The sequence below is a fragment of the Ictidomys tridecemlineatus genome, chromosome 9 (assembly GCF_052094955.1).
Source record: "Ictidomys tridecemlineatus isolate mIctTri1 chromosome 9, mIctTri1.hap1, whole genome shotgun sequence".
NCBI classification, from domain to species: Eukaryota; Metazoa; Chordata; class Mammalia; order Rodentia; family Sciuridae; genus Ictidomys; species Ictidomys tridecemlineatus.
Window position 1 is genome coordinate 113,749,345 of NC_135485.1, and position 1,153,433 is coordinate 114,902,777.

The 1,153,433-nt window shown below is 32.0% G+C and overlaps 1 protein-coding gene, 1 long non-coding RNA gene, 1 other non-coding gene and 4 pseudogenes across 6 annotated transcripts; 3 read left to right on the top strand and 4 right to left on the bottom strand.

The window, feature by feature from the left end:
- Positions 1-3,474: 3,474 nt before the first annotated feature.
- Positions 3,475-22,205, bottom strand: LOC101961041 (cofilin-1 pseudogene; annotated as a pseudogene).
- Positions 22,206-68,821: 46,616 nt separating this feature from the next.
- Positions 68,822-70,726, top strand: LOC101961328 (long-chain-fatty-acid--CoA ligase 6 pseudogene; annotated as a pseudogene).
- Positions 70,727-78,593: 7,867 nt separating this feature from the next.
- On the top strand, positions 78,594-836,103 carry Fstl5 (follistatin like 5). Of its 4 annotated transcripts, none has more exons than XM_040293117.2 (16): positions 78,594-79,319; positions 122,756-122,897; positions 198,969-198,999; positions 327,156-327,404; positions 461,670-461,866; positions 484,735-484,855; positions 591,996-592,162; positions 651,531-651,651; positions 695,994-696,155; positions 700,399-700,533; positions 723,668-723,694; positions 732,198-732,316; positions 746,876-747,025; positions 762,340-762,447; positions 766,207-766,331; positions 833,506-836,103. In XM_040293117.2, exons 2-16 carry the CDS (start codon positions 122,772-122,774, stop codon positions 834,206-834,208), a joined length of 2,541 nt encoding a protein of 846 aa, XP_040149051.1. In that variant the 5' UTR covers positions 78,594-79,319; positions 122,756-122,771; the 3' UTR covers positions 834,209-836,103. The 4 variants fall into 4 exon arrangements, with proteins under 4 accessions (XP_040149051.1, XP_040149053.1, XP_040149054.1 ...); XM_040293116.2 differs by having other exon boundaries at positions 78,595-79,319; positions 198,966-198,999; XM_040293119.2 differs by lacking the exon at positions 723,668-723,694 and having other exon boundaries at positions 198,966-198,999.
- On the bottom strand, positions 315,008-318,080 carry LOC120892553 (thioredoxin-dependent peroxide reductase, mitochondrial pseudogene; annotated as a pseudogene).
- LOC101960463 (small ribosomal subunit protein RACK1 pseudogene) lies at positions 516,876-557,984 on the top strand (annotated as a pseudogene).
- Trnai-uau (transfer RNA isoleucine (anticodon UAU)) lies at positions 656,285-656,357 on the bottom strand. The gene has a single exon. It is a non-coding gene; the product is annotated as a tRNA-Ile (tRNA).
- A 154,193-nt stretch (positions 836,104-990,296) lies between the features above and the next one.
- On the bottom strand, positions 990,297-1,017,126 carry LOC144366538 (uncharacterized). Its single transcript, XR_013425591.1, has 2 exons — positions 1,016,915-1,017,126; positions 990,297-990,628 (listed from the first exon to the last, which is right to left on the bottom strand). It is a non-coding gene; the product is annotated as an uncharacterized LOC144366538 (long non-coding RNA).
- Between the last annotated feature and the right edge of the window lie 136,307 nt (positions 1,017,127-1,153,433).

Below are 1,153,433 nucleotides of genomic sequence, written 5' to 3' on the forward strand. Positions count from 1 at the left end.
CGCCTGGCATGCGTGCAGCCTGGGTTTGATCCTCAGCACCACATACAAAGATGTTGTGTCTGCCGATAACTAAAAAATAAATATTAAAATTCTCTCTTTCTCTCTCTTCTCTCTCTCTCTCTCTCTCTCTCTCTAAAAAAAAAAAATTCCTTCTTAAGTGTTCTGTAGTTTTCATTGTAGAGGTCTTTCACCTCTTTAATTAGATTGATTCTCAAATATTTTATATTTTGATAATATTGTGCAGGGGTACTTTTCCTAATTTTTCTTTCATTGGAGGCATCACTGATATATAGGAACCAATTTGATTTATGGGTATTGCTACTTTGCTGAATTCTTTTGTGAGATTCAGAATTTTCCTGGTAGAATTTTTAGGATTTTCTAAATATAGAATCATATTATTAGCAAGCAGTGATAGTTGAATTTTTCTTTTCCTATTGGTCTCTTTATTTCTCCTGTGCAATTGCTGGGGGTAGAGATTCAATAAAAGTGGTGAAAGAGGGCATTTTCTTTTTCTTTTTCCAGTTATTAGAGGAAATTCTTTCATTTTTTTTCCATTCAGAATGATGATAGGCTTGGGATTAGAGAGATAGCTTTTACAATGTTTAGGTATATTCCTTACTATTATTAATTTTTCTAGTGTTTTGAACATGAAGGGGTGTTGTATTTTGTAAAATGCTTTTTCTTCATCTATTGAAATGATGTCTTGTTTTTAAGGCTATTCATGTGATGCATTACTTTTATTGTGTATGTTGAACCAACCTTACATCCTGGGATGCACTTCACTTTATTGAGGAGTTTTTCTTTTTAGTATGCTTTGGTATGCACTTTGTATGAATTGTTAAGACTTTTTGCATATATATTTATCAGGGATATTGATCTGAAGTTTTTGTTTTCCTTGTTGTATCTTTTTTATGATTTGGTATCACAGTGATACTAGCTTCATACAATGATTTTGGAAGGGCTATCTTCTCTTTCATGGAACAATTTGAGGAATAGTGGGGATAATTATTCCTTCAAGGTCTTGTAGAACTTGGCTGAGAATCCATATGGACCTGGGCTTTTACTAATTCATAAGCTTTTGATAGTCTTTATTTTAATTGCTTAAATTTGATCTGTTTAAATTGTGTATGTCCACTTCAGTCAGTTTGGGTAAGTCATATGTCTCTAGCAATTATTTGATGTCTTTGAGATTTTCTATTTTTGTATGTGGAGAGGGTAGCAGAGATTGGATTCAGGGGCACTAGAACACTGAGCCACATTCCCAGCCCTATTTTGTATTTGATTTGGAGACTGGGTTTCACTGAATTGCTTAACACCTTGCTGTTACTTAGGCTGGCTTTGAACTCATGATCTTCCTGTCATAGCCTCCTGAGCTGCTGGAATTATAGGTATGTGTCACCACATCCAGTGAGATTTTCTATTTTATTAGAGTATAAATTTTCAAAATAGTTTCTGATTATCTTCTGTAATTCAATAGTGTCTGTCATGATATTTCCTTTTTCATCACAAATTTTAGTAATTTGAGTTTTTTCTCTCTTCATTAGGATGGGTAAGGGTTTATCAATTTTATTTATTTTTTTTAAAGAACCAATATTTTTTTTCAATTTTTTTGAAATGTTTCTTTTGTTTCAATGTTATTGATTTCAGCTCTGATTTTAATTACTTTCTGTCTTCTACTGCTCTTGGTGTTAATTTGTTTATCTTTTACTAGGGCTTTTGGATGTAGTATTAGGTCATTTATTTATTGCATTTCTATTATTTTAATAAATGAGTTCAAGGCAGTAAACATCCATCTTAGCACTGCCTTAATAGTGTTCCAGAAATTTTGGTATATTTTATTCAAATTCTCATTTACCTCTAAGAAATTATTTTTATCTCCTCTCTGATGTCTTCTGCTATCCACATATCATTCAATAGCATAATATTTAGTCTCCAGGTGTTTAAATAGCTTCTATTTTTTAAAATTTTATCAGCAATTTCAAATTCCAATTCATTATATTCTGATAGAATGTATAGTATTATCTCTATATTTTTTTATTTGCTAAGAGTTGTTTTGTGGCCTAAGATATGGTCTAATTTCCAGAAGGATCTATGTGTTACTGAGAAGAAAGTGTATTCACTTGTTGATGGACGGAATATTCTATATATGTCTGTTAAGTCTAAATTATAGATTGTATTATTTAGTTCTATAGTTTCTTTGTATAGAAGATCTATCTAGTACTGAGAGCAGTGTGTTAAAGTCAGTATTATTGTGTTGTGGTCTAATTGTTTCTTGAAATGAGAAGGGTTTGTTCAATATATGTAGATGTTCCACTGTTTGGGACATAAATATTTATAATTATTATGTCTTGTTAATGTATAGTTCCCTTAAACAGCATGAAATGTCTTTCTTTGTCACTTCTGGTTAATTGTGGCTTAAAGTCCACTTTGTATGTTACTAGGATAGACACCCCTGCTTATTTATATGATCCATGTGGGTTTTTTTTCATCCTTCCATCTTTTATCTTTGGATATCTTTGCCTAAGGTGAATCTCTTTGAGACAACATATTGTTGGGTCTTTCTTTTTATCAATCCAATCTTCTAGTCTATGTCTTTTAATCAGTTTAAGCCATTAATGTTCAAATGTATATTGAAATATGATTTGTATTCCCAGTCATTTTTTTTTTCTGGTTTATACTTTGAATTAGTTTCTCCTTTGATTGAATATTTCTTTGTTATAGCTCCTTCCTTTGCTGGTTCTCTCTCTCTCACTCTCTCTCTTTTTTTTCATTTCATCTTCTAGGAATATTTTGCTGCGAATATTCTATAGTGCAGGCTCTCTAGTTGTGAATTCTTTTAACTTTTGTTCATCATAGAAGGTTTTATTTTATCTTCAAATCTGTAGCTTAATTTTGCTGGACTTAAAATTCTTTTTTTTTTTTTTTAAAGACTTTTATTGTTGTCTTTTGTTTGTTTGGTTGGTTGGTTTTTGTTTTTTAATTGAAGTTTGCTTACTGGTCCTGCTTCCATGAGTGGTCAAGACCAAGAGAAAAGGGAGGGGAACCAGCTGGCACAGGGATGGATCATCTCCACAATATTCCATTTATACACAGAACTAAACAGACAAGCATAGAGTCACCACTGCAGTTAGAAGTTGACAGCCTGGGATGGGGGGGGGACAGGTGGGAAATAGGGGTTTCATTAAAAAAAATACAGGCCTTCCCCCAAACTGGGTGCCTGGGGGAAGACTTGGTCTGTTTCAACCCAAGAGGAAACAGAAGATCAAAAGCAGTTTGGGAAGGCCAGAACTGTCAGGGATGGAGGGAGGAGGGGGTCCAGGGGGTGGGGGGGCTGTTTGGCAACTGGGGTGAAGGGAATGCCCTCCCTCTGTGGGGATCCCTCCAGCCCCTCTGATCTGGCAGGAAGGGGGCAGCCTGAACCCCCTAGGGCAGGTCTGGGGCTGCCAGATGCTCCAGTTAGGGGGCTGAGGGGGCTCACAAAGGCTTGCCCTCCAGAGAGATGACAGCAGTGCCCCCCATTTTTTCAGCCAGGGTGCAGTGGTGCTTGACCTCCTCATAGCAGTTTGCTTGTAATTTGTGCTTGATTCTTTTTGATGGTGTCCTTGGAACTGGCATAGATCATTTTGCTCTTAAGGGGTGCGGATTCAGGGGCCCAGAAAATAGACACTAGGTCCTCCTTCTTGCTCTCCTTGGTCTTGTAGGTCACGTCATAGAGGGCATAGCAGCAGTCCTTGTCTGGCAGCATCTCGACAAAGGTGGCCTAGTGATCATCCACAGTCTGGCCCACATCACCTACAAGGATCTCCTTGCCCTCCTCCAAGATGATGTTCTTCTTGTCCTCACTCAGGCAGAAGAGCACTTAGGTTTCTTCACTATCTCTGGTGTTAAAGACATGGTACCTTCATATCATTGAATACCTTGATGACGCCATCAGAGACAGTTACACCAGAAGCCAAGTTTCTAGAAGTGAAAGGAAGACTGCAAGAAGATCCTGTGAAGATGAGAGCTGCCACAGCTGCTTCCAGGATCCAACTGAACCTGGATTTAAAATTCTTGATTGGCACCTATTTTCTTTCTGAGCTCGAAATTCTTAGCTTTGAGGGTCTGGGTTGAGTTATCATCAGAGATCTAAATTGATTTCCCACTAAACACAATATAATATTTTTCTCTCTCAGCTTTTAAAATTCTATTCTTATCTTACATACTAGGCATTTTCATTATAATGTGCCTTGGTGTGGGTCTGGTAATTTTGTACACTTTAGGTACTACAAGCTTCTTATATTTGATTTTCCATTTATTCTTTAGGTTGGGAATTTTTCTGATAGTTCATTGAAAAGATTGTTCATTTCCTTGGTTTGTATCTCTCTGCCTTTATCTATCCTGAAAAATCTTAACTTTGTTTTTCTTTCATGTTGTACCCTAATTCTTAGAAATTCTGTTCATAATCTTTTACCATATTCTCTGCATGGTTGACTTTATTTTCAAGATTATATATTTTATCTTTGTTGCTTAGGGGTCTGTATTTCAAGGGTTCTGGTCTGTTGGTGATGCTTTCCCTTGAATTTTTTGTTTGGTTTATTGATTCCTTCATTTTGAGCATTATTATTTTTTTCTTTTTTAGAATCTATCTCATTATTGAAGTGACATTTTACCTTCTGATTTTACTCCTTGCATCATACTGTATGTCACAGATAAGTTTAACTATGTACATTTTAAACTTCTTCTCTTACATGTCTTCTACTGTGTTGTCAATGGATCCTATTATTGGAACATCTTGGTTTATTTGTGGCAATTTATTCCCTTGTTTGTTCATCTTGTTTTTATGTCTGTCCATTTAGCCTTGTGGATCTGAATCAGTATAGCTTCTACCTTGTGGACTCACAGTGTCCCTGAAGGTTTCCAGTATCTCATGTTTAAGGGTGAGAAAAATAATAAGAATACCTGATGCAAATAATACACAGCCTTAAACATAATAGCTCCTATTTAGATGTTTATAGTTTGTCAAATTAAATAGAAATTATGTGTTCAATTATTGTCTGCAAATGTTTATAAGGAAGGAGGAGAGAAGATAGAAGTAAAAAATTATAGGAAGAAGGAAAGAGGAGTTAATAGAGATTGACTGTTAATAGGAGAAAAAAAAGAAGGAGAATCCAGGGAAACAGATAAGAAAGAAGACAAAATATTTTATATATATATATTATATATACATATATATATATATATGAAATATATAAAAATAAAAGAATACACAACAAAACTATAATACATTATTCAGACATCCCATTCCTCACTAAACTGATGCATGAAAAATACTTGATTTCAAAAATAATAAAAAATATGAAAGAAGAAAAGGAAAAGAAAAGAAAAAAGAAAGGGGGAGATATCAATGCACACTTGAACAATTTTTCCACTAGAGTTCAAAAGTTTTTCAGCTTCCCTTCTCAACATTTAGGTGCTGTTGTCTGAAGTTTGATGTTAGTTCCACCCTCAAGACGGTTGGTGTTCTTAGGTTGAGAGTGTTAGTTCTGGAAGCAGAACTTGTAGAGGTGGGGTGTAGGCTTAGTTGTGCTCCAGTCTTTTTTATTCATTGTTCAAGACAATACAATGATCTTGACATATCATACATTTGTGCTAAAAGCATGCAATGGAGAAAGGATAGCATCTTCAACAAATGGTGCTGGGAAAATTGGAAATCCATATGCAACAAAATGAAATTGAATCCCTTTCTCTCACCGTGCACAAAAGTTAACTCAAAATGGATCAAAGAACTAGGAATCGAACCAGAGATTCTGCATCTAATAGAAGAAAAATTTGGCCCTAATCTCCATCTCGTGGGATTGGGTTCTAAATTCCTTAATAGGACACCTATAGCACAAGAGTTAAAATCAAGAATCAACAAATGGGACATATTCAAACTAAAAAGTTTTTTCTCAGCAAGAGAAATGATAAATGAGGTAAATAGGGTGCTCCAGTCTCTTCACTGGGATCCTATTGTTCTAGAGATTTTAAGTCAGCCCACTTCCAAAGCCCAAAACTTGCTTGTCTATTTTGGAAGACTGCACTCAGGAATTTCCTTTGGTTTCCACTCATGTGGTATAGGAGCCTGTTCTTAGCCCACTGCTCCACCTGCAGGCCCTGTGATTCCTGGTCTCTGATTCAGTATCCAATCTCTCTCACCCCTGTCCCTTTAAAGTTCCAGTCAGGCACTACTCTTCCAGCTGGTCCTGCAAAGAGCCAGACTGGAGGGGGAGAGTTAAGCCAGGTGGGTTTCTAAAACCAGTATTCCCCTGTGTAAACCTGTCTCCATGCTTGATTTTCTTCTGGTCACTTAGGCACACTCTCTGTCACGCAGAGTGGGTTTGACCAGCTCATTTTTCAGTCCATACTCAGGTTTGCCAGAAATTGGTACTTGAACTGCCAGCCCCCATGCCATGGCTACTGTCCTCCTTGCATGCCACTAAGAGGAATGGTGGCTTTCCTCCTGTATATGGATACAGTGTAGCACAACACACTGTAATTTCAAGAATTGTCTTTTATCTGTAAGCTCTCTGTACCCTGACATGTCTCAGTCTTTCTGAGAATGGGGGTTCTTTTAATTCCTTTTTTTCTTTACTGTGCTCACATAGGGAATGTTCTGTTTTGTGAGTTTAGCTGCTGCTGCTGCTGCTGCTGCTGGGGGCAGGGCTGGGCATCTTTCCCCTTATTTTTTTATACAAGATCTCCTGAGCCCCTGATTTGTTTTAATGTCCAGTATTAAATTCCATTAAAGTTCTCCCTATTCTTGATCATTCACCCACCTTGTTGAAAAGATGCCTCTCTGCTTTTCTTGGTTCATGCCACAGGCCCACCTGGGAAGTGACCCCTCTATTCCTTTATCTTCCTGTTATCTCTCTAATATTTCTTTTTTCCTGTAGTTTACACAAATAAAAGGAACAGCTATGCAGGAGAGTGCCAATTATTTTTTTATGGTCTTTTTCTTATGCATCCTACTTTTAGACTACAGGGAAAACAACTGGATCTGCAAACATCAAACTCACATTAGAGTTCTGCATTTTCTTCCAATTACTGTTTATTTGCCTAAAACTCTGGTGATTCATATTTCAATTTATGCATTGTTTACCAGCCTTTCTCTCATCATTCTAATTTATTCTCTAACCAACATCAATTGTTTTCATTCAGTTTACTTACTCCAGGTGCTAGGGATTGTTCCCCTTTTTGCTTTATTGGACATAGAATGAAATAACAAACTTAAAGATATTTTCCAGTTCGCAGTTATTTCCCCTCACATGAGAGAGAGACTTGTACATGTCTGAACAATTGTGAGATCTAATTTGTATTCCTCTTGTGCTGAGCAATTCCCTGCAGAGTCCTGAACAATCAGTTGTATATCACAGCACCAAGACTAGCAATACTCCACCCATATCTGACATTTATTTGATTATTTCAAAAATGTCCTTGTATCTCTTTCTATTCTTCTTGATGAAGAATAGACACAATTTGATGAATTGTGCTTCTGTTCTATGTGTTTGTTTTTCTCATTATTGTTTAGATTAGAAACAGAAGATGACTTAAATTTTACTCATCATTTTCTCTTGATTTTTCCTTTTGTGTGTGACATTCCTAAATATATTTAGATTCTGTCTAAACTTGTAACTTGTTGTGCCATTGATGAAATCATATATGTAAATAAAGTTAGTCATATGCATTATTAATATTTTGGGTAATATTCTCATAGGATAATTATCTCCTCCTTTAAATCAATAAAGATTATTAAATTGATAACAAAGTATAAATATATTTTTGTGGCTTTTTGGACTTCTGTTTCTAGTTACGTGTTAATAAATTTATTTAGCAGGAAAGATGTTTATTTCCCTTAAGAATTCAAAAAAACTTCAATATTTTTCTTACAAACATATTTCAATATTTAAACTGAAAAAATATGAACTTTACAATATAAGACCAATTAGTATTTATGAGGTGAATATGATTAATGTTATTTCACTGATTTAGCATATACTCTTAGAATATATACTAAATTAATACTCTAAAAATTATACATGAGTGTTTACTTCAAAATGCTAATTGTCCCTATATGTGGTCAGTTCATATAATGAAAATACATGGAAAATACAACTTAGTCATTTAATAAAATCTATTGGGCAGTTATTTTGTGTCTGATACTTGATGAAGTATTTGGAATGAGAAGATGTTATAACAATGAAAAATATGAACAAGTAAATATTTTTCAACTATTATAATAAATGGTTTTATATATTTCCAAAGAAACACATATATGAGCAAATAATTCTGCCTAACTAGAGTCATGGAAATTTGACCAGGGTTAAAATCTGAGGTATGCTGTAGAGAATATAAAGGATGACATTTTTAGTAAGGTGACCAGAAACAAAGACATGTAAGTCATCCAGCATAACTTATGTATTAGCTTCCTTGAGCCACCATAACAAAACATAACAAACCAGGTGGTGTAAAACAACAGAAACTGCACACAGAACATTTTGCTGGAAATATCAGCCTGAACTTTAAGAGACGGAAACAGGCTGAAGTGATGGCATCAGATATAAATGATGGATGTGTCCTTTGGGTTAGCTGACATTGCTTACTATGTAACATAGTAGCCACTGATCAACTTTTCCTTCTCTCTTCTTCCACTGTGGTCTCCCCAGCTTCTGGCAACTGAGCTATATCTAAAACAAAATAAACTTGAAAAACCAACCTCCTCAGAAACAAACAAACAAAAATTTATTTTTCCATTTTTGAAATCAAGGCAAGGACATAACTCATTTGAAGCATCTAGAGGCGATGCCTTGCTTGTTTCATCTAGCATTAAATATTTCTGGGAGTCCTTGATGTGCTTTGCCTTTAGGTTGTACTATACCAATGTCCTTCATGGGGTTTCTTCCCTCATGTACTTTGTTTATTCCAATCGTCCTAATCTTTTGAGAGTACTGCAAATTGGATCTAAAACGTACTCTAATCCAGTTCATTAGAACTTGATTACATCTTCAAAGTTTTAATTTCCAAATAAAATTGTGTTCTTAGATCCTGGGATTAGGATTTGAACATATTTCCAAATGATATAATTTAACTCACAACAAAGTTCTACCAATGGGTCTTTGGAAGCAAATTTAAAGCAATTGCCAAGACATACAAATAAGGAGGAAAATTATGAAATCATAATTATGTCAGTAGAGAAGAACTACCAAAGACTGGCAAGAGAAGAGAGAAGGGGAAAAGAGAAAAAAAATAAATAAAAAAGATGTGCTTTTAGTGACAAAAAAAGATTGTATGGAGGGAGAAGAGGGGAGAAAGTGAACTTGATGCAAATATTGGTGGGCAGGTGATTCAGTGAAAAGTAATTTCACACACAGTAAGAGAAAATAAGAGAAGTCTTGGGACAGTGAATCAGGAAGAAGAAAGCTCATTATGTTTCAGTTTTCTAAAAGTAAACCTTGAAACTTGGGGAAGATATTAATGAAAATATGTTCCACGGGTAGCTGGCAATACTAGCCTGAATTTGAGAAACGGAGAGAGGCTAAAGTGATGGCATCAAATATAAATGATGGACGTGTCCTTTGGGTTAGATGACATTGCTTAGATTTATTCAAACAAGAAAAGGAGAAAACACTGTGTCAAATAAGGCATTAGTATAATTTTCATGAAGAAAGCTGTATTTAAACTATTTTACAGTTTAAACTAGTTAAACTGTAAAAATTTAAATCACTTAAAACTAGGCAGGAATTAAAAGTATCTCAATAAATGTTATCATTATAATCATCATCATCATTATTTTTCAGATAAAATATACTTAACTTTCTATAAGTCTGTCAGGAAATTGGGTTGCTAGACCATAATAATTTTAATGAAGCTTGTATTGTAAAGATACTTTAGATTTACAGAAAAGTGTGAAGATAGTATACAAAGTTTCTATATATTTTCTATTCAGTCTTTATAAAGTCTAACATTCATATGGTACATCTGTTATAATTTGTGAAACAATATTGTTACTAATTATAGTCCATATTTTTTATTTTATAGTTTCTTAGGTTTTTACCTAATATATTTTATAATTCCAGAATCCCATCCAGAATACCAAGTTATATTTAATAGCTATACCCCTGGGTTCCTCTTCACTGCAACAGTTTCAGACTTCCTTTGTTCTTGATGACCTCCTTGGCCATTAGGAAAAATACTTGTCAGATATTTTGTACACCAATGTTCAGTTGGGATTTTTCTCTTGTATTTCTTATGGATTATGGGGAAGAAGACCACAGAAGCAACTTGCCATCTTCAGTGCATCACACCAAAGATACATATTATAAACATGATTTTCACCTTTATTATTGACTTTGCCTGACTAGATAGTATTGTCAAAATTTCTCCCCTGCAAAGTTAAACTTGCACCATCACCATGAACATTCTGAAAGAAAGTCACAATGCACATCCCACAGTGAAGGAGTGGAGAATTTTGCTCCCCTCTTGATAACGGAGTATTCATAAAGAATTATTTGGAGTTCTGTGTGGGACATTTATCTTTTTTCCCATGCTTACTTATTTATCTAATCATCCTTGATATCAGTATGGAATCAATTATAGGGATTTTTTTTAGCAAGTTCTTTTGAAAAGCTCAGGGAACTGGTTGCTCTTCTTGTATGATTCATTTTTATTGTTGTTGTTGTTCTAAAATCAACCATTTGCCAAGGATCCCTGATTCCTTCTATTTAAAACTGGCAATAAAAACAGATTCTAGTAGGTAAATAAGATTATTGCGATGGAGTGCCATTGTTTCTGAACCTTCTTCATATGATAAGCAAAAAACATATATATTTGTGTACATTTTTCTGTATTTATGCATATGCTTATAATATTTTCTACATAAACTTTATATAAAGCTAAGCATGAGTATTTGTTGATTTCTTTATCTTTAAACCATTACCACATGTATTATTCTAGCTTCTCTTTTCCCAAACCTCCTAATCCAACAGCAAAACATTCACCTCCCATTATCCCTCATCCATTTATTTGTTTGTTAAATTCCAGGATTAATAAATGTACAATAGTATTAGAATTGTTAACCGATATCCCTGTGAAAAACCATTGTTACCCACTAGAGGGCAGAATTTATGTAAGTTCCTTTTGCTTTTACTGTAAAATTCTTCAATCATGTCAAATATTTTTTAGGTTAATACCTTTCACATTTTCAGTAAGATCACTTCATATATTCATATAGAGTTTAATATTTTAGCAAGAAAATTTAAAATAATTATTAAATCCACCCACAGTTTATATTTTATAAAGAAAAGGAAAAGAGAAAACATCATTCATCAATAGTTTTGAATAATAGTGGCTCTAAAATGAACCTCTTTGCAACAGCAAAACACAGTTTTTAATGGTCTTATGAGATGTTCATTTAGTATTGTTTTAAAATTGTCTTTGTTGTGGTGAGAACATAGTTTTATTATTGCTTTACTTAAATAGGATTATTCACATCATTTTTCAGAAATTTTAAGAAGACAATAGTGACATATTTATTTAAAAATTTCTGTGCAACTATATTTCTAACGTTATAATAGTTAAAAATAAACTAACAACTTGGAATAAAGCAAACCAATTTGTAATGTCTTTTGGCAAATTTAATTTATCCTTCTGTTTATATTACCAGTCAATATTTCAGAAAACTCAACAGACTGAATCTCCTGAGTTTACAGTACCAAAACACATTACACAACAACCCAATATGTAGGAAAATCTGTCCTAAATAACAGTTTATGTAGTCCTAAAATGGAAATATGCTCTGTCATTTTATTATTTTTAATACATTTCATATATCTTTTCTGTATGTTTGTTTTTTTGGCACCAGGGATTAAACTCAGGCTCACTTTACCACTGAGCTACACTTCTGGTCCTTTTTACTCTTTATTTTAAGACAGAGTGTCATTAAGTTGCTGAGGTTGGCCTGGAACCTGCAACCCTCCTACCTCAGCTCCTAATTACAGGTGGTAAGAGCTACCATGCCTGGCTCAAATATTTTTTTAAAAGAATAATTTGAAATTAACTATAATAACAACTGAGGATTTGGGGCATACCATGAAATGTGTTGTGGGGCAGGGACAGTTATAGTCCCCAAGGCCACGCCCCCAGTAACCTACTTCTTCTTTTCTCTCTAAATTATCTTATTTTTATTGAGCTCCTATTATTTATCAGGCACAATATTAAATTTTAGAAATACTATAAGTAAGACAAAATCTTGTTCTCATGGAATTTATATTCTAGTGATAGAGACAGACAATATAGAGGAAAAAACTCAAGTACCATCTCTTTATTTTTCTTGACAATGCATCTCAATCATTTTTTTTTCTTCTGTACTTCTATATTGATGATTTGTCTCAAAAAATTTCAACGTTACTTATACATTTTTTAAAAAAGAGAATTGTTGAAGGGATATAGCACTTTATTTTTGAACAAACAAAGAACAAAAGCTTTGATGATTTTGATCTAAATTTTCAGTTAAAAAATCCAACTATTTTCTACGGTTTATTTTGTGACATAATACTATGTATTTTAATCATTCCTAATGCAGATAATTTGTCACAATATATCCACAATGACTCTACTGGTATTATATTTTTGCTAATTTTTCACTTTTAAATAGAATTCAATTCAATTTGAATCCATGTCTGGCATATAAATTTGATAAGAATTTTCAGTATCATGAGTATGAAGGCAGCGATTAGTGATCTCAAGGAGAATTTGGTGGTTATTCCAGGAAAGCAGATTTGGATGCCATCTAAGCAACTGCTTTATTTAGTCAGCTATCTGAATACCTAGATTATAACTTCCCTATTGATATGGGTAGTCAGACAAGTTTCAAGGAACTTCTGGACTGGTATAGTACAGGAATATTAAACTATCAAAATGTTTTATAAAGGTCTTCAAGGTTCTAAGAATCAATGATTTTTGTGTTTTGTTCTGTATTTTTATGTATAAGTCATTCCCCCATTAGACTAGAAGCTAATTGTAAGAAGGATCCAACCTCCATTCCCCTCTTGTGTTTAGATTTTGACACCTCCCAGTAAGTACATTCAAATTATTAATCCATCAAATGGATTAAACCAAGGATTAGGTCAGGACCCTTATGATCCAATCCTTGCCTAAAAGCCCCAGCTCTGAACTTTTGTGCACAGCATGCTTTCAACAATGAGCTTTGTGGGGCATTACAGATCCAAACCCTAACAGTGACATAGAAAATATAAGTATATGTGTATAATCCCTTGCTGGACACCCAACCTCTTGATCATCTGACTTGTCTTTATCTTCAGCCTCATAGTTAACTCTTCCTTCTAGTTGCACATACTTTAGTCCTCAAAAACTGCTCACAGTTGTCCAAATGCTTCCAATGCACCTTCCCCCATGCTTATCTTTCTGAAAGTTGTGCTCTGTTTTCCATTTTTATCTGACTGGTTTCTAGGCATTTGACAGACTCATACATTCTATTTATCTTTCCACTGCTTTGAAGTTTAACTTAGGTGTCTCTGTTCTGATTTCAAAGTAAAATTACATGTACACCTTTGTGAACTGCATTTTGTGCTGTTGAGCTGGTAGGTTTTTCTTCCTTGTACTGTATTTTCATTAAGATCAAGGACAACATTTTATTTTATTTTATTTGATATCATAAGCAGTTAATAAAATTGAGTAATCAATCTGAAAACTACCTCCTCGATGAATTTGTTAAAAGCCAGCTTTGTAAATGATATGTATTTTTTAGAAAATCATCTTAGGTTTACAAATACAGTCATTGGCAATTCATCTAATTTTTAAATGTTAAAACAGATCTATTAATAGAAGGTAAAGGCAGTTAACTTCTGATAAAGCTGGTTTTGAGTTAAATATTTGTTGTGACTTTTATTAGTAGCTTGATATTAAACAAATTGCTTACATTTTATGAATCCAATTTCCTTTTTAAAATAATCAAGTGAAAACCAATATATATTCATAAAATTAAAAATTATAAAAGAAATAAAAATTGATGACTATTATTCCCACTATAAGCCAGGTATACTGTGACTACTAATTCTATTCTTCATAAGATTAATCTGAAGCTTAAATTCTAAAATATTTAATTCACTTATGAGACTTTACTCTTATAAGTTACACGTCCTATAAACATGTAAAAATATTAGGCAAACAGATCATTAGCTATTAATTTGCTTTCATTTATTTCAAAAGTAGATACATCAATACTTCTGCATGTTAGGGAAATATCATTTAAGGACACTTCATGTGGCCCTAATATATATAAAAGTATTTGAGTAAATTATTAAAAAAAAATAGGAGTATTAGGTGTACTTGCCACTCCAAAAGTATATAATGTGGATAGTCACTACTGATACCCAGTGTAAATTATTGTCATTCAACCATTTTACTGTGTTCCAGTTTGTTCTTATCAAATTTATATGCCAGATATGGATTCAAATTGAATTGGATTCTATTTAAGTGAAAAATTAGCAAAAATATAATACCAGTAGAGTCATTGTGAATATATTTTGACAAATTATCTGCAGTAGGAATGATTAAAATACATAGTATTATGTCACAAAATAAACCATTGAAAATAGTTGGATTTTTTAACTGAAAATTTAGATCAAAATACTACATTTTGAAACTGAATTATTTTTCTCCCATCCTGTATATCCAGTGATAGCCCTAATACAATTTGTTTGAATATCTAACTTCAGAATAATATATACAATTAAACACTAAGAGAAAAATAGGTGATAAGACATTCTGAAATTGCTCTTTGTGGTCTTTTTGACTTTTATAAAAATTTAAACTCTGGACATGTAAAAGGAATTTCAAGACATTGATAAATATAAGACACTCTGAAAACCAAGATCTCCTACAGAGGTTGAAAGATCTACCGGAAACGGAAACAAAAACAAATCTGACCAAAGGTTTAACAGCAAATCTACTTGGAAAATATTGACACAAAAAAATAGTGTTAATGTATCATTGATCTTTACCATTCTTTTTTTTTTCAAATAAGTTAAATTTAATTTTTTTCTGTCATTCTTTTTTTTTGATAGTTTTTTTTTATTGGTTGTTCACAACATTACAAAGCTCTTGACATATCATATTTCATACATTAGATTGAAGTGGGTTATGAACTCCCAATTTTACCCCAAATGCAGATTGCAGAATCACGTCGGTTATACATCCACAATTTTACATAATGCCCAATTAGTAATTGTTGTATTTTTCTATCATTCTTATAGGTATAAATAACATCTATTCTGGGAAGACCAATATAAGCTCAAATTATCCCCTGAACTCTATATTCATATATGCAATTGCTTATTTAATATCTTCAACAGGATACTACCTTAAATTTAATAAGTCCAAACAGAACTCTACTCAGGCCTCTTTATATTATAATCATATTGATTTACATGAACATCAATATTGTACCTCAAGAAGCATAGCCAAATCTTCAGAGTCCTCTTTTTCTCTTCTCTCTTATAAAACCCATAAGAAAATTCAGTCGGCTTTGTCGTCAGATACATCCACTATCTAACACTGTCTCTACTCATTTTTATAAACATCATGTTTGCAGCCATATGATCTTTCTCTGAACTTTGGTTTATGGTTTGTCATTCTTCTTCCTATATATCTTCAGTCTACAATCAACATAATGGCCTGGCTGATACTGGACAGTGTAAATTATAATGTTATTACTTTTTGCTCCAAACTATCTAGTCCCACCAGTAACACACTTGCAGTCAAAGCTAGGTTTGTTTAGCTTACTGCAAGCAAGAGAAGGTGTACATAAAAAGAAACCTGGGGAGTCTCAGTAAGACAGCACTTATAGGGAGGTACTCATTAGAAAATTATAAAGATTGGGGAAAGCAATGTCTGTTCTAGGTTAGGTATTGTCAAAAAAGAGGGCAGTTCAGCAACTGGGCATCTCATTGTCTTTGTTCAAAAGACAAGAATGGTGTGAGGGTGATAAGGAAGCAGCAATCACAAATAAGAAACTAAAATAACTGATTTTTTTTTTACTTTAATGACAACATTTGTGATCATTTAAATAGTAATGGACTTTTTCAGGATTACATTAATCCTAAATTGAGAATGTAAAAAAAAAAATCAAACAAGGCAAATGCAGAATATTTAAAAGTTGTACAAAATTATGCCACAGTCTTATAAAATTATTTTGGATACAGGCATGCAAGTGGAGAAATGGAAATTGTACAGTGTCTATGTAAGTATGTTTAGTGAAATTTTCTTATTTAAGAGAACAAATAAATCTAGGTATCTAAGCTTTAATTTTGAAAATATTAACATAAGATAGTATCCATTCATTCAATATAATTATTGTTTGCTATGAAAATAGCAAAAATCTAGTATTTTAAATATCTATATTTTTATATTGTAAAATAAACAACTTAGGTGGTCTTTTTCAGGGTTCCTAGGATAGAGTTTTCAATCTTTTTGAATGCTTCTATTTTTGCTAATGAGGGGACTTATGGTGAGTACCTCATAGTTTTGAGGTGTTTTCTAGCTGTGTTGGCAAAAAAAAAAAAATGTGGCTATGGTGTTTGGGTCTCAAGCCAGATGATATGAGCTTGACATCTGGGGAAGAAATGATGAATATTGATTCAACTGTCATGGGAGAAGAAGTATTTCTGAAGAAGGGTCTGAGAAGTTTCAGAAATCAACTCAAGACCAACAGGGTTCTTGGCTAACATGAACAAGAATTTCAGGAGGCACCAGTCAGAGACACGGACAGAGGTTTCTTCAGGAAAGTAGATAGACATTCAGGGGGAATGAGAGTCATATTGAGAGTGAGGAACGTATCCTAGGGGTTCCCAGCTCTTTTTTTTTAAAGGAAACTTGGTGAGGTTGGGCATGGGAAGGTAAACAGGAATAAATATCAGTCCATTCATCTCAAGAGAGTATCTGATGGTCTGGTAAATCTCAGGATCCTTAGGACGACATGATCAATAGTGATGGAAACTCTTAATTTATATATTTCTCAAGATATTGTATCTCTCCTTGAATAATTTATTTATTTGGGTTGTTACTTAAGAGTGAAAAGGTAGATTTACAGATTTGCCAGGAATTTGGGAGTAAATGGTCTGGAAAAAGAAACTGGTCTATGGGATAACAGATCTACAAAATGCAAGAAATTTTTGAATTAAAACATTATTTTCTTGTCCATCTTTTATGTCTCTTTTCTACTTGCTTCTTATTTCTCCTATACTATCTCAAAATAACATGGAATATTTCAATCCATCAAAGTTACATAATGAAACTTCACTAAAAGCATTGGAAACTTAAGTTCAGTTAACTTTTCTGGTTGGTGAACACTTTGATGTGCCAAGATAAATACATCCTGATTCTATGAATATTTATTACATTATATAATTTAGCCACAGGATATGTCCAAACATTGTTACTGCTTTGTATTAAAAAATACATATGTATTTTTTCATGTACTACATAATCCATTATCATGTGTTAACTTTTTAAGTACCTGAAAGTAAAAAAAAAAAAAAAAACTTTAAATCATAAGAGCTTAAATGATTATTCATGCACATTTGAACCACTGATTTTAGTTCTTCATAATTACTAATTTAATGTGTGTGTTTTAATAAATGACTAACCTCATTTTTAATCTTTACTTAATTCTAACGCACTAAAATTGGTAGACTAATGCTATATACATTTGCAATCCATTAATAAGTGTAACTCACAGAATTATCAGACAAAGAAAAGGGAAAAATAACAGATTCATAAAAGATGTTTGCATTACAATAAACCTAGGAGCATGAGGAGCTGAAATAAGGCCTTTAACATGTCAAATAAAACACCATCTCAGAAAGATCAATATGAGCAAAACACTCATTAGCTGAAATAAAATCCTTGTGTAAACAACTTTAAATAAAAGAGAATGGCATTAAAAAACAAAGAAAGAAAAGTTCAATCACTTTCCTACATACATCACCACGATTCAGTTTTCCTCCTGATCAAAATAAATATATTGTTTTCAACTTTATTTTTTCCACTCTGAAGAATTTATTTATATAAGCAGTTAAAACTTACTTCATTTCTCGGAGCCACTTCATTTTCCAGAGTCAACAGTTCTTAGATTATATTTTTGTTTTTTCCTTACGGCTTTATTAAGACACAATTTACATATGATAAAATGCTTCATTTTAAAGTATACAGTTAAAGTGGTTTTGAGTATGTATATTCAGAGCTGTGCAACCATCATCACACTCCAATTTTAGATATTGTCTCCAGTCTAAAAAGAAATTTTGTATGTAAGAGCAGTCTGTCCTTATTTTCCCCTATCCTAATACTTGGCAACCACTAATATATTTTCTATCTCTGCAGACTTTCCTATTCTATGGTATATATTTGTGCTTTTAGTATATGTAGCATATAATTGTATATGCTCTTTGGCTATTAGTTGCTTTCACTTAGCATTCTTTCAACATTGTAGCAAACTCTCAAATCTTAATTCTTTTGTTATTGGAAATAATATTCTATTAGAAGGATGTACTGTATTTTCTTTATCTATTAATAAGTTATGAACAATTGTTTTGATACCATTTTCAGATTATTATAAAAATAAATAATGCTTATTTAAACAGTTGTGTATGAATGTTTACCTGTGCATATTTTAATTAGCTTGTTTAAATACTTAGGAGTAAAATTGATGGATCATTTGGTGACATCATATTGAACTTTTTGAGTAATTGTTAAACCATTGTTCCAAGTGATTGAGCATATTATTTTCTCATCAGCAATATATGAGGCTTCTACTTTCTTCACAAAGTTGCAACACTTGTGGTATAGTTTTTTAGAAACAAATAGCTCATCCTATTATGTAGAAAGTGGTACGTTAGGTAACTTAGTGGTACCTAGTAACTAATTATATTGAGCGCCTTTTTATGTGCCTAAATGTTATCTTCTGTTTTGGAGAAATGTCTACTTATATGTTTTGCCCATTTGTTTTAGCTGGATTGTCTTTAATTTTTGAGCTGTAAATTTTTTTTCAAATATTTAAGGTTTGAAATTCATAATAGATATATGATGTACGAATATTTTTTCCACTATGTGGGTTGTGTATTTATTTAATTTCATCTTTTAAAAGCAATTTCTTTTAAATTTGATGAAGTTAAATTGACCTATGTATTTGTCACTTACATTTTGGTTTCTTAACTAAGATCAAATTGTTTTAGCTTCTAAATTTTAATTTAATTTTTTAAAATATGACAGAAAATATGGGTCCAGCTTCATTTTTCACATATAAATATATAGTTGCTGAGCATTATTTCTTAAAAGGAATAATATTCCCATTATGAATTACCCAACTACCCCAGCTGAAAATCAACAGATGTTAATTGTAAAAATTTAATTATTGATTTTCAATAGTGTTTCACTGATTTATATTTGAGTTCTTAATCCACAGTTACATTGTCTTGACTACTATGACTTTGCACTGAACTTTGTCATCAAGAAATACAAAAGAGTTATGTTTCTAAAAAGAAGAAAATATAGGGCCAACACTCCATCTTGTCAGCTTAGGAACCAAATTCCACAACAAGACTTCTAAAGCACAAGAAGTAAAATTAAGAATCAATAAGTGATGAGGGCCACAACCAAGTTAAGATGGCACCTGGCAGTATGCTAGGAGGAGTAGTTTCTGAGTCAACACCAATGAGCCATTAAGATGATGAGGACTCTTTAATGACTGACTACTGTGTCTAGGTGATATCAATTAAGTTAAGCTGTGTGTAATTAGTTGGGGATATGTACCTCTGCAGTCTGGCAGAGAAGCAGCTCCTGCCATCTCGGGTGCCCGCTACTTTTAGTTCTCACTCAGTTCCTGCTGAGTTCACTTCAATAAAGTAGTTCCCGATTCAACCTTCAAGTTGCTTGTCACCTCTCGGTTATTTAACCCAGCTGGACTATGGCAAATAAACAGGATATTATCAAACTAAAAGCTTCTTCAGTTGAAGGAACAATCAAGAGAATAAAGATAGAACCTGCAGCATAGGAGAAAATCTTTCACTTGTACCTCAGATAGAGCATTAATCTCCAGGACATATGAAGAATTTTAAAAAAACTTAACACCAAAAAACAAATAACTTCATCAATCAATGGGAAAAGGAACTGAACAGACACTTCAAAGAAGAAGAAATACAAATGGTCAACAAAGACATGAAAAAAATGTCCAATATATCTAGGAATTAAAGAAATTCAAATTGAAACTATATTGAAATTTATCTCACTCCAGTCAAAATGGCAACAATCAAGAATATAAGCAACAATAAATGTTGGTGAAGATAGACATTTAAAATTTCTAGTAATCTGATGTAATTTTAAGAATGATACATGTACATTTGGGAAAAAAATTTTTTCTGTTCCTTCTAGGTATAATGTTCCAGAGATTTCTGTTAAGTCTAATTCATTTGTTGCTCGAGTTTTCTATTTCACTGGTGAATTTACTCGGTTATACTATGTATTATTGAAAGTTAAGTATTAATGCAAATAAGTATTATTACTAAATTGTGTTTTTCTTCCTTAAATAATGTATAAATTAACTGAAGGTAATGCTTTACGATGGATCAGAATAATAAGCAATCATTGACATGAAGATATTACTACATTTCTTTTGAAGGACCAAGTAACTCTTTAAAAGATTTTCTTTATTCATCTAAAAAGGAAGTCATCTGTATAGCATCTATTCTGGTCTTCTGTTTTAACCTTATGTAGATTGGTTACCTGACATATTGAAAATCAAAATCTATATCTTCTATGCTATAAACATCAAGTTTATATAAATAACATACCTATTTTTTTTACAACCAGGTGAATATAAAAACAAACAGACAATCTAACAATTAATAAGTGTAACCATGTTGATTAACTATATTAAAACTTGTATTCCTGATATTTGCTGGAATGTATTAATCATACAATGATGCTTTCATTTTCCCAATGAAGCAATGTTTCTCAGTTCCCACAGAAGTACTCCTAAATTGTCACTTGATTTTTAAATACTTAGATTTATGACAATACAAATTCTTCTTAAGTCCTGTTTGAGAATGTATCTTAGTTATATGCCATATTTTTTCTTCTACCTCTCCTCATTGCCTCAAAAATAATAAGTGTATATTAAGTCATAAAAATAACTTGCAGCTTCTTTTTTATATTATAGTACAATTATTTTGTGACACCAGAAATTTGATCTTACATAGCATAGGATAATTATTTTTCTCTTCTCACCAACTTATAATTATACTCTTTAATTTCTATTCACTAATGTTAATTATACACATCTGGACCTGTGTGTCATTCTTTTATGTTGAAAATAAAGCCTAAGAGTTTGGGAAGTGTGGAAATACTGAAATAGGTGTGTAGTATGAAAATTTAAAATGCTGTTCTTTAAATTTTCCCTCCTGGTTACATTGGTGGAAATATTTTCAGTGACAAATGAAAAAGGAAGAAAAATAGTTTCATTGTTCTGCCAACAAATAAGATAGCTCATAAAAATGACCTGAAAAAAGTTTACCTTTTTAGCATTTTATACTTTTAACAACACACAGGCGTGTGAGAGTTACAATTACTTCTAAAGAACTGATAATGTTTGTACACCATTTTTATTAAATTACAATTTTCCCTGTACACAATCAAAAGAAAAAAACTGTTTTATGTTTTTGATACATCTCTAAAAATACTTTTTCATTATTTGGCAGATAATTAATGTTTGGTGTTTAGAAATTAGAATGATAATATATTTGAGAAATTTTCCTGAAAGCTGTTTAGTAGAATTTTTCAAATATATATATCAGTATTTTTAAAAAATTACAGTAACTCATGCTCACCGGCAACAGCCCACCCGCTGCCCGCACGACTGGGCGGCTGGAGTTCGCGCCCCCCTCTCCCCCCCAGACAACAGATAGCCCGCTGGCTGCCCGCGTGACTGGGCAGCTGGAGGCCACCCACCGCCAGCGACAGCCGGCCCATTGCTCCTGCGACTGGGCAGCTGAATACTGCATGCTCACCGGCAACTGATCGCCGCCCGCTGCCTGAACGACTGGGTGGCTGGAGACCGCCCGTCCACTGGCGACTGGGAGCTGAAACCAACCAGAGACAGTCCAGTTCCACCCCCTCATTCGGACACCCCAGCAAGGAGCCTGGGGCCCACCATAGCAGAGAGATGACGTCACTGGAGCTCAGCCATTGGAATTCCTTCCCAGCGGAATCCACTTTAGCAGGCATAGTCTACCAACACAAAAGAGAGACAACAGAGATATTCAAAACCAAAACAAATCTATAGAAGAGAGCAGAAACACAGCAATCAAATAGAGCTGGAAAGTAATGTGAACATCATGAAAAAACAAGAGAAAAAAAGGAGTACAAACAATGCAGGACAACTTAAATCTACAGGAGGACTTAGAAGCATCAGAAACATGGGTAGGGAAAAAACTCAAGGCATACCTAACTCAGATGGAAAGGAATATTAGAGAAGACATGAGACAGCAAGTCCAAGTAATAAAAGTATATTTTGAAAATGAATTAAACAAATTCAAATGGCAAAGAAGGAGCTTTACCAGGAAATAGAGATCTTAAAAAATCAAACAGTAATCCTAGAAATGCAGAAAACTATAAACCAAATTAAAAACTCAAATGAGAATATTACAAATAGACTAGATCAAGTAGAAGTCAGAACATCAGATAATGAAGACAAAGTTTATCAACTTGAAAAGAATATAGTCAACACAGAAAAGATGCTTAAATCCCACGAGCAATCTATTCAAGAGATATGGGATGTCATAAAAAAAACAAACTTGAGAGTCATCAGGATAGAAGAAGGCATAGAGAATCAAACCAAAGAAATGGATAACCTATTAAATGAAATAATTCTAGAAAACTTCCCAGAGATGAAAGATGGAATGGATTGCCAAATCCTGGAAACCTACAGGACCCCAAACATTCAAAACCGTAATATACCAACTCCAAGACATATAATTATGAAGATAGCCAACATACAGAACAAGGAGAGAATATTAAAAGCTACCAGAGAAAGGAGGAAGATTACATTCAGGGGTAAACCAATTAGGTTAACGACTGATTTTTCATCACAGACTTTGAAAGCAAAAAGATCCTGGAACAAGGTATTTCAAATGCTGAAAAATAATGGATTCCAACCAAGAATACTGTATCCAGCAAAATTAAGCTTCAGATTTAACAATGAAATTAAAATCTTCCATGATAAACAAAAGCTAAAAGAATTCACAGCCAGAAAACCAGCACTGCAAAGCATTTTGAGCAAAATACTACAAGAAGAGGAATTGAAAAATAGTGCCCCAAACTAACAACGGGAGATATCTCAGTAAAGGGGGAGGAAAATAACCAAAAAGTAAAAACTAGTCAAACTAAAACAAATAAATAAATAAACATGATGGAAGTACAAATCATATTTCAATTGTAACCTTAAATGTTAATGGCCTAAACTCACCAATCAAGAGACATAGGCTAGTAAACTGGGTCAAAAAAAAAAAAAAAACAAATCCAACAATATGCTGCCTTCAAGAGACTCATATGATAGGAAAAGACATACACAGGATGAAGGTAAAAGGTTGGGAAAAATGATACCACTCACATGGCCCTCAGAAGCAAGCAGGAGTGGCCATACTCATATCAAATAAAATCAACTTCAAACCTAAGTTAATTAAGAAGGATAAAGAAGGACACTATATACTGTTAAAAGGAACCATCCACTAACAAGACATAACAATTATCAATTTGTATGCACCAAACAATGGTGCTGCAATGATCATAAAACAACTCTCCTCAAGTTCAAGAGTCAAATAGACTACAACACAATAAATATGGGTGACTTCAACACACCGCTCTCGCCATTGGACAGATCCTCTAGACAAAAGCTGAATAAAGAAACTATAGAACTCAATAGCACAATCAATAACCTAGACTTAACTGACATATATAGAATATATCAACCATCATCAAGTGGATACACGTTCTTCTCAGCAGCACATGGATCCTACTCAAAGACAGACCATATATTATGCCATAAGGCAACTCTTAGTAAATATAAAGGCATGGAGATAATACCATATACCATATCAGTTCATAATGGAATGAAACTGGAAATCAATGATAAAAGAAGGAAGGAAAAATCCTACATCACATGGAAAATGAACAATGTTACTGAATGATCAAAGGGTTACAGAAGACATAAAGGAGGAGATAAAAAAAATTCATAGAGACAAATGACAATACACATACAATGTACCAGAATCTATGGGACACAATGAAAGCAGTTTTAAGAGGCAAATTCATTTCTTGGAGTTCTTTTCTCAAAAAAAGAAAAAACCAACAAATAAATGAACTCACACTACACCTCAAAAACCTAGAAAAGGAAGAGCAAAATAACAGCAACTGTAGTAGAAGACAAGAAATAATTAAAATTAGAGCGGAAATCAACAAAATTGAAACAAAAAAACTGAAAAAACTAAAAGTTGGTTCTTTGAAAAAATAAATAAGATCGACAGGCCCTTAGCCATGCTAACAAAGAGAAGGAGAGCGAGAACTCAAATTACTAACATATGGGATGAAAAAGGCAATATCACAACAGACACTACAGAAATACAGAAGATAATTAGAAAGTATTTTGAAATGCTATATTCCAATAAAATAGAAGGTAGTGAAGATATCAATAAATTTTTTAAGTAATACGATCTGCCCAGATTGAGTCAGGAAGACACATACAATTTAAACAGACCAATAACAAAGGAAGAAATAGAAGAAGCCATCAAAAGACTACAAACCAAAAAAAGCCCTGGACCGGATGGGTATACAGCGGAATTCTACAAAACCTTCAAAGAAGAATTAATACCAATACTTTTCAAGCTATTTCAAGAAACAGAAAAAGAAGGATCTCTTCCAAATTCATTCTATGAGGCCAAAATCACCCTGATCCCAAAAACCAGACAAAGACACTTCAAAGAAAGAAAACTACAGACCAATATCTCTAACGAACTTGGATGCAAAAATTCTCAATAAAATCCTGGCAAATCGAATACAAAAGCATATCAAAAAAATTGTGCATCATGATCAAGTAAGATTCATCCCTGGGATGCAAGGCTGGTTCATTATACAGAAATCAATAAATGCTATTCACCACATCAATAGACTTAAAGATAAGAACCATATGATCATCTCAATAGATGCAGAAAAAGCATTCGACAAAGTACAGCATCCCTTTAGGTTCAAAACACTAGGAAAACTAGGGATAACAGGAACTTACTTCAACATGGTAAAAGCTATATATGCTAAACCTTAGGCTAGCATCATCCTAAATGGAGAAAAACTGAAGGCATTCCCTCTAAAATCTGGAACAAGACAGGGATGCCCTCTATCACCACTTCTATTCAATTTAGTTCTTGAAATACTAGCCAGAGCAATTAGACAGACAAAAGAAATTAAAGGCATAAAAATAGGAAAAAAAGAACTTAAATTATTGATATTTGCAGATGACATGATAATATATCTAACAGACCCAAAAGGGTCTACAAAGAAACCACTAGAGCTAATAAATGAATTCAGCAAAGTGGCAAGATATAAAATCAACACGCATAAATCAAAGGCATTCCTGTATATCAGCAACAAAGCTTCTGAAATGGAAATGAGGATAACTACTCCATTCACAATATTCTCAAAGAAAATAAGATACTTGGGAATCAACCTAAAAAAATAGGTGAAAGATTTATACAATGAAAACTACAGAACCCTAAAGAGAGAGATAGAAGAAGATCTTAGAAGATAGAAAAATGTACCCTGTTCATGGATAGGCAGAACTAACATCATCAAAATGGCGATATTACCCAAAGTTCTCTACAGGTTTAATGTTATGCCAATCAAAATCCCAAGGGCATTTCTTGTAGAAATAGATAAAGCAATCATGAAATTCATATGGAAAAACAAAAGACCCAGAATAGCAAAAGCAATTCTAAGTAGGAAGTGTGAATCTGGAGGTATATTGATACCAGAGTTCAAACTGTACTACAAAGCAATAGTAACAAAAACTGCGTGGTACTGGTACCAAAACAGGCAGGTGGACCAATGGTACAGAATAGAGGACACAGAAACCAATCCACAAAAGTACAACTTTCTTATATTTGATAAAGGGGCTAAAAGCATGAAATGGAGAAGGATAGCATCTTCAACAAATGGTGCTGGGAAAATTGGAAATCCATATGCAACAAAATGAAACTGAATCCCTTTCTCTCGCCATGCACAAAAGTTAACTCAAAATGGATTAAGGAGCTAGATATCAAATCAGAGATATTGAGTCTAATAGAAGAAAAAGTTGGCTATGATCTACATACTGTGGGGTTGGGCTCCAAATTCCTTAATAGGACGCCCAAGAGTTAATAAAAAGAATAAACAAATGGGACTTACTTAAACTAAAAAGTTTTTTTCTCCGCAAGAGAAACAATAAGAAAGGTAAATAGAGAGCCTACATCCTGGGAACGAATTTTTACCCCTCACTTTTCAGATAGAGCCCTAATATCCAGAATATACAAAGAACTTAAAAAATCAAACAATAAGATAACAAATAACCCAATCAACAAATGGGCCAAGGACCTGAACAGACATTTCACAGAGGAGGACATACAATCAATCAACAAGTACATGAAAAAATGCTCACCATTTCTAGCACTCAGAGAAATGCAAATCAAAACCACCCTAAGATACCATCTCACTCCAGTGAGATTGGCAGCCATTATGAAGTCAAACAACAATAAGTGCTGGCGAGGATGTGGAGAAAAGGGTACACTTGTACACTGTTGGTGGGACTGCAAATTGGTGAAGACAATTTGGAAAGCAGTATGGAGATTCCTGGGAAAGCTGGGAATGGATCCACCATTTGACCCAGGTTTTGCCCTTCTCAGACTATTCCCTGAGGATCTTAAAAGAGCACACTATAGGGATACTGCCACATCAATGATCATAGCACACAATTCACAATAGCTAGACTGTGGAACCAACCTAGATGCCCTTCAATAGATGAATGGATTAAAAAATGTGGCATCTATACACAATGGAGTATTACACAGCACTAAAAAATGACAAAATCATAGAATTTGCAGGGAAATGGATGGTATTAGAATGGATTATGCTAAGCGAAGCTAGCCAATCCTTAAAAAAACAAATGCCAAATGTCTTCTTTGATATAAAGAGAGCAACTAAGAATAGAACAGGGAGGAAGAGCATGAGGAAAATATTAACATTAAACAGAGACGAGTCGGGGGAGAGAAAGGGAGAGAGAAGGGAAAGCATATGGAAATGGTAGGAGACCCTCAATGTTACACAAAATTACATATAAGAGGTTGTGAAAGGAATGGGGAGGAACAAGGAAGAGAATTGAACAACAGCAGATCAGGTAGAGAAGGAAGATGGGAGGGGAGGGGAGGGGGGATAGTAGGGGATATGAAATGTAGCAGAATACAACAGTCACTAATATGCCATTATGTAAAAACGTGAGTGTGTAACCGATGTGATTCTGCAATTTGTATTTGGGATAAAAATGGGAGTTCATAACCCAATTGAGTCAAATATATGAAAGATGATATATCATGCATGAGCTATGTAATGTTTTGAACAACCAATAAAAAAATTACAGTAAAGCTTTAATTCATCTCAGTATGATACCTTTCATATCCAGAAAAAAAGAAAAAAGAAAAAACCTTGTACACAGTGCTTTTAAAATGGTGCATTACTTTTTTTTTTTTTTTAAAGAGAGAGAGAGAGAGAGTTTTATTATTTATTTTTAGTTTTCGGCAGACACAACTTTGTTTGTATGTTGTGCTGAGAATTAAAGCCAGGTCTACTGCTTGAGCCACATCCCCAGCCTGGTGCCTTACTTTTTGACACACTAATTCTATTTCTATCAGTAGTATAAATATATCCCTCTAAAATTACAAAAATGGTGACAGGCGTGATTATTGCTTTGCAACATTGTATGGAATTGCAAAATATGGAAAGCAATCTAAATGCCCATTCATAGGAAATGGTTGAGTAAGCTTTTCTACATGCTCACACTAAGCACTGTGCAGTTTGAAATGGAGTGAGAAATATTTCTGTGATGTGACATCCAGTGATTTCCAGGACATGTTGTTAAGTGAAAAAATAAAATCAGAATATACAGTCTACTCTTTCATATTAGAATAAATTAAATGTAAAAACAAATGTTGGTGAACATTTAGGTTGTTTTGAGGCTTTGGCTATTGTAAATAATGCTGCAATAAATTTGGGTGTGGAGATATCTCTTCAAGATCCTGATTCAAATTACTTTGTTTCAAATTATGTTCAGGTATATGATTAGTAAATCTTATGCTAATTCAATTTTTAATTTTTTGAGAAACTATCATACTTATTTATCCTGGCTGTACTACTTTTCATTCTCACCAGTGAAATAAAAGGGTTCCAAATCTTCTCATATCCTTGCTAATATTTGCTATCTCTTAAAAATATAACAGCTAATCTAATTGATGTGAAATGATAAAGTATTCATTATAACTTTAATTTTCATTTCCATGGTGAGTCATAAGATCAAGTAATTTTTATGCATATGTCATAATTTCTATATTTTATTTGGGAAATGTCTGTTCATGTCTTTTACTCATTCCGATATTTTATTCATTTTTCTATTAATTTATGAAGTGCCTTATATATTTGGTATACTATTTCCTTTGATTTGTAAATACTTTCTCCCATCTCATAGATTACTTTACACTCTGTTGATTGTTTCTTTTGTTGTGAAGAAGCATTTAAGTTTTATGTGGTTTCACTTTTCTAATTTTGCTTTTATTGCTCAAATTTTGATATCATGTCCAAGAATTCAGTTTACAAAAGACAAGATATAGAAACAATCTAAAAGTATACCAACAAGTGAATGGATTAATCAATTGTAATATGGACATATAGTGGAATATTATGCCACCTTAAAGAAAGAAGACATTTTTTCCATGTTTGGAAATGTGGATAAACCTGAGGACGTCATGTTGATTGCATAATCAGCTAGTCAAACATACACGAATACTTAATGTTTGCACTTGCATAAAGGACTTAAAGTAGTCATACTCATAGGAACAGCAGAATATGGAATGCTGGGACCTGAGGGAGACAATAAATGGAGATTTACTGTTCAGTGAATATAAGATTTTGGCGCTGCTAAAAGTTCTAGAGATCTGCTGTACAATATTGTTTCTATAGATGACAAACACCATAGTGTGCACTTAAAAATTTGAAAAATAAGTGAATCTAATTTAAATGTTTTTATCACAATTAAAAAAACATTTTTACTCAATTGTGAAAAATTAATAAAGGAAAATATAAATGAGAAACTAAGAATTTTTATCCATAAAGGATTGTTAAAAAATGGAAAGAGGGACAAATGGCAACACAGTAGCAAAGATGAGGAAAAAGCAACATTTTTCTCATTATATCTTTTTTGTAGAGTTCTGCCTCAGAATCATAGTAAGGTCTTATACATGTTTCAAATACTCCAAATAAAAGCCATTCAAACCCACCACAATATGGAAAGATTTTTTAAAATGGGATACAATCCCTCACAAATGAATCTAACCTTAAAATAAATAAGCAACATGACCACAATAAAGGTGTTGGGAAAAGGAAGGAACTAAAACTAAAGATAGTATTTTGAAGACTCTATAGTAAAGCTTAAACACAACCTAATTGTAAATATTGCAACTTCATTGGTAAAGATATTCATAGTTCTAAAACAATCATGTACACAATAGAATTGAGCAAATAACTAAAAATACTGAATATAACAGGCTCACAATATTAGGGAAATTACAGATCAAAAAAAGGCAGGAAGTGGGGTAAAATTAACCCTGTGGAGTTGAATTGGTATCCAAGATGTCACCATGTGTGCATAGATCTGGATAGATAGATAATAGCTAGATAAAGAAAATAATAAATATGTATATGAACAAACAATTGTAGAATTATAGATGTGTGGATATGTGTAGGTTAATATATATGATAAATTTCCTCGTCTGAACAGTGAGAGGAAATTGAAGTGAAATTTCTCATAGCAAAAGTCATGTTTAAAGCCTATTCTTGGTTTATAAATTGTGTTCTTAAAAAAAAGAAGAAGAAAAGAAAATCTTACAAATCTTTCAGAACACATTGATTATAAAGCTGGGTAGAACAACTGTCACATGAACATGAAACTTATTTTGGTGTCACAGGAAAGGAAGTACTAGAGAGGGAGGGAGAGAGAGAGGGAAGAAGGAAATTATGAAAGATGGAAGAAAGGAAGAAGTATGGAAAGAATTAAGGGGAAGAAATAAAAATTATTAAAAGAACACAGGAGCTAATTTGAAAGAGTCTTTATTGGCTAATGGTGGAAGAGTTTGTCACTGTAACATAATTAAATACTAATGGTTTCAGATTATAATGGATACAATAAAATACATATGCATATATCCATATTGACAGTAAATAAATGCACAGGGAGAAAGCTCTCACTTATACTAGAATTATAGTTAACAAATGTAGAACAAAAAAGGATTAAAAAATCATGATGAGACCAAAATTTCAGTTACAACTAAAGACAAGATCCAATTATGGATAGTACTATTAATAATTAATACTTTAAAGACAAATTCAAATTCATAATGGCAAAGTATCTCCCTCAAGAAGTTTATTAAATAAACAGGGAGTCACTTCAGAACAAATAAACAAAACAAAACCACCTTAGCACAGTGATTGAAGTCAATTTACCAGTAATAGTATGAACAGGATTCTTGACTTATAATCGTTCCACTTAATGATAGAAACTGAACTCTTAATTCTGAATTTTGAGTTTTTCTCATAGTAACAGTTTGCAGTATGATTCTTATGATACTGCACAGAAGCAGCAAGCTACCAAGAGATCAGGAAGTGATCAATGGATACACTACAGTATAGAATGCTGCTAAGTTATGGTAGATTAAGTGTAGTAAATGTATTTTTGACTTACAGTAATTTAACTCTCTATGGGATTATTAGAATATAATCCTATCACAAATAAATAACATCTCTAGGGACATCTTAAACCTCATAATATGGTGCATAGAGATGATGCCGTATATTCCTGGTGTTCATATCCAAAATGCATAACCTCACTGCATCATGGAAAAAATATCAAACAAACCCAAATCAAAGAACATTGATTAAAATAATACACTGTTCAAAAGTTTAAAAAAGGAAAGACAACGGGAGACTAGGAAATATTATAGACTACAGGAAGCACAGGAATGTGTGGTTCTGATAGAATTCTAGAATGGAAAAAAGAATGGTAAATAAACTAATGAAATACAAACAATGTTTTTGTTTTGTTATTAACTCTAATGTCTAATGTTAATGAACTCTAATGTTAGTTATTTACTTCTAATAATTGTACTATAATTATTTCAATGTTAGTAGATAGTTGGTAAAGTATATATGAAAACTTTTTCACTATTACATTCTTCTTCCATAAGTATAAAATTAATTCAAAATGTCAAGTTAAAAAATAAAATCAATTGGGGCTGGGGATGTGGCTCAAGCAGTAATGTGCTCACCTGGCATGCACGGGGCACTGGGTTCAATCCTCAACACCACATAAAATAAAGATGTTGTGTCCACCGAAAACTGAAAAATAAATATTAAAAAATTCTCTCTCTCTCTCTCTCTCTCTCTCTCTCTCTCTCTCTCTCTCTCTCTCTCTCTCCCCTCTGTCTCTCTCTTTAAAAAAAAAGAAAAGAAAAAATAAAATCACTAGACTAAATTACATGGCTAGACAAATGATAGATTAGTGGATATCTGTAGAGTTTAGAACAAAGAAAACACAAATCTAGGAAGGAAATTGCATTTACCGTGATGTTATTTGCTGTCTCCAGGTAGCCTAAAGCCATGTCTTTAATGAAGTCTTACTTAAATGGCACAGAATAGCCTGAGTAAACCTCCAAAACAGGGAAAAGATCAGACATTATATCTTTATTCAAAGGTTACACATCTAGTGGGAATAGTGGGAATGCTAGATAATTTCTCAGAATGTATCTGGGACACTGGAATGCTCTAACTTTGTTTTGGGGTGGTTGAAAAGTAGAAAAAACACAAAATGAAAATATAAATAACACTAAAAAAAAAAGGAAAAAACAGACTTTTCACAATTGACCTCATAATTAATAGAAATGTGATCCTGGGTTGATGGTATTGAAAGCTTATGGCACAACCAGATACTTTTTTAGAAAATGGGCCTGAAAGAACTACCAATGATCAATATATATAGACCACACCAAAAAACAAAGCCCCCCCAAAAAAAAACTTACATATAAACAGAATTGAATAAAAGTCAGCAGATAAACTCACAGAATATATCTTAAAAATGTATTTGATTTGTTTTAAAGACATTAAATAGAAATAGATATAAAAAGTGACAAGAGTATTTTGAAAAAACTAACCAAATAGAACTGTATGAAACTATAATATAAATGAAAATAAATACTTGAGACATGAATCCAGAATATTAGAGGAAGTGAAAACTAATAAACTGGAAGAAATTGCACAAAAATAAAGATGATGTGATTTATGCATAACCAAAAATGAGTTTAAGCAAAGCCACCAAAATATTGCATAGTTTATAAAAAATAATGATTAAAAAGTGAAGTACAGCTGTGGCATGTGGTTGGAATGAAGAACTATGAAACTGAAAGGATTCCTATTTATATGGACTACTACATAACTCAAAAATGAAGAAAATCATCACAGTAGTAACCAGAGAAGTGGGATGGATGGACAGAGTATAAAAGTTATTTTGAAAAAGCATATGAGAGCTTGATGGTGTATTAGTGAGGTTTTTGTAGCATTTTTTTTCTGATTTTTTTAGTTTTAATGAAACTATAAAAATTGGTGGGCACTTTTAAAATTAAAAAGTATTTAAAATTATACTAGATTATCTTCTTTTTGGAAACTACTAAGTTAGTATTAAGTGTCAGAAACCTTACAATAATTTTTAGCAATTAAAATATTTGGATAGAATAAACAACAAGGGCATAACAATCACAGTACATTAATTGGTGAAAAAGACTACAAAATATCAGAAAAGAGAAACTAATTATTAGTTCTCATGTCATGTCTTATATGCCACATAACTAGATGTTAGCCACTGACTAAGGTACTAAGGATAAAATATGAATAAGATAAATTCCCCATCCTCAGAAAACTATGGAACTTAAATGGGAAAGTTTACACATAGAATAAATACATAACAAAACATATGAATACTGTGTAACTCTTAACAAAATGCAAACCTAGTATGACGCATTTTGGCATGCATCTCTCATCTTTCTAGCATTCAGCTGTGATCAAATCACTGATACAGAGGTGTCAGTGTTCTAATACATGTGTTTTATACATATTCACTCTGGAAATAAGGAACTTTTAATGTGTCTTCACTGAGAAAATTTGTTTATAAATTCACTAAAAATATTTTGAATGTGAAAAAAACAATCTTATGCACTTCCTCGACAGCAATTCATATACTTTATCATCTTGATATGTTCTGGTATACGCTATTCAAATCTGTACTTTCCTTTTACATTACTAAATAATATTGGAAATAGGCATTTTTATTTCATATACTCTTGAAACAACTCATTGCTAAAATCACTCACTAAAGAAAAGAACCAGAGATTTTTTATTATATGAGTACCATATTGTTTCTGGACCAAATGTGTAGAGATTAATCCATCTTAAAATATTTATTTAGAAAAATCAAACTTTTAAGCTGGACATAGTGGTGAAGACTGTAATTTCAGCAACTTGTGAGGCTAAAATAGGAGAATCTCAAGTTTAAGCAAAGCCTCAGCAACTTACAGAGGTCCCCTGCAACTTAGTGAGACCCTTTCTCAAAATAAAAAAAGGGGTGGGTATTTAATTCACTGGTAAAGTATCCCTGCATTCAATTCTGAATTCAAAAAAATACAGTACAATAAAATAAAATAATATTTGAGAAATATTTAATATAGTCAGACCCTATTTTGTATAGTATCAAGGGATCCTAAAAATGACCATTTACATGGCATATACTTTTCATCACTCAATTTCAGCATACAAATGTCCTTGGAGGTAAAGTGAATCCATTTTAGGTGGCACAGAGTTGGATCATGTTATTTTATTTAGTCATGTTATTACCTTTTCGGGCTGGGAATGTGGCTCAAGTGGTAGTGCGCTTGCCTGGCATGCGTGCGGCCAGGTTTGATTCTCAGCACCACATACAAACAAAAATGTTGTGTCTGCCAAAAAACTCTCTCTCTTTCTCTCTTTAAAAAAATATATTTTCATTACAGAATATACTACAAATACATTTAACATAATTATGGATAGGGACTTACTTGTACCATTTTATCAATTGTTTTATGGTTATTTTATAGATATTTTTTCCTTTGTTCCCACTGTCCTCTCTTGCTTTTTTCCTATTATTTATTTATCTATTTATTTATTTTTAATTCTTTTTAAGTTCTTGGGATTAGATCCAGAGCCTTTGCATGAGAGATGAATGCTCTAGCATGGAGCTATATTCCAAGCCATTTTTAAAATTTTGAGACAGGTTCTCTTTAAATTGCTCAGGTTGGCCTCAAACTTGCTATTCTCCTGTCTCAGCCTCTTGAGTAGCTGTGATTTCTGACTTGCACCACCACACCTGCCTCTTTCAGCATGTTCTATGCCTACATAACACACATAAACACATAACCTTGTTTTAAAAACAAAATTGGGATTATAAAATACTGGACATAGTACTTGTCTTTAAGCAGTTTATAGATAGTTTTCCAAGTCAATTAAATCAAAGTCAGTCATTTTGTTGCTGCACAAATCTTCATTTAATTGATATTCTTACAGGCTGAATTATGTGCTTCAAAACATTCATTGAGCCCTAACCTCCAATAAGACTGTATTTGGCCTTTAAGGAGGTAATTATGGTTAAATGAGATCAAACATGGGGCCCTATTAGTTGGAGTAGTATCCTTTATAAGAAAGGGAAGGTCCAGGTATGGTAGCATATGCCTGTAATCCCAGCTATGTGGGAGGCTGGCAAGTTGGAAGCCAACATGGGCAACATAGAGACCCTGTCACTTATAAGAGAAACTCTAGGAGTATACCTCAGCAGTAATGCACATGGATGAGGCCCTTAAATTGATCCCCAGTATTCAAAAAATTAAAAAAAAAACCTTATTAAGATCTTATTCCTGACTCTATTTTTTTCTGTTCTAGGTTCTCTGAAGTCTTCACGTTAATCTAATCCTTTGGTGACACTGGAGTACTTTGTGTATCCTAAAGATTTTATTATTTATTTCACCTGGATGCCCTTGCTCACAGGGTTCTTTGATTTTATCATCTAGTAGTAGCCACTCAATTCCCTGAACCCCTGTAGTAATTTATGCCTTCTCTTCATCAATTCATTCTTTTGACTTCATGAAATTTTGTCTGACATCATCTCTACTAGATGCTAAGTAAACCACTTGAGGGCAAGTCTTTAATACCTGCTTAGCAAATGACAAAGAGCATGCTCAAATATCTGCTCAGGGATCTCTTTATATCTCACATAAAACAGAGCCAGGTTCTATTTCAAGTGGTAATAACAATTTGAATAAATAAATTATGTTCCACTTCTAACCATATCCCTCTGACAATGTAGAGAAAAAGAGAAGCATAAATACACTATTTTTTTTCTTTTTCTATGAGATGGGGTCTCACTACTTTGCCCAGATGGCCTCAAACCATTTGCAATACTCCTGCCTCAACCTCTCCAGAAGCTCAATTATAGAGACATACTACAGTGACTGGAAAAGAAACACATATAAAGGGGCAAAAGAACTGAAAAGACAGTTCTCAAAAGAAGATACATAAAGGGTTAAAAATGTGTGAAAAAAATGTTCAACATCTGCAGCAATTACAGAAATGCAAATTAAAATTACATTGAGATTTCATCTCACTGAAGTCAAAATGGCAATTATCAAGAATACAAAATAATAATAAATATTGGTGAGGATATGGGGGAAAGGGTGTACTCATACATTGTTGGTGGGACTGCAAACTAGTACAACCACTCTGGAAAACAGTATGGAAATTACTAAAAAACAAAACAAACAAACAAAAAAAAACTAGGAATGGAACCTACATATGACCTATCTGCCTCATTCCTTGGGATATATTCAAAAGATTTAAAATCAGCATACTATAGTAATACAGGCACATAAATGTTTATAGCAGCACAATTTACAATAGCCAAGCTACGGGATAAATCTAGGTGTCCTTCAACAGATGAATGATTAAGAATAAATGTGGCATATATAAATAAAGATGGACAGCACATACATTAAAAAATACTCAAAATCTCCAAGTATCAGAACAATGCAAATTAAAATCACAGTGACATTTCACTTTAAACCTGTTAGATTGGCTATTATCAAAGAATGAATGATAATAAGTGTTGGCAATGATATGGAAAAAAAGAGGAATCTTGTATACTATTTCTGGTATTGCAGATTGATATAGACCTTTTGGAGAACGGTATAGCGATTCCTCAAAATAATAGCAATAGAATTAACAAACAATGTATAATTTCTACTTTGAACATACATCCAAGGTAATTGAAACCTGCATATAGCAGAAATGTTGGCACTCATGTTCATTTAATCCTCATTCACCTATGTCTTAGAATTAGAAACAGCTGAGCTATTATCAATGGATACATAGATTTTTTAAATGTGGCATGTACACACACACACACACACACACACACACACACACACACAATGTAATACTAGTTAGCCTTTTAAAAGAGGAAATTCTGTTATTTGCCATAACATATATGAACCTAGAGACATGATGCTGAATGAAAGACCTTAGGCATAGAGAGATAAATACCACATAACTGCACTTACATGTGAATTCCAAAGAAAGTCAAACTCATTAGAAGTAGAAAATAAAATGGTAATTACAAGAGGTTGTGTCAGAGGTTTTAGCTCCCCCCCCCCCCCGTTTTCTCCTGACCTTTGGGAGAAATGGGGAAATCATGCCTGACCAGGACGAACCAAGAAAGGCAAAGGTCAACTGACCACCTGAACCCAGCCCTCCCTCTCTGGAGAACAATCAGAAGGGCCCGGGAGACCAGTCAAAGCAGGATCTTGTTTATTGAGAAAACGCACACAGCTAATATAATGCACAGGAGCCAATCAGGATAAAAGTCAGCAGGGTGGGAAGAGTGCACGTGTACATCCATCCTACCGGTGGCCGTAATGGGAGACATGAGCTGTCCACAAGGGCGGAAGGGTTCTGAGCCTATCCTAGAGCTCATCTGATTTTTTTTTGTCACCATCCACAGCACTGACTCCTGGCTGATCGCCAGGTGCTATCTTAACCACATGTGGCCACAGGACCAGGAAGCAGGTAGCAAGTTAGGTTTCCTCTTTTCTGATGCAACATGCCCCACATGTTACATCATGCCCTACATGGTTAGGGGGTGAGGAGATGAATGTGGAATGAAGAAAATTTGGTCAAAGTGTACAAAGTTTCAGTTAGGAGGGAGGAATATGTTCTGATGACCCATCACACAGCATGGTAACTATAGTAAAAATGTATATTTGAAAATGGCTTAAACAGTGGATCTTAAATACTATCACAACAGAGAAATGATAAGTATTTGTCTTAGTTCATTTTCTGTTGCCTTAAAACCTAAGATAGTATAATATATAGAAGAGATACTTATTCAGCTCATAGTTTGAAGGTTCGAAAGTATAAGATCAGGTGACCCCAACAGTTCAGCCTCTGTTAAAGACCTCGTGGTCAATGGCATCAAAAAATGGTAACATCTTTGGAAGAAACCGCATGGTGAGACAGGAAGCCAGGCTTGCTCTTTTTATAACAATACACTCTGTGTGTGTGTGTGTGTTGTTGTTGTTGCTGTTGTTGATATAACCTATCACCTTTCACAGGGAAGGCAAGTATTTTACTGCTAAACTACAACCCAGCCCCAACAGTTGACTCTTGGAGGAACTAATCCAGGTCCCAGGAAACTTATATCAATCTCTTCCAAATGTGGTACCCCAAAAGACTTAAGCATCTTCTGTTAGGCCCCCATGTCTTAAAGATTCCACCACCTTTAACATCAGCATAGTGAGGATCTATCTTTCATCAAATGAACTCTTGAGGAACAAACCATAACAAAACCATAGCAGTATGTAAAATGATAGCTATGTTAATCAGTCTGATTTAATCACTTCATATCATACAATAAATATACAAAATTATTTATTTATGCTATTTTCAATCAAAATAGCATAAAACTTACATGAATTAAGACTACAATTGTAACTGCTTGCCAATTATTAATTAACCAGAAAATATTGGTGACAGCATCTAGTTCTTTAAGTCAGAGAACATTGACACTAGGATATTAATGTCTTTCAATTTGATATACTTTATTAAATAAATCACATGGCTTATACTAGAAAATTCAGTTTAATTCATTGGCCATATAGGTTTTTGTTGCTGTTATATGAAAACTTACAACAGCTGTTAGGTATTCCTAATTAAATTTTCTTGTTTACCTCTCAAAAATACTCTGCTCTAAGAACATTGGCATAACATTGATAAATCTTCACATATTTATCTTTAATATTAAAAAATCTTTATATCTGTCTCCTACAAAATAATACAGAGAAATGTTCAATAAAAATATTTATTTCAGTTTAAATGCAGTAGAATCAGGCATATAAAATTATGGAATGGGACTTGGCTTAATCTCAAGATGACATATGATCGCATACTATTTATTTGTAAAAGAAAAAAATAAAAGGAAATCAAGATCAAGAAGAAAATGTAAAGTGTTTTATTTTATTTTATTTTATTATTTTTTTTAAATTTTACTATTATATCACAAAAGATGTGACATAATCAGGGACTGCTGTTAGATGGCCACTCACTGATTGGCATTAATTTAACTCATTTGGTCTACATTTTAATTTATGAAATTTTCAGGTGGCTATAACTAGAATACTTGTGTTACATAGTCATGCTTCAGGTGCTATCTCTTCAGAGGTGCTACCTCTTTCTAAATTCCCTTTAGAAGGATTCACAGCTTCCCTATTTCTTTTGTTTATGGGAGAAACTACAGCCTTTGTGGCCGGTGGGAGTGAACCAGTGTTACTGCAGTAGAATGACTGCAGGTCGTTCTGGCAGGTGGATGAGGCAGGGTGGTCTAACAATTTTTATAAATAGAGACACAAAGAAAACTGAAGGTAGAGGAAAGAAAAGAAGCACCTCTTGCTTTTTCTTATGTTCTGCTTTCTTTAGCATCAACCCAGCATCACCACTTTACCCCACTTCCATCATCATTTAGAGTACCAAATTCTAGGGTTTCCAAAACATTTTTAGTAGACAATTCAGTTGTTTCATGCTCCCTTTTCAGGTGTCTAAATTCCAGATTCAAGAGTATTCTCTGAAATTCTGAATTACCTAAAGATGACCTAATCACTGAACTTCAATCTAATTAATACTATACTTAAAATATATTGAGAGAATGAAAACTGTATTTTTGATGTTGAGTAATGGCAAAATATTGTATGATTAAAAACATAGACAAAATAAAAAGCAAAAAGTAAAAAATAAAGACAAAATCTAAAATGGAGAGAAATTCAACAATAGCAGTATTGGTATATGTAGAGTTACATAAGTAAATACTAAAGCATCTGATAAAAGAGCAGAAATAAAATTCTTAGAGCATTTATAAAGGGAAAGGAGAAAAGTGGGCATATTTTAACAAACCTTACCTAGTTATTTAATGGTTTAAAGTAAAATGTACTCTATACTTTGATAAAAATAAAAACTAAAATATCAAGGCAGGACACTAAGTCTATAACATAAAGTATACTTACCCTAAAAAAGAGAAAACTTGATATTAAATTGGAACTTTAAATTTATTTCCACAGTAATCAAGACATAAATATTTATAGGAAATTTTATTAATATTTTCAATGCTAGGGGCTGGAGATGTGGTTCAAGCAGTAATGCGCTCGCCTGGCATGCGTGGGGCCCTGGGTTATAGCCTCAGCACCACATAAAAATAAAATAAAGATGTTATGTCCACCGAAAACTGAATAAATAAATATTAAAAAAAATTCTCTCTCTCTTCTCTTCTCTCTCTCTCTTAAAAATATTTTCAATGCTATTTTAGCTAATATTATAAGAAAATTTAAAATGTGTATAGGTTGTGCATTACAATAATGGGCTCAGAATCATGGTCAATTAAACAGCATTCATAATGCAATTTCAAATTCATATCCTGGTCAGAGCTATTAATTCTAGTAAAGTTTACTTTAATTGAGTGACATGTATTTTTGTAATTACATACTGAGCTGAATTTTCACATATTGTCCTTAAAGAAAATTACTATGTTTGACATTGACATGAATCCTCTATTTTGTGCACAGAGATCCTGGAAAAAGTAGTGAAAGAAGTGCATTTGATGTAGATAAGTAAAACAAATTATGTGTTGTTTGAGAAATGTCTAAAAATTTCATGTTTTCTTTTAAGAAAATAGCAAAATGATATATAAGACTTGAGAAAATAAGAAACACAGAAGTATTTAAAACTATGTAATATTTGGTCATTTGTGATCAAATGAGTAAAATTGTTTCCTATTACAAGTTGTTCAACTGAGAGAAATTGCCAACTCTTTAGATAATAAAATCTCAAAATAATGAGACATGGATTTGACCAATTTATGATTTGTGTATTACTCTCATCAAAGAAAGAAATATTTTTTTTAATTCTGCTAATTTTTAAAAGATAATACTTAACTTTCAGCAATACATGGTCAATGTGAGAAAAAAATAGAACTTTGATTTAGTCAAAAATGAAATGCTGTGATTGTGTTTTAGATCTGGAATGAACTATATAAAGTTCATGTTGGAAGCATGATCTAAAGTGCACAGAGGGGTTTGGGGTTGTAGCTCAGTAGTAGAGAGCTTCCCTAGCATGTGTGAGGCACTGGGCTCAATCCTCAGTATCACATAAAAATATATACAACTTAAAATTTTTAAAAAGTGCAGAAAGGTCCAGTGATGGGAATCGTAGGCAATCACCTAAGCTGTGAGAATGGATTGATAGCTAAATAATAGACTAGTGGAAGGCAGCTGTAGGTAGGTGGCACTTGGCTAGAAGAAGTAGGTTACTGGGGCAATGGCTTGGGGGATTATATATGTTGTTTCTGCTTCTTTTTTTTCCCTCTCTGCTTCATGTCTATCATGAGCTGGGCACTTTTCCTCCAACGTGCCCTCCCACTATGATTTTATAACTCATCTCTGACCCAGAGATAAGGGGAGTCCTGAGATTTCTGAAACCACGAGTCCAAAATAAACCTTTTCTCCTCTAAATTGTTTTTTGTAAGACAGTTTGTTCACAGTGAAGAAAAATTAGCAAAACTAATAAAACATCAGTGCACTTCAACATGCCTAAAAATTATATAGTCAGTCCTAAAGCTGCTAAGAAAGTCAACAGAGACAATCTGAGCTGGTTTTTGTTTGTTTGTTTGTTTTTTCTTGTTTGTATCCTTTTAACTTCCTTCTCTTGCTTGGTGCTATGGCTAGAGTTGCAAGGACTATGATGAATAGGAGTGGTGAAGGGGGCATTCTTGCTTGCTCCTGTTTTTAGAGGAAATAGTTTCAGTTTTTCTCCATACAATATGGTATTGACCTTGGGTTTGTTATGTATATATTTTACAATGTTGGGGTGAGTTTTTTCTTTCTCTAGTGTTTCTGGTGTTTTAACATGAAGGAGTACTGTACTTTTTAAAATGTTTTTTTTTTCCTGCATGTTTTGAGACAATCAAGTGATCCTTGTCCTTTAGTCTATTTATGTTGTGAAATACATTTATTGATTTCCATGTGTTGAACCAAACTTGCAAACCTTGGTGTGAAACACACTTGATCATGGTACACTTTCATTTTAATGTGTTTTTATATGATTTTTCTCCAATATTTTATAAAGAATTTTTCTATCTATGGATATTGGTCTGAAGTTTTCTATCCTTGATGTGTTTTTGTGTATCAGGGTGATACTGGTTTCATAGATTGAGTTTGGCAAAGTTTCCCCCTTTTCTATTTCATCAAATAATTTTAGGAAGATTGATATTTGTTCTTTTTCAAATATGTGGTAGAACTTGGAGGAGAATGTAGTCTACCCAGTCCTGAGCTTTTCTTTGTTGGAAAACTTTTGATAGCTGCTTGATCAGTTTAAGTTTTCTATGTCCTCATGATTCAATTTGAGTAGGTCATGTCTCTGGGAATTTGTTAATGTCTTCAAGATTTTCTAGCTTATTGTAGTACAAATTTCAACATAGTTTATGATGAACCTCTGGATTTCAGTAATGTCTGTGGTGATATTTCCTTTTTCATCTCAAATTTTGTTAATTTGAGTTTTATTCTTTCTTTTGGTTAATTTGATTAAGGTTTTATCCAAAAATCAACCCTTTACTTTTTAATATTTTGTATTATTTTATACTCTCAATTTCTTTAACTTTGGCTCTAATTTTAATTATTCAATTATTTCCTGTTTTAGATAACTATGTCATCTATTGAGTTTGGTGTTGTTTTTCTATTCTTTTTCTAGGATCTTGAGATGTGATATTAGATTATTTATCTGGTATCTTTCTATTTTTTAATATATGAGCTCAATGCTATGAATTTTTCTCTTAGAATTGCCTCATACTTTCTAGAGATTCTGTTATGTTGTATTGATATTCTCATTTATGTGAATTAAAAAAATTTCCCCTGATTTCTTCTTCTATCCATTAAATCATTAACAGTTTATTATTTAATCTCCAGTTGTTAGAGTGGTTTCTATTTTTTATCTTAACATTGATTTCTAATTTTATTCCATTATCATCTGAGAGAATACAAGGTATTCTCTCTGATGTTTGTTTATTTGCTACGATTTGCTTTGTGACCTAAAATATGGTCTATTTTAGAAAATTTCCCATGTGCTTTTGAGAAATAATTGAATTCATTCATGGATGCATGAAATATTCTATGGATGTCTGTTATATCCTATATTTAGAAGATACAAACACCTCCAACATAAGACTTCTAGAACTCATAAATAAATTTAGCAAAGTAGCAGGATACAAGATCAACATTCATAAATCAATCATGTTCCTAAACTCCAGCGATAATTCTACTAAAAAGGAAATTAGGAAAACTATCCCATTCACAGTAGCCTCAAAAAAAAAAAAAAAGAATACTTGGGAATCTATCTAACAAAGAGATGAAGAAGGTACAATGAAAACCATTGAATACTAACGAAATTGGAGAAGACTTTAGAAGATGTAAAAATCTCCCATGTTGGATAGGAAGAATTAATATTGTCAAAATGGCCAAACTTTCAAAAGCACTATACAGATTCAAATGCAATTCTCATCAAAATTTCAATAACATTTTTCATAGAGGTAGAAAAAGCAATAATGAAACTTTTTTTCTAAAAATAAGAGACCCAGATTAGCTCAAACAATCCTTAGAAAAGTGAAGCAGGAGGCATAACAATACTGGATCTATTGTTATACCCCTGAGGTATATTAACAAAAATAGCAGGCACTGGCACTAATAAAGACATGATGACCAATAGAGTAGAGTAAAAGATACAGAGACAAACCTACATAAATACATTTATCTCACACTAGACAAAGGAGCAAACCATACATTGGAGAAAAGATAGCCCTTTCAACAAATGGTGCTGGGAAAACTGGAAATCCATATGTAGAAGAAGGAAATTTAACCCCTATCTCTCACCCTGTACAAAACTCAACTCAAAGTGGATCAAAGACTTGGGAACCTAGGATTTACAGAGAGAAATCCTACAACTGGAAGATGAAAATGTAATTTCAACACTCCAACATATTGCCACAATAATCAATTAGCTTAAGAATATTCCTAAATTGCAAGAAATAAAATAAAATATCAATAAGGGGATGGCATGATATTAAACATATTCTGAACTGCAAAGGAAACAAGAATGTGAAGACAGAGCCTACAGAATGAGAGAAAACCTTTGCCACCTGTTCCTCAGATAAGAAATTAATATCCATAATATACAAAGTCCAAAAATTTGATACCAAAAAATAATAATAACAACCAAATCAAAACATGGGGAAAAGAATTAAACAGGCATTTCTCAAAAGAAGCAATATGGATGGTCAACAAATATATGGAAAAATGGTGAACATCTCTAGTAATTAGGGAAATACAAATCAAATCTACACTGAGATTTTATTTCACTCTGGTCAGAATGGCAATTATCAAAAATGCAAATAATAATAAATATTGGCAAAGATGTGGAGGAAAGCATACACTCAAATGTTATTGGTGGAACTGCAAATTAGTGCAAAAACTCTGGAAAGCAGTATGGAGATTCCTCAAAAAACTAGGAATGGAAACTTCATATGACCCAGCTACCCCATTTCTTGGTATATATCCAAAAGATTTAAAACCAGCATATTGTAGTGATGCAGCCACATAAATGTTTATAGTAGCACAATTCACAATAGCCATACTATGAAACCAGCCTAGGTGCACATCAACAGATGAATGGATAAAGAATAAAGAAAATATGATACACACACAAACACACACACACACACACACACATCACATATACAAAGTAGTTAGTATTACTCAGCCATAAAGAAGAATGGCATTTTGGCATTTGCTCATGAATAGATAGAACTGGAGAGCTTGCTTTAAAAAAAAAAAAAAAAGAGTCAATTTGATCAGCTTTAGTTGCAAAACCATGCTTCATTGTGACTCTATTACCTTGTTTAATTTTAAATTGCAGCATGAGAAGGATGATTACACCATGAAGAGAAAATATTAGTATAATAACTGAAAAGAAACATTAGGGTAGGTAGATAAATATAATTAAGAGCAGGCCTATACAATGTTACTAGAACCATACTTACTTCATAGTTGAATTTGTACTCAAAGTTCTTCCTGGATGAAAATGTTTCCATTGCTGATTTTTGCTCAAAAATTAATAATAAAAATTATCCTTAGACAGACTCATCAAGTAGAGGGTAAAACAGTATTAATAATTCCTAATGGGAAACCAGTATCACCCTCTCAAAGCTGGAAAAAGCATTACCAAAAAAAAAAAAAAAAAAAAAAGATAACATAGAATTTTTCACCACATAATAGTAAATCTAATTCAGCAATACTCAAACATGTGGGAAAGTAGGGCAAATGAAATTGAGTGTTATATCAACACTTAAATCTTATTAAATATTTTAAGAAAAATCTACAAATCTTGTGAAAAATGCACAAAATCTTGTGAAAAATCCCATATTCATTTTTTATTTTAAAAAAGTTTCAACAAAGTTGAAATAGAAGGTAGTTACCTTAATTTTCAAAAGGACACCTACAAATAATGATAATGAACATGTCTAGTGGTACAATGTCACATACTTTCCACATACAATCAGGAAAATAAATAATTCTGTGATGCATATCTGCCCATCTTCTATTTCCAAATTTACCAGAATTAACTCAAAAAAAAGAAAAATAAATTGAGTGCCTAAAAAGCATAGAGAAATTATACATGAGATGGTAGTTTATACAGAAAATTCTAAATTTGTGTATATTTTGTTGCAACATCAAAGGGAATTGCTCAATTTCTTAGAATTCTGAGATATAAAAATATCAGTTGCATTTCTATGTATTATCGACAAATATTTGAATAATGAAAGAGAATTAAGGTTCTATTTTAATAATACAGCTAAATGCATCTCTATTTAGCAAAAATTTAATACATTATATGCATGATTTTATACTGAGAACTACAATATATTATAAGACATTTAAAAGTACATAAGTAAATGAAGAAATAAACAAAAAGTGTATCACTTCACATTGCTTGAATAATTGTAAAATTGAAACCCTCATTCATTCTTTTTCATGGGATTTGGAGTATAAAATGAACAACTGGCTATCTGTTTAAGTTATAGACATGAACACCCCTGATCTGACCCACCTCTCTGTGGGTTATCTGTTGTAGGTTGAATTGTGTTATTTCAAAGCAGACACATTAAGGTGCTAAACCCCAGTACCTGAGAGTTTTACTATATTTGGAAATACAATTGTTTAAGTAGTTAGTCAAATCTAGATGTGGTCACATTGGAGGACAGTGGGCACTGAATCCAATGTAACTGAAATCCTTATAAGAAGATGGATTTTAAATATCAATTCAGGAGAGATATCATGCGATCATAAAGGCAGACATTGGAGTTGTAGTTCTGAAAACCAAGTAATACCAAAAATTGACAGTGAAGTATCAAAAACTAGGAAGAAGCAAACAGGGATTAAAAGTAGCCTGGCCTAGGTGACAGAACCCTGATTTCAAATGTGTAGCCTCTAGAACTGTGGCACAATAATTTAGTGTTTTAAGCCAACTGGTTATTGTGCTTTGCTACAACAGCCATAGGAAACTAATACAGTGCTTGAGAAATAAAAATAGAAATATATGTCCACAAACAGACTTGAAGAAGAATGTTGTTCACTTTTTTTAATGGCCAACCTATGAGAAACAATTAGGAAAAATCATAAACAGAAGAATGGAAAACAAATCATGATGCAATGCTACAATAGAACATACCAGTCAAGATAAGATAACCTCAAAAACATTATGGTAAAAAAAAAAAATCCAGATGAAGAAATGAAATGTTTTATGATCCCGTTGATATGAACTTTAATGTCGGATGCATGGGAACTTTCTTAGTTGGGAAAAATGTTCTGTGTCTTGAATTGTCTACATAGACACCCACCAATTGTCTACATGTACACCCACCCCACTTCCTAGTATTCACATCACAGTTTTTGTCACCTTCATTTTGCTCACTCCCTGCATTCCTGTCATAATAACCTCTTCTGCTTCTAGAATTTATTGGGCTGCTTCTACATCACAACCTCTGCTCTCACTACTCTTTCTGGAGCCCTGTATTTTATTGTATTTTATTTAATTAGAGACACCCTAAATTATTAAGGCTGGCCTGTGAACTCACAATTCTGCTGCCTAGGCCTCCCAAACTGCTGGGATTACAGGCATGCACCACCCTGCAAAACCAGACATATTAATTTATAAACAATTTATTTTGGTGGTTTCTTTTAGAAAAAATTTAAGACAGTTATTGGTAGCTTTATAAAGAAAAATAGTCATAGGCTTAAAAAAAAAGGTTAACAAGTCTTTAATAGTGCTGGCTAATATATGATTGCATACTTTTTAAAATTACTGCCTTGAACTTGCCTAGTATATAATTTTAACAAATTATCGTTGACAAAAGGAAGCTACTACTATTTATTTCATATTCTTAATATTATAATACTGCTAGTAGAAAAGTTGAATAAAATATTATTTAATATTTATAACTACAACACAAAGATACAGAAAAAAATGATTTCTTATTTAAAATACTCATATTAGTAGTGTTAATAGTGCATTGTAACCATATGTAGGAATTTGGTTACAATTAAAAAAAATAATAAAAATTATTTTTTTTAAAGCAACAACTATGACCATTAAGAACACAGTGAATAGTGACTAATATTTAAATTTATAACCATCTAAGGGGAATATTTTCTCTTTTAATAATTTAGTGTTTGTTTCTATTTTGTGTGTGAGTGTGTGTGTGTTGTGTTGCTGGGGATTGAACCCAGAGCTTTACACGCATGTGCACCTATGCCTTGTTAAAATTAAATAATGACCCTAAAGCCAAAATTAGACAGGCAGTCAGTATAGATAGGTAAATTCAGATCAAGGAGGCCAATTTGAGAGAGTCCTGGAAGTTGGAGACTTCCTGCTGAGATTGAAATGCCTTGAGAGCCCTTCCTCCACTCTATCAAGACAAACTACCCTTGCTCCAAACTGTTGCTAAGGTAATCAGTCTCAGGAAATGCCCTCCCTACATTGAGCTGTAAAAGTTGTTAATTAATGTGTCCTGGGTTGCTTCATCCACCTGTTTCCCACTTTTTGGTCATCTCATGGAGCATTCCTGGGCCTACACACCTGTGCAGAAAAGAGAAAGATAAGGAGAGAGAGCAAGAGAACAAAGAAAACCTAAGACACATAAAAAGACATAACACGTCACTTCTTGGAATACCAGGATACTAGCTATGGCCCCCTTCTCCCTCTTGGGAGAAGTCTATATTACCCCCCTTTTAAATAAACCCTGCTTTATATGCTTGCCTTGGTGTGCTTCTCTGATGTACTTCAACATGTGAGAGAGCAGAGAATTTGTCACCAGTAACCTGTGGCACCAGTAACCTATGGTATCAATCCCACTCATGTCTCCTTCCATTGTGCACACTCCTTTCATTACAAACTGTCCTCTTCTGCTTCTTTAGACACACACACAACCACACACCCACTCATTTAGAGAATTAAAAATTACATTTCCTACTGGCTTTATAAGTCAAAATATATTGTTTTGAAATTTGTATTTTATTGTGTTTACATTCATTTAGGTTAAATAGACAACCACACACATTTATCAGGGATTTTATATCTACCAGTTTTGAGGTTCCTTTTCAGTTTAGGAAAAAAAAAAACATAAGGAATTTAATTCATGGAAAATGGGCTTACAACTCTGCTCCACATTGTGGCATGGCCTTGGCAAAGTTAAATCATTCCCATGACTCAGCTTCTGCATTGGTATAATTTACATATGTGAGTCCCCACACTTACACATTGAAGTCCTAAATAAACTTAAGTATTTTTAGGTTTCAACATATGCCTCTATTGTTTAATAAATAAGTTGTTGTTATGGTTTTCTTTTCTGACTGAGGGGGAAAAAGTATCTTCTTGCTTAGAAAAGAAAATACCTTTGTTAAATGTCAAATAAAAGGTTTATCAATTCTTCCGGGTGTATTTGTTCTCACTACACAGAAGATAACAAGATTTGGGTTCTGGATATTAGATAACAGGGATAATCACACCAGCGACAATCACCTCAGGAGATTTTGAATTTTAATATTGAGCTAATGTCTAAATGCAAGGTCTGATCTCCTTACTCAGTACAGCTCCTTAGTGTCAAGCTGGCAGGTATGGGTCCACTTACATCACAAAGTATACTCAGCCTGACACATTTTCTAAGTAAACCTTAAGTTAAAAGAGTAGGGGAGGGCTTATGGGGTGGTGGAAGACCATGGAATGAGATGTGCATTATTACCCTATATATGGGTATGATTGCACAAATGATGTGATGCTATATTATGTACAACAAAAGAAATGAAAAGTTATGTTCCATTTGTGTAAAATAATTAAAAATTAAAAGAGTATTATAACAGAAGCCAAGAAGAGAAGCACTGTCATAGGTCTCTGTTCTTCAAAATTCAGAAGTATAAATAATCACTTTGCTAGATACATCATTTAGATTTATATACATTTCAATAATTCACCAAGAGATCTCCAAAGTAAATAAAATAATCATATAACAGACATCAAAATAAGTTGAAATACTATTTTTTGACATTTAAATGAAAAAAGGAAGCCTATAATAACATATATCACAATTACCAGTAATAGAATGAACATGTTTATAGAAAAAGTATCACTACATTCCTCAAATTTTACTGACTTATTTAAGGTATTAATTACTTTTCAGATATTCAGTATATATAAGATCCTTATATCCTGAATTATGATTCAGTAGACTATACATATTTTGTGCAATTAGTGCTGTTTTATGTATAAAATTGAGAATGAAAAAATGATATGCTAAATGTGACTTTTTATATTCATTAAAAATATCAGTAGCTACTAATTTTGATGATAACCTCAACAACAGATTTTTACATGCTGATTCTTTCTCAAATTGGTTATGACTGATAAATTAATATAGGAAAAAGTCATCGGCAACATAAAATTCTTAGTAAATACCTTTCTCTTTACTTACTAATGGAAAAATGTCTTAGTACGACAATTACAAAGGTTTACTGCAATTTAGTATATAAATTTATGCATAACACTCCAAATTATCCACCTCTATCCACACAGATTATTGTCTATCCAATGCTGAGTCTCCTAAATTTCATCTTCTTTGAAAAGTATCATTACATTTATTTTCTGAATATAAACTATTGAAAACTAATAATATTACCTCTCTAGATCAGTTTTTAAAAATATGAAAGTCTATTTTTATTCATCATTATGTAAAAAGTTAGTAACAAATCAAATATATTACCAATTTCCAAGAGGGAATTTTTGATGCCCTTTACCAGGAAATGCCTGATGAAGTAGTTAAGGTTAATCCATTTGTGAATACTGTGTTGTTTCTTATCAGATTCTGGGCTCTTTGAAGAATGGAATTAAATGCCAAAATTACTTACAAAAAAATGTTTGAGGTGGAGCATGATGATGTATACAAAATTCCATTGGAAGTGTTGTGGAGACAGACAAGAGACATCCAACTGCCCTTTGAAAATAAAAGGAGTATTTTTCTAAAAAAGACAAAATAGAAGCAGTCTAATTGATGTGGTTTTCACAAGGTCAATAATAATGTTTTTATTTTTAAAATTTTTTTAATATTTATTTTTTAGTTATAACTGGACACAATATCTTTATTTAATTTTTATGTAGTGCTGAGTATCAAACCCAGGGCCTCACACATGCTGGATGAGCGCTCTACCACTGAGCTACAACCCCAGGCCCAATAATAATATTTTTCTATCTTTTATTATCATACACTTTTGTAAAATTTCTGATTGTTATGGGGAGTTGATCTATTTGAGTGATCAGAATGAAATAGACCAATACACATGACACAAAGTTTATCTCTAAGAAAGTATGTCCATGTTCTCAACATTCTAAGCATCCAAAAGTTATCTTCAGGTTCCAAGTCATTTGAATTACTTTTTACAGTTACTTCAGTAATAACATTTAGATGGTTTAATCCAAAATCAAACCATCTTGGGTAATGATTCCTTAGTTACGTCTGTAGAATTTTGGGTGGCCATACATCAAGCCTGTGGGGTAGGAAATGCTATTCTACCATGATCTCAAATACTGTCATCACTACTCCTAATAACAAATCAGGAATTCTACAATTACATAAAATTGAAAGTATTAGGATGAAACCTTACTTTCATAGTTATTATTATGTACCTGTTTATCATAATAATTATTAACATTGATTCTGATTTTGTGTCAATAATTCTTAACCTGAAAAGACATAACAGTAGAATTCTCATAGAGCATACTGATTAATAAATTTTCAAGTTGTAGACATTATTTTTATACTTATTCAGGTTTTTATGCTAAGTTAAACCATTACTTAAAGAAGATAAAATTTCAAGATTACAGTTTGAGCTGAGGGACTTTAGGGTTTTAAAATATGACTAGAAGGGTAAGATTGATAATTAAGCATTATTAATTTGGAATTTGTGATAATGCAGAGATGAATAGGTTAAAGCTTCTTTGCCAGTAAAAGATGGTTCAGAATAAACAAAATGTATTTTAAAATGGCTGGATACAGTGATCAACTGACTTTACTGCACAGTGTTAAAATCCTTCCAATATTTTAAAATATTAGTTACAAAAACAGCTTTTCATGCATATGTGTAGGGCATGATGTAACATGTGGGGCATGTTGCATCAGAAAGGAGGAAACCTAACTTGATGTAGGGCATGCAACATGTGGGGCATGTTGCATCAGAAAAGAGGAAACCTAACTTGCTACACACTTCCAGGTCCTGGGGCCACATGTGGCTAAGAGAGCACCTGGAGATCAGCCTAAGGTGTTGCCTGGGTTGTGACAAAAAATTAGACCACCTCTAGGATAGGCTCAGAACCCTCCCGCCCTCATGGACAGCTCCTGTCTCCTATTTCTACCTGTAGGATGGATGTACATGAACTCTCCCCACCCTGCTGACCTTTATCCTGATTGGCTCCTGTACATTATATTAGCTGTGTGTATTTTCTCAATAAACTGAGATCCTGCTTTGACTGGTCTCCCTGACTCATCTGATTGTCCTCCTGTGGAGGAGGGCTGGGTGCAGGCAGTCAGTCCCTCCAGGTCAGGGCATGCTCTTCCAATCTCCTGCAGATCAGGAGGGAGAGGTGTGTGTGTGTGTGTGTGTGTGTGTGTGTGTGTGTGTGTGTGTGTGTATGTGTGTGTGTGTATACACACGTATGTATATGAGTATATATAAATATATGTATTAGTGGTGGCATTTGGTGTACCCTTCCATCACTTATTATATACATGTTTAATCTTTATTAGGAAGTAAAAAATGATACCCTTGTTTACTGATATAGGTAAAGATATATATCAACAATATGTCTGGTATATGTTTTACATATGTATATGTAAAAGTCATGTATATAAATTTATCCATATTGACTGTGGCAATTTGACAGGGAAATATAATAGATTGTACATTTTTTTAGGAGGCAAAAATTATTTTTGAGCGAAAGTTTAATTACTACATATAAAATATATTGTTTGCAATTTTGAATGGATATCTGTGAGAGAATAAACATTATGAGAATAACAGTGATAAATTCCACTAAATTAAACACTTTATTGAATTATTAAACCACAAAACAAAGATTGTTTAGATAAACATAATAAAATAAAGAAATGCAATGTGATAGGAAATTAATAATCTATTCACATGTATATTGTAAGGTAAAAATTTAAAAAAAGGAAAACAAGATGCTAGAAATAAATTTTATTCTGCTGGATCAAATGTCTAAGGAAACAAAACAAAATTAACATTACTACCATCAAATGGAATTTGATAATTTTAAATACAGGAAACAGACTCTTGCTGTGTTGATTTTAAACTGTGGAAAATGGTATCTAAATATAAGCTAGATTCATTTCACATTAATAATATTATTCAAATTAGATATTTTTTCAATGTAAACTATTTCAATAAATTCATTTATGAAAAAATGAATTGATTTTAGCTTAAGTAGTAGAATATCCTTTTAATATATGCCAGAGATATTCCTGTAGGCAACAATTCACATTTTACTTCCTAATCAAGATGTAATTTAATGTGTCTGTAATCTTTTGATGAAGAACACATCAAGTGCCACCTCTAATTACAAAGCAAGTCTTCAAAACCCCCAAATTCTTAATTCTTAAGGAAAACATGATGATATGGAAATTTAAATGAAAAATTAGTTTTACTTTATGTGCATAGCACTTAAAAATAATGTTGTTGTGTGTTTTCCAAAGTTGTAACAAAAAATCCCCACTAAATTATAATAATTTTATATGCATATCCATCTGAAAGTTCCTATTTTATTGATTCAATATTATATTCAAAATTGTTAAATAGGAGAAGCAAAAATTGAAAATTTCCATGGAGAGTTATGCAAACAATTTTAAGTGACATGTTGATTAACTATTGTGTGTCAAAGAGAATAAAACTACTACATTGTATTGATTGCCAGTTTTGCAGGTTGATAGCAGATATTTTGTTCAATGACCTTGACAGGACAAGAAGGTCAGCAGCATTATTTGATAGTTTAATATATACCATGTATCTGTATTTCCTCTCATTTTTTTCTCACAAAACTTGAAAGCAACAATCCATAATTTACTGATGTGAAAACTGTGGTGAGTAGTCAGTACATAAAATAATTCAGTTTTTATGAAAAGGATCATTGGAAATTTTAAAAGAAATAATGGAAGGTTCATGTCAATGCATGGAATGACCATACTTTTCACATTCAGCAAAGGCAATGCTGGCTGACACTAGTTGCCTGAGAGTAATTAGTCATACTTCTTTCATTCTTAATTCTTTTTTGATGGCAAATTTTATGGTCACTGGAGTATGGGGCAAGATTTTTAGTGGATAATTACATGATATGTGTAAAACTTTAGATAAATTCACCTGAAGGAGATTGTAGAAAGGAGTGAAGAGAAGAAAGAACTAAAGCAGAGAGATCAATTTTCTACTTCAATCTTCAAAAGAAATACACTGAAAATTTGAACTAGGACTGGGACATGGAAGAGAAAGGAGGATATATGTGTCAAACTTTTCAAAGCAATGTTACAGATATGGATAATAGAAAATGGACACAAAACAGTTCTTAAGAGAAAGTTTGAGAAGTTAATGGCGATTTTAAGGTTTGGATCCTGAGTGACTGATGATATCACATTGCCACTTTATAAAAAGGCTTTTTCATTATGTTTTGGAACATTTTTAAAGTAAACCATTTTAATTATTATGAGTTCTATAACAGTACTTCTCTATAAATTTTTCCCCTTCAAGTATTAGGATGCCAATTTCATGAATTTCTAGCATGTAAATCACTTTTGTGTATGGTTAATTTTAAAGACTGTATTAGCATAGATATCCAGATTCTCTAATATTTTAACAATTGATAATTGTTTCCTCTTTGCTTATATTCTTCTGTACAACACTCCTTCCAGAATAAGCAGTATTTTACAGTGTTAAAGTGGTGGATTACCATAGTGTCTGTCACATCTTCCCATAGCATCAGCATTATAGAAGTCCTAGGTTACTATGATCAAATCTATTCAACATAAACAGTGCTGATGTACATTGCATTTCATGGGAAAATCAGAAAAATAATACTAACAAGTAAATATCAGTGAAAGACTAAAATTTTCATAAAATAATTTTAATGTAACTTTGAGAATAAATCATTGTATTGTATTTTTATGAATAAAATGTTTAAAAATTTTACCTGGAAAGTTAATACTTGAAGAAAATTACACATAATTAGACAGTAATAGTAGGGTCAATGAAGAAAATAGGTGGGATGTAAAATAAAGGGAACTTATCAGTGCCTTCAAGGGATTGGCACTGTTCTTTTATTTGGAGATTCAGAATGGATATGTAACATTTGGGATTTTATAAGTCTATCACTAGCTCTACTTATATTCTCCAATTGTGATTAGGGATTTATATTTTAGCTTAAAAATGGAATAAAATGTGATACCAAGGATAAAGCCATTGGGTATTTTCTTGAGTTATCTGTGCAGAGGACAAAGGCAGAGGGAGTGATTAAAAAGAATACCTTTATCTCCAGGAAAGAAAATATCTATAGTGGGTCCCAGTAAGGTGTGAACAAGAAAAATACTATCAATAGTTATCCTAAAATCCTATGTATAAGAAAAAGAAAAAAAACTATGGGGAAACTCAATCAAAATAACAGGTGGTATCATCATTTTAAAACAGCTTAGCTACAATTGCTCATAGGTTTATGAAATGAGTGGGAGAGAGTACACAAAAGAGATTTATAAATCCAATGTTTAGGAGCAGCCCAAGTCATAGGTAAAAATAATTGCACTACCACCATTATTATAGCTGTTGTTACTAGCATTTTAATGTACCAGATTACCTGCTAAGCAATTTGCTGCATCACAATGACACTAATAATAGTAATAAATTTTCCATTTTACAGATAAGTGAAGTGAGATTTGTAGGATGACACACCTTGCTGAAGTCAACTTTGCTCAAGGAAAGTTGGATAGGCTATTCTATGGTTTCAGACAATTAATATTATATTTTAAAGATACATCACATTCTGAACCCACATGTTCTCTAAAATCAGTTAAAAATTCTGCATCTTGAACTCCAGAGAATCTCTAAACTTTAATAATTGAGTATTTAATAAATAAATATTTTATCAGACATGTCTTGCTTATACTTCGAAAGGCCTGGATTGATAAGCCAATATCCACTCTCATCTTTATCTTTGGATAATTAAAGGCCTTTGTTCCCCCAGCTATGATCAAATCTATTTAACATAAACAGTGTTGATGTACTTTGCATTTCATGGGGAAAATCAGAAAAATTATAGTAACAAGTAAATATCAGTGAAAGACTAAAATTTTCATAAAATAATTTTAGTGTGATTTTGAAAATAAACCATTGTATTCCTCTGAATAAAAATGTTTAAAAATTTTACCTTTTAATTATAAAATTGGAATTTTATAAGGTGAAACACAAAAACAAAACAAATAAGCACATATTTCAAGGAAAGCATCTTCTGGTGGTAACAAACTGATGCACTTTTGTTTATATATATTTTAAACTGCAAGTCCTATTTGTTTATTTAATTTTTAACTTTTAAAACTTTTCATCTTTTAATTGATACTTGAATTATTCTTGATTAATATATAATATTTGTACATATTTGTGAGGTTCAATGTGATGATTTTGATTGATAGGTACATTGGATAATGATCAGTGCAGTGTTGTCTCATAATTTAATTTTATCTTTCAAATGAAACAAATATTCTCTAAGTATTTATATAAAAACTACTTAAATGACAAACACCTTTCTTTGCAATTTCTTAATAGTATATTCCTTAAAAACACTCTATCTTCTATCTCGTTATGTTTTCAGATCAAAATTTTCTGTGGAAAACTTTGGTAGGGAAATGGAATTTGACTAATCAAAGTTTAAAAAAATACCTTTTAATAAAAATCACTTTAAATAAAGCTCTATCATAGAAATTTAATAGTAAAGCATACTTTAAAAGTTGCTAAGGATATAGAGTATCTTTTCCTTTGACACTTCACATGTGTCTCTGCACATTTTTACTTGTTCTGTGTCTCCTGGAGGCTGAGACGTGAGTTGTATTAATGGGCTTTTCAGTTGAGTTCAGCAATTGTGGTACCCTGAAAGGACAATCTAAAAATGGGAACTGGCAATGCCAATTTAGTCTGAGAGATTTCCTTGACGGGGCTGCATACACCTAAGGTCTCATCTCCCTAATTCTCTTATATGTGGGAAGTTACTCTTCTCCATCTCATCTACCTCTTCTGCACCATGAGAGTCAATGGGTAAGAAAAGACACGGGACATTAGTTCATTTCAATACCATTAGTACTAAGGTTACACTAACAAAGTACTATGTGTGAAGTGGCTTAAACAACAAAGATGTATTGTCTCATGGTTCTGAAGGTTCGAGGTCTAGGATAAAGTTATCAATGGGGTTGCTTCCTTCGGATGCTATGAAGAAGAAACTGCTCTGTTTCTAGCAATCACTAACATTCCTTGACGTGTAAACATGTTACTCCTCTCACTGCCTTCTTGTTTTCATGGCTTTCTCCTTAGGTATGTGCATAGCTCAATGTACCATCTTCTTTTCAAAGTCATACTGGACTGGGTTCTACCTGATAACATCATTTTTACTCCATTATCTCTGTAAAGAACCATTCACCAAATAAGATTATATTCTGAGGTACTGGGTATAAGAACTCCAACATACAGCTTTTAGAGATTAAAATTTAACTCCTAATACTTTTTCCTCAACTTTATAAACAATCCTTTTATTAATCCCTTCTCATTTATGAAACTTTAGTATACTACTGATTCCCTAAAACAGAGTCCTTATTGAAGTAAAATTAATGATTTAATTTCTTGAACATTCTTTAAGTATAAAAAATTCCTATTCTAAGATCTGGGAATTTTAAGACTACATATTTATTTCCTATGGGCAAATATGTGTGTAGAACATAGATCATAATATTTTAATTACAGAAATCCAAGTATAAGATATCAACATTGATTCCCCTTGACTTAAAGTTTAAACTCCTTTAAGAAATTATATGAATTTTCGTAGCAAAGCTTCTGGAATTTTGAAGTAGACAAACAAGTATAGTTCAAATCATACTATGAAAATTCTTATATTTTAAAAATATTAGTATTAAATAAACAATTAGTTATTTTTGCATAACCAAAGACTAATGAAGTAATGTGATTTATTTATGCTACATCAATTTATAATTTTTATCACCTTTATCATTATCAAGACATTTATTGAAAATACAGTAAATAGAGAATTAATCAGTTAGCAAATATAAAACAAGTTTCATCATACAATACTCACACTACAGTAGTCAAACAAATGTGAGAAAGGTGGCAATACAAAGAGTTTCATTGGAATATAATTATTATCAAATAGTGAGAAAGTGTTCTAATCAAAAACAGAAAAACTTGATCACAGAATAGGAAGGTAAAAAAAATTATATGATGGAAATGCTTGTAAAGTGGAAGTGAAAATGAGGATTATTCCAATGTAAATAAATGAAAGCAAGCCAACTGGCTCACTGAATGCTTTGATACACTTTTCAACTTTTTAACAGTCAGATGTCTTGGAGGATGTATGTATGGTAAAAACATTATGTATTAGGTAATGTTATTCTTCTAAGACATTCCACATCATAAAAAATAAAGATAAGTTACATTCTAAGTGCATATTTGTGAGTAAAAAAAGAAGAAAAAGGAAAGAAGAATTACCTTTATATCCTATATTGCCTGGAAGCATAGAAAAAGAATCAGTACGTAGACTAAATGTTTGCAATAAGAAGAATATTTTAATTCTTAGAGGACCTTACTATCCCTTCTATGTTTGTTTCAGTGCCATGCTTCTGGGAAACAGGAAGTCAGCATGTGTGAAAGCAAGGTTGGGGAGAAGGCAAGCTTGCATTATCAAGGAAGGGATAATGAAAGAGCATTCAGAATTTTTGAAGGTTATGGTTGAATCAGAAGAGACGCAAAGGTTTAATTTCATTTTGTTGCATATAGATTTCCAGTTTTTCCAGCAGCATTTGTTAAAGAGGCTATTTTTCTCCAATACATATTTTTGACACCTTTGTCTAATGTAAGATAATTGTAATTTTGTGGGTTAATCTCTGTGTCCTCTATTCTGTACTATTGGTCTACCACACTGTTTTGGTGCCAATACCATGCTGTTTTTGTAGTAACAAAATAGCTCTGTAGTGTAGTTTAAGGTCTGGAATAGTGATGCTACCTGCTTCACTCTTCCTATTAAGGATTCTTTAGCTATTCTGAGTCTTATGAAACAAAATTAAATTAAACCCCTATCTATAACCATGCACAAAACTCAACTCAAAGTGGATCAAGGGCCTAGGAATTAAACCAGAGACTCTGCATCTAATAGAAGAAAAAGTAGGTGCTAATTTTCATCATATGGGATTAGGCCCCAATTTCCTTAATAAGCACAAGAATTAAAATCAAGAATCAATAAATAGGATGGATTCAAACTAAAAAGTTTCTACTCGGCAAAAGAAACAATCTGAGGTGAATAGAGAGTCTACATCTTGGGAGCAAATCTTTACGTAAAGCCCTCACACCTGATAGAGTACTAATCTCCAGGATATATAAGGAACTCAAAAAGCTAAAACATAAAAAAAAAAGACACTTATCAGAAAAGGATATTCAATCAATCTAGAAATATATGAAAAAATGTTCATCATCTCTAGCAATTAGAGAAATTCAAATCAAAACTACTCTAAAATACCACCTCATTCCAGTCAGAATGACAGCTGTTATGAAGACAAACAACAGTAAGTGTTGTCGAGGATGTGGGGAAAGGCACACTCATATATTGCTGGTGGGACTGAAAATTGGTACAGTCAATATGGAAACCATAATGGAGATTCCTTGGAAAACTTGGAATGGAACCACCAGGTGACCCAGCTATCCCTCTCCTAGGTCTATACTGAAAGGACTTAAAAACAGCATACTACAGGGAAACAGTCACATCAATGTTTATAGCAGCACAATTCACAATAGCTAAAGTGTGGAATCAACCTAAATGCCCTTCAAGTAGATTAATGGATTTAAAAATGTGGCATACATACACTATGGAATTTTACTCAGCAATAAAAGAGAATAAAATCATCACATTTGCAGGTAAATGGATGCAGTTGGAGAAGATAATGCTAAGTGAAGTTAGCCAATCCCAAAAAACAAATGGCAAATGTTTTCTCTGATATAAGGTGACTGACTCATAGTGGGGTGGGGAAAGGGAGCATGGGAGGAATGGACAAACTCTGGATAGGGCAGAGGGGTGGAAAGGGAAGGGAGGGGATAGGGGGTTAACAATGATGGTGGAATGTGATGGACATCATTATCCAAAGTACATGTATGAAGACATGAATTGGTGTGAAATACTTTATATACAAACAGAGATATGACAAATTGTGTTCTATATGTATAATAAGAATTGTGATGCATTCCACTGTCATGTATTTAAAAAATAAAAGCAATTTTTAAATTTTTTTTAAAAAGAAAATTATGAGTTATTACATTGAAAACACATGGCTGTGACATGAATGGGAATCATCAAGAAAATTAATGTAGTTGAAGCAAATAATTAATGTTTTAATTAAAATACTTATTTTACTTTAAAAAAAAGAAGAGACACAGGAATCTGCAGTAGTACAGACTAAGGGAAACATAACTTTAAAGGTACAAAGAAAAAGGAAGCCTGAATAAATGAAGATAAAAAAGTTGAAAAGCAAAAACATTGTATAGTAAATTTCAATGGAGGGAATAAATTGGGACCAAGTGAAGAAAAGGAAGCAAATTAGGGAAGCATGCCTTTTTATTTCCCAGTCATTCAAATAAGGAGTTGCCCTCATTTTATAGTTGAGGTTGACTAGATTCCAAGTCTTAGAAGGAAAGCATAATAGGTAAAAGAAGTATTTATTAATTGAGGTGATTATTAATAATTATTGAGATTACCAAAAACTCAAGCAATAAGTTTGGTCTCACTGGTCACCTGTGAACTTTGCTTCATGGCTTCTCTTTCCTTTAAGTCCTCCCAGGTGAACTCAAACGTATGTCACATCTACCCACCTCTCTTTGGGAACCAGTTCTCACCAGAGCACAGAATATAGCAATAATATTGACCTCTTCCACTGATGACATGGAAAATCAATCTGTATTATCTAGAAATAGTTTCTGGAAAATCTCTTCTGCAGCATAGCTACCTATAAACCTTAGGAACCACATTACTCAAGCCAATGTTTCCATTCTTTTCTCTAGAAAGAAACAAACTAAACAAACAAACAAAAAGGCATTGGTCTAGGATAGAAACCTAGCCTTTTGCCTTAGAGAGACATCTGCTGGCAACCACCTTTTTGTTTTCTGCTTCTGAATTTGGATACTGAAGATACTTCGCATAAATAGATTCTTATGTTTCAATCTTTCTGTGATTGGCTTACTTCACCGAGTGTAATGTCCTTAGGTTCATCCATGTCATAATATTTTACATAATTTTTTTCTTAAGGCTGAATAATATTTTTTTGAACAATCCATAGTTATTTGATCATCTCTAGATCAACATTTAGTTTGTTTCCACCACTTAGCTATAGTTAATCATGCTGCAATAAACATGAAAAGAGTGTGCAAATATTTTCTTTAGATCCTGCTTTTAATACTTTTGAGAATATATCTTAAAATGTAATTGATGGATCATTAAATTATTTTATTTTTAATTTTTTGAGGAGCTAACATACTGCTTTCCACAGTTGTTAGTCCATTTTGTGTTCCCATCCAAGCCAGCATTTGAAATGTGTGTGTATATATGTATATATATTATCCTCAGTGTCTATTATAGCACCCTGCCAAAAGAAAATGATCAGTGAGTATTTCTGCAATGATTACACTAATAAATAAATCAAAAATAAAGTTTTTCCTTTGTTTTTCATAACAATATTTTCCTCTAAAATCTGCAAGTGGTTTATTTCAGGTACATTTACATGACAATGATAATCTAATTCAGACACATAATTTATGTACATATGCAAATGTAATCTGAAAGCAAGTCCTGTTTTGGTGAAATATTATTTTTTCATATTTGGAGAATGGACATGAAACATGGTTAAAGTTGATTCACTATGCAGTAATCCATCTTTGTCAAAGTATTTTATGAAAGTGTGGAGTTAAAGCAAATGCAATGGGACTTTTTTAGAAAAAAAAATGAACTTTTGTAATAGATGAGTTGGAAAACATTGAGAATCTTCAACTCTTCTTTAATTAGGATTGATTAAATGTTAAAATGATAATGAAACAAAAGAATTGGGACCATGAATTGAAGATAAATATAGGTAAGAAGGCAGGTTATCTGTGAACTGAAATTGAAGGAACAGCCCTTCTGAAGTCATCTGAGACTGTCATGGGGTATATTATTCAGCTGAGTGAACCTTGTCATTTGCATGAAGTCAATATATAAAACAGTGTACCAGATAGGGCCTGATTTTATGTAAATATTTATAAATAACCAAACAAAACATTGCATTATGTGTGCACTGAATTGTTACACTAAGTCTAAGGCATCTGATCACTTAAATGTTTTTCATAAATTTTCTATACTGGTTTGTCTTGATATTTTATGCTGAAATAGTAAACATAGCAAGTACAACATATAAATCTTCAAGAACTATTTTAAAATGTGTTATTTCTCTTTGTTTATAACTTTTAATTTCTTTCTTATATTTTTCTGGCTAACAGAACATTTTTATTTATTCAGTATAAAATGTCCTCATAGAACTATTTTCAGTAATTTAAGCAGCATTCTGTAAAATAAGTGATGCTATAAAACTCTTTGGGCTAACATTTTATAAAATAACTTAGTAACATTGCATTTTTATTCATAATTGCTATGCACCATTGAGGATAATTTAAAATCTAATTGATTTAATGTATGACACCTATATTATATTTGTTCTACATTTCTTCTTCTACAGTGATTACATTACCTTAATCTCTGTTTTTATGTAAAATAACTGGACCCTGTATGTAATATTTAAATCTTATAGTACAGAAATATTTATCCTATTGCCGCAGATTTTCTCCTGTTTATAAGTTACAAAGGTCATATATATGTCATTGTATTTGATTATTGTTATTTAAAAAGATATACTATTTTAACGTTTTGTTTATTAATTTACTTTTTTGTGGTGCTGAGGATCAAACCAAGGCCTTTTCACATTATAAGCACACACTTTACCACTGAGGTGCCACAGAAGGGCTATCACATTGATAGCAGCTAATCAATTTCTTTACAGTTTGGGCCTTTTAACAAATATCTTAAATAAAATTTAAAATTATTAATTTTTATATGTTTGTCAAACCATTCCACCCAAACATTACTATTTAGTTATTTGACCTGAGTCTATATGTTGTCAATTTGTAATAGACATGTATTCTACATCAGTTTGAAAACTCACGCAGGCACTATCCCACATTTTTTATTTTATAAATTGATAAACATTTGTCCCAGTAACAACATATTGCTAAAAAGGAACTGAATTTGGGTCTATACAAGGCTAACAAGTATTGTTTCTTCAGTGTTTTCAACTTACACTATGTAACTTTCCATTTAATTTAAAAGTTCTATACCTCTAAGTTTCACATATAAATATCTAATTTATCCTCATTTATTGCCCTCTCTCCCCCCTATCATTTACCAAGGATAAGCATACACTACGACCCAATAGACATCTTTATAGAGTAAGCTGAGACAACTAAGTTCTTGCCAAAAATTTGAAACTTATTAATCAGAGGGAATATTCTTTCTCTTAGGTAATAAAGTTTCCATCAACACTACTTCTGAAACCTGGTGTCTCTTTTTCTCCAAAACATTCATAAAATATTAATTTAATAATTTAGATATAATTGATTATAAAGTTCCAGTAATATTAATGCACTGATTAATAAAAAGTCAAATGATTAACTAAAATATATCAAGCTTAAAATATATTTAGCAAATGATGATGATACTATTACTCTCACTGACAACAAGAATATTGAATTCAGAGGAACAAATATTGAGATATTCATGCTTTCTGAAGTTATTGATTGGACTTGTATTTGACAATTGCAGTGTAGGAAATGAAAATATAGCCCTGAGGAAAAAAAAGTCAAATTCTCGTTCAGTAATTAAAAACAAATAAATTTATATATTTCTAGATTTATGTTTACTGTGAGCCAGAACTTCATAAGTTACATATATCAAACTTTATGAGGGGCTAGGGTTATGATTCAGTGGTAGAGTGCTCACCTTGCATGTGCAAGGCCTGGGCTCGATCCTCAGCACCACATAAAATAAATAAATAAATAAAATAAAGTTATAAAACAAACAAAAAAACTCATAAAAAATCTTATGAATGTAGTTATTTTCTCTGAAGTGATCACTGTGTAGTGATTAGACAAAGGGAGTTTCAAAGAATTCCAATAATGTAATAATAGGCATCTTGAAAGAATTCAGAAATGGTTCAAAGGAAAGAAGTTTCACAATCAGTTGTCAAATTAGATTAAGTTCCATGAAAGAAATGACATTTGATTATTTGATTGTTATTCTAGCTTCTTTCTGATTCAAGTACTTTAAGTTATAAATGTTCATCTGAGTATTGTTTCATCCCAGAGAGCCTTACATTTTACACTGTTATTATCGCTTAGTTCTCAAATCTTCATCATGTCGGCTTGGGGCCTGACTTCCTTAACAAGACTTCTAAAGTACAAGAAATAAAATAAAATAATCAATAAGTGGGATGGATTCAAACTAAAAAGTTTCTTCTCAGCAAAGGAAACAGTAGATAATGTGAAGATAGAGCCTATAGACGGGGAGAAAATGTTTACCACATGCACATCAGATAGAGCATTAATCTTCAGGATATAAAAAGAAATCAAAAAACTTAATGCAAAGAACAAATAACCAAATGAATAAATTGGCTAAGGAACTGAGCAGACACTTCATGGAAGTTATACAATCATCAAATATTTGAATAAATGTTCATCATCTCTAGAAATTAGAGAAATGGAAATCAAAACTACTCTAAGATTTCATTTCACTCCAGTCAGAATGGCAAGTATCCAGAATACAAGCAAAAGTATGCGTTGGCAAGAATGTGAGGAAAAAGATTCACTCATACATTGCTGGTGGGAATACAAATTGGTGCAACCACTACGGAAAGCAGTATGGAGATTCCTTAGAAAACTTGGAAAGGAAACACCATTTGACCTAGCTATCCTACTCCTTGGATTATACCCAAAGGACTTAAAATTAGCATACTGCAGTGACACAACCACGTCAATGTTTATAACAGCACAATTCACCATAGCTAAACATGAAACCAATATAAGTACCCTTCAACAGGTGTATGAATAAATAATGAAAGAATATTATGCTAAGTGAAATAAGTCAATCCCAAAAAAACAAAGGCCACATGTATTCTCTGATGTGTGGATGCTGATCCATAATGTGGGGTTAGGGGCCTAAGAAAGTTTGGATTGGGCATAGGGGAGTAAGGGGTTTTGGCTGGGAAAAATGGTGGAATGAGATGGACATTATTTCCCTATATACATGTATGATTGCACAAATGGTGTGACTCAGCATCATGGACAGTAGGAGAATTAGAAGCTGTGCTCCATTTGTGTACAATAAGTCAAAATGCATTCTGCTGTCATGGATAACTTATTAGAATATATATATATATATATATATATATATATATATATATATATATATATGTTTCTTGAATGATCCATATATAGGACAGCCAACTTAGGGGAAAACCCACCCCAAATATGGGCAATAGGTTGGAGGCCTGATAGAACAAAAAGATAAAAAAAAAAAAAAACCAAGGAAGCAGAAGCAGATCCAAATTCTATTATTCTGATGCTGTTACTACCTGGGAATGTCTGACTCCATCCCTTCAGTCTTCAAAGTGGACTTGACTCTCCAGAGAGTTTCTTGGCCTTTGGTCCTGGACTAGGGCTGCATCATTGGTCCCACTTGTTCTGAGGGTCCAGCTTCTTGGACTGAGCAGCAACTGGTTCCTCCAACTCTCTAGCCTGCTGTGGAACTATCCAGCTGCTGATCATGTAAGCCAATTTAATAGACCATTTTTATAATTGTTTGTGTATGTTTGTGTTCTGATGGCTCTAGTGCTTGCTTAATATGACAAGTTAGGTCTTAAGAACTCAGTGAACTTACATTTTGGTGGGAGAAGCCATGATATTTATGAGTGAATGGATGGATGAATAAATAATATTTTAAGATAATGATATACAGTGCCTAAAGTAAAAGAGAAAATAGAATGATTAAGAATTGAAGACATGTTGTATTAGTAGTCAAGAAAAGTCACTTCAGAGAATGAAATGTCAAAGCATCATCCCATAGAAAATCTAGGGGAAGAGTATGTGTGATAAGGAGGATTAAGTATCAAATGTTAAAATAGATATCAGCTTCACATGTTCCAAAAACAACAAGGCCCCAATTACTAAATCAGTGAAAAGAAGAGAAAGAATTAAAGATATGACTCCCTCATAATGGACATGTGAATAAGAGTAAATAGATATTTTTAAAAAACGGAATGTAAAATTTTAGGTTAAGAAAGAATATAATCTGATATATTTAAAATAAGTTGGCTGATGTGTGTGAAATGTCCCTTAATGATGAGAAAGGAGGTAACAATAGTTAAGTAATATAGTAGAGAAGGCCATACATGATAGATTAGAAATAAAATTTTAATAAGGTTGAACTAAGATACCTGGGAGAAAAAATTACAAAGTTCAGCAAAATTTGTACTGTGTATTCTTAATCACGTGTGAAGTTAATGAATAATCAGGGCAAAACATGTCTTTTTCACTTAGTAGACAATAGGATCTTCTTAAGGGTGTTTTGTTGTTGTTGTTTGTTTGGTGAAGTGGATAGTAGTAATTTTACTTCTCCTTCTACTTTCTTCTCTTTCATTTTTGTTCCTCCTCCTCTTTCTCAGTTTTCTTCCTTTTTCTCCTACTCCTTTTCTTCCCTCTCCTCCATTTCCTTTCTCTTCCTTCTAATGGTCCTTCTCCTCTTGCTGCTATTGCTTTTGTTTCTGCTTCTTTTTTCTTCCTCTTCCTCCTTTTTTCTCGTCCACCTCATCACCAGAATGTTTGCCATTCCCCTTGTTCTTCCTTTATCCCTGCCTACCTCTCTCCCTGCCCTTGTCCTATTATTTTTACTTACTCTGATCTTCACTACACAATACCCTAGTGGACAGGAGGCTGATCAATGGGTACTGAGTTACCTTTAATTAGGAACAAGAAGCCCTGGTGAGCTTCTGACAATAGGTAACAATGAGGTAATGTGCATTTCAAAAAGCTGGAAGAAATTTTCACCGTAACAAATGATAAGTGTTTCAAGAGATATAATTGATTAATCTCATTTAAACATTACAAAATGTGTAAAACATCATGTTATCTTGTTAATATGTGTAATTTTTGTTTGTATTAGTTAAAAACAAATGTTATAAAAATATTGATGATGTTCTTACATTATTTTGAATATATTTATCACTATGATTTTTCTATTTGCTCTATACTATGACAACTGTAGAATTTGAACAACTTTTCTAATATTGAGATTAATAACTTCTGTACTTTAATACCTAGTAATCAGTCATTAATTCTGGTTCCACTATTTCTGACATTAGTTCAGGACTATTCTTTGGAACTATGTTTGCTCTTATATATGTCACTAGTCCCAAGTTGTATTCACATCTCTTATATAATTGTATTTTCAGAACAATTTAACAGCCAAAAGATCCGTAGAGTAGAGGGGAGTAATGTGGAGGAAAAGTGAAAGGGAAAAAAGAAGTACTGGAGACTGAATTAAAACAAATTATATTCCATGCTTTTAAAATTATATAAGAATGAATGTTAATGTTATGTATAACTAAAAATAATCAATAAAAAAGAACAATTTATTTTTTTCTCAATTTTAGTTTCCATCCATATTTACCTTGATTCTGAAATGTTTCTCCAGTTTGTTAATTTCTTATTTAAAATATATTTTCCATTCTTGAGCATGAAATTCAAAAGATAAATAATAATTGATTTTATGTGCATTTATTCTACAATTGGAAATATTCTCTTAAAAATGTAACTTATAAAATGGTATAAGTCTTGGGAATGTATTTCATCTTACTTCTTCATATCAACTTTACTATAAAGTTAAAGACAAAATATTTTCAATAAAACCATGTTAAGTGAGAAAGATATATTTTCATTCAATTTAAGTATATACTTATAATTATTATTATTATTTTTTAATTGGTTTTCAAATAATTTTTGCATATTGATAGTCTCTCAGATTTATCTCTTTTTTGCTTGGGTGATAGGTGGCGTTAGTAATATTTCTTCTACCCTAATAGAAAGTCATATACAGAATTGTAGAACCAGTCAAAAGGTTTGCATTTTAATTTTTCCTCAAGAATCCTTCCAGTATTTTCTCTTGCCATAGTAACTTCACATTTCAATACAAAGCCTATCACATAAAGGAGTCAGTAGAATAACTCTTGATCCTCCAAAGGAAATTTTCATGAACATTTTTGTTAATATCTATTGAAATTAAGTTTCATGAAATTTATGCAATTATTTTGATGTTATTTTCTCTGAATTTTTCTTAGTGTAGACATACTTATGATAATCAATTTCTTTGCCATTTCCCTTATTATCTTTGTGTTAACTATCATTTGATTTTTCTAAGTTCCATACCTTTTGTTTCATCCTATTCCCCTCTGGCCTGTCCTCAACCTACATGTCACTCACCTATAAAATGTCATCATTCGGAAACTCAAATTTTTATTTTTATTTTTTGTAATTCATAATACTCAAATTAACTTCCATTAACTGCTAATTCTGTTACTATAAAACAAATTAGGATTAATATTTGTTGAGATTAAATCCCTGAGAAATACCATGTCAGAAATGCAGAGGCAGAGGAGTCATAGAAGGATGGAAGGAAGAAAAGGGGGAGGGAGGGAGGAAAAAGAAAAGGAAAAGTAACATAAAAGAATAGATAAAGGAACAGACTGAAAATGACCAGGCAATTTGATTATGACAGTAGGATGTGTGCCAGAGGCACCGAAAGAAGAATGTCTTTCAAGTCAGAAGTATTCAACAGCATTAAGTGGCTCTCTTGTGTGTGTGTCTCCTTCTGTCCCTCTTCCTCTCTGTCTCTTCCCAACCACCAGAAGCATTTGTCTTCTCACCGCTGGAGAAGATTTCCCACTTTTGGAGAAGAAGCACAGGGGATCCTGCATACACTGCAGCTTCCTAAGCTGCGTGACTTGGGCTGGTTTTTCCGCAGCCTCTCAGCCACCACCCTCAGCATAGGTACACTGGCTGCCATCCTTGCCACTGGTTCACTCACAGACCAAAGGCCCTGCAACCACCATGCAACCTCCTGATGCAGTCAGAAGAACTGGAGGACAGTGGCAGGGCCCAGTGAACTGTGATTGGAGGAAACTATCTTACCCACTTAACTACTACTATGATGATGCCAGGATCATGTACCAGGTGTTAGGCTGTAGGCTTTGTATCTCAGGGAATGAGCCCTGACTTGGCTTCAGGAAACCTGAGCATCTGTATCAGTGGCTATACTACAGGAGGTGGCCAATAGAACTGAAATTCTGAAGTCCTGACTTCTCCAGCACAACTGTAAAGCAAGTACAGATCAGTTTATTAAGTTTTTTTTTGCACAAAATAAACCAGAATGGATCATTGCAGAATTGTCTCATTATAAGTATTCCACGGTGGTGCTGTAACTTTATGACACCTTGGGCCTTGGAGCTATTCCTGCATCACCAATACCCTGGACATAACACCATGATTTTATGGATAATACCATGATTTTATAGATAAACCTCAGAAAAATATGCTTCTCCTAGAGCATGTGGAGAACAAGGAGACTCTAGGGCTCAAGATGATTGCTCCCATGGAGTCATTTGTGGATACCCTGAAAGGAAAGAGTGCAGAAGGTCAAGGTGGTCATCAAGTCTGTTCAAGCTGTGGAGGACTGTGATGGAGTGAATCACCATGCTCCTGTGATCCCATAGCCTGATGACCTCTCCTTAGTGTGTTTCACAAATGGTGCAACAGGGAACCCTGAAGGTGTGATTCGCATCCATTGGAACAGGGTAGCTGATTTCTCAGGCTTTCTAAAAACAACAAAGTGATTTTTCTGAGGTAGGATGATGTGCTCATGTCCTTCCTGCCTCTGGCTCACATATTTAGAGCGTAATCCAGTCCATTCTCTACTGCCAGGGAAGGTGTGTTGACTTCTTCCAGGGAGACATCTACCTCTGATGAAATGAAGGCTCTATACTTTACCATCTTCCTGGTTGTCCCACAACTGCTGAACTTGATGTACAACAAGATCTTCAGCCAGGCAGACACTTCATTAAAGCACTGGTGTTGGAGTTTGCAGCAAAATGCAAGCTGGCTGAAGTTCAGAGTGGAATCATCAGGAACAATACTAACTGGGATGAACTATTCTTTCATAAGATTCAGACCAGTCTTGGTGGTTGGGTGTGGAGGATTGTTACTGGAGCAGCTCCTCAGGTAACTACATCAACTACCTCACGAGCAGCCCTGGGATTTCTTCTGGCAGCTCTGGGGTGCCAGGTTTTTGAAAGTCACGGACAAAACAAGTATACTGCTAGATGAGCCTTCACCACACCTGGGGACTAGACTCAGGGTATGTGGGGGCACCTCTGCCCTGCAATCATATCAAGCTTGATGTGGAGAAGCTGAACTACTGCAACTGCAAAGGAGAGGGAGAGACCTGTGTGAGAGGACCAAATATGTTCAAAGGCTATGTAAAAAATCAGGACAGAACAAAGAAAACTCTAGACACTGACAGCTGGCTTCCTATTGGAAACATTGGAGAGCCCAGGATAGGAAAAGATTTATTGAGAGACAATCATTTTGACCCCGACTAGAGCAGTTTTTGAACAATATTTGGAGTGGACATGTTAAGCAGAAACGATTTATGAAATGAAGGGAAAAGGGGAAAATGAAAGTAATTGGAAACATGACTCTCTTCTATTAACATTATGAACATTATGCTTTTCTAGACTAGATTACTTTATGAACAATAAAACAAGAACATTTATGCCCCATTATGACTTATTTTCTATTGCCTAGAATGCCTTTTTCTTTTCTGCCAAGTTATCCTTTGTTTGTTTGGATAGAATTGGTTATCCCTATACTCCTTGTTGTGATTTGGATAAGTGTATTGCAAAGACCTGTATGTTGAAGGCTTAGTCCCCACGCTGTGGCACTGCTGGCATGAGGTAGAACCTTTAGGAGGTTGGACCTAATGAGAGCTCTATAAAATAAATAAGCCTATATTAGAAAATCAGTATACTTTGAGAAATCAGCAAACATGTAACTAAATTGCTTATGGAGGACTAATGCCTATACAACTATTTCAAAATCAATTACATAGCTTGAGATGTAGCAGTTAACAACTATTTATGCTATGGTAACAGAACAAACACCTAAGCTCAAATCTCAGCTTCCTAAAACTAATTTCAAATCACAGTGCCATAAAACAACTAAAATGTTTTTCTTGCTTGTGATCCTTGACCATCATGGGTCTGCAAAGGTCTCTTGGTTTCTGGTTGTTCTTTAAGTGCCCAGTCTGATTGAGCAGCCATATTCCCAAATACTATATTCTTTTTTCTTTTCTTTTCTTTTTTTTTTTTTTGCAAAGAGGGAGGAATCAATTAAAGTTGACTTTTATGTTTACCCATAATTCTTTCCACAGAAGTGGGCACATGACTCTACTCATCGGAGACTACAGAGTATGATGCAAACACATTCCAGAAGAGGAGCTGGTATTATTTGTTGATCAGCAGTAACAAATACCAAAAGTGTATCCTGTGTGAGACTCCAATATATTGGAACTGTTTTCAAGTTTCTTCCTTGGCAGTTTTTGCTCTTTCCAGTTCAAGTAATTTCTGTGTAATATCAACAAACAAAAATAGACACTGAAGAATGAAACTTCAGGAAAAGCAGCAGAAACATATTCGTTTTATCCCTTAGCACATTTCCTCTCAGATAGTTCTCTTGCCATTCTTGTTCCAAAAGTGGGACAGCTGCTTAAAGCCATATGCTTTGGAAGGATCTTCTATACAGGAAAAGCTAAAAAGAATAAAGAAAAATCAGTACTATTTGCTCACTTCGCTAAACAGTTTTCACTAATTGCTTTCATAATTATTTGTTTTGTACATGGAATTTTACTAGTTTACAACTCATATTTTTATTATGAATTTTTATTTTAACATTATATTAGAATTTTAGGGATAGAACTACTGATATATAATATTTGATGCACTATATATATGTATACATGTACACATGCATCTATGTATAATATATTAGAATATATAATATATTACATGCTTCTATGTATAATATATATTAGAAAAAAAATGCTAACAAACTCCAGGTCCTTTCTCATCCTTTATATTTCTTGTGTCTTTTTTTCTAGCAATTAAATATCATACTTTGTGCAAAATTATCTGTCTAGCCAAATATACAGATTAATTCCAATTTTAACATTATTTTTCCTTGTCTGTTATCTTTCTGAACTCAAGACATAGAGGTATATTCTTCATATCCTTGTACATTCTGCTCTCAAAAATTATAATGTAAAATATTACTATGTGCTGTTTTTGAGATCCTAAAGATCAATTATTTTGTTTCTCATAAAAATTAAAAAGTTCAAATAAGATATTGATGGCAACTAGTTTGAATGTATCAGATTCTAAAACAATTAACATAGATTTGTAAAATGTTAAAATGATTAATATTACATTACAAACATTTTGTAAGATCTATTTCTATACTATATTTGTTTTAATGTACTTGCTTAATACTTTAAATCCAATAATAAACATGAGAGATTTCCATTATAAATCTCTTCAGCAGCATGCATATTAATCATCATTTCTTGGAAATACATAACTGTAGAGTTGTGTGAAGTCAAATTTTCATGTGTAATACTAACATTGGCCAATAGATGCCCTAAGAGTTCTAAACACAAGAACTCTCAGAATTAAAATTGCGTATTTGAACATCAGCAATTTCATATGCTCTGTTTTCATAGTTCAGTTACACTTGTGAAATGGCACCATATTTTTAGATTTTAAAGACTCTTAAGATTACCAAACCCCAAATTACTTCCCCAAATTTATTAACGTAATAGAAGAAAGAACAGGAGACTTTTACAGAATTGATTTTAAAAACTAAATGAAGGCACCAATGCATCTGATCCATTTAAATTGTTACTTCTGATTTCATTAATGCAGCCAACACTATTGTTACTGTGCTGCAGTATGACTCTAAGGTTAATTTAATCACAGAAGCTGATCAGGTGGAGTTGTGAAATATTTCTTGAATTATCTCATACTTTTTTTTCTGATTTCAGTATAATTTTAAGCATTTTATATAACAGCTAGTAGCAGAGTAGACATGGAGCTTAATAATAGATGTCATTTTAATTATAGGTTTCAACTTCTGGATTATTTTAAGATTAAAATTTGTTCATAAAGAATAAAGGTTACTCAAACATATTTATTATATAATTCTAGCAAAATAGAACTATGTTTTTCTCTCTCTACTTTTAGTTCATGAAAATTTACTCTCATGTGGTTTTCTCTGTTAAGCCAATGACTAAATATTTTTTTCTGTTCTTATCTCCATGTCTAACATCCTCCTAATGAGGCTATCTAAAATTACGAAGATACATGCCGTATAATAATTTGAACCATTACTTAATTATATTTACTATAAAAATATTTCCTTAATTCATCATTTCAATTAACATTTCATTTTATAAAGCAGCATATTTTGAAACTACACAAGCCTAAGAATTCTGTTCATGAACAAATTAATAGATGCCAGCTGTTATTGAAACTTATTCCCATTGTTTACAAACTAGTATAAAAAAAGAAAATATTATTTACCAAGACAAAACAGAAACACAGAATATAACTTTAGAGGGAAACTCAGAGCAGTATCACTTGGAAGGTAGGAGAGTGTGCCTGTGAAAGAGATGATTAAGTGAGGAAGATAAAAAGTTTTACATGAAATCTAGAAAAGGTAATTTAAGCCTGAGTCAGTCTGCTAAATCTGTCTGTACATTTTCTTTTCTCATGATATGGTTATCTAATAAGCAGGTTTATTTTTCCCTCGAATTTAGAAGATAGACACACTTTATCATACAGAAAATGTTAGGCTTATCATGAAGAAAATATTAGGCACACCCACCACCCATAGTACAAACCTTTGATTACAATCTGTAGTGGTCTTTTGCATGGTCCATCACTATGTTTAATTATGAATTTGCTTTAGTCCCTTATTATTGCTGATAATGAGCAAAGTTATTCCTTAAAGCTTAATCTACATATTTTTATCCAATGTGGTAGGTTTTATCTTTCTGATTGAACAGTATTTCTTAAAGCATATTTAATTTTTTTTCTATTTAATATCACCTCAATGAAGATTAACATCAATGAATTCCTTGAACATCTATATTCATACTATGCATTTGTCCATGTGCTTGTAAAGTTTGAAAAGTCTATTTACACAATGGAAATTAAAGTTCATATGTGCATTGATCTGAGAATTTGAATGACAGAATAGAGTTATATCTAACATTTAGCATGGTATTTTTGTGGAGTACCTCAACACTTTTATGAAATGAACCATTTAATGGTGAATTCAGATTTACAAATCAAAAGTTTTTTTTAAAGTGTATGATCCTATGTGCTAAGGTAAATATTAGTGAAAAAAGAACTGTATTCCCCATGATTTAATTTAGCAATCTCTTATATAAAATCAATGCAAATGTCTGGACTATGATAGAAAATAGATACAATTTAAAAAAAAAGACTCAAATTGCAACATGTTTTGAGAGTTTTACAACTCAAACTAATATAATCTCAAAATAGATTTAATTATTGCAAATATTGTTTAGATCACATATGTCTAATTGTAATGAAAGTATTCTCTATATCATTAGTATTGGAGTTTTAATTCTGAAATCCTACACTTTATGTCCAAATTTTGAAGAAAATGCATTTGAAAATTCTCATTAGAATATGCTACCCCTACGCACACATTTGTACAAAGATATGTTTAAGATCACAATTCTAGGTTAGCTAAGAAACTCAGACATGATATGTATCCACGTTGTACCAAAAGAATTATAACATATTTAAATATTCTATGAAACAACAGATAGCTAGTAAACTGTTAAAATAGAACATTAAGATAAAATAAAATAGATAAAATGCATGAATGAAAATGAAGTATCAAGAGATGAAAGAAGGGAAAGAAGAAATAGAAGGAAAAAATAAGAGGAAATAAGAATTGGAAAATGTATATTTTCAAATGTCAAATATAGAATTTATATTTAACATTGTATATTCAACATTAGGAATCTCTACAAAAAGGCTAAAAGGTGAAAGCATAAATTAAATTTCATCCATTTTTTCTTAATAAAATTAATCTTTAAATGCTCTAACTATTCTTTAAAAACATTATATACATATATATTATCAGGGGAGAGCACCAGAAGTTAGATTGCAAACAACTTGGGATTTCTAAGAATCATATTTATACTTATGTTACAATCATTTTGCTCTCGTTAATTAGATAAGATTTGGGGGATTTAATGCTATGAATTTTTTTCTGGATTTGCTTTATTTTGAGCCCTCAAAATTACCTAGCAAAAGTATTGCATCTTAAAAGCCAGGCTCTGTGCACATGCCTGTAATCTCAATGGCTGGGGAGGCTGAGAAAGGAGGATTGTGAATTCAAAGCCAGCCTCAGCAATGTGGAGGCACTAAAAATCTCAGTGAGACCCTGTTTGTAAATAAAATACAGGTCAAATGCCCCTGAGTTCAAGTTCAGGTACTAAAATAATAATAATAACAACAACAATAATAATAATAATAACAATTATATATATATATATACTTCATCTTTGCTTTTAAAAATAAACATGTTCTTTGCAACAAACCTCATAATTGACTCAAAAAATTAAATATACACTTATTATCTTTACAATATAATTCTAATATACTACAAATACATAAAATAATTGTAATTTAAAAAGAAGTTTATAGAGTCTGGTAGCACTATAGAAGTCCAAAAAATATGCACACTCAGAAAGCCACAATACAATGAGTTTCATAATTTCTAAGTGTTACAGCCTAATATGTTCATGTAAATTATCCAAGTTAAAATCCTTATGTATATATTGGTTTTGTAGCTTTTAAAATATTTTCCCTGAGTATATTTACTCAATATTTTAGTCATCTTTGCAATGATCATTTACAACTAAAAAGCCACTGTCTTTTTTGCATTCCTTAAATTTTATTGTTACTTTACAACTATTTTAAATATCTGAACAGTAATTAAATGCACGACTGCCTATGAAATATTGTAGTATTGCTTATATAGTACATGACTACTTACAGAGACCCATTCTGACTTCTTTTAATTTCAAACGTTGCAAGTGAAATTTACTTGGTACCTCTCTTAGCCTCCTATTGGCTCCTAGTCACCCCTCCTCTCTTCCAAACTAATTACCTTAAGATAATTTTTTCCACAGTCAGAGTAACCAGTAACTAAACACCAATTTATTTTTCTTAAGAGGAAAGTTCTTAAGATTTTGAATTTTAATAGAATTTTCAATTGTAATATAGAAATTTGATAAGTTTTTAAAATTCTAATATGGGTTCACAGAATGACAGATTATATAGAGAACTGTAGAGTTAATTTGATATAATCCTCATATTCTACAAAATCATGAACGTGATGAAACAGTATAAAAAAATAAATTGTCCTTAGTCACATTGCCATTTAGGACAGAACAAAACCCAGATTCCCTTAGGGCAGGGTACAATGAGAGCTCTCAATGCTTTATCTGCATTTATGTATGTTTATGCATGCTTCCACAAATAGTTTATTTCTTTAAATTTTTATTTCTTTTCCTTCTTTTTAAAGATGGTCTGAAAGTGATCTCATTTCCCTTTCATGTTTGGAAGGTAGTTTTCTGTTCCAGTTTCATCCCCAAGGCTTTTGAATAATAGTATGACTGCTTTGATTGAATTCATTGCCCCAAACAGCCTCATCACTGGAGTAAATGGAAAGATAGTGTCCACTAAACAAATGATAGAGATTTTGGCAGAATTTTTTAATGAATGTGTAATATACTCTACATATCTCTACAGTATATTTTCAAGTCTTCTCTGACATTTTGGCATAATGAAAACGAACCAGATAAAAGTACATGTGTTCTTTCCTAAAGAAACATACCATGTGTGCCATAGACTGCCTACTGAATCACTCAGTATGTGTGATGTGTGTGTGTGTGTGTGTGTGTGTAATGAGCAAGATAAAAATGCATGACACTTGTCAATTATATATTAATATGAAATAAGTAGCTGTCAGAGGAAAATAAAGAATTGCAGATTATCCAGAAGGTAAGAATTATGATCTAACATTATTAAAGTGACATTCCTAGAAATTTGTGTATTTGACAAACAAATGGGCAAGTTCTCAAATAAAACTTCAAAGAATGGGTTATGTAGGTGCAAAGCAGAAAAAAATGAAAGTTCCCTTAGAAGTAAAATTACTCCAATTTTTTCCCATTTAGTAATGATAAAGTAAGAATTTGGGGCTATACGACCATAAAGTAAGTTGATTAAAGTCCCTGAATACATCAATGAGCAGGTACAGTGTGACATTATGTTAGACTTCTGAAATATCATGACTCATATCAGTATGTGCGCCTTCTGATGGAAAACAATGTGTTAAATGCTGTTTTTTTCTTTTTTGAATAAACAACTTTATTTTGAAAAAATGCATTATCGAATTTAAGACAAATTAGACTTACATTTATATGCCCATTGCTTTGTACAAGTAAGTCATGTTAGCTGTAGTTGAATTGTGTGGACGGTATGTGAATAATGACCCTTCTGGATGATTGATTGCTTCAGTTCACTAAAAGTGTTTGTTTACAAGTTTAAGCAGTCTGTGGAATCTGGCATGGCAGGCACCCTTTCTCTTGCTGTCAAAGCTCTTAGAGCTTCACTGGGACAAGAAACATCACATATACTGAGAGAATTGCTAAAGGCTCTGAAATGCTTCCAGCATATCCCATTTTTCATAGAACAATTGATACATTAGACATAATAAATATTGCATAACCTTCAGAATTTTGGCAGTGGAAGTTGAAGCTGAGAACTTTTTTTCCCTCGTTATTAAAATGCTTTTTTATAACCCCGGAATCGCCAACTGTATACTGTTTCATAATAGATATATATATATATATATATATATATATATATATATATATCATAAAAATAAATAAGGACGGCTCTACGGGTTTTATAGAAACGTATATGAAGTCTGATAGGTAACATTCATGTTAATTTCTTTTTAAAATTCTCTTTTCAAACGGTGGTAAACATTGCAAGTGTTCACGTCTTCTCCTTGGGTTCGGAAATGTTTTTTGTTTTTTTTTTTTCTCCATACAAGTTTCTGCAGCAGCTCCCCACAGCAGCTCCGTGAACCAAGAAGAGAGCAGGAACCCAAATAAAGATTCTTTCCGCTAATCCATGATAGGAAGAAAAAGCAAAGTTTGACCAGGAAGATCAAAAAGGATCAGGGATTCGGAGAGGGACAGATTAAAGAATTCATACCAATTTTCAGTCTCCTCCCACCGCCTTACCCCCTCCTCTTCCACCCTCTCCTCCACTGCCCTCTCTCTCCGCCCTGTCTTCCTGCTAGAGCTGTGCCAGCAGCGATCCTCGGAGTGCACCGAAACGGCGGTCCCAGGGAAGGCAAAGACTTCAGCGACGCGGAAAGCATTTAGTTTCTGCTGGACAGATTGTGAATGCATCTCGAAGTCCAAGGATGCCCATGCTGATTTTAAGCTTGGATTTTGTGGCCTTGATTGCCGCAGCTGACCCCAGCAGAAGCCCAGTCAAAGGGGCGGCCCCTCACCTCTCAGCGAGTTGATATGCAAAATAGTTACGTCAGAAGGTGGGGGCGGGGCTCCCCGGGCTTGAGTGGCAGCAGCTTTTGCCTGGGAGGAGGCGCGAGAATCAGCCTGGTTCAGTGACTGAGACAAACTGGAGGTGAGCGGAGCTGGTGCTGTCCACTGTGCTGTCGGTGCTGAACCTGGGACGCGACGCGAGCGGACCGGTTGCTCCAGCACCTGGAGGCAACGCCCTCTTGCACCCTCTGTGTCCTGTGGGACCTGCTTTACCAGCAGGACCCATATCAACTTGACAAAGGAGTGTATCGGACGTGGGAGAGAGTCCTCGGTTTTGCAACCTGGGCGCCCATTCAGGCGTGACTTTAGAGATTTCTATAGTTTTACAACAAACTATTTTGATTTTTTCCAAGCTAAGACGATCTTTTTAATCTTTTTTTTTTTCTTAACTGTGATTCACACATCCACATCCTTTAGGAATCTTTCTGGGGGACTTTTTTATTACTTAAAATAAGGTAAGAAAAGAATATTGCTATAAATGTTTACAAGTGGGTTAGAAATGCAGATTGTTATAATATTAAAAACAAGTTATGCTTATTTTTATAGTTTACATTAGGACTTTGGAAATGATTGCAAAATATATTTCAATAATGCTATTTTCATTATTATTAGGAGAGCATCCGTTGATGGTTATGTACCAAATTCTAGAGGGGAAGTTGAGAGCTTTGCTTTCTGTGAAGTTCTTATCATCATGTTATATCTTTCTTTATGAATACAAATATTTTAGAGCAACACTCCCAGTGTGGCTCAAAGGACAGAGAACATTTAATGCAAGTTCCCCAAAATGTAAGCAAATGACATTAAATCCTCTAACAATTTGTTCAATTTGAATGCACTGATATCTGTTTAATAAATATTACTTCCTGTATTTGAAGCTGGAACTGCAAAGTACAGAGCTCTCTTCAGATTTTTCTTAGAGGGGAGGAGGTAGAGATAAGAACATTTATACTACTGCTGGGTTCATTTAGATGTGTTGTTATGCAGTAGATCCAAATAAAACTTGCGAAACAGTCTGTGAGAATTCAACACCCAAGGTCATGTGTATTTTCAAGTTGGGGGCTGTTTTTTTCTGCTATTGACTAGTAAATGTCATCCCCTCCCCACCCCCTCAGGTTAGAGGTGGATGTAAATGGGAAGCTCTGATTTAATAATACAGTATTAGCTTGTATTATAGTCTCTACTGCTGTTGGTAATTGAATGGAACTGGGAAGCGTGGGTTGAGAAAATGTCTCGCTATTTCAGCAATGTTTAACCTCTTGGATGCTTAACAGAGAGCTTTTCTCTACTTAAGAGATTTTTCTTTTGAAGCTATGTTGCTTTTGTCAATGGGCAGTATGTTCTGAATGTGTATGGAGAAAGAATTCAGTGTGAATAACCACTTAACAGTATTTCTCATAGTGAGCAATTATTAAATGATAGAAGTTATCTTATTCCTTGTGTTTGTTATTATTATTCATGACTTAATTTAACAGGCATAATAAACAGAATTCTGATCTTTCATTTAGGTCATTCCATGGCATTAGATTAATTGATGGCTGGAAAAACATGAGGATTGTGTGACTATACAGTCCATGGATAGAGTTCAGGTTGCAATTAGATGTCCTATATTAATAGGAATGGGTTAAATATCACTCTGTTCCATGTTTAAGTGTCTCTAAACTATGTTTTTCAGCAACTAGAGAATAGAGTAAGTTTAAATATTTTTGTATTTTAAATAGCATAAAAATTTTATTCTACTTACATAGAGTTACTAGAATGGACTCTAGTTTTAGTGTTTTTTATTTTAAATAATTATCTATTTGGGTAGATATTTTTTAAATTTTATTTATAACACAGTCCTACATGACAGAGATTGTTATAAGAAATAGATAGTGTGTTGTAAACACTAGTGGTCAAGGGTAATTTCCTAAGTTGTTCCCATATTTTACCCTAAACTAATACTCTTTGTGGGATTCATGTTGGTCATGTGATCTGTGTTTAAGTATTAATACAAATTATTAACGTTCATCAAGAGAGAATAAATAAATAAATAAATAAACAAACAAATAAATAAATAAATAAATAAAAGAGGGGAGGCTTATAAAGCACTCAGCTACAGAGTTCATATCAAACAATCTCCTGTAAGTATATATAGAATCATTCCGTACTACTCTTCATTTTTAACTTTTCTTATAAAACATTATAGTGAAATAAATATTCAGAGTGTAGTATTTTGAACAGAATTATTGTTTTTTTAATTTAATTTTATCTATCTTGAATATTAATGTTATCTTAATTTTATAACTTACTTGTAAAGCAGTAACATATGTCCACATTGTGTTGTTTTAAATGTACATTGTCTTCTGTTTGTACAAAGTTTTTCAAGATATATGCATAAACTGTTACCTTGAACTATCAGTATCTGAGATTTGTTCACATGAAATTTAATGCTATAGTAAAACATTAAAACATTTGAATGTTTTAATTAAACCATTAACATTAAAAACAAAGTATGTTATTGACAACAATAATGGTATACATTTACTCAATGACATTGAAGAACTATAAGATTACATAAAATTTTTTCTGATTTTCCTACACATTTAGCTTTGTATCTTTTTGAAGTAGATAAAATTTGGTTCCCATAATAAGCCAAATTACTATGTAAGAACATTATTTAGATAGAGAATAAAGTGCCAACTCTATACTATTAAATTACCAACTTTGAAACATTTATTGAAGATAGTCAAATGTAATAATTCCTTAATTATTTCAGAAAATGACCAAATTTTGAATACATAACTTCTTAATGTAAAATAAAAAGGAATATTCACTAACACAATACTGGGTAGCTTGTTGAAACATTAGTTTATTCCAGTGACTCTATAAATGTAGCACTGTTTGCTTCAAAATGATGAACTTTGACAAAGTGTGGTTAGAAAATCATTGATATAGTTTAATTATATGTCACATGAAATACTCAAGTTGTTTTTTGTAGTTGTTTCTCAATTTTAAACTCAAAAATGAAATTTCTGGGTAGATTTATATTTTTTCCTTACAAATAAGATAAATTCTTACATATGTTTTGTAAATTTAAGATAATGATAAATCAATTTACATTTTCTGTTTTCAAGACTATGTTTTGCTTTATCTTTTTCTGCTTACTACCATGGCCAATGGAAAAATGCAACAAGTAATAATAAATGAAAATACTCTAAAAAGTTTGTAAGATATTTTGAAGAAATTTTAAAGTGATGTATATGAGATAGTGACTATAGTTTATTGAGAATTTTCTTTGAATAATGGATATTTATTATGTTTAAGTTACATTTACCAAGGAGACCCAAAGGCTTTAAATGATATATCCTATCAATCTTTAATTTCTTTGCCCAATTGCTGTACTAACTCTAGTACTTTTTGTTATTCAATATATTGTAAAGCTCAAAAGACTATTGAACTAATAGGATTGGAAAACATTTCCTGTTGTTAGCATCATTTTAACAGCCAGGTGACCAATTACCCTTTACCAAACAGACTTAATCACCTTCTGCTTCAATGCTTCCAATACCCTTTGGGTGTAGTCTACTTAAGGTGAGCTATAAAATCCCTTGTGGAAATACCTCAGTGTTCCAATTAAATTGCTAACACACAACCAAGCAATTGGTCCCTTTGTGCTTTAAATCCCATTAGTATTGAGGAATTAATATTATTACAATGGATACACAGTGTTTTGGTTTACTCAGTGTTCCAATGAGGTTTAATGTATATTTTCTAAAAGAGGAAGAATTAGATATTATAAATAGTCAATGAGAAACTGTGTGTGTGTCTATGTGTATGTGCATTTTGGGTAGATTTTTACAGCTTTGGGAATGATCTAAAACATACAAGTTCAAGAAATGTTATATAAGCCATAATACAGAATAATTTTTAGTGGCAAACATGTTTTCTAATTATTTTTTTAAAATTTAGATTAGTATGCTTAATGAGATATCAGTTTGTTTGGTTTTGCATAAAAATGCCATTGAGAAGCTATCAAACTCAGTGGCAAGGGAAGGGACTGTGGAAATGAAAATTTGCAGGAAAAAGAAGATAAAGTGTATGTGTGCACAATGAAAAGTGTAGAGTACCATGTAAATACTGAGGAAAATATGAGTTTCAATAAAGGATTTGAAGATTTTTGCCTATAAAAGAAAGACCTGTAAAAGAGATGGGGTGGTTCCTACATATCTTCTGGTAATAATCCATACATTTCTTAGGAACAGATCTTGGATATGTCCTACACATAAAATATTTTTATTCCTTCTATATCAATGTTTTGATACATAGATGTAAAACATGGGAAGAAAAGCAACTTAACATTGAACTTTCTTTCTTTAAAACCAAGTAATTAATATTACTTTAATGTGGCTTTTGGTATCAAATTATGTAAATCTCTAAAGCAAAGTGGTTGCTTAGTGAGTTCATTTGCATGTCAATACACAGAATATTATTCTCATTCCTAACCGGTTCACAGCACTGTTTGCAATTCTAAATCCAATGCAAAAGATTTAGAAATACTTTTTTTTATTCATTTTTATTTAAATCTATTCATCATAATTGACCATTAAAAGAAACTATCTTTAGCATTATATTTCCTTTGTAAAGTAGCAGCAAGTTACCAATTAAAATATATACATCTAAATGATGGTCCCCAAAGATAATGATGAAATGGAAATATTTATCTTTCATCATTGGACCACTTATTCAAAACTTGACCACTGAGTCATAACCCCAGCCCTCCTCCCCTACTTTCTCTCTCTTGCTTTAGAAATATGGTCTCTCTAATTTGCTTAAGACCTTGCTAAATTGCTGAGACTGGCTTTGAACTCACAATCCTCCTGCCTCAGCCTCAGGAGCTGTTTGGATTATAGGCTTGCTCTATTGCACCTGGCTAGATAGTGTTTTAATGACAATAAAATTTTATTTTTTATAAGTTCCTTAAGCCCTAAAAGTAAAGGTCCTTACATAATACTTGAAGAAACAAGTTCCTATGTGTCCTCTGTGATTATATGTCTATTTTTCTCAAATCCTCAGAAATTAACATATTCCTGATGTAGTCAGCCTGAACTGCCTTGTTCAGGAATAAGGAGGATAGAGCCTTTCATATTTCTAAAGACAAGGGTCATCAAGTTGCTACCAGTGAAATATATACTGCATAATACCAGAAAACCTACTCATATTTGAATATTTGATCTTTTAGTCTAGATTTGCTTGTTCATCTGTGAATAGAAAGCAGACAGAAATAGAAAACATTCTAAGTATTAATAGTATGTGGAATATATTTTATTCATGTTAGGTCATTTTATTCATATTAAGACATTTAACATTTACAGAACTGTGTAAAGTTGTTATTCATATCAGAGCTCATATCAAACATTTGTACCTCTCCATCTATGTTCACACAACTAGGATTAGGTGGACCAAAAAATCAAAACAAGCTCACCAGTCTGTACAGACCTTCTGTCTCCGTTTAAGTTAGATATTCAACTGGGTCTGTCTTGCTCAAAACTATTTTTCCCCTTATGTTTCTCTCTTTGTAAATGTCTCCTATTACTTCTGCAAGACGTTTTCTCAATCATTAACTTATACTAAAGTTATTTATTGCATATATTGTTTAGTATGTATGCTTTCAAATATATGATGTCAGAAGTCTAAGGATTTTCATATTTATATATTGTTATAGGAGAGCTGCATTGTTTGATCTCATAGGCCATTCAAAATATTAGTAGCAGCCAATGTTTTTCTTTGTACCTCAAACAGAACAAGCAACAGTAGAATAGAGAGGTTAGTTCCTAAGAGTTCAAGTTTTATTTTTCCCCTAACTGAACACCACTTTCAAGAACAATAAATACATGGTTAACTTAAGCCCACTTCAAGCAATCAGTACTTGTGTTACCAACTGCTACTCAAATTGAAAACTTCAGATCAGATAGCTGCTAAAGTATTGAATAGACTGTGAAATTAAATAAAAGAAGCAAAATAAAATCACAAGCCTTGAAGCCCAATACCAAAAGAGGTGGTTTAAGGTGAGTACTTGACTCTTTAGGAAACATAAAGTACTTCACTTTACTGCTTCTAGTTCTATTTGAGGTAAAAAGAAATATTAACCACTGGTTGCTGGTCTTCATTTTCATCTATCATTTAGGCTGACTGAGAAGAGGTGACCACACATGGTGGTAATTATAATGTAGCTCCCAAGGGAACTGCAGAGTTGCATCAGATTCCGGAGTGAATCCCCATTATACAAGTTTTTTGTTGTCTTACAAAATGGATCCCAAAGGAGATAGAAAAGTTTGATTTTCTGGAGAAACTTTAAAGTGGAGTGTTGATGGGGACTTTTGTTTAATATATTACCTGGTTAACAATACCCACAGTTATCACTTTTAAAATGTAGTTTGATATAAAAAGTTGATACTTCTGAAATTTTTGCACCATTCTGTCTTCTGCATTCATTTTCCTTATTCTCTGTAGAATCCTCCAGGAAGTCCTTTCAGGCATAAGCCAGAATTATGTTCTATTCACAGATATTTTCCTAATTTATAGCTCTGGATGAGACTGGAACTCCATTAATGTATTTACAAAGATGTTTTGGATATTTAACTCTGATTTCATCATGATAAATTCCATGAATTCATCATTTCATCTCTAACATGATCCCCCATCCTATTTTTTTTGTGTGTCAAAGACACATTCTTTTTTCATTTACCTGTTTCTGAAAACTCAGAGATATCTTAAACTTACAACTTTTTTTTTCTATACTACATGAAGCAAAGTCTCCTAACTTTTGACATCCATTCCTTTGTAATATAGTTTTATACAGTTTTACATTCTGTATTCTTTCATCTTATCACTTTTACCTTGGCTAAGACTGTACAAACTCAAATGGAATCATTTTGACATTCTACATTGACCTCTCTTATTCTTGTTTCTTCCTGATGGAAAATTAATTAATAGTAATAATAACAGTTAAAATTTTTGATTATTCTAAATATACCATGTATACTGTCGATTATCTACAAACATGAATTTATTTTATGTGTACAATATCCTAGATGTGGCTATTGAAAAACCAAGGCTCGAAGAGTTATGTTGTCAACACAGCTGGGACTCAGATCAAATTTTGTCTAAAACCAGCTGCATGATCAGATCATAATCATATTCTTTGTTGATAGAGATGTCATACCTCTTCTATATTTCTTCTGATTAAAGTAAGCTTTCATATACCTCTGTGTTCCAAGATCATCAGTATATCTGTAATTTTTATTACATTGAGTCGAGATCTCTGCTGGCTTTTAATTTATTTCTGATTGGTTTTATATGTTGGGAGTAGTCAGTTTGATTTTTAGTTGATTGACTCATATGTTCTAGAAACCTCTGTAAAACAAAGATAAATCAAAACTATAACAGAATTTCCTACCACCATATATATTCAATTTCCTGTTTGAACTGATTGTATTTTTAGTAATTCTCACTTAGAACACACTCCTTTATATCCAGTCAACTTTTTTTTAGAGTTATAAGAACAGATTGTGTTCACATGTGCTTTTGAGAATCTCTGAAGTTGTTATGGAAGTAAATGTCATGTCAGTGTCATGGTATCACCAAGACATTCATTTTTGAACAAACATTTGTTTTCCATTGTTAAAATAAAAATTACTGCAAGCTTAATGGCTTAAATGTGCAGTATCTGATGGTTCCTCTCATGTATATCAGGAATTTGTCATGATTTAGGGTATCTGTAAAGTGGGTTCTCAGTTCAGCATCTTAACAATCTAAGTTTCAACCAGGGCAGGGTTCTTTTGTGGATCTCAAGTTTCTCCTCCAAGATCATCTGTTGTTATCAAGATTTATTTCTTAGATCCAAGAAATTCATGAAAGCTTGTTTCTTCAAGGGTAGCAGAAGATTTCCCTATATTCAGTTTCTGATCTCTAGAACCACTTTTAAAGGGCTGGATCAACTAGCATAATATTCCCTCTAGTACACAGAGTCCACTCATTTGAGACTTCACATCTTTAAAATTTCTTTCTCTTGGATTCAGAGATATATTTCATCATCTTTACAGAATACTGTAGTTAAAAATCAAGTTATTGGTCCTCCCTACTCATAAGGTGAGGTAACTATAAGAATATGGATTGTCAGAATTCCTGTTACAATTCTACCTACAGTATCTGGTGAGAGTTCTACTTGAACTGCAGAGTCTTTTTTTCATTGCTATAATATTGTGAATTCTTCTTTCTGGGCCCAAGATTTGTGACCTGCACTATGCAAAGTAGAGTCTGGACTTGCTTTTGTATTTTAAAACATATCTAACACTATTCTTCCTAGTTAATCCCTTTATAAGAAAAAGTTTGAGTGTTCTTGTCATGTTTAAAAATTGTGCAATTTAAAATTATTGCATATACACATATATGCATATATATTTATACATAATTTAATGTTCATTTGACTTTATTCTTTTTTTGTTTTTTTTTTTTACAATGTAGTATATTGAAAATGTAAGATCATACTGCATTTGTATGATGCTTTGTGCATGGTTGACTATAATAGATTTATGCTGTGGGATTTTTGTTAATGTTTTTAGATCTTAGATTTTGGTAGTGTACCATTTCCCTATTCTTGACTTTGGTATCTAACTGAAAACCACACAAAAAGTGTTTTATTATTACCTTATTTCATGAAACATAGAATCATTTCATGTATATCAGGAATTTGTCATTAATAACATGCTTTATAGATAATACAGAACATTAAATAAAAGATAAAATGATATCTTACTTTTGGTATTTTGAGAAAGTACAAGAAATTTATTTTATATTTACTTTGAAAGAAAAACTTCACATTTCAAAAGAACATCATCTTCAAAAGAATATTACATGTATGATAATAATAATTTTCCTTGTTTATTTAGTCTAAAAATTGGTAAGTAATTAGACTATTATATTTATGAACATTGAGTAGAAAGGAAAATGTCACTATACTGGCATCTTTTATAACTTATACATAATTAAGTAACAATATTACATAAGCAAAAGAAGATTAGTTCAAATTCAGTTTTTAATTTTCATATAAATAATAACTTACTTTAAATAATTAACATCATATTAATTGTAAGATTGTAATAAAAATAAATTTAATAAATATTATGTATACATGCTCTTTCAGGTGCTGGGATTGAACACTAATGAGAGAGGTAGAGAACTGGTGTATTCTTTCTGCCGAAAGACACATTAAGCAAACAAAAAAGATCACGTGTAATGCCTGATATTCTCAATCTTTTTTTTTTTTCTCTCTCTTACTGGGTATTAAATCCAGGTGCGCTTAGCCACTGAGCCACATCTCCAGCTCTTTTTTATTTTTTATTTTGAGACGGGGTCTCCCTAAAGTGCTTAGGGCCACACTATATTGCTGAGGCTGGTTTTGAACTTGCATTCTTACTGCCTCAGCCTCCTGAGCTGCTGGGAGTAAAGGTCTGTGCCACCTCACCCAGCTAACACTGTTAATTCTTTTTTTTTTTTTTTCTTTTTTTGGAGGGGGGTAACAGAGATTGAACTCAGGGGCACTCAACCACTGAGCTACATCCCCAGCCCTATTTTGTATTTTATTTAGAGACAGGGTCTCATTGAATTTGTTTAGTACCTCACTTTTGCTTAGGCTGACTTTGAACTAATGATCTCCTGCCTCAGTCTCCTGGGCCACTGGGATTACATGCATGCACCACTGCACCTGGATGACACTGTAATTCTTAATGTGAAAACTAAAACAGGTAAAGATTACTGAGGGATAAGAGAGCTACCTAAGATAGTGATTATCTTAGGTATGATTTTGTGCCATTCTAAATTAACATTACTTATGGGTTTTGGTTTGGTTTGGTTTGCTTGGATTTTGTGTTGCTGGGAGTCAAAGTCAGGGCCTCCAGCATGCTAAGTATGCACTCTACCACAGAATTGCATTCTTAATGTTATTCTAAAAAGTATCAATACTTTTGTTCATAATTGTAACACTGAGAAAAAAGGATATTAGTACACCCCAGGGATTTCATAAAAGAACTTATCATTCATTTAGCAATCAGTAATTTTAGGTTGGAAGAATGTTAAACACTAAATATTCATTCATGGAAAAAATATTATGATTATCATATCTGGATTTGATCTGATACCTTAAAGTCCTCCAGAATGAGCTTTAATTTGTAAAATAGCACTCATTCTTAAGTGTCAAATTGTTGGCAAAACCCACAAGACTTATATCCTGAAAAAAATAATTATTTTCTGAAATTTGTAATTTTCTCAATGAAATTAGCTTCCATCTTTGGCAATATAGTATATTTAAAATAGGTTTATGAGGTCATATTCTTTTCACTTTTAAACACACTATTCAGGGCATTTTGCAACTAAATCTGTTAGTTAAAGCCAATTTCTGAGAATAAGTTTGTACTCTTTGTGAGTAGTACAGTTTACTTGTTCAGACCTTTATATTTTTTTCATAGAAAGTTTAAGTGCTCTAAAATCTATGTTTCTTCAAGGCAGTGATTGAGTGAGCTGGTATTTTTTTCAAATGATTCACTATCCAGACAGTATGTCATTATTAGGGAAAGAGAAATGCATAGAATGCTTTTTGAGTCTGTAGATGCTTGAGAAACCCCAGTGTTTATCATTTTTATGCGATTGTGTTCTTTTTCCAAAACGTATCATAGGACCATGTAAGGCAACAGCAAAAGAAAATAATGGCAACAAAAATGCATCTACAACTTTACAAAAAAAAGTAACAATTAAATCCATAATATCTCAATCTTTTGGCAGAATATCAAAAGTTAGTGCATTTACAGAAAAGTAAGGCTTTATAGAATTTGTACAAATTGTGCCAAAGACTTGTATAAATTGTTTCTTTTGGTAAGATTTTTTTATACTGCTATAATTAATTGAGCTAAAAAATAAAAGAGAAAAAAAAACAAAGGGAATAATTTCTACAAAAGACTTTGCATTTTAAGTCTGTATCTTTTCAATTCGTGATAACAACAATTTCAAATAAATAATCTTTTTCAGTTATTTATTTGCTTTTTGGCAAGTGTTGTATTTCTTCATGGTTCCTGAGGCCCAAAGAAGTTGAAAGAATTTTACTGAGTGTGTTTGCCTGTCTATGCACAAATAGTACGACTTAACTGAGAATACTGAGAGGAGGACTGTGTGCCCAGCTGTGAAAACTGCTCTAGATGCTAGCACTCTACCAGACATCTCATTAGTTATATGTGTTTTGCTGAACATCTCAGTAACAACTGGCTAAATATCAGTAGAGGGAGCTCAAGAAGGCATAAAGAATATTTTGAAACTGGTTTTTGAATGCCACTGTGTTTTTCCTCAAAAATAGTCTTCAGGTATAGAAAAAAATTATGGTTTTTACATGCAAAATAACCCTTGTGGAGTTGTGAAATTCACAATTATGTATATATTTGCAGAAGCTACATCATCTTTCTTGAAACGTCTGTGTCCTACTTGTTATTGACTGCAAATGGGTTTGATTTATAAATTTTTTAATCACTGTAAAAACCCTACTCTGTGATTGAGACTTTTATTCTCCTAGTTTTTCTTACAAGTGAGTTCTTGATACAGAAAATAGAATTTGAAAAGAAGGAAAAGAAGTCTCCTGTCCTGAAATACAGGAGACATCTTTAAAACTTTAAGAGATTTAAATCTGTGATAATCATGACAGGTCAGATTCTAAAACTTTGCTGTTTAGCTTAACTGTACTGGACTTAAACATTGGTTTTGTTTTATATTAGTACCTTCTAAATTTTTTAAAGTAGCACAAGGCTAAGTACATCAATCTTCAGAAATTGGTAAACAGATCTGATGTTTTCAGTTAGCAACAACTTATCAACAGCTATATCTCAATTTAGATAGCTTAGAAATTTGAATATATGGCTGGAGATGCGGCTTAAGTGGTATCGGGCTCGCCTGGCATGCGTGCAGCCCGGGTTTGATCCTCAGCACCACATACAAAGATGTTGTGTCCGCCGAAAACTAAAAAATAAATATTAAAAATTCTCTTTCTCTCTCTCTCTCTTTAAAAAAAAGAAAGAAATTTGAATATAGTAGCTATCTCAGATTATTTATGATTGGGACTATGCCACATAATTTTTACAATCTTGCTCAAAATGTAAAACTTGTTAATTTAGACTACCTTTTCAACTAAAATTATTATTTATTTCTATTTATCAGAAAGTATGAAATTATATTGTAAGAGTTCAGTTGAAAATGAACAATGCTGTAGAATGAGCTATTTAATAGCATTTTTTTAAAAAAGGTAAAAAAATATTTCTAATATTTTAACATAGCTTCATTGTGATAGTATAATTTACTCCTGATTTTGTAACCAATTAATAGATCTATTTTTGCATAATGATGTTTTTTAAATTAATTAACTTTTTCAATATGATATTTAAATTTAATAAAACCATGTTTATTGAGATTAAATAACAAATGTAACAAAATTTTTATATTAATTACTATTATTTACCATGAGGTTTTTATTTGAATGGCTGGAGATCTATAACTTTCGGGGGTTGGGGGTTACCAGAGATTGAGCGTAGGGGCACTCAATCACTGAGCCACATCCTCAAACATATTGTGTATTTTATTTGGAGACAGGGTCTCATTAAGTTGCTTAGGGCCTCACTTTTGCAGAGGCTGACTTTGAACTCGTGATCCTCCTGCTTCAGCCTCCTGAGCCATTGGGATTACAGGTGTGTGCCTCCTCACCCGGTTTGAGATCTATAATTTTATAAAATGTGTCTCTGAAATTCATTTATACTTCTATTCTTGTTATAACATTTACCCAGAAGTTGAATTACTTGGTAAAAATCACACGGCAACTTTTTTAAAAATAGAAATAACAATTGTTGCATTATTTTCTAAAACGATTACATCAATACATTTAGATTAGTTATTGTTGAGATATTTGACAATATTGTTGTATGCTATGATTTTATTCGTTCAACAGTGCAAATGCCCTTTCTAGATTTTATTTATATTTGCTGATTAGTAGATATGATGTTTTAACATTTTTCATGGAAGTCATTTTTCTGTTGTAATATTTCATTTTATGACTTTGTCCATTAATCCAAGGGAAACTTAATCTGATTGTGCAGAATCTATGGAAATGGATTATATGAAATAATAACAATTTTATTTAGAATTATTGTGCCTTAAGTACATTTCTAGACATCACATGCTGTTTCATTAAAACTTTAGAAGAACTTTTTAGGATAGAAGCACAGTTCAGCCCAAGACTTCCAGGAGATTATAGGAGACAATATTACAGATAAGATACACCTGGGTCTCTTGGAATCTGAAGGCCCCAAACTTGCTGTGTATGTACATATTAAGAACCTTGCAACTGTAGTGGCATGTAGTCCATGAAAGGTTTTTTTTTTTTAAATATCTAAAGTCTTCATTAAAAATACATTAGGTCCAATAAATTTTTCTAGAAAATACTTGGGTTTTCAAAATTACAAGTAATTTTATTGTGGAGTAATTTTACCTCTTACATGTCTGATTCTAAGCAATATATTTTTCTGATATGATACTGATAATTCAATGTTCCTTAAGTATAAGGTTGTAAGTTGTTAGCAAAAACCAAAAACACCATGTTGTAAAACTTTCCCTAGAGGGAAAATAAAATTAATTTTATTAATTTAATTAAATATCTTTGCTTTATTCACTCAGGTATTTTAAAAATAACCTTTCCATATAAATAAATACAAATATATAAGCTAATTTCCATAAAGTTTTTTAAATTGATACATAATAATTGTACACATTCATCGACTATAGTGTGATAATTTGATACATGCATGCAATACATAAAGATCCAACAAGTATAATTTAAATTTTCTCTCCTTAAACGTTTACTATTTTTTTGTGTGTGTTGATGACCTTTAAATACCTCTCTTCTGGTTCTTTATAAAATATATAATAGATTGTCATGAACTGTAGTCACCCTACTGTGCTGTACCATTTGAGTTTATCACCAAATGGTGAAATATCAGAACTACTCTTTCTGACATATTGAAATGTTTTATCTTAATAACAGATGCCAAATTGAGCATAATATTTAAACTAATTTATTACTTTTAGTAAATATTTACTTATACCTAATACTATAAACTTAATAATACAATACAGTAGCATTTTTACAAAGAACCAAAATATTATTAAAACTATCTTTATATATATATATGCACATGTATACACACACATACATATATATATATATATTTACATGAAAGCTGACTAAATGGACAATATAAATAAATACAAATATACAAGCTAATTGAATGTACATTGACTCATAATTAGGAAGAAATCTGTTACTGTGTAATTCAGTAATAAGATAGCTCAGATGAAGCTATTTATTTTTACTTGAAATTATAGTCAATTATATGTGGACCTCATTTTAATTACTACACACTTTCATATTTATACACAATCTTAAACAGATATGTTCAGTCATTTCATTTTGGGGGTGTATTTTTATATTAACTTTTGAATATTTGAACTCTATTTCCAAGCCACAGTGCAATGACCACAAGGTGAATGATAAAAATCAAAAGTTTCTGGTTCTGAATTTCTAGTATTTTTTCTCAAGTAATCTCGAGTAGAGTAACCACTATCCTTGTTTACTTGCTTGCTGTATGCTTTTGAGAATACCTACAAAACGTGGTTCTTCTTTCAAGAATTTACCTCATTGTTATCATTACAGCAGTTAAAATGCATTTTACATTATATAAACTACATTCATTTGTAAAGTGGTTTGACAGACCATTCCTGTTTTGAAATGCAGGTTAATAACCTGACTCAGACAGCAAAAGTATAGTCATAAATCATACAGACTTCAATAAATTCCATATCTTATTTTGAGCTACAGTATAAAATACTTTTACATGTTTAAGATGAACATCAAAATCTTAATTACTGTAGTGAAATTGTGAAATATTTTAGTTTACTTATTGAATATACCTCCATTTTAAGGTATGGTCCAAAAATTTTTTTAAATAAATATTCTACTTAAATAAATTGATTGGTAAAAATTTCAGAAAATTCAACCTAATCTCAGCACTGGCCTTAGAGAGTATCTATTAGTATATTCTAAGCTGCACAAAATTATAAATTTTGAAGATAGTTTTGACTCTTCTCATTATAAGAACATACAGAAAGATTTTACTGTCAGGTTCTCTTGAAATTAGGTGTGGTTCTGCGACTTTGACCAGAGGAAAAATAACAGAAGACAGGGTTACCTTGATCTGGAAATAAAGAGCTGATTCATTACTCTGTTTCTTCCCTTACTATGATGTATTCTGCTACCCAAATTGAAATGAGCCTGTTGAATTTGGATACTGTTTATTAGATTTTTGTTTTAAAAATAGCTCCATTTAAAGAATTTTTCCCAATTAAAGCTCAGTAGATGTCTAATACCAGCAAAAGCACAATTTAAAAAATTTTAATATTCCTGAGATTTTGAAATTGCTCTGTAACGCAGTCAGTCCATACATACTGAATAGGAAACTCTATAAACTTTCATTTTATAAATATTTTAAAAATAAAGAATTTTTTAAATAGAGTTTAAATTGTTTCTTACTAGTAATATTCTGAGTATCTGTGCTGTTTTTAAATATGCATCTGATTCTTATTTTTTAGTAGTTGATAATTAAAATATTTCCCTTTTACTATTTGTTAAAAATAAGCTCTCACATTATTTATGCTTACCTTTCAAATAAATATGTCTGTCTATATAGATTTACATTGTGTATATGGGTATGTGTGTACTGGTAGGGAATGTGTGTTTACTCAGGAATATATTATATATCATGGAAACTTTAAAAGATTATTGAGAATTTTCACTTTTTAATCTAATGCCATGAGGAAAAATTTGTGTGACTGTTTACCATTTAGAAATAGCTTTTAATTCTAAAGGATACATTTTTATAAGGAAATTCCAAAATAAAAAATAGATTTCGAAAATAACAATTAAGCCTACTAATTAAGAGGCCCTAGATTCAGTCTCCAATACAAGAAAAAATAAATTAACTAAATAAAAATTGAAGTAGGTTCAATTAATATGTATATACTACACTTTACTTAATTCATTTTTGCTTTTCTATATTGATTCATTTCTGGAATAATGCATTCACTTTTTTTTCTTGTTGCTAGTTATACTTGTTCTCTTCATTTTATTTTTACTATATAGTGAGAAATTAACTTTGTATTTATGAGGTACAATGTGGTATTATGCCTTTGAACACACTGTGGAAAGATTAAATTAGTTAACATATCTATTGTCTTAAATATTTAAAATTTTATGATGAAAACATTAGAAATTTACCATACTAGCAATATTGAAATGTATAGAACTCAATTATTAGCTATATTTACCATGCTGGACAATTGATATTAGACATATCAAATTTATCCCTTCTAACTGAGGCTTTGTACTGATCAATTTTTCAAAAGAAACTTGATGTCCTTGATGTTTACAATCTCATTGTTAAGAAGCACAGCTTTTGCATTTGGTTTCATCCCACAGCATTGTTTAAAAAATTAAGTTGAGGTTGATTTCATACTAATCATGCACTCTGGTTTTGAGTGATTGTATACAACATAGACTATTCTGACATATTTGATTGTAATGAATGGAATATAGCTCAAATAGTAACTTAGAAATAAATTCCATTTAGAATAGCCTCGTGGGAGAAAAGTTCAAATTAAATCCTCTTAGTGCATTAAAATGCAAATATAAGAAGGCAATCCAATTGAGTTACATCGATAATAGAACATATAACACAAATGGAAATTCCTCCCAAATAATTAAGTTATAGCTATATAAATCACTGATGTGTGCATTTGAATTTTATTCCTTTTGTGCATGCTTGAGAGTTCATTAACTTTGGATCACATTCGAATGTTTTGTTTATCTCTCACAGACCATTCTCCTGGCAAGTCCTTTTCCCAAATGAGGCCAGTGAAGACCCTAGACTTGCATTCACATACTACTAAAGCTTTAAACTCTTCCAGCTGGTTTTGTTTTAGACATACTTATGGAAGCTCTGAAATTGGACATCACCCTGGAATAATTAATATCTTAACTTTTTCCAGTAAATAATTTTAACTGTAAAGTACACAATATCATGAGAATAGTAACATTCATACTTTAATACTGTAAGGAAACAAAAACTTTACAGAAATTTTTGTTTAGAAACTCTGCAAAAGCATGCTTCTCCTGGTGTGTGTGTGTGTGTGTGTGTGTGTGTGTGTGTGTGTGTGTGTGTGTCCATCCGCGCGCTCCTGTTGTCAGGTATGATGTCATCTTTGTTGTTCAGATTTGAGATTAAAAACCTTAGTATTTTAAGATGCATATAATGATATAAAAATCCAGACACATATTTTTACTTATATTTTTTATTTTATATTTTATATTTTTGTTGTAGGTGGACACAATGCTTTTATTTTATTTTTATGTGGTGCTATGGATCGAACCCAGTGCCTCACACATAGGCAAGCACTCTACAATTGAGCCACAACTCCAGCTCCTTGGACACATATTTTTAAATGTAAAACCTAGGCAATTTCAAAGCTAAGCTACTGTCACTGAGAAAAATAGGAAATACTGTGCTTTGAACATTTAAATTGGCAATGATAACAATTATAGAAGCAATTTTCATGGAGCATTAATAATTGTGTTGACCACTAAACCTGAAAGATCTTTAGTACACTTACTGATCTTGAAAAACAATCATGTGATCCCTGACTTAACTTATGTAAAGGACACTGGGGACAAAATAAATTCATACAATATTAACAAAATGAAATTGAAATATAAAAAGTTAAAAATAAGAAAGTGAATAATTTTTCAAAGTCATTTTTTATCAGTGACATAAAAAACTAAATAACCCACCATAAGGAAATGACAAATGTTTAAGGAGATAATTTTACCCTAATTTGAACACAACACAAAGTACACATGTATTAAAACATCGTATAGTATAATGTACAGCTTTCGTGTATCAGTTAAATTTTTTAAGTAAATATAAATTGCAGATTGTTAACGCTGAAGTGATTTTTCTAATGTTATTTTTAATGAGATATCAGCATTTTTTAGCAATGTCTTATTTTAAGAAATTGCTAAACAATGATAGACATTACCTATGAAGCTTTAAGTGATTATATCAGAAAACTATTTCAAAGATACAAGCGTTTCATTTTCTCATTCAACAGTCACAATAGTAATACTGTAGCTATCACTTGAGAGACCAATGTGTGTTGAGACAATGTCTTAGGTGTTATTCCTACATGTAATGGTTTGGATATGAAATGTTCCCAAAAGATCTTATGTTGATACAGGAATATTCAGAGGTGAAATGATAGGTTATGAGAGGTGTAACCTAATCAATCCATCCTTGTTTGCATGGATTAACTAGGTGGTAACTTATAGTTGATGACTGGAAAAGGTAGGTCACTGAGGGCATGCCCTGGAAGGTTTTTCTTCACTGCAGCCCTTTCCTCATTCTCTCTCTCTCTCTCTCTCTCTCTCTCTCTCTCTCTCTCTCTCTCTCTCTCTTTCTTCTTCTTCTTCTTCTTCTTCTTCTTCTTCTTCTTCTTCTTCTTCTTTCTTCTTTCTTCTTTCTTCTTTCTTCTTTCTTCTTCTTCTTCCTACTGTGGGTGGAGCAGAGCTCCTCTGCCATGCCCTTTAACATAATGTTACGCTCAATGAGGCTGAGAGAGCAATTGAGTCTGATGACTGTGGACTGAACTTCTGAAACCACGGACCTCAAACAAATTTTTCCTCCTCTAATTTGTTCTGGTCAGGTACAATGAAAAGTGGACTAACACAATACATAAACTTATTTGGTTCTTGAGATAGTTTCTTACGAAGGAATGATAACAGAAAAAAAGCTGAAGTAGAGCTTAAATAATTTGAGTAAAATCTGATAACTAATAATTGAGAATCAAAATAATATTTGTGCAAGTATGCAAACGTATCTAAACAATGCTTATTCTTTGATCTTTTACTTTTTAAAAAGTTTTAGAATATATTAATTACTGTCACACATCTTCTCGTAATACTCAAGGGGATTGCTCCCAGAGTTCTCTGCTCTGTTTTCTGCCTCATCAATTTGTTCAGCTCTGCTGGATCATTTTCATAAGCATGAAAGAATAGGGTGATTTTTTTTCTATCCTTAAGTGCAACAAATAAGAAAACTCTCTTGATAATGATAATTCTTCAGCTATCATTTCATTTCTCTTCCTTATTTCATAGCAAACTTTCTTGAAAAACTGTCTCTGTACACTCTTTCAAATTTCTCTTTATGCATTCTCTCTTGAAACTACCCTACCATTCTCTGAAATATTTTCCTTTCAAGGTCAGAAATGACCTACACATTAGTGAATATCTTGGTTAATTTTTAGTTCTCAATTTGCTTCAACTATTAAGTGATTTACTGTGGTTGATTATTTTCTCACCCTTCAAATATTTGCTTCCTCACCTTTTAGGACATTGCAATTTCATTTTCTTCCTAACTTGAAAATCACATTTTCTATTTCAGTTGTAGCGTATTGTTTGGCCTGTACTCCAAAGCAGGATTTCTAAATAGAGTTTCCTAAATTTGATATTTTTTAATTTATTCTGATTAGAAGATTACATGACAATAAACTGCATTTGACACATCACATATAAATGGAGTTTAACTTCTCATTCTTTTTGTGTATATGATGTAGAGTTACACGGGTCATGTAATCACATATGCACATAGGATAATAATGTCCCATTCATTCTACTGTCCTTCCTATTCCTATACCCCCTTCCCTCCTTTCACTCCCCTTTGTCTAATCCAAAGTATCTCTGTTCTTCACTATCTACCCACTTCATGTGAATTAGCATTCACATATCAGAGAAAACATTCAGCCTTTAAAGATTCAGTAATTCTTCATTCTAGAGTTGTCCTATACATTGTAGATGTTCAGTAAAATATCTGTCCTCTACTCACTAGATACAATAGTATCTATATGTAGATAGTATATTTGTATATATATCTGTATAGTATATTTTCCATTGTGACAAAGAAAAATGTCTACAGATATTGGTAAATGTTCCATAGAGGACAAAATTGCTCTGGGTAGAAAACCACTAAATAGTGGAATATTGTCAAAGTACTACTGGAAATTCTTTCTTTTTTTTTTTTTATCTGCATGAATATGCTTCCTTGATACTCACATTAGAATTCATGACTTTGAAAGTCTGCTGCATAATTGGGGCTGGACTTTTCTCTTTACCTCCAGACTTACATATCCAATTACCTCCCCAGATCTACATTAAAATACCTACGAGTCCCCTTCATCTTCATGTTTCAATAACGGAGCTGCTGATCTATGTTCCCTCCCCCTACTATCATAAAAATTTGCTTTTGTTCAGCTCTTGCTTTCTGTTCAGTCTTACAGAATTTTTCATTTTTCTAAATAATTATGCCAACACAGCATCTTGAGATAATGCCAATCATCTCTTTTTCTGCTAGTCTTTCTATCAAATTAATAATTCTTTTAGGTTAATTGCTCTGTGTGTGTATAAATATATGAATATATATATATATATACGCTTTATGCTTTAGATATATATTTGTGTGTATATATATATATATATTATTTTGTCATATATATATATACATATATATATATATATATGAACAGAACATTATTTTGTCATCTCCACTGATGTTTTCCTCTTCCTCTCCCTGGATTGTTACTCTTAATACTAATTGCTTTGGTTTTATCTCTTCTCTCAATGTCTCATCAATATGGTAGTCTGGGTAATCTTATAAAATTGTAAGGCCATGTCCCTCCTGGGCCAGATCCTCAAGAAACTTCCTATTTCACTCAGAGTAAAAGTCAATGTCATTAAAATGACCTGCAGTGGCTTACCTTACTAGTTGTACTAAATAGTTTTCTAAAGCAAATGCATCGATTTATTTTACATCAATAGTGTTTGATTTTCTGGTAGCTTCATATTCTGACAATATATGATATAGTTTCAGACTTTTTAACGAAATCACCAACAGCTTGGAGTATAATGATATATCACTAATGTTACTTTACATTTATATACAATAGTAAAATGAATGCATTTTAAAATATCAACTGAGCTTTTTTATTTTATTTATTTTATTAATTTATTTTGGTACCAGGGATTGAACTCAGGGGACTCAATCACTGAGCCACATCCCCAGCCCTATTTTCTAGTTTATTTAGAGACAGGTTCTCACTGAGTTGCTTAGTGTTTCACAGTTGCTGTGGCTAGTTTTGAACTTATGATCCTCCTGCCTCAGTCTCCTGAACCTCTGGGATTACAGGCGTGTGATGGTGCTTTAGCTCGGGTGGACTTTTATATATTATTTTCTATAAAATTCTTATTCATGTCTGTTAGTTGTTTTAATAAAATTTTTGATGTCATGCTCTGTATAGACATCTTTTGCTATTGACACACAAAGCAAACAATCTTTCAGTTATAATTTGTTCATCTTCTGTTAGTGCCATTCTTTCATTTAGTAAAAGTCTTATTTGATTTATAATTGAAATTTATCATCTTTTACTTTATAATGCAAACTTCTTTCTATTTGGTTTAAAAATTTTCTCCTTACAAAAAGTCATAAAGAAAATTTCCTCTTTTACCTTTTAAGATTTTTTTCACTGTTTACAATTGATGGGTGTAGATTAGATGTTGTACATTGTGGTGGAGCAGGAATGAACATAGTTTTTTATGTTGCTATTGAATTTTTCTACTGCAATTTGTCAAGGAAGTAATACAACTTATGTACAAAGTCTGGTCTGAAAAAGAAAGTTCTGTGTACAGTGCATTTGTCTTTGTCGATGGTGTATATGTTTGTGTGGTATACACACACACAACAATTTCTTCATTGATATATCTTAAAATCTGATTGAGAATATCTCCTTACTGATGCATAATTTTCTTAAATGAATTGTACATGTGTATGCTGAGATGAACTCCAATATCAGTGTCATTTTAATCAATAAATGTCAGTTATAATCAAATCAGTGAATTTCAATAACTACTTAAAGTTCTAAAACGCTGAAACATTCTTTCCACTATTCTATGCTTTCTCAATAAAAGTTTTTTCAAAAAAAATTATTTTAGAAAACTGCTCCAAAATCATATCAGAGGTAGATTTTTGAAATTTATACATTACTTAATACATCAAAGAAAAGAAATTCCTTTGTCATTTTATATCTATGGTATATCGGTGTATATAGTATACATATATATTTATATTCCATTTTCTTATCATTTCTGTTTTCATATGCTGCTTCTTGGCAATCAAGGAGTTAAACAAAATCAAGGAGTTTGGAATTTTCTGTGGCCTTGTCTTTTGCTTCCCTTTCTCAGACCCCCTACTTCCCATGGCCCTAGAATAAGTGGCAGTTAGGATTAAGAAGCCAGGATACTGTGGTCATGGACAAATGCTCAAACTTCCATTATCCCTAAATCTAATCTTTATCCCACTAGAAAGTTTATATTGATTGATTTTACTGATTTACAAATATATTAGTTTATGATAAATTATCTATTATCTACAAAAATATACTAGTATTATTTACTAAAAACTAGGGATATCATTGGAAAACAAAAGCTGTTTTTCTTGTAAGTTTTTACCTCATTAGTAAGCATGCTAATTATCTAATAAATGCTATCTGTTCAAGAGTTTTTATTGTAAATTTGTAAATAAAATCAATAACTACTGCCGAAGGGTAATTCACTTTCTACATTAATTATAAAACACTTATTGTTACAAATTCTGAACTAGTCATTGAGGAAAAAAAAACAAACTACCTTACAAAGATATCCTAATGTAGAAAGTACACAAATTTAAGATATGATTCCAGATATAATGAAAAGTTAAGGTACAATGCATCTCTGGTATATGATCACTAGCCATTTTAGTTGTCCATGTTTTGCTGAAATTTCTTGCTCCCAAACTAGAATTATGTTCTAACAAATATTTTTGTGATCTTGGCATATTTAATCCCTGGATATTTTGGAATTTTACTTTTTAATTTATTTAAATTGAATTTAATTTTAACTGAAACAAATATAAAAATTATACATGTCAATGGGGTGTAATGGAATGTTTTGATATATATATGCAATATACAATGTTTAAGTCAGGTTAAACATATCAGTATCCTGAAATATTTATCATTTTCTTATTGTGAGAACATTACAAATTTCTTTTTCTAGCTTCTGCTGTACAATAGCACACCAGAACTTCTTAATCTAACTGCAACTTACTACTCATTGATGAATCTTTTCCTCTTCCTCCCTACTCCAACCATCCCCAACCTCTGGTAGTCATCATTCTGTGCTCACCTTCTATCATCTTTTTAGAATTACACATATGAGTAAAATCATTCAGTAATTGCTTTTCTGTGCCTGTTTTATTTTACTTAATGTAAGGATCTCCAGATCCATTCATGCTGTTGCAAATGACATGTGTTCATTCCTTTTTATGGATAGACAGTATTCTACAATGTTTATGGACCACATTCTTGAAGAATTAACTATACATTAAATATGCATTTTATTATTAATTGGACCATAAAACAAGTATTTTTGGAGAAAAGTTAAGTGCATATTAAATAAACTTTCTTCTTTGTTTGGTATACTGCATATTTTTTTAAGTTTTATTTTACTTAGTGCTTATTGTCTGTAACTGGGCTCCTTGCATTTATTTATAGCAGCCTATTTCAAACTTTAATCACAGGTCTATTTATCATTAATGTGTTCTTTTATAAAACAGAAATTGTTGTTAAATATATTTATGAAACCCTGCATTCTATGACTTTCGCTTGGTATTTCCAACACCTTATCATAGTGAGGTCTCTAAGAACTCTTCTCAGAGAACTTTTGTTCTCTCAGTTTTCCTAAATTTTATTTGACTAAGTCTGTTTCTTCCTATATGAATCAAGTTATTATTTACTGCTCTGAAGAATGCAGTTTGGAAGATATAGTTTTAGGAAAGAAATGTATAATTTTGCAATAATACTGGAAATTGAATGACTTCCCTTTGGTATATACATGTCTATATTTACAAGAAAATAGGGTTTTCTTGTAGAGAGTTACAGTTTTTCTAACTTATTTGAACATTGATCTAGCCTACTGCTATGAGTCCTATTTAGGCTTATTGGTTAATACTCTAACTAATGCTCTAAACCCCTTCCTTATCTCAACCCACTTTTCAGGAAACTTATGTCCTCATTCCCCAATTGTAAAATGAACACTTTTAATATATAATATTTTGGGGTGCGTTTTCCTTAAAATTAAACATTATAGCTTTGTTAGTTCTCTGAAATAGACTTCAGTTCCTCTCCTTTTCCATTAATTAGTGGGATATCATCAGTTTTCACAGTCAAACTCAACCATCTCAGAGATGTGGTATCTCATTTCTTTCTTTTCTATTCCTTCCTCCCTCACCCCCTCCTCTCCTTTCTTTTTCTTTCAGCTTATAACATGCTGTTTCTGATATACTATGTTTGTATCAAAGTAGAAAACAATAGTAGGTGGTCACATTTACAAATCTGGGAAGAGAAGATCTATGAAGAATTCTGATTGTGGAAAGATTAGCATATGTATATCAAAGTCAATAGTGCATGGATATTCAGGTAGAATGCAAAAGATGAAGATCTGGAATAGAAAATCATTAGCAATAGAGAAATAGAATAGCAATAAAAGAGAAGGAGAGAAACTTTAAACACCACTCTGATAGTAGTGAATCATGAATATGAATCCTTTTTATAATGAGAAAAATGAAATTTATTATGTAACAATAAATAATTGTTTTAAATATAAATAAAATTGAGGTATTCTATTTATAGATTATTGGTATGATAAGCATAAAATGTTAAACAAAATCGTTCAAACAAATAATAACAAAACCTGAGTAAACCCCCTTTGAGGGCTTCATTATTCTGATTGGCACCATAATGTTACTAATTAAGTACATAATTGTCAAAACTCCACTTGTACTCTGCTGACAATACACATCCACCAAGCTAAGAGCTCATAGAAGTTTTAAAAAGTAGAAAGCAAAGCATTAATTTATGTAGCTTCTAAGTTGGCACATGCTAATGCTTTCAAAATGTAGAATAGCTTCAATTCCCACCAGTTTAGCAGCTGACATGATTATGTTCATGAATCCTCTAGGAAATTGAGGAAACAGTAATAACAAGCCTAGTTAACAAGAGAAGAAAAAGACTGCCTGGCTGGCTGTGTAAGTTTCTCGTGTTAACACTGATTATAAACATCAGTGGTGGTAAACACAGCCATTCCATGAGATTGAGCTCTGAACATTTTTATAGGAAAATGAGATCAGCAGCCATGATTCCATTTTATTAAAACAACTCTTCTGAGAACTCTGTAGCATAATACTTTTGTTCTCCCTTCCTCTAGCATGTGAATGAGACTATGGAATTACAATCTCCAAGAGCTAAATGGGAAAAATTAAGTTGCTCATCTTTTCCCTCAATGTTATTTAATTGTTTAAAAAAATACACTTTGGAAACTGTGAACTACTAGGTTGTTTTTTTTTCTTTTCTCCTAGATCCATTTCGTACACACATTACATCATTTTAAAATATTCTCAGGTGGTCCCCTATGTCATTTAAGAGAAAATAGTGTGTAATTGCTAGCCTGAAGGCCATCAACCAATTTCAGATTAATCTCCATCTTCTAACATGTGAAACTTCAGGAGAAATGAAATCACATATTTTAAAACTGATGACTTTGAGTTACTGAGCATATCTCTAGGCCCCTCTAACCAAAATTATTCTTCCTCACTATATTTCCACCAAGTCTCTATAACTTAACATGCCATCATGCTTGAAATTTTCAGGATTATTCTTATTTCTCAACGTTTTGAAAAATTTTTGTACTAGGGGGTTGAACCCAGGAGGGCTTAATCACTGAGGCAAACCCCAAGGGTCCCCCGTGGTTTTTTTGTTTTTGTTTTTGTTTTTTTTGAGACAGGGTCTTGCTAAGCTACCTAGAACCTCTCTAAATTGCTGAGGCTAGCTTTGAACTTTCATCCTCCTGACTCAGCCTCCCAAGCCTCGGGAATTACAGGTTTGCACCACCTGTTTGCTGCAATAGTTATAAAGAGTCTACCATATGACTAGTCCTAGTTGAAACACTGACCCAAACTATTGTTTGCAGCAATAGTTATAAAGAGTCTATCATATGACTAGTCCCAGTTGAAACACTGACCCAGTCAGAAAAAGGGCTAAATTTTAAAGTCCCTAAGTATTACCAATATGTATTTAAAATAAAATGTTGTGTATAATGCCCCCCCCACACACACCAAAAAAAAAAAAAAGAGCAGAAAACAGGGTGAGAAGAAGAGAAAGGATCTGAGGAAGAGTTAATTAAAAGCTGCCAGTAAAGACTGGTATAAGTCTATCTCATCTTATGGATGTGCTGTAGAAAACTATTAGTAAGAACCATAGAGCTGAGTTTACAGAGTGTCCTTGTAACACACTCTGTGACCATGAGACAGACCTGCTTCAGTCTCACTTCCTTGATGTGTAATGTTAACCAGACTTTAACTCCTCTCTTATTTTCTATGTCAATTAAAATCACATACATCATGAAAAAGCTCAAATGCCCATGAAAATACTAAGATTAAATTCAACACTATCAGCTTCTGAATAACTAGAATCCCATTACTACCACTTTTTCTCTGTTACACTTTGAAATGGATTTGAATTATTTCTAATAATAAACAAAATTTAGATTTTACAAAACATAACTGTAACCAATTAACACATGCAAGAGTTTATTGGTTGATAATCTTAAGAATCACCTTCCTCTTCTAGAAGATGGAAAAAGCTCCTCTGAGAAAGTAGACAGCAAACCACTCAAAGAAATTTAAATTCCTGGAATTTTCTTGAGTTCATCTTCTTATTTATGTCTCTGAAGATTATTTCAAATCTCACCAATAGCAAATATACCCTATTGCCAAACTATAAAGAACCACTTACAGAGTAACTATTTTAATGCCACTTACAATTTCATCTCCATTGGAAAGACTAGAATTTTAAAATTCTGAAGTGTACAGAACTTTGCATCTGATGGAGCAATGCACTCTCTACAATTTTTTTCTGACCCTTAACATTGTAAATGAGGGTACTTCCATCGTTAAAATTCTGCCACCCCCTGTTTAAGTAGAGAGGGTAAAACAGAATATAGACACTGAAATTCCATTATTTCTTAGATTATATTTAGTCTACAATGTAATTACTCACAAATATTTTTCCAGAACTTGGTATTCAGGTTTTAGTTCATGTGAGCTGAGTTTAATCACCCCTATCCCACCCCCAGGAGTTTAGATACTACAGATCAATGTTTCCAGTGGGGGCTTGCTTCCTCTGTGTTGTAATCACCTGTAGTCCCTGTTTAAAATGCAGATTCTTAAATTCATCTAAGACCCCTGAAATCAGACTCTCTTTTTTTGAGCCTAAGGACTGTTTGTTAATAAGTAGTCTCTGTACCTTTAATTCTCTTACTCACCAAAATCTGAAAATGTAAGTAATGTTCTAAAATCCACTAGTCCAAGAGCACAGAAAAAGGAACAGAGAAGACTGAGAAAGACAAGAAGGTGAGAGCTGGCATAAAATAGTGACAGTGTCTGTGCTGTCACCACTGCCCCCCCCCCCATTTGTGCCTTCATAAAGCTTCTGAATTTAATTCTGCTTGTAACCTTCCGGCCCAGGGAATCTTCTCTCAGTGAGACATCCCTGCTATTGTAGGTACTATCCAATTCCATGGAATAATTTTATATCATTGTGACATTTGATTACTATAATCTCTGAACACAGAGTTGAAACATTTATCTACAATCTCCAGAGAACCAAAGTTTATCTTTGAAAACGTGTATGCACTTTGAAATGATGCCACCAGATGGCCAATTTTAGAAAAGATCAATGAACTTGTTTCTAAGTGGTCAAAGGTTTCCAACATTTTGAAACTCACTGGTTTTTCTATAATTAAGACTATTTTTTTATTGTTGTTTTAACTACAATCCATGTATTTTTACTGGGTAAGTGTAAACAAAATTTTTAATTGACTACTGCACTTAATACAAAATATGCAGAGATCTTTAATAGCACCTCTCAAGTAACAGGGCACGCTACTCTCTCCAATGAGAAACTATTATCTTAGAACCACTGAAGTGAATGAGATGATACCCAAGATTCAAATTCTATTCCATTTGAGTGGTGACTGTTTTGTAATGTGTTCCTCTTTAAGTCTCAAGTTTTCTAAAATGTATTTAAACATCTTGGTTAACACAGCAGAGAATGGTATACACTGGACCACCACATTTGCAATGAGCATAATGCAAATGCATTATTAATTAACATGTTATTTACATAGTCTATAAGATTTTGGGGTAGAAAATGTGCCTTTAAAATAATATGTGCTTAAAAGAAAGTTTTCTTTTAAATTTAATATATCTAATGAACAATGAGGTCTAAAGTTACTGTTATTAGAACTGGAATGAACATATTAATGAAGAGTATCTTACATCATAATCATAATGTAATACATGTTCAATTCAGAATAATTAGTTATATTCAGTATTTAATACCAGGTCTTTATTATGGAAATACAAATCAGGTAGATATTTTTAAAGACATACAGCTAATAATATTTTTCTTAGTGAACTGATAATTAATTAGAAAATCTTTATTTTTGGTCATCATGTATAACAAGGATCCAAATTCCTTGTGAACATGGTCATCTTGGGCAAATCACTGACATTCTAGGTCTCAGTTTGAGATTTTTGCGGGGATAATATTAAATTTAATTATTCATATAAAGTATTTAATATGAAGCCTGAAATAAAGCAATCATTTACTAGTACTTTGCTATTTCTGTTAGTATACTATGTTAACCATTACAAGACTTGATATATGTGTAATTTTCAATACCAAAAGCAAGAATTATAAGAAAACCATACTCATATAGATTTTTTCTTATTTAAGGTAAACTATTAGTCATTTGGAAAAAAACTTATTTTTATTGTAAGAATAAAAAGGTTTTGTTTGTATAGGTCATAAATATTTGTTTCATGTATTTTTTCTAATCAGTTACATAGAAAGTGATTACAATATTTGAACTCAAAGAAGCTTTTAAAGATTTATACTTTGCAAATCCATGAATCTAGTTATGCAGTTGATGAGGGGTTAATTTATAGTTATAATAAACATTTTATATAGATAATGCTAAACCTATGAATTTGGGAAGGCCATTTCAAAATATGGACTTAAATAAGTAGTGAGAACAAAGAACAAAAGGAAGATTTTTCAACTGTCAGATACAGATGAGTTTTTCCTAAACTCTTTGTCAAGTGCTCAGGGACAGCGGAATACAATCATTTTACAAGACCTTCAGTTTGTTGCTTAAAATGGCAGTGATTTCAGGAAATGAAAAATGCTCAGTATCTGCAGACTATCCCTTTAGCTTCCTTAGAATTTTCTTGCTTTTTATTTGTAATCTCACCATGATGTCTTCCTAAAATATATTTATAGTACTAGCATGTTTCCTCTTTTGAAAAGAACACATTTTCAATCTTGTGAGGAGTTAACTATCAAAGGATTTGATGGCTTTGTCTGATTAAGCTCTTCCTCTCCTCTCTTCAGAGCATATAAATATCTGAATAGTATCTCTAAAACTATAAATTTTGGAAAACTTTGTTTTATTATTTATTTAGGTTTAAGCATAATATGCTCACTCACTCAATACAATGGATTATGACTTAATTTATACCAAGTTAATATGTAAGACACATATAAGAAACTATTTTCTTCTTCTATTCCCCATTTTATTCTGTTTTCAACATGGAGTTATATGATATCTTGCCTTACCAAAACATTTTTATGGTAATTTCAAACTATTTTACATTTACCTGATGCCACATTTGAGCTCTTGTTCTAGTTAATCCCTGAGTGTAAACACTTAATTGTAATATTTAGAGTTGAGAGCTTTGGAGGTGAATAAGATTAGAGAGGTAATGAGATTGGAGTCCCCATGATTGAACCTGGGAAGTTTATAAGAAGAGAGAGAGAGAGAGACCAAAAGATTCAAATGTGTGCTTCCTTCTCTTATTATGCAATGTGCTATGCTTCCTGGAGGTGTTGCCACCAAGGTAGCCATCCCCAGATTCAGTCTCTCAATTTTGAGCCAAACCATAAATAAGAGCCAAAATAAATCTCTTTTCTCTATAACTCACCCAGTCTGTACAATTGTGTTATTAACAATAGAAAATGAATTAGTACATAGCAATTTTTAAATATCTTCTCTGGGATAGAAGGTAAACAGTATTATATTGATAATTTTGATTAATATGTGTTTACTGATTGCTGTGCTTTAAAAATATGCAATGTAATACCAAGAATACTGTTTAAAAGTTTTTTTGCCCCCAATTATTACTTATGTAAGGAGTCCAGCAGAAATTTATTTGAAAATATCAAATCTCCAATGAGTTATCTCAGAATTGTTTTAAAATTTTAAAAGACATTGAGAATTGCAGAATTACAAGGGTAATGAATCAGGTCTTGCTTGGGTTGCATGTTGTTGCTGGATTGTCATTATTTGGCTTTTAGTTTAGAAAACAGCATCTTGATGCAGTTACCTGCAAACTCTAATTCTATGTAGTTAAATTTTGTGTCAAGTCTATCTCTAAACTTGACTAGAGAAAATAATCCCCAAAATATCTTCTGCAACATTCTTGGAAATCAATTTGTTACCCATGTTTTGCTTTTATTAGGCTTTAGGAGCATCTATTTAAAAAATTTATATTAGTCATATATGAAATACTTAAGGCAACTCATTTATTAAAGATGAATGGTTTATTTAGCCCATGTTTTTGGAGGCTCATGTCCATAGTTGGGTAGTTCATAACCTTGAGTTAAAATGTCTGCTGCTTCCTCCACCAGAGGCAGGCTGAACTAGCAAGTCTCAGCCTTTTCTCTATTTCTGTGCCTGCCCTTTTTCCTAATCTCCTCATTGACAGGTTTAGTTACCCCTGAATAAAAGTGTTGTGCAGGGTGTGACAAGAGAGATCCTACAATCCCTTTGGAGGGCAAAATGACCTGAGGATTTACCACTAGGCTTTACATCTTAGAAGTCCACAGCACCTTGAGGTACTGCCACACTGGGGACTAAGGCTGTACAAATATGGACTTTGATGGAACACTCAACCAAACCATAGCAATCCACAATTTAGACTGAGCTGGCATGTATAATGTACCTAAATGAAAGTATTTGGAGTTGATTGTTATCAAGAATGTGAAAGCACATCTATCTATAACTGCGTGTGAAAGCTGTAAATATCCAGTAAATACTTTTGTTATAAAAACATATATCAGATTTTTTATGTTTTGTTTTTTCTTTCATATGATATAAAATATCATATCATATGAAAATATGATAGAATTTGGTTAAAGTGTGACCTTATCTGTGGTTCATGTTTTTAAATTTGAAACATTGGTACAAAATAAAATTTAAATTCTCTTATGTTGCTTGCTGAGAATTAACTGTACTTTTCTTGTGTTAGTTGTTCCTGAATTGTATATGACAGTTGGCCACCACTGACCACATAACAGCACAGAGCAATTCCGACAGCTTTAGCTGTTCTTGTTAAGTTTCAACAACTCTTGTCTGCTTTGGTTCAAACTTACTAAAAATGTGCTCAAGTCCTCAGTTGACTGACCTAAATGAAGTTTATCTGGAGGGCTGGTTTACAGAAAATGCATTTTCTGTCTTTTTTGTGATAACATGGAGGTTTTCATCTGAGAAACTGTGAAAATCCTCATTGTGGAACTAGGTAATATTAAATTTTCTTCCCTATTTGGCCTGCACACCATCATGGACAGCTCTCTTCTTTTGAGATACTTCTGGGCAATTTCTTGGGTCACAATGACTTCTACCAACTGTGGACTCCATTAGATTCTCTGCCCGGTTTTCTGAGAATGAACTAGAATACCTCTGGGACCCAGCTAACCCTAATGAATGGACAAATTTTTCCCATGACATTTCAGTTTTAAATACAGAGGAAATTAAGTTCTTCCCTGTGTAGCACTTCATTGTTAAACAGTGACAGATTTTTTTTTTTCCTTGTACAATAAACGTAGTCCCAGATATAAGGAGCACAAGCTGCTAGAGACCTTTATATGGAATAGGTTGAATTTAAAATCTTCCTGACATTGACAAAATCGTAATGATTTTTTTTAATAGCAAATAAAATTTGTAACATAGTACCTTTGGGATTTTAGGCAAAGTCAGTTCTAAGAGCTCCATTCTTCCTTAATTTACATTTTAAGTGCTCGTCAAGGTAGAAGGCAATGAATTCAGGAGACAGATCCTATAATAATTTCTTATCTCTTGGATCAGGGAAGGATCTTCAAGGTCATGTAATATATTATAATTTTAAAAGTATTAAGACAATATTTTTCTCATTATATCAAACACACAGTTTAGATACAGACTATGGCAATAGTCTTTTATGTACAATAAATATGACATTATAGTGAGCTACGTCCATAATGTCTAGTAGAAAACAATTAATCAAGAGTCAACATGATTGATTAATTTTAGTTTGCATGATAACATTCACTTTGTACTTAGTCTGAAAAGAAATACAAATTTTTTTTCTCACAATTTTCAGTATATACATATATTCCTTAAACACTTATGGAAAATAATGAGAATATTGTGTGTTTGAAGCTAAAGTGAGGAAAGGTCAAGTAATGTGAAAACTCCTAAGCAAGCAAATTGTTTCAATGAATTTTTTGGTGGTAGAACCTGTATTACCCTGGGATGAGAATAACAATGCAATGCAAGTGTCAAGATAATCTATTTTTAAGCAGAGCCAGAAACAAAATTATATCTTTAAACTTTTAACCTATTGTTCTTCTTACTATATCATGTTGGTGTTCAACATTAAAAATATTTGTCCTGAATTGGTGTAACATTTAGAAATAAATATTTTCAGTTTACCAAGCCTAAGAAGAAAGAGTCTGTTGTCAGACTTCTGTGAAAATAAATTAAAACTTGAAAATTTAATACATAAAATAAACTTCAAATAAAGATACAGAAACAATATTGAAGTCACTTTTTTCATAATGTCACACATAAGACAGGTTAGTATATAGCAGAGAAAAGCTAACTGCACCATAATAAGTTATAACACAATTTTGGTCACATTAAGGCATGATTTTAACCAGTCATTGTACAACATGTTGCAGACCTTAGCATTTAACACATGGGAGATTGGTGATCCATAAAATAAATGTACCAATTTACATAATCTAGAATATTTATTTTAAAATAACTCAGAGTGCTCCTTGTGAAGAGAAAGACAATAGCAGATGAATTGATCCATCTAAAGAACTGAATAAAATTTGATCTCATCTTAAAATAGTCATTCAGAATTAATTTCACTTGAGGCTACCCATGATGCATATTTTGACCCTTGAAGCCCACAGACCTATTCTTAGAGATGGAAAATGAGTCACTGTGTGTTGTGTTGTTTTTTTCTGCCGAATCTTGAAACACGAGTGTATATAGTTTGAAGTCCAAAATTACTGCAAAATTGGACAACTTTAAGAAATTGGTTGGTTGAGTCAGCTAAACACAGTTTCACTTTGTTTCACAGTTGTTAAAGGTATTTTAGAAAAATCCAATCAGCACTATGTATTATCTATATGTACTCTAAGCATCTACATGATTATGGAACTATATTTATCTACCTAAATATCAGTAGTTATAGATATATTCATAAACAATTTTATATATTTATAAGAGGTAGTTAGGTAACTATAACTATAAACATCCATCTATAACTTTAACAATAAACGTATATGATTACATTCTCAGTGAAGATCATTATAATGAAATAATGTACCAAAAGTATCTTTCCAAAATTTGTACTTAAAGACTGTGTGATTCTCTGAAAATGTTTACCTATCCTTTCAGATGGATTCGAAAACTCAAATGAATAGTAAAGGAAAAAAAAGTCAGAAATTTAACATTTAAAATAAATTTCATACAAAAATATTGAATATCCAAACCTCTTGTGGCTCAAAGAGATTTAGCATCTAAATAATGCCTTAGAAACAAAGGTAACTGTACATGCGCTTCCTTATCACAGTGAGTAGGTTCTAGCTAAGTGAAAGGGATCTAGTGTTGTAGTGTATAAATGATACAGTACTGGGAATCAGGATTGCTCTATTGTATACCTGCTTGTTATCATGGGGACACCATGATAATTTTACTGATTGTTATTTCCCTCACTTAGCAAAAGCAGTGGTTAATTTTTTTTTCTGTTGTTATCTTGTGTACTGTGTTGTACTATGGTTCTACATTTCATTTAGATATTTGCCTTTACAAACCTTTTGAGTGTCCCAGAGAATTTACTAAACTGCAACATAGTTTTGTAAGCAAAGATAGTATTGAAAAACAATACTAAAGAAACCCAGGTTAAAACCTAACCTGGTTTTAATAATGTGGCATTTTCATTAATACCATTTGTATAAAATAAAGTACACATAGCTTTTAAAAACAAGCAGAATTCAGCATGAAGTTTCTTTTAGTGAAAACTGAAATTATTACACATTTTACATTTCAGTCCTCTAAAATGGCAATGAATATATTGTATCTATATTTAGCTTCGTTTTTCAGATTCAAATTAAAATGGTTATTGAAAGATGTAATTGATTATAATCTATAACAGTTTTGTTCAACCATATTAATGAGTGAATTTCATTGAAATAAAAGTTCCTTCTTCTTTGAAAAAGTGGAATTAAATCAATGGTCATAATTCCTTTTACCTAACATTTAAAGTTCTCTTCTGATCCCATATTCTAAGAAAAATGTGTACTGAAGATATAGTAATTTTTCAACATACATCATTAGAAAGAAAAAGTTTTGGACAACTTCACCATGTGAAATAGGCCATAGAATTAAGAATTAAATACACTTCAATGTTTGTTTGCATACATATAGATTTGAAAGTCTTCCCTGTATGATCTGAACACTCGAGTCCCAAAGCTATTACACTCTTTTTATCCTAGCATGTTTATCATTCCTTTATTTTTTTACCTTTATTTACACTTGCAAGATAATTATTGTCTACTGCAGTACTATTCCATAAGAGTACTTATTTGTTTTTCTCTACAGCTACCTCTTAAATAGGAGATCTTATACCTGTGTTATCATAGGTGTCTCTTAAGAAAGGAGATATATAGAATGGAACTGTGAGTCAAATTTGTCAGCTTGGGTCAGATGAATACTTTTCCTCTTTAAGCAACACACACACACACACACACACACACACACACATACATGTTGTATTATATATGAGCACTAATACCTATAAAAACATATTTGGAGAATAAAATACCATATGGCATTTTCCAAGTATGTTTAGTATTATATTTGTAGTCTGTTTTTCCTTTCCTGCTTTGTCCCATGGCTATACAAAATGGAAAAAATATATATTAGTTTTGTTCTTGTTATTTTTAAATAATGCTTGTTAGAATGAGGAACTGAAGTTCGTAAATAATAGAGTGTCTCCATTGTTCTGACAAGGAGAATCTGCTTGACTAATGAGAAGAAACTACTGTCTTTTGTAAGGTTGGGTTCTTTGGAAGTCATTTTAGCATCTTTAGACAGTTAATCAGAACTCAACTACAGAATTCAGAGTAGTATGTGTGAAGTTAAAGTGGGTCAAAAGATAAGAGGAACTGTTATAGTAGACTTGAGATAAGTGAATATGAGATAAGTCTCTCTGGTCCTTCCAATTTTAGGTAAGCCAAGGAATGAATGGTTTGTCTGGATTGACATGTGAGGCTTTTTCAAAGAAATTTCTCACTGAAACCTCAGTTTTGATCCAGGCATAAAATAAAAGTGTTTTGTGAGAACTGCAATTTAATTTGTAAGCTTATTTCACAGTTGATTTGAACAAGAGTTTCCAGTGAAAGAGAATAATGATAATTTCCTAATGTATACCTACTATTTCAAGTTGATCACTTATCACCATTTGTTTATTCATTCATTTATTAATCCAAAAATATTTATTGAGCTCATACTATGTGACAAATACTGCTCTAATTTACAAAACTTGTGAACAAAATTCTGTCATTATGGAATTAACATTATAGTGGGATACAGAGAATTTAAAAAATTAACCAATTAACATGTAGCGTGTTAATAAGTTTTATGGTTTATAACAATAAGTTTTGTGGTTTATAGTCATGACATCCCAATGAAAATTTCTGTGTATCATTTTTCTAAAATTACCATTTTACCAACATCATTTTCTCTATCTCTTAGAAATATTCAACTTTACATTTCAACTTAACCTTCCTGGGAGCTTCATCTTTGGACCCCTTGCCTCTCTAACCACATCCTGTATCTCATACCTGGAATAGGTGATTTATAAGTGCTAAGAACACTAGATGACTCTTTCCTGAACTTTAGGTTCCTATGTCCCAATGCCTTATTAATATCTCCATTAGGACTGCTACAAGACATAACAAAAAAACAAATTATAACTTGCTCCTTAAACTTGTCCTTCCACATACCTTTGGCAATTTTATGAATCTGCTCAGAAGTCCTGACAAGAAAAGGATTGAAATAATCTCTTAAAACATCTACTGCTATTTGGCATCAGTTTTCCAAAATAGAGTGAGCAGTTTTCCAGGATGGAATGAGATGGTATCCAAAGTATTCCAGGAAAAATCCTTCTAACACTTGACTTCTCAAAAACATTTGTTTATATGTTAGAGATACTGCTTCATCTTGCTACTCTTTTCTTTCATAGTCATGACACAACCATTTCTTTTACCATCTCAGATGCTGCATTTTGTCCTTAAGACAATACTCTAACACTTCTTTTACACATTCAAATCCAAATCTTCCAAATTTGAATCTAATAAATAATTCAACTTCTCTAAATCCTACCACCACTAGCAATGTGGCATGTTATAACATGTGGTGAAAAGAAAACATAGTTTTATTCTGAAAAAATAATGCTAGTTTTTGAGAAATAGAAACCATTTTTTGATGTTCTGCGTCATTTTAAAGTCTGACTTTGTTTACCCAAAGTTAGGCAAATACTTTTTTGATTCATGCACTTTTGTTTTCTCTAAGTTAATAATGAGAATGTTTTCTGACGGTTCATATAATTGTGGAGGTTATAAGGAGAAGGCAAAGGATCATCATTTTTCCAGCGGTTCTGGCTAGTTTGTTTTACTCATATGCTTTTCAGTGTTCTCAGTGAGTGGTCAGCAAACTGACAATTAATTATGAAAACCTAACAGGTAGTCAGAGGTTACTATACCAAGAAAGTGAGATCATGAATCTGTTCATCATGAAATCGATTACTGCTAAGCTACAAGAAATTTCCAAAACAATTCTGTGGATGAGCTAACTTCTTAAAGTATGATAATGACCTTCTTAGATCCTATAGATGGAGAGAAATAAGATGAAGAAATTTATTTTCTGAGTATCCATTAAGAGGAGCTTTTTGTTCAGCATACTATTTGATAAATATTTAATTGGATTTAGCTATTTTTTAGTGATATTTCAATGAAAAATGCATTCAAAGAACCTTTTCACAAAAGATAAACACAGAAACTAGTCTGGTTCTCTGCCTCATCTTTTAACTGTTCTGTCTACACCACTGAGCTCAAATGACTATCTTTAATACAAATCAGAGTTCTTCTAAGGAAGGACATGTTATCTGATTTTTAAAAAATTTTTAGTTGTATATGGACTCAATGACTTTACTTGTTTTTATGTGGTGCTAGTATCAAACTCAGTGCCTCACACTTGTGAGGCAGTACTCTACCATTGAGCTACAATTCAAGCTGCTGTTTTTTCATACTAGTTCTAGTTAGCTTTATTTGTGATAGTGAGTAAAATAACTTCAATTATATAACTTGCTGAGATCAAGCATATGTATTATTTTTACATAACTTTTTATTATTTCATTTTGTTTTTATATAACTATTTGTTATTTTTAGACTTGAAAATCATAGGAATATCAATGAAGATAATCATGATAAATAATATAATAAATAAGAAATAGATTAAAATAATACAAATAGGTTGTATGTACATTCATCCAAAACTTAACCATTGAGATTCTGAGAAATGCATCATGTTATATTTTCATGCATGTTATATTTTCATGTTATATTTTATGTTATAATAATACATGCTGTATTTTCATCATGTAAACATCATAGAGTGTGCTTACACAAAACTAGACAATGCAGCTTACTATATTACTGGTTATATGGGGCCTATTGTTTCCATGTTACAAACCTATATGCATGTAACTGTATTGAATACTGTAAGCAATTATAACACAGTGGTAAACATTTTTGTATCTAAACATAAATGAGCATAGAAAAGTACAGTAAAAATAAGGTATAAAAGATTTTAAAGTGGTACACTAATATAGAGTCCTTACCATAAATGGATCCTGCAGTACAGGATGTTATTCTGGGTAAGTCAGAAAGTGAATGATGAATGAATGTAAAGACTGAGGACATTACTGTGCACTAGTGCAGACTTTTTTTTTAAAGTGGTAACTTTTTATATAGCTTTATTTTATTCATTTATGTTTTATGTGATGCTGAGAATTGAACCCAGTGCTTCAATGTGCTGGACAAACACACTGTACCACTGAGCCAAAACCCCGCCCTAGTGAAAACTTTTTAAGTACTGTGCACTCAGGTTACACTAAATGTTTAAATTTGTTTTCTTTTTTCAATAATAAGTTAACCTTAGCATAACATAACTTTTTTTAACTTTATAAGCTTAGTTTTTTTTAAATTGACTCTTTTATAATACTTCGCTTATAACATGCTCATTGCACAGATGTACAAGCATATTTTCTTTCTTGGTATTCTTAGTCTATGACATTTATTTAATTGTTTGTTTACAAAAGTTTTTGTTAAAATACTCAGAAACACACTTTAGCGTAGGCCTCATCAGTGTCAGTATTATCAATATTACTGTCTTTCATTTCCACATCCTGTTTCATTGGAATGTCATTGTATGTGTTCTATTTTGATAAGAATGGCAGCAAAGTAGATATACTTACACAAGAATCACCATGGGCATGTGAGGAATGCATTTCACAAGATCTCATCACTAGGCAATGAAAGTCTTCTGGTTCCATTAGGATCTTGAAGGAACACCATGGTGTGTAAAGTCCATCCTCGACTGAAACACTGTTAGCGAGTGTCTGACTGTACACACCGACGACATTTAATCAACTTTTAATGAGACTTAAGGCATACTGCTTTTTGGTAGAAAAAAATATTATTGAGGAAAATATTACAAGAGAATGTTTTTCTAATTATTAATGTATGAAAGTTTACTCACCGAAGATTAATGATGTCTTTGGTAACCTGTTAAAATTAATTAATTATTAATTTGCTTTGTGTTTTATTGTGGGTGAAATATTTGTAATATATGTATGGATGAAAGAAAAAGAGGACAGGAAAAGAGAGGACAGAGAAAAAGAAATCTTTAAATGAACACTTTTTGTAAGTTTATGATCTCATCTGTAACCCAGAATCATGCTGTGATAGGATTGGTTTCTGCCTCTTGCTTACTCTCCTGGTGGTTGACAGAAATTGTAAATGTATTCAGAGTCCTGTAGAAACTATTTCTTTTCTTGAGCAGGTCCTTTTTGTTTTTTTCCTTGGGCTCTATCTTCAATTTAATATATTCTACTCAATTGTCTTCTAAATAAATATTTACCTCTGAGAGAAAGATTAGACTATACATCAAAATGACAGAAAAGAGATGGATTGCAAATGAAAATATTTCGTTTTCTCAGGTTAGTTTTCAGATGCTTTGTAGCAGTAGTGCAAATAGGAATTGCATTCAACATTGTCCCACTGCAAAGATACATGATCTTAACTCTTGCCCTCCAATACCAGATGACATTCTCTATGCATTCATTTCTTGAGTGTCTAGTAAGTGCCAGGCTCTCTGATAGGTCCAGAAGATATAATGTTGAAAAAAAATAGAATTTCTGTATTCATAAAATTTGAAGAAGACATATACATAATATAGTAAAGATGAACATTGTTAAAATAATTATATTAATTAGATGTAGTAAATGCTCTCAAATGAATGAAAATTGCTCTAAAGAATGAATAGTAACTCAGTCCTGGTGTTATGCAAAGAATTCCAGAGGGAGTTGTTTGCTTTGTGAGGCTTTCGAGTAATAAACAGGAAAAGAAAGATATATTCCAAGTGAAGTAAATAGCTTATAAAAGCCTTATAACAGAAATAGCCAGAATGACTTCAAAAAACTGAGTAAAGGATATTATGATCAGGAAATATATTGAGAGAGCGAGAAAGATACACATGGAGAGAGCCCAAACTCTGGGGGAAAGATCAGGTCCATTATTTATTTATTTATTTCATCTTAAGAATATATGGGATCCCAGTGACATTTTTCATAAAAATAGAAAAAAAATCACTAAATTTATTTGGAAAAATAAGAAACCTAGAAGAGCCAAAGCAATACTTAGCAAGAAAAGTAAAGCAGGAGTTGTCAGAATACCAGACCTTAAACTATACTACAGAGCTATAGTAACAAAAATGGCATGGTATTGGCACCCAAATAGACTTGTAAACCAATGGTTCAAAGTAGAGGACACAGAGAGAAACCCATATAAATACGGTTATGTTATATTAGACAAAGGTGCCCAAAACTTTCACTGCAGAAAAGATAGCCTGTTCCACAGATGGTGCTAGAAGAACTGGAAATCCATATGTAGCAAAATGAAATTAAATCTCTATTTCTCACCCTGCACAAAAATTAACTTAAAGTGGATAAAAAAATAGGATAAAATACTTAGGCACTAGAACAGACACCCTGAACCTAATAGAAGAAAAAATAGGCTCAAATCTTCACCGTGTTGGCCTAGGATCTGACTTCCATAACAAGACTCCTAAAGCTCAAGAAATCAAATCAAAAATCAATAAATGGATGAATTAAAATTAAGAAGCTACTTCTCAACAAAAGAAACAATCAATAATGTGAGGAGAGAGCCTAAAAATTGGGAGAAAATCTTTATCACATACACCTCCGATAAAGCATCAATCTCCAGGTCATATACATATAAAGAACTCAAAAAACCTAACACCAAAAAAACCAAATAACCCAATCAATAAATGGGCTAAGGAAATGAGCAGACACTTCACAGAAGAAGAAATATAATCAATCAACAAATATATGAAAAAGCGTTCAACATCACTAGCAATAAAAGAAATGCAAATCAAAACTAAGATTTGTCCAAATGGCAAAGATCAAGAATACAGGAAACAATAAATTTTGGTGAGCATGTGGGGAAAAAGGCACAATCATACATTGTTTGTGGGACTGCAAATTGGTGAAACCACTATGGAAAGCAGTATGGAGATTCTTTGGAAAACCGGGAATGGAACCACCATTTGACCCAGCTATCACACTCCTTGTTTTATACCCAAAGGACTTAAAATCAGCATATTACCGTAATGCATCCATATCAATGTTTATAGTGGCTCAATTCACAATAGCTAAACTATGGAACCAACTCAGATGTCCCTCAATAAATGAATGGATAAAGAAAATGTGGTATATATACTCAATGGAATATTACTCAGCTTTAAAGAAGAATGAAAATATGGCATTTGCCAGTAAATGAATGGAATTGGAAAATATTGTGCTAAGCAAAATAAGCCAATGCAAAAAATTCAAAGGCCAAATGTTTTATCCGATATGTGAAGGCTAATTCACAATAAGAGAGGGGGCACTAGAGAAGAATAGTCTTACCTTAGATTAGGTAGAGGGAGTTTATGAGAGTGAAGGGGAGGGGATATGGGGGTAGTAAAGATAGTAGAATGAAATATATATATATGTGACTACATGACCAACATGATTTTGCAACATGTACACTCAGAAAAATGAGAAGTTATATCCCATGTATGTATAATATATCAAAGTGCATACATTCTTTCTATTTTCATGTATAACTAATTAGAACAAATTAAAAATTTAAAAAATATGGGAATGTGCTGTTTATTCATGGTCACTTGGACTTTTGTGGAGGATGTATTTAAGATACCAGAGTGCATATGGAGTGCTAATAAGTGTACGGTTGGAAAGTTTAGGTGAGACATGCCCAGATGTCTTGCCTACAATACATTTGGGAGGGACTAAAGATGGGAGATATGTTTAGAAAGGACATCTAACAGAACTCAGTGATAATTTTAATATAAAGAATAAGGGAGAGGAAAAGGTCCAAGATGACCCCTCCTTTTTTCCTGACTTGGGTAAGTAGATGAATGACAATTAGGGAATGCATGACTTCATGTGAGGGTGTGCATACAATGAGGAGTTGTTTTCACACATAATACTTAACTTTTGAACAGACTACTTATGCCCATCTAGAGACTGAACAAGAAGCTATATATACAATTAAAACCATATACTATGTTGAGATAACCTATGCTGAGAGAATGGAGTAGCATGAGTGATTAGCAGTGAGATTTGGTAAACCACAATACTTAACAAGAAAGAAGAAGGATAGAACAGCAGAAGGACAGAAGGAGTTTCATGAAATCTACAGAAACACAAAGGATCAAAGGCTAACAGGTGTCTAACAAGAAAGGGATTAAGAATGCCCACGAGTTTTTGTAATATTAATGGTATTGGTTATCTATGTGAGAATTAAAAGGTAACTTTATGAAGTTATGGGAGCAGAAGCAAAACTGAATTGGACTAAGTGAAGAAAATAAGAATAATACTTACATGGCTTTCAGAAATCTTGGAAAGAGGAGAGAAATAATCTTGAATGATTTCAGTATGTTTAAAAGTAGAAGAAAATAATTGAGACAGAGTTTAGGAAACAGTTAAGAGCAGTATTAGTCAATTGGTTTAGTTTCTCAAGAAGTTAGTCTTATACTATGACTTAGGTAGAAAAAAAGAAAAAAAAAAAGAAGAACTTTTCTACTGTCCTCACAGGAAACTAGGTATCTTGATGAAAAGTGGTAAAGTAAAAGACAATTGAACTCAGAGCATAAACTTGGGGGTTGCTTAGTATTTGGATGATAAGATTATATCATTTTACAACTCTTCTGAAACATATGATTTTTAGTTTAAAGCATTTATAGAGGGATATTTTAAGAAATTTCCTTTTAAATACTACTAGGAAAAATTCAAATTCATTAATAACTAAATATAACCAGTATAAAAATTCTGTTGTACTAACTTTATTTATTAAATACCTATCATAGCAGTCTAATTTATTAACTTTCAGTATTTATCTGTAAATTCTAATAACTAAAACTTTTTGAGATCTATTCATCAAATACATTCAAAGAAGAGATTAAGATTTATAAGTAACATTGATGATTGTATTAGTATTATGTAGAGATACTTGGAAAATTAATCATAGCTTAATATCTTTTTCCTTTTCTTTCAATTGTTTATTAACAGTGGATTTTTATTAGGTACTGTATTTCTTCTTATTTCATGTTCTGTAAGGCTTAATGAAAACATAAACAGCACTTGTTGTTATCCAAGATATAACCTTATAGAGATGCTTATCTATTATGAATTCAGCTGGTAACTTCCAGAAAGTTTTGATTAGATCTATGGAGATTTCTACATTATACTGAATATTTCTTAATATACTTCTTCACTATATAATAAATTTTCTCTGATTATTGCAATTCTAATTTTGACAGGTGAAAGTCAATAAGAATGTTTAAGCACTGGTCAGCTGTTTTTGTTCTTGGATGCATTTTTCTGGAGTCAGAAGGAAGACCAACAAAAGAAGCAGGATATGGCCTTAAATCCTATCAACCTTTAATAAGATTGCGACATAAGGTACTGTCAACATTCTGAATCTGCTTGTTGTGCTTACCAATTATGAGCTAAGTTATTAGTTGTTAGGTTTAATTTTCATTTAGGACCATTTATTTCAGAAATTTACCATTGGGGAATTAAGTACTTCTTCTCTCTCTCTTTTTTTTTTTGAGAGAGAGAGAGAGAGAGAGAGAGAGAGAGAGAGATATTTTTTTTAATATTTATTTTTTAGTTATTGGCGGACACAACATCTTTTGTTTATATGTGGTGCTGAGGATGGAACCCAGGCCGCACGCATGCCAGGCGAGCAGGCTACTGCTTGAGCCACATCCCCAGCCGTAAATACTTCTTAATGAAGACTAGAAATAGGCCCTTTAAAAATATATTATTGAAATTTTTATGAAGTAAGAGTAATGAATTAATAAAAATAGGTAAATGTCTTAACGCCTAAACAACCAGATAATATTTTTATTCTTTTAATAACAATTTTAAGTTTAAAACATTTTTAGAATAAAAATATAGTGTTATGGTCTAGAATTTATCAAAAAGATAAGATATGATGTGTAAACCACCTTCAGAAATACAGGTTGGCAAAATTTTAGCATTCATAGAAAATATTAGATATTTTAATTTAATAAAAAATCACAATATTAACTTGTTTAATTTAAAATTAAAGTTAAAAGTATTCTATGGGCAAATGCTGCTTTATGTGATACATTTTCAACACTGAAAAAAACTATATTTAGGTATACTATAAATTCTATAAATACAATAAAATAAAATACAGCTTTTTTTTTTTTTTTTTCTGGTACTGAAGATTGAACTCAGGGGCACTTAACCACTGGGCCACATTCCCAGCCATTTTTGTATTTTATTTAGAGACAGGGTCTCACTGAGTTGCTTAGCATCTCATTAAGTTGCTGAGGCTAGCTTTAAACTCATGATCCTCCTGCCTCAGTCTCCAGATCCTCTAGGATTACAGGCATGTACCACCATGCCCAGCCAAAATACTAATTTTGTTTTAATAATTGCCCATGATACTGCAAATAACAGACTAAAGCGATTTCTTTATTAACTCAAAGAAAAGTTTATATTATACTTGTTTAGTTTTCACAGAAAGTAGAAAAGATCAAGAAATGTCATACTAATTATGGGAGAAATTTTTCTATTTTTGAAAAATTTGTTATGTCATTGTCTTTATATGAGACTTTTGAAAGAAACAAATATAGATTTTCTTCCTTATATTCAATGATATTATCATTTTATGTTGTATACAATTTGTTGTAGTTTTTTCATAATTATCAAAATGTTTTGTTAAAATGGCTTCTACAATGATTATTATGTTCCAAACACCAAGTTAGGCTCCTAAATATATTATTTTAATTAATCTTCAAAACAATCTGTAAAAGATAAAACATACTTATTTTTATTTTGTAGGCAAGACATTAAAAATCTTAGACTAAGGGATTTTCGGGATGCACACTCTATTAGATATACAAATTGACTATCTATACCATGAAGGATAGATTTGATGACCATAGAAGTAAGTAAAATGTAAAAATATAATTCAGTATCACAAATTATTGTGACCATTTATGTGAAAGTAAATATGTCTTAGTCTCTAGTGTGGATAGGTAATTGGCTATATTCTACTGTTTTTAATTATCCATGCTATCCCCTACCTCATGAACTTTTTATTAGACTTATGTTCATCCAAACTTTAAAACAAAATTACCCCTTTCTGAAATCTTCCAGAACACATTACTGATAACAACAGTTTGGATGATACTATTACATAAACACTGAATAAATATTTATTCTGTGCTATTTATCCATCCTGAGTTTTGTCTCTTGAGGTTAGGAATTACACCTCTTTCATCCTTTAGTTTCTGGTATCTTGACCATATACTATTGAATTAAATTATTGACCAAAAATGGAGAGGTAGTATGAATAACTACACTTTTCTGATTGTTTCTCTACAACATAATACCACAGGTTTTTATGCATCTGTAAAATTTATACATTTATAAACAAATTATTTTAATTTAAATTGACATGTGAAAATATCAACATGCTGTGCTATATAACCCCACACATTTTTAAAAAGAAACAGCACACTGAATTAAACTTATTTGAAAAGCACTGATACCCACCAAAAATGATCTAAGTTACCTTTCAGTGTTTTTCAATCTGTGTGTCTTTATTTCTAAACAGTACTTAAAATATAAAATCGTTGAAAGTTAAAAACACAGAGGCAGAAATTGTCATGGTAATATCTTACTTTCAAAGAACTTTGGATAGAAGTGAGATTAAGCTACAAAAGGCAACATGTCTGTATGTGTGTGTGTGTGTGTGTGTGTGTGTGTGTGTGTGTGTGTGTGGTGTGAATGTGTGTGTTTATGTGTGCAGGAAAGAGAGAGAGAGAAAGAACGAGAAAGTCAAACAGAAAGTGGATATTCAACTGGAGTAAAGAGGATCCCTGAGATATACAAATCCCTGTAATCCCTACCAGATTTCTTCCGTTCATCATCAACACACCTTCTTGCTCTGCTAGAACTACCTTTACTTTTCAGAGACTTTGAAGATTACAATATAACCTTTATTTTTGTTTGTGTCAATCACTATTAGGAGTCTGGGACTTCCCAGTGATTGTTTTACCACTGCATTCCCATTCCCACTAGTCTTAAGTCACTTTATCAGTGAGGCTTTCCCCAACCATGACTGAAAATAGAGCAGTCATAAATATTCCCTATCTCACATTTATGATTCATGTACATTCAGAAAGTTTATCACCATTTGTCAACACATACATTTTATTTATTTTTAGTTTGTGGGATGCTGTTATGGTTTGGATCTGAAATGTCCCCCCCAAAGATTATGTATTGAATGATTGGTCTTGGTGCAGTTATTGCAAAGTGATGGAAACTTCAGGCAGTGGGATCTAGTTGGAAGAGTAAGATCATTGCAGCCATGTTCTTTTATTTATTTTTTAAAGATTTTTTTTGTACAATACCTTTTTTTATTCATTTATTTTTATATGATACTTAGGCTCAAACCCAGTGCCTCACATGCTCTAGGCAAGCGCTCTACCACTGAGCTGCAGCCCTAGTACTGGAGGTATGTTCTTTAAGTGCATATCTTGTCCTTGACCTTTGCTTTCTCTCTCTGTTTTATGGCTTTCATGCCATATGCTCCCTGTTATAATTTTCTATGTTATCATGGACCTAAAGCAGTGGTCTATGGAATAAAACCTTTGAAACTGTGAGTCAAAATAAATCTTTCTTCCTTTAAGTTATTTTCTCAGGTATTTTGTCACAGTGAATAAATGTGAAATTACTAACTCTGATAACTAGCATAATGCTGAGAATAAGATCATATATTTATTGTATATTCATATTTGTATTGATGGAATTAATAAATTCTTTTCTAATATGTATCAGAATAAAATCAATAGAGTGATATTTGAAATTCTAAAAATCAATGATTTTAATAGTTTTGTATAAATTAATTTCCTTCAATCTTTAAATTTTGTACAGTTTTATTTTAATTGCAACAGATACAAATATCTATAATTTTGTAAGACTGAGAGAATACATAAAGAGATTTTCCATTTAGCTTAAATTTCTTTAATTTTAAATTTAGTTATTAACTAGAAAAGCATAAAATAAATAATAGACACAGCTAAAACTTTAAGTCTGATTAGTCATTTTCCAATTTTTTGCTAAAACTGTCAGTACTTGAATCTGAAAAAGTATATATATAGAACTAATTTCCACAAGATATTTATGTGCCACTTATATAATAAATTCTATTTTGAGAGTAGAATGAAATGTGGGACTTATTTGTCAGATTACATTGAAATACTGCAGACTTAAATGTAAACATATGCATATATATTTACATCATTTACAATGATATGTACACAAAAATGTGATTAAAATTTATTTGTCTATATCTTGCTAGACAAATGATTAACACATGAATCTGTCATATTAATTATAGAGATCTTAATTATTATCCACAGATATATGTCTGGGGGAATTAAAACACATGTATTTTACCCAATATGTTTATCCAACATCATTTATAGAACATGATATGGGGTAATTCATTAGCACTCTAGAATTATAAGATGCAATCATGATTCCAAATCCCCAACGTGATTCCTTTTCTTATTATTATGTTAATTTAAACATTGCATACTTATAGAGTGCAAGGTGTTTTCACATACATTAATTATTTTAATTTAATCTTGAATAATATTTCTGGGATGCGGGAAATACTATTCCAGTTTATTCAAATGACATCATTAAAACTCAGGGAGGTAAAGTAACTTTCCAAGGACAAGAGAGGTCAATAGCTAGAACCACTGAGATAAGGAAGAGGTAGGTAACAGCAAACGTAGGTCAGAGGTGGGGGGCGAAAGACCAGAAAACATAAAGATGATGATAGTAAAGCTGTCTGACAGTTGTCTCAAGAAGAATTATCTAATGTTCTTACAGATTGTGTTTCTCTTACCCCTTCATGAGCAAGCTAAACTGTTCTCATATTCATTTCTGAAATATCTTCTCTTATTGGTTGCTATAGCCCTTTATCAGGCCAATTTTCCTGTGAGATCTCATTAGGAAACTCTAGTGACCACCTTATTTACTGACTTGTGACCAGGGATCTGGCTGTTGAATAAGGTGTAGTAACTCTTACTGCCCTGTGCATTTGGGAGAAAGATTCCCAAAATCTTCCCAAATTTGATCTATCTCTAGAATTGATGTAGTCAGAGTAGTTGATATTTAACTATACTTAACTGTGTCACCAGGCACTGCTAGCTTTATTATACACATTAGGTCCTTTAATTATATTGATATTCTCATAGGGAATCTCCCTATAGCAAAGAGAGGCAAAACAAGGCTTGAGTTCTGGGACTTTTATGGGGCAGGCTCAGAAATCAGAGCCTGGCAGGTCCTAATGCAGGTGGTTAGGGGTTGGGGTGGTTTGAGAGAGTGGTGAGCCTTTCTCAGAAACACCCGTGTGCGGGAAAGCGAAACTTTTTCCTTAAAATGGTAGTTGTCACTTAAGATGACCATCCAGATTCTAAGCAAGGACCTTATAGTTATCTTAAAATATCCCCAGTTTATCTTCATAATTAAATATAGCACTAGTATTTAAGCCAATATCACCACAATTCCTGTGTTGTTTTTATGTACATTGTTTGTTCCCCATTTCATTTACTTTGTTACGCTTTTCTTACCTTTACTTCGCTCTTCTTTTTTTTTTTTTCTTTTCATTTCTTGCCTGGTTGTAATTTCCCAACACATTTTAACTCCCTGTTGTATTTATAGTACTGCAGCATGTAGGCACTAATATTTCAGCTTGCCAACATGCACCCTAATTGGATGATGGTAAATCCTCCTCTCAGGATCAGTACCTTATCTTACAACTCTTTTCTTACCTACAGCACCAATCACACTGCTACATTGTTTGCTGATGAAGACTTATCAAAGTCAGGCTTGGGGGAAGATCTTATGAGGGCAGAAGGAATGTTCTTTGAATATACCCAATGGAACCACTTAAAGTCTTTTAAATTCTTCTATGTCTATTTGCCCAGAGAACATTGTGTCCAACTTTATAGTGTAGAGCTCTTCTGCACATGTAAATTGATCTATGATTCTTTTACTTCATCAATCAAAATGTCTGCCAGTGAGGGTAGTTAGTATGTAAATGGGGCAAAGATTATGCATAGTTTAGTAACTCCAGAAAGCATTGCTTTTCACAGTATACCACAAAAAATGATTTGTGGGATATGATTTTTTTTTCTTTTACTTTTGGTAGTCAAAGAGTGGTAGATATGGCTTAGTGAAGAATAGTAGGAGAGAACTCTAGGGAAAGAGACAGACATTAAAGGAAACATCAAACTCTCACTGCTCAGAGGCTATGTACTTTCAGGGAAACAAAGGAACATTATTTCCTGAGAAAAAGTTGTCATATCCTTTTTGAAATAGCTGACTGCTTGTAGTGTGTTCCAGGGAAGGGCCTTTAAAATGTTAATGCATTTTGCTGAGGTCAGGAAGCAATTTGGACCACCATCTGAGAGTGAAACTATAGAGATTGATAGGAGTTAAAAGTAATAGTTAGGGGCTGAGGTTGTGGCTCAGTGGTGGAGTGCTCCTCAAGCATGCTTGAGGCACTGAGTATGATCCTCAGCATCACATAAATGTAAAATAAAGATATTGTGTCCGCTTAAAATTAAAAAAGAATAAATATTTTTTTAAAAATAAAAGTAATAGTTAAAAAAATTTAATGAATTAAATGTTAAGGGATATTCCAACTAATCTATATTGATAGGTTCATTCTTTATTCTAAACAACTAAATTGCTTTTGAAAATAAGAATGTTTTTAAATTTTTTAATAATTAAAATCCCAGTTCTCATACTTTTGATTGTGTAACAAGTATTAAAAAACAATTTAAAAATCTGAGTCTGTGACAAATAAAATCAAAGTACAGATAATAATTCCATATTCTTTATAAATGAGAAGAAATCTAAGAAATCTCATGAATTTTTGCAAAAATGTTCTCTTAGTCACTCAAGAGGTCTACATGATAAACAAAAGGCAGATGAGTGCAAAAGTCTTAAATACACAAGACGAATCACTCTGCATATCTAATGCACAGCATGGTGACTACAATTAAGGATACAATAGTGTGTGTTTAAATTTTTAAGGGGTTAGACACACTGAAAAAGAAATGATAAATATGTGAGGTATATTTTAACTAGATTGATGGTGATGATATTTTCACTATGTATATGGATATCAAAACATCAAGTCCTACAACTTAAATGCATACAATTGTTGTCAATTATACTTAATTAAAACTGAAAACAACAACAACATTAAAAAGAGAAACTCTTTTGACTAAAAATGGCCTTTATTTGAACTTCACTTGATAGGCAAGATGTTTTCTTAATGCTGTACTTCTTATGCTAAAAGCCTGAAAAGAACTATTGTAATGAGAACTCTGTTGACAAAGGACCCTTTTTTTCTGAGCTCCTCTGCCTTCTCTGTCTTCCAAACACTGGTAGGATAGGAAAAGATACACTAGTGAATAACTTTGGCAAGAATTTGTGGGTCTGAGATTTTATCCTCTTTGTAACTAATAAATTCCCCTGATACATGTCAACTGGACAGTGACAGAAGATACAATACTGCTGGTTCAGAGACAAAGGATATTATATTGTTCACAACAATGGCAGAGTTCAATATTTGAACCAGTCATCTGTGCACAATTTTCAGGGGATAATGTAAAGAGAGTAATTTTTCCAGCAGGCACCCTCATATATGTTAAACAAGAAGATGCATAAGTTGAAAAACACTACATCTATTTTGGGGCCATAAACCCATATCTGTCCTCTCAAAAAGAGAGACTTTATCTCTGTTATACTGGACAGTATTCATTCTTGTCCTTTGCCCTAAATAAGTATACAATCTTGGTAATATAAGAATATATACATAGTGTACAACCAGAGATATGAAAAATTGTGCTCTATATGTGTAATATGAATTACAATGCATTCTATTGTCATACGTAACAAATTAAATTTTTTAAAAAATGAGATAATAGTTAAAAAATAAAAAGTCATACACCCATTTGCATTCTGCTCCAGAGAGAAGCATTTTCTCAATGTTCCAATACTATTTGTTATATAAAAATTCTTGAACTGGTAGTCTGGAACAAACATCAGTGTCTCTGCTCATCAGATGTGCATAAACACCAGAGACCCATGGTTGAATTATCTTCCAGTACATACTGAGAGTATCATCTGTAGCAAAAGAAGTCAGAACTGCCATTAGGTAAATCTGAGTTCCAAACTAAACGCTGTGTGGGGAAAGTTGATTTTAACACTAAGTACATGGTTATAATCTCATTCTCCATACTACCTTTTTGACATGGTAACTTTGTTCTTTTTTAAAAATAAAAAGTTTTATTGACTTTTAGGTTTCTTGTTTATATTTTTTTTCTTTCAAACCAAGCTATATTTTCTCATTCAGGAGAAAACTGGCATTTTGCTTAAATAAAACAAGTAAATAAGGGATATACCTGGGTTCTAACATATTCAGGGTAAGAACCTACTGGAGAAAATTGTCTTTTAGTCCCTTTGATAATTAAAATTCACTGCAGTAGTCTTATTACAGTTCTGTTCATGGATTAAGAAAAGGATGCTCCTTTATAATCTCTGTGACCCTACATTAAAAATTTTTGCTTAAAGCTTTAAAAGTAGTCCTAATTTTAAAAAATTAAAGTTGCTTTCCTTTGAACAATTTTAGTTTTAAATGCTAAAATGTGATAATTTATCACTCTGTTTATAATATTTCAACACAAATGTACCAAAGTATTTAAATAAAGTCAAATTTATATAGTACATTAGAGGCAAGCTTCTCAGATTCCAGAACACTGCAATAACACTAAAATATGGATTTTCTGGTGAGATGAGGTAGAGTGCTTTCTCTTACCCCATTTCTCTCTCTCTCTCTCTCTCTCTCTCTCTCTCTCTCTCACACACACACACACACACACACACACAAACACACACCATCTTTGTAGTTACAAAATATATGGCTTTTCCTCTATTTCCATAAACAATCAGTCATGCCTTTTCTGATAAATCAGTACCCAAATACTAGGTTGTAATTACCATTCATTTCTCTCTGGTTGACTTTTAAACCTTCTTATCATTAAATCTATTTGTCAGTTCCCACACTTTTTGTAGAAAAGATCATGTGCATATTGGTTTTTTAAGAAAAAAAACACTATTAATTCACCTAGATCTACATAGATTAAGTACATTTTCATAACTCCTATTTAAAAAATAAAATAGAGGTGTTGTTGTTTGTAATAGGTTTCAGTGTCAATACTCTAAACATGTACTTGTAAAAATAAAAAGTTTAAGAGTTAAGAACAAGTGAGAAAGATACATTTATCTAATCTTTAAAATTACATATTGGCAAGCTGCTATATTCATTACTATTTCAATGTGTAAATTAATTATAAGTTGTTTTGCACATCTTAAATTATTAAAAATTCTATCATGAATTCAATTAGCAATGCTCTGTGTTACAAATGAAAGGAAGTATCCTGATTCATGAGCTTGACATTCAACATGTTTAGTGATTAAATCCCTGTGGTATATAAACCACAATAGAAAAGGATGGTATTATTTTTAGATACTATTATTCACTGATATATTTCTTGCAGGTAGGCTGAGTTAAGGTTTTTAGATCTACAAGATAATATAAAATATTCAGTCCACTTAATACACACACACACACACACACACACACACACACACACACACAAAGTTACAAATAAGAAGATTGAGGACCTAAAAGTAAAGATTTTTGTTAAATGTTACACAGCCAGGTGCTGTTCAGCTGAAATTAGAAGCAGGTTTTCTTTCTTCCAGAGGAGTTATTTGTTTTCTACAATCTGTACTCAAATTGACAAAGGTACAGTTTTTATCAACAAAAATATACATTCAACAACTATTTATTATATATCTACTATACACAGAATGTTGAACAAAACATCAAATTGAATTCTACTTAAATACACAACTTAATTTGCACTATGACTATTGGTGAAGCAAACATTTCAAATACATTGATTAAAAACACAGTTCAAATACTTACAGGGCTGGGAATGTGGCTCAAGAGGTAGCTCGCCTGGCGTGGGTGCGGCCCGGGTTCGATCCTCAACACCACATACAAACAACAATGTTGTGTCCCTCGAAAAATGAAAAATAAATATTAAAAAATTCTCTCTCTCCCCTCCCCCCCTTCTTTAAAAAAAAAAAAACAAATACTTACTTACATATCTAACAAGAAGACTGTCCAGAGAGAGCCAGTGCAAAATTTGTATTAGAGGACATAGTCCATAGGAAAATATTTAGAGAGTAACTAATTATATTTGCTATACTAAGTATGTAAGGGACCATCGAAGCATTGGAGGAAGAGACCACCAAGAGACCACTCATGCAATTGGCAGAAGGGGATTTATATGCTGGGGCTCCGTGCCCACTCAAGGAGAGAGAGAGCAGCTCAGAGCCCCAAGCAGGGGTTGAGCAGTGCTTAAGTACACTTTTGGGGGAGGGCGGGGACTTTACACACATCACAGTCTCCTTTAACAAATCACCATACACCGAGGGAAAATCAAACAACAATTCTTAGACTTGATTAGTACATTCATTGGCGGGAACAGGGCGGGCGGGGTGATTGGTCACTCCTGAGCGGGGTACACATTCAAACTGATTGGTTTTGGGCCCTGAATGCCTACATGCTGGGTTACACAGGGTCCTAAGTTATTAAACAACCAAATGGCCAGTAGGGCATTGTCTTAACTGCCTCAGGAATTTAACCCAGGCTTTGCAGTTTAGAAGCAGGTTTACAATGCCTGGTCCTTTACATTTTAACTCAGGCTTTGCAGCTTAGAAACTTTACCCCTTCAAGTACAAGAAAAACTTAGTTTAAGAAGTTTAACTAGCCACCAGGCTCTTTGAATGGGATATACACAGGGTCCCCTTTAAAGAAATGAAGAAAAAGATAGACATTATTACCCCATATACATGTATGATTACACTACTGGAGTGACTCTGAACCATGTACAGTCAAAGGAATGAGAAGTTGTGCTTCATTTGTGTATTATATGTCAAAATGTATTCTATTATAAAATAAATGAATTAATTAATTTTAAAAACCCAAAGAAAGAAAAATATATTCAAAGATACATCTGTCAATCATTATACAACCAGTTGGTGGAAACAGTCAACAATAAATGTCTATTTTCTACACACAGTATGAAGTTTGCTGCTACCAGAAATCCTGGAAGTGATGTTTTCTTCTCAGTTGGGGCCCTCTTTTCTCTTTTTTTTTTTAATTATTAAAAAACAGATTTCAAAGTTTACAACTATTCAAAGAGTGTAAAAAAGAGTTCCCATATACAAAGACACTTCATAATTAATATCCCATACCAGAATGGTACTTTTTTCCTATAATCAGTGAACCTAAATTGACACATTATTATTGCCCAAAGTCCAGAGTTTGCAATAGGGTTTATTTTTATATTTTACACTATATCATGTTAGGTAAACATATGATGACATTAATCTGCCATTATAATATCACAGAGCTAATTTCACTGTCCTGAAAATCTGTGCTCTGTTCATTTCTACCACTTAAAAACTCAGGCAACCACTTATCTTATTAGTTGTTTTGCTTTTACAAGAATGTCAAGATAGCTGGAATCCTATAGTATTTAGCCTTTGCAGATAAGCATCTTTCACATAATAATATGTATTTAAGATTCCTCTGTGTGTTTTCATGGCCCTGCAGTTTATTTATACATTCATGTACTGAAGGACATTTAGTTGCTTCCATGTTTGGGCAATTACAAACATGCTATAAACATGCATGTATAGCTCTTTCTGTGTATATGTTTTCAGCTCACTTGGATAAATATCAAGGAATTTTGAAAGAAATTGTTAAACAGTCTTCTGAATTTTGCATTCCCACCTGCAACAAATGACAATTCCTGTTATTGTACATCCTCATTGATATTTGATATTGTCAGTGTTTTTTATTTTGCTGTGTTAAACCTGGATATTTTGTTTATACCTGGACATAAGTATAAATGTGTGCCAATATTAATACTCACAATTTAAAACTATAACAACCTTAAGATGGTATGACACAATAATATTTTACTAAAATACAACTGAATATTGTTTCATATATGAATATAAACGTAAACATACCCATATGTAAGCACATATCTCTCTATATATCATATTAATTTCACTAGTGCTCCACTGTTAAAAAAATTTAGGAATTTCTATTTTCCAGTGTAGTCAATTGCTGAGCTATAAAAGATAATCAGTTACACTTAATTTAAGATCTAAAATGGTATTTCCCTAGTATGTCATCTCTGTTACTCATTTCCTCAAGAAAATTAATTATATACAAACCAGAAATACAGAAACAGCATTGCAAGAGGATTAAGTCTCCAAATAGACAAAGAATTAGTAAACAAATATAACTACTTTAATGACAAAATATCTCTTATTTTTTATCTAAAATTTTAGAGTCTTAACAACTTTTAAAAATGTGTAACTATTTCACTTTGAAGAATATGACAGTAAAATGTATTTGATGCTAAGTTCTAGCTTCCTATTAGTACTGTTAAATACAAACAGATACTAATAGAGTTTCAACAATAAATCATTCATTTGTTGATTCTATTTTATCATTTGAATATTATTAACTTTTTATGATTTCTATATTTATCTAAATTTTATTTTGGATTTATGGATATGTGAGTTATATGTGAATAAATTTTATAAGTCAGATTATTTCTTCTTATTTAAGCAATGATAAAAAATATTTAAGGCTGTCTTTTACTTGTCTTAAATGCTATTCCATGACTTTTAATGAGCATGTTTTTCGACTTAAAAGGAAAGGGAAAGTAGACATCTCAGTCAGAGCTATAGATTAATATTTTCCATACCATTCTGTGCATACCTGTAAAGTCATTTGGTTATGACCAAGAGACAATGTTGAAAATGGAAAACAACCAGAAGTTGAACAGAAAAACCTACTTGATTCCCTGCTCTTATTGCACTTAAGTACATTTCTGACTATAAGTGATTCATTGATATTTTTTTCTGACTAAATATTTCTGTGTTTAAGTAAAATTAAATCATTGGAGGAATGTTCTTAAATCCCCTACCAATATTTTAAAATTTGAAAATAAGTGACTGGGGTTATAACTCAGTGGTAGAAAACTTGCCTAGCATGTGAGAGGCCCAATCCTCAGCAATGCAAAAATAAAAAAAAAAAAATAAGGATGATTGTGAAACTCTATTCCTGGAGAGAAAATTAAATATTTGGAAGCCCAATTACATGCACTAATATTACAAAATCATCAAAGAGAATTAAAATTGAAATATGACTTATCTGTATGAGGTTACTAACATTTTACCTATGAGACACTTATATCCTAATTTTCATGTGGCCAACTTACTAAGATCAAATAGGATAAACTTGGAAACAAAACTCTGATCTTTAAGCAAAAAAGACAATTTCCAAAAAACAAAGGCTGAAAGTTTTCTCTGATAAGGGGATACTGATCCATAATGGTGTTGGGGGACTAGGGAAGAATGGAAGAATTTTGAACTGGGCAGATGGCAGTGAGAGAAGGTGAGGAGGTGGGGGATGGGAAGGTTGGTGGAATACGATAGACATTATTACCATATATATATATATATATGTATGATTGTGGGACCAGCGTGACTCTGCATCATGTACAATGAAGAGGAATGAGAAGTTGTGCTCCATTTGTGTGCACAATGTGTTAAAAAGCATTCTGTTGTCATGTATGGATAATTAGAACAAATAATAATAATAGTAAACCCTCTGGTCTTCTCACAAAGAAAAGGCAATCATTTCACATATTAAGGATAACTTTTCTAATACATTTGTTTAAAGCACTTTCATATTATTTGCACACATGTGCTTTATGTTTGCATTTTATATATAAATATATCCACCACAAGCCTATTTACATTAATTGTACTAAATTTTCAGGTATTATATAGAAATGATTTCTTCAAAATTCTTAGTTACATAGAAGTGTGTTCTCAAAAAATAAGGCACATTGAGTAGAGTCACACCATTTGTGTCTTCATACATGTACTTAGAGTAATGATGACCATCTCGTTCCATCATCTTTCCTATATTCATGTCCCCTCCCTCCACTTTGCCCTATATGAAGTTCATCTATTCCTCCCATGCTCCACCCCATCCCCATAATGAATTAACATCCTTATATCAGAAAAAACATTTGGCATTTGTTTTTTGGGAGATTGGATTACTTCATTTAGCATCATATTCTCCAACTCCATCAATTTACCTGGAAATGCCTTGATGTTATTCTCTTTCAATGCTGAATAATATTCCATTGTGTGTGTGTATGTATGTGTGTGTATATATATATCACATCTTCTTTATCCATTCATCTACGAAAGGGCATCTAGGTTGATTCCACAATTTAGCTATTGTGAATTGTGCTGCCATAAACATTGATATGGCTGCATTCCTATAGTATGCTGTTTTTAAGCCCTTTGGGTGTAAACTGATGATTGAGATATCTGGGTCAAATGGTAGTTCTATTCCAGTTTTCCAAGGAATCTCCATACTGCTTTCCATATTGGCTACTTCAATTTGCAGTCCCACCAGCAATGTATGAGTGTACCTTTTCCCTCACATCATTGCCAACACTCATTGTTACTTCTATTCTTGATAATTGCCATTCTGACTGGAGTGAGATGAAATCTTAGAGTGGTTTTTATTTGCAATTCTCTAATTGCTAGAAATGATGAACATTTTTTCATATTTGTTTATTGATCATACATTTTCTTCTGAGAAGTGTCTGTTCATGTCCTTGGCCCATTAATTGATTTGGTTATTTGTTTTTATGGTGTTAAGATTTTTGAGTTCTTTACCCTAGAGATTAGTGCTCTCTCTGATGTGTGTGTGGTAAAAATTTGCTCTCATTCTGTAGGCTTTCTATTCACCTCACTGATTGTTTCTTTTGCAGAGAAGAAGCTTTTTAGCTTGAATCCATCCCATTTATTGATTCGTGGTTTTAATTCTTGTCCTCTAGGAATCTTATTAAGGAATTTGGGGCCTAATCTGACATGATGGAGATTTGGGCCTACTTTTTATTCTATTAGGTTCAGGGTCTCTGGTCTAATTCGTAGGTCCTTGATCCACTTTGAGTTGAGTTTTCTGCATGGTGAGAGAAAGGGGCTTAATTTCATTATGTTGCATATGGATTTCCAGGTTTCCCAGCACCATTTGTTGAAGAGGTTATCCTTTCTCCACTATATGTTTTTGACACCTTTGTCAGATATAAGATAACTGAATTTATGTGTAAAATGAATTGAATTGCATTCTGCTTTCATACATAACAAATTAGAAAAAAAATAACAGGATCCTTGTGATAATAACTCAAATGTGTATGGAGATACCAAGGGGTGGGTGTTGTTCTCAGACCTTATTTAATCCTAACATTAGTGCTATCAAGCAGATGCTATTATCATCTCCACCTTATAGATAAGGAAACAGAGAGGTCAAGTGACCTCCCCAAGGTCACAGAAGTTAAATTAAAGTGACACAGCTGGGATTTGAACCCAGGTAGTCTGACTACTGAGTTCAGGCTGTTAATCTAAACACACAGATGAGTATTTTAGTATCAGGAACTTGTTAAATGGTTCTATGAAGGAAAATGTTGTTTCCCTCCCATGACTCATTGAAGCCTGGATCCTGGGCAAACTCATCCTGGCCTGTCTCCCCTCAGAATCCTTTGCCGTCCAAAGGTGATGGTCTGAGTCCCTGACCCACCCTTTACTTGGCAATATTTTTCCATGTTTCCCTAGAGGCCTGTGCTGGGGACACTGCCATGGCTCCTCTGGGCCAGTTGTCAACTGGGCATCTGGAGACCTGGGCACAATTCCCAGATGCTTCATTAGCGGCTCCTCTGCTCATTGGAGCTCATAGAAAGAAAGAACCTATGGGCATCTTCTTCTTGAAGGGGCCTCCAGTTCCAGGGTAGAGTTTTCTGTTGCTAAGATTAGCTGGACCACCCCTAGGTTTTTTACACAAACCCTTTCTCCTCTTCCACTGAGCCCTGTGGAGCCTAAGGTGGAAGACAGCTCAGTGAAGGGAAAGACATTGACCTGGATGAGATGACGTGGGAGGTCCTTGTTACCTACCTGGGCCTGGGCCTGTACCTGGGAGGATGAGCTCCTCAAATGCAGAAATATGTCCCCCATCCTTGCCATGCTGTGTGATGGCCTCCTGCTGCTACAAATCCTTTGAAAAAAGGAGGACCTTCATAAAATCATGTTTGGAAGAGATTCAAAATTTAGAAACATATGTATATATGTGTGTGTGTGTGTGTCTATAATAAATGCATATATGTGTATGAAATATGTGTTTATACACATGTGCATATATAATATAAGCAAATATTTGTATTCTAAAAATACGTCTTTTATCTCTCACTGTTTGAGTCCATCGTCACAGTAAACAACAAGCCCTTAAGGAACATACATTGAATTAGTTTATGTGCGATAAATACCCATTATTGTGCCCGATATCCTTCTCTTTGGAAAACTTTTCCTTGAGATCTAAGGATTTATCCATTTGATTGACATAATAAAGCCTCTTTATTGTCCTCCCAGAAATCTATATTCATTTCCCTTGAGAACATTATTTTTGTGAAAAACTAATGATCAAGTCACTGGGAGAAAACTGCCTATGATACTTCTGTGGAAACTTGAATGCACAAGAGCACATTAAAGTCTGAGGGAAATTCTAAACTTAACCTAGAATTTCCTAACTAAGGGGACTATACAAATTTTTGAATAGCACCTTATATTCTGAGAAACAAAATTTGGGAAAATACACTCCAGTGGCTTGAGTATTAATCACTGTTACATATATTAGCGTGATGCCTTCTCTTGAAACTGACTGTGTTAAAGATATGTCTTAATATTATTTTATATTTTTAAATAATAAAATACAATAAGTGCATTGTTCATTTATAGAAGTTCATATTTAAGGGTTTTTGTTTTCCTAAAAAGAAAATATTCACATTATATACCAAGAATTATAGTACAGATTTGAAACATGTGCTAGCCATGTGGAGAATGCCATTCCTAAAAATATTGTTATTAGTACCCAGTATGTATGTCATAGAAAAAAATTGAAATACGTGAATTTTTAAATGGTAATTAAATTATCTTAGGTATAGTTAAGTACATAGCTTATCACAGTACATTTTAATAAATTTTTACATATGTATGGCCTAACATTGCCACCACTCAGATTATAACACAAAACATTTCCTACAATTCATTTTTTGCCACTTTTGACCAATATCATTTTGATCAATATCATTTTCTGGATATCACCACTGATCTGGATTTTTTTCACCATAAATTTGTTTTGCCTTTGCACTTTTTGTAACTACAGTCCTACAGAATGAATTCCAACATGTTTAGCCTTTATTTATTTGTTTTCCTAAATGCTGAGGTATTTTTTTCACAGTGTCAAAAGTAGCAGAAGTGTATTATTTTCATTACTCCTCAGTGCTTCATTATACTAAATTTACAATTTCTTATCCCTTTTCACTTGAACATAAATTTGAGTAGCTTCCAGTTTGGGGCTATTCTGATATCCTTGAATATGCATTTGTTGGACATATGGCCTCATTTCACTTGGAGTGAAATTGTTAAGTCATCGAACCAGCATTATTTATTTGGTGGATAATTTTAAATAATTTTTCAAAGTGTTTGTGTCAGCATATTTGTTTTTATAAAATATTTCAAAATGGATTTTTTTAAAACTTTAGCACTTTCTTTTGTTTATTTAAAAAGAGAAAAATGAGATACATAGGGAGAATTGTTACTGCTGCCAAATGTTGAGCAAGCCAAATTAGAGCATGATTAAATGACTTAATACCTATTAGTCAAGTGAAAATATGCTGAAATTAAGGCTCTGGAATTCTTTTTTATTGTGTCTGTTTTTGAAAGTACAGTGAAATAAAAACTTAATGCATATTTTCTATGTGATATTTGACTCATAAAAAAGTTATTCCTCAGTTGTAAATTTACTTGAAATTATAAGCAAATCAAAGTGCTTCATAGTTCAAAATTTTCTTTAAAATATTGTGTCTTGTATTGGCAAAAACATGGCCTCTTCAACAATGGTGCTGGTAAAACTGAAAATCCATTTTCAGCAAATTAAAATTAAACCACTATCTCTCATGTTACACAAAACTCAACTTAAAGTGGATCAGGGACCTAGGAACTAGGAAATAGACCAGACACTCTGTGCCTAATAGAAGAGAAAGTAGGCCCAAATTTTCATCTTTTGGATTAAGTTGTGACTTCCTTAACAAGACTCCTAAAGTGCAAGAAATAAATTAAAGAATCAATAAGTGGGATGGATTCAAACTAAAAAGCTTCTTCTCAGCATAGGAAACAATCAACAATGTGAAGAGAGAGCCTGAAGAGTAGAAGAACATCTTTACTACATGCACATCAGACTGAGCACTAATTTCCAGAATATATAAAATACTCAAAAACCTCAACATCAAAAGAACAAATAACCCAATTAATAAATGGTCTAAGGAAATGAATAGACACTTCACAGAAGAAGATAAACAATTAATCAACAAATACATTAAAAAATTTTATATCCATAGGAATAAGAGAAATGCAAATCAAAACTACTCTAAGATTTCATGTCTCTGCAGTCAGAATGGCAATTATCAAGAATACAAGCAACAACGAGTGTTGGCAAGGTTGTGAGGAAAAAGGTATACTCCTACATTGCTGCTGGGAATGCAAATTGGTGTAACCACTATGGAAAGCAGTATGGAGATTCTTTGGAAAACGGGAATGAAACCACCATTTGACCAAGCTATTCCACTCCTTGGTCTATATCCAAAAGACTTAAAAATGACATACTACAAGAACACAGCCACATCTATGTTTACAGAAGCATAATTCACAATAGCTAAATTATGGAACCAACCTAAATGCCCTTCAATAGATGAATGAAAAAAGAAACTGTAGTATATATACACAATTGGATATTACTCAGTCTTACTCTGGCATTTGCAGGTAAATGCATCAAGGTAGAGAATATCATGCTAAGCCAAGTAAGCCAATCCCCCAAAACTGAAGACTGAATGTTCTCCCTGATAAGAGGATTCAGATCCATAATGCTGTTGGGCATGAGAAGAAAAGAGAAAGTTGAGAAAAGAGGAGTGTGGAGAGGGGAGGGGATATGGGGTAGGAAAGATGATGGATGAGATGGACATCATTACCCTAGGTACATGCATGACTATATGTATGGTGCAACTCTATATATTATACTACCAGAGAAATGAAGAGATGTGCTCCTTTTCTGTACAATGAACCAAAATGCATTCAGCTGTCATGTATAACTAATTAGAACAAATAAAAAATAATATTCCTGTCTTTTAACATGGAAGAAACTTAGTGGTTATTTATTTAAATCTTACAAATTTTTGTACATAATACAAACACTGAAGTTCTTAACATTATTTATTTAATTATTTCACATAAAATTATCTTTTGGGTATGAAGCTTCATAAATATAAAGTATAAATAACTTTTTAAAAGAAGGAATATGAAGTTGCTGTCACCTTTCCTCAATTCCTACCTGTATTACCTCCAGTATTATATTTTTGAAATATTTGCTGATAATTCCATAATTTAATTAAATTCTATAATTTAATTTTATAAAAGTGTTGTGATTTTTCAGCAGATCTTTAACTTGTCAACATATTAGTTCTTAAACTATTTCAAATGTTAAGAATCTGATAACAGTGAAGCAATTACTAAATCAACAAAGCTAAAATAAACACATATAAAAATGTGCACTGTCATATCTTGATGATTTTCTTTTCTTTTTTAATCAGAACACCAAAATCTTATGGCTACTGTCATAATTTATACCTATATTTCTAGTCATTCACATTTTGAATGAAACTTGATACTCAATTTGCCAATTATTTCTCTCATAGTATTCATAATGTTACTAATGAAGACATCTGAATGTAGCAGTCATGGAACCTATCTTAGTTTATAAAGCATAATCCCCTACACCACTAAAAGACTTAAAATCAGCTTTCTTTTGAATTATGAGCCAGATTCCAGAGCTTTTAAATAAAGCTAACTTTTATTTCTTTCTTATTTACCAGACATAGGAAAACTACTTCTAAATCACTTACTTCCATTTTTGTATTATTGCTGTTATGAGGAATATAAGTCAGGAGAAATTATTTCTAGCAAGAAAATGAACATCTATTGGGAATTTTTCTACTTATATTATAAATGATAATAAATACTCCTGACTATGGACAGAAAATTTTTGTTTAGTATCCTCAAGATTACATATTATGTAAACATGTAGAAAGATATTTTGTATTTATGTTCAATTTGTTTCTTTTTAATGATTTAAGGGTATTTAGGAAAAAATTCCAAGAGTATAACAATTGTACGGACCACCAAATAGGTTGTTTTCAATTTTGACTGCATGTTAGTATCGCATTGGTACATAGAAACATACAGATGCATGGGTCTTTTAGAAATTTAAATCACAGTTTCTAAGTCTGGACCTGGACATTTATATTTATATAAAGCTTCCTGAGTCATTCTATAGTGCAGCCAGAGTAGAAAAGCCATTGTAATAATGACCCCAAATCAGTATCAAAGGGTGGAATGCAAAAAAAGCTTTAAGAATACTGATTTGTGTTTAAGTATTAAATTTAATATAATTATAAGTATTAAATTTAGAAATATTGATAATTCTGTTTTATATATATGTACATATTCTATATATAAACTTATAGATGATTATGAGAATAGAATTAATAACAAAAATGGTGTCATGTGAAAGTAAATCCACTCTGATGAAAACATTGTGCTGGTTATAAACACCTTCCTTCCTTCCTTCCTTCCTTCATTCCCTCCACTTTCTTCCTGTCCATTCCCCTCCTCTCCCCTTTCCTGCTTTCTTCCTACCATTTTTCCTTCCTTTCTTGTTCTGTTTTGTTTTTATTGCTACAGTTGTTGACAGACCAAATAAAATAATGGCACAACAATACTGAGCAGATAGAATGTGAATATATGGTACATAGATCAGGGTGGCTATAATATGTACATTATATAAGTAAATGGCCATAAAACCTCTAATCTATCAGGCTACATGTAAGCCTGAGATAATGAACCCCAAGCAATAATAAGAACAGGATTTCCAGAGGGAATGGCTGTATAATCTCTCCAATTAGTGCAACTATTTTCCAGGTTGGCTGGGGACAAAGTCCAGGAAACATTTAATGACAATCTATGGTGAAAGAGATCCCAAAGGAGCCTAACACCCGTGGGTCTATTTATAACTGAGTGAAAATACACAGGTTTATGTTATAGCTCATAGCAGTTGGAGATTTTGCAAAAGATGCCTATTTGAGGCTTATTTAACATCTTTCACTATTAATATAACTTTCTAAAGTATGTATTGGTGTAGATATTTCAACAGTAGGTAGTAATAATACAGTGATGGAGATGAAGCAGAAAACCTGAGGTAATTGCAGAATGCAATGCATTACATAAGATGGTCAATTAACCTGGTTTTGAGGGCAGGGTAAATGAAGGAACAACTTAGTTGAAACATGAAAGTGAGATATTGGAGTCACTGAATAAGATGAAAAATAAAAGTGTTTTAAATAGAAGAGGAGACAGACCCTGAGAATCAGGTCAATATCTTCAAAGAATAAAACTATATGTACTTTCATATTGACATGTGGAAAAGAACAAGTATTTATACTTTTTAACTAAAATATATATAATTTTTTGTATGCTATGTAATTAAAAAATGTAAATTCCTTATTTCAAAATGCAGAGGGAAAAGGCAGAAACAGAGACTCAGTTTAAAGACAAGGGAGGCAGATAGATAATGGGCCATATATTAATCAATAGTACAAGATATATTGAAATGTCACAAGAAAATGACATTCAAGGGACTGGGGTTGTGGCTCAGTGGTTGAGTGCTCACCTAGTACTTGTGAGGCCCTAGGTTCAATCCTCAGCACCACATAGAAATTGATAGATGAAATAAAGATATTGTGTCCAACTACAACTAATATATATATAATATATATACATACATATTATATATATATATACAAAAGAATATTTATAATTTGTCAACTAATTTTTAAAAATCATTAAAAGTGAAGAGTTTGACTAAAATTCTATAAAATTACCTGTAAAGGAAATGAATTGAGGCATACAGTTAAGCTAATATTTATTAAATACTCCATAAACCTTAGATTTTAACAAAATATATATTGATTCACAACTTGTCACATCTGTTTTATTTTGAGTTTATACTTGTCATGATATTTGAATATCTTAACTTGCATAATTTATGAAAGATGGAGGAGGAGGAGAAAAATAAGCTAGAGGTTAACTAATACTACTAGTCATGTTTTGGAGACATTTGTAAAAATTAAATATTATCTTGGGAGTATTTCCCTATTCCATTGACAGGGAAGAAACTTTGGTATATTATATCGTAGTCCAATAACAACATCAACAATAACAAGTGTAGGGAGCTGCAACTGAACGGTTCTGAACTGTCCTGTGGCAAAGGTGAAGGTCCTTGTGGAGAACACCTGGGGCTAAGACACCAGAAGGGGGTGGTCCAGTTGCTATGGTGACGCCCTGTTCAATAGGTGATTCTGTGCTACAGAGCTATTCAATTCTTGACCTGGAGTTCCAGATGCCAGCTGCTGGGGATACAAAGTTGTGGGCACAAGCGGACACTCATAATTGGGCTGCTCGTACTCATGACCCTGGCTCTGCTTGCTTTGAAGAAACTTTTCCACAACAACCCTTTTAATGATAAAACTGCTATAATAAACGTGCTGAGCTTGCTGTTGTCCGTCTCCCTCCAACAGAGGCAGGCTGAACCACCAAGCCCCAGCCTTCTTCTCTATTTCTGTGTCTATTTGTCTCAATCCCTCTCATAGCCAGGTTCATGTAGCCCTGAATAAACTGTCCCACTGGTCACTACAAACAATTATTTCTTGGCTAATTATTGATTGATTGATTGATTGATGATGCTTCCGAGGATTGAATCCAGGGCCTTGTGCATGCTAGGCAAGGGCTGTACCACTGAGCATCATCCCCCGGAATCTTAGCCTTTTAATGGTTGTAAACTTAGCTGAATATATTTCAATGCCATAGAAATTTTAATAGTGATGCTAAGTACACATACTTTGATTTAATGAGAGATATGGGATTGTGGATTTAAACTATCCAATACTATTTTGACACCTACAATGCAGCACACTAATAGGAAGATTCATAGCAACTCTGAAAGGTTTTTATTAAGGAATATGTTGACGTGTCTACAAAGCAAAATGACAATGGAATATTTAACTTATGTCTACACATAAATGTTCCAAAATTCTAGTGGCTCTAATGTTTTCTGCAATATTTGAGAATAGAAGTTTAATCAACTTTATTCAGAGTGCTATAGAGCCTCTGGCTTTGTTTCTATCTTATATTTTCATTTTCTAAATCCCTTCACATTTCCTCCTCATTCCTCCTCATTCCCTTTGTCACTATAAAAATGTAGAATTATTTGATCAGACATACTAATCATAATTAATGTTTCAATGTTCTATAGGTCAATACAGAACATTATAAACCAATAAAAATGGCTGAACATGTTTAGGTATAATTTTCATTTACTGGATAATCTTATATAAGACACATTCATAGAAAATGCCTCTGTGGTGTTTCATGTGGGCAGATTTTGAATTTCATTTTTATTGCTTTACTCAAAGACAAAAAAAATTGGTTTGTTTCCTTTGGGTAGAAATAAAGTAGTCATGATGGTGAAGAACATAATAAATCTGGAATCAAGTTCTGGAATCTGAGTGGCTGCATTTTACACATTAGCATTACAACATTTCTGCACATATTTTCTCAAATTTGATGCATTGGTAAATTAAATTTTTATGGATAAAAATAAAACAATTTTTCCATCAGAAAAAGTTATCACTTTCAAATACTCAAATATTCCAGTTGATATTCAGAGAATAATGTGTATCTTTATATTATTTACAAGCTTGTATTTAACTGACCCACTAGATATATTGCATTCTATTTGCCTTAAATATTGAACACTGCTAAGGTATTAACTTCATACTTATAAATCTAAAATTATGTTATTATTTTCCTAAATGGAATTTTGTTGAGTACATAGGAATGACATTTCAGCTCATTGAAAAAAATATAAAAATCTATAGCTCTCATAATGATAAACAGTTGGGAAATCAAAAGAGAAAAATAAACCCTCAGGCCAACTGCACTTGGAATAAAACATAAAAACTACCACAATTCAACATTAAAAAGGTAATAAACAGGAAGCACATTTCAGATGGTGTTGATTTTCTCAATCATCCCACAGAGATATGAGCCTTAATACTAAAATAATAAAAATAGCATACCACATTCTCATTACACCAGAACTGAGAATTTTACAAATGTTACACATATTGTTAATATTGTCATGGATTACAGACTCAGAAAAAAACTGAGTAAATAACACCCATTATCAAAACTGAAATTTGAGAAAATAACAGCAAAATAAGAGGATGGTGAGAGATGAGAGAAGGATGGGATAAGAAAGAAAGAGAGAGAAAAAAGATATTATAAAAATAACAGCAGTGATATAGGGGATGGAAATTATGTAAAGAAAAAACTGAAGTATATATTATATGCAGCCTGAGTTACAACAATTTTGGATTTAGCCTGGATTCTTAAAAAAATTAGTATTTAAATGTATACTTTAAATGGACTCTGATGATTGTGTAAAAACCACTTTAAGTTTATTAACTATGAAGGAAGAGAGGGAAACAAATATTAAATATTACATTCAGCTCCTACCTTGACAAAGCTATATTGCTAATAACAGAGTCAACTTTAGAGACCTCCTATTTAACACACTACCCATTTTTAAAAACACTGCTTATTTTTGCAGTTTGTTTTGCATTGCTTTAGGACTTCCTATTTACTGTAGCTACATGTACAACTTTGTGATGTAAATTACATAGTGACATTCATAGAACAAAATCACGTAGCATGAGTCTGATATCTCAATGGTACCACATCCAAATCCCTGTATTTCAGTATTCTAGAGAGTGCATCCTTGGAGATATGGTGAATTATCACCCAAGTGACAGAACTACTCAGTGGCAGGCCACCACATCACAGTAGGAGTTAGGAGTGCACTAGTCCACACTATCACAAGAATCATTATCTTTCTTTTCCACACTACTCTTCATAACATTTCCTTTTAAAGAGCCTGGTGCTTTATTGTGTGGATAATTATCTACATGGATGTACTGAATATGCAGTGGATACTGCAGACAAATATATATTTTACATAAACTTACATATATATTTAAGTTATAAATTTTATACATGAATTATCAAAGACTTGAAAGCATACTTGTAAGCAATTGAGAAATGTTAAATATTTTATTTTTTCAAAAATTATTATACAAAAATATTATCTTGCTGAAATCTTATTATCTTGAAGCTAAAATACCCTTGTTATTAAATATCATTTAATTTTAGTGAATTTAAGAAATTTTTAAAGCTTATTAGATATTCAGATTTTTACAAGTATATAAGGAATAATTAATATGCTAAAGACATTAACACTTTGGTCCTACTTTTAAAGAAATCTTCCAGTCTGTTAGATAACCTCAAAAATTATTAGTGAATAGTACTAGTGTTTTCAGGGGTGAAAACTTAAGTTATTTGGCTGGGGTTGAGTCTCAGTGGTAGAGTGCTCACCTAGCATGCATGAGGCACTGGGTTTGATCCTCAGAACCACATTTAAAAAAAAAAGATATTGTGTCTACCTAAAAAAAATTAAAAATAAAAAAGAAAGAAAATCGAAGTTACTGAGTCAAAATAAATTTCTCCATTTTATTGGCCTTTACAATCACTATTATTTTTTAAGAAAACTTCTCTCTCTCTCTCTCTTCCCAGTGACAAGCCAGTTTTTCAAATGTTATTTAAAAAATTTTCAACTTCTTTAAATGCTTTTGAATAAGTTAAGTGGCAATGTAAAAATATAAATGAATCTAGGAGGTAATACTCTAAATGTTTAAGAATAACTATTCCATGGGCATTGACCAAATTGAAGGACTGTTGCTGTGTCCATATCAGCTAACAATTAATCCAGTAAAATTCTGTGTGTGTAATTTATATTGGTGATATATCTATTTATTTCAGTATACATAATAAAATTTTATTGAATATTGTTTTATGATAGTCTTTAATACTTAATACATTTCACATTCTAATTACTCAGAATTCATTTGTTATAATACTTTTCCACAAATACACTGAAAAGTGTATCTAAATTATAGAATGATTTATTGCATTAAAATTATCATATCAAAAGTTTGTTGTCATATATACCAGTCAATTTTGCCTTGATATAAACTTATAAAATATCTGTCAATTAATTTTCCCCTGTATCTCTCAACTATTCATAGTTCTTCTGATATTGATTTCCATGTTTTCTTAGGTTGATTCCTAAGACTTTTGCATGTTATGTTATTATAAATTGTAGTTTTTACAATATTGAAAATTCTTCCTTGTAGGTATATAAAAATATTCCAGATTTTAAAAATTAATTTTGCAACTAGCCCAATTAATGGATTCTCCTCTAGGCCCTCATATATTTCCAATTTATGATCCTGTGTTTTCCAGTGAGAAAACTTCTAAGATTATTTTTTCTTCATAATTTAATTATCTCCTTTAAACAAAACTCTATAGTCTGGCATAAGCTATTTGAATGAGAACATATGTTTGGTTGTATTCTTAGAAAGGGGCAATATTTTGTCCAGAAGTTGAACTATCTCAGTTTTTGTCATGCCTTGAATAAAGTGATGTATATATCATTTATCTTTGTGGGAATTAGAAGGTGTCAATGATGATTGTTTACTGGCTTTGATAATTTTATCATTTGAAGATTTGCATTATACTTGCTAACTCATGAAAACACCAGGCAGTCATCATGTGTTACCCTACATGTGTTCTCTATATTTTTCCAATTAGTCTATATTAAATCAATATTGTAAAAGATTATGTCCGGCTATATTGTTTGAAATATAAAAAGTGGTAAAGTAGTGTTTTATCTCTATAATGAATATCCTCTTTTTGAAACAAATGTCTCTCTAAGCTTTTGGCATTGTGTAAACACTAAACACTGTCAGCTGCTTTAACTGATAATTCCTGTTTAGCAAACTGATAAAATTTCACTATGAGCTGGCTTTAAAATTACCATTTACTTTGTACTTCATAGTGATTTATTTTGTGTTATCCACTGAGGCATTTTTTGAGGTTTTTTTTTTTGGTGGTTAGTTTCTGAGTGTGTGTTTGGATGCTAGACAAGATTTAACAAGAGTACATATACAGAAAGAAGAAAGAAAAGAAGGATGGAAGGAAGAAAGGGAGGGAGGGAGAGAGAGAGAGAAAGAGAGAGAGAGAGGGAGGGAGGCAAAAGTTTTACTCCCTGACTTAAGTAGCTAAGGTTTACATTTAAGACAATCCTGCTGTGCCCCAAGTTCCTACCATTGCTGTGTTGAAATTTAGAGATTCAAATGATTCTGGAAACCAAAGAAGTAACATAAATGAATTAATTTGTCTTAGTGAGTAATGCAAAAAACTGTGATATTTAGAGAAAAAGATAAATGCTTAAATGCTTTCATCATTAAGGAATTTGAAGAAGTGATAAGCTAAACCAACTCGTTTATCATAAAATTGAACAAAAGATAAATCAGATAAAAGCAAGAATAAGAAAAGAGTAAAATATAAGTAAGCCATAAAATTAGCAGAACAAGTAAATATATCCTAAAGCTATTACTTTAAGTTAATAATAAATAATAATAATAAATAATCCTCTTTTTAACCTGACCAAAAACATATCTGAACAACAGGAAAAACAACATTTCTCTGACAGGAGAGATGACAAGAATCATAAGCAATTTTTGCAGCAAATCAATAGCACCAATTTAAAAATTTAGACAAAATAGATGATTTCCTAGAAAAATGCAAAGTCTGAAAATCAATCCAAATGAAAGTGGAAATCTCATTCTACAAACAGTGTAGAGAAGATTGGAGAGGAGATTAAAGATCAACACTGATAAAGGCACCTAAACCAGATGGCTCTCGAGCTGAGTGTTATCTGACATTTAAAAAACTAGATAAGTCCAAAGGTATTACAATTCAAAAAAGAAGGCCACATTTTCGCACTGGTATAAAATAATTCAATCTATATATAATATTGGTATTAGTTAAAGTTTTATAAAATACTCGAAAGCAAAATATTTTTTGCAGAATATATTGTCTACTTGTATGAAGTGTCATTAGGACTAAAGGTAGCCTGGGGAGTGGTGGTGTTTATTGTTTACTAAACTCTAGAATTCTCTGAAATATCCATTCTTATACACCCAAGAAGTTGGTGTGTGTTCGTGTGTGTGTGTGTGTGTGTGTGTGTGTATGTGTGTGTGTGTGTATTATGTGTGTATGTAAGTGGAAGGGAGGGAAAGGGAGTTAGACTAATTTTCTATCTCTATTTTCATATTATGTATTTTCTTCAGTTTACACTATCTGTGAACAAGGTGCCATTCTATAGATGAGATCTTATTATATCAACTACATGGTGTTGTTAAATAACAAGTAGTATGCTTTTTTTCAGTGACCTCCACAGAAACAAAGGAAGAGTTTAATCAGTTTTCTAATGTCTGACTACAATGCTAAAAGCATCTGCTCTTGTTTCCCACCTATGTGTATTTGCCTTGGAAAGGCAAAGACAAATGATTATCTGTGTCTCGTTTTCCATACATTGTTTGATTTATCTGTGTTCTGTTCAATGATGGAGAGAATCACTTTGCAAATTGGCCTTTGACTAGGCAAATACCAGGCCAAAAATAAATGGGAATTAAATCTTTCTGACTGAATTTTTGCCTCTGATCCACTTCATTAGCAGAGGGTCCTCCCCAAGTGGCCCCTTGAACTTCTGCTTTCACTGTGATCCATTATATCATGTCAGTTTTGATCTACGTTACTAGTTAAGAGCATTCGGTACTGCTGACCCAGGAAAACTTCAATTTTGTGTAAAGCCCAGCATCACTAGTCATTCGTCAGCTGGCAATAGATGAAGTGTGATTAAATATTCATTATTAAATAATTATAATGCTTCCTAAAGTGAAATTTATTTTGAGGGCAGGGTGAAAACTATGCCCTAAAATGAACTTTACAACTCAATCAACCTAATGGCGTATTTCAATCTCAGAATTTTCAATTCTCATTTTGGAAAAAATAAAATAAAACCCCACGGATATGATTTGCACAAAATAATAATGTTTAAGAGCAACAAGTCTTATTAATATTTAGTTAAAAATCTTTAAATTTGGGAAATTTAAATATACCAGAGTCCATTTAATTTATGTAGGACTTATTGATTAACAAAATTGTGCTTTAGAAGCCATGATATTTAATCTACTGTACAAAGTTTTTTTTTTTTTTTGTCAACTTCACATCAAAATCCTTAACAAGAAACATAACACGTGAGCAAACATGATAGCATGGGAGTTTTGGCCAGAATCAGTTTCAAATTCTTGACACTCAAGTTAAACTAAAAATGCCATTTTCTAAAATAATGAAACAAAAAACTATATTATCGAAGAAAACAATAAAATGTTGAAACCTGATTGTCTTATAGATAATTTTGGAAAAATTACCAACCTAATGTGTATAGTTAACATTAAATGTACTATTTTCCAGGGCAGTCTTCATTTGATACCTGCAGAGTACAGAGTACAGAATCCCTATATCTCTCTCTCCCTCTGTCTCTTTCTCTCTCACTTTCTCTCTCTGGGTACTTTAATTTTTCATTGAAGTTTTGTACACAGAAAGAACATACTTCCTTAAAACCCTCTAGCAATCAGCTTATGCCCTGCAGCATGAGATTTAATTATTCATGTCAGTGTGAGGACCCACATTAAATATATTAAATCAGAATAAATCCTAGCACAATTTACCATAGAAAAATAAATATTATAAAAATGTAAGGAAAATTATCCCTAAAGGTGATTGAAATAAACTGTATCTGAAGATACACAGGGAATCCATCAAATAAAATATTCTCTCAGCACAATGTTGTTTGAAGAGATGTTTCTTGGAGCATGATGGACAATGTAGAATATTTAAAAGTTCATGTGGAGCAACAAAGAAATACCGTGCATGGGAAAGTAGCTTAGTTTTCCTGAATGTAATTTATATTATATTAGTTTTTGAAGATTTGTAATACCTTCAGTTATGCACACATCGCTTTTTTTGCCACTTTAATCTTTTAATTTTTTCTCTGAAGTGCATATCATGCAATGATCTCCTTGACCAATAATGATGTGTTCCTAAAACCAATAATAGTATCTTGCCCCTCAAACCACACTCTAGTATTACATCAAATCCAAAGGACAGTTAAACATTCTAAAAGATCTTAATAATTTGGTAGTTTAAATAATCTTATATAATTTTTTCTTCTGTTATATCATTATTACAAATGAATTGGACATTCTAAATGTATTCATTTTCTCATTTACATGAGTTTTCCTTTTGGGAATTAAAGTGTCTTGAGGATGCCCTTGTTCTACTCTGAAGAAGAGGTGATCGAATTATAGCTCAATAAATTAAAGATTATTTTTTACAATAACTAAAAATTTGCACATGTAGGTAAAATAAAATCAAACATGAATCTTTACTTAATATATTTATTTTATTGAGTTTTAAAGACCCTTAGTATCTATAATAGTAATATATATATAATAAAAACCCATGTGCTCATAGCCATTTACAGAAACATTAACAATTTTCTATTCCAGAGTTCTATTAATAGTTCTATTTATAAAAATGAAAAAACAAAAAGAAATAGCAAAGATCTTATGTCTACTTCTTCCTTCTTTCTACTTTGTCTCCAGAAATCAATTTCCTTATTTATAATTTTTTTTTAGTTGTAGATGGACACAATACTTTTAATTTGTTTAATTTGTTTTTTATGTGGTACTGAGGATTGCACCCAGTGCCTCACATGTGCGAGGCAAGCACTCTACCACTGAGCCACAACCTCAGCCCCAGAGTCATTTTCTTTGTAGTTGATATGCCCAGAATTATACACACTGAACTATGTTAGTCATGGGATGTTTCTTGGAAAGATGTTAATTGCACCAATTGAGTTATACAGTCTCAACTGGATATGCCCTTACCTGAAAGTTAAATTAGGAAATTAACCACCACCTTTATGCCTTATGTAAAACTATAGAAGAAAAGTAAATTAATATGAGAAAATTTATTAATTGTTTTTTATAAGAATAGAATATAGAAAGGAATGCATAAAACACAGTTTCTATGATTTAAAATTCTCAACTGATGACATTATAGTTAATGTTTAAAATATTCTTTCTCCACTAATCACTTAAGTTTTTGGAATCCTTAGGTAATATCTAAGTCATTTGAATTTTGTTGTTACTATTTGTCGTCATTGTTGTTGAGTTTTCTTCAGTAGTACATACACAAATTTCTTTCCTGAAGTTCCTAAGTTCCTAAGTGATTTTGTTGAGTTAGACTGCTATAACCTTTCATCAATATTTACCAATGCATGTTGAAAGATTATGAATTACTTCTGAGAATCTTCTGAGTTCCAGACAGCCACATGTACCTTAATTCTCTTTCTTTGCTAATCACAATCAGTATCCCTACTTGCTTCTTTCTGCAATTGCACAAAGGTATAAAATTATCAAGTGGCAATTTAAACATCGGTACAGCAGAAGCTCTCTTTGTGGCCTAGTGAGAGCATTCCTCTCCTGAATACTAAAGTAACATAATTCGAAGTCAGAAAAAAAGGTTAGCAAAACTTGAGAATAGATTATTAAATGTAATAGTGAGAACACTTCTCCCAATTATTCCTTTTGTTCCCTGGTCTTATGGGATATAGAAAAACAATTTATTGGTTACCTATTTATAGTATCTATCTCACTGAATACCATGAAATCACAAGAATTATTTCCTGATGGCTGGTGATATAACTGAGTACTTAGTAAAATAAACCATTACATATCTCTGTAAAGCCAGCTGCATTTAGATATTGGGGTTCATGATAAAACCAGAGAATTTTATTGTCACATTGATCACTTCAATAAGCAAAAACATTGCTTACTGAAAATATAAATCCACATCCATATTATTCTCTAATCCAGAGTGGCAAAATCTTACCAATTCCATTACAAAATATAATCAATATAATTAACCAACAATAAGTAGTTAGCTAGTCCCTGTATATACAGGTGCTATATCAAGAATATAGAGTTGGGCTGGGGATGTGGCTCAAGCAGTAGCGTGATCTCCTGGCATGCGTGCGGCCCTGGTTGGATCCTCAGCACCACATACAAAAAAAAATGTTGTGTCCGCTGAAAAACTAAAAAATAAATATTAAAATTCTCTCTCTCTCTCTCTCTCTTTAAAAAAAAAAGGAATATAGAGTTGGCACTAAGCAATTCAGTGAAATCCTATCTCTAAATAAAATATAAAATAAGGCTGGGTTGTGGCTCCGTGGTCGAGTGATTCTGAGTTCAATCTCCACAATGCCCCCCCCCCAGAGAATATAGAGTTAATTTATGCTATTAGCATAATTGCCATGTGTTTCAAGAATGCTAGTGATCAACTCACCAATGCCTTTATAAAGATTTTGTGGCCTAGTAGTGCAAGGGACATGATTAAACACCTTGGAGTGTAGCTAAAAGGAATTCTCTTTACTATCACCTTGAGTCTTGTATTTAATCTTTCACACTATATCACAGAAGTTTAGGATACGCATTATTCAATTTAAGGCACTGTTGATTGTAGTACTGTTGTTCAGTAAATCAAGTAAAAGAATCAACAGTCATATTCAGAAACTAGCCTAATAAATCCAGAATACTCATAATTATGTCCATATTGATAAATATGGTCTAATCTAAAGTTATTTTTCTTCCTTTCTAACCCATTATTTTTACTATCATGCCCACATAAGTCTTCTGGGTTTTTACTGATATAAATCACCAATAGTTTACAGTATTAGTGATTTCTGTTTCTGTCCGATTTTGTATTTTTTCCTACTAGGCCATGCTGGATCTGATACTAAAGGGTCAAAAAATATACTGTTTTATGAGATTTTAATGCAGTTACCTTGAGTGAGGTTATTACAATATGTTTAAGCAAGGTCAGAAGTAGTTTGGTTAGACATGTTGCTATGTTCATGTGTTGGAAATTTGATCCCTAATGCAGTAGTGTTAGGAGGTATTTGAGTAATGAGGGCAGTACTACCATGAATGGATTAATGATATTATCAAGAAATAGAGAGAACCAGTTGGACACTCTAATGGTCTCTCACCCATTCTTGTTCTTCTGCTAGGAGATGATACAGCAAGAATGGCTTCTTGGATTCTAGTCTTTTAATATTGAAGTTACTAACCTCCAGATCCATGAGACAATAAATTTCTATTCATCATAAAATGCTCAGATTCATACATTCTATTACAGTAGCATGAGAAGACTAAGACAAATAGAGAGCTGATTTGAAGGGAGATTCTGTAGGCTATATCTGAAGGTATATTAAATGGGTCCTTCATAATTTTCAAAGCCTTCTCCCCAACAAACACATTAATTCAGGAAGGAACAAGTATAAGTAATAAATTCACTTTGCAATTTAATCACCTGTAAATTAGATTCAATAACTGATTTTTGACCACATCAACCCTATGTCTACAAAATATATTATTTTAGAGCAGTTTATAGCCCTATAGTTTCTCTCACATGAACAAATGAAGGCCTTGTGTTTTATATTTTTATTTTTTTTTCTGTAGCAAGAAGCAACCAGTGTTACAAATATATATGAGCATTCTTCCTTTCCACCACACATTATATTCCAATGGTCACTTCACCTGCTGAAGATTTGCCTTCACTGTCATATTTCATTGTGTGATCTCAGGTGATAATATATATAACCGTTTGCTATGGAATATTTGTGCTTCTCACAGCTGAAGAGGCAGAGCTTAAGATTTCATATGTTTTTGAAATAGCCTACACTAAACCTGTTGAATATTTTTTTCTTAAAGGAAATTAATGCCATCTTTATTAATACTGAAAATCAAACAAACCTGCTCTCTATTCCAAATGTAAAAATTATCTTCATCTTCCAAAACTGTGTACTTTATAAAAATCTGTCCATATTATCTGGAAAAAGGCAATGAGTTCTTTGCTCAAAAAGAAAAAAAATGTCACAAACATCAGATATTCATAGAGAAATATATCCCCAACAAAAGATTTTGAGATTTTAGTTATAGCATCTTGTTTCTGAATTTAGTAGTCTAGTTGAAACTTCAATTTTTTTTGGTCAGTCCACCCAGTGAGTTTGTAAGTATGTATGTAAAATCTGTCTTCAAGTAAAGAAGGTCCCTGGATCCCTGACATAGGATTTTTTTCTTTACCATAGTGCAAAAGTGATACATGTTCAGTAGAAATTCTTTAATTTTATTTTTTTTAACTTTTAATGGGCTAGTGATATGTAATATGAATACTGTCTTATGGTGCTGGGCAGCAATGGGGTATCACAGTTTTCAGATAGGTGATAAGAATTCTAAACAACTGATTAAATTTCAGCATAATGTGTTGCAAGGCTATGATGTTTGGTGGGTAAATGTGTAAAATGCGTTTTCACAACAAATTTTTAAGTTAAAGTGGTTTTCCTGTGATGGAAAAACATCTTTAAGTCAAGGAGCAATGTGTTTGTGATTATACTACCAAGAATCATTTTTTTCCTTCCTGCTATAGTGTATGTTTTAAGTTGATTTCCCAGAAATAAATGTTGGGTAGAGATTTGCATGCTGTTGGTCATTTTGAGGAAGCCATTTAAATAATGAGGAAAACAAATCTGTTTAGAGAATGAAGTTTAGTTAAATGAAATTGCAACAGAGACCATAATCATTCCTGTAGACAGTCATGGAGTTGTGACTGTCTTCAAAGATGGCCCAATGTTTAGAAAAAAGGTGATAGCCACTGTAATTCTCTTATTAACCACTAGTCACTTTTTGCTACATATACATAAAAGATATGTAATAGCATCTGCATGGATGTCTTATCACTGCATTAGTGAAGTGGTACAATATGATCACAAAAAGAAAAGCCTGAGTCTTAAGTTTTTGTTCTGGTATTAATAATAAAGTTATGATCTAGGAGACTATTGTCTTCTACCAACATCAGTGAAACTGTGGAAGACTAACTCATTAGTATGCTAGTAGATTTTCATAGACATCGGGAAACTATTAGAGCTTGCTACCACAGGAGATGCTCTCCTCCCCCTGGGACATGGCTGTTTGGATTCCCTGACTCAGATCCTCAGAGAGTTGATATCTGAACATTGGAATGAGCATCCTGGCCCCTTGGCTGTATTTAACAGTGTTCTCACATGAATTTTATGCATCAATAACCTCAAGAAAATGGTCCATCTCAACTACTTGACATCTCATGTGAGTTCATCTAATAGGAAAAATCCAATGCATATTTAATCTCTGCTGGAAAGAAACTCAAGAATTGTAAATTTCACTTTTTCAGTCTATTGAACCAACAGTATGGACAGGAGGTGAAGAGATCAGAAGGGTGAAAGATACAAGCTGTTGAGAAGGATGTTTCCCTTTGGAAAGCTTTTGCTTTTGATTCTACTTGAGCCCTCACAATATATTTACCCAGAGTCAAGTTGTATGTTTTCATCCTGGTTTTCCTAAGGCACAGATATTGTATATTTGAAGCCATCTTTGTGAGCACAAGATTATGGGTATATGCTTTCAGAGAGCTGCCCAACCCTCAGAACTAAATCAGATTGTCTTATTTTCTTCCTTCTCAGATGAAAAAAAAAAAAAAATATATATATATATATATATATATATATTGTTTATTTTTTTTGCTTTTTTTTAAAAATTTTCCTAGTGTAGACCTTCACTAAGTATACAGCCCATTTAAAGTACAATTTACAATTTCTTTCTATTTTCTTTTTTGGCAGTAGGTACAGATATAAACCAGTTTTTTGGAAACCCAACTCTCCTGCTTTTATGTGAAAAATATATCTCAAATCCCAGAATGGCATCCCAGCAGTTTATAGAATATAAAATGTTGTTTTTTATTTTTTGCAAATTTTTAGATATTTTTCTTTTTTTTCTTTTTCTAGCAAGTTTTGTTTCTTTCTTTCTTGAATGTTCAGATATGCATGTAAGTATAGATTTATTATTTTTCCAGAATTTCTAGGTGGTTTTGGAGGGCATTTAATGCATAGTTTTGTCAGATTTCTGAATCAAGTCTTAAAATTATCTTTATTCCAGTCATTTAACCTCACTAACTATAGCCTGGTATAAATCTTTACAGTTTATTTATAGGTAATTGATTTTTCCCAATGAGGAATTGGCAACCCCCCTTAGATTTTTACTTTAAAATATTTTCTTGATGTTATTACTAGATTATTTCATACAAAAATACTGTTGATCAGTTTCAGAATATTTTAACATGGATATAGAAAAATTTAAAGGAATTAAATGAAGTACACTGAGAAATCTCACTTGGAATACAAATTCCTTTAGAAATATTCTGCAGATTTAATTTCTCATATATTCAACAATGAAAATAATGATTTTCTATTACTGAATCAATATTTGGTGTTTACCTTCATCCTCATCATTTAAAAATGAATACAAAGTTCATGACAACATGGCTCAACCTTAATGTTAAGTGAAGTAATCCAGTAACAAAATGACAAATATATGTGTGATCTTACTTATATGTGGAACCTGAAAAAGTAAACCTAATAGAAGCAGGAAACCAGGGTGGGGTAATGGGCAAGTTGACCAAAGGATGCAAAATTACAATTAGGAAAATTAAGTTCAAGAGTTTATTTTATATCAGTCTGACTACAGTTGCTAACAATATGTTTAATATTTGCATATTATTGAAAGTAAATTTCAGTAATATTACCACAATTAAATGTCCATTAGCTTGACTTAGCCATTCCATGATGTTTGTGTGTAAACATCATGTTGCACACCCAAAACACATAAAATTTTCATGAATTAAAAATAAAAAACAAATTAAAAAAGATAAATACAAGAAAATTAGAGGAACTTGCTTACATGAAATTTATATTGAGTATATATAAATTAGACTACTAAATTAGATAAAATAATTGTGTAATGAGTGCAGAGTAGAAGAAACTATTAGATCTATTATTTTTATGGACCTTAATATGCTAATAGAGTAATGTATTCATTAATGTTAATTTAATAGTTCCTCATTAAGTTCTTGGTATAGTATCATTGGTATTCCATATTGACACTTAAAATCTATACTGAAAACAGTTATAAAATTTAGACTGATGCATTTAGGAAGGTCAAAAAACAAAAATAAAATTTAGCAAATATTCCTGCTAACAGCATAATTTAAACAATATTAAATATTCTGAGAAGCTTGCATAATAACTATTATAAAATTTAGCAGATACAATGATTTTAAAATCTCCTTAGGAAAGAGGGAAATGATAAATCTATAAAACAGTAAGTAGTAAACAAAATACTTGGCCTTGGTAAATCTTGGTCACTAAAGGAATAATTTATAATCACCTACAATTGAAAAAATGGTTGTACATAATCAAATATGATTTATATACTTTTCAACCAGAAGCATGTTTTTAAAATATTATTTCTAAGATCCTGCATTCTCCTCCTTCTTGAGATGTCTGTTGATATAATATTTCCCTTTTTTTCCATTGCTTAAAAACTATCAGGGTTATGATGTAGATCAGTGGTTGAGCACTTTCCTAGAATTCATGAGGCCCTGGATTCAATTCCTAGCACTGCAAAGAAACAAAAATCATTTAAAAACTTACATCATAGTTTATCATTTTATAAACAGCTTAACTATTATATCTATAATTTATCAATTGGATACTTTATTCTAAGAAATATGGCAACAACAATACATCTGACTTTTCTTAACTGGCCATCTTAAAAGAAGTTATTAAAAATAAAAATTGTATTATTATATTGGGTTCATATTTACAAACACACACACAAATGATACTATATTGTGGAACAGCCATGTATTAAAATTTATTCTTGTACATTGTCTATTATTAGAAAGTTTCTCGAGATAAAAGAAATAGGATGGTGATATCCAATTATCTATGTGAATACATGTGTTCATAGATCTATCTATCTATCTATCTATCTATCTATCTATCTATCTATCTATCATCTATCTATAGGCATATAAAGAAGTTTATTATAAGGATTTAGCTCATGCAAATGTGGAGGCTGACAATTTCCAAGACATATAGGTGAGTCACCCAACAGGAGACTCAGTATTGCTGGTGAACTTCAGTTCAAGCCCAAGGACAGAAAATAGCTAATGTCCTATTTTGAAGGCTTGAGGAATTCTCTCATTCTTGGAGGAGAGTCAACAGTTTTTGTTCTATTCTTACCTTCAAGTGATTTGATGAGTTCTATCCCATCAGGAAGAGCAATCTGGTGTACTAAGTTTACCAATTTAAAAGTTAAATACCTCCCAAGTATCTTCATAGAGACACCTAGAATAAAATTTGACTAAATGTCTGAGCATCAGTGTGATTCAGTCAAAAGGACACATAAAGTTAATCAATGTTCATTCTAATCCTAAAAATGTTGATTAATTGGGCATAATGGCACATACTCGTTATCCTAGTAGCTCTGGATATTAAGACAGGAGGATCATAAGTTCAAGACCAGTCTCAGCAACTTAGTGAGGCCCAAAGTAACTTAGTGAGACCCTATCTCAAAATAGAAAACAACTACAAAAACAAAAAAGGGCTCAGGATGTATATAGCTCAATGGTAAACTACCCCTGGGTTACATTTCCAGTAACTGCCCCCCCCCAAATATTAACTAGGTTATAATTGAATATATATTACATTTTAATTGTTTGCTATTGTGTCAATAATTAGACGATAACTCCATTATTTAAAATGTTTCTACTGAGAGGTACCTGTATTTATCATGACTTAAAACTTGGTTTTCTCCAAAGAACTGCTTCCACATTTTGAAACAAATTCAAGTAATATTTTCATTTATTTAAGTGCTAGTAGATAATTACTTTTGAATTCATTTGTTGATGATTTTTCCTTATACTATTTCTAACAGATTTTAGAGCAATGCTATCTTTCTTTATGATTGCTTCCTATGATTTATTTCAACCCTATGTTTTTAATAAATTCATAATTGAATTTCTGTTGATAACATTTTATTATTGTTCTATGTCTGTGGTGGTGGCAAAGAGAAGTTATACTTAAATTAAAAAAGCACTTGGACTTGGACTTTGCACATATGAAGAAATATTATAAGCTATGATTGGATTTTTTGTACTGTTATATACTGTTTGTTGAACTAATGTCAATTAAACTGACATTCATGATTGAAAAACAACAAGAATACCTGCTGTGTCATTTATTTCTGATAGGACACTTTTGTTTCAAAGTTCCTTATATCAATTTCTATAGATATTCATATCATTTCGATATCACATAAATTAGGGCAACCATGCCAATCTATGATAAATGAGGCCAATCTGCATTCAATATTTGTGTCATGAATATTTTATTGGTCTCTTTCCATTTTGGTATATTATAAGAATATTATATATAAAAGGTGTAATGAAATTAATGCACAGGGAAAGGAGTTCCAGTACTGACACCCTTCTTAAGTGATTATTTCTTATTTACCATTGTTATATGGGACTAATCATGTGCATGAAAGCCTTTTTTTTCATTCTTGAAATAGCCTTTCTAATATCACATTGCTTTTTCACCAAGTTCAAACAGAGTATTGTGTTCTTTCTCAGTGTATTATGCATGTGATTCTGTCGGAGGAACAGTAAAAGTGAACATTTCCAAGGATTCTAACTCAGTGTTTATTTCCCCAATATTCCTCTTATCTTATGCAACTCTGGGAAAAATGCCTCCTTTTTGAAAACAGAAAACACTGTTAAAAACTGATAAATATTTACACATGCAGTAACCATTCCTTTATTTCCAAGAGGAATAATTTTCTTTCTGCTGACAAAAGACTTAGATTAATATTTCTGATAATGGATTTCAGTATAAAGATTAGGAGAAAAATACAATGACATTGAACAAATCTTGTCTTTGTTTTCTGTTCCTATAACTGAATGTCTCATGATGGGCACTTTATAAAAATGAAAGTCCACAGTCTGGAAGCTGCAAAGTCCAAGTTGAAGTGGTACACCTGGTGAAGGCCTTCTTGCTGTTAGGAATCATCCACAGTATCACAAAGAGGAACAGGACATCACATGATGAGAAGTGTGCCTGTGAGAAAATGAGACCAAATGAATTTTATTAAGATTCTCCCTCAAGATAGCTCATTGACCTGTTAAACCATTGTTTCATGAAAGGATAATCAACTTATAAAGAAAGAGTTCTTAAGATCTAATCACCCTTTAACAGCCTCCCTTGGTTATAACTCTTAATGCTTTACAATGGAGATTGAATTTCAACATGAATTTTGATAGAGATATACTAAGAACAACAATTCTCTCATATAAGATGAGATACAATATGATTTGGTGGTGGACACAGAGAAGTTAAAATTGTGTTATTGTAACCCTCAAAGAAACAAATAATAATTTTTATGAGGTGAAAGTGTTGTAGCTAGTAGTAAAAAAAAATCTGAAAATGGACCACAGATTTAAATAAATGTAATGTAACAAACTTTCAAAACCTATGAAATTCCTAGGAGATAACATAAGAGAAAATCTGGATATACTTTGGGTGGTTGAAATATATTGCAGTTGTATTTTTTATTTTTTTGAATATCCTCCATGAATTCTTTCATAGTAGCCAGACCAATTTACAGTTTTACATATCGCCAACAGTGTACAAAGATTCAACATTTATTATCTCTTATCTTTTACATAATAAGCATGCTATCAAGAATGGGTTGTTCTCTCATTGTAATTTTGATTGAAGTTTCTCTAAAAAATAGTAATATTGAACACTGTTTCCTGTTGTTATTTGTATTTCCTCTTTGAAAAAATAAAATGTCTGTTCAGGTCCTTTGCCCATATTTTAGAAGTAAATTATATTGTGTGTATATGATACAATACTGTGGGAAAAATATAGATAACACAGTATTTATTAGAGTGAATTAGATTAGCACAAATACCTTCTCTTTCACTTTTTTCATAAGAAAAGCAGATAAAAATATACTTATTCAACAAAAAATTCTAAATGCAATTTTATTAACTTTAACTTTTGTGTACTTCTTTAGATCTCTACACTTATTCATCCTAACCTTTCTGCTAGTTTTAATCAACCGCTATTTCCTTACCTCTGTATAATTGAGGCTTTTTCAAAAAATTACACATATAAGTGAGATTTTTCTTTCGTTTTCTGAGTTATTTCACTTAGCAAAATGTCCTCCAGGAACCCCTCTCCCCATGTTGCTTCAAATAGTACGGTCCACTGTCCTTTTTTTTTTTTAGGCTGAATAATAATTGTAGGTATACACATAATCACATCACATTTTCTTTATCTATTCATAAATCTATGGGCATTTAGGTTGTTTCTATTTCTTGGCTGTTATCAATAATGATGCCCTGAACATGGGGCTACAGATACCTTTATGAAGTAGTGATTTCTTATCCCTTGTGCATATGTCCCAAATAGGCCACAAGGTCACATGATAGTTTTATTTTTAATTCCTTTAAGAGCCTCCATACTCTTTTCTATAATGGATGTTCAATCTACATTCCCACCAATGATGTCTGGGGTTCCTTTTTCTCCATATCCTCATCCATGTTTGTTTTCTCTTGACATTTCTATAACATCCATGTTTATTAGTGTGAGGTGATTTGTCATAGTGTTTAATTTGCATTTCTCTGATGATTATAAGGTATTGAGTAATTTTTCATACACTGTTAGTGATTTTTATAATTTCTTTAAAGAAATGTCCATGTCTATTGTCCACATTGTTTCACCTTAGGAAAAAACCCTTAAATTGTTACTTGTTTTTCTGCTTTTGTGATTTTTGCTACTGAGTTTTTGGGCTTTCAATATATTTTGGATACTAAACCCTTGTCAGACATGCAGTTTGCAAACATTGTCTCACATTCTTAGTTATAATTTTATGGATTGTTTTCTTTGCTGTGCAGAATCTTTTCAGATTGATGTGGTTTTACTTGTTTTTTGTTTGTTTGTTTGTTTTGTTTTGTTGCCAGTGAATTTGGTGTCACATTCAAAATAATATAAATGAATGAATGAATGAATGAATGAATAAAGAAAGAAAGAGAGAGAGAGAAAGAAAGAAAGAAAGAAAGAAAGAGAGAAAGAAAGAAAGAAAAGAAAAACTGTCAGGACCAACACTAAAGAGAATGTTTCCTACATTTTTCTTTGAGGAATTTTATTTTTTAGAGCTTACACTAAAATTTTGTGGTTAATGTGAAAGTCTAATTTGATTCTATTCCATGTAGATATTTAGCTTTCCCAGGACCATTTGGTGAGAAGTCTTTCTTCCCCCCTTTTTATATTCTTAATTCCCTTAAGATTAATTGAAAATATATGTAGGGGCTTATTTTGAAACTCTGTATTTGAGACTTTCTTTTAGTCTATGTATCTGTATTTATGACAGGACCATACCATTTTGATTTCTATAAAATCAGAGAGTTAAAAAAAAGTATACATGGAACATCTAATGATAGAATATTTTGAATCATAAAAACATTCTTATAAAAAATGTCATTCTATTATAAAAATGTGCAAAGGAGACTCAGTGGAGAAAGGATAGTGTTTTTAACAAAGAGTTTTAGAAAATTGTTATTCTCACAAAGTGGAGAGGTTTGAGGTAGAAAGTGATCTTTTTCACATTTTTTTCTAAAGGGTGGATAGCTCATGGTATTTCTTGTATGCTACATTGGTCAAGATTCTCCAGAAAATTAGGACCATATATGTGAATGCTAAGGAGAAGCTAAACACCATGTATGTATATATGAAATTGGCTTACACAATTCTAGAGTCTAAGAAGTCCCAAAATTACAGTTGGCAAATTGGAGACACAGAGTTGATGCACATCTGCAGTCTGAGAGTTGGTGGACTCCAGATCAAAGATAGCAAATGTTTCAGTGCAAAACTACAGGCAGCAAAAGACCTATGTTTGAATTCAATCTGGAAGACTTCTTTATTCCTTTCTTTTTATTATTCTCAGTTCTTTATTTCATTGGATGAGAATTTAATTCATTGGATTCATTCACACAAGAGAGATAAATCTGGCTTACTCAGACTACCAATTCAAATGTTATTTGAATTAGAATCCAGAAAACATCAGAGACACAAAGAAAAATATTTGAACAAATGTCTGGGCACTCTGTGACTCAATCAAGATGACATATAATTTTAAACATTGCATATGTCCTCTTTGATAAAACTTCACACTCTTAGAGTAATGAGCTCCAGGTGCATTCAGCAAACTTCATAGAGGTATTCAAAGGCATCTTTGGTAAATAAATAAATAAATAAATAAATAAATAAATAAATAAATGAATCTGTGTAAGATCATTATCTCAAGGAGAAAACAAGAGGTGTAAATATGAGTAGGAATATATATGATTACAGTAAAAGCTGTTGAACAAATTCAAACAGGGTTACCAAATGAAAATAGAGTGGAATAAAATACTAAGGAAAGTGTATTTATTTTTCTTTTTTCTTTTCTTTGGCAGGGGGTAGGAGGGGAATGCTGGGGATTCAATCCAGGGCCACTTAACCTAGACACATCCCTAGCCCATATATATTTAGCTCAATATATATATTGAGACAAGGTCTCACTAAGTTGCTTAGGGTCTTGCTGAATTGCTCAGGCTGGCTTTGAAGTCATGATCCTACTGCCTTGGCCTCTCTTGTCAGTGGGATTACAGGCATGCACCACCGTGCCTGACTGAAAAGTGTTTTATTTTGTTTGTCTATCTTTCATTAAATTTATATGAAGATAGATTTAGGATGTTTTCACAAGTCTCTGATAGGGGGAACACAGGAATGAAAAAAAATCACTTAAAGTTGAGAATTAGCTTCATAAATAGTAAGAATAGTTGACTAGAAAAGAATCATGACATGGATACCTTTATTAACATGAGAAAAATTCATTAAAGGAGCATAACTCTTCTAACTCAAATCTCTCAAAATAAACTGTTTGTTTTATAATAAAGGAGCACAGAAATTAATTTTTTTAAAGTGCCCACAGTTAGTTTTCGTCAAATAAAAATCAGATTTTAGAGAAGAGATTTTTCTATTATTTAACTATTTAGGTCAAATTTAACTTAGCTTTTTCTCACATATAATGATATATATTGTTTTTCTTTTAAAAATTATCATATGGATTTGGAATTTTCAGTAAGATTTAAGAGGAGTGTAGTTTTTATCATGATTTTCATTCCAGGACAAAGAATTCTAGTTGAAGTGCACATTAATCAATATAGGCTATCAGCAAAATGCAGGATGTCATTAAAATAGGTGTTTTGAAATTAAAATGCAATCACCAGAAAATAGGAATGTAAATGTTTTTTATAGGTGGAAAACAGGAATATAAATGTTCTCTTGTATAAGGAAAGTTTATAAAAACTGCAATGGAAGGGGACTTTCCAAAAGTGTGTATATTTGAGGATGAAAACTGAAGGGAAACAAGTTCTTAAAAATAGTTCAGAATTTCCTAGATGAGAAAAATTAAAGAATGATGGATGGTTGGGTAGGGGACAGCACTAATGAAGTAAAATAACAACAAATAATAATAATAAACACATGATAATTAAAAGACTCTCTCCAGAAGAATTTAGGACATATGAATCATTAAGTGATTTTAAGAAGTAACAAGAGCCAGTTATGTGGTGCAGACCTCTAGTTCCAGCAACTGGGGAGACTAAGGTAGGAGGATTGCAAATTGGATATCAGTCTCAGCAACATTGTGAGGCCCTAAGCAACTTAATGAGACCCTATCTCAAAAAACAAACAAACAAACAAACAAACAAACAAAAAACCCAAAAAACCAAAAAAACCAAAAAGAAATTCAAAAAGGTTTAGGATGTGGCTCAGTGGTTAACCACCCCTAAGTTCAATTACCAGCGCCCCCCCCCCCCAATTTTTTTTATTTTTAACATATATAACATAAAGGAGAATTTTGAAAGTTTTGCTTAAAGTGAGTAAAAAACTCAGTTAAATTAATGTGAGTATTTATATGTATGTCATATATATATATACTTGTTTTTTAAAATATTTTAAACTAAGTTCATTCTACCCTTTAATTTCAAAGAGCAATAGGAGAAAGATAACAAATTATTGTTAAATAATTGATTAAATTATTAATCAATCCAACATTGGCTTTTTATTTATAATATAATGACTAAAAAATAAGTTTGGAAAATATCAGGTTTGTGAATGCAAGCTGTTCTAAAAGTAAAAGTATAAGGAAAAATAAAGAAAGTGTGTATTATCTACATTTATGTAAGTAAGGCTGGTACTGTGCTTCATAGAAAAGACAAGCTTTTACTTACTTTTTAGGACATTCTAGCCACAATTGTTAACCAAAGGCAACATATTAAAAATTAAAAATTAAAATTAAAGTTAGAAATTCCTATTTCTGTATACACTGTCTGCCTTATGAGTATATGCTCACACTTAAAATGAAATTTCTTAATTGCTACTTAGAAATTCATGCCATTGAACAGAAAATTCATAATAGGTGAAATCTTGTTTTTTTATTTGTTTGTCTATAATAAAAATACACCACTTGTATAAATGTTGCTAATCAAAAAATAATATTTCCTATGTGTAAATTAAAATTTTGATATCATTGATATAATTGAGGTACTTTGGAAAATATTCCTTGATTCATTTTAAAATTGAAAATAAAAAATAAGCTCTCACAATTGTTAGCCATTTATTAGATTATTAGAATATTAGAATGCTTAATATTCTAATATGTAGGAATATTAGAATATTTAGTCATATATATTTAAAAAGATGCTTTTAATAATTCACCATTTGAAATTTTTAAATAGAAGGCAGTCAAAAAAGAAAAATAAATTACAGAATTTCAATATCAATCATACTAAATTGAGGAATTATAGGAAACCCATTGCATATTTAACCATAATCTCATTGTGTTGATTATACTATTGCATATTAGTCTTTACCTCTATGTGTTTGTGCACTAATCACCTCCAGGTAGGGCTGCCTTCATGGTCAAGTAGCATAATCTTTTGCATACAGTCTAGTGTTTAGAAAGCTTCAAACTTGGATTTAAAACTCTGCTGTTACCATTTTGAACTTCTCAGTTTTTGAACAAGGTGCCCTGTATTTTCATGTTGCACTAAGACCTACAAATTATGTAACTGGTTCTATCTCTAATCAATAAATATTTCCTTTAGTTATTTCTGGAGTTCTTAGGGTGGTAGTCCTTCCTGTGTGCTTTTGCCATTCCGTGCAAGCATAATGGCAGCACTAAGTTCTGATTGCTTGCTGTTCTTAACATCATCTCCCAACACTCTGGATGCCTGAGGCATTTTTATTCACTGACCTAGAATGGAGAGAATGAATCATTGCACATGTCACCTGTATTCCAAAAAGCAGTAGAATCTCAAAAAAAAAAAAAAAAATCCTTCAGCAAAGCAGTTTTTTGAGATTCATGATTTTCTTTGTGACTACCAGGAAGACTGGACAGGGAAGTGACCTCCTTCAATTCTCCCCCATCACTCAGTGACTATTCATTTGACTCCTGTTGTTTATCATACTTTACTTCTTTACCCCCCTCATTGTGTTTCTTTTATTTTTTTCTTTCTACTCTTTGTATTCTAGAATCTTCTTGCTTTTTATCTTCTATCAAAGTCCTTGATTTTATTTTAAGCACACAAATAGTAAGCAAACAAAGATCATTTTTAAATGACCAAAACATGAAATAATAAATGGTGAAATACCTATTTAGAAGTGGAGGAATGTTGCTGATTTAATTTTCAAATAGTCTCAGTTTAGGCAAATAAATGTTACTTTGTTACAGAGGCTTAGGTGGAATTTTACATGATTCCCTACATACATATAAATCAATAGTTGGCTTATAGGTATTTAAAGGGGAGAATTGATCAATTCTCAGTAATATATTTTATATCAGGCACAATGTTGATTTTTTTACTTGAGAATTTATTGGTATCAAGTAACAGATACCATGCAAACAAACTCAAGTCCTAAAAATTTTCACTTGTTATCTAATTTAGCTAGGACTGCTCTAACAAAGTACAATAAACTAGCAGCTAGAGCAAGAGGTATTTACTGGCTTGTAGAGTCTAGACATCTGAGATCAGCAGGTTTGGTTCCTTCTGAAGGCTATGATTAAAGATTTATTCTAGGACTATCTTCTGGTTCCTAGTAGCTTGTTTACAATCTTTGGAGTTATTGTAGATGTTTTTTGCTCTTTGTCTTCATACTATATTCTGTCTGTATGTATCTTTGTCTAATTTTCCCCTGTTAAAAGGACACCAGTCTACTTGGATTAGGGCTCATCCTAATGATGTCATTTTAAATTTATTACCTCTTTAAAGACTATCTCCAATTCTGGTTAGATTCTGAGGTACTAGGGTAGCCCTCTTACCTATTTTTGAAGTGACACAATTCAACCTGCAACACATGTCTAAACAAACAAGGAAAGGAACCCAGAAAAAAAAATTGTAGAAAAGACATTTCATACCTTATTATTGGGTGGATTGTCACTCATTTAAAAAGAATAACTAATTGAAAGAATAGAGATTTTCAAACATGAAGTGAATTATTTCATATTCTTGGTATCTGATTCATAATTTTCATTCTGAAGAATTGAATATGGCTATTTTGAGGCATGAGAACCTTTTTTAGAAATTTCATTTTATTATAACAGTTATTAATAAAAGAATACATTTTTAAATTTTTCATGGCATAAAAGCATGTGATACATTAAAAATGTTCTCAAATAAATCTGTTCCAGAATATATGTAAAAGGTTATTATCAGGATATGTGATATAATTCTTGAATACATAGTTTCTCTTGGGTTGCAAAAACAGGCAAAGAGTTAAAAAGGCAAAAAATGATAAAGATCAATCCAGCATTGTAATACCCAGCTACTTGACAGGCTGAAGTAGGAGAACTACAAGTTTGAGGCCAGCCTGTGGAACTTAGCAGGATCTTGTCTAAAAATAAAATTAGAAAGGGCTAGGGATATATAGCTCAGTGTGAGTGTGCTTCTCTAGCATGTGCAAGGCCTTGGGTCTAAAAAAAAAAAAAAATGCAATACAGAGAAATTCAACCATGCAATGGGTGGCAGGCTAGAATGAAACAGAATAAAAGTGAGCAATACTAAAATATAACATATACAATATATTATATGAAATCAACATCAAAATATGAAAACTGAAGTTGATGAGACAGTTTTTGTAAAACAAAAGTAAAAATAGACTATTTACTAGCATATATATCCAGAGATACCCAATCGTTTGTGTTAGGTTTTCCTCTTTGTAACAAAATTACCGACTTACACAAATTATAAGGAGGAAAATTTTATTTTGGCTTACAGTTTCAGAGGTTTTATGGTTTCTGGACCTACTTTGGCCTGTGGCAGCATAGTACATCATAGTGAAGCACATAGCAAAAAAAAAAAAGAAAGAAAAAAAAAAAGAAAAGAAAGAAAGAAAAAAGAAAAGGGAAGGAACTGGGGTCCCAATTTTCCTTTCAGGGTTGTGCCTGCCATGACCTAACTTTCTTCCATTGGACCCCATCTCTTAAAGGTTCTGTCAGTTCCCAACAGTGCCACACGCTTGGTATTAAACCTTCAAACCATGGCCTTTATGGAACACTTAAGATCCAAACAATAATAGTAATATTTATCTAATTTTATTCTTATAAGAAAATAGCAGAATGCTCTAAATTTGAATGAGAGACATAAAATCACAATTCTATAATTCAAAGATTCTGTGAATTATAAAGTTTCTAGTATGCTATGATGCTTATAGTCTGACCATTAATCTGCTGATTTGACTATAGATACAATGTAAGGCCATTATTAATTTTAAACTTTATAATGAAATATCTCAGCTACAGTTTTTAAAAAAGTAATATATCAGGTTATAGAAAGTAAAAATTTAAGGATTAAAATTAACAAAACTAAAAATACAAAATTAACTTAATCCCAATAAACACAATTCAACTGACTGAAACTTTCATTTGTGATTTTATTATTTATATTTACTAATATAGATTGATTTATATTTGCTAATATGCTTTTGAGAGAAATGATAAAGAATGGCTCCCTTGAGGAATTTATTTGAGAGATACTTTAGATGAAATATATTGACTCAATTCATTCTCTTTCTGTAGATTCCAAGAAAGTCTTCATTTTAATGAGTTCCCCTGTGATTCTTAAGCACAGTAAAATTTGAGAATTTCTGTAAGATGTTTTCAAAATTTGACCTCTATCCAGAAATCAGACATCTGTGAATAAGTTTCTGATCTTTTAACCTTGATCTTCTTTGCAACCCATCTTTCTCTCTGGACTCCACTTAAAATTTGAGTGTGATCTTGTCCTGTCTTCCCCACGTTTATATTAAATGTTTCTTTTTTGTTGGAGTTCTAGATTGTGCTACTTATAAACTATTATTAGCCTTTCTATTTCATTCTGATTCTTGACTTTTTCTGACCTTTGTTATTGTTTGTGCACATGCCTGGAAAACTAATATTACAGTGTTTTTAAATGGAATGTGAGTTTCACATTGTACTTGAAAAATACTGCTGAATATATAGAGCTAATAAATAAATAATAACTTATTTTTCTCTCCATTTTCTTTTTGGTTTTCAATACGATGATGTAATTTAGAGCTCTGAAACTCATTATTAGATTGCAATTTAATTTTTATTTGACTCTGAACTAGCTTTAAAATTTAAATGTTTTTACATAACTGTAGTACTAATATGTAAGAATGTGTATGTACACCACAATGCTTGATGTTTTAAGAGAATTTTTGAATGTTAGTGAGTATAAAAGCTCGTACATGTCTCCTGATTCTTTTCTTCTCTTAATTCTGTTTTATTACATAAGTCATTTGACACCTTTTGGGATTGAAATATCAAATAATTTCAGATTTCCTGAGTTCTTTTGACATTTTCTCAGGTTTTTAGAAATTTGTACTGATACAGTTTTCTAGCTATTAATCATTTTAAATATTATGAGATTTCTAACTTATTTTTACAAGTTTTCCATTATTTAAAAATATTATTTCTTTTCTTATATTTGAAATTGAATCATACCTGTTCAAAAATCAAAGGATTATTGAATTTTCATTTCTGATACGAGTATGCCATTAGTTTGGATGTAATAATGCATTATATTATTAAAAACCGTTAGGTGTACTGACTTTCTTTCCTAATTATATGAATACTGTAAATGGTCCTTACTTTCTTTTGCCTATGTTTTTTTGACTCAAAACAAGTACTGTCTCCTCTTTGCATTAGGTTACAAATCATATTCTATGTAATCTCTATGTCAACATGATAAATGTTCTAATTGAGCAGATAACAAATTGAAAATGTAAAGCTGATCATGTTATGCTCACTTTTTGAAAATTGATATCAGGTTCTGATCTACTTTTCTATTATTTGATATTCTTGCTTTCTTATGGGAAACGATTCAGATGAAACCTCTGTATTCCCTACTTAGATTTGTTTCTATCTTCTGGAAAATGAACTTTTGCTTCCTTAACATAATTATCAGAGAATATAAGTTCCTCATCTACCATCATCTCCATCTTCACCTACCTCATTACCTGCACTCAACCTCAAAACCCTTGTTTTATACCTTATCTAGACTATAGTTACAACTGGAATCAATTAAATATCCACACACATGTATAACAGATAGATAATAAATTTTTAAATATATCACACTATTCCAGATGTATTTATGGCATATTACCTTGCTATTGTCCCATATCTTCCAGCATTACATCTTTCAAACAGAAAAAAAATGTATTGCTATATAATAAAATTAATGCTGATTTTAAAGAGCAATTGTAGGAATGTATAATAAATTCACAGGTGCATTTTTACTGTCTCTTTAAGCAAAGTAGTTGAAGTAGTTGTAAATATATTTAATTTTTATACTGTTATACATTATGTGGAATGCAAGAACATTATAATTAATGAAAAATATGAATGCATAAATCTGTTGAAATAGCTTTTACCCATATGAATGATTACTAAATTATCCTTAGATTTTTTTTTGTTTTAATTTTAGCTCAGGGGATTTTATTTTCAATATTGTAATGGCAGGGAATATGGAGAGTTTATCATAAGAGTAGCCCTCTATAACTAAAGCTCTGGAGAGAAACCCAGATTAAAAAGGAATAAACAGAGGGAAAGCTTTTGCAATCATAATAGAAGCTCTGATTTAGTGAAATGAGGTTCTTGGAATTTAAAGATTAGATAAAAATAGAAGCTGCTTGTCAGCTCCTTTCAGCCGTGGTGCTAATCGGGCAGATGGGCTACACACTCCAGCTGGGATGTTCTATCCCCTCAGGACCTATTTGCAACCTGCTGCACACAGGTCTATTTATGTGAAGCAGCAGTTTAAATCATATCCTGTGAAGATGAACAAAATCAAATGTCTCCATGTATCAACATATTTGCTTCTGTGATAATGAAATTAACAACAGACGTTTGAAGTTAAATAATTCCTTTTATTGATTTAAGAGATGGAATTTTGTTTTTAGACACATGTCTTTTCTTCTTCAGTTTATTGGAAAATATTTCAGATACCGAATAAAATACAAAAATGAATTAATTAAGCCCTGTGAGTCCAACACAAAAATAAGAAATAACATATTAACAATAAGGTTCAATTTGCTTTGTACTTCTCTCCAATTACATTCTTTACTGGTACACCTCTGCAAAACAAAAATATTTTGTTTTGGGTTAAACATTCCCACTTACATTCTTTGATGTATGTCATATTAAATCAATAAACAATGAATATGATTTTGCATGTTATAAAATGTTATGTAATATTTTCTTTATCCATACTGATTTCCATAGCTTTTACCCATTTATTTCCTCTATAATTAATGTCACAGATGCAAATATGCTACAATGGTCATGTGAAAAACAGGTAGTTTCAAATTTTGATTACTACAAACAGTGCTGATAAAAACACTCCTATTCCTTTTTTTCCCAAAGTACATATTTAGAGATCTATAGGATACTTACTCAAATGGGATTTGATATCTCATAGGATATGAGCATATTCAAATGTAGTTGATATTCACAAGTGATTCAAAAAATATGTTAACAATTTTTTTCCAACAACAATGTAACTGACCATCCGGTGAAAAATCATCCGCATTGATTCTAATTTCTTTATTGATCCTGTTTATATATTTAGCTGGTTTTTGTTACCATTGGATTCTTTATCTCTCTATCCATGTTGATTTTTTAGTGCTTTCTGTATGTCACTTTTTATGTCACTTTTTGTAAGTGATATTCATTGCAAATGTTTTTTTTTTCCACTGTAGGCCATGGTTTTCACATTATTTTATTTTTTTGAATGTTTATTTTTTGTAGTTGTAATTGGACACAATGACTTTATTTTATTTACTTATATATGGTTTTGAGGATTGAACCGAGGACCTTGCATGTGCGAGGCAAGCACTTTACCACTGAGCCATAACCCCAGTCCCTGTTTTCACATTATTAATGGGTATTTTTATGGACATATTTAAAAATTTGATAATTATAACCAATATTTTTACATGATTTTGTTTTTCATATTTGTTTTTCATTATTTCTTCTCCTTACCTCATGGGGAAGCTTACACATCTTTTAAAAGTTTCAGTTTTGCTTCCTATATTTTGATATTTAAACTAAATGTAATTGTATTACTTGTATTATTTGAAGCACATTTCGATCCTTATCTTTAGCTACACGATTATCCAGAAGCCCAGCCACTATTTGTTGTGTAATCCTTTCCTACTGATTTGCAGGGTCACATTTTTCACATGCATACACCTTGCTGTATTTCTTGTCTCTTTATAGTTTCATTAGTGTAATTTTCTATCCCTATTCCTGGTCATGAAAATTTTACAAAGTTTTGACACACATTAAAGTAGCTCTGTCCATCATTTTTTTCCAAAAAATTCTTAGTAATTCTTGAACATAACATTTCTAAATCTTTCAGTAAAAATCCAGCATTTAATTGAAATAGATTTAATGAAAATTAAGAAGTTTACAATGTTGACTTTCTATCACTTGACATATATGTATGTATTCAAATGTTTTTCAATTGAGATTATTATGCTTTCCATAAGGTATATTTATATAATAATATTACAGGTAACTTGCTAATTTTATTTCCATATACATTATAACAATTAAAATGTTATTATTTTATAGCTATCTATTCCTTATATGAAATAATGCAATTTATATTTTTATATTAATTACACCGTCCTTTGAGTGTCTTATTAATTGTGATAATTGTGAGGAAATAAAATTCTCAAAACTCTTATAACACAAAAAACTTCTATACGAAAAAGTAGAAGAAAACTATTAGTCTTATTATTGAATATGAACTAAACTACAATTGATACATTTTATAATCCATTAAGAGATTTCAAAAACAGAAAGAAATTTTATCCTTTTATATAGCCAAGAGGATATAACCATATAAAACCTCTGTTTTCCTGAAGATACACAATAACTAGTTTCCAAGAAGATTTGACAGCACTGTTTTTCACATAGTTTATCCACAATTCAAGAGGTAATTAGGTGTCTATCTGTGTTAGCTAATTGGTTTTACCAACAAATAAATAATGATTTCTATATAAATGCTAAGAAGTAGTTTTGCCAACTTGTAGGTAGTTTAGAACTTGTGGCTGAAATTAGGCTCCTATTCTCCCAATAGAACCCCCAATATAGGATTTTCTCAGCTTTGATGATCTTATTTCAAAGAGATGGTGCTCAGGTCCTTAAGAGAGATTACTGAGTCTTAAAGTTGGATTATTTAGGTTTTTAAAGATTTATATACATTTCAAAGATACAGAGAAAGGAACTTATAATTAAAAGTTTTCTAAAGTAAATGCTCTAAGAAAAGGGTGTGATGGGTAATCTGTTCCCCCTTATCCTCAGCAGGAAGAAGTAAGACTTGTATTTTACATTTTTACTTCCTATTATATTTCCATTTTAGTTCTATTTTGTATATTGAAAACTTCATAGTTATTCAAATAATGGTAGTCTGAATCAATTTTGCTACTATTTATTTATTTTTCTTTTATCATTTTAATATTCACACCTGCCAATAAATTAATAGAAAAGCAGATTGTGAATATCATGGCTAGATTCTAGATTTTAAGTAGAATTCACCTAATATTTCATGATAAAGTGACATGATTCTTCCAAGCTTCTAATTACTAGATGGCAGATATTCTCAATAGAATGACACTAGTTTTGCTGTATACTCAAATTTTATAATAAAGTAGATATATTCTATAGAATGACACTTGTTTTGCTGTATACTCAAATTTTATAATAAAGTAGATATATTCTATCTATATTATTTCACATATATTGATAAGATCGAATTTTCTATGGCCTATTGAACAGTATTATTAAATTTTCTAATGTATATTCACCCTGAATACTTTTAATTAACCCAATAACAGCTTGATGTTGACGTGTGTGTGTGTGTGTGTGTGTGTGTGTAATCAAATGTACTCATCAATGACTTGATTTTGCTAAATATTTTATCAATTTTGTATCTATTTTTTAATTAAAGTTGATCCGTATTTTTATGTTGAGGTCTGTTAATACATCAAGATTAGATAAAGCTGTACCTCACTGGTTTATGTATAGCATTATTATATTATAAGTTAGTGCTATATTTCCCATTAATTTTCATTGGAAAATGTTTCCCTTTCCCTATGAGTTAGAAATGAGTGTAAAACATGTTTACTTTGATAAAAATTACCAGTTATTTCAAATTAATTGTACTGTACCTACAGATTAATTCTATATGTCACTTATTCTTTGTTATCAAATGAAAATTATCTTTGGTCTATGACAGAGTATGTTTACAAATTTTTATCTGCACTTCAGAACAATGCTAATTTGTGCAACATTTTTTCATGTTTATTAAACATGTTTTAAATTATAGTTTTCTAGACATCTTTGTTTTTATATATGAACATTGATTTATATACCAGTAATCTGTTAATTAGATGCAGAATGTCTTATGATTCAAAACACAAAAAATGGTTTGCCTTTGATTTCCAAGCCACAATTTTTTTGAGAAATTTCAACACAACTGTTTCTAAAACTGATAGAAACTATAGAAACAGTTGTGTTGAAATTTCTCAAAAAAATTGTGGCTTGGAATTTTGTTTACTTAGATGTGCACGTCTAGTCAACATTTTTATTTGCACAGCTTGAAATAAGTTGATTGAATGCATTTTAAAATATTTCAAAAAATGTAATTGTTTTTAGATTATTCTGCCTAGCATATTTTCCCCCCTGAAGTCTATTTTTGCTGCTGTGTATTGGGGTTTGATTAGTCAAACTTCTGTGTTTACTATTTGTGTATGCTCTGGTCTCTTAGTTTAATTACATATTTAATGTTTTGATCAGTTTAAGGTTAACTTTTCAAAATTCATTATGAAAATCTCTATTAATCTACAAAATTTAATACAGTAGAAAAAAAGCTTAGTTATATAGAGAATGACTTTTCTTTCTTTTTCAGTATTTTTTTCTTTATTAATGCAGTAGTAATTCTAACTTTTGTTTAAAGGCTCTAAACATTATTTTTCTGTTTCCAAAATTTGAAATTACACTCTATTTCTATTACTGAAATAATTTAGCTCAGATATTTAAATGTGTACTTTTATTTCAATTTTATTACATTCTCCACTCTCTTCTGTAGCATAAAAAGGAACTTAAAATATTTTATCCCCTCCAAATATTCTGTTTTTGAATTATTGTTGTGAGTTTGGGTCATTCCAAAATATTGCTTTTGCTTTATTCCTTTATATTACTCTTATTTGTTTTGTCTGCTTTTCAGATTATCTGCATTAATTTGTGTGTGTGTGTGAGTGTGTGTGTGTGTCTGTGCGTGAGTGTATGCACTTATATTTCCTTTCCTACCCAAGCTTTTCTTCTTAGATTATTTTTCTTTTTCTGAAGTTCTCAGAAGTTCCTCTCTTTAACTTTTGCCCATTTTCTCTTTTAGTTTTTCTGAAAATATTTTCATTTATTTATATTTTTTCTTTATCACTTAAAATAATAGGTCAAATGGGGAAATATTTTAGTATTTAAAGTTCATTTCTCATAGAATACTCTTTTGGTACAATATCCCAGCTCACAACATTATCATTTGAAAGTCCCCAAATTTCTCATGCATATAAGTTGTTTTTTGCATCCTCTGGTTATTTTTAAAATCTTCTATTTATATTTAATTTTGGAAGTTTCTGCACAATGTGTTTAGTAGTGTGTATCTGTTTTCATGTTCTTGGCATTCTTTTTGCTTTCTAAATTAAAATGGTATTTTTTGTCAATAATTCAAAATTTTCGCTATTACATCTTTAAATATTTCATGACACTCAACTACATAATTTCAAAACATGATTTTATTAAATAATTTTTAATCTTGTATCTATGAGGTTTAAAATACCTTCCATCTTCTATGCTTTTTACATTTTTTTATAGGTCATTCAGAATTGTGTTACACTTCTCTATTTTCCTTAGTTTAATCTGTCATTTTTCAGGAAATTTTCAAGCTACCCTAGTTATATGTATGATAGGGTTTCATGTTTCATGCATGATTTTGTAATTCTCTGTCTCCTTCAACATTTTAACCTCTTTAATTTTTATTTTATATCCAATAATCCTTATGTTTGAAATTTGGGAAACATTTTTGTGTTGCTTCCACTAATATTCCAGTATTTTTTTTTTTTGAGCACAAGTATTTTTTTGTTTGTTTGAACTCTTAAGTGGTGTTTCATTCATGTCTGTCTTTGGAAATCCTGTGAGGCATGAGACCAGGTCGCAAATTCCCACAGATGAAGTGCTTCTCTACTGCAAAGGATTTTACGGTACTATTAAAATTAAAAAAAATTAACTGATTTCTTAGGTTTTTATGAATGTCAGTAATATCAATTTGTATTCCAATTATTATGAAGATGTGCCTGTGAATACAAATATGAAAATATTTTTCCTACACGTAGAAAATAGATTAAAAATGACACCTTCTCTTGTTACCCCCAATTATATGTCTTTGGTTTGACATACAAATTGGTCCAGACCTAGTTGACTGAAACATATTTTTAGTACCTAATATCATCAGCCTGCAAAATGAATTATACACTTTCTTTTAATCTATTTAACTAATCAATCTATCTTATCTATCATTCTACCATCTATCTACCTTATTATCTCACTGTTCTTGCTCCATTTATTAATTTTATCGTCATTCTCTATGTAACTCTTCTCCTCCATTGCCAAGCATTTTAATGTTTGATGACCAATTTTTATTTGTATTATTACAAGTCATATGTTTCTTTATGTATGTGTTTGATACCAGTTAGAATGAGGAAGTTCAAGAGTTTGTGGATACCTTCTTCATGTTCACTATACTTAGTAACGTACTTGAAAAATAGAAAGTAGATTTTAGGCGTATTTACCACAAAAATTACATATATTGGGCTGGGGATGTGGCTCAAGTGGTAACGCGCTCTCCTGGAATGCGCGAGGTGCTGGGTTCATCCTCAGCACCACATAAAAATAAGATGTTGTGTCCACTGAAAACTAAAAAATAAATACTAAATACTCTCTCTCTCTCTCTCTCTCTCTCTCTCTCTCTCTCTTAAAAAATTACATATATCATGTGTGTGTTAATTTACATAAATAACATTTTTTTATCTTTATGTCATTGCTTAATATTTCCCTCAGCATTTTAGTTTGAAGTCTTTCCATGTTTGATGATTGTTTCCAATTACTGTATCTTCCTATATGAAACCACTGCTCATATGATTAGTACTTCTGTTGCCACCTAAATCTGTTATCACACATTGGTAGTTTGTTTATCCTCTCACCTAAGCACTGATGGACTTATGAGAATTTCTCAGCTTTTATAATACAAGGCTTGTTGGAGGTTGTTCCTACTCAATTGCTCTAGTCCAATTGCACCAGTCTCACACAAGCAGTAGCCTACCTTTTGCTTTTCTATATTTTCTTGAAAAAATTGTAATCTAGAAATCATTTATTTCCTGTCTAAAATAATTGATCTATGAAAGCAATTGGGTATAGGTATTTTGAAAACAAAGATGTTTTATAGTGACTTTAGGCATTTTTTTGTGTGTGTGTGTGTTTCAAATTTTATTCACCTCTGTAAGCTTTCTTTTTCTTTTCATGCAATTTTGGTATTTTATTCTTTTCCAGAAATGCATCATTGGCTTCTAGTTTTCTTAAATAGTTTTATTAGAAAGTAATGTTTAATTATATTTTACACTAAATTTCTATTGTCTGCGTTTTCAATTCATATTTGGTTTAAATTTATTTTATATATTTATTAAAATATATAAAATATATTTTATTTTTCCATTCAATCTCAAAAAAGTTTATTGATATTAATTAACATAAACCCCAGTTCAAATTTTGTTCATATTCATTTTTGTTCTCTGTTTCCATGATGTTTCTCTTGCTTCTTATTGTTTATATTTTTACTTTCAGCCTCTTAATTTGAATCCATACTTCCTATTTTATGACCTTTCTATTTTCCAGGTAATTAAAGCTGTAAATTCCCTCACAGATGTTGCTTTGTCTGTTTCCATGAATTTTGTCATATGGTACTTTCTTTGGATCAAACTAAATATTTTATAGATAATTTATGATGCCCTTTTAAATCAAAGGTTTATTTAGTAATGTTGGGTTTCAAGGGGAGCTCTTATCTGCTGCAGCCATGGTAGAAGGGACTTTCCCCTCCAGGAGGGAGACCCCTCCAACCTGGGTGTCCTGGGGAGCTCCAATAGCGCTGAAGCCAGTGTAAATGTGACTCACACCAGTAGGCAGGAGACCCCTCCCACCTGGGTGTCGGGGAGTTCCTATACCACTGCAACCAGGGTAGAGCCCTCCCACCTGGGTGTCTGGGTGAGCTCCTATACCTCCTAGCCAGGGTAGAGGGGACTGGCCACTATAGGCGGGAGACCCCTCCCACCTGGTGTGGGGGAGTTTGTATACTGCCAAAGCCAGAGTAGAGGTTGTTCATTGCTCCAGGGAAGAGACCCCTCCCACCTGGGTGTCGGCGGGAGCTCTTATACCCCAGCAGCCATTGTAGAGGGGACTCACCCCTCAAGTCAGTAGACCTCATAACCTGTGTGTCTGGGAAGCTCCTATACTGCCAGAGCCAGGGAGAGGGGACTCCACTCTCCAGGCTGAAGATCCCGTCTACCTGGTTGTCAGGGGAGTTTACGTAGTGCAAGAAGCAGGGTAGAGAGGACTCCCTACTCCAGGCGGGAGACTCCTTCCACCTGGGTGTAGGGGGAACTTCCTATACCACTGCAGCCAGTGTAGAGGGGACTTGCCTCTCCAGGCCGGAGACCCTCCCACCTGGGTGTCAGGGGAAGATCCTTTACTTATGCAGCCAGGGTAGAGGGGATTCACCCTTCCAGGCGAGAGACCCATCCAACCTGGGGGTCAGGGAAAGCTAGTAAACCGCTGCAGCCAAGGTAGAGAGGACTCACCCCTTCAGGCGGGAGACCCTTCCAATCTGAGTGTGGGGTGGGAACTCCTATACCACAGCAGCCAGAATAGAGGGGACTCACCCCTCCAAGCAGGAGAGCCCTCCGGCCTAGGTGTCTGGGAGAGCTGGTACACCCTCCAGCATCCTTTTGGTATTTATTCTAATATTAATGATATTTCATAAAAGGTATAGTAACAGGGATTGAATTCAGGGGTGCTTAAATATTGAGCTATATCACAGCCTTTTTGATTTTGAGACAGGGTCTTGGTAAGTTGCTGAGGACCTCACTAGTTTGCTAAAGCTGGCCTTGAACTCAAGGTTCTCCTGCCTGAGGCTCCTGAGCCACTGGAATTACAGGCATGCACAACCACACCAGGATTTTTCCATTGGTTTTCAAGAAGCTTCCCTTATTGTCTAATAATACACAATTTTTGTAAATTTGTGCTTTAAAAAAGAATGTTATGTTTTCTCTATTCTTTATTTACCAAAAATGATTTTAAGATGGTTCTTTCTCTCTCTCTTTGTATGTCTAATAGCATGATCTGATTCTTTTTTGTTTGTTTTATAATATTTCTGGTTATTCTTCTCTTGAACTTTTTAATTTCTATAAAGGATGCCAAAATCTAAAAAATAATTTGTTGACACTATCATCATTATTAGTATTTGGTGCTGGAAATTAAATCCATGGCCTGACACATGCTGAGCATACTTTCTGATGAGCTACACTGAGTATACCTCCAGCTGTAGTATTTTTGTATATCTAGCTGTCTTTTTTAATAATTAATTTTCTGGGGGTGGGGGTAATGAAAATTGAACTTAGGGGCACTTGACCACTGAGCCACATCCCCGAGCCTATTTTGTATTTTATTTAAAGACAGAGTCTCACTGAGTTGTTTAGCATTGCCTTGCTTTTGCTGAGGCTGTCTTTGAACTTGCAATACTCCTGTCTCAGCCTCCTGCCAGCTGGGATTATAGGAATGTGCCACCATCCCCCCCCCTTTTATTTTAAATAACTCTTTTTTATATATTAAGTGTTCAAACTCTTATTAGGTGAATGGATGTTGACGACATATCTTTTTTTTCTTTTATTCTTATTAGAGCTATATCTTTTCTATATTTTCTTTACAACATTTTTAAGCTGATTCCTATGTTGGCCAACCACCTACACTTATGTACAACTTGGTACTTTGTTTTAAGTGTTTCTTAAACACCATGTATTGCTAGTTCCTGTTTTTTGAGCCATTAATGTGTTTTAAAAGGTCAATTTAAGCCATTTGTAGTTCTTATTACTTCTGTCACACTAGTTTTTATTTCTGCCATCTGCCATATATGTTTCTAAACTACTCCAATGTTCCATTTTTCTTCTTCTCTGCTTTCATTTTAAGAATTGATTTCCTTTTTTTGGTCTGAAAATCAAGTTTTTGTAACATTATTTTCATTTTTTATTGTAACATAACTATTGAAAATTCATATTTATATTTTATTGATTAAATTCATTAACATTTATGCCATTCTATTCAATGACAATTATTTTAGAATAAACTAAAACTCTCTTTGTTTTCTACTTTCCTCAACCTCAAACTCACCAAGTTGATATTATATACATCTTTCTCATTACCTTAACATGAAACTAGTTTCTCTGTTCTTATTCTATTTTGTTCTGATTATTTAAGTAGTAATACAATTGAAATCACATAGTTGTTTTCTTATCAAACTCTCCTCGAACTTTGTTTGTCTTTTTAAAATATTTTATACAAGAATGATTTTCAAAGTGCACCTCCACCACCAACAACAAATCATACTGATAATAGTGAAGAGCTCTGCTGAGGTATGAAAATCCAAAATATTAAAACTATGTCCGTTCCTCTAAGGACATCTATATTATTAACTACAATATACATTTTAATGTATTTTATGTACTAATTATAAAATAATATTCCATTTTGTTGTTGTAGTCATGTTGCTGTGAGAAGACTAATGTCAAAATAATTGTTGTTCCGTTATGAGTACTGATCTTTTTTGGAGTTTAATACACGCACACACACACACACACACACACACACACACGCATACACACACACACATATATGTGTGTAAATACATATATATTAATATATTTCAATATTAATTGTGTATATTATATATATTTCTATATTTATAGTTGAGCTTTCTAAATTTAATTCTATGAATATAATTGTGATTTTTTAATGATTTCTTAGGTGACATTTAAAAAACTCTTTCAGCTGGGCATCTTGAGTGCATGCCTATAATCTCAGCAATTTCAGAAGTTGAGGTAGAAGAATTGCAGGTTCAAGACAAACTCAGCAACTTAGAGAGACTCTGTCTCAAAATAGAATATAAAATAAAATAAACAAATAAAAAGGGCTCAGGGATGTGTCTCAGGGTAAAAATTCCTGGGTTCAATTCCCATGTCCACCACAAAAAAATTAAATTTAAAAAATTTAAAAATAAAAACCTGTTTCAATTTTAGGTTTATATTTACTTGTGGAAAATTTGGTTTCACAAGTTCTTTAACTCTTTCCTAATTTCCATAGTTAGGCTTCTTATTTGTCTGGAATTTTTCTTAACAGTTGATTTTTTTTCTGTTTGTTTTTGCTACATAAAACCACCCTAATGTCCTTTAGCTGTTCTTATATAAACTCTTGCTTTCTTTCTAGAATTCTTTGCCATGAGTCAGTTTTCAAATTTACTGACAATGTAGCTTCATTTAGTTTGTTGTTTAATTCATTTATCATATTCATTAAACTATGATATTTAATGACTGATATTTTCACTTAGTTTTTCTTCATTTTTCTTGTTCTAACTTCATATTACTAAAATATTTTGGAGTCACCATGCTTATTTTCAAATTATATTTTTTCCATGTAGTTTATGGTAGTCATTTTGCCTTTCATTTCTATAGAAATTTTACTTCTGAGTTCTTTATAGTTATTTTCACCTGCACCATCTTGTTCCAAGTGGAAGATGAGCTATTTAAATTGGGAAGGATGAATAATCAGCCACTGTTGCTATTAAAACTTGATTTCATTTAAGGGAAAGGAAGAGTCAACTGATTTGAGATTCAGGTTCATCAAAAATTCACTTAGATAGAACCCCACTTGATGAAACTCTTTCATGAGCTTCTTTGTTCTGTAAAGTTTACATTTGATTTCTTTTAAAAGCATAGCATTTTATTTATGTTATGCCTTTCTTTAGTTTGTTATTCATTAATCATGGCTAATTTGAAAACTTCTTATTATTAAACACATTTTCCTTATTTAATATTTTAAATAGTACATTTTTAATACCTGATATTTACTTAGTCTTTATTTTTCCTATTCTAATTTCATGTTGTCAGAATGTCTTGAGTATACTCATTATGCTTATTTAAAAATCTTAATTGCTTTAAATAATTAGTAGGTAAGTGTAGGAATACAACAAGTAAATAAAATTTGCTAATTTATCCTACCTGGGGGTTTGATTTTTCAATGAAATAATCCTACTGACATTAGGCTTTGTAGTTTCTATATAAAACATGATGTGTTACATTGCCAATGGTGACAGTTTTCCATCACTATGACCAAAATATCTGACAATGACTATTTAGAGGAAGTAAAGTTTATTGGGCTTCACAGTTTCAATTTGAGCCATGGTGAGCCAGCTCCCTGCTCTGGGCTTGTGGTAAGACAGAAAATCATATCAGAAGTGGTGGTGGAGGAAAGCTAATCAGATAGTAAGCAGAAAAATAAGTCACAGATAAATGTATTATTTCCAAATCATATCTTCCTACTATTACCACCCTGTACAGTAGACCTTTCAAATTATTAAGCCAACAAGTGGATTGATTTATTTTTATGTTATAGCTCTTAAAATCTAATCATTTCAGCTGTGACCATTCGTTCATTAGTACATGAGACTTTTATGATTATACTTCATACACAAACCGTGCCACAAATGGAAGGGGAATTTATAAGTTATTTGGAGTTGAATAGATGTAGAGTTAAGAATAAATATTAAAAGTGTTCTTTTATTCTAATGTCCAACGATTTATCATTGGTTACCCATACCAATTACAAAAGCCTTTGATATTCTCATGGATTTATGACAATTTTATGGTAGTACTACAGTTGCATGTTTTTACCTGGCTTTTTGTAGATTTTTAAAAAATTGGTTAAGTTAATTAAGTTCAGTCTTTTTTCTCAGACCAACTCAATGGTTTAGTGTTATAAGCCATTTCTTTTCCAAATCTTCATTTTGAACAGTTTCAATACCTTTTCTTCCCTTTCCATAGGATATACTAAGTGAAACACATTTCTACAGTTTCAGCATCAGTAAAAGACTTTTACTTTCAGCTATCTCTTTTAATTATGGAAACCACAAATCTTTGAAGATGGCATTTAAGAATATCTAGTTTATAATGTTACCATAAATTAATAGCTGAAATATCTTTCCATTATTCATTACTGTTATTTATGTTTATTTATTTTCTTGGTGATTTTAAATACTTGAAACCAGTTAAAGCTTTGGGGAGATATATCATGGATATTAAATGTACTTGTAAAATAAATCTGTCTGCATTTTCCTAAAGAGGAAGAAATTAATAATGACAGGGGAGGAGAATTCAGATGAATACTTGACACATAATTGTATCTTTGTCTCTAAGATGTTATTGAGTGTCATGCAGATAATTTATTCTGAGATTTTCCTTTTCAATAAATCTTTCACATATTTTAGTCCTTCAAGTTGATTATATATTTTTGAGACAGAAGCTTTAACATGAACAATTATAAGTATAATGATCTAGGTCTCATTCGCCTTTCCATTAAAATTAGACTGATTTTATGATAGCCATTTCTACCTACCTGCCAAAATAGAATTGGAAATCCTGTCAAACATTTCTCTACTTATTTTAAGAAGATCCCAGATACAGGGTTCATGATTTTTAAATGGTAGTTAAACTCACATTTTGTTCTGATATCATGAAATCATATTTTCTGGAAAGTGCTACCGTATATGCCACAGTCAGGGTTCCCTTAAATCTCCCTGTACATTTGAGTTGTAAGGATTTAAGTTGGGAAAACTACAGCATGACATTTGGGCACCTAAAATGAGCTAATGTATGTAAAGAATTTAAAAATTGGGCTGGGGATGTGGCTCAAGCTGTAGTGCGCTCGCCTGGCATGCTAGGGGCGCTGGGTTCGATCCTCAGCACCACATAAAAATAAAAAAGATGTTGTGTCCACCGAAAACTAAAAATAAATATTAAAATATTCTCTCTCTCTTTAAAAAAAAGAATTTAAAAATTTCCTTCTGCTTTGTAAGATGATATGTCTTATTGTTACCTTTATTATTCTACAGGTCTTAATTTTATTTTATTAGAGATATGCAATCTATTCCTCTGCCTTCTGAAATGGGCAGTGGGGATATTTGTACTTAGACTCTATTATAATGATTTCCATTGGGTTGATCTTTCCCATTAAGACCCTTGGTTGCCTGAGAACAGAGTATCTTATATTAGTTGAGGATTAACTGAGATATCTGGCAATAAATCTCTTTTCTACATTACAGAGTGCATGTCTTTTTGTTAGTGATTTATTGATAGCCTCTGTAAATTATATTACTAGATAAGACACATTCTACTTCAAATCACTATAAAATCAAATATAAATCATTATATGGCCATAAAAATTATTATCCATAGGTCCTTTAGGAGATAATAAGTTACAAATGTAAATCTAGTAATCGATAAATAAGGTTTAGAAGGAAATATAATATAAATGTCTTCACTCAAATCATGAAACATCACTAATTTCCATAACAAAATTATTAAGTATTAGTGACTTATATTTTAATTCATTAAAAATCCCTTTATTAGTGATTTGTGTTGAAAAATCATTATTATTTTTCACACTTCATTGTTAAACTAATATAATATTTGACAGGTTTATTTCTGTAGATTTTTAATAAATAGTTTCAGCTATACTACTTAACTGGGCATACATTTTTTTTAGGAAATAGAAGAAAATTATTTTATCACTATATATTAATATTATATTTCCTCATATTTCAATTCAAAGTTAAATGCTGCTTACCCCTTTAAGACCCAGAGTATTCATTACTTTCATGAGTCCATCAAGGATAAATGTCCTTACTGATACTTTGAACAAATCCTTTTTTATTGCATTTGACACATGTACTGATTGTTTATTCATATGTCTCATTCATTTACTTAGACATACATGATCTTTGTAATAAAATACAAATTTCTGATGTTTACATTTAATTTAAATGAGAATGATTATTTATTTCTTATAATGAATATTTATTTTATACTAAATTTACATGAACATAAATTTCCATCTCATAGGACTTCTAAAATTAATATTTAAACTTAGAATATATATAATACAACCACAATACAATTATTATTGAGTATTAAAGATATTTGGTGGATAAATTTAGTTATACTTTGTTTTTTGAACAACAGCCCAAGATTTTTGACAATGTGCTTTTTTTTAAGAGAAAGAGAGAGAGAGAGAGAGAGAGAGAGAGAGAGAGAGAGAGAGAGAATTTCAATATTTATTTTTCAGTTTTCAGCGAACACAACATCTTTGTTTGTATGTGGTGCTAAGGATCGAACCCAGGCCACAGGCCTGCCAGGCGAGCGAGCTACCGCTTGAGCCACATCCCCAGGCCCTTGACAATGTGCTCTTGATCTTCAAAATCTGACTTTCTTTTTCAAGTTTTAATTTGAATGAACACACACACACACACACACACACACACACACACACACATATGCACAACATACAAATTGTAGAAAATATTCTTATTACTTTTGTGTCTGCTAAGTATTAGATAATTAATAAATCTAGTGATCTTCCTTGTAAGTATAAAAATTATTTCTTTATGAATCATTGAAACATACTAGTTTTGAAACCCTATTTAATAACTACTATTTCCTATTCTGCTCTAGTAACCTGTATCTTTAACATTATAATGTTCTTTCCTCTGTATAGAATGAATTTCTTCCCTTTTCTGTGGAGATAAAATATTTTTCTCTTACCAATCACATCTTCTCTTGTAGATTTCTCAGTTTCTCCCTTACCTCACAAATTCCCTTCATCTGCCCCAGTTAAAAACGACTGAATTTCTCTCCTGATTGCATATTCTAGATTCAATCCATTATTTTACTATTAAAAGTCACTTCTTATGTAAATATTTTGAATCTCCTTCCACTAGACTATTATATTCTAGAGTTCAGAGACTGTCAGGAAAAGTGCCCACTCTGGCAGATGTTCTTTCTGGACACTGAGGCTATTTGAATAAAGACTGTAAATTTCTATTGCTCATGGAGTATCCACTTCAATGAACAAAACAGACAATGCATACCTAAATATATATTATTACAGGAAGTGGTAACTTCTGTGAAGAATGGACAAATCTTAAAGAAAATCAAATAGTAATAAAGGTATATTTGAAAAATAATATCCAGGAGGGTCCTCATTGAGAAGGTAACACTGGGTCAGGAACATGACTCAAATTCCAATACAAGTATTTTAAATAAAATATGAGAAAACTGTGATTAAACCAAATAAAACTGAAAATTCAGCAATACCATTTATTGACAATATATCTGTGTCCCCAAGATTGAGTAGGCTGGATACACTGCAAGTGTTTGCCTATAACTTTCATTTTGCAGGCATTTCTATAATGAAATTGCCACCAGGAAAATAGATTTTCTGAGAAAATGTGTGGGTGGGGGCTGGGGGGTACTCACATATTCACTGGTATTTATGGGTCAGAATGGCATGGAAGACATTTGTTATGAGATTATAATAAGGTGATTCTACTCAACCAGTCTCCTATTCCCAACTTTCATGAATGTAAAATCCATATTACTTAAGACCTCTAATAAATACTTTAAAAACTCTTCAATATTTTATATTTTCTCCATTTAGTACAGGGGCACAAATATAGATGAAATTGAGTATTCTACTGCTAATTAGCACTCATTTTTACCACTTTGAGTTGAATGCATTTGTCTGGGAAATAATAATTACATCAAAGGAAAGAGTTAAGAGTAAGGTAGACAGCCTGCTCTGTTAATAATTGTCATGCCATAAATTCGAACTTGGGATAAAAGTTTTAATAATACTACCTACTCCAAAATGCTCAGTACTAGCAACTTCTGTATTGTCCTTATTTGTCTACACTCTAGTTTACTGATATGTTTTAGGAGTGCTTCCCGTTATTTATAAAATTACTGTGCATCCCAACTTTACTTGGTTTTATACTTAGCTACATTAAATTACTATATAATTTTTAAAAATAAAGAGACCATTTTATATACTCCTGTATCTTTTCTGAATCTAACTTCTGCCCAAATTACCTTTGCTAGTCTTTATCATACTGTCTGCAAAGTCAATTAGTCCTCTTTAACCATGGGGCTGTATTTCATAAAGTCTATTAGTATAATTAATATGTAGTATTTGGGAAGTTTTCCAAGAAATATTGTAGTACAAAGTAAAACAAGAATGGCTGCTATTATTTAGTTTTGATACATGGCCAAAATATATTTCTTATTTTAAGACACGATTATGATATCATAAAATCTTAGGAAATAATATTAAAATTGAGTTATATCATGAAATATTGATGTTCTTCTATTAGAAAAGACATAAGTTTTGCTATTGTAAAATGTTTTTCAAATATATCATGTGGACAAGATACAAATCTTTCTGATTTTTTATGACTCTCACATAATTAAATAGTCACAACTTTCTACATAACCTGTCCTCATTTTCAAAATTAACATTTTATTTTATTTTATTTTTTTCAAGGTTGAATGGGACTTTTATTCTTTAAAGTACTGAAATAACAATTAATCCAAATCTTCTTGATTGTCATGTAGTTTGTTTTTTTAAATTTTTTTATTATTATTTGTTCAAAACATTACAAAGCTCTTGATATATCATATTTCATACATTTGATTCATTTTAAAAATTAAGTATTAGTTCATAAAATAAAACAATGGAAAATATACATTGTTAGTGGAATAATGCATTATTTTAGTGATCAAAGCAAAGCAAGTAGAAATAGTTAATACTTGAAAATTTTAAATAAGTCTCCACTAAAGGGATCTATGCAAGGTTGCAGTGAATGAAGTAGTTTATGTTTAAGTCCCTCCTCACTTGTCAAGTCTGCTACCATTCTTCCCAGTACACTAAATCAATGGCTAAGTTCTCTTCCCTGAATTCATGCTTTGTAAACCTTTCTTATTTATGGAGTATTTAAGCATTAGTAATTTATAATTACATACAATTGTACAGAAATGGGTTTTAACATTTACAATAAATTATAATATCAGTGAATTTCAGATTACTTATCTATAGCTAAACTAATGTTAATATCATTTTTATAAACTTATTATGGCACAACTTGCTGAAAAAGACTTCACAATATCAAGATTTATTATGTGAGATTCCACCTACTTATAAATCATAACGGATTGAACATGCTTAATTTTATCAGACTTATATACACTTTGTGTTGTTACCTTTCTATGCCCAACTCTACTGTTAAAAGAACTGGTTATCCTATGAAATGTCTCTTTTTGTATATCATGTCCACCTTTTCAATAACCTTATAAAATCCGTTACATTATCTCTTCTCTTTATCTTAATCCTATTTCTAATATGTATTCATCAACATTTAAATGTTCTGAAATCTCATCAAATTATGGCAAGTCCACTGATATAAATTTCTAGCATATTTAGAAGATGACCCATACATATTTGGTGAAACAACAACAACAAAAAGCCCAAATGAGCTAAAACAAACACCATATCTTTATGAACTTGACTTTACATACCATCTCAAGGCTATCTTTTCTAGCTGTGTTTTTATATTCATTTTTTTACTGCTTCGTACTTTTATCAATCTTCCTCTCTTTCCCTAAATAGCTTGAAATTTATTTGTAAACCCAAAAGAACACCAAAATTTCTTAATGCAATGATTCCATCCAACACAATAGCCCTATGATCATATTGTTAGACACAAGATTGTTGACCTCTGACAAGAATTCTGTACTATTGAAAAATTTAGGTGAAATAATATAATACTTTGGAGTCCCTGCAGCTCTAGTTTTTATTTCCTATAATTATTTTTGTCATGCAGTTTCTGTATCTTTTTCCTTTTTTTTCTTTTTTTTTTTTTGGTTGTTGTTGGGTAATTTGCCCTTACATTTTGCTCATCATTTTTCTAATACTTAGTTGTATATCATACAATTCTACTAGACGTTCTCTGATGATTTGACACATGTGTTGGTTATTTCAAAATTTACTTGTCTGATTGAAATATTGCTCATGAGTTCTATACTCAATAATAGTCTCCCTTCTTTTTTTATTTATATATGACATAAGAACGCATTACAATTCTTATTATACATATATGAACACAATTTTTCATATCTCCTGTTATATACAAAGTATGGTCACACCAATTCGTGTCTTCATACCTATACTTTGGAAAATAATGATCATCACTTTCCATCATCATTAATAACCCCATGCCACCTCCTTTCCCCTTCCAACTCTCTGCCCTATCTAGAGTTCATCTATTCCTCCCATGCTCCCTTTCCTTATGCCACTATGAATCAGCCTCCTTATATCAAAGAAAACATTTGGCATTTGGTATTTTTGGATTGGCTAATTTCACTTAGCTTTATTTTCTCTAACTTCATCAATTTACCTGGAAATGCTATGATTTTATTCTCTTTTATTGCTGAGTAATTTTCCGTTGTGTATATATGCCACATTTTTTTTATCCATTCATCTATTGAAGGGCATCTAGGTTGGTTCCACAGTTTAGCTATTGTGAATTGTGTTGCTATAAACATTGATGTGGCTGTGTCCCTGTAGTATGCTGTTTTTAAGTCCTTTGGGTATAGACCGAGGAGTGGGATAGCTGAACCAAATGGTGGTTCCATTCCCAAATTTCCAAGAAATCTCCACATTGCTTTCCATACTAGCTGCACCAATTTGCAGTGCCACCAGTAGTGTATCAGTGTACCTTTTTTCCCTACATCCTTGCCAACAGTTATTGTTGTTTGTTTTCATAATTGCTGCCATTTTGTCTGGAGTAAGATGAAATCTTAGAGAGGTTTTGATTTGCATTTCTCTAATCGCTAGGGTAGTGATGTTGAACAATTTTTCATATATTTGTTGATTAACTGTATATCCTCTTCTGAGATGTGTCTATTAAGGTCCTTGGCCCATTTATAATCAATGGGTTATTTGGGGTTTTTTTTGTTTGTTTGTTTGTTTGTTTTCTGATGCTTAGCTTTTTGAGTTCTTTATATACCCTAGAGATTAGTGCTCTATCTGATGTGTGAGGAGTAAAGATTTGCTCCCAAGATGTAGGCTCTCTATTCACTTCACAGATTGTTTCTTTTGCTGAGAAGAAACTTTTTAGTTTGAGTCCATTCCATTTATTGATTCTTGATTTTAATTCTTGCGCCACAGGAGTCTTATTAAGGAAGTTGGGGTCTAATCCCACATGATGGAAATTAGGGCATAATTTTTCTTCTATTAGACACAGGGTCTCTGGTTGTATTCATAAATTCTTGATACATTTTGAGTCGAGTTTTGTGCATAGTGAGAGACAGGGGTTTAATTTCATTTTGTTGCATATGGATTTCCAGTTTTCCCAGCACCATCTGTTGAAGAGGCTATCTTTTCTCCAATGCATGTTGTTGGTGCCTTTGTTAAATATAAATAATTGTAGTTTTGTGGGTTAATCTCTGTGTCCTCTCTTCTGCACCATTAGTTTACCAGTCTGTTTTGGTGCCAGTACCATGTTGTTTTTGTTACTGTTACTTTGTAGTATAGTTTGAGGTCTAGTATAGTGATTCTACATGTTTCACTCTTCCTGCTAAGGATTGCTTTAGCTATTGTGGGTCTCCTGTTTTTCCAGATGAATTTCATGATTGCTTATTTTATTTCTATGAGGAATGTAATTGGAATTTTGATGGAATTGCATTAAATCTCTATAGTGCTTTTGGAAGTATGTTCATTTTAATAATATTAATTCTGCCTGTCCAAGAGCAAGGTAGATCTTTCCATCTTCTAAGGTCTTCTTTGATTTCTTTTTTTAGGATGGTGTAATTTTCATTATATAGATTTTTCACCTCTTTCATTAAGTTGATTCTCAAGTTTTTGAGTATTTTTGTTTGTTTTGTTTTGTTTTGTTTTTGAGGCTATTGAAAATAGGGTAGTTTTTCTCATTTCCCTCTCAGATGATTTGTCACTGATATACAGAAATGCCTTTGATTTATGGGTGTTGATTTTATATCCTGCTATTTTGCTGAATTCATTTACTAGTTCTAGAAGTTTTGTGGTGGAACTTTTAGGGTCTTCTATGTATAGAATTATATTATCAGCAAATAGTGCCAATTTGAGTTCTTCTTTTCCTATGTGTATTCCTTTAAACTCTTTCACCTATCTAATTGCTCTGGCCAGTGTTTCAAGAACTATGTTAAACAGAAGCGGTGAAAAAGGGCGTCCCTGTCTTCTTCCATTTTTAGAGGGAATGCCTTCAATTTTTCTCTGTTTAGAATGATGTTGGCCTTGGGCTTAGCATTGATAGCTTTTATGTTATTGAGATATGCTCCTGTTATCCCTAGTTTTTCTAGTGTTTTTAACATAAAGTGGTGCTATATTTTGTCAAATGTTTTTTTCTGAATCTATTTAGATGATCCTATGATTCTTACCTTTAAGTCTGTTGATACAATGAATTATATTCATTGATTTCTGTATGTTGAACCAAACTTTCATCCCTGGAATGAATCCCACTTAGTGGTGCACCATCTTTTTGATATATTTTTGTATTTGATTTGCCAGAATTTTATTGAGAATGTGAGAATGTTTGCATCTATATTCATTAGAGATATTGGTCTGAAGTTTTTGTTGTTGTTTATTTGTTTGTTTGTTTCTTTTAATGTGTCTTTGCCTGGTTTTGGAATCAGAATGATATTGGCCTCATAGAATGAGTTTGGCAGTGCTGCCTCTTTTTCTATTTCCTGAAATAAATTGGAGAGTATTTGTATTAGTTCCTCTTTAAAAATCTTGTAGAACTCAACTGTGTATTTACCTGGTCCTGGGTTTTTTCGGTTGGTAGGCTTTTGATGGCCTCTGCTATTTCGTCACTTGAAATTGATCTGTTTCAATTGTGTATATCATCTTGATTCATTTGGGCAAATCATATGACTATAGAAATTTGTCGACTTTGGTATTTTCTATTTTATTGGAGTACAAGTTTTCAAAATAATATCTAATTATCTTCTGTATTTCTGTAGTGTCTGTTGTAATATTTCTTTTTAATCAGTATGTTAGTGATTCATTTTTTCTCTCTCCTTCTCTTTGTTAGCATTGCTAAGGGTTTGTCAATTTTATTTATTTTTCAAAGAACCAACTTTTGTTCTGACAATTTTTTTCAATTGCTTCTGTGGTTTCAATTTCATTGATTTCAGCTCTGATTTTAATTATTTTCTGTCTTCTCCTGCTTTTGGTGTTGATTTGTTCTTTTTTTTCTAGGGCTTTGAGATGTAATGTTAAGTCATTTATTTGCTTACTTTTTCTTCTTTTAAGGAATGAACTCCATGCAATGAACAGGTGTTGAAGTGGATTTTATTTCTTATTTTATGATTGATTTCTAATTAAATTCCATTATGATCTGATAGAATGAGGATAGTAGTTCTACTTTTTTATATTTGCTAAGAGTTGCTTTGTGGCATAATATGTGGTCTATTTTAGAGAAGGATTCATATCCATGTGCTGCTAAGATGTATTCTCTCATTGAAGGATGAAATATTCTATATATGTCAGTCAAGTCTAAGTTATTGATTGTATTATTGAGTTCTATAGTTTCTTTGTTCAACTTTTGTTTGGAAGATCTATCTACTGATGAAAGAGGTGTGATAAAATCAACCAAAATTATTGTGTTGTGGTCTATCTGACTCTTGAATTTGAGAAGAATTTGTGTGATGAATGTAGTTGCTTTGTTGTTTGGGGCATATATATTTAAAAGTGAAAAGTGTTGTTGGTGTATGTGTCCCTTGTGCAGTATGTAATGTTCTGCTTTGTCCTTTTTGATTGACTTTAGTTTGAAGTCCACTTTATTTGATATGAGGATGGAAACCCCTGCTTGCTTCCACAGTCTGTGAGAGTGGTATATTTTTTCCAACCCTTCACTTCAGTTTGTGGATGTCTTTTTCTATGAGATGAGTATCTTGGAGTCAGCACATTTTTTTTTTTTATCCAATCCGCTAGTCTATGTCTGTTGGTTGGTGAGTTTAGGCCGTTAACATTCAGGATTATTACTGGGACATGATTTGTGTTCCCAACCATTTTTGTTTATCTTTGGTATTTAATTATTTAATGTGACTTGGTTTCTCCTCTGATTAAATTTCCCTTTTGTGTAATCCCTCCCTCTGCTGAATTTTATTATTTTTTTGCATTTCCTCTTCTTGGAATATTTTGCTAAGCATGCTCTGTAGTGCAGGCTTTCTATTTGTAAATTCTTTTAACTTTTGTTTATCATGGAAGGTTTTATTTCATCATCAAATATAAAGCTTAGTTTTGCTGGATATAAGATTCTTGGTTGGCATCCATTTTTTTCCAGAGATTGATATATGTTGTTCCATGATCTGCTGGCTTTGAGGATCTGGGTTGCTGAGATATGAATTGGTTTACCCCAATATGTGATCTGATTCCTCTTTCTTGCAGCTTTTATAATTCTATCCTTATCCTGTATGCTAGGTATTTTTACTATAATGTGTCTTGGTGTTGATCTGTTGTAATTTTCTCTCTTAGAATGTTTTCACCATATATATGCATATATCATAGCTTCATATCTCTTTGAATTTTATTCAAAAATCAATTAATCTTTGCAGCTATTTCTTTAATTGCAGTCACTCCATGCCAACACTGTCACCTTCTGTGGCATATCTCTTTCTGAATAGAAGTTACACCAACTATGCAGTATGTTCCAATACATCCTAATTGATTTTTTTTGTGTGTTTTGTTCATCTCTTAAAATCTTAATTACCCAGAATATGGCTTAATATATGTAGAAAGCGATCTGTACATATTTAGTGAGAGTGGATGAATGAAAGACCAAATGAATAAATGAATGTCAGAGTGAGAGCGAGAGCTAGAGCAAGAAAGAGAGAGAGAAAGAGGGAGAAGGAGAGAGAAAGAGCGAGAGAGAAAGGAAGAAAGATTCATTAACAAATGTCCCTGTGGAAAACTTAAGACTGCTAATCCTATACTGATTAATTAATAATGTATTTAAAAATACTTTGTATTTAAATTTTAGTTTAAGTGACCAACAGACACTGAATTAAAAATAAATCAGAACTAGAAAAATCAATTAACTGCTAAAGAATAGACAGAATATAAACACAGATATTAAATATGTTAGTATGAGAGAATTAGAAGACAAAGTCTCAAAGTCTAAGAGAATCATAGCACTGGGTTAACTGGTTCAATAAATATATATTTTCCAATATGTATTTTTACTCTCAAGCTCTGAATCTGGGATTGTTTGTGATAAAATGCTCTCTCTCTCTCTCTCTCTCTCTCTCTCTCTCTCTCTCTCTCTCTCTCTCTCTCTCCTGTTACCAAAATTCATTGGCATTTATGCAACTCTGTAGTTCAGTATATATGTAATTTCAATTTCTTTTTTGAAGTATATTTGAAATTATTTTCAGTGTGAAGTCCTGAAACTTTTAAACAGAGTAAACTGTTCTTGAATCTTAATTGAGAAGTTAGAAAGTGCATAATATCTACTTTAAACTTGAAAGCAAGCTAATTCTTTTGGGGTTGCCTGGTAACTAATAAGGAATATGTCAAATTGAGAGACAGGTCTGACTGGAGCAGCCTTTGAATAAATAATAGAATTGTTGTCAATTTAACCTTAAATAACTGAGACAGGGTCCAATTCTAAGTTAAATCAAAGAAAAGACAGTAAAATTGTACTTTTTGTCATTTTAGTGGAATTTGCCAATATGTTTGCCATTAAACTGTTACTTTTACCAACAATTAATGATCAATATAGAGCAGTTGAAAGCAAATTCTGAAGACATAATTCATTATCTGTTGAAATTAAATGGTATGATTTAAAGCATTTAAGAGGTGTCACATATATATATGTAATTTATTTATAAATTTATATTTATGTAACTATAGGTTTCTTAGAAAATTTATATCCACCAAGAATTATTACTAATGCAATAAAAGATTTTAAGTAAGTAAATTTTAAAGTGAGAATTGTATTATAGTGTTTCCTGGTTATGTGTAAATAAACATTTAATTAATTTTAACAATGATATTTTATATCAAACTGTTGACTACATACTTACTTAAAGAGTTTTAACTACTTCTGTTTTAATTCCAGCAGGAAAAAAGTCAAGAAAGTTCAAGAATCAAAGGTAAGGAATGACTACTTTAAAATAATAATTATATAAATTCATAAAACAAAGAAAAAAGATGACATGCTATTTAGTATATAAACATGAAAATAAATGATAATTCTAAGTCTTCAATGTGATTTTAAAGTCATTTGAGCTATTAGGAATTTTCCAGGGCCAAATGCAATTCTTTATTAAAATTTAGTTTTTCCTTTACATGTTACCCTAGACCACTTTTACATTATTTTCTGTTTATTCCCTGTGTTGTTCTAATGAAATTACCCCATCAAGCATTGTCCCTATGAGGTTGTATTCTATTACATTTACGGAATTTAAAAAAAATATATCTCATGGAGAACTCATTATTTAGTCACTGTCATTTCATTTCATTTTTTATTTTAATGCTTGAAAATATTTATTTATATATCAAAAGTTGGTAATAACTCTTACTATGAAATAGTATACTCTAGTAAAGTCATAAAAAGACATTTTACTTTGTTAATTTTGAAGTTCACTCATTTATATTATTAATTCCTCATAGTTTTTTAACAAAATGATTCCATCAATTTGTGCTCTTGCGGATCATAATGATGGGACTTCACAGACTTTGGAGGTTTATCCTTCAGGCCTCTCCATGCACATGCTCATCTTTAATCTGCATTGTGGGCTTCCTTGTTTCCTTCCCTTCTCAAAGGAATCAGGTTCCCAATTGAACTCCCTCTTGAATGGAGTTCAATTGCTACATTTTCCTTCCAAGCTTTTGGAAAAGAAAGGAGTATTTATTTTTTCTCAGAGTTCTAACAATATTAAAATATAATAATTATGCAGTAGTTACTGAGCTTAGGTGTGCACCTGAATTGGTGAAAGGGCAGTTATACTGTGATCATTTCTAGATAGGTGAAAATGCCTTACTTTCTTTAAACCAGTCTAAATAGCTGCCACCCAGAAATTTATCTATACCTCATTAACTCCTAATCTATTAGTTTTCTGAGTTTCAACATCTGTGTGTATCTACATTACTGAAGAATAAGAAAGTAATGCATTTAAGAAAAAAAAATTGTGAGATTCTATTTTATTCAAATGAATTATGTTAAACTTCCCTTGTAGGGATTACCAAACTATATGTGTTCATTTTCAGCAAACTGAAGTACAGCTTGTTATTTTACATGTTAAATTAACATACATATTTATTCTCAAAACACTACTTTTATATTTTAGAAGGGAATTTCTACTCCAAGGTGTGTTGTATAATCTGCATTTAAATTATATATACATTTGAACATACTGTACCCATCTTCCTTCTCATGAAAGATCCAGTGTGTCAGGTTAATTTTAAATCATATTTGAAACTTAGTATCATATAAATAAGTTTAGTGTAGCTCCCTTTTTATATTTTATTGCTTTTGGATATGTAAATTGTATCCTCTAAAGTATTGTAAATTATTTTTTCCAATAACTATCTAGAAACATGTTGTATTTTACAATGTAATACAATGGTTGCATCTGGACTTCTTGCTTAGGTCTACTGAGAAAAGCTCTACATTTTTCTTCAGTTTGGGAATCATCTTGAAATAATATCTTATTAGAAAATGCATTTTAAAATATCAACATTGAAAAAAAAACCTTTAAAAAGCTGTTTGAGCCATGAAAACAATAGTCAATGTATTGATGATAAAGTTTCTAAAAATTAAATGTTATATTTCTCAGAATAATTAATGAAATGTGAATTGTGTCTTTGTGTGATGTTATTACGCATTTTCAACTATTAATTCTCTGGACTTCCAGAGTAATTGCTAATTTCATGTATCAGAATCCAGGTATTACATAGTCAACAATTTATACAGAGGGTATTTTTAATCTTACAATTTCCTGCATTGTGTGTCTATTTCTATTTTTGCTTATGACAACAATCCCACCTTAATCATCCAGTGACCTAAAATTACATTAAGGTAAAAAGCACTCCTATGAAAACTGATCTCTTTTCTTCATGTACATAAATATTGAAATGTGTGGAAACATTCAACTCTGCCTCTAACTGGTTTACCTCTGAGACTTGCACATGCTCTTATTTTGAAACACTGTCCAAATCCATATTTTTTACATATTTAAAATTTTTAATTACATGAAATTTAACTGAAAAAAATATACTGACATTGGTTTCTGAATAGATTTTAGTGTCTAGACTGAATTTTATTAAATGAGCGAAATCTACATCTCTATTTAATATGCAGTGTGGGATGTATTGCTACAGGCTTAAAAGAAAGGGTCAGTATTCCAGGCAGCTGTAGTTAACACTATTCTTCAGTGATATTATGGATATAACATATTACAACATTATTCATTGCGTTGAAAATACATTAATAATTTAAAAATTATTACTAGGAAATATTTCCACTTGAGTAATATTAATAAAATAGGAAGGCTAATAAATTAGCACCTGCCAATATTTTTGAGAAAAATACATAAATTTGTGATTAGTTTATTCATTTATATCTAAGAGTATCTGTCCCGAGTTATCAGTGATAAAACAAGAAGATTTGTTGAAAATTTAAATGTGTTGTTTTACAAATAGGACCAAATTTCCATCAACTTTGTAAAGTTTAAAATTTCTAAATAGTTTAAAATATCTTTTGGAATCAGAAGTTTAAAAGTTTGTTAGTTTAAAATACCTGTTGAGATCAACCTCTCCCTCTTCCCTCTTCAATGAGCACTCTAAATTCTTCCCATTTAAATGCGATACAAATAAAATATGTTTCCATTTATGTTTGGGTTATTCTAAAACTCTACAATTAAAGGACATTGAACAGCAAAGTTATTTCCCTCATGGCCACATCTATGTTGAAACTTTAAGATTTGCATTTTGTTAAATGCCTAATAGATGTCATACACTGTGTTGAACATTTTATGTGCCTCATGTTAACTCTCAGTTATAAATTCAGTATTAATACACACTGAGAAATCACATCCAAAGTATTTCAGAACAAAATATTGATCTTTATTCTATTTTGAAATTGGTCACCATTTATTTAACCAATTACTTATTATAAATTAGGAAAATTTGGTGTACTTTATTAGGAATGCTTTCTTCTATATTCATATATTGTGCAGACATGAATTTTAGTCTTTTAATGTTACTCTTCTTTAATGACTTGGCTACAATATTGTCCCTTTTGCCAATTTATATAGATACTGCTCAGTGATTTGTAATTCTAAGGAAAAAAAAAACAAGAATAAATGTGGCATGCCTGTGTTCTAGGGGAACTATTTATGTTTGCGCCAGGTTTATTTACTAAGTACTTGTGGTCTTTGACAAGTAACAATTCCAGGTATACTTCATTTTATATAAATGTTAGCATAACATACACCATGATATCAAAGTCTTTCACATATCTGAAATTTTGAGGCTTTTAATTGTATAGGGACACTGGACAATGCTATTATTGCAAACTTATCCTTCAAAAGTCTGTAATTCTCTATAGATTCCAGATGACAATTTATATTATATACATTGATGTATATGAAAAGGGGTAGCTTGCAATTGTTCTAACTATGGAGGAAATGTATCTTATATAGTGAACATTAGAGGAAGTTATACCTAAAAAAGTTAAGTGCATATTTTGGACAATAAATAACATTAAAGAACTATCTCAGATTTTACACACATGCATATACACATACACATGATTTTTCATTTACTTTTATACAAATGTGGTCAGATTCTCCTTTATTTCCTGTATAAGAAATAACAAGGTTGGAATGCTAAATTCCTAATTCACATTTACTAAATACTCAGAGTTCTTTTCACTAGAATATGAGTTTCTATTTTCACATATTTTCACAGAGTATATGAGTTTGGCTGACTCTTCATGGTAGCTTGTCAGGAATAGTGACTAGATATGAATGAACCTTTGGATTCTTATTGCATAAAGTAATTGGTTACATTACTTTAATTAATGTTTTTATGTTTTAAACATACAATATAACTAATGACATCTGTCACATCTAAAGTGGAGATTATTAAAATTACCTGAAATGCAGTCAATTTAGTTTTTAATGGCTTTCAATATCATACATTGCATTATCAGGCTTTTTGTTTTTCAGACTAGAAAGTTGTTTGCTGACAATAAAATTATTTGCAGGACTTACAAAAATTGTGGCTTTTATGTTGTAATCAATATTTATAATCCTTAGGAAGCTCAAGTAATGACAAGACAACAAAATATACTACTAAAAAATATCAACCAAGGAATTGATAGTTTATTTGTTCATTTTTAGTCAACAATAATTCCTGGTAAATTCCAGACAGTGTAATTATGGAAGACAATGATTTACATAATTGGTTATATGCTTTTTGGGCCAAAACAATTATATTATGTAGGATCAATTCTATTTTTCCAGATTTCCATTCCTGTCTGCCTATGCAAATGAAGGATGAAAAGATGATCAATCCTGATTGGTCAGTTTTATATCAATGAGGGCTACAGCATTCCTGTTTTAAATGGTTGATACTTATGTATGACTTTTGGTGGACTTCATTGGTCCAGTCTTAGCAGCAAAACGAAACATTCTAAGAACTGTTTTCCTATTCATTGAAAGAGGAACATTCCTCAGCAAGAGCTATTAAACTCAGTTTGTGGTATTCAGAGGAACATAGAGTGTTTTTGTAACCCCACAATTAGAAAATGGCTGTCAGGTTTCATTTTGAATTTCAGACCCAGTAATACACTTAGGAACTATTCAGGAGATTCAGTTTTTCTTAAAGTTCTCAGTAATATATAACTCCATAAAAGAAAAATTAATTAGTTGAGATATATTCACTGTCAATAATCTAAACAATGCTGCCAAATGCCTTGCTAAATTAAATTCAAGAGGTGTAGATTTCAATGATGATTTTTTTCATTTTCTTTAGGAATTAAGGTAATATTCTTCTTTTAATAATACAGCAAAATAAATTGTTGCAATTTTAAATGATCTTGAAGAATGGCCTTGGGCCACAACAAACAGGAAGACAAACATCCTTCTCTATTTAAATGATTCTGTTATCATCCAGCACAGAGTTTTCCTAAATTAACAGGTCATATTTCTCCTTTATGCCAGGAAGGGATCAATTTACATTATGCCAAATACATCATTTTTTCTCCATTTTTCTTACATTCTTTAGTTTTCTATAAGCTTCCAATAAATCATTTCATCCAGTGGGTAATTTACTTTAATTTCCAAATGATTTATTGTGCAGGTCAGTTACACAGTGCTATTTAAATGATGATAGGATATAATTGAAATTTGGTGATGTTTTGGGGAAATAACTGGATTTAATTTTTTTCTAGTAAATAATGATTTAATGCCATGATATCAAATTTTGGAATGGTATAAAGATGCTTAAGAAGGTTTTTCTTCATATAATACAGAAGTTTTTTCAATTACAAGCCTACATTATTGATTTTTCTTTTATCACCAAAACAAAGCTTTATTTTAGAATAGTCTTTTAACAGATAAATGAATATACAGCAGAGATTTTTTAAAAAATTATAAAATGTCTCTTAAAATATTTGACTATTTCATTTCAAGAAATACCATTATTGGTGGGATTTTAAATTAGTATAACCACTGTGATAATCAGTATGGAGAATTCCTCAAAAGATTAGGCATGGCACCACTGTATGACCCAGCTATACCACTCTTTGGTATTTATCCTTAAGAATTAGTCATTGTACTATGATGACACATGCATACGCATGTTTATAGCAGCACAATTCACAATAGCCAAACTATGGAATCAGCCTAGGTGTTCCATCAAATGGATAAATGGATAAAGAAAATGTGGAGTTTTGTTCAGACATAAAGAAAAATGAAATTATGTTATTTGCAGGGAAATATAGAGAACTAGAGACCACTATGTTAAGTGAAATAAGCCAAACTCAGAAGGTCAAAGCTTGCATGTTTTCTCTCATATGTGGAAGCTAGAGAGTAAAAAAGAAAAAAAAATGAGAAATCAGGGATCTCATGAAAAACAAAAGGAGAAGAATAAAGGGACCAGAGGGTGGAAGACAGGGAGGAAGCGGGTAAGTGCTGGGGAGTAACATTGGCCAAAATTATATTGTTATATTCTGAGCATGTATAAATATGTTGCAACAAATTCCATCATAATATATAACTGTAATGCACCAATAAAAATGTGGGAGAAATATAAATATTAAGTATGTATGATTAAATCGATTGATGTGGGGGAAAAAGCAAATATTATTAGCTGAAATTTGTTTGATTACTTCATTTATTTAGATTGAAGTAATAACTTCACTTATGATGGCTAACTTTTATGAAAGTGCTCTTCTTAAAATGCTCATATGACCTTTACTTTTTTTTTAACAAAAGCACCTGAGAAAAGGAAAATAGATGTTTCATCAAAAAATATACTCCTTTTCCAAAAGGCCACACCACAAAAGGCCCCATTTAATTTTTTTTTCATTTACTAATGAAAAAAATACGGTCTATCACTTTTCCCTTTTTGTTTTGAGTATTCAGGCACTTTAACATAACTTTTTACTCTATCAAAGAAAATATATTTACTTGGGTCTTTGGAATACAAATGTCTAGCTTTTTCTCCAAAGAACTTTGCATTTAATATCATTAACTTTAAGTATTTTTCATGTTATTTGAAATTTTGCTTTAGAAATATGTAGAATAAATTTTATATAAGTTGATTTAAATTCTTTAAGTAATACTATATTTACTATATTCAGTGGTTTCTCTGATTGTAAGTATACATATACTTTTTGTCTAACATGGTGCATTAGGTAGTTTTACCTATTATGTCAATTACCAAGTAATTTTCCTTTAAAATAATTGTAAGATACATTTCACAGCTTTAGTTGATTATATAAACATATATATTTTTCAGTTTCTTAGATTATATGTAAGTACTGATAATACGCATGCCATTCTACTAAAATTGATATTAAATTGTTGGTACATGCTGTACTTATCCATAAGACATTGGAAAAATGAGTAGAATTATTGTTCAAATTATTGTTCAAATACTGTGCTACTGCAATATTTCTACATAAGCTTATAGTGTTGCTTGACTTTGCTTCATCAAACATTTCCAGGGTATTTAACCAAGGATCCCTTCCCCTATCAACCACCTTTCCGAAAATATTACCTTTCAAAGCATTAGAATAACAAGAACCACATCTTCTGAGCAGCACTGATTTTTACAACACTTTTCAGGATATATCAGGGTGTTTAGACTTCACATACTTAGACTCAATGATTTGTCCTTCAGTTAAGATCTCTTAATTATATTTTTCCCCCTACAATATAAAAAAGATATATTGGCAGAATGCTGATTTTAGTATTAAATGAAGTAAAACATCTTTTGAATATAAGGAAAAGCTCTTGTTTATGTGAGTTCTTATTTTCATATGTTTAGAAATGTTTGTGTTACAAATGATGTTGTAACAGTGCCACACTAAATAGAAGACTGAGACTGATGTATAGGAATAACATTGAGAAGAACTAGGAAAAGCCAAATGGTTTTCCAATTTAATAAACTGCAAGCATTTTCTTCCACCCTCTGTAAATATTATCCCATTGTTTTCTGAACACAAACAGAGCAGTGACAAAGAACTACACAAGGATCAACTTGAATTTGCTTGGTGCTTTAGTGCTCAGGCTCTACATCCAGAGTACATTTCAATCCTGAGTCAAACACTCAATATCCATGTGAACAGAAGAAATTATTTGGTCTCAAAGTACATCATGTCTTCATCTGTGAAAAATGGTTAAAAATAATTCCTCCTTGGTAGGCTTATTTTGATGATCAAATACAAAACATTTATTAATAACTGAAAATTCTGAGATTTTATCTTCTTCACAAATTAACAAGTTAGCCTCACAGTTTCAGGAATGCTGGCAGAAGAAATGAAGTTCCTGTGTCAGAGACAAAGAACTATTTTTCACTCATAACTGTAACAGTAGCCAAAGTATCAGCATTTGTGCCAGTTCCACAGTGTGATGAGAAGAGAGCCAGATGATGCCTGCATATGGGGTAGTTTGTTTTAGAGGAGAAAACATCCATTCTCTCCAATCTAGCTTAAGAGACCAAGATATGTTTAAGTATACCTGATATTTACCCTGTGGGGAGAAATAATAAATGTCTATGCTAACAAAACAGTAGACATAAGTGGCAAATTATGTGTCTATCTAAAAATTACTATTATTAGCCTTTTGTATATGAAAATTCCACAAATTTTTAAACATATTGCTATAGTTTGAATCTTGAATGACTCTCCAGAGGCTAATATGTTAAAGCATTCTTTTCCAGGGTTATACTATTATGAGGTGATGGAGCCTATGGGGGGGGCACCTAGTGGGAGACATGAGGTCCTGGGGCCCACCCTTGAATGAGATTGAGACCTCAGACTCTTGCTCTTTCTATTTTGCTTAATGGCTTGTGATGACAATAGTAGTGATCTACTAGGCCTCCTGGCCTTATCACAGGTTAAAACAATGGACTTGAACTTCCAAAACCATAAGCCAAAACAAACCCTTTTTAAAAGTTTCCTTATTTCGTTTCATTTCTTCTTCCCACCCTCGTTCTTTTAGTGATACTAGGGATCAAACCCAGAGACTCACATGTACTAAGCACATTTTTCTTTATAAATTAATTATCTCAGACATTTTATTATAGTAAAAGGAAGCTGACTAGGGGCTGGGGTTGTGGCTCAGTGGTACAGTGCTCGCCTGGCACATGTGAAGCACTGGGTACAATACTTAGTACTACATAAAAATAAATAATTAAAATAAAGGTATTATATCCATCTACACCTAAAAATGTTTTTTTAAGAAGCTAACTTATACACATCTACTTAAATATTTACAATAGACATTCAGTATTATTCTTTTGCAACTGTTAATGAATATTCTTAGTTTTCAAGAATGTGTGCACACACACAAAAAAAGAATGTGTGCACACTTTGTGGTGAATTTTGTGAATTTATGGTTTACTCAATAATCCTTCCGAAGAAAAATTGCTATGTTTAGTTCTTTATAGATTTTCTATATAATCTGATGAATTAAAAACTACATTTCCCAGATGCCTTTGCAATTAGTCTTCTATATGTTCTTTGGGTTTTTCCCATCAGATGTATGTAAGAAGGGCCTTTTATGGTATGGCCTTCGGGAAAAGGAGTACATTTTGGAGGGGTTAGACATCCAGGTTTCCTTTCACAGGTAATGGCAAAGGCAGTGTGGTTCTGAAGTCAGAAGATAGGATGACAGCTTCCTTATGTAGTTTAGTTCTAATAATGCAGAGGCAGCAAATCCTTTGATGTCCCAGTTCTGTTAGGACTTTAACATCTGTTTCTAACAGCTTAGTAAACAGCCTTTTCTTTAATCCTGTGAGCTGTTTTCTATACCTCTTAATAGATCTCTTTTACCAAAATTAAGGAGTGTACAATCTATTGCCTGTGACAAAGAACTTTAATCAATTCATTGCTTACTCAATTATTGGATTATAGCAAACAAGGATTAGGTAGGAAAAAGTAAGTAGCAAAGGTAATATCAGAAATTTTTTACTTGATCTTTGGGAAAGACTCTGGGAAGAAAACATCTGTAGGGCTGGTGCTTGCAATGTACAGTCAAGAAGTATAATATGTTTATTCTAAAGAGTAGAGCAAATATACACATTGTTCAGACTCATATTAAACTAGATTGTACAACCTAATGTGAAAGTATAACATAAGAAGTTCTTAGGGAAGATATGATGTCTAATAAAGTATATAATTTACTACATAAATTTACTATAATAAAATGTCTGCGATAATTAATTTATAAAGAAAAATTCAGTACCAGACTCTGAGGATATAGTAGTGAACATTATAGGAAAATTTGTCTACCTTCCTTGGTCTTAGATTTCAGGTTCTAGGCAAGGTGCTCATATCAAAGAAGAGTTGCTTTTTCCAAAATTAACTAAAATTTCATAAAAATAATAGTCAATTTTTCTCATAAACACTGAAGCCACAAGAAGTATCTTAAGTTTACCCTAAAATCTCTTCTCAGTGTATCAAAATCATAAAAATTAAACAGAGTAATTTTCATGGAAAGAAAAGAAGTGATATCATCTATTGTCCCTATTTAGTCTTCATTAGTGCCTTATTCTGTCATAGATATGAACTGCCTTGGCTTTAGTGGGATTATTTAGAACACATAGCAGTCTATCTTATGGTTTAGCCCCCAAAGTGCCATTACTTTTCATGGTTTCCTATTCAGTAATCCTATGTTAATCTACAAATTGTTATTTTCTCAGGAATACAGAAGGACATTATCTACTAGAATATGCAATAAATATATTTTTTTAAAGAGAGAGAGATAGAGAAGAGAGTGAGAATTTTTTAATATTTATTTTTCAGTTTTCGGTGGACACAACATCTTTATTTTATTTTATGTGGTGCTGAGGATTGAACCCAGCACCCTGCACATGCCAGACGAGCGCTTTACCGCTTGAGCCACATCCCCAGCCCCATGCAATAAATATTTAAAATTTTTTAAAAATCTGATTTAGGGGCTGGGGTTGTAGCTCAGTGGCAGAGCGCTTGCCTAGCATGTGTGTGAGGCACTGGGTTCTATTCTCAGCACCACATATAAATAAATGAATAAAATAAGGGTCCATTGACAACTAAAAATGCATACTTTAAAAAGAAATCTGATTTAGCCAGGCATAGTTATGCATGTCTGTTATCTCAGGAACTCAGAAGGCTGAAGCAAGAGAATCACAAGTTCAAGATCAGCCTCAGCAATGAGACCCTGTCTCAAAATAAAAATTAAATGGGCTGAGGATGCAGCTCATGGAACAGCACCTATACGTTGAAAACCAAGTAGCACACACACAAAAAAATTTTGGGTATGAAGAATATTTGTAAATATATATATATATGTTCACACAATATATATATATATAATTTTTAAATATTTGTAAATTTATATATATATTCACATACAACATATATATATAATTTTTAATAAAAAGGTCAAAATATAATGGAGTCACCATTTTTGTTTGCAGTGTTAGGGTTTGAACCCAGGGCCTCACATATGCTAGGAAAACCTGCTGTCCTAAACAAACTACTGAACTACTGAACTACTCCCCTAAACAAACATAGTCACTATACAAAGTAATGGTAGGGGATGTAGTTGTTGCTCAGTAGTAGAATGCTTGCCTAGCACATGTGAGGCACTATTTTCAGCATCACATAAAAAAAAATTAAGCAAAATAAAAGCAATGTGTTCATCTACAACCAAAAATATTTTTTAAAGTAATGATAGGTGTGATTTATTTACTATTTTTAATTAGGGTTTTTTATTGTCATGCATGTTGTAAAGAGAAAATACAGTATTTATCGCTACATTAGAATGTATCTTCAACTTAATTTTTTCAGCTTATAAAATCTTGACAAAAAGCTGGGAGAAGTAGGAATAATTCTATATAAAAGGATAATGAATCTTGGCAATTAAGTAACTTGCGTAAGATCATGCAGCTATAAATACTTAAGCTAAATTTAATTACTTACTTTACTTGGAATTTTAATTCTTAAAATAATCCATATGTATCCTTTTGCATATGTAATGCATTTAAATCTTTCTAAATCAGAATAAACCTATATGAAAGCATTTTAATCATTTAAAGTTATAGTAACCAAGATAAACTACATTGTAATATAGAGATGTCCTATCTTCTAAAAATTTATATAAATAAGCTAGTGATTATTTTTGGTTATGTAATACTAAAGTTTATTTTTGAAATGTTTTAGTTTGACACAAAATTGTACATATTTATAGGATCCTATATGATGTTTTAATAAATGTACACACATTATATAGTGTTCAAACCTTGGATATCTTTTTCTTTAAATATTTAACTTTTCTTTGCAGTAGACTCTTCTAATATCTTCAAGTTTTTGTAAAATATAAAGTGTATATCATTTTTCTATAGTATACATTGTGAAGTGGCACATCAGAACTAATTTGCTATTCTAATTGCAGCTTTGTACCTGTCAACCAACATTTCTTCATTCCTCTCCCTGGCCTACTCTGCCCAGCCTGTGATAACCACTGTTCTATTCTCAATAATAAGGCATAAGATTATATATATGTATATATATACACACACAGCTACATACATAATATATATATAAAATCATATATATCATATCATACATATATGATACTCAAGAATATGAATGTGTATATATATATACACACACACACACACACACACACACACACACATATATATAGATATATTTATACATACATGTAGGCATCAGATATATAGTTTATCTGATTAATAGTTTGCAAATATTTTTTATCATTATAGTTTATCTTTATACTCTTGTTTCCCTGGATTTCTTTTTAGCTTGAGTTAAACTCATCAGCTCACATTTCTGGGGTCTTTTCCAAAAAAATCCTTACCTATCTCAATTTCCCATAATATTTTCCACATCATTTCTCCTACCAGTTTCATAAATCCAGATCTTAGATTTAAGTCATTAATCTATTTTGTGTTGATTTTTGTAACTGGCAAGAGATACAAGTCCATAGTTTCCTTTGTGCACATGTGAAGGGCCAGTTTTTTAAGCACCCTTTATTGGAAAAGCTGTCTATCTGAAGTGTGTTCTCTTAGCACTTTTGTCAAAGATCAGTTGGCTGTCGATATGGTTCCTTGTTGATTTTCTATTCTGTTCCATTGTCTCTGTGTATATTTCTATGCTATTATCATTCTGTTTTGATTTCTTTTGTTTTATATATTTTGAAGTTAAGTAAATGGTATAATGCATCCTTTTTTGTTCTTTCTTTTCAAGATGCCTTGTTCATTGGGGTTTGTTTTTTTTTTTTTTTTTTGATTTGGTGGTTAAATGCAAATTTCAGGATTGATTTTTCTAGACCTGTGACAAATGAATTTGATATTCTGATAGGGATTGCTATGAATCTGTAATTGCTTTGGGTAATATGAACATTTTAACAATATTGATTCTTCCAATCCAAGAACATGGGATGTATTTTCCTTTGTTTTGTGTCTACTTCACTTTTTTTCATCAATGTTTTATGGTTTTCATTCCAAGGATCTTTCACTTCTTTGGTTACATTTATGCCTAGTTTTTTTTTTCTTTGAAACTGTTGGGAAAGGGATTATATTCTTGATTTCTTTTTCAGATAACTTCCTATTGGCATACAGAAATGCAATTTATTTGTGTATGCTATTTTTGTGCTCTGGAACTTTATTGAATTTAATACTTCTTTTTTGTTTGTTGTTTTAATTAGTTACACATGACAGTACAATGATCTTGACATCATACATTTGAATCAGATGGGGTATAATTTCTCATTTTTCTGAGTGTACAGGTTGCAGAATTATGTTGGTCATACAGTCACCTATATACATACAGCAATAATAATCTCAATTTTATTCTGCTGCCCTTCCTATCCCCCCTTCTTCTCCCCTCCCCTCCCATCACTTCTCTCTACCCAATCTACTGTGACACTCTTCTTTTTTTTTTCCTCACTTCATCATACATGTATTCTGTATAATGATGATGGTATCCTTCCATCTTCTGTGAAATTCCCCTTCTCCCTCTCTTTCCCTCCCACCTCTCTTCCTTATTTAGTGATAATCTTTTTCTCATGCTCTTCCTCCCTACCCATTTTAAGTCACCCCCCTTATATCAGAGAAGACATTCAGCTTTTTTTTTTTTTTTTTTTTTTTTTTTTTTTTTTTTTTAGGGATTGGCTAACTTTACTTAGCATAATTGGGTCTAATGCCATCCATTTCCCTGCAAATGCCATGATCTTGTTATTTTTTAGTCCTGAGTAACTTTCCATTGTGTATATATGCCACATTTTTTTGTTATTCATTTATCCATTGAAGGACATCTAGGTTGGTTCCACAGTTTAGTTATTGTGAATTGTGCTGCTATAAACATCAATGTGGCTGTATCCCTGTAGTATGCTGATTTTAGGTTTTTTGGGTATAGTCTGAGAAGAGAAATAGCTGTGTCAAATGGTGGTTCCATTCCCAGCTTTCCAAGGAATCTCTATATTGCTTTGCAAATTGGCTGAACCAATTTGCAGTCCCACCAGCAATGGAGGAGTGTACCTTTTTCCCCACATCCTCACCAGCACTTGTTGTTGTTTGACTCAATAATGGCTGCCATTCTTACTGAAGTGAGATGGTATCTTAGAGTAGTTTTAATTTGCATTTCTCTGATTGCTAGAGATGATGAGCATTTTTACATGTATTTGTTGATTGATTGTATATCCTCTTCTGAAAAGTGTCTGTTCAGGTCCTTGGCCCATTTGTTGATTGGGTTATTTGTTTTTTTTTTGTTGTTGTTGTTGTTATTTAACTTTTTGAATTCTTTATATACCCTAGAGATTAGAGCTCTATCTGATGTGTGAGAGTTAAAAATTTGTTCCCAGAATTTAGGCTACCTATTCACCTCACAAATATTTCTCTTGCTGAGAAAAAAAATTTTTAGTTTGAATTCGTCCCATTTGTTGATTCTTGGTTTTAACTCTTGTGTTATAGATGTCTTATTAAGGAATGTAGGGCCTGACCTCATGTGATGGAAATTAGGGCCAACTTTTTCTTCTATTAGACGCAGAGTTTCTGGTTGGATTCCTAGCTCCTTGATCCATTTTGAGTTAACTTTTGTGCATGGTGAGAGAAAGGGATTCAATTTCATTTTGTTGCATATGGATTTCCAGTTTTCCTAGCACCATTTGTTGAAGATGCTATCCTTTCTCCATTGCATGCTTTTAGCACCTTTGTCTAATATAAGGTAGTTGTAATTTTGTGGATTGATCTCTGTGTCCTGTATTCTGTACCATTAGTCTACAAGCCTGTTTTGCTGCCAGTACCATGCTGTTTTTGTTACTGTTGCTCCGTAATATAGTTTAAGATCTGGTATAGCGATACCACCTGTTTCACTCTTCCTGCTTAGAATTGCTTTAGCTATTCTGGGTCTCTTATTTTTCCAGATGAATTTCATAATTTCTTTTTCTATTTCTGCAAGGAATGCCATTGGGATTTTGATTGGAATCGTATTGAACCTGTAAAGTGCTTTTGGTAATATGGCCGTTTTAATAATATTAATTCTGCCTATCCATGAGCAGGGTATATCTATCTTCTAAGGTCTTCTTCTATTTCTCCCTTTAGGGTTCTGCAGTTTTCATTGTATAGATCTTTCACCTCTTTAGTTAAGTTGATTCCCAAGTATTTTATTTTAATTTTTTTTGAGGAAATTGTGAATGGGGTAGTTGTCCTCATTTCCATTTCAGATTTATGACTGATATATAGGAATGCCTTCGATTTATGGGTGTTGATTTTATATTCTGCCACTTTGCTGAATTCATTTACTAGTTCTAGAAGTTTTTTGGTAGAACCTTTTGGGTCTGCAAGTTATAGGATCATATCATCAACCAAAAGTGCTAATTTAAGTTCTTCTTTTTTTATAATTATACCTTTACTTTCTTTCATCTGTCTAATTGTTCTGGCTAGTCCTTCCAGAACTATGTTGAATAGAAGTGGTGAGAGAGGACATCCCTGTCTTGTTCCAGATTTTAGAGGGAATGCCTTCAGTTTTTCTTCATTTAGAATGATGCTGGCCTGAGGCTTAGTGTATATAGCTTTTACAATGTTGAGGTAAGTTCTTGTTATCTCTAGTTTTTCTAGTGTTTTTAACATAAAGGGATGCTGTATTTTGTTGAATGCTTTTTCTGCATCTATCAAGATGTCCGTATGGTTCTTATATTTAAGTCTATTGCTGTGGTGAATTACATTTATTGATTTCCGTATATTGAACCAGCCTTGAATCCCAGGAATGAATCCCACTTGATCATGGTTCATGATCTTTTTGATATGTTTTTGTACCTATCCAATTTGCGAGAATTTTATTGAGGATTTTTGCATCTATATTCATTAGAGATATTGTTCTGAAGTTTTCTTTCTTTGAAGTGCCTTTATCTGGTTTTGGAATCAGGGTGATGTTGGCCTTATAGAATGAATTTGGAAGTACTCCCTCTTTTTCTATTTCCTGAAATAGATTGAAGAGTATTGGTATTAGTTCTTCTTTAAAGGTCTTGTAAAAATCTGCTGTATATCTGTCCAGTCCTGGGATTTTCTTGGTTGGTAATCTTTTGATGGCTTCTTCTATTTCCTCACTTGATATTGGTCTGTTTAAGTTGTGTATATCCTCCTGACTTAATCTGGGCAGATCATGTGACTTAAGGAATTTATCGATGCCTTCACTATCTTCTATTTTATTAGAGTATAAGGCTTCAAAAAAATTTCTAATTATCTTTTATATTTCTGTAGTATCTGTTGTGATGTTGCCTTTTTCATCCTGTATACTAGTAATTTGGGTTCTCTTCGCATGGCTAAGGGTTTGTCAATCTTATTTATTTTTTCAAAGAACCAACTTTTAGTTTTGTCAATTTTTTCGATTGTTTCTTTTGTTTTGATTTCATCAATTTCAGCTCTGATTTTAATTATTTCTTGCCTTCTACTGCATTTGCTGCTGATTTGTTCTTTTTTTCTAGGGCTTTGAGATATAGTGTGAGGTCATTTATTTTTTGGCTTTTTCTTCTCTTAAGGAATTAATTCTATGAAATGAATTTTCCTCTTAGTACTGCTTTCATAGTGTCCCAAAGATTTCAATATGCTGTGTCTGAATTTTCATTAACTTATAAGAATTTTTAAATTTCCTCTTTAATGTCTTATGTAACCCTTGTACATTCAGTAGCATATTGTTCCTTCTCCATGTGATGTAGGAATTTTTCTTCTTTATTTTATCATTGATTTCCAATTTCATTCCATTATGATCAAATAAAATGCATGGTAGTATCTGTACTCCTTTGTATTTGCTAAGAGTTTCCTTGTGACATAATATATGGTCTATTTTTGAGAAGGATCCATGTGCTGCTGAGAAAAAAGTGTATCTGCTTGATGTTGGGTGGTATATTCTATATATGTCAATTACATCTAAGTTATTAATTGTGTTATTGGGTTCTATAGTTTATTTATCCAACTTTTGTTTGGAAGATCTGTCCAGTGGTGAGAGAGGTGTGTAAAATCACCCATGATTATTGTGTTGTGGTCTATTTAACTCTTGAACTTGAGAAGAGTTTGTTTGATGAACAGAGTTGCATCATTGGTTGGGACATATATCTTAATGATTGTTATGTCTTGGTGGTGTATGGTTCCCTTGAGCAGTATGTAGTGTCCTTCTTTATCCCTTTTGATTAACTTTGGCTTGAAGTCTATTTTACTCGATATGAGTATGGACAACCCTGCTTGCTTCTGAGGTCCATGTGATTGGTATTATTTTTCCCAAACTTTCACCTTCAGTCTATATATGTCTTTTTCTATCAGTTGAATCTCCTGTAGGCAGCATATTGTAGGATCTTTTTTTTAAATCCAGTCTACTAGCCTATGTCTTTTGATTGGTGAGTTTAAGCCATTAACATTTAGGGTTACTATTGAGATATGGTTTGTACTTACAGCCATATTTGTTTATTTTTGTTATTTAACATGATTTGTTTTTTCTCTTTGATTAGATTTTCCTTCACTGTACTATTTCCCACTGTTGGTTTTTATTGTTATTTTTTATTTCCTCTTCATGTAATGTTTTCCCAAGGATGTTTTGAAGTGCTAGTTTTCTAGCTGCAAATTCTTTTAACTTTTGTTTATCATGGAAGGTTTTTATTTCATCTTCAATCCTGAAGCTTAATTTTGTTGGATACAAGATTCTTGGTTGGAACCCATTATCTTTCAGCATTTGAAATATGTTGTTCCAGGATCTTCTAGCTCTCACAGTCTGTGTTGAAAGATCAGCCGTTAACCTTATTGCTTTACCCCTAAATGTAATCTGCTTTCTTTCTCTTGTGGCTTTTAAAATTCTCTCCTTATTCTGTATGTTGGGCATCTTCATTATAATGTGTCTTGGTGTGAATGTCTTGTGATTTGCACATTTGACATCCTGTAGGCTTCTAGGATTTGGACTTCTGTATCATTCTTCAAGTCTGGGAAATTTTCTAATATTATTTCATTAAACAGATTGCTTATTCCTTTGGTTTGTACCTCTATACCCTCCTGTATCCCAATAATTCTTAAATTTGGTCTTTTTATGCTATCCCATATTTCTTGGATTTTCTGCTTGTGGTTTCTTATCAGTCTCGCTAAGCTGTCTACATTCTTTACGAGTTGATATACTTTGTCTTTGTTATCTGATGTTCTTTCTTCTAAATGTTCTACTCTGCTGGTAATACTATCATTTGAGTTTTTAATTTGGTTTATTATTTCCTCCATTTCCAGGATTTCTTTTTTTTTAATAACCTCTATCTCCCTGTAGAGTTGATCTTTTGTTTCTTGGATTTGTTTATGCAATTCATTGTCAAAGTGATCTTTCATTGTCTGAATTTGCTGTATAATGTCTTCCTTGAGACTCTGGATCATCTGAAGCATGTATATCCTGAAATCTTTATCTGACATTCCTTCTGCTGCAGATGTTACCTCTTCTAATGTTTAATTGACCTGCATTGTTTTTGGTCCTTTCTTTCCTTTTCTTTTCATACTGCTCACATTTCTTTCCAGCTTTGTGTAACTGTTATGTTAATGTTTTTCCCCCTATATATTTATATTGCTCTTGTATAATTCCAAAATATCTCTTTTTTGGAGAAAGACAATGTTAACAGTTCCCAATATCAATAGTACATCATCTATATGCAAGTTTTCATTATTAATACATTTATAGTTAGACTCTATATCTACAGATGTTGGCTTCAATTATTATTTAAAATATAGTCATTAGTTTCGTAAAAGTCATACCATTTCTGTTGGTGAACAGAGAACTGAAGGTCAGACATAGGATGTTATGTTAAGGGAGAAAGGAGCAAGGGTATGGGGTTAATCTAACTTAGCAACTTTGGAGGAGAACTCTAACTAATAGACAGGGGTAATTTATGGAAGAATGTATAAATTCAAACTCCTATCTGTATTTAGAGAATTACCCTATGTATAAATAGTAAAAGTTAGGGGGTTGAAAGTGGGATAGAGGGAGGAAGAAAGAAAAGAAATAACAAGGAAAGAAATAGAAAAAAGAGAGAGGGGGAATGAAAATAAGAAGAAAAAAGTGGAGGAGGTGGGGCATATGCAATTCCCCTATATTATATTATTCTGGTGACTCAGTTGTTAAAGTCCTATTTCATGCAAAGTTTTTGGTTTCACATATGTTGTGGTTGTGAGGACCAGAGAGGGAAGGGTAGAGGTGAATAGATGAAAGGATGAAAGAAGAGAGAAAAGAAAGAAAGAAAAAAAGTCTCTCAGAATTCTTTTTTTTTTTTTTCCTTCCAGTAGATGTCGTTATCTATACCTCATTTGAGTCTCTGGGTTCAGGGTGGTGGAGGTAGCCAGTGTGAGAGGACTTGAGCTTCCACCTGGAGCCTCCCTACTCTTAGTCTCTGAGATGGAAACCAGGTGCCTGTACAGTTGCTGTTCTGCGTTGATAGCTACACCCACCAAAAGCTTGTGAGAAAAATTTTGACTTATCACACCTGGGGGTGGGGGAGTTGGAAACAGGTTACCTGATCAGCCACAGAACTGTGCTGATAGCCATGCCCACCAATTGATGGTAAGTAAGGTTTTCCAAGATGGATTCTGTCTGTTTCCTGTGTAGGGTGTTTGGTGAGGTGGGGGTGCTGGGGAGTCCTTGTGCTTTGTCCAGAGCTCCGTCTGGTGACCTGCAAGCAAAGCTTTTGCATTCTATGCCTCCTTCCCTTCTGTGCCGATTGCCTGCAGGCTCCTCCTTCCCATCTGCCTGAATTTATTACTTCTAATAGTTCTTTGATAAAGCCTTTGATGTTTTCCATATATAAGGTCATGTTTTCTGGAGAGAGTGACAATTTGACTTCCTGTTTCAGTTTAGATTTCTTTTTTATTAATTTCTCTTGGCTAATTATTCTGACTTAAACTTCCAGTTCTTTATTGAATAAAAATGACCAAAGGCTTGCTCAAGATCTTAGAAAGAAAGCCTTCAGCTTTTTCCCATTTATTATGATGTTAGCTGTGGGCTGTTAAATTTGGCCATTTTTATGTCAAGGTATTTTTATTCTGCACCTGTGTTAGTTAGCTATGTATCACTGTGATAAAATGCCTGAGAAATGAGCAGAGAGGAGGATTTATTTTGGTTAACAGTTTTGAATGTTTCAATCTATGGTCAACAGGCTCCACTGCCATCCGGACTGTGGCAAGGCAGAAACATCATAGCCAAAGGGTTTGGTAGAACAAATCTTTTCCCTTCATGGAAGACAGGAAGCAGAGAGTAAGAGAGAAACAGATAAAGAGAGATAAAGAGGGAGAGATAAAGAGGGAGAGAAAGAGAAAGGAGAGATAAAGAATGAGAGAAGAAGAGAGAAAGAGAAAGAAAGAGGGAGGATAAGGTGGGAGAGAAGACATTGTCCCCATGGGCACAACCCCAAAGATCTATTCTGTTCAGCCAGCTCCCATTCCAAGTTCCCATCACCTCCCATTCAGTTATAAATACATCAGTGAATTAATCCACTGAGGAGGTCAGAGCCCTAATTCTACAAAAATTTCCCCAAAGCTTCACCTCTAAACATTGCTGCATTGCATACCAAGTCATTAACATATCGGGGAACATTGTAGATCCAAACTACAACAATATATAATTTATTTACAGTTTTAGTCATGGAAAACGTTGAGTTGTATCAAATGATGATTTTCATCTATTAAGATGGTTAGATATATGGATTTTGCAGTTCATTCTTTTTTTTTTTTTAAAGAGAGAGTGTGTGTGCCCACTCACATAAAGATACACCCAGTTTATGTCTAAAATCAAGATAAATATTGTTTTAAAATTTCTCTAAACACCCTATCTTCTGGCAAGTGCCTTTTTCATAAGTTATTCAGAGAATATTTTGAGCAGTTGGTGAATGATACAAGAAGTACAAAGTGTTAGTATTCTGTAATACAAAGTATTTAACATAACCCACTATAAAATTACTTAGATTGTTTCAAAGTAGATGTGTGCTATATTTTTTTTTTATCAGAATTAATTGTTTTTCACAGTAATCTATGTTTAAACACTAGCAAAAATACTTCCAGTCATTTTTTAGAATGTATAATCTAGGAGAAATATCATGGCATTGTCTGTGATCAACTATCTGCATTTATGTCATTTTTACCATTTATATTTATTTTCAAGAGCTGCAGTTTGAAAATCAGGAAGAATTTAAAAAGTGGGGTTATGGTTGTGGCTCAGCAGTAGAGCACTCCCCTAACACATGAAAGGCCCTGGGTTCCATCCTTAGCACCACATAAAAATAAATAAATAAAGATATTGTGAAAAAAAAAAGAATTTAAAAAGTAAATTGGCATCTGGATCATGTGTTATGTTTAGCTGAATCTTACTGAGTAGCATATATACTTTGTGATCAGTGCGAACTTTTAATTTCATAAGAAGATTTTCAGATTATACATGGATTACCAAACTTTCATTTTCCCCAATTTAGGAAAATTGTGTTTCAAATGACACAAAGCTACCAAATTTCAGATACAGGGACAAAGATTTTTTTTTTTAATGGCTGCAAAGCTATGTCAAATTTGCAAGCCCAAATGATTTTTGTAACACTATGACAGTGCTACAGAACCCACAATGGGAGGTTAAATCTTTGATTAGGATAGAGGTATGTGGATAATCAGTGGATTCATTATTGTAGTCAGACAATAAATAATGTGTGGACAACTTAGATTTTCAACAAATTGTTTACCTTTTTGATGTTTTATCATTAAAATTTTATTCTATATAACACTGACAAGGACTGTTAGTAATACAGATCTGTCTAAAATGAAATGAAAGAAAGGAAAACTGGTATCTCTTTGGTTCAAAAGTATTAACTGTGGAGTCCAGAATAATGAGAACTGATTTCGGTCTTATTTAGGCAGAGCATTTTTTTGTTTTGTTTTGTTTTTAGTTTTGTGGAACTTAAGAGGGAACACTGAGTGTCAGATAGCATTGAGTTATAGTTTAATTTTTTTTAACTAAAAAATGTGAAACTCCTGGACACTATACATGGAAATAAGTCCACATATATACACAGAAGAATATACACATTAAGTAGGTTTTAGTATCAACATTGGTAAAGAGGAAACTAACCTAAATGTACTTTTTATTTTTATGATGTACTTAAATATTACCAGCAGTTAGAGAATTGTTAATTTCTCTTAACAACATATGTAGCAAAATAAGAAATCATCTATAAGTTTATATTATCACCAATATAAATACAATGTTATCAATCAATATGACTTTTGAAAATTAAATGGAAAAACATATTTTAACAATGTGAACTCTGTGAAGCTTGGCTCAACCTATCCATACTAACTTGTATGGTCTTGTTTAATTCACGTTTTAAGCAGCCCAAACTCCAAAGTTTTTTGGTGCCTGAACCAATAATGCAAATAAAATACTCCAAAGCCCACATACGTTGACTTGCTCTTTTCTGTATATAAACACTACTCCTTTCTAGACTTTTACTTTTTGTGAAAAAAAGAAAAGAGCAACAGTATCTGTCCTGGGATGCAACTGTATCCTGGTCCTACAAGTAGGCTCAAGGTGATTAGGGAATTCTGGGGTCTAATTACCCTGAGTAAAATTGAGAAAAGAGTAAGAAACAGCCTTTTCTTTTTTGCCCCAGGAATTGCTTTCCTTGACAGGAGGAGTCAATCAAAGGATGGCTGGAAGGAACTCACTAAATCAAGGAGCCTTCATAACAGCCCCAGTCAATATGGTTGTAGAAGGCATAATGAGTTGGAAAATAAGATTTAAGAAAATACAATAAGCAGCCTTCATGGAAGCTTAATAAAAAGGATTGCAATTCAGAAAACAAACAAACAATGGATTGCTTTAGATTAGAACACATTTTGAAAATCTTGACTTTAACAAATTTTTTATCAAACATTACATACTAAGAAAAAGTGACACATATTGTTGTTACACTAACATATTTTATAGCTCTCACTGTGCCCATCCTCCACTAATCCTATTGCACTGAATTAGTAGCCAGTGTGCTAGAAGTAAGAGAGCAAACAAATCATAAAAGGTTCAGAAAATCATATGCTTTCCAGTTGAATGATTTAAATTACTTTTTAAAAATACCTTGTGGGGCTGGGGTTGTGGCTCAGTGGCATAGCAATTGCCTCCTACAAGTGAGACAGTGGGTTTAATGCTCAGCATCACATAAAAGTAAATAAAATAAAGGTATAAAAAATGCTTTGCACAACCCTCCTTTGAGTTATAGAGCCACTTTTGCAAATCTAACACAGTACCCATTTACAGGGTCATCTCTTAGGTAACAGATAAGTATTACAATATTTCCATTGAAATCCAATAGAACTTGAAAGTATTAGAGGATTACATTTAAAGGAAAATGTTTTCATTTTAAAGCTCAGTTTTTCAGATAATTAATCTGAAAAACAAAAATCAAGGTCAGGTAGATTTGTAGAATTTGGCTGTTTGGTTATTCTGGAGGGTACAAACTGGCTGATAACACTATGTGATGACAGCATTCAGCCCATCTGTTCTGTGGTGTGCACACCATGGTTCCTATGATCTCAATTGCAGCAGATTGGACTTGCACAGTGGAACACACATGCAACCAAATTTGCAAAGATTGACTCTAAGGGACAATTTTGTAGAATAAAAGCAGATGGAACTTCCACTTTCTCCATTCAAGTTTTCTAGACCTTACTTTTATACCTTTAAATAAACAGTTAAGCCAATGTTCAGTCATCAGAGTACTCATCCTCCTCAGAAATTATCAGAATGGCTATAGAACTTTGTAAATTCACAAATATCAAGCAGTTTTACTAGTATATTACTCATGGTTAGTATTTCATTTTGTCTCTAAAAGATGCCAAAATATGTCAAAAATAACTTTAAGATTACCCCTCTAAATCTGAAAACCACTCCAAATTCTTTCACTTCCCAAATTGTGCTGAGCTATGTTGTGAAGTACATTTTATCCAAAGTTCCATATTAAGATTATATAACATTATGAAGATACTAAAAAATGCCAAGAACACAGAGATATCCCAAATAGAATTATAAAGCCGATTTTTATTTGAAGCCTTGGGAAGCCATTAAAGAAATTTAATCTCTGTAAATCCCCATGTACATTGAAATCCAGAGACACTAAAGTCCAAAGGAATTAAAACTAAAAAAAAAAAAAAAAAAAAAAAGAAAAAAATCAAAAAATCAATTTTCTAACCCTGTTAAGTCCAAAGAAAATAAAATTTTCCTCATTTCCTCTCTGCTCAGCATGAGCCCTAGAGAGTGTTAGAGCCTGGTTGTAACATTGCTTTCTTTAGCAGCTGCAGCCCAGGCAGCTGTTTTCCATGGACTTGACATGGCTCTTTTATGAACTCAGAATTTGAATGAGAACAATACCAAGTTTAATGTGTCTCTCTTTCAAAAGTCCAAAGATTATCACCATCTGTCTTTTATCAGATAAATTTGGAAAAGAAGCTCATTTCCAGAACCAAAAGCAAGTTATCCTACTTAGAATTATAGTTTCACAAACTAGGATGCAGTTTTGACAAAGACTAACAGAAACTCAAGCTCTTGAAGATAATGAGATCATAATGTAAAAATCCCCAGCCACTCTGGGATGCCAGTTAGTCTATGCCACTTGCCCATATCCATGAGCTTTTTGAAAGTAATCTCAACCAGAACATTCCCAACAAAGAGGTTAATTAATGGCACCAATGTTATTGTATTGGGAGAAAAGGAATCTTGGTAAATGTTGCCTTTTGTCTCAGACAGTGAGACAAAACCTCCTTCTTTTTGAAGCTGAGAAATCTACAATAACAACTTAGCCAATCTTAGTTTAAATATTAAACATCTTTTAATTTCCCATCTGAACTGAATTTCCTTTAAAAGTAAAGCTTTTGGTAAAACTTATGTGTTATTATGGTGAGTCCAAACCCAGGAAATGAAATGGAAAGAATAAAATAGAGAGGAAGAGGATGTGGAGAACCACAGGAGCAGTGTTCTACTAACCTGATCCTCACCCTTGATGATTAGCAAGCTATCTGAATTCACCCATCACCCTCCAAAAGTACTAAATGCTTACAAAATACTTCCTGGATACATGCTGAGTTGTATTTGTGCCTCAATATGTTATGTGTGGTGTAGTGTGTCATGTTACTGGGGCATGCTTATACAAATCAGGAAACAAGAATTTACCAAGGATTGCTTTGGTGCAGTGACAACTTTGATTCAGCTGCATGATTGAGCAAACAACGAAGCTATTATTTTAGTTATTCAATCAGGAAAAAAAAGCAATCAGGCAGACGTAGGATGATGACTGAAACTCAATCCAGCACCCTTCCCTTTTATCTTTAGTCCTGTGATTTTGCCACAGCAATGCTGCACCAAATGTGTCTCTGTTTTAGTGAACCAGCCCTCTGTGCTTTCTTGTGGGCTAAGATTTAGTATCCTTACCACAATAGCTCATTAATATTGCCTTGTTGCTATAGACCTGTTGAAATCTATGCATTCTACCTCCTGGAGAAGGGGTTTTGATTTTGATTTTAATATCACTATTTTGATTTTAATACCAATCAAAGATGTTTCCTAAATTAAGTGAATTAATAATGCTTTACACTTTGCACTAAGAATCTAGTAAGGTCAAAAAGTCTGCCATGAGTTTTTCACATTACTGTACTTCCTCAGATTTTGAATGCCTTAGATGGTATTTCTAACTGGCTTCTTATTTTTTAATGCAATAATACAATATTACTTGTAGGGTTTGCTTTCCTACTCTTCCTCTTTCCTGTTTGGAAAATCTGTTGATGATCTGCTTATGTTCTCTTTCCTTCTCTCTGATGTAAGAAGTTAGCTCTCTACTGGATCTAACTTACCTTGTCCCTTTCACCATCTTTATGTTTTTGTCCAGATATATATTTTTGAAGATTTTTGAGTGAATGTATCCTGATTCTGTGAATTACTTCCATTGACTTAACAAATCTTGTGCACCTTCAGATTCTTGGCTTGAATAATTCCACTCAGAAGATAGCTTTTCTAACTGCAATATGAACTCAATCTATCATCATCCCATCTGCCTTCTTGTTTTATGCCTCTTTTTTGCTACACTTGCTTTCATGGTTTCCACTCCACAAATATATCTAACGCATTCTCTCAAGGAACAGAGAATTCCTGAGTAGCTCACAGAATGTAACATTATCAACTAAAATTAACATATTGTTTTTATATCTTAAGTATTTATATTAGCTCTATGACATCAAAATACTTCTCTTACCATTTCTTCTTTATGTCATAAAGCAAAGTGAAATTTGAAGCATCAAATCTAAGCTAGACCAAATTAATAAAAAAAAAAACCCAACAGAATCTTAGTAATATTATGCAACATGCCTTGAAGTATAAAATTAATTCCTTACAGTCAAGGTTGTAAGGTACAGTGAAACTAGCAAATAACTGTTCTGCTCTTTAAAGTCTAAATGGTAGACATATAAGGAGATTCTCTTTTTCCTACAAAAGAACTCTTGTTTCAGGAAAACTGGATGACTATGCTCTCTACAGCCCATTGGCAACATCTACTGAGGTTCTGGCTGCCTTCCCATATGCACTGAGCATAGTACACATCAAGTTGCCAACAGACTAAATTCTAAGATCCTGTTTTCCTCAGGCCTTCAAGACCCACCCCTTTGCTGAGGTCCATGAGGGTTTTGAGTGTGTGCCATGGCTGTTGTTGCCCACATACAGAACATTTTGGTTTCTCGGGTCCTTGTAGCTTCTACTTTGCTTAAATTTAGGATTTCCAGTGCTTTTGTCAAAGTCAGTGCATCACTGTTATGGTCTAGGTTTTGCAAGCATGTCTTTAATTTAATATCTTTAAAAGAAATTGTCTATAGGTCCTTCAAAATCTTCAATGACAGCCAAAGTAAGGAAGAAGAAAAAAAAAATCAAACTCATCCATACTTGATTTAAAGCTGTTGATAACCTAAAATTCATTTAAGTTTTATTTAAATAAAGTTATTTTAAATCTTTATAAAATCAAACAAACACAGAATCTTATTGAATGCAGGGGCACTCAATCATTGAGCCACATCCCAGCTCTATTTTATTTAGAGACAGGGTCTCACAGAGTTACTTAGCATTTAGGCATTGCTGAGGCTGGCATTGAACTCAGGATCCTCCTCTCTCAACCACGTGAACTCTGGGATTACAAATGTGTGCCATCAGCCCGGCTAGAGTCTTGGTTTCTGGTGTGTGAAATCAAACCATGTGCAAGAATTTCAACCTACAAAACCAAAGTCATCAAGAGCAGAGAATAAACATCAAGAAAACAAAGAAACTAAGAAGAGTGATACAAGTTTACAAGTTTTTTTTTTTTTTTTAATTCCAGTTATAACTCTCAGCTAACTCTTGTCTTTCCATAAGGAAGAATGAAGAGAGCAGACAAATGGAAAGAAATGGAGTTCCTTCGAATGGATGGAAACATTAGGGAGGAAGACTTTTCCTCTATGTATCTCCAGGCCCCTATTTTCAACAGTCATTCCCAGAAGCTTGGGTGAATGGACTGACTATTAACATGATCTTGGGGAACGTTTAAACGTTAATAAACATTTCTGAAGTTATTCTGAGAAGCTGTATTTAAATGACTAAAATCTATAATGTTATCAGATTTTAAAAAGTCTAATAAAATATATAGGAAAAAAAACAAGTAAAAATCATGATTGGGGAAAAAAAGTCTACATATCTCCTGCAATTTAATATTTTTAAGCCCTCAGATCTTTGATATTTACTTGTCATAAATTGAATTTTAAATTTCTTCTGGTATAATTTAACTAAAAGCTATAAAATAAAGTTTTCTATGACTTTTGTAAGTATTGAAATTAATGAATTTTCTACCAAAATTCATTAACAGATTAGAATTACAATTCACAAGCTTAGTACTATTTGCTTATTTTTTTAATTTCAGAAATTGGAATGTTTTGAGACATGATTAAATTAAAATTTGTGTTCCACTATTTCATTTTTACATGGTTTCATATTTCTCTTTTCACTAATAAACCAATTTTCTGGAATTTATATATTCAGTTTAGATATCTAAGATTAAGTCAAGATAAGAGAATCAAATTCTAATAATCTGAAGAGTAAGAACAATAATTATGAAATCCAGCATTTTTTTTTCTCAAAAAATCATCAAGATTTCTGTGACACATTCCAAAGGATAAATCATATTTTTCATTTCCAGCACCTGAAAGGTGATTATGAGACTTTATGTTTTACCTCAATCTTCTGCCCTCTAAGGATTACAGCAATGGAGGGCTTGTAAGAGTTGTATTATCAATTTCAGTTGTGAACTAAAGAGAATAAGAATATCTCCTTGGCTTTGACCTTAAAAACAGCCCATCATATAGGGATTTAGAATGCTAAGCACTTAGTGAACATCAAAGTAGATAGAAAATACTCACCTAACCATACCAAGGAGATAAAATCATAAATTTATTAACTGTCTTCTAGAAACAAATGATCTATTGGATAAGTCAAAAATACATGGTGTGAAAAATATGATAACAAACAAAACTTGAGAGGAATAATAAATAGCAAGTGTCTTTTGAAATAATAAGATTTGGTATAGAACTTGATAAATGGGCAAAGTTTGGAAAGTGCTTTTAGAAGAGACACAAATTCTAAGTAAATGGTATAACATAAGCCAAGTCTAATAGTTAAAATAGTAAAATGATAAGAATAAGTTCTTCGAGAAACCTGAACCTGTGTTTCCTTTCTGGAAACACAAAAGGAGTATGTCTTCAAAATTTTAAATATATTTGTGCAAAATATTCTGTCCCACTGTTAGGGCTTATGTTAAACCATATGTTCTATTCTTTGCTTTGGAAAATCTGGTCTCAGGCTATGAGCCAATTTAAGGAAGCGCTTATTCTGGAATGCAAGTCATAGCTTGATGATGAATAGATAGTAATGCTTAAGCAATAGAGTAGCACTAAATATCTGGTTCGAGAGCTCTCCAACTCTAAAAACCAATCTCCAGGCATCATTGAACCCTACTTTTTACCACTATAACTCTCTTCCAGCAAAACAGACTTGTTCTGCCTTTCTGAGGTTATCTATAAACTACTTTAGTATAGCTGAGATTGTTGTTTGTTTGTTTATTTATTTATTTACTTACTTATTTATTCTTTCTAGAGAACATCTATCAAAATATAATAAGGTTTACACATAATTTCCACATGAATCAATTATTCAACTCTTAGGTATATACCCCAAAGAATAAACACATGTCCACATAAAACCTTTTACATAACTGGTTTACACCATAGTCCCACTGATTGAGATGCAGGAAGAGGATTTCAATTACAAGTCTCACAACTTTGTGAGAACTTTTCTCAAAAATAACCAAAAAGGACTGGAGATTTAGCTCAGTGGTACAGTGCACTGGGTTTATTTCCCACTAACACACATACATAACTTTTGAACAAATGATCATATCAACATTATTAATAAGAAAAAATGGAAATCTAATTGTTCATTAACAGGCAAATAGATGAACACATTTGGTACATTAATACAATACAATATTATTTTTCAATAAAAAGGAAACAAAGTACTGATGTATACGGCAATATAGACAAACCTTAAAAACATTACACTAAATGAAAGAAACCAGACAGACACAACAGGCTAGATGTTATAAAATTGGATTTATATGAGATGTCAAGAATAAGCAAATGCATGGAGAGTGGCTGCTAGTGGGTTTATGGTTTCCATTTTGTGGTAAATAAAAATGTTCTTAAATTAGGTTATGTTGATGATTCTACAACCTGTGATTATAGCAAAAAGCATTGAATCATCCACTGTAAATGGGTGAACTGTAGAGTATGTGAACTGTTTTTCTCCCCAGCATGCTAATCATATTATTATGCAGGACTATACATTGTATTCAACTTTTCTGATCTTACAAATAATGCATAGTTATGTATCATTTGTAAAAAAAGTATAAATGAATTTACATGCTATTTTTCTTTTTTTATAAACTTTTCTCTATCTCACTCCCTCAACGTTCTGTGATAAATTTGTAACTTTATAGATATACCCATACACTAGAAATGGAAAAACAGTTTGAGATATATTGCATGATACAACCCTTTTATTTTGAAATAGTGTTGTCTCTTGAACTCTTAAACTCAGTATCTTGAACTCTATAAAAAGCAAATTAACCTAAAAGTAGGAACAAAGCATTGAGAAATCATTTAGAAATTCCACTTATGTTTATATTCTGTACTAGCAAAGGAATAGAAAAATTGTGGAAAGCTGTAATATGTTCCACTTCTTAAAACTAAAACAAAAAATAAACTAAGAAACAGGTTAAATTTGCATATCAAAACTAAGTACCAACAATTACAGGCTACTTTTCATCTTTATTGGCTGCCACAGCTACAGTTAATTTGTAGAAAACTGGTCAGAAGTTTACTGAGTTGAAAGATTATTTATATAATATACATAGATAGAAACAGAAAACATTAAATGATGTTGAATTCTTTATGCATGCACAGAATAAGTGGGAATAAAAAGTAATCCTTATTTTCTGTGTACAGCAGTTTTATTATTTTTATTTTGCCACCTATTAGCTTCAAGTCCATGAGTTATTGTTTTTAAATGTTATTAATTATATATTAAGATGTATTATTGTCTCTTATATTGTCAACTAGTAATACAAAGGGCAATCAGAGCTCATATAACCTTGAAATATGAACTCAAGGAATGCTATTTTGGGTGGCATATTTTATAATTGAAGCTTTTTGCAATATGCAGATTTCTTCTGAAACAATTACTGTATTGTATTCATTTTGTGCTTTTGCCTTTTCATAGAACTACTGCATTTCATTAACAATTAAGGTCATGTTCTGGTTCACTCCAAGTACACTCCTTTGCCCCTGCCCCATATCCAAGCATGCTATTAATAGTGCCAGCTCTGGTTAACATTTATATCAGAGTTGAGCAGAGATATTACAGTGAAGTGCAAATTAAAGCCTGCTAAAATGCTGCTGCCAACAATTATACTGGGACACTAGTACATTTTTCATTTATTTCAATGGGTCAGATTAACAAGGCTGCATGCCATATTATCATAAAAGGTGGACCAGGCTGTCAGTTCTGATTACTTTTAAAGGAATGGCATTTTTAAGAAGCCTTTGCTAAGTAAAAACACATCAATAACTAACCAGTAGCTTATATGTATGTAATTATTGAAACTTTTTATAGAAAATTGGATCTTTCAAAACTCCCCCTATTTATTTATATATTTATATTAATTTCAATTGAATTTCCTTACAAAATGAAACATCTTTATGCAAACTAAATGGAAGAGACACATTCTTGCATTTCAATAACTTCTTGAGAAACAACTCTGTTTAATTTAAAATACCATAAAGCAAATTATTATCCTAGAGGAGGACTATGTAATTCAAGCTGAAGGAGTTAGCAACTCGTATTCCATACTAAATATTCAAATCAAGGATGACCAAAAGACATTTATGTGAAGGGAGATCAGAGCCCAACAATTTTCTATCTAGTCCATTGTGCTTTGGGTAACAGTATCTATTTCCTGGAACACAAATAAAAATTGTATTTAATAATTCATTGTTTATTCCTGAATAATATGAGCAAAGATCATAGCAATTATATTTGTTTATACAAAAAATAAATATCAAATCAGAATTATTTTGTCACTACCTCAACAGAATAGTGTGTTATATACTTCATCTAAATTGAGCAGTTTTAAAAAAGATATCTTTTCTATTAAATTGTCCTTAATCAAATAACCATCCATTATTAAATAGCAGTGTTTCTTACCAAAAATTATGTTGTTTTAATTATTTTAAAATAAGTATGGGATATTTTAAGTAATTTTTTAAATATAAGGATAATAGAATACAGTTCAATGATATTAAGATGGAGAGTGGAATGTGGTTTGAAAGAACACCGTTAGTGTGTGTGTACAAATAGGACTGGAACATAATCATGGAGAACAGTTTAGAACACAGCATTGAAGCTAGTGTGGAAACCAGTAGTGTTTACTGGATTCTTATGGTGTATAAGGCACAGTTTTAATCACTGGAGAAATAATGATTACTATTACTACTTTTCTAAGTGCTATTTTATAATGTAATGAAATAACTTTAAAATCACCCAAATAAACAAGTTTACTTTAAATTGTGATATATGTCCTATACAGACAAAGATGTATTTAATAAAAGTTGTTGAGAAAATAAAATGTGATACTTAAAGAATATACTCCGATGATACTCACCTGATGTAATAATGTGTAAGTAGACCTAATGCTAATCACTTGAAAGAAGGTGCTGTCAGATTGAATGGCAAGAGCAAAAACTCGTAGGTCAATATGTATTCAAAAATTGGAAAGAAGACAAGTGTGGCTGGATCATTGTGAGTGAAATAGAAGTTAAAGAATGAAGTCCAAGAAAGCCACGATGATTATGCTTGAGTTACAGCAGTAGGTATGACAGTAGCAACAATTGTAATGTTTATAGTGTATAATAGTTTAGATAGGAAAAATGAGAGCAATGGAGTAAAAATTAACTCTTTATTAACCATGCTGCATTTTTTCTTTGTTTGCTTTTTCAATTTGTTTTTGTGGTGATGGGGCTTAAACTCAAGGCATGGTGCGTGCTAGATTGAGCCTCACTCCCAACCCTACTCTTGGGTTTCTAAACAGAGAATCTTGGTGGCAATTTTTTATGGTGGGCAACACAAAAGGGTAAAGATTTAAATGGAAGAATACAAGTGCAATGTTTTATGTTTGGGGTTGTGCTGCTTATTATCCACATTAATAAATATGGAGAATACGGAAATGTAATACATTGGCTTGCAGTTTTAAAAAAATATAGTAGAATCCATCCTTTTAGTCAAAAAATACAAGGTGTGGAGAGCTCATTTAACTTGTCCAGAACTGCAGATATTAAGTGGTAGAGAAAGGGTAACAACAATAAATTTTTCTTGACTTTTGATACAGTCCAAAACTACCTTCCTTGATTCTGCTACTTAACTGTTTTTGGAAGACTCACTTCATGCATTCAAGAGCATCCTCATTTGCTAGAAAATAACAATAACACTTGACCTACCTATAGCCATAAATTTTATGAGGAGAGGGAATACAATAGAAACAAACTAAAACATAAAAAATCTTTTTATTCACATAAGATTTTAAAAGAACAAAATGCACAATTTGCATATACATAATTCATTCAACATTTTAATATCCTAATTTTAATATCCCAAAGCTAATACAGTTATGCCACCTGTTATACACATATATTTATACACAATAATATTAAATGGGTAATTCTATCAATAGTAACGCTATTTATTCTATTTTTATCATGTTATACATTGTAAGTAAAATATTAATCTCTCCTTTTTACCTTTATTTTCTGCCTGTCAGCCTCACTCTTTTTCCTTTCTTTTATTTCTTATTGTATTTCTTCCTGCCTGTATTCTCTTCCATTATTCATTTAAGCATTTTTTTATTTAGTGTCAACTCTGCTAAGGTAATGTAACATAGTGATTGAGAATTCAAACTTCAAAGCCAGGCATGCAGGATGAATCTGGAAAGGTTGTTGTATTACCTCTTAACTGCCCATCTCTTCAGTGGTAAAGCCAAAAAACTGCCTCGTAGTGTTGCTGGGTTTGGGGATGAATAAAGCTCATAGAACATCTGGCACACAGTAAATGTCAGTATAAATGGAATATATTATTATTCCTTGCCAGAAACTCTAATAGATATAAACAATTTGAAAAGAGCAAAATAAGGAATGACCCCTGCTAATAACTTATGATAACAAGATCTATGGGAATAAAGTCAGAGTTGAGAGCTATGGAAACACAGAAAAATAAAAATAAATGTGATAGCTGATTGCCAGCACAGCCAATACAGTATGAATAGAATTTAATAGAAGTTACATGATATTATAAAGAAAAAGTTTCACATAAATTTACTATATTTGGGTCTATATAGTAAATTGAAGTTATTTTCTGATTCTATCAGAGTCTATTTATAAGTATGGGAACTAAAAACTGTTATCTCCCTATTTGACTACTATGAAACATAGCCTGAGGCAAACTAGCTATACATTTAATTTTGCGTTTGTTCAACCAATAAGATTGTGAAAAAGGTACATATAATCCCATAGTTAGACTAAAATTAACAACTATAATTAAACAGTAAATAGGATGTGATAAGATACATATGAACACAGCAAGGAGGAGTTTCAGTTCTGTGAATGAATTCAGGGAAGACTTACTGGAGGAAGTAATGGTCAATCAGTAGCCTGAAATAACAGCAGGAATTAACCATAGCCAGTCCTGCTTTGGAGGAAGAATTTTACTGATTTTAAAGTAAGTCTCTTCTGCCCAAATTATTTTGATACTTAGTACTTTTATGTTAGGGTACTAATTATAGCTATGCAATGGGAAAGATATTCTCAGAAGTTTTAGAGGGTGCGCATGAAATAAAAATCTCTTTGGGTGTATTTCTAGAGTTGTGTGTATGTGATCATAAAAATGTTGAATTTCTAACTTAAAATAGTTCTATATTTTTGAGAAAATAAAAGGTAGATTTAACTATATGTTGCAATTTTGTAAACTTTAGGAATATCTTCATAATTTAAAAAACTTTCCCTAAGGAATAAGCAGGCCCTTCTTATATTTCTTTAAACCAAGACCCCATCCGAAATAATACCTCCAATCAAGCATAGGATTTTAAAGAAACATAGAAACAAAAAAGAAACCACAGATTCTTTTACTTTGCAACAAAGTCATTAAAGAATACACACATTGTTCTCCTTTGCCTGCCCCCTAAACCCTGCCTTTGTTGTTTCCTTATTTTGTGCTAAGACCCGTGGTTCTTATTTTAAATGACAAAATCCTAATAGGATAGTTTATAATTATGACTTTCTTGGGGAGGACAATAGCATTTCTTTTAGTGACACAATTTCTCAATCTTCCCATGAGATTAGAGAGGTTATTCAATATTCAGATTTGATTTTGCATAATTATTCAAGAATACTATCTTGGCCTAGTTACTTTATTTTGCATGAGTTTAAAGAAATAATCGCATATGCAGGAAGTCTAGCATTTTAAATTCTTTTAAGACTATAAGTGGTTAAAAAAAATTAACTCTTCAGTTTTAAAGCATGAACATTTCAACCTCTTGGATACCTGCGTCTTTGTGCCTGGCAGGCATGAGTGTAAGCACAGATTTTGGCTGATGTTTCTAAAAGTCAAACCCCTTGACATCTGTTCTCCTGATAGCCCTTAAGCAAAAGAACTTCAAATCCAATATATCAGATCAACTCATCAAAATCAATTTCAATCTTCAATCCTTTAGTACAGGCTGACCTTATGATGCCTGTAGAATTCAGCAAAAATAGCTACTAGTGTTTTAAAATCTACTGTGTTTTACTTGGGAAATCAGAGGGTCATTTGACCTCTCAAGTATTTTCCAACTTTTGAGTAGAGTAGAGCTCACTTTGATGGTTTTCTTGTGAACTGTCAAAGGAAGCATGGCAGAAAGTATGCCTTTCACAGAATTTTATGTAGAATATTTCTTTATGAAATATGGATTATATTTAAGTTATTTCATTTATAAAATTAAGATAAGAGTGAGGCATGAATGAAATTTATTGGCTATCATGGTACTAATTCAGCTAGATTAAAGAGTCTTATTCAAATCATTATTTGTGCATACATAACGAATTGTAATTTTTCCAGAAGAGAGTGATTCTTTTTTTAAAAACTTTTTTTTAGCTTTAGATGGATACAATCCTTTATTTTATTTATTCATTTTTATGTGGTGCTGAAGATGGAATCCAGTGCCTCACACATGTTAGGCAAATGCTCTACCAATAAGTTACAACCTAAGCCCAGGGTGATTCTCTTATTGAACAGTTTTAGAATACCTGTTTGCTGGTGAATACAGATATATTAGTGGTACCATGAAGTGTTAATTGTACATAGTTCATTCAAAATTGGAATTGCTATATACAAAATGAGATAATATTAAAATAATTTTTTTTGTTAATGGTATAAATGTATATTAACAGATTAGATTAATATTCCATTTTCAATGTTTAACTTCACTTTAAAGAGATTGTTTATTTTCTCTAAGTATATTAAATATAACAAGTATTTTGTGACTTTTGGTTCACTTGGCATGGTATTTTTCCCCATAGTCATATATTCTTTCTTTACAGGAACAGTGGGACAAGGGAGGAAAGATAGACATGATCAAAGCTCTATCTTTCTCTTAGATAGCTAGCTTTATATTTCTTTTAATGTGGGAGTAATAAATTTATGTCTTTATAGATAATCTGTATTAAAACTTAAATATATCTAAGGATTTGAGATGTAAGAACAACTTGTTATTGATAACTTGGTCTTGGATATAATTTTAATAGGACTCTCTAACTCACTTAATTAATAAATGCTATCTGTTCTTTTTGTAAACTATAGAAAACATATACTCTGAAGTTTCCTTTATATTAATTTATATTAACACACTTTATATTAATTTTGTAGTGCTATAAAAATTAAAATAGGTAGGCTTTTGTCATGATATTATCCAAAACATTTCTAAAATCATCTTTGTCTACCATTTAACCAATATTTTCAGCCCATATTTATTCTTTCTGTATGATTGGTATTGTTTATTCAGGCCTGAGGCCCGGTTCCTTTACTAATGGCAGCATACAGCATCACAGTCATAGCAGATTGTTGTTACTGATTATTGACAGGGTAATATAACAGGTCACTTGAATTATTTCAGAGACTAAGCAGAAAGTTTTCAGCTATTGTGCTTGCCAATGGTGTCAATTTAACTATAGGTTGTTTCTTTCTGAGAGTTTTTCTCAAGTACTTCTCATTAGCTTTACATTTGATCTGTCAGGTGATATCTTATTCTCCCCCCTATGTTTTCAATGTAAATTAACACATCCACTGTCAATAACTAACCTCATGGAGATTTCTCAAAAAGCTAAAAGTAGAATTATCATACAAGCTAGCTACACCACTTCTGAAGGAAATGAAGTCACCATGCCAAAGAGATATCTACATGCACATATATTGGGGCAGTATTCACAATAATCAAGACATGGAATCAGTCTAGGTTCCAGTTGATAAATGGATAAAGAAAATATGGCACATATGCACAATGAAGTATGATTCAGACATAATGAAGAACAAAACCATGTCATTTGCAGGAAAATAGATGGAACTAGAAGATATCATGCTAAGCAAAATAATTCAGACACAGAAAGACAAGTATCATATGTTTTCTTTTGGAAAGTAAAAAGGAAGAGAGGTGATGACCTGAATTTAGAAGATGAATATTAGGGATTTTGAGGAGGATGAGGGAGGGCAGAAGAGGAACAGTAAGACAAAGGAGGAAAGGTAGACATGATCAAAGCTCAATATATGCAGTACAGAAATGCAACTGTGAAACCCAGTAATTTATGCAATTATGTTAATATTTATAATAGTAAAAAAGTTTCCATAAAATGAATATGGCTACAATAAATAGAATATATATTTTTTAAGATTAGATGATTTTAAATATTTATTTTTACTATTTTAATTGACAATGATTAAATGTATATATACATGCTATAATTTGATGTATGTATACAATATATAATGATCAATAAGTGTGATTAGCTTTGCCCTCTCTTCAAATATTATCATTTCTGTGTCAGTGATTTTTTTAATGCCTTCTGTGGTTTATGTAGCTTACTGGAAGTTTTATCTAGTTATATCACATTATGGTAATTAACATATAGTGGAGTAAGTTCACAAAATCCTATCCCTTAAATAGAATATTTAAAAATAGTGTAATTCCCACAGAACTATAAATTAAAATATTTTACCTAACAAAAGTAAAAATGTATTAACGGAGTCAGAATTAATATTTTTTAAAAAATAGAAGATCTAACACCATGTCTAGGTAATCATTTTAGATAATATATTTGAATATTGGGATTGGAGAAAATTTAAATATATACCCTAAAAGGTAAAACTTTTTACAAATAAAACAAAGTAACATTTGTTTAAAAGTACACTTGCATAGCAACAACAATATAAAATTTAGAGCATAATATTTTATTTTAAATATTTTCCTTAATAATTAGATGTTCACATTTTATTTTATTTAATAATACCTTAAAAGTACTTATTTACACTATCTTGGTAAATTTGAATTCACAAAATTATTTTCTTGTTTGCCATTCTTTATGAAGCAGGCTTATTTGTTAGCATTTAACTTCATGACTTAAGATGAATATGCTAATTTTAAAGTCTTAAAATTTGAAATTAATGAAATATTGTTGTTCTCTGACACTTATTGAGATTTTGTCACTCACATTTTTGACAATAAATTTTTAAATATTCTCTTTGAAAAAATCATAATTGTTTAATGTACAAATACAATAGTCTATATTTTTATCAGAATAAAACTATTTGTAACTTAAAACCATATATAAAACTATATAATCATTTATTTATGTACATATTCATATATATTTATGACCTAACTAGATATATTCTGACCCTCGTATCTATATTTGAAACCTTCCATTCTTGTAAGACTTCCCATCCTCTACCCATGCTTTCTTACCACATCACTTTTATCTTCTTTTTTTTTTTTTAAAGAGAGAGGAGAGAGAGAGAGGGAGGGAGAGAGAGAGAGAGAGAGAGAGAGAGAGAGAGAGAGAGAGAGAGAGAGAGAATTTTTAATATTTATTTTTTAGTTCTCGGCGGACACAACATCTTTGTTGGTATGTGGTGCTGAGGATCGAACCCGGGCCGCACGCATGCCAGGCGAGCGGGCTACCGCTTGAGCCACATCCCCAGCCCCCACTTTTATCTTCTAACATTTTTTTTTTTCATTTATCTCGTTGTTTGGTTCCTCTCTAACTAAAATGTGATCTGAGGGCAGGGATTTCTTCCTTCTTGATCATTGCTGTACACCCTGCCTATGAAGTATTGTTTGGTATGTAATTTGTCTTTGAAGAATAATTTTGAATAATGTAATAATATGAAGACTTGTATTTTGATACTAAAACATTAGATAGAATTCACTAAGATGTTCCTCCAATTCATTACTTTTCAGAAGAAATATTGAACTGATGACGTGAGAGAAAGGAGATACTCAGTTGGGGATGGTTGATGCTGTAGGAACCAGAATGGTTTCAGGACTTTGGTATTCCCCAGTTCTGTGGGAGCTCATTTATTGCTTTCCAAAGTTGAATTATCCCAAGTGTAAAATCAGATGCAGAGTATAAAATGACACTGATTATTTAGAAGGTGTTAGAGAAAACATTAAATTATCTAAATTAATTTACTCTATAATTAAATACAAAATTATGTAAAATTAGAACATGGTATTTCCAATATGAATATCTTAACAGTCCTTTCATTTTTTTTACATCTTGATGATGTTTCTGAATCAATAACAATGTAATAAATTTTGTTAGGAAATTAGTGCTGGGATTTGGTTTGTGTCTAGAGAATATTTCTTTTAAATGAAGTCTATTTCTATTCACTTACTTCTGGGATTCCATTGTTAACATCCTTTTAGTGGCTGCTGTATTTTTTTTTAATTTTTTTTATTGATTGTTCACAACATTACAAAGCTCTTGACATATCATATTTCATACATTAGATTGAAGTGGGTTATGAACTCCCAATTTTACCCCAAATACAGATTGCAGAATCACGTCGGTTACACATCCACAATTTTACATAATGCCCAATTAGTAATTGTTGTATTCTGCTACCTTTCCTATCCCCTACTATCCCCCCTCCCCTCCCCTCCCATCTTCTCTCTCTACCCCATCTACTGTAATTCATTACTCTCCTTGTTTATTTTCCCATTCTCCTCACAACCTCTTATATGTAATTTTGTATAGCAATGAGTGTCTCCCTTCATTTCCATGCAATTTCCCTTTACTCTTCCTTTCCCTCCCATCTCATGACTCTGTTTAATGTTAGTCTTTTCTTCCTGCTCTTCCTCCTTGCTCTGTTCATAGTTGCTCTCATTATATCAAAGAAGACATTTGGTATTTGTTTTTTAGGGATTGACTAGCTTCACTAAGCATAATCTGCTCTAGTGCCATCCATTTCCCTGCAAATTCTATGATTTTGTCATTTTTTATTGCTGCATAGTACTCCATTGTGTATAGATGCCACATTTTTTTTATCCATTCATCTATTGAAGGGCATCTGGGTTGGTTCCACAGTCTAGCTATTGTGAATTGTGCTGCTATGAACATTGATATGGCAGCATCCCTGTAGCATGCTCTTTTAAGGTCTTCAGGGAATAGTCCGAGAAGGGCAATAGCAGGGTCAAATGGTGGTTCCATTCCCAGCTTTCCCAGGAATCTCCAAACTGCTTTCCAAATTGGCCGCACCAATTTGCAGTCCCACCAGCAATGTACAAGAGTACCCTTTCTGGCTGCTGTATTTTAATCCTCAGGTGAGTGAAGACAGCAAGTTTGGACATGCACACCTAGCACCTAAGTAAAGAGAGTAATCATTAGGTAGCTATGGTTTACTTTGAAACTTTATGCACTGAATCTCACTTATTTACTGGAAAGACTTCAGAAGTGGGTTGTTTCAGGAAATTTTAAACTAAAGTTAAGATACTTCATAAGAAATTAAACTGAATATATTTACATCAAAAGAGAATCAGACTGAGCAATAAGATAAATTCCAAATAGTCTTTCAGTGTAACATCTCTTTTCTTATTAACCTAAAGATTTTCATATCTAGTTGTATGTCTCATTATACTATCCTACGTTGACTTTATAAGAAAAGTAATTGCTATAACTTATTACATTTCAGCTGTTATCATAATTTATTATTTTATCATGTTATTCTTTAAAAGTAGTATTACTAAATAGTTCATTTATATTTGAAAGTGCTTAAAATTCATATTAGCATTTTTTATTCATGAGATTATAACATTTGCAGTATTATTTGAACATGCAGAGGAAATACTTACAGAAAGCCAAAATTGATTCAGTTTCTTTTCAAGGATGTTACAGGAAGAAGACATTTAATATGGAATTTTATATCATTCTGATCTTATGATATGAGGAAGATCACATAGAAATAGATTTAAGAATGGTTTCAGTCTCAATTTCAAAAGTGGAGTTGACTAAACAAGGACCTAGCATTGCAAGTTTCAACAAAGTCACCAGACTATGTAGAAGCTGGATTTCATCTTGTCATCTGAGTACTGGATTTTTTGTTTTGAACCTAATTGTAAATATTGGAAAATTCTTCCCTAAGTTGTTTCCTGTATATCTAAGTTTATTTGACATAATTTTTAGAAATTCACTAAGGTATAACTGCATTGAAAATATTTTGTGAGTTTTGGCAATGTATTCACACTTTTGTAAGAACTACCAACATAATGAACTGATGCATAATTATATATCTGTGTTTATCTACACACATGCACCTACTCTGTCAGTTTTAGACCTGTAAAACATCCTGTATTCACCACAATCAAGGTACTGGGCAGATCCATCCCCTAAATATTGTCCTTGATGCTTATTCTTTACAAGCAAGTGCTCCCATCTAACCTCTACTAACACTCTTTTAATCTCTGTTCCTATACTTTTGCAGAGTATCATATAAATAGAATCATGCAGTGTATGCTCCTTTGAGACTGAATTCACATCTTTCACTCTAGCTAATATATTTGATAATATAATAAGTAACTTTGATCACATAAGTTCCATAATTTAATAAGTAGCTTTCATTCAATAACTATGCTTCAGCAAACATTGGAATCATGTAAATTTTATGGTTATGGAAGGAAAACATCTTCTGTAAGTCATAATATTTTTAATGATACCTTTATTGGAAGGAATTAAGATATTTTCTTCCTTAAAATAAAAATAATTAAACATAAATTGAGTGTTGAATTTCTGGGACATATTGATTACAATATTTGGTAGGCAATTGGCTTAACTTTCCTATTCTCCCTCCAACATTGCGAGAAAGGTCAGCCAAGGAAGGAAGTTTTCCATGTGCTAGTTTGTCTTTTTGAGAAGTCAATTGCAACCTTAGGCTTTGTCGGGTTGAATCTCCTCAGTAGCATTATGAGATACAGGTGCCTGTGTATTTCTTCCCAGCCTTATTGTACTGGCAGAGATTGCCCTTTCCCATATGTCAATTTTATATCTTAAGTTTGGGAAACAGTTTAAAGCTTAGCAGAATCAGAGATTCAAGTAGAATACACACTTGGCATAGGGGGCATGGAGGTCATTGCTACATTCCACAAAATGATTATAGTTTCCCATCAGACACTTTTTCAATCTGCTTCTCTTGCTATCAGAAAAGTCAATATTTGCATTCTGTTGAATATGCATGACCACTAGTGTTTGAAGAAAGGGCTACTTGATATATGCGCTTCTATGATTATCTTGTTTGCATTCACAAGAAATTATCTGAAAATCCTCTAATGATTCAAAGACTTTCTGTAAAAGGGTTGTTTCATTATTAGAATTAGTTCTACTGCAACTTTAAATTAAACTGACTTAGCATTTTAAATTTTTTAATTTAAAATAAATTACCAGGAAAGAAAAAAATTAAAACATCTAAGAAATAACTTCTTTCCTTAAAAAATGTTGGATTGTGTGTATAAATAAATTTTCAAATTTTCATCATATTCCTGAATTCACTTAATCTCTAGTATATATGCAATGAAGGAGTTCATCTTTCCTGAGGGTTTCTGATGTTTTAATAGGATTCAACCAGCTTCAAATGAAAATTGTAATGTGGTAGTTTTTAACTGTTAATTTCCAAGCTTTGCTTTCTTCAGAAGTTTTTTGTTTGTTTTTTATGTTTAAAGCTTTAGAATATCTTTGAGAAGTATTGACTGCTAATTACTATAATTCCTTTATATATTTTATTCTTTTGTTGTTACTTTGTCCTGTAACAGCTTTTTTTAAAATTTAATTACCCATCTTCTATTTTCAGTTTTTCTATTAGCTTAAATGCCTCCCCTTCTGCTGAGGTCACTAGTGTGAATTTGGGGTGACGCAAACTACCACATAGACACAAATAATCTTTAATATGAGGTTCAGGATGGCTCCTGTCTCTCAGCCTCAGGCTTCCTGAAAGGGGGCAAGAGAAGGTCAGGAGAGGCTGACAAGAGAGAGAGAGAGCAAGCATGTTCAGAAGTGGGCTTTTATTTGGGGGAATGCTGTTTCTTAGAACATTCTATCCAAAAAAGGCACAAGGGGTAATATTACAAATGAACAGGTGAGTGTAACTCAACCCCAGTAGGTGATGCCTACACATGGAGCCACACCTTGTTATACCATCTGGGGTAACATCCAAGTTTCTGAAGAAAATAATAATTGTTCAGGACCCCAGGGCATCAGGACTTAAAGGCGTGTTCATCCAACCTGGGTCCCCACACTTAAAAAACAATAGAAATGCCCTTGCTGGCTTGGTTATCTGTCTTTTGCATTTGAACCTTCATGTTTTGTGGCTTGCAGGTTAAATAAGCAAATAAATCTTGCTAATTACTTTGAGGTCAAACTTTTCCACCTCTTGAAGATCATATTTGACTTGTCCAAGTCTGAAAAATAAAGAAGTTTAACTAGGTAAAAACCTAAATTCTGTTAAGATTCGGTCATCTGGTCAATTTTTTTTCTCTCATATATGGAAGTTAGAGCCTCAAAGGGGATACAAAAGGGAATCTCACAAAAATAGAGGGGAGAACAGTAGCGTAGCAAAAGGAACCAAAGAGTGGGTAGAAAGAAAGCAAAAGAGAAGGCACTGGGGAATGAAATAGACCGAATTACGCTATGTGCACGTATGAATATAACATAATGAATCCCACTTTTAGGTGTAATTAGAGTGCACAATTTAAAAAATAATTAAATAGAAGGGAGAGCAGTAGGTTAAAGGAAGGAGATTGGGTCAAGAAGGAGGAGAGGACAAGGGGAAGTATTGGGGAATGAAATGAAGCAAATTGTGTTATGAGCATGTATCAATATATCCCAATGAATCCCACTAGTATGTATAATTTTAGTGCATAAGTAAAACATAAATACAAAAAAAAAGATTTGGTAGTCTGTCTCTTTGTGATTGGTCCACCAAGTTAACAGTAACAGCTCTCCAGCCCAGGCATCATTTTAATTGAAGGTATACTCAGGTATGGATCTTATCGTTCATTGAGAACTTTTAGCCTGGTGCTTAAAATTTGCTAGATTCACAGACTTTGGAATATTTTTCCTGAGTCTGACCTCCTATATTGAGCTTGGTAATCTCACTATATTTCTTTTTATATAGTACTTTTTTGTTTTGTTTTAAGTTATGAGCTTTTCCTAGTTGAAAAGTTTCCTCTCTGTTCTATATACCACCCCCCTCATTCCCGTATTAACTGTCTCTGAAAATTCACTAAAAGTGATACATATTTTGAGTTATTGTAGTGTTTTTGCTAAAAATATACCAAAAACAAAACAATTATCAACACAGCAAAACCTCATGAACTATGACAGAGTAAGATATCACTATATTTGAAAAAAATGGGATTACTTTAAAAACTTTGTCTACATAAGCACTAATGAATTGGATAAGGGTAAAACTAGAGGTAGAAAAATGTCAGATTATGGCAGGAGTGGGAATTTTAGGGAATGTGTCTATCTTAGAATTACTGCAGGTCTAGGAAAGAGAATCGCTTTGTTTCAAAGCACAGCATAACAATTCTGTATTCTAGTCCTCCCATAGTTTATCAAAGTCAATTTCACAACTACTAATTTTCAAATATAATATTTTTATAATTTATTTTTCAAAGCCATGCTCAATCTGTGGCATCAAATGTTCATTAAGTCTGATCTTTTAATTTCAGCTGATATTTGAGCAGGAATGTCAGAAAACAAATACTGGAGTCATTAATGTCCATCATAGAAGTTCATGGCTATCCAAGGAATCTAGATTACTAACAATTGACTTGATTATTCTAACATAGAGCCACTTTTTCAGAACTTCTGTTATCATTTAAAACACAATTACAAATATTTTTATCTCATTCTTAGATGTTAAAAGAAGTATACATTGACTGTTATTAGTGTGACTATAATTCTTTGGAAATGACTGAGGATTGCGGAACTAAAGTTAATTAAAAAATTAATGCATTAAAACTAATGCATTAAAAGCATTATAGAAATCAGACTTATAAGTAAGATTATTTCTACTATATTTTTATTCCTTATTTTTACTTTCTTGGTTCTTATACATAACAGTAGAATATAGCTTGATTATTTCTTCTTGTCAAGTTTTTTCTGAAAACAGGAGAAAAAGTAAATAAATGTTTAGCATTCATTTAGTAGATGCTAATAAAGTCTTTGTAATATAAGTAAGCTATATATAAACTTTACAAAAATTAAGTGAAACCTAATGAAGAAAAACTTACAGCAAAAAAATAAAAAGTAAAGTTCTATAGCAGATCAATGTGAAAGAATGTAATTCAAATTAATTACAATTGCTCTCATGTTACATGTTTCTGGAATAGAAAAAAAGTTTCCTGGTATTTTTGGCTATGGATATTTTTTTAAATGTAGAAAGAAATCAAATTTATTTAAAGTAGCATGATATAGAATATAAAATATAAATTAAAATACATTCATAATTTTTAAAATATTGTACTTAGTATTGCAATTAGAAACTATATTATGAAAAGATGAGGAGGAATATATTACACAAGAAAGCGCTTAAAGAAATATGGCTGGGATACTATCTTGAATAAAAATAGAAGGTAACACAACAATGATTTCATATAAAATAATTTTGTGGAAAGTTTTCTATAGGTCAATAGTGTAATGTAGTATGGACAGACATGGAATTTCTTTGTGGCATTATTAAAAACTCAACAGAGGCCCAGTTAGAAACAAAGAAATACAATGATCATATCTACAGGACACAAAACAATGATAATATAATTTAATCCTAATCACATAGTTTTGTGCTATGTGATTTTTAAGAAGTTTTTTTTAAAAAAAGATTTGCATACCTCAAGGCTATCTTGGTGAAATCTGTGATAGTGGAAAACATACATTGATAAGATATGTCTCATGTTTATCAAATATAAATGAGTATCTTGGGTTCTATTTTAATCAACCCTTTGTCATTTTCATGCAGTGCATAGATCTTTAAAACTGTAACAGAAAATACATATTTCACATTATTGCTGAAATAGCAAATATGAATCTCACATCACAGATGTGCTTTAAAAATTTATTCTCATAATTTATAGTTCAAAATTACTATTATGTTTGGTTAGCAAGAAATATCACAAGTCCTTGGCTCTCAAGAGTTCTAATTCTCATTCTTATACTTAACTACTTTCCGTACTTTATATACTTGGAACCAGAAGGCAGGAAGGAAAAAATTTTGCAGAAAATTTTTCTATATCATCTGCCTCAAAAGTAGATTGGGACAAGTAGGCTTTGCTTGCCACTTGCTTGAATGAAAGTCATAAAAAAAAAGAAAAAAGCAGATTTTATACATACTTGCCTATGACTTAGAAAATTATTCATCACTTTCTAATATATCACTTATAATTGATGTAATGATAGATGGTTTCCTTAAGATTTGTCTTTCTCCATTCTACTACTTGAAGTATTTTTCCTATTCTGTCCAATTTTTTCTGTGTAATGTGTACAAAAATGGGAATGTTTCTCAATTCCTTTGAAAAACTTATCACTTCCTATAGTAATATCTTTTTTATATCTCTCTCTTTGAAGATTAACAAAGTGCTCAGTTAGGTTTCAATGATACTATAAAAACTATAAAGCTTCTAAAACTTAGAAAAAATATATATTTTCATGTTAATTAAGTTTAACCTATAATATTATCTAATGTTAAAAATGGTTAATGTATTATAAGCATTACTAAAATCTTAAATTTCTTAAATTTAAAACAATATTACTAAATGTTTTAATGAATCAATAAATAAAGTAAATGACAGTTTCTTTTGCAAACTTTTCTTAATTTTTCATCAAAATGAACCAAAGAAGGATATTACCAAAGAACATAATTGCTGTGCTTTTAAATGAACACTATACTTCCATATAACATGTTAATTCACATATTGTTAAAATATTATTCACATATTCAAAAACTGCTCAAAAGAGGCAGTTCTTTGCAAATATATGGATGATTTTCTCCTACATGGGGTAATATGACCAGGAATGTGTAAAGTGGCCAGTCAATTTAGCAAGACACAGAAGTAGAGAAGGAGAAAGATTTTGAAGCCCAACTTTGCTCTGGTCAGGAACTGTGTGTTGCAAAATAAAAGGCAATTATATATATGGAAGCTTCCCATTTCGTATTGCTAAGTGCCTCTTTAACCTTGAAAAGACATTTTTAGAATTTGGGTTTAACATCCCATAAATACTGTCGGAAAGAGGGTGGATCACAGCATTTTCCAGTGAATGATCACTTGGGCAAGTTCCTTCTGTGCAGCTCATTATCATAAAATGACATCCTAAACCTGATTGACCAGGTCTAGTCTCAATTTATTGTTGTTGTGTCTATAGTCATTTATGAAGGTATGAGTAATACTTGAAAATCATAGCTACACTTCAGTTAATCCACTGTGGCTCAGATTTGATCTTCAGTATACACTAAAGCCATAAGCATCATAATAATTATAATAATGTAGTTCAATTCTTCCTGGCTGTATATCTTTACCACATTATTTTCTCATTCTTTGTGTAGAACCAAGCTTAAACTAATTACTGAATATAGCCAGTATACATTTTTGTATCATAATAAATAAATAAATAAAAATTTGACTCTGAAAGTTCACAAATCAAGGAGAAATAAATCAGAACTAATAAACTAGATTTACTGAGGATTTTATAATTCTTAATCATAACTTATTCCAAATTTATCAATTGCCAACTGAAGAAAACTGGGATGAAATTTATGGTATCTGTAGATTTCCATGTAAATCAATTAAGTTCACAATTATTATATACAGGTACAATTTACACATATGAAGGAATTATTAATTTTAGAAGTTTGTAACATCCATTATTTTGCTTTAATATTTACAATAAATGCCTGAAATAAAGTTTAACAAGGAAAACATGTGCTTAATGACTAACATTTCAAGTTGAGGACTAAATTCAAGAACCAGACACATAAAATTCAGATATATTTGCTATAAAAAAATTCAAGATAAGAATTAAATTAAATTCAAGATTTAATCATGTTCTGTAAGGTTAAAATATACTTATAAGACTTATTTAAAGAAAAAATATATGGCAAACATTATTATATACCAGTTATCCACACCTCCATAATTAAATAAGTAATCCTGAATTAAACAATGTCATTATATTGCAATAGTTTTATATTTTTGATTACAGCACATCAAAAGTCAAAGAGTTTGTTAGAGAATCCCTGGAGGTATTTTCACTACTCTGCTTTCTTATTGTAAACTTAATATAAAATGCATGATCATCATTATAATAGCAAAGCATTTTCATTATCTTTTAATGGATCTAACTTCTGGTATAGAATGTGTGCTGTGCATGATATTGCATTTCAATTGAGGAAGCCAGGATTTTGTATCTGTGTTTTAGTAAGGAGGTAGCACATGGGATTTAGTTGGTTTTGTTATCAAATCTTTTCCTGCTCAAAGTTTTCAGAAAACATAAGAGTTGTAACATCCATAATGGTTTATAGTGATTATTTTTATTAGTATTACTATTATCTTATTATTTTGCTTTTCACATAAAAAAGCAAAGGATTTATGTGTGCTAAGTTTCCAAAAATTACTGGAAACAATGCAAGTAGTTCCTTTTTATTATTTAATTCCATTTGTATTTCTGGATTTTAAGAGAAGAAATTTGTACTTTTTAATAGATAAATTTATTGATCAATTTCAAGGATAAATATACCCCAAACCACCCACTTTCCTATAATTTCCAAATGATACAGATAAAAAATAATAAGCAAAATACTAACAATTATATGAAGAAAAAGAAGAAAAGAAAAATGAAAATTCATAGAGGAAATTTCAAGAAACAAAGAAAACAACAATTGGGAGAACAAATAAAAGCAAACTCCTATGATTAGGCATACGGAAAACAAAAGAACAGGTGCTCTGAATATAACTTGTCATTTGTTCTTCTGTCTTAAGCAGTTGCTTCTTCTTTCCAAATGTTTCTTTTTGAATCCATCTGTGTCTTGGCAATTTATTCGGAATTTTTTTTTCAAATAGTTTGTTAAACTATCTCCTTTTTCCTTTTTCTTTCTTCTTTCTTGGTATATTTTTATAGAAAATGTTTTGGTCTTTGGACAAAAAAATGCATAGTGTTGAATTTGCATTGGAAATATCTCTATAAGATCACAAATTTAATATATCAATTTGTATGTATTTTTATAATTATTTGTCAATTAATCTATCTATCTGTAGTCATGTGTTGCTTATTGGTAGAGATACATTCTGAAAAATGCATCTGCAGAGTATTTCATTGTTGTGCAAACATAATGCATGATGCACAAGCCTAGATTTTGTAGATCAATAATTTGATAAATTCATAAAGGCAAAACAGGTGACATAGCAAACGCATATAGGAGGCTGCTGGTAGTATAACATGACATACTGTTCTGTAGTAAAACCTTTGTAAGTAGAAAGATGTACACTAAAATAAGGACAAAAGATGTAGTATAGTAAATACATAAACCACACACCATCATTTATTATTATTATTATCATCATCAAGTATTATATATTGTAATTATATGTGCTACTTTTATATGAACTGCAGATCAGTAGGTTTGTTTACACCACCATAAACAAAGATATGTGGTCAATGTGTGTTGTGTCATGGCATTTAGATCGCTACAGGGTCACTAAGTGATAGAGATATTTTAGTTCCCTTATAACCTTGTGGGACCACTGTGGCACATGTGGTTTATCATTGCCTAAAACTCTCTGTATATACATGCATGCATACAACTTAGATATTAGCTTTATCCTCCAAAAAGGCCTATATCCAAAGAGCATTAAATATTATGCTGCTATTAAAGAATATATGCTCTTTTTACAGAAATCAATGAAAATGCTCCAAGATAATAGCATTATGTTAAAAGATCATAATGACCAATGTTATGGGTCCATCCCTTAAAGAATAATGCTAGAAATAGCTTTAAACATATTGAATACAAATAAACATTATTCAATAGTGACTCATAAGCATAAGGAGAAAGGGGAGAAGGGAGAGAGAGAGAAAGAGAGAGAGAGAGAGAGAAAGAGAGAGAGAGAGAGAGAGAGAGAGAGAGAGAGAGAGAGAGCGCAAGCGATTGAAAGGAATATTCCTGCATTAATAAGAATTTTGGGTGATGTCTCATATCTAAACTATAATAGTAAGAATAATTATACATGCTTTTTTCATGTATAAATAAGAAAATTTTGTTCTAGCATATCCTATTTTTAATATATTTTTATAGTTTTTAATAATATGCCATGAAATGCCTGCATCATACCAATTAATTTTCTTTTCATTACTTTATACCTGTTCTTTTTTGAATAAATAAATAAAATGAGGAAATTCATAATAACCTGTGGGGACAAGTGCATGGAGTACTGCATACATGGCATACATTAAGAGTGTCAGAGTGGCAGGCCACTCTCCTTGTGCTAGGTGCATGAGTAGCAGGCTACTTACCTGTAGGCACAGCCCTGGGCATGAAGTCATGTGTTGTAGTCCTGGAGCTTACTCCACTGCCTGCTCCTTTATTGATTGCTGCAAGGAGAGTTAGTAAGAAATTGTATTGGTGGCTGCCTATAATCTGCTTAGCTACTGCCTGAGTATATATACATGGTAACTATGCAATAAAATCAGACCTGCTTTCTGATTGGTCTCCAGAGGTCTTGATTAGTGACTCCGCAGCCACATGCTCCTCTACCATGTTCCGTGGACCTCCTTGCTGGACAAGAGAGAGCTCATGCAATAATTCCTATGGAAAATAACAATGGTGGTGTTTATTTCAGAGAACATTGGTTATCTTCATAGTAATAAAGTTTTAATTTAGCAAACCTTGTGTTGTATAAATTTGTAATTCTCATGTATGTGGAAGACTTTCCTGTTGGGTTCCGTACCTTCCTGGAGTTGGCTAGACTTCTACATTTCTCAAACCTGATTGTACCTTAACATCACCTGATGAACATTTAAAATATAATTACTCATGCTTAGGTTCTACTCAAAGAATGTTGATGTTTATCAGTTGGAAGGAAGAGTTTATCCCATTCTTCTCATACTAGCTACTATGCATATTTTGAATTCATCACTCATACACAAAGATCATCAAGAAAAAATCTTCATGATTCGAAATAATGAACAAAGAAAGAAATATTAATACACATTTTCCCTTTTCCAAAATCTGCTATCTTTATCTCAGACAAATAAAAGCATTATATTCTGGGGTTTTCCAATTGAAATGAATGTGGACAGAGATTAGATGCTCACAAGCAATTGTTAAGTGATGCTCATTTGCCTCTCACCTTTCATTGTTCCATGCTAGATAGTAGGTTTCAGTGTAAACAAAACTCTAAGATTTCTCCACACTCATCAAAATTATGAGGTCTTTCCTCAGTAAAGTGGGGGTACTCTCATTGGATTGAATTATACTTTTTAACACTTACACACTGTAATAGGTATGTGACAAAATTCTTTCCACAAATTAACTGTATTATTTGGTTTATAACTTATGGGGTTATATATAACTATAATGTTTATAATGGTAGAGAAGAAATGCATACTACTAATAAAGAAACTAAAGTATGGTTTGATTGATTTCAATTTTCCAATATTTTGAAACACTTTCCATGTGTTAATTATCCCCCTTAATTTGTACTATCTGTAAATTAAATGAATACCACTATTAATTTCTCTTACACTTGTGATAAAAATATTTAACAAAACGGGGCTATCATAGAGCACAGTAATATTTTTACAGACATTATAACTTCATTTGACACTATTAAAATATGCCCTAATCACACTTCTTAGTTGTACTTGTAACCATTCCATCAAGGTTCTCAAGTCAGATCAGGAAAATACCAGTTCCTTACAATCAATAAAAAGCCATTCAGGGAAGGATTTTTAGTCACCTAAAGGTGGAAATGGATAGAATGGATATGGTTAAGTTTGTATTTTGAATGAACCATGATTGAACTATGGAGAAGGTTTTAGATAATGCCAGAGGAGGTAATACTAAGAGTAGTGTTCCATGAAAGAATGATAATGACTGTATTATTATTTCCGGTGATGATTTACCATAAACATGGACACTTAAAATGAAGTATATTATATGTAACTGATTCCACAAGTCAAAGACAGTCCAAGTTTAACTGGGCTCTCCTTTAGATCTCTCATGTGCAAGATGTCAACTATGGCTGGAGATTCCCCAAAACCTCACCTTGGGAAAGATCTACCCATGTGATCACATGCTTACTGATTTGTGCAGAATTTCCTGAGTTTCTTACTTTTGTTCTAATAAAGGTCTTGGTTCTTTGCTGGGTTTTGGCCAAATGCTATCCTTACTTCTTCCATTTGGACTCTCCATACAACAGCTCATGGGTGCTTTCCTCAGTAAAGCCAACAACAGGAAGAGTTGGAAGGACATGTAAAAGTGTAATCATTTCCCATTGCATTTTCTACATTTTGTTGTTAAGAAGCAAGTCACAGTTTCTTTCCAGAATCAAGTAGAATAATGGGCTAGAAGAATAATGTAAGTGAGTGAATACCAGAATGCAGAGGTCATTAAGACCCATCATAGAACATGTGCACACAGTAGTTTTGACTTAGTATAGTTATTTATGATCCAAATAAATTAACACTTTTTTTAGATAATTAGAAAGTATGATTGACTTGTAAGTGGATGGAATAAAGTAGGAGTAGAAAAATGATTTTCAGAATATTCAGCAATTGACTAGAGGAAAATGTTAGTATTTACCAACATGAAATAGTTATTTGTTTATGTTATTGTTTATTGGGGTGATGGCATGTTTGAATTAAAGTGTCAATATAGCCAAAACTAGGGGGATCTATTGATAAACCCAATTCATCCCTTTGTGTTTTGACATTTAAACTAAAGAAATTTATAATTTTAAAGAGGAAACCCATATTATTTTTAAATTTTTTTTTCTAGGAATCTTGAGGAAATTATAATTTTTATTCCATACATAGTATGGAATACTGTATTCCATCATAATTGTAATGCCTAGAAATAGATCTACTTCTTAAAGAAAGAGAACTTTATGTACCATCAGGGAGTCTATAGGTTTGTTACAGGGAGGAATTGTGAGTATAATTTATATTTGTATATTATTTCACCCTGAGAGTTCATGAAATGTGTCTGAATTGATAAAAATTAAGTCCTAATATGGAATTTGCAAAATTAATTTTCTGATACTTAAGTAGAACTATATAAAAGTTCTGGTATTTCAGCTTTTAACCTATTAAAAAGGGCAATTACACATGATTCAATGTAATATTACACTGTTGGAGGTGACTGATGATCTGCTATCAGAAATCTGATTTGAGAACTGGTGTCCACATATCCTGTGGAATCTCATCATCTGAGTCATTTTATATGAATTGACTATTAATATACATAATCATTAATATTTACCAAGACTATTTTGATATGGCAGTAAAGGACATATACATTATGAAGAAATAATTATTGTTTCCTAGTAAAATAATCTATAGACTCAGATGGAAAACATTTCTTAATGATGAGCCTGCTCTACTTTTATGTAATTACATCACTGCCAGAAAGTACACAAATGAAATAGAATTCATAGTAGGTATTAACTCTAATTTCTGCATGATTCACTTGAATTTCATTGTTCAAATATAACTGATACAGTCACAGTTCCTTAGAATACAAATTAATTTCTAGCTGTCTATTGAAATCATATTATTCTTGCTGCATTTCAGAGACTATATTCTGCATAATCGTATACTTTGCCATGGGGATTTTATTTCTAATCTTCTGTTTATAATGGCCTTTTCCTTAAAGAAGGATTAAACTTTTACACATTTTAGAAAATTTCCTGATCAATATTCTAGTCTCAGAGAATTTTATGCTGGATAGAAAATCTCCATTTTCCATTATATGGCTGCCTTCTCCACAGGGCAATATTTTGCTTTTTATTTTCTTCCCCACTTAGTTCAGTCTGGACACCACTTTCCTGAAAACTTATAATTTTAAGTGAATTAAGTCTTCTTAAAGTTTATTTCCTCAATATAATATAATGTGCTCTAACAATACATTACATGTTCTAATATCAGTCTCTTATTTAAAAAATTTAGTACAGTTCACAAATCTATCTTGGTCTCCATTGCTCTTTTCTTTCTAGATTTAAACTCTCATTGATATTCAGACTCGAGATGTTCTATACTGCAGTAGGTACCTTCAAATCCTGAACAATATTATTACTGATATACTTAAGATAAATATGCTAAATATATAATACAGTTTGTGACTTTGAATCTTTGGTTTTCTAAAATCCATTTCTTATTGTTGCTAACACGAGGTTGTTTTGTCTTTATTATCTCCTCCTGAACTATTTTAATAGTGGAAAGTCACCTTTAAGTTTACACTTTCCCTCTGGAAAACATCTATTATTGTATGTATTCTTAAACAAAAGACCTGAAAAATTACATAATTTCCCTCAAGGAAAAAGTCAGGTGAATCTGCATCAAAACACATTTTCATGTTTTAGCATCAAAAATAATAATTGGTTCCACCAACCTCACCTCAGTCTCTGCATGAAATTCTACACTACAATAAAAATAAACTAATTGCATTTTTTTTCAAATACACAATGTCTTTTCTAATTCTCCTCCTATTTTTCTTGCATAATTGTCATTTCCGAATTTTATACATTTGTCCTACTTGTTAAAGATTGGTGTCTTCAATCAATTCCTGCAAAAAATATTTCCTGACTCATCTTGAGACTATGTTCTTTCTTCTATTTCTCTTCACCATCCTAGGATGCATCAATATTAGTGGTTTCTACTTTCCTTAGGTGCACAGGAAACAAAAGTGTATCATCTACTCTCTTGTATTTTAGATTCATAAAATACTAGAATATTTTGTTTTTTTAAATTATTCTCGAGAAATATTTTATACCACTGTATTTTCCTTCCCGCTAGTCTAATTTGCTACTCGGTGAGAAGAGTAATAACTTGATTTCTCCTAAAACAAAATACCTAAATTGATATTTTGATCACTATGTGTTCTTTTTATCTACTTTTAATCATTTTACATAATTCTATGATCAGATTCCTGCCTACATATATCTAGTCCTATTTTTTACTTTTAATTTCTCTACAATGATGAAAATCATAGCCAGATATGAGAGGTTCCTCTTTTATTGTTTGTCTGTTTATTGCTATGTGTATGGGAACCTATTATTTTTGTTCTCTCCTTTTCCCTTCTCAGTATATTTCCCTTCAAACCATAAACATAATCTTAAGTATTATCATTTAGTCTACATTCTGCTTGGTGGACTCAGCACTACTCTAATGAGAGCTTTTGTTAGAACACAGAAGTACTTTGAGTGCTATATGGATCATTTTTTTTTCAAACTTTCATGGCTTCTTTTACTTCACAAACATATATCAACTGTGTATCTCGGTCAATTCCTTCCTCTTTATCATTTCTTATTATAGAATTGCCAGTTGTCTTGAAATATGTTTCCTGCGTATATATTATTCTTTTATTCTTTACAAACTGAGTTATTATTTTCTTAGTTAAGATTCTAACCCGTGTCTCCCAATGATAAACAGTATTTCAATGCATTAAGCTATTTCTTATAAAATTTATGTTTTTCAAAGTAAAAGCAAAAAAAAATGATATTTGGACATTTGTCACTCTGTGTTGTTTCTTTATAAATTGCAAAATGAAAATCAAATTTGACTATATCATGCATTTCTAGGAGATTTGACTTGGGTCTTATAACAAAATATTAACTGGGAAGCTTATTTGTCACAGCTATGGAGGCTGCGAAGTCGAAGATAAAGTCACTTACAGATTTATGGTCTGGCGTGGTGGGTACACTTTCTCATTCATAGGTAGGACCTTCTAACTGTCCATATGTGGTGGAAGGGTCAAGGAAACTCTGAGTTCTCAGTTCTCTCTCTCTCTCTCTCTCTCTCTCTCTCTCTCTCTCTCTCTCTCTCTCAAATATCTTTTATTTATTTATTTATTTATTATTTTTTATTAATTTTTTAAAATTTATATATGACAGCGAAATACATTACAGTTTTTTAAGTGCATTGATCCCACTCACGAGAGCTCTGTCCTCATGACCCAAATACATATCAAAAGCTCAACCTCCTAATACCATATGATTGGCTGGTAGATTTTATAATGAAGTTAGAGGTGGCATAAACATTCATGTACCAATAGGTATTAAACTACATAAATATTTTGTAACCTTAAGTATGTCAATTTCCTGCAAACTAGTTTAGCATAACCAGATAAAATGTGTTATCTCTAACATTTGAGGGGGCACAATATATGAGATATAGAAAAAGGAAAGAGTAAATTATTGAAGTTCAGCTTAGTTACCCATATGTAGTAGGTTGTATGGCAGAAGACATGAACTGGTAGCTGAACTCTGCCAAACCAAACACGCATGAAGTAATTTTTCATATATAGGTAGGGCCTGCAATCCCCTCAAAATAATAGAATGCCAAAATATTCAGAGCAGTCCAGTCAATGTGTTAAAAAAGACTAACAGCAAGATAATGAGTCCATTACATTTGCAAATTTCTCTTAAAATATGGAAAGCCTCTTGGAAGTGTGCGTGTATGTGTGTGTGTGTGTGTGCGTGTGTGTGTTTGTGTGCATGCTTGCACAGGTGTGTTAGGGTTGGTGCTTATTTAAAGTCTTTTTTTGTGTGAAAACAGGAATTTCTATCTTAAAGTCCATAGCATGGATAATTAGAAGCTAAAGTAAATATATTTACCTCTATTTAAACCAAATAAGCTTTTCATAGCAGAAGTTCTTGAATCAGTCTTGTCAGATAGTGTAGGGGTTGTGTGTCACACAGGTGTTCAAGTATCCATGGAATGATTGCTAGGTTAGAATGCTGTTGTTTAGAATGTCTCTGAGTCCCTTCTAAGCCCCACATTACCAGTAATTTTAAAATATCTTCTTCCCAAATGGACAGTTTAAATCTTAAGTGGAGGATGATTGTTCTACTTCTCTTCTGTTAGAAAAATGGCATTTCCTATCTTTTCTCTGTGGATTGAGCAGTGTACTTATTAGATTTCAAATATACTGCTTTCAATTCTATAGATTTTTATTTCTTTTATTAACTTATGTGAATAATAAGGATGGCATTGCTTTCAGAGATTATGTTTAATTGTATAAATGCATTTAATTTTACTTAACTGATACAGAAGGCACATTTCTTCCTGAAAAAATATTTTTCTAACATTTTTGTCAGACATTGAGCTTTGCTTGTATATTATTTAACTTTCAGAACAATATATTTTCAAAGACAAAACTAATGTGTAGCATAATAAATTAATTACTCTCATTACACACTTAGCAGGTGAAGGATCAGGATATCTAACAGAATCAGAAACACATCAAAGTCTTTATCTTTAATAACTACACTATATATAAAATAAAAAAATAAATAAGCATTTATTTTCTTTTTTAAAAACTTGGAATGGTTATATTTCTAATAAACCATATACAACTAACAGCTGATAAAATATACAATAAATAGAAATAATTTAATACTTATAGTTTCATATTTACAAAATAAATAAATTGTGTCCTCTAAAATTTATGGTTTCAAAATATATTTGTGCCAGACCATTATAAGTTCATCAATAAAGTGTTTTCAAATATAACTTTGTATTACTTTAGGGTAAAAGTTGTGAGGGAAAGGAATGGAAAAGCTTCAAAGAGGAAATATATTGTTTAAAATGTCTAGTCATGGGAAAGTGTGTCTATGTATTTTTGAAATAGGTAGTAGTGGATTTTTTTTTTGGGGGGGGGAATGTGCGGTTTCCCCCAAAAGCTCATGTGTGAGAAAATGCAAGAAGGTTTGGAAGATAAATGATTGGTTTGTGAAAGTCTTAACCTAATCAGTGAATTAATCACCTGATGGAATTAATTGTGTGGTAATTGAAGGTAAATAGGTGCAGCTGGAGGAGGTAGGGCATTGTGACTTTGAGGCATACATTTGTATTTGGCGAGCAGAGATCTCACTCTCTCCTTCCTGATCACCATCTGAGCTGCTTCCCTTTGCCACACTCTTCCACCATGATGTTCCACCTCATTGGGAGCCCTGAGGAATGGAGCCAGCCTTCTGTCTACTAAGAACTTAATACTGTGAGCCCTCAAATTTTTCTCTCTACAGATGTGCTGGTCAGGTTTTTCAGTCGTAGCAGTGAAAAAACTAACTAAAACTGTGGGTGTCACCAGCAAGTACTGAGGAGGTGCTGGAGGGGGACTTCCTCAACTCAAGACAATCGGGTCCTTGGCATGTGCTGTAGAGAAGACATTCTTGATGTGTCAGATGTTGGGGCACTAAGATTTATTTAGGAATTCAAAGAATACCCATTCAAGGAAGAATGCAGACTATCTCAAGAGTATGAGACACTTTTTGAATACTCAGGCTATTTTGTTTTTAAAGGAAAATTGGTGAAGGGTGAACACCAGAGTGTATATGGGCTGACATTGGTTAATAGTGGACTGGCAGTTCTCAGGATCTTTTGGTTGATGTCTCTCCATGATCTGAAAAATAGAAACATTGGAAAAGTACCCTATATTGTAGGTTTCTGGGGGAAGTGTAAGTTTCCTATCTCTTCTTGCTCAATCTATTCTAAAAATGTGTGTATTAGTAGACTCATTAACAGTGCACAGGACAATTTTCAGAAATGTATAAACTTCCAATAGCTTTAATATTGTGAGTCAATATTTGAAAATTTCCCCAAAATTTGAGAGTGATAGTCCTAGGAGAGAGAAGTGGCTTGGTGAATGACAGGTGTGGGAAGAATACTGGCTTTGAGAGTGATGGTATGAAGAACTTTAGCACAGGGTTTTCAGATTAAAGTTATATTTTCCTTGTCTTGCCTTTAGTTTCATTTCCACCTATCATTTTTTTATTTCTTCTATCCAATCTTAGTGGGTATAAAATTATTTTGGTATTTAGATTCCATTATATTTAATAATACAGTGAAATAGTTCCTATTTATAAATGTGAATATTTTAATATGCTAGAAATTGTGTTTTTGCAACTATTTAAACTAATATTGACATAATTTTTTAGTATATGAGGGGTACTTAGATTTTTATATTTATTGTAGGGGACACATGAGCAAGAACATTTGAAGAAGACTGACATAGAGAGACCAGCAAGTAACCATTATGGAATATCTAATTCCATACTGAAGTAACCAGCAAGTAACTATTATGGAATATCTAATTCCATACTGAAGTAACCAGCAAGTAACCATTATGGAATATCTAATTCCATTCCAGTTTTTACATACTGAATGTGCCTATACATCAAGAGATCCTGCATTTTGTAACAAGGGATCTTTTACAGATTTTTTTTTTCCATTGAGGTGGTAAAAATAGAGGACAAAAATGGATGTTCACTGCCTATATCATACCATCCTACCTTTTTATTTCTTATGGTTACCCCTTAGAGAGCACAAGATCTGAAGGTTGTTAAGATTCATGTTCTTTCATTTAGTTTTCATTAAGCTTCCAGCTGGAGTGGCTTAGAACTAAAGCTGGTTGTAATAGCTCTCAAGTTCCTTTCTCACCAGTTTCAGGTAGGTATAAAAAGAAGAAGTGATAACTGGAGTTATTTCCCTGAAAACTAGATAGGTGTACTCCTTTTTGTGGTTGAAATACAGTTCTAGATTGTGGGAGGCTATCCTAGCACGTGATTTGAGTTACCTCCCTGGCTGGGTGAGAGGTGCTGAGACACAGCTGTGTCAGAGCTTTCCCCACCCTTCTCCAGGTCCCAGGGCTTGTCCATCTGGAGGCCTGTCTGGCCACTGCCCTGAAGACCCAATCGTTGCCCCTGACCTTGAGTTGTTGCCCCTCCTTCTCTTCATTGGACAGGATTTCCCTGGAATTTTTTGTTCCCCAATAAAAGCCTACTCCCTGGCCTGTTCTCTCTCTCTCCTTAGCCTTTTCAGTAAACCTAGCTACCGCATTAGGTGGCTTGAGGCTGGAGCTAGGAGGAGCCATCCTGGAGCTGGTTTTAAAGGTAATTAGAGTCTCTTTAATTTAAAACTCCCTAGCGTTTTCTCACGGTTGGAACCTTCTTTCATGAAGCCAGTGTGGGTCGCAGGGTAGACTAGATATAAACTATTTTGTTGTGATTGGCTCTTTGGAGTTTTGTTGTAAGATATCTGCTCTAGAGAGAGTAATTCCAAACACCCAATTTTTGGGAAGATGCTAAACTCTACTGGGTGTCTGGATCTCAGGGGCATCTTTAGAACTTCATTCTTTGGGCAAAGCAACCAGATTTCCCCTGTTCTCACACACTTCACTACCCACAATTGGCTTGTACTGAGGAGCAGATGCTGAAAGAATTTATCTGTCTGTCCAGTTTCTGTGTTCTTTCCAGCTAATCCTTCAAACCACTAAACCTAAAGGGAAGGCGAGAATCACACCCCCCAGCAGATGCTGAAAGAATTTATCTGTCTGTCCAGTTTCTGTGTTCTTTCCAGCTAATCCTTCAAACCACTAAACCTAAAGGGAAGGCGAGAATCACCCCCCTCTGTATCCTTGACCTGAGTTTTCCTGATTGCAATCCCTTCTGTGTCCACCTCAGTTGTATCCCATCAGGTGGACTCTAGACCTTATGGTGGGTATATGCAAGGACAGTCAACTAATTATTATTATGAACTCCCAAGCTCCTGCGCTAGAAAGCTGCTGCCTAGACATTTCAAGAGGACTTCTTGCCTCAGCACTCTGCTCACGAGCAGAAAGACATGGCACACATTTCAAACACCTGCTTGTGGCTTGCCTTAATCCTGCCCCACTAGTTGGACTTTAGATCACAAGGCAGCTGTGTGCAAGGACGGTTAGCTAATGCTTGTTATGGATTCCCAGCCTTCTGCCAAAGAAAGCTTCTCGTGGTTCCCTGCATCAGCTCTCCACTCTTTAGCTGAGAATGGAACAATTTTGTACAGATTATTTTGCCAGACTGCCTCTGTATCGTTTATGTTCAGACTGACTCTTCATGGATTTCCCTGTGTCAAGCATTTTTTATAGATTTTGTCTCTCTTTCTGACTGTGTCACACCTTCCCTCTATGGTAAACCGGTGCTGTTAGACGTACTGGATAGATTCTAACCTATGTTCAAAGTGCTCAAATTTCTTTGAATCTTAATTATTATATTGAATTTTTGTGTATCCCTTCTGTCATCCACCTTACTGGAAAGCAATATTCTCGTTGCTGGAATCCCAAAACATGGAGCAATAGGAATAGGAAATCAGACCTTTCCTCTACTCTACCATCTCTTCTCCCTGTTTTCTCTTAATTTTAAAACAATTTTTTTATGTACCCTTTTTCTGTATAGTACAAAAAAGTAACATTAAGTATATTCAAATCTTTATATCATTTAACAAGTAAAAAACTTGCAAAGTTACTTTGTAAGGATTTGGGGGTTTTTCCCTACTCCTTTCACTTATCCCTTCCCCCCATTTTTTCATTTCCTTGTATTTACTTTTATTTTGTCTCCTTTCTTACACTCATTTTTACCTTCTTTTATTTATCTCTATTGTTTTGGGCTTTGGTTTAGTTTTTGTTGTTTGTTTTTGTTGAGAAAACTGTTGGTTTTCTTTAAGGTATGTAGAGACTATCTATTGCTTTGTTTCTAGCTCAATAAATATTCAAGTTATATTAAAAGGAATTCCTTATGGAATGTGGAGATTTCCAACAGTACACCATAAGAATATATCAAATTTACTTCAATGGTTGTCACCCCATCCTGGAGAATTTTCAGATGAATGTAACTAGTGACTATCTTAGGCAGAATAAATTTAAACACAACTTTTCAACAATTTTCACATGTAAGCAATGCTGTAATGTTGTAGTTCTATGAAAGAAAAGTTCAATCTATGTGAAATATAAACCCTAAATCATTAAATTAATTAACATTGTTTGAAATCTTTTTCATAAAAATTAAAAATTGTGGAATGATTACTCAAATCAATAGTTTTGATTTTAAAATAGTTTATCTGTGTCACTTATAGAAGAATCGATATTCTATTTAGAAACTTACAAACTGCATTAAAAGTCAAGAACATTTGTCTATAAAATACTATATATTAATATTCTTATACATTTAAAGATTTTGGTCCAATCAGATTATTCAGAAAGAATTGTAAAGAAGAATACTAGAACATACTCTGCTCCATTGTGGATTGATATTATTGATTCTTAGAGAGCAGTTTCCATTTGGTCAAAAATGACCTTTTGAACTCATGATACTTAGCTGGTAACGGATTCTGTGTGTAGAGTAAAGGCTAGAGGAAAATAGAAAACAACTGAGTAAATCTTATTACTTTGAGAAATTTATCAAGTTGGCTATAACTAAACTAGTAGCATCCTGGGTATAAGATTAATGAAGAGGTCATAACTGATACTGGATGGCCTTATCAATAGTAATTTATTTTCTCACAATTCATAAACAACCATCTCTTTCTGTGTCTTCACACTTTTTTTCTGGTCTTCATTTAATTCAAATTTCTTTGTACAAAAATAACAGTCATATTGTGTTAGGGTTCACCTCAGTGACTTCCTTTAAATTTAATTACCTGTGCAAAGACCCAGCTACAAACATAGGCATGGTTCAAACGACTACACATCAGTGTTGTCAGTGTTTCAGCACCTGAATTTAAGTTTCCACAATCTCCCTCGCCTTTTTATACTGATGTATGAAAATTGAGTATGGATCAAAATAAATGTTATTTTCTTACTATAGCTCTATTTCCTTCTACAAAATTTCTCTAAAGCTTCATTAACACACACAAACATTTTCACACAAAAATTTACACATATACACATTCATAATATAATATCTTACATCCCAGTTGTTGAACATATCATCTATTTTTCCTGGCTATTCAAAAATATTTAATAAACCAAGTATATGGAAAAGTTATTACATGTGACAGATTATCCACAGTCTACTGATAAATGGTAAAAAGAAAAACATAATTTCTAAAGTATTAAAGTTGAATTTCTAAATATACTCACAATGGGTTCACCAATAGAAAATGATAAACTTATCATTCTCCTTCCTAAATACCTTAACTGAATACAGAAAGAACAAGGGCATTATGAGCATTATGGTCAACTATAAGCAAGTTGTGAAGCAACTTTAAGCAAGTTGTCACTTTCTGATGGATTTAAATTTTGTCATAGAGAAATGATGAATTTTTATGAAAGACAGATATGTTTAGCCTGCATTAAAACTTCATAAAATATATACATGTATTGAAATCTCACATATAAGATGTTAAAACTCTTTGAATTTCTTGTGAGCTTATTATAAAATGGGGTTTTCATCTGATCTAAATATCAAAGACATATTAGGCTTCCTAAAATTATCTACTCCTAAGAGTTTTGGGCACACAGAAGTGTGTGTGGAAGGTGGTAATGTGCCTGAGATTAAAGATATATTTTAAATGGAACCATGCGTTCTGAATAAAAGTTAAAATCAAGTATAAGGAGAGTGGGCCCACTAGAGATATAGATGATATTCAGATATACAGAGGTATAAAAGAACATTAATATTTTCATTTATAAATTAATTTTAAGAAAAATATTCAAAACAATAATGTTTTAGTTGTGATAGGCTTTTAGGAAATCTTAATGTTCTAGATCAACCCTGAAAGTTTTACTTAAGTGAACATTACCTTATTCTAGAATAAAGCAAAGTCATGAAACAATGATTCAACAACGAATGAAGGCCTTATTTATTACAAACAAATTATTCTACACTTCTCAGTGCTCAGGGGAAAAAAATCTAAGGAGTCATGATCATGTGTGCTATAAAATTAGGAAGCATTTTTATTCTAAAATGTAACTGTTACAAATAGAAGCCAAGAATCATTGTTCACAAATTTCTATTACTATCATGCTGTGTCCTAGAAGGCAAACATAGGAAGTAATTAATATTTATAGACTAAGAATGAAGCAAACATTATAAATTAAATATTACTTGTTTTCATACAATAGTACAGCAAACTAACAAAAAATCTGACAAATGATTTTCCTTGGTTAACAGAAGAAGAAAAGAAAAAGGTAGGTTTTCAAATAGGCTTTAATGTTATTAAATCTCACATTTTACTCCTTGCAAATTTCCAAGATTTTCTGAAGTAAATAATAAACAACTACTCTCTAGTATTTTATTAAAACTTTGTATCCTTCTATATAATGTAGTTACATGCAACTTGTAAAACATGTTTAAGGAGCTTCTTCCAAGCTATGTAGAATCTAATGCAGAATTTGACAAACTGATTGCTAATTAAAAAATCAAAAAAACATTATCAGTGAGCTGAAGGATGAAGATGTCATTTTCTGCTAGAAGTAAAATCTGTCTTTAAATTTTCCAAGTCAGTCAGGTGACTGCTAATCCAGAACATACTCTCAGAGAAAGTCTTCAAATTACAATAAAAACCTTCTTCAATTTAGTGTCTTTTATTTAATAGCCATGATATTTCAGGGTCACATTCAAATTCAGGAGAGACATAAGTCATTGTAAATGTGAATACCTAGTATTTATCATCCATAGAATTTAAATAAAAAAAGACAAAGAAAAAATGTATTACTGAAAACTATTCTTTGCAATCTTTCCTGAAATCCTTTGTCCCAGTAATACAAATCCATATATAATTCAGAATTCATGGAGATCTATTACTAAATTCAAGTACCCTAATAATATCACTACTACAACATTTTCCAAAGTGTTTTAGTAGGTTCAGAAATTAAGTCATTGCTCAGTGTATTTTGTGTGTGTGTGTGTGTGTGTGTGTGTATGTATGTATATATACACACACTATAAGTATAAACATACATCAAGCATCAGCAGAAAAAATTCCTTTGAGTGAGTCACTTATCGGTAATAATAAGTATGTGCATTATGTTGAAAGCAACAATAATTGGACAAACTTTGTGATAAAAGTAAATTTTAGAAACTCTTTACTAAATAGAATCAAATTCTCACAAAAGACCAGACATGTTAAAAGTTCATAGAATCAAACAGCATAAAAATTCCTATATTTTATGTTATGATTTTCTTTATTTGAGTGTTCAGTCACATGTGCTGATTTAGCTCTCTTTCAAAAGGTTCTTGGGTCTCTTTAAATTGGAAATGCTTTAGAGGAGAATTAAATTACCAGAGGAGGAACCAAGGTTACACTAGTATTTCAGGAAAACATTATTCACAATAAATAACCTTGAAATTGAGGAAAGTAGCTGAGAATACTTTAATTGCTTTGATTTATAGTTTTAAAAATTCAAAATCAACTTCTTAAAAGTAATCTTCTTGCAAGGACATACAATATATGAGAAATTTCAAAAATGTATTATTTTAATAAACAACCCTATTGTGTCTTGAGGGTAAGTATATATGAACTCTCTGGAACAAAGGGAATCACTATTTCAGATATATTTTAAATCCAAATACAAAAAAATGGAAGAAAAATAAGTTTCCTGTGTTATATTTTTGTTTTTTCCAGTGTTATTCACAAATTTTACTTAAATAATTTCATTTAAATCATAGCAAATATGTGAGATAATATTATATTCCTCTATATTAGTAGAAAATTAGTGCTAAATAAAATAAAGCCAACAAGTGACATGGCTAGAATTCATATTTGATTCTAGCCCCAAAGCCTTTGCATATATACACTATTTTCTTTATTCATCTGTTGACAGGATCCTCGGTTGGTTCCATTTCTTAGCTATTTTGAATAGTGCTGCAATAAATATGGGTGTACAGTTATCAGTTTTTGTATTCTGATTTTATTTGCTTTAGGTAAATAACCAGAAGTGAATTGCTGTATTAAAGGGTACACTCATTTTCAATTTTTAAAGAAACTTCCAAATTATTCTTAGTAATAGCAATTCTAATAATATTTAAGATTTCTTTTACTCCATACCCTTCCCAGCATTTGGATATATGTGCATATAAAAGATGCTATTTATAGTATGTAATAATATATACTATATATAATACATAGTTATATACCATTAATATTGCATAAGGTATATTATGTTATATACTATTTTATATATTATTCTAATTGAGAAAAGAAGGTAGAAATATTATTTTAAATTAAAATCTTCCTTTCCTGGCTTCTAAAAAAATTTAAGTAGCTTTTTGATATCTATCTAAAATAGCTATAAAATATACATCATTGCCATAATTATGTGTATAATCAATCAATGCTTATTAATTACATTTATCTTTATATAAAAGTATGTATTTGGTCAGTATGATTCAGCTTTTAGAGGAGTGAGTAGACATTCTATACTGATTAATTACAAAAAAAACCCAAAAATATATAAATTTAGGTAAAATTAAGTAGGTTGTCTTTTGATGGCATTTTAATAAATTCTTAGAAAGACATAATTTCAAATCTAGATTGAACTGTAATAATAGCTGGTTGAGAATAAAGAAAAACGTGGATTCTAAACTCGAAGTCATAACTTTAGAACATAAAATTTTTACGTTAATATTTCTGATAAGGAAAATGAATTAAAGGAGTCCTTAAACTGCCTTAAGAAATGAAAGTTCTTTGGTTTTCAGGTCCATGCCTGGAACTTCAATTAGTGATTATTTAAATAGTGTCTTAAAGAGCATTAAAAGCTAGGTTCATAAGCTGTCTCAGCAACAAGAGTAAATTTTATTCTTATTCCTGCCTTAGAGGAACTTAAAAAAGAAAAGGGCATCAAGCTAGGTTATTAAATGACTCATAAACACTAATGGTAGTAATAGGAGATGTTATACAACACAGACAACTCAATTCTTAAATGAGCAATATAGACAATTATACTCTTGAGTTCATAAGAAAACATAAATTAGACTGTCCTAAAAGGTTAAAATAAAAGTGATTTATTAGATGACAGAAAGAAAACAGTCCTGGTTAGCATAGAAGACTTTCCAATTTATATCTAAATAATTAAACACTGAGAACTATGCTAGGCTCCAAGTCAAATTATTAAAAAAGACAACCAAGTCTCTACTCTTAAGGAGCTTAAGATCTCTTTAGGAATATTCTTTTGTACAAAATCAAATATTACATTGTACCTTTTCTAAAATGAATCTTTTGTATAATGTCATAAAACTATTGTATTTGAGAATAGGGTACAAAAATATTTACATGTTTTATCTGAATTTACTCATATTTATTTTTTTCTGAGAGTTTGATATACTACTTCAATAAACATTTTATATGTAAATACATTTATAATATAGACACCATATTATATATTTTTTACAAGTAAAATTCATGTTAAATTAGAAATATAGAACTAATTAATTTGTTTAAAATAACAGATTGTTCAGGTTGTGACAAACACATTTTCTAATTTCAATGTCTGCTTTAGGATAATTTTATTATCATAGATTGGGTCATGTGATAAAGACAATGATATAGTTGTTACTCTAAGTTAGTAGAAGAGCAAACTTTCTTCTAAATATTTAGGAATTAACTATGTTTTACAACATCAACCACAGAAGCTAATTGAAAACAAAATTCCAACTTTGGAGCAGTTAATATTGTGCTAGTCTTGCAGAATCACTTTTTCAAAAAGGAATACTGCCTAAATTTAAGATAATTTCAATTTAATATGAAGTGATGTCTAATATATATATATATTAGCTGTCTAATATTATATATATATAATAACATTATATATATATATATAATAGTGAGAATTGGTTATCTGAAGAAGCTCATTCAGAGGTGTGCTATTGAATTACCCTTTAACACAAACAGTAATTCACTAAGTGGTGTCTTGATTGCCAAAAACAAAGAAGTATGCCTTAGATTATCATTAATTAATTAATTAATATTAATTAATTAAATTACCATTAATATTAAAATTATTAACATCTCAATGTACTGTTATTACAACTTCTTTTATGTAAGAGGTCTGTATATATTAACATACAAAGGCAGTCATTTCACATCACCCTTTTCAGAATAGTGTGAAATGTTTAGCATATTATTTCATTTCTAACTACCTCTTTTAGATCAAATACAAAAATTAAGTTCATTACTATGCAACAGTGTCATTTATATTTGCAAGCTGAATTATACCAAAGTTATTTATTTGTTTTTTTTTCATTACTATAACAAAATAGCTGGGACTGGATAGTTTAATAGGAAAATAATTTTATTAGTTTACAGTTTTGGAGGCTGTAATTCCAAACATCAAAATTCTTACTCTGGACAGGGCCAGCCTAGCTGCATAACATTATGGTAGAAGTGCAAGAGGGAGAGATTACATGGTGCGACAGGAAGCCAGAATATGATTAGATCCTACAAGAACTATATTAATACCTTCTAAAGGCACAACTCCCAGAAGGGCTTATCTGTTAAGGTTCTCAGTATCTATTTTAACATTGCCAACCTGTGGACTTAGCTTCCAGTACATAAAAATTTGGGGGACACATTCAAATTATATCCTCACCACTACAATTATCCATTTGTTTGCTGCTTTCTTAAATATGAAAACAAAAGAGAATAATTAAAAGGCATAAATATTCAAAAGACCATAAATGAAAAATCATTCACCATGCTTTTATACTTAATGAGATGGACATTTAAAGAAGACTAAATTTAAAATTTTCAAGTAGACTACAAATAAACTCATGATATTCCTTGATTTATCTTCATCATAGATTATGACTGTTGTCACTCTTAAATTTTAGCTAAGTTTTTCCATTTCTATCAGATATTTTTGAAATTATTTTATTTATCTCTGAATCTCCTTACTGATTTACTGCCATCAAGCTTGTGTGTGCTAAGCAGAATGTTTAATAGGGAATTTATTATTATTTTAAAATAAATAGCAAGAATTGGTGTACATAACAACAATTAAGAAATTTGAAATACATTATTATTGATGGACATATGTTTTCATTAATTTGGGGATATATTTAAAATTTCATTGGTTACAATTGTATTAAAATTCCATGTTTCTCAACTCGAACATTTTTAGCATACAAATAAATAGGAAAACAAACAAACAAACGATAGGCTCAGTGAAAATTTAATTTCCATTCTTTTAAAAATAATATTGTAAATACTCAATAAATGTATTTCTACTTAAATTTTTTGAATGGGCATTTCAATGTGGTTTTAGTTTGGTGCTGGGAAAATGTTCAAATATTTGCTCTGCTAGTATGAGCCATCAACAAGTCAGAACTGAGCTTCTATTTAAACTACTCCCTGGATGTATATTTAAGGCATACGTCTTGGCAATCAAGACACCACTTAGTGAATTACTGTTTGTGTTAAAGGGTAATTCAATAGCACACCTCTGAATGAGCTTCCTCAGATAACCAATTCTCACCCAATAAATTGTAAAGCTTGAAACTCTGGAGGGAAGAAACATTATTAATAACAATCTCCAAAAGCATTTGGATACCAAGAAATATCTCTAGTCTAATTATATGGCATTTCCCACACATATGTTACTTTTTGTTAATATGGTTAAAATTACTGATACTCTTAAAATACATCAATTTGAAAACATAACTGATCCTTAGACATAATTAACATTATTACCATCTCAATTTACTGTTATTAGAACTCCTTTTATGTAAGAGGTCTGTATATTTTAACATGAAAATGCAGCCATTACACATTAAGTCATTAGGAACTATTTTCCTGCAATATATGCAATTATTGGAGGTAATAAATTATACAGAATTTGAAATTACATTAGTTATAGGGCTTTATTTTCATTAAAAATAAAATTCCAAATATTAAAATATTACATTAATTATTAAAAGTTTAAATAGAAAAACTTTCATCTTAGAATAGATGAAATGTTTATGTTACTTTGAAAGTTATAAGGTTTTGCCGATCTTCATATGGTAAATATTTTTGTCTCATTGTAAAAAAATAATTGTTTTATAATAATAAAAATTCAAGCTCTTGAAAGACTTGCATTTCCATCCCACATATATTTACAGGGAAAGAATTTCTGCTCTTACTGAAACAGTTAAAAATTAAGACAATATGTATGAAAACATTTTTTTAAGACATTAGGTATCAGGGAAGGAAGGACAGTGATACCTGAGAGATGGAAACCATAATTGTGACACCTTTGCTTGCCACAGGACATTGGCTGGGAATTGTTCAGACTATCACATAGGGTGTGGGATATTAGGAAGAGTCCAGCAGTCTTTCTCTATTGAAGAGTTAGGACTGAGATTCTAGAGAGGCTTAGATAGACAGTGTTCAAAGAACAAAGTATTGGAAAGGAGAGAATTCCATAACAGAAAAAATAAGGACATCTGCAGAAGTTCTTCCTCAAGTCTTACTCTAAGTTATAGCAATCTTTTCCTCTACAATAACTGACTTACATGAAGTCAGAGTGATTAGAAGCAAGTGAGAAATTCATCTGAGCAGGGAGGGAACAATCTGAAATACTGTAGGAAAAAATCATTGCAGCGCATAGAGAACTAGAAATAGTTCCATCAAGAGTGCAAAATTTCACAATTCAAGGAGAAAATTGTTAGAGTTCATGAGAGTCTTGCCTCAGTAGAAGGACAAATTTTAGCAGTTGATTAAACACTATTCTGATCTCTGTTAACAAAATTTAAAAAATAGTTTCTCAGTAACTTAATCACATCCCAGAAAAATGTAAACAGTATTTAATAGAGATGCAAATACATTAAGTGCCCAGAAGGTAAAATTCACAATGCTTTCTATCCAGTCAAATTTCACAAGACATACAAAGAATCAGGAATAAAACACCAAATTAAAAGAAAGACCAATTAATTAAAATGAATCTAGACATGACAAACATAATAGAAGTAGTAGACAAAAAACTTATTTCATATGTTCAAAGTACTTAAGGAAAGATTTAATATTTTAGTTAGAAATATAGAAAATTCACCTAAAATGCAAGCTGAACCACTAAAATTGAAAGCCACAAAGTCTGATATTAAAAAAATAATAATAGATCAACAGCAGTTTAGACACTACATAAGTAAAAATAATTTCTAATATGAATACACATAATAAAAATTATCTAAAATGAAACATAAAGAGAAATAACAGTTAAAAGAAAAAAGGTTTATTGAGATGTGAGCAGATGATATTTGCAATTGGGACCCTGAAAATGTAAGGAGACATAGAAAGAAAAAAAGTTTTCACATTTGATAAAACTATAAACCAACATATCCATAAAAATTAATAATCCCTAAAGACCAGAAAAATAAAGATACATATATATATATCAACAATAAAATTTTAAATTGTTAACTTTACAATGTACAAAATTGAATATTGTGAAATATTTAATTGTACCTTTAAAGATGTGTAAAAATTGTGTATCATTTATACAATAAAGCTGTTAAAATTTCAAAGAATATTGAGAATGAAAATTCACAAAATGCTCATCTCATATATGTTATTTAATATGAAGGACTTAATCTACTTGGCTGGTCTAGAATGGCCTTGCTTGCTCTCTCCACATCGCTTTCATCCCTTCCCCTGGCTATACTGAGCATATTGCATGCTTCTCTCATATTGCATGAGAGAAGTAATAAATGGGTACATTAACATTTATTAAGAAGCAAGTATAACAAAAGAGCTAGAATTTTTCAAGTTTCTAATTGCATCCTGACTTTTAACATTAGCTAAGAAGATTAAAAATTGGAGAGGACAACTCACTTCCAATGGGAGAAGCAATGAAAAAGATTGATGAAATACACTACACACTTACTTTGAGACTGATATTGGAGAAGTATTACAACCATAATACAAAATGTAAAAATAATATATTTATTCACGAGTTTGATATTTAGTTTACATTAAACTCTAAGGTATGGTGATATACAGTAGATAAAACATATACATAAGAAAATATAAATTATATTTTTCAGAGTTAAAATTGAAAAAAAAATGCTTCATCCAATAAAGTCCAAACATATATTTCAGAGTTAAAAAATAATGGTGTTTTACAAGCAAAAGATAATTTTATATCAACATGGCATAAAATTCTTGTAAACAATGTTAAAATTTGTGACTATTTTTTTAAATACTTGCATTTTCAATTAAATTTGATTCATGAATTTTATCATTATTGTTTTCATTGTATATTAAAAAATTATCATTGAATTTTTTCTTTTAACATATGACCTTTAATTTCACTTTAGTATTGACATCTTCAATTTATGCTTTTTTGTTGTTTTTTTTTTTATGACATTTGAGTCATATTTTAAAGGATAGGATAATCTGCTTTTTTTGACTTTTGGCTCTAGGAGATACATGTAAAACATGTTTGGTGCAGATAAATACAGTGAGAATGGAAGTGAGTAACAAAAAATCAGGCTAACTAAAAATTAAGTATATAGCATATGATATATTAAAGATACGTATATAGATGACAGATGAGCAGATGAGATGTACAGATATATTTTATACACAAACATTCAAACACATATATTATTCACAAATACATACATACTTTACATATATACTCCAACATGTAATATATGTTTTGAACAGATAAATGGACAGAAACATTTTTTTCATTTTAAATGTTATTTTAATATTTACCTATACTCCTAGAAAAATTATGCAATGTATCTTTTGACACTTTCATCTTTTAATACACATTAAACTATGTACTTCTGATTGTCTTATTAATCTAGGAGCATAAAGAGCTTGATTAGTTCGTGCTAAGTTCCCTCATCCCATCAGTCACTTGAGCTGGACCATTAGATAGATATCCTTTTAAAAACCCCTAGGTAATTTGCAGTTCCACCAGCAATGAATGCATGTGCCTTTTTCCCCACATTCTCACCAACATTTTTTGTTGTCTGTTTTCTTGATAACTGCCATTCTGACTGGCATGAGATGAAATCTTAGAGTTGTTTGGATTTACATTTCTCTATATTAGAGATGTTGAACATTTTTTTCATACATTTGTTGATTGAATGTATATCTTCTGAGAAGTGTCTGCCAATTTATTGATTGGGTTGTTTCTTTTTTTTTTTTTGGTGTTAAGTTTTTTCATTTCTTCATATATCCTGGAGATTAGTGCTCTATCTGGTATGCATGTGATAAAAATTTGCTCCCATTCTGTAGGTTCTTTATTCACCTCCCTGATTGTTTCTTTTGCTGAGAAGAAGCTTTTTAGTTTGAGTCCATCCTATTTATTAATTCTTGATTTTATTTCTTGTGCTTTAGGAGTCTTATTAAGGAAGTCATGGCCTAATAGGATGTGATGAAGATTTAAGCCTACTTTTTTTTTCTCTAATAGGCACAGGAACTCTGGTCTAATTCCTAGGTCCTTGATCCACCTTGAATTGAGTTTTCTTTATGGTGAGAGATAGGGGTTTATTTTCATTTTCCCAGCACCATTTTTTGAAGAGACTATCTTTTCTGCAATGTATGTTTTTGGTGCCTTTGTCTAATATGAGATAACGGTATTTATGTGGATTTGTCTCTGTGTCTTCTATTCTGTACCATTGGTCTATAAGTCTATTTTGGTGCCAATACCATGTTGTTTTTGTTACTGTAGTTTGTAATGTAGATTAAGGTCTGGTATTATTTCACTCTTGCTAAGGATTGCTTTGTCTATTCTGGGTCTCCTCTTTTTTCAAATGAATCATGATTTTTTTTTCTATTTCTGTAAGAAATGACACTTTAGGTTGGATGGCCATTTTGACAATACTAATTTTGTTTATCCAAGAGCATGGGAAGTGTTCCTCACTATCTTTCTTTAGTGTTCTATAGTTTTCATTGTTAGACCAATCTGGAAAGCACTATGGAGATTACTTAGAAAACTTGGAATGGAATCAACATTTGACCCAGCTATCCCACTCCTTGGTATTTACCCAAAGGACTTAAAATCAGCATTCTATATGATACAGCTACATCAATGTTTATAGCAGCTCAATTCACAATAGCTAAACTGTGAAACCAATCTAGATGCCCTCCAAGAGATTAACAGATAAAGAAATTGTGATACACACACACACACACACACACAATGGAATATTACTCAGCATTAAAAGAGAATAAAATTATGACATTTACAGGGGATGGAGCTGGAGAATATCATGCTAAGCAAAGTAAGCCAATCCCAGAAAAACAAAGGCTGAATGTTCTCTATGATAAGTGCATACTGATCCATAATCGGGTGGGGAGGTATGGGCACAATGAAGAAACTTTGATATGGCAAGGGGCGAGAGGGGCGGAGGGGGCAACTGGTGGTAGGAAAGATGGTGGAATGAGATGGACATTAGTACCCTAGGTACATGTATGACTATACATATGGAGTAATGCTACAACCAGTATAGAACCATAGAAATGTAAAATGCTACAATTGTGTACAATGAATCAAAATACATTCTGCTGTCATATATACCTAATTAAAAAAAAAACCTAGACAGTAGATAACCACTGGCACCCTTCTCTTGGGATCCCTCCCTTTTGGGGAGCTCTGCTTTCCTTCTATTACTCTAATAAGTCCTATTGCTTTGCTCTCACTTTTGTGTCTGTGGAGTTCATTCTTTAAATTCATGAGACAATAACCCACCCATCAATGCTCAGTATTACAACTATACAGTTTTGTTAAAATGATGAAAATATTATTGTGTTTTTTTTATTTTAACAAGACAGGCTATTTACTTTTGAAAATTACGTAAACAGTATGAGATATGCAAATAATCTATGAAGTGAATTTACATTAAATCATATAAAACTTATATACACTATTATAAATCTTCTACATGTATAAAATAAATGTTCATAAAATATGTTTTCTAGTATTTCATATTTATTTCAAATTACTTAAGCATAGTTTTCTTACAACTCAATGGAAAGTAGAGTTAAATTTTAAATATATAACTTTAAAAGTTTTAGTATATATATATAAATATATATATAATTCCATTTTTATCTTATCGACTAAGATTCACATGAGTTAATGAGCAGACTTATATTACTTTTTTGAAATTCTTCAAGTACTATGTTTGAATTAAATCCACAGATTCACATTATTTTGCAGATTGGCATACCAATGCTGGCATAGAGAGAAAATAGCTATATTTTAAAATTATGCTCTAAAGGCCCTTAAATTTTCTGTGATAATAATTTACTGTTAACTGGAGAAATGGAAATAAAATAATCCTTTGATCCAGCTATCTATCTTCAGGGCCTTCAGGCACATAAATGTCTAAAACATTTCTAAGAATTGTGTCTTGTATTCATGATGATAAGAAACTTTGCCTTGGGCCAATTGTAAATGGTCATATAATTTAATGTATACTTAGTTCTCTATAAACCCATTATTATTTTTGTATCTTCAGAATGTTTTTAATGATAAACTTTATGTTTTTAAGAATAAAATGATACTCTTAAAATTATTGTGACCATGATGGCTAAATTTGAGTTATGTATTCAGATTTTTTTAGAAGTAGTTAATAGATTTCTCTCATCTAGTCTGATAGGCACTAAAAGCATCGATAAACATGTTCATCATAATTTTTATTCCTTGTTCTAGTACCATGTCTGGACACTCCTTATGTATTTGCTAAATACATGAACAAATCTAATTAGAATAATGTTTAAAATTTAAAGTAAGATATTAACCATGCTACTTTCAAAGCCAGGTGGCATTACTTTGCTGCATAAAAATGTTGTAAACCTAAAGAAGAGATTATTTCTTATGATTTCTAAGTCACTAAGTAGTGCCTAAATCAAAGTTTAACTAGAAGTTTCAGATATATTCTTGTTACCTGAAGCAAATCTGGGGAATCTGGGTTGACTAGATTCAGTTGCCTGTCCACATAAGAAATAAACAAATGATGTAAAAAGGAAAAGCAAATTTAATGACAGTTTGGCAAAAATTGTGAAGGTAGCAAACCTATTTCCCTAGGCTTACAGAAAAGTTATAATTTATAGAAACAAAAGCCAGAAATATAGAATGTAGATTTGCTTAGGTTGTGCTACCTAGAGAATATGGTACAATTCCAGTTTTCTGGTACTTGCTGGCATAGGCCTCAGCTTTAGGTCAGTTCCTCAGTTTGCATTCTCAGTATGAGAAAAACTAAAATTTAAAAATAACTTTTACTAGAAAATGGAAGAAATAAAAGCCTATTCAGGACTTTCTATTTAGAAGGGGCTCTGTTATATTTTGAGGATTTGGCTAAAAGTACTCTGTGGTATTTATTTTTTCTTTCTTGGTTTATAATGAATTAAACTGTTTTCCACTGAATTCAAATTGGTTTATAGTGATCACTTGAAAACCACTGCATTATATTCTATGCTCTTTCTTTTCCCTGTCCAGAGTTTTATCTTCTCTTTCACTTTCATTCTAGAGTTCCCCTGAGGCAATTTTTTCAATAAAGTAAAAAATAGAATTATTGATCCTGTCTGACAAATGTCAAAAATCTTTTCTGTCAAAAACAGAACACTTAAGAGTCTGATCAAAGCTAGTAAGACTCGTAGAGTCACATTAATAGGGAAGATCCATAATTTTACCACTTAACCCCCTTTGTTATTTGTCAAGTTATATTTCTTTTTTAATATTTATTTTTTAGTTGTACTTGGACACCACATTTATGTGGTGCTGAGGACTGAACCCAGCGCGTGAACGTGCTAGGCAAGCGCTCTACCACTGAGCCACAACTCCAGCCCTTATCAAGTTATATTTCTACAATTTTTCTTATACTCAAAACTTGTTTTTATTTCTTTTTAGGTGCACATGACAGTAGAGTATATTTTGACATATTATGCATTCATAGAGTATCACTTATTGTAATTAAGATTGCATTCTTGTGGTTGTACATGATGTGAAGTTACACTGGTTGTATATTCATATATGAGCATAGGAAAGTTATAGAAGTTCAAAAGTTATTTTTAATCACTGTTTTATCAAGGGGTTTATATTTTTTATTTATAATATTTCAATTACATGATGATACTTGTAGGTTATATATTTCAAGTATATAGGAATCAGTGAATCTGGTTGTACTATTAATAATAATCTGTAGTTATAATAATGACAAAGTGTTGTCTGGCTTATTGTTTTAGAGCTTGCTTGCCTTCCTTCCTTCCTTCCTTCCTTCCTTCCTTCCTTCCTTCCTTCCTTCCTTCCTTCCTTCCTTCCTTCCTTTCTTCCTTCCTTCAGATAAAAACCAGGGTATTTTATCCCTGATGTAAGTCCCTAGTCCTTCCCACTTTCTTCCTTTTTCCCCCCTTTTGAAATGATCTTAGTTACTGAGGCTGACCTCAAGTTCCTGACCCTTATGCGTCAGCCACCTGAATATGTCAGATTATATGTGAGTGCCACTGAATCCTGTATGTTTTAGAGTCTTGAAGGGCCCTGATGTCTAAGTAAGTGCATCATTCTGCCATCCCTTTCCTAAGTTTCTCTTGTAGAACTAATGATGTATACCCAGTCTAAAGGATGGAGCAGGAGTGTGGGGAGAGAGAAATCCAAGGAGAAAATTGGAGTATACTAAGAACTAATCACAGGACAGGATATTTGAGAGAAATAAAATTGAGACATTCTAGATCTCCGTTAACTTGAATCCAAAGCTTCTAAATGCTGAAGTTTAGCAGACCAATTAATATAAACCTGTCACAAGTAAACATTTGGATCCTTAGTATATATCAGATATGGCTGTTATAATAATAAATTTAGAACAGATGACTGAGAAAGTTATCTATGAAGCAAATCATACCTTCCCAGGGTTTGAAGAACTGCAGCCAAAATAGAGTGGCAGGATGGGAAAGTTGTGAGGAATATGTTCACAAGATTTTCCAGGAGTTCACTAAATGCTAGATTGCAGACCTTCAATGGTGGGTTCAGGACAGCATGGCAAAAGGAGAACCTACATTGCATGAAGCCATAAATAGGAGAGGATAGTGAATTAAAAATTCCTCAGAAACTCAATTAGCAGAGTTATTTAATCCATGGTACAAATTTTAGCTGCTGTGCTGTAAAGCAAAAAATATATATATAAATATAGTGTTCAAATATCCTTAATAGTAATAACCTAAACCCAGCTAAAAGGAATGTGCCTCATCAGTACTAAAATCACCCCAACCAAAGCAACAGTCTTAAAACTAGCTCAACAGTAACTCTCTGGAGTCAGAAACTCACATTATTATGTCAATTCAAGAATGGATATGTGATTTTTGTGAACGTAATAGTATTTTCTCATTCTTTCATTCATGAATTTTATGAAATTATGAGACATAGAAAATCTTAAAATATAAATCAAAACCATTAATAGAAGCAAATGTAGAAATATTTTAGATGTTTGTTTAACAAATAATTTAAAATATCTGTAAGAAATATATTAAGTGATACAGAAGAAACAACTTGAGTGATCAGAAGAAGAATTAAGACTCAATATTTTTAAAAATCCAAATGTAAATGTTATAACAAAGTTTCAACTTGGGATTTTAATAAAAATGGATACAGGAAAGGAAAAATTAGTGAGATTAAATACTGATAAATCAAAATGAATGAAGAAAACACATGGAGAAAAGAACAAATAATAATAACTGGAAACAATACATTTGCTCTCTGCAGATCAGTTTCCAACATGTAGAAATTGAAATCCATGAAGGAGAAAAAAAAAAGATTGAGGTAGGAAAAATAACTAAAGACATAATTGAAAAGATTTCCAAAATGTGGTAAACTGTTACACTATAGACACAAGTTGTTCAACAAACCCTATGTAGAAAGAAAAAGAAATAACTAAAGCCATATACAGATACTTAAAATAAATCTGAAGGAAATCAAAGGAGAGAACTTTAATAAACTTTGGTAGACTGAATAAATAGCTTTTTAATGATATTTCTATGTGAATCCCCAGAATCTATGAATATGTTTCCTTACATGGCAAAATAAACTTTCCAGATGTGAGTAAATAAGGGATGTGGAAATGAAGAGATTATCCTGGCTCATTTGGATGGGCCCAATGTAATCACAAAAGTTTCTATAAGGGAAAGAGGAAAACAAAAGAATGACCATCAGAGAGGTAAACAACGAAAGCAGAGGGATATTTGAAGATGTCATGTTATTGATTTTGTATACAGAGAAGCCATAAGCCAAGGAATTCAGGAATTTTCTAGAAGGTACAAAAGGCGAGGAAACAATCTCCCCTAGTGAATTCAGAAGGAACCAGACTTTCCATGGTCTGGATTTTATCCCAATAAAACCATTTTGTACTTCCAATTTTCAGAATTGTAAATATCGAATTTGTTATTTTAGTTGACCAAATTTTATTGCAATTGGTCACAGCATCAACAGGAAAACAGTACAAGCTCTCAGAGAATGTAGCCAAAAGGTATAATAAAAGTCAATACAAAAACAGCTCTTTCTTATCAAAAGAATGTAAGTCGAAAAAGGAGTGAGATCTTTACAATGCTAAACAAATATAAATAAATGAAAATACAATTATATAACTGTCCACTGAGAATATAATATACAGCAAAAATGTCCCTCAAAAATTGTAAATTACAATTAAACAACATTTTTGATGGATAAAGGTTGAAAAATAATTTCTAGAAGACTCTCATTATAAAAATTACTAAAATGCATAACAATAAAAAGTTGGACAGAATGAAGCGTAATTATTTTAGATAAAATCCGAAAAATTTGGCACAGTGGGGCACACCTGTATTCCCAGCACCTCAGGAAGCTGGCGCAGGAGGATGGGAAGTTCAAAGCCAGTCTCAGCAATTTATCATGGCCCTAGGCAACTTAGGGAGACTCTATCTCAAAATAAAAATGAAATGGGCTGAATATGTAGCTCAGTGATTAAGTGCTGCTGGGTTCAATCTGTAGTTCAAAAAAATTACAAAAAAGAAAAATGAAGAAATAAAAATCTTAATCAAACTCTATTTTTCTCAATTAAAAAATAAGATAAAATAGCATTGAAAATAGTTGTAACATAAAATAACTAAATGAAATATAATCTAACAAAAGTTGTTAAAAACCTCTCATTATAAAATCTAAATTGATGCAGGGGCATAACTATTAATGAATTAGGAAGCTCAATGTTGTGATGATGCTGATTTGTTGCAATTAATGTATAAGTTTAAATGAACTCCAATCAGAATTACAGAAGACATTTTTTCCATGTGGAAATTTTAATATGATTCTAAAAATGTGAAAATTCAACAAACCTATAATGGTCAAATCTATTTTGAAAGAAAACAAAATGGAGAAAATGATATAACCCTCAAAGTATCTAATTCCAAAACAAAATAAAATCATGGTAATCAATAAAATAGGCACTTATGTAGGAAATATGATAATGGATATAAAACTAATCTTGCACATAGGTGAACGCTCCAGCTCAATAACATAGTGAAAGAAAATATATTTAAAAATGGTCTCTGGAGAAGAATATCATCATGGTGGTGGGGGGAGAACATCTATGCTTCAACTCATAGTCCTAAATATAAATGTCAGAACATTAAATCCTCTAGAGGAAAACTGTATGAAAATAGCTTCACCATATCAGCATCTGCAGAACACACAAAAAAGCACCTAGCACATAAAAACACACTGTCCATAAAGAAACAATATAACTTCATAAAAATAACATTTCTGCTTATCCAAAGTCTCCACTAAGGAAATTAATAGGAATAGGCAAACCACAGAATAAGACAACACACACACACACACAAAGAAACATGTGAAGAACTTATAAAAATCAGTATAGATTGATTGTCATATAAATATGGACAAACCACTTAAACAGAACTGAAACATTGAAAATGAGAATATGAATATCTAAGAACATTAAGTGATGTTTATAATTATTATTTGATAAAATAAAATGAACACAATGAAATACCAGAGGATGTATACCCAGCAGAGTGCCTCAAATCAAAAGAGATGATGAAAACAAAATTTAGCTGTGATGTATGTGGAACTCACATGTTGGAGTGTTAACAAAAGGAGTGGCTTTCAGTAACAATTTGGCAGACTTTTATAAAATTAAGCATGGATCTATTTTATTGTGTTAACTGTTTATTACTACAACAAAATATTGACATGCTCAACTAAAAAAAGATGACTTTTTAATTCACAGTGTTGGGTATTTCAATCCATGATCATTTCAATTTGTTGTTTTTGGCTCCGTGGTGAGGAGGATATCATGAAGGGGAAGGAGCTGCTCATATCATAACCTTGGAAGTGAAAGAAAGAAAGAGCGAGCAAGGGAGAGAAATTAGTTTCTTGCAATCTCTTTTAAGGTCGTGACCAGAAGACATTCCACAAAGTCCCATTAATGGTTCCCTCTACCCTTCAAAAGCCCCAAACTGAGGACTAAGTCTTTGACGTAGGGTCTTTGGGGGACATTCCAGATCCACACTACAAAATCTATGACCCAGAAATTCTCTTCTGAAGTACTAACCCAATAGAAATAAAACAAATTCCCATAAAAATATTTGTCCATGAATGTTCAGAGCAGCCTTATTCTCATATTAGGCCCAAGCAGGAAATGATTTAAGTACCACTAAAAGCAGAATAGATAAGCAAATATTGAAAAATGTTGTCATGCATTGCATGAATAATTGTCAGAAACATGGTGAATAAATAGTTCAGAAACAAAGAGAACATTCTATATGATTGATTTCATTTACTCAGAAGTATAGAACAGTACAAGTTTTTTTTTCTAATATCTATATTTTTTAAAATTTTTATGTGGTGCTGAGGATCAAACCCAGGGCCTCTCACATGCTAGGAGTCACAATCCCAGCCCCATGTACAAATTTTTTATGGGGGTAGAAACCAGGGCTTGTTTATGACTTTGAGAGTCTTATGCTTATTTGATTTGTTGGTATTTTACCTCCACATTTAAAAAAAATAAAATTTCATGACTCTCATGGTATAAGGAAAATAATAATATTATATATTATAACATCTCCTTTGACATGAAGTTTGTTTCTTTCCTAATCTTGATGCCTAATTTATAAGTTAAGCTTTACCATATGTAAGTAAGTATAGGAAAAATAGTATATGTAATATTTGGTACTATCCAAAGTTTCGAGCATCCACTACAGGTCTTGAAATTTATCTTGTGGAGTTGATAAGGGGAACTACAATAATATATTTCTACAGGTCCCAAAGAGCTCTGTAGTCAGGAAGTACTGTGCCCTGATAGGATTTAGTATGGCACTGAACTCTGAGGTGGGGAGCTGAGATTGTATATTAACAAAAAAAGCCTGAATTGAATTTAATGTGGTAATGAAAATATTTTCATCTTGTTTTGAATGCTACTTCTTTGGGGGATATATGAATGTCAGAACTGAATAATAGCAATCTATGGATTCACTATTATATAAATTCTAACTCAAACCAACCTAACAATATAAGTCAAAATATATAAATCCAAATCTATTACATCCCCAAACATATATTTAGAGAAAAGCTAAAACCCTAGATGACATGAGAAATCAATCTGCCTTCCTGAAATATCACTGTATCCCTTCATTTTCACTTCTCTTTATTTCCTATCCTTTATCGCCCAAGAAACAGTAAAGCCTCAAAAAGTCCCCAAACTCTGGCCCAGCTTACTATTGTCTTTATTTTATGTGCTAATTAGAAATCTTGAAGTGTCATGTGCAAATTTGAAGTGAAAGCTCCTAGCCTTGGTTCTTGTACCCTAAAGACATAAAATTTAGTGTCAGAAACAAAAAGCCAAGCAAGAGAATTTTATTATAAGTGAAAATAAGTCTTAAGCAAAGAGCTCTCAAGAGAGAAAGAGAGAGAGGATCATCTCCAGATAGAGAACAACAAAGGAAAATTAATGCTACTTTCAAATTTATTACGGTGTTATGTTTGCCAGAAGTACTGGGGTCTACCTTTTGCAGTCTTCACCAATTTTTCACCAATTTGATGTTTAACTCTTCCTTCACATCAGGTTGAGAAGATTTTGACCCTATTTCTGGGAAATGTCGTGGAAATCATCCCATGCAGAAGGGTTTTATCTATAAGTCAATCCTGGGGTCAATGAACTGGCAAACTGTATCATAGTGTGCCTGTAATACTACATCAATTTCCATTCTGATAAACATTGAGAAACCTATGATCATAAATTCTAACTTTACAATTTCAGTAGAATCTTTCAGGAGTTAGCTCTATACATCTTTCCTTCTTGACATATCTCTTAATTGGTTCCCTTTGTTTCTAGGTGTTTATTCTCAGGATTGGCATACTTATTGTTTTCCTAATCAAGTAACTCAACTCTTTGTCTTAAAGGCAATTTTAAAGAAACACTGTGACATTACTACATCATGGGTTTGTATTCCATTGCTCATAACTAACTACTACCTTATACCAGTATATCCTCTTTTCAGATAAAGTTCCATGTAAGTCTGGAGTAAGCTGGAATCATCACAGTGGGTGGAAAGACTATTGAGAAAAAGAGGGAAGGGGGCACCAACAATAAGGAAACAGTTTTGAGAGTAAAAATATATCCAAAATACATTCATGATGACAGTACTGAGCCCCAGAGAAAAAAGACATGCCTAAGAACAGAATCAACCCTAGAATTTGAGTTACAATTATGAGATACTCTGTTTTGTATATGATTAGTTTATGTGTGGTACCCATCTGTTACAAGTAAAATAAGTCTTAACACACTTTTTATGGGTTGATGATGAAGCTCAGTGGTTTAGCACTTGTCTAGCATGCATAAAGCTCAGAACTTGATCTTCAGCAAGGAAAACAAATATTACGTTGGTTAATGAACTACACTGACAACGCTGAAAACCTCTCTATTCTATTAATGAACTGCATCCTTAAAATTCTTTTGTACAAATTTCTTACACATACCGAGGCCTGATGTCTTACACATAACTATACCATGTGGCTTTTCTCTCCTTCTTTCTTGCAGTAGCATTTATTAAATTCTAGATAAATTACACTTTTCCTCCTCACAAATGCCAGTGACCACAAAATCTCATTTTTAAGGAGTAAAGAAAGTTTCAGAGAGGCCATGAATATTTCCACATTATATTTTTTCTTTTTTATAAAAATTTTTAGACATATAATTTTATTTGCATAGTTGTTTATGATGAACTAAACATTTTAATAAAAATCTGACATTGCATATTAAATTCTAGTTTTGATGATAAACCCTAGTTTTTATAATAAGTACAAGACTATTAATGAGGAGAATCATATGTATATTCATTTTTCTATATATTTATGCACTTTAAGTATGTATAATCTATTTCTAAGGTATATTGATATTTTTCATTTACATATTGTTTGTAAAATTAAGTTTTCTCTTCTCCGCATAAGAAAAATTACATTTTTACTTTTCTGGACAGTCTAAAATACTATATGATGTCATCTATGAAACATTGCATGTTAATTATTAAAACAGTATAAATCTGTGATAAACAATTACATAGTTATATACTTACCAGAACTTAACAGATATGGCAAAGTGATGTATTGAAGCAACATTGTTTTGACAAAGAGAACTGATACGTTAACCATTATTCCTTAATTACTGTGTGTGTGTGTGTGTGTGTGTGTGTGTGTGTGTGTTTGTATATGTTACATAATTCCACATTCATTATATGTATTGAGTGGGGTTTAAATAATTTCTTTTTACTTTATCCTATGTTCCTGTTGCTCTGCTGAACTCAAATTAATGGTACACATGTCTGTGATAAGAAGAATTTTCCATAGTTGTGTTAATATCTTTTGTTTATTTATAATTATATTTCCAATAACATAAATCAACTCAAACTTTTCTAAATAACAATGGCAACAGAATTTAGCATCCAACTTGTCCTATAAAGCCAGTAAAAGGTATGGTGTAGAACTGTGTCTACTCTGTAGGCAGGGACTGGAACCAGGACCCCTGGAGTCTTTGCAAATGCAGATAGGAATTTCTTTCTCACTATTCTCTTAGCAGAAACTTTTTCTCCATATGGAAGCACTAACTATCCTACATTATTCATTCTACATATCAGAATTCCTGAACAACACACAGGAACAATTAAATAGTCTCTTCCTTTCACCTCCAAATTATAGACAAAAACCTAATAGAATTTGGATATGGTGTCCCTCCCTTTAGTCTATCAGCTATAATCACATTGTGCATGCTCTTACTTGAAGGCTTTTGTGAAAAGCCATCTACCGTTTTTAAATTATGGTCTACAGATTAGATCACCTTATATTAAAAAAAAGACAAAAACTGCAAAGTAGGATAAACCTACTGTTTGTTTTTAAGCAATAATGCTATATTTTGTTTGTTTTATATGAGTAGCAAAACAAAAAATATGTATCATAAAAAGTACCCACTTGAGAATGGGGATGCAGGTGATCTCAGAGCGAGGCAATTGCCTCAACTTGCTCTATGATTTTAACTTTTATACGGGGCAATAGCTATTGGGCAGAGGATGGAAGCAGGTAGGACTATGCAACCTTTACTTTCCCATTTTTGTCCCATGTTCTTATTATGCTGTTTCCTATATTCCTAATTAGCATTGTAAATTTCCATATAGGAATATGCATTTTACTGTTATAATGAGGGCAAGGCCCTTTCTCATGCACTAACTTCTCTAATATGCATGCTCCCTAAAGAACGAATTCCTCCAGATACCTCATCGTTATCTTACGGTTTGTTGCTTTTTCATCACACACTAGGCAAGCTGCAGGTAAGGACTGGGTTGCAAGGATATGGGCTGGGTTGTGCATAAGTTGTTTGTTTTGAATTCCAATAGTTTGTAAGCATTTGTCTTTTGAGACTCAGTGTTCTCTCTGTAACACTAAATGCCTATTTTACTGCCTCATACACAGGTCTTCAGATCCCTGATACCCATGGGTTCCTAGAAGATGGATAATCCATCTATATAAAGTCCATCTATATATAGTTTATCTATCACTTGTAAGGGATAGGTGCTTGAAGCTGGAATGAGGTGTTACTTCTAGCTCTTGTGATTTAATGTTTTAGCCTGTATGATGTAATGGGTTCAGAGAGAGACTAGTGTCAGTAGATGGGATGGATTGGAATCCTTGCATTGCCATCATCTTAACATGCAATTTTGCAACCTGGAGTCTGTTGTCTGAAATTTACCTCCTGAATGGCTCCAATAAAGAAGATGTCATAGTTCAGGGGTCTGAGGAGGTCTCCAGAAACAGAGGAGATCTTGACTAGGATCCTCCAGGTTCTCGACCATGTCACTAAAAAGACTTAAAGAACATGTCAGCATGAGTAGCAGAGCAAAATATTTATTATCCAGAGAGAGTACTCACTTGAAAGTGGTAGTATATGTGAATATTCTCAGAGAGACAGAGTGGTTACCAATAATGCTAGGTATGCTACTGTTAAGATTTCATAAAATATAGAGTTCAAAATTCAAATGTATTTCTAATAGTATGTGAAAAGTATAGACTAAACACTTTTCTCGTTTTTACTGATGTGCATACAAAAACATTAACATTTTAGTATTGAATGAAAATAAAATCACAAATTGAAGAATGGATCCTACTCATTTAAATTGCTTGACCTTAAAATTATTAAATTGTTACAAGGAATTATTGAGTTGAAAATATACTGTAAGATATATAAGTGACTCATATAAACTAATGGTCTGCTTTGTCAAAATATATCTAATTTAGGCAATATCCTGTGTTAGATAACTCAATTTTAAAAAGCATAGCAACTTTTAAGATAATGTATTTGTGACTTAAGGAAATGAAAAACATATGATAGGATTGATTAACTAGGTCATATAATATTTAATAATTTTGCTAAAGGTTTCTCTCTTCTGAAGCCATATGAATAGAAGTAGGTAAGAGAAGGATATCAATTCATATTTAAATAAATTAATCACTTATAACTGAAAGTTCACATGTCAGCTAATGAAATTGGAGACCATGCAATTTAGAAATAACCCTTGTTAAAAAATTAAATAATAAACAAATTAGACTCACATAATTATTCAAACAAAGGAATTTGGCATATGGTTTACTGTATAACACACAGGAAGAATTATACTGTGAGTTGATAAAGAAACTAAAATTAAGCAGGTTACATTTTTTGTGAGGATATATGATCTAAATTCTTCAATCCTAATACAAACAAAATATTTGTAGCATTGTTAAAAAAAGGAAAAAGTTGATTAGAGAAATTTAAAATTAAAATCAGATTATGTATATTTATTATAAATTATTTTTAAAAATATTCAGAATACTCTTTTTCTTTTCTTTAGAATCCTTAATTTTATTATATTTTTCTGACCCCAAACTTTAAGAATTTTGTGCCATTCTTAAGGAGAATTAATTTCTCACTTGTACTTTATGAATTGAGAAAAAAGAAAGAGATATGGGTAGACTTCTCCCTAATTAGAAGCAACTAAAGATTTAGAATTCTATTGTTTGACTATTTGTGGATTCCATTAGGACATATTTAGATCTATATGTAGATATTATTGTCTTAAAAAAAAAGTAAAACTTTGCCATTCATTACTTGTCAGATTTCCTCAGTTTTTGCAGAATTTTTTTAACAACAACAACAAAATCATTAAATATAAAACAAAATCCTCGCAGATAAAATTAACACCTCAGAAAAATGTCCCTAAGCTTTTGGGAATTTCCTCTATCATTTCTAAAGGAAATATGACTGCTGGAGTCATTACTATCTTCTACAGACACTCTTGTTTCCTTCTTTGCTTAGTCCTAAGAAACAAATAAAGAAAAAAAAGAAAAAAACTTTTACTTTCTATACTCAAGTAGCATTGGTGATAAAAAGTAATTTAAAATTAAAATCTGATGATTTAGGAGTTGAAAAACAGATTATATATCAAAATATTTTATAAAATACATGGCCTCTTTGCTTTGTTACCCAGTTCCCCATTGGTTCATTTTGCTATGGCGTTCCGTTTTGCTATATTTATTGTTTCTCAATTAAAACCTCAAAAGTAAACATTTTTTCACTTTGATTTAAGTAATTTTTCTCTACTGTTATTTCTGTCCACTTAATTTTTTGAATGTGAGAAATATTATATAGGTTATGTTATATTATGTATAATGTGAAATAAATACACACACACACACACACACACAACACACACACCTTCCTCCAAAAGATATTAAAGTATGTCAAATTCTGAAAAATCTCAATTTGCCCCATACAGAAAAAATAATTTTTCCTTCTGATCTCACACCACAGTAATCAACTCTACACTTACATAGAAGAAACAAACTCAGATTATTTATCCTACTATAGACTCAACACGGATCCCTTCTCTGACACCTCTTTGTGTGTATTTTTTCCCTACCAGAAGCAAGCACTTAATTCTGCAATGGAAACCATCTGTGTATTCTCTAATCAAATTACTTCTAACACTATCTATCTTTTCAGTTGCCACATGTGGAGGACTCAGTCCTGAAAACCACTACCCCTATCAGGTGCCTCATGAAAGCCACAGGTTGTTTTATTTGTGTTTGTGACCAACTGGCTGTAAATTGGAATTCAAACATCCTCATAATTAGGGTGGATTAATATGCTAGAGTAGCTCACAAAACTCAGGGAAATGCATTTATTAGTTGTTATTAATTTTACAAAGGCCACAGGAGAAGAGATGCACAGGACAAGGTATGTGGGAAGGGGACCAGAGGTTTCTTTCCCTGCACCATCTTCCAGGCAACTTCACATGTATAGTTATTCTGAATATCTCTGAACCCTAACCTAAGGTGCTCATGGAGACTTCATTGCTTAGGCAAGTCTACAAGTATATGCTTGTTACCATTATTGCATGCTGTAACATAATGTTGTCTTGTTTATATTAAATAAATTAATTTAGTTAAATTAATCACTTTAGATCTAATTGGCCAATTATCAGGTAATTGATTACTCTTCACTATTTTATTATCATGAAATAACCTGAGACAATTAACAGTTAACCTTTTAAATTGCCTTCCGATTTTTAATTATAATTATTAAGTAGAGTTTTTGTTTTGTTTTGTTTGTACTAGCAAAATATTTCAACATGAATCTGAAGCCAACAGAGAGTACTGGCATTTTTTGTTTGGTTATACTGGTATAATGATAATCAAAATTAAAATTTTATAATTTTGCACAATGGTAGACTGCATTTTGTCAACAAGAAAATCCTAGATATAAATGTGTACATTTTGAGAATTAAACACAAACTAAAAGGAGTGAACCTAACAGTTTAATATCTAGTAGAATTTGAAGGCTAAGCAATAGCATTTCCAAGAAAGGAGTAATTTAGTGTTCAGGAGATTGGAAAGTAAAAGTCAGAACCCTCCAGGGACACAGATTTTAGTTGTTTATCTGCCTTTTAAAAGAGAACTAGAAAAAATTTCACCAATTAACCCAAGGCAGTTGAAAAAGAAAGTCAGACATCTGTCTGAGGATTTATGGAAAGGGAAAAAAATGTCATTTACATAAAAATTAAATATAGAGGTTTTGAGGAAAAAACATCAAAAAATTATAGAACTTTTGTAAATGCAATAGAAACAGTAATCCCTAGAGAACTAATTGATAATTTTCCAGATTTAAAAAAATCCATTTTTTTAAATAATCATCAGCACAACTTGACTAATTGATAATTTTCCAGGTTTAAAAAATATCTATCCCTTTAAATAAACCTATCCCTTTAAAGTAACTTGAACAGAATAAATAAAAAACAAATCCAAAATTAACCATAGTATGCTACAACTACAAAAATAACCAGAAAACCTTTAAAATAATTGCAACTATACTCTCTATAAACGTGCTTACAATATATAAAAATATAAGAAAATAAAGATAGCCATAATGAAATTGGATAGTATTGCAGTCTTAACAGTATTTGGACTTCAAATTCATGAACATGATATCTTTTTACTTCTAAAGGTAATTCAATTATTTTTACAATGTGTTGTGGTTTTCATTGTACAAGATTTATAATTTTATGTTAAATTTATTCACAGGTATTTTATTCTTTTCATATTATTGTAAATGTAATTTTTAAAAAATCATTTTCTATTTTGCTTTCTGCTTTCCAGTTTAAAAATATGTAATAGATTTTTCTATGGTGATATAATATCCTGCAATTCAGCTCAATTAGTTCAAGTTTATTTTTCCATGGGATTTTTAGCATTTTATTACATAATATCATCTCATATACAAATAAGAATTATGTGAATGAGGATTCTTCTTTCTTTCCAATTTGTGTACTTCTTATTTGTCCCCTCAAACAAGTGTTCTGTCCAGAACTTCCAATGTTATGTTGAATATAAATAGTAAAAACGAATTTTTGTATCTTAGGAAATGCTTCCCCCTAAAATCAGAAAAAGAATTAAAACTTTTTGACTAATATTCATAGGTATATCTATAGTTTTCAGTTTTGTGATGTATTTTATGTACTTTGTATTAGAGTAATGTTGGCTTCAAAGAATGAGATAGGAGTATGTTCAAAGAATAAGTTAAAAATATGGGGTTGGGGATGTGGCTTAAGCGGTAGCACACTCGCCTGGCATGTGTGGGGGCGCTGGGTTCCAGCACCACATAAAATAAAATAAAGATGTTGTGTCCACCGAAAACTGAAAAATATAAAAAAAATTTAAAAATTCTCTCTCCTCCCTCCCTCCCCCCCTCCCTCCCTCCCCCCCCCTCTCTCTCACTCTCTCTCTCTCTCTTAAAAAAATGTTTCCTTGGGCTGGAGTTATGGCTCAGTGGTAGAATGCTTGCCTAGCACTACATAAAAAATCTAAATAAACAAAATAAGGGCTGGGGATGTGGCTCAAGTGGTAATGCGCTTGCCTGGCATGCTTGGGGCACTGGGTTCGATCCTCAACACCACATAAAAATAAAAAAATAAAGATATTTTGTCCACTGAAAACTAAAACATAAATGTTAAAAAATTCTCTCTCTCTCTCTCTCTCTCTCTCTCTCTCTCTCTCTCTCTTTAAAAAAATAAGGTATTGTATCCATCTACAACTAAAAATACTTTTTAAAAAAGAGTATGTTTCCTTATTTACTATTTTTGGAAAATTAGCAAATTGAATAATTCTTATACTCAATTCATAAAGTCCTGGTCTCCTTTTCATTAGGAAAGTTTTCCATGCTGATTCAATCTCGGTAAAACTGTAATAATGACCCCACTATAACATTTGAATTTAATAAATTCATTTTTTCTTTTTCTTTTAGTAAAATTATTATTTGCCAATTGGGTTAATAAAAAAAACTACTTTTATTTCATTTTTTCTCAATTGTTTTACTATTATCTATTCTTATTATTACTTTACTCTGTTCTAATCTTTATTATTTTCCTCCATGTGCTGCCTCTAGTTTATTTTGTTCTTCCTCTTCTAGTTACTTAAGTTATATAGGAAGGTTATTGTTTTGAAATCTTCCTTTTTTTAAGGTATTTACAACTATAAATTTCTACTCTGGCTGTTCTTATTCTCAACAGTTTATCAATGGCAGTATATTTTTATTTTAACTTGCCTCAAAATATTTCCTAACTTCATTTTTTATTTCTTCTTTTACCTATATATTGTTTAAGAATGTTTTGTTAAGATTACACATGTTTGTGAACAGTCCAGTTTTCTTTCTGTTACATGTATCTAGTTTTATTCCACTGTGATTAGAAAAGATACTTTGGAAATTTCAATTTTTTAATGTATTGAAACTTGCCCAGTGGCCTAAAAGACAATGTATTCTGAAAAAGACTATGTGCATATTCATAAAAGGCATGTTCTATTTGGGGTAAATAATTTCTTATATATGTATATATATTAGACCTATTAGGTTTACAGAGTTTTCTCAGTCATTTATTTCATTTTTACGTCAATTTTTTTTCATTATTCAATGTGAAGTATTACAACTATTATTGAAGAAATTGACATTTTTTTAGTTCTATAAAATTTACTTTATGTATCTTAGGACTTTAAAGTTTGATTCACATTTGTTTGTAATTCTTAAATGTTCTTGGCTTTAGCTTTTTATTACTATGAAATGTCTTCCTTTATCTCTCATAATAATTTTAGATTTTGTCTATTTTTCTCAATAATATTATCCATACCATCTCTTTTTTGATTACTATTTTTTAACAGAATCTTTTGTGCCTTTTCACTTTCAGCCTCTTTGTGTTTTTAACTTAAATTAAGCTTCTCATAGACTGCATTTATATTTGCATTACATTACCTATCTTAACCATTTTTAATTTATAATCAGTTATACATAACATTAGAATGCTCCTCAATTCATTGTACACAAATGGAGCACAATCTTTCACTTATCTATTTTTAAGTCTCTTTTTATTGAAAGATGATCTATATAAATTTAAAGTAATAAAAGATAAAGGGAGATGCATTTTTCATTTTTTCTGATGTTTTCCACATGTATAAATTTCTTTATATAGTTTGTTGAATTCATTTTTATTTTCTACCATTTTTATTTTTTCTAATTTCTTTCGTTTTATTTTTAATTATTTTCATAATGGTTCCCATTATTATTAAAATAAACATCTTTCACTTTTTAAATTTGCTCTAAATAGTTATACATGACAGTGGAATACAACACATTTTGATATATCATACATAAATGGAGTATAATTTTTGATTGTACATTATATAGAATTTTACCAGTCGTGTAATCATATATGCACATAGGGTCATAATATCCAATTCATTCTATTACCCTTCCTCTCCCCATAGCCCATCTTCTCCATTCACTCCCCTCTGTCTAATCCAAAGTACCTTTTTTCTTCCCTAACTCCCTTATTGTGAATTAGCATCCACATATCAGAGAAAACATTTGGCCTTGGGTTTTGGGATTGACTTATTTCACTTAGCATGATATTCTCCAGCTCCATCTATTTACCTGCAAATGCCATTATTCCATTCTTCTTTAAAGGCTGAGTAATATTCCATTGTGTATATATACCACATTTTCTTTATCCATTCATCAATTTTAATGCACCTAGGTTGATTCCATAGTTTATCAATTGTGAATTAAGCTGCTATAAACAATGATATGACTGTGTCACTCTAGTATGATGTTTTTTTAAGTCCCTTTGGTAAAACCAAGGAGTAGGGTGATTGGGTCAAATGGTGGTTTCATTCTAAGTTTTCTGAGGAATTTCCATACGGATTTCCAAGGTGGTTGCACCAATTTGCAGTCCCACCAGCTGTGTGAGTGTACTTTCCCCCCCACATTTATTTCCACCAGTATTTATTGTTGCTTGTATTCTTGATAATTGTTATTCTGGCTGAAGTGAGATAAAATTTTATAGTAGTTTTGATTTGCATTTCTCTAATTGCTAGAGATGTTAAAAATTTTTTTTTCATATATTTGTTAATAAATTGTATTTCTTCTGTGAAAAGTCTGTTCAGTTCCTTAGCACACTTATTAATTGGCTTATCCATTTTTTTGGTGTTAAGTTTTTTTAAATTAAACCCCTATATCTCAACCTCTTAAGTTTAGAATAATTGATTTGAATTGATATCACTATCCATTTAAAAGTGTACAAATAATTATCGTTAGAGTTCCATCTTTCCTCTTTTGTTATTGCTTTCATAGATTACATTTTAAGTGTGTGTGTGTGTGTGTGTGTGTGTGTGTGTGTATGAATATGATTATTGGGCACAGCTTAAGCCATATAGAAAAATCGACGATATATGAGCCCTAAAGACAACAGTACTTACTGGCTTTATATTTACAAGCGTATTTACCTTCATCCCTGTTTTATTTATTTATTTTTCTTCATGTAATTTTGGATTATTTTCAAACGTATTTTTGTTGATATCATAAGGACAACTCCCCTTAGCACCTATCTGTAAGACAGGTCTGCTAGTATTGAATTCCCACAGCTTTTATCTGGGAATATTTTAATTTCTCTTTCATTTTTAAAAGATGCTATCATCTAATTTAGACTTTTTATTGACATAACTTTTGTTTCAACACTTTAATCTTATGATTCCATTGCCTTCTGATGTGCATGGCATCTACTTGGAAACCAAATGAAATTCTTATTGAGGCTATCTTCTATAAGGAAAGTCCTTTTTTTCCTGTTGATTTTAATTTTCTTTAGTTTTCATTTTAAAAAATCTTTTTATTTATTCTTTTTATTTACATAAAACACCAGGCTGTATCCTGACATAATTCAAAAGCATGGAATACAAGCATGGAACACAACACACTCCAATTCAGTGCCCAGTACTTACCTCAACCCCTGCCTTACTCCACTGATCTCTCTTCAATCCATTTACAGTTTATTTTCTTTTTATTTTTGTTTCTTTCTTTCTTTTTTAATTAGTGTACTGTGGATAAAGTGATACTGGGACCCAACATGCCTTATCCATGCATGGACATACAAAAGTTCAGTCAGATTCATTTCACTTTTCTTCTCTTTCCTGTCCATTCTTCCTCCTACTCAATTTTCGTTCTCTACTTTAATGATTTCCCCTCTATTTTGATGAAATTCTCTCTCTTAAAGTTTTTTTTTTTTGTCTTTCAAATTTGTCTTTCAAATTATAATTTGTTTCCATGTGAAATCCTTTTGTCTCTCTTGGAGTTCCTTGTATAAACAAGTTCATGAAAGGTATCAAATATGGGAAGACTTTGGTTACTATTTCTTCAAACTTTTTCTCCCCCTCTTTCCTTGTCTTATATTTTGAGAAGTACTATTACCTATATGTGGTATACTTGATTGTGTCCCAAAAGTATTATAAGCTTCATTTTTATTTGTTTACTCACTTATATTCAAATATTCTTATTAGACTAGATGATTTAACTTGGTCTAATTTCAAGTTATTTCATTCTTTCTTTATTTTACTAACACCTACTTTTGAGAGCCTCTAGTAAATTTTTAATTTAAGTTTTGTATTGTTCAGAGCTATCATTTCTGAAAACATTGGCTGACATCTTCATCACTATCATTGAAATGGGAAAAGAAAACAGAACAGGGGCAACTATAAATGCAACAAAGTATTCCTACCATTTTTAGTTACTTTTTAAAAATTAAACATTCTCTTAATTTATATAAAGTAGATTTTGACAATTTATGATCATTTCTGAACATATTTTTTTCCTGAAGTGAAACTTGTCTGTTGATCTAGCTAGTCCACTCCTATTGCTGACAGTACTTTGTATATAGCTTTATCATGAATATAATTCACTGCTCTTCACAAATTAGTGCTTGATCAATAATCCAGAATGACAATTTATTTCCTGTCAAATGCAGGCAAACTCTCCAAAATGGCAGTAAGAAATACTGTACAGGAAGGATTGAATTTGGTTCCTTATGAAATGGAAAAGTATAGTAATTCTTTCTGCACTTTGGAGAGAGTGGCTCCATTTGATAGGAAATAAAGACTCACTGAACACTACTTACACAGTATTTCTTACAAGTTCATCTTTATGCCCAAGGAAAGATGTTTATCACTCATCATTATAAGTCCAGATAAAAACTAAGTAAGAATCAACTAATAGTTATTAAGAAGAAAGCCTACTGAAATCATTCCTTGTCTAACTCTAAAACAGATTGAATCTTGAGATTGAAATAAGAAAGAAATATTCTTTAAAAAGTACTGTACCTATAGTACAAAGAAAGAGTTTCATAGTCACAAATATTTCCAATATGGTTTAAAGTTATAGTGCTATAATAGCAATGAAAATATTCAGTTTAATAGGAGTTGGAGATATAACTCAGAGGTACAGCACATTGTTTAGCATGCACAGTGCTCAGGGTTCTGTCCCCCAGACAAAAAAAGAAAAAGTAATTAATGTTTATATTCACTTGAAGAATTCATTACTATTCTTGCTTCCTGTTTCACTGTAATACAAAAAATATATTTTTGTATTTTTTCTAATGTCATAAGTTAAGTTTAATTTAAATGCATCCTCCTTATTATTGACCTAATCCACAGTTTTTCTATTGCAATATAAAAAGCATAGTACTTAATAAAATATAGTACTTAAATTTTACTCTTAATTCTCTTTGAAATTCTTAGATGATATAACTAATGATATCAATTAAAACCTGGAATTTAAATATTATGCTATTTGCCATTCTCTTTTTCTATAAATATCATCTAAATATGTTTTATGTTGCCAATTTATCCCTTAGTTGAGAAATGAAGAAGCAAATATAAATATTTAATCATTTAGTTAATTAAAATTAACCACTAGAAAACCTATTCTATAACATATCACCAATTAAAAAAATACTAAGATGTAAGGATAAACTATTTCCTGTCGAGAAGAATTTAAAACAAAGATAAAGCTTACTCATAAGGATGATATATTAAATTACTAAGAGATCTTATAACCAAAATTCTGACACAAAATGGAAATCAGGGAAATAAATTTGATATTTTATATACATCACAGCATTTCTTTTGTTATGTAATATTTCTGTAAACCGTATTTAATTTAAGCAATTTATAAATTTTAGTATGGGACATGTTACTTTTCCAACATCCCAGTGCTATTATATTTTGATTATTCACTATACACAAAATAGCATTTCTTATCATACATTTTCCTATGTAAAATTCTCACAGAAAAAAATTATGTTCAACTTGTGGGATTTTATTTTTTAAAGTGGTAATTTTTTATTTGTGCAGGTTATACATAAAGCTGACTCTTATTTGTGGCCTATTTGTGTCAACATAAAAGCATAATTTTATATACTTCACACCACAGTACCTTCTGTACCTGCATTCCTCACTTCAGCTGATGCACTTCCTTTGCCCTATTGGTCTCCCTTCTAATTTCATGGAGTCTGGTTTTTATTTGCTAGTTCTAGATTTTTTATATGAGAAGAAAACATACAATGCTTTCCTCTTTCAAAATGACTTTTTGTTCAACATATGGTCTAGAGTTTCATGTGTTTTCCTGCAAATAGCATGATTTTATTCCTCTGAAGAAGCTAAATAAAACACCATCATATATTTATATATACATAATATACATATATATATAAATACATGTGTGTGTATGTGTGTGTGTATATATATAAAATGTTAACATACATACATATATATATATATATGTATATTAACATTTTATTTCTCCAATCATCTGTTAATACACACCTCAGGTGATACCATAAATGAATACATGAATTATACTTCAGTTAATATGGGTATATGGGTACATATGGATCTCTAAAGTAAATTGACTTTAATTCTTTTGAATATACTAATAAGTTGGTATACCTTGATTATATGGTAAGTCTATTTTTAAGTCTTTGAAGAACCTCCATACTTATTTGCATAGTGACTGCACTAATCTATATTTCACTAGTAGTTTATAAAAGTTCCTTTCTCCCTTATATTCACTAGCATTTATTGAAGTGTGCATTCTTTTTTTTAAAGAGAGAGAGAGAGAGAGAGAGAGAGAGAGAGAGAGAGAGAGAGAGAGAGAGAGAGAATTTTAATATTTATTTTTTAGTTCTCGGTGGACACAACATCTTTGTTGGTATGTGGTGCTGAGGATCGAACCCGGGCCGCACGCATGCCAGGCGAGCGCGCTACCACTTGAGCCACATCCCCAGCCCCTGAAGTGTGCATTCTTGATGCTTGCAGTTTTTAATGTAGGGAGGTGGAATCTCCATGTAGTTTTTATTTGCATTTTATGGATGGTAAAGATCTAAAACATTTTTTTCATATAGCTCTTGGGCATTTGTAATTATTTGTAAAAGTGTTTGTTCATTTAATTTTTTCATTCATTGATAGGGATACTTTTTTCTTATATTTAGGTTTTTGACTTCTTTATATATGCTATATACTAGTCTTCTATTAGAGGAGTAGTTGGCCAAGATTTTCTCTCCATGTCTTGATTTTCATATGGTTATAAAAAGCTGTCTTCTCTCCAATGTTTGTTTTTCGCACCTATTTCAAGAATCAGATTACTGTAGTTGTGTGAGTTTTTGTATTTGTCTTCTGTTCTGTTCTGTTGGTTCATGTGTCTGTTTGTAGGCAAGTACCATGCTCTTTTAACTATTTTGGTTTTGTAGCATAATATTAAATCTGCTATTATGATGCTCTAGAGTTGCTACTTTTGTTCAGGATTTCTTTGATTTGGGGTCATTGGTTTCACAATATGATTTTTTAGATTATTTTTTCCAGTTCTATGAATAATAACATTGGTACTTTGATGAGGAGTGCGTTGAATCTATAGACTAATTTTGGTAATATGGCCAATAATTTCATAATTGATAATAGTATTAATCAACATGGTAAGTGTTTCCATTTTCTTTCTTCAGAATTCTCTTATTTAGATTTATTCCTATGTATCTCATTTTTAAGCTATTTGAATGTGATTATTTTCCCGATTTTTTTTTAAAAAATGAATTTACTTGTTCTAATAGGTATAAATGACAGCAGATTGCATTTTGGATCACTGCACACAAATGGAGTACAGCATTTCATTTCTCTGGTTATACACGACGTACTGTTGCACCATATGTGCAGTCATATATGTACCTAGTGTAATGATGTCCATCTTATTCCACCCTCCTTACTTCCCTCCTGCCCCCTTCCTTTTACTCCTCCCCTGTGCCCAAAGTTTCTCCATTCTTCCCATGTCCCCTCCCGCATTATGGATCAGCATCCACTTGTCAGAGAGAACATGTAGCTTTTGTTTTGGGGGGATTGGCTAACTTCACGTAGCATAATATTCTCCAAATCCATCCATTTGCCTGCAAATGCCATAATTTTTATTCTCTTTTAACACTGAGTAATATTCCATTATGTATACATCTCACAGTTAATTTTTTCCATTTATCTATTAAAGGGCATCTAGGCTGGTTTCACAGTTTAGATATTGTGAATTGAGCTTCTATAAACATTGATGTGGCTGTGTTATTATAGTATGCTGATTTTAAGTCCTTTGGGTATAGACTAAGGAGTGAGATAGCTGGGTCAAATGGTGGTTCCATTCCATGTTTTCTAAGGAATCTCTATACTGCTTTCCTGAGTGGTTGTACAAATTTGCAGTGCCACCAGCAATGTATGAGTTACCTTTTTAGGTACATCCTTGCCAGACTTATTATTGCTTGTATGTTTGATAATTGCCATTCTGACTGGAGTGAGATTATATTCTAGAGTAGTTTTGATATGCATTCCTCTTATTACTAGAGAAGTTAAACATTTTTTCATATATTTGTTGATTGATTGTATGTCTTCTTCTGAGAAGTGTCAGTTTAGTTCCTTAGCCCATTTATTGATTGGGTTATTTTTTATTCATGTTAAGGTTTTTGAATTCTTTATATATCCTGGAAATTAGTGCTCTATATAATGTCCGCAATTAATTATTGATAGATAGGAAAGCTATTGATTTTTGTATATGGATTTTGCATCATGTTATTTTGCTTAATTTGTCAGATCTTTCTGTTGGAACTTTTAGAACATTTTTTTTCCATAAGTATAGGTTAACATCGTCTGCAGATAGTGACAATTTGACTTCTTCTTTTCCTATTTGTATCATTTCATTTTTCTCTGGCCTAATAGCTATAGCTAAAATTTCAGGCACTATATTAAATGGGAATTGTGAAAGTGGACATCTTTGTCTTTATTTTAGTGGAAATGCTTTCAGTTATTTCTCATGCAGTATGATATTGGATGTGATTTGGGTCATATGTATCCTTTATGATGTTGAGGTAAGTTATTTCTGTTCATAGTGCCTCAGAGTTTTCATAATGAAGAGGTGGAAATTTGTTAACCAGAATTTCAGTGCTATGACCAAAATATTTGAAAATATTTAGAGGATTAAAAAGCTTATTGGTGCTCACAATATCAGAGGTTAAATCCATTATTTGTAGGTTCCATTGCTCTGGACATGAAGTGAGGCAGAACATCATAGTGGAAGGTCCTAGCAAGGAAAAGTTCCTCAGCTTATGACAGCTAGGAAGGGCACAAGGGGATGGAAGGCAGGAGAAAGAGGGCATGCATGCAAAGAATAAGAGATAACACATAATCCCAGAACATATAATCCCAAGGGCATATTCCCAATGATCTACTTCATCCAACCATGTCTCACTTGCTTACTGTAACCATGCAGTTATCCATTCAAACAATTAATCCATTAAATGAATTGAAGCAATTATGAGGTTACAGCTCTCATAATCTAATCATTTCACCTTTGAATGTTCCTGCATTGCCTAATACATGACATTTTGAGGCAGAGAACTCATGTATAAACCATAACATTTTCTGAAAGGCTTTTTCTGCATCTATTGAGAATATTATGTGACTTTTTATCTTTGGTTCTATTTATGGGTAATATTACATTTACTGATTTGGATATTAGAATCATCCTTGCATTCCAGGAATGAAACCAATTTTACGTCAGTTTAATTTTTTAAATGTGTACTTAAATTTTATTTTCTAATATTTTGTTAAGGATTTTTGTATATATGATCATTGAGAATAATGCCTTGTAATTTTCTTTACTTTAAGTATCATTATCTAGTTTTGGTATCACAAGGCCAGGCTCCACTGCATGTGTTTGAAAGCATTCCCTCCCTTTCAATTTTAAAGAATAATTTGAGGAGTATTAATCTTTATTTCTATTGAAAACTCTGGTACAGTTCAGCTGTGAATCACTAGGGTCTGACTTTTCTTTGTTGGGAGGCTGTGGGGAGGAGTGCATGGAGTACTGCATACATGACATACATTACGGGCATCAGGGGTAAAGCACTCCCTTAGTGCTAGGCATGTGACTGGCAAACCGCTTACCCTATACGCACAGCCCTGGACATGAGGCCACGTGTAGTGGTCCCAGCACTTGCTCTATGATCCACTCCTTGATTGGTCGCTGCAAGAATACTTGGCCAAAAACTGTATTGGTGGCTGACTCTAATCTGCTTAGCTATTACTTGACTTTATATACATGATAACTGCGCAATAAAATTAGACCTGCTTTCAGCTTCCTCTCTGGAGGTCTTGAATAGCGCCTCTACAGCCACACTCTCCTCTACCCTGTATTGTGGACCTCCACTCTGGATGAGAGAGAGTCCACGCAGGAGGCTTTTAATTACTACTTCTCTATTTCATTGTTGTTGTTGTTCTTTTTAGGTTTTATATCACCTCTTAATTCAGTTTTGTTAGGTTAAATGTTATATATGTATATAAATTTGGGCATTTCTTCAGATTTTCTATTTTCCTGGAATATAAATTTTCAAAATAGTCCTTAAAAGTCATCTGAGTTTTAGTTGTGTCTTTTGTTCTCATTTTAATCTCTAATTTATTAATTTGGATCTTATCTTTCTTTCTTTTGATTGGCTTGCCTAGGGTTTTACCCAGATTGATGATTGAAACTATGTTTCATTGATCTTTCCTATTCTTTTAATTTCTGTTTTATTTTCAAGTCTAACGTTTATCATTTTGTTGCTTTCTACTAGTTAGGATACTTCGTTCTTTTAGATGCATCTCTAGGTTTTTATTTAAGATTTCTATTTTTTTATTTCTTCTTATCACTGCATTTATAGCGTCTCAGTATTTTGATATTCATTTAATTCTAATTGATTTTTTTATTTCCTCCTTAATTTCTGCAATGGTTGACCTATCATTCAAAAGTATTTTGTTCAACCTCCCTTGATTTGTATAAAAATTTCCATGTCTGGCCTAGACCTTGCAAGTCCCCTCATATTGCAGAGAAATTTGTGTTGGGACATTTCCTTCCCAGATGAACAAACCCTATTAGATGTGGGCAGGGGTCTTTGTGTGCACTCAGGAGTCTTCAGGGCAAAGGGAAACACACCATACACCTTTTTGGTGAGGAGGTCCTCTTCCATTCCTTTTGCAGGCCAGTGGGTTTTGCTTACTTTAGACAGGCAGCAATATTACTATATAAATTATTCAGATGGTTTACTATCAGGGCATTCCTCTGTAGTACACTTTGCTGCAATATCCAGGGAAAATAAAGTTGAGTTGCAAGGAATTATGTTTCCCTATTGTTTAGACTTAGGGAATAAGACTTAGGAACCTACCAGAGATGGCTCCTTGCTGCTCTGCTTGTAGTTTGAGAAAATCTGATTCCTTCTCACACAGATGCACACTATGCATTTCCAGATTCAGCTAAATTTAGACTATCTTTTCCTTTTGCCACTGTTTCTGTAATAATTTTGTAAGTTATATCTCTTTTCTCCCTTGGTGTGATACTTCCCCACTGACTTGCCCTGGTACAAGCCAAGGTTATAAGTTTAGACCTATACAATTTTTTTTCTTATTCTCCATATTGGTAATGAGACTCTCTGGGTCTAAGTCTCTGATTGTTCAATATTGAGCCTCTGTACATTCCCTCAATCATGAATCTCACTGAGTAGCTATTCTCCAGCTATTTCAACTCTAAAGAAACTGTGTCATGCAGACTACTTTTATGCCCAAATATCTGAGGCACCCCAATCCAATTTATGGACTTTAAAAAGAATATTTTTATGAATATTTCTCCATTTATATAATATTTATCCATATATGTTTACATATATAAATATCAAAACTGTATATATATTATATATATTAAAACTATAGGTATATACATATATCTATAAATGCATAAAATCTTTAAAGTATTTTGTTGAACAATTTGGTACATTTTAAAAATTCTTGTATAAATTATCAACTAGCATATTAAACATTTACTTATTCAATTACCAAGATTGAATATTGATGGTACTAAATCATGAGGACAATTACCCTTACAAAAAGACAACATCTCTTTTCTTATGGAACACAGATCTTTGAAACATTAGTATTAAACAAATATTAAAACAAATAGCTGTATAATCACAATTTTCCTCACATGTTATGCAGGAAAGACACAGTTCTGCCAAAGTGCAGAACTTTGACTTTAATGGGTAGTGGAGGTGGTGAAAGAGGATCTACTTTTTTATTAAAGAAACGAAACACAGTGTATAAAGGAAAGATAAAAAGGGAATTCTATTACATGGGAAGATGTGTAAGGCAAGAACTTTATAAAGATTAGAAAGTAGAAAAAGACTGAGCATGTTTTAAGGGACATGAGATGATATCAGAGAAATCTCCATATTTGAATATTTTTAAGTCCAGGAATTTCACAATAGGTAGGGAACCTTAAGAGTGCACTATGAACCAGGCACTAAAAAGTACTGAAGACATATGTGAAGAAAAAAGTTTAAATTCTTTGTTTATAAGTTTATTATTGCCTGCCTCCAGTTCTTAAGAGCAAGTGAAAGCATAAATATCTCTAGGGTGAGAAATAAGTGCCCTACCTTACACAGCAGCAGGGCTTGGGATGGGAAGTTCACATCAAGATATTTTTCCTTTTGAATGCTGTTCTGATTTATGGCCCTCTTGCTTTTCTGTTGCTGCTGAGAAGTCAGAAGCAATTCTAATTTCTAATCCATTTTGTGTGAGCTGAACATTGTATTTTTCTTTCTGGAAGGTTGGAGAAAATTTTCTTTGCCTTCAATATTTTTAAATTTCACAATATGTCATGGTATGAGTCTATTATAATTCATTTTATGGAGTGCTGGTTGATCTCTCTAAATTTGGCAATTCACATCCTTCAGTTCTGGGGAAATATTTTAATAATTTTATTAATTATTTCCTACCATCTGTTTTTTCCTCCTTCTCCATCTGGACCTTCTATTATTTGGACTTAGGAATTCTGTAAGTGATATCTATGTTGTTCTAAATTTTCTCTTTATTTGCTATCATTTTTCTATTCATTTTCTATGAGTTTTCTTTATTATCTAGGCTTCTTTTTTGTTTTTATTTAATTATTATACTTTTAAATTCCAGTAGCAGATTCAGGTTTTAACAAAGTAATTTCAGGATTTTATTTTTTTTTATTTCAGAGATTAGCTTTTCTCTCATTTCTGGCAGGATATAAATTACAGGTTTGGGGGGTTTTTTAACAGTATTTTTTTTCTCTTTTCTTGGTAACATTTTCATTGTTAATATTTCTTTGTTTTCATTTGTCTTATCTTCCTGTTACAGAGTTTGCTCAGATGACTAATTCATGTTGGCTTTCTGCTCCTGAGTAAGAGAGGGAAAACAAAACTATGACTTATAATTTCTGAGCAATGAATAATTTTCATCTTGTGAGCTTCCCTGAAGATGGATGACATGATATTATTCTTTTTAGATAATTCACAACATTATGTCAAAAATTCCTCAGAGAAAAGTCTTTCAAGCAAGTGCCCAAAGGCTGCTGACATTCTGATGGGGTGCTGGGTACAATGTACTGGGTGGACCTCTCGCTGGATAGAAAGCTGATCTTCACTGCCTTTAGCACTCAGTGTTCAGATTTGGCGTGGTCTGTGTCCTGAGTCCATATACCTCTAGTCTTTCACCTATGTTATGCAGGAGTGGGAACCTAAAAATTTAGTGACTTACCAAACAAGGCTTCTGTGTGTATGTTATTAATAACTATCACACTCATGTCCTAAGATAATGGATAATTAATGTACCGTTTTGGAGAATCTGCTCAGTAAATACATTTTCTTCTTGACCTATCACAACCTTGGAATTCAGTTGTCTCAGAACCGCTAAGTCCATTCCCACTATCCATATGCTTTCAATAGTTTTTTGTGATCACTTCTTCAGTTCTCTTTATTCTTTTATACATCATTTAAAAAACCCTTGCTATTGTAGTGCTTTTTATTAAAGGATTTTTATTTTTTTTAGTTTTAGATGGACACAATAATTTTATTTTATTTATTTTTATATGGTGCTGAGTATTGAACCCAATGCTTCACAGATGCCAGACAGGTGCACTACCACTGAGCCACAACCCCAGCCCTATAGTGGTTTTGAAGTGCTTAACAAACAAACAAAATGGTATTCATGTCTTCTATATATCATTGTAAACTAGAAGTTCAATGAAGAGAAAATCATAGCTTCAAACACATATTTATATTATGTGTATATTTAAATATATGTATAAGAACATTCATCACTTTTAAATTTCTCTAAGACGCCAAACTATTTTGGGGGAGGAAGTTTTATATTAAATAAAGTTAATTCCCATTGTTTTATTTTTTATCTTAATAAAAAATAAGGGAAGGCACCTAAAGCCTGTTTTTCATAAAACTTTGAAGAATGTGTAGATCTATGCTATTGATTACCATTAAGAGAAGAAAATCCTTTATTTGAGCCTCATTTGATTAAAGTTGAAAATGGGTTAACCAATATAGGGCAAAAACTGATGAATTAGAAGCAAGGAACACCGATGCAAAGGTGTGGGAAAAATGATACCCAATAGCTTGGAAAAATTATTTACCTTCTCTGGAACAGTTCTGTGAACAGTCTTACCAAGATACCTAACTTTTAGATACCTAAGTCTGGTGATTGGGAGATGCCTCTCGCTCTACAGCCCTAGAGGTCAAATGGAATAACTGAAAATGAATAGCACTTGTAGGATTGCTATACTGATTGAATGATGTAAAATGTTTAGAGAAATGCTTTAGTCAGTATACATAAATGGTAATTATTTTTAGAAGGGAGACTTAGTTTGGAGATCTGTTTTCTTATTCTTTTCTACTTCAGAGCTTTTACTCAAAGAGCTAACTACATAGAAAAAGAATATATATATATATATATATATTTTTTTTGCTGCAAATGCAATTAAAATATACATGGTCATTGATAACAAAAATAAACCAAGAAGAGATCTAACTTTCCTTTATTGGGACAATTGTAAGGATCATCTTATCAACTTATGGAATTTTTACCCTGAAAGTAGGTAATATAAACATGATACAAGAGTTGAGTTTTAGGGACAAAGAGTATTGCCCTTCTGTCTTTCCATGTTCTTTTTTCTACTCAAATTTTTCTACTCAAAATCCTAACCATGTTTTTTAATATCCCTGATCAAATCTGACTTTTATTAGAAAGTTTTATTTCTTTCCCTCAAAATAAATATCTCCCTCCTCCAAAATTTCATATAATTTTGTATCTTTCATGTGACAATTGTTTAACTCATGAAATGTTTGTTTTAATTATCTCATGTTAATAGTACAATATAATGTTCTTAAGCACATGATGTGCATCTTAGTGTTCTTTTCAGAGCTCCAAGTGATAATTTTTCTCTAGAAACTTCAATAGCTAACCTCTACATGCTCAAGAAGAATATGGGCAGAATAAAAAAACAAGGATAGTTATCAAGTTAGACCCATTGTACAATGGCAGTCCAGCCAGATCCTGTGTCTCTTCTTTTTAAAAGGCATATTCTGAGGCATGCCTGGAATGAAAAGTTACGCAGATATATGGAGGTGCCAGACCAGGTAATACTTTCTTCTAATTGTAAACCTAAATTGCCAGGCATGTCTTCCAGCAATGTGAACTAGATAATAAAATAGATATTTCCTTATTTAAGATAATTAGGCAGGATATAAAATTATACAGAGAGTAGCAAATTTAATCATGTATAAACGATGACTTCTTTTATATTTTGTTTCAATTTAAGACTTGTAGAGAATTTATCACTAATTTGAATATGACTGAAAGCCAGTGATGAGAAGAAGAACCACAATCAAAATAAGAAAATTATTTAATTATCTAATAGGTTGACATAGTAATCTTTAAAAATAACTGAAAATGTTTTATTTATTTTTTTCTTTTTTTTAATTTCTATTTGTTTTGATTAGTTATACATGACAGTGCAATGATCTTGACATATCATACATTTGAATCAGATGGGATATAATTTCTCATTTTTCTGAGTGTATAGGTTGCAGAATTACATTGGTCATGTGGTCACGTATATACCCACAGCAATAATAATGTCTATTTTATTTTGCTGTCTTTCCATTCCCTCCTTCCCCTCTCCAAATATTTTATTTTTATTATGTGGTTAATTTGAAAATATTTCTTTAGCTTTGTAGATGAATGAAGATTCCAAATACACAGACATCATAGTTATGGAACAGTAGGAGATATCAACTTGGTTTATTGGAAAGTTCAAAATCATAAGCACAGTAATATGGGGAGAAATAAAAGACATAGGACTATAGAACAGAGATACATTGTTAAGACCAAAAAGACCTAGAAATTAGACCTAGTAGGCTATGGTCTTACTGTAGTATTCAAACATAAACATATATGAAATTTCTAATTTTATAATTATATTTCTTATTAGGATAATAACCTTTAAGAAATATAGACTATATGTCTGTTATGTAGAGCTTAATTTTTAGACATATGAGAAAGTTAGATAAGTTTCAAAGCTATCAATAAAAAAGATGATTAAAATAATTTTTTAGGTGTAGAGATCTTGGCAAATATATATATATATATATATATATATGCATTATTATAAATTATTATTAGGATTATTATAAATTTCATTATTAGTATTTGAGAAACCATCACAATAGATTGACATTTCAGCTAAAAATTACACATTGGACTTAATTCTTGTGCAAATGACCTTAAAGTCACTAAATCGACTTACCAGACGAGAATTTAGCATTTTCTGCTTATCCAACTTGTACTAAATTCTTTTCAGGACTTTGTTTTTTTTGAGTTCTGCTTTTCATCCAATTTTTCTACCACACCAATGATAATAAAACCATTATTTTGGGTAGTTACATAATCTCCACTCTTTTCTTTAAAATGCTTAGTTTTACTGAAAAATAACACTACTTTGTAGGTTGACACAATTAAAGATATTTGTATTATCCCTTTGGCTAGGTCATTTTAATCTAGAGTCAATTATTTATCATCCTTGCACTAAAAATGGCTATTTCAAAATGTCATCGCTTTTAAGAAATGACTTATCTGTCACAGTAGGTACCGAAAAGCTAATCTCCTACTGAAAGAAAAGCATATAACATGGTGTTTAAAAGCATACCTAGGTTTTAAGGCTCATATATGTCACTCTCTTTCTCTGTATTTCAAGAACTTAGAATTGCTGATCATCTTTTTATTCATATTAATATGTGAAAATAAGATTTTCATAATGACTTTTATATTTCCTTGTCTATCAGAGACTGGGAAGAAGGTGAAGTGTTAATGGGAAGGTGAGAGGGTGGAAGGGAGGGTGGACATGATCAATTCACATTATGCAGGTACATAAATGTCAAAAACAAATCCATTAATTTGTACATTTAATATGTGCTGAAAAAAAAAGAGAATTCTCTTAAGTGCTTACAAAGTCATTCTCAAAATTATCTTTTCTTATAACCATTCCTAACTACCTTTCTTCAATGGAAAGTTACCCTCTTTGCCTCTTTTCTTTAACTAATACTACATTACTCTGTAAATTGGCTTCCTATAGCTGCCCTTGCTCTGACACACACTATTTTCAAGTAAATCAGAGCAGCTAAATTCCTAATTCATAGCTTCTTTTCTATCCAGAGACTCCTTCTTCAAACTATTAAATATCAGCTGCCACTGTCTCAAGGACAGAGCCTTAACATACAGTGCAAAGCTATCTACTATCATCCTCTTTCAAATTTTCAAACAATATCTTCTAACAATCTCAGCCCCAATCTGCACACTAGGCAACATCTAATCAACCTGCCTATATATTAGCATCGTTTCTTTAAAATATCCTTTTATGCTTCTCTCAGCCACATAGCTAACTCCTATCCAGTGCCAGCTTTTATTCTTTAGAGTGCCTTTTGGGACTCTTGTTAGACTCTAGGTCCTTTTTTTATATATATATAATAGTGACAGAATGCTTTTGAGGTGATATTTTATTATTTCCCCATTAGCCTTTGTCCAATTCAAGCAGTGTATGACTCTATGGCTTTTTCTCCAGGGAAGAAGTGTAAGAGCATGGAAACCAAAATAAAGAAAGCCTGCAATTATCCTCAGCACCTAAGCTGGGGGATTGAAAGGATTCAGGGGATAAACAAGTTTCTGGAGAAATTAGATTTGAGATGGATTTAAACCACAGCTGTTGGAGAGGTGAGGCAGAGGGTAGGAAAAAAAAAACATGAGAATAGAGAGAGTGGTTTGCATCCTATTTTTTTTCACACACAAAGAACTTATATGACCATGTGACTAGGAATCAGAGTTGTATCAAAATAAGTTATGTGTTCCAAACCTGAGGACAATCTTTTTACCTATGCCTTGCTGTATCAAACAGCCTTACTTAACATTAGTTGAAACCCTCAAAAGAAAAAAAGACAGCTTCAAAAAGAAGTAAAATTAAAATCTTAAAATTCACCTATACAAGAATATGGAAGGCTCAAGCTTCAGCTATAACAGTGAGTTATTCTTAGGAAATTAATTATCTTTCTTTGACCAACAGTATATACTTGAGGTTAGTTGCAGAAATTAGTAAAATAATCAGTTCTTTAATTCAACTACAGAAAGTTGGGGGACAGCGATTTGGCAATCATTGAGGCTTATGAAGCTGAGTTGTACTGGTTTATGAGAGCCAATTGGGCATCTCTTTTTAAAATACAGATTCGGTGATGTCTTGGTTATAGCTTGAAATTGGATACTGTGGGAATATTTTACACCACAGAAACTGCAAATGCTACAAACAGTCCCTTTTGTTGCACATTAATCATTAAATAACTGGTTCAGACTCAAGGTCAGAACAACTGAGACATTAAAGGACCTTCCCAATAAATGACACTATGACAGCTATTCTAGATATGGCTCCTAACCCTGAAGTTGTTTCTAAAACATTAGGTATAAAGAAAATCTTGAGTAAGTGTTTCCAGCCACATATAAAAATTCATACATTTTTAGAGGGGAAAATGAGATATCAGTTAATTTGTGTTCTGTGGAAATTCTTCCCCTTTCCTCTTGCTGAGCCACCAGGATGAAGAGAAATGTATCTGAGACTTTTACTGTTGCTGTAACCCACATGGTGGCTCTTTGATTTCAATTTATGTATTGGAATTTTCATAAGATTTTCTGTAAGCAATAATTTCCAAGTTTAAACTATACACACAACACACACACACACACACACACACACACACACACACACCGCAGACACACAATTCTCCTTACATCCCCAATAGTAATATTTAAAATTATAATTGAATGTTTCCATTAAGTATGCTGCAATTTTCAGTCATTTCAAAGTATTAACATTTGACATATGATCTGATCAAAGCAAACATTTACCAATAAAAAGTCATTTTATAAATACTGAAAACCTGATTCTAATGGTTATATAGGTTGGGCTGTAGCTAGCTCAGTGGTAGAGTGTGCGCCTAGCATGCCCAGGGACCTGGGTTTTATCCCCAGCACCAATAAAATAATATAGGTACCTTTTAAAAAACTTACGTACAGAGGAAAAATACTCAAAATAACCAACACAATATGAAAGAAAAATTCAAAGCAGAAGAGTGAAATGATCATTGACTCTGGTTATGAAGCTATAGTATTCAAGGCACTGTGTACCTGATAAAGAATAGACAAAAAAGACTAATTAAAAAAAATACATAGAATCCTAAAACAGATCCATCAAGTTGAACAATTATCTTGTGAGAGAGGATATTGTGTTTTAAAACTGGTGTTGGAACATTGGACAACCACATGGGGAGGGGGAGAGAACAAAAGAATCTAGACACAGATCTCATATCTTTCACAAAAATTAACTCAAATGGATTAAATTTAAAATCAATATAGATTTAATTTAAAAATTCTAATTAGATCTAAGTTTAAATATAAAACTATAAAACTCTTAGAAGATAATATAGGGGAACATTTGCATGACCTTTCTATAATGATGACATGTTGGTTACAAAAATGGTAAAACGCATGATAGAAAAAATTAATAACGTGGACGTCATTAAAATTCAAAAGTTTCTCTGCAAAAGACACTGTCAGAAGATTGAGAAGACAAGTGGTATATTAGCAGAAAATATAAGTAAAAGAACTATATGATAAAGGACCCCAAATACCCAATGTCTTAAAAGCTCTACAATGAAAAAAAAAAGGAGATGGAAAGTTTGGTTAATCCGCTGGTGCCACTACAAATTGGTGTAACCACTCTGGAAAGCAGTATGAAGATTCCTTAGAAAACTTGGAATGGAACCATCATTTGAACCAGCTATTCCACTTCTCAGTCTATATCCACTTAAAATAAGCATGCTATAGAGACACAGCCAAATCAATGTTTATAGCAACTCAATCCACAATAGCTAAACTGTGAAACCAACCTAGATGCCCTCAATAGATGAATGGATAAAGAAACTATAATATGTATACACAATGAAATATTACTCAGCATTAAAGAGAATGAAATTATGGCATTTCCAGATAAATGGGTGGAATGGGAGAATATTATACTAAGTGAAGTAAGCCAATCCCCAAACACCAAAGGCTAAATGTTCTCTCTGATAGTAGACAGAAGAAATGAGTTGTGGTATTCTGTTGAATATAATATATTCTGTGAATATAATTAGCAATGATGCATTATGCAGCTCAAATTAGAATAGGAGATTTTAAAGGTACTCCCCATAAAGAAATGATAAAAGGTCAAGGTGGTGGATATGCTAATTATCCTGAGTTATTCTGTTTACCCAAAGTAAACAGAAATCAAAATATCATAAGTGGAAAAGATGCTATATCAACAAAAACATGAATTCAAAAATGTTCAAAAATCCTGAACACAAACCTTACCAAAGAAGATATAAGGATGTTAAATAATTATACAAAAAGGTTGCTTACCATTTTGTGCAAACATTTGCAAATTAAAACACCCAGATCCACTAATACGTATTTGAGTGGTGGAAGTACCATATACTGATGACACCAGATACTGGTTATTATATGAAGGAAAAAGACTTCTCATTTATTGCTGGTGGAATTTCAAATCTGACATAGCCACTTTGGAAGAAAGTTAAACAGTTTCCTTGAAAACTGAATGTACTCTTACCACCTTATCTAATAGTACTATTCCTTGTTATTTTCCCAAATAAGTTAAAACTGTAAATCTACAGAAAAATCTACATATCAGCATTCATAACAGTTTTATTTATAATGCAAACACTTGGAAGAAACCCAGATGTCCTTCAATGGATGAATGTAGAAATAAACTGTAGTAATACATGCAATGGGATAATAATCATCAGTGAAAGAAGAGCTATGAAACCATCACTAAATATGAAGAAAGTTTAAATATCATTAAATAAAAAGTGAATTTCAGAAGACTACTTACTATATAATTTCAACTATGTCATATTTTGGAAAGACAAAACAATAGAGACATTAAAAAACAAAACAAAACAGGGGTTTGCAAAGGGCTATAGGGAACACAAGTAGAAATGTAGTGATTCTGACCATGGAAATGTACAAGGAAGTGTTCCCCTGGTAAGAAAACTCCCTGTTACCCCCCCCCTTAGAATGCCCTGTAATCTCTCTTAAGATCTGATAATATAGCTAATTTATGTGCTATGTCTAGCTGGTATGGCAATGCCCTGAGATGCCTCTGTGTTAGATCCTCATCAAGCTTCCACCTTGATCGCAGGCACATAGCTCCTGGGAATTAGAAGAACTTGTTTTATATATAACTACAATGTTTCATCAAGCTCAGGTGCTCCTGGAGCTGCCTGCCTGGCAATGGACTTTCTTGAGAACTGCATAGAGCTCCTAACATTGCATATTGTAACTGTGAAATTTAACTGCAGAATAAGCAACTTTTCTGATACCTTAAACAATAATGTGGTTTTGGTACTAATTACCTAATGCAACCTATTGATATAAATAAATGTGGCCATTTGGACAAACGAGCCACTCTGTCACCTTCCCTGCCTCTGCACCCTGACTCCTTATTATTGAGATTCTTTACTTAGGGATTAATAGGACAGAGTTAAACTTATCAATGATGATGAATAATGATGTGGATTGTTGCTTCATGGATTATCAACAGACAACCTTGTTGCAAGATGCTGATGGTGAGGGTGGTCCTGTGTTTGTTCTCAATAGAACATAGATAGGCAATAAGAAAAATTTTGTCTTATAGATAGGATTCATAAGGAAAAAATTAATAGTTAAGTATCACTTTTGTAGCCTTTGTAATCAGGATCAAAAACTGAGTTGAGATTTGATCATCATCTATTACTCTTGTGCTACCATCACAGAAAATTTTCACATCGTTTATACTTCAGTTGAGAATATAATTTTTTTAAAAAAATCTGTTACCATGTTAATAACTGATCTCAAAGTCATCTAACTTTTTGAAATGTGACATCAAAAATTGTCCACCTGGGGCTGGGGCTGGGGCTCAGTAGTAGAGTGCTTACCTCGCACATGTGAGGCACTGGGTTCAATCCTCAGCATCATATAAAAATAAATAAAAATATTGTGTTCATCTACAACTAAAAAAGATAGTTTTAAAAAATTCACCTGGAAAACATTCATTAACATTGTACAGAAACTATAATTTGGATGAATGCTATTTACCTGAATCTTTAGCTTTTTATGTATTTATCTTTCATTTTTACTTTTTTAAAAAATCATATTGTAAAATTATATGAAGGTCTAATGAACTGTGTATAATAAGATATGAAAGAGGAGTCCAGATCAGCTGAACTACAGATGATATTAATGCTCGAATGAATTGTCTTTCAGTAGTGATGCACAGAACAAACTTATAGCCTGGATGACTTGTTTTGACCAATTTCACAAAGTAGCAGCAGGAAACACAGATCCCAATCATTAAAGGTCATGAAAAGATCATATTGTGCTCAATCTTCTGTGAGCATTCCAGTGTTTACTTGAGTTGCCACTTGCCATGAAATCTGTGGGGCCTGAAAGCATTTTGTTAAAGTTTACAGTGTGCAACAAAAAATTGTATTTTGGATTTACAATTTTCCATATGTGGGTAACAAACTGTCACCAAATATTATGTATACTTCTAAATCAAAATGTATAATTAAACAAATGTGAACATGTTTTTCTTTTCCAAAATTAATTTTTCTCCTTTTATTTAGCTGAGAGAAGAAAAATTCTTATACAATGGATGCTCTTCAAAATTTTAGGGATGCTATTTGGAAATACACATTCTTCCAAAACCTCCCTAGGTATATTTCCAACAGATTTTAAAAAATAGACCTATGAATGCAGTTATTTATTTATTTCATTGATTTCTATATAATATTTTACTAAGTCCATAATAATGATAATTTAAATAATTTAAATAAGGTAAATAATAAATAATAAAGTTTAAATAATAATTATTAAAATAAGTGTAATAGTGCCATTTTCTAAAATTTTTCTGAAATATTGAACTTGTAATATTCTAGTTAGTTGAGGAAACTGAGGCCTGATCATTTTAATTAATTTGCCTAAAATTTCATTTGTGGTTTCCATACTGACACTCCTAAAATGAAACAAGATCATCTTATGGAGAAAAAAATATTTTAGAAAATCTAAATCAAAATAACTTCTCATTATATATAGCTGAGGCCATTTCTAGAATATATAAATTAGATAATTATACATATATAATGCAGATGAAGCATTCATGGTAAGCCTACTAAAGAAAATTTATTCAGTGTACTTCCAGACATTATTACCTTTTATCAGATGTTTTATTAAGCATCTTTAAATAAATGGAATATTTTGATAAAATAAAATCTAAACATAATATGTTAGTTATCTCTTATTTACCAGTAGAATATCAGGCTCAGAGAGATCATAGCCTGGCTGATATCAGATAGATATACAATGATAAGGCAAAGATTTAAATCTGTTCTATAAATCTGTTGTTCTTTTTAACATTGAAGTTCACATACTCACATTTTATGTTTGCTCTTTTTTAATATTTTCAAATGTTATTTATTATGATACATTTTACACTGGGCACTACAAGAAAGCAAATAATTACAATAACTTCAAAACAATTCCTGGATTTAACAATTCAATATATAACCTTTACAATTACACCTCATGGATATAGATATAGGAATAGCACTGGGCATGTGGCTTAGTGGTAAAGCACCTGCCTGTCATGCGTGAGGTGCTGGATTTGATCCTCAGCACTACCAAAAACAAAAACCAACAAACAAAAAAACAAATAAATCTAGATACCAATTCAGCTAAAAAGTAAAATAACTAAGTACATGGTAAATATAGGGATTATACATGATCAGTTAATTCACTCTGCTGTTATTTTTTAAATAATATGACTCATATTTCTTTCTATTACTTACACATCCATTTTGAGAGTTAACTTGGACTGCTGAGATTAATAATGTAAAACTATGATCTATGTTTCCTTATAAAAAAGCAGTTTAATACGAAGAAATTCAAGAAGAAATTTTCAGGATCTTTGATCAGAGACTCTCAGTGCTTGTTATACTACTTATGTACAGACAAAGATTCAAGTAAGGCCAAGAAACTGTATTTCCTTTAAACACTGAAGACATGATCTAAGAAACAGAGAATCACGCTTTTATGGAAACTTCCTACCCATCACAATGTTCTTAATGAATCCTGATGTTAGCAATTACTGTTAGAATATCTTAGCCAGTGTTACAGAAACAAAACATTTAGAGTAATATGTATAGATACAAGCTTAATTAGACTTGCCTTTTATATATAATTATTTTTAAATGCTTAAAAGTTTCCAGCTGTAGTTCTTTTCTGACATGAGAAGCTGCAGGGGCACAGGGAATTATCTACAGACTTATCTTCTCGAGGTACTCTTTGGAAGCTGTTGGAGTTGTATTGATTATAGGGGAGTCTTGTGTCCAGTTTGCTGGGCAGATTTCTCCATGAGTTTCCACAAACTGGAATGCCTTCACTAGACAGAGGGTCTCTTCCATGCTCTGGCCTACAGGCAGATCTTTGTTACTCAGATGCTTGATGACTCCTTGGGAGTCAATTATGAATAGACCTCTGAGTGCAAGACCAGCACCTTCAAAAGCACACTGTAGTCTCAAGAAATTTGTTTTGTTAAATCTGAAAAGAGTTCGATGTTCATATGGCACAAACAGTAGAGCTTCCGCTGCATATCCATCAAGGCAAGGTGGCTGAGGTGGGAGTACACAGAAACTGCAACCACTTCACAGTTCACATTGTGAAACTCATTGGCTTTGACACTGAAAGCAAAGACTTCTGTAGGGCACAGGAAGGTGAATTCCCCAGGGTAGAAGAAAAGCACCAAGTATTTCCTGTTAAAGTCATCAAGGCTGGGCTGGATCCAAGCAAGGTGGTGAGTCAGAAGAAGGCAGCATTCTGTGTAGCTCTGTTACCCAAGTCTCGACTAGGGGGAATAATGCTTTGCCAACAGTGATAGAGGACCCTCCACAGCTGATCCTGCTCAGGAATCACGGCCTCCCTGCTGTGTGAGGCCCCAGACCTCAGCATTAGAACATGACTCCCAATTACTGACTACTCACCCATGCAGGTCTCCTGGGTTCCTTAGTGGGACCATTGGCATCAGCATGGGTGCAGAATTCCCAGATGCTGCTCCCACCAAGGACACTCAGCCATTACTCCTATATGGACCCCCATCTACCAACTTGGGGCTCCCCAGGTCACCTCCATCTTGAGACTCTGAAGCTACTGCTGAAGTTCCTTAAACTGCCGTAGGGGCATCACAGGCTCTGAAGAAAGCCAAGAGCCACAACACTCACGTTACAGAGCTCATCTCTGAACACATTGCACAACGCCATCACATGATTGCCCCCATCCGAAGGGACACCTTATCACTGAAAGCAGCTGCCTCAATTTTGTGTGACCTCCATCAACATCTTTAGTTGGGGCAACTACCAGTTTGGAACAGTAGATAGCCAGGTACCCATAGTTTTCTAATTCCCTCCAAGCCCCAGCAGATGCTAACTTGGCAGAGTGACTGCCCTCCACAATTCAAAATGGCCCTCCACAACAGGTGCACAGCCACCAGAATGCAATACACAAGACCCACAGGGAGAGAAAGATTCCTGATTAGCAAGTAGAAAGTGGCAGGGTGAGGGAGAAACATTTTAGAGACTAATTTAGAGGTGAGAAATTATGAGGTCTACAGATGAGATGATGAGATCAAGACCCAGCACCCACATCACAGGAGCAGACCCCAAAGGAGATCTTGAGGTGCAATCTCCCAATGGGATAGACAGGTGCCATACCCACTTCCCGGGGCCGTGCATTCAAGACCTACCTTTACACCCTGGTAACCTTGAACGTCCTGAGGGTAGAGATGCCAACTAAGAACAGACAACCCCACCTATCTGATGAGAAGGGAAGTAGGAAAGATATTGATCTCCAGTCAAAACAATCTTTGTTTCTTCTTTTGAGGTTTTTTTTCATTCTTTTCCCTCTTTATTCTCTCTCCCTCACATCCCCCAACATATGTGAAACCAAGCACTTTGCATGAATTAGGCTAGTGAGAACTGAGACGATTGAATAGTATATGACAGTGTTGTATATTTTTTGTTTGTTTTTCCTCTCCAATTTTTACTATTTTAACATTTTTAAAAATTTTTTTCTTAATATATATGTGTGTGTGTTTTATGTATTCTACTATCATCCCTCTTATTGTCTACCCAAAATTACTACATCTCTATTCTCCTGATACTAACCACCTTCTTGAGATTTCTCTTTCACACTTCCTAAAATATCATACTCATCTCTTACCTCCTCAGCATATCTTCTTATACCTCACTCCTAGTTCTTTTTCCACCATCAGAAACTGTAAGCCCTTTTACAAACCTACTGATTATATTGTAGACAATAATTAAATTCGCCATTTCTGTACTTTGTGACCAAACTGTAAATGTCTTAATAACAACTATTTGTTTTTAGGTGGTATTTTGTTTATATTGGGATCTGTTAATATTATTCTTCCGCTCAATGAAGAGGTACTGGAACCCTGCAGGGGCGTGATAAGCCTATGGGTAAAAGCAGTAATGCCTCTGATCCACAGAGCTAGATAGGAAGACACATGAGCAATTTGAAAAGACAAGGGAAGAAAGTGCCTCAAACAAATCAAGATACCACATTATTAGAATCTATGGCCAGCACAGCAGATGAAATGACAGAGAAGGAGTTCATTATGTACATAATTAAAATGTTCTGTGAATTAAACTCATCAAAGCTTAGCTCTTTGAACTCTCTTTTGGCAACAACTGTACCTTTAAAAAAGGGTGTGTGCTGAGTGGCAGCAGGAGCATGATAGGAGGAACTGGTACTAAAAGTCAATTTTGTATGAGAAGAGCCAGAATACTGTATGTTTGTCAAGTGTATAGAAGCAACAGGCCTATTGCCAGCAGCACTATTAATAATTACTTGGCTGGCGGTGGATTGTCTTTAAATGCAATTGTATATTTGATCATACCAATCATCACATATAAACAATTAATGCAAAAAGTGTTGGGTGTGCTGGAGCAGCCCAACTAGTATTTAATGCATACTAATTAACACTACAAGCAAGTCACACAATCCTAGGGCAATTAAACACTACACACAAATCATACAACCCTAGGGCTACTCAAGCCTCCAAATACCTCTGATGCTATGTGACTTTTCTTAGCCAAAGAGCAGACATTGTTGTTGTCTGGTGGTTCTCTCCAGCAGAGTGCTGGACATCAGGAAATGGTGGAACCCATTTGGGGATGGACAGCAAAGCAGGCAGTCTCACTGATGTCTTTGAGCAGGCTCATTGTTGTGGCAGGACGAGTGATTTAAATATAGTTCCAAGTTGGTGGGTGTACCTTGGTGATTGGTGGTTATATTCAGTAAGTCAATGACCATTGCTTCTGTCCAGTGAGATGATGTAATCTTAACAGGACATGTACTTTGCACACGTCCATGCAGCTGTGCTCCCTATCGATTGTAACCAGTCATTATTAAGTGTGCCTATGGCTAGTGTTCCTTTCAGCTCCTTATCAATTGCAACCAGATGTGACTAAGCAAGCATGCAGACGGCTGCTATTCCATATGGCCAGCAACTTACTTAGTCCCAGCATGTCCTAACATGTCTGTGGCAAACGCTGTTTATGAGGCCTAAGGACAGCAGAGAAAGAAATGTCCCAAGAAATGGCGCCCATATGTCCAGCAATGGAGGTCATCATCTCCAGTGCATAGGGGAACTGCAGGGTGGGCGGCTTAGATTTTGTATTTGAACATAATACATTTTCAGGAAACAACACCTCAAATAACTTGACACTATAAATCAAATTATGTTTATAATCCACAATAACAATTAAAGGTAGTTAGCTAATCAGAACCTGATTCCTCCTTCTTCCAGCTATTATCCTTCTAAATGTAGTATCAGTCTTTATTCCAAGGGTTGTTTTATCAACAAATCAGCCTTCTGAACTGGCATTCTGTGAGAACAAACTCAACTGTGATGTGATACAATGTCTTCGAGGTTTTACCTGCTGTTGTTCATATCAATCTACTTCATGCCCTCAAATACACTTCTACATCCTTCTCTCTCTATTTGGGCATGCTGATGTTCTTTCTCATTTCCTTTGCAAGCCTCTTGAAGAAGTTGTCAAAGACCTCTCTTTTTATGTATCCCATAGCAACTAATATAGCACCTTACCCATTAAAACAGTTTTATTTTTAACAGTTTACTTCCATTTAGATCCACTGAATGTTAAGTACCTGATAAAATTTATCTTCTATATACATGGATTTAGATGACAGATATAAATATAGATATGCTTTAAAGACAATTGCTTTGTGACTGAGAATTTGTAAAGACCATCTTTAGAATAATGTAGAATTATTTTACTTTTTGATTTTATGCTTTTAATCACTTAATGTTTCAGCTTTGTTTGAAATTGGTTTGAGCAATTTTTGTAATGCTTGGAAGGCACAGAAATTTTAAGCTGATGTACTTATTAAATGCATAGCCCATTTTTGGAAAAAAATGCTATTTTATCAAGCTGTAAGATGGCAGACTATAAGTTCTTGATTAAAATTCATTTAGTATGCTATCTGACTGAATGTACTTTAAAAAAAAAATCTTTGACATGTTGATCAGATTAAATTGATTTAATCTCAGCTGAAACTTAAGTTCAGCATTAGTCATGGTTAATTAGTGTCAGAAAGGATATGTTCTAGCTATTCATTTACATAATATGAGATTTCTTTTTGGTGGAATATGAATTAATTAAATTTCCTTTAATTGTAGCAGCTATATGCAACACACAGCTTCTAGCTTATGTAAAATTCTTAATTAACTTCTACATTATGACCAATATCTTAATACACACCTCTCAACTAGAGTACAGGATTTTTAAGGAAGAATTTAAGAGAAGAAAAATTTAAAAAAAATGAAAAATTCACACCAACATAGAAATAGTGGATGATATAGAATTTATAGTAGAGCATTTCTACAAAGTCAGGGAAACTGTACTGATTCAGAAAGCTACCTTAATTTCTGACTAAAATGTAAAATGACCAGATTCTCTCAATAAATCTGAGTTTATTCCTTCATAATAAGAGAAAAAATAAAATACTCTCTTGGCAAATATTAATCTGTTTCTTGAAAATAATAAGAAATGTAAGAAATACAATTATAGAAAATATTTGTGACTCAAATTCCTGTGTTTAAATGGCAGTAGCATTTTTGATTCTGTAAACATTACATTGACAATTTGCTGAAGTACTGCTTTAAGAACAACAAAAAAAATATTTTGTACATTCAAATCAATTCTTATTTTTAGTCAGAGTTGCCTAGAAATTTTGGACCTTCCTTTTTTATGTAGTATAATTGATAAAAGAAAAATTTAAGTCCAATTAAATGCATTCTTTATTATTTGGGCAAAGAACAATCCCTGAATTGGGCTGCACTCAAAATGATGTTCAGAGAGTTTGGTCTATCAATATTAATGATGATTTTTACAAAAAAAAAACAGGAATTGAACCCAGGGTTGATTAACCACTTACCCACACACCCCAGCCCTTTTTTTTTTCATTTTCTTAAAATTTTGAAACAGTGTCTTCCTAAGTTGCTTAGGGCCTGGCTAAGTTGCTGAAACTGGTTTGAACTTGCCATTCTCCTGTGTCAGCATCTGGAGCTGCTGGAATTACAGGGGTGTTCCACCACACCAGCAGCAATGAGTTTTCATAGGCCAACTGCAAAAACAAGGTAGAGAGATTCTTTGATTGGCTACAGTGAGAAATGTATTTTATTTGGGCATGATATTAGGATGCATTTGTCTTAATTGGACATAGTTTGATCTGTTGGGTGTTTCTGATTTGCTGAAGCTTGCCTGTTTATAATTGACTGAAATCTAACATTTGTTTCAAAAAATGTACTCATAATTTGGTTTTGGCTAATTTATGTACCAAATTAGGTTGCATTTTGTTACTTAGGCTCATGAAGTATGGAGACAATCTCAGGTTCTTGGTCCCCTGCTAATTTAATTTAACATATTGAACTTTAAAAAGTTAAAGGGAACCAAATAAAAACTTGTTCTATACCATATCAATAAAATTAATCACTGTGGTAATTTTTCTATACCTTTTTCCTAATACTTCCAAATATTCGCATTATTTTGCTTGTTTTGATCACAGCATTATTTTTTTTATCTTTGCCACTTGAAAGCATTTCATAATTATTTAGCTAGTCTTTTTCTTAGTCTTCTGTTTATTTTGGTTAAAAATTAAGATTATAATTTATAATCAGTGGCCCTAAAATGTAGTACCAGAAGTAGCAGTATCTCTATCACCTGGGGCCATGTTGGAAATATACACTTTGGACCACACCACAGATCTGACTGATAAGAAACTCTAGGGTGGGGTGTGTTGATTGGTGTTTTGTTAACATCTTTTCACTATTCTAATTCATGCCAAGGTTCAGGGACTACTGATTTAATTATGTTTTTCCAAATTTATTACACATTTAAATGAGGTATTATTAGTTAATTAAAATAATAGAAAAGGTATTCAATAAATTATATTTTTATTTCAAATTTTATGGAATGTTTCACAAAAAATAGAATATTATATTAAAAATGCAAATATTTAAAAAATGTTTTCTAGAATTATTCTGATTTTCACTTTAAATTTGCTTTTTTAAAAACCATGCTACAAATGATATTGGCCTTTCCCATGTAATTTTAATTTTGCTAATTTAAATTTGATTTGGAGAGAGATCAAGATGTTGGAGTAGAGGCAGGTAACAAATCTCAATTTCTCAACACTTTTGAATTGAAGCAGTGAAATAATAGCATATTAGAGAGGAGGGTGACCGAGGGAATGGATGGAACAAAATATTATACTATCAGAGACTTGGAGGTACTTGGAAATTTGTGTTGTTGGAATAGAAAACAGAAAAGAGTTTGGGGAATTTCTCTGAAGTATACCCTCTGAGTAGTCTATGTAATGAGACTGCTGTGACCTAAAGGCTGCCAAGCTTTCGCCTAACACATGTCCCTAACCACTGACAATAGGACTGGGATGGAGCAGACCAGAAAGTAGAATACTGAGAGGAAGAGTGTGGCACCTTGGTAGTAGAGCACAATTCTGATGTGGGACACTGTTTCATAATAATGTTTCATGCCTCTGCTGTGAGCCATTATTTCATGACCCAGCTAATGCTCCAACATGTTCACTAGCTGAATGTCCCAGACACAGGATCATATGAAGTGCCCCTGCTGTAGGCCATCACCGTATACTCCAATTATAAAATGCCTTGTGCCTGTTCAGCCTGACTGGCATATCTCTATTGTGGATTGCCATACACTCTGCAACCCAAATCTACCCAGACAGGCTCACATATGTCTTCATAGTTCTGGGCATATTTAGAAATTTTATAGGCAGCCACAAAAGACTTCTTACCAGCTAGGGAGAGATTTGATTGATAGACCTCAGATAATTAGGACATTTCCTTTGACCCTCAAAATCACTCTTAGGATCCTGGACACACCAAGAAATGACAAGAGCAACGTAGATTCTCACCAGGGAACTTAACCTGCATAGATGTTAAGACCCAAGTTCAGCACAGTTTCTGAAGTAGCAAGCTAAACTAGGGGACAGAACTTAAATATACAGCTCTCCAATCCAGCTTGGAAATGGCTGGTGTGGTTGCTATCTGCATACCGAGAGAAACACAGAAAACAAACTAAGGAGATATGAGTATTTACTGTGTATTGCAAAACCTGGTGTATTGCAAATATGAAATACTCAATAAAAAATACATCTCTACATCCCAAAGAGTACAGCAAGGAATAGTTTAAAAGTTCAGCAAGAAATAGTTTAAAAGTAGTGATATATATATATATATATATTTTTTTTTTAAACTGGTATTTTCTTCTGTGTTGATTTGGCAGTTTTGCCCATCATTTGATATTGCATATACTATTCCAATTTTATGCATTTTTAATGTCTTAATAAATTAATTGGATTTTTCTTTTTTTTTAGGCTCACTTTTTCTCTCCTGTTTTGCCTTTTTTTCTTCCTGCATTATCTACTTTTTTCTCTTGCCCCCTACAACTTTTTCCTTGACACTTCTTTTTTATTTCTTTTTATGTACTATATATTTTAACAGATATTGTACTTCCTTTAATACCTAATTTTCCAGCCATCTAAAGCATTACTTCCTTTTCAATTTCAGACTTGAGAGTGGTAAAGATTAACAATAAATTTTTATGGTTTGCTTTAATGCTATTTATTCTGAAGTGGTTGTAGCTAGTGATTATTATTATCTCCTCTAACAGTGATAATTTTGGGAATTAATCATAGCACCAGAATCATGTTGAGTGTTTTGACATAGAGATATATCTTCAGTCTGGTGCACATAGTAAAGAAAACAGCAGCTCATAAAAGAACATCACAAAATAATAAAGGATATAGCCATCCTAATAGGTATGCAAATATCAACATAGAAATATAGGAAACATGAAAAAACAATGTCATAAGATGCATCCAAACATCCCTAATACTCCAATAACTAAACCCAGAAATACCAAAGTAGAGGAAATAATGTAAAATGAATTCAAAAAGTTAACTTTTAAAATTACAAATGAACTAAAATAAGATGTAAGAAATAGACTAAGGAAGAAAATGGAGAATATAAAAGAAAATTTCAATAAAGAGATTTTTTAAAAAATACGAGCAGAAATTTTGAGAGAATTGCCAACTCACTTATCAAAGCACATCAATGTGAATGACAGTAGATTTCTTAACAGAGCTCTAAAGGTCCAGAAGGCACAAAATAATCTATTTCAAGTCCTAAAAGAAATAGTTGCCAACCTCATTTACTGTACCCAATAAAGTTATCCTTAAGAATCAATGAGGGAATAAAACCCTTTCAAAATAAACATAATCCAAAGGAATTCATGAAAACAAAGACAGCACTGCAAAGTATACTGAAAGAAATCATGTACACTGAAGAGAAAGATAAAAATACTTAAGAGAGACCATGGTAAAGAATAAATCAAATTAGAAGAATAATTAAGCAAATAAGAACTAGGACTTCTTCAAAAAATGTAGATACAACAAAATTGCAGGAAATAACATATACCTGTCACATATACACTGAAATAACATATACCTGTCACATATACACTGAATGTAAATGGTCTTAATTTTCCAATTAAAAAATCTAAATTAGCCGATTGGATTTTCAAAATCCGAAATCAATTCTTAGTTGTTTCCAAGAAATATATCTCAAAGCAAAGACATTCACAAACACAATGTAAGAGAAAATAAAATGACATGCCCTGCAAATAGAATCCAAAAACAAATAGCATGAATCACTTTCATATCAGTAAAGCATAATTTGAACTCAAATTAGTAAGAATGAGGGCTGAGGTTGTGACTCTGTGGTATTGTTCTTGCCTTGCATGTATGAGACACTGTGTTTGATCCTCACCACCACATAAAAAAATAAATAAATGAATAAGCAAATAAAATGAAGGTAAAAAAATAGTTGAAAAAATTATAAGAAGGGACAAAGAAAATTGTTCAATATTGGTAGAGAACAATCCAACAAAAAGATGTAATGATTGTAAATGTTTATACTCCAAATGTTGGTGCACTAAATTACATAAAACAAATATTACTAGATATAGATGGATTGATAAAACCCAGTGTAACACTTGTGTACACCAATATCATTAACAGATCATCCAGGTAAAAAGTCAACAAAGACACATCAAATTTAATCTACACAATAGATCAATTAGACTTAACAGACATCTACAGAATATTTTATCCAATAACAACTAAATAAACATTCTTTTCATCTTCTTGTGGACATTACTACAAATTGATCATAAGATTAGTTCATAAAACAACTATTAGAAGATACAAAATATCTTGCATTATTTTCAACCATAATGTAAATAAATTAGAAATGAACAACAACAACAAAACTACTGAAATTGTGTAAACACATAGAGACTGAACAACACACCTTTGATCAATAAGTAGAACATTGAAAAAATTAAGAGCAATTTAAAAACTCTTAGAATCAAATGGAAATGGAAACACATCATACCAGAATATCTGGGAACAGGGAAGGCAATTCAATGAGAGAACTTTAGATCTATGAGTGCCTATATGAAAGAAAGAGAGAAAGAAAGAAAGAAAGAGAAAAAGAAAGAAGCAAAGAAAGAATGAATGAATCTCAAACAAACAGCCTAGTGGTAGATCATAAGATCTTGCAAAAGCAAAAACAAACCAATTCAAAACCTAGTAAAAGAAAGAAGTATTAAAAATTATAACCTTAAATTAAAAAAAATAGAAACAAGATGAATAATACAAAGGATAAATGAAACAAAGAGTTGGTTCTTTGAAAAAGTAAATAATAATTGAAACCTTTTATCCATACTAACAAAGGAAGACCTGTAATGAAGGATTAGATGGTTTCATAGCAAAATTTATCAGATATATAAAGAAGAACTCATATAAGTACTCATCAATTTATTCTGGAAAATTGATAGGGAGAGAAAACTTCCGAAGAGATTCAATGAAGTGTTTATCACTGTGATACCAAAATTGGATAATTATACTTCAATGAAAGAAAATTACAGACCAAAAATCATTGATGAACATAGCTGCAAACATGCTCAATAAAAATAGCAAATTGAATTCAACCATACACTAAGGCCATATACTATGATCTTGTTGGTTTTATTCCTGGAATACAAGAATCATTTAATATTCACAAATAAATAAAAGTAATACACCACATAGGTAGAATCAAAGATACAAATCTCATGATAACTTACTCCAGTGTAAATAGCAAGCATCAACACTACAAATTCCCACCAGGTTCAGTGGCATACCCCTATGCTCTGAACCACTCCGGAGCTGAAGCAAGAGGATTGAAAGTTGAAGGCCAGCCTCCGTAATTTAGCAAGAAACTCAGAACTTATCAAGATCCTGTCTCAAAAATAAAATAAAAAGGGCTCCATAGTACCATAAAAATATAAAAGAAAAAACTAAGAATAAATATTTGAGAGAGTGCTAGGGAAAACAAACCCTTTTATACTTTTGGCGGGGATATAAATTAATTCAACATATTTTATAAAAAATTGGTATGGGAGGTTCTTTAAAAAAGTTAAAAGTAGACTTATGATATGATACACCTCTTCCTGATATTTATCGAGAAGAATTATAGTCAACACACTTTACAGATACATACATACCTGTGTTTATTGAGCAAAATTCACAATATACAAGTTATAAAATCAGCCTACAAATGAGTAGATAAAGAATATGTGGTGTATATACACAATAGAGTTTTATTCAGCTATATAGAAAAACAAAATTATGCCATTTGCAAGAAAATGGATGGGACTGGAGATTATAATTTTGAGTGAAATAAGTTAGACTCAGAAAATTATCATGTTTTCCCTCATATGTGGAAGCCACAGGGAAAAAGAACAGAGGGAAACGGGATCACCATGAAAGTAAATGAGGGGCCATTAGCTGAAAGGGAAAAGATTATAGGGGGAGAGGAAGGTAGGAATGGCGGGTATTAGTGAGTAATTTGATCAAATTGTGCTTTTGTGAATATGCAGGTATTCTACAGCCACTGTTCTGTGAAATTAGATGTGCAATAAAAACTTATTTGGGAGTACATGCATGTATCAATATGAAAATAAATTTAATGTGTGGGCTTCATTTGTAAAAATGAAAATAAAGCTGATCTTCAAAATTTGTTTTTTGGTCCTGGGGTTGTAGCTCAGTGGTAGAGCACTTGACGTGCATGTGTGAGACTGGGTTCAATACTCAGCACCACATAAAACTAACTAAATAAATAAAGGTGAAAAAAATGTTTCCCTTCATGTTTGTATTATAAAAATTATTTTCTGAAAGAGGAAATGACATTAACACTAAATAGAATTATATATATGTGTGTATATATATATATATATATATATATATACACACACACACACACATACACACATACACACACACACACACACACACACTCCAAGGCCTTTAATCCTCATAACAATACAATACATTCTTATTATCCCTATTTTACAGGAAAGTGAGTGACAGATGTGTTAGGTGCCCACCAATATCCTGAGATTGACAGGTTGTGAGATTGTATTTTAATCTTGATCAGAATCTGTTAATCATTATGGTGCCATCATGTAGGGAGATAGTTTAAAGCTTTACTCATGATGGTACTCTGAGAAGAGGGAACAGCGTTCAAGCAAAGGAAGTGTGAAGGAAGGCTGAGAGCATTTTGTAAAAGTTCATCTCTGTGTTTTGATATAAGCCTCTTTGAAACTACAGTGCAACAGATAATATTGAAATTATATTGGAACACATTTTCTTTTTGATACATTGAAATGCACAGATTATTTGAACATAGGAAACTAATGGTTTTCTATTCTTTATCTTCAGGATTTCTGATTCAGGATGGCCCTTTTGGATCTTGTGAAAATAAGTACTGTGGCTTGGGAAGGCACTGTGTGATCAGCAGACAGACAGGGCAAGCAGAATGTGCCTGCATGGACCTTTGCAAACGGCACTACAAACCTGTGTGTGGATCTGATGGAGAATTCTATGAAAACCACTGTGAGGTACACAGAGCTGCTTGCCTGAAAAAGCAAAAGATTACCATTGTTCACAATGAAGACTGCTTCTTTAAAGGTAAATACCGGTGAACCTTAAGTTCACCTATTTCTTTCCTAGCCTCTACAAGTCACTTTTGCTTAAACTCTAGTATGTTTTTATATCAGCAAGATATAAATAGGGAAAAGAAAAAGATAGCTTAATTATGCTGATAAGCAGCAGTGTGTAGAAATTTACATGGAAACAGTTCTGATACTAAATTATGAGAATAAAGCTGGCCAAAATATGACTCACAATTTAATATAGCTTTCAGCATTGCACCATATGGCTTCCCAATCATGGAGTTATGTTAGGGACCCAAGGTGGCCAATTCAGTCTACAGTTAAATCCACCCAATGAAAAGCACCTGGAGGGAATTGAGGGAATAATGAATGCCAAGCCATGCTGTGATAACATCTCAATTTTTTCCCCTCATTAAAAGTGATACTTTCAGTTTGTACCAAATAATTCAAATTTTATGGAATCTGCAATTTCCCACTAAAATAAGTGTGAAGAAATCATACTAAACTCAATTAGTGAAACTGAGATGACAATAGTTAAAAATTTTAGGAATTAGTATTTATTGAAATTATCGTTTTATTGAAAGATATTTCTAAATTCGTAATTTGATATGTTATTTTAACATGCTATATAATAAATCATCAAATATATTTAACATTTATTTACTTGTAAAGAAATTCATTGTTTTATTTTATTCTGGAGAAAATATTTTATGCTAATAATTATGATACAGAATGAAATTTTAGAATTAAATGTATAGAACTTCCTCCTTCTAAAAATTTTAATGGTCAACTTGATTCCTAATCTTTGGTTGGTTATAAGTTCCAGTTTTTCAGAATGTGCCTGTGTTGAAAGATTATGTGACACTTTTATTCTTAACTAAAATTTATGGCTGAAATATGCTATTGCACTTCACTACACATTTGTTAAGATAAAATAAACACTACTTTGTTTTTTTTTCTTTTTTTTTGATCATGGTAGAATAGACTATGAATTTTAAGGTAATAAAAATGATATGATTAGGGCTAGGGTTATAGCTCAGCAGTGGATAGCTTGCCTTGAGCAGATGAGGCCCTGGGTTTGATCCTCAGCACCACATAAAAATAAATAAGTAAAATAAAGGTTAAAAAAATGATAAGACGTTTCAAATAATATATGATATTGTACAGCTTAATATGGTAACTAGGAGTCAAGCATAAGAAAACACATAGTATTCTTTGTGCAACTTAAATGTGCATATAGAAAATTTCATCATACTACATTCACTTCTTTTGCCAAATCAATAGCACCAACTTTAGTCTTTGTTCATTACCCTTTTGGATAAAGTCTATTTTACAAAAACTTAAAAATCTTAAATTGGTTCTATTAACATTGTACTTTGGTGTTCATAGAAAAATATTTTTCTGTGATTTTGACCTCAGATGGTACAGTGGAAATTATATTACTGTTTTGAAATGTGATATAAAATCAATAAATGATATATAATAATGTAATATGTTAACTCAGAATCATTTCAAGTTAATGTTTTGTTTACCTGATGACCTCCATTATACAGACATATATGATATTAAATATCATCTAGGAAAACAATGCAGTATACTAAGAGTTTTACAGAAGGATACAGTAAGCATGAGGTCACTCAATATATCTAAATCAGCTTGAAAGAGATGATGTAAGATAGATTATCTTTCTCATAAGTCTCCTTCATAAAAAAAGTATTTGAAACATTTTTTACTTCAGACATATATTAAGCATATTTATTAGATCTGTATTTCTTTAATATGCATTCTCATCATAGATAGTATTATTATCTCATCATAGATAATATAAATGTAATTCATATTATCTGAGTAATTTACCAAAGTTTAGCAGTTCTCAGAACCCATGGATTTTCTCTTTGTTTTGATTATTTGCCTAAAAAATAGTTAACTTCTAAAATAACTTTACTTCAGCAGAAGAGAAGTAAAAACTATAGAACAAAGTGAATTAACTGTCTTATTAGTATGTATTTTACCAAGTTTATGATGTAGAACATTCTGTACAACTGAAATCCTAGGATTGTCGTGATGACTAAAATTAATTTTGTGATTATGGAACTTCACTTGTTGCTTCCCATAATGGTCCAATTGAAAAAGAAAAATCTTTAAATTCAAGAACTACAAAATCTTGTATTTAATTACATAGTTGTTCAATAGAAAAACAAAACAAATGAAAACAAGCCAAATAGAAAAAAATTTGCTACTTCATGACTAAAAAAGACTGTAAAAACCTTAAATGGAAGGTCAAGAAAAAGAGCCAAATCATGTTATGAGCTATTTTGTTTTTAATAAAACTGTACTGGAACAAAGCCACATCCATTTGTTTAGTAGTTTTGCAAAAGGATAGTTCAATACTGTAGTTGTAATCAATTTATTTTGGCACATAAAGCCTAAGGAATTTTTAATTGATCTTCAGAAAGTTTGTTGATACCCACATTAAAAAAATTGCTGGTACCTTAAGATTCAATAAAATCTACTTTAATAATATTACCAGATATTTATTCATCTATATTCTCTTGACTATTGTTTTGACCACTGGGATGGATCTGTGTGGTAAAATTGAATAGAATTAAACACACAAACACAAACATACAAATGAATATAAATAAAATGGATAGAACCAAAGTCAATATTCTGCTTGTAATATAGTACTATAATGTTGCAAATATTAGCATTGGAAGAAACTTGTCCAAGGGTTCATGGAATGTATATTATTTCTTAAAAATGCATATGCATCTATAATTATCCCAAAATTTAAAGACAACTAGTGAAAGGTACTGGAAAAAATATTAGAAAACACTTAAAAATGTTTAAAGAAGGTAAAATTTGTATCATCCATTACTTATTTGCAATTTAAGGTAAGTCCTATTTGTTTCCTATATTGAATTTATCAGATATATGTTTTGTATTTATATGTAAAATTATTTAAATAGATTATATACCCATAAGTAGTGATTCATTGTTTTAAGATTTTAACTCCAGGTTTAAAGCATCTATCTGTATAATGAAATATTATATATGTAACCTATATTCATAAATCTTCTTCCTGCTATTTACGTTACATGCTAAAATGCCTATCAATTACAGCATTGGCCATTATTGACTTTTAGATGTATACATGAATTTAATAAGCATTTTCTTTAGTGATTTATGATTTGTAGATTTACATAAAACATAATGCAGCTGGGACATAATATTTTTTGAATTAATTTCCATTCATATTTGAGTGATCATGAAATACCTGGGTACAAAATGATATAGAATACTGTGGCATCAAATACTTTGTGACAATATTCAACATAATATAAAACATTCCATTCTTATATGCTGCCTAGCTATATATTTTTTGTGACAAGAGAATTTCATCTCAAAGTCGTTTCTGAAAGGATTCCTAACCCCTGTAATGCACATCAGCACTTACAGCAAGCACTATTTCCTCTCACTCTGACACCAGGTCAGTCTGTCAAACAAAACAAAATTTACTTATGCAGTGTGTACATGTAAGCTGTTTAAAAAAAAAAAAACTCAAGCTCTAACCTATGATAAAATGAAGAGGGAATTAAACTTTTTATGAGAAAGTCAATTGAACAGAAACCCGTTTGCCATTTACTATGCTGAGAATAAAACTGTCATCAAGGCAAATGTTTTGTGCACTTAACGTGCATCATGAACAATAACAACTTTAGGAATATGGTTCTTAAAGCTATTTGCACATTCTTTAAATGAGTTTAGACATTGTTTCCTTTTTCCTTGGTATGATCTTAAGAGTCATTTGTATTTCACTTTTTAATTGCTTCTTTAACCTGATATTTTTAAAAGAGAATTGTAGAATTTAGGCTTGAAAACTTAGGCTAGAAAACTGACATTTCAAAATATATCAGCAAATATGTACTAATCCATGTGTACTTTTAGGTTGTTTTTTTGTTTTAAAAGGACATCTTGGTAAAGATGTGGTTTTTTATGTTTAAATAGACTTCCATACAATTTCAAGAAAAATAAGTCTGAATAAATATATAAGCTTTGAAAAATGATCCCCAGATTTTAATTTGCTCATTTTCTCTGTTTTTTTTTTTTTTTTAACCTGTATTAGTAAACTGAAACTGCAGGATGATAGTGAAGTTAACCCTCAGTCAATGTGAGACAATGATAAATGTAGTTTTCCAGGTCAGAATATAAGCACTCAGAAGGCTACAATTTCTCTGAATTCATTTACCACTCATCAATTTCAATAAAAATTTTCACAGTAATTTTAAAAATGAAACACAACTCAATTAATTTCATGTCACCAAATTCAGAAAAAGTTAACAGAGATCCATCCAAAATTAAAAAGTTAATCAAAGAGTTTTGCTGCTTTTCTCCTCACTAATCAAAATGTGAACTTCAGAATGCTACAGAGTACCCATTATCTGATATGCTTTAGGGATCATTGTAATACATACATTTATTTATTTACCAGTTATTATTAACATCATACCAAATATTTCCCTCATCTGATTTTTAAGAACATTGCAAAGAATTTGCTAAAATTTACATGTTTTGTATGTTTATCTGCCATTTGCAAATATGTAGTAGATAATAGATATACAGATTATGACAATGATATGAGGTTATTATACTTTGGATGAATTATTACTTATTTAGGGTTACTAAGTATATGTATAAATAATATAACCAGAGCTTGGGATATGGATCCATGGTGGAACCCTTGTCTTCCAAGCATGAGGCCCTGGATTGAATCCCTAGCACCACTAACACAAAAAAAGTTTGAGCAGAGTGAGAAGGGAGCAGAGGAATCAAGGAGAAGGAGAAAGGGAGAGGAAGAGGACTAGTAATAATAATAATAACAAACTAGGCATTATAATCACATCACTAGTTATAAAAATAAAGCCACTATACTGTAAAGAAGGCAACAAGCCCCAGCTTTTTAAAATGTTGTTTCAGCATTGTCACAAAAAGTTAATTCCGAACTGGGATAGGAACTTAGAGTTGTTTCAAGCTTCTCATTTAGTATGTACATGCCCCAAATATATCTGCTTTAGTCTGTCACTGTGCCCTCTGTGGTATTTGTGGCAATTAAATTATGCATTTAGCACAGTTCTTGGCCAATTAAATAATGCAATAACAGACAATTATTGGATTTAAGACTGGAACTTCAATAAGTGTACATTTAATAAAATTTCAGGTTTAATAAAATTTCAGGCTTAAATCTGAAGTCATACCTACTTTTTTCTAGGTATAAATTAAGTAATAGCCTTACCTCTGATCATAATATTATGGGACTGAATTTCAGGCCAGATTATAATAATTGGTGGTAGTCGATTTTCTGAGTTTGGATAAATATATTTAAAATAAATAATAATTTGAAAATATATTTGATATTGACTTCTTAAAGTTTTATTTTTTATTATATTTCTCATGGATTATAGCTTTTCTTATAAATACAATATCTATTAGATCTATATAATGTCATTTTGCCACCATATCATTCTTTCTCGCCTCAGAATAATGGCAGAAGTTAGGAATTTACTGTGTTCAGTTACTGTCAAGCTATTCTATTTTTCACAGAGAAATTAGATTTAACTTTCAAATGTTTGAATGGCTAATTTTGTCTTTCTACATTGGCATACTAAATCATTTTTCCCAATTTTGAGTTGTAGAGTTTATATTTGAGCTTACCATTTTATTTCATGTTTTCTATGGATGTATAAATTTTCCATTAATATTTATGAACACAATATTTTAAAAAATGACAATAAGTATCATTTTATTAGTTCAAATAATTTTTCTTCTACCTTAAGGCTATTTAAATATTGTATTATTCATTACCTCTCACCGACACCTTCACTTATCATGTTCATTTTCTCAGTATCATATTTTCAAATGCTAAATATGATATTTGTATAACTTCATAAAACATTGAAGAGTAAAGAAGCTTTTCTAACACTATTACTTTTCCTTGTTATTGATTTTTCCTCTTCCATATTTTTGTAGACAAACAAATGATGAAAACTTTTTATTTATCATACTTAGAATATGTAATTGCAGAAAACTGTTCTAGAAAATGAATTTATAAATTGGTTAGTATTAATTATATTTCTTTTAAAAATATTTTTGAAGACCACTCAAAGATATTTCAGAGAGTATTTGAAAATTTACTAGTGAAAAATTTAACACCCAAGTGGGAAAAATGAAAATATTTGCATATTATCCTCCAGATAGTTATGTGAAAATAATGCTTGCATAGAATCATGGTGAATAAAAGAAACTGGGCACTTTCTAGCATGATTAAAACAGGATGAATAATTAGCATTGTTGCTTTTTTTACTTCTGGCTAAGCATAATAAACATGATATCTTCAAGCCAATTAATAAGAATTTAAATTAATTGAAATCAGTAATATGAGGTTCGTTTTAGTTTAAGTCTCCATATCATCTACATGTAAATATTTACTACTCCCATTGTTACACAATTTATTGAGAACTGTGCATTCAGGAAGACATTCAGATATTACATATTGCACGTCTCCTCTTATGTGATAAGAATTTTAAGGAATTTTTCTATGTGTTCCTCTAATCAATATATGAATTTCTAATGAATGCCCCCCTGAAATTTGGATATGAGCTATGATTACATTTTTCAACACATTTTCCTCTTGGAAATAGCACATAAATGTTTGTGTTCCAGACCATTGTGAGCCAACTCCACAACATCTAAAGTGGTATTGAGCTATTATTAGATTATAGTTTGAAAAACTGAAGAAAAATACATATATGGATCATCCTAGGCATAAAAGTTTATGTTATAGATAGATATTTTCTTTTCTTTTCTTTTTTTTTGTTGGCAGGGGAATACTAGGAATTGAACTCAGGAGCACACAGCCACTGAGCCACATCCCCAGCCCTATTTTTTGTATTTTATTTAGAGACAGGGTCTCACTGAGATGCTTAGCACCTCACTTTGGCTGAGGCTGGCTTTGAACTGGTGATCCTCCTACCTCAGCCTCCCTAACCACTGGGATTACAGGTGTTTACCACTGCTTTCTGCTATTGATAGAGATTTTAAGTGGAAATTTTCCACCTATTTGTACCATAATTCAATAATGCCTTCCAAAATTCATAATAATTTCAATAATCCACAGTCAATAATGCATTAATAAAAATCATATCCAAATATAATTTGTCATTTCATGTTCAATTCAAACAAGAATACTTTTTGCCAAAGATTCCTTCCTAATGATTTAGCTTTAGTTAGGTCCCAGATAAGTCTTCCTTGGTGAGTTTTATTCATTTTAATTGTTATTGTGTGATATAGGAGCCAATGGGCAAAATTTTGGAAATATCCTAGTATTTAAGAATTAAAGAATGGGGAGAAAACTTGGTCATTTCAATCAAAATAATGAGAGTGTTAATGGTAAAAGTTTTTAGGCTACCCTGACAAAATTTACTATGGATTGAATATGGAATTCTTGGTAACTAAAGAAATTAGCTAAGATAATCTGAGGGTACATTTACTGAAATATGAAACACGGGGCCTCACACATTTATAAATATATTTTAAAAGACTATAAATGAGTATACAAGCACACTTAAGGTTACTTAAAACCGAATGTCTTTTAGGCAAGTGAAAGAAAATACCAATTGTACAAATGGATATGAATCTGGACATCAAGGGAGAACTAGGATCAGGGGACATAAAGACTTAGGAATTATAGCGTTAAGAATCATGTATATTAGTAAGGAACAGAAAGTTGAGGAATTCTACAGCTGGAATGAAATAGTGAATGCATGTAGACTTGGAAGAATGCAGAGCTGAGGGCAAAACCCTGGTGTACTTTGTTCATCAAAGGTCATAAAAAGGATGAAAAACAAGCACTGGAAATAATTGCATGCTTGCTAATGATAAGGCATGAAAACCAAGAGAGTGTAAATGCACAGAAGTTGAACATGAAAGTAAGGAGAAGACAATAATCAGCTGAATTACATGTTGCTGGAGTCAAGTACACTGAGAATTAGGAAATGAATGTTGATTTGAAAATATTAAGGTCAAAATTGACTTTTGTTAAAGTGGACAAAATAGAAAATAGGAGCTGGGAAAATGACATCTTGTAGAAATCTCTTTAGAAGAATTTTATTCTAAAACGGAGAAGGTATATGCATTTGCTTGTGAGGGAGGAAACATTGGCTGCAATAAAGAAACAGTTTTAAGGAGAGAGAAAATATTGTGAAACAATAAATAAGGAAGGAGAAAAGACTAGAGAGCATATAGTAGGATTTCCAACAATGCTAAGGGATTACATGATATCACTGCTTGTGAATGTAAAATGAGGATATTCTTTTATTTATATGCATATTTTTCTCCAAATACAGTTAGCTGCTTACATCAAGGCATTGAGCAGGTGGATAATTAGGTTTAACTGGGATTTTAATACTTTGAAAAAAGAAATATACATAAAGAGAGGGTCCAAAGCCATATTTTCCACCTCTCTCTGGGAGTAGGATTATATTGTATTTGCTTTATTGTGGATACCAACTCTAGTATACAGAGAGCTCCCTGGGGACATCTTCAGGTGCAGTTTGTAGTATCCCTCTTATTTGTGGTTTCCCATTCCACTTTTACATACATTTAGTCATAGTCTGAAAATATTAAATGGAAATTCCAGAAATAATGATTCATAAGTTTTAAACCAAGCACCTGTTTGAGTAGCATGATGAATTCTCCCCCATCCTGCTCTATTTTGGACATTAGGTGAATCATCCCTTTGCCCACCGTATCCACTATACTCACTCATTAGTCACTTAGTAGCCATATTTGTCATCAAGCTATCAAATCAAGGTAGAGGCATTGCAGCTTGTGTTCAAGTAATGCTTATTTAACTTAGTAAATGCCCCAAAGCATAAGAACAATGATGCTAGCAATTCCAAGATGCAAAAAAGAACCCATACAGATTTCTTTAAATGAAAGACGACAGTTATTGGATTAAAAAGAAAAAAAAAGTTATACTGATGTCACAGTACCTATCCCATTCACCTCACCTTATCTCATCACATAGGCAGTCTATCATCTCACATCAGCACAAGAAGGATGAAAATAATACAGAAATATTTAAGATATTTTGAGAGAGAAGACAAAGATCACTTTAGTACAACTTTTAGTACAATGTATTCTTTTAATTATTTTATTGTTAGTTGTTGATTTTTCACTGTGCCTAATGAAACTTTACCGCAGGTGTGCATTATAAGAAAAAGCACAGTATACAGGGTTTGAAAGTATCTGTGGTTCCAGGCATCCATCGGATTTCTTGGAGTTTGTGACCCATGGATGGACCACTGTAGAAAAAAATGACGTCCCTAACCATCTCTTCATCCTGAATATTGTTACATATCTTGGCATAAATTTCTAAGATTGGCATTCAGATTACATCTGTATCTCTTAGTTATGATCATTAATAAAGGAATCCATTTAGATAAGTAAGCCAGGTCATACCTCTCCTAGGTATTTGGAAAGTATAGAGGTCTATAATAGGTGTTTCATCCTGTGGATTTCCATCTCTGGATAATTGTTACTCACAAAGTTGAGCATACTGACAAATTATACAAATTCAGTCCATTTAGGGCTTTTGACACCTAAAATTCCAAATCAGGATATGGATGGGCAGTTATCTTTAAATATATCTAATAAACATCACTTTATCATTAACTTCATGGACAGGATGAAAGTCAATATTTTTGATAAAAGCCATTGTGCTGAGGTTACACATTGAAACAGGAAAAAGCTCTAATTAGTTAAGTAAATATTGGAATTTTGAGGCAGCTAAACTATTTTCTACTAAAGATTTCTGTAGCTGAACATGCTTTATTTTTGTGTTTTTTAATTAATCTGAATCCCAATCATGTTGTGATAGAATGATTTAATCAGTATGAGTGTTCAGAGATTTTTCTTCTCTTTTCTTTTTTTTTTTAGTACTGGAAATTGAGCCACAGGTGCTTAACCACTGAGCAACATTGATAGACAATTTTATTTTTTATTTTGAGACATGATCTCACTAAGTTGCTGTGGCTGGCTTTGAATGTGAGATCCTCCTCCCTTGGCTTCCCAAGCTGCTACGATTACACCACAATGACTTCAAATGTTTGTTTGTTTGTTTTTTTCCTAAAAAATGAAAAAAGTACACAAAAAATTGAAAAACTTCTTTCTAAAAACTTAAGAAAGATGCATGAGAATTTGATGACTCTAAGTGAGCATTAATGTGATTAATTGAAAGGAAGAATAATACATATGTTTGACTCATTTTATACTGCTCAAAATGCTGCATGCTTGTCAAAGAGTTTCAGGCTCATGTAATATATATATATATATATAAATATATACATACATACATATATATTATATATATATAATATATATGTATATGCATACCATGTATGAACAAGTATGATTTTAATTATTCACTGATGACCATTTATTGATTCCTTAATAGTGTGACAGACACATTCCTAACATTTTATTCAAAGATGAAAATATGATACAGCTCTTACTTTTTCCCACTGGGTAAGGATAAGTAGCTTGATGAATAAATTACTAGCCAATGTTTTTTCCCCCATTTAGAAGAATCTGATTCTCTTAGATTAGATTAGCATCTGCCTGTGATATTCAGGGACATTGAAATCAGTCTATGTCAAAACACACCTATGTCACTTTTGTATAAATGAAAATTTTTTTTCATATATGTATTGCCACATTGTATTCAGAGATTATTTGTGGACATTCAGTTTTCCTATTGGCAGCATATTGGCAGCATATGTATGTTGTCAAAATTAAAAGAAGGGAAAATTGATTTATGAGAACCATATATAGAAAGAAGTCAGATAATTAACATAAGAAATTATCATAATTTCATAAGAAAGCAATGTGGAATGTGTAGGGAATTAATTATACCTTTCATAATACATTGGAATTCCTATAGCTTTGACAGATACTACACATTGATACTACACAAGTAAGCAGTGCTTTTTAATAAGAATGTATGTCTTCAAATTTACTAAGTATACTCTAGGAATGTAGAGAGAGACTAATCATTCATTCACCCTAATTTTCAGGTAAGGATGGCACCAGTAATGATGCAACAGGCTGAAGTTCATATGTGTATTTACAAACTTAGAAAACCTAGTCTAGTATGGGAGACTGACTAAAGTAAATTTTTTTAATATTTATTTTTTAGTTGCAGTTGGACACAATACCTTTATTTTACTTATTTATTTTTATGTGGTGCTGAGGATTGAACCCACAGCCTTGCACGTGCTAGGCAGTTTCTCTACCGCTGAGCCAAACCCCAGCCCTTTTAAAGTAAATTTTTTTATTGGTTGTTCAAAACATTACAAAGCTCATGATATATCATCTTTTATACATTTGACTCAATTGGGTTATGAACTCCCATTTTTACCCCAAATACAAATTGCAGAATCACATCGGTTACACACTCACATTTTTACATAATGGCATATTAGTGACTGTTGTATTCTGCCACTTTTCCTATCCCCTACTATCCCCCCTCCCCTCCCCTCCCATCTTCCCTCTCTACCTCATCTGCTATTGTTCAATTCTCTCCCTTGTTTCCCCCCCCCCCTGTTCCCCTCACAACCTCTTATATGTAATTTTGTGTAACATTGAGGGTCTCCTACCATTTCCATATGCTTTCCCTTCTCTCTCCCTTTCTCTCCCCCCACTCGTCTTTGTTTAATGTTAATCGTTTCCTCATGCTCTTCCTTCCTGTTCTGTTCTTAGTTGCTCTCTTTATATCAAAGAAGACATTTGGCATTTGTTTTTTAAGGATTGGCTATCTTCGCTTAGCATAATCTGTTTTAATGCCATCCATTTCCCTGCAAATTCTATGATTTTGTCATTTTTAGTGCTGCATAATAGTCCATTGTGAATAGATGCCACATTTTTTTTATCCATTCATCTATTGAAGGGCATCTAGGTTGGTTCCACAGTCTAGCTATTGTGAATTGTGCCACTATGATCATTGATGTGGCAGTATCCCTATAGTAAACTCTTTTAAGATCCTCAGGGAATAGTTCAAGAAGGGCGATAGATGGGTAAAATGGTGGATCCATCCCCAGCTTTCCCAGGAATCTCCATACTGCTTTCCAAACTGGCCTCACCAATTTGCAGTCCCACCAGCAGTGTACAAGTGTAACCTTTTCCCCACATCCTCGCCAACACTTATTGTTGTTTGACTTCATAATGGCTTCCAATCTTACTGGAGTGAGATGGTATCTTAGGGTGGTTTTGATTTGCATTTCTCTGACTGCTAGAGATGGTGAGCATTTTTTCATGTACTTGTTGATTGATTGTATGTCCTCCTTTGTGAAGTGTCTGTTCAGGTCCTTGGCCCATTTGTTGATTGGGTTATTTGTTATCTTATTGTTTAATTTTCTTGAGTTCTTTGTATATTCTGGATATTAGGGCTCTATCTGAAAAGTGAGGGGTAAAAATTTGTTCCCAGGATGTAGGCTCTCTATTTACCTCTCTTATTGTTTCTCTTGGTGAGAAAAACCTTTTTAGTTTAAGTAAGTCCCATTTGTTTATTCTTGTTATTAACTCTTGGGCTATGGGCGTCCTATTAAGGAATTTGGAGCCCGACCCCACAGTATATAGATCGTAGCCAACTTTTTCTTCTATCAGATACAGTGTCTCTGATTTGATATCTAGCTCCTTGATCCATTTTGAGCTAACTTTTGTGCATGACGAGAGAAAGGGATTCAGTTTCATTTTGTTGCATATGGATCTCCAATTTTCCCAGCACCATTTGTTGAAGATGCTATCCTTCCTCCATTGCATGTTTTTAGCCCCTTTATCAAATATAAGAAAGTTGTAATTTTGTGGATTGGTTTCTGTGTCCTCTATTCTGTACCATTGGTCCACCTGCCTGTTTTGGTACCAGTACCATGCTGTTTTTGTTACTATTGCTCTGTAGTACAGTTTGAACTCTGGTATTGCTATACCTCCAGATTCACATTTCCTGTTTAGAATTGCTTTTGTTATTCTGGGTCTTTTGTTTTTCCATATGAATTTCATGATTGCTTCATCTATTTCTACAAGAAATGCCATTGTGATTTTAACTGGCATCGCAATAAACCTGTAGAGAACTTTGGGTAATATCGCCATTTTGATGATGTTAGTTCTGCCTATCCATGAACAGGGTACATTTTTCCATATTCTAAGATCTTCTTCTATCTCTCTCTTTAGGGTTCTGTAGTTTTCATTGTATAAATCTTTCACCTCTTTTGTTAGGTTGATTCCCAAGTATCTTATTTTCTTTGAGGATATTGTAAATGGAGTGGTTTTCCTCATTTCCATTTCATAAGTTTTGTTGCTGATATACAGGAATGCCTTTGATTCATGCGTGTTGATTTTATATCCTGCCACTTTGCTGAATTCATTTATTAACTCTAGCAGTTTCTTTGTAGACCCTTTTGGGTCTGTTAAATATATCATCATGTCATCCGCAAATAGCAATAATTTAAGTTCTTCTTTTCCTATTTTTATGCCTTTAGTTTCTTTTGTCTGTCTAATTGCTCTGGATAGTATTTCAAGAACTAAATTGAATAGAAGTGGTGATAGAGGGCATCCCTGTCTTGTTCCAGATTTTAGAGGGAATGCCTTCAGTTTTTCTCCATTTAGGATGATGCTAGCCTGAGGTTTAGCATAGATAGCTTTTACAATGTTGAGGTAAGTTCCTGTTATCCCTAGTTTTTCTAGTGTTTTGAACATAAAGGGATGCTGTACTTTGTCGAATGCTTTTTCTGCATCTATCAAGATGATCATATGGGTCTTGTCTTTAAGTCTATTGATGTGCTGAATAGCATTTATTGATTTCCGTATATTGAACCAGCCTTGCATCCCAGGGATGAATCCTACTTGATTATGGTGCACAATTTTTTTGATATGCTTTTGTATTCTATTCGCCAGGATTTTATTGAGAATTTTTGCATCCAAGTTCATTAGAGATATTGGTCTGTAGTTTTCTTTCTTTGAAGTGTCTTTGTCTGGTTTCAGGATCAGGGTGATCTTGGCCTCATAGAATGAATTTGGAAGAGCTCCTTCTTTTTCTATTTTTTGAAATAGCTTGAAAAGTATTGGTATTAATTCTTCTTTGAAGGTTTTATAGAACTTCACTGTATACCCATCCAGTCCAGGGCTTTTTTTGGTTGGTAGTCTTTTGATGGCTTCTTCTATTTCTTCGTTTGTTATTGGTCTGTTTAAATTGTGTGTGTCTTCCTGACTCAATCTGGACAGATCTTATGACTTAAGAAATTTATCGATATTTTCACTATTGTCTATTTTATTGGAATATAGGGTTTCAAAATACTTTCTAATTATCTTCTGTATTTCTGTAGTGTCTGTTGTGATATTGCCTTTTCCATCCCGTATGTTAGTAATTTGGGTTCTCTCTCTTCTTCTCTTTATTAGCATGGCTAAGGGCCTGTCAATCTTATTTATTTTTTCAAAGAACCAACTTTTAGTTTTATCAATTTTTTCAATGTTTTTTTTTTGTTTCAATTTTGTTGATTTCTGCTCTAATTTTAATTATTTCTTGTCTTCTACTACATTTGCTGTTGTTTTGCTCTTCCTTTTCTAGGTCTTTGAGGTGTAGTGTGAGTTCATTTATTTGCTGGTTTTTTCTTTTTTTGAGGAAAGAACTCCAAGAAATGAATTTCCCTCTTAAAACTGCTTTCATTGTGTCCCATAGATTCTGGTATGTTGTGTCTGTATTATCATTTGTCTTTAAGAATTTTTTTATCTCGTCCTTTATGTCTTCTGTAACCCATTGATCATTCAGTAGCATATTGTTCATTTTCCATGTGATGTAGGATTTTTCCTTCCTTCCTTTTATCATTGATTTCCAGTTTCATTCCATTATGATCAGATATGGTGCATGGTATTATCTCCACGCCTTTATATTTACTAAGAGTTGCCCTATGGCATAATATATGGTCTATCTTTGAGTAGGATCCATGTACTGCTGAGAAGAACGTGTATCCAATTGATGATGGTTGATATATTCTATATATGTCGGTTAAGTCTAGGTTATTGATTGTGCTGTTGAGTTCTATAGTTTCTTTATTCAGTTTTTGTCTAGAGGATCTGTCTAATGTCGAGAGTGGTGTGTTGAAGTCACCCATAATTATTGTGTTGTAGTCTATTTGACTCTTGAACTTGAGGAGAGTTTGTTTTATGAACGTTGCAGCTCCATTGTTTGGTGCATACAAATTGATAATTGTTATGTCTTGTTGGTGGATGGTTCCTTTTAACAGTATATAGTGTCCTTCTTTATTCCTTTGATTAACTTAGGTTTGAAGTTGATTTTATTCGATATGAGTATGGCCACTCCTGCTTGCTTCCGAGGGCCATGTGAGTGGTATGATTTTTCCCAACCTTTTACCTTCAGCCTGTGTATGTCTTTTCTTATCACATGAGTCTCCTTAAGGCAGAATATTGTTGGATTTGTTTTTTTGATCCAGGTTACTAGCCTATGTCTCTTGATTGGTGAGTTTAGGCCATTAACATTTAAGGTAACAATTGAAATATGATTTGTACTTCCAGTCATGTTTATTTATTTATTTATTTTAGTTTGGCTAGTTTTTACTTTTTGGTTATTTTCCTCCCCCTTTACTGAGATACCTCCTGCTGTTAGTTTGGTGCACTATTTGTCAATTCCTCTTCTTGTAGTATTTTGCTCAAAATGCTTTGCAGTTCTAGTTTTTTGGCTGCAAATTCTTTAACTTTTGTTTATCGTGAAAGATTTTAATTTCATTGTCAAATCTGAAGCTTAATTTTGCTGGATACAGTATTCTTGGTTGGAATCCATTATTTTTCAGTGTTTGAAATACCTTGTTCCAGGATCTTCTCCCTTTCAAAGTCTGTGATGAAAAATCAGTCATTAACCTAATTGGTTTACCCCTGAATGTAATCTGCCTCATTTCTCTTGTAGCTTTTAATATTCTCTCCTTGTTCTGTATGTTGGCTATCTTCACAATTATGTGTCTTGGAGTTGGTCTATTATGGTTTTGAATGTTTGGGGTGCTGTAGGCTTCCAGGATTTGGCAATCCATTCCATCTTTCATCTCTGGGAAGTTTTCTAGAATTATTTCATTGAATATGTTGTCCATTCCTTTGGTTTGCATCTCTATTCCTTCTTCTATGCCAATGAGTCTCAAATTTGTTTTTCTTATGACATCCCATATCTCTTGAATAGATTGCTCGTGGGATTTAAGCACCTTTTCTGTGTTGACTATATTCTTTTCAAGTTGATAAACTTTATCTTCATTATTTGATGTTCTGACCTCTACTTGATCTAGTCTATTTGAAATATTCTTATTTGAGCTTTTAATTTGGTTTATAGTTTCCTGCATTTGTATGATTACTGTTTGATTTTTTTAAGATCTCTATCTCTTGGTAAAGCTCGTTCTTTGCCATTTGAATTTGTTTGTTTAATTCATTTTCAAAATATACTTTTATTGCTTGGACTTCCTGCCTCATGTCTTCTCTAATATTCCTTTCCATCAGAGTTAGGTATGCCTTGAGTTCTTTCCCTATCCCTGTTTCTGATGCTTCTAGGTCCTCCTGTAGAGTTAAGTTGTCCTGCATTGTTTGTACTCCTTTTTTCCCTTTTTTTTTTTCATGATGTTCACATTACTTTCCAGCTCTATTTGATTGCTCTCTTCTATAGATTTGTTTTGGTTTTTTATATCTCTGTTGTCTCTTCTTTGTGTTGGTAGACTGTGCCTGCTAAAGTGGATTCCGCTGGGAAGGAATTCCAACGGCTGAGCTCCAGTGATGTCACCTCTCTGCTATGGCTGGCCCCAGGTTCCTTGCCGGAGTGTCCAAATGGGGAGTGGGACTGGACTATCTCTGGTTGGTTTCAGCTCCCGGTCACTGGCGGGCAGGCGATCTCTAGCCGCCCAGTCTCGCAGGCAGCAGGCGGGTGATCAGTCGCCGGCGGGCGGGCGATCTCTAGCCGCCCAGTAGTGCGGTCGGTCACCGGCGGGTGAGCGGTCTCCATCTGCCCAGTCGCACTGGCACCCGGCGTGCGATCGGTTGCCGGCGGGCAGGCTGTCTCCAGCCGCCCAATCACTCGGGCAGCGGGCCAGCTGTGGCCAGCGGGCAGGCGATCTCTAGCCGCCCAGTCACACGGTCAGTGGGTGGACTGTCACCGGCGGGCGTTCAGTCTCCAGCTTCCCAGTTGTGAGGGCCTGGCCTCTAGTCCCCTGGTTTCTCCTGATAGACCAGATTTCCCCTGAGTGCTGCCTCTCGGCAGTTCAAACTGTACTCTGGGCCTGCCGTTTGTTGGGTGTGGAGAGTGTCTATTGGGAATCCCAGCACTCTATTGTTTTCATTTCTCCCACTTGCCCCTCCTCCAGCGCTGGCTTGACAGGTTTTGTTTTTGCCGCTGATGGGAGGGGGAATTGAAGGTCAGGTATCTCTAGTTTTCCCCACATCTTTTGCAGGCTCGCTCTGATAATCCCTCCCCTGGAAAGCCTAGGAAGGATTTTATGTGAATTCCCTGCTGTATGGGAGATGAGCTGAGTAACACACACCTGTTTTATTGTTGCAATCTGTCGGAGAGTGGTGATGGTTACTTCAGTTCTCCAAGATAGTGGCCGCTGGTTTCCTTGGTGGAGTTTCCATTGTGGGGGATAGAACTGTACTGCTTGCTTCCTTCCCCATCTGAAATCCCGAACTCAGCCCAGGGCTCAGTGGGGGCTCAGCCAGCAGGATTCCACAGAATCTGCAGCCACGTTTCTCCCTGTTTGCTGGTCGCTTCCTGGTGGTGCCCCACCGTCTGTAGCCGTGGGGTGGGCTGCGCGGATCAGTCAGCCCGGATCCCCTTAAAGTAAATTTTTTAAGAATGGGAAAAACTTTTCTAACTGCTTATCTGCATTGTAGCTATGTGGTCATTATATATTTATTTACTTTGAAAGAAGCACAAAATAGGAACCATAGAGATCTAGCTTTGAGATGTTTTATTTCCTATCTCAATCCATTATTTCCTTTATATATCTTCCCACTTACTTATTTTCAAAATGGAATCATGTGTGAAAATTGCATATATAGGGAAATAAAATAATTATTACTTAATGTTTTGCTGCAAAAATATCTATAGGCTCATATGAACCACACTATTAGTGAAATATTAAAGATTGCCTAAGTTTGACTAGGTGTGTTTTCCATGATTCAAGATAATAACTATGGCATTTAGCTGTGATGACAGTCTACAAAACATAAGAGTTGGATTTGGGGGTTTAATTAAATTTATGTCAAAATTCCTTTCAAACCTAGCGAAAAATATGCTTGCATAATATGGCACATGTTTTGGCCTTTAAAGATTTTAACAAGTGGGAACATTTACATGACACATTAGCACAATCTTCATGGCTCAAAAATAGCTAGTCTATGACATAGCAACAGCTTTGTTCATTAACGCCATAGTAAACATGCACACCAACTCCTCTATAAATTTGTCACTGCTGTGTCTACAACTACAAGAAGCAAATAGGCATGGAAGTGAGTTTCATTTAAACATGTCTATAAATATATGAAAGAAATATCATGTCTTGCCCATTCCATGTAATTCTAATTATTTCAACATCAGAAGAGTCACTGAATAAAGAAGTAAATACAAAACTTTCTAGACATCTACATACGATTTTACAAGAAATGGTTGCTGTGTTTGACTCTAAGTCATTGAAAATAATTATAAAACTTACTTTCATATATTTTTCTTTGTTGTTTAGAGGCAGAGCCTCCGTTATCATGGCACTTGCTGCCCTCACCTAGTCTCTTCCCACCAACAAGGACCAGTTCATTGCTCTCTAAAATTTGAAAGCAATATACCTGTCTTAGCTTCCTATCACTGACAAAATACCTGAGCTAATAAACAAAATAAAAGAAAATGTTTACTTTGGTTCAGTCTGTGGTTGGTTGGGCCCTGTTATTTTGAGCCTGTGGCAATGCTGTACAGCATGGCAGGAGTGTATGAAAGAGGGAGCTACTTAGTTCATGAAAACAGTGAAGTGAAGAAAAGCAGGGGAAAGAGCCAAAGTCTCTTTATCCCCTTTAAGGGCATAACTTCCTTTCACTAGACCCTATCTTCAAAAGGTTCCACTGTCTCTCAATAGTGCCCGAGGCTGGGGACCAAATCTTTAACAAATGGGCCTCTGCAGGACATTCAGGATCCAAACTGTAGCAAATCCTGGCAGAATAATTCATTACACTGTGACTTGGGAAGGAAGCCCAGAGATGAACCCATTGACAACAAAATCTTTAGACCTGTTTTTCAAGAAAAGTTTAGGTGGAACAACTTTAAGTGAACAAAAAGCAGCCTTTGTTCTAACCTTATTTCCAATCAAATTAGAGTGGTTGGATCAATCTAGCTATTTCGACCTCTATCATCCTTTTACCAAACTACTTCTCCTGAATACCTCAGTCCTTGTCAACATACTGCTACCATTTGCCTAGAGATTGGTACAGTTTATTTTCTTTTCTAACTTCTACTAACTTTTGATAAAGGAAAGCATGGTTTTTGTTGGAGATGTCCATGAGGATCGGTAGAACTTAACTCTAGCTGGTTTATGTTTATGTGGTAGAGAAACTTGGATATGTTTTTTCTCCAAGACATTCAAGTATCTCTTTTCCATTCTTCTATCACTAATTGCACATCTTTTATACTGACTTGGGAGTTGAGATATTTTATTTTGATAATTTGTCCGAGGTTTGAACAAGTGGGGTTCTAACTTCAGAATTCAGATACAAAAGTCCTAGCCTAGAGCATTGCTCTCCAAAGTTGGATCTCTAAGAAACAAACTCAGCCACATCCTGGGTCAGAAAAAATCCTTGTCACTATCCTGGCCTCTCTTCCTTCTCTTGTGCTGGATTGCATTTTGAATGCTCAGAGTCCTTTATGACACAATATGTATGGTTTTCTTCGCTTTAAGTATCAGCAGCACATGTTATGCTCTCATTCTTACCTGACTGGATCCCCAGAGGTGTTCACATCAACAGAAGAAAGTGTAGATTTTGTTTCAATCAAGGCACATATATTGATAAGTTTTGGTTACAATCTTCTTCCAATATACATGTGGCTTATTAATTTTATATTCGCATAAGTAAGAGGTGATTTAAGGGACCTTTCCTTGAACTCAGAACATCAGTGATGTGACATTACTAGGTAATGTCTAGGTAAGTACAAAACATTTCATTATTTCTAACCAAGCATCACCTATTATTATCTATGAAATTGCATTAGAGATATTTCCTGTTACCCTTCAAAGACAATATCATGTATCAACATTGTCTTTTTGAAAATGATTCATAAAGTATTATTTAAAATATTTTAAAGCTATGGTGTGAAAGAACATTTTCTATAAAATGGAAATTAGGACAATTATAATAATTTTTACTTTAGTATGAAGTGAATTTTTATACATCAGGTTTGTTCAAGCAATATCTACTCAACTACCCAGTAGTAATAACAAACTTATGAAAGTAGATGAGATTTAAGTAATTCAGAAATACAAACTTAATAAGGTATGCATATTTATACATAATACACATTTTTTAAAAATTTAACGTTTATAATAATATTGCTAATCATTATTTTCCCACAAATAAAACAAGACTTTTTTTTAAAGAATAGTATTCAGTTAAATGAATATGCATTCATATTTGGCTGTTTGAAAACCTTATGATTATAATGTTAAAAAACAATTTACTTGAACAGATATTTTATTTTAGTATTAATACTCAAATATTAATATTTTTATTTTTTCTTCGAGTAAAAATGTATGTGTATTCTATGGGGCATTATTGTGGTTAGTTTTTTGTTTTTGTTTTTGTGAGTACATAAGTACATTTTATGATCTAAGTACTTATTGAATACCAAAAATGTCCTTACTCCTAAATATAAATAAAGAAATAAAAAAGACAAACCAGAATTTTTATATAAATTAAACACTACCAGTGTTACTTTGGATAAAATTATTTAAAATATAATCAAGCTTCAGTAATATTTTTATGAGTAAAAGAGGATAGGATATTTAACATATTCTCAGCACTTATTAATAATGGTTGAATTATTGAGAATATAGCATCAATTTCTAATTTATCAAATCCTAATGCATTTGAATGAGTAAAGTTGTGATTCATTTTAAAAAACTATTCTCTTGATTCTTTAGCTGTGTTTTAACACACAAAATCATCACATTAATGGTTTGCACATGCAATTTCACACTGAGATTAATATTTATCTGCGAAAGACTATGAGTTAGGAAATGTCAGGATTCCTTAGAATTTTGTTTATTTGTGAATCTTTAAATTAAATCATATGTTTATCTCAATAGATGAAAAAAAAAGCTTTTGACAAAAGTATAGTACCCATTCATGTTTAAAACACTAGAAAAACTATGGATAGAAGGAACTTACCTCAACACTGTAAAGCCTATAGATGACAGACCAAAGGCAAACATTATTCTGAATGGAGAAAAATTGAAAGCATTTCCTCTAAAAACAAGAATGAGAATTCCCATTTTCACTACTCCTATTCAATGTAGTCTTTGAAATCCTAGGCAGAGCAATTGGGGAAGACAAGGAAAATAAAGGGATACAAAAAGGAAAAGAAAAATTAATTGTTTGTCAATGGCATGATCTTATATTTAGAAGCCCCCGCCCCAGGGTAAAATTCCACAGATTTCTAGAGTGAATTCATCCCAATAACAGGATAACAAAATCAAAATCTACAAATCAATTCCTTTACTTTACTCCAGTAATAAGTCTGCTGAAAAAGAAATTAGAAAAACTATCCATTCACAACAGACTCATAAATAAATACATACATACATATATAAATTCTTGGAAGTCAATCTAACAACCTTTATAATCAAAATTATAGAACAAGAGAGAAAGGAATTGAAAAAGACTTAGAAGATGGAAAGACCTCCCATGTTCTCGGATGAGAAGAATTAATATTGTTAAAATTACCATGCTAGCAAAACTGCTATACAAATTTAATGCAATTCTCATCAAAATTTCAATGATGTTCTTCATAAAAGTAGAAAAAGCATCTATAAAACACATTTGGAAAAGTAAGAGACCCAGAATAACCAAAGCAATCCTTAACAAGAAAAGTGGAGCAAGAAGCATCATCATAATAATGGACTTCAAATTATACTACAGAGCTGTAGTAAAAAACAAAACAGCAATGATAACAAAAACAATACAATAGTGATACCAAAACAGGCATGAAGACCAACAGAGTAGAAAAGAAGACACAGAGACAAACCCACATAAATACAGTTATCTCATACTAGACAAAGGTGCCAAAAATGTGAGTTAGATAAAGGTAACCTTTTAATAAAGAATGCTGTGAAAACTGGAAATCCACATGTAGTACAATGCAATTTAACCCCTGTGCTTGACCCTACAAAAATTCAATTCAAATTGGATCACCTATCTAGGCATTAGACAGAAACCCTGAATCTGCTAGATAAACATGTTAGCCTAACAGTTCAAGATGTCAGCTCAGGAAATGACTTCCTTAACAAAACTCTTAAAATGCAAGAAGTAAAATAAAAAATAGATGGGTAGCATCAAGAGAGAGAGAGAGAGAGAGAGAGAGAGAGAGAGAGAGAGAGAGAGAGAGAGAGAGAGAATGAATCAAGAGTGTGAGAGACAGCCTACAGAATGGGAGAAAGTATTTACCACCTGCAGCACAGATGGGGTGTTCTTATCCAGAATCTGCAAAGAACTCAAACACATAACACCAAAGACAAAAAAAAAAAAAAAGGCACCAAATACCCAATCAATAAATTGGCAAAGAAATTAAACAGGCATTTCTCAAACAAAGAAATATTAATGGCTAACAAATATATGAAAAAAATGTTCAACGCCTCTAGCAATTAGAGAAATTCAAATTTAAACTACATTGATATTTCATCAGTCACAATGGCAATCATCAAGAATACAAGGAACAATAAACATTGGTGATGATGTGGCAAAAAGGGTTTACTTGTACATTACTGGTGGGACTGCAAGCTAGAGTAACCACTCTGAAAAGTAGTATGGAGATTCTTCAGAAAAACTAGGAATGAAGCCAGCATGTCCCTCGTAAATATCCGAAGTATTTAAAATCAGCATACTACAGTGACACTCCCACATCAGTGTTTTGAGCAGCAGAATTCATGGTAGCCAAGCTTTGGAAACAACCTAAGAGCCCTTCAACAGATTAATGGATAAAGGGAATATATATCCATATGTGTGTGTGTATATGTGTGTGTATATATGTACACACACATATATACATACACACACACACACACACACACACACACACAAAGGAAGATTACTCATTCATAAAGAAGAATGACTTTATATCATTTGCTGGAAAATGAATGAAACTGGAGACTTTCATGGTAAGTGAAATAAACTACTTCCAAAGATCAGATGCTTTCTCTGATATGTGGAGGTTAATATAAAATAAGAGAATTGTGGAGATTAAGAAAGAATAGAAGAAAGATCACTGGAGTAGACAAAAGAAAAAAAAAAGAAGGGAGGAGGAATGACATAGGGAGACTGGAATGATTCTGGCCAATCTTTCCTGTGTACATATTTGGATATAAAGTGAATTTTACCATCCTATATATCCACAAGGCACTAATTAAAAAAAAAAAAAGGGAAATAAGTATCAGAAAGGTAAACAGAGTAGAGATAAGTAAGGGAGCATAGGCCAGGAGGATGGTAGAGAAATGAAAGTACTGTGGACTAAATTAGAACAAAGTACCATGCTTTTATCATTATATAAAAATGAATTCTTTTGTTATGTGTAACTAAAAAAAAGAAAAGAATAATAACTTGAATTCCCAATGAAAATTAAAGAAAATATTTTTTAAAAGCTTTAGCATACAGAATATAGCATACAGAATCTCATACAGAAATATGAGATGATTTCCTCTATAGGGCCTTCTTAATATGTTTTAGGATATTCAAAAAATTTTTCTTGATCCTAATACTTTTCCTCACTAGTTTGCCTAATTTTTTTTTAGTTCTGTTGCTTTTACATCTTTTAATTTCAACTTTTGTTACACGTGATTAAGCCAGAACTGAAGACTTTGAAGATTAATGGGGACACAGGTGACAGAGGACAAGCAGTGTCTGACTTTCAATCAATTATTAATTGATTTATGAATCCTATATTTTTGGAGAAAGGCAGGTTATAAACACTTCCAAAAATACATATATGATTTCCCGAAAAGAAACTTATTATCTATAATTAAAGTGCCAAAAATGCTCCCTGAGTTTTAGTTAAAAAAAAACTTGGGGGAAAATTCAATGGGATTTCTGTACTTGGGTTGACTTTAAATAGTAATTAAAATATAATCTTGGGGGATTATGCATAAGATTCATGTTGCATGACTTTAGTTCTGGACAATACACAGTTTAAGTTCCAATATAACTGTAATAAGGACATTTTAATAAACCATATTTAAAATGGTGTAGAGGTGAACAAAAATTGAGAGTGTCTTCATGTAATAATACTTGTAGAAATGAATAAAAAAGCATTTCTCATTTTTCTGATCTTTACAGGAGAAAGGTGTAATGGTTTTTGATGTGGATTAGGAAAAGATTTTTCAATTATATCTTTAGCCCAGAAGGAAATGAAAATTATATTTGAATAGAACACTTGGGGCCAGCAACATCAATAGTGCCTTTTAAATTTGTTAAAAGTGATGGCACATAAAATGAAGAAAGTGATTTATAGAGGACTTAATAACCTGGCAAAAGGAAGAAAATAGTGAAAGAAAAATATGAAAAAAATGCTAATGCTTGGAATTTGACACCCTTTAGTTATAACACCTGTTAAAGAAATATCACCAAAAAGTCTTGAAAAGGTGTTTGATACAATCTGCCTTCAATTGTCTCTCTAGGCTGAGTATCCTGATTGTGCTGATTAAACAGATCTCACCACTCAAATATTCAAGAGTAGTTATCAAAACCTTAGTACTGGGAAAATTAGCAAAATGTAAGAGAGTATGTGTGAGAGTAGGCATTGATTAAGTCTACCCCCAAAAAATATTCTTTTCAAAATTACTCATAAAAAGAAATGTTAAAAGTATAATCTTTTAATCCTTTCCTCCTCACTTAAACCAAACATAAATTTAATGAAGATCAAGAAAAAGGGAAGGATCTTCTATATTCAAGTTTAGCCATTTTGCCCTCATCTCTTAATTTAATGCATGTTCTCTAGACTAGTAATTTAAAATATTTGAACTTAACAAAATAAAAAAAAATTCTCTTCATTTCTATAGCAGAGAAAAATGGTATAACTAAGGTTTAGGTGATACTTAGAATCATGTCTGTGGAGTATCCATTTTTGCTTAATGAACTTAATTGAATATGGACTATTTTGCCAGATTACATACAGTCTTTTGGGTAGATACATCTTCACAAAGCTAATTCAAAAGTTTAAAAAAAAGCATTATAATAGATAGTTCATAATTGGTGACAGCATTAAGTTTGTAAGTATTTTGTGGAACTGAATTAAATTTATCAGGATATGTATATTAAAGGGTATGTAGATAAAAAATACAAACAAGAAAAAAAAGATGAGATACAAAATATTCCACATATATACTCACTATGATTTAGGTTTGAATTTATGTAAACTCAGTCTGGCCTCTGTTTTTATTCCAAATTACCCATTCATTTAGGGGATTTAAGTGAAATTTATAAAAGACAAATAGGATTATTGACTGTCTCAAAAGAGTCAATTTGAATTTCATAACCCAAAATTAAATTCAGTATTTTAGTCACAACTTAGAAAGCTTAATTTGATCTGGACAATAACTCTCTCATTACTACTCTATGTTCTCAGTCCTTTCTGCCCTCACTAGTTTGCCTAAACTTTTTTACTTCTGTTGCTTTTACATCTTTTAATTTCAACTTTTCATAGATATTAAAACAGGCTCATTCTTATCTCAGACCCTTGTTCTCCCTGCTAGTAAGGCTGTTTCCCAGGTCAGCACATGGCTTACTCTTTAGTTCATTCAGCACTGATATATTCTCCTTTCAGACTTCCCTGCGTAAAACACCTGCTCTATTTTCCTTAAAAATACCTACCACTACCAGAAATATCATGTAAAAATTTATGTCTTCTGATTTTTGATGAATTTACATTAAAAATGTAAATTTGAACTCACAGAGTCATTGTCTTTCTTATAGACCCTTCATGCTCAACCTCTAGAGTTGAAGCAATGACTCAGTAAATATGTGAGGAATAAATATCTGAATTTTAGAAAAATCTCTTTAAATGTCTTAAAGAATGACATAAAAACAGCCTAGCAAAATAGTCACAGACCATAAACAACTGACATTGCCAAAGAATTTAAGCAGATGGCCATAAACATATTCTTAACCAGTATAATACTCTCTTAAAAATAGATTTGGTGTTTTCTAATCAAGCGTGACCAAACAATTGCAGAATTTTTCTGTTTTGATCTGTTTTAATCTTCTCTTGTTTCAAGCTGCACACACTCACCTCTGCCATGACATTCTGTCCACATATTGCTGTCCTTATTACAGCTTTTCTGCTCTTACTGAGAATCCCAGTTATTTGTTCCTTTCTTGGTTGTTCCTTGTGCTCTTTGTATTTTATATGCTAAACTATTTTCTCCTACAAGCAAACTGTGTCTTCTGTCTTCAACAGAATGACCATTCACCTAGTGTTTAAAGGCACAGTTTTCTAAGCTGTTCTACAGTCTACAGTCTTCTTTTTCTAGTCATGAGTTCAGAACTTCAGGGCCACTTCTGGCCATGTGTTCACTAAACACAGTCTGTTTTGTAAAGGCTACTTTGTTGGCTTCAACACAAATATTTGGCTACACTGGAAGGAATTTATTTGTCTTTGGTTTATTTACTTGTTGACATATATTTCTGTTTTTCTCTGCCCCCCCCCTTCCACTACTAAAACCAAATAATATTGCATGAAATCAGGGATGTTCTTTGATTTTGTTTTCATCACTGCATCTTCAAATCCTAGAACAATATCTGACATATACTAGATATACAGAAAATCAGCACTGGTATCACAGACTACTGAATGGATAGGAAGAGAATATTTTTTTAAGACCAACAGAAGACTTTTTTTTTTTGCCTTTTAATATAGTGTGTGACTATACCTGTCAGAAGATTTGAGATTGTGACAAAAAATTCAAAGAATTTAATCAAACATAATTGGTAGATTTGATGGTGAATATACCTAAAACTCTTATGATTAGCATACAGGGCCTTATATGATGACTTATGTGTGTGTGCTCCCCATCTCCTGTTATCTTCTCTGCATCAGTTCTACCTTTAGGCAGATATTTGCTCAGGGATCTTCCTTGTTTTAAAGATATGTAATATTAATATGTTAATTTATATTTAGTATTTTGGAAAAGACTTGCTTGTTAAAATATATTAATGGGATTCTTAATCACCAAAAGGAAAAAAATAAAACAGTGCATTGCATATAGTTTATACGATAGATTTTTTTAAAAAAAAATTTTAAATACTTTTACTTTCATAACTGAATTAAAAATGTAGAATCTCAACATAAAAGTGAATTCCCTGTTTTCCAAAGAGCTTAAGGAAATAGAAACGCAAGATTTTGGACTTTTATAATTCTTTCTGCAGAAAGATGTAAATGTCTCATTATTAAATTGTAGCAATTTAATAGTTCAGGTTTAAGATATTAAAGATTTCTTTTGTTATCTGCTTCTTCAGGGGTAGCATTATTAGATGTGAACTCCATTTTTAGATTACAATCATTGTTATTTATTGAGGAATTAAAACTAATATCTAATATTCCATAAAACATAATTGAAACTTTGACCAGTTGCATTAATCTTCTTTAGCATTGTCTAATTTATGGTGAGGGGGCATTTCTCCAACATTTAAATTAAAATTCCCATCTAAAAAATTAATACATTGGTAGAGGTCAATTAAGAAAATATGACCTGACAACCAAGGTTAGTATGATCACTTTGGGAAATAGAGCATTGTTAGTTCAAAGCATGAGAATGTGCTAATATTAATCATTCTAACCTATAAAACAATAAATTTATGTTTCACTCTGACATGTAATCTATCATTTTTATCATTAATTAAGAAATGAAATAGTTCATTCAGGCAGTAAAACAATGAAGGTAAAAAAGATGATTGTTGGCAGCAGTTTTCAGAGTGTAGAAACATAGAATTCAGAAGTATTGACTTCATATCAAAATATTAATATTCAGCTGATATTTTATTGTAGATAAAATATAATGATCCTATATGCCAACTCTGTATGCCTATGTCCACCATAGGTGGAAAGAAAAAAAAAACTATTAATCTCTTGTTCTATGTTACTGATAAAGCTCAGTTTCCTCAGGTATCTAATGGAAAATGATACAGGAGGAAAGCAGTAGATATGCTACTTGATACTTTAGTTTGCAATGAAGAAGGAAACGGAGTCTCTGGAGTTCCAGATGCTATTTCTGAACTGCCACTTTGAAGCAAGTTTTCTTGTTAATGACTACAACATGCAAAAGTATTTTGAAATATAAAAAAAAAATCCTAATAATCTTTTGTGAAGATTAAACACTGCTATAGTTTGGATCTGGAATGTTCCCCAAAGGCCCAAGTTATGGGCTTCTTTCCAGCATAGCACTATTGGGAAAGAGTAGAAACTTCAAAAGGTGGGGCCTATTGGGAGGGAGGCTTTAAGTCATTAGGGTTGTGATCCTGAAGGAGATAATAGAATCCATTTTTCTGCCTGGAACTCCTGAGTGCCATGAGTAAGCTAACTCTCCCATCACAAGCTATTTGCCCCTGGCTCAAAAGCAACTGGTCAACTGTCAATGGACTCAATTCTCCAAACTGTAAGCCAAAATATAACTTTTCTCCTTTAAGTTGACTATCTCAGGCATTTTGTTAGAATAATGTAAAACTGACTAACACATTAACTAGATATATAATAAACACATTAATCACAGGGACTAGAACACAGTCAGGTATACTTTAAAGTAAATTTTTAAACATTGAAATTATTATTTTATTTTTCACTACTTGCTATTATATATCATGCATGACATCACATTCACTGCTATTCATAGAACCATAGTGGATGATCCCCAAAACCTCAAAGTCCACCTTAAAAATTTGATTCTCTGCCACTGCCACCACCTGCACAGATGAGATAGACTGGATTTAAACAGGCTGGCTGCCACATTAAACTAAGAAGGCAACGAAAAATCACGAAACACAGACATGTATTTCAAATTGTGGTTGGGTTGGCTCTTTGACCTTAAGGGTCAGTTTCCAGGCTGGAAAAAGAGAGTTCTGGAAAGAGAGCTTGAGAGGCTTCCTTTATTTTACAGCTGGAGACATCAGAAAGAGATAAGGTTTCAAGAGTGGAGTCTTGCTTCAGGATATCTTGTAGTGAGCAGATTGATTGACATCTGGGCGAGTCACACCCATCTCAGGTGTGCTAGGTGGGATCTTAAGGCAGAGCTAGAGGGGGAGGTGCACCTGCATTTTATGATCAATCCCTGACAGGGAGTTTGCAGTGTCAGACCTATCTCCTCATTTGGATACTAGGAGCAATAGTTCACAAACAAAACCATGGAAGGCTCCTGATATCTGATTATACATTCAGTTCCTTTTTTTTTTTTTTTTCCTAGTTGAAATAGTTCTGGACTTAACATTTTAAGATTCGAGCAGGGCATTGTGTACCAAGCCTGTAATCCTAGGGGCTCCGGAAGCTGAGGGCTGAGACAGAGATTGCATATTCAAAGCTAGCCTCAGCAAAGGCAAGGAACTAAGCAATTCAGTGAGATCCTATCTGTAAATTAAAAAAAAAAAAAATAGGGCTGGGCATGTGACTTAGTGGTTAAATGTATGCTCCTGAGTTCAATCCCCCCCACCTACCCTTTCCCTCCCTCCCCACAAGAAGCTACAAGATTGGGCATAATTTTTGTTCCTAATACTTACAGTGTGGAAAGTCTTGTAATTTAATTGAGCTCATCAGTTAAATGTAAATCATAAAAATATGACTCCAATAAAAAAGGACGCATCATATACTAGTGTTTAATTAACTGATTTTTTTTGCAAGATAGAAAGAACAGGAAGAATAGCTTATTGTATAATTTGAAATATAATAATGGAAAACAACACAATAAAGTGGTGAAATGAATTGGCTCTGGAAGCAGATTAGATCCAGTTATCCAGTGTGTCCCTGCTACTCTCAGCTACATCTAATCAATTTAATTCTGAATTTTCTTATTGGAAAAATGAAAGTTTAAAATGCCTACCCCACAGGGAGTTGTGTTGATTGTATACCCTAAATTTTTTTCTAACAAATTATAATTCTTGTAAATAGTAAGTATATGTTAGCTATTATTATAAATTTTTGTGTAAGCTTGATTTGCTTTCTACAAATTCTGATAAAGTCGAGAGAACTTTACTACCAATAATCTACATTCTTCTTTTTTATAATTTTTTTTGTAGTTGTAAGTGGACAAAATGCCTTTATTTTGTTTGTTTATTTTTATGTGGTGCTGAGGATCGAACCCAGTGCCTCACGCATGCTAGGCAAGCGCTCTGCCACTGAGCTAAAGCCCCAGCCCTAACATACATTCTTGAAAAAAATAATTCTTTGTCTTATGGAATTTTCATGTATAATATGAGATATGGCACAAATATGTACACAAATTCATGTGTGTCTATACAGGGGTGTCTACACAAATACATCTTGGAAGAAAAACAATTACCCATACATAGAAGTAACCAAAACAAACTCTTCTTAATTGGTTTTTAGTTTTTCAAGTACCACACAAAAATGAACATTGTTGTTTCTGTAATTTTATGAGCATGAACTTAAAGAAACTGCAGAATATAAAATTTGCAAACATCTGTGCTTGTTTTTCCTATATTAGTACTAACAATAATATATTGTGGTGGACAGGAAATGAAACTCTGGCATCAGAGGTCTTAACTTACATTCTACCTCTTACTGTGTGACTATCCATTCACCTTAGATTTACATTTCCTCATGCTTGGACAGGACACTGAATTACATGAATGGTAATACCCTCCACATTTAAAATTACAAACATAGAAGTCTATACTATTCCCTAAGCCCAATCATTTTATAATATATCCTGGAGAAATATGATAGATACCACACCCATGTGTTTTTACAATGACTAGAATTCCAGATCTTCAGGCTTGCAGAAGAAAAATTATGCACTGACCTGACAGTCTGGAACACAATTAAAATATCTGGTTATTGGGCCAGGTTCACCTGTAATCCCAGCAGCTCTGGAGACTAAGGCAGGAGGATCAGAAGTTCAAAGCCAACCTCAACAACTTAGCCAGGCCCTAAGCGATTTAGAAAAACCCTGTCTCAAAATTAAAAAAAAAATAAATAAATAAAGGGATTGGTGCTGTGGCTTAGTACACCTGGGTTCAATCCCTGTTATGAAAAAAAAATAGGTATTTTGTGGGGTATTATTGAATCTTTAGAGAAAGCGGGAAAAATGCCTGTTAATAAAAACTGCTCACATCATTTTAAAGCCCTGCAAATTCTTAAGGATGATTTCTAAGGGATTACTGCTGATACTGCAAATCAGTCAGCAGTGTGCTGAGCTCATTTGTTCTGTTTTAATAGAACTTATATAGCTACTTAGGAATTACCCTGTTAACAAGAGACAGAAATAAATATCCAATGTTCAGAAACAGTTTTGAATTACCTGATAAGAAGGAAAAAGCAATTGGTTGCTCTTTTTTTTTTTTCGTTTTTATACAAGCAACATTTAGTGATTTTCTTTCTATTGTTCTGTTAATTGGAAATGGTATGAAGCATTCTGATAATTCCAGTTGTTTAGTTCTTAAGGATGATGTGATGGCTTTAGTTTGAATTGATGACAGCATTAGAAAAATGAAGCAAAACAACAATCAAAGAGTTATGGTAAGATGACAAGTTTAAAATATTAGTATGGGATATAGAACTTGAAAATAATCTTACTGGTGTTAAAAGCTAATTATGACTTAGAAGTTCCATTATCTGTCTTAAATTTACAACAACTGCTAAATGGATCATTTCTTTGTTATTTAGCCATTTGTGCTTCTCTTTGATAAAGGTCCTCGCCATTCAAATAGAACATAAAGATTTTATTGGTCCCTAATGATGCCAGCTACAGCTGTACAATCATCATTTTAGAGCTCAAACTCTGTTTTTAGATCTTTTGTCACTTGATCACAATTGTAAAAGTATCCTTAAGTGTATTTGCTTAACCAGATGGTAAATGGCTGTACAAGGAACACATCCATCTTTTTTACCGTATGACTAAGTGTTAAAACAGAAATTTTAGCTATGATGGGAAAACACAGACTTACATCATCCTAAAAATACATATTTTTTAATTTATTTATTGCAAAAACAGATATGAACATATGCACCAAGCAATTACAATATTATGGCAGACATTTAAAAACTGTGTACTTAAATATTTTAATAATACTTTTAATTAAAAGGTAAATTAAGCATAAAATAATGATATTAAATGGTATATGATTCTTATTAACTTTTCCCAAAAGAAATACTGAAAAAGTCTCTGTCAGAATATTCTCCTTCAAATGTTAGCTTAAATTCTTAGAATAAAGGGTCTAAAAGTCATGATGATATTCAGAGCTATTTTGATTCAGTGTGCATAAATATAATTAATGTATTTTACCTATGTGAAAGTTTATAAATCAGATTATAATGTGATTTGAGAATTATTGTGCTCATATAAAACACTGTGAGTTAATTTGGGGGTTAATGCCTCAATTTTGACAACCTGTTCAAAATACATTGATAAATATATTCAGTATATATGTATTTGAACCTATAGACTGCTACAATATTTTTACATAGAAAAAAGTAAAATTAAATTTTCTTTAGCACAAAAAAGCTTTGTGGTGTTTCTATGTTAATATATACCAAGGAGAACAACAAAATATAAAACCAAATTACAAAATTTTACCTTTGTTTTTGAAACAGAAACAATTAGCAGTGTAGTGTACTGGACAAAATTGAATTCCCCTTGAGTTATCTAAAAGTTAAACTAATATTTCTAGTGAATTTTACCCTGCATAACAAAATGAAAAGTCAATTTTGATGAGGATTGACACTAGAAACGTAACCAAACAAAAGCAGGTGTAAGTTGAAAGTTAAATAGAAAATGAAAAAATTATTGGTGGTCATATTCTCAAAGGACTAAATTTCATTTTATTCAAAACAACACTGAAGAATAGATGTTATTTTTAAGATTTTTTCCACATTATCAGTTAAAAGAGACATAAAGACTTAGTATTATTACCCATTCAAATTTGAATTTTTGATAATTCCACATGGGTAATTTATCTTTTGCATCTAACATTTAATACATCATCCATCCAGAGGTACACCTGCTATGTACTCACTAGATGCCCAAGAGGCATTGTAATGTGAATTTCCTTGTTTTTTTTCTTATATAGTTAATTTAAACTGATTTAAAGTATGCTATATATACAGAGGAAAAATAAAAAAAATGAATATGTACTAATTTTGTAAATCTTGCATAATTGAACACCATATCAATTTTCTCATCAAAGTCTGTGTTATTTTGGCAATTATTTTCTAATATGTTAAGGCTTTTAAAAATTATCAGATCAGATTACAAAATATAATAGCATTCATTAAAATGGAAATAACATTTTTAATTTCTTCTTATAAGAATCTTATTATTATAGAAGACGAGCAGTATAAATCACAGAAAGGCTAATACAGAAAATCACTGTGTAAAGGTGCACTGTATCATTAGGTCATTTAACTTATAAGACTCTATCAAATTTTTCATCTGGTTATATTATAACTATCTGCAGCAGAAATAGGAATAAATATATACAAAAGTGAGTTTCTTTACATTTTTGATAAGGTTATCACAATATTTTGAAAACATGTAGTTTATTTCTCAACCTGTGAGCTATTGATGCCAGAATGAATACCAAAATCCATGAATACTCAGGTTCCTTATGTAAAATGGCACAGTGCTTGTATGTAACCTACCTTACATATAATTTAATCACACATACAATATCTAGTACCATATAAATACTACATAAATAACTGTTGTACCGCATTATCAGGGAACAGTGACAAGAAAATTTGTCTTTTTCTGAATATTGTTGTGTCCAAGTACATACAAAAACTAGCTGTATTTACTTCATTATTTTAAAATAATCTTCAACAAAACCAAATATTGAGGCAAAATAATCAAACCTTCTCTACATGACAAATGGATTTAGAATTTATGTTACAGAAAGTAGAATACTTGACTAACAAACTTGAATTCATGTGGTACTTAAGATTTTTACCCTTTGTGAATTTCAGGAGAGGTTTTGGTCAAAAATTCTGCTGATACGTTCATTATTGCCAATGTAAACTATTAAAATACAATGAAATTCTGATGTACAATTGTGAGAGCACTGAACTATTGTATTTAATGTAAGCTAGGATTTTTGTTTTCTTTTTTTTATGTTTTAGATAGACAAAGTTAAGAATCAGTGATGATTTGATCTCTCTCTGCCTCTTTTTATGATTCCAGCTCATAATTATGATTATTTTGAATAATAATAAGTTATTATTCAAAGCCTTGTTAAACCTGATATACTTAAACTTCTATTCTAATTGTGGATAGAAAAGGAAATGTGTGTAAATTATTTTGTCACTGTTCCTAGTAATAAGCATTAAAAATGAAGTGGATTAACTAATTGCTAATATAATTATTATCAGAAATTTAAATAATAATTTCTCTGGTAACATGGGCACAATTCTCTTTCTGAAATGGTTTGAGAGAAGGTTAAAATAAAGAAAAAGAGAAAAGATAGTATGTTGCATATAGATATAACACCTAAAGAAATTCTGTTTTTTGTTTTGTAAAGAAAATATGTACTATCAATAAATATATTTAAAATTAATGGTTATTTTCCATTGTTTGTGGCTTACACACCTCTTTTTGTCTTATTTTTCCCTTCAATTAAATATACGATAGTTGAAATATAAGAGTGAAATATAAGATCTATAAAAGAAATTAGAGTTCTATTCCTCTTTTTGAGTCATTCTTTTTATGAGTATACACAAAACAAAGAAATAATTGCCAAAGGACTGTACATCTCAAGCCAAAAGACTTCAATAGCACTATCTTGCTATTCTGGGCTTTATTACTGAGCTGGAATCATAAAAAGAGGCAGAGACAGGTCTCTGTTGTTTTGAGAGACCTAGACTTCTTTCATCTTGGGCCTCGGCTGCATCTTAGGTCCTATGGGTCTTCTCCATTTAACAGTGATTGGAAAAATTTAATAGACCCACCTTAAAGTTTCCCACATTACTCTACCACAGTGCATTGGTCAGAACTCAGTCACATGGCTCTAACTTCAAGAGGCTGGGAATTACAGTTTAGTTAGAAGGGAAAAAAATGAGAACTTGTTGAATACCAGTTTATTCTGGAACTGCCATATGCTTTCATCTGTTTAGAGAAGTACACTGACCACTTCCTCTTGGGATTCACTGAAATCAGTGTTCTAATAAGTAAAAGTAAAGATGAATAAAAAAATAGACTTGAGTGGTTATTAGCACACAGAAACTAAATGAGACTTGATTTTCATTTGTCAACATGGTATTATTATCTCCGGTCTTTAGTGTCTTCACCTATAAAAAGAATGATTTATGATAGGTGTAGTCCTTACTGGACACTTTTCTGTGGAATAGCATCTGTAGTACTCAAACTTATGATGACTACATTCATGAAAGTACAAACTAAGAAGAATGACAAGAATGAGTAAATATTCAATCAATAAATGAGATTTCTCATCTTTGGATTTTACTTTTACATATGAATGTATTAGAAAAATACAGGACTAAATAATAGAAATTACGTAAAAGATTTATCTAAAAAAATTAAAGATGCTTAAAGATTTTATAGCAAACTACAAAAAAGTCTGAGCAACAATTAAATGGAAAATAAAAAGACCCAATAATACAGAGATGATACTTGTGTTGTGAGCCCAGAGATTCCTGAACTGCTTAGAAATAGATGTGATGTGTTTCAATATCAAATTTAGCATGTGCACTTTGTACTAGAAACACAACAGTTGAATATATTACAAAGGTGGTGGACCTTTCAGAAAGTACTGAGCTTTCTGATAAATGAATTATTAATGTTGACTTTCTGATTCAGATAAAGGTAATGAGGATATGGAAATGTCTTTTGTTATTGTCTGCTTTGCAGTCTATTCATAATATTAAAAATATTGGCTCCTTGGATATCTAAATATAGTTGAATAATATAGAAGATATTTATCTTAATGCTTCTTATTTATTAAAATAAAATAAATTTCTTCTAATGTAGATCAATTTCCTCAGATACTCATGAATATGAATTTATGTAGAAAGTACTAGACTTGCAGTTTCTGAAGATTTTGGTGTTTACTCAGACTTAGTTTATATCACCTTTAAGAGGATTATGTTATATAAAACTGCTGTGGTTTGGATATTGAATGTTACCCAAAGTCCCATGTGTTAAAGAGATCATCTCCTGATGGTATTTTTTTGGAGGTATTTGAACCTTGGTGAAGTGGGGCCTAATGGAGATCCTTAGGTCATTTAGGGCATGACTTTTAAGGAGATTGTGAGACTCTGGCCCCTTCCTCTTTTGCTTTCTAATCACAAAGTAAGTGGTTTTCTGTGACACACATTCTCTGCCATTGCTGTCTGGCTCTCCATCAAACACCTAAAAGTAATGGATCTGGGCTGGGGATGTGGTTCAAGCGGTAACATGCTCGCCTGGCATGTGATCCTCAGCACCACATAAAATAAAATAAAGATGTTGTGTCCACTGAAAACTGAAAAATAAATATTAAAAAATTCTCTCTCTCTTTCTCAAAAAAAAAAAGTAATGGTTCTGCTTAATTACATACTGGACACTCTTAAAATATGAACCAAAAGACTCCTTTTCTCTTTTTGAGTGAATTATCTTAGATATTTTTTTTAGTGGTGGGAAGCTGACGAACACAATAACTTTTTTTCTAAACACCACACATATTGCAAATTGACCTCTTAATTTCTTTGTCTATTAACAACTTTCCCTCTGCAACTCTCATTCATCTTACTTGAGATATTAAGTCTTCCAGGAAGACTTCAATGTTCTTTCAGTTTTGAGTTAACAAGATCCTTTTGTGCAGCATAATGAAAGAGGAAGTTGTTCTCTAGAATGTTTTCAAAATGTATTTACTTGTCACTATCCACAAACTAGATAGTAATTTCCTTAAGGAAAGGGCTTTTATATTTTCAGTTGCTTCAACAATGTCCAGCCTGAAAGCTAGTACATATTATGATTTCAAAATAATATGATTAAAGGAAAATAAATTTTCCTTTAATCAATAATTTTAAAAAAATTGTTGATTAAAGGAAAATAGTAGGAATTGGTTAAGTGTAATAGCTTATCAGTTATATGGTTACTTTTCAATAAAAATATCATCCTTCCAATAACATCATTTGTACTATTATGACAATTGAGTCAAATAACAGCAGTTGTGACTATTCAATTAATCCAAACTGAAGTTTTTCTGCCAAAGGAAGACATACAGACATAACACATAAACACATCCGCAGTACACTTTAACATATCCCCAGTACATATATAAAACTCACAGCAAGAAAGGAAAAGAAAAGCAGGATAGTATTTTTTATTTAGAGGATTAGCTGGCAATTGAGAAATGTCTGGTTAATAGTCATTAAATCATCCATTCTAATCACTCTGAACCTCTGAAACCCTGAGCCCCAAATAAACTTTTCTTTCTTTAAGTTATTCTTGTCAGATAGTTTGATTTCAGCAATGAAAAGCTGATTAACTTGATACTATATTTCTGTTCATCACAGAATCTCTCAAGCACAAAGTAATTTTAAAACAAAAAGTAGAGACATAATGAGTACTTTAGGGATTTTTTTATTTAGATAAGAACACAATATTATCTAAATAACTTTTTAAATAATTCATTTATTGAAAATATCTCTTATTGATTTTACTTAAAGGTTTGCCTCATTTCTAAATTACAAAGTTTTACATAGGAAGTATTTCACAGAAATTAAACTTCAATTTGATTAAATTACAGTTTATAATTTTAAGCAAACAACTGTGTGAATTATATTATTTATATTGTTTCTATGTTCTTTAGATTTCAATAAAGCCTGAATTCCACTGTATTTTGCATTCATTATATTGAGCATCAAAAATAGAAGAGGAAAAGAAGAAAGGAATAATTTGTTATTAAATAGATTAGTTTACCCACATTACTGGTCTCTTGCCTTTCACATGTTACCTCATTGGCTATGATTTAATGAATGTCTCCCAAATATTTTTATCCCTGGATTAGAAGCTTGGTCTTAGGATACTGATACAAAGAATTGGTAGAACATTTAGAAGATAGATACTAGTGGGATTTTCTTAGATCAATGGGGTGGGTCCCCAGAGGAGAAATGTAGGAACCCCTCCATTGATAATCACTCTTTGTATCTTGGTCCCTGATTTAAGCAATTTACTTGACCAGTTGCTCCTATAAATGAGCCAATGAAATGAGGCTGCTCAGTCATAGACTGGGTCCTTCAGAACCATAATAATAAAAAAAAAAGTTTTCATAAACTAATTGCTTCTGGTATGTCATTATAATACTGCAAAGCTGACTAATAATTCATTTAATCCTCAAAATATCTCTACCATTGTACATAAGAAAGATAGAAGCAGTAATGTCACAGAGCTCAAACTTTGTCCTTTATTCTTTATCTAGTAAATACAATGTTTGAACTAAAATCCTTGCCTGTAGCTTCTAATTTGTCATTCTTCCCTTTAGTCTTTTCTTTCATATTATTCCAACCTATTTTTCTTTTTCTTTTTCCTGAGGGCTAGGGATGGAACTCAGGGCCTCATACACACTAGGCAAATGTTCTAGAATTTAGCTGTGCCCCCATCACTTATTACAATCTCTTTTTAGAAGACATAATTATTTATGACAAGAGTAATTAAAATATTTAAATAATTATGCATTGAAAATAATTTAAAATATTCAGAACCCTAAGCATAATTTCATAGAAAAACATTGAATATATTTTGAAATGTTCAAAATTTCCTGTTCATAAAATGTTCCAAGAGGCAAGGATAAGATTTATGATGCAGATTATAGAATAATGCATTCATTACTGTGAGAAAACTCTATCAGTCTTTGGGTCACCTGCTGAACTGGCAATGTGATCACATAACTTTATGTAGAATCTCAGACATTAAAGCTCCTAGCTCTGACTTTAGCAAGCTTAATATCTCCCTTTATTTTCCAGCATCTATTTTCAATGTATGTTAACTTTTCTATCAGTTTATTTCAGTTATTAGAATGGGTTCCTGATAACCAGATTTAAATATTATACAAAGTACATGTCTCTGAAAACATCACATGATACCCCACTAGTTTCATGAAACTTTTATGTTTTTAAGTATGTTAAAATAAAATTAACTTAAATAATAGCTTATGATTGTTAAACAAGTGATTAGTCATTGTGAATTATTGTCATTATGCCAGAGGGCCAATTTTCCTTGCTCTGTTCCTTACAGTAAATACGGTGGCACATCTTTATTTTACTTGAATTTTAAATTACATGGGGAATAATTAAGAAAAACAATGGATAAAAGATATAATTTATACATTCTTATTATAACATTGTTTTATTGATGTTAGGCACCAAAGAATGTTTCCTTACTGACTGCATTTAAATGAATAACTCTTGATCAACTTAATGTCCTTGATTTTATCTGACACAAAATACACCCTAACTGACAGTCTCAATGGGATTTGAAGAGTTTATGGATTAGAGATTACGTATTATTATTAATTATTTTAAGCTTTTACCTGTGGATTTCAAAACTGTAATCTTGTGGTTTACAAAGCAAAAAAATAGTCCCCAGGATATTATGTGCTTTCCAAGCAGGCAAACAAACAAACAAAAACATAGCTGTAATTGATTTTAAAATTAGATATGTATATATAACATATGATATATATATATATATGCAGATATATATAAAGCTTATATATGAAATAATAGTAATATATGGGCAAGGCGGAGGGAATATCTTTTGGAATTAAAATAAATCCAAATTTTTAGCAATAATCCTCCTATATGTATGACAAAAAATTCTTTTGATAATACTGCCTGCTCTACTATGTGTGAAGTCTATGGCTGTATCCTCAACTGGAAAGATAATTTAAGTGGTTTAAGTAATTGTTTCATTGTAAATAAAAAGTAAATGTAGTATAGAAGAAGAAAATGAGATGAAATATGTTCTAAATATAGTTTGTATTAGACTTAGATTTTAATCTATTTGAATTGGAAAATCCTACATATAATATTTGTATTCATCACTTAAATTTTGTTTTTCCTTAACAAAAAGTTTATTATAGTTATTTCAGATTTGTGAATAATATGATTGGATTTAAATATTTATTTTGTATTTTTAAAGTAATATTACTAGAATAATCAAAAGTAAAATGTATAAAAAGTAGATAAGGAAAGAAAATCTCTTAGCTGAAAGAGGTGCCAAAGCTGTATGAATCTTTTCAATTTTCTAAGTATTACAATTTTTCTTGGTACAACATATGAAGTTTTCAAATAATCCTTTGTGTCAGGAATTAGTTGGAGATTTGTGGTTTTCAAGTACTAGGTCAGTAGTGATTTGAGAAAATCCTGAATTAAAGAGGAACAATTTAAGATAAGACGGGTGATCAGCTTAAAGCCCATTAGTGCTGGCTTAGGTTTTATAACAGGAAAAAAATATATTACTGGTACTCACAGAGTCTGGAAAAGGTTTGACCAGAGGATCAGAGAAAAGTAGAGCTAGAAAAGAAGAATTATATAATTGAATATTATTTAAACTGAAGGATTGAATACCATTTAATAAAATAAAATAAATATTGAACCAAATTTAGATCATCTGTAAAGTTCAGTGTATGTTTAGGAATTTTAATTGATTAAAAGAAAAGTATCTGACCTATTTAGGAACTTATATCAAATGTTAGTTTGAGGCCATATTATAAAATCCACTGGATGTCTGTTAACAAGGTTAATAAATACTCTTTGATGGTTAATTCTAAATAATTTTTTAGAAATTGCTACCTTCAGAATCAGAGAAACAGGGACAAGGAACAATTCATATACAGAGGAAAAACACTTTTCTGACTAACTCTGCTATCTATGCAACCCTTCTTTTCGCTGCAGAGTAGCCAAACAGCCAACACAAGCCTATGCAAGAAAAAGCAGTTTTCTTTCATAAAATCAAAACACATCAAAAGTGCAATGACCCAGGTCCTTTCTTGCTATTTGTGGAAAACCCCAGCATGTGCACTGATTTTACCCTAGTATTACAATAAAAGGACAATGCTGACTCTCTTAAGAAGAAAAAATAGCAATAAATGTACTATAGTTTAATTGTTAAAAATAAGAAAAATCAACCTTAAGTAAATAGTGATTTCTACAATTTAAATAAGAATAAGAATGATAGTTGTTTATATGGCTATTTTGTTTCCATTTGTTATTTATTGTATTAAATGGTGCCCTAGGTCATTAGTATAGCATGTTTTTCCAAATACTATTGAATCTGATGTCCCCAATTTTGCTGACTCCACTCCAAAAAAATACACACATACGTATGTGTATATATATACATGTGTGTATATATATATGTGTGTGTGTGTGTGTGTATTTGTGTACAATTTGTGTACACACCCTCTGTTTTAGGTAGTGTTTTTGCCACTGTGACCAAAAAGACTAGCAAGAATAATGTAGAGGAGAAAAAGTTCATTTGTGGATCATCATTTCAGAGGTCTCAGTCCATAAATGGTCAACTCCATTGTTCTGGGCCAAAGATGTGATAGAACATCAAGACAGAAGGGTGTGGCAAAGGAATGCAGGTGACAACATGGCAACAAGGAGAAAGAGAGCTCTACTCACCAGGGACAAAATGTAAACCCAATGGCATGCCTGGGATGACCTACCTCCTCCAGCTGCACCTTTATGGTCACTACCATGTTAATCCATTCAAGTGGATTAATGCATTGATTAGGTTAAGGTTTTCATAACCCAAACATTTTATCTCTAAACTTTCTTGCATTGTCTCACACATGAACTTTTTTGGGATGCCTCAAATTAAATCATAACATCATCTTTATCTAAAAACAGAGGAGTACCTTAACTCCCCAAAGATTCCCTATAATGATTTAGGTCACACCCTTATCCTTTTCAACCAATGGCAATAGCTGATGATCAAATTTATGTCCTAACAATTTTTTTTTTTTAGAATGTCATTTGAGTAGAACCATACAGTATATGGGTGCATAAAAGTGGCTTCTTTCACTAAGCGTGGTTCCTCTGAGATTAATCTGCTTTGTGTACATATCAACAGTGTGTTTCTTTTCATTGCTGGTTGGTGTCCTCTTGAATGGGTGTTGCACAGTTTGTTCATTCACCTTAAGAAGATCAATTAGGTCATTTCTTCTTGGTGAGGAAGAATTAAAAAAGTTAAACATTAAGAATAAAACAGTTATAAACATTAGTATGCATGCTTTTGGATGGATATATATTCCTATTTCTCCAAGTAAATACCTAGGGATGTTTATATTATATCAAATAAATGTATCTTTGATCATGGAAAGTATATATTTAATTTATTTTAAAAGTGCCAAGTTGTTTTCCAGAACGGCTTTACTATTTTAAAGTTAGACAATGTATAAGGATTTAATTTTTTTGAAGACAAATAGATAGGTAAGAGTCAATGTTCTGTTACATTTAATATTCATGGTTTGTGATTAATTAGTGTGGTAAACTTCATAATGACTTCTTCATCCAAAAATGATATCAAGGACATACTCCATGGAAAGTGTGAATGTGACTGTATATGAAAAAAGGGACTATCTTTATTTGATTAGGATCTTGAGAGAGAACCAGGTGACATGGTTTATAAATTGACTTTAAGTTTAATGGAAATTAACATTCAAGAAATTACTATATTCAAAATTGGGAGTCAAGAGGAAGAGACATTTGTCTTGTCACTATAGAGCTAACATTCCAGTAAGAGAGAGTAGATAACAAGGAAATAGATAACTATACACTGGTGATAGCACAATATAAGTAAGAAAAACTGCAACAGAAGTGTTCCAGGGTTGCAGGCAGATTTTTTGTTTTGTTTTTAGTTTTTGGATTGTTTTTCATGTACAAGAAATATTAGAGCAGAAAATTGAATGAAATGAAAGGCGCCTATCATGTGACAATACAGAAAAACAAACTTCAAAGCAGAAGGCAAAAGTTTTTCTCAGAATAACTTGTTTGACTGAAATCGTAAGGAAGGAGTAGTTGGATAGAGATAGCAGAGAGCCAGCAGAGGTGAGGTCTTGCAGAAAGTTAGTGTAAAAATGTTGGTAAACTGTCTGGATTTTATTCTTTTATGTGAAAGAAAGTCACTGGAATGTTTTGCACAAGAAAGTTCTGTGAATAGGTTTGTATTATAGAATGTTGCTTGGATCCTGCATGATGAATATTTTGCAAGCTGAGGATAATAAAACAACGAGGCTAGGAATAAAGCTAGGACGGTAGTCTCTTAACATTAGATGACAGATGAGGATGACTTCAAACACTGGTTGTTTAAGTCATCTTCATCTGTCACCTAATGTAGAAGTATGGAGAATTTCTTGCTTTGTGAAAATAATTTGAAAGATTATATGCTACTGGTCTGAAGAAGGAAAGAATGGGCAAGAGTAACATCAATGATAATACTAAAGTTCTATATCTCAGAAATTGTCATTCATTAATCTAGGAAGACTGAATATGAGAAAGTTCAGGAAAAGGAGAAAATCATAGTTGATTTGGGGGTTTTGAATATTTAAGTAAAGATTCTAAATGGGAAATTTAAAATACAAATATGATAGGGGAGAAGTCAAAACAAAATTTCTGAGCTCTGTAACTTCAGCTTGGAATGCAAACATCCCTGTGAGAGAACGGAAGACAAACTGCAATTTTATATGGGAAAAAAGTTCCTAGAATTTGTTATTTTTAACATTTTGTTTTATTTAGAGTTAAATCATTGGAATAGTCATGTAAATTAGTTAAAATGTAATCTTTTCAGAACACTGCATTGTCACTAAAATTGTTTCTACTTTGGTATTGACTAATAAGATACACTACTCACAATTCACATTCTTTCCTTTTTCTTAAATTTCTAACCCTCATTTTATCATTTTTATTACTTAATTTTACAAACATATATTTGTATTTATTAGATATCCTAGTTTGTTTTAGAAGGATGCAAAATGTAAATAAATAAAAAAAGATTGTTTCACTATAAAATTATACAATGAGATTATACTTGTTGATCTGTCTCAGTGGATCATATACTCACCTGCTCCACAGTGTTGTTTATTTAATCCACCAAATAAATAGAAATGGAGAAATTATATAGGCTTTCAAAGTAAAACTAACCTCAGTAATATTTGAAATATAATCAGTTTTTGGTTTGAACTTCTCAGCTCCTCAAACCACACTCCATGTACATATTCACTATTTTCAAACATATAACCAAAATAAAGGTATTTAAAAATTGTGAACTATACAAAAGTTAAGTATTTATTTTAAGGAAAGTTAAAATTTTTCAATTTCCTTGGTAAAAATATACTATTTTACATACTATCATTGTAATTCTTAACGTAAATATAAAAAATACTAAATGTGATTCCTGGTGCAAAATAATATTATGCACATTTTATGGTAATATATAGAAGGAAGCCAAATTACTATCATTAGAAATATAAAGAAATAAATACCATTTTAAAAATATTTAAATCAGTGTAAAATGGATGTTTTGAATATTAGCACCCTTATAAAACAACAAATTAAAGCACTGCTATATAACATAAACTTTATTTAATAAGAAATTATTTTAAGATATGAATTATTTAGCTGCCCAACAGTGCTACTCAAATACTGATAATCATTGCCCTCACATAAATATTGTACAAAGACACACACTGCTACTCTAAATGTCTCTTGAAGATTTCTTCCTTACTTAATGCCTCTTCATTGATAAAGCCCAATTTAATATTTCCTCTAGATGATAATATAGAAAATGGAAGGAAATTTTTATTTAAATTATATATATATATATATATATTCTGTATAATATTCAAAATACAGCCATAAAATTTGCCTACAGAAATATCACTATAAATATGTTGACAGATTATTTAGTAAATCAGAGCCCACTTTTTTTGGGGTGGGGGTAGGTGGGAATTATAGGAGTCTGAAGAATAATTTTATTTATTTTTTAGATGTTTTTATTCTAATTTGTTATATATGACAGCAGAATGCAATAAAATTCATACATATAGAGCACAATTTTTCATATCTCTGGTTGTATACAAAGTATTTTCACCCTATTCATGTCTTCATATGTGTACTTAGAGTAATGAGATCCATCTCATTCTACCATCTTTTTAATCCCCATTCCTCCTCTTTTCCCCTCCCCCCCACCTAGAGTTCATCTAATTCTCCCGCTCCTCCTCCCAACACCACTATGAATCACCCTCCTTATGTCAGATAAAACATTCGGCATTTGTTTTTTGGTACTGGCTAACATCACTTAGCATTATATTCTTTAACTCCATCCACTTACCTGCAAATGTCACAATTTTATTCCCTTTTATTGCTGAGTAATATTCCATTGTGTATATATATATCACATTTTCTTTATCCATTCATCTACTGAAGGGTATCCAGGTTGGTTCCACAGTTTAGCTATTGTGAATTGTGCTGCTATAAACATTGATGGGGCTGTGTCCTTGAAGTATGATGTTTTTAAGTCCTTTGAGTATAGTCCAAGGAGTGGAATAGCTGAGGCAAATGGAGGTTCCATTCCCAGCTTTCCAAGGAATCTCCATACTGCTTTCTATATTGGCTGCACAAGTTTGCAGTCTCACCAGCAATGTTTGGGTGTGCCTTTTTCTCCAGATCCTCACCAACTCTTATTGTTGTTTCTATTCTATTAGCTGACATTCTGACAGGGGTGAGATGAAATCTCTGAGTAGTTTTGAATTGCATTGCTCTAATTGCTAGAGATGTTTAACATTTTTTCATATAAGTCCACTTTTTACAATCTATATGGCACTGAAGGATATAAGACAGTCATTTGTACTTTCATTTATGCCTAATATATTTGTTGTTTTATTAAAGTATTTAATTTGCAACAAATTTATTTCTGGTTTTATAAACAGGAAAGTAGTATTAGAAGGTGCATAGTTAGTTATTTTCTAAAACAGGAAAAAAATCACTTCAAGTGGTTGCTGAATGATGCAGTAAATAGCATAAAATTGCATAAAAACATAATGACACATAAAACCCAAACATTTATGTAAATCAATGATTTTAGTGGTAAAAAAAGGGAACTCTTCTTAGGTCAAAAAAAGATTCATAGTGGGAATCAAAAATAGAAAAAACAAACAAACTCTGAAAGCACCCATTTGTATGCTATCTTTGACCAAACCTGGTGATAAGGATTTTATATTTGCAACTATGCTAAGCTAAAATTAGTGTAAAAGGGAGAGTTTGATAGATCTGAGTAATATCCTTGATGAAATAGAAATACAAATCAGAGGATGCCACAAGTAAATGGTTTATCTTAATCTTGACAGTAGTTAGCATAAGAAGAAGATATTCTTAAAAATAATAATTATTAACTTTCACATCACTAAGATTTCAGCTCTAATGTGCAATGTATACACACTCTGAAAACCTTCACAGTTGCTTTTATTTAAAATGAGATTTGGGATGATGGCACTTCCTAGACACCAGGAAATATCAAACAGCATAAATGTTTTCTTTGTGTTCTCTTGTAGTTCTACAGAAAAAGAAAATAAACAAGAGTTTCATAAAATATTACCCAAATTAAAAATAAATAAATAATAATAAAAAAGAAGCCAGGAGTGGTGGTGCATTGTTCCAATCTGAGCAGCTCAGGAGGCTAAAGCCGGAGTATTGCAAGTTTGAGGTCAACTTCAGTAACACAGAGAGGCCCTAACCGATAAATAAATGTGGCTTAGTGGTTGAGCACCCGTGGGTTAAATACCCAATACCAGAAAGAAAAAAGGAATCATATTTTGCATACTTTTACAAGAGAACCTGAGAACAAGCAGAAGAAAAGACAAAGTAATCATATCTGCAGATATATAAAATCAAATAAGAAATATAAAATAATATGAATATTATCATGTAAAATATAAAATAATTTGAGAAATATCATGTATATAAAGGAAAAAATATTAAATGGGATGAAAGAATGAAAGCCTAAAAATAACCAAGCAGATTTAAAAATTAACTAAAAAACTAGCATTTATATTATGAACAGGAAAATGTTTTATCATTATTCAACTATATCTGCTTTGAATAATGAATTACATTCACCAGCTAGCTTCCCCAATTGTGAATTCACTTCCTTGAACTCATGCCTGAAAAAAATTAATTTGTATGAAATATATTATGGAATACACACCATAATTACATATAAAAATTAATGAGATTGATTAAATGGCAGATTAAACTCACTTGAAAACAAGATTCATCAACAGAAGGCTGAGAATGTAACTTAGTGTAAACCATTCACCTATAATGCACAAGATCTTGGGTTGCATCCCCAATACCATATACCCTAAATTTTGATCCAGAATGTAGTAAAGAAAAAGAGATGGAAATTTTGATAGAAAGATTATGAGAGATAAAAAAAAAACAGTGTAAGAGAATTCAACAAAGATCTAATGAATTAATGCAGAAGGAAATTATAAAGAACCTGAAGAGATAATATTCAGACACACAATGACTCAAAAGTTTTTCAGAATTTAGGAAAAGCAGGGATCATCATATTTGAGTACCAGAAAATTTCTCAAAAAGGGAAAAGAAAAATCTACCTTAATACAGATAGTGTAATATATATATGTATTTCTCCATATCTATATGTATCTCTCTGTCTATATATGTATATAAAGAGTCAAGACACATTAGCAGAAATCAAACAGAAATTATTGAATAGACTATTATCTCAACAATAAAGACAAAGCTAGTCGAAAAATACCTTAACAATGCTGAGAAAAAAACAGGAAAATTATCTTTAAAAACATAAATCTCGTGTAGATAAATCAGTTTACCTGAATAACTGAGGATATATTATTAGATGTCAATAAAGTTTTTAACTCTTTGAAATATTAATAGTATTGTTCTTTAGAGACAGAGCATTAAGTTTAGTATGACATGTTAAATAGTCTGATAACAGCAAGTGCTTGAGAGAATTAGATAACAGATATATAATATTTATTGATGATAGAGGCTAAATTAACAATAGCTTTAGAAAATTTCTGCCATCTCATAAATTTAAATATACTCATATCTAATAATACAACAATCCCACCTCTAGATATATGTTACAGATATAACACCTACCATATACTAAGAAGAACATGCAGAAATGCTTCTAATAAAATTATTAATTCAAAAAACAGGTACCTAAAAACAATCCTAATGTAATTTTGCAACACAATAAACTAATAAATTATAATACAACCATACAATTGAAAAACTATACTAAAATAAAAATGAACTATAGACACATTCAAAAAGTAAATGAGTGAAAGTGATGAACAATAGCAAAAATATTGTGGAATATTGCATGTGGCATGATTTCTTTTTATATAATTAAAAATGCAAAATTAGAACATATTAGTGTCTAGCATATTTGTAACAATAAGTTACAAATAAGTAAGAGAGTGAATTAAAATATATATAATAATAATTGAGATATTGAAAAGTATTCAAAATATGGTGAATATTTTAATGTTCTATTTTTAAAAAAAGAGTTGAGGATATATGGATATTATATTTACATTGCACAGACAAGTATCTAGTATCTTAATATCTTTTAGCAAGTATTTAGAATTTATTTATTTTTTTAATTGAGTCAAATAGTGAAAAGAAAATAGTTAAATATATTCATCAGTTCGCTTTCATGTTTGTGGGTAAATCTAAGAATTAATTTCTCCATAAGCTTAAATATGTTAATTAATTTTATATTTTGCATAAGAAATTACTGATAATTTAGGAAAGCTTTTATTATTTTTGATTTTGATGTAACGTATTAATCTAACTTCTTATAATATTTAAAGGAAATCAATTGTCTATACCTATTACACAATAAGAACCGTTTAAAAAGGAAATCGGTGTGTACAATGATTCCTGATCTATTGGATCTTATTGTAAGTGGAATAATAAACCACTTCAAAGTAGAAGCTCTTTTTTTTCTGTATTTTTTACATCAAGTTATCTGTATCTCAATTAAATATTTATAATAGTGTTGATAAAATAAGAAGGTAGGATAGTATAAGGAAAGCAAAGAAAGGAAAAGAAAGAGGTAGGAAAATATGAAAGAAGGAGGGATGGAAGGTAGAGAAGGTCAGACTTATTTAAAATTTGTCATAATTAGTTGATAACAATATGTCTTTCTTGTTTATGTCTATTTTTTTTCATTTTTACTCTTACTCTAATGAACAAACTGAGAATGAGTTTCTTGGACTTTTCTGTGTGATGTGTTTACTGCTATCGTTCATTGTGGTAACTTCTGCACACAGATATTTATGAGGACCATTCTGTCATTTTTCCAAAGAGGCCATTTAGCTGTCCCAGGCTCCAGCTGACCAGGGCAGTGGAAAGTGCCTGACATAAAGCCAAGTAGGCTATGTTCTTTGATTCTAAGGATGAGTATGGTTATCTTTCATATTGTATCAGCAGACTCTTATAAACAGGTAAGAATATTCTGGTGAACCCATGTATTTGTTTTCATTTTCAATATTTACCTAGATTCCAAAATTCCTCTTAATTGTCTTTTTACTACCTCTATATGTATTTATTACACATATTCCAAATAAACATTGTCAAAAACAGAGCTTTAGTTTTTCTTTTGTATTCAAACCTATTTCACTCTCATCTTTTCTGTATCATTAAAATATTATTTACATACATATTATGTATACAAATTTGCATGTATTGTATAAACAGTCATTGTCTGTCAAACAATAAACAAGAAAAATCTTTATTTATTTTGTTCTTCAGTTTCTCTCAAACTCTAAAACTCATACTCAACTGTATGTGCAAATGTAGCAGGATTCTGTTTCTTTCCATCTTCCTTCATCTCTTATCTAACTTTAATCTGATGAAGTTAGGTTTTCTCCTGTTACTCTTGATATTCTATGATACATTTTGTTTGTCTTATTCACTACTACCATCACCAGGGCTGTGCATATACTAAGTGTCACTTTACATTTACTGAGTTATAAATGAACCTGAAAGTTAAATAGCATAGATATAAGTTTGTCCAGCATTTGCCAAATCAAAAAGAGGAAATGTGAAATTTTGTGATAATCTCCAGAGGTTCCTTCAGTATTATGAAAGTCACTGCAATATGCTGTAAGAACCTTATAGATTTAAACAAACATTTTTCTACTAAGCATGCTACTTTAGCATTACAAAAAACTGCAATTCTAAAATGTACAAACAATACTAGCTAAGTGACTAAAAGCTTAATTTTATTATTTTGATATATTAATCATAATAATTATAGCTTTTATGATTGTGCATTTATTTCATGCCAAACATATTTCTGTGTGCTTTTCAAGAAGCAAGTGATTGATTTCATACAAACACCTTGTGAGACAGACATTATAATTCTCCACATTTTACAAATGAGATAACAAAGATATAGTTATGTTTGTTCTCTATCCAAAGTCACACAGTTAATAGAGACAGAAGTTATGACTCAAACCTGTTGTCTCTTCATAACTTCAGCACACATATGTCCAATAACAAATTAGTTTGGAAAATGGAAAATCTGCTTGCAGCACATCAAGGCTTTGAGAAGCATTTGGTCAAAACTTCATAGCGTGTTTCTTTCCTTGAAAATAGAGAAAATTAAATATTGTGTACCTCATAATGTATTATGAGGCATTATGATTATTATAAATGGAAAAATGTAGGATTATGATATTAGGTAACAGTTGGTTTTACTGCATTGTTTTTTGAAAATTGTGACAACTAGCTAATTCATTACAGTTTTCTAATAGTTAAAAATGCCAATAATAAAAATGTAAAATACAGATGCTTCTCAATTCATGATGGGTTTACATCATGATAGACTCATCATAAACTGATAATATGATTAAATTGAAAATATATTTGATACATCTAAACACCCGAACATCATAGAGTGGCATCACAGAATACTATAAAGTATTGGTTGTTGACCCACATGATAATGTGACTGACTGGAAGCTGGACTCAATGTCATGGCCCAGAATCATGACTGAGTAATCCACCACATATTGATAGCCTGGGATAAGAGAAAAACTTGAAGTACTACTTCTACTGAATGCTTATCACTTTTCCAGCATTGTAAAGTTGAAAAATCATAAGTCCAATCATACCTCATGGACTTTCTTTTTTTAATATATCCATAAATTAAGAATTTTTTCTATAAATAAACACAGGAATTATTCTATATTTTGAAAATAGTACATCATTAAATAAGTCTATGAAAATTTTTCATTATCAAGACTGCAAAAATGTGTGAACTCATTAGCTATCATTTATGTACCTTATAACCTAATTATTTAAGGTAGAACTGTATTAAATAAATCCTGTACTACATTCTCAATTCATTATGAAAATTATAAAATCATAAACTATAATATATTCATAAATTCTATTGCTTCATGTGTTGGACATTGTGCACTGTTTGAAAAGAATGGTGAGATATTTGTATGCTACACATTTAATTGTTCTTGACTTGGAATAATAAAGTATACATGATGCTTGTTTACTAAGCCTATAGCAATGGCTATTTAAAAAAAATAAATTCTAATTATTTTAAAATAAAGTTACTGATTTAAAACAATCTACATTTTATTAAGGTCTTTTGAAGTCATCAATAAGCATCATTCTTTCCAATGCCTATCATGCTGTTTGAGCTTATTTTTATTATGAAGAGAATTTGACCCATTTAGCACATTTGATTAGTATCCAGCTGTCTCAGACATTATTTCATTAGAAAAATGTTTGGAAAATAAAAGCAGAAAAGGAATTAATATGTATTAAGCATCTGTAATGCATCCAACACTTTACTTAGTGTTACTTTATTAAATTGAATCCTAATGAAACCACAGGTAAATATTATTAACCCTTATTTTAAAGCAGCAATATGACTTGGAAAGATTAAGTGATACTTATGTATCCATTAAGAATTTATTGAATACCTGAATACCATGTTGTGTGTGTGTGTGTGTGTGTGTGTGTGTGTGATATCATATATATGATATATATATCACATATCTCTTACTCTAAATACTTTGAATACATTGCTAAACAAAAAAAATTAATAAATACTGCATGCTTTAAATATATCATGAAGTGATATAAGAAGCACGGTAAACACTAGAAGCAAAGATAAGATTACAGTATTTAAACTCTCACTATTCCATGACATGCTTTCTTTTTCTTCCCCATGTGTGTGTATGTGTGTGTGAATAGTGAATCTATATATGCATGCATGCATATATACATATATATTAAACAATATATTTTCTTTATGATGGACAAAGAAAAATTCTTAAGCAACTTAAATTTTTTGTGACAGGCATGAAAACAAAGCAAGACAATAATTAATATTTTTATGTGCCAAATACTTTGCTATGTGCCATGTAGTGAACAAATTTTACATGGTCAGTCTTATGGCATTCATATTCTGTAAAAAATTCAATTCAATCATTAAATCCTGGAAACAGCCCATCATTTTACTCTACCTTAAACTATTTCTCTTGAAATCTTAAAAAGAATGTTGATATTAGTCAGGGATAGTGGGGCATGTCTGTAATCCCAGTGGCTCAGGAGGGTAAGGTAGGAGGATCACAAGTTCAAAGACAGCCTCAGCAAAAGCAAAGTGCTAAGCCACTCAGTAAGACCATGTCCCTAAATAAAATACAAAATAGGGCTAGGGATGTGGCTTAATGGTCAAGTGTCCTTGAGTTCAATCCCTATTACCAAAAGAAAACAAAACAAACAAAACAAAACAGAAGAAGGAGAAGTAAAATATTGATATTAATCACAAGTATAGACATTCTTCTTCATTTTCAGTCACAGGGTTGAAAATGGGGAAAGAGAGATGAGATAAGGAAGAAGAGAGAGGGAAAGAGATTAAAGTTGTGAATAAAGGTAAAAAGAGTGAGAAAGAGACTTTACTCTTGGTTATTATTTTTGCAGTCAAGTCCTATTTTATCATTTTAGGTCACATGCAACCTAGACAAATCACCGTGTAGAAGAAAGCCACATGTTTTAAGCATTATTTATCAGCATCTGTGATCTCTAACCATTAGGTGCTAATAACACTTTCAAGTTGTGACAACTAGAAATGTCTTTAGACTGGTGAATATTTCTACATTGCTGTGTCCACATACATAATGTTATGGTTTAAATATTATGTGTCCTGCAGAAACTAATGTGTAAGGAAATACAAGAAGATTTAGAGGTGAAATGATGGATTAGGAAAGACTTACCCTATTAAGTACATTAATTCCCCAATAGGGATTCATTCCCTGAGGGACAGTAACTGAAGGTAGGTAGGGTGTGACCAGAGAAGATGGGTCACTGGGGGCATGCCTTTAGGGTATATATTTTATCTCTATGAGTAGAGTCATCTCTCTTTTTCTTTCTGCTTCTGACTTGCTTCCCTCTGCCACATTCTTTTTTTTTTTTTTTCTTGGTAAACAGATTTTTTATTTTTTTTTTTATTTTTTTTTTTTATTGGTTGTTCACAACATTACAAAGCTCTTGACATATCATACTTCGAACAATAGTTTCAAGTGAATTCTTCTTTCATGATGTTTAGCCTCTCCTTGAGCCCTCTGGAATGGATTGAGACCTCTGAACCTGTGAGCCCCCAAATTAACTAAGTTAATTAAATTTCAAAATATTCATGCACATCACCGTATTCTTATTCTTAGGTGTTCATTGAAATAACCAGTTTTCATTTTCTTTCCCACTTGAGCTTTACTGATGCATGAGGTGACTTGGAATATGAGTAGGATGTGAAAGTGTACCCAAGAGACTCAAAGAAGGTGGCTAAAGAGTGTGATAGTTTTTGAGGCTTCAGAAATTAGGGTGTCTTGGAATATATCCAAAGAAAGTGCACCATGTAGAAGGACTATCTTTATTCACAAATGAACAAACTAGGAGAGTGTTGCAATAAAAAATAAAAATGGTTTCAGTGTTGTTGTCCTGGATATAGTGGCTAGTAGCAGAAGGATTCATTTATATCATGATAACTGATTGATAGTATCCAGTCAACATTAAGAATTTTTTGAAAGACTGTGACCACAAAATTAATAAGTACAAAATTGTGAGTCAAAAATTGCTCTGACAATATTGTGGAGAGATTTGACTGGCAAAGAAGGATATTTACCTAAGACAGAGAAATATATAAAGTTGTGACTATAGTAGGACCATGATCCAATTTTGTGATTAAACCTAATGAAGGCAATAAGTGTGTCCCAAATAAGAGAGGTGTTAATAACAGGGCTCTGCTACTATAGCACATTCACAAAAAGATAGTTTTTCATTCCTCCTCCTCCCCTCTTTATGTACTTCTCTCCTCTTCCTCCATCTCATCCTTTTCTTTCTTTTTTTTAACATTTTAAATTTTTTTTATTTTTTGGAAGTGGTTGGAAATAATAACTTTATGTTATTTATTTATTTTTATGTGGTGCTGAGGATTGAACCCAGGGCCTCACATGTGCTAGACAAGCGCTTTACCGCTGAGCCACAATCCCAGCCCCTCTACCTGTCTGCTTCATCTTCCTCTTCCAGCTTTTCCCAAGGACTTTAGTGGGACCCTTTGTATCATCAAACTTTCCTTCTGATGTAATTTTAAACATCCTTCTTGTATTTCTCCTTACGTTTGCTGATTCAGGACTTCTTTTCCTTTTCCCTAAATTTATTCAACATCCTACAAGTAGATTTAATCTGAGGGCAAATTTCTGAATAGAATAGGAAGAACGCAGGAAATTTTGTTTTGGGAACTTTAGATAGTCTTTTTTAATTCTTGCCTCCTTTAGTGAGTCCATCGTTTTTCATTTCCTGATCATAGTATTAATTTTGTCAAATTTAGATTTCCCAGACTGTGCCTTCCAAGTCTAAGACTATTTCTTGAAAAGCTCAGCAAAATTGGCAGAGACCTTTGGGTTTTTCTCCTAATGTTCTTTTCTGCACATCAACACAAAGAAAGAATAAGCAGACATGCACTTTGGTTTCTTGGGGTGTACTTTAGCTATCCAGATTCTATTGTTTCCTGGTTTGGACAATGCACCGAGTGAGCCCAGCCTCAGGATACCTTTCCCCAAGAGAGTGACCTCATATTGATAGTTTTAAAGAGAAAGTTAAGTTCAGAGAGATTTAGAAAATAAGATCTATTAGAAATTAAGATTATAAGAGATTTTAACCTATTTGAAATATAAAAGAAAGAGAAGAGTACAGTCATAGTTTTGGCATTGACACCTAATTAGTATAATAGCCTGGAAAATAGAAAGCCAGGAAAAAGATTCTTTTTAAGAGCTGGAAGATTCTAGAAGGCACGGGGATTGAAGATAAATATAACAAACACCAACAAATTGTCAACAGACCTCAAGATATCTTGCCCATTTCATTTAAAATCTATTTATTTAACTGTTTCCCTAATTTAAAAAAATGTTAAAATTGTACTGTTTTACAAATTTCTATATTTTACTAAATTTTGAATTGATTTTGTTTATGGAAGTTTGCATTAGAGTGACCTAACTGAATTAAGTCCCATTTGTTTGACAGATTATTTTCTTTAATCTTTGCATTTAAAAACTGAAGTGCAAGTCTTTGAGTGTGAAATTTTTATTGTCTTTACATAGTAAACTCTTTTGTAAGATAAGGTCAATTCGGTAGTTTACAGAATCGAAATAAGTTGATATTTAATATTTCTATTAGGTGTTGTTTTTTTCTTTTCTAAAAGACTTTACTAAAGTTTTTTTTCATACAAAAGATATTTATGTTTGTCTACTGACTTTTCATTCTGTCAAACATTAACAGAATTACTTTCCACTGTCAATATAATTTACCAATAAATTTATACTATATATAATTTTTAATGTATTGCATTTGTTCTAGAGTTGAATATAACTCACATACATTCTTAAAATATTAGTTTTTTTTAATTTTCCATTGTTTATCTATGCTTTTTGTGAAAATATCTGTCACATGGATAGTGTTTTTTAAATTAATGATTTGATACATTTATAACTTAAGCATATTAATACTTTATCTTCCTTAAGACATTAATTTTAAAAATACATATCATTTATTTAAGAAGCATATTTTAATTAAAATAGTTTTAAAATAGCAACATATACTTTCAAAAATATTATGTAACATGCCACTTATATATATAGAATATAAAATATATATGCATGAAACTGAGACCACTTGATAAAAGCTCTCAACAATATAGGAAGAAGTTGATATTTAAACTAAAGCCCAGAATATCTCATTTTGTGAGAGGAGAGAGAGAAATGCCATTGTACTAACCAAATCCATTTCATATTTGATGTCTTCTTTCCTGATCTTCTATGGACGACTTTAATGGTAGAGTGAAAAAGTTACCTCTTAGTTACAAAACACAAGTTACAAATTCTAGATTCTCTTTCTTTGCTTTTCAAGGGCATATACTTATAAATGAGTTTATCTTTCTTTGCTTTTTATATGGCAGAAAATAACAGTTTTATTTTAAAATGTTATAGGAAAACAGCATATAGGAAGGAAAATATAAAGTTAATAAGCATATTTTATTTTTTAATTTGATCATTAAATATATCAGGTTTAAGTAGAATTTCATTAACACCAATGTTAAGACTGCACTGAAAAATTTTATTCATTGTTCAGGTAAAATGTGCTGAGTTCCACCATACTGAACAGACCCAATTCTTCTTTCTTTTCTCCCAATACTGGGGACTGAACCCAGCAGCACTATACCACTAAGCTTTATCTCCAGCTTTTATATTCATTTTTATTCTTAAGGTAGAGTCTCACTAAGTTGCCACAGCTTGCCTCAAACATGTCACCCTCTTGCCTTATCTTCTGTAGTAAGTATAATTATAAGTATGTCCTTTTAGAGGAGTTGAGCTGATAGTAAGAACTTAAGGCAGCAGTTTGAAGACCTGAAAATGAATTAAAACATGGGCTGGGGATGTGGCTCAAGTGGTAGCACACTTGCCTGGCATGCGTGCGGCTAGGGTTCTATCCTCAGCAACAAATACAAACAAAGATGTTGTATCCACTGAAAACTAAAAATTAAAATTCTCTCTCTCTTAAAAAAATAATTAAAACAACATGCATGCGTGCACCAATTTCAAACATCTAAATGTAAAATATAAATACACCACAACACACCAAAACAAGATACAACTCAAATCAAAAAATATTTCAAAGGACATGTCAATAAAGTACACCAAGCCCCAAAGAGAAATGCAGAAATATATATAAAACAAGATCAGAAAATGTCAAGAGACAAATAGATGTTCAAGAATTTAAAATACTTCTACAAGGGTAATCATGGTATATACCCTATTGGTAAAACAATCTATATTGAGAAGTTTACATACCATTATTTTCTTACAAATAGTGATTCTTCAATATATTATTAGACAGATTAAAAATGAGTTATAAAATTACTTGGAGCAAGTGATATATGTTAAAGAGCATCAGTTACACATATTGTAAGGGAAATCAAATAAGGAATGGATTTTAAGAAGGAGGAAGAGTATCTGTATATTCAATAAAATAAATATTTCTGGTAAAATTCCAGGAAGTAGTTCCACTAAAGTTACCTTATATTCTGAAGAATATAGTATTGGCAAATTTGGAACTCTATTTTAGAAGGCCCTGAAAAGTTTTGAAAAAGTTTTATCCCCATATTTCTGGAAACATAAGGAGTGACTCCTATGATTTCCTACAGGTACTACATGGGCTAACATAAATCCTTACGTCAGTAGCAAAAAATAATTTTTGAAAGACCTTTGAATACTTAGGTAATGTGAATTAATGAACAATTTGATTTCCCCCTTTTCTGAGTACCCTATTTTTTCTGATGTATCTACAAATTGTGGTGAGAACAATCCTTTAACATTGTCAGCTAAGAAAAAGATAAGAGTTAAAAATACAGATTTATTAACTATTCTTATAAAATAATTTTTTGTTTATGGATTCAACATATTTAAGGCAATAACAGCCAATGTACTTGAAAAGATTTTATTACAATTCTGATGATGGCAAATTTCAACATAATATCGAAATCTAAAGAGTAAGTGCTTTGGTAAAGGTGACACCAGACTGGATTTTCTGCTTGAAATTCAAATTAAATCATAGTACTTATATTATTTTTAAAAAACAATCAAAATATCTTCTAAGAAAAGTAAATCTGGATACTGTGATATCATAATAACAAGAAAATATTTTATTAGTTTTATGTCTTATTTTGACTTTTGATAACATGATATATTATAATAAAATGTTTTCAAAATTATACTGAAGTTGTAGTATTATTAATAGGTTAGAAAGTCTGTGCTTTGATGCACATCATTTATTGTATCAGTTTACTTACTTTGATAATTAATTCAAAGTGATGATCTTTGATCTTGAATTTTGTCCAAATAATTATATAGAATATTTGTAAATTATCTATAATCGTTAGAACAACAATTACTTTTAAACTGAATAAATAATATGTAAATTTCTTTCCATAACTTCCCTTGTGGAAGTATTATAAATACTTGATCATCTTTTCATCTCTCACTTTTTGTTGTAGTTGTTGTTACTAGGGATTGAACCCAGGAGCATTTAACAACTGAGCTACATCCCCAGTCCTTTTAATCTTTAAAAAATATTGAGACAGTGTCTCACTAAGTTGCTTAGGGCCTCACTTCGTTGCTAAGGCTAGCTTTGAAGTTGTAATCATCCTGATTTAGTCTCCTGAGCTGCTGGGATCACATGCTTGAACCTCCATGCCCGGTTCATCTTTTCATGTATTGATAATCACTGATTTTTCTCTTCTGAGGTCTGAGTATTTCTATTTTTGTGTAGAGGGGTAGGGAGGATTGGACACTCAACCACTGAGCCACATCCCCAGCCCTATTTTGTATTTTATTTAGAGACAGGGTCTCACTGAGTTACTTAGCGCCTAGCTTTTTGCTGAAGCTGGTTTGAACTCATGAGATTACAGGTGTGCACGACTGCACTGCAGGTCTGGGTATTTTATTAACGTAATTTTTGTTTTCTAATTATTACATGTAGAGTTCACCAGGGAAATATTTTGACACTCCCTTATGCTCTTTTTCTTTATCAATTTCTATATGTAAATCCAGGGTTTTTAAAAAATTATTACTATCATTATACTTCTCTGTGTTTCTCTGTATACCTGTGGTTACTGTAACATCCTACCCTGTACCTTTTATCACATTCCTGGGTATCTATTTTGAGATAATTCATTAACATTAAAACATAATATAGCCAAAATTGAACTCGTTTTTCATTCATATGAGGCATTTCTTTTGAGACTTAATATTTGTATATTTTTATAGAGTACATTATGCTAATATAATACACGTATACATGTCTAATAAGCATTTCCATTTCTTCACATTTATTGTTTTATGTTTTGATACTTTCATACTGTTCTTTTATGGTCATTTTGAAATATAGATTGTTTTACCAATAGTTGCCCTACTTTTCTAAAGAATCAGAAATGATTCCTCCTCTCTGTTTGGTTGCTCCTTATTGGATTTTTTCACTCATTCTTCTCCCTGCATTTCTTAATCTCTAGTGATCACTGTTCATTCCATTTTTTCTTCAAGAATGGCTTAATAGGTTCTCCAAATGAGTAAGAACATGACGTATTTGTCTTGCTGTGTCTGATTTTTTTCACTTACTGGTCTTCAGCTTCATCCATGCTGCTACAAGTGATAGGATTTCATTTATGACTTCGTTTTTTGTTTTTTTTTTTTTGAGCAGATACAGGTTCATAGCAAAATTAAGAGGGAGGTGCAGATATCTTATATATTCCCTCCCAATACAAGTATAGCTTCCCCTATTACCAACATCTCCTCCAGAGTCATGTGTTTGTTACAACTGATGAACCTACAATGACACGGAATCACCCAAAGCCTGTATTTTACATTTGGGTTCCATCTTGGTGCTCCATATTCTTTGAGTTTGAACAAGGATGTAATGACATATATTCACCAGTATAGTATCATTCAGAATAGTTTCACTGTACTAGAAATCCTCTTTGCTTCACCCATCCATTTCTCCCTTCTTCTAATCTCTGACCATTGTGATAATTTTATTGTCTCCAAATTTTTTCCTTTATCAGGATGTCATATAGTTGGAGTCATTCTGTGTGCACCCTCTTGAGCTTCCCTTTTGAAGTTCCCTTTGAGCTTGTCTGAAATTTCCTCTATAGATTTTCATGGATCACTACAGCTAAATAATATTTCATTTTAGAGCTAAAAAATACTCTGTTATTTGAATACAACAATTTATCCATTTACCTATGGAAGATATCTTAGATGCTTCTAAGTTTTGGATATTATTAATTAAACTGCTGTGAACATCTACTTATGTGTTCTTAGTGTGGCTCATTTAATTATTTTTATTTGGTGCATACTGATTATCCAAATTTTGAATTTCATCATGGCATATAGGTATATGCATATAATTTGATCAATTTAACAACTAATACTTCCACTTAACCTCCCCTTCTCTTCCAACTTCTCTGAGCCCCTTCATCTACACTATTAGTATTTCTCTTACTTTCATAATTTTCTTTTTTTCCTCCCTTCTTTTCCCATTAGGTTCCATATAGGAGAGAAAACATATGGTGCTTGCCTGTCTGAGGCGGGCTTATTTTGATTAATATGATGCTCTCCATTTTCATTTATTTTCCTGAAGATGGCATAATCTCTTTCTACTTTATGGATGAATGAAACTTCATTGTGCATTTATACCACACTTTCTATACAACTAATTTTTTGATGGACACCCAGACTGATTCCATATATTGGACATTGTGACTTGTGCTGTCCTTAACATATCTATAAAATATGCTGACTTTAATTCTTTTGGATAAAGAGGGGATAGCTGGGTCATGTAGTAGTTCTATTTTTAGTTTCTTAAGTAAAAACTTCATACCAATTTCCATACTGGTAGCACTAATTAACATTCCTACCAAGAGAGTATAAGAGTTTGTCCCCCCACACACACCCGCCACCACCTCACTAGCATTTTTATCTGTATTCTTGATGACTGCCATTCTGATAATAGTGGGATGGAATCTCAATATGGTTTTGACTTTTATTTCCCTGGTGGCTAAACATTTTGAACATTTTTATAGAGTTTTAGGCCATTTGTGAAAGAACAAGGCTCTTCTTTGGAGAATTTGGAGAATTGAGGAACAGCTTTGCACATTTATAGAGCCAGGGACAGTTTAACAGTTGGCATGGGGCGCTTTCTGATTGGTGGGTAAAGATCATGAGAGTCAGCAGGGCTCACCATTGGGCGGTTCTTCCTGCCACTGTCTCGGGGGATGGGGAAGTTAGTACTGGAAGAGAAGTGTGGTTGGCGACATCTTTGGAGCCAGGGTGACTTCCAACAATTTGTGTCTTTTCTTGAGAAGTGTCTGTTTAGTTCACTTATCCATTTATTAGTTGGTACATTTCCTGTTTTAATGTTGAGATTTTGCATGATAACTTGGATAATATTTTTGGAAAATATTCTGAGTATTAATCCTCTGTATGAAGAATAGCTGGCAAAGGTTTTCTACCATACTGTTGTATTTCTCTTCATACTTTTGTTTCTTTTGTTGGGCAGAGGCTTTTGTAAAAAATTGGTACATTATAATTATACATAATGATGAGATTACATATGCATACATGCACATAACATAATTTATTCAATTTCATTCCCTAGTACATTCTTTTTTTTCTCCCCTCGTCCCTCCCTTTGTCCCCTTCTTCTGTACTAGGGTCCCTTCTATTTTCATTAGAATCTTTCCTTTTTTTTTTCTTACTTTGTTCAAGCTGTAAGAGTTTTTAAATTTCATATATATTTTTGGTATCTTTGTCATGATTCAGATGATTGTACCTATGTGAGTTTGTCTTTGTTTTTTTTTTTCAACCCTATTTCATTGGCCTGTGTGTCTTTTTATGCCAGTATGATGCTGTTTTAGTTATTATGTTTCTAGTGTAATGTAAATGAGGTATCTTAAATGCTCCAGCTTTAGTCTTTTGTTCAGAATTGCTTTGGCTATTCTGGGTCTTTGTTTTTCCATATTAATTTCATAATTTTTTATTCTGGTTTTGAGACAATACCATTGATATTTTGATGAGTATTGCATTCAATTTATAAATAACTCCAGATAGTATGGCAGTTTTAACAATATTAATTCTATCATTGAGCATAGGAGCTCTGTCCATATTTTAGAGTTTTCTTCAATTTCTTCTTTCAGTATTCTATAATTTTTGTATAGAAGTCTTTCACTTCCTTAATTAGATTTATTTCAAGGTATTTTATTTCTTTTGAAACTATTGTAAATAAAAGTGTTTTACTTATTTGTCAATAGTCATCATTAAGGTGAACAAAAGATATTAATTTTGTATGTTTACTTTGAATCATGCTACTTTATTGAATGTGTTTAACCATTCTAGAAATTTTCTGGTGGAAAATTTAGGGTGTTCTAAGTATAGGATCAAATCACTTGCTAGTTGGGATAATTTGATTTTTTCATTCCTATTTATATACCTTTATTTCCTTTGTTAAAAATGTTCTGGCTGCATATACAAATACTTATGGAATAGGAGTTTTGAAAGTAGATATCCTTATCTTTTTCCTGACTTTATAGAATTACTTTCAGTTTTTTTTCCCATTCAATGATTTTTGTTTGGGTTTGTCACATATAGCCTTTACAGTAAATCCTCTCTATCCCATATTCCTTCAAGGTTTTTATCATGAACAGGTGTCAAATATTATCAAAGTCTTCTTTTTCATGTATTGAAATAATCATCTTATTTTTGTCTTTATTTCTCTTAATGTGCTATATTGTGTTTCCTGAGTTATGAATGTTGACCTTTCTTGTACCTTTGCAGTGAAATCAAATTGCTTATTGTATATGATAACCATAATAATTACCATAATGATTATTATGGTATAGAATTTTATTTGATAATATTTTATTAAAGATTTTTGCATCTACCCTCATCAAGAATATTTGTCTGTAGTTTATCTGTAAAGTGTCTTTACCTTGTTTGGTAGGACTTAAGTATGTTTTATGGCTAAAGAGGTTTTCATTGTATAAATATGCCTAATTTTCTTTATCCATTCATTGACTGGTGAGCATTTAGGTTGGTTCCACATTTTAAATATTGTGAACAGTGCTTCAATAAACATGGAAGTGCAAGTATCTTCTTGGTATAATAATTTCATCTCCTTTGCATAAATACCCATAAGTGGAATGGTGTATCAGATAATGATTTTATTTTCAGTAGCTCTTTTCTAGGAATCTCAAGTATTTTTCCTAATTTCTGTTTTAGTGTACATTCCCACTAACATGTATAAAAAGTCTCTTTTCTCCACATTCTTGCCAGCATTACTTATTTTTTGTATGTTTAATGCATTTAAACATTTTTAACCATAGCCTTTTAACCATAGTGTCATAGTGTGATTAAATATACCCTAGTGATTTTAATTTACTTTCCATAATTAATGAAATGGAGGATTTTTTTCTATGTACTTTTCATGAGTTTTTTTTGTAATTCTGAATATCAATTCCTTGTTGGATAAGTATTTTGTAAATATTATCTCCCTTCCTCTAAGTATCTCTTAATTCTTTTGATTATTTTCTTTGTTGTGCAGAAATTTCTTAACTTGATATAATACTGTCTCTTTATGTTGGTGATTGTGCCTTGGAGTCCTATGTAAATTGTCATTGCCTACACCAATTTCTTGAAGTGTTTCTCCTGTTTCCATATAACAACTTTTTGGACTAAGATTTAACTCTTAAGCTTTTCATGCACTTTTATTTGATTTTATTTTAATTTTTGTGTGAGAGGAAAGGATCTAGTTTTATTCATCTGCATATACATAGTCAATTTTGCCAACATCATTTTTTAAGATACTGTATTTTTTCCACTGTATATTTTTAACAACTTTGTCAAAAATCAGTTAGCTGTAGAAATTAATTTCTGGGTACTCTATTCTGTTCCATTACTCTGTAGGTCTGATAATTTAGTGACTATTACTTTGTGGTATTATGATGCATTGATTTTTGTTGTTCTCATTTTTTTTCTTGCTCAAGATCACTTTGGCTATTTTGAGTTTTGAGATATAGGTCTGTTGTTCACTTTCATTTTTCATTTTTGCAGGCTCACTTGTTCTCTCTTCAGTGGTTATGGCTTTTCCTGGTTTTGTTTTCATGGAAATGCTGGCCTAGCAAAATGAGATTGCCAGAATTTCTTCCATTTTAGTTTTTTTGAACAGCTTAAGAAGAATTGGAATTGTTCTTCTTTAAATATTTTGTGGAATTCGGTTGTAAATTCACTATGTTCTGGAATTTTTTTTTAGGTGGGAGATTCTAACTAGAGCTTCCATATTATTATCCATTATTGTTCTGTATAGATTTTCTATTTTTTCTTGATTCAATTTTGGTAGGTTATATATGTCTAGGAATTTCCTCATTTCTTACACTTTTCCATCTTTTAAGCATATAATTATTAATAGTAGTTTGTTTTGATCTTTTTTATTTCTGTAGTATCTCTTGCAATGTCTACTTTCTCATGTCTGATTATATTTATTTGGATCTTCCATCCTTAGCTGATCTAGATAAAATTTTTTCTTTTTTAAAAATCTAAAAGAAAAAAACAACCCATTTCATTGACCTTTGGTTTTGGGAATATTTTTTTCTCTTTAGTTTCGATTTTATTTGTTTTTTCTCTGATACTTATTTTTAATTAGTGTGTTTTTATAAGCCTTTGAATTGTATTGTTAGGTTGTTTATTTGACATCTTTCTTTTTACTTTCCTTCTTTCATTTTCTTTCTTTTATTTTAATGTATGATTTTATTGCTATAAATCTCCCTCTCCCTCTCAATTCTATTTGTGAAGATGTTGGTAGGTCAGGTTGTGATTTTCATTTGTTTCTAGGATTTTTTTTGCTTTCTTTTTAAATTTAATTTATTATTAAACATCTAGGCATATGTCTGTTATGCCCAAAGTACCTCCATTAAGCTATCTAGTTCTAATCCCCTCTCATTTATACTTTTAAAATATTTTCACTCTGATCTGTGTCAGTGGCTTACTAACTTTCTTCCTACATTCAGCTGGGCACTTGCTATGCATTGAAAATAACTGTTTTTAATTTAATCTAGAGTCCAACTCTAGACTAAATGCTACATTTTCTTTATGCTATCTAATCCTCAAAACAACCTATGTGGTTAGTTATATCTTTATCATATGAAAGGATAAACTTAGCTTTACATGGCTCAGATAACTTGCTTGGAACAACACAATTAGTAAGAGCCAAGTATAAAATTTGATGTCTGGTTCATCTGACTCCAAAGTCAGTAAATAACTCATAAATAGAACTTGACTACCTCTACATATTGCTCTAAGAAAGAGCCTGAAATGTACTGTTAATCTCCTTTATAACAGTTTTCCACAATTCTCCTCAGGATACTATTGTAACTGATTAGATTAAAAATATTACAGAATCTGATGGATTTAAGATGTGGCTCAGTGGTACAGTATGTGCCTACCATGTGTGGGGCCCTGAGTTAGATTCCCAACATCCCTTCCCCTCAAAATGTTACTTCAGTATCTAGGTTAAAGTGGTCTGTTTTAAAGGAAAGTGTCTAAAATAATTTTCCCAATAGAAATCTAACCTACAATAAATATAAAATTTGATAGTTTTCTTGGAATCCTCAGGGTATAAACTTAATAGAACTCCTGGAATAATAGCAAATTTCAACAATAAATAACAAGATCCTATACTCACTTTTTTTTTTCATTGATAAAATCAAGGGTGGAAGACATGGCTTTAGATCTGTTAGCCTACATATAAAAAATTCTGAATACAAAACTAGCCATTTCCATCTCAGCAATGCTGAAGTCCTCCAATAAAAACAAACTGCTGGCAGATGAGCAATCTTCAAGGAAATATTGGATAGAATTCTGAGATGAGGTTGCAGAATTATATTTTATGTTCTCAAGTAAGAGAGAGAAAATGAGGCAAATTACTTTTAGTGGAAGCCAAGAACTGGAAAATGCAAATGTCTTTACTGGGCTTAACTAAGGCTGAATTTCTCAAATGCAGAAACCCTCTTCTCTTTGCCACATCCTATTCAGTCTGTCTGATCCACTACCGTGGTGCCTTTCATATCTCATTCATTCTCTCAGTGTCTCTGTTTCTGCTGTAACTAATGCAATGACCTCTCATTGATTCTCCTGCTTTTTTTTTTTTTTTAAAAAATTTTTTGTGCGTTAACTTTCCCCATGACTTGAATACAAAAATTCATCTTATTATACTCCTGCACAGATTTAATGATAAAGTTCTTTGCTTGAAAATGACCTGTTAGTACATATGTTAAGAAAGAAGTCAGTAGCAGAAGGTCTTCTAAACCTCTGACATAATTTGAACTTTTCCATCATTATCTACTGTTTTTGTCTAACAAGATCATTTGTTTATCCCTAAGCATTGATCACCCATTCCCTAATACAGTACCTTTTTATTTTGCTTCTTTTATAACTATGACAAAGATAGTTATAATCAGAATTTACATTTTGTGGAAATAGAATTGTTAAATCTTATAATATAAAAATACCATTTTGTTATAGATAAGATATAAAAGTAGACTTACCATATATTTCAGCATTAAGAAATATGACAGCCAGTTTAATCAAATCAAATTGTGAAATTAGTGCTGACATTTAATAAAAAAATGTGTCATTTGTGGAGAATTGATGATACACACATTCTTTATCCATAGTTTGAACTATAAAAAAATTAAATATCTAGATTCTGTACCTTATTTCAGGAAAAAAAGGACAAGCATGCAGTATCTTTAGGATCTTTATAATTACTTTTTTTCTTACAGTGACTCTTGTAGATAATTTAGAAAGCAATCCTTTCTAAAATCAAGACATTATTTTCCTGATTTTTGTAATGGTTTTGCTACTGCTTTAAAGTTGAAATTATAATAGAAAATACTGAACTTATTTTATATACAAAAACTAGTAATCACACAATAATTAGGGGTGAAATTCTTTCATATTTATTGATAAATTAATTAATTGTCTTCCTATTTATTGTATCCCGTTTAACTACAAAAAGCAAAGGTGAAATGCCATTACTTTAAAAAATAGTAAATTTTGTAAGATTATCAAAGATACATTATCTATACATAATTAAATGGATTAGTTTAAATGTTTTCCTACAGTTTATTTATCATGTTGGAATATTTGCATAAAAATGCATTCACAGCGAGAGATAATTTAATTTCAACATTAAAGTTCCTTCGAAAGATGGAAATCAAATTCTCCCCAGTATGCTATGTCAGTTTCACCAGGTGAGGAAAGACTAATGATGCTAGATTACTTTCAGCAGGATGGAATAAACTAAATTTGCATCAAGGGAGAAATGATTTCTTAGCCACAGACATATGCATTGATCAGATTGTCTGTAAGTAGTAGATTGTATGTATTTATATTTTTTATTTCCATTTGCTGTCAACTATTATTATACCACATTTATCATTATAGAATCCAATTGAGAATGCAACTTCTAAGGACTACTTAAAATGAGTTGAAGTTTGCCTGCTAAATCTTTAGCTGCTACTCTATCAAAGTACAAAAAGGTATCCAATTTTAACCATCAAAAATATCTGAATTTCCTTTTATCCAAAATTGGTCTATTGAAATTTTTGCATCATGTTTGAATGAAGATAAATATCTCAATAATTTTTCCATTTTAATGGTGTCACCTAACAAATATTTAGGATTTCCAATAAGAAAAGAGGATTAAATACACTCAAGTGGAGCTATTTAAGGGGATAATAACAACATAGTAATTTACAAATTATAACACAAAAAACTGTGTGTAAAGATTTGATATTTAACCATGTGTGTTTGTATATTGACTTAAGTATTTGAGGATTACCATATGCTATGTATTTCTGTTTAGCAATGCATATAGAATATTTTTTTCCAAGATCACTTAGTCTATGAAATGAGTACTTTTATTGTGAATGTACATGAAGGCATCTTTTAGTGCAATACTTTGTTCATCATTTCTTGTAGTAAGGGACATGAAAATATGTGCTATGAGATATTTTGTAAAGAAAATTATTTTGTAAATAAAATGAAGACACACCCATATAAAAGATGTTAAATACTCCTTTATTAAAGATTCAGTAGATGAAAATAAATGCACATATCTAGGGAAACTATTAAGTTAATTTATATCTTCACAGGAGAAGATATTGTAGAGCACCAGTGTTCATAGCTACATTTGTGCTTCTATTTTTTACATGAATTCCCTCTAACTGAACTTGTAAATACCGATTTTAACTTCCTAGAAACTTTTTGCATCCTGAAGCCAGCTCACACAGATCCCATTACCTCTGAGTTCTTCAAAGGTTTCCCGTGATTTTGTTATAACACCCAAGCTTTCTAAAATGATTTGATATTTAAAAGACCAAAAGTTGAGATGGCATACAGTAGTGTTATTACCTGCTCAACTTCAATTCTCACCCATATTTACATTTAGCTCTGCATTTCAGCTACACTTGCTTTTGATTTCATTGTTTCTTTCATTTCTCAGAGAAGCATTGTATAGTGATTTTTTTCTGTTCTATTTAAACCATTATTCTCATTGTATATCCCTTAATGTATTATGTAATCTTGAAGGCCTTCCTTGACACAACTCACTCTGAATGCTGTTTTCTCTAAACATGTTTTAATAGGCCTCTGCACTTCAATGTACTAGTACTTAATTCATGGTATGTAAGTATCTGTTTCTTTGCATGATATATAAGTCTAATAATGGTAAGGGAAAGCCTGGCTTATTCAGGAATTTATTCCGAATAGCTATTACTGTACCTTTTACATAGCTGACCTCTTGGTCATTTTTTTTAAATGAACAGTATATTTAAAAAAAAAAAAAAGATAAAGAATGTTGGAAAAAATAAAGTGTCAATGAAGTAGGAGTTCATATTTTAGAGTTAAAATAGTTACCATTGAGTTATGTTATAGGGAGTTTTAAGTAACTAAATGAAGAAATTGGAAAATATATAAAAGGCTTAAAAATGTTCATAAGATTTGTAATTAGATATTAACTCAGTAAAATATGATGTACTAAAGACAATCTGGTGGAAAAATAATATGGATCAAACAGAAAAGATCAAAAGTTGAGATGGCATTTATGAGTTGTGTAAATTAACATTTGTTTAAACCATAAGAATAATTAAAACGTATTCAAGTAAATTTGTGGCCACAGGAACAAGAGGACCAAACTAAGGGCTTAATTTTTGATAGATTTCTATGGAAATTAGAAGCAATATTAGCCACTTAAGAACTGGAAAGCAGCATTGAGAGATCTCTCCCCAGAGAACAGAAATAGAAAAGGAACCTGGCAGTAACACAGAAGAAATCTACTGAATAACCATCCTAATGGAGATAGGAAGCCACAAATTCGCAAAAGTCACTCTTTAAAACTTTCTTGAGATTTTTTTTTCCACCAGTGTTCAACTATTTCCATTAGCATAGAGAATACAAGATACATAAATGCATCACAGAGGGCTAAGGATATGGTTCAAGCGGCAGCGCTTTTGCCTGGCATGCATGTGGCCCGGGTTCCATCCTCAGCAGCAGATACAAAGATGTTGTGTCTGCCGAAAACTAAAAAATAAATATCAAAATTCTTTTTCTCTCTCTCTCTATTTATAAATAAATAAATAAATAAATAAATAAATAAATAAATGCATCACAGAATAAAATTTTAAAATAATTTGTGGCTAAAGAGAGTTGAAAGAGGTAAAATTCCAAGCAAGAGAAGGGCTCCTTGGGATATGAAGGGAAGAGACATTAGGGAGGAAAGCTCGAAACAAGACACTGATCATGGAGTAAAAGGGATGTCATGTTCTAGATGTCTCAGTGTATACTCTTTATTAGAACTAGTAAAATGAGAGAGATACAGGAGATAGATTTGTGCTCTGAGAATGAGAATTAGAATTACCATTTCAGATGTGAAGAAATTCATCAAGAAGTCCATAGGAGAAGATAGCTCACTGAACTGAAATTAAGGGTATTTGGTAGGCCTTGTTAATGTTTGTCACCTACATTAGAATTTGATCTACACGAAAGCAGGGATCTTCAGTGTCTGTCATATCATCTAGAAATAGAAAGGGCTCCTTAAATATATATGAACATTACTCATACTAAGTAAATCAAGGACTTTCATGGTTGGAATCTTAGTTCATTTGGGATACTATAACAAAATATAATAGACTAGGTGACTTATAAACAACAGAAATTTATTTATCATAATTCTACAGGCTGTTACTACCAATGTTAGCATGCAAAAATGAGGATTCTCTTCCAGGTTGCAGATTACTGACTTTTTATTGTATTCTTCCATAGTGGCAAGGACTTAGGGAGAATCTCAAGCTTCTTTTAATAATGACACTAATTCCAAATTCCCCACCTCTCAATTTCCCCACCTCCTTAATACCATCATCTTGGGTTAGTATTTCAACATATAGATTTTTTTATTTGTTCTTATTAGATATATAGGACAGTAGAATATATTTTGACACATTATACAAATATGGGGTATAACTTCTCATTCTTTTGGTTGTCAACATATACATTTGATAGGATTCAGATATTTAGACCACACCAGTGTTATATTTGAATACTTGTCCAGATGGACTTTGAATTTGATAGTTTGTCCAAAGGTAAGCTAAAATGCACATCCACTTCTTAACTAATTGGTAGTTGACAGAAATAAGTAAAACCATGAGGTCACAGGAATAGATTACTTAACCTCCTATATAAAGAATAGGGAAAAATTATAGATAAGAAATAAAAATACTTATTCACTCAATAAGTATTCATAGAATTCTATTTTTGTGGGGGGAAGGGTACCAGGGATTGAACTCAGAGGCAGTAGGCCACGGAACCACATTCCCAACCCTATTTCATATTTTATTTAGAGACAGGGTGTCATCAAGTTGCTTAGCACCTCACTTTTGCTGAGGCTGGCTTTGTACTAGCAATCCTCCAGCCTCAGGCTCCCTAGCCACTGGATTATAGGCATGTGCCACCATTCCCAGAGAATTTCTACTTTTTGCATGGTTGTAATATTGTGAATTCTCTGTGAATATAACAGTCACAATAAAGGTCTTTCTTGAGCTTGCATAATGGAGATGCTAATGTTAAATTAATGAGTTAAAAAATAAGCGATTAAAGTTGAGATAAATGTATTAAAATATATTCATGTTGCCCTGAAAAGAAATATTTTATAGAAACATATTTAGAGTGAGTAACACAGAGTGAGAAGTGGCTTGATGAAAGGGATCCATTTGGACTGGGAGGAGGCAGCATTTCAGGCAGATACGTATAATGAATTCGTTAAGAATTATATAAGTAACTACTCCCCCCAAATCATTTGAAGATATTAGAAAAAGTAATTCTGAATAGATCAAAATAATTCCACTGAGCTGCTCAGACCAAAATACAGAAAATATTATCTATTCCCTTTTCCTTTCCCATTCAATCCATCATGGATTTCTGTAGTCAACACTTTCAAAATACATCTCTGCTTTGAGAATCTGATCAATTCTCATCACCTGAACCACAACCTTCTTTTCCAGAGCACTTTATTTTTCAATTCTACTATAGCAGTGTCTTCTAACACTACTCCTCTGCTTCCAACTTTGCAATCAGACTAACCTCATAAAAAACTTAATAGAGCATTTCAATCACACTTTTGAACATACCAGTTTACCACTTAGAGTGAACTGAAAACTTTGTGCAATGCACTACAGACTGTCTATCTGGCTTCTACAGCCATCTCAGCATTCATTGTTGCAAATTTACTTTGCTTTAGTTAAACCAACTTGTTTTCTCTTTCCTTCTGCATACAAAGTTCAATCTGCCTCAGAGCCTGGAGTACTCTGCCTCACTATCTTACTCCAATTTGTTCCAATGCTCATCTCTTTAAATCATTCAGGTTTTTGGACTATTTCATGACTTCCCTCTCTGTCTCCTATCCAAGCCTTCTGTACTTACTACTTCTTGACTTTTTATTATAATTCTTGATATTCTTTGTATTTACATTATTCACTTATTTGCTGATATGTGAATAAACATGCATACATGTATATGTACATGAATGCAAAAAATGGAGATGGGGGTATTAATATTGTTCATTAGAATATAAATTTAAAAAGAGAGACAGGCAATTTTTTGTTCAATCTTCTCTCTTTATTTGATAAGCAATTTCTAACCCAGTATATGATTATCAGTGTTTGATGACTGCATAAATAAATCACAGAGCTTCAAAATGGCTCTTTAAAAATGACAGTTTGATGGCATGTAGACCTCCCTGAGAAAAATCATTATTTAATTTACAATTAAAAATGTCATCAATATTTCCCTTGGTATCTTTGAAAACTGCAAGCTTCTTTACGGTGATATTCTTTACCCTCTTTACGTACACATATTTGCCAAACTCTGTGTGTTTTATTGTGCTATTTCTTTTTTTTTTTTTGCCAATATTTTTATTTATTTATTTATTTATTTATTTTTATTGATTGTTCAAAACATTACAGAGCTCAAGACATATCATCTTTCATACATTCGACTCAATTGGGTTTTGAACTCCCCAAATACATAATACAGACTCACTTCTGTTACATACTCACATTTTTACATAATGGCATATTAGTGACTGTTGTATTCTGCTACCTTTCCTATCCCCTACTATCCCCCCTCCCCTCTCCTCCCCTCCCATCTTCCCTCTCTACCTCCTCTGCTGTTGTTCAATTCTCTCCCCTTTTTTCCCCCCACCCCCTTGCCCCTCATAATCTCTTATAATTTTGTGTATCACTGAAGGTCTCCTACCATTTCCATATGTTTTCCCTTCTCTCTTCCTTTCTCTCCCCCCATTTGTCTTAGTTTACTGTTAGTCTTTTCCTCATGCTTTTCCTTCCTGTTCTATTCTTAGTGGCTCTCTTTATATCAAAGAAGACATTTGACATTTGTTTTTTAGGGCTTGGCTAGCTTCACTTAGTTATTGTGCTATTTCTTGCAGGTTCAAGTTAAACAAATTAGGTCTGAGTCATCTCTAAGGCAACATAATTTTCCTAGTTATACGTAAGAGTCATCCCATTCTCCAGATGGAACTAAGTTCATTGTTCCCTCAGCTTCAACATAGTTTGCCTGTACTGTCCTCAGTAATTCGTATTCAGTAGCATGTGTGAGACGCAGACTTATACCCAGCACTAAAAGTAAAATTAGTATTGTGTATCAAAGGCATGTAGTTTATTAGATGTGTATATTATCTCTATAGAACTATAACCTCTTTAATGGAATGATGCATATAGACATTTAAAAACAAACAATAATTAAAAAAATATTTTAGATTTACTCTGTTAAGCCTTATTGATTTTTCAAATATAAATGCTGTTTCTTTAATGGCTTCTCCTTCCCACTGTTGAACTACCCATTTAATTTCAGCAAAAGTTATACACACTTTTATAATTTGGGAAAAATATCCATTAACTGGAATTGCATTTAATTTTGAGGTGTACATTTTACCAATCTGAGAAAGCTGAATGTGTTATTAAATTAACTTTACTGCAATATGATTGGTGCCTCTAATAGCACTACATTAAATTTCTCATAAAATTACCAAGTTACTAAATTCACAGGGAAAAAAACAGCAAATATTTGAACAATTTTCAGAGAAATTGAATGCTTTTACATTTTCCATAAATTTCAAATATATTCATAGGACTATACATTTCTATATGTCCTATGTTTTTTGACATTGATATAATGAATAATTAGGAACAGATTTCTGTGAATTTCTGTGAATTTTCAATTTAACTGTATATTTTATAGCAAATGTGATTCAGCACTCTGATTGCAAACACACATACTGACATTATATTGAAATAAATGAGTCTGTTTATGCTCAAAGGAGAGGTTTATTTTGTTTCTATGTACTCCTTATGGCCTTGAATATACAATTTGCTTCTATTGTGAAATTTCAAGGGAATACAGTCTAGCTCTGAATGTATCAGTTAGAAAGCTCTCCAAAGATAGCTTTTGGCAATGTAGCCCTATGTTTACATAGCCCAGAACATAAAACTTTGCTAATCTTCATCTTTATATTTATTGCAATATAATTAATTTACCCTAAATAGCACCATTAGAGTTTAATCAGAGTCTCTTCTCTTTAATATTACCATCTTGAGTCACATTTCTGAGAACATTCTCAATCTTTGGTTTCAAACTGTAGAACTTTGCAGGAACCCAGCTAGGGGAAAACATAAAAACAGAACTCAATTCTACTCCTCAGAAGAAATGTGAAGATTGGCCACGCCAATACTGTTATTTACATATTAGTAGTATCATGGTTAGGTTTAGAAAATAGTTTTCAAAATATTATTGAAATAGCATTTGAATTTTCAGCAATTTTTCTATATATACCTATATAATATGTGTAATATACATTCAATTTTTTATGTTATGGTTTATGGAGTACATTAAATAGTATAAATTTATTCAAACATTTCTCATCACTCCTTCATTCTAATGAAAGGAAGCCATATTTTGTGCAGTAACTTAACCTTCATTTTTTCTAAATATTTCTTATTTGAATCATACTCTCTTACTAAAGAAATGCATCCTTATCATAAAATTGGTGGTTTTTTTCTGATAACAGTAATCTTCATGGATACTCAAAAGTCCCATCATCCACTAATGTAATCCCATCCTTTGTTGTCTTAGACCATAACAGAGGCATGCAATCAGTCATTCCCAATGAATGTGAACAGTTACCACCCAATCCATGTCAAAGGAATTGTCATGTAGTGACTCTCCAAGTAGTCAGTCCACAGCACTCTTCTGGAGAACTGAATTTACCACAAAAACTCAGTCCATTTTCAAAATACATTATTTAGCTTTAAGTGAAAAATTACTTGGGATGTAAGAAAGGCAGCTAGAAGGGAGAACAGAATGGATAGTTATAAGCAGCTAACATGCACTATAAAGATTCACAGTCCCTTGACAATCAGGGGATGAGAAGGAAGGGGCCCACAAGACCAACAGAAATTATACTGTGCTTGAGACAGAAGGCACTCAACCCAGGGCTACTTTTTCTCTGGAAGAAAACAAAGAGAGGTAGATACAACTAAATGTATATTTTTCTTTAATAACCCAATAGGAAATACCTAAGTCGGCCCCAACCAATAAGTAATGGTCAAGTATCCACTTTTTTTAATAGCTGTTCTTCCAAAGATTATGAGGTCAGCCCCGACCAATGGACAAATACCAGTACTCTTGCATCAGGAATAAAACCAGATCAGACAGCCTGTTCAGCACACTTGCTTTGAGTTTTGATTGTGAGCCATCTATAAGTGGAAGTAAAATTCTTGCCTTACAGTCAGAGATGATTTGTCTCTGAGTGCTTATTTTGGCTCCTGGGGTGCCCATGATCCCCAATATTTCCACCACTCTCCTGTGCAAACAATATCTATGCCAAGGGATAAGACTATTTCAATAAGACTCAAAAGTCCCTTCTAAGAACAAAATATCTTCTATAGATCAATGGTTCTTCTCAACTAGATAGTGGATGTTAGTCATTTTTTTTTCTTTCCACAAAGTGAAGTGCAACTGACCAATTGATCCTAATTTACTCTTATTCCACCAGTTCTATCTAGGATTCCCATAGAAGGCTCTCCTCTCTCTTGCTAGCCAGCCCCACTTTTTTGTAACTCATAGTTTCAGAGTAAGCTTGCATTTAACTTTGATAGTATTACTTCAAGTTATTATAAACACACATACTCTTTATGATAGTTACTTTTATTATGTATAATCTTGATAGATGGACTACTTTATTCACCTTAAAATTGAACCTGTAAAATAAAGATTGGTTTCTTTATTGTTTGAGCAAAATGAGTCTCACTCTGTACTTTCTAATGTTTCTTAGCCAAAATCTAGTGTTCTAATTTCTATCAGAACCTGGATGTATGTTAAAAATGCATAAAGACACTTGAAATCAATAATCAGAATAAAGAGAAGATAAATTACATATATCCCCATAATTAACTCTGTTTCCTTGACTATATATTTAATACTTTATCATTTAAAGTATAAAAATTCTAGTAAACAGTGTTCTGTACCCCAAGAAAAGAACAAATAAGTAATTAAATGAAAGACACCTGAATACCCCAACCACTTGAGGCATGACAGTGAGGGAACACACCAGGTCGTCCAGAGATCAGTTTATTCAGCACAGGCTACAATAGAGGCGGAAGCATCTGTAGCAGCAGCACTGCGGTTTTAGGGACTTACCACCCCTATGGGAAGTGTGTGTGGTTATGACTGGCCAGGGGATTGTAGGTGCCTGTAGTTAGTTCCCTATTGAGCTCCTGAGCCAGTGATGGCCCTTTGGTGGGCTCTTTTGGTGGGCTCCTTCTCTTAAACAGGAAGAAGAACCCTGAAGCCTAGAACCTAAAGCCCTAGGGGCCATCACCATTGTTGGGCGGTGGCTCGACCCTGTTCTGGCTCCGTGCCCAACATTCCTCCCTTTTTGGTTTATTAAAAGGAAAGAGGGCGTCAAGTCCTTTGGCTACTTCTTGCTGAGTCAGGGGCATCCTGGGGTAGGGGAGGGGTGTTGGGGACAGAGGGCTAAACAGGGAAGGTAATAAGGCAGTGGTTGATGACTAGCAAAATCAGCAGGTGCCTGCCAAAGCCAGCGATTGGTGGGGGGGGATGCAGAGAAGTCCATGAAAGTTCCCTGTAACCACAGATCCTCGAGGGCCTGCTCCCAGCCGGATGCGATGAGAGGGTTAGGGAGCAGCCATGCATCTTCGTGGGTCACCTCAATGAAGGACTGGAAACGTCCCTGGTCAGGGGTCCTGACATCAGTCCTCTCTTCCATAGATGACACAGGCCCCAATTATGGGGGCTACATAAAGAAGGGTCTAGATAATCACTTTGTATGATTTGTGGAGGATGTACTGAAAGCCATAAGAGACATCTACCAATCCTACTATAAGCAGTAAGATTTAGAGGCTGTAACTGCTGATGAATCCCAGGTGGCATAATAGACGCTGCAGACTGGTGGTGTCATTGATTAAAGTGAAGAGCCCTCCGAGTGGCTGAGAAGTCGGTGGAGTGCAGGAGGAATTACAGCGTTGGAAGAGTCCCTCGCGATGGGTCAGCGTCTCTCAAGAATGGTTGGTACTGCCTAAGAAGGAGCTGGTTGAAAGTTTGGTTAGAGACTGTAGAGATCTGAGAGTTGAGGCACCTGAGGATGCAAGGAATGACAAATACAATAGCAAAAATGGCAACAAGGGGCCCTTGAAGCAGGCTCTCCCATGGATTCCATGTTCTCTGCAGGGGTGGAGTGGGGAATGTTCTCTCTTTTCCCTGAGGTGTTTAATGAATTGCTTTAGCTTGTCCATGTTGTGGTCTATCACCCCACTCTGATTGACAAAATAACAGCAATCCTTTCCCAGAAACACATATGTGCCTCCCTTTTCAGCTGTCTTAAGATCTAAGGCACGTCTATTTTGGAGGATGACCTCTGCCAGGGAGGAGGGTTGGGCCTGTAGGGAGTGCTTGGTGCTGAGGGAGGCCTCTGCTGTTGTGTTTGTCCTCTAGGTCTGCCAGCTCTTGAGAGAAGGATTAAGTAATGACCAACGATTGGGTTAGGCCCCCCGATTGCTACCCCTGAAGCCTCTATTGAGTTAACAAGGCTGACTCCCACCAGGATGGCTAGTGAGGCTGCTCTCCTGTGGTGATTACTCATAGGAGACGTCTGAATTGAGGCAAGGATGTCTTCAGCTTCTGCCCATGTATATAGGATGAGGCTGGGGATAAAGATGACTGGGTCACAGGGCCCCTGGAGTGATAGGGGAGATGCAGGAGAACAGGTAGGATCAGCAGAGGAAAAGTGCTGGAGAAGGAAGAATGACATTGACCTTGAGGGCGTTGTGGGTCCCCAGGGGGCAGCATGAGGAACTAGTTGCCAGTAGGCAGTGATGTTAATGAATGGAGGAAGAGGGGGAAGGGGATGGGAGACATAGGGTTGCTGGTGGCTGGGCAGGGCCGAGTGAACGAGTGGAGGGGGTGGCAATGATGGCGATAGGGATCGCCAGAGAGGTGCACAGAGAAAGCAAAAAGAGAGGTTAGAAGTAGAATAGGTATGAAGGAGTTGAAGAGAGATTATTAGCATCCTATCCCATGAGAAGGTTAGAGAGTGGTTTAAGGATCTGTGTTGTGCCTTGGTGTGAATTTGGGTGGCATTGAGATGTTGTAGGGCCCCTTTTGAAGAAGAGTCAGTAATAATTTTTTGTGATGATATTCCCTCTGCCAGTGTATTCCTTGGGGTTGTAGAAGCCTATGGCTGCTATCCTGTTTTGCCAAGAGGAGGAATTGGAAATCTAAAATGTAACATTATGAAACTCACTGGTTGATTATAGGCGGCCCCACCTAATTCCCCACTGGAGTTTTCCCATCGTGGGATGGGACCAAAGATATTCACAATTCCAGGAAGGGCAGCCCACCCAGCCCAAGCAACCCTTGCAATTGTTCCTGTTCTGGTCCTCCTCAAAGCATAAAAACTTAGGTTGGTTGGCCAAACCATGGCCACATTGATGGGCGGCGCAAGTGGAGATTTCGTAGAAGGAGAGGGTGATGCAGAGCAGCTGGTGGAGCAGGAGGACTGGTTGAGTAGATGGGTTTCCTGCCCATGGTTATTAAGCTGCCAAAGTTGAAAAATGTATACACTTGGTGAGGTATTGCAAGAGGTTGGCGCAAGCCCAGGAAGAGGGAGAAAGAAAATGTGTAAGAGGGTTGTGAGCAAGGTTAGCATGATGTCTGGGAGATACAGAGCTTAAGAGGCCAATCAGGGTTGGGGTGAGAGGTATAAGTGGGTTTGGGAGGTAATGCCAGCAAGGTGCTGGAGTATTGTTCCTCCTTAGTGGGGGCCGGGAGCTGGCTTCAATCAGGAGATGTGAATCCAAGGGGACAGTGCAGTTGGTCCCTCCAAGAGTCTGGCCACTGTCGGGGTAGACAGGAAAACTTGTAAGTATTTTTCCCATTTTTGGGGAAAGGTCTGTACTCTTGGAAAGGGGGACATAATAGACCCACATGCCTGAGGTTAAAGGGAAGGGCAGGGATGGATCAGATGCATGGGGCAGTAGGAGATCTTGGTGTTTCCAAAATCTGGAGCGGAGGAAGGAGAGAAGGGGAAAGGAAAGGTTTTCAGTTAGATGCCAGGGAGAGAGGGTGAGGCCAGGAGGCAGAACTGGGCATCGGTAGAGGACCTTGAAAGGCAAGAGCTGTGAGGGTTTCTTTAGAAGGACTATAATGCAGAGTAAGGCCACAAGAAGGAGCTTGACCCAATCATGGAGAACTTCCAGGAAATGTTTGGTTAGAATCTCTTTAAGAGTCTAATTGGAGCCTTCAACTTTACCTGATGACTGTGGATGGTAAGGGATGTGGAAGTGACAGAGTACACCTAGAGATGCTGTGATTTGTTGTGTGACCTGAGAGATAAATTCAGGTCCATTGTCTGACTGGACTGGAAGGACCTGAGTACCCGAATCTTGGTATGATTTCAGTCAGCAGGAGGTGGGCCACAGTGGAGGCCCTCTTGTTATACGTGGGGAATGCCTCGACCCAGTGTTAGAAGGTGTCAACAAAGACCAGAAGGTACTTATAATGTCTCCCTGTAGGCATATGTGTAAAGTCAACCTGTCAATTGGCTCCAGGGATGTGGCCTGATGCCTGAGGAGTAGAAAAGGTCCCTGGTTTTAGGGGGGTTTGTGGGTTGACTCACAGGCAGACTTGGCAAGCTGCAGTTCATGTCTTTGATGTCCTGTTTGTCTGTTGGAGACAGGGTAAAAAAGGTGGAGAGGAAAGTCTGTAGGTTTCAGGGGTTGGGATGGAAGATAGAGTTTAGGTAGTGGATAGTTTCTGTTTCTAGCAGAGGAAAAGGAACACTGTGTAGTTGGGATACCAGGAGGCAAGTGGCCAAGGTATCCAAGGAGAGTGCAGCTTGCCTGGCTGCTGTATCTACTCAATTGTTTCCCATGGTTATGAAGCTGGCATCCGAGTGGTATGAACGACAGTGGACAATGCTCATCTTGGTAGGGAATAAGTATGCCTCTAGTATCTGAGAGATTAATTGTGAATTGACTGTTGAAGACCCTTTGGTGGTGAGGAGTCCCCTTTCCTTCCATGTTGCTGCATGTGATAGGAGGATATGGAAAACATACTTGGAATAAGTATATAGGATCAGGGATGCATCTGCAGCCAGCTGAAAGGCAAGGATAACCACAATTAAGTCTGCCTGTTGATTGGTAGTATTTTAGGGGAAAAGCTTGGCCTTTATGGTGTGGTTTAAGGATACTATTGTGTATCCGGCCAGTTGGTGTCCATTCACAAGGAAGGAACTGCCATATGAAAACCAGGTGTGGGCAGGGTTTTTGAGGGGCCCTCAGAGAGATGAGCCATGCATGGGAGGATGTGTTTCAAGACCTCTCTGCAGTCATGTAAGGGAGGGGCAGATAAAAAGGGGAGCAGGGAGGCAAGGAGGCAAGCCTGGAAGGAGACAGAAGTGTTATATATGAAGGTCACCAAGAGGGAAAGTATGCAGCAAGGCTGGAGGGTCTGGAGTGCTTTGTATGTTCAAAGTTCTTTGATATGATGAGAACTGGCAATCATTATGGGTGCTCCAAAGGTTAACTTCTTAGCTTCCAGGAGCAAGATATAGGCTGCTGCCAGGACACGGAGACATGGCGCCTACCCCTGCACAGTAAGGTCTAATTGTTTAGATAAATAAGCCACAGGGGCAATTTAGGGGCCTAACTTTTGACCTAATACTCCCAGGGCTAGATCCCAGTTCTCATGGTAGTATAGAAGGAATAGTCTTTGAAGGTCAGGGCAATTGCAATGCTGGGGCTTGCAACAGGGCTTGCTGGAGCTTTGGGAAAGGCTGAATGAGGTCCCCTGTAGGAACTTTGGAGGGAAAAGACTTTACAAGGTCATAGAGGGGTTTTGCTAGGAGAGAAAAGTTGGGAATCTGTACCCTAAAGTATCCTGCCAGTCCCAGAAATGAAAGAATTTCCTCTTTGGTTCTGGGAGTTGGCAGTTGCTCAATATAAGCCTTGCAGTCAGTGGTGATAGCCTTGGAGTGCTGAGACAGGAGTATACCCAAATAGATAACCTGGGCCTTTGAAAGATTGACTTTAGCAGGAGAGACCTAGTAGCCCCTCTCAGCTAGGAAATTGAGAAGAAGTGAGGTGTCATTCTGTGATTGTTTCAGGGAGGGAGCTGCAGAGGAGTGGGTCATTTACATATTGCAGTAATTGGGAGGGAGTGAGAGGGGCAGGTCATCTAGATCAATGGCTAAGGTTTGTTCAAATATATGGGGGCTATACCAGAAGCCCTGGAGTAAGACTGTCCCTGTCAGTTGACCTACTTGTTTCAGGATCTGTCCAGGTGGGAACAAAGAGGTCCTGGGACTCTGGGGCCAAGTGAATAGAAAAAAAAAATGCAACCTTGAGATCTATCACTGAGAAGTGACTTGAGGAAGGAGGTGTAGAGGCCAGGATGGTGATTAGCCAGAGATCTTGGACTAAATGAAAGGTGCCATTAGGTTTCTTAACTGCCACAATGGGAGTGTTGAAAGGTGCGTGGGTGGGTCTGAGAAAGCCCTTGGTTAAGAGATACTAAATTATGGGTGTAAGCCTATCAAGCTGGCCAAGGGAAGTGGATATTGGGATTGACATGGATAGGCATCTGGGTGTTTTAAAGTAATGACAGTGGGGGAACAGTGTGCAAGTGATGGGATTGTGGTGTCCCATACCTTGGGGTTGACTTTTTTTGAAAGAGGAGGTGTTCCTCCCCTGTTGAAGGGAACATGAACAGTGAGAGAATGTAAGAGACTGACTTGTCGAGATTGAAGGTGATGGATGTCTCAGACTTGGAGAGGATGTCTCATCCTAGCAGGGGAATTGGGCATTGGGCTATCACCAAAAATTGGTGAGAAAACATGATCCTGAGGAATGAGCAGGAGATTAGGGAAGTGATCCTAGGTATGAGGGTTTAGCCCCCTACCCCGACAATAGAGGACTGGAATGGTGAGGTGGGGCCCTGAAATTCCCTCAGAACACCTATGATATTATGATGATCACCTACCAATTCCCCATTCTCTCAGGTATTAGGTTAATAATCCTGAGGTTTATTAAAGTTAAAGTTTTTAAGCTTTAACTTTTCCCATGTGTAGATAATGGGAATGATATGTACAGTAGGCCAGATTTTGCTTAATTTATTTGTGCTCTTGGTGGTGTGAATTAACTTATCTAAATTCACTTTCTCCCCTGCAAATTTATGCAAATTTATTTGTTTACCATCATCTTAGTTTTGTCTGATATTAATGAAGAGGTCATAGTTTTCTTTTGGTAGGTTAATCCTAGTAGATCTATCAGTTAATGGAGAGCTGTGAGTTATGTAGTGTGCAACCAACCCTCTTTTAGACTTAGACAACACTTCCTTCTGTCATTTGTGAGGACTACCTCACAATTCCACAGCCTTCCGTGGGCCAGACATGTGATTCTCCTCCACTAGGGAGCATAGCTGAGTTACTTTCTCTGGCCATAAATGTGTATAAATACACATAAACATGCATATGTACTCTTTGCAAAAGAAAATTCAACTGTGTTAAAAGTCGTTTTGTCTTTCTTTATCACATTGAATGGATACTGTACTAATTAGTATGGCTGATGCTTTCAGAATTCATAATAGCACATGAGGTTTTCCTTCCCTTCAGATACTGCAATTTTCATTCAACTGCATTGCCTCAAAAACACATTATTATCAATCTGTCCAAATAATAACTTCTATCATTTTCTGACTAAAATCTCCAGAAACCATATCATTCTTTCCCCTAAGATACAGACTATTTATTCTGTTTGAAGCCAGTGATGAAAGACATATGTAGTATTGTTGGAACTAAGACTTTGCATGCTGAAAGATACTGACAATTACAGCCCTAATCTCTATAATCTATATTGTTGGCAGAAATTTCAGGGTCTAAATATTGCGCCATCTATTACATAAAATTCACCTTTTCTTTATGATCTCAATGATATAAAACAGTTCAATTTTAATGGAACAAAAAGTACGTTTTTAAAACACCGAAATTGATTTCCTTGTTTATTGTCAGATAAAGACCTCAAGGATCTTTCTTTGTCATTGATAATCTGACAAAAGTGCTGATATCAAAGAAAATAGAGATAACATCATGATCAATAAATGAGGAAAATTCTAGAAGATTATAGATTATATAGGTTAAATGTTAGTATGCTGACAAACATTTTTTTAAAACCATTGAGACAATATTTCACAATATTAAATTTTTATTTGTTTAATATCCCTTATTATGATTTGTATAAAAATTATGCAAATTTTATTTTGTATCATTAAGGAGTTTCTTCTTATTTACCAAATAAGAAAATCAAGATAGAAAATCAAAAGATAAAATATCAATAAAGTTTGAAAATTCTGCATGAGTGTGTGTGTGTGTGTGTGTGTGTGTGTGTGTATGTGTGTGTGTGTGTAGTTTTACAGGTTTGAGAGCAGTGATTAAATTTCTAAAGTACTCTTTATGCATTTTTGGTATTGCTGTAGTGTCAATCAACCACAAATGCTGCTAACCTAGAAGGCATATCAAAGTTTTAAAGATTATTTTTACTTCCACAGTTTTAACCAGCATGATAGCTTCAATGCTATTATTGTGGGTAGATTAGAGGGAATGTTCTTTGTATCTTTCAGGAATCACATAGATCAAACCATGTGCTCACCATAATCTCATTACCACTGATATCATAGGAAGCAGGGAACCAAAGCAAATCATGCTACTTGTGGTCACTGGGGCTTCTTTCAGAGGAAATGTTCTGGTTTCTTTCTGCTTTCCTGAGATTTAAAGATGAATATGCACTTTTTCTAAAGTGCTTGTCAAGAAAAAAACAATTTAATACAAGTAATTTTACATTATTCAACATTTGTTAAAAAATATCTATCTAGCAATACCTACATTCAGTCTAGTACTGGCTTGGCAAGACCCTTTTGTTGAAATCATGGTAGATAGTGGTACATTTTCTGTTTTTCTCATTCCTTCTTCCAGGGAGAAATAATAACTCCTCTTGTCAGTATTATTTTTTCCATGCGACTTGAAAGATTCTCCAATAAATAGCCATAGTTCCCCATGCTAGTGGTCTCAGAGTGGCTACATTGACTTAATTTTGTAAACTGAATATAAACAAAAGTATAATCTGATTAAAAATTGGATCATGGGTTTCTAAAATTCTCTTTCCCTTTTTTCATGAGGATTAGAAAATTTTCATGTAGAGGTAGCACCCAACAGAGTATGTCCCAAAATGAAGATGCCATGGAGCATAGCTTTGAACAACACACTGTGCCTGTGAATGTTTACACTACAGCAAATGGATTCATTGCTATTTCATGAAGACATAATGTTATATACAATATTTAATATATAATATATGGTCTTAAATTTTCAAATTTTTACAATGCATGCTTACATCAAACTTGAAGGTTTGTTAAACACTGTAAATACCAGTGGGGTTTTTATTATTTTTGTTTATATAATAATAATATTCTATGCTTTTTTGTAGCTGCCATTACAGATAAATTTGGGATAATATTAGTTCAGAAGAGTGATAAAAGGCTTGGTGAAACTATAGTTTAAATATAAGAACCCTCTGTCTCCTAAATCAAAGCTGAAGTAATCAAGAGACAAGGATGCTGCAAATTACAAGGATGATGATCCTTTCATTTTAGCTATCATATTTATAAAAAGTCTAATTATAACTGAGATTATTCTATGGATTATTCTTAAAACATGATACATTTTGATAAATAGTAAGTCATTTGGGTGTTCTAAAATTACTGTTATTTTGCAATAATGCAAAATATTTCTTTTTATTAAAACAAAATATCAGGAAAAAATTAAATTTTATGTACTGATAGTTTTTAAGATTTTTTAAGTAAAACATGATTTCAATAGTATGTCAAAATTAAATATAAATATTCAATATATATATTTTATTATAAAATATGCTAATATATAAACATTTAAAATATACTTAACAATTTTTGCATTTTTCTTGTTTACTGAAAAATATTTTAAAGATTATTCCCCCAGTTAGATTTTTTAAAAATACCTTTATTTTATTTGTTTTTATTTTTATATAGTGCCCTGGGATAGAACCCAGTGCCTCACAGATGCTAAGCAAGTACTTACCACTGAGACACAGCCCACCTCTAGTTAGATTTTAAGCCAGAAATTACTTGTCCTTTGGTTCAGTATACACACTTGCATACACATACACACACTACTTACTGTTGTTGATGTTAGGCAAAACACTTAAAATACCTGCAAATAGTAACACATTTGTAAAGTAATTAAGTAATGAGCCATACTGGAAATTAAATATTCCTGAACTATCTACTGAAACTCTAAATAAACTGGCATTTCTGAAAATAGGTCTTGAATTTCTCTATTGCAATTGAATTTGGATCCCAAGACCAAAGCTTCCACTCTCTTCAGTAGTGGTAAAGATACCAGCTTTATAAGTAGAACACATTCATACCTGCTTCATGCAATGAATAATGAAACTTGACAAAATCAACTACTGTCACAAATCAATTATCTATTATAGAGTGAGATAGATTCTGAAATATGACTTGTAAAATGCTTCATAAGGCAGCTCCTAAATTCTCTGATTCCTGAAAAGAGACTATCCATGCTTGTTTTAGGGGTGTGTTTCATCCCCATATCAGGAAAGACAGTACAGAGAGGCAGAAGTCCAGGATAAAGGAAAATTCAAAAAGAAAAAATAATGTTTTTACCTGACTTTAGAGATATTTATCAATCAATTATAATTGAGAATATTATGTTTATTTAAAAGCCAATAATAATAAAGTATATTACATGCTTTTCAGGCATGAAATTTGAAGATTAGGTACTCCATATTTAATATCAGTGGGCAGATGGGAAACAAACAATATAACATGATTGAACACTTAAGAACAGCCTTTATTTTCTGTTCTACTCTTTCTTTTTAATTATATTCTTTAATTTAAAAAAAGCAACAAATTTAAGGCACATTATTTATCACACATTTTTAAAAAATCTATGGAAAGAAGAATAACATCTGAAAACATCATAATTATTCTGTTCAGTAATGAAAACTCCACTGAATGTACAAAAGAGGTCTCTGGAAAAAAAATGGTACTGCTCAACAAACAATAAAGAATTAAGCTTAAAAGGGGAAAGATGCACACAAAAGAATCAGGTTGACAGTATAATAGCTTAATAATTTAAGAAAGAAACTTTAAATCACAGGAAATAATTAACAAATGTTATATATGTATATATGTAATATATATATAGAGAGAGTATAGCAAATACAATAAAGCTAGCAAATATGAATTCAAATTATTATTATTTTCTTAAGGTAATAAATAAAAAAATTATTAAAAACATTAAAAGGTACATTCTGCTGGAGAATGTACCTTAAGATAGATCTCAAAGTATTGTCATGTCTTATGTGACTATGTTTTTAATGACAACAGTGGAACTTTAAAGCAGGGGCAACTTAAAAAAAGAATTAATAAAATGACTACTACTGATTTTAGTGGAGGGATACATTATATTGAGAATCCATTTGGACATGAAAAACTAATAGCAAATTATTATTTTTTATGCATAACTATTTTTTAGAGAAGCAAAACAGACTTTTTAGACTTGTTGGACATAGGAAATTATTAAAGGAATAAATAATCGTTCAACTTAGTAACATTAGGAATAAGTTTGAAGTTCAAATCAAAATATATGATAGACATGAAATAAAATAAATGGTAATTGTTCAGTAGCATATGGAGTATATTATTTATCAAATATAAAAGGGTAGAAATATTATATTATGTGAAGACAGTTCTATTTCATTTGGGGTCATTGTAAATTGAGAAATAACTTCAAAGAATGATTATTATTGTTGTTCATTTTTGGAAGATCACTTTTAGATTCTCATTATTTCTTTATAATTACATAAATGAACTGTATAAAACAGATGTTGTAAATTATATAAGCAAACATGGAAACTGACTTTATAAAGCCATAGATAAGGATCTGAACAAACCTATTGTGTTTATAATGCAAACTGCCTTTCTGATTGCACACAGGGAAATCCACAGACTGTACTTTCAAAATACAATAATCATCATCACATTCAGTTCAAATTTAGCCACCTGTTTCTGATTACTTGGTACCAGCTGTCAATTTGCAGCTATTTATATTGATGTCACAAGGTGTCCTAGCTCTGCTGGAGTCCTTCAATTGACACAGTGCAGAAGTTCCTGAGTGTTTCCCCTGAAGCTCACTGTAAAGACACATAATGCCAACACACTCAAATCTGAACAGACATGCAACACAGCTTGGATCAGACTTAAGGCCAATAGAGTGGGTGGCAAAGCCTCATCAGCATCAAGAAGAGTTACTAAAAAGCCAAATAATTGAATAAATAAGATATCGAATATGTTCTTACTCACTATTTATCTGCTACACTACCAAAGTTCCTTAAATGATTAGTATCAGGGATTAATATTACATAATTAAGTACTTAACATTAATAAATTTATACACACATATATATAGATATATATTAAAATTTATTTTTACCTGTCTTCGCTTACTTAAATATCAACCAGTGAGACCAATTGGCCAAATCTGATCTCTTTAACCATACATCTCCATATTCTAGAAAGCCACTCCATAAATATTTGTTAAGTGGATTGCATTTTGTTTGAAACTATTTTAATATGATATGCTTAAGAAGCTACAATAGTACATTATTTTCCTTTTCTCTTCATTTAGAAGATTTTTATCAGTAAAAGAAGTGACTCCTTCAAAATCTGGCAGTTAAAAATATTGTACATGCATTTTGTGCAATTTGATGAAAGTTTAATTAGTGTACTGTTTGTGAAATGGGGCTTACCTGCCTTAGGCTTATGGCTCAGTGATAGAGCACTTGCTTAGCATGTGTGAGGTACTGAGTTTGATCCTCAGCACCACATAAAACATAAATAAATATAAAGTTATTTATAAAAAAGAGGTCAAAGAAGACAGCCTATATCAGAACTGAAAGAGAGATAAAAAGGCAAATAGAGACAAAGACATGTAAAGAACACCCTTCACAGGAGATATAATTGTCATTCATGGACTGCAGTCAGACCCCAATAACACAACAAGTGATTGGGGGAGTCTGCTTACCTGTCTACACATTCATCTATTATTCCCATTCTCACTCTTTCTCCTTTGATTTCTGACTTGTGTTCTCCATATGCTGAACTCTGGCAGAAATCAAAAAACAAGCCAGCTTCCTGAAAGCATTCACATAAATGCAAATATCTGAGAGGGGGTCTAAATCAAGTGACAGATCTAGCAGTTGCCCAGTTTATCCTAAAAGTAATTTTAGCAATTTTTTTGGAGGGTAATTTTTCAAGTTTGATTTGCCAAATAACACAGATTATTAGGTTGGAATAAGTTTAGTTCAGTAAAAATATTGAAGAGGAGGCAGAACACTAAAATAAAGAGTTATGTGACAAGTTCTCACTTTTCCTACTTACCTCTTTGGCTGATACAAGCAGAGCTGGGGACGCTAACTGGTGCTTAGTCTTGAGAATGGAACTCTTGCTATTCACACTGTTCCATTATTTTAAAATTTTAAAAAATTATTTAATATTAAGAAATTAAGCTCTATACTCACTCCTCTAAACAAAATATAACAGATACTTGGTTATATAGATAATAGAAGTCAATCCAATTTCTTCTATATTTTTTCTAAAATCTGAGGTTTTTTTAAAAAGTTTCCCTCTATTTCCCATTTCAATCAAACACTTTGAAAATATGAATGTCCACTGACTTCCCAGAAACACCTCAATGTGCTGTAATTTGATTCTTTTGATAGATAGAAATCACTTTCCTTTATTTCATCCAATACCTACCAATACAATAGACCCTTGTCACTCATTTACCTAAAGTTTCTATAAATACCACTATTGAACCATCAAAATGACAACATTATTAACAATATTAGAATTGTAGAATCCCTTATCTTTTGCAATGCCATAATTTTCTTGTAAGCATATTTTTGAACTGAAAATTTTTATTCATCTACTCAGTATTCCCTGAAATGCTGAGCCCATGACCAATGTTTTTGATTCCACAACTTCCCTGAAGTAAGCTCAATTAATCTCAGGTTTTCATTTTTTATTGTTCATAACATAAAATTTAAATATAAAGACATTGTTAGCTTCAAGTGTTTATTTCCTTGAGTTTTGACAAGTGTATATGCCATGTAATCACCACTTTTGCATGTCCATATATAGGAAATGATCATTTTTCCTTTTCTAGTGAAGCCTCTTTTCTCAGCCAGATATGCCACCACAGTCCTAATTTTGATCTTTTTTTTTCCAGTTGTAGATGGGCACAATGACTTTATTTTATGTATTTGTATGTGGTGCTGAAGATTGAACCCAGTGCCTCACACGTACTCGGGAAACATTCTACAACAACCCCAGCCTGGGTTATTTTTTTTTTATTACTTGAATTCTTCATGAATGCATCCTAGACATTTGTGATATGTGGCAGAATTATTTTATTTAATATATTATCTATGAGATTCATCTATGTTGTTGAGTGTATCAGCCCCCACCTTCCTTTACTGTGTATTATATCACAACTTGTTTCTTCATTCACCTATTGATAGCTACTGTATTCAATCCCATTTTACACAGTTACAAATGTGATCTCTTTAAAACATCTAAATAATCTGAGTAAAGTCCAGTTTGTTTGCTAAATATTGGTAATTTTTTTCTCTTTTTCTGTCATTAACTTTATTAAGAATTAATTACTTTATTAGTGCTTCAAATAGAATTTGGTTTTTCAATTCTATTGTATGACTCCCATTTTCTTGATTTTTAAGATCATCATTTCCTCCTTTCTATATATTTTAAGTTCATTTTAAAATATTTTTTCTAGCTTTTTTCAGATGGCATGATATCATTTAATTTAACCTTTCATTTTTTTTCTCCTCTAAACATTAAACATCCATTTTTCCTGTATTCCCCGCTTTAGCATTGTCCAAAATTTTTGTTTTTATTATTATATAGTTTGAGTTATTTTCTGATTTTCCTTTGTTCTAATTTTGACTTGTGTTTTACATTAATATGTGTTAATTTTTAATTTGTTAGTCTTTCCATGTCATGTTGTTTGTTTCATTTAATTCCTTTGAAATTAGAATAAACTCACTATGATTTCTAGCTTCTAAAATTGACATTTCTTTTATAGCTCAGCATTGTTGGTCTTAATAAACATTCCATGTGCTCTTGGAAATAATATTTTTACATATAGAATTTTAAAAATGTCCATTTAATATAATGATTTATAACTTTGCATTTAAGTATAATGTTCTACTTTTGACTTCTTAATTAATTCACCCACCTATTTTTTTTCTTTTGCCATCTTATTCTGCCTTTTTTTTTTTGTATTGCACTGCTTCCCCTACTAGCTGTTTCACTAAACATGTATGTTTCTTACTTAGAGTTAAGATACTACTATGTACAATATAATAATTGTACAATAATAATATGGTACTTTAAATTTGCACTGTTATCAGGATTCATTTTGCCAAATTAAGCAAGTAAAAATATAGATAATATATATAATGCAGGGGACAAATTAATTCTCCAAAATTATGCATTTACAATGTGTAATTCAAATGTAAATTATTTCTTGTGTTTTTCTTGGGAATGCTATAGTTATTGAATTTATTGGTCAAAAATATACATGTGATTGTTTTTAATATGTAAAATCACAGGGAGACAAATACAATATTGCCTTTCCCAATTTTACTATTATTTAATATAATTTAAGCAGAAGGCAGTATTATATTGGTAGTTTTATTTTTTTGCTTGCTTATATAGTTTTAATTTAAATTGTTCCCTGAATGTTTAACTACTATTGTTATGCATTTGTATGTGTGCATTAATTCTTGATATATTTTTTGAATACCCCCTTGTCAAGATAAATATATAATGCCTTAACATTAAAATCATGTAATAAAGACAGCTCCTTTCCATAGGTCATTAAAATATATTTTTAAACATTCAAAACCTCAGGAGAAGTTAAGTAGTGTCATTTAACACCTCTATAACGTGTCTGTCTTTCTTTATGGTGTTTCTAATTTTAGGGTTATTGTATAATGAGACTTGTTTCTTCATAAATCATAAATTCGCAAATATAGAAGGAACCTCATAGACTAGTATAATTCTTTAATTTTATTAATGGTATAAAGTGCCTTATGTCATCTAAATACCCTGTCCAATTTCATTATTTCAGATTCTCTGCTTTCTCTTCACCTAAAACTAATGTAATGACATCATCTACAAAATGAAAAGTTATTTCCCTGATTTTAGTGGCTTCTTAGTTAATTTACCATATCCTATAGGAAAATTTCAGGGCTGATTTAATCATAACATTCATAATATTTGGTATTTGCAAACTCTTCATGTATCTTAAAATCTTTACTGGTAGTATTTTCTAAATTTCCTTCAACACATCTTTGGCAACATCTGGGTGTCTTTCTTGGGCTCCTATTCTCTTCCCTTGATTTCAAGAAATTGTTTTTCTCAGATCGAATTCTTAATGCTCTTCTTCCCACAAAACTATCTCTGGGATCTTATCAAAGAATATCCTATTCATTCCTCACACTATTTTCAATAAAAATTACTCTTCTCCATGGCTTCAACTTACCACTACATTTTACTTACAACTGAAGTTGGAAATCTGTCTTGGGTTTTCAGATTCATTGGTACCACTTAAATATTTAGTTTTTTACTAACAGATGTCACACATATGTCTCAAGCTCAGTAGATATAGAACTACTGCATTACCTTTTCACAAAAAGTTCTTTTCCTTTTTTTTCTATCTCAAAAAACCAGAATCAATATCCACTTAATTATTCAAATCAGAAAATAAATATTCAAGATTTTTTAAGAACTGTCTTTTTGTCCTCTTAGATATTGCTTTGTATATTTTTCTTTGTATATCTATCCTTTTTTTTATTTTGAGACCTGAAAAATGCTTTTGAAAATCCAAAATTTCACAATATCTCAAATATTACTCCTCAATGACTTATTTTCAGAGTCCTATTACTAATATCCAAATTTAGTTATAAAATAGCATTGTTAAAATATTGCCATCATTTGGTTAACTGTCTCCCAAAGATACATGTGTTAATGACATGTTCCCCAAGGAGAACCAAGGTGAGAGGTGGTATTATCTTTAGGAGGTAGATCCTCATGGGAGGTTTTCAGGTCATTGGAAGTTTGCTCTCCAATATGATTATGGGACTCTACTTTTATTTTCCTGATTTTTGTTTTCTGATTGATAAGGTAAGCAGTTTGTCACACCACATGCTCCCTGCTACTGTCATCTGACACCTCACCAGAGGTCCAAAGCAATGGGTCTGCTGATCTTGTATTGGGGCCTTCAAAACCATGAACCATAATAATCTTGTTAATTATCTCAGGTATTTCATTGTAGTAACTGAAGAGCTGACCAACACAAATAGCTTCCCTGATTTGTTTATAAAATAGCCTTGCATAAAATAGACTCTATAATATAGTCCAAACTACTTAGAATAGTATATAAGAGCCTGCATGACTTGATCATCATCTGCTAGAATCCTTTATAAGTTTTTGCCTGAGGTATGATGCACTTTATGTAGGTAAAGGACTACGTTTTACTTATAAAGAATTCCATACATTTAATTGAATATTCACTGGCTAAAATTACTTTCTCTCCCTACAAATAATAACATAGCACTATCCTATTGTATGACTCCTTTTACTTTAGTTTCCATGTAATCTATGACTACTTTTCTTGTCTCAGCCCTGAGAGTTTGATTAATCATTGCCCATATGAAACAACCTTAAGCCTTGCAAATATACACACAAATAAAACACTTATCATGTTGTATTATAATGGTTTGCTTATATATTGGAATTTTGCATATCCTCTATCAGACATATTTTACCTTTTCTACCAGTTCTGCTAGGGAAAAATTGAGGTACTTTGAATTAGGCAGAGGGAAGTGAGAGAGAGGAGGGGACATATCTGTAAGAAAGATAGTGGAATGATTCAGACATTATTACCCTATGTACATATATGATTACACAACCATTGTGATTCTATATCAGGGACAACCAAAAGAATGAGAAACTATACTCAATTTATGTATGATGTGCTAAAATGCATTTTACTGTCATGTATAACTACTTAGAACAAATAATAATAAAAAAGAATCTGCATAGTCATTACTTTCACAAGCCTTTTAAAATATAGTTGCTATCAAATTGTCTCTAAAATTCCAGCAATAATATTTTTAGAATGGCATAGTATATGTATATACATATATGTATGTACATAGATATATACATGCATACTATTATATAACATGTTGTTATTCTGTATTATAATCTAAAATAAAATAGAAAATATTTAGTGATATTACTTTGTGTGATATACTTAAACAGCTGTTAGTTTTAAAAAATAAAACCTTGTGGAAAACATTCAGATATAATGTTTTATTAATATTGAAAAAGGAAGAAATTAAACTTTGTTTTAATTTCAAATATATTATATTTCTATAATATTTTTCTAAAATAAAACAAAATAAACTTGGAAACTTATATATTTTAATTTTGCATTGAATTTGCATTATTTCTTCCTCTAAAATGCTACAAAAATGTATTCAGGTGTTGAAAATGTTAAAAGCCCAATAAGTGGTGATTGTTTGTTCTATCAATATATGAGGCATGTTTTATAGAAAAAATAATCAAATTTAAATATTTAAGCAAAATTTTGCAGTATATCCATTGATTAGAATTTTTGGAAAAAGTAAAATATTTTTCTCAGTTGTAGAACAAAACTTCTAGGAGAACATGTAAGATTATGACTCACATATTCTAAGCCTTATAGCAATTAGTTGCTTCTGGGGACTCACAGGTCCTCCAATACCACCATCTCATACTATTGTGCAGTCAGAAAAATATGAGTGCATTCTAAATTTAACCTTTTGCCACAATTGTTTCAAAAATAATTTGGTCAAAAAATTTGAGGAAATTCTGGTTTATATATTTACTTTTGTAATTTGGATTTATTGCAAAATTCTTGAAGTCCTTAATATTCTAGAGTTTATGGTATTTCTGGTTAGAGGCTATTTCCCAAATATATCATCAAGGAACATTTTCATTTAATTATATGATTTGTGAAATGGGCAGGAACATTTTCCATTTGAAGTGTTGCTAATACTAAAGCCTTCATTTAGCAGCTAGGGAATTTCAAACCCAGAGATTTTAAGTACCTTTCTTAGGCCACAACACAAATGAATGGAGCTATTAGGATTTTCCTCACTCACAATGAAAAGCCTCCTATAAGGGTGTACTTGGAATCACAAATGCATTTTTAATCAAAATCTTTAAGTAGAGCAACTTGAGTTTGGTCAAGTTAAATGTTAAAGCAATAAACACTCACATTCTTTAAAAACCAATTATAGAAATCTGTACTGTTAATCCTTACTATCCAGTTAAGAACCTGAAAATTATATCTCTGGAATTATTTGACAGTATGTTCATTTACTTTCAATGTAAACCCTCTTTGAAGTATACTAGGTATACTACAGATTAAAAAAAAAGTTTCTGAAAGTGATTGTTCTCTGTAAAGACCTTAAATAACCATAAAAAAGAATTTTACTTGCACAATAGCCAATATTTTTTACCCTATTAATGTTATTACAGCAGCCAGAAAAATACGGAAGTATCTGTCCTTTATTTAATCCATTATTTTCATCTGATACTTGGTATAGACAATGATTCTGAATTTCTTCTGGGTGTTTATGTTCTGGTCTTTTCAGATCTGAAAATATTCTAAATTTTAGCCTTTCAGTTATAAGCTTAAATGTCGTTCTTTCCTTGAGAACAAAATGGCATAAATTCCTCTGTTTCTTGTCATTGATGCATGCAATCATTTAAGGGAAATTGGCAGGATATAACTGAGATTTTGGCTCTAATCTTTTGAAGACACACTGTATCTGCTTGTTCAAAGGCAGGTGGCAAAATGTGAGTCCAAAACTATATCCATTATGTTCATCTACTTTACATTTAGAAAGCACAGATGTTAACTATATAACAACAAGGTGGTTTTTATTGTAATCACCTGCTGTTAGGGTCCCTGTTGGCACAGTAGCCAAATGGATTCTTGTTTCCTTTATATTTACAAGGTGTTTGTTATTTGATGGCTCAAAACAAAGCTGGAAATTGTTTTCATTCATAAGAAACTCTTAAAACAAGGTTAATTTGAAGAAAAATGAGTAGAAGAATTGCATTATTTTTTTTATTTTAGCTCCTTCCCCCACCAAGTGAAAAAGTTAATTTCTTTCATAACTTGGTTCTTAACCTGAGACTTGGTTAAAAACAGGGCTTCACATTTTATCTTATCACAACCTTAGTCAAAAACTTGAGATTACTCTAGCATTATCCCTGTGTTTATTATACCACCCACTTCAAAGTAGTCTTCACTCTCTGTTAATCTCTTTTTGTGTACATATCACTTTTATAAAACTCCATAGAATAAGGTACATGTTTTATTAATAATATGTAATAAATATCACAATGGTTAAAATAACATTAGACCGTTACATAGCTTTATTTCAATAATTCTATTTAAGTGAATACACATTATTTATTAAATATAACTAAATACTATTCTAGGAAAATTATTCATCTATGACTCTAGTCCCAGAGGAAGAATAAGTAGAAGAAATATGATTCTCAAGTTTTCAGATAACTTTTTAAAAATGTCAGTGCATTTTTTCAATGTAGAAAATAAGTTCCTCCCAAATAAAACATTTTAAAAAGTATGAATTTTATCATAAAGAGTTTTTCAAATCTTCCCCATATAACTTTTCCTTGTTCTTCAATAAAATTTATTTTTAAGTAAATACCATTTCTTTAAAATATTTGCAAATATGTACATTTTCCATTTGTAAAGATTTTTTCTTTCAAAATCACTCTTTGTATTTTAATTAAAAATCTTTGAAATATTCTAGTTTAATCAAAAAAACCTGCTATTGTAACAAAAATTTGAGATAGCTCAAAGATGATAGATTTTTTTTTCGTGCTCCTATAAAAATCAAAACACATTTATAAAGGGCCAGACATTTTCCTCCAAGTGGAAATTCAGGCATTCACATTCTTCCATTTTATAGCTTTACATTTTCTACTCAGTCTTGTAAAGACTCCTGTACTCTGTGCATCAGATCCTCAAAGGAATGAACCTGGACAATCACTTGCAGAATGTTTTCCCTGTCCAGGGCTTATCTTTGCCACTCAACCACATCCTACTACAAGAAACACTGAAAAATGTCCACCCCGTGAAAGGAGTAGTGGCACATATCTGTAGTCTTGGTTACTTAGGAGTCTATGATAGGAGGATCTCATGTGCCCAGGAGTTTAGGGACAGCCTACACAACACAGCAAGACTCTGCCTCAAAAATTAAAATAATAAAATAAAATAAAACAAAATGAAATATAAATGAAAAGCACATCCTTGTGATTCCAAGAATGAAAAAAAAATGGATTTGGTGAACAGCAATTCACCATATATTTCAATGAACGAGTTTTTCAATTAAAATTTGTATGTGTGGGTATGAGTGTGTATGCTTGTATTGGTAGTTGTATGCTTGTATTGGTTATCTTAATATATAGATAACCTATATATTAAGTTAATTGTTAAAATACATCTCTTAGAATCCAGAGAATAACAAAAGTTCTTAATGATGATTTTGAATGATCATTTTTTTTCTCCCTTCATTGTTTTTATTAATGTTCCACCTTGATTATAGGGGAAATATGTACTAAAATACTCCCTATATCTTTCATCTTACAGCAAAGCTATCCAGTTTTATTTTGAGATGAGAAGGCATTTCTATCAATAAATGTCACCTGAAATACTTAGTAATATAAGAGAATAATTCTAGTAAATTTACAAAACAATTTTGCTCCTCTTTATTATTAAGAACAAATTTTGGACAGTGTCACAAGATATTTTTTTCCACCTAAAAACAGCCAATAATAAACTTGAAGATTATATCAATTTAATGTAACTAAAATAGTCTTTAATATGTCTTTCAGAGAAAATTATTGAATAAATTTAAAAGTACTTAAATAACATTTTATTTAAATGTTTAAATGGCCCCAGTTTTTTTTATATAGGCATAATATTTTGAAAAGATATAATTGACTTCGAAGATGTGAACTAATGGGCTGTGCTTGTGGCTCAGTGGTAGAGTGCTCGCCTAGCATGCATAAGGCACTGGATTCAATCCGCAGCACCACATAAATGTAAAATAAAGATATTGTGTCCACCTGAAACTCAAAAAGAAAAAGATATGAACTAACATTTTCTTGGAATTACTATTATGGAAGAGTATAAGTTAACTGCATTCATCTATGCCAATTTTATTAAAATATGTTGTTTGTACTTAAATTTCAAAGTATATTACAAAGGAGATAAATTTAAAATTATCAGAACTGATTTTAGCTCTTATTCATGAATTTAGAATTGGATTGTATTTCCTAGTCCAAAATTTTCCTCACTAAGCTAAAAGAAACTTCTGATGCCTTGCCCTGGAAATAAACTACAGTGTATCTGATTGATATACTTTTATTGAGATGATCATGTTCTATAGCTGTATCAAAATGCAAATACTGCATTTTGGAATGTTTTAAATCTACACAGACAAGTAGTAGATGGAAACTGGATGCTGAAGACTAATTTTGTGAAACTCTAAGCTCTCTTTATGTATATATGTTTTACAAATTAAAATTTCAGGGACGTATTTTGACTACTACTGCATAAAGCAGAAAAAAAATACTCAGTGAACAAATTGCCTCTTGTTTGCTGAGTAAGTAACTTGACAAGGAAAGCTACTGTTCATTTCCACCTTGAGTACAGATGGAAATGACATTTTTCCAAAAATATTGAGAATTTCTAGTCTTTAATTTCTGATAATGAAAAATGAAAAAAAGTATTTGATTATAGCATTATCAATTTATTAATTATTGTTACATACATAACTTTATACACTAAGATAGCAGAAATCAAGGTTAATGGTGTATTTTATAACATTATACAAATCAACAGATACGTGCCACAAGCACTGATATCTAGAATGTATAATAATCATACTTTTAATTATTTTCTTTGTGTCAACTTATGAATTTCTTTTTACTTATTTCAAAATCAATAATTCATTAAGTATCAAGAGTGTGAGGAAGAAAGTAATTATGCAAAGTGGTTTTGAGAGAAAAGTTTTAATACTTCTTGGAAATCAACTATGTCCAACAAAAATGGCATAAACATATTTTTTCAAGGCACCTGTCTGTAGCTTCCAAAATTAAACAGTGAAGATGGTTTTAATTATTGAGCAGATGTTCTTTAGTACTGGACTATTCCCCATGTGTTCTTTAGTATTTCAAAATACATTGAAACCTTAGAACAATCTCAAAGAAAAAGAAGATGGTTGATCCTTGAGTAATTATCAAGCATTACTGAAAATTTCACAGTGCGAATTAATCTGTTTTGAGAGAATTAAAGAAACTTAAGAATCCTTATGATCTTAGAACTTCCATCTGAAAATAAATTGTGTGCATAGCTGCAGGCACACCCTCACTGGGCTTCACATTCAATTTTAGGTATACTAGGGTAGCCACCTTAATTCCATTATACCTTGAAAGTCATTTGTAAAAATAGTATTAATAGTACCAAATAGTATCAAGGAGATGGTATAACTGAGGGTAATTTGGTAAAAATGAGAATCAGAATTTGCTTAATCATCCTGCATAAAAATCTCAACCAGTGACCTCACTTTATTGCTGTAAAACCATCAGGCTAAATCTCAGGCTACTGTTAAAGGGCTGTGGCATATCTGTGGATCTAGTTGGATAGAACCTTGCTGCTAAGTGGGACATTATGCAACATATCCCCCCAGTACTCTCTTTTTTGAAAGAATTTTCAGACTTCTGGATAAAAGTTTTCTGAGTATTTTTTATCTGAAGTCTAATTTTTAATCAGCCCCTTTCATTGACCCTGATGAGCTATTAATTTCTTTTTCTGTTACAACACATTTTAACTTTCGCATGCTTGCCCTCCCTATAGATGTTATTGAAAGCCTTTGAAAGAACAGCTCAAGAAGTGCCTTCTCTAATTAGCTCTTGGATTCTAAATCTGTTATTGGCTTTGAACTTAGTATTTCCATTTTTTTTTCAATTTCTGTGTCGATTCTGAATATATTTTGTCTTTTTTTATGATTTGGTCCTTTGATCTAATTCTTTAATTTGTCCCGTATGTATGACTCATGAACTCTTGGTTATAAATACACACCCTTTTAGCTCTGATAGCTCCATTAATTTATTTTAGTATTGTAATTTTCACCTGTCTTCTTATATAACTACTCAGATTTGATATCAACATAATTATAGCATCATCCTGAATAATTCAGATCCATTAATGGTATGTGTGATATAGTAAACTAATTATCAGATATTGTGTTCTGCTTGATATATAAAATTATTTATTATAACATTATTCATCTCTATGAAATTTCCATCATTCAAGGTGTTATTTATAGTGCATTGCAAAAGGAACTTTGAGATGGAACTGAGGAATGGAACAGACACAAATGAATGATGTATAACATAAGAAATCACAAATAATGGTAGAATGATTGTTATTCTTTTTCATTATCACACTCTGTATGACAATATTGCAAAGAACTGTATAGATTCCACCAACATTTGAAGCTCAGTAATTGCACTCTGACATTGTCCTGTGCTTCAATTCCTTAGTAGGCTATTGGACTGGAGGGTTAATTTTCACTTGCATTGTCTATATAATTTCTAAGATTGTCTTCTAGTCTAAGCTAAAGTTTTTGTATATCATTCTCATTTAACTGCAATGAACACTCTTAAAGAGTTATTTCCCCCTCTGTGCAATGGAACCAAGTGAGGTGCATCATATTATATTTAGATTGTATTTAAAATAAATAAATTGAAAAATTTCAAAGAAAGCTTGATATGGTTGTGAGTAGATGGTTCAGTGAATGGTTGTGAAAAACAGATGAATACTTTGCAAGCTCCCTGAAGCTTTATATCACTAAGATATAAAATTATGGAAATTAAATTTTAAACATTAATGTTAATAATTTATTTATACTTGCTTTTCACCCAAGAAGAAATAAATCTAAAATTAAATGTATGCTGTTTATTGAGACTAAGTGCTCTATTAGGCTTAAATAGTAAAAATTTTCAATATGTGCCCATCTGAACCCGCATATGAGCAAATACTCCATTGTGTTGAGATGAATGACAACTTCATGATATGTCATACCCACAGTTTATTTGCCACAGTCCACAGTCAGTGCCTACACTGAAAGTTCATCTACCTTATTTAGCATTACATCCCAATGAATTCAAAAATAAGAAAATAATTTACAGTAATCGAAACCATAGGACTAATGCCAAATTTATGATGGTCTGTGTGATTAATTGTCTGTTCAATATAATCTCTTGTTTCAGGGAAAACATTTGTTTCTAATACCCAATATTAAAGCATTTGAATTATTGAGTGGCTTGTGCATTGTGATAGCAAAAGTAAGTTGAATGTTATGATTAAATATTTAGATCATGATAGAATATGAAATTTGATTTAACACAGAATAATGAAATGTAAGTGTAGAATTGTGTTTTACGTGCATTTAGCATGATTGAATGATTTTTTTCCAAGGCCTATTTTGATTTAAACAGTAAGTAGGCTTTCATGTAAACTATTTGCTTGTCATTTCATTTCTGCTTCCAGACATATTGTACACTATGCAACAGTCACTCATTTTTCAGCAGAGTTACTTTAAGATTAACTCTGTAGCTTGCTTCAGCAAAAACTGAATGAGGAAAATTGTAATGTATGCAAAACTTGTATTAAAATGCTATCACAATGTGTAAGTCATTCGATAATTCAAATGCTTGGTGTCTATGTTAAAGAAAATATTTTTTTAAATTTCATTATAAATTAATGCTATAATTTTATTATCTTGCAAACACATTTATGTGGTTTGCATGTTTTATCTTCCTCCCTGCTTTCACTTCAGTGAACTTATACTTGCTTTTACTTCCTTTGAGCACTGTGATTGTCTCTTCCATGAATTCTTTTACTCCTCACATTTTTCTTTTCATCAACAAATATGGTGTTCTGCAAGACTTGGACCATATTTCTCATCATCTCTCCATTTGATCACTTTGTGCTACCTATTTATAGAAGTAGTTTCCAGATGTTTTTATATATTGGAGGAAAAACTTCATGTGTAATGTTCAGAACATGATGGACAATAGTAATATAGGATATACTCCATACCTTCTAAATAGTACTCACTGTAGATGGCATTTTTTAAAATTGTTGTTGTGATGGATTTTGTTGGTATTTTGAGTGCTTGAATATAATATCTATGTCATCTGCTCTCAATAGTCGTAATTATTTTTGTTATAGCTTCAATGTGTTCCTTCTTTATGTTGATTTTATATACATTATTATTGTTATAATAGCTATGTATATAAAATTTTTACTGAATAATATTTTCATAATTAAATTATAAAAATTAATTTAAAAACAAAGCTATGAAATATTATCTCTCACTGAGATGTTAAGTAGCATACCAAAGTCCATGTTGTTAATAAAGTTAGAAGCCATGATCTCTATCTGTGTAGCTATACAGTCTAGCTTTGTAGAAAATGGAAACATTTTATTAACCACAAAACCAAATCAATGTTTCTAGCCAAGACATTTTCTGACAACCTAGTCCCCAATTTCCTATTAAATATCTTCTCAGCTATTTAAATTAAATGCACCTATAATTAGAAATATCTTCTTGACTATTATTTATTTTTCTCATCTCGTATTTTCTATAATAGTTTTCTTATGCATCTATTATCTTAGGCTCAAAACCATGAAACAATAATTATAATAACAATTTTTATTAATAGATTTCTATATGCCACATTATTATACAAAGTATTTCATAAATGTTATCACATTCTATTTCCCAACACTATCATGATTTAAGTTTTAATATTATTTCCATTTTCAATTTAATAACTGTGTCTTAAGAAGACTAATAGAATTATCCAGCTCCACCAACTTCTAAGCAATACAATTTTGATGCAAACCTAAGTATCCTGATTCTGGAACTTATTAATATTTAACTCTATAATTCTTGTTCTTTGTTGTTGTTGTTGTTGATATAAAATATACATAACATAAATGTTATGTTGTTATTGCTGTGACCAAAAGACCTGAGAATAACAATCAGTGCAGGAAAAGTTAATTTTAGGACTCAGTTTCAGAGGTCTTGAACCTCTGAATATGAACAAATACTCCCTTGGTCCACAGAGGGCCACCTTCATTCATTGAGGCCTGAGGTGAAGCAGAACATTATGGTGGAGGTTTGTAGGAGGAAAGCAGGGAGAGATATAACCCAGGAAGCAGAGAGAGACTCCCTTCACTACAGACAAAATATATATCCCCAAAGGAACACCCCAATGATCTACCTTCGTAAGCCACACTCTTCTTGCCTAAAGTTCCCATCACTAGGTAGGTTAAGGATCTCATAACCCAATCATTTCACCTCTACACTTTCTTAAATGTTATTACAAATGAGCTATTGAGGGACACTTCATATCTAAACAGTAACAACAAAATTTACAATTTTAGCTAATTGAAGTATAAAATATGGTGGCATAAGTACATTTACATTATTTATAGCCATCATCACCATACATGTCCAGAATTTTGTCATCTTACCCTAATAAAACTCTATATCTATAAACACTAATTCTTTGTTTTTTATTTTACTAATTCTTTTTTGTTCTAACCTCCATAGCATAGAAACCACCATTGTGCTACCGTAATGGAAGGCAATTACTATAGGCAGTTCATATAAATGGAATCACACAATATCTATACTCTAATTACAGGAATTTTCACTTCATATGTTTTCAAGAATCAACCATAGCATAGCATGTGTCAGAATGTCTTTCTTCTAAGGTTAATTACTATCCCATCCTATGGATATATCACATTTTCTTTATGCATTAATATGTTTTCATTGATTGTATTGCCCTCTTTACTGTCGTGAATAATGCTACTATAAATGTGGTAGTAAGAAATTATGTCTTTGGGACCCAGCTTTGGCATTGTTGGATCATTCAGTATTTTTGTTGTTGTTGTTTTTTAGGAATTAATATACTCTTCTGTATCATATCCAACATTTACGTTCCCATCAACACCACACAATGTTTTCAAGGGTTATAATTTCTCTACACCTTTTAAAAAATTTTTCAATCATTCCAATGGGTGTTAGTTGATATCTCATCGTGGGTTCAATTTGCATTTCTCTAATGATTAGTTTGTGCAGCATCTTTAAAATGCTTGTTGGCCTAGCAATTTTTTTTTTTTAGGTAAGTGTTTATTCATGTCCTTTTCCAATTAAATTCTTGGTTTTGGTATTGATTTGTTAAGTTTTATGTTCTTAATATTAATCGGTTATAGATGGTTCACAACTATTTTCTCATACTCGATTGGATACCTTTTCAATCAGATGTTGTGTTAATGGATAGAAATAATCAAATTTATCTATTTTTTATTTGTGCTGCTTGTACTTTCTATTATATTCAAGAAATCATTGCCAAATTCAATATTGTGTTTTTCCCCTCAATTTTCTTCTAAGAATTTTAAGTTTTAGTTCTTATTTTGAAGTTTTTGATGCACTTTGGGTTAATTTTTGTTAATGACATAGTTTAGGGTCCAGCGTTTTTTCCATTTATCTACTGAGGACCTTTGATTTTTTCCATGTTTTGTCTTGATAATAATGCTGTGAACAAATATGTATACAGGTACAATGTACCTGTCTTTACTTTTTTTTCTTTTTCTTTTTGGTATATACCCCAAAGTGGGGTTGAGTCTCTGGATCTTGTGATAATTTTTTTTTTTGAGGAATATCTAAGTCTTTTAACTTGCAACTCTTTCTGTCTTTCTTACCTTTTGCTATTGTTTTCTGCCAACATTTTAATTTCTTAACAATTCTTTCTCTGAAAGATATGTCACTTGGATTGTTTTCTACATTGTCAATAAACATAACTCATTTCTTTATTTACATACATAAAATTTCTATAGCTTGCTCTTCCTAATTTTATTTTAACCAGTTTTTTTCCTTTTTTTTCTTTCCAGCAATTTTCATTCCATGCTGTTTATCCTCTTTACTTTTTGAATTCTCTAATTTCTCCCTGTCTAATAGGTTCCAGATTTTAACACCTTTAACTTATAGCATAATCCATTCAATATAGCTCAGGACTTAAATTAGTCTGTTGAATTTTCAGTCTTTATATCTTATTGGTCATACTGTTTGCTGACTACAAAACTCTACTTACAGTCAGTATGAATTTCTGTTTTGTTGTTTACAAACAAATGAGTGCTCATTTTGCAATCAAGTATCTCTAAATTATAATTTATGGGCCTAATCCAACCCACCACCTATATGCATAATAGAAATTTTTGGAACATATCCCTATTTATTCATTTATGTTTTGTAAGCCAAAACATATGAACAAAAACAGTTGTTTTCACATTAAAACAACAATTGCTACAGAGACCTATGACCTAAAAAGTCTAAAATATTTAAAATAAAAACTGTGTAGAAAAATATTTGCTGACCCCTTCCACTGTAGCATCACAAATATTGCAAAACAACACTATCATAAATTCAAATACAACTTGAATCTCAATTCTGCCTAGCAAAGCTTCCACATTTTTCCAAGTCATATCTAACTTCCCTATTTAAATTGTTTCTCTGTCTTCAAACATTCCTAGTAAATGGCCTTAATTCATTTTTCAAATTAAAATCATCATCAACTATATGCCTTTAAAGCAACTGATGTGGCTTGTATCCAGATTCATTGTTTCTGATTACCTCTTATTATAATAGGAGATATACCTCTTATCCAACCATAGTTTTTTCTACCTGTACACAGGTAGAAACCTCTTCCTGGTTTGTCATGAACTTTAGTCATCACTCCATTACTCCATTACATGAACTTTATTCATCCTCCATTACTTATTCTATTTCTTGTCCCATTAATGATTGAATTAATATGTGTATCACAATGTGGGATGTGTGGGATATGTGTGACCTCCTTTCTACCCCCCTTTCTCTTGATTACGAAATCTTCTTTATCCTTTTTTGAAACCACTGTCTATGGGTTCTACTGTCTTTATCCGACTCAGGAACTAACTAAAATTTGGTCATATTTCCATCATTCGCAAGATATTAAGATCATCAGTGGCATGCCTACTACTATATTCGACAGCCATTTTCAGCTTTCTCTTTCTAGACTCCTAATATCTGTCCCTCACTGTTAGACACTTTTTCATTCAAGCATTCCTCCCTTCAACTGACACATATCATACATTCCATTTCAACCCCTTTTGATCCTTCTTCAAGTTCTTGAGTAATTTTATGCTCCATATTGATATGACGTTATGAGAAATGGACACATAACCTAAACATACAACACAGAAACATTTTACATAACTTATTCATAGTACTGCGTAAGTTTTGCTATTACATACCTTGCAACTTGGTGATCTCTCTAAACTTCTCTTTAGCTAATTTTTCTCCTGTATAAAATATTGTTAAATAATCACACCTATCTCATGAGTATTTTTAAAATTAAGTTATCTAACGTGCATAAATTGTTAAAACATTGCTGTAAGGATTACACTCTTGGGGGAGGTGACTGTTTCTTGCTGAAGATACTTCTTAGTGAAGTATTCCAGGATTCAGAAATTGTAGAAGTTGAGAAATAATGAGTATTTCTAGTTGTGGAACTTTGTTGGCCCCCAATATCATCTACTACAATTATAATTTAGATAATATCCAAAATATTTTAAGTGCTTTACAAATCCTTCATAATCACATATACTTTCTTTCTGGTCTCATATTGTACTTATTTGAATGAACAATTAACATTTCTTTCTTTAAAGAAATCAAATTTGTTTTCTGAAATTTATTGTAGGCACATCTCCCCAAAACCTTCCAGCCATCTACATAAGTAAAATAAAACTTATTAAATATCTATTAATTTACATTTAAAATATGATTAAAAATCTGTTTATATTCTTAAGATTTATCTTATGAATAGGGAAATATAATTACTTTGAAGGAAATTTTTTTTAAATGTAATTATATAAATATAATATAGGGAAATATAAATTACTTTGAAGGAAAATAATGCTAGTTCAGAACATGTCTGATTATACAAGGAACTACTCAAAACAAATTTTGCAAATTTTTCAAGGAACATCAATGGCTAATTAGAGTTTGCAAATAAAATGAAATTGAAATAACTCAATAGTAAAAACAATAGGATATGTAAAATAACTTTTAAAGATCTGTGATGTGCAAAAACTGTACCCTTCTCCCAATGATGTCCACATCTCAAGCCCCGAAATATTTTAATAAGTTATATTACATGGAAAAACAAATATTGCAGATATAATTATAGTTAGGAATCTTAAGACAGAGAGATCACATTGTCTTATCGGGATGGGATTAATGTAATCACAGAGGCTCATAGAAAAAGAAAACTTAGTCCTGCTGTAGTCAGATGGGATTTGAAGGATGAGAAGGTTTTGCTGTTCCATTGCGTTTTCTGAGATGCAGGGATAGATACATAAGATCCACAGAGAAGCCTCTAGGGTGAGCTGACAGCCAGCTTCTTATTACAACAAGTTTTACATAAAGTTTTTGTTAGTATCTTTGCAAACAGAAAAATTCCTGCTTATACAAACTTAACTTGATATAATATTTTTAAATATTTTAAAATTTGAATATTATGATGAGTCAGTAACAGAATATTTGATGTTCAGTGTTTTGAAGACTCATAGATTTTAAAGACCACATAGATTGTATATTATTTACTGACAAGAAGTTGCAACTGATGAAATGCTAATGTTTTATTTATATGGAACATTTTATATTGATTCCTAGCATCAATTTAATACTTATGCTGGAAGATTTATTTTAGCCAATTAATAAATCACAAAGCTGGTGATAAACACTGAGTACTACTATGCATAAAAATAGTGTAATTAAATACTTTTCAACTTTATGCAAAAGATATGTTGTATTCCTTTGAACAAAGAAACAAATTAATTCACTTTTAAATTTGCAGACAAAGAATTATAAATATATTAGATACTAGTATACCAAGAAAACTCAGAACCGAATATATGTGTTTTAAACCTCAGACCATAATAATAATAATAAAAGAAAACCATTCAAAGAGTGTAAATCATTGAATTCCAAAAAATATTTTCAACCTAATGCCACAAAACAGATTCTACTCTGGTCAGGTGTGGTGGTGCATGTCTGTACTCCCAGCAACTTGGGAGGCTGAGTCAGGAGAATTGTGAGTTCAATGATAGCCTCAGCAGATTAGTGAGGCTCTTAGCAACTCAAAAAGACCCTGTCTCTAAATAAAGTATATAAGAGGGCTGGGGGATGTGGTTCAGTGGTTAAGCACCCCTGGGTTCAATCCCTAGTACCAAAATATATATTATACTTAGGTTTCTTAAAATACAAAATTTCTGGAGGAATAATCTATTTGATAACATGATGAACACCATTATTGATGGCTCAGAATAATTGTATTCAATCTACTTATGCACATATGAATTACTCTGTATTTATATTCTTTAAGAAGTAGTATTTAGCAGTAGTTATATTCTTTAAGAGCATCAATGCATGAACTAAAGATAATCTTTGAGACATAGTTACCTGCCGTCTATCAAACATTAAATCTTAGAGTACAGAAAAGCATCTTGGGTATTGACCTAATAATAAAGGAATTTAATACCATGGGATTTAAAACATAGAACATACAGCCTTAGTAGGCTGCTCATGATAAGATTTTATTTTTCCCTAACAAGATGAATGGATACCAGAATAGAGCAAAGTGAGAGTTTCATGTCATTTACCAGAGCATACTCCTGGTATCGCTATTTGCTACTGTCTTCTGGGTTGGAAAATTGAAAGTGTACTTATTGTGTTAGAGTAACACAAATACTGTGTAGATGCATGCACTACTTTGTACTGATGATTAGTGATATACTTGGACTCGAATGACTGTAATTGAATCTCAGAATGAACTCATGGGGAACAGTTAACCTTCATTGAGTTCATAATCAATGACAGATGAAATCACAGGCTGTATCTTCAAGTATACATGAAGAAGGAGTCCAAGGAAACTATAACTTCCTAATAAAAATACTAAACTAAATATTCTTCTAAACTAAAATCATCTTGTATTCATGTATAGAATACCACATCATCAAATTTTTTTTAGAATTATACAGGTATGAGACTTGTCCATGACGGCATGATTTTACCTACTGCTGTGGCTTAAATATTATCATAAAGTAGAATTTTTTTTTCCTGAGTACTGTTCAAACAAGGAGAAAGACATATTCGAAGAATGCCACTTCCTATATTTTATTTGTGGAGGAAAAGGAAGTGTATTAGTAAGAGAGACACAACAGGAATCTCTTTTTAATCTGTCTTTCACACATTTCAATCACAGCTCATCAGGTGATCAGGAAACTTGATGGAATGCCTGCTATGTAGAAAGATTTTTTTCTCAAAAAGCTTTTATTTTTTTTTAAATTATACATACTATATTAGCTAGGTAAGATACTTATAAATATTTATATATGACACAGTAATAAATTGATATATTCCGCTACAGTTTCACAAGTATGTATCAGTCATATTGAAAATTCTGATTACAGTATGTTCAAAACTGAGCACTGTGCTAGATAAGAGAGAAGATTTTGTTTCCCAATAGGACATGATAAAATAAAGGAATCTCTTGAGATAATTTTTTTTTCATATTTTTTGAGGAGATTTTCCTTTAGAGAACATTCCAGGCCCCAGGAAAGCATACCACTGAGAAGGCTTTGTTAGGCTCCAGAGGAATGAAATTGTTTATAAAGAAAATATGGAGTTTTTTAATTTTTTCGTGTCCTTCCAGAATTATCTTTCCTTTAAGAAAAAGCACATGAAGACCAACAAAAACCGTAGAAACATTTTGATATTTACAACAATTTTGATTTTAAGCCTGGGACTACATATTGCTGCCTTATTTATTTTTCATCTTCATGACTTGAGAAATGTAGCACTTTTAATCATCTAATACCAGTTTTTGTAACTGCTTAATGAAACATAACCACTGTCATTCATCATGGTTTCCTAATGGCTCTCAATATTTCCAAATTCCTATCAAAAGAAACTGAAATTATTGTATTCATGTAGACTATGATAAGCTTGTCAACTACTTAAAAGTATGACCAAAATATATTTCCAATATTCACAGACTCTGTTATATTATCAGGGATTAAGTGGACTCATAAGTATTAAATAAAATATCCATGTATATTTCAAGCTATTTCTACTACCTGAATAAAACTTACTATAGCCAATGCTTACCATTTATTGTTAACAGTTTTTAAACTAACAATTTTTCATGACTCTTTTTGAATTAAAGCACCAGTACCTTAAAAGGAATTAACTTCCTAAAATTCCAATTATGTTTCAGTCACTTAGAAGGGCTAATTTATAAAAGTTACATTCCAACAGAATCTACATTGAAAGTTAACATTAATTAAGAGGTAAAGAAATCAGGACCTTAACTGAGAAACAAAGGATGCTCTGTGTATTTGCTTTGTGTATCTGTCAGCTAGAGGAATATTTTCTCATTTTAAAAATTCTTAGTTTAAATTTTGTTTGTGGAAGGCTCCTAGAGAGCCTTTGATTTAAATATTGACAGTTAAATTGTGGTCAGGTCATGTAGAGAAAACTGCTAACAGTGGCAGATTTTCTAGTTTTTGTATTTTGAAGAAGGAAATGACAGTCCTGTTCCTCTTTAAGAAGTGCTTTCTCTCTGGTTTAGACTGGTTTTGTGTGTTAGTTATTTACCTTATCACATGAAATTACTCATTAGAGGCAAGATTTATAACGCTTGTTTCTTCTAACCGTTTGCTTAACTGTAAGAAATTAAATCTTTTCAGATACTCAGGGATGACTTCTGGAAATTAAACTTATAACAAAAGAGTCAGGATGAAGATGAGAAAAAGATTTTATCTTGGTGATTAAAATAAAGTGTATAATTAAGGCAGGACATCACTGTTTGAATAATCAGTTAGTCAAATCGAATCTTAGGCCATCTTTGGCCTTCTGTACATTTGTATGATATGGTAATCTAAATTTGAACAGATGTCTGAATGTTATGTCAATATTTTAAATGCTATTATGGCTATAAGTCAATATTACTTTGTAAACATCCTATTTCAAGTGGGTTGAATCACATGGCCCAGTGGTTAAATACACAGACTTTGGAATTTAACTGCCTGATTTTATAACTCAGCTCTAGCATTCACTTAACCATCTCTTTTAGAAAGTGACACAACATTTTTTTTTTCCATCATGATCATTTATTAAAAAGAGATTATAGTCCACTCATACAATAGGAGCAAAGATTAAAGATACTAATACTCAGCTTTAGAACACGTAACAGTGAACAATCAATTAGAATTAGCTGGTGTTATACATTTATACACTTTATTCGTCATGTCTTTGTTGGAATAAGACAAGTCATGAATTATACTAAAACATAGACTGTGAACAAGATATCCACTGGAAAACAAGAATAGAAAGCAAAGTAATTTTATTTTAAAGTATCTGTGCTTCTACTACCAAAATTGTTCAGGCAAAAATACTTGACGTTTTCCCCTGTATTTTCTCTTTGCAAATGCATCCAACCATCATAAAGGAGACCTTTAAAGAGGATTGATGTATCACTAATAATTCAAAACACTAGTAAATAAAGCCCTGATTTTTTATTTGGCCTCAGAACTCCCTTATCACATAATGATTTCTTATGTTTGCATGAAAATAATAATTTAATATTTCCATATGAGGAGAGGGCAGATTGATTATATGCTACACCCTGTGGTTAACATCTTCACAAATAATTTAATCCTTTCAAAAATGCACAAATTCTCTCTTACATTACTATATAACTGAAAACAAAAAAAAGCAGGAAAAGGTAAAATGATTTAAAATTAATGATTTTAAATTAGCACTTTTAAATTAGAACATATTATGGTTACCTTCTAAATGTGGGCACCTTGAAAACAGTCATTTAGTAATTAATAATCCCAATGTTAAACCTAATCTATGGATCACCTCTTGAGCTTCCATTAAAGTGTTATTATAATGATGTTAAATTTCTCACCAAGATTTGGGTATATTCCGCCACACTTTCAACTTTACATTCCATGTCACCTAGTTTAGTAATCTGAATATTTTAGTTCTTTATTCCATTTATTACATCAGATTATTAAAAACAAAATGCATTTGCTTCTTGGTCTTTTGGCTAAGATCAAATGGGAAAACACACATGCATACATGCACACACACTTTTGAATTTGATATGTAATCCTAAAATTTAGGCTTGCCTCATTTCTACGAACTTCAACCTTTGTATATTTTTTTTATATTTCCAAAGGGCCACATTGTTGGATTATACTGTTATAAGTAAAACCAGCAATTCTCAATCTGTATTGTTTATCTTAAAACCTTATTAAAACATAGATTGTTGGGTCACTCACCTAGAGTTTCTGATTCATTAAGTCTTGCCTGAGCTGAGAATTCATAATTGGTCTACAATGTGAGAACCACTGAGAAAACTAACAATAGATTCTGAAATCACTATTGACCAATATGTTTTCATGAATGTTTAAAGTTATTCTTGAATTGTTAGTAACTATTATTAAAGTAGTTTTTATTAACCATAACAAAATCCTAAACCAGAAAAATATCTATAATTTAAATAGAAGTTGATAAAATTTCCACATTTAGCATTTTCTTTTCTCTGTTTATGAATATATTTCTATATTCTGTAGAACTAGAGACTGAAGTAGATTGTTCGTTACATTTACTAATATTGTTCACTTTGTACTGGCAGGTATAAAGTAGCATAGATGTGTAGCCAAACAACTTGAATTCAAACTCCAGCTCTACACTTTCTTAAATTTATTACCCTAATTAAATTACTTACCCTCTTCATGTTATAATCCCTTCATTTTAAGAAAAACATAGGTAGTTTTAGTATGATATAGACTTATATATATGTAAGACATTTATAAATATAACTCAAATGCAGTGAGTGATATATGAGTTTTAGATTTTATTTTGATGATGAATATTAACCTTTAGATAATATGAAATATTTTGCTTTGAGGGTTTATTAACTGATAAGATATGATGGACATAATAATTAAGGGTCAAAAGGGAATTCAAATCTCAGATAAACATATTTTCACTTTGCTTTTGTATTTTTAAAATTTACTGAAATATTCCTGACAGCTTTATAATTGAAATATTTCCAATAAAAAACCTTCGAAACCAACATATTAATGAAGCATCAAATAGACTTTGCTGTTTATGAGAAAATGTCATCTTCTTCAGTGCTTTCCATTCATTATAAATCTATTTGAATCTTTTAATAAATGAAATACTTATAAAACAGCATACAGAATCCACCTTTTGGTTTTATAGTTTATGGTTTTCTAATTGTGTTCCATATACTTTATAATTGAAATATAATTATCAGAACAGAACAAATGTTTGCTGCATATATATTTAATTCTAAATTTGAAGAGATGTTGTCATTTTCATGCAAGAATAGTTAAAAGTGCAAGTGTGATAAAGAGTAGTGTTTTAAGTAATTAAAATAAATTAACATAAACAAACTATTTTAAGAATATTATGGTGCTACACTGAATGTCATTAAGTGGATCCCAGTACACAATAATATTCAATTTGTAATATTTTATATATATATATATATATATATGTATTTGATCAATTGGAGTGAAACATAATGCTTACTATGCAGCCTCAATAAGCTTTTTATACCATGACCCAGCTGAATACATAGTATAAAATCTTTTTTTTTTTTTTAAGAGAGAGTGAGAGAGAGAGAGAGAGAGAGAATTTTTAATATTTATTTTTTAGTTCTCGGCGGACACAACATCTTTGTATGTGGTGCTGAGGATCGAACCCGGGCCGCATGCATGCCAGGCGAGCGCACTACCTCTTGAGCCACATCCCCAGCCCCATAGTATAAAATCTTTATTAAAATAATACAGCAGCCAATGAGCAAAGACAACTTTAAAAAATGTCAAAATACCAAAATATATCATGTGCATTAGAAGTGAAGAGTATGTGGATTGGTGAAAGGAAATATTGCATCACACATTCAAATTTGGACTTATGATTTGTTCAGACTGAAAGTCTGAAGACATCAGATATTTGAAAATATTAATTTATAGGTAGATTACTTTCACAATATTCTGGGAATAAGACTGAATTAGTGGTACTGAAAATAAAAAGAGTTAAACTTTAGCCATTTTGCAGGTTAATTCTAGAATTGGGTAAGTAATAAAGGAGTCCTGAGTTAACTTATCCTATTAGCAATCAGGATAGAGAAAAAATATGGAATACCCTTAGGAGGTAGGCTAGAAAACAGCCAACTGATGCTTAGGACTCATTTCCTTATGTTCTTTGGACTCCCGTAAAATGAGAATAAAATAAAAATCTCATAAAATTTGGGAGCTATTTTTAAATGGAATTTCAAATAAATTTCTCAAAGACTTAGGAAAAATTAAAGAAATTTCTACAATAGATAAGATAAAATGCCCAGGGGGACACTTTAATAAGCAAAAAAGAGTACATACTTTTCAAAATAATCAGTTAAAAAATGATAAAATTTAACAAATAAACAAACTCTGTATAGGAAGAAAACATGTACAGGAGACAACAGGTACCACAAAATAAGGTTATAGAAATTATTCCAATAATATTGATCATTATAATGAGTATAAGTGGTTGTCTTAATTTAAAGACATAAGTCAGATTTTGAAAAATCAACTTGTGTAAGTTTAAGATAACATAATTTATAGCATAGCAATATCTTTTTTTTTATTTAAAAGATAAATGCAGTTTATTGTTACATTAGTATTTACATAAAAAAGAAAAGTAGAGGAATGGAAAGGAGAATAATTTGCACACCTGATTCTAAAGACACACATCAGGACATTTTGTGAGGTAACAATGAGCTATGACTGGGCTACTTAGGGAAAATGTAATTTTAAGGCATTCTCAACCCCACGGTTTATCCAAGTTTACTTAACAAGAAACAATGATAACCTCCCATGTTACTTAGCTGCTACAAAGTCTGTTTCTAAGATGTTACTTCTTTTTTTTTTAATTTTTTAAATTTTTTATTTTATTTTATTTTATTTTATTATTTATTTTTTTAAATTGGTTGTTCACAACATTACAAAGCTTATATCTTTATTCTATCTTTTCAGCCCACAAATATTCCCCAAATTGTTTATGCCTTACTTAACATTCAAAACTCAAACCATAGTCAAATACTGAGAAGACTTCATAGGGAGTCTTGAGATTAACTTTATTCTGCAATAAAATAATTCCATATTTCTGTTTAGGAATTATGACTTGTGATTTCAAAGGAGTATAAATTGAAGGAACTTTCAACTAAGAAGTGATTTAGAAAATATATACTTTATCATTTTAGTGGAAACAGAGTTCTATTCTGTATTTTACTGATTTATAATTAAATGCAAAAGATTTTACCTTTTCTGTTTCCTAAATTTCTTAAGTAGCTCTTGCTGAGAATATCTTATGTTTTCTTAGGAAGGCAGACTCAGATGGTAGAGTTGTCTGTTGCAATACACAGGGAGAACTCTGCAGACTCCCATATGGAACAACCACTATCCCTGAGGAATAAACTCTAACTCAGTCTCCCCAAACATATGTTGGAACCTGAAATGGAAATCTCAGTATACTTACTAGATAGCTCATTTTGGAAATCTTAAGCTTCTTACATAAAATCATGGAAAAGATGTCCTATTAACTGCATCTACCAATATCTGAAATTCTTGTATTTTATAAGTAAAAATGTTTTATTTCTTCTCTCTTCTATCATCTCAGAGATATAAACACTATAAATGTAATATTCTTATAAATTATTTATTGTCTCTAGGAAAAAGAATTTTGATTAAGTTAAACCTTATCAAAGTTTGAATTAAGTTAACACTAAAATGGAAGGATATTCCCCTTCCAGAATCATCAGATTAGTTACAATGAACTACCTCATAAAATAATTCTAATTCTAAAAGCAGTAAAAATGTTAGAAGAACTTGAAATGTCTCAATATTTTTATAGTGGTATTTTTAGAATTAGTTTAATATGATAATAATATGTTGCTATTTCTATGAAGTTCCCAATATGAAATAAATACCAATAAGTGATAAATTTTCTGAATTTTTATATTAAAATAGTTGTAATTTAAATTGAAATGATATCTGTACACTCATATGGGTAGAGTACTAGAATTTAATATATTTATCCAATATGTAATGATCAAATAAGGATAATAAGTATTTATATTTCCCACATTTATGATTGCTAAGTGTTAGGAAATTATGGAATCTTCTTTTCTAGTTATTTTGAAATATTTGATAAATTGTTGTAAACTATATTTACCCTACAGTACTATAGAATCTCAAAACTAATTCCTCTTGTTTGGTAATATTTGGGAATTCACACTCTAGTCTCTCTCTAGATCCCCTATCATCTGCCGTTTGTAATCTCTAGTAACCACCATTCTACCTATTATATGATATTAACATTTTTTATGTTGCACAAATATTTGAAAACAATTGTTATTTATCTTTATGTTCTTGACTTATATTAACTTAATATGTCTCAGTTCTATCCATGTTGTTACAAATGACAGAATTTCATCCTTTTCATAGCTAAATAATACTCAATTGTGCCACAAATTGTATTCTAGCTATTCATAGAAGACTTTATTGATTCCATATTTTGGTTATTTTGACCAAGGCTGCAGTGAATATGGGAATTCAGATATCTCTTTGATATGATGATGGTATTTCCTCTAAATATATTCCCAGTGGTAGAATTACTGGATTATCAGGTAGTTCTAATTTTTGTTTTTTAAGGATTCTCCATCTATCTTACAAAATGATTATAATTACATTATAACTATAATAACTGTAATTAATTTGCATTCCCATCAAAAGTAAATAAGAGTACACTTTTTTTCTGCATTCTTACCAGCATTTGTTATATTTTGTTCTTCAGATAATAACTTTTCTAAATAGGGTGAGATGACATCTCATTGTGACTTTTATTTACATTTTTCTGATGATCAGTGATTTTAAGAGTTTTAAATATACTTGTCCATTTGTATGTGTTATTGTTATTGTCTGTGTAGATCATTTTTGACCTTTTTATAATTGAGTTAATTATTCATGCAACTGAGTTTTATTAATTTCCTGTATATTCTGGAAATTAATGCTGTGTCAAAATGGATAGTTTGCAATTATAAATATATCCTCCCATTTCATAGATTATCTCTTTTACATTGTTAATTGTTTCCTTTCTTATGCAAAACTTTTTTGTTTGAAAAAATCCCATTTGAGGGATTTATTGTTGTTGGTTGTAATTTGGGGGTTTACCTAAAAAAGCTATTGCCTATGTCTTGTAATGGTAGTAAATATTATAATTTTATTCAGTCTTCCATTCATAATCATTATAAAGTATGGATTTGTAAAAAATACAAATAAAAGGAAAATTGAATAAGCAAATTTAAATAAAACATTGTTTACTTTTGTGCTAAAATAAGACAAAGGAGTATATATTTTAAACTAAATCCTCAAGAATTGAGGTGAGACTAAATTGATTCCTGGTTAAAAAAAAATGATTTTGTATTTTTTTTTCTGCACATATGTGGGTTTTCCAAAAGAAGTTACAATATGAAGAATTCTAAAATTCCCATGGAATTAAAAAAGACCCTGAATAGTCAAAGTAATCCTAAGAATAAAATATGTAGTTGGAGTTATTATACTTTCAGATTTCAAATTACATTATAAAGCTAATCTTAATCAGTTTGGTATTGAATAAAAAAGAAACAGAAGCTAATGAAACAGAAGAAAGCACTCAGAAATAAATGCAAATGTTAGAGTCAACTAATCTTTGACAATATCACCAATAGTATACAATGGGAAAAACTTTCTCTTCAATAAATGTTCTGGGGAAATTTGAATTTTCACTCACAAAAGACTGAAAGTGTGCATGTATCTTTCAATGTACACAAAACTCAACTAAAAACAATCAAAGTAAAACATGAATTTAAAAACTTGTAGAACAAAACATAGAAAAAAACTCTTCAACATTTTGTCAACACTTACTAATTTATATGTTACTATCACACAAAAAGTCCAGGCTACAAAAGCAAACATAAATGAGAATATATCGGACTGTAATTCTTCTGCATGACAGTCAAAAATCAACAAAATGAGAAGGCAATCTATGGAATGAGAAAAATACTTACAAATAATGTCTTATAAAAGTTAGTACTCAGAATACGTAAAGAACTCACACTATTGAATAGCAGAAAAATAACTGACTTGATTGAAAATTGACAAAGTACAAATGGACATTTCTTCAAAGAAGACACAAAAATGTTCAAAGGTATATTAAAAGTTGATTAGCATCACTAATCATTAGGAAAATGCAAATAAAAGCCAGGATAAATCATCACCTTATATCTTTTAGGATTATTATAATTAAAAAGGTAAGAGGTAAGTGTGAGTAAAAAGACAAAAGGGAACCTTGTGTATTATTGATAGGAATATAGATTGGTGATGCCATTGTTGGAAATAGTATGGAGCTTCCTAAAGAAATGAAAAATAAAATTACCATTTGACCCAGAAGTCCTTCTGGCTTTACACCCAAAAGAGATGGAATCACTGCCTCATAAAAATTTCTGTAGTCCCATGACTATAGCCGCATTATTCACCATAGCCAAAACATGGAAACAGCCAAAACTTCTGTCAATGGATGAATGGATAAACTATCATAGAGATTGATGAGGGATTACTATTCAACATTCTTAAAAGTGAGATTTAACACCACATGATGAACCTAGAGGACATTATGCTGAGTGAAATAAGCCACACTCAGAAAGAAAACAACCTGCAAGATGTCACTTATAAGTGTGATCTAAAATCAAACAAGAAACACAGAAAGAGAATGAATCAGTAGTTACCAGGGATGGAGGTGAAGGGGGACAGAGCAGACAGAGGAAAAGAGAAGAATGGTAAGATACAGGTCAAAGCATACAAAGTGGCAGTTAAATAGGTTGAGAAAGTCTTAAGCTCTAAAGGGTAATATGAAAACTAAGGTTGATAAGATTGTATTCTGTTGGGAAATTTAACTAAAAGAATAGATTTTGGGTACTATTGACACAAAGGGTTAATATGTTAGATGATGGGTATGTTAATTTGCTTGACTATTGCAACTACTTATCAAATCTGTCCATCTACATCAAAACACCATGTTCTGCACACTAAATATATACAATATTTTTAAAAAGGATACTGATCTAGTGGATATAAGGAAATCTCCTTGTATCTCATCTACTTTTTTCTCAGGAGAATTTTCCTCAGAAGGAATTGCTCAGCTTGCTTATGCCTCTCTTTCTATTCCTTTCTGGACTCCAAATCCCTTAGTCATTTCACATATAGAAAACATAGCAAAACCTTAAATAACATTTTGGAAAACATAATAACTTAAGTTGTCAGGTAAAATACAATGCAGTATTTGGAAATATTTGAAGTATACAATTGTTCGTTGTTTAACTATAATAACTGCATTTTCTTTTTGTGAATCTGGCAACCCTGGTAATTGAAATGCTCACTTACTGAAATTTTCAGTCATTTCTAATTCTTTTCCTCTTATAAAAATATTTATTAATACATTAAATAAATATCTAGTAAACACATAGGTACCAGGCACTGAAATAATCATTTAAAAATCAAATATATTGTATACATAAAAATATTTATAGGCATGTGCATTTGAATAGATGTCAGATGTTTAGATTCAGTTTCTTCAGTAAGCTGGTCAACATATTTATCATGATAATTAAAAATTGATGATGTGTATGTTGGGAGAATGATAAAGTAGACTTTATCTTGTATTTCATTTATGACTATTTATTAAACCTTATCATGTGCAAAACCCAGTTAAAGAACCTGTGTATAATATAAAAATGAATCATAAATGATTCTTGCCATTAACTTATCATTGTCTAACATAAGGGACAACAAGGACACATTCAAAACAAAGTGAAATTAGAAAGATACAGTGATATAGAAAGCCAGACAATGAGAAAAAGAGAAAGGGAGGGAGAGAGAGAAAGAGTGAGAGAGAGGGAGGGTAGGAGGGAAGAAGAGAAGGTGATTCAGGCAAAGCCCTATTAGAAGTTAAAAGAGAAAAAAATCTGTAATCTATTAAGGCCTCTGTTTCTGAGCTGAAATGTGTTGAAACTGTGAGAAATAAAAAGTCCAGTAATCCATTTTTCAGAATATAGTATTTTATCATTAAAAGTAAAATTGGGATATAGGAATGACAGCCAAAGGGGAAAATGAGCAAAAAGGAAAGTTATATAATAACACCTTAGCCTATGGATATGGCAGATACAAAGTCCATATACCTGAACAGCCTCTTGATAAGCAGCTCAGGGATAGGATCAGGCTACCAGTGATAGAAATCTTTGTGTTAAGAAATAGTAGCTTAGCGGCTGCGGTTGTGCCTCAGTGATAGAATGCTTTCCTAGCATGTGCAAGGCCCTGGGTTTAATCCTCAGCACCATATAAAAATAAATAAATAAAATAAAGGTATTGTGTCCAACTACAACTAAAAAAAGAAAAAAAAGGGAAAAAAAGAAAAGAAATAGTAATTTAGGCAAAGAAGTAAAAGCTGCATACATGTCAGAATGCATGCACCCCCAAAAGGCTTTTCTGCTAAAGGAGAACAAAGAGAGGTGGGAACAACTACAGGAATATTTCTTTAAATAACCTAATAGAAAAAGGTAAAATTGAAGCAATGTTCGGGTAGACGGCACACCACATAGTACTCAGCCAATGAGGAACTGAGGAAGAGACCTTTGAGCTTTAGGGAATAAAATGCTGGTTGTACTCATTCTGTGCAAGCTTGCTTGCCAGACATTGTTTGGTAGCATACCCTTCTACAGAAGTAAAATTTGCCTTGCCAAGTAATTTTTGAACATGTGCTTGATTCCTTGCAACGTCCCTATATTTCTAACAAACCACTGCCTTTATACCTATGCAGGGAATTAAAAGTGGATGGGATTCAATCCATTGACAAAACTACATTTTTCTTCAGCTCCTCTAATTCAATTTAGATTTTCAATTACTACAATACATATAAATCATAGGAATCCCTGTCTGACCAAGGAGTTTTCTTATACATTATATACCATGTGAGTTAAGAAACAATTTAGAGATCAGGGCCTAGATTTAGCACCTGAACTAATGTCCAGTCTAAGCTCTTTTTCTTAGAAGGATATGGTCTTAATCAACTTATTTAAACACTGAAACTCTGGGTCACCTACATCTATAAATCACCAGCAGTGCTTCAAAAACATACTGATGCCAAGGCCCTACCACAGATCAGTTAAATCAGGATCAATCACAGGGAAGTATCCCTTGTTTTAAAGCTCCGCAGGGGACTAACACATGACACACTCCTTAAGAACCTCTGTTTTTGACAGTCCTATTTTCTCATCAGGCATGTCTTGAAAGCAACTTCAAGCTGTGCTAGTAACACTCATTGAGGTATGAATTAACCTGTTCATCTAGGTTTCTTGTCCATTCTCACTAAGTATCTGATAGAGCTTTATTATGTACACTGAGTGATTTAATACCCATTTTATCCTGATTGCATTTCTAAAATGTATTCACCTCAGAAGACTTCATTTGACTAAGAGGCTAGCTCAATTTTAAAAATCATTTACATCCAGTTCACTTTTTATGACATAAGAGAAAAATCACTCACTTTCCTTGGTATCTGTGTTGCTTCATCCCTCCTTTGTTCTGAAACAAGTGTCTCCTGAATTTACAAAAATTTGTAAACTTCTCACACCTTCATTTAACATTTCAATATAATATATATATATCCATATATATATATATGGATATATATATATTATAACCGATATTAAATGATGTCTAAAGATAATACCAGAACAATGCTACTTTTGAATTCATTGTTGGGTATATCCTTTTCTACATTTTTTTCTCACATTCTCAAAATTCTGTACTTAAATTTCAGCAAAGTAGAAAAAAAGGATGTAAATTAATATCCCAGGAATAATGTGTTTTACACTGATATGTTTCTATACTTTATCAATGCTCTATAGATTATGGGTCAGCAAAATATGGCCCACAGCCTGCTTTTTTAAGTAAAATTTTATGGGTATACTACCATGTTCATTTATTCATGTATTGCCTATAGCTATTTGTGTCCTATAGCAGCAGAATAGAGAAAAGGTAACAGATTGATTAAGCCAGATATCCTAAAATATTTACTCTCTAGACCTTTACAAAAAAGTTTGCCAAAATCTACTATAGATTAATTTTTGAAAATCAACAATTCAAGATAACTTGAATTTACTAATTCTTTCTATTTTTTGTAACACAACTAATAAAGAAAAAATAATAGTATTTATGAACAAGTCTATTTCTCAATGTGAAAATTATCTCTTTGCTTTTTACCACTCTCCTTATTCCCCCATTCTCTTTTTTTTGTTTGTTTTGTTCTGTTTTGTTTTATTCTATGATAAAGTTTTCTTATTCCCCTATTTCCTTGAATGTTTCAGACCCTCTTTATGTTTTTACAAATCAGGTGCTAAATTATTCTTTGTTTCACTGGAGCTAGGTCTGGAAAATATCATTTGAAGATTATTTGAAGGGTCCTTAAAATAAGGTAGAAATGCAGATCATGTCTTACATATCTTGCAATTTACTTTCTGGGTTGGCAAACTTTCAAAGATATGACTTGTGCAGAGGACCCGGTCCTGAATCAAATATTGGGTACCAGCCAAATCCTGTCTGGTTGTTTTTTTTTCGGGGGGAGGGGGTGCAATGATCAGATAATAGCAGGAAGCCATCAGTGGGATCAGGAACTTCTATTTCCATAATGTTAGTACAAAATACTAATTTCCAAAATGTTAGTACATATGCTATGAATGAGAAAAATGTAAAATACAAAAATGCTATCTTCTTGTGTGAGTAAGATATTAACTAAATAGGGCACTATTTCATTTAAACCAGTATTTCTGGTTTGCTTGTCTATTAGATATTTTTCTTTAATAGCTATTTTATAGCAGCATGTACACAATACTTTTTAACCACTATTTTAAATACTATTAGGTGATTTATTTACATTAGATATGAAACATTCTGGAAAAGCAAAATATACATGGTAGCATAAAAATATATGCATCCCTATGCAAAAGGTTCTTGTTAAAATTAAAAATAGAATTCCTTTGGCTTAGTATAAAAACAATGAGTTTAGGGTTACCCTCACATTGTACTCTACACAAAGGCACCCAGCCAAGGCAGTAAGTGGAGCTCAAATCCTGCCTGCACCTCATGTGTTCAGTCAGGCAGGCTAGGGTAGAACTGCATTCACTAGAAGGTAGGGATGCTTTCTTCTTTTCACAAACTTACTTGAAAAGCTTTGTTATGTTACTTCAGATGAATACCTTTTAATTCACAAGCAGGTGCAGTAAAGTCTAAGTTACCCCACTAAAAGTGCATACTAATGTTAAGTCTTTTGGGTTCAACCAAAAAATTTTATGTGCAGGAAATAATTAAAAACTCATACTGATATTTTTGTTTATTGTATGGCCTTGTAAAAATTCCTACTTTTTAATTCTTCCACCATAATCCAGAAGTGATAGTATTTTCCCCTTGAAAGCATGTTGCAATAACTAAAAATACTAAAATAACTACCTATGTAGAGTACTCTGTATGTGAATAATACATTTGTCTATACAGAAGAGTTTTAATTAAGTTAGTGAGTTCTATCTTTTAAAGCTTATTTTGTATAATATTAAAGAACAGAAAAATTAAAACTAAAATATATTCTATTAGTTTTCTTTGGAATACCTTTTCTTGTTACATTTTTGTTAATCTGACTGAAGATGTATTAAAATTGATCCATATGAATTTGCTTATGAACATGTGCTTATATATCATAAATGATATGTATCGCTTATGCTTGAAACAATCATAAACAGGTTGAACTTATATTAGGACTCTGCCCTTTTCTAAGAAGAATGATATAATTGGAGATATAAAGGATAATTTTTAAAGGTTAAGTCATGACTACCATTGATATATAAAGTGATCACATTAAAATTTTATTAACTATTTATGAGGGAAATGGGCAGATGTTATAATTAGTTCAAAAAACAGTAAATAGTCACAAATATACATGGAGCTAAGGATTGTGGAAATAAACTTACAAATAAGGATAAACCTAACTTTTTTCCATAAAACGGAGAAGTTAATTGAATCTTTTCCAGTCAGAATTTATTTGAACAACCACAGACAAGAATTATTGTTCATTGCTATCAGTTATCTAAAATATATAGGGCAGTAAAATACCTCAAAGGCAGTAAAAGACTAGAATCAGATAACCTAGAAACTAAGTCATGCTATAAATAATGAATAAATTTTCATTAGCAACACTTAGTAATCTCTTTCCTTATTTCAGACTTATTTACCAAACTATACTAGAGATAACTATATGGCCTGAACACATTTGTGCCACATAAAATGGCAATCAGTACACATACATAATATACTATTATTTATTTTAATTATGAAGACAAATACGGAATACACATAATTTAAAAAAATAAAATCTTACATAAGTATCATATTTTTGCGTTAGTATATATATATGCACATGCATAAAATTAGGCATATGAAAATTAATTTGTATCACTTTCAAAGTAAGAGTGATTTTGTTCCCACTGTCTATGAACAACAACTAAAACAAGAAGTGAAAAAATAAGACTTTTAGTTTATTTATAAAGGAAAAATATTGGTTTTTCACTTACCATAGTTACTTGAAATCCAATATTGTTTTAAAATGTACTTACTAAATAATTCTGAAACTCACTCATGAAAATGACTGACTTTTCATCTGAAAACATACATGAAAAGGACTACTAACGTTAAGTCTCTCCTGCTCTTTATTTTTGAAATATGGAAATGAGGAATTTTATGTCTATTAACTTTAGAAATTTCACACATTTTAATGATTTTTTCTTAAGTAAATATATTCATAGTCCATACAGTTTTAGATTATAGCAAAATTTACATGAAAAAAGTCACACTAATGACACAGAAATGTTTCCTCATATAAGTTATCTTGAATCTATTTTGAAAATGTAACCCCTAATGTCTTCTTTTGAACATAAGTCAATACTATATCAAAGAAGTGGATCTTTACATGCACTGTTATTATCCTGATTAATATAACTACAGTTTTGATGTATGCGAACATGTGCATGCACACACACACACATCCCATACACGGTGACAATCAAAATGTCAGTTGGATTTCATAGAAAACATTTGCATTTCAAAGAAAAGCAATATATTCTTACTCATATTCTTGCAACTACTTTTTAGCAGTTAGATATTATTTCCCCTGGATCAAGAAATTGACTTTAGCACATAAATTTGTGTAATTAAACTAAAATAATTTCTTCTTCCACCAAACTAATCACTATTTTAGCAACCACATTTTTAGAAAGTACCTGAAATATTATCCCTTACAAATGTCTGTGTTCACAATATGAACATAATGAACTTCACACCCTACAAATGCTTCATTAGTCTCATTTATAATCATGCACTCACCAATGGCTCACATGTCCCATTTAATGAAGCCCTTTCTTTCTTCTGAACTATACAGATTCAAACTTTTTTAGGTCTGTTTCTTGTTCCCTTAGCAAGGACTCTACCAAGATATCCCACAAAGACAGAAAATTTATCTAATTTAAGATATAATTTATCAATTTCTTCATATTTATCTACTATTGTATTAATGGCTTCACAGTCACTTAGTCACTTGAAGTTAAAACATTGAAGAATAAATGAATCTGTCTTCTACTATTCACCTCCCACATGTTGATAACTTCTGCCTTTTCTACTTCCTAAATATCTTTGGTCAAAGTCATGATGAGGTATTGTTAAAATATTATGCACACTCATAAGAGAGTATATATTAAATAGATATTTCTTATTTACCCTATGTGAGTAAAAGAAAATGTCAAGTAGTGTCCTATTTCTATGGCAATGTATAATTCTGAGGAATTGAAGTTAGCATTTACAATCTCAAAAAAAGTACATTATAGGTTAAAAAAATACTGGCATATGGTTTATATGCAATCAAACAAGCTAAACATTCTTAATATGCAGAATTTTATGTATGAATGATATTTGAAATTCAGAGAAAACTAGAGATCAAACTATTTGAAAATATTCCAAGGAATTATTTTAGAGTAGAAACTGGCAGATACATGTGCAGCTGAACAAATTTTTCCCTAGAACATTTAAATTATTTAACTAATAGAGCCAAGACTCATTTAACTAGGTAATCCTTTTTCTGAGGCAGGCCAATGGAGTAGAATCACCAGTATTTATTTGGTTGGCTGAAGGACAGTGAGGAAGTATTAATGCTATCACACAAGCCTTGACTAATTAAAATATGAAATCTGATAGCATTATAGGACATTGTAACAGTAAGGTCAGTAGTACTTAAAAGAAATAAGCACAGGTTACATGTACTTATAATTACCACAATGACATGTTTTTTGGCAGACTACATCTATTCAGATAACTTGTTTACATGTTATCATTGTATTGAGATAAAAAGATCTGATACGACAACTTTGCCTACCTACAAACAAAATCTTCCCAAGTCCAACAGGCTATAAATTCTTACATATATTAATCCACTTCAAGAATGAACCTCTTTTAAAGCATCTAGTTAAAATACAATAATGCTATAAAGATTGTTGTTGTTACATTTCTTATGATATGATGGGATTTGAATCTTGAAGTTATCTAGACTAAATTACATTTATTTTGAAAAGAAGTTCTCTTGATGATAAATCCTGTAGGGTAATCAGACAGGGGTCAGTGCATATTTTTTAACTCTATCATCTCTTTTGTTTGGCAAATAGAAAGGCTATGCACACAATATAGAGGTAGAATACACAGAATATTTTTTTTCTATTTTTACAGTGCCACTTTTGCATATTTCTTGGGATAAGAAATATATGAACTCTTGACTAAGGTATTCAGTAATCAGAAAAAGACATAATTATGCATGTAACTGGGGACTTTTAACCCCAAACTAGCCAAATGACCTAGAGATAATGGAAGAATGTCAGTAAGAAAATTTACCTTAATCTCAGTCATCCACTGTATGTAAAATTAGCATTAAACTTCACACTTAAGTAAGAGTAGTGCATTCATGTAAAAGCACATGTTGGGGTTTGTTCCAGACCACATGTCTATGTCTAATGGCATAGACATAGTTCTCATGTATCTGCATTGCAATTTTTCCTCATAATGGTGGTTTACCAAGTCTGCTTTGTAACTGAGTCAACTCTTGATTTACAATTTTAAAATTATGTTGTTAGTTACATACAAAAATCATTCTATTTATACAATATTGGTGAGTCATTATTTTTGCTGTTATGCAGTTGTCTCAAAAACTATTGGAGACATTAAAAATCACGTCAACCAAAAGACCTTTCTGTCCAAATAAAGAAGAGAGAAAATATTATTTATTGTTCAGAACACATACCAGGTTGCACAAATCCAGCAAGTTTTCAGGACACTTTAAGTTCTGGGAAACATTCTACAGATGTTTGTGGAATAATCTAGAAGAAAGAAAAATTATGATAGTGTCTTCTCATGAGACAAATAGATTTCTCTTATAAGTTAGAGATACCTTGTGAGAAACTTTTGAGTTAATTTCTGAGATATGTGTGGTAATTACATTTACTTCTTAGGTTCTTTATAGAAAACAAATGAGTCACCATATATAAAATACTTAGGATGGTGTTAGCACACAGAATCACAGTATAAATATTGCCTGAAAAGTAGGTTAAAAGCTGATTTTTTTCATAGGTGTGCAGAGCATATCTTGTGTAGCATAGATATAAACCAATATTTTATTTGAAAGGTACATTATATGATGTGACACAATAAATGAAAAGATTATGTACTATTTGGAAGTACTAAGGGAACTGTTCTTAGTAGAATCACATGAGTTTTAGTTTGGCCATATTTAATACAGTGATAGATTTACTTATTTGTAGTCTGGTTAATTTTTAAAATGATTTTTGAAAAATTCCTAAAAAATAAAGTTCTTTTATATATCTTTACATCCAGCAGAAACAAAAACCCAAGAAAATATAAATAAAAATGAACAAACTCTATAAAGAACAGGATGCTATAATTAAAACAATAAGATCTATATGGTATAATATACAAGATTGAATGAACTCATACTTCTAAGAGCAATTGTAGGATTTTATATATATGGAAGTCCTTGCATTTTCTGTACAAGGTATTTATAGATAGGAGGTTATTACAAGGAAAAATGATTAATTAGAAGAAAACTTAATTTGCGACCTCTTTAACAGCTCTGACTTTCATATATTCTATTGAAGGCATATCTGTTTGTATGGTTTTTACTGTAAGGATAATGATTTTTAAAACTATTAAATTTGCAGACCATTAAAGCAATACATCTCACCAGTTATTTTAGTTAATATTAAAATGCTGTAGTTGGTTGGAATAAAATATGTGTATATTTTTCATTTAGTTTCTCAAGCATTCCAGATTATTAATTTAAACTTTGTGTTGGGCTGGGGATGTGGCTCAAGTAGTAGCTCCCTCACCTGGCATGCGTGGGGTGCTGGGTTCCATCCTTAGCACCACATAAAAATAAAATAAAGATGTTGTGTCCACTGAAAACTAAAAAAATAAAATAAATATTAAAAAATTCTTTCTCTCTCTCTCTCTCAAAAAAAAACCCATGTTGTGCTCTATTTTGCTGTTTTCTGTCAGAAATCCTTGCAACTTTAATTTATGTTTTTGTGTTTGTGAGGATGGTGGGTGGGGAGGAGGAAAGGAAGTGAATGCTGAGCAGCCCACTTGCTCCAGAGCATGTCGCACTTGATGAATGTAATAAGAACACTAAAAAACACTTTAATTAATGTTCTCTTAGGGTTAAGAGAGCAAAATGACTTGGATAACAGAACACCTGTACTGAAATTCTACTACATAATTACATCTACCAAAATACAAAATCAAACCTTTTCTTTTTTGTTATTGCTTGGATAGATTTGAAAACAGTTGTCAGTGGCAGTGTGGTTTGTAATTTTCAATTTATATCCTAAACACCAAAATGTTTGCAGAATAGATTTTCAACTCATAACACTCCCCTCTTACTTCCAAGGAGATTAAATTTCAAAATTTATCAGTAAACATGCCAGTGTAATTAATTGCACTTTTAGTCACTTTTCTTTAACAATTTCACAGTGCTTAATGTGGTATTAAATTTAGTTTTTCAAAACAATCAATTTTTTTTCTAAATAGAAAATGAGAGAAGAGTAAAGAAACCAAAGTCTTTTGTAAAATATATGATTATTTATGAAATTTAAATTTAACTCTAAAACTATGCCAGACTACTACACATCTACAAAAATGATAAAAATATAAAACATTGACAATATTATCCTTGCAAGGATGTTGAACAATAGGAACAGTCATTCACTGGTGGTGGAAATGTAAAGTGACATAGCCCATTTGGAAGACAGTTTGGCAGTTTTTTGCACAAATAAACATTGTGTTACCTTTGTTCCAGGAATCATGCTTCTTAGAATTTACCAAGTGAGTTAAAAACTTATGTTCATACACAAAAACCTGCAAACAGATATTTATAGAAGCTTTATTCATATTCACCAAACCTTGGAAACAACCAAAGTGCCCTTCAATATGTGAATGGATTAACTGTAGTATATCCATAGAATGGAATATTATTTAGCACTAAAAATAAATCAGTTACCAAGCTCTGAAACCATAATGGAGACTTAAATGCATATTGTTAAGTAAAAAAAAAAGTCAATCTAAAGTAGCTACATACTGCCTGATTCTAGCTATATGACCTTCTGGATAAGGCAAAATTATGGACACAGTAAAAATTTGAGTGGCTGGTAAAGTTCTGTTTTTAATTCTGTTCAGCTTATTTTCAGTCAAGATAATTTTGTTTCCTTTATATGCATAATTTATTAATTATATTTAAATAAACATAATTTTCCATATTGAATCTTATTCATATATGAATATTAAATCAATCAACTAAAATGGTGATATATTCTACATATACCACAAATATAAATTTGTTACAAACATAAAATATTTTAATGTGTTCTGTTAGCAATTGTTAATTAGTTTGAAGAAAAATAGATCCAATATACTTTTTAAAAATTTATTCTAATTTGTTATATATGACAGCAGAATGCTCCAATATTGATATGTGAATAAAATTGATACCCAAATTAATTTTGGTTTTCTTAGATTTCAGCTTATATTGCAATCAAAGTAATCAAAGTATGACAATAAATGTTTAAAAGAGAAAAATTATATTAATGCTTTTGATTAAATATTTTGTTTTAAAAGGAATTGGTACTTTTTACTGGAGGATGGAATGAAAGGATAAAACTTAATTTCAAAGAGATATGAACAAATCACAGCCTTTGCAAAAACCTATTATACTAAGCATAATTGATATAATCTATAATTTTTAGCACTTATCATGGACTCAGAACTGATGGTTGCACTATCAGATATGTAAAATGTAATTATCCACAGTTCTGTAGAGACTTGGAGAGGCACTGCCAGCAACACAGGTGCAGCCATTTGTGTGTCAGTGATTCTACATCCTTCCAGGCTCCACAAAGCCAAATGAGTTCTAACTGCCCTTCGAATGACTCTCAGTCACGAATCAGCACATTCCCAGTGTCACTGCATCCACAGGAAGTAAGAAGATGTACAGATCAAAAAAAAAAATTAGGAACTTTGTCTTGTTTACCAGAATATTCTCCACATCAAGGACAGGAATAGCAGAAAGAATTTCTTACTGGTCTCCAGTAAAGAAATGAATCCAGGAAAACATTTTTTCCCCAACCTTGCCAATCCAACAAGGGTAGTTGATTAGGTTTTGGAAAAAGCATGCTGCCAACGCAACCAAATAAGCAAAATCTGCTTACCTAACTGATTGGAGTTATTCGGGATAGGAACCTTAATGTTGAAATATCTATTCTTTGTGGTTAACTGCACTAGTTCTTTTGCTTTCCCATCAATCATTGTTAAAGTGTTTATGTGATTAAACACATTAAATTATTTAAAGTGTTATGGTTAATATTTTAATTCCTCGCTTTGTGTTTAGTCTTTAACCCATTGTAATGTGAAATATGCTTAATTTATTCACTTTAAATCTTTAAAGTGACCTATTAAAGACTCCAATTAAAGTCTCCAATATGAAGAATACAAAGGACATGCTTTACTTTTTACCCTATTTTCACTCTGAAACACTAGACATTAGTTATAATCTCTTTCTTGAAAGGTTTTCTTGAATTCACTCCCCCTCAGTATTTCCTCATAATTTACTTAGTACCTCTCAGGTATTCTTTTTATTTTGTACTCTTTGTGGATTCTACTTTATCTACCTGTAGTATAAACAGGTATATTGCTGGAGTTTATTATTATATTCATTCTATCACTTTATAAATAATCCTTCAATAAATTCATTGAATCCATGTAAAAATTGATGTTTCACTATTGAATGGCCATGTCAAACTCAGTTCTTGGGATCAGAGTAAATAAAGTTAGAGGGTAGAAAAGATGATTTGGGCTTAAAAATCATTCTGCCCTGAGATTCATACCCCTAGATCGATGCCCTGGAGTAAAAGTTGCTTTGATCCTCTTCATTTCATTTCATCTTCATTTTATCTGCTTATACATAATCCTGTGAATAAATCCTTGTGATGTTAAAAATTAATCATTCTGACCCATTCCAACTCTGTAACCTTGAATATATTACTCTGTGTCTTTGTTCTTCATCTATAAAAGGTATGTGCACTTATTATATATAAACTTAATTAATATATATATAAAAGTTCTGGTGCATAGAAAGTCCTCATTACATGTGACCTATTATTAATAACAGATACACCTATTTAGTATTAAAAGGAATTTGTAGCAATTTATATTAAATTTACGTATTTTACAAAGGTTTGCATAATTTTATAAATGTTTATTGTATATTTCCATGGACTATAAATGTTGTAAACACTAGCTTGTATTATTATTTCCTTTGGATTTCTAGGTACCACCCCAATGCCTGGAATTTAAAAGAAATTCACAACAATTTGGAGAATAGAAACATTAGTGTGAATATGATGATCCCATTCATTTGATTGCATCAAAATTATAATATAACAACCCAAATTCTAGTCCCTCTTTCAACCTTAAATATTAGTTAAAATGTCTTCAATGCTTAAATCCTGTTTCACATCTGCTTCCCACAGATATTCTGGTGTCCCCAATTCCTGTAGCCCCAAGCCAGTCCCCTCATCCCACCATCCTCTGCCCTCTGAAATGCAAGAGAAATCAAGGAGATATAGATCCAGAGTTACATACAGAAATCCAAGACAGGACTTTTGGAATGGTCTACTATTCTTTCCCCCTTTCTTTCACCATATAGCCCTCTCCTTCCTGATGCATTTGTGTGTACATTTATAAGCACAAATACATTTATTTTAAGACTCTATTTGTGATCCTTCCCCAGACACCAAAATTGCTAGCTATGACTCCGGATTTGATTACTTCTCTCTTTTGTCAGTGAGTTCTTTGCTATTATGAAAACATATTCTTATTATTATTCTGCAGTGAGAACAAAATAATGTAAAATTGACTTAATCTTTAGCACCAAGTTTACACTTTGTTGTAAAAAGGAACTTCTTGACAGGATTGCTAAACACTAAAATTGCTGAACAACAGTAGTCATTTCACTGTCTGAAAAAGAAGATAGTCTCTCATTTCTCTAGAATAGATTGTTTTCCATCTTGTCTTGAAAGAGAATGAAACTTTGAATACTGTTTTTCAACCCCAGGCTTCTCTGACATATATTTAAGCATCTTTAGAAATCTTCTTTAAAATTGTAGATGCTGTCAAACCCTAATTGTCAAAATCAACCATAATTATAAAGCTAGTTTTTTTTCTCCTAAGAGTATGTTGCTCAAAATTCTAAGCTAATATAATACCTGTTTCATTTGCAAATTATATTATGTCCCATATTTTATATAATATAATTTACATCATACTTACTAACAGCACTATGATTTCCATATACTATTTATAAAGACCATTGTTAGAGGCCATTATAAGTAAAATCCTTTATAAAATAATTATCTGATGATGCTAGAACATTTGTAGCAGTTTTATTTGTGCTTTTCCATTGTTTTGTTTTATCTTTTGAGAGACTTTAAGCCAAACAATTATTTTCATTAACCATGATGCTACCAGTATTGTGATGGTTTTACACAGGAGATACTGAAAATCTGTAATGTGCTGTTACTTCAATAGCTTATATTTCAGTTGAGAAATAAGATTTTCAAGGTCATAAAACTTCATTTGACATGAAAATATATAGAATGTTATGCACCATATACTCGAAAAGAACAGAAATGAAAAGCAATACATAAAATTTTGGAAGAAAAATAATATGATAGTATAATAATAATCTGAAGTCATATATAAATGAGTTTAAGTGCAATATCAAATATAGCCTAACCTTCATTTCTGTATCTGTAAAATGATCCATATAGAGATGTATGATGAGGATTAAAACTGAGAAAATGGATTTAAAATGTAGAGCCAGTTGGAATTATCATGTTTTTTTTTTCTATGTCCTTCAAACAATTAATGAGAAACCTCAGTAAGCATGTTATTATTAGGTCTAACAGAAATCAAAGTTTTCTGTCCTACCATGGAAACAGTCATTCCTTTTTATTTGTCTATGTTGTAAATTATGCAAAACTGAAAAGCAAATATTAGGTACTTCATACATTATCTGTATTAATCAGTTTCTAAATATTAACAAAGTAAATTATTTCTTTTCAATAATATTGCTTTTTAAGTAACTTAGTTCTTTTGTTACAGGAGATAACTGCAAGAGCACCGAATACAGCACAATGAAAAGCATGCTTTTAGATTTACAAAATCAAAAATATATTACCCAAGAAAATGAAAATCCTAACGGCGATGACATATCTCGGAAGAAGCTGTTGGTGGATCAAATGTTTAAATATTTTGATGCAGACAGTAACGGACTTGTAGATATTAATGAACTAACTCAGGTATGACTCATGATTAAATTAAAAAACCTTACTTGAATGCGACACACACAAAATATTTATAGTTGATGGAATTTATAATAAATATATATTTAATCAATTTATCAAAGCGTGGGAATATAAATTTAAAAGCAATATTACTTTCTCGTAAATATTATTTTTAATTAACATTTATGTGATATTTTATAGTTAAGAAAGGTAGCTACTTTTGATGAATTGTTATACCTTAAATATTGAAAACAATTACAATTTTTATAATAGATTTCATAAGATCACTGCTGATATATTCTGGAACCTATGTAATGTTTAATTTCTATGAATCAATAAAAGCTGATTTATGCATTAGTTAAACAACAAGTAAACATATGTCTAACACAGCATAAATAGATGATATAAGGTAGTATTGAATACTAAGACAACTCAGTGTGTTTTACTAATCAAGGATCAGTTATAACATCCAATCTAGTTTTGATATTAAAACCAATTTGGACTGGGGATATAGCTCAGTAGAAGAGTGCTTGACTTGCATGTACTAAGGCCATGGGTTCAATCATCAGACCACACACGCGTGCGCACACACACACACACAGAAAAAAAAAACTAAAATAATACTGTCCATTTTATGAAATTTCACTTCTTAAAAAATTTGTCATACAGATGATGCATATTAAAAATTATTAAAGAGAAGAATTTAAAAACAGAATTTCTTTTTACTTATTTTTTCTACCAGGGATTGAACCCAGGGGTACTTAGCCCCTGAGCCATATCCTCAGCCATTTTTTTTTTTTAATTTAAAGACAGGGTCTCACCAATTTGCTGAGGCTGGCTTTGAACTCACAAGCCTCCTGCCTTAACCTCTTGAGTCACTGGGATTAGATGCGGGTGCCATTGTGCCATGTTCAAAAGGTCATTCTTTTGAACCATCTCAGCAAAACACAGTTTATACATATCAGTGATATCTGAAGGCTTGTTTGAAGGAAACAAACCACAATTTTATAATCCAAATTAGCTGTGTTGAGCAGTGGAAGTGTGATATATAGTAAACAAGATTTCTCCAAAAATATAGACAGGTCCTAGGGAGTAATAGAGAGGAGAAACCAGTTTGGGAGATAGAAAAATTACAATAGAACCAATGGATTTTGCTAACTACTTGCTGATTCCTATATCATATTTTGAAGTGTATTTTGCACATGGTATTTACTGTGGACATGGGTTTCAGGGATAAAGTTAGACAGGCAATTTCCATAACATTATGCCATCTTTTATGGCTAATTATATGGTATATTTTAAAAACTTGATATTGTAGAATATAAAACTTATTAAACAAGTGTTTCTAAACTTTGGTATAGTATAACAATTTAAAAACTTTATGTCAAAGTTACCTTGTGAGCAAATTGATTTTCTTGTCATCCACCAGTCAAAACTATATCACTTTTCTCATTTTCTTAATGTATTCTGCATTTACTCAATACTTATTAAGTCCCAGATAGCAAGTTTCAAGGAATTGAGTACTGTAAGTAAGGTAAAATTAGAAGATATTTTAATTTATATATCGTGTTCACATACTTCATGATTTATTTCTCAAGAATGAATCTATTCTAAAACATGTTTTATAGCCATAAGAAGTTATTATTTAATTAAATTAAAAATAGCTTGGGTATGTTTTCTTAGCTACCTTTAATTTTGACTTATTTTGTGTTTGAAAAGAGTTCAGTTCATGTGAAAGTTATGATGTGGAAGCAAAATGCTTTCCAAATCACATTTATGTGATACATAGACAAGAAATCCATGAAAGCCATATGCTAGGAAGATTATATTTACTGAATTCCTTTTGCATACAACATGTTTTACTGCAAAAGGATATCTTGGTTTTAAAGTATTGATAATTACTAAAATGGCTGATATCAGTAGGCATGTGCAGCCTTTTGTGTGGATATGTGCTTTCAACTAATTTGGGAAAATATCAAGTAGCATGATTGATACAGAGTATGGTAAGAGTGTGTTAAGTTTGATTAAAAAACCACCACACTGTCTTCTGAAATAGCCATATCATTTTGTTTTTGTATCAGTAGTGGATGAGAGTTTCTCTTGTTCCATATTACTGCCTGGTTTGGTCAGTTGTGAATTTTGATGATTGTAATAGATGTTTAATGGTATCTCATAGTAGTTTTAACTTGAATTTCTCTGATGACATATGGTATGTAGTATATATTTATATGGTTATTTGCAACATCTATATCTTTTCTTTAGGGAGGTATGTAGGTTTTGGGTCATACATATTAACTAAATGTTTTTCCCCCAATTGTTGACCTTTTTAAGAGTTCTTTAAATGCAGTGTTCTATCAGATTTTTTTTTTCATATTGTCTCAGAATCTATGACTTGTCTTCTCATTCTCTTGATATTAAGTTTTGCAGAGCAGAACTTTTTAATGTTAATAAAGTTCATAAATTGTGATTTTGATATTGTATATTAAAAAGTCTTCACCATACCCAATGTCATGTAGGACTTCTCATATGTTGTATTCTAGAGTTTTCATAATTTTGCTTTCCACATTTAGATTTATGAATGTTTTAGTCAGTTTTTTTTTCACTGTTGTGAATAAAGAAACTGACCATAACAATTGTAGAGGAGGAAAAGTTTATTTGAATGTTCAAAGTTTCAGAGGTCTTAGTCTATAGAATGCTGCTTCATTCCTTGGGCTTTGAGATGAGGCAGAATATCATGGCAGAAAATGTGGCAGAGGGAAGCAACTCACACAGTAATCAGAAAAAAGAGTGAGTCTCCACTTGCCAAATACAAATATTTATACCAAAACCATGCCTTAATTCCCACCTACTCCTGCCATTCCCTACCACTTCAGCTACCACTCAGTTAATGCCTATCATGGGATTAATTCACTGATTGGGTTAAGAATCTCAGAATCCAATCATTTCTCCTCTGAACCTTCTTGTGTTGTCCACAAGTGAATTTTGGGCGACACCTCACACGGAAACCATAACAATGTTCCATTCTGAGTCACTTTTCTGAAGAATCCAAAGTCTATGTCTATTTTCTTTTCCTTCTTTCTTTCATTTTTTTCATTCTTTTGTTCTTTTTTTTTAAAGAGAGAGAGAGAGAATATTTTTTAATATTTATTTTTTAGTTTTCGGCAGACACAACATCTTTGTTTGTATGTGGTGCTGAGGATAGAACCCGGGCCACACGCATGCCAGGAGAGCGCACTACTGCTTGAGCCACATCCCCAGCCCTATTTTGTTCTTTTTAAAAATCATGTAGATGTCCAGTTTGCCAGCATCATTTGTTGAACAGATTAATTTGTCCCATGCTATGGCTATTGTCTATGTGTCTTTTCAAAGATCAGTCAAATATATTTAGGACAGTTTATTTCTAGGCTTTCTATTCTGTTTATTGATCTATTGACCTATTTTTTTCACCAGTACTACATTGTCTTCGTTACTATAGCTGTATAATATGTCTTGAAGTTGGGTTTAATCCAACTTGGTTCTTCTCCTTCAATATCTTATTGTCTCTTCTGGGTTTTTTGTCTCTTCATTTGAACTGCAGAGTTAGTTTTTTGATATCCACAAAATTACTGGCTAGAATTTTAATTGGGATTACATTTACTGTATAGATCAAGTTGAGAAGAACTGACATCTCGACAACATTGAATTCCTTCCTACAAAAATTAAATAGTTCTCTTTCATTGATTCTTCTTTGATTTCATACATTAGCTTTCTTTGGCTTTCTTCATACATATATTTTATGCACATTTTAATAGATTTGCAGCTAGGTATTTCATTTTAAAAAGAAGTGATAATTTAAATTGGATTTTTTTTCAATCTCAATTTTGCTTATTAAAACCTCTGGTATCTATGAAAGCAATAAACTTTTGTTTATTATACATTTACTATAATTACTTATTAGTTATGGAATTTTTGTTAATTCTTTAAGATTTTCTGATATTTGAACAAAGAAAATTTTACTTTTTTCTTCCCAATCTGTGTACCTTTAATTTTCTTATTTTATCTTAATGCATTAACTGGAAATTCAGTACAGTGTTGACAAGAACTGGTGAGAAGGAACATCTTTGCCATACACCTGATTTCATACCAAAAGCTTTGAGTTTATTACTGTATTATTTATGATGTTACCTGTAGATTATTTTATAGTCATAGCTATTCTCCATCAAGGTAGGACAGTTCTCTTGTATTTGTAGTTTATTTAGAATTTCTATCACAAATAAATGCTGAATGTTTTCAAATGTTTTTGATATATCCACTTATATGAAATTTTTCTTCCTGAGACTGTTGATATGATGAATTACATTGTTTCACTCTTGAATGCTCATCCAGCTTTATAATCTGGATGAAATACCAATTTCTTAAAGTGTGTAATTATTTTTACATATTTTTGATTGATTTTCTAATAACTTGTTGAAGATTCTTCCATGTATTTTCACATAAAAATATTTATCTGTAACTTTCTTTTTGGACTTTGGTTTGGTGCTAGGGAAATGATGGAGGACCCATAAAATAAAGTAGGAAGGGGATCCAAGATGGCAGGCCAGAGGGAGGCAGAATTCTGTGTCACTCAATAACCTGGGTTCAACTAGTGGGAATAGGAATCACAGCCACCATGCTGCACAGGGTTTTGGGTCTCAGTGTTAGAAAAGGACTCCCAACTCACTACTCATCCCCACAGATCTCCCCAGTACCTCAGCAGGACCACCAGCATAAGAAATGGCACAGAATCTCCAGATGCACCCCCAGTGAAGGACACTCAGTTGCTACCCACACACAGTAACTCAAGTCTCCACTCCCTGTGGACCCCCATCTACTAATGTGGGGCTCCCTCAGTTGCCTCCATCTTGGGCCTCAGCAGCTACTGCCGTAGTCTCCTACTTGAGGTAGCCTGGATGCACCTGGGGACATCACAGGCTCTGAAGAAAGCTGACAGCCACAACACTGAATGCCACAGAGCTCATATCTGAATGTATTACACAAAGCCATCACCTGGCTCCCCAACCTAACCCGACACTCCATTGCTGAAAGCACCTGCCTCCATCTTGGATTACCTCCATTACCACCTTTAGTCTGGGCAACTACCAGTTTGGAACCCAGATAGCCAGGTAAAGTATTTGAATTCTACAGGGGACTATAAACCTGTAGGGTAAAAACGGTAATGTCTTGGATCCACAGAGCTAGAAAGGAAGACATCCGAACAACATAAAAAGACAAATGAAGAAAGTGCCCCAAATGAATCAAGATACCACATTATTAGAATCCATAGCCAGCACAGAAGATGAAATGACATAAAGAGAGTTCAGATTGTACATAATTAAAATGTTCTGTGAATTAAAGGATGATATACGAGAGCAAAAAAATGTAGCAAAAGATCATTTTGAAAAAGAGCTACATAAGCAAATACAGGAAGCAATATATTATTTCAATAGGGATATAGAGATTCTAAATAAAAACCAAACATAAATCCTTGAAATGAAAGAAACAAGAAAGCAAATTAAAAGCCAATAGAAAGCATCACCAACAGATTACACTACTTGAAAGACAAGACCTCAGACAATGAAGACAAAATATATAATCTTGAAAAGAATGTAGACCACACAGTGAAAATGATAAGAAACCAGGAGCAGAAATTCAAGAAATTCAAGAAACATGGGATAGCATAAAAAGACCAAATTTAAAAATAATTGGGATAGAGGAAGGTATAGAGTTACAAACCAAAGGAAGGAACAATCTATTCAATAAAATAATACTAGAAAATTTTCTATACATGAATAATAAATTGGAAAACCAATACCAAGGGGCTAACAGGACACCAAATGTACAAAATCACAACAAATCCATACCAAGGCACATTATAATGAAAATGCCTAACATACAGAATAAGGAGAGAATATTAAAAGCCATGAGAGAAAGAAATCAGATTACATATAGGGAGAAACAATTGGGTTATGTGCAGATGTTTCAACCCAGACCCTGAAAGCTAGTAGATCCTGGGACAACATATATCAAGCTCTGAAAGAAAATGGATGCCAACCAAGAATCTTATATGCAGCAAAATTACACTTTAGGTATGATGATGAAATAAAAACAAAAGTTAAAGGAATTTGTAGCTAGAAAACCTGCACTACAAAACATCCTTGGCAAAATATTCTATGAAAAGGAAATGAAAAACAACAATGAAAATCAACAGAGGGAAGTATTACACTAAAGGAAAATCTAATCAGAGGAGAAACCTTGTCACGTTAAATACCAAAGATAAACAAAAATGCCTGGGAATACAAATCATGTAATAACCCTGAATGTTAATAATGTTAATGGCCTAAACTCACCAATCAAAAGACATAGTCTAGCAGAGTGGGTCAAAAAAAAAAAAAAAGATTCAACAATATGTTGCCTCCAGGAGACTCATCTCATAGGAAAAAACAGTCAAGACTGAAGGTGAAAGGTTGGGAAAAATCATACTGTGGAAGCAAGCAGGAGTTTTCATCCTCCTACCAAATAAAGTTAACTTTAAGCTAAAGTTAATCAAAAGGGACAAAGGAGGACATTTTATACTGATCAAGACAAGAATACAACAATAAGACATAACAATTATAAAAATATATGTCCCAAACAATGGGGTATCTATGTTCATAAAACAAACTCTTCTCAAGTTCAAGAGTCAAATAGACCACAACACAATAATTCTGGGTGACTTTTACACACCTCTTTCACCACTGGATAGATCTTCCAAACAAAAGATTAACAAAGAAACTACAGAACTCAATAATACAATCAATAACTTAGACTTAACTGACATATATAAGATATTTCATCCTTCAACAAGCATTCATAGTTTCTTCTCAGCATCACATGGATCCTTCTCAAAAATAGACCATATATTATGCAACTCTTAACAAATATAAGAAAGTAAAGATACTACTCTTCAGTCTATCAGATCACAATGGAATGCAATTAGAAATTTTCTTGAAAACATGGCTAACATCCACAAGGCATTATGTACTTGTTAGCTATAACAATACTTACAAATCTAAGATTCAAAAGGATGCAATGGAATAATAATGGAGATTAAAGAGGACATATGCTTAGGCTAGTGGATGAATCATTGACCAACATATTTCCATCATGCTCAACCTTCATATATATATTTTTTAATGCTTACATTTGAATGATGGGTGAAAGCAAATATTCAAAAACTGTTAGAAGCCATTAAAACTCATAAATATAAATACACAGTTTTGAACATGTAAAAAGTTTCATTACCAATTTTAGAAATAAAAAAAATGACTTGCAAAGGAAGATAAATAGTTTTGGTTATTACAAGAAATTAGAAAAATGAGAAATAACATGTTGTTTACTCTGTTCATCTCATTGTAGGTGCTTTATCTCATATAGCTAGCATTTTTTCTTATCAATTATGCTAAGTTTTAGGAAACAGTAAAAGCATTGTTTTAAACAATGCAACCCAAATTTATCATGAAGAAGCTAAATATTTTAATCAAATATATTTTACAATTTAAATATTTTAGAAATGTATTGGCTCAATAGATTTCAATTGTTCCATTTGTACTTGATTTTTAGCTTTAAAATACTTACCTACTTGCAAAATGCAACATGGACGAGACATGTGAGGGAGATAGAGGATGGGTTTTCACCATAAATTGCTAATTGAAATCCATTTTAGATTAAATATTTTCTGCAATCTTTCTTTCCTTTTGCTCTGTCTAGGCTGAACCTCACATTTTCTATCCCCTAGATGTAGTTTTCAAGTATATCTCTCACTGCAGTACTGGACTTTTCCTGGTACTAGAAATTCCTTACCTTGCAAAACTTGTTTGTATTTTTCCTCTTCCTTCTAAATTTGTACAGCCAAATACATCATATTTTACTCTTGTCAATATCTAATTTGCATGAAAACTAAAAACAAATTACCAAGTATATCACTAACAACATCTAAAACTAGAATCCATCACACTCTCCCGTCAGGGACCACATGTATAGGCAGTTTTACCACCAGTAGAAACCCTGCCTGTCTCATCTCTGTAAACTGGATCTCTCTCTTCCTTCTTCTAAATTGTCTCCTTCAACACTAAAATTGTAGAACTCTCTTTAAATATTTTATAAAAATTAAAATTTTAACTTCAATAATGCTTGCTTCTGGGATAATTGTCCTTGCCACACTATGCTCCAAATTGACTTAACTTTTGAAAGTATGTCTCAGCGAATAATATTCCGGTACAAAGGTCACAACAAACATGTAAAGGTTTTTGTTTGTTTGTTTGTTTGTTTTTTTAATTCCTGGTCATAAACTTAACTGAGGTATCCTATTATTCCCCCTTAAGTATTGGATATATGTCTTTTATGGTCAGGATCTTTGCCATATACCACAGACATTTTAGATTATAAGAACATGTATTATTCCTAAAACAGACCTGGATGTGTGATGCTTGAAATGGAGATTTCAGGATGAAATGACCTAAGATGTATACATGCTTCCTCCTTTCAGGCTAGCATGCAGAAAATGGTCATTGGAAAGAAGAAAGATTCATGACAAAAAAGAGTCATGAATGCGCCAGAGTTCTTCTGAGTGGCTTTTTCAAATGGATAGTGAAGTCACTAAGGACATTGAAAGAGTAGGGTTGCATAGAAACATTCTGAAGCCACTAGTGAATTGTGGAGAAGGAATAGGAAAGAATTATGTAGCCGAATAGCTGAGATTCAAAAGGATGAGCTTGCTTGCTCTATCTTATCTATCTATAAATCATTTATCTATATTTCCATTTATCTGTCTGGAGAAGATGAGTTTATAAAAGGAAATAATCCCAAAATCTTCAGAGGGAACTCTTCAATTATCTACCATCTTCTTTATTAAGGTCAAAAGGATATGGAAGAAAAATCAGACTCCAATTAAATAATTGAAATTACTGGGAAAAAGGCTTTATTAAATAATTGCCAGATTTGTTAAAGCCAATAGATGATGAACATATTTTTGTAAGAAACTAAAAGCAAAATATTTTTTTAATCAGAGAGAGTGGTATTTCCAGAGTGAAAATTATGGGTTTCATTTGGGACTAGTCATGACTGGGTCAAATGGGGATTAGGTTGAATTGGGAAATAATGCAAAGCAATACAGGGAGACTTGGACTTCGTAAAGCTACGGAGGTAAACCAAGAAAATAAGAAAAAGAAGATTCGTATAAATTTGTTGCTTCCAGCATAACCTTTACTCAGTTTTTCCAAACCAGGCCGATGAGGGGATTGAAAAAGAGACACACACAGAAAGAGGGACTTGGTTCAGCCGACCTACTATAGTGGAGGACTGAAAATAAGCAGGCTCTACTGGTTATTTTATAGGGTTTTTACATCAAAGGAATTCATTGTGAGAAAGTTTGTTGTGAGAAAACCAGTCTCAGCAAAAGTGAGGGGCTAAACATAAACAACTGAATGAGACTCTGTCTCTGAATAAAATAAAAAATAGTAGTGTAGCTTTGTGGTCTAGTACCTCTGAGTTAAATCCTCAGTACCTGCTCCTCCACCAGCCACAAAAAAAAAAAAAAAAAAAAAAAAAAAAAATGAGGTCAAAAATTTCAATAGCCCAATTACAGTCATCAGGTTGCTCCCAGAATTCTTCCTGGCCTGGGCAGGTGGTGCCTGAACCTTAAGTGATGAACTGATAAACTCCATGGAAATCATGGGATTTACCTTTAAACAGGGTGTCACCAGACAACCAGGCAGACTTCTAGGGTGCCTTTGCACCTAAAAACTAACAAAGGAGGTGTCTCTGGGTAGTTCAAAGCAATGATTTATTCACCACTCCTCACACAAATTGCCTCCTGAAAGAGAATGGACAATTATTTCTCAGTTCATACAGTAGTTCTCCCTTATCTGCAGGTAATATGTCCTAAGACTCCCAAAGGATGCCTGAAGCAACAGATAATGCTGAACACTGCAGATATTACATTTGTCTACATATGCACATTTATGATAAATTTCAGTATCTGTTAGTTATAGTAAGAATTTAATGGGAATGAAATTGAAGGTTTGAGATGAAACTCAATTCCCAGCTTCTGCTGGCAGGTAAGACTGGAGTTTCTCTGCTTTGGCTGGTGGATAGGGTTTGCATAAGTTTGCAAACCTCTGCAGGGGAAAAGTATTGCAATTCTTATTGGAGGGCAATGCCCTTCAGTTTTAAATCAAACCCCAGAAACTCACCATCAATTTCTTTTTTTTTTTTTTAATGGGTTCTTGTCTTGTAAATTTAAAGAATGAAATCCATAGAAGGATTATGGAAGAATAAAACCAGGAATTCTTGTAATGCAAGAGAGGACCCCAGAGTAGGTTTTCTCATTCCGAGTGTGTATATGTAACACTTAGGCCCTGCTATTGGTCCAAATTTATGCTAAAATAGGGTATTTAATAATGCTATTGGTTAGACCTGAATCCCACTCAGGTTTGCCTTACTTCCATTTCCCCCCTGCTTCTGGAAGTTGAAGTCATTGAAATGTGCATGCTCAGTGGGGTGTTTGGTGCTGCTGTGCTGCTTGGAGTGCACTTCTGCAGTGAACATCCACACTGTGCATAGGCCCAGTTGCCACAGGGTGACAGGTTGTCTTACCCAGCTCACCTTGATGCTATCCTGCTAAGCCTCTGGCCCAGGTTGCCCTGTCAGGCTTTGCACCACAGCTAGGTGTGGTGCTTGCTGCCTGTGCTTCAGCCAAGCCAGCTACCACTCTGCTGCTTCTCTGCTGGGAGCTTCTCTGCAGTTGGCTGGCTGAACCATTTGGTGGCTGAGGAGCCAGCTCAGTAATAAATAATAATATAATAGAACCATTTTTACAGTGTGAAGTAACTAAAATTTCCAGCATCATTATTTTTGTAGTTTAGGTCGTTATTGTTACTTGAACACAAACACTGCAATATCACAACAGCCCATATGATAACCAAGTAACTAATGGGAAGGTGATTCTACAACTTGAATATGCAGGGTAAAGGGATGATGCATGCCCCTGGTTCAGTGACCCTTATGGTGAGAAGTTTCATTATTCTACTCAGATAACAAACTGTTTAATTTTAGAGTTTTCAATTTAATATTTCTAGACCACAGTGAGTAATGAAGTCATGGAAAACAAAACCACAGAGCAGGGAGGATTACAGTATATTTAGTTCTACAAGTAAGAAAATCAGATATTCTGTAGACTTTACTGGGTAGAATGGCAATTTTGACTTTGTTAACAGTGTATGTACAGAATTTAAAGTAAAATGATGCCAACAACTTGGAAAATCTGTTTCTCTGGCTTTTCCACGTTTGAAAATATGAAATAATGGTAGTAAGCAAAGCCATTCCCTTGTGATTCTAAGTTTAAATAAGCAGCTGCATCAAGTATATTCATTTAAGTTTTTCTCAAGATTCTGTCATTTTAATAAGCTGATTCACATTAGAAATGCATATTAGAATGAAATGTTTTCCTAATGTGCATACATGCCACCTCTTTATTAAAATAATAAAAAGAACTGCTTGTTCACAGGATTTAGATTATGTTATACATATTTGACTTAAAATGCCATTTGCTCAATGACTACTATATGTAAATACATTTTACAAAATTAAATAAAAAGCAAGACTAAATAAGAGTTGAATTTTCCAAGCTAACAGGATAGGAATAACAATCATGTTTTTTCAGCAGTTGAATGTATCAAGTATTTGCAATTTTATTATAATTGTTACTTAGAAAAAGGACACAGTTAATCTTTATTTTCAATTGATAAAGACTATTATGGTTTTAAATTTTTTTTTGAAAATGTTATATCTAGTCAGCACATTTATTTGCTATAAAATTAGTAAGAATTGTTTTGTCTCACAGATAAAAATCTGTTTCAGTGGGCACAAATTAAATAAAAATGAACAGAGATACAAAAATTGTGGTATATGTATTAAGAATTGTAATGCAAAAAAAAAGGATAGCATTACTTAGATTAGGTAGAGGGATGTGAAAGGAGGGGAAGGCAGGGTGTGTGGGGATAAGAAAGATAGTAGAATGAAACAGGCATTATTACTTTATGTATGTATGTGACTGTATGACCAATGTGATTTTACAATATGTATACTCAGAAAAATGAGAAATTATATTCCATCTATGTATTATATATCAAAGTATATAAGTGCATTCTACTGTCATATATAACTAATTAAAACAAAAAAAATAAAAAACAAACAAAGAAACAAAAAAATGAATAAGCACTGTCTATGGACACAGAAGTGAGTAAATGAAGATTTCCAGGGAATGCCATGGTAATTAATTCTATCTAATACAAAGGGGGAGGGCACAAAAGAATTTGTCTATATAATTCCTTAGAGAAAAAATAGACAATTTTTTTCTTTTATTTGTTTGTTTATTGTTTGTGTGCATTTAAAAGCCCATAATCCTATTAGGCAGCTGAAAACCAGGTGCTTGACTTAGATTGGCATTGTCCAGGCCAATAGATAGATCACACACACACACACACACACACACACACATGTACACACACATATATGTATATAAAATAGCATCAAAGAATAAATTATTTACATATATAAATATAATACATTTATAACATATTATACATCAGAAATATAATATATCTATAATGTATGGATATGATATATGGATATGATATATAAAAACACATTACATTGGGCTGGGGTTGTGGCTCAGAGGTTCAGCGTTTGCCTAGTATGCATGAGGCACTGGTTTTGATCCTCAGCACCACATAAAGTGAACTAAAGACATTGTGCCCATCTATAACTAAAAAAAAATTTAAAAAACACAATAATATATATGTGCATATATACACATATATATATGTGTGTGTGTGTGTGTGTATGTGTATATATATATATCCAAATCAGAATGTGCATATCAGTCATACTCAAGTATTTATCATTTATTTATCATGAAAACATTAAGTATCTTTTCTTCCAGTTCTTTGGAAATATAGATTACATTGTCATACTCTGTGTGCAATGGCACATCAGATCTCATCTCTCTCTTCTTACTGTGACTTAGGACTTATTGACTAACCTTTCTCCACCCATCCTTCTTCCCTACTCTTCTCTGCCTCTGGTAACTAATATTCTAAGTTCAATTTCAATGAAATCAACTTTTGTATATTCTACCTATGATTGAGATCATGCACTTTCTGGGCCTGTCATATTTCACTTAATAAGTTGTCTTCTAGTTTCAACCATGTCAGGACAAGTGACAGGGTTTTATACTTTTTATGGGTGAATAGGATTTCATTGCGGGCATGCACCACATTTTCTTTGTTAATCAGCTGGGCATATAGATTGATTACATTTCTTGACTGTTAAATAGTTCTGCAATGAACACAAGTGTGTAGGAATCTCTTTGACATACTAATGTCATTTCCTTTGAATATGTATCCAGTAGTGGGACGGCTACATCATATATAGAAGTATTTTTATTTTTTGAAGAAATTTCATACTGTTTTCTATAATGGCTCATTTACATTTTCTATAATGTACTCATTTACATTCCCACCCCTGGTGTGTAACGATGCCCTTTCTCCATATGTTTACCAGTACTTTTTGACTTTTTGATAGTAGCCATTCTAAATGGATTGTGGAGATTTTTCATTGTGGTTTTGATTGTATTCCTTCATGATTAATGCTGTTGAGCTTTTTTCATATACCTGTTGACCATTGCATGTCTTCTTTTGATTAATGTCTTTTATCAATTTTGCCCATTTATTAATTTGGTTGTTTGAATTTTTTGCCACAGAATTGTTTGGGTGCCTTACATAATCTGAATATTAATTCCTTGTCAAATATAGGTTTGAAAATATTTTCTCTTATTCTATTCATTTTATCTTTTTTTGTGTTATTTTCTTTGCAGTATAGAAATTTTTTACTTTAATAAAATCCAATTTGTCTTTTTTGATTGTTTGTTCCTGTGTTTTGGGGATTTTAACAAAAAATTATTTACCATTTCAATATCATGAAGTATTTCCCCACTGTTTTCAGGTCTTTCATCTATTTGGAGTTCATTTTTGGATATGTGAGAGATAAGCAACTATTTTTATCCACATATAGACATCTAATTTTCCCTGCACCATTTATTGAAGAGACTGTCTTTTCTTCTGTGCATGTTCATAGGAAATTGTCAGAGATCACTTATTTGTGTATATGCGGGTTTACTTTTAGGCTCTCTACCCTGTTCCTTTGGTGTATGTGTCTGCTTTTATGCCAATATCATGTTGTTTTGATTACTTGCGTGTTCAGGTTAGATTTCTTACTTTTTATTGCTTTGTTTGCTATTGTTTTTGTGGTTTCATTGAATTATAGAATTTTTTTTCTTTTTCAGTTTTGTAAAGATGTCATTGGTATCTGAAATAGGGATTGCCTTGAACCTGTAGATTATTTTAAGTATTAATTTTAAAATATTGAGTATTCCAATCTATAAATATGGATGTTTTCCAATTTTTAGCATCATATTCAATTTATTTTATCATTATTTTATACTTTTGATTGTAGAGATTTTATACGTCTTTGGTTTTAATATTTTTCTTTGGTATTTTTTATTTCTAGCTACTGCAAATGGTGATTGCTTTGTTGAATTCTGTTTCCGAAAATTTGCTCTTGGTGTACTGAAATGGAATTGGTTTTTGTATGCTAGTCTTATATCCTGAAACCTTGCAGAATTTATTCATTATTTCCAATTTTTGGGGGGTTGAAACTTCAGGATTTTCTTTATGTAAGATCATGTATGCAAAGAGAGAAAGTTGGCTCCTTTCTTTCCAATTTGAATAACCTTGATTTCTTTCTCCTGTTGAATTGTTCTGGCTGGAACTTGTATTACTCTGTTGAATAAAAGTAGTGAAAGTGGGCACTTTTGTCACATTCCTTACTTAGAGAATATATTTTCAGATTTTTCCTGTTCAGTGGAATGTTAGCAATGGGCTTGTTTTAAATGGCCTTTTTTACATTGAGGTAATTTCCCAGTATACCTCATTTTTTTTTAGAGTTTTTATTATAAAGTGATGTTGAATTGTATCCATTTTTTCCTGCATCTTTAAGATGACCTTATGGTGGTTGTCCTTTATTTTTGTGGTATATCACGTTTAAGGATATGTCTATGTTGGACCATCTTTAAATTCCTGGGATGATTCTCATTTGATCAAGGTAAATAATTTTCTCGATGTGTAATTAGATTAATGTTTTTTAGTATTTTATTGAGGGTTTTTGCCAAAGGTACTTATAAGAAATATTGTCCTATAGCTTTCTTGCTTTTTTAAAAAAAAATCTCTTTGTGGTATCACAATAACACTTGCCTCATAGAATGAGTTTGTAGAATTCCCTTTACTTTAGTTTTTTGGAATAATTTGAGAATTGTTCATGTTAGTTCCTTAAATGTTTAGTAGAATTCAGCAATAGATTTTTTTTGATGGAAGACTTTTTATTACTGATAAATCTTATTGTTATACATCTGCTCAGCTTTTTTATTTCCTCATGATTCTGTTATGATAAGGTGTATGTGTCCAGGAGTTTGTCCATTTCTTCCAGGTTATAAACCTTGTTGGGTTATAGTTGTTCTTAAAAGGCTTTGATTATCCTTTGAATTTTGGAGGAGTTAGGTTCAATGTGTCATTATTCATCTGGGATCTTATTTATTAGTGTTTTCTCCCTTTATTCTTCTTAGTTAATTTAATGGTTTCTCCGTTTTATTTAACTTTTTGAAAAATCAGCTCTTCATTTCATTGATCTTTTGTGTTGTGTTTTATTTTTGTTCTGATTATATTATTTCATTCCTTCTACTAATTTAGGGTTGGGTTTGTTGTTGGTTTTCTATCTTCATGAGGTTTAATAATGGGTTATTTACATGAGGTCTTTCTGCTTTTTGGATGTGAGTACTGATCCCTACAAAAGGTACTAACAGGTATCCCTTTTGCTTCATCGCAGAGATTTGGATATGGTGTGTTTCCACTCTCATTTGTCTCAGGAATTTTTAAAATAATCTATTGGTTGTTCATCAGTATATTATGTATTTCCATGTAATTGTTTACTTTCCAAGTTTTCTTTTTCTTTTTTTTTATTTTTAGGTTTTTGTTGTTGTTTGTTTGTGTTATTGGGCATTGAACCCAAGCACTTACACATGTTAAACAAATGCTCTGTCTTTGAATTGCATCTCAGAACTTTTTAAAATTTTGTTTTAGAGGCAGGGCCATGAGGCAGGGTCTTCCTAAGCTTTCCAGGCTGGTGTTGAACTTGCAGTCCTCCTGCCTCAGCCTCCCAGGTAGCTGGGATTACAGGCCTGTGCCACTATGCTTGACTGATATCTGGTTTTATTGCATTGTGGTACACTTCATATAATTTCCATTTTTTAAAAATCTATTGGTCCTTCTTTTCTGACCTACCATATGATCTATCCTGGAGAATGGCCCATGTTCTGTTGTGAATGTGTATTTATTCTAATTATTTGGGATTTTAGTCTTCATAGAAAACATATAAAATATTTTTGCACCACATTTACAATATTAGAGCATTGTGAATTTGTATAGTTACTAGTACCGCTATGAGTTTTATGCCTTCTTGTGTTTTCTTCTTAGTCATTATTATCTTGTTTTTCAGTTTTTAGAATTTCCATTAGCATATGGGGACATCACCCATAGCTTCCAGTTTATTTCAGTGTGACTATCTCATAGCACTCTCTCTTTGCCTCTAAGGTAATGGTATGAAGACTGCAGTTAGGCAATTTGAAATACTCTTTTGTGTTACTTGTATATTTTCTATTGCTGCTTTCAGAATTCTCTTTGTCTTTGACCTTTAAGAGCATAAATATAATATGTCTTAGAGTAGACATAAAGGTTGAGTTAAAATCTGGTGTCCTTTGCCTTACTTTACCTGGATATTTGCATCCTTCTGTAGGGAAGTTTACTCCAATAATTCAAATATTTGTTCTTTTCGTGCTGCCACACAGTTTCTGTGAGCTTTCTTCATTCCTTTTCATTCTTCTTTCCCTTTTTTTAAAGAAATTTTCTCCTCCAATTGTATTTTCAAGTAACCTGTCTTCCAAGCTTACTTAGCCTTTCTTCAGTTTGATTGATTCTGATATGGACACCTTCTTTCATGTTTTTCATTTTACCTAGTGTACTTTTCAGCTTCAGAATTTCTGCTTCATGTTTTAGAATTATTTCTGTTTTTCTTCTGATATATTACTAGATTGTCTCTTTTCCTTTTCTTAGAATTTGTTGAATTTCCTTAAAATAGCTATTTTAAATTTTTTATATACCAATTGCTTTATGGTTGGTTTTAGGTGTCTTATTTCTTAGATGATATCCTGATTTCTAGAAATTTCTGATGTTTGTTGATGTATATTGATGTGTGTGCATTGAACATTTTATTAGGTATGTATTTTAGTCTCCATAACTTCTCTTTATTTTTACCTATCTTTCTAGAAATTCTAAGCAGGATGTCTATCATTTTCTCTGAACCTGTCCTAACCTCTGTTATTTCAGCAGTACATGGTCCCCTAAGTTCAGTTTTGCTGCAAGACTTTGATTGATGTGTTGTCACTGTTTCAGAATTAGATAGTACCTAAAACCCAAGTTTGTTTCAAATTTGCAACTATTACATTGTTTAGGCCAGATAGAAAGAGTGAGTAAAAAGGGAAGTTGGTCCTAGTAAGTATCCAACTGTGACCATTGTTGATACAGTTTCCACATCCAAAGTCACTAGGTTGTGGTCAGATACTGTAAGGTTCTACTCAGCACTGAACCTTACAATAGAAGGTTGGTTTTAGGCTCAAAAGCAATTACTTGTGCCCACTTCCTGGTTTTTCCTCCAAGCACACACTAACTCTTTCCATGGTGTGCATCCAGGAGTTGGAAGAGGAATGGAGTGTGCAATCCCCTGGTCACTGAAGTCATTGTAATGCTAGGTTGTGCCCAGATCCCACCGATCTTTAAGAGCAGCACAGCACAAAGGAAGGACCAAAGTCTACACTGCCATGACATTCCAGATGTTGATAAATATTGTGGTCTGAGACTCCTTTAGTCAATCAGACATGACACAGGCCAGAATACGCATCTCTACCACCAGGGCTTCAGGTCTCTGTCTGTCACCAAGGTGAATCTAGAAGCTCTTTTCTCAGGCACTGGCTTGAATTCATTAAGCTCTTCCCTGTGTTGGGTTTCCTCCTAACATGTTGAACACTGAGTTCCAAGATAAAGTTCTAGATTTATTTTCCTCTCTATTACATACAATAGATAGTGCATTTCTCCAAAATGTTCTCCCAAGTTCAGAGAAGGAATCAGTCTTATGGTGGAGTCAATTTTCTGACCACCAAAATTCATGATCTGCATAGTTATATGTGAAGTTTATAGTTGGAGGTCCTTTACAATATACCTAAAGCCTATACCACAGCTGGTAGAAATCTCAGCTGATTTGGCTGAAATAGGAATCCTCCCCACTGTGGTGCAAATCTCCATCTGGCCCCAGGGCTAGTCCAAAGGCTTCATCTATAGGAACTGGCCTGTAGACAGAGGTTTTTCATTTATTCCTGGTGTTATAGTTCACTATGTGGGCATGGACAGGAGTTTTGAGGCAAAAATTCTGTTTACTTACCTACCCTATCCTTCAGTGCATGGGATTATTCTCTGTGCTATGACATCCAAACTCAGGAGAGAAATAGTAGAATCAGTCCCTTGACTGCCAATGCTAACTGTAGTCAGAATCTATGGTGCTCTGTGCAGTGTGGATTTGCCAGTGCCAGCTTGGTACTGAGATCTGAGTCTAATGCCTACTCTTTCTTCCCTTTCCCTTTCCCATGTCAAAGGCATTTTTCTTCATTTCATGTTGCTTGGAGTTGGGTGAGGTTAATGTGGTTAAGTTTTTCCTTTCTGACTGTTTCTTTGCTTATGATTATGCCAAAATAAGTTGCCATTTTGTCTTATCTGGTTATGTTAACTTTTATGAATGATTTCTTTTCTTTCTTTTTTTTTTTTGTTGTTGGTATGAATAGTTGCTTAAATTGGGGCAACTTCCCTTGGTGGTCTTATTCCACAATCTGCTTTGCCTCTCCCCATTGGAACTGTTTTTTTTTTTTTTTTTTTTTTTTTTTTTTTGTCTATCTTCTTGACTTCTGTGTTTTCAGAGCCTGGGACAGCAGCTGACATGTAGTAAGGAGTAAAAAATGATATCTTACGTAGATGGTTGACCAAATGATTGAAGGAGAATGGAAAGGAGAATACTTTATCTTGGGGAGAGATAGTTGGGTTTTGCTCTTGTTGTTTATTTTGGGATGGAAAGAATACAGTCTCTAAGCATTGAGTCATCTCTGAGTTATGACAGTACTTATGCAACTTTGACAGCTCTGCAATATTGAAATTAAATATGCACCCTCTCTGGAATGCTGAGTGTTTGAGCTGTCCTGATGCAAAACATTCTGCTAATGCTTCAGCCTTGTCCTAACCTCCATGGAGTCAAAGAATCATGCAACCTGACATCAGGTCAGGAAAATAATGGATTTTTTTTTCTACCTTGAAGGAGTTTGGGATTATCTTCACTATTTTACAATGTGCACTAAATGCAATAATGACTGGCCTCCTTGACTGAGGCATGATTAAAAATTATTTACATTTCAATAAATTCAGTGTGTCTGGCTCTGTCATCAATTGTTACTTTAGAAAGAATACATGCATTTTGAGGATCCTCAAAATGAGAAGTTTTTGGAACCAGTGCCCAGACAATAAATGAAAAAAGTGCAGGAAGTTACCAAGGCCCTACAAATTTGGATCGCTCTGCCAAAGAGTTATATTACATACTGGAGAAGGAAATATACTAATATATTCCATCGTACTTTGTTCTCAACAGTCAGGCAAACACTTTACAGCTATCAAACTCAAGCAAATTAAAGCATTTTTTTCCATACTGATTAAAAGGTCACACAAACTCATCGAACTGGATACATTAAATATGTGCAGCATTTTGTGTGTATCAATTATATCTCAATAAAGTCATTTAAAAAGAAGGAAAATTCATAGGAACCTATCTTCTTCATTAGTATTATGGCAGACTATGCCAAAGCTTCCCATCAAGAAGCCAAAGGAGGAAAATAGTTTCAGAAATTATGTTTTAAGTGAGTTGTTTCATTCACCAAGTTTGGGATAAATGAACAAAAATAATCACTTGAAATATTAATGAATGAGAGAATGTATTACTCCTGTCTGTGCATGGACATGCTCCACTATAGTTTTCCCAAAGCTTAATGACCAGGACCATGATCTCTGGGGTACATTGTGTTAGTTATCTTCTGATCATGCTAGCAAACACCTGATATAACCAACTCCTAAGGATGAAAAGTTTATTTTGCCTCACAGTTTCAGAGGTTTCAGCCCATGTTCCATTGGTCCATTGCTGTTGGAAGAGTACTACAAGGCAGAGAACACATGATAGGATAATACTGCTCATGTCATGGTGGTGGGGAAGCAAAAGAGGGAATCACTTAGGGGCTAAGGTACTGTTATCCACTTCAAGGGAACACCCCAAATAACCCGATTTCTTTCTACAAAGCCCCATCTCCTAATGTTCTACTACCTGGTAATAGCACCATAAGCTAAAGAACAAACTTCAATAATGGGCCTTGGGGGGTACTTTCAGGAACCAAACTGTAGCACACATTCATCAAAATAGTATGCCCAGCTACAGCAATACAATCATGATCAAATCAAGATCAGAATAAGACCTAGTTAGACAATGCAAGATCCACCAATCAAGGAAAAATTTAGAGGTTTATTCTCTTGGTTTAATGCATGAATTTAATTTGAGTAATAAGCTATTAGAGAAAACTATGAAGCAGCAAATGAGAAAAGCTTTTCCCCAACTCCCTATTTTATCCCCATTTATAAATCACTATGAAAATAAAGGTCGCTAAAATATTAAAATACCTGACCAAATTCTGGTATCACTACATCTAATTATTACCACAGTTTCAGCACTGCAGATCTTTAGAAAGAGCAGAGTGAGGTAAGATCCAATATAATGGCCCCACTCCCAGTCCCCAGGAAAAGTCATTTTCTGCCATCTAACCAATAACAGATGGAGAATGACTGAAAGCTCTGCTGCTTTCTAAATAGAAAAGCAGGATTTTGTTTTCCCAATAGGCTTATTGGAGAGATGGCTTCAGTCATTAGTAGCTTTGCTAATTCTTCCAGTTGGACTAAGTACAAATATGTGGTTTAATACTCACCATCCACAGTATCTCTTTACAACAAGCATTAAACCTGAAAAACCTTTTGTATTTTTCCCCTCTAAGATAGAAAGTATCAGCCTAGTCAATAAAATTTTAATATCATATGCAAGAATAGAGAATTCAATTTGTATGGGTTCTATTTAGCAGTTTATCTGCTATCAGTACTAATCACTGCTTAAGGGACTCTAGTGACTCATATGCTGAGCCTCCTCCCCAAAGATTCCTTGACAGTTTGTGCACACTCAATGTGACTTGTGTAAACAAATTTTCAACATGGAAGTATTCCAAAAAGGGTTAAAAATTGTCTCACAACCATTAGAGCTTCTTCTGAAAAATGGCATCAGTAATTTTCCATTGATATTATAATGTCTGAAATGCGATGCTTTACCCAAGGAAATCATAACCCATTGTGATGCACAGCCACAACACACATAAAGTGGTGTCTGGAAGTCTGCAGTGAGTTATTTCAAGATGCTCATTCTGCAAAGAATCATTCATTTTAATTTCAAATAATCACTTTTGAGTGTCTACTGTATGTTGTCTTAAACTTGATATTTTTTTTGTGTGTGTGTATGTGTGTGTGTTGGTGGGGGGGTCATTTTCACCTTCATTTTCTAATTAAGGAAATGTCAAATAATTTGCCAGAAGTTAGAGAGCTATTAAGTGACATTGGCATGATCTGATTACAGAGGTGACTGACTTCAGAAACTTTTTTTTGACTACACAGAACCACCTTTAAAACAAAACAAAACAAAAACATTGTGATGCACATCTTCAAGTAATATGAATTACTGCCTCTATGTGGGAGAATATGAAAGACGGAAAGACCATGAACACAGCTATGCAGCTACCCACAATGAATAGAAATGTCTGAAAAGTCTGGGGAATCTCTGTTATATGACAAGCAATAGTCAAAATCAGCAGAGTATAAAAAAGCTACAGCCTCAGTTCATGGGACTGAGCACAGAATAGAAAGGCAGTTTGATGATTTTCTTCACCCACGCTTGGATAGATTTTCATCATCAATTGGTGCATTAATTCTATCTTGCTCCTGGAAACAGTCATTTGCTTAATAGCTCTTTTGTGACCAAGGGAGTCATGCACAATCCCAAATGACTTAAGGTCCAGCTGGGGAGGAGTTTAATACAGAGAAAAAAAAATCTAACTTCGTTTTCACAAAAAATAGGAGGAAGAAAGTTGGCACAAACTGCCTTGCTATTTTGTTGAGAAAGAGCACTGTTTTATTTTGACATAGGTCACCAAGATACAGGGTGTGATTTTTTTGTGTGTGTTGGTATTTCCTTGAGTCAGTAAAAATGCATCAAAGTAAATGAGTGAAATACAAAATGTTCTGATTCATTGGGTCCTACTGTGAAACTTTTATACTAGAAAGTTTACAGAGAATTCTAAGTATGCATCTTAACTTTAAAACTTTGAAATGGTTTAAAATAAAATTCCAGTAATTGATAATGGATTTTTCATAGGTTGATTAATTTGCCCTACTACATATTTAGAATGGTCTATGATGTGATTATTAATATAATTAATTCTATAGAAATGCAAGACAGATATGAAAATATGGTTGTACTTTGTTTGTCAGGTGATAAAACAGGAAGAACTTGGCAAGGATCTTTTTGATTGTACTTTGTATGATCTACTGAAGTATGATGATTTTAACGATGACAAGCACCTGGCTCTTGAAGAATTTTATAGAGCATTCCGTGAGTATCAGATTCAATCTTCAATTTATTTTGTTCCTTTTCATGTTGTTTTACACAATATGGTATGTTAGCCTGATCTTAAAGTACAAGCTGTTTCTTAAGAGAAGTGATATAATTGAGAGAATTTAAGTTTCTGGCTGTACTGACATAAAAGCTAAGGGACTTAGTAGCTGAAAAATGAACAGTTGGAAAGAGTTGATAACCTTGGATACCACCAGTTCTTAGTGATTCCAGTTTAAGACACTGGGTAAACAATGTTGATTTCAAGATTATCTGGGAATAGGAGCAGCACTTGACCAATTGTCACCATATGTCAAAACAATTTATTTATACAGTGTCGGTTTTAAACTGCATTTAGAAACAAAATGTATTATCAGATTTGGTTTGTATGCATTTGAAGATCTATTGCTCTTTAGAATTGCTCATTCTTTTATAAGAATAAAATATTATATTTACATTAAAAATTTGGAATTATTTACATGTTTGTGTTGCTTAAATCTGTCTTAAAGTGTTCTTTATGAAAAGGAGTTATGAAGATAGGTTGGATAACATGGATTTCTTATCAAGTTAGTCTTTAAAAATAATTCAAAGAGAAAGGATTAAGAAACAAACAAATATAAACCAAATAAATAGGAGCTTCATACTAGAGAAAGTAAAAAGAAAAGTAAATTAGCTAGTTGGTATTTGAAAGTCACCAAAGAAGCACAGTTAAACAGGAAACAATTCAATCCAGCATCTGATATCAGTATGAGATCTCTCTCTCCATTTCCCCTTTCCCCACCCCACCTCTCTCTCTCTCTCTCTAGATAGATAGAGATAGAGATATATAGATAGATAGAGATATAGGTACATACACACACATTTACACATCAACAATGGGTGCATATATATCTTTCCAAAAAGACAAGAAGCAGAAAGAAGTAGTATATGTATTTTGCCTTTGTCATCTGGCCTATCAAGTTGACTAATATTGTAAAATTTAATCTATTACACTTAAAAATTCATATAAATTGATTTCTTATCACATGATGAATTTCTATTTGAGTTTCTGTTAAAACATATTTTATGAATATTGATACCAATATAATAATCAAAATAATATATGAGAAATAGTTGATGGTTATAAAGTTTAAGACTAGGTATCAACATGCTCTTGGAATTTAATACAATTGCATGTGTGCATTAAATTAGAAGACAGAATATAAGACAGTGACTCAGGAAATTGTTGGGCCTTTCATAGGATTTTATAAGACTAGAATATTTTTAAATAACAATAATAAAACAGTGTGAGCCTCCTATGTTTATATAAGGAAAGTAAACTACAGATTAAGAAATAAATCGCTAAATTTATAAGCAAACCTTTGTCAAGCTAATAATGAAGTCTGTGTTTTTCACAATCATTGCACAATAGTTGGAATTATTTTTTATGTTCAGGAAGGGAAAGGAGCAGAAAGAAAATATTATTGTTTATCAAGGAAAAAAATATGTACACATACAATACAAATGCTATAGTATATATCATATAATAATATAACTCAAGATAAAAGGATTTAAATGTTATAGAAAGACCTACATAAAATATTGAGTTGAGAAAATAATCTTTTGTTTTGGGAATTAAGATATCATTATGGAGGGGGCAGCAATTGATTTAGTCCTCAGGATAAGTGGCTGTGAAATTTGGAAAATTAGTAAATGGTATTGGGCAGCAAGAACAGCAGATATGAAAAGTCAGGTGCCTGACATTTCTGGGGCATTAAAAACAAAACAAAACAAAACAAACAACAACAACAACAAAAACTACCCCAAGTGAAATACAGTCCCAGTTTGAAGTTCTATTAAAATAGATAAATTATTTTTGTTATTTTATGACATATTTTGTTAAAATAGCAATCTAATCTTTCAAGTATTATTCCAACTTCACACCAAGGCAATACATGAATTATAATAAATACCCTGTAGTGAATCTCCGTATCATATACAATCACAAGACTGGGATACTAATAAGATGTACTTCATGTTTGTTTAAGTATCTCAATATATACTCTACTGTCATGTATAACTGAAAATAACAACAACAACAACAATAACAAAACCAGTTAAAATCTATAACAAAAAGTGGAAATAACTTCCATGATATAGAGTTTATTCAGCATCAACAAGAGTATTAAATGAAAATTTGGTGAAAGATTTTTATTCAAAACAGAGTTATTAGTAGTGAAACGGTAAAAAAAAAATAACAAATGTGGATAACATGTTAATTTCATGATAGCCAGCAAAGTTTGAACAATACTCCTGACCACATCAGTAAACAAGAATCTTGCCTAGAATGCTGCTGCTTTGTATTATTCATGGGGAGAAATGATACTATGTTTTGGAAAATGATTTGATGTTGACAAAGGAGTACATTTTAATTTACATAATCTGATAAATTAAAATTTACAATTTCAAAATAATAAAAAATTAGTTGAATAAAGAAATAGTAAAGCAGAATATTACAAGAAACAAAAATCTGGTCATGGTGGCACGCCACTGCAATCCCATAGATCCTAAAGCCTGAGGCAGGAGAATCACAAGGTTGAGGCCACCATGGGCAACTTATTGAGACCTTTCTCCTCAAAATCAAATGTGCTGACGATGTAGCCTAGTAGTTGAGTACCCCTGACTTTAATCACCAGTACCACAAGAAAAAAAAAAAAGGAAGGAATAAAAGAAAAACAACCCACTGATATCATAGGAATCTGTGATTGTTTTTTTATTGGTTGTTCAAAACATTAGAAAGCTCTTGACATATCATATTTCATACATTAGATTCAAGTGGGTTATGAACTCCCATTTTTACCCCAGATACAGATTGCAGAATCACATCCACACACATCCACATCTGTGATTTAAATACAAGAAAATTTATGTAAACTCATTAACTATTAGAAAGTAATGTAACTATAATTTTGTGAAAATTATTATACTGAATGCAATGAATTTAATGAATATTCTAATGATTTTGTGATTGCTTTAAAGATATATATGACATTAAAGGTTAAATTTGCAATATTCAGAGAAATAAAGAGATGTTAGGTAACAAATGTACTTGGCAATTAGCAATCATGAGTTGCTGGGTTTTGTTTTGCTTCTGGATAATTGAGACAAATCCCATAAAATGTTCATATAGTTATGTAGAGGACATATTTTTCTAAGCAATGTTACAGTTAAAAGGGATACTTCAAAATTCCTGGTGGTTTCAACAAGTACAAGCTATATTCCAATTTTAGTATTACAATGTTATTTAAATCAGGTAGTAAACTATGTAATACCCCCTTAGATATAAGGATTTTGACTTGTGTGGATTGTGTCTGCATTAGTGAATAAGTATTTTTACTGAAATATGAATTTTAAATACATCTCTATTTCTTTCTCTCCATCTGTAAAGATCCCTTGTAACTGAACACTTGGATTTTGTAAAGTTTAGCGACAGGTTTTATTTAAGAACATTATTTTAGAAAGCTACCCAATTCCAATATACTAACACATCATGAATCAAAAATATATAGCAATAATGAAAAGCAATCCATTAAAAATCATGTATTAAGTAAGTACCTTTGTATATAGAGCATTGTGATAGTCAACCTAGCTTAAAAGATAGGTGCCTTTCCCCCTAGGAATATGTAATTTCAAACAGATGATAAAAATGACACGTATGCTAAGAATAAAATATGTAAGCATTTTTTCACATCTATGATGCATTCTCCCACATAATTCATAACATGAAGCATAGAGAATTTAAAAAGCACTAAGTGAATATCCTGAAGAACAAAATAAACACAGGCAGATTAAGAATACTTTTTATAATCCACTAGTTGTTTACTAGTAGATTCAGACTTCTTGAGTTAGTTTATTATGTTTTCTAACATAATATAAAAAAAGAAGTAAAGCATAGGTTGCAAACAGAAAAGAGTTAATGGTAAAAAAGGCACAATCAAGCCTTATTATTACACAATCACCATGTTATTATAATAATAAGGTTTTTTATAAAATATAATCATTCTTTGTGTAGAAGACACATTAATTTAATAATCTCTTATAGACATTGAAAGGTCAATTATTCTTAACTTTTGCCAGGATTTTTGGCATTTACTAAAAAATCTTATGAATTTTACTAAGATATTTTAAATAAATACTGAGGGTGAACATCAAGCACTTCATACCATGCTTCGTTTGATTATCAAAGTTGAACACCAATTTAATGGGATCCAATAAATAGTAAGTGAGGTCAATGACACAGTTTTTAATATTTAGAGGAAATACTAATTCTTCTGGTTAGGTGATACATGCCCCTCACCCTGGCATTTTTTGTCATGAAATTTTTTTGTAAAGTGTGCACAACTTATATTAAAAAGTTTTTTTTACAAAATTAAAAATGAATTATTTTAGCAAAACAGTGTTTTATTTTTTCCCACATGAAATCAGGGACTGTGTAAATTGTTATCTGCATGAAATACCAAATTTCTGATTTAAATCAATAGAGAAATATAAGTAATTTTTGATCAGATAACCTGACTACACTAAATTGACAAATTTCCTTTCAGAAGTGATGCTCAAATAAATGTCTGTATTTACTTATTTCTGGCAATGAGACTCAATTAAGATAATGAAGTGATGTTGCATAATTATTGATTTTAGAAATGAATTGTTTTCACTTGGATATTTTAGATAAATAGGAACTGTATTATTACCTATATGGATAAGGAATATTTGTTTTGGAAATGCTATTTATGTACCTTATTTCCTGTGTTCAGTAATGAAAGTCTTCGTGATACTAGATCAAAACATTAAATGGAATTAGAAGTTTGGGTAATTTGTATAAATTCCCAAGTTCCTATTAAACTGGTATAAATTGTTATAAATTCCCTAGATCAGATGCGTAAACTTTAGGACATGTAAGTATTTTAGAGTGTTCAGCTTTTAATGTCACACCTAAGTAAATCCCTATTATTTCAAAATGATCTTTATATGTAGAAAAATTCAAAAGAAGATATATTTTCTACTGAGCACAAAAATAGGTTATTGGAAGAATAATACATCAGCTGTGAACATTGTATTTATACTAATTGTATAATAGCTCTATTGCTTTCCTTTCTTAAAAAGAAGAGATAACTGAGATTTTAAAATTCTAAAATGTTAAAAAAAATGGTATAGTTATTTTAAATCACATAATTATTCATAATTATATCCAAAATGTCATTGCTCTTTACATAAAACACTTCTTAGTAGAATATAGATTTGATAATCACATTATAAAAAAAGAAATCCATTTTTTCTAGGAAATCATAATTTCTATACTAAAATGTTACTTATTGGAACCATGTAATAAGCAGAGCAATAAGAAATGAATATTACATTAACCTTCATTGATATTAGATCATTAGTGGATGAATAAATCTTCTTGAGAAAAATAGCAGGTTTTAGTGAGCAAAATTAAGAATACTTCCATTAAAGGTTAAAGGTGATGGGGCCAAATCTAATGCAGAGATAGCAAAAATAGCAGGAGGTGGCCATATCTGTAAAACATTTAATAAGATCAATCATTTTGAATTGGTGAGTGGTTAGATGTAGATGTTAGAAAGAGGGTTAAATCAAGAGTATTGCCTGATTTCCTAGTTTGCATATTAAACTGAACAGCGTTGCTATTCATTATAAAGACACACAAAAAAAAAACGGTTTGGGAAAGGCATTGAAGTAAATGTGCACATACTGGCATATTAAAGAGAAAGATCTGACTGGAGAATATTGTGGCCCAAAACTCAAGTAGGAGACCTGGGTAGGCAATATGGGGTACAAAGCTACAAATTGAATTGTGTTCCTCAAAGTGAGAATGTAAAGAGAGAAGAAATGAGGAAAAGCGTAGTTGGGTCTGCTAAGACAAAATATTCTAGACTAGTTGGAAGATACAACAGAGATTTGTTTGTCACAGTTCCTAAGGCTGGGGCATCTAAAAAGAGAGGATAGGGGAGAGGGAAGTTAACCTTAAGTCTCTTCCAAGGGCTGTCTTTCCAGGTTCTCAATAAATGGCTGCCTTTTTATTGTATCCTGAGGTGGTAGAGAGGGAGAGAAAGCCCTCTGGTGTCTTTTTTCATAAGGACACTATTCCTATCGGATTAGGAACCACCCTTATGTTCTCATTTAACTTTAATTAGCTCCTTACAGGACCTTGCTACACTTGTAGTCACACTGAGGGTTTAATGCTTCAACATAGGAAATTTGGACAGGAGGGAACACCATTCAGGATTTAGCAGGGATTTAAATTGAAAATTACATAGATTTGTAGGAAGAAAGTCAAAAGAGTATACACTATCAGGAAGTTTCAATAGGGAACAATGGACCAGCATTTTCCATAGCTGAGTCTACGACAAAAATATATACTTTTTCTTGGCTATTGAATTTTCCATTGAGGAAGTCATTGATAACTTTGGCCATTAGCACTTTTAGTAGAAATGTAAGTGTAGTACCAAAAATGATGCTGTTTGGGAGTCTGGATGTGACACAATCAAAGGAACAATAATTTTGGATGAAGCAGTATATATAGGTGTCCATCAAGTTATGAGTTATTTAGATAAAATTTAAAACAACTAAACCTCATGTATAGTCTTATAATTTTATATGATCATAACCTTTGAGGGAGAAGAAAAGAGGACAGAGTAGAAACAACACAGTAGGAGAAGGTCATCTCTGGTGCTGATAACTTCTTTTTTTTTTTTTAAATTCATTTAACTGCAAGTGATTTCACACATCTTCAATTTGTTGTAATTTATGAATGTATACATTATGATTTTTCACTTTTACAAATCTTTACCATATTTAACAACAGAGTTTATCAGGACAAGTAAACTAGTCTGTGGGGACAGTGCTCATATATTATCCCTGAAAGACAAAACACATACATACAACTGCAAGAACCATGAAAAATTCTAAGCTCTCTCTGATTTGTGAAACATGTTAGATTATGTTAGATGTCAAAACAGTACTTACAAAATACCCCAGACACAGATCTTTGCAATGTGAAAACCTGCAGTAACTTTAATTAACTGAAAAATTTAAGGAATAATTCTTATACTACAGAATTGGATTATATAACTAATAATACACATTTTGTCTTCTGATTATAACTTACTATGTTAAGAGTCTATAAAAATTGCCTGACCATTTTGATAAACACCACAGTACCATTTGCACCATTGGCCTGTGGGTAGTTTCCACTTTGTTACTGCTGCTCTGTGAGAAAAGACTGTTCAAAATAATTGCTGAGGTCCAGCCTACAAACATGCATTACAAAAGAATAATTTCTTGGTTTGAAACAAAATAATTTTATACACTAACTGTTAATAGAAAGGGAGCAAGAGAGGCAGTACCAAAATTTAAGAAAGAAGAAAAGTGTTAGATTCTTTCCATTTGAGATGGCCCCGTCCTCTGTCCTCTGCATAGTCTCTGACTTTCCATTGTTAAAATGACCTTTATCTGCTGTCACAGTTCTGCCCCTACAGTTCTCATTAAACCTATAGCCACTGGCATTCTCCACACACTGATCTTTCAATGGCAAATTCTGCCTACTGATCTAATTATATATAATTCTAAAAGGAAATATGATTAGACATTTCAGCTTCTCTTTTATTTCCAGTGAAACATTTATATTTAGTTCTTAATGTACTTGCTCTTTTGTCAAACAAATATAGAGTAGGTATTTTTTCTGACTCAAAGTAAAATTGAAATAAAAACAATAAACTGGGAATCGACCAATCACTCTTGTTTTCTGCACTGTAACATGTCTTGTCAGTCATAATAGTGCATCTGACTTAATCTACTTCCTACTGCTCATAGCATAATATTCTGCAGTATGATCTGCCTTAGGCTTTTGTTTTCAGACTCTTAAATCATTTTTTGTAAATCATGGTTACTTTGGCTTTAATAACCCCATGTTCTTTATATCAATTACTCAAAGACTCCTTGAACTGAATCTTGCATAGCCCTATTGTGTGGTCCTGATTCTATCTGGATGGCATCTTCCTGCCAAAATGTGTAAGCCACTTAATTGCCATGTGGTCTTGTTTCTATTTCCCCAGCAACCGCTGTTTCTTGGCTGTACTATACAGGACACCAGCTACACTGTTGCCTCCAACTGATCTCTTTGGGAATTACAATTGCTATAGTGTGGCATAAAGATTTAGCTTTATTTTGTTTAATTAAAAAATTTAATTTTACAAATGTATGTGTACAAAGTTAGTAATTGATACATTGTATACAGTGTGCAATGATGAAATCAGGGTAACTAACATTTCTTTTTCTTTAAACATTTTAAAAAACACACATTAAATAATTGTACTTTTTTATGACACAGTACAATATTTCAATACATGTAAATATATGTCCTGATCAAACAGGGTAATTAATGTTTTCATTAATTGGTAATTACAAAGTAATTATCATTACTTTATGTTTGGAGACTTTAAGCTCCTCTCTTTTTGTTATTTAAAACCTATATAGTAGATTTTTGTTAACTATAGTTACCCTATTGTGTTGTAGAACACTGGAACTTATTATTTCTATATAACTGTGTTTTGATATCCTTTATCCATTTCACTCCATTCCCCCTCCCCATCACTTTTCTCAGGCTTTAAAAATTATATTATGTATTCTAATTGACTTTGGAATTTGAGATCACTATGCTAAGTGGAATATGTCATATAAAAAGACAAATACTGCATCTTCTTTTTAGATTTATTTTGACGTATCTCAAATTTCCAAAAGACATTTCTACTAAAGGAGTTTAATTTTTAATGAACAATTATTTCTTAACAATTTAAAAACCACTTGAATATAATATGTCATGTTTATACTAATTTTCTTAGTCGTCTTCTCCTGGTTTTTCTGGGAGAATGCATTTTGTTTACATTTTTCAGTTATAAGTTTTTTTTTTAATGAGAACTTTTTCTGCCCAGTGATCTTTCAGGGATTAATATTATTATTAAATATAAATTCAAAACTTTTTCAATATATGAGATCATACATGTTTAAGAAATTTTAATACTTTTAAACAAATTGAAATCGAAGATAATACTTAAAAACACAGTTGCATAAAATTTAAAATATAGATATTGTTTCATTGCTTTTTAAGCTGCTACTGATCTCCTCCCTCATTAAAGCAATCTTTTATCTCTACCACTTTCAAAAAGTATACTATAATACTTTTATTATCACATGCACATAGCCATGTGATAATATAAGTATTATATTATAATGTAATATATAGTGTAATAATGTATTATCCATATATTCTCAGGCTTTCTCTATGCAATATAAATAGTTATTCTACATAAAAGGATACTTCTTTTTAAAATAAATCAAAGTTCTAGAGTTTTAAGTAAGTGATAGACTGCTTACCTAACATTCATGAGACCCTGGGTTATATTCCCAGCACCAAAAAAAATCAAACCAAACAAAACAAAAACTGAAAAAAAAAAACAGAAAAAATAGTTCAATAATACAATATATAATACCATCATATTGTGTTATCTATAATCCTTTAAATAGCATATATCCTATACACACTATGTTTTAAAATATTTTTCTGAGGTTTTAAATAATTTTTCTGTATTAACCAATGATTTATTTGTTGTTGTTGTAGTTTACATAAAAAAAGGAAAATGCACCAATCATATAAGTGTTCTAGTGCAAGACCCTATTCAATCAGGGAGTAAAGTTGCTCTAACTCTTCAGTTATTTTAGTCCAAAGGTTAGCAGTGAAACAATATTTAGGGAACTTGTTCAACCTTAAATGCCACAGGGACTAATATTTTTATATTCATTTTTTCTGAAATACTAAAAGTAGCTTCTGACTTTTGTTACCTCTGAGAACCCTAGAGAAATTAATATAAACACTCAACATAACCTAATAATTATGTAATACTTTTAAAAATACTGACATGTTTTGTAATACATCAGAATGACTACAATGAAGATAAATATATGTACACTTATGTTAGTGTTCAACAAGGTGTGTGCCAAGTACATAAACACACTTACAGAATTCACAGCATGTTACTTTGATGGCAGTTCCTTTTATAGATATTTTAAAGCCAGTAACAAGAGACCACCCACACCAGCCTGTGTGGAACCCAGGCTCACAGGAGGCCCAAGTCCACCCATCCATTAGTGGGGCAGACACCTTCCAGAACCTAGCCTCTGGTACAGGACCACCCCTTCTGACCAGCAGACTACTACAGGAGCCAAGGCCATGCCCAGATCTGACAACGCAGGTCCAGGGTAGGTCTGAGTTCACACCCCACACATTTAGGAGCCTAAGTCTAACTCCCATCTTGGGACACTGCAATCATCACCATAGCCTTCCCCACACAGCAGCCCCTAATTTTTTGACAATAGACAGGGCCTAGAAGCAGCTGCATCTCAGAGCAGGCATCCCAAAGGGAGTGTGAGGCCCACCCTTTCAGCCCCATCTCTGTAATATATTGCTTCCATCTTGGGGCACCTTAACTATTATCTCGAGTTACCTTGGCTATTGCTGCCACAACCTTTAGATGCAGTAAAATACATTGAGGGGCACCTGCAGAGTCTGGAAGCCCAACATCAAAGTGAGGGGCAGACAATCTGCATAGTTACTATAAGAATATAGAGAAGAAACTGTAATATCTGAGATCCATGCTCCAAGAAAGGAAGACATATAGACAACATGAAAAAACAAGGGATGAAAGTGCCCCTAACAAACCAGAATACTATAATAACAGAATCCAGGGACAGCAAAGTTGATGAAATGATAGAGAAGGAGTTCAGAAGGTTCATAATTAAAATGATTTGTGAATTAAAGAATGACCTAAATGAGCAAATACATGCAAAAATTGATCATGCCAACAAAAAGATAAGAGAGCAAATACAGGTAGCAAAAGATTATTTCAAGAGAGAGACAGAGACTCTGAAAAAAAAAGTCAGAAATCCTTGAAATGAAAGATACAATAAACCAAATAAAAACTCAACAGAAAGCATAACTTGGAAGAAAGAATATTGAAGACAAAGTATACAATCTGGAAAATAAAGTTGATCACACAGAGATGATAGTAAAAAGCATGAACAGAACAACCAAGAATTATGGGCCAACATCAAAAGAGACAGGGGAAGAAACAGAGTTTCAAACCAAAGAATGAACAATCTCCTCAATGAGATAATATCAGAAAATTTCCCAACATGAAGAACGAATTGAAAAACCAAATACAAGAGGATTACAAGACACCAAATGTACAAAACTACAACAGATCTATACAAAGGCACATTATAATGAAAATGATTAGCATACAGAATAAGGATAGAATCTTAAATACCACAAGAGAGGAATGAGATCACATATAGGGTGAGACCAATTTGTATCTCAGTAGATATAAATTTCAACCTGGACCCTCAAATTCAGAGGATCGTGGAACAGCATATACCAAGCTCTGGAAGATAATGGAGGCCAACCAAGAATCTTATATCCAGTAAAACTAAGCTTTATATTTGATGATGAAATAAAAACCTTTCATGAAAAACAAAAGTTAAAAGAATTTACAAATAGAAAGCCTGCACTACAGAACATCCACAGCAAAATATTCCAAGAAGAGGAAATAAAAAACAATGATGAAAACCAACTGAGGGAGGTATTATACTAAAGGAAAATCTACCAAGTCTTGTTAAATACCAAAAATATTTGACTGAGAATACAAATCATATCTCAATAATAATTCTGAGTGTTAATGGCCCCAAATCACCAATTAAAAGACATAGACTAGCAGATTGGGTTCCCCCCCCCCTAAAAAAAAGACCCAACAATATACTGCCTCCAAGAGACTCATAGGAAAATACATCCACGGACAGAAGGTGAAGCGTTGGGAAAAATTATACCAGTCACATGGACTGTGGAAGCAAGCAGGTGTTTCCATCCTCATATCAAATAAAGTAGACTTCAAACTAAAGTCAATCAAAAAGGATAAATAAGGACACTACATACTGCTCAAGGGAACCATACATCAATAAGACTTAACAGTTATAAATATATATGCCCCAAACAATAGAGCATATATGTTCATCAAATTCTTCTCAAGTTCAAGAGTCAAATAGACCACAAAACAATAATTTGGGTGACTTTAACACACCTCTTTTATCAATAGATAGATCTTCCAAACAAAAGCTAGACAAAGAAAATATAGAAATGAATAATATAATCAATAACTTAGACTTAATTGATATATATAGAATATTTAATCCTTCAATTAGAGAACACACTTTCTTCTCAGCAGCACATGGATCCTTCTCTAAAATAGACCATATACTATGTCACAAAGCAACTCTTAGCAAATACAAAAAACTAGAGTTACTACTTTGAATTCTATCAGATCATAATGGAATGAAATTAGAAATCAATAATAAAATAAGAAATAAAATCCACTCTAATGCCTAGAGACTAAATAATATGCTACTGAATGAACAATGGGTTGCAGAAGACATCAAGGAGGAGATTAAAGTATTTTTAGAGGTGAATGAGATCACAGACACAACATATCAAAATCTTTGGGACACTGTGAAAGCAGTTCTAAGAGGAAAGTTCATTGCATGGAGATCATTACTTAAAAGAAGAAAAAGTCAACAAATAAATGCATTACATCTCAAAGCCCTAATAAAAGAAGAACAAATCAACAACAAAAGAAGTAGAAGACAGGAAATAATTAAAATCAGAGCTGAAATCAAAGAAATTGAAAGAAAAGAAACAATTGAAAAAATTGACAAAACAAACGGTTGGTTCTTTGAAAAAATAAATAAATTTGTCAGACCCTTAGCCATGCTAATGAAGAGAAGGAGAAAGAAAACTAAAATTACTAACATACATGATGAAAAAGTAAGTGTCACAATAGACACTTCAGAAATACAGAAGATATTTAGAAATTATATTGAAAAATATATGAAAACTTGTACTCCAAAAAAATAGAAAATAACAAAGGCATCAACAAATTTCTAGAGTCGCATATTTTTCCCAAATTAAATCAAGATGATATACACAATTTAAACAGATCAATTTCAAGCAATGAAATAGAACACCATCATAAGTCTATCAACCAAGAAAAGCCCAAGATCAGATAACACAGACGAGTTCTACAAGAACTTTAAAGATGAACTATTACCATACTCTTCAATTTATTTCAGGAAATAGAAAAGTGGGAGCACTTCCAAACTCATTCTATGAGGCCAATATCACCCTGATTCAAAACCCTGGCCAAAAAAAATAAATAAATAAATAAAAGAAAACTACAGATCAATACCTCTAATGAACATAGATGCAAAAATTCTCAATAAAATTCTGGCAAATCGAATACAAAAACATATCTAACAGAACATATAGTACCATCAAGTGGGATTCCTCCCAGGGATGCACAGTTGGTTCAACATACAGAAATCAATAAAAGTAATTAATCACATCAACAGACTTAAAGATAAGAATCATATGATCATCTCAATAGATGTAGAAAAAACATTTGACAAAATACAGCACCCCTCATGTTCAAAACACTAGAAAAATTAAGGATAACAGTAACATATCTCAATATTATAAACACTATCTATGCTAAGCCCCAGGTCAACATAATTCTAAAAGGAGAAAAGATTGAAGGCATTCCCTCTAAAACTTGGAACAAGATAAGGATGCCCTCTTTCACCACTTCTATATAACATAGTTCTTGAAACACTGGCCCTAGCAATCAGACAGATGAAAGAAATTAAAGGGATACACATAAGAAAAGAAGAACTCAAATTGGCACTAATTGCTGATGATAGATTCTATACCTAGAAGACCCTAAAAGTTCCACCAGAAAACTTCTAGAATTAGTAAAAGAATTCAGCAAAGTAGCAGGATATAAAATCAACATTCATAAATCAAATGCATTTCTGTATATCAGTGACAAATCCACAGAAAGTGAAATGAAGAAAACTACCCCATTTGTAATGGCCTCAAAAAATAAAATAAAATCATTAGGAATCAAGTTAACGAAAGATCTATATAATGAAAATCACAGAACCCTAAAGAAAGAATTCAAAGAAGACCTTAGAAGATGGAAAAATATACCTTCCTCTTGGATAGGCAGAATTAATATTATCAAAATGACCATACTTCCAAAAGCACTATACAGATTTAGGCAATTCCAATCAAAATTCAAATGACATTTCTCATAGAAATAGAAAAAGCAATCATGAAATTCATCTGGAAAATTAAGAGACCCAGAGTAGCTAAAGCAATATTTAGCAAGAAGGGTGAAACATGTGGCATCACAATACCAGATCTTAAGCTATACTACAGAGTGTAAGTAATAAAAACAGCATGGTATTGGCAGCAAAACAGACTGGTAGATCAATGATACAGAATAGAGGACACAGAGACTAACCCACAAAATTACAATTATCCCATATTAGACAAAGGTGCTAAAAACATGCATTGGAGAAAAGATAGCAGCTTCAACAAATTGTGCTGGGAAAACTGGAAATCCATATGCAACAAAATGAAATTAAACCTCTATCTCTCACCACACACAAACTTAACACAAAGTGGATCAAGTACCTACGAATTAAACCAGAGATCCATCTAAGAAGAAAAAGTAGGCTCTAATCTTTATCAAGGGGGATTAGGCCCCAAATTCCTTAATAAGACTCCTATAGTGCAATAATTAAAACCAAGAATCAATAAATGGGATGGATTCAAACTAAAAAGTTTCTGCTCAGCAAAAGAAACTATCTGTGAGGTGAGCAGAGAGCCTACATCCTGGGAGCAAATTTTTATCCCTCATACATCAGATATATAATCTTTAGGATATATAGATAACTGAAAAACTAAGCACCAAAAAACCAAATAACTCAATCAATAAATGGGACAGGGACCTGAACAGATACTTCTCAGAAGAGAATATACAATCAATCAACAAATATATGAAAAAATGTTCATCATCTGTAGCAACTCGAGAAATGCAAATCAAAACTACTCAAAGATATCATGTCATTCCAGTCAGAATGACAGCTATTATGAAGACAAATAACAATAAGTGTTGGTGAGGATGTGGAGGAAAAAAATGTATGCTCATGCATTGCTGGTGGGACTGCAAATTGGTGAAGCCATTATGGAAAGCAGTATGGAGATTCCTTGGTAACCTGGGAATGGAACCACCATTTGACCTAGCGATCCCTCTCCTTGGTCTATACCTAAAGGACTTAAAATCAACATACTACAGGGATACTGCCACATCAATGTTTATAGCAGCACAATTCACAATAGCTAATGATGCCCTTCAGTAGATGAATGGATAAAAAAAATGTGGCATATATACACAGTGGAATATTACTCAGCAATAAAAGAGAATGAAGTCATAGCATTTGCAGGTAAAAGAATGGAGTTAGAGAAGATGATGCTAAGTGAGGTTAGCCAATCCCAAAAAAACCAAATGCCAATATTTTCTCTGATATAAGGAGGCTGATTCATGGTGGGATAGGAAGTGGGAGCATGGGAGGAATAGACAAACTCTAGATAGGGCAGAGGGCTTGGAGGGGAAGGGAAGGGGCATGGGGTTTTTAATGATGGTGGAATGTGATGATCATTATCCAGAGTACATGTATGAAGACATGAATTGGTGTGAATAAACTTTGTATACAACCAGAGATATGAAAAATTGTGCTGTATATGGGTAATAAGAATTGTAATGCATTCTGCTGACATACATAAATTTTTAAAAAGTAACAAAAATTTTTGTAACATCTTATGAAGTAGCAGATTAAATTGAGAGTGCATGTCCATCTTTTTTGGCTGGGAGGGTATGGGATACTCAACCACTAATTCATATGCCCCCAAACTGCTGGGATTATAGGTATGCCCTACCACACCCAGATAAACCTGATATTTTTATGCAAGTGATGAATTTGATTATTAAATATTTAAAGTATATGAATTGGACAATCTGATAATACTTAATGTTTTGATATTTACTCTATTTTACTCAATAAATAATAAAGGAAATTCTGTTAAGGAAATTCTATTTTACACTTTCTCTTTTAAAGTCTGTTGAAAATGTAAGTGAATTTTTATTATAATCTTCCATTGCTATCATTCTTAATTAATTTTGAAATGATAATTTCCCATAGCACAATAAAAATATTTATCTTAAAATTTTAATGAATATTTGTTACATATGTAGGTAATGACTTTTTCAAATGGTTAGAAATTAAATAAAAATCTTAACAAAAATGAAAACAAGGCATCCACCACATGAAGTGCTGTTGACTGATTTACCAAGGCATCAAGTACAATATATCACCTACAATGGGCTCATTGTAAAATATTTTTTATACGAAAATTATTTCTACAAAAAGAAAGAAACTTGAAGTAAACTCAATACTGATTATTTAAGCAATGTACATAAATGCTTGTTATTGATGGCCAAATCAATCTTAGGAAAAATATCTATGATGCTTAAAGCATTACAGAAGTTACAGATTATAAATCACATTGAGAGAATATGCATTTTATAAGTACTGCCTAGAGAACATCAAAAGATTATTCTCTTTCTCTGAATGTTAAGTAATCACTAATATAATGCTTTATTGAATAAACAAGAATAGTAGGCATTTAATATATGCTATATTGCACTTGTATAGTCCAAAAGAAATATTTTCAAATAAAAAATTAGAAAATTGAAAGATAAGGCAGAGTGGAAGGAATGGGGAAGAAATGAAAAGGAAGAAGAATAGAAAGAAGAGATTGAAAAGATGAAGAAAAATAAATGCAATACATTTATGTATCTTATAGTATAATTTTTATCAGCTATGCAATGATCCAGTTGCTCATTTTTTTCACATTTGAATTAATGGTTCTATTCACAATTATTAATTTCACACTCAACATTTATGTTCTTATGACAATATCAAAGCTACCACAAATATAAAGATGGATTAAGGGCAGTTTCTCATATTAACTGCAGGAAATTAAACAGTAAAAGGCAATTTCAAAATAATACAGCATAAGATAAAAGGGATGTACCAAAATACCATGAAACAATGAAAAAAGAACCATCCTCTAAATGGAATGGAATAAGGATGATGTTTGAATGGGAGTCCTTGAGAACAAAGTCAGAGGCACCAGTAGCTTTTTCTGATAAGGAGAAGATATCATCAAAGAAGGAAGATGGGAAATGGCAAACTTTTGAGGGATTGAAAGAGATGGACATGCAAAATAGAATGTAGCAAAAGAGACTTGGAAGGAAGGAAATAGTTTGATCTTGAAACTTCAGGAATCTAATCCTGGAAACTGAGAGGACCCCTGTAACAGGCAAGACACTACCAGCAATATGGAGTTCTCAGATTTAAACTCAGAAATATGGTTGCAGAGCTGAGTTTAGAAACAAGATGGGAAGCAGAGAAGCAGCAGATCAGTGGAATGAATCAGTGGCATTTTGGGGTTCATGATTAAATTTTCTGGTGTTTTTCTATCAAATTGACGTCACTTTAGTAACTCCAATTGGTCTATGGTGGGAAACTTTACAGTACAGATAATGTAAAAGATACAGGGGCTGGGGTTGTGGCTCAGTGGTTGAGCACTCATCTCACACTTGCGAGATCCTGGGTTCAATCCTCAGCAACACATAAAAATACATAAGTAAAATAAAGGTATTGTGACCAAATACAACTAAAAAATAGATATTTAAAAAAAATATTGATCACTTCCTACCAAACACACCATTTCCCAAATTCAAAAAACCAGGGTTTTTTTTATAAACTGTTTATACATTCAACAGAGCACTACTAACTCTGAGTTTATGAAATGGTAAGTTTTGAGAAATGGAACAATGGTAACTGGGTAAATAATAGGGTGTGGATTTAAGGAACATTTAGGAGAAAAGTTTAAAGAGATTTGTTAAACAGCAGACAACTTCCCAATGAGATTCTTTAGAGTGTAAACATTTTAAAATCCTAAAAAAAAAAAATCAAAGTTAGTATCAGTAATCTACTAACAAGTTTGCTAGACTTATGAAACAGATATCTAAATAAATTATATGGTAACAATTTTGAATATCAAATTTTATATTAAAAAAAATAATGGCCTTCTCATCATTTCCCAAAATATTCTGTAACAATTAGAATAGAAATAATTTTTATATGTTCTATGATAGCTTGGTATGATAATGAAAACATTTCCTGACTAATCTTTTGTGAAGTTTATGTGCTATGGTTGTAAAAAAAAATCTTAAAATTTAAAGTGACAATTATTTATTTATTTACTACTTAAGGTGAATATTTAAAAAACATCCAACTATATTAGATGAGCAAACAAATGTCTGAACCAGTGATTTTGTTGGGTAGTATCTAAACAATTCATACTACTATTGACATCATTAATATTGATAGAAACATCTCTTATGAAAAAAACTATTCATATTAACATTCTGAAAACCACATAGATGACAACTAGTTTTTTTTTTATAATTGTTGCATTTTCGCTGGAATATATGAAGACATTTTGTTATGTGATTAGGTGTTTATTTTATTGCTATACTGACAGAGATTTTTTGACACATTTCTTACATAAAGGGTATTCTTTTTGTGAAGTTTCACTAAAAGTGAAGAAGCATTTCCTGCCCTTTTTAGTCAAGTTGACACTATAATAAAATGCATAATTAAATATTTTTACACCTTTTAACTATATTTAAGCAACAGGAGAAAGTGATATATACATATACACCACAGCCTATAAATATCCACTGTTACCACCCCACACTGCAATTAAACAGTTTTATCTTAATATTGTGTTTGAAAAATACTTTATATTAGCATCATTCTCCTGGTATTTATATCTAAGTTGCAGAACATTTTTATATGTAGCTATAGATGTACAAAATTAATAGTTCCAACAATACCTTTTTATATGAGATTATTCTGTCACATTAATCTGTTTTTAAAATGTGTAAACAATTTTTTAAAATTTTCAATTGTAAATTTAACTCCTCAAGTTACTATCGTTCTCAAATGTTAGGATTTTTGAGGTGTTTAGGTAGCGTATGTAAGTGGTGAGATTTATCAGTTTTAATTAAATTTATCCCCAGAGGCCAGTTATAAAGTTAAAAAATATGTTTATATTTTTTAACTTTATAACTCAGTGTTTTTTTTATTCTCTCCAGCAATTATTCATTCATGATGCTAAATCCAATAAAATGAGTCTGGGATTTCCTATTTCTAATATTTATTTTACACTTTGTATTACATGGCCTTTTATCTTTTTTGAGGGAGCAGGTACTGAAAATTGAATTAAGGGGCACTCCACAACTGAGCCACATCCCCAGCCCTATTTTGTATTTTATTTAGAGACAGGGTCTCAATGAGTTGCTTAGCACCTCACTTATGCTGAGGCTGGCTTTGAACTTGCAATCATCCTGCCTCAGCCTCCAGAGCTTCGAGGATTACAAGTGTTTACCATGCATAGTCAGCTACTCAATACTAACACCCTAGAGTATTAAAATTTTTCTACTATTTGTAACCATCACAATAGAAACAAAGTATCAGTTAATAAAGTATTCTCAATTTTGGAGAATAATATAGTTCTAAAATTGTTAGTGGGTTAGAACTGAAAGACCTTAATGAACAAATAATATTAGATTTTTATTTTTACTTTAACCAAAGCAAGATTTCACAGTGCTGAGAATGACCTACACTAAGTTGGTAATTATTAATTTCAATGATTATGAGACCACAGATAAAGTTGGTTGAATTCCTCTGTGACCTCTCAAACATAAAATTACTTTTGGTTCCAGGTTGTGATATATGAATATTTGTATACATAGTGGAATTTGATGTAATTTTGCCTTCATCATTCAGCACATTTTCATAAATATATAGACATAAAATTATGGACAGTGGCATATCACTATTGTTACCATTTTATAATAAATCAGAGAATAAAACTCTACATTATAATGAATGAATAAGACTCAGATTTGATCTACCAGATCATTGAATGCTCATAATTATCTTTAGGAATTGTTGATAACTTGAATTGGTTTATGGTAAGGACCTTTATACTACAGATACTGTTAAATTCTAGAGATTACTCTTAAAAATGCACCATCTTCAACACTTGAAGAACTGTTTTATAAACATTCACAAGAATGCTATTGACTGTGAGCAGACCAGGTGGTAAGTCTTGAGGACCAGAACAACGATAATTGGGAAAATAATAAGATGTGTATTTAAGGAAGAAAAATTTCAATACACTTGGTGAAACTTATCTATCCATGGGAATTGAATAGATAATTCATTGCCAGAAATTTGTGAAAAAATACATTTAAGTTAGTTGGAGATGGTTTTAAGAAAATGTTATCACCCAGAGAATTCGGCAGAGTGATTTACTACAGAGTGATTGTTCCTGACCATACAGTTTAATGCTCTTGCTTGTAATATGCATACAACATCTATCAATTAAAGAACAGGATTATACTTTAACAGCCTCAAAAACTTGTATTTGTCATGAGCTTATGATAGTGGTAGAATTTTTAACAAATCAAGCTGTTAATTTATTAACTGATTCTGGACCTGTCAGTAATATAAGCAAGTAAATTCATAAATCGGATTCTACTAGAAGTAAGAGTAGAAGCATATTTGACTGTAAAATGTAAGTTATATTTTATTTATATTTCATCTAAAATATTTTCTTGGTGCAACTGCCTAATTTTTCTTGTTGAAAACTTGTGAAGCTTATTACATTAATCTATCAGTTTAAGATATAATCAGTGAATAGCCATTTTATTAACAAAAGATATTCATAATTTTTTATTTGTAATCATTTCTGAAGTTATAAAGAAAGAAGTTGCAAATATGATAGATTTTAAATATATTTGCAAGATGTAATATTAAGATGTCAATAATACTTAATCTACTGACTCAACACAGTCTCTAACAATATATCAGTGGCATTTTTGTATCATAGAAAAAACATCATAAATTGATGTGGCATATCAAGGAATGCTGAATAGTTCAAACAACCCTGAAAAAGAAGGACAAAGATGAAGGCCTCATTTTCCTTATTTTAAAACTTATGACAAGACCACAGTAATCAAAATAGTATGGTACAGGCATGAAGACATAGAATAGAGATTTAAGAAATGAAGTCTCATATACATATTCTAATGATTTCATCATGAGTGTCAACATAATTCAATTCTCTGCATCAATTAGTGTGGGGAAAACTGGACATCAACATCCAACCTCCAAATAAAGTTGGACTCTTAACTATATGCAAACTTTCATGCTCAGTGTTCTATTGCTTACATTACACTTTGATTTACCACTTCTGGGAAGCTACTCTTGCCAATGTCAGTATTAGCCTTCTTGCAGCTAGACCCAATGGACTACTTTCAGTCCTTACATTACTTGATTTCCCTTCACTGTGTGAAATTTCTCTCCATCCCCTCCAACTTAAATACTTATTTCCTTTGATTATTCAGTCACCGTATTTCCTGGAAAACTAACATTTATTGAGTCACTCCTCAGTTTCCTTTGCTGAGTTTCTTTAGTTATTACCTTAAGGTTGAAGTTCTTCAGAATTATGACATATGACCCCTTTGTTCTCACTGAACCTCATCTCCTTGGTGATTACAATTCATATTCTGCTGTAATCTGATTCCTTTTTTGACTAACCCTCTCACTAAACTATAACCCATCCTTGCTCCTTTCTCATTTGGATTGCCTTCTAGTTCATCAATATAATTTTTTTGAACCTGATTTCACTGTTTATCTCGTGTAAAAAAACTACTCTCAATTCTGTTTCTAACTCAGAGAATCGCCTCACTATGTACCTAGTTGCAAAAGAGATTACAAATATATGTATTTTTTTCCAATTCTTTGTTCCTGGAAAAAATTAAAATATGTGTTGAATCTCTCCCCTAAAATACAAAGTCTGGTACCTTTTATCTATCTTCACTATATGAGCATTCTTAAGTTAGTCACCATCACTTCTAAGTAGACAACATAGCAACCTTCTACATGATCTACCTGTATCCATTATTGCCCCATCTAAATCCATTCCCTTGCCTGGAAACCAAGAATATTCTTTCCCCAAAGCAAAGTTTAATAATTTTAAAATAATTTATTAGCTCCTTAGCTTCCTCAGGATATCAAATGCACAAACTGAGGAGCATAGATTCAAACTTATTATCTCACAGTTTTTTATGCAAGAAGTCGAAATTAATGGTTCAGTGAGGTGGTTTCTTCTGAAGTTTGAGCTAAGATCTATGGAGTCCTCTCTCCTCAGCTCATAAGTGTGCAGCTTTAAGTTCACATGGCATTCTCCTTATATGCATTGCTCTATGCTCAAAATTTCCTTCTTATAGAGACATCATTCATATTACATTGGGATACAGACTAATGATCCTGTATTAACAATTACATCTTGCAACAACACAACATTATTCCAAATAATGTCATAGCTGAGATTATTACTGGTGTTGAGATTTAAGCATATGATTTTTTTTGGGGGGGGGTCAAAATTAGACCCATAAAACAAATAGTCATATTCAACACATTTTAAATAACCAGAGTGTAAATTATGCATACATAAATAAGATGAAACACAGTTGATAGAATTTTCCTGTGTAAATAATGTCATGAAATTTGGACAATATTTTCTCTGTAATTTTCAAAAATAATAGAACACTTATGAAAGAGCTTGATTGCAGCTTATATCATTATGGAAACTGTGCAACCAAAATATGTAAATAAATGAAAATAGAAGAAACAATGAAGTGTTTAAAGTAATATCAAAATATAGGCAAATAATCAAATGTTTATTTGTAGTCTAATATTTTGTTAAGCCAAGCAGTTTTGATGTCACACATAATTTTCAAGCAGGTAATATATTATTATGTGAGTTTAATTAACATCATTAATTTGGTTATCTTTCAGCTAGGTGTCCCTATTATAATTTTTATTGCTTTTTAATAAAATTTTGCATAATTTGAACTGCAGTCTGATTACAGATTTTTATATTAATTAGCCTCTTTCCTGAATTACTTTCAATGCTAGTTTTCTAATTTTATTTTATTTCATACATTGCATTTTTTCAATGTTTTTTTTTTTTACATGTGATATCAGAAGTGTGAATGGGTATGCTTTCTGCTCAAACATTCCTAACTCTTCTTATTTTGTAATTGAGAAAAATTACTACTAAGTCTATTATGAGCTGTTATTTTACAATTTTTGAGCCAAACCACATGTATTATGAAGAATCCCTAGGCCTTCTAAAGCCAGCACCATAAAATGATGCATTGTTAGGAATATTTATAGGCTATTGGATACTTCTGAACAGAAGAACTTTGTTCAATGAATAGTCCCTTTTTATGTTTTTCGATAAAAGAGACATTCAGAAGAAAATTAAATGTGATCTAAGAAAAGACTGTAAATCCTTATTCACTTCAACAAGAGATAATTTGTAGCATAATTATTATTAGACAATGACCATCTTCTCTCAAATATGTCCACAATCACTTAGAAAAACACAAAAATATGCTTCTTTTTTTATTCAGAATCTTAATTGTATATTCAGATACTTATCTTTTTCTTAAAAATACTAAAATTCTACAAAGTATTGATCTTAAAGATTTTCTTTCTACAATTATTCAAAATCATTATTGTTTTTGTCAGCCTAAAGCAACATTAGTCACTAGAACAACGACGAAGAGGAGGAAAAGTTTATTGGGTCTCATGGTTTCGGAGGTCTCAGTCCGTAGACTGACAAGTTAATTACTCTGGGCCCAAGATGAGGAAAACATCATGGCAAAAATCCACAGTTGAGAAATCTGCTCATGTCATAGCAGCCTGGAAGCAGAGAGGAAGAAAAGGGTCTGTAGCTGCAGGGAAGATGGACTCTTCTAGAGCATGCCCCCAGTGACCCAGTCATGCTGTGATGGACTTATTAGGTTACAGCTTTCACAGTCTAATCATTTCACTTGCAGAGATTCCTACATTAATGAGCAAACTTTTGGGGACCACCTCATAACCAAGACATAACAATTATATTCAAATTCCTCATAGTTGATCACTTTTTATTATCAGTTATAAAACAAAGTAATTGACTTAGAAGAGATTGAAGATTACTCCCTGTTTTTTTTATCTTTATCACAACACTCAATGAATAAAAGTCATCAGAAAATGTTGCAAACAAAAAGTAAGAGGTTAATGATATTTCTTAGTTTAGAAATCTCTTAAATATACAAATTTTGCTTATTTGCAAGTCAGGCTTTCTTTTACTCTTGCTCTTCCATGTTTTCTTTTAATTTAACATAATATACATCAATAATAATATTTTAGAGCTACATTATACTTGTGCCTAACTGGTAATAGGAAGTCAATTAAAATTATTATTTTTTTAAATCTATGCCATTGTTGTGGAATGAGGTTATGAAGTATTATACTCGTTGTATGAGAAGAGTCTCCCCGACGTTATATGAATCTTCCTTCTATTTCTACCCCACTATCGTATCTAATTCTCATCTCACACTATGATTTAATGGATTAACTTCTATGAGACCATAAGGACTGACCGACTGTAGGACTGCCTTTATTTCTTGACCTCTCTGTCTTCATGTTTTTTTCTTTTTAGAAAACCAAACACCATGCTTTATAGAATATATAAGATATTAATAAAGGTTTGATTTACTAAAGGCAATGGTAATTTAAAATAGAAATAACAAAGACCTGAACTTTATGACTGACATTTTCCATAAATCAAAATACCCACAAAGTTAACAGTAAATTCCTCTGAATTTCCATGCTCATAAATCAACTTTGTTTTTCCTTTTTCTAAGAGATATCTCTGTAGGACATTTGTTCCTTCTTAAATCTGTTTTATTCATCTTTGCTCATCTTTGAGCAATCTATAAATCCTTATTTACTTCGACAAGAGATAATTTGTAGCATAATTATTAATAGACAATGGTCATATTAGACAATGTCACAGAATCATACAGGACCACTATGGACACTGCAAGTCCAAGTTTCTTAAAGAGAACTGTTGAACCTTAGGTTAGATTTGTCTGTTTATTATTTAGATTTTTCAGGAGTAAATTGTAAATTTATTCCAACATACCACACACACACACACACACACACACACACACACACACACACACACACACAGAGGACCAGACCAGCTGAACCCTGTACACAGTGAATGAATAATGATGCAAAGGGAAAGTTGTATGATTTAGATGTCAGGGGACTTCACCCAAGATGAAGTCCTGGGCTGACTGGCCCCCTTCTTTTATTAGGAGGAATGAACAAAGTTGCATTGTTCTTAGGAACATGGAACCAGAAATATGAGTAAAAATTAACCATGAGTGCTGAGATGCTTGATTTTATTATATTAACAAGCAGTACTTCGTGCAAGCAAGCAGGAACTCTCCGTAAGACTAAAAAGGAGCAAACACATTTTTGTAAATAGTTGAGGGGCACAGCCTTTTACTTCCTGGTCTCTTCGAGGTTCCCTCAGTCAGCCTTGGCAGAATACTCTCTTGCCGGTTAGCAGCTTTTAGCTTTTTCTTCCAAAGAATTCTCTCTATGCTGGCCAAGGACGTACACACGTACACACACACACACACACACACACACACACACACACACACAGCAGGCCCTTCCTTATATCCATTCTGTCAAGTGCAATATAAAACCATAGAGAGAAATCTGTACCTAACTGCCCCTAATTTGCAGGACAGATTTCCCCATAATCCCCTCTGAATTATGCATCCCCCATCTCTTACCCTGTAGAAATAGTGAAAGATTCTTATAATACCTATTCCCTCACTACACTCCTGGGAAAACAAGAAAACTAGTTTGCATGATCATTCTTATCCCCATTACTTGTCTCCTGGAGTACAATGTGAGGTCACTTGTTCATTACATTTGATTATCCAACACCAATTTAGAAATTCCCTTTCTAAACCTCGTAGATGGGGAATAAATTTATATATTTTATGTATGATAAAAAATATACTGTATTGATGAAGCCAAGATTGTTAAGTTGAAGTCTTGCTCCATTAAAATGGATAGTTGTTTGGGAGCTTTGTTTTATCTACATAGTAAATTTATGGAAAAGGGTACACTTGTACATTGCTGGTTAGACTGAAAATTGGTGCAGCCAATTTGGAAAGCAGTAGGGAGATTCCTTGGAAAGCTGAGAATGGAGCCACCATTTGACCCAGCTCTTCCCCTTCTCAGACTATACCCAAAAGGACTAAAAAGAGCATACTACAGGGACACAGCTACATCAATGTTCACAGCAGCAAAATTCACAATAGCTAGACTGTTGAACCAACCTAGATGCTCTTCAACAGATGATGGATTAAAAAAAAAATGTGGCATTTATACACAATGGAATATTAATCAGCACTAAAAAAAAACAAAATCATGGCATTTTCAGGGAATGGATGGCATTAGAGCAGATTATGCTAAGTGAAGTTAGCCAATTCTTAAAAAACAAATGCCGAATGTCTTCTTTGATGTAAGGGGGGTGACTCAAAATGGGGTAGGGAGGAAGAGCATGAGAAGAGGATTAACACTAAATAGGGAGGGAATGGGAGGGAGAAGGGGAATTGCACAGAAGATGGAAGGAGACCCTCATTGTTATACAAAATTACATATAAGATGGTGTGAAGGGGAAGAAAAAAAAGAGAGAGAAATGTGTCACAGTAGATTGGGTAGAGAGAGATGATGGGAGGGGAAGGAACTGGAGGGGAGGGAGGGATAGGAAAGGCAGCAGAATACAACCGACACTAGTATGGCTGTATGTATAAACGTGGCTGTATAACCAATGTGATCCTGCAATCTGTACACGTGGAAAAATAAGAATTCATACTTCAATTGAATCAAATATATGATATGTCAAGATCATTGTATTGTCTTGAGCAACTAATAAAAAAAAATTATGAGATGGATTAATATATTTTCTGATGCTAATAACTAAATGGCACAGGTTATGTACATTTTTAAAGAAAAGGAATTTATTTTGACTCTCAATTCTGGAGGTTCAATGTGAAGAAGGTGCATTTGGTGATGGCCTTCTTTCTGGTAGAGGTCTGGCAGGTGCAGGACAGCACTTGGAAAGAAAGATGTGGGAAGCATGTGTGTATCTCTTCGGGTCCCTCTCCCTCTGATGGGTTTATCTATTCTGGTCCCTCTCCCCCAGCAGGATTTGACACTGTGGGTTTCACCCAAATGATTTCATGTAATCCTAATTCCCCTTTTCTTAAGAAACAATGATTTTAATGTGTATGTGTTTTCATTAATGCCAAATGGTAGTAAAACAGTGAGGGAGATAATACAAGTAAACTATTTTCTGAAGAGTCTCATTTATTTTAGTAATTACAAACAAATAAATTTCTGTAATCAAATGTACTATTATAAAGGTTATGTTTTTTAAACTTTTGAATATCTTAATTTTCCTAAAGAACAAAACATACACACACTTAACTCTTAAATTTACCAAGAGAACTTTAGTTTCATAATTGTAGAAGTTTGATATTTATAATTTCTGAAAATGGAAGTAGAAAGACCTATATAACAATGTCTTCTTTGAAGTTATTTTCTTTTCCTTATTTGCCTTTTCTTCTCTCTGTCTTTATCAGGTTTATTTGCCTCTATTTCTTTGTTTCATAATGTTAAGTCTGGTTTAATCTATTATATTAGAAAATAAAATTATTTTAAGGAGAAATAACTACATAAGCATGAATATATAAATTCTAACTTTATAACAGTGTACTGGAAAATCTGTATATTTAGTTTGACTCAAGCAAACTATATTTTTTTTCTTTTTTGAGAGAGAGAGAGAATTTTTTTAATATTTATTTTTTAGTTTTTGATGGACACAACATCTTTATTTTATTTTTATGTGGTGCTGACAATCAACTCCAGTCCCTTTGCATGCCAGGCGAGTGCGCTACCGCTTGAGCCACATCCCCAGCCCAAACTATATCTTTTTAATAAGTGCTCATGAACAGGTAATATAAAAATATCTTCCTGATTTTTTTTTCTGAAATCATTCCTAAGTTAGAACTTATTCTGTATAAAATATAAAAATGAAAAAATAATAAACTAAACTAGATAAAATAAAATAGAAAAGTATCTTAATTAAAAAATGTATTGCTTTAACTAGTCCAATTAGACTTTTGCTAATTGATCTTCTAAAAGAAGGTGAGGTTTTTAGGAAACAGAATTTCCTGCTTTTTAAAATTCTATATTTAATTTCTGTCATTGTTTGAATAAGTACCCTCCAAAGGCCCTTATTTTAAAAGGTTGGTACCAAGGGTGGTGCTAATTAGGAAGTGGTGGCAATGTTAAGAGTTAGGGTCTCATGGGAGGATTTAGGTCATTGTAGTGTGCCCTTAAAGGGGATTGTAGAATGCTAGTTCCTTCCTCCCCCTCTTCACTTAATCTGTGCCAGAATGTAAGCAGTTTGTTCTGTTATGCACTTCCACCATGATGCATTGCCTTGCCTTCAACAGCAAAGCTGATCAATCATGAACTGAAACCACAAGGCAGAATAAACCTTTCCTCTTTTTAAGTTGAATATCTCAAATATTTTGTTACAATAACGGAAAGCTAAAACAATTTCATTCATCTAGATTCAATATCATTTACTTGGACACCTATGTTTAAATAGTAAAACAGTTAAGGTCCAGAGAGGAAAAATCAGTTTTCTAAAGCTTCAGAGACAATTAGTATCACTATTGAAACTTAGGTACAGCTGTCTGGATCCTAAGCAATTACTTTACTTCAATGCTAAGAGATAGCTTGCAAATAGTGTATCTTTGACTGATCTCTATTGTAAACAATTTGAAATGCTTTAATTAGAAAGAGGTTTAATTATTTTGTATCATGTTATTGACATCTAAATTTCATTTCTTTTGTTAACTAAAAATCTCAGTAATAATAATAAAAAAATCTATTAAAGTGTTCATATTCAATATGTTCCTTAAAAGAAAAATACTTTCTGCCTGTTAAAATGCATTCATATTAATGTCATTTAATTTTTCAAGATTTGTTCATTTTTTCCCATTTAGTTTAAAATTTAGCATAGTAAAAACATTGAAAATAGATTTCAACATATTATTCATGTATTATAAAGAAAAGAGAAAATAAAGAGAGAAGAAAATTATTTGAATCTATCTTGCAATTCTGAGTGAACTTCAGGAAATCAAATTGGAAACTACAATCTAATCTCTAAATGCAGACTTTAGATAACTCTTTACCTCCTTTCTCTAAAATAGGTGTCTACTTTATATATACAAAAATGTAATTAAATGTTTTAAAACATTTTGACTATAATATTAATAAACATGGTAAGGAAATTTGATATTTTATTTTAGTATTGGATATAAAAATACCTTTAGTATGCCAGTATACATTATTGATAAAATTTCATCAATCTTGGAATCAGAGGGTATTTCATCCCTTGACAAAAAGCATCTATGACAGCCCTGCAGCAATTCCTTTACTTAAATTTGACACATTAAATGGTTTCTTTATATAATCAAATAGATGTTCAGTGGATTAGACAAAAGGGAATGGAGGGAAGGGAGAGGATATAGGAAAAGGAAAAACTGTGGAATAAATCTGATGTAACTTTCCTATTTACAATTAAAAAAAGTAAGTTTGTTTTCACCACTTTTTCTCAACACTATAATAAAGGTTATACAATGTACAATGAGTCAAAGCATGCATATGAAAACATAAATTATATGTAAAGTGAAACTCTCCCAATTAAAAAATTATTATTCTAATGAATTGACCAAAAATAAAAATAAAAGCTACTAAAACTGATAATTTCTGCAAAATCACAGCATTCACTGTCAATACAAAAGTCAACTGATTTCTATAAACTAGCATAGAAGAATTAGAAATTATTTAAGAAAGTCAAGAAGATTAAAATGAATGGGAAGCTTATCATGTTCAAGAATCAAAACACTCGATATTGTTAAGAGATTAATTCTACCAAAATTGGTGTATGTATACAATCCAAAATTAAATTTCAAGATCAATTTTTAGGAAAAATTAACAGTTTATAAAATCACATGGAAATAAGGAGTACATAGAATAGCCAAGGCTTTTTATAAAAATTTAAAACAAAACTAGATGATGTACATCTTATTTTAAAACTTCTTATAAAGCCACAGCTAAAAACAACATGGCACATGCATGAAGATAGACATATAAAACAATGAAGTAGAATGGAGTGAAGAAATACAACATGTGATGTCAATTTATTTTGACAAAAATGATAAGGCAATACAAAGGGGAAATTATACTTCTTTCAACCAATGAAAGAAATGGATATGTACAAACAGAATAAACAACTTCTTAATGTAAATTAAAATCAACTCTAAGTGGATTATAAGTCTGAATAAGAGTTAAAATATCAAATTAAAAAGAAAACATAGAATATAATTTTACTTGCATTGACAAATTCTCTTAGTTATAAGGAAAAATCACCAACTATGAAAGAAAAAGATCATTAAATTTGTTTTCATTAAAATCAAACTTCTCTTTATATAAAATATGATTACAAAGATACAAAGAAATACACATTTTTCAAACTACATATCAAACAGAACTTTATCTGGAAAGTAGGAATTATTCTTCCACCTGATAAGAAAAAATAATTCAATTTTTAAAATGACAAAAAAATTGACAATTAAAAAAAGAAGATATTAATGGCAAGAAATAGGAGAAAAGTGTGCAAGGCTCTTAAATATTCAGAAAATAGGAATTTAAATCACAATTAGTTACCACCGCACTCTCACTAGGATGGCTATACCTAGGGTTAGCAAAGATGTGGAAAAACTGAAATTCTAATATACTGCTGAAGAGAATAGCAAATGGAAAACAGGTAATTTCTGAAAAGTTAAACATATAACTGACCAAGACATACTCAATGTATTCCTAAGTATTATAAAAGAAAAACACAAAATCATGCAATGTTTGTAATAGTTTATTTGTTGTCATCAAAAACTGCAAATAATCTGAACGTCTAACAACAGATATATGAATAAATAATTTGTTGTAGATGTATATAATAGAATACTAAGTCAGCCAAAAAGAATAATCAACTATTGATGGAGCACAACAAAATGGATTAATAAAAAATTATTATATTGATGAGGCCAGACAAAAAACATAGAATTTACTAGATTCTATTTATAAAAATTCTAAGGAACCTCAAGTAACAGAGTATCAATGTTTATCAGGGAAATGTGTGAAGTTGGGAATGATGAGTGAAATGAAAGGATTATAAAGAGGCATAAGAAACATTTGGGGTATGTTTTAGTCATGTTTTCATTGCTGACTAAAATACCTGACAAGAACAACTTAGAGGAGGAAAAGTTTACTTTGGTTCATGGCATGAGAGGCAGAACATCATTGGGAAAAAATATGGCAGAGGGAAGCTGCTTTTCTAATGCAGCCATGGAGCAGAGACCAGGAAGGTGCTGCAGGGAAGATGAGCACTTCTGTGCTCAATTCTGTGACCAGTCCCTGCCAGCTATGTCCCACCTGCCTACAGATCACCTACACAGTTTATTCAAACTAATTAGATTATAGCTTTCACCGTCCAATAATTTCATCTCAGAATATTTCTGCATTAACACAGGGGATTTGGGGGACACTTCATATCCCAACCTTAACATAGTGACAGATGTATTCTTTGTCTTGAGTGTGGTGATATTTCATGGGGGTATACATACTTCAAAATTCCTGTGTTTAAACATATGCAAATTACTGTGCATTAAATTTACCTTAATGAAGGTGTAAAAATAGATATGTTGAAGTGTGGTGCTCATCTGTCTGAGTTATGTGGTGTCATCCTTGTTGCTATGGTGATACCACCCCTGTCATCACTGAATAGATGACACTTTGTGATACTCTCAAGGGCAATAATGATTGGGTAACTAAGAACATGCTTCCTCAACATGACACTGTCCACTGACCAGGGATGAGATCAAATGTGACATGCGACAGCGTGCTCTGCAAAGTCATTCCCACTTTGTTAGTGATGTGTTGATCTCCATGAAGGGCCAATTTGTTTTCTCAGGTACCTGGGGTGGAACTCTTCACCTCTGAGATCTCACAATGGGCATCACCAGGAGAAGAATTGTGCACCATACCAAAGTTGTGTTGAGTGTAGATTTCTAACAATTAGAAGAGTGTCTCTGAATCCCAAGACAAAACCATTAAGTTATAGAATACTTTGGATATATAGAAATGCATTGCCTAGAATGAGAAACCCATGGAAGGCATAGCTTCTGTTCACTTTGTACACAACAGCAGCTACCTGGTCACTATTTCTTGTGGCTGGGACAAGCTAGTTCAAGGTGTGGAATTTGCCCCACTGCAAGTTAAAGATCAATCATATCAACCACACAGGCTATTTGAACATTGTGACTGTTTCTCCAGATGAATCCATCTGGGCTTCTGGAGGCAGGGAGGGCCAGACCAGGCCATGGGTTATCACCAGAGGTAAACATTTATATACTAGATGTGACTATGACGACACTATCAATAACCTTTGCTTCAGCCTCAACTACTGCTGGTTCTGTGCTGTTAGACCACAGCAACAAGATCAAAGACTTGGTAGGCAAGGTCATCATGGATGAACCAAAGCATGGACCTATCAGTACCAGCAGCAAGACAGAGAAGCCCCAGTGTACTTCTCTGGCTTAATCCCTTGATGGTCAGACACTGTTTGTGAACTACAGGGATGATGTGGTATATGTGGCTGGTGACCCAGCAGAAATTTATGGCAGAGCTTTAGAAATTTTAAAAAAATTAACTTTTCTTTTTGTAAATAACTATACTGTTAAAAATAATAACAGTAAACAGAAAATTTCATTTGATAGTGACTACCAACTATATACATTTTTAAAACTACAATAAGTCATCTTAAAATCTTCTTATAAATTTGTATTTATTCACATCATGTGGGCAAAAAACAACAAGCTTCTGTTTAATTTGGTGTAGTTAACCCATCCCCCTTACTATTTTTAATTTTGGTGTAAGAATATTAGTGTTTTCTTTAATACTTTTCTTTAACATAAGATCCAAGTAATTTGATGTTCATCTGTAAATCTGAAATCCTTTCAAATCTCTGGGACTTCTACATTTATGTGTAACCAAGAAAATGTAAATGAGTGTTGAATCAAAATTTATGGACAAGTAGACCCAGGATTCTGGTTAATGAGGCAATGCATCATTTCAGAGAAAGGACAAAATTTGAGAGAATCTATAAGAAAGGGAAAGTGAAAGGTCAACAACTGAAGATATATTCTGACAGCTGCAAACTTTCTACAGTATATTTTTATATGAAAAGTAGAGGCCATTTTTTAAGGACGCCATTATAGGAAAATTTTGGTATGTATAAAATGCTTTTATGAAGAATTATTTCGTATTTAAATAAAATAGAAATTTATTTAAATGAGCAAATAATGTTGGAAAGAAATGAAACTGGAATTCAAATAAAATATCCCCTCTGTAAGAAATTGCTTTTGATCAATTTAACAATATTCCCTGTTTTACGTTTATTGTAAATGGTTCTGAAGATTATTATATACTTGAAAAATGTCTCAAAATTACTTACATTTATAATTCATTTAATACTGTATCCTATATTAAAGTTTCCAATATCGTAGACACTTTATAATTCTGAAAGGAATATTAGTTTCCTAGAAAACTTTTGTGAGACTGTTCAATATGTCACACACACACACTCAGAAAATGAAGCCATAAAACACAGTAACAAATATGAATAAGATTGACAATAATAATAAAAACATTTGTCTTGAAATAAAACACCTATACATGAATAAAACACATATACAATTCTAGTGAATGCTAGTTAGAAAATTATATGCTGAAAGTATTCTTATGATCTCATTAAAAATAAACACAGACAGAAAAAAAAATTAAACTACACCTTTACATCTACACAGAGGTGGAAGAAATGATCAGCATTGCCTGTCTTGTAACAGAGTCTATCACCAGTTTATTTCTCTGAAGTCTAGATATACTACAGAAAAGCATATGAGGCCCCACCATCTTTGCCATCCGCCTATACCTGAAATTCCTTGGAGTTCAATTTTAATCATGAACAACTGCTACTGCCCAACTTCATCATAAATACCTATGGAAATAAATGAACAGTTGTACACAGAAGAGGAAAATTTTGTTTGCACTTATTTCAAAAGTTGAAGGAAAGTAGTGTCTTCCATATTTTTAATATATTTTCATACTTCAAAATTGCCTTTTCCTAGAATACCTACTTTTGTTCTTCCTTCCAAATCTTTAAATCACTGAAAAGAATAAAAAAGAGACAGAAATAATATATCAGTGAACATGATGAAGTGGTAATTGCCATCTTTTTTTAAGACTGCTGGGCTAGAAAGATCAGGTAAGAGGGCAAAGCTATTCAGAAGTGTGTGTTTAAAACCCATGAAGCTTAAAATCTGACATGCTCAGCATCATAAAATATTCTCAACTGCTTATGCCTCCTGGCCCCACACACTTCCAAACTTTCACTTACAGAAAAACTAATGGGAAGAGGACAGTAAAACATTTTCTTTATGAAAGTTGTTGGGGGAGGCTGTTATTAAAAAATGAAGGTGATGGGTAGACTAGGCACTAAAGCTTTCTGTGACCTAAATTGTATAAAAAGATTTTGGTATTCTGTCCACACTCTCCACTAAGAGGCAATATCAGGACTCTGTCTTATTTAAACTAAAACAAAGGAAAGCCTAAGTGGAATGCATATTCTGCTCCCTGAATTGAGAGCTAGAAGGATAAGAGTCAAACCCTGAGGATCCTCCTAACGTGTTGGCACTGTTGCCAGGCTTCCAATTGTGAATGAAAGTTCACCACATTCTTGTGACTGATTTCCTGGACTTTTGAGGGCATTTTCAGATTGAGAAGGTGCATAAATCTGCAATGAATGAATTATAGCAGTAGCAATGTTAACTGAAGGTAGCAACACATTAAATCTCACATTGTTAAAGAAGATTTCTGAAATCTGTTAACTTTAAAATTTTACTAAGAGATCTGAAAGGACATCAAGTAAGGATACCAGTCTTGGAACATGTCCTTATTCCCCAGTGCTGAAAATTAAACACCCAAGAAGCCAAGGCAAGAAAGCTTAGAAAGCAAATTTTATTTAAGAAAGGGACAGTAACAGACTTTTCTGCAGAAAAGGGACCCCAGAGCTGCTGTCCATGGGAGGGGGGTGCATCTTGCTCTTTTATAGACTTCAGAACCCCTCTTTGTAAATATTATCTTCTCTTTCTTCTCCATGCATGTGACCAAGGAGAGGAACAAGGAGGTAAATTTTCAGCAACCCACAGTGTCTAGGAGAACGATCACAGAGGCTAACAACAAATTGTTCTCTCTCTGATAACCAGTAGTCATCCTCTCTAGACCCCCAACATTGCATTCATTACCTACATTGACTACCTGACCTTAACCCCACCTCAGTTTGCTAAGGAATATGATATATCCTGTCTACTTAGGCCAGGCAGGGGTGCCGGTGAATTGCTTTTTAGCAAAGAAAGTATGTGGGGGTCAGCACAGAGAGCCCATTTTATAGAATTATTCTCTTAACCTCGTGTTCCCACCATTCTCATGTATCTAATACAGGAGATATCTAAAATAATTTTTAGGGAAAAAGGTTTTTTTATTTTATTACATTTACTACTAAATCATGTATATTAGGTGGTTGTCACCTGAAACTAAGATAAAACACACATATGCACATACACTTATGACTAAATCACATGTTTCCTTTAATGGTCTTATAAGATTTCAAATCTTTAAATCAGATTAGAAAACATTAGTATAATCTCTCTGTATGGTAATTTCTCCTTTATTTCTTCTGTGAAATAAACACAAATTTTCCAGGCCCAAATTTTTGCCCTGCCCTTAATGTCTTTTTCTTCTTCTCCTTCTCCTCCTCTTCCTCTTCCTCTTCTTCCTCCTCCTCCTCCTTCTTCTTCTTTCTCCTCCCCTCTTGTCTCCTCCCCTCCCCTCCCCTCCCCTTCCCTTCCCTTCTCTTCCCTTTGCTTAATAATCAGTTTTTAACATTTTAGGAAGCAAAATTCTAGTTCACTAACTCTCAAAAACATTCCTTTCACATTCACATTTTTACTAATTGAGTAGGTTTTGAATATTTTTACCTAGATTAATTGCAAAGTCTCCCAACTACTGTTTCTGTAGCAAGAACTCTTAATATTTTTTTCTGTTCTCTCATCTGGCAATCCAATGATATTTCTGTATTTCAAACCTATGTTACTATCAGGCTGTGAATCTCCCAATGAACACCTATGACTTTGGGAATTATGCTCAGACTTCTTATAATCCAGACTCTGTTTGCCTTTTGAGCATTATTTCATTCATTTTCTTCTTTTCTATTGGACTTTTCATCCTCTTAGACTGACTCTCAGGATATTTGGAACTTGCCATTATTCTTTAACTTTAACATTTTATTTTGTATAAAAAGGTGCAAATTTAGTGAATTATTTTCATCTTGTACACAATGCTTTTCTCATCCATGCTGAAAATTTGCAACTTGGTAAAAATGAAAGGAACATAAATTTCTCCAAAGGAATTTTTCACACCATTGTATATTCTTCAAGAGATAGTTTCAACCCTTTCTCAATGATCACAAGTTACTAGAGAATAAAAGATTAAATGTGTACAGATATTGATCTATATACCAAATAATACAGAAATGATGTAAAAACCTTATGCAGTTTACTTTGATCTCTTTCCTCAAAATATTTGCCCAGGAAAAAATGATTTTCTTTTGTATACATAAAGCTGTGGCTTTATTTAAAATATGAACATAAAGGAGGAAACCTAGTTTAATCATCATATTTTTAAAATCACTTCCCAATATCAAAGGATCATTACCAAATATATAGCACTCTAATACAAATATTGATGGGAGAAGGTAGTCACATCATGTAAAATTGATAATAAAAACAAATACTGAAATTCCATGTTAGTATCCATACAATTTTAAGAAAAACCTACTCTTTTTTTTCCTTAAACACTCTTTTTCTCTCTCTCATTCACATTTTGTGAAACTGAGACATCACTTTTCCAAAAAGCCTTCTCTTATATTTATAAATTTTATTTGTGCCTACTTTTCTCTAGCTATTTTAAGAGCAAGAAGAGGCTAATGCTCAGGAGTTCAAAGGTAGGGACATAAGCTAGGAAAGGCTGTACATTTCAACACACAGAAGACAATATTTTTCATGTTAGGAAAAATTGCTCCCAATTCCATGTGAAGGTACAGGGCAGAGCCTCTGACCAAAGCTGCCCAGGGAAAAATGAAAACTTTAAAAAACCTCTTCAGCAGTTTGGCAGGTTGGTCATTCACTTATATGTCTAAAGTGAAATGGCATTTGGCAAATTGGTCAGCTTCACTCTGTTCAATAATTTACCATTCTTCCAAAATTACTGAAGCAGAATCACATTTGTCTGCCTGGGGATACAGAAATATAACGGGCTCTGGTTGAATGTAAATTAGAAATAGATATGTTAACACTTGCTTCTCTCTCTCTCTCTCCCTCCCTCTTTCATTTTGGTTCCTAACTTGTAAAAAACTAGCAACAAATCAAATTATGTCAAAAACTGTTCAGAAGATCAAGTAACAGGAGGATTTCTCTCCTGGGTAAAACACAGCCAATACAATTTTTACATTTGATGCTATACATATGTTTTATATTCATTTCCCAGTTCAAATTTGCTCAAGCAACACCTCTGAGCACCACAGTATCTCCTTAAAAATCTCTCTTTTTTTTTTCGGGAAATTTTAAACTAAAACATATAAACATGAAAAATTTCACTTTTATTCTACTGTAATACTTTTTTCATCCATAAGCAATTAAAATTACTTGAATTTTTTTCTGTGTAACGATATCTTTTTGAGATTGATTGGCTCATGATAGGTTATAATCACTTAGTTGGTAATAACGTTTTCTTAATATGTAACCTTTGAAGATATCACCTGCCAGATATTTTCTTTATGTAAATGTAAACAGGTTAGCTAGTTATGTGTGTTTAAATTATCTACCTGTAACATTTCTTGTAATGAAAGACTTGACTGTATATTTTACCATCTATTAAAAAATAGTATTGAGGGCTAGGTTGTGGCTCAGCAATAGAGCACTTGCCTCCTATATGTGAGGCACTGGGTTCAATCCTCAGCACCACATAAAAAGAAATAAACAAAAGTATTTGTCTATCTACAACTAAAAGAAAATACTAAGTGCTAAATAAATACTATTTTAAAAAAATAGTGTTGAAAATAATCTGATGCCATTAGAGTTAAAAATCTCTACTAATATTTTCTTCCAGATTATTTTGTGTGTAGCACACATGTATTTTTTCTAGAATTATTGGGTTCAGATTATTTATTTACAATTGCATTTTATTTTTCAATTTTTATTTTTCAATTACATTGATATGTTCCATGTCATTAAATAATCTTTTTAGCTTTAATCCACTGTAGAAGCAGAATAGTTTAGTGTGCCATGGGGATAGATAGCCTGTGTTTTCATTCTGACTCTGCTCTTACTAGCAATTTTACCTATGTATAGTATTTATTCAATTTGTGTTTCTCTTTCCTTGACTTTGAAAGTGGGAGTATAATACTACCTACTTCACAGGGAGTAGTAGAATTGCTTGAGTCAGTTCACAAATTGCTTAGAACACTGCACATGTAGTTCAATCAGCAACCAATATCATTACTTCTATGATTTATGTAACCTTTGAAATTGAATATCTAGTTGACTCCAAAGTTGAAAATATCAACTACTTTAAATTTTTTTACTCAAATGAGGATGTTCATCTTTTCACAAGTGCACTGAAGTACAATTTCAAAGTGGCTAGCTGTCACTGAGACTTTTTTAAATAATTTTTTATTAACAAGTAAAATTGTACATATTATTGAGTTTCAATGTGACATTTCTTTATATGACTACAACATGCTTGCTGAATTTTATGAATTAAATATATTTTTAATATATAATTATATATTAATTCTGTATCATGATGTATTTTCATGTATTTTTAATTGTTTTTTCTTTCATATAGCTTTGTATAATAACTATTTCTAATATTTTTTAGTTGTAGGTGGACACAATGCCTTTATTTCTATTTATTTATTTTTATGTGGTGCTGAGGATCAAACCCAGTGCCTCATCCAGGCTAGGCAAGCACTCTGGCACTAAGCCACAATCCCAGCCACTATAATAACTATTTTTAATTTGATATTTAGATGAAACCATTCTTTTTAATTTTACAGTGCTAAAAATATTATATTCTCAATGTGAATGGTTTTTACTGGTTTCCTAAAAAATTAATAACTATATAAAAAATGTACAAAATCAATACTACTGAAAGTGTGTAGGCTAAGTGGTTTAGAAGAGCCTTGCCTTTAGGCATTTTCCCTAGATCACAATTTACCTCCTTTTGGCATCCATTTCCAAACCACTGAAGTGAATTTTCAGAGTTACTCTAAACATGTACAAGCAATTATGAACTGTGAACATAGGATATACATGGGTTTATACTTTTTTTCCTATTAAGTACATTTTAAAGATGTTTCAAATTAAATCTTACATTTCTACCTCATTTTTAAAAGTACTTAATATTCCTTTGCTTAAATAACTAAGCATTTAATTTTGATTTGTTTCATTTTTTCCTGAAAATAACTTTAGGAAAGTGTTACAATAGGAAATGTGTTTGATATCTTGTCTGAGTCATTAGAGTGACTGTCTATTGCTTTTAGACATAAAAACTAAAGCAAGCAAGCCAACACATAAAGATATAAAACTGGACATCGTGCAATGATTTTTGAACTTGCATATTCTCAATGAAGTCTTTAAAATAATTGCAATTCTATTTCTTCACATTGTGCATGTCTTCATATATAAATATATGAATGTGTATATAGTATATACTTACACATATGTGTATGTGTGTGTTTAATCTGTATGTCTTTTTACTAACTTTTCTATTTTAATTGGAACCTGATGAATTTTCTAATCTATATACTGTACATAGGTCTTCTTTTTTCAGTTCCAAAAATATTGTTTTCCATTAATACTTATATTAATTGCTGACAATATAGCTTTGATTTTTTTCACTCAAGAATATAAACAGTGTTGGAGATGTCCTTTGTAGCTATCATTTGCATTTTTCTTCAATTCTAAAATTTAAGGAAATTATATTATGCTTTTTCCCAGAATCACTCATTTGATTTTTTTTTAAAGAGAGAGTGAGAGAGGAGAGAGAGTGAGAGAGAGAGACAATTTTTAATATTTATTTTTTAGTTCTCGGCGGACACAACATCTTTGTTGGTATGTGGTGCTGAGGATCGAACCCGGGCCGCACGCATGCCAGGTGAGCGTGCTACCGCTTGAGCCACATCCCAGCCCACTCATTTGATTTTTACTTTATCAAGTTTACTCCTATTTCCTTGAATATAGTTTTTAATTCTGATAATAATTTTTTACTCTTTATAAAGCTTTCTTTCTAAACACTATTCATTTGGCTTCATGTAGTTTTGCTGTCATTGCAAACTTCTCACTCTTTCAAATAGACTTTATACTTCTTGAAGTGTTCACTATCTTTTTCATAGATTTAGTATTATTTTAAATTTTATTATGTATTTCAAACAATAAATTACTTTTTTCTGTAGAATTACTTCCAAATGTATGTTTATCATTCTTGAATATCTTTTTCATACTTATTAAGCACATTTTAAAATTTAATGATAGTTTATTTTGTTGATTTTGTTCTTCCATTTCCTCTTTTTAATAAAGATTCCTATATTAAAATTGGTATTATATATTGAGCAATGGGAATGTTAACTTCCATTGTCAAGTCAATCAGTGTATACATGTTGTTCATACCTCTAAGCCCATTTCTCAGTTTACTGGGCATTCTTCTGTCCTTTTTAAAACTATTTCCTATTCCAACATTCAATGCACATTGAATATTTCTTTTCTCAAATTTCAAGGATTCCTTCCTTCCTTCCTTCCTACCTACCTTCCTTCCTTCCTTCCTTCCTTCCTTTCTTTCTCTTTCTTTTTTTTTGTGTGTATTGGTGGGTAGAGGTGAAAGGGTGCTGGGAATCTAAGCCCAGACATGTTGATAGGCAAATGTTCTACCACTGAACCATATACCCACCCCAGTTGCCTTTATCATATATTTAATGAAGAAATATCAAAAGATAAGTGACCAAAAAGAAATAAAGTAGGAATGTCTGTGATGTACTAAAGACATTGCACCCTGCCTAATATTCTGTTTGATATAAACCCTGATGTCATAAAGAAGAGAGATTGATAGAGGAGCTGACTGCCTATTTTATAAAAGCCTAAATTGTTCACTAATTAATTTTTTTCCATGGAGCTCAACAAATATTTCAGTTAATAAAAAAATCTCTGTTCTCCACAAATACATTGCCTATCTGTCCAAACTTTGGATTAAATGTTTAACTTCACAAATATTTCAGGGAATAAAGAAAAATGTGTTTATAAAACCTGACATATAGCTAAATATTTTTATATACATGTGTATTTGTGTGTGTGTATATATATGTATATATATATATTTGTATGTATATAGATATATATACACACACATACACATTACTTCCTCTCTTTATAGATTTCAGCAAGCAAAAATATACTTTGAAATTTTCACATTAACTATAAATATGTGTTCTTATTTCACAAATATATTCCTATCTGCCCTCTGGATGACTTGGCCTTGTAGGTTTCTCTTCTTGTAAAACTGTATATTCTCTAGAATGTAATGTCACTGTTCCCTTGTAAATGTGAATGTGGCATTATAAAAATCCACTTACCGCTGTTACTGGGTATTTTTAAATAAAGGCATGTTTTTACAATAGCTATTCAAGGCCCAGAAGCTTCTTAGGCATTCTAGTGGCCCAAAAGGATTGACATACCCCCATGATTCCCTTCCAGTGACATTTAGCATACTTAGTTTTAAAAGCTAATCAATCATGCCTTATGAGATATGCCATTTAAAAAATAGTTTGGCTAAGAATATAATTCAATATATTTAAGGGAATAAAAGCTGTGAGAATGATTAAAATGCAAATTGTCTAGATGGAGGAAGTAGCTAGTTAAGTGCCACAGGGTTAGTTCTGCATATAGATAGATCAGCAGTGCCATTATAAGGAAATACATCTTTGCAATTTACATACATCAGAATATTCAAGGTGCTGGAGACACACCGGCAGGGAAAATCACCTAAAATAAGTGAACTAAAAAGAGATATAGAAAATGTGAGCCGAACACCAAATGAGATTCATCTACAGAGTATGAGAAAAAGTTATTTGAAATTCAGTTATTTTATAACCAAGAGATCCTAGGAATCAACATTCTGAAAAGACTTAGATGACCTCACTATTCATTTTGAATCCAATCCATGTTGTGAATTAATTAAAACTTAATGACAAATGTTGAATAGAATTCATCATTAAAACAAATAAATGTAAGAGCTTTCTAAAAAGTAAAAGGAATTTTGCTAAGTAAAATGTTTGCATTTGCATTTAATTCCCCAGCTGTGTTTTCACATCATTGAGAGGATGAAAATAAAGTAATATTAACATATCTGGGAACTAATCCCAGACACCCACATAATCCTTAAGGCAAGGAAATAGAAGCTAGGCATGTCATTAGGAAAAAAAAAATGAAAGAAAAATACATTTTAAAAGTCTTTTCATTTACATTTGCATCCATATTATGCCATAAGAAGATATTATCTCTCTCTAATTATAATGTAATTCACCAGATATCTGTTATGTCTTTTTACAAATTGAATTACTTTGACCTCTGGATCATTACTACAGTGATACATAGTTATACTAAATCTCCACAAATTGTTTGAAAATTACTATTTTTTTTCCAAAAGTTCTACCAGAGGAAGAGTATGGAGAATTTCTACTTAGCAGCTTTATTCCAAATAAAAACTTGCCTAAATATAATGATATTTTTATTTGTTTGTTTGTTTCACTTTCTTTTTTGATACAATAGATCTGTGTTCTAGAATAGGAGGTCAAAGTTTTCAAAATGTGAGTCCTGGAGTCCTTGACATTGCAAGTAAATAACTCAGTTTGTTTGGGTAAGTAGGCAAAACCTGGTTTGTGGGGCTTTGGCCCCTATTTCCTGATTCAATGTGAGTAGTTCAGATTGTATTTTATTTTTGTTTATCTATTTTAACGAGGAAATATTGACATTCAAGAATCTGTACAGATTTAATGTATATTACTCAGTGGGTTTCAAAGTAATATATTTGTGAAATCATCATGCCAACCTATTTTATAAATATTTTCACCACATGCAGAAGTTTCTTCTCAGGCTCTTTATTTATTACTTTTAATTTTATTCCTTAATTTTTTTCTAATGAACATTCATCATAAGATCTACCATCTTAGCATATTTTAAAATATACACTATGTATTATTGGCTACTGTAAATACAGTTGGTCTCTTAGAGTTATTTATCTTGCATAATTCAAATTTATGTCACTTGACAAATACCTCCTTATCTATTCTTCCTCTCAATCTGTGGTAACCACCATTCTACTCTCTGCTTCTACAGGTTTACTTTGGATTCTTTTATAAGTGAGATCATGTAATATTTGTCCTTCTGTGTCTGGTTTATTTCACTTAGCTTAATGTCCTCAATGGTCATGATGTTGTTGAAAATGACAGAATGTCTTTTTCTTTAACTTTGAATACTATTCCAAAATGTGTTTGGGGGTGCTGAGCTGCATTTTTTTAATCCCTTTATCCATTGTTGAAAATTTAAGTCACTTCCATGTCTTGACTTTTATTTATAATTCTGTAACAAAAATGGAAATCAATCCTTTTATTTTTTATTTTACTTTTTGTATCAGAAATTGAATGCAATGCAAGTAACTACTAAGCCACATCTCCAGCCCTTTTTTAATATTTTATTTAGGGATGGAGTCTTGTTAAGTTGCTTAGGACCTCACTGCGTTAGTTGCTGAGGCTGGCTTTGAACTTTCGATCCTCCTGCCTCAGTCTCCAGAGTCACTGGAATTACAGGTGTGTGCCACTGTACTCATTAAAATCAATCCTTTTATATATATTGTTATTTATTGAAATCAATCATTTTTTATTTATTAAAATAAATCCATATGTGTGTATATGTGTACACACACACACACACACACACACACACACACACACATACAGAAATGGGATTACTAAATCATATGGTAGTTTGACTTATAATATTTTTGTGGAAAATCCATGCTGTTTTTTATAGTACTTGCATCAGTTTTCATCTCTACCAAGAGTTTCCAAGGGTACTATGTTCTTTATGTCCTTGCCTACACTCACTATCTTTTATTGTTTGATAAATTCCATTCTCAAATGTGTTATATCTTGTTATGTTCTAATTTGCATTCCCTTGATGTTTAGTGATCTTGAGCATCTCTTCATATACCTTAAGGACATTTTTCTTCTTTGGAAATATCTTTGAGACTCTATGCTGATTTTTTAATCAGATTATTTTTTGCTGTTGATTTGTTGGTATTTCTTACATATTTTGGATATTAACTCTATTTCAAGGTGAAACCTATACAGTTTGTGAATATTTTCTTCCATTCTGTAGGTTGCCATATTCTTTCATTGATTCATTCTTTTGCTGTACAGAGCTTTACAGTCAATCCCATTTACATATTTTTGTTGCTGTTTTCTAAACTTTTTAAACCACATTCAATAAATCATCATCAAAGTCAATTTCACAGTTTACCCTATGTTTTCTTATGGGAAGTTTTATGTTTCAGGTCTTACATTTAAATCCTCAAAACATTTTGAGTTGATTTTTTTATATGGTCTGAGGTTGGAGATGAGTCCCTAAGACTCATAATAGCTAAGCTATGGACAAAAACTAGGTGCCCTTCAACAGATGAATGGAGAAAAAAAAATGTATTTACACACAATGGATATTACTCAACCATAAAGAAGAGTGAAATTCTGGCATTTGCTTGCAAATGGAACTGGAGACTTTCATGCTAAGTGAAATAAACAAACTCAAAAAGTCAAATATTTTTTTCTGATAAGTTAAAGCTAGTTCAAAAAAACAGAGAGAGGGGGAGAAAGTGTGGGGACAAATTCCATCAAAATAGAGAAAGATCAGTGAAGTAGATGAAGGGGATTCATGGGGAGAGGAGGCAAGATGGGACAAAGAAATAATAGTGGAAATGAATCTGACCTAACTTTCCCTAACATATATGAATATACCACAGTCACTCTTCACCATCATGTATATCCATGAGACACTAATTAAGAAAAACAAAACTATAAGAAGCAAAAAGATTAGTTGAGGAAATGGAAAAGCAGAGGGGTCGGGGGCTGGAGAGAGGGAATAAGAAAAGGGATAATACTGGTCTTTTTTTAGTCAATTGTTTCAGTGCTGTGACAAAAAGACTTGACAAGAAAAGTTAGGAGAGGAGAAATTTATTTGCAGGCACAGAGTTTCAGAGGTATCAGTCCATACATGGCTGACTCCATTTATTGGGGCTCCAGGTGAGGCAGATCATGGCAGAAGGATAGAAAGGAGGAAAGTACCTCAAGACATGTCATCAGGAAGCAGAGAGAGACTCTAGTCATCAGATACAAAATATTTTCCTCAAATACATGCCCCACCTCCTGGAGCACACCCTATCTGCCTACATTTACCACTTAGTTAATCCCTACCACAAGATTAATTCACTGATTCGGTTGAGGTTCTCATAACACCTGTAAATCCTCTTGCATTGTCTCACATATGAACTTTTGGGGAACACCTCACATTTAAATCATAACAAGACAGAGTTAGAACAAATTATTTCCATGCTTTTATAATCATGTCAGAATAAATTCTAACATTCTGAATAACCAAAATGAACCAATAAAATCATTCTTACAACTAATAAATGAATTCTATAGTTTCATTATACAAAATCAACGTGTAAATATCAGTTCCATTTCTATACATTGATAATGATCTATCAAAATGAAAATTAATAATCCCATTTTTTCCAGACTAAATTGATCTGCCAACTAAGTTGTATTTCATTATTCAACTCTATATTGAAAATGATTTAAGTAACTATAACTTACAAAATATGAAAAATAAATATGTTGTTATTCAGATTGGTATGACATCCTTGATTTTTTTTTTGACATCTTGATTTTTAAAAAATCATTTAGCAATACAGAGATATAAGTGGATTTTTCTTTCAATTTTATCTTCTTTATCAAAATCGGAAATGATTTTATGATATATGCTGATTTATAATTAAAACACATTTTTAAAATTTCATTATCACGAAAGACCACTCTTTTACTTCAAAATTATGCCTAACAACCCATACCTAGCTGCTAGTAGGAGATGTTTTCTTCTCCCTCAGTGATGCCCTTTGCTCAATCCCACAATTCACTTCTCTCAGGAGGTTAATCCTATTTACTTGACCCTACCAAAATTTGGATATAGGAACAACAAAAAATATTTTCATTTACAAAAGCATGACTTTTTTGCTATATAGTTGATGATTCTCAGATCCTGTCTACTGTGTATACCCAGATTACCTTGGGGCTCCTGCCACTGGAAACTGCATTAATTTAAGCACACTACTGCCACTGAAACTAGTAATAGTCTCACATAATGAAAGGGAAGACATTGCCTTTTCTACTGATAAACTCAGCTGTGGGAGCTCAACAGTCTAAGTAGTCAAGGCAGTCTAAATGTTTGTTTAGGAAATTAAATTTTGAAAGAAAACATAATCTGCATACACATAGATCTTCCGATTTCCATTATTAAAAAGACCATTTAACTTCTCCTTTTGAATTATGGACATTTGGGTCATTTCACTATATTTATGTCTTAATCAAGCATCAAAAGGACTACTAAAATCAATTTTTTAAAACAAAGGCAATTCTGTCTCAGATCATAAATTAAAATTTGAGATGAAAACACAAATTTACTGATTTAAAGCTGGTAGCTTTTCTGCATTTTCACCATGTAGTTTTTCAAACTACTTTGAAGTGAAATCTATGGCACACAAATTTCTAATCATTTCTGTTTATCCATTTGCAATGACCTGAATAAAATCAGAATAATCTCTAAACTTCTACAACTGTCTCATTCATTCATTTGACAAATATGGAAAATTTGTTGCTTTAGAGGATTGTTTTGGCACTGAGAATACAAGAGTGCATACGTAGATCTCTAAAGTCTCACAGAGCTTCCATTCTACAGGCAAGTGGAAAGAGATAAATTGGTATTTAAAACATCATATGGATGTACTATGGACATTATCTAATGTAGAATTGAAGAAGGTTGTTGAATGCAGAGATAAACAAGAGATGTCAGAATAAAGTGAAAAAAGAAGGAATTGTAGGAAGCAGACAACTGAATTAGATACAAGGAAGAATAAGCATAAAATTCCCCAGGTAGGAGTAAGTATTCTGTACCAAGGATCAGTATGGAGACAATTATACCAAGAAGAGTTGTAGGTAATCAGGTCACAAATGTAATCAACACTGAGTTATGTAGAACTATAGGGTTTTGGATCTGATTGTTGAATGCTTAACCAATTACTTGCTTTTTAATGGAATTTTTCTGGCTGTTATATCAAGATAGCTATGTAGTAGGCAGACAGCAAAACTAGAAGTGAGAGATCAAAATGTGTTTTGTGCACTAATCCAGACTAAAGATTATATTTTGAGTGGATGTATAATGGGTAAAAGGAAAATCATAAATGACTCTTAGAATTTTTCTTTGAACACTTAGATAAATGGAGTTGCTATCTCCTTAGTTGGGGGAAGACTAAAGGAATAGTTTCCATACATATTATTTTGCATATAACATTTAGGTGCTTATAGACATCCAAGTGAAGATGTTGAGATAGCATGTAGATTTAGGAGATGAGAGAGTTTTTAGAAAACAGATTGGCACTGGAATTATAAACTGGAAACCAATGAATTTACAAGTACTTTTTAAAAAAACCATAAAACATGAGTTAGTAGAAAATGAAAAGTTCCCTCAGCTAGTCCTGAGCACTCCACTGTATAAAAATCAGGATAATGAAGCCTGGCCTGACTGTACACACTTCTAACCCCAACTGATCTGGAATCTAAGGAAAGAGGATCATAAGTTCAAGGACAGTTTGGTTGATTTAACAAGACCCTTTCTAAAATAAAAATAAAAGGGGCTGGAGATGTAGCTTACAGGTAGAGTGCTACTGGGCACAATCCTCAGTATAGCAAAATAAATTTTAAAATTGATAAAAAAATTCAAGAAAAAGATGAAAAGCATCCATGAAAAAGATTGAGAATAGTGAAATCTGGAACATAAGCAAAACTATGTGGTTTGTCATTTTAAGAACCCAAAAGCATAGTGTAGCCATGCACTGTATAATAACATTTTGGTCAAACAATGAACACAGCATACATGACAGTGCCACATAAGGTATAATGGAGCTAAAAATTTTATCATTTAATATTTTCACTGTACTTTCTCTATGTTCATAGATGTTTAAACACGTAAATTCTTATTGTGATACAATAACCTACAGTATTTAGTACAATAACATTCAAAGCCTAGGAATGTAGTAAGGCATACCATTTAGGTTTGATGTGTATATATTCTAGGATATTCACACAACAAAATTGCCTGACAGCACATGTCTCAGGATGTATCTTCATCAATAAGTGACTCAGGACTATCTTTCCTTATAGATAATGGTGAAATGTTTTTAGATACTTGGGGATTAACAATATTTTAATTTCTGAATTTTGTAAATGAAATATGGGTCTATACACTTTGTCTTACCTGGCTCATCTGAATACCTTTATGCCCATTGGCTTCCATTTTCAAATGGAGAAGAAAACCACTATATATGTAAAACGTCTCACAAGTAACAGGTTCTCAGTGTATGTTTATTTTCCCCTTTCTCCCACTGTCCTCTTTTGTAAGCATTTTCTTCTCATAGCCACTTTAGTTATTTTAAATATTTGTTAAATATTATTTTAAATATCTTAAATATTTGTTGGCCACTTTAGTTATTTTAAATTTTCATTTATTATATTATCAGTTGTTGAAATAATTTACCTATATAGTTTTACTCTGACATCTTGTAACTTTAAAATTTGTAAAACTTTTAAACTGCATTATATTAAATTGGCTTCAACCTTGGAAAGCAAAATAGATGTTAAGAGTGACAATGAAGTCACTAGTCTTTGTGCCTATTACATATTAGATGAGAAAGTAACCACAAGCTTTTTTTTTTTTTTGCATTAAGTAAAAATAAGCTGCATATATTTGCCTCTGTAATCAACACAGTATGAAGTAAAGCTTCTTTTTTTTTCTGTATAGGAACTATGATATCTAAAACAGATATTTTAATGAAAACTGATATTTTTCTGCATTTTCTTATTTCTAAAAGAGTCTGGTTAACATGTAAGCTAGACATTGAGATAAGAAAAAAACTAAGTGGTTGTCAATGTCAGACTGAAACTAGGGAGAAAGTATCCAATCAGTGGCACAACGAATTCTGCTTACAGAGTGAGCATTAATTACAGGAGACTGGCTGGTGGATTAGAAGATTTGTTAAAGGATTAGGAGATTTTAATGCCATTTTGTTTTTCTTCTCTTTTTTTATTCCTCACAATACTGCACATTGTGTCTGTTATTTCTAAAATAGTTTATGTCTGGATATTAATAAGTAATGGTTGTCAATTACATAAAATAGGGTTCAGTTTTAAATGAAAGAATCAAAAAGGACCTGGAATACAATATTCCTTTGTGCATCCTGGTTCTGAGTAAACTGAATATAAATTTCCGGTTTTGATTTACATTTTCTTTGTGTGAGAAAGTGTGTTGTAAAGTGACCTCAGACCATTTCACACACTTTAATGAGAATCTGCATGCCCTCCAAGTTGTCCCTGTGGAGGGAAAGACCTTGAAATAGCTTTTCTCAAAGCATGTAAATGACCAACAAATAGGAAAACGTGTTGAGCTTACTAGTAAGTAAGCAGAGAAAGAAAATTTAAAGTATTAAGGTTATATTAAATATTGACAAGTAGGATAGGTTTTTAAGATGTAAATATAATACAAGTTTTACAAGTTTGTAGGAGAAGTATATTCATGAGGTGCATACAGAATATATTTCTAGGGAACAATCAGTGATTGATTGTCAAAAAATTAAAATACAGAACCTTTGCCAAACAATTCCAGGTCTAGGTAAAGTAAAAATGAAAACCCAGGGCTGGGGTCGGCTCAGTGGTAGAGCACTTGCCTAGCATGTGTGAGGCAATGGGTTCGATTCTCAGCACCGCATATCAATAAATAAAATAAAGGTCCATCAACAACTAAAGAAAAAATTAAAAAACTGAAAACCCAACCCCATTAATGGGTAGTTAACATAAAGTTTAGTTTTGAAACCTATGTGATTATGATTATTATAAGTGAAAAATATTTACATGAAAATGGGCCTATTTTATAATCTTAAGATGAAAATTAAATTTAAAAAGATCATGAAGAGAACGATGTAATTAGTGGTTTTACTGTAGGGACATGTGTATGTTGGAATGCATCATCAATATGTTTTATCACTATTGATATGAGATTTAACTTTTTCATTTCTTCTATAAGAAATTCATTGTTTTTACAGTTTCAAAATAATCTGTATTATGTGAAAGAAACTTTTATATTTTAAAATATTACTTTCCTAGAATATTATAGTGAATATTAGCTTTTCAAATAAAGTCTTATAGTAAAAGAAATTATCTGCCCTTCTGTTACCTAAATTTTCCCTATTTTACTTCACCAAGTCTGACTTACAACTGCTTCAACTGAATGTGGAGTAGAAAATGCTCTCTTTGAATCTTCCACACCTCAAATATGCAGTGGAAGTCACATTTCTTTGCAAAACTATCAACAGCATTACGCTAATTAGGTTTTAGTCTCTTTGACCAAAATACCTGGCAACAATACCTTAGAGGAGGAAAAGATTGTTGCGGGCTTGTGGTTTAAGAGGTTCAGTCTACTGTCATCTGACTCCATTGCTTTTGGCTCTGATGAGGTGGAGCATCATGGCCTGAAGGTGTGGTAGAGAAAAGCTCTGCAGCAAGTGGCAGTTGAGAAAGCAGGGTGGGGAGGAATTGGGCAGCAGGAAAGATGGACCCTTCCAAGGCTTACCCAGTGACCACCTCTTCCAGCCAAGCCCCATGTGCCTATAGTTACCGCCCAGTTGATTCATTCAAACTAGGATGGACTGATAATGTTCCAGCTCTCATAATCTGGTCATTTCACCTCTGAATATCCCTGCATTAACACCAGAGCTTTCAGGGGATACTTATATTCAAATTATAATAGGCACTTATATGTGTAAAATATGTTTTGGTATATTGTTTTTTCACACAATGGTAACCTATTATTATTTATAACTTACTCTACTATTATTTCTTACTTACAGCAAATTGACCAGAAAAGAGGCAAAACTGTAAATAACAATGTTGTTCAGGTGAAGTTCAGACTTATGACCTAGATTCATTCACTGTGTATTCTATTACTAAACACTTATTCACTTGGATATGGCAACTGTGTTTGATGTGAAACACATTTTCCTAGTATTTAAAAAGTAATGTAAACAACCACTTGGCATTAATTCTGTTTTTTTTTTTGTTTTCAAAACTAGTCGTTTTGACCTACTTCTGTGGTATGATATTGATTGCTTTTTGACATTAATAATGATTCTACATAGTCACAAGAAAAGCATAACATAGTCATCAAATTACTTGAACTGGATGAATTTCACAATGTTTACAGTCATTTATTTATTTTTTCTGCATATCAGCAAATTTTGGTCCTACATTTATCATTTTTAAACATATTTATTAGGATATAATTTGAAGCCTTATGATTTAATGCATCTGTTTATTTATTTATTTATTTATTTATTTATTTATTTATTCACTGGGGATTGAACACAGAGAAGCTTTACTACCAAACAGTTCTTTCTTTATTTTTTGCTTTGAGATGGGTTCTCACTAATTTCCTGAGGGTCTTACAAAGGTACTGAGGCTTCAAATTTGCAATCCTCCTATCTAAGCCTCTTGAGTCACTGAGATTACAGTCAGATATTATAGTGTCTGGCTTAATTCATACATTTAAAACGTATAATTTGATGTTTATTTTTTTCTTTTTAGAATATTAACATAGTTATGGAACCATCTCTCAATCAATTTTAAAAGAGCCCCATTACTCAAAAGAAAATGAAAGAAAGAAATCCTACCCACTATAGTCATTCTACACCCACCCCAATCTTTTGTGTAATATTAAATAATAATAATAATAATAGAAATAAAAAAGAAATATCCTTTCATTTTCCTGATCTTAGTAAACATTCAGTCTGTCAAAGTTAGCATGACATTAGCTTTGGGTTTTTAATAAATGCCCTTTGTTCCCTTTATAAAATAGCTCTCTATTCCTCATTTTTTTAGTGTTTTGAATCACAAATGTGTTTGAATTTTGTCAAATTTTTTATGCATCTTTTTACTTGTTTATATATGTTTGCTTTCCACTTTATTTATATGGTCTATTATATTAATTTAGTTTTAGATTTTTGGACCAACATGGGGCTTATGAGATAAATGACATTTTGTAAGAATGCATGTAATTTTCTATATTTTTCTGGATTAGGCTTATTTGTATTTTGTTAAGCATTATGTGTTGACATTTATAAGGGATATTATTGTATAAATTTCTTTGCTTGCATTGTGTTTGACTAGTTTTGGTTTTAGGATAATATTAATTTTATAAAATGAGTTAGAAAAAATTTTGTGAAGAATCAGTACTAATTTTTATTTAAAGATTATGTAGAATTTATAGGTAAAGGAATCTGAGCCTGAACTTTTCTTTGTGTGAAGTTTTTGTTCTAAAAATTTAGTCCCTTTCCTTTGATAGATCCACTAAAATTTTCTATTTCTCATTTGGTCTGTATCTATTGTTTGTTTCTAAGCATTTGCCCATTTCACTCATTTATATAATTTATTGACATAAAGTTGTTCATAGTAGTAGTGCTCTGTAACACTTATTATTACTCTTTAGGATTATTAGTGATGCCACTTCTTTCCTTTAGTAATCTGAGCCTTCCATTTTTTCTTGGTTATTTTATGTTAAAGTTTACATATTTTATTAATCTTTCAGAAATGCCAACTTTTTAAACCACAGTGAATCTTATCATCACATACAAGGCTGGGGTTCTAATTCGATATATTCCATGCTTGCATATTATAACTAAATAGACTCTACTGTCACGAATAACTAAAAAGAAGCAATAAAAAAAAAGAAATGACAACTTTTGATTTTGTTGGCTTTTTCTATAATCTGTATCATTTGTTTTAACCCTATTCTAAATTCCTCATGTCTAATTTTCTTTTTCCAGTAGCTTTAGGCAAATGATTACATGATTGATTAAAAATACACACACACACACACATCAAGAGCTTCATAGAAGGTGTGTGTGTGTGTGTGTGTTGTGTGTTTTAAACAAACATTTACAACTATAAATTTCACTGTAAATACTGTTTAAACTGCATTCTATAAATTTTGATATGCTGGGTGTTTTTATTTTTATTCTTATTAAATTATTTTTTAAATTTGTTTTGAGGCTTTACCAATTTAGGACTGTGTTAATATCCACATATTTGCCAGTTTCCACTTCTTTGTGTTCAGAAACCATACCTGTATTGCTTCAAGGATTTTGAATTTATAAGTCTAAATTTATGACTAGCATGTGGTCTACCATGGAAAATTTCATATGTGCTTAATAAAATATGTAGTCTGCTATTATGAGTAGCTAGTTCTATTAGATGTGTTAAATCTCCTTTGTTTCTGATGATATTCATTTCTTCTGGTTCTTGTTTGTCTTCTGCTCTGATTGTAGGTGTATCTATGTTCATAACTGCTTTATTTTCTTGGTGGATTGACCCTTTGTGATTATAAATGCTCTTCCTTATCTCCAGTAACTTTTTTCTAAAATTTTATTGTCCGTTTTGATGTTAGTATAACTGCTCCAGCTCTTATGGTTGCTCTCTGAGTGGTATTTTTGTCTCCAATCTCTTCACGTTCCATCTGTTTCAGTCTTTAAATTTAAATGTGCCTCATTTATACTCAAATATTTGAATCTTGCTTTTTAATTCAGTATGTCTCTGCCTTTTAATTGTATGTTTGATCATTTACACACAAAGTTGGATTTTCATGTGTCATTTAAATTTATTTTTTCTTTATGTGTCACATCCTTCTCCCCATTACTCTTTTGTTTTGAATTATGCAAATAGTTTTCAGTGTTATATTTTAAAATTTTTTACTATATTTTTAGAAATCTTTTAGTGGTTGTTTGTAGTCTTCTCATACACATATAAATTTATCAAATATGTTCCAAATTTATATAATTTTATTTCAGTGAGTTAAAGTTGTGAAATTCTTTCTCCATAGTGATGGAAACATAAGTCAGAGCCATTGACAAGATGGAACTATTTTTTTTTTTTTTGCACTATTGAAGATAAGGCAAATGTTCTCCTTCTGCTGTGTCTTCTCAAACTAGGAATGTTGTTAATCAGGAGCTGCTGACACTGCATAGTGAGATTGATAAAGCAGATAATACTTAAAAAGGGAGAGCTACAAAATAGAACAAACTGGGTTTCATAGCATGATTTGTGACTTTCGACTATGCAAAACCCAGCCATGAGCTTCTTTCTATAGAGTAATTATTACCATTTGGTCTTAGCTATTCTGAGTTAACTTTGTTGCTGAATCAAAACTCATATGACAGTTTTCTTAAGCTCACTAACTATTGCTTACTCATAGTACTGTAGAAAATATGATTTAGACTATCAAAAGTCCTATCTTCTTAAGTATATATTAATAAAATGTTCTTCATTGTAGCTACTACTAATATTCCCTGAACAATGTTAATATTATTTTGTATTGCCTATTCCACTCTAGTTCAAAATTCCATTCATAAAACACCAATAGTTTTACTTTTGTAATTAATCATTCAAACATAATATATTTGGGAAATTATTGCATATGTAGTTGATTATTTTGTTTTCTGAACATATAACCTTTAAGAGATCTTTTACATAATTTAAATGTCCCAGAGTTTACATGATTCAATTTGATGATGCAATAAGATTATATTAAAAATAAACTATACATAATTCATTTGTTACTTTAGATTTTAAATAATCAATATATACTTCTCAAATTTAGATGATACAAGTTACGACATATTGTGCTATAAATAAAATTAGCAAATGTTGCCATTGTAATTGGCATTGCATAAATATTTTGAATAATAGTGTATGTTAATTTGTGTGAATGCAGCATATACAAAAATATATTCAAAAGAAACACCTTTAATATATGTTCCCATAGAACTATAAATTTCCTCATCACTGGCCCTGGTAGGAAAACAATAATAAGATATACTATTTTATTTTCTTTCTACAACACAATTTCTATCTCCCTAATTTTTAAAACAATAATCCAGCTATCTCATTTTGGTGTATACTGACAGGAAATGAAATCATCATACCAAGAGATACCTGCATGCTAATATCTATTGCAGCATTATTCATAGTATCTAAGATAGAAATCAGCCCAGGGTCATAGCAACAGATAAATGGATAAAGTATATATGGCATATATCTACACAATGGATTATCATGCAGCCAAAAAGAAGACCAAAATCCTAAACTTACATCAAAATGCAAAGAACTGGAGGACATTAAGTTAAGTGAAATAACATAGGCACAGAAAGACAAGTGTTATGTGGACTTGCTCATATAAGCAAATGTAAAAATGTCTACATGAGGGGGTGGGGCTATAGCTAATGGTAGAGCACTTGCCTCACATATGCGAGGCACTTGGTTCGATCTTCAGCACCACAAAAAAATAAGTAAATAAATGAAGATATTTAAAAATATCTACATGAAAGCAGAATAGAGATTAGAAAGAATGTGAAGTGGAGGAAAGTGGAAAATAGTGGTTGTTTTTATCAGTGCACGCTGTATGCATGAATGGGAATATCATTCTGAACACCATAAATATGTATAATGAATACATGTTAGTAAGAAAATGTATTCAGCATAATTTTGGTCACGGAAAAGAGGAAAAGACTAGCTAACTTAGAAATGCCAAATGTTTTCTCTGAAATAAGGAGACTGATTCATAGTAGGGAAGGGACGGGGAGCATGAAAGGAATAGAGGAACTCTAGATAGGGCAGAGGAGTGGGAGGGGAAGGAATGGGGCAGGAGGTTAGAAATGATGGTGGAATGTGAGGAACATCATTATCCAAAGTACATGTATGAAGACACAAATGGTGTGAATATACTTCATATACAACCAACGATATGAAAAACTGTGCTCTACAATCATGAAATTCATATGGAAAAATAAAAGACCCAGAATAGCAAAAGCAATTCTAAGCAGGAAGAGTGAATCAGGCGGTATAGCGATACCAGACTTCAAACTATACTACAGAGCAATAGTAACAAAAACAGCATGGTACTGGTACCAAAATAGGCAGGTGGACCAATGGTACAGAATAGAGGACATAGACCAATCCACAAAGTTACAACTATCTTATATTTGACAAAGGGGCTAAAAGCATGCAATGGAGAAAAGATAGCATCATCAACAAATGGTGCTGGGAAAACTGGAAATCCATTCCCAACAAAATGAATCTGAATCCCTTTCTCTCGCCATGCACAAAAGTTAACTCAAAATGGATCAAGGAGCTTGATATCAAAACAGAGACTCTGTGTCTGATAGAAGAAAAAGTTGGCTCCGATCTACATACTGTGGGGTCGGGCTCCAAATTCCTTAATAGGACACTCATAGCACAAGATTTAAAAACAAGAATCAACAAATGGGACTCACTCAAACTAAAAAGTTTTTTCTCAGCAAGAAAAACAATAAGATAGATAAATAGGGAGCCTACATCTTCACACTTCAGATAGATCCCTAATATCCAGAGTATACAAAGAACTCAAAAAATTAAACAATAAGAAAACAAATAACTCAATCAATAAATGGGCCAAGGACCTGAACAGACATTTCTCAGAAGAGGACATACAAACAATCAACAAGTACTTGAAAAAATGCTCACCATCTCTAGCAGTCAGAGAAATGCAAATCAAAACCACCCTAAGATACCATCTCACTCCAGTAAGATTGGCAGCCATTATGAAGTCAAACAACAACAAGTGCTGGCGAGGATGTGGAGAAAAGGGTACACTTGTTCATTGCTGTTGGGACTGCAAAATGGTGCAGCCAATTTGGAAAGCAGTATGGAGATTCCTTGGAAAGCTGGGAATGGAACCACCATTTGACCCAGCTATCCCCCTTTTTGGACTATTCCTAAAGACCTTAAAAAAGCATACTATAGGGATACTGCTACATCGATGTTCATAGCAGCACAATTCACAATAGCTAGACTGTGAAACCAACCTAGATGCCCTACAATAGATGAATGGATAAAAAAAAATGTGGCATTTATACACAATGGAGTATTACTCAGCACTAAAAAACGACAAAATCATGGCATTTACAGGGAAATGGATGGCACTGGAGCAGATTATGCTAAGTGAAACTAGCCAATCCCTACAAAACAAATGCCAAATGTCATCTTTGATATAAAGAGAGCAACTAAGTACAGAGCAGGGAGGAAGAGCATGAGAAGAAGATTAACATTAAACAGGGACGAGAGGTGGGAGGGAAAGGGAGAGAGAAGGGAAATTGCCTGGAAATGGAAGGAGACTCTCATCATTATACAAAATTACATGTAAGAGGAAGTGAGGGGAAAGTGGAAAAACAAAAAAAAACAAGGGAGAGAAATGAAGTACAGTAGATGGGGTAGAGAAAGAAGATGTGAGGGGAGGGGTGATAGTAGAGGATAGGAAAGACAGCAGAATACAACAGACACTAGTATGGCAGTATGTAAAAATGTGGATGTGTAACCGATGTGATTCTGCAATTTGTATATGGGGGAAAAATGGGAGTTCATAACCCACTTGAATCAAATGTATGAAATATGATGTCAAGAGCTATGTAATGTTTTGAACAACTAATAATAAATAAATAAATAATTAAAAAATGAAAAACTGTGCTCTATATATGTAATATGAATTGTAATGCATTCTGCAGTCATATATTTTAAAAATTAATTTAAAAAAGAAAAGAGGCAAAAATAATATGATAGAAGTTTTTATTTGAAAAATTTAGAAACAACTTATATAATTGATCCTATTTGTTATAAAGACTGAAAACCTAGTCATTGAAGGATTTTTATGGCATGGAAATTAAAAAATAAAACTGTTTTTCTGTGACACACAGAGTAGGACTCAGAATTGTTCGAGATTTTATGGGTTAATAATTGTTGATAATTTTGTTATTTGTTAATATATTTAATGCTAAATTTAGTTGAACACTACCTATTTGAAATACTCTTATTAATTATCATTGTTTCAGGAAAATTTGACTATAAATATAAATTATTTTTGGTAACTATAAGTGACAAGATCTTCAATTTCTTCTTTTCTTTCTTTTTCTTTTCTTTTTTTTTTTTTTTGCTTTGAAATAGGGCATTGTCTTTGATACTGTTAGTCCCTGAGTTTAAGTGAAAGAGTTAGAGAACTTTCCATTTTCCACAATATATAAAAAATTCCACACTTAAATAATGTGTATTCATGTGAACTTTCTACAAACTGGAATTTTGTAGGCAGTCTTTCAGTTTCTTTGATTGATAGACTACATGTTTATGAAAGCTAGAAGTGTTTTCATGGGATAAAATAGTAACAGTTAATTTCTTATGTTTATGTTCTTGTTTGATATATGGCTCCATTTCTGTGTTATCAAGCTTAAATTCAAAATGTCAATGAAACAATTGCACTGTCTCCAGATCAAATCCTGTTAAAGATTTTTTAATCTTCCTTATTTGTAATATGTTCTCTTATTTTATATCACCATTAAAGAATAATTAGTTATGCTTTTTTACCATTATGTAATAAAAATTAAATGCACAATATCAGGAAAATAAAATGTGTTTGCAAATTAAGCATTTGCATATATCAGTATAGTTAGTATAATGAAAAGACAGGGTTTTGTCTAGACATACTAAATGGCTTCATTTTCATTAGTAAGCATTATTAGAATGTATAGAGGTATTATATGCATACTTGTACATTTTCATCTTTATGCTTTAAAAGTTTTATGCTATTAAGACATTTGTAGCATAATAAATAATATATAATTTAGTCTTGTAGTTATTCCTTTTCAATTCTTAAGTCTTCCAATATATGTATCATAATAATTTTTCAGTTTCTAATAATAAAATATTATAGTCGTTAATTTATCAAACATTATTTTTCAATAGAGCATATTTTGTTTCTACAATAAGAATTTGGCCAAAAAATTGAATCTAAAATTCATTTCAATATAATATTCTTCGGACACATAGAAAAAAATTTTTTCTTAAGAAGTGAAAATGGTCATTAACTAAAAGTTATTAAAATAAGTTTGTAATGTCAGAATATTTTGTTCTGAAAAAAAATATGGAAGAAATATAAAACAATATTTTGAGGGGATGATTTTTTTCTTAGATAAAGGCATAAGTAGAAGTACACAGTGTTTTATTGTAGTAACTATAATCTGTAAATAAGTAATGATAATGCAGGAATTTATGTTGAATAGCAGTATGTGTAAGTACTTTAATGTTTTATGTTCATTTTCAATGAAATATTGTCCTAATAGTTAGATTATTTTGCTAATAAAACAATCTTAATTTGCAAACACTAACTTTAGAACCTTGTTCACAATTGGCCACTAGATTACTATGAGTGATGAAATTGTCTTATTAATCTAAATTAGTTCATCCAGACTTCTTTTAATGTTAATAGTAATATAGTGAAAACTAGCTACATATACAATTTCTTACTTAAACTTTCTCAAACACTTTTGTTTTAAAAATTGCATGTCTGTGGGCTGGGGCTGTAGCTTATGGTAGAGCCCTTCCCTAGCATGTGTAATGCACTGAGTTCTATCCTTATCACCACATAAAAATCAACAAATAAAATTAAGGCATTCTGTCAAAAACAAAAGTGCATGTTTGTAAACCACATTTAATGTACACATAATTGCAAATGATGTACCTTTTAAAGAAAGAATAAAAGACACCTCAGCATTAAACAAATATCTTGTAATATCTTCCACTAAATTTAATTTCTTATTTAGGGTTAATTATCCTATTGTAAAATGTGTTAGATTGCAATTGGATAATTAGTTTCCAGTTTTCTTTCCAGGTCTAATGAAGTATACAAGGTTGACTATTTCAATAATTTTAGACATCACCTGTATTCTCCATAAAAAATAAAAGTCAATTGTGACTCATTTCTACCTCTAATAATAAATAATTTTGTTAAGAAATAGAAAAATAATAAAGATTATATGATTCCCACATATATAATAAAATAATTATCACTATTTTTATTACTATCTAAAGCATCTGAACAATAAATTTTTTGTACCTACTACAAGTTAATAGTTGTTTCAACTCATTAAGGTGTTTGTGTAATGTTTTAATACATATTGGTAGTTAATCCTCAACAGGTAGTGATACAATCAGATATTGGGTTTTTTTTTGTCCATGTTATTTGATCCCAAATAGTCTACGTCACTGGCGTACTGTCAGCAACTCATGCCAGACAATCTCACAAACTTACCATTTATAAAAGCAAAAAATATAGGCTAACACATGTGAGACACTGGGTTTGATTCTCAGCATGACAAAAATAAATGAATAAAATAGAAGTATTCTGTTTATCTATAACTAAAAATATATATATTATTTTAAAAAATAGAAAGTCACCAAATAAATAATCTAACATTACATCTCAAAGCCCTTCTACTTAAAGCAATAGAAGACAGGATATAATTAAAATCAGAGCCAAAATCAATGAAATTGAAACAAACAAAAATTCAAAAAATAGACAAAACAAAGAGTTGGTTTCTTGAACAATTAAATAAAATTGATAAACCTTAGCCAAGCTAAGAAAAAAGAGAGAGAAAGCTGAAGTCACTAAAAATTCATGATGAAAAGGAAATATCATCATGGATACTATTGAAATATAGATGTTAATCAGAAACTACTTTAAAAATCTATACTCCAACAAAATAGAAAATCATGAAAACATCAACAAATTTCTGAGACAAATGATCTATGCAAATTTGAAATAGGAGGACGTAGAAAATTTAAACAGCTCAACTTGAAGCAATAAAATAGAATACATCATCAAAAGCCTACCAACCAAGAAAACCCAGGACCATGTGACTTCTCAACTAAGTTCTACAAAATTTTTAAAAGACTTATACCAATGATCTTCAAATTATTCCATGAAATATAAATGGAGGGAACCCTTTCAAATTCATTCTATGAAGATACTATCACACTGAAATAAAAACCAGACAAAGACACATCAAGGAAAGAAAATTTCAGACCAATATCTCTGATGAACATGCATGCAAAAATTCTTAAAATACTGGCAAACACATACAAACAATATTAAAAAGATATTGTACCACGAACATGTGGGTTTCATTCAAAGACTGCACAGTTAGTTCAACATACAGAAATAAAAAATGTAATTCATCACATCAAGAGATTTAAAGACAAGAACCACATGCTTATCTCAGTTGATGCAGAAAAAGCATTTGACAAAACATTCACGTTCAAAACACTACAAAATCTATGAATAGTAGGAACACATCTCAACATTGTAAAAGTTATATATGCTTTTACAATGCCAAGGTCAGCAGCATTCTAAATGGAAAAAAATGAAAGCATTTCTTTTAAAAACTAGAACAACATAGGGTTGCTCTCTTTAACCACTCCTATTCAACATATTCTTTGAAACCTTATCCATAGCAAACTATCCCTGTTTGCCAAAGACATAAATTTAGAAGACCCAAAAACTATACCAAAAAGCTTCTGGAACTCATAAACAAATTCAGCAAGGTCGCAGTATATAAAATTAGCACCCACAAGTCAATTGCATTTCTATACACCTATGACAAGTCAGCTGAAAGAGAAATCAGAAAAACTATTCCATTCACAAAAATAGCCTCAAAAAAAATGCTTGGGAATCAATCTAACTACAGAACACTAAAGAAAGAAATTGAAGAAGACCCTAGAAGATGGGAAGATCTACCATGTTCTTGTATAGGCAAAATTAATATTGTCAAAATTGTCATATTACCAAGTGCTATACAGATTTAATCTAATTCCAATTAAAACCCCAATTGATGTTCTCCGCAGAAATAGATAAAACAGTCATGAAATTCATTTGGAAAAAAATGAGAGGCTCCAAATACCCAAAGCAATCCTAACTGGAGAAAGGTATTATTTTAAATAGTTTTTAGATGAGCAAACTGAATTTCAAAGAGAGGGACTTAGCCACAAAGAAAAGCACAGTCTAGTCCATTCCAGAACAATCAGTAACCATGAAGTTAAGAATAAAAGGCCTTTTGACTTTAAATTTAAAATAACTCTTTAGTTACTTCTAAATTTGTGCTTATTCTCCATTTTAATTTGAACTTAGGCAAGTTTAAAACAGACATTTCTGTTAAAATACTTTACCCATTTTTCCCCATGAGACCTCTCTTTTCTTTTAAAATAAATATCCATATTCTTATTAACTTTAATTTTGCTTTTTGTGAAAGTACTCACTAATTATCCAAAGTAATATGTTTTGTAAAAAACAAAGATATATTACATATCCTCATAAAAATAAACATTTAGTCAGTTGGATTTAATGGATTTATATTATTTCCAGATTTATTTTAATGTCTACCTTTCATTGATGTAAGGATACAAATAGAAGTATATAATTTTAAATTTATACATTTATCTATAAGGGTTGTTTTAAACATAAATAAGAACTTTAATGAGTGTTCTATAATTGTGACATATTTGTATATGCATATAGCATAATTTTGTCAGTTTCATTTCCTCTTCATCCCCTGTTCTTCCTTTTCTTTCCTCCATATTTTCCCTCTATCTTACTGGTTTTTCATCCATTTTTAATAAAATCCATTTTCCCCCATTTTTGGGGGGGTGGGGTGGGATCAGGAATTGAACTCAGGGGCACTGGACCACTGAGCCATATCCCCAGTCTTATTTTGTATTTTATTTAGAAACAGGGTCTCACTGAGTTGCTTGGTACCTTGCCTTTTGCTGAGGCTGGCTTTGAACTCGAGATCCTCCCCAACCTTCCCAGCTGCTGGAATTATAGGTATGCACCACCATACCCAGTCATTTTTCCCCATTTTTTTTAATCTCTAGCTTCCATGTCTGAGTGAAAACATACAACACTTGACTTCCTGAATCTGGTTTATTCACTTAACATAATGCTCTTCACTTTTATACATTTTCCTGAAGATGACATAATTTCATTTTTCCTTATAGATGAATAAAAGTTTGCAAATGATGTAGTTTTATTCTTTATACCTGAGTAAAACTCCATCATATTTATACAAATTTCCCTTTAGACATTCATCTTTTGATGGACACCTAAATGATTGCATAACTCAACTGTTATGACTTGTGATACTATAAACATGGGATGCAATGTATGCATCATTATAGCACGCTATCTTTAAATTTTTTTTGGTTTAACACTTAGGAGTGATATAGCTGGGTCATATGGTGGTTCCATTACTAGTATTTGGAAGAGCCTCCATATTGTTTCATATGTTGGTTGCATTAATTTACAATTTCACAAACAGTATATAAGAGTTCTGTTATCAAAATAGTAAATTTATCATTACCAGCAATTATTATTATTTTTACTCTTTATGATCATTATTTTAACACAAGTAAGATGAAATCACAGTGTTGTCTTGATTCAAATTCCCAGGTTTGCTAGAAATATTAAGCATTCTTTCATATATTAGTTAATTATTTATACTTCTTCTTTTGATAAATGTCTGTTTATTTCATTTGCCCACTTTTTGTTTGTGTTATTTGGGATTTGGAGAATTTTTCTTTTCTTTTCTTTTCTTTTAATTCCTTAGGTGTTATGTTTATTAATTCTCCGTTAGACAAGTAGCTGATTTCTCCCATTTTGTAGTCTCTCTCTTCATCTTATTTTTTTTTTGCTATTGTTCTGCAAAGTATTTTTCTTAATTTGACATCATCTTATTTATTAATTCTTGATATTATTTGCTAGCTTTAGGAGTCCTACTGAGAAAGTTGTTTCCTGTGTCTCAATGTTGGAGTGTTCCCCCTATGTTTTCTTATATTGGTTAAAATTTATGGTCTATTTTCTAGGTCCTTAATTCATTTTCACTTGATTTTTGAATAATGTAAGCTACATATCTATTTTTTTCATACCTAAAAATACTAATTTGTAAGTATAATAAATACAGTGTTATGTCTTTATCTGAGGAGTATGGAACTTATTGAGAAAAGTCATTTCAAACCCATATAATACAATATAAAAATACAACACAATGATTTAAGCATTATATAGTGATGTAAATAAGATTCTATTGATCATTGCAAATGTATTAACCATCTAAAATTTAAGAAAATATTTCTCAAGTAATGGATGATTGAGTTTGAAATGTGATTCCTAAATTTTTTTACATAATTTATTTTGTTTCTTTTTATTAAATTATTTATTTATTCTAATTTGTTATACATGATGTCAGAATGCAATTAATTTCATATTACATATATAGAACACATTTTTTCAAGCCACTGATTGTACACAATGTATTTTCACACCATTTGTGTCTGTATACATGTACTTAGGGTAATGATGCCTAACTCATTCCACCATCATCCTTACCACCTTGCCCCCTCCCTTTTCCTCCCTCTCCTTTGCCCTATCTAAAGTTCCTCCATTCCTCCCATTACCCCCACCCATTGCCATTATGAGTCAGCATCCTCATATCAAAGAAAATATTGGGCCTTTGGTTTGGGGGGATTGGCTTACTTTATTTAGCATTATATTTTCCAACTCCATCCATTTATCTGCAAATGCCATGATTTTATTCTCTTTTAATGCTGAGTAATGTTCCATGTGTGTATATATACCAAAGTTTCCCTATCCATTCATCTAATGAAGGGCATCTGTGTTGGTTTCACAATTTAGCTGTTGTGAATTGTGCTGCTACAAAAGAAACAATCAGTGAGGTGAATAGAGAGCCTACAAAATGGGAGCAAAACTTTACCACAAGCACATGAGATAGAGCACTAATCTCTAGGGTATATAAAACACTCAAAAACTTTAACATCAAAAAAAAATAACCCAGTCAATAAATGGGTCAAGAAACTGAACAGATAATTCTCAGAGGAGGATATACAATCAATTAACAAACATGAAAAACTATTCAACATCTCTAGCAATTAGAGAAATGCAAATCAAACTATTCTAAGATTTCATTTCACTCCAGTCAGAATGGTAGGCATCAAGAATAGAAACAACAATAAGGGTTGGCAAGGATGTGGGGGGAAAAGCACACTCATACATTGCTGGTGGGATTGCAAATTCATGCAGCCAATATGGAAAGCAGTATGGAGATTCCTTGGAAAACTTGGAATGGAATCTCCATGTGACTCAACTATCCCACTCCTCAGTTTATACTCAAATGGCTTAAAAACAGTATACTACAGGGACACAGTGATTCCTGAATTTTAGGGATAAAAACCACTAAGTCATATAAGAAAGCAAAGCACAGAGGAATGAATTATTTTCTGAGCTTTAGAGTTATACTGAGGTAGGTGTTTCCTGTGCCTTTATGTTGGAATGTTGCCCCTAGGTTTTTTTACAGTAATTGAAATTTATGTTATAATTCCTATGTCTTTAGTTGTTCACTATGAGAAAGGAAATGGTTTCACAATAGAAAAGTAATGAGGAGTAGAATTTGGTTCTCTCATTTGATTAACAAAACCTTCCAGAAGCTTGGTAGCATGTCTGAAAACAAGAGTTAAAACTGGCCGATTGAATTGATCTTCAGATTCTTGTAAATCTGTAACAAGGATAATATTCATGTAGACTTTTTTAATACCTAATTTGCCAGTGTTTCAATCCAGTGTCAGTTGCCCTATTGTTTCTGGGCTTGTGGTAAGGAAACAAATCATAGCAGAGAACACATGGTGGAGCTAAATCTCTCATTTCATGATTGGGATGCTTAAAAAAAAAAAAGAAAAAGAAAACATAAAGTAAATCAGAGAGAGGGAGGGAGGGGGGAGAAAAAGGGAGGTGAAGAAGGAGGGATGGAGGAGAGAGAGAGCAAAAGAGAGAGAGATACATAGAAAGAAACTGAGATGCCACAATCCTCTTCAAGAGTGTACTCCCAATGACCAGAAGATGTCGATTAGGCCTCCCCTCTTAAACTTCCCATACCTCCCAATACTACCAAGGTAGGGATCAAACCTTTAGCACATGGTCCTGTGGGGGACATTTAAGATCCAAACTATAGTAAAATATCTGGCATCCATGTTTCTCAGAAGATAATCTTTTCATGAGAGTTTGCAATAAAACTTTATCAAGAGCTAGTAATCAACAGTTCGAGGATTTTAAGATTCTCAATGTATGTTTTTAGAGGTTGTTATTATATAATAGGTGGAGAGGGTGAGCTAATGTTTAGAAAATTAAAAGTTGGATAAAAATAAAGGGGCTTATTTCCCCTGAAAACAAGTTGATGATTTTAATGTAGAAAGATAATAATACATATTCATGTTCTAAGAAGGGGATGAGATATGACTCAAATGAAAGCAGAACTAATTCATAGTATCCATTCCACATCTTAACACCAAGCAAGTAATTGAAAAATTAACTGATGTTTTATGACTGTTTTGTAATTTCATCATGGAGTATTAAAAGGTTTATAACACCGCACCTATAAGTTCTCAATACCATCAGATCTGAGATTTTCAGAACCCAATTTCATGCATGGAAAATAAAGTAATTGCCAAATGATGGTCAGTGTCCCATAAGGCAACCAATAAAAAAGCTATTATTATCAAGGTCTATACATATGGAGGGAATAAAACTCTGTCATTGGAAAGGAAGAGAGGATATAGGCTTTTTGTATCAAGGTGAGTTTCTGACCTCCTGAGATTTTGAATCTCAGGAATTGGATTATAAAGCTCATCATATAAAGATTATCAAGAACAAACCCTGGTTGAAACAAATCTAGGTTTATTAACTTGCTGCAACAATGGAGAACACATCAAAAAAAACTACATGGCATCAAGTAAGGAGTGGGGCATGGTTTGCAAAATTTGTGCTTAGGCTGAAAGATATTGAAAACAGGCTGGGAGAATCAAAGATCAACTATTGTCATAGATAGCTAGGGGTGTCAAAACAAAGTGCCACAGACTGGGTCACTTAAACAACATAAATTTATTTTCTCCCTATTTTGAATCTTGCAGTCCAAGGTCAAAGTGTCAGATGTTTGGTTTCTCTTGAAGCCTGTCTCCTTTGCTTGCAGATGGCTGTCTCTTTCTGTGTCCTCAAATTGTCTTTTCTCTAGTTGTACATATAGCTGGTGTCTTTTTGATTTTTTAACCTCCACTCTAATGATGATTCTGGCATACCTTAATGAAATCACTTCAATCTAGTCATTTCTTTAAAAGACTTATTTCCAAATAAAATCATATTGTGTTTTATGTAGGGATTAAGATTTAAACAAAAATTAAAAGTTTGAAAGGCATAATTCAGTCCATATCAATTGATAGAGTTTAGATAAGTATCCCCCAAATGACCATGTTTTAAAGGCTTGGTCTCTAGAGAATTGCTGTCGGGGAGATGGTGAGACCATTAAAAGGCTCTCAGGAGGTCTTTAGATCATTGGGAAATGTCCTTAAAGGAAATTGTGGAACCCCTACCCCCTCCTTTCTTTTCTGCTTCCTGGTCTTAAGTGAGCCGATTTTGATCCAACACCCACTTATTCCATGAGTTATGGCTGAGCCACAGGCACAGAGTAAAACAGTCAATCAACCTTGGAGTGAAATCTTGAAAGCTTTGAGCTTTTCTTAATTGTTTTTTTAGGTATACATGATAATGACTGAAAATTGACTAACACTTAGGTTTTATTGAGGAATGGTTTGGTTGGGTAAGTTCAACTTCCTCTTGTTTGCTGACATAAAACAAGAGAGGCTCAGCAGTTAGTTAAATCAATAATCTCAACAGAAGCCAGAATTGGCAATGTGGATCTGGGGACATGATGCTATGGCAAGAGAACTCAGTTAACAGTGGATGACTGTTAACAGCATTCTACTGTGGTGGCATGTGGAATCGCAGGGATTTAGGTTGAGGGGAAAGAATGTTTGTTAACTTTGGAGCAAATCTGTTTATCAGAAGGATTGGTTTTCTTCTTTCCTTATTGGGTGTAGAAGGTAAAGAATCCCAAGTTAACTCTAAAGTGACATCCTAGCATGCCAATTCTTTTGGGGGGAAGGTTGTATGGTTACCCATAGATAGATGGCATTAACACATACATCACTGTGTCTATGGGAGTCTCCTAACAGACTCCATGACCTAACTTGAGTCAGAGGAGGTAGACTTAGGAGAGAAATCTTAAAAACAACTTCAAATGAGCTGTATTGATCTGGTAATAAGAATTAAGTGTTTCTCATTCTGCAATGTTCTCATTACCCTTCTCATAAACATCATACAGACTTAAACTTTAGTTTCACTCAAAAATAATTTTAAACTTTAACATGGTTTTTACTTGTATTTTTTTCTTTTTAAATATTTTTATTGTTTCTTTTTATTTATACATGACAATAGAATTCATTTTTTTTTCTTTTATTTTTTGTTTTTGGGTACTTGGGATTGAACTCAGGAGCACTAGATCAATGAGCCACATCCCTGGCCCTACTGTGTATTTTATTAAAGAGAGGGTCTAACTGAGTTGCATAGCACTTTGCTAAATTGCTGGGGCTGGCTTTTAACTCACAATCCTCCTGTCTCTGCCTCCTAAGTCACTGGGATTATAGTTGTGCACCACCACACCTGGCCTAGAATTCATTTTTTTTATATTTATTTTTTATTTGTAGTTGGACAAAATGACTTTATTTTATTTATTTTTATGTGGTGCTGAAGATCAACCCAGGGCCTCGTACATGCTAATTGAGCCCTCTACTGCTGAGCCACAACCCAGCCCCTAGAATTCATTTTTATATAACTATACAAGCATGATATATATCTTATTCTAATTAGGATTTCGTTCATATGGATGTATATGATGGTAGGATTCATTATGATATATTCATATAAGTATATAAAAATTATTTTGGATTTATTCCACTATCATTGCTTTTCCTCTCTCCCTCTCTTCCCTTCATTCTCCTTTGTCTAATCTACTAAATACATATTTTTCTACTGATGTGTTAGCTTCCACATAACAGTGAGAACATTAGACCTTTGCTTTTTTTGGACTGGCTTATTTCACTTAACATGATATTTTCTGGCAAATGTCATAAAGTCACTCTTCTTTATGTCCAAGTAATACTCCATTGTGTATATATACACCATGTTTTCTTTATTCACTTATCTATTGAAGAGCACCTACTTTGGTTCCATCACTTTGCTATTGTTAATTGAGCTGCTGTAAACATTGATGTGGCTGTGTCAGTGTACTATACTGATTTTAAACTTTTGGAAAATATACTCAGGAGTGAGATAGGTGGGTGAAATGGTGGTTCCATTTCTAGAGTTTTGGGGAATCTCCACACTGCTTTCTAGAGTACCTTTCTAGAGAACCAATTTGTAGTCTCACCAGTAATGTCTGAGCATTCCCTTCTTCCCCACATTCTTACCAACAAATATTGATGTAATAAATATTGTTACTTGTATTCTTGATAGTTGCCATTCTGAATGGAATGAGATAAAATCTCAATATAGCTTTATTTTGCATTCCTGTAGAGATGTTGAACATCATTTTCATATATTTGTTGACAATTCATATTTCTTCTTCTGAGAAGTGTCTGTTCACTTTCTTTGCCGATATCTTAAAGTGTCAAAAATCAATTAATTCCAATTATGGAATTTGCTTAACTTGTATTCCACCTTATAAATCAAGACAACCTGCAGAATGGGAGAAAATTTTTACCACATGCACCTCAGAGCATTAATCTATTAATTTTCAGAAAATATAAAGAATTCAAAAAATTTAACATAAAAAAAATTAAAATTTTTTTTTAAAAAAGCACTCAATAAATGGGCTAAGGAACTGAAAAGACACTTCATAGAAGAAGAAATACAAATGGTCAAAAAACATATGAAAAAATACTAACAACTCTAACAATTAGAAAAATGCAAATCAAAACTATTCTAGGATTTCAACTCACTCCAGTAAGAATGGTAATTATCAAAAATACAAACAACAATAAATGTTGGCAAGGATGTGGGTGGAAAAGGTATGCTAATATGTTGCTGGTGGGACTGCAAATTGGCGCAACCATTATGGAAAGCAGTATAGAGATCTCAGAAAACTTGGAATGGAAGCACCATTTTATCCAGCTATTCCATTGCTCAGTTCATACCCAAAGGACTAAAAATCAGGATACTACCGTGACACAGCCACATCAATATTTATAGCAGCTCAATTCACACTAGCTAAACTATGGAACCACCTAGATGTCCTTCAATAGATGAATGAATAAAGAAAATGTGATATATATATATATTTGAATATTACTCAGACTGAAAGAAGAATGAAAATATCGCATTTTCTGGTAAATGGATGGAACTGGATAATATCATGCTAAATAAAATAAGCCAATCCCCAAACACCAAAGGCCAAATGTTTTCTCTGATATGCAAAAGCTAATAAGGAGTGGAAAGAATAGAGGTACTTTGAATTTCAGAGAGGAGTGAAAGGAAGGATTGGGTATGGGGGTTGGAAAGATAGTAGAATGAATTCAGCATTTTTGCCCTATGTGCATATAAGATTATATGACTGGTATGATTCTACATCAAGTACAACTAGAAAAATGAGGATTTTTACTCCACTTACCTATGATGTGTTAGAATGCATTTCACTGTCGAGTATGACTAATTAGAACAAAAAAAATTAATAGTGACTATTAACAGCAGCAGAACTCTATGGTCAATTTTCAAGATCTTACTAGTACCATGAATGTCCTACTACTATATATGTGCCTCCTTTGAAATGTGTTTAAATGTGTACTAAAGAAGGATATAATATAGCATCCATAACCACATAATACCTAATTAAACATGTATCATTTAAATTAAGCATGTCAACATATTTGAATGTAAGAATCATACTACATAATATAAATCTAATGACAAACCATTATAACTATTACTTATGAAGCATGAAAATATAAATAAAATAACTTGAATTGCTTCATAATTACTTATTATTCTGTTCACAGTGTATTCAAACATAATTTTAATGTTATGCCAGAATAAATCACTTAAAAACTATTTAAACAAAGGGGCCGGGATTGTGGCTCAGTGGTAGAGAACTTTTCTAGCATGTGTGAGGCATTGGGGTTGATTCCCAGCACCTCATAAAAATAAACAAATAAAATAAAGGTATTGTGTCCATCAATAATATAATATAATATATATATGTATATATGTGTGTGTGTGTGTCTATTTAAACTTTTTTTAAAAAACTTTTTAAATCAAATTTGTAGTCTTCTAGCTCCATTATTTTTATGATGAAATTCTTAATATATTTTGAATAAAAATGACAGTAAGGAGCACTTTTAGAAGATTATCATTTGGAAGAATGAATGGTTATTATGTAGATATAAACAGTGAAATTTCTTATAAAAGTCACATTTTGTTTCATTTCAAACTTTTGATTTTATGTGAGATGATGAAACTATAATTTACTAGTTTCTTCTCAACTCTTATAACCAGATATTAAAATAGTCCAATTTTCTTTTGAGAAAAAAGAAATCTTTAGTTTTACTTGTGAAAGTTAGGGAAGATATTTTAACATATTTATTTATTTTTCTAAGTAAGAATAACATTTGAGACACATTTAAGATAATGCAAAAGATGCAAAAGTAACATTGTTATACATGTGATGGGAAATTGAAATCCTTGAGAACAAATATTATCCCATTAAAGTACATAATAGTTATTTCTTTTTTGATGCTTTTATGCATCAAAGTGTATAAAATTATGCATATGCATAGAGTGAAATACTCATTAAATGTGAAACATAGGCTGTAGACTAAAGGATGTTTTGTATGGGTTTAAAAGGTGATTGCTTTAAAATTACTTTCTAAAGAGATAAAGCAAGTGAATGCAAGCTTAATTCAGTCTTAATTTCAGATATGAAGAATATGCCTTCATAAGGTTTATTAGTTTAGAATTCCAGTGTAATTTTTTGAGAAAACTGTGAACTGAACTGAAAGAAGAAATGAGAAGCTCCAAACTATACAATATGCTATTGTTAATAGAATATATAATTGCAATATACATTTTAAGTAGAAGTCTTTCTGTCTTAATGATTGAATAATTTGTAATATGTTATATTCATTATAAAAATGCAAGCATATAAATGTACAAATTAACATAAGTTCATAGAACTGTGTTCCACAGAAATTCAATATGATTTTTTAAGTCTCCTTTATAAATTCTTGGCAGGTCGTCTTAAATTTTGTTACAGATAAAATTGTATTCTCCTTCTTCACCTAAAATTAATACATTTGATGTCTAAGTAGGTGACTTTTATTTTTATACCCCATTTACATTACTTTTATCACTTATAGGAAAGTTTAACACTTAGAGAGGAATCATACCGCACACAGTCTGAGGAGCTGAACTACCTGGATTTGAATTGTGGTGTCAACATGCACTGGACATGTGTAATTTAGGGATTTAGGGCAGGATACTTTACCTCTCCTACCATAGGATTAGTAGAATGGCCATAGGAATGGGCTACCTCCTTGGTACTATTTTGAAGATTAGAAATATTGATATTTGTAAATATTAGAATGCTAACTTACAAACAACAGTATATGCTTATAAACTATTATAATTAATATTATGATTCCATGCAGCAGGAACTATGTTGTTGTGTTTGTGTAAAATTTCATAAAGTGCCCTAAAGATAATGACTCTGGGGCTGGGGTTGTGGCTCAATGTTAAAGTGTTTGTCAAGCATGTGTGAGGCACTGGGTTTGATTCTCAGCACCACATAAAAATTAATAAACCTAATAATGGTAATGTGTCCATCAACAAATTTTAAAATGTTTTTAAAAATGACAATGACTCTGTTATTGGGAACTATAAAAAGGATTTGAGAAACTGGAATGCTGAACAGGAATCTAGGGACAATGAATAAGCTAGGTATTCTGAATGTGGTAGATTTTAATATTTTAAAAGCCAACAAACTAACACAGAACACAAACACACACAGTATGGTATATAATCTTTACCACTATTTCATTTATTGTTCCCAGTTCAGAATCATTCTTTGTCCACATAAAATTTGACATCAAGCTATGAGTCTCCCAGAGACAATAAATAAAAGTAAAATTGCAATGCTCTAAGGAAACATAGTTTTTGATGGAAAAATGGGAAAACTATTTTTATACCTGAAGTTAAAACACAATATTTTATGCTTCATAAATGGTCAAATCTTCATTCTTATTGTAAATTTTAAATGGAAGCTTATTAATATATTTATTATGAATTTGTGTTAAATTATTAAAAGTAATATGTGTGAAAATATCCTGCAAACTCACACAACAATTATCACTCCACTGGCCTTTTGTTTGTTTGTTTTTGTTTTTAAGACACTTGGAATTGAACCCAGGACACTCAACCACTGACACACATTTCTAGTCAACCCTCTTCCCCGATCCTTTCTTTCGAGACAGGGTCTCTCTAAGTTACTTAGGACTTTGATGAGTTGCTGAGGGTGGATTTGAACTTGCAATTCTCCTGCTTCAGCCAAGAAGGCTGTGATTACAGCTGTGTGCCAACATGCCTAGCTATTACTTGGGATACACAGGGCTCTTTATAGAAAACATAGAGGTTTAGGTTGGGGAAGAAAGAACATGGACACTTTTTTCTTCAAGGTGAAAATAGTTTATAATCCATGTGCCTAGCACTGATGAGTGCAAATTAAATTTTTAGCAAATATTGAATTTTGTGTGATTGACAGTGAAAATATTTCTGGTTTTTATATATCAATCACAGATATATAGTAAGGAATGATTTAAAATGAAAACTTAAAATGTAATTTTTAACTTCTATGTAGTTATATTTCAAAAATTTTAGAGGTAGGAAGAATCACAAAAGTCATATTAGTCTAAAAATAAACAAGAAATTCAAATACTAAGAAATCAAAATCATTCCCCTATAAGAACTGCTCAGATCTTGAAGTTGAGTCTCTTGTTTATTTTGTTCTTCCTAAGCTTTTAGCTTTTGGCTTTTCTTTCATTGCTGTTTGGTACTTCAAACTTTATCAAATTAGTTCCTCTTCTTTGAACTCATTGTTTCATACTCCCCATCATCCCCTGATACTCTCACTGCTACTGTGAATTTCAGTGAGACATTCTCATTGGCTATTTTTCAACTTGAGTGTCAAAATATCCCTCTAGAATGTTATAGAGAATGGTAAGATACAGCTCTTTAGGAAATTTTTCCTTCCACTGAAACAACTACTGAACTGAACTGAAATTTCAGAGTCAATTATTTTGGAATTCTAGAGACAAGTTCAACAATTGTAAAGACCAGGCAATGTTTGACAATTAGGGAACTCCTTAAATTTTGAAACGTTTTGACATTTAAATAGCTACTGCCAACCACATGTTCCAGTCCCAGTTCAGGCAACCTGAAGCAGTACACATTCCTGACTTGTCTTGCCTGTGCCAGTGTGGACAACAGGACTCTCTCAAGTTTACAGAACCTGAGAGATCAGGGCTGTGTTTTAAAAATGCTTATTCATTTGTTGATACAATTTTTTTCCAAGGAGCTGAGACCAGCACAAATGGCTTCCCAGGCAGCATTTACAACACATTCTTGCAGGTCAGATTTATTCTAATGCCAAAAACCAGACAAAGATACAAAATAAATAAATGAATGAATGAATGAATGAATGAATCTCCAAATGAATATCCCTTATAAATATAGATGTGGAAATTTATAGAAACCAGCAAACCAAATCTAAAAGTATGTAAAAATGATTGCACATCATTGACCAAATAGGATTTATCACAGGAATGCTAGGGAGGTATGAATTTGCTAGGATTGCCATAATACTACAACAGATGGAATTTGTGGTTTCACAAGCGAAATTTTATTTTTTCACCATTTTGGAGAATAAAAGCCTAAGATAAAAGTAATACGAATGGAGGATTTTTTCTGAAACTTGTCTATGTCACTTGTAGTTGACATCCCCTTAGTTCATTCATATATGGTCATCTTTCCACGCACACCCATCCTTGGTTCTTTCTGTGTATCTTGATGGTCTCTTCTTATAAGAATGTCATTTGAATTAAAATGGAACCCATTTTAACAGTCTAATCAGTCCAATATTAATTTTTAGAGTCACTCTTAAAAACTTTAAAAACCTCTTTAAAGATATTATCTCCAAAATGAGGTTATATTCTGAGGAGGATTAGGATTTAAACATTTAATTGCTTTTTTTTTTTTTTTTTTTTTTTTTAGTACTGTGGATCAAACCCAGTGGTGCTTTACCACTGAGCTGCATCCTCAGTCTTTTTTAAATTTGAGACTAGGTCTTGCTAAGTTGCTTAGGGCCTTGCAAAATTGCCGAGAACAGCCTTCCAAGTCACCTAGTATAAATTTGGAGAGGACCTAATTCAATAATTCAATAAATAGAAAAATCATAGGAAAATAAATTAATGTAATATACCATGATAATAGAATTAAGGAAAAATAACTATATACACAGTCCTACATATCAGTAAATAGGGAGAAAGCGTTTGACAGGATTCAGCATACTTTCATGAAAAAATATTTGGCAAACTAAGATGAGACTGAGCTTTCTTAAGATAATAAAGAACATTTATGAAACTTCCATTTAATATCATACTCTATGATGAAGGCTAAAAAGATTTTCTGCTAATATCAGAAATAAAACAAAATTGCTCACTTTCACTACTGCTATTCAATATTACACTAAAAGATCTACATAGAACACTTGGGCAAGAAAGATAAATGAAATTCTTGTAAATAGAAAATAACTAAAATTTTCTCAATTTGCAAATGATTTTATTCTATATATGTAAATTTCCAAAGAATATGGACAAACATTTGTAAGTCAACAAATTCACATAGTTGTAGGATAAAAGATTAACACAATGAAATTAGTTGTATTTCTATGCACCAGAAATTAAAACTCCACAAAGGAAATAGAACTCTTCCATTTGCAACAGTATTAATAAAATACATAAAAAACTCTTTCCAAGGACCTGAAAAACTTGTAGATGAAAATTTATAAAACATTGTCAGAGAAATTAAGGCTATCTAAAGAAATGAAAATACATAAATTATGACTGGAAAGTTTATATATTGTTGGGATAGGCAAAAGTGCGCAAACTACTCTGCAGATTTAATGCAATTCTATCTGAATTCAAATGGTCTTTTTTCAGAAACTTATTCAAATTTATATGGACTATCCACATTCCATTAATAGTCAAAACAATGTTGTAATCAGTTTGCTGTAAAAAACTACAGCAATCAGAAATGTGATACTGGCCTAAAGGCAGGCATACAGAACAACGTAAGGAATTAAAGTCCAGAATTTATACCTATACATCTATGGCTAATTGATTTTAAGCAAATAGGCTAAGACCATTCAATGAGACCAATAATTATCTTAATGGTTCTGGGACAACTGGAAGGCAAGCATGGAAGAATGTTGTTGGAACCCTACTTCACTGTATATTGACTCAAAATGAGTCAAATGACTCAAAATTGACTCAAAATGAATCAATGAGCTATATCTTTAAAGTTATTAGAAGAAAATATAGGGGCCTATATTTATGACTCTGAATTTCATACTGTACTTTTCAATTTGACACACAAAAAAGCATGAACAATAAAATAAAAAGAGAGTAAAATTAGACTTTGTAAAAGTGAAGGAAAAACAAAACCACATCCAAAGACTTTATAAAAAGAGAGAGAAAGCGGGGAGTTTCCATCAAAATAGAAGCAAAATCAGTGGAGTAGACATGTGAATAATTGGGGGTAGAGGGACAGGATAAGGAAAAAATAGTGGAATTAATCTGACCTAATTTGTCTATTTGTTTATATGAATATATTACAGTGAATCTCACCATCATGTATATTCATAAGGCACTAAAAAAAAAAAAGAGTAAACTATAAAAGTAAATAGCAAAAAGATGGCCAGAGTAGAGGCAAGGTAACATGGGGAGAGAGGATGAGAAGGCAAAGGAAATACTAGGGACTAAATAAGAACAAATTATGTTTCATCATTATAGTTCATAATTATGTCAAAGTAAATTCTAATGTTGTATATAAATAAAAAGAACCAATACAAATAAAATTCATAGTAGACAGGCAAAAAATGGTTTTTAAAGCCTACAGAAAAGGAAAAAAATATTTGAAAATCATATATTGATACACAGAGAACTTTACAACTCAATAATAAAGGCCAAACAACTTAACAAAAATAAAAGAACAAAGGATTTGATTAGACATTTATCATTCCAAAAATAGCAATTGGGTAGCAAGCATTTAAAAATATATTCAACATCATTTATTTTTAAAGAAATTTAATTTAAAATTACAATGACATAGCATTTCACACCTGTGGTAATTGCCATAATCATAAACTAGAAAATAATTATTGGCAAGTATGTAGAGAAACAGGAGCCCTACCACATTACTGATAGTAAAGTAAAATGGCACAGGCATTGTAGAAATATTTGCTTGTTCCTCAAAAAGTTCATCATGGAATTGCAATCTGCCCCAGCAAATCCACTCTCATGCCTATAATCCCAAGAATTGAAAAGAGTTACTCTAATAAGCACTTTTTTTCATAACTGTTCATCACAGCATCATTCACAATAGCCAAAAGTATACACAATCAAAATATTCACCAAAACTGAGATAAAGGAATTACCGAATTTAATCATAATTGGCATATTATTCAGCTGTACAAGCAAATGAGATACTGATATATGCTACAACTGAAATGAGTCTTGATAAAACATTATGGTAAGTGAAATAATGAAGATGAAACAATCATCTATGGAATGATTCCTTTTATATGCAATACTAAGAAGAAATTTTATACATGTAGAAAGATTAGTGGTTGCTAGGAGATGAATGGAAGAGGGAATGAAGAATGACTGCTTATGGAAACGATGTTCTTCTGGGCTCATAAAAAGTTTGAAATCATAGAGAGTGGTGGTTGCGCAGATTGTAAGTGCACTAAATGGACTGAATTGTACACTTCTAAATGGTAAATTGTATGTTATGTGAATTATATCTCAGTTAAAATGAAAAATCACCCTAGAATAGTGCCGACAAATAAAACCGTAAAGCAAGCTACAGTGTTTTTTTTTTCAGATTTTCTAGAAGCAGGATAAAAAATGTAAGAGATAAGATTAAATATACAATATATTTAAATATATATATCCAAAAATATTTAATACATAATTACTATTATGATTGTTACTGCTCTATAGTATTTGTATTATCTATAAATTCAAGCATGTGTTTTGTACTCACAGCACATTCAACTCAAACCAGCTAAATTCCATGTGCTCCATGTTCACATGTGACTTTTGCTTGCTGTCCTGGAATGTGTTGCATTAGAAACTGAAAGCACTCTCTATGGAATCTGGCAAAAGTCACCTTCTTATGAAGAAAGGAAAATAGTTTATTATCACAGGGTTTATTCTGTTAAAAGTTTATTACACATGGAAAATGAAAAAATCAATTCTTCATGTGTGGAAAGTAAAGAGCAGTTTCTTAAGCAAATAATTTTTTCTACTAAAAATTGTTGTTTCCCCTTTCCATAATCTTACCTTTTAAAACACTAAAGTGCTGTGTTGTATGAACAAAGTATATTTGGCTTTATGTGGTGACAAAAATGCTCACCAACAAAACTTTGTGCTGCATGAAATAAGGTAGTTCATGATTTCAAGTAATTTGTTTATTCTAAAATTAACTAACCATAATAAGGCCAATAAAGTGGGTAAGAAACAGAGCTAGAAAAAAGTCAATTACTATTTGCAAATGATGTAATTGCATTTCTAGAGAACCCAAATACCTCAACTTGAAAGCATCACAATAAAAAGACGATTGGTTTAAAGAGGAACATACAAGCAATACTATTTTTAATTCTAACAATAAACATTAGAAAACACTATGAAAGGATAGCATTCATTGAATTAAGAGTATAATTAAATATTTTGTATTAACCATAAAAACATATCAACTATATGAGAAAAATATCATAATTTGTAGGAATATAAAAATATTTCTATAATTTAGAAACCATAACATACTTTTGAAAGATGCATTCAAATTCAACTGGCCATAATCTCTTTATCAGTCTTTCTTAAAAGAGATATAGCCTATTTTTTTTCCCCCCAATTGAGTAGGGCTAGCTCTGTGACTAGATCTGACCATTAAAACATCCCTTAACATCTTTTTTCCATGGTCAATTTTTTTTTTTTAGGATTATATATTTTGTCTCAATTGTCTGAATCTCTAACTTCCAAGTTATCTAATGTGCCAGTGATGCTTTCAATTGAAGTTTTAAATTGGTTTATTAATTCCTTCATTTCAAGGATTTCTGTTTGTTTGTTTCAGAATCTCTATCTCTTTATTGAAGTGATCTTTCACTTACTTTATTTTCTCTCTGATATCACTCCCTATATTATCCTTTAACTTGTAGATCAGTTTAACTATATACATTCTAAAATTCTTCTCTGACATTTATTCCACTGTGGTGTCGATGGAATTATTGGGCTATCTTGGTTTGTTCAGAGCATGTTGTTTTTGTGTTTTACCCATCAAACAGTATGTAGCTGAGGCAGTAGAGTATCTACCCCATGGACTTATAGTGTTCCTGAAGGTTTCCAATACCTCACTGTTTAGGAGGAGATAAATAATAGCAACAAAAGGAAACAATGTACAGCATTAAACCAAATAATTCCTGCTATGATGTCTACAATGTTAATTGTAACAATAAACAGAAATGATAAGATCAGTTATTACCTTCAATAAAAAGTTTGCCAAAGGTTTTACATTTTCAAATTGTGGATAGGGAGAGAACAGAAGTGATACAGGATGTGATGATTATGAGGGAGGAGGAGAGAAGATGGAAGTAAAAAAAATATGTAGGAAAAGTAAAATAGAGAACAATTGATATTAGTATTTTGCAGAAGAAAAAAGAAAAAAGAGAATAGAGGGAAACAGATGAGAGAAAAAAATATACATACATATATATATATATATATATATATATATATATATATATTAAAATTTTAAAATGTGATCCTGCAATCCGTACACATGGGAAAATAAGAATTCATACCCTATTTGAATCAAATATATGATATGTCAAGATCATTGTATTGTCTTGAACAACTAATAAAAAAAGAATTTTAAAAAAATGTTAAAAATAAAAATGAAAATAAAAGAATACCAAAAAAACCCCTGAAATATACTAATCAAACATCCTAGTCCTCAAAAAAAAAAAAAAACTATTCTGTGAAAAATAACCGACTTCAAAAATACTAGAAAGGAGAAAAAAATTGAGTATGTATATTATTGTCCATGAACCATTAAGATCACAATTAAGAAGAGAAAAGAAAAAAAGAAAAAAAGTGGGGGGGTACAGCTCTCCATGAAAATTTGAAAATTTATTTTCCTTTGCAGTTCAAAAGATCCCCTGCCTCTTCTCAGCAGTGTTAGGTGGGGTCTTCAGGAGTGTGATACTCCACACTGGAGCTGGGAATGCTGGAGTGAGAGATAATCCTGTAGGTGGAATTCCTGGAGGAGGGGTTTAGGTTTAGGTGGGATCTAGGCTCTCCATTGAATGCCATTTCGGCTTAAGATTTTAAGTTAGTGCACCTCCAGAGCCCAGCAATTGCCAGTCCACTCTGGAAGACTGCACCCCAGGGATCTTTCCTAGGTTCCACCTGTGTGGTGGAGGAGCCAAATCATAGTCTACTAGGACTTGCAGTCTCCAAAAGCAATCTCTCTGGCTTCTGCCCTTTCGAATTCCCAGCCAGGTGCTATGTCTCCCAGCTGGTCCTTCAAGAAACTGGATTGAAGGGGGAGAGGGGAGAGCCAGGTGGTTTCCACCACCAGTTGTCCTCTGTATAAATCTCTCTCCACATTTAATTTTTCTCCTGGTCATTTAGGCACACTATGACATGCAGTGTAGGTTTGCCAGGCCTATATTTCAAACCAAACTTGGGTTTGCCAGGATTCAGCTCCCTCAGATGTTGGCCCTGTCACGTTAGCTGCAAAATGGAGTTCCTTCTGTCTTCCAAGTGCTTCTGGAAGAGATCACTGCTTCCTTCCTGCATGAGGATATTGTACAGCACACCTTTCATTTTAGTTAAGCAGTGTCTTGGATCTCTAAAGTCTTGGTGAACTATTGGTATCCAGACACACCTCAGACCTCCTAAAAATGCAGGTTCTTTTAATTCCTTTATTCCTCCACTTTGCTCACAGACAGGCACTCCAGCTGGTGCAGTAGCAGCTGTGGTGCTAGGAATTTCTTGCTTAATTTATTATATCCAACTTTCTGAGTCCCCATCTGGTTTAAATGTAGTTTGAAATTTTGGTAAATTCCCTCTTTTTTTTTTTTTTTTTTTGTTCACCCACCTTGCTGAGAAGCTGTCTATTTGCTTTCTTGGTTTCACATCATGGAACAGCCAGGAAAGCAACCGTCTCTATTCCAGCATCTTGAAAACCTCCTGACCATTAAAATGTGTTGGAAACAATTCAGCAGAATTTCTGAGATCTTTTGAACACTGTACAATTATTTTTCTCTGTGAATTTCCTTACTGGGAAACTAAGAAAGGTGAAAGAAATTCAAAGATCACATAATCACTTTGTTGTAAGAAAAGCCAAAGAAAAAAGAAAATGGTCCAGTGAAAAAGAATGGAGGTGATGCACATCTGCATCGGCACATGAACCCAACTTATTTCAACTTCTGGCCTTATGCATTTACCAGAGGAATGCAACAAAATGAAAGTCATGGATCTGAATAATAGCCTAGTTAAGTTGGGGTGAAATAATGATCTATAGAATCATGAGTGAATACAATATTTCTCTCATTAATCCACTAAGTCTTAAGGTGGTCTGTTACACAATCAGATAAAATTAAAATTAAAATATTAAAAATACATAATTATGTCAATTAAATAAATTTATTACAAATATATGCAATAACTATAATAAAATATCAAAAAGTAGCATTAATTAAAATAGATATAAGAAAGGGCTTAATAAACTTAATGTATTCCAATATTAATCCAAACATGATTACTTTTATATAGTTATATGGGATTTTAGAATTGCATATGGAATTTTCAGGTATATTTATTTCTCCCATTACATTTTTTCCCTTATGTTTTGTGTGAAATGCTAACATTGACTCAGTGATTATGCTAGATCAATAGATGGCTTTGAAGAAAGAAGACAGAGGAGGTTAAAAAGAAGTAAGGATTCTAGGTCCTCAGTGATATACTCAAGCCACCAATTCTGAAATACTTCCTGGTGGCTGGGAGAGAATAAAATATCTTTTATTTATACTATTATTGTATAAATTAATTTGAAGGGCTAAGAAAAGTTAACTATTATAAAATATATTATATTCTTATATTTCTGATATTTCAGAGGATACATAAAAAAATGTTTCAAACATGAAAAGTAAAGAAAAGTAACTATCAGAAAACAATAAATGCATTTAATTACACTTTGAAAAGATTTTGTCTAAGAAAAGCACCAGTGCATTAAGTATTGAAGCACATATATTAAGTGTAATATTAATTATTAAAAATTATTTATGGCATAAAATATAAAAATTGTGACATTTGGCAGATAATATCAGTAAACATTGTACTGGATCATCATAGATATAATATAAATTATATAATCAATAGCATGACATTGTATATTTAGTGTGCTTCAGATTTTTCATTATAACTTATGATGAAATTGCAAATTAAAACAATAGGTCTAATTTTTCATTTCTTAAATTATCAAAGTGTATGGTCCTATTATTACCCATGTATATGTTTATGTATGATGTATGTGTTTTGTTTCATATAAGATGCAATGTTGGCAGCCCCATGTCAACATGGATTTTGTCCAGCTTATTATATTACAAATTGGTCCTTTCATTTTGAATGATCAAATTTTAAATATGAATTAAACTTAAATTTGTCACAAACTTTACTTCAAGTAGTCTACTTCTAGGAATTTAGCCCAATAAATAATCTATTACATCAAAACAATGCATCTATTTGACACAAGTTATGTTTTGTTTAGAAAAAATTATAGCAGAGATAGAAATGACAAAGATATGCAAAAAAATAAAATTGAATAGTAATGTGTATTTTGCACCTGTAAAATGTAATATACTGTAATTATCAAAAACAGAAAAATCAAAGGTAGTGATATAAGATGTATCTAACACATGGTTGAAAGGTTTTACAATTCTACAGGTATACTGTCCATAAGTTTTATGTTACTAAAAGAATGTGATACTTATATAATGAGGTTCTACATAGATAGATAAATATACACACATTTAGCAAAATTTAAAACACTCTATATAATTATATGATATGTATATCAAAATATTTCAGAGGATTGGCAATGACCTTTCTTATCTGTGTTTTTTTCTCAAGTATGATGAAAATCATATATAGAATACACTTAAATTGTGAAATTATCAAAATGCAGTAAGAAGTTACAAATAGTGTTCCTTTAGGGAAAAACAAGTAATGCCTGTTCCAAAATTATTTAGACACACACACACACACACACACACACATATATAATAGAAATATATATATTATCATGCAACTTATTATATTTATTATGCTTAAAAGTATATATTTAAATACATTATATGTACTTCATAGAGTATCATCCAATCACTTTTAGGTGATAATTATGAATACGATGTCTGTGCAAATTCTGATAGTTGCCAGGACTAAGATGCATATGGCATTTGTGGAGTCTACCAGTATGGTGTTTACTGCTTGTTCTCATTGTTCAGGGCCAATACCATACTGGTTGTGAAATTTGTTTAGTACACCCCTGTTTACAATGATGCAAAAATAATTATAAACATATTGGAAAGCCATAAACATCCATCCTGTCATAGAAAAACAGCCAGAAAGAATTTTGCCAGTAGCTATTGATGATTGCTACTTTGTTCCCTAATTAAATTTTATATTTCTCAAATTTTCTGTGATGTAGTTTTTTATTTTTTATTTTTCTTTTATAATGGAGAAAACAAAAACAAAAATCTATGATGCCTTAAGGTGTTTCTTTCAATCTCAGATTTTAAACATTTTTAGTGCACTAATTTCTGTTATATTAATATCATTTTCAAATCTCTCTGTCTTGCACACAGATATACACACATATACACACACACACACAACTAAAACATGTGTATACACTGCCTATTTTTACTTGATTCATATGGCCCAGACTAGATTTAATTGCTTCATTAATTGATTTTCATAGTTGCTTTCTCACATAATGGAACTTTTGCTTCGACTCTATAATTTATTTTCATTTCTCCACTGCATTGTCACATCATTACCATTTGCAGTGTTACACTTCACTGAACTGAATGATTTCATGCATTTTTTTTAATGTCAGGGAGAGAAATAAACACTGGAGAGTAGAAAACAGAATTCTTTTGAATTTTGCCATTTTCAGCCTTTCAATGTCATACTTCTCAGTTTTTCATAGAGATACTACCAGCGTGTCAAAAATAAACACTGGAGAGTAGAAAACAGAATTCTTTTGAATTTTGCCATTTTCAGCCTTTCAATGTCATACTTCTCAGTTTTTCATAGAGATACTACCAGCGTGTCAAAAATTTCACTTACTCCCTTGTAAATTTCTTATTTGACAAAGTGCATTTCCATTTTTCCAATGATAAATTTGGAAATACGTATTAAATCATAGATTTTAATATAATTCTTCCCCTTAAGTTATCCTTGTGTGATAGCAAGAAAAATAAAACAACTTAAAATAATGATACACCCTATTCAAATGAAGATGGTAAAGGAAGAAAGACAAAAATAAAACAGAAAAGTTAAAGCTGCTGCCACTTCTCCTCAATTGCCTTGGAGTTTCATTTATTAAGCAGATTAAATAATGAATTTTAATCTAAACTTCAGTGGACATTCCCTAGGTGACTAGGGAATGACGAGTTTGAAAGAGTGAGCAAATGTTTTTGAAAGAACAAGAAGAGCTTGGCTTGAGACCATAAGCCCACAAGATGACTAGGTGCTCCCAACACTCATCACAGGAAGTACACCCAGGACTCAGAATGTAATGTGAAATGCAAGATACAGGGCACTGTACCCAGCATCATGGTTGAGTCTATTTTTAGATTTCAAAGTACTATGCTGAAAACTGAGTTTTATTCAATACTTTATTATTCAAATTATATCTTTCATATATTCTTGACATTACATGAATTTTCCATTGTATCATGAAATTATGCTTTGGTAAAAGCTAACAGGAAGAGTTGAATTTGAAATAAAATCGTAAATGTTTGAATACTGGTATAATATTGTTTTCTGGAATACAGGCTTTGTGAGGGCAAGGCTTTTTTTGTTTGTTTTAAAACATTTCTCACACCAGATGAATATCTAGCAAATAGTGAACAGGAAATATTATGAAATTAATGAGAAAAGAGATCATAATGGTTTACTTTTTTTTAAATGAGATAATATTGATCTCAAATTTTCCTAAGTTCCCTTTGGTTATTTTCTGTGTGTTCAATATTTATTTTAATGTTACTATGTGCCACAAACCATGTATTTTCAATAATTGACCCCTTTTGCATTTTATTATTTCTGTAGTTTATTTCTAATATATTTATGTCCTTTCTTTCCAGCATAACATAATAGTAACTGTGCATCTTCATATAGCTAGGCATGGGAGAATTGAATTCAAATCTGATCTCTACTGCTTAATAGTTTTATGACCTTAAGCAAGTTATATAATTGTTTCTGCTTTCATGTTCCTGTATTGAATGAAACAATAATTCTAACACATTATTTTCAAGACTTAAAGGGATCAAAACTAGTGAAACATGAAAACTGTGCATATCACATAGTAAATACTCAATTGTATTAGAAAATATTGTTACTGGTGAAAAGTATGTTTTTCTAAAAACATAATTTGGAGATATATATATATATATATATATATATATATATATATATATGACCTTTATTTGGATATATTAATCTACAGTCCTTCTGTATACTTTCTTTTTTTCTTCTTTATCTTTTATACTCTAAGTTTTTAAAATTTTCATCATCCTTGATCCATGTTTTATAATGGTTAAAATTTATGATACTACTTAATCTCTTTAAAACCTAAACTCACCATCAATAAAATGGGGATCATAACACTATTTGCTTTAATATTTGCTTAAGTATTCAATACTAAGATGAAGAATTTAATATGACTAATATACCATGTTCAGTAAATTTTACCTATCATGATTATTGCTGTTGTTTTTAAAGTTAATTCTTGCTAAAAGTGGAGCTTAGGTATATGAATAAAAGGTTAATAGTTCACTTCAAATATTCAAAACAATTTTATTTTCTTTTTTACTTCACTATTATTTAACAACATTCTCTCCTATAATAAGCCATGGTTAAACTCCAAGTAGTATTCTTTAACTAATACTCTTCAATTTGTTTTAATCTCTTGGCATTCCCTTTGTGTATTACCCTACATTTATCTAAATTAAATCTCATCCTGCTTTGCTATTTCCTCATTTCTCAATTTTCTTCACTCTGAAACTTTACACCTTCTAGTGGGTTTGCTTTTTTTTTAAAAAAAATATATTTGTAACTCTGATGAATGCCTAACTCTTCTTCCTGTTGATAAAATGTGATGATAGAGCTCTCTTGTAAATACAGCCTGACTCAATTAATTGTAACATTCTCTTCCTTTATTTTCAATGATTTATCTGTGTAGTTTATATAATCAGTAGTACTAATGGCAATGATGAAAACAAAGTGCTGATGAATGTGTGCCTTACAAACTACACAGTTTAGCTTACCTTTTTTTTTAATTGCTCAGAGCCCAAAAGTCTGGTAAATGGGAGAAAAAATGGGAGCAATATTGTTTTTCTTATTTAAATTTTTCCTGAGATAAATTATAGAGAACAGATTTAACTCCTTTTATCCCTTTCATCATATACACATCTTTAATTAATTTAATTGATTTTTATGCAGGTGGATTTGGTCATTGGGAGATATATAATATAATATATATATATATATATATTATATGTCAAATAAAATATTACCATATTTATAGATAATGTTATGCCTTTGTGTGTATCACTGGTATTTTTATTTATCAACCTGTTTCTGAAGTGAAATTTGCTTTATGACTTTATTCATTTAATTGCTGTCTTTTTTAGTAATTTTTAAATTAATCATATTTCAAATTGACAAGGAAAAATTATATAAATTTTTACATTGTGCAGCACAATATTTTGAAATATATATACATTGTAGAGTAGCAAAATCCAGATAATTAACATTCACATTACTTCACAAACTATCAATATGGTGATTTGGGGGAAGTGTTGAACAAAGGCTACAAAATTTTGTTTAGGAAAAATAAATTCAACAAATTTGTAGTGCTGTGTAAATTGCAATACAGTCTATTGTATGTTTGAAATTCACTGAGAATAGATTTCAATTGCAGTCTTCTACAATCTTGAATACCGTTTCAGTTCTCTAGTGGGAGTGACTTGGACCAGAGTTCAGCACTCAAATACTTGGGATATTGTAGCTAAGTGTTTCTCTGCTTTGATCCTCGGTATGTTAATGGGATTATGAAGATGACAATTAATTTTCAAAATATATGATTCCATATGTTAGTGGAACATTGCATTAAAATAAAGAATAGCAACATGTCATAAATTAGTAGTTATTAAATTCAATCTTAAAAAATTTTCCTGAGATAAAATATTTTGTGGAATTTTTTCATGCCTTGTTTGACTTTTCCTCCCTTTTTCTGTCTTCAGCTCTCTCTCTTCCCCTTTCATCTTTCATTCTTTGTTAATGTGGCTATGTATGCATTTGAAATAATATAAATTATGAAGCATTCCTCAAAGGACTATATTCCATAGTTTCAAAGGAACATTTTGTACTTTTGATCAAATTCAGTTGTTAATTTCATATAAATGTATTACACTGAAGCTGACCTTCAATTTGAAAATCATTTGCAACACTTATAAAATTCTAGTTTTTGAGAAGGTAATTGTGCTTATAGATTAATTCTGAAAAGGAAAATATTGCTATCAACATATTTATTTAAGCATATTTTAAATATACTGTTGTCTTAATATGTTTTTAAATAAAAATATTTTTAATGTTAAATGAGCTAAGGTGTGTTATAATATGTAAATAAATTAATGCATAGTTTTATTATTCTTTGATAAACTGAAAATAACTTTTAAAACTGCACTGATCCCAAAGAAAGCAAATGTTTTCCTCATATACTTCTTAATGTATGTGTGTGCTTTTATACATATGTGTTTTTCCCAATCACTGTGCAAGTAATTCTGTTTGTTTTCATAGACATTGTGTTCTACCATAAAGCTAGAATTACTTTCCTTTCTGATATTTGACAATGTCATACATTAATCACTTCCATATATGGAGTGTTTACTATAATAATTTGTTAATCCTGTCCTTGTGCGTATTACCATTACTCCTATTTTCCAGATGAAGAATGTAGTACAGCTTGCCAGTGTGGGTGGGAACTCAAAATCAGATTCACAAGCAGCAGCCACTTTGTCCTTATCTGATGTGGCTCAATCCCTATGATAATATCACACCTATTATTTATATTAGGTAATATTCATGTGTAATAATACATTAATTCAGTTGAACTCTAATGCATCTTTGCAAATTTTCTTTCTTTCAGAAATTAGAAATGTTATCATTCATATAAAATATATATTAACAACTTTTATAGATTTTTCTTCAGATGACATCTCATTGGAATAAAATATGTTTCTAGATTTTTAAATGCTTTCTTTTAAAACACATCTACATTTATCAGCAATGTATAAAAAATCTGATTATACAAAATTACTTCTGGGGAAAATTACAGTTTCTTGTCTAAAATTTAAATGTTTGTACTCCTGAGGACATTAATATATCCAAATTAATTCTTTTATGATAATACACTAAAACAGTATCTCTTAAAACTACCAAATGAAATTTTAATAAATCAAAAAGTGGAGTACATAAAAATATTTTCTACTTAACTGTGCTAATTATAGGGCTTTGCCATTATTAGGATAAGTAAAGTTAGTCAAGGCTCTTAGTATGTTCCTGAGTTAGTGTTTAACAAAATGGAGAACTGAATGCGTCTGAATTATGCAATATTAAATTGATATTTAAGGAATACTGGAGAAATATTGTGTTGTGTTCATTTGCTTTTCTTTTTCAAAATAAATAAAATAGCAGTTAATGTGCATTCAGATAATATCGTGTGACATTTTTAATAACACAAATTCAAAAATAAAAAAAAAAGTAACAACTAGGTGAGAGGTGGTCTGACTAAAAAATTAAATGTTTTTTAAATGTGCAGTGAAATAATCATAACAGAGCCAGGTGTGGTGGCACATGCCTGTAATCCCAATGGCTCTGAGGCTGAGACAGGAGGATCCAGAGTTTAAAGCAAGCCTCAGCAAGGGTAGGCCCTAACCAATTCAGAGAGACTCTGTCTCTAAATAAAATACAAAATAGGGCTAGGAATGTGGCCCAGTGTCTGAGTGCACCTGAATTTAATCCCTGGTACCTAGATAAATAAATAAATCATAATAGATATTGTTTTTCATTTGCTTATTTTGTTTGGCTTAGGAAATGGAGATTTAGCCCAGGGATGCTTTACCACTGGGCTGCATCCCCAGCCCTTTTTATTTTTTTATTTTGAGAAAGGGTGTTGTTGAATTGCTGAGGGATTCACTAAATTGCTGAGGCTGGCCTTGAATTTGCAATCCTTCTGCCTTAGCTTCCTAAATTGCTGGGGATTACAGGTATGCCACCACACCCAGCCTATTTAATTTCATAAATGAAAATGTTTATAAAGTATACTGCTGTACAGTCTAAATTTTACCCATTAAATCTATATGTATGATATTAATCTTCTAAGAGACTTCACTGAGTTAAACCAGATTAAAAAGTTGATCTCAAATACTGATTCATAGGCTTTTATTTGGGACCCCAGATGTGTAGCTCCACTTGGGGTAAAAATTGAACTTTCCCAAAGAAAGGATTCTTGTGTATCCCGCCTTAAAGGAGAATAGGATACATCTTAACTGAAAAGTGTCTTAGTCAGAGCTACTAATTCCTCATTATGTCTCCTGCGTATTGCCCACACTTGTTATTTGTTGCAAACCTTGCTCATCTCCTAACCTGATCACCATCTCCCTCTTCCAACAATCAATTAAACAAGCTGACCCAGAAACACTTTACAGTGTGACACTCTCTGTAACAATAGTACTATAACTCAGCAGTACTTAAATAAATCCAAATTTTTTTCCCAGATTATACAATTCTGTTTACTTTCAGAGCATGTTTTTTTTTTCCTTCCAAGAAATGTAAGTACAAAAGATAAATCTCTTTTATTATTATTATTTTTTCCATCAAAGGTTAGGACAAAAATGGTGAAAAAGAAACATAGGTGTGATAAGATAAATCTCTACAAGATAATTTTTTTTTCCTTTTGTTGTTATTCTGTATGTACTTTGAGTTAAAACAACTTTATAAAATCTTTTCATTTTTTTTCTGTTCCACTTACATTTTCTTCCCAAAGAAGAAAGGTGATATTTTAAAATTTATATTTTGCCTTCTTACCCAAATCTACAGTTACGGTTTTAGATATGGCTTTGCCTCTCAGAGGCTTTTCACAATTGCCAAAGCAGGTGATCTTGATGGAGTGTGTCTGTCCATCATCATCTCAGGATTGGAAAACTGGGATCTTTTCCAGCATAAGAATGTTGCTATTGCCTGGGGGCAATTTTCACTTATCACAAGATGTTTATGGGACTAAGCATTGTTCCTAGAATCCAAGGTGATTCCCAACAAAGGAGATGGATGCTTGCTGGAGGCAGAAATGCCAAATGTTTAATCCCACTTTTAGCCACCCACTGGATATTTGCAGGCAAAGGTGAAGTCTAAATGCTTGTTAAAATTTAATTTTATTTAATTTAATATTAATAAAATATCAATATTAATTAATTTAATATTAATTAATTAATTTAATATTATTTAAAAGTGTGATAAAAGGTACTAACAGACATACATTTAATAATTCAAAATATAATCATATGCGGATAATGTTCTCAGCATTATACTTGATATAAAGCTGTTGTAGGGCAATATTACTCTTATTCAAAGAAAATTTTGGTTAAGAAACTTACAGAATAAGCACAGAAAGATAGATTCCATGTGAAGCGGGACTCATTCAGAGAGGACTGGGCCTGTGTCCTCCCAAATGGCAAGATTTTATATTTGGTTTGGGAGTCTCTGTCCTCATGTATTATATATTGGGTGGTTACTCTGGTTTCGGGGCCATGATGTGTGAGTCTTCACTGGTTTGGCCACATTGGAAAAATCTGCATCAGTAATGTGTTTACACATGTTTCACCAGACTGGAGACTTTACATTGAAATCTAAGTGAAATCTATGTAGCTTCAAAGTCTTGATGAAAATTACAATGAACTGAGGTCCCCATTAATGATGATGCTTTAGTTTTCTGTGCCTGTTTTGAAAGTGGAATGGTCCTTTAAACCGGCTCCACCCAGCTTATGTAGTTTAAGAAAGTAGTTTCTGAGCATAAAGGGGGCCAGTTTATGGATGGAGTTTCTGTCACCCAAGATTCAGTGATTTTGCATCACTCAAGATGAGGTGAACACTATTTCTTCTTCCTCCATTTGCTCATGTCTACCTATTGCACCTGCCTGTTTTAATAAAGCTATCATGGTGTGGCAACAAGTGCATTGTAGAGATGAAAATAAATGAGGACAACTCGTATTTTGTTAGAAATAGAAACCTGTTTTGAGATAGGATATGGGAAAACCAAAAACCTGGTTTTGACATAGGAATTTGGCAGAAAAAAAAGAAGATATATATTGAATCTCAAAAGAGAAATGCCCATGACCATAAACAATGCAGAAAACCTTTTAATCCATAAACCTTAAAATGCAAAACAAGCAATTCATGAGAGACCCAGACCTCCTCATTGGCCCATGCCCTTTCCTGCAAAAGGTAATAAGACAGGAGGGCAATTAGCAAACACTAGTAAAACTGGTGTATAACCACATAACTCCGCCTCTAGTCCAGTCCCTAGCTATTATCTAAAAATATTAACACCATAGAATAAAGGGTTCCTGTCTCTTCTATTGTAAATGGCTCATATTCTCCTTTGAGTATGTATTCCTTGATTTACCCCAAATTTTTCTCACTCTCTACATGGCTCACCTTCTCTACCTACTATGTATTTCTTGTTTTTCCCAAAAGACATCTCTCAATTGAGATAGTGTGCATTCTTCCTTGATTGAAGTCTGGTTGCCTGAATAAATTTATGTCTCTGATTCATGATAAAAATTTTCCTTAATGCATGCCAAGAATTCTTTTGTCCTGAGTCAAATTCCCCTTCCTTGGAAACTTCTTCAGAGACAGTTTGTATCAAAGAAAAATTCCACCAGAAAAGAGGCCTAGCAGACTCTATTCTAGATAATTACAATAGGAGTCAGCACTGCTGAAGCAAAAGACAAATTATTAATCACTGGGATTAACAAATGCAAAGTGCTAGAAGATATTGTGGATTTGGGTGAGATTGGTTGACAGGATTAGGCCATTTGTAATTAATAATTACTATTATTACAGGTGCTCTCCTTCCTTATCACAAATACTGAGATATAGGCTCTGTCTTCCTTGATGGTTAAATTTCAACAGGATAGCTCTTAGCTTCTTGATAAATAAGGTACTGGATTACAAAACTTCAAGGGTTTGGGGTAAGCTCAATGGAAGAGGACTTCCCTAGTATATTTGAGTCTTTGGATTCTAGCCCTAGAACCACCTAAAAGTAAAAAATAAAATAAGGCAAGAGGCTGAACAAAGATTCACATCTCAAGAAGATATAGAAAGTCTTTATGATCACAAATCTTCTAGAGTAAATGCTCTGAGGTTACAGGCCAAAAATTTACTAATTTTAGTAAATCTGCCCACAGTTTAGAGAAACAGGGGAAAATGAAGGCAGTTGATCAGATCTAAGTCTCTATGATTCCTAAAATGGGGTGCTAGACATACCAAGAGATATATATCCTGATAAGGGTCACATGGAAGTTTTTCATTCTTGAAAGCACTTCTGTTAAACTTTTTTGTGGATAAAGACACATTTGAACTGAAATGTTCGCTATTAAAATGTGTATACTGTTGAGGAATCAAAACTGCTCAGATGAGTTAGTGATTTACATGGGACAATCAGATTACTTTCCTTCTGACTGAACATTAACCCTAGGAATTTGTATTTTGATTGGCTGTTAAGAAGAGAGAAAAAAAATGATAATTGTTCTGTATGACAGGCTCAGAAGAAATAGACCTGGTAGAATACTACTATCAGTGACTAGAAATACATTTAGACATGACAAACTTGAGTTACTTTTTCATTTGTGTTAGACTTTGGGAATAGCAATTGTCATAGTTATTGTAAAAGTTCATCCTGTTCCATGATTTATAGAAGGCTCAAAGATGGTTTAAAAAATACACATGTAACTTATGGCTTCTCCACATATAAAATGAGAGCAATTTTTATGTATGCTCTGTGTAATTATCTTATGTTTAGTGTCTTGAACCTGAAGAATGAGCAGAATTCAACAGATCATATTTAAATAACTTATAAGTAAATATCCAAGTAGGCAACTAGAGTTTCACTGAAGAGGCAACTTCTGAAAAGTTGTACAGAAATTTTAGGCTTTAAATATTTGGAGTGTCAGTAGCACTAATCCACATTACCTATATAGCTAAAAAGCAGCCCTAGACAGTAGCATAGAAAATACAGGAATGTATATGTTTGGCTCTGTTCCAATACAAGTTCTTTTACAAAAATAAGTGACAGGCCAAACTTGGTTCATGGGCGTAATTTGCCACGCCCAAGATCCTGGGAATATTTACTGATCTGAAGAAGGTTTTAATAAACCCATTTTTTATAATTTACCTGAGTTAATACTTTAATTGAATGCACACAGGGATATGCTTAGTGTAAAACAAAGGCTAAGGACTAAGAATTTGTCAATAAACTTGAAGGTGACAAGAAAAAGAATGGCTCATTAGACAGAAATGTCTTTAGAGTTGAAAAGGGCAATTCATTAGTTGATTAGACTTTGACTGCCTTGAGAATAGCCAACTCCCTTTTTTGTAATTTTCTGTTCATCAATCTTGTGAAGCTTTTGACCTGTGCATTAGAAGGGAGATTCCCAGGCTCATAGCTGACAGTAGTGTCTAAACCTGATGCTTTTCCCATTATAACTGGATAAATAGGTATTTCAGCACAAACAAAGGTATTCTGTGATTTTGATTAGCTCGGTCAATCCTCAATAGCCTAATTAATTCTGGATGAATTGTTAAATTTATTTCTGGATTTGCATAGCTGAGTGCTAGTCTCTGGACCCTGTGAAGAGCTGCCAAAATGAAAAGCGAACTCTAATTCCCCATCTTTCACATCCATTTGCTGTAACATACTTGAGAGTTTCCAACTCTGTAAAATTTCATAGTGAAGACAAAGTCTCTGGATTCTAGTTTCAGTTTTATCTGTTAAAGCAGTGTGTTATTAGACAAACATATATCTCTTTTAGCTGAATTATTTTAATTCAGAAAATAATATTAAAGTATTTTTTAATCTGATAGGCGCAAATTCTATTTCACCACATATAGGAGACAGTTTGTTAATTTAACTATGTCTGATGTTTCTGTCACCTAAATAGAGTGAAAAAATTTAAACTTATTAAAGACATAGCAAGTTATGTGTGATTTGATTGACTCCAACTCCAGTGCCCTAGGGTTTCCTTAGATAAGTTGCAGGAATGAGCACAGGATGAAAACCTTTCATTTTATCTGTAATAGCTTTTTAACATAGTACCAAAGCACTTTTCTAATATACAGGAGATGGGTATTGATTGACTGGTTGTTTACCCACACAGCCAATGAGTATTCATAGCAAGCTCATACTAATGCCTTTCTGTCAAATGTATATGCAATATATTAAATACCATTTGTAAGTGAACATACTAAAATTTAAAAAATACATTAAAGATAGCAAAGCAATTCAGTACTTTATATACTCGATAGTTTATAAATTAGACAATATTGTCCAACTCTCTCAAATTGTATATGGTTATTTATGCCAGCAAATTATGTCAATATTTCACTGATATCTTTCATAATTTTAAAGTAGAAGAGTGATTATCATAATATTTAATGTACATATCTTTATGTGCAACCTCAAGGCACTTAGTTCCTTTTTAGATTAGAACTGAAGCAGATCATAAGCAGCCTTAGGGTTATAAGCCTGAATTTTCTTCTTGTGGTTTATTAATATCTTTGAGAATGAGGCCATATAAGATACAACATATGATAAATTATCAAAGTAATAATATTATCTTCCTAAATATGGTAAAATAGCACCTATCTTAACCTATAAACATATCAGTAGTTCTTCATTAATACTAACACCTCAGTATATTAATAATTTACTAAAGACCAGGCCTAGAATAATTATTTTCATAAGCATTTAGAAAACACCATATATAATCTTCATATTAATCTTCACAGTTAGGCACTGTCTCTATTTTAAAGATAGAGAATTGAGATGAACAGACTTTTAATATCTTGATGCAAGTCCTCCAGTGGTGTGTATTAGAAATAAAATTGAAGGAGACATTGGTGTCATATTCAAATCCAGGTCTTGTTGATAATTCAGTTCATGTTTTCATTGTACACATCATCCAATCTTCATTGTTGGTAGGATATATAATTTTTATAATAGATTATTTTTAGAGCACTTTTAAGTTTATCTTAAAATTACAGATGTAGAAAGATTTCTCACATGCTCAACTTTTACATATGCAGTTTCTCCATTATCAACATCTCCATCAGAGTGTTTTATTTGTAATACATACATCCCATAATGTCCAAAGATTGCATGAGGGTTTTCTCTTGGATTTATAGAAATGTATAATGACTTATGTCCATCATTTTAACTTTATAAAGAGTCGTTTCACTGCCCTGAAGGTTCCCTGTGATTCCTCTGTTATCCCTGCCTCATCTGTAACCCCTGGCAACCTCTGATCTCTTTATCTCTTTACTGTCTCCATAGTTTTGCTTTTCCAACTGCCATATAGCTGGAATAACACAGTATATAATATTCTCATATAAGTTTTCTTACTTAGAAATACATGTTTATTCTATTCCATGCTTTTTAATTATTTTATAGCTAATTTATTTTAGCATTAATATATTGTGTGGTCTGTATGTACCATAATTTATCTATTCATCTACTAAAGAACATATTAGTTGCTTCTAAATTTTGGCAATTGTAAAATATTTGTTATAAACATCCTTCTTCAAGTTTTTGTCTGAATGTACATTTTCTACTCATTGGGATAAATTTTATCATATGACAAGAATATATTTTGTTTGGGAAGAAACCGCCAAAACTTCTTCTGAACTGGTGGTACCAATTTGCGTTCCCACTAGCAATTAGTTCCTATTGCTCAATATCTTGATTATTTTGGTCATTCTAATAGGCGTGCATTGGCAACTATTGTTTTAATTCACATTTACCTGATGACATGACATATGACATATAAGGTCCAACACTTTTTTGTGTATATATATTATATAATATATATACATACACACACATATACACATCATCTTCAATGAAGTGTCTGTTAAGTTCTTTGGCCATTTTATTTACATCATTGGTTTTCATATTGTTATGTTTTAAAGTTCTTTTTTTGGAAAACACTCCTTTACAGATATGTCTTTGCAAATATTTTCTTCTAGTCTGTGGGTTTTCCTTTATTTCCTTTAATTCACTTTATCATGTCTTTGACAAAGGAAAAAATAATTTTAATGAGATTAAGTTATAAATTATATTTTGAATATCACATCTTTGGTGTTCTATTTAAAACTACATCATCAAAGCAAAGATAACATAGATTTTTTTCTTTCCTTATCTTCTAGGAGTTTATAGTTTTGCTTATTTTATATTTAGACCTGCCTGCAATCAAATTTTAATTAATTTCTGTGAATAATATAAGTTTAGAACTAGATTATTTTTTCTAACTGTGTCCTGTGGTTCCAACATCATTTGTTGAAAAGATTATCTTTCCTGCCTTGCATACATTTTGTTCTTTTTCAAAAATCAATTCACTATATTGATGTGGGTCTATTTTAGGATCTCTATTCTATTCCACTGATATACTTGCATATTCTTTCACCAATACCATACCATGTTGATGACTACATTTATAGTGAGTCTTGAAGTTAGGTAATGTCTATTTTCCAATTTTGATCTTCTTCTTCAATGTTGTTGGTTGTTCTCCTGGATCTTTTGCTTCTATATAACTTCAGAATCATTTTTTTATATCTAGAAAATAATTTTCCAGGATATTGAATGGGATCATATTGAATATATCAAGTTGGGAAAAACTGAAATCTGCATAAGATCTAATGTCTTTCTCTCTGTAAACATATAATATCTTTCCGTTTATTTAGTCATTCTGATTTTCTTAATAAGAATTATAATTTTATTATATAAATTTTAGATATTTTGCTAAATTTGTACCTGATTATTTTATTTTTGGGGTGCTAATGCAAATGGTATCATGTTTTTAATTTCATGTTTCACTTGTTGCTGATATATAACAACGTGATTACCTTCATATATTAGCCTTATACACTGAAATGCAGGAATAGTTTTGTGGATTCTTTTGGATGTTCTGCAGGGACAATTTGAATAAGTTACTCTTCATTGCAAGTTCCCTTAGTGTTTCTTATCATAAATTAATGTTAGATTTTGTTTAATGCTTTCTGAGTGAATATTGATAAAATTGTGTGATTTTTTTTTCTGTAGCTCATTAATAGGATCGTTTACACTAATTTTTCTGAATGCTGAACAAATCCTAAATTCCTGGAATAATTACATTTGATCATGCTGTATAATTTTTATAGGTTGTTAGATTTGATTTAATTATATTTTGTTGAAGATTTTTCATCTATACTCATGAAAGATATTGTTCTGGATTTTTTTATTATTGTTCTCTGGTTTGGGTATTAGGGGAAAGCTAGCACCATGAAATGAGTTAAGAAATATGTCCCTTTGTTTTTCGATTTTGAAAGAAAATACAGAGAATTGGTGTAATTTGTTCCTTATATGTTTGGGAGAACTCACCCTTGAACTCATTTGGGCCTACTGTTGTTTTATAAAACAAATTTATGATCCAAATTCTTTAATAGACATAGGCTTATTTAGATATTCTATTTCTATTGTATGAATTTTAGCAGATTGTGTGTTTCAAGAAGTTTATCTACACCATTCGGGTTATCAAATTTATGAGCATAGAGTTACTCTATTCTTTATTATAAGATCTGTGGTGATGTTCCATATATTATTTCTAATGTGAATAATTTTTATGTTTCCATTCTTTTCTTACTTAGGCTGATTTGAGTCTTATTAATTTTATCTTTTCAAATAACCAGCTTTTATATTTTTTTCCTACTAATTTTCTATTTTCACTTTCAATGATTTCTACTCTATTCTTATTGATTGAATGTTGTTGTTTTTTTTTTCGGCTTGCTTACTTTGGGTTTAAATTTGCTCTTTTTTATAATTTCCTAAGGTAAAGTGTTATATTATTGATTTTTGATCCTTTGTCTTTTGTAATATGTACATTCAATAAAAAATCTTTTTAGAATGAATACTTTACAAAATGTCCAGAGGCAGGATCTTTGTCTTCTCATGCATTGTGATCAAGAACTTTAAATTCCTGGTTTTACATTTGATATTCATAAGGTGTTGGAGAAGATTCCCCATTATACTCATAAAATGTATATTGAAGTTTCATTTATACCTTTCTCAGATGATAAATTAGAAAAAATAAAACATAAAATCGGGATCAGAATCTACCTTATATAAGTTATGAAATTTTAATAAATCAAATATTTAAAGCATGCATGACAAATAATTTGTTCTCAATATATTCTCACATTTGTTTTTATTCATGTCCTAATTGTATCCCTCTGTGGGATATAATTTTTGTTGGGTCAGGTTTCAAAAGGAAATTATTCTACATAAAAAAGGAATTCTTTACCAAGTTGTTAATGTCATGCATATCACTGCATGATTAGACTAAAATTTACCCATATAAAATTTAGTCAAAAGGGACAAATTAAATAAAATTGAACAGAAAAATTGAATCACAATTGTACTATATTTATAAAACTATTAAAGTAATATAAAAATCACAAATTAAAAAGAAAGTGAGGCTTACTATTTTTAATATGTTTAAGTATTTGAAGTAATATCAAAACATAATCCTGTCTGTAATATAATATTGTCCTAATTACAGAGTTGTAAACAGAATTAAAACTGAAATTCCAATTTCACAGAAGAATCTTTGTTTTATTGTTTTATAGAAAAGACAGTTTTTATTCAGAGCTTTTCATAACATCTCAATCTCATCAATGCTATTGGAAGAAATTACTTTTTACTTTAGTTGTTAAATAATATTATTTGTACTTATGATTACAACTCCTTAACACTTTAAGAAATTTTGCAGAAATAATTCCATTCATAATTGCATCTTTGGAATTTTACTGGCTGTGGTCTCCTTAGGACAAATTTAATATTCATTTATCTCATATCTTTCTAGACGCTTCTCCCCATTAGATCTTTCCTCTTTTTTTCTCTATAGAGTATATGAAAAGTTATGCATTATCATTACCATTTCTGCTTTAATAACACTGCCTATTCTATGTCTGAACTCTGAAAAAATTATATGGATAATTTGGTCCCTGGAAACATGAGTTTCCCAGGTGATTCTGCATAGACAAGGCTTCATTTACTAATGGGGAAGGAAAATTTACATGCAAGTTAACTCTTGTTCAAGATACGTGAGAATGTTTTCCCATATTCTTTCCATTGTTTGTTATCATTAAACTTTTATATTTATGCCAATATGAAAGGTTTTGGCTTAAAGTTTCATCTCCACAATTACATAGATGGTTAAGAACTTTGTATTGACTAATTCATGGAGCATTTGTTCAAGTTTCTTCTTGATTATTTTCTTTAGTTTTTTGACTTTTTCTTATTGATTTTGTATGAGATTTTTATTTTGCATATGAAACCTTATTTGATTTATGGGTCACAGTAATGATATCCTCCTTGCTGACTTGTGTTTTTGTCTCTTCTAGTATATTTAGATGAAACAATACTAAATTATATGTAATCAAACTTATAAATTATTTTCTTTATATAAGTACTTTATGTGGTGTTTAAGAATCTTTTCCTATGCTATGTTGGAGGAAGTACTCATTATCAGTCATTCTTAAAATATCAAATTTAATGTTCAACTTCCACATTCATATTAAAGCACTTTTTTTTGCTTTCTTTCCCTCTTGCTTCCTTGAATTTCCATCAAGGACCATTTCCCTTCTGTCTGAAGAATATCCCTCAGAGTTTACTAAGACAAATTTGGAAATGCATTTTCCCTTCCTCTTTTCTTTCTTTCTTCCTTTTTCTTTCAGCTTTTTGAAAAGATATTTATTTTAATTTTGTGTGTATACAATTCCATCACTGGTTTTGTCTTGTGCCATCATGTCTAGTTTATTATCTCACTGTCTTGTTTCTGCTTTTGTTAATGAAATATTTTCTTTCTAATTCTTCTTACTATATAGATAATAGGTATTTTTAATTCCTATTACTTCATTATTTCTCTTTGATTTTCTCTGATTTTACTCTAGGTGTGCATTAGTGTAGTTTTCTATTTGCTTAGCTTGAGATTTGAAAAGCTTCTTTAATATATTGATTGGTGTCTTTTACATTTATGAAAAACTCACAGCTACCATTTACTTTAAATGCTATTTTAATACCATTTTCTCACTTTGGGTTTCCACTGAAACCTATTTTTACTAACTTTCTTTAAAAAAAAAAAAACTTTGTCTTTCTGCTTTTCTTCATGTAAAAATTATTTTAGTCTCTTTATCCAGTTACTATTTTCTTATTTTACTATTAATGGTTTAATAATTAATTTCTCTTATTACACTGTCTGCTTGGTGCTTTTACAAACCTGTAATGTGATTTTTTAAGACCCGAGTTCATTGTCAAAAACCTCTATTCTTTTTTTAAAAAAATAAATATAGTAAGTTTTACAGTTTTATATTTGTGACTGCTGTTTGATTCTGTTTTTGCTTCTCTGATCATGCTGCCTTCTCTCTTTGTGTGCTGTTACAATTGATAATTTGACAGGTATTAGAAATACATTTTTTATAACAATGTTTAGATGTATGTAATGATATTAACTTACTCCACAGTGGAAGGTTGCCTTTTTTATGAGACACCAAGATAAAGGTGGGTTACAAACCATACCATGTTAAAGTCTTAGCAAGAGACAGGTAATCTATTATTTTACATATCTCATATGCCTGGAAGAACATCAAGTCCCATAAAAACACTTAGACATCACACAGCCACCTACTCAGTATGGAAAATTCTCCAAGGAATGTATGATTCCAGGTATAAGCTTACTACAATATAGGCAGGGCAGTTAATTTCTTACCATCTTGTTATTTCTTTCAAGTATTTAAGAATATATTATATATATTTAATCCAATGTTGCCTATTTCCTGTACTTTTAAAATTTCTTTTGTGGATGAGTTTGTCTGAATCATCTAGATCAATGTTACCAACAAAATAAATTTCTCGATTATATTTTAATTGTTTTATTTTAATTTTATAATATATATTATTAGAAAAGCACATAATAGTTTAAGAATACATAATTAGTCTAAATTTTTAGTCATTTAATTATAATAAGCTAGTCTATATCTCAGCCTGTCCAAATTAGGTAAGCATTAACAATTATTTTTGTAGCACCTGTTTCTTGAGTTTCTTAACATTCTTGAATGTCACCAGAATTTCCTAGCTAAAAGAGCATGTAATTGTGTGATAAAAGTTGTCTTATTATGAGAATAATTTATTCCATCAAAGATTTCTAAATGTTATTCTTTTTATAATCTATTTCTGTATTAATATTATATTATTGTCTGCTTTTAATTAACAATGTATTTTACTGGAGTAGAGGAATAAAAAGTACATGTCATATGGAAATATTACTGTTAAATTTTTAATTCATTTCTATAATAGGAATTATAAGCATAATCATGTCAATTAGATATAGGGTTATAGACAAATTATTCAATACAATATTCAACATAACTCCATAGGTAGAAATTTGAAAGTATATAAATATTTAAAATAACATTATTCTTATTATGATAAACTCTGTTATTGTTATTACAATAAATAAATAAATAAAGCTTTACTTTAAAGATATAAATCAAAGTTATAAGTCATTCTTTTTAACTTCAATGTGATTCACTCCTAATATTTTATTATTTTCTATACTATGTTAAAATCACTTTATATCTTCCCCCCAACTTGCTATCACCACATCCATCACCCAGGTGCTATTAAAATTAATTTTCCTCAAGTGGTTCCTCTTCAGAGGTTAAATTGTACTACATAATAGTTGTATTTGGGGGCTTTAATTTCTTCTGAAAGAAACTTCCAATTTTTTGTGACTTTGAAAACAAATTATTAATAGTCCCCTAAGCCAATTTGTGAAGATGAGAATATGTAGAAAAGAAAATAAATTTAGAATAGTCAGGAAACTATTCTGCTTTACTTTTCTTTTTCCTACCTAATCAAAAGCAAAGAGCTGGACTAAAAATGGCATTAATAATCTTTATAACAGGAGATCAGAGGCAACAGCAGAACTCTGACTTCTTCTATTGTTTTTGGTACTGGGCATTGAATTCAAGGTGCAATACTACTGGGTTATATAACAAGTCATTTTAACTTTTTTTTTTTTAAGATAGGGTATTTCATATCTTTGAGGCTAGCCTTGAACTTGAAATCTTCTTGTTTCAGCATTCTGACTTGCTGGGATTTCAGGAGTGTGCCACCATGCCCACTTTCTTTCCTTAAGTTCTTGAGATGGCTTTTAATAAGATACAAAGTTTGTGAGTCATTAAAATATTAAATTATTTCAAAGCATTGAATACCACCTCTTAATTGACTCTGAACATTTTTAACTTTATCAGTGTAACAAATAATACTTAATATCATGTGATACATGATTCTACTTAAAATCAATTTTTATTGGATTACAGCTCAATCCATAGTTATTGATCAATCCATATTATTGCTTCATGTTGTTAATAGACAATTTCTGGATATATTGACCACTTGTATAACTGATGAACTTTACATGTTTTTATAAGCACATCATTTATTATTAAAGCATTTTAATGAACTTTAAAATTAAAAACATTTAACATTTGTAACATTTGTGAGATAAATGTGTATTGGTTACAAACTATCAAAATGACTGGCACCAGGTTTCCTAACACATGCCTTGTAATCCCATCAATTTGAGAGGCTGAGGCAGAAAAAATGGCAAGTTCTAGAGCAGCCTCAGCAACTTAGCACACCCTGTCTCAAAACAAAAAATAAAAAAGACTGGGGATGTCAACCCATGGTGAAGTACCCTGAGTTAAATCCCCAGTACACCCCCACCGCAAAAAAGAACAACAACAACAAAAAAAAAGACTAGGAGTGTTGAGCATGTCAGTCTCAAATTTCTTTTAGGATGTAGCTAAAAGAAATCTATCTGCTAAATTTATTTAAAGCAATGAGCATTTGGTTTAGAGTAGTAGCCAGTGAAAATTACTGGTTTTGTGTATGAAGTTCTATATAATCTAGCATGGAGGTGAAACCTGCAGCATGAAATAGGCAAAAAACAAAAAAGAAGAATTTTCAAAATGGATATAATTAGTCAATAGTGCATATTACCTAGACAAGTTTTAAATAATTTTTTAAATATAGTCTTCCAATTAAAGAAAATTTTTGTATGCATGTTATTATTCCCTCTTTTAGCTATTCTATTATGAATCCTCTAAAAAATACAATTTAGGAAGATCTACCACATAGTGTTATACCAAACTTCAGCCTTTATTTTAAAATATCATATTATCTAATTATCCTTCTGTCATATAACTATAAAAAATAAATTTATTCAAATAGCCAGAAACTTAGTTCCAGATGCAGGAGTTTAATGAAGAGATTCCAGGGTGACTTAGTACCAACTACATTTCTAAATGCTGGAATAGCCTAGGTTATCATGCTGTTTTAAGATCAGTGTTCCCATTATCTCTTACATAATTTAGTGAGGAGCAAGAAGCTGTAATTCAGGAATATAGAAGCAAAATTATTGATAGTTTGTATGTGATGTTTTCCATGATGCTATTACTTTGTGTGCTCTCTGTAAGTTTTTAATTTAAAAAAAAGTAAACAATCTGCAAATTTCAAATGGTTCCTAATTCTAACTAGTCAAATGTATTTCCTTTTTAGTCATTATATGTACTTATTCATGTATCTGTATATATGCATGTGTGTGCAAGTATGTGACTGTGTGTATATGTGTGAGTATAAATATATACATATAACAGAATGCATATATAAGAAAATATTCTCTGTACTGTCCATGAAGCATTAAGATAAAATGGGAATGTGAACATGTTATCACTAATGGAAATTAAAATGTCTTTAATATCATAATTATACAAAGTTCTTATTGACCTTTTTTTCTTACCCATCTGCTATTTTTGCTTTTCTGTGAACTAAAGAACAATTTGGGCCGACCCTCTCTCCAGTAGAATTTTTTAGTTTAATGAATGTTTCTGCCCCCTTCTTTGACAACAGAAAACAGTGATGACATAGATTTGTAAACTGTGAATAAGAGAATATGAGTGGTCATTCCAATTTTGCTTATTTTCATCAGAAAACAATGTGTCAGCCAGTTGGGAAAACTCAGAGGTCATTTAACATTAATACTTACCATGATAATGGGGTGACTGTGGATTTAATGTTTAATCATGGCCTTCTGGTGCAAAAACATGTGCCACTTTTAGCATTGTGACTGGTGATGGTACCAAAAAACAAAGAACATAGAATAGTTATATTCTATAAAATTCACTTGGTTAGCACAGGTCTTTTTCCTCAAAAAAATAAAAATAGGATTAAGAATAAGACAAAAAGAAGGTAGAATGGTAAAAAGGAAAGAGAGTCTTTGTGGAGGATATGGAAATGGTTTCATGTGATCATTTTATTCCCAATTAAAAGACACTAGTTTCTCCACTCAGTTCCCATGAAAAATATTATTAACTATAATGAAAGCACAAAGGACAATTATTCCACCCCTTCATACTGAAATTTAAATAAGAATAATCATTTGCAATATTTCTAACCTGGATAAAGCTGAGCAAAGTCAAAATTCAAGACTAAGTTATTGTGTAGACAAGTTAGAGTCTATGAATGTCAACAAGAAACCAAAGGGCAAGTTTCACATGGATCATAATTAATATTATTCCAGTCCTGATGATTAATTGGCAATTACATAGCTGTTAATTTTCCCACATTGTAAAAACTGTATGAAAACAGAAAAGAAAAACCAAATCAAAAATTTTCAGAATTTCAGGCTTTTTTTTCAGTACACTGTATATTGAACACAGTATGTCCCACATCTGGATATGCACACTAACTCTGAGCTACATCCCCAGCTCAGATCCAAATTCCAAATAATATATTTATATTTCATAATTATTGACAGAAAGATATATTTTGGTAGTTAAAAATACGATATTAACTTTAAAATTTAAGGATCAGGAAGTGACTCTATCAACACTAATGAGGACAGCTGACAGAATTACACTCAATTACTGTTTTGTTGGTGAACTACCATTTTGGTTTTTTTTTTTTTTTTCCCTCTTTCAACTTCCCAAATAAATCTTATTTCTTCACAGTTGATTTATGTTTCCCAGCATACTGAAGCATTGTACCCATTCAGCTCTGCTACTGTTCTCTGAAGCCAGCCAGAAATGATCTCACTTCACCTACAATATAAATCCATCAGTGAATAAACAACATCATTTTTATTTCAATGCCAATGACACACTACATGTTGATTTGGCAGTTAAATAATTTATCTCTCTTTTGGGTGCAATCTGCCAGGCTTATTATAACTCTACTTCTGATATTCATTTCATGTTTAATAGTTTCTGCCTCATGAGAATGCTTGTCAATCAATTAAATTGAAATGTCATTCTGACCTTTAGTTGGAAGCAGTTTACTCTTTTTTTCATTTTATCACAAGCTTTTTTATCTTTTATTCAAATTAAAAGCCCAAATCACTGGTATTCAGAAACTTTATGCCAATTAATGTTACAAAATTACATGCTCATCAATATACTGATGCTTTATCTTTACAGAGGTGATCCAGTTGAGTCTTCCTGAAGATCAGAAACTAAGCATTACTGCAGCAACTGTGGGACAAAGTGCTGTCCTGAGCTGTGCCATTCAGGGAGCTCTGAGACCCCCCATCATCTGGAAAAGGAACAATATTATTCTAAATAATTTAGATTTGGAAGACATCAATGTGAGTATATAAGTACAAGTGCTTTATTAAGTGTATATGCAGCATGATGCATTCTAGGCGTTGTGATGTCTAGTGAACTTTAATTAGTAGTGGATGTAGAATAGAAGAGAATCATTAGAACATTAGTGTATCCATCCTACTGGCTGGGAGGTATACCACAGATCATTTTTAATTATCCAAATTATTAGTGTGATACATAGATTATATGGCAATGTGTTAGTGAGAAAATACACTAAGAAATCTACATCTAGAAATTCTTTCTATAAATATACTCATGTGAACTCAAGTATGTATGTATAAAATTGTTCATCTTCATGATGTTGTGAGAATAAAAAATTAGAATACCATCCATAGAAAACATGAGGGCATGTATGAATGTGTATATATCGGAGTTATTTTATACCTTTTACATATGCTAATATGAAAATATATTCATGTGTGTTTATGTAAAAAATATATCCTGTTTTATTTTAGGATGCTTCTATTTCATTTTTATATGTATGTAAATGTATCTCTATTTAAATGTATATAATTTAAGTAATACATAATTTAAATATATATAGATTAATTTATAGAAAATTTGTAGAGCCATATTATAAAATGACTCACAGGATGAAATGATTCTAGGGAAGAGGATAAGGTCAAGAATGGTATTCAGACTTACTTCCAAGAGATTTCTTTTTTTTTCTACTTGTATTTCTAATATAGGCCTATATCAATTTTAAAGAAAACAGTGTGTTAAAAATAATACCATGGGCTGGGGTTGTGGTTCAGTGTTAGAGCACTTACCTAGCATGTAGGAGGCACTGGGTTCAATTCTCAGCACTTCAAATTAATAAAGTCCATTGACAACTAAGAAAATATAAAAAAAAATACCATAGTGTGATTACTTATGAATAGTTTCCTGATGCCTATGGTACACATTCTAGAAAGCACCTAAATTTCTGTCTGGCATAAATAGCTTTCAATGAAAGAATTACTTGGTACAAATCTATAATACTCTGATTCAACAATCTGGGATTAGTTCTGGTTTCACTAGGCTGAGAAGCAGCAAAACAATTCATATAAAGTCATCTGGACTATTTTTAAGCAAGGGCAAGACAGTTTCTCAACCAGTGGGTAGAACAAGGAAAAATTTTTTAAAAAAGAAGATGATTCAAAAAACTTTGTACTCTACTATTCTTGTTTAATCATCTCAAAATCATGTTTCTAAGCCAAATATCTGTCTGAATCACTATAATTATTAACAATTAATCTCTGTCCAATGTTATTATGGTGAGTAACAATTTAAAGGTCTTGAAGTTAGAAGAGGGTAAGGACATATTTTACTTCAAATATTTCACAATGTATTAGAAACAAGAAATATTGACCAAAACAAACAAATGTTTTTTTTTTTAACAGAATGGAGGTACATGTTTCTTTATTAAGGTGTACATCCAGGGATATAGATTCTAAACTCCTTTTAACTGGGTATGCCCTCCAGGGTAAGGGAAGAAAAAAAAAAACAGAAACCAACTCTAACCACTTATCTGTTCAAAAAGTGAACATCACCCTAGGTGATAAAGTTAAAAAATTGTGCACTTATAGGGTATCTGTGTAATTGAAGTATGGTGCAATCATTTGACTTATTGATCTTGAAATTTTATGGTATCTGCATATTTTTTGAGCAGTACTCAAAAAGCTATCATTTTCATTTAATTTTGATTGCTTTGTAAAGAACTCAGAAAATAGACTGAAGATACAAACTCAAATTCCTATTTATTTTATTTCTCTTAATGTTCTTGTTTAATGTTTTAGAATATTTCAAAAATCAGGAGTCTTCTCCAATTTTTTTATTATTTTGATAGAAGTTCTCTAATTTACAGAATTTTCCTCAAGGAGGTAATGGAGAATGATGTCTTATTCTCTAAGATATTAGAAACAGTGTGCCTCTCATGCCAATGGAAGCAGTGACATATACAATATCCTTATTTATTTTTTAATATGTATATTAAGTAGAATTCAGTATGTTTTTACTTATGTTTACATTCTAATTCCAAACAATTAAAATAACTTAGATGCATTTTAAAAGCATAAGTACTCCTTATCTTTTAAATCAGCTTACTCCCATTTCCAAATGCAGAAAAAACTGTGAATGAGTATACTTTTAATTCCCCTTCCTTGAATTGCATAAGTAATTTTAATCCCTTAATAGGATTATTCATATCACGTCACATTGTCCAGTTACCTCATTAGCTCTAAAACAGCTCCATGAAGCAGAGAATCATATGCCCATTTACACGGGTGAAGATTTATAGTAAGAGATATACTTAGTTGTTTACTCAAGGTCATTGAGGTAATAAGTAGTAGTAAGGACTGTGGTTTTTACATTGCCTGATTAATTCTAGATCAAGAGTTGTTTAACCACCTCATGAAACTGATCTATTCTGTAGTTTTCTGCTGCCCTTTGAAAAGCATATCTATATAATTCTGGATCCTATAGATTACAAATAGATTTGTCATATTCTATTATGTGTGAGACTAATTGAAATTCAATTGATGTTTGGAGTCTTTCATTTTGCCTGCCTTCATTTTTGCATCCAATGATCAAAAGCATACCACTGAACTACAGGAGCATGTATAACACTGGTTTGCAAGATAGGCTTTAGACTCAGATTTTCTAGTTTGCAATTAATCTTCAGTCACTTAGGAGTGATGTGACCTCAAGCAAGTTGTGTAAACTTTCTGTACCTAAGCTCATGTATCTGTGAAACAAAGATAACAGTAGAACTAACTTATTTTTTTGGTGAGAATTAATGAGATAAAACATTCTAAAGCTTTTAACACTACATAACACACATTGTAAACTTTCAATTAAACTGTGTCTCATTTTTGTCTTCTCTTCCTTCTTCCTCTTCTCTTTTTCTTTCTTCTTTCTTTCTACATATTTCAAGAACACAGGTGTTCTGACCCTGAGTAAAAGAGGAGAAATTTATTCGTAGGGTCCATATAATACTAGGAGAGATTAGAAATTCCTAGGAAATGCTGGATTTAAATTTTTTCCAATCATAATAGCCATTCAAATAGGAGAAAAAAAATTTTGATTTAATGTAATTTTAGGAATTGTGTTATCTTATTTTTTGGTTAGCAATCTTTTATTAATCACAGCTCTAAAAACATGCCATTGTATTCATTCAGCTAAATGAATTCATCTCTATGCATGACCTCAATCCTCTTTCTGCCCAAATTCCTGAAAAAAAAATAATTGGATTTTTTGTTTTTCGGTTCCTTGTTTGCAAGTTATTTTAGTTAGGGAAAATTATTCAAGGGAAATGGGGCAAGCATAGAGACAAAGATATATTTTTAAGACAAATGTGGGAAAAGAAAGTAGAATTGATTGACATTATTAGCAGTCAGGTGTGAAGAAAAGGGAGGAGTTGAAAAATGGCATTGTTTTCGATAGGGTTCCTTACTAAGAAAATTGTCAATAAGTGGTGGGATAGCCTAATTTTTTATTTTGCTGTATTTTCACTTCAGGTAAATTAGTTCAAAAATCTAACACTTATTTTTTATGTCTTGTTTATAATATCTATATTTATTCATCATTCTTTAAGTTATATTATAATCTGGTGTAAATTCAACATTGAAATGAAATTACATCATACCAATGTAATTTGGTACCAATTCTTAGCTATTTAACTAAAACAAATATATCAAATAAACTTAAATTTCAGTTTCTTCACCTGTAATAAGAAAAAAATTTTTATAATATTCAATAATATAAAATAATGTTATTTCACCCATTATTATAAGCAGCTAAATTCAGTTAGGGAAAATTATTCAAGGGAATGACGTTGTTGATTATACGTAATTCCAACTGTCAAGCTCCCATAAAAATACAATGTATTTGCCAGGATTAGTGGCCCATGCCTATAATCCCAGTGGTGTTTAGAAGGCTGAGGCAGGAGGATCACAAGTTTGAAGTCAGACTCAGCAAAAGCGAGACACTAACCAACTCAGTGAGACCCTGTCTCTAAATAAAATCTGGTAATGTGGCTCAGTGGTTGAGGGCCCGTGAGTTCAATCTCTGGTACAAAAAAAAATACAATATATTTGGAAAAGTCTTGTGCAATATATATTATTATGACTTTTAATGACTTTCCAGGTAAAGTTTCTAGGTAAAATACAATTTTATTGGAGAGTTCCATATTTTATGTACACTATAAATTTTTTATTTTAAATATGACATAAAAATAATCCCTGTTTATCTGAACTTCAATTTATATTTGGGTATCTTATAGATTATTTGATAAGAAAATTGTCAGTTGTTGGATAGCCGAATTGGTATTAACATGAAACTCAAATTGTTTTGATTGTTGTATTAAGCCAGTTTTCAACAAATAATGCTTTATCTTATATCAAGTGGATGAAATGAACAGCCAACATATCTTTTGAATTATATCTATAATCTTTGCATATTTCTATTGTTTCCTCTCCTTTCTTTTATTATTTTGTTCTCTACACGTATATAAGCATTGATAGTAGTTTTGTCCATCAATGAACACAAGAAACTAAAAAACAGTGGCTTAAATATATGGGAGTTTTTGGTTTTGTAAAACGTATTGTAAACAACTGGCATGATTGCGCTATAAACATCTGGCACTCAGTCTTCTAAATCCATGGCTTTTATCCTCACAGTCATCTCAGGGTTCAGATTTGCTGCAAGGTTTCTAGCCATCAATCTATATTCCAGGTCCAAAGCAGCACATAAAACAGATGAAAGGAGAAGTCACTTGTCCTTGCTTTTGTAGACTTTTCCTGGAAGTCTCAAAAGTGCTTATAGGTTACAGTAATAACTATAATAATTATACTAGGCAACCTGGTAAATATAATACTCTACCAGGTCATACTGCCCAGCATTCTGTTACAGAGGAGGAACAGGATAATGGACATTTGGTGGCATCAAGAAATCTCTACTTTTATACAGGCCACCTAAGAAAAATATTAAATATTCAATTTCATACATTTTTTGTATTTGTTTATGTTGATAAAATATGATTATGCATCTATCTTCAAATCTCACCAATTCTGAATATAATTTTTTTCCTTTGTTAAATTGAAACAGTCTTCAATTATTGGGGTATGTTTTTTTTTTTTTGAGTTTGTTTGCCTTTCCTTACATGTTATTTTTCTTTTGCATTCTGTCTGGAGGATTTTTCTTTTGATCATTCTTTTTTCTTTTATTTTTTTTCTTTTTATTTATTTTTTTTGTATCAATTGAGCTCTTTTATGCTAACCAGGAAAAAATAATGACAGGTTTAGCCAGGTGTAGTGGTGCATGCCTGTAATCCCTGCATCACAAGAGGGTGAGAGAGGAGGATCCGAGTTCAAAACTAGCCTCAGCAAGGGCAAGAAGCTAAGCAACTCAGTGAGACCCTATCACTAAATAAAATACAAAATAGGGCTGGAAATGTGGCTCAGTGGTAGAGTACCCCTGACTTCAATCCCTGCTACCAAAATAATAATAATAATGACAGGTTTTATGAGAATTTATACTATTTCCAAATGAAGTATAAACATAAATTTTATGAAAAATTTGAGGAAAAGAAAAATTTGCAGCTTGCTAATTTGGAGTTGAAATACTGGATTCACATACAGATTTCAAGATCTTAGTTTCTATCTTCCATTGCATAACTTTTAAGAGTTTGAATTATATCAAATTTTTTCTCTGGTTGTCTATATTGGGTTGTACAGTTGCCATTATAAATAGCTAACAGGGTCTCTACAATTTGCAATAGAAATTTTGTTTATGTATATGTGGCTCAGTAGCTTATATATAAACTCAGCGTCTTCCTAAATTGCAGAGGCTGGCTTTAAACTTGTGATCCTCCTACCTAAACCTCATAAACTGCTGGAATTACAGGTGTATACCAGAGTGCCCAGCTGTAGCTAATATTTTGATTAACTCTCATTGGCCTGATTTCTCTGTTCCCCTCATGGTTTTTCACAAATCATGGCAAATTTACAGCATTGCCAGAATATCATCTTTTAACTCTTTTTTTTTCCATGTAATATGTTGTCATGTTCACATAGAGGAGTCAATTAGCATATGAAAAAAATATGTAATATGAGAGAATTGTGGTCCTTAATCTCCAAGAAATAATAACTTAATAAACTATGGCAGATGGATTATAGTGTAACCAATCAAATATAATCATATGGCCCTTCAGTTGTATCAGTAGTTACTATATACACCTCAGGAATAACCCTAGCAATTTTTTTTTACTCAAAGTGTGAATTTAATAGGGTGAAATGAGGGAAGCCAATTGATAGGGAAGACTTAGGGTTGTAGGTGTTTTAATGGAAGTTGGGCTTCATCTGAACTGGCTTCCTGAATAGAGATGTGGTGTGTAGAGTAAGGGATATATCAGTCCTACCCATCTCCGAACTACACTAGCTAGAATTTGAGGTCTGATCTGGGCCATTTGTGTCAACAGGGAATATTCAAACTGTAATAAGTCCCAATGATTATCATGGTCATGGTCCAGGATGATCCTGAAACGAGGCCAACCAAGGCTCAGAAACAGTTGCCTTAAAAGAAATATTGGCGGGGACATGGTAGCCATCTTTAAACACTTGAAAGGGAAAACTTTTCAAGTGTTTAAAAGAATTATTTATTTTTTAATTCTTAATGCATTATAGTTATACATAATAGTGGGGCTCATTTTTACATATGTGTAAATTCATGTAACAGTTTTCTCAACATCAATCCCCAGTAGCTTTTCCTCTTCTCCATCCTTCTGACCCTCTTCCTCTACTCTTTAGCCCTCAATTTATTTTTCAATTGATGCATTGTATTTATATATAAAATTAAAATATATTATAGTATTTTATACATACAGCTAACATAATTTGGTCTACTTTGTTCCCCAGTTCGTACCCTTTTTCTCTCCACCTCCATCTTCCTTGGTTCCTGCTTGATTCTGTTTGTTTCAGGGTCCCCTTTTTGTATTCCCTTTTCCTATCTTCCTTCTGCATATGAGGAAAACATTTGCTCCTTGACATGCTGAGTCTTCTTATATCACTTGTATGATGCTCTATGGTTATATTAATTTACCAGTGAATGACATAATTTCATTCTTCTCTATGGCTGAATAGAACTCCTTTGTGGACATATCTCACATTTTCTTTATCCATTCATCTATTGATGGACACATAAACTAGTTCCATAACTTGGTTATGTGAATGGTGCTTCTATAATTATTGGTGTGTGTGTTTATATACATATATATATATATATATATATATATATATATATATATATACCATTATATTATGCTGAGTTTTGGTACTTTTGTATAAATACCAAGGAGTTGGGTAACTGGGTTACATGATGATTCCATTTCTAGTCTTCTGAGGAATATCCATACTTATTTCCAAAATGTTCATACTAATATGCCATCCCAGTAACAATGTATAACTTTACCTTTTTCCCTATATCCTAACATCAATTATCATTATTTGTATACTTGATAATTACCATTGTGACTGGAATAAGATGAAACCTCAGTGTACTTTTGTTTTCCATCTTCCTGATTGCTAAAGATGTTGAACATTTTTCATATATTTGTTGGCTGTTTGAATTTCTATTTTGGGGAAATGTCTTGTTAGATCTCTTGTCTATTAGTTGAGTAGGTTATTACATTTCTTGGTGTTAATTTTTTAGTTCCTTATATATTCTGCTGTTTCAGTCAGATTTTGCATCACTGTCACCAAAATACCTGGCAAGAAAAACATAGAGAAGTAAAAGTTTATTTGGGGTACATGGTTTCAGGGATCTCAGAATGTAGATGACTGACTCCATACCTCTGGGTCCAAGGTGAAGCAGAACATTATGGCAGAAAAGTATAAAACAGTAAAAACAGCTCAGGACATAGTAACATGAAGCAGGGAGAGGGAAAGCTCTGCTTACCAGGAACAAAATATAAACCCTAAAGGCATGTCCCCAGTGAACTATCTCCTCCAGTTACACCCTACCTGGCAACTGTTAGCACCCAGTTAATCTGTATCAGTGAACTGATCTACTGATTAGGTTAAGGCTCTATAACCAGTTTTTCACTTGTGAAAATTCTTACATCATCTAACACATGAACTTGTGAGGGACACTACAAAATCTCTAATATATCATCTAGCTATTAATTTCTTGTAAGAGGAGTAACTGGAAAAGATTTTCACTCATTCTGTAGGCTCTCTCTGTGTTGAAACTTTTAAATTTAATCCTATCCCGTCTATTGATTTTTTGTTTTATTTCTTGAGTTTTAGGAGTTTTATTGAAGAAGTGATGCTGGTATAAATGTGCTAAAGTTTTGCCCTTCTTGTACCATACCCTAAAACTAACTCAAATTGGATTAACAACTTAAAGATGGACAGTGAAAACTTGTTGAAAATGGGGAAAATATTCTGTGGCTCATTCTTGGTCATGAATTTTTGGATATGACACCAAAAGCACAAGCAATGAAAATAAAAACAGGTTATGGGACTACATCAAACTAAATCAAATTTTTGTATAGCAAATGATACAATAAAGTAGAAGGAAATTTATGGAATGAGAGAAAACATTTGGCACAACAAGTATCTGATAAAGGGATAATATCCAAAATGTAAAAGGAACTCTTAAAATTCAATGACCAAAATAAATAAAATAATAATACTTTGATTAAAAATTATCAGCCATAAAGTATTTCCATTATTACAACTTATTTGATGTGCTCCCACCATATACACTTGCTTTCCAATTAAAGTATTCTGCTGAAGAAAAATCACAGGGAAATAATTAAAAATCAAAATGTACAATTTAAACAAAATCAGAATCAAATTGTAATTGTAAGTGTCTAAAACTAAACTTCCAAAGAACAAACCAAACCAATAAAACCAAACCACCTCCACTACAAAAAAATTAAGAAAACACTCTGGATTCTAGTCCATCATAGCAGGGAAAATCAATACTGGTGAATAATATGTCAAAATATAATAAAATTTTCATTATATAACTGGAATTTTGTCTGGATTTTTAAAACTATTAAGTGGAATATAGAAGATTATACCTACATTTTAAAGGATGGATTCTAGTATATATACTATAATTTCAATTTCTTAGAAAATTTCCAAGTCATATGTAGTTTAGAGGATCTAAATGAAATAATTTAGGTTATAGAGCACTCTAAATATGCTACCTAATTTTAATACTTAAAATAGTGAAAAAAAGTAAATTTCCCTTTTAAGAGTTTGGGTTTTAAAGTTATTACATGTTTATGAATGGAGTATTTTTGTCCTTTGGGCTATTTATTGATAACAGAGCCCAAATTTATGTCATTAATTAAATTAATTTAATTTGCAAGATCTGACTTCATCATTTTAGAAGTCCATAGTGTTCTTTAAAAGATGATTTTTTTTTATTGGTTGTTCACAACATTACAAAGCTCTTGACATATCATATTTCATACATTAGATTCAAGTGGGTTATGAACTCCCATTTTTACCCCAAATACAGATTGCAGAATCATGTTGGTTACACATCCACATTTTTACATAATGCCATAATAGTGACTGTTGTATTCTGCTACCTTTCCTATCCCCTACTATCCCCCCTCCCCTCCCTTCCCCTCCCCTCCCATCTTCTCTCTCTACCCCATCTACTGTAATTCATTTCTCTCCTTGTTTTTTTTTCCCATTCCCCTCACAACCTCTTATATGTAATTTTGTATAACAATGAGGATCTCCTTCCATTTCCATGCAATTTCCCTTTTCTCTTCCTTTCCCTCCCCCCTCATATCTCTGTTTAATGTTATGGGACAATTAGATTTTTTTTTTTTAAAAGAAAGAGTGAGAGGGAGAGAGAGAGAGAATTTTAATATTTATTTTTTAGTTTTTGGCGGACACAACATCTTTGTTTGTATGTGGTGCTGAGGATCGAACCCGGGCCGCACGCATGCCAGGCGAGCGCACTACCACTTGAGCCACATCCCCAGCCCAGGGACAATTAGATTATACCATTGAAACTAGGTATTTGAAAAAAAAAAAGCTATTTACTTCTTTCTTCTCTATACTATTAATAATCTATTTTGTTTTCTTACAAAGTGTACACATTAATGTTTGAAATAGAATACATCATTCACATGTAATTTTTATCACTATTTTTTTTAATATAAGACTACCACATTATTGGCTCTTAAAATTCAAGAGGAGGGACTGGGGCTCTAGCTCAGTGGTAGAGGGCTTGTCTAGCATGTGTGAGGCACTGAGTTTGATTATTAGTATCACATAAAAATAAATAAGTAAAGGTATTTTGAGTTCATCTACAAATAAATAAAAGTATATTGAGTTCATCTGCAACTAAAAATATTTTTTAAAAATTCAAGGGCATTCAGAGACTGTTTATGATTCTAAATCTTCTAAGCCAAATGAAAAAAGGAGCCATGACGTAGATAAAAGAAGTTAAATTTCTAACACAAGTATGAAATACATACATGAATTAAATTATACCTAAATATTTGTTAGGCAGGTTCAATACTAATTGTAAAGTAAGAACAATTAATTTTTTAATGAATATTCTTTCTAAATTACATTTTTTTCTGATATATGAGAACATTGAATATTAAAACTTGCTTATAAGAAAAATCTTAAAATGAGCAATTCAGAATGTATTTTTAAATACCTTTATTCATATTCTTTTGGAACTTATTCTTACAGATAACAACACATACAACTGCAATGTCCAACTCTGATTAGGTGGCAAAAGTTTTCAGTTTGTTGAATACTTGGTAATTTTAAATTTAGTTCCTAAAATTATGAAAAGTCATGTTATTTAAATCTGAGTGAGATATATTAATATGTAAACATTTGTTCAATTTGTAATTTCTTTTTTTTAAATAAGAAACTTGACTACGTATAACTATTCCTAAAATGATAAAGGACTATCTCTTCTAAGTTCTAATATTTTCTATGAATGTACAAAATTTAAAGGATAAATTTATCCCCAAATCTACAACGTTTGCACTAATTCCTAGTCAATGTAGACATTGCAGAAAACTGGGTCCTGCTAGATTTTTCCATCATTTTTTCTCTTAGCTCTAATCTGTCACAAAGCCATGTAAATTGAACTTTTTCCTTATCTTAAATTCATTCTGTTCTCTCATTTCTATTGTAGCTGCCTTAATTTAAGGCCTATCATTTCTCACCTTCAAAATTCATCCTTGCCTATTACAAATGTGCCTTCACTTTGAATCTGCACTTCATATGATAGCCAGACTGATCTTCATCAAATTTACATGTGGCCATTCCACTTCCCTCTTTAAAATCCTTTAAAAGCTTTTTTTAGGTTTCAGAAAGGAAAATGAGATTCTTTAGCTTATTTCAGAAAGCATATTTTTCTATTGATTCTTCCTAATATAACACTAAAACACTAGCAATTTTCTGATTGTGTTGTTTTATTGCTACGATTCTTGAATACATTCTCCTCTTCACTAGAAAAGCTTCTCTGGTTTCCCTGATCTATCTAAATCTAGTGTGTTTTTCAAAGATAAATAAATAAACACTATGCCTGAAAGTTTTTTAAATTCTCTGTCCATTAACAATAGTACTTGCTAAAATCTTAATAAAACTCTTATTATTCTTGTCTTTTTTTGCTGGACTAGAAACTGAACACCAAAATATTTGCTAGTTCAAACATTATGTTATGATGTTCATAGTATAATGGCATTACATAGGCATGTAATAAATTTTAAATGTGTAAATTATAAATAACTTAGTGATATTTCTCATATTTTCAATTATGCATTGTTCAATTTTTGTTGGATTTTTTATATTTAAAATCTTTCTTAAAGATTTATTCTTATTATTATTACTATTTTACTGTAGCTACATGTAGTATTATCAATCAACCTGTTTATTGGCAATAAATCATTTAAGCCTAGGACAACTCAACAATATCTAGATTTAATTTATTTATTTAATAACAGTTTTCATTAAGCATATTGACTTTTTACTACTATTGGGCAAGAAAAAGATGAGAAACATATTTGAACATTGTTTAATCTTCATATATATATATATATATATATATATATATATATATATATAACAAATAGTAATTTAACCACTACATTTTTCTAGGCTCTTTACTAAACAAGCTGAAGTTATGTCTGTAAGAGACATCATTTTCATTTTTAAACTCTCATTAATAGAAAAAGTCAAGAAAAGAAAGGAAAAGAAAATGCATTATATTTGAAGTACAATACAAATGGTTACATATATACTGAACCATTAATAGAAAAAGAAAGTCAAGTTTTCATTTTGAAGGTCATAGACCACTTCTAAAAGTACACAAGTCCAGCAGCTTCCATGATAGGCAGGTGATGGTATGGTAGACAGGTGTCCCTGGGAAAGCAGGCCACAGGTTTTGAGAGAGCATAGTATACTGAATGAACTTCCAGGCCCTAGTTATGTCTAAGAATAAGCAAAGAAACTGAATTTTTAAAAAGGGCTTGAATTTGAGAAATAAAAGCAAAACTTGTATTTGATTATTAAGCTATGCATTTACCATTATAACATATACCAAAACAATAGCATGAAATGCCTACACAATATTTTTTCAAATATTGCAACTTTCCATTTTAAAATGTATTAACTCATTAGTTTATCAGAACAAGATATGTTAAGCTAATATATTGATACTCTTACATAAGTTGATGTTTGTATTTTTCTACTTGTTTTTATTGTAATAAATGCACACAATGTAAAATTCACCATATTAAACATTTTAAGTATATTAAATATGTACATAATGTTGTGCACCCATCCACAAAATACAACTCTATAACAAAACAATTTTATAACTAAAACTCTATATCCATTACATAATAACTGCCCCTTCCTCCTTCCACCCATTCACTTGCAGCCACCATTCAAATTTCTATATGTATGACTTTGACTACTCTAAGCACCTCATATAAGTAAATCATTTAGTATTTATCTTTTGTGTCTAAGTCTATTTTGCTTATCTCACTGTCTTCAAGATTCATCTCTGTTTTAGAATATATATATGCACTTAACTACTGTATCTTCTTGCAATACTATCTTTTATTGATATGTAATATCTCTCTTATTGCTTTTAAAAATTAATCTGTTTCATCAGATATTAGCTTAGCCACCGTTGTTCTCTTTTGGTTATAATTTACATGGAATGACTTTTCCCCAAATTCCATTCTCTGTTTGTTTCTAAAGTGAGTCTCTTATAAAAAGAGTATATTTATTATGATTTTATACATAATGTACACCAAAAAGATATACAAATATTATATCTTAGCATATAAAGAGCTCTTACCATCCCTCCTCAAAAAACTACCTGAGATGATAGATATATTAATTGCTTAACTGTGGTAAATATTTTACAATATATACATATATAAAAATCACGAGTTATAATACTTTAATACATACAACTTTTAGTTCTTGGTCTATTATGTCTCAATAAAGTTGGAAAATTAAATGTAATTACTGATAGGAAGGATTTACTTCTGCCATTTTGATATTTGTTTTCTACATGCTTTGAATCTTTTTTTGGTCCATCAATTATTGTATGTTCTATTATGTGTTTAATTGATTTTTTTTTTGGTGGCAAAATGTCTTAGTTTCTTTTATCCCTTTGTATATATTCTTTAGGCATTATCATCCTAAAGTTGTAATAGTCTAATTTGAATGATTACCAGCTAAATTTCAATAACAAAAAAGAAAACTCTGCTCCTTTGACAGCCTTGTTTATTCCTTTTGTTAATGTCATAAAATTACATCTTTATACATTGTGCATTCCCAAATATAAACTAATAATTTATGTGCAGCAGTCTTTCAAATTATATAGAAAATGAAATGTAAAGTTACAAAAAAATTATAATGATACTAACTTCTAGAGTAATAATTGCTTTTTAATGTATTCTCAAGTCATGTAGAAATCAGAGTGGATTTGCAAACCATTGTTACAATAACACTAGTTTTTATAATTACCCTTGCAATTACCTTTACTGAGATCTTTATTTCTTCACATGATTTTGAATTACTAATATCCTCTTATTTCATCATATGGGCTCCCTTGAGCATTTTTTGCAAGGCAGTTGTGCAGATTAAATTTCCTCATATTTTGCTTATTGGGAGATGTCCTAATTTTTCCTTCACTTTTTATAAATGTTTTATCACATGTAGGTTTCCGGATCAATAGGTTTTTTGCATTTTTTAGCACTGTAAGTATATTGGACATATTTTGTATTTTGGCCTTCAACGACTCTGAGAAATCTGCTAATAACCTTTTTATGATCCTTTGTATTTGATAAGCCACTGAGATATCTGCTGATAATCTTTGTTATGATCCTTTATATGTGATGAGCTACTTTATTTACTTATTTTGTTAGCTTTCAAAATTCTGTACATGTCTTTTGAAAATGTATTATAACGTGTAGCTGTGTGTCTCTTTTAACTTATCTTATTTGAAGTTTGTTGTGATCTTCGGATATTTATATTCTTGCCTTTTATCCAATTCAGGGAATGAATTTAAATATTCAAATATTCTCTTTGCCTATTTTTTTCCTCAGATCTTCAGGGATTTCCTCCATGCATATGTTGTTGATCTTAATGGATTCCTATGGATATATCTCAGACTTGGTTAAATTTCATTCAATCTTTCTCTCTCTCTCTCTTTTTTTTTTAATGTTACTCAAATTTGAAAATTACCAACTTCCAATATTCAAATTAACTGTTTTTTCTGCTTTCCTAAATCTTCTTATTAATCTCTCCTGATTTTTAATTTTAGTTACTATATTTCGACCTTCAGAATTTTTTTGGGGGGGGTTCTTTTTAGATTTTCAAACTCTTTATTGATATTTTATATTCCATTTATACATAATTTTCTTGAGGTTTTCCGCATCTTTCTTTACTTCCTTAGCAATCTTTAAAATGCCTGTTTTGAAGTCTTTATTCAGTACACTTGCCATCAGGTCTTTTTCAGAGACAGTTTTTGGTGATATACAATTTCATATAAGTGGACCATACTTTTCTGTTTCTTTTTTATATGTAATATTTTTTGTTGTTATTGAAAACTAGATGTTTGAATCTAATAATGGAAGTCTGGAAGTCAGAGTTTTTTCTTTTCCCTAGAATTACCTTTTTAAAAATTTTTGTTTATTGTTTTGTTTTTATTTGTTGCTATAGACTATCTCTGCCACAAGGATTTGCCTGAGGTATAAACTTAAGATTTTCTTTGGTCTTTCTTGAACTTATTATTTTTTCTGGATACATGCAATAACTTTCCAATTTTGAATTACTACATGTATACCAGCATACTGGTTGTTTTTAAAATTATTTTTCTTTAATGTATTGCTTCAACAGGAGGGGGAAGATAACATGAAAGGTAGAAAGGAAGTGTGCTTGTCCTTTAAGTATAAGGCAGCCTTCACCAATAGCCACTCATCTGCCTGTACTTCTGGCATCTGAAGCCTCAGCCTACAATCACATCACATATCCCCAAATTTGGAGGAAAGGGTCCCTTTTGCCCACCCTGGATCCTTCATGTTGTGTGCAGCTGCTCCTAGATCAAGTGCACAGATATTTTCCAGGAACTAGAAAGATTGATATGTAGTTGCTGCTTTGCTGACACAAAATTGATTTAAATTAACCCCAGTTTATCTCCCAAGCCTTCCAGTGTAAATTTGAAAGTCTCAGTAAAGTTAAAAAAAAAAAAAAAGTAGTTACTTCCAGCAGATTCTGCCTGTGCAATAGTCATCTAGGTGAGGAGAGAGAATTCTGGTGATACGATACCATATTCTCAGAATCCTAAATTGATTTTTAACTATGTATTTTCAATAACAACTTGTTTTTATAGCTTATCTTTGTCTAACTGAAGAAATCATTTATGTGTCTCACATTGTAATTTAAACAAGTTATGCATCTATAAAGTTTTAAGCAACTTTTTAGTTGCTTTCTACTCTCCATGGCCCAGGAGAATACAAAGCAGTATTCCAAAGATATATAACTTAAGCAATGTGACTTGGCAACTCCCTAAAAGGTCCATAACATTCATTTTACAGAAGACTTTCCAGTGTTCTCTAATTGCAATTAACCTTTTTCCTCACCTTTTAAATAATGTAGAGTTTGTGAGGATGTATCTGCTCCAAGTTTATTTTCCAAAAAATAAGGGGAAGACTATAAAGGTACAATTGCTTTACAGCCACCAAACCCGGTTGTATGATTAAAATAATCTTATTTGACTTAAGACACAATAATGATGAATAATACAGAAGACAATAAATAACTTTGTTGGGAACTGAATTCTTATTTTTCTTATCTTGCTCCTTTGTGCAAGAGGAAAAAGTTTGACTCAAAATGAAGAAACCATATCATGGTTATTTCTATCCGCCAATCATATCCACATGCACTTTAAACATTATACTTCTCATTTTTAAATATTTTAGAGAGAAAAATTTAAAATTGTGAGAGGTGACTAATCAAATGACAAATGAAGTAATAAACTGTCATCCCATTTTACTGTTCCTTCAAAGATTTTTATTTGTCTGTTTAATTAACAGTGATTTGGCAGAGGATAGAAACTTGTAACATTGTTTTTTCCTAACTAAATTTGCTTTTAAATTTAGACAAGGTAATAAAAGCACAATTTGTGGAGGGAACTTTTTGTTTTCTTTTGCTTACTCAAAAAACTTTCTGATGCAGAGATGTGAAACCAAAATTACATTAGTGAAGTTGGAATTTGCCTTAAAATAATGTCTTTACTCCTGAGAATGAATTGTATTTTGGGCACATATATCTAGTCAACATCTCAAATTTATATTTTTACTGAAACTATCACAATTCATGAGCTTCTTTCAACAGAGAAGAACATTATGATCGTATTACAATTTTGTTCTAAAAAATATTGTTAGCTCTTGTGCATAAGGAAAACATCCACCTATTTCTTAATTTATTCACTTTTATTCTACCATGGGATAGTTAAGTCTAATAAGTTAACTTAAATGTACTTCTTTAATAACTCTATGTGTGAATGTTTACAAAGGGTCAACATATGAATGAGTGTGGGAAATTATTTGTATTGTGTGATTTTAGATTTTATAGAGGTAAGATTTATATTAGCTTGTGGTCAGAACAACCTCATCATAAAAAAAAGATACACTCTTCAATGGATCAATATTATGTATAGGAGGTAAATGAAATTTTGTACTGAGAAATAATCTGTGATAAATACAGTTCCAATCACATATTACAAACTTTGGCTCCAGCTTTGTTGAATTATATGTTGTATGTATTTATGGTATTCAACATGATGTTTTGGTAAACATATGTATTGTAAAATGATTATTATAATCAAGGTAATTAACATGTCCGTCACCTCACATGGATATGATTGTGTGTGTGTGTGTGTGTGTGTGTGTGTGTGTGTGTGTGAGAGAGAGAGAGAGAGAGAGAGAGAGAGAGATGAAAATACTTAAAGTTTATTCTCTTAGCAAATTTCAAGTACACAACAGAAGGTTATTAAGTATAGTCGCCATTCTATACATTAGATTTCCAGAATTTATTCTGTAAAACAGAGGCTTTGTACCATTTGACCAAGTCTCTTCTTTTCCCTTACTCACCAGCCTCTGATCATCACTGTTCTACTCTTTGTATTTGTAAGGACAGCTTTTCTAGATTCCACATGTGAAATTACAGTGAGTTCTTCTGTGTCACTCAGTATACTCTCCTCCAGGTTCATGTACATTGTCATAAATGACAAGATTTCTTTTTTTAAGACTGAATAATATTTCACTGTGTGTGTATTTAAATACATATATATATATATATATATATATATATCATATTTTCTTTATCCATTTGTGTGTTGATGGACTCTTAGGTTGTGTCTATCTCTTGACTATTGTGATAATGCTGCAATAAACTCAAAAGCACAGATAACTCTTCAAGATACTAAATTCACTTCCTTTGGCTATATACCAAATAAGGAGATTGCTGGATAATTAATTCATGGCCTGTATTAGAGTAATTAAAGGGTTATATTCTGGCTAATGTCTTATGGTGAATGGATTGAGAAAATTTCTCTCCTCATTTTTAGGAAGAAGGTTCTAACATTTGAATATTCTCTGTTGTTATCTTTCCTGTCCAATTGGGATTGTTATTAAAAGAAATAACACTGGGAAATAACAAAAGGATGATACAACTTCACAAGTCATACTGGAAATTATCACAGTCTCCAAAGATAAATACTTTTTTTGTCCATTAACTACTGATTAAGGCTTAGGTTCTGTAAACATTCGTGCAAACCTATATACATGTTGTCCGACACAAATACAAATTTCTGTTTTAAAGAAAATACAACTCAAAAATAATCGTTTTATTGTATTACCAGACAATGCCAATTGTGTTTTTTAAATTAAATTAAATTTTTTTATTTCTATTTCACAGCAGAATGCATCATAATTCTTATTATACATAGAGAACACAATTTTTCATATCTCTGGTTGTATACACAATATATTCACAACAATTCATGTCTTCATGCATATACTTTGGATAATAAAGATCATCACATTGCACCATCATTAATAACCCCATGTCTCCTCCCTTCCCCTTCAACCCCTCTGTCCTATCTAGAGTTCATCTATTCCTCCCATGCTCCAGCTCCCTATCCCACTATAAATCAGCCTCCTTATAGCAAAACATTTGGCATTTGTTTTGGGGGGACTGGTTAACTTCACTTAGCATTATCTTCTCTAACTCCAACCATTTATCTTCAAATGCCATGATTTTATTCTCTTTTATTGCTGAGTAATAGTCCATTGTTTATATATGCCACATTTATTTTTTTATCCATTCATCTACTGAAGGGCATCTAGGTTGGTTCCACAGTTAGCTATTGTGAATTGTGCTGCTATAAACATTGATGTGGTTGTGTCCCTGTAGTATGTTGTTTTTTAGTCCTTTGGGTATAGACCCAGTAGAGGGATAGCAGAGTCAAATGGTGGTTCCATTCCCAATTTTCCACAGAATCTCCATATCACTTTCCATATTGGTTTCACCAATTTGCAGTCCCATCAGCAGTGCCAATGATGTTTTAATTGTTATAAAATTAAACTTTATCAATATTTAAAGTTCTTTACATCTACATTTTCTAGATACTCTAGCATATTTTGGAAAGATGATTTTTGCTTCCTATAATTAAGATGAATAAAAGAGGAAGCTATTGTTTATACAATTCAGTAATAAAATTAAATATTAAAAACAGTTTGGGGTGAGGTTTAAATGTTTCTATTTTAAGACAGCAATAGACCTGAGGGATCCCTACTCTAAAGGAGGTATGTACTCAGGAAGCATCTAAGTTAGAAATATTGCTGTATCATTCCCTAGGCAACAGGATATGGGCCAGGCGTGGCATTTCTTTAAATCACAACCTTCTAATTTATAAGTGATGTAAGATATTCTAGCAACTTGCCTTAAAAACTTGTGAAAAAAATTATATTAAATGGAAACATATAGTTTTAGGCTAACACTAGGTAAATAGTAAAAATTTAATAAAATGTAGTTTTCCTTCCCTCACAGGAACTTTTTTCCGTAGTACTTCCTTTCTCACTTAAATTCCCTTGTTATTTTCCTAATAAAATATTACCATATTTGAATGTTTTATTAGACAAAGAATTGAAAAATCAATTTAAAATAGATTAGGGAAAATTTACATAGACACAATGAATATTTCACAAAAATATGTAACATTCACCTTCAAACAAAAACACAAAAGTTATTGACAAGAAATTGTTCTTTATATCCCAGACTCTTAATGTTACAGAAAATTTGTTTTTCTTGGCCTAAGTTCACAGAGTATAATATACAAAATAAAATTTTAGAAAAGTTAAATGTTTACATTAATAGGATATATGTGCTCAGGTTATTAACTAACAAAAACGCTATTCGCCTTTAAATTATATGACTTTTCAGGAAATTAAAGAAGTAAACATCAAGACCTAAATATATCATTGCCATTATGGTTACTTGGATTCTGTTGTAGTGAGGTTTTTTTTGCTGCTATAACTAAAGGACCCAAACAGCACAACTGTAGAGGAGGAACAGTTTACTTGAGGCTCAGGGTTTCAGAGGTCTCAGTTCATAAGTTGCTGGGTCCATTCCTCAGGGCTCAAGGTGAGGCTGGACATCATAGCAGAAGTGTGGCAGAGGGAAGCAGCTCACATGGTGATCAGAGAGCAGAGAGAGATGTCTCTACTAGCCAGATACAAAATACACACCCAATAGCCACACCCCCAATGAGCTTCTTCCTCCCACCACAACACACCTGCCTCCAGTTACCACTCAGTTAATTCCATAAAGTATCAGCTCACTGATTGGGTTAAGGTTGTGAGCTGATATTTCTCTTTCAAACCTTTTTGCATTGTCTCACGTGTGAGCTCGGGGGGTACAATACATTTAAACATAACAGATCCATCCCCTCTTAAAAAATAATAATTCCCCTGTGCAGTGCCATCATCCAATGAGAACTATTGTTTTACTGAAATTGAAGCTGATCTTGCTACACATTAAAATAAATCTTAAATGAACCAAGTTTAGCACCATTGGGTTTCTACATTAATGGTAACTTTAAACAGGTAGCAGAAGGATAGTGCTTTTATCTGAGTCTGCACCTAAATTAAGATGAAGAAATTTATTACATAATTTTCTTTAATGATCAAATTTATTATGGTATCAGAGTAAATATAAAACTAGTTTTCTCAAATAAATAATAAAAGTGTACTTGAAGCATTAATTTATTGTCTACCCAGAAAGTTTTGGTATATTGTCTGCCAAGGAAACTGTCTAACACATTGAAAAATAGTTACACTATTTAATTAAATAATATCATAGCATAAATGCTAGATTATTATAATGTGTTACATAAATAGCTGATAGAAGACAAATTATAAATTTGTGGATTTAAAGAAAAGGAGAAAGTTCAAATGTTGGCCTTTATGCTTGAGGTATGAAATAATTTTAAAGGATATAAGAAATTTTCAATCATATAGAAATTATTATGAAGGCAGAAATGGACAAATCTTAACCAGGAGACACAGAATATTGTTATAGTGATTCTTGGCACCACTGGGCAATGAAGTTTCCTGAACTTAAAGTTGTACTTCAAAATTCATATTTCATGTGACCAATTATTAACTTGGCTTATAAGGAACTAATTTGATTATATTTTGATGTTTGTTTGTTGTTAAGCACATGTGTTGTTGGAATATTGGGAAGATGCAAAGCATTTTGTGTCAGATCCTGGTTAAGAGATTATGTCTAGCGGACAGATGATGGTCTATTTCTTCTCCAAGTTCATATGAAGCAATGTTCTCTCAATAGATGAAGGAAAAAAATTACAACTCATAAGTATGGGTCCATTACAAGTACTGAAACATTATGTGGCACCTCATTAATATGTACAGTTTTTTTATGTTTTGGTGAATCATTTAAAACATAATTTAAAGATATTTCATTCTAAATAACCATACTGCTTGATAGAAATTGAAAAATCTTATAAATTGTTTTTTTGTTGGAATTGCAATACAGTTTTTGTTTTGTTTTGTTTTTGGGTTTCAGGCATTGAGCTCAGGGGCATTCAACCACTGAGGCAAATCCCCAGCCCTATTTTGTTTTTTGTTTAGAGACAGGGTTTCACTGAGTTGCTTAGCACTTCGCTTTTTGCTAAGGATGGCTTTGAACATGCGATCCTCCTATGTCAGCCTCCTGAGCCCCTCGGATGACAGGCGTGCACCACCATGCCAGCTGTGCAATACAGTTTTTATATAAATATTCTGGCCTTCAGGTGATTGATTGGCATCCTATAGAAAATATGTGTACTTTGAAGTCATAAGATTCACTATCTATTTTTATTTAGAACATTCTTAACTAATATTTAAAATGATTCATATGTCTAAACACTCATTAATTGTTTTGCAGATTTGTCATTTTCAATTATAATTAGTTTTGGGATTACTAATTGATTGCCCAGTTTGGCTTTAGGAAATCCAAAGTTCTCATATTATACTTTATATGAGAATGTTGCTGTTCTCTCTCTTTTGTAGACAAGAATGGCTGAAAAATTGCATTCCAGGGCTGAGCTGATCCTGAGGGAGCCTAGCAGGCAGGTTCTATAGTACTGAATACACAGTCTGACTTCAATCACTTCAGTGCTAATTCTACCACTGTTCTTATTTTTCCCCTAGAAAAGATTGAGTCAAGGGTCAGGTAGATCACCAAGATTTGTGAATCACTTTCTTGTTCAGAGAGGCTGAGCAATTGGATCTTGCAGTTTAGGAGTGTGTGGGTATGTGGGGGTTGGGGAGTGTTAGAGAGTAGCAATGGAAAAGTAGGGGCCTGGTAGAGCCATATCTTCAAGTATCCTTCTTTCCCCTATTAAGAGATCTCAACAGGGTTTCCAAGGAAAGACTCTTGTCAATGAGCACTCAGCCTAGGAAAGCAGATATGTGGGAACCTGAGTCCTTGGTTGCAATTCCCCCCAGGGATGGTCATGCATTCATTGTCTCTGTACCAAATCTGCCTTGGAGATGATAGCTTTCCTCCCTAAGGCCTGTTAAGTAAAATCTTTCAAATTGATTAGGGTTAGGCCTGAAGCATCACTCATGGGATTTTTTTCCAGGAACAAGACTCTTCAACAATTTTGGTACAAATTATTGCAAACCAAAACCCATATTGGATTAGATTAAAACAAAATCACGTTTATTTGAGATGCTTTCCTCATTTAAAAATGTTTGCTAGTTTACTATAACTTTATTGGTTTTCATATAATCTCATAATTTTTCTCTTCCTTATTAATGACATATATGTTTAGAAATATTCAGTGTAATGTCCAATAGAACACTCAGCTAGAGATAGAGTTGTATATGATATTCTCATAGACCCCACAAAAAAATAAACAGAAAACACTTGTTCTGAGTCTTCTGTCAGAAAGGCGTAATTTCTACGATTGGAATATACTATAAAGGTCATTGATTCTCTGGAACAAAACAAATTTAGATTTAACTAATAATTCATTGCTAAGCAATTCCTCCTACTTTTTCCAATACATATCTATGTAAGAGTTGATTTAGCTGCTCTATTAAATTTCAAGCTCTGAGTTTTGTAACCCTATAGTAAATAGCAAAATTGTATCTTAACAGGACATTCCTGATAAATATTATTGAATTGATATATGCTAAGCAATTAATAAAATATAAAGCTTTATTGTTTCTGAAGATCAGTGACTTATGGTACACACACTTAGCAGAATCCCATGGCTCTGCATTAGTAGTTTGAATCTTGATGCTAGAAACCAGTTAAGTGAAAAATTGTAACCCAGGGAATAAGATTGGCAAGTCCAACCTGATAGGAAGTTAAAAGGAATAAATTGCTAATTAGGAATGGGGATTTCAGATTGAGATGCATTATACAATTTAAACTTCAGTTTCATTGGGGTTTAATGTTACATTTAATGGGCTAAAGTGATTTCAAATATCCTTTTTGGCATCTCTCTGTACATTAAAAGTAATATGAGTGTCATTTATCTTTGGTTAATCTGAGAGGTAAAATAATTTTACTCAAATAATTATTGCATTTTATATATTAATTTTTTGATAGACATAATTTTTTAAATGGAGCTTCCATTTTTGTGTTTCCTTTAAGCAGTTTTAACCACCCCTGTCCTATTTCTGGCTGGAGTAGAATATTTCCACCAAAAACAACTTTTAGATTCTTTAGGGTCCTGCTAATATTTTAAGTTTAATAATTTTGTTCATTATCATTTCCTAAAATGAAAATTTTTTAAAGTCAAAATAAAAAAGATTATGCATTTTCAATTTGAATGTATAAAATAAGAAATGTAGAGGGGAAATTAAGATTTTGGGGAGCTTATCAGATGCCATGAAAAATGCTAATATTTAGTGGCAATTGGCTCATTATATTATGCTAGAAATTTAAAGAAAGGCTTTTCTTTTCACATTTAGGTATGAGAAAACAAAGACCAGAAGAACAATTTAGCCAAAACCATGCAAAAGGAAAGTAGAAATGAAGCCAGAATTAAAAGCTAAATTTATTAGTTCCAAAATGATATTATTTTGTCTGAGTGAAAATGTTTCCATTCTTGTCTATTTTTATCATTAGATTTGAATTAAAAATAAGTTATTTTGGAATATGTAGCCATCATAAAGCTGTTTTTAAGTCTGAAGTTGTATTACAATACCAATAAAAATATAAAAATTCTTAATAATAATTTGTATTTCAAATGTAAAATTTTATAATATTTCATGTGTAGAACAGAAATGCTTTAATTATAGGCAATTTCAATTTAAATTTTCAAGGAAATTATTTAGCAATATCCAAAATTATCACATGGAAAATTATATGGTTATTCACTACTCATGCTTAAGGACTATAGTAATGGATATAAACATATGATGAGTCATCAAAAACTAACTTCATTTTGAGTTTGTGCATTTTGACAAGGGTCCCTGACAAAAACACAATTGCTAAAGTTATACTAAAACACTGGTGTTAAAAACAGGTACATTTGGAAAAAGGATCACTTTGTTAAGTCTGTATGTAATCAAAGGGAATGTTTTGAAAGGTATTGCTTGCATAGGTGGATATCTTATTCTGTTATTCAATCGGTGAAAAATAGTGCATGCAATTGTGAGCATATATATGTGCATGTGTCTATATGAATTTAAATATATTTTTGTACCTCTTCCTTTATATTGTTGGGGGATGTAAAAAGACTAAAAGTAAAATTAGGAATGGAAATGGTTTTTGTTCTCAATGTATTCATAAATTAAAATAAATTCGTAAGTGTTTTGTTTGCATGGTATTTCTTTCACCAAGGGCCTAATTGCATTTGCTAAGTGTCTTACATGATACTTTCCTGAAAGTTCGTTATTTCATCCTAATATCTGTGAATATTGACTTGGCTGTTTCTTCCCTAATTCGATGCTTTTGTTTCTTTCCTGTTACATACTGCACCTCCTAAAAAGTATAATGAAATGCTGAAAGAAGTGATGCTAATGAAGTTTCTTTCTTACAGATCTTAGAGGAAGCTTTGGGGGTTTGACCCTTTACGCTGATATTTACTCTGAATGTTTTCAGTATATCTGTTGGCAGATAATGGGTGTTTCTTTTATTCTGAATTCGCTATATTATCAGAGATTCTTTTCTACAGAACATATTTTTTCATCAGTTATAGAGAGAGTCTTATCAGATTTTCACAGTAGGTGGCTGCATTTTATAATGTATATGAATATTGGCTTTCTGGAGTAAACATTGTCCATAATGTATTACCATGGCCAAAACACCCCTTATTAGATACAGGCAGTTTGACTATCTTTTTTTTAATCAGAGTACAAAGAATGGTATCATGATACCTAAAAATTGCCAAATAATGCTTTGTCTTCATCTATTAAGGTGATCATACTATTCTTTTAACATAGTAGCTTATACTGTTTGATTTTCAAGCATTAAATTAACTCTTCATTCTGGGGATCATCCCACTTGGTCACAATATATTATATTGCCATTTATGTATTATTATTTAACTGTATTACCATGGCCAAAACACCCCTTATTAGGTACAGGTAGTTTAACTATCTTCTTTTACCAGAGTGTATTATTGCTTTCAATTGTTAATATTTCCTTAAGGATGTTGGGTCCTATATTCATGAGTTTATTCACAGAATCTATAATTTCTTTTCTTTTCTGGTTTTTTTTTTTTTTTTTTGTACCAGGGATTGAACTCAGGGCCACTCAACCACTGAGTCATATCCCCAGCCTTGTTTCATATTTTATTTAGAGACAGGGTCTCACTGAGTTACTTAGTGACTCCCTATTGCTGAAACTAGCTTTGACCTCATGATCCTCCTGCCTCAGCCTCTCAATCTGCTATAATTACAGGAGTGTGCCATTGCACGCAACCTACTCTCACATTTTGAAATTTCATTTTTTATTAATTTTCATTGGTACATTAAAATTTTTCAATTATACAATATTATGTATAATTGTGAAAATGTGTTAATACATATATTTGGCCAGTTTTATTTCCCTCTACTCCCTTATTCCCTCCTTTGATTCTTCTCCTGATCTCCATCCTCTACTCTTCTACTGTTTTCTAATCTCTTTTCATAGATAGCCTCCAACCTCCTGTTTTTTCCTTTTTTTTTTCTTTTTTTGTTTCTAGCTTTCACATATGAGAGAAAACATACTTCATTTCCTTTCCAAGTATGGCTTATGTTTTACATAGTTTTAAAAATTTAACTTATAGTTTGGTGCAGCAGCGGAACACGCCTATAATACTAGGTGGAGGTGGAGGCAGGAGGATCCTGCAAGTTCAAAGCCAGCCTTAGCAACTTAGCAATGTCCTAGGCAACTCAGGAAGATCTTGTGTCTAAGTAATATACAAAAAAGGGCTGAGGATGTGGTTTAGTGGTAAATCACCCCTAGGTTTAATCCTTATATATACATAAAAAAAATCTAACTTGTAATCAATTTCTCTTTTGGTCAATCAGTTCATTACATGTATATATTTTCCTAATATTGGGGGATTTTTTTCTGGAAATTTTTTCTCATCCAATTTCTCAATGATTAGAAAACAGAGTGATATTTAATTTTAAAAAATTTATGGAGATTAGGATTATATTATTTCATATCTTCTACCTGGAAATATCCCACTGCTATGTATCTTCTAGTATTTTAGTACAGTGTTCTATAAATAAAACTAAAGTCAAACTTGTTGAGATTATCATTCATATTTTTAAATATTTTATGATACATTTTGTTTATTGGCTTTTCTCACTTGTACAGTTATAGAGGGGGAGGTACAGAGATACAGATCTCTGATTGTGATTTTGAATTCATCAATAGTCTATGAATAGGCTCTTACATATTTATGATTGTCATGCCTTTTGATATATTGATCACTTAAACATTTCTAATTACCCACATATTTGCCACTTTGGGAAAATTTAATTCATTTCTATAGATCTAAATTGTTACTTGGTTGTCACTTGGTGTCATCTGCATTCATCCTGAAGAAATTCTTTAGCATTTCTTACAGTTCAGGCCAACTGGCAATGATTATGTGTTTATCTGAACATGTCTCTATTTCACCTTTGTCTATAAAGAATATTTTCATTGGATATATACATATACATTGCAGTTGTGTCTTCATTTCTTTCCATGATATAAAGATGTAAATTTTATTCCATTTTCCCCTAGCTTTTTATTTACTTATATATTTTTCATGATGTCAATACAGTCAGTCATTCCCACACTGTTCACTGTATGCAATGTGCCTTTTGTTTTCTCTGGTTACTCTAAATATTTTCTTTTCTTTCTTTCTTTTTTTTTTTATTTTAGCAATATACTGTGGTATACATTAGACTAATTTTATTTGTATTTATCTTTTTCAATTTGTTTAGCCTCTTGATCCACAAACTGAAATCTTCTTCCAAATTTGAATCTAAGGATTATTTTTTTAAATCAATATTTCCTCTATTTTCTCCTTTGGCAATATAATTGTTTGTATTTGGAAGTGATGCTATTCCACATATCAACAGCACCCTGGTAACTTTTCTCTAATACTTTGCTCTTTGTGAGATTAATTTTTGAGGCATAATTTCTATTTATGTATCTTCAAGTTTACTGACACTTCCTTAAACCATTCCCAAGCTGATGCTATCTATTTAGTGATGATTAATTCTATTTATTGACTTTTCAGCTCCTCAGTTTACATTTGTATTTTTTCAGCTGAAATCTCCTTCTGCTCACTAGTCTTTGTCATTATTTCTCAAGTCCTAAGACCTACTTATTAGACCCTGTGTGCTGTCTTTGTTTACTCACTGCAATAGCTAAGTCACCCAAGTTTCAGTTTTTTACTGGCAAATTTTTCCTTTTTTTTTAAGTTTAATCACATTTTTTTGTTTGAGTATTTTACATGGGTGCTGGGCAATAAGAATAATATGTCACAGATACTCTGGATTTTATGATCTTCTTCTAAAGAGTGTTCAGTTTTATTCAAGGAGGCAGATAGTTTCAATTCAAATTCCAAGCTTTCCAAATGTTTAAACTACTGCTGCTGTGGAAAAATCCTACTGTCTGCTGTGTATTACATCCAAATTAGAAGCTATAAAAGGAATTTAGACACAGGAAAAACAATTTTCAGTTACAGAATGCAACTGAGATGATGTAAGGGAATGATTAATGGACTATTAGAAACAGGGAATTTAAGAAATATTAAATTCCAGGCAAGTATAGTGTGAAAAATAAGGCTGACCAGGTGCAGTGGCAAGGGTCTATAATCCCAGCTACTCAGGAGTCTGAGGGAAGAGTATCACAAGTTGGAGGCCAACCTCCAGTTAACAAGACTCTCTTAAATTAAAAATTGAAAATAGAAAAGGAATAGAAATCTGGCTCAATGATAGAGCTCCCCTGAATTCAATGCCTAGTATCACAAAAATATAAAAGTCCAAAATAAGCCAAAGCCGTGAGACTTTTTTTTTCCTCCTTTTCAATTTTGCCTGCCCATCATTTCATCTTCCTTAGATTAACATCTGTTCATTGCTCTACATACATGGCTTTGGAAGATGTTGATCTCATCCCATAGATTCAGAGGGACACATGTAACCAAGTCAATTGCATCAAAGCAAACATTCCTCAGAAAATATTAATAGCAAGATTTTTCTCAGCTTTATTGAAGTATGGTTGATAAATAAAAATTAATACTTTAAAGTCTACAGCATGATTGTTTATATACTATACATGTGCCATGTGAAATTATTATCACAATAAGCTGATTAACATATACCTAACTTCAGATAGTTACTTTTGTATGTGTGTGTGTGTGTGTGTGTGTGTGTGTGTGTGTGTGTGTGTGTGAAGAACATTTAAGATATTCTCTCTTAGTAAATTTAACTGTGAAATGAGAAGATTGCTGAGTTGTAACTGCTTTGCCTAGATTTACACAGTTATATTTCTGGGGTCATAATGCTGAAGACTTCTGTAATGGAAGCCATCATTTTATTTTCCCCCTAAAAATAAAAATATCATACAAAATGTCAGAGCAGAGAAATAAAATAAGAGATAGATAAAAGATAAGATCTTGATGCTATCCATGGGATATTCAAGATCCTATGTACCCAAACCTAGAATTTTCAGGTTCTTACTTCAATATTAATAAATGCCTAAGAAAATGAAGCAATGGTAATATAATAAAATGCCTAAGAATTGGGAATGTGATCAAAACAAAAATAAATAAAAAAGTAAATTGGAAATTGTTCCTGGTTAAATTGACATATTAACTTTGTCTTAACTAAAGGTCAAATATGACTAAAAGGAGCAGAAACAACACCCCTTCCCAGCATGAAAATCAGTCTTAACTAAGAAAGGAAGGGTTTTGCTTCTTGTAAGAGGAGTCAAGACTGGACAGGTAGAATAGATGGTCAGTTCTGGCATCAAAATCCAGGCTCTTTCATTCCCCGTGCTTTCCCTTCCTTAGCAAAGATTATTGTACTCCAGACATCATGTAAGAATTCCACTGAATACACATAAAATAGAGAAGCCAGTGTCATCTAACTTCCTCATGTCCACACATTTAACTGAATCTTTTGGATGATTATTTACTTTTGCTGCAAGAAGGAAGCTTGCCCCGAGCAGTGTAGGAGCCAAAATATCTCCTCTACAATCAACAACATTCAATTATTTCACACTATGGTGGGTTGGTCTCCAAGCCAAAGGGGTGGGGTTTCTTTGGTCAAAATATCTATGTATAGCAAGTTTTTCAATAGTCACTGCAACATTGTACAAATTCCCTACACAATTGTGAATTCTCAGACTTATATTCAAGGCCATCTTATAGATATAAAGTAATATTTCAAGAAGGTTGTTTAGCTATTCTGGGAGTGAGATGCAGGGGAGTGTAGTTAAGAGATGGTAGCTGGACCCAGTAGATTTTTGCATTAATTAATTTGTGCAGGAGGAAGTATGAGTATGCTATGAATGCTGGAGATAAAGGAGGACTTTTTGAAAAGAATTATGAAAGAAAGTGTGATATGATTATTTTATTCTTAAAAGTGAGGGAAAGCTTTCATTTTTTTACTGATAAAGGAAAAAAGGAAAAAAAGTTCATTGAATGGATTTCAACTATTAAAATATATTAAAAATCACCTTCAAAAATTTTATATTGCAGTGCTTTGTCCCCTCTTCATACCTAATAAATACTTGAGCTGGAGAAATAATCTTTATTTTTAAATAAGCACCCATTGTGATTCCTATACAAGTGCTATGCAGATTATACATAAAAAATAAAATAACAACCAAAAATGCCAGCAGGAACATATTTTAAATAAGAGAAAGAAAAGAGAGTATACATTTTTCCAATAACATAGATTTTTAAACATTTCTTTGCCCATCATTTTATATTCATTTTATGAACAAGCTGCTAATTAAGAAAAAAAAATGTTTGTGTTTTCAGTTTATTTTGACCACCATGCCAGGAAATTCTCAAGATGAATATGAATTTTGGTTAGATTTTTTGTACATGATACCAAAATTATAGTAAGGGTATATATACATACATACATATACATACATACATAAATACATATACATATATATGTACTGTAAGAAATAAAGAACACACATACCATTTGATTTAATGTAATAATTCAACCCCATTTTCACTTTTAACTAACTTTTCACTGTTCTATAGGAAGTGATGTTTATAAACTATTAATGTTTTTAAAAGAAAAATGCCTCTTTGAACACTTTCACACTGAAAGATTTCAATATTTAAGTAGAAAAAATCAGAATATTTTTTCTAGATAGTTACAATCATTGATAAATACAACTTGTGTGTGTGTGTGTGTGTGTGTGCATGTTGTGTGAATGTGTGTGTGCCTGTGTAGTCCTGTACATAAATCTGTAGGAAGGGAGAACATAAATTCTTAATTGTTTAATAGAATTTCATTTCTTTATTTGTTTTGAGGGATCATTTAATCTCTGATGATTGGCCGCAGTTTCTACCTTCTGACTGAGTCCATTTGAGTTTCCATAGAGGTAGCAATGGACAACTGCTTGTGATTATAAGTTAAACTGAATTTGTTCCTTACTTCAGTGCTTTCTAGATTATCAAAAGAATCACTGATAAATTTTTAGTGATTTTGGGTACTTAGTAATTGATAATAAAATTATTTCAAATAAATGTTTTATATAATGGATGGAATATGTAAATGCTTTGCTATCAGAGTGTAAGTATAAAGTATAAATAGAAGATATGCATTAATGAGAATAGATACTAGCAATTCATTGTAAGTGACAATGATAGTGACTATTTGTAATTTGCCAGAGACTTTATGTGCATGTGTCATTCAGCATACACATTTATTTTTAGTAATCAATTAAGTGAATTAACTTTGGGCATATATACAGTATGTGTGCAATAGAATCCAAATTTTTTCAAAATTTTTCTGCTGTGAAAGTCCTTGCTTTATACCACTCTGCTAAAATCACTTCTTATTTAATAAATGTGTATTTTGTAATAGCCAGAATTCTAGATAATTCACTGGTTGAAATTTATTTAATCAAAATAAGTATATGTGATGAGTCTTATGAAAGATGAGGAAACTCTGACTCAAGAAGTTCACTGATGTTCTTAGAATCATGCAATGGTTAGATATCAGGTCATTTGGTTTATACTAGAGCAAGAGAGAATTTTATCATAATCTATACAAACACACAGAAGCTTTTATGCTAATTTTTAAATTCTTAGATACAGGAATTACTATTCAAATGTGTCAAAATATGATAGAAGAATTTAGAATTGCCAAATATAACAACTATACTTTGAAATCCTGATTTAAGGAATTTACAAATAAATTGCAAGCAGAAGTGTTTTAAATGATAATAATTCATTAATAGTCCACATTGGCTTTTTTTTTTTTGTGGACCTAGAGATGAAACTTACTTCTTAAAATTTTTTTCAATTAATACGTTATAGTTTTACATAATGTTGGGGTTAATATTGACATAAGTTTAAATATGTAGTTTAATTTGCTCCAATTCAGTCCTCAATATGTTCCATTACCCTCCCATCCTCTTTCCCCTGTTCCTTCTATTCTAACAGCACATTATAGATATACCTAAAGGTGAAATTTACTGTTGGCTATTTATATATGTAGATAGGGTATTTCTATTAGGCTTGCTTTTAAAATATGAACCCTCACACATTTCATTCTTCTAAACATAAAATAATTTCAAAATATACATAGTGCTAGAATGATTAAAACAAAAATAATTTGCTTAGTCAATGACTGTGATATATAATTAAGCTACATTAGAAATTCATGTTTTGCATTCTTTATTTCAATGAAATAGTATTTAGCTGAAAATAAATTTTCAAACGTGACTTTCTGAAATAATGGTATTTTCTTACTTTACATAGGTCAGTTTTTAGACTAGATATTTTTCAGAAAGCTGCATGTAAAATAGAATTCATTATTTAATAATTTAAAAGATGCTAAAGGAATGTGTTCTTTAAATAAGAGAAGATCAGGTGTATAGTCCTGAAATAGAAGTATAAGTTTATGTTTAGATTTACCTACATTTTTTTTAGAAGTAGATAATAGTTGAAGAAGTTATCAGGGGTTTTTGTCTCCTTATTTCCCTGTCTCCTCTTCTTCACACTTCCTCCCTCTCCTCTAAGTACCCACCACCTACCTCCTTTTTGTCTCATCAACATCATCATCTAGTGAGTATTTATCATGTGATTAATCAAGTGTTATAAGCATTATATTGTCTTGCATTCGTGAATTGCATTGCATTGATTGTAGTTTCCAGGAAATTCTCTGGTTATCTTCTGGCTTTGGCAGATATAGTTCCTCTTAGGTTTGGTAACTACCTAGCTTGTTGGAATTTTCAGAATGCATCTAGTTTAAGTAATAACTATTAAACTAAATTAAAACTTTAAAAATACAACTTTATATTTTACTTATAGTGTTTCAGACACACTGTAGGATTAAATCACTATGTAGATTAAATCATTCAGCCTTATAACATGATAGATAACACTAACATGCCCATTTTATAGATAATTATGAGATAAAAAGTGGTCATGTGTTACACTGTGTCCCTGTGCAGATGTGCAACAACAAATCCCACCATTATGTACCATTATAATGCACCAATGAAAAATAGGGGGAAAGTATTTCAGAAAAAAATAAAATTAAAGTGATCAAGTGAATTCCCTATGTCATGTAATTCTTGTTTCTCCCACATATTATATTTTAATACCTTTTCCTAAGCACCATGCTAATCAACTTCAAAGTCTATAAGCATGAACATACTGCAAGGTTTTACAGCTTCACATGACCTTATTGAAATAATGTTCTAAATAAATTTCTTGGACCTCTATATTTCTGACTCCAAGTGAACTACATAACTTCTTATGCTCATTAAAAGTAAGGTTAGAAAATCATATTGGAAGTCTATATTAATGTGCTAATGGAGCTAATAAAGATCACAGGTCAAATGCAGTGGTGTGGAATTCAAGCACAAAATTAATTTATCCAGATCATACAATAGTTCTGTTAAAGGGCAAAATAGAGAAATCTGACTTTTCCAGCCCTCTAAAATACCATTGATTTAATTTTCCTTGAGTGAACAACATATTAATGGATATAAATCCTTACTTTTGTACTATTTTGTTATTGAAGTGCATTCTTTTATCTTAAAAGTTAATAGGAATGCATTTCCTTTTGTAAATGTGAATACAAAACTCTAATTTAACAGATTTCCTTTTATAAAATTTTAATTGTTTTCATTCTAAAGTAATATTAAAGATGAACTTTGTTCTTTGAATTCCTATTTATTGTTTTCTCATGTTTTACAATCAGGTTAAGTTTTGTTACTAATTATTATAAAGAACATAACATGAAAAAATTATTTTCTCTTCACCTTCAATACATTGCTGGTTTTATTTCTGCCCTACTACTTATGCATCTCTTTCGCTAATTCCTCCAGAATTTACCATCCTCTAGATTTTGAAAACATTCCCAGATGAACTATATAGTCCTGAATTAAGGGCTGATAACATCCAAGTTTTTAAGTTAATAACTTTCACTTATTTATTATTTATTTATTTACTTACTTATTTATTAGTGCTGGAGATCAACCTACCCAATTTTAATTCCCACTGTTCTGACCTTTCCATTTGCTCTCATTGGTGTTCTGAGCTTTTAGGTCCCTTTCCTTGTCATTTCTTTTTGACTCTTTTTGTAGCTGGTTCCTTTTCAACATTCATATTTCTATTAGAAAATTACTTCTGGTGGAGAGGACTTTCATGACCACTGCAATCTACTTTCTTAAATTTATTTTTCATCCAATGCTTTTAACATTCTGAAGTTAGCTTTTTCAGGTGTTTATATTTATGCATAGATGCAAACACTTCATAAAGAAAGTATGAAGCCTTTTGCTAATTTTTAACTAGTTATCCTGGGTTTACTAAAATAGTATCATAATGTGTTACAAATAAATATTTGTGGAGTGGGATTGTAGCTCAATGGTAGAGAGCTTCACTAGCAAGCACTAGGATGTGGGTTCAATCCTCAGCACCACATAAAAATAAATAAAGGTTTGTGTCCAAATACAACTAAAAATTAATATTTTAAAAAAATAAATATTTGTAAGGTAAATTCAGAGTAGGTTAATTGGAGAAACAGAGAAATTACAAATGTTCCAATTCTATGGATAGATCATTAAGTTACAAAAAAAAAGCCTTTGTATAATGAATGACAATTTATTACAGATTTAGAAAGTTATATTTATATCTTTTCATTTCATGTGCTCTAAATCTTTAGGAATATTATATCTTTCATGTCTCAGTTTATTCTTTGATGGGGTGGAAAGCTGAATTATGTTACAATGAATTATATATCTTTCACCAGCTTAAATTTTAATTATGGTATTCATTTTATCTTATGACTGAAAAGGGTGCTCTGAAAAATAGATATAATAGCTTTAGGACTGTAGATCTAGCACAGTCTGTTTTTCCTTACATCTGCACCTGAAATTTTCACATACAAACTATGGTACATAAAATCTTCACAGAAAAAAAAAATTCATCTAAAACCAAAATATAAGTGAAATAAATTACAATGAAAATCAATTTAAGTATGTTAACAATTTCCATCATTGTGTCACCAAGTTGCCTTATCATTCCTAGAAGGAAATTTTCAGCAGAGTCCTAATTTTCAATTTCAACTTCTCTTCATTTGATTTCTCATTTATGCTTCCATGGGAGAAGGAAAGCATTGCCCCACGGTAATAGTCCTCCCCACTGTCTTGTTAAGAGAAATCCTGCATTATGTTGCAGAAACCTGGATTATATTTATTGACCTCAATTGTGCAACCACTTCTGGTTTCTCAAATTTAGAGCACAGGTGGACTATAACAGGAGAATCGGTTTTCCTCTTAGGCCATCAACAACATGCTAGGAATGGAAAAGGGATACAATAGATTTTTAATGTTATACATTATATGCCACCTTTGACCAAGGCATCTTTATTCCGCTGCCAGTTTAAAGATTCTAGGTTTTGTGATTAGAGCATATCTAATACATCCAACAGAGTACTTTATAGGTGTGCAACATTAATGACTCTAAGGAATGCAGTCTGAAAAAAAGGGAAAAAAATATATTTTTAAAACCTCATCTTGTAGTCCATTTTTTACTAGCAAGAAAAGATTCAGTAATACAGTATCCTTTTTCACTGGCACAGAATGTAACAGGCGCAAATTTGGCATATTGTATTTAAAATTTTCTAACTAACACATGCATGCACTGCTTTGATAAATTGATCTTTTCAAGTATAAACCTCAAAATTTACATTACAATGAGAAGAGTACTTTATGAGACAATTGTCATGGTTCTCTCAACCCCTTACATGTCTCCTGAGCAGAGGTACTGATAGGTTTTTGTTTTTTTCCTGTACTATATTTATGGGGCTGTCTGTGTAGCAAATCATCTTAGAAAATACAAATAGTACAGCCTGTGACAAAGGATGGGTTTTTTCACAGTCTACTATATTCACTAGGGCTGCTCTGCATTGCCCCAGTGGGATTTAGTGGATATGGAGAATGATATAATTATGAGGCTCATGTTGCTTGCTGTACCATGAGTAGTAAAATCCTTAGTCTCTGATCCCTGGAAATCATGGCTTCTGACACTATTCATGAAACAGTGGAAGTATGACTTATTAGCTGAAAACTGTGGAAAAATATCAGACCATTTATAAGTCTTAATAGCTTAAACTGACTTAATCTAGCAAACTAACCACATGAGGTATCAACATTGAATTTAATTAGGATAATGGTCTCTAAATGACAATTTTGATCCATAATGCAATGAAATAAATAAATTGAGGGTTTGCATATACTTGTTAGTTGTAAAACTGGAATGCTATAGTATAGTATTAAAATAATGCTACAAATAATTACATAACTATCAAAATAGGTGTTTTGTAAGGAATTCTGATAAATCTAAATGGAAAGATTAATGATATAATCACTTAGTAACTAGCTAAAAATTAAAATAAACTTATTTTCAGAACTATATATTTTGAAAATGCTACTTATAAGGAATATTTTTTTCAAATAATTGCCTGAGAGCTTAAAAAATATAATTATAATTAGTGTATTTATTAATCCATTCAAAAGGACACTGAACACTGTTCATATGCCAGGCATTGTACAACATGAAAGAAAGTATCAGTTTCATAGATAAGCCATGGGGACAGACAGTTAATTTGTTATCACACGCACACATAGAAAAAGCGAAGTATAATCATATAAATAAGTAAGAATAAAATACGTACAGTAATATGATAGAGTATACAAAGGGGATTTAAATTGTATTAGCCAACAGTAGGTATATATCTCAGGGGTATATTGGAGATATTCTAGAAAGTATATACTAGACAACAGGTCTGAGACTGCAAGGGGAAAGAACTTTGGCCTGCTAGAGATCTGAGAGAGGTCACTGTGAATGGAATCTATGAAAATGACAAAATACTGGGGAAACAATCAAATATTTCTTTATTGACATAAGAATTTAAACTCTCATCTCTTATTTTCTATTATCCTACTATGTATTTTCTCCTTTGCAGATATCAACCTGAGACATAAAGCATTTTAAAAGAATATTTTCTAATTGTTTATTACTTCAGGTTGTAATGTATTTACTTTAGAAACCCATTATGTTATTTTTGAAGACTCACAGTTACTATTTTTTACTTTAGCATTTTTCATGATTTTAGAAATATGTAGAAAATATCTTTAAATAGCAGCCTGTTTGCAATTACTTTTATATACTATTTTTCTTAAATGTGAAGTTCCATCTGAACATCTTGGGCCTGTCTAGCCTAAAGAGCAGAGCCCATTCAAGAGACTGCCCATTAGAAATGAAGGAGCATCCACCTTCACTTATAAAAGAACTTCCGAACATCTTAATTTTAATAAATACATGAAAAAAGTGACTATTGATATTAGGATGGAGTATTAGAATCAATTATAAAAATTTAGTTTTTGTCATTTTAGAAATTTACTCCTACTTAGAAATCTCCAATGCATTATACCCAAAGGACTTAAGTACAGGGACACAGCTACATCAATGTTTATAACAGCACAATTAACAATAGCTAAACTGTGGAAACAACCTAGATGCCATGCAGTATATGAATGGATAAAAAAATGTGGCATATATACACAATGGAATATTACTCAGAAATAAAAGAGAATAAATTCATGGCATTTGCAGGTAAATGGATGGAATTAGAGAAGATAATGCTAAGTGAAGTTAGCCAATCCCTAAAAAAAACAAATGCCGAATGTTTTCTCTGATATAAGGAGGCTGATTCATAGTGGGGTAGGAGGGGAAGCATGGGAGGAATAGATGAACTCTAGATAGGGCAGAGAGGTGGGAGGGGAAGGGAGGGGGAATGGAATTAGAAATGATGAAGAAATGGGATGGACATTATTATCCATCGTACATGTATGAAGACATGAATTGGTGTGAATATATTTTGTATACAACCAGAGATATGAAAAAAATGTGCCCTATATGTATAATAAGAATAGTAATACATTCTGTTGTCATATATAAGTTTTTTTAAAAGTTAAAAAAGTAATCTCCAATGCATACAAAATCAGATTCACCAATATACAAATTATCAATTTATTTTCATTAAGAGAATTATGCCTGACATCTTATTGTAATTTACAAAATGCTTTTCAAAACACCATTTCCTTTGATTTCATGAAATAAACTAAGCAAATTTCACATATTTGGAAATGAACTTAGAGGAAGTAAATAAACAACTTTCTTTCTTTTTAACTAGTCAGTGAAATAGCTGGATTTGAAATCTAGGTCTTTATTTTCAAATCTAGATGCCCTACATAAATAATTTCATTTGAATCTTTCTAAATTCTCAAAAGCAACAAATTTTCTTTAAGAAGCACAGTTTTGATGGGGAAAATATCGTGCACAGGTAGAGACACAATATCATCCAACGTAACTAAAAGAAAGAAAAGGAATAATAAATAAATATATATTTAAAGATGATCAATAATCACTGTCCTATGGTTCTGGCAAATATCTATTTTTTTGTGGATATGTATAACATTGAATTGGAGATTTGATGAAAATTTCAGATTAAGATCAGTATAAGAACAATGTTATTTTAATCTATTCTTCAACACCAATTATCTTTTTTAAAGATTTTTTTTATGTTGTAGATGGATACAATACCTTTATTCTAATTATTTTTGTGTGTGTGGTGCTGAGGATCAAACCCAGTCCCCCACACATGCCAGATGAGCACTCTACCACTGAGCTACAACCCCAACTCCAATCCTTTTCTTTGTAATAAGTTAAAAAGGAAACTACCCCATACTAGAGTATTAGTCAGTGGTACAGTGCTTGCCTAGAATGCACAAAGCTACGGGTTTAATTCCCAGGACTGGAATAAAAAAGGAAATTATTTCTTTCCATTAGCATATCTGGAAAAAAAAATAGCCATTTAGTCTTTGCGGAAGATTCACAGTGGCTAGTATAGAAGAGCTGCCCAGTAAACTTATCTCTTCTTATTACAAAAACAGACAGCATAAAAAAATCACTGTTTTAGGAGATGACATATATTTCAGCTCTGGTGTATTGCAATGAGCACAAAACTTTCAATTCTGTGAAATGAAATTTGAAAGTCAATTTTCCCTTGACTTTCAAAAGACAGCTGAGCCAACAATGGTGGTATCATCTAACTGCACTCAGAAAAAAAAAGTCATAAAATTAAATAATAAATTTTTCATATGTGACATTTTTTGACATTTATGACATATTCTTATTAAGTCACAAGGTTCTTTTCCTAAGTTTTTAGAGTGATACAGAATGAAGTTCTTCTCAGTTTTGTGTAGCTGTTCATTAAATTGCCTAACTGAGAGCCATCAAACACATTATACTACTTAAGAACAACTTACTTACGGGTTAGCGTACTCAGCATATTTCCAAGTGATTTTCAAATGATTTCTGTTTAAGCCTCGTACCCTCTCATTATAAGGAAGTTGGATCACCAATATTGTATGATGATTAATTTGTTGACAGGTCTACTTATGAGCCTTCAAAAGGCACAGGGTGTCACACATGTTAGGCACATTCCGCTGTGGGCAGGTCACTCAGAAAACAACACCAAGTCCCAGTTTTGTCCAAATTGTAGTCTTTATTTAGCCTGCCAGCTGGTGACTGCCCCCAGCAGGACCCATAACCATCTCTGCAAGGAACGGCCCAGAGCCTGAGCATTTTAGAATATTTAAAGGCAAAAACCACATCTGGGTTGACATAGCTGCAAGTTAAGAAGGTACAGAAGCTGAATTGGGCAGTTAGTGAGACCATGCAATGAGTACATTGGATTTCCCATGGGACTTTGCAGGTTGGCATAGCAGCAAGCAAACAGAAGGTAAGTGGGTCAAAATGACCCTAGTTCAGTACAAACTTGAGAATGGTTACTGACATCTAGACAATCAATCTCTGGCAAGGTATATTGCCCAAGAAAAAATGGAAACCAAAGAGAATAATTTTATATTGTATAAGAATTGCTATTTTGTGTTGCCAAGTATGTTATGCAAGGTAACTATTAATGGATACAGAGGCGTGGCTTTCCCATAGGAGCATTTTTTACACGATATGAAGTATCAGGGTAAAATGGAGTCTGTTGGTCATTGCCCATATAGCCTGGTTCGTAATAATACTTTACCCCAGAGGTAGCTCTGCTATATTTTTTATTTTTTATTGCCAACAATTATATTATTTGGTTGACTCAACTGTTATAGATTTTAAATTTTAACTCTTCTCACCCTAAACATTTATAGTGCATAATGTTCTGCATTTTGTTTCTAATGCAGAGTAGATGCAAATCTCTTATTGCTGGCATGAAGAAAACTGGACTCTACCTTTTAAATCTGAGAGACCATCTCATATAAGAATCTCCGTTTGGCATTTGGGTTCTCATTTCAGTTTGTCTATGCAATAACTCCAGTGAAATGCTACAAGCATTATTTCTTAAGAGAACAAAACAAAGTTACACATCACAAAATCAGTATGATAGTGCAGATCTACTGTTAACGAATTCTTGGTTTTTGTTGGTCTAAACAATGGCTTATTGTCTAACATATCTGAAACACATTTTACTATATATTACATTCTGGGTTGACAGTTCATTAATGCCCTGCCAAACACACACACACACACACACACACACACACAAAAAAAAAAAACAGTTAAAAGCTGTCACTTTATTATTTTATGACTTTCATATTTTCTGATAAAAGGTCTATTTTAATTTTTGTCTTTGGCTCTCTCTATTTAATAGTGTGTCTTTTCTCTGTCAGTCTTTAACATTTCTCTTTATCTTTGGTCTTCAGTAATATGTTTCTAGCTTTTTAAAATAAGAATTATTTTTACAAAATTATTGATCACTCATTTTTAAATATTTTTCCTCTCCATTTCCCCTCTCTTTTACTTTGTAGTTTTGAAAAGCAGATAATTTAGACTGATAATAGCTGACACTTCTTTGATAGTTTTTTTTTTCAGAAAACTTTTCATCATGTTTCATTGTGAAAAATATCTCTTTACTATACACAAATCTTTTGAGCGTTTTCTTGTATGTTTCAGGTATACTTGTAAGCTTTCCAAAGGCAGTGTAGCCCAGTGTGTGTGTGTTATTTCTATCTTGTCTTCAACACTTTCTTATTTATAAACTCAAACTGAATATCTGACTTTTCAAATATGTAAAAGACAGGATACTAATTCTAAACAGTGATAAAAATAATTTCATTTATTTTATTACTATTATTGTTAAGCAATGCTTGTGATTAAATATAGGCCAGAAATTTAGAAATTCTCTTTTTATATTTTAAGTAATCATAGTTGAACTGTCTGTAATAAATTGTCTTTACAATCTAATTGATCAGAATTCAATCTATAGGTTATTAAATCTTTTGATCATTACTATAACACTTGTGAGTTTCAATTAAAATTTTCAAAATTTAAGACGTGTGTTGTAGATGTTCTATTTTTTCTAGAGTCCCCATTTGCCATGCGTTAATATAAGCAATCAATTCAACAGAGTAAATTATTTTGTGTATTTTCTATCAACTCTTTCCAGACATTAGTGCCTTAAGGCAACTCTGTAATGGTGTAGAGGCTCATAAAGATTTAATTACTGGAGAGATATTTATGGAGTGTCTATAGTCTGCAGGATTATGAATTAGGTACATTGAGGATTAAGCATAAGATTTTGTTTCTGGATTATCTGTTCTCAGGCATTGAATTTCCTCTATGGCTGAGCATCAAAATCACACATTGATTTTGATCTATTAGATTAGAAAAATGTTGAGAATATTAAAGATTAGAAGATTAGAATTCTTAAATCAGGAATGAGGTAAAGAGTAGATTTGAGATATATAATAAAATCAACAGGTAATGTTGAGTCCTGATTAAAATTAATAGAAATCTGGAAAAGAAAAAGTATACTCAGAAGTACAAAAGAATGAGTGACCAAATTCTGCTGTTTGGATACTAAGCTGAGAATATTCACCTTGTTTTGAGATTTTCACAAAGTTAACGACACGACACCTTATTTCAGCATTTTTATCTGCAAAATGGGACCAAGAAAATTCCTTTTAAAGGGGTTATTTAAATATTAAACTTATGGTTTTAAATATATAACCTAAAACTTCAGATATTTAAGTACACAATAAATGTATGTTGGGTATTATTTTAAGTGCACTGAAAAGAGCCACACTTTATTCAAAGTGGTGAGAAAATACGAAAGTCTTATTTTTTAAAAAAATGCCTGAAAATTACTTATAAAGTCACATATGGAAGAAAATTGAAGTGGGAAGATTTTGCTTCCATTTAAAAGCAAGAGAAAGAAAAATAAATAAAATAAGAAACGTGAACAGAGACATACAACTTAGGTGAGTCAGACATAAGCCAATTTAGAAAGGATAGTATTTTAACTAAAAGGAGCTTCATGTAATATAATAACAGAGATTGCCATTAGATACTTTAAATAAACATTTTCAAGATGTATTCATGGATCATTTTCACCTCATTTGGTGAGGAAAATCTTAATCACTTTTCATGAATTCCATAAAGAAACCACTTTGTAAAATCCCATAAAAATCAACAGTCATTCTGAAATTGTAGGAAAGGAAGGATCATGCTCTTTAGGTAGCTATATAGACATATAGAAAGGTTATTTCAGGATTTATGGAAATTCAAAATAGATTATATGGGATTATACTTTAAAATGTTATATACATTTTACTATTATATCAATATAAACATAAATATCAGGTATATTCTGGGCTTTAATGTAATTTTAATTACTCTTGTTCCATGAAAGTTTGTGTCTTTGTTCTGATCTGGTCTCCATGATATGCTCTAGTCATGGTGAATCTTATGTGTGTTTGTTCTGTTTGAGTGTGTTAACTTTATGCACACTGGACATAATGTTAGATTTCAGGTCATCACTACTTACTTTTTGCTCATATTCATTTTCAACATATTTTTTGTTCTATTTGTTCTCAATTGATATTCTACGTGAGTGTGGCCTTCCCATTAAATTCTGCAACATGTCAATTATCTGCCAAATACTGAGTTAAAGCACAGTCTGTCTTTTGCTTCCACATCTCAGTTCTGTTATCAGTGCTTTGCTGTCCCTGTGAGCTGTTCTTTTAATGGGAGCTTCAGGTGATGCAGGGAGTTCTATCATGGCCTTTGCATCATAGCTATTCCTGGGAGTTCAAACTCCAGAATGTCTTGAATTGTGCAGATCATGAGGCTCTGCCTAAATGCTATTAGAGTTCCTCTTGAGAGTTGAAGAACCGATTGTAATCAATATTGCATAATATGATGTTAAGGAATTTATATCTTATGTGATGGCTGTTAAGAAAATATTATCCTTGGGCTTGGTCTGTAGCTCATTGGTAGAATGCTTGCCTTGCATGCATGAGGTACTGGGTTCAATTCTCAGCACCACATAAAAATAAATGAATAAAATACAGATGTTGTGTCCATTTACAACCAAAAAAATATGAAAAAAAATCCAGTTAAATAGTCTTATGGCTAGAGTATTCTGTTTCTGTTCCTCCTTCCAATTTTTCTTACTCCTCCTCTTCACCTACCCCATCCCCTCTTCTCTCCCTCCTCTTCTCCTTCTCTTTCTTCCTTACCCAATCACTCTCTTGCCCTCCCCCTCTCTGTATCATTCTTCCTTGATTGAGTTATTTATTTTTTCTGTCACACACATTTTTTTAATCATTTTCAAAGCTAGGTTTGGTAGCCCCATAGCAATTTTCCTGATTGCAATCAATTTGTACTGAGTATCAGTTAAAAAGAAGTTATTTTTAACAGAAATGCACACTGCATAAATATAGGTAGCCACAAAAATATAAGGTATACTTCTGAGGCACTATTATGTGAGTATTGGTAAATCATTGGGTACTATCGGATTTTTAATATGCAAGGATTTTTAAAAATACCAGTTGGGAAGCAAAAAGTTTCCTTGACAAAATAATGCTGATGCAACTGGTTATAGTTATAAAAGGAAGTAATAAACAACATTGAAATATGAGCAACACATCAAAAGTTCGAGCATCAACATGATGTCAAAAAAAAATTAAAAGTGGAAGGGGGCAATGAACAAAAAGGTCTTAGAGGGTGTATTAGTCCATATGTTGTTACTATAACAAAATACCACTGGCAGAGTATTTTGAAAAAGATAAAAGGTTTATTTATCTCACAGTTCTGGAGATTCCAGGTCATGTCTCCAGCATTAGTTTGGCTCTGGTGGGATCTCATGGTGATCACAATGGTAAGAGCACCTGTGAAAGAAAGAGATCTCATTGCTAAGCAGAAAGCAAGGAATTCAAGTGTCAGCCTCACACTCTTAGGAAAACTCACTCTCCAGAACTCACTCTTAAGAACCTCCCACATCCAACCTCCTAAAGTTAACACATCATTTTCTACTCCCATGTTTGGGAACCAAGCTTCATTCAACACATGAATCTTTGTGAAAACTCAAACCTTACCTAAACCATAGTAAAGGGCAGCAGCACCTTCTTATTCATCCTCTTCTCTGCTCTTAAGAAACAGAAGAGACAAAAGTTTTGAATTACCTTTCAAAATGTTGTTGAATTTTCTCTCAAAACCTCAATGGATCTATCCAGTTGTCTCTTCTTTTTCCACATATACTTTTAACCACATTACCAACCTCTTTTCCTCAGACCTATTATAGTTGACTCTTTTTATTTGTGCATTTTGTTTCTGCTGTCTTCTTTGTTCTGACATCCTTCACTCAATTTATGATTTACAAGGAAGGTGGCATGGTGTAGGATTGTAAAGCACAGACTGTAATAAGCCTACCTGGGATTCAATTCTAGCTCTGTGAATTAGGAGCTACATGAAACTAAGGAGCTTATAAAGGGGGCATAATTTTAAACCACATTTACTGTTGTTGTGCAAAGCACAACAAACAATGTTCAAATTGGTGAATAAACATAACACAGCCAATAAACCCCCTTCCTGAGCCCATAGAGCAAAGCAAAGAAAACTTGAACATTTTTTGCAGTACTTCAAGCAAGCAAGATGATGCATCATTGTCAGGTGACTCAAAGGGACAGAGAATGGCTATTAAAAAAATAATGAATCTTTACAAAAAGACAATAGGCTGACCTATAAACATTTTAGTTGGTATAGATTCCCAAATATCCCACATGACTGGAGTCACTGTACTAATGCATAATTTTTGTTATGGTTTAGATGTGGTGTCCGCCAAAAGTTCACATGTGAGACAATGTCAGTTTTGGAGGAGAAATGATTGGGTTATGGCCTTAACCTAATCAGTGGATTAATCCCTGATGGGATTAACTGGGTGGTAACTGGAGTCAGATGGGGGTGGCTGGAGGAAGTATTTTATTGGAGGCGTGGCTATGGGGTATATATTTTGTGTCTGGAGAGTGGAGTCTCTCTCCCAATCTGCTTCCTGATAATGATGTGAACTTGCTTTCCTCCTCCACACTCTTCTATTATGATGTTCAGCCTCACCTCATGTCCCAAAGAATGGAGATGGCCTTCTATGGACTGAGACCTCTGAAATCATGAGTCCCTAAATAAACCCTTCCTCCTTTATAGTGTTTTTTTTGGGGGGTCTTTTAGTGGCAGCAGCAAAAAGGCTGTCTAAAACAATTTTAATATATATATTTGGAAAGCAAATCTACAAGAGAAATGCTAAGTGGTCTTTCCATGGGTTTCTTTTACAGCCATACATGGAAGCAGCTCTTTTACACAACAATATAACTGAAAATTCATTGACATTCAATCTTACTTTTTATATACAGACCATAATTTTTCATTAGATATAAATACTGGAAGAAATCCAAGGCCACAATACCAAATGGAAAACATGATAATTATTTTTTTCTGTTTCAGAAAGGGTTGCGTTAGTCAGCTTTGTGTCGCTGTGACCAGAATACCCAACAAGAAGAACTTAGAAGAGGGAAAGTATATTTTGGCTTATGGTCTCAGAAGGTCAGAAACAGAGTGGGAGAGGGGAAGGGCAGTTGGGAAGGTGAATCCTTCCAGGACCTGGCCCCAGTGACCCACCTCCTCTAGCCAAGTCCCACTGCTTACAGTTACCACCCAGTATTCCTTTTAAACTAGGATCGACTGATTAGGCTATAGTCTCTGTCCAGTTGTTTCACCTTCCAATTTTATTCCTGCTTTAATATGGGAGCTTTTGGAGGACATCTCGTATCCAAGCATAACAAAGTTAAAAGCCAGTTTTTGCTGTACCAGGCACATAGTGGAGGGATGGAGTCCTGAGTCTAAGGCCTGATAGGACACACTCAGGAGCACAGAGATCACTTGGGCCCAATTACTGAAAGACTCATTTTCTTTTTTACCTTTTAAAGAAGATTTTTCAATATTTTTCCTTCACGTATACTTTTACAAAGATTATAATTTACAATATTTAGGATTTCAATAAGCTGTACTTAAAACAAATACTAAGCAGAATTCTGCCCTTCCACACACTATGCCACACTGAAGTACCCATTGCATCAACATGAGCACTCCACGTGATTAGGACAAGTGGCTCAAGGCGTGATCTCAGCTCCACTAATGAGACATGACAGCAGAGTATATGACAGCCGAATGCACTACTCACTACATATGACATGACAATAGTGAGTATATGACAGTGGAATGCATTACTATACATACTACATATACAGAGAAAGAATTTTCATATCTTCCACAAGTTTGGAAGAAAAAAAATGTTTAGGGAGGATGAAACAAACAAAAATGAAAAGAAAAACATATCCTTAACATCAGAACTCATTTTTCCTAACTAAAAAAAAAAAAAGTCTGATTAACCCAATTTAAACTGACTACTCATCCAGGCAGACAGTTTTGAGCTGAACTTTAAGTGCTTTGGAAAAAGGAGAATTCTTTTGGCGACTGTTCTAAACTTCAGCAGATTCCTCTGTGATCAGCATGATCCTACATTTACCAATTAGTAGCCAATGCAAGGACAATGCAGGGTGTGGGGAATGTACCACAGGAGGTAACACCTCCCATCTGCTTCTGGAAATTGTCAATGATGCACTCATCCCCCATCTCCAGCTGGGCTGAAATGTTTCACTAGTTGGTTGCCCATCAACCCTGAATCTAACCTATCTCACTGACAGGCACTGCCTTCATCAGCTTTTTCAGTAGCTACACCTCTTCATCTTGCATTACATCACTGAGCCACCCTGCCCTAACATTTTCAGGCTGATGTGGTCATTCTCTGTCTTCAGTTCCTTCTTGTGCCTCCCCTCTGACAGGGCTGAACAGCAGTAGAAGCAGCAGGATATGGAGGAGGAAGCCACAGGAAGTCATGGTCTCCGCCCACCTCCCTCTTTCCACAACTCCAGTAGAAGGAATTTAAAAGATGCTGCTGTATAAGTTTTCCTAAGAGGCTCAAATGTGTTAATATTTGTGCAGCACTCAGAACAGCATCTGGTACATAATAACAACCATAAAAGGATTAAAATGTTTTGGTTTCTGTATTTCACCTAGAAACTCTGCAGTTTATTGTGTTTGAATTCTTATTGTGTTTTGAAATATAGAAGTATTTCTTATGTAAACATATCAATCATTGTTTCTTGTTGATTTCTAAATTTTTTCAAATAGTAAAAATTTTATTACCCAAAATAATATAGTTTTATTATAGAATATTTAAGTTTTTATATAGGTGCCTCATATGGGTTTTACTTTTTTAAAATGTATTTTAATTAATTTTTTATAATTGACAGAGGAATGAATGCATTACTATTCATATTACATACATAGAGAACAATTTTTCATATCTCTGGTTGTATACAAACTATATTCACACCAATTTGTGTCTTCATACATGTACTTTGGATAATCATGTCCATCACATTTCATCATCATTTCTAACCCCACATCCCCTCCTTTTCCTTCCCATCTCTCAGCCCTATCTAGAGTTCCTCTACTCCTCCCATGCTCTCCCTCCCTATACCACTATGAATCAGGCTCCTTATATCAAAGGAAACATTTGGCATTTGTTTTTTTCTTTTTTTTTGGAATTGGCTAACTTCACTTAGCATTATCTTCTCTAACTGCATCCATTTATCTGCAAATGAATGATTTTATTCTCTTTTATTGTTGAGTAATATTCCATTATATATATATATATATATATATATATATATATATATATATATGCCACATTTTTTTTATCTACTTATCTACTGAAGGGCATCTAGATTGGTTCCACAGTTTAGCTATTGTGAATTGTACTGCTATAAACATTGATGTGGCTGTGTCCCTGTAGTATGCTGTTTTTAAATCTTTTGTGTGTAGACCGAGGAGAGGGATAGCTGGGTCAAAGGTGGTTCCATTCCCAGTTTTCCAAGGAATTTTCTTATTGCTTTCCATATTGGCTATACCAATATGTAATCTCATCAGCAATTTATGAGTGTGCCTTTTTCCCCACATCCTCGCCAACCCTTACTGTTGTATGTATTCATAATAGCTGCCATTCTGACTGGAGTGAGATGAAATCTTAGAGTAGTTTTGATTTGCATTTCTCTAATTGTTAGAGATGATGAACATTCTTTCATATATTTGTTGATTGATTGTATATCCTCTTCTGAGAAGTGTCTGTTCAGGTCCTTGGCCCATTTATTGATTGGGTTATTTGTATTTTTTGGTGTTTAGCTTTTTTAGTTCTTTAAATATCCTAGAGAGTAGTGCTCTATCTGATGTGTGAGGGGTAAAAATTTGCTCCCAAGATATAGGCTCTCTATTCATCTCACAGATTGTTTTTTTTTTTTTTTTTTTTTTTGCTGAGAAGAAACTTTTTAGTTTGAATCCATTCCATTTATTGATTCTTAATTTTAATTTTTAGCTATAGTAGTCTAATTAGGGAAGTTGGGGCCTAATTCAACCTGATGAAGATTAGGACCTCGTTTTTCTTCTATTAGACACAGGGTCTCTGGTTTTTATTCCTAGGTCTTTGATCTACTTTGAGTTGAGTTTTGTGCTTGGTGTATGTGGGTTTCCAATTTTCCCAGTACCATTTGTTGAAGAGGCTATCCTTTCTCCAATGTATGTTTTTGGCACCTTTGTCTTATATAAGATAACGGTAATTATGTGAGTTAGTCTCTGTGTCCTCTTTTCTGTACTATTAGTCTACCAGTCTGTTTTGGTGCCAATACTGAAGCCAGATTTAAAATTAGGTAGTCAGTGTAGTTAGGTAAATAGGGTCTAATATCTAGTGAAATCTAAAATGGAGGCCATGTTGAGAATGAATTCTGGGAAATGCAGGACAACTCATGGAATGTTAATGAAGTCCCAAAAAGCCCTAGGCCCAAAGTCCATCCCAAAGGAATGTTAATGAAGCCCAGGAAACAGCCCCCAACAGATTTGGAGATAGCCCATCCCAAAGAAATGTTAATGAAGTCCTTCCTGCCCAGATTACTTCTTTGCCCACCTGTGTCCCACCCCTGGGGCCTTCCAACCTACATTCCATCACTGAAAGAACTATAAAAAGGGGGAAAAAAAACGTACTTCCACGGATTCCACCTCTTGGGTCCCCTTCCTCCTCCCGGAGAAGTCTTTTCTGCTGTCCTTTAATAAACTTCTAATTTCTACTCTGACCTTGCCTCAGCGTGTTTCTTTGGTGTTATTCTTCAACATTGGGGGAGCAAGGACTCATCACCTGTCAACAGCAGTAACAATACCATGCTGTTTTTGTTCCTGTTGCTCTGTAGTATAGTTTAATTTCTGGTATAGTGATATCACCTGCTTCACTTTTCTTGCTAAGGATTGATTTAGCTATTTAGGGTCTGTGAGTTTTCCAGATGAATTTCATGACTCTTTTTTCTATTTCTATGAGGAATGTCATTGGGATTGTATTGAAATTTCATTAAATATGTATAGGGCTTTTGGTGGTATGGTCATTTAAATAATTTTAATTCTGCCTATCTAAGAATAATGTAGATCTTTCCATCTTCTGAGGACTTCTTTGATTTCTTTCTTTAGGGTTCTACAGTTTTCATTTAGAGATCGTTCACCTCTTACCTCAAGTTGATTCCCAAGTATTTTATTTTATTTTATTTTAGTTTGAGGCTATTGTAAATGGAGTAGTTTTCCTCATTTCCCTTTCAGAGGGTTTGTCACTGATATACAGAAATGCCTTTGATTTATGGGTGTTGATTTTATAACCTGCTACTTTGCTGAATTCATTTATTAGTTCTAGAAGTTTTCTGGTGGAACTTTTAGGATCTTCTAGGTGTAGAATCATATCATCAGCAAATAGTGCTAATTTAAGTTCTTATTTTCCTATGTGTATCTATTTAATTTATTTCTTCTGTCTAGTTGCTCTGGCCAGTGATTCAAGAACTATGTTAAATAGAAGTGGTGAAAGAGAGCATCCTCTCTTGTTCCAGTTTTTAGAGGGAATGCCTTCAATTTTTCTCCATTTAGAATGATGTTGGCCTGGGTCTTAGCATAGATAACCTGTACAATGTTGTGATATATTCCTGTTATCTCTAATATTTCTAGTGTTTTGAATATGAAGGGGTGCTGTATTTTGTCAAATGCTTTTTCTGTGTCTATTGAGAGGATCATAATTCATATCTTCAAATCTATTAATGTGATGAATTTCATTTATTGATTTCTATATGTTGAAACAACCTTGCATCTCTGGGATGAATCCCACTTTATCGTGGTGCAAGATCTTTTCAATATGTTTTTGTATTTGATTTGCCAGAATTTTATTGAGAATTTTCGCGTCTATGTTCATTAGAGATATTGATCTGAAGTTTTCTTTCTTTGAAGTGTCTTTGCCTGGTTTTGAAATCAGGGTGATATTGGCCTCAAAGAATGAGTTTGAAAGTCGTGCCTCTTTTACTAATTCCTAAAATAAATTAAATATTGATATTAATTTTTCTTTAAAGTTCTTGTAAAACTCTGCTGTGTATCCAATTGGTCCTGGGCTTTTTCTTGGTTGGTAGGCTTCTGATGGCATCTTCTATTTCATCACTTGAAATTGGTCTGTTTAAATTGTGTATATCATCCTGATTCAATCTGGGCAAATCATATGACTTAAGAAATTTGTTGATGTCTGCAATATCTTCTATTTTATTTCTGTACAAGTTTTCAGAATAATTTCTAATTATCCTCCATATTTCCCTAGTGTCTGTGTGATATTGCCTTTTTATCATGTACGTTAATAATTTGAGTTTTTTCTCTTCTTCTCTTTGTTACTGTAGCTAAGTGTCTGTCGATTTTATTTATTTTTTCAAAGAACCAACTTTTTGTTTTGTCAATTTTTTTAATTGTTTCTTTTGTTTCAATTTCATTGATTTCTGCTCTAATTTTAATTGTTTCTTGCCTTCTACTGATTTTGGTGTTGATTTGTTCTTTTTCTAGAGCTTTGAGATGTATTGTTAACTCATTTATTTGTTGACTTTTTCCTCTTTTAAGGAATGAACTCCATGCAATGAACTTTCCTCTTAGTACTGCTTTCATAGTGTCCCAGAGATTTTAATATGTTGTGTCTATGTTCTCATTTACCTCAAATAATTTTTTTAATCTCCTTCTGGATGTCTATTGTAACCCATTGTTCATTCAGTAGCATATTGTTTAGTCTCCATGTGTTGGAGTAATTTTTTTTTTCTTTTTTAAGATAGAGTGAGAGAGGAGAGAGAGAGAGAATTTTTAATATTTATTTTTTAGTTCTCGGCGGACACAACATCTTCGTTGGTATGTGGTGCTGAGGATTGAACCCGGGTCGCACGCATGCCAGGCGAGCGCGCTACCGCTTGAGCCACATCCCCAGCCCGGAGTAATTTTTATTTTTTATTTTGTCATTGATTTATAATTTCATTTCACATTATGATTTGATAAAATGCAGGATAGTATCTCTACTGTTTTGTATTTTCTAAGACTTGCTTTGTGGCATATTATATGGTCTATTTTACAGAAGGATCCATGGGCTTCTGAGAAGAAAGTGTGGTTGCTTGATAAAGGATGAAATATTCTAAATATGTCAGTTAAGTCAAAGTTATTGATTATATTATTGAGATTTATAGTTTCTTTATTCAATTTTTGTTTGGAAGATCTATCCAGTGGTGAGAGAGATATGTTAAAGTCACCCAAGATTATTATGTTGTGGTCAATTTGACTCTTGAGCTTAAGAAAAATTTGTTTGATGAACAATAGATACTTCATTATTTGGGACATATATATTTATAATTATTATGTCTTGTTGGTGTATGTTTCTCTTGAGCAGTATGAAATATCCTTATTTATCTCATTTGTTTAACTTTGGCTTTAAGTCTACTTTATTTGATAAGAGGATGGAAACTCCTGCTTGCTTCCACAGTCCTTGTGAGTGATATGATTTTTTTCAGCATTTCAGCTTCAGTCTATATATGTCTTTTCCTATTAGGTGAGTCTTCTGGAGGCACAGTTTTTTTTGTGTGTGTGAATTTTAGTCCACTAACATTCAGGGTTTTTATTGAGACATGATATGTGTTCCCAGCCATATTTGTTTATTTTTTGTTATTTAACTTGACTTTTTTCTTCTTTGATCAGTTTTCCTTTTAGGATACTACCTCCCTCTGCTGTTTTCATTATTGTCTTTTGTTATAACTTCCTGCAAGATTTTGCCAAGGATGGTTTGTACTGCTGGTTTTCTAGCTGTATATTCTCTTATTTTTTGTTTATCATGGAAGGTTTTTATTTCATCTTCAAATCTAAAGCTTAATTTTGCTGGATACAAGATTCTTGGTTGGCACCCATTTTCTTTCAGAGCTTGATATATGTTGTTCCTAGATCTTCTAGCTTTCGGGGTCTCTGTTGAACAATCTGCCATTATTCTAATTGTTTTCCCCCTATATGTAATCTGATTCCTTTCTCTCATGGCTTTTAATATTTTCTCCTTATTCTGTATGTTGGGCATTTTTATTATAATATGACTTCATGTGAATCTGTTGTAATTTTTTAAATTTGGTATCCTGTAGGCTTCTTGAATTTAGTTTTCTAATTTATTCTTCATGTTTGGAAAGTTTTCTTATATTATTTCATTGAATAGATTGCTCATTACTTTGGTTTGGAACCCTATGCCTTCCTCTATCAATAACTCTTAAATTGGGTCTTTTCATTCTATCCCATATTTCTTGAATGTTTTGCTCATGATTTCTTGACATTTTCACTGTGGGGTCTACATTCTTTTCAAGATTATATATTTTGTCTTCATTGTCTGATATCCTATCTTCCAAGTGGTCTACTCTGTTGATGATGCTTTCAATTGAACTTTTAATATGGTTTATTGTTTCTTTCATTTCAAGGATTTCTATTTGGTTTTATTTTAGAACCTCTGTCTCCTGTTGAGGTGATCTTTTGCTTCCTGTATTTGTTTATGTAGTTCCCTGTTGAAATGATCTTCTGCTGCCTATATTTGCTCTTTTATATCATCTTTCAATTCACAGAAAATTTTAATCATGTACATTCTGAATACCTTCTCTGTAATTTCTTCTGCTGTAGTTTCCATGGATTCTAATAATGTGGTATCTTGATTTGTTTGGGGCAGTTTCTTCCCTTTTCTTTTCATGTTGCTTGTGTGTTTTCCTTTCTAGCTCTGTGAGTCTGGGGTGTTATTGTTTTTACCCTATAGGTTTGTAGTGCTCCTGTAGGGTTCCAATACTTCTCCTTTTTTGGGGAAGGACAATGCTAACAAATCCTAATATCAACAACGTACCACCTATAAACAATTTGTCACTATTAAGACGTTTACAGTTTGGTCACAATGTTTAAAAATGTTGAATTTGATTATTATCTATAATATAATCAGTAGATTTGTAAAAGGGTTTACAGTTTCTAACAGTGAACAATGAACTGGTTGTGAGGCGTAGGATGATATGCTGAGGAGGTTGGATGTGAGGATGTAGAGTTAATATATCTTAGAAAGTGTGAAAGAGAAATGTAATGAAGAGGGTTAGTAGCAAGAGAATAGACAGGAAGTAATTTGGGGTAGACAAGTACATGGTAAGACAGTAGAGTACATAAGACAAACACATATGAATTAAGAAAAATAAAGATGTTTAAATAGTAAAAAATTAGAGTAGAAAAGATGAATTAAAGAAAAAAATTAAAAGGGGCAAATACAACACACCTATAATATATTATTTAGATGTCCCAGTCCTCAAAATCCTAATTCATGCAAAGTTCTTGGTTTCACATATATTAGGGATGTGAGGGCAGGAAGATGGAAAGGATTAGAAAAAGAGAAAAAAAAAAAACAAAGAAAAATTCTCAAAGGAAGAAACCAGAATTGTTAATAGTTTTAGCATTCAGTATCTTTCCTGCTTCCTTTCTCATCCAATAGTTGGGGTTGTCTGTTGTTAGCTGATATCTCTGCCCTCAGGATGGTGAAGGTAACCAGGGTGGGAAGGCTGGTCCTAGTGCAGGGTGCCTGGAAGCAAGGTATGGCACCTGCCAGTCCCTGCTGGGACACTGTACCTCAATGATCTCTTTTTGGGTCCTCTCTCCCTATCTTGCCTAAAGATTTCCGAGTTTCGGGTCTCACTGTTAGTCTTAAAACTTTTGCCTTGTTTCCCTCTTCCTTAGCATTTCCCAATTAGGGACTTCTTTCACTGGGGCTCCCATGGATGGTACCCTGTTCACACTGCATTCCTGTCCCACTGAGTGCTCTTTTGTGTTGGGAAGTTACTGTACTGGGTTAGTGCTACTGGGGACAGAGGGGAGTTGAAAACCAAGTTCCTGACCATCTGGAGTTCCAATCTGGGACCTGCTGCCACAAAATATGGCGAGGAAGATGAGCTAAGATGGAAGCAGTCTTCTTCCAGCGCCAGGGTTTCAAGTGGGCAAGTGAGGTGGGCGGGGGGGGGGGGGAGCTTGGCAGTGGCACTGTGTGGTGTGTTTAGAGATGAGCTCTGTGACATTCAGTACCATGGTACTTTGGCTACCTCCAGAGTCTGTGAAATGCCCCCAGGTACAGGTAGGTTACTGTGTAGGGAACTATGGCCAGAGCTGCTGAGATGAGTGGCAAGATGGAGGCAACCAGGGGATCTCCTCATTGGTAGATGGGGTCAACAGGGGAGTGGAGGCTGGAGTTCCTGTGGGTAGTTAGTAGCTGAGTATCCTGTGTGGGAGTGGAAAGGCTCTGGGAGTTCTGCCACAGTGCTGACAGGTGATGCTGCTAAGGCACTTAGGAGCCTTGTGTGGGCTAGAACCCAGGAGTTGGGTGTTAGGAGTCTGGAGTCTTGCTTAAATGCTGAGGCCTGGAGCCCTGATGAGACACGGCACCAGTGATTTCCTGGAGAGCAGCTGTATAGGGGTTCTCTATCGCACTCAGACAAGCAGTATTCCCACTAATTGAGATCCACATCCACAGAATGCTGTCTCCCTCTGGCCCACCATCTTGGATCCTCTGAATTTTACTTTTAATAACAGCTTTATTGTGATTTAATCCACACACATAGTTCATTAGCAGTGGTTTATAGTGTATCAGCAAAATCATGTCACCATCTTGACTATCAAAGTTTAGAATATATTAGCCTTCTTCACACCTATTGTAGCACAGCAACCACCCGCCAAGAAGCTGCAGCTGTATGAGAAGTTGCGGCTCAAAAATAAGAGCCAAAACTGGCTGCGAGGTGCAAGGTCTGACCTCCCCACTGAAGTGCAGGTTCTAAAGACTGCCAGTTCTTTGCAAAATTCCAGGAAGGAAGTTACTCTGAAGAGGATTGCACAGAGTAACAAGAATGAGTTTATTTGAGAAAATGAGATAAGAAAGATAAGTGTACAGTATGGTACTGCTGAGCAGCTGGGACCATCTCAGGAGTGGACAGCATATTTTTCAAAGAGCATGGTGTTTTTAGGGAATTGAAACTAGGTGAAGTTGGCAAACCCCCACCCCTTCTGATATCCAGAAATTACAGATGTAGGCTCCAGAGAGTCTTGCTGAAGGCTCCAGGTACTAGGAAGGAGCCCAAATCTGTGAAATTCTGCCCCTTTTTTGAGTCCTGGACTCTTTGGTCAGTATAAAGATCATAAAAGTTCCCTCTTCAGGGTAACTTTTTTTTTTTTTCTTCAGGGTAACTTGTGGTCTTGTTATCCATAGGGAGTGGTCTTTGGGTCTGCATTTTTCCTGTAAATAATAGGTTGTTTCCTGAGAATGGAGCATATCCTCTTTGCTTAAGCCAGGACAAGTAATTTCTTTTTAAAAGAAAGCCTGTGGAGATCAGCAGAGTTGGCCCAGTCTATAGGGATTGTCCCCTTAACCTCTTGGTCCCTTTACATATCATTTATTAGCAGTTATTTTCATGTGCCTATCTCCTCAGTCCTTAATTATGGGTAATCTATTTTTATATGTATGTATGTGTCCATTCTGAACATTGCATAAATGGGCTGATACAATTGTGTCTGTCATTTTTCCATGTATCATAATATTTTCAAGATTTTTCTGTGTAGTAATATAAATCAATACTTTACTATTTTTTTGTTATCAAATAATATTTCACTCTGTAGCTATAATACATTTTTTTAATTCATTATCTATTGGTAAATGTTTGGTAAAACATTTGGATATATGTTATGTGTGGATGATTATTATTCTTTTTGGCATATTATTGGAGTGAAATTTCTAGTTATCAATAATTATGTAACTTTAGGAAAAAACTGCCAAATTTTACCTGAAGTAGTTAGATCACTTAATATTTCATCAGCAATGTTTGAAGTTTCTAAATTTTCTATCTACTCTCTCAGGAGGTATTAAGAGTATTTTTATTTTAGCTGTCCTAGTGAGTATAAAGTAAGATTTAATTGTATTTATTTGTATTTCCTTCTTTTTTTTTTTTTTTTTTTTTTTTTTTTTTTTTTAAGGAAGGGTTTTTTTTTTATTATTGTTGGTCGTTCAAAACATTACACAGTTCTTAATACATCATCTTTCACAGTTTGATTCAAGTGGGTTATGAACTCCCAACTTTACCCCGTATACAGATTGCTGTTTCACATCAGTTACCCTTCCATTGATTGACATATTGCCTTTCTAGTGTCTGATGTATTCTGCTGTCTGTCCTATTCTCTACTATCCCCCCTCCCCTCCCCTCCCCTCCCCTTTTCTCATCCCTGTTTAATGTAAATCTTCTTCTCAAGCTCTTCGTCCTTACCCTGTCCTTGTTTACTCCCCTTATATCAAAGGGGTCATTTGGTATTTGTTTTTTAACGTGTATTTCCTTCTTGACCAATGATGTTAAACATCTTTCTATATGTCTATTGTCCATTTGTGAAAAATGTTTATTTGAATGATTTACCCACTGTTTTAACTGACTTTTCATTTTTCTTTCTGAATTGCAATAGTTTTTTTATATATTCTAGCTAGAGGACCCTTACCAGATAAATGATTTGCAAATATTTTCTCTCATTCTTTGGGAAAATGTTTTTCATCTTCATAAAATCTGTATACTTGTTTATTTATTTAGTTTGTTGTGTGTGTCTACTAAAATGCTAAAATCTTTGCTTATCTGTCTTAGTTTTGAGCTAAGGTTAGAACAAATATTTTAATTAAATGTCTTGAATTGGTATATTCCCTTAGGCTTTGAGGTATTTTGTTGCTTTTGTTGGTTTATGTTATATTTCCCTCATCAAATATTCCTACAGGCAGTTTACAACTCTGCCTTAGCCTTCACTCTGCTTGTTTAGAGATTCAAAATTAACCAGAGAGGAGAGATTTAGTAGGTTGTATGTTTTCTGGGCATGAGTACATTCCTGCACATATGACCTTCTACATTCCCAGGAATATGTGTGGAGTTTTACAAATCACTCTATGTATATCCCATTCCCCAGTGTTCCTTTCAAGTTTTTTGGCTAGCCTACTTTAATTCTTAACTAAATCTCTATCCCAGGAAATTGTACAGCTAAACAACCTCTGTTGTTTCCTTTCAATAGAACTGCTTACACAAAGTGAGTTGTAAATCTTGCTCAAATAAAAATAAGTCATGTAATTGTATGTATTCAAGGAGCTTCCAGTTGAACCCAATAGCTGTTAGTTAAAGACTACTGTAGAGCTGTGAAGAGAGAGGGGAAGTCAAGTTAAAATACACAAATATTGCCACTCTTATTAATAGTCAATCACTTTTTTTATAAATAATCTGCAAATTATTAAGAGCATTTTTTTTTCAGAATTCTGGAAAAAAAAAAAAGAATTAGACATTCCCCCCTCCCCCCCCCCCCCGCAGTGTATCCATTGTCTTTATGGAAAAAGAAATTTTCCAAATTTTATTCTGTTGTTCTGAGGTACTTCCTGAATTTTATATTAATAAACAATATAAATTTTCTTTCCTTTATCTTTTTCAAAGTTTTTATGGATTTGTTTCAACTGAGTTTGAAAAGTGTGGCTATTTTATTCAAATGTCTTGCTTATTTCTAAGCTTCAAAATATAAATCATGGCTGAGGGTATACTTCAGTGATACAATGCAAGACTGTGTGAGGCCTTGAATTCAATTCAATCCCTAGTGTGTGTGTGTTTATATATATATATATATATATATATATATATATATATATATATATATGTAAAGAAAGAAAGAAAAGGAAAGAAATCCCCATTCTGTGATATGGCTATATGTTTCTTTCTTTTACCTCTTCTTCTTCTTCTTCCTCCTCCTCCTCCTCCTCCTCCTCCTTCTTTTTCAGAGATCACACTGTTTTAATAACTATTTTTAACACACTTTGGACAATATGAAAATTAGTGAGTCATTAAAAGTGTGAAAAAATGTAATTAACTCTTTTGGCTATAAATAAGATAGAAACATGTTATAACTTTATTAATGTAAAAAAGTAAATTAGAACAAATATGTGGGAGCTAAGTTATTTATTGAACTCTTATACCTAAAATAAATATGGGAAAGCTATATTTACGAGTGAGATAACACTTTTTATACAAAATATACCTTATGCAACTGTTAAACCAAGGTCCTCCACATTCATAATAACAATTTTGATAATTTTAAAATAATATTTTAGTCTATCTACTTTGCTTAATACTACACCTTTCAAAAACCGTGAAGTTGTTAAAATAAAAACATCTTATTTTATATTATATTTTTTTTCTATAGGACTTTGGAGATGATGGGTCCTTGTATATTACTAAGGTTACCACAACTCACATGGGCAATTATACCTGCTACGCTGATGGCTATGAACATGTCTATCAGACTCACATTTTCCAAGTGAATGGTAAGAGAAGTGTGTGCTGCTGTAATCATTTTTTAGCTTCATTTAATATTCAAATATCATCATGAAACTGAAAGCTCGGTCCCTGTCCCCAATGTCAATCAGTGCCAATTTAATAATGAGGACATGGTTTTGAGAAAAAGAAAAAGGAAGGTTTATTGCTTTGCTAGTAAAGGAGAAACACCAGGGACTCCTGTCCCAAAGTCTGTGACTCTTCTGATCAGGAGGGACAAGGGTCTTTTAAAGGAACTTAAAGGGTTATTATATTCCAGGTGTGCTCTGGCAGGGAGTCCCAGGGCACCCTGATGGCATGTTAGGATTCACTTATTAATTTGGGAGATATTCATTTCCTTGATCCTCAGCAGCCATCTCCTCCCTACAGTGGGTGTGTTCAAGGGCAATTAATTGGAAGAACAAAAGATAACAGTGTCTCCCCAATCTTGTTAGGGAGTGAGAGGGGGAGAAGAAAGAAAAAAAAAATTTAAAAAAAAAGCCTTAGAGAAATGAGGGATATATTCAGGAGGTGAAGTTACCATTGTTAAAACTACAGTTGACTAGGCATGTAAGGCTTCAATTTTTAAAATTTTGCCAATTTGCTAATTTTTGTTTTGAGACTTAGCATTAATGTAAAATCTTTTTAAATTAAAAAAATTCACAAATCAATAAATACTATCAGTTCTTATTTTGTCACCATAAAATGTTATAAAGTAACTCAATTTACCTGGAAAACAAAAGCATTGAAATTTTAAATTACTTTTTCAGGTTACTATATCAATAGTCAGTTGAATATACATTTGAGATATTGAAAAAGCCTGTTTTAATTCAAACTTGAGTATAGGGTTGCATGTATTTTATTAATAAACACTTTTTCATTTTATAATTTATCATTACATAATGTTAATATGTTCTGTGATGTATAAAATGGATATAGAATTTTAGTCATCTTTTTTGTAAGAACAGGAAGATGGCTAGTGTGATTGAAATGAATTAAGAAGGTAACCTGGAGTCAGTTTACATGTAACCCTGTAGACTTAGCTACATATTTGAATTTCCATCCTAAGAGTAAATGTATCAAGTGGAACGTTCTGTCTTGTTTTAAAATAAATGAATAAATTAAAAAGAGCTATTTTAGTCATCTGACAAGAAATGCAGGTGGTTTATAATATACTGTTAATGATGGAGTTATATGGAAATGATGAAACTTAGAATGTATTTTGAAAATAGACCTGACACTATCACTGAGTGATAGCATTTGAGAGGGAGAAAAAGAGAGTTAAAGAATTAGCCCAAGGAATTTTGAAACAAGCATTAAGTTAAATGACTGGCTGTCATATTTACTGAAATGAAGAAGAAACTTATTTAGGGCCTGGTGAGATTAATTTTCAGCATGTTAATTTAAATGAAATTATTGATGGAAAAGTCAAGTATTTAATTGAGGAGAGTGACAGCCCAAAGTTGTATATTTAGATAATATCACTGATCACTGTGTATAAATTGTATGTGAAGCCAAGTATCTGAGCTTGATAAGATCACCTTAAGAATGACTATAAATGGATGTGAGGTCAGAGGAAGGAGCTGTGGATATGAGAGTCAAAGTAGAGAAAAGAAGACTTAGAATGAGTATCCTGTAATGGAAAATTTATATCCCCAAAATTAATTAAGACAATTGTGAAAAACTTGAAAGTATTGGGAGTCTGGTCTGACAATTGTTGACATTCAACAGACCAGATGCAGGTCTAGGGTTTGATTTTAGGTGCAAACATAGTTGGTAACTAGATATGGTTCCAAGCTTTTAATCTAATTTCCAATGAAACCAATGAAGAAAGCAGCAAAAATGAAAAGATCTTACTGCATACAATTGACCGCAGATATTTGGCGTTAGACATTCATACGTAGCAATCGTACCTGCTCAGTTTATTGGGGATGCTTCCTGTGTACATACTACATCCATGGGGAAATTATTAATGCATGACTGGCCTCTATTTTCCTTTTTGTGCTATTGTTTATTGACTTCTTGCCTATTTGACAAATTCAGTGGCCTGAATTTTTTATACCTGTATTTAATTTATTTATTTATTAATTTATTAATGTGGTGCAGAGGATAGAACCCAGTGCCTCACACATACAAGGCAAGCATTCTACCCCTGAGCTTCAGCCCCAGCCAGCCCCTTTTTATTTTTATTTTTTAATTCAAGGAGAAATTCTTAATATTTTTGCTAACAGGTAATTCATTTATCTCTTAATTTCATTACCAGTGGTAGTTCTTTCAGTCTAAGTACTTGGTAGTTTTTTTTTTTTTTAGAAGTACGTAGTTCATGTGCCACCTGCATCAGATTCATCTAAGAAAATTGTCAAAAATTCAAGACCTATGTTTCACCAGTGCTATGTGAAGTTTCATTTGAAATCTGCATTTTAACAAGTTTCCCAGGCAATTGTCATGCATGGAGAGTATGAAAATCATCCTAAGTGGTTGCTCTTCAGGAGTTTCTGCTCCTCATTCATGTCTGATGCAGATTACTTCCATAACTCACTTATATGCCAGCTCTACCTGGGAAACTCAGGAAGGAGACTTTCTGCCAAATTTCAGGCTTTCATGTTTCAAAATGTATGCTGAGAAGCATTGGGGAAATAGAGCTTCTTATTCCATCCCCTCCTGTGAATGAACTGTTTACTCTCTGATGTCATGTTTTTCTGAAGATGGAATTCAGGAATGAGATCTCAGACACGGTGCCCCCCTCCATCAGCCTCAGCAATATGAATTAATTAGGAGGAATTTAGTATTAGCAGGGATGGTTTGTGTAAACTCTAAGGATACCCCTTTCCTAGGAACCTATCTCTAAACCAGTATCTTACAAGGAAAAACAGCAGTCTCTTTGTGTTACATTCTACTGCATTTAAACTACTCTGAATTCCTTAGTATCAGGTATTACATGAATAGATGGGGTTTGGAGATACGAACAATGACATTGCTAAGAGGGTAAGCAAGATGAGGAATATAATATAATATAATATAATATGATAAAATATAATTTAAGTATTAAATTTGAGAAATTGTAATTACTAGCTTTTGTAAAACAACTTTTTGTCACATATTGTGGATAAGATTTTAGAATAAATTCAAGAGAATTTAGTTCCATTTTGAGAATGGAAGGTAAAAAACATAAAGAACATTATATTGACAACTGCAAAGGAGAATGAATGTTGGCTAAAATAGAACAGATAACTGCAAAAGCTGGAGAGTGTGTGGGATCAAGGGTAGGAATTTTATAAAAATTAGAATCTTTTAATGCTGCTGTGAATACTCCAGTATAGATGAAAAGGGATAATTACAGCAATAAGTCACTTTCATTAAAAAGTGGACATGATCTAATACACAAATGGAGGGACTGGTCTTTGGAAGATGAATCATCTATAGAAACAGGGAGAAAGACTATTTCCAAAGAGATGTGTGGTGTGGAAGCATGAGGAAATCCTCTTTTCATTGCTTGGATTATTTTTTTTCTAGTAACATGAGGAATAACAATACATCAAAATGAAGAAATTGTAAGAATGAAGTGGTTTGAGGAGAGGAAGTAATGAAAAACCATTATCTTGCAGAGAAGGGTAATGGAAATAGCAATGTGTCACTGGTACATTGGACATAGCTTGGATGTAATATGAGGTGGTACACATTAGTTTGTTTTCCTTCTATTACACTTGACTATGAAGTTCAGTCAGAGGAAAAAGGGTTAATAAACATTGTTGTTTGTTAGGTTAATAATTAGGAGAGAGACAGGAGTAAGGTAAGCAGGTAACAAGGCAATGATTACACTGGTAGACCATAGAATTAGTGGCAGGTAAGGACATATGAGGCCATGAGGAATGTGATTTGAAGTGAACAATTAACTAGAATTCACAAATTGGTCAAATATTACTAGAATTAGGTATTAGAAAAATATGCAATACCTTCATTCAAATAATTGTCTCAAGGCATCTGGCAATTTCTGTTCATAATAAGTGCTCTAGTCTACATAGAGGGTTTGGTCTACATAGAGAAATTTATGCCCCATTAAAGTTTCCTAAATGTTTGGACAGCCTAACTTTTCTTTTAAATTTATTGTATCAGTTTTACATTTAGCCAATAGGAGAAATATATTGATTTATCAAATACAACCATTATTGGTCAAAAACTTCTACTGTATTTGTATCAAGATGGGAAAACAATAAGTACCTCTCAAGGACAATTTTTAATGTTTAAACTATTTGAAGAATCCAGAAAACAAATAGAAAATGTGTTGTAAGAGAATCTGTAGGCTGAAATGTAGGATTCTTGTCACAAAGATCCGAAATAATGGGAATTCAAAGAAGATACAGGTGTGTTTTTCTTACACATAAAATGAAGTATAAAAAGGTTGATTTTGGCATGGTATCTATGGTATCATAGTAGCAAAAATGTTTTGTACTATGATTAGCTCTTTGTTTCTACTCTCTGTGGCATACTGTGTTTTCAAAAAGGCTGCATAAATTCTGCATGCATCTCAACAAAGGAAAAAGAAGAAGGAGGAAGGGAAAAAATAGAACCTGACATGAAAAAGTTCTTTTAAGAAGTTTTAATAAACACACCAGCAAAAACCTTTTTTTTTTTTCTTTTTTTTTTTTTTGGTGCTGGGGATCAAACCCAGGGCCTTGTGCATATAAGGCAAACACTCTACCACTGAGCCACAACCCCAGCCCAGAAAACTTTTATTGAGCCTCCCCAAATACAAAATAATTACAAAGTATATTTCTTTGATCTTTGTATATTGTAACAAACAACAATAGAAAAGTCCAACTAATGAGAAGGAAGGGAGAAATAAATCATGGGTGGCTAGTTAGCCATTATTGCAATAAAATCTCTGGGATGCCAACGCATTTTGCAAAACAGTAATAGAATAATGATTCTTTGTAATAAAATATCTAGAAATGCTAACATTAGTTATAAAACAGCAGCCCTAAATTTAATTTTCTATACCAAGCCTTTTTGTTTTTATTTTTAAATCAGTTTCCTTTCCTTTGGTTTTATGGTGTTTTGCTTTTGGCATAATAACTTGAAACATATGTTGTATATAAATAAGTATAGCAAACTTGGGATTAATCAGTTGTTATAGCACAATAACAAAAGAATAGCTGGGAATGAGGAGTGACACTGGAAAATACAACAAGATGCAAATTAGGTAGCACACTTATGGACCCAATAAATCTCTAAAACTAGTTTAACTTATTTTCCATTTCCTTTTAGAAAAGGTTGAAAGGACCTTAGAAAATCAGGTTTTAATATGGGATTTAAAATGTTTATCTTAACAATTTGTCAATTAATAATAGAAATAAAATATATATTTGATTACCATGACAATCCCTGAAAATACCACAAGATATTGGGATTCCTAAGTGTTTTGAAATGAAAAGTTTATTTAATATCACAGGGTACAAGCTAAATAAAGGTCTATCAATAACCCTGTTTCCTTCTAACAATATAAACTTAGATTATTGAAATATGGAAGTGCTTCTGTATCCTTATTTGAAGAAACATTGTGTATAAATCAAAGGAGTTTGTACCAGTGGGATTCATTTCACGCTTTTTTTCTTTTTATATAAAACAAATTGTCTTTAGATCTCAAGCTTATGATATAGAATGTTTGAAATATTTAAAAGTCATTTACTGTTTATACTACCCTGTGGGCAGAAAGCTTGTCAGTATTTCACAAAAGACCCATATGTATGTTCTTACTGCTCTCCCATTCAAATTATTTAAACCCTCACCTATAATATAGAATAAATTGTTTCTTTCCTACTCATGTTAAAAACTGAATAATAATGTTTGTTTTATAGGATGTCTATAGAGAACAGTTTTATTTTTCTCCCTCAAATTTGGAAATACCTAAACAAAAAAGCCAAACATAAAACAGTCGTATTTTTCTCCCTCAGATTTTAGCAATACCTGAACAAAAAGCCAAAACATAGAAACATCAAAACATCACCTTCATTACTAACAAAGTAATTTAGGTAAAGTGTCTGAAGTCTAGGGCAACAGTAAGTTTCTCTCTTGCATCATGAAATTGAACTTCCTCATCTATCACAGACAGCACAGTATCCTCTGCCCAGACTCTGAGCCTTCTATGCTTAAGCTTTCTGCATGATCAAAGTGCAGAGGACAATAAAACCTTTCAGTAAGTAGTAAGATGCAGAGAGCAGGAAGACCATCTCTTTCCTTCACTCTCCACCTCTTGCTGTGGACTCTCCTCGTACTGGATGGGAGAGTGAGAAGCTTTTCCTTACTGCAGCTTAGTGATTTCTCTGTGGTTCTTGAATAAGCAGGACCAGCAACTTGTTTTAAATGAAAATTCTCAAAGTCTCTGAGCATGAGGTAGATAGGACAACCTGTGTTTTAGCAAACCTTCCTGGAGATTCCAATGATTAAGTTTATGAAATTTGACAAATAGAAAGATGACAAATAGGAATATATCACTTCCTCATATTCTCCAGCTTTTTATTATTTTAACTTTCACTGAATCTATTAAGTTCATGGTAGTCTAGGGGATGATATCTGTCATGGATAATTTTAGTCTTCTCCCTCTGATGCTCTGAGGAAGCCAATATTCATGACTTGCTCCACATCCCACCCAGGGCTACTTCAGCTAGGATGCAAGTTCCCTAATAGCGTCCTAGTGCAAGAATCTGTCTTCTCTGCCACACTTCCTAAAGATCTGTCAGTTTTGTTCAAGACAGCCTAGATGTACCAGGGATTAATGCCCCCTGGGAATAATCCTCAACTCCCAGGGACTCAACTAAACTGGTGGGAAGCATTTTTTTTTCTTTTTTTTTTTTTTTTTGCCCATAGTGATAACATCTCAAGAATAAATCTCAGGAATGCATAAATATTTTCCTTTTTTCTTTTATTTGTTGTTATTTTTGTTATTTTCCTTTTGTCTCAATTTTCCCACTATCTCACTAGCTCCTACCCAAACCAACTAGTTTGTCCTAAATTATTTTCTCAGAACTGCTTTTGGAGGTACTCATAGTTAGAAAAATCATTTCCTTAATATTTATTATTGTTTTTGTGTAGCTCCTCCTGAGAGCTACTGGTATGCACTATTTGTTTCTTTCTGGAAGGTTTTGAAACATGATAGAACAGTCATTAATTATGAAGCTTGAAAATTATCTCTATATATTGTTTTCCATTCTAAATTGTGTTCATTTATACCATTCAATAGAACTATCTAGAGGTTCTACAATTAGATTAAATCATGACGTCAAGATACCCCAGTTATGTAATATCAAGAATATAGAGATACGTTTTAAAATACAATATCTAAAATGTTTAATTGTTGAGTTTCCAGAGAGAAATAAAACCCGGAAAGAATAATGTCCTAAAGAAGTTATTTCAAGGTAATTAAAAATAAAAAATTAAGTGTTTCTGCCCTTGTAAGTTGAAGTCTAAAGAATGTCCAAAAAATTAAAGAACAACTAAAGTACAAAGAATCCAGTTTTAAATTCCTTGTTTCCTTTCAGTGAGTTGAAAACTTCTAACTTTGTGATGACTTAAACATTTGTATTCTGAGTTCATTCTCACTGATTTTTAGCATACCAACTTTCTATTTATTTTCAAATCATTACATTTCTGTTCACTCTTCTTTCTATTGCCTTCTGTTGGATTGTGTAAGTTTTAGAATTCCATTTCATCTTCACTATTGACATATTAGTTTTACCTCTGTTTAATTTTGTTAGGTGTAGCTCCAAGTTACATTTGCAAAGTGAAACTCAATATATTGTCAAGTATCTAAACTAATATTCTACCATTTCATATAAAAATAAAACAATATGCTTGATCTCTCCCTTTTCCACCCTTTGTAATAATATTGTCAAATATTTTACTTCAATCTTTGTTCCAAAGCAAATGTAGTTTAATTTTACTTTAAATAATTAGTGACATAGCTCCTTCTAGCAGAGGCTATGGTATTACATAGGAAAAAGTACTCCATGTTCTTATTCCAGTCTATGAACTATTTGTTACTGTTCACGAGATAAAATACAGAACTTATACGTGAGCTTTAAAGCAATTTCATGATAAGTTCATATTTCTATGTCATATATGTAAGGAATCTGATTTTCTAGAAACTGCAGAAATTGGGATAGAGGGGTGGGGGGATTTCTGCCACAGATTGTTTTAGAATCACTTTCCTGAGGCCTTGGGGCCCTCCACTGAATCCTTTGTGTTCATTTCCAAGACAATAAAAAAGACAAAGTTTGTGTGGAACATTTTTATAGGGCAGACCTTGTGTTGGCCAATAGCACTTTTGCTGACTTGCCAGGATGCTAATCAATACATTCTATTCCAAAGAGCTCTCAGAAGGGTAAGCTTGCTATGTGTTCAGAAAAGAAGAGGAAGTATGTTTAGTGTGAATCTAGCCTGATTTTTCCACAAGAATGCATTGCTGTAAGTTTTCTGGGAGAAGGATGGAGAGAACCACTTCTCCACGAAAAAGTTTAAGACATCTCTGATGTCGCCTGGGGCAGACAATTTTTGAATCCAGTGCTGCAACAGAATTACCTTTATTTGTGATAGTATTATTTATTGGCATCTTTGCAAGCCTCACCCTGTTTCACCTGGTATGTATCTTTAACTGATTCAGAATCTAAAATTGAGTTTAATGTTTCTGAAAACTGTATTCTTATGGGATTTTCAGAAATCTGCATCTTACTGAGAGCAAAATAATGTGTTATTACTTCAGTTTATAAAGTTTTTTGATCTTCTGCCTGATTGATTGATTGATCGATGCTTACATTTCCCCCTCTTTATTATGCTTGAATTTTCTTAGTTATTGTATTCCTCCTTTCAGAAGAGATCTGTCACTTTCTACCACTTCAACTATTGCTTTGGTAAAATAGATTTATCTTCCTCCTTTATTTTTTATTTTTATTACTTCTCTGCTTTCAGACCCAAACATTTTTGTACTCATGTATTTCTCTCTGTGTTGTACTCTCTGAGATCTGTCACAGTGAAAGATATGAAAGTATTACATCTATCTGCTAAAATCATTCTCAGTTCAAGCAAATATTTTATAACTTCTCTTTAGTGATTTGGCTGATCCCACCTAAGGGCTATTCTTCCATTAGAACAAGATCTAACCTATGTCCAGTTATAATCCATTATTTTCCTCCCTAGATTTCTTTTACAGTTTAGTTTCATCTTGACTGTGTCTTCCCTCAGAGTCTTGATTCTATAGATTTCTTGATCATGTTCCCTTAGGTGCATAGGATAGCTTCATGCAAACCTGAAATTACTATCACTGAAATGCATTCCAGAATGCTATGAAATTGTTATACTGCTCTTCTTTGTTTTTCTTCCACATTTTTTCCCCATAGTTTGTGTAAATGCTTGATAGAGATTTTTGAAAAAGCAGGGCTTTTCCCCACTTATGCTGATTTTGTGTATCCCCAACTTTACATTTACATGGTCAAATTATGTGCCTCCTCTGTTTAAAATCATGTAGAGCTCTCTATATCTCTCAGATTAAAAGCCAGCTTTCTGAAAGCACTACACAAAAACACGTGTTCTGATATCCCAGATTTCCCTGTATCTTCTTATCCTTCTACCCTCTTCCTTTGCAGTAAGAAAAGTTGAATCCAGCTGCCATCAGCACTCCCCTTCTCTTTGACCTTTAGCATAACAAACAAGTGCCTACACTTGGCTGTTCTCTCTGCATAAAGATACTTGCCAGCTCTCTAGTGTGCTTGGTACTAAATTCTATATTTTGCTTAAATGTCACTCTCTTGATGAAGCCTATACAGATACACAATTTAAAATTGCAGCTACTCTCACCCACACCTTCATGTACTTGTAATTCTTTCTGTATTTATCCAAAATATCATTACCTTCTTACAAAGTGCATGCCTCCTAACATGTTATTTACAAACATTTTTAATCATATTTTACCATTTTTGAAATAGGTATATATTCTCATGTGTTGTTTAAAAAATCAAATTATCTATTAAACTGGCAGCTGTATTTCCAGTCTTGTATAAATAATAGCATATTTGATTTATATTATTTGTAGACATACTTTAGAGACCTCTCCCTCTTTCTCTCTTTCTTCCTCCCTCCCTCTCTCTTTCTCCCTCTCTCATTTCTTTTAAGTACAGACAATAGTGCCTTGCACCTAGTTATGACTCAAAAATATGTCTTGATATATCCATGAATAGATAATTGGAGCTGAGTCGGGTGTTACATTCCTGTAATCCCAGTGGCTCAGGAAGCTGAGGCAAGAGGATTGTGAGTTCAAAGTCAGCCTCAACAACTGTGTGTGTTACTAAGCAACTCAGTGAGATCCTGTGTCTAAAAAAGAACTACAAAAATACAAAATACAGTTGGGGATGTGGCTCAGTGATTGAGTGCCTCTGAGTTTAATCTCAGTACCAAAAAAATAAAAATAAATAAAAAAATAATTGAATGTTCCTCATTCATTCACTACTAATTATGAATATCTTTGCAGATTCTATTTTGTCTGCTCCTGAAAATTTAAGCTCTCCTGTGCTGTCAGATTAGTTGGCCCTACCTATGGTTTTATTACCTAATAATTAAAACATGTCCTCCATTTCTGATGACACTTTCCTTAAGAAAAGTTGTCCTCAGAGCCACACAGGGTGTGTATTTGTGTTGGATTTCAAGATTTAATTTTCCTTTCGTATCTGGTTGCTTTGTCCGTAAAGATGTGTTCTTAAGTAACTTGGATTCCATTATCAGCCTTTCTTCCTTTATTTGTATTCATTTTCATGTACTCAAGTTCTGATGGAAAAATAAAGTACACATTTTTAAGCCACTTCCTTTTCCACTTGATATCCTGAGCAAATCTAATTCTTTAGAAGCAGTGAAAGAAAAGAACTTTCCTTGCTGTCTTAGGCATTATATTTGCAATGCTTTCCTTTCTATATCTATCCAACCCTTCAAATTTCTTTAAAATAAGCTTCGTTTTTAATAGTATAATAAGTGGAGACAATCCTTGACTGAAGGTACACATTTTTAAAGGCTCAGTACCCAGATATTAGATATGGAGGAATTTTTGTCAGTCATGGCATTTTGCTTTGTAGTTGTTTTTAAATAAAATACATGATCTTGGGTTGAGATGTGGCTCAGCAGTAGAGCACTAACCTAGCATGTGCAAGGCCCTGGGTTTGAACCTCAGCACCAGAAAAAAATAAATAAAAGTATTTTATCAAAAATAAATAAATTAAATAAAATACATAACCTCTCCTTGGTTGAAGACACACTGTAGATCTATGCAATCTAAAGCCATGACCAGACTTGTAAAAAGTTAATACTAGAGTATTTGTTATTACATAGCAGTAAGCTGGTGCTTAACAGCCTTTGAATGTCCAACAAGAGCCTGTCGACATAATGAAATTTGGGTAATATAGTACTGACTACCTCGGCCTACTATTAATAATTTAAAGCATTAACCTATACTTTGTGTTTTGTAGCATTAATAGAATTTAGCTGCCTCTGCAATAGTATAACAAAGTAGAAAAAAAAAATCTATCATGGCTATCAGGTAAACCTGGACGAGAAACAGCAGAAGCCACTTACTGACACCTAAAAATGACTTTTTTCTGCATCATCCTTGATTAAAATACCAGACAACACTGCATCTGTGTAATTTGAAGCTGAAGGATGACAGCCTGTACACAGGATGACCTGCTTTCTAAGGTCTGTATTGGTTAGATACAGCTCTGCCTGCATAAACACAGCTATTCCCTAATGACAAAAAAGTAGCCCACTGGGATCAAACCTAATTAGCCTATATTTATTAAGGCTTAAAACCACCTGCTGAGGCTGCAGCATATAGAAGCTAACTTCCCTACTATAAAAAGGATCTGCTCCAAGGCATATACCATCAGGGCTAAGTTGCTCACTAGAGCTATTTCAACAGCTTTGATATGTATTAGTATTACTGTCAATCACATTTTACTCTCTCAGTTTCTCAACACCTCCCAAAGCCCCACATGTTGAGCTTGTAGGAGATCAGTTAATAACACAACTCTCTTCCCCCTCCTGATTCAGACTTTGGAATCAGGAATGACCAATCTTTCTGTATTTAGAACCAATACAGAGAAACATGTAGTACTGAGTTGGATAAAATGTTACCTAAATTATTGATTGAACTGCTTAGAGGCTCCAAAATTTACCAAGTCATTGGCAGGCATCACTGCACAACCACAGACTTCAGCACATAGGGATAGATCCAACACTAGGATCTGGTGTTTTCAAGAGAGGAGGGCATTATGCATCCTCTTTGCAGGCAGATCCAAAGTGGGAGAAAGGGTGGACTGTGCTCAGCCTTTCTCAAAACACACCAAGCAGAGGCATTCTTTCCTTCTCCTACTTTGAGGACTTAGTAAAGGCTAAGGAAATAGTTCTCTGCATGAATCAAAGAGGTGTGCAGAGTCTTTTGTTACTATGAGCAAATAGTTGTTGATTTTTGTTTGTTGTCACTGTGACATACACTTGAGAAAAAGAATTTAAAGGCGGAAGGCTTTATTTGATTTCAAGATTTCAGAGTTTTTAGTCCATGGTCATCCATTGCTCCATTGCTTTGGGCCTACGATGAGGCAGAACATAACTGTGAAATCTGTTTTGTTGGAAAGCTGTTCATTTCATAGGATCTGGAAGCAGAGCTGGAGGGTTAGGGACAAGAAATACCCTTCCTGGGAAAGCCTTCAGTGACCTACTTCGTTCAACCAGGTCCTACCTTCTCCAGTTTATACTGGCTCCCAGTAATCTATTCAGCTGCCTCCCAGTAATCCATTTATGAGGTCACCGCCCTCATAATACAACCAGGCCTCAAAAGCTTCAACTCAGAACAATGCTAGATTGGGAACCAATCCTTCAACACATGAGTTTTGGGGGACATTCCATATTCAAACCTTAACAATGACCCATGATTAGATACTATTACTTTGTTTTCACCTATGATTGATTTAAATTTAAATCCATTCAGCCAGAACTTTTTTATATGGGTAAGTCAAATTAATGAACTTGTTTAGGTATTTCGAAACTTTAAAATTATTTTTTTTCATAACATTATAATCTGATTATATCTATATATTTAGATTAGCATGTCCTGGTTTACTGAACTAGTTGATAGGAGTCATATTTCATAGATTACAACTTTTGCATATAAGTACTGAGAAATGTTACAAAACACTTATGAGGTGGCCCGCACTTAAAGAACAGTATAATGACTAATTAATATAATGATACTTGTATAACAAGAGAGTGGAAAGAAGGTTAATGTGATAATGAGGCTTATTTGATCTTAAAGATTTAGCATGAGGGCACTCTCATGATAGCTTAATTAGATTTTAAGCACCTTTTGCAATTTGCATGTGTACTTGTTAATCCATATGTTCTCAAAATAAATTTAACTTCATTTAAATTAACAAATTTACCTAATATCTTTCCCTGTGTTGTTTTACTGTTTTTGGTTGGGACATTTTTTTTCAATCTTTTTTATTCAAAGTATATAATTCATGCTTACTTCTCCTGTATTATATTTGAATCATACTTCACATCAAAATAGTATCATGACATCTTTAAAGTTCAAAACAATAAATTAATGCAATGCAGGCAGTTACTACAATTTATGACTAGACTAATCTCATTAATCTTTATGTTAGCACATTTTTTGTACCATATATTAGTAAATTTTATTTCATTCTTTGATATGTGTTTCATTTTTTAACTTGACCAAATAGGAAGAATGTTTTAGAACTTTTTAATAATAAAAACAGAACATCATTTGTGGTAGTAATTCAGCCAAGAATGTGTTGCCTTCTGGTAGAATACATTTTCATATTATATATATTGGCTTTTATGATTTCTTTTGGATTAATACTTTTCATGCTTTTCTTATAATTATAAAAATTTGTTTCCTTGATTTTTACTCTTCACTCCCTACATGACATATCACTAGACCTAGGCATTTTTAAATATAGTTTGCTCTAGTTTACTTCTTTCTTTTGTTCCTCGCTGCAATACTGGAGGTTATACCCTGGGTCTCTGATAAAACTCAGGGGACATAGTGCTGAGCTTCATGCTCAGGTCTTGTTACTTTGACTTAGTCTCCTAAAATTGCTGATATCATCCTAGGATTTATGACCTTCCTACCCCAGCTTCCCAATTAGCTGGATTATAGGGGTGTGCCACCACACTTAGCCTCAGTTTACTCTTGTAGCATGTAGTTCTTAAATCATTGATGCATGCTGTGTGCAGTGACTCACTACTGGCAATCCCAGTGACTTGGGAGGATAAGGTAGGGAGATTGTAAATTTGATGCTAGCCTAGGCAATTTAGTGAGGCACTAAACAATTTAGAGAAACAATTTCTTTAAATAAATAAAAAATGGCTCTGGGTTTATCTCTGTGGTAAAGCATTCCTGGGTTCAGTCTCCAGTGCCAGTAAATAAATATAAATAAATAAGTAAAATAATTTCAAAAATTAAAATTAAGTCATTATAAGAACTGGCATGCATGATTTTCTGACTCTCTCTGGTTTAAGTTAGACCATTTTTCCATGGACCAACTAATATTATATGTACTACATTGAAGATGCCAATGAACACTGTAGCTCAGGGTAATTTCTTCTACCTCACACACTCTGCCTTCCTAGATTTTTAATTGAGTAATTAATTTGTTATATATGTCACCTTTCCTTTAGGTTTTTAAATGTATATGTAGACTTATAATTACATAAAATGGGCAATAAATGGCCTGGTCTCATACATTCTTTGTTTTCTTTTGTAGGTTTAATATTGTATCTTGCAAATAGTAAACAGTAAACACAATTTAATCTGTTTATTGAATGGAAGCTTTTTTATTTTTAATATCACAAAGTAAATAATCAACTAAGTGGCTTGTGGAATGTGAAAATTGGCCACTCTACACACAATCGTGGTATTTTTGTTTTAAGATGTACACTCTTAACAAGGATGAAATCAGCACTCAGACTAATCCTATAACAGGTTAGGTTTTCAATTAAATGTTGTGGTGACCTAAGCAACAATATAGCTTTTATCTATATAGGATTTTTGACATTTGTGGTGTCAGATAAATCTAGAAAGTTGAGTGCAACACAGAAGAGCAAAACTGTCTCAAAATGTGTGAAGAATACATCTGGTTTGCCTCAATTTTCTTTAATTGAATAAGATTATAACTCATGCAGGTAAATATTACAGATGACAATGTAATATTGGTTATGTAAGCAGAATGTTTCCCTCAAAAACCTATATGTGAATTTATTTCAATATACTTATTGAGATTATGTTAAAGGTAAGGGATTTGGGTTTAGTGGAGTTCTTTATATTAACTTATTTCTAAGTGTTAATTGGAAAAGACTCCATAGACATAGTGCAAAAAGATGTTCCTATAGTTAATTATGGTGAATATGATGATGCAGATGATGACAGGATATGCCACAAGAATCTGAGACATTAGTATAGATTAGAGGGCTCTGATTATTTTGTTATTAAGAAGGCCCAAGAAAACATTATAAATTCCTTTCTTTTGCCTCCAAATTTCCACTAACTCAAATTAATTTAAATAAGCTTTGCCACAGGGAAAGTAGAAGGTTTCCTATATTGTGAATCTAGAATACTGATTTGAGAGTTTGTTAAAACAAAATACATATAACTTTGATGATTATTTAGTTGCAAAAGGAATTAACAATAGAAAATACAGTTGCAGGCTACCTACTACCAAAACCTGAAATCCAAAGTGCCTGAATCTGAAACATTTTAGGGCACCAGTATAATGCCACAAGTGGAAAATTCCACAAGTGACTTCATGTGATTGGTCTGTCAAAAAGCAGGCACAGAAAATTATTAAGTAAAATTAGGTTCAAGCTATAGGAATTAGGTGTATATTAAACATAAATGGAGTTTTCTATTTAGAATTGGATCTCATTCTCTAAATATCTCACTATATATATGAAAATTATCCAAAAACTTTTTAAAAATCTAGAAACCAGAAATACTAAGATCCTAAGTTTTTGAATAAGGGATGCTCAATCTCTGTATCATTTGTGACTATTAGCAGTACTCAGTAGTACTCTATTAACAGATAATTTTTATTATTAAATTTTCAGAGTTTCCTCCAAAACACTTTTAAGACCACTGATTACTTTAAAATAAAAATAGTCAAAGCAAGAAAAATACCCAATGATAATACCATTTCTACAAACATCAACAATTTATCTTTCTATAAAAGTTACTCAGCATCAAAATGATGATGATGATAATAATACTAATAGTAATAATAATAGATGTCTAAGAAAGTATTGAATTTGGGGAATAATTAAAATGGCTTTTATACTAAATATCATGTTGTACTAGTAAAAGATTATAAGTATCCTTTTTGAAAATGAATATTTTAGACTAATATATCAATATGTCAAGGGAAGAATAAACTGTTTATGGATAGTAAATTTTTAGGAAGACAAATTACAAATTAATTTTATTATATTATTTAATTAGATGAATTGTGTTATTTTTATGTTTCTTAAAACACAAATGAAATGTATTGATATATTTCAGTAAATACTTTGTTTTATTTAAAAAAAATGAAATATGGTAAATAGTAGTGCCATCTATTGATAAAATTAAAAACTGCAGTTTCATCTTAAGGAATACTAACACATATTTATAGGAATGTTTCCATAGCTAGAGATTCCTTATTGTAATGACTAAATTATAATTGTATCAAATCAAATACTGGAATAGTGTTTAAAAATAACATATGTATATGCATATGTGTGTATGTAACTATATGTGTATATGTATTACACACATATATGATTAATAATAATCTGATAGTAATATTAGTTTTTGTTTTAGTTTTAATTAAGTTTGCTATGATTAATTTTAATGACATAATTTTGAATAATAAAAAACTTAATCACATTGAAGACAATTAAATTTAATACTAAATACTTATTTTGTGCTACAAATTTTAAGAAATAAATCCATCTACATGGTGGTAATGAATCATAGTTTTATTTTTATTCCTTCTATTTTAACATGCAGATAATATTTTTTGAGAGAGAGAGAGAGAGAGAGAGAGAGAGAGAGAGAGAGAATTTTTTAATATTTATTTTTTAGTTTTTGGCAGATACAACATCTTTATTTGTATGTGGTGCTGAGGATCGAACCCAGGGGAGCGCGCTACTGCTTGAGCCACATCCCCAGCCCAATATTTTTAAATGTAAAAATTTTCATATTTTCTCTTTAGTACACCAGTATGACTTTTCTTTTTAATTTTAGTTTTATTATATATAATAAACTACTATTTAGAAAACTCTCAAGTTAGGACAGTACTTCCAATTAATTTATAGTAAGGTTATTCTCAATATTTTAAAATTATACCTTTAACTTTTCTAAATGTATTGTAGAACAGCTGGCAAAAAAATAATATGTGTGTTGTCTGGTCAAAATGTTGGGGACCAACATTTGAAGAAGAGTTATTTTAAAAAAATACATACTAATAAAGGCACACAGAGAAGAAAGATGCAGATAGCAATGGTAACATCTATTGAGTCCTAGAATGTTGAGATCACTTGTTGGAAAGACACATGCCTGATCATTGGTAGATATGGTAGAGAAACCCATGTGATTGAAAAGAGCAGAACTAGTAATTCTTAAAAACAGCTTTAATAGGAAGAAACAAAACTGGAGTCTGAGGTGAAATGAGGTCCAAGTTTGAGATGCTATGAAGATGACAGAATATTAGGCTGTTCTCAGGCTTGCATTGTTCATTCATTTACTAACATATCTGTAATTAATTTATTTCCTAAATGTAGGAGAGAACTATTTTTTACTATGCTGGGTGCCAAGGATACAATAGTCATCATAAGATATTGTGTTCTTTGAGGAGATTACTGCCTTCTTACTGCCAGTCCATTTTTTAATATAGTGGATGAAGCTCCCCTTTCTGCAAAAGACTTTGCTGCTATCTGACAGATATTTTAATAAATATAGAAATTTATGATGAGCAAAAATAATGGAAGTCATAGTTATGTGGGGTATAAAACCCACACAGTCATAAATGACAATCCTGCTTGGAAGTAAGTGAAAGACAAAATCAGCTGACTAGACTTTGGGTCTCAGGAGAGCCATGGAAGGGAGAACAGGGGTGAAATTCATAGTTTAGTCAATAAAAGAGTGTACTCGAGGTGTTTTCAATCAGAGGATGGATGCACCATATACAGTGTCTTGGCAACAGGGGACAGCAAGAGAGCAGAGACATGGGGCCAGATCTAGTATGTAAAACAGACTGGAATAGAATCAAATAAGTAGACACAAAAAATCACTAGGCAAAATTCATAATCTTTCATGATTAAAAGAAAATCAGTAAACAAACTTTGAATAGAAGTTCCTCGACCTGATAAGAAGCATAAGTAAAATCCCCATGGCAATATGGTTAAAGACTTAGTAGTAAAAGACAAAAAGATTTCCTCTTAAGATAGATAACAAGCCAAAGATATCTGCTCTTTCACTTCTGTTCAACATTTTACTGGAATTCTTATTGGGACAATTAGAGAACAAAATAAATGACATAGAGATAGAAAGGATAAAGTAAAATTTTATCCATTTGAAGATGGCATGACATTGTGCCTAATAAGTATTGAAAAATTATGCAAGAAGAAACTATAACATGCTAGGAAAAATGCTCAAAATATGCAAATCAAATGCATTTTTAATACTCAAAATGATCCTTAAAAGAAGAGCAAAGCTGGAGAACTTATTGACTTCAAAGCTTACTACAAAGCTAAAATAATCAAAACAGAATGGTACTGGCATAAAACAGACATATAATCAAAATAGAATAGAACCCTTCTATTTTTACAATGGTGCCCAGACCCAATGGGGGAAAAACATCTTTCAATAAATGGTTCTAAGGAATTGGATATCTACTTGTAAAAAATAATAAAGATTGACCATTATCTAACACATTCATAGAAATTAGCACAAAATGGATCAAAGACCTGAATTTAAGACCTAAAATAATACAACTCAGAAGAAAATATAGAGGGAAATAGTGGAATTGTATTTTGCAATGATTTCTTAAATATGACACCAAAAGGACACTCAGTATTGGGGACAGATGCAGTGGCATACACCTGTAATCCCACAATCAGGAGACTGAGGCTGGAGGCTCATAAACTTGAGACCAGCCTGGGCAAATTAGCAAGACCTTCTTGAGACAGAAAAATAGATCACTTATAGGCAGCCAGGAAAATGATTTCAGAGAAGAAAGGAAGGAAGAGAGTATTGGGAAATCAAGTTTATGACTTCAGCTATTTTTAGCCATAAGAACAGTTCCTTAGAAATACCTAGATAGAACCAAATAAAGGTACTTCCTCTTGTGCCTAAGGACCCTCACCCCCATCCTTGTGCTAATAAAGGCTTAGAAATTACTTTCCTCCAGATTTCCTAAAGAAGGCAAGGCAAAGAGTGTTAATTGCCTGTCCCCCTTTCTTAATCTTTCTTTATCTTACTATATCTTTCTATATCTTACCAATCACCTACAGGGAGATATTAAGCTCATAAAAATCCCTAGACAACAGACACTCATTGGCAATCCTCTCTTGGGACACTGCCCCCCCCCACACACACACATTTACACACCACTGGGAGCTCTGTTTTCTTTATCTAATAAATTTTGTTACTTTGCTCTCACCCTTGTGTCTGTGTCGAATTTAAGACAGTGAATCCACCCACATCCAATAAATCCTACACTCTGTATTACACTGTCTTAAAATAAAAATTTAAAAGGATTGGGGATGTAGTTTATTGGTACAGAGTCCCTGGGTTCACGCCTCAGTACAACAATAACAAGAACAGTAAAGAAGAATGAGGAGGAGAAGGAGAAGGAAAGGAGGAGGAGGAGAAAAAGTTCAGGGAAAAAAAGAAAGAAAAAATAGGAGATTCAAAAACTGTGAATCAAAAGAAACCTTTGGGGGAAAAATGACAACTCACACAACAGAGAAAAATCTTTATAGAACATATAGTGTTTGTTGTCATTATACAAATGTTCCATATCCATGAACTCAAACAACTGTGGATTGAAATTATTTGAAAAAAAATTAAAAATTTAATCTGTGCCAAACATTTCCTAATCTTTTTTTTTCTGTCATTACTCTCTAAACAATGCAATATAGTAACTATTTATTTAACATTTACATTGCATTAGGTATTATTGTAAGGGTCCGGGGAGCGTCAGAGGGAGAGACCACACAAGAGACTGGCTCCATGCAATTGGCAAAAGGGGATTTACTGAACCAGCATGCTGGGGCTCAAGGCTCACTCAGGAAGGGAGAGCAGCCCAGAGCCCAGAGCAGAGGTCAAGCAGAGCTTAAGTACACTTTGTGGAGAGGGTGGGGGGCTTTGCATACATCAGAACAAATCATCTTGAGGCACGGGAAAATTGAACAACAACTCTGAGCCATGATTAGTACATTCATTGGTGGGAACAGTCTGGGCAGGGATGATTGGTCACTACTAAGCGGGGTACACATTTAAACTGATTGGTTTTGTGGCCTGGATGCTTACCTACGGAGCTATTTGGAGCCCTTAGCTAATAAACAACCAGGGAATCAATGGAAATATTTACTGGGCAGTTCAGGTATTGTCCTAACAGCTACAGAGATGACAGGTTCCAGGGGTAGCAGAGGAATTTTAACAATACCTGGCCTATTTTTTTTTTAACCCAAGCCTTTTAATTTAGAAACCTTACAATGCCCAGTCTTTTACACTTTAACTCAGACTCTTGCAGCTTAGAATCAGCTTAGAAATTTTACCTTTACATTATAAGTAATTTGGAGATAATTTAGAGTATAGGAAAGTATGTAAGTACATTATATATAAATACTATACAATTTTTATATTGGACTGTATAGTATTTACAGAGGGGGTGACAAACTGATAAGGGATTAAAATACAGAATATATAGAAAACTCCTAAGATTCAACCAAACACACAAAAGACAATCAACTTTGCTAATTTTCAGGTAAATGAAAATCAAAACTACAGTGAGATATTACCTCACATTCATTAGGGTAACTACTATCTTTTTAAAAAAGCAGAATGTAGAAAGTGTTGTCAAGGATGTAAAGAAATTATAGAGTGTCAGTGGCAATGTAAACTTGAAGATATGCTATGGAAACCTGTGTGGCTGCTTCCTAAAAAATTGGAAACAGAAGTATTGCATGATCCAATGATTTCACTTCTGAGTATACAACATAATAATTCAAAACAGAATCTTAAAGAAATATTTTAACACCCATGTTCATAGTGATACTGCTTGATGAGGAGTCTTCTTCCTCACAAGTTGAAGTATAACTAAAAATAATTAGAGAAACATGTCAAGGCAAGCATATAAAATAGGGTTTATTTAAAAAGGCATAACATAGACTTCTCTCAGGAGGGAGAAAGGGACCACTGCTGGTCTCCTGGTATCCCAAGAAGTGAGAGCATTCTGCCTTTTTTATATGTCCTAGGCTTCATTTGTTTTCCTGTTCTCTTCCCCTTATCTCTCTCCATCCTGCATACAGGACTAGGCTCCCAGATGCTCAGTGGAATGGCCAAAGGTGAGAAGCAGATGGACTAGGGGAAGGGCCAGATGGAGCAGCCCAGGACACATTAATTAACAACTTTTATAACTCCCCCTAGGGAGGGATAATCCCTGGGACAGGTTTCCTTAGCAACAGGTTAGAGCAGGGACAGTTTATCTTGATAAGAGTGGAGGAAAGACTCTGAAGACATTAGCATTTCAATTCTTCAGGGGCAGTCTTCCTGGACTCAAATTGGCCTCCTTGATCTGGCCTCACTTGATTTACCTACATATACTGACTGAATGTCTAATTCTGGCTTGAATAGCAGTATTATTATAACAGTATAAAGGTGAAAACAACCCAAGTGTCTACAACAGATGAGTGGATGACCAAATATATGTGTGTATGTGCGCACACACAAACACACACACTTATAATAAATATTAGCCTTCAAAAGGAAGGATGTGCTGGGTGAGGTGGCACACACTTATAATCCCAGGGGCTTGGGAGGCGGAGGCAAGAGGATTGTGAGTTCAAAGCCAGCCTCAGCAATGGCAAGGCGCTGAGCAACTCAGTGAGACACCCTGTCTCTAAATAAAATACAAAATAGGGCTGGAGATGTGGTTCAATGGTTGAGTACCCAAATTCAATCCCTGGTATACAACCCCCTCAAAAAAGGAAGGATATTTTGGCTTATGATATGATACAACATAAATGAATCTTCAGGACTTTATGGTAAGAGAAATAAGCCAGTCACAAACAGACAAATGTAGGATTCCATTTATTTTAGATACTAAGAACAGTCAAAATCAGGGACATAGCAGAATGGTGTTTGCAGGGGTCAGGGGGTGAGGAATTGGAAGTCATTGTGTAACAAGTATATTGTTTCATTTTTTACAAGATGAGATATGGAGATTAATGATCATGATAATTGCACAACATTATGGTTGTACTTAATACTACTGAAATTTTAGCTTAAAATGGTTAAGACGATAAATTTTATGTTATACCCATTTTACCACAATAAAACATTTTAAAAATTAATCAGATTTTTAAAGACTGGTAATGAATCCAAGATAAAATTAAGAAAAATCAATTTATATTAGTATCAAAAACAGTACTTAAGAGTAAATTATCCAAATAAGTGGAAGACTTTTACACTGAAAACTACAAAACATCATTGAAAGAAATTAAATAAGACTTGAATGGAAAGACATACTGTGTTCATGACAACACTAGCCCAAATGATGGACAGATTCAATGCAATTCCCATCCAAACTGCTTACTGTCATTTTTAGAAATCGACAAGCTAATCCTACAATCCATGTGAAAATTGAAGTGATGCAGAATAGTTAAACCATCTTGAATATGAGGAACAAACTTGGAGGCCTCACACTTAATAGCTTCAAAACTGACTACAAAGTAGGACAATCAAGCAGTATAATACCGACATAGAATAGACATATAAATCAATGGAACAGAATTAAAAGAATTAGAAGGAGAAATGGACATAAAGGGAGAGAGTAGGGGAAATTGCAAAGCTGTGAGTCTGAACTGTAACCTAAGAGATTAGCTTAATACAAATGTCAATTCTCATTGACTCCAACCTTGAATGAGTATCCTGAGCTGGTCCATTTAGTACAGAATTAATATCCACAAAGCCCAGGAATTGGCAAACCTAAAGAAAAGTGGAGCTCTTGCAAACTGGGCTGCTGCCTCACACCATTATATGAAACCTTATAAAATCACAATTATTATTTTTGGCTCTTTATTCTCACAAACAAAAATATACTATGCTCTTCTTTTTTTTTTTTTCATGCTTGCTTTGATTTTTTTTTCTCCCACTTGAATTTTAGTTGGTATTCTATAAAGTTAATTCTTGGAAAGTGAATAATTTAATGTTTCATTTTAATATTCCCATATTTGTGCAACCCTCATCAATACTTAAGTCTACAGCATTTCACCACCTCAAAAAGTAACAATAAAATTAGTAGTCACTGGGTGGTGACCTCTCAACATCCAGTTCCTGACAAACCCTGTCTATTTTCTGTTTCTATGGATTTACCCATTCTCTCCCTTTTCATCTATCATCCTTTCTTTTCTGGGTGCCCTGTAGTCTTGAAGTTCTAGAAACTTCAGACATAAGGGCATCATTATTAGACTGTTTATCCTGCTTCTGCAATTGAATTTTGCTCAAATTCTTGCAAAAATTAATAGAACAAATCATCTCTATGTTTATGTGTGTGTTTGTGTGTGTACACATTCTTCATGTATATGCATTCTATACAGTTTTACACATATGCTCCTCAACTTATGGTGGGGTTACATTCTGATAAAATTATTGTCAATATAAATACTATAAAGCAAAAATGCATTTAGTACATCTAATCTACTAAACATCATTGTTTAGCAACCCAGTACACTCTATAGCATAGGTTGTTTAGTGGTGAGTGGGAGGTCCAACATTCTGGAACTGCTCAGCATTGCAAGAAAATATCACCCTACCTATGTCTAGCCCAGGAAGAGAAAAGATCAAAATTCAAAGCATACTTTCTACAGAATGTATATTGCATTCCACCATTGTAAGTTAAAAAATTATAAGTCAAATTAACATGAGTTGGGGTACATATATATGTGTGTGAAGGTATGTGAACATATTATATCTCTGTTGGAAAGCATGAGAAAGTGTTGATATTTGTTAGGTGCTTTCACAAAAAGGGAATTAGAAAACTGGAATATCATGAAGGGGGAGAGAGACTTTTCACAGTATGTTTTTGTATGATTTGAATCTTCAACCAATAAAAAAAGGAGAAAAAGAAAGACAATAAGAAAGGGGCAGAAAATTTTAAAATAAAGAAGAAATGAGAAGGACGGGAAGGTAGAAAATGAGAAGGAAGAGTAAAATGGGGGAGAGGAGAGTGTTTAGAAAGATAAATAAAGGAATATGTAATAATTCAGAAACACTTATATTGATGTTTAAGATAGGATTAAAATGTTTTGGTAGGTCAGTGAAGACCACATAATAAGGCCATTACATGTCAGATAGTCTGGATATAATTCTGAAAAAAATAAAAAGAAAATAAAATAACAGGATTTTTTGTGGATTATTGAACATAAAACTTTCAATTAAAACTAATTTTTGTAGCAGTGTGAACAATGGATTTTTGCAGAGAAGGGTGATAAACTGTGCATTAACAAAGGCTAGAAACAGTGGGTTTAAATTCAAGGTAGAAAATGGGGGAAATTGAAAAAAATGAAGAACAAATATTTTATGATTAATAATTATATTGTGGTTTGGCTGGGGACGTTGCTAATGGGTTATATCGAAAAGTCACAGAAGACTCCTAATTATCTACATGGCTACATAAATGATGACAACATTACTCTCAGGGAACTTATAGGAAGCAAGTCATTTTTGACTAGAACATGGCATTATCTTGAAGGCCAACCTTATTGGTTGTTGGTGCTGGCTGCTTCTACTAACAGTGGAAAAAAGGAAAACATACTCTCCTGCCTAGCCAGGACATCCACTGGCAGTGACACAGCTTGTAGGAAAGTCTGAATAAATCAGAATTGTAGGGATTCGGAGGACAGGAGAGACCAGGAGTAAAGGATTGCCTGAGAAAGTCAGAATGTCACTGTGATGGCTCCCATGGGTGATTAATTTCTTTCCAATTATTCCAGGTAGACTCTTTTTCCTCTACTGAAATAAATCATGTTTTATTGAAAATGGATAAAAGGGATATTTTAATTGAATTTTTAAATTTTGAGATAACTGCAGAGTTTTTAACTAGTTTCCTGTTTTCTGTCATTGGTAACATCTTGTAAAATTGTAGTACACCACCAGAGTACTGATATGGGTTCAATAATAACAGAGCATTATGTGACCAGACTGACTTCCCCTGCTCCCATGTCCTCATTAATCTCTGGCAACCACCAATGTATTCTCCCTTCATACAATTTTCTGCTTTAAGAATATTTTACAAATGGAATCATACAGGGTACATGCATTTTGAATTGTCTTCTTTAAAAAGCTTCTCATTCAGGAAAACTATCTGGAGATTCATCTGCATTATTTTATGTATTGATACTTCATACTTTTTTCATTTGAATAGCTTCCCCAGTGTATATGTACCAAAGTTTGTCTAACCCTTCACCTGTTGAAGCACAACTCTGCTAATTCTGGTTGCTATCTATCAAAAAGCTGAAAAAAATAACTTGCATGTACTGGTTAACATATGAACATGAATTTCTATTTTCATGAGATAAGTGTTCAGGAGTGTGTTAGATGGTATGGTAGTTTCATGCTTTGCTTTCTTAAGAATCTGACAGAATATCTGTGCCCTTTTACATTCCCACTAGCAATGTATATGTGATATAATTTCTCTGCATTTTCACCAGAATTTGGCATTTCTGCTATTTTATTTTAGCTCTACTGATTTGTATGTTGTAATATTTTATTCACATTTTTAGTTTATGCAAGAAATATGATACTAAACATCTTTTCAAATCATTATTTGCCTTTATGTATCTTCTCCAATAAAACATCCCATCATATCTTTTGTCCAAGTTCTAATTGGATTATTTGCTTTATTTTTATAGTAGAGTTTTGGAGAATACTTAATGTATTATAGTGTTAATGGTTTGAATATATAAATGACCATCAAAAGCTCATGTGCTAGACAATGGAGCAATGTTCAAAGATGAAAAAATTGATTATGAGATCTGTAAACTTCTCAGTGGATTAATCCAGGTGTTGGATTAATAATTTGAATGAACTACTAGGTGCTAACTGTAAGCATGACTGGAGGAAGCACATAACTGAGGACATGGCTTTGAATTATATTTGTCCCTGGCCCCTTCCTCTCTCTATGATTGGAGCAGCTTCCCCCCACCATGCTCTTGTGTCATGATATTCTGCCTTACCTTAGGCTCAATTCAATGGATGCAACCATACAGGGACTGAGACTTCTGAGCTGTCGGCCCAGAATAAACTTGCCTTCATCTAAGTTGTTCTTGTCAGGCATCTTTGTCCCAGTGAAAAAAAGCTGACTAACCATCTAGATATTAGTCTTTTGTTGCATATATGCTTTATAAATATTTTCTCCTAATCTGTCCTTTGTCGTTTGATGAAGTCCAATTTATCATTTTTTTCCTTTGATGGATAATAGTACATTTGTTATCAGTCTAAGGATTATTTGCTGTGTCCTAGATACTGAAGGAGTTATCCTATGTTTTACCTTGAAAGTTTTATAGTTCTTACATTTCCATTTGCAGTTCATTTTGAGGTGAATCTTTATAATATGTAAGTCCTAAGTCTAAAATAGGGAGAAAGCTAGCATATTAACACGGTCAAAAGATAAATAAAAACTTCACCCATGAGTATAATTTTATAAGCAGTAGGTGCTGGGATGCATGGTACAAGTCTGTAATTTATAAATTATAAATTGAGTCACTTTTCACGTATTTACCTCTGTACTATATAGCCTATAGAAGTTTCCATCCCTAAGTAGGTCAAGAAATTTTGAGAATTCTCTGCTCTATACTGTATGATCAATTTAGTTTTGGAAGTTGTATTTTTACATTTCCTATATTTAGTGATGGATTTGGTGGGTAGAAAGAAGCAAGGGAATAAATATGAAAGCTATATTTTGGATGGAGAACACCCATATATTGTTAATTAATTTTTCAGTATGAAGTGGACCCTCTGTATCCATGTATTCTACATCAGCAGGCTCAACCAACAACTGAGTGAAAATATTCAGAAATATTTGTTTTAATCCTACAAATATATAGACATTTTCTTTTTTATTATCCCCTAAACAAGACAATATAACAACTATTTATTTAGTATTTTCATAATATTAGCTATTACAACTAATCTACAATTATTATCATAAATGAAAGGATGTACACAGACAATGCAATCGCTGCACCATCTTATATAAGGGGCTTGAATATCTATGAGTTTTGGAATTGCTAGAATTCTATGACCAATTCACAATAGATACCAAAACACATGCATTTTTTTCTATTAAGAAATAGAAAATTGTTCAGGAAACATGGTATGAAAGATTCAGGCTCTAATTTAAGGACAACATAACATTTTGATGAATGACTTTGGAAATAAATGAAGGAAACAGCATATGCTACTACCTTTGTAGATTTGTGTTGAAATAATAGCAGAACCTCTTAAATGATACACTTAATAAATCTAAATCAATTCCAAGGAGTCTGTTTTTCCCTTCTTTTTTTTTGTTTCCTCCCTATTTCTTATTTTCTGCCCTTTCCTCTTTTTCCTTCCTTAGATGAAACAATAATTGTGAGAAAGGAAAACTGATAAAATAACACTAGTTTGAATGAGTTTTTTGAATGTAATATTGAAACTTATTTAAAACTATGTTCATGAAAAAATGTAGTATAAATCCATGGTGTGGGTAAAAACTTTACCCAAAATGGGTGTACTTTGTATTTTTATAAACCATTTCACGTGTGAACATAAATATGTATATTTAATATATAAAACATACTATAAACATGATGAAAATATATATTCTCATTATAAAATTGATGTTGAATAGAGAATATTAAATTGGCAATAATATTTTATTCTTGGGTGTTATAGAAGCTAGCTGGTTCACACTAATGAAAGAAAATTATAATTCTTCATGGAGTATGCAAATATTTTTAAAAATTTAATGGACATTCAATTTTAGATTGTAATCTAATTTTAAATATGAATATTAAAAATAAATTCATAAATTACATAACAGTTTACTGTTTAGGAAGTCATTAATATTACTGTAGGTGAGTAAAGTATTTCTTTAGCAAGACAAATAACAATAAAAGGAAATTTTATCACTAAGAATGTTTCATCAGTAGTGATAAAAGTATTGTTTGATAATTGACACTATATTTTCTTTAATGATTCAAAAAACAAGATTACATAAAATATGTTTAACACATAAGGGTTAAAGAATCATTATACATTTCTATATTTGAATAAGTTTGACTATTTGGACAAAGCCTACAAACAGTCAATTCAAGAAAAGAATCATAATTAAGTAACTGAAAACATAATCATCCAGAAGTAGCAATCAATGAATTTCAAATTTTTTAAATTAGTAATCATTTTCCAAAGTTAAAATAAAAATAAGAGCTATTTCAGGTGAATTGTAGAAAGTGGATTTTATCACAAAATAGTATTGAGAGAAGAGATGACTTTAGGGTAGTGATATGCTATTATCTACCCAATATTAACTGCATGTCCTTTCTAATGAAAAAGTTTCTGTTTGATTAAGATAATTTAAGGAAAGGAAAGCACCAGCATAAAAGCACAAAAGATGAAAATTAACATAATTGTGTGGAATATGAAATCTGAATTATTAGTATTGAAATCAATGAATAAATTATTATACATGCATATTATAAAATATAACAAATATAATGACCAACTCATTATATTTGTCATATTTTATATTAATTATTTAAGTATTAAATAATTAGTTAAGTTACATATAAGTCTCGGATATCTTAATGTATGAAAGAATCAATTTCTCCACAAATTCATTGGCAATGGTTCTTACTAATCTTTTTACTTTGGGAAAATATTTTCTCATTTACTAATATTGAATTCTACTGATGACTACTAGTAAAATTACTGTGGGTAACTTATAGAAAGTAAATCCAGATTTTGAGAAGCAGAAATATGTACATATTTTGCATTATATATATGTAGACTTTAATTATATTCAAAGGTAAATGTCTGTTATTGCAAAATTGAGTGACTGACAGAGATAGTATTTTATGTACCTCTTTATAGTATCTGTTTGAATAAAATATGCAGTACATTATAAAATTAATAAATTAGAAAAAAGTTGAGAAGAAAAAGTGATACCCAATATGAATGATTTCTATTTTTCAAAACTGTTTCAATAACATCTCTCTATATATATGATATTTTTTCCAAAATCCTTTGGGCTGATTCCTAGTATTATACTTATTTTATGATTGAAGAAACTGGGACCAGAAAACTTGGAAAAATTCCAAGTGTACATGGTTGTCTGTTTTGAACATGAAAATCAAGCCCTGATTGACCTGATTTCATGTAGCATAGATTTTAGAAGAAACAGGAAAACAAATTAATCTTTGTTTCATGCCTCTATAAGATAAAAATAATAATTTGTTATTAGGACAAAATGTGATAATGTCTATTACATTTAGGATATTCTAAAAATTATTAAATTCATTAAGTATAAATTAACGTTACTTTTCCTACATATGGTTAGCTAATTAAGTATGTTTGCTTTGAGTGCTTTTATAGAAATAAAAACAGAAAATAAAAATTCTAGTTTGCCTAACAATGAAAAATGAGAAAAATTTACATAAATATATGTAGACATATTTTCTCTTTGTTTTAGGTTTAGTATATTTGTATTTATTTTAAACTACTCTTATTTGTAGTTTAATTTTAAGCCATTCAGATTTGAGGATCTTTTGAAATTATGGTTGGTTAAACTATAAATAAAACAGTGTTCAGTCAAACAATATTTTCTGTAGTTTTATTCAAGAGAACATTTTCAAATTAGATATACACATGTTTTCACTAATATTGTAGCTATTTCTAAGTACAAGTACATTGCATTTATTATTGCTATTAAGAAGCTCATTTTGAAATTAGGAATCATATTTGTAAATCTAAGTATGCTAACTTATATAAAAATTGTTTTAGATGATTTAGGTAGTTTTTTAAAAAAAATATGTTGATGAGTTCAATTCTTAAGAAAAAATAGGTCTTATATCTTGGAGTTATAGACTAGCTAAGTGTATACAAATACAAATAAATTTGACCTTCTAAACCTGTAGGTTTTTTTTTTTGCTTCATTATTTAAATTATTTTACAATAAACATCATGGAACAAAATTATTTAATATTAGTAATTTTTATCACTTGCTCTTCTGAAAAGATCTTCATCAACATCAGCACTAACAATATCATCATCATGATTTCATTACTCTCTATCTTCACAATATTTTATGTTTACATTATTTCAGTACAATATTCATTTACTAATGAAAAAGCAGGCACCAAAAGAGTTGGAGTGAGTCTTTCCAAATCATATTAGTAGTCAGTTTTCTGTTGTTATCTAAAATCAGCCTATAGAGTAATCCTGTCTGACAGAAGCTGTTTAATATTTTATACTTACATGGTTGTAAAGTTCTTCAATTCTTTTTTCAAATGGAGGAAGAAGATACCGCTTGCTAGAAAACTAGCTGTAAGAAAAGATAATTAGCAACACCTTCCAAAATCATATAAATTTTGGCATGCATTTTAATGTAGTACTGAAAGATATACTTTATCTTTTTAAGCCCTAGTTAATGCAATTGTACCTCCTAGTCACAAAACATACCCGTCTACAGGGAATATATACACTCAGTAGTGAGGTGCAAATGTGAGAAAGAGTAGAAGATACATTTCTTTTGTTCAGAACTTCTTTTAGAGACAACTTCAAATAAAATCTATTCATATATTGTATTTAGATAAGTAATCTTTACTTTTGAACATTGCTAGTTCTGAAAATGTGTGACATGCTTCTGCTTCTCTCTCTCTCTCGTTCTGGCAGCTATTGTTAATCAATTACACTTTTCTTTCCTATTGAACTCATTCATGGGATTAGAGAGTTTCCATTCATTTTGCTTAAGTCCATTTCCACAAATCAGTTATACCCCCATACACATAAACAAATACACATTTATGTGTATAGATAAACATATGTGGTGTATCCATACAGACATATACGCGTGTGTGTGTATGCATCCCATGCTTTCTACAAAGAAAAGGGTGTGAGTGAGATGCCCAACATTTTCCTTTTGATTCCAACTTACAGGCCTAGCAGTAAATCGGGAGTTCCTAAGAAAGTAGGCTAGTCAGCTTTCTGTCACTGTGATAAAAACCTGAGAAAAACAACTTAAAAGGAGGAAAAAAAATTATCTTGGTTCACAGATTCAGAGGCTTCAGTCCCTGGCCACTTGGCCACATTTCTTTGGTCCTTTAGTTCTTTAGTGGCACAGTGAAGCTGGGAAACAGAAGAGAAGGGCCACAGTCCCAATATTCCCTTCAGGGCCAGAGCCACAATGGCCTAATGTCTTTCCACTAGGCCATGCCCCTAAGGGTTCCACCATGGTCAAATAACAGCAGAGGTTCGTGACCAAAAACCCTGGGGCATATGGGTCTACGGGTGACGTTTAAGATCCAAACTATAACAGAAAAGTTTCAAATTTACAAATGACAAGAATATAGACTCAAAAATTGTGTATTTTATATTTTAGAACATAAAGAAGTTTAAGAGATACATTCACATTTTCCAATTTGTGGACGAGATATTATAACAACATCTACTGCACAATCACTGTTTTAAATAAATAATTTGAGACCTCCTTACAAGTTATTTAAAATATGTACATATTAAATCCAATCTAAGACTATAAAAAAGCAAAAACCAAACAAATAAAAAATAGCATTTACCATGTGCCAGGCTATACATATCTTTTTCCTACTTATTCTTGTTTTTTTTTTCATAGCTTTTCAAAAACAAAATCTTAGATATTATTCTGAACACTGCTGTTGTGTGCATGTGCATGTGTGTGTGTGTGTGTGTGTGTGTGTGTGTGTGTGTGCGCGTGTGTGAGAGAGAGAGAGAAAGAGAGAGAGAGAGAGAGAGAGAGAGAGAGAGAGAGAGAGAGAGCACGTGCGTGCCTGTGTGTTATTTCAGGTAACATTTCTGAAGGTAATGGCTTTTGAGAGTTTAAAATTGGGAATTAAAAAGGGAAGTAAACTTTAAGAATTAGTAAAGTAGGACTAAGGTAATTAAATTTGATGAACTTTGCCATTCAAAAAAGTTTAAAAAGTTGTGATTTCTCACAATAGCTTAGGATAAATAGAAGGACCTTATAAAAAATTCATAAAAAAGTTTATGACCACAGGTATGTTGTTCTTAATTTATATTTTGCTTCCAACATTTGTTAAAGCCTCTACACTTTCACAAAGACTGCAATAATGTGATCAGAGAGTTTTGTAATATTGACAAGAGGCAGCATGAAAGTCATGAATATAAAAAGACTGCTTTGGGACAAAGTTAAAGAGAAATTGATGGCTTTAATAATGTCAGAGACGAAAGGCATTGGACAAGCTCAGTAGCATTTAAAATATTTATTAAACCCAGTGTGTAATTTTTCACAGGAAAGTTGCTTTAATGACAAAGGAAGTCATAACACAAACAGAACAATCCAGATGCTGCTGTGAGTCAGCACTACTTCAGAGACATTTATATTCCTACCCTCAAGCTTTCTTAGAATCTTTCCTAACAGTTGCAGCTGTGTGAATAATTTGCAAAAGAGCCATGATAGAATTCTTCAAAAGAATACAAAATAATGGCATCAATAAAATGAAGAAATTGCCAGTGCTTCATTGTTTACTTACCAGTGACCTGACTAGTCACCTTAAATTCATTTTTGTTTTCAGTTAGAATGAAGTCACTCTTTTGGGTCAGTGATCTCTGACTCTGATTAAAATCAGGCTTCCAAATATCCAGGCTAGGCTGTTTTCATATTTTCTGGCAATAGTGCAATTTCTAAAGAAAAGTCACAGTATGATAGTACAGGGTTGAGAAGAAACTAGAGTTTTGTGTTATAGAGCTGTTATTTTTCATTGGATACTTCTAATATTAGATTAGAAGAATAATGAGATTAAAATAATTTGATTAGTTCTTCCCAAATATAGGGGAAAAAACTGGTTTATTGTAATGCAATGAAGTTGTCTTGGGCCTCTGAGAAATGAACACAACAGCATTTGCAGTTTTATGCCTGTTAGTATTAAATTCATTAAGATTTTGAGTTAATAAATGTTTGCAGTTGTTCCATGTAGACAGGGAAGTTTCCACAAAGACCTAAGTAAATGTAATTATACTAATTATATTTTATTTTCTTTGCTTATCTACTCATTTTAATTTTTAAGTATCTGAATGTAGTCTCTATTTTTAAATATCTATAACTCTTTAAAACAGGTCAACTTTATATATTCTTGGAGCAGTTGGTCATTCATGTATAGCATCTGATTATTTATAGTTTATTCTATAAAAACTGTTAAACTAAATACAATTTTATTATATGTTCAATACATATAAATGGAAGTATCATTTATTTTAACCAAACAATAGACTGTACTTCAAGTTTTTTGAAAGTTACATCTATTTGAGGTGAATTATTAATAACTCACCAAAGTTATATAAATGTACTAGTTTATTTGAGCTATACACTTTAAAATACAATTCTTCAAGTATTTCAATCTTTCTTACATAATACAGATAAAAATGTCATAAGGAATTTAAATTTGTATACAAAGTACTCAAAAGTCCAGTAGAAACTTCTATGATTACATTTATTTTATGAGTAGAACCACTCTGATGATACAAGTTAGTTTAGGAATATGTTTTATTTTCAAAAAGTGCTCTGTTTTGCTAATTTCAAAATCAGCACTCATCCAGCATGTTAATGTGGAAAATTAATAAAATATACTATAGCAAGGAATTTTTCAATGAATATTTATTTGTATGTTCTCTTAAAATTAAATACATATATATATCCAATTTTTATACATTGATTAAATTTTATTCACAAGTAAAATTCATATATTATACATTCTTTTGCATCCTCTTCTATTTTAAGTAATAGAAATATTTGATTATATTATGTAGAATAAATTTTAATAATATGTAATCTTAATATGTAACATATTTTTACATATATGTAATATTACATTATTTGATAAAGACATTATTTTTCTTTACTTGATAATATACCAAATAGCCATCCAGATTAAAACAAATTTCATTTGAAGACAACTACTATACATCAAATATCCTTAGGGAATACTCAATCTATAGAAACTCACCTTTAAATCTCACCATTCGTATGACATATTAGAAAGCTTTTTAAAGATATTTATGATAGTGCTTTCAAATAGAATTTTAAATTCAGTGTAGTAGTGGTCTTTGTCAATGTCTTTTCTCCTGCATTGCCAATAAAAAGGAAAAGACAACTTCATAAAGTGCACTTCCTAACTAAAAATGACCATAACAAAATGATTTGAAATGCTGAGGGATTATTGACTTTTTAATTCAAACTGCCATCAGTCCTCATTTATATTTTATAATATCTAACCAAGGAAAAATACCCTACGTTTAAAAGTGTAGCTTGTCTCTGATATTAAATAGTTGTTATGCCAATCTCTTATCTCTCAGTTTTATATATCAGACCATCATTTAATACCGATAGACTAAATGAGACATACATTTGATGAGTGAATTAATATTTTCCAATTATTATGTATTTGAATATTAGAGTTAATTTTTTTGAGACTGTGAATTAGGGCTCAGTTTAACAAATTTATTGTTCAGGGATTTTTTTTTCCTGTCCATTCATAACTATATCAATTAAAAAGAAGCAACCAGGAATGCAGAAGAAAATTTAACTCTTATTTGAAATGTTTGCCATTGAGGAATATTAGAGAATATGTGGCCCATATACAATCTATGTTTTCAAATATAAATAATATAGAATATATTGGTTGCATTGAGTTGATTAAAATAAATTCTCAAATATATTTAAGTTGTCTCAATTTTTTGCTATTCCAAAGACTATTACAATTGATCCTTTCTTTGGCCATAAATCCTGTGATAAGAAAAACTTTTTGTATTAAACATTTTTTGAGAGAGTTGTTATCTATTTTGGTTCTTTACATAAATCCTTTTAAAAAACTGATTTCCTACCTCAAATATTAGAAATTGGAATTGAGTTCTTGATTCTTTTTCACAACAGGTCTTGTTAATATACCAAATAGCCAACCAGATTAAACCAAATTTCTTTTAAAGGCAACTCCTATACATCAAATATCCTTAGGAAATAGTCAATCTATAAAAACTCACCTTTAAATCTCACCATTTACATGACAGAAGTCTTTTTAAAGATATGTATGATAGTACTTTCAAATAGAATTTTAAATCCAGTGTAGCGGTGGTCTTTGTCAGTGTCTTTTCTCCTGTAGCTCAGTTGGTAGAGTGCTTGCATAGCATGTATGAGGCACTGGGTTCGATCCTCAGCACCATATAAAAATAAAATAAAAGCTATTGTGTCCATCTACTATATAAAATATTCAAAAAAAGAAGTCATCAAGGTAAAAAAGTGAGAACTTAATGTTACTTCCTATCATTGTGTGTGTGCGTGTGTGTGTGTGTGGGGGGGGTGGCGCGTGCGCTACTTAGGAGAGGGGTTTTAGGTGCCTCAGATTTCTTTTGGTCTTTAGACCTTTGAAGGCATATTACTTTTCTACTCCAAAAAATATTAAAGGTAATACATAAGGTAGACTGGCTGTAGACTCACAGAATTAATGGGCCATTCTGAGGACCTGACCCCTCTCCTTTTTTTAAAAATTTTTTTTTTGTTTCATTTAATGTAAGCCTACTTTATGATCTCCATAGTGTCACCAAGAATGAGAACTAAGGAGCAAGAAAGATGACAGGCACATCTGTACTCCTCACCTGATGGCTTCAGCTATTCTCTTGATTGGCATTGCTATTATAGTTTCAGTAGATTTGTGAGATTGATACATTCCTTAGACAATCACATTTGTATATTCAGTGTATTGTCCAGTCACTAGAAAGAAGAGTGATGAAATTAACTTTGTACTGAGTCTCAGATGAGTTGTATCTGTGAATTTGGGGTATTCTGATGTGTAAAGACAATGCAAAATATATACATTAACCAAAGAGAAAGCTTCGGGGTAAACAAAGATTTTGCCTGTTGCCTTTTGCTGAGATATTATCTATAGTAATTTTAACTGAGAACTAGAGTCATTTTCCCTGATTACCAAATTAAATTCTTGCTGAGACAAAAGTAGGGTCATATATATATGATCAGTCCACAAGAATGGAGATATATATATATATATATTTTTTTTTCTGTGAGTCTACAGCCAGTTTACCTTATGTATTGCCTTTAATATTTTTTGGAGTAGAAAAGTAATATACCTTCAAAGGTATGTGTATATATATATATATATACATATATATATATATATATATATATATATATATAAATTCTTGTGTACTGGAGAGCATATATGTAAATGCTTTTGTGGCATTTTAAAGAGCAAATGTTAAAGTGTTAACATGAAGAAGGAATAGATAGCATAAGCCTGCAACTCACATCATGTGGGTGTGGACCTTTTGTCCAGGCTACTGGGGCTTCAATCTCTCAATTGTGTATGGGGATGCAATGATTAAATAAGACAAAATCCACTCTCCTCCCACACATAGCTTATAGCTTTAGAATATACAGTTTTCTCACTTTTAGTAATTTCATTCAATTTTTAAAAAATCTTAACATGTGACACAACACTATTTTTGTGTATAAAACAGAAAATTTAAAAAGTTGCCACATTTATAATTATTGAATAACAAAATGAAAATTCAAATTCATATCTATCAGCCAAAATGTCACTGAATGACAAGTAAGAGTGTTTTTATTATATTAGAAGTTTCAAAGTCTGAGATCCAGAATTTAATTGAGAAAGACTTTCAAAAACAAAAATAAAAGTAAACAAGCATCTTAAATATTAAGTATACAAAAGGATCACCAAGTACAATTAAGAAAATTCAGCTAATCTGGAAGGTTTGTTTTTAATGTGAATATATTTAAAATTTATTTTAGAGATAGTAAGAAGAGTAGATTTTTGTACATTAAATTAAAATAACTAGACCAGTTTTTCCATTGTACTCAAATTCTCACCTTGCATCAAAAATCTAAGATGCATAGTTTTAGTCCATTTTCTGTTAGTATCTCAAAATACTTATAGCTGGATAGTGTTAAAAGGAAAAAAAAAGCCACTTATACAGCTCACATATTTAGAGGCAGAAGTCCAAATAGTCTATCATTGCATAAATCTCAGACAGTTTCCACAAAGTTTAATGCATTGAAGTTTCCATTTTTAATATTTCTGGAATGACTGTCACTGGTAGATATTCAAAACACACATTCACTGAATGAATACAGGGTTTCTTTCACATTACTGTTGATTGAAAATTGAGTGATTGTCTCTCAGTACAATCACATGTGGCATATACCTTACTATCTACAACACAATTCAAGTTTAAAAAGTGTATACACACAAAAGTAATACAAGCTACTCAGCATTTTCCCTTGGCTGTCCGTGCCACACCCACATGCACTTGTGTACTGAAATACTTTAGAACCCAGTGCCAACTCTCTCTTTTAAAGCATCCTATGTTGATAACTTTTTTCTTTCCGTACCCATCATGCCTTTCTTTGTTAACTCTGCTGAAGCACATGGGTGCTAGGTTATAATTATTTGTTTCTTGGTTTCCATTTTGAACAGCACATACTTTGAGATTATGAGCTGTGTATTGTCCATCTGTATCAGCTTATGGTTTTATAGTTTTTGACAGATATCGTGTAATCCATATGTGACTGTTTAATAAAATGAGTAAAAGTGAGCACTTATGTAAGAGGCAAAATATTTAGAGGGCTGCTATATAGATTGGCTTAAATGATCCCAACAAATGGGAATGCAAATGAATAAAGAACTTAGGATAGCTTAAATCAATATAATAATGACTGGAGGAAATAATAACTGAAGGTTTTTTGTTTATTCTTCCATCGATTTAAGTCTTGCATCAATTTTTCTCCGTAATATTTTCTCAATAGTATTTTAAGATTTATTTTCACAAAGGGCTTGAACACCATTTGTTCTTTAGATATATTTGCAGATATTTAATGTTCGTTGCTTCATCAACTGCCTTTTCTTAAACTATTTTAAATGTTTGTGACTGATATTGATAAATATACAGTTTGTAACATACAAATGTGCTAAATTTACTGATTCTAACAATTCATCTATAGAATCTTCTACTCAATCATGCTATCTTAAAACATATGAGATGTTCTTTATTATAATAAAAAGATGGTCCATTCTTTTGGCTTGTTGTCTTCAAATACATGACTTCTCTGCAATTTATGAGATCATACACTTATTCCCTTTTAAACTCTTTATGTGGTAAATTATAGTGGGTGATATTTGAATGTGTGTAATAAATCTAGTATGTTATGTTGTTTTTCCATTTTAATATCCCAGTGAATTTGTTTTTATAATGTTTTATTTGGGATTTTTGTCCATTTTTATGAGCAAGATTGACTCATAATTATTCTTTTTTATAATGCCCTTATCAAATTTTGGTGTTAAGTTTATGTTGGCCTCATAATACAAATGGATAATTTTATTATTTATATTGCACAATAAATTACCCCAAAACTTAATAGCTAAAAAATAGATATTTGTTATCAAATAATAAAAGGAAGATGGATATAAATAAGATAAGAAACAGAGAAATGAGGCAATAAATTTGAGACTAGCTTAGGTGGGTGGTTGATATATAAGGTCTTTCCCAAGTTTGCCTTCAAATTGACCAAAACTGCAGTCATCTAAAAGCTTGGGTGGAACTAGTGTATCTGCCACTAAGATGGCTCCCTCACATTGTTATTGTCAGGAGGCCTTATTTTCATTCTGGCTGTTTTCATGGGGTCTCACTGTTCTTTTACATATGAATATCTTCAAAATGTTATTTGAGTGTCTTTATGATAAAGCAGTTAATTTCTCCAAGAGCAAGAAGGATAATATAATACAGTACCCATATTATCTACAGTGGGTACATTATAATATCCCTAGGGCATGCCAGAAATTTCAAACAGTACTGAGATACCACCACAGTCAATTAATAACCAGTAATGGTTATTGAGTGACTAATAGGTGGATACCATATAATGCATTGATACACTGGACAAAGGGATAGTTCACCTTCTAAATGGAAATGATGGGATAGCATGAGATTTCATCAAACTACTTAGAACAGTATGCCATATACCACATAGATATATCCTGTATTCATCAGATTGTGATAAAGGTGAATGGGGTAAGGGAAGGAGGATGAGAATGAGAAAGACAGTAGGGTGAACTGGACATAACTTTCGTATGATCAGATATGAATACATGACCAGTGTAGCTCCATGTTGTGTAAAACAACCAGAATGGGAAGTTATCCTCCATGTATATATGATGTGTGAAAATGAATTCCTCTGTCATGTTTAACTAAGAAAGAACAAAAAAAGATACATTCTGTATTCACTTATCTTCTCATATCTATTTTCCATATTTGTGTACTTCTATACTTTGTGGCAGATTTTTGTCTCAACAAAATTACTATTAGTTCTTTTCTCTGAAGTTGTATCTAATCAAGAGGTAAATAAAAAATTGACACCATAATTTATTTTCCAACCTTTTTTACATATCTAGCTTTTCTTTTTGACTTTTTAGTTGCAATAACATGTTTTATACTTTTCTAATTTTCCTGGTGTGTTTGTTTTCAGCTATTTGCTCATTAAATATATGAAGCAAAGATGAATATAATATTTCAATTACTGAAATGTTGTGATTTATTTCAGTTATTTGAGTATTTTTAAGTATTTTTTGAGTTACAGCCTTGAAATATTTTGTTATATGGAAAAAAACCTTTGTGATAAATCATTTTAGAAATTATTTGAAATATAGAGACAATAATTTCTTCAAGTGAGGATATTCATTTACTTCTGCTAGACACTTGTGGGTTCCAAAAGTCCTATCTTAAGTCTCTGAATATTTTGTGGTCACTTCAAAGTGATGCATCCAGTGATCTATTCCAACCAAAATTAGCATAGGAACGCATTGTTTACCTAATTTCCTTCAGCCTACCAAAATACTTTGTTTCTCATTTGATTCACAGATATTGGCAAGGGTTGGATGAATGGATGCATGGCTAGCTAGATGAATAAGTATTTCTGGCCATCAAGAAGTTTGGGGACTTCATAGGAGTAGAAGAGGTAAACCAGCATATGTGAGTCAATGCAGGAATAGGGCCAAACTTTAAAAAAAAATGCATGAATTAATACATGGTTAAAAACCCAAAACTAAATCCTCTTAATATTTTCAATTATGTCTTTATATAAAATTATGTTTATTATATAATATACACATGTATATGTGTATTCATGTACTGCATAGCAATCTTTTAGAATGAACTTCATATATGATGGTGGTTTCATAAAATTTTATCACCTCATGACTTTGTACTCAATTTGTGTAAGTAAACTCTATGATGTTAAGACCACAAAAACTTATGTAATGATGCATTTCTCAGAGCAAGTTCCCTTGTTAAGTGATGTATGCCTGTGAGTGTATGTGTGTAGAAGGCGGGATATTTGATTGTTAATTAACTCTTACTTTCAGAATCTTTGCCTGTGTTAGAAGATATTCTTGAGGCAGAAAAAGCTCTAGGTCCCTCCCACAAGCTTTGAAGAACCTCCTTTCTATTTCTTCAATTCTTCAGTATTTTCTAAGTTATTTATATTTCAAAAAAAAAATGCTTTCTGAAAACTTTCCAAGGATATTAAGTTCTACTCAAGAAGATATATGATTGGAGTCAGAGTCTACTTTTCCATTACTGGAAACAGGAAGTTCTCAAGTGATCTAGATTCTACTTGTTGTAGCTATTGATTCTGCCTTTACTTAATGATTAACATTATGTTTAACTCATCTCATTGTTAATGTCAATGATTTTACATGTATAATGGTATATAGCTTAAGACTTTTTCTTTTAACAATTAGTTAATAGAGTGTTTTTTTTAAAGAAAATTGATTCACCCAACCAAAATATATTTCATTTACCAGGAAGTATAACATTAATAGAATCTCATTATTAAGTACACAGCCCATATCCAGGTTTTGTCATTTTTTTCCAAGTATTATGTTCTATACCTCATTTTTCCTGTTTCAGAATCCAATATGGGCTTCCTTGCTATAATTAATTATCTTGACTCTCTAGGTTTTTTTAAATCTAGAATCTTTCTTCAGTCCTTCTTTCCTCTTTTTATTAAGGTAATGTTCACAAACTATTTAACCTTTTTCAAGTGTACAATTCAGTGGCTTATAATACATTTACAGTGTTGACTAGCCATTACTACCATCTAATCCCCACAAATGTTTTCACCTAAAATAAAATTTATACCCATTAAGCCATTTCCCCCCATTTCTATTCACTCTCAATCCACAAATCTTTCTGTCTTGATGGGTTTACTCATTCGAGACATTTCATATAAATGGACTCCTTCAATATATGGTCTTTTGTCTGACTTCTTTCAGACAGCATTATGTCTTAAATATTCACATTGTGCCATGTGTAAATATTTATTTATTTTTATTTCCCAAAATAGCATGTTGTCTGACAAAGCCATGTTTTATTTTTCCATTATCATTTGATGATCATTTGTGTTGTTTGTACGTTTTAGCTTTGTAAGTATTCACGTGAACATTGTTTGGAAAACCTTTTTCAATTCTCATGTTGTATAGAGGTAGATCTGGAATTGCTTATTAATATGACAATTCTGTGTTTAACGTTTTGAGGACCCATCAAATGTCTTTTCGCAGTAGCTGAGTGCTTACGTTATTTAACACTCCCCTCAGCAATGTGCTTAAGAGTTCCCATTTCTTCAGATCTCCTTCTTGATGTATATAATTGTCTGCTTTCATTTCTTCATTTTAACAACCATTTGCAATAAGCAACTCAGTGAGACCCTATCTCTAAATAAAATTAATTTACATTACTTTTAAAATGTTTTTCAGGTGCCCATCAGTCATTTTCATTTCTTCTTTGAAGAAACATCTATCAAAATATTTGTTTTGATCGATATTTTAATAGAGTTGTCTACTTGTTTTTGTTTTGTTGTTGTTGTTTTTCTGAATTTTCACAGTTCCTTTTATGTACAGGAAGGAACTTCTCAGCACCACATGAATTCTTCCCTAAAATAGACCATATCTTATGCCATAAAGCAACTCTTATCTAATACAACATAGAGAGAATACCTTGCATTATATCAGATCTAAAAGGAATGAAATTAGAAAAAAATAAAATAAAAATAGAAACTACTTTAATTCCTGGAGACTAAATAATATGCCATTGAATGACCAATGAGTATCAGAAAAAATCAGAGGTTAAATTAAAAAAAAATAGAGGTAAATGAGAATAGCAACACAACATATCAAAATCTCTGGGACACTTTGAAGGCAGTTCTTAGAGAAAAGTTCATTGCATTGAGCTCATTCATTAGAAAAATAGAAAGCCACCAAATAAACAACCTAACATTATAGCTTAAAGCCCTAGAAAAAGAATAACAAATCAACAACAAAAGCAGTAGAAGGTAGGAAATAATTAAAATCAGAGCCAATATCAATGAAATTGAAACAAAAGCAAACGAATGCAAAAAAGCAGCAAAAGAAAAAGTTGTTCTTTGAAAAAATAAATAAAGTTGATACACCCTTTTGTGAGCTAGTCTCATGTAATGAAAAGGAAATATTACCATGGACCCTACTGAAATATAGATGATAATCAGAAGCTATTTTGAAACTTCATGCTCCTAAAATAGAAAGTTTGGAGGACATCAATAAATTTCTAGAGATATCTGACCTACCTAAATTGAATCAGGAGGACATAGATAAGTTTTCAGAAAAGAAATTGAAGATTCCATAAAAGCCCTACCAGCAAAGAAAAGCCCAGGACCAGTAAGATTCTCTTCAATGTACGCCATGAAAAAGAAAGAGAGGGAACCCTTCCAAACTCATTCCATGAAGCTAGGATCAACCTGATACTGAAATCAGACAAAGATATATCAAGGAAAGAAAACTTCAGACCAATATCCCCAATGAATGTAGATACAAAAATTCTCAGTAATATACAGGGAAATCATGTACAAAAATGTGTTAAGAGGATAGTGCACCATGATCAAGTGGTGCTCACCCAAGGGTGCAAGTTTGGTTCAACATACAGAAATTAATAAATGTAATTCACCACATCAATATAATTAAGAATTATATTGATAAGAATTCCATGACAAAATACAGTGCTTGACAAAATGCAGCACCCATTTATGTTCAAAACACTAGAAAAAAGGCATAGTAGACCATACCTTAACATTGTAAAAACGGTAGACCTTAAGCCCAAGGCCAACATCATTCTAAATGGAGAAAAATTGAAAGCATTCCCTCTAAAAATTGAAAGAAAAAAAATTCTAAATGTTTATGCTTTGTATTCAAATGCAAATGGAGCTATTATCTCAATCTAAATATGATTTAGTGAGAAATGCTTTCCTTTCTCTCTCATTATGTATTTATTTATTTAGGTACTTCAATTCATTGAGATTGAATTCCTTATGCTCCTTAATGACAATTTATTATTTTAATTTTAAATTTGTTCCATATTTGGAAAATGGAAAGCTCTTTGATTTTTTTTTCCTGTGAACTTTTGATATGTATAATTTGTTCTTTGTGGACATTTTTCATTTCTGAAACAAGTTACTAGATTCATATTACAATTTTCCAAACAAATTTTTATCTTCTTGTAAATATTTTAGTGGATAATTAGTGGATAATGGTATTTATAAATTAAGATCTTATATAAATGTGCAAATCACTAAAATATACAGTTTATAATTTCCCATATTGCAAGTTTTATTTATTTGTTTTGGAGTATCAACTGATGTATATCTGTCTAATTCACTTTTTTCACTTTTTTTAGTTCCTCCAGTCATTCGAGTGTATCCAGAAAGTCAGGCTAGGGAACCTGGTGTAACTGCAAGTCTTAGGTGCCATGCAGAGGGCATCCCAAATCCTCAGCTTGGATGGCTGAAGAATGGAATAGATATTACACCAAAGCTGTCCAAACAACTTACTCTTCAAGGTACCTTTTCCTTGCTTTCTCTCTTAAATTATCATGCAGAAGTTTTATACTAAAATGTTAACACATTTTATATTATTTGAGAAGAAAAGAAAATATGAGTCTTCGTGGCAATAGAATGTAATGGATCTGAAATAATGGTTATAATTAGACATATTTGAAAGAGCCCTTTAATATTTTTAATGCTTTAAATAATAGTCTTGTCATAATGATTAATTATGCCATCCTTTTGTTGATAAGTAATGTATTAAATAACATATCATTTAAATACTTTTGAATTATAGCATATATGCTGAACAAAATAAATGGAACTCTTTATAGAAATATTTGGAAGTTAATTTTTCTATGCTTGAGTAATAGATTAAAATAGATATTGATAGATGGTTTTAAAAATCTTGATATCTTTAGTGAAGATTTTATAGCATATTTTTTATCTAGCATATTTTGTAAACAAAATAATTCATGTTACTAAATATATTTCACATTTGCATTGTGTTAATTATTATTTTATTCCATTCTAAACAAAATATTGTGCTAACTTTATTATTTTGATGTATATATATGATTAAACATTATTATATAGATTATAAAGGATCACAAATCCACATTTCATAAATGGAAAATGGAAAATAAATTGTTTTTAAAGGTCAAATGTGTCAAAGTAATTTCATATTATTTGTTAATTATACTAGCATAAAGGAAAGTTTAAATCTAATTTTCATTGTTAGATGTAGCACAATAGTCACTTCATTTAAATACAGATTTCATAGGCATTATATTCCTTATTCCATGCCTTTAAAGTTCTTCAATTGACGTTAGTACAAATTGTATATTTTATTATTTATATAAGCAGATGTTTCTATTATTATTCTACTTTGTTAGTGAAGAATTTCAATTAGTAAACCTTTTAAAATAAAGCTTTCTCAAACTCTTATTTTTGCAAGTCAATATTAATGAGTCTGTTAAAGTATTATCCAACTTTCTAAACACAAATCCTAGAAATCAATACACTGATAAACTTAGATCTAACAAATTTATACACATAAACTACTGCTTAAATCTCAGTGTTTATAACATAGAGATAAGGTTAATTTGATTAATATAAACTAATAAAGTCTAAGTAGTTTCTGATTTTGTCATCTCTGACCAATTAATAACAGTAAATTGTACTATACAAACATATATTTTGTTTCCAGAGGTAGTGGGAAGACATAGTTGGAGCTTCTTACAAAACAGTTTATTAATTTTAGATACATAAGAAAATGGATACAATTTTGAAAGGATAATAAGAAAAAAAACTAAAAAGTAGGAAGGACAACCCAAGAGAAAAATCCGTGCACATACTATGGATACTATAGTGTCCCACTTTGTTAGATTCAGTGATTATATAATTTTCCAATTGTTCATCATGTGTTTCTTTAGTCTTTGTGTGTGAAGTTCAAGTCCAGGCAGTAATTGAATAATTGTGGTAATATATGGGATAATATGTGAATAAGAGGAAGTAAAATTTCAAAACAACACAAATATTAATCCTGAACAGATTAAAATAAATAGAACAAAGAGAGTAAAAATAAAATCAGCAGATTCAGGAGACCAAGTGATAGACACTAAAGAAGAAAAGAAGAGAAAGTTAAAAGTGGGAAAGAGCTCAACAATGTCAGGACACATAGGAAGGTTACATAAGGTCATTAACATGTGTTTATCTGTTAAGCTTGTCTTTATGTCTCAGTAGCAATCAGTCTTCAATGTAAAGGCTGAAACAATAAAAAATATCCTTCCAGATTTTGAAAGTAAGAAAACAAGTAGCTGCTTGTGGGAAAAGTTAGGACTAATGGATAATATCTGAGGCAAGTATCAGTAGAGAGAAATGAGTGAGACAAAGTTTACAGAAAGAGCCCTGGAATCAATGAGAAAGCCTGGAAAATTTTCCATGAAAACAAACAAACAAACAAAATAATTGTATTACAATAAGAAAATATAAGAGAGTAACCATATAAAGTAATAGCGTAGTAGGTTATTAAAAGATAAATATTTAAGTTAATATCTAGCTATAAATGTTAAGTAAAATGGATTTCAAGTAGTACTGAATATCCAGCAAACTAAAAACTGGATTTGAAAATTTATAAATTTGCTTAAAGATTAGAATTGTAATTTACTCCCAGAACCAAGCATAGGGACTTCAGGGTAGTTCCAGGATAGTTTTGCATATTCTAGTTCTAGAAGTTAGTAATCAGATGTGTTAGGATGATAAATAGACAAAGAAGTTGATAGTTGTGGTAAAAGAGTGAAAAACCTCCAGGAATGGGTGTTTGGAAGATATATAAGAATATTGGGAAAGATAATTTAAAGAATGAACAAATTCAGTTGAACTTGTGATGTAAATCTAGAGATTTTAGATGTAAGTCTTCAAAATAAAGGTATGATTTTTGGAGGGAGCTATATATCATGTAAAAAAAAGAGGTTGACTCGGGTTTCAATGTACTATTAATTCTCTAACATTTAGAAGCAAGGTTTATGATCCAAGGTCCACATAAAGTAAGATAGCTGTCAATTTTTGTAGATAAAAGGTTGAGGTTATTTTATTTATTTTTAGAAAATAGCTGCATTTATTCTTAAAAAAATATTTTGTGTGGCTGCTTTAATACTGTTTTGTCAGAGGTGACTCATTGCCACAGAAACTGTATGGCCACAAAGCCTAAAAAATTTACTATCTGGCTTTTTTCAGCAGAACAAAACAAAAACCTGCCAATCTTTGTTTTTAAGTGGTGTTTCTCAAAAAGGATTGGGGAAAAGAGGATATGCAGTAAGCATTTCTAAGTAAAGAAAAAGTTTAAATTTATTCAAATGATTACTATTCCCCAAACATTCAGTCCCTCTCCATATTTTATTCACATCCTTTCAGAACCAGTAATTCCTAGGGATGGCATTCAAGTTTTTGCCATTGGTTTTCTATTCTTCTTTTCCAAAACTTAGATGCACTAATGGTATTGTCCTCTTTCTGTCAAAAACAGTCCTGTTCCAGACAGATGTAGTGGCTAGAGGATGAGGCAGGAGGGTTGCAAGTTTGATGTCAGCCTCAGAAACATAGGGAGACTCCCAGCAATTTAATGATATCCTGTCTCAAAATAAAAAAAATAATAAAGGACCAGGGATGTAGCTCTTTGGTTATATGCCCTGGGTCCGATACCCAGTACCCCAAACAAACAAAACACCGTAAGAAACCATGTTCCATTCTACCACCCATCATATTCTTGTGATTGGATAACATGGAACACACATGCACAAAACACACAGAGCTATGCACACAGACATGTATATGAAAAGATAAAGGAAAGGAGGGAGAGAAGAGAGAAGTAGGGAGAGGAGCAAAGGGCACAGAAAGGAAGGAACCTCAACAAATGAAGACAACAAACAAAGAGTTTTAGAGGCAGACAGAACAAGTGTCCAGTCCTCATCCTCAGAGTTGATGATTCATTCATTGAAGCTCAAGACTTTATTTGCCTACTGCCAGTATATTGTAAATTATTAATTATCCCCTTGGTTCCACATTGGGGAATATAGCTTATTATTCAAAGTTTAACTTAAAATATTATCTCCCCAATATTTGAAATTTGTGTTAGTCATTTCCTTAACTCTTTGGTCTTACATTGATTCTGTCAACTTCCATCTAATGCTGAATTTTAGCTAAATTTCTGGAAAGAGACTGAAATTCTTAAAGGCAATCATGTGTTATTATCTTTGTGTCCTCCAGCCCTAAAAACTCCAAATATGTAATAAGAACTCAGTAATAAGTTTGTTTAATGACAGTGGAACACACACACATTCTCAGTATCTTTTGAGTGTATTTTCATATGTGTTTTCTTGAAAATGAATAGCACAGCTTGTTAAGTTTCTATAAAAGCTTAGAAAAAAAGTGATCTCTAAGTAGATTAATAAATTATAGTTACTAGTATGAATCACTTGATATGCAATATAGGCAAAGAAATGGTATAAAATATAAATATAAAATATAAATCATGTGCATTTGATACAGAGTTATTAGGCTCTTAGTAATAGAATGACAGCACAGTTTACAAAACTCTCAAATGCTTTTTGGAAGAATTTGGCATGCTTCCAAAGTATGGAAGTAGGCAGGAAAACAGTTTAATTAGGACAAGCTAAGTGAACTGTTTGACTGTGTAATCAGAAAGCACTGTACCAAAACTGAAATTGTAGTTTACAAGTTGCATTTGCCTTCTGTTCTCAGCAAATGGCAGTGAGGTTCACATAAGCAATGTGCGCTATGAAGATACTGGAGCATATACTTGTATAGCGAAGAATGAAGCAGGAGTGGATGAAGACATCTCTTCTCTTTTTGTGGAAGATTCTGCTAGAAAGACCTGTATGTATTGTGCACACACACACACACACAAACACACACACACAAATATACATACTATCCTTAACTTTATAGCTTTTGAGAAATATATTCTTTTATCCCCTCCCCCCCAGAAAACCAAGGCACCAGAAAACTATAAAATGTACAGTGCATTAAAGCAATTTTCATATTTAGGAGAGATGGGATCTTGAAATACTACAAGCAAATTTAAAGATTTTTTAGAAAGCTTGTGAAATTTTCACCGCAGTGCTAGAATTATTTTCTTTGTTTGTTTGTTTGTTTATTTGTTTGTTTGTTTCTTTCTTTTTTTGCAAGTATAATACATTTGGGGGTCTTCCCATTTTCTCATGTAAGAATTTAAATTCCTTGCAAAATTCCTCTCTTGAACAATATTTGGGGAATCTGAGGTCCTCAAATATTTAAAAGTTGTATCTTATAGGTTGAATAAATTCACATATTTCTTTATTCATCAGTTGCATTACAGTCACAGTCCCCTTGGCTGTAGAGTAGCTCTTCTGTACAGCAGATTCTGTGGTTACTGCCTCCTCGAGATAATTACTGTCCCTGGCACTGACCCTACTTTGTGGCTGTTCTTTTAAATTTACTTCAATTTTTTTTCTTTTTATTGTGATTTACACAAAATATATATGCATATTTATGAATTACAATCTGATGTTTTGTTCCTCATATACATTGGACAATGATTGACTTAGGATAATTAGCATATCCATCACTAAGCATTTTAATTTTTTATGATGAGAACATTCAAATTTCTCTCTCCTAACTAGTCTGAGGTATGTAATGCATTATTGTTAATTATATTCACCCTGCTGTTCCATAAAACACCAGAACTTAATGGATATAAATGGGCCAGGGATACCGAAGACAGATTACTTTTTATTGTGGCTGAATTGCCTGTTATAGTGTTAAATCAAGTAAACTGTCAGAAAACACAGCCTTTTCTTCCTCTGGTGTACACATGCCCTAGAGTGGTGTTTTGGTATAAAAACTGGGTGTTCTTGAAAGAACGGTTTTCTTTTCTCTATGCTCTTGGTTTGACATTTTATGCTTCTTACTAATATAATTTTTCTAAAGGACTGATATTGTGAGAACCTCTAAATTGTTAGGCCCATTTCTCAGAAACAAGATTTTGAACCTAGCTAAACCACTGTCCCAGGAGTCTTCTTATTCCTTCTTAAATCAATAAGTGCCTATAGAGTAGATCTAATCATGAAAGAGAAAAATACCCAGGTGCCAGCTGCCAATATACATTTATCTACATTTTGTCTGATTATGATAAACATCATTATGAGCAAATATTTAAAAAGAAAATTTGTAAGATAGAAAAGGAAAAAAAAACATGCAAAAAATGACTTCATGACCTAAATATGGTTCATAATAATTACTTTATTCTTTTTCTGCATTTCTATTGAATACCAATTTGCAATTCGTTTTCTATTAAAAAATAATTTTAGGTAACTAGTAATTAAAACTCTCGTTTTCTTTGCCATTTATAATATATTTATGAAATATTTTTATTTCAACTCTTTATTCTGATTTTCTTTTAATGCTTATCGTATATTTTTCAATATATTTTCCTTGTTGCAGTAGTAAAACATCTAGTCATAATTTCTTTAATCAGTGACACATATAACCTTTCAGCATGTAATTCTAGAAAAGTTTTAGAATAAGCATTAATGAAATTTTAGTCATAAATGTACATATGAATATGAGTCATTGTAAATAGCTTCTATAATTGTGCTTTTATTTTAATTGGTTTGACTTATTCTTCTAAATTTTAAAGATCAAAATAATACTTTTAAATAATTTTTGGAGACTGTATGTTAGCAGTATCCTGTTAAAATCAGAAATAATATATCTTAGAGGTACCAGTGTAGACCTTGTCCTGGCATGTTGTGTTCATCAGCTTTTTGTCATTGTGATCAAAGTACCTGACATACAAAATTTTAAGAAGGAAAGATTTTTTTGGGCTCATAATTTCAGAGGTTTCAGTCCATGTTCGACTGCCTCCATTGTTTTAGGACTGAGGTAAGGCAGAATACCAAGGGGAAAAAACATGGAAGAGCAAAAGAAAAACTACTTACTCCATGGGGGCCAGGAAGTGAGGGACAGGGAGGAGAAACACAAAGTAGGAGATCAGAGAGATCAAGGACAACCCCTAGTGACCTACTTCCTCCATCTTTGCACCCTCTCTACAGTTCCCACCATCTCCCAACAATGCCATCAAATTACCCATCCTTCAGTAGATTAATCCATGGATGATGTCAGAGCCCTTGTGATCTAATTACTTACAAAGTCCCCACTCTTTAATTCTATTGCTGCATTGGGGACCAAATCTTCAACACAGGAGCTCTTCAGGAACATTATAGATACAAACATGATACATGTATTGTCGTGGAACTTTCAAAATCACTTAGAAGGTAGAAACATTACAATTGAAAGATTCAGAGATGTTTTTCTACGTCTGGAAATAACCTATTAATAGGTATTACTTGTGCTTTTCAATTATGTGAGCTATCCAAGGAAAAAAAGTAGAAACTAATGGGTTTCAGCAGTATAAAAGCCCCAAGAATTCTCAATTCAGTTCTACTATAATCTATTACAGAGGTACAAATATGGTTTATTTGGAATAACTAATTTTTTTTTCTGATTTAAAAAATGCTCTTAAGTTTTGCTAAACTTTCACTCTATTTACTACACTAGTAATTAAGAATATATCATATATGTTATTGATGTAAAACTGCCAATTTTTAGAAAAAATGCAAATAATTAAAATCAATACAATACTAAATAAGAAAACTGAGTACAAAATGAGTAGCTTTGGAAGATTAAAAACTGAAATTGTGGGGTTGGCTCAGTGGCAAAGCATATACCTGGTCTTAGGTTCAATTCCCAGCACCAAAAAAAGAAGCCTTAGCGGAGATCCATGGTGCATGCCTGTAATCCTAGTGGATGGGGTAGTTGAGTCAGAAGGATCACAACTTCAAAGACAGCCTTCAGCAAAAGCTTGGTGCTAAGCAACTCAGGGAGAACCTGTCTCTAAATAAAATAAAAAATTGGGCTGAGGATGTGGTTTAGTGGTTGAGTGCCCCAGAGTTCAACCCCCAGTACCCCACCACCACCACAAAAAAAGCCCTAAAAATGTTATAATATTTTTGTGGTAGAAGACTGTTTTCATTGGATTGTTTCTTAGTGTGAAGTAAATTGTTCAAATTCCATATAACAAAACAAAACTGAAATTAATTGGAGATCACATTACAGAAAACTATTGTCTTTTGTAACTACCAATTAAGAATTTCTCTACATTCTTCTCTAGTAATTTTGTGGCCACAAAACATATTAATTATATATGGCACATTTGTATTTTGATAGATATTTTCAAGGAATTCATAAGAACCAGTCATAGACCCATCAGTAATAACTTTATGATGTTATTTGCACATATTTTTTTTAAAAAAAACTTAATGGCTTATCCAAATACAACAAAAAAGTAGAGGTTAGGAAAGGCAGCAGAATACAACATACACTAGTATGGCAGTAGGTAAAAAAGTGGATGTGTAACCCATGTGAATCTGCATTATGTATATAGGGTAAAAATGGGAGTTCATAATCCGCTTGAATCAAATGTATGAAATATGATATGTCAAGAACTTTGAACAACTAATAAAAAAGAAAAAAAACAAATACAACAAAAATAACTTTTTCAAAAGTGTTTTCCTTTTAGTGGTGATAGGATACAATATTTGTCAACAAAAAGCAGACTGGTATAGTAGAAAAGTATGATTTTTGCAGTAAGATGTGAATCGAATCATATAAAGCTCTGAGTTCTTGAGACTATTGTATAACCTCTCGGAGCTTTGATTTCCCCATCTGTAATGTGGAATAAATACTAACACATTAAGGGATTTCTGTTCAGCTATTACATATAAAGCCCTTATTAGAGTTACTATACATACAGTAGCTCTTCTCTGACTCAGGCTTATTTTCTGAAAATAGCTTCCTATTCCTTGCTAGAAATATTGGCAGTTTTCTTTTTATATACAAAAGCCTGGAAAACCCAGTAATTGCTGGAAATCAGAGGTTTTCAAATTGAATGATGCTTATGGGTATAGAAATAGATAAATAGTTGTAGACACTGATCTAGACAGATATGTGTGTGTGGACATTCATGATATGTATACAAATACAAAATATTATTTCTCTTTATACTTTAAAAATGATTGATTCAACTGATTGGAATATACATTTTTTACTTAATGTAAATACTAATATATTTTAAATAAACATCAAGATATCTTGCCTAAGTTCATTTTTGCCAGAGCGAAAGCAAAATCTACACTTCTTTTCCCCTTTATACTTATCCAATTTATATTCTCATTATATTTTTAAAATACTATAGCACACATTTCCTCTGTTTTCTTTTTGAAAGATGCAGAGAAGAGACATATTATATTCATGTTTAGAGTATAACAAGAAGGATTTACAAGTTTCACAGTAAATGACATACTTTCTTTAGTGATGGCTTCAATACAATCATTCAGCTGTTTTCTACATTATAGATCAGTTGTAGGTAGAATTCTTTTACACTATGTTTCCAAGCAATATGATACTGTTGAGAGAATGACTCATTCAGAGCATCATATGGCTGAAGAGTCTGTGTTTTGCTTCTACTGTGATCTTTGAATTGGAAAACTTTTGAGTTACACTGCCCAATTTTGTCAACAGAGCTCTGTGGCAGTTTTCTCATGTGACAAATTGAATCAGAAAAATGTGCTTCAAAATAATTTAATCTACAGTTATTTTAGGGACAGAGTTGGATAATTAAGACTTAATGGAGTGATGCACAGGGAGGACTTAAATGCAAAAAAGAGTAGAAATGAGTCATAAGGGATTCTGTGGTACTTAGAATGGGAATAGAAAAAGATGATATGAAATATGTGAGTCAGGTTTAGGCAGAAGTATAATGTTATTTATTTGAAAGCATCTTGTGTATAGCATAAATAACTGATACATTTCCATTCCCAAGAGGAGTCAATTTTCAGAATGAAATGATTCATCTCTAAGGTTAAGGTAAATGAAAAGTGATAAAAACCTAGATTGCCATAGAAAGCTTTTAAGCTACTGACTGCATTAAGCACTGAGCACAGATTGTATCCTATTTTGCCAGGATATTAGTAAGGAATATGGTTAATTTACCTTCTCGAAAGTATTATAATATAATGTATAAATATGATAATACATTATAGTCATATATTATGATCAATGTATCATAACTATACATATGTCTTTCTTTTTATCATTGTTACAAGCAGAGTTACCCTTGGCAATATTGTGCTATTTCAACAATCTTTACCTTGGAATTGATTTTAATAAATTAATTGTAATTCAGTATATTGTTAACAAAAATGATATAATTTGTTCATAATTGGTCAATGTGAACTAAAATCTAATTGTAAGATTCTTTAAATAATATTTAATTTAATACTTTTTCTTAGAGATAAAATTTCATTAATTTTAAAGCGAACATCCAGTTATTCCAGTACCATTCACTGAATTGTTTATTCTTTCCCTATTTATCCTCAGTACCAACTCTGTCACAGTATTTGCAATATGTTTGTAGGTCTATTCCGAGATCCTTCCCTCATTCCATTACTAATTTTCTAATCACTGACTTTATAAAGTATCATGATGGAAAAAAATTTTAATAGTACATAAAGTAATACTTTCCTCCACCACTTCTCTTTTTCCCTGTTACTCTCTCCTTAAAGTGTCTTGACAATCCTTGGCTTTGGTCTTTCCATAAGAAATCTATCACACATCACATGAAAACTATATTTTAAATGGATTAAATTATATAATAAGATACTTGAATAAATTTTATAAATGTGTATATATTATGTAACTGCAATACAGTTACATAATATATACACATTTATAATTCATACAACAGAGATTTAGAAATATGATAGAATTCATGTACTTGTACCCACAATTTCAAGCAATATACAAATATTTGTGGCGTACTTGGTTATTATAGAAACAGAAGAGTTTTAAAATAGATTAAAGCATAGTTTTTACACAAACAAAAAGTTTAAATGACATTGAGAACTTTGAAAAGAGAACAGATTCTGGTAGAAATGGCAGATTTATTAACTTCACTAATCCTTATTTCCTTCTTATTTTTAAAGAAACAAAAAAATACTTCAAAAAGAGATTGTATACATTTAATAAGATCACATATACAGTTCATAATAATGTCTCCAGAGGCCAGGAAGATAAATTTCATATTTATTTCAAATTCATATTTCTTTTGCAAAATTCCTCAAACTCTTTGATTAACAATTGTCATAGGCATTTACATATTTATAAACTTATTCTAATAAAAATACACTTACAATAATAACTTATGTGCAGTTAATTATACTTGATAAGCATTTATTACTTTCTGAGATTTTATTTATTATAAATTCTACTTTTCATATTTCTTAATTTGACCAATGACATTTTCTCATCCTTGAACTAAGTTGTTACATAAATCATTTCATCTTAATCTGTTGAACCAGAATATGCTGAAGTTATCTGCCTCATGATTTCCATATCTGAATACTATATTTTTTAAAAACAATAACCTTTCCAATATCCTTAATTATATCTGTTTCTAACATGTTGCCAGTTCTGCACACACTAGTAGAGCTTTGTTATGTTGCAAGACACCACATGATCTGAAAGTCACTAAATTGACAGGTTTACAGACATTCCTGTTTCCTACATAGCAAAATAAGACTTAAAGCTTTGTATATTAATTTATTGTGTGAATTTCCATCATATCCTGTGAGTGGACCATGTCAATTTGCCTAAATTGATTGATGACAAGTTGTAATGAAATTTTATTTATGTTACTCTAGGCATGCAGACTAAATAAACTTCTATGTAGTGACAATATTGACTATAATATCTTTGTGAGAATGTGGAAATAAAGAAAAATAGATGTTATAGTTTGCACCTCAAAGGTTCATGTGTTGAAAGCCTAGTCCCCACCTAGTTGCTGATAGGTACTGTTGGGAGGTAGAGAAAGTTCTAGGAAATGTCCCTAATTGGAAGAAGTAGGCCCTTGGGATTTTGCCTTTGAATGGTAGATTTTTGTTCGTGTCCCTTTTTTTGCTCTTTTTTTTAAAATTTTTTATTTTTATTTTGCTCCTAGCTGCCACTAGATGAACAGATTTCTTTCAATAGGTCTTTCCCCCAAGATGTTCTCCTACCAAAGTAAAGGGACCAAGTGATGAACCAAAATCTCTGAAATCATGAGCCAAAATATGTTTCATCTTTTAAGTTGACTTTCTCAAATATTTTGTCATAGTAAACAAAAATTGATTTTTAAGGCTACTAAGAATAAGCCCAGCTTTGTTTATAGTAATACAAAGATGTATATAAATATTTATGTTTATCAATGAAGAATTGATAAAATAAATATATATTGCTTAAAAAGGAATATATTGAAATTGTTAAAATTAATTGTTAAAATTGTAGATATGTTTATCTATATTTAAAAATACATATAATATTTTATAGCACAGAAAAAGTATATATTCTCATCATTTGATTAAAAAGCATTCTGAAATATATTATATACCAAAATGTTCATAGTAGTCATGTCTAGAAACAATTATATTTCTATTTTTAAGATTTAATGCTATTCACTTATTTTCCTAGTCAGTATTAACAAACATATTAAACTTTTAATAAATAGATATACAAATCTCAATGAGACTTTAAAAATATATACTAATATTTTGTTGATGGTGTTGAGGAGAAATGAATGAACATCACTCCAAATTTTTCTTAATATGCTGAAGTTGTCTGCCTCATGAATAAATTCTGTCCTCCAAATAAAGAAGTTCTGTCAGATAATAACATACATTTATAAAAATTAATAAAACAAATATGCTTCTGAAATGCCAAGCTTTTGGGTGAGGAACTGAACTGAGGAGTTAACTCAAAGTTTTGTGAAGTCTAATCTATGCCACACATTTATATCAACTGTGCAAAGAGCTCAGATTATACATCTCTGTGTCCTATGGACCTCTGTTTTTTCAGTTATCTGAATTTGGATAATGGCTGATTAGGAAATAAATATTCCAGAGAAAGTGAGTCAGACAATTTGATTATTTTTCTGCATCTATATTTTCCAGCTCTGTGTACTTTTTCATATTTATGTTACATATGAAGTGTTAAACATAGAATGTCTTAAAAGATATTTTCCCGCTCTCGTGAAGTAAAATAATATGCCAACTGGAAAAATCTTCCCTCCCAAATCAATCTACTGTATGTCTAACACATATATTTATATTAGTCTCTGCTGTGAAGAATAAAAATCTTTTGGAAAAAAACATTCATGCAATGATGAAATTTTAATGGAAACTAAATTTTTAATGAACAAAATATGTTTTCATCTCAAACAACCTATTAGAGTGTCAAAATGTGTTTCTAACTAGAATTGGGACTCAGAAAACTGAGGTTATTACAAATAAAAAACATATTTTCTAATTGAAAATATATTTTCTAATTTCATTATTACATGATATTCTAGTGAAGAGTCTCTGTGTATAGGTATACATAACATGTATAGTATAACCATTATTTTACAGTTTATGATTATATTAATATTAACATCAGAAATTAATTTCAGTGTATCATTCATAGAGCAAACTAAACATCAGAAAAAACAATTTGATGAAGTTAAAAGTCAGGAGTTCTTTATGATTGGGTGGTTGGTTATTGAGATGGGGTCTTGCTATTTTGCCCAGCCTGATCTCAAACTCCTGGGCTCAAGTGATCCTATATACTATTGTTCCTGGCAAGATGATCACAAAAAGTTGTCCTAAGGACATTGTCAGCACAAGTTAATGACAGAAACTTATCATCCTAAATAAATAAGTAAGAGTTGTCAAACAAGCCAAAAGCAAACTCACCTGTGGTTTTAAAAAGACATCAGAGACAAGGAAAACTGAAGGGCCAATCTAGATTACTCAAAGATATTAATCGACGTAAGTTATCAAGGAGACACACAGAGAAATCCTATTTCACATCAACTAGAATAACAAAAATTTAAAAGTTGCATAATACCAAGACAGGTTTGGAAAAATAATAATTATACATTGCTAATATTATTGTCAATTTTACCATCTTTTGAAAATCATTTTGTCATTATCTGTTAGACTTGGTTTTGCATATTCATTTTGAGCCAGAAAACACACACATTAGAAAAAAAACACTGAATTGCCAGCCATTCAGAAATTATATAGAAAGAACTTACCATATTATGAATATTTTGCTCTTATTTTAAAGCTTGTTTTAAATTCACCTTTTAATTTCTTCTAGTCCTCCATTAAAACCAAATCGATTAGCTATATAATCTTTAAAATGGCTATATTTTTATTTGGGTAATTTAAATTTGTGTGAAGCTAGTTACCTTGCAAAGTATATGAATATTATGATAGTAATACTCCAGACTTAATTATTTGTTTCTTAAATGACCATTAGAAAAGGGACATTTACCAAACTTCGAAAAGTGAATAAGAGCTTTTATTACAATGGAGAAAAAAATATCTAGAGTGAGCAAAATGTTTGCTCATTCATACTGTCACTTGTTAGAAACATGCAAACATGCTACTAGCATGTGGTAGTAACATGAATAAATCAATTTCCCACATTCTAAAAGGTTCTATTTTAGTTCAAGTAGAACTACAGTACACAATTAAATAAAATAATTCTCATAATAGACATAGAAAGCAAGAATGACAGGATTGCAGATACAGAAAAGACTTTCAAGTTGAATGGTGTAGTATCTTTTGAGGTGGTGAAATATAAACTGTTCATTGGTGGTTGTGGTGATACTTCCACAGCTAGAGACACAGGAGAATATCAGACCCAAGGAGGAGTCATGAAGTACGTAGTATATTTGGTTAACTTTGTGGTCATATTCTAATAAGATTATAAAAATATTCACTTGGAATCTGCAATGATTGTTTTAATTTAATTTAATCAGATTCTAATTTTAACATATAGTAGGCATTTGAGTACTGCATTAAATTTGAATTCTCAACAGTTCATAAAACAAACTGTCTTTTTTTCTCTACTATTAAATTTCAAGTTGAAATACATATCATAGAAATTCATTACACCATGCTGCTGGAATATAATTAATGTGAACACTCAATATGAGATTAGATTGGATTCTTTATTCATTTTTTGAAAATTAATTGGCATAATGGAATTTCCCATTATCAGTTTATCAGTTTGCTTGAATTTTTAAGGAAAAAAATCTCTTCACATTCACAAATTATTTTTTCATAATAAATAACTATATTAAAATAGTCAATGACTAAAATTAACTAAACTTTGTTTATTAATTTGCAAACATTAAATTGGAGCTAAATTGACAATAGAAGGAACCTATTATGATAATAGAAGATAAGCTACTGTCAACTTTTCATGCTTTTGTGGCTCCATGAGTATTCTTTCATTTCCATATCTACCTATGGTTGGTAGAATGTTGTCCAGAAAGGCAATTTCAGCTTCAGAGCTTAATGTGTAAACATTTGGAGTAATATTTAGGATAAATGGATGTTCTACTAATCAACTTGTTTTAGAACATTAACTTGTTTCAGATTATATAGTTACCCTCTTATATTTTGAGCACATACTTTCTTTATTTTTCTTTTTTAGATTACACTAATATAGAGATTAACTCAATTATAGACATTTGTCCAAATGTAATGTTAGTGGATTCAATGCTCTAAAATCCTTGGCAGGTTCTAGCACATAATGAGGTCTCAACAAATGTTTCTTCTAATTACTATCATTGATATTTTCTGGGTCAATGATTATTGGCTTCACACTTTTTAAAATGTATTAAATAATGAGTAAAATTTATTTCAATGAGTAAAAATGATAGCACTATATTCTAGATACAGAATTTTAAAAGGGTAGCAAGTTAGAACTTTTATATTTTATTTGATTAAATATTAGAGTATTTTAAGTTTCAATAAATGTATTTAGTAATTGCTTATCCCTTCATTAGAAAATATGATAACTAACTTTTTCACATTAGTGTTAGTGTTCTCTTATTCTTCATAGAAGCCAAATTTCATATACCATCTCATATTCACCCAAGTCAGTTCTTCCTCAAGTTTAAAAAAAAATGTTAAGAACATAACATTCTTAGTTGTATTAAAATCTGACAATTTCCCCTTGTTGTTCCTGCCAGTAGAGTGAGTATGGGAAAGATATGTTTTTAGGAAAAATGTTTGTAAACTTCCACAGTTAGAGACACAGGAGAATATCAGACCTAAGGAAGAGTCATGAAGTATGTGGTTTATTTGGTTAACCAACACATGTATGTGTATATATGAGGGAAAGTGTGTTTATATCATGTCTCAAAGTCTTACCTAACCATGTTTTATGTTCAAGAGTGAGCAGTAATTAAAGATTCCAACTGTGTGAAGTCTCTGTGTTTTCAGGAGGCCTTTGCTGAAAATCCTCACATTTTACTGCCAGCATTCATTCTTACCACAGCCATGGTTGGCTAGTCTGCTGCTGCTTGGCCTAGTTTCATTGCTCTCTCTGTCACTTCTCTGCTGAGCATCTCTGACCCCATTCTCTTTTCTCTGTGCCAGCAACTGCAGCTGCTAGAGTGTCACTACTGTCTGTTGTTTGCCCTTTTTTCAATGTTGACAATGGAAGGAGGAAGACCAGCTGGCATTGTTATCTCTCCTTAATATAGAAACTATGAAGGGGGAGTGGAGATGGGAAAGAAGGCCAGAGGAGGCAGATAGAACCAGAGGGAAACAGAACAGTATTTTCCTTTTGTTGTTTTTTTTCCAGCATTTTTGTTCTCCGTTGATACAATTTGAAGTAGTAACTCAACCCCTAGTAATACACATATATAAAGACGGGAAGCAATAAAACAGTATCCATAGAGTTTCAAATAAATAATGTTTGTGGGAGTGGTGCACTTTTTTTCTTTACCCAGTCTGAATATAGATACCTGCTATGGTTTGAACATCTCCTTTAAAACTCTTTTGAAATTTAGTTTCCAATATTTGTGGATTCAACTTGACTTGACTGCAGTCATCTTGAGTTGAAACTGCCATAATTAACTCTCAGTAACCCTGCTTGAGTTTCCCTACATAGTTTCTTAGAATTTTTTAAATGGACAAACTCATTAGAATGGTGTGTAGAGTTTTGTGACAGGATGCTAGTGCCAGGAATGTGCTTATTTGACATTTGCTTGAGATAAACCAAGTAAAATCTGTCTTGGATGAAGTCATTTTTTGTCCTCAGCAATGTAATTCAGCCTCTAGTACCATACATCTACTCCATCTTGCTTCTATTCAGGAGCACACTGCTGTCAGTAAGTTCCCCTAAATTGTGCTCCATGCAATCTTGGTTCTATCTGCTTTTTTAAAAATTTTGGTCTCACAATACCTTGGAACCAGTTATTCTATATTGGGACCAGGTTTTCCAGAATACAGAATAATGATATTGAGAACTGGAGCCTTTTAAAGTTGGCAATGAATTAAGATGCCAGCAAGGAAGTGGGTTAGTTATCCTGGGAGGGAGTTGTTATAAAGGTGAGTTAGGCTTCATTGGACTTCTCCTGCCCCCTGACCATGTGATGCCCTTCTCCCTGTTATGACATAACAAGAGGGACGGCACCAGATTCTGGTACCTTGGACTCCTTAATTGCCCAAATATGAGAAATCTTTATTGCCTAGTGTGCTGTTTTCTGTTCGAGCAATAAAAAATCCAACTAATACAATGTCATTCCACCATGCTCTAAAATCCCACCTAACCTCATGAGAAAATATAGTGGTTCTCAAACTTATTTACAGATACTCATCACCATTAATGACAATACTGCAACAGAGAAGGCTTTAGGCTCCCAAAAGAGTTTTATAATATTATAGCATAATGACTAGAGAATTTAATGTAGCAATGTAAGAAGCATTCTTAATTATGACAGGAAAAGCAAATCAAAAAACCTGGGGGTAATGAAACATTTTTCCAGTTTCATATATATTCCTGTCTTTAAATATCTTATGTAGGGTCTGGGTTATAGCTCAGCATTAGAGTGCTTGCCTCACACTTGTGCAGTACTGGGGTCAATCCTCAGTATCACATAAAAAATAAATAAAATAAAATAAATAAAGATATTATGTTCATATTTTAAAATGTTATGTAACTCATTCTTAATTTATAATATTAAAAACCATGAGTTTCATGTAACTCATCTGATCTCTTTTATAAAGGAAAGCAAATTCTAATAGCTAGAAACATACCCATCCAGAAATTTAGAGAAACAAATATTAGAAACAATTTCACAATGCAAATTTAGGATTAGCCATCTAGATCATGTTATATCACATTAAGCAGAACCTGTCCCTTCCTTTTCACTAATGCAAGCAAAGCAAGAATACTAATATTTCTTGAGTAAGTAGGACTTTAAAATTAAGAAATAAAAAAATTCCAAGGAGAAAAGTTTAAGAAAGAGATTCAGGCTAATATTGAATAGGCTGATGTGAAACAACGCTTCAACAATCAACAAATGACTCCATGAACAAATTGGACAGACATTCTTAAAATGAACTTATCCAACTGGGACCTTCAAAATGCCACTAGTTCTGCCATGATGAAATTAAAATCATTTATGAAAGAGATTATTACTTTTAATTATCCAATTAATATTTTTACATCAAAATTCTTACTGCATAATACAAATATCTGGATTATCTGTCATAAAATTCTATATGAACTAAGGTTTTTGGGGGAAGAAAGCTTCAGTTCTATAGTTAGTCATCCCTTTGATCCAACTACATATGGCCTTCTTAGTATATGATAAGCCTTTAGCAGGCTGAGATGTCAAGTTTTACATTTTGCTTGTAATGGAGTGCCAAGAGTGGTGTTTATTTTGTCTAAAAGCAAATCAAAAGAATATGGACTTTACTTTAATCAACTCAAGGGAGCACTTGAAACAATCATAAGGAAACACAAATTAGAGTTTGCTGTAGAATTGCCATTAATCTATTATAATTAAGAAATAATGTCTGAAGAACATTTTAAGGATCTCTTCATCAACAATGTGCATATTAAAATTACATTAATTTTCATCTTCAAATAATAGGATATAAGGATGCAAGTTGCTTCATATTTCAATCACAGCATAAAATTCTGCTCTTCAAAGATGTTTCTCTGTATATTTAGCAAAATGTTTTTGTTTTAAAATATATATATATTCACATGTATATACACAAATATATTGTGTGTACAATGTGTTTATGTGTGTGTGCACATGTATTTATATGTGCATACAGTATATAGTGTATATGCCAGGCACCATTATAAATATTTTGTCATTTTTAACTTATGCAGTGCTCATGAAATCTTCTTATGAGTTCATTTGTCTGTTATGGTCTATGTAACAAATTTTCTTTAGAAATTTCTCTAGGATGAATTTTATTCTTGTTACCTTATAACAATCTTGTTTTATGAAAAATTATGTTCTACATGGACACCTTTTCAAGCAATATGATGTCATATATATACACATACATACATATGTAAATGTATATAATCTCGCGGCTGATATAAATCATATGTATGTATATATGTATTTTATATATACATATTTTTATAGTGCTATATATTTCAGAAACTGAATTTCATTGATTATTCTATTCATGTATCTGATACCCTTATGATGCTGTTACTCTAATCTGTTTTTTATCTTTAAACAAAACCTAATTTGACAGAATTATAAGCCAAATGTTTACTAAAATGCCTAAATATCAGGATAGTTAATTTGAGTTTTTAAATTATAATTTGTAAATAGCAATTTCTCATACAAAATATCCAACTATCCTTATTTATCTTAAGAACAAATGTTTTAAAGTATTACATTTCCTTCAAAGATAGTATAGCTATTTAATTTAGACTACATATAATTGTTTATAAGTAAAAATTTCATATGTAAGATGAATATATTAAATATACATTTATGCACATGTTAAATAGAAGATTGATGTAAGTGAGGAGTAATAAAGTATAAATAATGTCATTTTATAAAAAAAAATTATATGGTGTGTTGTAACAGAATTAAAAAAAGGTTAAAAATATATATTCCCAAATTTCTTCCTAAGTCACCATATGCTAATTATTATCCAAATATTTATAATAATTTTGTCCTCTTGAATAATATTAAGGAGAATTCTTTTATAGCCTTAATGATGAGTCAAGTTATAATTTTATACAGTGTTCTCTTTGGCATGCATTTTATTAATTAAATCTTATGCATTTGCTCATGTTGAATTCTATTTATGATATATATATATATATATATATATATATATAGAGAGAGAGAGAGAGAGAGAGAGAGAGAGAGAGAGAGAAAGAGAGAGAGAGAGAGGAAGAGAGAAGAGAGAGAGCACACACCAATATCTATTGAAAGACTGTTTATATCCCAAGGACTGAAGTTATTTTATAATCATTTCCTTTTTAAATTCTTCAGTATGCCTGTGGAAGTCAAAACAAAAGAAGAACTAAGTTTGCCATCTATGTTCAATTATAGCTTACACAAACAAGGTAGAATGCAACATTTTTGCCCTATTTATTTGCAGCTATTTATTCTGCCATATTTATCTGCCCCATAGTTTACTAACGTCAACTTCACTGTTTATTGTTCATCATATAAAATCCTTAAACAATCATTTGTATGAAGATTTTTAAAAGACAAACAACTTCCTAAAAATTTCAAGTGTAGAATGTCCATGTAAAGAGAAGTTTAGGTGTTGGCATCTGGCTAAGAGGTTGTTAGCTAGAAAAGTTTTCTTGAAATTACGTTTTCTCAGGTGCAGTTGTCTCTCACCTCGGACCTTTTGGGATCCATCCTCATTTCCTGTCACATACACCCCTTTCCCCAGTTTTCCAAAATGAAATAGAAAAAGTATCTGTCATTTGGAAAGCAGGAAGGAAATGAAGGCAAATGAGTTCAGAAGCCAAGTCATAAAGGCCTTTGCCTTGTTTTGTCAATCACTCATTTGAGGGAAGCCCAATCCCAGGATCTGAGGACTCTGAAGACCAAGGTTTCCCGCTAGTAGCCATCACCAAAGGATTGCCAACCATATAAATGAACCACCTTAGAAGTGGATCTTCCACCCCAACTCAAGAATTTAGATGAGTGTAGCCTAATGAAATACCCCCCACCTGAAGCCACAATCCTCTCAGTCAAGCCACTCCCACTGTTTTATGCCATCAAGTTTGAGGTAATTTGCTAGACATGATTTAATCACTGTATATGGTGTGCTCATTTGCTTGCCATTGGAAGGAAAGATGGATGTTGTCTGTTTTGTGTGTTCCTTTAATCTTCTGACACAGCCACGGTTTTTACCTTATCATGGATATAGTTAGACTCATTCGATTATCAGAAGTAGGCTCATTATATGTTTAAACCAATGGTGACTTTGAAACTTATGTGAACTTTGACAATGATAAACAATAAGGTATGTATCCGCATTCAGAACCCAGAATCCTGAATTATTACCCTGACTCACTTGCTTTTCTCACGGTTTGCATAGACTGTTCTCTTTCATGTCTTTGTGAGCCTCACTCTGAATTATCACAAGTTATCATGACCCTGATTGTGCCTCATGGTTCCTTTTTGCTGTGCATTCTTACAATTCCTGCTCTTTCTACTCTACGTTTTCCAGCATAATTGATTCCAACTACCTGCCAAAAGAATCTGATTATCTTTGTGGGAATTAAGACCATACTTTACTGACCAGTTTCTGATCATATCCCCTAATGTATGCTAGGCACTTTGGCCTAAGTAGCTATTGTTAGACACTAGATTTAGACTCTGTGTAGTCACAGGGAGAATCATCTTCAATCAGTGCTAAAAGAGTGACAGGTTCATTTAGAAGTGGCTTTGAATTAGGCAAATGGCAGGCAATGCTCTTGACATATCTAATAAAGTTTCCAGCCTAAAAATAGCATGGTTAAATGTCTCATTTCATTCTCCATATGTACAGTCAAAAAAATTTCAACTACCATAACACTAACCATACATTTTTTCAGATACATTAAATTTGTATCTGCATTTTCTTTTAACATTGCTCTCTTTCATTTGTCTGCTGAAGTTAAGTCATTTTCTTAAATCCAACAGGGAAGCAGTCAATAAGACATCTAGCTTAAATGTTATGCTTACATAAATGCACTTTATCAAAAAATACCTCGCAGTGGTAAAAGCTTAAGCTTTCAGGCAAGGAGAAGGACAAGCAAAAAGCCCATGTAATTGAAAAGTCAGGCACCTTACAAATGAGTAGCCAAGGAAAATAGCTGTTCAGTACTGTAGCATGCTGTTATGTGGTTGACTATTTTATTGCTATTACATATATAATATCATACGGTCTCCAAATGTATCTCCATATAGATAGCATATTTAATGGTAGATCTATCACTTTTAATATGATCGTAAGGTCCTAATATATAAAATAAAGAATTTTATTGAAAAGCATTAATAATAAAGATCAGTAACTGCAATCAGGCATCTGTTCCACTGAACCACATTTTCATTAGAAGGTGTATGCTATTTTCAAAAAGAATTTTTACATTCCAGTTATGTGCTAAGTGATTATTGAGTTATGAAGTCTATAACTTTGAAGTTTTTATAGTCCAATTATGAATAAAAGAGATTAGAACAGATAATTCTTATTGTATATTAAGGAGTAAGTTAGGTGATTCTCAGGCTTCTAAATGTGAAGAGAAAGTAATTTCAAACTCTTGGTTCTGGACAGGCGAACTATAAATAAAATACTATGACTTGGGGGAAAAAACTAGGTGAAAAGTTCTGGTAAGAGATTCATAAAGACTTGATGTTTGATATGTGAGTGTATATGGTGAAAGGCGTTTCATCAAATTCCATATGGATATACTAAGGATTTTGAGGATATATACAAATATAAAACTAATGAATAACATGACTAAAACTGCATTTATTATTATTAGTTATTTATATTGTATGAATTATCTGTTAATATGGTGAAAGAGCCATTCTTTTTATATTTAAGCAAGTGTTAAAATTTTAAAATAAATAGCAATACTCTTATAGAATAATGAGTTAAGACATGAGTGGATTTTTGAATATTTGCAATCATATTTAATATTCCTTATAATCAATTTAATTTTAAAATATTATAATTTATATTCCTATTTACTAAGCTTGTGCAAACTTTCATGCACACACACACTTACACAATAATAGTCCACCTCAAATGTGGCAAGATGAATGATTTCACAGGCTCTTAGTAGTGCTTTGCGGAAATTTTGGAATTTAATTTAGAAACATATGTTTAAAACTTTAAATCTTCTCATACCTATTGGGGGAATGTATAATAATAGAAATTCCTAAATATAAGAGTATACATCAAGTAAATACACAGCCATATAAATTCATACATACAACACATACATGTATAAGTTAGAAGTCACCACTATTTATTGTGCCCTATTACTTGTAGTAGTCTCTGATCTAGGTACTAGGTTTGGATTGATAATTAAGAAATAAGGCATTTGTAAAAGCAGAAATCCATATTATGGAACAGTTATTAAAATTATGTATTTGAACACTAGATTAGACATCTTAAAATGAATAAACAGAATGCAATATTATATGTATATATGGTATCAGAAATATCCTTGTATGTGTATACTTTATATGAAAATCAGAAAAATAATGAAGACATATAAGAAAAAGGCTTCATTATTATGCCAGGGCAAATCAATTCAACTTTGTTTTTAAATTTTGTGCAGTAAAATAGAATATGTTGTAATAAGACAATATGTGTGATTTTTTTGTGTGGTGCTGGGGACTAATTCCAAGAACTTGTGCATAGTGGGTAGGCACTCTACCCCTGATCTATGGCTCATGTTCCACACAAATGCAATTTTAAAATTATATCAGATCTGAATAAATTTTATCTATATGATATTTTTCTTTATGAATAATTCATCTGTCTAGTATATTTTTAGTAAATATTTTACTTGGTTTGTTATAGTTTTTAAATTTTACTAGACCATCAAAGAACAACATACTTTGTATTATATTTTAAGCCATTGTAAAAAAAAATCTTAAAATATATCTTCTTATTACAAAATAAGATCATAAAACTGGATATTTATCTTGTATCTTGCTACCTGTCTGACCTATCTTACTAACTTTTCAGGACTTTAAATTTCTAGCTTATTTTATTGTCAAAATTAGGTTATGTTATCCTCTAATTGATACTTATTATATATTTGTTTCTTGCTTTAATTATTTGTTGACTTCATTAAAATTAATTTAAGTAGTTATTCATATCTACTATTTTGATTCTCCATTTATCATTTTGGTAATTTATTATTGTTTTATTGAATTAATTAGGCTTCTAGTCCCAACTTATTAGTTTACTAAGAGTGTCTATATTGTACTTAGTAACATTCAACACACTTTATCAGATGATGTTTTTGTTTATTCAAATTATATTGATGATTCTCATTTTCCATCCTAATATGACAGGTTGAATTGATTTCTTAATTATGTTTCTACAAAATTATTTTCTTTTATTTCAGAACACTTCTGAAATTTGATAATATCTTGAAAAATTCTGCCTTAATTTTATTTACAATTTTGGTCATTGTAACATTGCCTTATAGTTCCTTTTCCTCTTCTACTATTATCAGGTATTAGCATCTATTTTGTGAACTTTAAAAAATTAATATCAATGTTTTTATCTTGAATTATATTCTAATAATATTAAATGTAATGGGAGTTATAAGATTTTTGAAAAATCAATAAATATTTATGACAAAATTGAGACTTTCAGAGATTATCATAAGGAAATTATTTTTTAAACTATTTCAATCCTTACTATGGTTAATTTTATTAACTTTTCTTCTTTATATTGTGCTTGGGAACTTCCATTTCCTTGAAGGTTTTTATGATATCCTGATTTTAACAAACTCACTAGTAAAAAATTCTGAATTATTTTTAAATAATCATAACTATAGTTCTTTCTTTCTCTCTCTTTCCCTCTCTCCTAATCCTCCTTCTGTTCCTTCTCATTCTCCACCCCCCCCACCATCTATTTTGCTTCATAAGCAAACTAAGTTTATGCATTATCCTTTATCTGAAACCCTTTGGGACAGCATCTTGAGTTCCTCTTTTTGTTATGTTTTATATAAAGTGTGGTTGTATTTATTATTTAAAATATTCAAATTATTAATGAATTTAACATGTGTATTTTCTTTTTTGTTGTCTGAAATTACCTAAACAATTTCTGATTATTGGAATATACCTATAGAATAAAGAGGTACTTTGATTTTGTAGTTTACTTTGTGGCCACACTTAAACATTTCCAGGAAAAATTGAATACACTTTTTGTGTCATAAACATTTATTATAAATCTGACAATTCTATCTTAATAATTATAAAATGTTTGTTTTTCAGTCTCTTTTTTGTTCAAATACTAACAGTGATGTGATAAGGAGTCAGGCTGTGATTTGTGAATTTCGTATCTAGTACTTAGAGTTTTTACCACATATTTTAATAACATGCTTTTAGATTATGTAATTTTGAATTTAATGTGCAGTGCCTTGAATTTTACCTTATCTGATATTAGTATCACAAGCTCTCTATATTTGGTATTTTCTTATTAATGATTGTCTATACTAAAAATCTCTCTGAGCCCTAATGTTCTTAATTATTATTTTTTTTTTGTTGGGAAGGGGGATACCAGGAATTGAACTCAGGAACCACTAAGCCCTATTTTGTATTTTATTTAGAGACAGGGTCTCACTGAATTGCGTAACACCTCACTTTTGCTGAGTCCAGCATTGAACTCACAATCCTCTTGCCTCAGCCTCCTGAGCCACTGGGAATACAGGCCTGCGCCAAGGCTCCCAGCTGTCCTTAATATTTTAAAATAACTGTGTTTTGTCATAGCACTAGGATTTTGTGCATGTCTTTTCCTGTATCTGTAAATCTAATCCTTACAATCTTCATTTAATACATTCTCACTCATCTTTCAATCTTTATCTTAAAATTTATCATTAAGGAAGTTCCCCACAGTTTCATCTATGTCTAACCTATACTCCAAAATGATTCATGTTTTTTGTATTCTGCTTTTCTATAACACATTAATATGAAAAATTTTCAATTTTTCTGTCATGATTTGAATACCTTTTATCTCCACAACTAGGAAATAAGCTCTGCCAGCACATAGAGGGAGGTCCATCCTAACCTATGGATTGTTAGCACTGATTATTAATGCCTAACACATGCTAGATAATCAATGCTTACTAAGTAAATGGGTAGAAATATCAGGAAACTGCCTACTTAATCTATAAGTGAAAACACGAAGACTAATATTGGTTCAATGTTTGTTGAGACTATAGAATAAATTTTAATTACTTTTTTATTGTGCTCAAATTCTGTAGCCTCATCTTCTATAGATTTTACTCTCTAATATACAAGATTACTTGATATTCTCTGAATATGTCATGATGTCTCTCACGGTATGCTTTGCACATGTTTCTTGTGTGTAGAATACCATCTGTATGTCTTTATGCCCCACAACTTCCTGCAAGCTTGGGTAACATTTCCTGGCTTGAGCATCCTGGCCAAGGTGCAACCATTCTTGCACTACCCAACTTCTGTGCCTTGGGGATGACTGTTCTATTTATCTTTACTAGAATATATGTCTGTAATTATTTCCATGATTCTGTTCCCTCCCAGGTCTATAGTCTCTCCTTCAGAATAAGATCTGTCTTTTATTTTATTATTTCAATATATTTAATTGGCAATAAGAGCTAGCATATGTTCAAAGTATACAACATAATTGATACATGTATATACATGTAATACCACAATCAAATGCAATTAATATATTCATCACCACCCATGTGATCACCAGAACTTGTTCATCTTAAAACTGAAAGCTTCAAGTGTTTTCATATTTTTTTTCAATCACGTGGTATGCAACAATAACAACACTGCAAAGAATGCTGAAGGAATATGCCCATCATTTATGCATGTTTTAATTAATATTATGAAGGAGTTGGAAACACTGAAAAAAAGCACAAAAAAATGTTCACATTTAATGATTTATTTTTTTTAGGGAAACATAGCAGGTTCTTGACTAACCTTAAGCCTCAACTAAGGAGTGCTAGACTAGAAACCTTCTTGGCTTTGCTGAATACAATCATGTGTTTAGTTAAAAATAAATAATATGGACAGAATATTCAGGGAATAATTAGATGTGGATAATTTTTCCACTAGTGACCCTTTATTCATTTATATTGTTTTACTTTGAAAGTATAGGTTTTGTTTTATTTATTTTATTTTTTTAAATTGACATTTCCTTGAGAATACTTTCAATTGGTATTTTTTATTTCTGTTTGAATAGTTTAACTCTCTACTGATATAATCCTGCTATAATATTTAATAAACCTATTTGTCTAGAGATAATTCATTATCTCTGCATTGAATAAGAAAAATATTTTAGACATATTTTCATTCTATGTAGTGTAAATTTGTGAATACTTGTAGCTACATTCTGTGTTCTAAATTCTGTATTTATAAGAATTATTATTCTTCAGGCATATTTAGGTAGGAATATTCCATATGATGATTATTTAGCATTTTAAAAATTACAAACTTTTCTATCAGCAACTGAATTGTCAACTAAATAGTTTTAATGATCAAAGCTTGTTCTAAAATGCATTTTAATAAAATATTATGTTTTTTTCAATAATGCATGAAATTGTCTTTGTATATTAGCAAAATCTTTATTCTAAAGAAAAATTGATTATTTAAAGGAATGCACAGAGAACATTAATAGTGGACTAGGAACATTTTGTTATTGTTGTTTTGTTAGTTTAAAGTAGTTTGTAAAATTTACTGTCACTATTATTACCTATATGTTCTATCCTAGAAACTTTGCCCTCTTTTATGTTTATTTATGTAACATGTGACCAAAAATATCTTTATTCATTTTTCTTTCTCTTTCTTTTTAACATGCTGCAGTAGCTAACATATTATGGAGAGAAGAAGGTATTAAATTCCACTATTTATAATATGGTTGTAACTATTTTGCTTGATTTTCATTATGTTTGGTGATTATCATTCATTTTGATAATTAGCATATTATTTTTGTTTTGATTTAATTAATTGATTTGATTACATTTAAATATCTTGTGTAAAATTGCTAACATTATATTTTTTCACTTTGTATCTCCTTGATTAATATTGGTATGTAACCAGAAAATTACACTATAATATATTGAAATGATTTTAAGAGTATAAATTTCAGTCAAAGAACCACAAACAATTACAATTAACATAACTTGCATAATAAACCTTGATTAAGTGAGAATAAGAATAATTATGAAATTCATTGCCTTAGAAAGGGAATATAATAAATTATATAAGAAAATGGGTTGCAAGCTTGCAGGACCTCAATTCAAATGTCTTTGCCACTGCAGAACATAGAAAAAGTGGAAAGCCTTTTTAAGTCACAATCTTCTTATCTCAAAAATAAGAATAGTTGTTGTTGGTTCCTTAAACATAGTCAGCACTTAATAAATGGTGTTCACAAGCATTTACAGTGACCATTGCTTTTTTTTTAACCAGATAGTAAAAAATTCCGAAAGAATGTGTTTGTCCATGTACTTCAATTAAATTTTTAGGAGAAAAATGTCTTTGAGCCATAATTTCACTCCTGTTAAATAACAGCATGAACTGTCTTCACAATCCACTCTACAGACACTTCCTCTTCCCCAATTATAGCTTCTAGAAGAAACGAAATTTGCTGCTCCTGTGAGAACCAATGTAATCAGACTAAAATAATTCTGGAATGTTGCCATCCACTTCTTTTCTCAATGATGAGATATTCCACCTATTTTCCCTGCTTAATATTTGTTGCTCCTTAGGTCTTTTGTTGAAATTCCTTTAAAACTGACTTAATAAAGAGATTCTAGTGTAACTCCATGGTATCCTTCTATTTCACTTGGATATCTCACATTTCAGTGCTCACAATTCATTTGTTATTGAAACCTGTATCAACATATCTTTTGATATACTATTTTCCCTCTTGAGATCAAATAAATATCTCTATATATTGTCTGCCTTCTTGAGATGAAATAAATATTTCTCTGGACATTTAAAAAATTCGTTCCATTTCATCATTATAATAGAAGATATTATATCTAAGGAGTCTGTGGTTGAGTCCATGGCTTATTGTTGGGAAAAACTGGATGAATAATTTTGCCTGAGCCAGATCCTCTACCACAATGCTTGAAATACAATTGGTACTCTCCTTGCAAATCTGTGATAGGTGAATCAACTTAAGGTATTCAAAACAAATATGGTCATTACATTTTGAATTTGCATCATAAATGTCATGAACATTATTACTTTATAATAATCTTAGAGCATAATAACAATTTAGTAACATTCTTCAAGTCACTCTCAAAATTAAATAAGGCCTTCAGATTGAGTAAAAACACACTGAGATTTATTGTATGAAACCAATTTTATTAAAACATTTTTTCTAGTATGTTTTGGAGAAATAAATTCTCAGTAATTATTCTCCATCAATTGATCATACTCTCACTCTTAATGATTTTCTTTGACACAATAGATGCTTGGGAAAAATATCTATTTAGATACTTTTCAGATAATTTTAAGAAACATAAGAAATTACTCTGGAAAAATTTAACTTTTTAAAAAATTTTATGTGTGATCATTGTCATAATATATTATTGTTACTTAAACAAGATTTTAAAATATAGATCCAAGAAAACTATATCTTTTATTTTGATTCATAGACATCTATAAATTATTCTTTACTATGCCATAATTATTCAAAAGGCATTGCAGTTAGAATAATGATTAAATGTAATAACACCATTACATGTAATGGTAACCAGAGATGACAGATGAGTTTAAAGAATCATTGAATCTTGACAGTGTATATTAAAAAGCAAATTTCTATCACAAGTTTTGAAAATTAGAATAACAACTAATATTTGTATTTTGCATAATAATTTTATATATATTATAATATTATTTGTTATTATTCTATTTTTCTGAGATCCAATTTTATTATCATTCTAGAATTGTTTGATTTGGTTATGTTTGCATCTTTATTATGGCTAAATCAATGTATCCCAGAGAACATCAACTGAAGAATTTCAGAGACTTTAAGGTCAATAATAGTGAAAATGACAATACTTTGCATACTTTCATTTTATGCATTGGTGTTAAAGCTATATAATATTAGGCTAATAATTATATGATAGATTTTTTTAACATAAGCCTTAGATTCTAGCTTAACTAAGAATAATCTAAAAAAATTTCCCCAATTTTAGAATGCATTATCTATCACTTCATGTTGGAATAATGTCCTCTATTTCTCTGTGTTCTGGTTTCAGTTGTTTTCTACTCATCATTATAGCTTATAAGAATGTTGAAAGGCAATATTAAAAGAAGAAATATCTCACTCATTTGTGAACAAATATTTTAAAGTATCAATTAAATGTTATCTAAAAACTTTGGAAATTCAAGCATATATAAGATCCAATATTGGCTCCCAAGAAATGTTAAATCTACTGGTTTAAAGCTCAAATCATTCTTTTTTTTTATTTGAATTTTATTAACATTTGATTTTCTTGAAGTTGATTATCTCCTCCTTACTGCCAGTCATTTCAGTAGATTTTTAAAATGCACATTATTAATTTTATTTAATAATATGTTTATCATAATCAAAAAGAATAAATATTATTCAACAAAATATTTCCTAATATTTATTTAATAAGCAAGTAGTTTGGATGTGTATTATTAAGTTTATGAATAATAAGTGCTTTGTACAGCATAGGCACTGGATTAAAGTAAAACATTTTATTCACTGAAAGCATTATCTTATATACTTACTTAAAGATTGGTTTTAGGTAATATTGTTTAACCCAATTTACCTAATACTCAGAAAACCCACTTCCTGGATTACTAGTGCCTGTAAAAAAGGATGGCACAATTCTTTCCAAGAAACTTTGTAGTAAGGATGAAAGAGTAAGCAAGTCATGAGTATATGTGTTTATTGGGGATCAAACTCAGGCTCCATCCATAAGCAAGTTTTATTTCAGTTGAACATACCATAAAGACCTTTTTGAAATTCATTGATATAATCTTATTGTGTATATGAAAATGTTATAGCTTCAAAGATAAGGTACAAACAATAGGAACATTTATGCACTAAAAATCGATCTGTGCTGAGTTATTTAAAGTGATAATGCAATGTTGTCCATCTATTCTTATTACTCTTTAAGTTTTAAAATGGAATTTCTTCAGTATTTCAGTATTTCTTTTATTTTAACCTCTATTTTATTTATTTACTTTTAAGTGGTGCTGAGGATCGAATCCAGTGCTTCATACGTGCTAAGACCACTGAGCCAGAACCCCAGACCCTTCTTCTCTATTTCAATAAAGCATCTAAGTTAATGGTGACAGGAAAGTCAAACGATAATAGCACCAAGGAAAGATTTTGTGCAATATGAAAACTAGTAAAATACCTTTGATTCCCAAATCACAACATCATAGAATTGTCACTTGCTATTGACAGTTATATAAATGCTAAAGCAATGACAATTTAATTCAGAGGAAGAAAAATGTCACCACAAACTCTCTTCTGTGATTAAATAATATATTGAAAAGGTCGGGCAAGGAGGAAAAGACCACCAAGAGACTATCTCATACAACAGCAAAGGGTTTATTGGGGGTCCAGCATGCTGGGACTCAGAGCTCACTTCAGAGGAGCAAAGAACAAAGAGCCCCAAGAACAACTTAAGCAGAGCTTATATACATTCTTTGGAAAGGGCAGGGACTTTACATACATCATAGCATCCCTTAGCAAATCATCACATACCACGGGAAAATCAAATAGCAACTCTAAAACATGATTAGCACATTCACTGGCGGGATCAGGTTGGGTGGGGGTGATTGGTCAATACTAACAAGGGGTATACATTCAAACTGATTGGTTTAAGCCTTGAGGTGTATACGTGCTGGACTGCATGGTTTCCGGTTGTTCTCCTTGAGCAACTAGGTGGTCAGGCGAGATTTGGACACACATCTAATGGGCAGTTCCAGGAATTGTTTTACTGCCACAAGAATTTAAGGTTCCGAATGCAACGTAAAAACTTTTCAGGACAAACCTTATCCTTTACATTTCAATTTCTTTTTTATCCTTTCAATATGCATCTACCAGTCAGAAAGAAACCAAATTTTATCATTGAATAATCATTTTATGGTCTGTATGCTATGTATAATAAAAGGTACAATTATCTTACCACAGTATACCATTGTTTTTGAACAGATTCCCATTTCCAAAGGATTTAGATAGGAATGTGCATTACATCCATTTTTTTTTTTTTCCCTCAGTCCATTTCATGCATTTAAAGGTGCAGTATTGATTAGAAAATCCTCTGGGAAATACTTCTTTCTTATAAGACTTCAAATAATTCTTGCTTATGTCTTTTCTCTGTATACAAAAATAAAAGCAAAAAGAAAGCTCACTAGGAACAAATAAATTATGGATTACTTTCTAGAGTCTCTATATTCCATTACATTAACAATCGACCTGGAAAAGACAAAGTATATGTGTCTGTCTTTGCTAGGGTGAAAAACAAAAACCAATTGTCATGTATTCCCAATCTTGTGGAAGTAGAATGACAGAAGATTTCACTAAATTTGTTAGTGTTTGTAATTTACTGCAACAAAACTAATTAATGAAGAGAGAATTTTAGTTAAAATTGACATCATTATCAATACTTGAGATCCAGGACTGGGTAAAAACTTTAAATATTATTGAGAACTAAAGAGGCTTTGTTTGTGTGGGCTCTATCTCTATCAGTATTCAGATATTAGAAATTAAAGCAGAATTTTTAAAAATTGGTAAAATTTTAAGAATATGCATAGGATCTGAGAGGTGTAACTCTATGACCAAACATATGCTTAGCATGTGCAAGGGCCAGGGATTGACCCTCAGCACCAAAAAAAAAAAAAAAAAAAAGTATAAAATAAAACCATAATAAAACAATTACGTGTCACCATAAATCATACTTTATATTTTAAAATACACATTTTCAACAAAATAGCAAATTCACATTGTTTAACATTTTTCAAATTTTCAAAAAATTTTAATGGAAGATGCTAGATTCTGTGTTTCTTTCTTCATTTGTTAGAGAATTAGAGAAAAATCGCAAATGATTTTTGGTATTATTATGAATATAGTTTTGACTTGACAGACCTCCTGAAGGAATCAAATCTAGAAAATGTTTTACCAGAAAAACAACATAAATTTTAACCGATCGGGCTGGGGTTGTGGCTCAGTGATTGAGTGCTTGCCTCACATGCAGGGGGCACTGAGTTTGATCCTAAACACCACATAAACAAATCAAATAAAAATATTTTTTAAAAAATTTTAACAGATCATGGATACTGGGAAAACATGGCTTAAAATAAGATATCACAGAAAATGGAAATTTAGTATGGAAAACTGAAATTTATCAAGCAAGTGATCATATAGACTAATTAACACTCCCATGTTAAAAAAAAAAATTAAGTGCTTATTCTGTGATTTGCCTCTGATCTGTCTGAATGAGAAGAAGGAAATTTGTCTTCTTTGCCACATTCTCTTATCCTTTCTCTTCATAAAAAATATTGAAACTGAGTAGTTAATATGAAAATACACAAATACATTATTGTACTGTTTACACATGAAACTAATGAATGCACAAATGAAAATTCACATGAACCTTTAATTTCTAACACATCTATCAGGTATTTTACATTACTCTCTCCTGAGTATATTTTTAACAAATTTACAAAACGATAATGTTGTAGCAGCAAATTTAAAAAGAAGCACATCTGATTCCTATGTTCAGATAATAAAATCTGCTGCTAAAATCTAAATAATACTTTTGAGGAACAAAGTAAGCCTTAGGAAAAACAAATGGCCTAATAGTTCCTCTCTTGGGTGAGGAGGGGAGAAATCCACAGAAAGCTCTAAAAGCATAGATAAAACATGATGTCACAAGTGGTATGATTAATACATTGGTATTTATTGTATTATTATAACCAATATATATAGTATTTGTTGTCATTAATTTTTAATAAACAATAAGGAGTTATATTTCTACTAAAACAAATAAAAAAACAAAAACTCAGCCTTGCATAATGTATTTATATTTCATCTTCAATTTGTAATCTGGTATTTTATACTTTATAAAAATGCTTATATGGATTTCATACATTTAAAAGCAAGGAAGTGGACTTCGAGATATAAAAGAATGATTTGGGTGGATTAAGTGGTTTTTAAAGGAAAATATAACTCAGAAATTTCATTGGTGCAATGAATCACAGTGGAATCCCAATGATTCTGTTGTGCACAAATTGTAATAAAAGTAAATAGTATGCTAAAAGTATCCAGAGGGCTGGAGGGAAATATATTCAGAAACTTTGCAAGCAATCTGGACTCCATAGTTCTTAATTTCAAACATACTCAAATTCATGATTGCAGGGAAGAATTTTATAAGATCTAAGAGCAGGTAGTTATGTTCATTCAAATCTAGGAAGAGCTTTGTGATAAATATCAACTATAGTAGGTAACTGACCCAGTTGAAAATCAGACACCATGTAACAACTTTCTTATCTTCATAAGTTTCAACCAGAAAATTCAGGGCCCAGTAATGTTAAATTGATAGTTATTGATATATAGGACATATCAATCTAATGTTAATGTTTAAAATGCATATTTTGCTGATACAAATCAAAATTTTTGACATAAACACTGATAGTATTTGTTATGTTTTATCCTTTAGGAATGGAATTTACATTTCTTTATGCACAACTATACTTACAAATTACAGCTGATAAGTACTAAGTTTTATAAATAATATGACTTGAATTTAGTTCTTGCCACTTCTGCTACTGTCCAGGAATATTCTATCTTAATGCAGTGCTCTCTGGAAACATAAAGCATAATTAACTGATAAAGACTGCATTATTGAAATACGAGTACTGTGAATTATTTATAAAACAATAAAATGTTCAAACAATCTGAAGCTATTTAAAATGCATGTATATTACTACATCGAAATAATGTCATATTCTATACAAAAATATATACACACTTTATGAATCTGAATATGCTATAATTAAGTTTGAGTACATTTCTCTGAATCATAAGAATAGATACACATGGCTAGATGGAAGAAATCTGTGACTTTTGTATTTACTATGAGCCTATTTCGAAGATTAAATATGACTTAAGTTCAATAAACAAATATTTGCACAAATCAATAAGCTTTTATTGTGATCCTCCATGGATTTATGCCTGAGGTAAACTTTGTGGTGGTCTTATAGGTGGTCTCAACTGAAAAAAAATAATAATTATGCAGGGGATATTTATTTGTATTTAAATAAATTATCTTTCTCCCTACAGATCTTTTTACCATTTAAGCATTTTAAGCAACAATTGTTTGTCTTTCCAAGTTATCAAGATTTCAATATTATCTTCAATCTTTCAAAGAGCATGCACTATCATGAAATTATGTAAGATATAATTAGGCTGAATAAATTTGATTGAACTAATCAGTACAACTGGAGAAAGAAGCTATGCAGTCTAGGATCAGAAAAGGAAGACTACATGGGCTCAGAGCTGAGCACATTGAAACAGAGCCAAAGCAGAGAAAAACAATAGAACAGGTGTGCATGAATATGCGAAGCTCTCTAGGCTCAGTCCTTGGTTAATCCCAACTACATTGCAGGTGTCAATCTTGTATCCCCCTTCCCCCACTAGGTATGGAAAAATTCTGAGATGCCACACAGCTAGTTATATAGTGGGGAAAAAATTAAAAATATGATTTAAATCATTACACTGAGATTCTTCTAGGACCTAATATCAATTCATTCTAATTACAGAAATAGAACCTCAAAATTGCCAGTATAAAACTAATATGTGAATACCTATATAGGATTATTTTGACAAAAAATAGTTTGGGAAAATATATATTCTCTGAAATCAAATACAATTGGTATTTTGTCCCTAAAAATCTTTATGTGAATTAAACTCACATAAAGAATGAGGTTTAATTTACCGCAGTGAACTCTAATAAAAATAAGAGAATAACACTGATTCTTCAGTGATTATTTTTACCCCCTAATCAACACCTACATTAAGGGAGTTTGGTATCCAACAGAATGTATGTGTCAAAGAGTTTATAATTCCATTTATAGTTCTTTTAAAATGCATGAATCATTTATTGAATTATATTTAAAAAATCACTGAATTGCAGAACAGGAAGAATAAAGCAGAATGTCTGCATAATATCACAAAGTGGTTCTAGCATACAGTGAAAGTCCTATGTGGTTTGCTTTATTAATGTTACACAACTTGACGAATTGATCTCCTGTTAGAAATATGAGGGACTCTGAATTTTTGTTGTAAAGGTTTCTGATAATTTTATTTTGAACTTTTGAATGTGTTTTTGTTCTTAAGGTCTGGGAATTGGGAACATGTTCTATGTTTTTTATGAAGATGGAATCAAAGTGATACAACCCATAGAATGTGAATTTCAAAGGCACATTAAGCCTAGTGAAAAGCTCCTTGGATTTCAGGCAAGTATCTAAAACATTCCTTTGCAGTTTTATGTAGCAATGTTTTTTAAGTAGAATTATGTTTTGAAAATACAATGAAACTTATACATATGTGAAACTTGTGTTAAAAGGAAAATATTAAATCTGTGATACTGACTGTTGCTCTGTGAATCTTTGTATCTGAAAAGAAAAATAAAACAACATATTGTCTACTCATAAATACTTGTTTGTAATTACAATGAAGGTGATAAAAGTGAAATTTCAAGAATAAACAACATGAAATAACTTCCCCTAACTTCTGTTTTTAAGATGATTATTATTTTAATAAAATGAAGGAAAGTGGCATGTGAATAATTTGTGGGAAGTCAGATTATGTTATATGCTTTATGAATGTTGATTTTTTTCATTATATTCATGGGGTCTCAATGAATGGGAAAATTTAGATTAAGTTAGAGGATATCAAATCCTATATTGATTTATTTATATCTCATTTTTACCATAGAAATTTTAATATGCAAAATTGGGTATTATTTATATTAGGAACATTCTGTTATTTTTATAAGTACTTAATTTTTTTTCATTGTAGTGGCTATATATATATATATGTATATATATATTCAGATAAATTTTTGTATGTACTACAATATGGAATACTAAAATTGTTCATGCTATGTATGTGTTCCTACACAAGTGCTATAAACACTCAAAATGAGATTAGCTATAAGGAACCTTATCAAGAAATCCTCTCCTGAGAGTCATATTTAAAATTGACATGACCATGGCATGTGCGTAAAAATATATGTTTGTTCATAGATTAAATTAATAGATAGATTTACTGTTTTTGTTATTATATCTTCTCAAGTACAGAAGCATTTTAAAATACTCATATAACTTTCTTTTATATTCCTTATAATCCTAAATTCATTTTTAATAAGGTATTTTTATGTTCATATATATGAATAATAAACACATGAATAAAAATATACATTTCTGCTTCTCAAAAAGTAAATAATTTATTTAATATTACATTCATAATTCTTTAAAAAAAAATGCCTGGATGAGAGTTCTAGGTGAACATGCAGATACAGGAAGAATCATATCAAAATGATTATTTAAAATCAGACAATAATTTCTTTTATAGCAGTGTTCCTCTCTGATTCTGATTAGAATCAGTAGTTTCATAGCTCACTGACATTTCTTATGTTATTTAAATTTCATTTGTGAATACTAATAAGATAATGTGTTACTCCTTATCATGTAACTGTGACCTCATGAATCTGATTTGCAAATTTGGAGAGAATGTTTTTCCTTCCTATGTGTGTGCTATTCCAGTGTATTATGACTCCATATCATGTATTTTGGCAGCTTTTGCATTGCAGTGTCCAAAATATTAACAAGAACAACTTAGCAGAGGAAAAGTCTATTTTAGCTCACTATTTCAGAGGTCTCAGTCCATAGATGGCTGACTCTATCACCAGGGGTTCAAAGTGAGGCAGAACACCATGGTTAAACCCCAAATCAGAATATAATCCCCAAAGGCAACCCCCTCTACTTCCTCCAGCCAAATCCTACATGACTATATTTACTGGCCAGTTAACTCATCAGTGGATTAATCCATCAATTAAGTTATGCCTTTCATAATGTAATTATATCCCTTCTGAAGGTTTTTATTTATCTCAGAAATTAGCTTTGGTGTGACACCTCATATCTAAACCATAACATTATGTAATGCAATTCTTAAAAAATGTTTTTTTTCCATAAAATTTTTGATGACTCTGGATGAGATAATTTAAACATTAGGAATATAAACTTGAGAAACAAGCTAAAATTTGATGTGTTAGTTTTGTCACATGTCTGATGCAAAGGAATGTGAACTTTATTTACTTGAATTTCTGTTCCCTTGAAGACTTAATATCATTCTGAAACGGTAAAACAAAAAAAAATTATCCATATTTATTCATTTTAATGTATACAGACAATTCTAAATATGGTAACAATTAATTATTCAAATCAAAGCAAAATATGTAAGCAGGAAAAACAAATATATATATATATAATGTACATATGAAGACCTATATACAAAAAGTTTTATATGATTTTCTATAAAATTAATAATTAAAGAGAAGCTGGGCATGGTGGCACATGCCTGTAATCCCAGCAGCTCAGGAGGCTGAGGCAGGAGGATCCCAATTTCAAAGACAGCCTCAACTACCTCAACTACTTAGCGAGGTTCTGTCTCAAAAAAAAAAAAAAAAAAATGGTGGAGTGTGTTACCGCTGTGGCTCCATGGTTAAGTTCCTCTGGGTTCAATCCCAGATAACAACCCCCCCAAAACAAAACAAAACAAAACAAAACTGAAGAAGAGATTCAAATGATGACAAATTTAGCTTATTTCTTCCCATCAGAGAACTCTTATTCAATGTACAAATTAATAGTGACAAAGCAGTGACAAATTTCTCATTACTACAAACTAAGTTACTACATCAGCCAAGTCATAGCTCTTGGAAATCTAGAGTCCAAACTGCACAGGTTAGAGTAGAATGATAAAAACACGAATGAATGTAGCCTTCAGGTTAAAGTTTGTAGATCAGTCTAAAAACTCAAGCAGAAATTCTATGTTGAAGCCTTGAGGGAGATTCCCCATTTTTGCTCTTTGGAGACCCATATTCACTATGGAGGGTCACCTGTTTCACTTGAAACTAACTGGTGTTAAATATTAACCACCTCCACAAGCACCTTCACAATAAGAGCTAGAAGTATATTACCAAACAACTGTGTATTATGACCTAGGCAAGTGGATATACATAACCCACCTTTACCTCTCCTCTCTTGCATTCAAGGACTAGGTTTAATTCATGTTTGTGTTCCTAACAAGTTCAGTGCAATGCCTTAGACATGACAAATGGTCAAGAAACATTGGTTAAAATGACTATAATAAGTATTCTCTTGCTTATGATCTTTCCTACTCATTTTCTTAAGCATTCTCTAAGTTTAAAGATGTAGACGTATACATCTGATTTCTTACCCATGATAATATTTTATCTTACTTTACAATTCTCACGAAACCATTGTCTTCTGTGTTAGTGTTAAATGTTTCATAGAATACTTCATCATTGAATTGTTTCAGGGTAAATTAACCTCATGGGTTTATTAATTCAGAATCACATGGTCAAATGGTCCTGTGTGGATATACTGTAGAAGACAATTTCTAGTATAGGAATAAAGCTAGTTTATCTGATTGTAGAAAATAAATCTCTTGAGTACAAGTAGGGAAAATGAGGTTTTTTGGGAATCATTTTCCCCACAAGAAAAGGATTAAACATGGATATAATATTTTTGATATTTACTTCAACATTAAGGGAATTATAGCACTATTCCCATTATAACTTGTTGATAAGTAAATTTTAGATAAAAGATGACATATTTAGAATATAGGATCTTTCAGCAAACCTCTCAGAAGATGCTAATGGTTTGCTCTAAATAAAAATTCAATTATGGTGCTAGGTCAGATAACATTAGGTTTCAGCTTTTGAGAGTGAGTTGGTGAGGATTCATAAACAAGCTTTCAGATATTCTTTCACTTTCCCCCCATTTTTTGTTCTGTGGTTTTACTAGATAGGATTCTTGCTGTATTTATCTTAGCTGTATACAGGATTTCATCTTGTCGCCTAGAGTATGAACTTCAAGCAAATAGAATTCTATGTCAGACTCATGGATTCAGAACTCAAACTGAAATGAGTTTGGAAAAAGATGTTTAAAATTACAAGGTCAACAATGATAATCTTTTCCAATATTGCCTACTTTTTCACTCTCTTGGTTTTCAACTATGGTGTCATCCTTATCTGTCACTCTCTTATTGTTTAATGGTCTTTAAATTCAGTCACCATCTATGTTTATAGATCTGGCTTATTATAGATCTAAATGCTCTTCTTCACAAACACCATGGTGTTATATATTCTTAATGTCCTAGAAGAGCTTTAAAGAAAACCACCCCTGTCTTATTGCACATAGGTTCTATATTATAGAGCTTAAAGGTTCTATTCCCAGTTTTTGTTTGTTTGTTTGTTTTTGGTACTGAGGATTGAACTCAGGGGTGCTAAACCAGTAAGCCACATCCCCAACTCTTTTTATATTTTATTTAGAGACAGAGTCTCACTGAGTTGCTTGAGACCTAGCTAAATTGCTGAGGCTGACTTTGAACTCACAATCCTCCTGCCTCATCCTCCCAAGCCACTGGGATTACAGGAGTGTGCTACCACACCCAGCCTATTCCTAGTTTTAATGCTAATTAGAATGATATCAAAGAGTATCATTTGAATTCACTATCCTTATTACAAGAAGTCTGATATGAATCTCTAAAATGTTTCTATTCTGGTTTAAGAATACCTGCATTTGAAAATTAGTACTTTATTAGTATAAGATTTGTATATAGGAATATGCTGTCCACAGTGTCCAAAATATTTAGATATTAAAAAATGGACACTGAAATTAGAAATGGGGAATGTGGTAGTCCACACCTTTTTCTCTGAGGGTGTTCCCTCCTTACCTGGAGGAATACAGCCTTGGGAGCAAGTGTGAATTCCCTTAGTAATACTTCCAATTACCTCTTTCCTTCATTCTGTTTCTAATCCAAGTATTACTTTTCCAAACTTGGTCCACAAAAAAACTTGTTAAAACACTAACCCTTTCTCACAATGTGGACAATTCCTTTCCCCATGAATCAGTGAGCAACTTTTTCATTCAACATGCCAGAAAGGTAATCAAAATGTTTCCCCACTTAGTCTTTTCTCTGTGGGTCTCTATTCAAACATGGCTTAACTTAGAAAGAATTATAGAGTGATAAAAATTTAAGCTTTTGTTCCTTTGTGGTTACAATCATATCCTATGAAGAGTTTCCTAAGGAGAGTAATGTAAACTGCTTATAAATATTCCTTAGAAGATTATTCTGTAGATTTCAAAAAAAATAAGTTTATAAAATTAGTCATTGAAGTCCTAGATTTAAAAAGGTCTTTTAATGTTTTATTTAAAATCACACTGTTTTACAGTTCTCACTTTGCATTTCTATCAGACTTCAGTATATTAGCTAAGTATTAGGAGACGCAACCGTGGCAAAGCTTATAAAGTGTGCAACAGCGTCCAATGGAGTAATACAGCATTATTAAGGAAGTCCAGAGACATTATCTAAAACAGTATATTAAATCCTTTTCGGAGATTAGTGCCAAATACCAGACAATGTGACAAGAATCATGTGTGTCTCAGATAATCCGTGGCCAATATTTACAAACATTTTTATATGAGTAATAAGCACCCACTTATACACATAAAAAGGTAACTTCCACATACTTTAGAAAGAAATGTAGTTAAGGTTACTAGAATTTTTCAAGGATTACTTTTTAAGGGTAAATTGAAGAGTTTTAACTGATAGAAGCACCATCAATTACAGATATCGTTAATCTTAAAAAAATTGTACTTGAGATTTACAAAGTGACACAAATTTATCTTATTATATGTGACTTAAACTGTAGTATTCCAAAGTATATTTTGTATTCACAAAAAGTATCTAATATTTTTATATTAATATATTTATGGCAAAAAGAAAATGAAAGAACTTATGATAAAAAATAGTTGTTTCTTCTTTCATGCCTGCCTAAGCCAGTTTCATTCCATGCAGTTAAGTTTATCTCTTTAAATAATTTGCTTTGCAGTGATATATCTTGAATTATCAATATTGAATATTTTCTATTGGTGTTACTGTGGGAAAGCTGATGTTTGTTTACATATTCCTAATTTTTCTTTTTTTATACTATGTTTAACTTTAATTTCAAAGTTTTTGTGGGATATTTTTATTATTTTAATGATCACTTGACCCTATAGTCCTTATAGTTTTTTCAGAATTTTTATTTCTCTATAATTTTTTGAACACTTATTTGATTACTTGTTTACTTTTTAGATCATGAAAATAGTTCTGAAAATTTAATGGTGAAGGCATTTGTTTATTTAATTCTTTTCTGTATTTCATATAGGTCACAAATATTAATTTTAATTATTTGGGAGGTAGAAAGGAAAGGAAATCATGGTTCAGTAAATTATCAGCTTTTAGAGAAGATATTATACATTATTTAGCAAATTAATGGAAATGTCAATAGTTGTTTAGGTCTTACCCATCAATATAATGAACTACACTAAATAATTATTTCTAAATTTTAGAAAACAACAGAATTCTAGCAGCTACCAATGTTTATACAGTTGCACACATACAAATCAGCACAGAATTATTTTAACACACACATAAAATTTATGTTTCTGGCTATATTTTAAAATAAATATTTCATATTGAATAACTCATAAAGGTAATATGGAATCATTTTTAATGGGATCTCTGGTAGTTTCCTTCTACAGTAGTTTAATTATTTTATTTAAATTTATTTAAAAATTATTATATATAAAAACTTGTACATATTTATGAGATGTCATGTTTTGATGTATATATGCATTGTATAATGTTGTAATCAATTTAAACAAATATACTCAAATATTTATCAGTTATTTATTGTAAAATCATTACAAATCCTCAAGCTTTTTGAAATGTGCTATACATTATCATCATCTAGAATCCCCCTATTTTGCACACTGGAGAGTCTCACTCCTGATTGTAATTTAGTACTTAATCTGCCTTTCCCCACCTTTCTTTCCCCTCTCTCTGATAACTACCATTGAACTCTCAACTTCTCTGAGATCAATATTTTTATACTTCCTGCATGAGTGATATCATGTGCTATGTGTCTCTTTGTACTTAGCTTATTTCATTTAACATAATGATCTCCAATTCCACCTCTGTTGTAAATGATGGGATTTCCTCCTAATTTGTGGCTGAATAATATTCCATTGTGTATGTGTACATTTCTTTTTTCATTCACTCATGAATTTCTTAGATGAGGTTTGTTTACTTGTTAATCCACAGATCTTTGTTGGGAGTTGTTCCTGTCAGGCTTTGTGATAGGGAGGTCCTAAGGAGGGAAAAAAGACAAGAATGCAGCAAATCTGTAAATCATAAATTCACTCATATGTGAAAGCTCCTTTTATAGACATAGGTACAATGGGGCACAAAGGAGAGAATAATACTGCATTTCCTCTAACTTAAATACCTTTCCCAATATCAGCTGAGTTGCCTTAAAGACATAAGTGTAGATTTACACATGACTGCCTGTGAAGCATTCTATTTTAAATCTCATCTGTACAGCTTTAAAGAAAATGTAAAGTGAGATGCATATGGAGAAGCACAACTACTGGCAGTATCACTGAGTTGCCTGAAAACACCATCACAGTGTTTCTGTGGCAACTGGATCTCTGTGCTGGCTCTCTCCAAAGTGTAATTCCTTCCATCATGAAAAAAGACAGCAGCAATTGGTCCTATTTCACTTCTATTTTAATTATGAAAAATTTGCTCTTTATGTAGGAATAGAGGAGAATGGCATACCATGTTAAAGATCCTATATCTACTGTCATTTTCATTAGAAAATAGTTAATCTTTAATTTGTAACTTTCAAACTACAGGTATTTACTAGCATAATTTCACAAAAAATTTATACTACATTGGATAGCTCATATGTGAAATTATTTGACAAATTAAAAGATAGTAGTACATAGCATCATTCTGATTTTATAATCTGTGTACATTTTTTAAGGATTTGAGTTCAACTAAGTCACAAGATCAGTTTTAGTTAATTTTCTTTTAATCTTGTTTTCATATCCTTATTCTAAGGGATTTTCCTGAAATGGATGATGTAGCTGGACATTATTTGTCAGGTAAAAAGTGAGAAAGAAAAATAAATTCTTTAGAAAATGTATAATAGGTATATAATTTTACTAGGGGTGGACAAAGAAAATGTAACTTTTATCTCAGAGTTTCCACCTAAAAAGAAGGTAGGAGCAGATCAACATTTTTCTATTAAAATAATACTTATTTCTAAAGATTTAAAAAATGCTATATCTTTTCTCATGATTCCTCTCTGACAAAAAATGTAGAAAATACACTTGTATATAGATTATCTAGTATCCTTTCACAATATAACTAAACAAAATCAAATGTTTATTTTTAATAGCAACTAACCATTAAATAATATAAATTATGTTAAAATTATTATCAAAGAATGTTACTTTGTTTATAAACTATCAGTGGCTTCATTTATAAACTAAAAGTGATAAAAGTACTTTAAACGTAGTGTCTTTAAAAATGGTTAAAAGTGAAGATACTTATTATTGTTAAATTATTTAATGTAGTATTGTAAAGTCAATATTTTTTATAAATATACCAACTATATCAACTATACCCCAAGTGGCCTAAATCCTGTTCAAGAAAACAGGTCCTCTGAGCACATACATGGATGTTGTTTAATATCAAATGGCTATTAATGTTGGAGATGACTATTTGCCATTTCCATGTTATTTTCTGCTTGACAACAAATGGTACACCAAATAACCTGCAGTCCCAAGGTCACATTTGGATTGGCATTATTCTTGACTTTATTTCCTCAGTGATTCTGGATAACAAGGCATAGTGTCTAATGGCATGATTGAGGATTGGGCAGCACTTTTTGTGTCGCATCTTTGGCTATAATAAATGAGACTTAAGCATATATTTACTGAACAAGTATTATACTTCACTATTACATTTAGAAAATGTGGAAATACAGGAATAGCAAAGAGTAACTTTTTAATTATGAATGAAAGGCTAACAATCAAATATGAAATAAGCCAAGTTGAATGGCAATTTGATTAAATGTAATCAATTGATTAAACGGCAATTTGATTAAATGCTGAATTGTGTGTCACAAATATAAATTCTATTAGAGTTCAGAGAAAAGAAAAATCACTAAGACCCATAGTAGTTAGGGATGCATTATATAGAAATTGGAAATATGTCTGCCAACAGTAGATTAAAAATTTAATTTAAAAATGGGTTTTGTGTTTTCATTTGCTGTGGAAAATCATTTTTATGAAATAGTAAGGAGATAATCTGGTTAAAGCACACGACATATGTTGGAGAACAATGGAGATTAATGTATAAATTTTAAGTTGTTAAAATTAATTCTTAATTAAAATTTTTTTTTTTTGTTTTTCCCAAAAGAGACACACTACTAAAGAATCATTGAGGGAGACTCTAGAAAAACAGAAGGAACTTGGTGATTAATTCTTCTTTATCCTATGCAGCAACCTTATTTATTATTGTGGCATTAAGAAACCAGGAGAGCAATTGACTCACATAAATTGGCAGTCATAAGAACAACCATCCCAATCAAATTTTTAATTGCTACCAAGAGAGGGAACTCCTTGCCAATTTCAGAGGTAGAGTACCATAAAAAGGTAACAATGAAAAAAACCAACAACCTAAAATAGGTCTATTTTCAATATGTAATGACTAAATCAGTGAAAGAACCAGATCTGCAATATTTTTTCAAGTTTCCTAACATAAATGCCTATACACACGTATTTATTAAACATCAAACTTTTTTTACTTCCTTTATCAACATACCTTTCCATTCAGTATGTATCTGTCCAGGAGTCTCTAGGATCTTGGGTGGCTCCACAAAATTGCCTAATCCATTGCCCAAGCCGAGTGCATGTATCTTAAGCCATATTAGTTCTTGCATATGTATGGTTGTGTTCTTTGTTGTACTGATTCCACTGGTTTTCATTTACAACTGAGTACTTGCATAACATGTTGGCAATCATAGAATCAGAGATTTGCTTTTTTCTATCCAATAGAACCCTGACCCACCTCTTGTCCTTCAGCACTGTAGTTTCCCATCTTCCTAGTTCCATTGATCATTAGTTAAATTTGCTTATATTTTTCCTTTTGTTCCCCTAAAAGATAGGACAAAATATGCTATTGTCCTATATGCAAATTTCTACATTATTTTTATTGTCCAGTCTATTCTGTTACTTTATACCTAATAGTCTAAACAACTTTGATATTTTTAACTTCCCTTATGTATACCAGCTCTGATCATCTGTCTGTGTGTTGATGCATACAAATATTTCACTTTTTCTTTGAGTTATCTCTTTGTTTAAAATTTGGATCACCTTTAATACTTCCTTTTTAATTTTTACTATATACTATATTTCTATTTTAAAGAACCCATACAACAATTTTTCTGGAAGGAGATGGAAAGGAGAAGCCCTGATGAATGGGAAAGCAAGAGATTACTCAGTGGGTGTCATCTGATTATAATAGTAATCAGATAATCAGAATGAATGAGCCTTCAGAGGTATTTAATGTAAATAGAGCAGAGAACTGAAGTCTGAGCTATTGCATTCCTGAAGCTACAATTAGGGAACAGAAAATAAAGAAGTCACCACATTCAAAAAGAATTTAACTAAGAAGACTAAAATAATACCTAGAGTAGGAATGTATACTAAAACAGAGGTTAGCAACATGACTTCTGTTATTGGCTAGAGTAAATTTCTTAGGCTTTATAGTTCTTATGGTGATTATCTTTGCTGCATGAAAGCATACATGGACATTATTTAAATAAATGAGTGTTTATCTGTGTCTAAATAAACTTTTATTTCTATAAATCTGAATATCACACATTGTTTATATGTCATGAAATTGTGACATTCTTCCCCCCCCCCCCAGTTGTTAAAACAATGTTCTTAGCTGCTGGATTCCACAAAATAGATAATGGACCAAATTTTCTTTGGCCCTTATTTGCTTATTCTTGCCTTACAAAAATGAAAGAACATTTCCCAAGAAATCCAGTAATTGAAACAGCCAAAAGCAGCAACTTGGAATCATATTGCGGCAATGAAGCACATTCATATTTCATTTATAGAATTGACGTCGCATAGTATCCTTCACATAATAAGTACTCAACTGCTAATTCCCTAGAGGACTAAAGGCTAATGATTGGAAATTCTGAGCCCACTAATGTCTTTGAAAACATCTCCTTTGGAATAAATAGTATAATGAAAGCAATTCAAGGTAAATTGTGTTTAGAGTGAAAATTCAGGAAATGGAAGTAACATTCTAGAAAGCTTTTCAACAATGTGAAGAGAATAAGATGGATGGTTGGAAGGGAAAGCAAATGAATCCAATTAAAGTTGTTTTATAGTTTTTAAGTTTGGAGGAAAAGTGCATGCTTGAATTCTTGGAAACAAAATAAAGTTGTAAATAAAATGTAGTGTAAGTCTTTCTAAAAATAGGGAATGATGCACAAATCTTCTAAGGTTGGAAAGAATCAGAAGGGGTTATACCAGGAACTTGTGGAGCTGGATGCAAGGAAAATAGAGGTGATTATACAAATTACATTTGTCTTCTCTAAGAGTGATACAGGATATACCAGGAGGGGAGGGATGAGGAAAAGGAAGAGAAAGTGGAAATTTGAGGACAAAGCATTCTAATGGGTAATAAGGATAACAAGTAAAAATGACAAGGTTCTAATAGAAGATAAGTGTATATATTTGTCTCTTTGACACAGTTAGGTTTAGCAAAACAGGTACATTAACACTACTGTAATTATAAAATTAAAATTTATACCACCAGTTGAAAAATATCTTATAGGCCTTTGAAATTTGGGGAAAAGATAATAAATCTGCAGAAAATATGTGACTTATTATGAAAAAGGTCCAACAGGAATAAGTCCTAATATTGAACTAGAATTGTATTTTTTTTCTTACCAACTTTCATCCTCATTAGTTCTAATATCTTAATAACTCTTTCACTCTAAGTGGTAGTATACATTTCATAAAATTCTTCTCAATAATATTTTGATATAATTCCTGGTAATTTTCTTCTTCATTATGTATTATTTAATCTTATTTTTATCCGTCATTTTTATCTTCTTTTTTTCTCATTAAATGTCTAATGCATGTGAAAAACATTTCTCTACAATTCCCATCCATATAAATAAGTATCAATACATGTAATCTGAAAAACTAAGAGTGCTATTATGAAGTAGGTCATAATTGGCTGTAATCAGAAATAATGACATCAAGAAAAGCAAAAAAATTCATTGTGACTATCAGGAAAAATTTAATGGCTTTGTAAAAATGATTGTATGTCTGGTCAAGAATGTCTTATGGGGACAACATACTAACAGAAAATAATTCCCAGAAGAGCAGTTTATTTTACTGTTGAATAGTTTTGCAGAAAAACAAAGGGGTAAAAATTGCTTCTAGTTTCAGCAGTTGTTTGTCTGACAGCTATGTGTCAGGTCAGTCACACTTTTCTCATTATTTTGGCAGGTTTGTTTGGTAGTTTTTACACAACAGCAAAGAACTTATAAACAATTTCACTGTATTCAAAGCCTTTCATCAACCTTAGGTTTCACTTTTTCCCTACCTCTTCGTATCTCTCAAGTACATATTTTATGTAGTGTTTGTTCCTAACAAAATGAGCCCTTGTCAACAACATCCAGCATATTTTTGAAGCAAAGTTTTCCACAGGAAAAACAAATGTTTTGTAGAAATTAATAAATTAAATTTCAATACTGTATTCTATTTTGAACAGGTTCTGAGGACAGATTTTTGCTCTCAGGTTTATGCTATTGCTTAAAGGATGCCAGGGATGTGACTTGTGTTGACCCCACTTATAGTCACACTGTAATAGTTATGGTGTACTCTCTAAATTGGAGTTCATTTTACAAACCCAGAGTAACTGAATCAGTCATACATTAAGTGTTTAGTTTGCAGGGCTTTTGCTTGTGTCCAGGCACCCTGGAACAACTTTTGCTGTTTTGAACCATGCAGTGCTGGACTAGATATAAAAAATAAGTGGGTACACTATGTGCTTCCTGAATTAGATCGGATATTTAGAAAACATAAGCAGCAGATCACAACTATCTCATTCCAAAGCGCTATGTTATTCACATTATTTTCTATGCAAACAGAAAAACCACTGATAATGATCATGCTGCCCTCGAAAGATTATATTATTATATATTTAATATAATTTCCAAAAGTCTAATGTGGTATATATCTTCTTTCAGTATCATCTTAAAATAAAAAATAAATGTTTAATGATGTTGACAAAATGTGTTTTCCTCTTACTTGAAAGGGGGTCTCACTATATTGTCTAGGCTGATATGAAACTTCTTGGCTCAAGTAATCCTCCTGCTTTACTTCCCAACTAGCTGTAATTACATGATATACCATCATGTCCCTGGCTTTGAAAGTGTTGTTGATTATTTCATGCATATTAAACGCAAATAGTGAATGGGATCTCTAAAGAAAAACGGTTTTACAAAAATTAGAAAAAAAGGGTATTATTATAACAGCTAAGCAAGTAATAACTGGAACATACAAATCAAATAAATTAGACATTAGTTATTAATGATAAGAGCTAAATAATAAGTTAAATGGAACCCTGGAATAATTATCATTGTATAAATAAATGTTTATTATCACACATACATTTTATGAATAGTTCAACCAATCTCTCTTCTTAGTGACTTTTCTAATTTTTAAGTAAATTGAAAGGATCATGAGTAAATTAAAGAAACACATGGAAATATAAATCATGAGCTAAATGACACTTTTCATATACTTATGATTTTTCTCCCTGAATCACAGGCTTATGAATTCCCTAAAAAATCATTTGTAAACAAAATTAAGAACAGAAGGAAATGGAGGGTTTTCTTTTGTTTGTTTGTTTGATTTTTTTTTTTTTTGGCCTCATTTATGATGATCTCACACAAAGCATACAATCTTCAACCAGAAAGCAATTTTAGAGCAAAAGAGTAAAGTCAAAAGACATGGGTAGTTTAGCCAGGTGCAGTGGCACATGCCCATAATCCCAGTGGCTCTGGAGGCTGAGTCAGGAGGATCACGAGTTCAAAGCCAGTCTCAGCAAAAGTGAGGCATTAAGTAACTCAGTGAGACCACCTCTCCAAATAAAATACAAAATAGGGCTGGTCGATGTGGCTCAGTGATTGAGTATCCCTAAGTTAAATCCCAGGTACCCCCAAAAAAACAAGACAAAACAAAACAAAAAGATGTGGGTAGATTAAAGGATTTTGTAAAATTTTCCAGCTATACCAAATTGAATAAGAAAATAGCTATTGTGAATAAATCCTTTACAATAATTTCTCAAAGCTTCTGATTCACAACAAATTAGAAGATTAAAACCATTTAGGATTTTTGACAAGGCTATGCAAATCCTTGGAGGGGTAGTCATCAATATTCTGAGAAGATTTGAATATGCATTAGTGTGATATTTTTCTGTTAAAGCAAGTAAAGACTCGGAAAATTGGAGAGAAAATACTGGGCTTACCATGTTTTCCTGAAGTTGCTGAGTTATAAACAAGTAGTAAAGAATGAAAGCACTGCATTGAACTATAAAAATCAGTAATTCAGGACATAAGATTTATCTTAAAGGAACCAATTTCACATTGATTTCCATACATATTTAATAAAGCGAAATACACTCTACATGCTGTTTTATTTAATACTTTCTATAGACATGTTTAACATTTGATGCTGAAAGCAGTAAAGCACAAAACATTAATTTTATCCTTGAAATTCTCATGCCTGTTCTATAATTTAAGATGTGAATTTTACTACCATTTCCCTAAATTACAGGATGAAGTCTGTCCCAAAGCTGAGGAAGATGAAGTTCAGAAATGTGTGTGGGCCTCTGCTGTTAATGTCAAAGACAAGTTCATTTATGTTGCACAGCCAACTTTGGACAGAGTCCTTATCGTTGATGTGCAGTCCCAAAAAGTTGTCCAGGTATGAATGATTGCTATGTTTGAAAGTAAGTTTTGGAAATCATTTACATTAATCCAATTGTCAGCTACCATGTAATTTGTACATTATCATTTTGATTGTCATTAATAATGTGTTTTTTACCTAGATAATTGGAAAATACTTACATTTTCTGGAATCTGTCTTCTCCTTCAATTCTTTGAGAAACATTGTGTTCTTTAAGGAAACTATTTATATATACTGTTAAAAAAATTAGGTTCATGATTACATTACAGCATTAACATGACTGTTTCCACACAAATCATCTTTGCAAGTTTCTTATTCTGTCCCAAGTAAGGAAAGGCCCAGTTCAGGGTCTAATAAAAACATTTCTAATTATTATTATAGAACTAGAAGAAAATCTTTAGTTTTGTATTCTTAGCAAAAGCTGAGACAATAGTCTCTTAATAAAAAAAAAAAGAAATGTAGAAGAATTTACCAGATAGTTACAAAATAATAAGTATCTTCATAGGCCAATGATAGGAAAAATAATCTCTAATAAACATTGCCATGGTGATCTTTTCACAATCTGTTCAATTCACACTTCCATTTTCAGCCACCAACTGCTTCAGCATTTGCTCTTTCTAAGGCTAAACTACTTGGACAATTTACTTGAATTCAAAATCATAATGATCATTGGGCAGTATAGGTATCCAAATGATCTGCCTCCAAAAGTGGGCCCTGGAATGTCTTGATTTTTTACTTCTCAGCTCAGAGGAAAGAAACTTAAAACAGCTTTAGATACATATAATCTGCTAAATAAGAATAATGACTATATATCTTATAGTTATTTTAAGAATTAGATGAATTTTTAAGTGTTATATGAACGGAAAACATTAATAGCAGATGTAGAGATGTGAAGTGCTATATATATACCCATTGAACATCAAAATCCTTAAAGACAGCGGAACCATGCATTCCTTTACTGATACAGAATTTTTAATAAATATTGGTTGAAATTAATCCTCTATTTTTGAAAAAGTAGGACTTTGCAGATTCTAATATTCATAAACAGCTTTAAGGGGATTCATCCATCCACCATGCGGCCAGCACAATGGTTTCATTAATGAGGTTCTTGGCATAAAAGTTAGCTATTGAGATCAAAATAAAACACAGACTCAGTTACCTTATTCTATGACCAGGTCCAAGACGGCTCCCCTCTCTGGTTCCCACCTCTAACCGCCCGATAGGGCAGCAAGGATTACTCAGGGCTAGCAGGAGAGAGAGAGTGAGGGAGTAGCCTTTTATTGGGGAACATGAAATTTAGGGGAGAATTCCATCCAATGAAGGAGGAGGGGGGGCGCACTCCAAGGTCAGGGTCAGTGATTGGGCCGCCGGGGTCAGTGGTCAGTCACACCCCCACATGGACGGGTTCTCTCATCAGGAGAGGGCCAGGAAAGTTCTGACATAGCCAGACTGCCTCAGACCCAAACCAGGAGTCACCCAGTCACGTGTGAGAATGGCTCCCCACACATCCATACATCTATCCACCAATCCATCCAAATATTCATCTTTCCATCTTACATTCACTTATTGATTGTCTATTATGAGGTGTGTTGAATATCATAAATAAAAGAAATAAGAGGATGAATGTATTTCTACTAGAAGGCTCTAATAATTCCACGGTTACGAATTCACAGTGGATAATCAGTCTAATGGTTCAATTTATAATTTTAAAATAAACTGTACAATTATAAGTAAATTTATGAAAAATTATTCTGATAGAAAACTATAAGGCTTCAAAGCTTACACATTTATCATGAATATCTGAACTAATGGTTCACTATCTACTTAAATACTATAAAGGTAAATATTGCTAAATATTTCACCTGTTTTGCATGTGATTCTAAGACTTCTGGCTTTCGACCAGTTGTTTTTTTTTTTTTTCCCCCACTGTAGTATATACCAGCATAAATCAGAAGCATTTAGTTTAGGATGATCAAGACTCGGCCAGCAATTTAGAATTTATGTACGTTTCAGCAATTATCAAGACTGGTCTTTAAGTTTAATTTTATCTGGAGACCTACACCCAGTGAATATCTATTACCTACTAGATAGTTAAAAGTGGGAAAATTTAACATCACTTATTATTAATAGAATTCCACCTTCAGACAATGATGTCAAATTTAAAATTAATAGAAAGTATTGATAATAAAAATGTTCAAATGCTATGGTAATGATCACATAAATTATATCATTTTTCTAAGTACCTATTATAACTATGAAATACTCAGGAGAATATATAAGACCTTATACATTGATAAAATGGGTAAAAATTATATTCTGATACAATATGACTGTAGAGATTTGGCCTAGAATCTAGCACTTACATTTTTCTTGGTTAGAGAATTAGGCCTCAGGCCAAACATGTTCTCCTTATGATGTTGTAATTAAAATAATAATATTGTATTATTCTTTCTAAATATTGTCCATCCAGAAGTAAAAATTATGTAAATGTTTGTCAGTATATTTAAGTATTGTCATATTTTGAACATTACATACATGGAAACATATAATTTTTATTAATTGAATTAAGCTATTTGTACCTAATGCAAAGTTTTGCTTTTATGTGTCTTGTGTATAATTCTTTCTTTTGTTGTTGAAGGTAAACTGGCTAGCCCTGAATATTGTTATATGAGAATTCTGAATTTATAAATCATATACTTAAAATTTTTTATAACCTGAAAAATATATTCATAGTCACAAAACTTCATTATTGGACATGCACATTCCCATCAGAATTAATTTGATAACTTGTTTGTTTTTGCATTTTTAAACTATTGGGATAATTTTAGTGTTCAAAATGAGCTTTAACTATAGGGTTGAAATACTGCCTAGTATTCCTAAATGTAAAGCTGTGATATACCTAATTGTAAGTGTTGTTCAGGTATGAATTATAGTATTGTTGGTGATGAGTTCTGTTTTAATTGGTCAATAATATATATTAAAGAAGGTATGCTTAAACATATACCTCTATATATTATGTTTTGATTTGTTGATTAAAATATTGTGGCCAGAAGCTTCAAGGAATCTCTATTTTCCTTAGGAACAGTAGTGTAATATTCAGCAATTCAGTGTTTATGGTGATTTTATAGAATAACTTTCAGAAATAATGAGAATCAACTGAATTTTTATATATCATTCTGCTGTTAATGGACACTTAGAGTATATAAAAATTTGGAATATTATGAATAATATCTCTCACCAAAGTTTTGTACACTTATTTTGGTGGGTATTGATGTGCAGCTTGTCTATGTGCATATCCAGAAGTTAAAAGTTGAAATGGAATATTGTTTAAGTTTGTGTGATAAAGTTTTAATTTAAACTAAATTTAATCTAATGATAAAATTAAGAAGATGTGTTATTTTATAATTTTTTATGTTTCTACAATGATGATCATTAAGATTGTTTTGGGTTTTTCTACATGATTTGAGAACAATAATATTAAAATATTAGTTCATAAACTAATAGTATAACTTCCATTTCTATGTTATAGCTTTTACATAATTTAAGAGAATAAAGCATTTAAAAGAATTATTGGTTTATATATTAGGACATACAACATATAAAATATATAGTTGTGATATCCTCAGTTGAAAGGGATAGGGATAAAGGTATAAAGAGAGTAGTTTCCCATCTTAATTAAAAGTGCTCAAGAAATTAGGGTTAGAGGGACCTTGTCTCAACATAATAAAGATTATAATATATGACAAACCCAAAACCAACATAGTGAATGGAGACAAACTGAAAGCATTTCTTCTAAAATCAGAAATGAGGCAAGAATATTCACTCTGACTATTGCTATTCAATATAGTCCCTGAAACTCTAGACAGAGGAATTAAGCAAAAGAAGAAAATTGAAGGGATATAAATAGAAAAATAAGTAAAATTATTTCCATTTGCTGATGACATGATCCTATCTTGAAGACCCAAAAACTCATCAGAAGATTTCTAAACCTGATAAATAAATTCAGCAAGATGGCAGTATACAAGATTAACATACATAAATCAAGAGCTTTCATTATTCCAATAGTGATTCTACTGAGAAAGAAAACTATCCATTTCACAATAACCTAAAAAGTAAAGTAAAATAAAGTACTTGGGAATTAATCTAACTAAGCAGGTGAAAGACCTCGACAAGGAAAACTACAGAACACTGAAGAAAGAAATTTAAGAAGACCTTAGAAGATGGAAAGACATTCCATATTCTTAGATAGGCAGAATTAATGTTGTCTAAATCATCATATTACCAAAAGTGTTATATTTATTCAATGCAATCCCCATCAAAATACCATCAATAATATTCTTCACAGAACCAGAAAAGAAAAACAAAAGTCCTATAACTTGTTAGGAAGAATAAAAGACTGAGAATAGTCCTACTGAGCAATAAGAGCAATATTGGAGGCATCACTAATTTTTATAATAGTAACAAAACCAGCATGGTACTGGCATAAAAACAGACATGAAGACCAGTGGAATAAAATAGAAGAGCCATAGTCAAACCCACACAGTAACAGTTATTTCTTACTTGAAAAAGGTACCCAAAATATATGTTGGAGAAAAGGTAGTCTTTTTTAACAAATGGTGCTGTGAAATTGGATATCCATAAGTAGAAGAATGAATCTATAGCCATTTTACCTGCACAAAATTTAAATCAAACTGGATCAAAAGCTTAGGAATTATACTAGAAAATTTTCAAATTGTAAAAGAAAACATAGGGTCAAGATTCCAACATATTGGCAAAGGCACCAACATCCTTAACATGACCCCAAAAGTGCAAGAAAGAAAACAAAGAATCAATAAGTGGTATACCATCAAATTAAAAAGCTTCTCTACAGCAAAGAAAATTGTAAATATTATGAAGAAAGAGCCTACAGAATAGAAGAAAATATCTGCTAGCTACAATTCTCACAGTAGATTAATATCCAGAATACTTAAAGAACTCAAAAAGCTTAACAACAAAAACAAAGAAACAAATAACCCATTCAAGAAATGGGCAAACTAAAAAGATAGTTATCAAAATAAGTAAAGTGAATGGAAAATAAATATAGGAAAAAATGTTCAATATCCCTTGCAATCTGGGGAAAGCAAATCAAAACTATACTGAGATTTCATCTCACTCTGGTCAAAATAACAATTGTCATAAATACAAATAATAATAAGCGTTGACAAGGATGTGAGGAAAAAGTTACACTCATACATTGCTGGAGGGACTGCAAATTGGTGCAACCACTCTAAAAGACAGTATGAAGATTTGTCAAAAAAACTAAGAATGAAACCACCATATGACCCAAAATAACTATCATCAGCATACTATATTGATATAGTATCACTATAATAAAAGGCACCAAAACTTAAGAGTAAGGTATTTCTTCTGGTTCTTCTTTAGCACAGTAGGGTAACTATTGGTTTAAACAATCTATTATGTATTTCAAAATGACTAGAAAATAACATCATGAAATTCTTAAAAGATTAAAGTTGAAGAGCTAGAAATGTTATTGTCCTATTTGATTATACCCATTATATACCTATATGAAGTACAACAAAGATGTACAAATATTATGTCTCAAGCAAATTCAAGGAACAAAAACATTTGAAAAGTATTCAATGTGAAGAAAAGAACTTATAAGCACTGTCTTACAGAGAACAAAAGCTAATAAGAAAATGTTCAAGTAAAAATCCTGCTAATAAATTTCAAAAGCATGGAGAGAAAGACTAAATTAAAAGAAAATATTTAAGCTAGAACATGTAACCCAAGAAGCAGAAAAACAATACTCTAACAACTGTACAATATTGTATCAAACAAGTATATTATTGATAACTTAGAGTCAAAAGCTCTACCAAACTTTAAATCAACCATGCTACAGGCAATTTGATAAGATATGGTAATCTAAAAATGTGCATTTTCATTAACTTGGTGGTTGACTTTCTGTTTTGCCTTTCCACCTACTCAGGGAATAGGACTGTATTCCCAAAAGTCCTGAAGGGTAGGTTTATATGTGCCACAATAATTCATTTTTTCTATCGTCATTGTATATAATCAGATATTCTATTACAAGTGATAATCTTAACCTTGTTTTGATACATCCTAGATCTCTCCCTAGTTTGTAAGCCTTATTACTTCATTTTGAGAAGCTTCCTTCTCTTTGGAGAACAGCAGGAACCAAAACCAATATGTCAAATATTTTCCTATTGTACAAATAATGTGAGAAACACATCCTTGAAGCAAAAAATGCAGAGAGCAGTAAAATATAGTACGGGTTGCTCATACCACTCTGAAGAAGTGTGAGATGTTGTTTATCATTACCCTTCCTTGTAATAAAAAGGGAAGAATGGGCTTTGAATTATGTGGACTACTGCGTACTTTATTTGGAAGAAAGAGAGTGAAAAACACCCATAATGATACAGGCTTACCTAAATTTTTATTTAGAGATCACCTTGGTGTTTGAAATGAAATGTCTAATATATATATTTTCTGATATTTTTGAAACCTATTTTTTACTATAAATACCAACCTCAAATTTTAGATGCATACCACTAAAACATTTCTTGGTTTTAAAAATTTAAGTTTTGGAATTTTTGAATTTATCTAAATTTTCCTTTTGATAACCATGCATGATTTCAGCCTGTTCAACTCTTTTAAAGAGTTTCATAACTCTACTACTGACTGGATGAAATAATACATCCTTATATTTACTTTAACATTGCCTTAACAGTATGTGAATTTTCGCACTCAAAAGTATGTGCTTAAAGATGAACTATAAATTCCCTAATGACTGTATGTCTATATTTTAATGAAGTACTTCAACTTTTATAATTGTAAATTATTTTATGGTTTTTCATGGTTTTAAAAAATATAAAATGATATCTTTCACAAACATGGATCTTGGTTTATTAAGTAATCATCTTAGAAACTCAAATTATAAATCCATTTGAAAAAAGAATATTTATACCTAGTAAAAACTAGATAAAAAATATTTTTGACTCAAAGATTTTTTAATAATCAAGGATGCAACATTGTAAGGTGGAAAGCTAATTTTGTAAAAATATAAGCACCTTTCTGAATTTGACCACTTTTTTCAGATGAGGTCAAATTTGAAATTAGTCTTTTCTTAATAAGCAAATGTTTTACTTCATCATTGTGTACTTCTGTTACGTTGTGGTTTTTAAGCTGCATATACTATATTGGGGCAACTAAGGATCCTAATTATAATTAAAATTCAATTATTTAATAAAAAGTATAGAAAAATATTTGTTTTTTTTTCAAATTCAAGGTAAGTCTTATACTTAATAAGCTATACTATATTAAGTATAGCTTATTACTTCAGCTATTAAGTCATATTTCTGATATTTTCTTTTGCATTATTTGACTACATAGCCTGGTGTTAAATGCACATTTTTGGTTTGCACATTTTAAGCTTAAAACTGCATTGCTGTATATTAATTTTTAAATGTCAAGTATTTTCTTGTCTGTGTACAATATTCCAGATTGTTCTTGGATTTTTGGCATTAGGGAAACATTTGTATATTTGTTTTTAGTAGATAACACCAATATCATTTTTATCAAAATTAAGGGTCACAATTTTTTAATGTAATTTACGAACCTATTTCTTTAAATATCACATGATTTAAATTATTGTTTTCCTACTATTGAATTTCTTTTAACAATGACATACAGATGATGTTTTGCTACAGAAAAGATTAACTAGTAAACAACTGACCTCATTTTGTCTTCTATGGAGCAACATCAGTTTCCACTTGGATGCAGAAGTGGCTTTCTCAAACACCTCAGGAGTATTTTTAAGTATCATTGGCAGTCTCCTCTAGCCATTAGCACATTATCTTGAGAATCTACATCATTAGTTTAAATTAGGTTCACTTAATTAGCCAGCTGGTACTTTCCTTGTCAGACTGATAAACAAGCTGTGCTTCACTGTTCCTTCATGTCAAGTCTCAACCCCAATTCTGTATATTCAGAACTTCATTGCTGCTATTTCCAGTATTTCATCTTTAAAAATTTTAATAAAGCTGGTCTACAAACTGTGTACCATGTATTCTACAATTTTTGTATTTGTTGAAGTGCAACAAATGTATCTTCCTGAAGATACGTTGATGGATTTGTACAACTGTGTGAACATAGGGATTATAAGAGAAATTAATGTTTAGAGATCAGAAAAGGTATAAATAAATATCAACCAATAAGTAAGACCTCCTAGTGCATGTATATTGTGTTTGTAAACAATGCCTTGAAAATATTAGAGAAAATGCTATTATTTTATCTTTACAAACAGTAACAAGTAAAAACCTTAATTTTAATCATTACACTTTGTAGTTTACTTTAACCCATTTTTACCAAAATGGAAGAAGAGATTGTTTCATTATGGTAATATAACATTCTCAAAATAGGTTTGCATGGGAAATTAAGAAATTTGGAATCTAAAACTGAATATATAGATCAATACTCTCAAGTACAATAATAAAATATTGCTATTTAAAAGATATTTCAGAAAATATTAAAGAACTCGATAGAACTTGAGACGGGGCCTAACAATCTAAATATCATCAGATCAAGAAAAGGGAGAGTTCGCACACAAAACCTAATACTACTTTTATGTCAGGGAGAGAAATTTACAATATATAGTACCTGAACACTTTATTTAAGTATGACGGAATCATTCAATGGTTTAAAACTAATACCTTCATTTCTATTGTAATGGGGATACAAATCACCAGCTATGAGTAAGTTTATTTTTAGTCTTCTTAAGATAGTGTGCAAACAATTTTTGTACCAAAATGATATTCATAGACAAATGTAAAGTATTCTATACAACAAATGATATTCAATCTAGTTTATTTTAAGACAAAGATAAGCGTATAGTTGATTTATATTTTCTAAAATCATATTCCTGAATACTATTTCTTAATATCATTTTTTCCTGAATTAAATGAATGTTGAATGAAAAAACAAAAACTTTTATGTAAGAAAATGTTCTCTAAAGCAGAGCAAGTACCACATAAATGAGGTATAGCATTTGTTTATATTTCTTATTATCTTAGAAATTAAGAATAATTTCATTTGAGAAAACTTTAATATACAGATCAATCAATATTTGAGACTGAATTCATCTTTGTGTTGAATGGTCATTGTTAAACTCCAGGGCTGCAAAGCCTCCAGTGTGCTACTTTCTCATCCCAAAGAAAGAACTTAGGGGACTCAAAGGAGAGAGTTTACATGTTACTCATGTGCTGCTCAGTGATGGGAGGCTGGTACAAAATGGCATTTCAGCCTGTGCCTACAAGCAGGGGGAAATATACACAGGATGGATTGCATGCCAATTGTGCACATGGGTTTCTTCAAATATTTTCTGAGTATATGACCACAACCAATGTTGTCAGGCTTTGATCCCACCTAAAGATTGGAGATAAGGAAAGTGGCCAGTTTCCCTCCTCCTTTCTACTTCAACACATTTTGGGAGTCCTTTCCCAAAGTTCTGTGTTCAATTCAGAAACATAAAGACTTCTAGTCATTGACTATGTTAACCCCAATAGTTATATAATATAGTATAAACACAAGCACCTCAATGGGAAAATGTGAATTTTGTAATACAGAGCCACTTCTGCATCCAAGTGGAAACTGATGTTGCTCCATAGAAGACAAAATGAGGTCAGTTGTTTACTAGTTAATCTTTTCTGTAGCAAAACATCATAATATTGGTGTCTTTAGTCTTTTGTTCACTTTTATCTATAAAAAGGAAGTAATAATAGTATGTATCCTCATAAAAGACTGTTATGGGGATTAAATTTTTAAAATATATACTTGTAAACACTAGAAAAATTTTGATATATAGTAAAATTGTTTTGTTATACAAAATAGTTGGAATAAGTTTTAGTATCTAAGACAATTTCGTACTTTACTTTTCCAAGTTAAGTAAATTTAGGGGTTAGTTATAAATGATTACCACTTATTAGGTATCACTGACCTAAACAAATACAAAAGTCTGCCTTTTTAAAACCTAGAATCTATTGGAAGGAGATACACAAAAAGTACATATAACATAAAATAAATTATACATTATGTCAGGCAACTGGAGAAAGTAAACTGGGAGAGCAAGGCCAAGTGGGATTGAGAGTGAGATGGAGGAAGAAGTACACAGAGACAAGGGTGGCTACATCATCACTGAATGGAGTGGTCACAGTGACCTTGAGTTCTGAGCAAAGATCTGGAGGAAACAGGCATCAAGATATCAGAAGAAGAGCTACCCAGGGAAATGCTTCCAAAAGACAAAAGTGTGGCTTCTGTTCACATTGAGTAAATGTACAGGAGTCCAAGAACATCTACATCACAGACAGAGTGGGGAATCTAATAAGCAAGGAGGTTGAAGAAGACAGACCAAGAACTGTTGTATCAAGGTCAGATCTTCATTTTAAGGACCTATGGCCTATACTCTAAGGGAAAAGATGGGATTCTGTAGTGTTTTGAGTTGATGAATGCCATAATTTGTGTAATGACTAATAGAAATCACTCTGACAAATCTGTTGTGAAAGACAAGGGAGCGAACACTTCGAAGCAAAAACCAGGTAATGAGATTAAAGATGATAGGTACTCTGATCATGAAAAAAGCAGGGGTGATGTCACAAAACAGCCTTTGGATAATAGATATAACCCTATATATTTTTAAATATGTATATATTTATATATATTATACACATAGATATTATATCTATATATATTAGAATGTGAGGTGTGGTTGAAAAAGATAAATAAACAATAATGAGAAGTTTTGAAATCCTTTTCACAAAATGTGAAAAATATTTAGATTATATTTTGACACAGAGGCTTGCAAGTTTTCTTGTAGCAAATATACTAGTACTACTTAAAGTGTCAAAAATGCTACTTGTCTACTGCAGAGAAAGCAAATGTTCTAAATGTACTGATCCTTTAAATTTTAAAAGTGTTACAAATCTGAGGCTTTTCTGGAAACTGAGACAGTGTAGAGATACCCATTTAACCCCAACTTTGGAGACCAAGTGAGAAATATTTCAAATAAGCCACTCAGAGTAATACGCATGGATTTATTAGAAGGGATATGAAAGTGGGAATCAATCTCAAGTGGGAAACAATCTCAAGGGAAAAAGTGGATCCTTTCAGAAAGGAGAGAGATAGTGCATCACTCCTGCCCTTCAGTTTTATAGGAATCCCAGGGATGTTTCCAAAGAGGTCCATACAAGTCCACCTGTTGACTTCTGACTAACAGCAAGACAATATCAGAATTTTGAGTCTCCAACACCATGACCACTCTAGATCACTTTGACCCATGTTCACAGGTTCTAATTGGAACGTTGTTCTTACAGATGTTATGGTTATGGGGAATTATTTTTATCTCCCTGAGTTCCAGGATCTTGTCCCAAGAACCACCGCTTCAGGGTACCTTGGATTCTTTTTATTGGTGTTTCATTTCTTTCTCCTGCAGATAACAGGTAGTTTGCTGAGAAATGTAATGCATTCTGTTTGCTTATGCCAGTGAAGGCTGCAGGTAAATTGTTTCTCAATAGTGACAGTATGTTGGGGTCAGCAAAATGGAACAATTTCCCCAACCTCATGTTCCCACTACTCACATCCGTCCATCTCCTATCAAGAATATAATAGCAGATATCTTGTAAAATTGAATTCGTGATTTATTACTTTCAAAAGCTGATGTTGTAAGTAGGAAACTATTTGCTGTATTGACTGAAAATTAGGTTAAGAAAAGATTAACATGAAGGCAATCTTGCGGAAATATTTCTATCACTGTTTCTATCATTGTGATATATTCTGTTTCTGAAAGCCATGTAAATGATCCCTCTGTAAAAAAATGTACTATTTTATATTTAAAAACTGATAAGCATGCTTTTTCCTAAGAATTAACATTTTTCAAAATACAATGTCATATTTCTTTTTATTACTTTGATCTGTTCTCCCTCTTGGTACTGATAAATTTTTATAACCAAACATTAAAATTACTAAATTTAATGGCAAACTCTTGAAATGCTGACACACAAAATATTTAAAACTTTTATAGATCTTTGATAAGACATTTTTCAATTTCTGAAGTTGTTTTGAAATTTTGATTGATATTTCCCTACTCCAAGTACATATCTTTTAATTTACCTGAAGGCAATTAATCATGGACTGCCTTCTGACATCTCCTGTAAAATACCCTCATACATTAACTTTAAAAAACAGTCTCTGTTTTCCCATTCATTAAAAAAAAATGATACTTTAAGGCTCAAAGCATCACCTGTGTCCTTGTCCTTCATCCTGCATTATTCTTCCTCTGAGTTTTTATAGTAATTGTTCTTTGTATTTTTTTTTCATGTTATAAGCCTCATGGAGTTATTTTAAGTGCCTTTTATCTGTAAACTCTTCAAGCAGAGACTGTGTTTATTTACTTACTTTCCTAGGTTTCAGATTCTTTATTAGCTAAATAATGGTATTTAATTTCTAAATCTTAAAGCATTAAAATGCTAACAGTCAAGAAAATACCTGGTTCCCTTAGTTCTTTTTTTTTTTTTTTTTTCAGGGGGCATGGGCTTCAGAAGTGCTGGGATGGAACCTAGGAACTTGAGCCTGTCTGCTCAGCCCTAGTTTTTCTAACAGTAGCAGCAGTAATATAAGTAGTATATCAGTATTGCTTAGAATTCAACAGGCACTTCCTAAGGCTTGATGCACCTGTTGAATATTAACTACTATTTACTAACTCATGTAAAATTCAAAACAACCTTTTGAAGTGGGTATTATTATTTTTCTTTTTTTTTTTGTATAAAAAAAACAAGCCAAAAAATTCAGTAATTTCTTAAGATATTGTATTGTAATTTTAAGAGATGGAGTTATGATAAGCATCAGCTTCTGAAAACAAGCTCATAAGCATATGCATACTGCCTTTCACTGATTCACCATTAGGATTATATGCTTCTAGAGAGGAAACTGCATTTATTTGAAGCTCCAGGAGTTTCTTTTAATCTCTCAAAAGAGAAAATTTCCAAAGAATGTTTTCTTATACAAGAGGTATAAAATGGAGGGCAATAGATCTGTAACTTTTCAGGAATTAATCATTCTACCTGGAGGGAGGGACCTTCATGCACAGAGAGGTTCTCATAGATAAGGAGCACAGACTATCAAATTCTAGCAGTCCTGACCATTGGCTAGATGACCACTGACAAGACTGAGCTTCAGCTTCCTTACACCATTAAATAAGAATTAACAATCTGTGGATTGTGATATACCCATAAAAATAACACTATGAAAGGCTTGATGAAAAGAAAAATACCTGTACAGCTGGCAAACTAGAAATTTTCATTAGAAAATTCCTTGATACTTAAAGAAACTTCTAGACCTTTGCTCAAAAAGAAACTTCTAGACCTTTGCTCATTTTATCACTCTGTTCTTACCAGTGAATAACAATAAGCTTTTTGTTATTTTTGCTTTGTTTACATTAAGCTATTCAATCCTTAATATTTTCAAGACCTGCTGATTATTCCGTTTCAAAATGCATACAAAATAGGCTTTTATAATCACACCTAGATCAAGTCTAACACGTAAAGAAGATAATATGAAAATTCAAAGGAATTTTATTGCTTTGTCATCAGTGTAGTGATTGATGATAGCTCTTTTGCTATATATGCATTGAAATTATTGATTAGTGCATGAAGAAATTCAAATGAAACATCTGGCATTCATTCAAATACAATTAACAAAATATCAGGCAAACTATTCCTTAAGCAATAAAACATTTAATTATGTTAATATCATCATGTCTAGGGATAATTGTCCTAGATTTGTCTCAAGGTTATTATCATGAATTCAATCTCCTTTTATTTTTCTTCTGCTTTACTTTTCTTTTGGCTTCTCCTCCTTAAACTTATATTTTCAAAACCTCAAAATGACAATGGAACTTAAGACCTAATAGGCTTTGATGGTAACATTCAAAGCAGACAAAGGGAAAGCATGGTGCAAGGAGGCTCTTTCCAAGACCATGTGGGTTGACGAATTGTAATGTCACTCTCATAAATGTTGTATTATATTTTTATAATGCAGAAACTTTAATATGCCTTGTAACTACTACTAGCCTATGAAGAGACTGGAAAGCTTATTATCTGTCAAGGGAAATGATGGAATTAGTTCTTGGTGTAAATTGGTGCTTACCAACACTGTAACATTTCTGCCCTGCTGAGAAATCTCCAAACAATATGTGCTTTGTTAGCCAGGAGAAAAAGTAAGAATATCAAAATAGAAATGTTTTTAAATATTTTTATTCAAAAATCATTTTTTAAAATAATCCAAAAATATTAAGCATTTTAAGTAAGCAAAATTAATGATAAGATTTTGAAGAGATGTATCAATTAGTGTTGACTTCCAATATTTTACTTAAGTTATAAGTTTCCATATGTCCAACTACAAATGTAATTTACCTTTTCTTAATCTACTGAGAAGAGCATTTCATTGTAAATTAGAACTTGGAAAATTTGCTAAGGATACTCAGCAGAGCTTTGAGAATAAATGCTTTCATTATTAGATAAAGTCTGTTTTATTAAATTCATTTTATGTTATTAGAAAAATACATAATTAAATTAGAAAAAATATATAATTAAACAACTACAGGAAACTACTTTTAAAAAGTATTAGCTTATAAAATAAATGGCTTGAAATTATGGTGAGTAAAATACCTTCCTGGCAGTAATTTGTTTCCTGGGAATTGTGTTTTAAGTAAATGTTTAATATAAACGTTAGCAGAAAAAACATATTTGCCATACCAAGTGTGGTTAAAAAAATGCTTCTTTTTCTTTCTGTGGTTTTGGATTTCTCATTAAGCAAATTAAATTAGGCAGTCAGTTATTAAAGTTACAACCATATATCAGATTTTTGACATTTTATATAGGGTCAGGTCCCATATTCAGGATAAATATGAAAAAACTCTGATAATATAAACATAGTTCTTACTTATATTCAACACTTGATCAAAATGAGCAGATTAATCTTTTTTTTAATCTTGCATTTCTAAATGTCTTTGTTTGACTCACAATTTATATAAGTAATGAGTGACATAAGAGTATATAAAATTGTGCAAATAATGAACAAAAATGTATTTGAGTTAAGTATAATATTTCCAAATTAATCAAAAGGGGTCAGAATATTAGACAACTGTCAAACTAAATTTTTAATCTGACATCTAAATTCTTAGAATCATTCAACAATTATGGCAAAGTTTTAAACTAACAATTTAGTCTGAAAATTATTCTTTGATTTACTCTTCTTTATTACAGGCAGTGAGCACAGATCCTGTCCCAGTTAAATTACACTATGACAAATCACATGATCAGGTTTGGGTCCTAAGCTGGGGTACCATGGAGAAGACCTCCCCAACACTACAGGTAAGTACATACCAGTATATTTGAGAAAACAGTGATTTCAAACTTTTAGATAGCTCACTGGATAATGACCATTTTCCTATGCTATGCTTCCATCTTAAAAATGTAGTTTTAACCACAACTAGATCTTCATAGTAAAAGGAAAAAAAAGTTGAGAGTTTTGAGGAAATCATGGGTCATATTCATTAGAGTCTATATTTATATAGAAAAAGAATAATCTATAGTGACAAAGTTGATGTTATTAGGAAAGTAAAGGTAAAAATTCAGTCTACTTTTTGCTGCTGTAACAGAATTCCAAAGACTAGGTAATTTATAAAGCATAGAGGTTTATTTTGGTGCATGGTTCTCAAAAACCACTCCTTAATAACAAATTAATCTATGAATGAATTCATCCATTTTTAATGGCTCAACCAATCACCTCCCAAAGTTCCCACCTCTCAACACTGCTGCATTAGGGTCCACCCAGTTTCCAACACAGGAACATGAGTTTTTGAAGGACACATTTAACCTGTAGCATTACCGTTTAACAATTTCAGTGGTACATGTAAGGTAGAGACCAATAGGATTACAGTGCAGAAGCCTCAGAGCAGATCACCATTTTCTCCAAAAGTATGGTATTTTATTATATTAGACTGCATAATTTTTAATTGGGGGATATGCTGTGCTGTAGTGGTGAGATTTGCTTCTGCTTTGAAGTTGTTTATGTGAGCACTTCACAGACATAGAAAAAAATATGCATTGATCTTGACCCTTTAGTACAATCTTTAGATTTCTGGACTTACAAGTTTAAGAGGAAGCAGAGAGGGAATTGGAAGAAATATTTAGCCCTGGCAACATGCTTTATACTATTTCTTAAATTACCTTGTGATTATACTTCTGCCTTGAATGTGTCTCTCCTTACAAGGCCCTAAATCATTAACCTTCAGTTATTTTTCAATGACATATATTGAGTGCAATAGTTTTACTTCTAGTCTGTTTTCGCTAACACTATTTTTTTTATGTTTCTGAGTTATTGTCAGTGTTACAGTATTTAACTCACAAATGACAGATCTCTTGAAATGAAATATTTTACTGAGCAATCATAATGATGGCTCATTTGATATTCACTGGAAATATATGACATTTGAAACATCCGAAATACAGTATTTCAGTTATCTATTGTACAAATCAAACCACATCAAAATTTGTTGTCTTAAAGAGTGACACCCCTCATAATTCTGTGACATGGCCAACTGGGGAGTTCTGCTGGTATGATCTAGGAGCACTAGTGTGGCTCCTGTTACCTCAGGGTTCAAAATGGGATCACCTCATGCCTATCACAAGGTTCTAGTGTTCATTTGGGTGCCTCCTGCATGCAATTTCTTATTCTTTAAACAAGGATTTTTACAGGACAATGGTTGCAAGTGATAAGAGTGGAAGCTACAGGTCTAGTTAAGGTTTAATTCACCAGAGTTCACATAAAAGCACCTCTGCCCACATCCTTATTAATCAAAGCAAATCATACTGCCTGCCCAGATTCAAGGAGATTGACACAATCTCATGAAGGGAAAAGCATAATATTCCTACTGAATGACTGTGAGAATGTCCTATCAATAAGATAAGTAGGGTATAGTTTTATATATATATATATATATATATATATATATATATATATACATTTTATATACGTATATTTATACATATATTTTCAATAATACTATATTCTTTAGAATCAAACCTTGGTGAAAACTACTTAGATAGGTTAACAACTTTCCAACTGTTATAGTAGTTACTCACAATTGCTTAAGCAAACTTCTTTAATATTTTACACACTAAAAGGGGAAAAAAGAACTTTATAGAAGTCCTGTGTAACTTCCCACACATTTATTCAGCCATGGGAAACTGTTTTTTTTTTTCCTCTGAATACCTAAAACCATTGACATGCTAATAGAATATAGTGAATTTTTAAAATATTAACTAAGTGAGAGTCAAAGGTAAGTCCCACCTAGAAATGTAAAATAAAATATAGAAATTGAGAAGTACCATTCAAATAGTACATATAGAAAGAGTTATTTATATAAAGTTTAATAGATAAATAAACAAATAGGACATATTCTCTAGAACAGAGAATTTTTTTTTCTCAAGTAGTATGTTAGTGTTTATTTCCCAGCTATGTCAACATTAGCCATGAGAAGGATGTTACCCAGCACATACTGTATAGTTGTACCAGGAGAAGAATCTTGGATTATATCTCTGAGTTTTGCTGGGGCTGCTGGCATAGGATAAATATTATTACTCTGGAATATATGGAAATCTTCTCCTAGGATGGGAAATTAATGCCCTAGAATGTCAGCATTTGGCTCAAATGAGATAAATCTCTAATCTCTCAGGAGCAATTTGCCATGACTAGCCTCCCAAGCATTTGTGTTATGCCATAATCCTTTAGCCACATTTGCCAGTTCCTTTGCTCAGAAAAACCTGACTCTGCAGAAATGTCAAAATATACATAGATAATTGTCTCCCAACAGTATTACCAGAAAACATCCACAGAGGAAATGGGATTTAAGATGCATTTGAAAGGGGAAACAGATAGTCCTGTGGAGAAACTGAATTCACAAAATCAGAAGAAACATGGGCAACTCCTCATTTTGACTCTAGTGTTCCCCTGTGATATTGTTAATAGACTCTGGGAAGGGAGATTGATGCTAGAACTAGGAGGGACCTTGTTTTGCCATAATACAGCATATCTTATAATGGTAACTACTGAATCATGAAGGCACAAAAGTATTATCTCAATGATGGTGGATGATTTGGGTTAGGTAGGGCTGTGCGATGAGTTCTGTGTGGTAGGGGTACTGTGAATGAAAACATTGAAGATAGGCACCTCTCCTTCAACTTGGAATACTCAGTGAAAACAGCAGATATCTTGCCAAAGTCCTTGGGAAAACATTATGTGTTGAAGCAAAATTTTAAATTTCTAAGTCACAAAGTCAACAATTTAAACATGGTGATCCTTTCTTTAATGGACTTATAAAAGTTTAAGAGTTAGCAATGAAAAAAAGCCTTTTAAATTAAAACTTAGTTTAGTTGATTATTTTGAATTTATAGAAAGGAAAGTTAGAAAAAAATGATGCTATGATTTTTTGAAAGTTAAAGTGTTTCATATGATTTTGGAGTTTTCATGCTTGTTTTGACAGTTTTGTTCTTATGGATAGGATTTTGTCCTAATATCTGATTTGTAGCAGTTGTAGACTTACATTTATTTTTCTCATAATAGCCAAGTTAACATTTTTATAGAAATTGCTTATGTGTGTATATTTACAATCATGTATCTCTTAATGATGGGCATGTTTTGAAAGCTGCAGAGTTATGTCTATTTCTTTATCATTCACACATTATAGAGTATACTGACAAAAACTAAAATGGCTACAGTGTTATTAAGCAATTTAATTTTAAGGGACTGTCTTTGTATTTGCAGTTTGTTGTTGATTGAAACTGTTATGTATGGCATAACTGTATTTTGTATTTTAAGCAGAAATTGCTCAAAACAAACATCTTTCCTCCCTCCCCCCACTTATTTATAAAAACAAAGGTTTCCATATTGAAAATTAGAAAAACAATCACAAATTTCAGTTTGCCTAACAATATGCTAATTTTGAGGCAAGCAGTAAAGATTCTACGCAAACAAGTGTCAGAAAAAAGTATTTCATCTAAAAACATAGCAAAGTTCATAGTATTAAGAAAATGTATTGCCCAGATCTAAACATTGTGTAATCTGTTTAGGTAATAACTCTGGCCAGTGGGAATGTCCCTCACCACACCATTCATACTCAGCCAGTGGGAAAACAGTTTGACAGAGTGGATGACTTTTTCATTCCCACCACAACACTCATTATCACCCATATGAGGTAAGTGTTGAGTTGAGTTTTTAGATTTCCAATTGTAGTAAGTCACATAAAATTATTTTTAAAATTAATTATAAAGTAAATATACACAACTGGCTTTGTTATATCAGCTTGATGAAATTCTGTTTATCAACATTAGTAATGAATTTCATGCCTAAGAAATAAATTTACAAATGCAATTATATTTTGTTATTTTTATCAATTTAAAAGCTAATATTTTCCATGTTTTCATTAGCGTTCTTCTTAGGCTCTTGAAAAATATTGGCATTTCCTTAAAAATAAATAAATAATTTAAGTGATAGAATCACTTCTCCAAATGGAGAGAATATTGATTTGAACTTTGTATTAGAGAGTTATAGTAATAGAAATCCATTCAAATTTTTTTAGAATTATCTTCAATTAATATAATATTGTATAAAAGTATAGTAAGTTGATATGAAATGTTTACAGTCGGCTCTTTGATAAGACATATCAGCGTTTTCTGTCTCTTCACATATTTACAAGAAGAGAAAAAATAATATTAACCTCTAGTGATATCACCCCAAGTCTTCATAGTAGTGTTTAAATGGTTGAAGAGGAGAAGTGAAAGTATATTCTTTACATGCATGCAATAGGTTCAATGTGTGATTCTGCATTCTTAGATTTAGTTGTCATATCGTCAGATCTTTGCATCTCTTTAGACTCTAAATGACAAATAGCTGGGCTGGAGTCGGAACTAATAATAATTAGAAAAACATCCAAATAATGTGAATAAATAGAAGGCACGATTTTAATTAGTTATACATACTGTAAAAAGATTTAAAATTATGCCTAAGGATTTTTAAACATCTGTATTCCTTTTAGGGATGAGCAGCGGCATAGTGTGTGTTACATTTTTTTATATGTATTTAATTTAGTGAGAATAAAAATGAAATTATATCAATCTTACCTGCACAAGAATCTAATTTTAATTAACAAGGGGAATCATCAAATTTCCTATTGCTTTTCAAAGTAATTATCCTTATTACTATAGTGAATGGTAAGAGTAAAAATTAACATGCTTTTCCAAAAATAAACTGTTACATGTAAAGTATTTTTAACATTATGAAGATTCATTCTACATCAGGAACCTAAGAGATAGATACATTCTTTTCTCCTGCCAATTTCATGTAATATATTTCTAACCAAATTTAGAATGCATGTAAATTCATGTTGCTGAGATCCAATTTTATGAACTGTGTTTTTCAGAATTTGGCGCTACTTTCTGACTGCTGTTTATTTCCTTAGCAAGTAAACGGTCTGGAACACAATATGTGTTTAATTAATGTTAAATTCCTTCCTCTGAACTTGCATCACATGAATGTGCTTTTCTGATAGTTTGTAGCATCCTTATTTCAAATAATATGTATCTTCAATGTCTGAAAAGACCCTGTACAAGTGTTAGGATTTTATATCCTTAATACCTAAAAAAGTAATAGATAATTAATTGAAACTTCTCATAGTAATGGAAATAAAGAAGGAAGAAATTACCACATTGTTTTCTCTAATCTGGTTTAGAAAGAACTGTAGCTACTTCTAATGTACTCGATCTCCAGTGTCCAACACATTACTGGCTCTGTAGCAGTTCTATTTCTAGAATACATGACTTGTGTGGAACTGCTAAACAGCAATAATAAGAATTTATATCTCCTGCCAGACAAATCTAACCCTGAATGCCCTAGCAGCACCATTTGTTATTGGCTGTGGTGACCTCAACTATTTTACTTCCTTTACTTCTGAGGATTGGAAGAAAATAATGTTGGAGTATTAACTTTCTCCATAATAATTAATAATTGTTGTGTAGTCTATCTATAATGCTTATAAGCACAGTGGTTTCTTTGTAATTAGTTATAATTTTGCTTCTCTATTTTTATGTTTTTATTCTCATTTTTCATTCAGTTCTTTTATTTTTATTATTTTTTTTTTCGGGGGGGCTATAAATCCTAGATTTCTTTAGCCTAGATTCTAAGGTAGATCAGAACTGAGAAATTAAGAAAATTAAAAAATGGGTATGATAATTTGCTTTACTATAGTAAAGACTACATTGTGTGTGAGTGGTGACTAAGCTTGACTAAGGTAATGACTTCCGTGTGTGTGTGTGTGTGTGTGTGTGTGTCTTACAAACTGTGAACACATATATACATGTCATATATGCATATACAGACTTTCTTGATATTTATATACATATATAAAACATAATCTCATACACCTTAAATATATGCAATAAAATGCCAAAATAATTTTATAGGCTTACATTAAACTTTGTTAAATATTTTATAATAACTAATCAGTTCACAAAATTTAGGAAGTTCACCTTTTGAAAACATTTGAAACTCTCAACACTTCAAAACTTCTAAAAAAACAAACAAACAAACAAAAAAACCCCACGAACTTTCTTAAAGTCCTAACTCAGGTTCTTTTTGAATTCCTTTAGGGATTGGAGTTTCAGGAAATTAATATTCATGCTCATAATACTGAGAATGAGGGCCTGGTGTTATTCATTCATTCAGCTTCTCCACTGAACTGGGTTCCATTTCCTGAGTGATTCAGCCTAAAGCATATGGTCATTCCTGTTTTATACTACAGAGTAACAATTTATCAGTGAAAATACTCTGTTTTGATCTAAGTAAACTGAAAGAAAAAACTTTTTTTTTTTCTGTCTTTGCCATTGAAATAAGATTATGTGACTCCTAGGCTTGGGATAATCAGATATAGAAATTCCATACAATATTTGAGCTTAATCAAAATATTCCTCAAGGTATTATGTTCTAGACACTGGATCAAGCTTTAGTCCCTGAACTTTTATTTCCTGAAGAAGTTAAATTCAATGAAACTTCCTTGAAGATGAGAAAATTTATCATACTTCTGTCTCTTCAAAAGCTTCCATTATTTGTTGAGCTTTTGAAATGGACTGACTTAATATTGACTAAAAGTTTATTTTTATAAGATCAATAAAACAATGTAGAACATAATTTTACTATAAAAGAGTGTGAGTTGTTAATTTACTTCTTAATTATTCAAGGGAAATTTAAATAAGTTAAAAATAGGTTAATAACAGAGATATTTATCCAAAATTATATTTATTTAAATCATTCTCTAATTTTATCCCTTTTTGTTTTTAAGTAAAAGTAAAATTTTATAGCTTATGATCTATTAATTCATATCAAAATAGTTTCATTGAATATTTAACAAATAATGTAATTATTAATTATTATGTAACATTAGTAATTCATTCCACATTTCAGTATTAGCTAGTCATTTTTAGAATTGCAGTTAGTAGAAAGTTTCCTTTATAAACCTCCAACTTTGACAAGAAATTAAAAAATTATGTACTATAGTTCTATAATTGAAGAGGTTATATAGTACAAATGGAATATATTTTGCACTGCAATGAGAAAAATTAATTGTAATATGAAAAACAGAAGGCAAAATTAAAAGAGAAACTTAAAACTGAAGAGTATGTAATCCTCCTAAGAATCAGTTGTGTTTACTTAATGTAGCAAACATGGAAATAAAAATTCATTATCGTTTTTAATCGTAAGTATTCTACAAATAAGAAAAATGTTTCATTATTCTATTCATAATTTGTATCCCAAGAAGTAAATTATCATACAACCCTGTTGTCAAATTAAATGGAAATTATCATATTGTGTAAATAGATATATTTGAATAGTATGGTAATTTCACTCCTCAAATGGTATGGCTAATGAATGGGAGCTTTAGTAATTCTTATTAGCAATCTTTTGAAATCAGTAAAAAAAAAAATTCAAAGTAATTAAAAAATAAGTTCATTAGTTTTCAGAAACAGTTGTTATAATGCTTGTGTTAAACTTGAAAGCAACTAAATCTCATAAAGCATAGACATTTACATAATTGATTGTTTTATTTTTGGAACCACTCTAAAGAGAGAAAATTTTAAATGTCAATTTCTCTCGTTGTAGTAAGAGTAAACATTAGAGCTTGCTGTGCAGGTGCTCCTAGAGCTTGCATAAAAGAAATGAAAAAACAATAGGTCTACAAATAATATGTCATGTTACCATAGTTTCTTTTAAGGTTTACCAAAGAATTAGAGGGGTGAGGAAAACTGACCTAATAAAAGAAGCAAAGGAGCAGATAGCAGGGGGTGAGGGATGAAATTTTTTCATAATACTTTCCTTTAAAAAAATCTTCAATAATTCTTCCTGAAAATGATATATATTTTGGTTGTCAGGGGATAAAAGTGAGATAGACATGGAGGCCAATGTGGAGCAGAGCAGGGAAATGTGATAAAGCTTACTTCACAATAATAGAAAAGGCCAGAAAGAGTAATCTACAAGTGCAAGAATTAGCAGAAGGCTTTCTTAGGTGATTTTTATAAATGCAAAACATGTTAAAAAGAAAATAACAGCAAGATATTTCGCCTCACTAACATTTGGGCTGGATGGTGTTATCAGTGGAAATTCTTTGTGATTTATGTTGAGTAAAATAATACTGTTGTTACAATTAAAACAGGTACCACTGGATGAAAGATAAAGATATTATTTATAGCTTGTCTTTGGAATCACTTGTAAATCATGCTTTTTTTCCTTTTCCTCTCTAATACCTCCAGATTAGAATTCAAGTAGAAACAAATTTAATTCCACCGGGCTGAGATATGCCATTGTCAATTGGCACAGAAGACGCTCACAGTAAATACGAGGAGGGGAGGATTTTTGAGTTGGGTGTCTAATCCCAGGACTAGTGCTATAAGTAGTCAGGAATGGTCACAACTAGGGTGTTGCTATTTGAGATGCTTTGAAGAGTTTGCCTTAAAACCATTGCTCCACTGAAATTTGATCATGTTTCCCTTTAATTTCAAATCACATATCCATGTCTTTGGGTTTTATTTATATGGAAATAGATTTTTAAAGTGTTCCTATTTTTTGAGAGGAAGAATCAAGAAGGTCAGTAAACACCCAGTGAGAAGCCAGCACATTATGAGTTACTTATGAGTAAGCCAACACATTAATATAAAATCCTGAAAATGCCAGTTCCTACACTTTTCTTCTTCTCTGGACTTGACCTGTTAAGCAAAACAAGTGAAAAAATAGACAACTACTGTTCAAAGTATTTTCTTATAATATTACTCCTGTCCCTTCTACATACCCCAAAACAATGTTGGTCTGGACCAAACAACTGAGATTGGGTTACCCTTCCAGTTAATGGGCTATAAAGGACGAGGGTAGCTGGAAGGCACTCCTTTAGGATCCCCAAAGCATAAGGAGTACTGAGTGTAAAAGTCCTTGCTGCCAAACAGGGCAGAAAGACACTGCATACTTATCTGGTCCCAGATCCATCATAGTCCTAGTACATCCAATGGCTTTCGCTGCACTGCAAGTGATGCAGTAAACCCAGATAGGAAGCAGTAGCGGACACTTCTCACACAGTCCAGAGACTATAGCACATTTTTTCTCTTATAAATTATAGCAAGGAAATGATTAAGAAGGGACTGGGTTTGATATATGTTTCCTTAAAGCTCCTTCAAGGGAAAAATAAACACTCTGTGAAAGTGGAAGTTGAAGCAAAGTATATCATTCCCCTTCATATTTTATCAAATCTGTTAAAGCAAAAATTATATATATCACTAGCCATATATCAAGACAACTCTACTGTTGCGACTTGATTCATGGAAGGCCAGGTGGATGGAAATACAATTTTAGCACTCAAAGTGTCTGTTTACATTGAAATTTTAGCATATCAGCAAGTGAAAATATCAGTTGTTCAAAGGCATTTTGTTTTTAAAGTATAATTCCAGGATGCTAAGCATCAAAATTAGTTTAAAAAAATTTTAAGATAAAAATTTTATAAAACTACAATTCATTGAAATGCTTCCCCCTCCACTTAACCTACATTCATCCTTGTATGATAATTCAGCTCACAAAGAAAAATTAACAAACAACAAGAGTTCTAAATATTCCAGGAACCAAAATCTGTCTTTATGCTATAACAATTTTAATTTCTTCTTCAGTCTCTTGTCCATTCCAGACCAAAGTAAACTTTGGATTGACAAGATCTATTATCTCAGGGGATCCTTACATCTCAGAACCGGGTGCACTGGCTGGAAAAGAAAAGACGTTCATAAATAGTTTATTAAACAAAAAATACACATACATTTCTATGTCTGGGTGCACATACAACTGCAAATCACTACTGGCAAACATTTCAATATTCTTATATGGGTGCAAAGCTCAGACTACCTAAACATTTGTCGACTTTTTCCATCTTATTTCTAAAGAAGTAAAAACTATACCCTTCAAACTTTGATCTATGATAACCATTCTTATTCTTTTCCATTATAGTTACTGGATTTGCTGTTATTTTATGCAGTGTTTTCAACCTTCTTTAGCATATTAATGCAGTCCACACATTGAGTGTAAAATGATTAGAAACAGAAAAACATGGAGTGCTTGCAGAGAAATTGTGTATGCAAGTTGTTTGTTATCTTCATTACTTCTTGAATTAAAAAGCACCATCAACTTTGCTTGTTAGTCTGTTCTCTGTATTAACATGGATCTTCTTTATCTGAGCCTTGTAAAAAAGAGTACAGTGCCCAAAGAGGATAAACCAAATAGACCAGCAAAACTTTCTACAGATTTTGTTAGTCAGATTAGTAGCTGTATTTGTTGTGGAATATTTTTGTTGTACATGAAAAAAAGTTGGATTTAAAGAGCACACTATTATTGAAATACAGAGATTTCAATATTTTTAAAGGAAGCATTTTATACAGGTATTATTAGTAGACTCTAAGATCTAGGATTTAATATAGCCTTTAAGTAGACTCACTCAACAGCACTTTTACTGAAGGAATCAATGGAGCACTAATAACATGTAATTTAGAAACACTTCACATTGAAGATCTGACTCTTGAGTTTTATTATGCAAAGTAAAATCACTCTTATTTCTTCTCTCAGAGGTCCTTAAGCTAACTCATCAAGGTGTTCAGTAAAACATAGAACCTTGTGTTTGACAGGAACTAGTATTCTACTTAAGAGACATCTATAGTGTAAGTAAATAATAAATTTCTGATTATTTTTTCTCTTTCTCACATGATTTTGGTGTTGCCCAAAATGGTAAATTAAACTTATTTTACAGGTAAATTATTTGGTTGCAGACATCACTTGTTTCTGTTTGCTAAGCAGTGCAAATACCCTCAACTCATTTGAGATAAGCGAAGGAATATAGCTGCTCTTCAATTTATGCCTAGTTTATTTCCCAATAAAACTTTGGCAAGTTGAAAATATCATAAATAAAAATTTTGTTTAACACACCCAAAATTATGGAATATCATAGCTTAGCAACACAGAGCACTGTAGCATATTGGTTGTCTTCCCTTGTAAGCATGGCTAATTGGTAGCTGGGGCTCACTGATATGTCTAGCATCATGAGAATTAATCATAGCACCTGCAACTAGCCTAGAAAAAGATCAAGATTATAAAATTTGAAGGATGGTATTTCTACTGAATACATGTTGCTTTTGCACCATACTAAAGTTGGAAAATTGTAAGTCTAGCCATCAGGAGTTAGGGAACGCCTGTATATCAGAAGTTTAGATGTTTTGTAATTTGTATATCAAAAAGGAAAAAAAAAGAACTCACTGTGAAAACTTGACCAATTTCTCATATGAATTTAATTTGCATGGTGCAAGGCCTATTTCATACTTTTGCTTATTAGAGTAGGTATAATATTATTAATCAAGCATGTGAGCTTTAATAAATTCTCATAAAATTTGTGTAAAGAAAAAGAAAAACTGAAGTTCTAATTCTTTATATCATTAAGTGGATATATATTTTCTTAAAATATATATATATTTTAAGAAAAAGTACATGATGTACTTCACTATAACATCTGATTATTATGTTCATGAATTTTTTTCTTGAAGCAATTTTCATTTAAGTGTTAAATCTTTAAGGGTTGGATGTGTAGCTCATTGATGGAACACTTTCCTATCATGTATGAGACCCCAGATTATATCCCCAGGAATGAAAAAAAATTTTTTTAAATTTTAATTACATATAAAACATATAAATACATATAAACACACACATATATATTTAAAATACATATATACATATATATATACATATATAGACATATAATACAGATTTTTTTTCTTGAATTAAAGATTTCTACTGTGGCTCAGCATAGCAATAGAATTAAATAAAATTTTTCTTTCAGAACACATGTGTAAATTAATGATAAAAATAAATAAAACATTTTGGAAAATTTCTGTGGATGAGGCTATATATTCACATATGTATGTGTATATATACATGTAAATTTAATTATATTTTACTATAAATGCAAAATTTAATTAAATAAAAAATTAGTGTGATGGTGGTTGTGTATGGGGTGTCTTTGGATAGGCAAAATTGGAGAGATTTTATTCATTGTGAATTCAACTTAGTTAACATTTTGCTGTATTTTAATGTAATTATAAATCTGTGAATGTAGCCTCACTATAGTTAGTATGGAGAAAAAAAAATGTAAGTTATTTTGAGTCAATCAAGAATATTTAGCCAAACACATGCCTTTTTATCCTAAATGTCATTTCATTCAAGTATATTCACTTGCTAACATTTACTTGTAATGTTACAGTCTTTTTATTTCTTGCTTCCCTTTTTGAAAAAACAATTAGGCAATAAAATGGTCAGGTTTGGAGTCCTTAAGATTTGGTTAAAATAATTAAATACATGAAAATATGTCCATGAGCCTTTAAAATCAACTTATTAGGATAAGTAATTCATATGAAAAAATTGTCTATTAAATCTAACATGACATATATCATGAATACACATACTCAACCTAACCACATGAATCTATTAGGAACATTAACATTAAACGGTCACAGTATTATCCTTTGGTGGGTACACCAGCACATATAAACTACAGAATGAATAGAAGCAGACAGCTTCAGAAGAAATAAAAATGAAAGTTGTAAAGCACCTCTTAAAACTGTTTAAGTGGGGCTAGGGATAAAGCTCAGGCAGTAGAGTGCTTGCCTCACATGCACAAGGCATTGGATTCAATCCCTAGTAACACCAGAAAAAAAAAAAAAAAAAACTGTTTAAGTGGGTGAGTTTTGCTTAAAGATTCCTTTGTATTTATTTGGACTGAAGCTGATTCCATTTTTTTTCTGTAGTATGGAAACTTTTCCTTTCTTATCTAACCCCAGTTGTGGTGGGGAATGTTTTGGGGAGTGTGACAAAATATTTATGGATTGTTTTCTCTATATTGAAAGGTCTTTTAAAATAAAATGGTATAAAATTACACTAATATTTTATGGCATATGCAATGAAGTAGTTACTAATTTACCTGAAGCCTAGAAAATCCTAAAATAACACAGACACATACGCATACATATATATGCATGTATATACATATATATATATTTTGATAGTATAAATTAAGAGAATTCACCAATTTTGAGTGATGGTAAATGTTGTTTATATTTTAAATTAATCAACACCTCTGTTGCTTAATTTCCATTTTAAAACTGTTATATGTATGAACATCAAGTATATAGAATGATTTGAAATTCTAAATAATTTTTATTGAAAAACTTGATTAAACAATGTAATAGATATATGAGAATAATTTTAGGATGGGTCATGTGGGAAAATAATGGAAGAAATACTTTCAGTAGATCATAGATTTTCATCTTTACATTGGCTTCTCATTTCTTGAATATAGGCTTTGTCTGGCAATGTTTTCCATCAAAAATCTATGCCTTCATTTAAATATTTATTCACACCAGGAAATAGTTTTATCTAATTTGAAGACATATTGTTGGACAGTAATGACTTTTTAAAGATACAAGTAGGCAGGAATAGAAACCATTTAGCAATAGATAGTCCTTTTGAAAAGTACATTATTTTACTAACTTAGTATTTTATGTTTTGTGAAATTTAAGAGATATCCTATAATAAGCATCATCATTATCAGAAGGAGCCTTGTGAAATGGAGGTACATTTTTCTATTTATTATCTTTTTTGTCTCCTGATTTTGGCTAGTTTTCCCTACCAAAATGAAATGAAAATATGTTGATAATTCTTTTGATACTTACTTCTACCACTAATCTAATATTAAATTGATTTATGTTATCATCTCTTAATATTTTAAAATACTCAAAAACTATTTAGGGCCAAAACAACATTTGGCTTTACAGAAGTAAAATAAATTATACACATGTATTCTTCCAATTAAAAGGGTCATTTTTTAAAATATCAAATTCATTTGAAAACATTTATTTTTCCTGTATTTTGCAAGCAAAACAAAAATAATGAAGTTCAAATCTTATTCTAAATCTATAACATGAATAATTTAAAGAAATACACTTTTTATTATGAAATTCAGTGATTTCAGAAGTCATGTATCAAAATAAATCAGGAATTGAAGCAGGAAATAAATGAATGAAAATATTAAAGTGAACCAGATATATGAGGAATTTAATGGATATATAGGTAGTGTACAACTCTTTATTGTTATTATCTAATGTTGAGTTTCAGAAGTAATTTCTAATTTTCTTTCTATTTACCATCAGTTATCAAAGTTTTTCTCTATAATTTTCTAATTTTTATATATAATTAAAGTCTGAGTTTACTTATCTGAGCTTAAGTATCTCACATCTTTATAAGTTGTATTGTTCAATTGTAGATTTTTTTCTTATCACTATAATTATATATGTGTTAATATTAATTAACATACTTTGAACACTTTAGGCACTGAGCTAAGCAATTTTAAAGCTCTACCTCCTTTAAAACTAGCAGCTACATGGATTTTTATCCCTCTTCTGCATATGGTGAATCACTTATGAGTGCTGAACCAGCTATAAACTCAGTTCTGTCTCAATGTTTTCTCAATACTTACTACATTATAGTATTCAAGTTCTTTCTTCATTTCCAGAGCAAAACCCAATGACTGATGCACTCTACAAATTATCTAAAGGCAATCTTTGCAACATTCCCTCCTCTCCCTTTCATGTAAGACTGCTACAACAAACTCAGTTTCTCAAAACTATACTACACCCTATTTTCTTGCCTGTTTTTATGTGCAGAGGGCATTGTTTCTTTAATCTCTATTACTGAATTCTTTAAGGCCAATTTTGAAGCCACTATTGATAAAATTTACCATTTTTCTATTTAAAATCCCCTTGGTATTTGCATTATTTCTAAACTACATGAGTTGCAATTGGTAGTAAGGATATAAAACCATATTGATATAGGTTGGCTACTGATTCTTTAGCTCCTTTGGGTCCTTTAACAAGGTATTTAATATCTCTTAGATCAGTTTGATTTTCCTCTTCCAAAAGTAAATGGCTTTAGAAGGGACAGTGAAAAAATATGCTATGATATCTGTAGTCCCTAAAGACCCTGCAGTAATTTTTGTAGTCTGCTCATGTCTAAATTCATAAAGTTTGTTTATTAATGTCTCACAGACAAAGCACTTAGGTGAACTTCTTTACCTCTCACTTTGTTAATATAATTAACTCTTTTCTGCTTTTCCATACTTCTCATTTTTCATACTTCAATTTGCCAAACATGGAAACACTAAGTTTCTCTTCATTTGCTGTATCTATGATACTACAACACCACAACAGAAAGAAAAGGAATACTTCCTATTGTATACACGTTTAAGTGAGAACTACATTGGTCACCTATTTTGGCAGTCTTATATTCAAATGTTCATCTGCACATATGGTACAACCAAGAGGACTAGAAAAGCCCCTATATTTTCCTCTTTTCACTTAACTACTCATTTTATCTAACATACTCTTTCTGATTCTCATTTAGCTCCTCTTAATTTATATTAACTTCCTGGCCAAACTCAAATGCATTCTAATTTATAAGACTTTTCCTGTTCACCTAGTCGATCATGATAGCATTCTTCTTGGAACTTACTCTTGTTGACGGCATCCAAATCTCATATCAACTGTGATCATACTTAATTAATTTATTCAGTAAGGTTACATTAAACATTTATTATTTACAAGCCAGATGCCATTCCAGTTTCCAATAATAAAAACTGAGTAGAGATTTTGTGTTATTTTGCTATAGTGCTATATCAATATCATTGTAGTTTCATAAAAATTTTAAAATAAAAAGTTTCTTTGGAACTCTAAGGATACAGATCTCAATTTAGTTGACAGTGTGATTTCAAGCAAATAAAACTGTGGAATGAACTCATTTTTACAAATGTGTGCTAAGGATTCAGCCTTCCTCTTTGTAGGTCTGTGACTTTTGCACACATTTCACTTACTAATGGACTAAGTAGAGCTCCTGGTAAAGGCATTGGTTAATAAGTCCCTAAATTGCCTCTGACCACAAGAAGTCATTGGTTCAGGCACAGGCATATTATCCACGAAGGGCCCTCAGGTGGCAATAAGACTTTTGGAAAGAGGTTCTTGTTTTAGACCTTCAGAAGATGGCAATCCCTAGCTGAGCAGCTATTTTCACCTTATATTAAACCTGATTTTGATGCCAAAAAATGGTACACAGCCAAACTGTAGACCAAAATTCAAGTACGATTGAGTTGGTCCTACTTCAGAGTTTCTACTTGTGAGTCTCCAGATTCCTTTTGGTTTAAAATGTTTGAATTTGATTTTTTTGTAAAATAAAGAGTCTAATATTTGAATTCCTTATGTGTGAAACATCCATATTATCCACTTTACACTTTTTGCAATGTCTGGCACACAATAGATTAGTTCTTTGCACAAAATAGACTACAAACAAATGCACTCGCTCTTTTTCCTTGAATTGTTTGTTGTAGTGTCTTCTATAGTGATCTTAGTAATTATAAATCAGTAAATTTTTATTAAAAAAATAGTATATCTAGGATACTTTCTGAATACCTGGCTAGCATGGTGACTTTCCAAAAAAGAAAAAGGTACAGTAAGCTAAATCACAATTTATAGCTAATATAAAATTTCTCTTGGCTTGAGGTGCTATGGAGACAGGGAATTGACACTTATCAGTCACTTATGTAACACCATACGGTGGCAGCTCATGTAAAACATACTTGGGTCACTTGAGTCAGCTCAAGAGTAACACCAGACCTATAGAGTTGCCAACAGTGAAAAAAAGTCTTCTCAGTGTCTAAAGTATAACAGATATAGATTGGGGCTGCTGGTTTACTCAATCTGAGTATCTAACTCTGTGGCTTGTAAAAATCCAGCTTTTTTTCTAAGTTCTGTTTGAAAATGAGAAAAATGAGTTTTTCAGGTGAACTGAAGCACACTTATTTTTGTATAGCTTAAAATAGTGATTTGTGAATTGAGAAGTTTCAAAGGGAAGGTGGTTTTCTATGTTGTTGAGGAAATACAAGGAAAAGGCTTTTACTGGGTGAACAGGAAACAAAGAAAATAATTATATACATGCCTTCTTTGGTCTATTCCTTTGGAAAGTTTCTCTTTAAGTTGGTCGGAAGCTTCTTATTGGTTGATCTTGAGTTTTATTTTTGTCTAACACAGCAGATAATGTAGATAATAGCCAAAGTTAAGTTTTATTTATGTTAGTCAGTAGCCTAAGTTAAGTTTTGATTGTTTGCAAATCAAGCAAAGACAAGAGGTATCCATGGCATGACTAGATTTGTCTGCTTGGGGGGTCTTAAGCCTGGTCTCTATTTTATTTTAACACTGCTAATAAGAGAAAACTTATTAGGATTTTCCTCAAAGGGAAAATTTTTTTATTCTAATTTATGATTTGACTTAAACCAGTAATCAATCAAAACCTTTGACACTGGAAATATTAAGCTTTAGAGAAACTATTTTTTTCCACTCAGGTAGATTACATTATAAATGTTCCATATTGCATGCATATGATTTTTGTCCTTCATGCAATTTTGAAAATGCTCCAGGAAACATTTACTCAGTGAAATTTTATTTCATTTTTTCCCTAACTCAGAGCAAAATGTATTTGAGTGAATATTTCATTGGCTTCTTGGTTTGTTTTTTGTCATCAATCTAACTTACAGAATTTTGAATAGATTAAGATTATAGGTTAGTTAGAAACTCACTTCATATTAGCCACCTCATGGATAATGAGGAAAAAGAACAAAATCATCTGCAATTGACATTGAATACATTTATCAAACAATCTATAACATTTAAGAAGTCTTATTAATTTTAATTTGGTGTTTATATTGATGTTATAGAAGAAGAGATAATATTCTTTAGCAAATAAGATATGAGAAGAGGTTCAAAACCTAGGATTCTTTTTGTTCTTTTCTTATCAATCACAAACACTCATATTCAAATTCTGTGATTACTTTCATCAAAGATCATATATTGTTCAGAAATATTCAGAGATAAAGCATTCTATAACAAAGATGGCATGAAAAACTTCTAAATAAATTTCTGTTAAATGGAATACTAGATGATTTTTTTAAATATCAGTATCAAAGTAATCAGATAATAATCCTGTATACTTGTTATGTAATAAATATCATTAAGATAAATTCTTGAACAGTCTCAACATTTATTAATCAGTGTATTAGGAGTATGTTATATACTCAAAAAAACAGAAGAAAGTGGTCTCTCCTAGTTGCATCTGTTGTGCTCAATGTGTGCCACTTTTCTACAACTGTAAACATCAATTCTGTAGTGTAATTCCCCTCAATTCCTTTGAAGTTAAAAGCTATTAGTAGCTGAAATCACAGCTATGATGGAGACCTTTATTTCCTCAAGGCTGAAAGGGAAATGTGGCAAAAATAATAATCTCTAAAATAAGAAACCATTGAGATGTGAGTGCTGACAGGTCCAAAGGCAGGTGAATGTTTAAAAGAGAATGACCAGGTCAGCAGCATGGTGGAAGATCATTAGGAAACTCAGAGCAGCATGAGAGAAGTAAGACAGAACCCTATTATGCTGGAAAATGAGGTTGTCAGAGACTTTCTGTAGGTGTTAGGAGGAAAAAATCTTAGTCAACAAGTCCAGGTATGTGATATTATTCTCATCGTTTTCAGCAAAAGTAGATGTAACAAAGACCTGTTATGTTAGTGAATTCCTTACATGCTCAATAGTGAAATGTTTCATTTCACGAGCTTTCTGTGGAATGTTATAGCCATTCTCTTTTCTGCTCAAAAAGGAAAATTAAATAATAGTCTTGAAATACAAAATCAACTTATAGTACTCCATGATTCTAATAATATTACCATATATTGCATTGTTTTATATTATCTATTTTTGTCAGGACCTGTACCTTCAAAAAATCATAATAATAGCCAGAGGCAGTGGCCCATGCCTATAATCTTAGCAGCTCAGGAGGCTGAGGCAGGGGAATCACAAATTCAAAGCCAGCCTCAGCAACAGACACCTACAGAAAGTCTCTGACAACTTCATTTTCCAGCAATAACTCAGTGAGTAACTCAGTGAGACACTGTCTCCAAATAAAATACAAAATAGGGCTGGGGATGTGACTCAGTGATCAAGAGCCCCTAAGTTCAATCCCTGGTACCAATAAATAATAATAATAATAATAATTATTATTATTATTAATCTTCAGTCATTTATAGGAAATGCATCTAACCAGGAAATGAGACCATGCTGAATTCAGAGAAAGCTCACTTTGGCAGAATTTACCTGAAATTCTCCTTATATTCACAAAAGTGTATCTCTGCAGCTTGGTTCATAAAAGATTTAATTTTGAGTAATAAAAATTAGAAACTTTTATTTCATTTCAAATTACCTTCCTTCTCTATATATTTGTATATCCTTACATATGTATGTGTATTAAGTAATCAGGACTTACATTGACCACCAAGTTGTCATACATTCCAGTTGATTGGTGATTATAACTTACTGATTGTCTCATATTTTTAATATCACTTCACAAATAACTTATTTTTATTAAATGGTCAGTCTTTTTATGTATCACATGATTTAACTCATTATTTATTATAATAGCCATACTACTTCCATTTCATGAACTAAGAAAGACATTCAGAGAACTTAAAGGGATTATACATATGGTCATGACATTGTGGATCTGGGAAACAAACTTTTGTGTGTGTCTTCCTGTCTTCTAAAGCACTTTGTTCTGCTGTGTCCACTTTGTGCCTCTAACTTGGCCACCTGTAACAAAAACAAATTGCCTTTTTAAAATTTGCCACTTGGGGAATTTTTTGTTTGATAATTTGTTTGTTCCTTTGTTTTGTGGATGCATGTTGAAACTATTATTTGATCAAAAATATTTCTGAAGCTTGTCTTATGGGCAGTCATATAAGATATGTCCATTGTCAATATGCAACAAATTATCATGTGTCATATGACTAAGTTTATTAAATTATATTGATAATATTTTTAGGTAATACTTGGGCAGTTGCAATGTTTTTGCTGTTTTCAATGCTTTGGAAACTTCCATAGAACATAAACATGTTGATTCATTATTTTCACCATCATCTAAGAGCATCCTTCAAAGCTGTCAATATGTTCATAGAGAATGCAACCACCCCTACTTGTATCCATTGTGAAACAATATCAGCATTGGCTTTAGAAAGAATACTAGCTATATCTCAATTTCATCTCTTAAATAAAAGAACAACTATGAAATAGATTTGGGGTTTTAATCTATTATATCAAAGTGGATCACTTGTGTCTTTCAAAATGTTGTTTCATATGCATGGGATAATTAAATAGTCTGTAAAAAACTCAATCGTAGTTTAATTATTAATTCATTACTTTAGTTTTATTGATTTAATTTTACTTTTGAATCCTTGTATAGTAATGACATAACTTTAATCAAATTCAATTATATTTTGCTCATTTATATTTGTGAATTATAAAACGGAAAAATAATCCCAGGTATTCTTTAGAACTTTATAAATATTTTTATCATGGGGCATTGTAAAAAAAATACCATCCTATAACTATATAAAGAACTAATTAGGTTTCCTATTTTTTATCATCAGCCAAAGAGAAAAAGACAAATTAAAAGATATGAAAAATTTTAGATAAAATGCTTTTGTTGAGTGGATATTCATTTTCTCCATCAATGCATCTAGTTCAATGAGCTGCTCACTTATTTCTAAGTTGCAGTTGTTATTTTTTTCTGGTACATTACTTACATAAAAAGCAAAAAAAAAAAAATAGTAAGTCTAAGTTTTGGCCCATTTATATAAATGGGAAAAGCCTCAAATGGCCAGATGGGCTCATCGGCAGAGAATCACTTCAGATGGCTCAACATTATCTCTCTTTTATAGATAGCTATTTCACTTAAATTTCCTCGCATCCACAGATTTTTAGCAGCATTTTTCTTCACCCTCCTTATCATTAGAAATCCATTCTCCTTATTGAAGACTTCTTTCGAACAGATGCCTGGTATTCGCCTTCTAGAAAGCCGTGACATGTGTGAGGATGTGAGAGGGCACTGTTTGCTTTTTATATTTTTGCCTACACTGTTCTTAATAGACCAAGGGTCCTCCACCAACATGAACAAAACCCAAAGCCTTCTCTTTAGAAATACACAGTCCTCTGTCTCAGTGGTATCATTCTCAACTTTTTTTACTTATTGTTATTTAAAAGCAACTAAACTATGTTTTGTTGACTTATAGTTTTCAACAACCTCAGCTGCCACTTTTCTTTCCATGCTCCATCCTCCCAAGTGACTTCTTCCATGTGTACAGTCCACCAGCCATCTACTTTCCACATTCATAAGTCACCAGATGCTAAGGATTCTATCATCAGAATATATTTTGAATTATTTGTTTACTTCTATTATATTTTTCATTTAAAATCAAGTTATTGATTCACATATGACAATGGTACCATTATCTTTAAACTAAGTAACAAAATTTTTACATCCTAGCTACTTTCTGTTTTTCCATTCTCACCAGCTACTATTTCCTAGTATTCATCTCTTGTTTTTAAAACACTGTCCAGGGACTACCATGCTAGTTTCTATCATGCTACAAAGTGTCACTAGATTGGATACCTCTGTTGATCCTGTCCCAAATGCTTGCTTCTCACTTCTGCATTCTCTTAGAATTTTATGCAAGCCCCTCTGATAGAATGAATCATTTTCTCAAATAGTATTTGTTCACATATTTGTCATTTTTTAAAATTTTCTGTAGTACTTGGGATTAGTCCCATGGACACTCTACTACTGAGCCACATCCATATCCCTAACCTTTGTTTGTTTGTTTTCCAGAGACATAAACAGAGGATTATTTAGGAAAGCAGAGTCAAATTTATGGGAGAAATGTGTGCTATCAGAAGAGTGAGAAGCTTTGGGAGTAGAGCAAGGACTCCACAAAGAAAGTGGGCTATTTTTGGAGGAAGAAACAATCCCATCCCTTTAATTTTAATTTTGAGACAAGATCTCACTAAGTTACTGAGATTGGCCTCATGTTTGCAATCCTCCTGCCTCAGCCTCCAGAGTAAATGGGATTACAAGCATATGCCTCCATGCCTGGCAAATATTTGTCTATTTCATGAGAATAGGTCCCTTAATTACACATTCATAATCATGGCATTGTTATTCCCTCTATGCAGCTCATTGCCTGGCACATCGTACAAATTCAAAATGTTAAATAAGGGAATGATAGAATATATTTAGTAGAATTTACTTGCAAATTCCTTGAAAAATTTCTTATGCAATTTTTAACTACTCAGGATAATATTTTGTTTTCTCTATATCAAGAAAGAATTTCTGGGCATAGTAATCTATTCATGTAATCCCAGTGTCTTGGGAGGCTGAGGTAGGAAAATGCCAAGGTCAGCCTTGGCAACTTAGTGAAATCCTGTCTCAAAATAAGAAAAAATAAAAATAAAAAGGGCTGGGGATATAGCTAAGGGTTAGAATGCCCCTTGGTTCTATCTCCAGTACTGCACACACATACAAAAAAAAAAAGAAGGAAAGGAAAGGAAAGAAAGAACTAATATTTCAAATTATTCTGAAAATCTAATCCTTCCAATTTTCTGTCAGGCTATATCTGATCATCTGAAATAAACATAGATATAAATGGAATATTTAATAAATGATTAACACAATATTGACACATTCAATGAATACGGTCTCTGAGAATCTTTAAAACCTAGTAAAATAGTTTCATATTACAACATACCACAATGCATTATGACAAGTGTTATAATACAGGTAGCTTTGATACACTTCACATAGAGGTGAAGTTGCATGTTGTATCCATTGGAAGTCAGAGGGGCTGTGGCAGAAGTGGTGGAGTGATATATACAGTAGATTTTGAAGAAATAGAAGAAATTAAATCTGTGTATGTGAAAATGTTATTGGATAAACTGAACACTTGTTCAACCTGTTTTAGTAAGCACTCAGGAATTATTACAGTTTTTTTTTGTTTTTGTTTTTACACTTGGTAAACAAGCAGTCAATAACCAAAATTTCCCTGGGATAACCTAGGTGGACATGCAGATCACCTGAGAATGAGAGAAATACCTCAAAGAACATGATTTTTTAAATATCTGTATTCTGTTTAAAGGTTATCATTAGCAGTAGGATGCTCTCGTGGGGATTTGGGGGCTATTTAAAACACCCCTCTAACTGGGAGCACTCTGCTGTTCCTCTGTGTGATGCTCTGACTATATATAGATCTGTTCTTAACTATTTCACCTCCTTTGAAAGAATCAGTGTTTTGTTTTTTTTTTTTTGGTGTCTGCTGAAAATTTCTAGTAATCAACTGTTACCTTGTGACAACTACAAAAAGTATCATAGTAAGAGCTTGTCAGCCAACGAAAGCAAGACATGAAGAAATTTAAAGGTATAGGAAATAGCTCTTACAGAAGCAATGCAATGAAAAAAGTAAGACATGCCTACTCGTATAATCAATAATAAAATACATTCTAAAAAACTATTTTTGGTTCTTTTGGGGATGTCCAGCTGTTTCTCTATGATAGAAATATGAAGAGCTACATTCATTGACCAATTTGAATAGTGCTTTTGAGAGTCGTCAAGAGACAGACTGGTTTTGATTGCTTACTATAAAGACTGAATTTCTTGATTGAAAATAATTTATTGCTTCTGTTGAACATTTGTCACATTCATGATATAGTTTATTAAAATCAGAAATTGTCTTTATGCATAATTTATATACATGTGTCATATTCTGGGAGCTTTGACAAACATACATCAAGAAGAGTGCAGGAAATTTAATAGAGGAAGCATCTATGAGAACAAGTGGGGAGGGAGCAAGGCACTGCTCCGTCAGCTGTCTGACCATGGTGAATGATTGACCTTGAATGAAGAATAATGGTAAGAAAGAAGTTGAGTTGGGGAGAAGCATCAAATTGCCAGGGAAGGAGATTTAGCAATATTGTTAGAAGTTGTAGAGTCAAAAATCCTCATTCAGAAGTTGCAGAAATGTGCCTACTTTAGTATGAGTCCTATATTTGGTCACTGGCTCAGTGAAGCCTGTGGAAGACATGGTCATGTCTCAAATGCAGCTACAGATTTCAGAGCATGGAAGTTGGGACAGTTGGTCAATTAAACTCCCACAGGAGAAGATCTGATATGCTATTACCTTGGTTGATACACCATGTCATAGAGAAACTGATATTCAGTCACAAATTAATAAAATTAATTATATAAGTTTAAATTGAAGCTAACCATCAGAATAAGTGGAACTCTTCCAAAAAAGTGATGCATGGGAAAATTTTTAAAGTTAACATCTTATTAAACATTTAGAGTCTAATAATTTAGGGCTTCCTAATTCTAGCTAACTCCTATTTTGCATATTTGGAATATCTATTATTAGTAGCATTTGGCTCTCTATAACAATATATCATTTACACTTTAATAACAACAATTAATATATATGATTTTTAAAATCTGTTGTCAGAAAATTGACAATTTAAACTTAACATGATCTTCAGTAATAAATATATAAGTCTTTTTAAAAACCATTTTTTTGTTGAGATTTCTGAGACAGTAGGAAAATATTTTAAATGTGGCTAGAAATCATTAGGTAACTAATTAAATACATAAAATTATTTTTAAGTCATTCATAGCTAAACATTAGACAAAGTAGTGTGGTTTTAATTTTTTTCTCAAGTAAAATATAATTTACCTTCTATTACATGATTTGTACCCTCAGGCGTGGAGACTAGGGTCAAGTGGTAGAAATGGACTCAGTATAATTCTTGTGCTGAAACACACACCTTTTTATCTGTAGAAGTTTTTACTATTAGTTCAAAACTCAACAAAAGTTGTGTCTCTTAGTTATAAAGCATTTTTGAAGAATTTTTCTACAGAGTAGGAAAAAATGTATATTCACTGCATCTATATTACTGTTTTCTATATTCTCAAAGTTTATGATGATACTACTGCAGCATTTATCATATTGTATTTATATCAGAAGTTTTTTTATTTTTTTGCAGTTTTCTAAATATTAAGAGTTTGAAGGTAAGACACTAGAATTTGTTGAACCAATCATTCAGTGCAACAACTAACAATTATTGTTAAATAAATGCTACTTGAGTAGATTTACTATGCACAGTTAGTTAATTATAGTAAATTTTATACTGAATCATTATATATGATAAAAAATATATACAAACAAAAATGATTATAATGCATGCAACCCAAATAATACTAAGCAAGTAGCATAGACTGAAATATCAGCTAGAAGATAGTGCATTTTTTATTTATTTATAACTTTCAAAACTCCTAAATAGTCTTTCTTTTTCTCTGTGTACCAATTAAAACTTTAAAAATATTCCTCACACTAACTTTAAGCTCTATCTTTGGCCATCTCACTCCTGAGAGAGAGAGAAAGAATAGAATTTAGGAACACAGGATCTAATTCAAGCTCTTCAATAAGAGAGCTGTGTGACTTCAGGGATAACCTTTAATCTCAGTGGGTTTCGATATTTTCATCTGTAAAATGAAGGGATTGAAACAGATCATCTCCAAAGTCCTTCCAGCTCCAAAGCAAACTCTAAGGTCTTAAGATGGCCTCAGACTAGAACAGTCTGGCTCTCTGTGCTGCTCCTGTCTCTAATGTCATGTGGTATCATCCAAGAACTGCCACGTGTTAAGCATTCTCTTAGAGGAGGAACACATTCCTTGGAATAGAAATGACCTGGGCAATAAGTAGCTTTAGAAATGCAATGTATGTCAGCCAGAAATCTATGATATCTATAATACAATTCAGTTTACTACAGTGCCACATATTCATTCCCTTAACTATAGATAAACCCAGGTGAAACTTGTTCCACTTATGTCCTCTCAGGAGTACACCCAGATTCTTTGTATCTGGTGTCTTTCACATTTTGATATAATTAAAACCTAAATGTGGAAAACATGGACATTAAATCAAGATAGTCGTATTTTCTGGTATTATTTGTTTTTCTAATTCTCAACATCCCTCTAGCTCTAGTGTTTCCTTCTAAAAAATTCAATCACATAAACTTTGTATCATTTTTATTTTTTTAATGGAATTTCACTTGCAGGCTATTTTATGATAAAGATCCAAAGCAGGGCTCTGCCACTTTCTTATGTGACATCCAGTTTCTATAATAATGAGTTGATTGTTTGCAAAATCTTAACAGCATGCTGAGCCTTTCATAAAAGTAGGAAAGCAGCAGTATTTTCTTTTTTTTTTTTTATTCGTTGCTCAAGACAACAGCATTTTCTTTATGTAGGGAAAAATGAAGAAAAAATAGAATAGCAAAATAATTCAGAAGAAAACAAATAATTCAAAGATTAGAAGAGGAAGAAAAGTAGATATAAGACTTTCATTCTTTAAATAAAAGGATATGAAAAGCCAGATGCTGTGACAAATGCCTATACTCCCAAGAGGCTGAGGCAGAAGGATCATTAGTTCAAAGCCAGCCTCAGCAAAAAAGCAAGGCACTAAGCAACTCAGTGAGATCTTGTCTCTTAAAAAAAAAAAAAAATAGAAAATAGGGCTGGGGATGTGGCTCAATGGTTGAGTGCCCCAGAGTTCAGTCCCTGGTACCCCACCCCCACCCCTGCCAAGAAAAAAGGATATGCAAGTCTTCCACAAAAACTATTTAGTAAATTATCTTTGTGCTCCTCAAAAATTAAAACCTTAAGAAAATAATTGTCTTCTTACAGTTATATCATTTAACACCATGACCAATGTCCTCAGTAAACTAAAGTATTTTGAAATACTTAGTAATTTATTTCCAAAGACAAATGACTTTTTAAAACTACTTTGGGTAGTCTGTACAATCTTTTGAATTCAGTATAAGCCTTATTTCTGCCCTCCCTTCTATCTGACAGAAAGCAATATAAAATAATAGAAAGGATCAAGGACTGTCTACTGCCTCAAACCACCTCAAATTGACTGAAATAGTCTTCTGGTATGTTTATGTGCAGGACCCACATCGGTATCCTAGGAGAAGAGGATATTTTCATCACTGCCTATGCTCAGTCCAGTTCTCCCAGTGATGGAATTAAGTACTTTTTTAAAAGTAATTCAAACTAAAACAAAAGGAAAAATATAGACCTCATGTAGTAGTCTTTAATATGAAAAACAAAGCAACAAAAAAGCAGAATTAAGCAATCATGAAAAAGACACAGAGAAAAATGGAACACATATATATGTATGAATTATTCCTCTTCAAAATCAGAAGCTAAAACAAAATATATAAAAATTCAAACAGTCAATAGAGGTAATTGACAGGGTAATTAACATTATTTAAATACTCAGTTGTTTCTTTAGATATACAGCATTTCTGGAAAACATGCTATATTTTATTAGAAACTATTCTTCACATAATTTTTCATGAGAATATTTTCAGACAATTTTTAAAGTAAGATTGTAATATTTAATACTGAACTCAGTGCTGTTTTTATTTATTTATTTTTAGTAGCCACGACACGAGCTTGGGAAGAACTTTCTATTTGAGGGAAGTAGTGATTGCCCCATATGCTTTTAAAATCTGTTTCATGTAAAAAAAAAAAATGGAGTTTTGAGCCTCATCAATTTTTAAACACAAAGGAAGTACTTGACATACTGTAGTGAAAAAAAGTTATAGGCTCTCATTATTAATTCACAGATCAGCTGTTCAAGCAAAATTGTTTCCGAATTTATAGCAAACTAAAAGGAGCATAAAAATTATTTCTTCCTTGTGGTCTCCATAAACAGCTTTAGCAGGTACTAGGTAATAAGTGTAATATAAATGCCTTTCCAAATAGATAAGTGAAGCTGTGATCGGATTGTAATACACTATTATGTGTTTTCAGTCCACTGGTTCATTCCAAGGCAACACTCTGGCTTCTTTCAGACTCTCTTTTTCTATGAAAGAAAAGTGTTGCATTATATTATGACTTATTTCAGAAAAATAAAACAAACTCCCTAGGGTACTTTGAAGAGCAGCATTTAGGCATCCTGCAGGGATGTTCAATTCACTTGCTATTTTTGTTGTTGCTGTTACACAGTCTGCTAGAGGAAGGCAAGGGCAAGCAATAAAGGCAGCCCAGAGACCCACTGTGGATGCTCAGGTTCTCTGAGATGTGCTAGTGTGCCTGCTACTTTAGACCCCTTGTCTTCACTTTCTCTGCAATGATTTAAGCTACTTGGTTTCTACCATATTCTTAGGCAATCCAAATAAGAAAATTGGTTCTAGACTCAGGATTCTCATTAGTTTAGGAAAAAAAAAAATAACTAACAAGTGTTCCTCTTCAGAAACCTCATAGACTTCATTTCAATATCAATAGTAGTCATAGTAAGGACTCCTCATTATTTTGTGATAAATAGTTTACTGGGTACCTCTATATAACCCAGTTCTAGTTGCCTTTCAGAATAGAGCTTTATAGATATTAATAGAGAATTAAATACGTAAATCATGCAATACCAACTATGGTACTGTAAGGTCTCCAGAGAAACAGGACTAATAGCAAATAGGCAGATATAGGTAAAGGTATAGAAATTGATAGAGATATAGGTAGAGATATGAATTATTATAAGGTATTGGCTCATGTGATTATAGGGGCTGAGAAGATCCATAATCTGCCATCTGCAACTAGAGACCCAGAAAAGCTCATGGAATAATTTAAAAAATTGAGTACTAGAATGCTGACAGTGTAGATTCTAGTTCAATCAGGAAGTCTTCAGAGTCAAGAACATTGAAGACAATAGAAGATGGATGTCCCAACTCAAGCTGAAACTAAATTCAACCTTTTTCTTTTTGTTCTATGCATGCCCTCAACCGATAGATGATGCCATTCTACAATGGAGAGGGCCATCTACTTTACTCAGTTCTTCCAATTCTAAATCTCTTCTTCATTCTCCCAGACACCCAGAAAAAAAGTGTTTGGTCAGATATTTGGATATCCTGTGGCATAGTAAAGTTAAATATAAAATTAACTATCATTAAGTCAACTCCTTGTCTACTCGGCATCCTAAAGAGTACTTAAAGTTCAGTTAAGATGACAGCAAGGTTCTGTGTAGTTAAACCTAACACAGCTCTCTCACAGAAAACTGAAAACTCACTAATTCCTTCCCCAGAAGAACTGGTAATGTCCTTGAATGATGTTTACTGTTCTCATTGATATTCTGTAATATAATCCTATGAGGTACAGTCAATAATACTTAAATACTTGTTACTATGATAAAATCAATAGATGTTATGTTATATAAGAAAATAAAAAAGAGAAGAAAACAAATATTCGAAGATACTTGCTCAATACACACATACATTCATGGCAAATTAAGGAGAAATTACTCATGACAATCACAATCCTCATTTGTGTGGATGGTCACATGGTCACAGCTGCTATTTTTAACTACTTGGTTTCATTGTTCACTCAGCATTTCCTTTTCCTTCAGCAAGGACCTTGGCTGGCCATGATTCTTTACCTAGTGTAATGACTCAAATTTTATTTCAGAAGGATCAGGATCATTAGTAATCCTGCCTGGATTGTGTTTTGGAAGTTTGCCTTTGGCCTTAATCCTAGAGCCTGGTGATGCTAAGAGAAGTCCCAATGTATTCCAGCTATATTCTTCCTTACCTCTCCTGTATAGTGGCAGCTGTTTCCTTTTGGTAGTCAGTATCAGTCACCTCCATCAGCCAGCACCAGAACTCCTTTGTCTGTTGATTCAGAGGCATGAGGAGTCCTGAAGTGGTCTGGTGGCCGTTTTAGCTTTTATTTCAATAGAATTATTTCTGTGTCTCCTGGTAGGAGCATTCCTTTCTAAGACCTGTAGTCCAGCAGAGCATAAAGTGTCAGCAGTATGAAACAAACATTTTTCCAGAGTGTCACTGGGCATAATAGTGTGTGTTTTCACCCCCCGTTTCTACCTCTGATTCCTGAAGCTGAAAATCCTGGCTTTATAGTTAGGAGATTACATTTGAAGAGGTAGAGCCAGTTGCATCAAGTCTGAGTGAGGTGAATGCCTTTGGAGGGCTTGATGGGAAATGTGATTGGACTTGATTTTCATTGGAAAAATGTCACTAATGGTTGTGGATATTAGATTTTAAGAGAGTGGGTGGTGAACAGTTAGTAAGCTAACACAGAATTTCCATTCAAAGGGCAGGACCTTCAGGACACTGAGTCCTCCAGGATAAGGTAGTAATAACTAATCAATATTCATGAATTAATTATTTTCCTGCAGGAGTAGTTTTTTGTTTGTTTACTAGTACTTAGCCTGCTTTTCAAAACGTATTTTTAAAAATTTCCACATATAAAGAATGCTACATAAAAATACATGTGCTCTTATTATACACATACATATACACACAGTCATATGTGTTTGTTCCACATGGATAGGCAAATGTGTGTGATTTGTATAGAAGAGTAGGGAAGGTTCAGTATATAGTAAAGAGGGCATAAGGTATGAAAAAGTGTACTAAGTACTATAAGAGGAATATATCTTCAGTTCAGTTGATAACAAGCAGCAACAGGAGTTCTTCACCCTCTTCTTTTGAAGGATTATATGTGTATCACAGATTTTCCTGAAAGCTCTACATGAAATAGATTGAAATGTGATTGGTAAGAGTGTCTGAGAGTGTTTTGGAAGCTGTTACAGGAATCACGCATGGGGTGATGAATGCCTTTTATGTTAGCTGTGCTAGAGACAAGCACTGCAGATATGCCAGCCCAAGGCTCACCTCTCAAGGAGCTTAGAGACAGGAATGAAATAAATTTTATTGCTTTACACACTTCACTTGTATAATGAAAGGAAGCTTATATTTGCTGTCAGACATGTTGCTAATTTTGTTCCCTACATTTGGAATGGGTTTTCTGTCTTTTTCATCTGATGAATACTTTCTGTCACTTAACTACATAGTCTTAATCTTCAACTACAGACACCTGAAGAACAGTGATCCATTCAACAAAGTATTCCTAGTCTCTAGGGCAGTTCTTGAACAGGCTACAATAAGAAAAAGAAATAAAAAGTCAGGAAAAGATAGAATAAGTTAAATAAAATAATAACTATGTAAAATTTACCTGAAATGTAAGTTTGGCATTATTGAAAATTTGTATGAAGTAGCATGCACAAATCATTTTATAGGTAGCATGATTAGGGGTGAGAAATTCACTTAACATGTATGACCATTAAGAGCTGTTAGTAGTTGACTGGACATTGTGACACATGCCTGTAATCCCAGTGGCTCGGAAGCCTGAAGTAGGAGGATTACAAATTCAAAGCCAGCCCCAGCAATTTAGCCAGAGCTTAAGCAACTCAGTGAGACCCTGTCTCTAAATAAAATATAAAAAGGGGACTGGGGATGTGGCTCAGTGGCTGAGCGCCCCTGAGTTCACTCACAAATATAAAAAAAAAAAAGTTGTTGGTAGATGAGCAAAATAAGTAATAGTTAAGTGAATACACTCCATTAAATATCTATTAGATATGCCATCTCAGAATTAGAATGCCTTTTAAATTTAAAATAGTCACTGCTGTTTGCAGTTTGTTAAACAACATAAAAGAGCTGTTGCATGCATACATTTTATTTTAATATATTGAATATTGAAAGCAGGGATGAAGTTCCTTACACAGAAGAGAAAGAGCACAAAAAATGGGCAATGGTTTCATCCAGAGCATTGTTAAAATTTACAGAAACTAATTTTTTAAAAGGACTGGTAAATTGACACTCTATATAACTGAAGCGATCACATGGTGTGAGCACAGGTACAGATTTCAATGATCTTTAAAATTAAATCGACAAATAATGGGGAAGTGTTATGGTTTGAATGATTCATCCCCTCCAAAATCCCTGTTGAAATTTAATCAACACTGCAACAGTATTGAGAGGTATTGACTTTGGAAGGTGTTTGAGTTATAAAGGCTCTGACCTTATGAATGGGATTAAGTGCCCTTGTTAAAGGGCTTGAGGGATAAAGTTTGCCCCTTTTGCCCCTCTATCCCCCTTTATGGAAGGATGCAGCAAGAAGTCCTCACCAGATACAAGTGCCTTATTAATTTTGGACTTCCCATAATTCAGAATTATACAAAATAAATTTTGGTCCTTGATAAATTCCTAGTCTTAGGTATTCTGTAATACCAGCACAAACTGAGACAAGAACAAAAACTTAAGAAACAAACAAGCAAAGAGAAAAACATCTTGAGAATTATGACAGTTTCAAAGTTGCTAAGGGCACAAGGAAATTAAAGGAGCTGAATGAAGCATCACTGTATCTGTCAGTTTTCTAAAGTAAATTGTTTTCTCCAATGGATCATGTCAATCAGACAATATACTTAACTTTTCATGGATATCAGAATGAAAGAGCAGCATGGGTTGACCCCACTATCAAATAAAGCTTTTAAAACACTATTATGTATGGGTTTAGATCATGGTCACATTCTGTATGTTCATGATGATGAATTGGCTTTGAAAAGCTCGTAAAAGAACACAGATTCAGACTTAAAGTAAACATGATCTCATATACTTCAATATGCCAAGCAGAAATATTTCTCCATATGGCATTTGAAAATATCCGAATTCTGTGAATATTAATGTTCAGTGCAGGGCATCCATCATCACCCCCCATTGTAGACATAAATTAAAAAACAACATCAAAACAAATTAGCAGCTTGTGCTCTGAAAGGGTATATGTGTCGTCTTTTTAATGTGACTTGTCTCTTTTGAGTGAATAAAAGATGAGAAATTATTCCAAAATAAATAAATGAATCTCAAAAGTGAACAGACACTGAAAACTGGCCCAAAGGAAAACATTGTAGCACTTAAACATATTTATCTATATGCCTTTCTCAGGGAATTGATCTAAATTCTTGAAAAGAATAAACTGTGACTGGTATTTGCATTCTTTGTAATTTTAATATATTTTCTTGACATCTCACAATTATCCTTAATGATAATAGCTGTTATTTACTAAGCACCTACAATATATCAGACATTGTACATATCTTTCCCTAATCTTCACTCACTATGGGTTATTAGGAAAGACAAAAGAAACATTACTAAGAAATAAAAAAGAAATATATTCAAACACATTACAAATATATCCAAACAAAAGTAATGTATTCTAAGTGTCATGAAATAAGACATAAGAGACTAAGACTCAAAGCTGGGCTTGGCACCAAAACACACCTTTACAATATCTGAGCAATCATTAGGACCTTGAATCAGAACATTGAGTTAATGTTGGAATTCATATCAATATTAAAGAAAGAAATGAATTGCCAGTCAAAAGGCTTTTTGGATTAGTATTTTTTTTTAATTTTCATTTTTAGTTTTTCTTCATTCTGTCATATTCTTATTGTTTCTTTTTCTATTGTTTTTCTTAGCTTCTTTGATGATGTTAATTAATGAATATTAGAAAACCATCTAGAATAAATTTCTATTGATGCTTAATATAAATTATGAAGGATAAAATAATTCAAGGCATCTAGCAAATAATCTCACCATGAATAAAATGGCCCATTTGAACTAAATTCTACAATTATACCACTCTAGAAGTATGTCATATGCATTATAGTAGACTCAGAGAACATATTAAAATGTGTTTACTTCTTATTTCTTTCAGGACAATGGCCTAAATTACAGATTATATTTTATCTTGGTCTTTTTTGACATCTAATGACAATTATAGTACTCTATAATATGATTATGCTTTCCATTTTTTTGTTAATCCAATAACTAAAATAAAGGATGGACAAAGGACAGGTAAAACTACTCCCTATATGTTCTATAAGGCAGAAGCAAGCATATTTGATTTAATGTGTATTACCTTGAGTTTACTTGGTCATCAACTTTAACTATCCACTGTTACAATTTTGGCTAAGTCATCAATTATTATTTAGAATTAATTTATTGAAACAATTCTATTGAGATATAATCAACCCATTTAAAGTGTGCAGCCCAATAGTTTTTAGTACATCCAATACTGTGTAACCATCATCACAATTTTAGATAATTTTCTTTTTTTATTATTTCTTTATTTATATAAGATAGCTTAATGCATTAAAATTCTTATTACACATATAAGAGGACAATTTTTCATATCATTGTGTACAAAGTATATTCACACCAATTCATGTATTAATAAATGTACTTTGGAAAATAATGTCCATAACATTTCACCATCATTTCTAACCCCATGCCCCCTCCCTTTTCTTCCCACCCCTCAGCCCTATCTAGAGTTCCTCTATTCCTCCAATGCTTCCCCTCCCTATCCCACTATGAATCAGGCTCCATATATCAGAGGAAACATTTGGCATTTGGTTTTTTGGGATTGGGTAACTTCATTTAGCATTATGTTCTCTAACTCTATCCATTTACCTGCAAATGCCATGATTTTATTCTCTTTTATTGCTGAGTAATATTCCATTGTGAATATATGCCACATTTTTTTATCCATTCATCTATTGAAGGACATCTAGGTTTGTTCCATAGTTTAGCTATTGTGAATTTTGCTGCTATAAACATTGATGTGGCCGTGTCCCTATAGTATGCTGTTTTTAAGTCCCTTGGGTATAGACCAAGGAGAGAGAGAGCTGGGTCAAATAAGTGGTTCCATTCCCAATTTTCCAAGAAATCTCCATACTGCATTCCATATCGACTGCAGCAATTTGCAGTTCCACCAGCAGTGTATGAGTCTACCTTTTTCCCCACATCCCCACCAACTCTTATTGTTGTTAGTCTTCATAATAGCTGCCATTCTGACTGGAGTGAAATGAAATCTTAGAGTAGTTTTGATTTGCATTTCTCTAATTGGTAGCGATGATGAACATTTTTTCATATATTTGTTGAGTGATTGTACATCATCTTCTGAGAAGTGTCTTTCCAGGTCCATGGTCCATTTGTTGATTGGGTTCTTTTTTCTTTCTTTCTTTCTTCCTTCCTTCCTTCCTTCCTTCCTCCCTTCTTCCCTCCCTCCCTCCCTTCCTCCCTCCCTCCCTCCCTCCTTCCCTTCTTTCCTCTCTCTTTCTTTCTTTCTTTCTTTTTTTGTCTTTCTTTCTTTCTTTATTTTTTTGAAGCTTAGATTTTTTTGAGTTCTATATATACCCTAGAGGTTACTGAATCTATCTGATATGTGAGAGGTAAAGATTAACTCCCTTGATGTAGGCTCTCTACTCACCTCACAGATTGTTTCTTTTGCTGAGAAGAAACTTTTTAGTTTGAGACCATCCCATTTATTGATTCTTGATTTTAATTCTTGTGCCAAAGGAGTGTTATTAAGGAAGTTGGGGCCTAATCCCACATAATAAAATTAGGTCTATTTTTTCCCTCTATTAGATGCAGGGTATCTGGTTTTATTCCTAAGTCCTTGATCCATTTTGAGTTAAGTTTCATGTATGGTGAGAGACATGGGTTTAATTTCATTTTGTTGCATATGGATTTCCAGTTTTCCCAGCACCATTTGTTAAAGAGGATATCTTCTTTCCAATTTTCCAAGAAATTTCCATACTGCTTTCCATATTGGCTGTAGCAATTTGCAGTTCCACCATTTTTTGGCACCTTTGTCTAATATAACATAATTGTAATTTTGTGTGTCAGTCTCTGTGTCCTCTATTCTGTACCATTGGTCTACCAGTCTGTTTTGGTGCCAATACCATGCTATTTTTGTTACTATTGCTCTGTAGTATAGTTTAAGATCTGGTATAGTGATGCCACCTGCTTCACTCTTCCTGATAAGGATTGCTTTATCTATTTGGGGTCTTTTGTTTTTTCCAGATGAATTTCATGATTGCTTTTTCTATTTCTATGAGGAATGTCATTGGAATTTTGATCAGAATTGCACTAAATCTGTATAATGCTTCTGGTAGTATGGTCATTTTAATAATACTAATTTTGCCTTTCTAAAAGCAAAGTATATCTTTTCATCTTCTAAGGTTTTCTTTGACTTCTTTCTTTAGGATTCTGTAATTTTCATTATAAAAATATTTTACCTCTTTCCTTAACTTGATTTCCATTTTTTTTGAGACTGTTCAAAATGGGGTGGTTTTTCTCATTTCCTTTTCTGAGGATTTGTCACTGATAATACAGAAATGCATTTGATTTATGGGTGTTGATTTTATATCTTGCTACTTTGCTGAATTCATTTACTAGTTCTAGAAGTTTTCTGGTGAAACTTTAGTGTCTTCTAGGTATAGAATTGTATCATCAGCAAATAATGCCAATTTGAGTTCTTCTTTTCCTATGTGTATTCCTTCAATTTCTTTTGTGTGTCTAATTGCTCTGGCCAGTGTTTCAAGAACTGTGTTAAATAGAAGTGGGAAAAGAGGGCATCCCTCTTTTGTTTCAGTTTTTAGAGGGAATGTCTTCAATTTTTTCTCCATTTAGAATGATGTTGACCTGGGGCTTAGCATAGGTAGCCTTTATGATATTGAGATTTATTCCTGTTACCCCTAGTTTTTCTAGTGTTTTGAACATAAAGGGGTACTGTATTTTGTCAATTTTTTTTGTATCTATTGAGATGAACATATGATTCTTATCTTTGAGTCTATTAATAAGATGAATTACATTTATTGATTTCTCTATGTTTAACCAACCTTGCATCCCTGGGATGAATCCCACATGATCATGTTGTATGGTCTTTTTGATATGTTTTTGTATTCGATTTGCCAGAATTTTATTGAGAATTTTTGTATCTATGTTTATTAGAGATATTGGTTTGAAGTTTTCTATTTTTGATGTGTCTTTGCCTGGTTTTGGAATCAGAGTGATATTGGCCTCATAGAATGAGTTCAGAAGTGCTGCCTCTTTTTCTCTTTCTTGAAATACATTGGAGAGTATTGGTTTTAGGTTTTCTTTAAAGGTCTTGTAGAACTCAGCTGTGTATCCATCCGGTCCTGGGCTTTTCTTGGTTGGTAGGCTTCTGATGGTGTGTTCTATTTCATCACTTGAAATTGGTCTGTTTAAATTGTGTATATCATCCTGATTCAATTTGGGCAAATTATATGATTCTAGAAATTTGTTGATGCCTTTGTTATTTTCTATTTTATTGGAGTACAAGTTTTCAAAATAATTTCTAATTATCTTCTGAATTTCTGTAGTGTCTGTTTTGATATTTCCTTTCTCATCATGTATATTAGTGATTTGAGTTTTCTCTCTCCTTCTCATTTTAGCATGACTAAGCATCTGTCAATTTTATTTATTTTTTCAAAGAACCAACATTTTGTTCTATCATTTTTTCAATTTTTTTTCTTTTGTTTCAATTTTATTGATTTGAGCTATGATTTTAATTATTTCCTATCTTCTGCTGCTTTTGGTGTTGATTTGTTCTTCTTTTTCTATGGCTTTGAGATGTAGTGTTAAGTCGTTTTTTGACTTTTTCTTCTTTTAAGAAATGAACTTTATTCAATAAACTTTCCTCTTAGAACTGCTTTTATAGTGTCCTAGGAATTCAATATGTTGTATCTGTGTTCTCATTCACCTCTAAAAAGTTTTTAATCTTCTTCTCCATGTCTTGTGTAACCCATTGTTCATTCAGTAGTATATTATTTAGTCTCCAGGTGTTGGAATAATTTTATTTCTTATTTTATTATTGATTTCTAATTTGATTTCATTATGATCTGATAGAATGCAGGGTAGTAGTTCTCCTTTTTTAATATTTGCTAAGAGTTGCTTTGTGGCATAGTATATGATCTATTTTAAAGAAGGATCCATGTGCTGCTGAGAAGAAAGTGTATTCTCTTGTTCAAGGATGAAATATCTATATATGTCAGTTCAGTCTAAATTATTGATTGTATTATTGAGTTCTATAGTTTCTTTGTTCAGCTTTTGTTTGGAAAATCTATCTAGTAAGAAAGAGGTTTGTTAAAGTCACCCAAAATTATTGTGTTGTGGTCTATTTGACTCTTGAACTTGAGAAGAGTTTGTTTGATGAAGGTAGATACTCCATTGTTTGGGGCATATATATTTATAACTATTAAGTCTTGTTGGTGTATAGTTCTCTTGAGCAGTATGTAGTATCCTTCTTTATCCTTTTTGGTTGACTTTAGTTTGAAGTCCGCTTTATTTGATATGAAGATGGAAACCCTTGCTTGCTTCCACAGTCCATGTGAGTGGTATGTTTTTTCCCAACCCTTCACCTTCAGTCTGTGGATGTCGTTTTCTATGAGATGAATCTCTTCGAGGCAGAATATTGTTGTGTCTTTTTTCTTTTGGATCCAATCTGCTAGTCTATGTCTTTTGATTGGAGAGTTTAGGTCACTAACATTCAGGGTTATTATTGAGACATGATTTGTATTCCCAGGCATTTTTGTTTATTTTTGGTATTAACATGACTGGGTTTCTCCTCTGATTAGAGTTTCCTTTAGTGTAATCCCTTCCTCTGCTGATTTTAATTATTGTTTTTATTTGCTCTTTGGAATATTTTATTGAGGATGTTCTGTAGTGCACACTTTCTAGTTGTAAATTCTTTTTAACTTTTATCATGGAAGGTTTTTATTTCGTCATCAAATCTAAAGCTTAATTTTGCTGGATATAAGATTCTTGGTTGGCATCCATTTTCTTTCAGAGGTTGGTATATGTTGTTCCATGATCTGATTCCTCTCTCTTGCAGATTTTAAGATTCTATCTTTTTCTGTATGCTAGGCATTTTTATTATAATGTGCCTCAGGGTAGATCTGTTGTAATTTTGTACATTTGGTGTTCTGTAACCCTCTTGTATTTAGTTTTCATGCTTGGGAAATTTTCTGATATTACCTCATTGAAGAGATCATGCATTTTTTTTTTTTTTTTTTTTTTTGGTTTGAAACACTGTGCATTTCTCTATCCCAATCGCTCTTAGATTTGATCTTTTGAATCTGTCCATAATTCTTGGATGTTCTGTTCAGGGTTTCTAACTTTCTTCACTGTGTAGTCAACTTTATTTTCAAGATTGTATACTTTGTCTTCATTATCTGATGTTCTTTCTTCCAAGAAATCAAGTCTGTTGGTTATGCTTTCTATTGAGTTTTTTATTTGGTTTATTGTATCCTTCATTTCAAGGATTTCTTTTTTTTTTCAGAGCTTATATGTCTATCTCGAAGTAATCTTTTGCTATCTGTATTTGTTCTCTTATCTCTTTGTTGGAGTGATCACTTATTGCTTCTATTTCCTTATTTAGGTGATTCTTTAATTCACAGATCATTTTAATTATGAACCTTCTGAACTCCTTCTCTGACATTTCATCAACTTCGAGCTGTCCATAGGTTTGTTATTATAGTATCCTGATTTGTTTAGAGGACTTTCCTCCCTTGTTTTTTCATGTTGTCTATGTATCTTCCTTTCTTGGAGCATAGATCTGAGATATTACAGTTTCTACCCTATATTCTTGTAGTACCCATGCAGATTGTCTGTACCTCACCTTGATGTTGGGCTTCCAGACTCTGCAGGTGCCCCTCAATGTATTCTACTGCATCTAAAGGTTGTGGCAGCCATAGCTGAGGTAACTCGAGATAATAGTTAAAGTGTCCCAAGATGGAAGCAATGTGTTACAGAGATAGGGCTGAAGGGTGGGCCTCATATTCAGTTTGGGATGCCTGCTCTGAGATGGCAGTTGCTTCTAGGCCTTGACTACTGTCAAAAACTTTGTGACTGCTGCATTGGGAAGGCTCTGGTGATGACTGCACAGTGTCACAAGATGGAAGTGGGTTAGACTTAGACTCCCAGGTAGGGGGAGGCAAAGTCGGACATACCCTGGACTTGGGTTCTGCACAAGTCTTTGTGGACATATCTGGGCTGCATCTGGACTCCTGTGGTAGTCTGCTGTTTAAAAGTGGTGGTCCTATGCTGGCGGCTAGGCTCTGGTAGGTGTCTGTCCCTCTGATAAAGGGTGGACCCGGGTGTACTGTGAGCCTGAGTCCTGTGTAGGCTGGTGTGGGCGGATCTGGCTGGGCCTGGGCTCCTGTGGTAGTCTGCTGGTCAGAAGAGGCAGTTCTGTGCTGGAGGCTGGGCTCTGGCAGCTGTCTATCCCCGCTTCCATAAAGGCGTGGACCTGGGCCTACTCTGAGCCTGGGTCCTGTGCAGACTACTGTGAGCTGATCTCAAGGCATTTTCTTCACTCAAAAAAGAAATTCCAAAAACAGAGTCCATTGTTTTCAATTTCTCCTCTCCTTTCTCCTCCCCAAGTCTCATGCCCCCAAATCACTTATCTACTTTCTATTTCTACTTATTTGCCTATTGTAGACTTTACCCTTCGTTGTATATTTTGACATCTCCCATCTCTTCTTCTTACCTCCACCCACCCTAGACTCTGAAAGTAGACATCTTTCTATTCTTCTATGAGGTCAGCATTTTTAAACTCTACATGATTGAGATAATTCAGTATTTGTAGATAGCTGCCTTATTCCATTTAGCACAATGTTCTCCAAGTTCATTCATGTTATCACAAATGACAAGATTTTGTTTATTAATGAATAAACTAATTAATATACTATTATGTATATGTACCCATATTTTCCTTACTATACATCCATTGATAGAAACTCAGGTTCTATATCTTCCTGAATAGTGCTGTAATAAACATGGAAATGTAAGAATCTCCTCAACATGCTAATTTTATTTCCTTTGGATGCACTCTCAGTATTGAGATTGTTGGGTCATTTGGTAGTTTAATTTTTACTATTTTGACATAACTCAATAAAGTTTTCTATAATAACTCTATTAATTTACATTTCTAACAATAGTCTGTAAAGATTCCCTTTACTCCGCATTCTCAATAATGCTTACCATTTTTTTTTTTTGATAAGGGCCATTCTAACAGTTGGAACAAATCCATTTAACATTAAAATTGGCTTTTCCATGATTGCACAAAAAGGCCACTGGAATCTTTTTATAGGAGTTAAATTGAATCTGTGGAACCCTTTGAGGAATATTGCTATCACAGAAAATATTAAATATTTTATTTCATTAACAGGCAGTGGATTTTAAAATTTAATTTGATGCATGAAATTAAAAATATTTGTGAGTTTTATAATAATAAAAATAGTTCAATGTACATTGACCATTTCTAAGTCAGGTTAAAAATATTTGTCTCCTCATTTACCATTTCTTAGTTAGATATTCTTTACTGTCTTTTAATGAATTTTGATTTGGTTTTCTCTTTGTGCATTTGTGAAAGTCTTGCCATCTGTTAATTGGATTTTTTTTTTAGTTTAAATGTAACCAATACAATCAATATAAAAAGCATTTCTTTTTTTAAAAATTTTAAGTTATGCACACTGTTTCCTGCATGATTACATTAGAAATCAATCAATCACTTTAAGACATATAGAACCCCACCCCCATGTGAATTATTACAAAATTAAATGCACACTTATAAATATCTCTGAAGTCAAAAAAGAAAGCACAAGAAAAATAAATGTGCTTTAAACTAAGTGATAATAAAATCTTAAAATGTCAGGATCTCTGGGATGAAACAGTATTCCAGAACATTTGTAACATAAAGTACTTATATCAGAAAGAAGCTAGAATAATAATCAAATTATTTTTATATGTAGTAGTAGGAAGGAAAAATAAGAGTAGGAGCAGAAATATATGAAATAGGGAAGAAATAATACAGCTAAAATTTGATAAAAATAAAACATATCTAATTAAGTAGAAAACAGGAATATAAAAATTAATACCATTGGAAAGGGAGCTATCAAAATAACTGCACAGAAGCTAAAAATATATTAAGATAATACTATGATTGTAGGCCAACCTCTATCATAGCTTACATAACATGATCTATTTAGAGAAAGATCTGGTGTGGTGAGAAGAAAGTGTATTCAGTCATTGATGGATGAAATAGTCTAAGTATGTCTGTTAAGTCTAAAATATTGGTTGTATTATTTAGTTCTATATTTTCTTTGTTTAGGTTTTGTTTGGAAGATCTATCCAGTAGTGAGAGATGTGTGTTAAAGTTACCCAGTATTATTGTGTTGTGGTTTGTTTGATTAGTGACATTGAGAAGGGCTTGTTTGATGTACATAGATGTTTCATTGTTTGGGGCATGAATATTCATACTGTGTGTGTGTGTGTGTGTGTGTGTGTGTGTGTGTGTGTGTGTGTGACAGTCTTGTCATATCTTTTTTTTTTTTTGCTATATCATATACTTCCCTTAAGAAGTATGAAATGTCTTTCTTTGTCCCTTCTGATTAACTTTGGCTGGAAGTTCACTTTATCTGATATAAGGATAAAAATTCCTGCTTGTTTACAAGATCCACTTGAATGATGGGATGTTTTTCCCATTCCTTCTCCTTCAGTCTGTAAATGTTTTTTGCCTATGAGGTACGACTCTTGAAGACAACAAATTGTTGAGCCCTGTTTTTTAATCCAATCTGCAAATCTAGATCTTTTGATTGATTAGTTTAGACCATTAATGTTCAAGATTATTATTAAAATATAATTTGTGTTCTTTGTTGTTTTGGCTTTCCCTAGTTTTAAATTTGAAAATTAGTTTCTCCTTTGATTGACTGTTCATTTAGTATAGTTTCTACCTTCATGGTTTTTACTATTTTTTTCATCTTTATGGAATATTTTGTTGAGAATATTCTGAAGTGCAAGCTTTCTGATTGCAAATTCTTTTAATTTTTGTTTATCATGGCAGGTATTTTTTAAATTCTTAATTTCATCTTCAAATGTGAAGCTTAATTTTGCTGGATATAGCATTCTTCATTGGCATCCATTTTCTATCAGAGGTTGGTATATGTTTTTCCAGGATCTCCTAGCTTTAAGTGTCCAGGTTGAGAAATCAGCTAAGATTCATTTTGGTTCCCCCTATATGTAATCTGATATTTTTTCTCTAGTAGCCTTTAAAATTCTATCCTCATTCTTTATGCTAGATTTTTTCATTATAATGTGTTTTGATGTGGGTCTATTTTAATTTTGAACATTTCATGTCCTGTAAGCCTCTTGTATATGATTTTTCCAGTTTATTCTTTAGACTTGGAAATTTTTCTGATATAATAATATCATTGAAAATATTGTTCATTCCTTTAGTTTGTATCTCTGTGCCTTCATCTAACCTGACTTCTAAAAAGACCTTAAATTTGGTCTTTTTAAAGTTATCCTATAATTATAGGATATATCCTATATCCTATAATTCTTGGAAGTTCTGTTCATGGTTTCTTAATATCTTCTCTCTATGATCCACTTTATTTTCAAGATTATATATTTTGTCTTCATTGCCTGAGGTTCTGTCCTCTGAGTGGTCTAGTCTTTTAGTCATGCTTTCTACTGAAATTTTAATTGGTTTATTCCTTCCTTCATTTCAAGAATCTGTCTTTTTTTTCCCAAGAATTTCTATCTGTTTTTTGAAGTGATCTTTTGCTACATGTATTTGTTCTCTTACATCATCCAAAAATCAATTTAACTATGTACATTCTAAACTCCTTCTCTGAAATTTCTTCCACTGTGTTGTTGATGAATTCTGTTATTGGAATATCTTGGTTTTCTTGGAGTGATTTTTTCCCTTGCATTTTCATGTTGTTTGTGTGTCTACCCATCTAACAATATGGATCTGAGGCAGTAGAGTTTCTACCCTGTGGACTATTAGTGTCCCTAAAAATTTCTAGTACCTCACTGTTCAGGGGGAGACAAATAATAACAACCAATGCAAACAATTTATAGCATTAAACCAAGTAGTTCCTACTATGATGTCTACAGTGTTAATTATCACAATTAACAGAAAATGCATGATCAGTATTGCCTATAATAAAAACAGAAAAATTGCAAAAGGGTTTACATTTTCAAATGGTGGACAGTGAAAGAACAGAAGTGACATAGGATGTGATGATTATGAGGGAGGAGGAGGAAGTCAGAGGAAAAAGATTAAAGGAAGAGTGAAAAGACAATAGAAATTGGAAGTTAGAAGAAAAGAGTAAATCAAGGGAAAACAAGTAGGAGGAAATATATATATATATATATATATATATATATATAAACATTTTTTAAAAAAAGAATACAAAACTGAAATATGCTAATCAAAACATCCTAGTTCACCAAAAACTAATCCATGTAAAATAACTGGCTTCAAAAATGCTAGAGATGACAAGAAAAAATAATAGGAGACTGTATCAATGTACATGTACCATTAAAGTCACAATTAAACAGTGAAAAGGATAAAAAAGGAAAGGAAAAAAATCTTGATGAAATTTAAAGAATTTTTATCATTGGAGTTCAAAATATTCTCATCTTCTCTTCCAAGTAATTTTAGGTGGGGTCTTCTAGAATGTGATGCTCCACACTCTGGATTGCTGGAGCAAGAGAATTAATCCCATGGGTGGAGTTCCTGGAGGCAGGGTTTAGGCTTAGGTGGGCTTGAGGTTCTGTGCTGAATGCTCATTGGTCTGGAGATTTTAAATCAGTAAACCTACAGTAGCCAGCACTTGCCAGTCCATGCTAAAAGACTTTGCCCCAGAGATCTCCCCTGGGTTCCACTCTTGTGATGGGGGACCCAATTCTTAGTCCCTTGTGTCACCTGCAGCCCGAGTGTTTTCTGGTCTTGGGTTCATTCTCTAAGCAATTTATTCTGCTCAACCCTTCCACATTCCCAGCCAGATGCATCTCCCAGCTGGTCCTGAAAGCAGGGGTAAGGAGTAGAGCCAGGTGGGTTTTTGTGACCAGTTGTGCTCAATGTAAATCTCTTTCCATGTTTGATTTTCTCCTGGTCATTTAAGCACACTCTATATGTAGTGTAGTGTGTGTTAACTTGTATTTGGGGCCAAACTCAGATTTTCCAGGATTTATCCCCCTCAGTTGCTGGCCCTCCACACAGCAGCTATGCAATCCTTCCTTCCTTAGTCCTCCACATGCTGCCTGTGGAGAAGATGACTTCTTTCCCCACATGATGAGCAATTCATCTTTCAGGTTTAACATCAATATCCTTGATCTCTAAATGTTTTGTACCCAGACATGCCTTGGGTCTCCCCTAAATGTGGATTCTTTTAATTTCTTTTTCCCTCACTATTTTCATGGAGGAACCTCTCTGGCTAGAGATTCTAGCCCAGTTTTGGCAGTGGCTGGGCAGCTGAGGTTTTCTTTCTGTCTTTCTTTCTTTCTTTCTTTCTTTCTTTCTTTCTTTCTTTCTTTCTTTCTTTCTTTCTTTCTTTCTTCCTTCCTTTCTTCCTTCCTTTACCCTTCCTTCCTTCCTTCCTTCCTTCCTTCCTTCCTTCCTTCCTTCCTTCCTTCCTTCCTTCCTTCCTTCCTTCCTTTCTTTCTTTCTTTCTTTCTTAATTGTATTCAAACTTCTGGGGGCTGATCTGCTTTGAATGTCCAGTTTTAAATGCCAGTAAAGTTCCCCTGCTTTTTTTTTTCACCCACCTTGCTGAAAAGCTGCCTGTCAATTTTCTTTATTTCACTTCACAGATAGGAATGCAAACTCCTCTATTCTGCTACCTTGAAAACCTCAAATTTACTCTTAAGAATTCTTTTTTATGTTGTTGTAAATCCAAAACTTTTATTAAATTTAATTTCAGGTTTTTAATCACTAGTGTATAAAAACACAACAAAGTTTAGTGGGTTAATGCTATATCCTATAATTTTGCTGAATTTTAAAATTATTACAAATATATAATTTTTTATTTTTAAAAACTTTTTATACATAATATTATGTGGTCTTTGAATTTTATTTTTTAACTTTTGCCCCATCCAATTTGGATGTCTGTCATTTCTTTATAAAGAATGTCTAAAATTTGTGTTGCTAGAACTCCCAGTATATGCTGAATAAAAATAGTAAAGGTGGGCAATCTTCTCTTATCTCTATTCTTTGGGAAAAGGCTGTCAATGATATTGACTGAGATGCTATTGATAGATTTTCTTACAAATGTTCCTTTTGTTATGTTGAGAAGGATTCTTTCTCTTCTTAGTTTTCTGAATGTTGTTATCATGAAAGTGTGTTGATTTTTTTTGAAATTTTTTTTCTGCATCAAATGTGATGATGTGATAACCATGTGTATTATCTCTCTGATTATCCTGTTAATGTAGAGGACTACACTAATTGGTTTTCCTATGTTGAACTAACCTTCCATTTCAAGATTAACTACCCTTTATCATGGTGTATAATCCTTTTAATATGCTTCTAGATTTACTTTTCTAGTGTTTTGTTAAGGATTTTTAAATATTTATGTGCAGAGACTTTGGCCTATAGTTTTCTTTTTTTTTTATTGTTGGTCGTTCAAAACATTACACAGTTCTTAATACATCATCTTTCACAGTTTGATTCAAGTGGGTTATGAACTCCCAACTTTACCCCGTATACAAATTGCTGTTTCACATCAGTTACCCTTCCATTGATTGACATATTGCCTTTCTAGTGTCTGATGTATTCTGCTGTCTGTCCTATTCTCTACTATCCCCCCTCCCCTCCCCTCCCCTCCCCTCCCCTTTTCTCATCCCTGTTTAATGTAAATCTTCTTCTCAAGCTCTTCATCCTTACCCTGTCCTTGTTTACTCCCCTTATATCAAAGGGGTCATTTGGTGTTTGTTTTTTAACGATTGACTAGCTTCACTTAGCATAATCTGCTCTAATGCCATCCATTTCCCTCCAAATTCTATGATTTTGTCGTTCCTTAATGCAGAGTAATACTCCATTGTGTATAAATGCCACATTTTTTTTATCCATTCATCTATTGAAGGGCATCTAGGCTGATTCCATAATCTTGCTATAGTGAATTGTGCTGCTATGAACATCGTTGTAGCAGTGTCTCTGTAACATGCTCTTATTAGGTCTTTAGGGAATAGACCGAGAAGGGGAATAGCTGGGTCAAATGGTGGTTCCATTCCCAGCTTTCCAAGAAATCTCCATACTGCTTTCCAAATTGGCTGCACCAATTTGCAGTCCCACCAGCAATGAACAAGAGTGCCCTTTTCCCCGCATCCTCTCCAGCACTTATTGTTGTTTGACTTCCTAATGGCTGCCAATCTTACTGGAGTGAGGTGGTATCTTAGGGTAGTTTTGATTTGCATTTCTCTAACTGCTAGCGATGGTGAGCATTTTTTCATGTACTTATTGATTGATTGTATGTCCTCCTCTGAGAACTGTCTGTTCAGGTCCTTGGCCCATTTATTGATTGGGTTATTTGTTATCTTATTGTCTAATTTTTTGAGTTCTTTGTATATTCTGGTTATTAGGGCTCTATCTGAAGTGTGTGGATTAAAGATTTGTTCCCAGGATGTAGGCTCCCTGTTTATCTCTCTTATTGTTTCTTTTGCTGAGAAAAAACTTTTTAGTTTGAGTAAGTCCCATTTGTTGATTCTAGTTGTTAACTCTTGCGCTATGGGTGTCCTATTGAGGAATTTGGGGCCCGATCCCACAGTATGTAGATCATAACCAAATTTTTCTTCTATCAGATGCCGTGTCTCTGATTTAATATCAAGCTCCTTAATCCATTTTGAGTTAACTTTTGTGCATGGCGAGAGATAGGGGTTCAGATTCATTTTGATGCAAATGGATTTCCAGTTTTCCCAGCACCATTTGTTGAAGATGCTATCCTTCCTCCATTGCATGCTTTTAGCCCCTTTATCAAATATAAGACAGTTGTAGTTTTGTGGATTGGTTTCTGTGTCCTCTATTCTGTACCATTGGTCCACCCGCCTGTTTTGGTACCAGTACCATGCTGTTTTTGTTACTATTGCTCTGTAGTATAGTTTGAAGTCTGGTATCGCTATACCGCCTGATTCACACTTCCTGCTTAGCATTGTTTTTGCTATTCTGGGTCTTTTATTATTCCATATGAATTTCATGATTCTTTTATCTATTTATACAAGAAATTAGTTCTAAGAGGAAAATTCATTGCTTGGAGTTCATTCCTCAAAAAAAGAAAAAACCAACAAATAAATGATCTCATACTTCATCTCAAAATCCTAGAAAAAGAAGAGCAAAACAACAGCAAAAGAAGTAGAAGGCAAGAAATAATTAAAATCAGAGCTGAAATAAATGAAATTGAAACAAAAGAAACAATTGAAAAAATTGACAAGACTAAAAGTTGGTTCTTTGAAAAAATAAATAAAATTGACAGACCCTTAGCCATGCTAACGAAGAGAAGAAGAGAGAGAACTCAAATTACTAACATACGGGATGAAAAAGGTAATATCACAACAGACACTTCAGAAATACAGAAGATAATCAGAAATTATTTTGAATCCTTATACTCCAATAAAATAGAAGATAGTGAAGGCATAGATAAATTCCTTAAGTCTTATGACCTGCCCAGATTGAGTCAGGAGGATATAGACAACCTAAACAGACCAATAACAATAGAGGAAATAGAAGAAACCATCAAAAGATTACCAACTAAGAAAAGCCCAGGACCGGATGGGTATACAGCATAGTTTTACAAAACCTTTAAAGAGGAACTAACACCAATACTTTTCAAGCTATTTCAGGAAATAGAAAAAGAGGGAGAACTTTCAAATTCATTCTACGAGGCCAACATCACCCTGATTCTGAAACCAGACAAAGACACTTCAAAGAAAGAAAACTACAGACCAATATCTCTAATGAACCTTGATGCAAAAATCCTCAATAAAATTCTGGCGAATCGGATTCAAATACATATCAAAAAAATTATACATCATGATCAAGTAGGATTCATCCCTGGGATGCAAGGCTGGTTCAATATACGGAAATCAATAAATGTTATTCACCACATCAATAGACTTAAAAATAAGAACCATATGATCATCTCGATAGATGCAGAAAAAGCATTCGACAAAGTACAGCATCCCTTTATGTTCAAAACTCTAGAAAAATTAGGGATAACTGGAACTTACCTCAACATTGTAAAAGCAATCTACGATAAGCCACAGGCCAGCATCATTCTGAATGGAAAAAAATTGAAGGCATTCCCTCTAAGATCTGGTACAAGACAGGGATGCCCTCTCTCACCACTTCTGTTCAACATAGTCCTCGAAACACTGGCCAGAGCAATTAGACAGACGAAAGAAATTAAAGGCATAAAAATAGGAAAAGAAGAACTTAAATTATCACTATTTGCAGATGATATGATCCTATACCTAGCAGACCCAAAAGGGTCTACAAAGAAGCTATTAGAGCTAATAAATGAATTCAGCAAAGTGGCAGGATATAAGATCAACACGCATAAATCAAAGGCATTCCTGTATATCAGTGACAAATCCTCTGAAACGGAAATGAGGACAACTACTCCATTCACAATATCCCCCCAAAAAATAAAATACTTGGGAACCAACCTAACAAAAGAGGTGAAAGATTTATATAATGAAAATTATAGAACCCTAAAGAAAGATATAGAAGAAGACCTTAGAAGATGGAAAAATATACCCTGCTCATGGATAGGTAGAACTAACATCATCAAAATGACGATATTACCAAAAGTTCTCTATAAGTTCAATGCAATGGCCTATAGTTTTCTTTAAATATCTGGTCCTGGTGTCAGGATAATATAACCTCTTTCTAGAGTCTCTATTATATTCGTGGAAGAGTTTTAAATGAGTTAGCTAATGTATTAGTATTGATGTTTCCTCAAATATTTAGTAAAATTTACCAGTGAATCTATCTGGTTTTGGACTTTTTCTTCCCAAGAGTTTTTTTTAAAATTTTTTTTTAAAAAATGTTTTAATTAGTTATACATGACAGTAGAATGCATTTATGCACTTTGATATATCATAAATAGATAGGATATAATTTCTCATTTTTCTGATCGTACGTGTTGCAGAATCATATTGGTCATGCTGTCATATAGTAATAATGTCTGTTTCATTCTACTATCTTTCCTATCCCCACATCCCCTCCCCTCCCCTCCCATCACTTCTCTCTACTAATCTAACACTATTTTTCCCTAGTGTCCCCCCACCTTATTGTGAATTAGTATCCGCATATTTAAGAAAATATTCACCCTTTTGTTTTGTGGGTTTGGTTTATTTCGCTTACCAAGATATTCCCCGACTTCAACCATTTACTGGCAAATGCCATAATTTCAATTTTCTCTAAAGCTGAATAATATTCCATTGAATATATATATATATATATATATATATATATATATATATATATTGCATTTTCTTTATCCATTCATCTATTGAGGAATACCTCTGTTGGTTCCATAGTCTAGCTACTGTGAACTGAGCTACTATAAACATTGATGTGGCTGCATCACTAAAGTATGCTGGTTTTAAGTCCTTTGGGTATAAATCAAGTAGTGGGATAGATGGGTCAATTGGTAGTTCCATTCCCAATTTTTCTGAGCACTCTCCATACTGGTTTCCATAGTGGTTGCACCAGTTTGCAGTCCCACCACCACTCCTCATCAACATTTATTGCTGCCTATATTCTTGATGATTGCCATTCTGACAGGAGTGGTATGAAATCTTAGTTTTGATTTGCATTTCTCTAATTGCTACAGATGTTGAACACTTTTCCATATATTTGCTGATCAATTGTATTTTTTATTCTGGGAAGTGTCTGTTCAGTTCCTTAGCCCTTTTATTGATTGGGTCATTTGTGTGTGTGTGTGTGTGTGTGTGTGTGTGTGTTAAGTTTTTTGAGTTCTTTATATATCCTAGAGATTAATACTTTATTGGAGGTGCATGTAGTGAAGATATTCTCCCAATCTGTAGGCTCTCTCCTCACTTCCTTGTTTCCTTTTATGAGAAAAAAAGCTTTTTAAATTGATTCCATCCCACTTATTAATTCTTGATTTTACTTCTTGCATTTTAGGAATCTTATTAAGGAAGTCAGATCCTAGGCCAATGTGGTGAAGATTTGGGCCCATTTTTTTTTCTTCTATTATTTGCACAGGGTCTCTGTTCTAATGTTTAAGTCTTTGATTCAATTTGAGTTGATTTTTGTGCAGGGTGAGAAATAGACGTTTAATTTAATTTTGCTACATCTGAATTTACAGTTTTGCCAGCACCATTTGTTGAATAGACTATCTTTTCTCCAGTGAATGTTTTGGGCTTTTATGTCTGTCTAATATGACATAACCATATTTATGTGGGTTTGTCTCTGTATCCTCTATTCTGTACCATGGTCTACAAGTCGATTTTGGTGCCAATACCATGCCATTTTTATTATTATATTTAAGGTCTGGTATTGTGATATTCCTCCTGCTTCACTTTTCTTGCTAAGGGTTGCTTTAGCTATTCTGGGTCTCTTATTTTTCCAAATAAATTTTATGATTGCTTTTTCTATTTCTATTAAGAATGTCATTGGGATTTTAATAGAAATTGCATTAAATAATGCTTTTGGTAGTATGGCCATCTTGACAATATTAATTCTGCCTATCCAGGAGCATGGGAGATATTTTCATCTCCTGAAGTTTTCTTCAATATCTTTCTTTAGTGTTCTATAGTTTTCATTATAAGGGTCTTTCACCTCTTTTTGTTAGATTAATTCCAAGATTTTTTTCTTTTTTTTCTTTTGAGGCTATTGTGAATGGAGTAGTTTTCCTAATTTCTCTTTTAGTCGATTCATTGCTGATGTATAGGCATGCATTTGATTTATGGATATTGATTTTATATCCTGCTATTTTGCTGAATTAATTTATTAGTTCTAGAAGTTTTCTGGAATTTTTTTTAATATTCTAGATATAAAATTATGTCATGAACCAGTAGTGATAGTTTGAGTTCTTCTTTATGTATTTATATCCCTTTAATTTCTTTCTTTTGTCTAATTGCTCTCACTAGAGTTTCAAGAATGATGTTGAATAGACGCTTTTGATAACTGATTCAACCTCTTGTTATGTATGTTCAGATTTTTTTCGTTGTATATGATAACTTTATTTCTGAAGTTTTTGTGTTCATACAAGTTGAGTGAACGTTTTGTTTTTAAATGGAAAAAAAAGAAAGGACCAGGCACATATTATTCTAAGTGATTTAGCTGCACAAGTATTATATTATAGTAGCAATTAGCAAATTATGAGGGACAGTACTGAGTACTTTAGGAAGATTAAACAAATGACCTAACAAGCTTTAAATGCCATAATGGTCTGGTTCATGGTAACCCCCAAACCTCCCCTTGTGCATTAAATAGCCTCCATAGAGTATGGTCAAACTACTGAGAAAAACTATTTTCCCAGGTCTAATGCCATGAGCACCTGGATGTGGATATTTTACTGATAAGGAAAAGATCACATAATTTTTATTTGTTAACATCTAAACCACATGAAATATCATATAATGAATAAAGTGATTCAATGTCCTAATGATCCTTAATAAAAATTAAAAGTCCATAGTCTCACTGTAATTATGCTTCTAAGAGAAATCTCACTAATAAAATTTATGACCTCCAAAAATTTCCTTGAGTATGAAATGAATTTTTAAATCAGAAAATTTGCATTTTAAACAAATCTGTAGATCAACATTTTTTTCTTCATTTTTTAAAATATATGACAGTGGAATGCATTACAATTCTTATTACACATATAGAGCATAAGTTTTATATCTCTTTTTGTATACAAAGTATATTTACACTAATTCATGTTTTCATACATGAATTTGAATAATAATGATCATCAAATTCCACCATCATTTCTAACCCCATGCCCCCTCCCTTCTTCTTCAACTCTCTGCCCTATCTAAAGTTTGTATGTTCAGATTTTATTTTTTTCTTGGGTGAGTTTTATAGTTGTGTTTTCCTGGGAATTTAGACATTTCATCTATCATCTAATTTTTGTCATGTCGTTTTTTATAACTTTCTCTTTATTATTTTTTCTGTAAATATCTATGAACAGTAGTGATATACTCACTTTTATTACTGATTATAGTAATTAAAGTCTTCCAATTTTTGACCTCATCAATTCAACTAAAGGTTTATTATCATTTTTGTGGCTATTTCCACAGGGTCAACTTTTTTATTGTTGATTTTCTACTGTTTTTCTATTGTCTATTTCCACTGTAGTTTTCATTATTTCCTTCTATTGGTCTTGGATTTAGTTCACTCTTCCTTTTGTAGTTCTTTGAGGTGAAATATTAGATTATTTTTATGTATTTCTTCTATTTTAGGTATTTACAGACTTAAATCACCTCTGTTTACTACTTTTATGGCATGTAACAATTTTTAGTTATTGTACTCTATGCAATATGTTTTTGCTTTAGTTTGTCTGAAAGTATTCTTAACTTAATATTGATTATTCCTTGACTCATAATTGTTTGGCATAGGTTGTTTAATTTCTGTTTATTTGCGAATTTCCAACCTTCCTTGCAATTGATTTTCACTTTCAATCCATTGTTATTGGAGGAGATACTTTGTATAATTTATATATTTTAAAATTAACCAGAGTTTCTCTTTGCCTGAACCTATGGTTCAGCCTTGAGAATGTTTTTTGGAAGAATGTGTAATATATTTTTGTTGTTGTTAGTAAAGTTTTGTAAACATGTTTGAGAGTCTACTTGAATCATAGGGTTAAAACTTTCTATTTCTTAATTGATAATCAGCATAGTTTCTCAACTTATGCTTGAAAATGAAGTTTTGAAGTCCCTCAAAATCATAATAGACCATACAGAATGGTCTATTTCTATTTTCAGTCTATTGAATATCAATACTATAGAGAAACGTTTTGTGAAACTTTTATTTGAGGAAGAAAATAGAAATAGAAAAACTAAAGCATGTCTAATATTTCTGTTGTATTTGTGACTATTATATTTTCATTAATTTAATTTCTTTTGTTTAATGGTGATTATGCTAGTGATTATGCAAAATATTGCTTTGCATATTTTAATGCTTTGCTATTTTGTGTGTATAAGCTTATCTGTTTAAATCTTTTTGAAGAATTTAATTATTTACCTATAATACCTTTTTTTAGTGTCTTGTAATAATTTAAAACTTTATAGTGGTGTTAGCATAGCTAATTTGTCAATTGTTTTTAATGTTTTCATTTTCAATTCTTTCCCTTTAGACATATTTGTGTATTTGTAGCTAGAGTGAGTCTTTCATACGAAATATAGAGTGTAGAAAGTTTGTTTTTATTATCTTGTGCATATGGTTCTTTTAATAAGAATGTTCAACCAATTTTTATTTTTAAAAATCTGTTTTGTATCAGTTTGGCTTCTTGTTTCTTCTACCATTGACTCTTCTATTGATTTTTTATTTTTAATTAGTAAACAGATTTGATACTCATTTCCTTTTCTAAATACATGTAAAAGCATTTAATTAGTGGAAGCCCTTGGGAGTTTACAATAACCTCATAACCATTTAGAATTCAATATTTTTAAGCTTCAATAATACGCAAAAACTCTGCTCTCATATTACTCACTCTTTTTTTCCTAATATAATCTTGAACCTTTACTTGTTTATGTATTATATCCCCTGTTTGAGACTACTGTAATCTTTACAACAAAAATCAATCTTTTGAACACCACTTTAAACAAGCTAAAGTGTAGCCTATTTTGGAGCCATTGTAACATGGAGGGAGGCAGGAGATAGAGCCTTATCTCAAGTAAGGCGGGGCTTTTGACAAATGACACAATTCCATATTACATCTGAAATATGAATCAAAGAAAGGCTAAGAGAGCTTTTAACTTTCTTTTTGTGGAAAAGTGTCAGATTCCTTCCATGTTTTACAATGTCACCTTTAAACAAATCAAGCTGTCCTTATTATCTTTAAAAAATGCATTTAAATTTCAATTTCAATGTGAAGAGTAACACAAAATTATAATATATCTTATTGATAAAAAGTTACTTTATGCTATAAGATATCAAATGACATGAATAAATACCAACCATGTTTGTTATTTCCAAACAAATCTGAGACTGTTGCTACAGATAATTTTAATTTGGAGAACACCAACTTGTCAAAATGTTCTCCTAAGCTCTACATTTAACTAAGTTTAACTTTTAAAGTACAGCTTAGAATACAGAGTGTATGGTAATAATAATCACAGGTCTGGGTGTATTAACAAAAATCAAAGCATAGTCTTAACTTTTTTATGCATCTAGGAGACAGTGTTAATGATCAGAAAGTTACTTAGTCAAAGCAAACAGATAAGACAGGTCTTCAAATGACAGTGTGGCCCTTCTATGTCAGATACAGTGTATAAAAAGGAGACCACTTATTGGTTATCTTGCCAGTAAACTTACATAAACTTTCATTTTATTTATTTTTATTTATTTATTTATTTATTTATTTATTTATTTATTTTGAAGTCTTTTATTTTAGCTCCAAATGCTGCCTGGGCTGTGAGTACTTTGCAAAGGAGAAATGTACAGAATGTGAGATTTAATGCACATACTATGTGTAAATCTGATGTAATTTATGTAAATATAAATAATATGTAAAAAGGTATAATGCACTTGGAGACATACATGCAATCATACTCTTCAGTGGGCCAGGTGAAGCTGCAGAGCAACAGCATGAGGCGGTGTTGATGGAGTCCAGGGAACACTGGGCCGGGAGTCAGATGGCTCCATCTTTACCTCTTTTTCTTTGTCACTGTCAACATAGATACTATCTCCTTTATCCTCAAACATGTGATATAGAAATTATCGTCTCCATTCACTAGAGGAGAAATTTGATGTTTGAACAGATTCAACTGGTGTTGCAGATTACATGGGTTAGGATTATTGAAGATATTTCAGATGTTCTTAGTATCAAATACCATGATTTATTTTAAGCCAAACTTGTACTTTTAATAAAACCTTACCTATTCCTTCATCTTACATTTGCACAATTATTATTCTGACATAAATATTGAGCCCAGTTTTTATTTCCGTTAAAAATCATCTTGCTAGGTATGAGGTACACATGATTGACTAAGGCAGGAGGATTGCAAATTTGAAGCCAGTCTCAACAACTTATTGAAACCCTATCTCAAAATGAAAAGCAAAAATGACCAGAGATCTAGCTCAGTAGTAAAGAACCCCGGAGTTCAATTTCCAGTATCCTTGTGCCCCCAAAATCATCTCATCAGGGTCAGCTACTTTTTCCATCCATTTAAGGAATTGTTGGTTTTTTGTTTTTTCCCTTTTATTGATGCACTGTAAATATACATAAGAGTGGGATTTGTTGTTACATATTTGTATTCACACACATTACTACTGTAAGGGGATTCTTTCTTTCTTTCTATTTATTTATTTATTTTTTACTGGGGGGAGGGGGACTGAGCCCAGGACACTTTACCACTGAACTGCATCCAGAGTCCTTTTTTTTTTCTTTTTTTATAAACTTTTACATAACACTTACACAAGGCTTAGATAGATAATAGTTCTCAGATGCATATATATATAACTTTTAGGTACAAAATTTTCTTAAATCCCTAATATACATTAGACTTTTCGACAATTTTATTTTTTCAAAGTCATCATAGTACCAGAATTGTATTAGTACCTAATTGTAATATTTTGAGCATATTTCAAAAACTTTTGTCATTTGCCTTTTTCTATATTCCAGTAATAACCCTGCTTAGCTACTTTTTCTGACTGGGAGTTCTGTTTTTGTAGACAAAAGAGAGGTAAGTGTTGCACCTTATGTTACTTCTGCAGAGAAACCTAAGACTGGTCAAAGTACATAAAAGTAATCACTTGGGAACATGATCCTCTTTGCTCCCTCCAGAATCAGGTTCTCACCCTGGGAATATAGGCTGTCATTTTTAATATTGCCAGGACTAAGGCAAGGTAGAATAAAGTAAAATGCCATAGAGCTTTCCTAAAATATTAATCTTTTTTTTTCTTGTGTCTCTAACCATTTTTTTAGGTTCTAACAAGGTTATTTCTTTCAGTCTATATTACATCTATATGGAAGTATAGGTCCTTGGACGTAGCTACTACATTATTCTGCTGATGACACTAAATAAAACCTGAAAATTTATTTTAAAAACTAGAACATGTAGTGATGTGTTTGTCTTAACCATGTTTCCCTGGCAAATGATTGTCCTATAACAAGACCATGAAAAATATTTTAGTTCAAATACAAGTTTTACATATCCTTGTTGCTTAAGAGGACATGCATATAATTAGATATTACAAATTCTGAATTATTTTCTCACAAATATAGAAGTAGGTGAAAACATTTTATTCTCAAACATAGATCAGAAATGAAATAAATGCAGAAAAGATTCTGGAGAATCTCCAAGCAAGGAAGTATAAGGAACTAGCCTACTTTTAATAAATCATTTTGACATAAATAAATTAGGTCACACCTACTAGCAATAACAGATTTTTTTAAGTTTTAAAAGATTCATGATGTTTTTTTAAAATTTTAACAATTTTATCTAGGTTTTCATCTAAAAATAAATTGTGTTAGTTCTGGGATGACAGCAAAAAAATATAATGCCCTCAAAGTTGAAAACCTGAAAACTCTTAAAACAATTAGGACAAATGGCAGTATTTTTTATAGTATGGAGTGTTTGAAGCTACAGTCACATTGATTCAATATTTTGACTGCTATTTGCATTCATTAATTATTATTACTCTCTGGAAGTACTTTATTTTACTTTTTCAGTGTAATAAATGGGGTTAAAAGGAGAGCTAACTTACTTAATTACGATTGGATTATAGAAAGAAGAAGCAGTATATGAATCTGCTTTCAAAGCTCTTTAAAAGGAGGTAGTTACTATGAAGAGATTAGACAAGGATCAGTAAGTCCAACATAACAATGAATATATAGTATATGAAAAGCTAAGAAAAGGAAACATTCGAGACTGAGATATTACCAAAAAGCCCAAGTCATTTCCTCACAGAAACAAACCTTACTGAATCCCACCTTATTCAAAACACAAGAAGCTATATAATCCATAGATGCTAATATCACACTCTGAAAACACAATACAGAGTAGCAGTATTTCAAAAACTTGCTACTCAATTCCCAATGTTTTAAGTAGAATTCAGTAAGTATCAAGTGTTCTAGATCCTTCAAAGAGTCAATCCAAATAGTCAAATAATTAATATTATTAATAATTTAGATTATAATGATAATTCATATTATTATTTAGATAAAAATTTATTTAAAATAATTTTAAAAATAATGCACATAATTTTGCATACAATTTGTTAAAATGTTCCCTTTTTCTTGTTGATATATTTTTTGAAGAGTATATCTGTGTTTGTATGTGTGTTTTATCATCTTTTCAGCCAGGATAGCATCAGAAATGTTAGCTACATACTTCTAGCTAAGGCCTCTAGAAATAATTCTTTTGTGCTTTTCATCTTTTCTTATTAACTCATGGTCATACAGAGACATGAAAATCACTTTAAAAGTCCTTTAAGAAAAAATTAAGATCAAATAAAATAATAAGAAGATTTAAAATCAATGTAGCAAAATCAGAAAAAAACACTGTCATTGAATTTTAAATTAATTAACTATAGTTATGTGTTGTAAATGAGTAGCAGCAGTATAATTTTTATCCAAGTGAACTATAACCACTTTTTAGTGGATTATTATTGAAAGGCCAAGGTTCGTCGTCAGAGATTAAAATACACACACACAGATAGCAGTGACAAAGATGAAGCACTTTACTGCAAGCTGGTGCTAGTTTATATAGAAAGTGAGAGTCAGTTATCTTAAACCAGGAAGCTCCCGGGCCAATCATAGTAAAGGTAAGGTCATCACCTAGGATGCACGTACGTCCGCCCTGCAGAAGATTCATGGGGGGCACGAACTGTCCACAAGCGAGGAAGACAGGAGGACCAATTAGAAAATTTTCAAAACAACTTGTTATCCTCCCACTGGCAACTTGTCTGCCGCCATGTTGCATTAGGGGCTCCTTAACCAAAAGGCCCAGGGAGTTCTAGCTGCCCACTGGCAATTTGCCTGCCGCCATGTCTGAAAGGCCCAGGGAGTTCTCAGGGAGACTCCCAACAATTATAAACATACCAGTCATCCTGTACTTTATCATTCATAGGAATTTCATGATTTAAAGCAATGAGATTCTGAAACCAGATTTCTTTTCAGGATATTCTGAAAATCAGCTAGCATAATCACCATTAAACAAAAGAAATCAGAAAATACAATAGTCACAAATACAACAGAAATATCAGACATGCTTTAGTTTTTCTATTCTATTTTATTCCTCATAAAAGTTTCACAAAATCTTTATAGTATCATTGCATTGATTTAAAAGTCACTAAGAAATGTTACTTAAATTAAATAAGACTAAGATTTCAAGAAGAATTATGTAATGTTCACTGCTTCAGTCTTGTTTGCCTTCACTTCTGTGGTTTTCTTGATTCAGTCTTGAAAATAATTATGTATTTTGAGATTCATATTATTCCATTCAGTTTTAAATTTTGATGTTCAATCATCAGATTGCACATGGTAAACTTAAAAACGAACTTTTCTAATTATTTAAAGTGATAGTTTAGAATGCTATCAAGAGTGCTATTTTGAGTGCAGAGTTGTGAAAAAACTAGTTAATGCAAGGTTGAATTTCCAAAGAGAGAATAATTTAGAGAACTACAGAAAATAATCTCTTATGAACATTGTGGTTAATGTCTTGAGAGGAGAAAGCATTTCTGTTTCCAATTTTGCCATGTTGTTGTCTTCTGATGTACACTTCTATCCATTGGAATCACAGCTGCAAGTATTTTCTCCTGGCAAACTTTTACTTTCATTCTACTATGAAAATTTTTTGTTGAACTGGGGATATAGCTCAGCTTGCTAGCATGCCTGAAGCTCTGCGTTCCATCCAAGGTACTCCATAACAAAAATCAAAAAACAAAGCCCAAAAATAAAAAGAGAGAAACTAAATTGACACCAGAATTTAGAACATTTCTTTTTGGTCCTTTTCCTCATGTATTCTTACTGCATACTTTCTTATCTATATCATTAGTTTTTTTTTTCTTTTTCTGTCATCATGAATTGTAATCACTGTATCTACAGATCCTTTTCATTTAATTACATATGTGTCTTGATTTTAAAATAATTCAATATGTCTGATGATGAATTTTTACATAGATGAATCTTTTTACTGTAGCACAAAGTACATTCTGTATATATGATTATAATTCTTAGAAAAGCATATCCAAGAATAAAATGATAATCAGAAATTATTTATGAATTATCTAAAGTTTATTTAGATCTGACATATTTTTGTATTTCTTTCAATATAGGGTTTATCAATTTATGCTTTGTATATTGTATTTATGTGTTTATATAGATTATGGGTTTTTTTGACAGAAGTAGACTATGTTCATTAAATGAAGATTACAATAAACAATGCAAAACATAACATAATAAAACAAGCTTAATGTAGTATTCTACATGACCATAGTTAAATTTTGAGCACTTATCCTTTCTGCCCACTTATGGGCTTTGAATTATTTTTAATGGCTTTAACACAAAAATCACATGATATTGTATTATTTTGCACTATTTTCATATGACTTTATTGAATAAGAATTAACCCAAAGTTAGTGTTTTATATACATCACTTTGACATTTGTATTCACTGAATCAAGTGATTATATTAACATTTACGTAAATATTGACTTACATTTGGGCATTTCAATTGCTTACAAATTTTTGCTACTGAATATTATAATTTTATGTATGCATTTGTGCATGAAACAACCCAGATTTATTATTATTTTCTCAGAATAGTTAACCAGAAAGAAAATTATTATCACAGGAGCAGAAATATAGGAAAGATCCTTTATGCCACATAGTAATTATTTTCTACTTGTAAATTACATTGCCATTAGCAATATATAAAAGTGCCAATTCCACTGAACACTTTTTAACATTATGCAGTCCTAATTTGTGAAATTAATGTGATTCTGCTGGAAAGAATAGAAGTGAAGCACAGAGAATAAGTAAAAGTTTAACGGAAGGAAAATTGAGGGTAATGTATAGCATAGGCACTGCACAGACTACCTTGGAGTGAGGAAGATTTTGTGCCACAGAGCTGGAGTTTTTAAGAAAACTGTGTCTTTGTTCTGCTTTCTTTGTGAGGGGCTCAATGTTCTGGTTTATAGGGTGATTGTGACATTGTTATGGTAATAGGATAGAATTGACTGCAAGAGAAAATGATAGCATTTTTCTGGAAACCATAGTGCCCCTGAGGGACTATAATTAGTTGTAGCTGGGGAAGGGGTCTGATTGTACCAGACTCCATTCCTCTGATGCTTATCTGTTTGAGTTAGGGCTCCTAGGATTTTAAGTAATAATCCCCTCAAGGGTTATAATTCTCCACAGTTTGGGGAAGGTTGGCTATTTCATATCTCATTCCTAAATGCTTGCCTGTTTATGTAACATTTCCTGATGTTTCTGTTTTATGAATCTCTAGGGAATTGATCCTCTCAGCAGTCTCACTTTCCTCCTCAATGTTGGTGATCCTAGCTATAAGGCTGTCTTGCTGGTAGATTTTGTACATTGGGCCTGAGCTATGCTCTGAATGTGCAAGCTGAGAACAGTTTGGAAGTGCAGAACTGAAGCAGTTTGTGCAAGTAGCTTCAGCTTGTAGGAGCTCACTTGGTTCTCAGTGAGCGCTTTGAGGTTTGTCCCTGGTTGAACTAAGCCTCATTTCCCTCTACTTACGTGTTCATGTCTAACTAACCTACCAAACACAATGAATATCCTTATTCATGCAACTCTCTTGTCCTTTATAAACATTTATTAAAGGGAAGATACTAAGACATCTTCTCAACTTTAAAGCACAGTCATATTTTAACTTTTAAGATATAACGCCAAATTAAGAAACTTAGGAAAGTTTATAAGCCATTAATTTCACCCCTCACATGAGGATTTGTTTATTTACTAACTTTATTTTTAGGGTTTTTTTTCTTTTTTTCTTTTTCTTTTTTTTTAGTTTAAGTAATTCATGATATAATCAGAATATTAACCTTTTCCTGTCATATTTTCTATCCTTTTATATATCACATTAAACATTATTTAATACAGTCACCTTCATCAAACTGTTGATTTATGAAAGATTGCTGCTTAAGAAGATCTATTCTTCAGTTTTTTAGTTGCTTTAATCCTCTGATATTACTGCTTAATACTATTTAATATTATTAGAATCTTATTTTTAACTTCAGTTTTTTCAATTATCCAGATGTTGTTTTGTATAAAAATGAAATATATACATATATCCTGTCTACTGATGTGAAGCAGATTTATTATGTTATTAATTTTCCACTTATGACATGAGTCTGCCTAAGAAATCTTTATTCTATTTCACTTATACCATTCTATTTTGTGGGAACAATCCCACATTGTTTAAATTTGTAGTGGTAGAGTATAGGACATATGTGTGCATATCAGTTATGTGGATATTAATTTGCATACATACATATTTACAATATAAAATTTAAAAATGTGTATTTTATTCAGGAAAACAAAACATCTAATAGTAATCCTTTGTCCTTGGTTCCTAGAAAATATCTTATTAAATGGTAAGAAATTTATGTGGCTATACATCTACATACAAAAGATATATTAGAATATCTATCTCTTGTCTATATTTTTTATTTGCAGTTTCTACACTCTTACAGTACCCTCCCCTCCTCATAAAACTACTGTACTTAGCTAAGTATAGTGGCACATGCCTGTAACCCAGTGACTAGGAAGGTTGAGGCATGAGGATTGCAAATTTGAGACCAGATTCAACAATTTAGAGAGGCTCTAAGCAACTTGGTTGGACCCTGTCTCAAAAATAACAAAATAAAAAGGGTTGAGGATATAGTTCCATGGTAAAGCCCTATATCAAAGACAGACAGACAGAAAGAGAGAGAGAAGAAGAGAGAGAGAGAGAGAGAGAGAGAGAGAGAGAGAGAGAGAGAGAGAGAAAAGAAACTGCTGTTTCTGCTCTTCTTTTGACTTTTGGTTTGGGAATGGGAGAAGGTAGAGAGAATTGAGTTAATTGTTCATACTTCCTAGTTCACAGCACACAATAATTATTAATATGAACAACATCTCTTTTTTCTTTTATTAATTCACTCATTCCTTTTATTCATGTTTGTACTTTAATTCCCTTTTCCAAATCCTACAGTGAAAACATCTCATATATTTAATGTGGCCCTTGCTTCACTGTAGGATTTGTGAATCAGACATTTTATTTTATATTTTCATCTATATAAATATCAAAATAACATACAACTCAAATATTTCTTTTGTTTGTGTTTCTACATGAATTTTAAAGACATGTTCATGTTTTCCTATGTATATGTAGTGCACTGCTTTCTAATTACAATTAGCCATAGGATCTATACTAGAGTCCACTACATTTGAGTTAATCACATTAATGTGCACATTCATGTGGCTTTTTTAACTTTGTGAATTGGTTGCTGGTTGAACTCCGAGAGAATGCCAGGGATGGATGGTTATACTTAAGCTCCAGAAGGCTGGCTGGCTGACTTCTGGTTGGTTTGGCCAATGAGAAGTCTGATGGAAAATTAAAGGAAGGACTGAGAGCTGAGCATGTAGCCTCCACCATGAACTCCTTATCTGCTGATTTGTGAGAGACCAGCTATTTCTATAGATAAGAGTTCAAAGATCAACACAAAACATACCTCCATAAAATTCCATACTTCCAGGGTCTTAGCAATGGTTGCTTCTTTATTGTTAAACTCCCCATATTACTACAACTATCCCTTCTCTGTAAACCATCCCTTTATTGTGTTCTCCTTTTTTTATTCTAGTTGTAATTTGCTGTTTTTCTTATGAGATACAGACTAATATAAATTGTCTTCAAGTGAAAGTCTGGTGTAACAAATATGTAAATTATTAGTTAAATACGGTTGTAGCAACATTTATTCCTTCTCCCATCTTTGCAGAAGTTCCTAAAGACCCTTTTCGAAAGCCATAATGTACAATTGTAAGCACTCTGCTGCTTCACTATAATTCACACTGGGGATAGAGAACATTTGTTTTCTCTCCATTTCTTTTAGAAAATTTTACATAATGTACTGCAACTAGTGGATTTGGTCATGTAGGGTCTAGAACCCAAATTGTGTAAAACCTGACTCCTCGTCGAGCTGCTTTTTCATTCATTATTTCAGTCTTGCAGGCATAAAATGGACAATTTGATAATAATTTTGATTAAGTAGCGTGTTTTAATTTTTTTACCTACTTTTTTTTCTAATTCTTATTCTGTACTCAATAAACTGTATCTCTTTCTACTTACTCCATTTCTTCTATATCATCTTTGATCCATTTATCAATTTCTGCATAAAACACAATCTATGAGAAAAATGTGTAAAACTGAGGAGGCTGCTCTTTTCAGATGTTCATGTGATTTTTACAAACCCAGTTAGGAAGAACAACCAGTCTTTTAAAATGCCATCTTATGGTTTAGTTGTCAGTTTAATATCCTGAATTCTTAAGCTATTCAGAAACAGGTAGAGGACTTCAGCATGGGAAATACAACCTAAAGTATATACTGTGTGCACAAAATTTTTAGTAAATCTGATTTTTCCATATATTTTAGTTGCTAGAGATCAGATTATTTACTCTGAAATACTATAATTAAGTTATCTCAATTTTTACTGGAAGAATCAGTCTTGCTACATATTAGAATGATAGAATACGAGAGAAAAAAAACATAAGGAATTTAGTATTCAGAAACATATTCTAATTTTTTATGAAAAAATTCTGGAAATGTAAGCTGAAAAATAAATTAATGTAGCCACAATCTTTAGTGTAAAATCCTAATAATATGTCTACAGAAGTCAGGTAGAAAAGTATCGTATTATTTATTTTAGCTTTAGCTTTTTTTATTTTATGTTTTGAAAGCAGCAAACTTGAAAGTGTCATAATTTTGCAAACACAGCTATGCATGGAGATTACTCAGAAACCGTCCTTGTTCTAGTTATAAATCTTCACTAAATGTGGCAATTCTAGTTCTCTGTGCTTGGCCTTTCCAAATACAAACACAACAACTCTTTGTGAAGAGGTGTGTTTTACTGAGATATTTATGTGAAGTTCAGATAAAAACTAAATCACCTAGTACTTGAGTAGAAACAGAATTCAATCTTTTCTTACATGGGTCAGTGTGGGATAATCGTAAACAACTAAATATAAAGGAATTTATAAACTGGTGAATGATGGTTCATGTCAGATTTATGGTTTGTGTCCATGAAAACACTTTCAGTTGTTATAGAATGGAGCTATCATTTTAGTGACATATTGTATGTAGATTTGTATTAGTATGTATTAGTAGTTTGTATTAATAGGTATTAGGTTTACATATTAATTATGTATGGAAAGGGGATGTCATTTTAATATCTTCCAACTGGAAAAATATATAATCTGATTAGAAAACCAAAGAAAATAATCCTGCCTACTCTTAACTTATTAAGTAATCATCATTTGATCATATTTTAGAGGTAGGTATTATATGTAAAGTATACATACAACTAATTCTTGGGACCAAATTCATGAGTTCTGGAATTTTATTTGAAAGAATAACATTTCAATAATGGGCATTAGAAAAGTTTTGAGAAATGCTTTTGTTTTATATGTGGATTGTAGCACCGTTGATTTTTATGACAGGATACAGTGTTTGGATAAACCAATGCTCAAATACACCCCAACTTCCTCTCACTACTTTTCATTTTCATTTGTGGATATGTATGCAAGGTTTGGAATTGATATCTGAAGTGGTGCAGATGATGGTGTTGAAGAAGGATATCATGGGGGAACTGAGAGTATATGTCTGGTTCTTCCCAGCTTTTGATATGAACTGGATCTGATGGTTTAACATTAAAACTTGGCACCATGAGAACTGTTTCTATAAGAAGTTCCAAGGACTCTGGAAATAACAGGGAGAATAAGCAGTGCTGTAGTTAAAACCCAGGAGAAAAAAAATAATTATTAATCTGCAAATTGACAGTATTTTTTACTCCAATTTTAAGGGTATCTGGGATCATATGAGAATATTGTTCTTGGCATTGACCTAAGAAAATTTATATGGAATATTAATTGCAATCATAAGAGTCCCTCAATAGCAAGTCAGATAAGGAATTTGTAAATGAAATAGCAGTGAAATAACATGACAGATGTTGTGGGGTGACTGTGACTGAAAACAGAGATTTTGGGTGAACAGACCCATTCAAGAGCTGTCTGGGGGAAGGGACAATGGGAAACCCATTCATTACTAAAATTTCAAGAAATGAGTAAGTCTTTCCTTATGTCATCTGCAGATCTTGGAGCACTTACTTATATCAAGTTTCAAGTGTTTCAACCGACCATGCTTTTCTCTAAATATATATATTTTTTTTCTATGCCAAATGGCTTCCTTTGCAAGACTTCTCAATTGCCATGACATAAACACTAACAGTAACTCTCCAGAAGATTTCCTAGATTTCTAGGTCCTAAAGTCAACCACAGGATTTTCTGTGATTTTGAAGGAAAAAAATATATTGAGTAAGTCAAATATCTATTCTAAATCCAGTCATCTGTGCTAAGCTTAGATTTACTCAGTACATCATAGCCCAGTGTAGGATATCTTCAGCAAGTACTGAGGCAGAACCTTTAACAGAGGTAGAGTGAGATTGAGGAATGGTAATGAGCATCTGTAATTCCAGGTATTTGGGATGCTGAGGCAGAGGATGGCCAGAACCTAGCAATTATAGAGCATCTTGAGCATTATAGCAAGATCCAATTTCAAATGAGAAAAAGCAATGGAGTGAGCTAGACTCTAATCTTAACAGTATTAGAGATTTTGTGGTTGGATAAGGTGTGAACTGGACATACATAGTGTGGATAAAAATGAGAAGAAGAAAAACATGAATTTTTATTGTTAGTAGGATCTCTCTAATATTTGTCAATGGAAAATATATTCATGAGCATTTGTCGATTTTTCATTGCTATAAAGAATGCCAGAGTCAGATAACTTTATTTTAAAGAGAGGTTTATTTAGCCCACAGATTTGCAGGCTGGAAGTCCAAGATCTGGTGGTAAGTCATATTAGTATATGACACCACAATGACAGGAATATCTTTGGGAGAAAAAAAATCACATGACAAAACAAGGAGGCCAGAGATATTGGGATCCCACATTCTCTTATGAGAGCATACTTCCAGTGACCTTCCATTAGGCTCTGGCTCTTAGAATTCTACATCACCAGTAGTATAGTACCAAACTAAAGACTAAGATTCATACACATGATCCCTTGGGAAACAAATGACATCAAAAGCATAGCATCACTCTTTGGTTATGCTGTATGTTTATTTTTAACATCTGGAAATACTAGCTATGCAGAAAAGTTGACAATAAGTTTGCTTTTGTTTTTCCCATCCATGGTTTACAATATTGTGTTGTCCCAAAGAAAATATTTTATGGTATTTACAATGGGAAAATAATGCTTTTTAAGATATAAAGAACTGGCAATTTTCTGTTTGGTGATATAGAGGCATTTATTGTTATCCTCAAAGGAAGGTATTAGTTTTATCCTCTTCCTGCTGATGAGTAAATTGAAGGCTTTCGAAGTCAAGGACTTTACATAAGGTCATATTTACATATATGGTCTACTGCACTGAAAAACTAGATCATGAAATGAAGTCAGCCTGGAATGAAAAGTCCTTACTGAGTCCAAAATAAGAGTATTCTGCATATAACTTGTTTCAAGACCATAATTTGAAGCATACAAACAGTAATTAAAATTGAAATTTCTTATACATTCTATAATAATCTATATGGTATAGACATACAAATAAAATTTGAAAAGAAAAAATTACACCGAGTCTGACAATTCCACACAAAGCCATGCTGATAGAATACACTTTTTTAGTGGCAATAATTTTTTAGTAAAAGAAGTGGTTTTTGAGGGTAAGTTCTAACTCTCTCATTTCTCAGCATGCAACTTCTCATATACATTCTGATAAATATTAGACAAACTATGTTAGGACTAGTACTGTGCAGAATTTTATTATACTAAGCAGGCATGAAAGCTGAGAGCCTCGTAAATATTAATCACAGTCTAATGAACAGTGGGAGACTTCTGAATATCAATCTGTACTAGGGGGAAATTTTGAATTAGAGACACACTTCCTAACCAATAAATCAGTGGTAAAAAATTGAAGACATTCTCATGCATCTGCTTATGTAGCTCCTCTCTAATCCTAAAGGAACAGAGTGTGTGGATGCCAAATAGATGCAGTTTTATCACCCCACATAGAGCTTCTGCATTTTTAACTGGACTGGCTTTTTCTTTTCTTTTCTTTTCTTTTCTTTTCTTTCTTTTTTTAAAAAATTACCTCCAAAAGAGGTTGGATTGTATCACAGAAAACTTACACACATTCTTTATTATCAACATTGAAATAGTTCAGGAGTACAGTGAGCTTGTCTCATTCTTTCTCATTAGCATTCAAAATTCATTGCCCAAAGGGACAAGAATACTCAAGGTTAAAAGGAGAGCTGAAATGCCAAAACTTGATTGGCTTATGGCTTTTATTAAATGAGCCTATTACTGCTTTTCCTCTGAGCTCATGTACAATTTATATCAGAAAAAAGAATTATGTCTTCCATTATAACTAATAATTTCACAACTAATGTCAATACATCTACACACCTACATAGCCTTGATGATTATCCATTAATGGAAAAGTATCATTTTTCTTTTACAAAAGCTGGAAATAATTACTTGTTAAGTCTGAGAATGGACACTGACACTTATTATTTTATATTTTTGATGCTGTGAAACAAAAATATGGGATTCTAGGTTGAGGGTTCTTTTACTCAATAATATTTAGAAAATATTTAAAATTTGCAATATACTTCTACACTAGACATTAATACCTTAAGGAGAATATTTAGAAGATAAATTAATATAGAAACAATATGAATGCTTCTTAATACTCTCATAATTTGGATAAAAATTGCATTCAGCATAGGTATGGTATGAGCTATGTTTACTGAAGTAAACACATTGTGTTAAGGACAGAAAAAAAGAAATTTCAGAAATGGTGGATATTAGTAAGAAATACACTAGAATTACTATTTCCAAGTCTACCATTACAAATATGCAGAAAAAATAATCACTACTAGATTAAATAATTTGAAGCAGAAAGCTTTATTATTAATTACTGATAGTTTTTGATTTGTTTAATCACTCAAAATTTCTATACTCATTAAAAGGAGAGTGGTGTTAATTCTCAATATACTCCCAACGCCTTGCATTTAGTAACTGTTCAGTAAATATTTATGAATGTTTTTTAAAAGGGTAGCAATACATTGCAGTTTTCCTTTCTTATAGAAGAATGTTTACTGTTATCTTGACAACACATAGTCTTGTCACACATGTTCAAATACAGCTGAAACAGGAATATGGTTTCCTAACTCTAGAAAACAGTTATAATTTGTCACACAAAATTACATTACTTTAGTAAGTTTCTGTGCTTGTGTTCTTGCTATCATCCACAATGATATTTGTTGTTTCTATACTATTAAATGTGAATTTATTTTTAAATGTGAATATTTCATTTGAAATCAAATGCAACATATTTTGTTTAATATATTGAAATGAGTTTTCTCATATGACCTTTGTGTGATAATTAGCCTACAGAAATGGCACAGGGTACAATAAAATGATTGAGTATCCTTAGAGATTTTATTGTTTTGTTTTATTTCATCCTGGTACACACAATAAAGTCATCTTAGTTTTTACTTATTTGCAGAATCAGTAGAACACTATTTCCCTGACTCTTATTGTTAGGAGCTTTTTGAACCATTAGGGAGTAATCCAATCAATATTGTTAACACCATAAATAAATAAATAAACCTTCACAATCCTGATGGTCAATATCTGTTTTCAATGTAATGTTCTTAATACTCTCTCATCATTTCATTTCCTGTTTAACTTATTTTTTTCCTGGTAATCTGCTTGTGTTATTGCTCTGAATTTCAAAATATATGGCTATTTGAAACAGGACTTTGATAATTTGTAGCCAATATTCAAAACTGTAAAACAGAACTAATTAAAGAGAAAAAAAAATAATTGGCTTTGGTAGAAAAATACCAAAGTTCTTCATTATTCAATATAAGATAACCAGTACAATGCAAGTATATCATTAAAAATGATAACAGTATAAACATGGCAAGGGTGAAAAAGAAAACTAGTATTTAAAATTTATAATAAAACTGAAACCAAAGCAATTCTAAAAAGTAGTAAGTAGAAGTCAAACATTTCAATACCTCAAATTACATCTATTAAGATAGTTCTTTGATATAAATTAAAAGTATAAAAATGTGAATAATTCTTGATATAATTGATATAATAATTCTTTTATATAAATTAAAAGTATAAATATGTGAATAATTCTTGATATAATTGATATAATAATTCTTTGATATAAATTAAAAGTATAAATATGTGAATAATTCTTGAAATGTGATAAATATTTATTTAATAGTTAAGAGACAATATAAAGTAAATGACCTGCAGTTGTAGCTAAGTGGTGAAATAAGTCTTGCCTATCATGCACATGGGTTTGATTCCCAGCAGTACAAAGAAAGAAAAAAAAAGATAAATGAAGTAATTTTTTATATGTGTGTGTTCTGTGTACACACACACAGCACAAACATATACACATTCATACAAACACATTTTCAAATCTTTTATTCTTCTTGAGTTTATAGTTATTTGACCTGGTTTATTCAATATCAGATTTTGAGATACATAAAATAATGTTTGATTTCCCCCTCTAGGTTTAAAGCAAAATTTGTTGTAGTTTCAATTAACTGTACATATATTGCTTGTAACTGTTTTGCTTTCTACAGCATGAGTGATAATTATTTGTTTGTAATGTAAGAATGACCCAGAGAAAAGATGGCAAAGATACTAAAGATCAATTCTAACATTATTTTGACATAAATTTCTACCATAGTCAACAGTCAAAACCTGGTCTTGTGATGGACCTCCCCATAATCCATTTTCTTCTGGTAACCATATTATAGCTTCCTGTCTAACTTTGGTTTTCAATCTTTTTAGGTTTGGATTTATTCTTCACAAAGATGAAGCTGCACTACAAAAAATTGACCTTGAAACCATGTCATACATCAAGACAATTAACTTGAAGAACTATGGGTGTATTCCTCAGTCTTTGGCATACACACACTTGGGAGGATACTACTTCATTGGCTGCAAACCTGACAGCACTGGAGCAATCCCACGGCAGCTCATGGTGGATGGTGTAACGGACTCAGTCATTGGGTTCAATAGTGATGTGACAGGCACTCCATATGTCTCTCCAGATGGCCACTACCTTGTCAGCATTAATGATGTGAAAGGTGTTGTGAGGGTCCAGTACATCACTATCAGAGGAGAAATTCAGGAGGCTTTTGATATTCACACAAATCTGCACATATCTGATCTGGCATTTCAGCCGTCTTTCACTGAAGCCCACCAGTACAACATTTATGGTAGTTCAAGCCAACAAACTGATGTGCTGTTTGTGGAACTCTCTTCTGGAAAAGTCAAGATGATTAAGAGCCTTAAGGAACCACTCAAGGCAGAAGAATGGCCTTGGAACCGGAAGAATAGGCAAATCCAGGACAGTGGCTTGTTTGGTCAATACCTGATGACACCTTCCAAGGACTCTCTCTTCATACTAGATGGACGACTCAACAAGTTAAACTGTGAGATCACTGAAGTTGAGAAAGGAAATACAGTCATTTGGGTTGGAGATGCCTAAGGAGCCCTATTGTCTAATTATTGAAGGAAGAGTTTTACAGTACATTGCACTTAATCCATTGTTTAAATTACAGCTTAACTTTTCAATTTTATATCCTAGTAAAACATAATTTACTTAATTGTCCCAAATAGATTGTTTTTAACCAATACATATACGATAGTATTGGTCGATGAGAAATATTTAACACAATATTTAATAAGAAATTACATCAATCAGAGGAATCAAAAGTATAATTACATTTTAAACAATAAAACAGATTTTAAAACTTTTAAAATATAATCTGCAGGGAATTTCAGATGACTTAAGTATCATTTCATTTTGAGGGTTATTTATCTAATTTTCTCTTTGTTCATTTGGTACTCTTAAACCAGAAATAAAAGGCTTTTTCGAAACTTAAAATTCTTAATTCAAAATATTCTGTCCCGTCCACTGTTTATAATCTTTTGTGCCTTGAAGGGAATGTCACAGGAGGAAAAGGAAGGCTAAACGCTGCATATGAACACCCTCATAGCTATAAATCTGTTGTCATTAAAAATATCTAATAACTCTTACGCCAAATTCTGCCTTCAGTTATTTGTTTGACCCTTAGTGAAATATCATTTGAAGGCATAAGTTGGCTTTAGGTTGTATACAGGTGGCAAATTCTTTTTGACATTTACTGTATAATCTGCAGCATGCTATAGAAAATGGGGAGGAAGGGAGGAAAAATAATTATGGTAGAAATGTTTGTAATGTTTTATCTGATCATTTTGCTTTCAGTGACTAGAGTGCATTATATTTTTAATGCAAGTTTGTCTGGGATTTTAACTGCTTAGAAATGTTTTCTTCATTATTAGAAGGATTAATTATTTTCATGTAGCCTGGTGTTGGTGTTGCATAATCAGGAATTTTCACTTCTAAAAGAAGCATTATTTTGTGTCTGCTTTAGCGTGAACCGCATATATGAAAATTAACGGGAGAAAAAAAACCCAAAAACTAACTAGCAAACAAAACACAACAAGAAAAAAACACCTGAGAAGAACTAATGAGACATTAGTGGCTTAGGAGAATTAGTAATAGGAGTTAGGAATAAGGGCACAGCCCCACAGTGGTGAGTAAAGATGTACTTCTCTATTGCTTTTGGTATTTAAATATAACCCATCAAAGAACTTCATTCATAATCATTTCCCTAAATGACTTCTGTTCAACTCCTACAAAATCCCCAAAAGACCTTCTCACTAACTGTGTGGTGTAGTTTAAAACCTAACTAATCCTCATTTGAAACACTGAAGAAAAGTAATATTTAAAGTTTGGGTTTTTTTTTTTTTTTTAAGGGGAAAAAGGAAAGGTCAGTAGAAGTGTATAAACAAACTTAAGAGTTGGTTTTTTGAAATAAGCAGATAATTATCCAGGCTTGAAGTAATAGCTTACATGTTTCGAGATCTTTTTTTACTTATTTTTTATTTATTATTATTATTATTGCTAAAAATGCTCCTGGGCTGTGGAAATGACCTCCATTTACTAAAGGTAATTCAATAAGGTCTTTTTTAAATACAAATTTTACTCAATTTTACATTGTGTAAAACTGCATACAAACCTGAAATTTTATAGTGTGTAATATCTTATGTGTATATAGCATCCTGAGCTGTGTAATACAGTAGATTTCTTCTTAGCTTAAGGAAACATATGGGAGGTAGATTAATAAGCAACAAAATTCAGCTTATGTTTCTACTTATTCAATCTGCTTTACTTTTTAGCAGTTTTTCTCCCCTGTGCACATGAATCATATAAAATGTCTGTAACTTAATGATTTAATGTAAGTCTGTCCCATACATCTTTCTTTGGTAGTTTATACCACGTGGATGCTCTGTCTGTAGTCATTGCTTGATAAAAGAAGAATAAACCTTACATTTTAACCCTTGTGTGTTCAGTGAATGATTTACTGTGCATAACATTTTGTTAAAATTTCTCTCACAACTGTGAACATAAACTGATTCTCTGCATTATTTTGAAAGTGATGTGATAGGGTAGAGTTAGAAATTAAAGTGAGATTTGCTTGAGGGAAAGTATTTAATTTTCCCTAATGTTTAAAAAGCCTAAATTGTTATACCCTTCATTATTCAGTGTTTACAGAAAAGCATATATGCTATGATGCTATATTTTGCATCTCTGGTATATTAAAGGAGTAATATCAGAATAGAATGTCAAAAGAATAGTAAAGTCACATGATTGTCTACCCACTTCCTTACATAATAACCACATAAATATTGAACTTTTTCTCTGGCAATGCTGAGAAATCCCCAGCCTGAGCCACTTAAAAACAACAACAAAAACAACAACAAACATTGTAATGTTAAAATAGTGAACTGTGAACCTAAATATTGTAATGTTAAAATATTGAACTGTGAACCTAAAAGGAAGCAGATGCAATAATTATGCTACAACTATTTCTGAAACACATATTTATTTATTTTTTTAATTTAAGGCTAGAGAAAACAATCATATAAGATATCAGCTCTTTTTAAATATATCTTGAATAAAAGTGTATAGCAAATAAACATCTTGTTAATAATAGCATAAATATGTGTGAAAAGTGAAAGTGAAGAAAAACTTGTAAAGTGATAAGTAGTGTACTTTACAAGGAGACTATAATATGGAGGAACATATTTTTTAACAGGATAAATAAAAAGTGTGAAGTGATAGCAATGAAAGGCAAGAAGTAAGTAAAGGTGTAAACAACAAAGTGGGAATAGGACATGGGAAGATCCCTGAGAAAAACTGACTGGAGGAAATATAGATTATTGGAAAGAAGGTGATATAAGTAAGCGTAGAAAGTAGGTTATAATCAGGCTCTGGAGGAAGAGAGGTAAAGATTGAAACCAGTTTAAAGAATTTGGATTAATAAGAGACCTAAGTGTAAACTAAAACAAAAAAAAGTAATGAAAACATTTTAAAAGTTTATCAGTTTCTTAATGGGATGACAATTTAACTGAAGCAGAAGGAAATCAGAGGAAAAGGTATCAGGCAGCTTTGGCAAAAAAATGTAAGTTTATGGTGTTTATTACATAATATTTAAATTGAAAGTGTATATTAAATATAAGACTTGTTGAAGAATCATCCCTGAAATGATAGAAAATATGTATCATACATAGAAATGAAAAAGACAGGTCTCTAATATGCCATTTTTGACAAAAGTAAGAAAGCCATGAAGGAGAACCAGATTCAAAGGAGAAAGAGGGACAAGGTAAAAGGTAAAGTAAGTTAAACTATAAAAAAATAGATTCTTAGAGAAGTCGCATCATGCATAGCATATCAGTGTAATTTTCAGGAGTCAGTCCTCCATCTGTTTAATTATATATATACAAAGTTGAAACACTTTTTAAAAATTGCAATTTAGAACCTTACCACCTTTTAGCCTCCCAACTCAAAAGTTCTTCACAGAGTTTTTTTTTTGAGAAATAAATTAATTCAATTGAATTTCTTATTCACTTTTTAAGATTTTACAGGGCGAAACAATATGTTTAATCCTAACTGACAACTTATCATATTATATAAATTTTAAGAACAATTTTGCTATTCATGGAAATCAATGTAACTCTAAAAAGTGACAAAATCAATTACAATCTTAAGATTGAGATCTTAAGGGGTCATTCTTTTATTTTTGTATTTTAACATTTTTTCTTGGTGCATATTAATTACACAGAATAGTAGGTTTCACCGTGGCATATCTGTACATGCACATAACATAATTTAATCCATTTAATTCTCCATTTGCCCCCCTCTTTTCCTTTTCTCCTCCCTCTCCCTGGTCTCTTTTCTGTATTCTGATGTTTTCTACTTTAATGAAATTCCCTCTTTTTTCCTCTTTATTCTCGATTACTTCCACATATGAGTGAAAATTTAAGACACAATCTTTCTGAGTCTGGCTTATTTTGTTTAACATGATGCTCTCCCATCCCATCTATTGTCCTTCAAATGACATAAATTCATTCTTCTCTATGGCTGAAAACTCCATTGTGGATATAAGACCATATATTTTTTTTATCCATTCATTTGTTTAACATATGTAGGCTGCTTCTATAACTTGGCTATTGTCAATTACGCTGCTGAAAAATCTAGGAATCCATGTATCTCTAAAATATGTTGTCTTTAACTCTTTGGGGTAGATACAGAGAAGTGGTATAGCTGGATCATATTGTATTCCATTTTTAGCTTTTTGAGGAACCTCTAGGCTGATTTCTATAGTGGTTGTACTAATTTACATTTCAACCAAAAATGTTACCTTTTTCCTTCATCTTGGCCACCATTTATTGTTATTAGTGTTCTTGATGATTGGCATTCTAACTGTAGTGAGATGTGTAGTTTGATTTGCATTTCTAAGGGACCATATCTAATACTGTTTGTTCATATGTTTACCATATGAATGTTCCTGTATGTAAAGAGTAAGGATAACAAAGTAAACAGCTGTTAAAAAGCTACTTTTAGTTTTCTTCCAACCATATTCTAAATGATATCATTTACCTTTCATGGCCCAAATATAATCTGAAAGTTATACTGTAGGAATTCTCACCTATTTTTTTAAGTCATGGTAAAAGTTCTCATCTTTCCTGAAGACTAAGTCTTAGTCATATGCATGTTATCTTTTAATTTTCATTTATTAAATTACATAGTCCTATTATTAAATGAAATTAATTGAATTAATAGACTTTGTAATATTCAGCAAAATGAATGTGTCTCTATGATGTTTAATGGTATTGTAACTATTTTATAGCAATCTACCACTACCGTTGGTGAAGTAAAAAAGTTTTAAAATTTGATCTTTTATACAAGGGTTTAGTAATAATAAATTTCTCAATGCTTTGGGATTTGTATTCAAGTACATAATTAAATTTTGTTTATAGTACAGTTTTGCAGAAATATAGAAAGAGTACATTGAAATACCAAACATTCTGTTTTAATGTTTGGAAAATGTTTTGAATGACTATATCTAACTTCACATTTTGCCTTTTTAAACAGAAAAAATAACATAATTTCAGAATCAAAGGAATGTATTGCTATCATCTGGAAAAGTGTGCATTATTAATTCATATAATTCTTTGTTTATATATCCATGAAAAAGTGCAGTATAACCCCACACCCGAATTTACAAACTTGTTCAAAGTTACGAAGTCCAAGTGAAAAATCTCATAATAATTAGGGTGAATATATGAAAATATTTAGTTCTTAAAAATAGTTAAATACTTATTTATTTTACTATACTTCTGCTTACCTCCCTGCTTTTAAACCATTGTTGTTCTTAATTTGGTCTTTGACCTCTGATCAGAACCATCAGCAATAGAAAGTAAAACAGTCCAACCTTTTATCTTGTGAATAAAACATAATTCATCACTTTAGATAGGTAAACATTTTGAAATATTACTTGTCCTATGAGGTAATATTTATTTTGAGAAAAAGTTAATATATGAGATTATGGATGCTAAAATAGAACATGTTAATTTTATATTGTTTATGAAAGTTGATTTCTAATGGAAATACATATTGTTTTTGTTCTATATTTATACAAATCTGTCATATACCGTAGAGTTTTATGTCATACAGTGACAATACCTATTGAATTTTTGTTTGTCTTAATTTGTGCATATGCAGAAATGAAGACATACCTGATAATACTGGATAATTTATTTTTAATATTCAAACATACCACATTACTGTTCTGGAATGTTTATTACATCTAGAACCTCAATATCAATTTAAATAATAAGTATTAAAATATAAGATCTTTATGTAAGTTTGCAGACTATTTCTAAATCACAGAATCTCACATCTACTAGAGAGATAAATATAAAACAATGGTAAATTACAGGCAGTTAAGTATAAATAAAAAATAATAATGAGTCTTGACTCTAAAGACCCTATTACATCAACTTTTTTTAAATATGTGAAATTATATATACATCTGAATAATGTAATAGTAAGCTCTAATGAATAAATGGATATCCATATATATGTATAAAAACCATTTCTTTGATGTTTCAAGATTACTAATACATATTTTAAATCAATTACAAATTCAATAGAGAAAAATACCAAAAAAATTCTCAATTTATTTTATTGAACTGAGACATTAAAAATTCATCTTAATAAATACATAAACTAAAATGTACATACATTTAAACAAAAATTTGCAAACAGAATTTTAAAGAAGAAATCAAATTAAGATCTGTATGAATTACTAATTCTCTGTATTATAAAGAAAATGAAAAAAAAATATGCTGCAAAATGTATGCGGAGCCAGATGTAGTGGCACATGCCTATAATCCCAGTTAATTGGGGGGGTTGAGGCAGAAGGTCACAAGCTTAAACCCAGTCTCAGCAATTTAGTAACGTCCTAAGCAACTCGGGGAGACCCTGTCTCTAATAAAATATAAAAAGAAACTGGGAATGTGGCTCAGTGTTTAAATGCCCTTGGCTTCAATCCCTGGTACAAAAAAAAAAAAAAGAAGAAGAAGAAAAAAGAAAAGAAAAAAAGAAAGAAAGAAAGAAAGAAAGAAAGAAAGAAGAAAAGAAAGAAAGAAAAGATTATTACATTGCTTAGAAAGCAGGAAAAAAAATAATTCCTCCAGATTGCAAAGAATCTGGCTCTCACATTTAGAATGGTACTAGTAACACTCTAATAAAAATCAAATGTTATACATCCACAGAGTCATAATTTTCTCTGATAACTGGGCTTGTAGGTTCATCAGGTAAACTAATCTCCAGTGAAATACAGGAAATATTCACTTCTTGGAATAATATAGGAGAAAGAAGTGTCCTACAGTGGGCTACATGAAACCCTGTTGGAGGAATTCAGCCAATATTTTAACAAATTCCTGAGGGCTGTGCAGAGGCTAACTTACTTGTTTGAAGAGGCTGTGTCTTACGACAAATGAAGAATTTATGCTCATAATGTTTTTTATAGACTGGCAATAAATGCAAACAAAAGAGATCAGAGGCATGACAAGAGATCAAGGATATCTAATGTCCTTTTAACAGGCTGTGAGAACACCATCAGCTCCTGTGGGGAGACTGACCTAACTCCCTTGCTTCAATTCTTCTCTCCAACAAAGCAAAAATATTAAGTAATTAATTAGGGGCAATCATCTGCATGACCCTCAGGGAACTGTAAGGATCTCTTGCCTCTAGAAGGAGTAAAAACAAACTTTGTTGCCTCTGAGGAAGGACTAGCAAATTCTCATCCTCATTGTCTATACACAGGTCACTATAGATTACCAAAACAGGACAGAAGACAAGACTCTGGAACAGAAGGAAGTGTCTTGTCCCTGGAATTTGTGCAGAGAAATCTGGCTCTCACATTTAGAAAGGTACTAGTAACACTTCTTTTGAATTAAGTGACTATTTTCTAGTAAAATTTCAACTTGTGTAATAATGTTTTCATATCTGAAAAATTGTTTTTGTATTGTTGCTCCAGTGCTTATATATATATATATATATATATATATATATATATATATATATATATACCTTAAATTATTAGAATCAAATTCAGATCTATATTAACTTAATTTTAGTGAGGTATAGAAAAAAACTCGTATCTATTTTCTTTTCATTTTGTGCTCTGTCCCAGAGCACATGATAGTAATTGTTACTTTATATCAATTATGTCTTCTAAAGAAACAAAAACAACAAGAATAAGTACACATTTTTGTTCTTACAAAATTCTTATTTACTATTTCTGAATCTTTTTTTACAGTTTTCTGTTAACATAAATTTCCTCCTTTTGATGCAATTTTGCTCTTACTTTGCTTTTTGCTTTTATTGCCAAATATGTGATACACTTAACAAAAAAATATACAAATTACTCAGACACATGATTTTTATATTAGTTAAAAGAAGAAAGGAGAAAATGTGAAAGTGTATAGTGTCTATTTCAATTGCATATTTACCATTATTGGTGCTTTATGTCTTTGGGTATGTGTGTATACATGCAAACTAACTATGGTCACTTGAATTCAGCCTGCACAAATTTTTTAGGATTCTTGTAAAGTGAATTTGGTACAAGAAAAATTCTCTCAATTTTTGTTTATCAGGGAATGTCTTATTTTATTTTCATTGTTGAAAGGTTTTTAATCAGATATGAACCTCTAGACTAAAATTTGTTTATCTCTTTTAGCAATTTGAATATGTCATCCAATTACCTTCTATGCTTCACTGGTTTTGATGAGATATCTGCTGTAATTTTTAATAAGGTTGTCATGAATGTGTTTAGTCTCACATGGTGTTTAGTCTCTTGATGATTCAAGATCATCTTTCAAAATCTGTCATTGTCTTCCAATATTTTACCATATTATGTTCAGGTTTAGATCATATTTTAAAAAATGCAAATGGAAGGATCATGGAACTATTAAACTTTTTAATTTTTTATACTCTGTCAGCTTTTTTGCTGCCATGACCCAAAGACCTGACAAGAACAAGTTTTATGTTTTTTTCCATTTTATTTTTTTTCTTGACTTTTTTTAGTCATACATAATAGGATTCATTTTGACATACTTATGAAAACATGGAATATAATTTGTTCTAATTCAGTCCCCAGAACAACTTCCCCTTTCTCTCTCTTCTTTCCTCCCCTAGTTCTCTTCCATCTACTCTACTAATCTTTCTGCTATTTACTTTTTTTTTTAATTTGTGTCTTGTGGGTGTACATAGTGGTGAGATTCACTCTGGTATATTTGTATATGTACATAGAAAAGTCAGGTCAGATTCATTCCATTGTCTTTCCTTATCCCATTCTTCCTCCCTTCCCTTCATTCCCCTTTGTCTACTCAAAGTAGATTAACAACCTAGGTATTAGAACAGAAACCCTGCAACTGCTCAATGTAGGCCCAACACTCCAACATGTTGGTTCAGGAATTGACTTCCCTAACAAGATTCCTAAAGTGCAAGAAGTAAAATGAAAAATCAATAAGTGAGATGGCTTCAAACTACAAAGCTTCTTCATAGCAAAGGAAACAATTAAGAGGATGAAGAAAAACCCAACAGAATGGGGAACAAAAATCTTTGCTACCTGCTGTTAACATAGGGCATTGATGTCTAGGATATACAAATAACTCAAGAAACTCAGCACCAAAAAAATAATAAAATAATACAATCAAAAAATGGGCAGAGGAACAAAACAGACACTTCCCCAAAGAAGAAATACAAATGGACCAGAAAAAAATTTAAAGGAGGAAAATTTATTGGAGTTCAGAGTTTCAGAGTCTCAGTCTATAGACACCTGACTGTTGCTCTAGGCTCAAGATGTGGCAGAACCTCATGGCAGAAGAGTATAGCAGAGGAAAGCATCTCAGGACTTGGGACCAGGAAGCATATCATCACAACATGGACAAATGTATGTGTGTGTGTCTGTGTACACACACACATACACACACACACACACACACACACACACACATAGATAGACAGATAGATAGATAGATAGATAGATAGATAGATAGATAGATAGATAGACCCCAAAGGCACACAGTCAGAAACCCACATTCTTCAGCCACAGCTTACCTACCTACGGTTACCACCTAGTTAATTTCTATCAGGGATTAATGCACTGATCAAGTTTAAAAAGCCTTCATAATCGAATGATTTTACCTCTAAACTTTTTTGCCTTATCTCACATATGAGCTTCTGGGGACACCTAATATCTAAACTATAACATTTAGATTATTCTTTTTCAACAAGTTTAGGAAGTAGCCATTATCATTAATCTGTTTATTTCTGTATCCCTTCTTCTTCTGTGGCAATTACACATTTCTGTGAAGTTTACTGCCTTTAAAAGTATTTTTTTCTCTTTCCTTGGGATGCATATGTTTTTGTAATTCATGTATCTTCAAGTTCATTGATTCTACTTTCTGCCAATTCATGCCTACTGGTCAACCACTCTACCAAATTATTTTCCCTCATGATAACATCCAACTTCAGAATTTTGAATTTTCTTCTCTTTAACAATTCTACATTTTCAATATAATAGTCTGTTTTTATTTGTGAGAAGACATTGTCATCATATATTCCTTTAATCTTTAAACATAGTTTCCATTCGTTTTTGTACACATTTATAATGGCTGCTTTGAAGTTTTCATCTATTAAGTCCAACTACTAAATCCTTCAACAAGCAGGTTCTGTTGTCCAGTTTTTTTTTCCTTTGATGTTTCCCATTTTTACTCTTTTTTTTTATTTTGCATATACCACAATTTTTGTTAAAACCAGTGCATTCTAGCTAAGATACTGTGGCAACTCTGGATAGTCTCTCTATGATAGTCTCTCATAGTTTTACTGCTTCCTTATTTATTTGCTTATTGACTTAACTGAACTACTTCAGTAAGATATGGAGTCCCCCACAGGACATAGCATCACATTTGTTCTCCTATCACCTATTCACCTTGTACCTTCTCCCTTACACTTACCCTCTAGTTGCATAGCTCTCCTCTTCTTATAAGACCTGAGTTGGGTCTTAACACTTTCCATTTATCCTACATAGGAAGCTCCCCTCATAAATTATTTCTTTACATACTTCAAATACCTGCTTTCCAGAATATATCACACTTTTCCTATGAAAAATTAGAAATTACTCTTCACATTATCCAAAATATTCCTATCCAACTACTAATTCTTCATTTCCATTTTATGGACATCTAGTATGCTATATAACCAGGTCTGTCTTTATTTCCTGTATTATGCCATTTAACACTTATTTTTTATCTCTTTATACCACATCCAGAAAAGAGCCAAGTATACAGGAGGCATATATCAGTCAGTAAAATATGTGGTGTTATTAAATGGCTATGTTTATAGACTCTTGTCCTTTATTTATTTATTTTTAATCTCTGTAGACAGTATATTTAACTTTTTGAAATTTCAAATCATTAGGGAAAAATGGATGTTATTTAATTGTGATAAGAAAAAGAAATATATAGATGTGGGTTTTCTTCTCATTCTCTAATGTATCAACAGTAATAGACATAAAAAGAACATTTTGATAGATGGTATAATTTCTAAACTTTTGTTATCAATTTAAAAAGAATTGCTTATGTAAAGATAAAGTTTACTTTGTTAAAGTTTATTCTCTTTCATATATAATTCAATCAAGATTAATATACAACATATTGTAGTTATTAATACATGCAGCTAACAAATTTCCTATAAGAAGAATGCTTATATGTGATAGACAAAGAATATTACACACATGGTATCCTATAGAAATATCCATATAAATTATTATGCCAAAGTACCATTTGGGCATAATAATTATTATTTCTGTCTTGATATTAATTTATCAATTCAAGGGTTTACTATTGAGTGTTGAAAGAACTACTATATTATTTCAATTTATTTTCATTGTTTAGAATCATGTTTCCCACCACATCCAACAGACACAGCTTATTACCTTTGAATTCTTTTACTCTTATGCTATATGCACAAAATTATACACTGTGTTGTACATCTATATCCAATCTCTTCTTCCACTATTAGCACACATTCTGTTTTTGTTAATATTGTTAATTTTGATTCATGAGACTGAGAAAGAATTTTCACAAGGTCATACTACTTTAAAGAAGATATAATATAATGACAAATAAATACATTGATTCTTATAGTGCTCAGGTATACTATTTAAAAATTGTGTTTTTTAATTCTCTCAGAAAATTACTGTCAAAGTTTATTTTTCAAAACATTTATATACTTAGATCCTCCCCAAATTTTTGTTTCTAAAATCAATGATTTTCATATATATTTTCATTTGTCAAAACCAAATCCAGATATATCTATTAGTCTGAATCTAGGAGAAATATGCCTTTTGTAGGAGGAGAAGCAGCCATAAGAATAGAGAATTCCAATATTAGTTTTAAAAGAGACTATTTGAAAAAAAAAGTGTGAAGAAAATTAAGATATGGGCACTTTTTAATACTGTGGAGATTTTGATTCTAAGTGGAGACTTGTAGATCATTGAAGCCAATAAGGTTAATAGTAGAACAACAATTTTACCAGAGAGAATTAGGTAAAGAAACATCTAAGAAGAGGCTACCTCATGTCAGAATAAACAACAAACACAAGCATCAAAAATTACTTTTGCATGGGGACCCCTGAATTTAGTTTGAACAGACTGTAGAGCAATTTGTCCTCTGGGCATTGCTGCAATATCAAAAACAGCCAGCAGTTGGTGGGGTCGAACAGCTGGGTGTCATACCTGCAGAGATAGACAGCTTAACAGAGAATTCATGCAAAGAAATAACCAGAGAGAACCTCATTAAAACCCGTCTCATTGTACATTGATTGTGAAAATACCAAAGGCTATACCACTGAGCAGTAGTATTAAAGGCTTAATACTGGGGGACTACATTTCACTACATTAGTCCAACTAAATTTCTAAACAAACAAATGATCAAGAAAGAGCTCTGTTGAAGGGTATTTGGATTTGTTACAACATGCTGTCCAACCAATCCTGCTTTTAACAAAAGGGAAAACATGGAAATACAAGGTAAAGAAAAATATGAGTTGTAAAAGGGGAAAAAAATCAAGCAAGAAAACTCTTTGTGACAGGGTTGAGCTGTTTCATTGAACAAGAAGGACTTCAAAGCAGGCATTATAAATATACTCAAGGAATTAAACAAATAATGCTTAAATAAATAAAGGGAGATATACTGACAATGACCTATTAAAAGGAATTGAGGGCTGGGGATGTGGCTCAAGCAGTAGCTCACTTGCCTGGCATGTGCGGGGCCCTGGGTTCAATCCTCAGTACCACATAAAATAAAGATGTTGTGTCCACCGAAAACTGAAAAATAAAAATTAAAAATTTTTTCTCTCTCTCTCTCTCTCTCTCTCTAAAAAAAAAGGACATTGAAATCATGTCACATTAAAGAGAAATTAAAAAGGAAATCAATTGAAATTATGGAATTGAAAAGTAGAGTAATTGAAAAGAAAAACTCATTAGAGAAACTCAAGAGTAGATTTGAACTGGCAGAAGACAGAATTAACGAGTGTGAAAATCGATACACAATGATCACCACAAATAATGATTATGCACTGTAAAGACCAAGACAAAAGAGAATGAAAGAATGAAAAGAAAGGAACAAAGCTAAAGATAAATGTAAAAAACATCATGAAGTACACTAAGATATGCATAATGGAAGTAACACAAGGAGAAGGAAGAGATAATGACTAAAATCTTCCCAATTCTATGGAAAACATTAACCAGTATATCCAATGATATTCAAATAGTAGGAGTATGAAGATATCCACACCCAGATATGACACAGGAAAACTACTAAAAATCAACAACAAAGAGAAAAATCACAATAACAGCAACAGAAATAAGATTTTTCAATTATAAGAACAGCAAGATTAATAGTAGATGCATTATTCATAAGCAATGAAGGTGAGAAGGCAGTGGGATTGCATATCAAATTGATTAAAAAAAACTGTAGAACTTTACATCCAGAAAAACTATTTTTTAAAGAATAAAGAAAAATAATATAATTCCAGCCTGCCCAAATGGAACATACTACTGGAAGATGTGACTTAAAAGAAATTATTTTATGTATGTAGTTGTAGATGAACACATACCTTTATTTTATTTATTTTTTATCCGTTGCTGATGATTGAATCCAGTGCCTTATATGCTATGCAAGCACTCTGCCACTAAGCTCCAACTGCAGCCCACTTATAAGAAATTCTAAGGGAAACTTTTAGTCTGAAAGTATGTAACTTTAATATATATAAAAAAATGAAACGCACAGCCTAGTAATTATAAAAGATGGTAAAATGTATATGACTTCTTTCTGTTGATTTAAAGTCAATTTTATAAGTAATGTTCATGTAATAACATTTTTGTTTATCACATAGAAATGCATTATTCTTTTACAACAAGAGTAAAAAATGAAATTATATAAATTGTACTGGAATAAAGAAAAGTTAATAACTGGCAAATTAAATCATCCTTTAGTGGTAAAAAATATGCTGAAGATATGCAGTAAAATAAAGGGCAAGCATGAAAAATTCATAGCCAATATTATAGTTAGTGGTGAATGGTTGAACACTTCTTTCCCAAGATCAGGAATGAAATAAGAATATATCTCTTTGCTACTTCTAATCTCTATTTTAATGAATGTTTCAACCAAGGTAATTAGGAAAAGAAAGAAAGATATAAAACTTATTAATATTTATAATTAACATCTATAACTATCTCTACTTGCAGATATCATCATGTCATTCTGTCATATGTAGAAAATGTTAAGAAAACCCTAAAAGTCATAAAAACTTATTATTGAGTTCAGCAACTTTGCAAGTCACATGATCAATGTAAACATAAATTGTATTTATTTTCTCAACAATGAGATATTAAAAATTAATGAAAAATTCCTATCTCAATATAAATAATAGTAAAACCTGAGTAAATTAAACAAAACAAAACATATTTTGAAAGCTACAAAGCATCGTTAAATAAAATAAAAGATTTTCTTAAATTGAAAGTCATACCATCTTCATGGATCAGAAGGCTTCACACTGTAAAAACAGAAATAATAAGCAATTTGATCTACAGTTTCAATGTGGTGCCTATTGAAATCACAACTGGCATTTTTCAGAAATTTACAAGCTGTTTTAAGTTTTATAAACAAATTCAAGTGACTAGGAATACTCAAAATTATCAGGAAAAGCAAATCAAATTACAATTATGGTTTTAAACTTAGTGCAGGGGTTGGGGTTGTAGCTGAGGCTAAAGTGCTTGCCTAGCACTTGTGAGATACTGGGTTTGATCCTCAACACCCTATAAAAATAAAGTTAAATAAAGATATTGTGTCCATCTATAACTATATATGTGTATATGTGTGTATGTGTGTGTATACACACATTAAATAACTTAGTACTTGCTAATCCACATTGTGTAAATATTCACCTATAGGTCAATGAAACATAAAGATAATCTTTAAATAAACTTTCAAATTTATGGTGAATTTTTTTTACAAGCATTTATATATAACTTCATGGTGAAGGCTAATCCTTTCAACGAACAGTGCTGGAACAACTGATGTTTTTATGCACCAGAGTGATGCTAGACTCATTACATATCCATACTAAAAATTAACTCAAATTGAAGTATATGACCTAAGTGTAGAAGTTTTAGTTATAAAACTCTTAGAAGAAAATACATCAGTAAAACTTTTTGAACTTAAATTAAGTACTATTTTCATGATACCTAGTGCAAAAACATCAAAAGAAAAAAGTAATAATAAAATTTCTTTCATTTAAATAAAAATATTTATTGCTGCAAAGGATAACATGAAGAAAATGAAAACATGATCCACAGAGATACTATTTACAAATATTACCTGATAAAAAATATATTTGTGTTACAAAATGGCAACCAAGTTTACAAAAACTCAAAGAATCCCAATAAATAATTCTCTAAAAAAAAATTAGGCCAGTGAGCCCAGGAAAAGTTGCTGTACATCATTAACGACCAGTGGAATGAAAATAAAAATGAAATGAAATCCTACCTTACACATACTAAAACAATCAAAATGACAGAAAATAACATGTATTAGGCTGAATATGGACAATTTGGAACTATACTATACTCCTCATGTGAATTTAAAATATAACATCTAGTTTGAAAAACATTTGATGACTTAGTTTGGATCTGGAATGTTCTTCCTAAGTTTTGAGTGCTCAGAGATGATGCTTTGGGATGTGCTTAAGTCATGAGGGCTCTCACATCATTGGACTGATTCAATGATGGCTGAATGAACTATTAGGAGGAGAGACCAAGTTTTGAGTAACTAAGTCCCTGTATACATGCCCTGAAAGTTTTAATTTTTCTCGGTAGCCTCTTCCTCTCTTTGTCTCTACTTTGTGACTGTCATGAGCTGAACACTTTTTCTGTGCTATGCCTGTATACCATGATGTTTCTGCTTGAGGGACCATGGATTGAAACCTCTTAAAGCATAAGCTCAAATAAATCCTTAATTTTGGGGGAGTTCTTCATGTCAGATAATTGGGTAACATGATAAAAAGCTTGAGTAACACAGTCTGGGACTTCCTTAAAATATTGATTATGGACTTACCAAATAATGCAATTATTTTCACCCCTTGATATGTACTCAAGACGCCTAAGGTACAGGTTTACACAAAATATGCACACAAATACTTATGGCAACTTTATTTATAATAGAAAAATTTGGAAATACATAAGTCAGGTAAATGGATAAATATAATGTCTAAATATAATATGGTATAGCAATAAAATATTATTGTGTAATAAAATAATGTAATATTTCAGTATGTTTAACATGTATAAACCTTAAAAATGTTATGCTATTTGAATGGAGACTGTTGTAAATAACTATATCTTTTATATATATATATATATATAAATTTTTTAAAGTTGGCAAATCTATGAAGAGAATGGATGGGATTTGAGGGAAGATTTGGAAAAAAGTGACTGCTAATGAATGTGAACTTATTTTACGAGTGATGAAATGTTTTTTCATTGATTCTGAAAAGGGTTACTCATCTCTAGTATGTACTAAAACAAATTAATTATGTCCTCACATGGCTGCATTTTATGCCATGTGAATTATATTTCAATATAACTTTATAAAAAATTAAAACATGAATAAAAAGAAAATTTCAAGCATACAAATAAAATATGGAAAATTCAATAGTTTATTCTAAGCAATATTTAAACTTCTAAAGAGAAAATCAGAAATAGTAAGGAACACGAGCCATACCACAAACCTATTCTCATTGACATAGAACAATCCACCTAACACCAGCAAAAAATATGTACTAAGATGCATGAAATATGTACTAAGATTAAGTATTCTGGGTCATAAAACAGATATTAACATATTAAAGGAATTGAAATTTTAGAAAAGAATACATCAGTAAATCTTTTTGAACTTGACTTAAGAACTATTTTCATGATACCAAGTGCAAAAACATCAAAAGAAAAAAGTAATTAAATAAAATTTCTTTCATTTAAACAAAAATATTTATTGCTGCAAAGGATAACATGAAGAAAATGAAAACATGATCCACAGAAATGCTATTTACAAATATTACCTGATAAAATTTTTCATATATTGAATATTTTCAATATTTCATCATTGTGAATCAAACTAGAAACTCATAGCAGAGAAACACCAGAGAAATCTCTAATTACTTTAAATTAAATAATATACTTGTGAGCAACCCGAGAAAGAACTAAGTCTCAGGAAAATTTTAAAAATATGATGCTTATAAAAATAAAATACACAAAATTTCAAGAGCAGGTAATGCAGTCCACAAATAGAATTATACATGAATAGAGGAAAAATTATGAAATTAAGAGTCTAAACACCCATCTCCATAATTTCTTAAAAGAGCAAAATAAACACTATGTAGAAATAATAAAATAAATATAGCATAAATAAATGAAATTGAAAATAGGCAAGTGAGTAAAATCAATGCCAAAAATTGATTTCTCAATAAATATAGAATTGATAAATCTCTAACAAATTTGAGAAAGGTAAAAAAGAGAAGACATAAATCAGCAATATCAGAAACAAAACATATAATGGATCCTGTAGTTATTAAAATATTTTCATAACTTAACAACTTAGAAGAAATATACAAATTCCTCAAAATTCACACACAAGAAGCTCAACCCAGATAAAATAGACATTCTGAATAATTCTATGACCGCTGGACAAAATAAACTTAGGATTTAAAAGTTGCAAAAAAGAAGATTCCAGACTACATATACCTCACAAACATTGGAAGAATTAGTACCATAATTGCATAATATCTCCTAGAAAGTAGAGGAGGGGGAACCTATTCATCTGACCCTACTTAATTAGAGGACAGAATTATCCTTAGACCCAGAGAAAATATGTTCAATTCCCACATTTGACAGAGAACCATGTAGAATTTGTAAAATACTTAAATTCTATGTTATTAAATTAAACAATTAGTATAATTAGGAAACCAACAAAGACCTGAACAGGTATTTCACTGAAAATGATATGAGAATGAAAATTAAACACATGAAAAAAAATTTTCAGCATCAGTAGCCTTCAGAAAAACAAATTAAAATCAAAATAAGAAATCAGTATACAATTATTAGAATGTCTCAGTTATGAGTAGTGATAATGACAATTGCTAGTAAAGATTTGTTAAACCTCAGGAAATCACATTACTAGTTTGAATAAAAAAAATGTTATGGTAAACTGGAAAAGAGCATGATACTTCCTTTCAGAACTAACAATAATCTTAACTTATGACCCAGGAATTGAACATTTGGCATGCATTCCAGAGAAGTGAAAGCTTTTTACATGTGGAAACATACACATGAATGTTCACTGCAATTTTATTCATAATGGACAAAAGTGAGAAATTTTAAAATGTGGTTTAATTAGAGAATGGTAAAAACACATTGGAACTTCCACATCATGGAATATTCCTCAGCAATAAAAAGGAACATTTGTATATTGACATATACAATTTATATGAACGTCATGAAAATTATGCTGAGTAAACAATACTAACCACAAAACACTATGTACTGCCTGATCGCACTTATATAACATTCCCCAAATTATAAAATTATAGAAATAGTGATGAAACAGTGGTTTCTGGGATGGAGGGTGGAGTAGCCGGAGCCATAAAAAGGTAACACAGGGGATTTTTATGACAGTGCAGTCAAAATGCTGAACATGTGAACACGTAATAAAATTACATACAACTATACACATGCACATGCATGCATGAAGACATACATGCACACACACCCATGAGTTCATGAGTAACTGTTAAAACCTGAATAAATTCTGTATTTTGAATATAATAATTCCCAGGGTTTGATATTGGACTATATGTCAACATTAATGGAGGCTTAGTAAATGGTACACAGGGCCTTACTATATATAGTGAACCTCCAGTGAACCTATGATTATTTCAAAGTAAGGAATTCATAAAATTTCTAATTTTATTGATAATACTATATTTATATTACTGCAAATATTTATAAATGTAGTGAATAAACCATATATTTTTCAGTAATAGAAGCCTTATTTAAGATGCAGACTTTCATATTCTTATTTTGTGATGTAATCCTGGGTAAAAGAAATTTATATGGGGCTGGGGATGTGGCTCAAGTGGTAGCGCACTCACCTGGAATGTGTGCAGCCTGGGTTCGATCCTCAGCACCACATACAACCAAAGATGTTGTTTCCGCCGAAAAACTTAAAAAAATAAATAAATAAATTTTTTTTAAAAAAGAAATTTATATGTAAGTATAAAAGTCTATATGAAATTTTGTATGGAACTCCTGTGGATTAATTTCACCCCCCAAATATGGCAATCTCATGTATCTCAGAACATAAATTCATATGGAAATAGGATCATTGTTTGTAGAATGATTTAAGATGATGCGACTCTCAAATAGGAAGAGCCCTTAATTCACTATAACTCAGTATTCTTGCAAGAGTTGAAGAGACACTAATATGAGAGGAGGAAAGGTCACGTGAAAACAGGGAGGCACTGAAGTGTTGGCACTGCAAGCTAATGAATGCCAAGGTTTGTTGACAACCAGTAGAATTAGGAAAAGGTGTGCCATAGATTCTTCTCTGTAGATTCAGAGGAAGCACAGTCAAGATTACACTTTGATTTTGGAACTGCAGCTTCCAGAACAGTGAAACTATACATTTCTATTATTTTAAGCCACTGAGTTTTTGTTGCTTTGTTAATGCAGCTCTAGAAAACCAATCTTTCAACATCTTAAAGAATTAACTAATGCTGACTAGACAATATGCAAGCAGAATTGTGAGAATATTCTGAGAGTAACGGAAACAAAGTTAAGAAGTTGCTGGGATATTTAAATAAACTTAAATAAAACTTTTTTTAAAATAATCATTCTGAAAATTGTTGTAATTATAGTTTTTAAATGAAATTCTGAATGAATGTCACACGTTACATGTAGAAGCGCTCAATAGTTTGGTATTTGGATAAATCTGGAGCAGCGGCCATTGGGAAGCAAAATGCTTAGAGCTCGATATCCAGTAGTACTTTCTGCACCGATGATGAAGAAGTTTTAAATCTTTACTGTCCAATATATAGCCACAGTCACATATGGTTACTGAACACTTGAAATGAAGTTAATGTGACTGAGTTCTTGAATTTTAAATGAAATTTAATTTAAATTTAATTTTTTGAAAATTTAGTTAAATTTCAGTTTCAACTACATAGGGGCTCATGTCTACTATGCCAAGGAATAATGAACATTTTAGTTTCTTGTTAATAAAACCCTTAATAAAGTTGGAAAATTTTTTTTATTTAGCAAGTATGATATGTGATTTCAAATTCAGTTTTATTCTTACCACTTCTCTATGTAATTGTAATTAGGCTACCTTCTCTTATGAATTGCTTAATTTTTATTGGATGGAAAAATCATAATACTTTAACGTCACATTTTTCCATATATCCCTTAACCTCCAGGTATTATTTCTTTGTTTAAAATACTTGTGTCTGCTTCCATTGCCTGGTGTTCTATTCCTCCCTTTCTCTATAGATAATATTTTATCAACAGAAATCAAATTATAGCCTGAGGAAATAGAGTACAGGGCTCTCATTGTGTGGAAGCTGTACCCTGTTAGAAGTGGTGCTTTTCTGAAGTAGTTGATTGAATCATCAGAGGTGTAAATGCTCTTTCTCTGGCAAAGCCACACCATCTTCTGAGAAGCTGACAGGCAGTGGGTGGCAAAAAGCTGTCTGACAAGACAGATTTGCAGTGCATGCTTCAAATGATGGGATTATATAAAAGAAAACATTTAACAAATCAAATTAGTGTCGATGCCGTGGTTCTTTAAAACCAGAGAAGGATTTTCCTACTGTTACCTGTTTTACAGAAGATTTAACAAAGTAATACCGATAGTATTCTTTTCTTTCAGGGATTAGGACAGGCCTTATTGGATCTGGAAGGATGTCAGTTTTGCTGAGAAAGTTTCTTAGAATTTAGCTCAATTAAATTAATGAATGCATGCTTACTGTGCATGAGAATCAGGTAATCTTATGCTAAGGAGCGGAGATAAATGAGGTATTATTGCTGTCTTTAAGAAGTTATTAATCCATTTGAAACAGAAAACTTTTTAAACTTCATCAAGGTGATAATTTTCGTTTGTGTTTTACAGCACGGCTACTTTGAGCTCTTGCATGTGAAGTGTTATATGTGTGTAGTAATATAGTGCTTAACTTAGTAACATAGCTTCACCAAATTTAATAATATTTGTTTTAGGAACAAATGAGAATTTCTTGTATTAGCAACTCCACCTTTTGCAGAAGAGTTCTGTTTCCTTAACTACATTGATCCTTAAATCTTCAAAATCTTCTTTTTCTCTGCTATTTTGTTGTCTTATCCATTCACTTAAGAGATGATTATGAAGTAGCTATCATAGGTGATTTCTATACACACAAAAAAACACACATATAAGAAAATTCAGCAAAACAAGGAAAACTGGCTGAGACCTTACTTTAACTCTGCTTACTTTCTAGCTTAAATGGGGAAAGGGACAAGAAGCCAGGAGGTTATCATTTCTTCTTCTCTCCTAACTCTTTCACTTAGTACTCCCTGCCCTGCCCCAGTGCTGTTCTTGGTGGTTTCAAAATCTGTGCTTCAGCCAATTTCCAATTTTTGTGCTTTATTATTTACCCTTTTCAGATGATTCTACCATTTTAATCCCTGCAACTTTCAACCACACCTTTCTCTGAGGAAAGAGAAAAAAGAGAGACATCTATGAATACAAAAATACTAATGTTGCCAGGCATTGTGTCACATGTCTGTAATCCCAGCAGCTTGGGAGGCTAAAACAGGAGGATTGCAAGTTCCAAGCCAGCATCAACAACTCAGTGAGGCCCTTGGTAAATTAGTGAAACCCTGACTCAAAAATAAAAACTAAAACAAAAAGAATGTCTGGGGATGTGTCTAAGTGGTTAAATAGTCCAGGGTTCAATCCCTAATACCCCCACCCCTTACCCCATCAAAATCCTGATGTGGAGTTTAAACATGGTTAGAGGAAGCAAGACATTTATTTCACATAGGTAGTCTGTAACTGGTTTCCATATTTACCACCAATGATCTCTTCATCAAGATTGTCATGCCATTCAATTCAATTTTTAGTCACTGAACACCCCAAGTGCAAAAAGTCATATCCAAAATTATTGAACAATAATGACTTTCCACTTTACTGCAAATTTTAAGAAATGATAGTGAAAATGCTTTATTACAAAAGTTTGATCATTTTTCATCTCTCATAGGCTCAAAATTTTGCATTTAATTTTAAAATGTGAGCAATAAACAAGGAACATGTAGGTTGCCTAGGGGACTGTTAGCTTGAAGACATTTAGATATGTGATCCTTGTTCTAATTCTAAAGCTCTGAGTTCAAGAACAGTGTGTGCTGAGCTTCATTAGCCTGAGGAGGCTGTAGATAACAAATGAAGAATGTGGTCAGACTTGAGTGGTCAGTGCCCATCCTCACTCTGTGGCCATACTGATAAATTACCACCCTTATATATTTGAGCAACATAGCCTACTGCCAATTTAGTTGTGTGCTACAACTCTAGCCTTATATATAATCCAACTCACCATGATTTGACTTGAAATTTTCAACTTTACCATGGTGTGAAATACATGCATTCTGTGGAAACATATGCTTCAAGTTCTGAATTTTTATCTTTTCCTAAGGTAAGTGGTATAATCCCCTCTTATAAGGTAGGGCAGTGGCAGCAAATTCAAGTTCTTATTCAACCATATTTTCATGAGGCAAGACCACAGATAGTCTGCAGTGTACTAAATTGCTAATCCATAGTCTTCTGGAGAGGTTAGGCATTGTGGACTTTTAAGAAAAGCTGAATCTCCTAGAATGGTTGGTCCCAAGTGGCTATCTGGCAGAATGAAACCTGACGGTCTTTTATGCTTGTTGATTCACACAAATACTGTCTGTTCCTTTGAGAAACACAAACTGAATTTGAACCCTTGCAGAGATCTGCTCCTGCTCCAACTACAAGATGAACAGACCCTGAAAGTCTCATTTGGTGACTGGATTTGACCAAGAAACTACAACCTATAGTCCTACATAAATATTGACCTATTAGGAATGGGCATAGCTGCATCCCTGATTTACATAATGCTGACCAATCAGGGTTGAGCATGTTTCCATTCATCATTTGCAAAAGCCAATCAGAGTGGGAACAGTGTGGGAACTTTCTCTCTAAATACCTCCTTTTGTTTCTTCTGGGCACTTTCATTTTGTACCAAGACTGGCCTGTTCTTGTTTGCAATTTTTTTTTTAAAAAATAAAGCTTCCCCTTTTTCTTGGAATCTTTTCTAGTTTTTTTTTTTTTGGCATCATATGAAATACATATTAAATTCACAGCAGTTACAGTTGTGGGGATGTAATTTCATCATAAATTATTGGGATGTAACAGTTATTGGAATGTAATCTCATCATAAGTTGAGGGACATTTGTATAAGACTTAGTTCGGATGGCTTATTTGAGCATCCAAGAGATCATATATGATTCTCAGATTATTGCTTTTTGGAGCAGATGAGGATTTTTAAGTTTCAGAACCTGGTACCTTTATTTCTTATGTAGAATGTTGCTTCTATCACATATTTTGACTGTATTGATTTCTATATGTAGAGTCTAGACAAATTTCTAAGGAAAATAAAATTCATTTAAGGCAAATTTCAGTGAAAAAATTCTGGAGTAAATAAAAGGATTGTAGGACAGCAAAAAAATGTTATGGTTGATTGAACTGATAACTTCCTGTGACTCAGCCATTTAGATATATCCTATCAAGCTGATTCTCAGTGGAACATAAAGACTATACTTTTATCTCGTAGGGGTCTCATTTATTGATTATATTAGAATTTCATATGATTGCTCTGGAGAATATTGAGACAACAGAATTTGCACAAACACTGAGGAATAGACTTCTTGGTTATGTGGCTTATGCCTTTAGTTTTAAACCATGAGACAAGGAACTGTTGTAACCTTGAACAGACACTAAGCACAAGTTGTAAAAGGTCAAAGATGAAGGAAAAGTTTAAAATGTGAAGCGTGAGATTTGTTCTGAGTGACATTGTGATTACTATCATACAGTGGTATGTAAATTATGATTAAATGCTAAATCTTGCTGATATATTGGGTATGTGCCCTTCTCTAAAGATTAAGAGGGCAGACTTAACAGGAAACTCTTGATTCTTTTTACTAACACCAAAAGCAGTTAAGAAATTTGAAATAATGTTAGTTCTCAGGGAGACATCATGAAATGACTTTTAATGACTGAAAGAATAAATAGAAAAATTGAAAGTATAAAATAATGCTAAACATAGATAGTCCTTTATATTTCCAAATACTTCATTTTGTGCTTTATTTATCTTTGAATGCTCACAACAACAGTATAAGGTAAGGGCTCATAAAACTCACTTTACTGATAAAAGAAAATGTAGCATAGATAGGTTAAACAACTTGTCCAAAGTCACACAGCATATAAGAGGTAGAGCTGGAATATTATCCTGAGAGATTGGCTTCTAGAATCTATGATTTAAAATGAAAGAACTAGAAGTTAAGTAGTTGGAGGAGAAAAATACATTGTTTTAATGTTCTTATTGCTAGCTTTTCCCACTCTACTTCAAAACAGTTAAAGAAGAGTTTGTAGTTACTTGGGAAAAAAATTCAGTGTAACTTTGTTGTATTGTCTTAGTCATAGGTGAATTCTACTTTAATGATATTATTATTGCATGAAGAGGTGTAATATGTCCAGAAAGATCATGACAGTCACCACTTGTACAGTGATAAATTGTATTGATGATTTAATGTACTTGTCAGGAGAGAAATGATTTCTCAATTTGAGGAAACACATGCTCTACTATGATGGGCTGTTCAAGACAAAGTGGAAGAAATGATTAAATCTAACCTGAGGTGATATATCAAGAAGGGAAATTATTTGTATTTTGATAAAGTCATATCTTTAAACTGGATATGATTTTGGGACACAGATGTCAAATCACACAATAAAATGATATTTCTGAAGTGGTTAGCATAAATTCCTATGTACTCTGTGATATTTACAGTGTCAGCTACAAAGACTCACACAGAGCCAGGAGCCTTCAGAATAATGTCAGAAGTTACTCTGTAGTGTTCATTGTTGAGAGCCACAGTTTAGTCCGGAATGACACCGGCCTGGCATTTTGCTAGAGGGAATGGTTGAAAGGTGAGGCGGCTCAGGGATTAGGGCGGATCCTGCTGGGATTAGGGCAGATCCTGCTACTTTGGAGTTCCCTTGAGTTCTTGGAGGGGGGGTGTGTGTCTGGAGCCCGGTGGAGGGAGTGTATTCCCAGGAAGTGTGTGTAGAGTGCATGCCGGTGAGAGTTTAAAATAAAGAGTATAAATAAAGTATAAATAAAGAGTTGCTGTTTGAATCTACAAGGCTTTGTGGCGGCTGGGATATTTGTGCCCAGCCAGACTGCAGCAGTTCATATGTTCATAGTTTTTGGAAACAGTTATTCTTTGCTGTTTATCCCCCTTTTAAAAGATAATTATTTACCTGCTGCTTGGCCCTGGTTGAAACTAATTACAATACTAGAGAGTAATAAACAACTTTATGAAAAGAGGTCCCAATACTGTATTAGATGATTTCATAAATGTATTTAAACAAGAGGTTCTCTGCTCAAGAGAGCTGTGTTTACATGGAAAGGTTATATGCAATAATATGATAAATAAAGTAGAGAAAAAATACAAAAGTTCATTCCAAAATATTGTGTGGGTGGATACCTGAACTTGGTCCCCATCAGTTCTTATCCTCTTTGATGCTTGTGTTATGGGAGGATGGCCAGTATGATCTGAATTGGCAATCATTGTGAGGCAATAGAACAGAAGTTCTTTAGACAGAGTGTGTAATAAGGATATGCACTGTTGTGGTTGGATCTGGAACGTCTCCCCTGAAGTCTTGGTAAGATGCAGCAATATTCAGAGGTGCAGATTTTGAAAAGTGGTTGGATTTTGAGGACTCTGATCCCATCAGTGAATCAACTATGGATTCATAGTTAAATGGATTATTGGGAGGAACTAGAAGCTGTAGGAGGTGTGAGCCAGTTTAAAGATATGGGTCTTTGGGAGCATACACTTAGAGACTATTCCCAGCCCCATTCTTGGCTTGCTAGTCACCCTGAGGTGGGATGTTTGCTCTGTCATGCCCTTTTGCCATGATGTTCAGCCTCACCTCAGGTCCAAATCATTGGAGCCAGCTGAAGAAGAACTAAAACCTCTGGAATTGTGAGTCAAAATAAATATTTTCATCTCTAAGGTGTTTTTTCTCAGGTATTTTGAAGAAGTTGACTAACAATTTTATTTCCCTGGATCCCCATTTACTACATCACTGTGGCATTATTACATTACTCTGTCAAAATGTATTCAAAAAGCCTTCTCCATTGAGCTCCCTCTCAGATTCTAAGAAATTCTCCCTGCCTATTCTTTATGGCTAGGTGTTAGTGATATTTCCTGATGTTGTTAGCCTAGGAACACTGACAGTTAGCTACAGTACCCCATCCCTTCCAGCTATTTTTAAGCCCTTCCCCCACTTTAGGAAATGGTTCACATTTTCCTCAAATAAAGGAATATTTATTTTCTGTCATATCCTGTCTAATAAGAGTGTGCTCTAAATGCCATGAAAAGTGTCTTAATATGGTAGAGGTAAAGAAAAAGAGACATAATAAAGGGAAAGTGATATGAGAACGCAGACAGAGATTAGAATGAAATGGCTCCCTGCCCAGGTATACTAGAAGGTAGAAGATATAAAAATCAGGTTTTCCCCTAGAGCTTTCAGAGAGAATGCAGTCTTATTCTATTTCAGACTTGTAGGTGGTGGAACTATGAGAGAATCAATTTCTGTCATCAGCCACTAAGTTTGAAGTCTGGCAATATACAATTGAACTATTTTCATTGTGACTTTGTTTTCTGTTTCTTAACTTAACATGGTTACTCATTAATTTTGTAAATCATTGGAAATGAAATACATGTATTTAATTTACTTACTTATTCCACATTTATTTATCAGTTATTACAACTATGACACTGTACTTTTTAACATTCAGGGGATATGACAATAAACCAGAGCATCTGCTCTTTGCTAGTTGACAATCTTGATGAGAAACAGAACAGAGATATTTCATACAAAGAAACAATTTCCTGAGTGCTAAAATAGCTATGTAAACAAAATTCTGTGAGTGGCAAGAAAAGGTAGTGATTAAAGGCTTTGAAATTAAACAGCACCCTGTAGATTTCTTGGCACTGTCACACGCATCAGTTTGTTTAATCCTAGAACAACCCAATGAGGTAGTTAATGCAGACATTATCTTAAGACCTTGCTTACAAAGGAAGAAAATGTAATGTAAGGCTCCAAAGGCAAAACTATATTGAATCTCTTGATTCCTACTAAAGGCTTTGTTATAATTTTGGGTTGCCTCCCTTAGTTTATCTTTGGTCACTAGACTAATAATCTTATTTAAATTTAAAATAGTGAGTAGTGCTATATATTTATCTTTGCCATGTGAACACTTTCAAGCAGCAGAAAAATCATCAAACACAATCAATCTACCCAGAAAACCTCAGGAAATGAGCAGCATCTTAACAGCGGAATTGTATAAATTTAAAGAGAAGAAAAAATGAATACTGATTCTCAGAATGATAATTAGAAAATGATCTATCCTAGATAACATACCAGCCTGAAGGCAGGGGGGTGAAACAGATGATGTCCCAGGATTCTGTCTTATCCTTTTGTTTTTTTTCTTATCCCCTGGTACCAAAGTAAAACCTGGTAAGTATCTTTTGCATCAGGTATATACTTTTGTCAGTCACTTGGGTCCTATTTTGAGCATTATGCATGCACTGCAGGTGTTAATGTTCTTCTCTAAGTGCCTAATTCCCTTCTTAGGCAGGGACTAGAGACCACAGAAGGGCAGACTTGTGGTTGAAACCATTTCGACTTGTTCTCATAATGGAAAGAAAATATGAAAAAGAAAAAAAAAGGAATGGGGGAGAATCTGTTCAAAGAAATGGAAATGGAAGAAATGAATTGTAACAGCAAAAAGGTAGATTATGTTTGAAGTGGGTAAAGAATATTAAAAACTTGCATTTGCTTTTGAAGTTATTTTGCATGTACTAACTTGAGATAAAAACTTTTGCAACACATTCAAAAAGGATAAATTTTACAGAGACCATATATGGAGGTTTCAGTGAAACATCTTGATATAAAGGATAAAATGCAAAGGTCAAAATTTATATATTCTAAGATACCACTATGGGTGGCATGGATATCATTTAAAGAGTGACTCTGCTGAATATCAGTAATACTATGCCATTAGCTACCTCATTGGATAGCATTGAGTTATTAATGCAGACTTGGAAGAGAGACAAAAATGAATAATACTATTTGGAGTGGAAAACACTGTGGATTTGAAGTCACTGGATATGTGAAATATTATCATTAGAATATAAGATTGAGAATTGAGATATTTATGTAAGCATGAGACATATATACTAAATGCTTTAAATTGTGATATATTTTAAAGGATTTTATAATGATAATTATAGATCTTTAAAAGTAATGCATGACTTTTGTAGATAGGCATATAAGAAAAAAACAAATGCAATATTCAAAACAAATACAACTGAAAACATATATGTTTTATGCAAAAAAATAATAAACCAGTACCTTACAAAAGTTTTTAATTAATAGGACAAAAAATAAAAAAACTTATTTCAAATATTTAAATGGAAAAAAATTGTGAAATTTGTTCAATAATAATTTGTTCAATAATAATTATCATAATAAAAATGAACATTATCAGTCCTCAAGAAAAATGTGTAGATAGTATAAAAATATTTACAAGTTTCAAACTAATTGTCAAGAAAAAAAATTACCTTAGCGGTGAATTAATAGAGAAGATAAAGGCAGAAATGTCCTGTCCTCGAGAGGTTTACAGCTTCACAGGCAGAGAATAGCATTTAATACTAAATCTAGTCAGTAAATTATATATTATGATCAATTTCTATGAAAAATTTAAACAAAACAGAGGTGATTGAGAAGTCTGTAGACTTCTGGTTATAGATATAGTAGCTAATGCAAACAGGGCAAGGATTTTCTTTATGGAGAAAATGTAATTGGAACAATAATTTGAGTAAAGCAAAATCTTTGGGCAAGTGTATGTCTTCTGAAAGATTCTTCCAGGCAGAGAAAGTAGAATAAAAAGCTAAAGCAGGCTTTTGCCTGGTGGTGTTAGAAAGAGAAAGAAGGTTCTTGTCTAGATTAAAGGAGATAAAAAAAAATAATTCAAAAAGTTAAAAGAGATATAGATCAGCTATAGCTGCTATAACAAAACATGGTAGAATGCATGGCAGTAAGAAAACTGTATGTTTTTACAATTCTGGAGGCTAGAAAAAAGTTCAAGATTGGAGCATTTGCCTGCTTGGAGTTCTGGTGAGTGCTCTCTTCCTGTTTTGCTGATACTTCTGATTGCATTGTATTCTCACATGACAGAGAAAGCAAGGGACAAACTTTGTGGTGGTATCTCTTTTTTTGAGACACTAATCCTGTCATGCAGTCCTCACTGATTTGACTTTATCTAAACCTAATAAAGTATTAGGGGTCTCATCTCCAAATGTCATCACTTTGGGATTAGAGCTTCAACATAAAAATTTGGGGTAGGGAACACATTCCGTTTCACAGCTTGCAAGGTACTCATGACATGATCTTTGAAATTTAAAAGAAATGGAGTTGTTGCTTTTGATTGGAGAAGAGACAGGACTTGCCCCACGTTAATATCATCAATGTTTAAGAGCAGATAGGCAGCAGGAATAGAAGGCCTAGCAGTTATTGCAGCAATCTAAAAGTGGCAGAATAATGGTTTAGGGGAGAGGAAGAGATTAAGAGTTTAAAATATGAAGATAAGTTGCAGAAATCCAAGAATATCGTAGGTGAGAGAAAGAATAGTATCTAGAATTACTATAATTTTTCTCACTGAGCAACAGGAAAGTTGAAGTCATCATCAATAGAGATTGAGAAGGCTGTGGTAGTGCAGGGTGGGAAAAACAGGAGTTGAATTTTGGATGCATTGCATTTAAGATGTTTATCTGACATAAAGCTAGAGATATAAATATTAATTACAGGGCTAGAAGTGTGGCTCATGGATAGAGTCCTTGCCTAGGATGAGCAAGGCCATGAATTGTATCCTTGGAACTGAAAATAAGTAAATAAATAGATAAGTAAATTGTAAATCGTCATCAATTTTTATACTATTTAAAACAATTAAACTCATCTTTTTCCTGACATAATCAGGAAATTTTTAAAGAGAAGGGGACCATGGACTAACATATTGTTGTGTTTGGAGAGATATAAGGAGCCAGAAGAAGATATGTGAGCTAATTGAAAACTAATGCAAAATAGTATCATGAGAACCATTTCAAGAATGTCTGTCAATGGTATCAAATATATCAAACATGGCTAATGTGTCATGTAAGAAATTTATTGATAATTGACTGTATGATTTATCAACAAGAATAGTGTTAGTGATCTTTAGGAAAACAGTTTTATTGCAGAAATGGATTTTGAAAACCTGATTTGGGCTTACAAGAGACTAGAAAGAGAACAATCAGAGTCAGCAGGTGTCTTATGGAGAGTCAATGGTGTGTAATGGGGTAATATCAAGGACTGGAAAATTTTATTGTTTTAAAAGCAGGGTGATTAATCAGGTACTCTATGTAATGGGCTTGATGACTAGAATAATCTAATTTCTTTTAAATTGTAGTTACAAGAGACAAAAATTGCTAGGGACATATCCTTGAGAACTTGAGAATGGAAAGGATCCAGAACACAGTGAAAAAAATTAAATTTTAGAAGAAAGTTGAAGAATGTGTGCATGCAGATGTTAAAAATGAGCTGGACTTTTGAAATTTCTCTTCAAAGTGTTTCAATTCTTGGTGACATTATTATTAAAACCATAAAAACTAACACAATTATAGAATCCTTAACACAGTATTACTGGATTTACCTATGGAAATAAGCCATATTTATAGAAAAAGTAATTGAATAATTCATACTTATTTAAATAAGTATAAATGTTAACTATCCAGTATAAATATTCCATACAAAAGGCATTTATACACGTGAAGAAAAAATAAAATCTAGACAGTAAATCTGATAATTAAAATATGAAATAATGTAGGAAAAATTGTATGGACTCATTGCTATAAATATTGTAGACTCAATAAACGTCTATTTTTCAACTAGAATGTCATTAGTTACCAGCAAAAAGTATTTATTGTAAGTTATTTTAAATGTAGCATTGAATCTCGGTATAGACAGATTCTCTGTGTTATTAATTCAACACACTGTTGAATGAGTTAAGGAGCAAGATACTAGGTGGAAAAGAGTGAATGTTGATAGATCTTATTCCTGTTATTTCTACTCATCAAGAATGTCTGTTGCATTGGATTAATTTGCTTCTCTTTTCAGCGATTAAATAGGAGAAATACATTTCCAAGGTGTGGCCTCTCAACCTTTAAGCTTATTATAAAATGATATTAACTTATCCTTTGCATATTATCATTAGTAATATGATACCCAAATAAAAATCACATACGTATTATGTAGGCATTGAAATGTATTGTTTACACATTCAGGACTCAGTGTATTTTTAGAACTATGTACATATGTAAAGATAGCACAAGTATAAAGTCTATCTCTCTTTTCTCCATCATCCAGACAGCATTTTTTGAGAGCATCACCCCAGAAAATTTACAAATACCCAAACTTCCACAGTTATCTATTACAACTCTTTCAACAGATTTTTCCCAAACCTCTTCCTTCTCAAAATTAAAGCTTCTGAAGCTTTGCATCTCCATTCTTTCTCAAATTCAACACATCCCTTATAATAATAAAAATAGCACCAATGTTCCTTCGAGCACCTATTGCCTATCAGCTACTATCTTTGTTGATAGACTCACAGAAATAACTAAAACCACTATCCTATAACCCGTATTACAGCTGTGAAGGACAGTGATAGAGAAAACTCAGGTAACATAGAAGACCAGGAAAAGGAGATGGACACTAGATTAAGTATATCATGACAGCTTCAAGTAGAAGGAAACTCTTGAGAAGAGCTTTGAAGTGAGCAATTAGGAGGAACATGGCAAGATTTCCCGGCAGAGAGGAGAGTTACAGGTGAAGAGATTGACAAGAGGATCAGGTCATATTTTTAAAACTGCAAGAAATTTGAGCTGGGTCTGGTGCAGTGTGACTATGTGTATGGCAACAAAGAAGTTGGATAAAGCCAGCTAATGGTTTGAATTGTAATCTGTAAAACGTGATTACTATTATAGAAATAAATTCCAATTAGAAATGAATCTAACCTACTTATATAGTACACATAGCATATACTTTGTATGATCCAGTGATATATTAATATTATTCATTAACATTAATTCACTCTAAGAAAAAAATACTAACAGGTGCCTATAAGTAATTTTGTACATAAGACCTTCTTCTATTCCCTGAGATATTCCTTATTATCACTTTAACATATTGAGCACATAAACGCAGCAAGTTAAATTAGAAAATGGAAAAAAAAAGAGCATCAGAGGCAGAGAGATCAGAGTTTGAACATCATCTCATTTTGCAACATTTTCTGCTTAAGACATACCTACTAGAAATGTGACTATTTCCTTTTATATACAAAAATAATATTAATACCTGCAAAGTCACTAGGTATGATGTTATAATTAATTCAGTGAATCTTTCACTAATCTCTTTTGTGAAGTAGTTTAACCTCACAGAAAATAAATATGACTATTTTCTTCGGTAGGAAATTTATTTATGAGAAGAAAACTTCTGATCAGTGTGAAATATTGGTGTGGTAATTATAATGCTAAAGTGCTGTTAATATTCAAATATTTTAGATAATTCAAAATATATGCATTTGTGTGTATTTAAAAGAATACATATTATTCTCACTTGTGTTATATTAACTGAAACTAAGGAGAGGAAACTTTTCCCCTTCCAATTAGTTAAAAAGAAACTGATTGGGAGTAAATAAGGGGAAAAGTAATTTTTTAAAAGAATCAAAAATGGAAGGTTCAAGAGAGCCTATATTCTGGGAGCAAATTTTTACCCCCACACTTCCGATAGAGCACTAATCTCTAGAGTATATAAAGAACTCAAGAAGCAAAGCACCAAAAAAACAAATAACCCAATCAATAAATGGGCCAAGGACCTGAACAGACACTTCTCAGAAGAGGATATAAAATCAATCAATAAATATATGAAAAAATGCTCATCATCTCTAGCAATCAGAGAAATGCAAATCAAAAGTACTCTGGGAATGGAACTAAATCTGGGAATGGAATCATCATTTGACCCAGCTATTTTTCTTTTTGGACTATACCCAAAGGACTTAAAAACAGCACACTACAGGGACACAGTCACATCAATGTTTATAGCAGCACAATTCACAATAGCTAAACTGTGGAACCAACTTAGATGTCCTTCAGTGGATGAATGGATAAAAAAAAGTTGCATTTGTACACAATGGAATATCACTCAGCATTCAAAAAGAACAAAATCATGGCATTTGCAGGTAAAAGGATGGCATTAGAGAAGATAGTGCTAAGTGAAATCAGCCAATCCCCCAAAAACAAATGCAGAATGTTTTCTCTGATATAAGGGGGGGGACTCATAGTAGGGTAGGGAGGGAGCACATGGGAGGATTAGATTAATTCTAGATAGAGAAGAGGGTTGGGAGGAAAGGGAGGCGGAGTGGGATTATCAAGGATGGTGGAATGTGATGGTCATCATTATATAAAGTACATGTGTGAAGACTTGAATTGGGTGTCAATATACCTTATATACAAACAGAGAGATGAAAAATTGTGGTATATATGTGTATTAAGAATTGTAATACAAAAAAGTACATGTAAATAGCATAAATTGACGTGAAGATACTTTATATAGAGAGATACGAAAAATTGTGCTCTATGTGTGTAATAAGGATTGTAATTCATTCCACTGTTGTCATGTACTTAAAAAATAATAAAGTCAATAAAAATGGAAGGTTCAACATATACAAGTCATACTTTTATTAGCCCATCTTTTACAGCTAATATACTTAATGTAATAATTATATTAATAATATACTTATTAATGAGGACCTGGTCTTAGCAACTTTAAGGTTCATTTTTTTATTTAATCACACAGGAATGCTTTTGAGTACCAAGTATAGATGTACCCTAGTCAGGGCATATTGGGAAATGAGGGCATGTGATACACTATGGACTTCTTCAAGCAGCAAATTCTCTAATTGAGCAGCAACAGAAATAAAAGCTGACAATCGACAAAGCAAGCTTTTCATGTAATTTCATAATTGAGATCTGTAAAATGGCCAAATGTCAGGATCGTAGAAGACATAAGTGTTAATCTGGATTTTAGTAACATTTAGGGTTGGAATAGGCAGAACATTTTAATCAAGAAGTGGGTCCAGGGGAATCTGGCCTGAGCATTGACTTGGAAGGATGGATCCACGGGGAAAGGCCCATCCACACAAAGGAGAACTTTAAAAGACGAGTTGATGGGGTTACACTGAATGGAATAGAAAGAACACAGTGGGTCTGATTATAGGTGTGAGGGAATGCCTTCAGAAATTTGTGTTTTTCTGGCAATGCTTTGCTGTGTACACTGAAGCAGGGTTCAGAAAGTCCATGTAAGAAGTTATCTCTATAACCAAAAAAAAGAATAAAGAAAAAAGAAAAAAAATCTGAGACTATAATGATTTTTAGAGATCACCTAGCAGGATATATAACCTAAGAGAGTGGCAATTCTTAAATAAACACATTTTTTTTGTCTCTATTTCCAAGTTTACCCTATATTGTTTTCCCTTCTTATTGCTTTACATCTAACAATGTTTACTTCATTTTGCTACAGCTTTCCTATTTTGACTCTTACTGTCTCAAGTTTTTATTTTCAGATTGTAGGCTTCAGGGCAAAGACCATCAACTTTTCATTTTCTACGATGTTTGGTGCACTGTATCCCAGTGACACATAGAAAATAGAAACTGACAAAGTAAACTCAATGAGAATTGAATTTCACCTTCCAAGGCATTACAGATCACTACTTTTTGTACATAACAAAAATTAATTTTATTTAATTTATTAATTTAAAAATATTCATTATTCATATTTTATTTGCCATTATCAATAATAGTTATTGGAACATCTAATTTATATCTTATAAAGGTAAGTAGAAGTAAGGTGAGAAAACTGGCCAGAGACAGATTTTCTGACTGAATTTGTATAGTGTATGTGCAAATGAAAAAAAAAAACTACAAAATAAAAGAAAAATTTCCTTGCAAAATAACTAGATTTGTGCAGGTTTGTAATTTGTCCTTCTTCCTTTTCTTCATACATTGTACATCCCCATTAGCAGCACACTGCAGTGGGACAGATTTAAACACAGTATGTTTTGCCACACAGAATGCATTGCTACTTTTATGATTCTAAAATGTACTGTGCCCCCCAAACTGCAAATGTTGTCATATTAAAGCGCTTGTCATTTGGATTTGCTGAAACAATAGCTTTTGCCAGAATTTGCTCTTTCTGAAAATGATTGCCTTTTAGGAGTTCTTGCGAATAGATTTATTAGCTTTCACACTGAATAAACAACCAAGAGCTTGCTATGCAGATCGGCCCCAGAAGCTGTTATTGAGGATATATTTCCAACTTTTATGGCAACATCCTTTACTTTTATGTTCTACCCTCTCTCGAATTGATAAATTGAGTTTTGTTTAAAAAATAAAAAAAAAAAGAAAGCGAATGAAGCAGGACAATTTCTTCTGTTTTTATCAACTCAACTCTTGGAGTCTACTTGTTTTAATATATATATATATATATATATATATATATATACAAGCTTTTACAAGAGCAGAAGTTTTCATGGCAAAGCTGTTAGAAATGAGGATTCAAAAGGGATGGACTGAGGCAAATTTAGGAATTAGTAGTAGACAAGAATTTAAATATCATTTAGGATACATAGTTTCCCTGTAACTTCCTCTTCCTATTTGATTTTTTGTTTGTTTTTCTTCTGAGGGTGTTAGTTGATGTTCTTAAGAAATATATCAGCATATAAAAATTTTATGTCTTGAGACAGCATGCTGTTTTGTCAATTAAAATATTGCTAAATTTCATGAAACAAAGATGGTTTTAAAATATAGAGAAAGCTTTGATATATAGAAAGAGGTGAGGGGGAATAAATGATAAGAAAAGAAATAAAGGTTAGAGACAGAAGAAAACAGACAAGGGATTTCTGGAACCACACAGACCTACAGTAGCATGTCATATATTTCTTTGCAGTATGCTTTCCTCCATAGAAACTAGCACTTTTGTATAACTACTTTCTGTACTTTCTAGTAAAAACTATATTTTAATTAAAATTAAAAAGTTGCAATACTCTGTGATTAGAATCAGATTAGCAAAGTTGAGAAGTTTTAATATCTTTTCACTAATCTCTTTTTTTTTACCATAACACTCTAAGATTATAATGCCAATCTTCAACTAGATATTCAGTTCTTTCATCCTCAGAGAAGTACCAGCTAGAGAGCTTCAGCACAGATGTGGAGAAACGGAAAAATAAAAAGTCATCTTTACCATGCATTGTTTGGATCAACTTACAGGACTGAGAAAATTTATCTAAATGAGACAATAAAATGACTGCACTTAATTTTCTACAAGTGGTATCAGAATTACGTATGCATTGTCATCTGTCTTCACATTTCTTTTAAGAATATATTGGGAGGGAAAAAATGAAATGTAGGAAGATGAAAAAAACATTTTCACACGTCCTTTTACCTGAGGAGTTCTCATTTCCAGAGGTGTGAAATAGAAATTCGTAGGCCAGCTTCACTCAATTAGTTAACCAAGCATAAGGGAGAAATAGTCTGACAAATTCATACTTTCTACATTTTTGAGCAAGCTATTTCTAGTTTGTAGAATTTTCCACATATATGTTTAAGAATACTTGATTTTTTTATAATACGTATTTCCTCAGACTATGTAAGGGTACAGTAGGAATAAGAACAAAGGTAAAAGATATTCATCTAACAATTTATATACAATAATGTCTTCTAAGCATTTTATATATATTAACTTGCGTATCTTCAAAATAATCTTGAGTAGAGTTATTTTAAATCTCCATTTTAGAGATGTGAAAACTGAAGCACTGGGAGTCAGAATGATTTATACAAAATCTGAAAAAGAGTAAATGGACAAAGTTAATCCTGTTTAGTATGCTAAAGTCAGGTGGTTCATTAGCATGGAGTTGACATTAGAATATTACCAGTCATGTGGAATTATCATCACTACATGCACGTGTATAACATGCACACACACGTAGACACACACACACATACACACACACTTTCTATAATATCGGTATGAGTTCGTAAGCTTGATAATGGCTAATTTTCTTTTAAATCTTAGAAATGGATTTAGATTAAAAAAAACCTAGTTGGGAAGAATGATAAGAGATTGGTGATAAGAATGTTGATATTGGCTTGATTCTGATTGATGAAAATTTGCGCTTTTGAAAAATAATGGTAGGTTCTATCTTCAAGTAGAATTGCTTCAAAATCCAGAAAGATAGGAACCACATAGACAGGAACACTGGGTCCTGTTACAATTTCTAGCTTGCATGGATTTGGCACTGTGAGATCTCAGAAAGTCACTACAAGTGATAGCTTTATTTATTTGGGCATTATTTTCATCCATAATGTGAGAAGAAATTGTATTTGTTTATACCAAAAAATATTCAAAAATACTACAAAATATGCAATTTCATTTTTAGCAACCAAGAGATGGAGATTAAGAATTCAAATTTTGCAAAGAAATGAATCAAGTAGTTTATTAACCACAGGCCTGGCAGGGATAACAGAAATCATACTGTGTATTTGAAATGAAGGAATTTAAGAGATAGTTGCTTATACAGGTACTCGATGAACTAAATTAGTAAAACAAAGACAGCACTGAAATTAGACATAAATAATAACTGCAAAAGAATCGAATACTCCTCAGTCTGGGGGAATCAAGGACAAAGCCTGAGATTACCAATTCAGAGTGTAAGAACAGTGGTCCTGCAAAACAGGAGCTCAGACCTCCCCAGAGAGGGTGAGAAACTGTTGCTCCTAGTTCTAAAAGTAGTTTTAATGATGCTGGAACTGGGAAGGGAAAATGGATTTGGAGGCGGGAACCAACTTCTACTGCTGGGGTAAAGTGCTGTGATGAGGGGTTGATTAGAAGAAAAGCATGCCTTCAAGAGGAAAGATACCCCTTCCCTTTGTTTGCCTTATAATTTTCTTCTTGTGTTGCACCTATTATCAGAATGCAACAAGAAAGATGTTGCAATGAGAAATGCTGTTTACCATGTTTCCAACTGAGCATCACAAAGTAGAGATTAGCAGAGTAGATGCAGTAAAAGTTTAATAACCAGGAAAAAATAAATTTATTGTGTTAATAAATTTATTAAATTATTTAAGATGTACATGAAAAATTAAGAAAATCTTTTTTAAAATTTTTGAGGAGTAGATAAGTATCAAAATTCTCAGCCAACTCATAAAGTAACTTTGAACTTAAAATTCCTATATTGTAGAAATCAACCATCTTCTTTAGTTATGAGTATTAAGTGAGGCTGTCAAATCACAAGCATGGAATCTGTTTCTGAGTTATTACTTATTCCGGAAGATTCTGTTAAATTCCTGGAAGAATGCTTATATAACTTTCCTGTTCAAGTAACAACTTACCTACTTATGTTTTTGATTATTTCTATTTATTAAAATTTATATGGTACAACTCAAATTTAAAAAGATAATAACGTGATTAAAAATTATACATTCATTTTTGGACTGGGGATGTGGCTCAAGCGGTAGTGCGCTCGCCTAGCATGCATACGGCCCGGGTTCGATCCTCAGCACCACATACAAACAAAGATGTTGTGTCCACTGAAAACTAAAAAATAAATATTAAAATTCTCTCTCTCTAAAAAAAAATTTAAAAAATTATACATTCAATCTCAATATTGTTTTCAGTCATTATTTATTTTAAAGTACTTATTTAGTGTCCCTAGAATAAACAGGGAGACAACTTATTTTCACTCAATCTTATAGTTTATATAAGTTAATGCATTTAATTATCACAATAACTTTACAAAATAAGTGTTATTATATTTTATAGATGTTTTCATCAGATTTTTCACTGCTTTGACCAAAAGACCTGACAAGAACAATTTTAGAGGAGGAAAAGTTTATTTGGTGCTCAGACCAAAATGAGGCAAAACATCATTGCATTAGAGTGTGGTGGAGGAAAGCAACTCAGGACATGGCCATCAGGAAGCAGACAGTGCTTTGCATACCAGGTACAAAACATATACCTGAAAGGCATTCCCTGAGTAACCCACCTCCTCCAGTCACATTCTATCTGCCTATAGTTACCACTTAGTTAATCCGTTCCTATGGATTAATGCACTCATTAGGTTAAGACACCAAACTCCATCATCTTACCTCCAAAAGTTTTTGCATTGTTTCACATATGAGTTTTTTGTGGACACTTAATATCTAAACCATAAAAATAGATTAAAAAATAATTTGACAATTTTCCCAGTATAATTGTTTTTAAGTCACAAAAACATTTCTGACTGAAGTCAGTTATCTTTGTAGTTTAACATTCTGTTTTAGTTAGATTATATTTTATTATGTTTTGCATAGTTTAATTAATACTATATAACAACTATTGGCACAACATTTGCATTTTATTAGCTATCATAAGTAATATGAATATGACTTAAATGATATAAAAGTAAATATATAGGTTACATGCAAATACTACACCATTTTATAAGGTTCTTTAACATCTATTGATCTTGGTATTTGAAAAGATGCCTGAAATTAATCCTCTATAGATATTGAAAGACTATGAAGAAAATGGACTAAATGATACCAAACACCAAAGTAGATATATTTATTCTCTTGGTTATAGAATTTTTGACTATCAAAAGGGGTAGAAACTGCCATTGAAAAACTTAAGGAATAAAAGTAATGCTAACAAAAATAGCAGAGCAAGGACTTCTAAGATTTTGTTATCCATGAAAGTAAAAAGCACTGGCAAAAACAAACAAATTAATAAATATTCAAAACCAACTTTCAGGTCTTTGGAAATTAGTCAAAAATTTTAAGTCTGTGATGTTTTAATTTGCTGTTATAGTTTAGATCTTGAATGTCTTCCAAAGTTGAAAACTTGGTGTCTAACCAATTTCACTATTGGGAGGTTGTAGAAACATTAGAAAGTGGAGCTCAGTTAGATGAAGTAGCTCACTGTGGATGGCATACCTTTGAAGAGCTTCCTTTGTCCTTGATTCCTTTCTCTTTCCTCCATTCTACTCCCTCCCTGTCCCCGCCCCGCCTCCTAAAGCAATGGATCCAAGAAACTGTGGACTAAAACCTTTGCAATCTTGAGCCAAATTAAATCTTTCCTCTTCTAGGTTGATTTTCTTAGGCATTTTGTCAGTGATGGAAAGTTTACTAACATAGATAATTGTTACCAGAAATAGGTTTTTTTCTGTGACTATACCTGACCATGTGTTTCTGAAACTTTTGGAACTGCTTTATGATAGTTTGGAAAAAATTTTCTAGTACAGGCTAGGAAAGCCTTGGAATGTTGCAAGCAAAGCTTAAAGGACTATATCGGTGATTTTGGAAGACCAGAAATTGCTGATAGGAATGCAGACGTTGTCCTCATTAGTTTTCAAATGGATATGAAGACTCCTGTCAATTTGAGAAGAGGCCATTCATACTACATTTAGGTAAAGAATTTGTCTACATTTTGTCCATGACCTGAAACTTTGTGGAAGGCTGAGTTTAAATGTGATGGACTAATTAATCTGATGGAGAAACTTTTATGGCAGTATGCAGATGGTGTCATGGGTATTTCTGACTGTTTTTTTGACAAAATTTATTGTGAAAAATTGACAGCAAAGAGGAGAGGAACAGAAAGATTTGACAAATTTGAAGTCTGGCCAAAAAAGAAGTATATGTTAAGTTGAGGCTGAGGAAAGTATGATTGCTGAAAAAACGAGTGCCATTATAGAGATATCAAGTATTTGGGATTGGAAAATAGAAAAGGTGTCTTAAAGAAACAGCCAGAACTAAACCATCACAGAATCAAGGTCATAAAAGTGATGCTAGATTTCAGGTGTGCAGAATTCAAGAGTTTATAGGGTATTGGAGGCTTAAACTAAGATTTCAAAAGGAAGGCCTGGGAGGCCAAGTAATATGTCAAAATTCCTGTGGACAACCTCTAAAAGGACAATGTATGAAGCTGCAAGAGTGAGGTTGAAATTAAATTGGAGACCCCAAGAAGTTAGAGATGCAGAAATCTAGGATATTTGCTGAAGAAATCTGCACTCAGTGAACAGAACCATCTCAAGAGAGAGGTCGTGCAGGCTGCAAAGAGCAAGACCATAGGAGGAGGACTGCCTAAGTCCTTTTGGAGGCCATGTCATCATCACGTTCACCAAATCCAGACAGGAAGCTATAGGATTTAATGTTTGTCATGCTGTATTGGGTCCTACTTTGGTTTATGCCTTTTTCTATGCCCTCATTTCTCCTTTTCGGATTGGAACAGTTTACACTGTGCCTGTTCTACCATTATATGTTAGAATGATGTATTTTTCTGTTTTGTTTTTTAGGGCTCCTAGCTAAGAGTTTGTCTTGAATCTCAGAGGATTTTGGACTTGGACTTTTGAGCAATGCTGAACTGCTAAGACTATGAGGAATTGGGAACTGGGAAATCTAAGGATTCTTGACCCTGAATGCATTTACATTTTGAGGTAGGCATAAATTTTTAGAGACAAGAGGCAGAATATTACAGTTTGAATTTGGAATGTCCTCAAAATCTATTCTGTTAAAAGCTTGTTTCCTAGCTCAGGGTGCTATTGGGATGTGGGCACTTTAGGAGGTAGAGTTTAGTTGGAAGAGGTAGGTCAATGGAGTAGGCCATTTCTTTCCCTGTGTTTTCCAATTACCATAAAGTAAGAAGTATTTCTTCACCACGCCCTTTTCTGTCTTTCATATGCCCAGAAACAATGGAGCTAGTTGACCATGGACTGAAACCTCTGAAACAATGAGCTAAAATAAAGATTTTTCCTCAGATATTTTGTTTTTTTCAGGTATTTTGTCACAGTGATGAAGAGCTGACTAAAACACTTCCCCCTTTTCTCACCCTTATCCCCAAACCTGCAGCTGCCTTGAAAAGGAATAACCCATAATCACAGTAAAAACTAATAGTCTGGCATGCCCTGGTAGTCATTGAGATAGCGTTAGAGTCCCTTAAAAGTTCTATTTACAGAAGATTTTCATTATTTTACATGGTGACTGTTCTCTGGAAGGCTCAATTTACAAACCTCTTTTTACTAATCCAGATTGAGGCTTGTCCATGGTTAATAAGCTTTATCCCAGGGTTTCTTCATGAATACAATCAGAAGCAAGTTTATAATATTGTAGCTACCTGAGTTGGTAGATAACACAAATGGAGAACAATACTCTATTCCAATGTTTAAAAGAAAGAAACAAGGAATGAGATGTTCAAAGGAAATATGTCATATTGTAAGAAAAATGCAAAAATGTTCAACTTTTCACCACGAAATAGAACTGGATACTGGCCATGTTAGTCAGTGCAAAGGAGAGATTGAGAGCTAGGACAATATCACTAAGTTAGAGTGAGAAGAGCACTTCAGCCGAGGCCTGAAGTAAGGCCGTCTCAGTGATGGTGTCTGGGATGTCCCTCTCTTGAGGTCTCTCCTGAAGAGGCCTCTGAGTGGAGGTTCCTGTTCTTAGAGCAATGATGCCTGCTTACCTCTGGATGTGAGTGGAATGATGTTCCAAGATTTCATAAAGAATTTTTTTTTCAGTACATTTATGGTCGTTTTAATTTTTTATTTAAGCAGTTGATTCCTAAACAGCAGGAGGTCAAACATAAAAATAATTATTCCTTTTAAAATGAAGCAGAAGAAGAAAACATCTTGAAAGCTGAATTATAATGCATTCAAGTACAGATATTTACCTTTTCAGTATTTCAGCCTATTTTGCATTTAAACAAGAATAATGACAAACTTGATGATACAATCTTTTAAATAAAGCAAATTTCAATGGTGAAATTTTACTACTGAAATATTTAAAGGCAATAAATATTGTAATATCCCTTCTAGGCACCTTATTCAAGTCCTTTCATAGAAGTACATTTGTTTATAAAAGGATTTTTATTCATGACACAATTTTAAAAGTTGTATAAACAGTACATAAAATACAAAAGCAAAAAAAAAATGACCTGTTTAGATAATAAACAGAAACACAGTAGTCAGCCACATATTGTAGCTACATTAGGAAATATTGATTAAGATGAAAAACATTAACTCTGGTCTAAAACAGGAACAGATTTGGTAGACCTGATATTTCTGGAACAATTATTGCAAAATATAAAATTCCTTGCTTTGGTATGAGAAGAAGACTATTGGTTATAAAGAAATGAGACACTGGAACATTTAAAACTCAAAAAAAGTAAAAAGATTTAAGTATCAGAGGAAAAATTTTACATTTTTAAAAAACTTTTAAATATAGTTTATTTTAATTTAATAAATCTCAGTATTTATCAAGTACTGAGAAAATAGGTGTGGGGCAAGTGAAATTAGTTTTTTTTTAAATTTTTTTCATCAACATAAATCTGCCTTCAAGAAACTTTCTATGAGGAAAGCCTTTTAAAGTGAATGCCCTAAGGAGAATAAAGAAAGTGATTTATGAGAGACAAAATTCAAGAGGGTTTCCAAAGCTAAAGGTCATATCCAGAAGGGTAAGGGAAGTCTGTAGCAGGCAGGTATTAAATAAAATACTTTGAAAGGTCTGTGATTTTACTTATTTGCAAATTAGCAAGTAAGGCTTCCACAGTTTTATGTATGTATTTTTAATCTAAATTTACAGACCAAGATATTTCTGAAACAATAGTGTTTTATTGAGCTGTTACAAATGCTGGCAAAAAAATAAAGAAAAAAAAATTGGAACAGATTTCCAAAGCCACCAGCATCATGACTAGATAGCAGATAGAAAAAAAGTTCATGGGATCTAAGAAGCCTGAATATTTAATAATAAAACTTTTGGAAGAAGAAGGCATCAATTGTTTACATTGAATCTCACTGGCTATGACAAGAGAGACCAAAGAATGCAAAGCAAGCAAAGTCTTGTAATAGGAAGATAGTCGATAAGAAAAAGTACTTGCTTCTTGGTTGGTTGACTTTGCAAGCAGAAAGCAGAGTGGTCTTGATGGCTAATCTTCAACACGTGTAGAACTGTTTATTCTTTTCTCTTTGTTGGTTTAGCCTGAAGCTGAAGCTGTCAGCTAAATAAACTATTTATATGGCTTCCTTTCTTTCATCCTCTGGGCTGCAACAAAACTTAGGACATTTCTGAATTCTTCTCTTATCAGTTTGCTGAGAAAACATGAGAATCCAGGGCCAGAGAAAAAGACCAGTTGTAACTCATGATAAAGTCAGCAGCAAGAGCAATATCTTGCATTGGTTTCCTGAGTCCCAGTTCACAATGAGATAGTAAAGGATAGATGGCACCTACATATGCAGCGGGGTTCAATCAAGGGAAAGGAAGCCAAAAATTATGAAATGCTATTAAACTAATCATCCTCTCCTCAATGAATTAGGGAGGTCTCATCTTTAGTTTGCAAGATAAACAAATCCTCTTTGTGGAAGAAGGGATTTTACTGTTCTGAAATTGTTGCTAGAAGACATACTCTATCTTTTTTATACTGATCAGAAAAAAAAATCTTCTTTCCTGGGGGGAGACAATTTCTCTAGATTTTAGGGAATATTTTCAGCATCTTTTGCTCAGAAGATCTAGATTATGTAGTGTTAGGATGGCCTTAGGCCTGAGCCTAAGCAACTCCATTTAAAAACTCCAGTTTGAAACCAGCAGTCTCACCAGGCAACACCCACAGATCCCTCCAAACATGGAGACCACCAGACCAGATGTTCTGACCCCAGGGTAAATGATGTCACTGAGAAATCTGGTGGTAGCTGATAAGGATTGAAAGGGGGGTCAAAAGCCCCAAAATTTAGTATAAATGATAGAGCAAATGACCAGGGATTCAGCCAGCCGAAACAAGGATGCACTCAAGCTGGAGAGCCTAATGAGGACCTGGCTTCCTATCACTTGTCATCATTTCCCGAGCCTCTGCATGATCTTTACAGCTCTCAAACTCTGCTGCCCCGTCTGGACTTGGTGAGAACTGCAACTTCTCCCTATGCAACTGGTCATCCACTCCATGCCCGGAAAAGCCTGACTTGGTTCTGGGACCTGGTCACTGAGGTCTGAGTGAGTGTGCACCTGCTGGACATAAAGCCTAAGGCTTAAGACTTTTGAACTTAGCATGCAAAGGAAATGTCTGTCATTAGCCTATCATGATTAAATGTGTTTTGCAGTTCTTAGAATTAATCTAGAATTGTATGCTGTGAATTGATTATGTTTATCTCTGTGCCTAGCATTAAGAATTGTCATTTTCTTAATTAAGAACCTATAGAGTGAAATTGTATTGAGTAATTTGAGTGAATAAAGCATTGAAAGGGGCAGAAGTGCCGGGACATTCTTCATTTCTCCCCTAGACTGCATACGTTGCGATTTTGCCCCCTTGAGATATGAAGAAACAAGAAATATTCACGAAGTTCTCTTTTCCAAAACACAGAATCTTCAGATGGTATCAAGTTTACTAGATTGAACCTTCTTATCCTAGAGGATTACTACTGTTCTACCACAGAGTTGGAAAAATATCTCAGGTATAAATATTTCTTCCCTTTCTGTAGAGTTTCTGCCACCATGATGAATCCTTACTAATTGCTATGTTATTGGATACAGATTCTTTGTGTTCAGGAACATTTTGTATAGAGTATGATGGCAACATTATTTTCAGAGATTTTACTATTTATACTGCATGTTATTCACCCATAAGTAATAGCCTTGTTCTAGTCAATCAAAATCATGTTATCTAATAAGCCCTGATTATATATAATTTTTGCTTCAAGAATCCTATCACTCATATAACAAATTATAACCCCTGAGTGAAAGATTCCAATCATATATAGTTAAGTCCTAATTTTCCCTCACTTGGCACACTGACATTTTAAATATCTACTCTGCAATTTACACATTAATAACTAATATCTTACTTGGAACTCACATTCTTCCTGCTATGATTTTTTTGTTTGTTTAAGTTTTAATTTAGGGAATAAAAAAATTATTTTCTCTAATATTTCTGGATCCTCATTGGCCACCGAAAGATCTGATCACAGCCCCAAATATGAAATAACTTAATATCTTGCTCTCTGAATCCTTCAAAACTCTTTCAATTTATTTTCCAAAAATCAAACCATTTGTTAAGCATGATCCTTGAAAATTATTTTATATTCAGTGTCTTCATTATATCACTGAATTATGATTTAAAGTATTATTGCTTTCCTATAATGCATTAGTTTACAATTAAACATCAACTTTCTTTTTTAAAAAATTGCAACATTGAACAAAATAGTTACCTACCCAGGTCAGTTTATAATCTAACATAGATATTACATGAATAAACACACAATTAACAAAGAATTAAAAGTGGAGAGCTTGGGTTAAACACAAGTGTCTAGGGCTAAGAACCTAAGTGAGTAGAAATCAGTTCTGAAGTATAAAAAATTTGTACACTATTGAACTTTGTTGTATGCTCTTTAGTTTACCATTGAGTAACCATGAAGCAGATTCACTGTGTTTTAGTACTTTGCCCAAGTCAGGAGAGACAGAAACTCACACACACACAAGTTATATCATTTATAACTCATAGATTGGCAACAAGGGATAACTATGATAACTATGATACAGAGTTCAGAAAAGCTACCCAAGGCAGATAATCTCATTCCCACTTGCACTGCAGCTGGCTTTTATATCAGAGGGCAATAGGAACTAGTGGTCCAAAGCTATCTGTCATTAAGCATTCTCTTCTGGGAGTAACTGCAACAGAGCCTAGGCTGTTCTGGTCTGTCTCTCTCTAGCTCAAGGTTTTGTCTTTCCAACAAGATAGGTCTAAGAATGAGAATTACAAACGAGAAAGGAGAGTTAACTGGATTGGTCCAAGACCACCTGGAGAATGATCTATAAATAATCACTAATTCACTAAACAAACATATATTAATGTATGTGTATACAGCAAATACTGTATATGTGTCATGTCAAGGGCAAACAGCTATAGACAGACTGAGACTGCCACCTCAATAAAATTAAAATCTTACATAGAAAACAATCTTAGTAAAAAAAAATTCAACAGCTCATATTTAGCTTTTATTATTATTGTGCCTGTAATAATCAACAGTCGAGAAAACTACATTTTAACTTATGTTTTAGAGGATCTCAATCTCTCTATATTAATTTTAGTACCACTTCAAAAATAAAATTACCATAAATGCTCTCTTAACTGAAATTGTATTTGGATCTCCAGAGATTTAATGGTAGGTATTTTACATTATCTTCTATTAACATTCTTGGGACATTTTACCCTTCTGGCTAAACAGTATACCATGTAATTTCTGGAAGACAATCAAGATTTCTCTTATCAATAGTCCCCTTCCTGTCAAGTTCTCTACACTGCCACCTTTTATTGACTTCTTAGACAAGAATAAATAACCTAGATTTTCTATACCTGTAGTGGTTTGATATTGTACCTCGGATTCCCTCTGAAAAGCTTTACTGACCTTAACAAAGTTATCTTGTAATATTTCTATTATACTGTTTTGAAAATTTAAGGAGGGAAAGCCCATTGTAAAAGAGCCATTCTACACATTATATGATAACTTAGGAAAATGGTGTTCTTAAACACTTTGAGAATAGAGATAAAAACAGATTTAGAAGTTTTTGAGAGGAAAATTTTATTCCAATTTTGTTTGAATACTATTTTGGTTTTCTGATCACTATCAGGGTTTAAACTCATTATCTCTCTTCAAACTTAAAATCTTAAGTTGTTGATACCCTTATAATCACTGCTTTTTTTGAGAGAGAGACAGAATTTTTTAATATTCATTTTTTAGTTTTCAGTGGACATAACCTCTTTGTTTGTATGTGGTGCTGAGGTTGGAACCTGGGCTGCACGCATGCCAGGCCAGAGCGCTACCGCTTGAGCCACATCCCCAGCAGCTAATCACTGCTTTTTTAACACAGACTGAGATGTTGTCTCTTGCTATCTCTTTCTTATGAACTTACACCATGGAATAAGGCAGCAAGAAGGCCCTCAAAAATGCTAGGCAGTGAATCTGAGACTTCTCATCCTCCATAATCACGGACTAATACATTTCTGTTTTTTATAAAGCACCCAGTTTCAGGTATTATGTTTTAGTAGCACAGACGGACTAAGACACTTCTCCTTTTACCAAAACACTTTCCCAAAGATTCTTGTATGGAAAACATCTATTTGAAGCTCAAAAATTATCTTTTCCCTAAAATATTTTCAGAGATTTAAATCATATTTGATCTCAGTTTTGTTTGTTTTCAGTACAAATTGAAGGGGATGAACATAAAATAACCAATATAAATGTATTTTAGTATTGTGTTGTGTTCCCATATCTATTTTCTGCTACAGTGGCAATTTCTTGTGTATACTCTAAATTTGGTTACATTCTCCTCATCTTATACTTCCTCATACACATAATTTTGTTTGGAAGTGAAATAATTGCATAAATGTTTTAGTACAGAATAATGGGTATCCTTACCTAAAAATATTAATTATCATTTAAGATGTTAATATGAAAGTAAATATAAAAATAAAAATAATAACCATAATTTGAAAATGATGAATATTGTTTATAAAGCTGCAGATTAAAAACAAATGTGTGGAGAGTGCCTATCAACAGGAATAAAAAAGAACCATGGAATTAGAAGGAAACTTCATGATGATATTCTGAAGAACCTTTTCTCAATTCCACTAATTCTTCCTGTCACTTTACAAAAGAGTCTCAGCAAAGAAGAAAGTGCTCAACTAAGACACTGATAATGGTTAGTACTTGGACCTATGGCTTTTGATTTCACATTGAATTTTCATTATACTATACATAATCAAGATTGATAGGAGACATATAAGAACTCTGTCTATAGTTTAAATAACAAATAATAATTGACACTCAAAAGAATTATGAATATTTACACTATTGGTTTGAAAAAATTGCTGAATGGATATTCAATGGCAGTTTATTAATTTATAATAGGGACATTTGAACATTGTTATAACTTCTGAGTTTAGCATCATCTCATAAATATAAAATATATAGTTACAACCCCCAAATTGATTGATTATTGTTCCAAGTTTAATACAGTCATCTTTAAATTTGAAAAACAGTTCAGGACAGATAATTGAAAGGCAGAAAGAATTACAGACTGTACAGCAAAAAATAATAAATCTATATTGATGATTGTAGCTCTCAAAGCAATGTTTCAATTACTGTACTTGTCTTGCACAGAAATTAAATATGAACTAAGTACAAAGTGTGACATACAGATTTCTGACTTCTATTCTTCATTTTAAAATATGACAAACATTTATAATTTTCACATTTCCTGCCATTTTTAAAGAGTATAATAGTCCTTGAATTTGTTTGTCCTGCAATTATACACAATGTGTTGACATGCTGTTATTTTGATTAATGGGGATTGTCAGTAAAATGTTATAATTCATAGGCACCCTTGATGATGAGTTATAAATAAATAGTTTGTTATCCATTCCATTAATGCAGAGATGTCTTGCTATTGCTGAGGGATAGAAATAAAAAAATTTCACTAATTATTTAACCGAAGAAATCTATTATTTTGGTAAATACTATATGTGAAAGATCCCAGAGAAATATAGTATGTGCAAAAGCATATTTAAATAATAATAAATGTATAATGGTGTACAAAAAAATAAATAAGTGATGAAATACCATAGAGTCACTTAAAAAAAACAGTAAAAGCTTTTTTTTTCCTGCTTCTGCATTTGCAAAGAAGGTTACCAAACAATAAGTCAACATGGTCCTGCTTAAACTATCTGAAAATAATAATGTTGCCAAAACTTTTGTATTACCTAAGACACACTGCATTTGAATTTTTACACAGTGTCCCAGCAACATTAAATAGATTTTTTATAGAATATGATAAAACTACTTAGTGAATGAAGCTTCTTTTAATTAATATCTATGATGTGCATGGATAATTTATATTATCATATAATTTAGATACATATTGAAGTATTTCTGCTTTTTTTTCTTTTCAAATCAAAGTATACTTGTTACCATTTGTTACAATGGAAACATCACTATTTTTTGAATATCATTTAATTTGAGAATTTTTTGAAACATGCAAATTGTGGCACGACCAATTACCAAGACTGCTCCTGTTGTTTTAACATAGATTTCATAATAAAGAAAAAGGAAAGAAATGTGTTTCTCACAATTCTGGAGGCTAAGTAAGATGAAAGCACCAATAGATCTGGTGTCTATCCAGTGCTCCTCTCTAATTCCAGGATGTACCTTGTTGCATTCTCACATGATAGAAGAGAAGGAAAGTCCAGGTAGCTCTTTGAAGCTTCTCACATAACAGTGTTAATCTCATTCATGAGGTCTCATGACTTATATGCTTTTCAAGATATCCTGTGTCTTAATAGTGTCATACATAAATTTTGGAGGGACACATACATTCAAACTGTAGAACCAGGTATATCCAATCAGTGGCATTGTAAATTTTAGCATTGTCACAGGATAGAAAACTGCTCCTCCACTGATTTTTCTCTGGAAGGTGTTATAAGATATATTGCGTCATAGTCTTAGCAGATTATTCTGAACCACAGTTCAAGAAATAGAAGATGTGGATGCAGGATGAGGAAGAATAGCATGAACCCCAAGACCAGCACATTTTAGGACTTAAAGTAGTAATAAATAATGCCCATTGAGAGTATTTAATGACTCAAATTATACCACTGAAAATAGAAATACATAATTTTGTAATTCTCTTTGAAAAAGTTCTCTCTCTCTCTCTTTTTTTAATCTTTGGTGTTTTCAAGGGTGTAAGGTCAGAATAATAAGGAATAAAATGTTAAATTTAAAAACAAACAACCTCAGTTGCAGTCAGTTTTAGTTTTGGTTATGAGGATGTCACGAATATCACATTATGGCATACTCTGTTAAATTTTTCTATAGTGTTTTCTCTGACCTCAATATACCTGTTTCTGGTACATAGTTATTTTCCATCAATATCAATTTCTGAGTTCCAGAGAAATGATAAGTAATTCCATTTAGCACATCCACATTGCTAATGCATAACTCCACTTAATACCTCCCAGGCACTACTGTTTTCTCTAATTCAATAAATAATGTCAATTCTAAACCAAAATATCTTAATTATGTACATCCAACTCCAAGCATATTTATCCCTCAGCCATGCAAAAAACAGCCTTATCTTATTGATATTTTTCCTTACAAATCTGTTTTTTAAAAAATACTTATTTTTTAGTTTTAGGTGGACACAATATATTCATTTTACATTTATATGGTACTGAGAATTGAACCTAGAGCCTCGTGCATGCTAGGCAAGCACTCTAACACTGAATCACAGCCCCAGCTGCTCCTTACAAATCTTGATGAATACTACTACTTCTCTTTTTTATCCAGTGTCCTTAGCTTTGTTCAAATATACATTTTCTTGCATGAAATTTTTAACTCTTCCATAATCTTAATTCAGACTTAATCCCTTGCCATACTTCATTCAGGCTGAATGAAGTAGATTATAAACAATAGTAAGTTCTTTCTCAAAATTATGGAGATTGTAAGTACAAGACCAAATTCTCATTTGGAAAAGTGGAGAATGAGAAACATTCTGAAATCACTTTTCCAGAGCAATGTTGCAACCCTGTAGTCCAGGAAAAATAGGAACTACTGTTCTGACAGCTGAAGAGTAACCTTCAGAAGATCCACTCTAACTTTTCTCCTCATACACTGTTCTTCATGAATTTTGCCTCCTTTTAAAATTTTTTAATTTATTTTTTATTTTTTAAAGAAGATATTTCTTTTTTTAATATTTATGTTTTAGGTGTAGATGAACACAACATAATGCCTTTTTTTTATGTGGTGCTGAGGATTGAACCCAGGTCCTGCCCATGCTAGGGGAGCTCTCTACCTCTGAGCCACAATCCCAGCCCTCCTTTTTTAATTTTCTGGAATTCTCTAAGTTGAAAAAATGACAGGTGGCTTTTTCGACCCTTTTATTTCCCTACTTTTTCTATTTTTACCTATGTTTGAAAACTCATCCATTTTTGCTTCATTTCTTCTTCAATACCTTGCTAAATTTGCTAACTATAATTAATACACAATATACTTATTTTAATCTATTTTCCCCAAAGTTCAGTTCAGTAGATACAGAGTACATTTTCAAGTTTCACCAGTTTTACTGAATATTCTGTATAACAAAACATACTTTTTCAGCTTTACAATTAGCAATATGTATGTTTTTTAACCACCTACTATCTGAGAGGTAAGGACACATAGTTGAGAGGCATGTAAAGGCAGCATGCCATTTCTAGTTACCAAGATTTTTGTAAGCTGTGTAGTGTTTGTTGCTATAATAAATAAATGTACAAAGACTCAAACATGAGAGAATTTCACTTATCACTCAGATAAATTTTGAATCTAGTGTTCCTGACTAGCTTATGTCTTTCTTTTTAGTGATGATTTACAAATCTAGGTTTCTTCATCTTGATGTTTTGTGTTTTCAATACTTGGATATTTGTATGTATTGGGTCATATCCAAAGAAGATGAAAAAGCATGGAGATATTGAAAATTAGTGAAGATTTAAACATGGAACATATAAATTATTTTATTATAACACAATGTACACTTTATTGTGATAATAAATTCTTAATTTTTGCTAATTTTTAAGTGCTTATTAAATGAAAATAAATATCTTATTATAACACAATGTACACTTTATTCATATTTTATTGATTTTTGTGTATTTCTATTATCTTCCATTTATATGAATATGTGTGTATGTTTGAAAATATGTCAGCATGTAAACCTGTACATTCTATTTCCATCAATAAAATGTATTATATGAATATGTATATATGTATATGTGTATATGTGGGTGTATTTAGAAACTTTTCCCATGAGAATTGTGTTTTAGGATGGAATTGGAAATATTTATATTTCATCATTAGAAATTGAGTATTTGATGTAGGCAGAATTATAGTTTCCTCCACAAAGAGGTACATATTTAATCTCCAGATCATATGAAAGTTAGAATATCATGATAAAGAAATATTAAGATGTGAGGAATAATTAACTTTGCTAATCACTGATCTTCAAATAGACTATTCCTTAATATAATACAATCTCAGGGCTCTCAGGTGCAAGAGGGAACTCGAAGAAAGAACAAGATAGAAGGTAGCATTTCTGGATTTGAAGATGGGAGAATGTGCCCACACTCAAGGTTTGTGTGTAACCTCTAAATAATTGAATATAAAAATCAGATTTTCCCCAATAGCCTCCAAAAGGTAATCAACTCAGTGGACACTTTGATTTTAATTCAGAGAGATCTATTTCAGGCTTCTGAACTACAGACAGTAAAATGATTATATTGGTTAAGTGACTAAGCTTATGGTAACTTATTATAGCAATAGGAAACTAATACAGATTTGGACACCTTTCCATTTAAAAATATTCAAAATTCTACTACATCTAAATGTTGGTGACCATTCTACTATAATGTAAGAAAAATTAAAATGTTATAAATTTTTGATTTGTGATTTAATTACTTATCAGCTGTACCTATAATTTAGAAACACACACACATTTCATATATATATATATATATAAATTTTTAGTATTTCCATTTATGTTTTGAATACTGAGTGTTAATAATCCATTTTACATAAGTATCAACATTCTACATGAGGTCATATGAAATTTTATGCTTTGTTAAGAATTGAAATTTATTTGCATTTAATAAGCACTTATATTCCAGGTGTTGTTCTAAAAGTATTATTTGTCTAACTCATGTATTTCTCATAACAGTGTTTTAAGTTTTTTCACACATCCCTTTCTTAAAAGAGGAACCTGCAGTACAATGTTCGCAACTTAACCAATACTATTCCATTAAAAAATGGTGGAATTGCAGTTAAAGCAAAACTAGACAGGTCCAGAGCCTCACAGATTCTTAAAAACTTTATTATCAAGCAATTGTGATAATTTTGTGGAACAATCCCTAAATTTCAAAAGATTAAAACAACAGATATTTATTTATTATATATTTATTTCTCTATTTTAAATAATTTATTTATTCTAATTTTTTATATGTGACAAAAGAATGCATTTCCATTCATAGTATACATATAGAGCACAATTTTTCATGTCTCTGGTTGTACACAAAGTAGAGTCACACCATTTATGTCTTCATACATGTACTTAGGATAATGATGTCAATCTTATTCTACTATCTTTCCTAGTCCCTTGCCTTACCCTCCCCCACCCCTGCTTTGCCTTACCTAAATTTCCTCTATTCCTCCCATGTCCATGCCCCATCCACGTTATGAATTAGCATCCACATATCAAACATTCAGCATTTGATTTTTGGGGATTGGCTTACTTCATTTAGCATAATATTCTTCAACTCCAACCACTTACCTGCAAATACCATGATTTTATTCTCTTTTAATGCTGAATAACACTACATTATATAAATATACCACAGTTTCTCTATCCATTCATCTACTGAAGGGCATCTAGGTTGGCTCCACAATTTAGCTATTGTAAATTGTGCTGCTATAAACATTGATGTGGCTGTGTCCCTGTAGTATGCTGTTTTTAAGTCTTTGGATGTAAACCTAGGAGTGGAATATCTGGGTCAAATGGGGGTTCCATTCCAAGTTTTCCAAGGAATTGCCATACTGCTTTCCAGATTGTTTGCACCAATTTGCAGTCCCATCAGTAATTTATGATTGCCTTTTTCACCCACATCCTTGCCAATACTTATTGTTGTTTGTATTCTTAATAGCTTCCTTTCCAACTGGAGTGAGATGAAATATTAAAGTAGTTTTGGCCCATTTATTGATTGGGTTATTATTATTATTTTTGGTGTTAATGTTTTTGAGTGCTTTATATATCCTAGAGATTAGTGCTCTATATGATGTGATTGAGGTAAAGATTTGCTCTCATTCTATAGGTTCTCTATTCACGTCACTGATTGTTTCTTTTGCTGAGAAGAAGCTTTTTAGTTTGAATCCATCCCATTTATTGATTCTTGATTTTATTTCTTGCCCTACAGGAGTCTTATTCAGGAAGTCTGGGCCTAAACTGACATGATGAAGATTTGGGCCTACTTTTTATTATTATTATTATTATTATTATTATTATTATTATTATTCAGCACAGTGTCTCTAGTTTAATTCCTAGATCCTGGATTCACTTTGAGCTTTGTGCATGGTAAGAGATAGGGGCTTGATATCATTTTTCTGCATATGGATTTCCAGCTTTCCTAGCACCATTTTTGAAGTAGCTGTCTTTTCTCCATTGTATGTTTTCGGTGCCTGTGTCTAACATGAGGTAACTGGATTTATGTAGGTTTATCTCTGTGTCCTCTATTCTGTACCATTGGTCTACCTGTCTGTTTTGGTGCCAATACCATGCTGTTTTTGTTACTATTGCTCTGTTTAAGGACTGGTATAGTCATGCCACCTGCTTCACCCTTCTTGATAAGGATTGCTTTGGTTTTTCTGAGTCTTTTATTTTTACAGGTGAATTTCATGACTGCCTTTTCTATTTGTATGAGGAAAGTCATTGGGATTTGTATTGGAATAGCATATTGGAATCTGTACAGTCTTTTGGTAGTATGGTCATTTTGAACAATATTAATTCTGCCTATCCAAGAACAAGGGAAATCTTTCCATCTGCCTATCCAAGAACAAGGTAGATCTTTTCATCTTCTAAGGTCTTGTTTAGTTTCTTTCTTTAGTGTTCTGTAGTTTTCATTGTAGAGGACTTTCACCTCTTTTGTTGATTTCCAAGGCTTTTTTTTTTTTTTGAAGTTATTATAAATGGGGTAGTTTTCCTCATTTCCCTTTTAGAGAATTTGTCACTGATAAACAGAAATGGCTTTGACTTATGGGTGTTTATTTTGGATCCTGCTACTTTGCTGAATTAATTTACTAGTTCTAGAAGTTTTCTGATAGAATTTTTGGATCCTCTAAATATATAATCACATTATTAGCAAATAATGATAGTTTGAGTTTTTCTTTTCATATTTGTATCCCTTTAATGTCTTTTATCTATCTTGCTCTGGCTAGAGTTTCAAGGACTATGTTAAATAGAAGTGGTGAAGGAGGGCATCCCTGTCTTGTTTTCATTTTTAGAGGGAATAATTTCAATTTTTTTCCATTTAGAATGATATTGGCGTTGGGCTTAGCATAGATACCTTTTACAATGCTGAGATATGTTCTTATTATCCCTAATTTTTCGTGTTTTGAATGTGAAGGGATGCTGTATTTTGTAGAATTTTTTTTCTGCATCTATTGATATGATTATATGATTGCTATCTTTAAGTCTATTGATGTGATGAATTACCATTTATTGATTTCCATATGTTGAACCAAACTTGTATCCCTGGGATGAATCCCACTTGATGGTGGTTCACAATCTTTTTCTTTTATATGTTTTTATATTCAATTTGTCAGAATTTTATTGAGAATTTTTGCATCTATGTTCATTAGAAATATTCGTCTGAACTTTTCTTTCTTTGATGTGTCTTTTTCTGGTTCTGAATCAGGGTAATATTGGCCTCACACAATGAGTTTGGAAGTGTTCCCTCTTTTTCTATTTCATGAAATATTTTGAGTAGTATTGGTATTAGTTCTTCTTTGAAGTTCTTGTAGAACTCAGCTGTGTATCATTAGGTCCTGGGGTTTCCTTGGTTGGTAGACTTCTGATGGCATCTTCTATTTTATTGCTTAAAGTTGATCTATTTAACTTGTGTATATCATCCTTAGTTTAGTCTGCACAAATCATATGACTCTATAAATTTGTCAATGCCTTCAATATTTTCTATTTTATTGGAGTACAAATTTTCAAAATAATTTCTAATTATCTTCTGTATTTCTGTAGTGTACATCATGATATTTCCTTTTTTATCAGAGATGTTACTAGTTTTTCTCTCTCCATCTCTATGTTAGCATTGCTAAGTGACAAGGGCCACAACCAAGTTAAGATGGCGCCTGGCAGTATGCTAGGAGGAGTGGTTCTGAGCTAATGCCAGTGAGCCATTAAGATGATGGGGATTCCTTAATGACTGAGTGCTGTATCTGGATGATGTTAATTAAGTTAAGCTGCGTGTAATTTTTAAGATGATGGAGATTCCTTAATGACTAATTGATGTATCTAGATGATGTTAACTGAAACAAGCTGCATATAATGAGTTAGGTATAAATACCTCTGCTGTCCTATAATAAAGTGGCTCCCACTGTATCAATCTTCACAAGTTGCTTGTCACACACCCCCCCCCCCCCGTTATTTTGCCCAGCCAGACTGCGGCAGCTAAGGGTCAACTTTATTTATTTTTTCAAAGAACTAACTTTTGGTTTTATTGATTTTTTTTCAATTGTTTCTTTTGTTTCAATTTCATTGATTTCAGCTCTGATTTTAAATATTTCCTATCTTCTTCTGCTTTGAGTGTTGATTTGTTCTTCTTTTTCTAGGCTTTGAGATGTAATGTTAGGTCATCTATTTTTGACTTTTTCTTCTTTTAAGGAATGCACTACATGCAATGAACTTTTCTCTTAGTACTGCCTTCATAGTGTTCCAGAGATTTTGATAATGTTGTATCAGTGTTCTCATTTACCTCTAAGAATTTTTTAATTTCCTTTTTTAATCTTTTTAATTAAGAAATTAAAAAGATATGTTGCAAAAACATATCTTTTGCAACCCATTGTTCATTCCATAGCATATTATTTAGTCTCTAGGTGTTGGAGTAGCTTCTATTTCTTATTTTACCATTGATTTTATATTTCATTCCATTATGATCTGATAGACTGTAGGGTAATATCTCTCCTTTTTTGTATTTGCTAAGAGTTGTTCTGTGGCATAATATATCATCTATTTTAGAGAAGGATCCATGTGCAGCTGAGAAGAAAGTGTATTTATTCACTGATGGATGAAATATTCTATATATGTCTGTTAAGTCTAAGTTATTAATTGTATTATTGAGTTCTGTAGTTTCCTTGTTTAGCTTTTGTTTGGAAGATCTACCAAGTGGTGAAAGAGGTGTGTTAAAGTCACCCGGGGGATTATTGTGTCATGGTCTATTTGACTCTTGGATTTGAGAAGAGTTTGATGAATGTACATGGTTCATTGTTTGGGGCATATATATATTTATAATTGTTGTGTCTTGTTGATGTATGGTTCCATTAAGCATTATGAAATGTCCTTCTTTATCCCTTTAGATTAAGTTTGTCTTGAAGTCTACTTTATTTGATATGAGGATTTGGTATGAGGATGGAAATACCTGCTTGTTTTTGTAGTCCATGTGAGTGATATGTTTTTTCCCTTTTCTTTCCCCTTCAGTCTGTGGATGTCTTTTCCTATGAGATGAGTCTCTTGAAGGCAGCAGTGTTTTGGTTTTTTTTTTAATGTGTGTGTGTGTGTGTGTGTGTGTGTGTGTGTGTTTAATACAATCTGCTACTCAGGATTATTATTGAGACATGATTTGTATTGCTGGATATTTTTGTTTATTTTTGATATTTAACTTGACTTTCTTCTCCTTTGACTAGTTTTTCCTTTAGTGTAATACCTCCCACTGCTGATTTTCATAGTTGTTTTTAATTTCCTTCTCATGGAATATTTTGTCAAGAGTGTTCTGTAGAGCAGCATTTCTAGTTGCAAATTCTTTTAACTTTTGTTATCATGGAAGGTTTTATTTTTATTTTGGTGGATATAGGATTCTTGCTTGGCATCCATTTTCTTTCAGAGCTTGGTATATGTTATTCCAGGATCTTCTAGCTTTTGAGAAATCTACAGACATCCTAATTGGTTTCCTCCTATATATAATCTTATTAAATTCTCCTGTGGTTTTTAAAATTCTCTCCTCTTCTGTGTGCTAAGAATTTTCATGAAAATGTTCCTTTCTGTTGTGATTTTGTACATTTTGTGTCCTGTAAACCTCTTGTATTTGATTATCCATTTCATTCTTCATATTTAGAAATTTTTAATATTATTTCATTTAATAGATTGTTCATTCCTTTGATTTGGAACTCTATGTCTTCCTCTATCCAAATAATTCTTAAATTTGGTCTTTTTATATTATCATAATTCTTGAATGTTTTGCTCATGGTTTCTTACCATCTTCACTGTGTGGTCAACATTCTTTTCAAGGTTATATATTTTGTGTTCATTGTCAGAGGTTCTGTCTTCCAAGTGATCTAATCTGTTGGTGGTTACTTATATTGAGTTTTTAATTTGGTTTATTGTTTCTTTCATTTCAAGGATTTCTGTTTTGTTTTGTTTTCAGAACCTCTATGATCTTGTTAAAGTAATCTTTTGCTTCCTGTATTTGCTTATGTAACTCTTTATTGAAATGATCTTTTGATGCCTGTATTTGCTCTCTTATATCATCCTTTAACTCACAGAACATTTTAATTATGTACATCCTGAACTCCTTCTCTGTAATTTCTTCTGATGTGTTGGCCATGGATTCTAATCATGTATTATCTTCATTTGTTGGGGGCACTTTCTTCCCCTTGTTTTTCATGTTGTTTGTGTGTCTTGTCTTCTAGCCCTGAGGATCTGAGGCATCATCATTTTTAGAAATTAGAAGCCTATAGGTTTCTAATGTTTCTTCAGAGTTCCAATACCTTTTTTTTAATAAAGAGAATAATGTTAACACATCCCAATACAAGAAATATACAGACTTAAACCAAATAACTACTATTAAGAGGTTTACAGTTTTGTCACAATACACAAAAATGGTGAGTACTAATTATTATCTGCAATATAAACAATAGGTTTGCAAAAGGATCTACGGTTTCTGATGGTGGACAAAGAGAAAACTGGGGGTGAGGTGTAGAATGAGATGTTAAGAGGGTAGGAGGTGAGGATATAGAGTTATTAGATCTTAGGAAGCATGAAAAAGGAGTCTAAAGAAGTTCACTGGTAGCAGGAGAAAAGAGAGAAAGTGATTTTAGGCAGATAAGTAAGTGGGAAGACAATAGAACTAGTAAAAAAATTAAATTTAAGAAAAATAAAAAGGTAAAAATAGGAGATAAAAGAATATAAAACACAACTGTAATATACTATTTAGCCGTCCCAGTCCTCAGTAGACTAATTTATGAAATGTACTTGATTTTCACAAATGTTGGGGTTGTGAGGGTGGGAGAAGAAAGAGAAAAGAAAAAAAAAACATCTTGAAGGAGGATGCAAGGATTGTTTTTGTTGCACTTCAGTATCTTTCCAACTTCCCTTCTCATCTAACAGTTGGAGTTTTCATTTGCTGTTATCTCCAGCCTCAGGATGACGAAGGTTATTGGGGTGGAAGGGTTGGTCTTGTGGGCAGAGCTCTGAGAGGTGGGGTATAGAGTTTTCTGTCCCTTATGGGAGATTATATATCAAGGATCTCCTTTGGAGCCCTCTCATGTGATGTGGGCACCTGATTTTATCTCCTTATATTGTCTGTAGACCTCATAATTCCTGGTCTCGAATTTAGTCTCTAAATTGTATCTTACTATTGCCTCCCTTTCTACTTCCCAATCAGGAAACTCTCTCTCCTTGGAGGTCTTGGGGACTGTGTTCTGGGGACTGTGCACCTGTTCTGGGGAGCTGTTTTGTATTGGGCATTTCAGGACCAGGTTTTATGAGTTATGAAGCAGCTGTGTAGCCACAAGCACTGTGCTGGGTTAGTGGCTGCCGGGAGAGTCGGGGAATTGGGGACTATAGGTACCTTGATATTGCTTCTAAGCCCCAGCTGGTGTCCCAAGCTGGGAGTTGCCCCAACTAAAGATGGCAACAAAGGTGTTCCAAGATGGAGGTGTCTGCTTTCAGGTATGGGGTGGGGCTGGGTGATGGCATTGGACAGTGTGTTTAGAGATGCAGCTCTGTGGAATGCAGTGATGTGGATCTTGGCTCTCGGCTCTCTCCAGAACCTGTGTGGTGTCCCCAAGTGCAGGCTACTGTGTATAGGGGTTGCAGTGTCTCAAGATGAAGACAACCCAGGGATCCCCACGTTGGTAAATGGGGGTCCACAGGGGAATGATGGCTAGAGGTTGTGCACATGGGCAGTGGCTGGGTGTCCTGCATGGATGGGAGCAGCAGCCAGGATTCCTGTGTGTATGAGTGACCAGGAGTCCTGAGCAAGTGCTGATGCCAGTGGTACTGTTCTGGCACTGCAACCAGGATTCTTGCAGGGAGCAGCAGTCAGAGGTCCTCTAATAACTTGCAGACAAACAGTAGTCCCACTACTTGAATCCCGGGTCACAAAGAGAAACACAACATAGCCTCCCTGTAGCCCACCATCTCCATATATTTATTTTTATTGCTTATGAATCTGCGTTGGCTTTCTTTGAGCTTAGCTAGCCTCAAGACTTCAGTCAAGTTTCAATATCCTCTATAGTCTTCTTCATTCTGGGTACCAACAGTGATTAAAGGCATGTTGTTTATGTGGATGATGGACTTTCAAGTAGGTAAGGCAAACAATACAAACCCATTTTTAAACCTTGTTCACTTTACATCTGCTAACATTTTATTGTCCAAGTACATTACATGATCAAGGGAATAGTGATATATAAGTTGCCTACTCTACTGAGAGCCACTGTACAGCTAAATGACAAAAAAGGTAGGTGTATAATATATTCTAGAGAAATAGTAAAGGATAGAGAACAATTAAGAAAATCAACATAAACTTTCTCATATCAACTCTACTTCCACTTCTGGCATTTAACTTGCTATTATTTTTGGTGGTTCTTTCCTCCTCTTCCTCCTCCTCCTCCTCCTCCTCCTTCTTCTTCTTCTTCTTCTTCTTCGTAAAAACAGAAACTATTTAGACTGTGTTTCCTCCCTCTTTCTCTCCAAAAAGGACAGAATAATGATGGGTTCTTTGTTCTTTATAAAAAATTTTACTCATAAGGAAATACTTTTAAGTAAAACACTTTAAGAATACCTATTTTGAGGTTAACATTATTCAAGTCTTAAAGGACTATAAAAATTCAAATGTGTTACATCATTAGACTTTTACAGGAATCAGGTAAGAGTGAATGATCTCACTATATGGTTCCAATGGGAAGATCCTTTATGCTTTGTTTCTTCTTCATATTCCAAATGAAATTTAAGAACCATAATAAATGTGTTTATTTACATTAAGTTTTCTTATTTTAGAAGATTCATATCTATATTCTTTATTTTATATGTCGTTCTTTTAAACACTGTAGGTTATCTTAAGCTCTATTTTAAAAAAAACAAACATATATCATATCATGATAAACTGTTTCTTGCAGAAAATTTCAATTACACCAACAACCTAAGTTTTGCTTGTGCATTTGAAACTTATGTTCTTCTATACCATTTATAGAAAATAGAAAGAATAAAAATATGTCTATGGAAATTGTTTAAGAATTTCTGTAGGTTGAACATTAATGGATTTAAAAGTGTTCTTATTTATAATTTGCTGTAGATTTTCCCAATTTTTACATTAATTTGTATATGCAATTTTTTTCTTTTGAAACGTTTTTAAAATCTTAAATGTAATTAAGTCACGTGATTGCTATTTCATGTATAATTTTCTATTTAATTGTCAAGTCTTGATTAATATTTATTAAAAAGAATTTTGTTTTTTTAAATAGTAACCCTCAATGGAAAATATTTTCCCACTCTGAAATATTTTAAAATTTCTATTAGGTCATAGTTGAACATTCTATGATATAAGCTAGAGATAAGCAAATAAATATCTTTCAAACTATTGATAATTTAGAAATAGAAGTGAAAAGATATAATTCTCAGGGAGAAGTAGAAATTCAAACTAAAATATTTCCTAGCGTACACCTCCTGAAGATACTTTTAATATATGGGTAGAAGAATAGCATATGCTTTCACAAGAAAGCATTTTAAGAATTTTATTCAATCATCAAAAATACTTACTTTCCCATGTGTTCTTTATAGACAGGTTTGACAGCAGGTGTCTGCTAAGCAAAGGTTCATAATCAATAATTTGATTTAAATGTTTATATTATGCCATCCTGCAGATTTAGAAGACCTGGGAAAGTATTTGGATGTTCTTATTCTGGTTTTATATTACAAATTAAGCTAATATACTCTATATTTTCTTTAATTTGCTGTGTAAATTTCTCATAGGAAGAGTGATATTAAATTTGACTTATCATTTGTGCACAAAGAAAGGTGTTTCAGGAAGTTAGGCCCTGAGCTAAAATAAAGGTCCTTTAGGAAAATACTCTGCATGACAGTTTGAGAGCACTACTTCTCTTTTATTTTAAAAACCACCTGAGAGACTGACTTTCCCAAATCACTCTTAATGCTTATCAGTGTAATGATAGACATTCTTAAATACTCAATGGAGCAAGATGTTAGACTTTATTTCTTTCCAGTAATCCATTTTTAGATGCTAGAATTATGATAGGCAGAGCTCTCTGTTTCATATGAAACCTCTTAGAAATACCTCATTTTGGCTTCTTCTGTGTGTTATAACAACAAAATATTACCTATTAGAAATTGTAGAAGAAAAAGAGTGTTGGTTTATCGTCAAACTGATTTCATCTAACATAAACATGCTGAACTGAATTCTAGTTTTCATTTCACAATGGCATTAGTGTTTCTAATAATCAAGATTTATAAATAGCATGATTCTGATTATAATAGTGCCATAGTGGAGAAGTGAAAAATAATATTCTTAAATGGGGAAATCATAGAAAACCTGAAACAGGTGCATATGACAATATTAGTATATGATATTTAGTTTAGTAATAAATATATCCTAAATAAGATAAAAATTATAAAATTAAAATTAATCTGAAAATCCATTTAGGCATACAAACACACACACTCAATAGTGGTATTTGTCTTACGTCTAAGGGTCTTGTATAGACCTATACAAACCACACACTTTGAGGTAAATCTTGAATTTTAACAGAACTTTTTGTTTTGAGTCCTTTTTTGTTTAGTTTCCTAGAGAAAATGATGGAAAGAGAAAATTCAGTAAGATTATCCTTGGTCAAACTTTTCTGGTGTTAAATGTGGGTTTATTTATTTATTTGTTTATTTATACTCTTTTTGGCCCATGTCCTCTTTTACTTTTTCTTAAGGAAAAAAAAACTAAAAACTAAAATTTCAAATTAGTTTCTTTCATGTTCAGTGTTTTCTTAGTATTATTTATAATGTTTTATGTCAACATAGAACACATCATTTTAGTTTCCAAACTATTTATGAGAGTTCCCTATTCTAGAACCTGTGTTAAGGAAATTGAACTTTTTTACTTTTTTATTCCCAAGGTTGCAGGTTCCATAAGTAAGATTGATTCATCAGTCAAGCATTTGTTTTGTTACTTGATTTAGTTAAGGTCATTTGATTTATTAAGTTAATGAGCTTTAATTTTCTATAAATAATAATAATAAACTTTCAGGACATCTACATTTTCTTGTCAAGGTTTGCTTTAAATCCCTAAAATCATAAAAAATTTCATGGGCTTTGACACATGTAACTCTTTTAACAGCACAATATAATCCTAAATGAAAGAATATTGCTATGGCATTCCAACTCCCTAATTGAAAATGGAAAATTTATATGCTATTTCTCAGAAATAATGTGATGCAAGTCAAAAGACAAGACCAAAACCATAAAAGTAATAGCATAATACATAAAGGAAAAGCTCTCTGAGTTGGGTCTCAATAAAGATTTCTTTTTTTTTTAATGTGAAATGGAAAGTACCGGCAACAAAAGCAGAAGTATTTAAACTGCATCAACTAAAAACTACAGCACAGAAAAGAAAAAACAAAAATCAATAGAGGAAAGAAATAACCTATGGAATGGGAGAAAATATTTGTAAATTATATATTTGATAAGGTGCTAATGTGAAAAATATGAAATGAACTGAAACAACTCAATAGTAAGGAAACAAAGAACCTGATTTTAAAAGGGCAGAACAAAACATGACAAATGGCCACCAGGTTTCTGGGGGAGTGGGGGAAAGTTCCATATCACAAATTACCAGACTAATGCAAATTAAATTACAGTGAGCTTTCACCTCACATCTGTTAGAAAACTTTTATCTAAAAGGCAAAATGATAACAAGTACAGGTGAGGTTGAAGAGAAGATGGCAACCATGTACAATGTCCATAGGTACATGAATCAGCTTTCTGTCACTACAGTGAAATATCTGAAGCAATTAACTTATACAGAGAAAATATTTTTTTTCATGGATTAGGAAGTTTAAATTCACAATACAGCAATGTAGCAGGAGTGTGTGGTGGGATAAAGCACTTACCTCATCACATTCCTCTCATCATCCAGGAAGCAAAGAGAAAAGATGAGTCTGTAACCCACAATCATCTTTGAAGACCTGCACCCAAGGACCTGAGCACTTTCCATAAGACCCCATCTCCCAAGGCTACAAGGCACCTGCCATTAGTGCTGCCTGTGGGTCACACATTTATCACATAAACATTTAGGGAACAGCTAACTTCCAAACTCCAACAGTGGGAGTGTAAATTAGTACAGACACGGTGAAAAATAATATGGGGATGTTTCACTAAAAATTTAAAATAGAAACTACCATATGATCCAGCGAATTCACTACTGGGTATATATCCAAAATAAATCTATATATCAAGGTATACCCCCCACACACATATTTACTACAGAATTATTCACAACAGCCAAGATATAAAGTCAACCAGTGTCCACCAATGGATGAATGAATAAGAATATTTGGTATATGTACATCATGGAATACCATATAGCCTTAAAAAGAAAAAAAAATCCTATTTGTGACAATATAAATTAACGTCGAAGACGTTATGTTATACAAACATTAGCCAAACATAGACAAATAGATAGACCAAAAAGAAACAGAACAAACAAAACAGATAAACTCATAGAAGTAAAATGATGATTAACAAGCTGGGATATATGAGATATGAATGTTGGTCAAAAGGTATAAAGTTTGGGCTAAATAGGATGAATAATTTTTGGAAATTTACTGTGTAGTATGATGACTATTAACAGTAAAATGTGCTATATACTTGGTATCTGTTGAGGGAATAGATTTTAAATAGTCTCACCACAAAAAATAATAAGTATGTCATGTGGTGCTAATTATCTTGATCTAGTCATTTCACAATATATGAATTTATCAAAGCATCACTTTGTACCCAATAAACACAAAAAAGTAAAAATAAGAATGTTACATGAACACAAAAACATTAAAAAAATCCCATATTGCCACTATTCATAAGCCGAGACTTAATTAAAAGTTCTGATGTGTAAAAAAATAATAATAAACTATGAAAATTCAATATCATCAAATTACTTTTAGGCAGTTTGAAATATTTCTAATTGATGGGCAGCAGTTAAAAGTATTCAAAGTTTGTCTTACTAACTTTAAAGGGTTTAAACTCTAGGATTCATTTACTAGCTCTCACTACTAGATGAGCTGGGATGCTTTGCCAGCAATTGATGTGGATCCCCACCGAGTGCCCTGCTGGCAAAGTCTCTGGAAGATGAACATTCAAAACAGCTGACTATACTGCTGAATTGCTGCACATAGAATGTTTCTTATATTGATGTTAAAACACGGAGGAATTTGATTCATCACATCATTTTCATTCTTAAAATGCTTGCTTGTAATAGATTTTATTTAGAATTTATGAATCTTGTCTTTAAAAAATATTAAATATACAACAAATGGGATTGATGAGATGCTTTATATTTTTATTGGACATTAATTTCAAAGTGGTTGTTTTACTTATTCACTTACATTTTGGTGTAGTATTTTAAAGTTAGTTTTCATTATGCTTAAGTCACTTATCTACATTTAATCATCTTATTAAATTGTTTTCATTTTGAGAAAGACAGTTACAAGTAATTGAAGATGTGTAAAGTTCTTGCCATACAGATTTCTTAAGGGCCCATCTGATGGTAGAAAAAGCAGTTGTAGCTTGTCTCAGAATTGGGGGAAGGAACACAAGGTAGCACCTAGAAAACAGAAATGGTAAGTAAAGTGCAGTTTGCATCAACTTAAAAATACTTTTCTCTTTCTCCTCTTATGTTATACATTAAGAAAAATCTGACATTTTTTTTTCTGTTTGCTATGGATGAACTGAGGGCCTTGTCCATACCAGGCAAGCACCCTAAAACTGATCTATACCTCCACCACCACTGACATCTTTAACTCAAAAATTTCTTATAGTAAGAACAATTATTTAAAACTTCATTTTAATTAAATTGATCTTTTCCTAAGCCACTGATGTTGTCAAAGTCAGGTTATCATATATAAGTTGTTTAGAATTATAAATTTTGCATTCAATATTTCTGTAAAATATTATTCTTGCTACTTTTCTTTTCCTAAATATCATCAGTATGATCTTGAAGAGAAATTTTAGTATTGTTTATCTCAAGCAAACTTTTTATGTAAACAATTTGTGTGTGCATGCAAAGCAGTTTTTTTTGAAATATTTATTTTTACAATGGATATTTTATTCAAATTTAATAAATATTTATTGACTTTAGTGCTCTTATCATATCCAAATTATTATTATTTTTCTACATAAATGATAAAATATGTAGGTGAGATTTTCATTCCTCCAGAAATAATGAAAAAATGACATTTATGTAGTGCATACACACATATGCAAATCAATTGCTATTGAAAGATTAATCATAAATTGGATAATACTAATTTCTAGGAACATGGTTTGGTTAATATTTGGGAGTAAGAATGAAGAAATAATTGTTCTAATCACATCTGGATACAGTATAGAATATTATGGACATAACTGGTTGGTGATTAGCTATCTCTGTGAGAGAGCGTGAAGATAAACCTGAATGAGTCCTATTTTATAAACACATTAGTGCAATGGACAAGAAGTTCTGATTTTAGAAATTTGCAAACATTTTTAAACCTGAATGAGTCCTATTTTATAAACACATTAGTGCAATGGACAAGAAGTTCTGATTTTAGAAATTTGCAAACATTTTTAAAATCAAACAAACCAAAATAAGGCATTTCTTCTGTATAAATTGATTAATAGGGTCAGAACTCTGTTGGGGGGCAAGGGTTGGGGTGAGTAGTTGCATATCAGGAGTACTCAACAGGAAATTTTTCTCTATACAACTGGCTGATTATCAGAAAGAGCTGTTGAGGGGTATATTCTGTACTGTAGTGCTTACATGCTTCATAATCATAGACCTATACAAAATTTAGAGTTTGTGGGGAGAAAGGAAATCTGATTATACTTTGGTGAAGCCTACATTCAGAGGATAGATATGGGCAGTTTTGAGATCTTGATAAGCAGGTGATAAAGGGTCCAGGTCTTCAATTTTGTGTAAATATATGTCCAGTCTGAAATTATTTCCATGAAATAAAATGTTGACATTCATGAATAGTGTGACCTTGAATGAAGAGAACAAAATGTCTGTTTCCTTGATTGAAGCTTCCAAAATACTAAATGCCTTTTTGTAGAACCTGTAACAACTTTTGCTTGACACATTTAAAAAATTTTTTAAATTTTAATTAGTTATACATGACAGTAGAATGCAGTTTGATATATTATATGTAATGGAGTATAATTCTCATTCTTCCAGTTGTACATGATGTAGAGTAACACTGATTATACAGTTATATATGTACATAGGTTAATAATGTCTGATTAATTCTATTATCCTTTGTACCCCCATGCACCTTCTCTCCCTTCACTTCCCTCTACCAAATCTAAAATAATTCTATTCTTCCCTAGCCCCCACCATTGTGAATTAGCACCCATATATCAGAGAAAATATTCAACTTTTGGTTTTTCATGATAGGCTTATTTTGCGTAGCATATTCTCCAGCTCCATCCATTAACCAGAAAATGCAATATTTCATTCTTCTTTAAAACTGAATAGTATTATACCTGCATATATACCACATTTTTTATCCATTCATCTGTTGAAGAGTGCCTAGGTTGGTTCCATAGTTTAGTTGCTTGAGACATTTTAATTTTTTGATTAATACTTCTTTATATGTGTGTCAATGCTGAGTTAGTCTGAGAAACTTTCATAGAGACATATAAGTTACAGTAATAAGTGAAATAAATACATGTAAAATAGTTATAATAAAAATTATTGCATATATGTGTACCTATATTTATCATATATATCTAACAATAGAGTTGAGTTATAGATTAACTCAGGAAATTGTTTTCCATGTGAAAGAAAACAACAACAATCTATGAACATGAAGAGATTATTCTTACATTTTTAGTTCAAGAACAATTGAAAAAAATTATTTTTACTTAGATATCTGCTTTTTAAAAGTTCTAAAATTAAACACTGATAGATATTTTTACTATATTAGAATCTAGATTTGAGAGCTATTTGAATTTTCCTCGAATGGAGTGCTTTCATATTCTCTCTGTGGAAATGGACACTAATATTTTAGCTTTTGAAACTGTGAAACTGTGGAACTAAAAATATCATCATCTATACACTAAACTAAAATGTGATATACATGATGTTTGTGCTTCAACCTTTTCTTCTCTGTTCAGCTCCTTCAACTTCATCTGCAGTCAGAATGTAGTAAAGATGCATGCTTTAGAAACCTTCAATTCAGTCAAAACTCAATACAAATTGGAGCTTTGGTGTTTGTTCTATTAATGCTAGTTGACCTTGTCTCTGCACTAATGTGTTATTTTTTTTAATACTACCATTGTCCTATAATTTAAATTTTGTAATTTGCAAATCTGTGAGTTTCACACAGTCATACATTTAGCTGATCCATGAAATCTCAGTTCAAATGAATACAATCAGTCAAACAAAGTAAATAAATAAGGTGTATGGAGTTGGAATTGAGTTTTTTCACAAGAAGAAAAATCAAACATGATCTGACAGAAAGAAAATGGTTATGTTTGTTTTGAGAGAAATTATCATTCTGATAGGAAAGCCTTATCTAGAAAAAAAATGAATTTTGTCAGATTGCCCCTTTCATTTGTTGTGTAATGCATAGGAATTATAAGGTGCACATATTTTGAATGCAACGAGACATCTTCTGAAATAGTGTAATTTTTTGATCAAAACAGAAGGAAAAAGTAATCCAGAGGGAGAAATTAGCATCCAAGATGAGTTTTGAGTAATTACAAATGGTGAAAAAACTATATGTGTGTATGTGCATACATATATGTATACACACAAAAAAAATCTAGGTCTATGGTATGTGTTGTGGAATTAGAAGAATTTGAGAAAGATTTATATTGTGAAATATGATTATTTTACTCTCGAGTCAATAATAATATTGTTTTGATTGGGGATTGTAGATATTGAATTTCTTTATAAGTATAAATAGACATATATTTTGTGATGATTTGTCTAGCCAAATGTATATGACTGTAGTTATATGAACCGAGAAAGATATATTTAAAAAGTCTAGAAGCATAAAAAGAAATTACCTGGACCAAAGTTATTTGGGATGCAAAAGTTGGGATAATTTAAATGTGTGCATAAAGAAAAAAAAAACATAAACAGATGAGAAAGCTTAAATGATAGCTATGATGCAACTATACTTATTGTTTTATCATATCAGACTTTTGTAAAAATTTATCTTTGTATGTTTGATTATCTGTGTTAGTCAGCTTCATGTTTCTGTGACCAAAACACTGAAAAAAAAAAAAAAAAAACTTAGAAGAGGACAAGTTTATTTGGGACTTATGGTTCCAGAAGTCTTAGTCTATTGATGACTGACTCCATTGTTCTGGAGAAGTATAACATCATGGAAAAAGTGCCCAATGGAAAAAAGCTTCTCACTTCATTGGCAGAGTCAGGAAGCAGAGTGAGAGGGGAAGAGGAAAGGGCAGCAAGAACAACTCTTCCTGGGCATGCCCTCAGTGACCCACCTTCTCCAGTCGTATCCCACCTGCTAACAGTTCATTCAAACTGGGATGTACTGATTAAGTTACATCTCTTACAAAAACAGTTATTTTACCTCTGAATATTTCTTATATTCAAACCATACCAATGTCTCTTTGAACAATTTAGAAATTGAGATAGGATATGTGTATGATACCAAATTGACACAAGGTAGGTTGTGATAATTAGATTAATGAGTCAAGTTTTCTAGGCTGTAGTGTCCAGTGATTTGGTCAAACACTAACCTATGCATTGCTGTGAAAGTATTATGTATACATGACTCATATTTTGCTTTAGTTTGTATCTTAAGTGGTCCTTAAAGGTCCATATGGTAAAGAATTAGTTCTCAGAGTGATACTAACAGGAGATAGTGGAATGTTTCACAGGAGGTGCCTAGTGGGGTGTCTTTAAGTCATTGGAGTTGTGTCTATAAGTTTATTATCTTTATAAATTCATTATCTCAGGTGTATGTCATAGTGATAGAAAGTTAACACACAGCTACAATCAGCTGACTTTCAGTAAAAATTATCCTATAATGAGAGTGGACCTCATCCTATCTTTCAACACAGATTAATAGCAAAACTAGGGATTCACAAGGAAGTAAGGATTCTGCTTGAAGACAGCAATATTAACTCCTGCTTGAGTGCTTCTAGTCTTCTAGTCTGGGTACAGATTTTGAACTTCCCAGATTTCATAGTCCTTGGGACAAATCCTTGTGATAAATCTATTTTTCATATACACACATGAAAACACACTTTGTTTTCCTATTGGTGCTGTGTTTCAGTTAAATCTGACAGATATTAGTAGTATTTAGCCAGAGCAATTAAGTGAAATAAATTTAAAAAATGGAATCCACATTTTAAATAAAGATAAAACCACAGAAACATGATCATGAATACTAAATATTTTATGAATACTATAAAAAGTATTAGTGTATACTTTTAGTGTAAAGTGTTTTATTAAGTAAAATAAAATTTGTGTAAAGAAAACGAAACTAGTAAACAATACAGCAAGATTAATGAATACAAAATCAATATACAAAAATGCATCATACATGTTTAATCTAGCAATGAACAAGAACAATGAACAAGAAGGAAATTAAGAAAAAAAACTTCAATTTATAATATAATAAAAATAATTGGCTATTTAGGTTTAACAAAAACGTGCAAAAGTTATTTTCTGACAATTAAAAAATGTTGAAGGAAATAAAGAAGTTGTAAATAATTGAAATGACATTCTATATCCACAGGTTAGAAGACTTACTATTGTTAAGATGTCAACACTCCAAAATTGTCCTTCAGAGTCAATTAAGTATCTCATTATTTCAGCTGATTTTATCATTTCTGCATTTTCATCTCAATTTTTCTATAAGCCTAAGTCTATTCTGAAAACAATTATTTTGAATTTCAAAAATATTTTCTTATTGGTATATAAATACATAAACTTGTACAGAATATTGAGGTATTGTGTTGTTGTGACATGTATATTTAGTGTAATGATTAAATCAGGTTAAACATAACTATCTCCAATTTCTTTAAAAAAACAAATCTCAGGCTAGGCTTGTGGCTCAGCAGTAGAATGCTCACCTAGCACATTGAGGCCCTGTGTTTGTTTCTCAGCACTACGTAAATAAATAACTAAAAAAAATAAAGGTTAAAAAAAAGTTCATTTTTTTTCACACTTAATGTGAATCCTAGAATATAAAACATGACTCTTAGAATGTAAAGTTACTTTCGTATCTAACATTGTATTGCACCCTGCTGAACCAGAAGAGAATATGAACAAGATGGGAGACTTAAGAATCTGGGGTTTTCTGTATAGAATGTAAACTTCAAAGCCTGTTATTTCAAATTATTCCCACATAGGAGTGATAATAGAACCGAGGATGGTGGGTTAAGAATCTGGAAAATTTTAACAAAGATTTTTTTACATATTGCTTATGTCTTCAAAAGTTAGAAAGAAAAGCAAGCAAGCAAATTATAATAGATTCTAAGATATGGAAAAGACCACAGCTTGGATTTTACATAGGAATTTATTTGATTGTGTCATGTAGCAGAGTCTGTTCTTTTTAGTAATTATGTCATTAAAATATCTTGTCTTAATAATCAAATTTGTCCAAATATTAGAAAGTAAAAATCATAATATTCTTTACATTAGTATTTCCTGATAACATCTGGTTACCTAGTAGATGAAAAAAAATGCAGAAAAAGAAAATTCCTGAGGTTAGTTTTGAGGACCATAATTTATATATTTTTTTCTCTCAGTAAATTATTAACTAATCATAACTTGTGAAGTGCAGGATTATAACAAGTATATATATTTTTCCTGTCAAAGTATGTTTTGGGTAATTTGTTGTCTATATTGTCTTTCCTTTAGAACATTTATTTTCCTTTTTATATGTGTGATCCATGTGCTTTAGAGGTCAGAAATACTAATCATAATGTTTTTATTATATGTATGTTTTATTCATCCATTCTGCAAACATGCCGTGGTTAAAAATTCATGGTGTTTGGTAAATGATTTATCTGGTTAATTTTGACAACAAATGAGACTCATTAATGCTAACTAGTTGTGTGACCCTTGAATTCTGCATCAAACATTCTGCATATGCTATAAAATTTTGCTCTATCTTTCTTCTATAATCTTGACATATCCTTTCTCACTGTTTCCTAAAAGATCTTTCTTTGTCATTAAAATGCACCTTTGTTTTTAAACTAATATTTCTTCTTTTATTAGCCAAACCTCTGAAAAAAATTAAAAAGCAAACAACTTTAAATACAGTTGTGCACCATATAGTGTCATTTGGTTAATGACAGATAACTTATAGGACCATGTTCCCATAGATTATATCACCTAGTGATATAGTAGCCTTTGGAGTTTGTGTACTCACTCTGTGATGCTCATACAAAAAAAAATCTAATAATGCATTTTCAATATGTATCCCTAACATTAAGTGACACATGTCTGTAATTGTTTGATCTTATCAATATCCCTGACATAGGCCTAATATTTAGAAGATTAACAGTTGTTTTCTATACATATACATTTCAGGTACCTTGAATTCTTCATCCCTAAGTTCACCAGTCAAACAATATACGATTTAAAAGATGTTCATTTCTTTTCAGTGTCACCTCATTACTTATCAGAGTGAGAATATATATATATATATATATATATATATATATATATATACACACACACACACACACATAATTTATATATATAAAATGTTTACATGAAATATTTAAAAATGTAAAAATCTTGGGGTACATCAAACCAATTAGTCTTGGAATAATCAAGTAATGTAGCAGTATGCTACATCTTCAACCATTTTTGCTTTCATTTATTCCTACTTGAAGGTTTTATCACCTTCCTCATCAGTTAAAACTACAACCACAGTAGTTACAAGAAATAAAGTACAAGAACCTACAGTGTGTTATAGACACTAACCAGATTGTACAAGAGGGGAAATTGTAGTTCAAAAAAACTCCACAGGTTTTCTAATATGTACCTAAATAGAGAGTATTTTTGTTGAGAATCACTTTTCAAAAGTGACCAACATGAAGTTTCATGAGTTTATATTTTGCTCATATGACATGCTTGTTTGGAAGTCTTTCTTATCAGCCAGATCAAATCAGTATTACTTAGGATCCTGACAGTGAAGCAATCCTCCACTGTCCTCCATACAGGGCTGTAATTAAGAAGTAAATATATGTATAAGTTTAAAAATGAACACCAAGCATAGATGACAATTAGACCAGGACACACAGATGTCAGTTGAGAAGACTGGGTACCATGGGCCAATGACAACATACAGACAAGCCTGCATATTTTTTAAATATCTTCTCTTCAGAATCACCCTGCCACTTTTTCCTCCATCCAAATTTATTGTTAGGGAATCATTCCAGTCACAGTGTGCAGATAGAGAGTAGAGAGGAGGGAAGTTAAATTTTGCTGAGTGCTTATTATGCTTGAGGCACTGTGGTACACTTTTCTCCCACACATCATGTTGGCATCTCAACCGCATCTAAACTCCTTCTCCTAAATGAAAGAAATACACAATTTCATCATGAGAGCAAGTGCCCTGATTTGGGGTTTACAAAGCAATTCCAATGCATCTGTAAGACTTAAATTCATATGAACATTGGGTTTTAGAGTTGCAATGGACTGTAGTTTATCTCAACCATAGTAGAGGAATTGAGATCAGACTTGTTTAAAAACATCAGATTCATATAGGTAATTAGGAATGGAATCCAAATCAGATTTTTATCTCCTTACTCTACCTTTCACATTTCCTCAACTCATGTGACCCCTCCTCACTTAAAATTTATTTTTGGATTAACCCAAGCCCAAATTACAAAAAAATTATATTACATAAGAGTGTATTTCCTTATTTGATATTGAGGTATGAATGAAAAAGGAATAAAATGTATCATGATCAAGTCATAATTCTAAAGATTAGATTAAAGAATAAACATGATTTCTATATTTTATCTTAAAGTTTAAGCTGAATTTGAATTTAGTGAATCACATTCAAAAGTATCTGTTTTTCATTATATAGCACCATATATCAATTTTTATTATTTTTTGTTTTTCTAAGATATAGTCAAAGTATTAACATTTTACAAGTTAGATTAACCTTTAAAGAATTTTAATTTTTTTTTCATGAGAAGACTGGGTGCTATGGGCCAATAACAATTTTAAATTTTAGTGTTTTATTTATTGTGTTGAGAATCTCATAAGAAATTTCTATTATACTGGTTTTCAAAACAAAACAGCTCCAAGTCTAAACAAAATAGAGCCATTTATCATTTCATATTTGAGACATACTTACTGAATTAGTTATATGAGCTCTGGGTTTGTCTTGGAGTTACAGAACTATAGAATTCAGGACTGAATACAATTATATTTTTTTTCTGTCTTTGAATTTTAGAAAATAAAACAAAGTCCCAAGAAAAAAGAATTTACACAGAATTAGTTTTAGACTATATAAATATTTATGTGGTGATGGAATATTGATGAATATTCATTCATGTATATTCTTATTGATGTGTCAGCAAAATCAACTCCCTGTATGGAAAATATAACTTAAACACAAGTTGCATTCATTATAATGAATTGTCGTTTACTATATCATACAGGATTTTCCTTTCAAAATAAAAAATGTGTGAAACAAGCAGGTATTGTACACAAGAGAACATCTAACACTTCTTTATCTCATGTTTTTGATCTGTGTAAAACTTCAAGAAAAGCTGTTTTCATTGAAATAGAAGGTCAGGAAGATTCGCTGAGAAATCACCAACTATAAAGAGCGTTATGTGTTGTAAAACAGCTTGAGAGTCCGTTTAATCAATATTTCTTTCACTCCTAGAATGTGAAGTAGTCTGATACTATCTGTTGATAATTATTTAGCTTCACATAAACCTCCAATTGTTCAAAATAAGAAGCTACACTTCAGAAAAACATGACCAAATAAGTTTTTAAATGCTTGAAAGACGCTTATCTTGCTTTGAGTGTGAGATTGATGAGATCCGTAGAGTGTGACAGAAAGGGAAAACTGAAATGCTGTCATCATGTCCAGAAGAGAAAAGCTTGGCTTTCAGACTGCAGTGTTAACAGAAGGGGAGAGAGAGTCACTGAAGCAGATGGAATTGAATAACACAAAGACTGATGAAGGTAACCTGATGAAGGAGGCCATGTTTGGCAGAAAAATATGGCTCTTCGGAGCTCCACTGAATCCAAGAGGTCATGTTTAACTCTGGCTTGGTTCCAGCAAGGCTGAAGTGCCAAAAAGGCATATTAATTTGAGTGAGATATGATACAGTGAGAACACAATGACAAGCAATTCTCAGAATCTGACAGGTAATAGTGGACCAGTGTCCTGCAAGTAGTGCCACTGATGAAGGACAGAATTTTAGGGGGAAGCTGGCAAAAGGAAGAATGAGTGTCAGGCCTCCAACTAGATTGCCCTCAGTTGATACAGTGCCAGAGGTTGAGCATATAAATGCTGAACAGGGAAATCAAGGCTGAATTATACTTAGCTACACAGATGTAGCAAAATGGCAGTAGCAGAGGGCCATGATGAAAGACAGTGGGTTGACATGTAGCCAGGGCTTTCCTGCACACTAAAATCAGAATTGCAGCAAAACTAATTGCCAACCACACCAGCTACCGTGTTTAAGATTGCCAGTGTTGACTTCATTGCTCAGGTGATGGGCAGATGGAGTCTTACTTAAGAAACATTAATGAATTAAACTGAGGAATGTTGAGTAACAATTTTCTTGTTTAATATTGCAGATTCAAAAATATCTGCATATTTTGTTGGTGAGAAATACTATCCCATTACCTTTATATAACTGCAAATGCAATTATTAAACATAACATAGAATTGGTTTTGGAGTATTCTAATATATATATACACACACACACACCTGTCTCAACTTATTTTATAAGTACAGGCAAAAATGATTTGGGAATGTGGTGGAAAAGTAAATAAAATAAAAAGATTTAAGACAAGTTCATATATCCATATTTTCATGGTATTTTGATGCATGAAATATATTACTATGCAGTCACTTGCTGCAGTCTGGCTGGGCACAAAATAACCGAGCCACCACACGCCTTGTAGATTCAAACAGCAACTCTTTATTCCCGAACTCTCACCGGCACTCTACACCCACGTTCTGGGAAAAATACACACACTCCACCGGGCTCTGCATACCCAATACCCTCTGAATCCCCTGAGAACTCAACAGGAACTCAAGGAGCAGGCGCCTGAGGCAGCAGGATACTCCCTATTCCCAGCAGGATCCACCCTAAACCCGGATCCGCCCTCATCCCTGAGCAAGGTCACCTTTCAAATCAAAACTCTCAAACATTCATGCAATGTCACTGCAAATGACCTGGGACCAAGGCAAGCCCATTTCCACAATGGAGAGTCCTTCCTCTAAGCAACATTGGGTAGGCTGACAAGGAAATTGCCATGCGTCATTCCTACTTGGCTATGGCTCTCAGCAGTCACTGTCTTATAATCCAACAGGAATTATCCCAAATCAAACAAACTTTATGTTAGAACTCTTGTAATTTAGTTTCTCCTGTAATGATGTATTAGAACTCCAGTTATTGTATATATGATCAACTATTGATTTTGAGATTTATATGTAACTGTCAGAGTTTAATATAAGAAACCAGTATAAGAGCTGATGTCAGTTATTTCAACCAAGAAGATTTTAACAGATGGATTTTTGGTTACAATGTTGGTTGACAAACTATATACATAGATGGTAAGAAATCTTCATCTATAGCTATCACCACTGCATCTTCTAAGTTTGATTCACAACAATAAAATGTTTGGTTAAATATAAAAATTTGGACTCAGATACAAACATATATGTTGACGTCTTACTTTTCAGGCATTAAAAATGGAAGAAAATGTTTTAAGCTTCATGTTCAGGTCTCATGAGGATCCTATGTATGCATAAAATGTAAATATATGTAGAACTCTACCTACAAGAAACTCTATCAACAAATATAGCAGTTAGCCTTTCAATCATTGTGATAAAAGAAAAGCTGGACATGTATAACATTATGTTAAGTCAATATTTCATCATCATGAAAAATTCCTAAGAAAATCAATGTAGAGGAAGAAAAATTTATTTTATCTTAGTTTCAGAGGGGCTGCTCCAAGGCAGAGAATGATGGCAGAAAGGCATGGTAGAGGAAAGCTCATGGCAGACATGAAGCAGAAAGGGACAGAGAGAAAAGAGGCTGAGAAAATAAATAGTATTTTTTAGGGCACACTCCAATGACCTATTTCCTCCATTAAGACTAAATCTCTTAAAGTTTACACAACCTCCTATTAATGTAATCGAGTTTCAAGACCATTAGCAAATTAATCCATTGATGATCCAATTACTTCCCCAAATTCACACTTGTGACCTTTCTGCTTTGGGATTCAAGGCTTCCACACATAGCCTTTGGGAGACATTCCAAATCTGTTATGGTTTGGACCATAACAGTTTCCAGCTGACAATATCACGTACCATATATAAAAATTTTTTTTAGGAGAGATCTTATAATCAATTTATGCTTAAAAAAGATGAATGACAATGTACCAGTTGTTCAGTAGTTACCAATATATATATTAAAAGTACTTTGAAATAAAATAGTCTTCAAAAAAGAATTTCTGTTTTAACAAAACTAATTGCTTCAATTTGAATATACAAATTAGAGGAAAATTCTGAAGTAGCCTTAATTACATGATAGATAAATAATCATAAATTAGCTAAAACATTGATGAATATAAAAATATTACATGTAAACACACATACACACATATATATATACATACATACATTATTTTCCTATTAATATATCCCTTTTTATTTACTTGCTCATTTCTCTTGATCAAGAATAGTTTATTTTAGCAAAAGGCAGTTAGCTAGAGGTAACATTCTATTCTCTCCCAGTTTTCTGTTTTGCCATTCTGTTTGTGGAATCTGCATTGGCTTCCCAACTAGTAACTTTTTCCTTGTGCAATGATATTTAAAAGTATATCAGTCCAAGTCCTCTCTGACTTTCCATATACTCATTTATTTAAACTACTGAGGCTGCTACATTTATTTAATTCCCAGTGCTAATACTCCTTCTTGAATTTTTCATCTACTTCAGTCTCTTTTTATTTTTTATGTCATTCTTCATGTTTCAATGCTAAGTTCAAGTCACTTCTTTCTGTCTAGTTAGAAAAATTGTTCTTCTTTAATCATTTGTAATTTGTTTTTGGTGACATTGACTTTTATTGAAGTCAGTTTTTATAGGCCACCCATTCATAGCCACAATCAAAAGCTGTAGGTATATAAACACCAAGATTTAGATAAAGATTGGTGTTCTTTAGTCAAGCTAAAGTGCTGCATATTTACTCTACAGAATGTTTGCCATTCTGCATAATTTTCTCAGAGTTGTATACTCTCTGATTGATATCCTCCTCTGAAGGGAGGTTTTAAGACAACTTGATATTCTAAGGGTCCAGAAGTTTGGTCATGTTTTTTTCACTGTATTGATGATTTAGCTGGAAACATGTGTTTCAAAAATCACATTCTCTTTCTAGTTCCAGATTAGAATTGGCCCAAAGAGGAATGTGCATGACATTTGAAAAGCAGATGTGAAGCAAGGGTCATTATTCTCTTAAGTTTGTCATAAACCTTTGAATTTCAACTTCTCCTTGATATTCTCAGCTTTTCTTTAAACTGCAAAATCCATGGATCAACAGGAGCCCCGGGGTGTCTTGCATCTGTATGGTTGGTCATCAACCTACAGAAATGAAGCTATCCAGCAGAAGCAACTTTACATGGTTCACACCATGAATTTCCCCTTCTCAGACCTATATTTGGGTCTGAACATGATTGTCTTTTCAGACTGATAACTAAGTGACTTCTCTATTACTCTCATTCCCCTTCTGGACTTTTCATTCTCAACTGGTACCATAATCTGTATAATAAATCTCTCATTTCAAAACACCACAGTGACTCTGCTTCCTTCATTGAATCTAGATTGACATATTTGGCTGTATAAACACAGTATTTTGATTCTTAACATATCCTAATTTTTTCCACATCATATGCCTGAATCATACACCCAAACTGGTTTCAATTCAAGACTATAAGAGCCTCTTTTAACAATTTTACATTACATTGTGGTTGTGCTGTAAGTTCTCTCATAAAATCAGATGCCTAGTCCCACTGTTGTATTTTGTCTTTCAACATTTTAGAAAGTCAGTTCATTCTGATGTCATAGTTATAGAACGAAAGGAAAAGATACTAGAAATATTAGATCACATTCTTTGTGATTTCATTTTTTCTTTTACCTTTATTCCTTAATATCCTATGTTAAATTCATCCTTCATGCCAAAAATTGCAGATAAAATAATAAGTTATTTGCAAAAGTACCTAGATAGAACATAAATTTGCATATAATAACCCCTCTTTTAAAGTTTTTATTTACTGGACTTGATATTACTATTGACACTAGACTATCTTTAGTCCAGGCATTATCTCTTTTCTAAGAGAGTAGCAGCAGCAGAAGCAGCAGTACAAGTAATATTTGTTTTGTTTGAGTGTAATGCAGAAATCTCTAAGTTAAGCAATAAAGTATACAGCCAAGCTCATATTCAGTGAATATGAAACAATCAATCAAAGTCCTATGTTATATTTTTTATAACAAACTTCTCCAATACCATAAAAATGAAATGTTTGATGGTTGTTATACTCATTTACTGATACACTGTAAATCTGCTATATCTCATGTGCCTTGGCAAAGCCACTGACAGAAGGTTAAAAAAGATATGTGTTTACCATCTATCTTCATCATCATCTGAAAGGAGTGCATTGGAAAATTTCAGATCAGAGGAATCAAATAGATATACAACTTATCTTTCACTTGCAACTTTTTAGAAGAGTGTATTTACACAACAGCTAAGAAGTACAAGGACAGTGGATTATCTGTGTGGGCTAAATTGCTTTTCTCTCTGTCTCAAGCTATTCTTATCAAAATATACGAGGTGCAATGGTATTTTCCATTTGAAAATAAATGTGATGCAAAACAGAAGTGATAATTTAGTAACAAAACGTTTAAAATCCATATCTGACATAGGAATGACTTAAAACAGTTTATGCATATTTGTCTTTTAAATCGGAACAAACAAAAATATTAATATTTTCTAACTTCTCAAAGTTCCTGACATGGATTTTCACATTTAAGTTTAATTCTTATACTAGACAAAATTATCATCTATAAAAACCAAAATCCTGAATCAGTGTTGCTTATACAAATCAGGTGTATGCTTATTTGCATAAACTGGGGAGTCTGGAAGTCTTCAAGTTCAAGCACAGTTGAATTTTAGTCCAAATATTGGCATTAGGTCTAGGTTTAACTATGTCTGATCAAAAAGAAAGGAATATATCTCAAAAGTAGCCAAAAAGCAAATAATTATTTTGTGCTTTAACTCTTACTTTTACCCCAGGGACAGCAATAACAGCCAGAGTCATGGGTACAGAATACTTGAAGAACTGTTCTGGATCAAGTGCCCATCTCCACAGCAAGTAAAAACAAACAAACAAATAACAACAACAAAAAAACCCAGCTCACTTGAATATCATTTTCTATAAAGTCTCTACTTTAAGATATCAGATACATTAGAACATAATTTTTTTTGAAAACATTTTATTTTTCATAAAGCTTAAATGTGAGTATTTCTATAATCATATGCAATTCAATGTGCCTGAAGGAGAAATGCTGAAGATATACAATAAAAATGATAAATTATAGACAGAGTTATTAAACTCAAAATATAGTAAGTTCAATTTGTAATTAGAATATCAAATGATTTGTGAGAAATATATAGATCTAGGTATGGGGTTTTCAAATATTTTAATTTTCTATTTTGAATAATTTAAAAACAATAAGTTTCTCTAGTCCTTGCAAATTATTATGGAGACAATCTTATAAAATTATTTCAAATTTTTCCACGTTACATAGCTGAAACTTGATTTTATTTATTTTATTGTTTCCTAAGGAATGTGGATCTTTTAACCCTTGATTGCTAAGCATGGCTTCTCTTCATGTAATAACTATCATATTTCAACAAAAAGGTTGAAAATGTTTATACTTTGAGTAGAGTTGAAGTCTATTTTTCAGTAGTTTTTCTAAGGCATTATTTAAAGGAAATATTTTTAGTTTTTTTGATTTGTTTTTCTCAAAATAGATTCTAAGAAAGAAGATACTTATTGGAATACTTAAGGAATCAAAATCATCACACTGGAATTCAAGTATTTGATCCCTGGTTGACTTTGTACTTCTAGTATGAAAGAAAATAACTTTCTGATCTGACTTGAGGAGATAATAAGCTTAATATCTGAAAGCTCATTGATTTTTTAGCAAGAATTTAAGGGAAATCTTGCCCTTATCTCTAGTCTGTATATGTATAGCTAAAGGAATTCTTGTATGCTAATTTTTCATGGTACTTCTGTGAAGGTGATGGTAGCTAGGAAACGATTTACTGTCTCCTGACTTCAGATTCAGAATCTTTGTATTTTGTTTATGGAATTGATAAGAAGAAAGGGCCTCTCCTGGATTTTTCTTCCTTTGCTATTTTCTTTCCACTTCACCTTAGCAGAGATTTATCTGTAGGCATGAAGAGGAGTCAGGAATATGAACTGCAGTGGTGCTAATCTCCCTCAGAGGTCACTGTAGTGCATGCCTTTCCTTTAGTAGCAAGAGAACAGTAAATTGATCATAGATGTATGATTGTCAATGGTTTTGTGGGTGAGGCTAGTTTTGTCAAAACCTACACTAAGTTTTCAGAAGGTCATAATCATCCCTGTCAGGTACCAAAAAACAGTATTATATTTCAGCTGTAGGATACATAAACTTAAAATGTGAAATAATAAGCATATCCTATGCATTGCAACATCCCAAATTACCTTTGAATCATCTATGTCAAAGAAAGCTAAATTAAAAATATATATATATGGTCTTTAAATAAATGTACTGATAATCACATTTTGTGTTTAAATTATTTATTTTAACTTAGAACAAAGCCACCTCTTTGATCACTTAGTAAAATATGAAGAAGAAAAAAAAGAAAGAAAAAGGTGATGAAGACTACTAAAGTCACTTCAGAATGTCCTCTCTCAGTTCTCAAACTCCATTATCACTTTCTGAATACACTTGTCTCTTATCACCATCAGATCTAAAGTGTATGGTCTCCTGAATTTTCAGACTATTTTTTTTTGCACTATCCTTTTGCACTTCTCACTTTTCTCTCTGAGCCAAAGAAATTGCACCTCACTTACATTCTCTCATTTAATAATTTATTGTCTTTTCTTTGGAATTAAAGAAAAATAAGAATAGCTCTTAGATGAGATTAATAATGTGTAAATGACTGTGATAGTCTGAAGCATCTCTGTTTTGTATTTCAAACATTATTTATGAGTATATTTAAGCTGAGAAAACTTAAATATTCTTGATTCTAATTTGAGCATATTGGTGCACATCTGTAGTCCCAGCTACTCGGGAGGCTGAGGCATGAGGGTGACTTGAGTCCAGTAGTTCCAAACCAGTCTGGGCAACGTAGTGAGGCCCTATGTCTAAAAACAAATAAATAAAGTATTCTTAATTCTTGAGCACTTATATAGCTAAATGTTGGAATTCATGTCACTAAAATAAAATATATTAAATAACTTAGGACACATATGCTTTTAGTATTATGTTAAAGCATCAATGTAATATAACTAAATTATGTGCATTGAATAAAAGACTCTCATACTTAAAGTATTGAAAGAATGGAACAAAAATGATAAAATGTATTAAGATTAAAAGAATTGAATTTTTCTTTGTATGCAATTATTTTATTAATTTTATACAATGGAGAGACTTGAATTTATAAAGAAGGATAACAATATTTTACAAAGGATAACTTAGTTTTTAAAATATTCTTAAAGTGTATTAAAACAGACAAATCAGTTTCAAATATTTTATTTTTACTATTTCTATGTTTTCCTCATTGTAGTCACTACCTTGAGCATTACATGTAGTGTTTTGATTTTTGAGAAAGGAAGGTCTAAATAGGAAAAAATATTAACTTACTTCTTTGGGACAACATTCTACATATCAAAGTGGTTGAAAATAGAGTTTTGTTTTAAATTATTCAGAATACTTCCTAATATTTCCCCAGCATAATGTTTAATTTACTTTTTTAAAGTAGTGAGCAATATCTTGAGATTTATTATATGGATTGTTATTTCCTAAAATATGAAAGACATCTCAGAGCTTACATTTTCTGTTTGCCATTTTATTCTCAAAATAGATACAGAATTTTTCATTACATTATGTTGAACCTCATGAATATTAATGGAAATCTTAATTTTTAAAAAACCTCTTTTGTTTATGATTTTTTATGGACATTTCCTTCAAAATTAAAGGTATAGAATCAATAAATCTAATTTTTGAAATTTCAAATTCTGTATTTTTCTTTTGATTGACTAACCCTAATGTATTCTAAAAGCTTAACTAATTATCAAATATACTTTATATGACTTTAGTTAGAATACTTTGTCTTGGAAATTTTTCACCGTTGAAATGTTTTTATTAATAAGTTGATAATTCTCCTTCATAGAAAATGAGCCTGTCAAGGTTGTGTATAGTGACAAGATAAATCCAGTTTAACATAATAATCTCTTTATACAATAAATTATAAAAATCTCATGTATGTATCTATTCAAAGTAAAATGGGCATTGATATGTATGATTATATCAACTTTTGTATATTCATGCGTATATACAAATAAAATATATGTATAGAATATATCTTGCATTTATAAATTAATGTGGTTTACTCTCATCTATTAAACTTTGGTTACCATTTCGAATTGTATATTAATACTTCATAGACACTGTGGTAGAAATGTATATGAAAATAGCAGATGAACGCATAACTGAAAGGAGTTTAGAGTGAAAATGAAGCAAATGTCAGCCAATGACCTTATACACAAATACCAAGTCAAACAAGAATTGTGCCCATGATGAAGCCAGTTAGACCTTATGAAATGGGTCGGATTTCTCACAGCAAGTGAAATACATTGAAAACAGACATGAAGGACTATGCCACTCAAGTGTTTATATTATAATATGCTGTGACTTATAGTTGAATATACATGATGTAAATGTTGAAGAAAACTTTAATTTATCTGTGTTAGTCAACTTTCCACCATTTGTGAGAAAAATATCTGACCAGAACAACAAAGAAGAGGAAAACATTTTTTGAGTTTAGTTTCAGAAGTTCAATCCATGGTTCAAGGGCTCCATCATTCTGGGCCTGATGAAAATGGACTTAGCCAAAGGGCATGGTGGAGGAAAACTGCTTGCCTGATAGTAGCCAGAAAACTAGGTGGAGGAGAGTCAAAAGGATGAGATATAATCCCCAAGGGCCTGCCCCCACTGACCCACCTCCTCCACCCCTCCAGTGACCCACCTTTTCTATGCCCCTATGACTCTCCTTCTCCAGCCATGTTCTTTCTGCTACTTTCACCACCCAGTACAGTAATCTTTCAAATTATTCATTCATCCAAAGGCTTAGATTATGATCTCAAAGCTTAATCATTTCACCTTGGAACATTCCTGCATTAACATAGGAGCTTTAAGCTCATATCCAAGCCATAACATTTTTTAAACAGATTACAAGGAATATTTAATTGAAATGTCATGTTTTAAAAGATTTAACTATAATAAAGATATATGACTTTCCCAAAGTCATGTTGCTAGCTGATTCCACATATAGGACTAGAAACATTCTTAGGACTTCTTATGCAATTCTGTATGCAATGTATTCAATTTAATTTGATTATTAATTTGTAAGATGCAGTCTAGTGAATAATCCTGCATAACAAATAAATAGAAGAATCTATGTTAATAAGGGTAGAATTTTGTGAAGCTTAAGGTATCTAATCATTTAATTATGAAAATGTTACTTTCCTACTTGGAATGTAGCACAATGTCCTGGAAAGAAATGGGCTTGAAAACCATTAAACTGTTTAACAGGAAGCTTGATCATGCTATGGAACAACAGTGTGATCTTGGGTGAATTACTAAGAGTCTCTGAACTTCAGTTTAATATTCAAATGAAAAGGATAATTCCTATCACAGAGGCAGTTATGAGGATTAAATGAATCACAAAGGTAGAATGCTTACCACATCCTGGCATGCACTCCGTAAAAGGCAGTTTGCTTCCTACTTCCCTCATTGTCCCACATGTTCTGTGATTCATTCATGTGTTTTGTTTATTCACATAAGACATTTCAATAGGTTTTATGTATACCAACACAAATAAAACACAGTTTCTATTTTCCTGGAACTTATATTCTGCTTTGATTCTTATGATGTGCTCTCTAGTGGATTAAACTGTGTGGTTATTCTGAGTTTTCTTTATTTTTCCTACTGTGAGAATAGAATTATAAACATGACATTTGCCATAACTTTGGAGAAATATAATACAGGAAGCACAAATTAATTATACTGAATTTTTAAAATTGAGCAAAATTACACAGTTAGATAAAATCTGACCATTTAAACAAAAAAAATGTTAATATTTCTGGTAAAGTGGATACTCAAAATAATATGTAATAATATATGATGCTTATATAATTTTTAATTTTAAAGGCAATCTACATTCAATAAACTTTATAATCATTAGAAAAAATTTTTTGAAGTACAAGTATTTATAAATATAATTCGACATTGTATCTATAGTCTCCTTGCCTCCCTATTTTTCTGTTTTATTTGTCCATAATTCTATTATCCTTGCTTTTATCTGACCTATTCTGTCAGAACCTACACAGCTGTTTTTTACACATCTTTTCTTGATTATACTTCTTATCCATTACTCTGTTTTCTCTTCCTTTGTATTTTGTTCATTATAAAACTATATTTTTTCTCTGATTAAGTTTCTTGCTATTCTTAATTTTCCTTATTCTCCCTTTTTATTTATGTTTGTACCATTTAAAAAATCATGGCAATAGTCATATTCCATCTGCTGAACATTTACCAGATATAACACAAGTAAGAGCATTTATGAATCTTATACCACAATGTCCTGTATAAAATATATATTAACTGATTTTTTAAAAATTGAACTGAATCTACCCCTGCATTCTTATTTCACCAAAGAGATGAGAAATTTAATTGTATACACTTCTTCAGGATTTTTTCCACTTTCTAATGGATACATTTCATCTCCTTGACAGAGATGGACCATTATACCAGGTGAAGAATAGTTTCCTCTCTCTCACCTCCCTCTTCTCATTCAGTTCCCTTTCTTTTGCACAATCATAAGATTGACCCAAAAAGCAGCCTTTTTTAAAATTTTGTGGTCATAAAGCTATCCTGGAAACACAAATAAAAGAGGAAAATTGGTAAGAAACAACAATCAGATAAAAAATAAATTAATTTGAAACTTTAATATACTTACCACATAATTAATTGCTTATATTTCAACTGGTCATTTTTCTGATACTATATGGTGACAATTTTTACTTAATTTCTAACATTGTACCTATTAAGAGATAGTGAATTCATATTTATTGAACTTTGTTGAACCAAATAATAAAATGTAAAATTTTGATATATGTTATAGTGTCAAGTAAATGTGGAATAAACAGAAAGAAATTATTTCAATGCTTTTAAAAATCCATCTGTTCATCCAGGGACATCTCTAAGCTATACCAATTATTTTCCATATCTAAATCAATACATACATTATTATTATTAGTGTGCTTATTCTTTCATGTATAATTTAAAATTATTTCCTACTATTATTATTTTAAAAAATTCAATTAAACATTTTTTAAAGCAATCACTCTCAGGTGTGATACTTCAAATGTTCTTTGATGCTAAAAGATGGTTTTTATAATCAAAGTCTGGCCTTATAGATGGGTTTAATTATAATAGCTCTTCCTAACTTAGATGGAGTCTTTAGAATGCAAAGCCTTTAGACATAATTTGTGTTTGACACTGATCTAAATTGCTTCTAGGCTTCCCTCCTAGCAGCTCTGTTTATATGCCCTACTTCTATTAGAAGGCTATTAGGGCTAATTAAAGAAAAAGACTTAATTTTCCCTTCAACTTTAGAATCAGTGGAAACTCCAGGTGTTACTACTACTGAATGTCTCTTCCTGTTACTAAATTAGAAATAGAAAAAAAAAGACTAGTCTCATAAACAGCATCTTTAGATTTTAGTTTATGATATGTTCGCAACTAAATTTTACCATTTGAAAGAAGATAACATGAGCCTATTTGTTAAAGAGAAATAGAATATCCTCCTGTTTTTATATTTCTTAAAATTCAAAAAATTAGTACTGTGGTTCATAAATTAATCATCTCTACAGAAATCTGTCTTTGACATCAAATGCTTTGAAATAATTTGTAGCTTTTATCATGGATCATTACTTTTTGAGCAACATTTTAAAACAGATAAAGAGATTCTTTTCAAGCAGTGATTTTAAATTGTTTTCATCACAAAGGCAAACTAAATATACTGCTTGGCATTGAATGGTTTGCTGATGATTCTGAATACCTTATCTTCCTCTGTTATATAATCAAGTCACATTTGTAAAATCAGGGTGAGGAAATTGGAAATATTTCTCTTATTTTGGCATCAAGGTAATATTGGTCTCAGAATAAATGAAGAAATGCTATCTACTTTATATTTTTGCAAAAGTTTGCAAAGGATTCAAATTATTTATTTTTAAATGTTTGTTAGAATTGAGAATTGAAGCCATTTATGCAAGAATTTTTCTTTCAAGCAATTTTTAATTTTATTCATTTAATCTGTTGTTTTAGTTCATTCACAATTTCTATTACTTTCTGATTTGAGTATTGTTAATGTTTTTGTGAACACATCTTGGTTATGCAATTTTGTGGGGTTCATAGTTGTTCATAGTATTTCTCTGCAATGTTTTTTATTTTTATAAAGCAATTAGCAAGGTACCCTCTTTAATTTCCAGTGTAAGTTGAATCTTTTTTTTTCTTAATCAACAGAGCTAATAGTGTGTTAATAATTTAAATCCTTCCAAAGATCTAACTTTTGACTTTATTGGTTTTCCTTGTTGTTTTTATAGTTCACTTACTTTTGCCCGTTCTTATTTTCTCTGCTTTAAGTTTAATTTGCTCTGCATTTTGCATTTTGTTCAGGTATAACATAATGTTATTTTTAAATTTTTGGTTTTTTTACATAGGTGTCTTTAAGCTATACATTTCACAGTAAAATACAACTTAACTGTACTTCATAAGTTCAATATTCTGTGTTTTCACTTTCATGTAAAATACCTGTGTCTTATGAAGTATTCATTAACCCATTAGTTATTTTCAAGCTTTTTAAAAAAATTTCCAAGTATTTGGGAATTTCTGGGTTTCATTTTTGTTATTGATTGTAACTTGCTTTGCATAATATCATATTTTAAATTTATTGATGTTTGCTTTTATATGTGATCTATCCTGGACAATATTGCATGTGGATTTGAAAAAAATATACATTCTGATGGTTAGTGAATTATTCAATAGAATTTTACTATGTACAATTAATTTATATTTTTAAGTCTTATTTATTTTTCTAATGTTCTGCCTAATTTGTTCTACACTTCATTGAAAATGGAGTACTAAAGTCTCTATCACATATAAAACAAAAACTGAAAAATGAAGAACAAAATAGTTAAACAATAACACTTGAAAATTTTAATAGGCAAATGTATTCTATATGAAAGTGATCATGCCTACAATTATCATCTCCTCCATTCATGCCCCATCGGTCTGCAGTTACCAACCAGTTGTCAAACTATAGTGATAGGTTATCATTTTCAAAAATCTAACAATTTTATCTCTGAACATTCCTGCATTAACACAGGGCATTTATAAACCTTCTTTTGAGAAATATCTAATCAGATATTTTGCCCACTTCTTTAATATACCAAGTAGTTTGATTTCTTTATGTATTTTGATTATTAGTACCTTATTAAATGTATAATGTGCGAATATTTTCATTTTATTGGTTCTCTTTTCAGTCCATTGATTATTTCCTTGCTTTGCAGGAGATTTTTATATGATATAATCTTATTGTTTGTTTTGTTTTTGTTGCTTTTGCATTTTAGTACATTTCTAAAAACATTTCACAGACTAATGACATGGAGGTTTTTCCTGATGTTTGGTGCCATTAATTTTATATATTTAATCTTACATTTAAGATTTTAATTCATTTTAAGTAGCTCTTATCCTATGGTGAAAAATAAAATATAATTTTACAATTCTTCATGTGAATATTCTTTTTTTCCAACACCAGTTGTTGATGAATCTGTCCTTTCTCCATTGTGTCTTCTTGGTATTTTCATCAAAAAACAGGTAGCCATAAATGCATGAATTTCTTTCTGAGCTATACTGTCCCATTGGTCAATGTGTTCATTTTTATGACAGAACCATTTTGTTTTAATCAAAACAAATTAATCAATAACGAATTTTGGTGTCTTTAGAAGTCAAGTATTAAAACGTCTCCAGTTTTATTGATTCTGCATCAGTTTGCTTTTGCTATTCATGACCATTGGTTGTTTCTAATAAATCTATATACTTCTTTTTTCTATTTCTCTGAAGACTGTCATAGGTATATTAATAGGGATTACAATGAAATTATGGATATTTATACAATATTGATTTTTTTTAAATCCAAAAATAGACTATCTTTTCATGAATTTGAGTTCTCTTTAATTGAGTGGTATTTAACCTTTTTGGTGGAGTCTTTAGGATTTTACTTATGTAAGACCAAGTAATTTGCAAACAGGGGTAGTTCTCTAATTGAATTATTTATTTATTTATTTATCCATTCATTCATTCCTCTTTCCCAATTGCTATGGCTAGGATTTCAGGTATATGTTAAATAGGAGTGACAAAAGTAAACATCCTTGTCTTACTTCAGATTTTAGAAGAAAAAAAATTAAATTTTTTTTTTACTTGTTTAGGGTGATATTATCTTTGGGTTTGTTTTACATGGTCTTTTTTGTGTTGTGGTACATTCCTTCTAAAAATACATTTTTAAGAATTTATGTCATAAATTGATGTTGTGTTTTGTCAAATGCTTTTTCTGCATTTATTGAAAGAGTCATTTGGTTTTTATCCTACAGATAAACAATTCTTGCATTCCTGCATGAGTCTCTGTTGGTCATGATAAATTAGCCTTTAATGTGTTGTTGAGGATTTTTACATTACATTCAGCAGGTATATCAGCAAGTAGATTTTTTCTTGTGTCCTTGTCTAGTTTTCATATCATGGTAATGCTTCTCTCATAAAATGAATTTGTAATTATTCTCTTCTTTAACTTTTTAAAAATTATTTGATAAGAATAAGTATGTCTTCTTAAGGGTTTGATAGAATGTAGCAGATATTATGGTTTGGATATGAGGTGTTCTCCAAAATCTCCTGTGAAAGCAGGGATATTTATAGGTGAAATATTTATAGGTGACACTATAAGAGCTGTCACCAAATAAGTGGCTTATTCTATTAGATGGATTAATAATTTGAACAGACTATCTGAGAGGTAGGATGGTGGAAAATAACTAGAAGAGGTAAATCACTTAGGGCGTTCCCTGGATTGCTTCATCTTCACTGTAGTCCCTCCCTACCCGACTTTGCTGCTGGGCACCATGAACTAAGCAGCTTTCTTTAACCACACTGTTCCACCATGATGTTCTGCCTCACCATTGGTCCAGAGAAATGGAATTGATCAAACATGGATGTACCTCTAAAACTATGAACCAAAGGAAACTTTTCATCCTCTAATTTGGTCTTGTCAAGTAATTTGGCCACAGTGACAAAAAGCTTATAACATAGCAAAGAAGCCCACAAAGGTCCAGGGTCTTGTTTGATGACTTTTCAAATAATTACTTACTTGTCTTACACATTATTGATCTGTTCAGATTTTCTGTTTCTCCATAATTCAACATTGATAAATTGGAGATGTCCAGGAATATTATGCAGTCTTATACCTTGTCCATCTTACTGGCATATAATTATTTACAATAGTCTCATATAAATAATTTGATTTCTGTGGTATAAGTTCTGATGCCTTTATTCTCTAATTTTATTCATTCAAGACCTTCTCTCTTTTTTTCTTAATTAGTAAAGGATTTTTTGATTTTTAATTTAATAAAAATAACTTTGAATATTTATTGACATGTTCAGCCAGTTTCATCTTAATGAAAATACTGATAAATTAGGATTTCTGTTATACATATATATAAATATATGCATATATGTATATATATATGTGTGTGTGTGTATGTGTTTGTGCATATATACACATATTTTGTATATTTCTTGATTTCTATGTAAATGGCTACTTTTGTATTGGATAAGGATATTTAATCCTACATTTTAATTTCTTGTTTTTCCTTTATTTTCTATACTGAAGTGTTTTCTTGGTCATTGATCTGGGATTATTATTAACATATTTAAGCAAAACTATATAGTTTAGTTTATTTCAATAATTTACAAAGATTTTTATCCAATGCATGTCCATTTTCTATCCACCTGTTGTACTCTGTCAGATTACTTCCTTTTTACAGTGTAACTCATCAACATAACTTCATATTAAATACTTTATGCAGATGTCTTTTTAGTCAAAGATAATGGTTTAAAAATAGTAACATATGTCTATCATATTTTCTAGTTACCCATATGGATATCTTTACCTACACACTTCATGTTTTTGAACAGTTCATAGTTAATTTCCAGAATACTTTCATTTTAGCCTTAAACATATTCTAGCATTTCTTATACCACAGCTCTCTTAAAATAAATTCTTCACATTTTTTAAAATTTTCATTTTGGGGAAAGTCTGTTTTATTTTCGTCTTCAGATTTAAAGGATTATTTTTTCTGGATATCAAATATTTGAGTGGTAATCTTTTTCTATCAACAATTTTAAAATATCTTCCTGCGATTTGCTGGTCTCCACAGTTATTATTAGAAGTCCCCTATCATTTAGAATCCATTGTATGTCATAAGCACTTGTCCTATGTTGTTTTCAAGAGTTTTCCTTTGTTTTTGGCTTCTGAAAAATTGACTATAACATGTCAAGGTGTGAATATTTCTTAATTCATATTATTTGAAGACTAGAGTTTTTTGGAATATTTAAAATCAGATTTTTAAACATGTATGTAGTTTTCTGACCATATATTTTTTCATATATTCATTCTGCCTCTTTTTTCTCAGGATTCTTCTATTGTTATTTTGTTATAAATGCGTTAGGTATATGTTATGGTGACCCTCATTCTTTTTTATCTTTACCCCTCAGACTTTTGAAAATTTACTGATTTCAAGATTGCCAATTCTTTTTTCAGTGAACTCAAATCTACTATTAATTTTTTTCAATGATTATTTTGAATTTCAATTAATGTACTTTTCAAATTCACAATTTCTCATTTCTCTCAGAACTTCTCTCTCTTCACTTATATTCTGTATTTGGTAATATGTCAATATAATTTTTTTCCTTTAGTTCTTTTCACATTTAACATGTCTAATTGAAAATCCTTGACCAGTAAGTCCAATATCTATTCTTACTCTGTAACCATTTGTAATAATCACTTTGTTTTCTTTTTATAGCTTTTAATTTTGTGTTGTTTGACTGTATTTTTAAAAATACTTTTCATTAAAACACCATCTTTTGGATAATAGAAAGAGAAAATTTTGAACATCATACTTCCTCTCTTCTCTAGCCTTCATTATACGTGACTTTGTTGTTTTTATTGTTTGTGTAGTTATTTTCCTAAAATGATTCCATAGGTCTTCATTTCCTGACATTGATGGAGACTGAATTATCTACTCATTTAATTTAGTAAATAGATAATGACTGGACAAGGATCTCCTTAAATACCATGAATTAATAAATCTTCTGGTCTTTATCAAGGCCCTGTTTCTGGGTTTGATCTGGTGTTCAATCTGCTTTATAAGCAATTTACAATTCTACTTTAGTCTTCAAGTCTTCAAATATCACTTATATAGATTCCCAAAGTCAGGCAAAAGTGAGGGATTCATTTATCCTTTGGGATTTTCTGAGCATGCTTATAATCTTGTATGTACACATGATCTTTTAGGTCTTTAGGAAAATGAAGAAAATTCAAAGCCACTATCTCACATATTCCTTCTAAATATTTTACATCTTCTTTTTTTTTTTCCCGAATAAGTAGTATTGCAGGATCATCACATAGACAGGACACCAGGGCCTTCAGCAGGAAGTGGTGTTTACTAATGCCAGCACTGCCTTTGCAGATTCTTATCCAAAGTCTGAGCACTCAAAGAAGGATGTTGCTTTATATGCCTTTTATTAGTTCCTCTTTTCATGCTAGTTATTTGTCTCCCATATAAGGTAGTACACATTCTAATTGGGCATTCTATTTCTATACTATAGAGTTGCAACAGTGTTGTGGAATATACACATTGATACTAATGGTGTCATGTTATCTTTCCTTTGTTCTGAGAAAGTCCCTACCATGGTAAAATTGTCTTATTTAACTACAATATTAAATAATTGCCAATAAGTTTTCGACAATTGCTTGAGGATAGGTCTTTGTTGGGCAAGCTCAGAATAAGATCTATTAACAATCAGCTCTGAGAATAGTACTTTGAAAAATTGCTGTCACACATGTTAAAAAAGTGACAATTCTCTGTGGGTAAGCCATTAAGTAAGCTAAATCCTAGATCTTTCCTTTCCAATGGCTACTAGGTTTGCTAGGTTTTGTTTGTTTGTTTGTTTGTTTTTCACACTGCCATCTTAAAGATCTAGAAGACAGGAGGATGGAAAAAGGACAAGCTAAATTGTCAAAAACTCATATAGTTTTTACAAAAAAAAAATGAGACTAGGACCCTGGGAATGTTTAATCAGTGAGCAACATCCCCAGCATATTTTATAATTTTGAAACAGGGTCTCACTAAGTTTTTGAGGCTGCCCTGCAACTTGCTATTCTCCCGACTCTACCTCCTGGGTTGCTGGGATTAGAGAAATGCACCAGAGTGTTTATCTGTTTCTTGAATAAGTATGCTTTATATTGTTGCAACCTTTTTGTTAATTCTAGAGTTCTGAAGAAAACATATTTTGATGCTGTTTGAAAGGCTTTTGTTTGCCTTTATCACGGATATTTAATAACTGCATGTTGACTGAATAATTTCTATTTGTAAAAAAAAAAAAGCCAAATAAATCCCTTAAAGAATTATTTCTACATTAAAGTTTAGACAGATTTATTTTTTCCTAAGTAATTTAATGCTTTAATTCAAAGACTAATTTCTCAGGCCTTCTTCCAAATTATTCTTCATCAAGATTACATCTTGTTCAGGAAAAACAATGTGTTTATATACAATGTAAGATAATTTGCCATTCACCTTTAAATATGTTCATCCTCATGTTTATATTAAACTAATATTATTTAGCAAAAAAAAATATTATAGCCATGGGAGAAAATCATGATTGATAAATTATATCTTCAGTTTTCTAATGGATTGTACATTATATATTTTCATTTGGGTTGTCGATGATATTGAGAAATTCTTCCTTTAAGTATTTTTTTTTAATTTTATACAAAGAACTAGATATGTTTTCATTTTTACTTGCAACACTGTAGAAGTTCGAAATGTAAAAGCCATACATACTCTTATCAATTAAAAGAATTATACACAATAACTAGATAACATATAATCTTTGTTGAGCTGATTTTTAAGCTACTTTATTTTATAATTGGGCAAGGACTGGCCTCTTTAAAATAATCAAATCATTATTAATTCTGTCTTTTAAATGGCATATTAAAATATTCAATATAAATGTGGTTTGGAAACCAAACTCTTATGATTATAAACTCTTATGATTATGGTTTCTAAGCAGCTATAAAATAAAAATAAATTTACAAATTAAATATGGGCAGAATTATTCCAATAATAAAATACCAAATAGCTAGTTAATTTAATGGGATGAATCATGTGTGTACCCAACTCCCTGATAGAAGCTAACTATGATGCTGATATTTGGAGGACAAGTGTCTCTTTTGAATTTGTCATGTCTAAATTTATGAGTGACATGTCAGGCTTAAATTCTCCTGAATTTTTAAAATTATTGTGGAACCTTCTTTTGTATAGCATGATAATATCACTGAGGCTTCACTTGACAAGATGACATTATTTAAATGTCATATTTCCTCTGATTATTTCTCATTTACCTTCTTAGATAAAAGCAGGACAACCTGTCATATTTAAAAACAGTGCACCAAACACTAACTCTGAATTTTGTTGCAATGCTTAGTTGTAAAGATTATAATTAGATCACGGAAAATATTACAAGGAAGCTCAGAGGGAAACTGTATCCCTTTTCATGCTAAATACTAGTGTAAAGGTTTTTAAAAAGAATGAGCTAGATTTTCATTCACAAACATGGAAATGAGGCAGTGAATTAATATTATTAAATTAATATTTAATTTCATAGTGAAGTGAAATTAAATATTAAATAATATTTTTACTTAATATATTTCATGATAAGCAGAAGTATACTATACTAAATATCATATGTAAATAATATGTTTATGATTATTAATATATTTACAGTTATAAATATTTCTATGTTTGTAGTTAAAAATACTCATATGTTTGTAGTACAAATACGTGAAAGAATAAAACCCAAAGTGTTAACTTTTTATGACTAAGGAATGAGAGGGAGGGGAAGCTAAAATTTTAATCTATTTAGTATTTATGTACTTTAATATAATAAAGTTATTACTTCTAGCAATAAAAAGCTATGTCACAAAGATAACATTTTAATTTTATGGGATTAGGAACTTAAGATAAGAATTCAATAGAATTTTTGTAAATGTAAGTTGATTAGTAAAAGTAACTCTCAAGTCAATGATGAGGTAGTTGACAGCAGTAATGAGATTTTGTATCAAAGCAACCTGAAGTGGAAAAGTACCAAATATCTAAAGTGAATACATAACTATTGTCAATGTCTTAAAATTGAAGCTGAGGATAGAAACAATTGAAATTAATTTTAGATTTTTAGTCTGGTGCTGTGGAGACACTCACAGTATGTGGTCCAAAAAATCTAAGCATTTAATCAATTCTAGGCATGGTAAAAATTATTCCATACAAAAAAATTTACTTACACTCTAACATCAAGATAACCATTTTATGTCTTTAATTATAAGAAACAGTTTAATAGCTATCAGATAAACTAGTGACTCTATTTACAATTTTTTTTTTCTCAAACTTATGGTTCATACTGTAACCAACTATGGATCTCTTTGTTATAGACAGTGGTTATGACTGAAGTTGACAAATCTTCAAAACCTTTTTTTTCACAATGTTCTTCTAAGCATGGCTTGTTTACTAAAATACAATTTATAGACATGCTCCTCATGTTTGTATTCTCTGAAGCATTAATTACTGGATATTGTTTTTTCTTGGAAGATCACTCTATTTTATTTTGAAATAATTATAATATTTTTACAGTAATATATTTTAAATATATACATGTATGTGCAGAAAAATTACCTTTTTATACTTGAAAGTTGAGATTTAAACCTAATCCTCTCCATATCTGTAATCTTTAAAAGAGATACCATTATTTCCTATAGTCCTCATAATACACAAAAGCTTATTTTAATGGCATATTATCATAATATCAAAGACAATGGTATAGAACCCTGAAAGAAAGGTGTAGCACATTAAAGTTTTTTTTTTTTTATTCTCAGTAGAATTTCAATGGCTACTTCTTTTTTTAAAAAAAAAATGGATGGTTTACATACTCAAACCTTACCTTTATGTGATCTTTGTGTGTTCTCTGTTAACTTAGCACAGAATTCTCCAGCTTGTACATTATGAAATAACAGTCCATAAGGTTACATTTAAAATATACAGAGCAAATCTTTGTGTATAATTTAAGGTATATCTAGTTATAAGTTAAACACAATACCCAGCATTTCATGTTTTTATATTGTTTATCAATGTCTCATTACAAAATTTTCTGACATGTAATATATTGAAAGGATATTATATTAACACTACTTTGTCATGTCCATATCTCCACCTATATTTAAGAACAGTGCATATTATATATAATAGATATATATTGCTTTTACACTACTTAAAACTAAGTTTGAACATCCTGGATATTTCAACACAATTCCTTCAACATGTATTTCTTCTAATTAAGTATACAGCATTCCCTTTCCTACCTTTTATGCACCCACAGAGTACCAGATTGTGTCATCACCATGACTTGAACTATTTCAGATAGTTCTAAAAGTACACTTAACTTTTTTCTTTTTACTCTAGAAGAAAACATCATGAAAGTAGATTGCATAACTCAAATTTAACAAAAGAAGAATCAATTACCCAGGAATAAAGAGGCAAACTTGCAAAATTTCGTGTTGATAAATACATTTTTGCAAAACTATCACCATACTGTAAGATACAGCCACTACCATGTTTATAGCAGCCCCAAACACAATAACCAAATTGTGGATTCAACCCAGATGCTTGTCAATAGATGAATGAATCAAGAGATATTGATATATACACAATGGAGTTTTACTCATTTATAAAGGAAAAGCAATGGAATTTGCTGGTAAACAAAATAAAGGAAAGAAGGCAGTAGGGAGGGGTCGATATCATAAAAATATAGAGAAGACCAGTGAATAGAAGTAGAATGTGAGGGAGGGAGGAGGGAAGGGAAAGGGAAAGAAATATGAAATGAATCTAACAGAATCATGTATACAAACCTCATATATATACTGATTATCAAAGTGTATGTATGTATATGTATGCATGTGTGTGTATATTTATATCTCAAAGAGAATATCTCCTTTGTTATGTAGAAAGTACAAATCAAAAATACAAAAATACATAAAGGAAGGAGTGAAGAGAAGATCAGTAGAGGAGTAATAAAAGGGATGAAGGAGGGGTGGAGGGGTGAAATCAAATTCTTTGTAAAAATTTGTCAAAAGAAATTCAAATACTATGTATAATTATAACACTCTAATTAAAAAAAGAAATGTGTATACAACTAAAGTGTAGTAAATATTGCAGAAAGAAGAAAAATGCCAGAATTTAGGGAGAAATCTGTCCATATAAGACTTTGTAAGATGTAATAAGCAATTTACATTAAAAAAAGGAGGGAAGCATTTATTTTTATGAGATTGCTTTGTAACTCACACTTGTAATTAAATAAAATTATCTTAGTAAAATGATTTTCAGAGTCTATAAGCTAATACTTTTCAAGAAAACAAAAACATCTATATTAAACACTTCAGAAAATAATGATAAATATTCATTGACCATATTTTAAAATGAGCTCAAACCAATGGCAATAGTATTTAAATATTTACCAAGTATCTTATTATATTCCATCACTTTTCATGACCGTATACTTATCTACTTGGGTTCAAGAATGTATCCCTTTCCTGAAAGGACATAATTAGATGATTTAATATATAACTAAACTATGACAGATATGTCATTAATTATGTATGGTAAATTCAGTGCAAGACTATACTTCTCACTTGAAAATGATACCTAGAAAATCATCCTAGGGATCAGGCCTATTATTTGCTCTATAATTTATAAACCTCAAATATAAGGTAATAGATAATATTGTCTCTAGCAGGACAGGAATATTAACAACCTTAGAATTTCAGCATAGTACAAAAATACCTTTATAGCTATAGATACTACAGATATAGGTAAAATAAGGACAAGTTGGATTAAATGGGTCTAGGATTCTGATCTCTACAGAGAAGTTGACATGAGTAATAAAATAACTTAAAACTCCTTAAATTACAACTATGGAGACTTTAGACTTTTAAGTTCCAGTTTGTTTGACTAGAGTCTCTAAACAACTCTTCTTGACAAGTTTTGGTGTATATTTAATGTCTTTTGTTATGTCAAAGTAACCTGGACAATACAAAAAATGGTATTGAATTCAAAACATTGCAATATTATCTATTATGTTCAAATTGTGCCTTTAAAGCAGAAATTTGGCATGGGCAGGGATAGGAAACAAAAAGTACATTTTTCTTGTCTGGAATAAACATAAAAATCGTTTACCAGTGTTAGGGAAGAATGGGCCACTTTTTACCTTGAGATTAAAAAATAAAAGGCAGAAAGCACAGTTAAATAATTTTGTTCTCTGTAATTAAGTAGTTTTAATCCTCCTCAGCAGTTTGAACACAGGCTTTTATAAACTGACACAAAGGCAAAGTGAAGAAATCACCTGATTGGCCATAGTGAAAGGTCAGCCTTATTTGGGCATGGCATGATGAATTGGCGACTTGAGATTGGCTAAAAATGATGGTTTTTAGTCATCTGGAATTCAACTTTTTGTTATACTTCCAAGTTCCTTTTCAGATTGGTTGCAGTTCCTTATATAGAAACTTATAAGGGAAAGTTGGAAGAGGGAATCAAACTAATTGTCTTTCTACTAATTTAACAGTTTACTCAATATCCCTGATAATTTTTCAACTTATTTGTCCTTAAATACAGTATCTATGTATATATTTTATTTGATCACATCTAAAATGTGACTTCTTTGAAAGGAAACCTTTAGCAAGAGAATTTTCTTTTTTCTCATCCTTTTGTCTTTGAATCTTGCTTTTATGTGTCAAGTTAGAGATTCTAATATGAAACATGAAATCTTAAGATCAGAAGACATTCTGTATATTACTCACAGAACATCTTAGTAGTGGTTCTCCTGGCCGCAATCTCCATCAGGCAATGAGGTTACAGTGAGACAGGTAGGAAGTACAGGTAGTCAGTGTGGATAGTACATGATTCGGTCTGAAAGAAGGACTGATTATCAAAGTAAAGTAAATGGGTTGCTTACTTCTTCCACTTGATAGGTTGCTAACACCTTCCAGGGGAATCTTCCCAGCACAAAGAATTGCTAATGATTACCCCCTGAGCAGCTCCTTCCTACCCTTAAGTACGTATTCAGCGAAGTGAAGAGGGAGAGGAAATCTGAGCTCTATAAAAAGGCAAGACACATTGCCTCCTGAGCATCCAGCTCTGAGCCCCAATTCTCTCAGGAGAAGTCTATTTCTATTCTCTGTGTTCTTAAATAAAACTTGCTTTCTATGTTCGCATTTCTAGGGTGTTTAATCTTCTACACCAGGGGAACTAAGACCCAGATTTCCAAGACTGGTATCAACAGCAAATAATCCTTGAGTGGAGTGGATTTGGACTACAGAGGCAGCATGAAGGAACAATGAGACTTTGGGATTTAGCTAGGATGGATGGCACATAAATCCATCTTCTCTTATATAGCTAAAAACCCTCGCATGAAAACAAATCTCTGTGGATGGGAAAAGTGACTTTCTGGATTCCTTACCTTAGATTATAAACAAATGGGAAGGAGGTTAGAAACTATCAATTCTTTAAGGGGAAACATTATCACTTGCCCACAAAGGGTTTTTTTTTTTTTCTTTTTCTTTTTGCTATTGAATCAGATTTCAACACTATGTGTTGGTTTTCTTTAATCAGAAATCCTGGACCATTCAGAAACACCAAAATATTCATGGAAAATTATCTTTTAAGAACTGAATATGTCTTGTAAGCAAGATTACAGGAAAGAAGCCTTGAAAAACAGAGAGGGAGACTTAAGTTTTTTATCTCAGATTGAAAGAAAATTATGTCAAGAATGTTGTTAAGTCAATAAAAATTGATTTTTCCCCACACGCATGATCTATTTACCTAATTAATCATTGTCCTTGTATAGATTTAGTGGGATATACAGTTTGGCATCATAAACTATTGAAGATAAATACTGGCAAGAGAGTGTCTACGGAGCAGGAGCCAAAATCTAGGTGTAAATATACTGCCAGCTTCTCCATGGCTTGGAAATGAAGCAGCTATGAGCAGGTATTTAGTGAGGTGAGTGGCTGAGGGAAAGAATTTATGTTCAATATTGGATAGTCTAAGATATGCAGAGCCCCAGAAAGTCAGCTCTTTTCAACAGAAGGTGAGCAGCAGATCAAGGCCTCATATTAGATCCAAACTGGCAGCAGCAGTGACTCTAGGCCTGGTAAAGGGGAGGGGTAACACAAAGGAGAAGAGAGTGAAAAAGTGGGAGAATTTGGCATGAAGAGTTAGTTAAAAACAAGAAGGTAGTCTGAACTTAGCTGATTCAGAAGTTGCATAGTGAGCTTGTATAAATGCTCTGTGTTTCTCTACCTGTGAGTAGAGAGCTGTGGCAGAGAGACAACTTGTGGAGACAGTGCCTGAGCTAGATGCTGTGGAAACCCTGCAGATCTCAGCAAATATTGCCATGTTGACCACTTGGAGCCTATCATATGGCTTAGAGTGGCTCTGGTGAAACACCATTGAAACAGGCACAGAGAAGATTGAATGCAGTGGGATTTAGGTAGGAGATAAGGAGTACAGCCAACTTTCTCTTTGACTCTGATGGCTCAAGTAAACAGTTGAAAAGTTCAGGGAAACTGAACAGTGCCGCAGTCCGGCTGCAGCAAAATAGCGGGGGGGGGGGGGGGGGGGGGGGTGACGAACAATTTGCGTAGATTGATACAGCAGGAGTAGGAGCCGTTTATTGTAGGACAACAGAGCTATTTATACATTTTGCACAGCTTATCTTAATTAGCATAAACTAGATACATCCGTCAACCAATAAGGAATCTCTACACTTAATGACTCGCTTTTGTTACTTCTCAAACCACTCCCTCTGGCATTTTGCTAGGCACCATCCAGACTTGTTTACGAACTCTAACATTTTTCTGGCAAAATACCAGGTGTTATTTTGACTTGTTTACAGACCTTAACAGAACAGGTATGCATGATTACATGTAGGGACGGGGCCTCAGAAGGCTGTGATTGTGTGAAGTTGAGTGCATGGAACCTGCCATGCCCAGTCCACCCAGGGTGGTTGGTTGCTCTGCACCACAAGAATTCTCAGGTATTAACTGAGATCCTGACATGCATCCAAAATCAACATTCTCCTGTCTGTGAGAGTGTGTCAATCTAATCTGTCCAGAATAGATTTCAGCTGATACAATGTTCCAATTAGAGCTTGACATCGGTTACCAGAGCTTCTTGAGTTGAACTCTGCATCAGGCTTACCCTGGGAGTATATCACACTAATATGTCTGGAGTGAACTCCAGTAGAAGGTACTTTCCATTCCATGCTACATTGTTCTGGTGAGCAGGGAAACAGAGTGATTTCAGCTACCTCTGATCACAAGGTCACTATAGCTGGCAGCCTAGCAAGCAACACAAAAGGAGGAAGAAGTTTGTATCCCAATATTGCTCTCTCTAAATGGCACATAGCCAAAGAAGTCATGGAAATAAATGCAGATTCACTCAGGTAGTGAATATCCACTCCTGTTGAGTTTCAACCACCTCAGTGAAGACTAATCTTTCATTTTTCATTAAGATGCTTTTTTTTATTTGCTTTTGGTTCCTGTATGTGTGTGTGTGTGTGTGTCTCTAGGTATTCAATTTCTTTTTTTCTTTTTTTTTTTTTCATTTTGTTATCCTTTTTGTTTTGTTTCTTTTTGGTTACTATTTCACTCTGGGTTTTTTTTTGTGATTATTCTAACTTTTCTTTTGCCTTACTCTTCCCATTTGCTTTTCTCCTCATTAATTGTATTTTACCATCTTTTTATTTTTATTTTTTTTTTTGGTACTGGGAATTGAACTCAGGGATACTTAACCACTGAGATACATCTCTAGACTTTTTACTTAATTTTTGAGCTAGGTTCTTGTTAAGTTGCTTAAGTCCTTGATAACTTACTGAGGCTGGCCTTGAACTTGTGATCTTCCTGCCTCAGCCTCCTGAGCTGCTGGCGTTACAAGCATAAGCCATTACACCTGGCTTGTGTTTTACCATCTTTTAAAGCTATTTAAACTGCTCACACTATTTCTACTATTGTGGCCCCTAATTTTGTGGTTGTCACAGTTGGAATCCTTATACACTTCTTGTGGGAATGTACTAATATAAAACCACTAGAAACCAATATGAAGCTTTCTCAAAAAATACTACCAGCCAGGGGCAGTGATGCATGCCTGTAATCTGAGTAATCTGAGAGATTGAGGAAGGTGAATAACAAGTTTGAGTTCAGCCTCTATAATTTGGCAAGACCCTAAGCAATTTATCAAGGCTCTGTCTCAAAATCAAAAAATAAAAAGGGCTAGGAGTATAGCTCAATGGTAAAGTCGTACATATCCATTTGCTAATATTTTTGAGATCTCAATCACCTTTCCAGAATTTCATGGTGAAATAATCTGTCTTTTTGAGTGTAATATAATGTCAGAAATATACAATCACTATGGTAATGCATGAGTGTTGTCACTTTTATGACAAAAATTCTTCTGGTACATTTGCATTAACAATTGGTAAATACAATTTATGACATTAGCAGAAAACAACATATATTTTGGAGTCATATTTAAGATGCCACATTACTATGTTTTTGTTCTCCCCAAATTCATGTTGAAATTTTAACTCCCACGTCAGTGCTATTAGGAGATGGAATCTTTGGGATCTGATAAGGTCATGAGGGTCGAACCATTTCAATTGAAACTAGAACTCTTATTAAGGAGGCTTCAGTGAGATCTACTTCTTTTCCTCTGTATGAATACTCAGCTAAAGCACTCTAAGCTATATGCCAGGAGGAAGACCCTCCCCACACACTGAATCTGCCTGCACCTTCCTCTTGTGCTCACCAGTTTCCAGAACTCTGGGAAATGAATTTCTCTTATTTATAAGCCACCTAGTCCATGATATTTTGTTGCAGCAGACAAAATGGATTAAAATCTATATTTTCTGTCCTATATAAAAATATTGTATTTTGTTTTAAGCATCACTTCCCTTATTTATCAGCAAGAGTAAGAGTATTTTTCAGAATATGCATGTAAGTGTAAATTTAAGTAAAATTTCTTGAAGTCTGACAAGAGATAATCAATGTAATTCTGTATAAAATAGACTATGTTAGGCAATTTGCTGAGTTGTAACTCAAGTCTCCTAGGATATTTTTAAGGTAATCTCAAGTCAAATCTGCAGCTTTCTTTCAATATTACATACATAAAAATCTTGCTGAGTGATGACTATTATGGTTCTTTAGGTTTCTGCACCTGCTTTGAAAAGATAGTAAAGGCTCGAGTAAAATTATGGTAGGCACTTGAAGTTTCTCACCTGTGAAAGACAAAATGCTGCAGTAAGTGAGAGTCCTCTGAGACCACTATAAAAGATTCATTTGCAAATAAGCTCAAGTGCCTCAGAGAATTTTTAAAGTGCAGGAAAATGTTTGATATTTGTACTTTTGTATTACTATAGAAAAGATTTTTCCTCTGTATGTTTTTGGGAAGTCACAATGCTGTGAAGATAATTAATACCTTAAAAAATCTTATATCTCAATAAAAGCTGTAGGTCAGATAAAATGAAGATGAAAGAAGAAATTAAAAACTAGATAGAGATTTATTCTATGAGGTCATAATTTTGAGTGCTTAACAGAACTCTAAGCTTCTTGACAATTTATACTTCATCTCTCCTAATGTCAAACATCTTATTTTTATGGTAGGTAATATGTTTCATTATTATCTCCATCTTCACAATTTTTTTCTCTATTCATCTTTCCAATCTCTTCCTTATGCTCTTTTCTCAAACCCTCACACTAACTCTAATTTCCATTTATACGCTTTTTAGCACCTCTTATTTATTTATGGGGGCTTATTAACATTAAATAATTAAATGCTTAATTATCTGTTCAAAGTCTGTTTCTCCCTAAGGAATATAATTTGCTCAATGTTATTGACCTTTATTTACACTTCTTTCTTTGAAGTGTCAATCATCTTCATAGAGAGGGAATTCCCAAGAAAGTTCACACCAAGAGGGAATAGTTGTTATATCATCATGGATTATCATAGTTTAAAAGACATCCAGGGCTGGGGATGTGGCTCAAGCGGTAGCGTGCTCACTTGGCATGCGTGCGGCCCAGGTTCGATCCTTAGCACCACATACAAACAAAAGATATTGTGACCCATCTTTATACTAGTGTATTTTTACCTATATAATGTTTAATTGTATTTAATAAAATTTATATTTGTTAAGGATTAGATATTATAATTTTATTGGAAAAATATTTATTTACTTTAAATTAGCAAAATTATTTGAACATAATTGTTTGAACAAACCAATAAAGTACATATTGTTATGCAGATTATTAAGTTTACAGAAAAAGACATTGGAAAATAATGAGTGGTCTAAAAACTATTTTAAGTGAGAGATTGAAGTTCAAAAGATTAAATTTTAATCTCTAAAGAAAAATTCATCTCTTTACCTGGTCTTTTGCAAGGTGATAAACTTTGAGTTATATTTTAAAGTTTGATGATTAACTTCCTAAACTGAGATTGTGGATAAATAAGTGATTATATTTGAGTCATTTTAGGCAAATAATTCAAGAATAATACATAAAATATGATTGTAAAGAATCTGGAAACCTTTATTGCTTTGCAGATTATCTCCTTGTAAGAATAAACCCTCATTGAAATTTATATTTTTATGAATTACACTTGATGAGCATAGACACAAATACAATACAATAGTAGCTGTGCAATGCAAGAAGTGGTAACATTATAAGGCTATACCTAAAGACACTGTACCTGGGGTACTGAGCAATTCACCATGGACCTCTATCACCCAAAAGGTACTAGATATTGAATGACAAATTTCTTTCTTTCTTTTTTTTGATAGAAATTCAATAGTTTAGACTTTGTAAATACCCTCTCATTGTTACCAACAAAACTTTTCTTTTAAAAAGAAAATCAGGAAATAAATGACATTAGCCTCAAATTTAAGAATGCATTAATAAAGATGTCTTTTGAAAAATGATATGGGTAGGTATAATAGCAAATAACAGCAAATGGCAAAGGAGACTAAGCTTACAATAAGGGAATCTAGCCCATGCCTGAAGTTACCAGAACTTGGACAAATTAGTTGCAGCTTTCATTAAAAAAATTTAGCCAATATACAATCACTTTGCAGGAATAGATTCAGAGGCAATATTCCATAACTATTCCCACCTGATGGTTTTTGTTAGTACTTCTTGTCAGTTGAATTATGTGCCAAAGACAAGGAGTTCCTTTGATACTTTTGGTAATAATCAGTCTCTCTAGGCCCAGAGCATGGAAGGAAGAAGTAGAGTGTGCAATTGGTGAGACAGAGAGGAAATAATGACCCATGTAGATGAAATATATTTGAATAAGTTTTATCCAAGTTAAAATATTCATGTAAAACATTAGGCATCTTGATTAAAATAAGGCTATTCAGAGCCCATTTTAATCAATGATTACAGATTATTATTTATTTCTAGTTACTGTTGTTATGTAGTTAATCTCATTTCCTCTGTTTTTCTAAAATGCATTATTAGAAGGAAACTTTTATTCCAGTGTGCAGATTCCTTTATATTATCTCTTGCATACTGATTAAAAACCTCCACAGCTTTTGAGTGAGAAAACATGAGAATGCATACTCCTGCACACACGAGCTTGCAAGCATGCATACATACACACACACACACACACACACACACACACACACACACAGACATGCTACACAAAATTACAAAGCTGACACATCACAGATTTTATCCATATATTTTGACTGGACAAATGTCTCCTTACTGTGCTTTAGTGGTTTTCCTGTAGATTTGTGTGAGAATCTGTTAATTCAATCTGTCAGTCATCAGTTGCACACCTGGTAATATCTGTTCTTGTTGTAGTGACTTCATTTCAAACATTTCAAAAATAGCTGAATTTTGCTTTTCTTCATAATGCTTTCCACTTTACATTTACAATAGGCTCTGCAGCTGTATTGTTTCTTGGGCAAACAAAATGCTATTGTGAATATAAAGATAATGTTTTCAATTCCACTATTCCAAACAAAGGATCAAAATAAAATTTGCTTTTAGTAGGATCTGAATGAAGCATTTTCTTGGGCTTTGTGTCCTAAAGGTGCTAGTTACCAACTCAAAAATGCTGTCATTACTGATATAGTAGGTATTACATTCATCTGACGCTATTTAGCATTTCAACATGGACAGTTTCCAGATAAAAATATATCTTTGCAATGTCTGAACACTGTTAGAATGAAATGATTGAGATAACAATATCTAAGGAGTATCTACTTATTTTTTAATTCTAGTCAACTTTTAGTGGCCTCTACTAATGGAAATACAAAAGAAAACTGTATAAGAATGAATAATCAATAAATTATGTTGTTTTTGGTTTACAATGTGGTTCATAAAATCATAATAGCAATCTAAACTGGCTTTGAGAACAAGCATATTAGTTAAGCATTTTTATTTTGGTTACACAAATAAATAGCTTATAGAATTTTCACTTCACCTGATGATTATTTTCTTATAATTCAGTTAGATTCTTTTATTCACACATATATTTTTCCTGAATACTTTCTTCCAGCTTTTGTGAAATGTATGGCACATTATTTTTATATACAGTTGCCTTACTGTGCAACAACACACCAGAGCTTCTTGTTCCTGTCTGTCATTGATCAAACTTACCCCTCCTTTGCCTGCCCTGCAATTTTCCCACCTTTTGGTAACCACCATCCTATTCTTGTCTTCTATGACATCAAATTTTTAGATTCACATATGAATGAGATTATGTGGACCTTGTCTTTCTGTGCCTATTCTAAATGCACGTGGCTTTCTTGTTTAGGTGACTATATATATAGATTTTAGCTATTTAATGCTTATAGAATTAACTAGATTCAAATTAATATGCTAATAATAAACATTTAGAAAGAACAGTACTGTGTTCTCAATAATTACTTCATTTAATTTTCAACTCAATACTCAATGGTAGTCTAACAATGATGAAAAGGAAAGGTGCTGAGGAATGAGACTGATCAAATTACATGCATGTATGACTATGGCATAATGCATTCCACTATTATGTATATTATATTGCAACTGTGAAAAAAAACCAAGTCACTCATTGCTGAAAAATACACAAGCAAAGCAGATGTAAACTACCCTTTACAGAGCATTGGTGATTTTTTTATATAAATAATTTCACCTTTTACATCACATACACAGAATAAAAATTCAAATGATAAAAATGCTTATTAAATGAAAACTACAAGAATAATGAAATCATTTCTTAATTTTGAGGAAGTCATTTTTGAAAGAGGCTGTATTTGTGATTTTTTGTTAGTATTTCTTATTCCCTGTTGTTAGGGGTCTACAGATACAGGACCTTTAAAGATTTGCTCTTTAACCAACTTAGTCACAAAAAGACAGCTTACCACAAATAGGCAGGGATTTCTTACTCATTCTGGTTTTCTTAGTTGACAAAACTAATGTCAACCCTTGGACCTTATTCCCAGATCTTCAAAAAGAATGGTATTTTAGTCAGATCTTTCACTGCTGTGACTAAAATACATGACAAAAACAATTTTAGAAAAGGAAAAGTTTATTTGGGAACTCACAATTTCAGAGGTCTCAGTCCATAGACAGCTGATTCCATTCCTTATGCTGAGAAATGAGACAGAACATTATGATGGAAGAATACGGTAGAGGGAAGCAGCTCACATGATGATCAGAAGACGGAGATTCCATTCACCAGATCCAAAATATCTGTCATAAAGTCATGCCTGCAAGGACCCACGTCCTCCAGCCATACCCTACCACGTTCAGTTACCACTCTGGTAATCCCATCAGGGGATTAATTCACTGACTGGGGTAAGGGTCTCATAACCCAATCATTTCTCCTCTCAACTTCTTACATTGTCTCCCATATAAGCTTTTGGGAGACACCTTACATTCAAACCATAGATAGTGACTATTTTTCTTCCCTGAGTGTGCTGTATCTTTTAGATAACAATATTTTATCAGAGGCCTCTGAAATATGAAGCTGTCAGGGTTGTCTTTCGCCTCCTTAGAGTTCTATTTCATGTTGTTTTGTTAAAGAAAGGTTTTATGTATCCGTTTCTCACATTCCTTTTGCTTTTTGTCAGTTTATGAGAGAAGTGGGCCTTACCACTTATACTCTAGAATATAAGTACTTATAAATAAAGATTTTTATATTGTTATTTTGTACTGAGTCAAAAATAACCAGATTAATAAATTAATACCAATCTGAAAATAATGGAAAAAGAAATATGCATGCATAGAGTAGAAAAATATTAGTCACTGTGCAGTATTTTGTTACAGCAAATTATCGTCCTATATATAAACTAGGGAAATCTAATTAGAGAAATAGGAAAGGAGGAAGAAGATTTGCCCTATTGTAGAATAGAGGTGGCTCACACTCAATTCACCATAACTCCATGTTGAGTTTTAATCTATTATTTTTATTAAGGTATAGAGTACAATTTTGGTCTGTTGAACAAATAATGATTATTTAGATTTGCATGGCACAGGCAAAATAAAATAGAGGATATAAAAGTGGAAATATAAGGTCTTCTATCTTTTTGACATTGTAGTTAATAGGGAATGTAAGCTAATTTTTGAGGCATCATTTCCTTGTCATAAAAAAATAGAACAGGTAAAATTATTATGAATCTTGAAGATGGAGAGAATGTTTTATTAAAGAACTGTTCCTTGAGGATATATCCTATTTATAAAGAGTAAAATATTTCAGAAGAAGAAAGAGTATGGAGATGAGAAAATATACTGTGCATGCACAATAAGAAAGTAAATAAATTTGGCCAAACATAGAAAATGTAAAAGGTTATTAGCTGAATAAAAGCTTTAGAATTCTCATAGAAACTCTTAGGTACCAGGTAAAGTGATTTTATTATTTTTCCTTAGGCAATGTTAAAAAAATGCTATAAAATACAAAATAGTTTTTATTAATGAGGCAAATTGAGGGGGTGTTTTTTTGAATGATTTTAAATTTCCCAGTCACTAATGTATCTTTCAAAATTTTTTGAAACAAAACACACATGAAAAATATCTTAAATGTACAGTTTTATCACTCACAGAATAATAATTTCTACACGAGATTTTTTCAGAAAATCTAACTTGGTCAGCTTTCCATGAACTAAAGAGAAAAATATTATAAGGTTTGACCTGCTTGCTAAATTGTTGTCAATTACTGAATGTATGAGAATGCTTTAAATTTTTGTTCTCACTGGGAAATTCAGCCTATACTTGTCAAAATGCTGACCATGCTACACAAAAGGTATGTGATACTGAATTTTCAATGAAACTAACAAAACTCAAACTTTGGGGTTTTCACTTTCATGGACCTTTTCCAAATCCCAGAAAAGACTTCTACATACTTATTCAAACAGTCCACATTTTTGTAAGATTCATCAACCTAAGATTTTAAATGGAATTGGGAAAAAGTAGTAACTCTTTCTGGTTCATTTTATCATTTAACACTTTTTGTCTCATGCTGGATAAATCATGGCTACTTTTGTTTCCAACAAAGAACTTGTTGAATTGGGGATTTTTTTTCTTTTGGGTTAACGTGACATGCCCTCATGGTTACACAATATGGCTGGCCATTCAAATTTTAGGAATCATATTTTTCTTTGTTCTGATTGACTGAACAGGATGATAAAGAGATAGAAAACAAACAAACAAAAAACACCATACAAATATAACCTATAGTACCAGATGCTGGGATTATGTGTGTGTGGTATAGAAGGGGAATGCTAAATATATGGATCCAGAAATTATTTTAGGAAAAATTTATCTAAATGGAAGATATATTTATTATAAATAGTATTCATTTTACTGACCAGACATAATGAACAGTGTGAATATATCCATAATTCAATTTTGTTATTATCAAATGAATACATCTGAGACACAGAAAACCGTATAGATAACACAGGAGAATTGTCAGGAATTATGCAAAATATGATCATTTTTGTTCATGGGTTTATGTGACACAAACTGGTTTCCATACTTCAAAGAGCGAATGTGTCTATGTGTGAAGTTGCATATTAAATGTATCTCCATGCATCACATTCTATTTTAGTGTGCTTCGTGTATTTTTCTAAAAAATTTGGCATTCCCAAAAGAAATGGTATGCAAAATTGCATCCAGCATAGCAAAACGGCTTGAAGAAACAAATATTGTAGAGACAAACTTCCTTCACATATAGATAAATAAGTAAATAGAGGTAGCATTTTAATCATTTAAATGCATATTTTTGTTGCCTAATACATAGTGGCAAATTATGTGTTTGAACTATTCCTGTTTATGTCTTGTTTTCAGAATAATTTTAAATATTTTTTTCACAGTCATTCATTCTATGAAAACTAAAATAACTGAGAGGAAGTTTCCTAACTGAAGCCAAAAATGTTAAAAGTAAGAGTGCCAAGAGCATCAAAATATCAAACATTTGTTTGATTTATTTATGTTTAGCAGGCAATTAACTTGCTTGGACTCAAACAGCAAACTCTCTTGTGTAGAAGTCCAAATCTAAATGCCGTTCTTTAATTTGTAGCTTTAGCTGCTTAGTGTCCTTCCTGCATATGTGTGTTTCGAAGAAAATCTAAATATTTAGGCAGTGTTTGGCAACAGATTTGGGGCTCTCTTCTTTCTGGATTCTTCTTTCACTCTAAAACCTTGTAGTTATCTTAAACTTTTTAGTCTTCTTCATGCCAGAAAGACTTCACATTTTCTTTTAAAGACATTACCATCTAGGTGGCATTGCCAGCAGCCTGCCTCAGGCCAAAGTCACAAAGAACTATAAAACCCACCAGGGAATATTCTCCTCCTCTAGCTGATAACCAGAGTCTGCCCATTTTATTCATCCTCCAGTATCTACAGGTGATTGTTTTAGTATTTAGAGTTTCTCTTTTATCTGCAAAAGAGTTCCTACAGATTTTAGAAGATTCCATTCTGTTCTCTAGAGGATTTTAGTTTAGTTCATCCTACACATTTTCATAGTCTGACTCATAACCTTGAGGGAGAGAATTATTGTGCTTTGATGGCCCTCACTTCTGGCATCACCCACTTCCTGGACCACCTGGATCTTGTATTTTAAGCATTATGACAGGATGTAAGTAGTGTCTCCTTATTCTTTTCTTCCAGGCATCCAGCTTCTTGTACTATGAATGAATTCAGAATTCCCTAAAATGCTCCAGGTATGTATAAAGCCATGTTCTATGCATTGACGGACATCTAAATTTATGGCTAGCCTCCAATAATCTTGAAGACTTTGCACTGATCAGTTTCTCGAGTAGAGACTGTCATACTGCACCATTCCTGATTATCACTCACAAACACAACATTGCTCAGTTCCTACATAGAAGAAAATTACTACTGATTATATACCTATTTATGAAAAGTTTCCCTTCTATGAAAATATATAGTTCATATAATCTCATTTTAGTACTTATTATTTCTTTTTTTAAAAATTGTTTTTTTTAAGTTATATATGACAGTAGAATCCACTTTGATACATTTATACAAGCATGGACTCTATCTTATTCTAATTAAGGTCCCAGTCCTGTGGGATACTGTACACTATGTTGAGATTCATGTGGAATATTTATATATGTACATAGGAAAGTTATGTCAGATTCATTCCACTGCCTTTTCTATTATTATCCCCCCTACATACTCTTCATTCCCTTCTGTCTAATTTGCAGAACTTCTATTCACCACCCATACCGGATTACCCTCCACATATTAAAAGCATTCAACCTCTGTTTTTGGGGAATTGGCTTATTTCACTCAGCATGAAAATCTCCAGATTCATCCATGCACATGTGAATGTCATAGTTATTCTTTTTTGTTGCTGAGTACCCATGATTTCTACAGTCCTCTTGTTATTTAAAAACTGATTTCTAACAATATCAGTTATGAAAATAGCTCTCAGAAAACTAGGAAACGACTTCCTCAACTAAAGTATGTGTGTGTACACACGCACTTACCCACACTTCCCTACAAGTAACACAACTAAAAATATCTTTATTCAATTCCTGTTGCTTGGAGTGTGATACAGTATAGCCACTTTGGAAGACAGTTTGGGAGTTTCTTGGAAAACTAAACAGATATTTACCATGCAATGTAGCAATTGGTCTCATTTGTATTTATCCATAAGAGAAGAAAAATTCATATGTCACAAAGACCTGCATGTGGATATTTATAGCAACTTTATTCAGACTTGTAAAACATAGAAGTCATCAAAATGTCTGTCACTATGTAAATGATAAGCTATGGTACTTCCATTCAAAGGAATACTTTCAGCAATATAAAGACATGAGCTACCAAGCCAATGAAAACTTGGAATAACTTTAACAAAGCATATGTTGCTAAATGAAAGAAGGCAGTCTTCAGAGTGTTCATACTATATGATTCCAACCATATAATACACCATAAAGGGCAAAAACAAAGAGAAAACTATGCCAATAATACAAATTCCCGTACTTGCAGGAAAGACAGGTAAGGCATAAATTAACACAGCACAGGGGAAGTTTGAGCACTGCAATTATTCCGCATGTTTCTGTAATGTTATAATCATTACAGATACAGACACTATGTATATAGTAAAATCCATAGACTTGTATAAAACCAAGAATGAATCCTAATGCAAATTGAAAATATTAAATAATATATCAATGTTTGTTTAGAAATTCTAACAAATGCATAGTACTAATGTAAGACGTTAATAATAGTGAACATTTGGCTGATGGATGAAGAGTGCATGGAAATTATTGTTATCCAGTTTTTCCATAAATTTAAAATGACTCTAAGAAAAAAGTGTTTCAATTTAAAAAAATGGTAAATACGAAAAAAAGAATATATTCTCTATTTTCAGCAGGAGTATTGGCCTGTCACAGCCTACTGTATCCTACTCATAAGTGGATGTCTCAAATAAGTGGACTTTTAAAGCACTCTTTGAATAAGTTACCCAGTGGAAGACTTTCAGTATTTGCTCTCTGCAAATCAAATGGCTCATAGGCAAGTACTGTGTAAGCACTCTTGACAAAATGAGAATAGACATTTGGAACACCTGAGTGTTTCACTGTTCAATGTATTATTGCACAATTTAGCCAGAAAGATGACTTATGCTAATCTTACTCAGAGAATAGAGCTTTAGACCATGAGACTAGTTATATCTTGAGTGCTTAAATCTGAAGCAGTAGTTACAGAATGTATGGAATAAAGAACAAAATTTTTATTTTATTTTTGATTAACATGCATTAATTTTATGGGATTCAGTATGATATTTCATTATATGCATACATTTTTCATTAATCAAATGAAATTTCCCTTATTCTATATTCAGTTGACTTTTTTTTAACTTCTACAAAAGAGAAGATGGAGTACTTGTATTTCTGTGTCTGGCTTATTTCACCTACATAATTGCTTTCAATTCAATCCATTGTGCTGCAAGTGACAGGGATTTGTTCATTTTTTGTAGCTAAATAATATCTTAGCTCTTTTGAATAGCATTGCAGTGGGCATTCAATATCTCTTGAATATGCTAATTTCATTTCCTTGTAACAATATTTAATAATGGAAAGCTATTATAATACTGTAATTTTTAGAACAGTTTTAGATTGCAGAAAAAAATATTGAGAAGGGAAACAAGAAGTTCTCATACACCCTATATAGGGTTTTTCCACTATAATTGGTATATTTTTATTATTATGGTATATTTAACCAATATTGGCATATTACCACTATCTAGAATCCATAGTTTAATTTATATATCTTCAGTTCTTGCTGAATGAACTACATCCAGGACACATTATGTTTATTTGTCCTGTCTACTTGGGATCGTTTTGGCTGTGACAGTTTCTCAGACTTTCCTCATCTTTTTTGATTTGACATGTTTAAAGAGCACTAGTTATATATTTTATTTAGGAGTCCCCTATTTGACATTTGATGTTTTTTTCATGCTATACTGTGGTTATGGGGTTTTGTGAAGAAGACCACAGAGGGAAAGTTTTTATCAGGGGTTCATTTTAGCACTACCATTTGTAATTATTGGGGTTGAGCTTAATCCCTAATTATAATAGAATTTATTAACTTTTTTTTCTAATGTAAAGATAATTTTCCTGCCTCCTCACCTTTGCCCTACTGTACTCATTGGAAGAGAGTCATTATGAACAACTTGTACATGAAGAATAGATAGTTAGGTAAATGCTTCCTCTTGAGGATATTTTATATATTCTTTGGATATGAGACATTTGTCTTTTCTCCCTCATTTATTTGTTTTTAAACTATTTATTTATATCACCAGGGACTCATGTACATTTCTTTCTACACTACTTGTTCTTTAATCAAATTAGAATACCTTTGGCCATCAGAATCTTTTTGCTTGGCTCTTGTGCTCTTTGTCACACTTCCATAAATGTGTTTTATTTTCATTTTGGAAAAAAAAATTACCCCTAATATTTAAAAATACTTTTGAAAACATTTAAACATTTAAAAATATTCTTGAAAATGAATATTTAAAAACATTTTTGAAAATAATTACCCTTAACATTTAAAATAATTTGTATCATTTTGGTGAAATACTTATTTTTATATGACTTAATTTGAAAAAAAGAATTATTAGTATTTCCACTAAAAATGAAGCATCAATTTTTCAAATATCCTGTATAAGGAGCTATCTATATTTCAACACAAAATCTGTTAAAGTCTGAATTATCTGATATTATTTCCTCATTTGGAATAATTTTTATACTTAGAATCTTTAAGTACCATTGTAATCACATGATTTTTTTTGTTTCTAGAATTTCAATAACTAATTTAAATATATTTGAATAAGAAGAAAACAATTTCATTTTTTAAGGACTATGAGAACTCTAGAAGTCAATAGTAAAATATAAGTTCATAAGGACGGTAGCAGGTCTATTTTTTATGCTCTAAAGAAGAAAATGAAAACAATAGGATATTGAAACAAATAATTAAGAAAATATATAATATTTCTGATTTAGGTGATTTGAAACCAACTCAATCAGGCAAACATACAGAGTCTAGTTATAACTAACAACATATTTCTTAAGTTACATACTTATTTTTATGATTTTCATTCTTATTTAGTGGAAAACCAGAAATAAATAATTTACCAGGTAATCTATTTTACAAGTTAATCAAAAAAGATTCTAAGGTTTTTTTTTTTTGCAAATGCCACTAATTCAGGTTTTATTAAAAACAATATCCTTTAGTAATACTGGGATAATTTGTGACCTTGATTTAGTTACTGATTTAACAGAATGCTTTCCATCTAGCATACATATAAACATATGCCCAAAATGTTAAATTATAATTACTAATTATTTTTTCCTTTAAAATAAATATTTATTCATTTTTGTGGTCATTTCAGTTAAGCATTCTTTTTTCTCCTTTTCAGATCTTAGCACTGCATAAAATACACAAGGTTTGTGGATTTGGACTTAATAGCGTTTAGATAGAGACTAGTGTTTTCTTAAACTATTTCTAGAAAAAAGAGTTATTTTCAGAGTGCTTGGAATAACAGCCAAACCTTATAATAAAGACAATTATATTTTCTGAGAACATATTTTATTGGCAGTAGTTTCATGTAGCCATATGGGTAGCTTTAATTTCTCTTTGGCTTCAACATCAGTTTTTTTCCCTTTTCTTCTTAAGGATGCCTAAATGTCTTGTTTATAATATTTCAAGAACCTTCACATCAATTAAGCTATCGTAACATAATGACCTTGACAAATAACTAAAAGTGTTCTCATATTAAAATGAAGGAAAACATGAAAATATATGTGTACATACACACACAGAGACATACATATTTCATGATCTAATGAATCTGTAATCATTTTAATGTACCAGCTGTTTGCTTTTCCTAGGCTACTAAAATGTATCTGGCCCTGACTTTTTTCTTGCTTTTTATTAACTATTTTGGAAAAAGAAAAAACTAAACTAAAAATAAATAAATGAAAAGAAGTCATAGATAATAGAACAAGTCTTATGATAAATGTAAAGTTCTGACATAATTTTTTAAATATATGTGCACTGTGATGAAATTCAATATTATACATATATAAAGTACTTCTGTGATATTTATTTTAGCATTCTTATTCTACAATTTTATATGAACATTTTAGTAAAATGAAATATGTGACTACAACTAGGACTACTTAACACAAGGCATATTAATCACCTTGATTTTAAATCAGAGCTTACAATTATAGTCTTCCTATATAAAACTTTTTAAACAAGTTCTTCTGTAGATTCTTGTTTTGTTTTCCTGAATCTGCCTCTCTAATTTTCTTATCTTAAAACTTTCATATAAATATACTTTCATATAAATGCTAATATCTTAGTAGAATATGTCAAACACACACATATTTGACATGTTTAGAATTTAAATGACATAGAAAATAAAATAAAGGTATTGATTTATTTCTATTACAGTGAAGATTGAGAAAATTTCTATCAATTTTAAACTAAATATGGAAACTTACATGCCAGTTATTAGAAACATGCAAATTGCTCTTGCAATTTTCTCTCCATGATTTCATGAATAGTGGAAGTGTCTTTTATTTAACCAGATTTCAGTAAATTTGAAGAGCCTAACATTTTCATGGATGCCTCATCCTGTAAAATTGTGATGACTTAATTGAGTACTGCAGGCCATTCCTCATCCATTTCTCCCTGATATTCTCCCTATTTAATCTTATACAATTTTTATCACAATCATAAGACTTACAAACAGAAAGTTTCAGTAAGTGAATGGAGGTCATGTGGATATTTAATGTTGTAGATACTGGCATTGTGATTCTAGAAACACATCCCTTAAACACCATGCTCTATTCTCTCTACTTTTAGGTGTCATAGTACCCATCTTCTGCTCACCCTCCCCAGACCAAGATAGATAAAAGAAAAAGAGCACTTTATTTTAACAGGCCCTTCTTTTCTTATTTTTATTTTCTTATTTTAATTTTTTTCCACACATATTAATTGTACCTTTTAATAAGGTTCAGTGTGATATTTCTACATATTTGTTTGGTGTGCACTGATGTGTGCACCTCCCATTTTCTAACCCTACATACAGCCACTGTCCCTAATTACTACAGAGTAATCAGTGTTATGATTAAACAGTTTTTTTGAAAGAAAAAACATAGTTCTTTCTGTGTCTGCCTTATTTTACTTAACATAATTTTTTTCATATATTTTTCAACTAATGGCAAGATTTGATTTTTCTTCATGGCTAAATAATATTCTATTGTGAGAATATGCCTCATTCATCTGTTGATGAGCACCCAGGCTGATTTAATATCTTAGCTATCTTGAATAGTTAGGCTCCTCTTCAATGATGGCTGTACAAATGTGTTCACGTATTCAGTTATTTCTGCATAATTTGGGAAAGTAAATATTTATCGTCATTAATTTAAGATATGTGTCTTTCTACTTTCTTAACTTTATTTATAATGCTTTAAAATTTGTCATAAATTTAACAATCAAAAATTGAGTGTTCCCCAATAAAAATTGCAAGAAGAAACAATACGCTGAAGAATACTGAACAAATTCCAAAATGAGAGAAACCAAACCTTTGAATATCAGCAAACAAAGCAATCAATTACCAAATAGATTAGATTTTGATTTTATTAAGACCATAGAAAGTCATGGGATATCTTATAATTGTGAAGTAAATAATCAAAATATTCAGTCAGAAAACTCACCCTGAAAGCATAACAAAGGTGCTTGAGAAGAAAATTAAATTATGAAAAATATTTATAGATTGTTGAAATAGACCAAAACTGTACCTAAAGAAATTTAAATGGGAATGTGATAGAAAAAAAAAGTTTGATATCCATTACATAGGTAGCTAAAGCAACTATTGATAATATATAGCAAAGGCACTAGTAGAAAAAAACAAAGCTATACAAACTTCTAGCTTGATTTATTAAATGAATGGTTGTTTTAAAAATAAAAACATGCCACATATGAGAAGTAACATTGAAAGGAAAAGAAATGCATCCATTGTTTTTAACAGGCTGAATCTGAGAAAAGTACTAGTAGAGACACACAATCTCGAATTAGAAGCTTGTTATAATGTGAATTGTGATTCAGATGTGGTGTGAGACCTGAAATTTTCTAACCGATGCCCAGTTGATGCCATATTGATATTATCAAGTGATACCACAGGAGAAGTGGGATATAGGCCTTGTGTATACAAAGATATCAATGCTGAAATTCCTAGGAAGTTTATTATGTTATGGAAGAAACTATATTATCCTTCTTTAGTATAAATTACAATTCACAAATACTCCTGAAGTTTACTCACAATCAATGAGGTAGCTTATTGACAGTGTTTCAGTTTTAAACTAAAGTACCTTCTGCTATACAAAAAGGAAAATATTAATTCCAGAAATAAAGTAATAAAAATCTTTGTACTGGATAGTGTCTGTGCTTGTCAATTACTTTTTAGTCATAAAAATATCTGTATAGGGCTATGTAATTACAGATGGTTTTGAAATTTTACATCGGCTTCAAGACCCTATCTTTTCAATGAGGTTTCATCAGGACTCTAAATTAAATTCAATAATTTTAAATTAAATTTGTAATATTTATTATTTTGGTAGTTACTAGAACAAAAATACTAGATTTAATGAAACATCTTTTGACCTCTATTTAGTGAATATAAAGCTATAAAGAATGTTCATATGTTTCTCACATAACCATCACTACCAAGGAAATATTGCATATGCTACAAAATTATAGCTTCTCTTGAGCCTGTCAGAGAGCAAATTAACAAGGTAACCAACTGATCTAAAAGGGAGAGGTAGAATAAAATCAGAGCTATGGCTTATATGATCAGATGAAGTAGAAGATAGGATAACCATTTGTTTGTAAGAAGATTTCTACTAACTTTTAAACTTTATTATTAACTTTACTTTTGATTGACAAATCATAATTGTATGAATTTATGGAGTATAGTGTGAGGTTTTGATATAGTAACATGTTGATCACTATACTTATATATCATTTTTATGATGTGACATTTGAAATTTTCTGAAATATAGAATGCATTATTATTAACTTTAGTCATCTCAATAGGCAGTAGATGCAAAACATATTCTATGTACATGAAAATTTGTACCTGTTGACTAATTTCTCATCCTCCACAACTTAACCCCTGTAACCATCATTCAACCCTCTACTTCTGAGTTCTATTTTTTATGTTCCACATATAAGTGAGATCATGATATATTTGTCTATGTATTCAGCTTACTTTCACATAGTATTGTCTTCTAGGTTCAGCTCTGTTGTCACAGTAGGATATTTATAGATAAATATTATTCCAGTATTTATATATAACATTTTCTTAGCCATTCATCCATTTATATCTTTTCAGTTATAAATAAATAGTGAGAAAATAAACATAGAAATGCAGATATCCCTTTGACTTATTATGCAATTTCTTTGTATATGTACTGCGAAGTAGAATTGCATTGAATTGTATGGGAGACCTAGTTTGAATTTTTCGAGGAATCTATATAGAGTTTTCCATAATGACTGTACTAATTTCATGATCAACAATGTTGTGTAAGGGTTCCCTTTTCTTTGCATCCTCAACAACACTTACCTTTCATCTTGTGGTTTTTATTTGTATTTCCCTAATAAATAGAGAAATTGAACATTTTATCATGTACCTGTCATTCATTTCTGCAACTCCTTTTTGGGTCATCTTGATTCAGGCCCTTTGACTATTTTTGAAGTTGCATTATTTTTTCACTTGCTGTGGGCTTGTTTGGGTTCTTCATATATTTGGAATAACAACCCCTAAAAGGACATAACTTATACAATTATTTTCTTTCTTTACTATTTACTCCCAATTATTTGGTATTTAAAGTGTTAATCTCTTTTGAGGTCCCTTTTCTATGGGATGATTCAAGGGCCCAATTTTATTCTTCTCCATTTGGATATTAAGTTTTCTCATCATAACTTACCGAAGATATTTTCCATATTGTGTTTTTGGTGTGGTAGGGCAAAAAGGGAACTTTAGCAGTTTAAAAGCTGAAAGGCTGTGGTTTTTACATACTGACACACAACAACTCTGCTTACTGACATTTAACAGAGGCCTATAGCGCCTACAGGAACCTGTAACAGATAATTACAGTAGCAGAAGCAGGAAACAAAGCTACAGATGGAACAAGCCCTCTTTAGGCTTAGTGCAGTAAAAGTGCCTAAGTTGTATAAGCTGAGAGTCCCTAGTTTGTTGACAAGCTTGTACCCATATAAAGAAGGTAGACTGCACCCTCTAATAGAATTGCACCAAATCCCTTGCCTTGAAATATTCAAAACATGCTTATGTATACAACTAAAAGTTTTGCTGTGCTTGAGGATCAGATTTTGGGAATTATACCTCTGGGCTATGCTACCGCTAAAAAAAAAAAAAAAAAAAAAAAGTTCCTTCTAGATTTCAGTGTCCTGACCCTCATTGCCAACTACATTGGCACATTTGTCAAAATTTATTATGAAATGCAGGGTTTTTTTTCAAGGATTTCTATCCTGTGCTTTTAGTCAGTGTATTTATTTAATGCTAGTTTCATTGCTCTTTTTTTTTTACTATTGTTTTAAATACATTTTGAAATTATTTAAAGAATCAAGATTAACTTTCAAACTCTTTGAAAAAGATGGAAGTTAAGGTAATACTTCCAAACTTATTTTACGAGGCCAGCATTATCTTGATACCAAAGCCAGATAAGAATATTATAAGAAAAGTAGATTTTAGGCCAATATCCCTGATGAATACAAATTAAACAATCCTCAAAAAAAAAAATACCAGCAAATTGAATTCAACAACACACACAAAAAATTTTTCATTATGATCAAATGATATTTATTCTCAGATGCAAAAATGATTCAGCATATATAAATCAATAACTGTGAGACACTACATTTACAAAATTAAGGGTAAAAAAATATGACCATCTTAGCAGTTACGTAAAAGGGCATTTGACAATATTTGACATCATTTTGTGATAAAAGTCTCAATAGATTATGTATAAAGAGAATGTATCTCAACACAATAAGAACAGACATAGCAAGCACTCATATTCTCAGTGGTAAAATGTTTCTTTCTCTAAGATCAAAAGCAAGACAAAGATACCTATTCTTGCCATTTCCATTCAGCTTAGTACAGGAAGTCCTGGTCAGAGCACTTAGGCAAGTAAAAGAAATAAAAGTCATACTAATAGCAAAGGTTGAAGTAAAATTTCTCTTTGCTGAGCCCAGAATTTTATGTGTAGGAAAAAAAAAAACCTAAAGACTCCATCAAAAAACTTTTTAAACTGGTAAACATAGAGATAGAACTCTTAGAAGAAAAGATACAGGAAAAGTTTTTTAATGTTGATTTTGACAATGATTTTTAAAAAATTTTATGTGACACCAAAATCACCAGCAAAAGCAAAAGTAAACAAATAGAATTACATTAAACTAAAAAGCATTAACAGGGCACCAGAAACAATCAACAAAATGAGAAGGTAACTTATGGAACAAAAGAAAATGTTTGCAAATCATAAGATATATAAGAGATTAATATCAAAATATGTAAATTACACATAAGAATTAATTACAAAAACAAATAAACAATCCAAAACCCCCCAAATAAACTGATTAAAAAATAAACAAAGGACCTGAACAAACCTTTTCTGAGGAAGACATACAAATGAGAAACAGAACAGAAAAGATAGTCAATATTATTAATCATCATGGAAATATAATTCAAAACCACATTAAGATATCAATTTAGCCATGTACAGTGGCTCACTCCTATAATCCCAGCAGTTTAGGAGACTGAGGCAGGAGGATTGAAAGTTGAAAGTCAGCCTCAGCAAGCACAAGACACTAAGCAACTCAGTGAGACTCTGTCTCTAAATAAAATACAACATAGGACTGGAGATGTGCCTCAGTGGTTGAGTGCCCTGTGTTCAATCCCCAGTACCTCCCTAAAATGATATCAATTCATACTTGCTGGTATTGCTATTATCAAAAAGTCAAAGGATAATAAATGTTGGCAAGGATGTGGATGAAAGGGAACCTGGCACACTGCTAGTGGGAACATAAATTAATAACAGCTGGCAAAGTTTGGAAGTTCATCATAAGAGTAAAAATGGACTACCATTTGATACATTAATCCACTTTGGTGTGTTCATCCAAAGAAAACTAAATCAGTATCCCAAAGAATCTTCTGCCCTCCATTGTTCAATGCAACACTCTTCACCATAATCCAGATGTGTAAAAAATATATCTGGTAATGGCTGAGTGGATAGATATTTTGGTGAATTTATATCTGTATCTATTTTTATGTGTATAAATACTTTATCATCCATCTGTGTATATACACACAATGTGTATATATACATATTTTATATACTTAACTAAGAGGGCTAGTTGACTATTTGAGACAACATGGATAAACCTAGAAGACATTATGATAAGTAAAATATGCCAGATATTGAAAACCAAATTATTCATATTCTTACTTATATGAGAAATTGAAAAGAAGTTGAACATATTAAAGCAAGGAAGACAATGGTATTTACAAGTTGCTAGAGGGTGGGGAGAAAAGTTTTTGGTCAAAGAGTAAAAACTTTCCATTGTAAGATTAATAAATTCTAGAGACCTAATTACAGAATGTTAAATATAATTAATAACAATATATTGTGTACCTACAATGCAGCTGGTAAAGTAGTGGATATATTAGTTTAGTGAGTTAATCATTTCACAATACATGCGTATATCAAAACAACAACTTATGGGGCTGAGTTGTTGCTCAGCAGTAGAGCACTTGCCTTGTATGTGTGAGGAACTGAGTTCAATTCCCAGCACCACACATAAATAAGCAAATAAAATAAAGGTCCTTCAACAACTAAAAAATACATATTTAAAAAAACATCAACTTACACACCTAAAATATATACAATTTTAATTCACCAATCATACCTAAACTGGCAATTTTTGTTCTGACTTTTTCAATGGGAAAGAAATTAAGAATAAACAGATTTGAATATCTCCAAAGTTTGCCATGGTTAGTCTTGATTTAGGCATCCCAGCAGACAAGACTAGTCTGTCTTTAATCTTTCTGATCACCTCCTTCAGTGTATTTCCTTGGCACTGACTGATGATAAATTGCTATCATTGTCCCTTTTGTTATTTATAAATGGAATTAGATTGAGCTGTTTTTCCCAGTGGAAACCTTAATTGCAATGCAGTTTCCTTTTCTCCAAAAATGACCTGAAGGCTCTCTTTTTTTTCTTAATTGAAGACTTCAAGAAGCCTGGTTTCATCTACAGTTATTGAAGCTGTGTGCTCAGATGTCTGTGGCTATTAGATCATAAAACAATCATCTGTTGTTTATCATGCAGTAAATCTTCATTCAGTACATATAAAAGGCACTTTTACAATAATATGGATTTTTCCTATTCTATTCATTCACCAAATGTAATGAAAATTCATCACTATCTTATAATATCTGGGGAACACATTTCAATTTTTTTAAAAAAAATAAACCAAATGCAGACTAAAAATATAATACCAACTCTCATTTATGCCAAATCTTTCTTTTATCTTCCATAAAATTAAATCAGATCAGAATTGATACTTGTGTTGATCAATTGGACATTTATGCAGTATGTTTCAAAGATACTTGGAGAAGGCAAAATGGAGTGAAGAAAATAAGCATTACATTTAATGAGAGAATTGGTCAAAAAAATTTGGAGACTGGGTTAATAAAGATAGAAAAAAGTTAAAGCTAGTTGAAAAAATGAAATGAAAGATCTAAATAATTTATTCAAATATATTTTAATGTCACTTTTAAATTATTTTCCTACATGTCATTGTGAAAAGCAAAATATTTGAAAGGTTTTATATAGATATAATACATATTATATATAAAGATATATATGTATAATACATACATATTAACTTATAACCATTCCAGATAGCTCTTCTAGAGGTATTCTCTATATTTGTAGCAACCCAATGATTACAGCTATATAATCACTCACAATCTAGTAATTATACTTACATGATTACTAGTTGTATCTATTCATATAAACATACAAATATATATACCCACATGTATATATACCTCTATATACACTCATCCGTATTGTATATTTAAAATTTGTATTATACATAATTATATGTTAAATTGTACATATAACAAATTCTAACATTTGTAGCATTTAATATCATGTAAACCAAGTACTTATCTTATTAATCATGATAAAAATTCTGTAGAATATTATTTTTCTCACCTCTATCATTTCTCCTAGAACTATGCTATCCCTGTATTTTTCAGAGATCTGATGATGATAGTTTGGATTCGGAATGTCCTCCTAAAGCCCCTTTGTTAAAGTCTTATTCCTCAGGTGGGCACTACTGGCAGGTGGTGGAACCTTTAGGATGTAGGACCTAGTGTGAGGTCTTTAAGTCACTGAGGGATGGTGGAGTCCAAGACCATTTGCCTGTCTCTTTTTCACTTCTTGGGCATGAGGTAGGTGGTTTCTCCATTGAGTACTCCTTCTATAACATGCCACTGAAGGCCTAAATCAATGATGCCTTCTGATTATGGACTGAAACTTTTAAAACCTGAGCCAACTGTTTCTCTTTAGAAGATAATTATCTCAGGTATTTGTAATAGTGACTAAAAGCTGAATAATATGGATATACAAATCAAAAGTACCAATAACTTTAAATTGAAGTCTAATTGTCCTTCGTGCCAAAGTGCATGTGGCATAACCTAAAATGTCTCACTCTAAGCTAAGATTAAACATATTTAATCTGAATATAATCTGCTTCTCCAATGTGCACTCCCCTTGTGCTTGCATATCCATTAATTACCCGCCTATGCCCATTCAGCAGCTTATAAACTTAGGAATCTTGTTTCCTCCTTGTCAATCACCCAATTATCTACCCATTGTTGTTAATTTTCCCCATTATTAAATTTAGCATTTTTCATCTTCTAGCCATTTCCCTTTTCCCTGGCTTTTTAATTCTCATCACTATTTCTGCCTAAATATCTAGATTTAGCTTCTAATATGTACTTCTTTCTTTTTTTTAATGTATGTTCAATCACCCTCCAGTATAATATTCTCAAAAGTAAATGTTCTTTAAATATTTCAATAGAAGTTCATCATTGTGCTTTTAAAATACTTACTTAAAATGTAAATCCTTTTATCATGTGACCAGTGTCTACTTCATATGCCTTACTTCTTATCATTTATCTTTATCTCTACCTTTTTTCTTTCTATTCATTATAGCAGAATATGCTATTCTATCTTATGCCTCCCTGACATTACAAATGGTCTTTCCTTTACCTACAGGACATTTTTTTCCTTCATTGAACTGACTTGTGCCATCTTTCAAAGCACAGTGTAAACAATACCCATTTATAACGACTCTCCTTGACCCAGTTTGATGGTAGATCTTCTTTTTTCTTTTCTTAACACACAAAACAGTCTTAACTTTCATAATTCTGTGCACATCATACTGCCCTACAGTCATTGACACATTTATCTATCTTTCTCATTGGGATATAATATTCTTCACATCAGAATCTGTCTTTAACTCTCTGTATCTATCTAGGGTAACATAGTGCCTTATAGACAATAAGGATTTTAAAATATTGGCTACAGATTATAGATTGTTTGTTCTATTCTTACAGTTAAAATGAAAGAGAGAAAAACAAATAAACAACAACATAAATAAATAAATAAATAAATAAACAACAACAACAACAAAAAAAAAAAAAACAAAAACTGAATCTCAGAGAAAGTAATAAGTTGACCAAAGACATACTGAAAATGAATCAAAGAGCCTGCTTTCAACCAAATTTTATCTGTGATGATTCCATAAAATTCTTCCCTATATATTTTTATGAAATATTAAATGAAATATCCAATTAAATGAACTTTCTCCATGCACATGTAGATTTAACTATTAAAAGTCATAATATTTAGCTATTGTTATTTTTATACTGAGAAAATTGACATTCATCTGTATGTGGCATGATTCAGGGTTCATTTATTGATAGTCATTTAATACAAAAATAATAAAATTCAGACATCCTTTAAATCATGTTGCTTTTGACTTGTTTATCTTATTGGGCTTAGTGTTGCAAGAGAAATTAGGACTCTCTATGCATGTTTTCTTGGATACATGATGATGTAGTTGACATTGATATTCTCAGTATATGCTGCTTGTATAGAAATATGATGTTTGGAGAAGTCAGTTAAATGTAATAAATAATAATGATTATTAAACGTTTCTTTGCAGTCATCATATTAAAAACAGTTCTATATGCTCTTTGCTGGAATGGTTTGTCTCCTTTATAAACACAAATGTTCTGTAAAACAAAAATATATTTGTCTTTTATTTATTGATTTCTGCAATTAAAATCAGAAAACAAAGTCCTATTGTCATAATTTTTAGTTGTCTTTTTTCTGTCAAAAATACTGGCCTTACAAACCCTCTTTTAATACACTCTTTTAACAATCATATGAGATGATACAGTTTTTATTTTAAGTAATATTTTTTTCCTATCAGTCCTATGAATATTGCATCTTTACTCATTTAGAAATGTTTTAAAACCATACTCTGTCTGATTTACTATGTGGTGATGCTGGCTTAAATATATTCATTTAGTGCAATTTTTCTTTCAGTAAAGATTTAACACTGTTATGTGTGAGTAGTAAATATTCTCTAATTTCATTAATTTTTAAAATATACCATCAGTATTGTTTTGATCAACAGATAAGAAAACAGATAAACCATTTTCTGAGGTATTTTAGAATATTTTATGGAATAAAGTAGATATATTTTTATCATTGGATGGATTTAGAAACAGGAAATAATTCTATAGAGAAATATTAATCATATATAAAATAGTAACGATAAAACATAATTTAAAGGAGTTTAGCCAACAAAATTTTTCTGTATACCAATTTCAAAGCTAAGTCTGAATCTGTTTGAATGTATCTTAGAAAAGTACTAGCTTAGTATTATGTTTATCAACTCTGAGTGATTAAAATCTTGACTGCTTGGTGAGTGTACAAAATAAGCTTTCTCAAGAGATTCTATCTGGAAAAGAGGAAGGGAAATGTGTTAAAAATATAAGAACTGAACTTCATTTCATGTAGAATACTAAGTGAGAGAATTGTGGGTAAGAGGCAATCTAAGCAAATAAAAATGGCACCAGAACATTCTTGACCCTTCCATTTTTTTTCTTACAGTTAGACAAAGCCATATTAATTAATTTTATCCAGCAGAACTTGAATAGAATTTTGTGTGCTTGCATAATTGAGCGGAGTATCACTATTGAGCAATTAGGGACTCATTCCACAGTGAATTCTTCAGAAACCAACTGGTATAAATGCTTCACTAGAAGACTTGTACAATCTGCAGCATTGGTCACTCATGTTGGTCACTTATATCTTGAGTTTCACACCCAGGATTTTTAGACATTTATCCCACTGCCTACAGTCTAGAGTTAGCTCTCACTCTACAGAGTTACATGAATTCATGGAGAGAGACATTCCAATTTCTGCATTTAAATAAGGTAGAAATCCCATTCTCCATTACCAAACTTCTGAATTTTGATGGACAGCCTAAGGTGAGAATATGGATTTATCCCAAAGTTCCAAGTGGGTGACTTCATTTTGCCATCCTGAATATACAACCTAGCTCTTTGCTTTGGTTCTCAGATGGTGGCAGTGAGGAAAAGGAAGCACAGGAATGACTTCAGAGTTTCACAAATCCAGCCTCATGTTAGTCATTGTGTTATATCTGATGGCAGGGAGTATAGCTTGCTAGATGGAATGCACATCACCAAATAAACTTATGAATTTTATAAAAGAAACAAAGAAAATTTATAAAAAAACAGATTGTAAGAAATAGATACAAATCAGCTAAATGATTATCAAAGTATTTATGCATGTCACTTTTTCCAAGGTAGAGCAATCTCACTAACTACTATAAGGAAGAAAATCTCACATCCTCTTTTCGCTGTCTCTAGTTCATTGTAAAGGATCTCTTGGACATTATGACAACTCTCTATCAGTTCATAGTGTGGTTACTTATGCACTGATAACTTCAAAAATCAAACAAGCAATCTGTCATTCCACAACCAGTATATAGTGACAGAGCAAACATAGAATAAACCTAATAAATTTACCTCTTGGAAAAAGAAAGAATTTTATAATAATTAACCTAATAAAAGGGCCTAAAATACAAAGGGTAAACACTGCCCAGATTTATACTTACCCTTTCCACATGTTGCACCATGGCAAAAGTCTGGGTTATTACAAACTCGGGTGCTCTGCCATCTAAATGTGACCTGAGAGAAGCCACATCAGCAAGACAAAAGGGACAAAGGAGTCTGTGGGAGTTTTCAGGAGTCTGGCTTAGATGTTTTACCATCACTTCTGCTCATATTTTTATAGAAGAGGACTTAAACCAGGGCAACTCCAACGGAAAACGACTGGCAAACATGGCTAAACTGGATACCTATATTCTTAACTACCCTAGACTAATTAAATTATGGCCTATAGTATTTTATTGCATCTGTCTAAGTAGAAAATGTGTCAGTCCATTGTCTATAGCAGTCTGAAAATACTGCTGATCAGAAAAAAATATCTAAATCCCAGCTCTGGGAATACAGTAAATACCTTCACAAGTCATCTGGCTGACACTGGCTAATAATCTTATTTCATCAGAGAATAATCCTTTTTCATCATCCTTTCATGCTACACTGTTTCATGACCCATTTCTTACTAGGGTTGGTTTGGAGTCTCTAAAAGAAGATGTCAAGATAAACACTTGGGATGAGAGTATTTATAAAGAGGTACAGAGCTCAAAATAATAAACTGCAGGGAATGAGAGAAGAAAGTAAAAAAGCTGAATCATTAAGCAGGGTGTCACTGTGAGCAATTGGGACTCATTCCACAGTGAATCCTTGAGAAACCACCTGGTTATAGATGCTTCACCAAAGGACTTGTTCCATCTGCAACATTGGTCAATCATCTTAGTCACTTGTATCTTGAATTTCACATCCAGGATTTTTAGATATTTAATCCCACTCAAACACCCCTTCCCTGGAGTTTTCTTGCTCTCTAGAGTAATCCCCCACTATGCAGAGACACGTGAATGGATCGAGAGAGAAATTTTAATGATAATTGGTTTATGTACCTGCAGGTTTGCACAATTTAGAAGCTGGGTGGGCTTTGGCACTCTGCTACAACTGGCTTTTGAATCACAGCTTGTGATTTCTTTAGCAGTGAAATTTCATGAAACAGTTTTTAAAATTTATTTTTCTGTATTTGATTCTAAATTTCTTCAACTAGCCACACCCAAAATCTGTTCAATCTCTTATTAGAAAGGACAAGATTAAACCTATATTTGTTTCCTTCTATTTACTAGTGGCCACCATTAAACTGGCTCTCTTTTTCTGACCCCCTAAAATGCATTGAACACAAACTCCTAGTGGATAGGTCCAGATACTCCACTGAAATTTCAGCTGCCTGTCATTTAATTATCAGGAGGTAGGGAAATTCTATTTGCTAATAACTAATGTTAACCCTGGAATTTTTACTTTCTCAAGTTTCAGCAAGCCTTGGGTCATGCCCAAGAGGTTCATTTCCCTTTCCATCAAAATTAAGATTTCTGTCCAAGACGTCTACTTGCAGCACAATTAGGGAAATATAAGAAATATAAGAAAAGGAATGAAATAAATATATACATTTATTTAGGTAGTTTCCTAAGAAAAATCTTAAAACCTCTTTTGTGCCGGGTGCAGTGGTGCACACCTGTAATCCCAGTGGCTCAAGAAGCTGAGGCAGGAGGATCAAGAGTTCAAAGTCAGCCTCAGCAACTCAGGTGCTAAGCAACTCAGTGAGATCCTCCCTCTAAGTAAAAAACACAGGGACTCTAGTGGTAGCTCAGTGGTACAATGCTTGACTAGCATGTGTAAGGCACTAGGTTCGATCCTCAGCACTACATAAAAATAAATAAAATAAAGATATTATGTCTATCTACAATAAAGTTTAAAAAAAATTACAAAAGGGCATGCGACTCAGTGGTTGAGTGTCCTTGAGTTCAATTCTTGGTACTTCTCCCTCCCTCCAAACAAACAAACAAAAAAAAAACCTCTTTTGAAAATGGCAGCAGCTTAAAGTTACCTAAATAAACCAAAGAAATAATTGAATCTAGTAAAGCCATCTACAAACACCATGCTTATATTTACTAATTCATTAGAATATATAATGCACAACTATATTCCTTGGCAAATATTTCCTTGAAAGCCGCACCCCCAATGACCCACTTCTTCTAACTAGACCTAACTTCCTGAAGTTTCTACCATCACCAATTAAACCACAAATTAAAAATTGCATGAATTTATTCATAAGATAAAAGCTGCCAAAATCAATTACCTCCCAAAGGCTTCATCTCTGAATACTGCTGCATGGTGGATCAAGCTTACCACACAGGAACTGCGTGGGGACACTAAAGTTCTAAACCATAATAGCAGCTGTTCTGATAAATATAATTTCTCAATGTTTCTGCATTGAAAAACGTAGTATTTCAGTATCAGAGGGATAATTGAAATAATTGAAATGATTGAATCTAGTAAAGCCATCTACAAACACCATGCTTATATTACTAATTCATTAGAATATATAATGCACAACTGTATTCCTTGGCAAATATTTCCTTGAAGACCACACACCCCCAATGACCCACTTCTTCAATGAATTACGTCCTTTTTTCTTAAGTGTTTTTCTTAAGTGTTTTATCACTGTGTTGAATCCAAGATATTAAACTTCACATAAAAATGTATTCATTCTTATTAAATATTAGTATTCACTTCACTGACAGTAGAGTGTGACAGTAGACAAATATAATGCTACGTCAAGCCCCCTAAATTAAGAGGGAATGCATAACTAACATTTATGTCTAAGGTCCATGCATATCATATTAGTTTGTTTTCTCTTGAGTTTTCTTAGTTTTGTGTTCACATATCATGGATTCTGGAGAACTGAATAATAGTAATTAACATCTTGGGTTAATATTTTTGCTATATCCTTGAATGCTTCTCTGTTAATGGCATCAATTTTTCAAAGGTGCAATGACTACATATATTTGTAATGTACAGAATTAAATATTTGCTATAGTAAAATGTTGTTGTGTTAATAATTAGTGTACATTTTCCCTGTAATTTCATGTCACATTAAATCTGACATCATATATGTTGGGCCCATGAGCTGGAAAGCAGCCTGTGTTGACTATGTGAGGAAGTCTTAGGGCCCAGCACACTGGGACTGGATATTTGTGGTTTGGAACACCCACCACGACCAAGCCCAGTCACCTTGGTAACTTATCTGGCCACCGTCAGGTGCACAGCATGTTCCGTTCCTTCTCCTTCTAGGCCCATTGGTTACTCTTCAAGGGTGTTGCTAGCTCATTGGATTATTACAACCCTCAGCTAAATTCGTCCAGTAACAGACTATACATAAAAGGCTTGCCTATGCAATAATAAAGTGGATTGAGTTCTCTGAAGGTTTTTCTTGGACTCTGTTACCACAGCCTCCTCAGCTGCTTGGTGGGTTTTGGTTGGGCTGAGTGAGCCCACACATATATAAAACTATATATAAAACATTTAAAACTGAAAACTATATTTGAATAAATTTATGATTTTAAATTATAACCAGAATAATGTCTTTAACAGTGAATATTTTACTCACATATAATATTAGAGATTATTAAAAATGTAGACAAAATGATAGTACATAAGGGTTAGAAGAGGTGATATGGACTTTGCTTTAAACACTGAGCAGAAAAAAAATCCTGTGATCTATTTAAGGAAAAAAATGGGTGATGATTTAGAACAAATTATGTCAGTGTGTTCAATATGCAGATGAGTATGATTAGAATGCATGACTCATGAATGCTTGAGACTTTCCATCTATAATTATAGCTCAAAAAATCCATTATCTGCTCTAGTTCCTAACCTGTTATGCTGTGTATCTTTTTCACAAATATCAAAAGAGCACAGGTTTCACCTTCATTTGCTACTTTACTCCTAATTGATGAAACATGCTATTTCTTCTGATTTTCAACAACAAATCATTGACATTCAGCTATAAGTCTCTCAAAAAATTGAGTTTTGTTTATATGATTTACTGATGAAACATTCAAGGTTTGTCTTATAGTATGTAATTTACATTATGAAAAATGTAAGATGATATGTTTGCAAAACATATTATACACTCTTCCATAAATATCATTAAAAATAAATTTAGCATCTTTATAATCCTCTACTAGGTTTCTTCTCTTTACATAAAATTCTTAAAATGCACCTGAAAAATAAAATAATTCATTATAAAATATATACTTTAACTTTTAACTATGGACTTAGTTACCAAGTAAAAATCATTTAAAATAATACAAATATCTAACCTGTAGTTGTGAATACTTGTGTGGTAGTAATATTTTAGAAAGCAATTGAAATGCACCTCCATCCATTAGTCTATTGTAAATACCAAAAGAAATGGTTGCTATTATATTGTTGAAAAAATTGTGTAAATGATATTTGCAATTCTCATTCAATGAATATAACTGATAAAATGTAGTCTCTTTTTAATGAAAAGACAAAACTATATGAGTGGGGTGCTAATTCTTTTTTTTTTTAAAGAGAGAGTGAGAGAGGAGAGAGAGAGATAGAGATTTTTTAATATTTATTTTTTAGTTCTCGGCGGACACAACATCTTTGTTGGTATGTGGTGCTGAGGATCGAACCCGGGCCGTACGCACGCCAGGCGAGCGCGCTACCGCTTGAGCCACATCCCCAGCCCTGAGTGGGGTGCTAACTAGTAAATTCTCACACTCTTTTCTTCAAATAATAATGTTACTAATGGTAAGGCAAACAGTGTTACTGCACTTCTAAGAGTCGAGGCAGATTTTTATCTTATAACTATGTGTGAAATATTTGAATATTAATAAATAAATACAACTTTATGTATTTCTTAATTTGCAAAACTTTAGTCATTATTAAGAATATCTAAGATAACTGCCATAAAAAGTCACATTTAATAAAAATACAAGCCTATCAAAACCCAAGAAATGAATAAGAAAATCCACTAAGTTATCAGTTATCCTAATCTATTTTAGCAGAGATTAATGGTTTCTATTATTTTAACTTGCCCAATTCAAATTCACATATTTTCATTGTTTTCTATTTTCATTTTCCCTTCATCAAAATTGATATTCAGAATAATTGTCTCCTGTTCTCTTGTCTTTTTTTCTCTTTGCTTTACTCTTTAATTTGATTTCAATGCCTTCTAGAAGTACAAATGATAAAAATGGAATTCAATGTTTGTTTGTTTGTTTTTGCCAATGTGATATTCTGTGATTTAAATAGCAGGTACACTGTAGTAGTGAGGAAATTACTTTTACATACACACACACACACACACACACACACAGAGTTTATATTCTTGTGTGTCTCTTTATTTTACTCATAGACCCTTATAGATTGTCTTATGTCTTATCATTTATATGTCATACATAATATACATGCTTTGTACACATATATTGTATACGTTTTAAAGAAATAATGATAAAATTATATTAAAAGTACAATGATATAATAATATGTTATTATAATGTCATAATATAATCCTTTTTTTTTGATACTGGGGATTGAACTCAGGGGAACTCAACCACTGAGCCACATCCCCAGCCCTATTTTGTATTTTATTTAGGGACAGCGTCTCACTGAGTTGCTCGGTGCCTTGCCATTGTTGAGGCTGGCTTTGAACTCACAATCCTTCTGCTTCAGCTTCTGAGCCACTGGGATGACAGGCATGCGCCACCATGCCTGTCATGATATAATCCTTTTAATGATCATATGTTTGTTCTTTTCTCAGCAAAGGTGTCTGATACTAATGCTACTTCAAAATAATTATACTCCTTTTATCTTTTCTTTCTGTTATCTCCACTTTGCTTTTTATTCAATGTACTTTGTCCAAGTACTGTCACATAACAAAAAATAATTGCTACAGGTTAAGATGTTAGAATAAAAAATTATCTAGAACACTTTTGCTGTTATTGGCCCCATTTTAGCACTAACAATGCTATATCTTTGAGGAAAAGTCCTTCAGGATTTGAAAAGTTCCATTTTTGAAGATGAGTTTGTAAGTTCGGAAGTATAAAACCCATATGATAGCCCCCAAAATAAGGGATAATAGTGATACTGTCTTTTATGTTATGTGAATGTGTCATTAATTATCAACTTACTCTAGTCTCTGTCCCTGCTCTTGTCTCTGGCCTCTAATGTCATTAACACTGACATGTGTTTCCTAATAGTGGATCAGACATTGTTACATGCCTTCAATTCTTTGGACTTAATATAAAATTTAAGTGGGTTTTATTGATGAACATTAATATACCAGTTTGTTTTACTCATGGATTAATTGTAATGCTTTATATTATGATTACAATGGCTTTATCTTTAACATTATAAATTTTGATTGAATTTTATAAAAGTTAGCCTACTGAGAATAAGAATCAGCCTTTGTAACACTAAGACCATGCTGAGCCAACATCATTGATAAAGAGGACTGAACATCTGTGTTATTTTCAGGGCAGATGGAAGGACTCTTACAACTGGATTAGGAGGGTAAACAGACACAACAGCGCATACTGGACGATCAGCAGAAAAGAATTTATGACATGACTTGGTGGAACAGAGCCTTTGAAACCACATATGGAGATGGGAACTCACAAATCCAGGATCAGGCACATGAGAACTTCTAAATCAATCAAAATATTTTTCATTTCCCCCCAAAACAATGATGTTACATTGAAAAAAACTGGCTGCTGGATTAGCTTGAGTATAGCACAGGTACAAATACACATTTATTTCTATTTTTTTCCATGATTATTATAAGAAGCTGATTTAGGTTATATTTCCTGACTCAGAATTTACCATGAAATGTCCTGTGGGCAAACATAAGGGGACATTTTAATAACAGATGCTTTAATTAACTACAGCATAGTGCTAATTGTGAAGATCCTGTTTCTAACCAAGGTCTTTACAATTCAAGTGTGTTAGATGGTGATAAAAAAAATTAAACAGTAAAAACAAAATTTCCCTGCTAGCATTCAGGTACTTTAGTTTGAAAAGTAGAATGCCAATCATTTTCTTTACTTCTATGAATATTATAGTGAAACTACAGAAAACATGAAACAAAAGATCCTTGACATGTTATTCAAGATCAAACTAGACTCCTTTGTGCTCATTTATCTGAATGATTCATGACAATACTAATGTAAATTCTATCAAAATTTATTTAACCTACCTAACTAAATAAAAAGAAAGCATACTACATGCTAAATGCCCTACACTTTTTATACATAATACTACATTGTATTATTATTTGCTGACTTGGGAGATGAAACTTTCTTAATAAAGTTTTGCTTAATTTTCAGTTTTCTTAAAACATGTAGACACACTTAATGGCACTACAACCAACAGAAGTGGAAAATGATAACTTCCTTAGACATACCATATAACAAATGCTCGTTACTATAAACAGCTAAGTAGAAATTTTTTAAATGTTGGTGTACAAATAAGTCCTATTCTCAAAGTGTAGGAAAATAAGATGTCCTCATATAATTTGGGGATACATTGAGGATGGCAATGAGGAAATGTGTTATAGACAAACACAAATCTATGTGTTATGTAAAACTAGTTAAAATGGTTTGATGTTATTTAAAGAAGATATAAGAAGACCAGCAAATACTGAAATGACTTAACATGAGTTGTTCACTGTTACATGAATGTTCTGGCAGAAATTTCACAGTGAAATAAATAACTAAGATTTTGAAAATAAGACTGTTCAAGAAAGGATGGAAGGCATGGGGCATCAGATAAATGACAGCCAATTTAAAGAAAAATTTCTCATGTTCTAAGTAAAAGTAACTTGCTATAAATTTAACTTCAATTTCACAAGTTCTAAATTGTCTTATTTCATTAAAATTATGTTTTTTGATTTATAAATATTTAACTCATCATTGTACCTAAGGACATTTATAATTATAGATGTTTCAGACATGGGCATGAGTAGTCCCTAGTCACAAAGAAGCTGATGGACAAATATCTGATTTACCAGAATCAGCCTTTAGAAAAGGTGTGTGCGGGGAATACTTTTGCAGAGCTAGGATATAATTTTTGGAGGTCCAAAACCTTGTATTTTCTGGTAAGAAAAAAAACCTTGTATTTTTCTGGTTAAAAAAAAAAACCTTGTATTTTCTGTTTTATTCTCAAATGCTTTTATTGAGAGAATATTTAGTTTTATGTCAACTCATTGAATTGGACAGGAGAGAGAATGGCTTGGAATATTCAGTGTCTCCAATTCCCTTCCTAAAGAGGGGCAAATGGTGCCTCAAGCAGGTGACTCTAAGCCATTAGTCAAAAAATGTCCTCTAATTGCCCTAATTCAGGCTATGAACCAGGGTCCAGCTATCCCATTTCTGGATATATATCCAAAGAAAATTAAGTCAGTATCCTGAAGAGATATCTGCACTTATGTGTTCATTGTAAAGAAGTGTCAACCATGGTTGATATGGAAACAACCTAAATATCCATTAATAGATAAATGTATAAATAAATACAATATGTAAAAAAGAAGGCAATTCTTTCAATCGTGACAACATGAAGGAATCCGGAGAAAATTAATATAAGAGAAATAAGTCAGGGAAAGAAAGAAAAATACTCATGATCTCATTTACATGTAGAATCTAAAGAAGTTGAAATCATAGTAGAGATTAGCATGGTGATTACCAGAGAGTGGGTAAAGTGAAGGGATTGGGGAGTTAGAAGATGTTAGTCAAAAGGTGTATTAGGGTTCTCTAGAGGAGGATTAACAGGAAGTATAATTATAAAAGGGTGACTTACTAGGTTGACTTACACTACCAGAAGCTGGATAGTCTACAATGGCCGTTTGCAGCCTGAGAGCTGGAGGAACCTGAAGCTGAGCAGGCGAAGACTCTGAAGCCCCAGAACAAGAGGTACCAAGGGTGCTACCCTAGTCTGAGACAGAAGGCTTGTGAAGTGAGAGTCCGCTATCCACAGAGGATTTCAACAATAATCAAGAGCCTGTTCAAGAAGGATTGAGCTTGCATCTGCTGCTGCTTTTCTCCTTCCAAATTTTATTCCATCCAAGCCATCAATCTATTGGTCAGTGCTGCCTATGATTTGAGAGGGTCTCCATTTCAATTGGTTATCCCACATGCCAATCATTCCTAGACACACCCTCATATAAATGCCCATAAATAAGCCTCTTAAACATCATCATCATTTTTTTAACATTTTATTATTTTGTTGTAGTTGGACACAATACCTATTTTTTTAATTAATTTATTTTTATGTGGTGCTGAGGATGGAACCCGGGCCTCATGCGTGCTAGGCAAGCAGTCTACCACTGAGCCACAACCCCAGCCCCTCATCATCATCCCTTAATCCAATCAAGTTCACAACTCAAAATAACCATTAAAAGGGGTAAGAACTTTCAGCTAGATAAAAGGAATAATTTCTTGTCATCTAGTATAGAGCATATACAAGGATGTTCAACATTTTCTCATATAGACTGTAGATTATTGGTTATTACATTACATTACAGATTACATTACAGAGCCTTAGTAAAAACACAGCATAGTACTAGCATAAAAACAGATATAAAGACTACTGGAAAAGAATAGAGCACAGAGACACACCCACATAGCTAAAGTTTCTGATTCTTGACAAAGATGCCAAATGATATGTTGATCAATAGATAGGCTTTTTAACAAATAGTGTTGGAAAAATTTTGATCCCAACATGTACAATAATGAAACTAGATTTTTATTACTCATCCAGAACATAAGTCAATTCAGAATAGATCAAACCTCTAGGCATAAGACCAGAAACATTGCAACTGTTGAAGAAGAAATTGTAAGAGAAACTCTTCAACATCTATGCAAAGTCAACAAGCTTCTGAATAGAATGCCTATAGGTCAGGAAATAATACCAAAAATTGAAAAATGACATGGCATCAAATTAAAAATATTCTTTACATAAAAAGAAACAATTAATTATGTGAAAAGATAGCCTACAGAATGGGAGGAAATATTTAGTAATTACTTCTCTGACACGTGATTAATACCTAGAATAAATAAAAAATTCAACATAAAAATATGCATCCATTTTTATTGCTGCATTAATCACAATTACAAAAATATAGAATTAACCAAGACAAAATGTAATATATGTTATATATTATATATATGTATTACATATATCATGTACATTACACATATATGTATTATATATAGAAAGGAAATATATATGTATTATATATATATACACACCCATACATTATAAATGGATATATATATCCATTTATATACACACACACACACACACACACACACACACACACACACATAACCAAAAGATATTACACTAAGTAAAATAGGACAGGCACATATACATAAGGACAAATTCTGCATATATTCTCTCATTTGTGGAAGTTAAAAAAGTCAATTAAATGTAAGTTAAGAATATAATTAGTGGAGACTACTAGAGTATAAGAAATGGAGTGAGGAGATGGGACAATGATAGGATAGATAATAGGTACCAAACCACAGTTGAAAGTGGAAGTAATCCTAGTGTTGTATAGCACAATAAGGAAACCATAGTCTTAAACAATTAATTATGCACTTAAAAATTCTGCAGAAGAGTTTGAAGAATCTTAAGATAGAAATGCTGATACACTTAGGGGATGTAAATCATAAATACACTCAATACATTATATACATGTGTTGAGTTATAATATTGTACTCAATAAATTAATTGAAATATGGCAATTAATAATAAAAATTTAAAAAATTAGATCCATGCTTCATTTTGGATAAAGATGAATATCAATTTAAGGTAACTATAGTATTTCTTCCTGACACTCAAGATTAGGATTTCCAGCATTTTGGACTGATACTAGGAAATTAAGATGAATTTTCTAGTATAGGCAAATTGTGATTAGAACCTTGAACAATTTTATTGTGATGCTCCATTAATTGGTAATATATATCAGTTACGCCCTATGTTCATATGTCCAAAGTTTTCAGAAAACATTTTCCATGCTTTTGATCTGAAATCTTTTTCTATTCACCATAATTAAATTTTTTACTGAGTGGTTTTTAGAGACCAGTTAGTTTCCTCCTATCTGTGTTATTAAAGTGGCTCCAGAGAAATCATACAAACCCCAAGTAGAGAAGAAAAGGAAGAATTTGGAGTGTTAATGAAATAGTCTTTGGATGATGCATTTAAATATGGAATATATCTGTTTGCAGACTGGCAAACTGTACTGATATAAAAACCAATATGACATTCAAATATTTAACCATTGTTCTAATGTGAATATTACAGTGCTAATGCTGATTCCACATGTCTCCTTCTGCACTAACCATTAACTATTGAGGAATAAAAAGTAGACTAATGTAAGGATACAAGTGTTAGCACATCCAGAGAGAAAAATAATCCACATGAAAATGAAGTAGTAATATGCATAACTAATTCTTATGCTGAATACTGAAAATTTTTTCTTATGAAAAACTGAGATATGAATATTTTAAAAAATAATTTTAAGCAAGAATGCAATCAGCCAGATATTGTCCCATGCCTTAGAAAATACTAGAGATTTGATAGAATTCAAATAACCTAAGAAAATTCTTGTCATTTTTGAAAAATATCATAAGAAAGAATAATCCAGTTGTTAGATTTTCTGGAGAGTTTTACTTACAATAATGGAAGTATTTTTGTTTTAGCCACACACAATTAATCACATGTAAAATTAAATTGAAGTGCAGTTCATTCTCTGCATAATCTAAACATTGAAGAGATTATGGTTACCTTAAAATCAAAACTAAAATTGTGGATAACAGGATCCTCATTCATTTCAGTGGATATGTATGACTGTTTGCATTTTCGTCTTTTGTAGTTTAATTAATGTTAAACTTAGAGAAATATGGGCACAAAACATTTTTATGCATATAAAATATATTTTATAAAATATATTTTATAAATATAACCTTTGTTATACTATTAATGCTTTAGAATACTTGAAACGTTAAAACACTCTTTATATCTTTCATTTAAATTTCATTTTGTGTTATTTTTTGTAAACAACGCCAAATAATGTTTTATATAATGGGCGTAAATAAAGTAACACTGATACCAGATAATTGTATTGCAATAAACTTCTTACTTCTTTGTTACTTTTTGCCATTGAATGTGCCAACCCATTCTTCATCATGCTATTTTTGTGGTCATTTAGAACAAAAGGGTCAAATTAATACTATTTTCATTAAAAAGAATGATCTGATTAATTAATGGAAAAGAAGATATCATCTGCAATTAGTCTCATGGGAGTATATCCTAAATCATCAAAAGGAAGTTCCACCCAGTCTCCCCCACTATAGCAACATCAAACTTCTTTATAATTTTCTTACTCTAACCAGTGGATCTCAATTGGTTAAAATAAGATTGGTGTACTGAGATGGGTTCAACCTCATCATTTTAGAAGCAAAATTATTTGAATATATATTATTTTCATGATGAGTTATTCAATTTTTGATAGATTCATTGCAGAGAATTGGGATATATAAATGTGGGGTATGACTGTGTAAGTCCTGAATTTAGAGAATCAGAGTTTTGGATAGGAATGCAGGTTCTATTCTTTATATGTTATAATGTTCTCTATAAGTACCCTCGTTCTTGCTTTATATGAATAATACTTATTTGAAGATGCATAAGACTCAGCATGTCATGCTGTTTCCCTTAAAAACCTCAGGACTAGTTTACTTCAAAGCTATCAAAAACAATAGTACTCTGAATTCTTCCAAAAAAATCAATCAGAAAGAAATTGGTTTTTAATTTAACCAACTATTTAGTGTTTCTACAGGAACTATAAAAAGATAGAAGTTACGATTGTTTTTGTAATATCCAACAAAATGTTTCTCAGAGTAGAGATAACTTGCTGGCAGAAGCAAGTCTTGAAATTATACATCTGACATTTTTCCTGGCCCCAGATGGGGGATAGTATTGCTATGTGACTACATCACAAGTTTTAGAACATGATAGACATGGTTTCATGGTTACAAGGACGAATCTTCTTCTCTTTGGCAGTCTGATCTGAACAAATCATTTAACCTCTGTGACTTTCAGTTTCCTTACTGCATAATGAAAAATGTAATAATATGTTTTTTCAGGATTCCATGAAAATTAAATGACATGATTTTTTTTATTCCTATTCTGTGCTCAGCAGGTAGTGGAAGTGACCATTAAATGAGAATTTTGTTAAGATATGTATTAAAAATTGTAAATTTTATGTTCTCTATATGGAAAATTTACTCATTTTGTAGACAAATAACTGTACAATAATATGGACAGAACAATTGTTGCCAAACAAACACCCGAGTATGTGAAGTGGCCTAGAGTATTGACCAATGGAAACTAATAGGCTTCAAAGATTTGGGTTGAAATTAATTCAATGCATAACTCTGGCCAAGCCATTTTATTTCTCAGGATTTTACTCTTCTCATTTTCATAATGAAGATAGAAGTATATAATCATGCTTCACTTAAAAACAGGAATATATTGTAAGAAATGTGCTGTTGTGTGAATATCACAGTGTTCTTATGTAAAGAAAGATGGATACAATGCCACCAAGTGAGGCAATTTTATGGAACCACCAGAATGCATGTGGTCTATTCCCAATAGAAATATCCTGTGGTACATATGGCTCAAGTTTATTGTGAAATTTAGTCAAGATACTAATATAATGACAGCAGACGTGTTATTGAGTACATTTTAGATTTGCATGTTAGTTTATTTTTTTTTCCAAAATCACTAAAAGTCAATGACAATGTTATTACATTTAATAAAGTGTAAAGGGATGGTGCTTGTAAAGAAGTAAGGAACTTGCCTGAGTCATCATGGATTTTAGCTCAAATTTGAATTCTGTCAGACTCCACAGTGTGTCTATATACACTCTCCACTAACATTTCAGGCACAGTACTTGATACTTGATAAGCAGCTGCATTTGGTAAGTACTCAATAATTTTTATTAGCTTTCCACTTTTTCTAATTAAGTTCATGTCCAGGAAAGGAAATGACTCTTGCACTGATTGGAGCAGAATTGATCTCTCATTATTTTGAGAAAAGAACAACACAACAGACTATTTTTCTGTGGCTGGATAAACATTCTCTTCATCACTAGCTTTGTATACGAATGAAAATATATAAATTAAGTGAGTGACTTTAAACATCTATCTTTTTTTTTTGCATGAAGACAAATACTTGTTTAATTTTACTTTCCACCTTAAACGGTCTTTAAACAGTCACTGTGTGAATACAAAGGGACTTTTCCACAGTAATAGTCAGGAGTAGATATTTATAAGAGTCTGGGGGGGTGGGGCAAGAAAGTATAATAGCTCAACAATGTGGCAATAATAATTTTTCTGTTACAAATAAAATGTCATATAGTAGGCAATGCTTCACACTCAACCTCTTTATTATCAACATCTCACATATTAGAAAACGAAAAGTAAAGCAGAATATGAATAAGAATGAGATGCATTAAAATCTCATTCACAAAGAAATTCATTTTTATTTCTTTAATATATTTCTAGAAGCCAATATAAACAAATTTCCATGCTTTTTACTGACACACAGACAGGATCATTTAGACTATAATAATATAGCAAAACTAACCAGTTTTTACATATTTAGAGGCACATTACCAAGTGTAGTAAATGAACAGACGGCATTGAAAAATAGGCAATTAGGAGCTATTTGACTCCAGACCTTCATTTAGATTTTATAGCTGCTCTGTGTTTGACCGGAAAAAGTCTTTGGTTGGATGTTACTTTGAAAAAAGAAGTGTTGACTTTTTATTTTTTATTTTTGTTTGGCTTTAAACATCACAAGTGATTCCCTCAAGTGAAGAGTGTAAAATTGCTGGACTCTCTAAGGATCCAAAGGAAATTACCTGTGGCATGAAGTGTGGTAGTAAAGCATTCTTTTTTATCAAGATGTAATCCAAGAAGTCAGTGGGGATACACATGTTTTCACCATTGCTATTAAAACATAAAACAAAATATCACAGTGACCAACTATTTATATGCAAATCTATAAAGAGACCAAAAGAATGGATTTTTCTAAGGTCTCTAGATTTCCAAAATGCTCTCGATATATATAATGATATTCCTCAGTGCAATGATAAAGACTCCACTGAGATCATGGTATTTTAAAATGCTGATAATGAGTCACATTTGTCAAATTTTAGCTAAAATATAACTTTTGACATTTATAAGACTTTGCATTTGGACACTGTATTTTTAACTGAAATCAACTTTCTTCTATGACAACCTCAAGCAATTATCAATTTTATATCTATAGTTTCAGAGATTTATACTGCACTGTAGTATTGTGTCTACCAAGCTTAAATCTTCCCAAACATGCAAGTTTAGGAGGCATCACAATATACTTTTATATTAAAAAAATAATCTTCAAAGAAATAACCAATTCTGCCTTAAAGTTTATTTGGTGTGACTGATTTTCAGAAACATGACTTCAATTGGATGACCTTCTGAGGCATTTATGGATTCAAAATATGTCTAGTAGTACAAAGATGAGGATGCAAACATTACCAATTCTAATTAATCATAATATTATGGAGTTTAAATTTTATATTAATCATTTATGTAGTACTAGACATAATTTTAAATGTTTTTTATGTTAACTTCTTTTCCTCCCTATGAGGTACACAGTATTATAATCTGAAGATTAAATATAATGAAACCAAAGCACCAGGATTTTAAGAAGTAAATTCACTGTTAAAGTGAGTTCTTTCTATATTTGTACTGGTTTGACTCTTTTAGTCTACATCTCACTCATAGAGTGGGGAAAAAAAATACTTGTCTTTGTGGTGCCACATGCAATTTTTAAAAGACTAGAAATGACTCTGTTGAAAGGATTGCACTTTCTTCTCTTGTACTGAATGTAAGCAGAAGGCAAGGAAAATAGCTGGGTATTGCTTCCCTACCACTGACACAATGGGAGGTCATCAGATTATAAATTTAGTAACAGATAAGCTTAAAGAAGGAAATCATTTTGCTGAGCTGCAATTTAATGGAAATAGCTCAGAGCTGGTGGGGTGGGGTTAATCCTAGTGTTGTGTATGATTCATTGGTTCTAGCTTGGCATAGCCTAGATTAAAATAAAACCTACTGAAAATTGGTTAGCTTTATAATATAAACAATTCTGACAATTTTAAATAAAGTCAGTTATAAAATACTATAAAGGAAAAAAATTAGTCTGAGTTCCAAACAATTTCTTAATTTAGAACATTGCTTTCTCTCTCTCATTTATACATGAATGAACTGGAAAACTCCCAGTTTTACAGTTAGTTTTTAAATCAACCAAAATCAGCTTTTAAAATATGTCCACATTTTTAAAAGTAAACTCATCAAAATATGAATCTATTTAGGTCCACCTAAAGTTCAGTTTTATCTCTAACCTCTATTGTGCTACACTTTCTCTCAATTAAACAGTGCATTTGAAATGAACAATGATAGCACAATGAAATAGAATACTTCAATTCTTTTATTCTATAAGACACTTAGGATATGTGTTTTGAACTTAAAATCATGAATTAAATTATGAATTATAAATTGCAATGATTTGGGTTAATAAGAGGAAATGCTAGACCATATATAAAATGTACTTATTTCATGTTATTACTTAAAATCATTTCCATATAAATAAAGGAGTTATTAAGAAATACTCATTTTGTGAATCAAGCATGCCCCACATAATATTGGGGTGGTGATTGCTATCCTGAATCTACTATCACATAAGGGGGATGCTATTCCAAGTGATATGCAATTATTCTATGAAGAGATACTTAGCACCTGAACCAAATTGAGGATTAAGGTTACTCAAGTTGGCATTTAGTCCTGTAGACATTTCATTATTATTTTACCTCATCCCCAGAGATAAGGATTCAGTCTGAGCTATAAACTAGTTACTTGCATTTTTTTCCGGAATAAAATTGTCCTTCATTCAGAAGCAATACATTCAGTGCCATTATTATTCATTGTGATGGAATTCAATTTCTTAGGTACCATTTTGTTAAACCTGTTAAGGTTAATCTAGAATATTTATTAAATATTTTATATAGTTTACTTGTCAATGTTTCTTAGATATTAAATACACTCTCTAATATATGTCCATAACATTAGTGAGAATAGAAAAGTACATCTTATGAGAAATAACTTAGGTCTGCATGACTGGATATGTGAGGCCAATGGATGTGTCAAAATGTTTCTTTGTATCTCTCACTAAATTTCTACTAAGTTTGTTTTGGGTGAACATCAGAAATTTCCTCTAATATATATATTTTTTCCCAATGTCTAAGCTTCTAAGAACTTTGTTGTGTTTGTCTTTGTTTCAATTTCTCTGGGTGCTCTTAAGATCCAAATTCTCAGATATTCTTTTCTATTTACATCTTTCTTTGCAGAGCTCCTAAAAGAAATCTTTAACTCATCCCGTTTTCTATTTTTGACATCCACAAATTTGCCCTACAAATTTAATGTAACATGATGTGTTAAGGTCTGTAAACAAGTCAAAATAACACCTGGTATTTTGCCAGGGGAATGTTAGAGTTCGTAAACAAGTTTGGATGGTGCCTGGCAAAATGCCAGAGGGAGTGGTTTGAGAAGTAACAAAAGTTAGCCATTAAGTGTGGAGATTCCTTATTGGTTGACTGATGTATCTAGTTTATGCTAATTAAGATAAGCTGTGCAAAATGTATAAATAGCTCTGTTGCCCTACAATAAACGGCTCCCATTCCTGATGTATCAACGTACAGAAATTATTCGTCAACCCCGGCTATTCTGCTGCAGCCGGACTGCGGCAATGATGGTCATTGTTTATATCACTTTTTCTTACCTCTCCAAAACCAGTTGGTATCACTCTTCTTAGACCTTAACTCTATATCATGCTATGAGTAAACAATCCATTTTTTAACTTGTTACTCAGTTTTATGCATTTTAGCATGGCAAGATATGTTTCTAATATATATATATATATATCTCCAACTAGCCATCATTTGGGTATTTGTGGGTGCCAGTGAATTTGTGTGTGTATGCTTGCTTGTGTGTGTGCATGCAATATTATCTCATGAATTCCCTTCTATAACAATCCTTTTCCATTCATCCTTTTTCCTCCTTCTTCTTAAACAATTATCATCTTTCTATGTATTCATTATATTTATTCTCAGCTAAGCTTTAAACTTCACAAAATCATTTTGTTCACTGATTATTTCCCAGAACATTACACAGTAACTACCAAATAGCATATTTTCAATACGTGCTGGATTAACAATTAAACAAATGAGTGCTTTTTACTTCTTCATTGTTTCTAGCCTGCTCAAGTAAGACAAAATTCACCACAGTGCACTACTGGAGCTATGATTATTTAAATTCACAATTGTTAAAAATCTCTCACTTTTGTGGGAATAAGAATATTTTACTTTAGAATACAATGTGATTATATAGTGAATCATATATCAGTGAAAGGCAAAGAGAACTAACATTTATTTTCAGCTTGTTATTTTTTAAAAGATCTATTATTCATTTTAATTTTCACTATAACCTTAAGAAAGAGCCACTGTTATCCCCTTATTACAAATGATAGAACTGAGACTGAGCATAAAAGTAAAAAGCATCTCATGGTTTCTCTTCATCAATTTTGAAACAACATTTTCTGTAAAGAGTGAAAAGGTACAAAAGTACAAAAGGGGAAGTGAAAATGGTTAAAAAAAGAAAAGAAAAGAAATTCCTTCACTCAGAAAAGTTGATAAATACTTGGAACTTCCAAGTGAAAATTCATTTGAAGAAAAAGATGGGTAGTTTAAATTGAGTACACAATTTTACTAGGACACTTTACTCCCTATACAATGCTTACTATTCCAGACTAAATTTCCAAGCTACTCATTTATAACTTGGTGAATTCTCTGCTCGCAAAATCATGTCATTCAAGCAGTGAGAGCCTGGAAAAGAAAAGGAGTGAGAAGATCTGTGCTTGTCAAAGAGCACAGATACTCCAAACAATTATCCCCAGATTTTAAGAACTATACTGGGAAATAGGAATACTCTTTGAATGTGGGTTTAGTTATAAACCCCTCCCATATTAATTTTTAAAAAGTGAACACAGGGACCAGGTGAAAAAAGGTTCTGAATGGAGAAAGATTTTTGAGCTCATAAGCATTTGAATAAAAATGCTACTAAACGATGATTTAATTGCTCTGTATTTCTAAAATAAAATGGTACCAGCACACTTGTGCCATTCATTTCCATACAATTTGTAAAGTTATTACCTATTTGGAATATTATCCACTTTTCTCCATGTACAACATAAAAATTTATGATGGGTACCCTCTAAATGTGTATCTAAAAGATTGCATTACAATAAAGCATGACTTGTTATGAGAATAAGCTTTGCATCTTCATTTTTAATTACCTTTCTCTTATAGATGAACTCAGGAAAATATCAAAGTAAAATGTATCCTATCACAGAAGAATACATTAGATGACTTGAATACTGTATGAAGCCCTCTACATATTAATAATCTGAGTTACTCGCTACAAATAACCATACTGGTCTGAGTATAGTTCTTTTTTAATACAGATGATTACTGAATTACACAATGTATATTCCCTTGCTCATTATACTATGATATAGTATTCTATAATACAGAATTATTTGTAGGCTTTGAAATATGCCTGTTGAGTTCTGAGAGATTCTTTTATGTATTTTCTATTGTCTTACATGACAATTATGTTCATATATTCTAGGACACTAAATGATTCATAACTCTGCCATCTTAACATATTTTATTTTGGGTCATAAAATGTAGAGTGGTGTGAAATAAAACTAAGCAGGGTAGTCATATTATGAAAATGAAACTTTCTAGTAAAAATTTGGAGCTACAATCTTATGAATAATGTGCAATGTCAGCAAGTTTGCAAAGAAATAATATACAGAAAATATGTAGAAGGCACAATACACAGAAAAGAGCAGAATGTTAAATATACTTGTTCAATTTATTTTGTAGTATGTTTACAACCTATGGTAGTAGTCAGTGATGGATTATGTAAAGATAACATTTCCCTATTGTAGAACAAGTATAGTCACATAATCAGTCACTGCCAATTCACAGTGAAACAGGATTCAGCATGCCATCTTCCAGATCACCCTCTCAGACAGTGCTCTTTTTGATTCCTTTTTCAAATGCAGAAAATCTGACTAAAGCAGAATGGCTTATCATATAGTTAGTACTTTTTGGAGAATACTGAAATGCCACATCATATTTCATGTGTCAAATGACAATGGAGAAGATAGGAATTAAAACCATACCAACTTCTGATTACTTGGATGCCCTGGCAAGACACTAGAATTCTCAGTTACTAGATGAGTACAGATTCAGGGTAGCAAATATAAAGTAGGACTGAGATTGACGGTTAAACCTTACCAAGTCAGTGAAGTTTCAAAAATACCTTGGAGTTCCCATGAAGTGTTCACAAAAGCCTACATAGGGACAAGGTAATCAGTAGGTGACTGACAAACCTCACCAGAAAAAGAAATAAATAAATAAGTTAATGGAATCTAGAGTTTCTATTATATCTTATCAAAATATTCAGCACAAAATAATTGTAAAAGAATATGTGGAGAAACCTGACAATGTGATAAAATAAGCCAATGTCAATAAACAAGTTTAAAAAAAGGAATAGAAACCAAATAAAAAATATCATGCATCTTAGATATAGCAGACAACTAATTAAAAGTTGATATTTTTCAGTTCAAAGAAATAAAACATGTGTTTGTTTTGTTTTCATTTTTTGGGGGGGGGTACTGGAGATTGTATCCAGTGGGGCTTAACCACTGACCAGTAGCCCCAACCCTTTTTCATACTTATTTAGAGACAGGTTCTCCCTGAGTTGCCTAGTAGGACTTTTGAACTCTGGATCCTCTTGCCTCAGCTCCCAGCCACTGGGATTACAGGTGTGCACCACCATACCCGGCTAAAACAGGTTTTGAAATTATTTAAAATAAAATAAAATAAAGCAGTGCTAGATTTCAGTCCATGATGACTTGGCCCAACATGTTTTGGGCATAAGGCAGCACAGTATATCACAGAAGGAACATGGCAGAGAGAGAAAAGAAGGTCCTAGGGTCCGAATATTCCCTTTGAGGTCATGCCCTTCATGGTCTAACTTCCTCACACTAGGAAGTTTCTCCTAAAGATTCATCCACCTCCCAAATAACACCACAGGCTAAAGGCTAAAACTTTAATATGTGGACCTTTATAGAACATTCAAGATCTAGTTAATAGTAAGTGCACATACATGAAATCGTATGAGAGAAATGGAATCCACAAAAAAATAAAAATTCTAAAATTTACAATTATGATGATTGAGGTGAAAAAAATTCCTGTGATTCTCAGTACATCATGAATAAAGGAAGAGATGGGTATGGTGGGCTATGTCTGCAATCCCAGGAGTTTGGGAGGCTAAAACAGGAGGATGATGAGTTCAAAGCCAGCCTCAGCAAAAGTGAACGAGACCCTGTTTCTAAATAAAATACAAAATAGGGCTGGCAGTGGCTCAATGATTGAGTGTCCCTGAGTTCAATGCCCGGTACCCACCTCTCCCCTCCAAAAATACATGAAGGAAGAGGCAGTGAATGTGATGAGTTTTCACTAGAAATTATACTACCTAATGACAGAGATAAATAAGATTAAAAGAAAAAGACAGCAATTGAGGGACAGAATAGAAGAGTTTAAAATACCTGTAACAAGAGCTCCAAAAAGGGAAGAATGTGGGAAGGTTGAGCTGGGGACATAGCTCAGTTGGTAGAGTGCTTGCCTTGCATGTACAAGGCCCTGGATTCAATCCCCAGCACCACAAAAAAAAAAAAAAAGAAAGAAAGAAAGGAAGAAAGAAAGAAAGAAAGAAAGAAGAAGGAAGGAAGGAAGGAAGGAAGGAAGGAAGGAAGGAAGGAAGGAAGGAAGGAAGGAAGGAAGGAAGGAAGGAAAGAAAGAAAATCTAAAGGTGGTAGAAAAGTTTTGAGGAAAAAATGATAATAATTTCCCAAACAGGTTAGAAATGAATAAAATCACATATTAAAATAAATTTAGTAGGAAATCAAAGATAAACTGAAAACATTCTGAGAAAAATTAAAGCAAACATACTAGGAGACAATAAAGCATACCAGGAAAATTTCATATACTCATCAGAAACCATGCAACACAAAGAAAATAGAATGATATTTTAAAGTTCTGTAAGAAAGACAGGAAAATAAACAAAATAGTGTTTGTCTACTCAGGGTTCTATATCCATGTAAAATACTCTTAAAGAAAGGTAAAATAAGAGAAGAAGAATAGGGATAGGAAAAACAGTAGAATGAATCAGACATAATTTTTCTATATTCATGTATGAACACACCACCAGTGAAACTTCATATCATGTATAATCACAAGAATGGGATCCTATTTAGAACAAGTTATACTCCATATATGTATACTCTACTGTCATGTATATTTTAAAAAGACAGGGTTGGAGTTGTGGCTCTGAGGCGGAGCACTTGCCTCGCCCATGTGAGGCACTTAATTCGATCCTCAGCACCACATAAAAATAAACAAACAAAATAAAGATACTGTGATAAAGATATTCTGTATAACTAAAAATATATTTTTTAAAAAGGACAAATAAAAAAGGTAAAAGTGTTTCAGGAAAATAAAAACACAGATTTGACTGATTGACGATCCGCACTGAAATGTTAATGAACATTATCAAGTTGAAGGATTAAAACACCAAACAGAGGCATGAATATACAAGAAGAAGCATGCCAGTAAAGTAAATTCATAAATGTATATAAATGATTATATATCTTATGACATACTTTGGATATAATTGATAAAAATAAAATCATGAAAATATAATATGGAATTTATAATGCACATAGCAATGTAAAATGTCACAATAACACAGAAAATTATACTTCCATGTAGATATGAAAGTAGATATAAGGAATTATTCTACTCCTGGAATATCAGGTTTTTTTAGGAGGCAAAATCTGAATGTTGGAACTACAAATGGTAAGTATGAAGAATGAAGTACAAGATGTAAGATACAAAAACCAAAATTTAGGTAGTACAATACTGACTTTGATTTATTAACTAATAATATATGCATTATTAATTAAGCCACTGAAAATATTAAAAAATATATGCTTAGCAAATACACACAAAAAGAAATCATAGATGAAACAGTATTGAGTAGCAACTGTCATCCATGTTGGAGTAATTGGTACTCAACTTTTCCCGTTTGCCTAAAAACTGAGCACTGGATAAAATTTGAAATCCGTTAAAATAGTTTTATTTAAACCTAAAGTTTTTCTTTTTGGATAAGAATTGTTTTTCTTTTCTTGCATATACAATGAAAGAATTATTCTTGAAAAGTTATTCTCAAGTGCACTCTACTACTGATGTTAGAGTCATCTGAAGAATGTGTCTGTTTATCACTTTGTAATCCAGATTTTTGGTCTTCATACAGGTCTTACTCAATAACAACTTCTGGTGCTATAGTTGTAGCTCAGTAGTAGAGTGCTTGCTTAGCATGTATGAAGCCCTAGGTCAATCCTCAGCACCACATAAATATAAATAAAGGTATTGTGTCTATCTATAAATAAATAATCAATCTTCTGGAGACCAAAGCATTTGAATGTGCAAACAGGAATCAAAGCTACAAATCTAAATGTACTTCATCCTTTCTTAAGGTTGAAATATTCTTACTCACTGAATAATTGTTTAAACTAATGTATATTTGATTTTATTTTCAACCATAATATATCTTTAAGGATTTTTCTAGTACTTAAGAGCATGGCATTATAGCAACATTTAGAAAGGCTTGCTTATGAATTTAGATATTTAATGACCTTTTCAATGAAATGTTTCATCTTAATATCCCTTCACTATAATTGTTTAATTAAAGGAAGAATACTCCTAGAAGCTTATAGAAATCCTGAATTTATAGGGTAACAACTACAAATGATAAATAGTAGCAATCAGAGAAATACTACAAAATAAATCTTCAGAAACCTACTAATTAGTAACATAGTTTTCCAAACCAAATAATGTAATTGCCAACATATACACATATAATTACAGGGCTAGTAATAATTGTGAAATTATGGACTACTGCATAATGAATTAAGGTCAAGAATGTTATGCATTAATCATTATTTTCCTTTAATTTTCCAAAGCATTTAAGCTTATTTGCCAATAGGACACTACCTAAAAACCCATTATCCATTCTAAAAATTAATTTCCAATTAATCAGTATCTCCTTGTCTCACCTTAGCCAATACATATCTAGAAAACACTACTCACTGAGAATATTAATTCATGAAATTTGATTAGATGACACTTAATGGGCTCAAACTGACACTCACTTTGCCTCCTCTGGACATGGTAATTACACACTTGGCTTCTATAAATAAATACAACTAAATATGTCTTTTAAGACTGTCTCATATCACTGGAAACTAGGTCTAGACTATTGGTGACATCATGAAAGACCTGTGTAAGTGCTAAGGACATGACCCATATAAGACTATTTGTTTCTTCCTCTCAACTTGGAAGCACCAAAAATGGTATGTAGGGTTACATTTTCTCAAATATAAAATTCATAGCCTATGAATGAGTTTAAGCAATAAATTCTGTTTCAATGAGACAAAATAAGGAATTAGATGAAAATTATATATGCTGAATTACTGTTGTTTTCAACTCTGTTGCTATGCATCTCCTCCTATCCATAATTCAAGTGAACTCACATAGTGAGAGCAAAGCATTGCTACTCACAACTGGTATACAAAGTGAACTCGACATCACATTTAAAAAGTTATATAGATTGCAAATTTCTTGTCATACAATATGAGGACACAGCATGCCTCTATGATTAACCCATGGTTCTCTGTCTATAAACCACTTCTTTCCCCATCTATTTCTTGTAAAAGAGAAGGATTCCACAGATCTACAATCTCTTTTAAAAATGTTTTTTATTCAATAATTTCTCAAACAAGTTTTGGAGAAAAGTGGTTCCAGTGAAGATTCACACCTTAAATTTATTCTTATATGTTTCATGCACATACAAAACTACTACAGGAAGATATATTTTGCCATTTTAACTTTAGTAATGGATAATTTAATTTTCAAATAAGTACAACTTATGTTTGAAATATTTATGTCAGAAATTGTAGAAAATCTGAGTGCAGTGGTTTGAGCCTATAGTTGTATCTACTTGGGAGACTGAGGCAGGAGGATCACTTGAGACCAGGAGTTCAAGGTAAGCCTGGGCAGCATAGTAAGATTCTTTCTGAAAACAAACAAGAAAAAAAAAGAAAGAGAAAAAGAAAGAAAATATTTAATAACCAAATAACTTAAAAACTAGTCTTGTTTGTTGCAATTTTTATGATTTGGTAGCAATAAATTTGGGATGACATTAGGAAAATCTATTGAGTAAATTGGACTCTTTCAAAATCTCATGATTTTTATCATATATTTTCCTTTTATATTAGTTCCAAACTTCAGAATAAATTATTATTTTTGCTTTAGACAGTTAATTATAAGTTTTAAAGAAGTATTTATTTATACTTGCCACACATTTCCATCTTCATAAATCTCCTTTATTGGTGTGAATCGTAATGTTTCTAAACTAACATTTTCTTTCCATTTGAAAATACTTTTTTATCATTCATTTTAGTAAAAGCTTATTTGAAATGAGTTCTCCCGGCTATTTTTTCATCTAAAATAGCCCAAATTCCTTTGGAATATTTTCAATGGATAGAGACTTCTAAATTGCAAAAGTCTATTACAACCTTTAAAAATGTCATGTTGTTTTATCTGCCTTACTTCCTGGAGACTGTGGGCTAAATATTTGTGTCTCCAGACAATTCATATGTAGAAATTGTAACTCCTCAAATTATCTTGAAGTGAGACTTTTGGGAATTAATTTTTGGTTTTAGATAATGTCATAATGTAGTGCCCTGATGATGGGATCTGTGCACTTCTAAGAAGAGGAAATGAGACATGAGTAGCTCACACTCTTTCTCTATCTCCTTCTCTATTTGCCTCTTTTGTACCATTTAAGCACAGAGATAAGGCAACTGTGCAAGTTGGGAATTGGGCCTTGATTAGACACCAAATTCGTCAACACCTTGATTTTGGACCTTCCAACATTCATAACTGAGAAACATGTGTCTCTGCTTAATCTATGGTATTTTTCATGGCATCCTGAGCCAATTAAGGTAGTAATTAATACAGAGAAGTGGGGTGTTATTATAATAAGTATCTAAAAATGTGGAGGTGACTCAGAACTATGTTGAATATAGAGGCTTCTATAATTTTAAATGTATTCTACAAAAAAATCTTCTAGTGGTGATTGTGGTGAGGGTTCAAAAAATTCTCAGGAAAAAAATCATAAATGGAATATTGGCACAAATATTGCAATTTGATGAGATTTCACAGAGAAATGAGCATGTCATCAGAAACCAGAGGGAAGTTTTTTTTTTTTTTTTTAATCATAATGGGGCTGAGTTGTACCCATGTTCTAGTACTTTGTGGAAAGTAGAGTTTGAGAGTGGTAAAATCAAATATTTAGCTAAGGAGATTTCTAAAAAAAGAAGAGTGGCTTGGCTCCTTTTAACTTCTTACAGCAAACCATAATAAGAGAGAAATTGATTGAAGAAGGAATTGTTATTTAAAAAGGAACTATTAAAGATGAAAAATTATCAGGCGGTTCATACTGCAGAACTTGAGAAAGTATATTTACGATAACAAGGGTGTGGCTGACTGATCATTCCATAAGGAAGTCACTCTGAGAACCATGTACCTAGTCTGTCATCCCAGAGAATTCCAAAAATAGACATAGAATTAAATCAGAGAGGTTGCTGCCGGTTCGAATTACAGGGAACAGAGAATGGAAGACCAAATGAAGGAAGGCAGTTAGAATTTTTAGAACATAGAGGACCAGAGCATAGATCTATTCATCTGTAAGTGTGCACTGTTCTTAAAGACAGAAAGAATGACCCTGATCAACCGCAATTTAGAAATTATCAGGGATTCTTCCTTAATTTCAAAGGCTTGGGGGAATCACTTCAGAATCAGTAGGAAAGGCTTTAGCTGTATGGAGTCTGGGGACACAGAGTCACCTATGAGACCTTTGAGAAGCACAAGCTCTACCTTTGGAGAACTTGGGGAGGAAGAGGTGGGAAGTGTCCCCTCAGAACATAGGAAAGTATGACCCCTGCCCTACTGGGTCCAGAAGGCATTACTCTTGAGAGTTAGGACCTCATAGAATTTGCCTTGTTATGTTTTGGACTTGCTTATAACCCTCTAAGCTTTTATTCCTTCTGATTGCTCTACTTGAAAATGGGATGTCTCTCTCATGCATACTCCACCATTGTATTTTTCAAGCATCTTTATTAACAAGTTAACAGCTTGAGAGAAATTTTGCCTTGGGATGATACCTGCCTGGAATCTCAATCAAATCTGATTCAAATGATATTTACGTGAGACTTTGGGCTTTACATCTAAATACTGGAATGAGACTTTGAAGGTATTGGGATAGAATAAATGTATTTTGCTATTGAGAGGACATGAATTTTATAGAGACAGAGGTAATCCAAAATTCTTATGTTGATACTGTAACACCTAGTGCAATGGTACTTGGAGATGGGAACTTTAGGAGAAAATTAGGTTTATATTTATTAGGCAATGAGGGTGGGACCTAAGTATGATTCATTCTTTTTACTTACAGATAAAAATTGAACACCCAGATTTTCCTTTAACTTTCCTTAAAAATATTGTCCTCAAACTCTTGCTAATATTTGATCCCAATAGGATTTTAAAAATATGTAACCAATTGCTCTTTAAAACACATTTCCAAGCCAACTTGAGGTTAGAAAAAGACAAGTTTCTTGCTCTGGAAAATGATTTATAAGTGGAAGTGATATATAATCTATATATGTATAACTTACTTTTCCCCACTTTGAGCAAATACATCTATTTAATCCAAACTCTTTATGTGACTATGTGTAAGAGACCTCTTTCAATGACCCTCAACAGATACATAGCATGACTTAGAAGTGATTTTTGTTGTGATAAACAATATAGAACTTAAAGTTAAACTTAAATTATTGCAGCATAGCCTATCTAATAATAACAAGTATACCCATACAAATTTTCTAGTTTAGAAATGGGTTTTCACTAATACAGAGAATATTAAAAAATTGAAATAAATAAATTAAGATGTAGATAACTGTATTTCAACATATATTTTATAATATAGTATTCTAACAGAGACTTTAAATATCATTTCATAATATGCACCAAATCTGTAAAAATTAAATTCTTATAAATAAAATTTGTACATGGAATTGGCCTTGCTATATACAAATTGCATTTTGTATTTTATTCAGTGTATCTTAAAAATGTTGGTTCCAGAAAATATTACAGTTGCATTTGAAAGAACTATTGTCATTGATTCTAGCAACAGACTAGCTGTTCTCCACACTTGACATATTGTTTTGAGTACACATTTCAGAGAGTTCTTGACATTAGTTGTAGTTGTGGTTTCTGAATTTGAAATCTACTTCAGGACAAGCCCCAAAGAAGTTTCACTTTCTTTACAATTGACAGATATTTATTTTCTTTTTTTAAAAATCAAAAGTGATATGAGAAGTCAAATGTCAAAGAAAGTAGAGTCTCCATCAGTAGGGGTGCCTGAATAACTCTCTTGAGTAGAACTCCAGCCACAATAAACTTTATGTGACAGTGGTAAGCCACACTTCTCAGGGTCAATAAACGAACTCATTTAATACACTAAAATGTCAGGGTTTATCTGTTACAACATTGAACTTATTTTAACTAATTCAATAGATATCAACCTTCCACATGGCTTGAGCTATTTTCAATTCAATTTAGTCAAACACAGACCAAATTGCATGCTTATTAAAAAAGCACACTGCACAAAGACAGAAATCCCAAAATATGAAAGTATAGCACTAAACAATTTAAACCACTTCCACTATAACCAATATTTCAAAATATCTATCTTTGAACTCGCCATCCTCCTGCCTCAGCCTCCCGAGCTGCTGGGATTATAGGCATGTGGCACCGTGCCTGACAAATTCTGGGTATTAATTCCTGTCAGAGGAGCAGCTGGCAAAGATTTTCTTCTAATTGTAGGCTCTCTATTCATGCTCTTTATCATTTTTGTTGCAGTGCTGAAAGGTTTTTTTTTCATATTTATTTTTTTAGTTGTAGATGGACACAATATCTTTATTTTATTTTTAAGTGGTGTTGAGGATCAAACCCAGTACCTCATGCATGCTAGGCCAGTGCTTTAACTCTGAGCCACAACCCCAGCCCCAGTGAAGCTTTTTAATTTGATGGCACTCCACTCATTAATTACTGACTCATATATGCATATACACATATGGGTGTATGTGCAACAACATTTGGGGCATAAATATTCCATGCCACAAAGGGATAATCTATAGAGATTATGAGGATGTTAAAGATACAATTCATTAAGTATAAAGAAGTTGGGATATAAAGGCAAAAGGAGGGTTGGAATATACAAAAGTTGACAGTAGAGAAATTAGAAGATAGGTAGCACATGAAGTCCTGAAAGAGTGAGAAAGTTAGGAAATAGAACAGAGAGAACACCATATTTTGCTATTAGAGGAAGAAATGAAGACAGTAAAATCAATAAACCAAGCAAACAAGTACAACAAAACAAAACTAACCTACCCCAACCCAAACAGAAAATTTAAAAACAACAACAACAAAATGAGCAATCATTTCTCATTAGAAAAAGAAAAACAGGATAATTAAAGGATAAGATAATTAAAGGAAAAGGAAAGTAATTACAAAATAGTGAAAAATAACCCAAAACGTGTGTGTGTGTGTGTGTGTGTGTGTGTGTGTGTGTGTAAAAAAGAAAATTTATTAAATAAAAATGCTAGAATTTTCCCACGGAGGAAGGTGAAATTGTGAATATTTATATCCTATTCCAGACTGTTGTTCCATCCTCATTTCTTCAGTAATGTACCTCAAGAAAGCAAAATCCAGGTGTTATTAAAAATATTCTCCTTTTGTGATATTTACTTTTCTGACTGCTGGAGTGGCTCAGAAGTGTAGCTGGTTGAAATGTCTCTCAACTTCTCTGCTTGTCAGTGTAGGAGGGATGAAACTAGAAGTACCTTCTCTTAGTGTTTTGTCCAGACATTTCAGATATGAAGCTATTTATTATGAATAGAGTCCTGAAGCTACCCAGCAAGATAGTATACAGCTTTTCATGTTGATCCCAGAAATAGAAATAATCAGGTAGGAAAACGGTGTCCCTAGATTAAGAAAGTGATTTACAGTAACTTCTCTGAAGTGTCTGCTAACATAGTGTGTTTGAGTTTGAGTGATACTTGTCAGCTTGGAGCAGTCACCTCATAGTATAAGAAATAGCAGGATGACTTGAACAACTCATAAGACAGAGGGAAACATGCACAGAAAAATGTAGTGAGGAGCATAAAACCAATGAGCTTAGTAAGGAAAGGACATCCATAAGTGAAAAAAAATCATTATAATTTGCAATGTGACATAATGATAAACTCTGAATGAAAATAACACATGATCAATATCCCTTTAACAATAAAAAAAGGATAAATGAAACTAAGATCTAATAGAATAATTGTGGGCTTATATCAGGCTTTTGTTTTTGTTTTGCTTTCAAATTCATGTTTCACCTCTTCCTTAATGAAATTGACAAGAAAATTAATGTATCTTTTTGCAGAGTTTTCATTTTCTCTTTTCTTTTTACAGGGAAGACATTTTAAAGTGAACTACTCATCTCCAAATAGTCAAATCTACTTAAAAAAAAAAAAAGACCATACAAAAAAGCCCAAGTATAGTACTACCTGCTTTCATTGCCATAATGTCCATATTTTATATTTTTATATGTGCTGTCTTTCCACTGACTGATGAATTTTTTCTATTGTTATCTTCATAAAATTGCTCTTCTAAATGCCTTTATAAGCCAGAAAATTGAGGAAGCTAGGTTTTCCAAACTAATGATGATTTACATATATAGGATTACTGATAATTATCAAATAACAGATTTTTAAAAAATCAAGTCTAGGCAAATCGAATCCGGGGTGATGGTGAAAAGATAGCGTTTCAGGCTTATACCCAATCTCCAACAAAGATTGAGCCATATCTGCATATTCCAGTATGTTACGTAGAAAAGAAATTGACTGTCTAATTGTAAAAGACGTTATTATCACTAAGGTCCACTATCTTCTTTTTTTTATAACTTTATTTCACTTATTTATTTTTAAGTGGTGCTGCAGATCAAACCCAGGGTCTCACACGTGGGAAGCGAATGCTCTACAAAAGAGCCATAACCTCAGCCCTAGGGTCCACTATCTTAAAAAATTCTTAATCATATAAAAGATGACACAGAGAGAAAAGTACAATAAAGTAAGAACAAGATAAATGTGCTAGCCTCCTTTTATCATTGTAACAAAATACCTGAAAGAACAACTTAAAAGAAGGAACAATTTATATTTGGTTCATAGTTTTAGAGTATTCAGCCTAGATAACATGTCCTTATCAATCACTTTGGTTCTGTGGCAAGACTGAACATTATGGCAGGAATCGTTGATGGAGCAAAGATGCTCACTTCATGGTGGTCATAAAGAAGAGGGGGGAGATAGAGAGTAAGAGAGAGAGAGAGCTCCCTTTTATAACAAACCCCTTCCCCAAAACTCATTAAGCCATGAATTCATAAGAGGATTCATGAGGTCTGAAATCTTGTGATCCAATCACTTGCCACACTAGCGACCAATTCTTCAACATACGTTTTTTGGAGGAATATGGAGATCCAAACCATAAAAACAAAGAGAAAAGAGAGAATAGTTTGTCAAATAACATAATCAAAGAGAAAAGAGAGAATAGTTTGTCAAATTAATCATCTGTCCTAGTAATTGGAAGATAGAGAATAGATACAAACTTTCTGTATAAGGAATAAATTTTTAGGCTACCCTTAATCCATAAAATTACATATTTGCTTATTTTATGGTCACATTGTCATTATCAAGCATTTCTCTTTGACAATCATCATCATTAAATTACATTAAATAACTACCAGGTATATTAAAAAGTAAGTTAAAATATGGTGAATATTGCTAAGCATGTTCATCTGAGGCTTAGTAAAGAATCCCTAAAACATTGCAGCATTAAAAAAGAAAGATCCTTTTCTGTATGTATGTATGTATGTATGTATATATATATATATATATATATATATATATATATATATATATATATATTAATTTTAGACATAAGTGTCCCTCAATATCAATGAAGAAAGGCTATTATAGGAAGGGTACACTTCATTAAGCCGTGTGATTAGATTTAACATGCCTTATAACAAATTATAACTTTTGTGATAGAGTCAAATAAAACAACAGGTCTGAGGAAGGTTACTCTACCTGTAAAGCAGCAATTATAATGAGGCTTGCTCATGCTAAATAAATGAAAAATTTTAAACAAATAATGAAAGAGCTATGAGATATTAGAGGACCAAGTTGAATAGGACATTCTACCTGACCTCTCTGGCTTTCTACTTGTCTGTTTTTTTTTTTTTCCTTACTTCAAAAGGTGTGAAACTGAGACTGTTGGAAAAGAACAGATAGGGTATGTGGTAATAATTCAGAATTCAGCAAAAGTGGGAAGATGTTCAAATTTGTACCAACAAATTTGAGAGACATTGTTGCTAGGGCATTTGTAAATATAACTCAATTAGCACAATAAGAAAGGATAATCTAAATTTGCACTCAAAAACAGCAAGAACAACATCAAGCTAATATGTTATTTAAATGATTTAAATGACTGCCAGAATGTACTTCAACATCTGGAATGTCCTCCAAAATCTCCAGTATTGAAAGCTTGGTCCCCATTTCAACAATATTCAGAAGTGGGGATCTTAGGAAATGATTGGAACATGAAGGCTCTGAGCTTTCAGTAAACTGATCTACTGATAGCTCAATGAACATTGGAAGGTAGTGGAAACTGTAAGCAGTTGGGACATGTGAAGGAAGTAAGCAACTGAGGTGGGCCTTTTGTAACTACATCTTGTGTCTTCCCAGATTCAACCCTTTATCCTGAGAGCTATGACCTGAGCATTTTCCCCCAGCATACCCTTCTGTTATGATGTTCTGCCTCACCTCAGACCCAAATCAATGGACCTAGCTGACCATGGATTGAAACCTCTGAAACTGAGCTTTTCCTCCTTGAAATTATTTATAAGTGTCAGGTATATTTGATTACTGCAACAAAAAGTTGACTAACACAGATGTTCCTTAAATTAAGAGAAATATTTCATGTACTCTCTTGTATATGGAAGCTAAAAACAAAAATGTCAACTTGAATGCAAGGAAAAGGTTGGAGAGAGAGAATAAATGAAGGTTGAATTTGATTCAAATAACATATGCATGTATTAAAATAGCACAGAGCTCCATTAGTAGGCATAATTAATATGGTAATCAAAAAGAGAGTTTAAATCCAAGATTTCAGAAACTTAATATCCCTTAAGACTGATATCCAGTGAGACGTCAGTAGTCAATTCACAAAAAGGAAAATATGACTTATTATCTGGAGTAAAAGAGACTATAAATAGATTCATAAGTGATATAAATTGAGGCAGTTATCAAAGATCTAAGCAGCTATCATAATAAACATGCTTAAGACTTCAAATCAAAACATTAATATACTAAAAAAATGTATAAAAAAATTCAAAAACCCAAATGAAAATTCCAGAAATAAAAATACAATACTGAAAAATTATAAAGATATGTGTGTGAGTTTATATGTGTGTGTGTGTGTGTGTGTGTGTGTGTGTATAATAATGGAGGAATATACTAGAAAATGACACTAAAGGGAAATTGCATGGAAATGAAGGGAGACCCTCATTGCTATACAAATTTACATATAAGAGGTTGTGAGGGGAATGGGAAAATAAACAAGGAGAGAAATTAATTACAGTAGATGGGGTAGAGAGAGAAGATGGGAGGGGAGGGGAAGGGGGATAGTAGAGGATAGGAAAGGTAGCAGAATACAACAATTACTAATTGGGCATTATGTAAAATTGTGGATGTGTAACCGATGTGATTCTGCAATCTGCATTTGGGCTAAAATTGGGAGTTCATAACCCACTTGAATCTAATGTATGAAATATGATATGTCAAGAGCTTTGTAATGTTGTGAACAACCAATAAAAAAATAAAAATAAAAAACAAACCTTAAAAAAAAGAAAAAAAGAAAATGACACTAAATAAGAAAATATTATCGAACTTTAAGCACCTATAGAATTGATTCAACCCAAAACACAGGAAATGGGAAGATCGAAAACAAATTGTTGGAATTATTGGAACATCAGTAAAAACATTATGTGTTCCAACCTGCAGACATGGAATCTGAGAAGAAAAAATAGGAAAAAAAGGACAGAAAAATATCTGAAGGAAAAAATGTCCAAATTTTACAAAATTATTAAACTTATTGATCTTCAAATTTTAAGATTAATGCAGTGAAAATTATATCAATCAAACTGAATCAAATGAAAGTAAGAAAATTTTCTATCAGTCAGAAAACAGACAAACAACACATTACAACAAAGTGAAAACTGATATTGGACTTCAGAGAAATAAAAAAGCCAGACTGTAAATAGAATAGTACATTAAATATCTGAGAGATAGAAGTATATCATACTAGAGCTATAAAATTAGGGGAAAATGCCTTTCAAATATAAAAGTAATTTAAACACTTAAAAAATTAAAGGGAACTCATTTCTAGGATATACAAAAATGTCACATTAAAAGGAAATATTGCTAGATGGAAATTTGCAAATATTAATCAAGAGTGGCATAATGGTAAGTATGTATAAAATCCACTCATGTTTTTATTTTAACTTTTGGAATGCAAAAATTGACCAAAGTTTAAATGTTTCATAACTTGCATAACAAATATAGAACTAGAATTTTATGCATAACCAAAGTTTGTATTTTTACAGTGCACATGAAACAATCATAATTATAGACTGAGTAGTTGGTCATAAAATAAGTCTAATTGAATTTAATTGTTGAAAATAAATAGATTTTATCCTCTGATTACGAAATTATTGTCAGAAGTTTATAAAAATGGATGTTTAGAGAATCCATCAATATTGAAAAGTAGCACATTTTTTATAATAAATATTTAGTATTGGCAAACACATTTATAAAATGTAAAAAGTGAAATTCTCATATGAAAAAAGAATAAGAGTCTTAAGACCATAATCTACACTTAGAGTTTAAGAAGCTAGTAAATGAAGTAAAAATCTGACTCAACATATTTTGAAAAACAGTTAATACTTATGGTAAGTTAATGCAATAATAAATGGGAAAAATAGAAAAAAAATAAGCTTATGAGGTGGTTTTGAAAAGATCAATGAAATGGTTAAAGCTGGTAAATACACAAAACTACATACATAAATGTATTATACTGTTAGAAGAAATGATGGGATTTGATAATAAATCTATGATAATTGAAAATGAAATGTTTGTTTAATTTGAAAAACAAAGTGATTTGAGAAGCACACAAAAAAAGTTTCTCAAGTGATGAGCATGTTCTACACCTTGATTATATAATGGTTACATGGGTGTACTGTAGTTTTCTCAAAAGTCATCAAAGTAGACTCAGAATGAGCTTTTTGGTATATGCATGAACCAGATGGAAAATGTTAAAAAAAATTCTTTATAGAAATCTCTCTCTCTCTCTCTCTCTCTCTCTCTCTCTCTCTCTATATATATATATATATATATATATATATATATATTGATATGTTGATATATTGATATATATATATGGTGAGATTCAGTGATATATTGACACTTATAAATATTGTGTACTTGTCCAAGCAAAAGTGGCATATTAGAATGCATGACATCCAAATGTATGATCTATACATGACATTAAAATTTAACTTGTCTGAACTTATAGCTACTTGAATATAGAATTTAATATTATTATTTTATTTGTAATGATAATCATTAATGATAAACATGATCATCATTATTGTCTGAATGATTAGATACTACAAAATGTCATACGGCATATTTCATTGATTGAAATGTCTTGTTTGGGACTTTAAATTCACCTGAAAAACATCAGGAACTCTGTGTTTACTTGGAAAATGCGTATCTTGGACAAAGTAAACATGGCAAATCATTTCCTTTTCACATGTTGTCTAAATTGCTTCTACATCCATTCTCACCTTTAGATTTTTCTTCATAGATAAGCACAGAATCTGTGAGGCCATGTAATTAAAATGCCAGAATATCTTTAATATTTTCTTTAGGTTTTTAATTCTTTCCTGTCATTTGGCTTCTGTAATATTTCTCATTCATTCATATATGTATCTCATGTCATTATAGGCTTGATTAAGGATGAAGTTAAAACTAAAGCATATTTATTAAGGCAAACACAAGTATATATTTATTAAGTTGAAATGAGATTTTTATTGAACCCTGCAGAGTAACCTTGTGTATTACACATATTTGAAAACATTTTGATCCATTTTGACATTCAATGGATCACTTATTTTCTGCATCTCAGGCTCATGGACTTTTTTACAGTTCTAAATTTTCACAATTACAGTAATCTATATGTTAATGCGTGGTATTATTTGACCTGTTAAGATTATCTGATGACATATATAATTGAGATTCTTCAAATAATCCATTTTGAAGATAAAAATATAATTATTCTGTCAATAATGAATCCCATTTATATATAATTATATATACAATTATAATCTTATATTAACAGATTACATAGCAATATATACATAATATATTAATACATTCAATATATATAGTGTAATGTTAATTTTATATAAAATAAAATATATAATAATGCCAATAATGAATCTCAACTATATGCCCAATAATGAACAATGAATAAATGGAAAACGAATACTCCCACTAATTCATAATGAAATCCTCTTAGAGTAATCTTAAATCAATAGTAAGAGATTATTGGAAAAGAGAAAGACTAGAAAGAAAGCTGTACATTGGGAGAAAATACACTGGCAAAAGACTGATATTCAGAATACATGATGAAAATAATACAAATGCAAATCTCACTTTAACAATAAATATAAACATGTTTTGGTTGTTGAAATTGGTTAAAGTTTCATTCATATTGGAAAGTGACTTCCCAAATACTTATAAGAATTCAGGTGTACATGCATATGTTGGAGTTAAGTTTGTATTTGTCATATGACTCTATCTGGGTTCTCTTTTAAACTCACTTTTCCTTATGCTATCCAATGCTACAGAATCCAATGAGATTAAATTTTGTTAAGCTACTTTATCATTTTATGTATTTTTGTGTGTGTGCTCAAGAGTACAGACAAAAGACCATGAACACTTCTTGTAAATATTTTCTAAATCCTTAGTGCCAGTTCCTGACATTTGCTGCTACTTCTGCTATTGAAGCTATTGATATGGGGAACCAACACCATCATATCACTCTTCCTTTAAAATATAGTTTTGGGGCTGGGGATGTGGCTCAAGTGGTAGTGCACTCGCCTGGCATGCGCGGGGCGCTGGGTTCAATCCTCAGCACCACATAAAAATAAAATAAAGATGTTGTGTCCAGCGAAAAATAAAATTTCAAAAAAATTCTCTCTCTCTCTCTCTCTCTCTCTCTCTCTCTCTCTAAATATATATATATATATATATATATATATATATAATCTTATTTCAATGCAGTTTCATTCTTGTATTTCATTCTTTTGTTTTGGAATATGTATTTATGTATTGCTGTCAGCATCTTAAAACTACAGGCAGAGACTCTTGACTCTAGTTGTCAAATTATCAACATAAAAAGAAAAGCTAACACTTAATCCAGAAACCTTGCTTCATTTCTCTTATAATAGAAGGGATTTTTTAAGTGTTTCTGTTCTTAACATTGACTAAGGATTTAGGTCCAAACCTTAGAACTGTAACATTTTTTTTTCTTCTTACTATATAGGTTTGCTCTTGTTCCCCCTTGGATTTAATGATTAAAGTACAAATCTTAATCAAACACCTCCTAAAGAAGAGGAAATTTCTTACTTAACCAAAGGAATCTTGTTTCAGAAAGAAGAAGTTAAACATCAATGGAAACATGGACTAGTGCTGTCTTTTCCTAAGGACACTGCTCCTATCTGCCAAACCAGCTACATTGTAAGTGATTGGAGAAAGAATATCTAATGTCTTCATTCCAATGATATGGTGACAGTAACTCAAGATTCAAGTACCTCTAACAATTATTACTTTAAGCAGACTGAAGATCCTAAGTATCTGAAATGTGGACCCTCAGAAAACAACACATACTTATTGTATTGACTGCAGTTTATACTTACAGTTAAACAAACAGTAAAAAAAAAAAAAGGTGATTAAATCAGCTAAATTCTAATTTAACACTGAGTCAAATGTTTAAATCAGACTTAAGACAGGTAAGATTTTAAACAGTAAGGATTTAGGGGAAACCATGTATGCATTTCTGTTCCTCAGATTGTGTGTATTTCTCCAAGCTTTTTGTTTTAATTTTTATTTGTTGAAAATATATATATATATATTATTTTTTTAAATCAAAGTAGTCATCAGGGGAAAAATCAGTATGTCATGAACTTTCTCACTTATTTCCTTGTTAAGAATTCTTTAAAATTTTAAATTATACATATGGAACAAGCTTTTTACTGCTTCGGTCTGCAAATATCTCTTTTTAAACTTTTAAAATTTGTTCTTTTTAGATACACATGACAGAGTGTATTTTGACATACATACATATTAACTTATTCTAATTAGATGAATACATGAACAGTGTAACTATACATCATGTACAACCACAAGAAGGGGATCCAATCTTTCTTTGAGGGCCACCTTACTCTTCTCAATGACCATGATGTGACATCCTGTGGGATAACTCATTTAGATGCTAAATTTGTTGCTACTGACTCATGTATGTGTCAAACAATATTTCCAATAGCTCTATAAAATAAACTTTTATGAAACTACTTATAATAACCAGAAAAACTATGCTACAAACACCAACTGTAAATGAACAAAATTACAATGTCATGGGAATAAAAAACTAAATAAAATATTATCCATCATGCTCTTCATTTAGAATTTTCAGCAAATATACATAAATACATGTACACAACAGGCAAATGACACAAAGAAAATACTAATACCAATACAACTTTGTTAGTAAGAAAACACATTCCTTCCTTCCTTCCTTTCCTTCTTTTCCCTTCCCTTCCTCCCTCCCACCCTCCCTCACTTCCTCCTTCCTTCCTTCCTTCCTTCCTTCCTTCCTTCCTTCCTTCCTTCCTTCCTTCCTTCCTTCCTTCCTTCCTTCCTTCCTTCCTTCCTTCCTTCCTTCCTGTCCCAGGGAATGAACCCAGGGTCACTTAACCACTGAAAAATATCCCTAGCTCTTTTATGTATTTTATTTACAGACAGGGTCTCGCTGAGTTGCTTAGAGCCTCAGTAAATTGCTGAGCCTGCCTTTAAACTCACAATCCTCCTGTTTTGACCTCCTGTGCTTCTGGATTATGCCAGAAGGCGGGCGCCATCATGCTGGGCCAAGAAACCACTTTTGTGACAGGGATTTTCATGTGAACACAACAAAATATTTTATCAAAATATATTTCAAAAAATGTGTTATCAAAGAAAGATCTCTTTCTTAACTGCCAAGGATAAATTTGTTTTTCAAAATTAACTTTACTGTCTTTTAAAATAAGAGTAGAAGCTAGGGAATTTTGGTTTTGTGGTAACTAGGTCTGCACATTTAAAATATTTCATCTTCATTATATGAATTCTAAAAAAACAGAGTTTTATTCCTTCTAATTTAATCTAACATTGTAATTCAATATCATGGGAGTAGAGGAAAATACACTTGCCATTATTTAAATCAAAAACTATCTATTGATGTTAATTTTCATAATAATAAAATATCTGAATGAAACATAATAATTTCCTGCTTGTAAAGCTTAGATACTTTAAATACTATAAAGTTGAACAAGTTTTCTTATCATCTATGCAGCATTTTATTTTCCTTTCTTTATCTTAATAAATATCCCCATATAGAAAACATCTCAAACCAGAACCTTGAGGATTACCCATGAAGGTTAACTCTCTCTCAGCTTCTCACTGCAATGTCCAATCATTTTGATATTCCACCTATTTGATTCCCATGGTGATTCCTGAATTTTTGTCCTTTTTATCTCTTATTTGGATCTATATTGTTCTCTCCAAGCTCCAGTCTTATTCCCTTTCAGTCTATCTTTGCACCATGACAGAGTGATCCTTTCAAAATTCAAAGGAATAGATGGGCTAATATTGCCTACTGCATTAACCATTTTTCAGCAGCTCCTAAAAACCTTCAAAAAAGTCATTTCAAGTCTTTAAAATCCCATCCATTATCTATGTTTTTGGCCTCATCCCTTTCATTTCCCTTTGTTCTGTGTCCAGTGTTGCAGTTTCACTAAATCCTTTCAAATTACTCAAAGGTGCTTCCCTTTCTCTTTCAATCCTGAGATATTTTCAGCTTTTTGCATAGAATAGAAATACTCAGAAGTGGTCTGAATCAGTTTACTACCAATCCATCTAAGGTATTATAGGGAGCTTGCATAAGAATATAAATCAATGATATACCAATCTACAATTTGGTTGAGATGGTAATTATATACACATGTGTGTATTTGTGCAAACTCTCACACACATATAGATATATGCATTTATATAGTTTTATTTCTCTATATATGAGCTTATGTGAAATATATTTTAGATGTATGAGTATGTGTGCACATCTATGTGCATATATATACACACATATGTGTATATATGCATATGTGTACGGATAGAGTTTTCATGAAAAAAGTAATTCATTTATTTAGATTATAATTAATTTAGATGATAATTATCATCTCCACCTTGTTTCTTTTTAAAATTTGTTTTAACATTTTTATTTTGGTTCTGAAGCTTAAACCTAGGGCCTTGCTGAAAAGTGCCATACCACTGAACCACATCTCAGACATCTTGTCTCCCTTTTGGTCAAAATGCCCTTTCCAACATTTTTCACTTGGGGAAGTCCTACTTAAATTGAGAGCATTCGTTAGAGTTGTCATCTTCCAAATCAGGCATGTATTTATTGGTTCAGTATCTCTCTGGCTAGTCTTACTCCATCTTCTTCTCCTTTTCTACTTTTTTTTAACCCACATTTTACACCTTACTTCATTTTAAACACTAATGATGTAGCTTCCCTTCCAAAAGTTTTCTGATGTTAGACTACATTACATGCTATATGATATGCAACACTTCATTACAACTATATAAATGAATCTATACTTTAGGTTTTTCATTAAAGAAAACATTTTACATTTATAATGAGCCAATATATAAGGTATGTTATATCAAAAAGAAGTTCTAGCAAACAGATTATCTAGGGGAAAATAACTTTCCAGTCTCATAATCTTTATACTGTAAACAGTCCATTATGGCCAATACTAAGCAACAGATGTGACATCACTGAACTTGGTCTTGGAAATGATAAAATTATCTCACCATTCAGTGGTAATCAGATTCAACTCATGATTTTGTTATATGGTGTTATAGCATTATTTATTGACTATAACACTTATTATCTCTAGGTATTGGTGTATGTTGAAAGTTAGAAAACTCTGATATCTACAGACTTTGTGAAGTTGACTCAACTTACTTTGTCATTAGCAGTCTTTAGTTTATTCTCATGATTGATTCTCATGCACACTTAGAATATGCTTTGCTTTATAAATTTTTTCCACAAACCTAGTCAGAACAATATATGAAATCATTAAATGCTTTATGAGAAAAGTATACCCTCAGAGATCCTAATATATATTTATTTTTTACGTTTTTTTCCCTCTGTTTGGTTTAAAACATCTGTACTCTGCTAAAGAATTTCACATGTCTTCAACAGACTTTAAATACTTTGAATATAATGCTTCATTCTTAATTCAGATGAATTGAACTCTGATATCAAAAGTAGAATGTCACAAACAATTCTACACACATATACACACTTCAGACTCATGTTCAACACCTGTTGGGAAGAGAAATACGCATTTAGCAATGATTTATACAGAAAACCTATGTAAGTAAATTCTCATCACTGTGTCTTTCATATTTGGCTATATAGATGTAAAGGACAGAAATTCACTCAAACTGAAATTTTTTTCATAAATAAAATAAATGGCTTATGATAGGCCTCGTTCCATCTCTAAATGGTGGTCCAGGTCAAGAGGAGAGTAGCCATTATTCATGTCTTTAAAACCAGGAAGTTTTCCTGGCATATTACATTATTCCTTTCATTACGTGGATTCATCTTCTTTTCTTTGCTCCATATTTTATATGCTTCACTTATTTAATTATTAATAGTATTTTGCACCACTTTAAGTAGATAAAAAATCATATTCAGTTCATTAATTTGAACTAATTTATGAATGTAACTGATGAAACACTGCATCCTTTTAGTTCAGTATTTCGTTTGATATTTAACTTAAAAGCCTCCTGTGATTCTAGTCTTCAGCCATCAAAAATGATTCTTTGATTAAAATGAAGATTTCTTCATGGTTGTTCAAGTCATATTCACTCTAGTATTGGCTATGACAATAAATATAGCAGTTCCTTTCTGGGTGAACTTAAGGAATCACTCAACTTAGTCTCAATTTTGTCACTCATGAATAGGGACATTAATTAGGATCTACCTTAGAGAGAATATAAAAATGAAATACACTTCTGTATGTAAATGACTGAGACTAGGTTTACATATGCTATAAGCTTAATAAATGGTAGCCACATTCGTTAGAGTGGAGATCTTCAAAAGGAGTAATCTATAACTAGAAATTGATATTTTATTTTCAGTTTGTTCACTGAACCCAGAGCTTCTCACATGCTAGGCAAGGAATTCTTCCATTTTGTTACACCCTCAACCAAAAGACTTATGTATTCTCAATGAAGGAATTAAGCCCTGATTTTTATTGTAAAGTAGTAAATGTTTCCATTCTCAGTAGTTTCATCTGAGAATAATAAGTGGTCCATAATAATAGGGAGGGATACTTGTGACAATTCTACCATGCAATTAATACTCTTACTTTTACTGTCAAGTTTTATGGGTACTAAATTTGTAATTGCCACCCTGGAAACATCAAGTGTCATGATCTTTTGTACGTGACTGTTTTACAGTAAAATGACTATGTGTGTTTATGTGTGTGTATCCATAATCATATAGATATTCTTAGTGACCAAAATTCACACAGCACTATATAACCTATTTCTAGAAATGGTACAATACAATTGCATAGAAATTTGCTTCTTTGGTAACACTTGACATATATTTAAAAATCTTAGAAATATATAAAGCATATTAACTGATTTTGGGAAATTTCAGGCAATGAAAATAATCAGTTTTAGTTATGCTCATATTAGGCCGAAAACAAATGTATCAGAGGTTAAATTTTAGTGGTATAATAAGAGATTTTCTTTAGTACAAAAAAAGAACAATAAATATTACATTATACTAAATAAAGGCAAGATAAAATTTTGGAAGTAAAAATAGCCAGTATGTAGCAGCCAGACAATAATAGGAGATTTTGAATTAAATGGAACATCATTTCAATGATATTTACTAGTTGATGAGCTATTGTTTACAATTTTAAGCTTCAGTGATCTAAAAGTGTCACCTAGTTAATAATTTGTGCGAAAAGTCTATATTTGTCAATAGCTTTTAGAAATTTTAGCTTATATGCTATATTTCATTCTTTTGTTCTTTTCAGATTAAGTAAACTTAATTTCAGATGAAATTAAAGTTAAATTATATTAGTAATTATAGCACAATTTGTAAAAACCCTGGATATTGATCCCAGGGATATTTGTACTTATTGTTTATTCAGCTTACCATTTGCAAAATAATTTATTGTTGCCTTAGAACAGAGTTGATAAAATGAAGTCTGAACTTTGGGTATCAACTAATACCCTTTAGAGTTTTGACTGAATATCTGTCCTCAATATTTGTCATAAGACCATAGTAAATTCACTAATGAAGTAAATACTTTTTAAAATTCAATTATGAATATTTTTCAAATAAATGGATGATCAAAAAACAAAAAAAGGAGAAAAAATATAATAGAGGAAGAGAGAAATAAAAAGAAATAAGTAAAAGAAGAAAGGAAAAGAAGAAGAAATTGACAAAAATGGAGAGAAGCATAAACTGATGAAACAAATGAATCAGAACAGAATTAGCAAAAGAATAAAGAGAAGAAGGAGATGATGAGGAGGAGAAAGTTTGAGATTTATTAAAGCTGGTATAGGTCAATGCTATCTTTGCAACTAAACCCACATAAATGGCCACTTGAACATAATAATTGCAAATATGTATTTTTTCAGTAACACACATTTCCAAAGACAGATGAAGTCTCAAAAATTCTATGTATGATGAATAATTTTTTCACATATAGACAAAACCATCTTTGTATATTCAAGTTTACTTTAATTCATTCATTCAAATTAGCTGATGGCAAAGCATTTTATCACTCAAAATGTATCAAAATTTGTATTTCCCTAAACATATCCACAAATCCGTGAGTTATGATTTAAGTTCTGTGCAGTTCTCATGAATGCCAAAAACTAGGATCCAAGATTCCCTTACAAAATGGGATAATAAAGACCATGTTATGGTTTGGATGTATTATGTTATCCAAAAAGTCATGTGTAAAACAATGCAAGAAACATTGGAATTGAAATGATTGGGTTATAAGAACATTAATCTACTTGTTAATTAATCAACTGTTATGGATTAAGTGGGTGGTAACTGTAAGCAGGTAGCATGTGGCTGGAAGAGGGAATGCTTTGGGGATATATATTTTGTCCCTGGTGAGTAGAGCACTTTTGTTGCTTCCTAATTACCAGGTACTGAGCTGCATTCTTCTCCACATCCTTCTGCATGATTTTCCACCTCACTTTAGACCCATCTATCAACAGATCTCTGAAACTGTGATCCCCCAATAAGCTTTTTCTCCTTTAAAATTGTTCTTGTCAATTATTTTGGAAACAGTGGCAAAAACCTAACTAAAGCAGACCAGGATTTGAACACACACATATTGAACAATGCCTGGCATGTAATATCAGCTCAATTAATATTTTTATATATATTTATAAATAAACAAATTGAAGGAAGAAAATAAGTAAAGAATATGAGTTCTATTTTTTTAACCTATATGGTAGAACATATTTTTATATTATTATTTTTTGGTAGATATATACTCCACAGTATGATTTCCCTGTTATCTTATCTATGATAATATTTACACATATTTACACTTGAAAAGATAAGCTTCACGTCTCAAAAAAGGAGATAGAAAAAGTGGGAATATAGAGTTTGGATGTCATCTAATTACAAACACTTTTGTAACATGAGGTGACTTGGTATCTGTGATCCCACAGTTCTCATCATTGTTCACCAATCTTAGGTCATGAGTAAGTAGAAAGAATGTAGATATTAAAGTGGTTGGTAAATAGAAATGTTGAACATCCTGTACAAACTCAAAAAAAGTGAATTATAAAAAGAACTTGAGAAATCATGTAAAATATTTTATTGTGTGGACACAATGGTTTTTATTTAAGTCTCAGTTTGGGGCTTATATAGAGAGTGTAAAATTGCATTTTAGTTCCATAGTTTTGAGTAAAAAAAGCATTTTATATATTGCTTTATTTCTACAACAGACTACTTCACTGAAGATACCAAAATACTTTGTTTATCATCCTGTTCCTCGCAAATTGTAAATTTAATCCAAGTAAACTTCTCATGAGAAATTTGTGCACTTCCTAACTTAATCAATGATATTGTTAAGCACTAAAATTTGTAAATATAGCAACTAATATAGTGACCACTAATAAGTATAACAGTGATCAATTCTGAATTTCTATGAATGTAGATTTCTGTCTCAATTCTAAAAAATCTTTTAAAATTACTTAAAATAACTATAAAAGTAGTTATTGACATTTATTTTCTCTCTTACTCTGGCTCAAAATTAAAAATCACTCAAATTGTCCTCAGTCATTATTCTGTTGGGTGATGGGCAATAATATAAATCATTCAAAACAGTAGGTTCTAGGTAATTTCTTCTTACTTTCCTTTTGATTTAGTAGAATAATGGTTGAGATCATTTTTTTTTTCTTTTTCAGTATTCACAGATTCTTGGAACTACTTTTTTTAAAAAAAATAATGTAATGTTAAAAAAATAACAAGGAATCTGTGTTCAATAATATGAAGGAGTCCAAAGTTTCAGTTGGGCTTTAGATTTTATGAATCACTTTTATAGTTTTGCTCTCCTAGCACAAGTATACAATACTTACAACACTTTGTGTGTCTAGGGTTTCTGTGTTTTCTCTTTGTTGTTTTTCTTGTCTAGCAGCAAACAATAGAAGCCCCTTTCACCCAACTTGCTCTCAAGTAATTGTATGACAATAATTAGGAACTAAGATTAAAATAATTACAATAAACATATAGTCAAAATTATAATGCAAAACAAAACATAACATGGAAAGAGTAACTGTCATTAATTTTGCTTCTTCCTCTTTTTCTTATGATAAGGAAAATAGAAATTCAATACAGAAAATTCACTTGATTTCAACAGCTCTACCTCCAAAAAGATTATTTTTTTTCCTAGCTTTACCATATGTCTTACTTGGATTGTTATGGTCACTATCTGAATCTTCTTGATATATTAACCTAGAGTACGGATTATTCTCAGTAGGTATCATAATGGAAGAAACGTGGTCAAGGGAATAACACCACTCCCTCGTATCATTACTCCCTCGTATCATTAGCACAGCGTGTGTAATATATACATAATATGTGGACACATGCCCACTTTTACTTAATTAGGAGGATTATAGCATACAAGAGCTGTGACACCAAAAGAGTTCAGTGCTTCACAGGAATTCCAGCTGGGTATGCTCATGGTCCCAAGTCATGGATCATCTACCGCTCCTTTAAGTTTTCCTTGTCTTTCTTCATGTTTTCTTCCTATAAACATCTTTAAATGAATCATCAATTACTCTTTGCTAAATCCTGTTCAAAGAACATGAATGTGATTTGCTTGAAAACCACACTTGCTCACAGTCCCATACTTGATATCTGAGTCTTTCAATTTGTAATTAAACTTTATAAGAGAAGAAGTCCCACAGAAAAGTTTAGCTGACTGCCTCTCAGTAAAGTACATATATTTTTTTCACTTTGGAAGAACTTAGCTGTTTTTATTGAGTTTGACCTACTGTGTAGGGCCTTGGGAATGTAATGCAAGATGCTGCTACATTGTGTAAGATCTTGAGATTTTGTGACAAATAATTTGAAATTACTGTTTTAGTAAAGAACACACTGCCTGTATTCTCCATGATTGTCATTCTGACAAGAGTGAGATGAAATCTTAGAGTACTTTTGATTTGCATTTCTCTAATTGCTAGAGATGTTGAACACTTTTTCATATATTTGTTGATCAATTATATTTCTTCCATTGTGAAGTGTCTGTTCAGTTCCTTAGCCCAATTATTGATTGGGTTATTTGTAGTTTTGGTGTTAAGTTTTTTGAATTCTTTATGTATCCTAGAGATTAATCCTTTATCAGAGGTGCAGTTGGTAAAGATTTTCTCCCATCTGTAGGCACTCTCTTCCCACTATTGTTTCCTTTGCTGAGAAGAAGCTTTTTAATTTGAATCCATCCCATTTATTGATTCTTAATTTTACTTCTTGCATTTTTTAGGATTCTTTTTTTTTAAGAGAGAGAGAGGAGAGAGAGAGAGAGAGAGAGAGAGAGAGAGAGAGAGAGAGAGAGAATTTTTTTAATATTTATTTTTTATTTCTTGGTGGACACAACATCTTTGTTGGTATGTGATGCTGAGGATCGAACCCGGGCCGCATGCATGCCAGGCGAGCACACTACTGCTTGAGCCACATCCCCAGCCCACTTTAGGATTCTTGTTAAGAAAGTCAGATCTTGTACTGATGTGGTGAAGATATGGCCTATTTTCTCTTCTTTTAGGTGCAAAGTCTATATTCTCATGCCTAAATCTTTGATCTACTTTGAGTTGATTTTTTGTGCAGGGTGAGAGATAGAGGTTTAATTTAATTTTGCTACATATGGATTTCCAGTTTTGTCAGCACCATTTGATCTTTTCTCAAGTAAATGTTTTTGGCACCCTTGTCTAGGATGAGATAACTATATTTATGTGGATTTTTTTTTGGTGTGTGTGTATGTGTGTGTTAATACCATGCTGTTTTTGTTACTATATTTCTGTCGTATAGTTTAAGTTCTAGTATTATGATGCCTCCTGCTTTACTTTTCTTGCTAAGGATTGCTTTGGCTATTCTGGGTCTCTTATTTTTCCAAATAAATTTTATGATTGCTTTTTATATTTCTATGAAGAATGTCATTAGTATTTTAATAGGAATTGCATTAAATCTGTATAACACTTTTGGTAGTATGGCCATTTTGACAATATTAATTCTGCCTATCCATGAGCATGGGAGATCTTTTCATCTTCTGATGTTTCCTTCAATTTCTTTCTTTAGTCTTCTGTAGACTTCATTGTAGAGGTCTTTTGCCTCTTTGGTTAGATTGATTCCCACTTTTTTTTATACTATTATGAATGGAGTAGTGGTGAAAGAAGAAATCATTGTCTTGTTCCAGTTTTTAGCAGGGAATGCTTTCAATTTTTCTCCATTTACAATGATGCTGGCGTTGGGTTTAGCATATATAGCTTTTACAATGCTGAGGTATGTTCCTACTATCCCTAATTTTTCTAGTGTTTTGAACATGAAGTTGTGCTGTATTTTGTCAAATGCTATTTCTGCATCTATTGAGATGATCATATGATTCTTCTTTTTAAGTCTATTAATATGATGAATTGCTATTGGTGAGGATGCAGTAAAAAATACACGCTCGTATATTGTGGAACTGCAAATTGGTGCAACTACTATGGGAAGCAGTATGGAGTTTCCACAGAAAACTGGGAATAAAACCACCATTTGACCCAGCTATCCCACTCATTGGTTTATATCAAAGGACTTAAAATCAGCATACAATTGTGACACAGCCACAGCAATGTTTATAGCAGCTTAATTCACAATATCTAGGCGATGGAACCAACCTAGGTGTCCCTCAATAGATGAACGGATAAAGAAAATGTGGTATATATACTTAATGAAATATTACTCAGCTTTAAAGAAGAGTAAAATTATGGCATTTTCCAGTAAATGGTTGGAGTTGGAAGATATCAAGTTAAGCAAAATAAGCCATTCCCACAAAACTAAAGGCTGAATGTTTTCTCTAGTATGTGGATGCTAGTTCACAATAAGAAGATGGGCACTAGGGAAGAATAGCATTACCTTAGATTAGGAAGAGGAAAGTGATGAGAAGGGAGGGGAGGGGATGTGGGGATAGGAAAGATAGTAGAATGAAACAGACATTATACTGTATGTATATATGTGACTACATGACCAATATGATTCTGCAACATGTACACACAAAAATGGAATTATATCCCATCTATGTATGATATATCAAAGTGTATAAATGCATTCTATTGTCATGTATAACTAATTCAAACAAATAAAAAACTTTTAAAAAGAAAATGCCAAATAAACTTTTTAAAAGAAAAAAAACACACCTCCTGCAACTTATGTTCACTGATACTATGAAAATGACACAATTTAATGGATCTCTTGGAATTATGAAGGCAAAACTATCACATTTGCCTGTTCTGTTTTACTTGTTTTCTACATTTTCCCAAAGCTCTCAAATTTACACAGACTCAGATCAAAAGAAGGTGCCATCCATTGGGACCATAGAGAAGGTAGTTCTACTGGTAAGTCTTTGTTTTTATCTAATGTATTGAACTACCTGTTGAAGTTTTTATAGACTGTAGAAATACATAATAGGATAACCAAAGTTAGAACATTTAAGTTTTTGTAGCAAAAGCATTTTCCTTCTTTAAAAAATTTTATGGTTACTCTCTGAGGAAGATTAAAAAATGTTGTCAGGAAATTAGGAGACTTGACCTCCCTATCGTACATTTAGCATTATCTGATAGGACTGCCAATATCAAAATGTGCCCTCAGTAGCATTCTATTATCAAGCAGAAGAGTTTTACAAAAGGCCTAACAGACTTGGAAAGTTCAATTGAATTTCAAGAACAATTTTCTCACCTACAAACATATCTTTCCTATCCTGTTATTTTGCTATCTCCATATATATATATATATATATATATATATATATATATATATATATATATATAATATATATATATTCTCTCTCTCTCTCTCTCTCTCTCTCTCTCTCTCTCAAGGTCATATATATGAGATTGTGCATGTGTATGTGTGTGTGTGTGTGTGTGTGAGAGAGAGAGAGAAAGAGAGAGAGAGAGAGAGAGAGAGAGAGAGAGAGACCATTAATAGACAAAAAGAATCCAAAGCATGGCTTATATGTGTTATCATAGTGTTTATTCTGGCTTTATGTGTTCCTGGATGACTATGGAGAAGAAAAATTTCAAAGAAAGCAAAATTGAGTCTTTAGATTACTTTTCCTCCTCTGTCTGAAAGACAGAATAACTAGAAAAAATAGATCTATAGCAAAGAGTAAATGTTTGTGCTGAAATATTAAAAGTATATTTGTCCATGTTAAGCCTTATTAATGATGTCCGATCTAGAGGACACCCTTTACCACCAGATAAAATCAACACAATAAAACACTCACATATATCTACATGACACCAAGAGCTTTTCCAATGGACTCTTAAGTGGATAAGGTGGCAATATTGCTGTTTATGCATTTAAACATGATTTTAAAATAGATTCTTCTACTTAACAAGGCTATTTTTATTAATCATCCTGCAAAATACCTGGTTTTCAAATAGCAACTATTAGCCTTTATTCATCACCTTTTTGAAAACAGGAGTAAACTGGGTCAGGGGAGTAACTGAATTTCTGGTCAACAAGAATTAATAATAATCTGAAATTTTCATTTTGGGCTCATTGCTAAGGTTTAATATGTGTCCCTCAAAGTCTTGTTACCCAGGATGGCCTTACTTCAAGGTAGGTAACTTTTGAGAATGGGGCCTTGTGGGAGGTCCTCAGGTCCTTGTAAGTGTGTACATGAAAAAGATGTGGGACCCCAGGCCATCCTTTGGGTCTTTGCTTCCCCGCTCATTAGTTAAGCAGTTTTACTTTGCCATGTGCTTCCAACAAAATGTGCTGTGTCACCACAAGCCCAAAGCCAGGGAAGAAAATTGATTATGGATTGCAAACTCCAAAACTGTGATTCAAAATAAACCTTTTCTCTTTGTAAGTTGGTTATCTCTGGTATATCAATATTGGAGGGTAATGGAAAATAATATTCCTACAAGATAGCCCCCAGGAAAAACAGAAAGAAGGTGTGGATTGGGAGGAGGGGAAAAAATAAACAAACATTAAAACTCACCCAGGAAATCCTTTTCCGGGAAAAATTGGTTGTAGAAAAGAGGCAGGTACTGAAACACTGGGCCCTGGTCTTACCATTTCCCAAATCCTGGAAGGAGAAAAGTAAATAGTGAAGCTCTGGGAAACAATAAATCCCAGAGGAAGAAGCAAGGCAATGGGTGGGATTTGAATATTCAACCCTCAGGATCTGAGCTGCTATCTTTCCTAGTAATAATGAGCTTTAAACTTTTTACAACTATCTTCCTGAGTTAAAATTTTAACCTGCACAACTTGTTCCCTGACTGTCCAAACCAGCATGTCCTCAAGTTTCCAATGATTAATTCACCCTTATTGTAAACTATAAACTCAGAGTCCTTTTGTAACTCAGGGGCCATTTTTGACACAGAAAATGAACGCTTCCAGTGCCTGACTGGTTTACCCCACTGAGGAATAAAGAAAAACTTGCTGATCTCTTGGAGTTCTGCTTCCCTCCCAATTATTTGCGTTTTCATAATGTTGCCGATACAAAGCTGTATTAACAAGCTCATGTACAACCTTTCCCTTCTATAAGATCCCTATTTCTTAGAGGTCTGTGATTAAGTATGGGAAAGGGTATCTCTTTATAATATGTAACCTCATGTTACTGGCACCCAAATAATTTCTGCTTGGGTTATAAAATACAATAGATCTTATTTGATTATTTGTTGTTGTTATAGTGAAATTGTTTAAAACAATTAATCTCAGATTACTTTCCTCTTGAGAATGAGTTTTTGTGCTTATGAGGGTTGTATAAAAAAATGGTGAGAACTATAGTCCAGGCTATGTTTACAATCTCTACCACATTTTGAAAACTGTAAAATATTCTTTGATTAGCTGCATTTTTTAGGCTATCTTATACTTTAGGAAATTTTTCTCTTTCATATTTTTCAATTTCTTTTGTAAACAGAGTTGTTTAATTTTGTAAAATATGTTCAATCTAACCAAATCTTTAATGAATTTTCCTAGATGGGTAGGAATTTCAGAGAAAGCTGCTACCTCTGTATGCAAAAGAATTAGGTGTTCTTATTCTAAAAATAAAGTAAATAGAATGTCCATTTTTAAGTTTTTTTCTTATGAATAATAATTTTTAATTCTCAAAAATTACCTCACATTAACTTATTAATCATATATTTAAGTACTTAGTTTATAGTTGGAATGTTCTAGATTCTTGACTCAGATTAAAGATGGGACAAATATAAAATTATACATATAATAAAAATGAGATATTTTCAAAATGAAGGTAAGGAGTAAAGTATGAGTGAAGTTTGAAGCATCCTTTCAAATTTTATTCTAGTGTGAATTCCTTTTCCTGAAGAAGGTGGAGAGCTATAGCAGAAATTTTCTCAATTCATTTTCAGACGGTGATTCAAATGTGATTTAAGTTCTGCATCAGATGAATTTACATGTAACTTGAAGTTTGAACTCAGATAAATAGGATATGGACCATATATTTTATCAATGTAGATTGCAGCCAAATGGCATGGTCTGGAACCAAAATCTGTGTCTATGGCTAGCTAATTTAGCAGAAATGTCTTCTTCATAGCACAAAGAGTGTCATATTGTGGGACCCTGCAGCTTAATGTCGGCTTTCTAATTTTGCACATGATTATTTCCTAATTCCAGAACAGTGATGCTGTTTGGAAACAGCAACTGTAGCTAAATTAGTAGCTCAGAAATGAGATTGTTCTAATACTTATGTACTTAATAATGGATGTCTCTGGATTTAGCCAGCAGCTTCCTATTATAGTAGGACTAGACTCTTCTCTAGCAGGCTGATTTTGCAGTATAGACTTGAGAGTGGAGTCTGAAACATATCCTAGACTCTTTACTTCAGCCATCTCAACAATTCTGTAAGTGACTGGGCCTGCTAACAAACACATTTCTATTCAAATAGTCTAGAATATAAACTGTTCTCTGCAGTAAAATCTTGGTCAATACAAAATCCTCATAAGAATATGCAAAATACATAAAAGGAAGTGTGCTATTATAATGCTAAGTAATAATTGATTTGGTTAATAGTGATGTCTCTCTCTCTCTCTTTTTTAATTTCTAGTTATTTTTGCTTCCTTCTAGGCCATGGATTAGACTCCCAGAATTGCTAAAAATGAAGTAAAATAAAATAAAATAGGGGGCCAAAATCTCATTCTAGATCTAATTTTCCCCCCTCTCACTAAGAAATGGGAATTCTCACTTTGGTTATAATATGTGTGGGATATAACTTGGTTTTTAGTGAAACCACACAGCATTCTCATGTGGTCAATTGCAAATTAGATCCGTTGAATGTTATTGCTACTTTGGGCAAGTGGAATGTAGCTGTTGTGCTTAAACAATAGAATTTGCTTTGATAAGAATTGTTCTGTAGAAAATCTGCCTTTGATAACATTGGGGCCTTGCAATAGAAACTGTTAGGTTAGAAAGTGTTAATTAGCACTTTAAGCCTTGCTATGACAGTGAGTGTAAGAGTGTCTATATGATGATGATTAAATGAAAATTCTTATCTTTTACAGAGAATGGACAGACCCTGTTGCACCCTTGCTTTCAGATCTAATTATAGAGAATGAGATAAAAATCTAAAGTTAGGAGAATTATGATATGTCAAAGTTGGTTTCCTGATCTTGGAAGAAAAAAAAAACAAAACTTTAATCCTAGTATAACAGATTCAAAGTACTGAAAAATGAATATTTAAATCCTAAGTGAATCTTTATAACTAAAACTATCATTCTTTTCTTTTTCTAGATACCCATGCCTGTAGATTTCATAATGACCTCACCTGAAGTGGGCACCTTGTAAATAAAGCTTGTTCTTCTCAAGATCTATCAAACTAGCATTTACTGTTTTTGTGCAAATAATAAGGTCAGAAGTCAGCAACGCTCAAGTTGGGAAATATAGGCCCTGTTCTAGAGCAAAGACAGGGTTTCTGTCCTCCGAACATTAAAGGCAAAAATAATATAAATGTGTGTGTGTATGTGTGTGTGTTGTATGGAAATGTAGTTTTAGGGAGCTATATCAATGACATATTAAACCCTGAACAAAAAGATGCCTTGTAGAACATAAGGATGCCTTGGGATGGCATCATATTTTACTATAAGGCCTCTGAAGTAACAGAGAATAGGGAACATGCGAGTGAATTTACTATGGAAGAAGCTGAGAAATTTCCTTCTTTTTTTTAACATTGTACTTGTATATATCAATTTATTCACTAATAGACACTCAGTTTGTTTCATGTATGTATTATCATAATGAATATGAGATCATTGCTATTACCTCTTTGAGATGCATGTTCGTGTGCATGATTATTTTAGTTTAATGTAACCCTACTTTTAAAATTTTTCCTTTTGTTGCCTACACTTCTTGTTTTAGATTTAAAAGGTCATTGCTTAGACGACTGTTGTAGAGCTTTTTCTGTTTCCTTTGATAACTTTTGTGAAAACATGGATGAACCCAAGGGACTTTATATTAAGTAAAATAAGCCAGACACAAAATACAAGTACTGCATGGTCACTTATATATTAAATTTAAAATAGTTGAACTCATAGAAACATAGAGAAGAAAGGTGGTTATTTGGTGTTGGGGAGTGGGAGAAATAGAAACATTGATCAAAAGGGTACACATTTGTAGCTATATGAAGGATAAATTTTGAAGGCCTCACGTACAGCGTGATGACTATAGTTGATAAAAAAAACATTATATACTTTAAATGTGCTGAGCAAATATATTTTGAATAATCTCACTACGAAAAAAGGAAACATGATTAGGTGAGGTGATGAATATGTTAGTGGCATTCCACAATTACATGATGTGAAAGTATTACGTTTTACACCTTAAATACATATAACTTTTCTTTGTTAATTATATCTCAATAAAGTAATAAACATAAAAAATGAAAACTGAAAATTTCTACTATATTATGATGCTAAGAGCCACAGCCAAGTAATATGATGCATGGCATTTTTGGTTGAAATGTGACACCAGCTAGCCACTGAGATGATATGATTATGTTAAGATTTGCATTCATATGGATATTGGACTCCTGCTGTCCACCTCGGCCTGCTACTGGACTCCTGGAGAATTCCCATTGGTTAGGGAAGTACAGTAGGAGGGAATTCCAGGGGAGGAACCTCCTCTGGGGTTCCGCTGCGTGGGTCGATCGGGATTCTTCCCAGGGCATTGGCGGCAGTTTCAAAAAATAAAGTTTGTTTCTGCTTGAGTGGCTTGTGATTTTGTGCCTAGCCAGAATGTGGCAATTGGTAGCCCGTACGGGGATCGAACCTGCGACCTTGGCGTTATCAGCACCTTTAGAAGGTGAGAGATCTCTCTTTCATACAGCAAAATGAAACAAGAGAATATCACAGATCTTGCAGAGATCCCCAATTTCAACATACTTGTAGAATTGGAAGGGATTTGTTGTTAACACATTTTTACCTTCATATTTAAAATATTTTTGTGAATATTTTTAATTGGTTATTTTAATTATACATGATCATAAAATGTACTATGGCACAATTATAAAATCATGGAATGTAATTAGTTCTAATTCACTTCCCAGGATTTCCCCTTCTTTTCCCTTCTTCCCAACTCATTGTATTCCCTCTACTATTTTGAGTATCTACTCTTTACTTATAGTTTTTTAATTAGGTTCTTGTGGATGTACATGATGACTCTCCATACAGCTTTCCAGAGTGGTGTATTAATTTGCACTCCCACCAACAATGTATGAGTGTACCTTTTTGCCCCACATTTTTACCAACATTTATTGTTACTTTCATTCTTGAAAATTGACAATGAACTCACAGTGTAATTTTAATTTGCATTTCTCTAATTGCTAGAGATATTAAATATTTTTTTCATATATTTTTTAACTGTTTATATTTTTTTTTTTTTGGAAGTGTTTGTATAGTAGTTTTGCCCATGTATGGATTGGGTTATTTGTTGTTTTTCTCTTAATTTTTTTATTGAGCTCTTTATATATTCTGTATACTAATTCCCTGTATTTGGCACAGGGGCAAAGATTTTCTCCCATTCTGCAGGTTCTACCTTCACACTTTTGTTTTCTTTTTTGTGAGGAAAATTTTTAATTTGATCCTATTCTATTTATTAATTTTTAATTGTATTTCTACAGTGAAAGCTATAGGACACTAAAGTTAAAAAAAATTTGAAGAACTTAGAATATGGAAAGACCTCCCATGTTCTTAGGTAGGCAGAATTAATATTGTCAAAATGGCTATACTATGAAAATCACTCTATAGATTTAATGCAATGCCCATCAAAATTCCAATGATGTTTTTCACAGAAATAGTAAAAGCAGTAATGATATTCATTTGGAAAAATAAGAGAACCAGAATACCAAAGTAATCCTTGGTGAGAAAAACAAAACAGGAGGCATCACAATACTGAATGTCAAATTATATTGCAGACTTATAGTGAGAAAAACTGCATGGTACTTGCACAAAAACTGACATGAAGACCAGTGGAATGGAATAGAAGACATAGAGACAAAACCACATACATATAGATATCTCATACTAGACAAAGCTGCCATAAACATACATCAGAGAAACAATAGCCTCTTCTAAAATGGTGCTGGGAAAACTGGAAAAAAAACAGGAAGATTGTTTGATCTCTGTCACTGAGGCCAAGGTATCATCATTACAAGGAAACAAATTAACTTTTCATACAGGTTCCATAAGTAATCTGTATCACAAAACCAGAGACCAATGTTTTAAAAAAATACATTCTGAAAAAATATTCTGTAATACCACCATAAATACTTAAAGAAAACAATCTTTGAATAATTTTATTATAATTATTACATTCAAGTTTTACAATATTCACCTTCTTTCTCATAAGTAAGTCTTCTGTACTTTTTATTCAATATAGCACAGAAAATTTAACTCTCAACAGCCAATTAAACCACTCAAGTAATATTGTAGTCAATGTTGTACTAGTATTGTGGATAATAAAAAAATGCAAATTGTTTATGCCTCAAATATCTGTTGCTCCACTGAGATTTTTCTATTCATCATACCCAATGAATTTGCTTTTAATTTGTTATTGTTTTCTTTTTTAAAGATCTTTTTCATTTTCAATTGATTATTTCCAAATTTATCTTCTAAGAGAACTATTTATATTGGAGTAACAATACTACAAAAGTTTCTTTGGTGGAGGCTACCAGGAATTGAACCTAGGGGTGCATAAAAACTGAGCAACATCCCCAGTCATTTTTCTTATTTTATTTAAAGACAGGGTCTCTCTGAGTATCTTAAGCCCTCTCTAAGTTGCTAAGGTGGGTTTTGAATTTGTGATTCTACTGTCTTATCTTCCTGAGCCACAGGAGGCACATGCCACTGCACCTAGCCTACAAATTACTTTTTGACTAATTATTTTTCTTCACATAGATTTGTATTGCCACTGTTTTATTCTTGGACTACTGAAATTAATTTATGTTATGATAATTTTCAAATTTATGAAATTATGAGTTCAACATTATTATTTTATTATAACATGGAAGATATTGATTTATTTTTTCTCTGACCCATTATTCATAAGAGTGATGATACTGGTCAAATTATCTTCATTATCTGGGTGAGTTGATTTTGTCTGTGTATCTAATAAGATTCTATCTTCGTTTACAGGTCTCTGATATTTTACCATGATCTATTTTACTATGAGTCTTTAATCATTGGTTCTCTTTAGCAGACAGTGAATTCCATAAATCTAAATAGCTATACCCTCACCAGCTTGCAGAAAATATCTTATTAAAATGCTTCATCAAATCTAAGGTATTGTTGACTCTAAATCATGCCATATTTTGTGTACTATTATGAAATGAAAACATTGGGAAATAAATTACCAGATGCCAGTGATTGTAAAATCCCAATTTCAGAGGTGTATGAATATATAAAAATAAATATAAAGTAAATAAAAATAAGTACAAAAGAAAAAAGAAAAATTATATTCTAGAATCAATAAAATGATATTTGCACTATTATCCCCATTCTCTCTATGTCATCAGTTATATGTAAATAAGTACTTAATCTTTCTCCTCATCTTTGATTTTCATTGCCTCGCATTTTTTCATATGCTTAGTTATAGGAGATTAATTTCATAATATGATATTAACAACATATTGTTGTGGTTTTTCTGTGTGAACACTTTATTAAATACAACACAAGTTCTATGTGTATTAATGGTTTAAATATTAAGAACAATACTTAAAGAAAAATTATATGGGCTGTATTAACTCATGTAAGAAAAATTTCTTTTTATTTCTCCTTTTTTGTTGGTGCATTATAAATAATACTGGACTATTTTGTTGATTATTCACACATGCACATATCTTGTTGGATTTCATTCCCCTAGAACCTCCCCTCTCTCCCTCACCTTCACTATCCTCTGTACCCCTTCACCTACTGGACCAGTGTCTCCTCAAATTTCATGAGACATATCTGACTTTTTTCCTTATTGCCTTTTTTCTAGCTTCTATGTATCAGAGAAAAATAATTGACTATCCGAGTCTGGTTTATTTCACCTACTATAATGTTCTCAAGTTCTGTCAATTTTCTTAAAAAAGCATAACTTTGTTCTTATTTATGGCTGAGCAAAACACGTGTGTGTGTGTGTGTATGTGTGTATACACAAACAGATATATCACATTTTCTTTATCAATTCATCTGTTAATGGACTCTGGTATCTTTGCACAAATTGACTTTTGTGAATTGCACTGCTATAAACATGAATATGCATGTCACTATACAATGTTGACTTTAATTCTTTGAAGTACATCATGAGGAATGGTATAACTGTGTTACATTTATGGTCCTTGAAGAATCTCCATACTGACTACAAAAATTTACTTTTTGTCCCATAGTTTATTGAGGTAAAATTGAAGTGTAATAAAATGCACAGATTTGAAGTATGCAATTTGATGAGTTTGACATATATGTAATTAATACAATCAATATAAAAAATTCCCTTACTTTTTTATTTGAAATCATGCAGACTGTGTTACCTGCATGATTTATTACACTAAAAATCAATCACCTTAAGATATAGAGAACCTCACCACCACATCCACTATTTAAAAATTAAATGGTGCACTTATTAATATCTGAGGTCAAGGAAGAAAGAACAAGAATAGTAAGCAAAACTTACTCTGAACTAAGTGATAATAAAAGCTTTAAATATCAAAGTCTCTGGGATAAAACAGTATTCAGATGAACATTTGTAATTTAAAGAACATGTGTCAAAAGAAGCTAAAATAACAGATTATTTCCAAATTAACTAATAGGAAGGAAAAAAAGAGTCGGAGAAGAAATATATGAAATAGAGAAGAAAAAATACAGCTAAAATTTATGCAAACTAAACAAGTCTAATCAAGCAAAAAAGGAACACAAAAATTAGTATCAATGGAAGAGAGCTGTCAAAATAACCCTACAAATGTTTAATATATTAAGTTAATATTACAATCATATTCCAACATATGTGATAACTTACTTAACATGGTCAATATAAGAGAAGGATCAATGTGCTGCTGAGAAGAAAATATATTCAGTTATTGATGAATTAATATTTTATATATGTCTGTTAATTCTAAATTATTGATTGTATTATTTAGTTCCATAATTTCTTTGTTTAGTTTTTGCTTGGAAGATATATCCAGGAGTGAGAGAGAAGTGTTAATGTCACCCAATATTATTGTGTTGTGGTCTATTTGATTTTTCAAGTTGAGAAGAGTTTGTTTGACGCTTCATTATTTGGGGCATAAGTATTTATGATTGTTATGTATTGTTCACATATAATTCCTTTAACCAGTATTAAATGGCCTTCTTTGTCTCTTCAGATTAATTTTGGCTTGAAGAACACTTTATCTCATGTGAGGATATAAATCCCTACTTATTTATGAGATCCATGTGAGTGATGTTTTTTCCCATCCTTTCATTTTCAGTCCGTGGATATCTTTGTCTATAAGGTGAGACTCCTGGAGAGAGCATATTGTTGGATCTTGGTTTTTATTCCAATCTCCTAATTTTTTTTTTAAATATTTATTTCCCAGTTCTCGGCAGACACAACATCTTTGTTGGTATGTGGTGCTGAGGATCGAACCCGGGCCGCACGCATGCCAGGCGAGCGCGCTACCGCTTGAGCCACATCCCCAGCCCCCAATCTCCTAATTTTGTCTTTTGATTGATTAATTTAGGCCATTAATGCTCAAGATTATTATTGATATATGATTTGGGTTCCCAGTCATTTTGGTTTCTTTATAGTTTTCCATTTGAAGTAGTTTCTCTCTCTCTCTCTCTCTCTCTCTCTCTCTCTCTCTCTCTCTCTCTCTCTCTCCTGGGAATTGAACCCAGGGCCTTGTGCATTTAAGGCAAACACCTTACCAACTGAACTGTATCCGCAGCCCTGAATTAGTTTCTCATTTGATCTACTGTTTCTTTTTTTAAAATTTCATCTTCATGGAATATATTGTTGGGAATATTTTGAAGTGCAGGTTTTCTGGTTGAAAACTCTGTTAATTTTTGTTCATCTTTGAAGGTTTTTATTTCGTCTTCAAGTCTGAAGCTTAAATTTGCTGAACATAGGATTCTTGGCTGATATTCATTTTCTATCAGACCTTGGTATATGTTATTCCAGAACTTCCAAGCTTTGAGGGTCTGGATTGAGAAATCAGCTTAGATTTATATTGGTTTCCCCCTATATGTAAACTGATGTTTTTCTCTTTCAGCCTTTAAACCTATCCTTATTCTGTTTGCTAGTCCTTTTCAGTATAATATGCTTTGATGTTTGTCTGTTGTCATATTGCACACTTGGGGTTTTATAATCCTCTTGTATTTGATTTTCCACTTTATTTTTTATATTTGGGAAATTTTCTGATATTATTTAATTGAAAAGATTGTGCATTCCATTGGTATGTATCTCCATGCCTTCATCTATCCCAATAAATCTTAAATTTGGTCTTTTCATATTATCTCATATTTTTTGGAAGTTCTGTTCATGGTTTCTTAACACCTTCTCTCCATGGTCAACTTTATTTAAAAAAAAAAATATATATATATATATACATATATATATATATATTGTCTTCATTGCCTGAGCTTCTATCTTCCAAGTGATCTACTCTGTTGGTTTATTGTTTTTTAACTTGGTTTATTGTTCCCCTCATTTTAAGGATTTCTATTTTTGTTTGTTTGTTTTGTTTTGTTTTTCAGAATCTCTTGTTTTTGAAGTGATCTTTTACTACATGTTTTTGCTCTCTTAAATCTTCTTTTACTTCATAGAACAATTTAACTATGTACATTCTATGCTCTTTCTCAGAAATTTCTTCCACTGTGGTTTTGATGGGTTCTGTTATTGTGGTATATTAGTTTGCTTGGGATGATTTATTCCTTTGATTTTTCACGTTGGTTATGTGGCTACCCAACTAACAATATGGATCTGAGGCAGTGGAGTTTCTACCTTGTGGATTCATAGTGTCCTTGAAGGTTTCTAGTACCTCAATCTTTAGGGGGATACAAATAATAACAACAACCAATAAAATTTACAGCATTAAACCAAATAGTTCCTACTATGATGTCTACAATGTTAATTAGAACAATAAACAGAACTAATGTTCTAAGTTATTGCCTATAATAATAACAGAAAGTTTGCAAAAGCATTTACATTTTCAAATGGTGGACAGGTAAAAAACAGAGTTGATAGAGGATGTGATAATTATGTGAGAGGAGGAGAAAAGACAATAGAAAAAGATTAAAGGTAGAGTGAAAGGAGGAATAATAGAGATGGGTTTTTAATGGAAGAAAAGAGAATTAGGGAAACAGGTAGGGGAAAATATATAAAAATAAAAAAATTTTTAAATTAAAAATAAAAATAAAGAAATACAACAGAACATTAAAATGTACTAACCAAACATCCTACTTCACAAACAAAAAACAAAAAGAAAAAAGCAAACAAAAAAACAAACAAAAAATGAATCTATGTAAAATAACTTCTCTCAAAAATTCTAGACAAGAAAAGATGAGTTTTGACATACATGTAATTAATACAATCAATTAAGGTCACAATTAAACAGTGAAAAAGAATTTTAAAAGAAAAAGAAATGCCTTTGATTTAATGGGTGTTGATTTTATATCCTGCTACTTAGCTGAATTCATTTACTAGGTCTAGAAGTTTTCTAGTGAAACTTTTTGGGTCTTCTAGGTATAGAATCATGTCATCAGTAAATAGTGCTAATTAAAGTTCTTCTTTTCCTATACGTGTCCATTTAATTTCTTTCTTCTGTCTAATTGCACTGGCCTGTGTTTCAAGAACTATGTTAAAAAGAAGTGGTGAAAGAGGGCAACTCATACATTGCTGGTGGGACTGCAAGTTGGTGCAGCCAATATGAAAAGTAGTATTGAGAATTCTTGGGAAACTAGGAATGGAACCACCATTTGACCCAGCTATCTCTCTCCTTGGTCTATACCCAAAGAACTTAAAATCAGCATACTACAAGGACACAGCTATATCAATGTGTATAGCAGCACAATTCACAATAGCTAATGTGGAACCAACCTAGATGCCCTTCAGAAGATGAATGGATAAAAAAACTGTGGCATATATACACAATGGAATATTACTCAGCAATAAAAGAGAATAAAATCATGGCATGTACAGGTAAATGAATGGAGTTGGAGAAGATAATGCTAAGTGAAGTTAGGCAATCCCCTTCCCCCCCAAAAAATGTTGAATATTTACTTTGATATAAGGAGGCTGATTCATAGTGGGGCAGGGAGGGGGAGCATAGGAGGAATATATGAATAGATGAACCTTAGATAGGGCAGAGGGGTGGGAGGAGAAAGGGAGGGGGCAGGAGTTAGCAATGATGGTGGAATGTGATGGACACCATTATCCAAAGTACATGTGTGAAGGCACAAATTACTTTGAATATACTTTATATGCAACCAGAGATATGAAAAATTGTGTTCTACATGTGTAAATGAATTGTAATACATTCTACTGTCATTTATTTAAAAAATCAATAAAAAAGAAAAAAATCTTGATAAAAAGTTAAATAATCTTTCTGATTGATTTTAAAATATTCTCAGCTTCTCTTCTGAGCAGTTTTAGATGGGGTCTTCTGGAGTATGATGCTACACCCTCTAGATTGCTGGAGTGAGAGAGGTAATCCCATAGGTGAAGTTCTTGGAGGTAGGGTTCAGGCTTCTGTGTGCTCTAGGCTCTTCAGTTAATGCTAATTGGTCTGGAGATTTTAAATCAGTGAACCTCCAGCACCCAGTACTTGTCAGTCCATGCTAGAAGATTACCCCAGGGATCTCCCCTGAGTTCCATTTGTGTAGTCAGGGAGCCAGTTCTTAGTCTCCTACATCACCTGCCTGCCCCATATTTCCTGATCTTGGTTTGTCTCCAAAAAATATCTCCTGCCCCTGCTCTTCCAAGTTCCCAGCAAGATGCATCTCTCCCAGTCAGTTCAGCAAGTAGTTGAATTGAAGGGTAGGTTCCAACTGGCCAGGTGGGTTTCTATGGCCAGTTGTCCCCCGTGTAAACTCTCCCCACATTTTATTATCTCCTGTTCATGTGGGCACACTCTGTATTTTGCACTGTGTGTTTATCGGGCATGTATTTTGGGGCAAACTTGGGTTTTCCAGGAATTGGCGCCCACAGTTGCTGTCCCCATGGGCATTGGCTGAAAAATTGTTTCTTCCTTTGTCCTCCACTCTCCACCTGGAGAGATGGTGGCTTCTTTCCCCACACAAAGGTATTGTGTAGCAAGTCCTTCAGGCTCTCTAGGCAACATCCTTGATCTCTAAATGATCTGTATCTAGACATGCCTCAGGCCTCCCCAAAACAGGGGTTCCTTTCATTTTCTTATCCCTCTACTGTCTCATGGAGGAACCTCTCTGCCTGGACCTTCCAGCTCGGCTGTGGCAGCAGCTGTGCAGCTAGAGATTTCTTCCTTATTTTATTCTATCCTGAGTCCCCAGTCTGCTTTGAATGTCCAGTTTTAAATTCCAGTGAAATCTCCCTGCTTTTTTTTTTTTTTCCCTCACTTTGCTGAGAAGCTGCCTGTCAGTTTTCTTGGTTTCACTCCATGGAGAGCCAGGAACGTGACCTCCTCTATTCCACCATCTTGAAAACTTGAAAAATTTCTTTAAAGAACATGGAGAAATGCAAGTAAATAAATAAATAAACAAATAAGTGATTAAAGATATACAGGTGGCCAAGAAGCATATGCAAATATGTACAACATTGTTACTTGTAAGAGAAATGTAAATCAAAACCTCAGGAGATATCATCTCATACTTGTTAGAATAAAGAGAAGTAAAAAGTGTTGTCAAGTAAGTGCAGAAACTGGAAACCTGGTCCATTTTTGATGGGAATATGAAATGATTTAGCTACTATGATAAACTTCATAGAGGTTCTTAAAGAAACTTACTACTAGAACTACCATTAAATTCAACAATTCTACTTCTCAGTGTTGAGGAGAGTTGAATTCAGAGTCTTGGTGAAGTGTCTACTGCCCCATGTTGATTTTAGCACTGTTCACAATATTCAAGATAAAGAATCAACCTAAATGCCTTTCAATGGATGAATGGATAAACAAACTGTGAGATTGAAAAAAAAGGAGTCAAATTGTCAACGTTTACTGACATGAATTTATACAGAAAAACCTAAAGATCCCACAATGAAGTAAAAATTCAGGATATAAACTCAGTGTACAAAAAATGGTAAGATTTTCTTGTACATTAATAATGAACTTGCTGAAAAAGAAACTAGAAAAACAATTCCTTTCACAATACCTACATAAATATTTTTAAAAAACCCTCTACAGTGAAAATTATAAACACTAATGAAAGAAATTATGCAGGGATACACTCAAAAAAATGAAAAGATATCCTATCTTCCTGGATTAGAAGAGTTAATATTGTTAGAATATTAACTTACTATCCAGAGCAATCTACAAATTCAGTGCATTCACGATCAAACTACTGATGACATTAGTTGCAGAAATAGAAAAAGTAATCCTAAAATACATATTAAAACATAAATGATTCAGAATAGCCAAAACAAAACTAAGAAATAAAATAATAAAGCTAGCAACATTATAATATCTGACTGCAAAATATCCTGCAAATCCATGTTTACCAAAACAACATGATAGTGGCTTAAAATCAGATGCATAAATCAGTGTAACAGTTCAGAGAACACAGAAATGAATCATATACATATCGCCAATCGATATTTAAATAAATACACCAAGAACATATGTTAGAGAAAGAACCATATCTTCAACAAATCGTTCTGGAAAAATTAGATATATGTGTACAGAAAAAGGAAACTAGACCTCTACCTTTCATCATACATAATAATTAATACAATTGGATCAAACTGCTTAATTTAAGAACTGAGTGCATGAAATTACTAAAAGACAGCACAGGGAAAAAACTTTATATTTGTGCAAGTAAAGATTTTTCACATGTCTCTGGAAAGCACAGGCAACAAAAGGCAAAATAAACAAATGGGGTTATATCAAACTAAAGAGCTTCTAGACAGCAAAGGAAATAATAAACAGAGTAAAAAGACAACTGGTAGAAGGAGTGAAAATGTTTCCAAATTATCCATTTAGCAAGGGATTAATATCCAGAATGTATATGAAACTCAACAGAAAAAAACTATTGAAAAATAGACAAATGACCTAAATAGCCATTTCTTAAAAGAAGACATATAAATGGCTACCAAGTGTATGAAAAAATGATCAGTATTACTAATATTCTTGGAATGTAAATAACCTCACTGATTTGAATGACTGCTGTGAAATTGACCCAAAATCACAAAGATTGGTGAGGGTTCAGAGAAAGTGAAACTGCTGTACAATGTCAATGATAAAGTAAATCAATACAATCACTATAGAAAGCAATATGGAAATCTCTGTACAAACCAAAAACTAGAACTACCTTAAGATCCAGCAATCTCTACTAGGTATTTATTCAAGTATATAAAATTATTATATCAAAGAGATACTTGTACTCTCATGTTTGTGGTAGCACTATTTAGGATAGTCCATATATTGGGTCAGCCAAAATATCTATCAAAAGATGAGCGGGTAAACAAAATGTTATATGCATAATACAGAAGCCATTAAAATCACACTCAAAAAATTTTGTTATTTGCATATAAGCAAATGAAACTCAAAATCATTAAGTGAAATAATCCAGGCACATATTTAATTTATAGAACCTAAAATATTGATCTTACAAAAGACAAGAGTAGAATATAGGAACTAGAGCCTGGGAAGGGGATGGATGGGGAAAGAATTAAAAGATATTATCTATTTTACTGTAGCATAGTTGGCTAACCATAGATTGCAATAATCTATGAAAAATTTTAAAATAATTTTAAAAAGAGAGTCTACATTTTCCTTTTACATAAAAATGATTAATATTTGAGAAGATGGAAGTGTCTATTATCCCCATTTTATCATTGCAAAACACAGAAATATAGCAAATTACCATACTGTACCTTAAAACTATATTACATAGAATGTCTCAATAAAAAAAGAAAATATGGTATATGCATGGAATATTATTCAACCTTTTAAAAATAAGTAAATTTTGTTATTTGCAACAAAAAGACTTGGCAAACATCATGAATAAGCTAGTCACAGAAGGACAATTACTACATTATCCCAAAATTCTAGGAGTTATCTAAAATGATGAAACTCAGAAAAACAGAATAAAATTGCTATTTCAAAAGCCTATGGAGTGGTGGCTTGGAGAGTTGCTGTCCAAAGTCTGTAGTTAACTATAGTATACAGTTGACTTGTTTCTGGACGACAGAGCAACGATGTTAATGAGTAAGCCATTTGGAGATGCCAGTGAAGTGGAATATTTAGGCACTTGGCAAAAATGTCCAAGGTTATTAAACTGTATTTTGCCAGCAACCATAATGTTACACATTCTTACACACACACACACACACACACACACACACACACACACACAAACACACCCCTACACTTTTCTCAGAAGACCATTTCTACATTTTGTAAATCTTTCTCTTTTGAGTCTTTTTATATTTTTTCCTGTGAGTCATCATTCTTTTATTATTGATTTTCAAAACACCTTTACATATTAAAATCTCTTTTCTATCGACAGAGACAGAAACAAAGAATATTTTTCAGAATAAGCAAAAAGAAATAGTTTTTGAATGGTGGCAAGGTCCACAAATCAATAGAAAAATGAAAAAGAATATACCAAAAAAATCCCTTGTTTGGATATTAAATATTGCATAAAATTATTCACCCATCTTGGTAATCTAGGATATAAAAGTAAAAGCAATGCTAATTCAAGTTTCACATCATTATGAAAGCAGAAAAAAGGTATAACAATATCACGAAATGTTTGGGAGTATAGGAGAATGGAATTATCTGTGCATAGATGGTGGTAGACTTAGTTAATTAAACCAACTTGGAAAATACTTTTTAAATGTTTCTCAAATTGAAACACAAATTTATTTTACCAGTCATTATTTCTTTTCTTAGGAAAAGCAATGTACATTAGCACCAGGAGTTTAAAATATATAGAAATTCTAGCATTATATCTTCTGCCTGCTAATTATTACTTTTATTGATTTCTTTTTTGAGATTTGGCCATATTTGCTGTTGGTAACTCCAACTGCTCAGTTTTTTTCATGGTTTCTTGTGTACCATGACTATAAAATCATTATTTCATTTCCAACATTGATAAGTCACTGGTGAGAAGACTATTTTATGTTGAAATACTATATTAATCTTAACTACATTTATATGTAATATAATATAGCAAAATAAAACAAATATTTATATATATATCACTAAATACCAATAGTCTCTACATTCAAAATTCAATCTGCCTCTGTATTGCATTTTTTCTGAAATTATAATCATAGATGACACGTACTACCTCCTCCCCACTGGGTTTTACAAAGACAACTACAGATTTCAAAATGCATTAGCACAGCTTTACTGAGAAATCCTGGCATGGTTCATTTATTCAAAGTCAGTGTTGCAAGGCTCTGCTTGATATAAATAAGTTATTCACAGTTATTATTGTCCCTTGCTACAAAGAGACGTCAGTTAGAGAGATTTCAATCTTTAACAACCTGTGAATAGTAGAACAAATAATTTCCTACCTAACTTACTTTGGAAACTAATATATTTTCCTTTTACACTTATTTTTTAGCTCATTTTTTGAGAAAATAAGTTTGTAGTTCATATTATTCTGTAAAACTAGCCTGAAACTTGTCTCTATTTTTATTCTGATATAAAAAATAAATAATAATATTCATTCTTATTTAAACAAAGGTAAGATTTCAACTGTGTCAAAAATTTATTGAGACTGTTTCTGAAAGTGAGAAATGTAACTATGTTTGATAATTCTTTAATTTCTTATACTATCATATTCTCACCCTATCTGTTCATATTTATGCTAATCTTTCCACTAGAATGAAGAATCTTTTTTTCTCTTATTCTCTAGTATTGGGAATCATTTTATATAACATGGAATCATCTATAAAATTATGTAGACCTCAGATATAAGATGCATAATTACCTTCTGTCTCTGCGATCATTACTTCAATTGAGTTTTCCACTTCTTGGTTCAATTCTCATTATTCATAATTTCTTAGATAATTTCTCACTTCATTTATAATGCTTTGGCATAAATGAAATAAATTATGTAAGTAAGACTTCTGACTTAGGAGTTAACTAACTGTGGATTGAAACTAAAGAAATTAAACCTCTACTGAACATGTAAAGTATTTTAAATATCTTTATTCTCTAAGCAATACAGTAGAACACCTATTTGCTTAGCATTTACACTATACTAGCTATTATTAATAATTTAGAGATAATCTAAAGTATATGAGCATATGTGGCTAGATTGTATGCAGATATAACATTTTTATATAAAAGACTTGGGCACTCATGGATTTTGGTGTCCATGGGGGTTCTGGAATAAATTCCCCACTGATACTGAGAATCAACTGTATTATTAATTTTATAATTTCAAGATGGCTATAATCTTATGTTATTTTTCATTGATCACTTATTTATAGTGTCTTTATTCTTGCATTGAAATTTCATCTGTTTTTTCATACATTTCAATATAATAACTTCTAACATCAAATACCTTATGTATCTTAAGATTTTTTTTAGAATTTGAAATATTTAGCACCATTTAGAATGTGGGAAAACAATGGTTTTCCTTCAGATCTTGGACATGTCTTTTACAAGTGATGTGTAGAAAGGTATTATATGTGCTACTTTGGTGTAATTTTTTTTCCAAAGAAAATAAGATCGAGGGTCTCATTTTGGTGTGAGACACTTGGCTATCTGCCCCTGGGTGCAGATGCTCCATCTATTCTCCATGTATGACTAAATAATTGACACTGTGCTCTCATCTTCCATTCCACCTCCCAAATTCTTTTCTCTGCTGCAGTTAGGGAGGAGGAGAGTGAGGATGAAGAACATGTAGTTTGTGATCTGCATATGCTTTTGCACTCCTGTTCTGGAGACTTTTTCTCCTTCTTGTCTCCACACCTACTTATGAAAATAACTATTGGTGCCTCTGGCATAAACTGCTGGTTATCAATCCAATATCCATTACAGCGTTCTTCATTAGTAACAGAAACCATAAAAACTTCAATTTAGTTTGGAGAGGCAATGTGTAAAGCTAAACAAAGAAAATGAAAGCTATATTTCAAAGACTTTCTTCTGAGAGATATTGCCACAGGACAAAATTTTGGCTCAAGAGCTGTATGAAAATGGAATGCCACTTAAAATGGGTCAGCTGGCACAGGCTTCTCCCTTTTTTCATTTTCACTTTCTTTTACCAACTGCTCCTTATGACATGCTTTTGATTCCTGGAGGTAGAGTTATATCCCCAAGCCCATAAGGCAAAGACTCAACACAAATGACAGTGAAACAGAAATATTTGAGAAGCATATCACATTAGTGATACCACAAAATCCTGGGGCTACTGTAGCAACCTTATCTCTGAAAGTCTTTTCTTGGAAGAAAAATAAAATATTCATAAAATTATTATTCCTTCATGTTTTTCTATGAACCACAGCTAATGAGAATACTATGTCTTTACATACCATATTTGTTTTATTTTTAAAAGTGTTTATTAAAGTTTGGTACAAGTGAAGTTGCACATGCTTATAATGTACAATTTGATGTTGGCTATATATGGGACCATGCCTACTTTTGAGATAATGAATGCACCCAACATTCCCAAATACTACCTTACTGTTTTATTCCTACCTGCCTCTTTTTCATTAACACACCAAGATAACCACTGATTTTTCTTTAATTAACTTATATTTTAAAAATTTATTGGTGTATTATAGTTATATATATTAGCAGGGGTTTTACTACATATTTGTACATGCACAAAAAAAGAACAATATAATTTAGTCAATTTAGTACCGTATTACCTTACCTCCTTTTCCCTCCCTTTCTCCCTCTTCATAATTCTTTTCCTGTAACCATTGATCTTCTTTAAGTCACTATATTTTACTCTATTTTGGTGTAAAATGCTTTCCAAATTAATTGTACATTATTACATTGTCACAAACAGTATATATAAAATGCTGAATATTTTTAATGAATACTTTCAACTTTAGACATTATAATAGAAGCATATCTGTATATCACTGTGGCTATAATTTCAATAAATAATGATATAGAATATCTTTCTTGCCCTTAACATCTTTTATATTTTTGGTGAAGTGTCAGTTAAAGGGTTTTGTCTGGGTTTATAATTGGCTTTTTTTTTTCCTGAGTGGTAGTTCTTTACATATTCTGGATAAATATGCTTTATTAGATGTGAAATTTACTAATATTTTCTTTCAGTCTGTAACTTTTGGCAGTATCTTTTCAAAAACAACTATTTTTTATTTAAATAAAGTCATGCATTTACAGCCATATTAAAAATCATTTGTCTAAATCAATGGAACAAACATTTTCTCCCATTTGTTTCTAGAAGTTTTCTAATTTGGACTTTATATTTGGGTCTAAAACTCATTTCAATTTAACTTTTCTGTTTTACATAAAGTAGAGAATAATGCTAATTTTTCAATATATGCAAATCTATTTTCCTTGAACTATTTATTGGAAAAAAACTATTCCTTCTCCATTGAGATTTCTTTGATTCATTGTCATACAGCACTTCACTGTGTATGGGGGAGTCTATTTTTCTACTCCATACTCTCCCATCTGCTAAGATTTTAATAGGATTGTATGAATCCTATACGTCTGTTCACTATAAATTCTGGTTTTCTTAGTGGATTTTGATTTCGAACTCTCTGATCTCCTCAATTCACAGAGGGCAAAAGGCTAGATTTCCTTTAGCTGTTCCATGAATACGAAAATTGCTCTAAGAAACTAAGATGGGACAATCCTAGGACACAGTTTTTTGTTCCTTTCTCATTGAATACTACCCTTTGTAGTCTGAAGTACATTGTCTTGTAAATATTTGCTTCAGATAGTCTATCAGTCTTATTCTTATTTTAATTGGGTGGGTGAACTTGGTGTCTAACCCTTTATGTTGATTCATCCTATATACTTTCTCTTAAGCATTTTATAACTTTTATTCTTCAGTAACATGCCATTTGTTTTCCATACAGCTGGAATTCTTTAATATCTCTTGTCTACTAAGCATTCATTTTCTAGCTTCTCAGAGAAGTTATAAATATTTAAAATATTTTCTATCAATGACTTCAATATGAAAGAGGAGCTGAGTTTTGTGCTCAGCTCATCACCAGGAAATAATAGATTTTTTATGCTGAATGAGTATTTCATGGTGAGAATTCATACATAGCCTTTTTAGATTTTAGAACTCAAGGGGAGAAAACAAAAGAAATATTTTTTACAACATTCCACTTTTGTGCTTAATTATGACTTAGTGTTGTTACTTGAATAAAAAACACACTGCAAATTACTTTATCTACATGTTGCAAAATCAGATGTTAGCAAATAATATGTCAGAGTATTTTTCACTTTGATTCCATATCTGCTACTAATTATCTTTGTAATAATGGGTGGTTCATTTAAGTACATTAGATCTATGTTTCCACTCATGGGAATGAAATAGTCACTAAAAATCTATGCAGTATGAAGTCAATGGTTTCCTGGCAAACACTGAATGGCAATCATTTTACAGTGAGATACACTTGACTTTCTATTCTCCAACCATAAGATACATTCCTTTATAAAGATATAGATCTGTTGTTTTAAATGAGAGCTGGGACACATTTAATGTTTCTTCACAGCAGTTTTATTCTTTTGTTCATTTTTTTTACAGTTTATCTGATCCATTACTTTTGTTTTTCAAGCCCTTATTGCCTTCAAAGGACTTGTTATTTAATTTTTGCCTTAGAAAAATTGAACTCAACATATTACTTCTCCAAAGAGATATTTGAAGTCTTATTTCTCATTATGGTTTAAAAGATTGATCTCTTTTGAAAGGGATTTCAAATATCAGTTTGAGAAAAGTTATATTTATGAATTAAAGTCACTTCCCAGAGGCCAATGAAATCATTTTATGTAGATAAGGATTTTAATTTTAGTTACATGAAGTATAACTCTTTCATTGGGAAAGTAAAAATCAGGAATTGTATTAAAGCCATATGCCATTATAAGATTTTATAGTTTCATGAATATCAAGTTAATTTGAGACTATAATTCACTGGATATTTAGAAAACCTAGGAAAGGTTTAGATGGTATCAAAAACAGTAATTTGGAAGATAAAATAACAAATATGTTTAAAATAAATTAATAATTAGAGAGAGCGAAATCAGCAAGGGAAAACCTGTAGGAAGAAAGAAAACTATGCTCTGATATTTAAAGAGCTTTGCTGGGCATGGTGGCATACACCTGTAGGAGGCTGAGGAAGGAGGATTGCCAGTTGGAGGCAACTTAGTAAGGCCCTAAACAACATAGTAAGACCCTGTCTCAAAACAAACAAACAAACAAAAATAAATAAAAAGAGCTGGGGATTTGGTTTAGTGGTTAAGCACCCCTGGGTTCAATCCCTGGTGCCAACAAAAAAGAATAAAGAAATAAAGATTTTCATCTCAGACCTCATCTTGGATACCACAGGTAGAAGAGAAGGTAACCATGTGGAAGAGACCAAATGTTTTCTTGTTAACAAAGGAGAAAACTCCAGGGAAATGGATTTTGTTAAAGCCTTATTGCGATGGGATGAGGCATTCCTCCCAGCACTTTCTAGCCTTTCTGTAACTTAATAGAAAAAGTCACCAAGAGTGTTCAGGCTTCAAGGAAATTATTCAGAAACATTGTAGACAGAAATTAGAGGTAAGTGAGAAATAAGTAAATCGGAGGTCAACATTTCATCATTATACAAGAAAGCCAGATAAAGTGAATGTCCGTGGTTTTTCCTAGAACTATAAAAGAACTGATTTTGCAGGAAAAAGTGACAGCTGAATATATGGAGACACCAGCACATCCTGTGTGACATACTCTAGATCTGCTTGCCTACACGTGAAGCAGCTGGAGTTCTAAACAGGTAGGAACATTAAAATAGTAATTATAGCTATTTTAGTGGTTGGGTGTGGAAACATATGAGAATGAGAAACTCCTGGGAATCTTAGTCTTGAAGGAGTAAGAAATAGTCACTGTTTATCTATCTGTACAGTACTAAGGCAGTGATTTTATAGAGAAGGCAGTTGGCAATCATTTTGTGTGTGATATATACATGCTTTCATCAGTTTTCTATCTACAAATCCTACCACATTTTTATCTCAGTCCCTATCTTGGGTACCACAGGTAGAAGAGAAAGGTAATCCTGTGGGAGAGACCAAGTGCTTTCTTGTGAACAAAGGAGAAAACTCTAGGGAAATACATTTTGCTAAAGCCTTATTGCAATGGGATGAGGCATTGCTCCCAGCCATTTCTAGCTTTACTGTAACTAAATAGAAAAAGTCATCAATAGTGGTCAAGCTTCAAGGAAATTATTCAGGAACAGTGTAGATGGAAATTAGCAGTGAGAAAAAGTAAGTTAAAATGAAACCAAGTAAAACTGTATGACTGGAGAAAGATTCAGGAAGCTCTGAGTCCTGGGACACAGGAGCACTTATTGTGATTTAGTCGTAAGATTGCTCAATGACTTTCATCCATACACCTTTCGGCACACTGACCATGTTGTTGTACATGCCAGTACAACTACAGCTGATGAAGCTTAAAGAGTTATGAAACATAGATTCTTTCAGAAGAAGGGTATTTACGGAAGAACAGAAAAAAAAATAGAAGAGAGAGAGACAAGAACTAGGATGCTAGGGGAAGCTGATGATTCAGACACAAGCAACTGCAGCAAATATTAACAGGGCACAACACAATTCCTCCTGAGCTTAGCTTAGACCATCACACTGGAGGCCTTTTCAATTCAGTTGTCAATCCAGACTCATCATGCCCAGCTGAATATAAAACAAAAATACACACACACACACACACACACACACACACACACACACGACATTTTAAAGTAAAAAAATGTACAGTTTGAAAAGACAAAGGAAGTATCAAAAACACTAGAAATAATTTAAAATAACTTAGATTATCATACAAAATTTCTAATAAAAATAGAAAATATGCAAGAACAAACAAGAAATGTTAAGCAGAGAGATGGAAACTCTAATAAAGAAGAGGAAATGACGAAAATCAAAAACACTGTGAAATGAAGAACACCCATAAAGGAAAGGCCAAGCAACATATTTCACTTGGCTGGACAAAGTATTAGTAGATTGACAATAGGCCCAAGAAACTTCTAAAACAAAAATTCAGAGAAAAAACTAATAAATCAAAATAGAACATCTAAGAAACATGAGGCAAACTGAAATATGTAGCATATGTACAACTGGAATGGTAAAGGTAGAAAAAAGAGAAGACATATTTGAAGTAACAACAGAAATCAAACTGCAGATTTAGGATGCCCAGAGAATACTGAGCAGAAAAAATACCGAAACAAACAAACGAGAGAGGGAGGGAGAGAGAGAGAGAGAGAGAGAGAGAGAGAGAGAGAGAGAGAGAGAGAGAGATGTTATCTTCAAACATCAGAAAAATAAATGTGAAAAGAAGCCAGATTTTTTTAAATATAGCATCTCTCATAGAGAGGAAAGGAATGAGAATTACAACATCCTCATCAAAACTATCTTAAAAAAAAAAGAACAAATTGAAGCATTTACAGTAATGAAAAAACCATCAGCTTAGCATTTTCCATCAGGTAAAACAAAGTTGATAAATAAATCTTTCTCAAATAAACAAAAAATGAGGGAATTCATTTCTAGGAATTGTGCTTCATAAGAAATATTAATGGAAATTCTTCAAGGAGAATGGAAAAGGCATAGGTCAAAAACTATATTTAAAAAGGAACATTAGAGAAAGCAAAATGAAAGACAAAGTATTTTGCTTTTGTTTATTTTTTTAAAGAAAACTGTGTTTAAAGCAATCAAAGGACCACAGAATTACATGGTGATAGCACATAGACCAGTGAAAGAAATGCAGAAATGTTGCAGTGATAGGAGAAAGGGATTAGGGGTGTTCTCACACTCTTGCAATAAGAACCTGCAGTACCTACAATGGAGTATAATTTGAAGGCAAATTTAAATTAGTTATAAATGTTGATTGCAAACTTTATGAAGTCACCATAAAAATTTTAAAGGAAGTAAAGTAGATATGATGTGAGGATGTAAGTGAAATTATGTAAAATATGCAATGCAAATCAGAGAAGCTTGAAGAAAAGGGATGAAGAGACAGAAGAAATGAACTCATAAAAACACAAATATATCAGGTATTAATTTAATTAGATGAGTGATTGCTTTAAATTCAATGGTTTAAATACAATAAATACAGAGGTGTTTAGCTAATAAAAATAAAATCTATTTATATATTTTCTAGAAGAAGCACACTTTATATATAACAAATTAGCTTAAAGACAAAGTGATGAGGAAAAATAAATCATGTTAACACACAAAAAAAATAAATTGTCTTTTTCTTCAAAAAGACACTACTATGTTAAACATTTGTATAGCACAACTTGGAAATAATGAGGCAAAAATAATAAGAGAAGATAAAATCAGTGATAGTTAAAGAATTTCACACTTCCCTATCATAAATGGTTAATAAAATAAGCAGAAAATAACATAGAATGTAGAAAAGCACAATCAATCATTATACAGTGTCCTTTTATTTAAAAAAATAAAAACAATTAATAACCCTTTAGCCAGTGTAACAATGAAGAAAAAAGAGAAGGTAAACATTAACAATAATAAAAATGATAGGGGGAGATCGATGCAATTGGTCTCGTAATTAAAGTGATAATAAAGGAACACTCTGAACAATGGCATCCCCACAAATGTTTACTTGGAGCTAATTTCCTGAAAGATGCAATGAACTAAAATTTGCACGAAGAGAAGTAGATATCCCAAACAACTAACTCCTGAGAAGTACAGCTTCTGATTATAGGCAATTACAAAGGTACCTGGCAAGGCTAACAGTAGGAAAACTGGTCTTCCCACAACAGACTCAGTGCTCAGTTGATGCCCATTACCTCTGAAGGCAGTCACAGGCAAGGATACTGGTCTCCCTGGCTGGATATGCTCTTAGGCATATTTGTATTTGTAGCCCAGATGTTTTCATGAGTTCATTTCTCTCTTTATCTAGGCTTCTGGTTTAGGTAATTTTGCTGAGAACTCCTGAAGTGGTTGGACTTGATGACATTTTTCTACCCTCTGGCTCAGTACTCATCACTTTTCTATTCCTAACCCTCTGTCTGATCTCCTTATTCCCAGCCTCAGAAAATGACAGAATGATTTTGTCCTTGGCTCCCATGATCATGAGCTCCCTCCCTTCTCTGTGCCAATATACACGGCCCTCCACAAAAACATTGGCCAGTCAGAGGAAATGGAATATAAAAGAGTAGGCATTTTCTCTGGGTCTAGCCTCTACTTATACTATTGTAGTGATTGAACCCTTCACTGTTACATTCATTTTGCAATATTTTGCTTTAACTGACAAACATTTGGTTGCTTCATTCCTCTCTGACTTAGCTGAGTTAAAAGCTTTAGATCTCTAATATAAATTAAATTAATAATTAATAACCTTCAAAATATAAAACATGAAGCCCAGATAGAATTACTGGTAAATTCTGCCAGATATTTATGCAAGAAATAGTACCATTTCTCCAACAACTTTTCCAGAAACCAGATTCAGGGGAAATACTTCCTAATTAATTTTATGAATCGTACTTACTATAGAATGAAAGCCATATAAAGTCCTTGCAGATAGTAAAACTACAGACAGATTAAGGTCTCCCAAACATAAGCAAGAAAAGTCCCAATGAACTACTAACATCTAAATTAAACAATGCACAAAATTAAATTTTTCCCATAAAAATATGATTTATTTCTAATTCCTAGCCAGGAATGTAAGGCTAGTAAAACATGCAGCAATAAATTCACCATTAAGAGGTTAATCAATAAAAATCATATGATCATATTAATTGACAAAATGTGTTTGTAAAAAATATTCAATACCAATTTATAAAAAAAATCCCAGCACACTAGGATCTTCCTTGACTTACAAAAGAATATCTACATAAAAAAGTATAATTAATATCATGAGTAATGGAAAATGATTACTTCCACTAATGTTGGAAAGAAAAAGAATATTCTTTCTCGTCACTGTGTAAAATGTTATTGTAATAATATAAAAGTAAAATAAAATGTATACAGTTTGTAGAGGGAAAAATGTAGAGTCCTTTTTTAGCATGCTATGCTATGTAGAAAAACCCAAAGACTCTACAAGAAAAGTCCTGTAACAAATAAGTAAGAGTAATAAGTTTTCAGTATATAAGGTCAATATTCATAAGTCAATTGCCTTTCCTATACAACCTCAGTGGACAATGGGAATTTTAAATTACAAAGATGACAACATTTACACCAGCACCCAAACAATGATGTATTTAGAAGTAAATATAACAAACTTGTGTGTAATTGTTATATTAAAAGCCACAACAGTATGATAATAAAAATTGAAGTAATAGAGAAATAATCCATGGTTGTGATTAGAATACCCAATATTGTTAAGACATTGATTCTCTGTAGCTTGATTTATAGGTTAAACATAATTCCAACCACTATTCCAGTAAACTGTTTTTCAGATAGTAAGAAAATAATTAGAAAGGTTATATTAAAAGAAAAAGGACCTAGAATGTCTAATACAATACTCAAGGCAGAAGAACAAAGTATGCAGTGGTGCATGCCTGTAGTATTAGCTACTTGGAAGGCTGAGTCAGGAAGATCATAAATTCAACGCAGGCCTTGGAAACTTAGAGAAACCCTGTCTAAAAAACTCAGTGGTAGAGTGCCCCCTAGGTTCAATCCCCAATACTGAAAGGATTAAACAAACAAACAAACAAACAAACAAACAAAAACTTTGGAGTACTGACAATATCCAATTTTAAGAATGAATATGAAACTATAGTGATCACAACAGCCTGACATTAGCAAAATACTCACATAGACCTAAGGAACAGAATACAGAGTCAAAAATAGACCATTTAGCTATAATTAACTTATTTTTAAAATGTAAAAATATATAATATAATTCAACAAAAAACAAGTCTTTCAAAAATTGGCACTTGACAAATTGAAAGTACATATTCAAAACACTGAAATAGACAAACCATACAAGTTATATAAAAATTACTTAAAAATAGATCAAAGCCTAAAATGCAAATTCAAAATTAAAACATTCATAATAAAGTATAGGGTAAAAATCTACATAACCTTGATTTTGATGATGAACTTTCAGATAAAACACAAACAGTACAATCTATGAAAAAATCAAGTTGGACTTCATTAAAATTACAATTCTATTCTGTAAAAGTTTCCTTTAAAAAATACCAAAAAGACAAGATGTATTTTCAAAATATTTTCAAAGTCAGATCGGGGGCTGGGGATATAGCTCAGTTTGTGGAGTGCTTGCCATGCATATACAAGGCCCTGGATTCAATCCCTAGTACCATCAAAAAAAAAAAAAATCAAGTAATGCTTGAAATCAAATATGCAAAAATTATTAACATGCAATTATAAAAAAATAATCAATCCACTACAGAATGTGCAAATGGTCTAAACACTTACTAAATAAAATGTAAAGATGACAAAAAGTTATGAAAAATAATGTTCAACAACTGTCTTTCTGTTGGAAAATGTGATCTGATACAACTATGCAATACAACCTCTTAGAGTGGCTGAAACCAAAACAAATGGCAATATATTTGTATTAAGGGAATGTAGAGCCACAGGAATTGATTCTTTGCTGTTGGGAGTGCAAAATAGTACACTTTGGAAGACAGGGATATTTTTAAAACCTAGTCTTTTTTTTAATCGTAATTTTATTTTATTTTATTATTGATCTTATTATTTTTTAAAATATAAAACATTGAAATATGTTGCAATCCTCATTACACATATAGAGCACTTTTTTCATATCTCTGTATATAAAGTAGGTACATGTCAATGTATTCCATTATACGTGTACTTTTTTTGCATTACAATTCTTAATACGCATGTATACCACAATTTTTCATATCTCTATTTGTATATAAGGTATGTTGATACCTAATTCAAGTCTTCACACGTGTACTTTGTATAATAATGACCATCACATTCCACCATCCTTGCTAATCCCTTCTCCCCCTCTTTCCCTCCCACCTCTCTTCCCTATCTAGAATTAATCTAATCCTTCCATGCTCTCCCTCCCTACCCCACTATGAGTCACCCCGCTTATATCAGAGAAAATATTCAGCATTTGTTTTTGGGGGGATTGGCTGACTTCACTTAGCATTATCTTCTCCAATGCCATCCATTTACCTGCAAATGCCATGATGTTTTTCTTTTTTTAATGCTGAGTAATATTCCATTGTGTATAAATGCCACATATTTTAAACCATTTATCCACTGAAGGACCTCTAGGTTGGCTCCACAGTTTAGCTATTGTGAATTTTGCTGCTATAAACAATGATGTGGCTGTGCCCAGTGTTATCATGCTGAAGCAATGCTATTCTAGGTATTTCCAAACTGCTTTAATATTATTTGTCCACATAAAAATCTGCTTGCAGTGTTTATAACAGCTTTGCACATATCACCAAAAACTAGAAGGAAATAAGTGAATGGATAAATAAATATTTGCAATGAAACACTGTTCAGTGATCAAAAGCAATGTTTTATCTAGTCAGGAAAAGTCATGGATGAATTTTAAATATATATCACTGCTCTAACAAAAACTGTATGATTCCATTTAAATGACATTTAGGAAAGACAAAACCATAAAGATATACAACCAGAGATATGAAGAATTGTGCTCTATATGTGTAATAAGAATCACAATACATTCTGCTATTTTATATAAATAAAAATATTAAAAATAAAAAGAACACACACAAAAAAACCATAAATATTAAAAGAGATGTACAATTTACAGAACAGGTGAAGTGCAGGAAATTAAAAAAAAAATAAACTTTGAATTTTAGAACAGTTTTAGATATTTTTGATGGTTTAGATATAAGGTGTTCCCCCCAAACTCAGGTGGGACAATGCAAGAAAATAATTTTTTTATGAGAACCTTAACTTAATCAATGCATTAATCCACTTAAATGAGTTAACTGAGCAGGAACTATAGGAAGGTAGGATATGGCTGGAGAAGGTAAGTCAGTGAGCAGGTGCATCGAGGTTTCTGTAATCTCCCTGGTGAGTGAAACTGCTCTCTGCTTCTTGATTGCTATGTCCTGAGCTGCTTTCCCCCTCCACTCCTTCCCTATGGTGTTCTTCCTTACCTCTGCCAGAGAGTAAAGGAGTCAGCCACCTATGGACTGAGGCCTCTGAAACCATGAGTACCAAATACAATGTTCTTCCTGGAACATTGTTTCTATCATGTCTTTTACAGCAGTGAAAAACCTAACTAAAACAAGTTTGTGGAAAAACTATGAATATTTTGTTACCATCTAGGGGTCTCACGTTTATTATGTTTGCTCAGCAGAGAACTGAAGAATAGGACACACAGAGAGAAAGCAAACAGCAGGTTTTTCACAGCAGCAAAAATGACCGACTTTTCCTAAGAGAAGGGGCTCTGGCCAGAATGTGATAGGAAAGTGCTGGCTTGTTCTTTACATCAGTCTGGGCCTTCCTTCTTTTTCTATCTGCTCCCCTCTCCACATTATCGCTCATTGCCCTCCAGCCCCACAGCCCTGTCCACGTGTCTATTTTAGTCCTTCTGTTGGAACCCCACTTATGTCCACCAGTACAGAAGTGTACCTGATTGGGTCCCCCATGAACCAGCACTTATGTTACCTAGGAAGCTGACCTTAAATGGGGACACTTAGTAATCTTAATGTCTGGACCTGTCTTTAATTCCCCCCTTTGCCATCTTGCCCTGATGGCTATACAGTTCTAAATCTCCCTCCTATAATACAAAGAGTTCTCATATACACCACACCCAGTTTCTCCTATTATGAACTTTTTTTTCTTTAGATGTTTATATAGATAACATATTCACACAGTGATCTTTTTGCATTACTATGGTACATTTGTTCTAATTAGTGAGACAGTATTTGTATGTTATTACTTACTAAAATCTTTAGAGTACTGAACTATTCTTAGTTTTTGTTTAGTGCTTTTTTTCCCCCTGTTCCAGGATCCATTCAGCCTTCTATGTTACATTTAGTTGTTATATCTCCTTATGCTCCTCTTTGCTGAATCATTTTCTCAGACTTTCCTTTCTTCTAATGACTCCAGCAATTTCGAAAGTACTGGTTAGGTATTTTGCAGAATGCTCCGAAAGTGGAATTTGTCTGTTGTTTACATATTTGGTTATTGCTTCTCTTGATTACACCAGGATTATATTTTTCTTCCTTCTTTTAGGCTTAATTTAAACATATTCCAGCATTATTATATGTAATAAGGAATGGATATTAGATAGAAATGTACTATTCTATTTGACTCTGATAATACAATTTCTAAAGTCTACTTGTGTATTTTAAAATATTTACTTGTTTTAAATTTGGTAATGACTACATTTGGCAAACATTTTTATTTATATTAATACTAAGTCATTTCACCTTTTAAATCTCTAGCAATTTCCTGGGCTACTATTGTTGCACTAATAAAAAATCACTGTAATTCTTATAGTTCCAAAGTTTTCATTTTATTAATGTAGCTTTAATTTTCTCAGCTTTCATTTAGTTTAGATTTTCACATTAACAAGATTAAAAATAATTCTCACCAAGAAAAAAAGAAAATAAGACAAAGTAATCTAATATAAATTGGCGTCAAATTGCAGTTTATTTAATAACATACTATTCAGACTCATAATGATCTATATTTTGCCAATTTTACATCTTACAAAGGATTTAAAATCCATCATATTTAAAGAATACCATAATAAGCAGAATCATTACAAATAGATCTCCTTTTCAAAATAAATTTGTTAGTAACTGTATTTTCCTGGAACAACTTGTGTCATTTTGGTAGGCTTCAGTTTTCTCATTCAGAAAAAAAAGTGTGTGTGGGGAGCATAACCCATAGGATCAAGACCAAATTTTAAAACAAAGCAAAACAAAACACATGCCTTTCTCTCACATAGAAAGCACTCAGTAAATGCTTTTGTAGTACTGCTATTAATGATTATAACATTCTAATGCTAATTCACATGAATTCTTTTTTCAGTTATTATAGTTGACAAAATTATATAAGCCTATAATATATGTAATGATAAATTGTATAATTTTAAGTTGTACAATATAATCATACACAAGTATTCTTACAATATACAAATAATGTAATATGAGTACTGAAAGGAAGAAGAAAATATTGCTTTTTATTGTTTTAATCAGGGCTGCTTTCCTTTACCATAATTTCATTTCATATGCTTAAAAGCAAGTATTTAAGATAAGCTGTGCATTTTACGTCCACATGATTATAGCTTATTGTAGATAATTTTGTTGTTGCTTAAATAATAAGAATCAGAAAGTAGATAATTCTTCATTTTCGATCATGCTATGGTAGAATTTCATTCCAATTTGTTTTCAGCAGTTTCCTCAGTGATGACATGACAAATCTTTGTAAAGTCCACAGATGATTCTCACCTCTGAGGGGTGACTATCCTTTGGTGAGGAGCAGAATCAAGATATAATGTACTTATTAAACTGAAGTTTTGACTATGAATTGTCATAGAACAATAAGAACAATATTACAATATAATCATCTTACAAAATAATAAGTTCTACTTTGAAGGAATGAGAGTGGGATAGACAAAGTCATAAGATCTGAGTTTGAACAACTAAAAAGAACTTGAGCATCATAAGATTTAAAGATAACCACAATATGAAGTGCTTCTAAAACACAAAGCCAATGTTATGTTACTGGCTAGATATTTTAAATTTGTAATAAAACTTGTGTCAAGGATGCTTACTTATATAAAAGTGATCATTGCAATTGTGAAATATATTGATGACAGGCACTTTGTCATTGTGACAAACTGATAAAATGAGTTTATAATGCTGTACGTTTGAGATAAACTTGAGTTGAAGAAACTTTATAAAATAAACTACATATTTTCATTGCTAAAGTAATAGTGATTTACTGTATACTAAATATTTTAAGATATATAAATACAATCATGCAGGATAATCACTCTTTAAAATTATTATATTTGATAAAGTTAAAAGGTAAAATCCCAAGACTCAATATTGTGATCAGGCTCACTACACCGACTGGGACTAAAGTTCAGGTTTGAATCATCTGGCTCTTCTTATTGATAACCACTTTACCAGGGGTAAGTTAGGCTTTTTATGCTTTTTTTTTTTTTTTTCTGGCAGTGCTGCAGATCAAACATAGAGACTCACACATGCTAGGCAAGTGTTCTACCACTGAGCTACACCCCGAGCCTGCAGGTTCATCTTTTAATTCTTGAAGGCAACCTAAATTTATTAGACAAAAATCTCATTATATTTTTGAGAAGTCTATGTTTTCCAAAGTATCTGAAAGAACATATAATGATTAAAGACTTAAAATAAAACTTGCATCCTCAGATGTCTATATGCACCAAAGAAGCTAAAAATTGTTGCTCAAAACTAACAAAGTAGAAGTTTTGTAAAGTCCCTTTTGTTTAGAGCAAAAAAGGATAATGAGAAATGAAGAACCTCAGGCCGACAGAATTACTGTCTTTGTAGAACTAGGTGCTACTCCTTGGGAGAAGGTCTTAGAAAGGAATGTGCCCTGCTTGTATCCTCACTCAGAGACATTTCAGAATTCTAGAATTGCTATAAGTCAGAATTTCTTTCTTCTTTTTTTACTTATCCAAATGAAAGTATTTATTGTAATTATGTTATCTATATTCCACCAATACAAATTGAATTATGATTGAATATAGGAAGACAAAGCAAAATAATGCTTTTTTTCCCATAGGTTTCAAGTCCAGGGACTTAATGAAAAGATAACTGCACACACTCCAAAGCTCCTGAATTTTAAATTTTATGACATGATGCTGTTATTGGACTGCATCTTTGGGTTATTTCATTTGGGGGCAAGGTGGGTATATTCTGTCTTTGATGATAAAAAATTGAATTGTTATTGAAATTTATGTTTTCATCAAATATGCTTCACCTGGCTTTATGTATACATGGGTAAATTTGCTAGCTGCCTTAACTTTGAATAGTACTCAAAAAATGTTATGTGTACTATGATATGAGCATCATTTCTGGGACAGAACACATAATTGCTAGTTTGATATCCTTTAGAAGTCTCTGTTGCCCTGGCACACCAATTAGAAAACATCAGGTGTTTCTTCAACACTTTAAATAAATTCAATGAACATTTACTTCTAACTATAAGCTTTGTGTACAAAAATATGTCTCTATTGTGTTAAACCAGAGATTGAGGTTTAGCATTTTTTTTTCACTCCATAACCTAGCCTATGCTAACTTTCACAGGGATGATAACATAAATAAATGGCAGAGAGATGATACAAGGATAGATTTACATTTAGAACTGTATGTGTATGTATACACACATATGTATGTAGAGATAGAATCAGCCCTTTTAATCTGCAGGTTCCTCATCCGTGGGTTCACATAATCGTGAATCAAAAATAATCAGGAAAAGGGGCTGGGGGTGTGGCTCAAGCGGTGGCGTGCTCTCCTGGGGTGCCTGTGGCCGGGGTTCGACCCTCAGCACCACATACAAACAGAGATATTGTGTTCGCCAAGAATTAAAAAATAAATATATAAAAAAAGAGATTCTCTCTCTCTGTCTCTCTCTCTCTCTTTAAAAAAAAAAAATCAGGAAAACAATTTGCATCAGTAATGAACATGGGCAGACTTTACTCTTATCCTGATTCCCTAAACAAATATAATAACTATTATTCCATTTCTGTTGTATTTTGTGTTATAAACTAAAGGTCAATTAATATATATATATATATATATATATATATATATATATATATATGAGATTGTGTGGAGGTTATATGCAAATAGTACCTCATTTTTTGTAAGGGACTGTAGCATCTTCAGATGTTTTTATCTATTGATAGATATCAAGGTGTCTAGATTGATATAAATATATTTGTATGTTTATTTGTGTAAATATATATATATATAAATACAGATAAATGAATTTAATATGAAAATTTTAGTATATTTTATAGCTGGTCAGTTTTATTAGAGAGAAGGAATATAGATTTTTTTATTTTTTAGTAAAGAATCATAAATGTTAGAATTATGCCTAGCAAAGAAAGCAGGGAAAGAATCTTAAATACATCTAGATACTGTGCAGTATAAAATTTTAGAGAGTTTATCCATAATAATGAGGCAACTGAGAGGAAAGAGAAAAGTATTATATTATCAACAAGGCAGTTCTTGCAGAGAGGTTACTAGGATGTGTAACATTACTGATTTTGATTAAACACAAAGGAAACACAAGTTTTGAATAGAGAACAGGGAAGAGAAATACTTTGTATCGAAACAAACAGCAGTATGAGTTAAGGCTGGCTGAATAAAACAAAATAGTGGCCTGTGGATGTGGCTTAAGGGGTAGCGTGTTCCTCTGGCATGCGTGCGGCCCGGGTTCGATCCTCAGCACCACATACCAACAAAGATGTTGTGTCCGCCAAGAACTAAAAATAAATATTAAAAATTCTCTCTCTCTCCTCTCTCACTCTCTCTTAAAAAAAAATAGTTTACACTGAAGATGAACTAAAATTCCAAATAGTATTTATGGTGCAGATCAGATAAATTTCATGATACTTACAGTTGAATGAATAAGTTTTCTGTGTTCTATTTCTTTAAATTTACTTTATGAAAATTGAACATATAAATGAATGTATAAATAAAAAACATTTCACCTTTTTTCCCTTATTTTTCAATCTTGTCTAGCACTTCCTTCATACTTTCTCGTTTTACATGCTCATTTTTATTAATTCATTTTTAATAATCACAACTATCACATTAGAGTAGGATATTTCTCATTTTAATGAAAAAATGAGGCAGAGATTAGCTATTTACTATTAATACAGCTAACAAGAATCAAAGATAAATTTATAGCCTGTGTCTGTACAAGTGTAGATTTTATGATAATTTCAAGCTATGCCTCAAATAATATTTTTTCACTGATCATTTAGCTAAGGCCCCCACTAGAACTTATTCATTGATGACACTTTGACAAGTATCTGCAAAATTCTATATTGTCCTGAAAAGTCATACATACTTTATTAGTTAAGACACTGTTCATCCAACCAAGAAATACTTCAAATCATATGATAAAGCAGCTATTTTCTCCATAGCATTATAGTTCACCTCAGAGGTCTTGTTGGAAACAACTGCCTGTATCAATATGTAAGCAAAGATTATTTAAGTAACTCATTTTAGTATGCTCTTGAAGACATTCCATCATTATAATGAATGACAACTAACAATAAGTGGATAATGGATTTTATATGTTCCAAAATGACCCTTTGTGGTCTTGGTGTTTATATCTTTTTTCTAATTCTAATTCATTATATATGACAGCAGAATGCATTATAATTCATATTACACATACAGAACACAGTATTTCATATCTCTGGTTGTATACAAAGTATAGTCACACCATTTGTGTCTTCACAAATACATGTACTTAGGGTAATGATATCCATCTCATCTCACCATCTTTCCCCCTCCCACCCCTTTGCCCTATCTAGAGTTCCTCTAATCCTCCTATGCTGCCCCACCAACCCCATTCTGAATCAGCCTCCTCAGAAAAAAAATTTAGCATTTGTTTTTGCTTTTTGTTTGTTTGTTTTTTGGTATTGGCTAACTTCACTTAGCATTATATTATCCAATAACTGACTCTTTAAAAATAGGGTTCTTCTAATATCTGACATATGAAATATTAAAACATTTTCTATGAAAGATCTCATTTGATAACTGAAGTCTCACAAAATCGGTTAGGGTAAAAAAATATGTATTTTGAGATGAAAAACATGTTAATTTTACCAGCCAGAACTCAAGTCTTTAAATTGTTGCTGTGTACTACTAGATTCATCCTCAGGGGAATGTCTTTTTGAGTTAAAACTCCAACAGATACATTTCTTGAATTCAGCCAAATAAATATTAAATTTTAAAAGAAAAAAGAAAAATTATTTGAATGGAAAGGCCAAAAATTGAGTCTGTCTAAATTTTATTCTTATATGTTTTGTCGGTTTAAAATACATCTTCACATTATTGTATTTTCACTGACATATTAAGCATGATATGTTAAACAGACATTAAATTTTAATTTATATTAACATTGAAGCTGACAGGGAATTCACAGTAGAAAATAAGTATCCAATGTATAATTATCCCAATATAAAATAGTAAATTGAATCTTCAAACATGAACAATATGTAGCCTAAAGACTTACATGACCCCATGCAATTAATCTCCAGAGTATGAATCATAAATTTTGAAAAGGTGAAATTATATGTGTTGGGAAATAAAGGGCAGAGTTGTGTTTAATTTGATGTTTGCAAATTTAGGGAGTAAGAAATGAATTAGTATATTTTGGATTATTTCTTTTGCATAGAACCAGATTGAAATATTATTCTCATAAAATAAAATTACATTCTAATTCACACATGTGTACTCATACATAAGCTCAATGACTTTCACACTAGCTTTTGTTTTTATCACTAATAAAACTTAAGATAATTTATCATTTATGAGTAAATAAAAATTTTCCTTTTTGCCAACTTTCTTGGTTAAACGATGTTATTTGCATATTTTCTTTATTTTTTTGTAATTATTCTTAATCTCATCTTTTGAAATTTTTATGAAATTTATATAAAATTTTATGATATATGGTAATATCATATTTAGCAAATACATAATAAATTTTTAAAAAGTGATAAGAAAATTTGATTTATTACTAAATTAATATAGAGATATATGGTGTAATTATGAATAAAAGACTATTAAACTGTTACAAATTGTACAACTTTATACCTCTAGTTTGATAATACTTTTGAACTTTATTGAGGTTATTAATCACTAGAAATCTTAAATCTGTCCTGCTACCTTAATAAAAGTCTAAAATTAGCTGATATTGAGAAGTCTGTCACTGTTACCTTTGGGTTTTGGGGGTATACTACTAGGTTTATTATATTTCAGACATACAAAACAAAATAAATTCCAAAAATTTATAATTTTTCCTTTCACATATAGGTATATTACTCCAGAGTAGTGAGATGAGGGTGTCAAATTTCACTTTAAAAAATATTGACATCATGGGGCACAATGGTACATGCCTGTAATTCCAGTGACTCAGAAGACTGAGAAAGGAGAATCAAAAATTCAAAGCCGTCCTCAGCAACTTAGAGAGGCCCTAAGAAACCTAGTGAGATCTTGTTTCAAAATAAACCTAGTGAGACCTTGTCTCAAAAATAAAAAGGGCTGATGATGTGACTCAGTGATTAAGCACATTGGGTTAGATTCCTGTAACTATAAAAACTGTGTGTGTGTGTGTGTGTGTGTGTGTGTGTGAGTGAGATAATTAATGAAGTAACATTTATTTAAAAAATCAATTACTTCTTTTGAGAATTGTCTGTTTATATTTATTGCCAATTTTTTAAGCAGTTTTTTTCTCAGTGCTATCCAATGTCATTTTTATCACAAATCAGTTTTCCATTTGGTATAGAACAGTTTCTATGATCTACATTCTCTTCTGTTGGTTTGTCTTGTTTTACAGTGAAGTCACTGTTTAATAAATATAGCTTTATGTTAGGTCTTAATAAAAAGGAGAGCAAGCCTCACACATAAGTTATCTCTGTAAAACTACATTGTATATATTTTGCCCTTTGTCCATTTATGTTTTAGAATCAGCTTGTCAAACACAACCAAATTGCATTCTGTCCATAAGTCAGTTACAGAAATATTTCATGTTATAAAATTGTGTTCCTAATATATATATATTCATGGTATGTTTCCTTAAGAAAAAATTTTAAAAATCCCTATGATGTTTGTAATTTTTAATATAAAATAGATCTTAAACATATTTGGTTAAATTTATTTTTAAGTTTATCTATTAAAATACTGTTTTGTAAGTGGTTGTATATAGAAAGATGCAGAAACCTAACAAGTTTAATTTCTGGTTTCCTTAATTCACTGGTAAATACTTTTAATGTTCTAATATTGAATAATTTAATTTTTCCTTTTCAACTTTATTGATTTATTTTTCTGTTGTAATATGTAATATGCTTAATAAAATATTTTATGACTGTGATATTATTGATCAACTTTATCTCACATACAATTCTTGAGGAAAAACTTTCAACAATTAACCATAAATATTTGCTTTAAGATTTATTCAATTATCAGATTAAGAAAATTATTTATTTGTTAAATTACTTTAGTATATGTTGAAATATTTATGATTTTTCTTTATTTCTTAAATATGGTATAATGTCTAATGCATCTTATTACAAGAACTTAGTGGTCCATGAATGAACCCAGAAATGGTACTTACTATTTAAAAAGGAATTACCTTCTTTATATTCTCTTTAGAGATAATTTGTCATATTAATGAAGAAATTGGCCTCTAATCTGTGGTAATATCTTTATCAGAGTTTGGCAGCAAGATTATCATGGGCTGATTAATCATACAGGAAATTGGCTTGAGTTTTTCCTTGAGTGTTTTGTTGAATTAAGCAGTGAAACAATTGAGTTTTAAACCTTCTTTGTGGAAGGATTTGTAATAAAGTTTTCTTTCATTTAAAAGTTGTATGGGGGGGGCGACTCAAAATGAGGTAGGGAGGAAGAGCAGGAGAAGAAGATTACCACTAAATAGGGGAGAGAGGTGGGAGGGAATGGGAGGGAGAAGGGGAACTGCATGGAAGTTGGAAGGAGACCTTCATTTTTATACAAAATACATGTATGATGATGTGAGGGGGAAAAAAGAGAGAGAGAAATGTGTCACATTAGACTGGGTAGAGAGAGGTGATGGGAGGGGAAGGGAGGGAAAGGGGGAATAGGAAGGGCAGCATAATAAAATAAACACTAGTATTGCTATATGTATGTACGTGGCCATATAACCAATGTGATCCTGCAACCTGTACACTTGGAAAAATGAGAAATTATACCCCATTTGATTCAAATGTATGCTATGTCAAGATCATTGTATTGTCATGAGCAACTTAATAAAAATTAAGTCGCCCCCCCCATACAACTTTTAAATGAAAGAAAACTTTATTACAAATTAATTAATAAAAAATAATTTCTATTTTTATAAATTTTTATAAATTTCTATTTTTCATAGATTGTTTTCAGTAGTTGTATTTACCAGTAATAATTGATTTATTCATATATTTCAATTTATTCCTGTAATTTTCTTCATAATATATTCACCTATTTTTAATGCTTTTAGAAAATATTATCTATCATTAAATATTTATCATTTATCTTTTTATTCCTGATCAATATACTCAATTCTTTATAAAATTTTATTTTGTTTTAAATAAGATTACTTTAGGTTTCTTTATATATTACTTTTGTATATGTCAACAACATATAAGTTATTAAATTACTTGACACTTTCTAATAGGGTTTCTCTTCTCTTGATAAGTATTGTTTTTTATCTTATTAAAATTATAGGGGCTGGAGTTGTGGCTTAGTGGTAGAGTGGTAGAGCGCTTGCCTCACATGTGAGAGACCCTGGGTTTGATCCTCAGCACCACATAAAAATAAATAAAAAAATATATATATATTTTAAAAAATTATAGTTAGGTCAATGACTTTTAGTATTTCTTTCTAATACATGCAATTGAGGCCTTGAAATTTCTTTTAGTTATTTCTTTTTCTGTGTTTCACAATTTTCAGTTAAATGTTGAAATACAATTTTTATGCCATAAAGGGCTTAAAGTTCACTAATATTTAAAAAAATTGATTATTTTTTTAAAGTATACAATCATAACTCAAGTCAAGATATGTGGCCATTAACAGAACTTCCAAAACTTCTTTTGTACTACTTTCTAAGCAATGGGACCCTTTTGAGGTAGTATATCTGTAGGGATTCTGACCGTGGAAATATACAGGGAAGCATTCCTCTGGTGAGCAAATTCCTGGGACATAACTGGCTCTCTGTTTCCCATGCTTGGAATGCTCAGCAATTATTTCTAGAAGCTAGGAAAATAATACAGGTGCATATCTAGTTGTTACGGTAATATTCTTCATGAAGAGGCTCTGTGCCTGAGTCTTATCAGCCTGTACCTTGATTTCAGACATAGCTCCTGGGAATGAAGGAACACCAAACAATAACGTAGTTATGGCACTAATGACCTAAAGTAACCTACTGATATAAATAAAGCTTGGCAGTTTGGCCTCTCAGCCATTCTGTCCTCTTTCTTTCCTGCCTTTTCATCTTGTCTCTATGTGTCCTTTACATCAATCATCTGTTTTTAATCATGTTTTTTTTGTGTGTGCACAGTGGAACTTCAAATGAATATTTTTTTACTTTATTACAGTATAATATCTGTGATATTCACACATAGTATTTATATTACAGTTTATTGCTTTTAATACTTTATTATAGGATCATGTGGTAATCTATTATCCTATTTCCTCCTTAATAAACATTTGATTATTAAATGTAAAGCTATAAATGTTTTTGCATGAATAATTTTTAGTGGATACAGGCACTGGTTTTTCTTGTTTAGTTATATAAGAATGGGACTTTCTCTGTTCTGGATTGTATATACAGTTACAATAAGTGAACATAACAGAAACAGGTTTTCAGAGATGTTTTACCAATTTACATTTCACTCTGCAATGAAGTTTTATTATCAGTTTAAAGCTATCATTGCCTAGAATTGTAGATATTTTTGTGTATAATTAATATTAACACTCCTATTTTTAATTTGTTTTTTTCCTTTGTTAAAAAAATTAAATACTTATTGTCTTTGTATTTATCCTCCTTTGAAAAGTGCAAGTTCAGTTCTTTATCTAATTTTTAAGATAATCATTTTTTTCCTATTAGTATGTAGTTCTATAAAATATTTGTATGTAAGTCATTTCTTTAATATATGAAAAGCAAAAAACTCTTCCTGGGTATTATTTTTCTTACATTTTCTCCATTACCTCTACCAGAGAAAAATATTTTAATATTAATAGTTTACTTGTAAACTTTGTCCTTTAATGTTAATACTTTGTGTCTTATTTAAAAACACAAGACCACTTCAATGTGATGATTTTTTCTTCTCCTGAAAACGATTTTGTGTTTTAATTCATATTTATTTTGTAATTTTATTAATGTGAATTTTAGGACAAGATATAACTGTCTTCTTTGTAGCATAACTCAACACAAGTATTGAACAACGTATTATTTTCCTTTTGAAATATATGTTGGATTTATCACTGTACCCAATATTCTATTACAGCACTCTATTAATTTGTTTTTGTATGGCTAGTTCATTATTGTGATTCCTGGTAGATACTGAACTACTGTTATATAAGAAACAACAGTGTTTTCAACTTCAAGTTTGTGGTGAACACCCTAGATTCTTTTTTTTCCCATATAATTTTAAACTGACTTGCCACTTTGTGTGTGCAAAACAATCTGAAATTTTTACTAGGATTCCATTAAATATATACATCAGTTTAGGAAATTAACATCTTTAAAATACTTAGTCATCCAAAACACTCAGATATATCTTTATATTTATTAATGGATTCTTTTGCTTAAATCATCAATATTTTTTCATTTCAGGTTAGTGATAATGTGCATATTTGAATACATATGGGCTTAAACATTTTATTTTTTGGATGCTATATATTTAGATTAATTTTATAAAATTTTAATTTGCTTTTCAGATATTTAGAATAATATATAAGTTCATGAAATTCTGTCTTTCATCTATTCACCTTTTAGCACTTTTAAATAAACATTCTTTCTACCAGATACTGAGTTATATAGTAAATAAATGGACAATTTAATACCAATGTAAAGCAAATCCCAAACTTTATATATTCTGCAAATTTTCTTTTTGGCTTATAAAATCTGAGTGAATATTAGGGTTATATATCCAAGTTAGATTCAGTCATCCCCAATTTTTTAACTTCCTAACCTACATATAGTTTTGCTCAAAATATATTTAGAATCTCCCTTAAAATATATCTCAATTAAAATTGTTTTTATAAGAGCTAAGAGAATAAACTTACTGTAAAATTTTTAAGTTGACTTTAAGTTTGTTGTGTTTCTCTTTCTTTATTCAGGAGAAATAATCAGAAGAAGAACTTATTCAAAATTATATGAGATGCTGCTTCATAGAAAATTCATTAAAACTCTGAGAGGTTTCTATTTAATTATAGGTTGCCTTTTTATTTAACTTACAATTGATCAGGATACTATTCTTACATTTTTTTTTCCAATTCACTCAGTTACTTAAGAGCTACCTGAAGTCTTAGGTGTAAGCTACCTCTGGTATACAACAGTGGGCATTTTCGTATTTGCAACATTACCCCCTCAATAAGCCTTTACACTGGCAAAAGCAAAAATAAATACCTTCCCTTTTAGAACAGAGCTATTATTTCGTGATGCTATTGTCAGGGTCAAAATAAATCTGTCAAAATTGAAGAAATCATACTTGCCACAAACCAAATTGAGGGACTTACTTGAAATAAGTTGTAAAATAGGCAGCAGGGAGGGGTTTGAGTTCCCCATCAAGAAGGTGATACACTTTAAATCACATTTCATTCTTAGACAAAAGTCAGAATGCCATTCGAAGCAACACTAAAACCTTTTCTGTTATTTTGATGGAAAGCCCTATGCAGCTTATAAATCAGATTCAAACTTCAAGCGCTAAGGCAGACCATATACTCTTTTCATGTATCCAACGTGCTATACAAGAGGGACAAAATGCCATCAATCTTCAAAATCTACAGTACAGTAAGGTAAATTGCTAGTGCCTCATTCCCTGGCTCAGATTTTTCATCTCAGATGCCAGGGCAGTCAAGTCTATAAAGAGAGCCTTATTCAGAGTCTCTTACTCCTATTGTTAGCTCTTTACAACTTAAATTCAAAACCCACTACCATTTTCCTTCAGCCTCTAGAACTGAATTCATTATCTTAATTCTAAACTACCAAGTGAGGTACTGAAAGTCTGTGACAGGCAGAGCAAACAGACTTCATAGTCATAAACATGAGATAAGGGAGAAGATGAAGAACTACAGGGACCCTAAGTCCAAAGTTGCTGGAGAAAATATCGTTTTATGCATGTTGTTCTAGCTTCCCATCTGGTTATTCCTTCTGTCACAACCTTTCAGGCCAAGAAGTGCTGCGGCTTGGGCACTGGGCTGTATAGCCTCCCCCCCAATAACCTGCCATTTCTACCTTTACATAGGGATTAGGTGGCACATGGTCCATGGGAATTTCTGAGTGTAATATAAGTTAATTAGCTTATTAAATCATAATATGGAGAATCATTCTCATATAAAATGTGAATAATGGATTTCAATTAAATCTCTTTAACCTTCAACAATTTCCTGTTTCAGTTAAAAGAAAAATGAGACAGGAAGAAAGCTTTTTTCTTGTGCTGTATATGTTTCATTTACAGGCAGAAAAAGCCCTGTGAGCTGTAAAAAGATATATTCTTAATTTTTATTTAGTTATTTTGCACTTTTCTATTATCAGGGGTTCTGAAAAAGAAAATGAATTCATGAACGTTTTTGTAAAATATGCATAAATGTTAGTTTTGAAATATTTGTATTTTGGTGGAAAGAGGCCATTAGTTTCTAAAATTACTAAAGATTCTTATTGAATGTACAAATATTTATTTTTATTGTATTTCAAATTTATATAGTGTCGTCATTTACAAAATTAGATATATTGTAATGGCAAATAAAAATCAATAAGTATTATGATTTGCAACTGAAATGTCTCCCAAAAGCCCATATGTTTAGGGCTTGGTTGCCAGCCTGTGGCACCACTGGGAGTTGGTGGGACTTTTAAGAAGTGAAACATAGTAGAAGGAAGTTTGATTCCTGAGGAGTGCTCTTGAAGGGGTCTCTGATCCCTCTTATTATATTGCTTCCTTGAAACATGAAATGAACAGCTTTGCTTTACCTTGTGCTTTGCCATGATATTCTACCTCAACACAGACCCAAAGGGTTGAGACCAAGAAACCATGAACTAAAACATATGACACAAGGAGCCAAAATAAAAATTTCCTTCTTTTAAGTCACAGAGAGGGAAAGCTAATACAATAATCAATTTTATTTGTATAAAATATTTAAACAAAAATCATAATATAAACTATAATTCCAAGAGTTGGTTGGCTCTTATAGATATTTAATAAAATATGTCATGGTAACTCTGAAGAATGCTACAATTATGCTACATCAAAATATAAGTGAAAACTGCATCCTTGACATCCAGTGAAATAAAATGTAACATGTAATTTAGAAACTTATAAGATACCGGTTTAATATCTGTAGGTCTTTTGTTGTGTTATATTTTTCTTTGTCCATTGTAAGTTTTTTTTTTTTTTAAGTACATACATCCACTACTCAAATCTGAGAAACTTGGGAGACTTGAAGGCATGGAACTATGAAGTGACTGTGTACCAAGTGACAGTCAGAAAGTTAGTGCAACAGCCAAATGAAAGATGAACTTAATTGGCCAAATCTTCCCTTGAATTAAAATCACACTGAAGTCAATGAGAATTGCTTAACTTTAAGACAACATTACATGCTGTGTATATGGATGCTTCCTCTTCCTTACCAGAGCTCAAATGTTAATCCTTGGAAGTAGAAGAAAGGATTTTTTTTACATGTTGCAGACACACACTAATCAAAAATCACCAAAGCTGCTTTGATGGATGAGGCAGGGGCATAAAGACTTACCCTGAGTCGTAACATATTCCAATTCCCAAAACATATTTTCTTCATGTAAAAATCAAAAGGCTCGGGGGGGGGGGGACTGGGGTTGTGGCTTAGTGGTAAGGCACTTGCCTACAATGTGTGAGGCTCTGGGTTCAATTCTCAGTACCGCATATAAATAAACTTTTTTAAAAAAGGCTTTGTTTATTTTTCAACTTGTATCTATCACTAATGTGTGGGTTTATATTCGGCATTTATTTTGTTAGAGACACTATTGCTTTTTTCATTCAATTTATTTTAAATTCATAAATAAAACATGAAAATTGTACCTATTAATGGGATCAAATTAAATACTTCAATACCTGAATATATTCTATAATGTTTAAATAAAAATGTATCTGTTTACCCAAAGGCTTATCCTTTCTTTATGATAGAATGTTTTAAAATCCTTTTTTCTAGGTTTTTGAGATGTACAATACATTGTTGTGTTCTGTAGACACCCTATGTACAACATCACACTAGGATTTTTACTCCTGTTGCTCTAAAACTTAGTTCCTGTTGATCAACGTTTTCCCATCCTTCCCTCTACTCTGCCTTTAGTAACCACCATGCTACTCTCAATTTCTTGAATCAATTTTTTTCAGATTGCACACATGAATGGCAGCATGCAGTACTTGTCTTTCTGTGTCCAGTTAACTTCACATAACATAAAGTTCTTTAGTTCCTTCCATGCTTTGTATGAGTTCCTTCAAAGTTATTTCTCTTTTATAATCATCCCCTACTCTCTTGCACATTTCTCTTTATATTTTTGGTTGTGGAACTCTTGGCTTGAGGTCTTCCATTCTTGTGGTAACTCAGAAAAGTCTCTTTCTGAGAATTTTGTCCCTTGCTGTCCTTCTCCTACCAATATCCTACTCTTGCTTGCTACCTGATGCTTTTCAATCTGAAGAGGGAGGCAATGGGAAAGCCATTCTTTTTTTCCTAATGCAATCACAGTTTTAAGTAGGCACTGGTCTTGGGGACACCCGTTCTCTAAATATCCCTGGCTATCCCAGACTATGTTCTGGATACAGTGTGTTCCTGTCTCTTTCCCAGGAGCAGTGTGTTCTATATTTTAGTTCCCTTATTCCAGCTGCACATTCTCCCTAGCACCCTGAGGACTAGTGTTTGTTTCCTCTCCCCTGAGAAAATGAAGGCATAGTCACATAGGATAGATAAGGAAGAAGGGTCTGTGTTTGCCTCTCCCTCATTAGCTACTATTTCTTTCTCTCAGGTCTAAAATCACAAGGAACACTTTTCAGAGCTTTGTGTTCCAAATTAGATACTCTATTAAAATTTCAATGAAGGCACTGATTAGCCATTCATAAAAGATAATAATCAAATAAAGAGTAGGCTGATATCACCACAATATTACTTAATATCTAACATTACTAAATGAAAAAAAATCTATATAACCATAATATTCTATGGAGTAAAATTGTATGAGGAATTAATGACTATGAATTGCTACCTAACATATCTGTTTTAATAACTTAATTACATGATAAAAATTAAAACTGTGATACCCAAGCTATAGTTGTCTCCTTTAGTGAAAGAATTGCTAAATAAGATATTTGGTTTTTTTTTCTGCAAAATGCTAGACTCACATGTAGAAGTACAGGTTGTGCATCCAAAAGAAATCTTGTCATTGGTCTTTTAAAACTGCTATCTCATGAGAATGAAGAAATTTGTATTTAAAAATCATTTTATTCATTCAATGTGTACATAAAAAACATTGAAAAACAACTACAAGTCACATACTTGCTATCTAGAGGGATTTAAAGTAGTGAACAAAAATAATAAAGCAAAATATCTAATTATACTATCTTATTATATTCAAGTAGAAGAAGGAAAAAGTATTGAATATAATATCAGGGTTTGATAAATACTATAAAGAAACATTAATGGAGATAAGAAAACAGTGATGATGAGCAAAGATTGTATTTTAGATGTAGGGGTGTTGCTGAGATGCTGTGCAGATTTGATGTTTGAACAAATATAAATGAAATGAAGAAATAGACTAGGATATCTTTGGAAATAATGTCCCAGGACATAGGATCTGAACACCCAGATACAAGAAAGTGAATATGGCTGTAATAAGTGAGGAAGGCAAGAATTTTAGAAAATGAAGTATTTTGGAAAATAATTATTGTATAAAATAAAATGTGAACTCTAATCAACCACAAAAGGTAAAACTATTTCCTATTTACAATGAGAAAACAGAAGCACCTTAGTAACTCACCCAGGGGTACATGTTTTGTAAATTCCTTTTGGATTCAAATCCAGGTAGTCTGACTCTGGACTCACTGATATTAGTTACACTGTGATGAAATGCTTCAACCATGTTCAGTTTTTCCTTTTACCACTCACTAACTGCTCTTGTCAGACCCTTGTGCCTCCAGTGCCCCCAGGACTAAGTTTATTACTTTCATATATTGCACTTGAAATATACTCCACAATCATCACAGCTGATACAATTTCTTTGCACCTTTCCCAGTACCTCCAAGGGCCTGGTCACTCTTCCACAAAACTAGCATTACCTTTCTCAACTGAAATATTTATTTCTAACCATGTGCAACATTTTAAAAATCACTTTATGTGTTTTATTTTGGCAGTTCATTTATTTGCTTTTTTTTAAGCTTCCACTTATTTCAAGAAAAAAGTGAACTTTTATGTATAAATATTGGAAACATTCACAGATAAATATTTGAATTTGAAGCCTTTAGCATCTTGAAATAAGAGAAAGTATAAGCATTTACACAGTTTATGGTTCTTAAAAAAAATAAAAAAGTTGCAAAGCACATTTGGGCAGTGCATTTTACCTAAGATGCAGCCATGGGTGGTAAATGGGAAGTGACAGACTCAGGGAAGCATTTCTGAAATGTGGGGTCATGAAGAGTATCCACAAGATACTGTGAAACACCCTCTGAAAGCTCATACATGAAGAACAAAACTTTTAAATCTATTTCAGGCTAAAAGTCATTGCTTGGTGTAACTTGGCTTTAAAAAAGAGAGGTTTAGTTCAGAAAACTCATTGTGACATGTTTTTGCTATACTCCACAATAGAGATAATAAGAGTCTGCCATACAAAGCCCCACTGGAAATAGAAAAGACATAGCTCACGGATTGCTACAATCTCAGGTTTCAGCTGCATTTAAATCTAGTCCGTGAAGAAAAGTGAGGTACAAAAGGAGATTCCGTGTTCCTATCTTAGGTAATAGGAGGATTAAATAAATTAAATGCCTCAAATTAATTTTTATTTCCTATCATGTGCTAAAATTTAATTTGGAGGTTTGGTTTCCTGACAGTATTTACCCCAGTTAACTATCAAATATCTATATTGCCTGGGTTAAGCATGCTCTCTACCAAAAGTTAACATACAAATTTAGAAATCAAGTAAAAAGAAATACATTCTTTCTTTAAACCCAATGAAAATAAATACACAATTAGTGGTGGAAAGTGTATTTACAAGTGGTATCAAGTCAACAAATCACAATGTATTAACAAAGAAATCTTAATTATATTTTTGCAAGATAATATAATCAATAACATTAATTATCTATTTCGATGTAACATATCACTCCAAAACTTAGTAGTTTAAAAAAATAGGCATTTAATTAGCTCATGAGTCACTGAGACAGTATGGGATTGACAGGCTTTGTGTATGTGCCCACTGCAGTGTTCTGAAGGAGGGTCTGTCTGTCGTGGTCTGCTTTTGCTGAGCTTGTGTAATTCTTTTATATGTACTGGGCAGTGGCTCAGTTAAATCAGGTACCGACTGCTCCATTTGATTTCTTGTCTCCAGGTTAGATTTTTGTAATTCTTTTGGAGATTACAACAGTACAAAGGGATATCCACCACAGAAAAAGCCTCTTACAGTCTAAAGGTAGTAAGTAATACATCACTCAGAGGATTCACTTTGGCCAATGTGAGTCAATAAACCAGTTTAGACTAAAGAAGAAAGAAAAAGTGTGTCCACCTCTTTAAAAACATACAAAAAGAGAAGATTTACAAAATCAACTGACAAAGCAGATATGAAAAAAGCATAATTTGGGCCACTCTTCCAATCTGTCAGAAATGGTCTTACTTTCTTATATGTTGATAGAGAAACTATTAGCAACTTACCTCTCAACTAACTGCTTTTATTTTTCCTTAAACAATGAAGGTCTTTTTGTCTATATCATTACAATGTTAGAAGCAATTTATTACATGAAGTTTCAAGCTGCTCACATCATTTTATTCTTCTTTTACTCTCTCTGTGGCATACTTAACTCCTTGCACCTTTGGGCTTTTATTTCCTCTGGATGTTACTAACCTGCAGTAAAGTGTATTCATTACTACCCTAATGCAGCAGTTAATTGAATTTCAGTACTAGTCAACTTCAGCCAAGGTCATCTGAAGTCTGCTTCTACTTTGACAAGAATCTATTAACATCAGGAACCATCAAGCAGTTAATAGCTATATTTTCTTGGTTATTTTCAGTGTTTCTCTCCTTACATTTTGATAAATGGAAACACATATCAAACCTTACACTTATGAATTAGAATGTCTTTCCTAGTAAGTGACTTATTGATGCTGAAGTGATTAACCTTTCATTAAAACTTGATATAAAATTCTTCCCTCCATATATCTATGTTTATTACTCAAGCCCCAAAGGAAAATACATCAAACATAAGGACAGCTTGGTTTTTTAAAACACTTTTGCAACTTAGAGACTCATAAAATCTGGATTTGTATAATTTCTCCTCACATGTTTCTACCTCATGATAGGAACGAGGCACCACAGATGGACATTTTTAAAAATGTGCCCTATCAACTAACTTCAGCACTGATAAATGAATTAACCAAGGTGCAGTTCTATAACTCTTACATAACACCTATATGGACAAGTATAAATAAATCCTTTGTGTTGATAAAAAGTTTTACTTTTTGAATCAATGCAGGATCAAACTTTTATATCTCTTCACAAATTTTAACATAACCCATACACATTGTACAAGAAACTCAGTTTTATATTATACAGCAGCCTGAGTGTAAACATACTGTCATGATTTTTGTTGCTGAGACAAGTTGCATGTCTCTATCCAGAGAACCCTTTCAATTTCAATGCATCTTATTTAATCCTTCAGATCTTCAGGGATTGTGGTTCTGTGATCATGAGAGAGCTCTCAGTAAGCAGAAGCCTCACCTTTGACCCTTACTTCTGTTTTGACTCTATCTTTACAGATGATATCTTTCCAGGCCTGTTAAGGCCGCAGGTTGTACGGGTGATGATTCAGTTGTTATTTTAGCGAGTGCCAGTGCAGAGCTAGTGTCCTCTGCCAGTGTTGTCCACATACTATTAGACCAAGACCAGGCTGCTCTGAGTCTATTTTACTAACATGAAGAAAATCCCTTCACATATGCCACATATGTTATATTAGTTAAAACCAAACCAAACAAAAAATAACTGTCTAATTTGTTGAGATTTATAGAGCTTAAAAATTTGATATCAAGCAGCTTTTATACAAAAAAAAACTCAATTCTGGTCATCTCTTCTTTCTCTCCATATTTTTTACCCATTTAAAAAATCTTTTCTTTTTAATTAGAGTTTTATAGTTATACATAATAGTTGGGTTCATCCTGACTAACTCAGACATGTATGGAATTTAATTTTGGTTCAGGATCCCCCCTGTTCCCTCCTGTCCTCTATCTTCTTCCCCATTCTCCTTTCTCTACTAGATTTCACAAGCTGGATTTGGAACATGATGCTATCCTCTGATTCTGATAACTGAAAACTGCTGTTAAAAGAAGAAACTAATACTTACACATTTTTCTATATTGGCTGATTTCCTAGACTTTGCCAGTTATGAAATCTAGAGTATTCATGACAATCCAAATGAACTTGGGGACTATACTAATTTTTGTGAATTATTGGTGCATCATGATTATATATAATATTGGGATTCATTCTGTCACATTTGTACATGCACATATGGTAATTTGAACAATCCAATTTCCTACTCAAGATTTTGATGATGGAAATTAATTTAAACATTCTAGTAACTATTGAGGCAATATTCCTTTAGTAATTTTTAAGCTGCTGCTGCAAGTAGAAAAAAATTGCCTCTGACCTGTAAAAAGATACAATACTTATTTCTCATTTTGTTGAAAAGAATAGAGACAGTAGAGAAGTAGTTGAGCCTATCAAAATAGGCTACAATTTCTGGCCATGAAATCATTCAAGAACACAGAATACCTTTTGGCATCTGAATTTTTAGCATGAAGTGGATGAGAAAAGATAATTACTTCATTCTTAATAAGTGATGATGAATGATAATGCTGGCAGTATGTCATTCAATGTAGAAGCAATAAGAGTGATACCAGATATGATGCCTATATTTGGTTTTATTCCAACAGCAACAATGACAAAAAGAAAATACCCATGACAACTGCTGTGAATAATAATCTGGAAAAGCAGTAAAAATAGTCTTTGATAGATGGAAAGTAATTTCTTACCACTATGTAAGACAATTGTTCTTTCCCCATTTTCCCAGTTCCATTTAGAAAGAATTATTAATGTTTCTTACATTTCAATTCATCCCTCCGTTTGTTTACTCATCATTAGGAAAGAAATTACTTCTCTTTTTAATAAAATAGAACAAATAAAATGCAGATAGTGGCTGATCTGAGTTATTCTATAATTTATAGTACAACAGTTTTCAGGTTGTACCTAAATCTATGTTACTCCATTTTGTTAAGAAGTAGTTTGCCATGAGCTATTCCATTTTGAGTAAAAAACACTGGGGTGGAATGACCCTACAACTTGTTTGCACAAGTAAACAGCCACCATCTGCTAGCACAACCATAAGATGCAAACTGGTAAATAAATGAAGAGTACCAATAAAAATGACCACCTGTGAACTTATCAAATTAATCAGAAGCACAGTGTTATGGTTTAGATTGAGTCCCCCAAAAGCTCTTGTGTGAGACAATGTAAGGAAGTTTAGAGGTAAAATGATTGGGTTATGAGTATTAACATAATCAATACATTGATCCCCTAATTGAGATTAGCTGAGTAGTGAGTGTAGGCAGGTAGATGTGACTGGAGGAGGTGGGACATTGGGGGCATGCCTTTGGGGTATATATTTTGTTCTTGATGTGAGTTTTCTATCTTTGCTTTTTGGTGTTATGCCTTCTCCATGATGTTCAGCCTCACCTTGAGCCTAGAGGAATGGAGCTGGCTATCATGGACTGAGACCTCTGAAACTGTGAGCCCACAAATAAACTTTTCTTTGTCTATTTGTTCTTGTTGGGTCTTTTAGTCACAGCAGCGAAGAAACTGACTATAAAACACAGGGATGTGTGAATGTATCAAACCAATATCAGAAAGAGCAGGTTCATCAGTTTATTGAATATTTCAAATCAACACCTTCACTTGAGCCCAACAAAAGGAAGAGAACCCTGAGATTGGACATGGCAGCACATAACACTGTCACTTGATCATTCCTCATGAGTTTTGTCCAGGAAAATCACCACAAATATGTATCTCTGAAACTTTGTCTTCAGGCTTTATTAGAGTTTAGTTTCTCCAGCCTGTAAAGGCCACTCACAGCCCACTACAAGCATGACAATCGGCTATGTCTTCAGACTTTGACCTAGGATATGCTTCTGCATTTTGACAGCCCTGTTCCCTGTTCCTTTAAGCATTACTAAATTAACACAAGTGCTTTAGGAGGACACTTCCTATCCAGACCATAACAGTACCATTATTATTTATCTTTTGCAAATGAGCAAATTAACACCAAATGAGTTAAAGGGTTTCAGAAAGTTAGAGCAATATGTGAGGGGGCCAGCATTTGCTCTCAGGGTAGAAAAATACCAATTAATTTTCCTTCTACTTCCTAAGTTGATAAGTAAATGTAGAAGATAGTATGTATGTATATATATATACTATCTGTCAAAACTGTTATTGTACATAGTCTATTTATTCCTTTTATTTTTCTTAAATTGAGCCTACCTTTCCAGTTAAAAAGGAAATAGACAACTGAAGGCTTTCCAGAGCAAAAAGAGGAGATATAAAACCATTTGTTTGTATTGCCTTAGTTATTATTACCACTATATTTAATTTTGAAAAATTTATTGGATATTTTCACTGTAGAAATTCTGAAGATATTGTGTTTCTCTCTCTTTAAATAGTCCAGCAATCTGCTGTTTTTAAATTTAAGACTGGTAGTCATTTCTATCATCATTATTATTCTCATCATCATTACCATTATTTTGGATAGTTTCGGACATCTCTATTCTATGGTCTAGAAGTCCAGAATTTTTGAATAGATATTTTACCTTGTCAGTCTGTCTTCTATGCCTATTATCCCTTTTTTGATACTTTTATTTCCATTTTTCTATTGATGTTATGCTCTATATACCTGTTAGAAATACTAAGATGCTGCAAGAAATCAAACACGTGCTCAAAAGTAGGTGATCAAGGCAAACTTTTACACCCAGAAGGAGGTACTCTCAGAAACTGGCTAGCAAGCACTCCACTGTGCAACCAGCATGCTGGCTTCATACTAGAGGTTCGAAGCATAGAAGTTAGCTAGTGAGATCAAAATAAACACACAAACTCAATTTACCTTTTTCTTTGACCAGGTCTGAGACGGCCCTCCCTCTGGCTCCTGCCTGGAGCCACTTTGTGGGGCAGGGAGGCTTACTCAGGACTAGCAGGAGAGAGAGAGAGAGAGAGAGAGAGAGAGAGAGAGAGAGAGAGAGAGAGAGAGAGAGAGAGAGAGCGCCAGGGCGTGTCCTTTTATTGGGGAACAAGAAATTCAGGGAAAAATTCCATCCAATGAAAGTTGAGGGGGACAGCATTCCAAGGTCAGGGTCAGTGATTGGTCTCAGGGTCAATGGTCAGTCACACCCCTACACAGATGGGCTCTCGCACCTAGAGAGGGTGGAGATTAGTTCCAACACAGTTTAGCCAGAACGCCTCACACCCAATCAGGGAGGTGCCCCATCACATGCGAGAACGGCTTCCCACAAAGCACACCTGGGTGGGCAGTCGGCCGGCTTATATCCCCAGTGCAGGGCTGCTCTTCACCCTGATTGGAGGACCTTCCAGGGACAATTTCTATGGTTGGCTAATTTTAAAATATGTGGTGGGGGGGTGCAAGCAGAAGGGCTATAGTAAAAAATGGCTACAATTGAATTCAGTTAAAGTTATATTCTGAAAATGAACATTGGACTTTCTATTTCTCATAAAAATTTCTAAACAATATAATACACTTATTTCCCTAATGTTTCCATTATTGTTATTATTTTAATTTAAGCAAGTATATTTGTAATCTCTAAATACTTGGTTTTTTTGTGTGTTTGTTTTGGTTTGGTTTGGTTTTTGCTTTAGCATTTAGGCTAAAACTGAAATCAGAAATCAGTTACATGTGTAGTATTTTTATAATAAAAAATCTAAAATATGTGATGGAGGTAGAGTGGCCAGACAATGAGCAATAAAACAAAGGACTTGAAGCCAGGAATTTTCATACTCTTTGCTATGCTGTAGCAAATATTTAGTAGATTGTCATCTATGATGACTTGATAGAACATCCACATATTTAGGAGACTGTAGCTGTAGCTTTCTGGGATTCATTTAGAATGATACTGCATTATGAATATGTATCAATTATTTTTTTTTCTAACAGGAATTTTTTTGAAAGAATGATCTCAAAAAAGGTGCAAGCTGGTAATGAAGACATGAAGACTATAAACTAAAAGACAAAATACATGATTCTACTGCATCAAATATAAAATCATGTAACAAGAATAGGAAATAAATATAAGCCAACAAAAAATTGGCAGAAGAAATCATTAAAATTACTCCTGCTGTTTAGGTTTATAACAAAGATAAAATCAATCTTACACAATTTGACAATTTTCTTGACTGGGAAATGGAGTGAGACCCCTTACTGGATTAATTTTCTATTACTGCTGTAACAAGTTCCCATAGACTGAGAGGATAAACACAATAAATTTTGTTCTATCATAGTTTTGAGGAAATATATATCAAACACTAATAAATTATTATTAGTGGGGGAAACTGTTCTTCATATTGTTCTCAAAGGCCTCACTACAATAAATTTCATTTAAAATAAAAGTCCTAGGCCTGCAGCAAAGATCATGTTAAATAAGGGTATAATCTAGCTAGAGTTATTTTGTAAAGAGTTGTCTTGTAACTACTACCAAAATATGGGGGAAATGGCAGACTTAAGTTAATAAGGAAGACTTAAAGAACTCTGTCCAAAAAAAGAATAACATGCTGTGTAACCAGATTTTGCTGACATAAACTTATCAACTTTTGAGAGAAAGTTGACTAAAAGCTTGGTCATAAAATAAGTTTCCAATCTTCCAAGTATGAATCAGAAGAAGTAGACTATGAAGAGCATGTACTATAGGAGAGCTTTTAAACCTCCACCACGGACCATGGAAGAAAATGCTAAGGAATAACTTTTAAGAGGCCATTGATGTCAATGAGTCAAGGGATTCTCCTTAGAAAACAGAAGCAGGGATTTTTTAAGGTTAGTAGACTAAATATGGACTCCCTAAAGATATTCACACCCTAAAAACTCTAGAACATGTGAGTGTGTTATCTACATGGTAAACAAGACTTTATAATTGTGATCAAGGATCTTTATGTAGGTGTGTTCAATGTCCTTATAAAAGTGTTCTTACAAGAAGCAGGCAGACAGAGCAAAGATATTAGTCAGCTATATCATGAGAGAGGTTAAAATGAAAAAGAGTATGTGGAGCCAGCCAGGAGCCAAAGAATGAAGACAGTTTCTAGAAGATGGAGAAGGAAAGGAAACAGGATCTCCCCTACATCTCCAAAAGAAAGCAGCCCTGCAATTACTTTTATTTTAGGTTGAAAGGACTTCCGATATCAAAAACTACAAGAGAATAAGTGTATCTTGTTTTAAATTTACTAAGATTGTGAAACAAATTACAACAGAAATAGTACCCTAATACACTAAGGACTCACTCACCTGCCAGGTTAAAAAAAAAAAAAAAAAAAAAAAACTTGGAAATCCTACCCACCTGGATTTTTTTAATTTGTTTTTTTAATTTGTTTGATTGTTTTAGATATGAATCAGGAACTGCTGTGAGGACTTAATGCTTCCTCTCATCAATTGTTTGTTCTGGCTCACTCCACAATTTTACATTTGGGGTGGTGAGAGCAAATACCTCAAATTTTTCTGAAATATTCACTCAAAAAGAAAAACCTGGCAGAATTTAAATTATTAAGTCATAATTTCATTTTCTTTAAAAAATGAATTTCACAAAATAGAACTACCTATTCATATGCACTGTAGTTTCAGAACTGAGATACTAAATAGAAAATTTGTTGGTAGCAGGGGATATAATGACCATAGTCAGTCTTTCAAATGGGTATAGATTTATCTTTAACCATTAGTCCCTCTTATTCTATTGTTATCAACAACTTTTTGATTGGTTGGTATTCCCAACTTATTTTCTTTTTTTATTTCATTGCAAGCAATTTTTTTATAAAAATTTGAAACTTATTTTTATTGTAAACAGAAAACATGGAAGTACAATTCCAAAAGATACACAAGTCATTTATTCTTTCTGGGTTATAAAGAACTACATTTTGCATTAAATTAAAACATGTTTTAAAAATAGTCTGTGATGATTAGTGTGTTTCTGAAATGCCATACTACTATAAAAAAAAGTTATTAGGATTTTAAAGGCACATAAAGAGATAACAAAGAGCTAACAAGGATACTAAGTTACAGTTAAATTGGAGAAGTAAGTTCCGTCGGCTATTGCACATTAAGGTCATTCTGGATGATGATAATGTACTACTATATAGTTTTTAAAATCTGGAAGAAAGAATTTTGAGTGTTTTCACCACAAATAAATGCTTACCCTCATTTGTATGTTATACAACATATACGTGTATTGAAACATCACATGGTATCCCATAGATATGTACAAGTTTTAAGTCAATAAAAATGTTGAACAAGCTTGCCACTAACTTACTCTCTTCACTGTGGAGGTACTCAGAGACTGCTCCATCCATGTTTACAGAGGACCCAGATATTGTTTGAGCTGATTACTGACCTCAGTGTCACCCACATGGTGCTGGTTCTGCAGAATGCAGAATGATTGAGTTAAGGTGGCATGACACTTCCACAGAGATTTCAAAAAAAGGCCTGAGAAGCCAGGTAAGGTATAGCAGGGTTGGAGTTCCTGTGTGGAGAAGCTAATGCATGAAGCTCTGAAACTGAAGCTGGAAGGGAAACCACAGGAGTTGAGACATCCACTAATATGGACTGTCTGCTGAGACAACCTGCTTGCTATAGAGAGAGCCCAGCTGAAATACAGACCTTGTATGTTATAACCAGCTAGGCGAAAGGAGTAGGGCTGTCCAAGCCTTTTGTGGGGCATATCTCACAGCAATGTGTTCTAGATACTGTATGCAGAGTTAGCACACTTGTTTGCCTAGATGTCTTGCTTCTCTTTATGTACCTGTTTTTCCCTTTAGGAATGGTAATGAATTTTTACAGGGGTTCACAACCAAGAATTTACTTTGGGTCTCAGTGGATACTTCGGACTGGGGCAAAGTTAAAACTGTTAAAATTATGGAAATTCTGGAGAAGAATAAAATGATTTTGCTCTGTGAGATGAACATAGTTTTTTGGGAACATGTGTCAGAAAATTATGGTTTGGATATAAAGTGTCCCTTCCAAATATTTATGCTAATGCAGGAAAATTCAGAGGTAAATGAATTTTAGATTATGAGAGATGTAACCTAGTCAGTCCATTCATATCAGGAAGAACTGATAATGTAGTAACTATAGTTAGGTAGGGAGTAGCTAAAGGAGGTGGTTCACTTGGGGTATGCCATATATGAGTTGTTCTTCCTGAGGCTCTTCTTCTTTCTTGCTTTGCTTCCTGCTTCTTGACCCTTCCATAAACTAAGCCGATTTCCTTTTCTGAGCCCTTCTGCCATAATGTGCTGCCTCTTTTGGGGCCTAGAGCACTGGAGTCAGCCATCTGTAGACTGAGACCTCTGAAACCATGAGTTTAATAAAATAAAAATTTACCTCTTCTAATAAATAAAATTTACCTCCTCTGATTTGTGCTATCCAATATTTTAGTCAGAGTGATACAAACTAAAATTAACTAAAACACTTTAGTATGGATATTGATGGATTTTATTGTAATCAGAGAATAAATTTTATATAAAACTGTAAATTGTTTCCAATGTATTGTTCCACCTGGCATTCCTACATAAGGACATTTCCAGTTGGTGCATCTAATATGTACTTGATTTTATCAATCTTGAATTTTATTTATTTTAGGAAGCAAGAAGTTATATTTCAATATAGTTTATATGGGAATTTCCAAAAAGACTATGAATATTGAGCATATATTATATTTTCATAAGCTGTATGTCTTGTTTTTCTTTTCCATTTGGTAAAATGTTTCTTCAAACCTTTTACCATTTTGTATTAGATTGCTCTTTTATTAATACAAATTATTTGTACATTAAGAACTAAGATATTTATCAAGTGCATATTTTATTAATATTTTATCTTCATTTTTTTCATATTCATAACAATTTGTTTTAAGGAGCAGAATATTGTTTGATTTTTTAAATGCTAATTTAGTATTTTACACTGATAATTTGTGCTTTTAGAATGACATCTATTAAATTATTTCATAACCTTAGGATGTCAATACTTTCTTATATTTTGTTTTTATAAAATATTAATGTTTTTATATTTTTCATTAATTCTGTAATCTAATTGAAGGTGTCTATACACAAGCAAAGAAAAATATCTTTCTAAAAATTGCATTTTAAAAAAAATATCAATTAGGCTTGCATGAGTGGGTCAAAATTTTAATTCCCTATTAGTCCCCAAATTGGAATGTCTGTCCTATTTATTTTTCCCCAAATTGTCTATTTTTTCCAAAATTGAAACTGTTCTAACTATCTTGTTTATGTTTGGGAATGTAGCATAGTGGTAGAGTTTATCTGATGTATATGAGGCCCTGGGATAAAGTATCTGGTTTATAAGCCACTTTAAATTCAATTGTGATTTTTTAAATTTTTTATAAAATAAATGACAGTGGAATGCATTAAAATTCTTATTATACATATAAGCACAATTTTTCATATATCTGGTTGTATATAAAGTATGTTGACACAAATTTGTGTCTTCATACATGTGCTTTGGTTAATGATGTCTATCACATTCCACCATCCTTGCTATCAACTGTGATCTTTAACTTCCTTCATTTGGACTGATTTTCTCTTCTTGTTACTATATTTTAAGAATTTTTGAGTAAGTGTGTTATACTTATCAACTTTACACCAAGGTCATAATATTTTTCATGGTCCAACAAGAAAATTCTGTTCTAAGGCCCTTTCTGCTACTTCTAACATTGCCTGAGTCTTACTACAGAAAGCAATGAATTTATTGTTCAAACTTTGCATCTTATGAAATTAAAAGGGCAATAACATAACAATACTTGTAATAAACTTGTTCAATATACCAAATACATCAGTATCCCTTTTTTTGGACCTAAGTTGTTTAAAAAACCAGTTGTACCGTGTCCCCTTTAGTCTACTTACAACTTCCCCTCTATATGTATTTGTTTGCAACATAACTAACTTGTTCTTCATTGTACTGATCCCCAAACCAACATATTCTATATCTATTGACTACAATAAAATTTAACAATTCACACAAGATTCATATAAAGATGTTCCCCACTTGGCATGTATCTTTATTAAATTAGCCAACCCACAATCTCCATGAGAAAGTGTAAGGGACAACACCCCTAATAAAAGAAGAGTCCCATAGGTCCTTTCATCTGTCTCTACCTGCTGTATGAGCTTTCTGCTACCTCCAGAATTTCAGTAGACTTCCTGTCAGCACCCCTCACCTCTATGGAATCTGTGAGAAATAAACTTCCTTCATTTCATGCATTTTAGTTTTTCTTCCTTTTTGTGTCTTACCTGATACACACACCTGAACCTAACTTTTCCTTTCATTAAGGATTCTAATAAGTGGTTGTCTTTGCCTATGGGCACTCTCAAGAGAAATATATCAAAAACAGATTTGAAAATATTATAACATTACTATTGTGTCAGGAAAATGGGCAAAAATTTAGACTTACCAGGATGATAATATTAGACAATTGAGGAATTATGGTCAGGACTGGTAGAACCCTTCCTGTAGATCTGTGTACCTGGGAAAGCATGACTTCTTCTAATAAACTGGTCAATTTCAAGGGATTTTTCTGGTGAAATCAGGTCAACATGTTATTCTGTTTCTGTGAAATTTACATATTTTCTCTTTATTCTTAGGTTAATATTCTAAATTTTTATCTTTTATATTTTCCTCTGACAAATGCTATCAATCAGAAATCAGTTAAATTTCTACTCATTCCAAGATTATACTATTAATTCTCCACACTCAACTTCATAACTTTTTGTTTGCTATCACTGCATGTGTGATTATTTCGATTAGCTTTAACTTAATTATTCTCTAATTATTTTTTTATTTCTTTATTTGTCCTTGATTCTATGAAAGAATACAGAAAGTCTATTCTTGTTCTATACTTCTTTTGAAAACATTGCAGTATTCATTATATACTAACTCCTTTTAAAATAAGCCCTTTTTTTTCTACTCAACACACAAATAGCATACATAGAAACTATTTAATGTCACCAAGATGGACTTTGGATACATGGGTGGAAAATAGACTAACAAATTATTGATTTTGTAATTTTATTGCCTATGTAAGCCAAAGACCTTATTACATTTTGCAATGTGGGAAAGACAGAGCCTTTCCTGACTATCTGAGGACTAGACATTAATGAACAAGTGAGATTAATATACTCTAAGGATTGTGGGAGGCTGGGGCAGAAGGATTGGATATTAGAGGCTATCTCTGGTAACTTAATGAGACCCTGCCTCAAAATAAATATTTAAGAAAGGAGCTGGAGATATAGTTCAGTGGTAGAGTGCCTCTTGGATAAATCTCTAACACCATACACAACAAACAAACAAATAAAATAGAAATTTACTTAGTGAAAATATTTATCTATTCTTTTTCTATTCATGAATTAGAAGATTTCATATTGTTAAAAGGGTTAGATCTTGGTAGTGTTAAGATTGGATTTGCAGATTTAATGTAATTACGATCAAAATGCCAAGAACACTTTTTCCAGGAATAGAAAAATCCATTGTGAAACTAATGAGATCTCAAGTAGTCAAAATAAACTTGAAAAAGAATGAAATTGAAACTGTTTAAACTTACAAATTTCAAAATTTATTATAAAGTCATAGCAGACAAAATAGTATGGTATGGGCATAAAGATGGATATATAAATAAATAAAATAGAATATAGATCCCCCAAATAAACTCATACATATGGTTAGATGATTTTTGGCAAGGATGCCAAGACATAGAGTGAGGGAAAGGACAATTATCTTGTCTGTAACTATATTTTATTGTATATATTTACATGGTGTTGTGTGATCTAAATGAAAACTGTTACTGAAAAGAAACAAATCAAAACATCTATCACTGCATATAGTTACCTATTTCTTACCTGTGGCAAATGAACTTATAGCCATATAAGCAAAAATCCTAAGTACATGCTATTATTATAATAATAAATAATATAATACAATAGAATGCTATTATTTATATATTTGTTAATCTTGCACATTATATCCTTAGAATTGTGCATCCCCTCTATTTTCTACTTTGTATTTTTTGATCCATGTCTCCCCATTCCCTGTGCTCCAGCTGCCCCTATTAATCACTGTTTTATTCTCTAGCCCTGGATATTTGATTTCTTTAGATTCCATATAAAAATGAGACTGTGAAATATTTTTCTTTCCATATGTGTCTTACTTTTCTAAGCACAATAGTTGTGACAATCAGAAAAATATCCTCATTTTTGAGGCTAAATAATATTCATTTTTTAAAAAATTTAAACATCATACTTTTTTCTTTATTGGCTATTACATATAAACTTATGTACTTCATGTTTTAAAAAATTTTATTGATTCTTTTTACTTATACCTGACAGTACAATCCATATTGATGTAACTATACAAGCATGGAATATAGTCTTATTCTGATTAGGACCCCAGTTTTGTGGATGTTCATCTTGGTGAGATTCACTGTGGTGTGTTCATATATGTACATAAGAAAGTTCTGTCAGATTCATTTCACAGTCTTTCCTTTTCCTATGCCATCTATCTTCCCTTCATTTCCCTTTGTCTTATCCACTGAACATGTATGCTTCCCCTCTCTCCTTATTGTGGCTTAGCTTTTATATTTCAGAGAACACATTAGACCTTTGGGGGGATTGGCTTATTTCACATAGCATGATAATCTGCAGATCCATTCATTTACCAGCAAATATAATAAAGTTATTCTTCTGTATGGCTGAGTAATAAGCCATTGTGTATATATACCCCATTTTCTCTAACCATTCATCTGTTGAAAGGAACTTAGGTTGGTTACATAGCTTAGTTATTGTGAATTGTGCTGGTATAAATTTGATGTGGCTGTGTCACTATTGTATTCTGATTTCAAGTCCTTTGGATATACACCAAGAAGTGAGACAACTTGGTCAAGTGGTGAATCCATTCCAAGGAATCTTCATATTGCTTTTGAGAGTGGTTGCACCAATTTGCAGTACCATCAACAGTGTTTGTGTGTAACCCTTTTTTAAAGACTTATATTCAGATAGTAAGCAAAGTTATTACTACTTATATAATGGAAAATAAAAACAAAGAAATATCTTTATTATAAAAAAGGATAAAATTTTATCATGTGGCAACATGAATGAATCTGGAGTTTGTAACATTAAGTGAATTAAGCTGGTGCTATAGGTTGAATGTGGAATTTTCCCCAATTTTAAATCTATATTTTAAATCTTGGTCTCCAGCTTGCAGTATTTGGAATCAGTGGACCCTTAAAAAGTGAAGCTTAGTAGAAAAAAGTTACATCTTCATAGGAATGCCCTTGAAGGAGATTTGGGGTCTCAAGTAACTTCCATCTCTCTTTTTACTTCCTAGCCAACATGAGGTAAGCATCCTGCTTGACCGTCTTCTCCCTCAATGATGTCCTGCTTCACTACAGGAACGAAAGCAACAGCATCAAGCAACCCTGAACTGAAACTGTGGAAAGATGTGATAGAGAATGGGAGAGCAGTGACTGAGATTGGGAGTCTATGATGACTTCATGGCTGTTGCATGCTTGCTGCATGGGAATGTTTCTGTACAAGGATATAAGATGCCCAGTTGTGGTAATACCCCACCAGAAGAAGCTCTCTGCAAAGTCTTACCAGCATTAACCTTGATCTCAGGCACATAGCTCCCAGGGATAGAGGTATTCTGAGAATGCAAGATAACTACAATGTTTCACCAGCACTGCTACTCCTGAGCCTGCCGGCTTAACCATAACTTTGGACAATGGGCTTCTGAGTGCTGCACAAAGCTCCTAGCATTGCATATTGAAACTATGGAAAAGCTACCTGTACCTTTCTTATACACAAAGAATAGTGCTTTTATAGTCTTTAACTTGATTATGAGACATGCATAAATATTCACCATCAGAGAGCAGTGCTCCACCTAATACCAGCTATCTACAGATCTATTTGTGTGTTTTTTTCTTAACTCCCCATCACCTCTCTCAGATACCACAAATTTGGTCATGCTGGTCATAGCAGTTGGTGGCCCATACAGATCTGGACACAGGGTAACTTCAATGACTAAATGAGGGGACATGTCTGAAGACACATCAAACAAACAAAAGGTGAGGCGGTGAGGAACAAATATATAGTTAAGTGTAAAAACATTGGATATACTAGATCCATAGAAAAGAAACATTTTGTTGCTGTGTTTAAAGATGTGCTTAAATCAAGATGTAGCTCTGTGAGCAAGGCAAAGTTGTTACAATTTATAGAATTTGTTGCAGGAACAAAAGCATTAGCACTAAACAACCCAGAACTGAAACTATTTGCCAAAATAAACCTTTACTCATTATATGCTGATTATTTCAGGTAGTTTGTCACACTGATGTAAAGCTAACATAACCAGATATATAAAAAAAAAGAAAAGTTAAACCCAAGGTCAACATCTTTTTAAGTGGAGAAAAACCAGAAAACACTGCCTATAAAAACTAGAACAAGACAGGGATGCAAACTTTCACTAATTCTATTTAACATAGTTTTGAAACTCTATCCAGAGCAATTAGACAAAAGAAGTAAATCAAAGGAATATGACTAGAAAAATCAGGGCTCAAACCATCCCTATTTTTGATGATCACACACACACACACACACACACACACACACACACACAAGAAAAAATAAAAAAATTCTACCAGAAATCTTCTAGAACTAATAAATAAATTTAGAAAAATAGCAAGATATAAAATTTACAGTCATAATTCAATTGCATTTCTGTACACGAAATGTCAATCAACTAAATGAAATTAGGAAAGCAATCCCATTTACAATAGCTTCAAAAAAATTGGGAATCAATCTGACATCAATCTGACAAAAGGTTGAAAGACTTTTATAAGGAAAATTAATTATAACACCAAAGAAAAAAATTAAAGAATACTTTAGAGAATGGAAATATCTCCCATGTTCGTGGGTAGGCAGAATTAATATTGTCAAAATGTCCAAACTACCAATAGTGCTATACAAATTTAATGCAATTTCTACTTAAATTACAATGATGTTTTTCATAGAAATACAAAAAGAAGTCATAAAATTTATTTGGAAAAATAAGAGTCCCAGAATAACCAAAGCCATACTTAGTGGAAAAATGGAATAGGAAGCATCTACACCTGAAACTATACTACAGAACTATAATAACAAAAACAGCATGGCATTGGCACCAAAACAAACATGTAGACCAATGGAATAGAATATAAGACACAGAGACAAACCCACATAAATACAATTATCTCATATAGACAAAGATGCTAAAAATGTACACTGGAGAGAAGAGCCTCTTCAACAAACAAATTGTTCTGGGGAAACTGGAAATCCATATGTAGTAGAGTGAAATTGAACCCCTATCTGTCACCTTGCACATAACTCTACTCAAAATGGATCAAAGGCCCAGGTTATAGACAAGAAACTCTGCACGTACTTGAAGAAAATGTAGGCCCAACACTGTAACATGTTGACTTAGGAACTGACTTTCTCAACAAGACTCCTAAAGTACAAGAAATTAAAAAAAAACAATAAATGGAATGGTATAACCCTAAAGTGCTTCTTCACAGAAAAGAAAATAATCAATATCATGAAGAGAGAACCTAAAAAATGGAAAAACATCTTTGCCACCCACAACTCAGCTAAATGTATAAAGAACCAAAAATATTTAACACTAAAAATACAATAACACAATTAATACATGAGCAAATGAACTTTTCAAAAGAAGAAATATGAATGGTCTACAAATATATAAAAACATATTCAATATCTCTTGTAATTATAGAAATGCAAATTAAAACTACCCTGAGATTTCATGTCACTCCATTTAGAAAAGCAATAATCAAGGATGAAAGTAACAATAAATGTTTGTGAGGATGTGTGGAAAAGTGTAAAAACATATGTTGTTGTTGGAGTGCAAATAGTGCAACCATTCTTTACAGAAGTATGGAGAATCCTCAAAAAACTAGGAAAGGAACCACCATTTGACTGAGTTATTCCATACTTCAGCAGATATCCAAAGCAGTTAAAATCAGCATATTACAAGTGATACAGCTATATTAATTTTTATACCTGCCCATGTCACAATAGCTAAACTATGGAGCCAACCTAGATTCCCATCAAAAAAATTATAATGTACATACATAATGTAATATTATTCAGCCATAAAAATGAAAGACTTTATGACATTTTCAGGACAATAGATGGATCTGGAGAGTACAATGCTAAATTAAATAAATAAAAAATTCGAAATGAAATACTGGCAAATCACATACAAAATCACATTAAAGGGAAAGTGCACCATGATCAAGTGGGGTTTATGTGAGGCGTGCAAGTTTGTTTCAACATATGGCAATCAGTAAATGTAATTCATCACATCAACAGATTAAAGACAAGAAGCACCATTTATTCAATGGATACAGAAAAAGACATATCACAAAATACAGCATCCATTGATACTCAAACCCCAGAAGAATTAGGGATACTAGGAACATATCTCAACATTCTCAACATTGTAAAAGTTATATACATTAAACCCTAGGCTAGCATCATCCTCAATGGAGAAAAAAATCTAAAAACACTGCCTATAAAAACTGAAACAAGGCAGGGATACAATCTTTAAGGACTCCTATTCAACATAGTCTTTGAAACCCTAGCCAGACCAATTAGGTAAGAGAAAGAAATTAAATGGATATGAATAGGAAAAGAAGAACTCAGACAATCTCTATTTACTAACAACATGATTCTATATTTAGAAGACATAAAGAGTTATACCAAAAAGCTTCTAAAACTCATAAACTAATTCAGCAAATTGCAGTGTATAAAATTAACACCCATACATCAATTGTGTTCCTGTACACCAATGATAAATCAGGTCAAGGAGAAATCAGGAAAACAATACCTTCACAATAGCCTCAAAAATAAAATAAAATACATGGGATTCAATCAAACAAAAGAGGTGAAGATCTCTACAATGAAAACTGAAGAACACTAAAGAAAGAAATTGAAGAACTCAGAAAATACAAAGATCTCCCATTTTCATAGAAAGGAAGAATTAATATTGCCAAAATGGCCATATTACTAAAAACATTATACAGGTTTAATGCATTTCCTATTAAAATCCCAGTGACATTCTTCAAAGAAATAGAAAAATCAGTTATGAAAATCATTTGGAATAATAAGATGCCCAGAATAGCCAAGTCAATTTATAGCAAGAAAAGTGAAGCAGGAGGCATGATAATACCAGACATGAAATTATACTACAGAGATACACTAACAAAAGCAGCATGGTACTGGCACAAAAATGACATGAAGACTAATGGAGCAGAATAGATGTCATAGAGATGAATACAGTTATCTCAAACTAGACAAAGCCATCGTAATAATACATTGGTGAAAAGATAGCCTGTTCAACAAATGGTGCTGGGAAAACTGGAAATCCATGTGTAGTAGAATAAAATTGATCCCAATCTCTTATGCTGCACAAAACTCAACTCAAAGTGTATCAAGGACCTAGGCATTAGACCAGAGTCCCCTCACCTACTAGAAAAAAAAGTAGGCCCAACTCTCCATTATGTTGGCTTATGAACTGACTTCCCTAACAAGACTCCTAAAACACAAGAAGTAAAATCAAGAATCAGTAAACGGGATGGTATCAAATTAAAAAGTTTCTTCACAGTCAAAGAAATAATCAAGAATGTGAACAGAGAGCCTACAGAATGGGAGCATATCTGCACCTCTGATAAAACTTTAATATCCAGGATATACAAATAACTGAAAACACTTGACAACAAACCCAAATAACCCAATCAATAAATGGGCAAAGAAACTGGACAAGACCTTCTTGTAAGAAATACAACTGGTTAAATAATATATGAAAAAAATGTTCAGCATCTCTAGCAATTTTGGAAATGCAAACTAAAACTACACTGAGATTTCATTTCACTCCAATCAGAATGGCAATTATCAATAATACAAATTACAATAAATGTTCGCAAGGATATGAGGAAAAAGGTACATTCATACATTGCTGGTGGTACTGCAAATTGGTACAACAACTCTGGAAAGCAGTGTAGCAATTCCTTAGAAAACTTAGAATGGAACCACCATTTGAACCAGTTATCCTATTTCTTGGTTTATATCCAAAGGACTTAAAATCAGCATGCTACAGTGACACGTCCACATCAATCTTTATAACAGCTCAATTCATAATAGCCAAGCTATGGAACCAACCTAGGTATACCTCAACAGATGAATGAATAAAGAAAATGTGTTATATATACATAGTAGAATATTACTCAGCCATCATGAAGAATGAAATTATGGCATTTGCCAATAAATGGATGGAATTGAAGACTATCATGCTAAGTGAAATAAGCCAGTCCCATAAAAACCAAAGGGCAAATTTCTGGCATGTAGGTGCTAACTCACACAAGGGTGGGTGGGGGAGGAAAAGAAGAGAAGTCTGTTGGATGAGATAAAGGGGAATGAAAGTAAGAAAGGGGACAGGGGAATAGGAAAGATAGTAGAATTAATTGAACATATCTTTCTATTTTTGTATATAAATACATGAACAGTGTAACTCCATATTGTGTTCAATCACAAGAATAAGATTCTAGGACTGGGGTGGAGACTCAGTGTTAGCACATTTGCTTGGCAGGTGTGAGGCACTAGGTTCAATTCTAATAAAGGTCTATCAACAACTAAACAAACTAACTTATATATATATAGATAGATAGATAGATAGATAGATAGATAGATAGATAGATAGATAGATAGATATAGATATAGGATCTTAATTAGAATAAGTTATATTGCATGTATCTACAATATGTCAAAATATACACACCTCTGTCATGTGTATCTAAAAAGAACAAACTTAACAAAATATCTATAAAAGAAAAAATATCTAATATAACTTCAATATCATCAGTTTTTTGTGTGAAATAAAGTAAATGATGAAAATCAATAAAGAGCCTAAAACACTAAAATGATTCAAAGTGTTATTATTACTAGCTTTTCTCAAGAAAAAAGAAAACTAGTAAATTTTTAATCATCCTAAGTGTTAAAAAATAACTTTTGGCAAATGATTATTACTGGGTTATATTTCTAATCCATTTTAATTTTTGGAATAAAAATAAACAGATTAAATTTGAAAGAATTTTGAGGTGATCGTCCTAATATCTAGTATCTAGAATCTACCTTAGCATCTTACTGTACTTGATTTTTCACATTTCTATTTATTTACCTAATGTTCTAGAAATAAATAGTTTGAGTTGTGCTTCCAGGTAAATTTCTAGTAGTTGTATAAATCAAAAGTATAAATTCAAAACAGATTATTTAAAAGAGAGTTCAACATTCCTTTATTGGTTAAGTACAATTTACCTTAAGTGAAATGTGAGAATTTTAATTAGTTGTACTTTGCCTTATCTTTGACAAATGCATATATTTGTGCAGTTCCAGTACCTATCACGATATAGACTATGAGCATATATTTCCCCTCAGTTTCAGTCCTTAGCACATTTCACCCAAGAGACAACCTGTTTTGAAATTTTATATAAATGAAATCATACATAATCTTTTCACTTGTCTAAGGCTCTTGTCACTCAGTACAAAAGTTTTGAGATTCATTCAAATCTTTTAGGTCAGTATTTTGTTTCTTTCTATTCTATTGGAACGAGGAGGATTCAATTGTAAGATTATGCCAAAATTTAATTGGACAAAATAGCACATACTCGTAATCCCAGCTACTAGGGAGGCTGAGGCAGGGGAATTTTTAGTTTCAGGTCGGCCTAGGCACTAAGTAGCCAAATATAAATACAATTTGTATTATAAAACATCTTCATTTAAAAAAATGAAAAAAAAATCCCTCAATACCAAGATATGTCACTGGTAACTATTTCCCCACAGCCATTCTTAGAACCTTCTGAAATATTTCATGAGCTCAGTATAAAACTGATTTTATACTGAGAAAGAAAAAATGTAAGAGGATGATCTCTCATGAATTTAGATGTAAAAGTCCTACAAAAATAATACATAGAATTCAATGGCATATTCCTGACAAAGGACAAGTAGAACTGCATCCCAGATATGGAAGAATAGTTAATTACACCCATTTGATGAATCAAATTAACTCAAAAAAGGAAACTATTCATATGGTAATCTCAAAAATGGAGAAAAGTATATTTAACCAAATTCAGCACCCTCTCATGGTTAATATTCCCAGAAAACTTGAGCTAGATTACTATCTCATATGGTTTTCTCATACGCATTTTATTCAATAATATATAAGCCTTTGTGATAAATCACATATCAAATTAAAAATAATAAATACTTGAAAGAAAAATGTAAACATTTTTATATCTGAATTAAATATGGATTTATCATCAGTATTGAAGTTGTAATCTAACATAGTACGTAATCTGTGTTGTGTTATTTACCAGACAGTGCAATAGTGTTCAGCCAATCTCTTTTTTTAATTTGCTTGTATAAAATTTGGTTATAAAATACTATAGTCAAATTATAAGGAAAGGTTTAATTGGCCTCATAGTTTCAGAGGTTTCAGTTTATGGTCACTTGTCCCTTTGACTTTGAGCCTGTGGTGAACCTGCTAGAGGAAGCTGCTCAACACACAGTGATCAGAAAGCAAAGAATAAGAAGAAGGATCTGGGACACAAAATATCCTTTATGTACATGTTCCCAGTGACCAAGCTTTCTAGACCTCGCCTTTTAGAAGATTCTACCATCTTCTAATAGCACTTCAGACTTGTGATTAAAGCCTTTGATAGGACCATTGGAGGATATATATCCTAACCATAGCAGAAAGATTTCTAAATTATATGCTTTTTTTACCTTTTGGTTACTGGAGCAATATAATTTTTTTTCAGGGCATATTTAATCCTTCTGTTATACAGTATATAGAATTATTCACAGTGCAACTATATGCAATGTAAAAATACAAAAAAAAAACATAATTAGGGTAAAATTAAATATAATACATGGCACTGGAAAGTAAATAGAAATAATAGAAAATTCAATTAATGAGATTTATGATTAAAGACTTTCAAAGAAAATAACTTTATCTTTTTATGTTCTTTATGTATGATTAGCTTTATCAGTTAAAACATAGGTGCAATGTTTTGGATCTCTAATGTCCCTCAAGGGTTCATGTATTAAAGAGTATTTTTTCAGAGATGAAGCTTTGAGGAAGTGATTAGATGATAATATATCTGAATTCATCAGTGGATTAATCAATTGATGAATTAATTTAATGACATTATTGGGAGATAATAGAAACTGTAGGTGGTGTGGCATATTTGGAAGAATTGTATCATTGAGGTTAGCCCCTGAAATGATATATATCATCCCTAGTCCCTTCCCCTGCATTCCTTTGCTTCATGGCCGCATTTAGGGAAATAGCTTTCCTCTGCCTTGAAGCCAGCAACCATGGACAGAAACCTCTAATCCGTAAGCCAATATTTATCTTTCTTTCTTTAAGTTGGCTATGTTAGGTATTTTGGACACAATGATGAAAAGCTAACAAAATAAAAACATTATACAACTTTTCTAATAATTTTAGTTTGCAAAAGACAGGAGAACAATACTTATTGCCCATGATGATCGGAAAGTTAATTACCAAAGACAATTATATAAGGATATAAACAATTTCTCTTTGCCATAATCAACTTGAGTCAATGTCAAAATTCCTAATTTGTAATTTTTTACACATAATGATCCAAAGATAAGTTGAATAGTAAGGCAATTTTTTAAATGGACAAAACTCTAGTTATATTTTTCATGAGTTATAGAAGACAGTTACTTGAATTCACAGTTCACAAGATATTGTTAAAAATGACTAAAAAGCACAGGAAATATTAGCAATTTGTTTTAACAAATATGATTTATGTAATTGTGTAAATTCACTAAAATAATATGTAAATATGACACATCAAATGGAGGATACATTGAAAATATTTATTCTTTTTCCATTAATATGAAGAGGGAATTTTCAGGAATCAATTTCCCAAAAATTTGTTTTAATATGTTTATAAGTTAATTTTGCTTTTCTTTGTATAATATCTTCAAATTATAAGTGTTTAAAATTGTTAATCCTTATGTGAAATATTCTTTGAAGACACTTACTTAAACCTAGAGATTACAAGTCACATTGTAAAATATCTGTAGTTGCTTAAAAATTATAAATAATCATATTTTTGCATTATAATGGTTAGAGATTGAAGAAGGATGCCATGAAGCTATCTAAATAAATATGAAAAATAAATATAAATAGTATTGACAAAAAATATGACAAATGATTGACACCAAGAAGACAGTTAATTCCTATTACCTGCTAATACAAAGGTAGGAGTATATTATTAAATAGAGGAGTTCTTCTGATTTAGAAAGACAAGTATTACATTCTTTCTCTCATATGTGGAATCAAGGGGAAGAAAGAAAACTATTAGAGAAGAAGAACGGGGAGCACGTGGATAGGGCAGGGGAACATAAGGGGGGAAATAGGGAATGGGTCTGTAGCAAATGATGTTTATATGAAAAGAGTGAAAAATAGAATAAATAATGTATTGGGAAAGAGGTAGACAGAACAACAGATTTTGGCTCTTAGCAAGAGATAAGAGAGAGAAACAAGAAAAATAAATAAATAAAAATAATACAAAATCAAATCAAAATATACAATCCTAAAATCTGAACCCCAAAAAGACAATGATAGGAGAAAAAAACATAATTACATTAAAAATGCTAACAATGAGGAAAAGAAACAAATAAGGGTATTGTATATATGTCCCTGAACTTATTAGCACAGCTAGAATTCACACACACTTCCACACTATGGAAAATAAAATAAAATAAAATAAAAATAAAGAAAGAATTAGAAATCTTAGTGAAAAATGAAGGAACCCTTTCTATTGTCAAATTAGTTGACCAGAGTGGGTGATCACTGTCCAAAGTCTTTCTTTGCAATTCTTCTTGAGGATGGGGACTGTTAAACCCTTCCTGTTTTTGTGTTGCTCTCAAAGCTGCTAGTTTTATTGGCCTCAGATTGAAGTACTTTGATATGAGACTCAGCTTCCCTTATCACCAATATGAGGTGGGATGGATTAAGACATACTGATGATTGGCATTTTGTTCCTACAGACCAGTTTAGTGCATTCCCAGGGAACCATTTCTATAGCATTTTGGGGGAGAAATTCCAGCAGATGGGGCTTAGATCTAATTAGGCCTTAGGCACTTTGTTGGGTAGGGGCCTTCTTTTGAGAAACTAGATTGGCCCACCCTTAGGGCAAGAATTTACCTGATCTCTTCTGAGACCTGGTTCTCAGGACTATCCCAAGAAATCCAATCGTGGTACAAGGTTCTGATCCTCCACTCATTACTGCCCAGGAGCACAGCCTTCCAGGACTTAGATCCGAGTGCATTCTCTCTCTCTCTCTCTCTCTCTCTCTGTCTCTCTCTCTCTCTCTCTCTCTCTCTCTCACACACACACACACACACACACACACACACACACACACACACACACACACATACACACACACAGACTCTCACCGCCTGCTTAGACTTCCAACCTGCTTCAGCGTGTCATGTGAGTCATCCAACACAAAGGAGAAGCAAGTTCGGCTCCCTTTCATTCTTCCCACTCAAATCCCCCTGGGTATAGTCTAGTCTGTGATGCCTGTTTCACTCATGTTTCATCAGGCCCAGCCTAGGTCTTTCTGTTGGCACCTGCCAGGATATTATGGCTGTGTGTGTGTGTGTGTGTGTGTGTGTGTGTGTGTGTATTTAATTCTCATCTCCCAGATCCTGAGATCCCCTCAGCAGCATGCTCACCACAAAGTGGCTCCTGCCTCAGGTTTCTTCAGCCAGTTGAGCATGCTTTTCAAGCACCAACAATCAGGGTAGGGATACGCATTAGGCAGCATTTTTCATTCATATCAGGTTTTTCGGTACCAAGACTGTGTTCCCACTCCCTCCATCTGTGATAAATTGCACTGCTGGTGGGGCCACTGGGTTGACTCTGATGTATTCTTTCTTCTTTGTTTACTGTACCCCAATTTTTAAGTCTCTAAGCCATTTTGAGTATCCAATGGAAAATTTTAGTGAACCCCTCTTTTACCTACTTTGCTGAAAAGCTGTACTGCCACTGCTTTTGTCTTACAACATGGTGCACCTTGGGATGCAGCCTTCTTTACTCCACCATCTTCTGTCCACCTGCCAGGCTGACAATTAAAAAAACAAAAAACAGTTTTACATTAGTTTTTATTTTATAGGTAATCAATAATAAATACATTGAAGTTTTCCCAGACAACTGCCTTTTTATGTTTTATTTTTCCCCTAACTATGAGAAATATAAATAAAAATCACCTCAGATATACTGAGAAAAAAATGGAGTTAACAAAATATAACATTTTGTATTATATTACAAGTGATGCAAATCCAAACCCCAGGCAGGATAGGTCAGATATATACCCTGAGGGAAACTCGTGGATTTAGAGGTATGAGGTTTGTCTCAGTGAAGATGAAGCTTTCTTTAGGGAAGAAAGGTAGAACAATGATAGATTGATTTCATGTAGGAGATAGATGTTAAGTGGATAAATGATACCCCTTGGGTGATATTATCCAATTTAGGAGGAGTGGATAGGAAAAGTTTTGTTTGAAAAATTGATGTTTTTATCAAAGGCAGAATTTGTAGAATTCATAGCTTTTATTGTGAAGGATGACCAATAAAAGATATGGAGAATGTTTTTAGCAAAACAAATGTCCGAGCCTGCAAGCAGGAGAGAATGGAAGAGGACCCATGGATTTGAGCTCCAAAAAATGGAGAAATATAAGGAACATTTAACATTTTAGGTCCCTAAAGAGTCTTCCTTATAGGGAGGTTAGAAAAAACAAAAAATGAAACACATATGGCATAACCTACTGCTAAATGAAAATAAAGATCACAATTGGATGTCTGGCTGTTATTGAAGTGGCACAAGTTGCTTGACAGCTGATGCATTCTGAAGGTAAATTACGGCAAATTCTTAAGAACAGCCGTTGGCAAAGAAATTGTACTTCTAGGCACAGGCACTGGGACTGTTAAGAACACTTTCTGTTTGAAATTAGCCTGAGGCACATGTGAACTCAAAGGGGATCTAATCTTTTTCTTAAAGAAAGTGTCATTACTTTAGAATTTTTTTCAAAGCATAAATCTCTGTAGTAAAGGGATAAAAATTGTCAAGGGACACCTATAAATAGAGAAATCCAGAGATAATAGAAATACAAGATAGGGAAGAATGTATGAGCCCTCTTGACAAAGTTTGCTACTGAAAGATGGGATACATGGTTTACAGAGAAGTGGAGGCTTTGATCTTCTTTGCCCAACTACTACCTATAACTGTCTTGTTAGGAACAAAGTAAATGCAAATTAAGATGTTTTAAATAGGTTACACATTAGTAATCCAGATTGACTACACCACAACTATTCACTAATAGTTTCTTATTTAAAATATTTATTTTTAGTTGTAGTTACACACAATACCTTTCTTTTATTTATTTTTAGGTGATGCTGAGGATTGAACCCAGGGCCTCACATGTGCTAGGTGAGCACACTACCACTGGGCCACAACCCCAGCCCACCCCTTTCTCTTTCTTGCTTGCTCTCTTTCTACCTGTTCTTCTTCCTCTCCATCCCCTATTATTTCCTTTTTATTTCTTAACAGAGCCATGGTTTCCTTTACACATATCCTGAAAAATGAGTTTCCAATCATTATTCCAAGTCATAATAATGTGGGAATAACGTATCTGTAACTCACATTTAGTCAATGAGACATAAGTAACGTCTAGTGATTAAAACTTCTTGAAAAAAATAGATCTCTGAAAAAGTGTTATCTCCTCTCAGCTCAAAATTTCCAACAGTTTTGTGCTATCTTCTTAATCAAGCTGTCATAATTTCCCAAACTGAGCAAATTCCTACTTCTAGTAGGAAAAAATACTTAACACCCTTTGGGTGCCTACTCTGTGTCAAATGATTTTCTATGCATTTTGAATTCATTTTTCTCATTTAGTCTTCATATTTTCATGACTAGCTCTAGAAACTTACAGTTCAGTTTACTCAAGAAAATTATTCTTCATATACTTTTCTTGGTAGAGGGGAAAATCAGATAACTTGAAGTAAAAGAGTATAAGTGGATTTAAAATATTGAAAATATTGATTAGGAAGACATATTGTGTCATGTTCTGGGAGAGAAGTGAACAGTGAGTTGAAATCTTCACTTTCTTTCTTTCTTTTTTTTTCCCTCTATTTTAAAGACTTAATCATGTGAGGTAGTCAGCTTCTTTGTTGCCTAGAAAAATGAAAGAAACTCAAGTACTCCTTTCCATTATACCCATATAAAGCAAAGACCTTCTGTAGTCCAAAGAATTTTTGAAATAGCTTCAAGAAGCTGCACAAATCAAAACTGCTTTGAGGTCTTTGCGACTTTACATGAAGGGAAGACAAGTTTATCTTTAATAGAAATGGGCTTTGTGAAAAGTAAAAGGGCAAAGGGAGGATGTGAGATGAGCATTAGTCCTCCATCTGGACTTTTGGAATGGTTCTGAGCCTCTTTGTCATTTGGGGCTGCAATCAAAACCCAGGGAGTTTTCTAAACCCCTAATAAAATAGCAAGAACTTCAATTAACCTGTTCCAAGGTTAGGAAATATTTCTTATATCTGATATTAGTGCATTTAACCATCTTACAGCCTCTCTCTTTGTTTTAGAGTTATTCACTTCCATTTGCTATAATTGATCTATATAGTTCTAGGATACATTTAAACACAGGGGGTTTTCATAATACTGAACCTTCAAATCTTCGGAGTGAGAAATAGCATAGTTTTCAATGAGACACAGACAGAATTCATTAGAAAGGAACTCCCTAATCAGAATGAAAAACTGTAAACTGTTTTTTCTTGGTACAAATCTCATTTATTCAGCTACCTAATTTTTTAGGGTTCAAAGGAAAAGCCTAAGTTCAGCATAAAAACTAAAATCAGTGCAAACTGAAGAGATGATTTCACCAAATAAAATTGTATTTCCACAAATGGATAAATTTAATGCAGATTTTCTGTATGACTTCTCATGAGGCTTTTTATTTTTTTCTTTTTTGTTCAAATTATTTTTTATTATTTTATTATAGTATTTGGGTTCATTTTGACATAATTATAAGCATGGAATTGATTTACTCCAGTAATTCCCTAGTACTTCTCTTTTTCCTCCCATCCTGTCCCCCTGAATTACCTTTCCTCTACTCTACTGATCATCCTCTCTTTGTTTATAGTTTTTTAAAAAAACAGTGCATTATGGATATACATAAAGGCTAAATCACTGTGGTATACTCATACACATATATAGAAAATTATGGCCAGATTTCTTCAAATATTGTTCTCCTTTTGCATCACTTCTCTCTCTCCCTCAATTCTTTCTTCTTTTCCATTGATTATCTCTGATTTTCATGCAATCCCCCACCTTTTTTTTTAAACTTTTTTCCCTTATTTTTGTTTAGTTTTTGCATGTGAAAGAAAACATTAGACACTTGATTTTCTGGGTCTGACTTATTTTTATCCAGCATGGTGATCTCCAGTTACATCCACTTACCAGCCAATTTTTTAATTTTATTCTTCTTTGTGGCTAAGTAAAACTCCCTTGGGTATATACACCATATTTTCTTTATCCATTCTTTTATTGACAAGCACCTAGTCTTGCCTTATAACTTGATAACTGTGAATTGTGCCACTAAAACATTGATATGATATCCCTGTTGAAAGGAAAACAAGCAACTGGGAGATGGACAAGCAAGAAATGAAAGTCAGAGGCCAGGCAAAGATACACAAGAGAGTTTATTTGTCAGAGCTGACAAATAAAAGCACATCTCTCCTCCATTGATTGAGAGAGGTAAAACAGTCTTGAGGAATTTTATGTGGCAAGCTCAAAGATTAGAGATGGGCAGGTCCTAATGTGGGTGGTTAAGGGTTGGGTTGGTAAGAGGGAGTGGTGAGCCTTTCTCAGAAAGGATCTTGGGCAGGAAAGCAAAACTTTTTCTTAAGATGGCAACTGTCACTTAAGATGACCATACAGATGCTAAGCAAGGATTTTACACCTATAGTATACTAATTTGAATACTATTTTATTCTTTTGAATAAATACCAAGCCATAGTGTAACTGGATGATATGGTAGTTCCATTCCGGTATTTTTGAAGAATCTTCATACTGCTTTCCAGAGTGGTTGTGTTGCCAAAAGCTTGGTCCTTGTCCCTGATGTCAATCCAATAATGAGTACACCATTTTGAGGGAAAAGAAAAAGGAGCTTTATTGCTTTGGTAGCAAAGGAGAAACACAGGGGACTCCAGTACCACAGGCTGTGATTCTCCTCATGTGCAGGAACAGAGGAGATTCAAAAGATATATTCCAATTGTTCTCTGTCTGGAGTTGTAATTCACTTGTTAATTTGGTACACAGTCATTTCAGACATCTTCTGTAGCCATCTCTAAAGTCTAGGTTACTTCATTTCATTGGTGGGTGTGTACTCAGTAACAGATAACTCTGCAAGCAGTTATCCTAGGGGATGAGAAAGAAAGGTAATCCTTTTTCCCCTGAGATTAGGGAAGGGGAGAGATTAGGCAGGGGTAGAGAGAGATAAAGAGAAAGAAACGTGTCCATTTAAAAAATAAATTGACCCTCATTGTTATACAAAATTACATATAAGAGGAAGTGAGGGGAAAGGGGGAAAAAATAAGAGAGAGAAATGAATTACAGTAGATGGGGTAGAGAAAGAAAGTGGGAGGGAAAGGGAGGGGAGAGGAGGGGGGTTGGAGAGGATAGGAAGGGCAGCAGAATACAACAGACACTAGTATGGCAGTATGTAAAAAAGTGGATGTGTAACCAATGTGAATCTGCAATATGTATACGGGGTAAAAATGGGTGTTCATAATTTGCTTGAATCAAATGTATGAAATATGATATATCAAGAGCTTTGTAATGGTTTGAACAACTAATAATAAATAAATAAATAACAAAAAAATAAAAATAAAAAATAAGTTGTGTTGGCAGAGCAGCAAAGACTATATTCAAAGCATAAAGTGAACCACTGTTAGAGTTGTACTATTTTGCAGTAACACAAACAATGTATGAGTGTATATTTTTTTCTTATATCCTTACCGACATTTATTATTATTTGTATTCTTGGTACTTACCATTCTGACTAGAATGAGATAAAATCTTCTGAAAATAAAACCTACTTACTTGTTAGCAGATATTTGTGCCAATGTGTTTGTCTAATATATTTCCAGAACTTTAAAAATCCACAAATAGTGAAGAAAGGATATTGGCATTAAATGAAGACCAAAAACTTTTCTTTGGTGTAGTTGTTTTTATTTGAGTATTTTTTCTATCATTGACATTTATAGAAATAACAATTAAAGATTAAAATCCAAAAATGAGAGGACAGCTACGGGGGGAATTTTAAAGATATACCTTACAGTTTTGGTGGGAGAATGTCAGAAATGAGCAAAGGAAATGAACACAAGAGAGAAATATTCTGACACCCAGGACTGAAATTCCTGGGAATAGCACTTGTGTGTTAGACTGGATGTTACTAGACTGTCTCAACTCATAGAGCAATCAATCTACCATGATGTTTTTCATGGTGCCCCAACGTTGAATGAAATACCTATCAGTTTCACTGATTAAATAGCTAATATCAATTTAGGATATATATATATTTTAAAAATAACACACATAAAGAAAAACAAGATATTTTGCTATGTTCTTAAACATAATTTCTTATTAATTGTATCTTTGAAGTATCTTATTAATTGGATATGCATAATTTTTGCTTACTATATGACTTCTCAAATTTTGATTTAGGTACAATACTGTAACAAGGATTTAGGTTTTTCACTTTTGTTTGCAAATATCCAATAAGTAACTAAAAGTGGGATTAAGAACGTGGCATCTCTGCCTCTATTTTGCATCTGTCTCTTTTGTTCAGTGACCTGGATCTAAGTAAGATCAGTTTTGAGCAATAAATATCTTGGGATGAGTCAAAATTACCTCAAGGCAACAGCAACTTTCCTGTGCTAATAAAATTCCTTCTGACCAATACTGAGATAGTGATGAACCAGACCACACTTGACCAAGATCACCAGCTTTACAAGCTGTGAGAACACTCCAGCTATGCAAATCCCCAACCTCTGTTCTCATTTCCCTTTTTGTAAAACCTAAAAATCTTTGTTAGTACCCTAAAAACAGGGTAAGGATGTGGGTCCCTTGTGTTTCTGGTTTAGCTACTCTGATTGAAGCACCTTTCCATTTAAGTTTACATTATCATTATGTTTTCTTTTTGTTTGTTTGTTTGTTTTTGTCATAGGTAAGTAACCAGAACTAATTTGCTGCAACCCCAGAGTCAATCCTCTAATCTAGGATTCTGGTAACAATACCACCATCCTCAGATTTTGTTCTATTACGATTTTCACATATATTTTGTTTTATGATAGCAACAAATAAAAACTCAATTTTTCAAAAATATGATGTCATTAAAAGAAATGTATTTTGTGCTAACATTAACTGTGAAACGTAGTTTAATGTACTATTTGTAGTAACTTTGTTGAGTTTTCCTGTTTCCCTTGGATGTATAAAATGACCCAGTTCAATGCTACAAGCCAGGCACCTAACCACACAGTTTGGAAACTGCAAATGTAGACATTGCTGTCATCATCATGGTTGTAAACCAAAGCAGCAACAAAAAGGAATGTCTCAGCTTTACAGTTATATTAAACTAGTGGCTGATAATTAGAAAAGGGAGAATTAGATTGAATCCCAGCTCTGTCATTACTAATTCTAAGAGCTATTAATCATTTGAATCTTAGTCTCCTCCTCCACACATTTAAGATAATAAAAATAAATAGTACCTGTCTTACAGAAATGTTATGACTATTAAATGAAACAAAGAATATGTATGCACTTAAGCCTGTGTCAGATCATTCATGCAAGAAATTTCACTTAGTACTATTATCATCACTAAATCTATTCCAGAAATGTCAAACTGTCATTGTTACCAAAACTGTCCCAACACAGATGTGGTCTATGTAAGTGTAAAATTTATATAATTAATCATCCTTTTAATATGATACTTATTATAACAAATCTGGTGATTTAGCATATGATTTTTAAGATTAATTGTGTAGAAGCACATCACATGAGTAATTAACATTTTAAAGTAACTGTCCTGAATTATATTTATTTGTTTACACATCACTTATCTCATGTAATAGGCTGAGTGTTCATTAGAAAGTGATTATACACTGTTAAACTTTAATATCTCCAAAATATCTAGGGCTTGGCTTGTATACATGTATATGTGCATTTTGTAGATGCCAAAGTTCTTGAAATTTAATAGTCTATACAATGGTTATAGGGTGAAGGTATATTCATTCATTAAATGGATATATGAAATGTTTTCTATGTGCCAGTCACTATTCAAAGTGCTTTACAGAAGTTAATTTATTTCTTAAAACACCTTATAGGTTATCAAATACACTGTATAGTGTTAGCTGAAATCAAGCAGAACCATGCTTTCTGTAAGAGACTAAGACCCAGAAAATAAAAATGATAAGTTTACTGTATTTGAAGCATTTTGTTGAATGCTTTAAATTAACTAAATATTTTATTTTTATAAATATTCTGGGAGACAGATTAATTTTGTGCAAAATCATCTATTAGTAAGGTAAAAACTATCAAGCAGAAAGAAAGACAAGAGATTGGATAAGAAAGGGAGGGGGAAATAAAGAGGAAAGAGGGGAGGAGAAGGAGGAGAAAGATTTGAGGCAGTTAAAAAAAATTTGCATTATTGCAGATATTATAGGAAAAATCAAGGTCACACAGTATTATAATAAAATGAGATAATTTCACTTTTTAATTATCCAACTTTGAATGTGGTCACTATTCCCTAGGCATTACTTAATAAAAAAGGTTCTTGCTCAATTTTACCATGGGATTATCCATTCTCAATTTATTTCCAGCTTTTATTTCTTTTATTTGTTTTTAGATTGAGAAAATTTTTAAGAAACTGCTGCTTGTGAAATGTAGTGATAGTTTTATTGATATGTATAATTTTATTGATAAAATTTTATATTAAGTATGTGAATTACGATTGCCACTTCATAAATGAGAAAGTAAGACTCGTATAGGTTCATCAATTTATTTTAAAATTTACTATTAAACAATGTCCAGAAACAAAGCCAATTTTTTTAAGTTAACAAAGCTAAAATATTATTCACTATAAGTTTGTGTCAATAAAAATTGTATAATTGTCTATAATAACTTTTTGGATTTATTTCTGTTTGGGAGCTACTAGGATATACTGGTAACTTGTCTCTTTGTTCTTAGAACAGTTATTATTCTGTGCCCAGGAAAAATATAATGATTGAAGAACTCTTTCAAGATGACCTACCCTCCAAGAAATCTAACCTTTATTAATATGTGATGATCTTTCATACTTTTAGACTCTGCAGGGAAAGCATACCCTTCCATTTTCTAATGCCATTTTAATTTTAAAAATATATCTTTATATATTTTTATGGTCAATCGAAATCCTCTTGTTTAATATCAGCTCCTTTATTTTGATCTCAGAGAACAAAATTAATTTTTCTATTTTTACTACAGCATTTGTAATTATGATATTTGATCTCATTTTGACAAAATCATACCTGAAAGAAATTTGATTTCAATCCCCTTCTTTTCCTCTCTTCCTCCCCTTATTCTCCCTTATGAATTATATTTATCTTTCTTTCACTCCTGTATATTTATTTATTTTTAATTGATAATTTCTACATATACACAAAGGGGAAATTCCCTTTGGTACATTTATATACATATATAACATTATTTTGCTACATTAATTTCATACTGCTTCCCCATTCCCTACTCTCCCCTCTCCCTCCCCTCCTCCCCCTTATCCTCCTTTTATTCCACTAACCTTCCCTATATCTTTATGATAGCCAATCCTCTCTCCTCCTGGTTCTTTCCCTTATTTTACTCTAGCTCTCACATATGAGAGAAAACATTTGATTCTAAAGTATTTGTGTCTGGCTTATTTAACTTAGAATAAAATCATTCTAATCATCATCATTTCTCATTTTCACCAATTTACCAGCAAATGTCATTACTTCTTTCTTCTTTAAGGTTCAATAAAATTTTATTGGGTCTATATATACCACATTTTCTTGACACATTCATCTATTTGCCAGCAATTACATTAATTCCATATTTTGGCTATTGAGAATTATGCTGTTATTTTTTTCAACTAGTTTTTTTAAAAAAATTTATATATGACAAGTGGAATGCATTACAATTCTTATTCCACATAGAGAGCACAATTTTTCATATCTCTGATTGTATACAAAGTATATTCACACCATTTGTGTCTTCATACATGTACTTGGGATAATAATGATCATTACATTACACCATCATTTATAACGTCATGCCCCCTCCCTTCCTCTCCAACCCCTCTGCCCTAGGTAGAGTTCCTCTATTCTTCCCATGCTCGCTCGCTATCCCACTATGAATTAGCCTCCTTATATCAAAGAAAACATTCCACATTTGTATTTTGGGGGGATTGGCTAACTTCACTTACTTCATTATCTTCTCAAACTAACTTCATTATCTTCTCGAACTCTATCCATTCACCTGCAAATTGCATGATTTTTTTCTCTATTTATTGCTGAGTAATATTCCATTGTGTATATGTGCCACATTTTTTTTATCCATTCATCTATTGAAGGGCATCTAGGTTGGTTCCACAGTTTAGCTATTGAGGATAGAAGTGACTATGTATTTATAGTATGATGAATTTAGTTTTTTTGGATAAATACTGAGTGTGATAGTTGCATCATATGGTAGTTTAATTTCTAATTTTTTGAGGAATCTCCACACTGCTTTCCAATGTGCTGTACTATAATCTACAGTTCCACCAGCAATATATGGGTATACCTCCCCCTAAATCCTGGCCAGCATTTATTATTATTCATGTTATTGATAATTGCCATTCTGCCTGGAGTAAGATGAAATCTTAGGGTAATTTTGATTTGCAATTCCCTGATTGCTAGAAATGTTAAAATTTTCATGTTTTTGTTGGGGATTTGTATTTCTTCTTTTGAAAATTTCTGTTTAGTTCTTTGGGTATTTGTTTTTTACATAAAGGGTCTTTAGTTTTTCATAAATTCTAGATATTAATCCTCTGTCAGGGGAATAGCTGGCAGATATTTTTTTCATATTCTGTAGTCTCTGTCTTCATTCCAGTCTTTTCTTTGCCATAGAGAAACTTTTTAATGTGATGATATCCCACTTACTGATTCTTGATTTTATTTCTTGTACTTGAGGGGTCTTATTGCTGAAGTAAGGGCCTGCATCTATATGATGGAATGTTTACCTTGAGTAATTATAATTATTATAATAATTGTTATAGTAATTATAATTCTCTATGTTTATCTCTAACTTTTGCAAACTTTATATAGTCTAATCCCTAAACCTCTGATCCATTTTGATTTGACATTTTGTTTTTTGTACAGGATGAAAGGTAGGGATTTAATGTTATTCTTTTTCAACCAGTATCTAGTTTTCCAGCACCATTTGTTTAAAAGTATGTCTTTTCTCAAACTACATTTTGGCACCTTTGTCAAGTATTTAAATGCTTTAAGCATTTGGGTTTATCTCTGTCTTCTATTTTTTTCTATTGGTCTTAATGTCTATTTTGATATCAGTACCCTGTTGTTTTGCTACTATAGCTCTATAGTATAGAGCGATACCAGGTATTGTGGTGTCTCTTTCATCAGCTTTTCTTGCTGAAGATTACTTTGGCTCTTCTGAGTATTTTGTTCTTTCAAATAAACTTGAGAACTGGTTTTTTTTTCTTCAAGTTCTGTAAGCAATACCAGTGACATTTTGTATTTTGTTGATGATTGCATTGAATGTGTATAATGCTTTTGGTAGGATGGTCATTTGGTAACAATAATTCTGCCTATTCAAGAACATAGGAGGTCTTTCCACCTTCTAAAGTCTTCCTCTATTTCTTTCTTCATTGTTGTATAGTTTTCACTGTAGAGTTTTTTTTTCCTCCTCTTTGGTTGGATTAATTTCCACATTTTCTTTCTCTCTCTCCTTCCTTCCTTCCTTCCTTCCTTCCTTCCTTCCTTCCTTCCTTCCTTCCTTCCTTCCTTCCTTCCTTCCTTCCCTCTCCTTACTTTTTCTTTATTTCCTCTCCTTCCTTTCTCTCTCTCTCTTTCTTTCTTTCTTTCTTTATTTATTTATTTCTTTTGAGGCTACTGGTTTTCATTATTTCATTTTCATCTGAGTTTTTGTCAGAATATAGAAAATATACTGATTTGTGAGTGTTTGTCTTGTATCCTGCTACTTTGCTAAATTCATTTACAACAAGTCTTCTTGTGAAACTTTTTTAGTTCCTCTTGATATGGGATTATGTCATCAACCTACGGTAATATTTTGACTTCTTCTTTACAAATTTGTATCCGTTTAATTTCCTTCTCTTCCTTAATTGCTCTGGCTGAAATTTCAATAACTACATTGACTAGAAAGGGTTAAAGTGGGCATCCTTGTCTTATTCCTGATTTTAGAGGCAAATCTTTCAGTTTTTCTCAATGAAGTATACTGATGTCTTGAAAAAACCTGTGTTGAAAAAAATCCTGAATCCCTGGAATAAAGTGCATTTGATCCTGCTGTATAATATTTTTAGTATGTTTTGAATGTAGATGTCTTCTATTTTACTAAGGATTACTGCATCTGTATTCATGCAAGATTTTGGTCTGTAGTTTTCTTTCTTAGATGTGTCTAGTTTGGGTATCAGAGTTATACTGCTTTCATAGAATGTCACTGAGAGTGTTCTGTCCCTTTCATGTTCTTTGTTTAGCTTTTATTTGGAAGATCTATCCAGTGGTGAAAGAGGCATGTTAAAGTCACCCATAATTATTGTGTTGTGGTCTATTTGACTCTTAAACTTTCGAAGAGTATGTTTGATGAATGTAGATGCTCCATTGTTTGGGGCATAAATATTTATTATTGTTATGACTTATTGATGTATGTTTCCCTTAAGCAGTATAAAATGTCCTTATTTATCCCTTTTGATTAACTTTGGTTTGAAGTCTACTTTATTTGATGTAAGGATGGAAATCCCTTTTTGTTAACATAGTCCATGTGAGTGGTATGCTTATTCCCAACCTTTCACTGTCAGTCTGTGGATATTTTATCCTATGAGATGAGCCTCTTGAAGGCAGTATATTGTTGGGCCTTTTTTTTTTTTTAATTAACCCAATCTGCCAGTTTGTGTCTTTTGATTCAGGTTTATTATTGAATCATGACTTGTATCCTGGTCATATTTGTTTATTTTTGGTATTTAACTTGACTTGGTTTCTCCTTTGATTAGAGATTTTTAGTGTAATATCTCCCTTTGCTGATTTTCATTGTTGTCTTTTGTTTCCTCCTCTTGGAAAATATTTTCAAGGATGTTCTGTAGTGCAGGCTTTCTAGTTGTAAATACTTTTTGCTTTTTTTTTGTTGTTGTTGTTGTCATAAACCATCCATCGGCTGTGTGTGAGTTATGATCATTTGAGCATATGAGGGTACTGGTCTGGCATTTTGTACTGATTGGGCTGTGCGACTCAAATGTGCCTTTCCTTCACTCTGCTTGTGATCCCACACAGCACATGAGATGGGTGTGAAGATTTCAATCAATCTGCTGACTACAAGGCATCACCAAACATGACTCCACCCTTTGAAACTCTACTTCTTTCCTTATTTGGGTGGAATATTCTATTCAATGTCTTTTCCCCACTAAATAAGGGGGTCCTAGGTACACCTTCTCCCTATGGCTCTTCCAAGTGCTATTCAACGTGGAGCTGACCCTTGGGGTCACTAAGCAGTCCCACCCTCAAAATTCATGTTTGTGTTTTGTGTGGTTTCTTTGCCATTTTCTCAGTTTATTGCTACAGCCAGCTTCTTTGAACCTAGCTCATCTCACCAGCCCAGATATGTCATGAAATCTAAAGCTTCATTTTGTTGGATATAAGATTCTTGGTTAGCATCCATCGTTTTTTTTTTTTCTCACATCTTAGTATATGTTGTTCCAGGATCTTCTAGCTTTCATGGTCTGCGTTGAAAAATCTGAAGATATCCTAATTGGTTTCCTCCTATATGTAATATAATTCATTTCTATTGTGGCTTTTTAAATTCTCTTCTTATTCCTTATGCTAGGGATTTTCATTATATGTGCCTTGGTGTGAATCAGTTGTGATTTTGTATATTTGGTGTCCTGTGAGTTTATTTAATTTACAATTCATTCTTTATGTTTGGAAAAATTTCTGATATTATTTCTTTGAAACAATTTTCATCCCTTTGGTTTATAAATCTATGCCTTCCTTTATCCCAATAATTCTTAAATTTGGTCTTTTATGTTACTTCATAATTCTTGAATGTTTTGCTCAAGGTTTCTTACCATCTTCACTGTGGTCAACATTCTTTTCAAAATTATATATTTTGTCTTCATTGTTTGAGGTCCTGGCTTCCAAGTGATCTATTATGTTGGTGATACTTTCATTTTTGGGTGGGTAGGGGTACCAGGAATAGAACTCAGGGGCACTCAACCACTTAGCCACATCCCTAGCCATATTTGAGACAGGGTCTCACTGGGTTGCTTAGTGCCTCGATAAATTGCTGAGGCTCACTTTGAAATAGAGATCCTCTTGCCTCCACCTCCCAAGCCACTAGGATTACAGGCATGTGCCACTGTACCCAGCTTGTTGTTGATCCTTTCTATTGAGCTTTTAATTCGGTTTATTGTTTCTTTTGTTTCAAGTATTTATGTTTTTTTTCAGAAACTCTATACACTTATTAAAGTAATCTTTTGCTTCTTGTATTTTCTTATGTAGTTCTTTATCAAAATGATCTTTTGTTGTTTGTATTTGCATGTCATCCTTTAATTCACAGAACATTTTAATTATGTACATACTGAACTTCTTCTCTTTCATTTCTTCTGTTGTGCTGGCCATGGGTTGTAATAATGTAATATCTTGGTTTGTTGGGGGCACTTTCTTCCCTTGCTTTTCCCTTGTTTTTGTGTGCCTTCCTATCTACCATTGTGTATTTAAGACATTGCTATTTTTACCCTATAAGCTTATAGTGTCCCTGAAGGTTTCCAATACCTCTTCTTTAAGTGGGAGAACAATCTGAGCAGATCCCAATACAAACAATATACATTCTTAAACCAAATATCTGCTATTAAGACATTTATGGTTTTGTCACAATATACAGAAATGATAAGTTCAATTATTATCTACTATATAAACAATAAGTCTGCAAAAAGTTCTACAGTTTCTGATGGTGGACAAAGAATCAGGGATGAAGTGTAGGATGAGATGTTGAGGGGGAAGGAGGTGAGGATAGAGTTATTAGATTTTAGAAAGCATAAAAGAGGAATCTAAAGAAGTTGGTTAGTAGAAGGAGAAGAGAGAGAAAGTGATTTTGGGGAGACAAGTAAGTAGGAAACAGTAGAATACCAAAAACAAACAAACATATATATGAAGAAAGTTAAAAAATGTAAAAATTGGATATAAAAGAATATACAACACCATTGCATTACACTGTTGAGACATCCCAGTCCTCAGTAGCCTAATTCATGAACAATACTTGTTTTCACAAATTTTGGGGAGTGATGTCAGGGAATAGAGAGAAGAAAAAAAATCTTGAAGGAAGATACAAGGATCATTTCTGTTGGAGATCAGTATCTCTCCAGCTTCCCTTCTCATCCAATTGGTGGAGTTGTCTGTTGATTGTTGATATCTACCACCTCAGGATTGAGAAGGTTATTAGGTAGGAGGGTTGGTTCAAGGATCTCTTTTGGGGCCCACTCGTGTGATGGGGGCACCTGGTCTTATCTCCTTATTTGCCTGTAGACCTCACAATTCCTGGTCTCTAATTTAGTCTCTAAACTATATTTTACCCACCCTCTCTTTTTCTACTTCCCAATTCAGAACTTCTCAGGAGGTCTTGTGGGCTGTGCTTTTGGAGCTTTTGGAGCTGTGCATCTGTCATGGAGAGCTGATTTATACTGGGCAGCTCAGGGCCCAGTTCTGCAAACTGGTTTTGCAAGCTACAGACTGGCTACATAGCCACAGGCACTGTTCCAGGTTGGTAACTGCTAGGAATGGGGAGAGTTGAGTACTTTCAGTACTTTGTTAATGTTTCTAAGCCCCATCTTGTGTTCCAAGCTAAGAGTTGCCCCAACTAAATATAGTTTTGAAGATGTCACAAGATGGAGGCAGCTGCTCTAAGTGATGGTGTGTTGTGGGGTCAGGTAGGGCCAGACAATGGCACTGAGCAGGAAGTTTAGAGATGCAGCTCTGTGGCATGCAGTATTGTGGCTGGCGGCTGTCTCTAGACCCAGTGCAGTGTCCTAAGGTGCAGGTTACCGCGTGTAGGAGATTGTGGCAATAGTTCCAGTGCCCCAAGATGGAGGCAATCAGAGGAGCCCCATGTTGGCAGATGGAGGTCCACATGGAAGTGGTGGCCAGAGATCCTATATGTGGGCAGCAGCTGGGTGTTCTGTGTGGGAGCAGTGGCTGGGATTGAAGCCAGAATCAGACAGGCAGTCAGTATAGACAGGTAAATTGAGTCAGGTAGGATCAAGGAGGTCAATTTTGAGTGAGTCAGGGAAGCTGGAGACAGTCCCCTGAGGGATTAAAATGTTAATTCCTTCAATGCCCTTCCTCCACCCTTACAAAGAACCTACCTCTGCTCCAACCTAATTGCCAAAGTAACCTGTCCCAGGAATTGCCCCTGCCAACTACAGGGAGCTATAAGGTTGTTAAGATAGGGGGGGTTAGTCATGTACACAGGAAGGAGAAAGATAAGGGGGGAAAGACAGGAGAACAAAGGAAGTCTAGGATGTATAAAAAGGGCAGAACACTTTCTAGGGATACCATGATACCAGCTATGGCCCCCTTCTACCTCCTGGGAGAACTATGTTACCCCTTTTTAAATAAACCCTGCTTTACATGCTTGCCTCAGAGTGTTTCTCTCATGTTCAAACTTCAACATGTGGGGAAGCATGACTTGTCATCCATAACTGTCAGTATCAGGATTCCTGCATGGTTGGGCAGCCAGGAGTCCTGTGCGGATGCTAATGTTGGTGGTCCTACTGGGGCACCCCGTGGACCAGTGTATAAGTGGCTGGGAATTTATGTTGACCCTGAGGCCTGGAGACCTGCAGGGGACAGCGGACAACTTGTGAGAATTCTCAGCAGCAGGCCCTCCACTCTGTAATCCAAAAGTGTCCAAATTACATTCTAGAGCCCCTCTTAGATGGAGAGAGAGCCAGTAATAGCAATATCAGACTAATGTCAGAAACCCATATATAATTTTAAGATAAATATTTGTTTTCAACTTTGATATGTATAATGCTAATTGCCTTTCAATGAGAAGCAATCTATCCTTTTTGTAAGTCTGACGCTGAGGGGTGATTCCTTCCACTAATCTACCATCTTCCTCCTTCCTAAATCTATGAATTATACCTCTTTGTGAGTAAGAAATAGGTATGTTATATTAACATGTTTTTTTATTTCTTCCTATTTTCTCTTAAGTCATATTCTAAAATCTTAAAGTACTTTGCATTTCCATTTGAGATTTTTAATATGAGAAACTCAAACTAGAAAATTGTTACTCAATGTCTATGCAGAATAGGAGGATTACCTGAAGAGTTCCATGAAATATTTCTATATTCATGTAATATTTCTATTCTCTACTTCTCTCTCCCTTGGTCTTAGTACTTTTATTAATACTAATAGTTTTTAGGTTTGTGGGTAAAATGTAATAATTTGATATAAGCAAGTAATGAGTAATAATCACATAAGTGTAATTATCTTTTTTATCTCCTTCAATATTTATCATTTCTTTGTGTAAGGAAACTTTGAATTCTCTACTAATTCTATATAAAATAAAAAGTAAATTATAAATTTATGGTCTGTAGCCAATCAATCTACTGGGCTGTAGAACGCTAGAAGTTATTTCTCCTTAACATTATCTATATGTCTATTTTACTCTAATACTTTCTCTTTTCTATGTGGATCTTCTATACAAATAGTCAAATTGTACTTGACAATAATATCTGGCTTACTCAGAAATGCATTTCTTACAATAAATTCAACAAAATCATGTATATAGGATACTACTAAATAGGCAGAAACTAAGCTTTAGAAAATATAGTAAAATTACATATGATCACACAATTATTAATACAGCTTGATTTTGAGTCTGTGGTATTTGTGAATTTAATTTCTTTGAAGAAGTCATGTACTCAGAGGATAATTGGAAAGCCTTGTTTCTAATAATAGTAAATAAGACCATTTATAATGTGAATCAAGCCTTCTCCTGAGGATAATCAAGCACCTGTAAACAAATATTTAGTCTTCTATAAAATTCCAAGAAGTTAATAAAACAATGATGAATTTTGAGGTCATAACCCGAGAAAGAAAGCAAACCAGAAAGCATTACAACAAGAAAGCCAGAAAGAAGTAATTCTAATAATTTATGGTTCAAAAAAGGCAGTTATAAACAATGAAGAAAAAACAAGACCAAAAAACATGCTTAGTCTAAGCAAACAAAAAATGATTATGATCCCCAAATCCTGGGTACTTGAAAAAACATCCAGTATGTTAAGCTAGAATCCAAAGATATTTGCAATCAGTTAAGCATCAATCAGCCCACCAGGCATTATAGCCTGACTTCACATGACCTTATAAAGCTTGTGTTAAATTAAAAAAAAAAAATATATATATATATGTATATATATATATATACATATATATATATATATTGAACTTGAATGATCCAAAATTTCAATGAAAATGAGAAAAACATATCACTTTTGAAAGAAGATATACTCACACTAAAACTAAACAAGTAACAATTATTAGAAACATTTTCTCCAACACAGAGTCTAATATGCAGTAAAACGTGACAAGGCACACAAGGAAATAAGACAATATGTTAAAAAAATCAGCATAATCGGCAGACAATTGAAATTGTTCTCTTTGTACTATTTGGAAATAGTCCTTTAACAAGGACTGAAAACCATGACACAATCAAATTTTAAAAATATAAAACCAATGGACTCAATATCAAAAGATCCAAAATCAAAACTTCAATGGAGTTTTCATAGCAGATTATGCAGACGTGTGAATAATTAGCAAATTAGAAAATAAAAAAATAGGAACTCAACTGAAGAATATATAGCAAAAATAAACAGACTTATTTATAAAGCAAATATCAAATATCAGAAGTTTAACAGCATATCAAATATTTTTGGTAGGCTCTTTATAATTAAGCTGAAAGTATTCACATTATTGAAAAATAAAAAAACATAGCCATATGCTTGAATAATAAAAAATAAACTTAGAAATACTACATGGATCAAAGTATAATAAAAAATAAAAATACTTTGAATTAAGAACTTAAAGAAGTTAAATGTAAGTGCAATGTCTAACTTGTTTTTAGTGATAGTAATATTTTATTATAAAAACCCACCACTAAACGTAGAATAGAAGACAATTGTATATCAAAGCACATTAGTGAGAATCAAACTTTTTTGGCAAAGAGAGTAAATCCTGTAAACATTCCAGGCCTATTTTCTCTATTAAAACTATCCAACTCTGCTATTTTATCATAAAAGTAGACATAGATAATACATAAACAAAAAGAATGTGGCTGTGTTCCAGCAAATTTTAATTAAATTAATAGATGGTCATGGTGAGTTAAATTAAACTCAGGCCCTCTTAAATAGCAGTTCAACTTATTCAACTTGAACTTGAATAAGTAAATAGCCATCACTCATCATGGGAGGACAACATAGAAGAAATTTCAAAGGAATTTAGAGTCTGACATCTCAGTATATATATTTAACATCTTAATAGGGTATCAAAAATATAAAATATTATACAATCAATTAAAGAGATATATAAATGGTGAGTTAATAGTATAAAATGTGGTACAATGCTGGAAATTAAGAAATCAAATATCTCATCTAATTTTTTTTGGAGATGAAGTCCAAGCAGGAATGTTGATGTTCGAATTAAAGGCCTCATGCATGCTAAACACACACTATTCCATTGAGCTACACTCCAACTCCCCATCTGATTTTCATTTTTCTGTTTACCATAGAAAATATAGGTGGCAATTAATGGTATATCACATTAGAAACATACTAATAAGTGTTTCTTTAACAATGAAAAAATGGTATTTGCTAGTAGAAAATTCCTTATCTTGATAACGGTTTTAAAAAATTTCACCAATATTGAATTGCTGAAATGTTTTATATTATTTAATATTCTGGATACAAAATGGTTAGTTTCTCACCTAAATGACACTTTTGTAAATGATCTAAACAACACACACTACTTAAAGACTATGCTAATTTTGTGATTAGTGGCGAACAGATTCAGTACAAGTAAAAAAACTACTGGACCTGGGGTGATGGTCCAAAACCTCCTCTTTTAACTGTGTCTCAAGATTGCTAGTAACCACTGATGCTGGGAGTTTTTCAGATTTGTTGGAGGAGTCTGAGTTGATTGATCCTGAGTATTATTTGAAAAGTCATCACATATGATAAGATTATGCCATGAATGAGATAAAACAGAGAAAGGAGCAAGGAAGTTCTATCCGTAAAGCATTCCAGCAGTAACTGTCTGATAGAATGAGAACAGGCAAATGGAGCTAAGACAAAGCAACCAATGAGGTAAGAGGAAAATCGATAGTATAGGCTAAGCTAGAAGCCAAAGCATAAGAAGTATCGCTAATAGGTTTTATAATTTAGCATGACACATAAAATATATTGGTGGCCTTGGGAAAACAGTTTTGTTTAAATGCTAAGTTCAAGCTACAACTTGAGAAAGAACGTGAAACACTTGTTTAAAGAGAGAATAGATAAGTCACACAGAGGTTTTGCTACAAAGAGGAGTGAGGATATAAAATAAGAGGGTTCAAAAAGTTTTATTTAAGGATGCTGAATGAAATAACCTATTAGAGAAGTAAATATAAATAAGGTAAGAAAAGGAGTAGAGAAATGTTAGTGTGGGGTCTGTGCAGGGAAGACAAAAAGAATTAAGAACTCAGACTGAGCAACTGGAGTTAGATAGGTTGATGACAGGTTCATTTTTCATGAAAGACATAAAGTTATATTTTATGTAGATGCTGGTAAATTAATGGACGTAGTAGTGGGGATCTTCTGATATTCTTTAGTGATTGATTTAAATTTTCATGTAAAATAAGAATGGATGCTTATTATCTATGAATATGAAGGTAGGAAATGTCAGATCTATAAGGGAGAAAAGATTGTATGAGATAATATTCTAAGGCAGTGGTATTATAAATGGATTTGTAAAGTAAGTATTGGTTGTCTGACAGCATCTGAATGCACAGTAGGTTTTTGGTCATACAGTTAAATATTTATGTGTATTTACCATAGTGTGCAGTTACAAGCTAAAAGTAATCTGATTGAATTAAATTTTTGCCAGCATAGGAAGAACTGAGCTATCTGCATGCAATTCAAATGTAGATAATAGTAATTATTATGGTTGCCCATGGAAATTAAGTAGGATAAGAAGGATATACAGCACCCTAGTAATGTGGAGCCATGGAAATGTGGAATAGGCAGTGGTTTGGAAGACCTGGTTGAATCCAAGGATACAGGGACTAACAAACATAGAGGTCATATCAGGAACTTTTATGCATAAAAATGTGATTATCTGAAGTATTGTAGTTATTAGTATGATAATGCCTCAGGGATGACTTTAGTTTTGAGTGGATACATTGAGGAAACTTAATTCTGGTGGCTATAAAGAATATATAAATTTAAACTGAAATAGACAAGAACTAATAATATTGGAATTACAATACTTTGAGCAGAAGTTCAATTCATCTAGAAATTTCATCTAGAATGACCAGATGTTGGCATACAGATGATAAGTTATATCAGTGAGTTATGTAATATGATGTTAGAAAAATCAAAATTGGATTTTTTTTAAAGGTGAGCAGAAGGAAAATTATCTGAAAGGATTCATTAAGGGTAAAGAGAATGCCTTGCTTAGCCCCAGAAGCAAAAATATTATGGCAGAAAAATATCAATCACTGTGCTATTTGTGGATATGAATATGTGGACTTGGTAAAGCTGTGAATAGAAGCATGAAAGTATGGGATAAAATGTTAGAATAATGATTACTTCTTGTAATTAATTAGAGTGTTATAAATAAGACACAAGTGTCTTTGAGGGTGCTTCCATCATTCCATTTCTTGATTTATTGAATAATTCTAAATATATTTTATTCACAAATAAATATTATATGAAAATATTTTATGAACTTTTCTATTGTTATCTTTATTAATTTATTGTATTTTGTGTGATACTGGGATTGAACTCAGGGGTTTTCTACCACTGAGTTACATTCTCAATGCTTTTTATTTTATTTTGAGACAGTCTTGCTAACTTGCCCAAACAGATCTTGAACTTGAGATGCTCCTTCCTCAGTAACCACCTTGCCAATGGCATGCACCACCATGCTCAGCTATGAAGTTTTCTATGTTTGTGATGCTTCATAATAAAACCATACAAATAGAACAATGGTGATTTTGAAAGACAGCTTTTTAAACTTGCTTTGCAGATTTATTTTCATTCCAACCTTGATGATATTTAAAAGCTCTGCTTCTTATTTTTTTCTTTTGAAAAATGTGAAAATAGGAATTTAAAATCTAATGTCACCTCATCTCCTCAGTAGCATAGTCCCATTGTATAAAACATGTAATGTCACTGTTCTCATTTCAACTTCATATTCATTCATTCATTCATTCATTTATTCAAGCAATGTGATGGACATTTTCAATTGTGAGATATTATCCTGAGAACTGGAAGTTAAATGACTCATAAATAGAGTTTGGAAAGGAAGTATTTTTTTAAAAAAAACTTATTTATTATCCCATATAAGCTATACAAAAGTCTATATTTGTAACTGCTTCTGTGGCAGGTTGTTAGGCTTATGAACAGAGGCTAGCTTTTGAGTAGGAATTCCATGAAGAGAGAATCACATCATGCTAGATAACTAGATAATCCTTGTATTTGCTGTTTGTTTTTTTCTTAGAGAGAAAAGGGAGTTACTGAATAATCATCATCATCATCATCATCATCATCATCATCTCCAGATATGTATTTTCATGTAATTTGAGAGTTTCAGTAATATAAGTAATCAAAGAACAAAATTAGGCAGATGTGGAATGAAATTCAGAAAACACTTTTTTTTCCTTTCTGATGAGGTGGTGCTGGGGGTTGAACCCAGGGCCTTTCACATGGGAAGCAAGCACTCTACCAACTGAGCTATCTCCCCAGGACCTCAGAAAACATTTAATGCTACTATTTTACAGTAAAACTAAGCTCTGTATACTTAATGTAACTTATTTTAATTTTTATTAAGTATTTCTCATCTCAGGAGGGGATGAGGCAATAACATTGTGAACTTATTTAATCATTTTGAAACATTTTAGCAGGATTCATTTGCATACAAACAATGTGATAATTACATGATTCATATGTATTTATTAGAATAGGTCCAGGAGGAATTATATTAAGCAAGATTTTGCCAACCTAATTTCTACACTTCTCCTTCAATTATTTAAATTAATGAAGTTTTACTCTGTGTTTACAACTAACCTTCAAAATAAATTTATGAATTGTCTTGCTTTATAAATGGGTTTGAGTTTTTATGTCCTTTAGATAAAATTAGACCTTGAAATCAAAGATGAAAAACTAAATTATCTCCTTTATTTCACAGCAGGTGACTAATATTCACTCAGGGAGAATGCTGATTTCCGGGAAAGTGAATGCACTCAAGAGTCACTAAGTTAAATTAAGCACTCAGCCTCTTCTTTGGCATTTATCTATGTTGTAGATCATCTTGCTCCTCCTTGCTCCTCACTTCTCCTTCCCCTCCTCATGTTCTCTTTTTCTTTTTCTTTTTTTTATATACATATTTATTTCATAACAATAAATTTCTGACAGATAATTCAATATGAATCTTTTTTTTAATTAGCTACACATGACATTACAATGATTTGGTAATTCATACATTTAAATCATTGGGGTATAATTTCTTATTTTTCTGATTGTACAGATTGCAGAATCACACTGGTAATAGAGTCACCTGTATACATACAGCAATCATAATGTCTATTCTATTCTGCTGCCTTTCCAATCCCCACTACTCCTCCCCTCCCCTCCCATCATTTCTCTCTATCCAATCTAATGTGATACACTTTTTTTTCCTTTTTCTCATCACAACATCATACATGTATTCTGTATAACGATGAGGGTCTCCTTCCATCTTCCGTGCAACTCTCCTTCTCCCTCTTTTCCCCTCCCAGCTCTCTTCCCTATTTAGTGGTAGTCTTCTTCTCATGCTCTTCCTCCCAATAAGGAGGGTGACTCAGAACGGGATAGGGAGGAAGAGCATGTTCTCTTTTTCTATCTCTTTCCTGTCCCCTTCCTGTCTTTCTTTCCAATGAAATAAACACATTCAATCTTATCTTGTGTGATTTGTGTTATTCCAAATTACCAATATAAAAGAATATCTTTATTGTTTTTCTTTTCATTTTTCTGTGAGGGAGAAATATCTTCTTTTTCTCCTTTTCTTTTTCTATAAGGCAGGAACATGACTTCAAAATCTGAAATTCAAAATAAATCAGAATAAATGAACAATGCAATTGACAATGATGATGTTTTTAAAAGCAATTAACAATATGCAGGGATAAAAGTGAAAAAATGAAGTACAGTTTCATTTGTTTTGTTTATTGGAATCACACAACAAATGATATGAAGTAGGTAATTGAGGATTTGATAATTCAGCAGATCAGTGATAACAAATCTCTGTGTCAATTTCTCTGAAATACTCTTGGTTTTCTTTCCCAGGTCTAAAGCTCAATTTTACTAAACTATACAGGGTGGTCTTTCGTGATAATGCCCAAGGGAAAAAGGCAGAAAACAAGACCGTCTTGAATATTATTTTGTTCTAACAGAAATTTCTAGAAACCATCTTTGTAAATTTCCCCTTGGGGCTGATTGGTAAGGACTCTGCTGTGTGCTGTATTCTAAATACAAATTCCATAATGTGTTACTAAATGCAAAGTATGAAAAAAGAATTTGTATGCCAGATAAAATCAATTCATATTGCATGAAACTAAATATATGCTATTATTATCTATTACTGATATAAATTCCTTAAATTTGTTTGATGAACTCCATTTTAAGATTAGAGGTAATGTAATTAGGTAATTTGCTAAAAATGCTTTCCATACAATATTAGTAATAATAGGAAAAAGAAAATAACCCTTTTCCTCTAATCTATTTGTACATTTAAAATCAATGCATTGATATAACATTTGCAATACTTTATAACTGTAATAACTGGTTTACATTCATTAGTTAATTGTTATAACTCAACAAGTTATAGGCTCTTAGTGTCCCTATTATATAGGTGAACAAATTGAGTCAAACATAGTGTTTGGCAACCATGAATTCATTCCTGTCAAGAATATGGAAAAACAATGTAAACACCTCTGGAAACTACTTCTGATTTCATGGAGTTGTGGAGTTTGTATATGAGCCTGTATACAGGGATATACTGGCAAAAATTTCTTTTTTTTTCCGTAACAACAAAACAGTTTTGATATAGATATTATTTATATTTATATATTTTGGGATATTGTAAAGTATAGAAGATTTAGCATTTATTTAAGAGAAACCAATATTATATTGGTTATGCTTCAGACACTATTCTAAGTGCTTTCTAAGGCTAATTCCTTTAATGGCCATAAAAACACATTGGGTGGATATAGTCATAATCCCTAATATACAGATGAAAATATTGCAACATTGAAGGTGCCTAGGTGATGTGACCAAGCAACTCTGGGGTTGCAGTATTTTCTAGGTAATCTGGCTAAACTCTCTTTATCCTTAACCCGTATATTATCTGACCACATTCACACTGAAAGTAATTTACAGGTCCATAACTTTCCTGTTCACAGCTTTATAATCACTTGGTGCATTCTTTTTCACTCTGTTATTGGATGTATATGTGCTAAATGCCCACTTTACAAATGTGAGGCTTCACACACAATTCTAAGAGATTCTTTGTACATACATTTTTAGTTCAATATTAGTTTCAGACCTTTTTCCCTTGGGCAATAAGAAATTAAGCCTTATTAAAACCTTATAATAATGTAAAGAGGGATAACAGATATGTGACATTTCTATTTCTGAGAACCACAATGGCAAGTATAGTCACCACCCATGAGCCATCTGCTTTTTTTTAATTTGTGGAAATATTTGAAAAGTTATAGAATTATTTAATGTGTATATTTTTGAATATCATACCATGAATGAGATTTGCTGATTACTGGTAAAAAAAATTCTGAGTCATGTGGATTTGTACTACTACATAAAAATTGGGGTTTTAATTCCCAAATGAGAATTAATATTACTAGCAATCCTCTATTTATTTTATTTAATTTAGTCAATTTATTTTTAACATTTTTCCATGAAGTTATTTCAATTTCATTCCATTCCTATAAGTCCATAACAAAGTCTTCTGTTTATAAGTCTTATCTTGGAGATCTCTAACTTGAGATAAATGGAAATACTATCATCTGTATGGGATCTGAGTTAGCCTTTAAAACTTTTATGACAAAGATTGTTGCCAATACTATAATTTCAGATAAGGTAATGATATTGAAGAATCCTGTATACTTATTTCCCTTCTCAATTTTGGGTTATGGAAAATTCTAAAAGCCTTCTCTTACAATTATATTAATATGCCCTAATTATAAACACCTGTAGAAGACACCAATTGCAGGAAACTTTCAAATATATCACAGAAATTCCTTTAGAAAATGTGGTTGTTATTTTCTCCCTGTAATATCTTTATTTGCCCCCAGTGTTTACCAACCATTTCCATAAACTTCATTCGCAGCTCAGCTGGTTTTGCACTTGGCATGATGATATTCTACTATTCTACCATAACCCATAAAAATGTATTACTGATACCTTTAGGAATTACTTACCTAAAGCAAAGCCAGAGTTTCATAATATTTGTTTAATGATTTTTATTTTGCAAACTTACTTCTTAAAAACCTTTCAGCTGTGTTTTATAGCAGCAGTCTTAAGAACAAAACTATTAGTGCATTTTCCATTTTATTCTATTCCCATGAACCTATTTTATCCCTTATTCTAAAGACCCAAAACTTATTCAAATGAGTTTCTTTATTATGGTCCATTCATATCTACTCACCCTATCAAAGTAATTTTATGCCATAAAAATACTAATTTTTGGCTCTTGAGAGCCTTTATAAGTGTATTTCATAATATTTTCATTCTCCTTTTGTAATTAAGCCCTTTTAACTCCAGGTCCACCACTACCGTTTTAACACAGATGCATATATAAATAGAGGCATATTACCTAGGGATATGGCCACAGATTGAATTTGCAGGTCATTTTCAGGATTAGCTCTTGTTTATTCAGTCTGTTCTGCTTGACTCTAAGGAAATTTTATAAAACAAGAAATAAAAAGAAATAGACACAAAAGGATATACCTGGAAGCATGTAGGAGTGTCACATACTAAGTACAAATGCGATATAGAGAATGCACTATATCACAAATAGTGAAATGAGAAAAATTCTCTGGTAGATATCCACTGCTAATATAGCAGTCCAGGCTCGAACAGACAGAAAACGATCTTTCCAAACACAAAGGTCTTTCTTTTAACTTGCCTTTTTTTTTTCAGTTTTTCATTATATGGGTTTGTGTCCTTTATATAAATTGGAAGACTTACGTAGGAGACTTTCAGAACAGTGGAAAAGGTAGAATGGCTTAGTCATTACCATTGGAGTTTTCCTCTTTGTGAAAATGGAAAATACTTGCATTGAAGTACAAAAAAAAATGACTAACAATATTTAATACTAACATCAATTGAAACACTACATTATCCTAAACATGTTATTCCATAAAATTATTAATTCATTTTTTAACCAGAATCCTAGACCACAAGAGGTCTGACTTTGAGGAGTATTAACAAATTGGGTGTGAACACTGTTCCCAGAAATCAAATGGAATAGTAATGGTAAAAAGGCAGAAAAGGAACTTTATCAACATGACTTTACTGGAAAGACAAGTGAGATCCAGAATCTCAGCTCTGACTTCAGGAGCACTAACATGAGCTTTAGCTTTACATAGAGGAATGATTGAGGCAGGAAGGAAGAGAGTGTGCATAATTAAACAGTCTTGGTCAAAGTATGGTCTTGTTTATCTTTATTTTTGTTTTAGTCACACAGACTCTTACCAGTGTCAAGGAATTTGCTGCTGCTAAGGAGTGATCTCTATATGCTTTGCTATTTACCTATCAGACATATGACTGTGGAAAATAGGAAGATAGCTCCCTTGGGACAATTGCTATTGCTTAGGGCGTAGTCTCATCATGAGATTATCTGAATATAGGTTACACTGTTCCTGGATAGTGTAGGGCGATGACTTTCTGAACTGTGCCAGACAAAAATTTTTAGGTGTCACCCCATGGTCCTGGATCTGGGCATTGCAAAAGTTTACAGGTGGAAATGTGTTGAAAATGCCTTAGGGATTCTTACCTTGGAGTCTTCAGCCTTGAAGGAAGATAAATATTCCTTAAATAATTAACATGATTATGTGCAGAGTTCAGCAGAAATTTGATCCAAAGTTTAATAAGATAATAAGGTGACAGATACAAAATGAAGGTAGGGATATTAAGATTTTCGTTGCCCATCAGGCATTAGCAGGCCCAAATGAAGAGTAAACTGTTTTCCACCAAAAGAGCATGTAAGTTCTTGTTATATATTTTTTTTGTTCCTGTGTATATTTACATTGCAGGGTGTAATACTCTATTTTTACATATATGCTAAATAATGTTGTAATATCCCAATAATTTTGGGTTTATAATCCTAAAGATGAAAAATCACATGAATTTATTCAGCTTGGACTTCTGCATAACTTTTTGAATAAAGTAAAAATGTCCAGACAATGCTTTATCATGTTGCATATATGCATTTCTTCTGATGTGAATACAGCACACTATTCTTATCATAGCATGAAAAAAATAGCTGACTAGGCTAGGTCTCTTCTGAAGTCCCTTGTAAGTCTGATTGAAAGAAAGAATAAAGGAATGTACCAGAGGGATATTTTCTCCTGTCATAGATGCCTTCAGTGCATTTAGATGCCTTGGGCGGGGAGAAGGCTTTGAAATTTAGTATTTAAGTCTGGTTTTGGAAGAACAGAAAATCAGAGGACAAGTATTAATTATTTATATCCACCGTATTTCTTCCAAAGTTCATTTTTCCTTTTAATTTCTAAAAATTTCATTAAATCACAATAGTAAAAAGTGATTATAATTGGAAAAAAGAGGAAATTATATTATAGGGTTGACTTTATAATTGTAAAAAATAATTTTCAGAAAGCACTTCTATATTGTGTAAAACATGGCACATGTTTTTGTCAGATTTCTGAGACTGTAAGAAATACCTGGATACATCAATTTAATATTTAAAAAGGTTTAGTTTGGGTCCTAGTTTTAGAGGCTTCAGTTCATGGTTGATTGGCTCCCTTGCTTTTGGGCCAGTAGCATGGCAGCACATCATGTCAAGTAGTTCAAGATGAAGCTGTTAAGTATATTAGTTATTCTTGAACAGGCGGTTGGAGGAAAAGGACAACCAAGGCCTATACAACAGAAAAAAATCCAGGAGCCACAAAACTGAAACCGAGGAGAAACTTATCTAAACAAGCAAGCATTTGGGATTGAGATCCAGAATGCCTAACCTTACCCAAGCCATAGAAAACTAAAATCCCTTCTGGGAATCATTATTTAAAAATCCTGGGGAACTTAATTAAAACAAATAATTTCATTATGGTTTCCAGATAAAATGCCCTTACCATCCCTAGCCCTTGCTTATTAGCAAAACCTGTCACAACCACCCTATCAGACCTCATAAAGGAAGTTTGGTGAGATCAATTCAGGGCCAGGAAGCAAAAAGAAAGAAAGTTAGAAAAAAAAAAAAAGACATCGGAAAAGAATAGATTCCCACAATTTTTTTCAAGGGTATGTCCCCCATTTATCTAACACCTCCTACTGGACTCACTCCCAGAGCTCTCACCACACCCTAATAAAACTTAGTTGGAGATCAAACATTTAACATTTAGGACTTTGGGGGACATCAAAACAAATCATAGTTGCATAAATTGCACAAAATAAGAGAATATAATAAACACTCGATTAGTAGCCCTCTATTATTTCAGAAAATACTGTTAACTAAGCATATCCATCTCCAAGGTTATGATTTTTGTACAGGATTGGGATTCATTTGTTCCCAAGGATGCTTTATCACTGAGCTATGTCCCCAGTCTTCTTTACTTTTTATTTTGAGATCTGTCTGGCTAAATTGCTGAGGCTAGTAACAAACTTGCAATATTCCTGACTTAGTCTCCCTAGTTGTTGAAATTACGGGCATGAGCCACTTAACTTTGAGATTCAGTTGAAAAGTTCTTCATTTATGAATCACTTTTCAACTGCAAAATGAATAACTTCTGTGTCCATTCTTTCTTTTGCTTATTTTTTTTGTCTTTTTTTGCTAGCATAGGCATGTGTAATTATGGATCACCTTAACAGATGCCTTAATGGACCTTCTTTAATGTCAGACACTGATATCTGCATTTGTACCTAAGATTTATAAATATTAAAGTGTCCTAATATAGCCAAAGTCTGGTTAAAACAAAACAAAACAAAATAAAACCAACTAATCTTGTTTTTATTTTTGAATAATCAATAATATGTTCCTTTGAATAGATCAAGTTACATATGTTATACTTGAAAAGTACACCTTTGAAAAGGGGCACTTTCATTTAATATGTATGCATAGAATTGGGACATATTGTTTAAAAATCCATTGTTATCCACTTTTTATATTGAAAAAGTGGTTCAAGTGCCCAGTTTACTTTTTGCTTATAGATCTACTACCACTAATGACTATTTTTTATTGGAAATTAATGGTTGAATTATGCATATTGAAAACACATTTTTTTAATAAAAAACAATGCATTCCATCAAGTAGTGGAAAAGGTGTTTAAAATATTGTATCAGTATTAGGGGAGAATTATGCATAACAATAATAATAACAGTTCAGATTGATCAGAGGAAAAATATTCCTGGTTATATATTGTACCTATATTATTTACTTATTAAACTTTTCTAATATCATAAAATTTCTATATTTAGTATCTTTATATTGTATCTAATAAAAACCTGTTTAAAATTTTTATATATATTTTAATATATAGTATTAATTATTTTTAATTCATGTAATTTAAGATTGTGATAGATTAACCAGTATCATGAAAGAATGTTCAAATTTTATTTTAAAATCAACATAAAACTTTTTATTATACTTTATCATCTTTTGAGGGGTGAAAGACTAAACACAATTATATTTTAGAGCATGAATTCTTCTTAAAATATAACTTTTTTTTCTTCAGACAAGAATTGTTAGTAGTGGGAAGGTATTTTTTTTTTTAAGAACAATTACGTGAACTGAATGAGCTGTTCCTCATTCCAGTAACGTGAGCACTTGAATTTGCCTAGGGAGATCCATCATGATTACTATAAGAAATAAATGTAAGATGGTCAATGAAGAAAAGAAGTAAGCTAATTTAATTCATCTTATCCCACAATCAAATCAATATTATCCCTCTTCAGAATTCTAATAACCTAGACATTGTCATTCTTAGTTTTACAGAAAAATTATGGGTTAAAACATTTTGTTTCATATGTATCTACATGGACCAGGGAATCAGAATTATTTTATAAATCTTAGTAACATATTGCCTTTATGGCTTTACATAACATACTTAAAAAGAAAACTTGGTTTTGCAACACTTTTAGGATTACAGAAAAATTGAATTCAAAGTACAGAGGTTTTCCATATGTCCTGTCCTTCTCCATCCCCGTTTCTCCTATTATTTGTATTTTGCATTAGTGAAGAATATTTGTTACAATTAATAAGACAATATTGGTTCATTATTGTTAAATAAGGTCCATAGTTTGACTTAGGGATGTCTTCTTATACTGTATGGAGTTAAAGGTTTTGACAAGTATATAATGGAATTTTTTCAACATTATATTATCACAATAAATATTTTCACTGTCCAAAATATCTCTTACTTCATCTCTCCCTCCCTTCTTCCCTCTCTTCCAAAATTTCAAAATCACTGACCTTTTTACATTCTCCCTAGTTTCACCTTTCCCAGAATGTTATATAAATGGACTCATACAAACACATACTTTTACAAAGCTCCCAGGGAGTGTGATGAACATGTGTAAAAGGTTACCAGTCAAGTAAAAGAAAAAAGAAAAAAAAACATCAATATCAAAAGCCCATTGTAAACTAATTAGCAGAAATATTGCCAACAGATGTTAGGTCTAAGAAATGTGAAGATGCATTGACTGAATAAAATCAAAAGTATATCAATAAAATGAAACATTTGGCTTAAAATTTTAAACAACTTGTTATAAACTTGGAAATTTATGCCAAGGTGGCACTTTAAAACTGAATAGTTTTATGTGAGAAGTTTATCAAAAGGGAAAAGTAGATGATGGACCAGGAATAAAAATGCAGAGTGTGTTTCTGTGATAAAGAAGAAATATTCTATTTACCTTGATATGTTTTATTATATTTAATAGGAATGGATTTGTGTCTCTTGTTTGACTGTATTACTCATGCTTGCTTGCAATGCCTGGCTTTGAGTGATTCCCCCTCTGTTGGCCACCTAATTAGTTTTAGGTAGGCATCATCACACTTGGCTACCACAGAGTGTGTTTGGTGGAGACCTATTAAACATTTTTAATATTAGCACAAACAAAAGTCTTATTTCTTACAGTATATTGCCCATCATAAAACAGCATAGTTTGAATATGATATCTATTTTACTTTCATCAGAAGTTATTAATTAATTTAATTAAGAAAATCTTGAGTAATTAATCATTCAGGAATTTTGGTTGAAAATGTCTTTCAAAATATAAATTTTATAAGGGTATAAGGTCAAGAATAACACAAAGTTGTGTATAAATAAAAGCATCTATACAATGTGCATTTTACTACAAAAAAAGAGAATTAAACGTAAAATAATTTATTTAGGGATGATTGATGCATTAAAGATCAACTTGTTGATATCAACTGCATTTATATTAGGATCTAGAATACATGAAGCTTTCTGGATAGAGAAGAGAAATCTGTGACAACCAATGATTGCTTCCTTTCTTTTCTTTCCTTATTGACTTCCTAACTCAACTTAACTCTTTAATCTTAAGTAACTTGATTAAGACCAATCAACACGTGGAGCATGATTATAGTATGCAAAATGAAAATTTTGTTGTACACAGAATTTCACTATAATTCTTATTTTTGTTTTACTCACATTATTCCTCATGCCATCTTTTTATTAGCCTAAATTTGTTTTGTGGAATCCAACATTGTGCACAGATCTGGAGAACTATTGAATCAGGTTGCCTGCACTTTGTCTGGGAAACATATTTCTTGGATACTATTTCCTTAATGCTTTTCTCACCCTTTTTATACAAAGCAAAGGCACATTCAACTAGACCCTAGACACTAATCTTTTTTTTTTAATTTTTAAAATTTATTTTTAGTTGTCAATGGGCCTTTATTTTATGTTTTTTATATGTGGTGCTAAGGATTAAACTCACTACCTCACCCTTGCTAAGCAAGCACTCTACTGCTGAGCCGCAACCCCAGCTCGATAGACGCTAATCTTGAGATGAAGGTCAACATAATTTTTTCCTAGCAACCATACCTTAAGTGTAGAGTTTCTATTATTATATTGCTCTTTCTTCCCTTCTGAGGTAACTCAATTTCATCTAATCTTCAAATCTGATGCCTCAGCTTTAGCACTCACTATCAAAGTTTTTAATTACCTCATGGTAAAATCCATCTTGTTAAGATAGTCAGATCTTAATTTCCCTTGCTTGCAAACAAATCACAATTGACATATTTGTCTCACAACTCTCTTGCCTGTGTGCTATGTCCAAAGCTACTTAAGGGCCTCGTATTCCTATTGATGTACAGAAAAAAAGAGGGTATCTTTTATTTGTTATGTGAGAAATAAAATTTTAAGGGACTAGATTGCTTATTTTTTTTAATTACTCCTCTTACTTCCCTTAGGCAAAAATGGGGGTGGTAATCAAGGGGAATAATTCTTGAAGTTAATATTTATGATATCATGTCTATTATCATCAGACATCAAATATGAATTAAGGTTCCCCAAAGTAACAATAAATAGTGGTACTACCACTGGTAATGAGACTAGTAAAAAATAAGTATAAAAGGAAAAATCTATTTTTTATTAAATAATAATTCAAAAAATATTGTATACAAATATGTATCCAAGTATTGCTTTGGAGCTATAGATACATGGCACATAAGACAGGCAAAATACATATGAGGGTTTTTTTCTATGAGCTCTCTTTTATTCTTTTGCCTCTATTGCTCCAAGTAGTTATACATAAAATTATAATGTTTCTGAAGAAAAACAACCTAGTTTGTTAAACGAATTTTTCAGTTTTCATATAGATATTTTAAATTTTTCTTAAATATATATTAATCAAAGAAAACAATAATTCAAATCTTCTTAAATCAGCATACTTCTGCATTAAGAGTTCCTTGGGAGGCATATGTTTATATGCCTAAATTTTGCTTTAAATTCTATTTTCTTTTAGACCCCTCAGTACCCATATATTCTTTCCATTGTCAAATTATAAAATGTTACTTGTATGCATTGTCTCTTTTTCTACTTTTCTCGTAACATAGTAACATAACAGTAGCAATAAATATGCTCCTAGGACTACTACCACTACCAAAAATAATAACAAAAGGGTTAACACAATGATATATTCACTAATCTCTTCCATTACCATTTTCAATTATTTAATTAAAATGATATTTGACAAATGTACAGAATAATAGTGAAATGACTGATAAAAGCCTTACGGGCTTTATAGAAGTTGGCAATTTTAACCTATATTTCCTAACTTTTTCTAGGTGCATTTACTCACCTAGAAAAAAAATGAATACTGTTTGAAATCCAATACTTTTTTGAGGAGGAAAAATAGTAAGGTCACTAAAATAAGGCAATAAATTCTCCATCAATCAAGCTAATTATAGCACTTTTTTATTTCATCTCCTAATTTGACCTATGGGCTTACTATATATCTGTTCAGCTATTTAACAACAAATTAAAATGCTTTAAAAGTTTTTTTTTCTGAGAAGATTTGCTGTCTTAATTACTACTCTGCCATTTCTATAATGTTGCATTTACATTGTTGACTGATTTTAACTTTTAATATTAGTTAGAATTTGTTTTGTTTTATTCCTCCTATTATATACTTCTTGGCATAGAGGGAAAGTGGCATAGAAAGAGAAATGACATCCTCATCTGTGAAGTTATTGATCCAATAAGCTTCTTGTGCCCTTCCTTGCTGAACTCAAATAATTAAGGAATGAGACATGAAATTTATAGTGCTAACCCTGAGGTTCACAAAACACATTTGATTTCTCAGCTCTCACATAGACCATAGAATCCATTTAAATGTTCATTGTAGAGTTAAAATTTTGAGTAAATTTGTATGTGTTAGTATTTGCAGATCCACAATTATCTAAGGACCCCATTTTCAAAGAAATCTGAGGTATCTATGGAACCTACTTTGTGTAGAGGGAGAGGGAATGGTGAAGTTGAGCCAATTTTGGCAGACGACTCCCTTTTAGAAGCAGTGTAGGCAATAAATGTTCACACCACTATTACTCTTCTGACCTAAAATGTCTAGACCCAAATAATCAGGCAATGCATATAAATAGTGACGCTAAGTAAGATCGAGGATTCTTGCAATGGCAATTCTTATTGTAGATATCTCAGTCATATGATTTGAAATGTTTTGCACACATATTTGCATCAGAACTCATCTTATCTTGGCAACATGGATTGGTATTTTTATGTTATTTTATTTTTATAGGTTCTTTCTTAGTTATATATAGGAAGGCATGAAATATAATTTGCTCTAATTCAGTCCACAGTATTCAGTAATTCCCTTTTCCCCTTCCCCTTCACCCACTGTTCTCTTCCCTCTACTCTAGTGATCTTTCTGCTATTTACTTTTGTTGTTGTTGTTGTTCTGTTTCTTTAATTAGTGTTTTGTGCATGTCCAGGATAACATGATGGTACTATTCTCAGCAACATATTCATATATGTACATACAAAGTTTCCATGAGATTCTTTCCACTGTTCTTCCCTTATCTTGTCCCTTCTCCTTCCCTCTCAATCTCCTTCATTTATTCTGCCTATCTTTCTTCAATTTTGATGGAATCTACCACCACCACCATTTTCCCTTTCTCTCTCTTCCCCCTCTCCCTCCTCCCACAGCTTCCACATATGAGAAAAAACATCTGACATTTGACTTTCTGACTCTGGATGATTTCATGTAGTGTGATAGTCTCCAATTTTATTCATTTGCCAGCAAATGTCATAGTTTCATTCTTCTATATGGCTCAATAATATAACATTGTGTATATATACCACATCTCCTTTATTCATTCATGTCTTGAAGGGCATCTAGGATGTTGTGAAATGTGCTTCTATCAACACTGATGTAAGCGCAGCCCTAAGGTATGCTGATTGTAGATCTTTTGTATGTTTACCAAGGAATGGGAGAGCTGGATCATATGGTGGTTCCATTCCTAGGTTTTTAAGGAATTTCTATAATGTGTTCCAGAGTGGTTGTACTAATTTGCTGTCTTACCAACAATGCATGAGTGTGCCTTTTTTCTGCTTCCTTGCTTGCACTTATTATTATTTGGTCCTTGATAATTGCCATTCTGAATTAACTGAGATGAAATCTCAATATAGTTTTGGTTTGCTTTTTCCTGATTGCTAGAGATGTTGAACCTTTTTATCATAGATCTTTGGACATTTGTATTTCTTCTTTTGAGAAATGTCTGCTTTGTTCTTTTGCCAACTTATTATTTTTTTATCTGAAGTTTTTTTTATGTTCTTTATATATTCTTGATATTAATGCCCCATCATGGGGCAAAAATCTTCTCCCATTCTGTAAGCTCTCTTTTCAAGCTCTTGTTTCTTTTTCTTACAGAAGCTTTTTAATTTAATGGCATCCAACTCATTGATTTTTAGTTTTATTTTATGCCTTTGGTGGTCTTTGTATAAAGTTGGTTCCTGTTGAAATGTATTGCAGTTTGGGGCCTACATTTTCATATATAGCATTACAACAATGAGGTAATTTGCTTCTATGCCTAATTTCTCTTTTATTTTAATCATAATTGGATGTTGAGCTTTTTCCAATGCTTTTTATGCATCTATGCAGATAGTCAAGTGATTTTTTATCTTGATTGTATTTATGTGGTGGTTACATTTATTGATTTGAGTATGTTGAATTGAACTGTATCTCTGGGATGAAACCCTCTTAATCATGGTACACTATCTACTCAGTGTGTTTTGAGATGCTGTTTGCTAATATTTTATTTTAAATTTTGTATCTATATCATCAAGGTTATTCATCTGAAGTTTCCTTTCCTTGATGTATTTTTGTCTGGTTTGGTGTTAGGGTGGTAGTAGCTTCATAGAATGAATTTGGTAGTGTTTCCTCCTTTTCTATTTAATGGAAAAAAAATTGAGAAGGGCTGGTATTGGTTCTTTAAAACTCTGATAGATCTTGGATGCAAGTCTATACAGCCCTGATCTTTCCTTTATTGGCATGCTTTTGATAACTGCTTCAATATCTTTACTTGATATGGTTTTGTTTAGGTTTTCTATATCCCCCATGGTTAAATTTGGGTATGTCAAAGGTCTTTAAGATTTTCTAGCTTATTGGAGTATAAATTTTCAAAATTATTTTTGATAATATTATGGATTTCAGTAGTGTCTGTGATGATATTTACTTTTTTATCTCAATTTTTATTTGAGTCTTCTCTTTATTTGGTTAATTTGGCTAAGGGTTTATCAATCTTGTTTATTCCTTCAATAAAAACAATTTTTTTTTCATTGATCATTTGTATCATTTTTTATTCACAATTTTATTGATTTTGGCTCTGATTTCAATTACCTCCTGCCTTCTACTGACTTTGATGTTCATTTATTATTTTACTAGGGCCTTGAGGTTTGCTATTAGATTATTCAGTTGATATCCTTCTATTTTTTAATGTAGGAGCTCAATGCTATAAACTTTCATCTTAGAACTTACTTCATATTTTCCCAGAGATTTTGATATGTTATATCACTATTCTCATTTGTTTGTAAGAATCTCCCCTGATTTTTTTCTCCTGTCATTCAAAAGTGTATCATTCAGTCTCCAGGTGTTAAAGTAGTTTCTGTTTTTTTTATCTTGTCATTGCTTTCTAATTTCACTCCATTATGATTTGAAAGGATGCAAGAAATTACCTCCATTTGTTGTATTTACTAAGATTTGCATTGTGATCTAAAATATGATCTATTTTATAAAATTTACCATGAGCTTCTGAGAAGGTGAATTTAGTCATCAATGTCTGTTAAGTCTATTTAATTAATAGTACTTTTTAGATCTGAAGAAAAATTATTTAATGTTTGGGTGATAAATCTAGTGGCGAGAGAGGTGTATTGAAGTCACCCAGTATTATTGAATCATGTTTCATTTAATTCTTTATATTGAGAAGAGTTTGCTTTATGTCTGTATATATATAGCTTTGATTAGGAAACAAATATTTACACTATTTATATCTTCTTATTGAATGATTCCCTTAATCATTATTAAATGAACTTCTTTGTCTCTTCTGAGTAATTTTGGCTTAAAGATCACTTTGAGCAAGTAAATCAGCATAAGGCAGCTATAGATGTGGGGGCTTGTTGTAAAATTCAGATCTTGTCAGGGACTACTGATAAGAATAACATCAAATGAGATTATCAAGATTAAATTAGTTCACTCTTAAAAAAAAGATCACTTTGATATGAGAATAGCTACCCCTGTTTCTATATTGGTATAATTATCATGATATATCTTTTCACATTATTTTACCTTCAGTCTATGAATTTCTTTGTCAGTAAGATATGTCTTTTGCAAACACAATATTGTTGGGTCTTGTTTCTCAAAGTGTGATCAGTTGTTTTTGCTTGCAGCATTAAAAATTCTATCCTTTATTCTTTATGTTAGATTTTTTGTAATGTATCTTGGAGTTAATCTGTTGCACTTATATGTATTTGGAGTCTACATACCTCTTATATTTGAATTTTTATTTCATTCATAAGTTTTGAAAAAAATCTACTATTATTTCATCAAAAAGGTTGTGCAAGACCTTAGCTGGTATTTCAGATCTATCCCAGTGATTGTTAAATTTGGTCTTTTGATGTTATCACAGATTTCTTGAATATTCTGGATGTGGTCTCTTAACATCTCTCCTTTATTCTCAAGTTTATGTTTAAGGTATGATAATCTGTCTTCAATGTGGCCCAATCTATAATTGATGCTCTCTATTGAATTTTTAAATTGTTTATTGAATTTTTCACTTCCAGGATTTCCATTTCATTTTTGTTCAGAATCCCTATTTCTTTATTGAAGTGATCTTTCATGTCCTGTATTTTCTAATTTTATTTCTTACATATTCTTTTAGCTTGTTTTACATTTTAACTCTGAACTTTTAAAATTATTTCTTGCCTTCTTTTAAGCAAGAGACTACTTCATGAGATTTTTCTCTTAAGAATCTTGGATTGGGTGAATATCCAAGTATTAATACCTTAACTCCCTGTGTGTTCTCTTCTGATCTCAGTATTAGCTCCTCATTGAGAGAAGCCACTAAATTCTATTTACTACAATCACTTCAGAGTGAAGCCACACACTGTTCAACCTTATAAATAGTAAAAAAAAAAACCTTTTTTAAAATATATTGTTCCATACAGTTCCTCTAATCCAGGTATAAACTTATAGTAAAGTTCTGGAACAGGTTGAAAAATTAGCTATTATATATATATATTAAACTTGCTATAGCATTATATCAGGTTTAATGGGGGAAAAGAAAGATTGGGCAAGAGAGTGAAAAAGAAAAATAATAGAAAAGAATAAATATACACTGAAGTAAAAAGGTGAAAAAGGTAGTGGGAAAATATAGACAAATATAGCTAGGACTAGGAAAGCAAACAGAGAGAATGATTCCAACCAATGTTTTAAACCATTAGAAGAAATATATTCAAATGTGTTGAAAGTACAATGTTGGTTATTAAGATAACAACTAATATTTATGATAAAGAGTAATATATATTATCAAACTTGATTTTCAAGCTATACATAGTAATCATACCAAGGTACAGAAAATTTTTATTAAATCTTTGTATACATTTAATTAGGATTTGAGACATTAGAAGATGTCCATCATTGTTTGGCTTTGGATCCCCCCAGAGGTAATCACTCTCCTTGTTTTAAGGAACTCCCACCAGCTGAATCTGGTTTGTCAGCTCAAGGGCCTGTGGCTGACTGATAAGAGAGTGGGATCTTCTGTCTGTTGTTTCTATTGTGGGCAGGAGTTTAGGGTATAGGCTTTTTTTATGTTGCTGTGATTGTTGTAGGTCTCCATGTAGCTGCTCCCATCTATAAGATCCCTTTCTTCATGGCATAGAGTTTGTTGGCTGTCCATAAACACAGGTCCTATGGTTGTGGATTCTCAACAGGTTATCTGTGTAGCAGAAGTGATCCACCTGGTCTACAGTTCACTGAAGTATTGTGCTGACTATTAAGTAAAGGGACACAGCTCGTTCACCTGGATTTTATTATTCTCTGTCCCAGGTGAATGGCAGTTGCTGAGTCCCTCTGCTGATTGTGGCTGAGGCAAATATTCAAGTATTCAATCAGAGCCCTATTACTTGGTAGTTGTGGTTGAGGGTCAGGCTGAGTCTGTGAAAGACTGAGAGCCATTGCTGTCTATTGCCTTGGAACCAGGTAAGTTCCCATCTTGACTGATCTCCTACTGGCTGTGATATCCATCTGAGCACCTTCCCTTTAAACTTCCTGGGATTCAGACATCTTCTTGTGGCAATCTTCTGCCAGTTCATGCCACAATCTCTTTATGTCATCTCTTTATGCTGCTGTATAATCATACGGCTTCCCTCTGGGTCAACCCCCACGCAGACTGTGGGCCATGATTAGGGGATAGCCTCTCTAGGTGTCTTAGGACTCAAGCAACTTCCCACTGTGACTCTTCCCAAAGTCAGTGGGCTGCAGCAGTGGTTTTAATGACTCTCCTTTCTTCTTTCCTTTGCTCAGAGCCAAAACTACTTTGTCACTCAGATCTGAGCTCTCATTTTCAAACAACCTGGCTTCTGTTCCACCTCTGCCAAGGCTTCCTCAGCAGTTGTGCAGAGTGTTGGGTTGGAGCGCTGCTCCTCCTGCTTGCCTTGCTAATGGTGAGGGAGAAGGGTTTCAGCAACTTTTGACGAGTAAAGATACCTCCGTAAGTTCTTTCTTTTTTATTTTTATTGATTTTGTTTAGTTATATATGACAGTAGAATCAATTTTGATAAAATTATACATGCATATTTAAATCTTATTTTTGTAGGACCCCATTCCTATAGATGAACGCAATGCTGGGATTCACTTAGGTTTTTTATAATATCTACATAGGAAAATTATATATTAATTCTACTGTCTTTCCTATGCCTCTCCCCCTTCCTTTTGTCCTTCCCCCTTTGTCTAATGTACTAAACTTCTCTTCTTTTTCTGCCCCCCTATGAGGCTTAGTTTCCATTCAACCTTACAAGGTTCATCTAACTAGATTCTTAAGAGGACTCCCTGTGAAGTACTCTGGTTTAATTTACTGATGTGTGAAAGCAGGGAGATGCCATTGTGATTTAAAGGGGTAACTTATCAACTGTGAACTCCCTAAAATGGCTGTGGTGTCCAATATGGCTTTCTGTTTATGATTTGGTTTTATACTGCTTGATCTGCTTTAAGGACACCACTATTCCAATCAGGTTTCATTTTTTTTTCTGTTTTCCTTTCCAATTGTTGTAAAGAGGGTGAGCTTATGTGATTTTCTGCTCTCTCTTTCTCTGTGGTCTCTCTCTTCTCCCACTCTGATCTGGGTTCAGGGTTGGGGAACTCTTTCCTTATTTTCTACTCCAGTAACCAATCTTCAAGTCTCTCTTACTCTCAAACTTTGTAACATTGGGTTAAGAGCATTTATTTTGTCAGTGACCCCTCAGATTTATTGTTTATTCACTGCCTCCTTTCTATGTTGAGGCAGGGGGTGGGGTCAGCAATCACTGCCTGCTTCCTCCCTGGATTGGTGTTTGATCTAGAAATCATGCAGCTCAGAGAAAGTCACCTGAAACCATCAGAGTATCTGAGAACTTACACAACAAAGAGACAGTATTTTTTGATATCTGAAACTCTGAGTGGTTAAGAAGAAAAGTCTTGGGAAGACTTAAACATATTGTAGGTATGTGTTGTGTTCTGGGTATCAGGGAAAAGACATGGAGTATCTCCAACTGATTTAAAATGGAGTGAAGAAAATTCTATAAAGAGATTTGTGAGACAGGTCCCTCTAGGTCCCCTGGCTTCAAAGAGAGCCTGAGGTGGTAGATGATTCAAATATTTCCGTGATCCAAATTTACATTCATCACTTCAAAAAATTGATTGAAAATTGACTGTGATTCCTACGTGTCCCATGGTTCAGAAAAGTAATGTCCAACAGCTGGAAGTTAAGGAGTGATTAGCAGGTCTCCTAATCTAGATGAAAATGAAACAGATGCTAGGACTCTGAAGATGTCAGCATAGATTCTATTAAGCAGGACGGATTAAGGAGCTTTGCTTTCCTTCCCACTCTCATGCCATTTCCTTTGTACAATCTTATATAATATAATGATAGATGACACACAAAGGCCAGGTTACACCCAAGTTCACTCTTTCATGGCTTTAACAATAGACAACTTCTTTAAAACAAATCACAAAATCCTGTTTTTCAAAAAGATCACTCAAGTGTCCTGAGGAGGCTGCCCAGAGGCTTCCAAATTTACCTACAAGGGAAAATCTCCTACTTAGGATCTCATACATATTGACCTCATCTCATGCATTGGATTGTGAACCTGCAAAAAAGCATTTGGTACATGCAAAATAAGCATTATGGAAAAGGCATGGGAATCTGCCAGTCGTGCTTAGCATAAACCACTTGTAGCAAATAAACTACCAAAGGGGAAAAAGCAAACAAACAAACAAAAAACTTAGAAAAATCTTAGAAGTGCACATAAACCGAGATGTCCTCCAAGTTCTTGAGCAGATGTCTTTGCTATGTCCCTGTCACACCCTCAATATCTTCCTTCAATAAATTTGCTTAATTGCTTCTTTGTCTTGGTGAATTCTTCTTGCCATGTGTGCATTGGCCTCACCAATGTTCCCTGACAGGTCATTACAAAAATCAACATTAGATGGATAAGAGAGTGTTAGGGTAAAATTCTTACTGGGCTGAGTACACCAAATAGATTTATAAACTCTCATATAATGGGAAGTGAGGAAGCACAATAAAATTGGTAGATTTAATTATTCTGCTAGTAAACTGGAATTCATAAAATAAGCTCAATATTATTATAGAATTATATATAAAGTACAATACTTTTGTGAATACCTGAAGTTTGAATGAGGATAATACACATACCCAAACTCAGATTTTCACAATTTGCCTAGGATTAATTCTTTCCTATAATTCTCACTACAATTGTATTTAATCTAATCTTCATAGGAGATTATTGCCCTCAAGGTTCATGAAGATTGCACCTGTTTCTTTCATTCTATTTCTTTCAAAACTATTTTGTTCTGAACTTTCTCACTCTTCATCATAATTAATGCCTTGTTACTCATTAGAATCTGTAAGCCCTATGTGATATTATTTCTGGCTTAGGAAAAAAAGTGCTAACATTAATCAGTTCCAAATCTGTCATAAAGAATTATAAAGGTTCTAGTGTTATTTAGCTTAGAATACTGTGAGCTTTAAATATTTAGATATCATTTATTTGGAAGAAGAATATGTCCAGATTACTTTGTTTAAAAATTGCAACATTTAAACTTGTACCTACTGTTTAAAATGAAAATGTATGTCATTAAGCCCACTTTGGGACTAAAAAATTTTGAAAAGTCACATGGAGATATGGAGCTTTTGAAACATGGTTAATCTGAAAAGGGATTTGAATTTTTAATTTTATTTAATATATATTAATTTACACTTAATTTAAAAGCTGAATCATGATAAAATTTTATTTTATAAAAACATTATTGTGACATTGGCACTATGCTTTATTTAAACCATCCATTGTATAGGCTATTTGGTTTTATTATACTTTGTGAGGCTGGTATCTACATATTTCTGATATTATAAATTTACCTCTTGTCATTAAGAGTGAGTTGAATCATTTGACATGTTTACCTTAGTGCACTAATGTGTAAGTCATTAAAAATAACATTGTAACTTGCTTATTTAAATAATTTAAGCAAACAGTATTAGTTACAAGGTAGTATGTCCAATGTAATTTTAAATTGAGCTTAAATACATAAAATTATAGTAAAATGAAGATGTTTTTCTAGTAAATTAAAAAATTATAAATTGATTTTTTAAAATTTATTGTGTTAAGAAGTCTTAACACAGGATCTGAACTCTTAAAAATATTTAAGTTTGCAAAGCAGTATTATTAGCTATAAGCACTCTGGTGTACAGTTAGTCTTTAGAATTTATTCTCTTTGCATTAATAAAACTTTAAACTTGATGAATAGCAAATTCTCATTTCACTCTTTTCCACAGTTTAGCTATCGGATACGATACTCTATTTTCATGAGTCTCAGCATTTTAGATATTTTATATGCATGATGTTATACAATATTTTTATTTGTGACTGGATTATTTCACTTAGCATAATATCCTCCAGATTCATCCATGTTCTTGTGTACAGCAAGATTTCTTTGTTTTTTATGGCCAAAGAATATATATATACTAAATATATTTCTATATTCATATTATATAATATACATATATATTTCTCTTTACCCATTAATCTATATTTGGCCATTTTGTTTTGTCCATATCTGGCCTGAAGTGAGTAAATATTTAATGAATATAGGTGTGAAAATATCTCTTTGTAATCCTGGTGTTAGCTCTTTTGGATTTATATCCAGAAGTGAAATTTCTGGGTAATGAGTAGCTCTATTTTAATTTTCCAAGGAGCTTCATGTTATTTTCAACAGAGGCTACATAATTTTATATTCTCACAGCAGTATTCAATAGTTTCAATTTCTCCACATTCTCCTCAACACTTGTTATATTTTTATGTTTTTGAAGCTATTCATCTGCAAATGTATAATATTTCATTAAAATTTTGATTTGAATTTCCCAGGTTGTTATTGACACTGACTTTACTTTTCACATACTGTTTGGATATTTATGTCTTCTTTGGAGAAATATATATTTTTTAAGTTTTCAGTCCATTTTCAAATAAGATTATTGTTTTTTATTGAGTTAGAATTTTTCTATATTTTGAACATTAACTTTTTATCAAATGTATGCTTTTCAGATATTTTCTTTTGATCAACAGGTTGCCTTGTTACTCAGCTTACTCTTTCTTTGCTATGAAGATTTTTCTGTGACATAAGATCATTTGTGTATTTTTACTTTTGTTGCTCTTGCTTTTGGTTTTATATCCAATAAATAATTGCTGAGATCAGTGTCATGAAATTCTCCCCCTACATTTTTCTGGAAGTTTTATGTCTTGGGTCTTGTGGTTAGATCTTTAATTCATTTTGAGTGAATTTTTGTGTTAGGTATAAGGGTCCAATTTCACACATCCACATGCAGACATTCCATTTTCACAACTCCTTTAGGGCCAATCATTGTTTTCTCACATGTGTATGTTGGCAATCTTGTAGAAGATAAGTTAAATGCATATAGTTGACTTTGTTTCCAGACTTTCTATTCTGTTACATTAGTCCATGTCTGTTTTTATAATGGTATCATACTGTCTTAATTGCAATAGTTTTGTATATATTTAAAAATTATAAAGGGTAATGATAAAAGCTTTGTTCTTTCTCAAGAATATTTTATTTTGGAGATTATTCTTCAATTTGTGTATTATAAGTTTTATTTTCTTTTTGTAACATCATTATAATTTTGATTGGTATTGCATTAAGTTTCTAAAAATAAATATATGACATTTATTGTGTTAAATTTGACACAGTTTGATGATGGATCAATTAAAATTTGAAGGTGGATGTATAGTGATTTCTAAATTACTTTTAAAAGTGATATATTGGGGCTGGGGTTGTTGCTCAATGGTAGAGCACTCACCTAGCATATGCAATGCCCTGGGTTCTATCCTCAGCACCACATAACAATAAATAAAATAAAGATATTGTGTCCAACTAGAGCTAAAAACCAAATATTTTAAAAAATCCTAAAATAAAAAAAAGTGATATATTGACAATTTTTGGATATAAGAAAGGTGACAGAATGTGAAACTGTCCCAAGAAGAGAAATTGGCATAGCATTAAATCTTTAGATCATTGTAAGTACTATGGACATTTTAAAAATATTCATTTTTTCTATCTATAAACATGGGTTATTTTCCCATGTATTTATGTTTTTAGTTTCTTTAACCAATGTTTTGTATTTTTCAGAATATAAGACTTTCACCTCCTGGGTTCAGCTAGTTTTTAAGTATCTTACTTTTTTCAATATGATAAATGAATTTATTTTCTTAATTTCCATTTTAAGAGTTTGTTTTTAGTCCACAAAACATGCATCTGATTTTTACATATTGATTCTATAAACTATAATTTTATTGAAACATTTTATTAGTTTTAATAATTTGGGGGGTACTTGATATTATCTTTAAATAAATTATTTTTGTTCTTTTGATCTATTGATTCCTCAAAACTGTATTATTTTATTTGTACATACTTGTGAATTCCAAACTGTTTTAGAAAGCTTTTCATTTCTGAGACCAAAAGACGTAGCAAGAATAACTTAAAGCAGGGAAAGTTTACATTGGCTCATGGTTTCAGAGATCTCAGTCCATCCATGGTCAGTTAACTTCCTTGCCCTGAGCCTGGAGTGAAGCAAAACATTGTGGTGGAAGTGAGTGGCAGAAAAAAAAAAAACTGCTCAATTCATAGCAGCCAAGAAGTACAGAGGGAGGATGAGGTGATAGAAACAAAATATAAACCCTTAAGACATGGCTGCAGAGTTCTACTTCCTTTAGCCACACCCTACCTGCCTACTGTCATCACCTAGTAGACTAGTTCTTTCAAATTATAAATCCATAAATGAATTAATCCACTAGTTAGGTTATGGCTCTCATAATGTAAACATTTACCCCTGAATATTCCTACATTAATACAGGAGTTTTGGGGGGAGACCTCATATGCAAAATCATACAATAGCTTTTCTTATTATGTTATTGACTTAATTTTATTCAGGTGGAATGTTTTGTATGTCTATTAGTCCCATTTATTCTATAGTGCTGTCTAAGTCCTTTGGCTCCTTACTGATTTTGATGGATATTCTGGTATTTTAAATGGGGTATTAAAATCTGACACTGCTATACTATTGTAGTCTATTTCTACCTTTTCTTCAGTCAGTATTGCTTTACATATTTAGGTTCCCTGGTGTTCCTACATAAGAATATATATGCAGTATAAATTTTTAGATAAATGACCATTTATTTATTATAAAATGACTTTTTTTGTCTCTTGTGACAGTATCTTAACTTAAAATCTGTTTTCTCTGACCCTTTTTTAGCTGTCTCATGTGGATTTTCTCTCCCTACACTTCACTTTCAGCTTATGTAGATTCTTAAATTTAGAATGATTCACTTATTTAAAAAAATATGGTTTGATTTTTTTTCTAAAAAATCATTCAGCTGTCTATTTCTTTTGATTGACTGTTTAATCCATTTATAATCAAATCAAGTATTGATAGGGAAAGATCTACGTTTGCAATTCTGTAGATTATTTTAATTATTGTAATTTATTTTTTCTTTCCTCTTTTGCTATAATTTTGTGGTTAATATATTTTGTATTGATATGGTATAATTATTTTATCTTTCTCCTTTGTATATCTCCTGTAAGAATTTGCTTCACTATTACCATGAGGCTGTTAAATATTTTATAGTTATAAGAGTCTTATTGCATTTGATAATAAGTTCAATCTCATACAAAAAATAATACATGTTTACTCTTCACTGCCTGCCCTATTTTACTGATGCCAGAATTCATGTATTTTAATAAATTGCTTCAATTAACTCTGTAGTTCCATTTCTTTTAAATGAATTTGTCTTTTAACTTTTATATTAGAATTAAAAGTGATTTGCCTACCACTATTATAAACAATACTTTATATTTGTATATGTATTTACTCTTACCAGTGAATTTCATACATTCATAAGTATTTTGCTTTCTGTAAAGTCTTCTTTTTTTCAACTTGAATAACTTCCTTTAACAGTTTATTATGTTTATAAATATGTGTGTGTGTGTATATATATATATATATACATATATATATACTTGACAGTAGAGTGTAGAGTGTATTTTGACATATTATACATACATGGAGTATAACTAATTCTAATTAGAATCCCAATCTTGTGGTAGTACATGATGTGAAGTTTCCCTGATTATATATTAATATATGAACATAGGAAATTAAATCTGTTTCATTCTACTGTCTTTCCTATTTGCATCACACCTACATTCCCTTCATTCCCCTTTGCTGATCCAATTACCTTCTATTCTTTCCTCCTCTTACTGTATTGTGTGTTAGTATGGGCTTATGACAGAGAACATTTACTTTTGTTTTGGGGGGATTGACTTTTTTCTTTTTTTTAAGTTTTTTCTTGTTTTATTTATTTATTTTTTTATTGTTGGTCGTTCAAAACCTTACACAGTTCTTAATACATCATATTTCACAGTTTGATTCAAGCGGGTTATGAACTCCCAACTTTACCTTGTATACAGATTTCTGTATCACATCAGTTACCCTTCCATTGATTGACATATTGCCTTTCTAGTGTCTGATGTATTCTGCTGTCAGTCCTATTCTCTACTATCCCCCCTCCCCTCACCTCCCCTCCCCTCCTCTTTTCTCTCTCTACCCCTTCTACTGTAAATCATTTCTTCCATTTGTATTATCTTGTCTTACCCCTCCTTTCCTCTTATATATCATTTTGTACAACCCTGAGGATCGCCTTCCATTTCCATGCGATTTCCCTTCTCACTCCCTTTCCCTCCCACCTCTCATCCCTGTTTAATGTAAATCTTTTTTTCAAGCTCTTCGTCCATACCCTGTCCTTGTTTACTCCCCTTATATCAAAGGGGTCATTTGGTATTTGTTTTTTAAAGATTGACTAGCTTCACTTAGCATAATCTGCTCTAATGCCATCCATTTCCCTCCAAATTCTATGATTTTGTCATATTTTAATGCAGAGTAATACTCCATTGTGTATAAATGCCACATTTGTTTTTATCCATTCATCTATTGAAGGGCATCTAGGCTGATTCCACCATCTTGCTATCGTGAATTGTGCTGCTATGAACATCGATGTAGCAGTGGCCCTGTAGCATGCTCTTATTAGGTCTTTAGGGAATAGACCGAGAAGGGGAATGGCTGGGTCAAATGGTGGTTCCATTCCCAGCTTTCCAAGAAATCTCCATACTGCTTTCCAAATTGGCTGCACCAATTTGCAGTCCCACCAGCAATGAACAAGAGTGTCCTTTTCCCCGCATCCTCTCCAGCACTTATTGTTGTTTGACTTCCTAATGGCTGCCAATATTACTGGAGTGAGATGGTATCTTAGGGTAGTTTTGATTTGCATTCTCTGACTGCTATCGATGGTGAGCATTTTTTCATGTACTTATTGATTGATTGTATGTCCTCCTCTGAGAAGTGTCTGTTCAGATTCTTGGCCCATTTATTGATTGGGTTATTTGTTATCTTATTGTCTAATTTTTTGAGTTCTTTGTATATTTTGGTTATTAGGGCTCTATCTGAAGTGTGTGGATTAAAGATTTGTTCCCAGGATGTAGGCTCCCTGTTTATCTCTCTTATTGTTTCTTTTGCTGAGAAAAAACTTTTTAGTTTGAGTAAGTCCCATTTGTTGATTCTAGTTGTTAACTCTTGCGCTATGGGTGTCCTATTAAGGAATTTGGGGCTCGATCCCACATTATGTAGATCATAACCAACTTTTTCTTCTATCAGATGCCGTGTCTCTGATTTAATATCAAGCTCCTTGATCCATTTTGAGTTAACTTTTGTGCATGGCGAGAGATAGGGATTCAGATTCATTTTGATGCAAATGGATTTCCAGTTTTCCCAGCACCATTTGTTGAAGATGCTATCCTTCCTCCATTGCATGCTTTTAGCCCGTTTATCAAATATAAGATAGTTGTAGTTTTGTGGATTGGTTACTGTGTCCTCTATTCTGTACCATTGGTCCATCCGCCTGTTTTGGTACCAGTACCATGCTGTTTTTGTTACTATTGCTCTGTAGTATAGTTTGAAGTCTGGTATGGCTATAACGCCTGATTCACACTTCCTGCTTAGCATTGTTTTTGCTATTCTGGGTCTTTTATTATTCCATATGAATTTCATGATTCTTTTATCTATTGGGATTGACTTTTTTCACTTAGCATGTTAGTCTTCAGTTCCATCTATTTACTGGCAAATGCCATATATTTTTCATATTTCTTTACAGCTTGTAATATTCCATTGTGGGTATATACTAATTTTTATCCATTTATCTGTTAAAAGGCACCTAGATTCATTCTATACCTTAGTTATTATAAATGAGCTGCTATAAACATTGATATAGTTGTGTCACTGTAGTATGCTGACTTTAATTCCTTCGGGCATAAACTGAGAAATGAGTTAACTGGATTAAATAGTGGTTCCTTTTCTAGTTTTCTTTTTCTTTTTTTTTTATTTTTAACTGTTTGAAATAATTGTTTATGACAGTAGAATGCATTAGGCTTGATGTATACATTAAATTAATAATGTCTATCTCATTCTACTCCAATTTCTATCCCCACATGACTTCCCCTCCCGTCCCTTCACTTCCCTCTACCTAATCTAAGGTAACTCTAAGGTAACTCTATTCTTCTTAAGTGCCTACCCCCCATTATGAATTAGAACACATAGTTTATTGAAAACATTTGGCCTTTGATTTTTTTGAGATTGGTTCATTTCACATAGTATGATATTCTCCAACTCCATCCATTTATTGGAAAATGTCATAATTTCATTTGACCCAGCTATCCCATTTCTAGTTTTCTAAGGAATGCCTATACTGCTTTCCAGAGTGGTGGCACCACAAGCAATGTATACATGAACCTTTTTCTCCACACCATCACCAACACTTATTGTTACTTGTATTCTTGAAAGTTGTCATTTTGATGGGAGTGGAAATCTCAGTGTAGTTTTTATTTGCATTTCTCTAATTGCTAGAGATATTGAGCAATATATGTATTTGTTGACCATTTATATTTGTTCTTCTATGAAGTACCTGTTTGGTCCCTTTGCTCATTAGTGATTGAGTTATTTATTTAGTGTTAAAAATTTTAAATTATTTACATAACCTGAAGATTATCTTCTGTAAGATTTTACTTTGATATTACTATGAGGCTATTAAATATTTTATATTTTATAGCTCTGAGGTGCAAGTGGCTAAGATTTTCTCCATTCTGTAGGCTCTGTTTTCATTTTCTTGATTTTTTCCTTTGTTGTAAATAGCTTTTTAGTTTGATACCATCCTATTTATTAATTCATAATTTTACTTGTTGAGCTTTAGAAATCTTATTGAAGAAATCCTTTCCTAAGCCAACATGATGGAGAGTTGGCCCTCCTTTTTCTTATAGAAGGCCAGGGGTTTCTGGTCTAATGCCTAGGTCCTAGAATCACTTTTGAGTTGATTTTTGTGTAGTTTGAGAGATAGGGGTTCAATTTCATTATACTACTTGTGGGTTTCCAATTTTCCCAGCAAAATTTTTTGAAGAAGCTATCTTTTCTCCAATGTATGTTTATGGTGCCTTTCTCTAGTATGTATTAATGGTATTTATGCAAGTATGTTTCTGTTTCTTCTTTTCTGTTCCATTGGTCTTCATGTCTGTTTTTGTGCCAATGTCATGCTGTTTTTTTTACTATATCTCTCTAAGGATTGCTTTGGATAATCTGGGCCTCTTATTTTTCCAAATAAATTTCACAACAGCTTTTTCTATTTCTATGAATATCATCATTGGAATTTTAATAGGAATTTCATTAAATCTGTATAAGCGCTTTCTTTAGTGTTATGTATTTTTTGTTGTAGAGGTCTTTCCCCTCTTTTGTTAGATTCCCAAGTATTTTGTATTATTTTTTTGAGGCTATTTTGAACATGATAGTTATCCTGATTTCAATTAAATAGAAAATCATGAATACATCACCAAATTTCTAGGGGCATATGACTTACACAAATTGAATCAGGAGGACATAGAAAATTTAAACACATAAATTTCAAGCAATGAAATTGAAGATGCCATAAAAAGCCTACAAAATGTAAAGCACAGAACCAGACGGATTCTCAGTAGAGTTCTATCAGACCTTTAAATAAGAATTTACACCAAAACTCCTCAAATTATTCCATGAAATAAGAAAGGACAGAACACTTCCACATTCATCCAATGAAGCTAGTATAACCCTGATACCAAATCAAACAGAGACATATCAAGGAAAGAAAACTTCAGACCCATATCCCTGATGAAGATAAATACAATGATTCTTAATAAAATACTGGCAAATCACATACAAAACATATTAAAAAGATGGTACACCACGATCAGGGTAAATTTCGGGGATGCAATTAGGTTCAACATATGGAAATTAATAATCATAATTCAGCATCACATCAATACAGTTAAAGACAGGAATCAAATTATTATCTCGATGCAGAGAAAGCATTAAACAAAATTCAGCATTCATTCATACTCAAAACACTAGAAAAATAGGGATAGTAGAAATATATCTCAACATTGTAAATGCTATATATCCTAAACCCCAGGTCAACACCATTCTAAATGGAGAAAGATTAAAATTATTCCTTATAAAAAGTGGAACAAGACAGAAATTCCCTTTTTCACCACTTCTATTCAATACAGTCCTTGAAATCCTTGTCAGAGCAATTAGACAAAAGAAAAAAATTAAAAGGCTATAAATAGGAGAAGGGCTCTAACTATCCCTACTTGCCAATGACATGATTCTATATTTAGAAAACTCCACCATAAAACTTCTAGAACTCATAAAATAATTTAGCAAAGTAGCAGCATATAAAATTTATACCCATAAATGAATTGTGTTCCTACACACCAATGAAAAATTAGCTGAAAGTGAAATCTATGAAACTGTACTATTTATGGTAGCCTAGGCAGTCATTGTAAGTTAGGTGTATTGGGATAACCTTCTTCAGCTTTTTTTGTCTTAAACAGACTTCATCTATTTTCTTTTAAATTACAGCTCTGATGGTTAAGGTATTGTTACATGGTATTTTATTTTTATTTTTACTTATTGCACTTTTTTAAACATTTTTTCAGTAGATGGACACAATATATTTTTTTTATTTTTATGTGGTGCTGAGGATCAAACCCAATGCTTCACATGTGCTAGGCAAGCCCTCCACCACTGAGCTACAACCTCAGTCTGTAATAGCACTTTTGTATATTTCATTCCACTCCCTTCAAACCTGTAAAGTTCCTGCTGAAAACTGTTATATTCTTATAAAAGCTCCCTCATATGTTACAATTTGTTGTTTTCATGCTGATTTCAGAATTATCTTTGCCTTTACATTTTGACAATCTAATGATGAAGTATGTTGATATAACCTTTCTTGTATTCATTTTATTTGGAGAATTTTGGGTTCAGAAATCTAAATATCTATTTCCTTCCCAATATTCAAGAATAGTCTGACTACTCTTTCTTGAAATAAGCTTTCCACATCTAAGTACTAGATCTTTTAAAATCTTTACTTTGTAACTTTGATGTCACACAAGTCTCATGGCTTTTCTCATTATTTCTTATTTTTTATTTCTTTTAACTCTTTTTATTGGATTCTTTCAAATAATATGTCTCTTAATTTACTGATAATTTATTTTAGTTGAGCGAGTCTGCTTTTGATCTACTATAATAAATTTTACAGTTTAGCTAGTAGTCTTTTCCTATAGTCTTTCAAATTAATTCTTTCTTATCATTTCTATCATTTTGCTGATATTCTCTTTTTCTTTGTGTGATTTTCCCAAATCCATTGATTTGTCTAACTCTGTTCTTTTACAACTCATTGAGAGTCTTTTTTTACTGAATTATTTTTAAATTGTTCTACTAATTTACTTAAGTTCCAGAATTACTGTTCCTTGTTTTTCTTTTGACATTTTTATTGGTGCATTATAATTATAGATAATAATGGAATTTGTTGTTACATATTCACACATTTTCCCAATATAATAGTACAATTTGACCAGTGTCCCTCCCCAGCAATTTTTCCCCCTTCTACTTCCTAATACCCTAGTTATTTTACTCTAAGGATTTCCCTGTGATCACCACCTCTCAAGTGTTTTTTTCTTTTGTTCTCTCTAGCTTCCTTTCCTATAAGAGAGAAAACATATAATCCATGGACTTATATATTTGACTTATTTTGGTTAATATAATGGCCTTTAGTTCCATCTATTTTCCTGTAAAGGACATAATTTTATTTTCCTTATGATTGAATAAAACTCCATTGTGTATATTTACCACATTTTCTTTATCCATTCATCTATTGATAGACACTAAGGCTGGTTCCATAATTTGGTTATTTGTGAATTGTGTTGCTATAAACCTGGGTATGCATGTATCACTATTCTATGATGATATTAATTATTTAGGATTAATATTGAGGAATGGTATAGCTGGATCATATAGTTGTTCCAAACCTAGTCTTTTGAGGAACCCCCACGATGATTTCTATACTGGTTGTACTGATTTACATTTCCCCCAGGTGAAAAAGCAATCTTTTTCTCCACATACTCTGCAGCATTTTTACTGTTTGTATTCTTGATGACTGCCATTCTGACTTGTGTGAGATGAAATCTCAGTTTAATTCATTGAACTTCTTTCAGATGATTATTTTTAATTCTTTTCCAGGCTAGGAATAGATATCCATTTGTTTTGTATCTGTTACTGAAGATTTATTTTGTTCTCTTCATCATGTCATAGTTTTCTAATTCATTATGTTTCTTATTGTTTACTTTGATGACTGCACTTTTGAAGAAACACCTCCTTTTCAGTATTTATAAACAGTATTTTGCAAGTTTTGTCAGTAATGTAAATGTGTTGAGACAAAAACTGCTTTTGTATAGAACATGGAAAGACTAGAACTCAGGGTTAACATTCAACTCCTCTCCTTTCCTTCTGGAGAAGAAGTAACACATTTTGTGTCTTCCCCAAACTTGAAAAGCCATGCTGAGATGTAGAAATCTACATGTGACTGACCTGTTTTCTTTGCTTTTAGATGCCAAATAAATCCAAATTATGACAGTTCCATCAGCTTTCTGTAAGGTAAAACAGAGAGGGAAAGAGTTGCAGGGCTTGTAATTTCTATCAGCTGTGCTGGTTTAGCAGAGTGGCTGTTGAGAATAAAATGAAATAACTCTTTCTGTTTTCAATGGAACCATACTTCATTTTGTATTCATCATGGGTGTTACTACTTCTTTACTGTAATTTAGATTTCTCATAAAGACACTTGGCTCATACATCACTGTTACTTTTGTGCTTCTCTGGTGAGACAAACAGACTTCTTGTTTTCCAAGTTTTTGATGTCATACCCACACAAATTGATTTTACAATGAGGAAACACTGCTGATTAAGAATAAATTAAAGATGCAAAGTAACTATAGCATAAAAAATGACTTCAGTTAGATGTATGTTGTTAATTTTGCAATGAATACCATGTGCAATTTATTACTCTGAACAAAACATAAAAAACTTCCTGAAATGTATATGTGTATGTGTGTATGTATATTATATATATAATATACATACATATATACATATATATATATATATACATATATACATATATATGTGTGTGTGTGTGTGTGTTTGTGTGTATCATACATATGATGACATTAGTATTTATAGTTTGGATATATAATTAATTTGAAAAAAAATTAACTCAACCATCATCCACAGAAAATAGAAAGAAAAAAGAAAAGGAAAGTAGTTATCTTGGAATCAGAATTAAATATTTAACCATGAAAATTAAATGATATATAAGAAGATCTCTGTGTATTTATCTGGTCATTTATTAAATGGTTTGATTCTTCCACAATATTTAAACTGCTTTTGGATGGAGAATTTAAAAAAATATTAATTTCTTTTATGGCAAATGATTACACAGTATAGGCCAACAAAGTCAGGCTTTGGAAGTGAAAAATATTCAGTTAGGTTGCCAATTATCTATGAATATAAAATATTCTCAAGAATATATCAAAATTGTACATACTTTTGTTCATATTCCTATTATGTAATGCAATGGACATTTTTCAATTAATACTTGTGTACATACTTTCTCAAAGAACTTCCAAATTAAAGAGATTCATTGATAATTTGGAGCTAGAAATTGAGTTTATGCCATATATTTTAGAATCTATTGCATTTGTCAAAAGAGTATCAACTAAATATAGAAAAAATAGTTTTGTTGTAGCTTATGCTTTTTGTTTTTAGATTTCAGAAATCTGGGATTATTGAGATTTTAAGACAAGCAAATGATAATTCCTTTAGTTTTTTACTCTATCTCATAATATATGTTAGAAAAATATCTTTCCTTTTTGAAGTAAGTTCTATGGAAAGTTGCTGAGGGCCATTACCAAGTAGGAATGATGCATCAAAATTTCCTTGCCAAGCGTACCCCATGCTGCTTAGAGGACATTCGATGGGACATTGCATGCATGCTTTAATAAGGTGACCTTGCTCAAGGACCAAGGCAGATCCGGGTTTAGAGCTGATCAGGTTTGAGGAAGTAACCGGCTCCTTGAGTTTAAGGCGTTGCCAGTTTAAGATAATTGGTTTTAGGGAAGTTGGAAGTTGAAGATTATTGCTGGGATTAGGGTGTTCCTGCTGCTTGTTCCCGTTGAGTTCTCGTGAGATTAAAATGGGATTTGGAGATAGCCTCGTGGAGTAGGTGAATTGTGCGGGAGATGGCAGAACATGTTTGCCCCTGGACCTGTGTGGAGGCGGTGTGAGAGCGGGAATAAAGAATTGCTGTTTGAACCTACAAAGGTGTGTGGTGGCTCGTGATTCTGGTGCCAAGCCGAGACCTTGGCAGAAAGTCATGCACACAGTTATCAATAACATTCAGCTTACATATGGCAAATACAATTATCATTCATTTAAGTAATATTCAAAAACAATAGATAATGCTGAATTATACATTACTCTTTGACAAAGTTCACAACCTGACTTGTAGAACACTATTAAAAATATTATCTCTTAATACTATATTTTCATTAAAAATGCTTACTAAATATTCAATAACCTTGGGCAAAATCTAATTGTTTGTATATTCTTGCCATCACATTGTATATGTTAGGCTAACTTGGAAATGCCAACAAAAAGTAAATCTTATATTTTACTTGTTTAGACAATGAGAATAGCTACCTAATCTGTGATGCTCATTGTTAAGGAAAATGTAGAACCACTTTCTAAAACATTAAGAATTTTATGACACTGACAAAAATGCCTTAAACCAAGTGGGGATCTTTTCAGTGTGAACCATTTGCAACTCTATAGGTCAAATATTTATGATGCCATACTCACTGAACAAGTAGAAGAATTTATGTTGAAAAAACCAAATGCTGAATGTTTTCTTTGATGTAAGGAGGCTGATTCATAGTAGGATAGGGAGTGGGAGCACACGGGAGGAATAGACAAACTCTGCATAGGGCAGAGGTGTTGGAGGGGAAGGGCTACATGGGGTTATTAATGATGGCAGAATATGATGATCATTACTCTTCAAAGTAAAGGTATGAAAACATGAATCGGTGTGAATATACTGTTTATACAACCAGATATATGAAGAATTGTGCTCTATATGTGTAATAAGAATTGTAATGCATTCCACCATCATATATAAATAAAAAATAATTAAAAGAAAATAACTTTTCAAAATTTAAATCAATAATAATGAGTTTGCCTATTTTTCTAACATGAATCAACGTATGAATGATATTAATTATGATATATGGCATTATATACAATGTCTATAAAAACCGAAAGAAAGTTATACAATAATTTGTTGATTTAATAAATTTAGGGTTACTTTTCAAACTATCAATATGCATTTTTTAATCATTTAGTGGTATTAATTCTAAATTTACACAATAGTTTTTGGATTTTCTAAATTTGAGTAGTTTTTTAACTTCTTCTGTTCTGAAATTATCACAAAGTAATATCAATTACTCTAAAAAGATGAAGTATTTCTAATATGGATAAAAAATTATATATTTCTATTTGGTTTTATTTGAATTTGATTTTATTTGAGTTATTAGAAGATTTCTCAGTAAATTTAGAATGACATGAGATCTTTTGAATGGAAAGTTTCTTAAAATTTATTATCGCTAATAAAAATTGTGCCCCTACTGAAATGTTCTATAAATGTAAAAATGTATTTTGAATTTTAAAGGTTTACTATGAAAAATGATCTAAAAATCTTATTTAGTTTTGCATAAGATATTTTTTCTAATTAATGGGTTCAAATAAACTAATATTAAAATTTGTTTTGTTTCTTATTACTGTTTTTGGTAATTTTTTCTGAACAAACCTACACTGCATTTCTATATGGCAATGCTGATCTTATATTTTACTTTTTATAGCAGTCACCTAATGATTATTACTATGGCCTTATATTTTCCCCTTTTTCTTACCTCATGGCTTAGAAATGATTTCCAATCAAAAATATTCTTTACACAGGCTTATTTCATAAATAAAATTTTATTGAAACAGATTTTTGTGTATTGTCCACAGTATTTTTCACAGCATAACATATTTTAATGATTATAACAGATCATATGAACCACAAAGGTTATAATATGTACTTCCAGGCTCTTAAGTCCTTCTTTTTTTTATAGTTTTGTTTTTATAAATATTCTTATATTTATATTTTTCCCCTCTTGGTCATTTCAAAACAACACAACATGGAGAAAGGACACAAGCATCCAAATCCTCACCTGAGTATCACAAAGCCCAATGACTACAGGGAACGTTCTAAACACACATTGGCTATTGCAATGCAGCAGTGACAAGATTTAATGTATATTTTCCAGAAATTCCACAGAATCAGAGAATGATATGATTGAGAATAAATGTGTGTTTTGTAAATAAAAGGCAATTCATGATTTCCGCCTTATTATATGTTTTGTTCAGAATGTCCATTTGAGAACTAGATTTATAAAATGAATAGTCTTATTTAGCCCCATGATCTACCAGTAAGATTTAGAATAACAATAATTGGGTTAATAGTCTAAAAGGAAATTTGCCTAAAATTAGGCTAACCTAAACTATAGAAGCCATGGCCACTGGAAATTTGTTCTTGAAATTACTTATATGATTGACTTTCTGTGTATCTAAATTTCACTTAGATGACCAATAGTAAAAAAAAAATGTACAAAATATTTAAATGTAAGAATTAAGGCCATAAATATCTCAGAGGAAAACATAGACATAAATCATCATGATCTTGAATTTGGCAATGATTTTTTAGGTCTGACACTAGAATCACAAGCTTCATAGGAGAAAATGGATAAATTAAAGTTCATCAAATCTAAAATTTGTTTTGCATTTAAGAACTGTAAAGAAGGAGTAAGGAGACAACTCATAGAATTCAAGTATAATATATATATATATTAATTTTAGGAGACAAAAATTTATTTCGGGGCACACAACTCTCAACCCATACCTAAAATAACCTAAGAAACATACAGAGAATATAACACTCCATAATAAACCCTGGAATAAAAAAAAATCTGATATAATAATTTGTATAATGTTGAAGTGATTTTTTATGTAGACTTTTTAAAATTTATATATGACAGCAGAATGCATTACACTTCTTATTACAATATTAGAGCACAATTTTTTATATCTCTGGTTGTATACATAGTATACCAATTCTTGTCTTTATACATGTACTTTGGATAGTAATGATCATCACATTCCACCATAATTAATAACTCCATGCTCCCTCCCTTCCCCTCAAGGATATTTTTACACACACACACACACACACACACACACATATAAACACACACACATATATACATACATGTATACACACATATTTATGCACACACACATATATACATATATATGACCCATTATATTTAAAATCAATATCAAAAAGGTAAACAATTCAATTTTCAAGCTAGCAAAGTATTTGGATCAACACTTATCTGAAAGAGAGATATGAATGACCAATATAAAACCACAAAAATAGGTTAAATACCAGTGATTAAGGAGCTTCAAATAAAAAATTTAAATATATCACTTCACATATACTACCATGGCCATAATTTATTTTTTAAGAATTGAACAATGAAAATAAATGCTGAGTGTGTGGAGAAATTAGAAAATTGGAACCCACATACCCTGATGATGAGACTACAATTGTGCACAGCTGCTGTGAAAAAAAAAAATAAGTCTGCTGATGTCTCAGGAAGTTAAATTTAGAATTACCATACAGCAGCAATCTTCCCCTAAGTGTATACCCCAAATATTTTAAAACAGGTGCTATGGTTTTGATATGAGATATATTTCAAAACAGGTGCTGTGGTGGTTGATATGAGATGTCCCCCAAAGCTCCTGTAATGCAGAATATTCAGAGGCAAAATTTTGCATTTGTAACCAATAAGTTGTTCTTAATTTTAATGAACTGAGTGGGTGGTAATTATAGGCAGCTGGAGTGTAACTAGAAGAGGTGGGTCACTTGAGGTGTGCCCTGGAAGGGTGCATAATCCCTATGGCCCTTACCCACTCCTTCTCCATTTCTCTCCCTGTTTCACTCTCTGCTTCCTGTCTGTGGTATGAGTTGAGCGGTTTTCCACCTCTGTGCCCTTCCTTCATGATGTGCTACCTCATCTTGGGCTCAGAGCAATAAAGTTCACCTTCTAGGATCTGAGACCTCTGAAACTGTGAGCCACATATAAACTTTCCCTCCGCTAAGTTGTTCTCCAGTATTTTGGTCACAGCAATGTAAAAGCTGACTAAAACAACAGATGTCCAAACAAAAACTTGTGCAAACTGACTATAACAGCTCTGTTTACAAAAAGCCAAAAGGTAGAAGCAATGTGTCTATCAACTGATACATGGACAAAACATTATCTTTTTGTAAAAGACAAAACAGAAGTATATCCAGGCAAAACAGAAATGCTCATATGTGCTGCCACATGCATCAAGTATTGTTTAAGTCAAAATAGCTAGATACAAAAGCTATATTTTTATTCCATTTATTAAAATAAGCAGAATAGGCAAATCTACTTAAATACAAAGTACAACATTTGGTAATAATGGAAAATTACTGCTCACTAGTTATGGAGTTTTCTATGGGGGTGAGGATAATATTCTAGAAGACAGAGAGTCATAATCAATATTTAGAAATAGTATTATCTTTATATTTTCATTTGAAATTCCTTAATCATTGATATTGATCATCTTTTCATATTAATCATTCATATCGCTCTACTATAACATTTTGAATGTTCTAAATGCCATTGTATTGTATATTTTAGAATAAGAAAAAACTAGAACAAAAAATTTAATAATTATTCTTATTGTAATGTGTTCTCCGAAGGATTAGTGAAGTTAGTGATAGTCAATAATTATCACTATGTTTTAAATGGCATTATTTGATAGTAGTTAGATTTGATGACTCCTGAAAATACCATAAGGATACATATTGAAATATATATCTGATTTTTTGTCTCAAAAAACATCTTTAAAAGGTTTCACATATTAACTTGTTAAATTATATAGCTATCTAATTTTGAAAAATTTATACCATAAATGTGGAGGCCATTTTTTAAAAATGTTTATTTTTACAGAATACAAATCATATGTTAGTGTTGTGGGCTGTCTTTTGCTAAATTTTATTGATTTAAAATGACACGATTTATTTCCTGAATTTTTGATCAAGTGAATTAGTGAGTGATTCCTTAAGAAAGATTTTTGGAATTGTTTATTAAAAAGTTTGCATTTACATGGAAGTATTACTTATATTGTATGTTTTGTGATATGTAGAATTATTTTTATATACAAAAAAATGATAACAAGTACTTACTTGGGCTTCTGTGAAGAAAGTGGGAATGGGAAAATGAGGAAATACCTAAAGAATTCATAGATAAATTACTTTAAAATCTTTGTCAGGTACTAGGGATTGTTTACCATGACATGGAGTTGTTTCCAGCATGGATTGAAAATGAACTCCCAGTAAATATTTCAGTTAAGACTAGAATAAAATGTTCCTAGTTGTTGTTCAAAAGTATAAGTTTGAATTCAGGCTTCTTAGAAGTTCCTGTCATTATTTTATATTAGTATCACTACTATATAACTTGCAAGAATGTTATTTACATAATCTCAACAAGTATTATTATATAAAAATAGCTCCCTTAGATGAAAACTTACATACACAAACAAGATTATATGTCCACTGGGACACATAATTCTCCATGAGAATCTCATGTTTCTCCCATCAGGATCTTCTGCTCAAAGGGCACCAATAATCTTTGCAATGATATTTGCGTACTTGCAAAAATAAATTCCCTTTACTAGACTATGCTGTCATGAGTAAACAAATTCAATTTATATTTGAGACTCAGAACTTTGCTATGCATAGCAAATGCATGGAAAACAGTCTTGGAAGATTCAGGCAGTGTCTCTCTTTTGTGTCAAGGAGGGCAGCATTTTATAGTACAGATAGACAAAATCTCCATCCCTAGAAATATT

Coding starts and splice junctions, on each gene's coding strand:
- Fstl5 (XM_040293116.2), top strand. CDS start 122,772: ATGTTTAAGCACTGGTCAGCTGTTTTTGTTCTTGGATGCATTTTTCTG. Junction 651,652..695,993: donor TCACATTTTCCAAGTGAATG/GTAAGAGAAGTG, acceptor CACTTTTTTTAG/TTCCTCCAGTCATTCGAGTG. Junction 700,534..723,667: donor AGATTCTGCTAGAAAGACCT/GTATGTATTGTG, acceptor AACATGCTGCAG/TAGCTAACATATTATGGAGA.